The sequence below is a fragment of the Bubalus bubalis genome, chromosome 13 (genome assembly GCF_019923935.1).
Source record: "Bubalus bubalis isolate 160015118507 breed Murrah chromosome 13, NDDB_SH_1, whole genome shotgun sequence".
NCBI classification, from domain to species: domain Eukaryota; kingdom Metazoa; phylum Chordata; class Mammalia; order Artiodactyla; family Bovidae; genus Bubalus; species Bubalus bubalis.
In genome coordinates, this window is record NC_059169.1 from 55,537,586 (window position 1) to 56,640,387 (window position 1,102,802).

At 43.8% G+C, this 1,102,802-nt stretch overlaps 9 protein-coding genes, 1 long non-coding RNA gene and 2 other non-coding genes across 28 annotated transcripts; 5 read left to right on the forward strand and 7 right to left on the reverse strand.

Annotated features, from left to right (window-relative positions):
- Positions 1-123,842: 123,842 nt before the first annotated feature.
- LOC102407187 (60S ribosomal protein L7-like) lies at positions 123,843-124,677 on the forward strand. The gene has a single exon (XM_044927294.2). The coding sequence runs from the start codon at positions 123,879-123,881 to the stop codon at positions 124,623-124,625; it is 747 nt and encodes a 248-aa protein (XP_044783229.2). The 5' UTR covers positions 123,843-123,878; the 3' UTR covers positions 124,626-124,677.
- A 61,938-nt stretch (positions 124,678-186,615) lies between these two features.
- AMER2 (APC membrane recruitment protein 2) lies at positions 186,616-191,394 on the reverse strand. Its single transcript, XM_025263072.3, has 2 exons — positions 189,307-191,394; positions 186,616-188,991 (listed from the first exon to the last, which is right to left on the reverse strand). Exons 1-2 carry the CDS (start codon positions 190,025-190,027, stop codon positions 188,111-188,113), a joined length of 1,602 nt encoding a protein of 533 aa, XP_025118857.1. The 5' UTR covers positions 190,028-191,394; the 3' UTR covers positions 186,616-188,110.
- A 35,052-nt stretch (positions 191,395-226,446) lies between these two features.
- MTMR6 (myotubularin related protein 6) lies at positions 226,447-246,879 on the reverse strand. 3 transcript variants are annotated; one of them, XM_025262841.3, is made up of 15 exons: positions 246,722-246,879; positions 243,012-243,128; positions 241,457-241,619; positions 239,883-240,040; positions 239,578-239,706; positions 238,005-238,139; positions 237,256-237,369; positions 235,803-235,935; positions 234,940-235,049; positions 234,409-234,534; positions 231,874-231,923; positions 231,241-231,441; positions 230,727-230,858; positions 230,499-230,625; positions 226,447-228,647 (listed from the first exon to the last, which is right to left on the reverse strand). In XM_025262841.3, exons 1-15 carry the CDS (start codon positions 246,743-246,745, stop codon positions 228,387-228,389), a joined length of 1,980 nt encoding a protein of 659 aa, XP_025118626.1. In that variant the 5' UTR covers positions 246,746-246,879; the 3' UTR covers positions 226,447-228,386. The 3 variants fall into 3 exon arrangements, with proteins under 3 accessions (XP_025118626.1, XP_006071013.1, XP_044783230.1); XM_006070951.4 differs by lacking the exon at positions 237,256-237,369; XM_044927295.2 differs by lacking the exons at positions 226,447-228,647; positions 237,256-237,369 and adding an exon at positions 228,824-229,269.
- Positions 246,880-252,874: 5,995 nt separating this feature from the next.
- On the forward strand, positions 252,875-283,356 carry NUP58 (nucleoporin 58). 2 transcript variants are annotated; one of them, XM_006070952.4, is made up of 15 exons: positions 252,875-253,190; positions 257,972-258,111; positions 261,260-261,409; positions 262,039-262,176; positions 263,777-263,887; positions 265,526-265,550; positions 266,533-266,598; positions 266,941-267,115; positions 267,758-267,837; positions 269,867-269,985; positions 270,341-270,423; positions 272,509-272,710; positions 278,095-278,193; positions 279,737-279,832; positions 281,254-283,356. In XM_006070952.4, the coding sequence occupies exons 1-15, from the start codon at positions 253,084-253,086 to the stop codon at positions 281,421-281,423; spliced, it is 1,761 nt and encodes a 586-aa protein (XP_006071014.1). In that variant the 5' UTR covers positions 252,875-253,083; the 3' UTR covers positions 281,424-283,356. The 2 variants fall into 2 exon arrangements, with proteins under 2 accessions (XP_006071014.1, XP_044783231.1); XM_044927296.2 differs by lacking the exon at positions 278,095-278,193.
- An 18,074-nt stretch (positions 283,357-301,430) lies between these two features.
- TRNAG-CCC lies at positions 301,431-301,503 on the reverse strand. Its single transcript has one exon. It is a non-coding gene; the product is annotated as a tRNA-Gly (tRNA).
- A 6,160-nt stretch (positions 301,504-307,663) lies between these two features.
- Positions 307,664-789,644, forward strand: ATP8A2 (ATPase phospholipid transporting 8A2). 4 transcript variants are annotated; one of them, XM_025262844.3, is made up of 37 exons: positions 307,664-307,773; positions 370,592-370,736; positions 402,675-402,774; positions 403,202-403,300; positions 404,098-404,143; positions 404,806-404,846; positions 408,497-408,570; positions 410,361-410,430; positions 411,734-411,861; positions 413,052-413,163; positions 421,225-421,390; positions 424,924-425,051; positions 425,894-425,971; positions 428,719-428,807; positions 431,396-431,440; positions 432,244-432,319; positions 433,984-434,089; positions 434,444-434,526; positions 435,986-436,035; positions 436,645-436,714; positions 438,518-438,602; positions 439,990-440,129; positions 441,541-441,679; positions 449,357-449,421; positions 517,600-517,772; positions 580,702-580,885; positions 584,816-584,926; positions 634,278-634,352; positions 645,038-645,160; positions 647,102-647,180; positions 663,817-663,878; positions 665,238-665,294; positions 666,745-666,852; positions 734,980-735,068; positions 742,311-742,415; positions 783,001-783,092; positions 787,967-789,644. In XM_025262844.3, the coding sequence occupies exons 1-37, from the start codon at positions 307,698-307,700 to the stop codon at positions 788,062-788,064; spliced, it is 3,567 nt and encodes a 1,188-aa protein (XP_025118629.3). In that variant the 5' UTR covers positions 307,664-307,697; the 3' UTR covers positions 788,065-789,644. The 4 variants fall into 4 exon arrangements, 3 of the variants coding, with proteins under 3 accessions (XP_025118629.3, XP_025118630.3, XP_025118631.3); XM_025262845.3 differs by lacking the exon at positions 307,664-307,773 and adding an exon at positions 342,797-342,944; XM_025262846.3 differs by lacking the exon at positions 307,664-307,773 and adding an exon at positions 351,680-352,024.
- Positions 444,629-444,734, forward strand: LOC112578578. The gene has a single exon (XR_003102926.1). It is a non-coding gene; the product is annotated as a U6 spliceosomal RNA (small nuclear RNA).
- Positions 737,896-739,715, reverse strand: LOC123328989. Its single transcript, XR_006544068.2, has 2 exons — positions 739,501-739,715; positions 737,896-738,709 (listed from the first exon to the last, which is right to left on the reverse strand). It is a non-coding gene; the product is annotated as an uncharacterized LOC123328989 (long non-coding RNA).
- A 34,472-nt stretch (positions 789,645-824,116) lies between the features above and the next one.
- SHISA2 (shisa family member 2) lies at positions 824,117-829,556 on the reverse strand. Its single transcript, XM_006070954.4, has 2 exons — positions 829,241-829,556; positions 824,117-826,296 (listed from the first exon to the last, which is right to left on the reverse strand). The coding sequence occupies exons 1-2, from the start codon at positions 829,554-829,556 to the stop codon at positions 825,743-825,745; spliced, it is 870 nt and encodes a 289-aa protein (XP_006071016.1). The 3' UTR covers positions 824,117-825,742.
- Positions 829,557-859,086: 29,530 nt separating this feature from the next.
- LOC102412116 (phospholipid-transporting ATPase IB) lies at positions 859,087-949,853 on the reverse strand. The gene is made up of 37 exons (XM_025262848.3): positions 949,769-949,853; positions 945,021-945,164; positions 941,873-941,972; positions 939,373-939,471; positions 938,250-938,295; positions 935,637-935,677; positions 933,962-934,035; positions 930,328-930,397; positions 925,811-925,938; positions 925,358-925,469; positions 924,883-925,048; positions 923,201-923,328; positions 921,998-922,075; positions 918,965-919,053; positions 918,651-918,692; positions 917,910-917,985; positions 914,512-914,617; positions 913,841-913,923; positions 913,452-913,501; positions 911,355-911,424; positions 909,147-909,231; positions 905,361-905,500; positions 903,719-903,857; positions 897,460-897,524; positions 893,757-893,929; positions 891,795-891,978; positions 886,872-886,982; positions 884,508-884,582; positions 881,507-881,629; positions 880,231-880,309; positions 876,626-876,687; positions 875,647-875,703; positions 872,699-872,806; positions 872,131-872,219; positions 866,926-867,018; positions 861,658-861,752; positions 859,087-859,551 (listed from the first exon to the last, which is right to left on the reverse strand). The coding sequence occupies exons 2-37, from the start codon at positions 945,119-945,121 to the stop codon at positions 859,433-859,435; spliced, it is 3,456 nt and encodes a 1,151-aa protein (XP_025118633.3). The 5' UTR covers positions 945,122-945,164; positions 949,769-949,853; the 3' UTR covers positions 859,087-859,432.
- A 37,068-nt stretch (positions 949,854-986,921) lies between these two features.
- Positions 986,922-996,629, reverse strand: RNF6 (ring finger protein 6). 5 transcript variants are annotated; one of them, XM_006070957.4, is made up of 5 exons: positions 996,495-996,629; positions 995,750-995,835; positions 993,512-993,722; positions 992,330-992,425; positions 986,922-989,726 (listed from the first exon to the last, which is right to left on the reverse strand). In XM_006070957.4, the coding sequence occupies exons 3-5, from the start codon at positions 993,702-993,704 to the stop codon at positions 988,006-988,008; spliced, it is 2,010 nt and encodes a 669-aa protein (XP_006071019.3). In that variant the 5' UTR covers positions 993,705-993,722; positions 995,750-995,835; positions 996,495-996,629; the 3' UTR covers positions 986,922-988,005. The 5 variants fall into 5 exon arrangements, with proteins under 5 accessions (XP_006071019.3, XP_006071020.3, XP_006071021.3 ...); XM_006070958.4 differs by lacking the exon at positions 996,495-996,629 and adding an exon at positions 996,262-996,332; XM_006070959.4 differs by lacking the exon at positions 996,495-996,629 and adding an exon at positions 996,171-996,324.
- Positions 996,630-1,012,162: 15,533 nt separating this feature from the next.
- Positions 1,012,163-1,084,492, forward strand: CDK8 (cyclin dependent kinase 8). Of its 7 annotated transcripts, none has more exons than XM_006070960.3 (13): positions 1,012,163-1,012,441; positions 1,036,122-1,036,197; positions 1,045,183-1,045,293; positions 1,048,943-1,049,083; positions 1,064,624-1,064,681; positions 1,066,947-1,067,078; positions 1,073,787-1,073,930; positions 1,076,388-1,076,457; positions 1,077,267-1,077,339; positions 1,079,922-1,080,019; positions 1,080,667-1,080,745; positions 1,080,863-1,081,021; positions 1,083,213-1,084,492. In XM_006070960.3, exons 1-13 carry the CDS (start codon positions 1,012,314-1,012,316, stop codon positions 1,083,336-1,083,338), a joined length of 1,395 nt encoding a protein of 464 aa, XP_006071022.1. In that variant the 5' UTR covers positions 1,012,163-1,012,313; the 3' UTR covers positions 1,083,339-1,084,492. The 7 variants fall into 7 exon arrangements, with proteins under 7 accessions (XP_006071022.1, XP_006071023.1, XP_025118635.1 ...); XM_006070961.3 differs by having other exon boundaries at positions 1,080,866-1,081,021; XM_025262850.2 differs by lacking the exon at positions 1,080,863-1,081,021.
- The last annotated feature ends 18,310 nt before the right edge of the window (positions 1,084,493-1,102,802 follow it).

Here is a 1,102,802-nt window from a genome sequence, read left to right on the forward strand (position 1 = left end):
CACGCGAAAACCACAGAAGCAAAGGCAGCCCTCCAGCGCTAAGATCTGGGCCTTAAAACTTCCATGATTGTTTCCTGATGTGCACCTAATAGAATTCATAAAATAAACATGTTCTTTTAAAAACTGCCATCTTTTAGATGATTCATTTCAGTGGTTCTGTGTGCCAGCACTATTATTATAAACATGTGTTACTTTTATAATCAAAGAACAACCACCTCTATTAAAAAACTAAAGAATATATAAAAATATTAAATTTCGAATGTGTGTGTTGTTCTTCGTCACTCGGTGGTGTCTGACTCTTTGCAACCCCATGGACTGTAGCCTGCCAGGCTCTTTTATCCATGAGGATTCTCCAGTCAAGAATACTGGAGTGGGTTGCCATGCCCTCCTCCAGGGGATCTTCCGGACCCAGGGATGCAACCCAGGTTTCCCACATTGCAGGTGGATTCTTTACTGTCAAAATTAATTCTATGTATGCTTTCTTGAAGAGTGAAAAACTATTCTGTGTGATACTCAAATGGTGGCTACATGTCCTTATGCATTAGTCAAAACCCAGAGAATATACAACACAAGGAGTGAACCCTTATGTAAACTCTTTCATCATAATCTATCAATATTGGCTTATCAATCACAACCAATGTGCCACACTGAGGCAAAATGTGGGTAACAGGAGAAACTCGAGGGGAGGAGCTGAGGGAATCCATGCCAACTCTCCTTTCCTCTCATTCTTTATGTAAACTAAAAAAAATAGCCCATTAATTAAAGCACAGGCTTCCCTGGTAGCTCAGCTGGTAAAGAATCTGCTTGCAATGCGGGAGACCTAGGTTCAATCCCTGGGCCCCTGGAGAAGAGCATGGCAACCCTCTCCTTCTTGCCTGGAGAATCCCCATGGACAGAGGAGCATGGCGGGCTGCAGTCCATGGGGTCACAAAGAGTCGGACACAATTGAGCGACACAGCTTGTCAATTAAAGCACACACACCAAAATATTAATGGTCATTTTCTCTGGGTGGTGGGAATATGAGCAAATCTTTGCTATTGGTTGGAAATTTATTGAAATTCTCCAAATTTCCAACAATGAACACATTTTTTAAAGCAGAAACATATAAACAGGCAATAGAAAATTTTAGAGAGCTCTCATGAAAGGCTAATATCAAATATTTCATTTTATTTCCTTTTTAGATTTTATTGAAATATAGTTGATTTATAATGTGTTAATTTCTGCTATACAGAAAAGTGATTCCAATACATGCATATATATTATCCTCTTTTTAATATTCCTTTCCGTTATGGTTTATCACAGAATATTAAATATAGTTTCATGTGCTATACAGTTGTTTTGTTTAGTCTCTACGTCATGTCTGACCCTTTGCGACACCATGGACTGTAGTCCACTCGGCTCCTCTGTCCATGGGGTTTTCCTGGCAAGAATACTAGAGTGGATTGCCATTTACTTTTCCATATTTTATTTCTACTTTATATAACTTTAACAAAACCTGCAAGAAGCTCTCAAAATTGTTAAAAATGACATCAATTTCAATATTGTTTAAAAAAAGCATATCAAGGACTGAATTGAGTTTTTAAATTAGCTCTTTAGAATTAGCAAAAATCAGAGGAAAAAATTTTGAAAAAATCAATATCTCAAAGGATCATCTCTGCCTGCTTGGAAATTGTCACAAATATTTACATGAACACATGAACACTGGCCCTCAGATAAACAGATTTCTCTAAAGCTGTAAAGACTTGACCTTGAGGCATCTTGTCCCTGTGATCTAGCCCTTGACCTTTCTGGGTTTCAGTTTCTTCAGTGAAAAGGGAAACACCCTCTCTTGTTGTTCAGTTGCTCAGTCCTATCTGACTCTTTAGGACCCCATGGACTGCAGCAAGCCAGGCTTCCCTGTCCTTTACGATCTCCCAGAGTTTGCTCAAACTCATGTACATTGAGTCAGTGATGCTATCCAATCATCCCATCCTCTGTTGTCCCCTTCTCCTCCTGTCTTCAATCTCCCAGCATCAGGCTTTTTCCAATAAGTCGACTCTGCATCAGGTGGCCAATGGATTGGAGCTTCGGCATCAGTCCTTACAATTAATATTCAGGACTGATTTCCTTTAGGATTGACTGGTTTGATCTCATGGCTGATCAAGGGACTCTCAAGAATCTTCTCCAGCACCACAGTTCAAAGGCATCAATTCTTCCATGTTCAGCCTTCTTTATGGTCCAACTCTCACATCCATACATGACTACTAGAAAAACCACAGTTTTGACTATATGGACCTTTGTCAACAAAGTGATGTCTCTGCTTTTTAATATGCTGTCTAGGTTTGTCATAGCTTTTCTTCCAAAGAGCAAGTCTTTTAATTTAATGGCTGCAGTGCTCGCTTAGGCAGCATATATACTAATTTCATGGCTGCAGTCACTGTCTGCAGTGATTTTCGAGCAAAAATACCAAACTTTAGCCCATGTAGGACTCCTGATATCTTAGTACATGTGGGTGCTTAATAATTAATAGTTCCTGCCCTTTAAAATATACTTTAAAAAAATTTTAGTGGGATTCTTGAGCTCCTGAGATAAAAGATACATCTGGTTTTAGATTATTAACTTATTTGACAAAACAGGATGGTTAAAGAGAGAAACCACTGATTGACATGGAGAGGCTGGGTGTTGTACACCAGGGCCCGCACTAGTTAACAGGCTTCGAGGGTATGAATCACCAGACTTCTCCAGCTCTCACTTCCCTAATCTGTTAAAGGAGTGACATGGACCAGTCATCTCGAAGTTTCCTTCAGCTCCCATCATTCCACTGGGAGTCTCACTGTGACTTCTGAGGACAAATGCCCTAAATCTCCCACAGTGACCATTCTCTGCCCACAGGAACCGCCATCACTCACAGCCCTGCAAACAAAGCTGACATCTGCATTCCACCTTCCCCACCAATGGGAACTTCCAAAGGTTTCTTTGGTCTTTTTCCCATCCTAGTAATATGCTGCTGCCCAGCTCTGACCAGCAGCTTAAACTCTAATTCTATTAGGAAGTCAGTTCAAAGTTTCCACCAAAGAGAGAAGGAACCACCACTGGCACTGATACAAACCACCAGCTCTTACCAAGTCGACAGTGCACTTTTTTTTCACATGATAACCTCCCTGAAATTATGTATCCCTCTGTTAATATTTCCTGAGCACTTCCCATGCTATGTCCTTCACACTCACTCCACTGAAAGATTCAAAGCAGTGCTTGGTATACCATTATCTTTTGTTGTTTATGATGGAGAAAACAAAGCTCAGTAAAGTTGAAAGAGTCACCTACAGTCACACAGCTAGTGAATGATGGAGTTGTGATTGAATTTCACATACCTGCTTTTAAACACTATGTAGAAAGCAGGGCTGTGAGTGCCCAGAGTTCTGAAGGAGCATTGCTGCATTCAGTCTGCTCAAAGTTCCTGTTCGTCTGGTTTCTCAGGAGACAGGACAGGGGAGGGAAGAGTTATACCCCGAATGTTTGTGCCCCTAAATCCTTATGTTGAAGGCTAACACCCAATGAGATGGTTTTAGGAGGTGAAGATGTTCAGATAAGTAGGTTTATATGAAGTCATGAGGATGGGGCCCTTGGATGAGATTAGTGCCCTTATAAGAAGAGGAAGAAGAGGAAGAGAGACCAGAGCCCCCCTCTCTATCTCTTTCTTTCCCCACCAGGAAGAGACTATACACCAAGAAATGGGTTCCCACCATTCACCAAATCCGCTGGTGCCTTCATCTTGGACACCAGAATAATGAGAAATAAATTCCTACTGTTTAAGCCCCCAGGCTGTGGTACTTTTCATTGCAGCCTGAGCTGACTAATACTGTAAGGAAACTCCCTTCTCATTTCAGATTTTTCTTTTTGAGGAGCTTCCACAAAGTAACCCTTCTGGCCTCAGGCCCCACCCTCTGCACCAAAGAAGGAATTGGTGACAGGTGGGAGGAACCCATTGGTCCACCTATCTTGATAAAGTGAAAGTGAAAATTGCTCAATTGTGACTGACTCTTTGTGACCCCATAGACTTGTAGCCTCCATCCATCGGGATTCTCCAGGCCAGAATACTGGAGGGGGTTGCCATGCCCTTTTCCAGGGGATCTTCCCAACCCAGGTCTCCTGAGTTGCAGATGGATTCTTTAACATTTGAGCTACCTGGGAAGCTGCTACCTTGATAGGATAGACCTAATTTATTAGTAGTTTGACAGTAATTCTTTAGAAACACAGAGGAGTCACTCTTATCTAACCTCTCTACCCAGAGGTCATCAGAGAGCAATCTGGAGTCAGGGACTGCCACCTGCAGGGTGGTGGGGGTGACTATGTTCTATGCCTGGCTGGGGGGCAGGGGGCACTAAGAGGATATTAGTGAGAACTTTTCTCAGACCTAAAGTCACAATCTACAATTGATTTGATTGACGATATCACTACATTTTTATCTTCATCTGTCAGTCTCCAGTGCCCTGTTTCTTCATTGCTTGTAGAGGCGGAAGGGGATCAAGGAGGGTGGGTAAGATCAAGAGGTAAGATCCAGGTCTCCACTCCAGCCCTGGGGCTTCAGGAAGATAACTTAACATTCCCAGGCATCTTCCTTATCTGTGAACACTGGGGTGGAAATCAACTGTGAAAATGTCCCAGGTCAAAGCCTGAGTAAAATGGTAAAACCTGAGTAAACTGGTAAAATCTCAGTAAATGGAGACTGTTTTTTTATCAATTAGAATGGACAAGCAGGATTCACTGTCTTCTGTTCTACAGTGTATTAGACCAGATATCTAAGTATCCTAGAATGAAAAAATACTGTTTGGTATTCATCAAATTATTTTGGCACATAAGTATCTATTAGGTGGGAAAGAGGGAGAGTTTACCTTGCTCTTTGCTCGAGAATGGGGCATGGAGCCCACAGGGCTGGAGGGCACTTGGCAGGGGTGGGAGGTAGACACGCTGGGACTCCAGTCCAGTATCTATTGCAGTGCCCTCCTCCCGTGCTCAGCTAAAGGACTGCTCTCACACCTGGGTCTGGAGGGAATCTGATGGGTAGGGCCACCCTGAGATGAGGAGAAAGGGAAGAGGAGAAGGAACGGAAATAGCGTTCTCAGCTCTTTCCTGTTGCTCAGAATCGGGCCTTCCTGGTGGTGCTAGTGGTAAAGAACCTGCCTATCAATGCAGGAGACATAAGAGACGCAGGTTCGAGACCTGAGGTAGGGAAGATCCCCCAGAGGAGGGCATGGCAACCCACTCCAGTATTCTTGCCGGGAGAACTCCGTGGACAGAGGAACCTGGCCGGCTACATACAGTCCATAGGGTTGCAAAGAGTCGGACACAACTGAAGTGACTTAGCACACATGCATAACTGAACCACTTTGCTGCTGCTGCTGCTAAGTCACTTCAGTAGTGTCCAACTCTGTGCAACCCCAGAGACGGCAGCCCACCAGGCTCCCCCGTCCCTGGGATTCTCCAGGCAAGAACACTGGAGTGGGTTGCCATTTCCTTCTCCAATGCATGAAAGGGAAAAGTGAAAGTGAAGTCACTCAATCGTGTCCAACTCTTAGTGACCCCATGGACTGCAGCCCACCAGGCTCCTCTGTCCATGGGATTTTCCAGGCAAGAGTACTGGAGTGGGGTGCCATTGCCTTCTCTGAACCACTTTGCTGAATACCTGTAACTAACACAACATTGTAAATCAACCATATTTCAAGTAAAAAAAAAAAACTAAAGAGTCCCCACATAACTCCCCTCACCCCTCCCAACAGCTTCCGCTATTATTAACATCTCCATCAGTGTAGCACATGTGCTACAACTGCTGAGCCAATATTAACAGACCCCTGCTAACACAAGCCCACAGCTCATACCTAGGTTCGCTCTTGATGTTATTCAGTTCTGTGGATTTTGATGGATGCAGATACCATGTATCCATCACAGGAGAGCTTCATTGCCCTAAAGATCCCCCCCATCCCCCCACCCCCCTGCCCACCCCCTCCCCGCCGCCCCCCCCCCCCCATGCTCAGGAATCCCTTGGTGGTCCAGTGGCTAAGACTCCATGCTCCCAATGCAGAGGCCCCAGGTTTGACCCCTGTTCATGGAACTAGATCCCACATGCCACAACTAAAAATCCTTCATGCTGTAACTAAGCCCTGGTGCAGCCAAATAAAAAAATAAATATTTTAAGCACAATCCCCTGTGCTCTACCGGTTTATCCCTCCTTCCCCTCTAATCCCTGGCACCTACTGGTCTTTCCAGCATCTCCATAGTTTTGCTTTTTCAGAATGTTTTACAGTTGGAGTCGAACACTGTATAACCTTAGGGAGCATGAATGACTTTACATTTGATGGCACTCTAAGACCTCAGATGTGCATTTGTGTTAGCACAGATCAAAGAGACCTCTGTAAGGGCACCAATTTTTTTCCTTCTCCTTTATTTACTTTGAGATCTCCCACAATACTAGGTACAGAGTGCTGTGCTGTGCTTAGTTGCTCAGTCATGTCTTATTCTTTGTGGCCGCATGGACTGCAGCCTGCCAGGCTCCTCTGTTCATAGGAATTCTCCAGGCAAGAATACTGGAGTGGGTTGCCATGTCCTCCTCCAGGGGATCTTCCCAATCTAGGGATCAAACCCAGGTCTCCCACATTGCAGGTGGGACCTTTACCAGGGAAGCCTAGGTATAGAGTAGGCACCAGGTATTCAATAAAGCAGTAAGTGACAATAATAATAATACAGCATTAGTTATTATCATGTGCTTTAAAGTCTATTACAAATATGAGATGGAATTATTTAAAAAAAAAAAACAAAAACAGTTCCTAAAATCAGGGCTCTCACTGTCTAGGCATGCTGCCAGCCCTTTTGGCTGATTTTTGTAAGTCCTATTAAAACAATCATTCTTTTCAACTCCAAAATTCTAAGCAAACTCCTAATAACCATCGCAGCCCACAACTCTAATTTGAAAGGAATCATATGACCAGTCTTGAATTTCAACTCTGACCAATCTCTTTCATTTTAAAATCCAAGTTAATCCTTTTTTTCCCCATCAACTTCAAAAATACTGGAGAACAGATGGGAGAAAACAGAATGATTCATTGTTTACTTATAAGTAACCTTTAAGTAATGAACACATTAAGGAGACAGTGTAGTATATCTGAAAAACTGGGTTGTATTACAGATCCATATTCACTAAGGAATATTCACATAAGCCTCTAGACCTGGGTAGTGAGGTAGGAGGAATAAACGAACGTGGCAGAAAAATGGATTATAACAGGATCATATTCTTAGAGGTGTAAGAAAGTAGTGATGAAGTCATACTCTTACCAAGTCAGTTAAAGAAACTGGTTGCAAATGATCAATATTCCTGTTATTACTGCCACTGTGACTATCCAGTGGGCTTCCCCAATGGCTCAGCAGTAAAGAATCTGCCTGTAATGCAGGATTTTGATCCCCAAGTTGGGAAGATCCCCTGGAGGAGGAAATGGCAACCCACTCCAGTATTCTTGCCTGGAGAATCCCATGGACAGAGGAGCCTGCCAGGCTCCAGTTGATAGGGTGGAAAGAGTCAGACACAACTCAGTACCTAAACAACAAAAAAACAACAAACAAGATAAGACTGTAGCCTACTTAGGTATGTGTCTCCTTAGCAGCAATTTTATTTATCCATTCCTATCTTCCCTGGTGGCTCAGAGGTTAAAGCGTCTGCCTCCAATGCGGGAGACCTGGGTCCAATCCCTGGGTCAGGAAGATCCCCTGGAGAAGGAAATGGTAACCCACTCCAGTATTCTTGCCTGGAGAATTCCATGGATGGAGAGGCCTGGTAGGCTACAGTCCACGGGGTCGCAAAGAGCCAGACACAACTGATCGACTTCACTTACTTACTTATCTTTAAATTAAAACCATCAATTTTTTTCTGTTGACTCACCCTCATGGAAGCCACTCAGAGTCTCAAGGATGCTCTGTGCATGGGGGCAGGGGGCTGGCTGAACTGGAGGACTGTCATGTCAGGTTTGGAGAGACTAATGCTCCCTTCCAAGGCAGGAACCGCCTTTCTGCTGGGGCTGGAAGACGCCCGCTGAATTGGCCATCGTCCCTCATGATCATTTCTGAATTGGGATGGGCTTTGTCAGTGGGACCAGGATGCCCGAGGCCCATTGCCTGAGGGTCCCTACATCGTGTGCAGAGTGTGGACAGTTGCCGTGTCCCCAGGCACACCCTCCTGCAGTCAGCCAAGATGCCCAAAGCTGTTTTCTCCTCCTCTGCTTCCAGTGCTCTTCAGAAATGAACCCCACACCACCTCTCACCCCAAGTGTCTCCATTGCCTCTACTCAGCTATAGGCAGACCAGGCCTCACATTGCACCCATGCAATTTGGTGGGCACAGGTGCTTGGCCATCTCCTTCCTCTTTCCCCATCCCCTCAGCTTTTTTTTCCCTCAACAGCCAGCTGAGGTTCTCTCATCCACCAAGTTGAATTCTCTCCTCTGTCTTGCTCACACACCTAGCCAGCACCACCAACCCTGTTTTTAGTTCATGCACCTTTCTCTCTTCCTGGATTACAGTGGAGCCTTCCTGCATTCCTTTGTCAACAAAGGTCTGTAGTCAAAGCTATGGTTTTTTCCAGCAGTCATGTATGGATGTGAGAGCTGGACCATAAAGAAAGCTGAGAGGTGAAGAACTGATGATTTTGAACTCTGGTGTTGGAGAACACTCTTGAGAGTCCCCTGGACAGCAAGGAGATCCAACCAGTCTATCCTAAAGGAAATCAACACTGAATATTCACTGGGAGGACTGATGCTGAAGCTGAAGCTCCAATAGTTTGGCCACCTGATGGGAAGAACTGACTGCTTGGAAAAGACCCTGATGCTGGGAAAGATTGAAGGCAGGAGGAGAAGGGGATGACGGAGGAGATGGTTGGATAGCATCACCGACTTGATGGACATGAGTTTGAGCAAGCTCCAAGAGTTGGTGATGGACAGGGAAGCCTGGCGTGCCACAGTCCATGTAATTGCAAAGAGTCAGGCACGACTGAGCGACTGAACTGAAATGAACTTCCTGCATTGGACAGAGAGCTTCTCAAACATGGATTGAGTCGTCTGCATCACCTCTCATCCTGTTAAGTTTGTTCCCTTTTGCTTCTTGTGTATGTGTCACACAACATGCAAAGCCACACCTTGTCGGTCATTAAAAGTTCGTGTGTCAGAACTGTTTCTCCATAGCGTGCACTGGCACTTTCGCCAAGTGCCCCCTGCCCCAGAGCCTAACAAAGCTGATTTCAGACAAATACCTTCATTCTCCCATCTGTAAGCTGGGAATTGGAAGAAGCATTTACTTGTCTTTCCTTGCTCTCCTAGCTCAAATCTAGCTACATAAATGCTGGCCTCCACCCTCTGACTCTTCCTACAAGGCTTTCGATTATTTTCATTACATCTGCGAACATTTCATTTGAAGTCCTCTGTGTCCACAGATTGACCAAGGTGTGATGCTTGTGATGTTTCCGTGAAATGTGGGGTACAGTAGATCATGGAACCAGACAGTTCAGTTCAGTTCAGTCGCTCAGTCGTGTCCGACTCTTTGCGACCACATGAATCGCAGCACACCAGGCCTCCCTGTCCATCACAACTCCCAGAGCTCACTCAAACTCACATCCATTGAGTCTGTGATGCCATCCAGCCATCTCATCTTCTGTTGTCCCCTTCTCCTCCTGCCCCCAATCTCTCCCAGCATCAGAGTCTTTTCCAATGAGTCAACTCTTTGCATGAGGTGGCCAAAGTACTGGAGTTTCAGCTTTAGCCTCATTCCTTCCAAAGAAATCCCAGGGCTGATCTTCTTCAGAATGGACTGGTTGGATCTCCTTGCAGTCCAAGGGACTCTCAAGAGTCTTCTCCAACACCACAGTTCAAAAGCATCAATTCTTCGGCGCTCAGTTTTCTTCACAGGAACCAGACAGACCTGGGTTCAAATCCTAACTCAACCACTTACAGTCGTGTGACTAGAGGCAGGGGCTTGGCTTCTTTGGGAACTGAGTTTCTACTCGGCCAAGTAAGAATAACAAGATCTCAGCAGGCCATCATTTGGGTGGCCTGGGATAGGGCATGCACGGTCTGTGGAAACACAAGTTCTGAGGTTCAGTGAGTGGTCACCCCCCACCCCATGTGCTAGGGGCCTGGTCCTGGATGAGGCACTTCTCCCTGACGTGATGCGACCTTATTTCGTTTAGGGCACCCATGTGAGGTGGGCGTAATTATTCCCATCTCACAGATAAGGAAGCCAGCAAGGGTCCTGGAGCAGCCCTGGCAGCATGGCAGTGGGTGGATGAGGGGCTGCAGACTGAGCACCCAGTCTCCGTCCCTCCTGCCCCCCTGCCTGCCCTCTTGCTGGTGCTGCCCCGGCTCCCCTCGCAGGACCTAGACCCACATCATGGCCCCCTGGTGGGGGAGGTAGTGTCTTCCAGATGTACCCAAGCCCAGAGCAGTGTGGCGTCAGTACAGGAGGGCTAGGGGGCTGGGTGTCGTGGACTGAGAACTGCTTGGGCAGGAGGAGAGGCTGCTGGCTGGTGATGAGTCTCTGCTCACAGGACACAGAGCAGGAACCCCAGCCCCGACTTGTCTCAGGTTCCCCAGAGGCAGGGAACAAAATGGTCACCTAAAGGAATCTTGGTCTGTGAATCATAATTCCAAATTCTAAGTCACTGAGTGATCTACAAAATTCCTGAGAATCCAGAGATTATAAAATAATAATAATAAAAAGAGCAACTATCTTTCAAGGGGCAAGTTCGAAATGTTTTCCATATACTGAGAATGGTGCAATATCTCTTCCATGGTATTTCTCCCCCAAATGCATAGCCTCCGTCTAAAACAAGAAAACATCAGGCAACTTCAAAGGGAAGGAGTAACTGGGGGGGATGTTGTGAAACGGTCAAAATCACGAAAGGCAAGGGGACCCAAGAACCACAACAGTGCGAGGAAGCAGTTCGGTTGGCCAACAGAATGTAGTGGGGCTCTCCCAGGTTGGATCCTGAACCAGACAAGGGCATTTGTGGGAGAAACAGTGAGTAAAGAGATAGGAATTGTGTCAGAGTTAACAACCTCTTCGGATCACAGCACTGTGGTCGTGTCAGATGACAACATCAGGGGAAGCTGGTGAACGAGATATAGAGGCTCTCTCCTACTTTTATAACACTTTTGTAAGCCTAAAATTATTTACTGTAAAGGCTAAAAAACCAACCAACCAACCAAAACTATGTTCCCTACAAATGATTAACACTGTCCAAAGTCGCACTAACACTAGGACTGCAAAGCGTAATTAGCAACAAAACAAAACTTGCTGGGTTGTTTTAGTGAATAATGAAGAGATGAGGAAGAAAGCTGCCTGGTATATTTTTTATAATCACACAAGCTGGGGCATCTGTTTCTACGTCATGTTGAGCTCATTCCTGGACGCACTGTTTCGAGACTGTTGTTTCTAGACTGTTGCTTCTACAAGGTTCCTCCGAGATGTCTGAGCCTAGGGATAAACAGCTCCATGAAGACTCAACACCCCATAGGTCAGCCCAAGTTAAGTAGCAGTTTTGAAAAAAAGGAAAACACCAGACTTGCCCAAAGTGGTGGTTAGTGTGCCCTGAAACAGCACATTATCGGCCTCGAAGTGATGAATTCGGGAAAAAAAAACAATCACTTCATGGTACACCTGGGTCTGTTGTTCTTACTCATCTGAGGCTTCACGGTTACTGATATAAAAGGCAACGATGGTTATCAGTTGTCCTATTTCTTACTATGTAACAAAGACCCATTAAATTCCTTCTGGGTACAGGGCACTGGGGCTGCAAGGACAAACAGGATGCAGACACCCCCTCACGCAGACTTCATATTCCTGCAGACACTGTCCGCCTCAGTCACGTTATATTGAGAAGCTCTATAGCAGAGGAACAGGCAAAGTATTTGTGGACCACAAAGGAGAGAAGAATTAGTCCAGCTGGAGAAGTCAAGTAAGGATTTGAAAAATGAGTACGATTTGACAGGTATAGAAGGGAGTGTGGGCTTGTGCAATCCTGTGACCTGTTCAGGAGGAGAGGGTGACTAGAATGTACAGGGAAGCAGGAAGTGGTTGGGAGATTCAAAAGCATTGGCCTAATATTAAAAAGTGACCTTCATTAGAGTGCCTCAGAACACTTAATAAGTTAACTTTTAAAATGCTAATTCTTACTAGTCCTCGTCAAGATCATGCCAAAGAGAGACACTTCAGTGATTGTAATGTTTAAAATGTGGCAGAGAGCCCTCAGAGAAGCCACGTACTCATGAGAAAAGAAGTTAGAAAAGCAGCCCAGATTTCATGAGCCCACTCCCCTCACCATATTAATTCTGGGCTCTTTAACTTAGGTGAAGCATGAACAATCCCTGGCTTGACTTTGATCCTGAATGCCTAATAAACTACGGAAAGCTATTTCAGAAGGACCTACGCACAGACAGAAACACACATGAAACCAGACTTCTGAACAAGCACATTTGACCTCGGCAGAGAGACGGTGGCTCTGGATCCAAGGAGTCCTGCTTTGACATCTGACCCTATTTGTTTGGATTCCAGAACCTCTCACCCCAGGTCCCACCAAATCTCCTGCTTATAAAGGCCTTTGAAGATGAAAACCCTATATTTGAATCGCTTGTTTCACTTTCCGACATCAATGAGCCTTTTATAATTTGAAAATATCCTCTCTTCCTGCAGAGAAAACAAAGTATGGATTGATCATCTGAGCATCTCCATGTCTATCAGAGCTCTTGATCTTCCCTGAATCCAGCAAGGTAACAATGGTTTGAATATAAACTAACTCTAATCTATACTACTAGGCTCGTGTTTACCAAACACAGAATTGAAGGACCATTTACCCCTACAAATATACATGTGAAAACAGAAGCAAATGGATTTACCTTATGGCATTTGCAGCCATAGGTTATTAGAATCGGAAAGGGCCTTAAAGGTGGCCTATACCTTGTGGTTACAGATTTTGGAGCAAGTAGAGATACATGAATAAAGCAAATTGCTCTAAGTGACATAGCTAGGCAGTGCTAGAACCCGGAAAATTCAGAGCAGTCAACTCTTGGTAGAATGGTTTACCTTTACAGAGGGCTGGAGTTTATTTTTATAGTTCTGGTGGTTAGAAGCCAGTGTCCCGAAATCTTAAAAGCTAGTTTATATGCTTTTATTTTGTCAATACTATATAGGAATACCTTCCTGATCACCTCTGGACCCTGATCAGGTTCAAGGGGAACAAAGTAAAATTTCAACAGCACACAGTCACAGGCAGGCAGATTCTACGCAGGGTGTCAGACTGTATAAAATATGGCCTTTACAGTGGGGAGAGGGGAGAGGGAAGGGCAAAAGAGGGGCAGGGGATTAAGAGACACAGACTACTAGGTAATAAAATAAACTATGAGGATATATCACACAACACAGGGAATATACCCAATACTGTACGATAACTATAAATGGAATAGCAACTTTAAAAACTGTGAGTCATTATGTTGCATATCTGAAATGTATAAAATATTGTACATCAACTATATTTTAAATAAATAAATAACAAAAGAGTAAAAATTTTTAAACAAACATAATGGCACCAAAAATAAAATAAAATGATTTTCACATTGGTTTAAAAAAAAAAAGTGGCATTTAGTTGCTGGTTTCTTAGACCTGCACTGACAAGGTGCACGAAATTCTCAAGCTCTGGTCTGAGAGTACACACACTTCTTGATAAAACTTAATTTTACTTCTTGATGGTATTATGATCATTTATCATTCCTCCTCGATAATAATACTTAAATGTTAGTCACTCAGTTGTGTCTGACTCTTTGCGACCCCATGGACTATAGCCTGCGAGGCTCCTCTGTACAAGGAATTCTCCAGGCAAGAATACCAGAGTGAGTTGCCATTTCTTTCTCCTGGGGATCTTCCCGACCCAAGGATTGAACCCAAGTCTTCTGCAGTGCAGGCAGATTCTTTACCATCTGAGCCATAATAATACTTAAACTGGATTTAAAAGAGGTCTTATTTCCAGATCGGTATTACACACCACATTCTATAACTCTTCCCAGTAAGACATTTTCCCTGTTAGAGAATGAATTTCTCACAGAAATCCTAAGCCCAGTTCTGTGTTCCTAGTTTTATCAAAGAGGAGCCCAAGGCTCAGAGACAACAGGAAGCTGGATGTGGGCCCCTGGGTGAAGTGCTGGAAACACAGGACCAGAGCCCATGCTCATTTTTGTCACCGTGGTGCTAGGAAGCCTTCAGCATTCATCTTCTCAAAGTTGGAGGACCCTTAAAAGCTGAAACCGGAGGACGTGGGAGCTTTGCCAAGTTTACAGGGCCGTTACAAGGTGTGCAGACCTGTCTCAGCCACACAGCCACACCTCTCACAAGTGTGTGGATTCGCTGCACCCAAATCCACTGGGTAGCCCTCAAACTGATATACCCTGTGAGCCCTCCGAGTGCTGACCTAACGCTAGGGCTCCCTGTCCAGACCCCATGGTCAACCACGGGTGGACACTCTTGTCCCCAGAGCACAGCCATTTGTCACGGAGGTTCTAGAATCAGACCTTGTGGACCACACTTTCTGAGTTTCCCAGTCATTTCTGCCCATAATTGTTTATTTAAAAACATGGAATTTTTGTGGTCTGGCAGTGAAGACCATTCAGGACCTCAGACAAAAAATTTCCTGTTAATAATCTGCTTAGGAAAAGCTCTCTCCCACAGCCCAGCCAGGCCACGCTTAATGCCCTCTGCACAGCTTCTGAGGCTCGGCTGTGTGAGGGTGACCGAGCTTCTCCAGCCCGTTCAGGAAAGTGACCACATTGTTCTCAGGACATCAAAGATGTGTCTAAAAGGAAGCTCCCTATCCCCAGGTCTTTCAGATTCTGCTAGATTGGCAAACTTTTGTCTCAACTAATACCCTTGCCTCCAGGCGACAAGTCGACCCATGCACAGAATCCTCAGTCCACACCACGACCATCTCCTTCTGCCCCCTCCGCACAGCAGTGATGCTGAGGATTAGCAAAAGCTCCTCACCAGGGAAACTGAAATCCAGTAAAATTACTGTTAAAGTGTGAAAGCGATGCACATGACAGTCTTCAATCCTGTCTTTTGTAAAAGGCATTGAACTCCTAATTTAGGCGATTATTTTAACCCTGAACAAATGTGATTGTATAGGACACACAGTCTTCAAGCCTCCATGAAAAATACATATTTGTTTAAAATCGACGTGCTGTCTCTGACCCAACGTTTGCGAATCTGAGGAAAAGAGGAGACAGAGGAAAAGGAGCATTTTCTTTTTTCTTCTGAGGATGACTATCTGAGTTTGCCAAGGCTGCCATAACAAAGCACTACAGACCAAGTGACTAAAACAAGACATGTATTTTCTCCCGTTCTAGAGGTTGGAAATCTGAGATCAATGTGTCTGCAAGGCTGGTTCCCTCCGAGGCCTCTCTCCTTGGCGTGTAGATGCCATGTGCACCCGTGTCTCTACGTCAGTCATCACCTCCTGCGAGTATGTATCTTCACTGTCCAAACTCCCCTTTTCTATAAGAACACCTGCTGTATTGGCCCCAGGGCCCAGGGCCCACCCCCGTGACCTCATCTGAACTAATTACATCTGCATTACACTACATCTGCAGTGACCCTGTCTCCAACAAGGTCACATCCTGAGGTTCTTGAGGCTAGGGCTTCACTCGCTGGGAAGGTGGCTGGGTGCTGGGACCTTCAGGTGCAGTTTTAGGACCACTGTGTCAGGTCTGTCCAGATGGCCTCAAGCTGGGGAGGGAAATTCATTTGGCCTAAACCCACAGCCAGTCACACAGGCGTGATGTTCTCATCACCTGTTTCTCCTGGCAGGGTCCCTCCAGGCACTGTCTCCCCTCTATCCTTTGTGTGGACCATGTGGTGCCTCTTCCTCCCTACCTGGGCTCGACGTTCCGCCAGGAGCCACGGATACTGCGCGTTTCGGAAGGCGCATGGAGCCAGCTCTCTCCCAGACCAGGACCATCCTGAGGGACCATCATAGTCAGTGAAGTGAGAGAAAAAGAAAGACAAATACCATATGATATCACTTATACATGGAATCTAAACTATGAAACAAGTGGGACTATGAACGAAAGAGAAACAGACCCACAAACATAGAAAGCAAGCTAATGGTCACCAAAGGGGAAAGGAGGGGGAGGATAAATTAGGACATTTGGATTAGCATATACACAATACTATATAAAAAACAGATTATGAGCAAGGACCTACTGCATAGCACAGGGAACTATACTCAATGTTTTGTAATAATCTATATGGGAAAAGTGGTGCAGATGACACCACCCTTATGGCAGAAAGTGAAGAGGAACTAAAAAGCCTCTTGATGAAAGTGAAAGAGGAGAGTTAAAAAGTTGGTTTAAAGCTCAACATTCAGAAAACGAAGATCATGGCATCCGGTCCCATCACTTCATGGGAAATAGATGGGGAAACAGTGGAAACAGTGTCATGTGCACCCGTGTCTCTACGTCAGTCATCACCTCCTGCGAGTATGTATCTTCACTGTGCAAACTCCCCTTTTCTATAAGAACACCCGCTGTATTGGCCTCCAAAATCACTGCAGATGGTGACTGCAGCCATGAAATTAAAAGATGCTTACTCCTTGGAAGGGAAGTTATGACTGACCTAGATAGCATATTCAAAAGCAGAGACATTACTTTGCCAACAAAGGTCCATCTAGTCAAGGCTATGGTTTTTCCAGTGGTCATGTATGGATGTGAAAGTTGGACTCTGTAGAAAGCTGAGCACTGAAGAATTGGTGCTTTTGAACTGTGATGTTGGAGAAGACTCTTGAGAGTCCCTTGGACTGCAAGGAGATCCAACCAGTCCATTCTAAAGGAGATCAGTCCTGGGTGTTCATTGGAAGGAATGATGCTAAAGCTGAAACTCCAATACTTTGGCCACCTCATGCAAAGAGTTGACTCATTGGAAAAGACTCTGATGCTGGGAAAGATTGAGGGCAGGAGGAGAAGGGGACGACAGAGGATGAGATGGCTGGATGGCATCACCGACTTGAGGCACATGAGTTTGGGTGAACTCCGAGAGTTGGTGATGGATAGGGAGGCCTAGCGTGCTGCAATTCATGGGGTCGCAAAGAGTCGGACATGACTGAGCGACTGAACTGAACTGATATGGGAAAAGAATCTGAAAAAGTGTGTAAGTATATATATATAGCACTTCCCAGGTGGAGAAGGAAATGGCAACCCACTTCAGTACTCTTGCCTGGAAAAATCCCAGGAACGGAGGAGCCTGGTGGGCTGCAGTCCATGGGGTTGCAGAGTCAGACATGACTGAGCGACTTTACTTTCACTTTCCCAGGTGGCGCTACTGGTAAAGAGCCTGCCTGTCAGTGACACAGGTAGGAGACAAAGGTTTGATCCCTGAGTCAGGAAGATTCTCTGGAGAAGGACATGGCAATCTACTCCAGTATTCTTGCCTGGAGAATTGCATGGACAGAGGAGGCTTGCGGGAGGGCTCCATAGGGTTGCAAAGAGTCAGACATGACTGAATCAACTTAGTCATGTGTGTGTGTGTGTGTGTGTGTGTGTGCATATATATATATACACACATATATATATCACTTGAGTTCAGTAGCTCAGTTCTGTCTGACTCTTTGCGACTCCACGGACTGTAGCATGCCAGGCTTCCCTGTCCATCACCAACTCCCGGAGTTCACCCAAACTCATGTGCATCGAGTCGGTGATGCCATCCAACCATCTCATCCTCTGTCGTCCCCTTCTCCTCCCACCTTCAATCTTTCCCAGCATTAGGGTCTTTTCAAATGAGTCAGTTGTTCGTATCAAGTGGCCAAAGTATTGGAGTTTCAGCTTCAACATCCGTCCTTCCAGTGAATATTCAGGACTGATTTCCTTTAGGATGGACTGGTTGAATCTCCTTGCAGTCCAAGGGACTCTCAAGAGTGTTCTCCAAAACCACAGTTCAAAAGCGTCAATTCTTCAGCACTCAGCTTTCTTTATAGTACAACTCTCATATCCATATAGGACTACTAGAAAAACCATAGCTTTGACTAGACAGACCTTTGTCAGCAAAATAATGTCTGTGCTTTTTAATATGGTTTCTAGGTTTGTTATAGCTTTTCTTCCAAGGAGCAAGCATCTTTTGATTTCATGGCTACAGTCACCATCTGCAATGATTTTGGAGCCCAAGAAAATAAAGTCTGTCACTACTCCCACTGTTTCCCCATCTATTTGCCATGAAGTGATGGGACCAGATGCCATGATCTTTGTTTTTCTGAATGTTGAGTTTTAACCCAGCTTTTTCATGCTCCTCTTTCACTTTCATCAAGAGGCTCTTTAGTTCTTGTTCACTTTCTGCCATAAGGGTGGTGTCATCTGCATATCTGAGGTTATTGATATTTCTCCTGGCAATGATTCCAGCTTGTGCTTCATCCAGCCCACCATTTTGCATGATGTACTCTGCATATTGAATGGTTTGCCTTGGAGACGAACAGAGATCATTCTGTCATTTTTTAGATTGCATCCAAGTACTGCATTTCTGACTCTTTTGTTGACTATGATGGCTACTCCATTTCTTCTAAGGCATTCTTGCCCGCAGTAATAGATATAATGGTCATCTGAGTTAAATTCACCCATTCCAGTCCATCTTTGTTCACTGATTCCTAGAATATAGATGTTCACTCTTGCCATCTCCTATCTGACCACTTCCAATTTGCCTTGATTCATGGACCTAACATTCCAGGTTCCTACGCAATATTGGTCTTTACAGCATCAAACCTTGCTTCTATCACCAATCCCATCCACAACTGGGTGTTGTTTTTGGTTTGGCTCCATCCCTTCATTCTTTCTGGAATTATTTCTCCATTGATCTCCAGTAGCATATTGGGTACCTACCGACCTGGGGAGTTCATCTTTCAGCGTCCTATCTTTTTGCCTTTAATGCTGTAAATACCAGTAATGCTGAAGAAGCTGAAGTTGAACGGTTCTATGAAGACCTACAAGACCATCTAGAACTAACACCCAAAAAAGATGTCTTTTTCATTATAGGGGACTGAAATGGAAAAGTAGGAAGTCAAGAAACACCTGAAGTAATAGGCAAATTTGGCCTTGGAGAACAGAATGAAGCAGGTCAAAAGCTAATAGAGTTCTGACAAGAGAACACACTGGTCATAGCAAACACTCTCTTCCAACAACACAAGAGAAGACTCTACACATGGACATCACCAGATGGTCAACACTGAAATCAGATTGATTATATTTTTTGCAGCCAAAGATGGAGAAGCTCTATACAGTCAGGAAAAAACAAGACCAGGAGCTGACTGTGGCTCAGATCATGAACTCCTTTTTGCCAAATTCAGACTTAAATTGAAGAAAGTGGGAAAAACCACTAGGCCATTCAGGTATGACCTAAATCAAATCCCTTATGATTATACAGTAGAAGTGAGAAATAGATTTAAGGGTCAAGATCTGACAGAGTGCCTGGTGAACTACGGACGGAGGTTCATGACATTGTACAGGAGACAGGGATCAAGACCATCTCCAAGAAAAAGAAATGCAAAAAAGAAAAATGGCTGTCTGAGGTGGCCTTACAAACAGTTGTGAAAAGAAGAGAAATAAAAAGCAAAGGAGAAAAGGAAAGATATACCCATTAGAATGTAGAGTTTCAAAGAATAGCAAGGAGAGATAAGAAAGCCTTTCTCAGTGATCAGTGCAAAGAAATAGAGGAAAACAATAGAATGGGAGAGACTAGAGATCTCTTCAAGAAAACTACAGATACCAAGGGAACATTTTATGCAAAGATGGGCTCAATAAAGGACAGAAATGGTACGAACCTAACAGAAGCAGAAGATATTAAGGAGAGGTGGCAATACACAGAAGAACTATACAAAAAAGTTGACCAGATAACCACGATGGTGTGATCACTCACCTAGAGCCAGACATCCTGGAATGTGAAGTCAAGTGGGCTGTAGCAAGCATCACTACAAACAGAGCTAGTGGAGGTGATGGAATTCCAGTTGAGCTATTTCAAATCCTAAAAGATGATGCTGTGAAAGTGCTGCACTCAATATGTCAGCAAATTTGGAAAATTCAGCTGTGGCCACAGGCCTGGAAAAGGTCAGTTTTCATTCCAATCCCAAAGAAAGGCAATGCCAAAGAATGCTCAAACTACTGCACAATTTTACTCATCTCACATGCTAGTAAAGTAATGCTCAAAATTCTCCAAGCCAGGCTTCAAAATGTGTGAACTGTGAACTTCCAGATGTTCAAGTTGGTTTTAGAAAAGGCAGAGGAACCAGAGATCAAATTGCCAACATCCGTTGGACCATTAAAAAAGCAAGAGAGTTCCAGAAAAAACATCTATTTCTGCTTTATTGACTATGCCAAAGCCTTTGATTGTGTGGATCACAATAAACTGTGGAAAATTCTTCAAGAGATGGGAATACCAGACCACCTGACCTGCCTCCTGAGAAACCTGTATGCAGGTCAGGAAGCAATAGTTAGAACTGGACATGGAACAGCAGACTGGTTCCAAATAGGAAAAGGAGTACGTCAAGGCTGTATATTGTCACCCTACTTATTTAACTTGTATGCAGAGTACATCATGAGAAACGCTGGGCTGGAGGAAGCACAAGCTGGAATCAAGATTGCTGGGAGAAATATCAATAACCTCAGATATGCAGATGACACCAGAAAGTGAAGAAGAACTAAAGAGCCTCTTGATGAAAGTGAAAGAGGAGAGTGAAAAAGTTGGCTTAAAGCTCAACATTCAGAAAACTAAGATCATGGCATTGGGTCCCATCACTTCATGGCAAATAGATGGGGAAACAGTGGAAACAGTGGCTGATTTTATTTTGGGGGGCTCCAAAATCACTGCAGACTGTTTTTGCAGCCATTATATTAAAAGATGCTTACTCTTTGGAAGGAAAGTTATGATCAACCTAGACAGGATATTAAAAAGCAGAGACATTACTTTGTCAACAAAGGTCTGTCTAGTCAAGGCTATGGTTTTTCCAGTGGTCATGTATGAATGTGAGTGTTGGACTATAAAGAAAGCTGAGCACCGAAGAATTGATGCTTTTGAACTGTGGTGTTGGAGAAGACTCTTGAGAGTCCCTTGGACTGCAAGGAGATCCAACCAGTCCATTCTAAAGGAGATCAGTCCTGGGTGTTCATTGGAAGGACCGATGTTGAAGCTGAAACTCCAATATTGTGGCCACCTAATGCAAAGAGCTGACTCATTGGAAAAGGCCCTGATGCTGGGAAAGATTGAGGGCAGGAGGAGAAGGGGACGACAGAGGATGAGATGGTTGGATGGCATCACCAACTCAATGGACATGGGTTTGGGTGGACTCTGGGAGTTGGTGATGGACAGGGAGGTCTGGCGTGCTGCAGTTCATGGGGTCACAAAGAGTCAGACACAACTGAGCGACTGAACCTAACTGACTCTAAGTTAAATAAGCAGGGTGACGATATACAGCCTTGACATACTCCTTTCCCAATTTGGAACAAGCCTGCTGTTCCATGTCCAGTTCTAACTGTTGCTTCTTGACCTGCATACAGATTTCTCAGGAGGCAGGAGAGGAGGTCTGCCATTCCCATCTCTAGAAGAATTTTCCAGTTTGTTGTGATTTCACTTTCATATATATATATTTATATATATACACACATATATAAAATCATTTTGCTTTATTCCTGAAACTAACACAACACTGTAAATCAACTATATTTCAATAAAGGAATTAAAAAATAGAAAAAATAAAATTAAAAGGATAATTGAAAAAAGAAGACTTAAGCAACTTCCAGTAGATAAGCTGCCCCTCTGCTTTGACACTGGCTTTGAATCAGAGCCACACTAGATGTAGCATGGTGCCTCTGCCCGACCTGACCACTTGTCAAGTTCCCCTACTCCCCGCCCAAGAACTCTGCTTCCTCCTGCCTTTTCTTTGCACAACTCGGGGACTATTATCTGCCCTGTGCCCCAGTTCTGTGGGTGGGACTAGTCTCCCCACCCCGGCCATCTGCTCAGTCCATGGAGCTCTGTGTCTGGCCTCCCCTGCTGTTCTGGAAACTCAGGCGCATTTTGGCCTACCTGCCATCTGCTGACTGTCTTTATATGATTGTATGGTACCTGCACAACCTGCTGTTCTTCCATCACCTCAGGGATGTCTAACGCCTCTCACCTGCCTACCTTCCCAGGACTGACTGCTCCATCTCCATCTGGCAAGACCTATCTCTAGCCCTGCTTCTGACATAAGTAAGGGCCGATTTCTGCCTCTCGTCTCAGACAATATGAGATTATCAGTGCCTGCTTGGTGAGGTGACAGGCACATCATTACAATGGAGGGAATAAAAATAAGTGAGTCTGGCCCTGACTTCTCAGAAATTTCCCTTTGTGGGAACTCCTCGACGTTTCCTTCCCTACACTTTGAGTTCCCAATACCACACTTTCCTTATGTCTTTCTCCTAAGCCCAGCCTGGCTCGACTTTCTTAGCCCTGCTATTAATGATGCTTCCTATTTGTATACAACTTTTTATGCTTTCAAAATGTTTTCAAGTTATTTCTGATCTTTACCACGGCCTGTGAGCTGTCAAGACACTTCTCTAATCCCCAATGCCACACAGAGGGAAATGCTGCCCTGGAGAACGTGGATTTGCCTCAAGTCCTGCTGTGAATGAATGACTCAGCCAGAGAGGGGACTCAGGCTGCCTGCCTGTGTTCCTTCTCACACAGGGCTGCATACGCCAGACTTGCATCCAGCTGGCTACAAAGACTTGATGGCTGGTTTTGCTGGCTTCACTCAACAGAGGGTTTATTTTTCTCTCATAACATGAAATTTGGAGCAGAACCACCCGAGGCTGACACAGCAGCTCCATAATGTAACCAGGTCTCAGGCTTCCCTATATTTCTGTTCTGTCACACTTGGCAAGAGCTTTTCTACCCCTAAGTGCCAGCTCTGCATTGTGGGGTGAAGGGCAAATGGAAAAGATCAAAATGATGCCTGGCAGTTACTTCTCCTCTGAGAAGCTTTCCTAGAAACCCTGGCCCAGGTGCTCCATCTGCATCTTATTGGCTAAACTGTATCACCTGGTCAATCATAGCTGCAAGGGAGTCTGGGAGGCTGGGTGCCTTAATCTGCACATCGATACCCTGAACAAACTTTGAGCTGTATAAGGAATGAACAGTGGGACATTTGAGACAGCTGATGACCCATCTAATCTGACTTCCACTACTGCCAAGTAAGAGGCGTAAGAGCCATGCCAAGAGCCATTTCCTTGTCCTCTCTCACCCCAGTTCCCCACCCCTCACAGTGCTACAACATCCCAAGACAGTCAGACTCCACAGTTGTCACGTCTGTTTCTCAGCAAAACTTCTATCTCCCCAGAGAAGCATTAAAAACAACCATCTCTTAAAGTAACTAACACAACCCTAAGAAAGGTTCAGGGAATCCGTGTTCATCCGTATTCTCTGTTGGGCTTCCCACTTCAAGTCCATGGTCCTATTGTTCTCGTAAACGGTCAGAATGTCTTGTAAATTCCAACATAAATCCCAACACTGCAGCATCCAAACTGCACCTCCTGGATGTCTGGAAGAAGTAGCACAGAGTCCTTTTATCTCACACGCCACGATTCTGAGCTGTGGACGCTGCCCTCCAGGTAATCTCTGTGTGGGTGGCAGACATCCGTGTCCTGCTCAGCAAGTGGAGGAACATGCGTGTCTGCAGGAGGTTGGGAGACATGCCAGGAAGGGGACATCTGAAGGGATGAGGCATGTGGTATGAATTCTTCTTTTCCTTCTTCTTTTTTTGATGTAAACAAACGCACAAGAACTTCAAATTGGTAAATTTTGGTCTCTTCAAAGCAGCCAGTAAGTGGACTTTAAAAATGCAGCCTCTGTTCAAAGCATTCCTTTGCAAATGCAATTTATTCAAATTGCAAGTCCTTTTCTGGATTACTTTCAAGATTATATAAAAATCTTTGGAATTTTTCTCACTGGAAAATCCTTGTCCCTTTGCATGGGTTTCATATCTGGACATGGGGGAACTGGTCTGGAGACACATCTTTGAGTCAGGATGGAGCAGGAAGCAGCCCAGCCAAGAGCTCTGCCCACAGCTCATCAGCTTGCAGAGCTCTACCATGACTTTCTTGTAAACAGCTCACCTGCTGAGAGGCCCAGCTCCTTAGATCACGTATGCAAAGCCCACTGAGAAGAAAGCAAAGCATTCAGAAGCAGCAGAAATTTGAATGGGCCTTTATTTAAATCCAAGACAATAGTGTGATTACCAGGTCTGTGGATTTGTCTTCTTGGCCAGAGGACAGGTGTTTACGACTTCACACAGGGTAGGGGTTTTATCCTGAGAAACTGTTAAGCATTCAGCACAGAGCCTTCAGCACAGAGACTTCAGCACAGGTCCTCCGGGGCCCTGACCCCAGGCTCTGGGACGGGATTTTCCCTCCTGGGTGTAGTCCTCATCCCAGAGGAGGGCACAGGCAGCCCAGGCACTGCCCACCAGGCAGGAGGTGGGTGCTGGGCTCTGTTCCTGGAGGGGCTCTGTGGACAGAAACTTGTGCGTCCTGAGTGATAGATAGATGTCATCACTCAGCCCCTGGCCACACACACCAAGTACACAAAGCACAGGCCACCAAGGTCAGAAATCTCTGCAGGGGTTAGAAGCCACCTTCTCTTCCTGTCATCCAGACTGGAGAGCCCTCCTTCTTGGCCGACTCCCGACCAATTTCCGACTGACACCTGGCTGTGAAGCAGGACAAACTCAGCTCTTCCCAAGTCTAGGCTCAGGCCTCCAGCAAACACCAGTCACACCCTCCACTCTTTTCCAGACCAGCCTCCATCTGTGTTTTAGCAGATTTTTTGAAAAAAATCCTGAAACACAAGGGTTAAATGGATTGACCTGGGAATTCAAGGATTAAAGTCAGGCCTGGATTCTTGTCCACCCCACTCCCCACAGGACAGATTTTCAGGATTCTTTCATCACTGGATGTTCCTCTGATCCATCACCCCGCCCCCGCCCCCACACTATGTCACCCTGTCATTGCGTTAGCGAGGGCTGGGAAAGCGGGCACCAAGGTACACACCAAGGTACACACACCAAGGTCCCATGACAGCTGGCACCACCTGGCTTTGGATTCAAGGCCCATGCTGCAGAAGCCACCCCTTCAAGATCAATGGTCCTTCCGGGGTCTCAGCAGGTAAACGACTCAGACACAGGGTGACCACAGAGGGGGCTTGTTTTCCAGGTGCTGAGTTTATTTCGGCATTTGCAGAAGGCAGATTAGATGGGGCCTCTGCTAGAACTTTTCTATAACCATTGTTGTCCTAAATAAAGAAAATAATTTGATTTTGGATAGCAGAGAAAGTTTTAAAATTGTTCAGTTCATTTGTTCTCTTACCAGTTTTTAAAGATCAATACATCGTAAAATATAGTATTGAAAATGTAAGCATAAAATTAATGATCTCAGAAAGAAGATAAACTAAGAGCTAACCTTCTGTTCATATTTTTAGTGGGAAAGAAGCAAGTTCTTAGAATGTAAGGTAGGATGTCTTTATGCTTAAATCTTCTTTCAATATATTTTTTGCTCTTGCTTCCAGGAATCTTGTTTTCAAAACAAGGCCACCAGATGTCACAGCAATAGGGAGCTCTAAAAATGCAGATTCTGGGGCCCAGGAACAGCGGGTTCTCAAATCCTTAGCTGGGGGCAGCGAAGCACAGGCTGGCCGGTTGTGACCTGAGGCCCAGTGGACCTTCCTATTTACTCTGCCCACTATCAGATTACCAGGCTTCACCCTTCTCTCCAAACAGCTACCAGAAATCAGAGAGATCTGGCCAGGCGTGGGGTTAGAATACATTAAAGGCACTGCTGCAGAACAGTTTGAAAATCTTTACAGAGCAGGTCAGGCAGGTTCCCAAGCAGCAGGTCATTCCCCTCTGGGCCTTGACAGGTGCATGCAATGTAGTCACTCAACAGAGCATGGAAAAGTGTCCGATCAACCATCATGAGTCCAGCTCTAAGGGCCAGGGCCCACATCTGGGACAGACCCTACAGGCCTGCTTGTGAAGAGAGCATTACCCCCTCCCCCTCACACCCCAGGCCCCCGGGGGACATACAATGATCCGTAAGAGGTTCCATCTACCCAGAGTCTTCCCCTGCCAGCAAGAGTCCTGTGACTTCATAGAAAAACCCGCAGACACCAGAGAGAGCATGCCTTGGGGGTGAGCCCTCCGTTTACAAAGCAGTTTACAGCCCTGTTGTTGGTTAATTACACTCTCATTTTGCCAATAGGATGCAAACTAATCTGCGGAGAAAAGTAAGACATGAGTAAAGCAGTAGCAGACTTGTTTTCTATTTCATCACCATCTCTGACGTCCCACTGAGATATACAATGTGGTCATCTTTGAATATGCTGTGTACATTATGGGGCTGCCCGGTTGGTACTAGTGGTAAAGAACCTGCCTGCCAATGCAGGAGACATAAGAGACATGGGTTGAATCCTGGGGTGGGGAAGATCCCCTGGAGGAGGGCATGGCAACCCACTCCAGTATTCTCGCCTGGAGAATCCCATAGACAGAGGAGCCTGGTGGGCTACAGTCCATGGGGTTGCCTAGAGTTGGACACGACTGAAGCAACTTAGCACGCACACTCATTATGCTCAAGTATTATGGTTTTTTTTTATTTTATTTTATTTTTAGACTTTACATAACTGTATTAGTTTTGCCAAATATCAAAATGAATCCACCACAGGTATACATGTGTTCCCCATCCTGAACCCCCCCCTCCCTCCTCCCTCCCCATTCCATCCCTCTGGGTAAGTATTACGTTTGAAAGTCAGTATCTGATGCCCTTTCCAGTCTCTGGTTTCTGTTCAGCAAACACTGATTGGCATGTACAGTGTGTATGGGATGGGTGAATGCTTTGCGGGTGAACGAGATGCCTGCTCTCCAGAAACCCTCAAGTTCTAGGCTTGACAGGCTCTGAACTGGACTGGAAGTGATATGTCACAATACCTCTCATTCCCAGAGCCCTTCAGGAGCTGGCCAGCTTCTGTTCTCCCTACTGCTCACCTGCTCCACCCTGCTGAGTCCTCAGAGGCTGCCCTGACCGGGCCACACCTGGGCTCTTGTGCCCTCGGGCTTCTGCTGGGTTTGCACAACTGGGAGCCCAGGCAGTGGGGAGGGAGGGGGCAGTGAGGTCACAACCCTTGCAGGGCAGCTCTCCACCTCTGGGTCTGGCACAGCCTCTCCTGGGCTTGGTGCTCCATGGCTACCCACCTGGGTGGGCACTGCCCTGAGACTTCCCTGCCTTGGTGAATTACTCCTTTATGAGATATTTTTCAAGTCTCCCCCTCCTGCCATGCCTGACTGGCATTCCTCCCATGACTTTGGTGTTATTGAATTAAATTCTCAAATATCACAGTGAGGTGAGTATTCCCAACTTCACTTTACAGACCCTGGGAGGGACTCTCAGGTGGGTTAATGGATCTCCCGAGACCACAGGTGGGAGAGCGGACTTGTGGGAAGTGAAGTCCATCTCTGTCTGGCTTCACAACCTCTGGTTTTCCTGATCACCATGAGCATCATCCTGTGTGAGAGAAGCTTCATGGAACAGATTAGTCAAGAGTAGCCAAGTTAGTAATAAAAATAATAATGCTTATTTTCTGATCTCTTTCCCTGAGTGTGTCCAGGAAAACATGGTCAGGCCACATCACTGGCTTCAGAAAATGGCTCAAGTCTAACCATTCCCGACGGGGAAGCTGTCAGCTGACCAGCTGGTTAGAGCGCAGTAGTAGTGAGATCACGCAGAGCCCCTCATTTCTGGTTAATTTAATACTATGACAGACTGTGTCACAGGCCCCAGGCTGCACCCCGCCCCCCAGGGACCCCTGCCCAGGCCAAGCACGCATCACAGCCACAGACCCCAATGGCACTGCTCTGCTGCCCACCGGGAGAGGCGGCCCCTGAGGCACAAGGGGCAGAGAGGGTGGCAGAACTTCCCTGTCACTTGCAGGCTGGGTCCAGGGGATGGCCAAGCTCCCCTGTCTGACCTGCTCTGTCCCCGGCTCTCCAGGGGCCACAGGCCCAGCCTGAAGCAGAGCTGAAGATGGCAGCTCTCCACTACAGGAGTTTCATCGCTGGCGAGAGGAGTCGTTTGAGACCCACGCTCCAGACTGGACTCGCTGTCCCCTCTTTTTCTCTGTTATTTACTCTGCCAGTGAGCAGGCCAGATGACTACTGGCGTCCACTATTTTCAAGGCAAGTGCCAGGTTCCCACAGCCTTCTGCACCATTTCCGTGGGTTGCCCTACCCGCTTCTGCCCCTCTTCTTGCTCCTCACCTCCAAAATAACCCATCTCCTTCTTCCCCTTCCTTGGCAAGACAAGCTTGCAGCCCTGGAATCTTGACAGTCTTATGAGGGAGAAATTCCTTGGTTAATAATTCAACAGGGTGGCCTGACAGCTCTCCTGACCTCTCCCTGGGTCCTTAAACCACCTGGATGCACAGGATACAGGAGGGAGTTTGGGTTGTTCCCTGGCTTCCCTGGTGGCTCAGACGATAAGGAATCTGTCTGTAATGCAGGAGACAGGGGTTCTACCCCCGGGTTGGGAAGATCCCCTAGAGAAAGGTATGGCAACCCACTCCAATATTCTTGCCTGGAGAATCCCATGGACAGAGGAGTCTAGTGGGCTATAGTCCATAGGGTCACAGAGAGTCACTTTTCACACTGGGCCCCTGGAGGGTGGCTATGTTCTGTGTCTGTGCTGGAGGAGGATGGAGGAACTTGCAGATACCCCACCCTCCCTCCCAATTTCCATCAAGAGGCAAACATCTGCCTCTCATCGCTATCTCCCCTCTGCCCCTTCCCTGGACCCCGAGGCTCCGAATGCCCCTTCCAGGGCTCTTTTCCCAATGCAATGAGGGGACTTAACTGCCATTAGGAACAGAACCTACAGGTTCCTCTGCTGGAGAATCCAGAAGAGGTGGAAGAGGAGCTACCAGATACTGGCTCCAGAGACTGCCTTGCACCTCCACATGCAAGCTTAAGTGATGGAGGGGTGGGGTGGGGTGGGGGCAGACCCTGGAGCCTTACAGAGGATGCAGGGCGGGAGGTGGAAGGAGGAGGCCTCGGAGCCACGCGGGCACAGGGTGGACAGACCCCACCTGGCCACTGCAGCCTCTAAGCCTCCCCTCTGCCTCCACCCTTCCTCACCCTGTGAATGGGTTTCAGTTCCATTCATACTCTGACTCCATCGAGGAACTTACTCTCATAAACCTGGGCAGCCAGGCCGACACAAGGATGGAAAAAACAGCCAACACAATCCTAGCAGCATCTGGTCCCTCTCCAAACACTTGGACAAGTCTTGTTGAGTATTAGAAACTAGCAAAAGTGGGCCAAACATTGACTCTATAACAATACATGTAAAAAAAAAGAGAGGTTGGAGTGACCCGACTCACTGTTGTGTGTCACAGGGGATACTACTGAATGAAATTTGCAAACGGAGGTCAGAGGCTTACTCGCTTTTGAGAGGCCCATGTGTTGCCTAACATTCAGGTCAGCTTGTTGAGGGCCTTTGAGCAGATCCACTTCCAGAACTGCCATTTCTACCAGAGTCTGTCAGACAGCAGAGCATTCTAAGGGGTCCATTCTCACTGGAAGTTGGGGAAGGACAGGGAAGCCTGGCATGCTGCAGTCCATGGGGTCGCAAAGAGTTGGACACGACTGAGCGACGGAACAACAATTCTCTGGAGACATCTGATGTTCTCCTGCTGCCCTGGAGGGACAAGCCCAGCACGGCCTCGGTCCTCTAACCTCACAGACAGGGGGTGAGAGCGAGTCTTCGCCGAGTAGCTAAAACACCCAAACATTCCAAACAAAAACTTAAAAACCTCCAGTCATTTTCTCATCAGCTGTCTTCCCTGAAGAACTCAGACAACTGATTTCCTGGTGACCTCACATGCCTCAACAGGCTGGACAAGGCGGTGAAAGGTGGGTTATGATGCTGATGAGTCCAGGCCTCCGGGCACACCCACCGGTGTGGACCCGAGCGGCCCAGCTCACCAGGTGCACCCGGCCCACCCTGGGCAGCCACATGGTTCAGAGGTCAAGTCTCCCAGCCTCTTGAGCCATCCTTTCCCACAGCCCCGTGTGCCCGGCTTATCTCGAAAGCCGAAAACAGGAAATCTGTTAAGAGTTAACAATGGTTATCTCTGGGTGGAGGAGCTGTAAGTGACTTATTTCTGCTTTAAACATTTCTCTATATTCCCCAATGGGCTTTCATAATTTTAAAAAAAGCAAGCCTGAGATAACCCCTGCTTCCTATTTATCATTTGTTATCTTGCATTTTTCTGTCCCAGGAAGCTTCCGCCCACCTTTCATGGACCTGACTATACATTTCCATTTGTGAGAACACAGTAAACCTCTCACATGTGGTTCTGTCTCTTCTGTTCAACTGTAATTGCCTGGGTGACAAGGATTTCAAATCAGGGGCAGCCCCTCCGGCTCCTTTTAGGTGATACTTTGATTTTGATTCTAAGCATTTAGTAACAATAACAACAACATTTAGGGAGTGTTTATGCCAGAATCTGTCTAAGCACTTCAGAAGCACTAACACTGGATCCTCAAGGAACCCATGGAGCCAGAGGCAGTCATTATCCCCATTTCACAGATGAGACTACGAAGGCACAGTTATTTGTCTGACATCCCACAGTGAGCAAGAGGCAGGGCCGGAGCTGGAATTCACGCAATCTGACCCCTACACCACGGTTTACATGTATTAATAAAAAATGTGCATGCTAAGTCCCTTCACTCGTGTCTGACTCTTTGTGACCCCATGGACTGTATCCCACCAGGCTTCTCTGTCAGTGGGGTTTGCCAGGCAAGAACACTGGAGTGCGTTGCCAGGCCCTCCTCCAGGGGATCTTCCCAACCCAGGGACTGAACCCTCATCTCACTATGCTTCCTGCACTGCATATGGTTTCTTTATCACTAGTGCCACTGGGAATAACTTACTTTGCTTGCAGGGCCTCCTGTTGCTGTGCATGGTGGGGAAAGACCAGTCACACCATCAGTCTTCCCAGAAACAACAGCAAGGCCACCATGAGTAACCCGGCCATCAGCCAGAGGGACAGGAAGTCTTTTGCATTCCGCTGTGTTTTCCCACACAGCAGGATACCAGTCCCCTTGATAATCACTAACTAGGAAGTTCAGCAGAAGAGGTAGAAGGTGATTTCTGCAAAGGAGCAAACAACCCTCAGGGGTTTGCAGAAGGAAGGAATCTCAGACCCAGAGAAGATCACAGCAGGGCAGGAGCCGACCCATTTCCACAAACAAACCCACGGCAGCATTTGGTGGTTGCTCCTTGCTGCCATGCCGGGGGACGTAACTAAGAGACACGGGCTGTTTGATGACAGTGTCAACATACAATGCCCCAGTGGTGATCTGGCAGGAAGAAATTCTGTCTAAAATGCCGAGGTCTTCTGCACTGGGATGCTTTCTCAAAGCGTTCTTCTGGGTATGAGTGGATGGACTCGTGCGTATCCGTGGACCTGCCCCTGAGGATTGCTGTTCGTCTTGGGCTTTGGGCAGCTGGTGGTGGTCCAGCCCTGGGGAGGGCTGTCTGTGGCGGAGACCGGAGATAAGACTCCACATAGGACAAGTCTGGACCTGTGGCTAAGTGAGGAGACCCACTGGGGAAAGCATGGGGGCTCTGCTTCTCTGAGCAGGTCCTCACTTTTCAGGGCCCTCTGTGGGGCGGCCACTGTCACCAAGCAGAGGTCATCACGATGTTCACCTCAGCGGGGCGAAAAGTATCTGGAGAAGAGGCTCCTGTAACGCCTCATGAAGGTGCTTCCCTCCACGCCATGTCCACAGGAAACCATCCACCAGAGGCTGGGGGAGGACCAGCAAAGGCGAGTTTGGTCATTATTGTTTTCCCCTGCAGTATCAATTTGAAAACTTTTCTGTTGAATTTGTACAGAATTTTCGAGTTATAAAATAGTCTCAGGTTTATGCTTGGCAAGACTTGATGAGAACTTGAAAACAATAGCAAAGAAGAGAACATAGCCTAGGGGGTCTCAGTTTTCTCTTCAACCCTCCCAGCGTCTCTCCAGCCCCGCTCCACCCTGGCATGGGACTGCGGGCATGTGACCTCACCCCTCCAAGGCTCCAAGGTTCTCTGTGACCTGGGAACCAGAGCTGGTGTCTCCCTCTGTGGCATTAAATCTGCGTTCAGCTCTCAGTGCAATCTGAGGTGTTGGTCCCACTGCTCCACTGTGGGGAGTGTCTGATGTGCTGGAGGAATGGGAGCAGAGCGCAGTGCTGAGGTCTTCTGGCCTCAAGGAGCCCCATCTCCACCACTTCTATCTATGAGGTGTCAGGGTATCCAGCGGCTCCCTCCTGCTGAGAGGCACAGTGGGGTGAAGCCGACTAGCAGCAGAGCCTTCGTGCTCACGGAGATGCGGTGCTGGTGCCCCCGAGGCTGGGGCGTGCCTCCAGCATGTGACCTGGTGGCCAGCCTCCGCAATGTCCCCACCCTAGGTGCTGCCCCCTCGGTGGACCCTGCCGGCCTGTGACAACCAACCCCACCCTGCAGAGATGGTGGTGAGGGGCTTGAGATGAGGTAGCTTGGACCACTGAGACATAGCGCTTGCCTGGACCACTCCCAGGGGACGTCCACCAGTGATGTGGGAACGCCCAGAGAGGCTTCTGGAGAGGCCGTAAAGGGAGGCGCAGAAGCCTCCTGCCGACAACCAGCAGCTGCCTGCCTGGAGAGTGAGTGAGCTTCTCTGACGTGTCCCTTCTGCCTGCGGTCCAGCCCTCACAGTTGGGTAGCCTGAGCCGACATCTGACATCTGGGGACCCTGTGCTGGAACGGTCCGGGGGAGGTTGCTGCTCAGCTCCTAACGCCCAGCACCAGATTACTGTCGTCAGCTCTAAGCTCTGGGGTTAACTTGTTGTGAAGTAAGAGGTAACAGTAACTGCCGCTCTGGGGGGCACTTGGTAACCCAGCTGATGACTGAGGTCGGCTCCTTCAGGGTCCCTTTCTGATGCAGGAAGTACCTGCATGTCCTTTAGGAATCATTTATTTAGGGACACCCTGGTGGCTGAGACTCTGCATTCCCAAGATAGGGGGCCCAGGTTCAATCCCTGGTCAGGGAACTGGTTCCCACATGCTGCAACTAAGACTCGGCACAGCCAAATAAACAAAAATCAATATTTTAAAAATTGTTTATTTTCACCATCTCAAAAGGGCAGACCTGAGGACCTCCAGGGTCCCTTCCTTTCCCATGGTCCTACAAGGCAAGATTCCCTGTCTCCTCCCTCGAGAGAACAACAGTTCTGGAAACTTGTCATCCAGACTCCAGACCCAGTGGGTGGGGGGGGTGTGTTCAAAAGCAAAGCCAGAAGAGTTGGACTGATCTTGAGCAACCTTTCAAAACCAAAAATAAAAACTGGAAGAAAACCATCTGAATTTGACTAAAATATGACTAAGGCAGCATCGGTCTTAAAGTCAGCGGCCTAGTGAGCCAGGGAGGGCGCTGCTCTTGGCTCTGTGTGTCCTTCCTGCACACCCCCACACACATGCACACTCACATTTATACAAACACACACACACACACATACACTCACACACTCGCATGCACATACAGCCACACACGAGCACACACATACACACACTGAGTTGGCTCCCACACCCTCACGAGCTGGTTTCCTGTCAGTTCTAACTCTTGGAAAGCAATGAGGAAACACACAGTCAGACCTGACCGATCCCGAGCAAGAGGAACAACTGTCGCTCCTTCGTCCACCTTCGAGGAGGTGACCTCCAGCCTGTCCAGAAGATGTTCCAGCCTTGCCGCACATCTGAGTGAAGAACCCGACCAGGTCGACGTTTGTCCATCAAGCTAGAGATGACCTGTGCGCTGCTCAGAGAAGCACTAATGAGACGTGAACTCTTCCACATCCAGGCTTGTACGTAGAAGCCTTTCATGATTCCAACGACCTGAGTGAGCAAACCCATGACCCCAGAGAACTCTGCAAACTGATAACACCTCCATGCTTCAGCAGATGTTTCTATAACTTGGATTATTTCTTTGTCTTATTTAAGAAGGTAACTCCCTTGCTTGACAGAACTTGTTAAACCACCAGTTCAAAAATGAATGTCACCGCTAGCGATGGTTTGAATGAAAATAACTTTTGCCTAAAATACTAAATAACTGAAGCAAAAATGCCTCAGTATGAGCACAAAGCAGTTTTGTTACAAAACTAAACTTAAAAGTGGACGTGCTCCAGATCACCTGTTCAGAAATGTTCCGGGAGCACGAGAGGGATGAGGACCAGGAAGTACCCTGGTGTCAGCCTGTGTCCTGATGCTGGGGGATGCTGCCCTGGGCACCCCGGCTTCCAGGAAGTCAGGCTGCCCCATCTGGAGGGCATCAGAGTCAGAAACCCCTCCCGCTGAGTGGAGTCTGTCAGGATGAACTATAAAACAGTTCTAGAAAGTGAATGAGACTCCCTGAAGCATACAGAGGGGGCCTTGGCACGGCTGGCAAAACAGCATGAGAGGGTAAGTGCATGGGTAAGAATCTGCAGCAACAGTTAGTTAGTTAGTTAGCTAAGTCGCTCAGTTGTGTCCGACTCTTTGCGACCCCCTGGACTGTAGCCCACCAGGCTCCTCCGTCCATGGGATTCTTCAAGCAAGAATACTGGAGTGGGTTGCCATTTCCTTCTCCAGGGGATCTTCCTGACCGAACCCAGATCTCCTGCACAACAGTAGCCAAGATCAAACACCACATCTCAACACTGAAGACCCTGCAGAGGCAGGCTGAGTCTCTGTCCCCTGAGGCCAGGAGTGGAGGAGGCTTAGGACTGAGAACAAAAATGTTGTTGCTGTCTCAGTGAACAAAGGATGTCACAGCCATCAGGCCATCACATTATAGCCGCTGGGACGCTGAGCCCCGAGGGAACGCAGGCTGGAGAGATACAGGCTGCCCACTGCCAGGCCCTTCTGACCCTAACACAGCATTGTAGGTCAACTATACTTCAGTTAAAAAGATATGGAGGCCATAACAGCCCCCAAGTAAGGGAGGACCCCAGGGGGCAGGATCCACGTTAGAGAAAGTCCATGAGCATCTGAATGATGATACCGACAATAGACACGGAACAGAGAGAAGAGGTTCCAGTTTATTTTTGTTGGAGTTTAAATATTTTCCGCTAGTCTGTTTATTTTTATGAATAAAGAAGGAGTCGATATAAAGTCTCAGATAACACATTTCTCAGCCTTTGGCAGTGCAGTGTCAGTTCACCCAGTTCCTCACACCCTCACCTGAAGTTGGTTATAGACTAGGAAGCTTTGCCCCTCCTCTGTGCAATCTCTTTGTGGCTATTATTATCACTCTATCATCACAGACTAAATATTTATTCCCTACATCCTTTTCAAGCACCTTGTCAACAAGGATGTATTTATTTCACTTTGGTGTCTCCAGGATTTAGCATGGTAGGGGCTCAATAAAAGCCTGCTAATAAAAATATTATGATAAATAATAGATATTATAATAGATAATCATTAATAAATAAAATGGTAATTTACCCTCAACACTGCTCCTCCCCCGCCTTCTGTTAGGTATTAGCTGCTGCTGCTGCTGCTAAGTCACTTCAGTCACTAAACAGGCCCAAATCAGGGTAGCAAGCGCTGGGACTGCACTCAGCACCCCGGCAGCTCAGGAGGGTCAGGGGCTTAGAGCTGACCCATGGACTTACTTTACTATTCAGTGAATGTGGCCCCCAAGTGCAGTCCACCCCTCAGCTTTGTCCTCACGTTTCCTTTATTCCTTGCAGAATCCACTGGACAAGGAGGACTGAGGTCTCAGCCACAAGCATTTTCCTCCCTCCTTTCTGCTCCCTGCCCAGCACTGGAGGGCTGAGGACTCAGGGGAGGCAGGCTTAGATGGCAGGGGACACGGTGACACCAATTCCATGGGCGCCCCGCCCCACTTCCTCTGTATGAAGCTAAGTGCCACGAGTCCCCATATAGCTAGAACTAAATGATTAGCCCTAGAAGCACAGACAGTTAAAATAAGATGGCCTATTAGGTTTACAAGTTTAAAAGTATAATAAGATCCAAGCTTGGAAGAAAATTAGTACTGGCCTAAGATGGGAGTGAAAACCTGATATAAACTTTCTGTAAGGCAATGTAACAAGGTGTGTCAAAAGCCTTAAAAACATGCAATCCTTTCAAGAAAAGATGCGTAACATCACTACTTATCAGAGAAGTGCAAATCAAAACCGGAAGTATCACTTTACACTGGTCAGAATGGCCATCATCCAAAAATCTACAAATAGACACTGAAGGAGGTGTGAAAAAAAGGGAATCCTCCTACACTGTTGGTGAGAAAGTAAATCAGTACAGCCACTATGGAGAACAGTATGCAGGTTCTTTAAAAAACTAAAATATAGCGCTACCATATGATCCAGCAATTGCACTCCTGGGAAAATATCCAGAAAAGACAAAAACTAATTTGAAAAGGTACATGCACCCCAATGTTCAATCAGCACTATTTCAATAGCCAAGACATGGGAACAACCTAAATATTCATTGACAGGTGAATGGATAAAGAAGATGGGGTACACATATACAATGGAATATTATTCCACCATTCTCCATAAATCGAATGAAATAGTGCCATTTACAGCAACATATTTGGACCTAGAGATTGTCATACTGAGTGGAGTAAGTCAGAAAGAGAAAGACAAATACCATATGATGTCACTTATATGTGGAATACAAATGAAAATATTTGTGAAAGAGAAACAGACCCACAGACATAAAAAAACAATTTATGGTTACCAAAGGAGGAAGTAGTAGGAGGGATAAATTAGGAGTTTGGGATTATCATACACACAGTGCTATATACAAAAGAGATAAACAACAAGGTCCTACTGTATAGCACAGGGAGCTATATTCAGTGTCTAGTAATAACCTAAAATGGAAAGGAGTCCAAAAAAGTACATACACACACACAAATACACACGTATGCGCACGCGCTCATGAAAAATGAAAGTCGCTCAGTCGTGTCCAACTCTTTGTGACCCCATGGACTATACAGTTCATGTAATTCTCCAGGCCAGAATACTGGAGTGGGTAGCCTATCCCTTCTCCAGGGGATCTTCCCAACCCAGGGATCAAACCAGTGTCTTCTGCATTGCAGGCGGACTCTTTACCAGTGGAGCTACCGGGGAAGCCCCTATATGTATATGTATGTATATGTATATGCTGCTGCTGCTGCTGCTAAGTCGCTTCAGTCGTGTCCGACTCTGTGCGACCCCATAGATGGCAGCCCACCAGGCTCCCCCGTCCCTGGGATTCTCCAGGCAAGAACACTGGAGTGGGTTGCCATTTCCTTCTCCAATGCATGAAAGTGAAAAGTGAAAGGGAAGTTGCTCAGTCGTGTCCGACTCTTCGCGACCCCATGGATTGCAGCCTACCAGGCTCCTCCGTCCATGGGATTTTCCAGGCAAGAGTACTGGAGTGGGGTGCCATTGCCTTCTCTGATATGTGTGTATATACACACACACACACACACATATATATATATATAGCCATGTGTGCATGCTAAGTTGCTTCAGTTGTGTCTGACTCTTTGTGACCCCATGGATTATAGCCTTCCAGGCTCCTCTCTCCATGTGATTCTCCAAGCAAGAATACTGGAATGGGTTCCCATTTTCTTCTCCAGGGGAGCTTCCCAACCCAGGGATTGAACTCAGGTCTCCCACATTGCAGTAGATTCTTTACCAGTTGAGCTAGCAGGGAATACATCCAGTTATATACATATATAACTGAATAACTTTGCTGTACACCTGAAACTAAGACAACATTATTAATCAACTATTACTTTAATAAAAATCATAGTAATAAAAGCAAAAAAAAAAAAAAAAGTGCAACTCTTTGATTCAGTGATTTCACTTCCAGAATTTATCCCTAGGACATAGTGACACCTCATATGACACTAAGATATCCACTACAGATGAATTTACTAGAGCTAAATTTATAATCAACCTAAATACCTGGTAGTGAGTACTGGTTAAATGAATTGCAGTCTCTCCATACAAGGAAATACTATGCACACATTTAAAAAACAATAATGATGTAGGAAATACTTTAAAACCTATGGCTAAAGAAGGTAGAACACCTCCAAAAGAGAATATATGTTTCAAGCCCTTAAAAATTCCATTGGTTTTCGCTCTGATTCAATTGGCTGACTCAGGACTCATGTACACACACAAATGCACAAATGGACACACACACTGGAGTGGGTACAGTCATCAGTGGAAGAGAGATTTTAAGCCTTTCTGGAAGACAGAGCCAGTGCAAATGTGTTTATGGTTGAAACCGAGTGCAGTGAGCTGCGGCCCCGAACACAGCCCTGGGCTGGGTGGGAGCCAATCTTACTGGCAAAACCCCAGGGAAGCTCTGGGCTTGGGGCCAATGGACTTAAAGAGTAAGAACAAGAGAAGGTGCTGAAAACAGGAACCAACTGGAAGCTATCCTAGGGAACCTCAGAGCTGTCTCCCCAGCCCCACTTTCATGGAAACCAGGGGCATTTACTTCTCCCAAACTGTGGGCTTCTTCTAAGGAAAAGTTAAGGACACTGTCCAGGGAGAATACCCACTCCCATGCAAGTGATCCTGCACAGACTCACTCAGGAGTGAGTTACTGGGTCCAGAGGTTCCATCCAGGTAGACTCCCCAGAGGGACATGCCTGTGAGGGGCAGGGCTGCACAGCCCAGGCAGCCCAGGGATTGACCAAGGTCTTGGCTCTGACAATAAACAGGCTACATTTTACACTGAAGGGTCAAGTCCAATGTTGGAGGAATAAGAACCAGAAGTTTCAGCCTGGGCACAAAATGCAAAGGTGACCCACAGAAGAACTAACTACACATAGTAATTATTAAAATTGGCAGAATAGTGCAAACGAACTTCTTTCATACCAGAAGCTCAGAAGATATACCCTAAGTTGATATATTATCTCACACGCTAGCAAATATATACCATAAGTTGATAACTCATCTCACACGCTGGCAAAGTAATGCTCAAAATTCTCCAAGTGAGGCTTCAACAGTAGGGGAACCGTGAACTTCCAGATGTTCAAACTGGATTTAGAAAAGGCAGAGGAACCAGAAATCAAATTGCCAACATCCACTGGATCATCGAAAAAACAAGAGAATTCCAGAAAAACATCTACTTCTGCTTTATTGATTACACCAAAGCTTTTGACTGTGTAGATTTCAACAAACTGTGGAAAATTGTTCAAGAGATGTGAATACCAGACCATCTGACCTGCCTCCTGAGAAATCTGTATGCAGTCAAGAAGCAACTGTTAGGACTGGACATGGAACAACAGGCTGGTTTCAAATCGGGAAAGGAGTACGTCAAGGCTGTATATTGTCACCCTGCTTATTTAACTTATATGCAGAGTGCATCATGAGAAATGCTGGGCTGGAAGAAGCACAAGCTGGAATCAAGATTGCTGGGAGAAATACCAGTAACCTCAGATATGCAGATGACACCACCCTTATGGCAGAAAGCGAAGAAGAACTGAAGAGCCTCTTGATGAAAGTGAAAGAGGAGAGTGAAAAAGTTGGCTTAAAACTCAACATTCAGAAAAGATCATGGTGTCTGGTCCCATTACTTCATGGCAAATAGATAGGGAAACAGTGGAATCAGTGACAGAGTTTATTTTTGGGGCTCCAAAATCACAGCAGATGATGACTGCAGCCATGAAATTAAAAGATGCTTGCTTCTTGGAAGAAAAGTTATGACCAATCTAGACAGCATATTAAAAAGCAGAGATATTACTTTGCCAACAAAGTTCCGTCTAGTCAAAGCTATGGTTTTTCCCGTAGTCGTGTATGGATATGAGTTGAACTATAAAGAAAACTGAGCGCCAAAGAACTAGTGCTTTTGAACTGTGGTGTTGAACCATGGAGAAGACTCTTGAGAGTCCATTGGACAGCAAGGAGATCCAACCAGTCCATCCTAAAGGAGATCAGTCCTGAGTATTCACTGGAAGGACTGATGCTGAAGCTGAAACTCCAATACTTTGGCCACCTGATGCTGGGAAAGATTGGAGGCAGGAGGAGAAGGGGACGACAGAGGATGAGATGGTTAGATGGCATCACTGACTCAACGGATATGAGTTTGAGTAAGCTCTGGGAGTTGGTGATGGACAGGGAGGCCTGGCGTGCTGCAGTCCATGGGGTCGCAAAGAGTCAGACACGACTGAGTGACTGAACTGAACTGGGATGACTCAGCAGTGCATTTGACTGTGAATGCTCTCCCCTGTGGATGTAACTTGCAGTGTTTTGTGTGCACGTAGATTTTCTCCAGCAAAACCCAGGTAACTGGGACTCAGTAGAGAGCCAGGGCCTTACAGTATTTTTTTTGTCATGAAAGGGAGATTTCAAAAGGGCATTTGAGCACCCAACCATCTTATAATCATCTTGTGTTTCACTCTCTCCTTCACTTACTGTATCTACTTTAATTTCTAGTATTTCCTTCCCTGATAGAGTTATAAGAGCTTTTTCATTCCCTCCACTACTCTGGAAGCCTGCATTCCTTACCCCTCCTTTTTCACTGCCTTTATCTTTCCTTCAAGATTATGCCTAATCTGCAGGTTCCCAGAAATATAGCTTTCAGAGAGGAAACACAGCTAAAAATCCTATCAGTCAATTTCTCAAACGTTCAAAAGGGCCCATGGACGTGCACACATGGTCACCTTTCCAATCTGTGTTCCCACATTCGCTCAAACGCACCCGATCCACTTTATCTGGAATCTTGAATGAATTTAGGAACAAGATTTTTCTTTTGTGTCTCTTTCGTGACAAGCTTACCTATTATTCCTATTTCTTTTAGCAGGTTCTTGGCTTCAGACCTGTCGTGTGGGGTCTGTGTAGAGGGGCCCTGGCCCTCACCTTGAACTTGTCTGTGCTTTGCTCAGGAGCCAGAGCCAGCCCTGTGGGACTGTTGGGACATAGATCTAGTGAGACACAATGCTGGGATTGTTCCATGCACGCCGCCAGCTGACTGCCAGCTCTGCAGGGACCGGCAGGGCTGGTCTCCGCTAAACAACTGTTCCACCAACTTGCAAGGAAATCTCATGATTCCCACCAACTCCAGCGGTGGGATGGTTCACACTTTCATTTCATTTCATACGAGCAGAAGTTGAGTGTAGAGAGAAGATAATTCAGGTTCTAACAGTGAGACAGGAAAGATCTGGTTAATTGATATTAAGCAGATACTCTCTGTGGCTTTCACCGCAGAAATCTATTTTCTCACAGGTCTGGAGGCTGGATGTCCAAGGTCAAGAGGTCAGCAGGGCTGGTTGCTTCTGTGGGCTCTCTCCTTGGGGTGCAGCAGCCAGTGCTTTCTGTGAATTCACATGGTCTTCCTCTCCCCGTGTCTATCCTGATTGCCTCTTCTTATAAGGGTACTGATCGGTTTGGGTTAGGGCCCTTCCTAGGGACCTCGTTTAAACTGAATTCTCTCTTCAAAGGCCCCTTCTCCAAATACAGTCAGATTAGTCAGATTCTGAGGTTCTGGGGGGTAGGCCTTCAGCATACAAATTTTGGGGGACATAGTTCAGCAAAACAGAGACTCTTCATTTCTATCCTAAAACTTTTCACATCTATCCTATTCTCTGCTGGCTTATTTTAGCTCACTTCCTATACCACCCTTTTGTTTTTCTACTCTCTCTCTCTCTATATATATATATATATACACACACACACACAAAATTTTTACTTTATGCTTAAGAATAGTTGCTTCACAATGTAACAATGATGTGTTACAGGTATATAGCAAAGAGATTCAGTAATACCCATACAAGTATCTATTCTTTTTCAAATTCTTTCCCCATTTTGGTTATTACAGAGTATTGAGTAGAGTTCCCCATGCTATACAGTAGGTCCTCACCAGTTATCTATTTTATATATAGTAGTGTGTGCATGTCAATCCCAAACTCCCAGTCTAGTCCTCCCCTCACAACCCTTCCCCATAGGTAACCACAAGTCTGGTTCTCTATGTCTGTAAGTCTGTTTTTTCTTTGTAAATCAGTTCATTTGTATCATTTTTTTTTTTGGATTCCACATTTAAGTGATATCATATGGTATTTGCCTTTCTCTGTCTGACTTATTTCACTTAGTATGACAATCTCTAAGTCCGTCCATGTTGCTGCAAATGGCATCGTTTCATTCCTTTTAATGGCTGAGTAGTATTTCATTGAGTATATGTACCACATCTCCTTTATCCCTTCCTCTGGATGGACGTTTAGGTTGCTTCCATGCCATAAATAGTGTTGCAGTGAACGTTGGAGTGATGCAACCTTTCAGACCATAGTTTTCTCTGGATATGTGCCCTGGAGTAGGATTGCTTGACGATAAGGGAGCTCTATTTTTAGTTTTGTGAGGAACCTCCATACTGTTCTCCATAATGGCTGCACCAGTTCACATTCCCACCAACAGTATAGAAGGGTTCCCTTTTCTCCACATCCTCTGTAGCATTTATTGTTTGTAGATTTTTCTTTGATGGCCATTCTGCCCAGTGTGAGGTGATACCTCATTGTAGCTTTGATTTGCATTTCTCTAATAACCAGTGCTCCCTCATCATATATTTATTGAGTTTCCATATTACTGAGCTTCCACAAGCACTGACTGGACTCACACTGTGCTTGGTGCTGGAGATCCCACGATGCCTCCCATCCCGGAGCAGAAGACATGTAAAAACATTGTAACCATCTGGTTAGTACCTTAAAGAAGGGACAGATAATGTTTTGTGGGAATTCAGAGGACCAGCAGTTCCTGCCTGGGAGCAAACAAGTGTGAGCAGAGAAGATGACAAGTAAGAAGCTTTTAAAATGACATCTGTGAGTTCCTGAGGAAGAGACACAAAGGCAACATCATAGTAGAAAAAAGACAGGAAGTACCAGGTGCACAGGCCTGACAGGGTATGCACAGCACAGCATGTCGTTGCCAACAGGCTGATGGCGGGGAGTGGACAGAAACAGAGCTGGAGAAGCGGGTCAGAGCCAGGCCAGGAAATTAGGACTTTAGCAGAGGAAGTGTACTGATATTTACAAACAGTAATTAACTAGCAAATTACTATATTAAAACCAGGTTTCTGAATATGTTCTAAGTGCAAAGCACTGTTGTACATCACTGAGCCTTGATCCAACTGGACTCCTGGTCCACAGACCACACACCTTTATCTAACGCTTGCCTTCCCCAGGCTCCCAGCGCTGTCACCGTGAGCGAAAACAGGAGTAGATGAAAATGAAGTCTTTTCTTTCCAAGAAACAATCGTCTCTGTGCCTGACGCCTATCCACGAAGACAAGGACGCCCAAATACACATGTTTATATAAAACACTTTTCCTTCATATGTGTATTTAAGGGAAAGTGTTGTAAGGACTGCTGGATACATGCCTGTTTTCAGAATGGTCAAATTAGAACATATTTTAAAAACTGAATGAGTTGAATTCATTTTATAGGCTGATGGAAGCAGGATCCTTTAAATTAAGATGAAGTGAAATCAACTGGCTCTTTTTGTCAGACATCAAATGCCCCTTTCTTAAAAAGGCCCCATTTGCTCCTTATACTACTTAAAACAAGACTATTTGCCCCACAGGGCCCTTTCCTCACTGCAATCTCCTTAGCATTTACACATGTGCTGGACAACCTCACACTCACTTTATATTGCTCTCCAGTGGTTTCAAATAAGTGATTTCCTTTATAAACCATTAAAAACACAACATTTATATCTTCCATTACCTATAGCACCTGCTGTACAGAAAATATAAGAATGGCAAACACAGTACACAATGCCAAATACTCTATGGATTATGAACTCTTTCAATTCTTATAAAAATCTGTGAGATAGGCACCATTATTATCTTTATCTTAAAGATACATTAACAACTGAAGCACAAAGAGGCCAAGCAACTTGCCCAAGGAGCCATGGCTAAGCGGGCCTTGTGGGATTCGAGCTGAATGTGACTCTAGAGTCTGGACCTTGACAACACAGTTAGAAGGTCTCCTAAGAATTCATTCACACTCAGTACACATCTGAGCCCAGGGACTAGGGACAGGACTGACTCCTCTGTCCACTCAGCTGCTGGGGGCGGTGGAGGCGGGCAGGCAGCAAAGTGCTGGGCTCCCAGGACAGTGCCTGGCAACGCGTCCCACCGCGCACCCAGCTCTGTCCTGGGCTCCAGGCCGCCCAGCTGTGCAAGGTCAATAGACCTGTGTGTGTGGCCAGCTTGAGGCCACCAACAATGACCTGCTTTCTTCTCCCGGGGCATCAGCTACGACATCACCAAAAGGCTTTTGTTTTTATAAAAATGGCTCAAAGAGACTGCAAATGGTGAATGGTGGTTATCATTATTTTCAATCTTTTATTTAAAACTATGAAGGATAAATGATAGTTAATAATATTCATAACAGCTGCCATTTATTGAGCCCATGATATACAGCAGGTACTGGACCAAGTGCTTGTTGCACTGTCTCATTTCATCTCCCCCAAGAACCCCAAGCAGGAAGAACTAGGCTCCCACTTACAGACAGAGAAGGAGGTGCAGGGCCTACACCTGCAGAGCCCCCCTTTTCCTCCCGCCCCCTTCCTTTCCCTCACTCCTTTTCTATCCTCTCCTCTCTCCCCAAAATAACTTCTGATCCTGTCCGTTTTTCTCTCTCTCTTTATAAACTGAAGTATACATGACACCCAGTAAATACAACTTATTTTTCAGTGTCAATTTCATTTAGAATAAGATAGCATTACAGTTACATATTTTCTTTTAGATCTTTATCCCTTAAGATGCATAATAAAGTCTTTACAATGAAATGGTAAGATGTCCGCTCTGTATAAAAAATTTTCAATGAGGGCATAGATTAAACAAAAACAGGACACATCTGTCCCCAGGCCTCGGTGGGGACATTTCTAGCACCTGGAGGACCCAGCCCTTTGTGTCTACACTTATTGCCTCTCAGAAAAACCAGTAAAGTCCTGGTGAAAATTCACATCGAAGCGAGAGCTTCTGGGCGACAACATTCTTCTGGAGCATCAGATTTTATCAGCAAAGCTGTCTATGCCTGAGATGCAGTTGAAATCAGAAAAGTTGTATGGGAATTCCTGGCTGTCCAGTGGTTAGCACTCTGTGCTTTCACTGCCAAGGGCCTGCGTTCAGTCTCTGAACAGAGAACTAAGATCTCACAAGCCATGTGGCGTGGCCCCAAAAATAAAGAAAATAAAATTCTATCTTTAAAAAAAAAAAAGAAAAGAAAAGTTCTTGATCCACCCAGGTTAGACTTCACTTGGACCTCAGCAGCTAATTTCAATTTCAATTCAATTCAGCAAAAGTGATTTGCAGGAATCCTCTTTAGGAGGACAGCCATTTCTAAAACAAGGTGCTCATACGGAACCCCACCTCCCATCCCTCTTGCGTCAGGCTGAGTGTGGGGGGGGGGCCTTCACTATTATTGATGCTGTCCTTGTTTATGCTATAAGCATGGTATAAAACTTACTTGGAAATAATCATAAATTCAGTGACATTTGACAACCTAAATAGTGTAGAAAAGCTGGCAATAATCAAGGACTTGGCATGTTCTAAAGCAGAACTGTGTTGCACTTTTTAAAATACCTTAAAACTTTCTGCAAGTGTTAAGTAGAGTAACAGATTGCTTAAAAGTCTATGGATATACTTACTTTTTTTTTTTGATAAACTGAACTTTTAGATTCTATCCGATTAGATAATCAACTTCAACTCTATCACATCTAGTTAGACTCTAGAATGAAAAGTCTTTGTTAAAGAGACTGCTCTGTGCTTTGTGAGTAAGGTGGCGAGTGTTCTTGCTGTTGGAGAAAATCAGGAGCAAGTGGAGGACCTGCTGACGCAGAGCTGACCTGAGACAGAGGGTCACTTCCAGTGTGTTCTTTTTAAATACAGCAGGATTATTTAAGGCCACTGAAATTTGAAAGGCTGCAGAAAACAAACGAAGTGATCGCTGAGAAGTGCTGGAGTCAGCCCCACATGCAGCAACTCCTCCTCAGCTAATAACCAGAAGTCCACACTGGGCCTGCAGCCGTGTGGGTCAAGGGGTCGCCTTTGCTATTTTCTCCCCACAGGACTGAGGAGATGGCAGTTCTGGAGACAGTGCTGTGTCTGCAAAAAAGGATGAAAATTTCTGTAAAGGGATGTATGCTTGAGAATGGGCTTCTCCACAGGGAACCCTTATCTCAATCCTCCTCCACCCTTCCTCCCTGCCCCTCAGATGCCACGCCTTAATCCCACCTGGAGAACTCATGGGCCCATTTCTCTGAGCGTGTGGTCTCTCACGTGATGCCGGAAATGTAGCCCCTGCATTTATTCAGGTGCTGGGAGGAGGCATGAGTTAAAGGGGGTAAAGAAAGCCTTTTCTGTGGCCCAGGTCTCCGGACAACGTGAGAACACAGGGGCGATGGCAGCAAGTGCCGATTCTGGGAGAAGGAAACACACTGCTTCCTCTGATCCTGAGCAGGTACCGGGCTTGTGTGCATGATGGCTGCCCAGGGCACTCAGTCCTGGGGCATAGAGCGTGGCTTCAGGGCTCCAGACAGGCACTCAGCTGATCCACCCGAATACTGCCTCTTTCTCAATTGTGTGTGGGCAGAGCCTTGCCAACCTCAGGTCCAAGGAGAGAACACGGTGGGGCAGAAAGACCTCTGCTCTGCCCCTGCCTGGAAGGGCTCTGAAAGTGATGCTGAGCTGACATTTACCTTTGGAAGCATGTTTCCTGCCATTGGGAAATATCTCTTTTTACCAATTTTGTTGGATATGTATATACAATGTACAGTACATGTGTAAGGTATGCATATATTTACTCATACGATTATATATGTACACAGATACCAACACAAGGAATGAAGGATCACAAAGGATCAGACAACCATGACAGCACCAAACAAAACCAATAAAGCTCCAATAACTGATTCTGAAGACATGGAGATCTATAAACTCTCTGATGAAGAATTCAGAATAATCCTTTTATAGAAATTTAGTAAACTACAAGAACACACAGACGACCAAATGAAATTTAGAAAGTAATATAAGAACAAAATGAAAAATAGAAACATCAAAATAGAACAAACAGATTCCTAGAGCTGAATACAATGGCCAAACTGAAGAATTTAATGGAGAGCTTTGCAAGCAGACATGACTGAGCAGATGAAAGAAGCAGTGATCTGGAAGGCAGATAACGTGGACTTAGGTAGTCAGAGGAGAAGAAAGAATGAAACACAAATAAGGAAGCCTGTAAGACTCATGGGCCACCATCCAAAGAAACAATATATGTTACTACAGGAGTCTCAGAAGGAAAAGAGAAAGGGACAGAAAGTATATTTAAATGGCTGATACTAATGGGGGAAGGTGGTCAAAGGGTACAGAATTCCAGTTATAAGATGAGTAAGTTCTGGGGAATCAAATGAATAGCATAGTGGCTACAGTTATAACACTATTCTGTACACTTGAAAGTTATTAAGAGAATAGTTGTTAAAAACTGTCACCACATACAAGATGGCAATTATCTGTTAACTAATCTTATTGAGGTAATTATTTAACAATATATTAAGGGGGCAACAGAGGATGAGATGGTTGGATGGCATCACAGACTCAATGGACTTGAGTTTGAGCAAACTCTGTGGGGATAGTGAAGGACGGGGAAGCCTGGAGTGCTGCAGCCCATGGGGTCATAAAGAGTCAGACACGACTTAGTGACTGATCAACAACAACATATATTAAATCATCATGCTGTACACTTTAAACTTACAAATGTTATACATCAGCTAATCTAAATAAAGCTGGGGGAAAACCTGTGTGGCAAATGAACAGAATGACAAGGTAGCTTAGTTAGGGAGAAAACATTTGAAAGCCATTTATTTGATAAGGGATTAATATCCAGAATGTATAAAGAACGCCTACAACTCAACAATTAAAAAAACAAATAGCTTGATTTAAAAATGAGTGAAGGACTTAAATATTTCTCCAAAGAAGAGAAACAAAAGCCCAAAAGCATGTAAAAAGATGCTCGAAATCACTAATCATCAGGGAAACACACATCAAAACTACAATGAGACCTCACGTCACACCAGTTAGAATGGCCATCATCAAAACGACAAGAAACGACAGTGTTGGTGAAGATGCAGAGGAAAGGGAAACCTGTGCGCCCTTCATGAGACTGCAAAATGCTGCAGCCACTGCGAAAGTAGTGGAGATTCTTCAAAAAATTAAAAACGGAACGGCATCGGCACTCTGGGTATGTATACAAAAGAATCAAAACCAGGATCTCACAGAGGTGTTTCCACTCCCATGTACAATGCAGCTCTGTTAACAGCAGCCAAGAAGTGGAAACAACCCAAATGCCCATCGACGGATGAATGGACAAATAAAACGGGGCACAGTCATGCGGTGGAATATTACTCAGCCTTAAAAAAGAAGGAAATCTTGTCATATGCCACCACATGGGTGTACTCCAAGGACATATTAAGTGAAATAAGCCTATCATAAAAAGACAAACGTGGTATGATTCCACTTCTATGAAGTATTGAAGAAGTCAGACTCAGAGACAGGGAGCAGGGATGTGGTTACCAGGGGCTGGGGAGAGGGGGCATGGGCTGGTTTTCTGTGGATGTAGACTTTCAGGTTTATAGGATGGGAAGTTCCAGAGCTCTGCTGTGTCACAATGTGTACATGGCTGACAGTACTGTGCTACACACTTGAAGACGGCTAAGATAGTAAATTCTCAGTTATATTAATATGTGTTTTTTACCACAATAAAAAAATAGAGTACCTTAATACATAGTGGTGTTGGAGAAGACTCTTGAGAGTCCCTTGGACTGCAAGGAGATCCAACCAGTCCGTTCTAAAGGAGATCAGTCCTGGGTGTTCTTTGGAAGGACCGATGGTAAAGCTGAAACTCCAGTACTTTGGCCACCTCATGCAAAGAGTTGACTCATTGGAAAAGACTCTGATGCTGGGAGGGATTGGAGGCAGGAGGAGAAGGGGACGACAGAGGATGAGATGGCTGGATGGCATCACAGACTCGATGGACGTGAGTTTGAGTGAACTCCGGGAGTTGTGATGGACAAGGAGGCCTGGCGTGCTGCGATTCATGGGGTCGCAAAGAGTTGGACACGACTGAGCAACTGAACTGAACTGAATACATAGAAGTATTAAACAGGGTTATAGAAACAAAAAAATTAAATTAGACAGCAAATAATAAACAAATCATGGGTAGGCACTACAATATGAAAAAAATTCAAGTGCAGCAGGGGTTCTGAAATTGAGAACAACTACTTGGGCTTCCCAGGCGGTGCTGGTGGTAAGGAACCCACCTGCCAATGCAGGAGACGTGGGTTCAATCCCTGGGTCAGGAAGATCCCCTGGAGGAGGAAATGGCACCTGTTCTAGTATTCTTGCCTGAAGAATCCCACAGAGAGAGGACCTTGGCAGGCTACGGTCCATAGCGTTGCAAAGAGCTGGACACGACTGAAGCGACTTAGCACAAACACACCCATGCACGAACTTATCAAAGCAGAGGACGCTAATGGCACACCCGTGATGAGTGGTGTGTAACAGAAGCCCATCTCCTCCTCTGCCCTCTGTAACTATCCCTGGGGTTTCCCCATGCTGACCACTTCCCAGCACTAGCTGGGTGTCTAAAATTCTATTCAGTTCTGACACTGTCCATTTGGAGTGAGCACAGACCTCAGTGTTCACAGGCTCCGTCTCACAAGACTACACCCCACGGAGTACAGGCTGTCATCTGTGCTTTTGTTGATAAACTGGAGGTTCCTAAACTCCCCTCTCACCCACTCAGCTTCGGTCATTGGCTAGAACAGCTCACAGAACTCAAGAACATGGTCTACTCACGGCAGTCCCGCTTTATTTATAAATAATCAGAAATAGCTGGATGGACAAGAACACAGGGCAAGACACAGGGGAGGGATGCAGAGCTCTCAGCCCCACCCTCTGTGTTCACCCCTCTCCCAGCACCCCCGCCAAACTGGAAACTCTCCAAACTCCATACCTTAGAGATTTACATGGTGGCCTCGTTACCAGGCAGGACTGATCAAATCAATGGCCGTTAGTGGTTAACTCAACTCCAGTCCCTCTCTCCTCCCTGGAGGTCTGGTATGAAGTTGATGTTCTAACCCTCAGTCAGATGGTTTCCCCTGGTGACCAGTCCCCATCCTGAGGCTCCCCAGGACACCCCAGTCACAGGTCATCTTGTTAGCTACCAAAACAAGCAAACAAAAACTCTACAGAGGGTTGGGTTTCAGAAGCTGTGAGCCAGGAAAGGGGGCCAGAAGAGACTGAATATATATTCATCGTGATGTCACAGTGTGTAAACTGTGAGAGCATTTTTTGAAAACCCTGTGTGTTTGTGAGTGTGAGTAGAGAAAGGGGTGCAGAAGAAAGGAATAGATGAGAAAAAGGAAGGAAAGAGGGGTGAAGAAGAGAAGAGATTGTGGGGAGAAGCAAGGGCAGTTTCAGCAGGCAAACCAGAGTCAGATGTTCATAGTCAGCAATGGATTTCTTTGTATTCTTGAAGATTTTCTAATAGGCGTGTAATATGACAGCCAGAGAAAAAAGGCTTTTAAAATGTGAAAGGACATCAGATTAATCCGAGGAACAGAAGGGAGCCGTGGGCGGGGGTGGCTCTGTGGTCAGGGGCACTGGCCCACGGGGGCAGCAGCTGTACAGCGAGTGGGCACAGGAGCCCAGGGCCCCAAGTGAGGGGCAACCTGAGGGGCCATGGCCACACAGAGCAGCAGAGGCACCAAAAGCCACACCTCACCTGCTGCGGGTTCTCCCAGGTGCCCACAGGGACGTGGATTTCCCTTGAAAGAGTCAGGCGAGTCTTCATTTCATGTCACTCGTGCCCTCGAATGGTGGCCATGGGTCTCAGTAACGACGCTGCGATGCCATTGGTCACACGAAATAGATGCTTTCCCCTTCTCAATGCTGTGAAGTCCAGTGGAAATTTATATCAAGAGAAAGCACAAATGTACCCTTTAAATTACCATCCAAACACCAGCTCAAACACTAGCGGCCCTCAGCAGGAGGGTGAATCTTATCAGCAAAGGTGAGAAGTGTGGGTAGCACAGACAGGGAGCTCTGGGGAAAACAGAACTCTGTCCTGGACTAGACAGAGGCTTTTGAAGAGAAAGCAGAACTGGAGGATTTGAAAAATCAAAGTTCATCCCCAGCTTTGCTCCCTGCAGTTCTGCGACTCTCTCATTCTTCTCCAGGGGATGCATTCTCCGGGGCTCAGGTTTTGTAAGTGACTTTATTTATTTATTTTTGGCTGTGCTGGGTCTTGTTGCTGCACATGGGCTTTCTCTAGTTCTGGCGAGTGGGGGCTACCCTTTGTCACGGTGCTCAGGCTTATTTTGGTGGCTTCTCTTGTTGCAGAGCACAGGCTCTAGGGCAGGCAGGCCTCAGGAGCTGTGGCGCACGGGCTTAGTTGCTCCCTCTTCATGTGGGATCTTCTGGGACCAGGGATCGAGCTCATGTCCCCTGCACTGGCAAGTGGATTCTCAACCACTGGACCACCAAGGACATCCCATAAGTGACTATTTGAGAGGGTTGAATAGAATCAGTCAGCTCTCTGTGTGTCTCCAGCAGAACATCCTACCAGCACCACGCGAGGAATTCTACACACTGCATGTTCTCCTGGAGAGAGTTTACAGAGGGAGGGCTGAGAACCTGCCGTCAGCAGCACTTTTCCAGATACGTGAGTTGCAGAAAAGCAGACTCGTCTGAAAATGAAGTGCATGAGCTGACAGCAGGAGCAAACGGAAAGTCACTTTTCTCTCCTTTAGAGAGCAGGTTGGTACCTTAGAGCAAACCGAGTGCAATCTTCTTAAATGTTAATGCGGTGGGGGACACACATGTCACTTAGTAAAAAGGCTTGGCCAGGAAATGGAAAGATCGTAAATCAGGAGAAATTATCTTGTCAGAGGCACAGTGCTCTGATGAGGTACTCCTAGGTTCCTTTACATCTTTTTTTCTTTTATTATAAAAGAAAACTGCTGCTCTACTGGGAGACTCCAGTGCGAATCCGACGTTTCTCTTCATGACTGAGCCTAGTTTTGTAATATAGTTTATAAAGAGTGAAAATAAACATCTTTGGGTTCACTCAGCTATTCATCCTTCCTGAATTGCATGAAAGTCAGAAATGCTGTAATTCGCTGTCTGTTCGCCAGGATCCACTGTTCTGAGCCACTGGAGATGCAAAAACACTACAACAATTTGCCAATTTAAAAAGAGACCTTGTAGTTCGTGATCTAGGTCCATAATCAGGTAAAACGACTACTCCAAAATGAGATGGACCTCAGAAGGAAAAGTTGCTAAATGGCTGCAACAGAAATGCAAAGTCTGTGCACATTTCAGATATATCCTGAAGACAGCAGAAAGTCTGGCCCAAATGCTCTCTTTGAGGTCTGGTTGACTTCTCTTCTGCTAAATGGAACAGTGGTGGAAAGAGGCCACGTCACAGAGAAGCAAGAGGAGCTTTGGCTTGGTGGCCAGGAGGAAACTATAAGAGAGGTTTCTTTTAAACACTTTAAACTTTTTTAAATGTTACAATTTTAAGAAAAGCCTACCTGCTTTAAGAACCAGAGTCTAGAACATTAAAATACAGGACAGACATACAGAGGAGCCACGTTGTGGTCGTAGTACTTACTGGACTGCGTGAACACACAAGCTGTGCTTGTTACGATGCAGCTTCCCGGGTCTTTCCCTGTACCAATAAATCAACATCTAGGACATGGGATTTGATTTTTAGTCGTCATCCTACCAGAATTTTATACACTCTAAAGTTTGACAACCACCCTCTAAGAACTTCATGGAATTCCTAGTTTCTTCTCATAAGCAACTTAATATTCCAATAAGCACAAGAGTGAAACACAAACCAGATACTAAATTCTTCTCTCCTTTCTTAACTGTTACAACCTCTGCTTCCTGGGTGTTTTCTGTCATGCAGTTCTAACTCTTCCTTCTTTTCTTGGCTTCTTTAAGCCATCTTGCTAACTCTCGCTAGTCTTCCTTATAAACATGTTAATTCCTCCGGCCAATCCCTCATGGTCCTTCCTGGTGGTTCATGCATCTTGTCATAGAAAAAGTTTCATGAGAGACAAAGTGATAGATTTGCTTCTCAAAGAAGCAGGTTTATTTAGAGAGATACCCCTTGCACAGAGTGTAGGCCATTTCAGAAAGTGAGAGGCCTCAACACTATTTTAAAACTTCTGCCTCTCATTGGCTCATCTACTTTGAACCACAATCTTATTCATTGATAAGAATCATTCAATAGCTGTATGCAACAGCAAGGAAGTAATAAAAGTCTACTGGGGATGAGATAAATAAGTGAAACAAACACCTAATGCTTTACCTCTTCCCAGAGGGCCTAAGCATCCCCTTCCTAAAACTGCCTCCCTTCTAGACTGCCCAGTGGCCCCAGACACCATAGGACTACGATTTCTTGCTCGAGGAAAGTCACAGTCTCTAAAGAGCTCTTTAAAAAGGTCAGTTGGAGAAGCAACTTCCAGAATAGTGGGCTAAGGGCCTTCAAAGACCTCCATAAAAACAATAAGAAATGGACAAATTTGTCCAAAACTCCCTTTTTAGAAGACTGCAAATAGAAGGTTCACAATTTCTGAAGTATTTATTCAAGGAATATGACTGAATCTCAGTAGGAGCAGTGAGCTCTGTGGTGTCTCAGCTTGTCCTGTCCCCATCCAACCTCACCTCCATGGTAGCCTTGGGAGCTAACAGCCACAAGAAAACCTAGCAGCAGAATGGTGCCATGGAAGCTCCCTGAAAGGCTCCATTCTCCGGGTTTGCATTTATTCGACCTCATTCAAAGCAACTTTGGCAGAAGAAGCTGTATCCCCAGGGCATGTATCAAACACAAACTGTGGCAAGTGTTTAACATGGTGGCCACTTGAGGTGGTGAAACCACTGAGATTAACAAGAAGCTGACAAAAAAATGGAAATTCTGGGGAATGTGATGTCTACAGGGGGCTTTGTAAAGCTGTGATACATTATGGAGAATCTAGAAGGACACACACATGTGCAGGGCTGTGTGTTTGTCACAGGAGGGTCCTAGAAGGTCTAATCTCTCACCTCTGGCTGACAGACTGCGTACAAGCAGGGAGAGGTGGCTGAGGTAGAGATGTAAACCGTCTGCTGGAGTGCCGAAAGCATGACCCAACATACAGAGTGCTCCTTATAAAAAGCCTGGAGATATTCCTTCAATGCGTTTAAGGAATCGACAGGAATCACGCTAAGCAGAGACTCAGCAGGACTTGGAAACTGATTGGATGAGGGTGAGGGAGGAGGTGTCAGGTCGAGGCTAAGGTGGTGATACCATTACAGAGAGGAGACAGCAGAGCTCACGCTTGTGGGGATGTAAGTTCGCTTCTGACAGCTGATGTTGAGGCTGTTGGGACATCCAGGCGGAGATGTCAATAGAGTTAGACACACTGAGTCTGATGGTTGGGACAGAGATGAGACTGGAGCTACAGAAGTGGAAGTTCCATCAACATCAAATCCCATTCACAAAGCAGATGTGTGTGTGAGACCCCAGTTAGACCCAGCAAGGCAGCTGCCACATGTGGGTTTATAATGGAAAACAGGTGCAGGTCCAGACAGAGATGTCTACATAAGTGTAACTGGGTGGGAATCTGACCATTCTTAGAATCAGAGTCTCTGGGTTTTATACTTAGTTCCAATTTAACAAAATCCTCAAACTTTTTTCTCACAAACTGTGGTCAAGCTCAGCTTCCTCCCACCTTCATGTGACTTCTCCACTGGAAATCAGTCAAATCTCTTGGTTTTAGGGTGGTGTTCAAAATCATTTGAAACCTGACCCTGACAACTCTTGAACTGACCACCAACAGGCCCTAGGTGATCAGAAATTCATCTCTAGCTAAAGAACTGTGGACTGCGTTTCTTCCCATAAGAACAATAAGCCAGCAGCTTCCATGAAGTTTTGACAGGAAGGAGATATTCCTTCAATGCATTTAAGAAATCGACAGGAACCAAGCTAAGCAGAGACTCAGGATTTGGTGACCGATCAGATGGGGATGAGGGAGGAGGTGTCAGAGGGCCGGGGGTCGGGTCAGGGTTCCGGGGCCCCAGAACCCACTGTTAGGCAGCCCACGGCTGCTGCACATGTTTAGAAGCACAGAGAAGGATGCAGATGCCCTTCCTGGGCATTCCACCAACTGTAAGGTATCCTTGTGAGCAACTCCTCCATCCCCCGTGCACCAGCTCCGCGCCCCCATGGTTTCTCAAAAGCAGCCGAACTGCACGCCTCTTTATTGTACCTGGGTGCCTGGTGCTCTGTTCCCTTGTTTCCACCCACATCCTACCAGTGAATTGAAACTGTTCCCTCCTTTCTTCTTTCATCCAGCATGTTGCTAAGTTACAGAGACAATTAGGAACAGGTCTGTGAGCTCATTACAATTCCAGGCACGGTTCTTTCCCCCACCATCCTTTCTTCTCTCTCTCTTTCTTCCTCCCTCCCTCTCCCCACTCTACCCCACCCCATATCTCTCTCTCTTTCCAAGAAGCAGGAGGAGTGGGAGAAAGATGTTTCTTAAATGGAAATCAACCAGAACCTTCAGTTTTCTGAGCAGACAACCCAAGTGGTGGGCACAGTGCTGGGGACTCTTGTAAACTGCGCTGATGACCCCATGTTGCTGTGGAAACCCCTGAAATCCTTCATCAGATCCCAGCCACACTTTACAGAAAGTGTCAGGAAGTTATGTGCACTCAGGACAAGGCTGCTGGGCCAGGGAGGAGGGTGGGGCGGCCAGGAGAGGAGCAGTTAGAACTTAATAAAGCTCTAAAGCAGTGAGTAGAAGCAGTCTGTAGCCCAAGCATCAGCACTGGGCTGAATTCGGTTCTTCAAGCCAGGAAGCGACTCCCGAATTCCCAAGCAGCCTGTGCAGGAGAGATCAGAGGGAAGCAGAGTTTTAATACACTCTGATTAATGAGTGAGCTCCCCTGATACCTGGGATATTATTCTTTGAGCAGACGACGAGAGCAGACAGGTCACTGTCATCCCCCTAAGGCTGGCGCCAACCTTGGCTGCTCGGTCCTGGAGGGCCAGGCGCCCTTGGCCCAGTCAGGCATATTCCGCTTTGACCCTAATGCACGCTTGTGGTCTGTGGTCCGGGGCTCTCGCTGCCCAGGGAGGCAGAGCTGAGCTGGCACCTGGGCCAGGTACCCTTTGTCAGATGCTGGGAGCTGTCGCCTGTCCGCTGGGTTTCCTGCTGGGTGCCTGTCTCTGTCTTGTTCCTTGGAAGCTCTCCATCTGCTGGTTCAGAACTTGCTTGGTCCCCAGATTATTCACTGATGACTTTCTCTCTGGATTGGAAGCGCCCTGAGGCTGGAGAAACTGCCTCATCAGTCTTGGCAGCTGTGACATTTCTTATCAAACAGATTAGTTTTCACCAAGTAGAAGCTGTAATTTTGGGTCCACCTTCATTCGGAGGCTTGGGCAATTACAATCATTAGGCATTTAGATTTATTCTCTGAAGCCCTGAGAACAAATTGTATGAAAATGCTATTCTTATAAATTAAACAGTTCTCCAGAAAAGACAGCCTTTCCATACTGAGACCACTGATCAGTTAAAAAAAATTTTTTTATTGATGTATAGTTAATGTACAATATTTTATAAGTGTCAGGTGTACCAACATAGTGGTCCACAATTTTTAAAGGCTGAGACATTTTTAGTTTTAGTGCTGTTGCATTTATGTGAGAGTAATGCAAAGATCTCAGTTTTATTTCCACTTTTTTTTTTTTAAATTCAAAGTCACCCAGCCATATCTGACTCTTTGCCACCCCATGGACTAGCCGTAGCCCATCAGGCTTCTCTGTCCACGGAATTCTCCAGGCAAGAACACTGGAGTGGGTAGCCATTCCCTTCTTCGGGGGATCTTTCTGATCCAGGGATCAAACCGGATCTCTTGCATTACAGGCAGATTCTTTACCAGGGAAGCCTATTGCAGTCGTGCATAAACATGTCCATGGCTCTCTGAGCACCCACTATGCTGGGCAAAACTCTGCCAAGATTGTTGGCCATCTCAAGGTGAATTCTCTATCAATGTAGCCACTCCCTAATAATAGCTAGTCATGCTATTTCAATAAAACAGATCTAGCACATCACTAATTCCTGGTTTTCAAATCCCACTGAGCCCAGCACCAGGGCCTGACATCAGCTCAAATCCTGCCCTGCGGAGGGAGAGCTGCATGTCCCAGGGGAGGAGCTCAGCCTTTCTGTATGTCTGTCCTCACCTGTCAGCTGATGCTGGTGCACGCCTTGCAGAACTGCAGGTATTCTGGATACTGCACGTGAAGCAGCTGCCACGGAGCTTGGCAGACAGCAGGTGCTCGACAAACGGCAGTGACCTTAAGATTGTTACTGTTCTAGATGCCCACCCGATAATGCGCAGATGGTGGGGCTGGCTGAGGGAGCTGTGGTGGCACTCAGTGAAGACAGATGAGCGCACAACCTCGGACCCGTAAACCCCAGTGAGCACCAGCCCTGGCACAAGGCCAGGTGATCTAGGAGTGTTCGTGGCCAGCAACCTGGGGTTTACCTGGGCAACGGCTGAGAAGCAGACAGAGGAAGAAGCTGGGGTGCTGTGGGGCTGTGTTAACACAGCAAACACAGCATGCCGTTTTCCAAGAATTTAGTCACAGGATGAGATTCACAGCACAATACTAATGATGTCGATTGAAACTGTCTACATACATGGAACTGCTGCTGCTGCTGCTAAGTTGCTTCAGTCGTGTCCGACTCTGTGCAACCCCATAGATGGCAGCCCACCAGGCTCCCCTGTCCCTGGGATTCTCCAGGCAAGAACACTGGAGTGGGTTGCCATTTCCTTCTCCAATACATGAAAGTAAAAAGTGAAAGTGAAGTCACTCAGTCATGTCCAACTCTTTGCGACCCCATGGACTGCAGCCTACCAGCCTCCCCCGTCCATGGGATTTTCCAGGCAAGAGTACTGGAATGGGGTGCCATTGCCTTCTCTGATACATGGAACAACACCCTATTTTTCTTTTTCTTTCTATTTTTCAAAGAGGTATCTAAGGACATGTGCTGAGCATGCTGGAGAGGAGAGGTTGCTTACAGGATGGGAGAGAAAGGTTCATGGGAGGGGATTGGGGATAAAGTAGAACAAAAGAATAAAATAAAACAAGAGACAGGTCTTATACAGACGATTAGTGAACTTTGTATGACTAACGCATTCCTTAACTTCATGTCCAAAAAAAAAAAAACACAGTGGTGTCTACCATATGGATAGATTCACTTGAAACAAGTCAAATCATCATGCAGCCAGTACAATGGCAAGAGCAAAATGGAGCACACAGAGTAACTGATGTTTTCATTCATTTTTATTATCACAGTACTTAGCACAGCACCAAGGCTATAACAGACAGAAAAAAATGAGTAAAACCAAATTTATTCCTCTTTATCTAGAACTAGGACTTTCCCTCCTTAACTTCCTGGGGGCTGGCAGATGACAGAGGGAGTGTTGGAGAACTGAAGGGGGGCAGCAAGGATGTTTCCAGGAGACACTAGGAAGGGTGCTGGAGCTGGCTATCCAGCCCTCAAGAGGCTGGTCTACTCTCTGGAGGGAGATAAGACTTACAGACATGAGACCAGTCAATACAGCCCGCCAGAGCACAAAGCAAAGTGCAAAGTTGACCGGTGCCTTGGACCCTGAGCCCCACAGAAACCAGAAGATGACTCGGGCTCCTTGGCATGTGTTACATGGTACACAGTTCACAGTATACCAGTACGTGGTACATGGTACACGGTATATGGAAATGGTTCACGGTACATTGTACAAGCCACTTCCCAGTGTGATTGATGTTCTGTGACATCAAGGTCGTCGGCCAAGTCCCAGATCTAATTGCAAATTTGAGGGGCAGCTCCCCTCTGAGATGACATATGGCTCATCAGAGCTAATGGATCCCAGGGCCGACGGGGCTCAAATCCCCAGGTGCTGATGCACACGGCAACCCTGACTTCCCCTCCTGCCCCTCTCTGCATCTGCAGGGTGACAGTGGGCCTCTGGGGCATTTTACACAATTTGAGGCAGCGAGGAGGCATGCCACGGCAGTGAGGTGAGTGACTGGGGTCGAGCAGCACGTCTAATCCTTCACCTTAGTTTCTGATAAGGTACTTAATTAATCTCGTCACTGTCCATTTATCCCACAGCAGAAAGCTTTCCAATCTGCTGCAATGCCCCAAGTTGTTTGCTCATAACAACAAAACTTACCAGGGTGAGTGACAGAATCTTATTCTAAGTGCTTGGCGTGCTGCGATTCATGGGGTCGCAAAGAGTCAGACACGACTGAGCGACTGATCTGATCTGATCAGTCAAAGGAGGGAGATGGGTAGAGGGCAAAGGTAAACTCGGTGCTAAAAGGGTTTTGGATTTAGATCCAAAACTTGAAGGTAAGGAACACAAGAAGCAAGATTTTCAGAATTCTCAATCTTCTTCAGTCTAGTGTTAATGAATATTTTAATTCAATTACTTCTATTTCTGGTGTCTTTTCTGTTTTGGAGACAGTGGTATCTATAGATCAATCCTGAAGCAAGAAAAGCTGATGGGTCTTTATCCAAACATCTTAGCATCTTCAGAGAGACGCTGGTTGGGATACAGGTTGATTTTGTGATTTATTAGAAACAGCCTGTGAACATCCCCAAGAAACAACATCCTCACCAGAGAGTCAGGAACAGGGACTAAGAGAGCACTGGCCTCCATGCCTGGTAGGAGGACCTCCCCTCCGACCCTCAGGAGTTCCCCAGGATCAGACACCTGCAGGTCTTACTGAGTCTCAAGTCAGGATGATTGGCTAAACCTCCTAGACAAGACTCCCTGAGAATAATCAGCAACCAGGTCAGCAAAGAGAGTTCAGCCAGAGTCCTGCAGATGGGAACGTCCAGACCAGGAACCCCTGCTTCTCTCTAACCCCTTCTGTATCATGAGGCCAGAGTGACCTTCTCATATCGTAACTGGATCATGTCACCGCCTCCCCAGTTCACCTCTGTTTAAAACCCTTCCACAGCCCCAGTGACCTTGGTATAAAGACAGAACCACCCAGTGGGTCACAGGGATTGGGTGGTTGGTCCTTGTCTGTACCTGCAGCCTCACATCACCCCACACAGTTTCTGCTTCTACACGTCTCATGCGTGCAGAGCATACCTGCATGCTTCCTCACGCCTCAAGATCTCTGCACACGATGTCCTCACTCTTCCACGGCCTCTACTCATCCTTCAGTTGTCCAGTAAATATCACTTCCTCCAAGAAGCCCTCCCCAGTTCTCTGGCTACATCAAACCCAATGACAGGCTCACAGCACCCAGCACCACCCTCAGAGGACTTGCTAGTTGTAACTTTACACTTACTGGGTGTCAACAGGATTGGCTTTCCTACAGGATTGTAAACGCCAGAAGGCAGGGACTGTGTCTGTCAATCGTGTCCCCAGAATCCGGAGCAGTGAGGATACGGGAGGAATTTATTTATTTAACAATTGCCTTGATGGATGAATGAGCAAACCAGGGCTGAGACTGGACTTGGGGAAGAACTGGGAATGCTATGTAGCAGTCATAGGACTGCGGATTTAGGAATACACCTTCAAAGACTAGGGCAACTGCTATTTCTAAGCACACCTTCCGGGAGATGGCGATATCGAACCGAGAAGGGAAGTGATTTACTTACTATGGTCTCCCACCCACTGGGCCCTGGCTGGAGCCTCACACGGGTCATTTCTGAGGCTGCGAGTGCCAGTCTGAAGGTGCACTGGGCTAGAGTCTTGGCTGCATCACTTACCGGAAGTGATTATCTAGGCAAATCACCAAAGTGCTGGTTTCCTTTCCTCGTTTGTAAAACCGGGTCATAACAGCACTTACTTCAGACCGGGACTGTGAGGCATGAGTGAGTGAACACAGAGTTCTCGCAATGATACTTCTCACATAGTAAACATGAAGAATATCACAGCTATTATTATCAACATCCCTGTTTCAAACAGAAGGAAACTGGGGCTCAGAAATTTCCGTCAGTTGGTTTAAGCCCCCACAGATCATAGAGGCTGATAAGACCTCCGACTGAGGTGTTGGTCCAAAGTCCTTGCTCTCAGGACCCTGTTGGCTGAGGTGCTGGCAGCACCAAGCCTCCGGGCCGAGAGTTTTGGTGTCTGCAGATGGGTTGGTGTGGACAGTGAGAGCGGCAGCAAGCCGGGGTCCAGGTGGGCAGGCAGCCAGCACGGTTGTGGCCATAAGGGCCCAAACCCAGTCTAAGCCCCGGGACAAGGTGATGGGACCAGGAAGCACCATCAAAACTGACAGCGGCTAGGAGCAGCTTGCAGTTAGGAGGGGGCGGGCAAGGTGGTTGGGGACACGGAGCCAGGCCCTAGAGGTCGTTGGGTCAAGGTTGGGATTCTCCCTGAGCCTGCAGTGGGCCTAGCCCTGTGGCAGGGGGACTGTGGGAGCAACTGAGGGGTTAGAGAGTGATGGCCCTGGATCAGTGGCCACACAGCAGTGGGGCCACCTCCTGAGGCCTCAAGCTGAGGGTGAGTGGGGCGGGGAGGGCTGCAGTCCTGATCCCCCATATTGGAGTGGGCACTGCACTTTGCTGGAGAAACAGCAGAGCATTTGAAATCCGATGACACAGTACATCCTGGGCCTCGCAATGCAAATCCACTTTCCACATTGTCTTCTTTTGTTTCAGTAAGAACATGCTTACTTGTCAAATCAAGAGTCCCAGTTTGGGCTCAGAAAATTTGGTCCCTGTAACTATGGTCCAGCTCTATCGTAAATTAAACCGGCTCTTGTGGACTGGAACTGGGATCCTAATTCTTATTTCTACTTCCTGTGGGAAAAGTCATTTCAAGTTCCAAAGAACTTTGGGGCAGTGCCTACCCACTGGAAAAATCCACTTTCTGTTATTAAGTTCAACAGTAATGACATTGTGTTCTTCCTCGACATAATTCCACTTTATCCACAAGGGATGGTACTTTAACAGAAAACAGCCATGGTGAAAACTGTGGCTTGACAAGGAACCCAGGGTCCCCTCAACAATGTCTGAATTAAAGGGAAAGAGTTTGCTGTTTTATAACTGGAAAGCTAATCGTTCTTAAGAGCAGAGCGAGGTTAACGGGGTCACTGCCTTGATGGCCCACCAGACAGCCAGTCCTTGAGAACCAGAGGGGTCTGGTCTACACATCAGGGGGACCGCACTTGAACTCTGCACTCAGCCTGCCTTCCATTTGACATCTATTCCCATTCTGGGTGGAAGCAACTTCCCTTTGATGAAGCGTGACCTCCTGGATTTTCTGATTTTTGATGAACAGAATTCTTCCCTCTGTGACTGTTCCCCCAACTCCTGTCCCACTGAGTCATCCCTAGTTCTTAGTCAACTGTCAACTCCTGTCCCACTTAGTCATCCCTTAGTTCTTGCTTTTACACTCACTGCAGCATCACCCCAAACTGTGAGCAACCAGGGTCACAAGACCATATATGACCTTCAGTTATAAAGCCCCAGATTCTGCTGGTTTGTTTAAAAGTTCAGTTCAGTCACTCAGTCATGTCCGACTCTTTGTGACTCCATGGACTGCAGCATGCCAGGCCTCTCTGTCCATCGCCAACTCCTGGAGTTTACTCAAACTCATGTCCATTTGAGTCGGTGATGCCATCCAACCATCTCATCCTCTGTCGTCCCCTTCACCTCCCGCCTTCAATCTTTCCCAGCATCAGAGTCCTTTCACATGTCAGTTCTTCCCATCCGGTGGCCTAAGTATTGGAGTCTAGGCTTCAGCATCAGTCCTTCCAATGAATATTCAGGACTGATTTCCTTTAGGATAGACTGGTTGGATCTCCTTGCAGTCCCAGGGACTCTCAAGAGTCTTCTCCAGCATCACAGTTCAAAAGCATCAATTCTTCAGAGCTCAGACTTCTTTATAGTCCAACTCTCATATCCATACGTGACTACTGGAAAAACCATAGTTTTGACTAGAAAGACCTTTGTTGGCAAAGTAATGTCTCTGCTTTTTAATATGCTGTCTAGGTTGGTCATAACTTTCCTTCCAAGGAGCAAGCATCTTTTAATTTCATGGCTGCAGTCACCATCTGCAGTGATTTTGGAGTCCCCCCAAATAAAGTCTGTCACTGTTTCCACTGTTTCCCCATCTATTTGCCATAAAAGGATGGGACCAGACACCATGATCTTAGTTTTCTGAATGCCGAGCTTTAAGCCAACTTTTTCACTCTCCTCTTTCACTTTCATCAAGAGGCTCTTTAGTTCTTCTTCACTTTCTGCTATAAGGGTGGTGTCATCTGCCTATCTGAGGTTATTGATATTTCTCCCAGCAATCTTGATTCCAGCTTGTGCTTCATCCAGCCTAGCAGTTCTCATAATGTACTCTGCATATAAGTTAATAAGTAGGGTGACAATATATAGCCTTGATGAACTCCTTTTCCGATTTGAAAACAGTCTGTTGTTTCATGTCCAGTTCTAACTGTTGCTTCCTGACCTGCATACAGATTTCTCAAGAGGCAGGTCAGGTGGTCTGGTATTCCCATCTCTTTAACAATTTCCCACAGTTTGTTGTAATCCACACAGTCAAAGGCTTTGGCATAGTCAATAAAGCAGAAATAGATGTTTTTCTGGAACTCTTGCTTTTTCAATGATCCAACGGATGTTGGCTATTTGATCTCTGGTTCCTCTACCTTTTCTAAAACCAGCTTGAACATCTGGAAGTTCACAGTTCATGTACTATTGAAGCCTGGCTTGGAGAATTTTGAGCATTACTTTACTAGCATGTGAGATGAGTGCAATTGTATGGTAGTTTGAGCATTCTTTGGCATTGCCTTTCTTTGGGATTGGAATGAAATCTGACCTTTCCCAGTCCTGTGGCCACTGCTGAGTTTTCCAAATTTGCTGGCATATTGAGTGCAGCACTTTCACAGCATCATCTTTTAGGATTTGAAATAGCTCAACTGGAATTCCATCACCTCCACTAGCTTTGCTCAGAGTAATGCTTCCCAAGTCCCACTTGACTTCACATTCCAAGATGTCTGGCTCTAGGTAAGTGATCACACCATTGTGATTATCTGGGTCATGAAGATCTTTTTTGCATAGTTCTTCTGCTTATTCTTGCCACCTCTTCTTAATATCTTCTGCTTCTGTTAGGTCCATACCATTTCTGTCCTTTATTGTGCCCAGCTTTGCAAGAAATGTTCCCTTGGGATCTCTAATTTTCTTGAAGAGATCTCTAGTCTTTCCCATTCTATTGTTTTCTTCTGTTTCTTTGCACTGATCACTGAGGAAGGCTTTCTTATCTCTCCTTGCTAGTCTTTGGAACTCTGCATTCAAATGGGTATATCTTTCCTTTTCTCCTTTGATTTTCACTTCTCTTCTTTTCACAGCTGTTTGTAAGGCTTCCTCAGACAGCCATTTTGCTTTTTTGCATTTCTTTTTCTTGGGGATGGTCTTGATCCTTGCCTCCTGTACAATGTCCTGAACCTCTGTCCATAGTTCTTCAGGCACTCTGTCTGTCAGATCTAGTCCCTTAAATCTATTTTTCTCTTCTACTGTATAATCGTAAGGGATTTGATTTAGGTCATACCTGAATGGTCCAGTGGTTTTCCCTACTTTCTTCAATTTCAGTTTGAATTTGGCAATAAGGAGTTCATGATCTGAGCCACAGTCAGCTCCTGGTCTTGTTTTTGCTGACTGTATAGAGATTCTCTATCTTTGGCTGCAAAGAATATAATCAATCTGATTTTGGTATCAAACATCTGCTGATGGCCATGTGTAGAATCTTTGCTTGTGTTGTTGGAAGAGGGTGTTTGCTATGACCAGTGTGTTCTTTTGGTAAAACTCTATTAGCCTTTGCCCAGTCTCATTCTGTACTCCAAGGCCAAATTTGCCTGTTACTCCAGGTATTTCTTGATGTTTGCATTCCAGTCCCCTATAATGAAAAGGACATCTTTTTTGGGTGTTAGTTCTAGAAGGTCTTGTAAGTTTTCATAGAACCCTTCAACTTCAGCTTCTTCAGCATTGCAGGTCAGGGCATAGACTTGGATTACTGTGATACTGAATGGTTTGTCTTGGAAACGAACAGAGATCATTCTGTCATTTTCGAGATTTCATCCAAATACTTCATTTCGAACTCTTTTGTTGACTATGATGGCTATTCCATTTCTTCTAAGGGATTCTTGCCCATAGTAATAGATACAATAGTCATCTGAGTTAAATTCACCAATTTCGGTCCATTTTAATTCACTGATTCCTAAAATGTTGATGGTGGCCTTACACGGCATGGCTCATAGTTTCATTGAATTAGACAAGGCTGTGATCCATGTGATCAGATTGGTTAGTTTTCTGTGATTGTGGTTTTCAGTCTGTCTGCCCTCTGATGGAGAAGGACTTTATTCAAAAAGTCTTCCCCAAATAAGGGAGTTCTAATTGATGCATTGTTTGTTGTTTACTCGCTCAGTCATGTCCAATTCTTTTGTGACCCCATAAACTATAGCCCAACAGGCTCCTCTGTCCATGGGATTTTTCCAGTAAGAATATTAGAGTGGGTTGCCATTTCCTTCTCCTTATGGAAGCTTCTTGATGGAAGAGACTGACTGAGGTTTGTTTATATATATATACATATTCTCTATTAACAAAGAGCTTTGTTTCACCTTTTGCACAAATGATATTGTAAGACAAGAATATTACAATGATATTGTAAGACAAGGCAAGAATAAAGACACAAAAAGAAAAAGACACAAAAACATAACATCCATAAACTCAGCTTTTCTTTGGAACACCCACCTCCCCCATCCTGGCCCAACTGCAGACCTGGATGTAACTGGCTTCACCTATTGCTCAGGGATGGAGCACCCACATGGCCCCAGATGGTCACTCTGCCCAGGAGAAGTTTGGTCTGCACAGTTTATAATCAGTGTGGCCATTGTATTTCATGAAACTTTTATGAGGAAAATGGGACAGATTCTTCCCAATGGGACGGACCTACTCCTCGCCTGTGAAGCAGGCAAGCTTCGCACTGTGTTCATTTCCAACTCTTTATGTTTCTGTTCTGGGCGTGATACCAAAACCGATATTGATAGAACACCTGGATTCCTAGCCCTGACTTATAGCATAAAACCCTAATTGTTAATGTATTGGGAGCTTAATTTTCTACCTCGCTGTGTTAACTACAGTTCAGTTACACACCACATCTGTGCCAGTTCACAAATCACCAAAACACATAACATTCTAGGATTCTGCTCTTGTACTTGGGGATCTCTGAGAACTTTCCAGAAAGAAAAACGTACATCAGTGGTGCTTATTATCTTAATAAATTCCAGAGTAAACATTTGCTCTATTTTACACATAGAAAAACACGTTTGTATGAGACAGAAAAAGCTCATGGTCAGCTTTGTTTGGACAGCTAGACAGGGTCAGGAGGGCTTAGAGTAAATGTAGTGTTTGCTGCCATATTATTTCTTAGTTTTAGGTACTTTTTTCTATTCTAGTCTATTTCAGACCCTAATTTTTCAATATAAAGTCTTTCCTCCGCAAGGAAAACTTCTCTTTCTCAGGGAGAGAATGCCAATTAAGGGAGAAAGAAAGGTGGTAAATGACTGTGAGGACCTGCTTCCCTTCCCATCCGGCAGTGACCTGTGAGACCCGGAGCAGCCCCGGGATCAGCGGCAGAGCCGAGAGGCTCCGCTCCAGGAAACCTCCTGCAGGCGAGATGAAAACCTTCACTCATTTCAACTCCTGCTGAAATTACAGACAGTCTCCATGTTTCTTTGAACTAAATACTTAACTTTTACAAAGCTGGATAAACAACTTTGTCATGACTTTTCCAATTCCATAAAGTAGAAACGAAGCCAGCATCACAGCTAATCTGATCAGCAAACGCTGGTATCAGAATATTATGCGGTCATTAGAAACTGGAGAATATTTTAGCCATTATACTTAACTCTTGAGTTGATTTAGCCTCAATTTAGAATTGAGTTTAAACTGGCTCAATGGGAAGAGTTCTCCTTTATTAACATTTGTTTTCCTTTCAATTATGTTATTGTAAGATTCAATGGCACCCCACTCCAGTATTCTTGCCTGGAAAATCCATGGATGGAGGAGCCTGGTAGGCTGCAGTCCATGGGGTCGTGAAGAGTCAGACACGACCGAGCGACTTCACTGTCACTTTTCTCTTTCATGCACTGGAGAAGGAAATGGCAACCCACTCCAGTGTTCTTGCCTGGAGAATCCCAGGGACGGGGGAGCCTGGTGGGCTGCTGTCTATGGGGTCACACAGAGTCGGACACAACTGAAGTGACTTAGCAGCAGCAGCAAGATTCTAAGTTGCCAGAGATCCACTTATGGTCCATCTGTTGTCTTCTATTTTGTGACTCTGCACCTACAATTTTCTAATCAAAGTCCTAGGTGCTCGGTTGTAAACAGTAGGAAACAATACTTTCATGGAGCTTACATTTAATCAGGAGACTGGTGGTGAACAGAAAGTTGAAGAATGGTAAAAAGGTAGGGAGTAAAAAGGTCTAGGCAAGGATTTAATACAGGGGCAGCGATGAAGAATAACCTCACAGTCAGGAAAGGCCTTAAACTCAGGTGTAAATGGCAAGAAGCAATCAGCTGTCAGACAGAGGTCAGAGCGATGCATCCCAAATCAGGAGCAGCCCACAGAGCAACGGTCACCGTGACGCTCCGAGGAATGGACCATTGCCCGCGGCAGTGCGTTCAGAGTCAGAGGCAGCAGACCGGAGGATCTCAACTCACAGCCAGGCTGGGGCACTTGAACCTCAATTCCGTTGCCAGATTCAAGCAGCCAGGACCAAGTTCCCTTACAATCATGAGGCTTCTTTCCCTCCATACATGGTTTTTATTACTTACTTAATGCAACACAGCATGGGTGCTGAATAGCATGATTACCTGCAGAACCTCAACATGAACTATCAGTACATGTCTGCACACCAAGCTCAGAACAGAGGTCTATTACACTGAAAGCAAAACCAAGTGCCTCAAGAATAAAGGTAAAACCTGGGACTCAACACTGCAATAAATCAGAAGTGGAGCCTCATGTTCATACTCAACTCTTTCCAGATGAAAAGAAGTATTACCACAACACATCTCACTGTGCTCATTTATATATAAAACACATTTCACACATCACAAAAGACCTTCCATTATAATGCACCAGTGATATTCCCAGACGAGCATCGGCGACACACCCTCTCTGTCCTGGTTGCTATCGTATAACGCTATAGACGATGCACTGTGCAGTTCCCGCTAGTACAATATGGATAATAATAGTGCCCAACTCATAGGCTGGCTGCCAGGTTTAAAGGGATCCATATATGACATATAAGCAGTATGCAGTATCTTACATAGACAGCGCTGTATAAGGGATAGTCATTATTTTTAGTATTAAAATATTAGTATATACACCACGTTCACAGTAGCTAGAAGGTGGAAGCAACCTAGACGTCCACTGATGGCTGACTGGATAAACAGAATGTGTGCGTCCAGACAATGGTGCAGCCACAATGGAGAACCGTATGGAGGCTCCTCAGAAAACTAAATGCACAGCTACCATGTGAGCCAGCAATTCCACTTTTGGGCATGTAGCCAGGCAAAACTCTAATCCAAAAAGATACATGAACCCCAGTGTTCACAGCAGCATCATTCCTGATAGCCAAGACTCGGAGACAACCTCAATGCCCATCGACAGAGGAATGGATAAAGAAGACGTGGTGCGGGAGTACAGTGAAATACTGCTCGGTCATAAAAAACAAAATGCCATTTGTAGCAATATGGATGCACTTAGAGATCATCCTACTGTGAAATGAAGAACATCAGAAAGAGAACGACAAATACCATACGAAACCACTTGCCTGTAGAATCTAAAATATGACAAATGAACCTATCTATGCAACAGAAGCAGACTCACAGACACAGAGAACACACTTGTGGTTGCCAAGGCGGGTGGGGTGGGGGAGGGATGGACTGGGAGTTTGAGATTAACAGATGAAAGCTGTTATATACAGGATGGATAAACTACAAGGTCCTACTGTGCAGCACAGGGAACTGTATTCAATATCCTGTGATAAAGCATCATGGAAAAGAATTTGAAAAACAATATATATGTGTGTAACTGAGTCACCTTGCTGTACAGCAGAAATTAACACAATATTGTAAATCAACTATCAATTTAAAAAAAAAGAAAGAAGATACTGTAGCCATGAAATAAGAATAGGATACATTTTTTAAAGAAATAAACCATTTGAGAATATAAAAAATGCTTTACAATTGGTAGTAAAAAAAAGAAAAAGGCTGAGTTTTCAGTTTCCAGGCTAAACCAAGTCTGGAATTTGGGAGATGGTTTGGTTTGGACGTGGGAGCTGGGGAGCCATTTGTGCGTCGGGTTTAGCGATGGAGACAGTCAAGGATGAAAGCTTGGGTGACGCTTAAAGAAGATGGTGAAAGAAAAAGAGCCAGTGACAGACACTGAGGAGGGGGCATCGAAGGCTGGAGAAGAACCTGGACCAAAGCAAGGCCAGGGGAGAAGACTTCTGAGCTGCCAAGAGCATCATGGCACAGAGGGGTATGGAGACGGAGAAAGAAGGGTCTCTGGTTTCACACACAGACCCCTGGTAACATTCCAGCAGATGGTTTTAACAGAAGCTCGGGAACGGGAGCCAGAAGCAGTGGACTGAACTGTGCAGGAGTGGAAGGTTCGGGGGCGGGGCACGGTCTACACGACCCTGTGATGACGTCTGTTTGTCAACCGAGTGGGGACACCACAGGAGCCCTGACGTAACAGGGCAGCTGACGTCTGCCCCAGGGGCACCCATGGCGGAGCTGGACCTGCGAGGGGGCCGGTCTGAGCACCCATCACGGTGTGCCAGGCCACACACAGGCTCGGTCGTTGATTCCCTTTCTGCATCTCCCTCCATCTTATCCACTATCTTTCCAAGGCTTCATTCAATTTATCCAGGCATGAAGATTCTAAGACCGTCTCAATCCAGAATAGTTCTGAAAAAGGGTACTTGCTTAAACAGGGACAATGGTTTTTGACAGTGGTTCAGGGACTTTAAAAAAAATAAATTTGCATCAGTGACTCTAGATGTTTTGTTTTGTTATTTGTCTAGGGTTAGTCACGGCTGCAGCTTGTGATTCTGAGAAAACATTTACCATGTGACAAAGAATAACTTTTTCCCTCACATACTTCTGTGTTCAACTTTAGTTTCTGCAGTTCACTCTTAGTATCCTTGATTGGATATGCATACTTCTTTTATTTTCTATAAACAAAATGAGAAAAGGACATATGAGTTGAATCATTAATATAGCAGGCACATGTTGCCAACCAACTCTGCCAACAAAATCATCAATAACATGCTGCAACCAGCTGCAGATCCTCATTTCTTTAAGTCCTCTGGCTACTGGAGCCCCAGGGACAGCTGTTAATAAAGTGAGCACAGAGACGACCCTTTTGCTCAAAAATTCTTTAAAGCCTCACAGTGTTAAAACTTTTGCCAACACAAAAACAGAGCCAACAGTCTTCTGGAAAGATGGCAAAGTGAGTGATGATGCCAAGAACCTCCTCCTCACTCCTGCTGTCACACACAGGGTAACAAAACATGTCAGCAGCAAGGATGCCATCTTGGACATAAACCTGACCCACCACGGTGCCTGCTCAGGTGCACGGGGATGAGCTCCAGACCACCGAGTCAGACCAAGGTTCACATCCTGGTTCCATCTCAAAGAAGCAATTGGGCACGTGGGGTGAGGTCATGCCGTGCTCAGTTGAGTCTGGCTCTTTGCGACCCCATGGACTGTAGCCCACCAGGCTCTGTCCACGGGATTCTCCAGGCATGAATACTGGAGTGGGTTGCCATGTCCTCCTCCAGGGCATCTTCCTGACCCAGGGATCAAACCCACGTCTCCTTGCATTGGCAGGCAGATTCTTCACCACTGGGCCATCTGGGAAGCCAGTGGGGTGAGGCACTTCCGTCCTATGGCTTAGGACTCTGGGGAATCATACCTACTTCACAGACTTCTTATGAAGACTGCACATGGCACAGGCACAAGCTTTCTCTAGAGCCTGCACAGTAGCAGCAGTGGCATTACTGTTATTGTCCTCGGGTATGTCCACTGAAGCTCTCCAGAGAAGATGAAATCTGGCTGCTGTTGCATCGCTTCTGCCGTCTGCCTTCCCGCCCTCCATCCCACGTATCTAGGTGACCTCTAGGCTCCCGTGAGGCTCTGGATACGCAGACTTCCTTCTAGAAAGGAATGATTCTTCCACGTGCAGGCGGTTCACAAGGGGGTGAGGCACTGGTTGAAAACCCCACACGATACCATGCATTTCTAGTGTGAATCCTATCCTCTCATCACTAAGGAGGTAGTATCTTCAGCCAGGTGTGGCTCTCCTGCCCCCTGGCCTGGGAGGATGTTCTATTTCCCCGATATCCAATTCTGTGTTACCTGCTCACACTCCTCCATACCCACGCTGCTCTGAACGGTCAGGGGAGCTCTGTGCGGTTTACTGGGCTGAGACTTGCTTCAGGGCTACAGGGGACATTATTCCCAGAGCTCCAGTCTCACTTCCTTCTCTCTGTCTCCGCACATATCTGGGGGTGGGGATGGAATCCAGGGAGACTGGCCATTCTCCAGGGCCTTCTGTTGTCTCCCACCCCACCCCACCCGCATCTGCTCTGGAGCTCGGCACATGGAGGATCTCGGACATCACCCCTGACTACACAGTCACCTCGGGGCCTGATCGCCTCCTAAAAAAGTTCTTTCCTGCACAGCTGTCATTGAATATGTTTTATGTCCTGTGTGCATTATTGGATAACCCACGGAGAGGTACAGCATCCCGGAGTTTTACTACCGAATGATTTATTAGCTTTGTCAATCATGAAATTATATAATATGATGAAGTTCTGCAATACAACGCAGGGGTCAGTAGTGCTGGGGCAGGACCACGAGAGCCCAGATCAGGATCCTCTTAGGTGCTCCTGGCTGAAGGCTGGCTTGGTTTTCCTTGTTTCCCCTGGTGCCCACAGACCCCCATCATTCCATGTCTTCCCGTATGTGTCTGTCTTCTCTGCTGACATGACCTTCAAGATGGGATGGACAAGGTCTGTTTCACTCACTACTTTCTCACCAGCATTTCTCCAGTGCCTGGTCTGAAGTGCTGGCTGGTATTGGACAGACGGATGGATGGATGGATGGACAGATATGGGTAGATGGATGGTTGAATGAATGTATGGATGTCCGTGATTCAGCATGGTGTTTGGGGTGGGGAATATACTATGGGGTCTGATGTGGGGGCCTAGAGATCACTCTGCCCTGGCATAACTGACTCCACAAAGAAATGCTGGGATCATCAGAAAGGGATCTTAGGTAAATAATTCTCTATTTTGGTAAAACTGGCAAAGATAGTATAGGGGTTTCCTGTGCGTCCCTTACCCACCATCCCCTCTTGTTGGCATCTTACACGTGTCACCCCACTGTCAAGGGCACTTGTCACGACTACATGACCGAGGTGGGTGCCAGCTGTGACCTGAGCCCCATGTGGATTTAGACACAGCCATCGACCACCCTTCCCTGTGTCCCAGGCCCCCAACCTGATGCCACACTGCGTGAAGCTGTCACCTCTCCTTGATCTCCTCTGGTCTGGGATAGTTTCTTGGGCTTTTCTTATTTTTCATGACAGTTTTTAAAAAGAATTGTGAAGTACTTTATAAAAATTTCCTCCAATTTGAGTTTGTCTGATGTTTTTCTCATTATTAGACCGGGCTTGGATCTGGGGGAATTCTCGCATCAGGGATACACACATCCTCATGACATCACTGGTGACATCAGCCGTCCTCCCCTGACTCAGGCGGCACTGCCAGGTTTCTCCGCTGTGAGTTACTCTTTTCCTTTTGATTTAATTGCAATGCTTTATATCCAAATGTCATTCAGGCACTAAATCATAAGACGCGGGCTTGATGGAACCACGAGACACAAGCCATTTTCAGCTGTTTTTGTTGCTTTTATGCTGATGTGCTGTGAGCTTGAGAACTTATTCAGTTTTCTGGGACAGAAAACTAGGCTGACTCACAGAAGATGTCTGGAGGTGGGCCCGGTGCAGCCGACAAGCAGGTAAAGGAGAGACCAGGAGAGGAAGTGCCGGGAGGGTGGAGGTCGTGACGGAGGAGTGGAGACCCTCAGGTGGAGCAGCTCCCGTGGGTGTGGCCACGGGAGGCCCTGGGAGTGGAGGCAGGGCCACCTGGGATGTCAGGAAGTGTTCCAGATGCTGGGATGTGGGCTGTGGGAGGGGGTGACGGCAACACCAATTCAGGTCAGCAATAAAGAAGGGCAGGCAACTTCCTGACCCCACAACAGGCCATGGGGAGTGGGTTTCTGTTCTGATTTGGTTTACAAAATGTGAAACTGAAGTCAAGGATGCTGACCCCTCTTCCTGCCCCCGAGGTTCAGGGGGCTTTGGGGCAGCGTGCTCCTGGGTGACAGCTGGGGTCCAGTCCAGGCGAGGAAGTGGGGGAGCACCTACTGGTGATGTAGGCACTGTGTCTTCCTGCAGCCAGAGTACAGAGGGCAGGACAGATGGCCCGGGAGGGAGGCACCTGGGCGCTGGGCCGGTGAAGAGGAAGTTCAGATCAGCTCAGGGTCAAGACCAGAGGATAGCAGTAAGCCAGAGGGCTGGTATCTTGGGCTCAAGTCCAGAGTGACTGCGGCTCATAGGCTCATCCCATGAATATTTATTGGGTGCATCTTTTGCGCTTCATGGTTGCTTGGCAACAAGGATGCAGACATGACCAGCACAAAGTCCCTACCACGTGGAACTGCCTTCACCCGTCTTGCCAGACACTCAGAGCAACGTGCTTATTCTCAGCTTCACTTCTCTCCTAGAACAAAGCCACCAAAACACACAGGCATAGGTAATGATCTTTTAAGCACCAAGTATGCACAACTCAGAAGATGAGTCACTAAGAGAAGCCAGCTTTCCATTCACTCAGGTACGCATGTGTATAGGTATTCTCCACCTGCATCCGGACATTCCTGGCTCCGAGTGGACAACAGTGAGTGGCCAGATAACACCGCCACCTCCACGGAGCTGATGCACAGGACAGGAGGACAGGGCGCCACGGGAGGGCGTGGGAGGAGGACACAGAGGGAAGCCTGCACCTGCCACTTCAATTCTAAAGGTGTCTGCACCTTAAGCGTAAAATAATCCATGATAACTCTCCCTTTGTTGAAGTATTCATGTTTGAAAAATCCTTGTAAATTCCTACATCGTGGCCCACACGATAATCCATTCCTGAAAGGGTTCTGGTTCCCAGCCAGGTTTCAAATAAGCCATGAAGAAACTGAAGGGATTGTTTTGGTCTTTTTAAAAAATTCTTGTCTGGGTCTGGATGGCTGAGTCACCAGCCCCCAGATATTACAAACATGAGACCAAAGCATTGCCCTAATCGTGTCTGCTGGGCTCCAGAGCTCCCAGGCAAGACAGAGCCGGCAGAGAGGGTGACGGCAGGCAGGAGCCTCCCCTGGTCTCTCAGGGACATCAGCCCTGCAGGTGTGTGCTCCTCGACACCTGGTGGCCGTGGAGAGAAGTACCTGCTCCCGCCACCCTACAGCAAGCAGGTCCAGTGGGTGCTCAGGTGGCAAGCTGGCTGACCCTCCTCATGAGCCCAGGGTGGAAACTGCCCAGTCTCATGGCTCCAGTGAGTGGAGTTGGGGCTTTGTCTCATGGATCATTTCTACCTAGACTCTAACATGCAGCGGGTCCAGGCAAATCACCCACGAACCATGAGTGCTGAGAGGAGTTCCAGAGGCTCATGGTTCAATAGGCATTTACATCTAATTGCAGTGACTTTCCAAATTCTATCCTTCATCTTTTATCAATCATGGCACTGTTTTAGAAAGAAAAGAAAACACAATTAAAACTTACACTCCAGCCTCAAAGAAAAACAGGTCAAGACAGTCTTGGAGGAAGCATCTCAGGTAGGGCCCTAGCTTTGAAACCCTCTGCAAACTTAACTCACACAAGACCTTTTCTGCATTTCATGATAATAAAATGCAAGTGAGCAAAACGTTTTTGCTCCTCAAACACTTCATGTTGTATATCTAAAATGAAAATATCACAGAGGTAAAGAACTTTGTGCTGTAGATACATACAGGTTTTATAAACTGAAAACAAGATGTTAAACGAGACAAGAGATTTGTTATTTTTTAGCCTAAAGAGCAGTGAGGGAGGCAGAAAATTCAAAGGAATTAGGAATCAGAGCTGTTAAACCAAGTAGAAGGAAAAAAAAAATCAAAAGCCAAGGTTCTTATTCCCAAAATATCCCTACAGGAAGCTCAGTGGAACAATTTTCCATGGAAAACAGGAGGCATGTCTCATAAATAAAGAGCTGGGCAGGGCTGTGAGTCAAACAAGGAACCCGGGTGGAGGAGGGGAGGCCACCAGGCAGGCTCCCAGTGCGGGCCTCCCGACTTGAAAAGTGGGGGGTGAAGGGTCCAAGGCCAAGATGCTGAATATTTATGTTCTTCTTATAAAATGTGTCTTTCATAGAGAAATTAGTCACATTCTACGTGTCCAAAGAGGCCTCATACTAAGATTCTCTTACACCAACCATCTCCCCTTGTCATCAGGCTGGTGTCCATGGAGACTGGTTCTCAGTTGGAAATGGGGGAGTCAGGCAGAGATGCTCTGCTGGGGAGTCCTAGCAACCCGCCTGGAACATTTGTTTCTCACATGATGGATTGAAAGTACACACACACACACACACACGCACACATACACACACACACACACAAACTGCACCGATAGGAAGAACTCTTACTGAGGTAAAGGTTCATTCTGAATTTAAATGTAAGATCTTTTCTTAATGACAACCAAGGAACAAAAATGTCAGCATCAGACTGTGCCACTGGGCCCCCAAGAGACTTTGGCATCAGGCCTGGCCCTCCCGTCCTTCCACTGGGAGTTGTACGGAGAGCACAGACCCGAGGGGCCCTGAGGCCCAGCACGGATGGTCAGTGTGCCAAAGCCCAGCTCTGCCTATGGCCATCGGGGCTCCTCACCAACCAGGCATGTTTCCATCCATTTGTGGGGAGAGGAGACAGTGGGGGAGAGAACATGGCAGAGGGGACCCAGGGACCCAGAGATGCATGGTAGGGGCTGGACTGGGGTGAGGGGGGCTGGGCAATTGCTGTCTGCCCCCCTCAGCACCCCCAACTCCAGTCCTGGAGAACCAACCACCACAGGTTTGTTCCTATGATTCTGGCAGCGCTGCCCCGCTGCATCCAGTCCCGACCCTCTTCTCACTGCCTGCCCCTGAAGCTGCTGCCTTTCTTAAGGTTCAGCTCAGAGATCTCCCCCTTAAGGAGCCTCATCTCTCCTCTCCTCGTCTCTGGACCCCCGACAGGGACCGTTCTCTCCTCAGGACTCCATGTACGCAGCCAGCAGACACAGCATTACTCACGACTTCCTTCTACTGACCCCCTTCCCAAAGTCAACCTCTCCCTCCGTCTCTGGCATGTTAATGTGCCTCCCAGGACCCCCCGAGTCCCACTCCTAGGCATCCTCCAGGAGCCCCCAGCAGGAAGCGAGGGGTGTGAACTGGAGCAAGCCTCTGTTGGTCGCACCTGGTGAGGCTGGTCAGAGCCTGCATGGGTGAGTGGGCAGCCGCGGTGGGAAAGGGACCAGGTAGGCTGCATGGAGGCCGCCCGTGAGGGGTGTTGGTGCCACAGAACAGGCTGCACCTGGAGTGTGTGGAGCTGGGGGATCGTGACAGGTGTCATTGGGGTCACTGGACAGAGCTGGCACAGGAGTGTGTAGGATGGGGTGGGGTGGGGTGCACAGGAACAGATTTGGGGCCTGAGGATCTTTCCATCTCTTCCAGGATGAGGTCATCCACCCACAACGTCAAGACGAAGACAGGAGCTCCTGATGATTGCAGACACAGCCTGTCCTCCGGACTGGAAATTGCATCTGTGGGTCACGCCCTCTTGGCAGGTTGCAGGGACCCTGCGACAAGGTGCGTGCTGTGTGGGAGAAGGCAGGGGAGAAGCTGTGGGGGCAGGGCCAGAGTGCGCCCCTCAGGTCATAACTCTCGCTCTCACCGATATCAAGGAAATGCAGAGCAGAGGCTTTCCCACCACAACCCATCTAGTCCCCAGCAGGTCTGGATCTAGAGCTCAGCTTAACTCATGAGCCTCTCACCCAGAAGACAGTGGTGGGGAAAACCCTCAAGCACACAATTCAATGGCTTAGTTCAACAGTTAGTTGGTACCGTTTTTCTAAATAACTGAAGGAAATAATTTCAAATGCTAATATGATGGCATTAACCTGGCAGCTGTTAAAAATCCATTATGAAAATTTCATCAAAATTATTTGGGAAATTTAAAAAAAGCAAGTAGCACTTCTCTGAGAAGTGAGGAAGCCTCCCGGGACGTCACAGAGGCACCAGTCAGGAGGCTTCCCTCCAGATGTCGTGTCTGTGTGGTGCAAACCAGTGCAGCTGAACATGGGCAGCTGGAGCACGTGGCTCCTGCCCATGGACAAGGAGGGTGGGCCCAGCCCTGTGGCTTACAGACACCAATCCTCAACACGATGCAGATCCTGAATTTGGAGCTGGACAAAGGCGGTTTCATGTAACATCAGGAAAGTACATCACCATCTCTGCATTTTTAAACCCCTGACTGAGACACAGCACAGAAAACGACTTCATCTCATTGGGTTCTTGCCCGAGGCTGAGACCCACCCTGCTGCCCCCAGGCAGCAGATGCTGCCTGATGCAGGGACAGTGGCCCCTGAGTGGTGGTCCACAGTCAGAGCCTGCCTCCAGTGCTATGAATATAAGGCACCTTAACTGTCCTGCAAGAGCGTCTTTGTTTCACTTCACTGTTCTCGTCTTATCACAAGGACGTTGATTTCTCAAGAGGACTGGTCCGGCAGGTAAACTGGGCTCCGGGAATCTGACCAGTCAGCATTATCAGGTTTCAAAGAACCAGAACACACTGAAGATTTTCATCTCTTTACCGACTGAGCTCAGCTTTATATCTGTTTTCTAATATCTATTATAGACAAGGAAACGTAAAAGAATTTCTTGTAAATTCATGGTGTCTGACTTCTACAGATGGTTCAGAAAGAGTCTGAAAACACCTGCAAACACATATAGTCAGATTCACCTCTAGTTGGCTCGTACGATACCTGCAGGTGTCTGTCGATGTTGGTTCCTTGGTAAATATAGTTTAGGAACTTTCTGCAGAATATCTACACACACAAGGCAGGTGCAGAGGCCTTTGTGATAAACAGAGCTTCCATGCTCCCTTTAAAGCTGTCTGGTTTTTTGTCTAGTATTTCGTCTAGTATTCCGAAGCGAGTCTCTTGGCAGATAAACAAGAAGTCATGATACTGCTAAACTGCACTACAACAATATTGCATTTTTAGACCTTACTATGACCACCTACACTGTCTTGAGGATTACTCCTGCTCCTGCTATTGCTGTTTTATAGCAAAAGAAAAGCAATAACCAGAGAAGCAATATGTTTGTTCTTAGGCAGGAGGACCCTTGTTGGGGTTGACCTAAAAGGATCGGTAACCACTTCTGAACCCTAATACTGAATTTCTGTAGCAAAGACTTAACAGTCCTGTGTTTACTCCATTATTATTGACTCCTAACTTAATTCCCTTTTCCTGGATCCTTCGGGTTTGTTTGGTTATTTTTTCCTTCCACCATCTTAAGGTGAATTCTAGCCTGTATATTTAAAATTTTGTCTCGAGTCAAGACGGCATTTAAGGCTATTTCCTCTAAATACAACTTTCCCTGGATCCCATAGGTTTGGTGTACGTTTCTTTAGTTTTAACGGTCACGAGATGACATGTAACTTCACCCTCAACTTCCTCTTTGCTCTGCAGCTACTTTATGAGGGTGTGCCCTGATTCCTAAGTACTTTGATTGGATCTTCACACAGTTCATTTCATTTTATTGGATTTTGATGAAAGACCAAGTGCTCTAAAATCTCGACTTTCTTGAACTAGTCGAAACATCCTTCCTCATCAAGTACCAAATTGGAAGGCAGATATGCTTACCACTAAAAACTGAATTTTATGAATTTTGAAACACAAAACACCTAAGGGAAAATTACATATTATGTATTTGTAGGATACAAATTTCTTATGCGTTAATACAAATTTGAAAACTCAGCAGTGGCCACAGGACTGGAAAAGGTCAGTTTTCATTCCAACCCCAAAGAAAGGCAATGCCGAAGAATGCTCTAACTACCACACAATTGCACTCACCTCACACACTAGTAAAATAATGCTCAAAATTCTCCAAGTCAGGCTTAAGCAATATGTGAACCGTGAACTTCCAAATGTTCAAGCTGGCTTTAGAAAAGGCAGAGGAACAAGAGATCTAATTGCCAACATTCGCTGGATCATTGAAAAAGCAAGAGAGTTCCAGAAAAACATCTATGTCTGCTTTATTGACTATGCCAAAGCCTTTGACTGTGTGGATCACAATAAACTGTGGAAAATTCTGAAAGAGATGGGAATACCAGACCACCTGACCTGCCTGTTGAGAAACATATATGTAAGTCAGGAAGCAACAGTTAGAACTGGACATGGAACAACAGACTGGTTCCAAATAGGAAAAGGAGTATGTCAAGACTATATTGTTACCCTGCTTATTTAACTTATATGCAGCATACATCATGAGAAAAGCTGGGCTGGAGGAAGCACAAGCTGGAATCAAGATTGCTGGGAGAAATATCAATAACCTCAGATATGCAGATGACACCAGAAAGTGAAGAAGAACTAAAGAGCCTCTTGATGAAAGTGAAAGAAGAGAGTGAAAAAGTTGGCTTAAAACTCAACATTCAGAAAACTAAGATCATGGCATCTGGCCCCATCACTTCATGGCAAATAGATGGGGAAACAGTGGGTGACTTTATTTTGGGGGCTCCAAAATCACTGCAGATGGTGGTGACTGCAGCCATGAAATTAAAAGACGCTTACTCCTTGGAAGGAAAGTTATGACCAACCTAGATAGCACATTGAAAAGCAGAGATATTACTTTGCCAACAAAGGTCCGTCTAGTCAAGGCTATGGTTTTTCCAGTGGTCATGTATGGATGTGAGAGTTGGACTATAAAGAGTGCTGAGCACAGAAGAATTGATGCTTTTGAACTGTGGTGTTGGAGAAGACGCTTGAGAGTCCCTTGGACTGCAAGGAGATCCAGCTAGTCCATCCTAAGGGAAATCAGTCCTGGGTGTTCATTGGAAGGACTGATGTCAAAGCTGAAACTCTAGTATTTTGGCCACCTGATGCGAAGAGCCAACTCATTTGAAAAGACCCTGATGTTGGGAAAGATTGGAGGCAGGAGGAGAAGGGGACGACAGAGGATGAGATGGTTAGATGGCATCACCAACTCAACAGACATGAGTTTGGGTAAACTCCGGGAGTTGGTGATGGACAGTGAGGCCTGGTGTGCTGCAGTTCATGGGGTTGCAAAGAGTCAGACACAACTGAGCGACTGAGCTGAACTGAACTGAATACATGAGACTGTGGATGTGTGCAGACCCTATGCATCTTTGATTATTTAAAGTGTGCTAGATCTGCTAAATTGCAAAATAAGAATATTTATACTCATTCATTATATTTGTGCTTTACTGAATTCTGCTTATATTTCGAATAGCTTTTGCTTTATTTGTTAGGTCCCATCTGTTTAGGGTATGCAGGCACCTTACTTCACCTAAACAATCTGAGGCAATGTTAACTATGCATCAAATGCACTCGCTACCTGGGAAATGCAGGTTAAAAGCTTCATGAGCTGTCACTGCACAGCCATGTGGTGGGAACACCAAACTCAGAAAGCAGACCATGCCAAAGGTGACGCAGAGGAAGAGGAACCCACACTTATGTGGGGATGTAAACCGGCACAAGCACCTTGGAAAACTGGTAAGATTCAGTAACATTCAGCAATCTGCAGACCCTCAAGTCAGCAGCTACACCCCAGGTGTTTGTCACATGAAAACACGTACATAATTTACTGTAAGACACGTACGAGAATGCCTACAGCCAATTTACTCATAACATCCCCAAATTGAAAGCCCAAACCTCCATCCTCAGCAGAACAGACACAAACATCTGGTGTCATGAAGTAGACATCTGTGCAGCCGACATCGGTGCAGCCACAGGAACAGACAAACCATGCCCTACACACACACCAAGCACGAATCTTGCAAATGTCCCGTCGGATTAAAGAAGCCATATATGCAAGAGAGTGCTGTTCTTGCTTGTGTAAAATCCCCACACAGGCAAAGCCAAGCTATGGTGTCAGAAATCCGGACAGTGGATGGACACCATTCTAGGGCGGAGTAGTGACCCGGAAGGGACAGGCGGGGACCTGGGGGCTGTTTCTTAGTCCCAGTGCTAGCACCTGGGTGTGTTCAGTGTGTGAGAACCCCAGTGGCTACCTGCACACATCTCACTTGAGCACCTCTCTGTGTGTGTGATATATTCCACCAGACTCCAAGGAAATGTGTATCAAGTGCTGCACAAGTATCTCTTTAATTTTGCTATTGTTGTTAAATGGTCAGCACTGCCCATGGAGAAGGCATTATGATCCCATTTCACAGATCAGCCAGATGAGACCACACATTTTGCTAGGGGTCAATCTCACAGAGGGGCGGCGGAGCTGCGGGGACTCTAGTTCCTTCAGTTCCTTCATCATCGTGACCACATGATGATGAGGTGGCCTTGTTGAAGTCAAGAGCCTGGACTGAGGGCAAATGTCAGGAACTCAGTGTGCAGATTATTTTTGTCTGCAGAGTGTAAAAATGGTCTTCCTTCAAGAAATTTCAAATGAATTGCTTAGAGATAGTTCAAACTAACATTAACTGTACCATTAATTAATGGTACATCTAACTTCCCAACTTCCCTTCCACATTGGTTTTATTTAATTCCCCATTGTCATAAAGCCTGGTATGGTTTATAGTTTCATTTTATACAATAAATTTCTTTCACAACAAGTTTTTACTCTTACAGTATCTGTAATGATAAAAAGAGTATATTATGTGATCCACCCAATTCCATGTAATAATATTACAGCTTTATTGAAGGCACTTGTTGTGTTTCTAGTAAATTAAACTCAGATCAAAAAATGTTTATTCAAAATGTACTGCCTATTTTCACCCTGCCTATTCCCAAAAAGCTTTGGTGCATAATAAAAGGTAACTATAAAATAAAGCTGAAATACATGATATAAAACCTCACGGAAGGAGAGGAAATTAATTCAGGATAATACAAGGGCCAAGACTGAATATTAAATTCGGCTCTAAACATTCTGGAAGACAAGAAGTACACAAATCTCCTAATCTGATAAAAGGAAATAGACCCATTATTCAAAGAAGACAACTTTCCAGATGCAAATTTCCAAGAGGCACATCAAAACCATTGTACACAAGGTTTGATAGTGAGTAATCTGTAGATGTAAAGCGATATGAAGACATTCATTTTAGGAGAAAATTTTTACAAACAGTCTTGGATTTTATATTTAGAGAATGAGTTCTAAGGAAAAAACAAAAGAAAACAAACAGAGATTGTGGATTTTACAAGGCAGCAGAGACCCACTGGGCTGACCAGGCAGCGGCTGGAACAGCAGGTCACCCAGGTGTCACTCAGCAGTTGTGGGGTTGGACAAGCCCCATCCTGTGCCTCAGTTTCCCTACAGAGAAAAGTGAGAATAACACTTGCCCTGCAACCTCACATTAAAGCACCTGGGGAAATGCTCAACCAGTATAAACTCATCATCAGACTTCTACCAGCACCATCAAATTGGGAGGGAAACCCACAACTCATGTTTCCAAGGCTGAGAAGCAGTTAACATGTCATTCTCCTTGCAGCCTTTGTCTTGAGGGTGATGTCATTTGTTCCACTCACTGTCCTTTGCAGCTTTGTCAGGAAGGTGTTTATTAGGAAATATCAATGGATAATGAATCAGTGCAGACTTAAAACAATGCAACATTTCCTGCTGAGTGTTGCTCACCTAACGTTCCGTTCTTCCTTCCAGGACAGGACTATAAACACAAAAGGACCCCATTTAAACTTATGAGAGACGTAAAATGTGGGACCAAGTTCATGGAGGACTTTATCCTCCAGAAGAGCATGCTCCTCCAAGTTAACAATCATGGATTCCCACCTGGAAAATAACAGTGAATCAGACACTGCATGTGCAGGTGTGACATGTATGCATGTACTGTGTTTTCACGTATGTGTGTGCATGTAGCCCTCAAACACCAATCCAGAATCTAGGTGACAGAGGATTCTCTTCTCCCCCAAGCATCACCGACTCAATGGACATGAGTTTGAGTAAATTCAGGGAGATAGTGAAGGACAGGGAAGCCTGGTGTGCTGCTGTCCATTGGGTCTCAAAGAGTCAGACACGACTTAGCAGTTGAACAACAACAAGACAAGAGGCTGCCTGAAACCCCCAAACTGCAGGGCCCATTGGGACAGGAGAAGTCAGTGTTGTGTTTGGTTTGATTTTTAAAAAGACATTATTTGAAAGCTTATGACCAACCTAGATAGCATATTCAAAAACAGAGACATTACTTTGCCAACAAAGGTCCGTCTAGTCAACGCTATGGTTTTTCCTGTGGTCATGTATGGATGTGAGAGTTGGACTGTGAAGAAGGCTGAGCGCCGAAGAACTGATGCTTTTGAACTGTGGTGTTGGAGAAGACTCTTGAGAGTCCCTTGGACTGCAAGGAGATCTAACCAGTCCATTCTGAAGGAGATCAGTCCTGGGATTTCTTTGGAAGGAATGAGGCTAAAGCTGAAACTCCAGTACTTTGGCCACCTCATGCGAAGAGTTGACTCATTGGAAAAGACTCTGATGCTGGGAGGGATTGGGGGCAGGAGGAGAAGGGGACGACAGAGGATGAGATGGCTGGATGGCATCACTGACTTGATGGACGTGAGTCTGGGTGAACTCCGGGAGTTGGTGATGGACAGAGAGGCCTGGCGTGCTGCGATTCATGGGGTCACAAAGAGTCAGACATGACTGAGCGACTGAACTGAACTGAACTGAAGACCATAGACTTTAGAAGTTCTCATCACAAGAAAGAAAAAACTGTAACTCTGTGAGTTCATAGTAGGTTAGCTAAACTGGTAGTAATCACTTCACACTCTGTCAAACTATTAAGCTCTAACCTTAAATTTATACAGTATCATATGTCAACAACATCCCAATAACACTGGAGTGAAACCAAGGCTGACATTTCCCCACCTAAACTTTCTTACCACATAGTCTCTACGTGTCATTGCCAAAGCAAATGTCCACGTGGGTCAAGCAGAGAAGTAACACAGAGTCATCAAGTCAGACAGGGGGCTGGGGAGGAGGCCCAGCTGGGCCAGGACATCTCTATGATGTACACTGACGAAGGACAGGACCACAGCAACACAGACAAGATGCACTCAGGTTGAGTGAGTCTGTATGTTCTACAAAACTGAGCCATGACCAGCATACTTAACCAATGCTATGCTATGCTATGCTGTGCTAAGTCACTTCAGTCGTATCTGACTCTGTGCGACCCCATAGACGGCAGCCCACCAGGCTCCCCCATCCCTGGGATTCTCCAGGCAAGAACACCGGAGTGGGTTGCCATTTCCTTCTCCAATGCATGAAAGTGAAAAGAGAAAGTGAAGTCGCTCAGTTGTGTCCGACTCTTAGCGACCCCATGGACTGCAGCCTACCAGGCTCCTCCGTCCATGGGATTTTCCAGGCAAGAGTACTGGAGTGGGGTGCCATTGCCTTCTCCGATCCTTAACCAATAGCCTTGTGCAAAAGGCTTCACTATTGACTTACACCAGTTTAAATGTTCACACATATCAACGTTTGCATCATCCCATCAACTGTCACACTGCTGTGAAAGCTTTGAATTTGAATTTAACAAATAGCAGGTTGCTCCGTAGGTAAAGAATCCACTTCCCAATGTAGGAGATGTGGGTTCATCCCTGGGTAGGGAAGACCCCATAGACAAGGAAATGGCAACCAACTCCAGGATTTCCAATGGAAATCCCATGGACAGAGGAGTCTGGCAGGCTACAGTCAATGGGGTCACAAAGAATGAGACATGACTGAGTGACTAACACACACACACACACACACACACACAACCAGCAGGATTTCCTAACCCAAACTCAGGTTTGTCTGTTTCCAATATTTGTAAACCTTTGGCCTATAAACTAGTTGATGAAACTGATACTGACTTTTTTGCTTAGTTCTATATATAATGACATCTTTTATACCAGGGTCATTTAATTATGAGATTTTTATTCTGAATTTAATTTGGACATAGGCATCACTGGTTATGTGGATCTGATGCTGGTCAAGGTTTTCAACGGGGAAAACAAGAGTTAAAATGACATGGGAAGGAAAGGAAGGAAGAAAGAAAAAAGGAAGAGAAGAAAGAATATATAAAAAGATAAACAGCAAGGACCTATTGTATAGCACAGGGAACTATAGTCAGTATCTTGTAATAACATAAAATGGAAAAGAATCTGAAAAAGAATACGTATATATATACATATATATAACTGAATCACTTTGCTGTACATCTGTAAATCAACTATACCTCAATTTAAAAGAAGAAAAGAAAGAAAGGAGGGAGGAAACAAAACCAAAAACTCTCTGTATCAAAAGCTCATGTCAAAAATCCCTTTAAAAACCCAAGTAACCTGTATAACATTGAAATTGCCAGGAGACTATACACAGAGAACATGTCACCTTTACGATGAGAATCAAGATTTCCCAATTTTCTATGTGTTTCGGCACACTGAGGGTTGAACCAAGCTAAGTGGATGCCCCTGAACCACCCAGGCTCCATCCCCACCCCACAAGGTTCCTACAGGGAGAGCACAGGGTGCTCTATTCGTTGTTTCTAAGTAAAACCGCTTTTGCTGCTCTTGTCTGAAAGTGGCTCTGCAGGGTCTGCCTACACCGTACCCCACACCGCCCTCTCTGCTCCCACCAGCGCTCTGAGGGCTCCTGCCAGACCACAGCCACGGTATTTCTGTTCATGCTGCCAGAGCAGTTCATGTAATCGGAGCAAGTTTCTCGTGACTGGACAATCACAGTCTCTGATCTTGAAAAGCAAGGGAGAGCTTTATAAAGGAATTATAATCAATGGTTAGCAGGAGCCAGAGAGATTTAAACTATTAATAGATTTAAAATTGAAAGTGCCTTGAAGTCTTTATTTTCCCCTTTCAATTGGCAAAATTTGCACCCAGAACAGAGAAATCCTAGCTGGACTCTCACCAGGGGACTTCCCATTGTTAACACTGAGCTTTGCCAAACTGGTTCAGCCCTGCTTCCGGCTCTGCCTTCCCAGGACCGATGCTGGGTTCACAGCGCCTTCAACACCAGCAAGCGGCGCCGATTGCTCCCCTCTGACCCCGTCCTGCCTGAGCACACAAAAGCAGAGTCTGCTGGCTTCTCTGCAGGGGAGCATCATGAGTTTCCCTCCCAAGCTTTATTATTGCCTGTGTCCTCTTAAAAGAGCACAGACAGACAGCTTTGGACAGACTTTGTTTCAAATCTTGGCTCAGCCACCTAGCACGTACGGGAGGTCTCAGAACCCCGCTGCTCAGAACCACAGCTCCCTGGTTTGGAAGAAGGATGCGAGTGTGTGTCAGTCATGTCAGACTCTTTGTGACCCCATGGACTGTAGCCCACCAGGCTCCTCTGTCCACGGGATTTCCCAGGCAAGAATACTGGAGTGGGTTGCCATTTCCTTCTCTAGGGGATCTTCCTGACCCAGGGATCGAAGCCATGTCTTTGCATTGTCAGGCGGATTCTTTACCATTGAGCCACCAGGGAAGCCCCTTGGAAGTAGGGCTTGTGTTGTGTTGGTAAACACACCCCTGCCCTGTTCAGAGCCTGACGTGTCGTGAGCAGGTTGTTTTCCTCCTCTGCCCACTCCTGGACCAGCTCAGCTGTAGCAGTGCCCCTTGCCATTTCATGTGCTGCCCAGTATCTCTGTATGGTCTGAGTTTGGGGAATTGCTGCCCAGTGGCTTAAGTGGAAGTTTAGGAGGGTCAGGGCTGAAGATGCCGGGGGGCCAAATGGTGCTTGTGGGGTCAAACACACAGCCTCTCCCACTGACTAGAAGGGGGCTTTCTCAGAGCAAATCCAGGAGGACAGCATTAGTAGTTGCCAGGAAAACAAGTCCCAGCAGAAAAGATAAAGGACCAGGGCCAATGATGGAAGCTGCCCCCAGTCCCAGGCATGGCTGGGAGAACAAATGCAACCTACTAGAGACAAACAGGAAATGCAGAACTGATGCATCCCTCGAGTGGACAGAGCAGCGAGATGCAACAGGAGGGACCACCAGGAATGAGATGTAAGACACCCTGTTGAGAATAAACCAGAAAAGTTGCCTCTGGTGAGAGGATAAAAAGAGACATCATTTGCTGAGAAAGGTCCATATTGTCAAAGCTATGGTGTTTCCAGTGGTCATGTATGGATGTGAGAGTTGGACCATAAAAAATGCTGAGCACCGAAAAATTGATGCTTTTGAACTGTGGTGTTAAAGAAGACTCTTGAGAGTCCCTTGGACTGCAAGGAGATCCAACCAGTCAATCCTAAAGAAAATCAGTCCTGAATATTCATTGGAAGGACTGATGCTGAAGCTCCACTACATTGGCCACCTGATGCAAAGAGCTGACTCATTGGAAAAGACCCTGATGCTGGGAAAGATTGAAGTCAGGAGGAGAAAGGGCAACAGAGGGTGAGATGGTTGGATGGCATCACTGACTCAATGGACATGAGTTTGAGCAAGCTCTAGGAGATAGTGAATGACCAGGAAGCCTGGCATGATGCCATCCACAGGGTCGCAAAGAGTAAGAAATGACTTAGCGATTGAACAATAAGTCTAAGCACAAGTTATTAAATGCAGATTTTGCACATTAAACTGTCCTAACCTTTTCTGTGTTTTCAGATCATTAAAAGTTGTGAATCCGCTTCCATGTTGATGACACAATTTTGAGTTTCTACCTCCAATTCCTATGCCCACCTGGGGTTTCCTCCCTCCAGGAAGGTCGGAGAGGGGCGTTGACAAACCCCGCATTAAGAATAGCTGATGGAGGGATGGCGGGCAGCCCAGTGACAGCGGAGGCAAAGGCAGGATTTAAACAATCGAGAGACTGTTTTCAGAGCCCTGGTGACATCACACACTGTGAACCTTTTATTCATCCTCTGCCCGGGATAGAGAAAGAAAGGGTCACTAATTACAGAGGTGGCAAATCAGGGAGCATTCGGGTTTTGTAGCAGGACCTGCCCTCTCCTTGTCTGTGATGGTATAAACAATAACCTTTTTATTGTCTCTGATAAAGGGTGCATGAGAACGGGCAGGATGATAACAGAATCACCCCATTCCCTACCACATCACTGGGCTGCCTGTCTGGGCCATTACCTGGATGGGGAGCAGCTGGTTCTCTAGATTTGTGGCTCACATTTGTGGCTGAGGGTACAGGGAAGTGCTGTGGGTGAGGCGCACAGATCTGACAGATCCGCTCAGTTTTCCAGTGTTGTGCTCTTTGATAATAACTGGGGCTTCCAAAGTGCCAGGGAGTCATGAATTAGATCAGAGGTTGGCAAACTCTGGCCTGGGGACCAAGTACAGTCACTGCCTGTTTTTGTTAACTAGACCTGAGCTTGGACACAGCCTTGCCTACTGTCTACCCGAGTCCATCTTCTCTGGCTGCATCCCTAGAACAATGTAGATTGAGTGACGGCCACAGAGACCATACAAGCTGCAAGAAGCCTAAAATATTTACTGTTAGCCCTTTACAGAAAGAGTTCTATGACCTCTTGCTTGCTTCTCAGCAGAAAGGAGGTGCCTGACTAACCACATGTCCTTCTTCCCTGGAGCTAGGGGTGTGTTTGCATAGGATGGACGAGTCAAAGGGCAAACCAAGGCTTCTCTTCCAAACATAGACCCCCAGGAATTGCAAACACAAGATGACTGAAACTCTCACAGAAACACACAGCAGAGAAAACAACACCCACTGGCCAGTCCAGGATGGAATTGCTTCTAGAGCTGAGGGTCCGCGAAGGATGGGACTGTCCGTAAGACCCTTCCTGACTGTGTGATAATAGATCTTGGGTTGAAAATTCCCAAATGACCAATCTGTTGAGAATCTAGCTTAGTTGTCATTAACCTTTTTATGGGGGAAAGAGAGGGTCATAGTTCTGAAAAATGAGATATACACAATCACAATTTTATTGGCAACTTTAGGGGGCTCTTGGACCCCCAGAAGCCAATCCATGAGCCCCAGATTAAGAAACACTGATCAGGAACTTCCCTGGTGGTCCAGTGGTTAAGACTCTGCACTCTCAACGCAAGAGTCCTGGGTTCAATCTTTGGTCAGGGAACTAGATTCTGCATGCCACAACCAAGACCTGGCACAGCCAAATAAATTAAGACAAACAAACAAAAATCACTGCTCAGTTTATTTTTTTTTTTGCTAGTTGTGAGGAAAACAGAAAAAATATTTTCCCAAAAGCACTGGTCAAAGAGCCTGTTTCTAATTAGCTTAATTAACAATTAGCAAGCTCCTGCTTAGCAACTAATTTAAAATTAACAGCATCTAATCAGTGCCAAATAAGTGGTGTAGACAACATTATCGGAATTGAGAGAAGAAAGAGATCGTTGTTGTTAAGTAAGGTGAGAAGAATTCCCAGAAATAATGTGATTTGTCTGAGATCTGAGAGCAGCGAAGTCTCAGGCAAGCAGAAAGGGGCAGAGGGTACGGAGGTTGACCTACAAACATACTCAAGGCTCAGCGAGTTCTGGGGCTTGGTTTCTTATTTGTGGGCCCCAAGCAGAGAAGAATCTAAAACATCCCTAAAAGGCATCATCTTAAAGAAACTACAGATTTTAGGCATCAGAAGGGATGGCTAGGCAGTAAACTATTCCAGGTCTCACACCTTGACCATCAGCACTATCAAGATTTGTGTTCATGCCAACAACCCATCTTGGGCAGAGCAAGCTTCCATTGGTCTTCGGCTTAATGATCTGCTGTTACTTTCTTAAAATTTCCAATCATTTCAAAACAAAAGGACTGCATTTTTATTTTGCAAGGGGCCCCAAAAACTATCTTCTTCTATTTCCTCTTATTGTTCAACTAAGACAACATAATGCAACAGATTCAGATGAAATACAAAAGATCTGAGTGTCCAGCTGTGTTCTGCTGAGCTGGACGTTAAAGGAGTCTGCAAAGCTTCAGAACAGTGATACACTCCTTACTTCTTTTCCTCTGTCTTGAAAAATATACTTAATTCTCATAAAAATATGTTATTTATGTTATGGGATTCTTACTGTGCCTTTTAAATAAATTAATAAGTATTTTGAAAACATCTTAATTTTATTTGTTTAACATGGTAACTATTAGTCGTCTAGCCCATTATAAACAAAAGCTCTTTGAAATCCTTGGTTTTTAAGAGCAGAAAGGGGTCCTGAGACCAACAGGCTTGAGAACACCTAACTCATAAGAATGGAATACACTCAGGAGCATGCACACTATTAGTCCTGTTTCTCTGGCATGTGTCTGCTCATGTCTGAGTCTTAAGTCAGGCTATGTGCCCAGAACTCCTGCCTGGAAGGTTCCCACTACTCTCTTCCAAGTCTCCATGGCCAAAGCTAAACCAGGTGGCTTAAGAAGATCACATAAGGAGAACACCCTTGAACTGACGGAGAAGTGGCCAGCGTTTCAAACCACTTTATCCCTCAGGACTTGTTAGAATTCACTATTAGCCCACAGTAAGCATTGTAGCCTCTTAACATAAGCATTTAGCATGGAATGATTGAATCCAACCATTTTCATGTAGAATTTGGTCTCCTATGTTATATTACGGAGAAGGCAATGGCACCCCACTCTAGTACTCTTGCCTGGCAAATCCCATGGACGGAGGAGCCTGGTAGGCTGCAGTCCATGGGGTTGCAAAGAGTCGGACACGACTGAGCAACTTCACTTTCACGCGTTGGAGAAGGAAATGGCAACCCACTCCAGTGTTCTTGCCTGGAGAATCCCAGGGACAGCAGAGCCTGGTGGGCTGCCGTCTCTGTGGTTGCAGAGTCGGACACGACTGAAGCAACTTAGCAGCAGCAGCATGTTATATTATGTGATCCAGAGCAGAAAGGATAGTAGTTTGTTTGTTTGTTTGTTTGTTTTTTACATTAAACTCCACCACTTGGCAGTAACTGTATCAAGAGGAACAGACTAGTAGGTTTTGTAAAGAAGGTTCCCCTGGGTTTGAACTGAGAGAGATTATCATACTGCTGGACTTCTCAGCTGAGGGCCCTTCTTGACCAAGACCGTAAATCCCAGAATTTCCCAGCATCATTCCAGGAGTCTAAACAGTCTTTTAAACAGCTGCTGAGTGTCACTGGTCTCATGATTCCTTAAAGGAATTTGTCTGTGGGTGGGGGAAGTCACCGCCCATGAGTCTTTATTAAATGTTGAAGGCTGACTGTGGCGATGAAAGAAACGGGATGGAATTCTCAGAATCTCAGTGTTGATAAACAGTCCCCTCCTCCATAAACAAGAGACTTGCTACGGCAAACCTAAGGCCTCCATCCTTCTGTTCAGGGAAAAGCCCATTCTTGATAAAAGAAAAGGAAATGGGTAGTTCCCACAATTGCAGTTACCCAGGATTCCTGGTCTCACCTTTTTTTTCAAATTGGAGTATTGCTGCTTTACAATTTTGTGTTAGTTTCTACTGTACAGAAAAGTAAGTCAGCTATAGGTATACATATATCCCCTCTTTTTTGGATTTCCTTCCCATTCAGGTCACCACAGAACACTGAGTAGAGTTTCCCTAGATATACAGTAGGTTCTCATTAGTTATCTATTTCACACGTAGTATCAACGGTGTATATGCTGCTAAGTCACTTTAGTCATTTCCAACTCTGTGCGACCCCATAGACAGCAGCCCACCAGGCTCCCCCGTCCCTGGGATTCTCCAGGCAAGAACACTGGAGTGGTTGCCATTGCCTCCTCCAATGCATGAAAGTGAAAAGTGAAAGTGAAGTCGTTCAGTCATGTCCGACTCTTAGCGACCCCATGGACTGCAGCCTACCAGGCTCGTCTGTCTATGGGATTTTCCAGGCAAGAGTACTGGAGTGGGGTGCCATTGCCTCCTCCGAACGGCATATATATGTCGATCCTAATCTCCCTATCCATCCCATCCTCTCTTCCCACCTTGGTATCCATATATTTGTTCTCTATGTGTGTGTCTCAATTCAAGTCTTGCAGATAGGTTCACCTGTACCTTTTTTCTATATTCCACTTGTATGCATTAATGTATGGTATTTGCTTTTCTCTTTCTGACTTGTTTCACTCTGTATAAAATAAATCTAAGTCCATCATGTCTCTGAAAATGGCACAATTTCGTTCTTTTTATGGCTTACTTTAACATGTTTCTCCTGGCACTCATCTCCCAAGGCTCCACAGAGGTGGAGCCATAGGACTCACCTGCCAAAAGGTGGATGGCAAGACAGCCAGGGCAAAGGTGATGTTCACCAGAGCCACATCAGCAATATCCTAGACACAGCTGCCCCTCACCAGGCACGAGATCAGGGACGCCAGGTACCCACAGCCCCTTGGCAGCCAGGGCCAGGGACCCAGAGCCTTGCCAGCCCCTGAAACTGAGGCCAAATTGGCTGCTTTGCATCCACTTTCTCCTAAGCCCTCCTTCACATCAGGTCAAGTACAAAGTCAGTTTACCAGCCTGAGCAGGAACCAGGAGATTAGCAGGACATGTGGGACCAGGGAAGGCTCCAGGAAGACTTGTGCGCACAGATCCCATCAGCATTCTCAGGAGTGGAAGGCATTCTCCCGCCAGCACCTGAGGATCTGTCCCTTGACTCCCAGTGCCCTTTCAGCCCCATCAAAACACAAGAGTGAGCAGCAGCTTTCCAGCCTCTCAACTCCACTGCTTTGACTTTCGTCTCCATTAGATTTTGGAAATTCTATTTTCCGAGCAGTTTCTGTTCGATGTGGTGGCTTCACACACCATGCAGAGGCTGGGTGAGTGGTCCTGCTCCCAGAGGGTTCAGTCCAACCTCCTGGGTGCATCCCCGGGGGACCTCCACCCGATACCTAAACGTGGGGGACCTTCTGTGGGCCCACAGAGTTAAAGGCTTTTAAACAGTTAATTTGATGCCTTACTTAGCTAGATGAAAATGTAACTTTCTTCTTTCTCTCCATTAAATATTTTATTAAGTGAAACTTTGCAACAACCCAAATTGAGCCAAACCAATAAATGAGTCAAATACCTCACCCCAGCCAGAACTACATCAAATACCTCAGTGTTCCCAGTTTGGGTGACCCAGAAAACAAAGATGAAGCCTCAGATCTACTGACTCAACTGAGCTGCACTGAACTGAACCGCGAGGATGCACATCAGCCAGAACCTCGGGGACCCTCCAGGGCAGAGCTGCTGGATAGACCTCAGCATGTTCAGGTTTCCTCCTATTTGGGTCCAACTTAGCTCTCAAGTATCAGGTTACTTTGGAGTTATTCTGCTCCTGAACCAGATGCTCCCATGCTCCCCAGACTCAAGCGTCTTATTTGCAATCCCAAGCTTCCGTGTTTCCATCGTTACAGAAATAAGCCAGCAGGCTTTCCTCAGCCAGCCACCCCATGAACAAACACAAAATGAAACCCAAGGTGTTTGTCATTGCTCCCTGGGAAACCGCTGGCAGAGGCAAAGGGGGCTGACTCCAGCCACACCCTCCTCCTGCCAGGGCCACGTGAGTCACTGTGAGAAGCCACGCCCTGTGTACACAGCGCACAGAGTAACTGTGGGTGAAAAGCGACCTAAAAACAGAGCAGGCGGACCCGGAGGAGCAACTGCCCAGAGAGAAGCTTGTCTGCACAGTGCTGAGAAGACCCTGGAGACCCGGGAATCAGTTTCCCAGGCCTGGAATGTTGCACATGGTGCAAGTGAAGAATGCTCCACACAGACATAAAAAAAGAATGTTTCTAGAGTTGACTGAGATGATCAGGTCCCCAGGGCAGGTCAACATCTTAGTCATCTTTGCATCCACGGCACCTGGTGTGCTGATCATGTAGACACCTAACGTGTGCTTATCACTTGTCCTTTCTGATTATTACAACATTAATTTTGTTGGATATTCCCCAGCCTGGACGGAGGAGCCTGAGGGGGCTGCAGTCCATGGGGTTGTAAAGTGTCACTTTCACTTTGCTTTACTTTCCACAGCCTAAAGACCATGTAATTACCTTAGGTCACTTAATTTTCCTTTTTCTGATTCCAAGTTCACCAAGCTGGTGACAGATGTGTCCTTCTACCCCACCCCCATCTTGCCATCTGAAAAATCCCTGGAGAGTGGATGCAGGGATTCTGGTCACTTCAAAGGACCACCCTCCGCTGTAAGTCAATACATTTGTACTGGAATTCCGGCCTCTGAGATGTATCCATACGAATCAGTCCTCTAGAATCAGATTAGCTTCAGGTAAACTGATACGATCGAGTTTCTGAACCAGTAAAGCCAACAACAAGCTCCTGGTCTGTGCTAAATCTCTCCAGTGACCCCCGTGGCAGAGAGCAGCTCCTGTCTAAACCACGGGCCTGGCCCGGCTCCAGCACCAGAACTGTCTGCCGGAGGGCTTCCTGCCAGCAGCAGGTCTGATTGTGGCATAAATAAATAAGTAAATCACAACTAAACACATAACAAGCTTTAACACTTTAGCTACTTAGTACAGTAAAAGGTATTGAGCAATGGAAGCAAATATGCAACAAAGTGAGTGAACATGCAGGCTTTGGAGATCAGAAGAGCTAAGATCATATCTGGGTTGTTAACTTCTGAATTTAAGCAAATTATTATATGCTTCTGAATCTCGATTTTCTCTGTGAAGTTGAGGTAATTAGGCTACCTATTTCGTTAGGTTTGAAGGGGATGATCTACACTGTACCTCCCACTGCTGGCAACAGAGTGGACAAGAGAACCCAAAACGCCTCTCACTACAGAACACCTAGGAATGCGAGAGTCACCATTTTTAAAAGCATCTTTTAAAATGCGTGGATGACTAGCAAGAGAGTACAGCATTCCTGTGGGATCAGGAATGAAGCTGTAGGACAGATCCAGGGAAATGAGAGATTACCGACCATTCACCTAGCCTCGAGGGTCAAAGCTTCAATCTCAGCAGAAGCCTGGGTGGTGGGGGGTTAGTTTGGGTGAGAATCAGAGCGACCAAGAAAGGCAAGACATATAACAGGCTCTGCCCTTCAGAGAAATGTTCATAGGGAAACATAAACGCCCCACAATCAGCAGGCGAAGGAAGCAAACATCTGTCTCGGTTTGGCTTTCAGAGGAAGGAAAAAAAAATCTCCCGACCTGGGTCATCAGGTACAGCAAATAAAAACACAGGGGGCTTCAGATTTCCAGGGCAGTGATACTATTTCATGTGATAACGATAATGGCGGAGACACGATATTACACATTCGTTAAAATCCAGAGAATGCGCAACACCAAGAACAAACCCACGGATTTGGGATGATACTGATATATCAGTGTAGGGTCATTGATTGTAATAAATCTACCTCGGGTAAGGGGATGCTGACAGTGGGGGAAACTGTGAGTGTTTGGGGAGGAAGGAAATGTAAGAAACCTGTTCTTAACTTTGCTGTGAACCCAAAGCTGCTCTGAAAATAAAAGTTTAAATATATACAAATAATAAGGTGCTCAGTTAAATTTCAGTTTTATATAAACAACACACTTTAACTAAAGAAGGATGTGAAACTAAGGCACAGAGGAGTCAGTCACCAGAGTATAGTCCCAGAGCCAGAGAGAGGCTTGATGTTTCGACTGGACAAGAAGATCCAAGAATTAATAAATTAACCAGGAACTAAGCATGAATGCATGACAGTAGGAAAAAGCAACCCAACAAACCAAAGAATGTAGAAGAAAGAAAATAATAAAGATACGAACTAAAATGAGTGAAGTAGAAAACAAAGATAGGATAGAGGAAGAACAAAGTCAAAAGTTGATTTTTTTGAAAATTTTATTAATAAAGTTAATAAATCTCTAGCAAGGTTAACCAAAAGAAGAAAGGAAAAAACAAAAATATCAGGAGTGAAGTGATATGACAGTAACATAACACAGATCTAAAAGATAAGACTAACCTACAATCAATTTTTTGAGCTACATATTGAAAATGCAAACAAAAGCTGCACACTCCTAGAAGAAAGAGTGGCAATTTGACTTAAGAAGAAACAACACTCATAACAATGAAAGCAGACGAATTAGTTGTTTAAAATCTTCCTATAAAAGAAACAGTAGTTTTGTAACCAATTTCTATACACAGTTTTATAGCCAGTCTTATCAAATATTAAAGGATAAGATAATTCCATTTTACCCAATCTAGATCAGAGAAAAGAAACAGAATCAATAACTAATATTGAAAGTGGATGTGGGAGATGGGAGAGAAGCTCTTCCTCCCGACCCACACCAGAAACAAACATTAATGATCATTCCTGGGCCCCGAATGTGAAGAGTACAGAACATCATACTTCTAGAAGATTATACGTAGGAGACCCTGACTTCGGGATAGGCGAGGAGACTCACAAGAAGTATTAATCATAAAAGGAAGAAGACTGAATGCATTAAGAACTTCTGTTCCTCAAGATACTGTAAAACAGTTGAAATGTCAACTCACACACTGGGGAGAAGATATTTGGGATTCACATAATAGAGAATTAGTATCCAAAACATATGAAGAACAAGCAAGCCAATTTTTTAAAAAAGGACAAAATATATGATCAGATATTCTACTGAAAAGAAAGGTAAATGGCTAATAATTGTGTAAAAGAATGCTCAGCTTCCTTAGAAGTCACAAAAGGAAAATCCAAATCATAATGGGGTTTTTATAACTACTAAACTGCATAAATTTGTAAACTGAGAACATCGAACTTCGGTGGTAGCTACTTCCGGTTTTAAGTATGAATTAGTACAAACACCTTGGAAAGAGCTTAAGATTATTTATTATAGCTGAATAACAACTCCAGTATAATCCAGTAACTCCTAAATGGATGCCCTAGAAATCTTGTACTCAGATTCTGGGAGACATGAACAGAATGTCCAAAGAAGCGTGTCTGCAACAGTTAAGACTGGAAACAAATCTTCATCCGTAGGAGAAAAAAGATGCACATACATAGCTTCTTGGATTAAGTACAACACCAGGAAATACTTTAGTAAAAATGGATACGCAGTCTGGTTGCTAAAAAGCAATTAGAAGGAAAATATCCCTCTGTTCTAAAGAGCAGCCTTTATTGAAGACCCAAGTCTGTTTGAACCATCTCCACCTGTTTTTTAAAGCTATTGTCCTATAATTGAAGTTATTGTCCTGTTCCTTTTATATAAAAGCCCATGCTATACATTTTTGCTTAAGTTTAATTCCAGGAAAGTTTCTGATTCTGCATGTGTTCATCAAATGGAAAAACATCCTGGCCACAGATTTTTAAAGCCTCTGGAAGTCCTCTAAGGAGTTGTCATTGTCTTAGTAAAGACAATCAAAGCATCTAACTACTAATCATTTTTAAAAGATCACTTTCAACTACATTTTAAATTCTAAAAATGTAAACTTTTGCTTCATTGAGTTCATAAAACTATGACTAAGAAATATAAAGATTTGCTAAGAACCTAAGCCTAGCATGTGCTCAGTCGATATCTGGTGAATAATGCCTAGGAACAGGAAAAGCGAATATTTTGCCTAAATCCAGCCCCACTGACCTTTAAACACTACTGGGTCATGCTATGGGCTTGAGACCCCAGGTAGCGAAGGACACGCTTCCCACCAGGGTTCTGCAAGCACCGGCCGAGGGTTCACCTGGCCACACTTTGACATTCAAAGCAATAACAGACAAGTCCTCCAGCATGTATGGGTCATCACAACACAGCCCCACACACCTTTTCCGCCTGATAGTCTCATCATCACCTTCATGTGACCTATGCTTCAAGCAAGCCAGATTCTTTGGCGTTTACACTCACATGGTTCTCTGCACTTAGACTATTTCCCATCTCCATCTGTCACACCCTAGAAGCTCCCCTGACCCCCACCCCACCCCCAGGCCATTCTTAAATGCCACCTCCTTCACCCTGCCTTTCTGGGTGCTCTCTCTCTACTCTGAAACTCCATAGCATTTTTTTTTTTTTTTACAGTTCTTATAGACCATGTTCTACAGCTCATTTTTAATACAAATGTACATACACACAAACATACACACATTTATGAAACATTTGAATTCTTTATATCCCCTTTTAAAATAGAGTGCCTTGTAAATAAGAGCTTAAAAGTATTCATTGAATTAAACTGCAATATCTATCAGTTATATGCATACATTTTGTTTTAATAGGAATCAAAAACTCTGTCACTGCTTATTCAATATGTCACATTACATTTTGAAGGTCAGATTACCTGACGGGTTTACCTGGTTTGTTGAAGTTCAAATGTTTCATTAAAGGTTCAACACCTCCCTCTGGTGGCCATGGAGGAAACTGGGTTTGCCGGCCATGAGAGGTTGAGTCAAGCCAGCATTTCCGTTTATTTTTCAAACTTGAATTTGAAGTGATCCTCAATCAATTTCAGTTTTGAGGTTATCAAAACCTTCAGTTTTGAGATTACCATGGAGTGGTAAATTTTGTTTGGCATAAAAGTGTCATTTTTAGGTCAGGAATAAACATAAGCAATTATTTGAAATTTAGGTCAGTGGTTTCCATCTCAAACAATTGTAAACTTGCTTTAAAAAAATATTAATATAGTTTCACTTAAGTGGTCATAAAATACTCTATTAATGTTAGAAAGCAAAAGTTTTCAGACTTTTTCAGTGCATGGGAGTGAATAAATCTGGGAATTCAGTGAGAATACAAATAGGTTTCTGCTGTTACCTTTTTCCTACTTTGGAATAATATCAACTGCAGAGAAGTTAAAAGCTCAAGCATTCTAACAAGACAAGCAAATGCTCAAGTTGGAAATGGAACTATTTATTGTCTTTTCGGTTTTAATTTCCAAGAGAAGCTTTATTCAGATGAAATACTTTTAAACATTTTAAATAAAACTTACAACCATGCAGTCAATTGATTCAGCAAATACAGCATATATTGGGCATTGGCTTAACCAGGGTTGTCTTGGAGGCTGGAGGATACTAATTTAAAAACGTAAGCATGCTCCCTCGGAGCCTACAGTCTGGGGTTTTATTGGGGTGGGGCGAATAAATAAAAAATAAATGTGCAGTATAAGAGTAAGTGCTAAGAAGAAAAACAGAGCGGAGGAAAGGCATAGAGACACTCCTTGAGGGTAGATGGAACGTGCTCTTCAAGCCAGCTTGGTCCAACACCTCCACTGCGATGAGAAGCCCTTTGTTTCAAGTGAATAAAAGCAAAGGAATAAACCAGGAATCTATCTACAGGAAGAGTTTTCCAGGCAATGAGAAGAGAAAGGCCTGGGGCAGTAGAGCCTGGAGTGCTCAAACAACAGGAGAAGGGCCGATGCGGTTTCACCTGAGAGGGAGGAGGTGAGATGAACTGGAGAGGTGGGCAGGCGCCAGGTCACTCAGAGATTAGCAGCTGGAGTCAGGGCTTTAGCCTGGGTCTAAATTACCATGACACTTGTGACTGGACTTTCCTCCGGGGCATATGCTCTACGTTCCTTACTCCCCTTGAGGAATGAAAATAAATTAGCCAATCTAGAAGGATAAAACCAAGAAAGTTATTCCTGATACCAATTGTTCTATTATTTGTTATAGGATGTGGAACAATTTAAAACGAAGAACTAAGTAACATCCTAAACGTGAAACCCACAGTACAGCTCCCACTGAGGTCCAAATCCCTCAGGTCACTGTGTCTGTAGTAGGGCTTTCTTCATTCCAGCAACTCTGGCTGCTGGGGGCTCTGCACTCTGAGCGGGGCTTCCTAGCAGGGCGGCTGGAGTCTACCTCGCACCATGAGGGCAGAAGCTTCAAGAAAGGCAGAGAGTCTGAATCCTGACGTGGACAAAGCCCCAGTCGGCCCAAGGATTCCAAAGAGGGGCTCCTGGAAGGAAGGGTGGCCATCCTGAACCCCTGCCCTCGCTGGCTCTTTCCCCATGAATTCCCATGGTTGCATAGAACCTCAAAACTGCCAGGGGCTCCAGCAATTACATCCAAACATCACACTTTTAGAAATGCTTCTATAGCATTTTATTTTGAAATAAAAATGTAACCTCAGAGGCAAAATTTTCATTAATGATAGTTATTCTAATTGTGAAGGAAAAAAGGAAACCCACTGTCTGATACATTTGATGACCATTTAGCACATGACATTTAAAGTGTTTGATATGGCTGAATAATACATTTCTTAATGATGTGCTTATCAAAAAACAAAACAACAAAAACCATGTAGAAATTATAACTGGTTCTACTGCTATCAAATTTGTAGTGATTATACAGTTATAAAAATACATATTGCATTTCTCTTTCATAAAAGTCATAAACCTTCAGGCTCCCCCTTCTTTAGAAACACACTGACTTTCCCTCAGTACCACCCAAGCTGTGATCTCATGCCTCTGAAATCCACCCAGTCAGGGGCTGGGTCGGGGCTTGGCATTCACCTTCATCCTGAACACTGAAAACATCCTCATAAAACAGACCAAGTACCTTTTAATAGTTTATCATATTTCTTTTCATCTGAGTGTACGCCAGGTGATTTTGAAGTAAGATACAAAGATGTCTGGTTATCCATTCACATAACATGCAAAACTTTGGAACCCAAATGCCATAATGTAATTTTTCCACAAACACAAATAGTTAAAAATTCAAAGAGAAGACATTACATTGGCAGAATATAGGAGGAAAAATAGCCTCTTCATTTCAGGTCAATTTCAAATGGTAAGTTTACTTTTCAGGAAAGGTCGATGGTGCTCTAATGAATAATCCTGTTCGAACTTCAAACAAGTCAGTGATCTCTGAGCTGATAAGCTGTACCTTAGTCGTCAGCAGTAGCTATTAATGGATAGACCTTTTTGGATTTCTGACATATAAATGTAATCTCAAGCTGAACTTTCTAAGTTTTGCATTGTTGAGCTTGGTTAAAGCTTTCCACAAGCTGCCGTCCACTTTACTTGGGGAATAAGGAATAGAAAAGGCTAGTTCACACAATAAGTAAATGGCAAGTAAACACCTTACTTGTTAGCTGGGAAGTAATGCTAATATTTAATTCACCCTCCACATCTCTTGAATACACTGTAACACATTCATTACCAACATCTCACTTAATAGAATTTCAGATAGTTACTCACAGCAGACCTAGGGCTGCTCCCTGCTCTGAACAAAGTCTCTAACCTGTATTGGTTCTTTTTTTATGGGTGCTGTCACGCAGATGTGTTGTGTTTTTTTCCTTTATTTTTTAATGTTTCTCCTATCCAGAAGTGAGTCTGAGTATGGTGACTGCATATTGGAACAGGTGATAATTATGCAAGACATACTGTACTGTGGTTTAGAAGGTCAGCTCGAAAGGTCAAGGGAGTGGAAGTCTTTATTAAGGAGGAAAGAAATGTCAGTTATGCCACTGTGTGCAGAGCAAGGAACCCACTCCTCCATTGACAAAAATGCTGAGGCTGTTACTTCTTGTGTCTCGTAGGCAACTTTGATGGTCTGTTGACAAATCTGAAAGAATGTGCAGTCCTTGGGAAATGCCCTTCTAAACGCTGTGTCCTCAGCTGCTTTTCGTGACATTTACCAGCTGTTTTTCATTGTGATTATTTGTGACAATTTGATGAACTCAAACCTTCCCCACCCCCGTGTCCCTGCTCCAAGAGTGATCCAAAGACAAATTCCTTCCTTCACCTGGCAGGATAGCTCTGTAACTGCATCTCTTCACCAACCATCACATAGTCCACAAGCATTCGTAAACTTGTTTTCACTTCATAATTATAAATACTCTCTCTCCTGCTTCAGTCTGAGCCCCTGCCTAGGACCCCTCAGTCCAGGCACTAGGTGGGCGTTCTGTTGGTCTAAGACACCAGGCAATTCTCACCCTGTCCAAAACGAGCCCTGACTCTCACCTCAGAGCACACGCATTTCCTTTAGGAGCAAAGTTTCATATGTGCATCCAGATTGGTTAAACATTATGAAAATGTAAGTATTAAACCAATGTTGCAGTGTGAGCACTTATACAAGCTGTCCAAGCACAGAATTTCTTTTTACCATTAAATGCTGACATCATCAAAAAAAAAAAAAGAGAGAGATTGAAAAATCATGAAACATATCTACTACTTCCCCAACTTCAGAGAAATCTCTCACCCCCCAAATAGCTAGCGCTTGAGCAGAGTGAGTGAACTTGGTTTCTGAGCTAAATCTGCTGTTCTGATGCAACCACTCGCCCCCATCCCAGGCTGCTGTGAGCAGGGCTGGGCTGAGTCGGGGGTGGGGGGTTCTATGGGAAAGTGCCTCTGACCCCTCCGAAGGGACTCCAGCCAGTTTCTGTCCCTCTCACCTAAAGATATGCTTCCTGGGTAAATTCTTACTTGTCTCAGCCTCGTGGGTTTGAATCTGTGGTCTAAGAACGTAATGTGAGTGGTCTGCTGGGGGCAGGGGATGCTTGATGTACAGTTGATACCCTCCCCTGGCTGGGGGTGTCATCAGCAGAAGCAGGCACCAAGCGTGTGGCATCTGGGAGGGGCTTCCTGAGGGGGGGCGTTGCCTCCTATTTGCAGGCGGGTCTTGCTGGCATCAGTGTGCTGATGAGGGCATACGTCTAACTCCGTGCACAACACGCTTAAACACAGCAGCATGTGAGCACCACTGACACGGTCACGGACTCGTTAGTAGCGGATCTGCTAAAACCATTCATAGAAACAGTCTTACGTACAAGACTGCTGCCTTGATAGGAAATGTCACTGAGCAGACCCCAGGATGCTCTGTCCTCCTGTGCAAGGCCACGAGCTCTGACCTGCAGGTACACAGCGTCAGGCGTGGAATCCTGAGGGTCCTCGTGGGCCACGCTGGGGGGCGGGATGTGCTCATGACCCACACGGAGCTGGATCCTTTCACCTTTTGTGCAGCAGCTCAGTCGTTGATGTTTTCAAGCCACACCGTTTCTGGTGCTTCCTGTATTTCCTGAAGGCACAGGTGATAACACCGTCACGGGGGTCAGCACACGACACGAGTAGAAGTGAGACGTCCCAGCTGGAAATATGACCAGACGAAGATGCCCTTGAAAATTACACCTTAAAATGAACACAGACCGGTTCAGAGCGGAGGCATCCAACATGGCCTTAAGTACATGACAGACCCCAGGCCTGGAGAAGCCAAGAACAGCAGACAAGGAACTCAACCAACATGGACAATATGGAACCAGCCAGAGTGTGTTGGGCAAAAAGGCGAGCATGGCAGGAATCCACACTTGGGGGCAGGTGCGTGGGTATGAGGAAGGGGCCACACAACTCAGGGACAATAACATCGCTGAGAATCTGTGAAGGCGACAACAAATTATCACTCTGAACACCTTCTATGTGTCAACCGAGTCTTCTCAACAACTGCAGGACGGAGGTCTGTCTTTAAGCGTCTCCATTCTACAGAGGAGTACACTGAAGCCACACCATGCGGCAGCATCAGGAGGTCCAGTCCCTGACCGTGGCCCCACCTGGCCCCTCAGCCCTTCCTCCCGCCTGCAGGCTCACAGAGCCACCCCACCGCACAGAACCAGCTCGTCCCCCTGGGTCAGTGTCCGGCAGGAGACTGTATGGCCAGATGGCCAGTGTCCCCTTCCATCCTGTGAGCTTGGCTGACCTGAGGCCATCCCTGAGATGGGGGTACTGTCTTTGAGCCAACAGATCAGGTTTCTGACACCCAGGACATTTAGAATTTGCATCAGTTGTTCTCAACCAGAACCACTTGAGGCACTTTTGAAAAAATGCCAATTAGATCAGAGTCTCTGGGGCTTCCCTGGTTGGCTCCATGGTAAAGAATCTGCCAATACAGGAGACACAGGTTCAATCCCTGATCCAGGAAGATCCTGCATGATGCCGAGCAACTAAGCCTGAGTGCCACAACTGTTAAGCCCCTGGGCCTAGAACCTGTACTCCACAATAAGAGAAGCCTGCGCACTGCAACTAGAGAGTAACCCCTGCTCGCCACAACTAGAGAAAAGCACTCACAGCAACAAAGACACAGCACAGCTATAAATGACAAATTAATAATTTACAAAAATCAGAGTCTCTGATTGAGGAACCCAAGCAATGGTATTTTCAAAGCTCCCCACATGGGTGTGCAGGCAGGTGGGACTAAGGCCCAGCCTGAGATGACAGAGGCCCAGTAGCTGTGAGTCAGGGTCCTGCAGAGATGCTGAAAAGGGACATGTTATAAGGGTTGGTTCACACACCACGAAGGCTGATGAGTCCAAGGGCTGCAGCGTGAGGCTGGAGGCTGGAGGCCCAGAGGCCTGAAGGTCGAGCTCTAGTCTGAGTCCACAGGTGAGAGCAGAGCCGTCCAGCTGGATGACAGAAGGGCGGGCTCTCCTCACTCGGCCCTGCTATCTGCTCAGGCCTCTGGGAGCCCGGATGAGGCCCCCGTATTCGGAGGGTTGTCCGCCTTACTAAGTTCACCACCTCAAATGAGAAACTCATCTCGTTTAGAAATTCCACCCCAGAAACACCTAGAATAATGTTAACCAAGTGTCTGGGCACCTTGTGGACAAACGAGCATGTGGCATTCATCACCGCACAGCCCTGCTCACACAGTGTCTGCCTGTCTCCAAGTCTGTTCTTTTGACATGTCTGCACATAAAATCCTAAGGGCTATGTTGTCATTTTCACTTTCAGGGCATTGCCTGTCAGGATAAATGCTCACATATCTTTCCAATGACACAGTCCAATAAGGAAAACTATTAAAATTCTACATGTCCCTATACACATTTATTTATTCATTTATAAATTATATTAAGGTTCTATTAGATGAGGAGATATATACATTTTGATTCATTCTGAGAGTCCCTTGGACAGTAAGGAGATCAAACCAGTCAATCCTAAAGGAAATCATCCCTGAATATTCATTGGAAGGACTGATGCTGAAGCTGAAGCTCCAACACTTGGGCCACCTGATGCCAAGAGCCAGTTCACTGGAAAAGACCCTGATGCTGGGAAAGATTGAAGGTAGGAGGAGAAAAGGGGCAACAGAGGATGAGAGGGTTAGATAACATCACTGATTCAATGGACATGAGTTTGAGTAAACTCCAGAGATAGTGAAGGACAGGGAAGCCTGGTGTGCTGATGTCCATGGGGGTCACAAAAAGTCAGACAGGACTTCGTGACTAAACAACAACACTCTGACATACATGCATATGCACATCTATGGACATAAATATATGTACACTTACGTGTACCTGTGTGTGTACACACATTCTGACACTTTCTGCCCACCTAAGAGGAGTATTCCCACTCCCACTTTGGAGATAACAGGTGTAGACGATGCACTGTGTCTTCGATGTCAGGGTCACTGCTGACTTTAGGCTTCTTTGTGGGCGGCATGAGGTTGGGTGCCTGGAGCACAAGGGGATGTGTGCTGAGACATCACATGGGGCGGGGGTCTGACAGACAGGCCTGTAACTAAAGGAGCCATTCATTCTCGCCTGTGCGGATGCTGTTGGAGAAATTTCAGGGCTTGCACTGAGACCTCTAGCTGTCACCTAACTCCCTGGATGTGCTCCCGGGTCCCTGGCGTCAACATGGCTGTGACCCTGAGACCCAGCCGGTGCAGCCTGCACTCCAGAGTCCCAGGTGCCAAGAGGCCATGGAATCTGGGGCTGTAGGGCCCTCCCCAGGCCTATGAGGGGGGCTGGCAATCTGGTCACAGGTCACTTTGCTTTCTTTTTCTGAAACTGCTTCCCCCCGATTGTATTCTTTTCAGGCTTCATCATACCTGTAACCACCCCTGCCAACCCCTTTCCCTGGTCTGTGTGCAGGTGTGAAGGCCTACCTTGTTGTTGCCGTTCACTCAGTTGTATCTGACTCCTTGCAACTCCACTGACTGCAGCACACCAGGCTTCCCTGCCCTTCACTATCTTCCAGAGTTTGCTCAAATTCATGTCCACTGGGGTCGGTGATGCCATCCAACCCTCTCATCCTCTGTCGTCCCTTTCCTCTGCCCTCAATCTTTCCCAGCATCAGGGTCTTTTCCAATGAGTCAGCTCTTTGCATCAGGTGGCCAAAGTATTGGAGCTTCAGCTTCAGCATCAATCCTTCCAGTGAATCAGTTCAGTTCAGTTCAATCCCCCAGTTGTGTCCGACTCTTTGAGGCCCCATGGACTGCAGCACGCTAGACTTCCCTGTCCATCACCAACATATTCAGGGTTGATTTCCTTTAGGATTGACTGGTTTGATCTCCTTGCACTCTCAAGAGTGAAAGCCTGATATTTTCCGGTTATTTTTTAGTACATCCTGAGTTACACATCATCTAGTGTTAGTGCACCCAGCTTTTGAAAGATGAGTAAGTCCTAAATAACAGTAAAGCACATTGTGAGAAGAAATATACTTTCTTTTGCATGTAACCTCTTCAGTAAAGCTTCCTACAGCTCCCACCTCCTAAAGTCTGTCCCCTTAATAAACTGTTGTCACGGAGCCAGCATTTGGTCACTGTTGAAGAGCAGGTTTCACTGTTCTTAGACAAAGTTCCTGTTCACAGCAGTTCCAAAAGCCTCCCACAGGCTGTGGAAAGGATGCCAAACCGAAGCAAATTTTCAACAACAGCCAATATAGAGAAGAGGGAGGAAAAACTCAACACCCCAACTGAGACATGAACAAAGGAAATGAAGATGGTCCCAGTGAAAGAAAATGCAATGGCCCCCACTCAGCATTTATTCTAGACATGAGAAAAGTCCATCACAACTGTACCAAGATAGCGTTCTCCATGAGACACGCAAAGATGAGGAGTTTGGTGATGCCATTTTAGTGAGGGGGCGGGAAGCAGGTGGTCTCTGGGGTGGGTGCAAGTGGGGACTACATCCACAGAGGACAAGTCGGTAATAGCTGAAACTTTATGATGCCTGTAACATTTTGTTTTAGCAAATCCATTTCAAGAAGTTTGTTTACTGGATAGCCTAATGCAGGGGTCACATGATCCAAGTTCACAATTACTCACTGAAATACGGAAATAACCTGATCCTCATCACCGGGGAGCTGGTTTATACAGTATGCCACCATAGAACAGAATGCTAAACAGCCATTAAAAAGAATTCAAAAGGTGGAACCAACACAAATGTCCATTGACAGATGAATGGATAAAACCAATGCAGTATATACATACAATGGAATATTATTCAGCCATTAAAATGAAATAGCATTCTGATATATGCTACAATATGGATAAATCTTAAGGATATTATGCTAAGTGAAATAAGCCAGACACAAAAGGACACCATTTGTATGATTCTGCTTACTTTCAGAGGGCTTCCCAGGTGGCTCAGTGGTAAAGAATACACCTGCCAGGCAGGAAACAAGCTTTGATCCCTGGGTTGGGAAGATCCCCTGGAAAAGGAAATGACATCCCACTCCAGTATTCTTGTCTGGGAAATCCCATGGACAGAGGAGCCTGGTGGGCTACAGTCCATGGGATTGCAAACAGCTGGACATGACTTAGCAACTAAACAACAACTTATTTTCAGATAGCTGGAATAGTCAAATTCTTAGAGAGAGAAAGTAGAGTGGGCTTAACCAGGGGCCGGGGGAGAGGGAGTTAGTATTTAATGGGGATGGAGCTTCAACTGGAATGATGCAAAGTTCTAGGGATAAATGGTGAAGGCTGCATAACAAGGTGAATGGATGTAGCGCCACAGGACTGCACACTGGAAAATGGAAAATTTCATGTTATGTATATTTTACCACAATAAAAATAAAAGAATGAACCAGTGTTCTTATGTACTAATATGTAATACATCATTAATATATCTTCATATATCAAATATATCATAATATATTAAGTATAATATATTAATATCACCTCTGAAATATATAATTAAGTAAAAATAAAAGATCCATAATACTATGTATACCATCTCATCACTTGTGTAAAAATAGAGGGGAATAGAAGAAAATATACTTCGTTATATAGGTGCAGACTTTTTCTGAAGCATATGGAAAAACTGGCAATACCAGCCATTCCCAGGGGTGCAGCTGGGTGACCCAGAAAGGTTAGTGGGGTGAAAGGCTGCAGGAGAGAGGAGATTAATTTTCAGTAAATGTTGTTTCATAACCTCTAACTTTGTAGCATGTACATAAATTATACAAAATTCATATTTAAAAGTTAAAACAAAAATGTTAAATTAATATACTTTCAAATTTTTTCAATAGTTTTTTCTTGCTTTCCTAAAAACTCCATTTTTCTCACTATGATAATCCATGTTTAAACAATCAGCTTATTACAAATAGATTCTTTAGTAAACTATTTGACTATATCTTTATGTTCAATTAGCAATTAAACTATCAGGAACACCAGATTTTTAATATAAAAGAGGCTATTGACTCCTAAGCTTCCAAATTTAAAGTTCCACTAAAAAGTATAGTTTTTACAAGAAACTCTATCATTCATTAACATTCTTTGAAAATTCTTTCACTTTTCTCATTTTTTAACAGGAAAAAAAAGTCTTAGGTCATTGCCTAAAGGAATTTGCCCTTCTTTTTCTTTTCTTTTTAAACAGATTCTCACCTTTGATGGCATTTTAATTTTTCTTGCTTGTTATCCTCATATCTTAACGTATGGCTTGCAGTGTAGCTTTGAATATTGGCCAGTTTGAAATTAAAATTTGTACAGCTGTTATTTATTGTAAGCAAGAAAACTGTTTATACTTCAGCTCATCGAAATATCAAACTTTCCAAATTCAGAGTTTCACCTCCCAATTTGTCAACATTTAATTGCATAACCAAATTATTACTGGTCAAATCATGTCTTTTAGGGGGTGGAAATGCCTCATTCAGTGGCTGATTGCCTGAGTTGGCTGAAGACAAACAGTGTTGGAAGAATGATTTGTTTGGGCAGATTCCCAGAGCTAATAGTGATTAATACAATATTTAATGTTAGAAGTGTTTCAACTTTACTCCAAAAAATATATTCCCATAATCAGGGGAACTGCTGATTTTCACAACATTCCAGTTGTCTTTTATCCCACAAAAAGTGTGTGTGTCTCAGAGCCAGTGTGATTTCTTGTTTTCAAGTTACATATGTATCCAAGATCTAGACAGGAAAAAATATCCTTTTTCCCCGGTGAGGTTGGACACCAGCTCTGCTGTTCAGTCAGCGTGTCCTCTGAGAGGTGACGTAACTTCTCTGTGCTTCACCTTAAGAGCCCCAACACAAAAGTCGCAACAGCTCCAAATACCATGTACTTTCTAGAGTAAAAGTCTGGTTCAGAGTCAGTGCTCATTCATGTCATTTCCCTTTCTTTATAAAAGAAATATGATATGTGTTTATACTAGGAATTAAGTGTATCCCAACACATTTCTCAAAATTGTAACCAACACAGTCAGAAGTTTTGCTAATTTCTCCTATCTGGTTGTAACACTGGTGAGATGGAATTAGTTATCTAAGTATTGAGTTAGAATTCCTTTCCCCTGATACAGGGAAAAGAAATAAAAGTCCACTGCTTGGATCTTGGGCAGAAATGTTTTAACAAGAAAACTATACATACATCTCATGCTGATGCTATGGGTACACTCAGCTTATAAACCAAAACATTCTTACTTAACTACAGATCAAAATATGCATTTTCCCTAAAATTTGGTTAATTGGAAGCTTTCGAAAAATGTCTGTGTGGATTTCTCTTTTTCCTTTAAAATCAATAAATATATAATTAGAAAGGGAAAAAAAATTTCTAAAACAACACATTTACTACCTAGATAGAGACACAGCCATTACAAAGAAACCCGATAAACAAGACTCCAAGATGATAAATTCTATAAACTGAGAGATCTATATTCACTGCTGCTGCTGCTGCTAAGTTGCGTCAGTTGTGTCCAACTCTGTGCGACCCCATAGATGGCAGCCCACCAGGCTCCCCCGTCCCTGGAATTCTCCAGGCAAGAACACTGGAGTGGGTTGCCATTTCCTTCTCCAATGCATGAAAGTGAAACGTGAAAGTGAAGTTGCTCAGTCGTGTCCCACTCTTCACGACCCCATGGACTGCAGCCCACCAGGCTCCTCCGTCCATGGGATTTTCCAGGCAAGAGTACTGGAGTGGGGTGCCATTGCCTTCTCTGCTATATTCAATTAGTTTCCATTTAGTTCAGTCCTCCTGTTCATTTAAAGTATAAATTAAAAATACCAAAACCTTTCAAAATTTCCTACTCAGTGTAAAATGATGAAAATTGTGCTTCCATTTGTGTTTGCTGTAATTCAGTGGACAAGGAGATCCTTCCACATTTTCAACCCTTCCACATTTACTGGCATTTCCAATAAAGGAAATGCCAGGCACTTAAGCTGGGGAAACATCCGGAGACGCTCTCCTTGAGATGGAATGTAATAACCACAGAAACAGTCTCCATGGCCCGATGGTTTTTCAAGGCTGAGATCTCACAGCCAACACATGGAAGCCAAGAGCATCCGGAGACAATTTTATTCTTACAAGGCATGAACCAAAAGAATAAGTTAAGGAAAACTAATTCTCACCTCTACGTCTGTCCTGGTGAGACTTCCTCAGGGTTATGTGTGGATTCAGGGAGGTAAGACCGTTATTGACTATGACAGTCTCATGGGGCCGCCAGGAGACTCACTGATGGGTACTTGACAAACATTTGGGGTTCTTAGAGGTGACACATTCCGTTTTAGGCTGCCTTTTAGAAAGAGCAGAATTCCAGAACACCATGAGACTTCAGAAATCATCTAAAAGTCCCTCCTCTTAACAGATAAAAAAAGATCTCTGGGAACTTCGCTTGCTAAAATATGTTAATTTATGTTAGAGATGACACGTTCACCCAGGTCTCCCCATCTTCCTCTAATACTCGTTCCTCTATGCCTTGGCTCTCCAAATAAAATTCTCAGCTGCCCTGATCTTCGCATCACAAAGGCTTGCTGCTCAAAAATACATTTCACCTGCTTCAGGTTCAGAATACATTTTCTTTACAAATAGGATAACAGAACAGATCCTGCTGCTGCTAAGTCACTTCAGTCGTGTCCGACTCTGTGCGACCCCATAGATGGCAGCCCACCAGGCTCCCCCGTCCCTGGGATTCTCCAGGCAGGAACACTGGAGTGGGTTGCCATTTCCTTTTCCAATGCATGAAAGTGAAAAGTGAAAGTGAAGTCACTCAGTCGTGTCCGACTCTTAGCGACCCCATGGACTGCAGCCCACCAGGCTCCTCCGTCCATGGGATTTTCCAGGCAAGAGTACTGGCATGGGGTGCCGTTGCCTTCTCCAGAACAGATCCTGGGCCAGCCCCAAATACCCTAGCACAAGCACAGGAAGCAGTTTTTGCTAAAAATCAGCTGCAATCCTAAACACCTGGGACTTCCCTGGTGGCACAGTGTATAAAGAATCCACCTGGCAATCCAGGGGACATGGGTTCAACCCATGATCTGGGAAGATTCCACATGCCTTGGAGTCACTAAGCCTGTGTGCCACAACTTCTGAGCCTGTGCTCTAGAGCCCGCACATCCTAACTACTGAAGCCTGAGTGCCTAGAGCCCCTGCTCCACAACAAAAGACGCTACCACAGTGAGAAGCCCATGCACCTCAACGAAGAGTAGCTCCCGCTCATCGCACTAAAGAAAAGCCAAAGCCCATGTAGCAACAAAGACCCAGTGCAATGAAAAACAATAAAACAACCTAACTCCCTACAACAGAATTGACTGCACAAACAACAATGGAATCAGAGACTCAGCTTTCTCTGCCCGGGACCCTCCAGCTGCAAATCTCTGCTGACCATCATACAGGGGTGCTGGGCCCCCGTGGGTGAGGAGTGGGGAGTTCAGTCATGGGGAGTATGGCCTTCTGAGGCCATAACCCCATGGGACACACCTGTATCCCAGAGCTGGCCTCCCAGCAACATGTGTTTTTCTTTCCCTCCATCTCCTGGTAAGAGTCAATTGCCGGTGCTCTGTCTTGTCACCACCTTGAGTTTGGACGAGGACTTTTCTCCTCTCTGCCCTGCTGTGGCCATTCACACAGCCTCCTGTTCTTATGTTGCCTACATATCTTTCAGCCCTTGAAATGAACACTCAGGCAGTCTTTTTAATGGCTTGCCAAGGATTTGTGAACTCTGTCAGTGAGGAGAGAGTAGAAATGGCTCCCTCTTCTGCTCCTTCAGCCCTGTCCCTCCTGTTTTTCCTTCAAACCCTGATGGAGTTCCAGAAGCATAAAGGCTTCAAATGCTGTGGCCAGGTCCACTTTGGTGTAACACGTCCAATCTAGGATTTCTTGAGCATCCTCAGTGGAAAAGCAGGAAAGGAACAGGCTAGGAGGTTGGGGTGATGGGTACTTGAAGGGGATTCGCATCTGGGAAGCCACGCTGAGAAAGGGGATGCAGTTGCCTGGCCGAGAACCCCTTGAACAGCTGTTACTGCTGGCTTCCCAGGTGGCTCAGAGGGTAAGAATCCACCTGCCAATGCAGGGGACCTAAGAGACTCGGGTTCAATCCCTGGGTCAGGAAGATCCCCTGGAGGAGGAAATGGCAACCCACTCCAGTATTCTTGCCTGGAGAATCCCATGGACAGAGGAGCCTGATGGGCTACAGTTCATGGGGTCGCAAAGAGCTGGACGTGACTAAAGCAACTTAGCACGTGTGTACCTATGTTTGGGTGCATGACAGGGCCTTTGATTGTGCTTTCTTATTTTTCATGTCTGTTTAGCCTGAACTAGAATATCAGCTGCTTGAGGAGGAAGCCCATGACATGTCTTCTCACATCCTGCAGCCTAAGAAGACCATGAGTCACTCATGAATACTCGATGAAATCCTGAGAACCTTCAGGCCTCTTCAAGGTCATGACCTTCTCAAGTAGCTGAAGGAATGAGGGGTACTTCACCAGGCCAAGGAGTCACAACCAGCCATGAACAGTAGTTTCTCCTCGCTCTTCATGCATCCGTGTTGGCATCTTTCCTCCTAATTGAGGGGAGTGCCTCTAAGGAGAGTTTTAATTAAAAGTGTTCTAGAAGCAGCCGTTGAACAGATCAACCCACTTTCTGGACCTGTGCCAGCTGATTTGCACAACTGACCAAGGAGAAACGTCTGGCTTGGATCAGAAGGGGAAACACACAGTTCTGCCCTTCAGGAACTTGCACTAACTTCCAAGGCTGACTTTTCAAACTCCAGGCACTGGCATTCAGCCCCTCACTAATGAAGTACACTTTGCTCTGAGAAGGAGGCCTTCTTTTTTGGCTGGGATAACAATAGCTGGTCCACACAAGCCTGTTTCTGAACCCACCCATCATGGAAGCTGCTGGATCCCATCCAAAGAGCTCATTTGGAAAGCTGCTGGTATTCCTGGAAATGCTTCTCCAAGCATAAGGGATATACATCCTCCAGTAAAGACATTTCATATCAGAGTCCGCGGTCTCACAATTGGAAGTAAATACAACAGCCGTCAAAAATCACAACTCAGGACAGTGCCATAAAGACATAAAAGTGTCCGACTCTTTGCGACCCCATGGACTGTAGCCTGGCTCCTCTGTCCATGGGATTCTCCAGGCAAGAATACTGGAGTGGGTTGCCATGCCCTCCTCCAGGGGATCTTCCCAACCCAGGGATCGAACTTGGGTCTCCCACATTGCAGGCAGATTCTTTACCATTTGAGCTACCCAGGAAGCCCCAAAGACATAAATAACAAGGCACAACTTAGGACAGTCTGGGGCAGCTGTCCTGGGATTGTGACGGAAACAGATTCCCACAACAGACAGAGTTCCCATTCAATTTACCAAAACGAGCAAAGAAACGAGCTATTAATACTAAGACTCTTTTAGCAAATGACCAGCTATTCTAGGCAAAAAAAGTGGACAGCCACACTCCACATTTTCTGAAGACAGAATAGGAAGGATATCAAGGAGACAGACAAAAGTCCTTTGAGAGCCTGACAACTGGTAAATGTTGAAATCTCTGTTGCAGGAAATTCTGGAACTTTCTTGGGCCATCTTGAAACCTTGCCTGGATTCCTGGCCCCCTGAGGCAGGTCTTGTGGGGTCCACCCATGGGCCAGCACTGGCCACAGCGCAGCAGGCTTCCCTCTGGACCTGGATACTCTATGACCACAGCATTTTAATAATTTGAGCCTTTGCAAGCATTCCAGTTATAACCTTGTAAGTTGTTCAGCGCCTCAGAGAAAACCTTCAGATTCTTCTGGCCACCTTCCAGAGCCCAAAACACAACACCGAGCATAACTTGTTAGAAATAAGCATGGAAAATGCCGTGCAGAGGGAAGGCTGCCCTGGTTTTTATCTTCATGGTTCTGAGGGTTGTAAAACCTACACTTCCCTGTCCTTCAGTACTGTGACTTCGTGTGTATAGGATTTATCATGCTTCACAGGCACTGCCTGTGACTCAGATCAGTGCACAGCTCAAAAAGGCAGCCACATCTCACCCAGTAGGAAACACGGGGTCATGATCAGCTTCGTCTGCCCTGTCAAAACGTGGCAAGGCGGGAAGCTGGCCCTGCAGAGGTGAGAGTAAAAATAAACTATGTAGCAGGCTAAATACAGAAGAACTCAGTTCTGAATCTCTTTCTTTCCAGTGGAATATACTGATGTGAAAAAATTGCCACAACTCACCCAAACATTGATTGGTGCCAGGAGAGAAAACTAATGGGAAGCATACAGCAATTGAAATAGGTCTGGTCTTCAGAGTTATAGACCAAGTTCACTTTCCTTAGTCTCTATTATGGGATAAAATGAGCTCCCTTAAAATTCATATTGTTGAAGTCCTAAACCCCAGGACCTCTGAATGTGACTTTATTTGGAGATGGCATCTTCAAAGAGGCAATCTGGGTTAAAATAAGGTCAGATGGGTGCTGTGCTAAGTCAGCTTGAGTTGTGTCCAATTCTTTGCGGCCCCACGGTCAGGCTTACTCTGTCCATGGAATTCTCCATGCACAAACACTGGAGTGGGTTGCCATTTCCTTCTCCAGGGGATCTTCTTGACTTAGGGATTGAACCTGAGTCTCCTGCATTGGCAGGAGGGTTGTTAACCCACTGAGCCACCTGGAAAGCCCCAAATGGGTGGGCCCTAAGCCAATATGACAGTTGTTATAAGGAGAAGAGATTAGAACAGAGACACACACTCAAAGCACAAAGAGGCAGCACTGTTCAGGCTAGGGGAGAGTTCTCAGCAAAAACCAGCCTTGCTGATTGCCAGCCGCCACAGCTGTGACACGTGGTCTAAGCCAGCCAGTCTGGGATACTCCAATACAGAAGCCCAGTAGACCAGCAGACCTCTCTCTCTGGGTCTCCTCACTACCAGTTCTAAACTCTGGCTCCTTCTTTCATAGACTTCATTTCATTCTTTTCCTAACTCTTACTTTCTTTTGCTCCACTGAGCCTGGTTCCATCTCCTCCTTCCTTCTTTCTGATTCTTTCTAGTCTTTTAAAAAAAAGTTTCCCTCCCCTTCTTCCCAGACAGAGGTGGAGCCTGGGGGTGGTGACGGGGAGACAAAGGATTTTGCACGCAGCCTAATTGGGTCTGTTGAGAGGCTCAGGCTTGGTCCCCAAAGCTCACGGGTGTGTCTGCTTTGCAAGGGCATCACACAGAATCACCTGACCTCATCAGAAGATGTGACTCTCCCTTTCTGGGTGACTCTGACCAATTCATTCAACTTCTCTGAGTTTCTGTTTTCTCATCTATTGAAAAATGGTGATGCAAATTCCTGTGAAGGGGTTTAGGACAACTCTCCCCAAACGTGCCACTTTGGCACATGGATTGTTTTGCGCTGAAGACAATAAGGTCCCAAAAGACTCAGGAGGGGCTTTTGACCTCCCCCTCACCTGGTGCTAGTGGTAAAGAATCCACAGATCCTCTTGCAGATGATGACAAACAATGTCACAGGGAGTCCTGTGGATGGAGGGTGATGATGGTCACACAACAGTGTGAATGCATATGGTGGTTCAGTGGTAAACAACCCGCCTGCCAAAGCAGAAGACTTAAGAGACCTGGGATCAATCCTTGAGTTGATAAAGATACTCTGGAGAAGGGAATGGCTACCCACTCCAGTATTACTGCCTGGAGAATCCCATAGACAGTGGAGCCTGGCACCCTACAATCCATAGGGTCTCAAAGAGTCAGACATGACTGAAGCAACTTAGCATGCATGCAACTTCCTACAGGAATTTAGACTGAGGCCTGACTCAGAGAAAGGGTATTACAGACAGAACTGTTATCTGAATGACTGATCTGTACGGCAGAGCAACTACCAAACTTACCAAACATCTGTTTTCTCATTGTCCTGGGAATGACCCCTTGCCCATGGAAGCCTCAGGCCCCCATCCCATTCCTCAGCTCAGGATGTTACAGAAGCCTCAGCTCCCAGACTTGTCCTTGGATCTCACATCTTTGGGGCTCTTCTACATATATAACTAAATTTGTTTTCTCCTGTTAATCCTTCTTATGTCAATTCAATTATTAGACTAGACGAAGAACCCAGAAGGATGGAGGAAAAAGTTTTCCTCCCCTACACTTGCATGGTTGTTGTGAGGTTCAATTAAGATAATACACTGGAAAATAATTTATGTACTAGTCACCATAACTCTTGTTAATTCTTTTCTTACCTTTTGCCATCATCTATAGTTAATTAATTTGGATAAAAATTTCTATCTGCAAAGTAGGTACTACCTAGAATTTTAGAGTGTGGTGGCATGATAAAAAAAAATTAGAATTTCTATGACTCTGAATATACATATTTTAAAAGATTATTTCTACTCTATATCTCATTGACCTGATAAAAGTTTTTTGTTTCTCCCACCAATTAATAATTATGAAGAGTGTTGCACTTAGTTTTAAGAGGAGGATTCTAAAGACACAAAAGATCTGGTTTCTGCAATCTGTTCAGGAAAATAATATTTTAACTGTAAAAACACTTATAAAATTATTTTACAGTGGTTTTCGGGGCTGTGATGGGGCGTAAGTAGCCAAATCTAACTGCAGGTCAAGCCAGGTACAAACCTGAACTTTCTAGGACAACTTTTCAAAAGGCGATTTTCAATTATCACCCGTCTAAAGACAATGCCAGGAAAGACTAACAAATCTGATTGAAAAGATTTAAAATCAGGAAAGATAATAAAAACATGAATGATAACTAAGTATATATTTTGCTTTAAAGAAGTCTAACTCTGTAACAGTTTGTACTATAGAATGCTTTAATACACAAGTACCTCCAATATCCTTAAAATATGATTTTAATAACCAGATCTTAATTTTCTTATTAACTTCTTAGGAACCCCTGGGGGGAAAAAAAGAGATTATTGATGACAGCAAGAGTCCAGTAGGAAAACCATACCTTTTGCAAAAATGAAATTGATATCTGATTTTTCAAATACCTTGCTTTAGAAACAGTTCAACCAAAAAGAAAATTACATAGGTTTCTTTTTGTGTGTGTGTGGAAATTCACAAACTTCAAAGATAATTTGGTTTGTAGGGACATTGGGTCAAATGGTTTAATGCTTCAGAATCAGGATGTCATGGCAACCATGTTTGAATTTAGATCCTGACTTAACCACTTTCTGACTGTAAGTCCTAGGGAAAATCACTGTACTTTTCTGAGCATCACCTTCCTCATATTCTCAATGGGTACCTTTGCCTTGAGACGGCAAGCATGGTCAGGGCACCGCTTCCTATCAGTAACAGAGCCCATTCTGAGTGGATTCCTAAGTGAGAAAGTATCATAGTGGATTCTGTTCACTTACCAGCCTTCGCCTCTCCCTAAACAGTGAGTTTTTCTAATTCAACTTTGTCCCTCTCACCACTCACTCCTTTTCTCTCAAGTCCAGCAAGATACACAGCATGAATTAGAACCCCAACCCATGTCTGATGAGTGAATACACGAATAACTAAATGACACATAGTTAAGTTTTAAATGGAGGCAAAGAAAGAAAGAGCCTGGTGTGTGGAATACATCTTAAGTACTGGTAGCAGATCCATGTCTTTGGCAAACAATTTAAATCTGGAGAAACAAATGAAAAATGCCAAAAAAAAAAAAAAAAAAAAACCAAAAAAAAAAAACACCTCTTAGCTATAGGAGGATAAAAGGAAAAGAGAGTAGGTGCAAGTCCTTCTGTAGCTGTCAGTCACTGCTCTGAAAAAGGTTATTCAAATTCTTTGCCAATCTTTTTCTGTCGTGTATAGCTAAATCTTTAAAATAACAAGCCAAAATTATCCAGCACATTTACATGTAAGAAAATACCCAATGAGGGGCTTTCCTGCTGGCCCAGTGGTGAAGAATCCATCCTGCAATGCAAGGGACATGGGCTTAATCCCTGGTCCAGGAATATCCCACATAACTTGGAGCAACTAAGCCAGTGGGCCACAACTACTAAGCCTGTGCTCTAGAGCCCAGGAGCCGCAACTACTGAAGTCCGCGTGCCTAGAGCCTCTGCTCTGCAAGAGAAGCCACGGCAATGAGAAGCCCATGCACCCCTACTAGAGTAGCCCCTGCTTGCAGCAACTAGAGAAACCTCCTGTGCAGCAAAAAAGCCCCAGCGCAGTCAAAACATAAAATAAATAAATCTTTTTTTTTTTTTAAGGGAAAAAAGAGAAAATACCCGGGGTGGGGGGAGGGGAATGAAGTTAATTCTCTCACATACTTTTAAAGAGTCATGTCTCTCTAAAACATTTTAAGATGCAACTGTCTGAATTTTAATATTGTATGTGCTTTACTTTTGCAAAGATTTTTATTAATATGCCCAAAAGGCCGATGGTCCATTCGTTTTCATGAATCCAAACCAGGTTCTCTATTTACTTTTTTAAGTGATAATAATTAAGGGATATCCACGTAAACGAAGAAACAAAAATACCTCTTTTTGTTATTGCTTTAGAAAGGATATCTTCTACTTTTTCACGTCTTCCTTCTGACCACAATCCAAGTATTTTCAAAAACAGAGTATTAAAGCATCGAGTAGGCGGTAACCTAGAAGCCTGATTACCTAACAACGCTGCAAATAGGCTGCAGTTACCTCAGAGCCGAGCGTCAAAGAAACATCAGACTTTATGGCTGGTCCTCTGAGAAGCTTCCGAGATGCCGTGAACCTCTCCCCGTGTTCCTCCGTCGTCTGGCAACCCGGGCACGCCGCGGTTTCGACCCCGCCCCCGCTACCATGGCGACGTATGCCGCGACCGGGCCCCGCCCCCGCTGCCACGGCAACGCGGGCTCCGGGTGGTGCTCGAGCCTCCCAGACACAGCTCCGCGCTTGCGCTGCACCTGCTGGGGCCGCGGCAACTTCTCAAACCTCCTGCTCTCCAGTGCTGCGGCCGCGCTCTCACGCCGCTCCTTCGCCTACTCTCAGCGTCGCTTTAGAGAGTGTGAACGGACGCGGGATTTCAACTACCTGCTGCTTGGCGATCCCCTCCCCAAGAGTGAGGGCGGAGGGACCGCGGGCGCAGAAACCTGCTTACCTTTCTCAGCATCCCTCCACGTCAGCGGGGTCTCCGGCGGGATCGCCCACCCCGCGCCGAGCTCGGGTGGGTAGGAGGTCACGGGGAAACAGAAGGGGAGCTCGGCCCCGGCGGGCGCCACCGCGAGGACACCTGCGTCCCCGTCATTCGCACGACAAAGGGGGGACCTTCGGCTGCTTGGGCGGGAGACGGTGAAGAGGTCCGGCTGCTACCTTCCCGGCCGAGTTCAGACGGGGCTCCGAAGGGCTGTTCAAAAGCCACGTTTCTGGAGCGACCAACATACAGGGAGTCCTCTGCCGCGGCGAGCACGCCTCCGGGACTCTGGGCTGCGCTATTGTTCGCCGGCCGTGCAGGGCGTGGTGGAGGCTGGGGGCGGCCGAAGCCGTTAAAGGCCGACAGAGGTTGAATTTCTTGCAGGGCTTTCCTCTTGTGCTTCCTCCCAGCCCCTCGCTGTTCCATATTCATAAGGAGGCGGGGCCGCTTGCATCTCTTTTGAATTCTCGGGGTTGATGAAGTCCGGGCGAAGTGGAGATGATTTCATTTGGAAACAAACACTAAGAGGAGGACAGGGTGGGGAAGGAGTAACATAAGTAAGCAAACAGAGGAGTCCTGTTCAGTCACCCCCCCATCCCCCCAGGCATCCAGGGCACACACAGGACCCTCCTCAATTCCTGAACTGAGCAAAGGAAGCTTCAGGGAGAGTCTCACTAAGTCCCTTGGTCCTAACTGTAGTAGTAAACTAATTGGGGAATTTGGGGGCACGGATTTTTAACAGATGATTTGATCTATGTGCTCTTCCCTCATGCCAAAGAGAGCAGTTAAAAATTATATATGCAGACCTTACTCATTACATCAATTTTATTGAATTTCATTATAATTGTGTGCCTTTAGTGTGGTGCAGCCCGCCACCAGACTTTAAAAAAAAAAAAAAACAGATTTTTCTGGGCTTCCCTGGTGGCTCAGAGGTAAAGAATCCTTTTATCTGCCAGGGCAGGAGACACACGGAGAAGGCAATGGCACCCCGCTCCGGTACTCCTGCCCGCAGAATCCCGTGGACGGAGGAGCCTGGAAGGCTGCGGTCGATGGGGTCGATGAGGGTCGGACACTACTGAGCGACTTTACTTTCACTTTTCACTTTCATGAATTGAAGAAGGAAATGGCAACCCACTCCAGTGTTCTTGCCTGGAGAATCCCAGGGACGGGGGAGCCTGGTGGGCTGCCGTCTATGGGGTCACACAGAGTCGGACACGACTGGAGCGACTTAGCAGCAGCAGCAGCAGGAGACACAAGTTTGATTCCTGGTGGGGGTAGATCCCACATGCATCAGAACAGCTAAGCCCATGCACCACAATTACTACCACAATTTCCCCAGACTTAACAAGTGGTCCTCCAGAAGGACTTTTCTTTCCTCCCTGAAATGTCCACCAGGAGCATCATCACTGAATTACATCACAGACTTCAGATCTAGCTGCCCCTCATAGCACAGGAGGTCCCTGAGGAGGTTACCTGAGGAATGCAGAAACTCTTCTGGGTAACACTTGACCCCCAAACGACCTGCTTTCACCACAGAATTCACTTCTCTGTGTTAAAGTCCTGTAGAGAAATCCCTGTTAAGATGTAAGTTTGTTAGCCCAAAGAGGCGACCCGAGCTAATTTCCCCTCACTATTTACAGCTGGTTCGGAGAAGGCAATGGCACCCCACTCCAGTACTCTTGCCTGGAAAATCCCATGAACGGAGGAGCCTAGAAGGCTGCAATCCATGGGGTCGCTGAGGGTCGGACACGACTGAGCGACTTCACTTTCACTTTTCACTTTCATGCATTGGAGAAGGAAATGGCAGCCCACTCCAGTGTTCTTGCCTGGAGAATCCCAGGGACGGGGGAGCCTGGTGAGCTGCCATCTATGGGGTCGCACAGAGTCGGACACAACTGAAGTGACTTAGCAGCATTTACAGCTGGTTAGACTCATGGATGGGCTTCCCCGGTGACTCATCAGTAAAGAATCTGCCTGCAGTGCAGGAGAGGCAGGGGAAACGGGTTCAATCCTTGGGCTGGGAAGATCCCCTGGAGGAGAGCATCGCAACCCACTGCAGTATTCTTGCCTGAAGAATCCCATGGACAGAGGAGCCTGGCAGGCTACAGTCCACGGGGTCACAAAGAGTCAGGCACAACTGAAGCGACTGAGCACAGCACAGACTCATGGGTGTTAGAAACCCCCTCATTCTGCAGGTCCTCACTGGTGTCTATCTACTAGTGAACAGTGGGTGCTGGGGAGTCAGATGACAATGAAACAGCCCAGGGCACTGTCCTGGGAGCCAACCTTCTAGTACCAGACAAACTATCACAAACAAAAAGTCAGAGTTATCATCACTGCAGAGAAAAATATAGCCATGTAGAAAGGCAGGTGCTTGATGCCCAGAGGGTACAGCAGTGCCGTGACTTCCTGGACGGAACCAACTGAGATTGAGTCCAGGTGTTCTGACAGAGTTTTAGGTCCGTCTGTGGTCACCAAGTGTGTGACACTTTGAATTGCCCTTCTGAGTTTCTGTTTCCTCTTAAAGCAAACAAACGAAAGTCTAGGCTACCTTTTTAGTAGTTTTCAGTGGTCAGGGAAGGTTACTGTGCTGATGGCAGGCACACAGAGGGGCAGAGGGGCACAGGGTCTGACGGAGTGGTCGGATGGTCAGTGCATGGATGCTGTGGTCAGGTTACTAGGCGAGACCCTTCACCTCTGAGTCTAGTTGCCCCCGTTGTAAACTTGGGTAATGATATCCACCTCAGACATGCTGGGAATTTTAAATAAAGGGACAAAAAATAATAAGATTAGCTATTGTAATAATGTCTCACCCTCTGGAAGGCAGCCCACTGGCATATCCTTGAAAGAGTGTTTGCTTGACTCTGAGAACTAACGTTGCTTTCTAACCTTGACCCTTGGTGCTAGTCTGTCCTTGCAAAGGGAAGTAGAATGTGAGGGACAGGCTAAGGCCTACGGATGCCCCCTCTGGCACTCTTTGTGCATCATCTCTTGGCCGCAGTCACCTCTAACCTTGTACAGATTCAAAAGAGAATCTGAGCACGGTTTTCCTTAGTGCTGTAGTCACTGCTAGAGAGTTAATAAACTCACTGTGAGACATAGAGACAAAAGTACACCCCCGTTCTAGTCTAATCCGATGCCCCGCCCGCGCCCTGCATGTGTCCTAAGTACTTGCTAACTGTCCTGTTGACCAGCCTTTCTTCTTGTGTTGATTTCTGTGAGTGACTCTGAAACATGTTTCTCCATCGTTTCTCAGGGCCCACTGTGAGGAAGGTTTCTGGTGCTGGCCGTCAGTTTGTCTGTGAGAGCATGCAGAAGGTCCTTCTGGAATTAAGATCACCCTTCCACAAAGGATGAGGAAGAGAGCAAAGATGTGGAAGAGGGAGGGTAGGGAGGCCCAGCTGTGATGAGTTGGCTGCCCTGTGACACAGCTCTGAATCAGGAGCAGTGGGACCCAGGAAAGAGCCGGCCAGGCACCCACCCCAGAGATGCCATCTAGACCTCAAGGAAATAGCCGAACCCTAATGAGGCTCCTCATTAGCATGTGCTGAACACAGTAAAATGTTTGTGCTCTTGTCTGGAGATCCTCAATCTTATCAGGGACACAGTACTTTGTTAGGTACTGTTGTCTATGAGGTTTGGCTCAATGACCACTCTTGTTCATTCTTCGGTACTGTGATCATCTGTGGTCAAATAATTTGGATAGATATTTCTTCTGCATTTGAAATACACAGAAATGCACTGTATTCTCTCCCTGGATTCCCAAGTTTATCCAAAAGAAATGTTAGGCTAATTATATAGGAAGATCTTTATCTAAGCCAAAGGCAGGCAGAAATACACAAGGTAGGATCTCTCCAAATTTCAGAATGCCGTGTTATTCCCATGAATTGCTCTAATGCATTATTGGGACTTGAATCAAATGAGAGGAAATCAAAAGTGGGTAAGAAAGACTCATATCTACTGCCCTAAATTATTCTAAGCATCAAATAAGCATGTTACCTTGGGGTCCTAAAAGTCACTTTTCCCTCTTTCCCAGCTGGAACCATGGAGGGTGCAGAAGAGAAGAAAAAGAAGGTTCCTGCTGTGCCAGAAACCCTTAAGAAAAAGCGGAAGAATTTCGCAGAGCTTAAGATCAAGCGACTGAGAAAGAAGTTTGCCCAAAAGATGCTTCGAAAGGCAAGGAGGAAGCTTATCTATGAAAAAGCTAAGGATTACCACAAGGAATACAGGCAGATGTACAGAACTGAAATTCGAATGGCTAGGATGGCACGAAAAGCCGGTAACTTCTATGTACCCGCGGAACCCAAATTGGCGTTTGTCATCAGGATCAGAGGTATCAACGGTGTGAGCCCAAAGGTTCGAAAGGTGCTGCAGCTCCTTCGCCTCGGGCAGATATTCAACGGCACCTTTGTGAAGCTCAACAAGGCATCAATTAACATGCTGAGAATTGTGGAGCCATACATTGCATGGGGGTACCCAAATCTGAAGTCTGTAAATGAATTGATTTACAAGCGTGGTTATGGCAAAATCAACAAAAAGCGAATTGCCCTGACAGACAACGCATTGATTGCTCGATCTCTTGGGAAATATGGAATCATCTGCATGGAGGATCTGATTCATGAGATCTATACCGTTGGAAAACGTTTCAAAGAAGCAAACAACTTCCTGTGGCCCTTTAAATTGTCTTCTCCACGAGGTGGAATGAAGAAAAAGACCACCCATTTTGTAGAAGGTGGAGATGCTGGCAACAGGGAAGACCTGATCAACAGGCTTATTAGAAGGATGAACTAAGGTATCTACCAGGATTATTATTGTAATCTGGTTAATAAACAATTGAAACAAACAAAAAAAAATAAATAAAAAAAATAAAAGTCACTTTTTATCATTTTCATTGCATACCCCAGAGAAGCAGACACATAAACAAAACCGACAAGCTCTGACAGTGTCATTAACCACCAGTGCCAAACTTGATCACTGTAGCACAGGATTCCCCTCGTGGTGGTGCTGCTCCGTACAAGCAGGCTGCCCTCCATCTACTAGGTAGACTCGGAGAGGAGGGAGGTGGGATTGAATTTGAGGTTTCTTAGCAAATTAACCCGAGTGAGCCTTTAGGAAGTCAGTCAGATTTCCTCTAAAGCATTAATTGTGCATATCACTCTGTTGCTTTTGAAGACATAATAAGTTGTTACTCTCCACTTTGACTTTTGTTCACTATTTCATTCAGCAACTGTCAGTCGAGTAACTATGTATAAGGCAAGATGCCAGGCACCTGGGGAGTTTTTTTTTTTTAATAAAGCAATTGTCCATAAGGACATAAAAATATAGTGAGAAGATAACATCTGTGTGTATGTCAATTTTCTATAAATTAAATTGCTTCAGTGTAGCTTTAAAAGATACACAGTGTGTTACAAAAACATGATAACTATGCATGGTGATGAATGTTAACTAGACTTCTTATCATTATTTTGCAGTATATACAATATCTGGGCTTCCCTGGCGGCTCAGTGGTAAAGAATCTGCCTGCCAAAGCAGGAGACACTGGTTTGGTCCCTGAATGGGGATGATCCTTTGGAGTAGGAAATGGCAACCCACTCCAGTACTCTTGCCTCGGATATCTCATGGAGAGAAGAGCCTGGCAGGCTACAGTCCATGGGGTCACAAAGAGTCAGAGTCAGATCTGACTGAGCAACTGAGCACACAGGATGGCATATGCAATGTACATATCAAATCACTATTTGTACACCTGAAACTAATTTAATGTTACATGTCAGTTTATCTCAATTTAAAAAGTAAAGGGCAATAGCCAACCAAAAGACACAATATGAGGAATTATGTGAAACATGGTTTTATAAAGCCAAGAATCCAACTGTAATATGAATAACAGCCTTTACTTGATTTTTAACTTGGAATACTGGTATAAAACATATTTGTAAAGTTGAGAGGAGTCTGAGAAATGGCAGATTTCTTCCTGAAAGTTTCCCTGGATGACCTGGGTGGGGAAGGTGATGGAGATGACGAGGGATTGGACAAGAACATGGAGAAAAGAGGTGGGTAGATGGCCAGGGTGGGAATGGGGACCCCCAAGAGTGGGGAGAGATGAGGACACCAAGTTCAAAGGAGCCTCTAACTCAAGGCAGAGAGGTTCTGATAAATATGATTCAATGCCCGGTGTCTCCTGAGAGGGGCTGGAGGCTATGATTGGTGGTCATAGGTCAGAACTCCCATTTTGGCAGCAGAACAAGCACAGATGTTAGTTGTCCAGGAATTGTTGCCATGGGGCTCAGCCCGGGTACAGGAGGGTCAGACAAGTTCAAGGAAATTGGAGAAAGAGTAAGTCAGCTCAGGAGGAGATGGTTGGGAACAGTCTCTAATGGACACAAATCAAGTAAAGGCTGTTACCTGAGACATGAAGGAAGTGAGATGAGCTGGGCTTCTCTGTGGGGGAGACTTCCAGAAAGACAGCCAGCAAGTGTGTGAAGCCAGAGATGCACAGTTTAATGGGCTAAAAGGATCGGACTCACTTGTCTGCTTATGTCCTCTCCTCTTTCCACCAGAATGAAGCACCACAGTTTACCCAGTAAACTGAAAACTCCCCCACAAAGCCTTAAGAGATTTAGTGTGTCTCTGAGATTACAGTCCAGAGCAGACTGTTATCTTTCTTTAAAGTGTAATCACATAAGTAAGACACACGGATCTTGAATGTACAGTTTGATAAGCTTTGATAAATGTGTACACTTGTGTAATTACCACCTTAATAAAGACAGCAGAAATTTCCCTCAAGTCCATGTCTTCTCTCCCACTTCTCCCCTCAGAAGCAACCACTATTCGGGTTTCTATCCTCACAGATGAGAGTGAACTATTGTTGGGCTTTATCAAAACAGAATCCTACAATACGTATTCCCTGTGGGTGGCTTCTTTCACGGAGTGCACTGTTTTTGAGTTTCACCCACGTTGTGTACTAGGAGTTTGCTCTATTTCATTGCTGTGCAGAAATCGTCTTGAAATGGACAATTAATGTATATCAGACTTTTTTCATACCACTATAAATACCTTCTCAATGGAAAGAATTTCATGTTTTAAATTTCTCATCTGTTCGCTGCGATATTGTTCCTTGTATACAACATAGGCCAACAGATTCAGATATAAAGTACCTACTTTCTCTTACTCACTCATAGATACACCCATCACATCCTAGGCCAGAGCTGTGGGCACTGATGGATGGGCTCAGCTCCCCCGTGTTGATAATTAAGGCCATCTGCTCCGGACTGTTATCTCAGAGAGATGCTAAATCTCAATTACAAGGTAGAGCTTCCATAAGCTGAGCAGATGCTGACAGATTGTGGAGTAGGGGAATGGTTTTGTTCAGTTCAGTCGCTCAGTCACGGATGACTGTTTGTGACCCCATGGACTGCAGCATGCCAGGCTTCTTTTCCATCACCAATTCCTGGAACCTACTCAAACTCATGTCCATCAAGTCAGTGATGCCATCCAACCATCTCATTCTCTGTTGTGCCCTTCTCCTCCTGCCTTCAATCTTTCCCAGCATCAGGGTCTTTTCAAATGAGTCAGTTCTTGGCATCAGGTGGCCACACAAGTATTGGAGTTTCAGCTTCAGCATCAGTCCTTCCAATGAATATTCAGGACTGATTTTCTTTGGGATGGACTGATTTGAGCTCCTTGTAGTCCAAGGGACTCTCAAGAGTCTTCTCCAACACCACAGTTCAAAAGCATCAATTCTTTGTCAATCAGCTTTCTTTATGGTCCAACTCTCACATCCATACATACATGACTACTGAAAAAACCATAGCTTTGACTAGATGGACTTTTGTTGGCAAAGTAATGTCCCTGCATTTTAATATGCTGTCTAGGTTTGTCATAGCTGCAAATGAAGAGAGTGACACAATGAGGAAAACTGGAGCACTCTGCTCTAAAAAAGAAAAAGAAAAAAATATGTCTTCCGGAAATAAATATAAAAACAGCTATTTAGAAGGGCACTATGACCCCTGAAAATGACCCCACACCACACAAACCCTGACCACCACTGCACAAGTGCCAAATGGAGGGAAGATCTAAGAAGACTGGTCAGGAGGAGAGCACAAAGGCCCTGAAACCATCAGGGCTAAAAGACCAATCTATAATAGTTATTTTATTTCTATATATTAACACCAAGCAATGGAAACTGGTATTCTAGAAACAAATATAACACTCCTAGAGCAACAGCTAAAAAAGCAATGAAATTAGTTAAAAAGCCAATAGATTAACATTTACTAAAAACATTTTTTTGTTTAATACATAAAAGGCAGGGTGTGGGATCTTAGTTCTTCAACCAGGAATTAAACCCAGGTCCAGGGCAGTGAAAGTTCTGAGTCTTAGCCACTGGACCACCAGGGAAACCCCTAGTGTGACTTTTTTTACATAGATGAAACAAACAGAAAATCGTCAGGCAACATAAATCCTATCAATAATTAAATGAGTATATAGTCATATTTTGATTTTGATGGGGCTTGCATAATTGCATTCATTTGCCAAAATCATAGAAATCTGTGAATGTTATTGAATGCAAATTTTTTTGAAAGATGAAAAATTCACATCTAAAAATGAATATCCTTCAAGTGTGAAAATAACAGTCAGGGAAATAATTTAGTAGAAGCACCTGACTCCACCCCCAGGAAGGCTTTGCACCAGCTGTACCCATGGGCTCTCTGGTCTTGCCTCTGGTTGAGTTTGGCCAATGGAAAGCCCCAGCAAGAGATCTAAGGTGCGGGGAGGAAAGGGAGGAGGCATATTTATTTCCTGCTCTGCTGCTGTTCTCTCTGGTGGGATCACAGCAGGCTGGTGGTGTCCCTGGACCAAGGTCATGGTTCCTGTCTCCAAGAGGACCTTTGAATGTGGGATGCACAGTCCTCCCTTGCCCTCAACCACTCACACTTGGTTGAGTGCTGAGACCCGCTGTTCACAGCCCAAAGGTACTAACACCTCTGCCCTCTTGCTTCTATATTTCATTCGCATTTTTGTAAATACCACATTTCTCTTCTTTATCATGTGAACTTAAATAGTGTCATTTCTTTACTTATGGAGCCTTTATTGATACAGAGCCCAATCGAAATAGCAACAAAAAAGGAAAAATACATCAGAATTACCAAACCAGAAATTGCGGAAATTATGTAAAGAAGACTTAAAAATCCACAGAAGACTTAAAGGGAAAGACACCCATGTAGTTGGATGGGAAGCCTCAATATCATAAAGTCATCAATTATTCCTCAGCTAATTTGTAAGTTAAATGCCAACCGGTACTTTTATTGTTGTGTTGCTATTATTGCTGTTGTTTCATTTTTATATAAACAAACCAGTTTTATCATTGAAAAACAACAATAGCTAAGCAAACTCTTAAAAAGAAGGGCAAACAGTGAAACATAAAATTATCAGTAATTTTTAAAAAATCCTATGGTACTGGCCCATGAATAGAGACACCCATATAATTAAACAAAAGCCTAGAAATATATGCACATACTTGTGAAAATTACAATAAATTTTGCATCTTAAATCAGTGGGGAAAAGACTAGTAAATAAATGATTTGAAGACAGCAGGTAGCATTCTGGGAAACAAAGGCAGCTGAACACTTTAACATGTATTGGGAGAAATTCCAAATGAATCACAGATTTAAATGCAAAAATGGAATCATGAAAGTATTAGAAGTAAGTGAAAGGTGTTAGATGCTCAGTTGTGTCCAACTCTTTGCGACCCTATGGACTGTAACATCTGTCCATGGAATTCTTCAGGCAAGAATACTAAAGTGTAGCCATTCCCTTCTCCAGGGGATCTTCCCGACCCAGGGATGGAATCCAGGTCTCCTGCTTTGCAGATAGATTCTTTACCGTATGAGTCACCAGGGAAGCCCTATTAGAAGTAAAAGTGAGCCCTGTTTAGAAGTAAATGCATATATAAGTTATATATAGCATAGTTATATATATATATATATATACACATATATATATAGTTATAGCAAGTGAATTTGCTATAACTGTGGAGTGGTAAAAGTCTTTCTAATTATCTTAAAATCCAGAAGTCATGACAAACATTACTGAGTATAGATTCCAAAAAACTAGTAGTAATGTGTAAAGATGAAGTGGGCATAAAATATCAGGTTCCCAGAGATCCATAAGAAAAAGACCAACAACCCAGCACAAAAATGACCAGAACAATTAGAAGAAAAAGAAAAACAAAAGAGTTTTAAAGGCAAGAGAAGATGCCCAACTTTTCTCATAATAAAAGTGCAAATTAAAACAACACTGAGAAATCACTGTCCATTTATCAGGAAGAAAACTTAGAAAAACGATAAAGGAGTCCTGGTGAGACTGTGAACAAAGAGTTTCCTTTGTACAAGGCTCTTAGGAGTAAGTTGGTGCCCCCTCTACAGAGGGGATTTCACCAACTGTTGAAAACATCTATTAGAGTTCAAAATGCATTTACTCTTTGATCTAGCTATTCAATCCCTGGATATTTAGTCTGCAGACATACTTGCACAAGTGCAAAATTATGTCTACATAAACTTTCTATCTCAGCATGTTTTTAATAGCAAAAACCCAAACCCCCAAATAATCCAAATATCTACCAATGAAGAACTGATGCTATAAATTAACACATATCTATTTCCAGGTGGCTCAGTGGTAAAGAATCCACCTACCAATGCAGGAGATGCAGGTTCAATCCCAGGGTCAGGAAGACCCCCTGGAGGAGGAAATGGCAACCCACTCCAGTATTCTTGGCTAGGAAATCCCGTGGACAGAGGAGCCTGGTGGGCTACAGTCCATGGGGTCTCAAAGAATCAGATATGACTGAACAACTCAGTGCACATACATCTATAAATTGCAATATTTTGCAGCCTGAACAAACATGGAGAATGCCCTCCACTTACTGATATGGCAGAATAATCATTGGAAATGTTAACTGAAGGAAGCAAGATTCTGAGGAGGGTGGGTAGTGCATTATTAATTGTATGAACGAAAAAGGAGAGGAAAGTAAGAAAGTACAGATTTACAGTTGCTTGTATATAAACAGGAATACTCTGAACAACAAGGTCTTACCGTATAGCATGGGAAACTATATTCAATATCCTGTGATAAACCATAATAGGAAAGAATATGAAAAAGAATATTCAAAGCCTTTGACTGTGTGGATCACAATAAACTGTGGAAAATACTGAAAGAGATGGGAATACCAGACCACCTCACCTGCCTCTTGAGAAACCTATATGCAGGTCAGGAAGCAATAGTTAGAACTGGACATGGAACAACAGACTGGTTCCAAATAGGAAAAGGAGTATGTCAAGGCTGTATATTGTCACCCTGCTTATTTAACTTATATGCAGAGTACATCATGAGAAATGCTGGGCTGGAAGAAGCACAAACTGGAATCAAGATTGCTGAGAGAAATATCAATAACCTCAGATATGCAGATGACACCACCCTTATGGCAGAAAGTGAAGAACTATAGAGCCTCTTATTGAAAGTGAAAGAGGAGAATGAAAAGGTTGGCTTAAAGCTCAACATTCAGAAAACTAAGATCATGGCATCCAGTCCCATCACTTCATGGCAAATATATGGGGAAACACTGGAAACAGTGTCAGACTTTATTTTGGGGGGCTCCAAAATCACTGCAGATGGTGACTGCAGCCATGAAATTAAAAGATGCTTACTCCTTGGAAGGAAAGTTATGACCAACCTAGATAGCATATTCAAAAGCAGAGACATTACTTTGCCAACAAAGGTCCGTCTAGTCAAGGCTATGGTTTTTCCAGTAGTCATGTGTGGATGTGAGTGTTGGACTATAAAGAAAGCTGAGCACGGAAGAATTGATGCTTTTGAACTGTGGTGTTGGAGAAGACTCTTGAGAGTCCCTTGGACTGCAAGGAGATCCAACCAGTCCATTCTAAAGGAGATCAGTCCTGGGATTTCTTTGGAGGGAATGATGCTAAAGCTGAAACTCCAATACTTTGGCCACTTCATGCAAAGAGTTGACTCATTGGACAAGACTCTGATGCTGGGAGGAATTGGGGGCAGGAGGAGAAGGGGTTGACAGAGGATGAGATGGCTGGATGGCATCACTGACTTGATGTACATGAGTTTGAGTGAACTCTGGGAATTGGTGATGGACAGGGAGGCCTGGCGTGCTGTGATTCATGGGGTCGCAAAGAGTTGGACATGACTGAGTTACTGAACTGAACTGAGATATATATATATATCTGAGTACACCTGAACCTAACACAACATTGTAAATCAACTATACTTCAATGAAATAATTTTTTTAAAAAGAGTACTTTGAAAGGACAGGCAAGAAACTAGTCAGAGTGATTGTCTGAGGGACAAAGGTAAGAGGTAGTGACAGCCAGGTGGATGAAGAACAGAGGTGGGAAGGTGGCTTGCATCATTTACCTTCTTATATTTAATATATCCTCTATTCAAAATTTTCAAAACATAGAGACTTCCCTGGTAGTCCAGTGGTGAAGACTACAAGCTTTCAGTGCAGGGAATGTAGGTTTGATTCCTCATCAGGGAACTAGGACCCCATATGCAATGCAGTGCAGCCAAAAAAAATTAATAATGATAATAAATAGATAAGTTCTTATTAAAAAACATTGTTGTCATTGTTGTTTAATTGTTAAGTTGTGTCTGACTGTTTTGTGACGCCATGGTCTGTAGCCCGCCAGGCTCCTCTGTCCATGGGATTCTCCAGGCAAGAATATTACTGAGTGGGTTGCCATTTCCTCTTCCAGGGGATCTTCCTGACCCAGGGATTGAACCTGTATGTCCTGTATTGGCATGCGGGTTCTTTACCATTGAGCCACTAGGGAAGCCATTAAAAACATTAAGGTATGTTAATCCTAAAAGCAGGACCCCAGAATGACGAATGCTAGTATGTTATGTCGACAATGGCTCCTTAATTTAGCATGGGTTCTTCACATCCCTGGGGTTCACAATGTACTGTGAACATTTTCTGTTCTCATCCAGAGAGAACCAACAAGAGCAGGTCTGTACTCTTTGTTCCCAGCCTGGACGCTTATTCCTCAGTTCTGACCCATCTTAGGACTCAGAGGCAGGAGAATAGCCCTAGGAATGATCCCCTTCCCGTCATGTCGCGGGAGTGCCCACGTGTGCTGGTTTTCGCAGGACTGGTTAATAAGTGCAGCTGCAACACATTCAACCTCACCATACAATTCAGCACCATTGCTGAAAAGAGGCCTTTAGTTTAGCCTGACAGCCTGTGATTGGTACTTTTCCTTTTTTTCTTCTTTTTTTTTGGCATAAGAACCTACTTCATCCATCCGTATTTGTGCATACGACTGACTGCCTCAAGTTTTATCTACAAAAACATCTAGGAGAAGGTGTTTTCTACCGATCGTGGGCTCTCCAGCAGATGAGCATTCAAGCCTGTTATTGATGAAAATCACGAAATGAATAGAAAGCTCCACAAAAGGAGAGGGAAAGCATAGGAGTCAGATGTGTGAATTTATTTTTCTTTTTATTTTGGAAACCATGGTGACTGAGAGCTCCAATGAAGCCATACAATACGCCCACAATACGCCAGCATCAACTCAGGTGCGTGTTGGAAGGAATATATCCCTTTGATCTATTTCATTTCTTTTCCTATTGGACAAAAATCAGTGTTTGCCAACCACCATCAAGGTTTTCTAATATAAACCAAATAGGTTTATAATAAACCAAACGGACCAATAGCTGCCCAGCAGAAATGACCTCCTGATGCGTAGCCTAGCCTTGTTCCACATGCCTCTGTGTCCTGGGCGTAAGATGACAACCCTGAAAACTTCTGGAAATCTGAAAATGAAGTTACAGATTGAATCATAGGTCTCCATCCACTGCCACTCCACCCACAGGAAGGAATAAAAGCTGGTCTGTTTTCATGTCTTTGTGAATCTGCCTTCCTATCCACTTACACACTGAAATGGCTTTACTCTGCTGCCTTTCTTTGAAAGAAAAGAGCATTTTGCATTTGTTAATGAGGCAGAAAATTCATCACACATTTTAAAGTGATCACACCATTCTTAGCACCTGCTTTTTCCAAGACTGAATTCTTCAAATGATGTGTGGATTCCTAAAAAGCTGAGTATGAATCTAATTTTTAAAACTCTAATTGAATTTTGTATTCATGAAGACCGCTATTTAAAGAAGCTCTGGAATGAATTTTTGGTAACAAGGACAGACTCTCCTAACTGATCCTCTTTGTAGGACTGGACCTTAAAGGATTTTGTTAACAGAATTATTTCAGATTGTCAATTATTAGATACAGAGCTACCTTAAGTCCCAAGATCAAGGTTGTTGATTTTTCAGTGTAAAGTTCATATTTAACACACAACTTTCCAGTATGACTCCAAGAGAACATATATATACTTATATTATTAACATTATGTATTTGTTATTTATTTTATATAGTTACACATTTACTATATAGTTATATACTTATATAAAGTAGAATGTATTATATATAAATTAAAACATAATATTTTAAAACCCCACATAATACGTATATTAATAAAGTAGGAAGGAAAGACAAAAATTTTCATTTGACCTATCTTTTCCTACATTTTTAAATTTTGGATCTGAAAGCTAGCCTTGGAAAATTATTAATTTTACTGATCTTTCTCCCTTTTCTGAGTTATGATTTTGGTATCTCCCAAAATATTTCAAATGTGAAAATCACTTTTTTCATTCAAAATTTCAGATCTTTACATAATGGCATTTATTTTTAATATTCAAAAATGAAGAAAATACATAACTGCATAATGAAAAATAGCTGTTATAAATTCAGCAACTTAAAAAAATCATAAGATTAAATTTTATGTTTTTTTAAAGATAACTAATCAAGATAAATACACACATAACTTTTAAAATCTAGTTGAATAGGGGCATTCCTGGTCTTGATCACAAAGGTAATCACTTTAAACCACTTGGTTTTTTAAGACCACTTTACTGAGATGTGATGGACATACAAAAAGCTGTACACACTCAATGTACACACAACTTGATGAGATGGGGAATAAATACACACCCCTGAAACCTCACCACAAACAAGGCCATGACTTATCCATCACCTCCTCAAGTTTCCTTCTGCCTCCTTTATTCATTTATTTAAAATAATTTTTTTTTTCATTTTGCGGTAAAAGCACTTAACACAAGGTCTTCCTCTCACCAAATGAAGTGCAGTGAGTGTTGCTGACCACAGGCTCTAGTTGTACAGAGCAGATCTCTAGCTTACTCATGGCACAACTGAAATCTTGCATCCTTTCACTGATATGGCCCCTTCCTCCTTACCCTGCCCCCCCCAACCCCCGCCCCCTCCCCCCCCCCCCCGCCCCCCCCGGGCTGCTGGTGCCCATGATTCTACTCTCTAGTTTTGTGAGTCTGACTGTTTGGAGAGCCTTGGGAATGAGACAGCATTTCAACTGAGCCTGTAAACATGAGTGAGATTTGGATAGATATTAATACTAAAAAGGAGAGTAGGTGTTACAGGCTAAGGGAATTTGTCCAAAGGCAGGTGGCTCTTCACCAAATCTCGGAGTTGTCTCCCTTCCCTGGAATTGAGTTGTTTCTGGAAAGCCGCTGTCCTTCCAGCTCCTTGTTCCATCTAGAAGGGGCCATGTCATGAATCCTCATCCACGGAAGGCCGGGCAGCTAGGACACAGGCATCTTTCCACTGTCTGTCTCCTCATTTCCTGGAGGAAGAGGGGTCGCATCCATTAAGAGAAAGAGGAACCAGAGACAAAAGCTTTGGCCCAGAGTCTCTCCAAGAACAAAGCTACTCACCAACTAGTAACACACTCCTTGAACTGGAAAGAAAAGAAAGCATGAAGTGAGGATCCAGGCTATGGACCTGTCATTACAACACACTACATTTATCACTCAAAGTGGGAAGAGCCATCCAGAGCTTCTTAAAGCAGGAAGCTTCTAATCGGCTAAAATGTTGAAAGAAAAAAATACTCATTGTCTAAATCTCTGTGGATGGTAACCGCAGCCATGAAATTAAAAGACACTTGATCCTTGGAAGAAAAGCTATGGCAAATCTAGACAATATGTTAAAAAGTAGAGATATTACTTTGCCAACAAAGGTCTGTATAGTCAAGGCTATGGTTTTTCCAGTAGTCATGTACAGATGTGACAGTTGGACCATAAAGAAGGCTGAGTGCTGAAGAACTGATGCTTTCAAACTGTAGTACTGGAAAAGCCTCTTGAGAGTCCTTTGGACAGCAAGGAGATCAAACCAGTCAATCCTAAATATTCAGTTCGGTTCAGTTCAGTCGCTCAGTCGTGTCCAACTCTTTGCCACCCCATGAATCGCAGCACGCCAGACCTCCCTGTCCATCACCAACTCCAGGAGTTCACTCAGACTCACGTCCATCGAGTCGGTGATGCCATCCAGCCATCTCATCCTCTGTTTTCCGCTTCTCCTCCTGCCCCAATCCCTCCCAGCATCAGAGTCTTTTCCAATGAGTCAACTCTTTGCATGAGGTGGCCAAAGTACTAGAGTTTCAGCTTTAGCATCATTCCTTCCAAAGAACGCCCAGGGCTGATCTCCTTTAGAATGGACTGGTTGGATCTCCTTGCAGTCCAAGGGACTCTCAAGAGTCTTCTCCAACCCCACAGTTCAAAAGCATCAATTCTTTGGCGCTCATTAGTCAACCCTAAATATCAACCCTGAATATTCATTGGAAGGACTGATGCTGAAGCTGAAGTTCCAATACTTTGGCCACCTGATATGAAGAGCTGACTCATTTGATAAGACCCTGATTCTGGGAAAGATTGAGGGCAGGAGGAAAAGGGGGTGACAGAGGATGAGGTGGTTGGATGGCATCACTGACATGAGTTTGAGCAAACTCCGGAAGATGGTGAAGGACAGGGAATCCTGGCATGCTGCAGTCCATGGGGTCACAGAGTCAGACACGACTTAGTGACTGAACAACAATCTTCACTACACTCTTTCCTTAAAATACATCCTTTGGGACTTGGGAGGCATTTAGAAAGGGAACAGCATGCAAGTTGAAGGCAAGGGAAGAAAGGGCTGCCCTGAAAGGATAACTTCGTTGCGCCCTGTGGCCCAAGGCTGCAGCTGACAAACCTCAGATTTACTTTTCATTTTCCCCTGGGCTGTCCATGGCTGCCCCTACGACTGGGAAAACTGGGTCTTTAAATGGTAAGCACAACTGTCCTCATTTCCAAAGCTCTCTGGGGAACCCCTGCCTGGGGCACCACTTGTAACAGAAGAAGGCAAAGCTACCAGGGTTTTCTGGGTGATGCGAAAGATGGGAGATGCAAGGTAATTAGGCTGCTCCAAGCAGACCAGAGTCCATGGAGGGAACAGGCCTGCCTTCAGAAAGATAGACCTGCAGTTCAATCAGAAAATTAATGTCAAATCAGATTATATCATTAGACTTAAGCTGACACTAGCCAGTTAACATTTAACATTAGCCTTTAGGATACGTCAAGTCTAAAACAGTCAAAAGAAGAAGCTTCTAAATAAACAGGGACTCCTCTCCAAAATCCCATGCCCATTAAGACATATACAAGACTGCACACGGATCTCTGTAATAAGCCACTCATCTGAGGCCAGCACACTAGTGTACGTTGACACGAAGCTCTGGAGACAGATAAAATCAGGCGAACCTCGGATAATGGCATCACTGACTCCACGAACTGAGTCTGCGAAAACTCCGGGAGACAGTGAAGGACAGGGAAGCCCAGGATGCTGCAGTCCATGGGGTCGTAAACAGTAGGACAACTGAGCAACTCAACAACAATAATAAAGGCCATTGTAATAATATATCATTTTTACTGTAATAACTAAGCACCTTGGATTAAAAAGTGATCAACTGCCTGTCCTGTCTTTTGGCTTTTATTTCCAGTCAAAGGAGAATGGTGACCAAATACCAACCAGCAGTCAACCTAAAGGAGAGAGACCCTGAAAAGAAGGTTTAGAACACACTCTGCCAATGACTTGTCAGTGCTTCTGCATCACCAGGATTCGACATGAGATGCCATGTTTTCATGAATTATTCCTTAAGCTATTTATATATAAATACGATTGGTATCATTTTAAGGGGAAGGCTGCGGAGCTTTTGAGAGAAGCATTCTCCTGCCAAAGGCAAGAAGCTGCATCTGTCAGAATGGGGCTATCTCTGCTGGGTGCTATGCTCTCCTGGCCCAAGGAGCTAGACACCCAGGGCCTCCATCAAGGGCAGCTTGGCAGGTAAAGCCACAACTCTCCAGAACACGCCCACCTAAGTAGACAGAACACACCTCCACCAGTGCACTGAGACCAACGAGAGATGCAGGTGGTTTTACAGCATCTGTTCAGCTGTCATGGGCTCTCTGTCTCACACAGCATCAGCAGTATTTGAGGAAGAGACACAGCTATGCTTTCAAGAGGCAGGAAGTCAGTAAGCAGGGGAAATCATTAGGCAGCTTCCAGTGGAATTTATTAAAAAGACAGTGTAGGCACTACACATTCTAGAAACATACCATGTGACCAGTGTACCACCAGAACACATGTGAGAACATGGACCAGGATACTGGCTGCAGGGGCCAGGCACGTGCATCTGAGTAGGAGGTAGGAGAGAAATCCATCCTCTAAGGAAAGGTCACAGCATTTTAAAATTACCCATTTCCTTCTAATGCATTTTATAAAATAGTTTATGGAAGAAACTTCAAAATCAGTAGGCCACCAAGAGCCTACGTAGCCTGCCAAATTGGCATGAATTGATATTTTGCCAAGTCTGCAGTTAAGGGGACAGAGGCTCACCTGCTAAGCATCAATATTTAAAAGTTATAAATATTAAATGTTATAAATCAACAAACAGGCAAATAAAATATGGTTTACCCATTGCCTTGTCAAATAGACCTTCATAATAAAAGAGTAGAAAAAAATGTGTAGATTTATGATTTTTATATTTTGGATTCAAGTCCAAAAATTAGTTTATGTTTTTATTATCAAGCCGTTTATAGAATTTGTCTTCTTCAACAATAATAATCTAAGGGATTTAAAATAAAATGTAATGGTAGTCAAAGTGTGAAAATTTCAAGTATACATGGGACTTCCCTGGTGGTCCAGTGGTTAAGAATCCACCTGCCAATGGAGGGGACGTGGGTTCCACCCCTGGTCCAGGAAGATCCCACATGCCTTGGGGCAACTAAGCCCGTGAACCACAACCACTAAAGCCTGGGCACCTTAGAGTCCATGCTCCCCAACATGAGAAGCCACTGCAACGGGAAGCCTGCACACCACAACTAGAGAGTCATCCCCGCTCGCCACAACCAAAGAAAGCCTGAACACAGCAATGAAGACCCAACATAGGCAGATACAAATAAATAAACGTAAAAAAAGTATATATGATGAAATGAGTAAATTAAAAAATTAAATTATTTTAATGTACATTTTTCAAAAAATTTTATTATAATATATTAAAATTGCCTTTTAAAATCTAAAGGCAATATATAAATTATTAGTTAATGAGTATCAAAAACTTTTAGGGTCAAAATTTTTAATCCAAAATAAATCAAAGCTGAAAATCATATTCTTTCCAGAATTTCCCTAAATATTAAATATTATTTTAAAGGATATAGATATATACATATATAAAAACATAAGACATATAGCAATATTAATGAAAATAAAGCTGTCAAAACCTAGTGTTTGATGTCCATCTAGTTGTTAACGTAAGGACTTGATAAGCACTTCACACATTATATATACACACACACAGATATATACACATCTGTGGGGGCTTTGGAACCTCCCAGCATCTTGAGAACAGGGCCGGGGAAGGTGTGCGGCGGGGAAGTGGACCTAAGGCCTCACATGTCCACCGGGTTCCTCCATGAGCATCTGCGCATTCATGATGCTTCAGAACCACAGCCAAGAAGGAAGGACATGCGCCACTTCCTTCAAGAGATGCTTTATTACAGAAAATCCACTGCACGCCTGATGAGAGGAAGCCTTTGATAAGTTGTTGTTTAGTCGCTAAGTTGTGTCCGACTCTTGCAGCCCCATGGACTTTAGCCTGCCAGGCTCCTCTGTCCATGGATTTCTCCAGGCAAGAACACTGGAGTGGGTTGTCATTTCCTTCTCCAGGGGATCTTCCTGACACAGGGATCAAACCAAGTTAGACGTCTTTTATCAAAATACTTCATTCACCAACGACCCCTGACCCTCAATTCCTCCTGTTAATCCGGAGTAAAGTCCACCTCTAAAATCAATAGCCACACCCCCAGTTTGTATGCATTACGATGTAAAAAGTGAATTCCCTGCGGCCCGAACCATGCTGCCCCAAGAACACCTGCTACTAAGGCCAGGCTAAGCATGGGCGGATGCAGCAGCGTGGGCGGAGCCTTAGCGCCATCACCGGTTGGTGGTGGGGCCTCCCGGGCTCAAGTCTAAGGTGGCTCTGCGTAAGGAGCGCTGCGGCCAGAACTATAAAGCCAGCCCCGTGTTTCATTTTGAATTTTCTAGTAGCCACGTTAAAAAAATAAAAAGAGGTGAAATTAATTTCAATAGCTTGTTTTCTTCAAGCCAATACATTCAAAATTCATTATTTTAATGTGTACTCAATACAAAAAATGATTCATGGGTTATTTTACCTTCTTTTTTAAAAAATCAAACTAAGACTTCAAAACCCGGTGGTAATTTTGCATGTATAGCACATCTCACTTCAGATGGCCACATCTAAACGGCCTGGTAGTCACAAGTGGCTAGTGTCACATTCTAGACAGCACGGCCAAGGCATCTACTTCCCACGCCCATTTTGTAATGTCTTTTTTTTTTTTCAAATTTATTTAATTGGAGGTAATTGTTTTATGATATTGTGTTGATTTCTGCCATGTATCAGCATGATACCACTGTATCGGTATGAATCAATCATAAGTTGGTGAGAATCATAAGAATCAACCGTAAGGGAACCGTAAGTCCCCTCCCTCTTGAAGCTCCCTCCCACCTCCTACCCCATCCCATCCCTTTAAGTTGACACAGAGCACTGGGTTGAGCTCCGTGCATCATACAGCAAATTCCCACTGGCTGTCTGTTTTACATATGGTAATGTATATGTTTCAAGGCTACTCTCTCAATCTGTCCCACCCTCTCCTTCCCTCACTGTGTCCACAACCCACGCCCATTTCACTAGAACAAAGGAACACAAAAATCTTCTCTGAGCAGAAGATAATGGCTACCATTTACGAAGTATTTACTTGACCAGGTACCATAAAAAGCATGTTATACTAATTCTCTCATTTAGCTCACTTCGAGGTACTATTTCTTTGCATATTTTAAAGATCAGGAAACAGACAAGAGAGTGATGAGTCCTTGACTGAGGAAGAAGAACATCTCAAGTCCTAGACCCTGCATTCCAGAGCCAAGGATGCCCCTGGGATAGGACAGCCCCCGAGCGCTCTGCTGCACTAAGTTCCCCAGACACACTCCACAGAAAGAAATCAGGAGATGAGAAGATCACTTCAATGTCTTTGCCCAATACTGACTTGTTAGCGTGAGCTCCATTTTGGATTTTCCCTCTTGGGCTTCTCATACCAAATAAAAATGGCACTGCTCCCCTGCCACCCAGCCTCCAATGCAGGAGCCAAGAGAAATTCCACGTGAGGACTCGATTATTCCAAGGGTAGACAGCCAAGTAGGTTGAGAAATTAGCTCCTGCTTGGATGCAGGAATAATGAACTTGGCATAAGGACTCAGCTGGTTGTTAATCTTGTGTTAACCAGACATTCTGGATGTGCAGCAGAATTTTCATCAGGCCTGGGGATCATGCCAATGTTAAAAACTGGGGCAACTTTGTAGGTTAGATCACTCCCCAGATAGCATCCATCAGCACGGAGTCCTGTGATGGACTGGGCAAACTGACAAGGTAGACAAAGAAGAAGGATTTCAGCTCCCCTGCTCCCCGCAAGACTAAAAGATATTGGGAAGTGAGGTGAGCCAGATATCTGTTAATAACCCTGAACAAAAAAAATCTGTAGAGTCAGGATTTTTCATGTAAAGAATGTATTTAATCAGTACAGCTTTATAGCATAGTTTGAAACAATCAGGAAGACTGACGCCTCCAGCTTTGTTCTTTTTTCTCAAGTTTGCTTTAGCTATTGGAAGTCTTTTATGATTCATACAGTTTTTAGGGCTGTCAGTGGGCAAAATTTCTTAAACAAGACACCAAAAGCAGTAACCATGATATAAAAGACTGATAAGTTGATTAATAAATTAGCCATGATAGAAAAGATTAATAAGTTGATCTTCATTAAAATTAACAACTTCTGGGAGTTCCCTGCAGGTTCAGTGGTTAGGATTCGTCACGTTTACAGCTGTGGCCTCAGTTCAACCTCACAAGCCAAATGGCACAGCAGAAAAAAAAGTTACGAATTCCTGTTCACAAAAGCCAACACTGAAAGCAAAAGGGCTAGTCACAGAGGGGGAGGATATTTGCAATCTCTTCCCAGGTTGTGCTAGTGGTAAAGAACCTGGCTGCCAATGCAGGAGATACAAGAGACGCGGGTTTGATCCCTGGGTCAGGAAGATCCCCTGATGGAGGGCGCAGCAACCCACTCCAGTATTCTTGCCTAGAGAATCCCATGGACAGAGGAGCTTGGGTGGCTACAGTCCATGGGGTTGCAAAGAGTTTGACACAACTGAAGCGACTTAGCACACATGCAAAATGTCTGATGAAGTACTCATTTCAGACTATTCAAAGAACTACAAAATAACAACAAAATTCAATTTTAACTTCTCTTTACCAAATGAGGGAAAGACTCAAACAGGCAGTTAACAAATATCCAAATAGGCAAAAAGTTCCCAAAAGATGTTGAACATCGTATATAGTCATCACTACAGCACAAATTAAAGCCACAGTGAGGTCTCTACAGCCACCTGAAGGGCTTGAAAGGGCTCACAGTACCAAGTGGGAGGTTGTGAAACAAGTAAAACATGAATATACTACAAGTAGGGTATTAATGGAGAAGGCAGTGGCACCCCACTCCAGTACTCTTGCCTGGAAAATCCCATGGGTGGAGGAGCCTGGTAGGCTGCAGTCCATGGGATCACTAACAGTCAGACACGACTGAGCAACTTCACTTTCATGCATTGGATAAGGAAATGGCAACCCACTCCAGTGTTCTTGCCTGGAGAATCCCAGGGACAGGGGAGCCTGGTGGGCTGCCGTCTCTGGGGTCGCACAGAGTCGGACACGACTGAAGCGACTTAGCAGCAGCACCAGGGTATTAATGGGGGCAACCGCTTTGTAGAACAGTTTGCTGCTGCTGCTAAGTCGCTTCAGTCATGTCCGACTCTGTGCGACCCCAGAGACGGTACCCCACCAGGCTCCCCCGTCCCTGGGATTCTCCAGGCAAGAACACTGGAGTGGGTTGCCATTTCCTTCTCCAATACATGAAAGTGAAAAGTGAAAGTTAAGTAGCTCAGTCGTGTCCGACTCTTTGCGGCCCCATGGACTGTAGCCTACCAGGCTCCTCCACCCATGGGATTTTCCAGGCAAGAGTACTGGAGTGGGGTGCCATTGCCTTCTCCAGTAGAACTGTTTGACATCCTACAAAAACAGGATGTATGTATCATGATCCAGTATTTCCACTATCTGTGTCCACCCAATGTAAATGAGTTCCTAGATCCAAAAGATGTGGACAAAAATGTTCATAGCAGCTTTATTCATAACACCCTGGAATGGGAAAGTCTAAATGCTTATCAGAAGAATGGATAAATAAATAATGGGATATTAAAAATGGAGCGCTACACAGCTGTGAGAAGAAGAGACAAACTCTGATGAATGCATCCATGTGGACAATGTCTGAAGATATTTTGCTAAACAGAAGGAATCATAACGGAAAAGATCCATCTCCATGATCTATATATGTGAAGGTCAAGGACAGGCCATGGTCATCTATGGTGACAGAAAAGGAAGAGCAGCAAAACTTTGCAGTGGCGGGAAGGAAGCATTGACTAAAGAGACAAGGCTGATAACTTTCTATATCTGCATCTGGGTGGTTGATCAGTGAGTATATACATGTTTAAAAATTATACCCGAAACTAACACAACAATGTAAATCAACTATACTCAAATAAAAAATTTTAATAAAAATTCACAAGATGTACACCTAGGATGTATGCACCGTATTGTTTGTAAGTTACATCAGGTTTTAAAAATTACAGGAGGAAGACAGGAAGTGAGAGCAGCACATCCCTGAGAATCGCTAAACCGAGTACCAGCCCTAGTGACAGGAACTTTAGTCCTACTCTAAAAACAAGAAACCTTGGTAAGGAAAGCATGACACTCAGTCCTAATTAACTGCCTACAAGTGCAAGAACACATGCTAATTAGCTTTGTAGTGTGAGACAGAAGAAAGAACAGTGTTGAGTTTGAATGGGATTGAATTTCCCTGTCCCGTAACTGTCTTTGCCCTTCACAGATGTATTTTGCTTCTGACTCAGTTTGCTTTTGATTGAAAATATCAGAAAATCCAACTCCATCTGGGTTAAACTGCTAAGGAAGGTACTGTCTCCCTAAATGTACAAGCCTCCCTAGGATTGGCTTGGTTGGCTGACAGATGCAACAAGGAACCCTGCCGCTGTTCCATCTCACCTCTTTATCATCAACAGTGTGGAATGCAGTTTAAGCTGAATTACTTCATGGGGGGTGAGACAGTTGCATGGAGGCTACATTCTTCCTCATCCTTGTGAGAACTGCTCCTGAAGATCTCCCCAGAACCTCCGGCAAATCACTTCTTGTGTCTTCTTGGCCCAAGTTTTGTCCTAATTCCATCCAAACCAAGCACTGGCTGGAGTGGGGAGTGGGGCATGGGTGAGTGAGATGACCAAGAGGGGTTTGATCTAAGGAGTGCCAACCCTAGGGCTGATGATGGGATAGAGAGTGGGGGGAAATGCCGGGCCCTGTTTAGAAAGAGAAAGGCAGGGGCTAGAAAAGGCATATGTTGGGTTGACAACCAATGATACTCAAGACAGTTTCCTCAACAAGATTTTAAGCACCAAGGTAGCAGCGAAAGTGTTTATTCCCACAGTATGGTAGTGTCTGAGGACCATGGAAGACAGAGAGCAGAAGACGGGTGTGTAGCACCCCAGAGTTTCACACATCAGAGGAACAGTGGCTGATACTATCAGCTAACAGTCCAGAGATGTGGACAAGCTTTCTAAGAGTGCCCCAAAGTTTAGAAGAGTAAGGAAGATAACAGCTTCTACTGGCTACAGCCCTGTCCAAATCAACCCTGTAGACAATGAGCTAGAATAAAAGTCACAGCCAATCAAGGAGGACCTGGTAACCTGCAATGGAGTCAAATAAGAAGGCAATATTTCTTTCCTTTCTCCCTGCCCTCTCAGTAAAGAGTCTGGAACACAGTAGGAGCAAAAGTCTAGCTTGGAGGTTGGAGTAGGCAAATGAATTGAACATGAGCTTGAAGTTTAAATATGAACAAGTCAGTGATAACTGAGATGTACACTTTCATAACAGCCGTATATATGTATAAAACTCACGCACCATAAACTTCACCCTCTCAAAAAATGTAATTCAACTATTTCAGTCTATTTCCAGAGTTGTACAGCCATCACCACTGTCTAATTCCAGAACATTTTCCTCTCTCCAAAAAGAAACCCAGACCCATCAGGTACTCCTCATTCCTCTCTCCCCTTAAGCTTTGGCAGCCATGACCTACTTTCTGCCTCTGTGGATTTGCCTGTTCTGGACCTTTCACGGAAAAAGAATCATACAACATGTAGCCTTGTGCATCCGTCTTACACAAAGTTTTAGAGGTTCATCCATGTGGTATCGTGTATTAGTACTTCACTCCTCTTTATTGTTGAATAATATTCCATCATATGGATGTACCACATTTTGTTTGTACTGTATTTTCAGTGCACAAGTCTTACACTAGTTTGTAAATTTATTCTTAAATATTAAATATTTTAACCTTTTTATGAAGCTGTAGTGAAATTGTTTTCTTAATTTCATTTGCAGATTTTTAATAGTATACAGAAATCCCTGGTGGCTCAGTTGGTAAAGAATCCACCTCCAATGCAAGAGATCTGGCTTTGATCCCTGGGTCAGGAAGATCCCCTGGAAAAGCAAATTGCAATCCACTCCAGCATTCTTGCCTGGAGAATCTCATAGACAGAGAAACATGGCAGACTACAGATCACGGGGTCACAAGAGTCGGACATGACTGAGAACTAAACCACCACCATCACCATACAGAAATATAATTTATTTTTGCACATTCATCTTGCATCCTACACAGGGTACAAGTTTGCTGAAAGTCAGTGAATCTTACCACACATGCATTTCACTGCAAAACGTTTACTTCAATAAAAAAATAATATGTAATTTTAAAGCAAATAAACAGGACTTGTTTTTAGAATGAGACTGTTCTAATAACTGGAAATACTAAAGGTTTATATAACTGGACTGGCTCCTCACAGAGAGAAAGGAGTGGTGATGTTCAACAGAGCATAGCTAAGGGCTGTTAATGGAAAAATAAAGCCGTTCAGTATCGATTCTCCAACGAGTGAAGATGACCCACTACATCAGTAACCATGGTGATAGCAGATAGCATAGGCTATTATCTGCATTATGCTGACATTTACTTTATCAGAGCACTCTCTCAATCAAAAAGGCATTTGTTTCCTTTTAAAAAATACATACTGTCTCTCTGTCAAACGCTTATTGAATTCGCCTCTGTCATAATCAGTGAGTACCCAAGTCCCAGAATCTTTGTGCTCGGTACTCCTGTCTTAACCGCTCACATCTCCAGGCACCTGGGGCATGAGCAGCGCCTTTACTGTCCCTCTGGCCGCATTGTGAATGCTGAGCCTCTGTTGCTCAGTACTTATAAAGAGAGATTTAGGCTGTCAATCAAGAAATAAGGCTCTTTTGGTGCAGATCTTGTGAAAATACAACTCTGACAAGTTTTCATAACTATTGAGATAGGCAGGTCTACTTCTTACTGTAGTAAAATCTATTTCTTCTAAAGAGTTCATGACACTAGAGCTCACGACACTAATGAACCTTAGTACCTGTACGATGCTTCCTGGACCTTCCAGAATTTATAAAGAATGCTTCAAGACCAGAAGCTCCTGGAGACATTGGTTTTTGAGCTTTTATACCTTAAAGGAAAGAAGACCAGATGGATGAAATGGGCTCCATGAATCATGAACACTTTGTCAATGACAGGATGGTTCATCTTTCAAGTTCTGAGGCCTCAGCAGATCTTAGTCTAAGAAAATCCTCTGCAAAACTAGCCAACATTACTTAAAACAATCTGTTGATCTTTAGTCTTCTAATGTTAACTGCTATCACGTAAAAAATCCAGGTATTCCTAAGATGATTACAAATAATCACCCTTCAAGTACATTCTATAAAAAATTATATTAACATTTGTTGAGTGATGCATTGTTCTGGTGCTTTTATACATAATCTTCAGCTTAACAAAATTTTAAAATAATGAAAGAAAAAAATGCACCTCACCTGCCAGGTCAATTCAATAAATTTATGTTTGTTAAACAGACAACTAAAACATTGTTCATATACACTCCAGTTTTTTTCTTAATATTTTAAGCTTTCCAAAAATTACCGTAAAGGCATCAAAACCTAATCACAGTTCATCCTTCCGATTTTCCCACTGAAGGACAAGAGAAGAAAATTCCATATCTGTCATCTAAAATCTATTAGTAACTGTTTTGGCTAAGCCTTGAAACTGAGATGCCACAGATCAATTACACAGCTATGAGCTGACGTTTGCTTCCTGCCAGGGGCAATGTGCACAGGTAGAAAAACGACTTTTCTGAATCTTGTTGCAGAAGACAGTGTTCACGTTTGTAGGAATCTGAGATTTGTGAATCTAGAACTAAAAGCTGTATGTTCCAAGAAAAGACTCAGGCGTGGGGAGTCTCTGGAAGTCCCACATTTCCTTGGTGTGGTATCTCTTCAGCTGGCTTATCTGGGTGTGCTGAAGCAAAGAGAATGTTCTTTCTTACTTCTGGCAGAGTTGGGCAGTAGTCAGGGGAGGAGGTAAATCATTAATCCTCTCCCAATGTCTCCAAAAGAAGAAATACTGAAATGTTACACCTGAAAGAGCCCTGAGAAGCCCACAGCCCTTGTCAAACAGACAAGGGAATGAGGTAAAGACTGAAGGTGACCTCAGTTGAAGTTTCTGGACCCTTTGTCATCCCTGCATTTCCACATGTCGTTTAGAGATGATCCCCAAAAGTTTTGCTGGTGGGACTGGAACTTGGGTCCTTTTCAGTTGAGACAAGGAAAATGCAGAAATGATGTCTCGTGTGTATGTTCTTGGTGTGTATGCTTTTATGTGTATGTATGTGTTCCTATATGTATGAGTGATAACAAAATAGCACCAAACATGCAGAGAGTCGCTGACAGTAAGAGCAGAATCCCTTCCAAAGATCCTCTGATCCTCTCCACCGTGGCCCTCTAAGGAGTCACAGATGAATGGGTGTCAGCCCAAATGCAATTTCCACCTCACAGGACCATCTACTAAAGTAAGGTGCCCTCTGCTTCACAATGGGCTTCAGGATCTGCCAGCCAGCTAGATGGAGACCAGTTGCTTTCAAAATACCACTGAGCTGGACTTCCCTGTTAGCCCAGCGGTTAAAAATCCACCCGCCAATGAAGGAGACATGAGTTTGATCCCTGGTCTGGGAAGATCCCATAAGCTGTGAAGTAACTAAGCCCATGCATCACAACTACTCAGCCCACACATCTACAGCCAGTGCCCCCCAGCAAGAGAAACCACCACAATGAGAAGCCCGCACACCGCAACAAGGAGTAGCCGCTGCTCGCCACAACTAGAAAAAGTCTGCATGCAGCAAGGATGACCCAGCACAGCCAAAAATAAAATAATTAATTAATTTTAAAAATAAAAAAATTAGTTTATACTTCCCCAGCACTTCCCTGATAGCTCAGTTGGTAAAGAATCTGCCTGCAATGCAGGAGACCCTGGTTCGATTCCGGGGTTGGGAAGATCCGCTGGAGTTGTGAATGGCTACCCACTCCAGTGTTCTTGGGCTTCCCTGGTGGATCAGCTGGTAAAGAATCCGCCTGCATTGTGGGAGACCTAGGTTTGATCCCTGGGTTGGGAAGATCCCCTGGAGAAGGGAAAGGCTACGCACTCCAGTATTCTGGCCTGGAGAATTCCATGGACTGTATAGTCCATGGGGTTGTAAAGAGTCGAACATAACTGAGAGACTTTCACTTTCATACTTCCCCAGATTTGATCAGTGGGTCAGGAAGATCTGCTGGAGAAGGGAATGGTTACCCACTCCAGTAGAATTTCCTGGAGAATTCCATGGACAGAGGAGCCTGGTGGGCTACAGTCCATGGAGTCACAAGGAGCCAGATATGACTAAGCAACTAACACTTTCACTTTTCCACTTTTTTCAGAATATTTACATTAACAAGAAGAGCATATGCAATCCCATCTAATGATGTCTTCCTGGGAATAAACTTAACTCATATGCTGGCAATAAAACAACCAAGTTCAGTCTTCCCTTAGCTAAGAAAAGGGTGTCCTTTCTGAGACCCCAAAATATAGAGAACCCTTCTTATCAAAAGTCTACATTTGATAGATTCCCAACATTACAGTTTTCCACTCTTGCAGCAAAAGCAAATTTCTAAGCAATAGACCTTATGCCTTGTTGAAGCAATACATTTCAACAATACATGCAATATTTATTTTCTGGAAATTAGGATATAAACACATGACACTTGGATTAGAAATCACAGGAAAGGTGTTTCCCCCTGTTTCTCACATTTTATGATTCGAAACTACTGAGTGAAAGACTTATCTGTTACTATTTTTCTGCGTAAAGTGATTGTTTTTTACTGGCAGTGTGTAATAATGGATTCTGGTAGTAATGTGTCCGCTCAAATGGGAATGTCCTGGATACAGTCTATTATGGAGCAAGAGTGTCTCACTGCTGCCATCTTCTGGAGATTTCAGTCTCTGCAATATTGACCAGATGGTTTTAAAACTCAAATAACCTCTGAATAATTAACCTCACTTAATGAAAAAGCCAACATGGCTACACTTGTGGCTTCAGGTGTATTTATGGTGGAAAAGCTTGACTACCTGAAACATGGAAGAAAAATCACACAGGATTGATCATAGAACAGAAGGTGAGATTCCTACTCTGTCCTTTAAGTGATCACCATAGCTCATGTCATGATAGTCAACAAAAGAGTTCGAAATGCAGTACTTGGATGCAGTCTCAAAAACGACAGAATGATCTCTGTTCATTTCCAAGGCAAACCATTCAGTATCACAGTAATCCAAGTCTATGCCCCAACCAGTAATGCTGAAGAAGTTGAACGGTTCTATGAAGACCTACAAGACCTTCTAGAACTAACACCCAAAAAAGGTCCTCTTCATTATAGGGGACTGGAATGCAAAAGTAGGAAGTCAAGAGCTACCTGGAGTAACAGGCAAATTTAGGCTCGGAGTACAAAATGAAGCAGGTCAAAGGCTAACAGAGTTTTGCCAAGACAATGCACTGGTCATAGCAAACACCCTCTTCCAACAACACAAGAGAAGACTCTACACATGGACATCACCAGATGGTCAAATTCTTTGCATGGATGATGGAGAAGCTCTATACAGTCAGCAAAAACAAGACCGGGAGCTGACTGTGGCTCAGATCATGAACTCCTTATTGCCAAATTCAGACTTAAATTGAAGAAAGTAGGGAAAACGACTAGACTATTCAGGTGTGGCCTAAATCAAATCCCTTACAATTATACAGTGGAAGTGACAAATATATTCAAGAGATTAGATCTGATAGACAGAGTGCCTGAAGAACTATGGATGGAGGTGCATGACATTGTACAGCAGACAGGGATCAAGACCATCCCCAAGAAAAAGAAGTGCAAAAAAGCAAAATGGTTGTCTGAGGAGGCCTTACAAATAGCTGTGAAAAGAAGAGAAGTGAAAGCAAAGAAAAAAGGAAAGATACACCCATCTGAATGCAGAGTCCCAAAGAACAGCAAGGAGAAATAAGAAAACCTTCCTCAGTGATCAATGCAAAGAAACAGGAAGACAACAAAGTGGGAAAGACTAGAGATCTCTTCAAGAAAATTAGAGATACTAAGGGAACATTTCATGCAAAGATGGGCTCAATAAAGGACAGAAATGGTATGGACCTAACAGAAGCAGAAGATAATAAGAAGAGGTGGCAAGAATACACAGAAGAACTATACAAAAAAGATTTTTATGACCCAGATAATCACGATGGTATGATCACTCACCTAGAGCCAGACATCCTGGAATGTGAAGTCAAGAGGGCCTTAGGAAGCATCACTATGAACAAAGCTAGTGGAGATGATGGAATTCCTGTTGAGCTATTTGAAATCCTAAAAGATGATGCTTTGAAAGTGCTGCACTCAATATGCCAGCAAATCTGGAAAACTCAGCAGTGGCCACAGGACTGGGAAAGGTCAGTTTTCATTCCAATCCCAAAGAAAGGCAATGCCAAAGAATGTTCAAACTACCACACAATTGCACTCATCTCACACATGAGCAAAGTAATGCTCAAAATTCTCCAAGCCAGGCTTCAACAGTACATGAACTATGAACTTCCAGATGTTCAACCTGGATTATAAATGGCAGAGGAACCAGAGATCAAACTGCCAACATCCGCTGGATCATTGAAAAAGCAAGAGAACTCCAGAAAAACATCTACTATTGCTTTACTGACTATGCCAAAGCCTTTGTGGGGATCACAACAAACTATGGAAAATTCTTAAAGAGATAGGAATACCAGACCACCTTACCTGCCTGTTGAGAAACATATATGTAAGTCAGGAAGCAATAGTGAGAACTGGACATGGAACAACAGATTGGTTCCAAATCAGGAAAGGAGTATGTCAAGGCTGTATATTGTCACCTACTTATTTAACTTATATGCAGAGTACATCATACAAAATGCCAGGCTGGAAGAAGCACAAGCTGGAATCAAAATTGCCTGGAGAAATATCAATAACCTTACATGTGCAGATGACACCACCCTTATGGCAGAAAGTGAAGAAGAACTAAAGAGCCTCTGGATAAAAATGAAAGAGGACAGTGAAAAAGTTGGCTTAAAACTCAACATTCAGAAAACTAAGATCATGGTATTCAGTCCCATCACTTCATGGCAAATAGATGGGGAAACAATGGAAACAGTGAAAGACTTTATTTTGGGGGGCTCCAAAATCACTGCAGATGGTGACTGCAGCCATGAAATTAAAGGACGCTTGCTCCTTGGAAGAAAAGTTATGACCAACCTAGACAGCATATTAAACAGCAGAGACATTACTTTGCCAACAACGGTTCATGGTCATCTGCATCACCATCTTTGTCATCACCTTCATCAGCAGCAGTGCTTCCTCCTCCTCCTCCCTCTATGCAGGTTACAGCCCATTTCAGGAGAGCTCACTGGGGGAGTGGTCTGTGCCTAGGGTCAGGTTGGGGTGGCGGGCAGTGTCTGTTTCTATCGAGGGCCATCAGCGCTGGCTGAATGCTCTCAGCATCACCGGGCACTCTCTGGTAGGAAGAACTGCCACCCCATGCCCCAGGTTGGCCTCCGGGCCCCACACTGCCTAGAGCCCATTTTCTGGGCCTTTGGAGCCCCCTTGCCTGGTGGACCTGTGCGGCTCTTGCCTCTCCCTCATCTCTGAGGCCTGAACTCTGGGACTTAATTTTCTAAGGACTGCTGGGGGGTGTTTGCCACAGTCCTGTGGCTTCTGTAAAAGCAAGCCATGTAGGAGAACAGCCTTTCCAGCTAAACAAACCCATGTTCCTCTGTCCATCAAAACACATAAACACAAGGTTCTTTCACATAAGCCAGGGTGGCAAGCTTCCGTCTTACCTTAGCTCCAGAAAGAAACAGAAATTCAATCAAATACAGGCAATTCAGTTCAAATTTAGTCCCAGGACGCCAACATGTCACCTCTATTGCAGGGAAGGCCATCACTGGAGGATGGGGCTTCTGGCCGTGGAAGAGTAGGCATCCTTGTGCCAGACCTGGGATGAGGGGGCTGTGTCCATCCCATCCAGGCAGGGCTGCCCAGGAAGCCTGCAGCCCAAAGGGGCCCTGGAGCCAACCGTCAAAGGGGGGCGGGCAGGGTTGCCCCTCCCCATGTCACCATCAGGACCAGAGTGGATGCTGAGGCTTAAACTAGGGCACTTCCTCCACCAAGAATGAAACATCCCACACAAGAAGGACCCTCATCCCAGCGCACAGTGTGCAGCTTTCACAAGTAAAGCAAGAGTTTCACCTTGAAACACAGAACTTAACTTCTGTGTCGAACCAGCCTCTTTTACTTGGTGGTAAAGGGCAGGTTTGAAGTCGTCAACTGACAAAGACAGCAGGGGTTCAGAACCCCATTCTGAACAAATGGGGTTCTCTTTAGAGACACTTGTCTTTCAGTCATATGACCTCCCCCAAATCATCCTCCCTAAAGAAAAAGACTTGAGTTTTGATAAGCACCTTAGAAACACCAGTGTCAGCAGATGGTGCAGGGCACCTGGGTTTAGTGAGGGAGGGAGGGGTTTAGTGGGAAGGCTGCCAGGCCAGAGAGGCTGGTCCTGGTCTTGGCTGTGTGTGTGTGTGTGTGTAGTCGGCAAGTTCCTTCAGCACTGGAGCCAGGGGTTCTCAAACTTCAATCTGATGACTAATCTCCTGGAGGGTTTATTAAAAATGCAAATTCCCAAGCTCCACCTCAGAGCTTTTGACCGAGATCAGGAACCTGATTTTTAAATAAGAGCTCCCATGTGAGTCTTAGGCAGATGGTGTCTAAGCCATGGTATACATCTGTGCTCAGTGGTATCTGACTGCTACCCCGTGGACTGTAGCCCACCAGGCTTCTCTGTCCATGGGATTCTCCAGTCAAGAATACTGGAGTGAGTTGCCATTTCCTTCTCCAGGGGATTTTCCCAACCCAGGAATCAAACCTGAGTCTCTTTCACTGCAGGTGGATTCTTTACTGCTGAGCCACTTGGGATGCCCCCTCTGGGCCACAATTTGAGGGAAACTGTGATTGTTCCTCGTGGGTGAATTTCAAACCAGACCTTCCCCATGTCCCTCCCCTACATCTCTGTAACATCACCTGGGAAATTGCAGCCCCTGCACCAGCAGGATGATTCTGTGGGTTAAACTCCATTATCTCCAGGATGCCTCCAATACCCTCCAGCAGAATGGTCTAAATTCCTCCCTGGGTGTGTAGAGCACATATGCGCAGAGTCTTGTGGGCTTTTTATGTCACACCCTGTATTCCATTCTCACCATCCTCTTTATGTGTCTTTCTCCATTTCCACCTAAAGCCAAATGCTTCCCTGAATTTGGGGTTTTCTGTGGTATCTGCCAGTCACATCTCAGCAGATTCTCTTCGAGCCCCTGCTGTGTCCATGTCACTGTGAAAACCATCAACCACAGGCACAGACCGGGGGTGGCCAGCTTTGCCATGGACTTGGGGTACCACAGCCCCTCAGAGTCCTCAGGGCACAGCCCCGGCCCTCGGTCTTGTCCCAGCTTTGCTTGGTGGTTCTTTCACTCCTGGTCTGGCCGCCCCGTGCTCACTGCCCTGTAACTGGCTCTGACCTGGCTGACACCATCCATCCCTGATCTCTGGACGGGGACCCGGGGCCACACCTGCACGCTGGTCTCCCCCAGACACTTTCCCAGGAGCTGGCTGGGAACACGACTGATAGCCGATCTCATTTCAATTCTTCCCAAACTTCCCCACACACGATATCCACACCATCTGTGTTTTACTTAATTCTCATCCTTTCCTCTTATTCCAAATCAAATCTACTCCCCTGCCTGCTCCCACACATCAGTAAGCCAACAGGATGAAATAAATGTCTGCAGAACCAACAGGTCCTTGATTAAACAAGGTACTGATCAGGAGGGTCACCGATGTGGAAGCTAATCCCTGATGCTTGTGGCGATGAAGACCCCCTTAAAACTCCCCTAAAAGTGCTCTTGACCTTGACCAAGTGTCATCAGCCCTGGGGCTACTCATGCTGGGATTTTGGAAGACCAGGCCACATAACTGTGCTTTGAGTAACTGTCATTTTCCCATTAAAATTAACATATTCACAGAGTCTCCTTTCTCTTAATAATACTCTTTTCTGCTACTTTGTGGCTGGGATACTTACAAGCTTGTTAGTTGGTACCAACACACAGAGAGGCCTGATGGTCCCATATTCCTGGATTTGGGGAGTTTTAACAAAGAGAACTATAGGATAAATACTATTTATTTATTCTCATAAATCCATGGGATAGCTGTGGCTTGGGCATCTTGGAGCAAAGTGAGGTGTGACCTGTGTCCAAATGGCTCACTCAGAGTGGAAATGCTTTCATACCCTCCTCACACGTTTGCTGCAGACAGACTGGAAGTGGAGGCATAACAGACCCAGGCTGGTGGGAGTCCTGGGGGAATGCGCCTACAGCATAAGGTTCTGTTGTGCTGTATCTATTCTGGGGGAAAATGACTCTCCTCAGTGTGTTGAGATCTGAGGATGGCTCTGAAATGCTATTCACGTGAGACACTCCCACAATAGGAGGTGTGGCCTGAATCACGGGAGCCAGGGGGCAAATGGAGTGATGACTGAACGGGGATGCTCCGTGCTTGCAGAGTCCACCTTCCTGCTGCTGGGCAGGACAGCTGTGTGGATGGAGTAGAGGATGCTGCACACGGGCTGCACAAGACTTGGATCCTAAAGGCAAGACTTTTTTGGGAAGAGGGTATGGAGGCAGCGTGTCCTTAGCTCCTAGCTTCTCAAAGTTGGCAAAACCTGGGCTCTTTTTACAAGTGTGGTCCTGCTCAGATCCATAAAATTCAAAGATGCATTTCGTCAAGACCTCCAAGCAGCTCACTTGCACAGCAGTGCTGGCCCAGATCTGGGAAGAAGGCACAGCCAAGGATGGAGACAAGGACTGGCGGGGAGGGACCACTCAGATGAGCCGAGAAGATGCTGATGGAAAGGATGTCTGGAGCATGGGGGCATCTTGAGCTGAGTCACCTCTTCACACTTTTTCTGGGATCCTCACAGTCAGAAACCATCTGTCTCTGTAATTCCGACAACAGCTAACACTTACATGGTGCCAGACATGCTTCCAGGCCCTGCACGTGTATCAGCTCGTTTGATCCTCATGACAGCCATGAGGTGGCGACTACTATTATCCTGCAGATGAGAAAACTGAGGACCCTCCCGTGCCCACACAGCCCGCAGTTAGACCAGGATTCAAACCTGGGTGCTGCCATCCTGATGCTCTAGGTGTCACCACTGTGTTCTGAGGCCAAGTAGGAGCTCAAGCTCTTTGCATTTGCTTTTTGTTCTCCTTGGAGTGTTTGTCTAACAGGCAAACAGAAAGTTTGTATCCTCCTAAGTTTCAGAAAGAGGAAGGGACTGGAGCGTCCTGGACCATTTCCTCCTCCAGCCCTAAATTGTGTGAGCTGGCAGGCCAGTGGCTAAGTTTGGCCTCCAGTGAGTTTTCCTTCACCACAGGTGTTTTAAAAACCAGAAGTTTGCACACAAAAATCCCTCTGCTCACATCTCTGCCTCCAGATTACCACAGTCCCCACCACTCCCTGATGTCCTACATGAGGCCACTTCGTGGGCTCATATTCGCTGCCTCCCCCTTGACACAGCATTCCCCCCACCCCGTGTTCTCTGAACTACGAGTTCATGAGAAGCATGTCTCCCAGTCATCCATGTCCCTCTACAGTCCAGCATAGGGCCTGGAGCAGCCAGATCAATGATCCCTGCTCTGGGCATCCACGAGGAGCCAAGTGGGCAGAATCAGGGCCCTGAGGAGTTGGAAGCAAGGGCAGAGGAATCAACACGAGAATCCCTGACTCAGGGAGGAGGCTTTCGTAAGATGACTGTAAATGATGGTGATCCAAAGATAAATCCCGACTTCAGAGCGAGCAGCTGGGAAATCCCTCTTCCCTTTGAGTCAAGCCCCACGCCTGCTCCATGGAAACCTGCCGTGCTGTCTCAAGTAGCTGATTTCTTAATAAGCGAATGCATTTTCTGCTGTCGCAGTCTCTCTCCTTCGCACACCATCTGTCGCTTTGCGTCTCTACAAATGGATACCTTCCAAGACATCACAGGTTTTGAAGTGGGATGAATATGCTCAAAGATGCTCCACCGCCAGGAGGACTGTTCTGTCCCCCACCCTCACCAGAGCCAGCAAAGACCTCCTTACCCTTCTCCACTTTTCTGAAGTGTGAGCATTCATGACTCATGTGCGTGCTCACATGCTAAGTCACTTCAGTCGTGTCCAACTTGTTGGGACCCCCATGGACTGTAGCCCACCAGGTTCCTCTGTCCATGGGATTCTCCAGGCAAGAATACTGGAGTGGGTTGCAATTTCCTTCTCCAGGAGATCTTCCCCACCCAGAAATCGAACCTGAGTCTATTATGTCTCCTGTATTGGCAGATGGGTTCTTTACCACTAGCACCATCTGGGAAGCCCTCATGACTCATGTACTCAACACTAAAAGTGAATTTTTAAGGGAATATAGTCATGTTCTCTTAAAGGACAACACCAGTAAAGCTGGTGCCACTGTGATTCACTGTTGGAAAGACCAAAGTCTCCGTATTTTCCACCTGTCAATTGGATTCTGGAATAAAGCTCTGATAATAAAAGATTTAATACTATTTGACACTAGTAGCTAAGTTCAAAAGGGGCTTCTCTGATGGCTCAGTTGGTAAAGAACCCATCCACCAGTGTAGGAGACAGGATCAATCCCTGGGTTGGGAAGATCCCCTGGAGAAGGAAACGGAAACCCACTCCAGTATTCTTGCCTGGGAAATACCAAGGAGAGAGAGGAATGGTGGGCTACAGTCCATGGGGGTCACAAGAATCGGACACGACTTAGTGTCTAAACTATCACCACAGCTAAATTCAAAAAATAAGTCTCCACTTAAAACAAGTGATTATTAGAAAAGGACACCTTTGTATACTGTTGGTAGGAATGTAAACGATGCAGCTGCTGTGGAAAACAGCATGGAGATTCCTCAAAAAATTAAAAACAGAATTACTGTATGATCCAGCAATCCCACTCCTGGGTATATATTTGGAAAAAATGAAAACACTACTTCAGAAAGATATACACACCCTCACTGTTCCTAGTAGCATTATTTACAATTCCCAAGAAACGGAAACAACTGAAGTGCCTATAAATAACTGACTGGATAAACAAGATGCCATATATACTATATATAATATATATTATTATACATACATATACACAATAGAATACTATCTCAGTCATAAAAAAAAGAATGAAAATGTTGCCATTTACAGCAAAACGGATGGACTTGGAGGGTATCATGCTAAGTGAAATAAGTCAAACAGAGAAAGACATATACTGAATGATATCATTTATATGTGGAATCTAAAAAATACAACAAAGTAGTTAATATAACCAAAAAGAAGCAGACTCATAACTATAGAGAACAAACTAGTGGTTACCAGTGGGGCGAGGGAAGGACAGAGGGGCAAGACAGGGGTAGGGGATTCAGACGTACGAACTAGTTAGGTATAAAAGAAATAATCTACAGGACATATTGTATAGCACAGGGAATACAGCCAATATTTTATAATAACTATAAATGGACTATAACTTTAGAAAATTGTGAATCACTATATTGTACCTATTAACATATAATATTGGATATCTATAATACTTAAATAAAATAAAAATAATAAAGCAAGTGATTTAGTTCATATAGAAGAACTGTGCAAGGATATTAAATATTCTTGCAGCTCTTTCTTCTACTAGGAAAATATCCAAAGAGAAAATTAGAGTCAGGTTATCATTTCTGGAAGGAAGAAAAATGAGCCTCCTGCTGTGGAACACAAGATGTTTATTAAAGCCTGAAACCCGAAATTCTCTCATTTCTGTCTCTTTGCCCCATCCTCACCCCCTCCTCTCCCGAACACATCCTACCAACTAAGCCTTAAGCCATGTGTGTGGTCATGTTTACGCCATTCTGTGCCGTCCTTCTCCGCGTTCCTGAGTTGTAGCCACCTAAGCACCAACCACTGAGTCACACTGTCCCGGCTGTACCAGCCACGGTCAAGGGCCTCACTCTGCCAGCCGGGTGTTTCTCAATCTTACTCTCTGAGTTGTTGCAAAGCATCTAGAAAGGGACCTATGACTTGTTTTCTTAAGTGACCTATTAGATTAGTCCCTTTGAAAAGGATGGAGATTTTCCAAAAATAATCCTGACAGGACAAGACCCTATTTTTAATATGTCTGTCTCAGATGTGTCCTAGAACAATGCATTTTTAACTCACAAGTTCATTCACTAGAAAAAATGTTTTGAAGTTAGTGAGTTCTCAACCTGCGTTCCTGCTGTCTCTCATCTGCAAAATGGAAAGTTACATCCATCAAAGAGTGAGTGGAAGGAGAAAACAAGTGGACACGTGAACAGCATGGAAAGCACCACACGTCACCTTATGTACCTACATGCTGCCTCTCACACACAGCTCTGCTGGAGAGTGCTCAGCATGAAAACCAGGGTCCGTACCAGGAACATATGACCCGCTGTCTGTGTAAGTGACTGGGGAAAAAGATACTCAGCAGGTATTCCGGGTATCAGTTTTCCTTAGTTCTCTGCAAACAATCACCTGGCTGAAAGAGCCGAGGTTAGGGATTCAAGTGACGGAAAAGCTGGCAAGGGTCTCCTGTCTGTTTGAGGAACCAGTGTGTGGAAGGAAAGGACATTGGTTCCTACAGACTCCGATTTCTGCCAAGGTCAGTGAGCTCCCCTTACGCCTGGTCCCATCATTAGTGATGGCATCGAGGAAAACAATGGCTCACATTTCCACTTCAATCTTCCCACAAAAGAAAGCTCAATCTGATAAGGCAAAATGCTACCACATTTCAAAGCTCTCATTACATAATTCAAAGAGAGTTTAGAAGCTTTTTAAAATTTCTCTTCAATTATTCATAACAGATATCTTTGAAATATTTACACTCCTTTCTCCGGCGGTCAGAGGGGAATGCTGATGGAAGGCACGCTGCTGCCTGGAAGACACACGATGTGATGCTGGGGCCTGGAGGCAGGCAGAGGGGTAGGGGGAGATGGCCTCCCCGCCGACCAACCTCCCCACCCAACCCAATGCTTTTTGTTCTACAAAAGGCTTGCTCTGCTTTCTGAAACTAAGATCCGAGTTTTAGCAAATGGGATTTATTTTATCTAATGTTATTTTTTAGGGAGAGCCCTCAACCAAACCCAAGCAAACACGTGAAAAAGTGGGAAGGTCCTCCCCATAGCAAATGAGAAGCGGCTCGTTAGCAGATCATGGGGATGCTACTACCCAGACGCCAGTGCAGCTGGCACCCTTCTGAGAGGGGATGATTCATTACCATGGTTACTGATGCCAGAAATATTACCTTCTGCAATCAGCACACACAAAGATCCTTTAAAGAGAGTGTAAAAATTAGAGCGCTGTCAACAATTAGTGAAAATTGCCAACGGGCACGGAGGCTGCACTCACACAATGCTGCTTTCAGGGCAGCAAAATGGGGTGGGGGTGGGGGGTTGGGGTGAGGGGGGATGCACCATGGCTGCATCAGCCAATCTGGCTGAAAGCAAATGAGACTCTCATGTTCAGGGAGGGAGCAGAAGGCCCCACCCACAAGCATTTCTGTACAGATTTGCTACCAGTCACATGGACAAAGTGAGAAAAAGGCCTGATTGGTCATCTCTGAATGATCAAGCTACTTAAACCCACAGTCAGTTTATGTTAAGTTGTAAAAATGGATTAAATTTCTTTTTTTAGACCAGTCTTAAGGTTACAGAACACCCCCTGTCCCCAGCATCAACAACCCCCACCAATGGTCCACTGGTAACTGAAGATCCATCATGAACACATCTTTGTCACCCAGAGTCCATAGTTTACCATGGGGCTCATTCTTGGTGCAGTACATTCGATATGTGCTCAGTTCTGTCTGACTCTTTGTGGCAAATTCTTTACCACTAGTGCCACCTGGGAAGCCTGTATATTCTGTGGTTCTGGGCAAATGCATAATGATATGTATCTGCCATGAAAGTACCATGCAAAGTACTTTCAATGCCCTAAAGTCCTCCATTCTACTCCAGTTGATCCCTCCCTCCCCTCTAACTCCTGCCGGCCACTGTACTGTCTCCATACCCTTTCCCAGAATGTCACAGAGTTGGAATCATGCCCTATGTAACCTTTTCACATGGGCTTCTTCCACTTAGCACTATGCATTTAAGCTTTCTCTATGTCTTTTCACGGCTTGATAGCTCTTTTTTTTTTAGCATTGAATTATATTCCACTGTCTGAATCGACCACAGTTTATCCATTCACCGACCAAAGACATCTAAGTGGTTTCCAAGTTTTGGCAGCTATGAACAAAACTGCTATAAACATCCACGTGGATGGACCTAGAGGTTATCGTTTTAAGTGAAGTAACTCAGACAGAGAAAGACAAATATCATATGCTATCACTTATTTGTAGAATCTTAAAAAAGATGTAAATGAACTTATTTACAAAGCAGAAATAGACTCCCAGACATAGAAAACAGACTTAAGGTTACTCAGAGGGATAGGGAAAGGGAGGGAGAGAGAAATTAGGAGTTTGGGATTAGCAGATACAAACGACTATAATATAAAACAGGTAAACAACAAGGACTGGCTGACTAGCACAGGAAACTATATTCAGTATCTTGTAATAACCTATAATGGAAAAGAATCTGAAAAAAATCTATATAAGAATATATACAGAATAAATAACTGAATATAAGAAGGTATAACTGAATCAGTTTACTGTATACTTGAAAATAACAACATTGTAAATTAACTATACTTCAAAATTTTTTTTAATTTAAGAAAGAAATGAAAAAAAAATCTGCATGCAATTTTTTGTGCGGAAAGATGTTTTCAACTCTTTCAGATAAATACCAAGGAGCATGATTGCTGGATCAGAGGGCATGGGGATGCTTAGTTCTGTAAGAAACTGCCAACTGTCTTCCAAGTGACTGCACCATTGTGCCCTCCCACCAGCATAAATAAGAGTCCCCCACAGCTTTTGCAAAGTGCCTTGGAAGATGCAGTGTATTATAGTGATACATCATTACAGACCAGCGCTGTTACATCTTAGTAACAAAATAAGGATAAAGTAGTTCAGGGAAAGGAAGTGTGGCTGCTTAATGATGACAGTTTCATTTTCAACTGTAATGGCTTATTTCCCAAGTCTTGAAATGGGAAGACAGATGAACTCCCACAAGAAAGTTTTGAATGGATGAGTCATTTCTGTGCTTATTTTATTCTATCTAAAGAGCATCAACACCTTGAGGCAACCCAGGCTTTCATAAACTCTACTCCAAACCCAGTACATCCCAAAGTCCCACCCTGCTCTACTGAAATGCCTGTGGTAGAACCTGGATTGCATAAAACTCTCTAATTCCTCTCATGATCGCTCACATGTTCAAAGGACAGAAGTTTACTTCCAGCAGCATCATTTCTTCACACACCAGTTGTTAAATCAATTTGTAGTATCAATAAAATAATGTAACTATAGGAAAAAAGTGATGTCGCATTTTGTAATATAATCTTCAAAGTTGGTGAAACTGTTCTTTATTTCACATTTATTATCTATTCTTTAAAGAAAGAACAGCAGTTTATCAATACTTTATTAGCTGCTAGGATGTGATTTGATAAATACAGGCACAGATACATTTTGTACGTGCGCGCGCGCGTGTGTGTGCTCAGTTGTGTGTGACTCTTTGCAACCCCATAGACTATAGCCTTCCAGGATCCTCTGTCCATGGGATGCTCCAGGCAAGAATACTGGAGTAGATTTCCATGCCCTCCTCCAGGGGATCTTCCCGACCCAGGGATCGAACCCACATCTCCTACGTTACAGGGAGATTCTTTACTGTTGAGCCACCAGGGAAGTCCCATTCTGTACACACACACATACAGAAGTAGATAGATGTACACATAATGTGATCTCCAACTGAGCAATGTTTTTTCTTTTGTTTATATTATCCATTTATCCCAAGAACCTAGACAAGTGTCAGCACATCAAAGTTATAACCATATAGTTTTCTAATATCTACACACACACACACACACATACATGAGAATGACTATGAAGTCTCCCTCCCTCCACCCTCGAATTCAAAGCTCTTCATGTTTTCTTTCTTTTCTTTCAGGAAGAACAGCAGCTCACCCTCCCTCAGGGCTATAACTGTGCTTTGCAGGTCTGGCATCCCTGGCCCCCCAAGTGCCCACCAAGAATCACCTGATTCTTGCTCTTGGATCTCAGGTTTGATTCTTGTCCACTTGTCCCTACCTTGGCCCCGTGGGCTGCTTCTGCTTTGCCTCAGCTCTTGGGTCCCCAAAACCAGCTTGGAAAGGGCCCCTTGCTTCTTCTCTGCTTCGCTTTGACATACTTCTTCAAAGCTCCAAATAGTAGCTGAAGATGACATTATTGATCTGGTCTCGTCAAGCCTTACAGCATCCTTGTTAGCTGTTCCTTGGTGCTAATGGTTGGTATTCAAATCAATGCAACTAAGCGCTCTCAGGGAACAAATGCCCTTGCACACCAGCGCATGGTCAGCCAGAGAAAGACTGGCCTAATGCCGTAGACCAGCTAAACTGCTGGGCTTGCTAACACAGTAGCTCCCAAACAGAATCCACTCAAAGGGGCTGATTTAGCAGTCACTAAACTCTGCTTTTTTTTTCTCTTTTAAGCAACTACATACATTTTGAGATTAACCAGGCTTGAATACAATCATGTGCTTCCTGCTGTCTGGGGCAGAGGGCCTGGGGAGTGGTATAGGACAGGATGATGGGGGTGTTCGTCTCTCCGAGGCCTGCTCTGTCCCCCACAAAGTCAGGCTGACAGGGCTTGGCTGGTGTGGACCCCCTGTAAGGACCCACATTTCTCTGCCTCAAAGGAATATCAGGCCACCTCTGGCCATGAAGACACCTGAGAACAGACAAACTCCCTGGTCAGGTCCTTTTCAGGAGACAGCTCCATGGAGCAGGCAGGGGCCAGGCTGGCAGCCTAGCACAGGGGGATTCCCGTCTCTGCTGTGTGCTACCTGCATCCTTTTAGGAAATTCATAACTTCTCTGGGCTTCGGCTCCTGTCACTGTAAAATGGCAGAAGTCATCACCAAGCACATAGGCTGTGACAAGGCGGGTACCAGTGAGCATAGAGTTTAGGGTGCACAGAGACCCTGGGGTTCTGCCTGGACTGTTCACCTATGGTCATCATAATACCTGGATGGACCAGCCCCACCTGGTGATCTCTGTGCACACTCCGTGTCCCCCGAGCGCACTCAGACCAGCTGCAAGGTGCAATAATGTGAAACGTGGGTTTTATTCAAGATTTTATAAGGATTCAATAGAGAGGCCTCAGCAACCAGTGCCCAGTCGAAACAATACAATTTCCCTGGTTAACACCTTGGAAGTTTTCCTTGACAGTCATCAGCATCACATCTGCTTCTCTCCCAACACAGATTTGAAAGACCTTGGTGATCCCCTGCTCCAACCAGCCCCAGGGTCAGCTCCACATCCCACACTGAAACATAGGGCTTAGGGGTCAGCAACTTCCTGTCTGTCTGGCAGCTGGTGTAGACTTGAATTCCCACAGCCTTGGCCCAAACTTCCTCGGCTCTCAGGGAAGGAAAACATAGGCAACTCCAATGTGACAAATGACCAGCTTCCCTCACAGTTTTTCAGTTCAGTTCAGCTCAGTTTAATCACTCAGTCATGTCTGACTCTTTGCAACCCCATGGACTGCAGCACGCCAGGCCTCCCTGTCCATCACCAACTCCCAGAGCCTACTCAAACTCATGTCCATTGAGTCGGTGATGCCATCCAACCATCTCATCCTCTGTCGTCCCCTTCTCCTCCAGCCTTTAATCATTCATTCCTAGCATCAAGGTCTTTTCAAATGAGTCAGTTCTTTGCATCACGTGGCCAAAGTATTGGAGTTTCAGCTTCAGCATCAGTCAAGTCCTCACAGTAAGATGGGCTGAGGACTGCCTATGCAAGCCTACCGCTGCAAGTCCCTACATGTCCAGCCCCCTTCCTGTGTGTCCTGGGCTTTAGGAGCACAACTACTTTTCTGTCCCACATGCCCTGCACTGGGCAGGTGCAGTTTAATGAGAATACTGGACGCGTCCAGATCCCTCCAACACCTATGACATAAAGTGAAGCTGAATGTGAGACCTGGACTGCCTTTGAGTAATCTAGCCGCAGGTGTGGTTTCCTGGCAGAGCGGAACCCTCGCCCTTTTCTCCATGCCCCCAGCCTCCCTTCTTCCCTCAGGTGTGTGGGCAGCTTATCTCCTGTTGCACCTGCTCCCGCTGCAGGTCCGGGTCTGTGCAGTAGTGGGAGGTGGAGTGTAAGCGTTGCATCTTCCTGCTCAGTGCTTGAATCTCAGGTCCCTTGCTTACCAGTGGGCCGGATCCTTAACCTCTTAGAGCCTCAGTTTCCCCATTTGTGAAACACGATAGTATTACCTCTCCGAGGGCTGTGGTTCAGACCCAGTGTCTGCACAGCACACTTCCCAACGGAGTGAGGATCTGTCCTGATTCGGGCAGAGCTGGGTTCAGGGTTTCCTTACCACCTGATGGGCTTTATTTCGAGGATCAGCCACACAGGCCTGCACGTCGTCCTCAGGGGTCGCCATTCCTGCCCCGACCATATCACTTCCTGCCCGTCTGGACCTCAGGATTTCTCTCTCATCACCCTTTGTTTTCCTCAGTGATGCTCAACTAGGGCAATCATTTTACCAGGTCCCCCACCCCAGAGGACACTGGGGTCTGCCTGGAGAGTTTTGTGGCTGTCACAGCTGGGGGTGGGGCGGGGAGCGAGATTGGTGTGCTACCGGTATCTGGTGGGTGAGGGCATCAGACAGTGAACAGGACAGGCCCTGCCACCGAGAACTGTCCAGCCCCAAGTGCTGCTGAGCTGGGAGGTCCAAGACCTTGTATCCAGAGGTATATGCTCACAGATGAAATGGCAACTTTTATTAAGTGGGGAAAAAAATGTTGTTGGAGGCGCCTATGCAAAAAGTGCACTTGTGGACAAATTCTCTGAAAAGAAAACCAAGACCAGTTATCGGAAGAACAAGATCTCAGGTGACTTTTCTTGATTTTAAAATCTTCCTATAAGGTTGTTTGGGCAATAAATAAAAAAGAAGAAGAAATGAATTATTCTAGAGTGCGGCACAAGATTCAGCTGATATTTAAAGATACTCAGACTTGGAGACTCAGTGACGTTCAGACTCTCTTCTTTCAATCAGGGGGTCAGTTTGTCCGCACCCCACACACAAAGAGACACCAACATTGGCAGGGCTAGGGTGGGAAAGTCCATCCAGGTGAAAACAACTTAAGTAGGGCTTTTTCATTCATTTAATTTTTACATCACTGTTCATTAAACCAGAAAATGACAGTGATTGCCATGACTGGTTAGGTCCATTTGGACAAAAATTTTCTGGTTTGAGTGGTTTTTCCTTTAAAAAAATATTTTTTTTTTCCCCAGAAACTGTTTTGTCCTGTAAGTCATTAAAAACTGTCAAACCAATCTGTGTAAAACAGAACCTAAGAAATTTAGTAGCTCAGAGGGGGAAAGTAAGCACTTAAAATCCCTTCCACATTACAGACAGACAGCATCCATAATCAGAAAAGGAAAAGTAACAGGACCTTGATAGTGAAGTGGCTGAACATGAGAAGATGTTATTAAATCGAGGTGAAAAAAGATTCCCACGTATAACACAAAATGTTAATCAGGGCAAGACATTGAAAAGTCCCATTCATTTGAGACCACAGAATGGCTTAGATCTCCAAATACTATTAAAGAACCAGTTACATCCCATGTTTCTTGTTAGCCAAATACATGAGACTCAGTAACTGCTTTCAGCCACTTGTAGCGTGTTGCGTGAATTTACATATGATTTACATACACTCTTCTGCAGGCAGATTATGTTTTTCATAAGCCTGAACTTTTCATTATTTTTTCTCAAAGAAAAGAATCCATTGACTAATGGTGTGGGTGTCTTTCAGCTGTTAGTTGTAGCAGCTTTTGTCGTTCTGCCTCTAACTGCTGGATATCAGCAAGCTCCTGAATTGCCCTTTTGATTTATTTACTAACACTGATCAAGGCAAGGTAACATGACACTCCAATCTTAAATCTTTGAGATGGTTCTATAGGATAGGGCTGAGCTTAGTTCCCCAGCAGAAAACACCAAAGTTATGAAATTATACACTATATTATGAAAGAGGAATTTTGTCTTGACAAAAATTAGCTTTCAGGCAGTATTCTGTAATAGGTACAGTTAATTTGATCTGCTCATTCTACCCTGTCTAGTCTTGCAGTCTTGCAGAAATAATCTATTTATTTATTCATTGATTCATTTTTGCACTACACAAATGCTTCTGGGAAGAACACACACATACAATACACACACACACACACACACACACAGTACTTGATGTGATAAAACTGAGGGAAAAGACTTAGGCCAGGGAGAGATTAGAACACAGAATTCAAGCCATGCAATGCTATGGAGCTCCCAGTGTGGGCTAAAAATTTGGTGCCAAACTTCTCAGCAGCCAAAGCAAAAATGATACTCCAATTGTTACAAGATTCACAGAAAAAAAAGCTGTTGTTCAGAAGTAGAGTGTTTCTTGACTGTGAAAACTGAAAGAACATTCTTGTTGTGCTTCATAATGGCAATTTCTTGAGAGATTTGTCAAATAATAGTAACACTTGTGTCTTCTGTCTCATTACTGTCTGCACTTATCTGTACTGTTTCCAAAACAGGGTAATAGAACACAATTTTGAAAAAACACTGCCCTAGAGAAACCCACATATGTACCTAAGAGCATTGTTGCAAAGAAACAAAATAAATGTTCATCATTAAGAGAATGCAGAAATAAACTTTTATAGCCATACATGGGAATATAATACTTAAGTTGAAATATATGAGTTAGTTCTACATCATCAACATGAAGTCTCAAAAATATTGAATCTTAAAAAGCAAGTTGGAATATGATACATACACTTTGTCTCCTTGAGTAATACTAGATAGTGACTATGCTGCTGCTGCTGCTGCTAAGTCACTTCAGTCGTGTCCAAACCTGTGCGACCCCATAGACGGCAGCCCACCAGGCTCCCCTGTCCCTGGGATTCTCCAGGCAAGAACACTGGAGTGGGTTGCCATTTCCTTCTCCAGTGCATGAAAGTGAAAGGTGAAAGTGAAGTCGCTCAGTCGTGTCTGACTCTTCGAGACACCATGGACTGCAGCCCACCAGGCTCCTCCGTCCATGGGATTTTCTAGGCAAGAGTACTGGAGTGGGGTGCCATTGCCTTCTCTGAGATAATGACTATAGACACATATAATTAACAAAAACATATAAACTTGGGTGGGAGGACACAGAATAATTTCAGGATAGTAATTTCCTTAAGGGCACAGAGAGAAGGATGTGGTGGCAATGAAACTGAATGCCGTGTGGCGGGCAGGACAGCAGGCTCTCCTCCTGCATCTCTAAGGCTCTCTTTAAACACAGATATGACACAAACATGGAAAACTAATTAACAGCCTAAAATGGTTGTGGGCACTTCAATGTCTGTTACATTTTCCTCTGAACTTTTCTGTGTATTGAAATTTTTAATACATAAAATTTTAATTTATGTTTAAACATAAAAAATTAAGAGAGTGAAAGTGAAGTTTGAGGACAGAATTTGAGGGATGGGATCTACCATGAGATCTACCATGAACTTTCTTCTCTGGGTATTAAAAATATTGGAGCAGAGGGCAGTCTTGTCAGAGCTGTGCTCTAGGAAAGATTGTTCTACTATCCACATGGGAGTGATATGAAGGAGGAGGGCTGGAGGCAAAGAGATCTGCTTGGGAGTTATTGAAAAATGCCCACTATAAGAGATAGTGTGCAACCTACCACATTAGTTAGGAAACATACACATATTTGCTTAAAGTAGGTAAAGCATCATGCTCTCACTCTTTCTATGATACATACTTAATTCCACTCTTATCCTTTGATGTCACAGTCTCAAAGTTATTCCACAGGGATTATGGAACATTCACTGTCCCATTTCACCACCAGGATCAATGTTTCTTGACTTAGCTGTAGATCTTTGAAAGAGAAGACTTCGTTATTGTAGGGAGTGAATGAGAAAAAATGTGACTAAGGGTAGAGAGGGGATCAAGAATCTAGAAACATATTTGCTGTGATTAAAAATACCCTAAGGGGAGCAACATAAAATTAAAACTGAAAGCAGAGTTTGTGGGAATTACATGCCAATTCACTGGTGGCCCAGCTATTTTAAGCACTGGCTTTGTTAGGTGTGATTAACACGAGCACATCAAATCTAAGAAGGACTCATCCCAACACCCCCTATTCCTCCTTGTTTGGGGATCATTGCAAAGCGTGCCACTACACTTTCCCCGGGAGTAAACGTGCCTGCACAGAAAGCCTTGAGCCATGTCTGCTCCAGTCTGATCTGTGTGTGCCCAAACAAGGCCCTCCATGAGCAGGTCGGGAATTTCCCATAAGCCAGTGCACTGTTGCTGACACAGATCACTTTATTAATACATCCTGGTAGAAGTGTCTGCAGTGGGTGTATTTCTACCAACATTTCTGCTTTCTCCCCTCAAACTCCAAGTGCTGCTAAAAAAAAAAGAAAAAAAGTCTCATTACAGTGCCAATGGACTCAACTGTGCATTTGTGCTATCTAACCTCAGGGCCCTTGCACAATCCTTTAATTCATATTTCAGTCCCCTCATCTGGGCCCCCACTGGCTGTTTCAGACTGTAGGTCATCTGAAGTTCCTCCCACTCTCTGGTCCTGACAGCAGAAGGCTTCCCTTTCCCTTTACTAAGGACATAGGAGCCCTCTTTGTGCTAAAGCGGGCTCACCCGTACTTCACACTGATCACCTGCCTCCTTGGCATCAGCCTCCTGCTCTTCCTACCCCTCTGAGGATTTGGTTTGACGTGGCTCTTGCAGTCTTTAGGGCTGGAACACAGGACCCAGAACTGACTCTTTTTCATGCTGAAACCCCTCAGCCACATGACTGGATCAGAGGTGGTCACATGTCCTGGGGGCTGGCCAATCAGAGCCATTCAAATCCCTAGGCACAGCAATGGGTTCAAGGATGAGCTCAAGATCTGAACTGGCCTAGTCCAGGCCAACGCAGGACTGAGGCTGGACTTCCAGGAGGAAACCTCTCCTCTTGCCCTGTGCTTGATCCCAAGAGGAGGAGCAAGTTGCCAGGGACTGTCAACTGCACTGAGAATTGGAGCCAACATAAAGGAGGGAGGGAAAGAAGCCAGCTCTGATGGCCTTGTCTGAAGTCCTGATGCAGCCCTACCTGGGACTTGTTTTTTTTTTTTTACTTTATATTGGAGTATAGTTGATTATCAAAGTTGTGTTAGTTTCAGGTGTCTAGCAATATGACTTAGTTTTACACATACACGACGTGACCAGCAGCTTTCCTTTCCACCTGAGCAGGGTTTCCTGTCCCTGTAGTTAGACAGGCCTGACTGGTCCAGCTGATCCAGGGCTCCCCCCACTCCCCAAGGTGGCCTCTGCCCTTCCTCTCCAGGCTCCACACCCCCTCCTATTCACTCCCAGCAGGCACCTGCCTCCTCCTCCTCGGAGAAGAGAAAGCACCAGGCACAAAGAAGGAAGAAAACGAAGAATAAAGGAAGGGAGAGAGAGAAATGGAGAGAGACAGAGGGAGGGGGAGGGAGGGAGTAAGGGAGGGAGGATACAGAAAAGAAATGAAGATCACTCCCCTTCTTCCTGAAGATCAAGCTATCACCCCTTTCCTTCACTTCACTTCATGTATTTGTTTCAAGAACATTCTGTATCCCCGCCCTTCTCATCTTCCATTCACTCCTCAGCCTGCTGCAATTAGGATTCTGCTCTCACTTTCCCGACATGGCCAAGTTCAGTGACCTAATTCCAACATCTCTCTACTCTGGAACAGTGATTCTGCTGATTTATCCTCCTCAGAATGGCCCCTCCAGCAGCGCCCTCCCCCCCACCCCAGAGATCTCACTGTTTCTCTCTAGGGCTCCCTCCTCCTCTCTCCACCCCTAAAGCCAATAGGGCAAAGGCTTTTAGGGATGACAAACCTGCTGAAAATTGGACAGAACCTATGGTTTTCTTTCCCTAGAAATGTGTGCTTCACACAGTATTGGTCAAGGTTGTTAGAAACAAACAAAGGGTCTTCTTGGGCTACTTTAATCAGAAAGACTTTCCTAAGAGGTCGGAGTTCCCATAAGGGTTGGGAGGGTGAAACTTCAGGAACCTGAAGCCACACCCCGAACCCCTTTGCCTCTGCCTCGGAAGAAGGAAGGCTTACAGACGGAAAGCCAACACCAAGGTGCTGGCACGAAATTGCCACCATCTCTGGCAGGAACTGTGCCAGCAAGGGGGTGCCTGCCCACCACTCTACGCTCATATCACTCTGTCCCAGATCAATCACTTGTAAGGCTCACAGGGCCCTAAAGGTGACCCAGTTTCTCATCAAGGTTGTTACAGCTCCTCTCACTGGCAGCACCTGAATCTCAACCAGAATCCAGGCTTTGACTGGGAGCAGGAAACGTTTCCATCATCCCAGCTCTGCACAGGAGGAGGGGCTGGTGGGGGAGTGTTGGCTCATCAAGCACCTGGAGCCCATGTGCGTGTACATGCAATACCCAAAGACCAGTTTGAGAACCACATTTTAACTGTTAATGCTTCCTAGTACCTTAGTCAGGATCCTGTCTTTGGTTACAAGAGTCAGATCATTATTGAAATCAACTTGAGTAAGAGAGGGGATTTATTGGCTCAGTCACAGAGCGAGCTTGGTCACACTGTGTCTGTGAACTTGGGCACCAGAATTGCTCACTCATTCAGGTCTCTGTCACCTCTCCACCGTGCTTCCCCATGTTTCTCTCAGGTATGAGCTCCCTGCCACAAATAGGAGATCTCTTCCCATGTCCCCAGCACCAGAGTAACCCTGGCAGACAAGGAGCCCCTTTCCCCAGTAGTTTTAGCAGAAGACTTAGGGTGATACCTCAAAGGACCAGGGAGCCAGGCACTCCTCCTGCACCCACCATGCAACCAGGGACTGCTGAGCTCCTGAGGAGCGTGTCTGGGCAATGTGTCCAGCCCTGGGTCCAGAATGTGGGGCTGTCTCTATATCAGTCAAGTCAGGCTGATAGGCTGGCGTGGAGATGCTCCCCCAGGAAACAGTACATTGTTACCAAAGTGGGGAGAGCAATGCTGGGAAGGCTAATTCAAGGGCTGTCCATCACACCAGAATTCTGTCTCCTGCCTCCTGTTCCACATTCCTTCTGGATAACCTCAACTACTTCTGTGATTTCGAGTGCTGCCTTGATGGAGGACCTGCTTCTCTGATCATTTTCATCCAAAATTCAAGTCACTGAAGGATATTGTCCAGTCCACAGGGGATTTTTGAGAAGGGGAGGGCACTGTGGTTTCCTTTTTGGTCTAAGACAACAATAAACAACACCCAGAAATGACTCCCACCACTTCTGATCCTCTGCTGGAAATGGGATTACATGTATTCACTAGTGGATAATCCAGTTCACCTTGTCAAAAGGGTGGACATGGGTGTTTTTGTCCATATTTTTTAAATATATTCATTACTGCTTCTCCAGGAACAGAACTCATTTTTTAAATTTATTTATTTATTTTTGGTTTCACTGGGTCTTCACTAATTGGGTTAGTGAAACTTCACTGGGTTTTCTCTAATTGCAGTGAACAGGGGCTACTCTCCAGCTGCAGTGTGCAGGCTTCTCGTTGCGGTGGCTTCTCTTGTTGTAGCGCATGGGCTCCAGGCAGGCAGGCTTCAGTAGCTGTGGCCTGTGGGCTCAGTGGTTGTGGTTCCTGGGCTCTAGAGCACAGGCTCAGTAGTTGTGGTGCACAGGGTTAGTTGCTCCATGGCATGTGAGATTTTTCCCAGATCAGGGATTGGACCTGTGTCTCCTGTATTGGCAGGCAGGCTCTTTACCGCTGAGCCACCAGGGAAGCCCCGGGAACAGAACTCTTAATCCTTGAGATCTTCTATTGAAATATTTAGGCATTTCTCTCACTTAAAAACATATTAAACTTGTGTGTTTATTTGTGTTCACTGTTACTCATCACACGAGAATCTGCTAAGATTTATGGTGTTGGGGATGTTACAATCTAACAGTTCATGGGGGAGGGAACAATATAAATGGATTTTTCTGATATGAAATAGAGTGGATAACTGAAATTATAGACACTTTGAGTTTCCCTAAAATATGAGTGACTCTCACCTGAGTCTGGGCACCTCCTGACTGAGGATAGCTGGACCCCATGCTTTTCCCTTTGAAGCCCCTATAGAAAATGACAACCTGTCCACGCTACTGTTGGGGAGGAAGTAGGGAGAGCCTGCGGACAACCACAGGGGACTTGGTAAAAAAAAAAAACAACATTACATTTTCATCATATTATACAGTTATGCCAAAAAAATAAGATAGGAAGTATCAGGGAAAATATGTAACACTGATTTTCTACAAAACTTTTCAATAAAATTTCTTCAAGAACTTAGCTGAGAAAGTCCAGGTTGCTCTCCTGGATGTGGTTTGTGTCTTTCAGGGTTTCAGCCTTACTTGGCTCCACATTTCTTTTCAAACCCAATGACAGTCACCATCAGGGAGAAAATGTGTTCATGCAGATGGGTGATAAAAAATTGAAAACCATTTTGCAAAGCTTTCAAACATTTATAACGGTTGAGATTAGATTTAAAAAGTCAAGAGCTCAGCCTTTTCTTTCATGATGGAAGTTCTCAGAAGAAGAGCAAGTAGATTTTGAACCAAATTGGACTTTTTGACACTAACAACTTTGAAATGTAGAAGCTCTCCTTTGCTTGTCTCATGGGTGTGAAAGCAGTCATGCTGGGGGCAGTTACTCTGCGGAAAGTGTCCTCAGTCAGAAACAGACAGAAGCACTCTAGGTGGGTGGACAGACAGCACTGGGCCCACCTGGTCTCCTCTACCCCAAATCTGACTGCACGCTGGGCTGTAGAGCCCAGCTCCCTGCCCTTTCCAGTCCAGAAATGCCACTTCATAGCTCCACCCTTTGTCCATCAAATGGGCAGCAGGTGACTGAGCCTGGGTCACCTTGCCTGCTCTTTCTATCATGGCAGGGAGCCCAGGTTTTCTCATCCACCCTCAGACCTGTGGGTACCATATGATGATGTCATGACCCCCATCCTCTGCCCCAGCCACACTCTACAGACCTCCAAACCAGAGTCTGGTGAGTCACTCCAGACGTTGCCAGGCTGCCCAAGGGCTGAGGGGATCTGGTCCTCCCAGTGGATCTCTGAGGACTATCCAGTTAAAGCCATAAGCAATAAATCTTTAAAGGCTCAGAGAAAGTCTCCTAAAATTAACTCAGCATCAAGCATAGCTGGTAGATCAACTAGGTATATAAGCTATAAGAACATAGCATCAATTTTTATTTCTTTTATTATAGATAACATAATAAAAATAACTTTTGATAAGGTTTTATTTGGGGCTGATAGAATCGAGGCTTTCTTTTCATTGTGTCCTTGCAATGCTGCAGTCCACTTCTGACAACTGAGCAATTTTGTGCTCTTTCTCTGCTCACCAACCAGGAGGCTATACCAAGAAGTCCCAGTGTCCAGGGATTTGATTGGGGCTCATTACATAGGTGATTCAGTCATTGGCCACGTGGTTAAACTCAGTCTCTAGCCCCTTCCCCTCCATGGAAGTCAGGAGGATAGCTCATATCATGGGGCTCAGAGCCCCAACCCCCCAATCACGTGGCCAGTCTTTTTGGGTGATCAGTCCCCATGCTGAGTCAGCTCATTACATAAACTCAGGTGCAGCTGGAAGACCCACCGTGAACAACAAAGACACTCTTATTCCTCAGGAAATTCCAAGGATTTCAAGGCTATCTCCCAGAAAGGAACAAAAACTAGGCATGTTCTTTATACAACAATCCCTGACTACACTAGTTTATCAGCACAACTCTCAGGACAAGCCTCCCAGATAAAGCAGACAGTACATTGATTTTTCCCTAAAGGAGAACAAATGAATTGTTGGGAAGGTGATTCCGGGTTAAAGATCAGTAGGCAAGAAGGTTATTAAGAGAACAAAGAGCAAAGAGGATAGTAAGAAAGACGGAAAGATTTCAACCAAAAACATAATCTGAAAAGAAGAGATCCATTAGAAGATGCAAGTCCTTGGAATGGGGAAACTTACACCATGGGGAAAGGTGGAGCCAAGTAGGGTTTCATCTGTTACTGCTGTTTAAAGACCTATAGGAAGGGGAATCACTGTTGGGAGGTCAGGACTCTCTGAAGCAAAAGTCTGGGCTTGGACTCGCCAGTGGATGGGTCCCCCACTGAGAAGAAACTCTAGGACACACACCAACCAGAAACATCCTGGTGAGTGTGGCATCAGGCCAAGAGTAAGACAAGATGTGACAGGAGGCTTGTGAAATGCAGTCCTGTGGGCAGAAGAAAGGTTTAGACACTTGTTAAGAAGCACATTGCCATCTGGAAATAAGTATGTGACATAGATCAATGAGGAATTGGTGTCTTCCAGGAAACACTGAGGGGCTAGCTGCTAACAAAGAAAGATCTTTCTAGATTCTCACTCAGTTCTTGTGTGCCCAAGTGGAGGGCCTGGGAGATGAGCAAAGACAAGAAGCAAAGATGTCAAATGTATAGGTTCTCATTTTCTTTCAAAGTGAGAAGCTTGAGAAATAACCTTCAGTTCAGTTCAGTCACTCAGTCATGTCCGACTCTTTGCAGCCCCATGAACTGCAGCACACCAGGCCCCCTGTCCATCACCAACTCCCGGAGTTTACCCAAACTCATGTCCATTGAGTCGGTGATACCATCCAACCATCTCATCTTCTGTCATTCCCTTCTCCTCCTGCCCTCAATCTTTCCCAGCATCAGGTTCTGTTCAAATGAGTCAGCTCTTTGCATCAGGTGGCCAAAGAATTGGAGTTTCAGCTTCAATATCAGTCCTTCCAATGAGCACCCAGGACTGATCTCCTTTAGGATGGACTGGTTGGACCTCCTTGCAGTCCAAGGGACTCTCAAGAGTCTTCTCCAACACCACAGTTCAAAAGCATCAATTCTTTGGCACTCAGCTTTCTTTATAGTTGAACTCTCACATCCATACATGACTACTGGAAAAACCATAGCCTTGACTAGATGGATCTTTTTTGGCAAAGTAATGTCTCTGCTTTTTAATATGCTGTCTAGGTTGTCATAACTTTCCTTCCGAGGAGTAAGTGTCTTTTAATTTCATGGCTGCAATCACCATCTGCAGTGATTTTGGAGCCCCAAAAAATAAAGTCTGACACTGTTTCCGCTGTTACCCCATTTATTTGGCATCAAGTGATGGGACCAGATGCCATGACCTTAGTTTTCTGAATGTTGAGTTTTAAGCCAACTTTTTCACTCTCCTCTTTCACTTTCATCAAGAGGCTCTTTAGTCTTGCTGCTACTGCTAAGTCGCTTCAGTCGTGTCCGACTCTGTGCGACCACAGAGACGGCAGCCCACCAGGCTCCCCTGTCCCTGGGATTCTCCAGGCAAGAACACTGGAGTGGGTTGCCATTTCCTTCTCCAATGCAGGAAAGTGAAAAGTGAAAGTGAAGTCGCTCAGTCGTATCCGACTCCTAGCGACCCCATGGACTGCAGCCTACCAGGCTCCTCTGTCCATGGGATTTTCCAGGCAAGAGTACCGGAGTGGGGTGCCATTGCCTTCTCCATCTTTAGTCCTTACATTTGTGTCATTCTGTACAGACCATTTCCCTGAAGTTGGAGATCTTAGTTGTGTCTATTTGGCATAATCTTCACTAAATAGTAATTGCTTCCCAATGTCTGGACATTTGGCAGCTGTGTTACCAAAACACCAAAGGGCTTCCCCAGTGGCTTAGTGGCAAAGAACCCACCTGCCAATGCAGAAGACATAAGAGATGCAGGTTCAACCCCTGGGTCATGAAGATCCCCTGGAGGGAGCAAGGCAAGCCACTTCAGTACCCTTGCCTGGAGAATCCCATGGATAGAGAAACCTGACTGGCTGCAGTCCATAGGGTTGCAAAGAATCAGACACAACTGAGTGACTAACATACACACAACCCTGTTTTACCCCAACGCCTGTCCATGTGCCCCATGCACAGTGAGGCCAAACCATTCCAAAACATGAGGAGTTGGGTGCCTGTGCCTGAAAAAGCCCAAACTCCCCAAAAGCTTTCATCAAAGCCCTTTTCTAGGAAAGGTGAGGGAGGGGCATGATTAATTGTTATAAACCCCTTGCTATCCGATCCTTTATTCTTGAGGTCAGATCATGGTCAGGTAACCAAATGTTAGTCCCTGTTTGGACAAGAAAAAGCCAGGTCCCAAGCACAGCTGTTGTCCTCCCAGGTCCCGGTCCTGACTGAGAGGAGGAAGAGCTCAGCTGGCAGCTCCCGCAGGGCAAGGTCCCCAGACCCTGCCAGCTGTCACCCCTGAGGGAGACAGGCTCCCAACCCAACAGGCCCTCGGACTCCTCAGGCAGCCATATAGTGGAGGCCAGGTCCAGAAGGCTGCATACTATGCCTATGATGTAAGGTGGCAGAGGCAGGGATGGGGAAAGAGTAAGCACTTCAGGGTCTGGGCCCCGGTCAGAGGGCGGCCCTGGCAAGGGCTCTGGAGCCCCACAGAACACAGCCCCCAACCTGTTTCCTGGGCTGCCCCAGCTCACCTGCTGGCCCTAGGCCAGGTGAACCAGAAGGACCCCAGGAAGAACGCTGGGGTCCGCCTCTTACCTCACTCTCCTCTTGAGGACCACTGTTCCACTGACGGTTGACAGAATGGGCTGCTAACAGTCGCTCCTTGACAGGTGGTTGCCCGTGGGAGGGGCCTGAAGCTCCAACCAATGGTTGAGCAGGACCAGTAAGAGTCCTTAGGTAACCATTGCCTGGTAATGGGGAGGGGGTTTGTAAAGTCAAGCACCAAAGTCCACAGTGCTAAGTAAGGTCTGGGCACCGCCGCCCTCTATGCCGGCTGGAGACTCAACATTTGTGTATGGGTACTCAGTCAGTCAGTCATGTCCAACTGTTTGTGACCCAACATTTAGATAACTGTCTTGACCACCATGGGTCTGGTCACGGCTCTTGAGGCTGCCAACTTAGCAACCATCCTTGATGTCCTCCACAAAGACAAGGTGTCATCCCTGAATCTCTCCTAAACACACGTAGGCTTTTCATTTCAGAGCCATGTGTCTCAGAATAACACACTCAGACCTCTCTCCTTCTCGCCAGGCTTCACTCTCTTCATCAATTAAAGCAAGTTCTCTGTTTAAGAAAAGTTCAACTCCAACCCATCAAGTTTTAATTTTTATAAATCTCCCTTTTAGAAAAACAGAACGAGCAAAATTAACATATACAAAAATATGTATTATGTCTTTGACACGTGCCTTTCTGAAAGTTAATCATGGTACAACTACAGTGTAGATTAAATCTCATTACCCTCCTTTTATAGAGCAGGAAACTGTGGCTCAGAGAAGTTCAGCAAACTGCCTGAATGCACACAGCTGGTAATTGTCCAAAGTGAAAGTGAAAATTTCTCAGTCATGTCCGACTCTTTCCAACCCCATGGAGGTAGCCCACCGGGCTCCTCTGTCCATGGGGACTCTCCACACCAGAATACTGGAGCGGGTAGCTGGTCCCTCCTCCAGGGGATCTTCCCAACCCAAGGATCAAACCCAGGTTTCCAGCATTGCAGGTGGATTCTTTACTGTCTGAGTCACCAGGGAAGCCTGGAATTCAAATTGGATTCTGTTTGATTCCCAAACTCTGTCTCTTTTTACCAACTTCACCACCTCAGAGACTTTAGGAAAGGCACAGCATCCCTGGGCTTTAGTTTACTTATTGCCTCACGAAAGAGGAATTTGATTTGTTCTTGCGAGGTGCCTTCTGTTGAATTCTAGGAAAAGCAGGAAGAGGAGGGTCGAGGACAGCTGGGAGAAGGGGGAGCAGACAGGGCGGCGAGATTTTGTGAGTCTCAGGTCTCACTGTTTATGGCTTTGTGTCCACTTACTGTGACTCTTCTTTGTGACGAATCACAGCTCCCTTTGGAAGTGTATGCTCATTGTGTTCTATAGATAAATTTGAGTTTTTCTTCTTATTTAAGACAAATGTAAGCAACTGCAGTATGGACAAGCCCATTCTAAGAGAAGTAGACTTTCAAACAATCTAGGCAGACTTGAATTCTTATTTTTCAAACAAAGTGGTGCAACCTCATTATTCATCACATTAAGTTTCAGAAGTCCTTGGGTTTGAATTACTAGTCAGATTCTGTGAAAACATACCCCTCAAACAAAACTGAAAACAGCTCTTCAGAAAGATTCTAATTCGCTACTGCCTACAGTCACACGCAGCAGGTGAGTCCAACTCACAGGGGATTATAAGGAACAGAGATTTTCCTAGTAAAGGCTCAGAAATCAGATCACAGTTAGAATAACAAGCTTTCCAAAGGCATTTGCTCAAGCCAAACAGTAACGTTTCACCTGTTCACAAAGTGTGGAAAGAAATACGGGCCTCCTGTTGGTCAAACGTACACACTACACTTAGCACACATGCACCACATACCCCACACATATACACCACACACACAAACTGCACCCACACCACACACACATCACACACCACACACACACACCACACACATACACTATATACACACACCATACACACCTCACACACTTCACTCATATCACACACACCACACATACACACACACCTCACATACACCTCACACATATACACTACACACACACACCTCACACATACTATACACACCACACACACACTTCACACTGCACACACAACACACACACACTACATACACACCCATTGTACACATACCACACATACCATACACACTTCACACACACCACACACACACAACACACACAACACCACACATACTCCCATCACATGGTCATTATTGTCATCACTAGTATAAACTCTAAAAGTTAAGAGAGTGGAAATAAAATTTATCCTGGAAAAATAACCACCAACAGAATTCATGTTTAATGTAAAGAAGCAACAAAATTTATTGACTGAATTAAACACGTTTAAAATGGCAGTGCTGTACTTTCATTTTAAGATGTTTGAATGAAGAAAAGTGCTATTAGTCCAAGCTTCTTACATTCATTAAGAGTGACTATCAAAACCAGCAACATGCACAGTGATACATTTGCACGAAATGGAATTATATCAACAAATATACAAAATACCCAAAATAAAATATTTACAGGTTTAAAAATATAAACATTGGTTCATCTATCCCATTAAACCATTGGAGAGGAGAAAAAGAAAAGACCCTATTGTTATTTAGAATCCTTTTTAAAAACAAGTCTTAAAAACATAGAGTAATTTTAGGAGACAATTTCTGATGTTGGGGGAGTTTAACATTCTATTATAAAAATAATATCTATAAACCTACTAACAACTTTCCTCCTGTGCACAAAAATAATACAGCCAAAAGCTTGTCCTCAGAGATACGTTTGACTTTCAGGAAAACTAATTTTAGAAATATGGAGTTTCTTATTTGGATTTTCTTTGTCTTTATTTTCAACAACCTGCAATTCCCTATATTACACTGAGATATTTTCTATAAATAACTTGGGAAAAACTGAAGTTAGCAATGAGCATGGTATGTAGCTGGAGTCCATTAAAAGATGACAGGAATTTATTTTGTCTATAACATCTAAACCATTTCCCCTGATATTCTTGGAAAAAAATACCACCAGCCGATCCTTCATGTTCATCTAAATGTATGCAATGTTAGACATTATTTTGTTAGAGTTTTTCCTCTTCTATTTAGAAATAACTCTATAGTGGGGCATATTTGAGAAGGTTTACTAATTCCTCCAGGCACCCTGGGTCCATTTCATTTTATGACATGATAACGAGTCTTTCCTGTGTGTCAATTTAATGCCCCTGTGTCATTTGATCAGTTATTTTTAGTATTTTCTTTTTTAGTGTATTAGGTAGGGATCTGAGAAAATTTATTATGCCTCTAACAACCAGTGACCTAGGTTATGTTTTATTAAAAATGATCTCACATAGTGCAGAAAGTTACTCTACCTAATTATTGAATAACTTCCAAAAATTACCCCAGTTTACTATTCAACACAATGATCACCTGTGATTAAATTCTTTCACTGCTTCTCATTAAAAAAGCATTTCATCAAGCGTGAGCAGCCCATACGTGAATAAAATAATCTCTTTAATTGTGACAGTGATGCATTTCAAAATGATTTTCCCTAAACACTGACACTTGCAACTTCACAGAATCAGAGTGAAAGAAAACAGGTTGTAACCTGCCACATCCGCTACTGAAATTGCTTTTCTTGGTTTTCATTATTGACAAAGCAGTCATCAGATTATAAAATCTGTATGCAGTAATTGGTGGATATGGCCTAAATTTTTGACTGGCCAAGTGAGGAAAAAAACAAAAAACAACCCTGCTAGCTCCAAGATCTTCCTTTCAGACATGCGTGTACAAAGACCATCAAATAATTAAAAAAAAAAAATCAAGTCCACTTTTAACTGAAACAGTCATCCTTTTAATGATATCCACCATCATAAAAATCTGGTTTGACTCTTGCAGTTCAGAACTTTGATCAGTTTCTTAACTAAATCATACATAAATTTAATCAGATGTCTAAAAGAGACTTATAATTAAAGCACAAGCAATAGAGTTAGATTTCGGGTCCAGAGTTTGTCAGTGGCTCGCTAAATTGCTGCCATTTTCCAAAAGGAAAAGGTATTTTACCTTTTCCTCCTCCATAGAACAGAACCAAGCCCCACCTTGCCTGATTCTTGTGGACAGAATGTCAATGAAAACGGAGCACCACCTCAGCTCATAATAAATGCACAGCACAGGTTTAGACTTAGAGGTGTGCATGAAATATTAGTTGAGTTAATGAACAAATTAGAAGATCCAGGCCAGCATTCAATGACCAGAGACAGAACGTGGGATGTACTACTTTCGAAAGAGCCAGGAGTTTGTCTCTGCAATTCAGAATCATGTTGAGGTGGGCGTCACTCCACCAGCTACTAGTTCAACAAACAACACAGGATACCCAGAACCAGCCTAGACTGGGCTTAAAGTAGAAAAACAAGTGAAACGTGCTCAGCATGACTGAAATCCTATCAGAGCAGAAGTATCACCATGACAACAGAAGAGAGGTCTGTCTACACTTTTGAAGTTAATCCCAAGAAGGTGTGGATCCCTCCCAAGCAAGGAGGATTGTCTGACTCTAAATGGTACCCAGCAGCAGCCTTCCCCCAGAATGATGCTGAATACCACCATTTCGGACACAAAACCCATTCTCAACTGCATGACATGCATGAGCTCTTTCTCTATTGAAAGTGAGCTGTTGATGAGATTTAGCAGTTCTTAGCGCTTGTATTACTGTAAATCATTAAAGAGTGTCTATCCTTGTCCTGGGTGAAGAGAGAAAAACAGAGGTATGGATGGAATGAATGGGATAGAAGTAAACCAAAAGGATGAATTAGATATGCTCTGTGAGGGAGGTAATATCTCTTAACCCACATGGCTGTGAGAGGACTGAGTAAATATTTATAAAGCTCCTGGAAGGAGCTGGCATGAAGTAAGTGCTCGACAAATGTTAATTGTCTGTATAATTACTATTTTTACTTTTAGAGGAATATGTGTGTGCGTGCTAAGTTGCTTCATTCATGTCTGACTCTTTAAGACCCTGTGGACTGTAGCCCGCCAGGCTCCTCTGTCCATGGGATTCTCCAGGCAAGAACACCAGAGTGGGTTGCCAGGCCTTCTTCCAGGAAATCTTCCCAACCCAGGGATTAAATCTGCATCTCTTATGTCTCCTGCACTGGCAGTTGGGTTCTTTACCACTAGCGCCACCTGGAAAGCCCTTTTAGAGGAATATGTTTGACTTAATCCATACTGCCCTTGTTCAATCTCACTGCATTCTGCTCCAACCCACAGACTATCAGCAAAATAAATAAATAAAAGTATAAATGAAATAAAGGTGTTTCTAATGAATATTAAGAATGTCTGATTCCAGTACAGCTATGTGTGAACTCCGAACTGAATGGGTTTTTATTAAGCACGAGATCCAGTATAAGCCCCTTGAATACATGTTGCATTGAGTTAATATCAAAATCAGATGTGCCCACTTTGAATTCTGAAGGCTTATTGGCTATTTTAACCTTTTGTTTTTCAGTTTGAGAAAGAATTGCTTTCCATAATCATGAAATGATCATTCTGAATCAGTCCTTAGAAACATTGTCTGGGGAGATAACTTTCCTCGGAAGTGGCTAGTGTTGCAACAAATTGCCTCCTCTCCATGGTCCTCACAGTGAAAAGGCTGTGAGAGGCAATGCACGGTGGCCTTCAGACAACCTTCAGAGCAGGACAGGGTCTGCCCTGAGGAGGGACCACATGCCCAAATCACCTGTTATAGCCCCCTCCCTTCAACAAGTATTAATAAATGTTGGCCTCTGGTTTTCCCACCTGAGAAACCAGGCTGCCCTGTTAGGCTCTGGCTCCTAAACTCCTTTTAAATATTTGTGCGTACAAAATTTAAGACTCCTAAATAAGAACTGTGCTGTTCATCCCTCAGTCTGCCTGGCTAGTGGAAGGGAAGCGAGAATTGGGCAGGGGTATTTCAGTTTCTCCTCTTATTTCACCCAGGTACTTCTAATGGGCCATCCTCAATCACATATGAATGTGAGAGCTGAACCATAAAGAAGGCTGAGCACCAAAGAATTGATGCTTTCCAGCTGCGGTGATGGAGAAGACTCTTGAGAGTCCCTTGGGCAGCAAGGAGATCAAACCAGTCAATTCTAAAGGAAATCAACCTTAAATATTCATTGGAAGGACTGATGCTGGAGCTGAAGCTCCAATACTTTGGCCACCTGATGTGAAGAGCTGACTCATTGGAAATGCGTCTGGTGCTGGGAAAGACTGAGGGTGGGAGGAGAAGGGGGTGACAGAGGATGAGATGGTTGGATGGCATCACTGACTCAGTCAACATGAGTTTGAGCAAGCTCTGGGAGGTAACGATGGATAGGGAAGCCTGGTGTCCTGCAGTCCATGGGGTTGCAAAGAGTCATACATGACTGAGCGACTGAACAACAACAGCAGTGGTAAGAAAAAACAGGTAACTGGGATGCTTTTTCCTTATGCTTAATGGTGTAAGATTCTTGGATTAATTTTTTATCAGTGATAAGGGGAACTGAGTATACATGTGAATGTAGAAGGCAAGCACAGGGGGCCACATCCACATAGTCTTAATGCAAGAGAGAAATCTAGAATGTGAGTGAGGACCGAGCTCCACTGTGCAAGTGTCAAAACAGGCGAACACGCTGAACAGCATCCCAGTACTGCTCCCTGAGGTCACCACGGAAACAGGATGGAAACCAAAGGAGAGATCAGAAAGCTCGCAAACCAGTCTCTTCAGCCAAAATTAACTGTAAAAGGTCGCTGAAAATTAATCTGACAAAGAACGTAAATAACAGAAACTCAAAGTTCAGCCAAAGACACCGCCAACCCTAATACCATCTTTCTACTCTGACAACTGTGAAGGTAAAGGGTTATGTGAATATTCATGCAAGGGCCAATACCTGAAAACTATTGCTGAGACTAATGAATAAACCCTTAAACTCCTGAGTCATCACTTTCATAGACATCACACAATTTGTATTTAAATAGGCAGATAATTTGTGGGAAATGGAGCTAAAGGAAGTCTTTAATGTTCTACATTCCATTGTTGTTATTAGATGACATAATGCAAATCTATTTCCTCTAGCGATGATTCAAAATGCTCTAGGGCTAATGGAAGCAAGAAAACCTTAGTAAGAAGCACAGGGGTTCGAACCACACTGCCTAGGTAACACAGATGCTGAAGTCAGGCTGTCTTTGTGCCAAGTTGTTAAAATGACTGATAAATGGAGGGGCAACAATTGATTTGGACCTAGAGGATGAGACAGTTGGATGATATCACCAACTCAGTGGACATGAGTGTGAGCAAACTCCAGGAGACAGTGAAGGACAGGGGAGCCTGGCACGATGCAATCCATGGGGTGGCAGAAAGTCAGACATGATTTAGCAAATGAACAACAAAACAATTGATTTGACTTTTTCCTACAGAATTTGGCCAACTCTTTGACTAAAGGGTCTCAACCAACTATCTTAGCATCATAGATTCACAGGAAAGGTGTCAGCAGCCCATACCCAATCCTTTCCTTTAAAAAACAGCAACTATGGCCAAATTAGGTAAGAGCATTAATAATTACTGGAATGTAAATCTACTAAAATTCTAGAATACAATCTCTATGAACATGACTAAGAGAAAGTAGCCCTTGGCACAAAAAGGCATGACAATCCCTTGTCTGTGGTTGGAAAAGGTTAAGACACAGCTCCCTACATTGGTCTTGATTTCCCATCAGTGACTGAGGCCATTTTATTCATTGCCTGAATCTTTCATTTGACTAGTGTGGATGGAATTCTTAAAGATAGTTTAAAAAAAAAAGGAAAATATATGGGAAAATAACGGAAAAAAATAGTTTAAATCCTGTATAAATGGTTCACTGACAGGCAAAGGGAAATTAAGGTAAACTTTGCTGACATTTTTCTTTGCTAATAAAAGAAGACCCAACACAGAGGTACAAATGTAGAAACAAGTCCCAAAACTGTGAAAGCAAAACTAGTTTGTTCCAGTGCTTACAAAATAGATAAATAGGTTGTCCTCCTATTACAATATTCTCATCAGTCCTTCAGGGCTTTCTACCCTCCCTGTGCTACTGAACAAACAGAACTCTGTCAGGGATTCAGGCTGGGGAGACTATAACCCCTGCAAGAAGATGCACAGGAAGAAAATAAAGATCCTTTGTTTTACAGCTAGAAATAAAATTTATGTTCCCTCCCCTTCACTAGGGGGAAATGGACATATTTTGAGTCTAAGTAGTATGATCAGTGTTGAATCTAATTCAAATCCCTTTCTCAAGACAAAACTAATCTCTAAGACATCTCCAAGTTCATGGTGAACGCCTTTGTCTGTTGGTTGTGCACAGCTGAGTGCGTGAGCACGTGTGAGCTGCTTTATGAATTCCTGGTGGTGTATTCAGAGTGCTTAAGGCTATGTCAGCCTACGAGATCTCATCGACAGACATGGGAAATTAAATATTAAAACACTACTTTGAAATAACATTAAGGATCTGACACAACGCAAGAAAAGCCAGTAATCTGAATAATAAATAAATTCAGTCAATCTCTACCACCTCTTCTAATGGAGTCATTGCAGGTTTAAAATGGGGAACAACCTGCTTTGTGCTATTGGCTAGGATTTTTATCCCTTTGATGTCTGTTTATTTTGTGACTTCTTTCATATTATTAAAATAGATCTTCATATACTTGCCTTATTCTTTCTTTTATAAAACAGAAAACAAACTTAACAAGCATGTACTATCAGTTCATTACTTAGGGAACCTCCCTGGAAAATGAGAGTTGGAGAGAAGCGTGCATGTCTTTTATGTGTGTATGGTTTCACTTGAATACGAATCTCCCCGATACCATGAACCATCTCCTAGTAGAAGCTCTGATCTTTTGATTAAATACACTGACATGTTTCAAAGAAGATATTTTATAACCATTAGACCCTAATAGCATTCTAGGAAAGACTTCAGTTTATCATTCAAACTATCGAGGCATATGGTAACCCTTTCTGAAATAAATGCTTCATCTAAAATAACAGAAAACACACATATAAGTAAACCACTTTTCAAAAATAATCTTGGCACACAATGTTAACGATACATAAGTTTCCCAGTGTCATATTCTTAACATATGTGGCTCAGTCCTAAGACATAAAGAAGTCAATGAAAAAACTACATTTTCTATTGTTTTTCTTTACGTGTTCCTCGTTTTGGACTCCTCATACTGAGACACGGTTGAATCCGAAATTTTTATAACCAAGGTAAAAATCTCTGAAAACCAGGGTCCAGGGTGAGAAACAGACTTTTACCCAAGACAAGGCATTCCTTTGGGACATCAACACAATAGATTTTTTTTTTTCCCCTACACTGAAAGGCAGAGAACCCTTATAAAACAAAAAGAGAACTGCTTCTGTTTACAGTACATAAAAGAACATCAATGGTTTGGGAGCGGTTACGGTGTCTACCTATAAAACCAGATTTTAAACTGGAGGTTACTGACAGATTATAAAAGGTTAACAGCTGGATAATCTGTAAAAGATGCGTTATCTACACATGAAAAGGTTACAGTTCATAAATGCTAAAACACTGTGTCTGTTGGCATTTAGTGAAATCTTGCCCTGGTCCTCATCTCTGCACTGGGTGGGGAAATAAAAAAAGAGAGAGAGAGGAAAAAAAAAACAAACCCTGCTCTGCTGAGGTTTTTATTTCTCCCCAAACAAATGATCTAAATAAACCCACCAAACCCAAACTCTGTGATCATTTAGTGGTAGATATATATCTATTTGCATACCTAGCAACTGAAAGTACAGCAGGTTTTCTGCCCATCAGTCCTGCCTCTGCTCATCGGGTAAGTACCTGGCTCTTTCAGCTTTGTAGGTGTTTCCCACACAGTGATACAGCAAAGGGTGTTTTTTTGTTTTTTTGTTTTTTCTTTTTTTTCCCTGGAAAGGAAAAGGAAAATAAGGAAGTAAAGTGTCAGGAAGAGGAGGGCTCCTCTCTGGTTCTTCAGATGGTTCCTGGAGGCCCGCTGGATGGTGACACAGCCAAATATCATGGCATGATGCTTCCTTAGGTTGGGTTGTCTTATTTTCTGCAAAGGCAAGTAAAGGTGACTTCCGAACGTTCGGTGCAATAAAGAAAAAAAAGAAAGTGGGGGGGGGGAGGATTTTTAAAAAGGTTAAAAAAAGGGAAAAAAAGTGCTTGAAAAGAATCCTCAGGGAATTATCTGAAGGGGGAATCCCGTTGTGCAGCATTCCCCTGCCTGGGGGCAGAGCTCCTGGGTCCAGGCTCTGAGTGGAGACTGTCGGCAAGGCCTTTCTCTGGGGATGCAACATTTGTCCTAGCAGTTTCCAGACAAAGTTGTATTCCTCGACATGCGGCCCCTCCACCTCGGCCTCGGAGACCTCACAACTTTTTGGCACTATCGTGGCACGCCGCGGCCCGGAGGGTGGTCCCAGCCAAGCCCCGGCTGCTGACCCGGCGGACCAGCACCTTGGACACCGGGATTTTGGTTCTGGGCAGCTCGCTCCTGGCTGGTGGCTGGTGCACCACCGGGTGGCTGGATGGCAGGTTTGCCAGATGCTTGATGCTGACCGGGATCTTGGAGTCCTTCAGCAGGCTCCCCGGCGTTCGCAGGGGGCAGGTGATGGTGACCGGAGACACGGGCTTTAACCGGGACGAGCAGGATGTCTCCTCGCTGGCAGTGGGGGCGGCGGGCAGGGCCGCGGGGCTTCGATCCGGCTCGGCGGCGCAGGGCTCGTGGAGCGCGTCGCCGCTGTCGCTGTCCCTGGGGAGGCCCGTCTTCCTCGCGCCGCCGTCCTCCTCCGGCCTGGGGGTGGGGGAATCCCAGTAGCCCTCGTCGCTGTTGGGGACGCCTTCCTGCGGCTCCTTGTCCGGGTGCTTGGGCTCTTCCTTCGGGGGGAGCTCCGTGGGGACCCGGTGAAGCCTCCGGCGCTTGACCGAGGACGCGTCCTTGGTCACTTCCGCACACCTGGCTTCTTTGGGGGTCTCTGGAGCCACCTGCGCGTCGGAAGCCGCCGCCGCCGCCGGGGCCGCTCCTCCCTGGGGCCCCTCTCCCTGGTCCTCGGTCTGGGACAGCATGTCCCAGAACTCCTGCAGGTACGAGTCGTCCGCCTCGGCCGGGCTCGCCATCTCCTCCCCGCCTCCCTGGTAGGCCACCACGCCCGGCGGCTTTGTGGCGGGGCCCGGCTGGCCCGGCCCGGGGGCGTGCTTGGCACAGCCGGGCCCGGCCTCGTCCTCGGGGTCTGCGATAATATCTCCGCAGCCTGTAAGAGAGTCAAAGCTTTTCAGTGAAGTCACGTCAGAAAACATCAGACAAATACGATCGGCCGATGGGTCGGAGGGCGGATCGACCGAGGAAGGGTCGGGGGCGGCGGGAGCGCGGCCGCCTTTGGAATCTGCCCGGGGCACCGTCTCTGCCGGCGCGGCCCCGGGCCCCGCGGCGTCCTCGGCCGGCCGGCCCTCCCCGGCGCGCGGCTCGGGCTCGGGGGGCGAGCGGGGCCGCTCGGCGCGCCGCCCGGGCCCCGAGGCGCCCTCTCCCGGGGCGCAGGCCGGCTCGGGCTCCCCCGCCGCGGGCTCACCTGCTGGCTCCGGCTGGCGTGCGGCCGCGGGCGCCTCCTCCTTGACGCACTCCAGGCTGGCGGTGAGCGAGCCCGGCCGCGCCAGGCCGCCCGGAGCCCCCGCGCGCCCCGCCGGCGCCGAGTCCTGGGGCCGCCGGTCCTTCCTGCGCCAGCGCACGCCGCCCAGGAGCCCCCGCAGCCCCCGCTTTTGTCTGCCACCGGCCTTGCCCGCATCGGCCTGCTCCGCCCCGCCGCTCTCGGGCCGCCCGTTCTTCCGCAGGAGCGAGAAGAAGCTGTGAGACTTGGCCACCGAGCCGCCGGCCGCCGGGCCCGCGCCTCCCGGGGCCGCCCGGGGGGCCGCGGGGCCCGGCCGCGCCCCGTCCCCGCCGCCCGCGCGCGGCTCCTCGCGGCGGCCGCCCTCCAGCGCCAGAGCCTCGGCCAGCCCGTCGTGCGTCCGGCTGCGCACCAGCCCCGCCGGCCCCGCGCCCTTGCCGTCCCCTTTGTGTTTGACCCCGAAGATGCTGGGCATCGCGCCGCCCGGCTTCCTCTTCTTGAACAGTTTAAAGGCGGCCTTGTTGATCTTCCCCGACGGCGGCTCGGCGGCCGGCGGCTCGGCGGCGCGATCACAATGCAAGTCCATCTCTACCGCGAGGGTCCCGGCCGCGGCCCGCGCCTTCCTCCCGCAGCCCCCCGCGGCCGCGCGCCCGCCGCTGACAGCCGCGCCGCGCCCGCCCGTCTCCATGGCGACGCGAGCAGCCCGGCGTCAGCGCGGCCCCCGCCCGCCCGCGGTCACCCGCGCTCTGCATCCGCCTGCGGAGCGCGGAGAGGGCTGTCTCCCCTCCCGCCGGGGCTTATATAACGCCCTAACCCACTTCGCGGCCGGCTCGGCTTTGTCCTGCGGCTTTTTTGCGGCAGAGCCGCGAGCTGATTGCAGAAATTAAAGGCCAGTAATCTCGGAATGCAAATTCCATCCTGTCTCACCCACCTTCAGAATCCTCCTCCTGGCTCGCTCTTTCCAGAAGCCCAGTCCGAGGATCGAAACCCCCACATGGACAAAGAAAGCCACGCCAGCACAAAACGCGGATCTCTCCCATCAGCCATACTGGACTTCATGACTCTTCATGCCTTTCCCACACGCTTCATGTCCCTCTTTATCACGGAGGTACCAAGTCCGGCTGCCCAGGTGGCTCAGTGGTAAAGAATCCGCCTGCCAGTGCAGGGGATACAGGTTCGATCCCTGGGTGGGGAAGATCCCCTGGAGGAGGAAATGGCAACCCACTCCGGTATTCTTGCCTGGAGAATCCCATGGACAGAGGAGCAGTCCATGGGGTCACAAAGAGTCAAACATGACTGAGCAACTGAACAACAAACCACTACCAAGCCCTCCAGGCACAGAGGGTATCTGTTTACATCGGTCTTGTCCAGTGTGGAGCACAGTCTCCCAGGGGATATGGAGTCTGTGTTACTGCAGTTCTGATTCTTGCCCCAAAGGCATGGGCCATCAGTCAGATACCAAAAAGCAACTCTCTGCCATGCAAGTGCAAGTTCTGCGAGGTGGAAGTTGACTGGTCCGGTGGTACAACCTTGTCTTTAATCCTAGACTCCAGATACTGGGGCTGAAGTCACAGAAGCCGTTAGCCAGTCTGACCAAGCTAAGGATAGAGCACTCAGTTTGAGACTCTCAGGCCTCCTCCACAGTGCTCCATGGAGTCCAGGCTCTGCCCTCTCCTTTTCCATCCAGCAGGGCCCAGGCATGACTCCTGCTGCTGCTGCCAGCCCTGTTCACCATCTCTCAGGGCTGGTCTGTAGCCACCTCCCCTATGGGGCGAGAAAAAGCCTGGCAGGGTCCCTGAGTACCATTTGGTCTGGCTGCTTAATCTGGGAAAAGGGAAATCTTGTCCCACATAACAGCCCAATCTAGAGATCTTTGCTATGTTCTGACTTTGAAAGTGGCTGCTGATATGGTAATCTTGTCACCTGACTTGATGATCCTTGCTGAGGGATTATTAGCAAATAAAGAAGAAAACTGGAGAAATGCATGAGGAATCATTTGGGAGCCCACCACTGTCATTGCCACCATCAACACCATCAATTCTTTTCTCACGTGTCTTCCAACTCACCTTTGCCCTGGTTCTCTATCTTAGTGGAGCCGCCAGAACGTAACGTGGAAAAGGCTGGGTGAGGTATGTTGGCTTCAAGCCACAGTGGCTGCCAGAGGACCTGCCCCTGCCACAGCATCCCTATTAGGGAGACTGAAGGCTCTGTCCTAAATTTGCTTCAGGTCTTTAAAGGGATAATGTTTAATCAGTGAAGTTTGAAGTGATCCTTGACCTGGGACAAACACCTCCCATCCTCTGACCATTTAGTTGCTCTGGACCCCAGCCCCATTGGAAATGCCAGCTCCCCATCCTTGCCCCCCTACAATTCCACCCCATGATGATCCTCCGAGGTGAGCATCAGAAGCCCTGTGATGTGAGAGAAGACCCTCAACTGTGCTCCCACCTGAGGTCCTTGTTCTGGGGACTCTCAAGGAGAGCCCCAACTTTGCTCTGACCCTCACCCAGGGTCCATATCCCAGGCCTGGCTCTGCCCTCCAAGAGATGTCGAGGGCCTCTTGTGAGGTGAGACCAACAAGGTGACATGCACAACTGCCAGGAGAACACGAGTGGGTGCCCCTTGCAGGAATCCTGGCCAGGGGGGTCCCCTGCCCTCATTCCTGGGGGGAGGAGGGGATGCTCTGGGTCAGGGCTGGCAGGATGAGGGCTAGAGGGGTCTTGGCACAGAGAGTCTCAAGCTAGATTGAAGTCCTTATGTTTTCTTTATCACATTTTGGTTCCTGATGGCTTCCCTGGTGGCTCAGATGGTAAAGAATTCACCTGCAATGCAGGAGATGTGGGTTCGATCCCTGGGTTGGGAAGATTCCTGGAGAAGGGAATGGCAGCCCACTCCAGTATTCTTGTCTGGAGAATCCCATGGACAGAGGAGCCTGGCAGGCTACAGTCCATGGGGCTACAAAGAGTCCGACACGACTGAGTGACCAACACTTTCACTTCACTCTCATTTTGATTCCTGACTTCCTCGAATATCAGCTTTCACTGTGGATTGATAGCTGTTCTGAGTATGTATGTATTCAGAGGAGAAACTCATTTTTAATGAGTAAATGCAGGTGTAAAAAGCCCAGCATGACTCGTGATTTTCCGCATTAACCGGGTGCACAGCTGGGGCTGCTGAGGGGACAGAGGTCAGCCTCGAGGAGCAGGAAGCCACAGGGGTTCTGGAATGGTTGGGGAGCTCAGCACACGAGCTGGTCTGGGCGCAACAGGTCTTCGCTCAGACGACGTCCCCTCAGCCCGGGCCCCATGGCTTTGTACCTGGATCCTGGAGCAAGAGTGCCCAACAGGAGACCAAATGAAAGCAAAATGAGTGCTTCTCTGCAATGCCCAGGGGCCCAGGCGCAGGAGCCAGGCGGCAGGGGGCAACGCTGCATTTGGGCAGTGGCCATGCCTCTCTGGTGGCTTCTGGTGATGGCTGCAATCATAGCGTCCCTCGGCTTCTAGACACTCTGTGCTAAACACTGCCCCCATCCACACAGTGTTGTCTGCCTCTCTTCTTATAAGGGCATCTGTCTCGTGGGTCAGGGGCCCACCTCACTCATTCCAGCAAGATCTAATCTTAATTTACATCTTAGTCACATCTACAAATACCGTTTCCAGTAAGGTCACATCCCCAGATGCCAGGGGTTACGACTTCAGCATGTCCTGGAGGGACACGACATCCCCCGGGACAAGTGTTTTCAGCAGTGCTGACAGCACCCACCACACCTCGGTTCTTCAGCTCGGTCACCAGTACCCTGGACACAGATGTCCACGTTGGTGACTTCAAGTGGGGCCTGGGCTGCTCCCACAGGTGGGGGCCTTTGGCAGATGTCAAGGTCATGGGTGGCACTTGTGGAATTCCCAGCAATGAGGGGACAGCACCCCTGCCAGCCAGTGTAAGCAAGAAAGTGGGGCTGGGCTTGATGAGTAGGTCTTGCCATCTGTCTGTGATACCCCCGGGTTATCCAGGGGGAACTTAACCCAGTGATTCCCTTTTCCTCCTAGTCTGCTGTCTGGCTGGGGCTACTCTTACAGAACATTCAGTGCAAAACAAACACAACATTGTTAATCAACTGTACTCTTATATAAAATAAAAAGTGTTTTTAAAAAGAAAAAATATTCCACCCCAGATTGTAGGGTGGGGCAGGGTCTCTCCAGACTCTTGACACCAAGGTGGCCAAAGGAGAGGCCAAAAACAAGCAGAATGAGGTCAGGTAGCAGAGGGCAAGTGGACAGACGCCAAGCTTCATGCGTGGATGAGCGCATGTTGGGGAAGGCCAGGCTTGGCCGCGGGAACCATCTAATCCTGGTGGGGATGCAAACTAGACCAGAGTTCAAGGTGTGGGCCCACAGGTGTGCATGCGGAGGTGAGACACAGGAATTCACGAATGTGAGCCTGGAGGGGCTGCAAATGACCAGCTAAGCCCAAGCTCCTGGCTCTTCACTGAGCTTGTGCGCCTGGCAAAGGAACTCTGCTCCGAATCAGCTTCCCGCCAGGAAGCAGTATCACACATGGGGTAGGTCCAGCCTTCTAAGCAGACACAGGTCACCTCCAAGCCCAGGTACACCCTCTGCTGTCCCTCACTGCCACCTCTGCTGGGGGAATCCCCTCGTCACTACCACACGGAGGCCTTGGGTGGTTGTTGACTCCCTTTCACGTCCGTCTCAGCGATTCCAGAAAGCTCCCCTGCTTCCCCCACCCCTGCCCCATATGATACTACCTCATCCTCACCTGCCAGGATGGCATGGGGACACACACAGGGACGCTCAGCCCATGGGGTGTCCTAGCCCCGCTCCTTTGGGGTTGACCTGGGTGCAGGGTTAGCCACACGCTTCAAAGTTTATTTTGCAATAAACTTAGCTTCTAAAGGTGAGTCTTCTCTGTCCTTCCGCATGTCTGCCTACCTGCTCTAGTTTGCCGGCTCTGTCCCACCCGCTGTGCACAACATATAAACAGCCGCTCTCGCGCTCTGTCCCAGCGCGTCTGAGCGCATCCCTGAATAGGTGCTGGCCGTCTGCATCTGAACCACTGCTGCTGTCACCGGGGAGTGTTGCCCCGCCCCCACCCCACACAGCTTAGGATTCCTATGCGCGCTTTCCACAACGGCGGGGACCCCAGGTCCTCTGGGTCTCTCTGAGCTGCCGCAGATTCCCACAACACCGTCAGGCTGTTTTCCACCCAGCATCCATCATCTTGCCCAGGGCCCACCCCCCAGAAGTGGGCTTTGACTTTGGGGAAGCGAAGGCTGTGAGGACAGTGAAGGGTGTGGTTCTTCCCCAGCAGGTATGCGGCTCTATCAACTCAATCAGAGGCCGATGAAGCTCTTTCTGGGGCCACCGTTTCCCTGTTTTGAGTCACACAGGTGAGTGGGTTACTTCCCGTGGTGTTCTAGGTGTTACTTGGAATTGTGCTGGCTTCTAAAACAAATAGCTCCCCAAATATCATGACTCAACCCTATAGAGGACTACTTCTTGCTCAGCCCCCGAGTCCTGGGCGGATGTTCAGGTCATTGGAGGAGGTCTCCTCCACAGGATCTGCAGGGTCCCAGCTGTCTTGCCCCCCTGTCTTCTCTGGGGTTTGGTTGCCATCTGCATCCGGCTGATGGGAGGAGGGGAAACACCCTGGGAGAAGCTCCGACTGAGACACAGTGCATTTCACTTCCTTTCAGGGTCTGTTGGTGACAACGAGGCATGTAGCTGCATCTAGTGACAGTGAGAGTGGGAGATCCCGTCTCAGCCATGCCTGGCTGCGTGCCCATGACTGTGGAAGGAGAGAAGAGATTCAAGCGGACAGCTGGCAGGATCTGTCACCCATCCACCCACCCCCAGCCATGCGAGGAAGGAAGCCTCCCACCCCCAGGGGTTCACCTGCCTTCCTGCCTCCTCCTCCGTGAGCCGTGTGGGAGATCCCAGGACCTCTGGGCCCACACCCAGTTCTCATGCCCTGTAGCCTTCTCCTTCAAAGAGAATATTTTCTGTTAAAAAACAGTTGTATCTAGAAAATGTTCCAAATGGGCTTCTCAGGTGGCTGAGTGGTAAAGAATCTGCCTGCCAATGGAGGAGATGTGGGTTTGATCCCTGGGTCAGGAAGATTCCCTGGAGAGGGTTATGGCAACCCACTCCAGTATCCTACCCGGAGAATTCCATGGATAGAGGAGCCTGGTGGGCTGCAGTCCAGGGGTCACAAAGAGTCGGACATGACTTAGCAACTAAGCAGCAACAACAATAAAATATTTGAAATAGACTAAACTAACCATCTGACCATGGTTATCTTAGGAAGGGTCCCCATGCCAACTTAGCTGTGTCCATTCAAGTTTATGGAGCATCTACTGTGTGCCTGGAGGTTGGCAGAAATCAAGCATGATGCCAGCCCTGGACACTGACCACAAGACTCATCACTGTGACCCTTATTCAGTATGAAACTCTCCACTTGGCCAGACTGACATGACCTGGTTCCATCTCAGTTGTGGACCAGTGATGGGGCCTTGGCAGTTTGCATGTTAGATTTCTCTCCTTTGGGGGAAAAGAAAAAAAAAAAAAATCAAACCCTATGTTTACCTCCAGGGTGGGTTAATCCCCAAACAGCCCAGCCCAGTGCTTGTGCCCAGACACTGGCCCCTCCTGGGCTCCCTCGCTTGGGGCTTAGCCCCTGATCCGGCTTCACGCGGCTCCCATTTGTGTTTTCTTTGCCATCCACCACCACAAGGGTGCTTTTTTCAAAAGACAGACATCTCAGCAGATGAATTCATTCTGGGATGTTTCCCGGACACACACCAGTGAGCTCATTAGCCCAAGCTAATACCAGGAGGCTTTCCCCCCTTTTTTCCTTTTTCTTTCTTTTTTCCTTTTAGTTTGCAGCAAAGAGCAGGACCACGTGATCTCCTCCTCCGGCTCTCACTAGTTCGGGCAGCCAGGACTAAAATCACCCGCAGGAAGGGAGGGCTGGGCTTTCTAAACACGCCTGCTTCTTAGGAGTGTCTGCTTTTGTTTAGCTGATGACAGAAGCACATACAGGAGATTTCTAGGTCAGCTACTCTCTGCTCTAATGAAAGAGAAATCGAGCCAAAGAGCACAGCAAAACCGTGGCCCGGCTTTCTGGAGTGCCTTGTCTGATTACCCAATGATTACGGCTCAGACAAGGCAGGGATTAACCCCTGAGGTGGGACAGATGGGGAGCACTCTTAAAGCACCCTACGGGGGCTGCAGACTGAGTAGCAAAGTGACCACCTGTCCCCGTCTCTTGGGTCAGCCTGTCCTCATTTGGGGCCCCAGGATTGCTGTCCTTGAGACCCATGTGTGAAGCCAGTGACTGCCCCTGGCTGGCTCAGGACCCCTGCCCTCCTGTGTCTCCGTCCCCATTTTCCACTCTACCCTAGAATGACCTAGTAGAATTGTTCAGCTGAACTGCCAGTGACTTGGGGCTCGGGGCCTTTGGGACCAGGGCTGGGACACTTTATCAGATTGTAGCGGATGGGATGGTTTCCATCCAGGCCTCCTTTGCTTTGTGAGCTTCTGAGTGGGCAGCTCCTTCCTTTCCTGCCCTCCAGGGGCCACCTGGGCTGCTTTTGTGTCTCGGAAGCTAGGGACGCGTGAACTGAGATCCGTTTCATGTTTTGGGCCTTTTTGCTCCTGCATTTGGGAGGTCAGGACAGTCCGTACAAGTCTGGGCAAGGAAGTCCAGGGTGACCGCACAGGCAGGAGGTTGCTCTTAGCAGCCCATTCAATAATCAATAAACTATCAGACTCTTTGATCCTATAGAAGTGGTGATGTGACCTCGTGAGGATGGGTCCAGGAACATTCATGCTTGATGAGAAGACATTATAGGAAATTGAACATGTTGGGTGATCTCAAATTCATAACGATTTAGCCAGATGAATATTTCTTTCTTATCTCTCTAGCTCACGTCCGCTCGGGAGTAGTGCATGGAGCAAAATGAGGGCCTCTTCCACTGGAGACATGGGACAGAGGACCTCAACCCTGTGACCAGCAGCCCACGCACAACTGCAAGGCCCCCAGGAAAAGGGCCTCTCATTCCCCAGGCAGCTCACTCCTAGTCTGGAGATTCCATTAGAAACATTTTTAACAGAGTTGAATTATTTTGTATCTTATTATTATTATTTTGTATCTTCCATCCCTTCATCCTCATTCTACCCCAAGTTTTATGGAACAGGGATTCTCCTGTGTTAAATTATTTAATCCCAACTGTCATCACATGTTTTACAGAAGAAACTGGGACAAAGAAGTTTCATGATTTGCTCCAGATCAAATAGCCAGAAGGTGGCCAAGCAGCTGGCTCCAGAGCCTAGCTTCCAAATCACTGTCTGGTATAGTTATTGCTAAATAATGTTTCTCTCCAAAACCTTTGTTGTTTAAAACAAGGCTCATTGGATTGGCTCAGAATTCTTTGGTTCAGATATTTCAGCAGGGCTTCGCTGGGTGGATCTTCTGTCCCACTGGTACCAACTGAGGTCCCTCGAGGACTGCAGTGTGATGGCACTAGAACTGGCAAGGACAAGCTGAAAGGTTCCACATGAATTTTGCCAAATGACAAGTGAGTGCTTCTTTTCACGACAACTGGACCCCCAAAGCAAGCATTTCAATCTGCAAAGGCAAAAGCTGTATGCTTGCTAAGACCCAGAAGTTACCTGACCCCACATCCACTGAATTCTATTGATTTAACAAGTCTCAAGGCTGCCCAGCTTCAAGGGGAAGATAACCAAACTCCACCGGTTTATCAAAGAATGGCAAGGTCATAACACAAAAGAACAGGTGAGGTGAGAGAGGCCATCTAGGGTGTGGCTGTCTAGGGAAACACCATCTACCAAAACCATGCCACCACACTGCATCTAGAAGAGAAGTTCATGCAACTTTCAAGTGATACCTCTCCAGGTATGCAAAACTCTCTTTCAAGTCTCTCTGAGCCTTCTGTTTGTCAGCTTAGCCTTCTCCTTCCATCAACTGTTCCTTATAAGGATGAGACGCACGCTGTCCTTCTCTGACACACCCAGAACATAGTGTCTGGTTCCAGGCTGGGTCTCAGCTGAAGGACCATCATCCGTGTGTTATAGCTGTGGATGCTGCACTGGGAATTGTACACTCTCACATGGCAGTTCTGTCACCTGAAATTCTCCGTCCCCATGTTGTACTTGTGCAGTTGTTTCCAGGGACCCAAGTTAAATTCCATCTTATGAAATCCAGCCTGGCCCTCTGATTCATGCAGCCTTTCTGGATCTCCATCTTGTCTGCCACTGTATTCACGCCCCTTCCCAGCTTTCAGTCAAATGTATGTTTGATTCACAACTCACCTCCTTCTTCTACATCTTCTGCTACATGACCAACAAACCTACTGGCCTGTTCAGAGACAAGAACGAAGCTCTGAGAACCACCACTCAAGCCCATGTTACATGTTACAATCTAGCATGAATCGGCAGCTTTGCAAATGGATGGGGCAGTTGCTCGGGGAGTTTGGGCTTCAACCTGCCCTTGCTTCCAAGCCACCTCTTTCCGTCCTGGCATAAGAACCACTGCCGGCAGGTTTGTTCAGGTTCCACAAACTTCCTGCTCCATGACTTCCCCCAGTGTGCAGCACACGGAGTTTAGTTGGTCGGCCTGGATGCTTTATGGAGCCCCTGTGGACTCCTGGCGATGGCAAATCCTCCCCTCCCCCAATCATCTCTTTAGTATCCCACGCTGGACCCCTGCCTCACCTTGTTCACCTGCTGCCTTGTCTGGACGTCACCACACTGTCCACCCATCTCCAGCCCTTCAGAGAGAACCTCGGGGATGCACTCATGGAATTAATCACAGCGCCACTTCAAGTCTGATCCTCTTAAGAATTTGGGTCAGCAGACATAAAGTTAGAGTAGCAGGTGCTGCCAACTCTTTTCTAGAAACGTGGGTTTCTGCTCCCCTCAATGAGAAGGGCATAGGTTCTCCCTTCAAGCTGCTTACAGCCTAGTTCAAGGGCGCATGCTAGTAACAATCATATATTTTAAAAAAGAATATAATTGCTACCTTTATGAGGGTGGAAGTGAGCCATGACAGGGTTTATAAGACAAATTACTTCTACTTGAACAGAGAAAAAGCTTATTGGAGGCAGTGGCACATGGAGTAAATCCTAAATATATGCTGAGCACTGGCAGAGATGCAGAGAGATGGCTTCTGCTCTGCTGCTTATAAGCCTATCTGTTCACAGACATTCTTGAGAATGGCCAGGTGACAATGTAGTAGATTTCTTTAACATGCTGCTACCATTTGATCTAGTGCTGGGCTCCTCTGGTGGCTCAGATGGTAAAAAATTTGCCTGCAATGCAGGAGACCCTGGTTCAATTCCTGGGTCTAGAAGATCCCCTGGAGAAGGGAATGGCTACCCACTCCAGTATTCTTGCCTGGAGAATCCCATGGACAGAGGAGCCTGGCAGGCTATATATAGTTCATAGTGTCACAAAAGAGTCGGACACAACTGAGTACAAAGTCCAAGGAACTCATCCACACACAAAGATGTTCAAAGTGTTATTAAAATGATATTGCTGTTAAATGGAAGGGCCTCCCCGGTGGCTCAGTGGTAAAGAATCTGCCTGCAATGCAGGAGACCAGGTTTGATCCCTTGGTCAGGAAGATACCTGGAAGAGGGCATGGCAACCCGCTCCAGTATTCTTGCCTGGAAAATCCCATGGACGGGGGAGCCTGGAGGACTAGTCTAGAGGGACACAAAGAGTCGGACGTGACTTAGCCACTGAGCACGCATGGAGGCTGTTGAATGGAATGCTAGGCAACCAGCAAAAGACCATGGTAGATGTAGACCTGACCTCAGCTTAGGGACTTAAGAGGCCCTTACTTGCTGACCTAGGTATCCGATTAACATGTTCTGACTCTCCACAACTGATGGAAAGGCAATGCTTTCCTGATAATTGTGTAAATGATCAAGTATTTCCTTCCTCTCAGATGCTTTTTTCTGTCTATGCCCCCTGTCTGGGGCTGCCCAAACTCAGCTTCCCCAGTCCCCCAAGCACTTCATGCTTTGGGTGACCTTACTGTCATTGTGGGGATGTGCAAAGGGGCTCAGATGAGGCCACTGGGCACCAGCCCACTCTCAATTCCCTGGCGCAACAGACAGGTCAGTCCCCATGCTTCTCCAGAGCTTTTTCCCCAAAAAGGAGGCAAATTTTTCCCTAGAAGGAATTCTTGTATCAGTTGCTAATAATATACATTTCTCTCCTTACATTAGTGTGTGAGGAATTTCTCGTGACATGGGAAAATGCTTATGATAACATGAGCTGTGTGGGTTAGTCGCTCAGTCATGTCCGACTCTTTGTAACCCCTTGGACTTTAGCCCTCCAGGCTCCTCTGTCCACGGAATTCTCCAGGCAAGAATACTGGAGTGGGTAGACATTCCCTTCTCCAGGGGATCTTCCTTATCAGTGTGTATATATAATCCCAACCTCCAAATTTATGCCTCCCTGGTATCTTGCTGTCTTTATGTATATCAAAGATATAGAAAAAGGTGCTTACCCAGTAAATAATCCCAGCATGCATGCGTTATGTGCAAAACACACTTACTAGAGACCTCAGCCTCCTTCCTGAGTAGAAGGGTGTGGTAGGACCTGGGAAGAGAGACAGAGAAGCAACCAGACCTTAGACGGTAAGTTGTGTCTAGTTCATTCCACAGAGCAGGGCCAGCTTCGTGGCATGGCCAGAATCACAGGGCCTTTCTGGCTAATGGCCCATCGTTGCATCTTGAAATTGATAATACTTTTTGCACAGGGGAGCCCTGCATTTACATTTTGCACTGAACCCCACAGACTCTGTAGCCAGCCCTGCTGCAGAGCTCAAGGTCCCAGGAGTAACAGAGAAGGTCAGTGGGGTCTCTCCTGGAAACATTGTTGGCAGCAGCACTATGGGTCCAAGCGCCAGGATCACGGGGTGTGGCCCCCTGGGTGGCCTGCAGAGATGAGCTTGGGGAGGGCCAGGGGCTAGCCAGACGGCGGGTGAGCTCTCCTTTTGAGGCCGGCGCCTGGGAACAGCTGCTCACTCTGCCCGGTTGAAGAATTTAGCTGCAAAAAATCTAATTTGGAACTCCCTAATTAAGCTAATGAAGTCAAGTCATTTTAATCTGTTCTCGGTCCAGTCCTGTGTCTAATCCTGGAATAAATAGATAATTGAGACTTTGTGGCATATGTGTCCTTTTTTTGTGATATGTGAGCCAGGCAACATCTTATTCAATTTTTTTTTTTAAACGTTTAGAAAAGGAACTGATTTTCCTTAGCCTTGAGTGTTTGAGATGAGGTGAAATTGCAGTACCTTTAAAATAAGTCAATCATACACTCATTTTACATTTACTCATGACTACGAACCAGTTGTGCCCAAACAGTCCCTTAGTCCTGAGAGACCCTATGAGATCCGCAGGTTTTTCTTTTTTCTTTTTTAACTTTATAATATTGTATTGGTTTTGTCATATATCAAAATGAATCCACCACAGGTATGCATGTGTTCCCCATCCTGAACCCTCCTCCCTCCTCCCTCCCCATACCATCCTTCTGGGTCGTCCCAGTGCACCAGCCCCAAGCATCCAGTATCGTGCATCGAACCTGGACTGGCAACTCGTTTCATATGTGATTTTATACAGGTTTCAATGCCATTCTCCCAAATCATCCCACCCTCTCCCTCTCCCACAGAGTCCAAAAGACTGTTCTATACATCAGTGTCTCTTTTGCTGTCTCGTACACAGGGTTATTGTTACCATCTTTCTAAATTCCATATATATGTGTTAGTATACTGTATTGGTGTTTTTCTTTCTAGCTTACTTCACTCTTTATAATAGGCTCCAGTTTCATCCACCTCATTAGAACTGATTCAAGTGTATTCTTTTTAATGGCTGAGTAATACTCCATTGTGTATATGTACCACAGCTTTCTTATCCATTCATCTGTTGATGGACATCTAGGTTGCTTCCAAGTCCTGGCTATTATAAACAGTGCTGCGATGAATATTGGGGTACACGTGTCTCTTTCAATTCTGGTTTCCTCAGTGTGTATGCCCAGCAGTGGGATTGCTGGATCATAAGGCAGTTCTATTTCCAGTTTTTTAAGGAATCTCCACACTGTTCTCCATAGTGGCTGTACTAGTTTGCATTCCCACCAACAGTGTAAGAGGGTTCCCTTTTCTCCACACCCTCTCCAGCATTTATTGCTTGTAGACTTTTGGATCACCACCATTCTGACTGGCGTGAAATGGTACCTCATAGTGGTTTTGATTTGCATTTCTCTGATAATGAGTGATGTTGAGCATCTTTTCATGTGTTTGTTAGCCATCTGTATGTCTTATTTGGAGAATTGTCTATTTAGTTCTTTGGCCCATTTTTTGATTGGGTCATTTATTTTTCTGGAATTGAGCTGTAGGAGTTGCTTGTATATTTTTGAGATTAGTTGTTTGTCAGTCGCCTCTGAACAATCAATGTTCATACATACAGATGTCTCCTGAAATGGGCTGAGGTTAGCGGAAGAGAGGCCAAGCCCTTTCTCTCTTTTGGCCTGGAGTTCTACAAACTAGGAAAATTCACTCATTACCTTTAAACTGTATCAAATTATTTCTCTGAGACACACACATCTTCATAATGTCAGGAAAACCTATAAAAACCAGAGACAGAGGGACCCTTGGTTTCATCTGTCCAGCTTCCTGCCAATCACGGTTCCTCCTTATGACAAATTCCTACCTTTCCTCAAATAACAGAGATGAAGTCATTCTCTCTCCTTTAGAGCTGATTGCTTCATTTTCTGAATTTTTTAATAGGAATCCAAACACTATGCTAGTTACAGGCATCATCTATTTCTCTTTTTGTGCTCAATTGCTCAGTCATGTCTGACTCTTTGCAATCCCATGGACTGTAGCCCACCAGGCTCCTCTGTCCATGGGATTCTCCAGGCAAGAACACTGGAGTGGGTTGTCATTCCCTTCTCCAGGGGATCTTCCTGACCCATGGATCAAACCCACGTCTCCTGTGTCTCCTGCATTGCAGGCAGATTCTTTACCTGCTGAGCCACTGGGGAAGCCCAAGGATCCCACATGCCTCCCAGCATAAAATAAAACAAGACAAAATCTCTCTGCCGGACCAGGTTTCTATCACTCCACTGATAGAAAGCAAGTAGCATAACTGTGTATTTTGGAAGGAAGATGTCTCCTGTGTGTGGATGCTCTGAACAAACAATGGCTTGTGTCCAGCCTTCTGTGTGACCCTACGCAGGCCGACGGAGGGCGAGTGGTCCCCTAGATGAGCACTGTAATCAAGACTAACCTGTTAGCTCCGAGTCCCCAAGGACCCCAAAGTGAGGAAGGGCCAATTCAAGGAAGACAAGCCCAGAGGGGGACCTTCCGAAGCCTGAGGATGGAGAGAGAAGATGGAGGGCAGAGCTGCCTGCAGGTGGGAGCACCCTATGGACTCCTCCATCATCCTGCGGCTCCCCCCAGCGACACTGGACTCTTTCAACCGTGGACAGCAGGGACCACTGCCCTGGTTGACTGATCCAGGGCACTGCATCTCCTACTGGTGACCACAGAGTCCTGGGCTACCTCCACGCTCTGCTGCCCCTTGCCGGGGATTTGGACAAAGGCTGTGAGGGTAGACAACTTGGCGAGGGACACTGGCCCCCAGGACAGAGGCTCCCTGGCCGTCTATCTCTGGAGAAGCCGCTGAGCTTCCCTTTAGGTGGACAGAACCAGAGGGTTTTCACGAAGCTTTGAGAAGGAATCCTGGGGGACCAAAAATAACAGAGAAAGACAAATAGCTTTTCTTTTCTATTTTAATATTTGTCGCTGAAGAGCCCCCTTGTTTATAACCCTCAGGGCATGTGCTCAGCTCCCATGACAATGCCACTGCGGAGCCAAAATGTGAGCTCAGACGCATTGTCAACCACAGATGTGCAGCGGGGTCTGGGCGGGGGCCGGGGGGAGGGTGCAAAAGGAGGGGCTGGTGTCAGCTGAGCACGAAGCAGTGGCACACTCTGTGCCGTGGACCCTGATCACTGCAACGGTCCAGCTGGGGGCTTTTCACGTGCGGTTGGAGAGCCCGCAACAGAGAAGATTCTGGGAGCCAAGAGGAGAAAACAGCTGAATTTGGGTGATGAATTGAGTCTGGTTTCATAGAGAGACAGGGAGCTTCTCTGCAGTCAAGGCATTTGCTGAACAAGAACGCGTTCCTGCTGTTGGCCAGTGGACACGTCGCAGTGTCCTCTGGGAGACGACAGATGCCCAGACCATATTAATATGTAAGCTGATTAAAGATTTGTAGTAGCTCAGTTTAACCATGTCACTAGACTCACATCTTTTACTTCTACTTTAATTTTGAGGTTAAAATGAGAACCGTTGTGAAAACAAGCATGGAATTAATTTCCTGTCATCTTTGAGGAGGAATGTGACATCAGTACCATCGCTTGCACGGCAGGGCTGTCTGACTCGGTGAACGCCGAGAGTCAGGCACTACGTTAAGGCTTTGGAAGGGTGACTCTTCTAGTGACAGAAGCTTCCCATTTATTTTTATCCCGTTTTGTTGTCTGTATTCACAGCTGAGCTGCAGATTTCAGAACAGGAATCAATTTGTCTGCATCTACGATGCCTTGCACAGTGCCCCAGAAGCACACAGTAGTCACTCAATAAATACTTGTTGAATGTACGAACATGAATGAACACAGTTCCCATGAGGCGGGGAACTATGAGGCATATTTTTAGGTCAGAGTTCCCATCTTCTGCCCTTAAAGTGAGCAACCTGGTATTCCAGATGCTTCCGTCACTAGGAGAGGTATGCTTCTAAAGGCTTAACATAGGGCCTGACACTAGGCTTTCACTGAGTCAGACAGCCCTGCCGTGCAAGCGATGGTACTGATGTCACATTCCTCCTGAAAGATGACAGGAAATTAATTCCAAATGGACATGAGTTTGAGCAAACTCTGGGAGACAGTGAGGAACAGGGAAGCCTGGAGTGCTGCAGTCCATGGGGTCACCAAGAGTCGGACACAACTGAGCAACCAAACAACAAAGGAAAGAAAGATGATTTTTTAAAAGCTCATACAAGGCTGACCGACTTAACTGACAAATAGAAGTGTCTCACATTTGCTTATGTATTCAGTTAACGGACTTCCCAGGTGGCGTTAGTGACAAAAAACCTGCCTGCCAATGCAGAAGACATAAGAGATGTGGGTTCCATCCCTGAGTTGGGAAGAGCCTCTGGAGGAGGGCATGGCAACCCACTCCAGTATTCTTGCCTGGAGAATCCCATGGACAGAGGAGCCTAGAGGGCTACAGTCCACTGGGTCGTAAAGAATTAGATATGGTGAGGAAAGAAAATAAATAAAATATTTGACTGTAAAATTATTAATTTCTGTTCAGTAAATATTACTATAAATAATGTGAAATGAAAATTATAACCTTACAAAATAAAATGATAACATCATTAAAGTTTAAAAAACAAATCACTTAAAAACATGCTAAAATGTTAACATTATAACATTTATTTTCGACGTTCCAAATGTAATCTCCCCATTGTGGGGATGAAGTACTTCCATCACCACAATATTCGCTGGAACACAAGCCACCTTTCTCCAAACCACCACCGTCAGCAGGTCCTCCCGTCTCCATGGAGAGGGGAGCTGAGGGAACCAGCAGGATGCAGAGCCCATCTAGGTTGAGCTCTGCATCCTGAAGGAGTGCAGCCCTCCACACCCAGAGCCGGGCTGCCTGCTGGCTCCTCCACCCTCTCTGGATAAGCCTTTCACAAAGCTCTTCCCTCGGCTGTGGTGCTAGGAAGCTTCTATCCTGTGAGAAAGGGTCCTGGAGGCAGAGGCCAGAAAGGGACAGTCTTCACTGGCTGAGATGCCAGCAGACCAGTGCCCCGGCACTGAGAATTCTGCCCCTGTCTCTCACTCAGGAGTCTATTCAGAAGGGAAAATCATCTTTAAAATGGATTCTTTTAAAGGAGAGAAACCATGTGTGACATGAACATCAAAGGACAAAAATTATGTGAGTAGAGAAAGCAGAACTTCTTTGGTATCTGGGCTGTTTTGCTCCCCCCAAAAATAATGCATTAGAGAAAAATGACCGAGAGATCGATGATGTCGACACAGATATAGTTAAGAGGAGATTTCTTACAGGAACTGGCTCCCATGGTTATGGGGGTTGAGAAGGCTCAGGGTTTCCCAAACCTACTGGCTGTCTTTGGAGGCGGATAGGACATGTGTAAATTATTCTAAAGATGGAATGTAAAGGAGAGGATTTCTTTCCTGTACAGACCGTATTTCAGAGAAAACCAGCAGCTAATGGGGGAAAATGCTTAACAGAAGAACACAGCTAATTAATACACAAGCAATTATATTCTTGGAAAATCACAATTTGGGGAAGAAACAGTAGAGCTTGGGAACAATCATCAGTGGCTGTTAAAATCCATGAGGAGTGATGTGAAGACCTGAGAGACCCATCCCACAAACAGAAGGCAAGGGGAGGTCGAGTGGGTCCTGATTTGAATAAATGAACTGAAACATTCATTTTTGAGTCAAGAGGAAAATTGAACATGAATTGCCTCCTAAATATTAGATGTTGCGGGAATATTACTAAGTGTGGTTGGGCTTGAAAACAGCATTGTGCTTATGCTTTTTAAAAAATGTCCATATGTATTAAAGACACACACTTAAGTACTATCAGTGTTGTGATGCTATGTCTGGGATTTGCTTTAAAATCCTCCAGAAGACATCGCACAGGGGAAGAGGTAAAACACAAAAGGTAGAATACTGTTGATTTTTAAACGGGGGTGGGGGGATGACTCTATTCTGTCTACCTTTGTGTACATGTGAAACCCATTTCCACAATAAATTAAAACAAATTTTTGTGAACAAGGTAAAGCTTCTTTCCAGCCAGTTCAATTCCAGCCTGAGGACAGGAGGGTCTTCCATCTCATCTGGGGATTGGGGACCGGACCCTCCTCTGGCCAACATGGCAGAGGCTTACTCTCCCTGCCCCTCCCCCCCACTTCCTCAGCTGGGGAGGAGGGCCACACTAAGGGCCGTACAGCTGCCAAGCGTGGTCTGGGGTATGCACAGGAGAGAAAGCACGGTGGGAAAGGGGTAAGGTGAGGGATAGGAGGGAAAGGGGAGGAAAGAGAAAGGGCTCTTCCCTCTGTATTTGCAGGTAACATTTACAGATTTTATGATACTTCTGTTTTCTGCTGCTGAACACTTGAGCAGGTTAGACTGTGGCTTATTTTAATTAGTCTGAATATCCCTGCACTGGGTGGGAGGTTAATTTAATTTTCACCACTGTAATAGACTAATCGGATTCTCCTCCTGGGGAGTTTGAACGTGAAATACAGAGACAGAGTTAGCAGAAAAGGCTGGAAGCAAAGTGAGGAACCGACAGTACCAGGCTCTCCTGCCCTGAGAGCTGCCACACGTTCAGACTGAAAGAGTCAGGTCTGCTCTGTCCTCCTGAGACCAGGGACCCAGACCTCACATCTCCATCTCGTCCATATCTGTTACCAAGCCCTCCTCACACAAGGGAACCAGATGAGAACCTTTTTTAGCACTAGAAGAGCTCACTAAGATCATTGTTCATTACTTACTGTTTTTTAACCTTCTTCAGCTTCTCAGGTGGTGCACTGGTAAAAGAACCCACCTGTCAATGCAGGAGACAGAAGAGAAGGGGGTTCGATCTCTGGGTTGGGAATATCCCCTGGAGGAGGGCATAGCAACCCACTCCAGTATTCTTGCCTGGAGAATCCCATGGGCAGAGGAGCCTGGGGGGCTACAGTCCATGGGGTCGCAAAGAGTCAAACAAGACTGAGTGACTGAGTGCAGTTCAGTGACTTCTCAGTTTCCATCCTGAATGAATAAGTGAAATATGTCTCAGCTCTCTGCTCATGAACCACACTGTTGCCCAAGATTTGGCCTGGATGGTGTGGCCTGTGTGGCCAAAAGTGGAATTCACTCCTTCGTTCCATTAGGGAACCATTGACCAAAACTGCCCGCCTTGGCCACAGGATGACAATCACTTGCCCGAACTGTCCCACAACAGAGGGGCTCAATACAGAGTGCAGTGCTGCCCCGAAAACTAACCCAGAGAATTAACCTGGAGAAGTCGGGGTGGGGGACAGGGGGCAGGGGAAGGAGGAGGGAGGAGATGATTTGTTCTGCCAACCTCACAGAATCCTTTGTGCTGGAATCTGTCTTGGCTGAGAGATGCATGAACCACCAGGAAGGACCCTGAGTCATGAGATACAGTCCAAGCAAGATGATTGTCCAGGGAAAATCGGGAAACCAAATTCATCACCTTAAAACCAAACTCATCACCATAAAACCAAACTCATCACCATAAAACCAAACCCATTACTTAAAACCAAGCTCATCACCATAAACCAAACCCATCACCATAAAACCAAATCCACCACCATAAAACCCAAGACTGCAAGCCACATGGCAGAGCAGTCCTCCTGGGTTCCCTAACCCCAGGGGTCCCCAGACTCCGGGATCTAATGCCTGGTGATCTGAAGTGGAGCTGATGTAATAATAATAGAAATAAAGTGCACAATACATGTAATGCTCTTGAATCATCCCGAAACCATTAAACCATCCCCTGAACCCTAGTCCATGGAATACTGTCTTCTCCAAAATCGGTCCCTGATGCCAAAAGGCTGGGGAATGCTGCTCACCCTACTGCTCTCTGTCTGGGCACATCTTCCCAATCTGCCCTGGGGGTCAGGTTAGGGGGTGTCTCAGGTGAGCAAAGTGGCATCAAGGTGTTACTGGTCTATCTGGAATATCTGACACTTTAGGAAAGAGCATGAAAAGACCGAAACCAAAAACAAGTGAACTACTGGAGAAGAAACATTCAAAAGATCCTCACTGGCTCCAGGGAAGAGGAAGAAAGGAGAAAGGGGAACGAGGAGTCTGTGTCCCGGTGGGGGCAGGCAAGGACGTGGGGGTTATCCGAGCGTGCACCTCGAGCCCCAGACAGCCGGTCCTCTCCAGACAGGCAGCCGGTCCAGGGGACAGCCTGAACTGGTCCTGCCAGCATCCCCAGTGCAGAAACGCCCCTCAGCCCCTGAGGCTCTTAGGGTTGGAAGGAGGGAGCCCGCTCTGTGTGCCCTCGGATGGGGGTGGGGTGTCCAAGGCCCAGGCAGCTGGAATGAGGCTGCATTCTGGACAAGGGTGGCCATGTGTTTGGCCGTTCAATCTGAAAGATCATGAAGGTATTTTATAAGAGCCAAGTGCTGGTCATGGGGTGTCCGCAGAGCTGCGTGGGGGAGTGAGGACACGTGTGTGCCAGCTCCCAGATGTGCTCCAAGGGAAGGGTGCGTGGCTTTCTAGATCAAGGGCCTGGGCCACGGTTTCCTGGCTACATTTTAAATCATTAAGGAGAAGGATCTTCTGAGGATAATTGGCTCCATGACTCAAGGCCAAAATGGAAGCCTGAGCACCAGGCTCAGTGGCTTCCCTGACGTGACTCCTCAGGATGTGGCATCACTCAGAGGCCCACTGGTTCTGGACCCGCTCACATCCTTCAGACCAGGCCCTGGGGCATGGGCTCTGACCACGCTTTTAGATAAGAATCACCAGAACGATTTTTCTTACTTTTAGCAACTGTTGGCCCTCACACTCAAAGAGTCTCCTGGTTCCACGTAGACAGGGCAACAGAGACAGTGGTTCCCACTATCCTTTGGGAAACCTCTCATGTGCCGGGCATCCCAAGAACTGAAGGAGGGAAGCTCTGCTGACCCTGGACAGTGAACCCTGCCCCCAGGCCTAGCTTCCTCCTTCACAAACTGAGGACCAGGGCCCCTGAAAGGATGGGTAACTGAGGCTTGTCACATGTTCAGCCCAGGAAAAGCCTTGAAAGCTAACAGCGAATAGGGCGGAGGGCGGGGCATGTGGGCCCTGGAGTGTGTTTACTGATTTACACTCATCCTCTTTACATGCATCCTCGGTGGACAAAGGAGGAAACCGGATTGGTGGGTGAGGGTCACACCTAGCAGGATGTCAGCCTGGTGGCATCAGATTCTCCGAGTGTCATCAGGGTGCTCTCAGCCTGACTGTCCACCTGGCCTGTCCCCCAACACTGCGGTGATCTGAAAGAGGAGAAAACAGCCCCCTTTAGAGAGCAGCTGGGAAACGCCAGAAGCAGCTGCCCCTGGCCAGCCTCACCCACTCTCGGGAAATGGGCACCACACAGTGGGGCACAGCTCTAAGCCGGGAGCCCGGTCCCTCTGAGTGTCTGATCCTTACATCAGGTGACAGCAGGACTTCTTGCACACATCATCTACGGGTGATGATCCAAAGATGATGATGATCCAAAGACGGAAGGAGATGCTGAGCAGTATGGTTCCTGGTGAAGTTACACGGATGGTCTTGGGGGTTTGTTCTGGTTTTGCCCAGAGATAACTCTGAGCCATGGTTCCCACAGAGCAACCCCAAGGCCTCAGTCCAAATCCCCAGCATCTCCCCAACCCCGCTTCCTTATCTGTGAGGTGGGCAAGAGCATGTGAGCCTCAGCAGGCTCTGCTGTGAGCCCCAGCATTTACCCAAATACCGTACGTATGCCAGGATTTCCCTTTTTCTCCCTTTTGAGGCCCTGAAAATTGCATCTGTGTGTGCCCCAGAGCAAGGGAAGGATTGTTGCTGTTATTCAGTTGCTCCGTCATGTCTGACTCTTTGCAACCTCATGGACTACAGCACACCAGGCTTCCCTGTTCTTCACCATCTCTTGGAGTTCGCTCAAACTCATGTCCATTGAGTCGGTGATGCCATCCAACCATCTCATCCTCTGTTGTCCCCTTCTCCTCCCGCCTTCAATCTTTCCTAGCATCAGGGTCTTTTCAAATGAATCAGCTCTTCATACCAGGTGACCAAGGTACTGGAGTTTCAGCTTCAGCATCAGTCCTTCCAAACAATATTCAGGGTTGATTTCCTTTAGGATTGACTGGTTTGATCTCCTTGCAGTCCAAGGGACTCTCAAGAGTCTCCTCCAGCACCACAGTTCAAAAGCATCAGTTCTTCGGTGCTCAGCTTTCTTTATCGTCCAACTGTCACATCTGTACATCTCTGTGTGCCCCAGAGCACAGGGAGGACTGGATCTCTACAAAGGTCGCGTGTCTATTCAAATTCCATCGAGGACCCTTTTGCACACATCACTGGTGCTGATGAAACAGGGCAGGGTACGGGGTTTCCTTCCTGGGCTGTTCTCAGCAGAACGGCCCGGGAAGGGCATTGGCCTCCCCACTACACGAGCGTGTCCTGTGTGGCTGCACACGTGCCTCTGATCTCCCAAGAGCCACTCCAGAGAGGAAATATCTGACTGATTAAATGCTCCTGGGACAGTGATTCCACACGCTTTGATATAAAATAACATTTATGAAATACCCCAGGCTTTGGGTTGGAAGTGAAACATGAGGGTCATGAATGTTTCATCTCCTTCATTAGGCACAGCGTCCCCATGTCCCATGAAGCAGGTCTGCAGCTCCATCCATCACATTATTCTGTGCTGATCTGGAGAGCAGCCATGAGACCCTTCTGCGAGAGTCATGATTAAGGATGGAGTTTATAACCAGGAAATACAGAAGCCCATCTATCCTCTGATACAGAAGTGCTGGGGGCATGAAATAGGATGGTTTGGGGTTCGGCACCCTGGAGCTGCAGTCTGGATGAACCTGTCTTGGGCACATAGGGCCTGGGCAGGGGACCCCCAAATACCCCCCTTCCTCTTCAGGTCTCCATCCCTCAGCTGCTTCCCCCAGGAGCCCCACTCTGCAGGATGGACTCTCCCTGAGCTCAGTAAATCCAGTCTGATGGGATCACTGAAGCATTACCCCCAGGTCTCTGCTCAGTCTCTTCGGCAGAAGGCTGAGTCCTCAGAGACTGTCCTTTCTTCCCGCCGTCCTTCCAGGTGGTGACGAATGACAGCACCAGTGCTGGGCAGTCTCCCCGGGGGTTCCAGAGACCCTCAGAGAGGCTGATGAGCCACCCCCAGAACAGCTGAGGACTTACAGGGCCTGTCTGGATGGATGGAGAGGCATTGTGCCCATACCCTCTAAGGGGTCCTCGCTCCAGCCCCTTGTTCCATGCAGGCTTCGACCTGCCTGTGGGCTGTCCCCAGGGTAGGAGCTCACAGCTAGGTCCTGACCTCATGCCACAGTGGAAGGGGTCATATGGGGGACCAGCGGCTGGGGACCAGGCTTCACAGAAAAGGTGTCTGGCAGATGAAGCAGCAGACAAAGATCTAAGCCACCACTGGTGACATCTCCTGGTTTATCATGTGAGGTGGTGCCAACCAGGGACAAGTCAAGGGTGCTGGGGTCCTTTTCACTCTCTGAAAGGCGAGTGATCTGCTTGCCATCAAAAGGATGCTGTAAAATGAAGATCCTGGATGGGACCTCCTTTGTGAAGCCCTCCTGGATTCCCATCAGCAGGCAGCATGAGGGGAAGGAAGCCTGAGAAACTATTGCCAGAGGAGGTTGCAGGGACACGACCCCTAAATGGAACCTAGGATAGGGTCCTGGAACAGAGAAGAACATTGAGGGAGAAAATGATGAAATCTGAGAATGGAATGCGGCTTAGTGGTAATATGCGAATATTGGTTCCCGGGGCAAACCCCGCTGCAGTGAGATGCCAGCAATGGGGGAAATGGGGAAAAGTGTCTGGGATTCTCTCTGCATCTCTGCTGTAAAACTAAGGTTATCCTAAAGTCAGGCATTTCCTAAAAAATTAGATGAAACTCAACAAAAACCAGTATTAAGCCATCTGCATAAGTAAGACTGAGGAGGAAATTCTCCAATGGGCCAGTGGTTAGGACTCCCTGCTTCCACTGCAGGGGGCACTGGTTCAATCCCTGGTTGGTGAACTAAGATCCCACAAACCATATGGCATGGTCAAAGACAAACAACAACAAAATTGCCAAAACAAACCAACAACAAAAACTAAGGAATAGACAGACCAAAAAAAAAAAAAAAAATCTAAGGTGAACAACACCTGCTGCTGCTGCTAAGTCACTTCAGTTGTGTCCGACTGTGCGACCCCGTAGACGGCAGCCCACCAGGCTCCCCTGTCCCTGGGATTCTCCAGGCAAGAACACTGGAGTGGGTTGCCATTTCCTTCTCCAATGCATCAAAGTGAAAAGTGAAAGTGAAGTCACTCAGTCATGTCCGACTCTTAGTGACCCCAAGGACTGCAGCCCACCAGGCTCCTCCGTCCATGGGATTTTCCAGGCAAGAGTACTGGAGTAGGGTGCCATTGCCTTCTCTGGAACAACATCTGGACCCTGTTATTTCCAAGACCAGTTAAGACAACACAGATGGAATCAAATGCAGATAACAACTTCATCAAATGCCAATTAGCTCAGATTTGGGACTCAGGATGCTCAAATGATCGGTGACTGTACATGGAGTAATTAATTATAAAAGATTAACTAGACTATGATTCAATTTAAAGTTTGAGTTTCCAATCATGCTGCCTTTTGTCCTGGGGAATCCCAGTTGAATGTGTCTCTGAACTGTGAATTGCACTGGCAGTGACAGCCCAAGAGTCGGAATGCAATGTCCTCCTCCAGGAAGGGGTGACCAGTTGGCCCCGCTCCTCTCTGCTACCTACCAGCAGCAGCAGCTAATCCTAGGTTGCAGGAGCTGAACCAGGGTTTACATTTCAGAGGGCTTCCCTGGTGGCTTAGCTGGTAAAGAATCTGCCTGCAATGCAGGAGACCTGGGTTCGATCCCTGGGTCAGGAAGATCCCCTGGAGGAGGAAATGGCACAACACCCCAGTATTCTTGCCTGGAGAATCCCATGGACAGAGGAGTCTGGCGGGCCACAGTCCATGGAGCCACAAAGGGTCGGACATGACTGAGCGACTAACACTTCCACTTTTTTAAAAAAACATTTTAGAGCCTTAACTCTAAACGTGCTGGTGCAGATGATGTGAGGGATGCTGAGGGGGAGGGGTCTGCACTTTCCCAGGGCCGTTTCTCCGTGGAGATGGTCCTCGCATGCTCTCTGGGCCTTGGCAACAGGGTTGTGGACTTCCAGTCCTGCTTCGTCTGACTGGCAGCTCAGTGGGAAACCCAGCTCAGCACAATGAAAGCCCTGGTCCTCCAGGCTGAGGCAGGAACACCCGCAGCTCTGTTCCCAGGCCTCCCACAGAAGGGGGCGGGGCGAGGCCAGGGGTGCTGTGAAAGTGCCCTCCTTCCGGTGCCCCGCAATTCAATTTCCCATCACCCTCCCCTCTTCCCTCCCCTCCTTAAGCAAGCAAGCACTGGAACGCTAGAAGTGGTATCGCAGTTTTGACAGTGGGTTTGATTTTGTCTTCCTAAGAAAGGATTCATAATGCAGACAAAGGCTCCTTTTATCTCATTCTGGCTCATGGCACACAAGAGGACTGATGGCAGGAAAGAGGTTACATCCCCAGTCCCCAGTGAGGGGCTGGGATTTTAGTCCCCAGCGAGGGGCTGAGATTTTATTCCCAGTGGGCCAGGGGGGCTGTTGCAAGATGCAGTCATTCAAGAACACTGTGTGCTCAGGAGCACAAGAGGCTTGCTTGGAATGAGGGGAAAGTTTATGAGCTCTGTCTTCTCCCTCATGAATTTTCATGACAGGGGAGGAAACTGGGGTCAAAAGAAAGTGACTCTTACCTTTAAGATCAGTTTCAAGCAGAGTGACTTCCCCAACCTGCCAACTGCCCTGTTGGCTGGAGTTGTGAGGTACACATCCCAGAATGAGGAAGAGGGAAAATCACATGGGTGGGAAAACTGTTGTTCAATTACTAAGTCGTGTTCAACTCTTTGCAACCCCATGGACACAAAGCATACCAGGCTTCCCTGTCCTTCACTACCTCCCAGAGTTTGCTCGAACTCATGTCCATTGAGTCGATGATGCTATCTAACCATCTTATCCTCTGCCACCCCTTTCTCCTTTTGCTTTCAATCTCTCCCAGCTTCGAGGTCTTTTCAATGAGTCTGCTCTTTGCATCAGGTGGCCAAAGTATTGGAGCTTCAGCATCATTCCTTCCAATGAATATTGAGGGTTGATTTCCTTTAGGATTGACTGGTTTGATCTCCTTGCTGTCCAAGGGACTCTCAAGAGTCTTCTTTAGCACCACCATTTGAAAGCACCAGTTCTTTAGCACTCAGCCTTCTTTATGGTGCAACTCTCACATCTGTACATGACTACTGGAAAAACCATAGCTTTGATCTGTAACATTTTCTTAATAAAGAAGGCTCTGGCCCCACGTCTGAATTATGACAAACAATTTGTTTCAGACAAGATAAAAATGCAGCAGCTGGCTGGTGGAGAAGCAAGCTCTCAATTGTTAGTAATCTTGCATCCAGCCACTTTACTGATTCTTCATCAGGAAATGCTTCTTTAATTGATTATCTGGGGTTTTCATAGGTAGTCAACAATACTGTCTGTGATTTTCTGCTCCTTTTAATTATATATCTTATTTCCACTTGATCTAAGTGCATTGCCTAGAGATTCCAGGAAATGGTGAGCAATGATAGCCATATCAGACATCCTTGATTCAACCCCAGTATTGATGGAAATACTTCTAAGGTTTCACATTGAAGTCAGCTGCTGTTTAATGAAGCTACATATTCTGTACAAATGCGCACTTTCAAATCTCTAGTGTTTTAAGGCTTTTTCTTATCTCAGTAGGGCAAGAGCCTTGAACTTCACAAGTCTCTTCAGCCTCTAATGAGATGAACTTTTCCTTTTTGAGTTATTCATTTGATTTATTAATATATTAATATTAGTGTAGTTATTCTTGTATTCTTGTAGTCAATTTTACATGATCATAATAAATGATTCCTTAAATGTGCTGTTCCATTTAATTTGCTAGTATTGTATGTAGGATTTTCACCTGTGTTTGAAGCTGAGGTTGGTCTACAGTTTTCTATTCTGGAATTTGGGGAAAATAAATCTTTAACAAAAATTTTAATAATTTTTAATTATTGATCTATTCAAGTTTCCCATTTTATCCAGTTAAAATTTTTTCCATTTATTACCATTTACTGTATTTTATAATCTTTTCAAACTCCTCTATATGTATTTGTTCCTCCCTTCAACAACTATTGTGTTTTTAGAGTTTAGAGATCCAATTCATAAGGAGTCTGGCAGGGAGATGTCACATTTAGGTATAAAATCACTGTGCCTAGTGTTGGTTTAGGTGCTGGTGATACAGCTGTGAAAATGCCAATAGAGCTTCCATCCCAGTGGGGGAACCACAGACAAAGTAAACAAACTGACTATAGACAGTGGCATGAAGATGACAAAGGGGGGATGCGTAATGGGGACAGAAGACTGGCTGCCTGGTAGCCAGTGCTCAGAGGAGCTCGGGTTTCATGGGAGGCAGGCCTGCGAAGGCCTAGGGCCAGCACTGCCAAGGCTCCAAAGCCAGAAAAAGCACGGCAAGTTAAAGAACAAAAAGAGGGCAGGAGGGAAAGTCAGGCAGGTGATGAGAAAGGAGGCCAGAGACAGGCACAGGTGAAGTCCCTCTTGGGCATCACTGGAAGACTGGATGGCTGCTAAGGGCAATGGGAGGATACCGGGGGAGTCTCTGCATGGCTGGACAGAAATCTCATGCACACCTCAAGACGGGCAGTATGGCTGTTGTAGGGGTGTCAGGGCAGAGAACCAGAGTGGCCACGGGGAGACTCACTCGGGATTGAGTGGGTGTCCAGGCAGGAGATGAGGCTGTGACCACGTCCCTCCTCTCATTTTGTTTTAGTTCTTCTCCTACCAAGTAGTTATTCTGGAAGTTTGCCTGCTTGATCGCTTTCATCTAGGAAACAGCTCTTGGCTTTTCTGATGCACTCACTCTTCTGATGTTCTCTTGTTAATAATTCATCAGTGGTGTTCTGGGCTCTGTGAATGCTTTCTATTTATTTCTTTTGACATTCTGTTCCTTTTGCTCTTATCTGAGTCTTAGCTCATATGTGTGTTGCTTTCTTTAAAAACAAAAGCATTTAGAGACTTCAATGTATCCCATTAGCTGATAGGTAGCAAAACCTTAGTTCAGCAGACATGCCAGTTGGGATGTTAACATGGAGGGCCCAAATTTCACTATATCAAGCTCCAACGTGGACAACCGTGGTTCTTTCTGAAAGCCCCCAGGCTTGGGAAATTTCCACCCTACTGAAACAGAGCAGGACCCTGTGGTCCTTGCCCGCACATCCTCTGCCTGTCTTTCGTTTGTGAAAAAACTTCAGCCAAAGAATAAGTTTAATCAGAGAAGTGAGAAAATGCAGAAACAAGGGAAAACAGTCCAATAAGACTAAGTAATAATAGTTTAGTCAGTGGTGGTGGTCAGTTCAGTTCAGTCACTCAGTTGTGTCCAACTCTCTGCAACCCCATGGACTGCAGCACACCAGGCTTTCCTGTCCATCACCAACTCCCAGAGCTAGCTCAAACTCATGTCCATCGAGTTGGCTGTGGTGGTGGCGGTGGTGACGGTTTATTTGCTAAGTCATGACCGACTCTTGTGACTCCACAGACTGTAGCCTGCCAGACTTCTCTGCTCAAGGATCTTTAGTTCCCCCTTAAGGGCTATCGAAGAAGGCAATGGCGACCCACTCCAGTACTCTTGCCTGGAAAATCCCATGGATAGAGGAGCCTGGTAGGCTGCAGTCCATGGGGTCGCTAAGGGTCGGACACAACTGAGCGACTTCACTTTCACACATTGGAGAAAGAAATGGCAACCCACTCCAGTGTTCTTGCCTGGAGAATCCCAGGGACGGGGGAGCCTGGTGGGCTACCGTCTATGGGGTTGCACAGAGTCGGACACGACTGAAGTGACTTAGCAGCAGTAGCAGCAAGGGCTATAGATAATCTGAGCCCGTCCTGTGAGCTGTCTTATAGAGACTAAAATCCCCACCAGGTGGAAGAAATTAGCTACATGATGACCACACCGTAAGTCACGACGTAAGCTGCTACAATTCTAAGAACTAGCTCCAAGGAAATAGGAAAAAAACAACCTGGAACTGAAGATTATATTTAAAACAATCAAGATGACACTGGTCAGACCACCCATGATCAATTTCAAGATGACTGTCAGAGCTGCCTGTGGAGTCTTCCCCGCCCACTTCCTGGGTTGCCAGCATCCAAAATAAAGCAAACTTTCCTTTACACCAAACTGGCCTCTCTCTTGGCTTTTGAGCAGCGAGCAGTGGATCCCACTTTCGGTTACACTATGGAACACCAACGGTCTACCCCAAATTAAATGGAAATCCCAAATAGATGCTCACCTCTTTAGTGCCAGGAAATGTATGTTAGACTCTAAACCAGAAGCCAGGGACAGAAGAGCCAGGGCTGCACACACCTGCTGGGACAAAGCAGCAAGGCCACCCCCACACATGGGGCGACAGAGCCGAGGGGAGCCATGCAGGAAAAGTTCCATGCAGGAAGGATGACCAATCACATCCAAGGCCCCAAGAAGACAGATGGGGGGCAAAGAGAACTGGCCGTTGGAGGTGGCAATGGGGAGGCCATGGGAGGGGAAGCCCTTTGGGATGGCGTGTGTTCTCACGGAACACACAGAAGCCAGGCCATCACCTGGAGGAAGGAGGCTGCAGGAAGGTTGGAGATTTATAGGAAGGAGGCCCTAAAAGTTCTCAAAATTTTTTTAGCAATCAACATGGCATGTGTGTGTGCTTGTTTCAGAGAATGCAGGAATACAAGTGAGATAAATTGCACCCTAGTCTAAAGCCACTACCAGGAGAGAGAATCCTGGGTTGCCAGCAAGGTCCCTGGATCCCCAGGTCTTTGGAGGCAAATTCAGTGCCCCCTCCAGTCCAGAGCAAAGCAGAACCACCCCCTAGTTATGGCCTCATCTCCCACCAGGAAAAAACACTTCACATGCTTGGAAATTGAATTTCATTTATGTGAAATACCCAATATAACTTTCCCCTCCAATGTAACTATAAAAACTAGTGGAGACTACTTCACAAACTCGCTTCTGCTTTTACTGAACATGACACAACTCCTCCCTCCTGCTGAGCACACGTTTTTAGTTATCTCCATCCACAGCCCCTGCTTTCCGCTGTGGGTCAAGGCTCCTCTTTGAATGTACCCCCACCCGACAGGCAGGCTGGAGAGAAGTCAAGGACATAAATATTTGAGGTGGCTAAAAGCAGGTTTTCCCTGTCAAAATACTGTACTCCACCACCCAGAGTGAATCCAGACGTTAAAAGCCTTCTCTTGGAACCCGCACGCCCCCAGACGACACTTGTAACCTTGTCACTGGCTTTCTGGGGACTGCTCTCTGGTGACCGACTCTCCATTACAGGAGTAAGCTTCTCCTCTCGCACACACAATGTCAAGTCCCCACAGCAGGCTGATTTTAGACAGAATCTACAGAGTGAATGCCAGATGCTAGAATCCTATTCTCATCTACAAAATAATCAGGTATTTGACTACCTGACGCTCATTCGTTTTCTTGACCATGTTAACCGTGAGTTGTGAACCTGAGAGGCTGACTGTTGGAAATAATGTTTGGTGTGGGTCCTTCGTCATTGCCACTGAGCTACTGCACAGGCTTCCTTGTTGGGACCTGCCATCCCAACCTGGGTCTCCCTTCCCTTCCCCCTGAAAGAGGCGTGATGGGCAGCTGGGTGTAGAAAGTGGCTTTGGGAGGTACTCACAAGAGTGGGGGGAAGGGATTTCCCTGGTGACTCAGCGGTAAGGAATCTGCCTGCCAGGGCAAGAGACGCAAGAGACCTGGTTTCAATCGCTGGGTCATGACGATCCCCTGGAGGAGGGCACGGCAACCCACTCCAGTATTCTTGCCTGCAGAATCCCATGGACAGAGGAATGTGGCGGGCTGCAGTCCATGGGGTCGCAAAGAGTCGGACACGACTGAAGCGACTTAGCACGCACACATGTGCTAGAGTGGGGGAGCCTGGAAGGACGTGGGCAGAGCAAAGCCAGCACAAGGGTGAGTTCCTGGGGCCCCCTGGGCCTCTCCTACTCCTCAGGTGCAGGCAGGTCGCCTCTCTGGACTGTCCACCCACGAGGGGGCCAGGAGAGGCACTGACCCACTGGCTCCCATCCTTCACTGTGAGGGTGTGAAATTCTGTGCTTCCCAGGTGGGAGAGGGGTGTGTGTGGAGGCACCAGGGGTGTCTGACACCTGCCCAATCACACCCTTCCTTCCCAACATCTTCCTAAAATATACACTGATTACACACCTCCTCGTGTAAACTTCCCTGATCCACAGCACCCACCACCAGAGCAGAGGATAAGGGCTGTCTGCTCCAGCCACCACTGCCCTCCCCATATCTCCCCACCACCCCCTGGCTCTGTGTCAGAGCACCTGTGTCGCTTGCACTCATCACCCTTGTCCAGCCCTTGTGTTGGTTCATCCGCCCACCTCTTCTCCACCACCTGGTGGACTCCACTCATCTGAAACTCAACTTCACCACCACTTCTGTAGAGCCTTCCTGACTGCCACACAGGCCCCCAGTTAGACCCACAAAGAACCAGCTAAGGCTCCCGCCTCCTTTGTTCCTGTAACAAATAGGAGGAATAATGTACACAACTCTAATTCCACCTGTCAACTGTCTTGATTACATGCCCGTCTCTCTCCTAACATCTACCCTTGAGTGCACAAACCCCTATGTCTTATTTTTGTTTTTTTAGTGCCTTGAATAGTGTTAGACTTGTAGGTCATGCACAAAGTATTTCTTGAATGACAGCATGATTTGTCATGTAAGGAATCAACCATTTGGCTAAGTATTTGATGCAAATATCACTCAAGTGCAAGCAGGGAGGAATCAGAAACCTGCTCAAATAAAATACACCTGGAAGGCACACCATCAGGAGGTGACCCGGCAGATATAAAGAGCTGAAAATTCATCCCTCTACTGTTTTGTCTTCACTGAAGACTGCAGCTTTCCGCTTTTCCTATTCTACCCTTTAAAATATAGTCCTGTGAGAGCAACTGATATAAACTGTATTAGTTCAACATCCCCAAGAACTTGCAAATTCTTTGGAAGAGGCACTGGGGGGTAGGGTAAGTAGACATGATTACCATGCAGAATAGAAAATTGGATTAAAGCACTCCAGGTGACAACCAAGGAAAACAGCACCAAACACAGGGTCTTCATACAGAGGACAGTGCTTTGCAGCAGCTGCAAAGGAGGGGCATTAAACATTTATTAATGTTGCCAATTTTCAGAAGCCATTTGGCGAACAGCCACCTGGCCTGCCTCCTGGAGCAGTGGTCCTGGCCCTGAGGCTGCCAGGTGGCTGCCAGGAGGCTGCCCTTGGAGCACACTTCCAAGGCCAAGTGGAAGCTGCCACACGGCATAAGGGCTTGGAGCGGAGCTGAAACATCCTGCTAAGATCCTATATTCTCATTAGCTGGTATTAATATTCAAATTTTAAAATCCTAACTCACTGGCAAGCTCTGTAAGATACTAAAATATTTAGATTAAATACTCTGCTAGAATTATGAAGAAGGGAAGAGAAAGCATATTAAGAAACAGTCATCCTAGCAAATGGGGGAAATGACAGCCTAGTTGAAAATTAAAAGTATGGTTCTTGGTATGCATCAATATTTTAACATGATTCTGTTTAATTCCCTTTAATGCCATCTGAAACTAGAAAGCAATGACCCTAAAAAGGCTGGGGCTATATCTCTATCCACCCACCCAATCAATAAAGCTCTCCTGTCCAACTGCTGGGAGCCTGGCTATGTGCCCTGAGCTGCGGATAAAAAGAGGAAGACGCCCAGTCATTTGAGAGGCTCGCGGTCCAGGACCAAGGGCCCTAGGAGCTGCTCTTCCTGTTCTGTTCCGTCCCCACAGGCTGTGTGTGCTCGGGTTTTAAAAGCAATGATCTTTAATATACTTCCATCCTTATAATGGGGAAGTTATATACACAAGAATTTTGTTTCCTTCCTAGTCATAAGTGCAATCTGCCTCCGTGGTCTCTACTTATGCATCTCCCTTCAATCGTAAAACCACTGAAGTTTGATTTCTGCCTGTACTTTAAGGAGGCTTATGTTAGTTACGTTCAGTGGTTTTGTTTTTTTTTTTCAGGGAATGGGACACAAGGGGGATGGAAGGGCCGCACAGAACGAGGACAAGGTGTATGTGAGCAGCTGGTGACGAGCAGTGTGCCTGACTCACCTCCCACAGACCTCACGCAAACAGGAGTGGAAGGAAGGCAGGCCAGCCTCCCTGCCCATCAACCCCTGTTCCCAGACTCCCTCAAGTTCTCTCTCCATCTACCCACTGCTCAGAAGCCCTCCCTCTCTCTGGCTCCCATGAGCCTAAGACCCTGCACAAACCCCCTGCCTCATCTGCTATGGCTCTGCCCCAGCCCTCCTTTCCCCTCAGATGCCAAGACTGTGCATCAGTTTCTGCCCAATGTCTGATAATTTCTAAAGACAGCATCATTGCACAAACTGAAGGCTCCAGGATTTACACCTATCTGCAGGAACTGTCTTGTGTACAAGCTTGCAGTTGGGTAATTATTTAACAACAGAGGGCAGGAAAACGATCAATTTAATCTGTGAACCTTTGGGAAAGTAAACAGAGGAACAGATCTTGGGCCAAGACCCCACTGGTTATGGTTTTGCTGCCCCAGACAGCAGGCACGTTTGACTATCAAGCATGTATGATGTGGCAAGCCCAGTGCAATGATATCTTCACCACACCTAAGATGTGTGTGTGTGTATATATATATATATATATATATATATATATATATATATACATACACAAATACACACATTTTGAACTGTTTGGGTAAAAATAAAATAAAAAATTTGGGTAAAAATTAAGTAATAAATCACTGTTTTGTGATCATACAATGAAATAACTGATTCAGGCAAATATCAATGGGTAAACTGTTAGAGAACAGGATATCCATACCCTGCAGAGCATCTGCTAAATCCAGAGGGGGAAAATGTACCTTTATATTGGAGAGATCAACCAAGTGACCAAATTCAGCATCAGCACGGCTGACAGTCTGATGCTATACCCTCCAGAGGGATTCAATATGCAGTGCACAGCATCCTTCCTAAATTGCTTAATCTGAATCTCACCTTGTGCCTACTTTACAGGAGGTACAGCCAACGGAGAAGCAAGCTGAACTACACCCGGGGGAAGAGTTGGACAAGTGCAGAGGGCAGAGTGGTACTTCACACCTGCTCTGGTTCAAAGCATCAATGCCAAGGGGCAAAGGTCAGGTAATGTCTGAGGCTGAGACTAAAGGGCTCCAGCCAAATGCACCACCTGAACCGTTACTGGACATGAGTACAAGCATCCTAAGTAAAAGGCCATCTAGGGATGACGAGGAAGCGGTCTTCAGAGGGAGCCAGAATCGCTCCATTCTTCAGTGTGTCAGTGGTTTCACCATTCCAGAAGGACCAGGTCATCCTCAGTAACAAACAGCCCAAACTCTCAGTGGCTCAGAACACAGGGCTCTCACTCTCACCCATGCAGCCACACACATGGAAGTTTCAGATGTTCCCCAACCTAGTGCTCTTTGTACAAGAGCGATTCAGTTTTTCTTTCAGTAATGAGAGACACTGCTTGAGGATCAGGGTAGGTGATTTAGAGCAGTGCTCCTCAGAGTGGGATTCTCCTACCATTTTGCATCAGAATCTCCAAAACATTTTAAAATACAAATGCTTTATTGATATATAAATGTTTTTAACTCCACAGTCCCAACCCACACTTGCTGAATCAGGAGCTCAAAGCCAAGACTTTAAGAGTCAACAAACTAGATTCTGAAAGTGGATTTTAGTTACACACTCCACTATAAAATTCCCATTTTATAGAAGTTGTAGTGCAGGATATTCTACTTGCTCAGTGATGAGTAGCATTAACATTATAAAAATGGCAGAAATTCATGGGTTTTTTTTTTTGTAAGATGTTCAGCGAAAAGTGTATACCTTTTTTGAGATAATCAGTCATTCTAAATTACAGGCTTTTTTCTAGTATAGGTTCTTAAAGCTTATAGTGACCTTTTGGGTTTGTTTTTAATTTTTATTGGAGTACAGTTGATTTACAATGTTATGTTAGTTTCTGCTGTACAGCAAAGTGATTCAGTTACACATATACATATATCCACTCATTTTTAGATTTTTTTTCCCATACATGCGCATGTGTGCTAAGTTGCTTCAGTCATGTCCAACTCTTTGTGGCCCTATGGACTCTAGTCCGCAAGACTCCTCTGTCCATGGGTTCTCCAGACAAGAAAACTGGAGTGGGTTACCTTGCCGTCCTCCAAGGGATCTTCCTGACCCAGGGATCAAACATTATCTCTCATGTCTCCTACCTTGGCAGGCGGGTTCTTTACCACTAGCGCCACCTGGGAAGCCCCTTCCCTATAGGTAAAGGGACATGTTTTTAAAAATAGGTTCTACATTTTACTTAGAATGTACATATTGAAGATATGCTGATGCCAACTGGATTACTACACAGAAGAGCCAACAATATAGCTCAACCCTGGGGAATGAAAATGGACCAATGTCATTAACAGTCTGCAACTGCTCTGCAGAGCACTGCAGGTGACAGCGGGCATTTCGTCTGACTTGGGATGCCAGCTGGAAAACACCCAGGATTCCAAAGCACAAGGGGGAGAAAAGCAAACACCACTGGCCACACACCTACAGGAAGGCCAGTGTCCCGATCACTGATGCCACGTACTGGGCAGGGTGTGAAGCGGCGGGAAGCCTCAAGCACTGCCGGTGGGAATGCGGATTTCCACATGCAGAATGCAGAAATCCGAGCAGGTGGGAATGCAGATGCAGTACAGCCTCTCTGGAAGACTGACCAGCAGGTTCTTACAACACTGGGCGCGCTCCTCCCTTATAAGCCAGCGGCCACGCTCCTCAGTTCTCACCTGCACAGAAACCTGAATACAGATGCAGATGTTCACAGCAGCTTTATTCCTAACTGCCGAAATTTGGAAAGCAACCCAAATGTTCTACAGTAGGTGAATGGATAAATAACCTGTGGCCCATCTAGATGATGGAATATTACTCAGTGCTAAAAAGAAATGAGCTACCAAGCCATGGGGGAAAAAAACACAAAACCTTATATGCACATGACTAAGTGAGCAACTCTGTAACCAACCTGGAAGGTTACGCACTGTATGACTCCTGCTGTATGACATTCTGGAAACGGCGACACTACAGAGACAGTAAAAAGATGGGTGGTTGCTGAGTGTTGGGGGAGGCGGGGATGAATGGGCGGAGCACAGAGGATTTTTAGGGCAGTGAGACTGCTCTGTGTGACACTATAAAGGTCAATACACACATTTGTCCAAATCCGTAAGATATGACACTGAGATGAACCCTAAGGTAAACTGTAGACTTGGGGTCATTATGATGTGTGTCTCATCAGTCCTAACAAATGTGCCATCTGGCGGGGATGCTGACGATGCAGGAAGCTGTGCACATGTGGGGCACAGGGAATACAGAAGAACTCTGGACTTCCCCTCCAGTTCTGCTGTGAACCTAAAACTGCCCAAAAAAGTAATGGTCTTTAAAAAAAAAAATTGAGGTTAACTACCCCCTGCCCCGTTACCCCGCCAAACAAACTGGAAAAATAAAAAAGGCCTTCCACCCATCTTTATTTAGTGAAGATTCCCCAAGCTACTTCTAGCCTAACCAACCTGCTCAAAACACCATCATATAAAGTCACACTCTTCTGTCAGGCACCTTCTTCTTCCTGATTACATGCAGATTGGCCTCTAGGGAAGACCCTGCCCCTCGAAGGGACACACCCACTGGACACCACCTTCCATCGACGTTGAGAAGGGTGCAGTAAAATACTGATGTGACATCAGAAGTGACAGGATCGAAAGGAAAATGCAGTGACATTATCAACTGTATCTGCTGAACCTTTCAGCCCTCTATGCTTATTTTAAGTATTTTGGAAATGATTTCTATATATGTTATTATTTATCAACATTCACTTTTGAAAAGTGAAATGCTCAAACCTTGCACTATGATGAATGTGTTATATGCAGGTCACTTTGCCTAAGTGAGGGAAAAAACCCACCACAACTTGATCCCATTTGTTTAAAAAAAAAAAAAAAAATTCAATGTAAAACATGAGCATTTAATTACCTTTAAATAACATATGTAATAATGTACATGCTATACACTCCCAAACACACTGAACACAAATCCAATCTTATAAGACATATACACAATCTACTTTTCACCAACACACACCCTGTAGGTCACTTAGGATGTTAATGGATTTCTCAGTCCACACATGAGCACATGAACACATATGTATATGCCTCAAGTTGAAGATGAAAACAATAAACCAAAGAGCTGAAGATAGAAAGGGTGCTGTGGAAGTTCCTAAAACCACAGTCAGCAACTGGAACCAGGTAACAAGGCACAACAGCTTCCCTTCTGTGGTCACAGAGATTAAGTTTCTCATCCCAGGGCTCAAATATGGAAACAGCCTTGGCTAAATCAAAACTATACGTTACAGTGTGTTTCTATTACTGTTTAAAAACAAGTATTTTTCTTATTACATAATGCATTACAGAAAAGCACTGAAAAGATAGGATTAGATAAGCTCATACAATAAAGCCTGTTTTACCATTTGAAAAAGATATTTATGTTTAAATCAATATAGCAGATGTAGGTGTAATAAAAAACAGCAGAAGGGATCCTATGCAGATTTCCTAGTACCCCTGAATCACAGTTTGTGTCACCCACGTCGAATTTTCCATTTTAAAGCCAGCTGGGTGATACTGTCAATTGAAAGTAATTTTCTTTTATTTTTTCTTTTTCTTCTACTTTAATGATATGTACTAGTACAGAGAATAAACAGTTACCGTAACATGGCAAAATGCCACTCTTCCTAGCATTGAGTTTTTTTGTTAAACATTACCTTTGTGTTAATTTTCCTTTTTTCTCTTCTATGAAAACAGAGAAGAAAAAAATGTGTCACAGAGAAAAACTCATACAACCAAGCAAAATTTGAACTATCTGTACTCCCTTTTTTAAACCCAAAGATTCTTGAGTAAATTGAAAACTTATTCTAGGAAGAACAATTTGTTGAGAGAGAAAACAGTTTGCAAATATACATATATGTCCTATTCATTGTTTCTAATAACAATTTAGAGCTTCAGCTTTGTAAACTCAAACCGTTATCCAAGGAATAAGGCCAACCACAAAATAAGAATCAATAGGATGCAGTAATCTGTTCAGAAAAGACGGTCAAATGTAAGCACAAGAAACCAACAATCGAAGCTGTGAATAATAGGTCATGAAATGTAGCACTAAACAAATAGTAACCAGAATTAAACTGCCAGTTTAGTTGTTTTGACTCTGGAAGTGGGACCAGTCACACCTGAGGTTGGCAGTGTCCCTCGACCTTGTCTCCGTAGGGCCTGCAGCTCTTGTGGGTATGAGAGCAACCCTTCACAAGCACAACCAGGCTGATCAAGCAAAACAGAACCAACCACTGCTCTCGGCTATAAAATCTAAGAGTGATGTAATGATTAATGAGTAAACTGAGGTTTTAAGGCTTTCTTAGAAATATTTTTCATGGCACTTCAACAATAAACACCACTAATAGGCAACATTTGCAAACATTCATAGTTACATAATTGAAAGTACATGCCATGTCAATTATTAAGTGAGGGATGGCTTTGTCAGTTGAGTCTTCTAGCAATCAAATTATACTTATGGACAGCTATTCATGTTTGGCTGCAATTAACATGTAAATCATATAGACAGGTCACTTTACTAGTATACTGTACAAACTGCGTCTGGAGTACATTGGCCAATGTATCACCTGCTTCTTACAGAAATGAAAGTCATTCATTCTTTGCTAGAAATGCAATTAAACTGACTTCTCTCACAAGAGTAGCTGTCACCCTGACTTCAACGATTAACCTATTAAACTCTAAGATCATTATCAGGCAAATTCCTCATGTCACGCACACAGACCACCCTCACAATAATCGCACCGCAGGCAGCCAAAAAGCTCTCTCCAAAAAGCCCTCTTCAAGCCTAGCAGGTCATCCTGGCCACGCCATACTCCAGGCTGACCACCGCAGGCTCGGCTTTGGAAAACTCATCTGCGTACTCGCTGTAGCGGTTATCTGCAGGGCTGCTGCCCTCTATAGTTCGAAGAACATCGTTCACAGGCAGCAGAGCCTGCTCCTTGAGACTCAGGGTGGCTTTGAGGGCAGGTGATTCAGGACGGACTGAATTTAACAATTCCTTGCTGAGAATTCCATCTGTTTGCTTATTTTTACGTTGCTTAATTTGCTAGAACAAAGTCAAATTTGAAAGAAATTATCAGCTGCACACCCCACATGTTCAATACATACTAGATAAAAGCTAGAAAAAGATCCTGCTTTTGCAAATGCTCTGTTTATGTACAATGCAAAATTAAATCTCAAAAAACTCAAATCTAGCGTAGGTGAGACAAGACTGAGAATTCGAACTGTTCACAGTTTTTGCAATGGAAAGTATATTTGAGAGAAGAGGGTCACTAGACCTTCATATTTGAAAAGCACATACACTTCCTAGAAAGGATAAAAAGTAAGCATTTTATAATGTAAGAAATATGTATGAGACGGTCACCCTGAAATCCCAGCTGTACAATGTGACAAACACACACTCGTTTAGCTGAAGATCTGCTGGCCGGATGAGCTTTGTTGGTGGTGAGCCTGCACTGGTCTGTTACGCGAGCACAACAGGTGCTAGCACACCACAGTTTTTTATTTAACAGATTTCAAAAGAATTCGTTGGCAGAGTTCACACTCCCCAGATCCTCGGACTGATCTCCAGATAACCTTCCTGTGCCACCTAAAACTGGGGCCTCTCCGACAGGTCACTCGCGTGGTCATGGCCTCCTTACCTGAGAGCCGACCAGCAACAGCCCTGCCTGAAAGGCAGATGGGACAGTCTCACTGAGATATAGCAACTGGTTAGGCTTTTTTAAAACATGTACTTACTGATCCTTTTTGGCTACATATAATGGTAAAGAAATGTTTTAGGGTGGGGAAGGATTTCTTAAAAAAGATATTAAAAAAGGCGTAAAACAAAGACTGATGAATTTGACTATATTAAAATTTACAGTATCTATATAAAACACACCATCAAGAAAATGGAAAAAACAAAGACTGGACAAAGCCATTAGTGATATATTTAACTAAATAAAAATTAGTATCTAGTATATAAAGACTTCTTAGAAACTGGTAAGAAAAAGGCAAATACGCCAACAGAACAATGAGTACAGGTTTGAACAGGCCATTCGCATGCAGAAAGGGAAAAACCAAATGGCCAACAAAAACATGAAAAGTCATCCAACTTCACCTGTTGTGATAGAAATCCAAAACTGCAAATAACCGAAATGTCTAGTGTAGCTGAACTGACAGACTGTGCCATAGTCATAAGAGAGAATATCAGGTAGTCGTTACTGAGAAAACAGATGAACTAAAGCTACATGTACCAACATGGACAAGTTTAAGAACAATGCAGAGCCAGGTGAAGCATGAGTGTGACAGCCTTTGTATAGTTTAAAATATGCGGTTCCTGAAGTGGAGTGAAGGGACTGGGCATTCGTGTAGTCTGCTGCCCTTTATAGAAAACTGTTTTCTTCTGTGTTTTTTCAATACATAATAAAAATAATATATTAAGCCAAACAAAAGTTTGTGATAAATTGTTTGTGGATACAAGCATATATAGAGAAAGCATAAAGACATGGGCAGGAGGGACCAACACCAGGCTCAGTGCAGTGAGAGCGGGTGGGAGGACACAGCAGGGGCTCGCAGGCTCTACAAACAGATCAGTAATGCTCCTTTTCTTCACAGAGAAACAGGAAAGACCTGAATCAAATACGACAAATGCTAAAATCTCACAAAGCTAGGTGGTGAATATCCTAATATTCATTATATCTTTTTTCTACATACTTCAAATATTTCAATATATTTTAAAATTCAGAAAATGCGATTTGAACTAACCTCTTTTCAAGGCAGAGAAGATCTGATTTTGAAGCAACCATAGGTACTGGCGAGATTTCTATATATACTGATTTACACTGAGAGCACAAATAAGGAAATAAACTAACTTAATATTCCAAATATATCACACAAGATGCTTCAGAATACTTACAGATTCTAAGTCCTTGATATCTTTCTCTAACTGCTTATTCTGCTCATTCATGTTCATAATTATATTAAATACAGACTGCCTAGGATGCAATGTTCGATCAAACTGGTGGTACATGTTTCTCCAAAACCTTTATGACAAAAACAGACAAAAAAATAGAAAAAATTTTTTCAACAAATTGTGTCTGAGAAAAATTGAGTATAATTAAGTATTTCAATAATGCCACCTTACTTAAAATTGAAAGACACTGTATTTGGCTCCAGAACTGCCGATTTCTGAGACTGGGAACTGTAGAGAGGATTGAGGTACTTCTTCTGGTCGTCCAGAAGAAACGGCCACAGGGAATACGTCTTCTCCTTCAACCTGATGTGATGAGAAAAACATGAAGACCTTTCCCAGAGACGCTGATACTCTCCTGTAAAGCAGGTAATCATTTCCCACATAGACTTAGTTTCCCCTTTTTCTTTTTGTCACAGTTTAACAAATTCACAAATTCACCTCTGAATTTTTCACACTTAGGTTATACATACTTGTCTGCACAGACACCACACTTCAAAACAAATTTTTAACTATTAGCCGAGAACATGAGGGGTGCTCAGAGCTTACTCAGCTGCAGAAATACAGACAGCAAAATATTCATGTTAAGACCCAGTTCTATATCATATTGTCAAGATTAAGTTCAACTACAAGTTAGACTTCAGCTAAATAGGAAAAAAAAAAAGCCCATTTCAATCAACTGTCTTACTTGAGTTCTTCTCTTTCCTTCTGACAATTCCCAATAAAGTTTCCAAACTGGCATGAATGGATATGTTCATGGATCTGAAGAAGAAACGCTTCATTGAACTCGAAGGCTTGTGGAAACTGTTCGGTTAAATGCCACACACACTCCAAGAACTGAGTAAACACCGGCGAGACTTCCTTTGGGTCACCATCCAAATGGCCACACCTAACCCCCGAGAAAGTACAAGCTTTTGAAAATGCCACTGGAAGAGGTCAATTGTTTGGGTACTGTTAAATTTAAACACATACCCCCCATCCAGAAAAAAAAGTCCTAAAACATTGTTATATTGACATTAAAAAAAAAAAACGAAATCTGTCATGTTTCTATTGAAAGAATTTATGAGTTTTTCAACCAGTTTTAAAGGATCTATTACATTCTAACCACTACAATCCAGACAAAAAGGAAGGTAATTAAACTGCCATAAGAATTAATTAAAGTATGAGACTTGAAAAAAAAATGACAGAAAAAAAATTAAATCAGTTTTCATACAAAAACCCACACCACTCTCATTTCCCATCATGAAGAACCAGAACATTCTGGTCATCTAAACTAGTTCTATTAATTTTACAAAATAACTGAACGTACATTGTGACTTACCTCTCTGAAAACTTATGTCCAAAGGAGATCCAATCTTTTTCTATTAAAACCTTAATGAGAAAAAGTAAAATCCATTTTACAACACCCTTCAATTCCTTTTTTGTTTAGAATGGATTTAATCCTGTTATCTTAAAAACGCATTATTTTTTAAACTTATGGTGGCAAATAAAACTGTTTAAATTATAGGCAAAACCCAGCAAGAACCTGAGTTACAGGTTGGCCTAACAGAAAATGAAAATCATTTATAAATGGAAGTATAGTGGTCTTGTGACTTAAGTTTATTTTTTTTCAGTTGCGTTTAAATACTATATTTTAAGTAGAAAGCATATTATAAAACACTATTGCATTTTGTATGAGTGATGATGATATACATACAGAAAAAGGTTAGGAAAATGCAAACCAGGAGGTTACCAGTGGTTACTGGGTGGTAGACAGGGGTGGATGGTTTAAATCTTTTGGCTTACTGTACATCATTTCCATAATATTGATACTTTAAAAAAAGAAAAAATAATGGTAAAGAAACCAACGAAAACTTTATATTCAAATTCAAATGCTGATATCTAACCTCTTGAATGAACTCTGTATGTTTTCTCTATTACAACTCTACTAAAATAATAGGCTTCCAATTATTTTCGGTCTAATCTCAACAATATTATCTTTGTAGTTTTTAACACACTTTCTAATTTCATTATATAATCACCAAGTACATCCTTTTCGATGTCGAAGTTATCCCTTTCAGCTCCTCTGACTTCGTCCTGAATCTCTCCAAGAGGCTACAGCACTAGAGGGTAAGGTGCAGACCCTGATGTCACAGTGCCCGGGCTCAGATCCCAGCTTCCCTACACTCACACCCGCAACTCCCAGCACCTGTTCTTCCGCCTGCAGCCCTGGACTTTACCGTGGGCTCCCTGCTGCCCTTTGACACACCCACCTCTGAAACTTAACTCAGTACCCTTCTCACTAAACTCACTCCCCTGCTGTCCAAGTGAAGAGCAGAATGGCACAATCCATCCTGCAACTGAGCCCTGAGGCTGCACACCATCCTAGAAGGGGACTCTTCTCTGGCACCACCTCCAGTCCCGGAACAGCTCTTACTCTGCTGTCTGGACCTCCCCGGAGGTGGACCTGGCACCCCCCCCACTTCCATCCATCTGCGTGGCACTGCCTTAGCTCTGCCCTCTTTTCTCCCTAAGCCATCCTAACAGCTTCCAACAAGTCTAGCCTCCATCCCCACCCCTCTGCATTCAAGACATCAAACCATTTTTTAAAAAACAGTTCTGAACACGTTACTCTTCCTGCATTTAACAGCTCTCACCACCCAGGGAGGGTGAAGTCCAGATGCCACACTTTTCTTCCTCAGGCCTGCAACCCACTCTGCTCTCCTGCACCCGGCCCACCCCTAGCACAGCCTGCAGGCCCCTGCAGGAGCCACACTTTAGTTCTCACTGGTCCTCACTGGGAGGTTCTCACACAGTCGCTGGTCACTGCTTGAGTTCATCTGGACATCAAGACAATGAAAGTGAAACACGGCCAAGGAAACATCTTGTCTCAGACACTGGAGGCAGGTGGAACTGCACTTTATCAGCAGCACTTCCACTTGGCCTGTCCCCGATTCAGTATGTCGGCACCACAAATACAATGATTCTGAAAGGGGTCTGAGGGTGTCCAACCTTCCCCTGCTAAGCTGGCACTGTGTGGAGTGATTCTAAACCAAGGAAAACTGTTCACCAGCTCTTCATTTATATACCTGCCCTGAGTTAAGATGCAAAGTTTGAAACACGAGTTAATCTGATCATATGTTAAAAAGGCAAACAAAACTCAGGAGCCAGGACTTTAGGTCCACAAAACAAAATCTGTCCAACTAGAAACTGTCTCTTCAGATTTAAAACAAGCTTCCTAATGTGTACCCGGGCTTCCCTAGTGGCTTAGAAGGTAAAGAATCTGCCTGCAATGCAGGAGACATGAGTTCGATCCCTGGGTCGGGAAGATCCCCTGGAGAAGGGAATGGCAACTCACTCCAGTATTCTTGCCTGGAGAATCCCGTGGACAGAGAAGCCTGGAGGGCTACAGTTCATGAGGTTGCAGTCAGACAAGGCTGAGCAACTAACACTTAACACTTAATGTATACCTACCACTGAGAAATGAAGGTGTGTTAAATACAAAGTTTCCTCTGGAATATAATTTATAAGGACTCTTATCTATGTTTTGTCTTACTACGTTAGTTACATTGTTAGATTAAAAACCAGGGAGAAATGTTGAATAGTTCTATTGCAATACTTTGCAGGGGAAAAAAAAGTTTAAAACTTTTTGTCAAAGAGATGGCACAAGTGGAAATTTATCTAGCCCAGGGTTTCTCAGCCTCAGCACCGCGGACATTGGGCCAGGTACCCCTCTGTTGAAGGGTTGTCCTGTGCGTTACAGGACATTACCAGCTGGCCCTCCACCAGCTGGAGCCCAGGTATACCCTGCTCTTTAGACGTAAAGATCAAAATGACTCCTGCTTGTCTCCGCTGGCCTGGCCAAGCAAGCCCTTACCATGAACCCTCTGATCGTCCTGTAGTAGGGATCCAGCAGGAGAGAGCCCAGGGAGCAGACCTGTGAGGTCCTGTCCCAGCCGTCAGAGCAGTGCACGAGCACGCTCGCACTCTCAGCCGCGATTGCCTGAAAAGACAGACCACACACTTCCATTCTACCAGGACACATTTTAGGTAAGTCAGTAAGTTCTACTTACTCAAAAACCAGATTAGCAGGTATGCATTACGAAGAAGCGCTAGGGCTGCAGTGACAATGCTGTCAGAGCGTATTCTCCAAAATACAAGACCAAACACAAAACAAACAAACACCACAGACAGCATGTCATTTCAAAGTGCTGCGGAATTTCTTTTGAAGCGCCTACATTAACTGCTATATGATATTTTTAAAGCTCCAATTAAAGTAAATCTCACTACAGAGATAGAATGTAGTAACAGCGATCTGACTGTGATGGATACGAGCACCCCACAGAATGAACCCGTTCCTTCCCAACCACGGAAAGACCATGATCGAATGTGAGTGATGAAGCGTTACTTTGGCTAAGAAGATTGCAGCATCCATCACAGCTTTGATGTGACGAAGCCATCCTGAGCTCTCCAGACCAGAGTAGAAATCGTTGACGGAAAGCCCTTTGGTACCGTTGACTGCAAGGGGAGAGACAGTCCAGTTAGGAAGGAGCCTGAGTCCCCACTTCTATTCAAGAGCCCCCCCAGGGAGCCAGCTGGAGAAGAAGACAAAACAAACAGGCTAGACTCTTTACACATGGAGACATGCTATTAAAAGCTCATTAATGGATTTTTGGGTACATTTTTCTGTCATTCCTTGTGCTTTGAAAAGAAAAAAAATGTTCCAATGTCCCTTTTAAAAAAATCTGCAACACAAGTGTTTAATTAAAAATAGTCTGATATTTTAGTTTTTTAAATTCCATATCAGGACTGGAAAGATAGCTTAATATTTAAACAGAATACTGTTATATATTAAATCCTCATGGTACTGACTGATGAAAATATCTAAACAATAGCAATTTTTTGTAAAACCATTAGAATTATACTGCCCAATAAATATAGTAGCCACTACTGAAATATCGCTATTAAACACCTGAAATGTGAGTATTCCAAACTAAGATGTGTTGCAAGTATAAAAGACACCCTAGCCAATTTCTAGGTCTTAAAGAGTTTGAAAAAACCAAAACATATTATTACTAATTTTTTATACTGATTACATGTTAGTATAATGTTTTTAATATATTGTTATTAAAATTTATTTCAATTGTTCTTTTTACACGTCTGAATGTAACTACTAGAAAATTTTTAAGCATGTAACTTTAAATTTTATACTGTGACAAGCGTTATGTTTCTGTTGAATAAAGCTGCCTAGAAGGCATGCAATAATCGTACCTTCCAATAATTTCTGAAGGCTGGACCGCATGACATGGATATTTTCAATTCCAACAAACTGAAATCTAATATTAGAATAGTTGTCTTCGTTTTCATAACCTTTTCCAGCTGCTCTGTTGGCCATTGCATTCAGCTAAAATTTTAAATTTTAGAAATTTAGAGACAAATTGCCTTTCTCTTTTAACTTAATTTACCAAATATCATGAAAACACTAAATAAACCACCTTTTAGCCAGCAGAGTTTAAAGGAAGTCATCAAACTGAATGTGCTACCATTTTTTAATAATCGAAAAGTATCATCTATATTATTCAAAATACAGAGGATCCTATAAAGTAACAACATGCTTGCTACATAAGGATCAGATAAGAAATTCCCCACGCATAATTCATGAAACTGATTCACATGTGTATTTAGTCAGTCTTCCATATGTTTGTAGTATTTCAAAATTTATAAAAGAATTATATCCCATCTAAACCCTACACGATTCAGTGTTGAGCAGAGCTGTTACAGAATGAACTTTCAGACTCACTTCAGAATAAGCCTGGAGCACCTGATCATTCAGAAAGCCACAGGGACCCTGAAGCACAGCTGAAACATAGGTCAGGTCACTTGGGATCAGATTACACAGTACACCCCACAGTATGCAATGAGACAGCCTGATACAGCTCCAAGAACTGGGCCCCAAACAACCTGATTTCTAGGGAGAAAAGACCGCCTATGGGCCATGGTCTTAGGTTATTAGATCAAATGCTCTCAGAAGTTAATATCTGGCATGTTTAATTCTTTCAGACTGGGATTTCCTGTGGTATGTTATGACATTTGTCAACAGTCTTAAGGAGCTGGATGAAACAGAACTGGAAGAGAAAGCTGCTTTTCTTGCAGTGGACAGGGGCTCAGGTTGGTGAGAAGTACAGTTACACTGTCTACTGACTCACTGGTCATTTGGGAGCTATGATAACTAAGGCAAGACTTAGGTATTTAAAAAATGCTTCCACATTAGTGCTACTCGGGTTTAACTAGGAAAACACACCAATCAAATACAGATATACATTTTTTGTGTAGTCATCAATTATATAAGAGATATTAGGGCCTGAGAAACAAATCACCCTCAGACCTCATGTTCAGAAAGACTTAAATTATAGTCATCCTTTATATCTAATATTACCTAAAAATAGTGCTATGCAATTAACCCACTCAAATTATACTAGGAAGTAAACCAAAATTTTTCTTACAAGGGATAACACCAACACTCTTGACTCCTAAGAAAGTCTCTTTTTGTTAAACAAAGATTATCAAACTATCAATCTCTAACTTTTAATAATTTACACAAATTACTCTTTTCTTCTTTTTCTCCATTATCTTTTGTAAAACTGCATAATGATGAGAATTACTTCTAAAACAGCTACGATTCCTTTCAACAAAGCTGCCTAAAATTGTGTTTTGTATCGCTCACTCGCTTTTTCTCATCGCTTTCTCTTATTTTCTCATCATTCCAGATTTTTGAAGAAATCCTCACTATAATTCTGCCAATGTCCTTTTGTGTAGCCCACCAGCTCTGCACACGATGCTACAATAAAAATTAAAAGTAATGTTAGCTATTACTGTTGAGGATTTGAATTATTTTAGTTTCAGGATCCTACATGAATTTGTTGTTTTACTGCATTGACAAAAGGAAAAAGGGATTCGGACATTTGTCCCAAAGATAAAAATTTATCCTGACATGATAGATACCTAACAGAACAACTGTTTATTGTTCACTAGTTCACTAGTTCAGTTCTCCAGTTCAATGTTTCTTAAGTTAGCTCACTATCTATTTTCCTTATTTTCTTGAATATTCCATATTAAGGAATGTCATTTTAACAAAGTGTCTTGCCAATTAAAAATTCAATGAAAAGAAAAGTAGTGAGAATTTTTAATTTTCACAACATACTTCACAATAACGTAATGCTGATACACCACCTAGAGCTCCCAATATAAAATTCAGGTTTCCTAAACTTGTACATGTATCAGAAGACATAAAAAATCACAACCTGGGTTACCAGGAACTGGGTCTCCTAAGTTGGTATCCTGTAAAAGATTGACTTCCTTAGCCTCAGTTCATTTAAAACTAGGATTCAGCATGTTCAACATGGACACAGCGCCTGGCTCCCACTAACTGCATCAGCAGAGACAGTGAACTGCCAGGCTGTACTGGACACATACTCTGGGTCTGGTGTCCATGACGTACATGTAGCGGTTGGCTGGGTTGGCCTTGCTGATGGCCTGAAGTAAGTGTTCATCTTCGAGGCACCGGGCACTGAACCCAGACAGTGGCTGACTACAGCGACAAATGGCAGCCTAGTTACAGAAAGAGAAAGCAGGTTATCCAGAGAAGTCTAAAATACATCCTAAAAACATGCTTAAAAGAAAGAACCCACAATTAAAATCAAATGTGCAATCTGTTTAAAAGCTGACAGGACGATTAGATTTCCTGATGACTCAGATGGTAAAGAATCTGCCCGCAATGCAGGGACCTAGGTTCGATCCGTAGGTTGGGAAGATCCCCTTGAGACAGAAATGGCAACCCACTTCAGTGTTCTTGCCTGGAGAAGTCCACAGACAGAGGAGCCTGGGTTGCAAAGAGTCGGACATGACTGAGCGATTATTACTTTCACTTTCAACTTGGAAATCCTATTTGTATTAAATACTTTCCAATATTTTGACATTTACCTAAGTTTTCTCAATATTCTCTTCTACTAAGAAACCTGAATACCTCCTTACTCAAGAGTTTGATGGAAAAAAAAGAAAAACAAACTCTCTGGTCCTAAGAAGTAACAACTGTTTGATTCCCTATCAGGTAACCTAACCAGATACCTGCATTCTGTGCTCTGGGTTACAAGATTCTTTTAAGTTCAAGTAACTGATTTAGTTAATAAATGTAGAACAGAATTTTTAAAAATAGCAACATTTGAACTTTTACTTTCCAAAGTCATTCTGATATCTAATTAGAAATCACTGATGTTTATATATAAAGAGACTTACAAGAAAAATAAGTTTCAATTCAAATTTGGTTAAAATACAGTCAATCTAAGAGGGCAAAAATATCTATAATAAGCCATGTGTGTTGGATTATTTACTGTTTAAAGTCTTAAAAAAGATTTCTAAGATTTAGACCCATATACTTTTTCTCCAACCTCATTCTTATTAACTCCAACTTGACCCTACCCAAACATTACAATTATAGTATCATGAAGGAAAAAAGTACACGTAAATTCACATTCACACAGTTTAAACTCACACACAAAATAAAATCATGGATATATAAGAAAATAGTAGAAGAAAACAAGGATTGCCTGAGGATACAGACCTATTTTCTGTATTTGTTAACCTGGGCACTGAATATATATTTTCAGCCCTGTTTTCCCATTTAAAAAATGTACACAAACATGGGTGTGTCAAACAAAGGCTATAATGAGAGTGATAAAAGCCCTATGACTTTTCTGTGAAAAGCTGATGAGGAACTTCTGTTTAAAGTTTTACTTTTTACCTCTTGCTCCCTTCTAAAACCCGACTAAACTTCTAATAAAGGGGAGAGGAGGAAGACGACAAGTATGAAAGTTTCCGTATTTCAGGATAATTTTGTTTCAAAGTTTCAGAAACGTGATCAAGGCGAGGTCAGCACTTCTCTATCAGCAGCACTGGTGGTGGCCTCTCAGTGTAGAGATGGGCGTCCTTTTGGACACCTAGACCTGCAGAGGACTCGCACCCCACTAGCAAGCTCAGAGCAGCTCCTTACCTCCTTACTCTGGTGGTAGTAGGAGAGAACAGGAAACCTCCCCTTGCTCCGGAACTTGGAACTACCAACAATTATTGGTTTGCTTGCTATTCGGGGCACATACAGTTCTCTGGGATAAGTTTCACAAATCTGTAAAAATCAAACAAAACACAACGATTCTACTCACAGTTCTAGAACCAGGTTAAAAATCACCTTTAAAAACCTCTAAAACTCACTAAACGCAAGAACAATAAAAGTTACTGCTGTGACGGTCTCCGACTCCAGTACCTTGCATTCTGAGTACCTCTGGAGAGGGAGATGGGTACCTTGTACTCTCGATTGGCGTCAGACAGCTGCCAGTTGGAATTGGGCACTCCCATCCTCTTATACTCCTCGGTGAGGTCAATGAGCTCCCACCCCCGCAGTCTTTCGGCATCGTTTTGTTTGGGATTATAAGAGAATGCGTAGAGATCTTCATATTTTGCTACAGTATACAAAACACATGAATGTTAAGAGGCAACTTCTAGGACTTAGGACACTACAAATGAGAGTAATTTTTCAGTTTTATCTCTCTATTTAAAAAATCTTCAAAGAGACGGCTAACATCTGAACATACAACTTAACACCTCAGTTCTTTGAAATGGATGATTATACCTAAAGGCACACATATTGATCTGAGATTCAGTTTATAAAATCAACAAGAGCTAGTAAACAATACACACACATTAAATACTACACTGCAATATTTCCTTTTTCTAAAAGTAAAATTTTAAAGATACAAGGAGACATCCCCCAAATGAGATGTGAACTGGAAGCCCAGTGTGCACTTAGTGGAAAGCTAGAGGTGGCATACAGAACCGGAGGCTGCACACACCCCACCAGGGGACAGTGTGGACCCAAACCAGCAAAGGCTGTGGAGAGCTCTAGAGACCACCTACTCCTGAACAAGGCCAAGCCCCAAAGTCACAGGGCCATTCCTGGTGCAAGACAGGCTGCCCTGGGGACACTGGGATCAATGGCATAGGCTTCCAGGGCTGGGAGAGGGGAGTGAGCATGGACCTGCTCCCAGACCACTGCCACCTAGGTGTTCCACACAAAGGAACATTCAGGAATCGGAGTGCTTCACCTCTAGGAGAGAGCATGATTCCAGCATGTCCTGGAAGGAAGCCTGCAGACCCCAGGGGCATAAGCAGTGATGTGATTCCTCCTTAGGGTATGTCACACCCTCACTGCCACCTCTGCTAAAGCAGAGGTCATGCCCTCAGGCTCCACTCCCATGGATTAAATGTACTAACCCCACTGCTATCAGAGGAGGCTGACTGCCCTTAACTTAATTAGGAATCAATTTCCAAGTCATTTCTCTCGGTTGTGAGATACCCACTTTAAAAAAAAAAAATCTGTGCTTCAGGTGATCAACAGACTTTTAAAACATCCACATAAATCTATGGTTTTTCAGGGGTTTTAAATGTTTCGCTCTTTCCTTATTATCACCCCTTCTTTGGGCTCCCCTGGTGGCCCAGTGGTAAAGAATCTGCCTGCCAATGTAGGAAACCCAGGTGTGATCCCTAGGTCGGGAATATCCTCTGGATGAGGGCATGGCAACTTGCTCCATTATTCTTGCCTGGAGAATCCTGTGGACAGAGGAACCTGGCGAACTACAGTCCATGAAGTCACAAAGAGTCAGGCCCGAATGAGTGATTGAACAACAACAATACCTTCTTTGGAAACCAGTCTTATAATTTAGAAGTTTCTAACTATTTATAGGACAAATTTTTTGGAATAGAGTGCACATGACCTTAAGAATAACTTAAAGTGCAAAATAACAATAATGAGATACTGAAAAGCAGCTTAGAGAATCCACGTCAATTGAGAAGTAAGCTTTGGTCCTGAAGAACAGCACCTTGCTTTGACAGCTGCAACAGAGAGTTGTAAATATCGTGGCAGTCTCTCTCTCTGGGAACGATGAAGTGCACGGTCCGGAAGTTCTTGCACTGGATCACCAGGGGGCACCCAGAAGTCGTCAGAGCGAGCTTCTCCACTGAGGCAATATGGTGGTGCAGTATCTACAGCATAAGAAAACATTCACTCATCATCAAACTACAGCTTTTAAACGACCAAATGCCCACGCCAGAAACATGTCTGATACCTCCCCACCCCTGCACCCGTTCCACACACAATCACAGCTTGAGAACAGGACCTCAGAAACATCTTTGCACCCTGCCCCCTTCTCTCCATCTCCACTGTCGTGGCCCTAGGTGCAATGTCCCCACTGTTCCACCTGAGCTACTGCAAAGAGCCTCCGCAGGCTCTCTCCATAGCCACTCTTGACCTTCTCTAAGCCATCATCTACAAGGCAGAGGAGTGACCATTGAAAAGCAATTAAACAGTTGACACATGACATAGCAATGACACTCCTGGGCACATACCCAGACAAAACTACAATTCGAAAAGATACACACACTTTATGTTCACAACAGCAGTATTCATCATAGCCTCGACATGGAAACAGCCTAAATGCCCACTGACAGATGAGTGGATAAAGACATGCATATATGCAAGGGAATATTCCTCAGCCATAAAAAAGAACAAAATAATGCCATTTGCAGCAACACGGATAGACCTAAAGACTATCATACTAAGCCAAAAACAGAAAGGCAAATACCATATGCTATTTACATGTGGAATCTAAAATACGATAAAAATCAACATATCTACAAAACAAAAAAAGGCTCACAGACATAGAAAACAAACTTGTGTTTGCCAAGGGGGCAGAGGGGTAGGGGTGGAAAGGAGTGGGAGTTTGGAATTAGCAGATGCAAACTATTACATATAGGATGGATAAACAAGGTCCCACTATACAGCACGGGCAACTATATTCAATATCCTGTAACAAATCACAATGGAAAAGAATATACATATGTATGTAAACATAAAGCTGAGTCACTGTGCCGGATGACAGAAAAAAACAAAACACTGTAAATCAACAATACTTCAATACAGTAGTAAATTAAAAAAAAAAAGGCAATTATAAAAAAACTAGACTTGTTGCCATCTAGTCATGCTATTCCCCATTCCCCTAGCCTCGCTTCAAGTCCCCCCGCATCCCTAAGTTCTGGTGACAACAGCCGACTTTCGGCTCCTCAGGATGCATCAAGCTCCTTCACACAATGCTGCGCTGCCCCGAACTACTGGGATGAGGCAGCTCTAACTCTTCACCTGGGAACTTTGCGGTTTCTGGCCTTCGCTTACAATTCACCACTGAGAAAGACTGCCACTCACTCCAGTGACACCACTGCTTTATTTAAAAAGGAGGGCAGATGTAATCACATGACTGTGAAATTTCCTCAGTTAAGACAGCCAGCCAACAGGAGCATTTTTTGCACATGTTCAGAGAAAACATGGTGCGAGTCCATCACTATAAGTACAGTGACGAGCGCAGCACAGGCCCTCCTCACCCAGGTTTCTTTCTGATGAGCATCTATGAACAGCAGATGCGTGGCTGTGAGATACAGAGTTCCTGTTAACGACTTGTTGCTGGTACTGAACCGGTCAAGTAACTTCACTTGCTCAACCTGAAAAAGAGAAAGTGTTATTTCTCATTACAAAGTCATATAAATTCTTTTTCTTTTTATCTCAGTACTTAAATGTACAGTTTCAAACTGCTTCCTCCTTTTGTTCAAAAAGATGAGATTACTTAAGGTTGAAAGTTAAATTTTACATATATTGGGTAATATATAAGCCACCAACAACATTGGTATTACTTACAGCAATAAATACAGCCTGTAGAGAAAAACTCTGTAAGAAATTTAACATAAATACGAAAGGGAATCAGGGAGGAGGGGTGTGGTATCAATAAACATAATCATTTTTCATATCCAAGAGTCAATGTATTTTGTACGTTGGCAAGTCAAGAAATAAATAACGTTATTATCCAGGGTTAGGAAAGTAAACTACGACTGCTCAGGACCACTTCTTTCTTAAATAAAAATCTAACTTTATTATACCACACACTTCTCATCAAAATATAAACATGTTTAAAACAATGGAATCAACTACTGTTGACTCCTCCTTAACTGTGTGAGGCTCAGCTGAAAAAGGACACTCTGGTCAGTCAACAGTCATACCTGGATATAAAAGCTCATCTGTCTTATTTCCTGCAGCAATTAAAGCAAAGTGCTCTAAAGAAAAGAGAACTAATGCATATACATGGAAATAAAGGTTATTATAAAGTATCAATGCTACTCAAGCAAATTATCTGTCTTTAGTAATAACCTTTGCACATGCATTTACAAAAAAAATGGGGGCACGTAGCAAGCTAAGAAGAAAGCATCACTTTTGAAATAACTCAATTCGAGCCTCAATGGGATCAGATTTTCAAGGGATATTCCATTCTTTAGCCAGCTCTAGGAAGTGGTCTTTCATACACAGAGCACCAAGGAAAATCCTCTCATTCCACTTTGTAACGTTCCATTCACGACAAGCAGCACAACATCATTTGGCATAAACATATGATGTCAGCCAAAGCACTGGGGCCTGGCTGCGGGGAAAGAGGATGCATAAAAAAGGACCGTCTCTGCACAGCTCCCTTTGTTTCCTGGCAAGACTCTCATTAGGGGAAGTTAGAGCTCAAAGTAAGAGACAGCTGCTGAGCTGCTCACAAATACAGCCTGGAAATGCACTTTCAGAAATGCAAATTCAGACTTGACATCTTTATTGACACTATACAGTTAGTAAGCCAAATGTGACCACAACAGGATAATATATCTGATCCGAAATTTTAGAACTATAAAGCCATCTAATTAGTAGTCAGGTAAAATACTTTATCTGATACATCTCTGGTTAGTAAGCAATAATTTTTAAAATGACTAAAACAGCACAAAGGCAATACTATTTCTTTATTTACTTATGTCAAGAAGAAGTTTGGGGAAGAAAAAGCTCTTAGAATTATTAAGATTTCTGAATTAATATTAACACATTTGAACAAACAGACTGAAAGCAGAGAGGCAATGGAAAAGCCACTGTGTAGTTTGTGGGTGAGACAGCTTTGAGGTAAATCCTGGCTCTACCTCTCACAGGCTAACTGGGAAGGTCGCTTAAACTCTTGAAGCTGACTTCCTCCTCATCCCTAAATGGAGATAACGTCCCCAAGGGCAGGGGTAAAAGATCAGTGATGATTTTGTATAAATTAATATATTTGGGAATTGTAAATATTGTGAAATCACATTGTAGAGTTGGCTATTCTGACATACCCTTGCTCAATAACAGGTAATTATCACTTCTCAAATACAGCCAGTCTGAACAACACAGAACAAATCACTAGCTATACAGTTACTACTGACAGTCAATTCTTGATCTCGACTAAACTACACAGGTCAAAACAGCTAAATAAACTGAAAGCAATTCATTTTTAGTTTTCCAATACTTACAGTTACTTTTGCAGCAAATTAACTGTCCAGGTGAAGGCTATGTGTAATAGAAACAAAAGGTTGGAAACAAAAAATACAAACAAAAATCTTTTAGGAATAAGCTATAATTTAGGAGGCTATCCAGTTCACCAAGCAACTCTCAGAAGGTCTGTCCAGCTCACTGCCGTGGGCCCGACACGTAACAGTACCTAGAAGTACCTGTTTAACTGCAGTTCACTCACAGGCACTTAAGAGAGCAGGAGTGGTCTAAAGCTAGAAAAATAACGCAAAGAAATAAAGGAGCACACTTGAAAAGTAATGTTAATAAGAAATTAGTCAGAAATCTTTTAGTTTTTTTAAAAAATTCATAAAAAGACCTTACTAAACCACCAGTATGGGTCCACTGTGAAAAGGTAAGACAAAATTAAAAAATTAAAGTCCATCAACTGGTAGTTATGAAAGTCATGGGCAAGAAGCTTAAGAGCATGAGGGCTGCTACAACCACAGAAATAGAAACAAAGATATATAGTCATCATAAATTTCAAGTGAAAAGATTTAAAATAAGCCAAGGGATCCTAAACACTTTCTAACACTCTGTCCCCTCTAACCAATCCTGAGGAGTAGGGTTTGCTCTGATTGCTTCAATTCAGTTCACTCTTTACTATTTTTTCATTGTGTGCTCCACACTTTGGCCAGCAGGATGAAAGATGCAATGAAGAGGTGCAACTGGGCACAGAAGGAAGTCATGGTGCGCACAGCTACTACCTAACACACACCTGGAACCTGGAAACCAGGACAAGACCCTGGTCTGAGGGTACGCTAGTCCTCTTCTCAACCTCTGCACCCTCTACGACTTTGCCTCTTTACTTAGGCACCCTTGTATCTTCAAACTTTAAGTGGCAGTAACTTGAATTCCAGAGTTACTTTACCTTTCCTCTCTTAAACATACAAAGAGAAATTTTTTTCCAATGGGATTACTTTTTAGCATCTTTAATTTTATTAGATAGAGCATGTGCCATGTTTTTCTTTCTTCTTTTTTTTTTTTTTTTAAAAAAAAAGCTTTAATATAAATCCGCCTTAGGAAGGTTTGAGAAACATTTTAATGATATCCATCTCAGATTCTCCCTGGGATAGATGAAGAAGACGGATGTCTGCTCTTTTCCCTACAGGAGCTGTAACTTGAGGATGGGCCACAAGTGACTGATGGCTTCAAACCCGGAGGGAGAGTCAAGGCTCACAGGAGGTCCTTGTCCTGATTTTGTTCAAGGCTCCGGGTGGGCCATTCAATGCTTCTGATCTCGATTTGTTTTCCCCTCCCCCGCCCTAAGTTGAAGATGAACTTCATTGCCGACGGTCAAGCAAGCCGCCGATATTCTGATGTCACTCCCTTCCGTTTTCTCAGCTGTCCCAGGATCACAACCCTAGTGAGTGCCCTTCACACACAACACTGAAGCGAGGGGTTTCGTGAGCTCAGCTGCAGAGCTTTTCCCTCAGACACGTTAAGACGTGGGGTCACACTCCCCTTCTCCGGACCTCGTCTGTGCACCTGACTGGACTCTAGAGACCCTCGAGGGTGAAGCGGCGCCGGAAACCGCCAGCTCCGGGAAAGTGAGGTGGAGCAGGTGATCGAGGGGAGGCCGCTGGCCCCTCGGGACTGACGGCAGGCCCCCGGCGCCCAACGCCTGACGGAAAACCCGCCCAGGCCGCCCGGCCCGCTGGGCCCTACGCCGCTCAGCCGCGCCCAGCCGCCGTGCACCCACCTTGGTCGTACGGATGTGTTCCATCCCGACGAGGTGTCCACCTGCCGCCGCCGCCGCCGCACGGTGAACCGGAGGACCCCCGAGCCGGCGCGCACCCCCGGCGGCCCGCCGCACCCGCCGCGCATGCGCCGCCCACCCGCCGTCTCCTGGAAACACTTCCGCAAACCCCGGAGCGCCGAAAGGGCGCGGCGCGGCGCGCAGAGCGGCAGCGGACTGGCCCGGGCCCTCGGCGGGACGCACGGCGCCCCCTGCCTGTGCAGGCTCTCCGATCCCCGGGAAAGCGTGGTCCTCTCCATGGCGACTGGCCTGCACTTCTACCCCGTGGACCAGGTCGTGGGGACCGGCCGTGCAGAGCATTCGGTGGGTGAGGGAGAGACGGGGAGTCCCTGGAGCCCCTTTACCCTATCAGGGGACAGCACCAATTCTCGATACTTCCGCTTTTGTCTGCGCTGCAGTTCTTTCACGAGAATCTCAGTTCAGTTCAGTCGCTCAGTCGTGTCCGACTCTTTGCGACCCCGTGGACTGCAGCACTCCAGGCTTCCCTGTCCATCACCAACTCCCGGAGTTTACTCAAACTCATGTCCATTGAGTCGATGATGCCATCCAACCGTCTCATCTCATCTCGTCCCCTTCTCCTCCGCCTTCAATCTTTCCCAGCATCAGGGTCTTTACAAATGAGTCAGCTCTTCGCATCAGGTGGCCAAAGTATTGGAGTTTCAGCTTCAGCATCAGTCCTTCCAATGAATATTCAGGACTGATCTCCTTTAGGATGGACTGGTTGGATCTCCTTGAACTCCAAGTGACTCTCAAGAGTCTTCTCCAACACCACAGTTCAAAAGCATCAATTCTTTGGCGCTCAGCTTTCTCTGTAGCCCAACTCTCACATCCACACATGAATACTGGAAAAACCATAGCTTTGACTAGACGGACCTTTGCTGGCAAAGTAATGTCTCTGTTTTTCAATATACTGTCTAGGTTTGTCATAGCTTTTCTTCCAAGGACCAAGCATCTTTTAATTTCATGGCTACAGTCACCATCTACAGTGATTTTGGAGCCCCCCAAAATAAATCTCTCACTGTTTCCATTTTTTCCCCATCTATTCGCTGTGAAGTGATGGGACTGGATACCATGATCTTAGTTTTCTGAATGTTGAGTTTTAAGCCAGCTTTTTCACGCTCGTCTTTCACTTTCATCAAGACGCTCTTCAGTTCTTTGCTTTCTGCCATAAGGATGGTGTCATCTGCATATCTGATGTTATTGATATTTCTCCTGGCAATCTTGACTCCAGCTTGTGCTTCACCCAACCTGGCATTTTGCATGTTGTCCTCTGCATATAAGTTAAATAAGCAGGATGACAACATACAGCCTTGATGTACTCCTTTCCCGATTTGGAAGCAGTCTGTTGTTCCATGTCCAGTTCTAATTGTTGCTTCTTGACCTGCATATAGGTTTCTCAGGAGGCAGGTAAGCTGGTCTGGTATTCCCACCTCTTTAAGAATTTTCCACAGTTTGTTGTGACCCACACAGTCAAAGGCTTTGGCGTAGTCAATAAAGCAGAAGTAGATGTTCAGCTCAGGTCAGTTCAGTCGCTCAGTCGTGTCCGACTCTTTGTGACCCCATGAATTGCAGCACGCCAGGCCTCCCTGTCCATCACCAACTCCTGGAGTTCACTCAGACTCACATCCATCGAGTCAGTGATGCCATCTAGCCATCTCATCCTCTGTCGGCCCCTTCTCCTCCTGCCCCCAATCCCTCCCAGCATCAGAGTCTTTTCCAATGAGTCAACTCTTCGCATAAGGTGGCCAAAGTACTGGAGTTTCAGCTTTAGCATCATTCCTTCCAAAGAAATCCCAGGGCTGATCTCCTTCAGAATGGACTGGTTGGATCTCCTTGCAGTCCAAGGGACTCTCAAGAGTCTTCTCCAACACCACAGTTCAAAAGCATCAATTCTTTGGCACTCAGCTTTCTTCACAGTCCAACTCTCACATCCATACATGACTACTGGAAAAACCATAGCCTTGACTAGACGGACCTTTGTTGGCAAAGTAATGTCTCTGCTTTTGAATATGCTGTCTAGGTTGGTCATAACTTTCCTTCCAAGGAGTAAGCGTCTTTTAATTTCATGGCTGCAGTCACCATCTACAGTGATTTTGGAGCCCAGAAAAATAAAGTCTGACACTGTTTCCATTGTTTCCCCATCTATTTCCCATGAAGTGATGGGACCGAATGCCATGATCTTTGTTTTCTGAATGTTGAGCTTTAAGCCAACTTTTTCACTCTCCACTTTCACTTTCATCAAGAGGGTTTTGAGTTCCTCTTCACTTTCTGCCATAAGGGTGGTGTCATCTGCATATCTGAGGTTATTGATATTTCTCCCAGCAATCTTGATTCCAGCTTGTGTTTCTTCCAGTCCAGCGTTCCTCATGATGTTCTCTGCATAGAAGTTAAATAAGCAGGGTGACAATATACAGCCTTGACGTACTCCTTTTCCTATTTGGAACCAGTCTGTTGTTCCATGTCCAGTTCTAACTGTTGCTTCCTGACCTGCATACAGATTTCTCAAGAGGCAGGTCATGTGGTCTGGTGTTCCCATCTCTTTCAGAATTTTCCACAGTTTATTGTGATCCACACAGTCAAAGGCTTTGGCATAGTCAATAAAGCAGAAATAGATGTTTTTCTGGAACTCTCTTGCTTTTTCCATGATCCAGCGGATGTTGGCAATTTGATCTCTGGTTCCTCTGCCTTTTCTAAAACCAGCTTGAACATCAGGAAGTTCACGGTTCACATATTGCTGAAGTAGATGAGTCTAGGTTAAGGAAATAATCAGATGTATTTTATATAGTCTTGTCTGAATCCAGCACAATCTCCAGTATTATGGGATTGCGATGTAAAGCGTGGTATCTCCATAGTTTAATATCATCATCTCTTAAAAATTATGTGATGAGTCCAAGCAAGTAAAAACCTTTCTCTGTATTATTTTCCCCCAAGGTTTTATCATTTTCTCCATTTCACATCCTCATACACGTGTCATCAAAACTCTATCTCCCCCTTCTCTCCTCCTGTCATTTCTCATCTTCTCTTTTTTCAGTTCTCATAGAAAGGTAACAATACTAACACTTTAATGATTACCATGTGTCAGAAAGAGTACTAAGTGCTTTATCTGTATTATGGGGAAATTACTATTATCCTTCTCATTTTAAAGATGAGGAAAGTGAAATACAATAAAGTAACTTGCCCAACATCATGCAGCAGATAAAGCCTAGATTCCAGAGGTAAAGCCAGACAGTCTGACTCTAGAGTCTGTTTTCTTAACACTGTTCTGTATTGATTTGTTTTTCAAAATCCATTAAAAGTTTCATTTGTGGTAATTTGATAGGCTAGGAGATGAGTCTGGTGTTTTTTTTTTTTTTTAAGTAAAATAATATCTAAAATAGAAAATCAAGGGACTTCCTTAGCAACCCAGCAGTTAAGATTTTGCCCTTCCAATGCAGGTGTGCAGATTTGATCCCTGGTAGGGGAGCTAAGATCCCATATGCCTCCCAGCATGGCCAAAATAAATGTATGAATGAATAAATAAAATAGAAAATCAAATTCCATAAAGTACCAAATAACTAAGAAGAGAGTGAGGACTTACAAGTGCAAAATAGAAGGGAAAGTGTGTACGCAGAAAGGTAAGCAGGATGCAGAAATTCCTGCCAAAGGGCCATTTCCAAATCAGGTGACTTTAGTACCTCTTTTGACACTCTCACAGCACCCAAAGTCCAGGAGTCAAAGCATAGGGCCCATCTCAGGTAGGGCGCACAGTGGGAGATTCTACCTATGTGAAGCCAGGACCAGAAGGAGTCTCAACCAATCCAGTGCCCAGAATACTGCAGGAAATTTACCTTAACATTTTACCTTTACCTAAAAAGGTCATTGAATAAATTTATATAACCTAGATTCCTCCCACCTAAAAGACTTTCAAAAACACTTTCAGGTTGTGAATATCATTTTAAACGTTTGGGATTAGTGCCTAGGAATGTGAGGGCAATAGAGGATGAGATCATTAGATGACATCACCGACTCAAAGGACATGAGTTTGAACAAACTCTGGGAGATGATGGAGGGCAAGGAAGCCTGACATGTTGCAGTCCATGGGGTAGCAAAGAGTTGGACATGACTTAGCAACTGAAGGACAGCAAGGAATGTTAGCATAGCAAACACAAATCCTTTCTGTGTGTGTGTGTGTGTGAAATGCCACTCTATAATAAATTTTAAATAACCTTCACAATTAATTTTCCAGGGAAAATCATTAGCTACCATAAAAGTAACTAGCACAAGAGGAAACAATTCTTAAAGAGAGAATTTGCAAGAACAGCATAAGTGGCAATGAGTTTATAATTACCAGGCTTAGTTTGTTAAAAAAAAATTATGCTCATTATGTTTAAAGAGATCAGACATGATGAAAATATCTGCAGTGTATGGAGAAAAAAAATAGTTTCTTAATGATCTAGCAGACATGAAGAAGAACCAAATAGAACTTTTATAAATTAAAAACAAATATTTTTTCCTTTAAAATAAATTTTCCTCTTTTTTGAAATTAATTTTTATTGAAGTATGGTTGCTTTGACTTCCCAGGTGGCTCTGTGGTAAAGTATGCAATGCAGGAGAGGCGGGTTCCATCCCTGGGTTGGGAAGATCCCCTGGAGAAGGGAATCAGAACCCACTCCAGTATTCTTGCCTGGAAAATCCTATGGAGAGGAGCCTGGCGGGCTACAGTCCATGGGGTCGCAGAGCCCAACAGGACCGATCCATTTAAACATTTCGAATATGCACATGCACAGATACATAGTTGCTTTACAGTGTTGTATCTGGTGTCTCATTATTAGGGAACCAGTCCTGTCATGATGGTCCCACTCTCACGACCTCATTTAAGCCTTCAGTTCAGTTCAGTTCAGTTCAGACGCTCAGTCGTGTCTGACTCTTTGCGACCCCATGAACTGCAGCACGCCAGGCCTCCCTGTCCATCACCAGCTCCCGGAGTTCACCCAAACTAATGTCCACCGAGTCGGTGATGCCATCCAGCCATTGCCTCCCAAAGGCTCCATCTCAAATGACTACCAGGACATTGGGGATTACGTTTTCAACATGTGAATTGCAGAGGGAAACAGTTCAGTGCATATCAGGTAGCCCAAGCTCAAGGCAGGAGAAAATGCTGCATTAACGGGAGCTTTGAGATGTCAGGTTATAAAGAGACGTGACTTATAAGCCACTGAGTGCCACAAGGAAAGAGTCATTGGGTTTCTGATCAAGGCAGTGTCCTGGTGGGAATTGTTTTGGAAAGCAAATACGGCGGTTGCTTATAAAATACATTTTACTGGAAAAAACAGCAGGTAGGAAAATCCTTTTCAAGAGTAACGTGACAACCTCTGATGGAAAAACAAGGTGCATCTACATTTGGTGCAACTCAAATGCACCACAGCCCGCAAGCCTTTCTTCATCCTCCTGCCGGAGGGAATCTCTTTAAAACCCCGTTTTTCTTATGTGTAAGATTTGCTTAACGGAACCCTTACATCGTTCTCGCTTCGGAACTTTTTTAGTACGGTCCACTGCGCATCTTCCCTGGCAGGCGGCAAAGATATAAGCAATAACCGAGATTCAAGAAAGCTGAGCGCCGAAGAATTGATGCTTTTAAACTGTGATGTTGGAGAAGACTCTTGGTGGTCCCTTGGGCTGCAAGGAGATCCAACCAATCCATCCCAAAAGAAATCAGTTCTGAATATTCACTGGAAGGACTGATGCTAAAGCTGAAGCTCCAATACTTTGGCCACCTGATGCGGAGAGCTTATTCATCTGAAAAGACCCTGATGCTGGGAAAGATTGAGGGCGGGAGGAGAAGGGGAGGACAGAGGATGAGATGGTTGGATGGCATCACCGACTTAAACTCCGGGAGTAGGTGATGGACAGGGAGGCCTGGCGTGCTGCAGTCCGTGGGGTCGCAAAGAGTCAGACACGACTGAGCGATTGAATTGAACTGAACTGACTAAAACTCAACAGAACTGAAACCAAAGCCCTATCCCAGCGGGACCTCCGGGCACCGCCCTCGTCCGTCCCAGGGCGCCTTGCGCGGCGCGCTGGTCCCGCCCCTTCCCAGCAGCCCCTGCGCGGCGGGCGCGCTTCCGGAGCTGCGTGCGCGCGACCAGCTCAGACGTGCGCGGCGCGGCTTCCACCCCGCCCTCAAGCCTGTCTTCCCGGCTGCGGGGCTCGGCGTTCGCGCCAGGTCGCGGCTCGGCGGGAGCGATGCTGCCGGGCCCACCTGGGCCTTAAGGCGGGAACGGCGTGCCGACCCTTTAGCTTGCCGACGGCGCGCGGAGCCCGCAGCCATGTCCACAGGGTTCTCCTTCGGGAGCAGCACGCTGGGTTCCTCCACCGTGGCCGCTGGCGGGAGCAGCACGGGCGGAGGTTTCTCCTTCGGGACCGGGACGTCCAGGTAACTGCGAGCGGCCTCTTTCGCGGCGGGGCTGGGGGCAGGCGGCCTCGGGGGCTGGGGCCTGAAGGCGGGGGCGAGTTGGGGTGGGGGCCTGCGGGAGGCAGCCTGAGGGCCGAGGGGCCTGGGGGACGAGGGGCCTGTGAGGGGGACCTAGGAGACAAGTGGCCTCTGGGGGCGAGGGGTCTGTGGGGGGCGACCTAAGGGACGAGTGGTCTCTGGGGGGCGAGGGGTCTATGGGGGGCGACCTGGGGGACTAGGGGCCTGCGGGGGCGGCCTTGGGGACGAGGGGCCTGTGGGGGGGAGACTTTGGGGGCGAGGGGCCTGTGGGGGGCGGCCTGGGGGACAAAGGGCCTGTGGGGGCTCCCTAAGGGGCTGGGGACGGCCTGGGGGTCGCGGGCGGCGGGGGTGGGCGGCCTGGGTGGGGAGGCTCTGCGGCGGCATCGCGGCTTCCCTGGGCCCATCCCGGCGCTCTACTGAGGCGCCCATGAATGTCAAGCGGCTGAGGGGATCTCAGCTTGTTGGGGTTAGAAAAAGACAATAGGAAATTTTAAGGGGGGACAATGTCAAGTCTGTCCCCGATAATTGAGACGCCGTTGCAGGATATGTGGTTTGGGTCGTTAATGATTTCCTGGTTATTTTCAATACGGTTTCAAACCTTTTGTGCTTCATGGAACCCTATCTGAGCTTTTGTGGGGTTTTTTTGTTTGTTTCAAATACTTGTTACAGCCCTTACTGGTCGTAATTTCGAACAGTCTCTGCAAATTAGTATAACGCAGGTGAGGGCGTTGCGTCGACTCGCATTGTTCTTTACTTGTCTTGTAAAATGTAGGCTCCATCGTCTTCGTTTTTTGTGGAGCCTGCTACTCACCACCGCCCGCCTCCCCCCTCCCCCCCCGCCGCCCCCCCGCAAAGTGTGACAACCATTTGGCTAGCTGATCTCCAGAAAGAGGCAATTAAGATAAAGATCTTTTTAATGATGTGAGATTTAATCTTAAATTCAATCTTTTGAACATAAAAGTGGAGGAGATCATTAAATCAAGAGGCGTGTGTAGAATGAATTACAAGATAGCTCCTGAAACTTGAAGAATGTGGTTGTAGATTATCAAGGCCAAAAAAACACACCAAAACAAAACCAATAGCTTTGTCTGTACCAAAAGGGAGGGGGATACAGACTATGCAGTGAGGTCAGAAATCTGGAGTTTTCCTTAATAGCTCCTTCCCTCATAATCAGTAAGGCCTGATCTTTTTAATGCTTCACTTTCCATTTGCTTTACTTCCAGAGACACCACCCTGTTGTAGGCTCTTGTCATTTGTAGAACAGGCTCCTATGTAATAGGCTCTCTTTTAGGTAGTAAAATAAGTCCTGTTCTCCTGAAGCTTACATTCTTATGAAAATACTTAAGATTCCTGCCAAGTTCTCAACCAGTGACCTTTCTCATGTTAGATGAAAACTGCTTCCATCTTCTACTTTGATTAGTTACCTGGGATCCCAATTGTCTCAGCTGCATTCACATCAGCTTTTTTTTTTTACCTAACATTATCGCCAGGGTGAGTAAAATTTTTTGTTTCCATTGCCTTTCATCAATGATTTTCTGCTGTTCTCCAAATGAAATAAAAATGAATCTTAGCATGGTCCACCAGGCCCGGTCTGGAACCTCTTCAGATATCCTGAGCCCACCTCATTTGTTTGCTCCTATTCAGTAATATAGGTCCACTTAAAAAAAAAAAACAAAACACAAAAAACAAAACAAAAAAAGCCTGCAGGCACACCAATAAGTAACTGAAACAAAGTTTCAACTAAAGATACTACCCTTACACTTTGATATTTTCTATGCACTTTGATCTTTTGATCTTTTTCTTTTTTGACCTGATACTCTTATTTTCTTTTTTTTTTTCTCCTTTCTTTTTTTAAATGCTGGTTATTCCCCTGTGGTGGATCCTGATCTTAGTTTGAAAAACACAGCTTGGGTGTTTTCTCAGTTCCTCAGGTGAAGGCCAAACCCCTTCCAACTTGAGGGCAGTTCCCTCTGCTTGAAATTGTCCTGCCACCTGTGGTACTGAGCTGATGCTTGCTGTGGGCCTCAGGTGCTTACAGCCCAGGGAGGCTTTTTAAGACCTGTCAGCAGAGAGGGGTCTCCGTCCCTTACCTGATGTCAAAGCACTTAAACAGTTGTGGTCAGTTCATTTCATTTTTTGTTGACTTGTTTATTGTCAGATCTCAGCAGTACAGTGTAAGCTCCATGATGATCTTTTCATGCTGGTTTTCCAAGAGACACAATGGAGCTCAGTACATACATGGTCAGTGTTGTGCGCTAAGTTGCTTTGGTGTGTTTGTCGAAACCCTATGGACTGTATAGCCCAGCAGGCTTCTCTGTCTGTGGAATTCTCCAGACAAGAATACTGGAGTGGGTTGCCGTGCTCTCCTCCAGGGAATGTTCCTGACCAAGAACTTGAACCTGCATCTCTTACATCTCCTGCATTGGCAGGCGGGTTCTTTACCACTAGCACCACCTGCATGAATGATAAATATTTCTCTGGTTGGAAACTTCCTGAGGTCAAGGTCTTAAGCTCATTTATCACTCCAAGACCCTGTGACAGTGCCTGGCCATATAAAACGGCTTTTATAAATAATTGTTGAATGATTAATAAACTTGAAAAATTTATACACACTTTAGAAAGTCTTGGGAAATTAATAAAAGAAGAGATGGTCTAACACCTGCCTATTGAAGTACTGGTTTGGAGACCTAACATTCTTTTGGGAAATCATTTTGGGGAAGTTACTCTCCAAGCTTCAGTTCCCGCATCTGGGAAAGGGGTATGATAACATACTGTTTATCTCAAAGGGTTGCTGGGTGAAATGAGCTGGTTTACTCTGTAAATGTCACTTGTTAGTTTAGCTCTGAAGTCCACAGTAAGGCCAGCAGGGAAGGTAAGATTCCATTCCAGATCTGCCTCAGTCTTCTGGCTTTTCTACAACACATTCTGTTGAGGAATTGGCAGATAATTATATTGTTTAAGACAGTAATTGATTAGGTTTGGGGTAGCTTTTTGTTTTTCAGTGAACTTCTCTGCCACAGGGAAATTTCTCCTTTGCTTCTCTGGTGAAGTAAGATTTCACTTTGATGTATTTTCTTTGGTAATGTTTTCAACTTTGTGAAGTTGTGAAACACTTCATTGTGTCTCCACTTGTCTTAAATTGTCAAGAAATTTTAAATACTTGTCTTAAATGTACATACTTTCACTGTGTATCTTTTGTATGTTCATGGAAAAGCAGCAAAAACATGGAGTTGCTGATTTGTTTCGGAGCAAGGGGAGCATAATAAACATTTTCTTAATTTGATTCTGTTTCGTAGAATGTGATTTGATTCAGTTGATTGTGATTGTGGGTGAGGCCTTGCTGCCCTGCTCTGCCAGCCCCCTGTGCTTGTGTACCAGGGGCACGCATGCATTGCTGATGAGGACAGACACAGGGTGCACCATCTCCTTCTTCCTGCTCAGTGCTGATGACCGATTTCAAGTTCTCCTTCCTTAAAAAGTTCTTCCCTCTCTATTCCTCTCACAGTGATTTCCTGGCGTAATACCTTGTACATAGTGTGTTTAGTTGAATTTATAAGTGCTCCTTAGGATAACAGTAGCAACAACATTTATTGATTGAAGTTAATGTGCTCTTCATAATCTCTAAATCTTTATAGAAAATCCTTGTTATTCCCATTTTGCTTATGAGGAAATAGAGGCTCAGAAAGGGTATGTCACACAAGTGCCAGGAGGTTGGAGAGCTGGTACTGGAGCCTGGCCCAGTCACTGCTGCCTGCCCCTTTAGTTGAAATGCCGCAGGCTTTGAAGATTCTTTTAAAACTGACCTTGAGTTGTGTTGTGCCATTTATGTCTATGTGGAAGGGCAGAGAGAGAAGAAATAAAGATTTGGGCATAGGATGAGCGGGATTTCCCTTTATGTTATACAGGTTATAATCACTCTCAACTCTACTACATAATTTTTGAAGTCTCAGATTGTCAAGATATTTTGGCTTGTTTTCATAATTTGTTCTCCCATTTATAGATAGCAAATTTGAGCCTCTGCAGCTTGCTAAGAACAGTTGAAAAGCTGTGAACTTTGTTCACATTACTTGTCATTGTCAGCTGCTCTTTTTTAAGCTTTCAGAGGCTCTGAAGAGCTCTGACCTCTGCCAGTTTCACATTGTTGTGGTAGAGGGTAGTTTTGCTTTGCAGGTTCCTTGTGCCAGGACACATCTGTTTGTGTTCCTCACCCCCAGTCCCAGTGGTGGTAATATAGTGATAGAGAGGTGGTGGAGATAACTTAGACTTAGTTTTCTGTTTCTGGTCATGTGTTTCCTGTAGCAGTTGGGGAAGGACAAATGAGCTTAGCAGTGTGAAGTGTACATACTTAGTTCAAAAGGAGAATGATCCACATTTATAGGACTTCCTATGGTTGTTTTAAAATACGTCAGCTTTCAAACAAAAACTGGTGAGAGCAGAATATGTGTGATCCTGTTTATAACTCTTTGGGATCTGAAATCCTAGCTGCTCTAGATCCTACTTTTCTTGAAGAATGATGTTGCCTTTTTTAAAGGATAATTTTATATGTGGATTTATTATTAAAGAGATAAGAAAAATATTTGAGCTTGGTTGGTTAAAGGTAAATTGTTAGTTATTTTTGTAACCTGTGGAGATGCGTGAGATACTAACTTCGAAGAGCTAGCTTGCATTTCTCTTAAACAAGTATTGGCTCTAGTAGACTTTACCTTGTGTTTTTTATAAACAAGCAACCCTACTGTGGGGCTCAATTTTGGGACCCTTGGGAGCACCGCCACTCCAGCTACAACATCTGCTTCTGGTGGATTTGGAACCAGCCTCTTCGGATCTAAACCTGCCACGGGGTTCACTCTGGGAGGAACGACCACAGGTAAGGGGGATCATCACATTCTAGGGAGTGGGTTTGGGATATTCATTCTTTGCAGGTTCTGTCCTCTGTCTTCTCTCTTTACAAGAATCATCATTGGTGGTAGACTTAAAAAAATAGCAAATACTGATAGGAAAGGGCCAGAAATAGGGCCAGCCATTAACTGTGATTTACTTCAGTGAAGGAGGGACAACACACATACATCTAAGGATGAAATAAAATAAATCTTCTTAAATATAATGAATTAAAGTAATTCAAAAGTTTGTTAGATTACATAACACAGTGTTTTACGTTAGTGAAGATTAAGTCAGGTTTAGAGTTTGGACATTAATTTAGCATATGTGGGACAGTCAGTTTCCTATTTTGCTGTAACATTATAATTTACATCCCAAAGAGATGTCTTAGATTTTTTTTTTTTTTTTTACTGTTACAAACAATAGTTTCAGTGGGAAAGGGCAGGAGGTAAAGCTTTCTGGTAGACATTTTAATAATAATAAAAAAAAATATTTTGTTATAAGCCAAAAATAGGTTTCACTGGCGCCACCATTTAAAAGTTTGCTTCCTTGCTTACCTTTGTCCTCTGCCCACAGAGCCTCTTGGTCTCGGTTGCCGCCTTTGGTGTTGAGCTGCCAGCCTCACTGTGGCACTTGCCACAGCCGCACAGAGGCCACGGAAGGATGTGGGAGTGCTGTGGGAGTGCTGTGAGAGTGCCTCTTGAGGCAGTGCTGATATTCTGTTGGGAGCAGCTTTTTTTTTCTCCTTGCCTGATTTTGTTATAGGCAGTAGTTCCTTGCATTTTACAACTCAGTCCCTAATTAACCAAACTATATACAGCTTGTAATAAGGGAACCAGTGCTGTAGGAAGAACGCTAGTGTTAGTTGTGATTGTGGTGGAAGATACTGTGTTGCCCGTCAGTCTTACCAGCAGTGTTACAGCTCCCTCAGGGTGGTTTCAAATCCTCCGCTATGACAGGGCAAAGGAGTGCAGTCTTCCACTGATGCTTCAAGCTTATTTCTCTTTTTGTCTCCAGCAATAACAAAAACTATAACTCAGGATTAACTCTGGGTAAGGGTTTCTGAGGGGAGGTCCCAGATCTGTGGTTTCCTGCTCATTCTTGGTCTCTCACAGAGTTGGGCTGTAGAAGACAGCATGTGAGGACCTGATACGGATAACAGATACTGACTTCTCAAAGAGCCTTTCAGTATCTGAGTGTTTAAAAAATAAAAAAATTGATGACTGTAATCCTTTTCAAATTCAGAAAAAAATTTAAATACAGAATTTTTTTGTCAAAATTTATTTCACAGTTATATTTTTCAGTCATTTAAGCTCTTTTAATGGAAAAAAGGTACCAAACTTTAGGCCAAAAGACTTGGAATTAAGCATTGGTTGTACCTCTAAATAGTTGTGAGGCCTTAGACAGTCATGCTGCTGCTGCTGCTAAGTCACGTCAGTCGTATCTGACTCTGTGCGACCCCATAGACAGCAGCCCACCAGGCTCCCCGGTCTCTGGGATTCTCCAGGCAAGAACACTGGAGTGGGTTCCTTCTCCAATGCATGAAAGTGAAAAGTGAAAGAGAAGTAGCTCAGTCGTGTCCGACACTTAGTGACCCCATGGACTGCAGCCCACCAGGCTCCTCCGTCCATGGGATTTTTCCAGGCAAGAGTACTGGAGTGGGGTGCCATTGCCTATCTGGCAGCTAGTTATCTATCAAAGGAGGGTATTGGAATGAAAGGTTTTAGATTCCCTTCCAGCTCTATACTAATAGTTCTCCATCATGATATGCTGCTAGGAATGAGGGTAGCCAGGGCGACAGTTGCCTTGACCTTGATGCCAGGGCGTAATGCAAAAAGATGAGAGGACAGTGAGAAACCACAAAAGTTAATTCATTTAGCCAAATGCAGGTTTAAAATTGAAATAAATCAAAGATTTGTGGACTTTCTTTACTTGCATGCTGCTTGCCTGTTATCCACAGAAAGCATGTCTGTTTATCACTGAAGTTTTAGACAGGATTGGTTACATGGTCAAGCAGTTGGCTCCTCTTGTGAGATTTTAGAACCTATATGTGTCCAAAGCACATTACCCTGGCAGGGACTCCAGTTGTGGCGGGGGCAAGCCAGGAGCATGGTTTCTGGCTTCTTTTCTCTCAGTTTTCACGAGAAGCCAAAACGCAGGTCATTCATAATTTCTTTGTGTAATAATTTTGAGCTACTGCTTCTGGCTGTGGCCTTGAGTCTGCATGATGCTTTCAATATTGAGATTTAGCGGAATGTGCTGGAGGTGGTGGTATCCCTGAAGTAGAATTGACAGAATGCAGGGGAGAGAAAGTATATCATGGATGTTCATGGTCTCCGGCTTTAGCAACCCAGATGACTGTGGGGAGTTTAGGGAAGTTTTTATAGGGAGACATGTAGAGCCCAGAGGGACATAAGGCAGAGATAGCTTTGGAGACTCAGATAGATATCGACTTGGACCCATGAACCTACAGTTGAGATTCTGAATGTGGGCAAGAAGCTTTAGAAAGTGAGAGAGCAAAAATGGAGCCAGATAGAGTATGATTTAGTAAGTAAACAGAGATACACAACTGGTTTGTGTGAAGTATCAATAGACAGAACGGGGAACTAAATTCAGTGTTTCATCATAACCTGTAATGGAAAAGAACCTGAAGAAAAAAAGTACATATTTATAAAACTGAATCACTTTGCTGTACACTTGAATCATTGTTAAATCAGCTGTACTTTAAGAGAAGTGAACTGAGGAAGGAGATAGACAGGGGGGACTGGAGGAGCCGCATGGGGAGGAGAAGAGAGGCAGCTGGGCACTGGTAGAGGAGCAGAGGAGGAGAGTTGCCAGCAGCAGAGGAGGTCTTTTAATTTAGTCTTGGAGAAGGAAGACTTTTTCTGTTGAGTATAAAAGAAAGGGGAAGCGCTGTTCTGGGTAATTCTGGAGGTGGGGCAGAAGGTGAATTCCAGTATCACCACCTCAGTTGGATTTTCCTCTTCGGTGTCCACTGTGATTTGGTGAATGATTTCTCTCGTTTATAAGTGCATATATCTGTTCTATCTACACAAAGTAGAATCTTAGACTTTTAGGGTCCTGATTGATACCGGTATGCATACGGTTATGGTAAGATGGGATTCTTTTTAAAACAGGAACGGCAGCCACGACATCTGCATCTACGATAGGCTTCAGTTTAGGCTTCAGCAAACCCGCAGCGTCCGCCACGCCCTTTTCGCTGCCCATCGCCTCTACCTCGGCCAGCGGTCTCACGCTCTCGTCTGCACTGACATCCACTCCTGCAGGTGAGGCTGTTGGAGAATAGTGGCATTTTCTAGTTTTATTCTCATTTCATTCAGTTAGTGAACACAGGTGTCCACCTTTAGAAAAGGTAACTTCAGTTGGGGAAAATTTTTACTTCAGTCATTCAGCAGTGTTGACGCACTGAATTACTGGTTTGTGAAGATCCGCCTTGAGCATGAAAGCAGCAGAGGCCCTCTTGGAAGTTGGTCTCTTTACAGAGCAAAGCAGGGTACTGGATGAGAGGTCACGTGTGAACCTGTTCCTGTCTGCTTTGTTCTCAAGGAACATTCTGGTGACAGGGGAGGATAAAGAGTGCATAAACCTTGCCTGGTTAGGAGTCATCTGGTTTTGAGTGTGGAGTTGGTAGTCTGGGTTGAAAACTATTACTGTCTGTACTCTCTCAACTGATACCATGCTAGTATTAACCAAAGCTTATGCTTGTCACTGGTTTTTGCTTTAAAGGTAATATTTCTCTCTGTTATTAAGTATATGTAATGTTATCTTTAGTGAATAGTTTTCCGCAAGAGCCAGTTTTATCTTGACATCAGTTTAAGAAAATGCTTTGTATTTTCTATGATGTTCTTAGAAATGATGTTTCTTTTTGAAGTCTTACAGTTTTCACTTTTTATAGCATCCACAGGATTTACCCTGAATAACTTGAGTGGAACAGCAGCCACAACTACCACTGCCTCGACGGGCCTCTCTTTAGGGGGGGCCTTGACTGGTTTGGGAGGCTCACTTTTCCAAGGTACAAGCACAGCAACATCAGGTAAGTGTGATACCTACTCTCCAGAAGAGTGAATGATAAAGTTTTTAATACATAATTGGATATCTTTTATCCAATTTATATATTTTAGATATAAATATTTTATATTGATATTTTAGAAATAAATTTTCTCAACATAACTAGATAAGGAGACAAAGAAGGACCTGTTTCAAGAGTCAGCAAACTGTTCCAAAGAAACTTGTCTTTTGAATAAATGGCACTTGGATAGTACTGAATTGTTTAGCCTCTGAATTCACTGTGAGAGAACTTGACCTTCTGACCCTGACTGGGTTCTGGGAATGGCTTTTTGTTACAGATGTTAGAAAAGGGTATTAGAGTGCCTTGAAGGCAAGGCATTAAAAGCAAATATTAAATGATTTTATTAGTTTTTTAGGTGTCTCCTTTTTTTTTTGGTGAGTATCTTCTAATAACCAAATCACTAGGTTACTATAGCATACATTTCTTTGCAGGATAAATATTTAAACATCTTTCCCAAAGATTCCAGTGAGATCAAAACACAAAAACAATAGAAGAGTCAGGGTTGCTTTTGTATCTCTATGTTGAGTTTCGGTTGACACTATTCAATGCTTACTTTATGTTATGTTAACCTAAAAGTGCCATTGATTTTTTAAAAAATTCATAACATTTATCCAGCTGTGTGTTTTCCACACATGGTCAGGATTTAAATCCAGTTTTCATTTATCCCATGCTCTTATCCAGTACATTCTGCTGTTTTCTGTTTTTAAAGTAAATAGAGTCTTGTCTAAAAAGAACACACTTATGTCAGCTTGAGAATGCATGGACTTAAATGATTTACTAGGGCAGGGTCTTTGAAGTTTTAACTTGATTCAAAGGTGACTTAAGTTAACTTTGATGACTTAAGATTAACTGTAGTCTAGTTCTTCCACGTCCTTTTGTCTGTGAAGTAGAATTTAAATAAGTGAAGTCTTTTTTGTTTGTTTGTTTAATCAAAAGAACTTGAGAATGTGAAATTTTGATGTTTCGACTGCAAGTTTCTATCAGTTCTTTAAATTTCATTAATAGTAAAACTGTTTGCTTTGTATTATACTAAAAACCTTATAAATTCATGCTAGATTATTTCTTTTTCCCCAGCTTTGTTGAAATATAATTGACAAGTAAAACTGTAAGATATTTAAAATGTACAACTTGAAGATTTGACTGAATACCTTATTTCCCCCATCAAGTTAATTTATACATCCAGTACTGGATGATTTTGAAGTATAGAATTCCAAAGCATGATTGGAAGACAAATAATCACCTGAAAAATGTGCACACTAAAACTACTTTGATATGTTTTAAAAACATCAAGTACAATCTAGTGTCCATGTACATCAGTTAATAGATGTATTCTGGCCCTCTTGATAAAAATCACATCATCCAAACTTCATATAGCACTGAATACAAGTGAGATTATCAGTCTTTGTCCAAAGCATGCTCTGGACTTGTTTCTTTTTATTTGTCTAAGTCAAGCATGATGATAAGCTGGGATCCAACTTAAAGGCGTTGAGTGTGTTGGTCATTCGGGGAAGTCATTATGTATTAGGGTGATGAACTTTATCAGTGATGTTTGGCTTGTTTGTAGGACTTGGACAAAGTGCTTTAGGCCTGACTCTGGGAACTACAGCAGCTACTTCAGCTGCTGGCAATGAAGGCCTCGGAGGTATAGATTTTAGTAGCTCATCGGATAAGAAGAGTAAGTAATGTTACTGTAATTTTACATTCTAACAGTCCTATTGAGGGAATTAAATTCGTGTCTGAAAAATTATTGGTTAAATATTCAACAGGGAAGTTTTTAAGTTTGCATTATATTTCACAAATTTTGTGTGTTATGCATTTAAGATTTTATTTTTGTAAAGGACTCAGATTTGTAGGTATGTTTGTCTTACGTAACTATCTGAATCCATATATTAATACACATTTAAAAATCGGGACCATGGTCCATGTGTTGTTTTGTAACCTGTTCTTTCTTGTGTAATATATCACAAGGTTTAATCAGAGTCAGTAATTCTTTACAAATATTTTAATGTGCTTGTCATCAGTTTTATGAATGGATGTATCATCATTCAGTCAGCCACCATCCTCCAGTCAGTGTTTGTCTCCAGACCTTTGCTCTGGGAAGTGTCACTGTACTGGGCACCCTTGCAGAGAGAGGCAGTGTGGTGGCCAGCCCGTTTGCTGGCTGTAGATCCTGGCTCAGCTGTTCACAAGCTCTGTGACCATATTCAACCTCTTTATCCTCTTGGTGCTTTATGAAGTAGGGGAAATAACAGTCCCTGCTTCATGGGGTAGGTTTGAGGATTGTAAAACCTTAGCAGAGCCAGGCACACAGAAAATGCTGTTTGATTTTATTATGAGTTTTTGTTCATATTTTGGTTATTTCCTTAAGGCAAATACCTAGAAATTGAATCATAGGCTTAAAGGGAGGGACATTTTGGAGTTCCATTGTATATATTGTGAAGGTGCTTTCAAAAAAGATTTACTCACTAACCAGTATGAAAATGCCCTTCTTGCTGTGCTCTTGGCATGCCTAATATTCTTTAAAAAAATTTTTCCAATCCAAATGCATTGTGAAGTTGTTTTTTTTTTTTTCCCCCTGTGGTTGTTGGTTCTGTGTGTGATTTGTTTTGATGAAAGCATGTTCCTCTGGAGTGCATACATACATACTGCACTGAACCTCTTTGAAGAACTTAGAATGACATAATGCATGAAGCTGTAGGATACTCAGTGTCCTATGTCTGTATGGAATTTTTTAATTGGACATGGATTTTATTATTAGAAGATAATATTATAGGGTGAATTACTATCTTAAAAGTTGATAAAATCCTTTTAACCTTAGAAGATTTGGATTTATTTTTCTTTGAATGAAAAATTTTAAACACAAGGTCCTATCTTGTTTTTACTTAATTTTCTTTGTAGTAATTCCATAATTCAAAAATAGCCTTAGATGTTTTAGCAGCTTAGTTTTTTACTCAGATGGAACAGCCTGATAATAGGGCCTTAAAAAAGTGTCAAATAAAGCTCTCAGGAGTTAAACTCCTCAGCAAGATTTTTCAGGGAAGATAGATGAAAAAGGAAGATTCTTTCCCTTGAAAGAAATACTTGCAAATCAGCTGCATAACTGTTTATATGTACATAAAAACAGTTATATATATGTCTGTAACATGCTGTGATTAGAGTGTGACAAGTCATGAGATCACATACTGTTTAAGAAGCAGTCTAAGAAATCCTTAACCATTTCTACTTTTATCTTAGTTTGTGTTAACTTAAAACTTGTATTTGGAATACACTGATAAATAGCATATTTTTACACGAAGCTTTTTCAATTTTCTAGGTGATAAAACAGGAACAAGACCAGAGTAAGTTTACAATTTGACTTCTAAAATATTTTAATTAAAGAGTTTTACTTATTAAACTGTGGGCAAATGGTATGGTTGGAAGTAAATGGAACCATACACGCATTTAGAAGAAAAATTATTTTGAAGTTTTTGTGACAAAGTAATAAACATAGGCTGTGGAGAGATTGTGAAAGGTAAGATATTTGAGAAAATTATAACTATTTCTTTCTACGAAGTAGTTGGCCTTTCATCAAATAATAAAAACAAACACAAATATATGTAAAGTGTCTCTTTGCCTTCTTATAAGTATTGAACAACTCATGGAACTTTACTCTTGGACCACTTTTTATTTATATATACAAATTAAACATGTGTATGTACCTTTTATTTTATATGTAAATTGCTGTGCCAGCACCATTCACTTCCTGCTGTTGAAGAGGGAGAAGGCCTCCATGTACTTTATGTGTATGTTTGAAGAGTTTCATTTATTCCTGTCTTTGTTAAGTAGTCGTGATTCCTTTCAGCTACCCCCAGGTCTTATTTTGTTGAAGAACAGATTGAAGTTAGAAAATAATAAAGTAAAAGTATTGTGAGCATCTCACTGTGAGAAGTTCGGCAGGCTTTCTTTCTTTAATGAATGCTATAATATTTTTGAACTGAACGAAATGTCAGTCCTGGGATTTTTGAGCTGGAGAAACTTAGTTTAATATCTCATCCCACCTGCAGTATTCTCTGATTTTGTTCTGAAACATTTAGTCAAATGCATCTATGTGTACTTGTAACAGATACCAATCTTCTTAGAACAGAAACCTCCATGTCAGTTGAATTGTTAGTTATTGTGTAGGTTTATTACTCTTTATAAGGAACTTTAAAATCATCCAGGAAGGCTATAAATAAGGAACATTTGCTCTGTTTTTCACATGCTTTAACACACACTGTAGTAGAATTCAACTGCCAGGTTCTTATGATCTCGGGTGTTAATGGCCTGTGGCATCTTTCTCAGGGACAGTAAAGCACTGAAGGATGAGACTCTGCCTGCTGTCATCTGCCAGGACGTTGACAACCTCCAGTACGTGCATCAGGTGTCATCAGGAGCTGAGTCAGACTCCAATGCGGTGGTGGTGGGGGGTGGCTGTGGATTTCAGGGGGACCATCTCCTCCTCCTCCTGAGCATTTAAACTTGGGGAACATTGGAATGCCTGTAGAAGTTAAAGAAGCAGAGCAATTGAATGAAGGAAATAAAGGAATTAAAATTCTGTAACTGCCATTCTCTGAACTGTAGATGAATTTTTTAATAGTTGCTTCTCAAAACACTCAGACTTAAAACTCTGACCTACATGTGGTAAATGTACTTTTTTTCTGTAGAAAATCAAAGGTGTATTTTTTTTTAAACTCAGTTTCCTTTTTTTAGGAAATTTGTGAAGGAACAAAAACAGGTTCAAGAAGAAATTAGTAGAATGTCTTCAAAAGCAATGCTTAAAGTCCAGGAAGATATTAAAGCTCTGAAGCAGCTTTTGTCACTGGCTGCCAGTGGATTGCAGAGGAACACGCTCAATATTGACAAACTGAAAATAGAAACCGCTCAGGTAAGCTTGAGTGTCATTTTGTTATAGTGTTTTTCATTTGTTTGTTTGTTTGTTTTTTAAATAGAAATAGGTCTTTTTAAAATTATGAAGTTTCATGCATAAGAAAACCACATAGCACATGTACTTCTAAATTACTGTAATAGTTACTGGTTTTTATTGAGTGCTTACTTGGTATGAAGCGGTATTCTAAGCAATCTAGGTATATTAACCCAGTGATTTTCCACAGTAGCCCCATGAGGTGACATTGGTTAGAGAAGTAGAACCTGCAGCGAGGGGCCTGTGCACAGTGAGTGCTGCTGCTGTCACCATCCTCAGGTTGTTTACCTTGTGTTGTGTACGGCAGTGTTTTCTATGGTTGTGTAGTACAGGTTTTAAAATAGTAATGTCTGTATCTATGGATGAATAAACTTCATGAATCCTACATAAATCCATAGTTTAAGATAGACCAGCAGCTCATTTTATATTTATTATGAAATTTGTTCATGGAACTATAGTTTGTCCTGCCTGAAAGGAGCTTTAGTCATGATATGTTCTCACAGCATATGAAGCTCTGAAGAGTGGTTTTGTTGAAATCCTGAGATGGTTGGTATTTTCAGCCTGACTTAACTGGCTTTTTCTTTTTTAAAACCTCTGTTATATTAGGAGTTAAAAAATGCTGAAATAGCTTTAAGAACCCAGAAAACACCACCTGGATTGCAACATGAAAATACAGCTCCTGCTGAGTAAGTTAAATAAATGTTTGTCTTTAAAACAGCAGAACAGTAAAAACAGTATACAGGCCATGGATTTCTTAGTTCACTTTTTAGCAAAGTGTGTTTGCTAAAAAGTGGCAAACTGGGTACTTTGTGTGAATTTTTAAAATTTAATTCTCATAATAATTCTGAGAAAGTATATCACCCCCATTTTACTGAAGGGTAAGTAAAAGCTAAGGTCGAGCTTTTAAGCACTCGTCTGCAGTTGCACTTCATATTGCTTACAGGGTCTGTTCCACTTGATTACGTTGTGCAAATAATAGAAACTTATGATTATACCATAAGTACTTTCAGTTTAAAAATATTTTTATGATAGTCTCTTCCTTAAACAGGGCATACTAAGTGTAGTTTAACCCTTTTATTTATTTCCATAAATTTATTTGTATCCATAACTTTTATTGCCTACATAACAATATTCAGGAAGAAAAATTGTGAAGTGTAGATAAGCAGCTTGAAAAATCCACCTGTACCCAGCTTGTATATTCATCTAGTTTCCATACATGTGATATTTATCTTGTTGTCTGTTTCCATATCCTTTTGTGTTATGCAAGATGATAATAGTGAACATTGTCAGGTGCTTGCCATACATCACCTGGGTGGCTTGGCTCTTTACTGCTGGATCTGACTTTGCGCAAATCCTCTCCAGCTGTCAGACTCCAGTCTAAGAGATGGGGAGCCTGAGGCACGGAGATGGGAGTCCTGAGCTTCTGGGTGGGCAGGGTTCGTTGGACTCCTGGTCCCGTATTCCTTTTTTAAGTTTTGTTTTGATTTCAGATTTGCAAAAACATTTCAAGAATAAAACCAAGAATTCTCACATATCTTTCACCCAGATTCTCTGCATGTTAGCATTTTTATTTTGCAGTTGTTTTGTTCTTTGCTGTCCATGTTTTTAAACACATTTCCCATGTGTAGAATTGTTTGTCGAAATGATGCCCTTGAATGCTTGAGTGCTTCAGAGTCTGTTTCTTCAACATAAGGATATTCTCTTTCATAACCACAGTGTAGTGGTCAAACTCAGGCAGTGACAATGATGGTGATACTCCTGTTGCCTTATTCAGATGAGCATGGGGTGAGCTGCTTTGCCGGACTTCCTCAGTATCTTATCCTGCTGTCTTGTTCTTCATGCTGCCATCAGAGCTGATTCTGATGTCATTTTGTTGAATCATGATTTTCCACTGTAAAAGCTTTCACAGTTCCCCATTTCTTATAGAGTCAGTTCCAACTGTGTTTCATGCTATTCAAGGTCTCTTTTTTATCTTTCTAGCATTCTCTGGTTATGTTAATCAGAATAGTAATTGTAATTATATACTTCTGTAGTACCCTGTAGTGTTTTCAGCTTATAAATAGTACTTCCAATTATAATTATAAGAACTCTAAGTATTTGGCTCTAAAATCTGGTTGACAGTTGCACTTTTTAAAAAAAAACTTTTTCTTTTAAATTTTTGACTTAAAGTTGCAATACTGGTAGTATAGTACAGAGAGTTTTCTTCCACTCCTTACCTGTTTCCCTTACTGTTAACATATTGCATAATTATATATATATAATTATCAAGAAGAGGAAATTCACACTGCTACTGTATTAACCAAAATATAGAATTTACTTGAATTTTACTGTCTTTTCCACTAGTGTACTTTTTCTGTTCTAGGATTCTTTTCACACTTTATTTAGTTGTTATTTCACTTCCAGTCTACAACATTTATTCAGTCTTTTCTTTGATGACCTTGACATTTTAAAAAAAATATTGTTATTTTGTAGATTTATCACTTAATTGAGATTTTTCATGATTGGAGTAAGGATATGCATCTATTTTTGATACCTTGATAACTTACAAATTTGAGATTTTGTTTTGGTAATACTTGTGTCACTTAAAGATATATTGTGTCATCAGACTAATTCAAAGGCCATACTTAAACAGAGGCCTGTTTTTGTTGGAGTTTTGAATATGAAGGAAGCAGTGTTTTTACAACGTGGTCTGACTTGGTAAATGTTCTCGTGTAGCTACTTCAGGATCCTGGTTCAGCAGTTTGAGGTGCAGCTCCAGCAGTACAGACAGCAGATTGAGGAGCTGGAGAACCATCTAGCCACCCAAGCGAACAATTCACACATCACCCCACAAGGTAACATGCTTTCTGTGGTCATTTTTTTAATAGTGCTTTACTAGTCTTAAGCTGCCATAAGACAGTTTCCTTTAAAGTCATTGATTAGATCTTTATTTCTTACAAATATAAAATGCTATTATGAACGATTATGATATAATGGGCAGATGTCCTGGGGCCCACCTCCCCCGGATTACTGATAGAGAGAAGTCCTTCTGTCAGTCTGCTCTGCTGTCTTCTCTCTTCCTTGGAAGTATTGGTGTAATTTTTTTCATCCCACACGTTAACTGTACCAAGAAATGGACTCAAGTAATAGAAGAATAATATTGATTGTGTTATATATGTATTTGTGTGATAATATGATTTTCTTTTATAGATTTGTCAATGGCTATGCAGAAAATTTATCAAACATTTGTAGCTTTAGCTGCACAGCTTCAGTCTATTCATGAAAATGTGAAGGTGAGTTCTCATTCCGTATTCATTTATCTGGACATCTGCACCAAGTGAAGTATTTGTTCATTTGCAGGACAAAAGTGTCCATGCTCATCACAGAAATAGCTCAAATTACTTGTAAGTGAAAAAGACCAACTCTGAAATAATCTATAATATGCCCAGACACAACCGGGCAAGTGTTCTGTGCAGTGTGTTAACTTTTCATCAGCTTATTGTAAATGACTTTCCACATTCATACATGTACTTGTTTGCCATTGTTTTAGTAGTTAAGCAGGATTTTGTTGCATGTATGTGCAGTTTGTTTAACCCATTGTCTTTTGTTGGACATTTTGGTTATTTCCATCTCTTATAGCACTATAGAAGGTAAACATTCTTAGTAGCAGAATCATTTCCCACTGCTTGAATTTTATGTATGTTTTAAGTGTTTATTGGACCCTTCATAAAAAAAACTTGCTAACATTTGTCCCTTCTAAACACAGGAAAATGTATTTATCAAAGAATAAAGATAAAAAATTTGTCACTGAATATTTTGAGTATTGTGTAATATATTCATTTTTAAAAATTACTCGAGCAAAATAAATATAGGTATACTTTACCAATCAAGCAAATATAATTGGTCTTTCTTGGATTTATATATGGTCAGAGAAAACCTTTAAAATTCAAAGCATCCAAACTTGAATCTAGATAAATTCTTAACTGTATAGATGAGAATTTCATGGAGATTACCAGTGTTTCCATTTTTATTCTGATGCATGGTGATAGAATTTTTTAAAGTTAACCACTTAAATCATACTATTTTTGAAGTGATAGCATAGTTCAGACCTTTTGCTTTGATTGATTAAAAATTTTAAGCCAAATCTTTAAAATAACTTAATTTTTAAAAAATAATTTTAAAGGAGGAATTTTTATTAAATTCTCTTGAAACTTTGTAATAAGTGTTTAGTTTTTTAAAATGCTGAAGGTGGTTCTATCTTGGCACTTTGAAGTCTGTGTTGTGCAGATGTTTTTCTTTCTTGTCTTATTATCAAAGTTTTCAAATATATAAAAAGTAGTATAAAGCTGATTTATTTAAGCTAAACTCTTAAGGAAAGTATTTAATAATTCCAGGGTGAAACAGAATCATTCCTATTCATAGCCTTAATTAAGGAAGATGTTGTTTTGGGTAATCCTACCCATTTTATGAACTTGGTCATTTTTTCTTGGGCTTCCCTGATAGCTCAGTTAGTAAAGAATCCGCCTGCAACAAAGGAGACCCTGGTTCAATACCTGGGTCAGTAAGATCTGCTGGAGAAGGGATAGGCTTTACCCACTCCAGTATTCCTGGGCTTCTCTTGTGGCTCAGCTGATAATCTGCTTGCAGTGCGAGAGACCTGGGAAGATCCCGTGAAAAAGGGAAAGGCTACCCACTCCAGTATTCTCTCCTGGAGAATTGCATGGACTGTATAGTCCATGAGGTTGTGAAGAGTCAGACACGACTGAGCGACTTTCACTTTCACCATGTTATTCTCACTGTAAAATAATCAAACAGTATTGATAAAGTATACCCTCCAAGCTCTCTTTGCTTTGGTGACATTTTAATATGTGTCACCTGCACCTTTTAAAAGGTATTTAACATATATTTTATATATATATATATATGCATATATATGTATTTAGTAAGCTTTTTTTTTTTAAAGCTGTTTACATCTAAGTTATCCAAAGGTTGGCCATTAAAGGGGAAATTGTCATGGAAAATTAGAATATTTAAAACGGAATTTTAGATACTACTCTGCTTGTCTGCAAGCTCTCTAACTTAAAGAGTGCCTCAGGAACCAGAATATGCAGGCAGTTGATTGTAAAGACATATGACTAAAAGCAGGAAGACAGCGTACAAAGGTGTGGTAGAACTCTCAAATTCACCACTTCCCACACCATGCATATGCTGGTGCTCAAGTGCTATCATAACTTGGCATTGGCAAGTTAGATGAAGTATATAATGCTGGCAGTGTTTTTGATCTGTCTTTGCTAATTTGTTGCATGGTTATATTCACTCTCATATTGTCAGAGTCAGCACAAGACATGATTAACATGTTCTATTTTTCATTCCTGTAGGTGCTGAAAGAACAGTACCTTGGCTACAGGAAAATGTTCTTGGGAGATGCTGTGGATGTGTTTGAAGCCAGGCGAGCAGAAGCCAAGAAGTGGCAGAACGCACCCCGAGTCACTACTGGACCCACCCCCTTCAGCAACATGCCAAACGCAGCAGCCGTTGCCATGGCTGCAACTCTTACACAGCAGCAGCAGCCTGCTACAGGTCTGAATGCATTCAAGTTATAGCTTCTTACTGTTAAAGTGCAGAACACTGATGTGCATTTTTATGAGTCTTCCTTTTGTGTTAGCACTGAAGAAATTTCTGAGTAACTGTTCCAGTACAGTCTAAAAATTGTGATGGACACAATTATAAACATATACCTGATAAAAACACAGGGTAGTCTTAGCAATAATTAATTATACATCAATTAGATACTGAATATTGTGAATTTACTTCATGTTATTTGCTGTGTTGCCATAAATGCCCTTTAGAACATGGTGTTTCACTACTGAATTACATTTAAGAACCGATTCTAAATTTGTGACTGTATCGTATATTGTTTTAAAGTCAGAGGTAAAGTAGCCAGAGGTTGCATTCTTCTCTCTGTGATGCTGACAGGCGGTGTGTTCTCACGTGCAATGGTTACAGAATGCCCATACTCAGGATGAAGTATGTCTTTTTTGACTGAAGGTGTGTTGAGAGCAGTAGGTTTGTATAATGACTGGAAACAGAACAGACCTTCTTAACCAAATTTAGAAGAAGGTACATGCTGGAATTGTTCATACCTTTTAAAATGAACAGAACAGTGGCAAGAGCAGGAAAAAGATGTTTTGAATTGCTCTGGATTGTGCATGAGGTATGTGCTGGAAGGAGCAGATGAAATACCTGGGGAGATACTGGAAAGCAGATAATTGTAGTCCTTGGTTTAATTTCACTTCCTATGAGAGAGACATTTCTGTGGTCCAGTTCTGCATGTTTAGTTTGGTCCTGGGTCTTTCAGAGATGATTGTCTTTTTATTTCTGCAGTCCCTGTTTTGTCAGGCTTGAAGTGTGACATATAGAAATAGTCTTAATGGATACTGATATTTTTTACTCATTCATACATTTTTGAATAGTGCTTATGAGTTACTTTGTAGCTTGTGTCTTTCTGAGAGTTCCATAGAGTCCAGTAGTAAGTTACAGTGTGCAAAAGCAAAAAATGTGCACGTCTAGATTGCATTCAGGCTGCCTCTGCAGGGGAAGCATTCTCTGGGTTTTACTGTTGGCAATTTAAAAAATTGTTCTTCACACTTAGAGATGACAGAGTTGACTTAACCATCAGTAAATGGCTGATAATGGCTTTATGTCAAATCCCCCATGTTCCGTGGCTGGACCCGTGTGGACAGTGGCCCACATAGGCACTGTGTAGTAGTTCTCCAGCTGGCTAGGGTGTAGGACTGCATTCTTATATTACAGAGGGAAGAAGTCATTGTGGCATTGGTTCCCAGCGGGTCATTGTGGGCTAGAAATCGAATCAGCCCTGTACTGGTGCCTTCAGTTCTCCTGATGATTTATTTAACCAGCTCATCAAACTAACTGTAGTACCAGTTTACTTTTCAGAGCAAATATTGATTCTAAAATAGACCAGAGAAAGCAGGACTTGGTTAGGTATTCTTTAAACGTAAGAGATTTCTATTCTAATCAGTAAAACTGGAGAAAAGTCAGTTATCTAAGCTGTTACGCTATAACGGAATTATGTTCTGTGGTGTACGCTAAAATAGAGGTAAAGTCACCTGTTGGATTTTTGTTTTATATACTTTCTTATGTAGGCAGTCTTGAGAAGTTTGTAGGTTTCTTTGCATACGTTTTGGGCTTAGAAAGATACTTGTTCCTAGGAAGATACTTGTTCTTTCTTTGAGTGCCTCCTCTGTGCCAGACTCCAGGGTTAGCAAGGTAAACAGTAGAGATGCGGTCTGTGCTCTCTGTAGTGGTGGAAAATATTACCTTACTTTACAGGAACCATCCTGAAGCACCCTTTGCTCATGTGCTTGGGTTCTTTCAGACCTTTGCCAGGCTTTGGGGACACTGACTGCCTTGTACCTTCCCTGCATTTGTGAAGCCCATCTAGGGCTTTCTGATCAGGTGGCAGGAATTGTAATTTATTAACCTAAACAGTCTTACAGTGTTTTCATTTTGCATTGTATGGATTTTTGGACTGAGAAGCTGAACAATAGTGATCATTTTGTGCTGTCTTCTTGGTTCCCTCTTGTTTCTCTGAGGGTCTCCATGCTCCGTGGCCCATCCTTTTATGCCTGTCCAGGTCAGTCAGGATCCGCTGCTTTAGTCGTGTCACCCACCACTGGAGTGAGACTGAGCAGCTGTTAGATGCACGCAGCCCATTAGAAATGCCCTCTTTATTGCATTGCGCTTTGTACCTGCGTCTTGTCCCTTATGTACTGTGACTGGTGAAATCTTTAAGTGCCAGTAACAGAATTTAAAGACCACCTAGATGAAGCTGGGTGAGGCTTGTATGCTGTTTTTAGTCAACCCTGTTGGTCTGTGCAAGGTTTGAGTTGTTGGGGGGCTTTGCTTCTGTTTGCATATAGGTTCTTGACTTTATTAATGTAAAAAAAAGCAGGCTGCTACCTTCTGAAGGTGCATTCTGTGTAGTCTTTCTTGGAGGTGGAAGTATGGACGTAAGTGACTTCATGATCCTCCTTCAATGTCTTTTAATGAAAAAAAATATATAATAGACCTAAGGCCTGTGTGATTTATGGTTATTGCTTCTGAAAACTGAAGAGAATTGATGACAAACTCCGCAGGCTATTTATGTATGAAATTAACTTCGTATGTGGATAGATTACATGCTGGCAGATCTGGAGCACACTGTTCACCTTCCTTCTGAAGCCTCTTAAAAAGCTTAAGACGTCGACATTAGGCTTTTCAGTGTAATTTTTACTTAGGATAGATTGTTTTAAGCTAATGAACTGGGAATAAGTTTTGCTGTTGTGTTTTGATGCTTTTAAAAGTTCTTGGTGTTTACATAAAAAGACTTTTCTCATGTGACTTAACTGCTGTTTTTAAGGAGAGCTGAGACATTTTGTTAGGAGTTCCTACTTTCTAGCTTTTAGTGTAGGTTTGGACATTTAAGGTGTATTGCTAAATAGGAAACTTCTTCCTTTGAGTTTCTTGTGGTTTTACAATTTTGTTGTATGTAATAACCAAAGGAGCATTCCCCACTAAATCAATGAGTAAAAATTTTCAAACGGGGGGGAAAAACAGTTTTTGTTTTTTAACAAAAATTATTACTTTAAAAGATAATGATTTAGGAATAACCATCCTAATTACGTTAGGTATTTTGAATGATCATTGAAAATTATAATTAAAAAAATTTAGCACTTTAGTCCTTTTCCTGTGAATTCAGTTTTACTTTTAAGAAAGTAGAATTTATCCTGAAAAATATGAATTAAAGTGCTAACTTGATTTTGTTATGTGTGAATATATTATACAGTAACTTTTGTAAAATGTTACTCTACATGAAGGTTTCACTTTGGGCAATCACTGGGATATGTTACTACTAACTGGGTATTATTTATGGAACTAAGAGCCTCTCGTTGAATGACTAATGACTATTCAGATTTTGAGACAGATTTCTTGAATTGTTTACGTAATCTTTGCCTGAAGGATGTAGATTCTGCTTTCTAATAGTGAAACTAATTTATATGGTGGCCAGAGTGTAATATATGCTAATACTTTGGCATGGGAGATATTTATCATGAGTTTTTACTATTAAAAAATGTTATACATTTGCCTACTAGTTTTATAAATGATGTTGCCTTCAGAATTTGTGTGAAGGTACAAAACTCAAAATATCATGTACCTGTTGTGCAATGGAAAGTCTTGTCATTCTTAGAGTTCTTGATTACCTATATCCTGAATATTAATGATTAGAGTTGCTCTTAAAAGCAGACCCGCACACAACAAAAAGCATGTTATGTGAGTAACTCTTGGGACTTGTAGGGCTGAGGGCTGTGGTGTATATTATGCTCTAGGGTCTTCCACCAGCAGTGCCTCCTATGAACACGTGACACTTAAGTCTCTCAATGTTAAAGAAACTGGACGTGTGTTTTCTACATAATACTTCTGTTAGAAATAAGAAGGTAATATGCTTAGTTTCTTTTTCATATAGTAACATTTTACAAAAGAGCTGCTAGGCAGGTATTTTATTCTCAAGTTGATCTCAAACTGGATGTAAAAATTTAAATCTTTTCTAATTTATTTTTTAATAGTAGTGTAAGAACTCTGGCTACTGTTGGTGTTTCTTTATTTTCTGGGTAGAAGCTATTTGGAAAGTCCAGTTTCTGTCCCAGTGTAGCAAAATGTAGTTTCTTAGTTTCTTTTTTCTTCTTTCTTTAATGTTTTATAATTTTACACTACCTTTTTGAATAAAGAAACCTCATTCTTCATTGAACAACTTGAAGGCTTTGATTTCTTTAAGAAGTCTAAATATCAGTTTGTATGTTACTTTGGCAGTTCCCTCAACTTTGAGATGCACTGATCACTGTGCTTGAAAAAGACAAGACTGAAGATTGTACTATGAAATTTATCAAATAATTTTCATAAATTATCAAATGAGAGATTTTTAGATTTTTGTATTCTGCTTAGTTTAAAAAAAAAGTAGTTAAAAAAGAGAGGCTAGTAAGTTTGATGCTATTCTTGCCAAACAAACTCAGCCAAAATCTTTAACAAATGGGAAAAGGATGACTTAATCGTTTTGCATCTGAGTACATTTTCCAAAATGTTGAGAAGAAACTTCTGAATTGAAATCTTGAATGTATTGAATCTGTCAAGGTACACAGCAGTGCCTTTGTAAATGTTCATTCTCTATCTTATTTAATCAGGTGATAAGTGGTGTGATGTAGCAGAGCCTAATAGTAGAACTCAGTTATCACTTTTTGTGAACAAGTTGGAATTGTCATGTTACTGTGTAATTGATTTGCTTTAAAATGAACAATAAATTTAATAAAATAAAACATTGTCTTGTTTTTTATCTATTTATTTATATCATTTATATTTTCTGTAAGAAATCCTGCCTAGTTTTTGGTACTTACACTTATGAAGTAACATGATGGTTTTGCATGTTAGTGTCAGTCTCTTTTGATCAATTGGGACTTGACTCTAACAGTAAGGAGCTTATTTTAAAAAGAAAAAAAGTAAAAACCTTTACTGATTACAGCAACTAATCTTAACAGAAAACAACTGGGGAGATCTAAAATCATTCTAGAAGTGAAACTAAAAGAACTATAATTTACAATACATTAAAGATTTCAAATTATTTAGTAGGTTAAACTAACACTCTTTTCGTATGGTAAGCCTCTTTTGTCTTAAGTGTGAACAAGTTAATTTTTTTTTTTAATTTATTTTTGAATAGGTAAATCTGCTGGGACAGATAAATTAGGCTGGGGAGACATCCTGAAAACTAAGTTTTAGCAAATAGAATTTGTTAAAAATAATGACTGTTCATTTTAAAATTAATTTCATAAAGAAATTTAATCTTGAAAGAGTAAGGCAAATTTGTTTTTTTTTCCCCCCCATTTTTTTTTTTTTTTTTTTTTTTTTTATACCAGGGCCACAGCCATCTCTGGGAGTTAGTTTTGGAGCGCCATTCGGCTCAGGTATTGGCACTGGCTTGCAGTCAAGTGGCCTAGGTTCTTCAAACCTTGGAGGTACACTTTAACTTTTCTCGTATTGCATTGCACTATGATACATTCGAATTGCTACTAGCCTGTAAAAACCTCTAAGAGGATCTGCTCTTTGGGAAGTTAAGGTTCTATCTGGCCAGAAAAAAAAGGATTCTCTAAACATATCAGTGCTTTCTAAAATTACTAAATCTAGAATTTTAAAAATCATTTCATCTCTGTGAATAGTAAATATAAAAATGTATTAAAATCAAATGGTAAGGGTGTTCATATTTTCAAAGCAATATGCTAAAATGTGAACTTGAAAATTGCTTATTTTTATTAAATTAACTTTAAAAAGTTAGTTGGAATTCAAACTACTTCTGGACAGACATTCTCCTAATCATCTTTCTTTTCTGAAAATGCAGCTCTTTAAATGGGGAAATAATTGTATCATAAATTGAACAGCCCAACTCTGTCCATTTCTAAGCACTTTTGGCCTATTTGCCTTTATGTATACTTCTATACATAAGCAACTAAGTTTATTTCAGTAGTTTTTATAACATAACTAGTAAGGTAAGTCTTCTGCAAAATATGCTGAAGTACAAATGCATTCCCAGTTCTCTGGTGTGGGTAATTGTAGGTTGATTGTATTTTGACAGGTGCATTGTCATGTAATGAGTATTGCCATTAGAATATATCATCATAAGAGGCAAAGCCTGTTAGCTATATGGTTATGTAATATATTAGACTGTGTTAGGAATTACTAGAATTAATGGCAGATAGCATTATTCCTGTGGTCTGTATTCCAGTTTGTCACCATATTTCATAGAGTTACAGGCAATAATACTATCAAACTCAATAATTTAGATAAACTGTTACAAAGTAGCCGAAGATGATTTTGAATTTCATTTTCTGAGCACTTGAAACAAGTCTTCAAGTAAGTAGCAGACTCTGCTCCAGAACTAATGAACACATGCTCTTTATTTAAGTTGTGACTAATATTGTTAAGGGAGAAACCACGCTGCCCCTACTCCCAGTTTCTCAGTGTTGCATTGCTGGTAATGTTGCAAGAGCCTGTTCTTCCTGCGTAGAATTAGTGACTGACTCTCATGTGGTCATGCACTTTCCCAGTGCTGAACTTAAATGAAAGTGTTTTTTTAAAAAGGAAAATAAAATTACTATGCGATACATTGTGTTTAAATTGTTGTGCATGTGCTTATTTATGAATTTAGTCTTTTTTCTTTCCAAAATGAAATAACCCCTATAGATAACATGTATATGTGTTTGAGGAAAGTCATACTTGGATGGTCACTGAAATTTCTAGCCTGTTTGGGAGAGAAAGTACCATTCTTATTTTTTTATGGCTTTGTTCTTTAAAAATTACTGAGGGGTTGTAAGCTTAGTCTAAACAGATGTAAATGTTTTGTTTGAGAATTGATCTAGTTCTCCCAGAAGCCTTAGACAAAAGGGTAAATAGCAGACCTCCTCAGTAGGGCCGTGGTTTTCAACACTGTTTATTGTTGGTGTGGCTTGTCAGTATCCTTCACCTGTGTTTTACCTCCATGTGTCTCTCTATCACCCCCACTAGGCTTTGGAGCTAGCTCTGGTTTTGGATGCAGCACCACAGGGGCCTCCACATTTGGATTTGGAACAACAAATAAACCCTCAGGAAGTCTTAGTGCAGGTTTGTGTGTTTTAGCCTGAATTTCAGGCCATTAGGTGCATTATTTTGAAAGTATGAGTCTTGTTACGTCCAATATCAAAAAGAGATCCCTGATTCAGTTTCTACCCCTGGATGAAGCCTACAAGCCTGATATTCATATAGCTTTCTCTCATATGCTAAAGGTCAGGTTAGTAGAACCTTTCTAACAACTTAAGTTTGATACAATAAATAATAACATATGCTGTTAATGCTGTAGACATTATTTTGAATCCTAAGACTAGCTTTATGCTTAAACAGTTTTTCATTATTACAAAAATAAACCCACTGTGAGTTTTAACCCAGTTTTTATCATTATTCATTCAGGAGAATAGTTGTTCTCCTGAGGAGATACCGTTACATAAGTTATACATTGTTTAGTTGCATGTCCCTCTGATTTTAAGAATACCAGTCCTACAAATGATGATTAATTGAATGCTTTGCTTTTGAAGTAGGTATAATCTTTTGACATTTCTAGTAGAGAATTCCAAATTCCATCTGCTTTTGCATTTTTTCTATATTTATAAATAATGACTTGTTATATTTTATTTCCTTTTTTAATTTATTTACTTTTTGTGGTCTCGCAGCACAGCTTGTGGGGTCTTAGTTCCCCAACCAGGGCTGAGCCCAGGTCCTTGGTAGTGAAAGTGTGGTGGATTCCCAAGCACTGGACCACCAGGGAATTCCCAATAATGACATATTTTATTGTACAATGCTTAGGGATTAAAAGCATGCCTAAAATAACAATAATTTAATGTGGATTAACTTTTTAATTGAGGAAATTTTAAGGAAATTCCATTTAAATTAAGTAGTATTTAAAAATCAGTAGTTCTCAGGAAGTAAGATAATAGAATTCAGTGGTATCAGGATTATAATTTAAATATTATTTGCTAACATTAATTAGCTAGGCAGTATTTGAACTTAACTGTGTGAAGGCTCTTATAAAATAGTAACAGTTGGTACTGCTCTTCCATGTATTCTTTGTCCTGAAAATTGTGGTTTGAGGCTTTCTTAGAGGACTTAGAATTGCCAGGGTAGGTCCAAAGGTCGGGAAAGTCTCTCCTCTACATTTTGATAAAGTGTATATGGATGGCTAAGGGGGAAGGCACCTTGGCATATTTAATTAACACAAAAGTGACTGCCAACTTGAAGTTTTCTGTTGATTTCAGTTACTTGTGTAAGGTTTCTCTCTTGGCCTGGATCATTCACCTTGTGTCTATAATAGGGCCACTTAGCTGTCAGCTGAATTATTTTCCTGTAAAATTCCATGTTAGAAATTTAGGGCCCTAAGACATTTGCTGTTTTCATGGGTTATATATTCTTTCAGCTAGAGAATTATCCCCATTTTTTACATTTGTTTTTGTGACTTAACTTCTGATATGAATATTTTCTTCCCTAAACATAAGGCTTTGGCAGCTCAAGTACATCTGGGTTTAACTTCAGCAATCCTGGCATCACGGCATCAGCGGGTTTGACATTTGGGGTGTCCAATCCTGCCTCTGCAGGCTTTGGGACAGGAGGACAACTCCTTCAGTTGAAGAAACCTCCAGCTGGAAACAAAAGAGGAAAAAGATAAACCTATGGGTTGATGTGCTGAGAGAACCCATAGCAGCATCATTCATTCTCTGAGTCTATTTTTCTAAAGTTGATGCAGTAAATAAATTGCATCCCAGGAGATTTATAAAGTTTTGATATTTTTCCTTACTTCTGGAATTTTGAACTCTGTTCTTGTTTGCCATGCTAAACAACTTTTCTCTTGTGAATTTGAAACCTAGTTGTATATCTTTCGTTATTTTGATTCTCAGTGTAAGAAATATTCTTATTACATCACTGATTGGTAAAACCTACTACTATTTAACCTAGTGTTTTAGCAATGTTTTTGTTGATAAGGTTTACATTATGTGAATATATGCACATTTGTTTCTTATATGGATGTTATGAACTCTAGGGCCTATATTAGAATCTGTGTTCCTTGACAAAAGGCCTTTTGAACTACACTGCAGGGCATCTTGTGAATATGTATGTAAAATATATACAGGAAAATACACACAACCGTGTGTGCATATGAAATATATATTTACAGACCTACAACTTTTGCCTCAGACTGTTCCCTTTTTCTAAGGGTGTTCCATTTTTCACCTTTTATGCTTCAAATCCTCAGTGCTTGTAGAATGAGGAGCTAGAGGTACCGGGTCTTATAGTTACTTGCTTAAAGACTTAGTGAAATGGTTACTGGTGTAAATATTGGCCAACTCAACAGCATTGCCCCCAGTCTTCCCCGTTTTTGTTTCCACCTTAATCTCAGCAGCTCCTCCTGTCGAAGGCTGCTGTGAGACTGAGCAGACATATCTGTCAACACCTTAACTCCCCTATGTATTCTTATATCCAAGATGAACCTTCAGGAGCATGTTTGAATTCCAGACTGGTGTCTGGGGGCAAAGAGCTTTGGAGCCAAATTGATTCTATGCAGGTGTAGGATGCACTATTATTTTAGTGGAAACTTTTCTAGCTATTCCAATACAGAGTTCTTTCTTACAGGGCTATTGATACTGACACCAAATGGAGTGGCTTATCAGCCTCTTTTATGTCTTAAGTAAGTGCATAATTTGAAATAGAGAAACGGTATATTTTAAGGAAAAAAGTATTCTCTGTAGCAACAGTAAACTATCCCCTGTTTTAACAGTGAACAGAAAGCTCCAGATAATAACACAGAGACATGTCAGGTTGCATCTGTGTATCATTAGTATTAGTGATAGAGAGTGGGTGAAAAAGAGAGCCCTTGGAAAGAGAACTGCCTTAGCCATGATTTCAGACAGAAACCGTTATGTAGACCTATTTATCTTTCAAGTACAGTTTTCAGGTGAGATGCTGAACATGGAATTTCATTGAAAATAGTTTAATTTTTTATATAGAAGGTTTTGTACATAATGTGCATCAAGTGAATATTTTCAGAATCATTTTCACCAAGGCACCTTTTTTTCTAAAATAGGTATTACATACAATATATATACATATATATATATTTTAGTATAATGTTAGTTGGGTTTGACAAAAGTGTTATCAAGTCTGTTTTATTTATCTGCATATATCGATGATTGGCTTTTGGAGTTGAAGTTTTTGCACCTTGATGCATTAAAATAAGGAAAATGCTTTGTTTCTGAGCACTGAAGTTGTTTTTATTTTTTGCATACTTCTCTAATACTGCAGTCCCCAGATCCAAGTTTTGGGGAAGGGTAGGAAAACATGTGTTTAATTAAATACACAATTACAGCAAACTTTTTTTTAAAAAAGGACATTGCCTTGTGCTGCAAAAAATCTGGATATTTATATTTCTTGGATTTTTTCTTTGTATTTTACATTTTAATATGTTGACCATTGGGACTTTGTAATGAATCTGTTTGTGACAGGAGTTTAAATGTGTCGTCCCCGTGTTCACTGTGTCCCTACTCTGTCCAGAGCCTGTCATGATGTAAACAATAAACTTTACTGTGTCAGCTGCTTTGAATCTTTATAGGCGTCAGTAGTCGTTCTTAATACATAATTTCCTTATTATTCCTTATTATTTCCTCTTTCATTCTCTGGTTGGTTTTTAGTGTTTTGTTTTCACTGGTTTATACATCTTGCTTTTTTAAAAAACAAAAAAGGCTGAGTACAAGATAGCAAGTACTTCATCACTCGCTTTTGTGTTTGCAAAATTATAAAAACATTTAAAATTATAAACAAAAATACTGAGTGAAAAGTGAAAGTTGCCTTCAACTCCTGGGCCCCAATCTGACTCTCTTCCGCACAGTGTCCACTCTTCGTAGTTTGGTGTGTATCCTTTCAGACCCTTTAAAGAATGCCTTTCAACTTGTATACAGATGTTCGTTCTTTTTCTCTCATTTTCTCACATTTTATTCTCTTAGATCCTTTTCCTTTTTTTTTTTAACAAGTGGCTTAAAGGTCTGTGTATTCCATGACTTGCCTGTCTCTCCTTGAACGGCGAATCAGGGACATCTCTGCACGTCAGTCCGTGGAGACTGACTCTTTGCTGACTGACCGTGGCACAGACACTGGGTCATCCGCTCTAGTTGCTCCCTGTTCTTCCCAGTATTTCACTTTTATAGAAAGAGCTGCAGTGAATATCCTTAAACGTGACAGTTGGTGCTCATGTTTAATGCTTCTTTGGGATCGATTCTAGAAGAGGAATTGCTAAGAGAAGCATAGAATGTATGTTTTAATGTCAGACTGCCTTCCATAAATGCTGTATAAACAGATACTCCTGCTCTGTGAGTACCCACTTCCTGTCTGCAGCCCTAGATAACCATCAGTCTTTTAAGTCCCTGTGAGCTTGAGCTTTTTAGCATAAATGTTAGTTATTTGCATATTAATGTAATTGCATATTCATACCCTGTGTCCATTTTATACCAGATGACATGGGAGTTTTTTTCTTAAAGATGTCTGTAGGTAACATAATCTAACATTTTTCTTAAGGGACAAACGACTCCTAGCTGACTTTCTGGGAATCAGCTCGGCTTCAGATCCCTGCCTGGAACCTGTGTGGTCTCTGGCAAGTGTCTCTTTTCGACCTCAGCTTTAGCACCTGCAAAGTGAGGACAGTAAAGACGTGTGGTCGTATGAGGGTTGTGTCTACATGAGGCACCTGGGTACAGTCCCTGACCCTGTAGAGCCTTTTGTTGGGCGACGGCTCTAGGACCTTTAGAATGTATCTATTTCATCAAGTTCAATTTTTTCTTAGGAAAAATACTTTTGGGATTTTTTTATTAGGTTTATACAAATAAAGTCTGTACCTGGGGAGAATCAGTGTCTTTCTGTGTACAGCCTGGTACGTGCATTTGTTAGGTCTTTTCTTTCAGCAAGGTTTTACAGTGTGTGGTAGCTCCCTGATGGTTTCCCCTAACAGCTTCTTAATTCTATTTCTCATTGAGGGTCTTCATCCTACAGTCAGTACAAGGTCATTCACATTATTACAGATGCAGATTAACTGTTCTTTCGTGATAATATAGTATGCCCAAGTTAATGTACTACTAATCTCAAATAGGGGCTTCCCAGGTGGCTCAGTGGGAGAGAATCTGCCTGCCAGTGCAGGAGACGTGGGTCTGATCTCTGGGTCAAGAAGATCCACTGGAGAAGAAGATGGCAATCCACTCCAATATTCTTGCCTGGGAATCCCCATAGACAGAGGAGCCTGGTGAGCTACAGTCCAGGGGGTTGCAAGAGTCAGACACAACTTAGCAACTAATCAACAATCTTAAGTAGTGTCTGCAGCAAGAGAATCTGGTGCCTCCAGAAATTTTGCAGTGGGGATATTTCTATGTGGGACATATTCGAGTTGGAACGGTTTATCAGAAGATAGGCAGCATCACCTTCTATGAGCCTTGCTGCAGCCTCACTGGATGAGCCTGGCTGCAGTGTGCCTACTGGAGCACACACCACAAGGTGTTACTCGGTAACATTACTGCGTAATGTGGGCCAGTGTCCTGGAAGCACCAGGGAGTGCAAATCTGAATCTCACTCACACTCATGTCTTACTTGTATGTAGTCTGTTACGGGCAGCGCACTCAGAACTTTATATACTCGACCTTGTATGGCCTCGTTATTTCTCTCAAAAGCAGAAATCTTCCGTGTCTAGATAAAGGAACAGGGTTAGATTAAGCAGCTTCCACAAGGTCACACGGCTGTTTAAGTCCTGGAGCTGGGGATTTTCTGTGATACAGGATTTTCATGTCCATCCTTTCCATAACACTAAAGGTCATGTGATGATTTTTACAGTGGGCTTACACACCTGCAATAGACTAGATCACGGCAGGTGAGGTGAGAACAAAGGTCTCTGGGCTCGTGAACGTGATCATGTGTGGGGTCTAAGGAGTGTTCTGAAAACATGGGAGTGCTTCACAGCCTGACCTGTACTCCCACCCACCCCTTGGGACACCCTTGCACACCACGGCCCTTCTAGGACACCATGTCCCTTCCACCACTCGGCTTGTGCACCAGCCATTTCTGTGAAAGTGAAAGTCACTCGGTCACGTTCAACGACTCTTTGCGACCCCATGGACTATACAGTCCATGGAATTCTCCAGGCCAGAATACTGTAGTGGGTAGACTTTGTCCCTTCTCCAGAGGATCTTCCCAGCCCAGGGATGGAACCCAGGTCTCCCACATGGTGTGGAGTAAATGTTGGCCTTTCAGTGCCATCTTTTCTCACCCTGAACACATACCTCCAGTCCACGTAGACTTTGGGTCTCAGGGTGCAGGCTTCCTTACATGGTTTCCTTGATGGGTCTGTTTGTCTCCCACTTTAGATTGAGTAGTCCCAGAACAGGAACCCTGTCTTCTATTGTTTCGGTTTGGTGTTGTATCATCAATACTTACCATCTAATTGAATTTCATAAATAACCTCTGAATTAAGTAATTAGTGCAGTGGGGAAAGGTTAGTTAATTTGGTGACCCATTGCCAACCTTTCTCTGGACTTTGGAACCATGCTGCTGGTGTAGAATTTTGCTCCACCACTTAGTAGGTGTGCGATCTTTGTGAGGTTTAACATCTTTGTGTCTCTTTAGTAAAACAGTGAGCACTACTGATGTTCCAGGTTGACTGTGCAGACTAAAATGAGTTAACTTAGGTAAGATGAAAGCTAAGCATGTAATAAGTAGTATCTACATGTGTCCTAGTACAGTCTAAACTATTTTTTCTTTTTCTCTCAGGCAGCAAATCACAGGTTTTAACTGGATTTCGAAAACCCAGTATGACAGAAGTCAATGAGCTAGGAAGAAAAATCCAGTTCTGAGCAGGCACTGAGTCAGCACATGTCTACTTTGCAAGAAACTTCCATTTGTCTTCTTGGGAATCTCATTTGTCATAGAGTGAGTTTGGTCAAGATTTTTAGAATTTAGGAAAGAAAGCTCGCCCCTGTTGTTTAAGGACAACCTAATGGATTATATACCAGATCCTAGGAGTGTTTAAAGCAATTGCAAGCAGCATGCTAATCCAGTGTATGCAAGGAGTAGAGGAAAATTCACAGATGAAACAGGGAAAGCTGATCCAAAAGGTAACTGGCCAAGTACAGTGAATAAAATGTTTGTAACTTTAATTACGCAACTCATACTATTTTTTAAAAAGAGCTTCATGGAGGTATAATTTACATACCATAAAGTGAATGAAGGGTGCATTTCAGTGGTTTTTAGTGTATGGACAAAGTTGGGCAATATCACAGTCTAATGTCAGAACACATGGGTGTGTGTGCTCAGTCGCTCAGTCGTGTCACACTCTCAGTGACCCCATGGACTGCAGCCCACCAGGCTCCTCTGTCCATGGGATTTCCCAGGCAAGAATCCTGGAATGGGTTGTTGCCATTTCCTACTCCAGGGTGTCTTTCCGATGCAGGGAAGTCCTGGGGTCTTTACTGCACCTGAACATTTTTGCCACCCCAGAGAATCCCCATATACATTAGCAGTCACTTACAATCACCACCACCCCAAGCACTCGGGACTGTTCATCTACTCTCTGTTTCTACATAATTTGCCTATTCTGGCCATTTCATATAAACATGATTAGCTTCTTTCACTTAGCACAATGTTCCCTAGGGCCATCCATGCTGTAGAAGACATCACTACTTTATTCTTTTTTGTTGCTGAATAATATTCCATTGTGTGCATATAATCTATAATCACATGTATAATTTTTTAAATCAAACGTGATTAAATCTGAAGGACAGAAAAAACCTGAAAAAATATGAATAGAGTTTTAGGAACCTGTGGTATAATGTTTAAAACTCCAACCTCCGTGTGAAAAGACTCCCAGAAGGGGAAGAGATAAATGATGGAGCAGAGACTACACTGAAATAAATAACAGCCAGACACTTTCTAAACTGGATGAAATACATGCCTTTACAGACTCAAAAGGCTCACCGAACTCCAAGCAAAACAAAGTCAAAGACATTCTGCCAGATATAGTCAAACTCCATGAGACCCAAAATAGAGAAAAAAGGGGACTTTGCTGGTTGTCCAGTGGTTAGGACTCTAAGCATCCATTGCAGGATTCAATCCCTGGTTGGGGGACTAAGATACCACGTCATGCATGGCAAAAAAAGAAAAAGTTAGTATAGGAAAATAATAATTAGAATAATGATGAATTTCTCCTGAGAAACCATGGAAATGTCTGTAGAGCACTGAAGGGAAATGGATACAGATGTATGCTTATGATGACTCAGAGGCCAAGGGTGCTGGGGGAGACTGGGGAAGGTTTCCAGTTACTTGATCATGGCCAAGTTTATAGCTGTGCTTTCCAACACACTAGCCTCTTGCCTTGGGTGTCTACTTAAATGTAAATTAACTGAAAGTAAAAGTGAAGATGCGGTTCTTGAGCCAGGCTAGCCACGTGTGAAAGCCAAATGTGACAAATGACCACCATACTGCACTGCATAGATCCAGGACGTTTCCATCAACACAGTCCTACTGGACAGTGCTAAGCACGTGCCCACGGGAGTGGGTGCTGACAGAGACTCTGTGGAGGAAGGGAAGTTAAGGAACCCTGAGGCCAGGGTGCTGTGAGGACTATGTACACGGATACTGGAGTCACCCCAAATCTCCCAGGAGTAGCATTGGAGAGAGTAGGAGTCAGGAGCTAAAGTCTTCCAGGAAGGAGAGGAGGAATGACCCAGGATAGCCAGTGGTGCAGCCTGATGGCCTGAACTTTGGAGCACAAGGATTTTTTGAAAGCACGAGGGAGGTTGGCTCAGAAGCAGACTCCAGCAGATACCTGTCTCCCTGCCAGGTGTAGGGGATATGAGAGCAGGCTGCCAGAAGCAGTGCCCTGGGAGAGGTGGGTTTCCGTCAAAACGAGAAGACGAGAGAATCCAGTTCTGGGGTTGTAAGGGGCTTCAATAAGAAGTGACCTCCACTGCAGACACAGAATTTAAGAACTGGGGAAGGGCGGGTGATGAGATTAGGGGTCAATGTGCAAGGGTGTAACATGTTTAAGTGTGAGGGCTGAGGGGTGGATGGGGAGTGCTGGGGTAGCATGTTGTTCAGTCACTCAGTCGTGTCCCTCTTTGTGACCCTACAGACCACAGCATGGACTCTGTGACTCTATGGACTGCATGCACGCCAGGCTTCCCTGTCCTTCACTACCTCCCAGAGTTTGCTCAAACTCATGTCTATTGAGTCAGTGGTACCATCCAACCATCTTATCCTCTGTCATCCCCATTTTTGTCAGTCTTTCCCAGCATCAGGGTCTTTTCTAGTGAGTCGGCTCTTCACTTCAGGTAGCCAAAATATTGGAGCTTCAGCTTCAGCAGTAGTCCTTTCAATGTGTATTCAGGACTGATTTCCTTTAGCATTGGCTGTCCTTTAGCATTCCTTGCTGTCCAAAGGACTCTCAAGAGTCTTCTCCAGCACCACAACTCGAAGGCATCAGTTCTTCAGTTCTCAGCCTTCTTTATGGTCCAGCTCTCTCACCCATACATGATTACTGGAAAAACCACAGTTTTGACTATATGGATCTTTGTCAGCCAAGTGATGTCTCTGATTTTAATACACTATCTAGGTTTGTCATAGCTTTTCTGAATCAAGCATCTTTTAATTTCATGGCAGTCACCATTTGCAGTGATTTTTTCCACATCTATTGGCCATGAAGTGATGGGACTGGATGCCATGTTCTTAGTTTTTTGAATGTTGAGTTGTAAGCCAGATTTTCACTCTCACCTTCATCAAGAGTCTCTTTAGTTTCTCTTCCCTTTTTGCCATTAAGGTGGTATCATCTGCATATCTAAGGTTTATTGATACTTCTCCCAGCAATCTTTTTTTTTATTTTTTTTTAAATTTTATTTTTAAACTTTACATAACTGTATTAGTTTTGCCAAATATCAAAATGAATCCGCCACAGGTATACATGTGTTCCCCATCCTGAACCCTCCTCCCTCCTCCCTCCCCATTCCATCCCTCTGGGTCGTCCCAGTGCACCAGCCCCAAGCATCCAGTATCGTGCATCGAACCTGGACTGGCAATCTTGATTCCAGCTTGTGATTCATCCAGCCTGGCATTTCACATGATGTACTCTGCTTATTTTCAAACACATATGCATGTTTTCCAGGTGGCACTAGTGGTAAAGAATCTGCCTGGCAGTTCAGGAGATGCAAGAGACGTGGGTTTGATCCCTGGGTCGGGAAGATCCCCTGGAGGAGGGCACGGCAACCCACTCCAGTATTCTTGCTGGAGAATCCCATTGACAGAGGAGCCTGGTGGGCTACAGGCCATGGGGTCGCACAGAGGTGAACATGACTGAGCATATACTTCCCTAAACGTCTCATTTAGCTTGTTTTTGAGTGTTATAAAAATGCTACCTTGTATGTAGCCTGCAAATTGCTTATTTTCTCTCAACATTATATTTTGAGGTTTACTCATGTCATATCTAGATATATCTAGGTTCGTGAATTTTCACAATGGTGTAACATACATTGTGTAAAGCACACTGTTTCTGTCTCCTGAGGGTGGAGCTTTGTTGTTCCTACACTGTTTTTTATGATGAACCCATGAACATTACCAAGTGAGTTCCCTGATACACCATGTAAGAGGGTCTCCAAGGCAGTGACCTACTAACTGATTGTGACCGTGGCTCACAATTAGTAAGCCATGAAAACAAATTAACAGAATGCAACCAGAATCTGTAGATTTCGACCAGACCTGATACGTTTCAGTAAGCCACGGAATGAAGAACAGACTGTACAGAGGAGGGGCCTGGGTGAACATAGGGGAATCCTCAGAAAAGCCATACCGTGGACCAGGGAACATAGCCTCACAAACATTATCATGGCAAAGCTGAGAAGACTCTAGGACCTCAAATGCCAGGCTTCTGAAACTGTTGGATCAAAGATGATATTTACCAAGAGAATGAATGTGTGCTTTGAACACAATTATTTAAGCATTCTAGCAGAGAGGGTACTTCCAGAAATGTGAAGAAAAATGATCAACCACAAATGGAAGTGGAGAGAGAGGGGCACATGGATTCAGCTGGAGCATCTGTCTGCTCTGCCCAAAACAAGTCATTCGGAAAAAAGTATAAGCTTGAGACAAAAAGATGAGTGCATGTCTTTCTACGCCACCATTCATCTTGTCTCAAAGCTATGGTTTTTCCAGTGGTCATGTATGGGTGTGAGAGTTGGACTATAAAGAAAGCTGAGCACCGCGAAGAATTGATGCTTTTGAACTATGGTATTGGAGAAGACTCTTGAGAGTCCCTTGGACTGTGAGGAGAACCAACCAGTCCATCCTAAAGGAAACCAGTCCTGAATATTCACTGGAAGGACTGATGCTGAAGCTGAAACTCCAATACTTTGGCTACATGATGCAAAGAACTGATTCATTGGAAAAGACCCTGATGCTGGGAAAGATTGAAGGTGGGAGGAGAAGGGGACAACAGAGGATGAGATGGTTGGATGGCATCACCGACTCAATGGACATGAGTTTGAGTAAACTCCAGGAGTTGGTGATGAACAATAAGGCCTGGAGTGCTGCAGTCCATGGGGTCTCAAAGAGTTGGACACGACTGAGGGACTGAACTGAATGGAAACATTTGTGGACAGGTTTTTGTGTGATTGGAGGTTTTCATTTTTCTTGGTAGATTCTTAGGACTAAAATTGCTGGGTCATATGGTAAGTTTATGTTTAACTTTTTAAGAAACTGCTAAAATGTTTTCCAAAATTATTGTATTGTTTTACATTCTCACCAGCAACATATGAGGATTTTAATTTCTATCCACATCCTCACCAACACTTGTTATTGTCTGTCTTTTTTCATTATAGCCATTGAGGTTTTAATTTGCATTTCTCTAATGACTAATGATGTGTAGAATTTTAAAATGTGATTCTGAGCTTTTGTATATCTTCTATTCAGACCTGTTTCATATTTTTAACTTGGGTCATTTGTCTTATTGAACTGTTTTGTGTAAGTCCTTTGCCAGATATATGATTTACAAATCCTTTATAATGGTGTTTTTTGAAGTGCAAACATTTTTTTATCTCAAGGAAGTCAAACTCTTTCCCCTTTATGGACTGTGTTTTTGGTATCCTGTCTAAGAATGCTTTACTTAATCCAAAGTCACAAAGACTTGGTTTTCTTCTAGAAGTTTTATGGTTTTAGTTTTTATATTCAGCTCTATGATCTATTATGAGTTAATTTTTTTAGGTGGTGAGATGTAAGGGTTTAAATTCACCTTTGTGTATGTGGATATCCAATTGTTCCAGCATCCTTTGTGGAAACATGTTCTTTTGAGATGTGTGGAGAAAAAAGACATTTACCTTCTTTCTAGGTACTATATAGATGTGTCACAGTGTCCCTGAAGAGTTCGTACATCAGCTGGCATATCTGTAGTCATGTTCATACCTGGTTGTGTGTCTCTACTGATTGTCTCTAGTTAAAATAACCCTCACAAAGTTAACAAGTCACTTTAAAAACTGGGTGAACATTGAGAATCCTAACAGTCGCCTGTAATTACAAATTGGAAGCAAATTGGCAGTGTTTCTACAAGCTCTGCATTCATGGCCAGTTCACACCATGTCCACCCACGTGCTTCCTTTTTCGCTGGATGCTCCTGCTTTCTTTTGTATCTCCTCTTTCTTCAAGGTGGAGGGGAGAGGAAACTCTAAGTTTTCCTGAGAGACAGCTGGGGAGGATGTAGTGAGTCAGGACTGCCTTTCCAGCTGTGATGGCTGGTCGGGCAGGCAGGGGAGGGCAACTTCCTTTCCCAACCTGTTTTCCAGATAATTCTGCCTTAAGGTATGGCTGACAGAGGGGTCCAGGTCCACTCTCTGCTCAGCTGTTCCCTGGATGAGAGGTGCCCTGTGGAGCACAGACATCATGCTGTACTCCAGAGCCCATCACTCAGGGAACAAACAGCACACCTGGAGCAGACCCAGCTTCAAGACACTTCCCATCCCCACGAGCATGTGTGCATGCAGGTTACACCACACGTGCTTGTGTCCCCACCTGAGTGCCTGCCTTTCTCAGGGCCTTTGCTCACCCGCTCTGGTCACTCTCTGGGGTTCTTTCTGTCCGGGCTCAAACGGAGCAGTTCTGACTCTCAGGTCACTAGGGACAGGGCTGCAACCACAGTCAGCGACCCCGGAACTCAGAGCCTGTCCTGATGGACCATCCAGATGAAGGGCTGCTCTGTTCTCTGTTTAAGCAAAACACAGACGGTCAGATTAAATCTAAGGCAGTTTTCTCAGAATGGGGCAGAGGCCATGCATATCAGAACCACCCAGAATGCTTGTAAAAAGGTAGATACCCTTGGGACTACTAGCCACGACTTACTGAATCTGGTTGGGGGAGGGGGATGTGTAGGTCCTCAGCTCCTGGGTTTAGTAAGAGGTGCTTTTCTTTGCAGAAGCTTAACACCTACTGGTCCAGGGGATGTCGCAGAAGGACATGTAGAACTGACAATAGTTGACTGCTGTTGAATACAAGTGTGGCTCTTGATCCTTTGTACAAAATGGACTTTATTATGTTTGTAGTCATTGCATTTCAGAGTTTAAAGAGACTTACTGCTCATCTAAATAAGGCCAATGGATATGCAGTGGCTTGCCTGAAAAACCCATTTTTCTTTATTCCACTGTCTCCTTAGTGGCACGTCTGTAAAAATGCTCAAATGGGATGACAGACCTTTCACCCAAAGGTAGAATGCAACTCATAGAAAGAATTGTGAAAGGGAAACAGGGAAAAAGAATTATGTATTAGTTATCTTTCAAATTCATCTAAACATGAAAGATTAACTTCCTCTGGTGATGGAGAATATTCTGAGATAAGCAGAAAATGCTGACATAAACATGAGTCTGTCAAACTTGTTTTACTTGACCTTGTAACTGAGTTTAAATTGTGAAATCAGATCTTAGTAGAAATCACATATTTAAAAGCCTTTATAAGTCTCTTTATAAGTAGGTGTTGCAAGAGGGCATCAGAGGGCAGACACACTGAAACCATACTCACAGAAAACTAATCAGTCTAATCACACTAGGACCACAGCCTTGTCTAACTCAATGAAACTAAGCCATGCCCATGGGGCAACCCAAGACGGGTGGGTCATGGTGGAGAGATCTGACAGAATGTGGTCCACTGGAGAAAGGAATGGCAAACCACTTCAGTATTCTTGCCTTGAGAACCCCATGAACAGTATGAAAAGGCAAAATGATAGGATACTGCAAGAGGAACTCCCCAGGTCAGTAGGTGCCCAATATGCTACTGGAGATCAGTGGAGAAATAACTCCAGAAAGAATGAAGGGATGGAGCCAAAGCAAAAACAATATGCAGCTGTGGATGTGACTGGTGATAGAAGCAAGATCCGATGCTGTAAACAGCAATATTGCATAGGAACCTGGAATGTCAGGTCCATGAATCAAGCAAATTGGAAGTGGTCAAACAAGAGGTGGCAAGAGTGAACGTCGACATTCTAGGAATCAGCGAACTAAAATGGACTGGAATGGGTGAATTTAACTCAGATGACCATTATATCTACTACTGCGGGCAGGAATCCCTCAGAAGAAATGGAGTAGCCATCATGGTCAACAAAAGACTCCGAAATGCAGTACTTGGATGCAATCTCAAAAACGACAGAATGATCTCTGTTCGTTTCCAAGGCAAACCATTCAATATCACAGTAATCCAAGTCTATGCCCCAACCAGTAATGCTGAAGAAGCTGAAGTTGAACGGTTCTGTGAAGACCTACAAGACCTTTTAGAACTAACACCCAAAAAAGATGTCCTTTTCATTATAGGGGACTGGAATGCAAAAGTAGGAAGTCAAGAAACACCTGGAGTAACAGGCAAATTTGGCCTTGGAATACAGAATGAAGCAGGGCAAAGACTAACAGAGTTTTGCCAAGAAAATGTACTGGTCATAGCAAACACCCTCTTCCAACAACACAAGAGAAGACTCTACACATGGACATCACCAGATGGTCAACACCGAAATCAGATTGATTATATTCTTTGCAGCCAAAGATGGAGAAGCTCTATACAGTCAACAAAAACAAGACCAGGAGCTGACTGTGGCTCAGATCATGAACTCCTTATTGCCAAAGTCAGACTTAAATTGAAGAAAGTAGGGAAAACCACTAGACCATTCTGGTATGACCTAAATCAAATCCCTTATGATTATACAGTGGAAGTGAGTAATAGATTTAAGGGACTAGATCTGATAGAGTGCCTGATGAACTATGGACAGAAGTTTGTAACACTGTACAGGAGACAGGGATCAAGACCATCCCCATGGAAAAGAAATGCAAAAAAGCAAAATGGCTGTCTGGGGAGGCCTTACAAATAGCTGTGAAAAGAAGAGAAGCGAAAAGCAAAGGAGAAAAGGAAAGATATAAGCATCTGAATGCAGAGTTCCAAAGAATAGCAAGGAGAGATAAGAAAGCCTTCTTCAGTGATCAAGGGAACAAAATAGAGGAAAACAACAGAATGGGAAAGACTAGAGATCTCTTCAAGAAAATTAGAGATACTAAGGGAACATTTCATGCAAAGATGGGCTCGATAAAGGACAGAAATGGTATGGACCTAACAGAAGCAGAAGATATCAAGAAGAGGTGGCAAGAATACACAGAAGAACTGTACAAAAAAGATTTATTCACAACCCAGATAATCACAATGGTGTGATCACTGACCTAGAGCCAGACATCCTGGAATGTGAAGTCAAGTGGGCCTTAGAAAGCATCACTACGAACAAAGCTAGTGGAGGTGATGGAATTCCAGGGGAGCTATTTCAAATCCTGAAAGATGATGCTGTGAAAGTGCTACACTCAATATGCCAGCAAATTTGGAAAACTCAGCAGTGGCCACAGGACTGGAAAAGGTCAGTTTTCATTCCGATCCCAAAGAAAGGCAATGCCAAAGAATGCTCAAACTACTGCACAATTGTACTCATCTCACATGCTAGTAAAGTAATGCCCAAAATTCTCCAAGCCAGACTTCAGCAATACGTGAACCGTGAACTTCCTGATGTTCAAGCTGGTTTTAGAAAAGGCAGAAGAACCAGAGAGCAAATTGCCAACATCCGCTGGATCATGGAAAAAGCAAGAGAGTTCCAGAAAAACATCTATTTCTGCTTTATTGACTATGCCAAAGCCTTTGACTGTGTGGATCGCAATAAACTGTGGAAAATTCTGAAAGAGATGGGAATACCAGACCACCTGACCTGCCTCTTGAGAAATCTGTATGCAGGTCAGGAAGCAATAGTTAGAACTGGACATGGAAAAACAGACTGGTTCCAAATAGGAAAAGGAGTACGTCAAGGCTGTATATTGTCACCCTGCTTATTTAACTTCTATGCAGAGTACATCATGAGAAACGCTGGGCTGGAAGAAGCACAAGCTGGAAATAAGATTGCTGGGAGAAATATCAATAACCTCATATATGCAGATGGCACCACCCTTATGGCAGAAAGTGAAGAGGAACTAAAAAGCCTCTTGATGAAAGTGCAAGTGGAGAGTGAAAAAGTTGACTTAAAACTCAACATTCAGAAAACTAAGATCATGGCATCTAGTCCCATCACTTCATGGGAAATAGATGGGGAAACAGTGGAAACAGTGTCAGACTTTATTTTTTTGGGCTCCAAAATCACTGCAGATGGTGACTGCAGCCATGAAATTAAAAGACGCTTACTCCTTTGAAGGAAAGTTGTGTCCAACCTAGATAGCATATTGAAAAGCAGAGACATCACTTTGCCAAAAAAGGTCCGTCTAGTCAAGGCTATGGTTTTTCCTGTGGTCATGTATGGGTGTGAGAGTTGGACTGTGAAGAAGGCTGAGCGCTGAAGAATTGATGCTTTTAAACTGTGGTGTTGGAGAAGACTCTTGAGAGTCCCTTGGACTGCAAGGAGATCCAACCGGTCCATTCTGAAGGAGATCAGCCCTGGGATTTCTTTGGAAGGAATGATGCTAAAGCTGAAACTCCAGTACTTTGGCCACCTCATGCAAAGAGTTGACTCATTGGAAAAGACCCTGATGCTGGGAGGGATTGGGGGCAGGAGAAGGGGACAACAGAGGATGAGATGGCTGGATGGCATCACTGACTCGATGGACGTGAGTCTGGGTGAACTCCGGGAGTTGGTGATGGACAGGGAGGCCTGGCGTGCTGCGATTCATGGGGTCGCAAAGAGTCGGACATGACTGAGTGACTGAACTGAACTGAACTGATAAGTCTCTGAAATTTCCTGTTGATGTTTGAAATTTATCTTAGGTAGAAGGCTACTGCTTGGCTACTGAGACACCGAGTCCTAAACTTCCTCTAAGAAAAGGAAATAATCAAGAAAGTGTTTGAGGAACTGTGTCATCCTTAAAGTTAGGAAGAAGTTACCTTATTTATGGAGAATTATATAAATGACAATAAGATACTGGTGGGGAATTTGTAGTGGATGGGCATTCTTTATGTCCAAGGTCTTAATTACTTCCCAGGGAGCTCACACAATGGACATAAAAAGGTCCAAACACACATAGGGTACAGGTTTAGGGATTTGCGGTTTTTGTGATGGGAACACCATGGTCAATATACCAGCTGATGCTTATAAACACATTTCATTTTTGAAATAAAAAACTATTGAGGCACTTCGAGAAGCTTGGCTGCTGCTTTGTTTTATGTTGACAAAAACAACCTATACATGGGCTTCCCTGGAGGCTCAGCTGGTAAAGAATCTGTCTGCAATGTGGGAGATCTGGGCTGGATTGGAAAAATCCCCTGGAGGAGGGCATGGCAACCCACTCTAATACTCTTGCCTGGAGAACTCCATGGACAGAGGAGCTTGGTGGGCTATAGTGCATGGAGTTGCAAAGAGTCGGACACGACTGAGAAACTTTCACTTTCATACATCTATACACAGCATTCTTTATAATAGCAGGTTCCAGGAAAATCTGATGACAAAGAACAGAAAGATTCAGAAATGGTGCAGGGATGTGTATTAATCAGTAATATTTTGGTTGCCAACAATACAAACCCTTCTGGTTTCAGGAGTGTTTGCCACACTTCAAGCTATGTTTCCTTGCTTTTTCCTCCCTAAATCCTTCCTATGTAGAACTTCCAGAGTTGCACATTATCTGAAGTAAATAAAGGAATTTATTCAATCACATAAAGTCCAGTGAGTGGTCTGGGTTTCAGAAAAAGCTGGACCAATCAGGTCACACAATATTATCAGAAATGAATATCGGGGAATTTCCTTGCAGCCCAGTGGTTTGCAGTCCATGCTTCCATTGCAGGGGGCACAGGTTCAATCCTTGGTCAAGGAACTAAGATCTCACAAGCCACTGCTGCTGCCGCTGCTGCTAAGTTGCTTCAGTCGTGTCCGACTTTGTGCGACCCCATAGACGGCAGCCCACCAGGCTCCGCCTTCCCTGGGATTCTCTAGGCAAAAACACTGGAGTGGGTTGCCATTTCCTTCTCCAATGCATGAAAATGAAAAGTGAAAATGAAGTCGCTCAGTCGTGTCTGACTCTTCACAACCCCATGGACTGCAGCCTACCAGGCTCCTCTGTCCATGGGATTTTCCAGGCAAGAGTACTGGAGTGGGGTGCCATTGCCTTCTCCGTCACAAGCCACAGGTGTGGCCAAAAAAAATGAGTCCCAGTCTTTGCTACCTACACATGGTCTCTCCCAGTGGTACTAAGATGGCTGTTGGAAGCCCCAGACTTCACATCCTTCTTTTAAGTCCCTACAGTCTCTCTGTCCTCAAGTTTCTCTCTGTAAGTCTCTCTGTAAAGCCCTCTAGTTCCCCCTACTTGCATCACCTTTTCCCCTGGAGGTAAAGCCAAGTTTCTGGGGAGACTTACTCTGGTTGGCCAGCGTTGTCTCCCCTGGCCACATATTTGTGGGAGAGAGAGGCTGAGACATTGTTAATCTCTCCCCCCAAACTGCTGATAGTAAAAGATGACAAGTCACAGATGTCTGGCTACTGAGGGTTGATGAACCTCGGAGTTAGTAGAATATGAGTTTTTACTCATAATGTATATGAGAGTACATGTGTTCAAATCTGTAGTTACCTTTTTTTTTAAATTGGAATATAGCTGATTTACAGTCTTTTGTTTCAGAGTACAGCAATGAGATTCAGTTATACATATACATATATCTATTCTTTTTCAGATTTTTTTCCATTACAGGTTATAACAAGATAACAAGATATTGAATATAGTTCCCTGTGCTCTACAGCAAGTCCTGTTGTTTATCTGTTTTATTTACAGGACTGTGTAACTGTTAATCCCCAGTCCTAATTTGTCCCTCCCCCTAAAGCTGTATTTACCTTTGCTGGTCTTTGGTCAGCAGATGTGAAAGAAAATACAGAAGCTTTAGTAAAGTCCTTCATTTTGTTTATATAAAACTGTACTTCTTATTTGTACTATTACAGCTTCTAGATTTCTTTTTTTTTCTGTCTGTTGGAAGACCTCTTTGGAGCTCCAAGAGAGGAGAGTAATTATGAGTGTGACCCCTCGACACAGGTAACAAAGAGCTTGCTTTCTGGCTCCACATCCTGACTACCTGTGTGATCTTGGGCAAATTATTCAGCTTCTCTAATCCTGCATTTTCTTATCCACACAACAGAGGTAATAACGTGCTTTCCTCTTTGTGTTGTTTTGAAAATGAAAAGAGAATATGCAAGCAAAGTTTTGAGCTTCTTGCTGCCATGGAGGAAGCACTCAGAAGTGCTGCTGTTATCAATATTATGAAACCAGTTCCTCTGCTTTTATGCCTGTTCACTGGTCATGGTTGCCAGGTTGCCCTGTTAGCTGTCGAATTCCCCAGCACTCAGCAGCAGGTGCTGTGTTTCCTTCAGGAGGGGCTTCATTCCCGACCCCACCGCCCTCAGGCTCAGCCTGGTCACCAGCGCTTGCTCTGGTCACTGTCTGACTTTCACCCACTGCACTGTTCTTCTCTGTGGAATTCCAGCAAAGCGACACCTCTGAGCAACACCTTGTGCAAGAAGACACTTTTTCTTACTGTATTGTGAAAAATGGAAATATACCAAGAAGTATAAGAAAGAAATAAAAACCACCACCCAGAGGCAATAACAGCTAACATTTTAATACCTCACTCTTCAGATATGGGGATATGTGTGTATATATACGTATACACACACACACACACGTAATAAATGAAAGTGAGTGTTAGTTGCTCAGTCGTGTCTGACTCTTTGTGACCCCATGGACTGTAGCCCGCCAGATTCCTCTGTACATGGGATTCTCCAGGCAAGAATACTGAAGTGGGTTGCCTTTTCCTCCTCCAGGGGGTCTTCCCGACCCAGGGATTAAACCTGAGTCTCCTGCATTGCATTGTGGGCAGATTCTTCAATGTCTGAGTCACCAGGGAAACTCTATATATGTGTATTTAAAACTAGATCACAACATATACAGTGGCATTTTCCCTTTGTTCATTTAACATTTGACAGTCACTTAACATAGTATGGTTTCTCAAACCATTAAATAGTCTTCACAATTTTTGTTTTTAAAGAGAATCATTTTCTAGAAAAGAATTTTGAATTATTTAAATACTCGTTCTTTTGTCGTTGGGCTTGCTTTTCAGGTTTTGCTGTTAGGAATAACATTATTATGTGTATCCCAGGACAAGCATCTAAAATACTCACTTCCTTTATTTAGTATTTTATTTTTTTTGGCTAGGTGGTGCAGCTCTCAGGACCTCAGTTCCCCAACCAGGAACTGAACCAGGCCACAGCAGTGAAAGCCTGGAATTCTAACCACTAGGCCACTGGGGAACTCCCTTTTATTAGTATTTTATTTTTTTGGTCACACCAAAAGTGTGATGTGCTCTTAGTTACCCAAGAGCAGAAACTGAACCTGTGCCCCCTGCAGTGGAAACTTGGAGTCTTAACCAGTGGACGGCCAGGGAATTCCCTTTATTAGCATTTTAAAAGTTGTGGTCTAGTTTCCCTTAAATATATATATACATATATTATATATATAAAACCTCTCTCTGTATGCATGTATATGTGTATATATATATATGCTCAGTCACTCAGTCATGTCTGACTCTGCAACTCCATGGACTGTAGCCCACCAGGTTCCTCTGCCCATGGAATTTTCCAGGCTAGAATACTGGAGTTGGGTGCAATTTTCGACTCTCTCTCTCTCTCTCTCTCTCTATATATATATATATACACATATATACATATACATATATACACATATGTCATATATACACACCACATTTTCTATATCAACTCATCTATGGACGGGCACTTAGAGTGCTTCCATATCTTGACTGTTATAAACAATGGTGCAATGAACACAGCAGTGCCTATATCTTTTCAAATTAGTGTTTTCATTTTCTTCTGATAAATACCCAGAAGTGGAATTGCTGGATTGTATGGCAGTTCTATTTTTAATTTTTTGAGGACCCTCCATACTGTTTCCATAGTGGCTGCACCAATTACATTACCACCAATAGTACATGAGGGTTCCTTTTTCTCCACATCCTCGCAACTACCAGTTCTTTCTTTTTTTAAACAAAATATTTATTTTATCTATTTGACAGTATCCTGTCTTAGTTGTGGCACACAGGACCTTAGATCTTAGTTGTGGCATGTGGGATCTAGTTCCCTGACTAGGGATTGAACCTGGGCCCCCTGCATTGGGAGCACAGAGTCCTAGCCACTGGACCACCAGGGAAGTCCTATATTTCTTGTCTTTTTGATGACAGCTATTCTTACATATGTGAACTGATCCCATTGTTTTGATTTGCATTTCTCTGATGATTAGTGATGTTGAATACCTTGCAAGAGATTTTTATAGAGCAGAGTGAGCAGGAACAAGGAAGTGATACTGGGCATTTGCCAATGGGTTAAGTCAGGGTGGTTGTTGTTCGGTCACTACTTTCCTTGTAAGGAACAAAGGAAAGTCTTGGAGCGGACAGAAAACTGGTGCTGAGCAGACAAGCCCTGATGGGTGGATGAGGCTTTCCTTTTCTGGGAGAGTCAAGCATAGAGCGTAGAAATTTTGTTAAGTTTCAGTTTGCTGATGTGGGGCTTGGCATGAGCAACTCATCTTGGGGTTAATCTGGTTATTTTAACATTTGTTGTTGTTCAGTTGCTTGGTTGTGTCTGACTCCTTGCAACCCCATGAACTGCAGCAATCAGGCTTCTCTATGCTCTACTATCTTCTGGAGTCTGCCCAAACTCATGCCCATTGAGTCTGTGATAACCACTCTGTATCTAATCTTTTGTGTCTTGCTTTCATTCAGCTTCACTCATAGCTCAGTTGGTAAAGAATCCGCCTGCAATGCAGGAGATCCTGGTTCAATTCCTGGGTTGGGAAGATCCCCTGGAGAAGGGATAGGCTACCCACTCCAGTATTCTTGGGCTTCCCTGGTGACTCAGTTGGTAAAGAATCCACCTGCAATGTGGGAGACCTGGGTCGATCCCTGAGTTGGGAAGATCCCCTGGGGAAGGGAATAGCTACCCACTCCAATATTCTGACCTGGAGAATTCCACGGACTGTATAGTCTATGGGGTCGCAATGAGTCAGACACGACTGAGTGAACTTCACTTTCATTCAACATCAGGCTCTTGAGATCCATCTTATTGTACACAATGGTAATTGCAAATGCATCCCTTTTACTGCTGAGTCATATCCTATTAATATATTACAATTGTTTGTCCAGTTACCTGTTGAGTTGTTCCCAGTGTGAAGTTGTTGTTGTTCTTAGTTTGTTAAGTCATGTCCAACTCTTTGCCACCCCACGGCTGTAGCCCACCAGGTTCCTCTGTTCATGGGATTCTCTGGGCAAGAATACTGGAGTGGGTTGCCATGCCCTCCTCGAGGGGATCTTCCCAACCCATGGACTGAACCTATGTCTCCTATATCACAGGCGGATTCTCTACCACTGAGCCACCAGGGAATCCCAGTATGAAGTTATTATGAGTAAAACTACTATTAATATCCTCTTACAAGTCTTTTTGTAAATATGTGTTCATTTCTCACGGGTAAGTACCTAGAAGTAGAATCTCTGGATTTATGGAAGGTGGATACTTAACTTCTACAGGAACTGTGAGTGTTCCAGAGTAGTTATAACATTCTACACTCTTACCAACAATGTATGAGTTCTGGTTGCTCAACACCCTCCACAATAATTTGGAGTCATTTATCCTTGACATCCTGTGGGTGTATAGTGGACTACTGTTTTTTAAAAAATTGGAATATAATTGATCTACAATGTTGGGTTAGTTTCAGGTGTATAGCAAAGTGCATCAGTTGTACATGTATCCTCTTTTTTTATAAGAGTTTATTCTCATATAGGTCATTACAGACCATGGTGTAGAGTTCCCTGTGCTGTATAGTAGGTCCTTATTAGTTGTCTACTTTATATATAGCAGTGTGTGTATGCCAATCCCAGTCTCCCAGTTTATCCCTCCCCTCACCCTTTCCCTCTGGCAACCACGTTTGTTTTCTCCACCAGTGACTCTATGTTTCGTAAATAAGTTCATTTGTACCACTTTCTTAGGTTCCACACATGAGCAGCATCATGTGGTATCTGCTGTGATGTGCGTTTTCCTGATGATGAACAAGTTGGGTCTATTCTTTGAGTTGTGAGCTGCGGGAATTACTTACCCGCTCTAGATCCAAGTGCTTGTCAAAAGGGTGCATTGTGAATATCTTTTCCTGGTCGGTGGATGGCCTATTCATTTTCTTGGCAGAAGAAATGACGTTTGATGACGTCCGTTTATTACTTTTTCCTTTTCTGATCAGGGCTTTTTTTGTGGCCCAGCACAGAAAGTATTTTCTCCTCCGTTTTCTTCTAGGAGTTCTCTCTGCTTAGGTTTTTACTTTTAAGTCTGTGGTCCATGTTTAGTTAATCATTGCATGTGGTTAAGGGGTCAAGTTTATTTTTTCCCTAGAACATCAAGTTGTCACAGCACCATTTATTGAAGACTACCTTTTCCTATTGAATTGCTTCGCTGCTGCTGCTGCTGCTGCTAAGTCGCTTCAGTCGTGTCCGACTCCGTGCGACCCCATAGACTGCAGCCCACCAGGCTCTCCCTTCCCTGGGATTCCCCAGGCAATAACACTGGAGTGGGTTGCCATTTCCTTCTCCAATGCATGAAAGTGAAAAGTGAAAGTGAAGTCGCTCAGTCGTGTCCGACTCCCAGCGACCCCATGGACTGCAGCCTACCAGGCTCCTCTGTCAGTGGGATTTTCCAGGCAAGAGTACTGGAGTGTACCTCTCAAAATAATTTCCCCACATGTGCAGGTATCTGTTTCTGGGCTCTGTCTACTCTCATGCCCACACTCCAGTGTCTTGAGTAGTGTTCACATTCAAGTAAACCTGAAACCAGGCAGTGTAAGTCCATCAGTCTTGTTCTTTGGGAGCCTGAATGCCTTGTTTTCAGTGTGAAGATTCCGCACATATTCCACTAATTTTTCAATAAGTATTTTATGATTTTGCTGTACTTATGACTAATACTTTATGAAAATCACCATTGCTTCCTGGTAGTTCTGATAGACTGTATTTCCCAAAATGGCTGCAACGGTTTCCAATCCTCAGGCTCTTGCAGACTCCTGCCACTCTCCCATCAGTAGATGGGGTCTCCTCTTTCCTGTCCCCTGGGACCGACTGGGCCCTTGTGGCTGCCTCAGCGAACAGGATGTGGTGGGAGAGATGGTGCATGATTTCTAAGGTCAGGTTGGAAGGGCTGACAGAGTGCCACCTGCCTCTCTTTCCTGGGACCCCTGGATCCAGCCAGCATGTTGTGAGGAAGCCAGGGTTACCAGGAGCGGCCATGTGCCGGGGCCCTGCTGCATCTGGCATTGCAGCCAGAAGTGAGAGTGAATGAATGACTGAGGGGAGGGCCTGCCACAACTGCCACTTTGTCATCAGGAAAATAGAGGGCAGTTCTACTGCAGGTTGCTTTTCCTTTTCTTTTAAAATTTTATTTATTTTTATTTTTGGCCACACTAGGTCTTCCTTGCAGCTCTCGGGCTTTCTCTAGTTTTGACAAGCGGGCTCGACCCTTCCTTGTGGTGCACGGGCTTCTCTTGTTGTGGAGCTCTGGCTCTAGGTTTCATGGGCTTCAGTAGTTGTGGTTCATGGGCTCCAGAGCACAGTCTCAGTAGTTGTGGTGCATGGGCTTAGTTGCCCTGAGGCATGTGGCATCTTTCTGGGCCAGGCATGGAACCCGTGTCCTCTGCAATGGCACGTGGATTTTTTACCATTGGGCTGCGAGGGAAGTCCCATATTGCTTTTTCTATGTCTGGTGTGGTCCACTGCTCTCTAAAAACAATGTGTAACATTGAAAAGAATCTGGAGAAGAGTCATCAAAATGCATTTGCAGAGTTCTTAAGAAGCCCACCATAGGGGAATAAAGATTTCTGTTGAATGTTCTTCCTTCCCAGTTGTTGTTCAGCCAGTAAGTTGTGTCTGACTCTGTGACCCCATGAACTGACCCTTTGCCTAATCCTGTCAGGGTTGCTCTTTGGTTTATTAGTTTGTAAATAACATCAGAGGAGAGCTGGAAAGGAAATTGGTCTGGGGACCAGAGGGAAAGGAAGGAGGTTAGGGACTGGTGGCTTTCACTGCGTCTGAATTTGTTTGTTCCCTAAACTGGGGAGTAGAGGTGTGCGTGCTAGCTATATGCTTATCTGTGCCTTTTTACATGCCATATATATGCCTTTCCTTTACAAATGTCTATAGACATGCATCATATATAAACGTGTGTTTGTGGTTAGTTGTGTCCAACTCTTTGCGACCCTATGGACTGTAGCTCGCCAGGCTCCTCTGTCCATGGGATTTCCCAGGCAAGAAAATTGGAATGGGTTGCCATTTCCTCCTCCAGGGGATCTTCCTGACCCAGGGATCGAACCTGTATCTCCTGTGTCTCCTGCATTGGCAGGTGGGTTCTTTACCACTGAGCTACCTGGGAAGCCCATCCATATATAAAAGGTAAACATGTATATGTATACCTACTATGAACATTTTTAAAAGGAAATTAGGTTTTAATTTGAGGAAAAGAAAGGGTTAAGAAGTGGCTTAAAGTCTTTTTAAAAACATTTATTTATTTATTTGGCTGCACTGGTCTAGAGAAAGAAATGACAACCCACTCCAGTATTCTTGCCTGGAGAATCCCATTGACAGAGGAGCCTGGCGGGTGCAGTCCATGGGGTTGCAAAGAGTCGGACACAACTGAGCGACTAACCCTTTCACTTTTCATGAACATTTTAAAAAGGAAATAGGGTTTTAGTTTGAGGAAAAGAAAGGCTTATGAAATGGTTTAATGTCTTAAAAAAAATATATATATATATATATATTTCTTTGGCTGCACTGGGTCTTAGCTGCAGCCCGTGGGGTCTTTGATGTTCCTTGAGGCAGGGAGGTTCTTTTAGCTTCAGCATGTGGGCTCTTTAGTGGCAGCATGTGAACTCTTAGTTAGGGCACGTGGGATCTAGTTTTCTGACCAGGGACTGAACCCGGGTCTCCTGCATTGGGAGCGCAGAGTATTAGCCACTGGACCACCAGGGAAGTCCCCTGAAATTTTATTTATAAATTTATAAAGATGAACTCACTGGTAGAAACTTTTAGGATCACCCCAGCAGTTGTGATGACATCCTAAGAAAACATCTTCTGCCACCCTGAAGCTTAGCCCTGCAGTTCAGAACATGTCCTCTTCCTCAACTTCCTGCTCAAGACTCATTGCTTATCAGGAACCTGTTTTGTTTTGTTTTAGGGCCCAGGATAAGCAGAATCCTACTTGAAGCTGAAATTCCCAGCTCACAGTTTTCGAAGCAAGTTGTCCATCCCTTCTGCCTTTTTTTTTCTAAGAATGGAGGCAGAGGCCAGCCAAGGGGGCGCTTGGCGCCACATGGCTTTGCAACGGGGGGAGGATTCTCTGCTGAACTCTGTTCTTGACAGCCCCGATGTTTATGTTTTTTGAAGCTTAATGATCAGCAAATGCTGGGGCAGACTCTTACTTACATCGTTTTGTGTGTGTGTCTCTGTTCACTTTGAGGTCAGAATTTTATCAGATATTAAACAGATTGCGCCCCCCTCCCCCCCTGCCCGCCCCTACCCCACCACCCCGGCCTTTATGGAACTGTGCCCAGGAGGACCAAGCCCAGTTTCAACATTAACACTAAAGTAAAAACAACCAAAAGTAGATCACGTGATCTTGGACTAGTCCCCTCACCCCTCAATGATTCTGTTTCTGCGGCAGAAGGTGTGAGTGTGTGTATGTGTGTGTGTGTCCGGCGTTCAATGATGGCCACAATTTTTTATAGCTTTAACAGCCCACCAGCTAGAGCTGGAGGGAGGTTGTGTCATGGTTGCGGGGGCGGGGGGGCGGGTGTGGTAGAGGTCTAGAGACCCAGGACTTCACTGGTGACAAGGCCACCATCGGGCACCTTAGAAATACCTGTTCCTGTGAGGTTCCGCATAGGCCCCAGCAGACCGGACACGGAGGAAATGGAAGAAGAGAGACTGCGGGGGAGGGGGCGTAAGAAGAGAAAGCAGGCGTCCTGACCGCCTCACATCAGCGCCCCACGGCAAGTGCAGGGAAACCAGAGACAAAGTCCCGAAGGGGCGCGCGTCCCCGAGGCGAGCCCCCAAAGCACGGATCCCCTGCCCCGCCCCGCGCCTTCTCCGCACCTGCAGGCGTCCCGTCCTGCGTGACGTTCGGCGGCTTCCCGGAGCCCCGGGCCGCCCCCCCCGCCCCCGCCCCGCACCCCGCAGCCCGGGCGCCGCCGCACTGGGCGCCGCAGCGGCACGGACGGCGCAGCCCCGCGCAGAGGCCGCCCGCTCCAGCCCGGCGCGCCCCCCATGGCCCTCGGGCCGCCGGCCCCGCGCCCAGCCCCGCGCAGCGCCCGCGGGGGGCGCGATGCCCAACGGCCCCGGCCGCGCCCAGGCTCTTAGGATGTCCCTGACAGGGAGGCCACGGATCCGCGCGTCCGTGGGTGAGAGCGGGGGCGCGGACTGGGGGGTTCTGGGCGGGGGCGCGGGCGGAGTGAGGGGGGGCGCGGGCGGGGCGGAGGGGCGCAGTTAGGACTCAGCGCCCCGCCCTCCGTCTGCGCCTCCGACCCCTCCCCGCGCTGCGAGGCCGGGGCTGGGGGTGGGGGCAGGTCCCTCAGGGATGGGGAAGGGGGGGTCCCGGATAAGAGCCCCGGCGCCGGCTCGCCTCCAGCTCCCGCCATCGCCTCCCCGCCCCCACCCTCGCCCCCTCCGCGGTGGGCTCGGGGCCGGCGGCGCACCAGCATCTCGCCCCTCTGGCCTCGCCGCGCGTCTTGCTGCCGCAGAGCTGGGGTGGGGGTTGGCGGGGCACTCGGCTCTGTGACTCCCTGGGGACTCCGCGGCCGCGCGCAGGGACGCCCGAGCCGCTGATCCCTCCCTTGCCCACCCCCGGGGGCCGTCCGGCGCCCCCGCTAGCCGGCAGTGCGCCTCGGAGGGCCGGTCGTTAGAGCCACACTCAGCCCAGCGCGTCGAGGGCGGCCTCGGGCCGCCAGTCCTCAGGAGCCGTGTGTGGTTTGTTATGTAAACGTGTGTAGGGACCATAGGCTTGGGGAGCTGGGTGTCACGTGATGGTGACACAGGATGCGCTATCGACACCCTTCGATCATGAAACATTGAAAGGGCGCTTCAAAACGATTAGATTTCCTGCCACTTTGGGGCTCTTGGCAAGTTTGTAGGTACATACATGCAGGTGCAGGTTTTGCAGCTTGGAGCTGGGTTCGCTGTTAGTAGTCTCCCGTGGATTTTGTCTGAGAAAATAGGCATATAAAAATAACTGACTTCCCTATTCCTGTGGCTGAATAATGTGAAAGGGAAGCAGCTTATCAGACAGTCTAGACCCGTGTTTCCGAGGCTTGAGTGATGTCGGGGCACCTTCTGAGTCACTTGCAGAGAATCCCAGCGACAGAGGATCAGGGGGCCGACAGGCTGAGACCAGACTGCGGGAGTCCCGGGTCGGGGGAGGGCGGATGGTCCCTGTATGGGTGCCAAGGGGGAAGGGGGTACAAGCTGCCTTGTGTTTGAAGGTAGGACCTGCAGCTCATGATGAGGATGAGGGTGTAAGTGAAAGAAGAGATGCAAAGATGGAGGTTTTGGGTCCAAGAAATGGTTACTGAGATGAGGAAAGGTTCGGGAAGAGCAGGGTTCTGTTTTGGGGAGGGGGGAGAGGGGGTCAGGAGTTTGGTTTTGAACCTGTGAAGTGCCAGCCAAAGGGCCCAGTGGAGAGAGGCAGGCCGGTGTACAGACCAGAGGAGAACTGTGAGGATTGCCCAGCAGGACAGGCTCTCAGGACGGGTGTGACCAGCACTCACTCAGGCCGCCATCTAGAAAGAGTCCCCAGATTGCCTTCAGGCCCTGCCCTTGCTCTGTCCGAAGACTTCCTGATTTTTGAGCCAGGGGCCTGCGCTTTCATTTAGCTCTGCGCCCTGCCGATTACATAACCCATGTATAGATGTGGCCAAAATGAGAGGGGTCCTTGCCCAGAGCCCTGGGCACTCCACATTTCAAGGTCAAGGAGATGCAGGCGGCAGCAGGGAGCTGCGAGGTTGGCCAGTGAGCTCAGAGGGAGCCAAGAGACCGTGTCCAGGAAGTGGGGTGTCCGACTGGGCCTGGCATCACCCCAGGCTCAGGACAGGTGAGGCCTGAGAACCGTCTGTTTGTTCAGCAGCAGGGAGGGGAGAGCATCGGTGACCTTGCAGAAGCTGATTCTGTGTGATCCCGGGAAGAATGTCCATAAGAGATGAAGAGGACAGGCGTTGGAAACAGCTTGACCGGAAAACTCTTTGGGGTGAACTTTGTTGCTGGGAAGCGTGGAGCAGAGGGGGAGTGGTCGCTGGAGGAGGATATGAGTTCTAGAAGGCCGTTTTAAGGCCTGTGACAGTTGTATGGTTGTTGGCATGGACGTAAAAGCTAGGGGAGAAGGGAGGGCAGGGTTCTGAGATTCAGAGAAGAGAGCACGTCGTCAGGGTGGGGCAGTGGAGACACGTCCAGAGGTGGAGGATGGGGGCCTCGCTGTTGGATAGGCTGCGAGATGGGAGCTTATTTTGGGTCTATTACACTTCCCTGGAGGCTCAGATGGTAAAGAATCTGCTTGCAATGCAGGAGACCCTGGTTTGATTCCTGGGTCAGGAAGATCCCCTGGAAAAGGGATAGGCTACCCACTCCAGTATTCTTGGGTTTCCCTGGCGGCTCAGATGGTAAAGAATCCACCTGAAGTGTGGGAGACCTGGGTTTGATCCATGGGTTGGGAAGATGCCCTGGAGCAGGGAACAGTTACCCACTCCAGTGTTCTTGCCTGGATGATTCCAAGGACAGAGGAGCCTGGCAGGCTACAGTCCACAGAGTTGCAAAAAGTCAGACATGACTGAGCGACTTTCACTTTTTCACTACACACCGTGTAAGGAAGAGGGAGGCCTTGACAGTGTGGGCTCTCTGGGGCATGCATTTTAACTTGTGTAAAGGGCCTGCTGGGCCTTCCCAGGTGACGCTAGAGGTAAAGAACAAGGCTGCCAATGCAGTAGATGTAAGAGACACGGGTTCTATCCCAAGGTGAAGATCCCCTGAAGAAAAGAATGGCAACCCATTCCAGTATTCTTGCCTGGAGAATTGCATGGACCAAGGAGCCTGACGGGCTATATTCATGGGGTCACAAAGAGTCAGACATGACTGAGCATGCACCCAAAGACTAAAAGGAAAAAAAAGGATTATTCACAAATTACAGTTTAAATTGGTTTTGCTAGTGCCTAGCAAAACCTTGGGGTTTCTATATTGATTGTGTATCCAACAACCTAGTGGGGTCTCTTAAGAATTTTTTTTAATTAATTTTTTATTGACGGATAATTGCTTTACAGAATTTTGCTATTTTCCATCAAACCTCAACATGAATCAGCCATAGGTATACATATATCCCCTCCCTCTTGAAGTTCCCTCCCATCTCCCTCCCCATCCCACCCCTCTAGGTTGATACAGAGCCCCTGTTTGAGTTTCCTAAGTCATATAGCAAATTCCCATTGGCTATCTATTTTACATATGGTAATGTAAGTGTCCATGTTACTGTTTCCATACATCTCACCCTCTCCTCCCCTCTCCCCATGTCCGTAAGTCTATTCTTTATGTCTGTTTTTCCATTGTTGCCCTGTAAGTGTATTCTTCAGTACCATTTTTCTAGATTCTGTATATATGTGTTAGAATATGGTACTTATCTTTCTCTTTCTGACTCACTTCACTCTGTATAATAGGTTCTAGGTTCATCCACCTCAGAACTGACTCAAATGCATTCCTTTTTATGGCTGAGTAATATTCCATCGTGTATATATACTACAACTTCTTCATCTAATCATCTGTAGATGACATCTAGGTTGCTTGCATGTTCTGCTGCTGCTGCTGCTGCTAAGTTGCTTCAGTCGTGTCCGACTCTGTGCGACCCCATAGATGGCAGCTCACCAGGCACCCCCGTCCCTGGGATTTTCCAGGCAAGAACACTGGAGTGGGGTGCCATTTCCTTCTCCAGCTTCCATGTTCTAGCTATTGTAAATAGCTACAACATTATTGTAAATAATGAACACTGGAATATATGTGTCTCTTTCAATTTTGATTTCCTTGGGGTATATGCCTAGGAGTGGAATTGCTGGGTCATATGGTGGTTTTATTCCTAGTTTTTTAAGGAATCTCCATACTGTCTTCTATAGAGGCTATATCATTTTACATTCCCACCAACAGTGCAAAAGCATTCCCTTTTCTTCACACCCTTTCCAGCATTTATTGTTTGTAGACTTTGATGAGGGCCATTCTGACCTGTGTGAGGTAATGTTTCATTGTAGTTTTGATTTGCATTTCTCTAATAATAAGCAGGTCAGGTGTTCTGGTATTGCCATCTCTTTCAGAATTTTCCACAGTTTATTGTGATCCACACAGTCAAAGGCTTTGGCATAGTCAATAAAGCAGAAATAGATGTCTTTCTGGAACTCTCTTGCTTTTTCCATGATCCAGTGGATGTTGGCAATTTGATCTCTGGTTCCTCTGCCTTTTCTAAAACCAGCTTGAACATCTGGAAGTTCATGGTTCACATATTGCTGAAGCCTGGCTTGGAGAATTTTGAGCATTACTTTACTAGCATGTGAGATGAGTGCAATTGTGCGGTAGTTTGAGCATTCTTTGGCATTGCCTTTCTTTGGGATTGGAATGAAAACTGACCTTTTCCAGTCCTGTGGCCACTGTTGAGTTTTCCAAATTTGCTGGCATATTGAGTGTAGCACTTTCACAGCATCATCTTTCAGGATTTGAAATAGCTCCACTGGAATTCCATCACCTCCACTAGCTTTGTTCGTAGTGATGCTTTCTAAGGCCCACTTGACTTCACATTCGAGGATATCTGGCTCTAGGTGAGTGATCACACCATCGTGATTATCAGATCAGGAAGCAACAGTTAGAACTGGACATGGAACAACAGACTGGTTCCAAATAGGAAAAGGAGTACGTCAAGGCTGTATATTGTCACCCTGCTTATTTAACTTCTATGCAGAGTACATCATGAGAAATGCTGGGCTGGAAGAAGCACAAGCTGGAATCAAGATTGCCGGGAGAAATATCAATAACCTCAGATATGCAGATGACACCACCCTTATGGCAGAAAGTGAAGAGGAACTAAAAAGCCTCTTGATGAAAGTGAAGGAGGAGAGTGAAAAAGTTGGCTTAAAGCTCAACATTCAGAAAACGAAGATCATGGCATCCAGTCCCATCACTTCATGGGAAATAGATGGGGAAACAGTGGAAACACTGTTTCCAGTGTCTGGAAACAGACTTTATTTTTGGGGGGCTCCAAAATCACTGCAGATGGTGATTGCAGCCATGAAATTAAAAGACTCTTACTCCTTGGAAGAAAAGTTATGACCAACCTAGATAGCATATTAAAAAGCAGAGACATTACTTTGCCAACAAAGGTCTGTCTAGTCAAGGCTATGGTTTTTCCAGTGGTCATGTATGGATGTGAAAATTGGACTGTGAAGAAAGCTGAGCGCCAAAGAATTGATGCTTTTGAACTGTGGTGTTGGAGAAACTGAGAGTCCCTTGGACTGCAAGGAGATCCAACCAGTCCATTCTGAAGGAGATCAGCCCTGGGATTTCTTTGGAAGGACTGATGGTAAAGCTGAAACTCCAGTACTTTGGCCACCTCATGCACAGAGTTGACTTATTGGAAAGGACCCTGATGCTGGGAGGGATTGGGGGCAGGAGGAGAAGGGGACAACAGAGGATGAGATGGTTGGATGGCATCACTGACTCGATGGACGTGAGTCTGAGTGCACTCCAGGAGTTGGTGATGGACAGGGAGGCCTGGCGTGCTGCAATTTATGGGGTCGCAAAGAGTCGGACACGACTGAGCAACTGAACTGAACTGAACTGAACTGAATAATAAGCAATGTTGAGCATCTTTTCAGTGTTTGTTAACCATATGTATGTCCTCTTTGGAGAAATGTCTGTTTAGGTCTTTTTCCCACTTTTTGATTGGGTTGTATGTTTTTCTGGTATTGAGTTGTATGAGCTGCTTGTATATTTTGAAAATTAATCTTTTGTCAGTTGTTTCATTTTCTATTATTTTCTCCCATTCTGTGGGTTGTCTTTTCACCTTGTTTATAGTTTCCTTTACTGTGCAAAAGCTTTTAAGTTTAATCAGGTCCAACTTGTTTACTTTTGTTTTTATTTCTGTTACTTTAGGAGGTGGGTCATAGAGGATCTTGCTTTGATTTATGTCATTGGGTGTTCTGCCTGTGTTTTCCTCTAAGAGTTTTATAGTTTCTGGTCTCACATTTAAGTCTTTAATCCATTTTGAGTTTATCTTTGTGTATCGTGTTAGGAAGTGTTCTAATTTCATTCTTTTACATGTAGCTGTCCAGTTTTCCCAGCACCATTTATTGAAGAGGCTGTCTTTGCCCCATTGTATATTCTTGCCTCCTTTGTCAAAAATAAAGTACCCATAGGTGCATGGATTTATTTCTGATCTTTCCAGCTTGTTCCATTGGTCTATATTTCTGTTTTTGTGCCTGTACCATACTGTCTTGATGACTGTAGTTTTGTAGTATAATATGAAGTCAGGAAAGTTGATTCCTCCAGCTCCATTCTTCTTTCTCAAGAGTGCTTTGGCTATTTGGGGTCTTTTGTGTTTCCATATGAATTGTAAAATTTTTTGTTCAAGTTTTGTGAAAAATGCCATTGGTAAGTTGATAGGGATCGCGTTAAATCTGTAGATTGTATTTGGTAGTGTAGTCATTTTCACAATATTGATTCTTCCTACCCAGGAACATGGAATGTCTCTCCATCTGTTTATGTCATCTTTGATTTCTTTCATTAGTGTCTTCTAATTTTCTGTGCACAGTTCTTTTGTCTCCTTAGTAAGTTTATTCCTAGATATTTAATTCCTTTTGTTGCAATGGTGAATGGGATTGATTCCTTAATTGCTCGTTCTGATTTTTCATTGTTAGTATATAGAAATGCAAGTGATTTCTGTGTATTGATTTTGTATCCTGCAACTTTGCTAAATTCACTGATTAGCTCTAGTACTTTTCTGATACTATCTTTAGGGTTTTCTATGTACAGTATCATGTCATCTGCAAATGTTGAGAGCTTTACTTCTTGTTTTCCGATCTGGATTCCTTTTATTTCTTTTTCTTCTGATTGCTGTAGCTAGGACTTCCAGAACTATGTTGAATAATAGTGGCAAGAATTTTGATAGTTTATGGATTCTTTAAAATTTTCAAGCATAGGTAGTCTCTGTATTTGCCAGTAGTCATTTAGTTTCTTCCTTTATAATTGCTATAATATTTTTTCTCCTTTGATTATATTTGCTAGTACTGCCAGTAAGTGGTTATTGGAAGTGCAATAAGGGGATGCTTCCAGGATCTCGTGCTTCTGGAGTGTGACGTGTGCTCTCAGAGCTGTAGTTCTGTTACACTAGGGAAGGACTCTTGCCCTCCTACCTGTACCCAGTTCAGTATGGGCAGAGGCTGTTTTGCTTGTACCTTTTAGATAATCATAAGAAACCAGAAAATTCATCAAGATTCCTGGTGGCTGTGGGGGGGTCTCTCCCTTTCACCTCTGGAATTTTGTGTTGATTAAAGTGAATCATGGACCATCTATCAGAATGGCTATAATGAAAAGTGGTGACATCACCAAACACGTGCCAGAGTGCAGACAAACTGGATCGCTCATACCTTAGTGCTGGCCAGGAAAATGGTCCAGCCAGCCACGCAGGAAAAATGTTTGGCAGTTTCTTACAAAACTGAACCTGCGGTGTCCTTTGACACAGCAGTTGTACCCTTGGGCATTTATTTCAGAGAAACAGAAACTTCCCTTCACATAAAAACTTGTACATCGATATTCATAGCAGCTGCACTAGATAGCCAAAAACTAGATGTCTTTCTGATAGCCAAAAACTAGATGTCCTTCTGTGGCTGGGTGATTGAACAAGAACTGTGGTGTCTCTCTACCAGGGATCACTGCTCAGCAATAAACAGGAACCAAGTACAGCAACTTGGGTGGATCTGCAGAGAATTGTGCTGAGTGAAAAAAGTCCAGTCCCAATAGGTTATATGCCGTCTGAGCCCATTGAGGTAACATTCATGAAATGCAACATTATATTAATGGAAATGGAGAGCTGGCTGGTGGTTGTTGGGGTGAAGGAGGGTGCAGGGGTGGCGGGGTACAGGGCAACATGGGCATCCTTGTGCAGGTGGGCATTTCTGCGTCTTGACTTCCTCCATGTCAGTATCCTGCTTGTGATGCTGCCTTATAGTTTTGCAAGATGGTGCCACTGGGGGAACTGGCTGGAGGGTACATGCAGTCTCAGTGTCGTTTCAGTTTTAAATAGTTTTACTTATGTATTTTTTTGGCTGCACTGGGTCTTCATTGCCGTGAGGGCTTTTCTCTAGTTGTGGAGAGCGGGGGCTGCTCTCCCGTTGCAGTGTGCAGGCTTCTCATTGCGGTGGCTTCTCTGGTTGCAGAGCACAGGCTCTAGGGGCACGGGCTCAGTAGTTGCGGCACACAGGCTTAGTTGCTCCACAGCATGTCAGGTCTTCCTGGTTGAGAGATCAAGCCCATGGCCCCTGCATTGGCAGGCAGATTCTTTACCACTGAGTCACCAGGGAAGCCCTTAGTTGTCATTTCTTACAACTGCATGTGTATCTGAAATGATCTCAAAGTATAAAATTTAATATAGAAAAGTAAGGCATAGTCATTTTCCCTCAAATCAAATAGTTAATTGTCATGTTCAGGTCTTGTAGTATACTCCCATTGAAGACATTTGAATTATACTATTATAATTTCATTGATAGGAGGTTCCTTCAGGGCAATTAGATTGTCCACCACTTTTGTCTGTAACACCACAGAGCCTCTGTGTTTAAGAAGCTTCGTGCTTGGCACATTACCTCCTGCTTGATATATCCTGGCAGGGTGTGGGCAGGGGTGAGCTTAGACAATAGTGTACTCCCTTCAAAGTGTGCTTCTCAGTTTTTACAAACCAGCAATGAAGGGATCCGCGGTCACGGTCTGCTTTCAGATTATGTGCCAACAGACATGGAGAACAGACTTGTGTTTGCCAAGTGGGAGAGAGGTGGGGAAGGGGTGTCTGGGAGCTTGAGCTTAGTATATGGAATCTATTACCTAAAGAATGGATAAGCAACAGGTCCTACTGTGCAGCACAGGGACCTATATTCAATATCCTGTGAAAAACCATCATGGAAGAGAATAGGAAAAAGAATATATGTATGTATAACTGAGTCGCTTGGCTGCACAGCAGAAATGAACACATTGTAAATCAACTAAACTTCAATAAAATATTTTTTAAAAAAAACTACATGCCAAGCTGCATGTGCTAAGTTGCTTCAGTTGTGTCTGACTCTTTGCAACCCTATGGACTATATAGCCCACCAGGCTCCTCTGTCCATGGGATTCTCCAGGAAAGAATATTGGAATGAGTTGCCATGCCCATCTCCAGGGGATCTTCCCAACTCAGGGGTCGAACCCACGTCTCTTATCTCTCCTGCATCGGCAGGCAGGTTCTTTACCACTAGTGCCATCTGGGAAGCCCTCCAAGCTGCATACTGTTGAGTAAAATAATTCTAGACTGGTTGTTTTTCACCTACAAGATGTCTTTGGCTCCTGGATATGAGATTGTACTTTGGTCAGCTCAAATATACTTTGTGCTGGTGTTTCAGACATTTTCCCTGAGGATGAGAATACAAAGACTACTAAGAGGGGGCCTCCTGTCTCTATAGAATGTACAGTTTGGTTGAGGTGGAGCCTTTCAGTCTAGTGAGGGAGGCAAAGTGGAAACAAAGTCATTGATTTGAACAGATATGTATCAGTTCAGTTCAGTAGCTCAGTCATGTCCCGCTTTTTGCAACCCCATGAATCACAGCACGCCAGGCCTCCCTGTCCATCACCAACTCCCAGAGTTCACCCAAACTCATGTCCATCGAGTCGGTGATGCCATCCAAGCCATCTCATCCTTTGTCGTCCCCTTCTCCTCCTGCCCCCAATCCCTCCCAGCATCAGGGTCTTTTCCAATGAGTCAACTCTTCACATCAGGTGGCCAAAGTATTGAAGTTTCAGCTTTACCGTCAGTCCTTCCAATGAACACCCAGGACTGATCTCCTTTAGGATGGACTGGTTGGATCTCCTTGCAGTCCAAGGGACTCTCAAGAGTCTTCTCCAACACCACAGCTCAAAAGCATCAATTCTTCAGTGCTCAGCTTTCTTCACAGTCCAACTCTTACATCCATACATAACCACAGGAAAAACCATAGCCTTGACTAGACAGACCTTTGTTGGCAAAGTAATATCTCTGCTTTTCAATATGCTATCTAGGTTGGTCATAGCTTTCCTTCCAAGGAGTAAGCGTCTTTTAATTTCATGGCTGCAATCACCATCTGCAGTGATTTTGGAGCCCAAAAAAATAAAGTCTGACACTGTTTCCACTGTTTCCCCATCTATCTGCCATGAAACGATGGGACCAGATGCCATGATCTTCGTTTTCTGAATGTTGAGCTTTAAGCCAACTTTTTCACTCTCCTCTTTCACTTTCATCAAGAGGCGTTTTAGTTCCTCTTGACTTTCTGCCATAAGGGTGGTGTCATCTGCATATGTGAGGTTATTGATATTTCTCCCAGCAGTCTTGATTCCAGCTTGTGCTTCTTCCAGCCCAGCATTTCTCATGATGTACTCTGCATAGAAGTTAAATAAACAGGGTGACAATATACAGCCTTGACATACTCCTTTTCCTATTGGAACCAGTCTGTTTTTCCATGTCCAGTTCTAACTGTTGCTTCCCGACCTGCATACAGGTTTCTCAAGACGCAGGTCAGGTGCTCTGGTATTCCCATCTCTTTCAGAATTTTCCACAGTTTATTGTGATCCACACAGTCAAAGGCTTTGGCGTAGTCAATAAAGCAGAAATAGATGTTTTCCTGGAACTCTCTTGCTTTTTCCATGATCCAGCGGATGTTGGCAATTTGATCTCTGGTTCCTCTGCCTTTTCTAAAACAGCTTGAACATTTGGAAGTTCATGGTTCATGTATTACTGAAGCCTGGCTTGGAGAATTTTGAGCATTACTAGCATGTAAGATGAGTGCAATTGTGCGGTAGTTTGAGCATTCTTTGGCATTGCCTTTCTTTGGGATTGGAATGAAAACTGACCTTTTCCAGTCCTGTGGCCACTGCTGGCAGCAGCTTACCCCTGCATTATTCAATGTGTGCTGTGTGCTTAGCCGCTCAGTCGTGTCCGACTCTTTGTGACCCCGTGGATTGTAGCCTGCCAGGCTTCTCTGTCCATGCAGATTCTCCAGGCAAGAATACCGGAGTGAGTTGCCATGCCCTCCTCCAGGGGATCTTCCCGACCCAGGGATCGAACCCAGGTCTTGTGAATTGCAGATGGATTCTTTACTGTCTGAGCCACCAGGGAAGCCTTATCGAATGTATAGATTTGGCAAAGGTTTAGCCACGGTGAGCAGGCAGGAGGCACACAGACCGAATACCGACCCCGGAGGCTGACATCTCTTCCAGAAGAGCCCTCCAGATCCACACCCCACCCATCCATCCTGGTCTTCAAAGGTGGTTTTAATTTTGTCTTGTTTTAAAAAACATTCCTACATGGACCTAAATTTCCCCTAACGACCTGCCCCAAGTTTCAAGGGGAGAATGAGGAGAACTGGGTCAGCTGAAAGGGCAAAGACCACAAATGTAAGGACTGGAAGAGATCTCAAAGTTTAATCCCCTTATTTCACAGAAGAGACACCAACCCCAGGTGTGTCTTGCTTGCTGGTTAACTTCCAGCAGGACCAGCTAGTTTCCAAATCCCGGGCACTTTCCACCACTTCCAACTTGCCTAGTTCAGTATCAGACCTGCATTCACAGAACAGGTTCATTCATTCTGCATTGTCTTCTGTTCCTCTAGTGGAAATAACGAAGTAGGTCTAATTTCTTCCATTTTCTGTACTGTCTATCCTGTGGGTACTCAATTAATTAAGATTTGGCTGAGCTTTGTCATGCATTATTTTTGAACTTGGTCTAACTTGGAAGATTCTTAAAGGTCACACATATATGAGGGTTAAAACATCAGGCTTTTGGGTTAGAGAGAAGAGGATTTAAATTTTGACACTCATTTGCTACCTGTATGACATTACAAAGCTTTCTCTATTTCTATTACTAATGAGGATGAAAATAAAAAGTGTGTAGTTCATGGGGTGGTTGTGATTAGTGAGTAGTATGTATAAAGGGGCACACATTAGTTACCTGGCCCATTAAAAAGAGGGCTTTGTGATCCGATTGAACTGGTATCAGCATGTCTGGTCTTTCTCATGCTGCCCAGCATCAGCCAAAGTCAATTCCACCACCTACTTATCCTGCAAACAGCAGAATTGGCAAAAACTTCAGTTGTTATTTTCTCGTCTGCATCAAATGATGCAGGCTTAACTGGGAGACGACTGCATGGTCATCACTGGTTAATTTGTGTTCCGTTTGCCTTGTTATCTGGTGTGCATGTATCCAGCAAGCACTCTGATTTCCATCCTCTGGTGTCTCTGAAGGTTGTCACCTTCAGTTAGAAGCAATCTTCCCTCCAAGACTATTTTCTACCCAACAGGGGTCAATAAGCACCTCAGTTGATGACTTCTGCTATTTTATCATTCATTGATTTGACTTTACAACAGATGCTTTATCTCAAACCCTCATCTAACATAGGTGCCAGCTAGACAAATGGATTAAGTTAAAGTTATTCTCTGAAAAGGTTTCAAACCTTTGTGGGTGGATGTGTACAGAGCAGCTTTAAAGATGGGTCTCCACATTTCCAGTCTGGGTCTTTACATGGACTAAATATAACCTCTGGTCAATACCACACTGCATATAAGGTGTTATTTACGTCCTTTTAGGCTCTGACAGTGCTTAGAGCAAATGTTAACAACCATTAAGAAAGGCTAAAAATAAAAAGTGATCTCATATCCGTGCCCTGGGAGCTTCTCTCCATCATCAAGGACAAAGGCAGAAACAGGACCTTGGACAGAGCCCTCACCTGGACTTGAGGATGGTTGATTGCACTTGAAAATATGACAGTGGAAGGGACACAGTCCCCCACACACAGCTGCTTGGGTCTGCATGTGTAGCTGAGTTCCTATTGTTCCATTCATTCATCAGCACGTGTGTGCATGTGTATGTGTGTGTCTGTGTGTGTGTGTTGTTTCTGTGCGTGTCTCTTGCTCTGACAGCTCATCTCTTACCTTGCTCAATGCCTCTCTGTACATACTGCTATATTTAAAATAGATAACAAAAAAGGGCTTACTGTATAGCAGGGAACTCTTCTCAATATTATGTGGCAGCTTGAACTGGAGAGGAGTTTGGGGGAGAATGGATACGTGTATATGTATGACTGAGTCCCTTTCTTGTTCAGTGAAAACTATTGAAACATTGTTTGTTAATCAGCTATACCCCAATACAAAATAAAAAGTTAAAAAAAAAAAAGACCCAGCACAGCCAAAAATAAATTATTTTTTTAAGTTAAAAAAAATTGAACCATAAAAAAGGAATCAGAATCTTAATATAACATCAAATTTCACCCTAAAAAAGACCCTAATCTCGATTAACTTTGATTTAGAGTTTGTACATTTCCAAGCAGGTTTTCCAGTCGTTTGTAACCTATGCCAAATGGCGCATTTCCCACATTTTGGTGGGGCGTTTGGGAGCCTCCGTTCCCTTTCCTGGCTCTGTTAGCCATCAGTGGAACGAGGATCCCAGGCTTATGGTAATATTTTAAGCACATCACCGAGACTGGTCATCCAGGGAACCAGGGTGAGCGAGCGACACGTGGAGTCAGCATTTCTCCGCTCTGACGTCGGGAATCTCATTCCACATCCTCAGCACAGAGATGCTTGCTCTACCGGGTAGCCGATACCTTCATACCAGGAGATGCTCCTGCATCTTCAGAGCAGGGAGTGGCTCGCTCACTGCGGGTGATTTATTCAGGTCAGGGCGCTGCAGGATCAGGCCTCTTATCAGCTATTTTTAGCCTCATCATGCTGATCCTTATTTAAGATTCTTCAGTTTTCTTTTCTTTACTCATGCACTGAGGAAGCATAACTTTGGTTTTAAAGCTACAGAATTTAAAAAAATGTTTATTGAAGCAAAGTTGATTTATAATGTTGTGTTAATTTTTTCTGTATAGTTAAGTGATTCGGTTATATGTTGACATACATTCATTTCCATATTCTTTTCCATCATGGTTTATCACAGAATATTGTTTATCACAGAATATTGAACTATAGCTCTCTGTGCTGTGCAGTGGGACCTTGTTGTTTCTCCATTCTATATATAATAATTGGCATCTGCCAATTCCAAACTCCCAGTCCACCCCTCCCTGCCTCCTTCCCCCTTGGCAACTACAAGTCCGTTCTGTATGTCTGTTTCTGTTTCATAGGTAAGTTCATTTGTGTCTTATTTTAGATTCCACATCTAAGTGGTATATAATATTTGCTTTTCTCTTTCTGACTTCTCTTAGTATGATAATCTCTAGTTGCATCCATGTTGCTCCAAGTACCATTATTTCATTCTTTTTATAGCTAAGTAATATTCCATTGTAGTTATATATGTACCACACCTTCTTTATCCAATCCTCTGTCCATGGACATTTAGGTTGTCCATCTCTGAACCCCCAGAGAGGTAGTTACTGTATATCTATCAACCAAGCTTCTGTCCTCTGTAATCTCAGGGACTCACTCAAGGGCCAAGTGTAGCCAAACCGAATTGCTAGAAGTGTCCGATTGTGCTGTTTCTATTGTGTGCCCTGCCCGACATGTCCCTTCCCTAAAGTACCCTGCTTGTTTTTGCTGGTGAGAATAACGAAGAGAGGCTCCAGGTCTGCTCTGCGCTGCATTCGTGTGCCCCCTTCCCGATGCCTGGATCCCACTGCCTCACTGGGTTCCACTTGTGAGTCAGGGCTCAGGCGCTTTTTCTGGAGGGGGAGCACCAGTGTGGGCAGGTGACTAAGAGGAGCCGCCTGTGGAAATGAATGGGACTGGGTGGAAACACAGGATCAGTGAAGACTGCAAATGAAACACACGGTTAGGGGCTGTGGGAAATGCCAGCCTGAACCAGGGCAACGTCAGAGATGAAAAGGGAAGATGGTTATGGAATCGCGAGCTGGTGAGACAGAGACCAGACATGTGAGAGGTGATGCTTTCTGAGGGTGGGCAAGGAGAAAAGCTGTATTTCCATCATGCTGGTCTGATATCTGTCCCTCAGAGAGCTCGGGGTTTCTGCCCAAAGTCAGACAATATCAACACTGAAGGCATCCCCCAAGTCTGTGCCATCCAGTGTGGGGCCACCAGCCCCACGTGGCTACTGAGCAGGTAAAATCAATCAGAAACAAGCTGTTGTATGAGTGGAAAACACACACTGGATTTTGAAGACCTCTTACAAAAATTGAATGTAAAGTGTTCATTAATATTTTATGCATGTTATATATTGAGATAATATTTTGGCTATGTCAGGTTTAATAAAAACATATCAAAATTATTTTCCATGTTTCTTTTTACCTTTTGTAGTGTAGCTACCAGAAAATTTCAGGTTGAATATGTTTAATGTTGCATTGTATTTCTTTTGGTCAACAAACTTATGGTTACCAGTGGGGAAGGCGTGGAGGGCAGGGATAAATTAGGGTATTGAGATTGACATATACTTGCTGCTATATATAAAGTTGGCCACCTGATGCAAAGAGCCGACTCATTGGAAAAGACCCTGATCTGGGAAAGATTGAGGGCAAGAGGAGATGGGGGCGACAGAGGATGAGATGGTTGGATGGTATCACTGACTCAATAGACATGAGTTTAAGCAAACTCTGGGAGATACTGAAGGACAGAGGAGCCTGGCGTGCTGCAGTCGATGGGGTTGCAAAGAGTTAGACACGACTTAGCGACTGAACTACAACAGCAAAAATATGTAAAGTGGATAACTAATAAGGACCTACTGTATAGGTCTCTATAGAGTCTGTAGAGTCTATAGACCTCTGAGGAGGTCTCTATGGAATAGGAACTCTATTCAATACTCTGTAATGACCTATATGGGAAAAGAATCTAAAAACATATACACACATGTATATATTTAAAACTGACTCTGCTATACACCTGAAACTAACACAACATTGCAAATCAAATATACTCCAAGAAAAAAATTTTTTAAATGCTAAAAAATATTCCTGTTGGATAACGTGATCATCTCATCCAAACAGTTCTGATTGACTCTTCACGGAATTGCAGACTTTTTGGAATAAGATCATCTGGCAGTCCAGCACCCACATTTCTAGGTGAGGAAACCAAGGCTGGGTGGGGTGAAGCCAGGACCCACTGGGGCTCCAGGTTGTGATGGATCCCAGGACCCATGCCTTCAAGCTCCAGCTGTGTCTTGTCAGGGTTATTTTATCTTCCTTTTCCACTGAGTGAAAATCTCCCATGGGCATAGTCTAAGAATGGACTGGGTCATAATACTGCAAAGGCCTGTTATATTTCTTTGAACCCGTGGCTCAGTTGGTGAAGACTCTGCCTGCAATGCGGGAGACCTGAGTTCAATTCCCTGGGTCGGGAAGATCCCCTGGAGAAGGAAATGGCCACCTACTCCAGTATTCTTGCCTGGAGAATCCCATGGTCAGAGGAGCCTGGTGGGCGACAGTCCATGGGGTCACAAAAGAGTCAGACACAACTGAGTGACTCACTTTCCCTTTCACTTTCAATCACTCATAAAACTTAGTTGTTAGAGAGTCTCAGTTGTCAGGTATTATACTTCAGTCTTTGCTGGGAGGATCTTCAAACATCATACACTTGGGATTTACAGTTAAATGGACTTTTGACCTCATGCTGTGCTGTCTACAGGGAGCAGCTGACAAATTGGTCTGTGGCTCATCTTTTCATTCTCTGTGTCTTCAGCAGAGCACAGGTTTTTAATTAAAAAAGAATTCAACTTATCAATGTTTTCTTCCATGAATGATGCTTTTGTTGTTTCCAGTTTTCTTTGGTGATGTTTTCCCTTAGTTTTTGGAAACTTGTACAAGAAAACCTATTCTTCTAGAGGGTGCTTTTAAGCTATAAAAATCGAATACACAGATTTACTTATTTTTTTCCTGTAACAGCAGCTAGAATTAATCAGTATATAGATCCCTTCCCTCTCCTCGCCGAGCCCCCAGGACAGGAGGACAAGCCGTGGACACTGTCTCTCCTCCCCTCCATTGCCTCCTTGCTGACATCACTTGCATCTGTTCCACACAGCAGGAAACAGGTACCTACTAATTTCTTTGCTCACAGATCTTCCTCTTTGTGTTTCATTTCTCTCATTGGAAGAGATCCCCTAAGGTCTCCCAGTGACCATCTGTGAGTGGTAAACTGATCCTTTTGTCCTTGAGAACACTTCTGTGTCATCCTTGCCACTGAGGGATAGTTTTGCTGAATACCAGAGTTCTAGACTCGAAATGCTTTTCCTTCAGCACTTAAAAGATACTGCTTCTTTATCTTCTTCTACCTGGACTTGCTGATAAGAAACTGGCTCTCATTCCTTTGCAGCTAAGCTGTTTTTTTCTCTTTGATTAGTTTGAAATATGTTTGTCCTTGATGTTCTCAAATTTTGGTATGACAGCCTCAGTATTTCTTTTTTCCATTAGTTAAATGTTCTGTTGGGGGAAGCTCTTGAAATCTGAGAATTGTGTCTTTCTTTGTAGGAAATTCTTGTGTCTCACCTCCCTTGTCAACTCTTATCGCCTCCCCTCTGCTCCTCTTCCTCCCTGCAACCCCAGTTAGGTTGCTGTTGGTCCCTTGCCCAACTCCAATTTCTCAGTTCTTCTTCCCCCTGCCTGCCCATCTCTTTATGCCCTACTTGGGGAGAATTGCTTTGAGTTGCCTTCCAGTTCAGTAATTCTCTCTTCAGCTTCTCTTCTTGTCAGTTCTTCATATCTACTGACTTTTTGTTTCAACAATTAGATATTTTATTTCCAGAGTCTCTAACCAGTTCTTTTTTGTAACAGTATTGCTTTATGGATTGATTACTCACTCCCTTCCTGGAAGACAAAATTATACCTGTTTCAGAGTATTTTCTGTTCACTTTATTACTGAATATGAGCTAGAATGCTTTCTCCTTTTCATGGTGTGCATGTATCTTTGGGACTCAATGATTTCAGAACTCTTTTTTTTTGAAGTTGAGAGTCGCTGGAAGGGACACACCTGGCCACTGGGACCGTCCACACAGTCTTCAGTGAGTGCAGGATGGTGGGATGAGCTGCCAGGGCTTCCTCGTGGCCGGTCTGCTGAGCCCTGTCCTCATCAGCCCTTCTGTGTACCCTGTGAACTGGGGGCCCCACCAAGGGAAAACTGCTGGCCTTTCAGTTCCCAGAGGGCCAGTGTTTCAGTGGGTTAACCCTTTCTAGGCATTGGGGTCACATGGCCATGCTAGTTGTCTGCTCCACTTTTTCCTTTCTTTACTTCAGAGCGTGTGTGCTGGTTGAGGCTGGAAGCCAACCAGACACTCTTTTCTCCTTTGATTGGACCTGTGGTCTGGGCTGAGCACAAAATACTTCTGTGTCACCCTTTCAACTGAGGGCTAGTATTGCTGAATACAGAGTTCTAGACTTGAAATGCTTTTCCTTCAGCCCTTGGGAGGCTGCTTCCTTATCTTCCTCTACTCAGATTTGCTGATAAAAATCTGATTCTCATTCCTTTGCAGCTATTTTTCTTTTTAATTAGTTTCTAATATTTTCACCCTTAATGTTCTCAAATATCAATATAATGGCCTCAGTATTTCTTTTTCTGTTAGTTAAATGCTCAGTGCTGGAAAGCTCTTTCCATTTGAGAATCGTGTCCTTCTTTGGGGGAAATTCTCCCCTTGGGGTTTTTAGCCAGATCACTGCTGCTGTGGGGTTTGGCCCTGACCCCTCCTCGTTGGGTGTCTCTGGGGAAGTGACCTCCTCTTCAGCACCACTTTCCTCACCTGTAAAACACAGTGATAGTCCTCCCTACCTCCCCGATTGCTGAGAGCACTTCACACTGCCTGAAACTTAGTGTGACTTATGAATTATTATAAAATTTATAATTAAAGCAGTGACTTGAATATGATAATGTAATTATTTCAAGAACAATATATTATGACTATAGGGCTCTTATCATCCAACAGTTTATTTTGTTTATAACTAGATCATTAACTTCTCTCTGTATAATGCGAGCTCTGTGTGGTTACAAATGTCTTTGGAAAGTCATATGTCAGTCTTAGTGGGCTTAATTTTTAAAACAAATTTTTTTTTGAAATAGAGTTTATTGGCAATGTGTGTTTCAGGGGTAAAGTGAAGTGATTTGGTTTTATATATATAAAATAATAATATAAATAACACATATATAATTTTTATAGTATATATATATATATATGTATTTTCTTTTTTAGAGTGTTTCCATCATAGGGTATTATAAGATTTTGAGCAGAGTTACCTGTGCTGTACAGTCAGCCCTTGTTGGTTATCTGTTTTATATATAGTAGTTTGTTAATCCCAAACTCTTCATTTATCCCTCCTCTCCCCTTTCCCTTTTGATAGCCAAAAGTTTGTTTTCTATATCTGTGGGTCTGAATAATTTCATGTGTATCATTTTTCTAGGTTCCAGATATAAGTGATATCATATGATTTTTGTCTTTATCTGACTTACTTCAGTTCGTATGCTATTCTCTAGGTCCATTCATGTTCCTGCAAATGGCATCACTTCATTCTTTTTTTTTTTAATGGCTGATTAGTATTCTGTTGTATATAATATTGCCACATCTCCTTTATCCATTCTCCAGTCAGTGGACACAGAGTGGGCTTAATTATTGAAGAGCATTAATGAATTCTGCTCATATCAGTAAATGCACAGGAGACTTTGTCTCTTCCTGTGAAACATCAGTTTCCCACCCGAGGACGGTGCTTTGGTAAATTTGGTAAATTTAGGAGAATCTATGACACGAGGCTGCAGGTGGGGGTGGGTTTAGTGGAGAAAGGCGTTTGCACACCTGTTTATCATACTCAACTTTGGATTGAAGAAGTCCCCCAGATATTTCACTTATCTGTTTTTTAATGCAAATAAATGCGTATTGAACACATCTCATCTACGTTATGTCAGGCAGTGACCTGGGTACCTCGTTGTGGATGAAGGATGCACAGGACTATACGGTCCGTTTCCAAGGATTTGACCATCTGGGTGGGGAGATAAGAGCTGGGCATGTCATGAAAAAATAATGAAAAATAGATAACAATTTGTGGCAATCATAAAAGAGCTGCCCACAAGGCATAATTAATTGCTGCATGGGTTGCATGGATGATAGAGGAACACTAGAGGCACAGAAGGGTCATGGGGAGCTTTTTTTAAAAAAAAGTTTATTTATTTTTAAAAGATTTTTAAAAAGTTTCTGTTGGGCGCTTGTTGCTGCGGTGGCTTTTCTCCAGTCGCGGTGAGCAGGGGCTGCCCTCTGGCTGTGGCTTGGCTTCTTGTTGTGGTAGCTCCTCTTGTGGTGGAGTGCAGGCTCTAGGGTGCTCAGGCTTCAGAAGGTGCAGCTCTTGGCTCTAGAGCACGGACTCAGTCAATGTGGCACACTCACCAACCATCTATCATAATGTACAATATATAAGTACCTGGCTTAAGAAATAAAGCTATTGGACTTTCCAGGTGGCTCAGTGGTAAAGAACCTGCCTGCCAATGCAGAGGACACGGGTTCAATCCCTGGTCCAGGAATATATCACATGTCACAGAGCGACTAAGCGCTTGTGCTACAACTACCGAGCCCACGTACCGTAGAGCCTGCGCTCCGCAACAAGAGAGCAGCTCCCTACTCGCTGCATCTAGAGAAAGCCCATGCGCAGCAACAAAGACCCCGCGCAGCCAAAAGTAATACATAAATTATTTTAAAAAGGAAGACATAAAGCTATCAAATTCCAGGGCACGGAGGGGCAGCCAGCACGTCCCTGGCTTCACTGTCTTAGTGCCGAGTCCACATAACGTGAGGTGTGGTCGCCCTCAGGGCTCCACCTGGGAACAGAAACGCGGCCGGTTGGTGCCCCGGATCCATTGTGGAATCTGGGCTGTGGTGCTGGGTCTGGACGGGGGCCCCAGCGGTAGAGTCGGGAGAGGAGGGAGACCTTTGTAGAATTGTGCCCATACAGTGTGGTTGATACATTTTATTGAAAGCTGTGGGTGAGGTTGAGAGGTGGCGGGCTGAGTGCACATGGGCTCTGTGACTGCCAGCTCAATGATGGGCATTTTATGGTTTAGTGTCTTTTTCCTATGATCACGTCCTCAGCTGGCGTTAATGGTAACTCTTATTCAGTTCCCTAGATGACTGCTGCGCACGCTGGGTTAATATGGAGATGAATCAGCCACATGAGGCCGCCCAGCTGGGAGGTGAGATGGAGGTCCTGCCTGCTCTAGGATGCCTGTTTTCTTCATGAGATCTGAACACGTTCTCGCCCTTGCGGTGTTGCAGAGTCGATGAGGATAAGAAGTACACTAAGGCCCTTTAAAGTGGTTCAGTGTTATAAATGAAGGGGACAGTCGTTCCTTTTACTCAAAGTGTTAAACATAGGATCTGGCGTGATGCTGTAATCGAAGAGACATTTTCTCATGGGCTTTCAGCCTGCCTCACTAGAGCAAAAGTTTGTATCTCTCAGGTTACAAATCGAACCTGAGAAAATGGCCAGCAGCAGTATTATTATTATTATTATATTTTAGTTTTAGGTCATGCTGTGGGACATGTGGGATCTTAGTTCCCCAACCAGGGATTAAACCCATGCTCCCTGTGTTGGGAGCTTAGAGTCTTAACCACTGGACTGCCAGGGAGTCCCCAATATTAATAAATGCTTACTCAGGCTGACTCATTGAAAAAGACCCTGATGCTGGGAAAGATTGAGGGCAGGAGGAGAAGGGGACGACAGAGGATGAGATGGTTGGATGGCATCACCGACTCGATGGACATGAGTTTGAATAAACTCCAGGAGTTCATGATGGACAGGGAGGCCTGGTGTGCTGCAGTCCATGGGGTTGCAAAGAGTCAAACATCACTTAGCGACTAAACAACAACAGGCTATAATAGGAAGCTCTTGTTTCCTTTAACTGGCAGCCAAAAACTATCTTCTCCAAAAATTACTGTTTTTCATCCCTATTCTCCTGCTTCAAGCTATTTTTTTTTCCTCCAGCAATTAATATAGTGTAGGCTAGATTTCGAGGGACAAAGATAAGTGCTTTTTGTTCTGGAGGAACAGGCAGCAGATGTGTGCATGAAAGCCAGGTGATCAGCCTCAAGCAGGCGTCGTGGCCACGGGGCCTCTGTGCTGGGGGGTGTCTGTGTGGGTGAGAGGGCAGGCTTGATGGCCGGTGCCCTCTGCAGTCAGCCTGTGTTCCATGTTGGTTTGCCGGGTTCTGGCTCCTGGGACAAGTGTAGGATTTACTGGTTCAGTCTCATTTATTCTCTGCCTTTCAGTAGAGAGTGGCTGAGTCTGGCAGAATGCCAGTTCAGGACTCTGGTGGAAACAGAGTCCTCTGAATTTTAAGTTCCCCAGGCCCACCTAGGGACTATCCAGGTGGTGCTAGTGGTAAAGAATCCATATGCCAATGCAGGAGACGTGGGTTTGATCCCTGGGTTAGGAAGATCCCCTGGAGAAGGAAATGGCAACACAGTCCAGTATTCTTGCCTGGAGAATCCCATGGACAGAGGAGCCTGGTGAGCTTATAGTTCATGGGGTCACAGAGAGTCGGACACGACTGAGCGAATGAGCATGCTCATAGAGGCCCACTTACAGAGGCCTCCTTGATAGAATGGTTCTTGTTCCATGGAACCATCTGTCTTGGTTAGTACTATTGAGCTGGAAGAGACTGGAGCCGCAGAAAATATGAAGAAAACCATCCTTAAGCAGAATTCATGGTGAGTCGTATGAGTTGTAAATTCTGTCTCCACCTTTGCCATGAATCCGCCAGGCAACCTTGAATCAGTTTTCAGCTCTTCTGCATCCAGATGTTTGCCTCCGGGCCAGCGTTCTCCGTACTGAGGTGGGAGGGGGTGCACCGTGTCTCCCCAGAACCCAACTGGAACACGTGGTCTAGAGGCATATTTTTCTAACATACATTTATTTTTAAAAGGACTGTTGCCCACTGATTTGAGGCATTTGGTAGCTAGTTTCAGCCATGACACTTTGAGGATTAGGGCCTGAGAGGAGTAGAGACCTGGACGTTGGGAATGTCCAAGAAAATCCTATGTATGATTCTATAATCTGCATGGAAGTTATCAGGACGCTTCATTGATCACAGGTGAGGAGTCCTGGGATCATGCCGGATGCAGGGGGCACTGGTTCGTGCTCTCATCCATCCATTGGGACAGTCGTTGAGTATTTGCTGGGTGCAGGTGCTGATTAAGTGCTGACACTGTGCTGGGGGCCCGGGGGATCCAGATGAGTAGACGGCTTGTTCAGAGTGATGGGTGCCACGACAAGGGGAGGGGGGGGGGCGCCCAGATGAGGTGGTCAGAGGAGGCTCCATGTGAAGACTGAGTCTCGGAAGGAGGGGGGTACACGAGGACTCAGGGCCCAGGAAGCAGCCTGTGGGGGCCGGATATGTCCGGTCTGGGGAGCGGGAGAGCCCAGCTTCCTTAAACAGCTTGAACTTCACCTGCAAAGTGGTGGAGGATCCTTTGAAGGTTCTAAGGTCCCACAATGGGTTTCGCACCAGAAAGGTTTGACTCTGGTTCCACTCTGGAAGGGGGCTTCCCTGGTGGCTCAGGTGATAAAGAATCCGCCTGCAATGCAGGAGATCCAGGTTTGATCCCTGGGTCAGGAAGATCCCCTGGAGAAGGAAAAGGCAAGCCACTTCAATATTCTTGTCTGGAGAACCCCATGGACAGAGGAGCCTGGTGGACCACAGTCCGTGGGGTCACAGAGTCAGACACAACTGAGCATGCACACAGCACGTGGCCAGGTTTGTAGGAGAGCAAAGTAAAAACTCTCCAAGTATTGTATTAGCGTCTTATTAATGAGTTCTATTTATGGGTTTTCTCTACTAAGCCTTTACCTTAAATCTTCTCTCTCCCAAAATAATCTTGGCCTTATTTTAAAGACAGTTTCATTAAGGAATCCTCATAGCTCCTGTGCTTTGGAACAGCTCTTGTGATTCCTGGAAACCCAACTTATGTCTAATAATTTTAGGAAACTGATTTTATGTCTCCTAGTTTTGATTTCTGATTATAGATGGAGAACAATACTGTGATCCTCTTGGAATGTTGCACAAGAAGCAGCCTAAATATAGAAAAAATGGGCTTTCTGAAAATATGCAAAGAATCATAATAACACTTTAGTAAAGCATTGTTGTGGCAGTTGATTTTAGTATCTTCAGTTATATTCAAATTCCTGTATCATGTTGTGGAATTGTTATTTGAAGATCTTTCTTTTTTAGTTTTCTCTGCTCCTTCTGAACTGATGTATGCCCTTTCTTACTTTGATATTCCTGTAAAGTTCACTTTTTCGGCAAACAACAATTTCTGGAACTAACATTGCTGGCTAGACCAGCGGGCTGGCTTTCATTCCTTCTCTGCCCTGATGCACACTCTGTCCACTGCAGTATTGACTCAGAGTCTGCAGGCTTAGTACTAATGTCGATTGTGTCTTGTTTACAAAAAGGGATTGCTTGGGCCTCATTTCCCTCTGGGAGGAAGGAGACGATTACTGACATTTGTTTATCAGTCTGAGCATGATCATTATGGAGCATGAAAAATACAAACAAAAGGGCAAGCTCTCTGACATCCAGGGCTCAAGATCTAAGATGAAAAATTCCAAATACCATAGCAAATAGCTAAGCTGAAGTGAGACAGAGATGGTGGAACAGATAACCTGGAAGAGGGAATGGAAAAAGTGATTTGACAGGATGATAGAGTTTTATTTCAGGTTCTTATTAAATCATGACCTTCAGGAAGAGACAGAGGTCTGTGCCAGGCACATCGAAGCTCTGGTCTAACAGGGTTGCTGCCTCTGAATCAGAGGGTAACTGGGAAAACCATGGAAAATACTAAAACGTTAACATTCACCAAGGAAACAGGACACAGTGCCCAGTCTTCGGGAAGGACTGTGGGCCTCTAAGTTGGCCAACAGGAGTTAAACCATTTTCCTGTTGCACCAGTGTGCTGCGTGTGTGCTAAGTTGCTTCGGTTGTGTCTGACTTTTTGTGACCCCCTGGCCATAGCCTACCAGGCTCCTCTGTCCATGGGATGCTCAGGCAAGAGTACTGGAGTGGGTTGTCATGCCGTCCTCTAAATCGAACACACATCTCTTCTATCTCTTGCGTTAGCAGGAGGGTTCTTTACCCCTATCACTACCCGGGAAGCCCAACATCTCATCATATTAGAAGGAGTAGCAGGGACCAGAGAGGCCGCCCCTGGGGCAGTGCTTTTCCAGAATAAATATGAAGCCCACTGCATTGGGGTTTCTGCTTGGTCCCCACTGCGGGGCCTTTGCTCACAGCACACACGTGGCCGTGGACTTACATGTGCAGATGAGTTTGTACAGACGTTACTTCTCAGGCCTTCTCCCCCTTCTCCAGTTTTGAGTCCTGAACTCACTTTGCCTTCAAAACCTGGCCCAAGGCTCGCTCTTCTGGGAAGCGTTTCTTCTTCTCATCAGTGTGGATATAACTTTTCCTAAAAGCCCCATGCACCGCTGTCTGTTTCTAGGGAGACGTTCGTTTGCTGTCCTATATTTATTTACACTCCTGTCTCTCCCACTGGATTCTGACTTATTTGAACTCACAGCCTGTATCTTCTCCCTTCTGTTCTCAATGTCCTGCGAAGCGCACAGCACGACAGTACGCTCCCAGGAGATGTTTGCCTGGGGAATAAATTAGTTCTAAATAAAGCAGAAGGATTGGGGCCCTCGTATAGCAGATCATGTTGAGTCAGCACGTGGTTTTTCAGCTCCGCCCGTGAGGAGGGTGGGCATGCATTCTGAGAAGCCTGTCATCAGGATTGGAAGGTTCTCTGCCACTGATGAGCCTGGCTGTGGCCTTACCCCTTGGCAGCTGGCAGAGCCAACAGCATCTTCCCAGGGATCACACTTGGGGAAATTCCCAGAACAGGCTTTGCCCTGCCCCCGGGCACACATCTTACCTTCATGCCTCCCCGATCACCGCTTCCAACATCCTCCTCACACCTTCACATGTGGGGTCCTGCGAGGTCCACCCAGCTGCCACTCTGTTGTCAGCATCCCTGCTTCCTAGTGACGCTGCTTCCAGGAGTGCTGGGCTCCTGTCCACTCCCCATTAGGTTCTTCCCTTACCTCTTCTCTGGAAAGCTGCCCGTCGGTCAGTATGGCCAAAGGCAACAACTTATTTATACTGTCATCAAGCATATTTTTAAAAAAACCTCTTATCAGCTTCAACAACCTCAGATATGCAGATGATACCACTCTGATGACAGAAAGTAAAAAGGAACTAAAGAGCCTCTTGATGAAAATGAAAGAGGAGAGTGAAAAAACTGGGTTAAAACTCAACATTCAAGAAACTAAGATCACAGCATCTGGTCCCATCACTTCATGGCAAATAGATGGAGAAAAAGTGACAGACTATTTTTCTCTTGGGCTCAAATATCACTGTGGATGGTGCCTGCAGCCAGGAAATTAAAAGACGATTGCTCCTTGGAAGAAAGGTATGACAAACCTAAACAGAGTATTAAAAAGCAGAGACATCACTTTGCTGACAAAGATCCATATAGTCAAAGCTATGGTGTTTTACAGTAGTTGTGTGTGGATGTGAGAGCTGGACCATAAAGAAGGCTAAGCACTGAAGAACTGATGGCTTCGAATTGTGGTGCTGGAGAAGACTCTTGAGAGTCCCTTGGACTATAAGGAGAACAAACCAGTCAATATTAAAGGAAATCAACCTTGAATATTCATTGGAAGGACTGATGCTGAAGCTGGAGCTCTAATACTTTGGCCAAATTGAAGGCAAAAGAAGAAGGGAGCAGAGGATGAGATGGTTATATCGCATCACCGACTCAATGGACATGAGTCTGAGCAAACTCTAGGAGATAGTGAAGGACAGGGAAGCCTGGTGTGTTGCAGGCTATGGGGTTGCAAGAAGTTGGACATGAGTGAGTGTGCATGCGTGCATGAGCACACACACACACACACACACAAACACACACACACACACAGTGTGGAGTTCAAACACTTCTTTTTTAAAACAAGAAAATGGAGGCTGGAAATGTTCCATGACCAGTGACTGTGAGGCTGGTGGTCACCTAAGGAGAGGGCATCCCACCTGGGAGACCCGCTTCTCCATTGCTGACCATTTGCTCTCCATTGCCTGGCCATTATTTCAGAATAAGAGTTTTCCGTTCCTAAAAGGCCTTGTGTTGTAATCCCTCAATAACCCTCTGTTTTCATTTCTGTTTCTTTGATCCCTAATGAGGTTCATCATTTTCCTGCCAACGAGCTGAAAATCTTTAAAAGTGGAGGCCCTGTTCTTGCCTTAGTGGCCGCAGTGATGAGGGCGGGGGATTGGCCAGTGTCTGCCGTGTGGCCTGACCGTGACCAGACAGCAGAGCTGTTGGAGAGGAGGAGGCCGGCTGGCCATGGACCTGACCTTGACTTTCACACTGCGACACTGAGACCCACAGGCACCCAGTGACTTTTCAGGGACCAGGGCTGTGACTGGGAACTCCAGACCCTTGACACGGTGTCTGTCTTCTTGAAGGACTGTATTTCTAAACAGGAGCATCAGTTGCATAGGCTTTAAAAGTAAACATATTTTAGGAGGTGAAGTTGGCTGCTCTGTGCCCCAGGACACATTTAGAAGCGTCTGCCATCAATCAGTCCCTGGAATCATCTTACTTCTGTCACTTTTCCATAAATTGAGTGCTTTCTTGTAGCTTACTGAGGCTTCCTGTATGTTAAGGACCCTTGTCGTGTATTAATTCCGTGCTGCAGAGTCTCAGAATCACAAACGCGGCTGAATTTCATTGCCTTGTCTTGGTTAATTACTAATGTACATTTTGTTCTCAGAGACTTGCCCTTGGTTCCTTTTAATTTATTCCTTCCTTGTGCGCCCTCACCACTACCCAGCTGTTCTTCTGTCTCTTCATTTGTTCTTTTGTCCGTTCTTGGCCCAGGGCATGCTGAGCAGGTACTCTGTAAATAATTGACCAGGAGCACGTATGTATTTGGAATTTCAGGGATGAAGCCGAAGAGCATGGTGCTCTTGCGGATCAAGGAGATGCTAAAGATGAATGGTTTCCGGGAGCAGACACTCTGAGCGTACATTCCTGCTGGAACACTAACGTGTCTTTTCAGTCCGCTTAGAATTTAGTTTAAAGCCCATCAGAGGTGCAGGTCCTCTGTGACTGACCCTGGGACCCTCACTGACTCCCCGCCAGCCTCCTGCTCCTGCCTGCGCCCCCAGCGCATGGCTTCCCTGACGATTTTCAGACACTCTGGCCTCCGTCGGGACACTGTGCGCTCACAGGGTTGGTTCCTACTTCCGGCATCTGAAAGTGCACTCCTGGCTCACCCTCTAAGCCCTTAGTCTTTATGTTTCGTCACTGAATATGTGATATGTGTGTTATCTGCCCGCTGACTAGATTTCAGGCTGCACAAGACAGGCATCGTTTTGTTTTGTTTTTTGGCTGCACCATGCAGCTGGCAGGATCTTAGTTCCCTGACCAGGGATCGAACCTGTGCCCCAACTGCAGTGGAAGCTCAGAGTCCTAACCACTGGACCATCAGGAAGTCCCTGGGCATTGTTTTTTTAAAAATAATTTTTATTGGAGTATAGTTGCTTTACATTCTGGTATTAGTTTCTGCTGTACAGGAAAGTGAATCAGCTATACATATATCCCCTCTTTTTTTGGGATTTCCTTCCCATTTAGATCACCCCAGAACATGGAGTAGAGTTCCCTGCGCTATACAGGAGGGTCTCATTAGTTATCCATTTTATACATAGCAGTGCAGCTATATCAATCCCAAGTTCCCAGTTCATCCCACCCTCCTGCCACCTCCCCATCTTGGTATCCATAAGTTTGTTTTCTATATCTGTCTCTGTATTTTGGGTTTTGTTCACTATTTTGGATTCAGAAAACCAGTATTTGTAAAATGAATAATTGGGATTATCTGAGACTCTATTGCGATGATTAAGATTCCTATTAAAGCTCAGAGTTTTGCAGCTGCACATCAGGGCTGCAAGGGTGCTGGCAACATGCAAGTAGTAAAATCCTGGGATTTCCCTCACTGGGTCTGTCTGTGTGGCCTTTCCCCCCAGCCCTGCCCCCAGCCCAAGCCCATTTTATCTTTCTAGATTTCACACGAAGGTCTCTGAAAGACTCCAGGGCAGATCCGGACACCAGACTCGGAAGTGAGAGCCCTGCATGCTCCTCTCGTGACCCGGCATCCGGCGACAGCAAGACAAGACTTGCATGCACTTCTAGGCAGCTCTGCTGTCCACGTGCTCATCTGCTTGACAGGAAGCTAAGGATCTGTCTTTCTCTCCCCCAGGCCCTCTCCAAATGGGCCAATTCTGACCCCCTCGGGACCCATTCCTGCCATCCTTTGGTTAGCTTGTCACATCACAAGACGTACATGGCCCAGGAGAAGCCCGAACTGTCCATAATTCTTGCAGAATGACTAACTGCATTAATATTTAAGGTTAATCTCCAAATGGTTTCCTATCCCTTTACTCCTTTCTTTTATTCACGGGAGATGCTCACAGCAGCCCTTCTTCTTTTAGGGTTGAAAGTATTGAGACAGACACATGTCAAAGGCCTTGACTTGGTCCTTGTGACCTGTGATTCTTCTCATCATGGGAGGTCTGGGGTCTCTCCTGCTCTGGTCTGTCACCAGGCTTAAAACTTGGGCCACCTTGGGGGACTGTTTTGAAAACTTGTTTCCAAATTAAGTGATGTCATTTATCAGCAATTTAATTACAAAGTGAAAGCACTTCATTTCTTTCCTGTTGTCTGAAGACCCCATCTTTGCCCCTGGGACGTTTTGTCCTCAGTTTTACAGAATTCATTGCCGTTTCTGGAGGCAGGTTATGATTTCGGTTTCCCTAGGTTAGGCTGAATGTGGCATTTCCATCTATCCTTAGCCTGATGGTATAACAGGGTCTCCAGCTTCTGGGACGCTGTGCCCTGACCACACGGTGAGGTACCCCCCGCCCCCGGTGCTTGGCCCTGGGTCCTCCTGCCTTCTTGGTCTGGGCAGAATTCATCACAGTCTAATGCCACAATCTTGGCCAAGTTAGGCTGAAGTTCAGTTTTTTTTGTCTATAAGATGGGATGGTTGTATTACACCCGAGAATTCATTCATCAGCAGATACATGGGTTTCGATCTTCATGGACACTGCTTAACTCTTGTTTAAAAACATTTTTTCGATGTATAGTTGATTTACAATGTTGCAGTAGTTTCAGGTATACAGCAAAGCATCTCAGTAATACGTATGCATATATCCACTTCTTTTTAGATTCTTTCCCCATATAGGACATTGCAGAGTATTGAGTACGGCTCCCTGTGCTAGACGGTAGGTCCTTATTATCTGTTTTACGTATAGTAGTGGATAACTCTTCATTGGTTGATTCATTTATTCATTGACTCACTTTCGAGTTTGTTTCTGGGCAGAATTTGAGACAGCCGGGTAATAGCATTTGCCTTCACAGGCTTCCCTGGTGGCTCAGACGGTAAAGCGTCTGCCCGCAATGAGGGAGACCCGGGTTTGATCCCTGGGTTGGGAAGATCCCCTGGAGAAGGAAATGGCAACACAGTCCAGTATTCTTGCCTGGAAAATCCCATGGACTGAGGAGCCTGGCGGGCTACAGTCCATGGGGTCACAAAGAGTCGAACACGACTGAGGGACTTCACTTTCACTTTCACAGCATACAAAGCACTTTCACCAAAATGATCCCTCTTGGTTATCATAACATTTCTGTGAGGCAGGTCATTTAGATATGAGGCTCAGACAGTAAAGAATCTGCCTGCAAAGCAGAAGACCTGAGTTCAATCCTTGGGTTGACAAGGTCCTCTGGAGAAGGGAATGGCAGCTCCAGTATTCTTGCCTGGAAGATCCCATGGACAGAGGAACCTGGCAGGCTACAGTCCATGGGATCGCAAAGAGTCGGACACGACTGAGCAACCAACACTAACTGTAGAAACCCCTTCCAATAACCCAGATTTGATAGTTTGATAGTCCAGTCGTCCTGTCATTCAGTTGTATAATGATTCCATGTCAGCAATTCTCAGACTTCAGTGGCTATAAATGAGGAGTCTGTTTAGAGAGGAGATTTCTGACTCGCTCTTTGGCGTGGAGCCCAAGAATCTCCATCGTAACAAGGAATCATAGCTGTTCTGATCAGGGGGCTATTGGCTGCACTTTGAGAAACAGTGTGTCTCCGATGAGGGTGCCAGACACAGCATGAGTGCTCATCCAATGCTGTTTGACTTAATCTATGGACAACCGATCTCAAGTCACTATTAACCGTAGAAACAGAACTAAAATTTCTAAGTAGAGATGGACAGGTGACAGTGTGTTCTAAGTAGAGATGGACAGGTGACAGTGTGTTCAGTGACATCAGCCCTTTGACCCTAGAGAGGTGACCTCTCATCCTACTGAACTGCTGGCAACCCTCGGGGCTGTGGTCCAGCCTCTTACCTGTAGATCCTTCATCTGAAGCACGCAGAAATACCGGGGTGCCTGTCTACAAGGTTTGTGTGAGGATTGGCTCAGATACGCCTGTCAAAGCACTTCATACATGATCGTGTGAGCATGTGTGTTGTATGGTCCCATCCTCATTGTCATGTGGGCCATCACCTCCATCCCGGCTATTGATTTTGGTCCTTCCTTATATGAGAGTGAAGGGGGCAAGGATCCTGAGTCAGATCCTTCTTCTAGCTCTTCTTGTGTGAACTGAATAAATTGCTGAACTTCTGTGATTCCCCCGTGGTCTCATCATTCAAACTGAGGTAACAGTATTCACCCTTTATGTGCGTGTACGTGCGTGAGTGTGTGTGTGTTTAGCCATCAGTCATGTCCCTCTCTTTGTGACCCCACAGACTGTAGCCCGCCAGTCTCCTCTGCCCATGGGATTTCCCAGGCAAGAATACTGGTGTGGGTTGCCATTTCCTATTCCAGGGGATCTTCCCGACCCAGGGATTGAAGCTGCATCTCCTGCGGCTCCTACATTGCAGGCAGATTCCTGACCACTGAGTCCCTGGGAAGCCCCTATTCACCCTGCTAGGATTTTGTCTTGTGGCTCAGCTGGTAAAGAATCTGCCTGCAATGCAGAAGACCGGGGTTCCATTCCTGGGTTGGGAAGATCCCCTGGAGAAGGAAAAGGCTACCCACTCCAGTATTCTGGCCTGGATAATTCCATGGACTGTGTAGTCCATGGGGTCGCAAAGGGTCAGACACGACTGAGTGACTTTCACTTGCAGAATTTTGTAAAGTTGAAATCAAATGACATACAAAGTGCCTGGCATGCAGCAGACCTTCTCCAAAAGTGAGCTTGCCTCCCTTCCCTGCCAGTAACCTGGCTCCACTGACCTTATCCTCCTCCATCATGGGGTGGGGCTGAGGGGGAAACACGGACCCCTACAGCATCCAAATCACAAAAATTCCATGAAGTTTAATTGATACCCAAGGGACCTCTCACCAGGGGTCTCTGAGTTTCTGTAGCAGGACTGGCTGTGACTCAGAGAGACAATAGTCTATGGGAACCATCAGGAAGTTCATTTTCTTCCATCAACCACAGTGTATTTAGTACAAGCATTGGTCCTCTGCAAGCTTCTAGAGAATTGTAAGACTTAATCTCTTGCTTTAGGGAGCTTATATTTAACTGGACATATAAGCGTAAAATGGGAGATTCTATAAGAGCAAAATACAATCAGGACCTATGATGAGAAATAATGTAAATAAATGATAGCAGCAGCTGTAGCTGGCTCTCCACTTATGGTTCTTAACAATCCTGACTAAGGGCGATCTTGGCCAGGATTCTCCTGACAGTTGATGGGAGCAAAGAACTGATGCAGATGTGTGAGTAGTCCTAGAAAGCATCATCAGAGATAACTCGCGGAGTGTGTGTGTGCACGCAGTGGCCCAGAGACTAAGTCATCTCCCAGGATTCTGGAGTTTTCTATTGAAGGGTTTGCAGAAAAACCACCAGAGAAACAGCATTCAGACTGAAGCTTGAGAGCATCTCCAGACTTGACTCATTTGGAGGATGGGAAGAGGGCCAAAGGGGATTCATCCTTGCGACCCTTTGGAAAGAACCACTTTAGGATGAATTGCCTGGAAGCGGGTTGCCTCAGGCAGGACCCCAGCTGGGGTGAGTGGCAATCAGTTCAGTTCAATTCAGTTGCTCAGTTGTATCCAACTCTTTGCGACCCCATGGACTACAGTACGCTAGGCTTCCCTGTCCTTCACCAACTCCCGGAGTTTACTCAAACTCATGTCCATTGAGTTGGTGATGCCATCCAACCATCTCATCCTCTGTCATCCCCTTCTCCTCCCGCCTTCAATCTTTCTCAGTATCAGGGTCTTTTCAAATGAGTCAGCTCTTCGCATCAAGTGGCCAAATTATTGGAGTTTCAGCTTCAGCATCAGTCCTTCCAATGAATATTCAGGGCTGATTTCCTTTAGGATGGACTGGTTGGATCTCCTTGCAGTCCAAGGGACTCTCAAGAGTCTTCTTCAACACCACAGTTCAAAAGCATCAATTCTTCTGTGCTCAGCTTTCTTTACAGTCCAACTCTCATGTTCATACATGACTACTGGAAAAACCATAGCTTTGACTAGACAGACCTTTGTTGGCAAAGTAATGTCTCTGCTTTTTAATATGCTGTTTAGGTTGGTCATAACTTTTCTTCCAAGGAGTAAGCGTCTTTTAATTTCATGGCTTCAGTCACCATCTGCAGTGATTTTGGAGCCCAAAAAATAAAGTCTGTCACTGTTTCCACTGTTTCCCCATCTATTTGCTATGAAATGATGGGACCAGATGCCATGATCTTAGTTTTCTGAATGTTGAGTTTTAAGCCAACTTTTTCACTCCCCTCTTTCACCTTCATCAAGAGGCTTTTTAGTTCTTCACTTTCTGCCATAAGGGTGGTGTCATCTGCGTATCTGAGGTTACTGATATTTCTCCCAGCAATCTTGATTCCAGCTTATGCTTCATCCAGCCCAGCATTTCTCATGATGTACTCTGCATATAAGTTAAATATGTAAAGTGACAATATACAGCCTTGATGTACTCCTTTTCCTGTTGTTCCATGTCCAGTTCTAACTGTTGCTTCCTGACCTGCATACAGATTTCTCAAGAGACAGGTCAGGCAGTCTGGTATTCCCATCTCTTTAAGAATTTTCCAGAGTTTGTTGTAGTCCACACAGACAAAGGCTTTGGCATAGTCAATAAAGCAATCGGAGACCAGGATAAAGTGAGGGGGTGGGGCAGAGGGGTGGGCAGTTTTGCTGGAGTCAAGGCCAGGCTGCAGTGGAAAGGAGGTCTCTTTTGTTAGCATTTTACAAGTTGTTTTCTCAGAAATGGGATGTACCAAAGATCATTACATTGAATACTAGACACACTTTAGGTGCAATGTTGTGAGTACGAGACAAAACTTAATGGGATGACTGAAATGGACTTCACAATGAATCTGTAAAGTTACATGCTTTCATGATCACAGTCGTTGATTAGTTAGTTAGTGTTAGTCTCTCAGTCGTGCCAGACTCTTTGCGACCCCATGGACTGCAGTCCACCAGGCTCCTCTGTCCATGAGATTTTCCAGGCGAGGATACTGGAATGGGTTGCCATTTCGTTCTCCAGGGGATCTTCCCAACCCAGGGATCGAACCCAGGTCTCCTGCACTGCAGGCAGATTCTTTACCGACTGAGCTACAAGGGAAGCATTGATCTTAGTAGAGCTCAAATGTTAAAAGATGAATTTCAGTTTTAAGATTTAGCTGGGATAGGTAAAACCAGCTCTGTACAAATGCCTTTTATCTTTACCTTAGGTCCACAGAATGTCTCCAGGGTTATCTTGTTTAAGCTGTGCCTTCCCTGTATTTCCAAAACTTTGCTCCGAGTTCTAGGTCTAATTGCGAAATAGCTCGGATTGTGTCTATTGTGTAAAGTGTGAGAAAACTCTAAAGGGACAGAAGCCTCATGTTCTTTAAGAAATGACCACTGATAAAAGAAATGCTCACATACTGAGGTCTGGGGAAGTCATTCTGGCTTACACATTAACTTGATTTTTATGCTAAGTGAAACAACTGGCTTGTGGCCTATCAAATGCTTTAATTACTAAAGAAAAGGGCACATTGACCAGAAGTAAAGAATGTCTGTGTTTAAAAATGAAAATAAAGATGAAATGCCTCCCTCCCTGGTCCTCCTTTGATGATAAGCCTTCCTTCCCAGATGCAGAGGCCCTGCTGACTTGCTGTGCTCATGCTGATTTTTTTTTTTTAAATTGTTTCTCTGACTTGTTTCTGATAAGAAATAAAGCTGTGCTGAAAACCCTGCTTCTCTGGAGCAATTTCTCAGAGTCATCTGGGCATCAGACTTGCGGGCTCGTCTTCAGTTTGGTTTGAGTAAGACCATTTTCTGTTCCTATTGCGGATTGTTTATTGATCACTTTCATTGGCATAAAACGCACAGGTCAGGTTGAACTTCCCAGGGATCATTCTCTTAATGGGCTGGGGTTGCAGTGGTTCCCGGGCACTTGCTTGTCAGCGCATTTTGTTTGTAGGGTTCCTCCAGAGTTGTGTTCCCCAGTTTGTGTGGGGGAGCATAGTGACTATTCTTATGTTTGTTAACCGGTTTCTCCATAACTTACAGTTTCTCTTCTCTTTTTAAAAGAGGAGTAAACTGTATGGCCACCTGAAAATGACACAAGGAATGGTCACTTTTTTGCCTGCACAGAACTGGCAGTACACAGCAGGGCAAGGAAAACAAAAATAGAGTTCGGTCTGTCACCATGCGCCGGCTCTGGTGCCGTGGAAATCCGAGATGAAGGTTGGGTGTGTGTTTACTGCTGAACTGTGCGGCCTGGCAGGGCTGACAAAGACAGCTGAAGTCCCTTGGAGGGTATTTGAATCTCTTTTTTTTTTCGCTCTTTGTCAATGTATCACCATTTTTCTGTATCACGTAGTGTCCTTCCTAAAACAGTGGTACTGAGCAATTACTGGGAGGGGATTAAAAACAGGTGCAGGACTGCAACCTTGACTTCTGATCTCAGGAAAGACAAGGCAGCATCCTCTTCTGGCTTGTGAGATGGAGGAGGGAGCTGATGATCAGTGCCTCTCCCAGCTTAAGTGGGTCTTCCTTCCTAAGATGTATCTTACAAAGTAGACATTCATTGTGTGTGTATTACATACAATACACAACACATAACACTTATCATATTAGTTACATGATATAAATGTCTGTATTTCCTATATATAATCTATAATCTCCTATTTTGATGATAAAGCCTTTGAGTGGGCCAAAAGACCTCAACGACATTCATTTTATATGCTTTCTCTAAAACAAATGTTAATTGACGTGTTCTAATGCAACCTTTATTTTGGGAAGAAGCCTCATGCAGTCACAACAAAATGGGAATTGATCCCCACCCCCACCCCCCACCCCCACCACCCCCGAGCTCTAGAAGACAACCTGAGATTATCCGAGATTCAGTTAAGCTTTAGCTTGATTGCTTCTAATTTAATAGAAGATGCTTCTGAGAAAAAAATGCTTGTAGCATTTTTATACAAGTTTGACTTTTCATTAAATTATTACTTATAGAAAAGTGCATGGTTTTTACTTTTTATTTTAATCACATGCATTAAATGTACCTTTTTAAAGTGTACAATTCACTGGGGTTTTATTACATTCAGAGTCCAATGACCATCACCAATCTAATTCCAGAACATTTCCATCAGCTGCAAAATAACCTTGTACCCCTTAGCAGCCCCTCCTCTGAGCCCCTAGCAGTCACTTACCTGCTTTGTCTCCATGGATTTGCCTGGTTGGGACATTTCTTGTAAGTCCTAGGATATGGGGCTTTTTGCACCTAGCTTCTTTGACTTAGTATAGTTTCTTTTTAAAATTTTATTTTATTATTGGAATATAAAGGCTTTATAACATTGTGTGTCTGCTGTACAACGTGAATCATTTGTTGTTGTTCATTTGCTCAGTTGTGTCCAACCCTTTGAGACCCCATGGACTGTAGCACACCAGGCTTCCCTGTCCCTCACTGTCTCCCAGCGTTTGCCCAAGTTCGTGTCCATTAAATCGGTGATGCCATCCAATCATCTTATCCTCTGTCGCCCTTTTCTTCTCCTGCCCTCAATCTTTCCCAGCTTCAGGGTCTTTTCCAGAGCTTCCCTGGTGGTTCAGATGGTAAAGAATCAGGTATGTGTATACATATTTGCCTTCCCTCTTGAGTCTCCCTCCCACCTCCCCATCTCTAGGTCACTACAGAGCACCAAGGTGAACTCCTTGTGCTAGACAGCAGCTTCCTACTGGATATCTGTTTACACATGGTAATGTATATATGTCAATCCTACTCCCCCAGTTTATCTAGCCCTCTCCTTCCCCACCACCTGCCATGTCCACGGGTCCATTCTGTCTGTGTCTCTGTTCCTGGCCTGCAAATGGGTTAATCTCTACCATTTCTCTAGATTCCATATATATGTGCTGGGGCCTTCCCAGGTGGTACAGTGGTAAAGAATCCACCTGCTGATGCAGAAGATGCAGGAGACTTGGGTTTGATCCCTGGGGTGGAAAGATCTCCTGGAGAAGGAAATGGCAACCCATTCCAGTATTCTTGCCTGGAAAATTCCATGAACAGAGGAACCTTGCAGGCTAGAGTCCATGGGGTCTCAAAGAGTTGGACATGACTGAGCATGCATGCACACATGTATATGTGTTGATATATGATGCTTATTTTTCTCTTTCTGATTTACTTCACTCTGTATGACAGACTCTAGGTCCATCCACATCACTACAAATGACCCAATTTCACTCCTTTTGATGGCCGAGTAATATTCCATTGTATATTACTTCTTCAATGTACAGATCTTACTTATCCATTCATCTGTCTGTGGGCACTTAGGTTGCTTCCATGTCCTAGGTATTGTAAATAGTGCTGCAGTGAACACTGGGGTATGTGTGTCTTTTTGAATTATGGCTTTCTTAAGGTATATGCCTACTTGTGGAATTGCTGGGTCATATGGTAGCTCTATTTTTAATTTTTTAAGGAATCTCTATGCTGTTCTCCATTGTGGTTGCACCAATTTACATTCCCATCAACAATGCAAGAGGGTTCCCTATTCTCCACACCCTTGCCAACACTCGTTATTTCCAGTGAAAATGTTAGTTGCTTAGTCATGTCCAACTCTTTTCCACCCCATGGACTGTGGCCCACCAGGCTCCTCTGTCCATGTAATTCTCCAGGCAAGAATACTGGAGTGGATAACCATTCTCTTCTCCAGGGGATCTTCCCGATCCAAGGATGGGATTGAGCCCAGGTCTCCTGCACTGCAGGTGGATTCTTTACCTTCTGAGCCAGCAGGAAGCTCTGTTCCAGCTTTTTAGATAATAGCCATTCTAACAGATGTGAGGTAATACCTCATGGTGGTTTCTTAAATTGAAGTGTAGTTGATGTACAATATTATATAAGTTACATGTGAACAATAGTGATTCACAATTTTTAAAGGTTACACTTTATTTATGTGCTTAGTAGCTCAGTTGTGTCCTACTCTTTGTCACCCCAGGGACTGTAGCCTGCTGGGCTCCTCTTCCCATGGGATTCTACAGTTAAGAATACTGGATCGGATAGCCTATCCGTTCTCCAGGTAAACTTCCTGATCCAGGAATCCAACTGGGGTCTCCTGCGTTGCAGGTAGATTCTTTACCAACTGAGCTACCAGGGAAGCCCTCAATCCATTTATAGTTATTATAAAATACTGGCTATATTCCTTGTAGAATATGTCCTTGTAGCTTATTTGATACATAAATCTGTAGCTCATACACCCAACCTCTAAATTGCCCTTTCCCCTTCCCTCTCTCCTCTGGTAACCATGAGTTTGTTCTCTTTCTTGTTATAGTCACTAGTTTGCTGTATTTTTTAGAAGCCAATAAGTGATATCATACAATATTTCTTAAGATAATGGTAATTTATTAATCCAACATTAATAAGGCATTAAAAAGAATAGTAAACTACCCTTCCTATTTCTTCGAATCATAAAATGTTTGCATTTTTGAAAATATGAGAGCAGAAACAGAAATAAAGAAGGAAAAAAGTCATCTATGTTCTTAAAGCCCAAAGAAGATAACTACTACTAACATTTTGGTGTCTGTCCTCTTAACAAGAAATAATGAGTTTTAATTCTTTGCTTTCACTGGTTTGCTGTATTTGTATTTTTTCAGAGTCACAATCTGAAAATCTTAAATCAGTGAGTGACTCTGAGGCATTCTGTGATCCTTAGTGGATTTTTAAACTAGGATAATTAAACCTTGAAAGCAGATGAGAAGTGAGAGAAGTTCTGGGTGGGAGATTTGTAACCTAGAAAAGTCCCGTCCCATAAGTATTTAAGGAAGACTCCTACCTCTAAAAAGCTTGTGTTTTCAGTAAGAGCTTTTAACTGTTATCAACTTTGGGGGATGATTTCTTTAGAAAGAGTTTCACTTTCTACAAAAAAGGTGATGAATTAGGAAACACAGTCTCTCTCAGCTTTAAACTGAAAGAGCTTTAAACTTTAAACTTTAAAATTTGGTAGCAAATTCAGCCTTGTTTATGCTGAGATTTTGTTTCTGTGTGACAAATTATTTATTTCACTGTAGTTCTTTTATGGAAGCATAGTTTATCCACACATCAATATGGCATGGTGTGTCTCAATTTAAAAGAAGGGAGAAAATAGGCAATAAGAAAAAACAGAGGTTAGAAGTAAGAAAACCAGAGGTCAGAGAAAGAACACTTGGCTCAGCCTTTAATCAGCAAAAGCAGAAAGGAATTGTGATGTGTCCTGAGAATTAGTGTCCAGTTGTGTAGAGACTCTGCCCTGGGGCCACCGAGCTGTTTCTGATACTGAGGTGAGAATGGGTTTTCTCTCGTGGGATGCCAACTGGCGCTGTGATCAGGGACCACAACCTCCACAGCATCCTTGAAGAAGGTGGAATGATGTGCCTGCCTGCAGCCCTCCTGGTGCCCACCATGTGCCGGGGCTGGGCAGGGACAGTCCTGGGGCAGTTCTTGCAAATGGTCCCTATTAGATGTACCTGGAGCTGCCTCAGGGTCTCCCTACCAGGGAGCTGGGGCTACCTCTTCCCGGGAGGTGGGAGATGCTTCAGGACAGAAGTTACAGGAGACAACTCTGCTGGCTCTCCTGTGGGTGTCCCCGGTGTCTTTGTGAGGAGCTCCAGACTCAGTCTGGCCACTTGGCTTAAGAAAGAGCCTCTGATTTGTGCTGTCACTTTCAGGGATAATGTTTGCTGCTGCCTCTGCACATCCTTGATGCATGACGGGCTTTAAAAATGTCACAGGATTCTAACTCCCTCTACTGATTTTGGGTTTTAACTAGGACATATCCCATGTATGGTTTTATTCAGTATGTGGAGTTTGAGGTCTTCTATCTATTTTCTAGATGTCAGCCAAAAGCCATCATGCTGAGAGATCTTTGCTATCTATGGAGCAGGAGGATTAAAATCCAAGAGTCATCTTATTTATTTTTAATTGAAATTTAATTGATTTGCAGAGTTTTAATTTCTGCTGCATAGCTAACTGATTCAGTTATACATATATATATATTCTTTTAATATTCTTTTCCATTATGATTTATCACCGAGTATTGAATGAAACTCCAGTACTTTGGCCACCTCATGCGAAGAGTTGACTCATTGGAAAAGACTCTGATGCTGGGAGGGATTGGGGGCAGGAGGAGAAGGGGACGACAGAGGATGAGACGGCTGGATGGCATCACTGACTCGATGGACGTGAGTCTGAGTGAACTCCGGGAGTTGGTGATGGACAGGGAGGCCTGGCGTGCTGCGATTCATGGGGTCGCAAAGAGTCGGACACAACTGAGCGACTGATCTGATCTGATTGAATGTAATTCCCTGTGCTCTACAGTAGGACCTTGTTGTTTGTCCCTCCTGTGTATAATAGTTTGCATCTGCTAACCCCCCAAATCCCAATACTTCCCTCCATAAACTCTCCTCCCCCTTGGAAGGAGAGTTCTCTGTTCTCTGTGAGTCTGTTTCTGCTTCATAGATAAGTTCAATCGTATCCTGAGTCTGTTTCTGCTTCATAGATAAGTTCAATCGTGTCCTATTTTAGATGTGACATCATGAGATATTTATCTTTTCCTGACTTAAAATGACACTCTCTAGGTATATCCACGTTGCTGCCAGTGGCCCTGTTTCATTCTTTTCCACGGCTGACCATATTCCGTTGTGTCTATGTGCCACATGTTTATCTGTTCGTCTGTTGATGGGCATTTACGTTGTCTCCATATCCTGGCTGTTGCAAATAGTGCTGCTGTGAACATGGAGGTGAGGTATCTTTTGGGATTATAGTTTTGTCTGAATATATGCCCAAAAGTGGAATTGATGGTACTTCTATTTGTAATTTTTAAAGACCCTCCATGGTGGCTGCACCCGTTTACATGCCCACCAACAGTGTAGGTGAGTCCCTTTTCTCCACAGCCTCCAGGAGCCATTTTACGGGAGGAGGTTAGCCAGGGAGAAACCGCGGTTGTATGTGTCACCCGTTTGCACCGTCCTTTTAAATGATGTACAAGGTACTCGCCTGAATTTTGCAGGAAGATCAGTTAGCTGGGAGGTGCTCCAGGGTGGCCAGGACAGCCTGGGTCTTGGCGTGGCTCTCCCCGTGACTCGATCACAGACTCTACAATCAATCTTCAGATGTGACTGGGAAGTACAGCCAGGAAGACTTTAGAGGGTTTACTGTAGCAGCAGGAAATAGCACTGAGTAGTATTCTTCCCTCCCTTTTTTTCCCCTTCTCTAATTTAGTAGGTAAAAGGGTTTTTTTTTTTTAATAAAAAATTCCCCCGCTCCTCAATTCCACATGACACTCTACTACCCACTGTGAGTTTCTTGTGCTCGAGAGTTGTGTTTCCTGCCAGGTGAACTAGAGCAGGACAGTTTCAGGACGTAACACAATTCTCCCAGCTTATCGTGAGATCAGCTCTGAGCTCTCCTAATACTCAGAGACCCATCAGCGGTTACCGTCGCCTTAGTCTCCATGTGTCTGTGTAGGGGACGGAGCGCCATGCCTCTGGCCCACAGCTGGAGAAGATACTGCTCTATAGGTAATGAACACATCTGCAGCTGTTGAGCAGAGATGTAGCCCACACAGGAGTGGCTCATGGGGTCCCTCTGAGGAGCAGCAAGGTTTTGAGTAGACGGTTAGTCTGTAGTCAGCAATTCTTCATTCTTACGCCTTCTCAGTACTGAGCATGTGTCATTTAGCTTAAAATGAAGCTGAAACAGCCTTGATGATGACATAGGGGATTCTATTTATTTTTGCAAATGTTAACCAAATATTTTAAAAATATTTGTTGAGAGCCTTGAAATAGCTTTTTTGTAATGCAAATATTTAGACGAAACCTTGATTTAGATAGTACATAGGACAGAGGTTACATGTGAAAATGATCTAACAATATTCTGTGGCCTTGGAATAGGTTTCTTTACCCCTCAGCAGGTGAAAGAAATATTATAAGCTCGAAACTTTATGCTTCTGATTGGCAGGAGAGGAAGTAATTTTAATGTTGAGCATTACAAATCTTTTTTTTTTTTTTGCTATTTCTTTTAGTTTAAATATCATGGTGAGTTATTGTTAGGTATTTAATTTGCTTTGGCAACAGTGATGGAATGACTGCTGAAGTATAAAAATCCAAAGAACGTGAGTTGAACTCTAAGTTTCTGGGCAACTTCTTTTAATTGGTAATAATTACAGCTGTTAAACTGTAGCTGAACAGACTCTAAAGCTGTTTGTCAAGATACAGTGATTTTTTTTTTTTTTAAGATACAGTGATTTTGGCAATCTAATGTTTTGATCCCTGCTGTACAATTAGAACAACAGTATCAGGACCTTGAGTCCAGAAGTTCCAGTCATTTATGCCAGACGTGTGTGATGAGGTGTTGCTGCACCAGGTACCATGAAGTAGTCTAGGAACTCTCTCCTCCTCCTCATTCGGTCTGCTGTCCTTGCCTATCTGCTCATTCATTTTTTCTCCATCCTAACTATAACTTGGGACTCAGGTTTTTGCAACCTGATGCAAATTATTCTTTCAGATATACTTTAAGTATTATTGGATGACCAAGAAAACTGCTATGGTAAACACCCAACACTAAAATTCCATGCTTTGCATATATATGTTTTTCAGTAATTAGACTGGACTTTTAAAAATTGAAATTATTGACCTATATAACATGGTAGTTTTGGGTATACAACATAATGATTAGATATTTGTATGCAGCTAACTGTGCTCTTGCCTGGAAAATCCCATGGATGGAGGAGCCTGGTAGGCTGCAGTCCATGGGTCTCTGGGAGTCGGACATGACTGAGCAACTTCACTTTCACTTTTCACTTTCATGCATTGGAGAGGGAAATGGCAAGCCACTCCAGTGTTCTTACCTGGAGAATCCCGGGGACGGGAGAGCCTAGTGGGCTGCCATCTATGGGGTCTCACAGAGTCGGTCACGACTGAAGCAACTTAGCAGCAGCAGCAGCAGCAAACAGATCACCACAGTGAATCTTACTGACATCCGTCACACAAAACTAGAAGTTTTTTCCTGGTTGTATTACTACATGTAACAAATGAAACCTACTGCTCTCATGGAAGAGATGAAGCAAGTTCAGGGTGGTACGGCTGTAGAGGGCTGTAGAGGGCTTACTCTCATAGAGACTGAGGACAACGGTGGTTGCCAGGAGCCTGGGGGTAGGGAGGTAGGGAGTCAGTGTTTGATGGGAACAGAGTTTCAGTTTTGCAAGAGAAAGAGTTCTGGAGGTTGGCTACACAACTATGTGAATGTACTTAACACTTCCTGTATGCTTAAAGCACACATTTCTTAACCATTTTTACCACAGTTAAAAAAAAATACATGAAATTGTGTGTATCCATCATGACTCGATTTAGCCAGTAGTTTATGGGGTCAATGCTGGAATGGTAACGCAGACTCCCTCCCCATCCCATTCTCCATCCTCACTCACTGAAATTTTTTTGCTATTTGACATTTCTCCCTATAAAATACTATATAACTCATTTATTGTCTCTCCCCTACCCCAGATTGTGAGTGAAGGAGTCTTTTGGGCCTAGAAAAGAAAACAACAGTCTCAAAGGTCCTTGCTGAGTCATCTAACTCCGGAGAAAACAAAACAGAACTTTAGGTCCCGCCCTGATGCTCCAGGCCGGTTGCGTCTATCTGGGACTTATCACCCGCTGTTCAGAAACCTTCCACCCCCTACACCTGCCCAGAAGACTTATCACCCCCTGCCCAACTACAAATGCCATCTCAACTAAAAAATACCCAAAACATCCTGCCTGATTAACATTTCCCTTATCGCTTCCACAAGCCTCCCTACAAATATGGAGCCTCCCTGATCCCTCTCCGCGCTCAGCCTGGTCGTTAGGCTGACTGTCGCCCCTGCTTGCCTGAATAAAGGTAACCTATGTCTGTTGAGGTCATCTTTCCTCTTTCTGCCTCCGCCCGATCTGTGCCTTACAGTGAGGGCAGACCCTTCTGCCTGTTTTGTTTTTGCTGTAGCTCTCTGGAAGGGCTCCTGGTCCACAGTAGGGGACCAGCCAGGTTCTATCGGTTTCATTGTTCTGCTTGTGTCTCTCTAATTTTCCCAGCACCTTTGGTTGCAGAGACTGTCTTTTCCCCATTGGGTATTCTTGGCTCCCTTGTTGAACGTTAGTTGACTGTAAATGCTGTGATTTAATTCAGGGCTTCCTATTCTGTTTCATTGGTCAGTATTGAACTCCTTGTTAACTTTATTCTTGAGCTCACTGAACTGCATTTCTGAATTTTCCTGTAGCTCATTGAATTTCTTCCTAACAGCTGTTGTGAATTCTTTCAGTTAGATCGCAACATTCCATGTCTTTGGGTTTAGTTGCTGGAAAATTGTCATTTTCTTTTTTTGTGATGCTATATTACCATGATTTTTCATAGTGCCCGGTGGAAAGTGCCCCTGCTGCCGCACTTGACGTCTTGGACACCTTCCTAATTTAGACTATTCTTCACTTACTTTGATTCTAATAGTTCAACAGTTTGCTAGTTAGGAGTCTCCTTGTTTTCCAGGAGGTGGTGGTACAGCACAAGTTTTTGGTTTCTCTGAGCTGACTCCCCAGTAAGGTTGAGAGTGGGCATATTAAGAACAGACACAGAGAAACAAAGGGTGGGGGCAGAGTGGGGTGAGATGTGTCTGTGCCCTTGGGTGCGCCCATACCTGTTAAGGGGATCCTCGACTGGCGGGGGGATCCCAGAGGTCAGTGGTGGTGCTCTTGCCTCCCGGGACAGACAGCAGGGGACATTCTCCTCCAGGGTTCTTCATCCAGTCCCCCACCTCCCGTCCCTTTCCCTCCCCTGGTTGCTGTGGCCCGTCCTCAGAGAGCAGCCGGTCCTGGCAGACCCCACTCACCACCTCCACCCTCCGCCGCCTCTGCCAGCGGTTGTGCTCATCTGCTGCCAGGTGGACAGTCTCCTCTGCCCCCGCTGGCCCCATGTCCAGTCCCCGTGCCCCGTGGCCTCTTCTGAGGTCCAGTCCACCACTCTCAGGGGCGCAGATTGGTGCATCTCTCAGTGTCCTGGGTTACTAAGCAGAGATCCTTTTTCAAAAAAAAAGTTTATATTGGAGGATTATTGCTTTACAATGTTGTGTTAGATTCTGCCATGCAATAATGTGAGTCAGCCATAAGCGTACGCAGATTCCCTCCCTCTTAAGCCTCCCACCCCCCGACGCCATCCCACCCCTCTAGGTTGTCACAGAGCACCGGGTTGAGCTTCCTGTGTTATCCAGCAACTTCCCACTAGCTATCGGTTTTACACATGGATGTGTATGGAGATCAGTGCTTCTCTCCCAATTTATCCCACCCTCTCCTTCCCACTCTGTGTCCACAAGTCTGTTCCCTGTGTCTGCATCTCTGTTCATGCCCTGCAAACAGATTCATCAGTACCACTTTCTAAATCCACATATATGCATTAATAAATAACATTTGTATTTCTCTTTCTGACTTCACTCTGTATAGCAGACTCAGGGTTCATCCACCTCACTAGAACTGACTCATATCTGTTCCTTTTTATGGCTGAGTAATATTCCATTGTATATTTGTGCCACATCTTTTTTATCCTTTCATCTGTTGATGGATACCTAGGTTGCTTCTGTGTCCTGGCTACTGTAAATAATGCTGCAGTGAACACTGGGGTACAGGTGTCTTTTTGAATTATGGTTTTCTCAGAGCATATGCCTAGTAGTGAGATTGCTGGGTCATATGGTGGATTTATTACTAGTTTTTGAAAGAAATGGCTGAGGCACTATTTTCCTAGTTACAGATATCCATGGGCTTCCCAGATAGCTCAGTGGTAAAGACTTAACCTGCCAAAGATTTAATCTGCCATAGACTCAACATGCCAATGCAGGAGACTTCTCCCCAGTGCGGTTTTCAATCTCTGGGTTGGGAAGATGCCCTGGAAAAGGAAATGGCACCCCACTCCAGTACTCTTGCTTGGAAAATCCCACTGACGGAGGAGTGTGGTAGGCTACAGTCCACGGGGTCGCAAAGAGTCGGACACGACTGAACGACTTTACTTTCACTTCACTATATAGGTACCTAAACCCACCTCCCCAAATTCCCTGAAAGGAGTCTGAACAAAGGAAAAAGAAAGATAAAATCAAAGTTAACCCGTGATTCATATGCCTTAAACCTAGGTAGTTAACAGTGGACAATTATCAATAGGTTTGTGGTCATACCCCAATAAGCACAATAGAATGTATGACTATTCGGTTACACAGATAATTAGGGTATTCTTTTAGGTGATGGAGAGCCCTGGGGCTCTTCCTTCCGGGGGCCCGGTTTTCCAGTTGGTATGTTGTTTCCATAGATACTGGGCATATAGCTCAAAGTCCACAGTCTGGCCCAAGATGGAATCCTGCTTTCAAGATAGAGCCTGTTCTGTTTCCTCCTTCAGTGCTGTTAAACTCCAGCCTCCTTTTGGTATCCTCCTTGGCATCTCTTTTCATTTATCCTATCTGTTTTATATTTAAGATGGATTTCTTATAGACTGACTATAGTTCGATCTTTTTAATTCAGTATGAAAGTTGAATAGAGTACTTGGACTATTTATAATTAACATAGTTATCAATGTGGTTGGGTTTAAATTGTCTTTGTTTTTATTTGTCCAATCCCTTCTTTGTTCCTTACTTTCCTCTTTTATCACTTAAAAAATATTAATTGTGTATTTTAGATATTTTTTGATGGTTGTTCCAGGATTTCCTATATACATCTTTTCATTTGTCACTTATTCTGAAAGAGATGGGAATACCAGACCACATGACCTGCCTCTTGAGAAATTTGTATGCAGGTCAGGAAGCAACAGTTAGAACTGGATATGGAACAACAGACTGGTTCCAAATAGGAAAAGGAGTACGTCAAGGCTGTATGTTGTCACCCTGCTTATTTAACTTATACGCAGAGTACATCATGAGAAACGCTGGACTGGAAGAAACACAAGCTGGAATCAAGATTGCCGGGAGAAATATCCATAACTTCAGATATGCAGATGACACCACTCTTATGGCAGAAAGTGTAGAGGAACTACAAAGCCTCTTGATGAAAGTGAAAGAGGAGAGTGAAAAAGTTGGCTTAAAGCTCAACATTCAGAAAACGAAGATCATGGCATCTGGTCCCATCACTTCATGGGCAATAGATGGGGAAACAGTGGAAACAGTGTCAGACTTTATTTTTCTGGGCTCCAAAATCACTGCAGATGGTGACTGCAGCCATGAAATTAAAAGACGCTTACTCCTTGGAAGGAAAGTTATGACCAACCTAGATAGCATATTGAAAAGCTCTAGTCAAGGCTATGGTTTTTCCAGTGGTCATGTATGGATGTGAGAGTTGGACTGTGAAGAAGGCTGAGCGCCGAAGAATTGATGCTTTTGAACTGTGGTGTTGGAGAAGACTCTTGAGAGGCCCTTGGACTGCAAGGAGATCCAGCCAGTCCATTCTGAAGGAGATCAGCCCTGGGATTTCTTTGGAAGGAATGATGCTAAAGCTGAAACTCCAGTACTTTGGCCACCTGATGTGAAGAGTTGACTCATTGGAAAAGACCCTGATGCTGGGAGGGATTGGGGTCAGGAGGAGAAGGGGACGACAGAGGATGAGATGGCTGGATGGCATCACTGACTCGATGGACGTGAGTCTGGGTGAACTCCAAGAGTTGGTGATAGACAGGGAGGCCTGGCGTGCTGTGATTCATGGGGTCACAAAGAGTCGGACATGACTGAGCGACTGAACTGAACTGAACCATCAAATAACAAAGTATTTTATGTGTAATGTAAGAACCTTAATATGGTATCTTTTATTTACTCCCCTTCTATCCTTTGCACTATTCAGTTTGTTGTTGTGAAGGAGGAAACAAAACAGGCTCTATCTTAAAAGCAGGACTCCATCTTGGGCTGGTCTGTGGACTTTGAGCTATGTGCCCAGTATCTATGGAAACGACATACCAACTGGAAAATCAGGCCCCTGGAAAGAAGAGCCCCAGGGCTCTCCATCGCCTAAAAGAATACCCTAATTATCTGTGTAACTGAGTAGTCATGCATTCTATTATGCTTACTGGGGATGACCACAGGCCTATGGATAATTGTCCACTGTTAACTACGTGCTGTGATTCATGGGGTCGCAAAGAGTCGGACATGACTGAGCGACTGAACTGAATTGAACTGAACTGAACTACCTAAGCTTAAGGCATATGAAACACGGGTTAACTTTGATCGTATCTTTCTTTTTTCCTTTGTTCAGACTCGTTTCAGGGAATTTGGGGAGGTGGGTTTGGGTACCTACACTTAGGGTATATAAGGTTTTCACAAGACTGGTCGGGGTCCTTGGCTAAGAGGAGACTTAGCCCTCTTGGGCCCACTGGTGTAATGAACTGCACTCCACTATCTGCATTGTCCTTCTGAGGGAGTTTTTTTCCCCGGAACGCGTGGCTACAGCAGTTGTTCAGTCGCTCAGTCAAGTCCGACTCTTTGCGACCCCGTGGACTACACAACACGCCAGTTTTCTCTGTCCTTCACCATCTCCCGGAGCTTGCTCAAACTCATGTCCATCGAGTTAATGATGCCATCCAACCATCTTGTCCTCTGTTGTCCTCTTCTCCTTCTGCTCAACCTTTCCCAGCATCAGGGGCTTTTCTAGTAAGTCGGCTCTTCTCATCAGGTGGCCAAAGTATTGGAGCTTCAGCATCAGTCCTTCTAATGAATATCCAGGATTGATTTCCTTTAGGAAATTAGTTTAGTTCCAAGTATAATTTGCACAACACACTTTTATATTATCTATTAAAAATTTGTACAGAAATGTCCCACTTACCTAATGTATTTCCAGTTTTAGGCATCCCTTTGTGTGTGTGTGTGTCTGTGTCTGTGTTTGTGTGTGATCTAAGTTTCTATCTATATTCTTTTCCTTCAGCCTAAAAATCTCCCTGTAACTTTTCTTGTAGTTCATAAATTCTGTTGCCTTTTGCTTTTCTTAAAAAATGAAGTCTTGAGTTCTCCTTCATTTTTGAAAGACATTATTACTTGGTATACTCTTTGAAGATATTTTTCCATTTCCTTTTAGACTTGCATAGTTTCTGATGAGACGTTTGAGATATTTCTTTGTTCCTCAATTTGTACTATGTTTTCTCTGGCTTCTGGTAATATGTATTTATTCTAGGCTTTGTCATCTGAATGTTGTCTGGCTTCTTTTATACTAAAAGGGGAAAGGGGAAAGTCTTGTTTCTGGGTCAGTCTCAGAGTGAATGGATGTGTTAATTTCTTCCTCCCTGCAGCCCTTCACAGGATGTTTCCTGCAAGCTAAACAAAGGTATTGTAGCTAACTGCTCATTACATGGGAGGCAGGGTTCCCAGAGATGGGCCATTGTGTGCAATTTAAACTTATAGGCAACACCCCTGTAGTGATTAACTTGTAATAGCATACCCAGGTTCTTCCTTATTGCCTCAATACGCATTGTAAGACACTTACAATGGGTATTGCTATAATGGAATAGTCTTTGGTCTTTGGATAATTCATGACTGTGCTTACCAGTCCTCTAGCCAGGAGGTTTATACCAGGAGATTCGGGTAATGAAAGGGTTTGTTTTTTTTTTTTTTTACTTTTTCTGTGATGCATTGTGTCACCATGATACAAATTTGAGGGCCACCTTAAACCTGGAAAATATTTTCCAGGATGAACTATGACTCCACCGTAGGAAAAGAGTTTATCAGGTCAGATAGTGCAATATACAAGTGAACTGCTTTTATGTGCAAGGGAAATATGGGACTTAATTTAGAGTTAAAAGGTACAGGAGCAATATGGTCGGAAGGACTAGTAGACACGGGATCCCCTTGTCATCTGAAACTCACCCTTGGATGGGGGAGAGGAATTCCTGCCTGGAATATAAAGTAAGTAAACAAGAGAGGTTCTTGGGAGAAATGAGTCTTGACACAAAGAGAGTGATGCATGTGTTAAGGAATTCTAGTAGCTGATATTTAGACACTTAAGTGTTCTTATGGTGCTGTGCTTAGTCACTCAGTTGTGTCTGACTTTGTCAGGTCAGATAGCCCACCAGGCTCCTCTGTTCATGGGATTCTGAACATTCAGTATTCATGCAAGAATACTGGAGTGGGTTGCCATTTCCTTCTCCTCTTATGGTGTTGAAACTCTTTTATTTGACAATTACAGACATAGGGGTTCATGGAATCATTAATAAAAAAGCTCTGTGCTTGTAAAATTTGTCTTTGTTAACTCTAACACCTCTCGGGAGGGCCTATCAGTGTTTGGGGTCAGGGAGATTAAGAGATTTGTTATGAGGCCTGGAGGTAGGATTATGACGTTGGGTTAGACAGACTTGAGTGCCTTGTAACATCTGGTGTCTGGCTGTGATGAGATCATTGCATTAATAGTGTCGGCTCAGGTGGGAAGCTTGCCACAGGCTTCAGCAGCTTTGTATTTATGGTGAGGCTACAATTTCACCCTTAGGGAGTGGGTGCTTGACAGCTGTCACCTGTAGCAACAGGATAGGAGAGAACTGAATTGGGAACCATGTTACCCTGGTGGCTCAGATGGTAAAGAATCTGCCTGCAATGCAGAAGATCTGGGTTTGATCCCTGGGTTGGGAAGGTCCCCTGGAGAAGGGAATGGCTATTCACTCCAGTATTCTTGCCTGGAGAATTCCATGGACAGAGGAGCCTGGTGCGCTATAGTTCTTGGGGTCCAAAGAGTCAGACTTGACTGAGTGACTAAGACTTTCACTTTTCAACACTTGAACTAGAGTGAGGCACTGCTGATGATAAGCTGTGCATTTCAGGTGGTTACATCTTATGTATCCCTCAAGGAACTCTTTTGGAGGGATTGGCTTTAATAATTTTTATCTTGCTATAAAACATAATTGAACTTGCCTGGTGGCTCAGAGGGTAAAGAATCTGCCTGTAATGCAGGAGACCTGGGTTCAATCCCTGGGTTAGGAAGATCCCCTGGAGAAGGGAATGGCCACTCCAGTATTCTTGCCTGGAGAATTCCATGGACAGAGGAGCCTGGTGGGCTACAGTCCATGGGTTCACAAAGAGTCAGTCACAAACTGAATGACTTTCACATAAAACATAATTAAGTTTAGAGCACTGACTTTTGACTTTGAAACTATTAATATCATTTTGTTTCAAAACTGTCTTAAAGTTATTCTTAGAGGATGATGGTAAAATTCAAAACAGAATGCAAATTTGTCTTTCAAATTGAAAGTTACTTAGGGGCTTCCCAGGTGGTTCAGTGGGTAAAGAATCCGCCTGCAATGCAGGAAACATAGGAGACTCAATTTCCATCCCTGGGTTGGGAAGATCCCTCCTGGAGGAGGGAATGGCAACCCACTCCAGTATTCTTGCCAGGAGAATTCCAGGGACAGAGGAGTCTGGTGGGCTACAGTCCATGGGGTTGCACAGAGTTGGACACGACTTAGCAACTGAGTATGCATGAATAGGCCAAGATGCCGGCATGTTTCCATGATAGGCATTGATATGAACCACGCATTCCTGTTGACAAGTGTGACTCATCCAGGTGTGAGCAGGGGAAGTTGTGCTGGGCCCTCTGTGTCTGCCGCCCCCTGTCTGTGGCCTCACCTGGGGTTGGAACTGATTTCTTGGTGGCCAGTGCCTGTGTGATACCAGGGTGGAATATGTGTGTGTATAGACCAAGCACTGACCGGAGACTTGGATGAGATGGGGGGAGGGGCGCAGGTGTGTGTAAGAGGTGCCTTGCTTCCCCTCTGCATGTGGGTCTGAGAGGAGCTGCTTCCGAGGAGGAGGTTTGAAGGATGGGGAGAGTTATCAGAGTGAACAGACCTAGGAGCTGCTTGTGTCGAACTGCAGAGAAAAAATTCAACCTGTAGGCGTTGAGCTAGTTGCAGAGTTATACTTCATGTGTGTGTATGTGTGTGTGTGTGCGTGCGTGACCTAACGGAGACAACGGACGTGGCAACACCGAGTTGGCAGAGGGGCTGAAGCTCCAGATGTCTGGGTCTCCTTGGTGCTGCGCTGCCTTTTTAATGATTTCCCATATTTGAGACTTTCTCACTTCTCTGTCTGAGAAGAAACGTGATACACAAAATGTCACATCAGTAGGAAAGTCGTGAGGAGCCATCACACTGGGGAAGACTTATCTTTCGTACGTGACGACCTGGCCATGAAGATGGACGAGCTGGCCTCCGTGTTGGTTTCTTCGACTCTGTGCATCATTTTTGAGGTTACATTAAGATTGTTGATGAAAAGTACAGTGTTAGCTTTGCTTGTCATCACGGGTCATGGGACCCTAACAGGCTGGTTTGCATGTGACACTGGGTGGTGGCCGATGCACACGCACGTGCCATTCTCTTGAACGTGGCATCTGACCTGTAGGCATTCAGAGCCCTGACGGCCCTGGGAAGATGAGAAATTCCAGGAGAAACCTCATGGTGCTGTACCTCCTACCTTTTAGGAAGAGCGGGGACAGAGAAGTATGGATTTTGGTTATGAGGAGTCTTCGTAGGTCGGTTTCTCACCCTCTTGTCATATTTACAACAGATGTTGGGAGTCTTGACTCAGCATTTTCTAGCTTGAAGAAGAGATGCCTCAGTAGGTTTTTAAAGGGTTGTTTGGAATCCAGAAGGATGGTGTCAGGGCCGGGCACTCGGAAGCTCACCTCTGTGTTTGATCTTCTCGGGATAGAAAGGAGAGGGTTTGGAGAGAGGAAACGTTGCACAAAAGACATCTGAATTTTTTTCCTCTGGGAAAGGTTTCCCGAGTTGGGGAGCCGAGGTGTGGGGGACACATGATGGTAAAACTGAGAGCTGATAGGTTTCATTTTCTAGAATTGCCTGCCTGACAGTCGATGAGGTCTGGGAGCTGACTGGAAAGCCTCTGGCCGAACAGGGGCTGGTCCTGCATGGCTGCAGGTGGATGGCTGATGTGGGCAGCCTGGATTCAGACAGTGGCAGGGGTGGTGGTTTTGGCAGAGGGAGCCCAGGTGAGGGGCAGCCTCTTGGGGACACGAATGCTCCCTGATGGAGCCAAGCCAGACTTGTCACCAGCTGTAGCCACAGATCCCAGCAGGGGCCCGGGATATCACCCTGTAGACCAGTGGAGACAGAAGGCACCCAAGGATCTGGGCTCTTCCCACGCCCACGCCCTGCCCCCTCCCCCCCACCCCCATGCCATCTGAAGGTGAGAGGAAGAGGGTGAAATTCTGGCAGCCAGAACATCTTTCCTCAAGACAGTTAATGCCACTTACATGAATTTTTAAAATTATAAAATTGGACTAAGTTCCAAACAGAACCGGATATTGCCTTTTCTCCCCCAGGTCCCTTTTGGGTGGTACCTTAGCATCCAATTTGCAACTCCTTGAATTCAATCTACATTTTTCTCTGTCCACTTAATACAGGATTGTTGTGGCCACATTCTCTTTGTTCGTTGGACACATTTATTGAGCGCCTTCTGTGTCCCTTCACTGGGGACATGGAGGCGACTGACATGAGCAGGGCCCCTGCTCATGGAGCTTACAGCTAATGCTGGAAGTCGGAGGATGAGCAAACCAGTTTCCTAGGTGCAGTGAAGGGAAGGACGTGGCATCGGGGAAGAGCCGAGCTGAGGAGTGCGGTGGAGGTAGCGGGTCGTCAGAGGCTGTGACAGGAGGGTGTCAGCAAAGCCAAGCCTAGAGGAGCAGACCGGGTGGGAGGAAAGGCAGGGGACAGCGCCCTGGGGGATAGAGCTGAGGAGGGGAGAAGGCTGCTTTGAGGGGAGGGGAGCTCTAAGACCAAGGGAGAGATGGGTCACCAGGGTGCTGGAGAACATGTGCAGCGAGCCTGTGTGCCTTGGGCCAAGGTCTTGTGAGTCTCAAAACACTTGTGTGTGTGTGTCTCATGTTTAGCTGCTCAGTCATGTCCAGCTCGTAGCGACCCCTTGGACTGTAGCCCGCCAGGCTCCTCTCCTCTGGGACTCTCCAGGCAAGAATACCGGAGTGAGTAGGCATTTCCTCCTCCAGGGGATCTTCCCCACCCAGAGATCAAACCTCTGTCTCCTGCACTGGCAGGCAGATTCTCTACCACTTAGCCACCAGGGGAGCCTGAAACACCTAGAATAGGCAAACTACAAGTTCAAACTGGCCTTCTCCGAGGATTAACTGAGCAGAGACTGTGTTCACGCATGTTGAATTGGTGGTGGGATTTAAAGCCTGTCTGTAATTCCAGACCAGTTTTGAGGCCCCAGGAGTGATGGAGAATGTCCATGCCAGCAAAAGGGGGACTTGCTTCAGAAAACTCACTGGGCTTGTATTCTAAGTCTCAATCAATCCAGTCCATGTTGAAAAAAACCTCCGAGTTGAATATTTGAAGCATAGTTTTTCTTCATTTTTAGTTATTAAATGTATTTCCTTAAAAGTATAGGTTTTTTCCACCTTTACTTAACCACTTTATTATAGTCTTTGTTATTTCTAAACTTTATATTTTTAATTATGTATTGGTGTATCGCTGAGTCACAAGGTTGTAATAGTTTCAGGTGGACAGAAAAGCAACTCAGCCATATAAATATATGTATCCCTTTTCCCTCCCATCCAGGCTGCCACATAACATTGAACAGAATTCCATGAAAAGCATACTTGTTTTAATTTACATGATGGATTTTAATGCGTCTGTCTCCCTGGGTAGCTCAGACAGTAAAGAATCTGCCTGCAGAGCAGGAGACCTGGGTTCGATCCCTGAGTCAGGAATATCCCCTGGAGGAGGGCATGGCAACCCACTCCTGTATTCTCGCCTGGAGAATCCCATGGAGAGAGGAGCCTGGCAGGCTATACAGCCCATGGGGTCACAAAGAATTGGACACAGCTGAGTGGCTAAGCACACAAGGTATAAAACGGCTTCAAGGAACAGCACAGTCTGTGTAGCTGTGCTTACTGGACACTAGGCTTTGGGTGACCGTGGCTCACCTTTCACCCACCAGCTGGAGCCGGTCAGGCTGTGAATTAAGCATCACTGGCTTGTGTCTCTGCTCGTGTGATACCATTCCTGGAAGGCTCTGCACTCTGTCTGCACAACCAGATCATAGCCATTCTTAGTAGCTGAGTGCAAACTCTTCCTTAATGAAATTGTTCTGGTTTTTTGGCCCGCATGAGCCTGGCAGTCACGTTTGTCTTCTGAATTCCCAGGTTATTGGTTCTTTCTGTTGCCTCTGTTAAATGTAAGCCTCTTCCCAAGGCTTTGTGCCTTTCCCCTTCCCACCACCCAGCAACACGCCTCTATCTGGGAGATGCCCCATGACTCCAGGTGAAATGGTGCCCCACAACCTCTTAAATTGTAAATAGTCCATGGCTCGTACTTTCCTCCCCGTCTTTTCTTTCCCTGAAAAAAGAAACTAATAGGCATTTGCAGTCATGAGAGATCCTGACCTGTTGGTGTATTTCCTCTGAAATCTTGGGTGGAAGTGGATCACAGATGCTGTGTTTGGGGAGATGTGGTTTGCACAAGATGGGGTCTAGAAAAGACCTCTGAAGTGTGTCTGTCAAGGTGAGAAGAGGCACATTTTGCATTTGTGCAGTGTTTTCATTATGTTGATTTTATTAGGAGAGCTAACAGCCCCAGTGCCTCCTTGCCTACCAGACTGCTCCGTGTCTGTCTTGAAGGTTTAGAAACATCTTTGTTGATGTGGGTAGATGCTGGAGTTGAACTTGAAACTCCTTGGGAAGAAGAGTGTGTATGTGTGTGTGTGTTTATGTGCATGCACACATTCATATACCTCTTACTGCATAGCTCTGTGATGACTGCAGTCTTTTCTTGGAAATCTTTCTGGAGGCAAAACCCCCATCTTTACATACTTTACACATACATAAAAATTAGGAAAAATGACATAACCAACTTAAAAAAAATTTTTTTTAATATTTTAATAGATACAAAAATAGTCAGCAAAATGTTTTATTGAAATATAGTTGATTTACAGTGTTGTATTAATTTATGTTCTACAAAGTTTCAGTTATATAAACATATATTTTCATATTCTTTTCCATTATGGTTTATCACAGATATTGATATCCTGTGTTGTACATTATGGGCTTCCCTTGTGGCTCACCTGGTAAAGCATCCACCTGCAATGTGGGAGACCTGGGTTTGGCCCCTGGGTTGGGAAGATCCCCTGGAGAAGGGAAGGGCTACCCACTCCAGTATTCTGGCCTGGAGAATTCCATGCAGAGTCGGACACGACTGAGCAAGGACCTTGTTTATCCAGCCACCTTTTAACTCATGCAGCCAAAGCCCAAGCACCTGTGTTGCCAGGAACTTGATGTCCTGTCTTTTTGATAAAGGAGAAATTTAATCTAACTTTTCCTTGAGATGGGGGTTGGGATATAGTCAGTTTAACTGTGAAAGGACTTGGTTTATATGAGTCAGCAAAATCTGGTCTGAAGAGGGGCTAGAATGGTTCATGCATTTTTTTAGACTTTGTTGTTTAAAAAAAGAGACTGAGGCCACATGTAGCCCCAAACCTGAAATATTTACTACCCGACCCTTTGCAGAAGTTTGCCAGCCCTTGATTTGTGTATTGTTTAGTGGCTGAAGAAACCAGGGCTCACGGGTGCCGAGCTCATGGGGCAGGCGGGCCCAGTGGAAGGAGAATTTGGTCCAAGTATCTGCAGGTCTGACTTTTAACCGTGCTTTCATTGGACCTGCCTAATACGTTTCTGTGATTGTTGAAGTTTCCCTTTTGACTCTGTCATCCTAGAATTCAGAGTGGTTTCTGCAATGAGATTCAAACACTAACTTCCAGGAGTTGGTCAAACTGCACAGGTTAGGGACACAATTCTTTATGTCTGTCCTCAGTCAGACAGCTGCAAGGTCTGGGGTCCCCAGAGCACCTGCACTTATAAGAAATGGCTACAAATTCAGGGTTCCCATTGACCTTGTGGTTTCAATAATAAACTAGAATAATTCAGAGCACTCAGGAAAGAGTGTTACTGGTTGTTCAGTCATTAAGTCGAGTTCAACTCTTTGTGATCCCATGGACTGCAGCATGCCAGGCTTCCCTGTCCTTCACTATCTCTTGGCTGCTAAGTCGCTCCAGTCGTGTCTGACTCTGTGCGACCCTGTAGACAGCAGCCCACCAGGCTTCCCCATCCCTGGGATTCTCCAGGCAAGAACACTGGAGTGGGTTGCCATTTCCTTCTTCAATGCATGAAAGTGAAAAGTGAAAGTGAAGTCGCTCAGTCGTGTTTGACTTCTAGCGACCCCATGGACGGCAGCCTACCAGGCTCTTCCATCCATGGGATTTTCCAGGCAAAAGTACTGGGAGTGGGGTGCCATTGCCTTCTCCGCACTATCTCTTGGAGTTTGCTTAAATTCATGTCCATTGAGTCGGTGATGCCATCCAACCATCTCATTCTCTGTCACCCCCTTCTCCTTTTGTCTTCAATCTTTCCCAGCATTAGGGTCTTTTCCAATGAGTCAGCTCTTTGCCGACCTATATACAGGAGTCCCATAAAAATATGGGAGACCCAGGTGACCAAAGTATTGGAGCTTCAGCTTCAGCATCAGTCCTTCCAATGAATATTCAGGGTTGACTTCCTTTAGGATTGACTGGTTTGATCTCCTTATGATTATAGTTTTATCAGACAGGGTACACATCAGGACTAGCCTAAAGAGACAAGGTGAGGCTTGGGAGGTTCCCTGTGGGAAGCTTTCTCCAGACACATCGCCTGAGCTTTGGTGTTTGTAGTTTTATTGGGGGTTCATGAAGAAAGAAACTGGAATTCTCCAGACAAGAATACTGGAGTGGGTTGCCATTTCCTTCTTCAGGGGCTCTTCCAGACCTAGAGATTGAACCCAGGTCTCCTGCACTGCAGGGAGATTCTTTACCACTGAGCCAGGGAAGCCTATTCATTACACAGGTATTTTTAATTGGCCATATGACTGAACTTTCATCAGAGATAACTTTCTACCTGAGAAACTGCCTTGCATAACAGGGTGCAGGGCAACTTTTGTTTTCCAAACACCTCCTCTGCCTCCCGTGAAAGGTCTTCCTTTGTGTCCTGACACCCCCCACCCCCCCGCCCCCTTAGCTCAGGATGTTACATAAGCTGCAATTTCCTGGCTGCGTTTGGGGCCTCATATTTTTATGTGACTCCTGTATATAGGTCTCCAGCCCTCATGTCTCCCCCCTGTACTCCCATTCAGGAGGTCAGGCTGATGTCAACTGGCTCAATCCCCAGCCCTCCAATCACACGGTGTCCCTGGCAGGTCAGCCCCCATCCTAAGACTTTCCAGGGTCCACAGGAGTCACCCCATTGGCATAAACTCAGGTGTGCTCAGAAGGTTCCAACATGAACAACAGATACTCCTATCACTTGGGAGATTCCAGGGGGCCAGAGGCTCTCACCTGGGAAGCCAGGACTAAGACCAGCTGAATTCTTCAGTCTGTGACAGTGGCCTAGGCTTGACACTTCCCACGGAGCTGGGGGCAGTGCCGCCAAAAGGCTTATCACTTTAACAGGCTTCTGACTTAGGAAGGCAAGAGTTTTTTCCAAGAATTCCTTCTGTGTGATAGTAAAACTTTGCACGTGAAAAGGCAGAAAAATGTTCCTTCTGTCCTTGGAGGTTCTCCAGTTGATCTAATAATCAAATTGACATAAGACAGATTAACAGAAAAACAAATCATCTCCCTGGGTCCCACATCAAAATTCCCAGGAGACAGACTCTTACTGGGTCAACTCGGACCACATAACCGTATCGCGCTTTGTGTATGCAGTTGATGGGAGGACAGGGGTAGCGCCGTGAACTAGAGAGAGCCCCTGCCCTCGTGACCTTGGCAGTCCACTGTCCAGTCTGGCTTCCTTTGTGCTCATCTGAGTCTGTTCTTTCCTTTTACTTTGGCTTCTTTCTCAGTAGATGTTTCCTGAGTTCCTGCTGACACCAGGCTTATGTACATGGGGGAGTTGTAAACATACACTTTGATTTTATACGGTGGTATTTTCCTAGTGCATTAACTCAGAGTTCATCTCATGAGTCTGAATTTGAAACCTTGGTCATAATGTGCTTTGCTATATATGGTACAGCATTCTCCTTAGGCAAGACATTTTCAACAAATCATGTTAGTTATTTTCAAAATATTAGTGTCTTTCTCCAAAGCAGGATTGGGTCACGATGCAGCCCCTGAGCTAGAAGGTTATCTGAGTCCTGGAGGTGGAATGAGGAGGTAGGGACAGTATTTCTACTTAAAATTCCAGATTTGGCCCCGTGGTTGTATAGAAAGGTGAGCTGGCCTGATAGATGACACGTACTTGGGAAATCATTCACTTCATGTTGTTTCCACCAATTGTGTCAATAATTTTTCACCCCAATATTTATGATCCAACATTGAAATACTTATTAGGGAAAACATGTTTCCATTCTTATTTCTATCAGGGATTTTTTTTTTTTTTTTGGCCTCAGTCTTCTCTTCACACCTCAGTTATCCAATATTTCTTCTTCTTTCTGGTCCACACATTTTGTCCAAAAGAAGTCACGCAGAATTTTCTTTTGAGATGTTTCTCATGTCCATTGTTTTCCCCTTCTCCATGTAATAGATGCTTTTATCATTTTTCTTCTAGATGGTTGGGCTTCCCCAGTAGCTCAGCTGGTAAAAAATCCACCCACAATGCAGGAGACCCTGGTTCAATTCCTGCATCGGGAAGATCTGCTGGAGAAGGGATAGGCTACCCACTCCAGTATTCTTGGGCTTCCCTGGTGGCTCAGCTGGTAAAGAATCTGCCTGCAATGCGGGAGACCTGGGTTTGATCCCTGGGTTGGGAAGATCCCCTGGAGAAGGGAAAGGCTACCCACTCCAGCATTCTGGCCTGGAGAATTCCACGGACTGTATAGTCCAGGGGGGTCACAAACAGTCGGACACGACTGAGCGCCTTTCACTTTCACTCGTAGATGGTGGAGTTCATTTTCTGCCTCGTCTCTTCCTGTGCTTGTCTTGTGAGTCACTGCTGGGTACGCTTGTCTCCTGCTTAGAAACCTTCTGTGGTTCATCTGACCTTCAGGATGAAGTTCAGATTTCTTCCCCTGTCGTTAAAATCATCCACAGTCTGGCCGCTGACTATTTTTCTGAGTTTCCTTTCTATTATTTCCCAATTTGAACGCTCAGCACTGGTTTTTACCATTCTCAGTTGCCCCCACAATGTGCTCTGTCTACCGGGCCTCTGTCTGAGGTCTTCTCGTCCACACCCAGATTGTCCTCCTTTTTCCTACTATAAACCTGAACCACAGGTTAAGGCTCTGAGACCTGCCCTCACACTGTTCTGACCAGCTCTCCACCCTTGGCACAAAGTGGCCGCTGACCTCTGACCCTGCTGGCACCTTCAGGTCCCCTCTTAGTCACTTGGTCCTAGTCACTGGTAACCAGAGTTATGCTGGTTAACACTTCTGAGAGCAGGAGCCAGCTTTTTTGGTTTTGTGTTCTCTCCTGCATCTCACCATGGATTGATTTTCAACCATGGCTACCCATTCATATCACTTTAAGAAGCTTTAAAAACAAGAGGCACAATTGGTGCAGGTTGGACCCAGGAACTGGCTAATTGTGAGAGCTTTCTTGGTGATCATGTGCAGCCAGAGTTGAAAGCCACTGAACGAAGACCACCTGGAGCTGAGCTGCTCTGCCCACAGTAGGGTGTGGGGTTTGTGCCCTTGATGCCCATCACCGTGTCCCTGCCTGGAGAATTGAAAGTGACCCTTTACATGACTTACTCAACCAGCAAATACAAGTGCCCATTATGTACCAGGCACTGTTCTGGGTGCCAGGTCCCTGTACTGGACAAAACACACCTCTGCTGCCCTGGAGCTTCTGCTCTTGGCCTTGGGGAGACAGACCATAAATAAATAATGTCAGGTAATGATGATACCGGCTGTGGAAGAGAACAAAGTGGGGTGAGTGGGCAGAGAGGAAAGCAGCACTTTTGTATAGGCTGGTTTCAAAAATATCCTGTGTTGGCCTTAACTCAGCAAAAGATTTAAAACCAGCCTCCTCTGAGGTCCACCCGGTCTTGAAGGTCCTGCTGCTCTCTGCTGCCCCCCGTGGACAAGCAGGGGGCAGAGCAGAGGGACGCCAGAGAATGAGGGCTAGAGGGGGTGATCTGAGAATGGGGGGTCCTACACCCAGCTTGTGACTAGGGACCTGGTTGTGAGCACGTCCCATGACAGCATGTCAACTCTCAATAGCCAGTGAGAGTTACATGGGGGTGTCCCCATCTTAGGATGCAGATCATAACAGGATTCTAATCACTTAAAAAGGTGATAAATTTACATAGCTCAAACTGTCTACTTCAAAACGTTTCTGAGCATGAAGTGGCTGTGTCTGAAGTGGATACCTGTTACCTAAGTTCTGCGACACCTGTTTCTTTTATAGGTGGGACATGCAGCAGGTACTTGAGCAGATGGGATTTAAGGAAATGGAGAGAGGCTTCCGTCACCTGCAGGGCACTTATTTCTCTGTGAGCCTGGACTTCAGGGCCTCCTCCCTGAAGGTCAATTCTCAAGCTGGGTTGCCCCGTCCAGGGAGGGAGCCTGCCATGTGGTTGGAGGTGTGTGTGTGTGTTTGCGGGGGCGTGGTGAGCCTGGGGAAGTGGTTTCAGTAATGGTTATGTCATCACTCCCCTTGCTGATCCCTCCTCAAGTGAAGGTGAGTGGGGAGTTTTAGCCCAAGAGAGGATCAGCTGTATGGCTGAAATCGCGTCTTAAGGAGACAGACGGGCTTGGGTCTTAACCACAGAGACTCGGGATGCAGGCTCGGGGCGCAGGCTCGCATGTACCCGTGAGCTGGGATGGGCAGTGCTCTGCGGTAGGGTGGCCAGGGGCATCTGCTGGTCTGTGCAGGCTAAGCCGGGGGGTGGGGGGTGGGGGGGGGGGCGGGCAGGGCTCTGCATCGAGGTTTGGGAATTTCATCTTGGAGCACAGAGGTGTCTTCCTCAGCCCCTTCTCCTGGGGCCGAGTGCAGGGCACACCCCCTTGCAGTCCTCGAGCGCTTCCTAAGCACAAAGGAGCCAGAAAGCCTAGCTCCAGAATTCGGTCTCTGGGCCTAGAGGGGGAGCTCGCCCGGGGGAGGGGAGGCTCTGGTCTCTGCTCCCCACATTCCCGCAGTCCACGGGGGCCCTGCCTCCAGCCGTGCGCCCTTCACCATCCCCGCGGAGCCTGCGGGTCTGGCGCAGGGGCTGCAGGTTTGGGGAGGGGATGGAAGGAGAAGGGAAGGGGGAGGGAGTGGGGGGGAGGGACGGGTGGGGGCGGGGCCGAGGTTCCCACCCGCGGAGAGGCTCCTCCGCCTGGGGACCAGCGGGCGGGGCGGGGCTGGCGCCCGTCTCCAGGGCAGCAGAGCGACTGGGTGGCGCGACGCCCGGAGCATCCTTCCAGCTAGTCCCCGCCCTCCGGTGCTGCCGCCGCTGCCCTGCGTGACTTCTTTGTGTTTTGCGTTCTGCCCGCGCCTCTTCTCCGCAGGACCTGTCCGTCCTCCCCCGGGCTACAAGAAGGCAGACGATGAGATGTCCCGGGCCACGTCTGTTGGAGACCAGCTGGACGCACCAGCCCGCACCATTTACCTCAACCAACCGCATCTCAACAAATTCTGTGACAACCAGATCAGGTAGGAGAGGGCGGCCCAGTCGGAGCAATTCATTAATTCCCAGATAGGAGGGGGCTTGGCTTCCTCTGAGACCTCCTCAGGAGCCAAACGAGCCCCCACCAGTGTCCCTGCCGCCGCCAGCCCCATCCCCGCCCCTCCCCACTCAAGCCCGGCAGTCTATACCCGCGTTTCCCACGGGGGTGTGGGAATATACCTTTCATCCTTCTGTCCTTTGCATTGGTTCTGTGTGCAGGCTGTCTGTGAGCCTGGAGGATGCTTGTAGGCTTCTGTCCTGGCGAAAATAAGGTTTCTTCTCTCTCTTCATCCCTGAGTGCCCTCCCAAGAACTCCCCCATCCCGTTTAAAGACAATTTAAGCCTGTTTTAAGCTCTCCTTAGCAATTTGCCGACTGTAATGTGGCAGAGTGCTTTATAATGGATCCTTCCCGTCACAAGAACTTGCATTCAGCTCTCAATGCCCAGGGCATTTGTTAAGAAGGCTTTCTTTCCTGGGAAACTTTGCCTAGAGTTAGCGGGAAGACGGATGGACACGAAGGTTTAGATGTCTGCTCTTTGCCGGCTGCTCTGTTGGATGCTTTAGTTACACTAGCTTTATGAAACCTCATCACCTCTTGAAGGAGGCACTCTTACCTTCACGTGAGGAAACTGACATAGGAAGATAGATGTTAAAGGACTTGTGGCCATTTAGCTACCAAGTGGCAGAGCTGGACATAGAACCCAGCCTGTCTGGCTGCTGAGCTCAAAGTGTTTGTGCTGTGCAAAGCTAAATCTTTTAGGCACGGAAGTTGGCGTGTTTGCAAGTTTCATTAAACTTTCAGGCTTCGACAACTTTATCCCTGGGAGGGACTTCAGAGGATGTGGTTCTGTGAGTGGCTCCGAAGCGCGTGCTCAGGTGCAGAGAAGGGAGGCGATGGGTCAGGCTTGCCAGTACTGTGTGTGTGTGTAACTGAATTCCAGGCCAGGGCTCTCTCCTGAAAGCTGGGGCTAAAACTTTGTTGTGTGTTGTGTCACCCTGAAGCCTTAGCACTTGGACTTAGCCTGAGATCTTTATTCAGAAAGGCCTAGCTGTTGGGCGTTATTGTAGTTTCATAGGGTTGGGGGTAAAATAATGGTGCCTATATTGTGCAGAAGTGGCACTTATTAAAAGTGTTAGATTATCCTGACTTTATTTTCGGTTTAAGAATGGCCATTGGGGCCTATTTTTTTACTTAAATGTGTAGCTTGGAAGAACAACTGAGGCCAAAATTCAAGGATGAGGGGGTTTGGTTTAAGATGCAGAGCAGCACACCTGAGTTACTGCTTCACCCACTACGATAGTGCTAATCAAAAAGACAGTAGCAAGTGCGGGCGAGAATGGGAAGAAATGGGACCCCTCCTACATTGCTGGCGGGAATGAAAAGTGGTGCGGCTGCTTTGCAAAACAGTAGGGCAGTCTCTTAAAAGGTTAAATGTAAAGTTACACATGATCCAGCCATTCGAGGTGTTTATACCCAAGAGAAAGGAAATCACACATCCACACAAAACTGGGTGCAGATGTTCATAGCAGCTTCATCAGAGTGGCCCAAAGGGGAGAAAACCCAGGTGTCTATCAACTGACAAATGAATAAATAGAATGTGGTACGTCCATATAGTGGAATGTCATTTGGCCACAAAGAGGAATGTAATACTAAAACATGGATTAACCTTGAACACATTGTGCTAAGAGAAAAGCCAAAACAGGTCTCATGTATGATTGCATTTATATGAAGCATCCAGAAGAGGCAAATCTATTGGGACAAAAGATAGACTAGTGGTTTCTAGGGTGGAGGACGAGGTTGGGAAAAGAGGAGAGACCGTAATATACGTGGGGTTTCATTGTGGGGTGATGGATCCACAACTCTGTGAAACACACCTACACCATCCGGAATCCTGCGTTGACAGCATAGTTCCGTTTCCTCAGACTTTGTCTGTGTTTCTAACTTTAAGATGTTTTCAAGTAGTGTTTTTGCCTTGTTGTTGTTCAGTTGCTAAGTCACATCTGGCTCTTCGCGACCCCTTGGACTGCAACACATCAGGCTCCCCCGTCCTTCACTGTCTCCTAGAGTTTGCTCAGATTCATGGCCATTGAGTTGGTGATGCCATCCAGCCATCTCATTCTCTGTCTTTTGCCTTTGATCTCTCCCAGCATCAGGGTCTTTTCCAATGAGTCAGCTCTTCGAATCAAGTGGCCAAAGTATTGGAGCTTCAGCTTCAGCAACAGTGAATATTGAGGGTTGATTTCCTTTAGGATTGATTGGTTTGATCTTGTAGTCCAAGGAACTCTCAAGAGTCTTTTGACTAGTTCCTATTAATTTTCTTAATTTCAGTATTCATTTGTGGATACTTAAAGCTGGGAGAAAGAAATAGGGGTCTTTGTTTTTTGTCTAAATTCTCTAGTTTCCATGGAAGGTGAAGATTTTTTAAAGTCTAGGTAATGGGGTCTCACAACCTGTTCTTTAATTGACTCACATTGACTTTTTAAAAAATTTTATGTATTTATTTTTTATTGAAGTATCATTGGTTTGCAATGTTAGTTTCAGGTGTACAGCAAAGCAATCAGTTCTACACACAGCTCTCTGTATACATGTATATGTATAAATCCTTTTCCAGATTTTTTTCCATCATAGGTTATTACAAGATATTGAGAATAGTTCCAAGAGCTATACAGTAGGTCCTTGTTAGATCGATCGATCTATCTATATATAGTTGGGTGTATATTTTAATCCAAAACTCCTAATTTATCCCTCCTCCCATCTTTCCCTTTTGGTGACCATAAGTTTGTTGCGTATGTCTAAAGACTCACTGACTTTTGAGACAGATTTTTATATCAGAGATTTCCAGTGGCTGTTTGTTATACAGTTTCATTTGTACTTTTTTGGGGTGGGGGAGGGCCAAATGGGAGTATACCATAGGTGGGCTAGGAATAAAGTAGGTAGACACAACCATTCCTTATTATGTGGGTGTACAATTGAATTAGTTAAATATTCTTACAGTTCATACAGTTTCTGAGTTCATGGCTTATGCTGTGAGCATCGGTTTCAGAATACATGGAATAGGCTTTTGGAAATTAAGGGGTGTTGCCTGCTGTCCTAGAATATGGTCTTCCAATTTTTACTTTATCTTGACTGTATTTAATTAGGAATTACTAATGGTAATATGACTCATTGTTCATCAACGAATTGATTTTAAAGCTTCTTGGCATTATGGTTTAAGGATTTTATAAAATGTTGAGCAACACTGTTTCAGCACTGGACCCTTCATTTTATAAAATACTGATAAAAAAAAACAAGGCTTCTTATCTTGGTCATGAATGTTTGCTGAAAGTTGATAAAACTACTGAAATGGATATTTTCATTAAAGGGAGTTGATATAGGATTTCTTTTTCTTAATAATTTTTTCTTGAGCAAACACTGATGGATTTTCTTGGTGGGTCAGAGAGTGTCATCCTAGGTGGTTGGCATCTAAATGGAGGCTTTTGAGAAGAAGGACCACGTGATCGGTGGAGGGGGGTGTTGGGGTTGTCTGGCATATCTGACACTCTGCCCTTCCGAAGGCTGGTCTTCCCGGGGCAGCTCTCACTTATCTTCCCCCATCCCAGGGCCTCCCGGAAGGAGCCTGGTGACGGTGACAGTTGCTGTCTGACTACCTTCTTGGGCAGCTGGTGTTTTGACTTCACTAGAGGGACTGGAGTTTGCCAGGAAGGGATATGGTGGTTGGGTGTTTGGGGAGGTTGGTGAGGCAGGATGGTACCATTAGAGCAGGGATGGATGGTCTGGGGTTAGCGTTTGGACTGGTGTGTCTGTCCAAGGAGGAGGTGCCACCAGGCTAGTGGGAGTGAGAAGGCCACTGCCTGGGTTGACTGTGGCCTTGGCAGCCCCAGGGGAATGCCAGCTGCGGTGACTCAAATTCCAAGCTGTTTCCTGAAATTCTGGGAGGGTCTATGCTATGTAAACAGATGTCTCTCTAAACCTTGTTCTTGACACTTGACACCAGCATTTAATTTGACCTGAAGCTGTGGTAGGATGAAGTTTTCCATTACTGAAGCCAGTGAATTTAGATTATCATAATTATAGAGACACATAACATGGTCTTTTCTTGTGCATGTGCTAAGTCATTTCAGACGGTCCAACTCTTTCTGACCCCATGGACTGTAGCCCACCAGGTTCCTTTGTCCGTAGGATTCTCCAGGCAAGAGTACTGGAGTGAGTTGCCATTCCCTCCTCCAGGGGATCTTGTAGGGATTGATTTTTCTAGGACCTTAACTGTGAAGACAGTAGTTGTCTTCCATCATCCAGAAATGAGTAGATTTTGCAGTGTAATTATTACATCTGTACATGTACGATTATATGTATGTCTACTCTATAAGATTCCTTTTCTGAAGTGTACAATCACATCGCCTTTAACATTGGACAGGTTTATTGAGAGATAATTCACATACCATATAATTTCGCCCATTTAAAGGATACAGTTTTGTGGCTTTTAGTATATTCAGAATAGTACACACATCACCACCACTTCAGAACATTCTGTCATTTCTCGAAGAAACTGTTCCCATGGCTGTCATATCCTAGTCCCTTTCTCTCCATGCTTGAGACAGCCACTCACCTACTTCCTATCTCTGCAGATTTTCCTGTTCTGGATAAGCATTTTAAGTTAAATATTAAATGCTTATAGAAAGTTTGATATTTAGAGAAACTTGGTATTCATTATTCTTGATGGAGAATAATTAATTTCATGCATCTATATCTTAAATGTTTCAAGTTAAATTTTTTTCCAGAAAATATCTTCATGATTTATTGGTCAAAGGAATGGGCAATGTTTATGCCATCAAGTTCAGTGCAGTCTTTTTATGCGAATGTCAGCATACCACGTAAAACAGTGAGTTTCAAGGCTATCAAATGGTTTTCTCCAGTGTCTGAAATGAGGTCTTCAAAGCAAGTTAGGAATGTTTATAGATACTCAGTTTTGAATAAGTCATTCACTTCAGGTAGGAGTTTCAGGTAGCAAAAGTCTTCATTAAAGCAGTAACTCGAGTTTTCCCAAGCTATTGCATTGCTTTAGGTTCCTTTGTCTTGAAAGAAAATGACTTCATATGAATATTCTGTTGGTTTTGCCAGGATAAGATTGAAATAGAATTTTGCCTTTACAGAAAGGAGAATTGAGTACGGGGTGGTAGGTCTTGTAGCATCAGAGTTGTATAATATTCTGCTGGGATCCCGATGTCTGAGAGGATATTTATGTCTTAAGGAGTGAAGAGAACAGAGTCATCTTCAAAAGCACTTTGTGCATGAGTAGGGGTGGTAAGTGATGATGCGGTACTGGGTCTAAGACCATGGAGGACTTTGAGGAGCTGTGACTCTCCCTGGGCGGCTACCTCTGCAGAATTTAAGTGGAATCTGGTCTTCACAATGAAAGTGCTTACAGTTTAATAGAGAAAGAATACCAAGATGCTATCAACAACTCTAACTTCCTTTTGATTCACGTACAGATTGCTTTATTAAGAACCATGGTTTACAGATCTCACTTGAGATAGTTATCCTTGTCAAGATTGGTGAAGGTATATAAAAACCCTTATCAAGAATAGTTGATTAAGAGCTATACAGAAACATATATCTATTCTATTTCAGGTTCTTTTTCTATATAGGCTATTAGAGTATTGAAGAGAGTTCTCTGTGCTATAGAAGCACCTTGTTATTTATCTATTTCATATAACGTAGTATGTATATCGGAGAAGGTAGTGGCACCCCACTCCAGTACTCTTGCCTGGAAAATCCCATGGATGGAGGAGCCTGGTGGGCTGCAGTCCATGGGGTCGCTAAGAGTCGGACATGACTGAGCGACTTTTTTCACTTTTCACTTTCATGCATTGGAGAAGGAAATGGCAACCCACTCCAGTGTTCTTGCCTGGAGAATCCCAGGGACGGGGGAGCCTGGTGGGCTGCCATCTCTGGGGTCGCACAGAGTCGGACACTACTGAAGTGATTTAGCAGCAGCAGTATGTATGTGTTAATCCCAACTTCCTTTGCATGTATCTTCCTATCATTTACATAGAATTTGGCCAAGGAAAGAAAGTAAATACAATGCTCAACACCAGCCAACCCCCCCACCCCAAATAGTCGATTATGTTGAAAGCATTGCTTTTACCTACTTTCAAATGACCAAGATTTTCCTCCATGTAATGTTCTTTTTATTTTTCTGTTTACTTATTTTTTTAATGAGGATTATATGTATTTAGAAAGTGAAAGTGTTAGTTGCTCAGTCATGTCGGACTCTTTGTGAACTCATGGACTGTAGCCTGCCAGGCTCCTTTGTCCATAGGATTCTTCAGGCAAAAATACTGGTGGGTTGTCATTCCCTTCTCCAGGGGATCTTCCCCACCTAGGGATTGATCCCTGGTCTCCTGCATTGCACGCGGATTCTTTACTGTCTGAACCATCAGAGAAGCCCCAATATAAATATATTTTTAATTTATTTTAAATATTTTTAAATGAAAATTGTATGTATTTAAGACATACAAAATGAGATTTGATTTATGTAGTGAAAAGCTACAGTTTAGCTAATCTCTTCACATAGTTACCATTCACTGTTTTTAGTTTAGAGCCATATGAGTGCAGGCTAAGTTGCTTCAGTTGTATCTGACTCTGTGAGGCCTTATGGACTGCAACCCACCTCTGTCAGGAATTCTCCAGGCAAGAATACTGGAGTGGGTTGCTGTGCCCTCCTCCAGGGGATCTTCCAGACCCAGGGATTGAACCCACGTCTCTTACATCTAACCTGCATTGGCAGGCAGGTTCTTTACCACTGGTGCCACCTGGGAAGCCCTTAGAGCCATATATCTAGTCTCCAAACCAGGCACTCCTATCTTATACTTCCTGAACATGAATGTCACAGTATACTGAGAATCCTTACTTTATACAAGCCAGTAGCAATTAAGGCCACAGAAGCTGCTTGTAATTAGAACTCTTACCAGGTTTGCACCCCTGGACAAGGCTTTTGAGGCATTCTGCAGGCAAAAGCATTCAAACTCAGGGCCTTTGGCATTGTATAGTTTGGTAATCAAACACTTGAGCTTTCTTGAAATATATTATTTTTAGAAACAGAAAATTGTGTCAGCCTTGGGCCAGTTTTGTATTTGTTTCTAAGGAAACAGCAGATGTCTAGGGGAGTTGACGGGTGATTTCTTCATCAAGTTGACCCTTGTATGGGTAGACCTGGTGCATATTTTGAATTTAATATTCAAAACTAAATATTTTTCAAAACTAAAAACACAGACTAAAACGTCTGTGCCATTCTGATCTGTAAAAACTGGGAAAGGTGCTGGGTTTGAGTTCTGGTCACTAATTTATTTCCCCTTGTCCCTGATCGCAGATTTTGTTAACTTTTAACATCCTCTGTGAACTTAAGCACTTCTGATCTTTACCCATTAAAAGAATGAAGCATCAGGATTTGTGAAAAACGCAAGTTAAAATTAACATAAGTGGAGGAGACTAGGGCGGTGTGACAACTGAATGCACTATCAGTTCTAAATCAGATCTTGGAACAGAAAAGGTACACCGGAAGAAGCACTGGAATTTTTTTTTAATTGAAGTATAATCGATTTACAGTGTTGTGTTGATTTCTATTGTACAACAAAGTGATTCAGTTATACATATATGTACATTCTTTCCCCTGTCCTTTTCCATTATGGTTTATCTCAGGATATTGAATATAATTCCCTGTGCTATACAGTAGGACCTCGTTGTTCATCTGTTCTATATATAATAGTTTGCATCTGCTAATCACAGACTCCCAATCCATCCCCCTCTCCCCCTGCCCCCTGCTCTCTTGGCAATCATAAGTCTGTTCTCTATGACTGTGAGTCTGTTCCGTTTCACAGATATGTTCATTTTATGTTGTATTTTAGATTCCACATATAAGTGATATCATCTGGTATTTACCTTTCTCTTTCTGACTTAGTATGATCGTCTCTGGATCCATCCGTGTTGCTACAAATGGCATTATTTTGTTCTTTTTTATGACTGAGTAATATTCGATTAAATGTATGTAACACTAGTGAACTTGAACTTTGTAATTTGGTGTATTCTTATGCTGATGCCATTATATTAGTTTTGATCTAATTTGATCTAGATTATACTGTGGTGATTGAAGATACTGACATGGGGGCAGGGTGAAGGTTTATGGCAGCTCTGTACTATATTTGTAACTTCTGTGACTATAAACTTATCTCAAGATAAAAATATATTAAAAATTAACAAGAACTGTCTGGAAGATTAGGAACGAAATGCTCAACTCTCATCTTTCTGTTGGATGCTGTGGGAAGTGTTGGGTCCTCATTGGAGAGAGCTGTGTGTTTGAAGGGGAGGTAGTCAGGGAGACTGGACTCCTATCTTCACACATTTATCATGATGCTGACCAGACAGGGAGACAGCATCCTCTTAACTGGCAGTACTGGAGTTTGTTTCCATAACGTCCGATCTAACTGTGTTGAAGTTGAAAAAGTAGAACTGTGGGCTATAGAAAATGGTGCAGTCAGAGTTCAGTCTTATGAGCTTTTGTGTGGTGATCTAGAAAGTAGCCTCTAAGTGTTCATTCTACCGCTTCTGGTTGAGTCACTCAATAGACAGCAGAAGCTTACTCAGAAATGCCAATCAGCAGCCCTTTCAAGAGGGACAATGCTTCTGCAGAACAAAAGGCGAGGGCTGACCATTGCAGAGAAATTTCCTGAAATTGTGAGGTTGGGTTTGATAATTTAAATGCTGATCTACCCTTTTCTGCTAAATGAAAGCCTCATCACAACTCAGACTGTAGGCTTTTAGCTACCCTTGTGCTGTGCTGTGGTTAGTCGCTCAGTTGTGTCAGACTCTCTGTGACCCCATGGACTGTAGCCCACCAGGCTCCTCTGTCCATGTGATTCTCCAGGCAAGGATACTGGAGTGGGTTGCCATGCCCTCCTCCATGTATCTTTCCAACCCAGGGATCGAACCCAGGTCTCCCACATTGCAGGCAGATTATTAGATGTAATTAGGGAGGGATTTGGGATTGACCTTGGGATGCTGTAGTTCGTCCTTTGGAGAAATTATTCTCTGTATCCTCGGTGTTCATCCTCCACAAGCTCCTGGAGTTTTGCTGGCTCGGGCTTTCAGACCTGCCTGAGATAGGATGACATCTGGGGAGGGACCCTCCCTCTCTCACGTCAGCTCTGCATCTGTATCAGTGATCTCCACACTTTTCTGATCACATGGCCCATCAGTAAAACTTTTTACCATGAACCTGTACTATGTCTATTTAACTATCTGTCTATATGTGTTACCAGGCTTCCCTGGTGGCACAGTGGTAAAGAATCCACCCGCAATGCAGGAGATCCAGGTTCGATCCCTGGGTCAGGAAGATCCTCTGGAGAAGAAAATGGCAACCCACTCCAGTATTGCCTGGAAAATCCGATGGACAGAAGAGCCTGGTGGCTGGCCCATGTAGTCGCAAAAGAGTCGGACATGACTGAGTGACTAACACTTTGACTTGATATGTGTTACAGTTCTTATCTGAAGACCCAGTATGTATTGACCAAGATTTCTTGGTTAAGAATTGTGGGTGTCAGTCCATATTGTTGGTAACTTTCTTGATTTTTGAATACTTTGGGCTGATTTGTCAGATTTGATTAAATTATCCTAACACAACCTAGAAACATGATTTTGAAGAGCTTTTCTTTCCTGGAAGTGCCAGTCCTGCTGTCTGGGGGCTTATCATTAGTTTATCATTTTCAGTCTGCAGTTTGCTTCATTGCATCCGTCTTAAGCCCCTTGTTCTTTTTGGGAGGGTTAGTTGGGTTGAAATGAGGTAAATTAATCATCAGTGTAACTAGCTGGACACAGAAACGGAAACATGTCATGATAAGCAGAGAAAACAGCCAGGGAGGGCACCTCCGTTACTCCCCGTCTTAAGTCATCTCAGCCGCCGTGACAGAACACTGTAGACTGGGGGCTTACACCTCAGAGATGCGTTTGCTCACAGTTCTAGCGGCTGGAAGTCCAAGGTGAGGGGGCCATCAGGGTCAGGTCTGGTGAGGGCCCTCGTCCTGGCTTGCAGACAGCCTCCTTCTCACATGGTGAGGAGCGAGAGAGACCAGGCTTTCTGGTGTCTCTTCCTGGGCAGGCAGCAGTCCCATACGAGGGCTCAGCCTCCTGACCTCATCTCAGTGTCATCACCTCCCAATGGCCCCATCTGCCAAGGATGAGGGTGTCGACCTGTGGATTCAGGGGACACAGTTCAGTCCACAGCACCCCACCCGCACTGTTATGGTGCTCCCCTTGCAGCTCAGGTACCAGTGTCAACACATTCAGTAAATGTTAGTAAAGTGTACTTTTTGGAGGCGCATGTACATATAAGCTGTAAAACTTCCTCCCGCACTCCCCGGTGGAACCATCTGCTTTAGATTCTCTTTCTTGGGGAAAACCTGTCCTGCCCAGTCAGCCTCAGCAGCCATAGACTGATCACAGAAGGGAGATTTGAGCTCCGCTTCCAGGCCTGCATTGGTCTGTATGAGGGAGGGTGTGAGCCCCCTTCTATCAGGAGTGACCTGTGATGGGGGTGGGATAGGGGGTGGCCTGTGGCTCTGAGGGGTGGGGGAAAGCTGCCTGCGGGTGACCAGTGAGCTGAGTTGGAGGTGAGTAGCAGTTGATGTTGGAAGGGCAGAATGTCTATGAGCCACGTGTGTGCTTTTCCAGAAACCATGTGGATGATGCTTGAGGTGCCTAGAAGGGCCAGGCTCCAGAGGAGGGTTAGCTGTAGCCAGGAAGGTTTTTAAAGGGACAAGTGACAGTGATCCTTTCTGTCTCAGACCCTTCTGCCTGACTCAGTTACATAAGGGAATATTCCTTAAATTGGATAATTTAAGGAATCAAAAAATTCCTCCTTTAATTCTGCTCCTGCAAAGGGTGGAGGTTTTGAAAGTATTGTCTAGCATATGAAATGTGTTACCAAGCTCTGACAGTTTAAAAATAGAGCTCTTTGCTTGAAAAGAGGAAGGCTGTCGACTGAGTAGTATATCCTGACTTCCTTAATATTCCATCTCTGTTAGAATAGTTAAGCCTGAATTTTTAATGTTGCCGTTACAAATTAGAGTTCATTAATCATTCTAGTGTTGATATATCAGGATAAATTGAAGTGTTTCATAAAACAACCATGGCGAGGGCAGACAGAAACATGGACTTCTCTCAGTGTTCTTTTTTCGCCTGTCAGCTGTCACAGGATTTCACTGCTGCTGGGATTTCAGTAACATTGTATTCATGCTGTTTCCTTAGATGTTTCAGGATAAATAATTTTAAGGACAGGAAGGTGTGTGTGTGTATGTATGTGTATACAGTTATTCTCTATATGGAGGTCTTGACATGAGTCAGCTATGTTTATAAGCCAAATATTGTTAATATTGAGAAGTCAGGAAACTCCAAGGCAAAGAAAACAACATGGAACATTCCTTCTGTTGTCTTAACCAGTCTCTTTCCTCCATTCTGTGTAAATGTGTGTCCAGGCATACCCGTTTCCCACACCAGAAACTCTCACTTAGTACTTGTAACTCATTTGCCTACAAATGAACACCTGTTGGATAAGGCAGAAGGGTTGGAGAAGTTGGCTACCGTATTTTTGCCCTTAAAACTGCACCTGAAAACTCTAAAACTGCATGCTCATGTTGAACTTTGAGGACATAGTGAGAAAGTTTGATGTTAATCAGCTGCTGACCATTTATTCATGTTTCTAATTCCAGTTTCTGAGGACAATGTATTTTGACTTTTGTGGTCCATTTGATAGTCTTTCTTTGGACGGTTCATGGACACAATATAATGCTGCAAAGGTTTGTTTCACACGTCATACACTTAACCTAGACAAGAAACTGTTCTTTAATACAGTGCTGGTGTTTGCCATCAAGAAAAACAAATGTTTTACAGAAACCAACACGTGACGTCTAAGGATTTTGGAACAGTGGATTGCTTTATAAGAAAGTTAGCTGACTTTGATCTTAATTCATAATCCCTTCTATGTAAATAGTCTGAAGATGCTGACTTAACATTCTTCACAGCCAAATATGTTTTTGCCCACAGTGGTTGGAAGACAGATTGATTATGCATCACCTGTTCTTTTGAACTGCTTTGGTAAGGGACCTCATGAATTTTGGTGTTTTGAGGTATTGTGATTAGAAAAAATGGACACAATAAGAATGTCTAGGGTTTTTGAGACACTCATATCCTGTTTACTTTTTGAAATACATTGGCTGTTTAAAAAATTAGCCTAAAAATGGGTTCACAAACGTCCATGGAATAATGTTTATGACATACTGAGCAGAGTAGTGGTTGAGTGAGCTTTGTCATAACGTCTAAGATGTATTCTCTGCCTAGCAAGACTTTGAAGATAGTCTCTGACAAAGGGGGTGAGGGTGGGCGAGGAATGTATTGGGAGTTTGGGATTGGAGATGCAAACCATTATGTACAGAATAGATAATCCACAAGGTCCTACTGTACAACACAGGGAACTGAATAGCACAGGATATTCAGTATCCTGGGATAAACCATAATGGAAAAGAACATGTAAAATAATATATATAACTGAATCACTCTGCTTTATAGCAGAAATTAACACATCATTGTAAATCAACTATACGTCCATAAATTGTATTTTAAAAGTGAATTGTCTCTGAAATCTTTTTGCCAGGCTTATGTAGCCCGTAAATGATGAAATACATTTTTGTGAAATCTTTGCAAAATGGCATCAGTGCCAGTGGTCACTTTTTTGCCCTCAATTTCTTGTTATCATGCTTGCAATCCACAGGCTGTATTGTGCTTCTCATTTCCTGTTGTATAGTTGGGGAGACCAGGAGATATATATCACCCCAAAATAAATAAATAAATAAATAACCTTACATTGCATAAGAAAGTGTGGGGCTCTGATTTCTGTTGGAAACTAGCACTTGGTGATTTTGAAGGTGGTCTCATTTTCACCCTATCCTGCAGAATAGAAAATATGTATTCTTTTCCCATATTCTTTTCCATTATGGTTTATCCCAGGAGGGTTTCATATCACGGAAGCCTGTCCTTCTTGTTTCACATCCTCCCACCCTCCTTGGCAAGTCCAGCCCCTCTCAGCCCCACAGCGCTGCACTGATTTCTCTGCTGGGGACTTAGCTGGCTGGGTGCATCACATCTGTTGTTATGACTGACTCCCCAGCTCCTCTGTATCATCCTTGATGGCAAAGTCCGTCCACTTTACCCAGCATCCTCCCCAGGACCCAGTCCCCATGCTGGCCAGTCGGAAGCCGAAAGTCCTTGCTGACTGACTTTGCCCCACAGGTGAAGGTCGGAACCTGAGCAGAAAATAGGAATTGGCTTCACACATTGTTCTAAGATTTCCCTTTCTATTTAATTGCTTTTCGAACAGAGCTGAACCCCCAAAGCAATTACTTAAACCTTGGAAATTGATATTTTATGTGGTTTTGATGTTTTGCTTTTATTTATGAAGTACTCTTGAAAGGTGGGAGGTGTGCTGAGTTAAATGCTTTTCACATCAGTTCTTCAGACTTAACAGATTGATATTTGCTCTCCAGGGTGGGTGCCTTTGGGATTTAATGTGATCGCTGGCATCCTTAGTCATTTCTGTCCTTCAAAGTTTAAAATGTGTTCATTCGACAAATTTATTTTTAGTCCCTAGTGTACCAATCCCTGAGCTGCCACTGGGGATATGATGGAAAAGCAAGGCATCTGTGACTAGTCTCTCCCCCCTCCTTTTTTTTTTTTGCTTTAGTTTTTTGGATGGGCTTATGTGCAAGTGACAACTGAGGGACCACACGTGTTGTCCACACCTGAGTCCTACCTAATTGCTTATCAAGCAGAATCAACCCCCCAAGGCTAGTTGCCCTCTGCTTTCTGGCTCACACCCTCAGCCCCTTAGCAGAGGAGTTCTAGGAACTGGAGACTCAGATCAGCCTTCCTGGCGTTTGTAATTTTTGTTCCCATGGCACCTTCCTCTTAGGCTCTCCTTGGGGTACAGACTCTGCACAGGCAAGGGGGCCAGGTTCCCACTTCCAAGCCTTCACCCCAAGCAGAGGCTGGGTGGGAAGTGTGGGCAAGGTGGAGCTGGGGTCCCCACTTCACAGGAAGACATGCAAGGAAAGGCTCTGTATCTCACCTGAGCCTCACAGTCCATGGAGGACCAAGGAGCCATCTGCCTGAGATGCAAGCAGTAAAACCAACTAAAAGTCTGTCTGCTACGCATTGGCTCATGCACCAGCAGTGGTCAGCAGTGTTGGCAATAAAAATACTCCTTCCTGAAGAAGTCTTCAGTTGAACTAAGGTCTAAACAATTGCAGGGATGATTTGGTTCAAATCAGTTCAGTCACTCAGTCATGTCCGACTCTTTGCTACTCCATGGATTGCAGCACGGCAGGCTTCCCGGTCCATCACCAACTCCTGGAGCGTGCTCAAACTCATGTCCATCAAGTCAGTGATACCATCCAACCATCTCATCCTCTGTCATCTGCTTCTCCTCCTGCCTTCAATCTTTCCCAGCACCAGGATCTTTTCCAATCAGTCCGTTCTTCGCATAAGGTGGCCAAAGTATTGGAGCTTCAGCTTCAGCATCAGTCCTTCCAATGAATATTCAGGACTGATTTCCTTTAGGATGGACTGGTTGGATCTCCTTGCAGTCCAAGGGACTCTCAAGAGTCCTCTCCAACACCACAGTTCAAAAGCATCAATTCTTTGGTGCTCAGCTTTCCAACTCTCACATCCATATGTGACTACTGGAAAAACCATAGCCTTGACTAGACAGACCTTTGTTGGCAAAGGAATGTCTCTGCTTTTTAATATGCTGTCTAGGTTGGTCATAGCTTTTCTTCCAAGGAGCAAACATCTTAATTTTGTGGCTGCAATCACCATCTGCAGTGATTTTGGAGCCCAAGAAAATAAAATCTGTCACTGTTTCCATTGTTTCCCAATCTATTTGCCATGAAGTGATGGGACTGGATGCCATGATCTTAGCTTTTTGAATGTTGAGTTTTAAGCCAGCTTTTTCACTCACCTCTTACTTTCATCAAGAGACTCTTTAGTTCTTCTTCACTTTCTGCCATAAGGGTGGTGTCATATGTGTATCTGAGGTTATTGATATTTCTCCCAGCAGTCTTGATTGCAGGTTGTGCTTCATCCAGCTTGGCACTTCTCATGATGTACTGTGCATATAAGTTAAATGAGCCGGGTGACAATATACAACCTTGAGGCATTCCTTTCCCAATTTGGAGCCAGTCTGTTGTTCCATGGCCAGTTCTAACTGTTGCTTCTTGACCTGCATACACATTTCTCAAGAGGTGGGTCAGGTGGTCTGGTATTCCCATCTCTTTCAGAATTTTCCACAGTTTAATGTGATCCACACAGTCAAAGGCTTTGGCATAGTCAATAAAGCAGAAGTAGATATTTTTCTGGAACTCTCTTGCTTTCTCGATGATCCAACGGATGTTGGCAATTTGATCTCTGGTTCCTCTGCCTTTTCTAAATCCAGCTTGAACATCTGGAAGTTCTGGCTTGGAGAATTTTGAGCATTACTTACTAGCATGTGAGATGAGTGCAATTGTGCAGTAGTTTGAGCATTCTTAGGCATTGCCTTATTTGGGATTGGAATGAAAACTGACCTTTTCCAGTCCTGTGGCCACTGCTGAGTTTTCCAAATTTGCTGGCATATTGAGTGCAGCACTTTCACAGCATCACTTTTTAGGATTTGAAATAGCTCAACTGGAATTCCATCACCTCCACTTGCTTTATTTGTAGTGATGCTTCCTAAGGCCCACTTGACTTCAACTCCAGGATGTCTGGCTCTAGGTCAGTGATCACACCATTGTGATTATCTGGGTCATGAAGATCTTTTTTGTACAGTTCTTCTGTATATTCTTGCCACCTCTTCTTAATATCTTCTGCTTCTCTTAGGTCCATACCATTTCTATCCTTTATTGAGCCCATCTTTGTATGAAATGTTCCCTTAGTATGTCTAATTTTATTGAAGAGATCTCTAGTCTTTCCCATTCTATTGTTTCCCTCTATTTCTTTGCATTGATCACTGAGGAAGGCTTTCTTATTTCTCCTTGGTATTCTTTGGAACTCTGCATTCAAATGGGTATATCTTTACTTTTCTCCTTTGCTTTTCACTTCTCTTCATAGCTATTTGTAAGGCCTTCTCAGACAGCCATTTTGCTTTTTTGCATTTGTTTCTCTTGGGGATGGTCTCCATCACCACCTCCTGTACAGTGTCACGAACCTCCATCCATAATTCCTCAGGCACTCTGTCTAACAGATCTAATACCTTGAATCTATTTGTCACTTCCACTGTGTAATCGTAAGGGATTTGATTTGGGTCATATCTGAATGGTCTAGTGGTTTTCCCTACTTTCTTCAATTTCAGTCTGAATTTGGCAATAAGAAGTTCATGATCTGAGCCACAGTCAGCTCCTGGTCTTGTTTTTGCTTCTCCATCTTTGGCTGCAAAGAATATAATCAATCTGATTTCGGTATTGACCATCTGGTGATGTCCATGTGTTGTCTTTTGTGCTGTTGGAAGAGGGTGTTTGCTATTATCAGTGCATTCTCTTGGCAAAACTCTGTTAGCCTTTGGCCTGCTTATTTTGTACTCCAAGCCCAAACTTGCCTGTTACTCCAGGTATCTCTTGACTTCCTACTTTTGCATTCCAGTCCCCTATGATGAAAAGGACATCTTTTTTTTTTTTTTTTTGGTGTGTTAGTTCTAGAAAATCTTGTAGGTTATCATAGAGCCATTCAACTTCAGCTTCTTCAGCATTACTGGTCGGGGCATAGACTTGGATTACTGTGATATTGAATGGTTTGCCTTGGAAACGAACAGAGACCATTTTGTCATTTTTGAGACTGTACCCAAGTACTGCATTTTGGACTCTCTTGCAGTGATGATTATTTAGTTTTAAAGATTGTATTGGGCTGGGTTGGCCAAAAAGTTTGTTTCGGCTTTTCCGTAAGATATTACAGAAAAATCTGAATGAACTTTTTTGGCTAACCCAATATATGTGTAAAATGCATGCACATATATGTTCCAGGCTAGCACATTTTTTTTTATTACTTTATTATCTTTGACATGGGGGATCAACTGGGGGCAGTCCCAGGCAACCCTCTGGCCCCCATCTATAGCATGCTGCTGCTACTGCTGCTAAGTCACCTCAGTCTTGTCCGACTCTGTGCGACCCCATAGACAGCAGCCCACCACGCTCCCCCGTCCTTGGGATCCAGGCAAGAACAGTGGAGTGGGTTGCCATTTCCTTCTCCAATGCATAAAAGTGAAAAGTGAAAGTGAAGTTGCTCAGTCGTGTCTGACTCTTAGCGGCCCCATGGACTGCAGCCTACCAGGCTCCTCCATCCATGGGATTTTCCAGGCAAGAGTACTGGAGTGGGGTGCCATTGCCTTTTCCGCATCTACTGCATACAGACTAAATTAATAAAAATCTTACAGTTGAGACTTTTTCATAATTATTCATTGTTTGCAAATTTGGAGACCAAATCAAGAAAACAGAAACCTAACATTAGTGGTATGATTTAGTAGTTGTCCAAATTGCATTTTTTTTTTCCAGTTTTGTTAAATTTCACCTGTGAGTTACTTGACAATTATGGATGTAAATATTGTAGCAGCCTGTAACCGAAGGATCCAAATTCAAGCTGCTACGTAGATATAAAAATGATCGAACGAATAGCTGTGCTTTTTTGGTATTATCATTTTAGTACCAAAATTAGACATGATTGGATAAAACTTGATCACTACAATGTTTCCTGTCTGTTTCCTGGTCAGTTTTGTATGTTTTAATTTTATGATTGTTACTGAAAGTAATTTTGCAACACAGAGGAGGGTATTGTTACACCTTGTGTCCTCTGGGTGTGTGACACACCAGATGCAGGCTGGCCTGGCCCGATCCTGGTCTCTCACTGCCCTTGACTGTGGACCCCATCTCCTGCACCTGGGCAGGTATAGTTGGCCATAGCACTCTGTCTTCTGGGCCTTAGTCTCCTCCTGTGTTAAATGAGGGGCTGGAAGGAGATCTTTCAAGGTCTGTTTCACCTGTGATCTGTGGCGACTCGATGCAGAACCTGTGGCCTGGCACTGGAGGAACAGGTTTGGTGTGACCTGTGAACCCGTTTCTGCTGTGACCCCCCACACCTGCCATCCCTAGCACTGGAGATGGGCGGGATCGGTTTCTCTTGCCGGTTGGCAGACGTTGCAGCTGGCCCGTGGGCATGTTGTGGATTCCTTCTTGTTCCCTCAGACTAGGAGAGAGAGGTGTGCCCAGGTCTCCCTTTGCACTTGGGAGGACATAGATTCTCTGTAGATCCTGGAGTTCCTTTGTTCACACTTTCACATCAGGGGTCTCCAACCTCCAGGATCTGATGCCTGATGATCTGAGGTGGAGCCGATGTATTAATAATAGAAACAAAGTGCCTGGTAAATATAATGTGCTCGAATCATCACAAAGCCTTCCCCCACCCCCATCAGTGGAAAAATTGTCTTCCACGCAACTGGTTCCTGGTGCCAAAAAGGCTGGGGAACACTGTTTTTCATGACATTCTATGTTCTTATCTATCCAATTAGTCTGATAATATGATCAGTCTCCTCCTGTTACAAATTTTTTGGTCAACATGCTCAGGATTTTTGCTTGACTTGTTTCACACTGTGTCAGTACCTAGAATTTACCATGCTGGTCTGGTGGTGACTTGGCTCTAATTGGTATTTCTGAAGTGTTTGTTCCTCAGTCATTCCCGATTCTTTGTGACCCCCATGGACTGTAGCCCGCCAGGCTCCTCTGTCTATGGGATTCTTCAGACAAGAATTCTGGAGTGGGTTGCCATGCCTGTCTCCAGGGGATCTTCCCGACCCAGGGATCATACCTGGGTCTCTTGGCATTGCCTGTTGATTCTTTTACCATCTGGGCCACCTAGGAAGCCCACTGCTTTATGCTTACTGATTGTTCTGGTGTCAGACTTGATTTTGGTGGAACAGAACAGCCTTTGCTTTCTTTTTGCTCATGTTTGTGTTGTTGCTTGTGAACTAGTTTTTACTTTTTCTAAGTGACAGACTCCTCACAGAGAGACACTTGACCTCTCCGTTGTTTGTTTTGTCTGTTTTTGCTTTCTTGTTTTTTCTGGACTCTCAAGCGTGGTTGCTGACGCTCATCATGAAAGTACTAACCAAGTGGGCAGTGGGAGGCGGAGCCGTCAGCTTGGACCATCAGCGCTGACCTGGCAGGTCTGGGATGGGCAGGCAGGTGAACCCAGAAGTGAACATGCTGGTCCAAGGAGGGCTTTTGTGGTAGAGGTCAGGGCTGGAGGTGGACTTGGTAACCATGTGCACCCTGGTGGCAGTTTGAGACATGGAAGTGAATGGACAGATGCTCAAGGACGTTGAGCAAGAGAGGGTCCCATCTAAGTGCCCATCAGTGAAGGAGGGAAGGTGGTCCCCAGGGAAGAGGCCCTCTGGGGAGGGAGGTGTGCAGGAGCCCCTTCCTCTGAGATAAGTTGATGAAGAGAGGTTGATGAAGGGGAGAAGCTCTGAAGGGATTTTATATCAAAATAGATCTTGCTGCAGGGTTTTAAGCAGTGAAGGAGAGGAGAGGATGGTATACATCAGATGTTGACACTTCTGATGGTACCAAGTTCTGGAGGAGGCACTGGGGGTTAAGGGGCCGACCGTGGACTTGGACAGGATGGGAGAGCCATCCATTCCCAAGAGAGTATGGGGAGGGCGGAGCCTGAGGAGCTGGGGCAGCTGGTGAGCTGGAGATCCCCGGTGAAACAAGTCTAGTTACCCCCGTGGCAGAGGGCGGGGCACAGCCTCGGATGAAAGGGGCGGGGCTTGTGGGGAGTGGGAGGGGCAGGAGCAGGGCCCTGGAGGCTGGGGAGGGAGCTGTCCCCTCCAGAGGGGCCCAGAGAACCCAGGGGGACACGTGGGTCACTGCACAGTTGGAGGGTCTGCTGGGCTTTGCTTCCTGGAGTAACATGCATTAGTGTTTTTTAAACCTTTGTTGAAAAAGAAAGCTGAAATGAAGTAAAGAGACCAGCCTTGCTCTGAGGCAGTGACTTCTGGGTGTGGTAGAGGGCTTTGTGGGTGGGGGAAGCTTTGACCTTCCTGCCACTGCACTGCAGAGGGTTGAAACATGAATAAATATTTAATTAAGTTTCCTGGGAACCAAACCACAGCTGCAGAGGGTATGGAGGCTGGTTTGGCAGAGATGGATGGGAAAGGTGGGTGTGACAAGAGAAAAGGGAGGGCTCAGCCTGTGTTTGTTTCTTTGTTTTCATTTTTTGAGGGGCAGGGACTCTGGTATCTGTGGGCTTTTAGAAGAGCTTTGCTTTTCTGGTGTTCAGAGGACCTTCATCTGTGTTCAGAAAACTGAAAACAGAAGGACCAAATCTGATCTGAAGCTTTTGACATTTTTATAATTGTTTTGAAAAGCAGTCACCTCTGTCTTCCCATTTTTTCTTTTGGACACCTTCCTCCGACATCCAAATTTCTGGAAGAAATTTGATGGAAATATCTCTCGATTTGACACCAACCGTAAAAATTTACATGGCACAGCTGTTCATGAATTATGACGCTGAAAGAAACATTGCTGAAAGATCAATGAAAAATAACCATATGAGAGGAAAGAATGAATTTTTTTTATATTTTTTTCTATAAAAACTTATAAAATTGTTGTGCAAGAATCAATTCAAGCAATGAAATATGGGGAAAAGTTTTATAGAATACCACATATTTAATAAAAAAAACATTGTTTTCTGGATGTTAGTGTAGTATATACCAGCTTACATGAATTATTTGGTGGTTCTTTTCCCCCCTCATTCTAAATAAGTATTCATTTTTGTACTTTGTTTTGTTCTGATAATTTTGTGTTTTTTTTTAAACTGATATTCTCAAGTTGTATGCCTATTATATACAAATCATATTCTCAATCCCACAAAATCTGGATCTGAATATTTAAATGAGTAAATTAAATGAAAAGATGAGAAAAAAATTTAGGATTGCTTAGAGCTCAGATGGTAAAGAATCTGCCTGCAATGCAGGAGACCCAGGTTTGATCCCTGGTTCAGAAAGACCCCTTAGAGAAGGAAATGGCAAACCACTCCATTATTCCTGCCTGGGAAATCCCATGGACAGAGGAGCCTGGCAGGCTGCAGTCCATAGGGTCTCAAAGAGTTGGATATGACTGACTAACTAACAAATTCACATTCAGGAATGAACTAGAATAGTTTATTTTTAAAATATTTAGTGGCCGCAAGCAAATATTGTTATTGTTCAGTTGCTCAGTCGTTTCTGACCCTTTGCCACTCCATGGACTGCAGCACGCCAGGCTTCCCTGTCTTTCACTATCTCCCCGAGTTTGCTCAAACTCATGTCCATTGAGTCGGTGATGCCATCCAGCCACCTCATCCTCCGCTGCCTGCTTCTCCTCCTGCCTTCAATCTTTCCTGACATCAGGGTCATCAGGGTCTTTTCCAGTGAGTCAGTTCTCTGCATCAGGTGGTCAAAGTATTGGAGCTTCAGCATCAGTCCTTCCAATGAATATTCAGGACTGATTTCCTTTAGTATGGACTGGTTGGATCTCCTTGCAGTCCAAGGGACTCTCAAGAGTCTTCTCCAACACCACAGTTTAAAAGCATTAATTCTTTGGTGCTCAGCTTTCCTTATAGTCCAACTCTCACATCCATATGTGACTACTGGAAAAACCATAGCCTTGACTAGATGGACCTTTGTCAGCAAAGTAATGTTTCTGCTTTTTAATGTGCTGTCTAGGTTTTTCATAGCTTTTCTTCCAAGGAGCAAGCGTCTTAATTTTATGGCTACAGTCACCATCTGCAGTGATTTTGGAGCCCAAGAAAATAAAATCTGTCACTGTTTCCATTGTTTCCCAATCTATTTACCATGAGGTGATGGGAGTGGATGCCATGATCTTAGTTTTTTGAATGTTGAGTTTTAAGTCAGCTTTTTCACTCACCTCTTCCAAGGAGCAGTTGTCTTTCAATTTCATGGCTGCAGTCACTCTCTGCAGTGATTTACTCAGGGTTGTTATCCTTGAGGATTGACTGGTTTGATCACCTTACTGTCCAAGGAACTCTCCAGAGACTTCTCCAGTGAATTTACATGGACAAACTATTAAAATTAAATAAAACACGAACGTTCTTCATTAAATACTGGTCCTCTGAGGCTTTGTTAGGAAATGACTGAGGACCCAGGTCTGGCTCAGGCTGGATGGAGCAGTGAAGTTTACCGGCAGAAACGCCGCTGTGATGATCAGCCAGCAGAGGGCGCTGCGTTGCTGGTGTGCAGGGTGCGTTGAGTTCTCCACCTGCAAGGCACGCACAGGTGGTTAAGGGAGTGGGTCTTTGATGTGGCTCATAGAGCCCACCGCTAAGAGGGAATTGCTTTATCTCTCTCCCCCCCCACCCGCCCTCACCGCCAACACCCACCCCCCCAACTCACACACGCAGCTGAAGTGATTGTGTTGGGAAGGCATGCATAGGGAAAAGCTTGCAGGGAAGATGACCCCTTGGGCTGTTGGCTCAGAAGAGAAGGATGTGGTTTGAGAAAAAGAAAGATGTTCTAGGAACTTGGCAGAGGATGACAGGAAGCAAGGGAACTGAGGAAGAGCTTGATACTCTCCAGAATAAATGATTTCCATTTAAGGGGGAGGAACTTTACTCTTGTTTCTTCTGTGGTCTGAGTTACAGGGTGGAGGCTCCCATCTTGAAAGCCAGACTGCTCTTCTCAAAGGGACGGGTGGAAAAACACCTTGTACCTGGGTTTCTGGGCCGATGTCTGCTCCTCATTAGGCTCATGGAGGGCAGGTTAGAAATCCCTTCTTTTATCCCTCACCAGGGGCCCAGAAGCTGCCGGCAGAAGAGTGAGCATAGCAATCACTGTCAGAGATGAGTGTCAATAGAGTTTTTTTTGCTGGGAGGTGCTATGTGAATAACTTAGGTCTTCAGCCTGATTTCATGTTCTAGTAAGCAGCTCCTTATATGCGACCATTCCTGAAATTAGCTTAAAACAGAAGAACCGATAGTCCCTTGACAGTTACATCTGGGTACTATTCTTATTTAAAATGTTTATTAATAAAGCAATACATGAAGGTAGTTAAAAGTTCAAATGCTGTAGAAGCTTAGCATGAAAATCAGTACCTCCAGCCTCATCTCTCCCATTCTACTTCACCAAAGGCAACCACTGTTTTTAATTCTTTTGGTGGTTTCCACCATGTTTCTATGGCACCCCACTCCAGTACTCTTGCCTGGAAAATCTCATGGATGGAGGAGCCTGGTAGGCTGCAGTCCATGGGGTCGATAAGAGTGGAACGTGACTAAGCGACTTCACTTTCACTTCTCACTTTCGTGCATTGGAGAAGGAAATGGCAACCCACTCCAGTGTTCTTACCTGGAGAATCCCAGGGACGGGGAAGCCTGGTGGGCTGCCGTCTATGGGGTCACACAGAGTCGGACACGACTGAAGCGCCTTAGCAGCAGCAGCAACCATGTTTCTAAACTAGAGTTAGAAGAGATCTCTCTGAACTCTCTTGTAGATGGATATTTAACTCATTTGCTTTGGGATGAATTAGTGAAGTAGTGTATCATATTTGTCTCTTTTCTAATGCAACTTACTTTTCCTGGGTTATTTTTCTACTGGAATTTTTTTTTAGCATATCAGTTCTTATTTTTTCCATCAGAACATTATATATTTTGCAGCCTCTCACTGTACCTTATTTTTAAAGTGTTTTTATTTTTTCTTCCATCTTACTGAGATATAACTGATGTGTAATACTGTTTAAGGTGAACTGTTTTGACAACCTATTTTACATCTTTCTGTGTATTCCTTAATAATTATTGTGGATATAGACATTACTACTAATGTTTTTAACCTTCCTGCTAGCTTTATATATGGCTGATTTATTACCTTTACGGTGTACTTTCCTTTTGTTGTTGTTGTTGAGTCGTGTCTGACTCTTTGCGACTCCATGGACTGCAGCATGCCAGACTTCCTTGTCCTTCACTGTCTCCCGGAGTTTGCTCAAATTCATGTCCATTGAGTCAGTGATGCCATCCAACCATCTCATCCTCTGTTGTCCCCTTCTCCTCCTGCCTTCAGTCTTGCCCAGCATCAGGGTCTTTTCCAGTGAGTTGGCTCTTTGCATCAGGTGGCCAAAGTATTGGCGCTTCAGCTTCATATTTGCCTTTACTAATAATTTTTTCTTTGGTGACTTTCATATTTCTAGTTGTGGCCTTTTCTGCTTACAAAAGTTCTTTTTACAATTTTTTATAAAGTTAGTTTGGTGCTGAACTCTCCTTGCTTTTGCTTGTCTGTAAAACTTCTGATTTCTCCATCAAATCCGAATTCAGACTTGTTGGATTGAGTAGTCTTGGTTGTAGGTTTCATCCTTTGAAATATATTGTGTCACTCCCTTCTGGCCTGCTGAGTTTTTGCTGAAAAGTCACCCGATCACCTTATGGGAGTTGCCCTGTATGTAACTTGTTGCCTTTCCTTTGCTGCTTTTAATATTCTCTTTGATTTTGCCTCATTGAAATTGCAGTCTTTCTTGGTGTGTTCTCTCTGGGTTGATCCTCTTTGGGACCAGGAGGCCACAGTCCCTCTGTATATCCCTCTCAAATCATGGCTCATTTTCAGAAGGCATCTTAGAGGAGAGTGCTGCTGCTGCTGCTGCTAAATCGCTTCAGTCGTGTCCGACTCTGTGCGACCCCAGAGACGGCAGCCCACCAGGCTCCCCCGTCCCTGGGATTCTCCAGGCAAGAACACTGGAGTGGGTTGCCATGTCCTTCTCCAATGCATGAAAGTGAAAAGTGAAAGTGAAGTCGCTCAGTCGTGTCCGACTCTTAGCGACCCCATGGACTGCAGCCTACCAGGCTCCTCCATCCATGGGATTTTCCAGGCAAGAGTACTGGAGTGGGGTGCCATTGCCTTCTCCATAGAGGAGAGTAGATGTCTTTTTTTGGCAGAAGCAGAAAGGAGTCTATTTCAGGGGGAAAAATCACCTTAGCTGCTAATTTCATTCCTCAATTTTAAACACATGGCATTCTTTCCTACTATTTTAATGGTGCCTGAGTAGGCAGAAGTGTAACATGTGTGTGTCCATTTCACAGATGGGTGTCAGAAGCCAGGTCCCCTTGAGACTGGGCCGTTGTTGACTCATGGAGACTTGACACCCCTCATGTCTCTGTGTTAAATCTCAGGCAGTCACCTCCATGGGTGTGTTCACTTCTGGAAAGTGCAGTTGTATCCTTAGCTCATCCTGCAGGTAAGAAATTGCACAGAACCCAAAAGGAAATCTGTCACTAAAATTGCACATTTGGATTAAGTTTGGCAATTATGTGAGAAATTGACAAAAATAAGCTAGAGCTTCAGGTGGCTCAGTAAAGAATCTGCCAGCAATACAGGAGACGCAAGAAGTGCAGGTTTGATCCCTGGGTTGGGAGATCGCCTGGAGAAGGGCATGGTAATCCACTCCAGTATTCTTGCCTGGAGAATCCCAAGGAGAGAGGAGCCTGGTGGGCTGCAGTCCATGGGGTCACAAGAGTTGGACATGACTGAGTACGTGCATGCACACACATGCACACACACATACACACACACACACACAGTAATAAAGGACAGACAGACTTGCTTTACACCCACCCTGAGTGAGGTTTGTGTGTGAGTCCTGCACCCTGATCCCACCTCCTCCTGGTCCCCAGGTAGGGGTCACTCGCTGTTGGAGCTCCCAGACTCTGCCCACCAGGAAATGGCTCTTGGACTAGCCACTGTGCCCTCCCCTTGCACCCCACAGCACCACTGCCCCCTTGACTGAGGGCAGAGATGTGCACGGTGGACTTGGATGCTTCTGTTTTTATAACTCAATTCCAGAGTCAGGTCACACCTTGTTTGACACCTAGGGCAGCCTTAATCCTTCCCTTCTGAGAGGGCTTGTTGCCCTGGGTTTGGAAAGAATATATTGAATCCTGAGCAAAGGGCCAAGGGTGTTGTAATTCAGTGGACTGACCCATATTGCTTTCTTTCTGTGGCCCAGTGATAGAATCGGGCCTCAACTGTGACTGCTTCTGTGCTTATCTGCCTTCAAGACAGATGGTTTCATAAGTATCTGCTGGTTTTTTTTTTTTTTTTTTTTTTTTTTTACTGAAGATGAGAATTCTCATGAAAAAGGATCCTTGGAGATTTGTGATGTAAAATTGAATGAGTGTCAGAACTCCTCTCCATTTGATTTTACATCATAAAGTTCACACGTTTTCTTCTAAAGCAGATGAATCTAACTTGCTCTTTCACGGCGCTGCGTTTAAAGATGTTAGCCATCAGTATCTAACGTCTGACCTTTGAGAATGCTTACCTAAGAGTTTTCTGCACTGAAAGACTTGCTTGGCAGCAAGTACCATGCTCAAGATGCTATCTTCTCTCTATTATCTTCTTCTCAGCCCATGTTTCTACGCAAAATAAATTGCTTTATGGCCAAAGCTATTCATTGAATAATGTATTGAATAAAGAAAACCAAATTAGGAATGTGAAAGGAACAAGACTCTCATGCTGTCTAATAGGAATTGTGAGGGTATCTAATTTTCAAAGGTATATTTATAAGCTGATTGAAATTCAACCCATTTTTCCCATTGGATGTGTGTTATAAAGATTAGGCTGATCTTTCAGCTGGCGTGATCTCTAATGAAGGCTATAAATAATTGTAGCAGTAACAGCACTGTGGGCCTCATGACTACATTCTGGTCCAGGCCATGAGGCCGGGCTGTATTTAGGACTCGTTTCCCAGCTATAGACCAAAATATCAGAGAAGTGTTGAAAATAAGCATGTCAACATTTTGGAATGAGTTTATTAACCTCTGATGTGCAACTGGTAAAATGTTAGTAGTTTAGTAAAATGAAGTAAAACGTTCTAGTGAGGTGGTCTTATATTCATGTGGATGGGGCACTGGTGATTAAGAGGGATTTTTGCATTTGAGATTTCCAGAATATAATTTGGGAGGGGTGGTTGACAACACATCGGGAGTCCCAGCCAGGGGAGAGGACGGTGGGCTTGGCCGTCCATTGACACATCCTCCTGGGTGCGTGGTGAGGCCAGGTGTCAATGAGAGTGGCAGGGGGTCTCCTGGGGGCTTTGCATAGAGTGGTCTGGGTTAGAGAATAATGGACTCTTAAGGGGTAAATAGGGCTTTCCTGATAGCTCAGCTGGTAAAGAATCTGCCTACAATGTAGGAGACCCTGGTTTGATTCCTGGGTTGGGAGATCTGCTGGAGAAGGGATAGGCTACCCACTCCAGTATTATTGGGCTTCCCTGGTGGCTCATCTGGTAAAGAATCTGCCTGCAATGCGGGAGGCCTGGGTTCGATCTCTGGGTGGGGAAGATCCCCTGGAGAAGGGAACGGCTACCCACTCTGGTATTTTGGCCTGGAGCATCCCATAGACCATTCCATGGAATAAATGAATGAAGCTGAAATAAGTGGAATAAATGAATGAAGGGGTAAATGAAGGAAGCTGTTTATGAGGACATGAATGACTGTCTGAGGACATGTCTTCTTCCTCCAGTAATTCGGAACTTCTTTTTCATTGAGTATGTGAGAGCAGAAAGGTGGAAGGTCTCCTGCAGGGAGCTGGAGAGAGTGGAGGATACCAGAACAGGGTGTTAGAGCCCCTGGCCAGCTCAAAGGGGTGAAGGGGTTTAAACGGGCTCCTGCTCTTCCAGTAAACATCGAACAGTTCGGGTACATTAGGCTCATGCAAGAAATTTATTTGTGTGGGGCCAGAGAAGGAAAACACCCCAGTGTGCGTTTACTGTTCACACGTAGAGTGTATGCTAGTTTTGGTTCCTGGGTTTCTGGGGGCTTGTTATCCGGGGAAGTTACACTTTGAGCAGCTGTTGAATTTTTAGATTTGCCTTTGGAAATCAACTTGAATTTTTCTCCCAGCTGAAAATTCGCACTCAGACATCATTTCCGAGTTGGTCCTGGGGCTGCCTTCTGGAGGTCAGATTCTGTAAGTGCTTGTGACTTGTGATGGGTGGGGATCCCCAGACCCACATTTCTCCAGGCCCTATTTTCTGATGGGTTGTTTCTCACACTTGCCAGATTGTAAGAGTTTCTGCAAGGCGTGTGTCCACTGCACATGTAGCCAAGTTCCTGCCCTGCTGAGTCAGGTCCCCAGAGAGGCCTTTGCTCACAGGTCACCTTCTTAGCAACATGGTCCCTTATCACCACTGAAAACAACCTCTTGCCCCGCCCTCCATCCCTGGTCTGTTTTCCTCCATGGTATTCATCACCATCTATCCTGCCATGCACTGGTTTTTAAATCTCGCTTTACTCTAGAATGTAATTCCATTGAGACTATGCTTTTGTGACCCTCCGGTTTCCCACAGTGCCCGGGCCAGTGCCTGGTACATGGATGGGGCTTGGGACATACCTGTGGATGGATGGATGGATGGATGGATGGGTGGGTGGGTGGATTTTTGTCAAGCCCCTGTTCATTCTTCATGTCACCTGATTTTAGAAAACACTGGTGTTTAGATGGACTGAACCACAGGGTACGGTTCTGTTTTCTCCTGGTCGTTTCTCCCCTTGCCCCAGGCCCTGCGGACTCGCTCAGTGCCTGAGATTCGCTGGCAGCCGACGCTGGGCCAGGTTCTCAGGGGTGCTGCCACCTGCAGACTGAGGGGGAACCTGGTGGGGTCAGTGAGCTCACCCGGTGGACAGACTCTTCTGCTGGGAAGCTCTTCCTTCCCCCAGGTCACCCTGTACGTGTTCTTCGCCTGGGGCAGTGATGGTAAAGATCTCCCATCCTGTTACATCATGTAATGTTCAGCTGGACTGAACTCAAATGTGAGATTTGAATACATCTACCTCCTCAGGGGTAGCTGCCACTCAAACTGTGGTCCTCAGACCAGCAGCTCTGGTCTCACCTAGGAACTTGTTAGAAATGCAAAATCTGAGACCCATGCCAGACCCACTGAATCAGGAAGTTAGTCGCTCAGTCATGTCTGACTCTCTGTGACCCCATGGACTGTAACCCACCAGCCTCCTCTGTCCATAGAATTCTCCAGGCAAGAATACTGGAGTGGGTTGCCATTCCCTTTTCCAGCGAATCTTCCTGACCCAGGGATGGAACCCATGTCGCCTGCATTGCAGGCAGATTCTTAACCGTCTGAGCCACCAAGGAAGCCCCACTGAATCAGGATATATATCCAATGGTTAATCTTCCATGTCATTTTGGCTGGGCCATGGCACCTGGATATCTGGCCAAACATTTCTCTAGATGTTTCTTTCAAGGTGCCTTTTGGATGAGGTTTACATTTAAATTGACGGGCTTTGAATAAAGCAGATTACCCACAGTAATGTAGGTGGACCTTGTCAGATCAGCTGACAGCATTAATGAACAAAGAGTCACCTCACTGAGGAAGAAGGAATTCTGCCGGCAGATGGTCTACAGACTTGAATCGCTACATCGGGTCTTCCCTCGGGCCTCCAGCTCTCCAAAGCCTGTCCTTCTGGGTTCTTATAGAGGCTTCATTGCAAACACAGAGTTGAGTGAATCATTGAATCATTGGCTGTTGGTGATTGAAATCAATCTCCAGCCTCTCGTCTCTCTTAGGAGGGGGCAGGACTGAAATTTCCAACCCTCTGATCATGTGGTTGGTTCCTCTGGCCACCAGCCAGCATCCTAGGGGCTTTCCATGAGTCACCTCATTGAGGTAACAAAAGATACCTTTATCTCTCTCTCAACACTGTGGCAGTCCCCAGGGTTTTGGGAGCTCTGTGCCAGAAGCTGGGATGAAGACCAAATGTATATTTCTTGTGATGAAGCACAATATCACAGCACTGTACGCAGAAGAGGCTAAAGATAACTCAAGGATGACGGTAATCACTGTGTAATGAAGCCACAGGCTGTTGTCGTCAGTCTTGCCTGAGGCAGTGGCCACAGGTGGTCCGCGGAGCCGCTTCTCAGCTCCATCAGATGGCCTCTGGCTGCTGTGCTGCTTGAGTTGTCCGTTTTCATGTTTCCTTCTGCCCTCCCAGGTTTTGTCACTGCCAGGTCTTTCAGGAGTACCTGTGCTTCAGGTGGCCTCTCTTCTGAGCCCGTGGCTCTTCTGTCTGGTGCTTCTAACTGAGGTGTCTTTTCAGTTCAATTCAGTCCTGTCCGACTCTTTGTGACCCCATGGACTGCAGCATGCCAGGCTTCCCTGTCCATCACCAACTCCCGGAACTTGCTCAAACTCATGTCCATCAAGTCGGTGATGCCATCCAACCATCTCATCCTCTGTCGTTCCCTTCTCCTCCTGCCTTCAATCTTTCCCAGCGTCAGGGTCTTTTCTAATGAGTCAGTTCTTCACACGAGGCGACCAAAGTATTGGAGTTTCAGCTTCAGCATCAGTGTATTTTAAACCTAGAAAATCTCTCGAGACTGTACCTCAGATAAGAGTTGGCTTCAGAAGGTGAGCTAGGACCCAGGCAGGTACTTTTATGGATGAGCCTTTGAGCAGCTAAAGGAGGCATGGTTCATTTTATCCCTCAGATCTCCAGTTCAGGCCTTTTCATTATTTCATGGTTCATTGATTATCTGCTACGTGCCAGGAATATACGAAGTCGAAGTTGTTTAAAAAAATTCAAGTGTGAGTAAATTTTAAAGATCATATTGGCTTTATTCAATGATTCATGAGTTGGGCAGCATTCCACTGAGCAGATAGAAAAGAGCTCTGAAGAGCTGTGCAAAGTGGAAGACTTTTATAAGCAGATAGGAGCAGGCAAAGAGGCTGTTAGCAAAGAATAGGTTGTTGGGGACAAGGTCACCTTCCTTTGGGGAGACAGCACGGGGGTCTGTCAGGCAGATTACCTCCTGAGTGTGCAGCAGGTGATTCCAGACTGGTTGAGAATACATTCCTGAGAGAGGCTGAAACTCATCCGTTAGATCTGGCATTGAGTCTTGGTTTGGAGATGTGGGCTGAGCACAAGTGACTCCATTTTGGGTTTGTTATTTTTTTTTTTCTTTTCATAAAGTAAATAATCTTATTATTCCCAGAGTCTATTCTGGGAGTAGATAAATATAATACAAAGCAAAGAAGAGACTATGAAACAGAGGTGTAAACACCATACTGTGACTTGGGGGAGGAGCCTTCGAACTGGAGCAGACTTCACGGAGGGTAAGATGGGTAGGACCATTTAGTCCTGGAGACACCGCATGGAAGCACAGGACATTGGCCGGGGAAGCTGGGATGTGGACGAACGTGTCTGAGTGACGGGTGTGTGGAAGTGGGGTAAAGTGTCTGTGGTGAGTGCCCAGAGAGGTACATTAAATGGCCAACCATGCACCTGTTACCATGCTTGGCAGAGTTGACTTTCTACATTGAATCAGAGACTGTGTGATGAGAATTCTAGTGCATCACCAATCCCAGGTGATAATTCTCCCTCGACTGTGAGTTTCTCAGCTGATGCTTCACCTCTCTGCGTTCATATCTTACTGCGTTGGGAACGCGTGCCTCTTTCTGTTTTGTGATCTTTGACACATGTCTTTATCTTTCAAGACATCATTTGCACGCTCACTCTGTTCACAGCCCGAGGCTCCCAGAAGGTGGGTTCACGTCCCTGCTTACACCGTGTGGCAGTAATCAAACACATATCCATCAAAGTTTGAAAGTCAAGATCACATCAGAAGATTTTCTTAGGAAAGGTGTCTTTTTACATGATGAAGCTTCTCGGGAGCGGGCCAGCACAGCAATGCTCTTATCCTGAGTTTTGAAATATTTTGTTCTTACAGTTACTCGTGTAATTTTGGAGCCCTTGTCTTCGTTGTTTAGAGTTTCTGTCTATACCTGATAACAGTGTTGTCGCTTGCCCTCACAGTACGGCCAAGTACAGCGTGGTGACGTTTCTACCTCGATTCTTGTACGAGCAGATCAGGAGAGCTGCCAATGCCTTCTTCCTCTTCATTGCCTTATTACAGGTGAGGTTTATGTAAAATTCATAGCTTTAATCGCATGCAAAATAAGCTCTTGCTGAAAGGTCACTTAACTGAGTGTTGTCATACTTGATGAAGTTTGCTTCCTTCATCCAGTCACTGTGTGCGTGAATGCGATATTTGCATAAAGGTGGAGTTCTTTAGGTGTTTGCTTAAGGGAATTGCAGTTGTGAAAAGAGGCGTTGAAACATGATTGTGGGGTCCCACTTTAACCCTGTTTTTGTCCCAAACACAGAGATGTCGGGTTAAATTTTAAAGACATGTAACACACTTAGCTAGTTTTTAAAATAAGGTAATCACTTTGCAACAGAAATGGAATAGATCTACCGTGAGGAGTGAGTACTGTATTTTCTTTTTCATGGAGAGGATTTTAATGTGCCCAGTCCCTACTTTTGGTCTCTTTATCTTACAGCAAATTCCAGATGTATCTCCGACAGGAAGATACACCACCCTGGTGCCATTGATCATAATTTTAACAATCGCAGGCATCAAAGAGATTGTAGAAGATTTTGTAAGTCTTTGCTTTCGGATAATAACAACATTGTATTGACTGTAACTTACAACTTATTTGTTGCTTTGGAGTCTTTAAGACAGAAAAATTGGTCTGTAGGCTAACCAGCCTCTCAAGGCTTCTGATGGTATTTCAGGGAAGAAAATGTGCACACACAATGTCTGAAATACCCCTACAGTGGGACAGAAGGAGTTCAGTCTGTGTTTACTGATGTCAGGTTGTCCAGAGTAGCAGCACTGAGGTTATTTTTACAAGACTCTTCTCCCTCTCGTCCTTGTTTCAGTGTCTCCAAGTTCATTGGCTCAAACTCTCCTCTGTTTTCTGTCTTCTTTTCAGGTTCTCTCTTCTCCCCTTCCTCTCCGTCTGTCTCTCCCTCTCTCTCATACGTGCACACACATTTTTCTGGAAATAGATAAATGAATAAATGCAATGTAAATCAAAGCCAAGGTACTTTATCCATTAAGTTCTTTATCAATAAAATGAACTCAGTTGTTTGCTGGTAATCATGTAGAATAATTATTTTTGTTCAATCTAAAACAATCTAGGAGTAAAAGTTTTATACTTTAAAGTGCTTGTTCCTTGCGATAGCCAAAATACAAGCATTTAAACCTCATCTATTGTTACTGTGTTAGCCTCTGAATTTAGTGAGTGACCTTGACCATCGAACTGAATTTTAGGACATTAGGGTTCCTGCCAGTTGCCTTCTTTGTCCTGTTTTTGCCCAGTCTTATTGTTCTCTGTTTCAGTTATTCATTTGGAACTTTTGAAACTAACATCTTTTTTTCTTTCTGTAACAGAAGCGACATAAGGCAGACAATGCAGTTAACAAAAAGAAAACCATAGGTAAGATTCCAGGCTGACTCACTTTTTCTGCTAGAAAACTTAAGAACAAGACTTGCATTTAAGGAGTTTTAAATTGGTAGTTAATGGTGTTGAGATAAATTGAGGGAAGTAATCTATAAAATACATTAAAAATAGCAAAATGTCAGACAAGTCCAATAGACGGTGAGTCCTGGCAGTTAAGATTTGAACAGGATTTGTGTAGAATTTAAGAAAAGATGGTAGTTTTCAGGAGCGAGACATACTTTATGTCCATAAAAAGTCAAAGCATTTATACTCTGGCTTTGCAATTGCTCCCTACCTCTGTCTACGTATTCTAGCATTTCTAGAACAGTAGCTCTGTGTTATTAGGGGGTACATATGTGTTTTGGTAAGATCTTGTAGCAACACAGTGATGTCCTTCACTTCATATGGGCTAAATATGCATAGATGTAACTTCCTTGCATACACATGTATTTATGTGCGTGCATTGCTGTATATATGGTAGGTAAGTATCTTGATGGGGCTCTGTTTTGGGGAGTGGTGGTGTTACACCTTTATGTCTAAGGACATGGTATATTGGAATTAGTGGAATTTTAAAAGGAGCCTTTTGGAGTTTGGAAAGCTGGTCTTATTCTGATTATCATCGGTATTAACCAATACATTGTTTTGTTTTTCTTTGTCAGTGTTAAGGAATGGTATGTGGCAAACCATTGTGTGGAAAGAGGTAAAGACTGATTTTATTTTTTAAATTTATGTATTTTAATTGGAGGATAGTTACAATATTGTGATGGCAGATATGCCAGAAAGTACTGGCTTGGAGACTTGTAATTAATTGTTACCGTAGATTTTGGAATCCAGTTTGTGTTAAGACACAAGCCATGTCCATTTCAGGTAAGTGTGGCGGTGTGGTTTTCCCCTGAGACTTCCCTAGAACGGGCGTGTGTATCCTTTGTTCCTGGATCTTCTAGGTGTTCTCCCGTGTCGGCTCAGAGCTGGGAAATTCATTGCTTTTGATGGATGTTTCTGAAAATTCACAGCATTTTCTAGTTCCTAAACCCAGTTCAAGAAACATTTTCCTCTTGTCTTCTGTTGCTATCTTAGTGTCAGTCCAATTTTTTTAAGTTTTTTTTTTTTTTTTTTTACTTTTGAGATTCTCCCTTCTGACATTTTTGGTGGAAAGGGTTTGGGTCTGATTAGCACTAAATCTGAAGTGATGAAGTCGGGGTTTGGAATCGTCTTGTGTTGGTCCTGAGGCTGAGAGTTGTTGATGCTTTTAGCTTTACAAGAGCAAGAAGGCTTTGCATCCACATGCCTGGAGGTTGCGGTTGGCAGGGTTTGAGAACGGCCTGGTGATTCGGTGGTTGCTAGTGATAAATAGAAGACTGAGAAAGGATCTGCTGTGCCATCTGGGTGTTTCATGTCTACTAAAGTTGGCTTTTTCAGGGAGTGTCTGTTATGACTGGAGCTTAACGGTCACAAGATGTTCTTGGAGTGTGACTCATGATTCCAAGATGCAAAGCTATCTTCATTTCAGAAGAAGACTGTGTTTTAGAAGGGTGACTTATAATAGTTTCTCTTGCTAAGCATTTAATAAGCAGTGTTTCAAAATGTCTCTATAACCTTGTGAGTCTCCAGGATGCCCGAGATGTGGTAATGCAGGCTTCATTGTAGTTCTTTTCTTTTAACTCTGTTACTGGCTTACATTAAGCCCCCAGAGAAGGTGATGGCACCCCACTCCAGTACTCTTGCCTGGAAAATCCCATGGACGGAGGAGCCTGGTAGGCTGCAGTCCATAGGGTCCCTGAGTGGGACATGACTGAGCGACTTCACTTTCACTTTTCACTCTCATGCATTGGAGAAGGAAATGGCAACCCACTCCAGTGTTCTTGCCTGGAGAATCCCAGGGATGGGGGAGCCTGGTGGGCTGCCATCTATGGGGTTGCACAGAGTCAGACACAACTGAAGTGACTTAGCAGCAGCAGCAGCAGCAGAGTTACGTGATAGCACCTTAACCTGATAGACACCCAGAGGTCCTGTGTTGTAAATACTAACTGATCTCACTTGGATCTCATTTGGAAGTGGGATGGCCCTTGGTCAAGTGGTTGGAAGTTCTTGCCTCTGCAGAGGGTGGCAATGCTCCCAGTACTAGAGAGACTCGAAAACCTCCAGACACTGAGGAATGGCTTTTCTCTCCCTAAAGTCCTTGCTGCCACTCCCCGTCCCCTCTCCGGAAAGGCAGTCATCCTGGCCAGAGTGGAGAATTATTTGAATTGGGGCTCTCCTGACTCTACTTGAAATTGGAGTGATGAGCTCAGAATTTTGGATCTAGGAGCTGATGGATTCAGATTCCTAAATCTCATTACTGTTTCCCACACACGTTTGCTGAGAGGAGAACAAAACAAAACAAAATAAATACCTGTTATATGCTTTGCCACATGCATTTTTATTTCAGTTAAAAATGCATTGTGCTTATTTAATTGGATCTCTTAGCATGGATCAGGCTTCCCAGGTGGTGCTAGTGGTAAAGAACCTGTCTGCCAATGCAGGTTAGATGTAACAGACTGGGTTTGATCCCTGGGTAGGGAAGATCCCCTGGAGGAGGGCATGGCAACCCACTCCAGTATTCTTACCTGGAGAATCCCATGGACAGAGGAGCCTGGCAGGCTGCAGTCCATGGGATTGCACAGAGTCAGATGCGACTGAAGCAACTTAGCATGAAGCATGATGAGCGTGGACCAGAGGCAGTCTTAGGAGCTGAAATGCAGATAAGAATTAAGCCTGGCACCTGCCCTTGGAGGGGTTTTAAGTGGTCAGGCTTCAGCTGGCACCCCAGTTGCCTGGCGGGCTGGTCCAGTGATGTGCTGAACTCCTCTCTCAGACCCTTTGATCCAACAACTCCAGGCTGGGGCCTCGGAATTTGCATTTTTAAGAGTTCTTCGGTGAGGTTGATGCTGTTGGTCTGGGAATCCCACTCCAGAATCACAGGTGTAGTGGAAATGATGGGCAGGTAAACAGGAGGCTGTATGGACACTGAGCCCTGGGCCGGGGTCCTGCTTCAGATGCCCAGGGCCGTCAGGGAGGGATACCTGGTCTGGACCCACTGGTTCAGGTGAGGAAAGGCTTGCTTCACAGATGCTGCAGTGAAGAGCTAAGTGGGAGAAATTAGAGGTGGATGGAGAGCCAGTGCATCTGCAGAGCTGCTCAGAGTGAGGCTGAGAAGGTGTGAGAGGACAGGTGATGAGAGGTTGGGGTGATGTGCAGGGCAAGGGGGTCAGGCCTGGGGAGCTGGCTGCCTCTCAGATCCCCAGGCAACGGGACTCGAGCCTGAGACTTGGAAGCTGGAGTTGGACGTCCTGGTTCTTCAGCTGCAGCAGCAGCTTCAGGGGGGTCTCCGTGACCCTGGCTCTTTTTTCCTTTGCGCTTATTCAGAACTATGAGCAGCCCTGTGAGGCAAGAGGGGATTTAGGGACTGTTGGGGGGCTCTTTCCCTCTTTAAGAAACCTTCCTCTAGGTAGTCTTACACACATAAGAGACACCCACACTTAAGAACACCAGATAGAAAACTATTTTCAAATGAAATTCCAAGTAAGTAGTTTCTCATATATAAAAAACTTTTTAGTACTTTTTTTTTTTTAATCTAAGAAGCATTTCTACCCCATTAGCAAAGACAAGGGAAAGCCATAATTTCCCTGTCCTCCCACTTTGAACTAAAAAAAAAAAAAATTCATGGCCTTTTTTCTTTTGAAAACATGAGTAATTTTCCTTTCTAGTTTTTTCCTTAACTAATTGCTTCTGATTTTGTTCTCTGTAATTAAACTATTCACATAAAATGTTTTTATATTAAGAAAACATTTTCAGTTTTCATAAATACTTTTGGTTGTGCTGGTTGTTGAAATAGGTGTGTGTCATCTTTGACATCATTATGGGATCTCCTTTAATTATTTGCCTTTCTTTTGCCTTTAAATTGGATATGAACGTCAGATGTTTACACGCACGGGGAAGGGGTGTCCCTGGGGAAGGGGGATTGATCCAGGCAGGCTCTGGATCTGTGCCCTTAGCCACTCGCCCTGCTGTCCACAGCCGTGGGGATGGGCATGTGTGTGTTTGTAAGTGGATGAATAGCTGTGAGAAAGTGAGACCTTGGTCATTTTGACTCCTCTCTCTTCTCCTGCTCCTGCATTCAGCATCATTGTAAAAAGGCAGTATTACCATTCGTCTGTATTGAAATGTTTTTATTCTTGTGGAGGAAAAGAATTTGAGCTGCTCTGCCTTAAACATCATGGCACAGTTACACAGTAATTTTTCCTCCAGATGTTTAACTACTTTGCACTTTCTTGTCTCTCATGCATCTGTGTCCTTGTCCCCGGGTTTTAGGTGGCCGTGGGAGACATCGTCAAAGTCGTCAACGGACAGTACCTTCCAGCAGATGTGGTCCTGCTCTCCTCCAGGTCAGGTGGGCTCGTGGGCAGGGCTTTGAAGTCAGTGTTGAGAACAGTAGAGTGTCACCTGGTGCCTGGAGAGGACTCCAGTCACCTTCCGTCCACCTCCGGGTCGCCTCCCCCTCCCACTCTCCTCCTTTTTTACTCCTTTGCGTTGTCCTGCCCTCACGTTGTACTTTTTCCTGAACTTTTCTGTTTTTTGATTCGTTTTCATCTCATGGCTATTCTGGGCTGTTCCTCATTGGTAGGGAAACATTTCAGAGCAGTGGAGTGGTGTGTTGAGTAGCATCAAGGTCACAGAGTCTCTGAAATTTGAGGACCGTCTCTGATGGAGGGTCCAGCCCAGTAGTCTTCCCCAGAATCCAGGCCTCCCTTCACTAGAGGTTCAGAGACCACAGGCATTTCTCAGCATCCATGTGACTTGCAGATGGTCCATATTTTGCTCCCTTTCTGTCCAAGCATCGTTGCCTTATTTTCTAGATAATTTGTGTCACAGAGGTGTCATCACTAAGGGGCATAAATGATAGACATCTCAGTCCTTGACTTTCCCCTGGATGACACATAAAAACATCTATCAGAGAAGAAAAGCCCAAATCAGGATAAGAATACACTTGAACTTGAGCTCAAGGTTAAACTAGATGCTGTACCGATGTCATGCTGGGAATCAGCTGTCACACTGGGTGTGTGTGATTTGAGCACAGACAGACTTTCTTTTATGGAACTGAATCACTCATTTTGTCAGATTTTAAGCCTTAGCACGAATTTTCTCCTTGAGATAAAAAGCTTAATAAAAGTACCCCAGGCCTGTAGAGAGGGAAAAGCACTGTATACAGTAGGCAGGGCTCATGTTTGTCCTTAATGATCAGTAACTCAGAAACTCTCAGAAATAGTAAAACGTTGATCACTTGATAGTTTGGGTTATGAGGATTGGATGTGACCCTCAGAAAGCCTGGTTTGAAGGCAGCGTGTCTGAGCAGACGTCACGTCTCCCGTGTGCTTGCTGGCATTTGTGCCAAGACACCTGCTGAGCACATTATCCCGTGTAATCTTCCCACCAACCCTAGACTTCTCTACTTGGTCCATGAGAAATCATGGGATGCAGAGAGATGGGACAGCTGACCGAGGTCACACCACCAGGAAGGGCAGCGCCAGGAGACTGTACGTGGCTGATGGTCATAGAATCCATTCTCTTAACCCCGAACTCTGATGCCTGGATCTGAATATCCAAACTCGGGGCGTAGTCTCTGCCATGCTTACGTTTCTTCTTTGAATTTTCTGTCCTTGAAATTAGGTGTTTTGATTTAAAAGTTGCCTGTTGAGTTGCCTATTGACATAGCAAAAACTGTAGAAAGAAAAGGCCTGTTGCAGAAAGCCCCTGCCTTGGTTTCTCAGCTCCTCCTGCCGTGATCTCGTTCAGAAGCCGCGTGTGCGGCTCTTGTGTGTGGGCAGCTCTTGTGGTCAAGGGCAAGCCGACCTCTGACTTTCAGGGTCACCTGACCCACTGGGCCGGTGTTAGCTGGGACATCTTGTGCTTCCCGTCACGTGCCTGTTCCCTTCTGTTCATCCTGTGTTACTTCTGCCCAGGTGAAGTCAGGTGCCGTTGTGTGCGGCCCTTGTGGGCGGATCACTGGACTAGAGTGTCTGTCTGTCTGCCTGGTCAGTCGATGCTCCTGCGGTGGTCGATTCTGACACCCCTGTGAGGGTCCACCAGCAGAGTTTCCGTGGCGGAGGCTCTGTCAGCCGTGAAGTGCCAGAGTGGACCTTACTCAACTTGGCTGTTTCGTTTTCTCTCTCCTTAGTGAACCTCAGGCAATGTGTTACGTTGAAACAGCCAATTTGGACGGGGAGACGAACCTCAAAATACGTCAGGTAACGTGGCCCTTTACCACTTGCGTCCTCACGGAGCCCAGATTGTAAAGGAGCTTCCTACAGGTTAACTGCCAGTGCCGTTTCCAGAGGGAACAAAATGTTCTGTCACAAAAGGTGATGCCTTCACCCTGATAGGATCCGTGGGAAGAGCACGGTTAGGCGAGGGATTCCTTGGGAGTGATGACAAAACTGGAAAAAGTGGGCTTCATTAGAGCACAGGCCACGCAGGGAGCCATGTCTTGGTTTACATCTTACTGGACTCTCCACCTGTTGGGGTGGCTGGAAAGGGATCCTGGGAGAGGCAGTGGGCAGCACGTGCAGGGGACAGAGGACCCAGATGGGCTCTGGGCGCCTCACTGGATTTTGTTGTTTTCATGGAGATTCTAATTCTAGAGAGTAGTAGATTAGATTTCCAGTGTACAAAATGTCCATGCCTTAAATAAAGCTATTCTTACCATATATTTTAATTCTTGAATGGAGATTAGTCTTTACTAGAAAAGTTTTAAGTTTCAATGAACAATGATTCATTTTGACACTTCAGTTTTCTGCGGTACCAAGTGGAATTTGATGATTCTCTCCACATATTTTTCATTTCTGTGTTAGATATTTGGCTTAGACATTTTATTTTTCTCTTTAGAGAAGAGTTACAGGGCATTACACATCACGGTGTATTAAAGGGGTACTTTATTCTGTGTTTATGGTCATGTCAGGATACCGCTAATGAAGGATGCTTTCTGTAAGGTGTTTTGGTGGGCTAATTATCATACGGAAGCTCCATTACTTGGCCACCTGATGCGAAAAGCTGGAAAAGACTTTCAGTCTTTTCAGTGGAAAAGACTTGATGCTGGGAAAGATTGAAGGCAGGAAGAAAAGGGTACAACAGAGGATGAGATGGTTGCATAGCATCACCAACTCAATGGACATGAGTTTGAGCAAACTCTGGGAGACAGTGAAGGACAGGGAAGCCTGGTGTGCTGCCGTCTATGGGGTCTCAAAGAGTCGGACAGGACTTAGTGACTGAACAACAACAAATTATGACTTTAGTATGAATGTGTCAGCATGGTAGTAGAGTCTTGACTTTCTGCATTGTTGAATTTTTTTGAACCTTTCCTATTCGGTTGCTGTGGCCAAAGCCACCTATGATCCATCCTGAGGGGTTGATACGTTTGAGGACTCCCCTCCCCCCAAACGATTCCATTTTAGTTGATTCAGGCTTCCCTTTGGATTAACAGTAGGGGTGCTGAGTGTTGTTCCCAAGCCTGGAAGGTTGTGTTTAGTTTCCTCTTGGGGTTGAACGTTTTAGGGTTTGAGTCACACTGCGGACATGCAGACGAGGGAGGTGCTGATGAAGTTGTCTGGGACCATAGAGTGTGAAGGGCCCAATCGCCACCTCTACGACTTCACCGGGAACTTGAACTTGGATGGGAAAAGGTACCACTTCCTCTTGTCTTAGTGGTTTTTATTTTAATCTTTAACGTGACTTAAGGATTATATATAGGAGCTTTGGGAAATATCAGTTTGTCATTTGGTTTTATAATGTTTTAAAACAGATTTCTCCATGTTGAGCTTTTTTCGAAACACCATTTAAATCAATTTAAGCCTTCCCTGAAATGTAAGGAAAGACCTGACTTTTGGCAAGAAAATGTCACAAGGGTCTGAAATGAGCTTCACAAAACTCACCTGGTGTGTCTGTCTGTGTGTGTTACCCATCAGGTAAAAGACTAGTTGGTTTTGAGTGCATAAAATGGTGCAGAAAAGCAGACGAGAGGTGTCTGAAGTGTATAAAGGCCAACAGTTGTTAGAGAAACATCCTTTTTATTTATCTTTTTGCTTTCTTCTAAGTAGTCTATGCTTTTAGCAAGTTAAATGAAAGGAACAACTATCCTCCCATTAGAATGTTCACGGCCCTGTTTATGTTCTGTCATCCTTGTCCTCTTGGCATTTGGTTTATCATTTGAGTCATTTTTTGTCATTACGCTGGGCTGCAGTGTCTGTCTTCTGCTCATCTTTCATCATCATGCCTCTTACTAGCGCTCCCCACCTTCACATTTGAACAGACCCAAAGGGAAGGACCCAGCCATAGGAATCAACCTAAGACAGCTCTAAGTATGACAGCTTTCTCGGTTTCATGCAGTCCACAGAGCCATTCTGTAGACTATCTTTTTAAATTTCTAAATGTTCACTCAGGCTTTTATTTAACGAAGTCATCTTTGACAGATCTGATATTATAGCTTTGGTTTTTTTTTTTCCTTTTTTTTTATAATCTATAAACTGACTTTCCCAAATGAATAAACTTCTGGTTATCTTAGCAAGTTCCTTTTTGTATATTGAGTTTCCTAATAGAGTTATAAGAGACAATATTTCCTCTTCATGTTTTAAAGGAAAAAAAAAAAGGAAACCTTTTCTGTGTTGACAAATGGATGAGGTCAGCCTTTCTGTGTGGGTCTCTTTTGGGGTAGATTAAGCCAGTGGTAACCTTTATGGCCCATGTGTCCCAGTGAAATAGTCCGAATTCGACTAAAGGAAGCACTTCATTTATTGTGGGTTTTTGTTTAAGGGGGAAGCTCATGCTCATTTGTTTTGAACTCTCATTGAATATAAATGTTGTTTCTTGTTTTTAGCCCCGTTGCCCTTGGGCCGGACCAGATCTTATTGAGAGGCACACAGCTTAGAAACACTCAGTGGGGCTTTGGCATAGTTGTCTACACAGGACATGACACCAAGCTCATGCAGGTAAAATATTTCTGTGCTGAGAAACAATGCCGATTTCAGTATTTTTTTCCTGTTGTTGTTTTTTTTTTTTATGGAGTAGACGGTGGAAAATGCAGATATTGCTTTTAAGAGGCTCAAGTTTTGTCTGTGAACCTAAATTTGGAAAGGAGGGGCCTTTAGTTTGGTTCCCAGGTGGTTTCTCCTGGTTTTCTTTTATTGTATCAGGTATTTATTACCTCTTGCCTGAAATATCAACCATCTTTATTTTCTGGATCTAATGGGACAATCAGTCCTCGCCTGTTTTGTCTTCAAACTCAAGGCGGGGGATTTGTTCTAACTTCTTTATTTTTCTCTCTACTTCTTTTTCTCACATGATTGATTGAGATTTTATAGGAAATTGTCTTATTTAACTGAATTGTAGGCAGTTGATAATCAGTTAGTTTTGAAACCATGTTTGTTCTTTGTATCCTATACTGACGAGAAAAAGTACTAAAATGATTTTGTTCTTTCTCCCTGTTCATTTTTTTAAGATTATTGTTATCATCAGGATTGGCTTTTCAACTTGTCTGCCCTTTTGTATAACGTCCAAGGCACATATTTGGTGATATTTCTTGATTTAAAAGTGTTTAGGGCCACCATGCAGCATGTCTTATGCCAGGCTGTGTGGACACAGTAGTCAAAGGCCCATTCTCACCCCCGCAGAGAGTTAGATAGACCGAGGAGTGATGGGGATTACAGAGTGGAGAGATGATTTTGGGATGCAGGTCATTACTGAGGGCTGTGGGTCCATGGGGACTTTCCAGGTGGCTCAGTGGTAAAGAATCCACCTGTCAATGCAGGAGACACAGAGATGAGGATTCAGTCTCTGAGTTGGGAAGATTCCTTGGAGTAGGAGATGGAAAGCCACTTCAGTATTCTTGCCTGGAAAATTCCATGGGCAGAGGAGCCTGGAGGGCTACAGTCCATGGGGTCACATAGAGTTGGACATGACTGAGCATGCGCACACACACGTGCACACACACACACACACACACACAGAGGTCCATATGGAAGGCCAACCAGCCCAGGTTCAGTTCAGTTCAGTTCAGTCGCTCAGTCGTGTCCGACTCTTTGAGACCCCATGAATCGCAGCACGCCAGGCCTCCCTGTCCATCACCAACTCCCGGAGTTCACTCAGACGCATGTCCATCGAGTTGGTGATGCCATCCAGCCATCTCATCCTCTGTCGTCCCCTTTTCCTCCTGCCCCCAATCCCTCCCAGCATCAGAGTCTTTTCCAATGAGTCAACTCTTTGCATGAGGTGGCCAAAGTACTGGTGTTTCAGCTTTAGCATCATGCCTTCCAAAGAACACCTAGGACTGATCTCCTTTAGAATGGACTGGTTGGATCTCCTTGCAGTCCAAGGGACTCTCAAGAGTCTTCTCCAACACCACAGTTCAAAAGCATCAATTCTTCGGCACTCAGCTTTCTTTATAGTCCAACTCTCACATCCATACATGACCACTGGAAAAACCATAGCCTTGACTAGACGGACCTTTGTTGGCAAAGTAATATCTCTGCTTTTGAATATGCTATCTAGGTTGGTCATAACTTTTCTTCCAAGGAGTAAGCGTCTTTTAATTTCATGGCTGCAGTCACCATCTGCAGTGATTTTGGAGCCCCAAAAAATAAAGTCTGACACTGTTTCCACTGTTTCCCCATCTATTTCCCATGAAGTGATGGGACCGGATGCCATGATCTTCGTTTTCTGAATGTTGAGCTTTAAGCCAACTTTTTCACTCTCCTCCTCATAGCAAATACCCTCTTCCAACAATACAAGAGAAAACCCTACACATGGACATCACCAGATGGTCAACACTGAAATCAGATTGATTATATTCTTTTTAGCCAAAGATGGAGAAGCTCTATACAGTCAGCAAAAACAAGACCGGGAACTAACTGTGGCTCAGATCATGAGCTCCTTATTGCCAAATTCAGACTTAAATTGAAGAAAGTAGGGAAAACCACTAGACCATTCAGGTATGACCTAAATCAAATCCCTTATGATTATACAGTGGAAGTGAGAAATAGATTTAAGGGCCTAGATCTGATAGACAGAGTGCCTGATGAACTATGGACAGAGGTTTGTGACATTGTACAGGAGACAGGGATCAAGACCATCCCCATGGAAAAGAAATGCAAAAAAGCAAAATGGCTGTCTGGGGAGGCCTTACAAATAGCTGTGAAAAGAAGAGAAGCAAAAAGCAAAGGAGAAAAGGAAAGATATAAGCATCTGAATGCAGAGTTCCAAAGAATAGCAAGGAGAGATAAGAAAACCACCCCAGGTTAGGAGGTGTCATTTGACCAGGTACCAAAAAGCACATTTTAGACATTGAATTGAAGAACAGAGGCTGTTGTGTTGGTCCACTCTTGAAGGTCAAATGATATAGAAGGAGAGAGTTAGCTATTGATTAGGACCGATGAGGTGATATAGCCCAGTGTCTATACCAGCTGGTCACTGCAATGCAGACAGGAGACGAAGGTCGGGGGGATTAGAAGGGCTGAGACTGAAGTGGAGGAAGATTGATGAGTGACAGGCCTCTGTGCAGGGCACTTGACTTTGACCTCCCAGGTCAAAGTCAGGAGGGACCCAGGCCTGATTCCCAGTGGGTAGGGTGCTAAAGGAAAGCTGTCGGAGGCCATTGAGGAGTGATGGACAATGCAGGGACCACAGCATTTGGTGACTGTAGGATGAGGGCCAGGTAGAGAGGGACGCTGAAGCTGGTGACTTGAGTCTTCAGGGAGTGGGGGGAGGGGAGAGTTGGTGGGCTTCCTGGGGGAAGGGGCAGAAGGCAGTGTAGCCAATGCAGGAATGTTATATGTGGGTTTTAAACGCAGCACTGGAGGAAGAAAGTGTCAGGAGTATTAGCAGGTCCTGAGTATACGCTTAGTAACACAGTCTTCTGCAGCATGGGAGTCTGCACGGAGACCCCTCTGCCGGGGGGACCTCCCAGGAAGCGTGGGTGAGGAAGGGACAGGGAGGAGGGCCTAGGGCAGTCCTGGTGTTGGAGGCAGGCTGGTGCTGCAGAGGGTGCACTGGGCAGGAGGGGTCCATGGAAGCTCACAGAGAGAGGAGCAGGTGAATGCTGGGAGGCAGCTCTTGAGTGGATAAGAGTGGATGGAGACTTGGCGCTTACCTGGGATGCACCTGCTCCAGCCTTCCTGCAGGTCCTCACCTCTCCACCAGCGCTGATCAGAACACGTGAAGTGTGTGGGTTCTGAACGGCTGTGTGGAAGACCTGATCTCCATGAATAGCTTAGCACCCTGCCACCTGGGGAGGGTCCTCACCCTGCCCCAGCCCAGCATCAGCAGCCAGCGGCCAGAGCTGGAAGCCCCGGTGGCCACACTTCACCTCTGTCTTTGTGATGAAGTGACAGAGCATGAGGCACCCGCTCAGATTTGGGCAGGGCCCTGAGGCTAGTTTTCAGGTTGTGCATTTTACAAATGTGACTGCTCTCTAAGATTCTTTGTACCCCGAGTGGTTCTTTTTTCAGGGTGCAATACTGTTTCTCTATGGAAATCTTGGGCTTCCCCAATGGCTCAGTGGGTAAAGAATCCACCTGCAATATAGGAGACTCAGGAGATGCGTGTTCTATCCCTGGATCTGGAAGATCCCCTAGAGAAGGAAATGGTAACGCACTCCAGTGTTCTTGCCTGAAAAAAATCCCCTGGACAAAGGAGCCTGGCCGGCTAGAGTCTGTGGGATCATAAAGAGTCATACACGACTGAGCGACTAAGCATGCTGTTTCTCTAGATCATGTGTTGGTAATACAGTTTCGTTAACTAAGGCGTAAGAGATAATTAAGTGACGCTCAAGAGTAATTGTGCCCTCCCTTCGGTGAACAAGGTACACTAAGTGAACTCGTGAGGTCTGTGTACCCTGAGTGTGCTGGGCACCTTCCTTGCCTCTGCATATGGTAAGCCTCTTTGTGAGGCTTCTTACATGTTGACTGCTCAAGTGCAGAATAATGGAAAGCCCCAGGAACAGCTGTGCTAGTGTTGCTGTGCCTTTAGGGCTAAAACAACAAGTAAAAATAATGAGCTTTTAAAAGGAATATAATATAACACACGTAGCTGGAAGCCATCCTGTTTGTGAAATAACGTTTCCCGTCTGTACTTGTGCTGCTTGACCACAGAGAGGAAACACTGTTGCTTTAGGGTTCTTCTCCGTTTTTGTTTTTTCAACTCTCACCTCAATGTCTTTCGCTCTTCAAAGTTCCCTCATTTCATGTGGAGAGTACTTACTGCTAAAAACATTTCAATGTCTGCTGTTTCTGTTGATTGACTGAATGGGAAAGAGATACCATCACATTAATAACAGCAAATAGTGCCCCATGCATTGTTCCAAGAAACTTGCATTTATGAACTCATTGATTTCTCACAACAGTGCTATGAAGAATACGAATTGTTGTTCCCATTTTCTAGATGAGGACACAGGCACAGAACCTAAGTAAGTTGCCAAAGTTATATTCCCAGTAAGAGAGAGCTGGGATTCGAACCTAGGCAGTCTGGCTCCTTGTTCTGACTAGTACCCTGCTGACTGTTTTCTTAGAAGGGAATCAAACATGAAGTTCAGGCCTGATTTAAGATTTTGCAAAATCTGATGTTTTGGCCTGTTTCTGTTTAGAACTCCATCACTCAGAAGTAGCAGTATTTTCTGAGAATTTTGGAGAGGAACTTATATCAGATTCATACTTGCATCATTACAGGCTCATCACTACAAGGAGAAATGCTTAGGGAAGTGGGGTGAGCACGTAGACCTTGTCTCCCCTAAGTGCATGGGCTGAAGCCGGAAGTTTTGGGTTGTTGCTCTTGTGTTTAATGAAACACAGCTTCTCTTAACCCAGTTAACTGGCCAGGATTCAAACCCTGGGAAAGATCAGAAGTTATTAAACTTACAGAGTCATAGAATAATGTTTACTGTAAATTTTTTCCTACTTGTATCTCCAATGAATGTTTATTAAAAATAACGTTTAAAAGGTTGGGGTAGGCAGTCTTGAAACGGGTCTTCTGGCTCTTGCCATGAGGCCAAAGATGGTATGTCAACCCTATCAACTTTGAGATGATATTTGATGAGTTGGCCTTTACTGATGGATTTCCATTTAGATTCCAGAGGAAAATTTTTAAAAAATCTTCAAAGGATGAGTAGTTTAGGGAACTATAAAGTGAAACTAAAATGAAGCTCCAAAATCACTGCAGATGGTGAGTGCAGCCATGAAGTTAAAAGACACTTGCTCCTTGGAAGAAAAGCTTTGACAAACCTAGACAACATATTAAAATGCAGAGACATTACTTTGCCAATGAAGGTCCGTCAGTCAAAGCTATGGTTTTTCCAGTAGTCATGTATGGATGTGAGAGTTGGACTATAAAGAAACCTGAGGGCCCAAGAATTGATGCTTTTGAACTGTGGTGTTGGAGAAGACTCTTGAGAGTCACTTGGACAGCAAGGAGATCAGACCAGTCCATCCTAAAGGAAATCAATCCTGAATATTCACTGGAAGGACTGATGTTGAAGCTGAAACTCCAATACTTTGGCTACCTGATGCGAAGAGCTGACTCATTGGAAAAGACCCTGATGCTGGGAAAGATTGAAGGCAGGAGGAGGAGACGACAGAGGATGAGATGGTTGGATGGCATCATCGACTCAATGGACATGAGTTTGAACAAGCTTCAGGAGTTGGTGATGGATAGGGAAGCCTGGCAGGCTGCAGTCCATGGGGTCACAAAGAATCAGGCACAACTAAGCGACTGAACTGAACTGAAAGTGAAATGGAGAAAAGAGTATATGTGAAGGAAATGGTGCTACGCTGTTTGGATTCTTATAAGACTACAAAATCACCAGCTTCGCAGCTCCTAGACTCCCCAGCCTCACAGAAAGCCACAGTAACCGTAGGCTTGGATTTGGGGATAGAATTCAGATAAGTTGCAGCCTCCTGTGGTCTGAGATTCTCTAAGGAACATAGGAATGAGTCGCTTCTCGTTTTTAATCTTGATTTTGTTCTCATGTTGTGCCTTTGTGGTCTTACTTTCAGGGACATTTTCATCCCAGCTCTGTTGGGGTCCGATAGATTGGGAAGAGGGAGGGAGAGAGTGGACTCCAGTTGGCACCATTTTTATGGCCAGTCGGTGCCCCGCAAGCGTTTAGATCACCCGATCTTGCGAATCAGTGTTGCCTGTAGAGGGACGAGGCTCAGGACTCGTGGAAGGAGACTGTGGAGGGGAGCTCCCGCCTCCCCACCCGCACTGTCCTCCCCTGGCTTCTGCTCTGTCTTCCTCCAGGAGGGTTGTCACCATCTGCTGTATTATTGTCAGTTTCCCGTTGCTTCTACAACAAATTGCACAAATGCCGTGGCTTATGACCACATGAAGCTCTTACATGACGTTCTGTAGGGTGGAGGTCTGATGAGGGTCTCATCCACATCGTGGTGTTGGCCAGCAGCCTTCCCCTTTAGAACATTCCAGGAAGTTCCAGAGGAGACTCCTTTCTTGCCTTTCCCAGCCTCCTAAAGGCTGCCTGAATTTCTTGAATGGCAACCCACTCCAGTATTCTTGCCTGGAGAATCCCATGGACAGAGGAGCCTGGTGGGTTACAGACCATGGGGTTGCAAAGGGTCAGACACGACTGAGTGACTAAGCACATCCATCTTAGGGACTTCCCTGATGGCTCAGTGGTAAAGAATCTGCCTGCCAATGCAGGAGACTCAGGTTTGATCCCTGGGTTGGGAAGATCTCCTGGAGAAGGGAATGGTGACCCACTCCAGTATTCTTGCTGGGAAATCCCATGGATAGAGGAGCCTGGCGGGCTATAGTCCATGGGGTCATAAAGAGTCAGACATGACTGAGTGACTAAACAACAATAGCATCCATCTTCAGAGCATCAACACTGCATCTCTTTGGCCATTTGTCTGTAGTTATATCTTCCTCTGACCATAGCTGGGAAAGGATCTCTTCCTTTTCTGCTTTTGAAGACCCAAGTAATTAAATTGGGCCCATTTGGAGAATTCAGGTTAATCTCCCTAAGTCATACCAGAAAAGCCCCTTTGCCATATAAAGTGACATATTCATGGTCCAGGTAATCTTGGGGAGGAGCATTATTCTGTTCACCACAGCTACCTTCAGAGATTTTCAGAAAATGACTCTGAGTGAATACCTGTCCAGTGCAAACAGTTGTGTTGACTCTTCCACTGCAGAGGGTATACAGTTCCAAAGGTGATGTGCAGTGGTCCTCAAATCTGGTCTTAATGAAGCTTTCTGGACTCACTTGCTTATTGTGTAGCTGGGCTGGTTTCCCCACCAGCAGTGAGAAAGCAGGCCATGAGCATTTTCAGACGGCTGCACTGTCTTTCTGCTTTTGTTGTTGCTTCTTGCCCGTATTCTGTCTGTGGTTAGGACCTTAGAACTCTGTTCAGAATCCTCCTGGCCCCTCAAGCTTTCTTGACTCTTCTTTGTTTCTTGTTCAGTTTTCCAAATGAACTCTTCGTCTATCCATTTATTTTTGACACCTACTGTGCTATTTTGCATTATTGACGTGTGTTTGTGTATGTCTTCCCCCGCCCCCCCACCCCCAGCCCCGCACTGCCCCAATTAAAGTTTGAGCTACTGGGCTTAAAAAATAGCTCATCATGTGTTAATTACAGAGCTATGTTATTTCTTTGAAGATTCTAGTTTTTCCTGATGTAGAATCTTTGTTTCTCTTAAATTAGCAACATCTTGATTTCTTTAAAACTGGATGTAAATGACTGAAACATGCCATGTTCTAAGATCACACAAGTAGCTAGATTTTTGATAAAATGTAGTCATAGAAAGTACAGACTGAATCCGGTAGAGTTGAGATGATTTTTAGAGTGTGTCTTCTGTGTTCTTTATGTAAAACTAGATGTTGATTGAGATGCATAGTACATTTTAAAATTTCTTTGCTTACTAGGCAAAGAAAATATAGTCTTTTTATTTGTTGAATTTGGTTAACTTGTCTCCTTTTCCCCCTCCTCTTGGCCCCCGAGTGAGTTCTGTGACCCTTATTGATTTTAAATGCTCTTGTGCAGAATTCCACCAAAGCCCCTCTCAAGAGATCGAACGTGGAGAAGGTAACCAACGTGCAGATCCTGGTGCTGTTCGGCATCCTGCTGGTCATGGCCCTGGTGAGCTCGGTGGGGGCCCTGTACTGGAACGGCTCTCAAGGAGGGAAGAACTGGTACATCAAGAAGATGGGTACGTGCTGGGCGGGCTGCTGGTTGGCGTGGTTCATCCTTGCGAGTACTTGCCATCCTTTCTCCTTCTTCACCCTTGGGCTGTGTACACAAAGCCCATCTTTGAAGAACTGGAAGAACAGGAGTCTCGTGATAAAGTGAAGGTGGACTCATCTGGGGATTGTTGTATGTTCAGATGATTATTTCTTAAAATTACCTATGTTTTGGCTGCAGTGGGTCTTCACTGCTGCGTGCATGCTTTCTCTAGTTGTGGCAAGTGGGGGCTACTCCCTAGTTGTGGTACGCGGGCTCCTGACTGTCATGAGAAGGCACACAGGCTCCAGAGCCTGTGGGCTTCAGTACTTTTGGCGCGTGGGCTCTGAAGTTGTTGCACATGGGCTCAGTTGCCCCAAGGCTTGTGGAATTGAATGCACGTCCCCTGCACTGGCAGGCAGATTCTTAACCACTGGACCACCAGGAAAATCCCAGATGATTCCTTTTTGATTGTTAGTGTTGGAGTTGTTTTCTTAGTGGTTGCTTTAGGAATTACGGCATATGTCTTAATTCATCAGCATCGACTTCAGATTAATACTAACTTGATTCCGATAAAATATAGAAACTTGACTCCATTGTAGGTCCATTTTCTCCCCTACTTTGTGTTGTTATTACCATGTGTATTACATCTGTCTTAGTTATCAAGCCAATAATACAATGTTGTACTTACTGCCTATGTAATTTTATGTCTCTTAAAGAAGCAAAAAGAAAAAAAAAACAAGTGTATTTGTAGAGTTGTTTCACTTTAACTTACTTATTTACTTTTATTCCCAGTTCTTTTCGTTTCTTCCTGTGTATCTGAGTTCCCAACTTGTCATGTCTTTGCTTCACATACCTTCTTTGTTTCCTGACTTTTTTTTGCTGATGTGTATTTTACATCGGGGCTTCCCTAGTGGCTCAGTCGGTAAAAAAAAATCCGCCTGCTCTGCAGGAGACTGCTTGCACTGCAAGAGACATGGGTTCAATCCCTGGGTTGGAAAGATCCCCTGGAGAAGGAAATGGCAAGCTACTCCAGTGTTCTTGACTGAAGAATCCCAGGGACAGAGGAGATGGGTAGGCTAAGTCCATGGGGTCACAAAGAGTTGGACATGAGTGGTGAACCACTGCTGCCATGTTACAGCTAGATATGTCCATCGTGCAGTTTTATAATCTTTTACCACTTAAAAAAAAATCCAAGTGAAAGTATAGAACATATGTAATTATATTCTTTTATAAGTACCATATAATTACCTTTATTGCCCTTGTTTCTTTATGTACATTGAATTGCTGTCTGGTGTCACTTCCTGTTGTCCTGGAGAATTTCCTTTGTTATTTCTTGTGAGGCCAACTGGATAGCAACAAATCATCCCAGGTTTTTATCTTGGACTTCTAGGGGGTCAGCCTAGCTTAGAAGTCAGCCAGTGGGTGGTCAGAGGTTGTCCTGACCTTCCCTTGAGCCAGTGAGGGGCCAGTTGTTTGATCTGTGTGTGGCTTCGGAATTGGCCTCACTGATGGGAAGTTTAAAATCGACCCCACATTCAGTCAGGGACTAGAGGCTCACCAGGACTTGTCCAGTCTCGTGGGCAGGGGCAGCCTTGCACATGGACCTGCCCTCTGGCCCACCAGGGCTGGGTAGAGTCTTAGCTAGTTTTCCTTGGCCACCTTTCCGCGGATCTGCCTGTTTAATTTCTGTCTGCAGTTTGTTTGCCCCTGCTAGTATTGGGAGAGATTTGTCTTCCCTGATCCGGGAGGTCTGTTGTTTTTTCACAGTGCCCTAGGCAGGGCAGTTCTATGCTCTGCTTCAGATTCCGTCGGATCCCTCAGGCTGTTCCTGTTCTGACAGTCTGTCCCACCCTGGGATAGAATTTACCCAACGTGGGCTGGGGGCCGGGGGATGAGAGTTGCCAGTCCTCAGGGCCCTCCTCACCTACCACCCGGAGCAGAACTTAAGCAACGTGGATCTCGGGGAGAGAAGGGAAAAACAGACTTTGGCTTAAATGCCAAAGTCTCCCACTCATTGAGATTGAGCAGTTATTCTTGAATTCATGCTTTTGAATTTATCGTGTGCTCTATGATTGGTTTCTCAGCACTTTGAATGCTTGTTTTGATAGTTTTGTCCAGTTTTATGGCTTCTTGTTTTGAGAGAAGATTTGCTAATCTCCTTCCACAGCAATTCCAGAAAAATAAATAAAATTTAATGACAAAATAAATAATGATATGTTGAGTAATACATTTGAATTTTAAACTTTGAAGTATTTCTTGGGATAATTATTATTCCCACCTTTCTTTATATTTTAGTTAAATTGATAAAAACATTTATTTTTTTCCCCTTTCCTAGTTATCTCATATAGAAAGCTCACACATTTTGAACTGCCCAGGAAGACTCTCGTTGCCACTTTATAGATGGGAAAAGTCACTGGGACTTCCGTTGTAGGTTGGGTCAAAATTCCTTGATTTTGGTTCTTAAAACATGGATTTCAACCATTTGTATGTTTAGCTTCAAACGTGAAGGCAGATGGATTTGTATATGTATTAGCTGCAGCATGTCATGGTTTAGGTGCATAAACAACAGTGATACTATTCTGATACATAAGCTGTGTGGAAACTCATTTAAATTGCTCAGCTGACATCAAACTCCAGTACTAGCTGCATGATTTACAGTGAAGAGTTTGCCTATTTTTTTCCATTCAGTGCTTTGTGCCTTGTTATCCTTAGGGTGAAGTCTGAGTAGCTCCGGTAAAAGCCATCAGACTTCACATTTGTGCCATCCGTGTCAGAGCTTTGACTTCAGAGAACTTTCCTCTTTGACACTCAGAGACCCTGTACCTCCGCCTCCTCTCCTGGTGCCTCCTCCCGCCTTAGCCGATTCTGCTTCAGATTCTTCCTTTAGGGACCATGTTCCATTAAGACATTCTTTCTCTTGTCTTCTATAAATAGGCTCAAAGCTTCCTGTATGCCTCCCTGTCTGCACCTGTTTTGCCTGTTCACACTTGCCCCAGTTTGACCAATTCTTTAGGGTGTAAATACACTCTTACCTTAGTGAGGTTGTAGGTATTCCTGTCCTCTTTTCTGCATCCTGTTCAGTTAGCTGCCTTCATGCCATCCTCCAGAACTTGTCTTAAGCCTCCGTTCTTCTGGATGGTTTTGAGTGACTGTGACTGTACCTTCCCATTAAACCCCTGCTGCCATGGTGTCTGCATGCCTGTGAACTCCTCTTTAATCGATATCTCCTGCTGCATGATCACCTTGGCAGATGCTGACTTCTGCTCACCCTCTTCCCTCAAAGCCTCCTACTGGAAGCCAGCTCTTTATTGGAAGGAATTGTGTCATCGCAGCCTTGTGTATCCACAGTTCATGGCACAGAGCAGGTGTTCAGTGACTATTTCAACTTGAATCTCTAAATGTACACTTAAGCCAGTCAACTTCTTTTGTGAACATCTTTCAGAAAAATGCCAGCATAATAAAGTTCAGGGATACTGAACGGAGACTAAGCTATGCACGTGTTGTGGTTTTCTTCTGCAGACGCGACCTCAGACAATTTCGGATACAACCTGTTGACATTCATCATCCTCTACAACAATCTGATTCCCATCAGTCTGCTGGTGACTCTCGAGGTTGTGAAGTACACACAAGCCCTCTTCATAAACTGGGTGAGTATCACACGGGGCAGGAAGCAGAGCTGCTGAGGACGTGTCATTTCCTAATATCCTGTCGGAGCCTTAGTGATGAAACTGGGCCTGCAGAAAAAGAGGAGTGTCATTGATTTATAATTCACACTGGGATTTCACTGCCTAGAGACTGGGCAGGGTAGTCCCTGAGCCAGTGGTGGTGGTGACTAGTCACCTGGTGTCCCAGTTTCCTGGGTCATGAAACAGGCAGGTGCTCTCAGGAGCAACAGTGGGATAATGGAGAAGAAGGCAAGCAGGTCCCTGTCTTCCAGTGCATGGGGATGAAGTGGCTGCAGCTGCTCATGCTTTATGGTCTCCTTAGTGCAGAAGGAAAGCTCTCTTAGGTGTGTCTGCTTAAGTGTCCTTTAGATCAAAATTCACAGTGACAGTGAGCTTGGGTTCTGTTGCAAGAGTTCAGGTGGAATTTTCAAGGACCCCGCCATGGTTGTGAAGCACCGGACCTCAGCAGCTAGTATTTGATGACCAGACACTTTCATGTGCTTTTTTTTTTCCATGGGCATTTTTATTTGAGCTTCACAACAACCCTTTGAATGAGGTATTAGCTAAGCTCTGAAGTATGAGTTAGTCTAGGTTAGGAAATGATCATCTGGAAGCCAAATCTTCTAGATATAAATAAATACCATGTTTTCCCCTGTATCTTAGTGTTTTTCTACATAAATAGACCCTGTATTTTCACCACTAACTTAAAAATTAGCATTTATTTGAGTTACCTGTTTTAACAGTTACCTGTTACCTTATTAATCTAAATGAGTGATGAACGGTGGATATTTGCTGAAGTCCCTCCACTCCTTTCCCTCTCTCAGGACACAGATATGTATTATCTAGGAAATGACACCCCTGCCATGGCAAGGACGTCAAACCTTAATGAAGAGCTTGGCCAGGTGAGAGCCTCTTGGGGACTTTGGGACAGTGATGTGAGCATGGGGGCAGACATGTGTTGGGAGAACTGTGGAGAGATTGTGCAAAAATAAGTCTCCATAAAGGTGGTTTTGATGTCTGAAGAGCTCTGTAGTATTCGGAGGTATTATTCAATACAAATGTTAATTGATCTTGACTTGCTTTTTGAGACATGGATAGATCTTATCACCTAGAAGGTCTTATCACCTGCAACACAGTTAGTACAAAAAATATAGTGCAAGGTCACTTTGTATGCAAGATTGTTAATCAGGAGCAAATAAAAGGAAGACGACGGTTAAGATGCTTGGATATTGGGTTGTTGTTCAGTTGCTAAGTTGTGTCTGACTCTGCGACTCCATGGACTGCAGCACGCCAGGCTTCCCTGTCCTTCACTATCTTCCAGAGTTTGTTCAAACTCATGTCCATTGAGTCAGTGATACTATCTAACCACCTCATCCTCTGTTGCCCCCTTCTCCTTTTGCCTGTAATCTTTCTCAGCATCAAGGTCTTTCCCAAGGAGTTGGCTCATCAGATCAGGTGGCCAAAGTATTGGAGCTTCAGTTTTATCATCAGTCCTTCCAGTGAATTTTCAGTGTTGATTTTCTTTAGGGTTGACTGGTTTGATTTCCTTTCTGTCTAAGAGACTTTATGTGGGGGCTAATTTGAAGGACACAAATCCATAAAATCTCTCACATGTTCCTACTTTCGTCTCTGTAATATTTCAGGGACCCAGTTTCTTTTCCACTATCACCTCCAAACCCCTGTTGCCTTTTTACTGAGTTACACTTTGCATTATGTCCTCATTGTGAGTTGAAATCACTGCAAAGTCTAGGTCTGTTGAATGCACTATAATTACAGATTATAATTTCATTTTATTTACTTATCTTATATGATTCTCCCAACAACCCCATGAAGTGAGTGCAGTATATATCAGACTAAACCGGCCTTCTCTTTGAACCCTGCTCCAGTCTTCCAACAGAGTTAATTTACCTCTCTTCAGTGTTTCTGCAACAATCTCTCCAAACATAAATACAGTAAAAAAGAATGACAGATATATGTGTCTGTTTCCATCCTGGGATTTCTAAGCCTGTTCAAAGGTGTGGAGACGAGCTCTTTGGTCATCTTTGTCTGCCTTTGTTATTTTAGCATAATAGTTAGCGTAACTTTGTTCTCAGATGCTGTTAAACTGGACCCAAATGATTGAAGGATTCAGTATCCTCCAGCTCCCACGATGAGACAGTTCATCCTAATCGGAAATAGGAAAAGTTTGCATGGGGAAGTAGTTCTGAGTTGGAACTGAAAAGACAAGTCAAAATCCAATAGGCAGAATAATAGAAAAATCTTAATTCCTTATTATAAAATTGTCATTTTAAAATATTTTGATATCATCTTTTAACTTTTAAAAAAGAAACAGGAAGGGAGACTGCTTTTGAAAGGCTGATTCTACTGAACTTTTTATACCCCTAGTCTTACTGCAGATAAAGCTTATATTTAAACTTGTTTATGGTTAAAGCATTCATCACTTTAATAGTGTACTGATTTCATATTTCTGTGTACTATTTGACTTCTTTAGGATCATTAATAATCATTACTTGAAGGCACTTTAAAAATAATTCTTAGTATTTGCTTATATTGTATCAGTTAGGAAAAGTCTAGAGTACACAATTCTTGTTATTAATCTGTCTTGTATAAAAACAGTGCAGTGTGACTTCCCTAGCATGGTTCTTGGGAATTCCTGGAATCCATCTCACATCCAGCTGCAGTCATGACCCCTCTTTAGAAAGTCACTGAGAAACTGGAATTTTACTGGAGACAGTTCTGTTAATTACTCCCCTCTCACTAATCTATGATGTAGTTTCCCAGAAAGTTAGACATGGAGTAATGTTACTTATCTTCTGGCCAAACCCTTATGGACGTGGACGTTGAGTCCCAGAAGGCTGAGGTAACTTTTCCAACCTGCACGATTCAGAGCCTGACCTGGACTCCCTTCCCTTGTGGTCCTGAGTTCTTTGCCCTTTCCCCCATCGTAGCATCCACCCACGAGGACAGAACGTAACACCACACATGCATTTGGGCTCATCTCTTGTGCACTCACTCAGTTAATCATGTCTAAATGGTTTGCTTATTGACTTTCACAGGAATTTCTCTTTTCACCTTTGTATATTGAGAGCCTAGCGTGTTAAATCTATAAAACTTTGTGCCTTAGAAAGTTACGTTAATCTGTTGCAGTGCCATGCTGCCTTTATGTAACCTCACTATGATGGTGATTGAAAAGCTTAGTGTTCTGTGCTATTTCAGGACATGCTTTCTTAGTCCAACCAAGGAATGGAGTTCTAAAAACAAATACTTTGTGGTTGCCACAGTCTGAGTTTGTTGTCTTGACGTATTAGACACAAGAATGAATTCTGTGTAAATGTCATTGAGATGCCTTGTGGCGAAATTTATTGCTTACTGATCTTAAATGGATTCAGGGCTGTTACTGAAATCTCTTTTGTATGTTTCCACACACTTGGACTCCAGAATTGTGGTCTTAAGCTTTAAAATATATTAGTTTTACAATATATAATTATGATATATAACATATATTTAATTATAAAATACGTTTTGCTTGCCTAAGGAAATTTACCTTTGAAAACTAATACAGATTTTGAAACATGTAGAATAAAACACTTCACTTATGTGTCTTTGCATGTTATTACATTCTTGGCATATATTTTTCTCTTTGATTTAGGTAAAATATCTATTTTCTGACAAAACAGGAACTCTTACATGCAATATCATGAACTTCAAAAAGTGTAGCATTGCTGGGCTAACCTATGGGTGAGTGTCTTTATAACTTACTCAATTTTATTTGTATTTTTCCAACAAAAGAAGTTTATTTTTAGCCACTTAGTCAAATACCTTGACTTTCTGATACTTTGAAAGGGTATTTATAAGGGATTTGGTTTCATAATTACTACTGAAGATATTTAAAACTGAATGAGTCCCAATTTAGAACATGGTTCTAAAACATGGTTATTTCTATAAATACTAACCCATGAGAAATCTCAAGGAATATGTAACTTCATATTTCCCATCTAGTAAGTATACATTTCTACTTCATGTTTTGATCTCAACACTTTCCTTTTTTAAAAGGAGCATAATGCATCTGGCTATGTTCTTATTTCTCAAAGTTTTGTGAGTCTGTATAAATTTTAGAATTGTATTTCTGTGAAAAATGCCTTTGGAATTTTGATATGGATTGCATTGGGATTTCTTTGGATAGTATGGACATCTCAACATTAATTCTTCCAATCCATGAGCATAGAACGTCTTTCCATTCATTTGTGTTGCTGAATTTCTTTCAGTAATGTATTACACTTTTCAGTGTATGATCTTTCATTCCTTTGGTTGAATTTATCCTAGGTATTTTCTTCTTTTTGATGCAAGTATAAGTGGAATTGTTTTCTTAATTTCTCCTTCTGATAGTTCTTTACTAATATATAGTAATGCAACAGATTTTTGTATATTGATTTTGTATCTTGAAACTTCACTGAATTTGTTAGTTCTAACAGATTTTTGGTGGAATCTTTTAGAGTTTTCTGTATATAATATCATATCATCTATAAATAGTGACAGTTTTGTTTCTTCCTTTTCTATTTGGATACCTTTTACTTCTTTTTCTTGCCTAATTGCTGTGGCTAGTACTTCTAATACTATGTTGAGAAAAAAATAAGAGTGGGCATCTTTGTTTTTTTCCTGATCTTAGAGGAAAAGTTTTCAGCTTTTCACTATTGAGTATGATATTAGCCTTGGATTTATCATATATTATATGGACTTTATTATATTGGGGTACATTCCTTATATACCCATTTTGCTGAGAGTTTTTTTTCATTATATGTGAATTTTGAATTTTATCAAATGCTTTTTCTGCATCTATTGAGGCAAATATATTGGGGCTTCTCTCATAGCTCAGTTTGTAAAGAATCTACCTGCAATGCAGAAGACCCCAGTTTGATTCCTAAGTCGGGAAGATCCACTGGAGAAGGGATAGGCTACCCACTCCAGTATTCTTGGGCTTCCTTTATGGCTCAGCTGGTAAAGAATCCACCTGCAACGTGGGAGACCTGGGTTTGATCCCTGAATTGGGAAGATCCCCTGGAGAAGGGAAAAGGTATCCACCCAGTATTCTGGCCTGGAGAATTCCATGGACTGTATAGTTCATGGGTTCACAAAGAGTCAGACACAACTGAGCAAGCTTCACTTTCTCTTTCTTTCATTGAGGCAATTATATGATTTTATTCTTCATTTTGGTAATGTGGATGGTGTTGTCATATTGATTTGTAGATACTAAACTGATCTTCCATCCATAGAATAAATCCCACTTGATCATTGTGTATGACCCTTTTAATGTATTGTTGAATATGGTTTGCTAATATTTTACTGAGGATTTTTGTGTCTGTTATTCAGGGATATTGGCCTGTAATTTTCTTGTGATGTTCTTTTTCATTTGGTATCAGGGTAATGCTGACCTTGTAAAATGAGTTTGGAAGTGTTCCCTCTTCTGTTGTTTGAAAATGGTTGGTATTAATTCTTCTTTGAATGTTTGGTAGAATTCACTAGTGAAGCCTTCTGGTTCCAGACTTTTGTTGGGAGTTTTTAAATTACTGATGTAGTTTCTTTAGTAGTAATGGGTGTACTCAGATTTTCTGTGTAGGTTGTATGTTACTAGGCATTTATCTGTTTCTTCCAGGTTGTCAAATTTGTTACTATCTAATTGTTCATAGTTGTCTTTTGTGGTCCTTTTATTTCTGTAGTGTCAATTGTAATGTCTTCTCTTGCATTTCTGATTGAGTCTTCTCTTTCTTGGTAAGTCTAGCTAAAGGTTTCTTAACTTGATCTTTTTAAAGGACCAACTTTTAGCTTCATTGATTTTTTTCTACTGACTTTTGAGTCTCTGTTTCATCTGTTTTTGTTCTAATCTTTATTTCCTTCCAACTCTGAGTTTTATTTGTTCCTTTTCTAGTTATTTTCGGTATAAAGTTGTCTGAGATTTTTGTTTCTCGAGGTAGGCATTTATTGCTATAAACTTCTCAGAATTGCTTTTGCTGCATTCTGCAAGTTTTAGTATTTTCATTTGTCTCTGGGTATTTTTGGATTTCACGTTGGATTTCTTCATTGATCGATTGGTTGTTCATTCACATGTTGTTTAAACATCACATATTTGTGAATCTTCCATTTTTGGGGGGGTAATTGAGTTTCAGTTTTGTATCTTGTGATAGGAAAAGATGCTTGCTAGTTCAGTCTTCTAAAATTTACCAAGAGTTGTTTAGTAGCCTAATGTATGATCTATGCTGAGCTTGTAATTTGTGTGAATACCTGTGTTTTTGACCACAGCTCTGTAACTACTCTGTTTCTCTCTCTGGCAGTCATTTTCCAGAACTGACAAGGGAACCATCCTCAGATGATTTCTCGTAAGTATATTAACAGTTCTTTATCCTTTAGTGGGAAAGGCTTTGGAACAATTTTATGTTAGCATTTCTCACCTGATTATTTTGTAAATAAAAGTTGCCTGTTATTTCAAGAGAGAACCAGAATAAAAATGAAACATGAGTATGGTTTTAAAAGTCCAATCGTGCTACAGGGCTTTTAACAAAAATACCCAGCTATCAGTCTGATACGTCCTGCTCACTTCTGACTTTCCAGCATAATATCTTTAAGGTTGTAACATACATGTAGCATGTATCAGAATTTCACTCCTTTTGAAGGCTGAGTAATATTATATATATATATATATATATATATATATATATATATACACACACACACACACACACCATATTTTGTTTATTAATTCATCTCTTGTGTGGCTGTCTGGGTCCAGCACGGTTGTGTTTCAGTTGTTTACCCTCGTGATGGTAGGGCTACACTCGCTGCCCAGAATCATGAGAGAGGATTGTACCATGTGTTGCCAGCCTGTGGAGAGATCAAAGTTCAAAGACTGAATGATAGTTTCTACTGAATGCTTATCAGTTTTGCACCACTGAAAAGTTATTAAGTCAAAACAATGTAAGTCAGGGACCATCCTTATTTGGTTATAGTCAGGTGTGAGATTTACTGTCTTGAGGTTTGAAATAATACACAATATTTCAAATCTTTAAAAGTTTACTATAAATTTATAGCCTTTTTTTGTGTGGTTCTTTCTGAAGACAGAGTATTCCTAGGTTTGAGTTAAAGGAAATTTGGAGCTGAGTAATATCTCCTATTCTCTTCTCAGCCGGATTCCTCCTCCACCTAGTGATTCCTGTGACTTTGATGACCCCAGGCTCTTGAAGAACATCGAGGATCATCATGTAAGGGCCATCATTCACTTCTGGAACATTAAACATCTTATATGCACTTGCATTTATGTATGTATGTAGCGTCTTGAAAGTTGCTACTTTGGAACTTGGGGAAGAGATGTGGCTTCACTTCTATGGTGTTAGTACTTTAGGAAAATGATCAGTTTGTGAAGAACACTTTGCATAACTTAATTTGAAGCCCGATTAAGTATGTAGTGAAGTTATAAAGTAAGCACATCCAGATGAGTCTGATTGTAGACTTTGCTAACATTTCAGATTTCTGTTGTTTTGTAAGATTTCTGCAAGACTGTTTCTTCATAGTTGTGAATCTAAGAGGTTATGTATTTCGAAGAGTAATTATAGTATCTTTTGGTTAGGATCACCTAGGAAACAAGATATAATATGCAGGACTTATAGCATCCTACTTGTGTGCTAGACATTTGAAGTATATTTCCTTTAGCACCTGAGTCACCTCAGAGAGATGATGGGGAGTTGCATAGAAAACTTGACTTGGCCAAAAGTCATCCAGCAAACAGATGGAGAAATGAGAGTCAGAATCTTAATCTGTTGGATTCTTAACTGTGATGTCACATTCTGAACTATTGTAGCAAACCAGGATTTACTGCTGGTCCATATAAATGCATTTTTGTTCTAAAGGCTATTCTGAAAAATACTAACTTTTTCAGTGATCAGAGCATTTCACAACCAGTTTAACCAGTATAAATTAGACCTAATATGACTTTTCTAAAAAAAAAAAAAAAATTCAGTTTTGAAATTAGGTAAACTCGAGCAACATTAAAACTTTATCTTTCCCAAATTTTGTGAAGAGATAGGTATACTTAAAATGTTCTCTGAATTCTCAGTGAGGAGGTCTGCTATACTGTATTTCAGTTAGTGCCTATTTGTTGATGCTAGAACTTTCCCAGCAGTGTTCTGAGATGTGAGCATGGAAGGCACTCATGCTCCCGGGCTGGGATGCAGCCATCCTGCTTCAGCCCCAGAGATGCTGACCAGGTGGTCCAGGCTGCATAGAGGATGCTGCTGAAGGCTGTGCCCTGTGTCAGGATCACAGACGTTGATACTGTCCTTTCCTGGATTTTGGTCTCAGAGGTAGATGGCGCCACTCGGCTCGAGGTCCTCTAAGCAGAAGAGTGGCGTCTCAGAAGAACCTTCTGTGGAGGAGGGGAGTGTTAATTAAGGATGTTAAAGAAACGAGCACCGGTGAGGACTTGCTTTCTGAGAAAGGACTCAAGCGTCCTCAAAGAGTGTTAGGTTGAGAGTGATAGTGTGGATGGATGGCTGAAATGGTCTGTTCACATTGGAATGGTGAAGGGTAAGGAGAAAGTACAGGGTGGCAGCAGCAAGGGATTTAAACTGTCAAACAGCAAACTGGTCCATAAGAGACTCATTCGTTTAGAAACAGTTTAAGGGCTTAGTTCACATTAAACACCTTGCTAGGTACCCAGAATAGGGGGTTGTGAGCCGCAGGAGATGGGCTGGATGGCGAGCAGGTGTGAACGGAAGGGCGCCTGGAGTCCACACCAGGGCTCCTGACCTCTGTTCTGAGGGCAGCAGGAAGGAACCCCTGGATTAGAATCCAGGAAGGGTCCTTTGAGCCTGACCCTGAAGTAGGTCAGGGGCGTCCTGACAGCCACTGATCTTGGCTCCGTTTGCAGCCCACAGCACCCTGCATCCAGGAGTTCCTGACCCTGCTAGCCGTGTGCCACACTGTGGTCCCCGAGAGGGACGGGGACAGCATCGTCTACCAGGCCTCCTCCCCAGGTGAGGCCCCACGGCCGGGGTGCCCGTTGCCCGCTTTCCCGACCCCTGGGTGTTTGCAGCGCTGTTGCCGGCCCTGCCCTGCCCCGCCGTGTGCCTCCAGTCTCCCGCTGCCTGCAGTGTCCTGGGGGACCAGTTCCAGGTCCACAGCTTCTCCTCTGAGGGAAGTGCTCCTTTCTGGGCCCTAGTAGGGGGCGAGGAGTGAGTCGGCACCTTCTAGGTCCTCTGTCTTTACTGCACGGAAGGCCAGGCGTCTGTCGCTGGTGTGGGTCTTTTTCATGTGAAAAATAACATTTGCTGAACAGAATGCTGTCCTTCCCAGAGACGAGTCAACGCCTCCTCTGTTCTTATTGACAGACGAAGCCGCTTTGGTCAAAGGGGCCCGGAAGCTGGGCTTTGTCTTCACAGCCAGAACGCCCTACTCTGTCATCATCGAGGCCGTAAGTGACAGCCCCGGGTGCCGCCGGATGCTCCTGGTCACCTGCTTTCTGGAAGGCTGTCTGTTAGATATAGTAATGCCTGTTGTAACTAGGAGAGCTGGTTGTCTGTGAAACTGGGCATGTTGAGAATTGACAGGTTGTGTGGTTCTGCTGGCTCAGGGTTGTATTTTTGCATTTCTATCATCTTTCTCTCTCAAAGGCACTACCCATGGTCTTCCACCCGCTGATGTGGAATAACGTGCAGGAGAGAACGTGGGAAGCCTCATACTGGGTCTGTGGTTGTTGGGAATAATCCCCTATCCATTCCCTGCCCCAACGAAGCCCTCGGTCTCTGACTCTGGTCTCCGGGGCTGGCAGAGGATGGAGTTGGCACTTAAATTTTTTTTTTTTTTTGATATGGGTTTTTTTTTTTTCCCTCCTTGAAATCAAGGCGTTTGATTTTTTTCTGAGTTTCCCTCTCAAGGAGCTAGAGGGAGAAATTTGGGGATAAGAAAAGATTTAAATCAGGAATGAGGTCAGATAGGGACCTTGGGGTGGCAGTAGGGACACGGGTGGGTGGGACGGGTGTTTCCTGTAATGAGCCGAGAGGGGCCACGCTCACTGTCTTGGTGGGTGAGGGTCTGTGGGCAAGTCCTCTAAGGATCCCCACCCTCCGTTTGGGGAGGACTTGTGGCTTTTTACAGCTCTTGGCTTTCTGCATCCTCAGATCTCATGGATGCGTGTGAAGTTCATGTCCATCTGGTGTAATAAGCCCATGTTGTTTCCAACCTGGTGGCGGTCCATTCTTTTACTTACATGCAAAACTTATATCATATTCCAAGTTGTTTTCAGAATTCCCCTGAATTTGGGGTGTGGACATTTGGTAGCAAAACCTAACGGGACTGCACAGGGCTGCATCTGTTCTGTGTGACTCTCACCAAGCCACATAGCTTGCTGCACAGGCTGCAGTCCACGGGGTCACAAAGAGATGGATACGACTGAGCAACCAACACTGCAGAAAACCCATGTGTTGTATAACAGGGTGCAGTCCCAGCCCCGCGGGAATGTAGTGGGGTGGAGTGGGCGTATATACTTCTGTGAAATGTGAAAAATTCTGGATTCGTGAGCCTAACTGGCCCCAGGTTTGGGATGGACCTGTGTAGCTCGTGTCCTTTATTTATGTGCCTTGGAAGTGACTCCGTCACTAGCTAGTGGGACGGTCACTCCTGGTGGAGGAAATGAGAAGCTCCCACCAGAAGGGGGCGCTGTGACCCTACCAGACTAACTGCGGGGAACCATACAGGTTGGAAGGCGTCTGACCCGGAATAGATGGAGAGAATGAGAGATGGAGGAGGGGAGGGATGGGGAGCAGGTGTGTGTAGAGAGGTTTGTGAGTGAGGAGTCGGTTGTTTTGAGATGCTAATGCTTTACACTTCAGGTAAGAGAGGTAAGAGCTTTTTTTTTTTTCCTTACCCTCTAGATGGGACAGGAACAGACATTTGGAATCCTGAATGTCCTGGAATTCTCCAGGTATATTTCTCTTTTCTTAAACTCTCTCTATATATACTGATCAGAAAGAAGAATCAGAGGGAGAGAGCGGGTCCTGATGGAAGTTGTGCAAGAAGGCATGTGCTTGCTGGCGGGGGTGCTGGGGAGGAGCCATGGAGGGACCTCAGTGCTAAATCACGAGGTTCTTGGAATCCATCATCTCTTTCCACTCCAGTCAAAAGAAGGCAGGATGAGATGCTTTTGAGTGAAGTAGGTTTATATTCGATCTTCCCCTTTGTTACTTGGCATGTGACTGGATATTTTTGAGCTGTGCAATAAGAGTACATGGACAGAATATCATCAGAAGAAAATTAGGTGCCCAGAGGAGGCACTCAAGGTCTCCATTTCTGTCTCTCCTGCCATCAAGAGCTGTGCTAGTGAGTCTCCTTGGTAGGGAAAAGAATAGGTTTATGTCCCTTATATGTAAATAAGAGAGTAGGAGGCACACAAATTTTGACTTGGAGGAGGAAGGTAGGGAAAATGGAGATTGGGGCAGCCAGACCACATTTTGGGCTGCTTACTGTTTAGTCACAGGATGTGATCCTGTAAAACAGCATGACAGTTTTTTCTTTTGTGTCTTTACTCTTACAGCGACAGAAAGAGAATGTCTGTGATAGTGCGAACTCCTTCAGGACAGCTTCGACTCTACTGTAAAGGGGCTGTAAGTACTGGCCGATGTCTGCACAGTGGGGGACCCCTGCTTCTCCCTTAACTGCCATTCTCAGCACCCGTCATGGTCACCCAGGTTGAAAGGCTCCTGAAGCTCACTGAGAGGTAAAAGCCCGCTGACCATGACGGGGCTTCAAGCCAGCGTGGCCAGGGCGGTCAGTGGTTGGTTTCAGAAACAGTAGCTGGCTGTGTCCTCCAGAATCCTTGGCGTGTGAATTTTGATTGCCTTTTTCCACCCTTGCATTGTGACTGTGAGAGATGCAATCCTTTGTGTTGATCTATGATCTTTTAGGATTTCCCAGGTGGTAAAGAAGCCCCCTGCCAATGCAGGAGACGTAAGAGATGTGGGTTCAGACCCTGGGTCAGGAAGTGTCCCTGGAGGAGGGCCTGGCAACCCACTCTTGCCCAGAGAATCCCGTGGACAGAGGAGCCTGGGAGGTAACAGTCGATGGGCTCGCACCGAGTCAGACATGACTGAAGCGACTTAATCTTTTAAGGATTCTGGTGTGTATTTTTTCTTTAGTAGTTGTTCTCAGTATTTGTGGTTTTTATTCACCACAGAGGCTGTGTGGCAGGCTTGAGGCGGTGTCCATCTGTGGTCCATCATCACCTCTGGTCCCCTCTGGTTACTTCCTACGTCAGGCTTTTTGTCCTCTCTGCCTCCTGGTCATTGAATCTAAATCTTTAGGGAAAGATGCTGTTGTTTATGAGCCTGACTCACAAAACTACATTCTGTAAAACTGTGGTCTTATGTGTTGAAGGAAAGCTTTATTAAGCTCAGCTCTTGAGTCTGTGTCAGAAAATATGAAATAATACTAGGATCAACAATGCATTGGAAATCTTACTGATCTTTACCAATTGTGGGAAAAAGTATTTGAGGACACTGTGACCAGAGTTTTTAAAAGTGGGCAATGTGTGTGAATTCTAAAGGCATCCTATGTGAATTCATTAAGGTCCAGATTATGTTAGGGTTGACTCTTTGAGACCCCAGGGACCGCAGTGCACCAGGCTTCCCTGTCCTTCTCCATCTCCCAGAGACTGCTCAAACTCAAGTGAGTTTGTCGGTGATCACTTGAGTCAGTGATGCCATCCAACCATGTTATCCTCTGTGTTCCCTTCTCCTCTTGCCCTCAGTCTTTCCTGGCATCAGGATCTTTTCCAATGAGTTGGCTCTTTGCATCAGGTGCCCAAAGTATTATAGGATTTAATTTTTTTCCAACTTGCCTCCCCCCCAAACCAAACTAGATTTCTTAAAAGATTTGGGGGGAGCCTAAAACTGTGCTGTTTGTAACATATTTGCTGCATGATCTGTAGCCTGCAGTCCTCCAGCCCTACTTTTGTAGGTCATGTGAGTAATCCCTGGGTGATGAACTGTCTATATCGTGTGTTCTCAACTGAACTGGATTCTGTGCCAGGCAGGTTGTGCCCACCCCCAGGTGGGAGTCCGGCAGCGCTAGGAAGAGACCGCGCACTTGAACGGTGTCGGGTGTGTGTTTCTGCTTCCCACTTCTGCAGAGGGTATAATAAACTCCACTGGGAGCTTCGCAAATCTGGGTGAACGTGGGCCCCTTTGTGTCCCTGATTATTTATCCTCTGGACACCCGGGGTCCTCCCCGACTTGTGGACCCACAGCCGATTTGCTTTCCACAGCTCATGACTGCATCCAGCCCAGAGCTGTTCTTCCCCTTCCCCACTCAGGCGTGCACTGGATCGAAACCAGGAAGTCAGAGCTGGGCTTGTGGCGCTGAAGGGTCAGCTGGCCTAAGGGTAATTACAGCATTTCCCTGTTTTATAGGATAACGTGATTTTTGAGAGACTTTCAAAAGATTCAAAATACATGGAGGAGACTCTCTGCCACCTGGAGTACTTTGCCACGGAAGGTGAGTGGAGTTTGGAAATGTTATGTCTGCCGGCAGAGCCGTGCTTTCAGGGGGCACTCCAGGGAGCCTTCACATTCATGTGTCATCTCTGGGCAGCGCTTGGCTTCTTCACAGGCGGGTGGTCTCGTGCCAACCCCGTCCCCACCCCTGGTGTTCTGTGCCGCTGGCGGTGATAAGAGCTGAGGCCCCAGACCCGCTGTGCTCTATGACCTACACAGGAACCCCCCCAACTCTTAACCTGGGGGACGTGGGTGAGGCAGGTTCACACCGGATGCTGCACAGAATTGTCTTCTAGTCCCTTTCTGGGAAAACTCCCCTTGTTGTTGTTTTCCTTATGACACTGGCTCCTTGACTTCTGGTGAGAATAACCCACTGAACCCACAGAGAGCAGGAAAGGAGTTCTCTGCAGGGCTTTAGACAGACTGATGTCAGGCTCCTCTGCACATGGGTGCAGTGAGAGCCGGGCCCCTGCGTGAGTGCTGGCCACTGCTTCCTCATCTCCCTGGGCTCCCGTGGGCATGTGTACCCGTGTCTGTGCACACACATGCACACACGGGGATGTAGGGGAACACACATGTGGGAACATAGTTCCACACAGGGACACATGTACACATGGGAACACACATGATCGCATGGGAGCACACTCCCACACAGGGACACATGCACACATGGGAACACACATGCACACATGCAAACACATGCACACATGCACACACACATGCACACATGGGGATGTAGGGGAACACACACGCACACGTGGGAACACAGTCCCACCGAGGGACACACACACACACACATGGGGACATAGGGGAACACACATGGGAACACATGTGCACACCTGGGAACACACATGCACACGTGGGAGCACACTTCCAGACAGGGACACATGCACACATGGGAATACACTCCCACTGAGGGACACACACACACAGGGACATAGGGGAACACACATGATCGCATGGGAGCACGCTCCCACACAGGGACACATGCACACGCACACACACAGCCTGGCTGATTGAAGCCTGTGTCTTTCGCGCGGTAGCGTGCCAGGCCTTTGTTGCTGTCTGACAGGTGCTCCTGCCCTCCGGTCCTGGCTCCTCCTGGGTGTGGGTCGTGCCCAGCTCTTGTCCTGCTCTGCTGCTGGGGGCTCACTCTTATGGCTTCTCTACTGTCAGCATCTGTAGAAGAGCTGGTTTATATTAAAATAGAATTGCTTTTAAATTCCCCTTTTGAGCATGCGAACATGGAGTCAGAGTGACCCTACAGAGCCAATGGTCTGTCTCACTTTTGCACACGCTGGTGGGGTTGCACGGTGTCCCCCGGGGGTAAGCCCCCTGCTGGCCCGTTGCCAGCAGCCTCACCGAGAGACGCTGGGGCTGTCTTGCAGGCTTGCGGACTCTGTGTGTGGCTTACGCCGACCTCACTGAGCGGGATTATGAGGAGTGGCTCAAAGTCTACCAGGAAGCCAGCACCATCCTGAAGGACCGCGCTCAGCGGCTGGAGGAGTGCTACGAGATCATCGAGAAGGTAACGGCACGTGGCGGGGTTGTTATCGCCCAGCGATGCCCCGTGGGCAGACAGTCTGTGAGCCAGACTCCTTTTGCTCAACTTGCACAGTGATGCTCTCTGTCTTATGAGTGTCTTAACTCACCATTAGCTTTTTGTTTGTTTGTTTTTCTCACTAGGAAATTACAATTTATTGAACACAAAAATTGGCAGCCTGATAACTTACTTTATGACATATTACCCTTACATAACAGTTACCTGGTTATTTGAAACATTTCATAAAACGAGTTCATTAAATCAACGAGGTACATCAGTGAAGAAAGATACCCTTTGGAAAAACACAAAACCAAGTAAAAAGTCATCATTCATTTTTAATTGTTTCTCTGCTTTAAGAAACCATCAGTTTTTATGGGGTACTGGAAAGGTCTAGCCGCCCTCTGCCAAGCATTCGTGTCTTAAGTATCAGGGCAAAAACAGCATCGATGACTTTCTGGGCTGGCCTGAGATGAGGCTTAATGAGATTAGTTGACCCTGTTGAGTTTCCTGGGCCGATAGAATGCCTAGGCTGGTTGGGCATCTTACCTGCTGTTGTCATGCTTAATATCCCAACACGGTTTGAGCTCTGCCTTTGCGGCTCCACGTTGCTGGGGTGGATTTTGTTGTTATTTCAGTTTTTCCCGAGATGTGAATCAGCTTTCTACAGGCTGATCCCCTGAAATCTGGAAGCTGGTGTTCAACCTTTTGTTTCATGTCAGCAACTGTTGGTCCGTCCGTTTTCCAGTTTCAGTAGCTTCAAAGTCCTTGCTTGCTTGCTTTTCTCATCCCTTTATTTATTTAAATTCACCTTTGCTTTCTCCCCCCTTATTTGTCATTTTAATGAAATTTGGGTGCAGATGGAGCTGAATTCATGTGTCCATTTACCCTGATTCCCCAAAGATTCCAATATTTACTTTGTGAATCATAAAGAAATGAAATAGATGAAGCACCCAGGTGCCCCCATGCTAGCGGCGGGCACTAGGACCTCGTTGGCTTGCTGGTCACTGAATCATTTCTTCTCAGTTAGCTGGACCACTGTCCTTTGCTTGTCAGTGAAGTGAGAGGGAGGGCTCAGTCCCGTTAGTATCCCCAAGGTGACTTGCCCGAGTGCTCTGCCGCCAGATGGTCTCTATCTCATGATGCCTGGGTACCCAGAAGTAGATGATGAGCGCTGGCCTGAGTGCATGTGTGGGGAGTGGGGGGCTCTGGCCTTGTGGATGGTTTTGAAATGCCACACGTGTCTGTCATTAATTATCTGCAAACAAAGGTTTCAGGTAGAGGAAGTAAGGTAATTACTTCAGAACGTTTTGATCACCTTTCCTTTGTGAGGAGTTTTGTCATTCATGCCTCTCTCACATGTTTCCCCATCTTTAATTGAAACTGTTTTTCAATCCAGAATCTACTGCTACTTGGAGCTACCGCCATAGAAGATCGACTTCAGGCAGGCGTGCCGGAAACCATAGCAACTCTGTTGAAGGCCGAGATTAAAATATGGGTGTTGACAGGCGACAAGCAAGAAACTGCTATTAATATAGGTAATTCATTTAAAAAATAATTTCCCAATGCTGATTTTTGTCTTGTGTTTTTAAAGTCTTGTAGAAGTGTCCATGGGCTCCTCAGACACACTGACAGATGGTGTTTTATAGAATTCTTTATTCACAAGGTCGAGAAAAGTTTACTGAAACCAAATGAACATGCTCTTTATGAGCATTATCTGCCTGCTATAAACATTAAAACTATGACACCTTCCTGAAAAGTAATTGGACACACTTATAGGGCTTCCCTGGAGAAGGCAATGGCACCCCACTCCAGTACTCTTGCCTGGAAAATCCCATGGACAGAGGAGCCTGGGAGGCTGTAGTCCATAGGGTCGCTGAGGGTCGGACACAACTGAGCGACTTCACTTTCACTTTTCACTTTCAGGCATTGGAGAAGGAAATGGCAACCCGCTCCAGTGTTCTTGCCTGGAGAATCCCAGGGACAGGGGAGCCTGGTGGTCTGCTGTCTGTGGGGTAGCACAGAGTCGGACACGACTTAAGTGACTTAGCAGCAGCATAGGGCTTCCCTGGTGGTTCAGTGGCAAAATATCCGCCTGCAATGCAGGAGACACAGGAGAGGCTGGTTCGATCCCTGGGCTGGGAAGATCCCCTGGAGTAGGAAATGGCAACCCTCTCTAGTATCCTTGCTTGGAAAATCCCATGGACAGAGGAGCCTGGTAGGATACAGTCCATGGAGTCAAAGAGTCAGACAGGACTGAGCGACTGAGTATGCTTTCATAAAACTAGAGAATTCAAGAGTTGATGAGAGCTTGATTTTCTTATTACTTTTTTCACAAAAATTTAGTCTCAGAGACTAAGCATATTTTTATTAAGTTTAAATGTGTGTTACTATTTTATATAGTTATAGCCATTTTAATGATTTTTACCAATTGATATGTTTTTCTAAGAGGCTTGCATCTTTCCCTTCCCTGTATGAGTTGACAACCTCTTTGGTTTTAAGTATTGCAGAAATGAAAATTGAGGAAAGGGAATTTAAGTCCAAATGACTTGATGAGTATTGCTGAAGATGGCTTTATTTCTTGTTTATGGCTGAGTAGTATTCCTCTGTGTATATACCACTGAATTAGGGCATCAGTTGAGCCTGCAGAGGATGCAGTGTAGATGTCTAGACTTGATGTTGGATTTGTCCACATCAGACTACAGGCAACCGGTGAGCAGCCTGAGGTCGTGCTCTGGATCGAGGACAATCGTCAGCCTCTGTTCTGGTCCCATGTTCCTCAAACCTTCTGTGATATGAGCTGTTATCCATCTGTCTCCCACTATATGGACTGGATATTTTGTACATTTGGATGTGTCCTATGTGTATGTTAGGGTACCCAGAAGGTACTTGGGAAGCAGATCAAATGTCTAGCAGTTCTCCTTCTAGCTGGAGTAAGGAGAAGAGTCCTGAGAGCCAATTTTGCTGTGCTGGGGGTTGTTTCTCCACCCTGTCTTTGGTCTTTACACATCAGCAGTCTTAGAGCCCTGGGACTGGGAGACATCAGAGTCTACAAGGTCTCACTCTACTTAATGACCAAGCTAGTTAGTGCTGGGTCTCAGGGCCATGAATCCTGGTGCAGGATGCATTTTAAACAGATTCACAGAGCTTTCACGAACACCCTTCTCCAAAATTTGACTTAGAAAACCCTAGAGAAGGTACTTTATTTCATACATTCTAAGACACACATTGTTTTCATATTTCACTGCCTCCGAAGTTGGAGTGTCTTATGACTGTTGACTCTTATGATTTTTAACTGGCAACGTTTCCCTTTAGAGGTGACATTTGGTGTTTGGTGCTATTGGCTGTCTTTAGTATTTGCTCTATCTCTTGTCATTTATCTACCACCTGTCCACCCATCTGTCTGTCAGAGTTTGAAAATTTATTTGAAGCATTCCTTTTAGTTTATACCTTGAAAATAAACACATGTAGTCAAGTTAAATTCCAGGATATTTGTCTCATATGAGCTTATGAATATTAGGTAGACACAGTCATCCCATGTGTGACTTTGAGGTCCTTTGGAACTGGCACAATGCCAGGACTCTGCAGTGCCGTGCTTGAAACACACTAATGAGCTGTGTTTCCGGGAACTGGCAATTCTCTTTTTTAGCCCCAAAATTTAGCATCAGCTATTCTAAAGTGAAATTTCAGCTGTAGCCTTTGTGAATCATGTAGTTGTCATTTCCTATTATGGCTGGATGAAGCATCTATTACGTAGTAAGAAAGTAGATGTGAGGTTTTCAGAGTCTATAATTTTCTTTTAATGGGGGTAGCATAAGTGAGAACAAACTCTGAATGCATATTCCATTTTAAAGTCATCATGCTGGGAACAGCTTTCATTTCAGACACCTCCCCCGCCCCCCTGCCATCGACTTTTTGGTGTCATTTGATACCTTGAAACCACTTCTGTAGTCTTTTGCAAGTTTAATTTCTGAAAGCCATGAAGGTGGACTTGCCCACTGGCAGGAAGATGAGTCTGGTTTTCGGGCGGTGCTGGGGGCGCCCGGCCCTGGCCCCAGTGACGCTCACAGGAGAGTCAGGTGTGTGGTTTCTTGATGACCTGCAGCTCCATAGTTGCCAGATGCTCCTCTGTAGACTGCGGAGCTTAGATTCCCAACTTGGGGCCTGAGTGAATCATGAGACAACTGAGGAATGAGATAGATGAGAAAGTACCAGTCATGCAGTGTAGATGCCGAGCATGACTGGCGTTCATAGTGGTTACTCAGTGAATGTGCACATGATGGTTGGCGTATGATGGCTAAGTCCTTTCTGTAAGTCTCACATCCCCTTTGAGATCGACATTATCCCCTTTCAAAGATGGAACTGAGGCACAGAAATACCAAGTCACCTAGCCTGGGCCACACCTAGCCTGAGAGTCTGAGTGTGTGAGCCTGACATGTGACAGTCACTTCCCAGAAGGAAAGATGTGCATCAGAAAGACCAAGGGAGTGCTCGCTTCAGCAGCACATATACTAAAATTGGAACAATACAGAGAAGATTAACATGGCCCTGTGCAAGGATGGCATGCAAATTCATGATGTGTTCCATATTTTTTATATATGACATCTAGAAAAAAATGGTACTGAAGAATTTATTTACAGGGAAACAATGGAGAAACAGGCATAGAGAATAGACTTATGGACATGTGGAGAGGGGAGGAGAGAGTGAGATGTGTGGAAAGAGTAATGTGGAAACTTATATTACCATATGTAAAATAGGCAGCCAGTGGGAATTTGCTGTATGGCTTAGGAAACTCAAACAGGGGCTCTGTATCAACCTAGAGGGGTGTGATGGGGAGAGAGTTTCAAAGGGGAGGGGATATATGTCTGCTGCTGCTGCTGCTGCTAAGTCGCTTCAATTGTGTCCAACTCTGTGCGACCCCATAGACAGCGGCCCACCAGGCTCCCCCGTCCCTGGGATTCTCCAGGCAAGAACACTGGAGTGGGTTGCCATTTCCTTCTCCAGTGCATGAAAGTAAAAAGTGAAAGTGAAGCTGCTGAGTCATGTCCAACTCTTCGAGACCCCATGGACTGCAGCCTACCAGGCTCCTCTGTCCATGGGATTTTCCAGGCAAGAGTACTGGAGTGGGGTGCCATTGTCTTCTCCAGGATACATGTATACCTATGGCTGATTCATGTTGAGGTTTGACAGAAAACAGCAAAATTCTGTGAAGCAATTACCCTTCAATAAAAAATTAATTAATTTATTAAAAAAAAAAAAAAAAAAGAAAGACCAAGGGAGGCTCCGTGGGTGAGATGGGTTCAAAACTTGAACCTCAAGAATTTGTTTCAGACAAAGAATGAGATAGCACAGGTCAACGATGGCAGGGTTTGCAGGGGACGTGGTGAAGTACGGTTGAAGCCTTTCTGAGAGGCATCTGAGGATCTGGCGAGAAGGGTGCCTGGGTGTGGTTCTGTGGACAAGCCTTCAACATTCTGGTTCTCTGATGGGGAGGGATTCTTGAGCCTTGACCCAGTCTGGAGGAGACTGAGTTCCATCTGTTATCATCCGTTTTTGACATCTGGTGCTATGTTCCATACGCTCACACTTGAACAGTGAGTGACCAGATTCTACCTGATATCATTTAGAACCAGCAGCACACTTGTTGAGGATTTGGAGCCAAGGTGGATCCCAGTGTCGGGTAGTTTGGTGGATCCCAGGCATATGGTTAGCAGGAATCAGTCATTCCTAACCCTTCCAGAGGGCTTCCCGGGTGGCGCAGTGGTAAAGAACCCACCTGCCAATGCAGGAGATATAAGAGACATGGGTTCAGTCCCTGGGTCGGGAAGGTCCCGTGGAGAAGGAAATGGCAACCCACTCCAGTATTCTTGCCTGGAGAATCCGATGGACAGAGGAGCTTGTGGGCTATAGTCCATAGCACCACTAAGAGTTGGACATGTCTGGAGCGACTTAGCATGAACACGAACCTTCAAAAGTGTCTCCGAAGAAATCTGGGTTGAGCTATCTTTGACAATTTATGCTTATCTCAAAAAAAAAGACACTGATGGTGAGTTCCAAGAGGTTTGGTTTGGTCATATTTTCTAGTGTGAATGATGATTTTATTAAAGCCAGGTCCGGCTCTAAGTACCGTAGATGCTGTAATATTTTGATTTCTTTGATTCTACTCAGGTAGCAGAAAGACTCAACACTTTAGTGGTGTACTGTTAACTTCGGCCCTAATAAAGAGTGAAATCCCAGAGGTCCCCTCCTCAGTCATTTTACGGTCGTCTTGTTAGATTGTGAGATTAAAGAAATAGACCTCAATTTACAAGAGTAGATTGACATTTCATACCTGGCTCTTCTCCAAGAGTTGATCTCATTTTATCCAAAAACATTAGAAGTCAAGCACAGCAAACTTGGATTGACATAATTTAATTTGCCACATTAGCTAAGTCACATTTAACTGTGTTAAACTTCCATGGTCTGTCTAGAGCAAGTGTTCTGTGCGATAATTCTTTAAGCAAAATCTTGCTTTGTTTTCCAAATTTAAAAAAAAAAACCTGTTTCTTCTCAGAAGCCTTGAGTTCTGTGTATTTAAATTCATGAATGTGTCAGTGGTTTTATTTATTACCCTCTCCCTGCAACGGATAGAAAAATACTTTGAGCTTTTCCATAATATCTTTATGCAGCTTCAGTTGTCAAGTGGCATTTGACTTAAATTGCAAAATGTGAAATCAAGCGGCAGGCGACGGCTTAAAGATTACAGCTTGCTTCTGCAGCTGTTGTTCATATCAAAAACTACCAGCAAATCCTTTCACATGAGTTATACTAAATTTGTAACAGTCTCTATTGTGTGGAGTTGCTGGAAGTTTCTGGGGCAAGGGAAGAAAAATGATTAAAGTTTCAATATCCCTGTTTGTCAATGAAAATAAAATGTAGACCTCCCTTCTATATTTCACCTAAGAATTTATAGGAAGGAAGAATACATTTGTAAAATTTTGGGGAAAGAAAGTTCAATTATTTCTATCCTGCTCTGTAGAACTTTTAATGGCATCCTGGGAAACTCATTTATACTCATCACTATTGTTAAAATACAGACTTGAACAAGTTTGGAAATGCATAGAAAATTGTGCTGTGCTTCCTCCTTTTTTTCCCTCTCCCCCTCTTAGAGGTTTAACAGGTGTTTGCTTGTGTGGTCCTGTGATTTTTGAGTTGTTTTCACTTTAAAAATATTAATAATATGTGGCAGTTGTAACCAGCAAAATAGTCTCATTCCCTTGAGATAACTGTTATTAACTGCCTGGACTAGGTATTCTTGATGGTATTCTTAAAAAAATTACAATTGGATAAAAAGCTGTAGTTTTGTGCTTGAAATTTGTGTTCTGAGGTGGCTGCTAAATATTCTTGTCAAATGACCATCATTCGTGAAGAATATACTTCGTACATTCCAAAATAAACAAAAATATTTATCACCCCCCCAAAAAAAAACACCCCAAGGTTTTTCTCATCTTAATTTTAGTCTGTCTTAAGTTCTATTTTGTGCCTGTTAGTAGTGCTTTGTGGGGATGAAAAGAGAGCCTGCCAGGCAGAATCGAGCACATACGCATAGTAGATCTGTGACTTGTCCATCAGTTAAATGCCTGTCGTCTTTTCTAGTAAATACAGCATCTGTGGGAAGGGTTATTTTGGCTCTTCTTTGGAGGACAGCCCTGGCTCCTGTTGCCCAGGGAACAGCATGGGTTAAGACCCTTCATGTGATGGTCACCTGCGTCCTTGCATGAAGGGTGATGTCCTTCATGCTGATGACTTGTTCCTGTTTCTGTGGTCTGCTGCTGCTGCTGCTAAGTTGCTTCAGTCGTGTCCGACTCTATGCGATCCCATAGATGGCAGCCCACCAGGCTCCCCCGTCCCTGGGATTCTCCAGGCAAGAACACTGGAGTGGGTTGCCATTTCCTTCTCCAATGCATGAAAGTGAAAAGTGAAAGTGAAGTTGCTCAGTCATGTTCGACTCTTCTTGACCCCATGGTCTGCAGCCTACCAGGCTCCTCTGTCCATGGGAATTTCCAGGCAAGAGTACTGGAGTGGGGTGCCATTGCCTTCTCCGGTTTCTGTGGTCAGTGGTCCATTATTGCTGTAAGGGCCACTTTTCTAGGTGGGAGGACTCTCTTCTTGCCTTTTCTCGATGAGATCAATTGAGTAGGGGTTGGTGGTGAACGCATGTTTTTGCCAGCTCTCTTGAGAAGGGTGATTTGAAAGAAAGCCCAGGGCCCCCATAAACACCCTGGGACTTGGGGTTAGCTAGGCCCACCTCCTCCTCTTCCCCAAAGCCTGGGGATTTGAAGGGGAGGAGTCAGAAGAGGCTCTCAAAGTCTGAGTAGAAAAGAGCTTCATAGAAATATGTTCACCTTCTGGGAGGAAAAGTGGGAGAGTACCTAGCTTAAATTAACCTACAGAGGAGAGGTACCATTGTTTAAAATGCGATGGGAATTGTTAAGAATTAGCACTGAGATACTCTTATTCCAAACCTGTTTTAAAGCTCATGTAATTTTTGAAATGGGATTGCTTTGAGCTTTCGCAGGAAAAGTAACTCTCTCTGTGTATCATAGGATTCCTTAGAAACCTGCCATGAGAATTGAAGTAAAAGTGCAAGTGTTAGTCGCTTAGTCATGTTTGACTCTTTCCGACCCCATGGACTGTAGCCCGCCAGGCTCCTCTGTCCATGGGATTCTCCAGGCACGAATACTGGAGTGGGTTGCCATCCCTTTCTCCAGGGGATCTTCCCAACCCAGGGATTGAACCTGGGTCTCCTGCAGTATCAGGTAGATTCTTTGCTGTCTGAGCCACCAGGGAAGTCCCAAGCAGGTGAGGGACTTAATGTCACAGTAGGTGCATTTATGGTGATTGAGGAGTACTTTCGGGTTCCGTTTGTCTCCTAAAGTGTTTGCTGTTGTTCTAGAGAACCCAGAGCTCATCCTATTGTTCTACAGGGATAACAAGGATAAGGGAAAATCCACAGAAAACTGACAAGTGTTATTGACATTTCAGTTATTAGTTATGAAGACCCTCTTGAGCAGTGCTCTTAGAGCTGTCTGCAAGGGTCAAGCTCTACTCGATTCCTCTGTGTGAGCCCATAGGCTTAACATGGTCATCAGTCAGGTGCGGAAGGGGTGATTCTGAACATGGTGCGTCCTGGCGAGGATGGTAATTCACGTATCTTGTTCTTTTTTTCACTCTAGGTTATTCCTGTCGGTTGGTGTCACAGAACATGGCCCTTATCCTACTGAAGGAGGATTCTTTGGACGTAAGTAGCTTTTCAAAAGTTATATTTGATATAATTGTGTTAAACCTTTTGTTTATTTCTACTATGGCCGATAAGCAGTGTTTATTTATTTTCCTGAAAAGTGACTATGAAACTACTTGGTTTATCTTCTGTTTTTGTTTATGAACGGATGGCATAAAGTCATATCTTTAAACATCAAATAGTAAGATTAGGACATTGCTTTTTGAGCTTCATGATAATGCTTTGTTTTACTCACCTAGAGTTGTACATTTATAATTTGACTTCCTGTTAGGATCTCCATAAGAGAGTGACGGTCACCTCAAGTGTTGCTTGCTATGAAGACTTGCAGGATTTCCTTTCTAGTTTTAAGTGTTAGGGGTTGTCTCTGTGTATATGACGGTTGGTTACACAGGCTCAGGGAGAATGGAAGAGACCCCTACTTGCCCTCTCACAGTCTAAAGCCACCGGTAAGATCCTGGCTGGGAGCTGATTTGAGGGTCACCAGTGGTCTGCTTGGCAGTTTGATAAGATACTAGGAGCTCAACAGTGAGGTTCCATTTGTAGGTCACTTGAGTTGGATTGTGAAGAAAGCTGAGCACTGAAGAATTGATGCTTTTGAACTGTGGTGTTGGAGAAGACTCTTGAGAGTCCCTTGGACTGCAAGGAGATCCAACCAGTCCATTCTGAAGGAGATCAGCCCTGGGTGTTCTTTGGAAGGAATGATGCTAAAGCTGAAACTTCAGTACTTTGGCCACCTCATGCAAAGAGTTGACTCATTGGAAAGGACTCTGATGCTGGGAGGGATTGGGGGCAGGAGGAGAAGGTGACGACAGAGGATGAGATGGCTGGATGGCATCACTGACTCGATGGACGTGAGTCTGAGTGAACTCCGGGAGTTGGTGATGGACAGGGAGGCCTGGCGTGCTGCGATTCATGGGGTCGCAAAGAGTTGGACACGACTGAGCGACTAAACTGAACTGAACTGAACTAACAAGAACTTGTTCCTGGCAGGCACCCATGGCTGTGCTTACGGTCAGTGCGTTATATTTAAATGCCAGCACTCAGAGCAGGTGTTAGGGTTAGTTATACTTGTAAAGGGGGGAGATGTACTACCTGCAAACTGGGGATGTGCATCCTCCTGTCAAGGCCAGGATGTGGTGTACCCGTTGAGGATTCCAGGGGTGGGAGTCAGGGGCGTCTGTACCTCTGAAGCCCCTCATCAGTTGATGTGGATGGTCTCTGCTTTTCCTCCCTGGGGTGTGGTGCTGGGTGAACCACGAGAGGTAAGACGTGTTGCTGATCGCTCTTCTGTTTGGATGAGCATTTTCTTTTCAGTCTTTCAATATGAGAGCAGTCTTAAATGCCTGACTTAAGAACATGTTGAAGAAAAAGAATCCCTGGGCAGATAAAAACCCAGGCTTACTGTATAAGTAGGAATAGGAGTAGTCTGCTCTCATTGGGGAAATTCTTAAGTTATCACTGTTTCCTTCTCCTGGTATAACCATCTACTTCTTCCATTTAAATTCATAAACCTCATGGAAGATGTTTTAGTTCATGTGAACTTACTCATTTGACCTGAACATTATTTTATTGAGGTACTCTTTTCCCTTTATTACCCAGAACTTAAATTTTCAGTGTAAAATAAAGCAATACATATACATACATATATATATATATAAAGAGAAAACTTTCTGTAAGGGGTTAATGAGAAGTGAAAATGTTTTGCTCTGCTGTCCATGGCAATAGTTGCTTGCCATAAGTGGTTATTAATTACTTGAAATGTTACCAGCTTGATTAACTATCAATTTCAACTAATTTCAACTATCAGTTTCAAGTAATTTGAACGAGACCACGCGTGGCTGGTGGCTGCTGTACTGGAAGACACAGTGTAGGTCATTTTCAGTCCATTTGTGCAGGGTCAGCAATTTCTAGCCACTGGTCCAAATCTAAGCTTACCACTTTTTTTTTTTCTCTCAGTTTTATTGAGACATAATTGACATACAGCACTGTACATGTTGGGCTTCCCGGGTGGCTCAGACAATAAAGAATCTGCCTGCAATGCATGAGACCTGGGTTCAACCTCTAGGTCGGGAAGATTCCCCAGGGAAGGGGATGGCTACTGACTCGAGCATTCTTGCCTAGAGAATTCCGTGGACAGAGGAGCCTGGCGGGCTACAGTCCATGGGGTTGCAAAGAGTTGTGTGCGACCAATAACACCCTGTATCCATTTCAGGTGTTCAGCAAAATGACGTACCTGCATTATGAAATGATGACCACAATACACCGAGTGAATGTCATCTCCTAGATACAAAATTAAATAGAAAAACTATTTCTTGTGATGAGGACTCTTAGGATTTACTCTTAATAGCTTTCATATACAACTTACAGCAGTTAATAAATTATATTTATCATGTTGTACATTCCATCCCGAGTGCTTATTTACTTTACAACCAGAAGTCTGTAGCTTCTGACCACCTTCCTTCGCTTCCCCCTCCCTGATCCCTCACTTCTGGTACCCACAAATCTGATCTTTCTCTATGAGTTTGCTTTTGAAATATAATTGACCTATAGCACTGTTAGTTCCTGTTACACAAGATAGGGATTTGACCACCTGTTTTTGTAAATAAAGTTTTATTGGAAGACAGTCATTTACATATTGTCAATGGTAAAGGTAAATAATTGCAAAACAGAACAAATGGTCCATGAACCCTCAACTGTTTGCTGTCTGCTCCTTTGCCCTCCCTGATCAGAGGGAAACTGACTCCATTCTAGTTCCATTGTGTGCTATTGCTGCTGCTGCTGCTGCTGCTGCTAAGTCACTTCAGTCGTGTCCAGCTCTGTGCGACCCCATAGACGGCAGCCCACCAGGCTCCCCCGTCCCTGGGATTCTCCAGGCAAGAACATTGGAGTGGGTTGCCATTTCCTTCTCAAATGCGTGAAAGTGAAGTTGCTCAGTCATGTCCAACTCTTCGCAACCCCATGGACTGCAGCCTACCAGGCTCCTCTGCCCATGGGGTTTTCCAAGCAAGAGTACTGGAGTGGGGTGCCATTGCCTTCTCCTGTGCTATTGCTGCATCTTCTAAAACAATGTTTTTTGAAATGTTAAGAAGCACGAAGAGAGAAGTAGAATCTTTGGCTAATTTCGGGGGAGATCCAGAGTTATAAATAATTAAGTACGTTTCCCTACCACAAGTTTTGTGCGATACTTAATATGCTTATCACATTGTGAGTCAGGCAGAGGGTGATATAAAATATTTTGTTAACCAAACTTATTTAACCACTGAGTTTCTTTTTTGATGAGTAACTCCTGTGATAGCAATACAGGTTTAGAAATGCTGATTTAAAAAATATAGAGATTTCCTCTTTACAGATGTGATAAAGTAAAAGCAAGTAAAAGAGGATACTCAGAGCAAGAAAACAGAAAAACACATATTTAACTTCAGAATTTATATGAAATCAACAGATATTTGAGTGTTCTTCGTAGGCCATGCAGACTGCTAGAATTGCAGATGTAGCAACAAATGGCAGTGTATTCTCTACTCTTGGGTTTCTATTTTAGCTGATAAAATAGCCATTTAGTATTGACTTAATTAAGCTTTTTTTGTGCCAGTTGCCACAAAGGAATAGTGTAAGGTAAGATGCTAAGTACAAATAGTTAGAGGGGTTCATGAGCTTTCTTGGCGAAGGATGAGATGGTAAATATTTCAGGCTCTAGGTCACAGCTGCTCTTTTCTCCCCCTTTAATGAGAAAGCAGCTGTAGATAGTATGTACACAGGTCACACATACATAGATGTGAGCATGCCCCATTTGCATATGTACATCTGTCCCTTTGTACTCATGTTCTTAACACATTACTGACTGGTGGATTTTATAGACACTAACACCAGTGGCCATAATACCTCTCTGGTCGATAATGTATTAAGTATTTTCCAAAAATGACTGTACGAGTCATAAAGGAAGTCTTCATGACATTTCAGAGAATTGGTTATCATTTGGCTTGTTCTGTGAATCCAAGGCTCCGAACCAACAAATCAGTGATTTAAAAAAAAGTTCATTATAAAACTTCCCTGGGCTTCCTTGGTGGCTCAGCTGGTAAAGAATCCGCTGGTAATGCGGGAGACCTGGGTTCGATCCCTGGATTGAGAAGATCCTCGGGAGAAGGAAAAGGCCACCCACTCCAGTATTCTGGCCTGGATAATTCCATGGACTACAGTCCATGGGGTCGCAAAGAGTCAGACATGACTGAGGGACTTTCACACTCATAAAAATCTGTACTCTTGGAAATTTAAAAACCACTCATAAATAATTCATGAGTCAGAGAGGAAATCACATTGGAAATTAGAAAATACTTAGAATGATTGAAAAATACTTTGCATCAAAATCTGTGGGAAGATTTGGGAGAATGGCATTGAAACATGTAAAACATCATGTATGAAATGAGTTGCCAGTCCAGGTTCGATGCACGATACTGGATGCTTGGGGCTGGTGCACTGGGACGACCCAGAGGGATGGAATGGGGAGGGAGGAGGGAGGAGGGTTCAGGATGGGGAACACATGTATACCTGTGGTGGATTCATTTTGATATTTGGCAAAACTAATACAATTATGTAAAGTTTAAAAATAAAAAAAAAAAATCTGTGGGATTTGAATTTCCCGGAGAGAGAAATTTGTACCATCACTGCTTATCGTATAAAAGAGGAAATACTTAAAATTAGTAAGCTATTCATACAATTTAAGATGTTAGCAAAAGAGCAAGATAAGATCAACAAAACTGAAAGTGGATTCTTCAAAAAGACTAATGAGATTAACACACACAAAGCTGGTCAGGGAAAAAAAATGTTAGGAATGAGAAAAGAGAAATAACTCCAGGTAGAGAGAGCAGTGATTAGAATAATATGAATGACTCTGTGTAAATAAATTTGAGGCTTAGATGAAATGGGTAATTACCTAGGAAAAACATAAAACTTCAGACTCGAGGAAATAGGAAACCTGAATAACCCTACAACCGTTAAAGGAATGGTATCATGACTTCTGATTTTTCCTCCAAAGAGAATACATTATACGCTAGTTTTGTCAAGAATTAAAAGAACAAACAGTTCCGATTCTATAAAAAGTCTTCCCAAAAAATACCCAAAAAAGTCAGTACTTTTCAGTGTAGGTTGATGTTTAAAGTAACCTTTGGATCAAAAGCAATAGGGGCAGAAGGATAAAGAAAAATTGCAGGTCAGTCTCAACTGTGAATGGAGAGGTAACATTCTTTGATGAAAGATCAACAAACCAAATCCAATCATACAAAATAAATTAGACATATGATACAGTTGGGTTTAATTCCAAGGCTGTACGCATGTGTTTTCTTAAGAAAAATCTGCTCTTAATATACTTTGCCTCATTAACAGATAAAAATAATACAGTCATCCAATTGGATGTAGAAAAAAATTTAGTATTTATCTTTAGCCAACAACAGCAACAAACTTTAAATACTGGAGTAGGTGTGCACTTAACTTGATAAGGTGCATCTACTGAAATCCTATGTCAAATAACTATATCATTCATGGTCAATGACAGACTCATTGTCTCTAAAGTAGAGAGACAGCATGTTCCCGCCAGGAGTCCCTTTTATTGCTAGATGTCCTGGGTTGCTAGATGACTTTTTAAAGATACAGAACATTACAGATGATTGAAGCTTCATTAGTTCTCCTTTATCCATGGTCTAAAACCGTTGGGTTCCTTTGCCATCCATGTGTATATCTATATGCTATGTCAAACCTGGTTTTGAAGCTTTAATTTTGAGATCGTATTTTATGTATCTCTGTGCAGTTTGCTTTTTTCACCCGTGTTTTTGACATTGACTCATGCTGATCAGTCTAGTTCTAGCTCATTGCTGAAAAGCATTGAAAACTTGGTGGTAGAGGTTTTGGATTGAGTTTCCATTTTTGTGTTGTTGTGAGTGCTGCTGAGAACGTTGCACGTGTGTGACCTCTGTGCCCCTGTACCGAGAAACAAGTCCAGCTGCTCAGTGTGCACACCCTCTGTGTCACCAGGTGATGCTTCTTTCTCTCTGGGGTGGTTCCACCACACACTCCTCCTCCAGGAGTGTGTACAGGTTTCCATGACTACAAACCCCATTTCTGCGGATGCTCCGTCTGTAATACAATAGGCACAAAAAGATGTCAGTTTCCCATTTTCTTTACCGAAGGCTGACAGTCTCCTCTTAGTGGGTCTTTCACATACTGCTTCCTGGCTGCTTGGGAAAAGTTTTCAGCATGCTTCTCCACTCTGATTTCTCTCAAGAACTTCTGGGGCCTGTGTGACGAATTATGTTGTCAGTGTGTGGAACATCATTCTCTTCTTAAGGATTGTGGACTCCACCTCCTGCCCTCCATACCTTTTTGGTGGTCTTTTTTTTTTTTTTTTTCTTTTTCTTTGTGGGTAAGTGGTTTCTAAAGCAGTCCTTTCCCCCCAGATAAATGAATACGAATCCTTCTTTGTTTCCATTCTTCAGTGACCACTTAATGAAGCCGAAATTTTAAGAGCAGTATTTGGTATAGCTTATCTCATCAGATTCTTCGAGTCCCTCAAGTTACCTGTTGGGGATCCAGAAAGAAAGTGATACTTCTAGGCTGTCCCCACCTCTGGAACGTTTATTTTGTTTCTGAATCACGAATCGTAGGAATCACTCTTTGTTCCTTTAAAAAAAAAAAATTAGCAAATCTGATAGATTGAATTAGGTTGTAGGGGACAAATTGCTGTGGCCAACCAAGCACATATGGCTCCTATTGAAAGTAATCATAGTAACCCTTTGACACGTGTGGCAGCTGCTGCCAGTCTCCAGCCAGGATCTAGGCTTAGAGGGCGGTGCACATGTAATTTAAGCAGTAACCTCGAGATTAAATATGTCATTGACAATGATTTTGCAGAATAAAGCTGAAGCCTGCTGAATCTTGAAAAGGAAATTATTTCAGACATATAAATAGCTTACTGTACAGTTTAATTATAGTCTTAGTAGTAGACAAGGCTCAACTGATGAATCTCCACAAGGAGATTCATGTAGGACTGAAAATCTTGCTGCATTTGTATGGAAATAGCAAAAGCTATGATGCCAAGTGGAATGTAAAACCAGTTTCAATTAATTTTGAAGTTAATTTTTTGACTATAATTGTATGGAGAGTTATTATTCCGTGACCATGTACAATTTCTTTATCATTGTTTAATAGATTAATTGAAGGTCTTTTCCTTGTTATTTATGTGGCATTTGCAGTATTTAGATATTAGGTTTTAATTTTAGAAGTTGATTGTTTTTATATATTATTATTTTTTTGACTGCACCGTGTGGCTTGTGGGATCTTAATTCCCTGACCAGGGATTGAACCTGGGCCTCATCAGTGAAAGCACCAAGTCCTAACCACTGGACCACCAGGAAATTCCCTTTATATCTTTATTTAAATTCCGGGATTTTATGTTCCATTGAATCTGAATTATAAGCACTTTTCAATATTTCAGTTCTTTCCATTGAGAATTTACAGACTAGTTTTGTAAGTGGGTGTTTATTTGAAGGCTTTGGCCAAATAGAACTGAAAACTGGTTTATCTGACAAAAACTCTTCAAGTTGGGTGCTGAGACAAGGACAAGATATTTGCTTGCCAACCTGATTCTTTGTTGGTGTTACCTCAACTTTGTTGTTTATTGTGGTTTTCTCTATGAATTTCTTGAATTTATTTTTGTTAGAATCATGCAGTTTACTGAATTACTTATATTTTCCCATGGTTTTTCTTCATTACTTTAGAATTTAAAAAAGTGAGTGTGATCTGGTGAGAAGATTTTAAAAAACACCCCTCTTCCTTCACTCTTAGCTTCCGTGACCTTCCCCTCATAAACCTTATTATCTAGACTTGAAATACACAATGGATAAAGAAAGGAATGGGTTTCTAACTGTTTTGCAAAATAGCACTTCATGGTGTGATGCATGTTTATGTTTAAAATTCAACCGTTTCTACCCATGTAGCCTACCGAACCCCTCTGCCTCATGACACATTATTTATATTAGTTAATTTATGTGTTTCTATGTTTTATATTATGAATTTAAGCAATACGGAAATTGATTACTGGTCTGGAAATCTCGTGCAAGTGTCCAGCAAGTAAGTGTGGCATATTCATGAAAGCAGGCTGAGAATCCAGGGCTTGTTGCCTGTCCTGTAGAAAATGTGTAGGAGCTGAAAGACGGTATGAGCTTGGATGGATATTTGGGTGGCAGTGGGAAAGGAGATTCCTTTTTGAATTTTAGAACTGAAGCTATTTCTAGTTTCTAGTTGTGGTAGGTGTAAGTTTAACCAGCTCTCCTGCTGAAAATAAGAAAGGCTGTTGAATTAATATTTTTATAAGTGTTGAAGAAAGACAGGTGAGGAATTCTCAGATAAAACTGAAGGAAGAACAGAAGCCTTGTCCTGAAGGCCCTTATGGCCATAGCCTAGAGATCTGAGTGAGCGGGGCAAACCTGGCTTCCTGTGGGCTTGACACCTGGGTGCTTCTCAGCTATCAGGTGCAGAGTACTCACAGAACTAGGGCCGAGAAGTTGAAGTTTGTATTTTGTACAGAAAGAAAATGGCCTTGGGTGGAAGACCTAAGTTGCACAACAGACTGAAAAGCAAAGAAAGTGTAAAATGTGTGATAAAACCTAGATTAATACTGAATGTATTCAGTAATACCTGGGGATATAGTATCAATTTGAAGTATAACATGATGATAGCCTACAAGTTGAAGAGTGGGAAATAGATATTAGTTGGAAACCCTCATGTTGTTTGGAAATAGTTTTCAAGCAGAAATTGCTTTATGGTTGATAGAACTCTTAAGACTTAACAGCTTTTTCCTCCCTTTTAAATAGAATAATGAAACCAAATGTTCCAAGTAGACACTATGAATCCTATTGCTTGGTACCTGTCATCAAGGCGGAAAGTTGGAAATCAGTAAACCAATGCTGATATTACTTTTTATTGAAGTACAGTTAATTCACAAAGCCATGTTAGTTTCTGCTGTGCATCAAAGTGACCAGTTTTATATATATATATATTCCTTTCCATTATAGTTTATTATGAGATATTGAATATAGTCCCTTGTGCTATATAGTAGGACCTTGTCATTTCTCTTTTTTATATATAGTAGCTTGTATCTGTTGATCCCAACCTCCTAATTTATCCCTCCCCTGCCTTTCCCCTTTGGTAACCATGTTTGTTTTCTATGTCTGTGAGTCTGGTTCTGTTTTGTCATATGAGTTCATTTGTATCATATTTTAGATCCCACATATAAGTGATATCACATGGTATTTGTCTTTCTCTGACTTCCCTTCATATGATACTCTCTAGGTCCATCCATGCAAATGGCATTTTTTCATTCTTTTTAATGACTGAGTTATATTTCCTTATTTATATGTACCACATCTTTGTTATCCATTCAGCTGTCAATGAACATGTATGTTGCTTCCATGTCTTGGCTCCAATGATGACATTTTAATTTTATTTCAGTAAAATTGAATGAAACTGTAGAGGGAAAAGAGACCTAAATAAATGAAAGAATCCTCAAGGAATGTATGATCATTATGTTGGGGAGCTGGTTTGAGGGAGTTCAGGTGAGGGCTGAGCCATGTCCCAGTGGAAGGATTATTAGTGTTGCTGTCTGGCCTCTGTTTTATTGCTCCTCTTGCTGTGTTAGTGTGACTGGTCCCAGCATCCTCCACTCTAGGCTCAGCATCCCCAGGGAAGATGTCTTATCTTACGTCTACCCTCTTCTCCAGTTCACGAGAAGGTACCTTGAGATGCATCAAGAAATATTTACTTAATAATCAGGAGAGATGCTCTCAATATAATTTGTTTTGTGCATTAATAAGTATAAAACCTGCTTATGTGTCAAATATCAGATTTCTTAGTCCCTGGGCTGAGTGTTGGTGGAGACATTGGATGACAAATGAACCATTAGGCTCAATTAGAACTAGGCTAAATCTGTTTACTTCACTATTTTTATTTTCCACAAACTGTTCTGCTACTTGGTGCTTACTTGCCATTGTCTTGGATTTTTAAAATTAGTATGTTTAACTCCTAAAGTATTATCTTGGGCTGATAATGCTTATAAATGTCGATCTTGGAAATTCTTTTTTTTTTTTTTTTTTTACGGTGAGAATGCACTGCATTTAAATTCTTTTTTTTTTTTTCATTTTTTTAATTTTATTTTATTTTTAAACTTTACATAACTGTATTAGTTTTGCCAAATATCAAAATGAATCCGCCATAGGTATACATGTGTTCCCCATCCTGAACCCCCCTCCCTCCTCCCTCCCCATTCCATCCCTCTGGGTCGTCCCAGTGCACCAGCCCTAAGCATCCAGTATCGTGCATCGAACCTGGACTGGCAACTCGTTTCATACATGATATTTTACATGTTTCAATGCCCTCCTCCCAAATCTTCCCACCCTCTCCCTCTCTCACAGAGTCCATAAGACTGTTCTATACATCTGTGTCTCTTGAGGGATTTTGCAGAACAGAGAGATCAGTTCCTTTCTCTTAAGTATAATTGTCTTAGGTTTTATTTAATACACTTTCATTTTTTACCAAAATCTAATTCACATAGAGTTGAATTCACCATCATGCATTCTTATTTCTGTACTATGAGACATACTGGAACATGGAGTTTTATTTTTGTTTCAAAGTTTTGAGACAATAAAGGAGGAATTCTTTCTTTAAGTAAGCTCATACATTTTGTTTTAAATTGCATTCATGTGGAAATTACTTACCATAAATTTAGTTAATGGGCCAAAATATGTTTTCTGTTCACCCTTTCTATAGGAACTCCATTAGGTCATTTCTAATTCTGAATTTGCATCAAAATCTACATAATGGCAATGAATAAGTGATGTAAAATACTTATTCAAATAAAAGATTGAATTCTAGATAAAAAAAATAAACAAAAAACCTTACTGTGTAATCTATATTCTTCCTAACGAGAGTCATTATGGACAGAGATCTTTATAGTTTTTTTGGTCAGACCCCAAAGTCCATTTTTTTATTATTCCAGCTAATGTTGATATTTATCAAATCCAGTCCTGATATATGTGAAGAAATTTGGGTGTGGGTGGCAGGTGCAATTGCTTATATAGCAATGGGTTTCCCCTTGAGGACTTTGAAGATCTGTTTCTTTTGAGGTATTGGTTGTCAAAAATCATAGAGAACAAGTTTGTACCGAATCTAGAGCAAATTTCAGAGAAGGCAATGGCACCCTACTCCAGTAATTTTGCCTAGGAAATCCCATGGACGGAGGAGCCTGGTAGGCTGCAGTCCATGGGGTTGCTAGAGTCGGACACAACTGAGCGACTTAACTTTCACTTTTCACTTTCATGCATTGGAGAAGGAAATGGCAACCCACTCCAGTGTTCTTGATTGGAGAATCCCAGGGACGGGGAAGCCTGGTGGTCTGCCGTCTATGGAGTCGCACAGAGTTGGACATGACTGAAGTGACTTAGCAGCAGCAGCAGAGCAAATTTACCCCAAAGTTTGTCTTTAAAATCCACAGTGGGCTTTGAATTTTGTCCTGTGGACATGATTCAATTACACCTTGACCCTGTGTTTTTTTTATAAATCAAGATGTTCAGGGAATTTATGTGGCAAGAGTGAGGTGTGTAAGTGGAGCTAAGCAGATTTTGGGCAGCTGGCCTGTTTAGTGCCTAATGGAGAGAAAAGAAACCGGAAGAACCAGTGATATAAGCAGTCTTGTGAGGGGTGATGGTGAGCAGAAGCCAGGAGAGAGGGTGTCACAAAAGAGTGGGAGTGCTGGTGAAAGAGAAAGACAAATGCCACACGATGTCCTTAAACGTGGAATCTGAACCATGACACAAATGAACCTGTCTGTGAAACAAACAGAATCGTGGACGTTAGAGAAGAGACTTGTGGTTGCCAAGGAGAAGGGGAGGCAGGGGAGGGAAGGACTGGGAGTTTGGAGTTAGCAGACATAAGATGGATAAACAGCAAGGTCCTACTGTAGAGCACAGGAACTATATTCAATATCCTGTGATAAACCACAGTGGAAAAGAGCATAAAAAATGCACATATATGTATAACTGAATCCCTTTGCTGTACAGCCGAAAGGAGCACACCTTTGTAAATCAACTATACGTCAATAAAAGTTTTTTAAAAGTGGTAATGTTCAGGTATAAAATTATTATATTTTGAAACCCAGAAAAGCAATGAGTCTTGTCCTGCCCCCGACCCTTCTCTCCCCTCCCATACTTTAGGAAAGGGTGAAATAATCTGAAACAAATGTTTATAGGAGTTCCTATAGGGTCATTACAGACCTAAGTCATCATGTAAGAGAACAATGGATTTGCCAAGATTTTCTCATTTAAACATTTGTGTGTAAATCTGTTAAAGATATTCTCAATTAAATGTCTTTGCTATAAATTATGAGCCACTGAAGTTTAAAGACTATATTGTAATATGCATCTCTCAGCCCCCAAATTAAACTTGAACACAAAAGGCTAGGACCATGATGTTTTTTAAAGGTTCTTTTCAGTATCAATTCAGATGATGAAACAGGTTTTTTTCTCCTTTTTTTTTTTCAAGGAAAGATATGAAGAGGCCAAAATAAAAATCCTAAAAATTCACTAAATGTATTTTTTGCATATGTGTGTGTGTGTGTGTGTGTGTATTTTTCATTTTCTGATGCTGTCATTAGGACCAGTTTCTCTTTCTTTGCTTCGGGTTTATCACCATCATGGACTTTGGAGGAGTTTATCTTGATGGAAACAAAACTGCTCTAACTTTTCAGTTGATATAGAAAAGTTCCCCAAAATATAATCCCCCCAAATCCATTCCCCCCTATCTTATTCTCTACAATTTTGAATTGGTCTATTGAACAAACCCTGCCTGTAACACCCTCAGCATCCAGCATGCTGCCTTACATTGTGATGGGTACTCAGTATACCGAAAGAATGCATTTCTCACTTTGTTCCTGATTTACTCTCCTGAAATACTCACCCTAACCCTGCTGGTGTGGATGATCATTTCTTCCTGGCTTATCTTGTTTCCTTCATGCCTGCATCTCTCAAACAAGATTTGGGTTTCCATGTCCTCATCTTAGGGAGCTTATTTTGCTCTGTGTTGCCGACTCAGTGGAGGCTTTGCCTTGTTCCCCTTAGGGCTGTGAGCTTGTGTGTTAAGACATATATTCCATGTAGGTGGTGCTTGAGACAATTACAGAATTGAAATCCCTAAGAAGCATGTTTTTCAATGGGAAAGTGGCCTGCCTTTTTCTCTAGGTTTCTCTTCTGGTCGGCATCTCTCTCACTTCTCTTGCCTTTGCTGGTCTGCAGGAGTCCCCGCTGTTTAGTGTTTACAGCTTGGGGAGAGACAGTAGGTTAAGCCTGGGGCTGGAGTTCTATTATCACCTATTTATACCTGTGGTTTATGAACACAGAAGTGAAAAAGGAGAGGAATTTGGAGGAAATTAAATTATAGAAACCGCCTTGGGTTGATTGAGTTATAATCTTAATGCTCTACTTTTTATAACTGTAGACGTTTACAAATGTCATCTCAATTTAATTTACATTTTGCTAAGTCGTTGGGAGACTTGGTGAACTGCAACAAATACTTGATATTTTTCTGTATATTTTTAATGGTGTCCGTATTGGAAAATATTCCCTAAAGTTTGAACAATGCACTTCCTAAGCACACATGACAGTTATTTCCCCAAACTGTAAGTACAAAGGGCATCTGAGATACGTATGCAGCTTGCCAACTTGCCAGCTGGTGGTCTTGTGTACATGAGCTGCTTTGCAGAAATAGAGCCAGTTTCCCCAAATAACATGACTAGTACCATTTTCCTGGTGACCACCCCTCTAAGTTCTCATTTCTGTTTCAGCTCCTGTAAATTTAATGACTGCCGGATTTTAGGAGGTCCCTTCCATCTGCAGTACTGTGTTGCTTGGGACATACTTGAATCAGCTGAGATCTAGAAGGTTTTTGTATTTGAATTCCCTCTAGATGTGCAGAAAGGTTATATTTTTCTTCAATGGTGTAAGGAAACCTTCACAGCAATGACAGATTGTGTATGATCAGTTATATATAATCCCATTTGTTGGGAGAACAACTTGGAGTATGAAGGGTGGGCAATGAGAAGATGGACCTTTAGTGACCAGAGGGAAAGAAATTGGTGTGGATCCAGAGTTGCACTTGTCTCAGTTGCAGGGAATCAGCAGCACTGTTCCTTAGGGGGATGCGCAAGCTGGGGTCCAGTCATCAAGAGACAGAGTGTTCTTTAAGAAGATAAAACCTTGTTCTTTTTGTTTCCATTTTTTTTTAAGAATTACTTTTTGAGGAATACTTGATTTACAACATTGGGTTAGTTTCTGCTGTAAAGCAAAGTGATTCAGTTATACATATATATGTATATACATATATATATACACACATTCTTTTTCATAGTCTTTCCCACCATGGTTTACCATAAGACATTGATATAGTTCCCTGTCCTATACAGTAGGGCCTTATTTATCTAGCCTATATATAATAGTTTGCATTTGCTATTCCCAAACTCCCAACCCATCCCTCCCCCACATCTCTTCCCTCCCTTGGCAACCATAAGTCTGTTCTCTATGTTTGTGAATCTATTTCCGTTTTGTAGATAAGTTTATTTGTGTCATATTTTAGATTTTGCTTATATGTAATTTCATATGGTATTTTTCTTTTTCTGAGCTCACTTTGTGTGATCATCTCTAGGTCCATCCACGTTGCTGTGGATGGCATTGGTTCATCTTTTTGATGGCTGAGTAATACTCTGTCGTGCATCTGTACCACATCTTCTTTATCCATTCATTTGTGAGTGGGTGTTCAGCTTGTTTCCATGTCTTGCTGTTGTCAGTAGTGATGCTGTAAACTTAAGAATGCATGTATCTTTTTGAATTTTAACTTTGTCTGGGTGTACGCCCAGGAGTGGGATTGCAGGATCATATGGGAGCTCTATTTCTCGTGTTTTGAGGATCTCCTGTAGTGTTTTCCATAGCGGCTGCACCAATTTACACTCCCACCGACTGCGTAGTAGAGTTCCATTTGGGAGAAACTCCTTCTTTATCAATCCCTCAAATGCAGTCCTTGAAGACATCGTTTAATGAAAAGGGTGTAGAAACGCAGTCATGTCAACAGGACTTAAAAGACATGGATCTTCACACCCAAAGTTCCCTGCACGGTGTGAAGTGATTGTCCAAACTTACCTGTACTGCTACAGTGATTGAACTCCGGCTGCTAAACGAGCCCTCGGGTTTTTAAAACTGCACTGTTGCGCTGCTACTGCTAAGTTGCTTCAGTCGTGTCTGACTCTGTGCGACCCCATAGACAGCAGCCCACCAGGCTCCCCCGTCCCTGGGATTCTCCAGGCAAGAACACTGGAGTGGGTTGCCATTTCCTTCTCCAATGCATGAAAGGGAAAAGTGAAAGTGAAGTCGCTCAGTAAGTGTCCGACTCTTCGTGACCCCATGGACTGCAGCCTACCAGGCTCCTCCGCCCGTGGGATTTTCCAGGCAGGAGTACTTGAGTGGGTTGCCATTGCTTTCTTCTTAAAACTGCACAGACCTCAGCAATTCAGAGATGCCTGAGTTATGCTTTCTTGTGGGAACCACCATCCGTGGGTTCGAGCAGTGGGGAGGAGGGTCTTGGAGATGCCAGGTGATGGGTGTCTCCTTACAGCTTTGCTGCCTGGCACTTGTGTGTGAGGTGTGGGCTTCTTCCTAAAGGGGGAGATTTGATTCCTTTGCAGATCTGGAAAAGCTGAGGTTTCTTAAATTGTTCGACTCTTGCCTTGATTTTTGGGTTGATCTCCGAGTATCTAGAAATTAAAAGACTTATGAACTGAAAAGTGCGCATTGGTATATAACTCAGTTACTGTTGTTTAACTCTCCCGGCAGCTCTGTCCCCCTCTCACACATGGATGTATTGGGCTCAGAAGTGACTTATCCATGGTCACACCACTAAGAATTGCTGACACTGGCTCTCCTGGCTCCAATTTATTTTTAATTTTATTTTTAAATTTTATTATTTTTTATTGGAGGATAATTGCTTTACAGTGTTTTGTTAGTTTCTTCTGTACAACAATATACGGAATCAGCTACATGTGTACATATATCCCCTCTCTCTTGTATCTTCCTCCCACATCCCCCCCCAACCCCAACCCCTCTAGGTCATCACAGAGCAACTGAGCTGAGCTCCCTGTGCTATACAGCAGCTTCCCACTAGCTATCTATTTTACACATGGTAGTGTATATACCGGAGAAGGCAATGGCACCCCACTCCAGTACTCTTGCCTGGAAAATCCCATGGATGGAGGAGCCTGGTAGGCTGCAGTCCATGGGGTCGTGAAGAGTCGGACACGACTGAACGACTTCACTTTCACTTTTCACTTTCATGCGTTGGAGAAGGAAATGGCAACCCACTCCAGTGTTCTTGCCTGGAGAATCCCAGGGACGGGGGAGCCTGATGGGCTGCTGTCTATGGGGTCGCACAGAGTTGGACACGACTGAAGTGACTTAGCAGCAGCAGTGTATATACATCAGTCCTACTCTCTCAATTCATCTCACCCTCCCCTGCCCTCCCTGTGTCCAGATGTCCATTCCCTATGTGTGACCATTTTTTTAAACTATGTCTTTGCTACGTTGAGGTTTCAGATATCTTACAGTCAAAGATCAAGTCTATAGTGATTTTGATTTTCCAACCTATGTTCAAGGGGTGATGATTGGATGCTCATTAAAAGAGGTTGAATTCTTCAGTTTAATAAATTTATTGAGCACCTTCTGGGTGTAGTTTTAGGTGACAGGGAATAAGAGGTTATAAAGGATACAGAAGGTGCTTGAAGGGAGCACCTCGTGTAGTTGGAGGGAAGTGGGTAGATAAATGAGTCAACAAGACAGTGTAAGTGCCTTGAAGGGCAGGTGACAGGCTGGTGTGTCGAGTGGTTTGGAGGGTAAAGGAGGGCACCTTTCTGTAGGATGCTCAAGAGGGTCCATCGTGAGGAGCTGGCCTTCTGCCCGAGACCCAGCGATGGTGCCACAGGGCAAGGGGAGGAGCATGTGGACCGAGGAAATGGGTATTTACCCTTACTCCACCCCCGCCAAGGAACTTGCTGGGTGAGGTCCAGAAGTGGGAAAGGATTTGGCAGGTCACGTGGGGCCCTTGTACACAGGAGACAGGACTATCCTAGACATTCTAGAACTTGAAAATGCAATGTGATTAGTTAACACAGGATCAAAGCAGAGCTGTGTGACATTATCTTAATGAGAACGAGTGGCTCCTGGGCTAGAGGGCCTGTCGTATAATTCAACTGAAGGAATTAACATTAAGGAAAGAAAAAATTGAAAGAGAGAAAAGTTGGTAAAAAGGAAAGATGATAAGGATCCTGAGAGGCCGACCACCTGGGTATTGCAATCAACCAAAGGGACGGTGCCCAGGAAGGTCCAGCCAGGCTCAGTGGCGGTCGGTCACAGACTGTGCCACACTGTCTGATGCTGTTAAATGTTTAAAGTGTAGGAGGAAGTTCTTTCTATGACAGCGTTTTTAGCAATAATTTTATTGTTTTGATATTTGAGAAAGAACTTAAGATATGAAGGGAAGAGAGAATATAACATTGCAGTTCATGTGGGAGCCACAGTTTAATTTTATGACAAAATCACCGACTTTAGAAAGGGTGATGTATTTATGGAACTGAAAGCTTTGTGTTGGCAATTTCTTTCAAAGAAAGCGATTCTTATTATTCTGTCATAAACCTGCACCGCCCTCACGCTATTAAAGACACTTTCCCCCCCTTCCTTGAGCAGGGGACTGGGAGGGAAAACCAGGCGTAGGGTGTTTCAGCCCTTGCCTTCCAGGGTTTTATTTCTCAAGTGAATGGAGACCATATGGTCACATAAAGCTGAAGCTAGGAGGTTCAGAGCTTTAATTTTGTGGCCTTGAAATGTTTCCAGTTTCGCTCACAATTAATGGGAAATAATGTGTTCACAGGACAATTTATAACTCAAACCCACCGTGTGAGTCCCACAGGCCAGGTCTAGTTACTGTCGTGTCCAAGAGATGTGGCAAGTCTCCGTTGAGATGGCCAATCAGAGGACACTATGCCCTTTCCCTCTTTATCTGACAACATTTTATTTGGTGCGACACTGAGTTTCCAGCGTCAGTTTCCTGGCCAGGGTGTCCCAGCCGTAAACCTCATTTTACACACAGGCGTGTTCCTCCTTCATCCTTCATGGATGACGCTTAGCTCCAGGCAAACAATTTTAAGTGCCGGAGCTTTGCTTTGCTCACTCAGCTAGCAGTGCTCGTGTCCTCTGATGAATAGAAACTCTTCCAGGTATTTCCCGGAGGGAAAGAGTCTGCAGAAAATCTGGAGACAGCCCTTATGTTGATACATGTAAAATCCACCGCTTAGTTATGCATGTTGGTGATAATCGGATAAACGGAGTGATGACTGAGGGCTCCAGTGTGCTGATTGGCTGGCGAACAGGGTGTTGACGAATCCTCCAGACATGCCAAAGGCCACTGCATCATTTATTGAGAAGTTGTTCGAGTTCTCTTTCTCCTCTTCATTTTAACTTTCACAAGTGGTGACTGCTCTTGGGAATGACTTGGGAGTGTTTCCTGGGGATTAAGTCTGGGTATGGAGTCTTGGGCTGTGCTGGAGACCGCAGGCTTCCCGGCGAAGGGCCTCTCTCATCGGAGCTTAATCACAGCATCTTGAATTGTTGATGGTGGGTTTTCAGAGACCAAGGGAGCTAAGAGCAATTTCCTTTTCAGTTTCTGACCCAGCAAGTGAGTAACTTTCCCCAAGTAATTGTTCAATAAGAGAAAAACACATGTGATCTTTGCAGGGGGAATAACGGGTCTTCAGAACTTATAACAGCAGCGTCCCCTCCTGCAGGAATCTTCGTTTGTGCTCTTCATGCCCTTGGCCACCTCTAGTCACTTGTGGCCAGTGCACCCAAGGACCTCAACTTTTTATCCTACTGAATTTGTGTGTAACTTACCACATGTGACTGGTAGCTGCCCCATCAGGCAGTGTATTAAATAGATTGAGAATATTTTTAAAGACCGAAGACAGTTCTGAAAGTGAAAAATAAAAGTGTCAGTCACTCAGTCATGTCAGACACTTTGTGACCCTATGGACCATAGCCCACCAGACTCCTCTGTCCATGGGATTCTCCAGGCAAGAATACTGGAGTGGGCCGCTATTTCCTCCTCCAGGAGATCTTCCTGACCCAGGGATCAAACCCGAGTCTCCTGCATTGCAGGCAGCTTCTTTATCATCTGAGCCACCAGCAAAGCTCCAAGAATACTGGAGTGAGTAGCCATTCCCTTCTCCAGGGGAGATTTAGAATATTTTTAAAGACCGGAGATAATTCTACCTGCTGGAGATGATTCTAAGTAAATTTAGTGTACTTAGGTCCATTCCAGGATACATTTATATTTTTGGTCCTGAGTTGATGTGAGGAAGAGGCTTATGTTTTTGAGGTCATCTAAACTTACTCTTTATGCAACATCAATCATTTTGTCCAGTGCTGGGTGAGGATGATGAACCTTGACTCTTGAAGAAAAAGCTTGCTGCTCACGTGGGAGAAGAGTAACCGGGTGGGTTGTGTGTCATTCACAAGCTGAAGAGGCCAAGGCTGTATCTGTCCTGGGCATTATACTGTTTCACCTGAGGCTGAATTAGCTCATAGTGGCCCACGGAACATGATGACAGTTTTTAAAGTGCATTTAAAAAGTGCTGCTATTGTCAACATGGGTACCATCCCTCTCCTTCTTCCAGTTTTGTGCATTCACAGCTCACCTGGTTTTTGCCCTAAAGTGCCTGTCCTTCACCTCACACTCTCTTTGACCTGGTGGGCTTCTGCAGGCTGTAGTCGAGGTCATTGCACAGGGGTAACTCATAGGGGAGGGTGTGTGGGAGGTAGATGGATGGTGGGATCCTGGGCTGCGAGGGGCAGTTCTGTGGGAGCACCTTTCATTTAGAGATTCAGAAGAGGTGTGGGCATCTGTGTCTTTGTGAAGCAGGATCTTCTCGAGTCCCCAGCCCAAGGGGGAAGCTCTCTTCTCAGGGGAATGAGGGTTCCCTGCTCATCCTCCAAGTTGTCACTTCCCCAGGGAGGAGACTCTGGAAGATGCTCTCAGAGTCACACGGTTTATTTACTACTGGCAGTTTGGTGATGCTTCCATGCCTAGGTGACCAACTGTTTGCAATTCAACCTTTTAAGTGAAAGTGCTGAGTCATGGGAGTATATTTAGTGTCTAAGAATGTTTGACTGATTTCCAAAGTACTGAAAAAGGGGGTCCTGGGGATTGATTTCCTCCAGCCTCTACTTACTTCCATTAGCAAAGAAAAATGAAGTTAGATTCCTCTGGAGCTTGGTGACATCCATTATTATAACCTTCATAGATTGAGGTTGATCTGGCCTAGCATGCTGTTTTTACAAACAGAGTCAAAATTGAGGTTCTCCAAGTGTCCACACCAAGTAAGTAACGACCTCTCTTTAGAGTTGCATGTAAAGACGTGTATTGCTTCCTGGAGTATTCATTGTATATTCCGTGTTCACTGCTTATAGTCTGCTTTTAAGGGGATTCATCCTGTAGTGTGATTTCAAAGAATGAAGAGTGAATACGATCCATCATTAGTCTGAGTGGTTTGAGTTACAGCTTTGTCTTCCTTTCTAGGAGGCTTCCCTGGTGGTTCAGTCAGTAAGAACCTGCTTGCAATGCAGGAGACCCGGGTTTGATCCCTGGGTTGAGAAGATCCCCTGGAGAAGGGAGTGGCAACCCACTCCAGTATTTTTGCCTGGAGAATCCCATGGACAGAGGAGCCTGGTGGGCTAACGTTCATGGGTTCACAAAGAAAGAGGTGGGAGGTGGGGGCAGGGGGAGAGGAAGAAGGAGAGAATGAGAATATGAAATGCATCAGAGTGTGAGTGAGATCACATCTTTGACTTTTTTTTGGGTTAGCCAGAAAGTTTGTGTGGGTTTTCTGTTTCTGGCCAACCCAATAGAAATCTCAGATGTTGGCATCAAAATTAATTTCTTGCTTTGCCCTTCGGTATCAGCAGTAAAGTGACATGTGATCACAGTGATGACGCTGTAATAGCCACTTGCGTCAGTTTGTGTCTGGGAGGACAGACCGTGCAGGAATGAGGTGTGGGATAAGTTGGATGTAACGCAGCATCAGCAAAATCAAGACTGTAGTCAAGAGTACCTTGCAAATATTATTTGTTGATGGAACAGCCACCTGAATATTAAACATGATCAAGAAAAAATGAACTTGAGTGCTCTCAGAATCTGCAAAACTTCACCCAAAAATGTAAGAACTGAAAGGATTAACTCTCCTTGACACAGACCTGTGCTCTCTCTGCTTTTAGCTACAGATGTCTTAGGAGACAGTGTCCCCAAACAAGTCTTCAGAAAAGCTGTCGGTTTTTCTCTGGGAACCGTTACTATGGTTGGAAACTGTGCTCCTGATGGAGCAGGCATCAAATCAATTGAACTCATGAATATTAATTTCTAAAAAGTAAATACTAGGTCTCTAGCCCTTTAAAATGGCCACATTCTGCTTTAAACTACAGTAAGCACTCTTAGTGGGTGTGGGTGTTGAGTTCATCCAGCCTATAAAGTAATCGTTCAGAAATAAAATTCTAACACATCATAAATTTAAGCTACATCTAAACTATGAAAAAATTCAAATTTTAATGAGAAGTAGTTCATCTCAAGGCTTTTCAACTATGACTATAACAATTTCTTAAGACTCTCTAAGGAAGTTGGAACTGATGTTTTCTTTTAAATCCTCCTGTACCAAGTAGTGGCATGAAAAATAAGTCCATGTTTGGTTTGCTTTTACCACTGCCTCCTGTGGTGGTACTTTTGTATTCTGTCTTCAGTGGAAAATATTGGAAAGAAGACTTGTGTCAAACCTTTCTTCCACTGCCTCCTTCCACTTGTCTTTTCAAATTGATATAGAATTGAAATTTCAACTCTGGTCCCTGACCAGCTAGGCCTGTCAGGGGAGTTAGGACCCTGAGGACTAACCTCCTTGACACTAACCATCATGGGTAGCCATTGGTTTGGAAGTTGTAATCATAAAAAACACAATTACCTGGTCATTAGCAAGCACTCTTTTTTTTTTTTTTTAATTTTAAAGAGAAGGATGGAAATAGCTACTGAAATTGCTATGTGGAATGTTCCTTCTAATTAAAACAAAAAGTACCAGAAACAAAACTAGGGGGAAAAAGGGAGTTTGCATTGCTGTGTGTGCACTGTCTCTATCTGCTGAGTGTTTATCAGTTTTTACTGCATGGTAGGGGCTTCGCCCCGTGCTAGGGAGGCAAGCCCTCATCACCAGACTCACCAAGCTCAGTCCAAGGGAAAGGGACCAACATAATGTTTTAAAAGTGCAAACTCATAAACCTAAAGAGGGCTGTGGAAATAAGGGGGGATGTGGACAGGAGTGAGCTAAGATTGGCAAGGGTTAAGGCTGAAAAAATGAATTGGAGAGAAAGCACAGGGGTAAAAAATGAGGCATGAAAAGTTCCTCCTTAAAGGTTGCCATCATGTGCGGAGTGTCCCACTGAGTATCTGTGTCCGTGATAAAGAGCGATTGTGGCTGAAATTTTGTAATTTCTCCTTAAAGGCCTCCTGTATACTTTTAGAGTTATTTCTGGGTATATTATGTTTCTCTATGTTGTGATAGATAATGACTTCTTCCAAATTTTATTTGCTATGCATACATTGCTGGCATTTCTAAATGGAATTTATTTAGTACATTATTTTGTGATCTAGGAACTTGGCTAAACTCTAATATTCTAATGTAAATATTAGTTTTTAATGAAAATGAAATGTTTTTAATGAAACATTAAAAATGAAATGTTAGTTTTTAGTGAAAATGATAATATACCCTTTGAATGGCATTGTAGTACATCTTCAAGTCCTTGTGGTTTATCCCCTGTCTTGACTTACCTTATTGACTGGGTCCTCCAGCACATTGCCAAATAAAAGTAGTCAGGGGGCTGGTTTTTTATTTTTTTCTTGTCTGAATTCTTTTCAAGTTTTACCTTTAAGAAGATGCTTATTATAGATTTTCTGTAGATACTGTTTACCATGTTAAGATGAATGGATGTGAGTTGTATTAGCATCTTTTTATATATTCATTTGGAGAATCTGTTGATTTTTCATCTTTCATCTTTTATTTTTTGAGCTACAATTAATTTTCTAATATCTTTTCATTTATTTGTTTTTGGCTGTGCTGGGTCTTCGTTTCTGCAAAGGCTTTTCTCTAGTTGTGCAGAGCAGGGACGCCTCTTTAGTTGCGAGTGCTGGCTTCTCATTGCAGAGGCTTCTCTTGGTGTGGAGCACGGGCTCTAGGGTGTGTGGGCTTCAGCTGCTGCAGTTCCTGGACTCTAGAGCATAGGCTCAATTGTTGTGGTGCTTGGGCTTAGTTGCTCCACAGCATGTGGGATCTTCCCAGGCCAGGGATTGAACCCGTGTCTCCTGCATTAGCAGGCAGATTCACGGAGCCACATCAAGGAAGCCTGGAAGTACTTTTAATCTTTGAGCTACATTTATATTTATTCAATATTAAACCAGTCTGGCATTCCCAGAAATATCCAACTTAGGATGAATTACATTTTTTATTTTTTACTGACTTTTGTTTGCAAATGTTTATTTAGAATTTTATATCTCTATTTACATGTATATATGGCACCCTACTCCAGCACTCATGCCTGGAAAATCCCATGGACAGAGGAGCCTGGTGGGCTGCAGTCCATGGGGTCGCGAAGAGTCGGACACGACTGAGCGACTTCACTTTCACTTTTCACTTTCATGCATTGGAGAAGGAAATGGCAACCCACTCCAGTGTTCTTGCCTGGAGAATCCCAGGGACGGGGGAGCCTGGTGGGCTGCCGTCTCTGGGGTCACACAGAGTCGAACACGACTGAAGCGACTTAGCAGCAGCAGCAGCAGCATACTTTATATGAGTGTAATTTGTCTGTGATTTTTGTTTCTCTCTGTTGTCCTTGTTGGATTGTGATATCAGTTACATAACATGCAATGAATTAAGGACAAGTTCTGTGTTTTTCTCTGATGATTTGTATAAAGCTGGAATATAAAATATATTATAAAATATAAAGCTCCTTTTTTTTTTTTCCTACAGTTTGCTAGAGCTCATTTGTAATTGTCTTTGTGGAAAGATTTAAAATATGGAGTCCATTTCGTGATGATTATAAGATTATTCAGTTTTCTTTTTCTTAGAAAGTCAGGTTATTATGCTATACTGTTTTTCAGGGGGTGGGAGTTGCTCATATTGTTCAGTTTTCAAATTTATTGGCTTAAGATTATTCATAGTTATGATCCCCTTAACTTTATGACTGAAGTGCCTCTCATTTTAATTCAATTTGTTACTGATTTATTTTAGATCTTATTGATTAGAGCAATATTACCAGGGAGTATTTTAGACTTTTTCAAAGAACAGACCTTGGGCTTTATTTGATAGCCATTCTGAAGGGTGAATTGTACACATCTGTTTCACTCTTGTCTGTCATGTAATCATTTTTCTTATTTCTTATAAGTTATGTCTTTATGAAAGATATTAATCATTTAACACAGTTTCCAACTTTGTTGTAAATGATTTTCTCTTCTATTCTTCAGTCTTCAGTCATCAGATTTTTTGTTTGTAATTTCTCCCTTTATTTTTAGACCTGGAAAGCCATCTTCTCTCTAAAAATTAAAGATTTAGAAATTTCTTCCAACTTAATTTTATTTGTATTTCTAATGAAACTCTAATCTGAAGTGTTATTCTGGATATGAAATAAGACTAAGATATGAATAAGTGTTATTCTTGGATATGAAATAAGACTCTAAGATTCCAAAATCCCAGCTTTGTGATCAAGTCACCCAAGTTAGTCCACCTGGTAGAAGTTTCAGTATCTAGAAGACAGCTCAAAGGACACAGCTCAGAATATTGTCTCCGGCCCTTGATGGGGCACCGAAGGGCGAGATCATTTATTTAATGATGAAACTATTGCTATTTTGTTTTAACTACTTTTTCTATATTTCCTCACTTTTGTCTGATTAAACTTATTCCGACTAAAATTTGTCTATAGACGAGAGGCAGGTGGAGGGTATGGCAGGGGTAGGGGACTGTCCTGGGAGGAACCCATAGGGTCGGTCTTGATCCATTTCACAAGCTCAGATGCCTCTGGGGTGAGAGAGGGACATACATGAGTGTGGTGGCTGGGTGGGCACTGCCACCAGGCAGAACCTTTCCTTCTAAAGGTTCAGCCACTGACTGGTGCCAACCATTTGTTTCATGTAGGAATTCAGGCCCACCATCCCAGAGTCTGATTTTTCAAAAGAAGCAAAAACTTAGATTTTTATGTAAAAAAAATCTCTTGATTTTGGCATGCTGGAAATGATGTTTTAGGAGTACTGCACGGCCCCAGTAAATCATATCTTAGGATCCAGGCTAAAAACCATCTGTTGGCTTTCTTTGAAATGGGAAGAACACATTTACTATGCATGTAGGAATACTGAGGGTGTCAGGTGATGTTACTGGAAGCTCTGAGTGAAGTGGCCTGGAGTGGACTAGTGAGGGTTATTGTGGGCTGGCTGGTCTACTGTGGGATGCCCGAGTTATTCGGGGCACCCGCTGTATGAGTGAATACGTAACTCCGCCCACAGTTTCTCTGTAGAGCAGTTGCTGCAAGTCAGACTTGGCCCAACGCAGCAGACACCACCCTGTAAAATGCTTGGAATGCTTGTCTTTTGCCTTTTAGTGATGTTTCCCTTGTCAAGGTTCAAGGTATGGGTTCTTCTCTTCTTTCATGTTCAACTGATTGCATCCTCTGCTAAAGGATTTTAGTTTTATGGCTCAGAATCCTGAAATCAGAGGAGGCCTAGGGGCGGACAGAGACACTCAAGCTTGCAGGACCCCCAGACCTAGGCATGGATAGCAGACGGTCATCTTAATACGTCAGAGCAGGTTGAAGTAACTGCTTGGCCTCTTCAGCAGACAGTTGTTTGGCTTTGGCTTTCATTAAAGATACCCTAAGTTGAGTTACCTGAAAAACATATGTGACTTTGCAGGTTGACCATATAGGCAGATATACATAACAGAATTACCAGTCCAAGCCACAAACACCCACACTCTCTCCTCCCCTGCAGGAGGCTACTCTGCTTTACCATTTGACGATCATCCCTTCCTTGGGTCTTTCCATCTTCTTGATAAACTACCAAGACCCCTGATCACAGATTTGCCCCTGCTTTCTGACAGCTACCAATCCATAGAGAACTTGAGCCTTCTGTGAAGCTTTCCCCATATCAGCTGACAGAACTTAACCTGTAACAAGCCCCTCCTGGACCTGTTCTGGAGCGCCCCCACCCCCACCCCAGTTCCCATTGCCTGATGGCCACATGATTCCCACAGGCTGTCCTGGTGATCTGCAGATGAAGGGCATTGATACCTGTGTAAGAGTTGATGGTATTATTACATCGTTACTTTCGTTACTTGAGAAACATTAGAGGCAGAAGGACACATTATAGGAGAAAGTTTATTCAGGAAGATGAATGGTAAAAACTGAATGAATGATCCATTTCATTAAAAGCTGCTTCACACATGGTCTCTCGTCCAGGTTGTGAGACCTGGGGGCAGCGGGGTGGCCTCTGCAGAACCTGGGAGAGCCAGGGCGTCTCAGGGGCGGAACTGCAGACATCGCGATTCTCAGTCAGGAGGAGCTGATGACCCTTGGCAACCCAGGTCGAGAATGTTCTTTCCAAAAGCTATCGATTGTGCTGATTATGATCCTAGCAGGTTTCAACCTGCTGTCCAAGTCTGGAACTTGAGACAAGTTAAGATCAACAAGCATCTTGCGGTCGAGTTTCATTTAATTAGCGTTTGCTGCCAAGTCATGGTTTGGAGGCCAACTTCCATGCCAAATGTGTTTCGACAGTCAAAGTGGACAACCTCCCAGGACATGCTGCCTTTTTCCCAGACCGGTTAGCTGGTAGACCCGATGTGGGGAGCGGACCTGGGACCAGCCCTTCCAGCACCACTGCCTAAAGGACTCTTTGCTGCTGATGCGTGAAGACAAAGCGAAGCCTATGAGGTGGTGGAATTAGGGAAGCCATTTGGTAGGCTTTTCCCAAAAGCAGGAGGAAAGTATTGTTAGTACTTTATCAGGACATCTTTTTTTTTTAATGTAAGCTGATTTTTATTTTTTCAGGTCACTTTTCCAGGAAACAGGCAAGGTCCTCTCTCAGGGGCTGGCAGCTCCCTTTGTGAGGCAGAGGCAGAGCCTTCTCTTGCCAGCTCTATTATGTCATTGAATTAATAACGTTGTAAAGACGAAATCAGAAGTCAATTTGGCAGCTGTGCCTTTGGGGAAATTTTTGGAAGAGTGACCTTCCATTTTTAATAAGCATGTTATTACATTTAGAATTGAATTACTGAGAGCTGAGCCACCCTCCTGAATTTGCTATTAGCCATTTTTTCCCCTTTTATTTTTAATGAACTAGAACCAGTCGAAGCCAGTTGTTGCTAACAGGACGCAGTCAGAAAGGAACTCAATCTTTTACTGTCAGGCCCTTTATTTCAGACAAGTTTAACTCTTCCAAATGTTAGATTTAAAGAAGTCTTTCTAGACAGCATCCATTTCTTTTTTAAAAAATTAAAGTGGGATGGAAGAATCCTTTTCATTACTTTCAGTGCCTGTACTCATGCTTGAGCTTTCTCCCCTCAAGTCAAATACATCATCTTCATTGAAAGCTTGTGGTTCTGAAATTCATGTGGAAAATAAACGGGCCAGAGAGGCCAGTAGTGTTGGGTTGGCCAAAAAGTTAGTTTGAATTTTTCCATAACAGTTTACTTAAAAACTCGAACTTTTTGGCCAACCAAATATATTCTGAAACAACGAATCCGAGGAGAGGGCTTAACCTATCAAATACTAGAGCCCAAGGTAACACACTGATCCTTAAACCAGTGTGGTGCTGGGGACACGTAAAATAGTAAGAACCCAGAGGGCAGTCAAGAAATTGCCAGCTAGCAAGTTGAGTCTATTTTAATATCAAAAATTACTCCCAAATAGGACATTGAAACTCTTCAGGAGTGATGGTGGCATAGAAAAATGGCAGTTTGGAGCCAGAAACTTAGATCCCAGACCATCAACCTAAAACAAACAAAGGGTACCCCACATTATCTAGTGATACCATCGTCAAACTGTAGAGAATATCATAGAAAATACAAATAGACTATGCTCAGGTGTGAAGCAACAAACCAAGTCATAAATCTAGAAATATTCCCTTGTTATCTCAACATACCCTTGAGAGCAGGGCCTGTCAGGTACTCTTGGTTTCTGGCAGCTAACATACCTACCCGGTTAAAGCCCACACACTGGCAAGGGTAGGTTAAAGAATGTTGTAAATGAGGAGCCATTGTCTGAACTAGCCTGTGGGGATGTGTAAGGAAATATACAAAAAAATTAAAATATGCTGGGATGATTACAGTGTGGATAATTTTCAAGAAAAATCCCTTTAACATATTTGCAGCAAATTGGGAAAAACAGCAAATTAAGCAATATGATTATATATATGCTTTTTAGCTTCTGTGAAGTCTTTGATCCAGCAACAGGTATATTATTTTGTTAACTGTTACTCAGGTAGATGATGATGGCAGGATTTGTTGAGTTCTTATCACATGCTGGATGCTTTTAAAATAAACTTTGTTCACAGCAATTGTGGGGCTTCCTGGGTGGCACAGTGGTCAAGAGTCCACCTGCCAGTGCAGGAGACATGGGTTCGATCCCTGGGTCAGGAAGATCCCCTGGAGAAGGAAATGGCAACCCACTCCAGTATCCTTGCCTGGAGAATCCCATGGACAGAGGAGCCTGGTGGGCTACAGTCCATGGGGTCACAAAAAGTCAGACACAACTCACACACTCAGCATATACATACACACAATTGTATGAGATATCTTTGTTTCTGGATTCATGTTAACCGTAGATCTGTAGTAAGAACTGATGTGTGTGCATGCACATGGGTCTGAGAGAGAGAGATGTGTGTGTGTGGGTGGGGGGGTGGCATTTAGAATCCTCTACTGAATCGTGAGTTCCTTGAAGTTCAACAATATTATGATACACAAGTTCTCTGACACCGGAACACACCTGACCCACCTGACCCACCTATCAGATACTGACTATAGGACCATCTCTTCTACTCTTTCATTTCCCTAAAACCTGCTGCTGCCCCCACTTAATCTAGATGGATCCAAAGTTGAATAAATGCATAGTATTAAAGATCAGAAAGATTTTTCTACTTGTACTTTTCTTGATTTTTGTTCATTCATTTTGTTTATTGGCATATAGATGGGTCTTTTGGTCCTCATTAGGATAGACAAACAATTTTTGTTTTTGACCACAATTATTATGTAGATTGGGAAGATCTGCTGGAGGAGGGCATGGCAACTCACTCTGGTATTCTTGCCTGGAGAATCCCATGGACAGAGGAGCCTGGTGGGTTATGGTCTGTAGGGTCACAGAGGGTCGGACACAACTGAAGCAACTTAGCAGGCATGCACATTATGTAGATCATTGAGTGGAGTCAGGATTATCTTTTCTCTTGTTTATTAGCCTTGATATTTCAGTTATATACTAAATCGAGTGAAAACTGCTTGAAGGAGAAAGGGGGGAACTTAAGCAGGATAAAATCAATTTGCATAGCTCTGGAGAGGCTATATGTCACTTCTGTAAAGCAGGATTTAGAAGATGTGAGATGTAATGTCTGAATCATGAACCATGTGACTCTACTTAGCACCCATTTCTAACATCCTAATGGGCACTGGCATAAAATTAACCCCATTGTTTTGGATTGAGGAGTAAATTTGTTGTTTGTATAAGGATGTTTTAAAAATAAGTGAAAGTGAAAGTTACTCAGTCGTGTCCGACTCTTTGCCACCCGATGGACTATACAGTCCATGGAATTCTCCAGGCCAGAATACTGGAGTGGGTAGCCATTCCCTTCTCCAGGGGATCTTCCCATCCCAGGAATCAAACCCAGGTCTCCTGCATTACAGGTGGATTCTTTACCAGCTGAGCCACAAGGAAATAAGGCATCATTTTTAAAGGAAAGAAGATATATGCTAATCAAAGTGTTGGTGTGAGGTTGGGGTTGGCACATGTGCGATCACTGATGTGAACTGAGAACCAGTGGAAACGTGAAGATTCTGTACTTTGTTTCCAACACACTTGAGGCAATATAGGGTATCAGTTAGCCCAAGAATCCTGAGGTCAGATGGTCTGAAACTGAATCTGGTTGTACCACTTTGTGGCTGTGATCTGGATCAAGTTTCTTAAACTCTATGCCTAGACTTTCCCTACTGTAAAATGGTGGTAATCATAACACCAACCTCAGGATTATCAAGTGAGTTAAAGTAGGCACACGAACACACTGCTGTATTTAAAATGGATAACCAACAAGGACCTACTGTACAGCACATGGAATTCTGCTCAGTGTTATGTGGCAGCCTGGATGGGAGGGGGATTTGGGAGAGAATGGATACATGTATATGTATGGCTGAGTCCCTTCGTTGTTCACCTGAAACTCTTACGACATTGTTAATTGGCTATACTGCAGTACAAAAAATAGGCACTTGATAGCATATTGTCAGCACTATGTGCTGGCTACCGTGACTTGCTGTGATGAATGGCAGAGATTGACTAGGACACAAAGGCAGTTCACAGCATTAGAGATAAGTGCTTTTTGTGGGCTGTATCCTTGGTAAAATTTGGTAGTTGCCTACAATAAATGATAATGGAAAATATATAAAAAAGAATATATATAACTGAATCACTTTGTACAACAAAAATTAACACAGCATTATATGTTAGTAGTAATTCAATTTAAAAAAGGTTTAGTAGGTGCCCCAAGAGGACACCCCATTTTTCAGAAAGAAAGTACTGTAGGCCTAATGTGTGACCAGTTGGAGCCTATGTGCTCATCACCCTGTGTGGGCTTCTGGATCTTTGTTCTTCTCTAGCTTTGTATGTTGAATGTTGTTTTCTTAATTGTATTAAACAGAAGAGAGGTCGTACTAATTTTTAGATCCTTTGGTATCAAAATAAGAATGTTCTTGAAATGGTCTGTCTGAGAGAGAAGCCTGGGAGAAGGCAATGGCAACCCACTCCAGTACTCTTGCCTGGAAAATCCCATGGGTGGAGGAGCCTGGTAGGCTGCAGTCCGTGGGGTCGCTAAAAGTCAGACACGACTGAGCAACTTCACTTTCACTTTTCACTTTCATGCATTGGAGAAGGAAATGGCAACCCACTCCAGTGTTCTTGCCTGGAGAATCCCAGGGATGGGGGAGCCTGGTGGGCTGCCATCTATGGGGTTGCACAGAGTCAGACACGAATGAAGTGACTTAGGAGGAGGAGGAGGAGAGCAGCCTGGCTGGAAGTTAATAACGAGTCACTGCAAACTGAAATGAATTATTCTAAGAAGTGTGAATTCACAATCACTGTTCTAAAAGTGAATTAGTGATTAACCTAGGAAAAAAAATCCCTTGACAACAAATAAACCTTACACATCAAGGTGAAAGTAAAAGTATTAGTTGCTCAGTCATATCCGAGTCTGTTGTGACCCCACAGATTGTAGCGCACCAGGCTCCTCTGTCCATGGAGTTCTCCAGGCAAGAATACTGGAGTGGGTTGCCGTTCCTTTCTCAAAGGAATTGTCCTGACTCAGGGATTGAACTCTGCTCTCCCACATTGCAGGCAGATTCTTTATTGTCTGAACCACCAGAGAAGCCCTCACATTGAGGTACCTGTGTGTACTTGTCTTTAGGCTGCTGATGTCCCTTAAAACTATTAGCTGAGGGATCTAAGAAGGTGCTCTTGAAAAAGTTTATAGAAACCTGGGTCTGTGCTGCAGGTTCTTCTGGGAACTGGGAATATTTGCTTGTGGCATCTGTTACAATGCAGAAGAAAACCTTCATACACAGATACTAGCTCATTTCCAAGTACTCTGTCAGTGAAAAGATGGCAGCAGCCCAAATGCAGAGGATCACCTAGAGCTCACAGCGTAACTCGTAGGGAGCCAGGTGGACACCTAACCAACCACTCTGCCTGCGCTTTGTGCTGGCATCCTCAGCCATCGGTCCAGTGAATGTGCTCTGGCATCCAGAAGAGGGACACAGTGGCCTCCATCTGGGCTTTGAAGGACAATGAGGCTGCGGGAAGAAGAGCATCCCAGCCAGGATCACACACAGCGCATGGCAGAGCCAAGGCTCGCATCACTCAATTTGGAGTAACTCCAGAGCTGCTGAATCTTCTGAAGGTGCAGGTCTCATAAGATTCAACTGATGCATCTACAAGGTACTTTGGCACAACCAGGAATATCTGCCTGTGGAAAAGACCCTGATGCTGGGAAAGATTGAGGGCATGAGAAGAAGGGGCAGCAGAGGACGGGATGCTTAGATAGCATCACCAACTCTAAGACATGAATCTGAGCAAACCTTGGGAGATAGTGAAGGACAGGGAAGCCAGGTGTGCTGTAGTCCATGGTGTCGCAAAGAATCAGACACAACTTAGCGACTGAACAACAACAACAACAAAAAGCATCCTGTTATAATGCAGAAGAAAACCCTCATATGCAGATGCAGCATTGTTTTTTAATTGATGTATGGTTGCTGTACAATATTATATAAATTACAAGTGTGCAATATAGTGTTGTTGTTCAGTCACTAAGTCATGTCTGACTCTTTGGGACCCCATGAACTGCAGCTTGCCAGGCTTCCCTGCCTTCACTATCTCCTGAAGTTTGCCCAGATTCATGTCCATTGAGTCAGTGATGCCATCCAACCATCTCGTCCTCTGTTGTCACCTTCTTCTCCTGCCTTCTATCTTTCCCAGCATCAGGGTCTTTTCCAGTGAGTTGACTCTTCGTATCGGGTGGCCAAAGTATTGGTGCTTCAGCATCAGTCCTTCCAGTGAATATTCAGGGTTGATTTCCTTTAGGATTGACTGGTACAATAAAGTGATTCACAATTTTTAAACGTTATACTCCTTTTATAGTTACTATGAAACATTGGCCATATTCCCCATGTTGTACGTGTATCCTTGTAGCTTATTTTATACAGAAAAGTTTGTACCTCTCATTCCCGTCCCCATGTATTGTCCCTCCCCCTACTGTGTCTGTCTGTATTTGTCTGACTTATTTCACTTAGTGTAATGCTGTCCAAGTCCATTCATGTTATTGCAAATGGCAAAATTCCTTTTTTTAAAAAAACAACTGAGTAGTATTCCATGGTGTATATATACCACATCTTCATTATCAAATCATCTACTGATGCTTGGGTTGCCTCTATGGACATTGGGGTACATTAATCTTTTTGATTTAGTATTTTTGTTTTTTCTGGATATATATCCAGGAGTGGAATTTCTGGTTGGATGGTAACATTGATTCAATGGACATGAGCTTGGGTGAACTCCGGGAGATGGTGAGGGACAGGGAGGCCTGGCATGCTGAAGTTCATGGGGTCATAAAGAGTCAGACACAACTTAGCAACTGAACAGCAACAATATGGTAGCTCTCCTTTTAGTTTGTTTGTTTGTTTTTTAGAAACCTCCATATTGTTTTCCACAGTGGCTGTACCAATTTACATTCCCATCAACAATATACAGGGTTTCCTTTTCTCCGCACCCTCCTCCACATTTGTGTTCCTTTTGATGCTAGCCATTCTGACAAGTGTGAGTTGATATCTCACTGTGGTTTTGACTTGCATTTCCCTAATGATTAGCAATGCTGAGCATCTTTTCATGTGCTGTTGGCCATCTGTATGTCTTCTTTGGAAAAGTGTCTGCTCAGGTATTCTGCCCATTTTTAAAATGGGGTTGTTTAGTTTTTGCTGTTGAGTTGTATGTGCTGTTTAGATATTTTGGATATTAATCCCTTATAGGTCATATCATTTGCAAATATTTTCTCCTATTCAGTAGGTTGTCTTTTTTTGTCGATGGTTTTCCTTGCTGTGCAAAAACTTTGAAGTTTAATTCAGTCCTGTTAGTTTATTTTTTGCTTTTTTTCCCCGTTGCTCTAGGAGATGGATCCAGAATAGTTTGCCACAATCTAAAAATTTGTGTTCTACTTGCTTGCCTCTAGGAGTTTTATGGTTTCTGGTCTTTTATGGTTTTAGGTCTTTAATCCGTTTTGAATTTATTTTTGTATATGAAGTTAGAAAATATTTTAATTTTGTTCTTTTACAAGTAGCTGTTCAATTTTCCTAGTAACCATGCTGGCTAGGTTTTTAAATCCAGAGCTGGATTATTAAGCCTTGTATAATCATGAAATGTGTGGTAGAAAATTTAAGATTAACAATGGTGTTTCTTTCCTTTGACTCTTATTGGCTGGTGGGAAGAACATCACAGGCTTGTAAACAGAATGTTTACCCAGACCAAGGCAGGCATGCCTTCCTGTTCTCAAAAACTGGTGTGGTATGACATGGGCTTTAAACTTCCCGGGAAGAGATTCTTTGGAACTTTTAAATTGTTAAATCTTAAAAACAGTAGTTTTAAAATGAATGCTGCTGCTGCTGCTAAGTCGCCTCAGTCGTGTCCAACTCTGTGCGACCCCATAGACGGCCGCCCACTAGGCTCCCCCGTCCCTGGGATTCTCCAGGCAAGAACACTGGAGTGGGTTGCCATTTCCTTCTCCAATGCATGAAAGTGAAAAGTGAAAGTGAAGTTGCTCAGTCGTGTCTCACTCCTAGTGACCCCCTGGTCTGCAGCCTACCAGGCTCCTCCGATGATTTCAGGTTAAATTTGCTATCTCACATATTGGGGTTTATTATCATAACTTTGAATTTTTTGGCTTAAAAGTGGATATTTTTGGGTATTTTTCCTCTTTTCATTGTTGTATATGTTAAGCTCTGAGAGTTTGACACCAAGCTGCTGCAAAGAAACATGCATTTTAACTTTGCTTTCAGAAAGATTAGGGCAAAGGAATAAAACTTCAAGATGGATTTGCAACTAGGTTATCTGGTTATATCAGGTATGGTTATCTGGCAATATCAACACGATCCTAGGACTTCTGATGTCTCTATAGAGCACAGGGAACTGTATTCAATATCCTGTGATAAACCATAATGGGAAAGAATGTGAAAGAAGAATGTATATGTATAACTGAGTCACTTTGCCGTACAGCAGAAATTAACAACTTTGTAAATATGAAAATGTTAGTCACTCAGTCATGTGTGATGCTTTGTGACCCCATGGACTGTAGCTCTCTAGACTCGTCTGTCCATGGAATTCTCCAGGCAAGAATATTGAAGTGGGTAGCCATCCCCTTCTCCAGGGGATCTTCCCGACCTAGAGATCAAATCTGGGTCTCCTGCATTGCAGGCAAATTCTTTACTCTCTGAGCCACCAGGGAATTCCCTAAATCAACTATACTTCAGTTAAAAAAATGGGAAAAAAAAAAACAAAAAACACCTGTTAACTTCAAAATGAAGCCTCAGCTTTAGTGGCCCCCTTCAAGTGCTCCCTTAACCCAGCCTGGTCTTACTCTCCCACCAGTTCCCCTTTTGTTCTGCTGTATTCACAGCGAGCCAGTCAGCATTGCTGGTGTAGAGCCTGGGGTCTCCACCTTGTAGTTCCCTTCTCCCCACGTTTCCCCTCCCTCACCTTCTCTCCTTCGTGGGTCTGTAATCTACCTGTTCCTCAAAATCTGTCTCATGTCAAATCTGCCAGTTGTGCGGGATTGGAAAGCTTTGTAAAAGAAACATCTATTTTAAAAAAAATTCCTTATTACTCTACTACTTTTTGCTCTTAATGTTCCAGTGTCTTGTAGTTACTTTTGGTACACATGCTTTCTTATTCGCTTGTCTATTATATATCACACCTTAGCCTGTAGCCTCTAGAAACAGACAGAGGAACAGGATACACTTTTGTTCAATGAGGACCTTGTAGGCTGTAGCATCTGCCTCAGAGGGGTACCAGCTTGGAGTTAGTATATGCCAATCTGTCTGTCTCTTGTCTCTTTCTTTGACTATGTCTTTGTATGCCTTTTGTCTTGTTTGAAGATTGCTATTTTTTTTTTTTCTATAGGGCATCAATACAAGATGCCCAAGGAGATTCTGATCCTGTTTCAGCCTGTCTTTACAGGCCACTGTAGAACAGGTTGGAGTAGGAAATGGCAACCCACTCTAGTATTCTTGCCTGGAAAATTCCATGGACAGAGGAGCCTGGCAGGCTACATTCCATGGCATTGCAAGGAGTCAGACATCACTGAGCATGTATGCGCTAAAGCAGATATGTCAGGCTTTTTGTCTTTTCTGACTGTATTGTCCTAAGCATTTCTGTAGGTACTAACCTCTTACAGCATCACATGACAAGGTTAGTCCATTTCTCTTTTGGGCTGGACCTTGGGGATGGGGCGATATTCTTTTCTAACACATTTGATATGGGAAGTCAGATCCCAAACTATAAGGAATATATTTTTTAACTTGTGTGCTTTCTTTTTTTTTTTTTTTTTTGAGAGGCCCTAAAATTTCCTTGCCTTCAAACTTATTCTGGCTGCTGTTTCTTTTCTTCGTTCTATAAATTCATTTGTCAGCAGCATTTCTGGAGCTGCCTCTTCCGGTTGCCAGGCATGGGCCAGTTTGTTCCTTTGTGAGTGTGGATGCATCTGACCTTAGGACGGGGTGAAAATCTGTACCAATGGGTCCTGGTTCTGCCTTTTGGAGCTAATATATTCTTCTAATTTCCCTCACATATGATAGCTATTAAAACATTTTGAGACTCTGAACATGGCTTATTTAAGACCGGAAGAGCCTGGGTCATAGAGGAAAGAGGAGGCAATTACAGAGTGGGAAGGGAGTGGGATGGGACAAGCTCCAGTGGTTTCAGGGACTTTGGGAGACATGAATAGTATGAGGCATTGTGTGGAAGAGATGGAAGAGGCAGGTCAGGGACAAAAATTTTGTTCTTGTGGTAGCTTTTATGGTCAGTACGCCCTGAAAGCCTCTGATGGCTCAGACGGTAAAAAGTCTGCCTGCAATGCAGAAGACCCAGGTTCAATCCCTGGGTCAGGAAGATCCCCTGAAGAAAGAAACGGCAACCCACTCCAGTATTCTTGCCTGGAAAATCCCATGGATAGAGGAGCTTGGCGGGCTACACCCCATGGGGTCGCAAAGAGTGAGACGTGACCGAGGGACTAACACACACACACATGCCCTGAAAATAATCTCTCCAGCTTCCATCTTCAGAATGAAAATCAGCATGGTATTTTAGATGGCAAATCACAGAATTCCCACGTTAGCACTGTCTTTCCACGTGACCCTGCCCCTGTCCTACCAGCAGAGGAGGACCAGAGGGGAGACTGAGGCATCCCTACATTCTCAAAGCTCTGGCTTTGAGATAACACCATTTGCATGTTTCTGTTGCAATTCTTACCAGTGAATGCTGATGGCCTTCTGTAAACTTATAAGGGATTCTATTCAATAATTCTTGTTTAACTTCCCAGACACCAATTGCTGTAACTAGAAAGCAATGACTCTCATGTCTGTACACCACACAGGAAATGAAATCTCATTACTCCAATCCTGTTATGTATAATATCGATGTAATTATAGGAATGGAAGTAAAAAATATACTGTAACTAATGTGATCCTGAGAGTCATACAACCTTACCGACTAATTTCCCTTAATTTCATGACATTTACAAACTGGCATTTATCACTCCCTGTTCACCCTGCTTTGTTCCTCCAGTAAGCCAGTTTTCTTACTCTAGACACAAATGGAGTTGGAATCTTCCATCCACTCTACCCAGACAGCTCTTCGTAAGTGGGAAAAATGGTTTAGGCTTATAAAGAATACAACAGCGGAGTTTACAAAAAGAAAGGAAAATGGCTACTGAACTAACGGAAAAGGAACCCCTTACTTTGAAAGATGTATTTATTTGCTTCTGTGGGCCTAGTTTTACTTGGTCCCTTAAGTGGACAGGAGAAATACACCAAGCGAGTTCAGGGAAAAATGTGAAAGATGGTATAGGACATTGGCTGGAAATTTTATAGTCCACGTGCTGCTTTGTCCTCCTGAAGCTTGTGTTTTAAAGTCTTGGTGGTTCAGCAGAAAACACCCAGGAGTGTGACTGCAGCTAGGGAATCCGTCATGGCTATACCCTGCCTGAAGAACGATGCCTTCGGGATGGTGTTAATGTCTTAAGTTATAACCGAGCCATCCAAAGAGCTCCGTTTTCTGCCCAAAGTAACATTTCTGCACTGAAAGAAGCCTCCAAATCTCTGTGAGGGGAACACAGTCATCCTGGTCATGGTGCCTTTCCAGGGGTCCTGTGGAGGGTCCAGATGTCAAGACTCAATCAGTTCTATGAGGACCTTGGGCACACTCTAAGAAGCTTGTTTTATTTTCAGCCATGTGTGGAATAAAACATGTAAATTAGGTGTTGTTTTTTTTTTTTATAAATCATGACTCCTCACATAATGGTTTTTCCATTCCAGGCAGTTTTAGGCCTCCAATCAAGTCATTAGGTCCTGAATTGATTGAAACAAATTAGCTCTTAAATGTCTCTGATTCCTGTTGGCGCCCATATTTCAGCATGAGGAGGTTACCATGGGCTCCCTGCCAGGACTGCCCTCTTGTTTCTGCCTCTCCTAGTAGGTGGTGTATTTGTTGCTTTATAATCCCTGCAACAGATTGGAGTTTGCTATTCTTTTTTTTTTTTTTCCTTCTGAAGAGTATAAAATTACTATCAGATTTGGACAGCAAAATGAGACTGAGACTTTAAGAGAAAGTACGTTCTCTGGCACAACAACCTCCACACCCTGGAATCCTCAGAGGCACATTTCTTCCTGTTGCTTGGCTCTCGAGAGAGTAATACTTGACTCCTTTTTCAAAATTTCAGTGTGACTGTAGTTCTAAATAGCATGGAATTGGGAGCAAGGCTGAAGTGAGCGAGGCTTGAAGACTGAAACTGCATCTGAATCGTTTCCACTTGCCTCGAGAAGATCATCTCACGGGTGGGCTTTTTGAGGGACCAGATTCACTGGTTGTGTTTCTGAGTGGTTTGAAAGCAAAACTGTAGTCATCAAGTAAATATAGGGAGCCATGGAAGGACCCTTTCATTCTTTCTCTTCCTCCTTCTCTTATTCATGGGACTGTTCTGGGGCCAGGTGGGGGTGAACCTGCTTTTTCTCCCTCTTTTTGTCCCTCATGCCAATTCTCCCCCGAATGTGTCCACCTGCTTGTTAGCATCACGCTTTACAAGGTAGGTGAACAGATGAAACAGACATGGTCCCCATGAGGTGGAGGGGAGGCTCCTGGGACGGAATCTGGGGAATGGCAGCAATGCCTGTTACATGCCTGTTGTGTCTGTTGTCCTGAAGATTTGGGTCATGTGACCTGGAATGCCAGGTGGCTGAGTGGGAGCCAAGCTGACTGTCTGTCTCCAGGACCAGTGCCTTGCAGTTGCCAGTCTAAAATGCCTAAAGGCATCTCACATTCTTCCTTTCCAGAAGGCATGTCATGTGTACACGTGGTCACTGTTGAAGTCAAGCCTAGTGGATACACGAGTTGTAGAACAGGATAGACGGAATCACTGCAGGCCAGGTACATGCCTGCAATCTTTTTCAGATGCTGGCGACTATGTGGAGGTTATGTGTTTTATCAAGTAGGTTCTCATTTTAATATCTTAGGAAATGTGATGACATAACCTTTTCTCACTAATATCGTATGTGCTTTTGGTAGAATGTGAAGTCATTCCTCCAGAAGTAGGAAAGAATTATGCAAGAACGGTGTCTTGTGAACAGATTTTAGCAGATTCAGACATTAACTTTTGTTCCAATGAGTATGTTTTGGAGAGGGAAGGTGTTTGGAAGAGTGTTGAAAATATTCTCCTGGGCTCTGCGGGAGTTCATGAGTTGAATACGCTTACTTTCAATTAGCAGACCTGAGTGCTCCCAATGAGTGATGCAAAAAGAACATTTGATTTTTTATTTTATATTGGAATATAGTTGATTTACAATACTGTATTAGTCTCAAGTATACAGCAGAGGGATTCAGTTATATGTATATGTGTATCCTTTTTCAGATCCTTTCCCCAGAATATTGAGTAGAATTCCCTGTGCTATATAGTAGGTCCTTGTTGATTATTTTATATATATTATAGTGTGTATATGGTAATCCCAAATTTAGTCAGTTGTAGTGAGGTGGATGAACCTAGAGCCTGTTATACAAATTGAAGTAAGTCAGAAAGAGAAAAACAGATATTGTATATTTATTTTATGTATATATACACATATATATGGAATCTGGAAAACTGGTAGTGATGAACCTATTTGCAGGGCAGGAATAGACACAAATGTAGAGCACAGACTTGTGGACACAGCAGGGGAAGAAAGGGTGGGATGAATTGAGAGGGTAGCATTGAAATATATACATTGCCAAATGTAAAATAGCTAGCTAGTGGGAAGCTGCTGTAGAGCACAGGGAGCTCAGCTCAGTGCTCTGTGATGACCTAGAGGGGTGGGGTGGGAGAGGAGCTCAAGAAGAAGGGGATATATGTATCCTTATAGCTGATTCATGATATTGCACAGCAGAAACCAACACAACATTGTAAAGCAATTATCCTCCAATTAAAAAAAAACCCAATCTCCTAATTTGTCCCTTCCCATTTTCCCCTGTGATAACCAAAAGTTTATTTTCTATGAAAAAACAAAAAAGAACACTTTTAAATGGAAATCTCCCAGTTGGTGCTTTCTTTCTTTAAGTTACATAAACTCAATTACTATAATTACATCACTTATTTATTTACTTGGTTATTTATTCATTTGAAAAACCCGAGTGCCTTGGAGGATAAGTCTTCTGACAGAGAGATAATGGTTATAAGCTCATGATCTGATTGGAGGTACAAATCAGGGGATTGAAATTTCAAATTAAGGAGTAAGTTTCCAACTTGAGAGCTTACGCATCGTGATCATCAGATGTCCTTAATGTTCATGGGCATCCGGGGAGGGGTGAGCTAGGTTGTTTTTTCCCATTTGGCTTAGACCTTTCTGCATTTGCTGCCCTCAGTAGCTCATCACCAAAGTTGAGTTCTACTGGGAAAGTGCAGACCTTTGTGTGAGGCGGAGGGTGGTAAATAAGTCATTTCAGGGGAGTGAGGTCTAATCTGACTCAGAGACCACTGTGAGCAGTACCTGAGGACATCCTTACTGTTTCCTTGGCAGGGGTTGATTTTCCATGAGCATATCATAAAACCTACTACCTTCTCCCAGCCTTGCCACACTTCAGAAATAGATTGTTTTATGTGTGCCAAAATAAAAAGGCTGAATTTTGCCAAAGTGGAAAGGAAAATGTAGAAATTCCTGTTACCTGATTATTCTACATTTTATATATTCTTTCTAGAAAATAATAATTTTGCATCTGACTTGATAGAATGATGAACTTAGTAGGGGCTCAAAATCTCTTACTGGTAGAGTTAGTCAATTAGAAATTCAAATTTGACAAGTTAAGGCTCTCAAATGGAAAAACGTCTTATGGTAAAGAATCTGTCTGCAATGCAGGAGACCCGGGTTTGATTCCTGGGTCAGGAAGATCCCCTGGAGAAGGAAATGGCAACCCACTCCAGTATTCTTGCCTGGAGAATCCCATGGACAGAGGAGTCTGGTGGGCAACAGTCCATGGGGTCACAAAGAATTGGACACAACTGAGCTACCAACACACTTTTCAAGGCTCTCAAATGGAAAAATGTCTTATCTTCTGTAGTCTCTTGGTTTTTGTTGTTTTGTGTTTTTAAGGAATTTAGGACACCCCTTACTCTTCTTTTTGTTTTTCTTTTCCTAGTGCCTTGGTGATGGAACAGTCCTCTCTTTCTCTTCCCTTCTAGAGAAAGAGAAGTCTGCCCAGACTGCCTCCAGGGGGCACCTGGCTAGTTTCCCTCACTGGGTCCACAGCACACTACCTGCCCTCCTGCTGGATCACACTCATCTTTTTAAAAAATCTCTTGTCGTGGCATCACCATAGTCTAGAAATCTGCCCACTCCCGTTGCCACCAGCTGTGCATGGCTATTTAAATTAAACATAGTTGAAATGTTAGTTCCAATGTGGTTGCATCAGCCACATTTCAGGTGCTCCATGGCCATGTATGGACAAGACAGAAGAACACGGACATCTTCACAGAAAGTTCTATTGGTGATGCTGGTCTAACGTCCATAACAGTTTCCTGTTTTGTAAAGCTTCACATGTAAACACCTTAGCCTGGCTTCTAAGCCTTCTGCAGTCTTGCTGTCTGTGCAGACTGAGTATGACTCACTATCAGGTGGGGAGGAAAACCCATGGGCTGGAGCTCCCAGGAGACTGGGTGGGATGGATGAGGCATCTCATTCCTTTTTCAAGAATGAGCGCTCCAACAGGCAGGAGGTGGGTCTGAGGAAAGGTGTGAATGGGGTCAGTTTCAGAAGTGTGGAAGGTCTTGGTGAAGTATAGGGAACACAGGGCAACCTCCCAGGCCGCTTTCTCTTCCCAGAACGAGGAGAATAATTCCCGCTCTCCGAACCACTGCAGGCTGACAGGTGAAGGGAATTTGTGTGGAAGCATTTTTTTTGTTTGTTTAATTGAAGTCGGCATCACAGTCTCAGTGGACATGAGTTTGAGCAAACTGCGGGAGGTGGTGATGGACATGGAAGCCTGGCATGCTGCAGTCCATGGGTCGCAAAGAGTCAGACATGACTTAGCGACTGAACAACAAACAACAGTTGACTTTACAATGTTGTGTTACTTTCTGCTGTACAGCAGAGTGACTCAGTTATACACGTTTATGTTCTTTTGTTCTTTTCCATCCTGGTTTATCAGATTATTGAATATAGTTTCCTGTGCTATATGGTAGGACCTTGCTATTTACCCATCTTACATATGCTGGTTTGTATCTGCTAACTCCAAACTCCCAGTCCATCACCCTCTCTACTCCCCTCTTGGCAACTGCAAGTCTTGGAAACAGTTGGTTTTAAAGTGACTGATTCTTTACAAGGGCCTCCAGGAACACTGGGAATTCTAGACGGGCTTTCTGGAGAACAGAGTCTTTGAAAGTTAAGAAACTGGAAAATAAAAGGAAAGATCTGTGTTCAGGCAGCTGGACGTCCCAAGATCCAGGGCCTGAGGGTGGCAAAGGCATTGCAGACTGGTTGTCTATATGTCCTGTGACTCCGGACACATGAGAAACTGTCTTCAGTCCATTCTTTTAGAGCTACCGTGTTGGAAGGTGAGCTTGGCCTAAGTTCAGTTCAGTTCAGTCACTCAGTGTCTGACTCTTTGTGACCCTGTGGACTGCAGCACGCCAGGCCTCCCTGTCCATCATCCATTCCCGGAGTTTACCCAAACTCATGTCCATTGAGTTGGTGATGCCATCCAGCCATCTCATCTTATGTCATCCCCTTCTCCTCCCGCCTTCAATCTTTCCCAGCATCAGGGTCTTTTCCAATGAGTCAGTTCTTCACATCAGGTGGTCAAAGTACTGGAGTTTCAGCTTCAGCATCGGTCCTTCCAATGAAGGACTAAGTGCTGACATGTTAAAAAGCATCATCGCATATTGGATGTAGCATGAAATATTTGTGTTCCCCTCACTCGTGTTTTCTTTAAGTTTCCAAGCTGTGGCTACTCCAGAGATGGACAGGTGTGTGACTTTGGGTTAGCAGCCCGACCTGTGTGCATTCCTGCCATCCTGGCCGCCGTGGGCTCCTGGCAAAGCCCCTCTGTCTGGGAAGGAAGCAATGGGGAGCCCTTCTTGAAGTTTCCAGGGCAGCTCCAGAAACAGTGGTTTCTCCCAGTGGAAGAAGAGATGTGGTCCCGATAGGAACTGTGGACGGCCCTGCTTTCCCTCCATAGATTGGCCATTCCATTCCTTCTCTTTTTACCACCCTCTTCCTCATCTCACCAAGACTAAGCACCTGGGTCCTCAAGAACTGGAAGTGTGTGAAAACAGTGATCTGAGATGGCAGGAGACAAGGGGAACCTCAGGGCCTGTTCCCTTCAGAACAGAGGGGACAAGGGGACAGCTGTGGGTTGTTGGCTGGCCACGTGATCTGTGAGACTAATACAGGCCGAGTCTCTAGTGAGTGTGCTGGACCATAATCCAGGCCCAGGAGAACACTCTGGTGCTTGGCTGATGCTGAGAAGCAAACCATGTCACATAGAAGCAAGATGAACACATGTCGGCTTCTACTTGTAACTGTGTGTGTAACTGTAGCTGCAGGAACACTAACATGGGGGGGAACAAGTTGTGATTGCTGTTCTCTGTGACCCAGACAATGTGGCAGTAAGAAGTGCCGTGGTGGTTTTCATGAAGATGTGGGCAGCCTCGGGGCAGGGGCTTCTGGAGTCCGCAGTCGGCCTTGCCCCTTCTCCGTGGGTCTGTGGTTACCTGGACCATTCATCCCTGCTCCTCCCCAGACACCTCGCAGTTCTGAGAGGGGGTGACCAGGCCGCAGCTCGGCCCTGGGGACCCCGTGCGCCCTCCAGCCGGAGTGGCCGAGCCGCCTGGCGCACTCCCCAGCCACTGGTTTCCTTACTTGTGCTGCTGCTTTAATTGACCCCAGTTCTCTTCATCTGTTGTGAAAACTCTTGAAAATCATACGAGAGTCATTTCCCCCCTTCTTTATTGGGATTATTTTCTCAGCACGAGGTGCACAGCTGGTGAGGAGACCTGTGCCCTCTGCTCAGTTCCTTGGCAAGGCCATCAACTGCCGGGTTTCTGCAGGGAGACCAATCGCGTTACATCTGAGGAGTGCTGGACCTGGGTAGTTCCCAGCTGCAGGATGTCCTTCCCCGAAGTCCTCAGGCTGTGGGGCCTGCTCTGAGGATTTACATGTGCGGATCGGTTTGCTGCTGCTCTTGTTTAGTTGCTCGGTTGTGACGCCATGGACTGCAGCACTCGAGGCTTCCCTGTCCTTCACTGTTCCCCAGAGTTTGCTCAAACTCATGTCCACTGAGTCGGTGATGCCCTCCAACCATCTTGTCCATGCTGGTGGGTGGCACTTTGTAACTGGCCACAGATCCCACTGCTCCTGTGTCAGCTACACTTTTATAACCTGCCTGGTGCCCTGAGGTCATTTATCTGCACGTAGATACATTTGTGTGCAGATAAATGACCTCCCAAAGCACATTTCAAGTTCTTCCCAACCAAAAGCCAATAGACAGGCAGATTTCTATTCAGTTTATTCAGTTGACCCTTGACCTGTTATTAAAGCAGGGGTTGGGGCACCATCCCTGAGTAGTTGAAGATCTATATTCTACTATCTCTGCCTCAACAACAAAGGAATGGATGACTCATTCAAATGTACAAAGCTGAAACGTTTGGGATAGACTCAAACCCTCCTTTTTCTGATTTCACATTTTGTGATCTCTAACAATATCAAAATTTTTCCCCAGTTAGTTAATTTAAAGATCTATAAAATGAAAATATAGGCACTACATTTATTGGAAACCCTGTAAGTGTTTAAAACTCCATATAAGTGGACCCACACAGTTCAAAACCTATGTTGTTCAAGAATCAATTGTGTTTGTATTTATCTCTCCAATTATCTTCTGACAGTGGTTTAAAATGAACAGTTGAGGGGACTTCCCTCGCAGTCCAGTGGTTAAGACTCCACACTTACACTGCAGGGGGCATAGGTTCGATTCTTGGTCGGGGAACTAAGATCCTGCGTACCAAGCAGTGTGGCCAAAAAAGAGAAAGTTGAAAATGAAGAGTTGAAACAATATTCACAAAAGGAAATAAAACTGCTGAAGGACAGACTAGGAAGGTTTAGGGCCAGGATTACAGATTAACTGCTTTATTAGTCTGTTCGTTGGTGATGTTGATCTTAATGACTGCGTTTATCAGGGTGGGAAGCTTGTATGCTTCACACTGACTGAGTGAACAGTCCTGGTATTGAATGACCCTGGTTTTACTGCTTTTGATCTTACTGGAAAGATTCTTTGCTGCTAGGTTTCCCTTCTTCCCCAAATGTTGCTGAATTAACACAAGCAAAATCCTCTCCATTTCTCATACTTCTCCTGTTTGTTCTCTTGAAAGTGTTGATCTTGCGACTGGCTACAGCCTGAACCTGGCTGGCAGTGGTGTGATCAATTCCTCCCCATGTTCCTCTCTGTGGTCAAGGGCTGTCTTCTGGAAAGGCCATATCAAATTCATCCTCTGTTGTGAATGAAAATAATCAGTTGGTGAAAGCCCAGAATTAGAACCCTCTTGGTATATTTATTTCTGTGTCTCAAGAATTCTGATTTAAAGCAGACATTATTTCAAGTCATGTGAACAGTAGGTCGTTCAGGAGTCTTGGATGAATCAATGTTTTCTTCCCTTCTCTGTAAGAAAATGTATTTAAAGTAAAGGTCAAATCTAGCCTGGATTTAGAACCTATTAAATGTGGGTCTGGAGGGAAGAGCAGCTACTCTTTTAAAAATTTTCTACATAGTTTTCAAGCACCAGGGACACTCTGGTCTTCTGCATATCATCATTTCACACTTATTTCTGGTGTTGGTATTTTTCTTTTCTTCTGGGGTATAGCTCAGGTACCTTGTGAATTTGAGCCCATGTGGGTCTTTGGGCTTGTTCAAAGAATAAATTGTTCAAGGAATAAGTTAAGCCTTTAAAAATTGTCTTGGAGGAGTTTATTAGGCTTTGAACTGCATCTGAGAAGGATAGATCAGTGCCCCTTGTTTAATTAAGAGGTCAAACTCCTTGTCCATCGTCCTGCCCTCCCCCCATCCCTCCAGCCGCCCACAGCTCCGTGAAGGTGGTCTATCTATTGTTGGAGGTGACGGCCCCTCCCACAGCCTTACTTGGTTACGAACCCCCCTGGTACTTCTGCTCCAGAGAAGTCTCCAATCCCGCGTTTCCCCAGCCCAGCCTCGCCCTCTGTGGCTGTTGGCACAGCCCCTGGACTGGTCTTCCGCTCCTGTCGCTCAGGAAAGGTTGGAGCATACTCTGCAGGTCAGGCTCAGAAAAATGGGGAAGGCATCAGTCCAGGGAAGAGGTCACCTGTGGCAACGCGACCTTCCCTACGCTCTTTACTGATTTATTTGGTTTTACTTTTTCATTTTTCAAATGCTTATGCCGTGGAGTACATCCCTGGCTTTTCTGACTGGAGACTGTCACTTAGAAAGTGTTTAAGTGTGCAGCAGTGTCCAGGAAGACATGAGATGTTTTCCTAACAGAGCTGAGGGTTTGTGGACAGCTGGCCTCTCCTCTCACATGACAGATTCTTCTCCCAACGACTGCTGATTTGAGGAGAAGTGCAGAGGACCTGTGGGCAGACTCTTTGCAGAACCGGGCTGGGGTGAGTCAGGACTGGCAGCCAGGCCCAGTCCTCCTCCTTCTGTGCTCCTACCCCAGTGCCCCCAAATGAGAGCCCACGGTCCCTTCTTCTTCCCGTGGGTGACACTCTTCACTGCCCGCTTGCACAGCCTGCAGCTGCCACACATGCCACACACAGATCATTTTTATGATCTGCCTTCACTGTTTCTCTTTCAGAAACTTTTTTTACCCTCTCTGTTGCTCACACAAGTCTAAACACAGTCTGAACACATTATAATTCCTCTCAGAGTCCAGAAGCCTTTAGAAGTAGGAAGTGCAAAGGCCATATCATTGAAATATTAACGTTAAAAGCTTAAATCTCCAACATCAGGAAATTAACTAATGTTATGATCATTTTTTACATGGCATCATAAGGTTTATTTTAAAAGTTGCCCTGTGTTTTTAAGAATCTGGTCTCATCATACAACAAATCAGTAGTTCAAGAACTGAGATGATTTTGAAGTAGTTGCAATGTGCTCCACATGAGGACATGACAGATGAGGAGCAAATTAGGCCTTTAGTTTGTAATTGGTATTTTATCTGTTTTTTTAATAGAAGTATAGTTGATTTACAATGTTGCATTAGTTTCAGCTGTACAGCAAAGTGTCAGTTAAACATAGACATGGACGTATGTGTATGTTGGGCTTCCCAGATGGCTCAGTGGTACAGAATCTGCCTGTCAGTGCAGGAGACACAGGAGACTCAGGTTTGATTCCTGGGTCGGGAAGATCCCCTGGAGGAGGAAATGGTAACCCACTCCAATATTCTTGCCTGGGAAATCCCATAGACAAAGGGACCTGGCGGGCTACAGTCCATGAGGTTGCAGAGTCAGACACGCCTGAGCACACACCAAGCACACACACGTGCCCAGAAATACCTAGACTTATGAATTTAATATATATACTATATTCAATATTTTATAATAATCTATAAGGGAAAAGAATCTGAAAGAGAATCTAGAATATATATATATGGAGAGAGAGAGAGAGAATATATTTTCTAGATTCTTTTTCAGGTTCTTTCCCCTTATAGATTATTACAAAATATTACTATAATTCCCTGTGTTGTACAGTAGGTCCTTGTTGAGGTATGTTATCTTTCCTATGTGAGATTAATAGCACTGTCTTCCTTTGCCAAAGTTTACCTGCTGTAGTTAATCACACAGTTCATTAGAAATACTCTACCAGCTTTTTCTGTAATACTTTTCTTTTTGCATTTCTCAGTTCAGTCACCATTGTATTTGCCTTGGGCACTTTATAATTCCTCCAAGAACCAAGGCAACTTTAGAAATAGTTAAGTGTAATGACTATATCATAGATAGGTTATAAGTTAAAAATGTAAATCTGCAAAGGTAAAGAAATTAAGCAATTAAGCTGAGGTTGTTATGTGGAGAGTAAAATTATTCCTGGTGAGTGTTTTTTTTTTTTTGGTGTGTGTGGTCGGGGAGGGGGATAAGGCCCAGGAATTTTGGAGTTCCGGAGGTACTTCAGTGATAAATGTGTTATTTGTGACTCTTTCAGAATCACTGACGATCCTTACATCTTTTTTTGTTGTTGTATTTATGTGTGAGTTCTTTATCTTTTTGTTTTTAAGTTTATTAAAGTCTAATTGATTTACAATGTTGTGTTACTTTTTGCTGTACAGCCAAGTGACTCAGTGACACGTACATATGTTCTTTTCATATTCTTCTCTAATATGGTTTATCACAGGATATTGGATGTGGCCTTGTTGTTTATCTATTGTGATGATTGTAAATATGATTCACCATGTCCCCCAAACAGACAGCTACTTCCTGAGACCCAATCTGGACAGATGTGTGAGAAGCAACTGTTGCGTGGAATTATAGAGGGTCGTTTTCTGCACAGCTGAGTGATCACTCACAAATGCCGATGTCACATTCTTCTTGCAAGAGGGTCATGCTTTGAAGTCATTTCTTTCTTTCTTTTTTTTTTTTTTGAAGTTATTTCTTAAAGAAAAAGGTTATCTCTTTTCTCCAAAATTGCCAAAAGGATCCATAGTTGAAGTTCAAATAATGCTTTTTCATGCATCTACATTATTCCTGAGATCTTATTATACAGTTGGGCTTCCCTTGTGGCTCAGCGGGTAAAGAATCTGCCTGCAATGCGGGATACCTGGGTTCCATCCTTGGGTTGGGGAGATCCCCTGGAGAAGAGAATGGTTACCCATTCTAGTATTCTAGCCAGGAGAATTCCATGAACTGTGTAGTCCATGGGGTTGCAAAGAGTAAGTGACTTTCACTTCACTATACACAGTTATGCAAGAAACATATCTGTTCAGTCTATAAAAGGATTCCTGGTGCTAAAACCAAAATCTAGTTTTTTGGAAGAAAATAAGTTAAGCATATTTGGGTTGCTACTTAATATCCTTTGAGAAGTAAAAGGAAGTCCATATTTTCAGGGAGTTTTTTAACCTCGGTGATGTGAACTGTGTCACAACTGTTAGTCGAATTTTCTCCCAGTAAATAGTGGAGACTGATAGTTTTCAAACTTTCTAGGCTCTGAAGTCTCAGTGAATAAATGGTCTCTTTCTTATAAATGATACTTGCGGGTGAGTGGCTGCTGCTGGTTTCTTTCACACGCCCCACCTGCTGAATCTCTTCTAACACTGCTGGGGCTGCCTTTTCAGGAAATCATGGATCTTTGTGGATGTAAAATGTAAAAAGAAAAGAAGAACCTGAAAAAATAGAGTGTTCCGGCCTTGAAGAGAGATTCTCGGGGCTAGCCTATGTACATGGTTATTATTAGTCAGTCAGAGTTAGTTAATCATGTCCCACTCTTTGTGACCCCATGGACTGTAACCCGCCAGGCTTCTCTGTCCAACTCTCCAGGCAAGAATACTGGAGTGGGTTGCTATTTGCTTCTCAAGGGGATCTTCCTGACCCAGGGATCAAACTCGGGTCTCCTGCATTGCAGGTGGATTCTTTACAATCTCAGCACATTACCCTACATAATGTCCCCCATGTATTATGTGAATTATTCCCCTGCGCTTTGTTGCATGTCATGAATTCCAGCAAATAGAAGTCTGTTTAACTCTTTAAGCATCCAAAGATATTTCAAACTGTTAGTCATTTGAGAAATGCAAATGAAAACTACTAAATCTAATACTACCTATCCATTAGAATGGCTGACATTAGCAAGACAGATGGTATCATTGTGGACAAGGGTGAGGCGTGGTTAGAAAGCTCAGCTGGGACTGGTGAGAAGGCAAAATGATACAACCACTTTGGAAAAGATTCTCAGTTTCCATAAAGTAAACATGTTTGTGTTCTGTGTATCTGTATAGATGGTAAGACAGTAATTCCAATTTGGGAATCTACCAAAGAAAAATAAAAACGTATGTCCACACTAAGACTAGTATACACGTATTTATAGCAGAATTAAATTCAGAATATCCTAAAACTAGAAACAATCCTCGTGTGTAATAACAGGTGAGTGAAAGATTGTGATGTAGCCATACATTGGAATACCAATTGGAAACCAAAAGGAATATGCTATTGGTAAGTGCATAAATATTGGACAGATCTCAAAAGATTAGGCTGAATGGATAGGTGAGACAGAAATTACTAACCTCTGATTCTATTTATATGGCTTTCTAGAAGAGGAAAACTGTAGTAACAGAAGTGGCCAAAGGCTGGCAGAGGAAGGGATGAAATTGCCTGTGGAATGTCGGGTGGGGACATTTTGGAGTGATGGAGATCTGTATTTTAATGGTAGAAGAGGTTACACGACAAACTTGTAGGGAGATTCTTGGGGCTGGTCTATGTCCTCCATTGTTATCATTGTTTAGTCACTCAGTTGTGTCCAACTGTTTGTGACCCCATGGACAGTAGCCCACCAGGCTCCTCTGTCCATGGGATTTCCCAGGCAGAAATACTGGAGTGGGTTGCCTTTTCCATCTCCGGGGGATCTTCCCAATCCAGGGATCGAATCCACATCTCCTGCATTGGCAGGTGAATTCTTTACCACTGAGCTAGCAGGGAAGCCCTGTTGTTGTTACCCTACACAAAAATATCCCTGTGCACTACTTGAATGATTCCACTTCATTTAGTGTTATGTCTTGAAATCCTTTTGTATTCTTTTGGTGAAACTCATTGAATCGTACACTTAAAGTGGCTCAATATTTTGTTAATTATAACCCAACAAAGCTGATTAACAAAACCAAACCAAACCAACCTCTGGATAGGCTTTTGTGCTTGTGCAAATTTAGTAAATTGGGTTGGTTTACTCTGAGATTAATTTTTTTAAATCAGAAACGCAAGCATTCTATAGGAGGTGGAGATGGCCGGTGCAGGGAAAGGCCTGATGGGAGTGGGGAATGGGGCAAAAGGTGATGTGAGGATACCTGACAGACACCTTGTGTTTGTATTAATAGCAAGAGACCACGTGATCTCTTGAGGATGTTTGCTTCATGCCTGTGATATATCATGCCGTTTTCCCTGAAATTATTTGTGTTACAGGAAGTCTTTGAAATGTTACACATCTAACAGATTCCTCTTCTCTTGAACCCTTGGGCCATAGGATGACCACGAGCCTAAGAGGCTCACGAGCCCAAAGTTCCCTCAGGAGAAGGTGGTTCGCCCTCGAACGTGAAGGCTGTGCAAGTTCTTGAGTGTGATTTGACTGAGTTGCCGCCCCTGAAACTCAAGCCATCCGGGCTTTTCAGCATCGTCAGCTCTGAGCGCATTGGAATTTACAGATCAAAGTGAGAGCTGAGGCAGCTGCTGCTGGCAGGGCAATCTCAGACATTCCTTAGGACACTGCCAAGGTCAGGGAAGGGGAGAGTGACCTGCCTGGACAGAGTTCAGTGCTGGTGCACTGTTTAATTTTGAGGAAAGATTCCTGCTATCTGCAGACTGGTAGTCATGCATCCAGGGTCTAGAAATGGTTGTCTCTCCTGGTTTATTAAATCTAAAGTCAGAACAGGAGCACCACCTTCCAGATCCCATCTGCCTGTCGGCTGAGCAGGGTGCACTTCAGCTGTGCTCAGGGGCCGTCTGATGAACATCTGATTTGTGAATCTGCAGAGGAGAACCATTTCCTGAGATCACAGGGTAGCACTGTCTATGTTGTTTATCTAATCATATTTAAAAACCCGGAAAGGCAGAGACAAGCACTGACTTTACTGATAAGAAGTGCAGGGTTCATTGTACAGCATGTCTGGGTAAAAGTGTCTGGTGTGACTCAGGGATCAATCTTTACTCAGAGTTGCCCACTTTTAGCTATAAGTCTTGTGTACTTTTAATTGTGAAGGAAAATGGAGAGTGTGTATGAAAAGCTGGAAATGTAATTTTTCATAGCAATGCCTAAATGGCAAATTCTAACGAAGAATTTCGGAATGTTTCGCATCTTTCAGGCAATGAAACCCCAGCCCCAATTCCCTATGCCCCTCGTAACAGCCAAGTCTATTGTAACTTTCTGTAATTGGTTTTTTATTAAAATAAGAGAGTGTAGTATAAATTTTAGCAACTAGGCTAAATAGGTATTAACAGGCCCTAGGATCCAACCACAATTTGTAACATCGTTCCTTTGGGAAAATGGATTCTAAGTGCCCCATAACTAACTTACAAATAGACTTTTGAATCATAGTCCATTTGAGAATAAGGAACTGTTTGTGATAGTAATACCTCCGATTGGCTTGCTCCAGAATTACACAGAAGGGACCTATATTCTGCCACACATGTGTGGTGAGCTGAGCTAGTCTGGGTTTGATCAAAGATTATTGCTGAGTGGGCATTGAAAGCGTAGGAATTAAAACCAAAGTAGAGACTGGAGACAAGTCAAGGGTGGAGTTGGAAGGATGGGTCTGGAGGGGGCTTAGCGATAGGAAAGGTTTTTAATCTCAAAGGCACAGGTGTGATTCTGAGCCAATGAAATAAGGGGAGAACAGGTGACGAGGAAGGTTAAGTGTAGAAAACATTGAAGACAAAAAGGCTAGGATAGGAGGAGGAAGGTGAATCAAGAACCAGTCATTTTTTTTAAACCTGGAAATATAAATTATGTTTTAATTGGTTTGCAAATATTCTTATTAAATTAGAGAAGGTGAGTTATACCCTTATCTCTTTTACACTTGATATTATTTTCCATACATTTTATAGATTTTACTGAGAAGTGTTAAATCTAGTGTCATTCTTTTTTTTTTTATTTTATTTTATTTTTAAACTTTACATAATTGTATTATTTTTGCCAAATATCAAAATGAATCCGCCACAGGTATACATGTGTGCCCCATCCTGAACCCTCCTCCCTCCCCATACCATCCCTCTGGGTCATCCCAGTGCACCAGCCCCAAGCATCCAGCATCGTGCATTGAACCTGGACTGGCAACTTGTTTCATACATGATATTTTACATGTTTCAATGCCATTCTCCCAAATTATCCCACCCTCGCCCTCTCCCACAGAGTCCAAAAGACTGTTCTATACATCAGTGTCTCGTATGTACATTGCTGTCTCGTATACAGGGTTATTGTTACCATCTTTCTAAATTCCATATATATGCATTAGTATACTGTATTGGTGTTTTTCTTTCTGGCTTATTTCACTCTGTATAATAGGCTCCAGTTTCATCCGCCTCAGTAGAACTGATTCAAATGTATTCTTTTTAATGGCTGAGTAATACTCCATTGTGTATATGTACCACAGCTTTCTTATCCATTCATCTGCTGATGGACATCTAGGTTGCTTCCATGTCCTGGCTCTTATAAAGAGTGCTGCGATGAACATTGGGGTACACGTGTCTCTATCCCTTCTGGTTTCCTCAGTGTGCATGCCCAGCAGTGGGATTGCTGGATCATAAGGCAGTTCTATTTCCAGTTTTTTAAGGAATCTCCACACTGTTCTCCATAGTGGCTGTACTAGTTTGCATTCCCACCAACAGTGTAAGAGGGTCCCCTTTTCTCCACACCCTCTCCAGCATTTATTACTTGTAGACTTTTGGATCGCAGCCATTCTGACTGGTGTGAAATGGTACCTCATAGTGGTTTTGATTTGCATTTCTCTGATAATGAGTGATGTTGAGCATCTTTTCATGTGTTTGTGAGCCATCTGGATGTCTTCTTTGGAGAAATGTCTGTTTAGTTCTTTGGCCCATTTTTTGACTGGGTCATTTATTTTTCTGGAGTTGAGCTGTAGGAGTTGCTTGTATATTCTCGAGATTACTTGTTTGTCAGTTGCTTCATTTGCTATTATCTTCTCCCATTCTGAAGGCTGTCTTTTCACCTTGCTAATAGTTTCCTTTGATGTGCAGAAGCTTTTGAGGTTAATTAGGTCCCATTTGTTTATTTTTGCTTTTATTTCCAATATTCTGGGAGGTGGGTCATAGAGGATCCTGCTGTGATGTATGTCAGAGCGTGTTTTGCCTATGTTCTCCTCTAGGAGTTTTATAGTTTCTGGTCTTACGTTGAGATCTTTAATCCATTTTGAGTTTATTTTTGTGTATGGTGTTAGAAAGTGTTCTAGTTTCATTCTTTTACAAGTGGTTGACCAGATTTCCCAGCAGCACTTGTTAAAGAGATTGTCTTTAATCCATTGTATATTCTTGCCTCCTTTGTCAAAGATAAGGTGTCCATATGTGCGTGGATTTATCTCTGGGCTTTCTATTTTGTTCCATTGATCTATATTTCTGTCTTTGTGCTAGTACCATACTGTCTTGATGACTGTGGCTTTGTAGTAGAGCCTGAAGTCAGGTAGGTTGATTCCTCCAGTTCCATTCTTCTTTCTCAAGATCGCTTTGGCTATTCGAGGTTTTTTGTATTTCCATACAAATTGTGAAATTATTTGTTCTAGCTCTGTGAAGAATACTGTTGGTAGCTTGATAGGGATTGCATTGAATCTATAGATTGCTTTGGGTAGTATACTCATTTTCACTATATTGATTCTTCCAATCCATGAACATGGTATATTTTTCCATCTATTAGTGTCCTCTTTGATTTCTTTCACCAGTGTTTTATAGTTTTCTATATATAGGTCTTTAGTTTCTTTAGGTAGATATATTCCTAAGTATTTTATTCTTTCTGTTGCAATGGTGAATGGAATTGTTTCCTTAATTTCTCTTTCTGTTTTCTCATTATTAGTGTATAGGAATGCAAGGTATTTCTGTGTGTTGATTTTATATCCTGCAACTTTACTATAGTCATTGATTAGTTCTAGTAATTTTCTGGTGGAGTCTTTAGGGTTTTCTATGTAGAGGATCATGTCATCTGCAAATAGTGAGAGTTTTACTTCTTCTTTTCCAATTTGGATTCCTTTTATTTCTTTTTCTGCTCTGATTGCCAAAACTTTCAAAACTATGTTGAATAGTAATGGTGAAAGTGGGCACCCTTGTCTTGTTCCTGACTTTAGAGGAAATGCTTTCAATTTTTCACCATTGAGGATAATGTTTGCTGTGGGTTTGTCATATATAGCTTTTATTATGTTGAGGTATGTTCCTTCTATTCCTGCTTTCTGGAGAGTTTTTTTTTTTTTATCATAAATGGATATTGAATTTTGTCAAAGGCTTTCTCTGCATCTATTGAGATAATCATATGGTTTTTATTTTTCAATTTGTTAATGTGGTGTATTACATTGATTGATTTGTGGATATTGAAGAATCCTTGCATCCCTGGGATAAAGCCCACTTGGTCATGGTGTATGATCTTTTTAATGTGTTGTTGGATTCTGATTGCTAGAATTTTGTTAAGGATTTTTGCATCTATGTTCATCAGTGATATTGGCCTGTAGTTTTCTTTTTTTGTGGGACCTTTGTCAGGTTTTGGTATTAGGGTGATGGTGGCCTCATAGAATGAGTTTGGAAGTTTACCTTCCTCTGCAATTTTCTGGAAGAGTTTGAGCAGGATAGGTGTTAGCTCTTCTCTGAATTTTTGGTAGAATTCAGCTATGATACCATCTGGACCTGGGCTTTTGTTTGCTGGAAGATTTCTGATTACAGTTTCAATTTCCGTGCTTGTGATGGGTCTGTTAAGATTTTCTATTTCTTCCTGGTCGAGTTTTGGAAAGTTGTACTTTTCTAAGAATTTGTCCATTTCTTCCACGTTGTCCATTTTATTGGCATATAATTGTTGATAGTAGTCTCTTATGATCCTTTGTATTTCTGTGTTGTCTGTTGTGATCTCTCCATTTTCATTTCTAATTTTATTGATTTGATTTTTCTCCCTTTGTTTCTTGATGAGTCTGGCTAATGGTTTGTCAATTTTATTTATCCTTTCAAAGAACCAGCTTTTGGCTTTGTTGATTTTTGCTATGGTCTCTTTTGTTTCTTTTGCATTTATTTCTGCTCTAAGTTTTAAGATTTCTTTCCTTCTACTAACCCTGGGGTTCTTCATTTCTTCCTTTTCTAGTTGCTTTAGGTGTAGAGTTAGGTTATTTATTTGACTTTTTTCTTGTTTCTTGAGGTGTGCCTGTATTGCTATGAACTTTCCCCTTAGGACTGCTTTTACCGTGTCCCACAGGTTTTGGGTTGTTGTGTTTTCATTTTCATTCGTTTCTATGCAAATTTTGATTTCTTTTTTGATTTCTTCTGTGATTTGTTGGTTATTCAGCAGCGTGTTGTTCAGCCTCCATATGTTGGAATTTTTAATAGTTTTTCTCTTGTAATTGAGATCTAATCTTACTGCATTGTGGTCAGAAAAGATGCTTGGAATGGTTTTTATTTTTTTGAATTTACCAAGGCTAGCTTTATGGCCCAGGATGTGATCTATCCTGGAGAAGGTTCCATGTGCGCTTGAGAAGAAGGTGAAATTCATTGTTTTGGGATGAAATGTCCTATAGATATCAATTAGGTCTAACTGGTCTATTGTATCGTTTAAAGTTTGTGTTTCCTTGTTAATTTTCTGTTTAGTTGATCTATCCATAGGTGTGAGTGGGGTATTAAAGTCTCCCACTATTATTGTGTTATTGTTAATTTCTCCTTTCATAGTTGTTAGCATTTGTCTTACATATTGTGGTGCTCCCGTGTTGGGTGCATATATATTTATAATTGTTATATCTTCTTCTTGGATTGATCCTTTGATCATTATGTAGTGACCTTCTTTGTCTCTTTTCACAGCCTTTGTTTTAAAGTCTACTTGATCTGATATGAGTATTGCTACTCCTGCTTTCTTTTGGTCCCTATTTGCATGGAAAATCTTTTTCCAGCCCTTCACTTTCAGTCTGTATGTGTCCCCTGTTTTGAGGTGGGTCTCTTGTAGACAACATATGTAGGGGTCTTGTTTTTGTATCCATTCAGCCAGTCTTTGTCTTTTGGTTGGGGCATTCAACCCATTTACGTTTAAGGTAATTACTGATAAGTATGATCCCGTTGCCATTTACTTTATTGTTTTGGGTTCGAATTTATACACCGTTTTTGTGTTTCCTGTCTAGAGAATATCCTTTAGTATTTGTTGGAGAGCTGGTTTGGTGGTGCAGAATTCTCTCAGCTTTTGCTTGTCTGAAAAGCTTTTGATTCTCCTTCATACTTGAATGAGATCCTTGCTGGGTACAATAATCTGGGCTGTAGGTTATTTTCTTTCATCATTTTAAGTATGTCTTGCCATTCCCTCCTGGCTTGAAGTGTTTCTATTGAAAGATCAGCTGTTATCCTTATGGGAATTCCCTTGTGTGTTATTTGTTGTTTTTCCCTTGCTGCTTTTAATATTTGTTCTTTGTGTTTGATCTTTGTTAATTTGATTAATATGTGTCTTGGGGTGTTTCGCCTTGGGTTTATCCTGTTTGGGACTCTCTGGGTTTCTTGGACTTGGGTGATTATTTCCTTCCCCATTTTAGGGAAGTTTTCAACTATTATCTCCTCAAGTATTTTCTCATGGTCTTTCTTTTTGTCTTCTTCTTCTGGGACCCCTATGATTCGAATGTTGTAGCGTTTAATATTGTCCTGGAGGTCTCTGAGATTGTCCTCATTTCTTTTAATTCGTTTTTCTTTTATCCTCTCTGATTCATTAATTTCTACCATTCTATCTTCTAATTCACTAATCCTATCTTCTGCCTCTGTTATTCTACTATTTGTTGCCTCCAGAGTGTTTTTAATTTCATTTATTGCATTATTCATTATATTTTGACTCTTTTTTATTTCTTCTAAGTCCTTGTTAAACCTTTCTTGCATCTTCTCAATCCTTGCCTCCAGGCTATTCATCTGTGATTCCATTTTAATTTCAAGATTTTGGATCAATTTCACTATCATTATTCGGAATTCTGTATCAGGTAGATTCCCTATCTCTTCCTCTTTTGTTTAGTTTGGTGGGCATTTATCCAGTTCCTTTATCTGCTGGGTATTCCTCTGTCTCTTCATCTTGTTTAAATTGCTGAGTTTGGGGTGTCCTTTCTGTATTCTGGCAGTTTGTGGAGTTCTCTTTATTGTGGTGTTTCCTTGCTGTGTGTGGGTTTGTACAGGTGGCTTGTCAAGGTTTCCTGGTTAGGGAAGCTGGTGTCGATGTTCTGGTGGATGGAGCTGTATTTCTTCTCTCTGGAGTGTAATGAAATGTCCAGTAATGAGTTCTGAGATGTCTATGGTTTTGGGGTGACTTTGGGCAGCTTGTATCTTGAAGCTCAGGGCTGTGTTCCTTTGTTGCTGGAGAATTTGCTTGGTATGTCTTGCCCTGGAACTTGTTGGCCCTTGTGTGGTGCTTGGTTTCAGTGTCGGTATGGAGGCATTTGATGAGCTCCTGTCAATTAATGTTCCTTGGAGTCAGGAGTTCCCTGGAGTCAGGGTTTGGACTTAAGCCTCCTACTTCCAGTTATTGGTCTTATTTTTACAGTAATTTCAAAACTTCTCCTTCTATACTGCAACATTGATAAAACATCTACGTTAAAGATGAAAAGTTTCTCTACTGTGAGGGTCACTCAGAGAGGTTCACAGTGTTACATGGATAAGAGAAGAGGGAGGAGGGAGTTAGAGGTGACCCAAATGAAATGAGGTGGAATCAATAGTGGAGAGAGTGGGCTAGCCAGTAGTCACTTCCTTATGTGCACTCCACAATCGGACCACTCAGAGATGCTCATGGAGTTTTACAGAGAAGAGAAGAAGGAGGAAGGAGACAGAGGTGGCCAGAAGGATAAAAGGGGGAAATGAAAAGGAGGGAGACATATCCAGCCAGTAATCAGTTCCCTAAGTGTTCTCCACCATCTGGAACACACAGAAATTCACAGAGTTGGGTAGAGTAGAGAGGGGTTAGGGAGGAGATACAGGCGACCTGGTGGAGAAAACGGAGAGTCCAAAGGGAGAGACAGCAGTCAAGCCAGTAATCTCGCTCCCTAGTGAAAAATGGGTCCTGAAGATTGGGTTCTTAAAGGTACAAAATTGGTAACAAATACATAAAAGCAAAATTAAAAATCTAGAATAGAGTTTGGAATTTCAAAAATACGATGTTAATGAAAAGAAGAAGGAAAAGAAAGAGAGAAAAAACGAACAAAGAAAAACAAACAAGGTCGTGAAAATTATAAAGAAACTACAGGTACAAAATTGATAACTAATACCAAAAAGCAAAAATTAAAAATCTAGAGTAGAGTGTGGAATTTCAAAAATACAATGTTAAAGAAAAGAATAAGAAAAATAAGGAGAGAAAACAAACAAACCAACAAAAACAATGTCGCAAAAATTATAAAGAAAATACAGGTACAAAATTGATATCAAATACCAAAAAGCATAAATTAAAAATCTTGAGTAGAGTTTGGAATTGCAGATATATGACGTTATATGAAAGAAGAAGAGAAAGGAATAGAGGAAAAAAAAAAGTCACAGGAATTATAAAAAAAAACTATAGGTACAAAATTGATAACATATACCAAAAGGCTAAAATTAAAAATCTAGAGTAGAGTTTGGAATTTCAAAAATACAATGTTAAAGAAAAAAAGAAAAAGAAAAAAAAAACAAAACACAGTCAAAAAATTATAAAATATATATATGAAGTTTGCTGAAGAAGAAAAAAAATAGGGTCTTTTTTTTTTTTTTGCAAAGTAATAGTTATAAAAGTGAAAATTAAAGGACAATAGAGGACTTAAAATTTTTTTAAAAAAAATTAAAAAAAAATAAAGAAAGAAAGATTGATCGTAAAAATAGTAAAAATATATCCAGGACTTTCTCTGGTTTTGTTGTGAGTATTGTGGGTTCAGTTCATTTTTGGCTAGTTCCTTGGTCCGACTTATATTTCTCAAGATCTATAGGCCCCTTCCTATGTAGTCCGTAGTAACCACAGGGTATTAATCTATGGCCTGTAGCTTCCAAGGCGTTTCCCTCTGTTATAGCTTCTTCTGTTTGCTGGTCTCTTCAGTGTCTGGTTTCCGCCCTAACACAAAGGGGATGGTGGAAGGCACTTTTTTTTTTTTTTTTTTTTTACTTTAGGCTCACTTGTTCAGTTGCGCTGTGGGGAGGGAGGGAGGGATGCTGCAAACAAATAACACTGGCGTGTGCTCGCAGTGCCTCAGCCCCACTGGGTCTGCCCCCGCTCACAGCGCGTGTAGCCTCCCTGCCCACACTGCTCGGGCTCTAGGTTGTTCCGCCGGGAACAATCAGAGGCCGGCCCTGGGCTGACCTCCCAGGTCCAAGCCGCTCAGGTTCAGACACTCAGGTAGACCTCAGAGGCGCAGACTCGGTTGGGCCTGTGTTTTGTGCTCTTCCCAGATCCGAGCAGCTCAGGTGATGGGTTTGGCGAGCGCCAATGCTGCGACTTATCGCCTCCCCGCCACTCGGTTATCTGGGTGTAAAACCGGCGCACCTTCTCAGGCAGATGTTGACCGTCCAGACCCCCAAGAAGTTTTAGTTAGCAAAGAAGCCTGCTTACAGTTTTATAGATAGTGTCTCTCTGGGGCTGCGATTGCCCCCTTCCGGCTCTAGCTGCCTGTCACCGGAGGGGGAAGGTCTGTAGCCGGCTATCTCTGTTCAGTCCTTTGTTCCGTGCGCGGGCCTGGCGGTGTCTTAGGTTAGGGCTGACTTTTCGCGTGGTAGAGATTCCCACAGTCTGGTTTGCTAGCCCAAATTATTTCGCCCAGATAGCGCTCAGGACATTCGGGCCAGATTCTTACTCTAAGCGACGCAGCCCGCGCCGCGCTTCCCTGCCCAGCCCCCGCTTGCTAATGCCGTGTGCAGGCGTCTGCGCTGCTTCTCCGCTGGGGGAGTTACCGTAGGGCTCGCAATCTGCGATTTTTAATTGTTTATTTATTTTTTTCTCCCTGTTATGTTGCCCTCTGTGCTTCCAAAGCTCGGCACAGATTCGGCTGTGAGAAGGTTTCCTGGTGTTTGGAAACTTCTCTCTTTTTAAGACTCCCTTCCCGGGACAGAACTCCGTCCCTCCCTCTTTTGTCTCTTATTTTGTCTTTTATATTTTTTCCTACCTCCTTTCGAAGAGTTGGGTTGCTTTTCTGGGTGCCTGATGTCTTCTGCCGGCATTCAGAAGTTGTTTTGTGGAATTTACTCAACGTTTAAATGCTCTTTTGATGAATTTGTGGGGGAGAAAGTGTTCTCCCCGTCCTACTCCTCCGCCATCTTGGCTCCTCCTCCTAGTGTCATTCTTAAAAAAAAATGAAAGAATGTCATTTGTAGCAATATGGTTGGATACAGAAATTATCATACTAAGTGAGGTAAGTCAAAGACAAACAGCATTGATATCATTTATATATGTCCATGGGGTCGCAAAGAGTCAGACACCACTGAGCTATGGAACAACAATAAATACTTGAAATCCAAAAAAATGATACAAATTATAAATGAACCAATTTATAAAACAGAAATAGACCCATAGTCATAGAAAGCAAACTCATGAAGAAACAGTCATTTTTAAGGAAATATAATGTCAAATGTAGCAGGAAGGCTAGATAGCTCACGTCTTCCAGACAAACGAATGCCTCTGAGACCTATAAATAATCTCTTCAAGATACTACACTGAAGGATTAGCTGAGACACATTCGTTCATTTACGAAGTCAGCACATTTACTGGGCACCTGCTCTGGGCTCACAGGACCCGAGTTTGGCAAAGGAAGTTTCTCCCTTCATCGAATTTACAGTTGAGTACAGTTCCAGCCAGACTCAAAGATGAGCCAGAGCTGGCTGTGGCAGGATGTTGCTGAGACCTATACTCTGCCCATAAGAATATTAGGTTTTTATTCACTCTTCTGTGTGTGTATTTGCTACCCTGATGGTATAGTAGGACTTCTGGGGGTATATACGCCCCCAGAGCATAGTAAGTACTCGAGTAACCGCATCTTGGTTGGTTGATGGTAATAGGTCTGACTCATGTAATTGCTTAGCTGAACCCTTTTTATTCATGGGGAAACTTGTATTTGTTAATGTACTGCGCTCTTTACCAGTGTATGAGAAATTGCCCAGTCAATGGAATATGAACGTGAAATCTCTCTTTTTTTTAAATTTTTTAAGTAACATTTAGTGTTCTTACTGCAAAGGGAACACCTAAATCAAATCCCTTATGACTACACAGTGGAAGTGAGAAATAGATTTAAGGGCCTAGATCTGATAGACAGAGTGCCTGATGAACTATGGACAGAGGTTCGTGACATTGTACAGGAGACAGGGATCAAGACCATCCCCATGGAAAAGAAATACAAAAAAGCAAAATGGCTGTCTGGGGAGGCCTTACAAATAGCTGTGAAGAGAAGAGAAGCGAAAAGCAAAGGAGAAAAGGAAAGATATAAGCATCTGAATACAGAGTTCCAAAGAATAGCAAGAAGAGATAAATAAGAAAGCCTTCCTCAGGGATCAATGCAAAGAAATAGAGGAAAACAACAGAATGGGAAAGACTAGAGATCTCTTCAAGAAAATTAGAGATACCAAGGGAACATTTCATGCAAAGATGGGCTCGATAAAGGACAGAAATGGTATGGACCTAACAGAAGCAGAAGATATTAAGAAGAGGTGGCAAGAATACACAGAAGAACTGTACAAAAGAGATCTTCATGACCAAGATGATCATGACGGTGTGATCACTGACCTAGAGCCAGACATCCTGGAATGTGAAGTCAGTGGGCCTTAGAAAGCATCACTACGAACAAAGCTAGTGGAGGTGATGGAATTCCAGTTGAACTATTTCAAATCCTGAAAGATGATGCTGTGAAAGTGCTGCACTCAATATGCCAGCAAATTTGGAAAACTCAGCAGTGGCCACAGGACTGGAAAAGGTCAGTTTTCACTCCAATCCCAACGAAAGGCAATGCCAAAGAATGCTCAAACTACCACACAGTTGCACCCATCTCACACGCTAGTAAAGTAATGCTCAAAATTCTCCAAGCCAGGCTTCAGCAATATGTGAACCATGAACTTCCAGATGTTCAAGTTGGCTTTAGAAAAGGCAGAGGAACCAGAGATCAAATTGCCAACATCCGCTGGATCATGGAAAAAGCAAGAGAGTTCCAAAAAGACATCTATTTCTGCTTTATTGACTATGCCAAAGCCTTTGACTGTATGGATCACAATAAACTGTGGAAAATTCTGAAAGAGATGGGAATACCAGACCACCTGACCTGCCTCTTGAGAAACCTATATGCAGGTCAGGAAACAACAGTTAGAACTGGACATGGAACAACAGACTGGTTCCAAATAGGAAAAGGAGTATGTCAAGGCTGTATATTGTCACCCTGCTTATTTAACTTATATGCAGAGTACCTCATGAGAAACGCTGGGCTGGAAGAAGCACAAGCTGGAATCAAGATTGCGGGAGAAATATCAATAACCTCAGATATGCAGATGACACCACCCTTATGGCAGAAAGTGAAGAGGAACTCAAAAGCCTCTTGATGAAAGTGAAAGTGGAGAGTGAAAAAGTTGGCTTAAAACTCAACATTCAGAAGACAAAGATCATGGCATCTGGTCCCATCACTTCATGGGAAATAGATGGGGAAACAGTGGAAACAGTGTCAGACTTTTTTTTTTGGCTCCAAAATCACTGCAGATGGTGATTGCAGCCATGAAATTAAAAGACGCTTACTCCTTGGAAGGAAAGTTATGACCAACCTAGATAGCATATTCAAAAGCAGAGACATTACTTTGCCAACAAAGCTCCGTCTAGTCAAGGCTATGGTTTTTTCTGTGGTCATGTATGGATGTGAGAGTTGGACTGTGAAGAAAACTGAGCTCCGAAGAATTGATGCTTTTGAACTGTGGTGTTGGAGAAGACTCTTGAGAGTCCCTTGGACTGCAAGGAGATCCAACCAGTCCATTCTGAAGGAGATCAGCCCTGGGATTTCTTTGGAAGGAATGATGCTAAAGCTGAAACTCCAGTACTTTGGCCACCTCATGCGAAGAGTTGACTCAGTGGAAAAGACTCTGATGCTGGGAGGGATTGGGGGCAGGAGGAGAAGGGGATGACAGAGGATGAGATGGCTGGATGGCATCACTGACTCGATGGATGTGAGTCTGAGTGAACTCCAGGAGTTGGTGATGGACAGGGAGGCCTGGTGTGCTGCGTTTCATGGGGTCGCAGAGTCAGACACGACTGAGCAACTGAACTGAACTGAACTGAACTGCAAGTGGAGAGCTTGGTGGCCCTGTTTTTACAGGGTTCAGCATAGCCAGTGGGCACCACCCGCCCCAGTGGCCATGCCCTACTCACCCCAGTTCCATGTATTCCATGTATTCGTGACCTTGTCTCCCATGTTGCACATATCTGACACCGCTGTTGCCACACCGGAGTAGAAGGCTCATTCCAGACAGTAAATATGATGGGTTGTTGCTTGTTCAGTGACCGTCCTCCTGGTCCTCCTGGTCCTTTCATCTCTATGTCCACTACTCCAAGAAGAGTGCTGCATCGCCCGTGAATTCACTGAGTGACCTTCTGTCTTAGCTCAGGCTGCTGTCACAAAAGTACATAGTCTGGTGGCCTAGACAACAGGAACTCTCTCCTCATGGTTGTGAAAGCTGGAAGACCAGAACCCAGGAGTAGACCCAGTGTCTGATGCAGGCTTTCTTCCTGGTTTGTCTTCATAAGGGTTGAGAGGGGAAGGGAAAGAAGTTCTCCTGTCTCTTCTCCTAAAGGGCACAATGGGGTTATTATGGGCTCATTGAATTCTGTCCTTTGTGCATCTTATCGCAGGCTACTGTCCTGCTTTTCTCGTCTTGAACCCCCAAGGGTACACAATCAGGGGCAGTGGCTGATGGTTTGATGACTGCAACACCCTTTATTTACGGACACGGCAGGTGACATTTTTGGCCCATACCATCTTGGGCCTAGTTGGTTTTAACCAGTTTTATTCTCTGCAGCTTCTTCCTAAAACTTAGATAAGAGCAATTGATTGACATTTGAGGGAGGGGCTGGGGTATGAAGGGCTTCCTTGGTGGCTCCGTCGTTAAAGAATCCGCCTGCAATGCAGGACACCTGCCTTCAATCTCTGGATCAGGAAGATCCCCCAGAGAAGGCCATGGCAACCCACTCCAGTGCTCTTGCCTGGAGAATCCCATGGACAGAGGAGCCTGGCAGGCTGCAGTCCATGGGTTCACACAGAGTCAGACACGACTGAGTGACTAACTTTCACTTCAGGGTATGAGTCCAGGGGAGCAGCCTTGGTAACCCTGGAGTACATTTTATCAGCACATTTCTGCCATCATGCACCCTTTGCTCAGATTTCTTCTGGGCCCACCCCCATTCGTGCCTGAACCTCGTGGACCACATCTGCAAACCCAGTCTCATCACCGTGGTGAGAAGTTTCCCAGGAGGGTGCTCTGGCCACTGTGCACTGACCCCGGCAGGCACACCCTCTGGAATTGCCTGGACCTGTCTGAGTTCCCCTGGAGACATCCCCAGACTGCCAGGCTGGAGTTTCCCTAAGTGGTTGGAATTGTCTTCTCTACCCAAATTCTGAAGGACAGGCTGTTGGCACATATAAAGTAAACATAGATGTTTTGTTTGAGATTCAGAATTACCCAACTCACCAACAGTAAGAAGCATAAAGTGTCCTTTATTTTTATTTTTAGTAGGAGTCCATTTAACTTTTTTTCTTAGAGCATTATTTTATGACTTCCTCTATTACTGCGTTGACAAAGCAGGTCTTGTCACGGATGGCATTTATTCACTGCCTGAAGTGGCAGAGATGTGTGTTTTCCTTGATGTGGGAAGTTCTTATTGAATAAATAGTAACAGGAAGAGGAATGGGTTTGACTGGATGCCTGTTACGTGCCTAGTAGGTTACGCTGAGTAGCTCATTTTTCATAAGAGGGGCGCTATGAAGTGAGTATTCTTAGCTCCATTTTACACTTGAGGAAACTGCTATTTAAAGAGGTTTTGCATCTTGCCCAAGGTCACAGAGGCAATAAGGGGAGAGTTGGGACCAGACCCCAGGCCACTTGACTGTAGAACGACAATTGTGCCTTTGATGCATCTTTTTTGAAATTAATTTCTACTGGAGTATAGTTGCTTTACAGTGTGGTTAGTTTCTGCTAGACAGCAAAGCCTTTTTGATATTGACAGCCTCCTGTTGAGAAGGAAAACTGAGCAGTTAGACAGTAGAACCTGCTTTTCACCTTGTGATGGTAGCTGATCTTCAGTTTAGCGAGGGGAAGAAGAATTTCAGTTCATTCTACATGTTTCTTAACTGTACTTTACTTTATCAGATGACAAATATATGTATATGTCACTTAATAGCCAAAGGACAGTTGTCCAAACAGAGTAATTTTAGTTGACTGGTGTGCTTCCCTGATTAATTTAAAGCAGGTTTTTATTATGAGCCCCAAATATCTTCTTATATTTGAACTGGATATCCTATTCGTAATCATGAATTCCCTAGGAAGATCAGAATATCCTTTTTTTTTTTTATTCTTAAAAATGGTTCTATAATGAACTTATGGTTGCTGGAGGGAAAGGATGGGGGAAGGGATAGTTAGGAGTTTGGGTTGGACATATACACACTTCTTCTATTTAAAATGGGTTATCAGCAAGGAGCTGCTATATAGCACAGAAAGTTCTGCTCAATAGTTATGCGGCAGCCTGGATGAGAGGGGAGTTTGGGGGAGAGTGGACACATGTACACGCGTGGCTGAATCCTTTTGCTGTCCATCTGAAATTCACAACACTGCTAATTGGCTATATTCCAGTACTAAATAAAAAGTTAAAAAAATGGTTCTGTGCTTTAATTCCACCTGATAATAGATATCACACTAAAACACTTACTCAGGCTGGTAGTAACGTTTTAAAAGGTACTGGTGATTTAATTTGGTTGAATATTTTTTGTAACATGAAAAAAATCATCAATTCGTTTCCTACTCCAATGATTCATGGAGAAAAATGGTTTAATCTGAAGATCTCAGCAAAGAAAAGAAAGGGACCTTTTGTGTTATTTTTATATCCTCTAATTTCTTTTGCATGCTTTGAAGATTACCTTGTGTAAACTGAGAAATTCTTGACATTTAAGTTCCAGCAACGTTATCACCCTCACCCCCCCAAAAAAAACCATTTATATTTATGGAATTTCCTGTTCTAGGAACACCAAGAATAATGTGTATATAGGTAAAAGAGGGGAGAGAAAGATAGTCACAAGAACCTTAGCAATTAAAGTTCCAATGGAAAAGAATTCAGATGCTCTAGGTCAGCTGAAGATGGGAACCACAGTAGGTTATTGTAAATATCAGTTTGGGGATGTTTTCACCCATAGCACAGACCTAGGCTGTGGCCTGTTGTAATATCAATGCATCAGTAGGCCAAGTTGATCTCTGTTTGTATGTTTTACATTATAGGGGGCATGTTTTCATTTTAAGGAACTTAGTTTGGATTTCTGGGTCTTTTTTCTGCTGTTTAAAAGCTTCTGTCTCTGCTACACTGAGATGTAACACCCTGCCTCCCCCTCCCCCCCACCACCTTGTCTCAGGCCACCCGGGCAGCCATCACCCAGCACTGCGCGGACCTCGGGAGCCTGCTGGGCAAGGAGAACGACGCGGCCCTCATCATCGACGGCCACACCCTCAAGTACGCGCTGTCCTTCGAGGTCCGGAGGAGCTTCCTGGACCTGGCCCTCTCGTGCAAGGCAGTCATCTGTTGCAGGTAGGTGCCAGGGTGCCCCATGCTCATGCTCTGACTTGGCCGTGTCCTTCGTTTAGGTAAAAGAACCACACGTGGGAGTTCTAAGGGTAAACTTTTGGGGAGGGGGAAGCAAAACAATACAGATTCAACTGTCTGTTCACAGATTTTGTGGAAGGCAGTCAGTGGTTTTTGGATTTTTGTTTTCTTTACTGTTCTCTGAGAAGGTAAAAGTGATCAGAGCCAGGGTCTCTTGGCAGGCACACTGTGGTGTCTCTGAGGGCATCATGCACTATCTCACGCTGAGCCAGAGGTCACGATGAGAATGTCACCATCCCCGGCAACTGCCACGATGGCCAGGGTGCCATCACCCTGCTGCCGTGGTGAGCAGAGACACACCAGAAACCACCAGAAACCACACGGAAAATCTGGTAGACTGTAAATCCCAGCACGTGTGCTCTAATTTCGTGGTTTTTCAAAGGGAAAGTGAAACGAGCCCGTTTGGGTTTCTCAGGGGAGAGCAGGAATGCCTTCCAGGCTCTACGGGAACTCACGCTCTGCTTGCCAGGTGCTGGACACCAAAGGAAAACATCTTTTTCCCCTTCTGACCATGGCTACTCTCTGAGGCCTCTGTGTGTCCTACCTCGCTGGATCCCTCACTGCTTCACAGGAAGGCGTTCACCCTGGAACTGGCACGGGAAGAGGAAATTTCAAATTAAATACCGTTACTGTCTACAAAATAGAAGCATTAATTGAAAAAAAAAAAACCTGGTTCGGTGCAGTTTTGCCTCCAGGAGATGTTTCTTGGCTGCTCTCACATTTAAGATTAAGGGGCGGGGGGGGGGGGGAAACACATACTTTTTTTTTTTTTTTTTAAGCACATCTTTCAGATGCTTTCTCTTCATTGAGAATTTAAACTTTAATAAGTGACTTCAAATATAAGTTTAACCTTCCATTTAAGGTTGACCTTTTCATCTTTAAAATGTAATAGTTATCAAAGTTGCCCTTTTCTCTAATAATAGAATAAAAATTTTTTTTTCCAGAAAATAATTTTTTCACTGAAATTGTTTTGTGTTGTTTCCCAGCAGTATTGATTCAAAGACTGGAAAAGGCTGTGTGAAAATGGATAAATACTTTAAAGCAATATTTCAGGCAGCAGAAAGAGGGGAAATGGAAGAATTTAAGATTTTGCTGAGATTGGAATCACACTGTTTCGCTTATTACACATCGTTATACTAAGATCATGGCATCCGGTCCCATCACTTCATGGCAAATCGATGGGGAAACAATGGAAACACTGACAGACTTTATTTTCTTAGGTTCCAAAATCACTGCAGATGGTGACTGCAGCCATGAAATTAAAAGATGCTTGCTCCTTGGAAGAAAAACTATGACCAACATAGATAGCATATTAAAAAGCAGAGACATTACTTTGCTAACAAAGGTCCATCTAGTAAAGGCTATGGTTTTTTCAGTAGTCATGTATGGATGTGAGAGTTGGACTCTAAAGAAAGCTGAGTGCCAAATAACTGATGGTTTTGAACTGTGGTGTTGGAGAAGACGCTTGAGAGTCCCTTGGACAGCAAGGCGATCAAACCATTCAATTGTAAAGGAAATCAGTCCTGAATGTTCATTGGAAGGACTGATGCTGAAGCTGAAGCTCCACTACTTTGGCCAACTGACTCGAAGAACTGACTCATTGGAAAAGACCCTGATGCTGGGAAAGACTGAAGGTGGGAGGAGAAGGGGACAACAGAGGATGAGATGGTTGGATGGCATCACCGACTCCATGGAGATGAGTTTGAGCAACCTCTGGGAGTTGGTGATGGACAGGGAAGCCTGGCGTGCTGCAGTCCATGGGGTCTCAAAGAGTTGGACGTGACTGAGCAACTGAACTAAACTGAACTGTTACCAGTATTTTTTCATGTGCTTAAAACCCTAGGAAAGTCATCATCTGGGCAGCAATACATCTAGCGATCAGTGTGGATGACAGCTTACTGTTGTTGGCAGGGATGTTGGCACTTATTTATTGAGATATAAAATGAATAGTCCATTAAGGTGTTTATGTACGCTTGATATTCACACTGTATGTTCCTAGGCATCATAGGAAAACAGAGAAAAGACTGGTCTTTGCCTTCAGTGCAAATGATGAATGTGTGTTTGAAATCCTTGCTTCTGGTATCTTCCTTTACTTCTCTTCTACTCCTCTCCTCCTTGAAATCAGGCCTCCTCCAGGAAGGCCTCCATCTTGCCATATGCACAACCTCTCAATTCCTTTCTTCATTTGTCCTCAGCATCTGATGTTGAGAGCCACCGCCCGTTGGATTCTCCTCTATTTCCATGACACCTTTCTCTTCTCCCTAGTTTTGTGTTTCCCTCATAGGGTCTTTCACACCAGCTTTGAGACTCCATATTTTTAGCTTTCACCTTTGGCCCTGTTGTATTTCCAACCCACATCTCTTCCACACATGTGTTCCCTCTGCCCTTATGGCTCATTTGTCTTCTCCATTAGTGATTCTCAGTGCTAACTTTCCACTGGATCATCTAGAGAGCCTAAGACATTTTCTTTAAAAAGTTAAGCATAGAATTACCACTGTATGACCTAGCCATTCCACTCTTGGGTAGCTACCCAAGAGAATTAAAAAGAGGTAACCAAGCAAATAGTGGTGTGTGCATGTTCAAAGGAGCACTAGTTGTAATGGCCAAAAGGTGGACACAACCCAAGTGTCACTCGATGTATGAATGGACAAGCAAAATGTGGTCTGTCCATACAATGGATGCTTTTTCAGCCATAAGAAGGAATGAAGCACTGATACATGCTGTAGCATGGATGAACCTCAAAAACATACCCAGAAAAACAAGCCAGTCACAAAAGACCATGTATTATAGGATTCCATTCATGGGATATATTCAGAATCAGCAAATCCACACAGAGAGAAAGTGGCTTAGTGGTTGTCCGGGGCTAGGGGAGGAGGAATTGGGAGTGAGTCTCTGGGTGGATATGGGTCTCCGTTTGGGAATGATGAACATGTTCTGAGACTCCACAGCAGTGATGCTGCACAGCACGGTGAATGAACTGAGCTGTTACAGTTGACGTGGTTAATTTTATGTTAACTTTGTTGTTGTTGTTCAGTCACTCAGTTGTGTCTGACTGTTTGTGACCCCATGGACTATAGCACACCAGGCTTCCCTGGCCTTCACTATTTCCCAGAGTTTGTTAGAACTCATGTCCATAGAGTTGGTGATGCCATCCAACCATTTCATCTTCTGTCATCCCCTTCTCCTCTTGCCCTCAATTTCCCAGGATCAGGGTCTTTTCCAGTGAGTCAGCTCTTTGCAATCAGGTGTGCAAAGTATCGGAGCTTCAGTTTCAGCATAAGTCCTTCCCATGAATATTCAGGGTTGATTTCCTTTAGGATTGACTGGTTTGATCTCCTTGCAGTCCAAAAGACTCTCAAGAGTCTTCTCCAGCACCACACTTTGAAAGCATAGTTTCTTTGGCCTTCTTTATGGTCCATCTCTCACATCCATACTTGACTACTGGAAAAACCATAGCTTTGACTATATGGACCTTTGTTGGCAAAGTGGCGTCTCTGCTTTTTAATACACTGTCTATGTTTGTCATAGCTTTTCTTCCAAGGAGAATGTTAACTTAAAAATATAAACAAATGAACCAAAGAATTCATGCATTGCAATGACATGTTTGTTGAATGAAAAAATGGAATGTTGAATGAAAGTTTTATTGATTCATTTGAATGAAATCTTTGCTGAGAGAAAATAAGCAAAAAAAGCCTGAGCCCTAGGCCCTATCCCAGGATAATTAATGTGGAATTCTAGGAATTTTATGAGCCTCTGGGTGGTTCTGATGAATAGTCAGGGTTGAAACTAGATGACCTCCCCAGTTTTTCTGTCTCGTGCGACGTCTCCCTTGAGTTCCAGCTTGAGAGCTCCTCCATCTGTGTCTGGGGTTCCTCACACTGACATTCTTGGGCACCTTGAGTTGGAATGTGACTGAGTTGGTTGCTGTCCTCTGGTCTGTGCATCTCCTCATCCTTGCCAGTCTTCTCACTGGTTTTCCAGGTTTACTGTCTTGGTGGATGGTACTCCTCTTCTCCATCACCAGGGCCTTTTCATAGCAGAACAGGCATGATTTTATACCCAAGGAACTTTTAGAGAGACTAAACCACACAGACAGATTATGACACTGAGGTCAGAAATTGCAGGCTCATAACTTATTCTTGAAAAGTGTTGTCTTGATTTTTTATAAGTGAGGAAATGAAAGCCTCAGACAAATTACATCATCTTGTTTATGGGTTCAGCGAGTGATGGAGGCATTATCCACAATCTGAGTGAGATGAGGACCTCTGCTTCTGAGTCGTGAAGTTGTCTGCGCCAGAAAATCCACGGTCTTGTGTTTATTATTGGGACCAAATGTAAGGTTTGATTTTTAACACATTTTTAAACCCATAGAATTTGTTTAAACCTATTCAGCATAAAATTTTGTGGGATTTATCATTCCCCAGAGAGCTTCCCAGGAAGCGCTAGTAGTAAAGAACCCACCTGCCAATGCAGGAGACTAAGAGATGTGGATCGATCCCTGAGTCAGGAAGATCCCCTGGAGGAGGGCATGGCAGCCTGCTCCAGTATTCTTGTCTGGAGAATCTCATGGACAGAGGAGTCTGGCAGGCTACAGTCTATGGGGCCGCACAGAGTGGGACATGACTGAAGTGACTTAGCACGCACACACGGAGGGATAGCAGGCATGTAGAAAATGGGTTGAAAGAAGGAATCCTCTGTTCTCTCTTCCCTGTTGCTGTTACCTAAAATGACCATCTATCTTGTTTTCTTATTTTTCCTTTTTCTGTGAAGCTCTTTATTTTGTAGAGCTTCAAAATAGAGATCAATTTTGTAGGCACAGATGAGAGTCTGGGGACACTTTGACTTCTTGAACACTGACAAATTTGAAAGTTTATCTTGCCAGGAAGAGAGTCATGAAAGAATCATCAGGGCCTGCTTTGTGAGGGAGCTGGTGGATGGCCCCACCGCAGCCCTCTGCAAACACGGGGTGCGCACAGCTCCAGTGCCGCCACCCGGGCAGACGTGATTTATGGCTCTGTGTCTCTGGGCAGGAGATGGAGTGGAAGGAAAACATCACAGCAGAGATTTCCCCTGGTTGTGCAAATTAGGCATCTCAGAAGGCATCGTTTATTTTCTCCGATGTGTTTAGACTTCTGTCTTTCAGGACAGATGCAAAGATAAACAAGTATGTGCCTACCCTTGTACCATGGGAGTAAAGAGAGTGCAGAGCAGAGTGCAGAGTGGGCACGACCAATGTTTCTGAAAGCTTTGGGGGCTTATTTTTCTAAGAGTGATTTATATTTCTTGTAGAAAAAAGTCAGAAAGTGCAGATAAACAAGAAGAAAGAAAACAGCATTCCCAATCCTGTAGACTGGAGATAAGTCTTGTTAGTGATCAGTGTCTAAATGTAGATCTTTTTCAGTTGAAATGGCTTTTCTTGGAAGAGGGTTAGACTGTCCACAATATGTGGAGTGCAAAAATGATAAACAGTTTTTATGGCAAATAGTAACATAAAATGTACTGTTTAATTTTTTCCTCGTTGCTGAATATTCAGGTTAAGAGGGTTTTTTCCCCCCCACTGTTTAAGTATCACTATGAATAAGGTTGTTAGAGCTCAGTCTTTGTAAGGATGCTTGATTGCCATAGTATAATAGTGGATTCAAGAGGGAGCAATATAGAAATTTACAAAAATGTCTGTGCCCTTCCCCTCGGAAAGCAAAGTGATGACTTGGGTGTAGTCAGTTGTCACTATCTTGTTCGCTGGTCCACTCTCTGGTCACCCCCGGCCAGGACAAATGTGCTGTCCTCTGTTTGGGCAGCAGAACTGGGCTTTGTTAGTCTCGCCTAGAAAGAGGAGCAGTTGAGAGGCTATTTTGTGTCAGGACACACATATGCAGAATCTAGGGAGAAACCACACTGCATTTTTACCTGCTGACAACGTCATTCCCATGACTGGCTCAGTCTTACACTTTCTGAGCTCCCTGAAGCGCCGGGCTCACTTATCCAATGTCTGTGCCTCTGTCCCCCTGGAAAGGAACTGCTTCTTCCCACTCAGTCTCCCTCCAGCTCCGCTCTCCCATCAATGAGGCACGATGGACTTTGAGACATCTCAGGACGCTGTGATTTTGCATGGGGTGTCTTTCAGCCTGTGAGCCATCCACAAGAATAATATCAAAGCAGAGCTCAGACACTCTAATTAGAATTGTAGCACCGATAGTGTTTGGGTTGGCCTCGATGTTGGTAGGGATCCAATCGTACACTTGCAAAAATAAAACTTTTCTTTGGTTTCTTTCATGATGTGATTTCTCAGCATCCTACGTGTTTGGTTACAAGTCAGCTTCCTCCTTGGACCTTTTATTCCAGAGAGCATTATTAACTTGTCGAGTTGTAAGTCTGTCCTTGGGTTGCTTGTATTATGGCTTAAGAGTATGTAAGCCCATTTGTTGATTAAATGCAATTAAGGGAGAATTCATTTTTAGACAGGTTTTCTCTTTTTTTGGTTAGCTCTAACATGAATGCTATTATTTGAATGATTACAGCAATTTTATGTGGTCCTAACTGGCCTTATTGTTACTCTGCTAAAGATGAGAGCTTAGATGTAATGGTTCTTTGGCAACACATTGAATGAAAACAATTTCCAGAAGCTCAAAGTTTAAGAAATGTTTTTCTACCCGCAGTTTTACTAGTGTTTCTCCAGAATGAAAATGAGATGGATGTAGATTTTGTAATGTATAAAAAATTCCTTATGTTAACTGTTGTAGAGACTGGCATATTTGAGGGCTTGAGAGTATTAATCTGAAATAGTGAAAGGAATCCCTTTCTAAACATTCCATCTTAGAAAAAGAATTTTATTCAACTTTTGGAAGCCAAAGATAATTTTGGCTATGACTCATGTTTAGAAATGGACTATTTTCATCTTAAGTAACTATTGCAAGAAATAGTTTATGCTAATCACTCTGAGATCAACTTTTGACTTTTAGAGGTTTCTGATATGTTTGATTCCCCTCCAGCTAAAAGTTATCTGTTACCACTATTTACATGTAACTCCTTCCGATGAGAAATAGAAGAGTGAATTAACCAGTCAACTTAGTTACTTGTGTCCAGAACTAACAAAATGATTTTGTAGACAGATGTCTTTTTATAGAACATGTGATAAAACATGGGCAAATATTTTAGTATAGATTCAGACTTCAGGAAAATCCTCTTTAAGAAAATCTAGTATAAGTAATTCAAATGAAAAGTTGGTACTTATAGCATGACAACATGATAGAAATATCTACTGGGGAACATTTGATAATAGGGTTTGATCTATAATAATATGCTGTGTTATTGGAAACATCTCCTAGAAGAAAATTCTTTTTAGTTATAAAATTGGTGTTATATCACTTTTCATCTGTAAGGAAAGTATTATTCTGAACATTTCTGAAAAGTGGTTTACACGACAGGAGTTCCCTTGGATTGGTGATCTTCACATCAGTGTATCTACATAGGACCTCAGGTAGAAAGTGGGCAGTGGGAGGATGGAGGCCTTTTTCCTTTTCGGCAGTAGTCTAAGAATTATGGTAACAGGATTCCCCAGCTCTCCATCCCTCTGCTCTGCTGCTTCCAACACCCAGGCCGGCAGGAGATGCCAGAGGAGCCCAGAGACACGTCATGTCTCACGTTTTTTCTTGTGTTTCTTCCTCTCCCCCCTTTCATGAATGATTAATTTGCCGGTGCATGTCATTTTTGACAATGCTGCTTGCCAAATGAAACAAGGTGCTGTTAGGTCAAACCGCGGTCCAAAGTTCTGAAATAGAAGCTCATGATATTTGGCATCTTTCCTACTAGAAAAACAAACCAGTGGAGGACAAAGTCAAGAGCAGAGCTCAATTAAACATGTGGAATATGTCGTGAATATTTTATGTCCCCAGGTCTTGCCTTGTGATAGTATTTGTACTTAAAGTGCTTTTTTTCCCCTTTTCCTGTGAAGTCGTCCAGAACGTGTTTCATTAATACAAGCAAGTGTCATGTTAACTTTCGTTTGGAAAAAAATCCCACCTCTCCTGACAGCACTGATGTCTTTCTGATTGAGAATATGCAAAGTAGCTCTTATCTTAATTGGTCCCAAAGAAAATTATGTTTTCCCTTTCCCCGTCTATGTATCTGATGTGTTCCCTCATTTATCAGCTCTTGAATTATCGATGCCTTCCCTGTCCTCATCTGACAGCTAGGATTCCTCCAATGACTTTGAACATCGTATGGAGTGCTCCACCCTGAAGTCTCACTGTCCCCCAGTTTGAATAGGAAGGATCAGGGTTACAGTTTGCATCCACAGACTGAAGACGTCTATGTTTCTGCTTGTATTTTCCAGCTCTATTAAGGTATAATTGGTATACAGAAACCACACGTAATTAGCATATGCAGTTTGCAGAGTCCGGACATATGTATCCACTCTTCTCACCATCACCACAATCTAGGCAATTAACATATCCACCACCTCCCAGGGTTTCCTTGTGTCCCCATTGGTGTTTTTTTGCTTGTTTATTTTGTTTGATGTAGTAAGGATGCTTAGCGTGAGATCAACTCTGTGGACAGATTGTCAAGGACCTCATCGTGAACTCCAGCAGATCTCTGGAGCTTACTCATGTGTTACTGGAAGTCTGTACCCACTGGACAACAGCCCCCCGCCCCTCCATCACCACCTTTCTGTTGTTGATTTCTATGAAAAGAAGAAAGTGAAAGTATCAATCGCTCCATTGCGACCCCGTGGACGGTAGCCCTCCATGCTCCTCTGTTCATGGAATTCTCCAAGCAAAAATACTGGAGTGGGTAGCCATTCCCTTCTCCAGGGAATCTTCCTGACCCAGAGATCAAACTGCCATTGCAGGCAAAGTCTTTACCTTCTGAGCCACCAGGGGCTGTACCAGTGACTATTTCAGACGCCTCTTGTAAGAGGAATCATGCAGTGGTTGTCCTTCTGGGACCGATTTGTTTAACCAGCATAACATCTTCCGGGTCCATCTCTCCACCATGAGAGCAGGGTGGCTTCTCTGCTTTGAGCCCCTGAGATTCCATAGTGAACTTGAGAGAGGATGCAGGACAAGGGAGAGAATGCAAGACAGAGAAGGACATTGACATCTTTTGTTTCTCAGAGTTCTTGATATGATATTTATATTCTGTCCCACTTTAGATTACAAGCAGAATTGTCAACAGGAGAGAAGTCAGATTGGTGGAGTCAAGTTGCCAAATTTTGGAAGCCTGGGCTTGGTTTGAGTTTTCTGATTGGTGATTTCAGAGCTTTGTTATCAGGTTTCTCTGCATAGCTTTGCTGGGTCAGCGAAGGCTAAGAGCTTCTGCTGAAAGGCTTGCTTTCTGCTATTGATCAGCTGACAGAGGTCTGCCAGCCAGTGGTCTCCCGTGGCTGAGTTCCAGATAGGCTGGCAAATGAGAGAGTGAGGTAGACAGACAGACAGCCACTCTCACCCAAGTACTCCATCATTTGACATCTGGATCATCTGAGAAGAGCAGAGCCAGCCTTTCTTCCTACTAAACGAGTACTCATTGTGGCTTACTTTCAGTTGGGCACACCAGCCATTAAAGACCAGAGTAAATACACCAGCTTGAAGACAATCCTTTCACAAATATACAAGCGTCAAGTTAAAACCATCTGTCAATCCTTGTGTCTTTTTCCTTTTATTTGTTTTAATGAATAGGTGTTGTTTGAATATACTGGAGGCCGAGAAATTAGAAGTCTTATGTTATCACAGTATTTTGCCAATGCACAGATAATTGAGGCTTAAGTTCTTATTTTGTCTTTATAAAACAATGTTGAACATAAATTATTGTCCGTAAAACAGAAGATAGCAACAGTAAGGGAATAGATGCTTATTTGTAGACTATTGAACATGTGAACATATATATTCAGTGTTTTTTCAAACTCTAATGCTTCACATCACAATAGGAAGTTTGAATGATCAAATCTGGGAACAAATGCAAGATTAATATTGGAGGCAATGAAGCCTTTTTTGAAAAATGGAAGAAAAACATTGCATGATGTTCACTTACTTTCATGACACTTGGGATCTGAGTTTCTATTCCCGTATAGCTGTAATTGTATATTAACCCATGAGAGTGTAAACACAGTTACTTAAGAATAGTAAATAACGACTGCATTAGGGCTGGTACCAACATTTCATGAAGGTTAAAATATTTATAGTCAGAGAAGTTAAAGAGAGAAGGCCGGGGTCCTGTTTGTGTTTCCTGTGTTTAAAAACTGTGGCCGAATCTTTAGCGTGAGTCCACCCTTGGGGACCTTGCCGTATTTCTTTTGTATCTGAGGTTGTCTTGTGCTAAAGATTTCTCTGGATTCAGTGTCATGTTATTTAGAAAAAAAGAGGGCTTTAAATATTTTCTAGACCTGCCAAAGTCTAATTATGGTTAGAGTCTAATTATGGTTAATATTTTTATATATATTTTTAATTGAAGTCTAGTTGATCCACAATGTTGTATTAGTTTTAGGTGTACAGCAAAGTGATTCAGTTTTATACACATACATATATTCATATCCCTACACAGACGCACACACACAATATGTATACTTTTTCAGATTCTTTTTCCATACAGGTTATAACAAAATATTGAGCATAGTTCCCTGTGAAATACAGTAGGTCCTTGTTATTTATCTGTTTTATATATAGTAGTGTGAATGTGCTAATTCCAAGCTCCTAATTTACCCTCTCTTCCTCTTTCCCTTTGTGCAAACTGTAAATTTTCTGTCTGTGATTCAGTTTATGTTTTGTTAGTAAGTTCATTTGCATCATTTTTTTAGAGTCCACACAGAAGTCTTATAATATTTGTCTTTCTGACTTGCGTCGCTTAGTATGATCATCTCTAGGTCCATCCGTGTGGCTGCACACGGCATTTGATTAGTCCCTATAGTTTGTGCAGCTACAGGATGCAAACGAGAGGGAAAGACTCTGGGCTGCACACAGAGTCACCCTGAGCTTACATGCAAGCTGGCGGAAAAACTATAAACATAGTACGTCTTTAGAAAATATATAAAACAACGCACGTAAATGATGAGAGCTGATTGCAAATTAAATATCATACAGCGGCAAGTTCTACTATTTATCATTGTGGTTTGTCTGATCGGGGACGTTTTCTGGAGGAGGTAAATTCTCTTTGCAGTTTGCAGAAGTGATGGAAATTTGTAACACAGGGAGAGGCTAGTACTATCTCCCTAGGGGGTCAGGCTGGATCTGAGGTGGACAGGACTTCAGGAGGAAGGCACATCACAGCTGCTGCAGTCTGGCACACCAGGTGACGTGGTCGGCGTCTTTCATAGAACAAATGTTCTATGAATGTTACTTTTGGTTGCAGGAGGAAACTGGAATGTTTGTAGTTGATTTGGGGGGGCCCTTGCCTTTCTGTATTAATTTCCTTGATGTGTGAAGTTGCACCAACAAGCAGCCACTGAAAGCCTGTGCTTTCCTCTGTCGACTTGCCGTGCTTCCATCAGATGCAAGTCTCAGGGCTGCTCTTTGTCTTGGGGTTCGTGAGCCAGGCTGCTGAAGCTGTTCCCCATGAGAAAAGGACTCTGAGCTCTGCTTGGTTTGCACAGAACATGGGGGTTTTCACCTCAAGGCATGGAGACCATCTTCATCGGTCAGTGCTGCTCCCTCTAGGTCTCTGGAGCTGAGAGGATGAGCCTTATAAGAAGTCCCTCTTTCTCCATGCAGGCTCAGAAGAGGAGGAAGTGCCAAGGAAGGTGAAGCATCCTCCATAACTCAGTCCCTCTGTCAAGGTCACCGAGAGGCAGGGCTTTGGATAAGGTCAGGCTTGCTTGCTGAGTAATGAGCGTATTCAGGGTAAAGTGAATATATTGCCTGTATCCAGACCAATCCCATGGGTTTGCTGGAAGTCTACAGACTCTGGGGGACTAGATGACAAAGATCTAAGTGGCTTTTCTCACACAGTGAAAGGGAATCTAAGTGCTATGGACATAATTACGTCCTCCCAAAATTTAACCAGTCAGTCTTAAGGACAGGTGCTGAAGTTAAAGCTCCAATACTTTGGCCACCTGATACAAAGAATCAACTCATTAGAAAATAAGCTTTTGCTGGAAAAGATTGATAGCAAGAGGAGAAGAGGGCGACAGAGGATGAGACGGTTGGATGGCATCACCAACTCAATGGACATGAGTCTGAGAAAACTCTGGGAGATGGTGAAGGACAGGGAAGCCTTCAGTCCATGGGGTCACAAAGAGTCAGACATGACTTAGTGACTGAACAACAACAAAATTTGTATGTTGAAACATTGACCATGTTCAGAAGCAGCCCCTTAGGAGGTAACTGAGGTAAAATGATGTCATAAAGGAGAAGAGGGTGACAGAGGATTAGATGGTTGGATGGCATCACCGACTCAATGGACACTGAGTTTGAGCAAACTCCAGGAGATAGTGAAGGATAGGGAAGCCTGGCATGCTGCAGTTCACGGGGTCGCAAAGAGTCAGACATAACTTAGCGACTGAACAACAAAAACACAGCAACAACCTGATCCAATAAGCTTAGTGTCCTTGTAATCGGTACCAGAGACTCTCTGCCAGGTATGCACACAGTGAGAAGGCTCCGTCTACAAGCCAGGAGGCAGCTCTCCCCAGAAACCCAGCTGGCCAGCACCTTGGTCTTGGACTTCCAATTCCGGAACAGTGGGAAAAGTGTCTTTCTGTTGTTGAAGCCCCCCAGTCTGTAGTACTTTGTTATGCCAACCTGAGCCAACCGATAAGCTTAGGTCTCCATACTGCTCAAGCTAATTAATAAAATCCTCAAGTCTGAGTTTGTGTATATAAAAGGATTTGCGGGGTATGAATGGTAGGTGGGGAGAATTGCATGAGTAGGAAATAATAGCCTTAAAAGTATTTCCTTGTGAAATAAACCAGGAACTGCTTGGAATGGAAATTTATGCCATCCCAACAAAACATATGGAGAAGGAAATGGCAAGCCACTCCAGCATTCTTGCCTGGGAAATCCTGTGAACAGAGGAGCCTGGCAGGCTAGTCCATGGGGATAAGAGCTGGACATGACTGAGTGACTAACCAACAACAGACAACAAAGGATAAGTTATTTCAGCTGATAGATGGGAAAGTGAGGGATATCTTCATGGAACTGAAAATTTAATTCTGTATTTAGTTCACTATACCAGTCTCCCCTTAAGATTATCCTAAGATTAACTTGATTTATTTTGTCTTAAGGTACATTTAGTAACTTAATCCTTAAAAATCAACATGGTGATCACTGTACACAGTTCCCTCCTTTCCCAGAATGATGTCTGTTTCTCTTACTAAGTTCCCAGCTTTGTCAGTTCATCCCATATTTCAGTTTTGATGTCAGCTTTGAGAAGCAGAAATTGCCCCCTCTGTTTCCAACTTGAAAGGCACGTTTACAATTCTGTGTAACAAATCACATCATTCTCACAGAGTCTGTGTTCTCTGATAGGACTAAGGGGTGATTTTCATTGGCTTTGGAATTTTTACCAGTTATATATATATATATATATATTATTCAAGCATACCTTTGTGTATGAAAGGATGCTGATTTAGAACCAATTTACATTAGCCCACTCATTTTCAAATTCCTGAAATTAATCAGTCTGATTTGGGGTGCCACAGCTTTCATGTCGATATTTTAGGGAAAATAAATATATCATTGCTGTGAGCTAAGATTCTCAGGCAAGATTCTAGAAAAGTCCAGTATGAATCTAGTAGCTGCTAATGATTTATGTTTTTCCTATTTTTACCTTAGTGCCTTTCCTGTGACTATCCCAGAAAATTCTAGAAGTCTTCTAAAGATTAATTCAAATGTAGGTCACAATGTGTGTGTCTTGAATTGAAAATCAAGACGAAATTTGCATATGTGTTGAATGAGTTAAAGGTACGTAGTATAAAAATACTTCCTGCCCAATACCTCCTTGGGGCTCCTGGTCTGTTCCGGGGACACACCTGTATGGTGGCAGGGGAGGGGGAGGTGGTGGAAACAAGGTCTCACATGTGTTTCCATGCTTGGGTTGAACGCAACAGGTCACACACTAGGTGGGTAGAACAGAGCTGGTAAATAGTCTTCCGGAAAGAAAGGTGTCTTTAGTTGTCATTGTCCCGTAGGTGCTATTTCTGCCTGTGAGTTTTTCATTTAATGTGTGTTTCCAACTGCTGGTGACATTGCCAGAGACAGGCAGACTGAAAGAATGGTCACTCTTTCATTTATTCATCTCATTCATTCATTGGTCCATAGTCAATCAGAGTAGCTTGGATTAAGGCGTTGAAGAGAAAGTTTTGAAGAGTTCTGAAGAGTTCACAGATTTGAGGGTGGTCAAGACGGAAAATGGAGAGGACTCTAATCAAGTATGAAAAGTCAGAGTGAAAGGAGCAAATTGTCAAGAATGGGACCAGGGATTCAATATGTTATTGGTAATGACGGCTATTTAATGCTAAGAATGGGCTCCCTACTGAGCACCTCCCAGGCCTCGTTTCACACGATGTCCAAAAAGTCCTTTCAGGGTGAGCACTGCCTCCACTGCCGTCAGAAGAGACCAGGTCTTAAGGATATAAAGTCACAGGCCTTTACATAAGGATATAAAGTCATAGTTCTTCTTACTAGTGTGCTGAACTTCCTTTTACTTTGTCAAACTCCTCTTTTCAAAAAGTATCCAAAGATGGAATGAAAGAACCTATAATAACTCTAAGTAAAACTTTATCAAAGAAGGAAAGCTGACCCCAAAAAAGCCGTAATCTCACTGACTCTGTAATGTATGATGGTCTTTTGGTGGCTATGCTTGCTTTTGGGGGGATGAACCCTAATCTGAACACTTCTCTTTGTATAATTGACCCTAGTCGTTAGAGCATGTGCCCCACCGAAGTTCCTCTTGGGGTGGGCAAGGGCCTAAGGCACACAAGTTGGAACAAAGAATTGAGATCAAGCTTGCTTATCATTGGCATTTTAATTTCCTCCCTTTTACTGCATGATATATATTTTAATGATAGCGCTTTAAAGTCCAGGCTCCCAAGGAAAAGAAAATGATATTGCATGTAAGGACTTGGGGATTAGATGGCGGGATGGTCCTGGGGCCTAGTATATGGGGCTTACTCCTACCTGATGTCACATGTATCCCAAGATCTTTTCCCCTTGATGTTGGGACTGGTTAGGTCATGGGATTTTATTTGTGTGGTGGTGTGCTAAGTTTTTAGAGTGGGAAGTTGGACTAAGATTACTTTTTTTGTCATAATGATGAAATTCAGCAACAGTTTCCAAAACCAAGCATTTGTGTCATTCCTTGAGTTGAAGGGAAATCTTGGATTATAAAATTTATTAAAGAGTATCTTAGTATCTCAGAGACTCGGGGTCAGAAGAAAGTTAAATGACTAGACAGTTGGTTTTGAGCTTTGTTTCCTTTTTATTGTCCTGCTGTTTTGAATCTCTTGTTTTGTTTTTTTTTTTATATGTTTATCACTCGGGGTTATGAATGCCAGCTGGTACACAAAACTGAGAGCTTGTTTGCTGTTGTTTAACTGACACTGTGTTAAATCTGGAGGAATATGTATTTTTTTGTCCAAGTGAGCTACAAAAATCAATACATAATAAAAAAACAATTAAAGAAAGTGCTGAAGAACCAGTAATAATCTAGGATACATCCTTCAAGAAGACCAATACAGTGGTCCCGCCTCCTGAAACAATGAGTTGAAGAAAGGAAAACAGGTGGTTTAATTTAGCCAAGAATAACAATGAGAGATTGAAACAATAAATGCTGGAGAGGGTGTGGAGAAAAGGGAACCCTCTTACACTCTTGGTGGGAAAGCAAACTAGTGGAGCCACTATGGAGAACAGTGTGGAGATTCCTTAAAAAACTGGAAATAGAACTGCCATATGACCCAGCAATCCCACTGCTGGGTGTACACACCAAGAAAACCAGAATTGAAAGAGACACGTGTACCCCAATGTTCATCGCAGCACTGTTTACAATAGCTAGGACATGGAAGCAACCTAGATGTCCATTGGCAGACGAATGGATAAGAAAGCTGTGGTACATATACACAATGGAGTATTACTCAGCTATTAAAAAGAATGCATTTGAATCAGTTCTAATGAGGTGGATGAAACTGGAGCCTATTATACAGAGTGAAGTAAGTCAGAAAGAAAAACACCAATACAGTATAATAATGCATATATATGGAATTTAGAAAGATGGTAACAATGAGCCTATATGCGAGACAGCAAAAGAGACACAGATATAAAGAACAGACTTTTGGACTCTATGGGAGAAGCTGAGGGTGAGATGATTTGAGAGAATAGCATTGAAACATGCATATTACCATATGTGAGATAGATCGCCAGTCCAGGTTCGATGCATGAAACAGGACACTCAAAGCCAGTGCGCTGGGACCACCCTGAGGGATGGGATGGGGAGGGAGGTGGGAGGGGGGTTCAGGATGGGGGACACATGTACACCCGTGGCTGATTCATGTCAATGTATGGTGAAACCCACCACAATATTGTAAAGAAATCAGCCTCCAATTAAAATTAATTAATTAATTAAAAAAAAAACACCAGTACACTGTTTTAAATTGATCTTTCAAAAGTTGGTTAGAAGTGAAAACATACGATCATGGACCAATTCAGTGAGTGTTCTGTTGTAACTGGCTTCTGGCTTAGATGAGGACAAACTGAATGAATGAAGAAAGGAAGGAATGAGTGGACAAAGTTGGTACAAAATGGCAGAGGGGAGGAAAGGACTGCACCCTGTTCACGTGTAGAAACATGCACGTGGACCCCCGGTGGTATCATCTGTGTGTGCAGGGTCTCACAGGCGGTGCCTTCTTCTGGCTCCTTTGAGTTCGAATGTGGGTGGAACACTCGGCCATCAGTGTGCACGGGCGCTGTCACCCGGGCTTCCTTAACTGAGCCCTGCTGTCCTGGGACCCCAACTCAGGCCCGGAGAAAGACTTTATCATTGGGCTTCAGGCTTCAATTCGGAAAGTTTCCCTATTTCATTTCTTCCAGAATAGTTCCACCGCATCCCTGCCGTGTGCTAGCTGGACAGCTGCCCTTTCTCCTTCAGGGATGACCACAGCAAAACAAATACTGCTGTCTCACCCCAGGGCCAAGCAATGGAACTGTATCAATGGCGCTGAAGCCCTTCTGTACCCGAGACCACACCCCCTCCTCCCTGACGCGGGTGACGGTGCCCACTCACCTTGTGTGCTCAGTCAGTTGCGTTCCTCCTAGTTTCTGCCTGTCTGTGACTCACGTTGCTTCCCTGTATGTATGTTTGAATGTGGCGTAAATGGAATTGTACTGCAGTGTGGCCCGTTTTGCTCAAGGTTGTTTGCATTTAATCTGTGATTAGTGTAACTGTGGTATTTTCATTCCCACTGCCACACAAATGCCCATTGTATGAATATCCCCATGACTTATTTTATTATTCTCCCGTCAGCAGGCATTTATTTGGCTTGATGGCAGATTATTATGTGTACACACAATGTGGATATGGAAATAGTAAATGTCCCTTTGTGCACATGTACAAATATTTTCCTAGAGTGTAATGCTTGGGAGTAGAATTTCTTGGTAGTGGGGAATGTGCGTTTTCAACTTTTCTAAATAGTGCAGAATTGCTTTTTCAAGTGAATGGTCAGCAGTTTATAGAAGTTTCCCCAGATCTACATACATGCTAAGACATGTATTTTTTTTAACTGTACTGAAGTATGGTTGATTTGCAATGCTGTTAATTTCTGCTATACAGCAAAGTGATTTACTTGTGTGTGTGTGTGTGTATGTGTGTGTATGGTGCTGGTTTAATTGCTAAGTTGTGTCCAACTCTTTGTGATCCCATGGACTGTAGCCCTCCAGGCTCTGGTGTCCATGGGATTTTCTGGGCAAGAATCCTGGAGTGGGTTGCCATTTCCTTCTTCAGATGTGTGTGTGTATTCATATTCTTTTCAATTATGGTTTATCACAGGATATTGTTTATAGACCTTGTTGTTTATTCATTCTATATATAATCGTTTGCGTCTGCAAATTCCAAACTCCCCGCCTGTACCCCACACTGCCTACCCTATGGCAATCACAAGTCTATTCTCTATGGACATGGATTTTTAAGGTGTTTAACTCTTGTTCAGTCACTAAGTTGTGTCTGACTTTTTGTGACCCCATGGACTGCAGCAGACCAGGCTTCCCTGTCCTTCACTATGTCCCCGAGTTTGCTCAAACTCATGTTTCTTGAGTCGGTGATGCCATCCAACCATCTCATCCTGTCACCCCTTTCTCCTCCTGCCCTCAATCTTTCCCAGCATCAAGAGCCAGTGAGTCGGCTCTTCGCATCAGGTGGCCAAAGTATTGGCCACCTTCAGCTTCAGCATCAGTCTTTCCAATGAATATTCAGGATTGATTTTCTTTAGCATTAACTTGTTTGATCTCCCTGCTATCCAAGGGACTCTCAAGAGTCTTCTCCAGCACATGTTTAACTCTTACCAACCTCGAGAATGTGATGCGCCTTATCTCTTTGTCCCAACTTTGCTCCCCACTTGCTCACGAGAGGCGTTTCTGTTTTTTAGCAATGCTTTTTTTGGCCTTATAGTCTCATGTCAGATACTAATTGAGCACAGTAATGAGTGCTCTTTAGTGAGCATCTGCCTGGCACATCCTCCCATCCTTTCACTTCTGGCTTTTCTGCGTTCCTTTCAAGCATCATCTAGCTGGCTTTTGTTAGTTTATGGTTTGTAACTGTTGGGAGGGTCGGTGTAGCTGGAGAGTGTGGTCGTTTCCTAGAGGCTGTGATTGTTCGCTGCTGTTCGGGTGAGTGAAGGATGGGAGGGACGGGTTGACGTGTAGCACCATCTGTGCAGTGATCCAAGGTGGGTAAGTCATCGCTGGAGGCTCATCACTTACCCGTGAGAATGGACCCAGAGATTCGGGGCAGAGTCTGAGTGTGGTGTCGTGTGCCTGTCTTGCTGACCAGGGTTAGAGGTGGTGACTGTTGACTGCGATGGGGTCCGAGGGCCTTTTCAGACCCAAGGTTCACTGTGCAGACTCTGTTCCTCTGAGGTGAGCATTCCCAGACCTAAAGGACTGAAGATCGGGGCAGGACAACAGAGGACTTGCTCTTGGGTGGATGCGAGGATGGAGAAGCAGGGGAGCCAGGCCCCACAGCTCTGTCGCTGGGTGCTGGTGGCAGAAAACTGCGTCTGTGGTCGCCAGGCTGCTGGGTGTGAGTCCCAGACACATCTGTTGGCCTGGGCCAGACAATGTTGGACCGCCGCCCTCAGGCCTGCCCTGGCTGAAAACCTGCCCCGTGCATTGCCCAGGCCTCCAAATTTATTACCCAAACACCACACTCTTGGTCCCTTAGCTGCTGGACCCTTCATCCCACCAGCTTCCTCTCTGTCTCCTCCTGCTGATATCACCCTGGTTTATTCCTGATGGTCACACATAACGATGGGTCCCCATTCCTGTTTCAGTTCCTGTGTCATTGATGATGTTCTGGTTTCTGGTGTCATGGAGATGCAGCCAGCCACAGTGGGGATATGCTGTGAGTTTGCAAGTGGTGGGACTGGGAAGTCAGATGAGCTGGTTTCCCGACGCTTAGACCCATCGTGTGCCTTTCTAAGTCCTAGAGCACGGGGGATCAATATGCTACCTGTGGCTCAATGTCACATGCCAGGGCGATGGCACACACTGAGTCTCATCATGTACCGGCTGTTACGCAAGGCGTTTTATATGTAATTTCATTTCTATGGCTGCACTATTTTTCTAGAAAGAAAGCTGAAGCTCAGAGGGGATGAGTGATCCGAGCCCATGATTGCCTGTGGTATATAGATACACATTTAATAGAAAACTCCGCCAACATATTTTGGATCTGTTTATTTCAAAGGCATCGGTGGTGTTTATTATTTAAAGAATTATTAGATGAGAATTATTTTCCAAAGAGGAAATACTGGATATATAACGAAAAAATTTCCTATATATCCAATATTTAGGATATATATATATAGGGGGAAAAAGTTTCCAATTTGGGTGAAACAGATCGTCATGTTTTGTTGTCCAGAAGCTGAGGCAAACTGTGTTTAGAAGGCAGACAGGACTGGGGGAGCCGCAGTGGGTGCGGGAAGCATGACGGGGATAGATCGGGGAGGGCAGGGAGCCCCCGCAAGCTGGGCCGTATCAGTGGTTTTCTCGTGCTGCTGTAACAAGTCTCCACACGTTTAGCAGCTATTCTCCTACAGTTCTGGAGGCTCCAGAGGAGATTGTTTCCTTGTCTTTTCCAGCGTCTGATGGGTGCAGAATTCTAAAGGGTTTCTTTTCTCTTTTTTTAATTTTAATTGGAGGCTAATTACTTTACAATATTGTGGTGATTTTTGCCATACATTCACATGAATCAGCCATGGGTGTACATGTGTTCCCCATCCTGAACTCCCCTCCCACCTCCCTCCCCATCCCATCCCTCAGGAGGGTGGGATGATTTGAGAGAATAGCATTGAAACATGTATATTATCATATGTGAAACAGATCGTCAGTCCAGGTTCGATGCATGAGACAGGGTGCTCAGGGTTGGTGCATTGAGATGACCCTAAAGGGTTTCTTTAAATGAGAAACTCCTTGGCTTGTGGCTCCTTCTCCCATCTTCAGAATGCATCATTGCAGTCTGCTTCTGTCATCACGTCGCCTCCTCTGCTTCTGCAGTAAACTGTCCTCAGTGGACGGCAGTGATCACATGTAGAGACCACACAGATAATCCCAGATAATCGCCCCAGCTCCAGCTCCTGAACTTAATTATGTCTGCAGAGGTCCTCTTTGCCATATAAGGTAACATTTATGGGTTACAAGGATTAGGATGTGGGTGTAAGCTTTTATTCAGCCTAGAATGATTGGCTTGAAAGGACAGAGGAGTCATTTGACGGATTCCAAGGAGACCTTTCCATGAGAAGGCTGGATTTCCAGGGGCTGGAGGAAATATCTAACAACAAGACAGAAATGCTAGGAGGCTCTGTAGGGAAGAGCAGTTAACAGCTTACTGACCAGGCAGGAAGTAATACATCTTGTGTTCAGTTCAGTCGCTCAGTCGTGTCCGACTCTTTGAGACCCCGTGGACTGCAGCACACCAGGTTTCCCTGTCCATCACCGACTCCTGGAGCTTACTCAAACTCATGTCCATCGTGTCAGTGATGTCATCCAACCATCTCATCCACTGTCATCCCCTTCTCTCGCCTTCAATCTTTCCCAGCATCAGGGTCTTTTTCAATGAGTCAGTTCTTCACATAAGGTGGCCAAAGGATTGGAGTTTCAGCTTCAGCATCAGTCCTTCCCATGAATATTCAGGACTGATTTCCTTTAGGATGGACTGGTTTGATCTCCTTGTAGTCTTGTATTACCTGAACATTATTGACTGGAGCTATAGCAATATCCCTTATCTAACAAATCTCCAGCCACAGACATTTGTTTCTGCAAAAACCCCCCAGTCATAAAGTGTTAAGCATCAGCTGGAGGAGGAGGAGGAGTTGGGTGGACATGTGTGTATACATTTCAGCTCCCTTCCTTTGTCTTGATGTTCAGTGCAGTGCCTGGTACCTGTAATACCACATCCCCACCCTCCTCCAGCTGCGGTAGGGTGTGTGCACATGTGTCCTGTCGGACTGGGGTGATCAGGGCCTCACAGAAAACCTGGGCCATCCAGGGTAGGTTTTTTCCCCTCAGCTCTCAGAGGAAAGTCTTTGTGTATAAATTAACCCCACTGTGGTATGATGGAGACTATAAAGGTCACCTGAATTTTCAAGGTAAATCATGAAACTCGAAACCTTTTCAAGCTTAACCCTCCTGTGACAGACTTCCGTCCTCTGAGAAATATTGTTTACTGCACTGAAATATTACAGGAAGAAGTTTAGGGCTTTGGGGGTTATGTTTGGCGTCATGGAAACCTTGGTTCCCACGAGATGCTGTGCACAGCCAGGGAAGTAATTCTGTCCGTGGTGCCGTTTGTGTTAGGACCAGAGCATCCACCACGTGGTAGGGCTGTATTTTCAGTATAGAAAAGCAGATACCATGGGCCTTTGAAGAACTTGAGACCCTCTGTCCTAGAGGACCGGGAGTACTCGCAGCTGAAGTCAGCCCTTACCCAGAATCAACTTCCCCAGAGGGCATTTTCCAGACTTACGCAGCAGACCGGTAATAAAACACAAACTGTAAAGAGTCCTCCGGCAACAAAAACACGTGGGATGTTTTCGTATATAATATTTCACACTAAATGTAATTGTAGATTAGTTTTTATAGAGAAAATATTTATTGAAGCCAGATATGCTTAAATCCTTTCATTTCCTCAAGTATGACAGAGCGCTGGGAATATGCCCCTGTGTAATTTCCTACCAGTTCGCCTCAGTTACGAACAGAGCATGAGCCCTGCAGAGGCTGCATGTGGGGAAGGACCCAGATGGAAACCTTAAATTGCCTGTAAGCCCTCTGTGCTGAGGTTCAGAGTCACAGCGCACCTGTGGTCCCCGGCCCACTCCCCAGCTGTGGCCCTAACCCTTTGCAGTGGGAGTGGTGGGACACTATGGACGTACTATAGGTGGGGCATGGGTGGGGTGGGCTGGGGGCGTGATATGGGGGTGACAGGCATTGGTGTGGTGTCTTGGGGGCATGGCAGGGGTGCTGTGGGTAGAGTGTGGGCAGGACAGGGCCATGGCGTGGGCATCTACAGAGCCCTCTCCTGCTCTAAACTGGCACATAGTCTGTTTAGGTAAACCTTTGTCAGATTTAGTTAAACCAAAACCCGTGTTTGTAGTCTTTACCAGACATCAACATTTGCACCAATATTTTTTTATTACTTATTATTAAGTACTCATTATTAATAATGTATTATTGTTTGGAATTTAACAATGTCTAATGGCTGGTGTGAACAAACTTATCAGCTATAGTTAGGAGGGCGCAGGTTCTGAACCTTGTCTTGTCCACCTGCTAGTTGTGGGGCCTCATCAAGGAATGGACCAGAATTATGTGTTGGGTCTCCTGTAAGATGCGGGGACATCTGCCTCACAAACCCACCTGTGCAAATGTGAAGTGCCCAGCACACTGCCTGGCTGATGATATTACCCCGTTTAATAATGAAAGTAAAAGCGGCAGTGAGGTCTCGCCCAGGATTACAGGAAGACATTTAGGGCTTTTCGTCTGAGCTTCTCATCTTGTGCTGAAGCCACTAGGACAGATGGTCCCTGATTTATGATGGTTCAGTGTTTTGACTTTATGATGGTGGGAAAGTGATATGCATCCAGTAGAAACCATACTTCAAATTTGGGGTTTGGATATTTTCCCAGGCTGGAGATAAGGGGGTCTGATCCTCTCTTGTGATGCTGGGCAGCGTTGGTGAGTAAAACTCTCCTGCAATCACAAGGGGACGCACCTGATGTGCTGACTATCATGCAGGATGCAGACAGCCATTCTGTTTTTCACTTTCGGTACAGTATTCAGTCAATTACATGACTTGCTCAGTGCTTCAGTATGAAGTAATCAGTGCGTTAGATGAATGTGCCCAACTGTAGGCTAATATAAGCGTCCTGAGCATTGAAGGTAGGCAGTGCTAAGCTGTGGTGTTCGGTAGGTTAGGGGTATTAATGCATTTTCAGTTTACTGTATTTTCAACTTGCTGATGGGCTTATCAGAACATAACACCATTGTAAGTGGAGGAAGATCTGTACTTAAAGGTCATATTTCTTTTTAGGACAACTGAGGATATTTGAGCCATGAAATGGACAGAAAAAAGGTCTTTGCCTTAGAAAGCAAATGGACTTTGTAAGTGGTCAGGATGGCATCATACTGTCACCAGCGGATACTTGAGTTGAGCACCTGAAATCCGAGTGGAAGGGTTGGTGCTGTGTCCCCGAGAAAGAACCTCTGAGATCCTCCCCGCCACCACCCTGGTCTCCTGCTGTTTGCACAGCTGTAGCTTTCAGGTCGAGGTTCTCCCTGCATCTCTTCGGTGTGTGTGGGGAGATCTGAAACTGGCACTTGGGTATGCGTGTCTAGGCATGTGCCTGAGACTGTTGTGAGGTTCCCATTGAGTTCTCCTTGGACAGTGACTGCAGGCAACGCTGACTCTGAAAATTGTTTTTCAAAGGGCAGGTATAACTTCGTCTCAGCCTTATCAGATGGGTCTCTTCCTGTTGCATTCATACACCCTCAAGGCTAATCTTGCTTTTCTGTCTCTTTTCTTGCAGAAGATTTCACTGGTCTATTGGGTCACCCTCACAGGAGCACGTCCTTTCAACTTAGAGTTTTCATCTTTTCTGGATATATGCCCAGGGGTGGGATTCCTGGAAAGCCATAATCGTTAAAATATTAATCAATCGAATTCTTGTCCTGATTTCCCCCTTCTCTTTCCAAACTCTTTTGGCCACAGACTACTTTTTATTTGGAGGAAGGCCTGTCCAGTCTTGTACTTCCATTTTTCTGAGTCAGAGTGCTGATTCCATGAGAGCTCATGTAAGACACTTAGGGTCACCGAAATGGTTAGTGGAATATGTCTGTTGGTGTGATCATATTTGCAAAAAGTAGAATCGAATGCTTTCTTGATCTTAGGGTGACACCATCAACACTGGAAAACCAGGCTTTTTCCACAGGTGAGTAGCGCCTCCCCCTTGGAGCCCTGGTGTCCTTGTAGGGTCCCCAGTGTCACCCCCCGCTGGTTCCCCTCCCTCTTCACCATCCCTCATGTGGTGCTGTACCTGGGACATGCTGCTCAATCTCCCTAACATCAGGAGAGAAAACAAGCTTTTCTCTCCCCAGCCCAAAGAGCTCGGCTTTTCCTGGAGGAGTGAGAAACCCCTGGTCCAGTCATTGGGTTTGGAGGAAGGAGGCCCTTCTCTCTGTGTAGTGCTTGGAGGCTGGATGTGTGGATGGTCCCATGTGGATGAGATGTGCTGATGGGTTTTCAGGGATGAGCAGCACTGCATGAGGGAGAGTGTCTGGACCTGTGTGGCCACATGGAGACTGTCACTCACCATGAGTCCCTTGAACAAGCTGTTCACACTTCAGACCCCCATTTCCTGATCATAAAGTAAGAATAGACTCCACCATCTCCAAGATATTGTTTGTTGTTCAGAGATTGTAGATAGTATTTAAATTTCAGTACCTAAGAGAAATAAATGAAATCTCTCCTGAATTTACTTTGGGCTTATAGCTTGTAACCAAGAATATTCATTGATGTCAATGAGTCATTTCAGGAAGTGCTTTTTAACTTTTCTGTGGGATTATATTTGACTTGAAATGTTTTATTTTCACAGCATCCTGACTTATCAAGGATCTCAGCCTATCTATGAGCTGAGTTGGTCTAGCAAACTCAGTGATAACAGAATGGATGCTGTCTTTAATGAGTCAATCAGTGAAGTCTCAGAGGGATAAAAATTATGGAAAAAAGTACATAATTTGCCCCACTAAAAGAGCTAACTTATGGCTGAAAAGAATACTTCATACCCGGTATTATTGCTGATTTGTCCCACAGGTGTGAATACACTCAGAAAGCGTAAACATTTGGAAGTTATTGAAAATTTATTGGAAATGTAGTACAAAACTCCCACCCTTTCTTTGTTCCTGTCCAAAAATTTAGAATTATTATAGTTGGCTGGGGTTTGTCTTATATCTCAATGGTGTCATTTCCCACATGTGAGAAAATTGAATAGGGTGGATTGGAGAATAATAGGCTGTTAAACAACAGTTTTACATGCTTTTAGGATGAAATACGGGTGGTAGGAAATGTGCGTTGTGAAGTCTTCAAGCTGAATGCAGGAAGAAGCTGACCCACAGCAGGTGTTTTGATTAACAGAGAAGTTAGTTTATAGCATAATAAAAAATGGCATGAAGGATTATATTGCCCCCAAAAATAAGACAGATTTGGGGGGTAGTGGGAAGGGGAACAATTTTTCCCTCTCCCAACTATAGAAGTAATAGATATTAACTGTATAATTTGGAAAAAGTGCAGAAGCTAGAAATCACTAATGGTCCCACCATTTTCAGACAAATACTCTCATTTCCTTATAACACCCTTTGCTGCATGTACTTGTATGGGCACGCACACATGGGTCTCATTTCTTTTGGTGTACACAGGGTGCATCGTGCTTTTCCCACAAGGTCAGCTAGGTCATCAGTGATGTGAGAAGATTGGAAACCTAGATCAACAAGACCCAAAAGTTCTACTCTTTGTGTTAAGAACTTTTCTCTTTTCGTTTCTACTAACCTAGAAGTTACTTATTTTGTTCTTTGTACTTGGTCAACCCTCTTACTTACTGGGTTTTAATAGTGTTTCCAAAGGATGTGTTGTTTAGTGGTTGCAAGTATGGAATTACTTAGTCTATTTTATACACGAGCCCACTTTAATCAAAAGTCAATCCGTCGTGATCCAATGAGGTAGCTTAAGAATTTATCAGTTCCTTCTCATTTCTTCAAATAGAGCCACCCAGATTCTCTCAAATGGTTTAAGGACCTCCTGAAAGTAAAACTGTAAACCACAAATAGTGTTTAGCACCCTTTGATGTCAGCAAATTATTCCTCCTACCTAATTTCAATACCTTGTGGCACAGCTTACCCCATTTCCTTTAGATTCTTCTCCCTTGGCAATGGGGAACAGCTGCTCAGCTCCTCTGTAACATTACCCTTCCCCAGTGTACAGAAAAGACCAAATTCCCTCTGACTTCCTCTTCTTGTTAAACTTCTTCTTTCCGCTCTCTTTTGCCGTGATGAGCTGACTCTGGACACCTCGAATATCATGTCTGCCATGTGGTATGCATTCCATAATATGTTAAATTGTAAATCAGTATTGGTTGTGAATTGTTGTGCAGATAAAGCATCACTTTGCTTCTGAACTACTTTTTCTTTATCTTCATCCCCTTTTCTGTCTTCCTAGTTGATCCTACTTGGAAAGGCCCCTATGTCTAACTGGCAATGGACACTAGGCCCATTGCTTAGACAACACTTGGGAAAGCCCTTGGCTCAGAATTTGATCCAGTCCAGACAAATGGCCTTTCCTTCTGCAGGTTGTGTCTGTAGGACAGGTTGTGTCTGTAGGAAGTGGGTGGTAAACTAAACATAAAACAGTTGGCAGCATAGGTCTCTCTCTTTTCTTTTGTGCACTACTTTGCCCAAAGCATTTTGTGTCTTAGCAGGCATTTATTGGGCACCTATTATGCTGCAGTGGGTGAGGTTACTGGGACTTTAGGGTTGCTCAAGACAGCTGTTACCTTGAGTTCATAGCCCAGAGGAGGGATGGCATGTAATGAATACTGGGGTGGCATGTAACGAATAATCATGACCCATCGTGATGGCTGTCTGATAGGTATGATCAAGGTGCCATGGTGGCAGAAAGGAACACATGATCAGTTCCATCTGATGGTCAACTGAGACTCAGGAAGAAGCAGTCGACTTGGTTCCCAGTCCACCACCTAAAATCCAGCTTGATTTATTTAGTTCTGTGGTTCCATCCCCCTCCTAGAAGGTGGGTATTGGAAATCCTTGCACAGGCAGCTGGATCTGTGGATGGGAAATTGTTGGTTGTGAAGAAAGAAGGGATTGTAGATGTAGATGAAGCCTGAGGGGCCGTATCTTAGGGGACACTGAGTGAGAAATAAGAGTTGAAGGCTTTTGATGCCAGAGAAATGACTGACAGCTGGGGCAAGGGTGAATGAGAAGAAGGTGAGGGGGGTGAGGGGAGGAAACCAGGGGAGAGTGGATGGGGGTGCTTAGAGAGCTGGAGGTGGGGCTGACTGCACTGTGGCAGGTGGATTCCTGGCTGTGGGTGGACCACACCTCCATTAATTCCAAGAGCAATGTGAAGGTTAGGGATGACAGGGGAGCAGGCACCTGCAGATGTTTGGAGAGCAGCCCGGGAGACACCCATGCCAGTCTGCATTGAGGGTTGGCAAACCTTTTCTGAAAAGGATCAGATAATAAGGATCCTAAGCTTTGTATGGCTGTGGATGCTCCATGACAAGCGAAGCAGGCTGTGTTCCGGGACATGTGTGCTTAGGAGGTTGGGCGGTGGGCTGGAATTTTGACCCCCAGGTTACGAGAGTGTCCATATGGAGTTTGCCTTTGAACATGTACTCTGTGGCTGTGTGACACAGAGCCCTGGGGAACACTAATCAGAAGATAAAAACTGGGGAGAGGATTTCAGCATTTGGGGAGGCTTGTCAAAGTCAGGTGTCACTGCGACCGTCTTAAGTGCTGAGATAACAACCTTGTGATGCCTGTCAGGCAGGGGGGACATGTAGGGGTGGGGTAAGGCAGAAGGAGGGACACAGGTAGATTGGAGAGTGAATGGAAGGTGGGCAGGTGAGCACAGGGGTCTTTACCAAGTCTAAATGCAAGGAAACAGATCCTTGTGAAGGTGAAACAAATTGCCCAAATCTGAGCCAAAACTCAAACTCAGGTGTCTGTGTACAGTTTTAGATTTTTACTGTACCCACCTGGGCCCTGATGAATTCTTCTGGTCATTTTGTTAAGTCCCACGTTAAGAGAATCTTTTCCTGTTTGACCAAGGATAAGTCACCCATTGGTCTACTGTGTGCAGGTAAAAGCTTCTCTTCTACAAGTAATCCACAACAAACTTGATAGTTTATTTCTTTTTTAAAAAAATTATTTATTTTAATTGGAGGCTGATTACTTTACAATATTGTAATGGTTTTCGCCGTACAGTGACATGAATCAGCCATGGGTGTACATGTGTCCCCCATCCTGAACCCCCCTGCCACCTCCCTCCCTCCCCATCCCATCCCTCAGGGTGGTCCCAGTGCACCGGCTTTGAGTGCCCTGTTTCATGCATTGAACTTGGACTGGTGATCTGTATCACATATGATTATATATATGTTTCAGTGCTATTCTCTCAAATCATCCCACCCTCGCCTTCTCCCACAGAGTCCAAAAGTCCTGTTCCTTACATCTGTCTCTTTTGCTGTCTCGCATATATGGTCATCATTACCATCTTTCTTAAATTCTATATATATGCATTAATATACTGTACTGGTGTTTTTCTTTCTGAATTACTTCACTGTGTATAATAGGCTCCAGTTTCATCCACCTCATAAGAACTGATTCAAATGCATTCTTTTTAATAGCTGAGTAATATTCCATTGTGTATATGTACCACAGCTTTCTTATCCATTTGTCCGCCAGTGGATGTCTAGGCTGCTTCCGTGTCCTAGCTGTTGTAAACAGTGTGATAGTTTATTTCTGTAAACTTATTTTCACATCCAGAGACCAGACGACCCTTTTTGTACATAGGGTGCTGCTGGCTGAGTCCTACGATCATGTTGTACTCTGAATACAACGTACCAGAGTGTTAGGCGTGTCAGTTTGTTTAATCTTAGATCAGCCCTCTGATTTCAGGAGTGTTGTTTTCATTTTACCCACAAGAAAGGCCTAAGAGACTCCAAGATACCCCCAGAGTAGGTGGTGGCCCAGGATTTAGATCCCCGGGTGCTAAAACTTCGGCACGGACTGCAGATTCAGAAACACAGATGTGATGTTTCTGTTGTCTTGTTTGTTCCTCTTGTTTCTGCCTGTCCCCTTGGCCCACCCCCACCTCCTTTTCTGATCGTTGCTCTGGTTTCATCTTTAAGAAGGTTGTAGGGCTGTGGATTTTTGTCATATCCTGTGTTCTCATTCTGAGGTCTACCGCCATGGCTGGGCTTGTGAGCTTAGCCAGTAGAAATGATGGGAATGGGTCGTGATGGGGGAGGTGGGTAAGGAGGTGCCCAGGGCAGGAAGTAGAGAGGGATTCGTGGTGAAGAATGGGGAGGGGCCTGAGCCTGGGGGCCCCTCTGAATGTGGCTGTGTACCCTTTTAAAGACATCTGTTTTCAGCTGGCTCACTTCTGCTAACAGTTTCTCAATTTACATACGTAAGAACTAGGCAAAATGGCTGGAATCAAGGCTCATACCACCTGGATCCCTGCCAGCTTTTATTTCGGGCTGACAATATTTTGGATGTAATACAAGATTTATAGTTGTTTGTTTCTTCTAATGAGGTGGCAAGATAAGGCTGCATCTGTTATAGCTGTTCAGCACAGGATATCTGAATATTGGTTTCCTTTATATAAAGAAACATGAAACATGAAAACGTAAAACTTTACAACTCTGAAAATCAGGGGAATTATTGAGCTGATGATTGGTCTCATCATGAATAAACTTCTGTTATTGTGTTGGCGGGTGTGGAAGGGAGACATGAGGCATGTAAGGGTAGACTGGCATGTGAAATTGGTGAGTAAATATTCTGTTTTTTTCTCTGAAACTTCTGGGGCAAATGAATCATACCCTGCATTTGGAGAGTCTCCAATGCCTGCCAAGTGCCTGCTGGTCACAGGATGAATGCTGGGGTGCCACTCCTCACAGCACCTGCCAACACAGGTCCCCAAGGCATCTGCAGCCCTGGGTGTGTCCCCCTCTCCTCCCAACTTTATCCTAAATGGAGCTTATTGATCTGAAGCTCTTGTTTGCAGGAGAAATTGTTTTCTCCTTCAATCAAACCATATTGAAACAGAGAGAGAAACAGGAGCTGAAAGATTTAAAGGTGAAACTGGTGGGCATTAACTTTTTTCTCTGTTACTAGATAACCAAGAGGTGCAAGTCATCATGATACAGAATAGAAGGAGGCTTTCTTTCCTTCTTATTTTTCTACAGTACTTTTGACCCTGTTCTATTGCCAAATAAATTCAACTTGGCTTGGAGAAGAGCCACACAGATGGAAAATAGTGGGAAGACAGTAAATAAATGTACGATAAATGGCAGGGTTACCACTGTAGCTTGACGTTACGGGGATTTGTACGATCGATCTTATTTTATCTCAGGAGGAACAGATTTCATGTTAATGAGGTTGGCAGGTGGTCTTGAATCATGAGATTTCAAAAATCTGGAAGAACAGACCTATTATAATTATACCTTAAGGATTAAAAATATAGGCAGGAAATAACAAAATGAGATACAGCTTGAAAAACGCACACTAATACGACTGGGGAAAAATAATGTAAAGTGCAGGATCCAAGTGAACAGAAGAAATGTGTTCTAAACTGCCAGAGAGCAGCAATATTTGGAAGTCTCCATCAGACTGTGTAATACACTACAGTGGTCTGGCCATCAGGGCCACCTACGTTGCACATCCTCAATAAAGAAGTGGTTTAGTTTGCAGAGAGATGACCAGCAGTGCTGAAGTTAGTTTCCATCATTTCACTGTTTAAGAGACAAGGAGATTGGAAGGCGCTGATTGGTAGACGTTAGCATGACCCTAGGGAGGATGGAAATGGAGATGAAGACTAAATTGAGACCATGATCGTGGGGTCGGTCCAAAGAGATGGACCTCAGAGAAGTTCAGGGGGCAAAGTCAACAAGATGAAGCTCCAAGAAGGAGGGAGAAGTTGAAGATGGGCCACCGCTGGGACAGCAGGTCACGATGAACACCCGCAGGAGAGGCTGAAGGACGCAAGTCAGAGTCGGCAGAGTTGGCAGTTGACTTTTGGCAGAGACTAAACGTATGTTCAATTGTAGGAGTTTCCAGTATCCAAATCAATGTTTAGGTCCAGCTGGGTTGGGCTAGCAAACTGAATAAAGTGTTCGAGGTTGATATGAAACATCAGTTATTAGGTTGCGTTGACCTTTAACCTTTCCTCCCCCAAAACTGAAAAATGCAAGAATCTCAACTTGGGCAAAACAAGGGAAACCAGTTATTTAAGCATCTTTTTTCTTTTCACAAGACTGTTTCTTCACCTTTCTTTTTTTTAATTTAGTTTATTTATTTTTGACTGCTGGATCTTCATTGCATTGCCCAGGCTTTCTTTAGTTGTGATTGGTGAGGGCTCCTCACCAGTTGCGGTGCATGAGCTTCTTGTCACAGTGGCTTCTGTTGTCGTGGAGCACAGGCTTCAGTAGCTGTGGCACACGGGCTTAGTTGCCCCTGGCAGGTGATATCTTCCTGGACCAGGAATCAAACCTGTGTCCCCTGCATTGGCAGGTGTATTCTCAACCACTGGACCACCAGGGAAGCACCCAACTTTCTTAACTACAGCTATAGTAAATAAAGCTATTTCAATCATCACACATTTAAAACCATGTGTAGTTGCTATGAACTACCTAAGAAAACAACTATTTAAAACAACACTTCTATAAGTTCTCATAATTTTAATTTTGTAGGATAGACCTTTGTCTGACAAAGAATTAGTTTAAGAATCAACAAATTCTAGAATGTCATGGGAACTTTGCTGTGTACTGGATGTAAACCTCACATTCTAAGGACATTGATGATGTGTGAGGTTGAAATCAGATTGCTGCTTTGTTTCTTAGGATACTGGAATTTTCCCCCTAGATAGTAATTAGCAGCTAATGGGCAGAGTATCTGGAATAGAAGTGTTCCTAGAATAGCTGAAATACACATGCAAGCAAAATTTTAGCTTTTAAGTTTAAATGCTTAGGGATGTTGAATTACTGACATTCAATTAAAATACAACCCTTTACAAAATGAGGCCTGGATGTCATGGTATTTTGGGGGAGAAAGCTGGACCCCAAAACTAGGAGAGTTGTATTCTGGGGTTGGACCTGCCCTTTACATGTGTGAGCTCTGACGAGGCTCCGGTCACAACTGAGCCGATCACCTGAGGGCATGTGCTTGGGCGTCTCTCCTCCTTCACTGTAGAGATTCCGGTGTGGATGCTCACTGAGGGAAACCCCAGCAGCCTTCCTTCCAGGTCTTTCTAAGAGTCAGTTTCTCAGGGTGCGTGTGAGGCACATGAGATAAAGGGCATTGTTCATGTCTGCAGCAACCACATGGCTAAGGCAGACAGCACACGGGGACAGCGTAACGAAGAATTAGGACAGGCGAGGGGCTGGGAGTTGCTGAGGCTCTCTACTTCGCAGAGTATTTCCTGCTCCTCTCACCATCATTAGTGTCTCCCCTGTTGGCATCGTTTATCTTTTCAGAAGGGGAATCCATAGTAGGCTGTGATGCCCACACGTATTTGACTTATTTGACACCCCCTTTTTTATCAGCAGTAAATCTTTGGGGCCTTTTACTCTGAGGAATATACCTCAGGAAGGGAACCCATAACCAGAGATTTTACAGTAGGTGGAGGAAGCAGAGGTTTGGAAATGGCCTTCAGAGGCTGAGGAGAAGGCGGCTGCTGCCCCTTTCAATCTGAAGGATGTGAAATGTGAGACGGTGGGCGAACCGAGATACAAGGGGGCACCCTTGTATCACAGGACTTCCTGGAGGAGCTAGGTTCCAGTTTGAGAGGTGGAGGGATCTTGAAGAGGTGGAAGATTTAGGGGTGTTGTGGATTGAGTTGTCTCCCCAAATCCTTGTGTTGAAGTCCAGACCTGCCCTGTTCCTCAAACTGTGACCTTAGTGGGAAGAGTCATTCTGATGTAATTAATTAAATTAGTTAAATTAAGGTGAGGTCATTAGGATACCGGAGAAGGCGATGGCACCCCACTCCAGTACTCTTGCCTAGAAAATCCCGTGGATGGAGGAGCCTGGTAGGCTGTAGTCCATGGGGTCTCAAAGAGTCAGACATGACTGAACGACTTCACTTTCACTTTTCACTTTCATGCATTGGAGAGGGAAATGGCAACCCACTCCAGTGTTCTTGCCTGGAGAATCCCAGGGATGGGGGAGCCTGGTGGGCTGCCATCTATGGGGTCACACAGAGTCGGACATGACTGAAGCGACTTAGCAGCAGCAGCAGCATTAGGATACACCCTGATCCAGGATGACTTTATATAAAGGGATAATTTGGACAGAGAGAGGAACATGGTCAGGATATCATGTGATGATAAATACAGAAGTTGGAACAATGCTTCTGCAAGCCAAGGAATGTCAAGAGTTGCCAGCAAACCACCAGAAGTGAGGAGAGGGGCCTGAAACAGTCTCCCTTGGAGCTTCAGGAGGAACCTGCCAACCACCTGATGGAGCCTTCCAGCCTCCCGGACTCTGACACAATACACTTCTGTTGTTTAAGCTGCCCAGGTATGCACCTTGTTATGGCAGCCTCAGCAAACTAACCTAAGGGGAGACAGTGACACGAAGAAGTGCTTTCTTTTAATTTATTTTTAATTGGAGGATAATTGCTTTACAATACTGTGTTGGTTTCTGCCATACACCAACACGAATCCGCCATAGATATACACTTGTCCCCTCCCTCTTGAACCTCCCTCCCACCTGCCCCCCGTCCCACCCCTCTAGGTTGTCACAGAGCACCACTTTGAGCTCCCTGCTTCATACAGCAAATTCCCACTGACTGTTTTACATATGGCAATGCATGTTTCCACGCCACTGTCTCAATCCGTTCCACCGTCTCCTTCCCCGACCGTGTCCACGAGTCTGTTCTCTATGTCCTTACCCCAAGATCCTTGCTGAGGGGTGGGCAGTCTGGTCAAGGGAAGGAAGCTCAAAGAGTCAGCTCGTGGGTGTGGAGGAGATGAACCCAGTGTGTGTGGGTGGTCACGGAATCTGGGAACACAACTCCACTTTCGCATGTGGCATCTACCAGTCACGTGTTTCATTTGTAATGGGACACCTTGCATCAGCTTCTGGCATGTGTTGGGTTGGAAAAGAAACATTAGACCAGTGTGTGTTGGGGTGTCCAGCAGCACCACTGAAAGGGTTCTGCAGCGATTTGTTCTAAAGCTTTCAACAAGTTGATCAATTTCACCCACTTCACCTGTTGCTGAGTTTTTCTTAACCTTAGCAAGAATCCTAATTAGTTGTGAAAACCTATATTGATGAATGAGGTGAAGGCCCTTGAGAAGCATGCTTTCTGTCGGTTAGCAGTTGATTTATTCATCGATGGAATGTCCTTGGAAAAAGCATTTTGGGTTAGAAGGAAAGTATTTTGAAATGCTGTAGGATGTAAGTTAATCCTGTGACTACATCTATTACTTAGGAAGAAAAAAGTATATACTGTCTTCTAGGGTGGCAGCAACATTTAAAGTCATTCATTATCTTCTGTGGATGTGGTAATTTTTACAAGCTAACATCTTCCAACAAGGGCCTCAGTCTTGTGAGAAGGAAGAGACTGAAAAAGAACTCATAGAAATGGGAGCAAGAAGGGTGGTTGTCAGGGGCTGGAGAGCAAGGGCGAGGGGAGATGTCGGCCAAGGAATACAAGCATGCGTCCGTCAGATAAGTAAGCTCTGGGGACCGAATGCACCCTAGGTATGAATTTTCTTAGACCATCGTCCAGCTTTTCCTGACAGCAGTGGAAAAGGAAGTGTTCCCTGTGTAAATAAATGAGTACAGTTTTGACATTTGGTAGCATTTATTATTAACAACCTTTGGTGCCATTTAGTGCTCCGCATTGTTGGCAATCTCTTTGAATTTCAGCATACCGAATGTGCATAGAAAACAAGCGTATGGTTTCAAACTACTCAACTTATAAACCAATCTGAATACAGTAGATTTTTTTTTTTACCCTGAAACTGTCAGTGGAATATATTTCTTTGTTCTCTTCTGGGTTTTCTTTCACCGTCCCCCTGCCCTCCTGCCTCTCTCCTCCTCTCTGTGTGTGTGTGTGTGTGTGTGTGTGTGTGTGTGTGTTTCATTCTACCCAAATATGCAGGGGTGTGGGGTCAGAGACACTGCTGGGCGATGAATGCTGTGTGTGGTTTTGCACATGTCATTTCAAATGCACTTTCCTTGGTCCTTTCAAAAGGACTAAGATGGGTGAAGGGGAGAGCTTAATCTGTATAAATATGGTTCTGTAATTTGAGATTATGGGATCATTTCAGTTGCATCTGTGGTAGTGATAATTAGAAAGTAATTGCAAACTGTTAATTAGATTGAGAAAGGAGATGGTACTGTGGATTCTAGCTCAACTGTGTCCTTATTATGTGATCTTGGTTAGAAATCTCAAAGCCACTCTAGTCAGAGTGACTTACCTCAGATAATGTAACAACAACCACATTACAAAGCGTGCTGTGAAATTAATGTGTACTTGTCTGGAGAGAAATACTGGAGTTTTCTTAATTCTTTGCTGATTAGACACAGATTGCAGTTCAGAGGAAAGGATCTTAGATATTGGGTTGGCCAACTCAATATGTCTTTCAAGGATACAGTCCCATGTCCTGCAGATGATAAAAGGGAAATTGTAAGTCAGAGAAAGACAAATTCTATGTGCTATTACATATATGGAATCTGAAAAAGCTGAACTCATAGAAATGGGAATGAGAAGGGTGGTTGTCAGGGGCTGGGGAGCAGGTTCAAGGGGAGATGTTGGCCAGACAATACAGACATGCATTTGTAAGATAAATAAGTTCAGGGACCTAATGCACAGAGTACTGATTGTAGCTGATACGCTGTACTATATACTTGAAAGTTGCTGACAGTGAATCTTAAAAATTGTCTCCACAAAAAAGAAAAAAGAAATGGTAATTATGTGACATGATGCAGGTGTGAGCCAAGCTAATAATTTTACAGTGTATTAGTGTACCAAATCAGCATGTTATATGCCTTAATGTAACATATCAATTATATCTCAGTAAAGCTGAAGGGGGAGGGAAATTAACACCTTTTGAGAAAACCCTAGTGACTGTATGGTTGTGTTAAGTGGCTGGGAGGAGAAAGGAGGAGAGTGCTAGGGCAGGGGCCCACCTGTTCTAATTTGGCTTTGGAATTTTCAAGATAAGGAGGGAGCATGGATGGTATATAATTTACCTTCCCACTTGTTTTCCTCAGGCTGATGGCAAGCCCTGTGCTTTATGCTGCAGGCTGCTTGATGTCAACAGGAGTCACGTGCCAGTGACAGGGGAGCCAGCCTAAAATTTAAAGTCTTTTAAAATTAAAAAATAAATAAATAAAGTCAAGTCCCTTATACTATTAATGTATCTTTATTTATAGCCCCTCTTGTTTCTGATACCCTATGTGAGGTGCTTGAATTTGATTTGGTGTCATCTTCAGGATTATCTCAGGAAGAGTTAGAATATTTCATTCGCTTGGTCTAAGTCCACTGATGCTCTGTATTATATCCACCTATAACTGAAGGTGGAATTTTCCTGGCAACTGGGGATGTGCTGGGGAATTTACATGTAGAGGAATATGAATTCAGGCAGGGCAAAGTTGATACAAGAATAAGGTAATATTTAAGGAATGAAATGAATATCACATGAATGAAGTAAGCGCCAGTGTCAATTTCTAATGTGATTAGGACTTTCATCACCTCTTCTTTTTCAAAAATAGTTTTTAAGCAAGCAAACAAAGAATACCTGAGTTTCACCCTCCTGTTCAGTTTCCTAGAAATGCAATATTTTTTTTTTTTTGGTGCCAAAAAAGATATTTTAGTCAAAGAGAAATAGTGTTGCAGGATTAGATCTCCCTAGTTTGGACAGAATGCTGAACATGGGGCTAGATCCCACATGTCTGTGCTTTTCAGTGTTTTCACCATGCTCTGGGTATCTTTTGGGGCCAAGTTCTCATTCTCCTGCAGTGAGCCTTTGTTACAGCTTCGTTCGTACCCCAGAGACTGCCACCATTGAAATAATGCTTTTCAGAAAAGACTTTAAAATCCACATAATGTTATTCATGTTCATCATGTTTTCAGCTGCAATTGGTTTGCTCGCTGATACCCTCAAGGCACTAATGATAAAACCAATTCAAGTCCAAAAACCTAAAGACAAAACTCCAGGCGGAACAGGGCAGACTGATCCAGAGCTCTCAGGCTATTGGTGGGCTCTGCAGTGGACTTGGGCTTCAGGCAGGATGGGTAACATGGTGTGGGTACCTCCCTGGTTATTGAACTTGGGAAAGGAAAAAGAGTGGTGCTTGCCCACAATTAAAGTTCCTTAGAGTAAAGTGGTCACAAGAATTCGAATTTGAACTTGGAAGGATTTCAAACAGTCCCTTTCTGTACACGTAACAGTCTCTTTCTTTTAAAGGAAAATATTTGAGATGACTTTGTATGTTATGGGGCTTCCCAGGTAGCTCAGCAGGTAAAGAATCTGCCTGTAATGCAGGAGACCCAGATTTGATCCCTGGGTCAGAAACATCCCCTGGAGGAGGGCATGGCAACTCACTCCAGTCTTCTTGCCTGGATAGATTCCCAAGGACCGAGGAGACTGGCGGGCTACCGTCCATGGGTCATAAAGAGTCAGACATGACTGAAGTGACTGACACATGTATATTGTAGGTGTTCAAATACTTGTGAGATTATATTATAGTTAGAAAGAAATGAACCCAGGTTGAGTCTACTGTGTTCTTTGCTCGTTCATTGCACATTGAGGATCAGGTTATCAAAAGGAAACTGTACAGTGCATCCTCTGCCTCGGATGGACACTGTTTACGCCTCAACAACAATAACAATGCATAGCAGAGCAAGCATTTCCTCAATAGCTACAACCTGACAGTCCCGGCTCAGAGTGTTGAGAGAGAATTGCATTTAAGTCTGAGCTGTATAAACAGGTCAGAGTGAAAGCCAATTTTTACAACCAGAGTGAAAATCACCGTGGAGTAAGTATTTCTTAATTTCATATTTTAAACATTGTGCTGTCATCTCTGGCTCTTCCATCTGGGCTTTCAAAACACCCCTGTGGCCAGAGCATCTTAGATCGGAGGCATTTAGTTCTTTTGGGGGACTCCCAGGGTCTGCTGGGATCATGTTCACATCTCCCCACTTCCTCTGTAAAATGAGACGCTTCTTTCTCAGGTTTTCTGATCTCACCCAAGGGTTTTCCAATTGTTTTTTTTGTTTGTTTATTTTTTTTAACAAGGGAGGATGTTGCCATCTTCAAAAAGCTTTAGAAGGTAATTTTGGTTTTGTGTACACATAGGAGAAAGGAAAAATAGGGATCAAGAGATACATCCATCTCATCTATAACCCTGTTATTTTATCCACTAGTAGTAATAAGGAATTCAAGCCTGCTAGAACCAGCTTAAGCCAGAAAACACGCTGCTACATCCATGATCTTTGGACTCATAAGGGGCAGGATTGTGGGCAGGTCAGAGGAAGAGTCAGTTTTCTGCGTTCCCCAGTTTTTATGGTCTTTCCACAGAAGAGTTTAAGGAATTCTATTTTAAATTTTTTTGGCAGAAGTAGTAAAGGGCATTGTGATGTCTTATATCCCGGAGGACCTTTGCAGAAGAATAGCTGCCCTTAAGGCCGCTTGAGAAGGAGTCTTTAGGATACAGTGGCATCAATGTGACACTAGAGGTCATGCGCCAGCACGGAGGGGAGCTGGCCACGTGGAATGTCTCCCAGGAAGAGGGACCACTCGGGATGGTCTAGCGAGGACCAGTGCAGACTGTGCAGTGAGGCATGTAGCTCGTGTGGAGTTTAGATACCTGCTTTGTGTATACGTTCATTTCCGCTTTGGCAATCCACTCCAGTACTATTGCCTGGAAAATCCCATGGACAGAGGAGCCTGGTAGGCTACAGTCCATGGGGTCGCAAAGAGTCGGACACGACTGAGCGACTTCACGTTCAGGTTCACGTTCATTTCCGCTTAAGACCCTGCAGGCATGCCTCATCATCTCCATTGTACAGACCAGGAAAGAGCAGCAGTGAGCAATACCACGGGCACAGGAATACATTTAAACATGATACTGAATTAACTAAGAAAGGTTCCCTGGGGATATAAAATTAGCCAATTTTGATTTTCCGGTAGGCTGACATTTTTAGCTGGTTCTATTCAGGTATTTTTCTTTAAGTACAACATGTGAATGAGTTTTGTTTCATTACAGAACGATTCACTGGGTTTAAAAAAAAAATCGATTCAGCTAATGATTGAGAAAATCCGAGGGTTCGTTTCTAACATGTTTGTAGTTCATTTTGATTTGAAAGTCAGTTTGGTTTAAATTCAAGTTTCTTAGTTCATAGAAAAAAACATTCGGTAGAGATCTGTTTGTACTTTAATAGTTTTAGCACTGTGTTTTCAAAGCAGTATGTGTAGATAGTACTGTACATTGTAAATGAGCTAAATAGTTTGCAAAAATTTCACTCATAGTAAAAGTTATTTTTTGGTGAAAGGAGACAGTGAGATTGTCCCCCCACCACACACACACACACCCTGTGCTGTTTCATGTTGAAGATCCTGCAACAAACTGGCCAGCCTTCTGCCTACCCATTTTGAAAGATCTTTGAAACTGACCTGATTTTTCTCCTCACTACACATCTGAATTTTCTTAAGCTTTTGGAACTTTTTTTTTTTCTGTTGTAAATGTTATATAAACTCTTTGGTTGGACTCTTGAATGAAATGTTATGACATTTAAGGGGAAAAAATCCTATAAGCATTAATCAATAGAAGCTATTTGTTGCTTTTTCATTCGACCTCGTCTGCTTTCATCCTGACATACACCATCCTGGAGGCGGTGGCCGCTTGTTTAATTGTTTAGCACAGAACGTGGTTTGATCTCTTTCTTGCGCTTTCAGTCCTGGTAAATTAATCAAAAGAAGTTACTGCACTGCTGGGCATTAGCATGGGTTTAGATGTTTCTGCCTCAGAGCCTGTTCATCAACTAAAATGCTTTTAAGCCCCAAAAGGAGAGTAAACAGTATGGCTGTGACCGCTTTGAGGTGACCCATGACCTGTGACCTGCTTGCATTTGGGAAGGGGTCTGTTTGTATTAGCAGTTATTTCTGGTTTGGGTTATAGCGTTTTCAAAATGTCTTTTCTGTTCTTTCTCTTTGAATGTTTTTAGTATCTGCAGAGAGCCAGCCCACCATCATTCCCACATGTACATACCATGGGCTTTTCCATAGACCTACTGCATAGCACAGGGAACTTTCTTCCATATCTTGTAATAACATATAATGCAAAAGAATCTGAAAAAAGAATATATACATATGTATAACTGAATCACTTCACTGTACACTTGAAACTAATACAATATTGTAGATTATTACACCTCAGTTTTTATAAGGGCTTCTCTTGTGTCTCAGCTGGTAAAGAATCTGCCTGCAATGCGGGAGACCTGGGTTTGATCCCTGGGTTGGGAAGATCCCCTGGAGAAGGGAAAGGCTACCCACTCCAGTATTCTGGCATGGAGAATTCCATGGATTGTATAGTCCATGGGATCGCAAAGAGTCGGACATGACTTTCACATTTAAAAGACAAAGAGGTCAGAATACAGGAACCCAGTTTGGTTCTATGCAAAGATTTTTAGGAAGTTTGAGAGCTAACATAGGTAATCAGTGTTTGTCCTTGAAAGATGATGAACTTATAACTTCAATAACACCATTCTAGAGAGAAGTTATCAGAACAGTTTTTAGTAAAATCCAATTGTGGGTCCTTAGCATTGTTTTTCCTTCCAGTAGATAAAAGTTGACACTTTTATTATTGTTGGCACATTTTGTGCTAAGCATTGTACCAGGCACTGAGAATACAAAAGAAAATCATCTTTAATTTTTACTTTTTGGCCACACTGCACAACATGTGGGATCTTAGTTCCCCGACCAGGGATTGAACCCTGCCCCCTGCTGTGGAAGCTCGGAGTCTTAACCGCTGGACCACCAGGGATGTCCTCCTAAGGAAAGTCATCTTTGCCTTTAGGAACTAGACAACAGAAACATAAATGGTCACTTCAGGGTGATGGGGTGAGGGTTCTGATTGAGATATTTACCAGGTGACCACAGGAGGGTGGTGGAGGGTGGCTGGGCTAGTCGGTGGGTGGGCCAGATAGGGAGAGTCACTGGGGTAGACCTCTCTCAAAGAGGAGGTGACCTTGGAACTGGTTTTCAGAATGGAAAGAAGTGACCTGAGGGGAAACAGGAAACTGCGGGTTCGGGGCAGGGGGTGGGGTGGCGTTGGTCAGGAGAAGAAGCAGGCACAGGAACGTGAGTGGGTGGGTGGGGGGGTGTAGATGGCACGTAGTTCTGGGCGCCAGAGTTCTCAGAGGGAGGCAATGTCTGGAGGGAACAGCCTTGATTCAGGGGATGATCAGGAAACCTCTTACTTCAAAAACAGGAAGTTATTGTAATTTAATATCGTGGTCTGCACTCTGAGAAAGAAAGGAGAGATTATGTGTTTGAAATATTAATTTGCAAGTCAAATGCAGAAGAGAGTCAAAAGAGAAAATTAAACTAGGTATCCCAGGAAAACACAATTTGAGATATAAAACACCATAGTCTCCTCAGAGTCCATGACTCCTGCATATTTTTAAGTTTTGTTGAGCTATAATTGATAGGCCAAAGCTGCACACAGGTAGTGTGTACAGTGTGAACTTGGACATATGCAAACGACTATGAAACCATCACCACCATCAGGGTACCAGACACACCCATCATGCGCACAGCTGATCAGGGATCCTCCTGAGAGGTAAGCTGCTGGCCGTGGGCTCATTCCTGGTGGGGAGAGGCAGGTGTTTAGGAAAAGGTCCGCTGGGCATAGTAGTCCCATGAGCAGAGCAAGGCTGCTGGGTAGACAAACCTGTGATGCTTGCTCATTTTTTTTTCCTGGAAAAAACATTAAAACAGGAAGTTTTGAATATTACAGAGAAAAAACAATTACATCAGATAACTATAATAGTGGCTCCTTAGTTTCTGTTCATTGTTATCTAAAATCTACTTTAAAAAAATATTACTTGTGTGTAGAGATATCCTACTTGTGTCTACAAAACTTCTGTTTTGAAAGAATTTCAGAGGGGAAAAATAGAATCCTTTGGGGATTATGTTGATAGTTCAGCAAAGCGTGTAGTAGCAACATACCCATTTTTAAAGCCTGCTGCTGCTGCTAAGTCGCTTCAGTCGTGTCCGACTCTGTGCGACCCCATAGACAGCAGACCACCAGGTTCCACATCCCTGGGATTCTCCAGGCAAGAACACTGGAGTGGGTTGCCATCGCCATCTCCGTTTTAAAGCCTAAGAATGTGTTCTTCTGTTGGGCCCAAGTCTAAAAGTGAAGTGATTTTTCTGACTGCATTCTAGTGGATCAGAGAACTGAGAGGCTCTGGGGCACTGACGGCATGGTGTCTGTGAACTCAGGCAGCCATGCTGTCTGCAGCGGATGACTGCGTGTCTTCCTGGTGAAATTGAGCTTTCATTGTGGATCTGATTTGTTGTTGTTCAGTTGCTAAGTCATGTCTGACTCTTTGCAACCCTGTGGACTACATACAGCACGCTAGCCTTCTCTATCCTTCACTATCTCCCAGAATTTGCTCAAACTCATGTGCATTGAGTTGGTGATGCCATCCGGCCATTTCATCCTCTGTCATCTCCTTCTCCTCCTGCCCTCAATCTTTCCCAGCATCAGGGTCTTTTCCAGTGAGTCGGCTCTTCACATCAGGTGGCCAAAGTATTGGAGCTTCAGCTTCAGCATCAGTCCTTCCAATGAGTATTCCGGGTTGCTTTCCTTTAGGATTAACTGGTTTGATGTCCTTGCTGTCCAAGGGACTCTCAAGTTGATGGGTTCTCTGATTCTCCTGGAACCTTCTCTGTGGTTATTTGAAGATAACTAAGTTAACCTCCTACACTCTTGGTTTATTTTAATCTCATCCAAGGGTAGTGAGCGAGCCTGAGATTATATGTAAAAAATCATGCCCATCATGTGGGTTGCCATTTCCTTTTCCAGGGTATCTTCCTGACCCAGGGATCAAACCTGAGTTTCCTGTATCTCCTGCATTGCAGGCAGATTCTTTACCTGCTGAGTCATTGGGGAAGCCTGAATACCCTGTGGTGTAGTATAACTCAGGTGGCTGCGATCTGGGCCAAAGGTGGTCATTAAAGGAGTAAAGAGGAGTGTGGAATAAGTGAGGCTTTTGATGATTGTTCATCAGCTTTTGTTTTTTAAAAAAAAAAACACCCAACACAGTGAACAGTGCTTTCACCATGCTGACACCTTGACCTGTCTGCTATCCGTTTACTTCCTCAGCAGAAGTTCCTGGAGTTGAGTTGCCTCTTCAGAAGTGATACCTGGTTATGTCACCCCATTGGTAGTATTTTAAGGGGCTGCATGTGTACCCATACATCATCACTGTGTATTTTTAGTCTATTTAGTTTTTGCCAAATTCTGTTCAAAACACTCCCTCCATGTGAAAACTTTTGGGCTATTTGGCCACTGTCTCTGGCCATCCTTTCAGGACGAGCTCAGAGAAGGGTTCCTTTTATATGGTTGTCTCCTAACATCTCTTTACTCACCACCCTATGCTGTGTCCTTGGCTGAACTGTGATGTCCTGGTCACTTTCGTTGTCCCCCCGACTAGGGTGACAAATAAGCAGCTCTTATCTCTCCTGCTGGAGTGGGGCATCCTGGGGGCAGGGCTGGGGTCTGGCTCACCATGGGGTCTTTGGCCCTCCCATGGGACTCTTCCCCAGGGTGGGACTGCAGCTCATGTGCTGAGAGAAGGCACAGACCAGGTGGGTGCCGCCTTGGAACCACAGATCAGAGACCTGCTGGCAGGACGATCACAGCACGTGTCAGATCACTGGGTGAGTAAAACACACAGGTGAAGCTGGGAGGTGGCATCACAGACAGCCCGGGGGATGCGCATGGGAGCCCGTGCGCTGGGTGATTCTCCTGGGTGTGGTCCTGCAGCTGCCCACCCTGACTCGACCACCCCCGCCACCACACACACACATGTATAAAACCCTCTCCAGCTCCTTCAGCCAACAGCTCAGAGCTGAATCCTTTGAGTGTTGGCGGAATGTTCTAGGGGTGTGTGTGTGTGTGTGGTAGGCTGCTTCCTCTTCTCTCAATGAGCACAATACTGCCTTCCTCACATACCAGGGTGACATGCAGCTGTAGGTGTGGAGACTCGTTCTGATAGGATAGGTCCATCCACAAGTGTCGTGAGAGTGGACCACGTACCCAGGAGTGTGGTGACCACTGGTGTTATGTTGGGAAACAGCGAGTGTGGTGCTGCCTTAGGGAGATGGAAGCAGGAACGCCAGCCTCAGTGTGGAAGGACGGGGTCTCCGTGCCTGCGATGTCACTTCCCAGCTTGTCTTTCAGGGACAAGATGTCTGAGAACCGGCAACCCCCCAGGGACCCGTGATGATGCTTTGGAGTGAAGGGTCTCCCTGCCTGTGAAGGGTGTCCTTTTCCCCTGGGCGTGGTGAGTGAGTGTGCAGGAAAAGAGGTACCACACCTGCATCAAAACAACCTCCTCAAATTCAGAACGAGTTTATTTCCTTGATTAACGTGCATCTGGAAGAAATAGAAAATGGCTATTTCTGATTACCATTAAAATGTACTAAGCCAACATTCGTGTATATTTTTCTCTCCTTCATTCACTCAAGGACTTGGAAAGAAACCACTTCCCTTGCATTTAGCACCATGTCTGTGTGATTTATGGACTTCCCAGGTGGTGCTAGTGGTAAAGAACCCACCTGCCAATGCACAAGACACAAGAGACACGGGTTAGATCCCTGGGTTGGGAAGATGCCCTGGAGAAGGAAATGGCAACCCACTCCAGTATTCTTACGTGGGAAATCCCATGGACAGAGGAACCTGACGAGCTTTAGTCCATAAGGTCACAAAGAGTTGGACATGACTGAGCGACTGAGCACACACACATACACACTGTGTGATTTATTCCAAGAGCTGCTGGGTGCCCTGCAGATACATCTGATTCAGTGGGGATTGATGTCCCACCTTATCGCTGCAGCGCCTCAGCAGCTAGGGGGATGTCTCTATACGTCCAACTTAATTGCCAGATGCATTTATATTGGTCAACCAGTTGGCTGCAGTCTGTGTAGCTGGACTGTTAACATATATATTCTTTTGTTCAACTAATGACCTAAATTTTATAGCATGTGGATAAAAAGTGTCCCCAAATGTAGAAAGGAAACTGACAGAGCATGTCAGTGTCTCATTAAACTAACTGGCCCTGGCCTCTGGGGATATCTGTGAGCAAGTCAGACAGAGTGGGCTTATCCCCATGCTGATGGCCCAGATCCATCAAGCCGTTATCTCTCCAGGAAGCAGCAGCCTTCTGTTTGCTTCTTAGGGAAACTCCAACTTTTAAACATTTCAAACAGAAAAAAAAAAAAAAAAAAACCCTCTGTGATGTGTGTGTGTGTGTATGTGTGTGTGTGTGGCGGCGGGTGGGGGTGGGGAGCATGGAGGAGGTGCTGCTTTTGCAAATATGACTTAATAGGCTGCAGCTAGCTTCTTGGAAACCAAACCATCTTTTCAGTAATGTTGAAAAGCCTTTCCCTTTGACTGAAAATGCCTTTGACTTTGGAAGAACTCTGCTTAGAGTGTTGTGGCTCTATCGAGCCCCGTGTGAGGGAGCACATAGTGGGGAATTGTCTGATGGCACAGAGGCATACATCATTTTAGCTCTTAAAATTGTATCAGAGATGAAGAACACATTCACATTCTAATTTAATGTCTTTCTGTGACTTTAATCATCATCTCAGAAATGAAGTGCTTTTTAGATTTGGTTGTCTTTTACTAGGAAAGTAAGTGTTGGTTGCTCAGTCATGTCCTACTCTCTGTGACCCCACAGACTATAGCCTGCCAGGCTCCTCTGTCCGTGGGATTCTCCAGGCAAGAATACTGAAATGGGTAGCCATTCCTTTCTCCAGGGTACCTTACTGGACCAGGGATTGAACTGGGGTCTCCTGCACTGCAGACTGATTCTTTACTGTCTGAGGCACCAGGCACCAGCAGATTATCTCTGATATAAGAGAAGAATCACAGATTTTGTTAGAATCATAGGGTAATTGAGAATGGTCATCTACTGGAGGGGGTAGTTTTATTTCTGACTTGTTCACTGATATTATCTTACATAGCTAGGGCTATTTGACATTATTTTATATGTTTCTATCCATTTTCTTTGAAAAGCGTAAAACGGGGTCTATAAACTTTCACTTGTATTAATTGCACCCCAGCTGGGTTATAGTTTGCTGTTTTGTTTTGATTTTGGTGCTGAGAGCAAGGAGGATGATGTGGGGTCTGAGTGAAGAGAACCGGGCTTCTGAGTTTGAGGTCACTTGGGGAGGAGGTTGTGCTTGTGGCGGCTGCAAATACATTAGTGGGATTTGTCATTGAACCTAGGGAACAACGGGCATTGTTTTAGGGCATGAGGATGGAGTGGGCTCATCGTACAGTGGTGATGGTTCAGAAAAAGCTGGTGTTATTTCACCTCCATCTTCAGATGCAGGCCTTCTGCTCAGCTCCCCACTTCCTCTGGGGACAGAGCTGCTGAGTGATGGGTGCTGACAGTGACAAGGTCGCTCATTCCTGATTTGCTGTTTGCTCCGTGCATATCCATCCCCACAGCACACAGCAGAGGGGCTTCCATCACTTCTGCAGCCTTGGTCACGAGGGTAGATGAGCTGAAGCCCTTGTGTGCCAAGCACATTGTTGGGTGTGTGGACAGTTGAAAAAGGGGAGACATAGTCTTCACTCTGCAAGACCTGAAATCTTGCTTGTGCTTACTTACATTCATATTCAGTAGGTATGAATAGTAGTGTAAATGATGACACTGTTCAATGGGTTGGTACAGAAAGAAACCGTATATTAAATTATACATGGAGACGTCCGACACAGGACTTTAGGGGAAGGGCTAATAAATTCAATAAACCATCAGCAGTAAGAATAGAAGAGTTTTCTTTGAGCCAAAGTGAGGACTATAGCCTGGAAGCCTGATTCCCACATGACTCTGAGAAACTGCTCCGGAGAAGCAGGGTTCTCAGCACAGTTTTATATCTTGTCAGAACAAAGAGCATTCAACAAGCCAGGGATACATTTCTTCAAGGTTTCAAATCACAGACCAGCCTGATGTCCATGGAGAGTCAGCATGACCTTGGCACCTGGGAGGGAGACTTACCATCAAAGGAGGACCAGCACCAGCGTCCCAGGAAGGGAAGCGCTTAATCTTTATTTTGAACGTGGACAGTTCTTCACTTCTGGTCAGTGTGTGCTTTTCTTTGATAATTAAAGCAGATGTACGGTGTATGTTTGATAGGCCACGAACAGGCTGTTCTAGTTAGCATCCAATTCAAGTCAACTCATTCAAGTGAACTCAGAATGACTTCCCCAGACCTCAATATGTGAACATTTATTTTTTTATTTTGAAAAACAGGCTGGTTGAGATTTAATTTTATATACCATATAGTTCCCCTCTTAAACGTGTACAGTTCAGTGGGTTTTAGTATATTCACAAGAATGCAGCCATGAGCACAGTCAACTTTGGAACGTTTTCATCACCTCAGAAAGAAACCCCTTTTGCTGTCACCCCTAACCCACCAAAGTACAATCAGGAGACTGAGAACCAGAGGGCAAAGTAGCTTTGTTGGAATTTTGTTACATTGCTTGAAAAACAGGTAATGACACAGAAGGTATCATACTTCAGAGTCTATCTGTAGTTCAGTAGGTCCCCTACACACGAACCTTCAAGTTGCAGACTTTCCAAGATGCAAATGTGCGTTCCATAAACATCAGGCATGAGTAACAGTGCACCTGGCCCTTCATCTCCAATTGCTGACGACCCTTCCGCTATACCATCTCCCACCTCCTCGCCCCCCTCCAGTTAGTAACTCTTCTGGTCTGGTCTCTTGATGCCAGCCCCTGTGTGCCAGCTGTTGTACTGGACTACTGTACCTTTCAAGGTACTGTGCTATAAGATTCAAATGTTTTCTTTGTTTTTCTTTTCTTTTTTTTTTTTTACAGGGGAGCCTGGTGGGCTGCTGTATGGGGTCGCACAGAGTTGGACAAGACTGAAGTGACTTAGCATGCATGCATGCATTGGAGAAGGAAATGGCAGCCCACTCCAGTATTCTTTTTTTTTTTAATTTAATTTTATTTTATTTTTAAACCTGAAACACTGTATTAGTTTTGCCAAACATCAAAACAAATCTGCCACAGGTATATATACGCTCCCCATCCTGAACCCTCCTCCCTCCTCCCTCCCAACACCATCCCTCTGGGTCGTCCCAGTGCACCAGCCCCAAGCATCCAGTATCGTGCATCGACCTGGACTGGCAACTCGTTTCATACATGATATTACACGTGTTTCAACGCCATTCTCCCAAATCTTCCCACCCTCTCCCTCTCCAACAGAGTCCATAAGACTGTTCTATACATCAGTGTCTCTTTTGCTATCTCGTACACAGGGTTATTGTTACCATCTTTCTAAATTCCATATATATGCGTTAGTATACTGTATCGGTGTTTTTCTTTCTGGCTTACTTCACTCTGTATAATACGCTCCAGTTTCATCCACCTCATTAGAACTGATTCAAATGTGTTCTTTTTAATGGCTGAGTAATACTCCATTGTGTGTATGTACCACTGCTTTCTTATCCATTCATCTGCTGATGGACATCTAGGTTGCTTCCATGTCCTGGCTATTATAAACAGTGCTGCGATGAACATTGGGGTACACGTGTCTCTTTCCCTTCTGGTTTCCTCAATGTGCATGCCCAGCAGTGGGATTGCTGGATCATAAGGCAGTTCTATTTCCAGTTTTTTAAGGAATCTCCACACTGTTCTCCATAGTGGCTGTACTAGTTTGCATTCCCACCAACAGTGTAAGAGGGTTCCCTTTTCTCCACACCCTCTCCAGCATTTATTACTTGTAGACTTTTGGATCGCAGCCATTCTGACTGGTGTGAAATGGTATCTCATAGTGGTTTTGATTTGCGTTTCTCTGATAATGAGTGATGTTGAGCATCTTTTCATGTGTTTGTTAGCCATCTGTATGTCTTCTTTGGAGAAATGTCTATTTAGTTCTTTGGCCCATTTTTTGACTGGGTCATTTATTTTTCTGGAGTTGAGCTGTAGGAGTTGCTTGTATATTCTCGAGATTAGTTGTTTGTCAATTGCTTCATTTGCTATTATCTTCTCCCATTCTGAAGGCTGTCTTTTCACCTTGCTAATAGTTTCCTTTGATGTGCAGAAGCTTTTAAGGTTAATTAGGTCCCATTTGTTTATTTTTGCTTTTATTTCCAATATTCTGGGAGGTGGGTCTTGGAGGATCCTGCTGTGATGTATGTCAGAGAGTGTTTTGCTTATGTTCTCCTCTAGGAGTTTTATAGTTTCTGGTCTTACGTTGAGATCTTTAATCCATTTTGAGTTTATTTTTGTGTATGGTGTTAGAAAGTGTTCTAGTTTCATTCTTTTACAAGTGGTTGACCAGATTTCCCAGCAGCACTTGTTAAAGAGATTGTCTTTAATCCATTGTATATTCTTGCCTCCTTTGTCAAAGATAAGGTGTCCATATGTGCTTGGATTTATCTCTGGGCTTTCTATTTTGTTCCATTGATCTATATTTCTGTCTTTGTGCCAGTACCATACTGTCTTGATAACTGTGGCTTTGTAGTAGAGCCTGAAGTCAGGTAGGTTGATTCCTCCAGTTCCATTCTTCTTTCTCAAGATCGCTTTGGCTATTTGAGGTTTTTTGTATTTCCATACAAATTGTGAAATTATTTGTTCTAGCTCTGTGAAGAATACCGTTGGTAGCTTGATAGGGATTGCATTGAATCTATAAATTGCTTTGGGTAGTATACTCATTTTCACTATATTGATTCTTCCAATCCATGAACATGGTATATTTCTCCATCTATTAGTGTCCTCTTTGATTTCTTTCACCAGTGTTTTATAGTTTTCTATATATAGGTCTTTAGTTTCTTTAGGTAGATACATTCCTAAGTATTTTATTCTTTCTGTTGCAATGGTGAATGGAATTGTTTCCTTAATTTCTCTTTCTGTTTTCTCATTATTAGTGTATAGGAATGCAAGGGATTTCTGTGTGTTGATTTTATATCCTGCAACTTTACTATAATCATTGATTAGTTCTAGTAATTTTCTGGTGGAATCTTTAGGGTTTTCTATGTAGAGGATCATGTCATCTGCAAATAGTGAGAGTTTTACTTCTTCTTTTCCAGTTTGGATTCCTTTTATTTCTTTTTCTGCTCTGATTGCTATGGCCAAAACTTCCAAAACTATGTTGAATAGTAATGGTGAAAGTGGGCACCCTTGTCTTGTTCCTGCCTTTAGAGGAAATGCTTTCAATTTTTCACCATTGAGGATAATGTTTGCTGTGGGTTTGTCATATATAGCTTTTATTATGTTGAGGTATGTTCCTTCTATTCCTGCTTTCTGGAGAGTTTTTTTTTTTTTTATCATAAATGGATATTGAATTTTCTCAAATGCTTTCTCTGCATCTATTGAGATAATCATATGGTTTTTATTTTTCAATTTGTTAATGTGGTGTATTACATTGATTGATTTGCGGATATTGAAGAATCCTTGCATCCCTGGGATAAAGCCTACTTGGTCATGGTATATGATCTTTTTAATGTGTTGTTGGATTCTGATTGCTAGAATTTTGTTAAGGATTTTTGCATCTATGTTCATCAGTGATATTGGCCTGTAGTTTTCTTTTCTTGTGGGATCTTTGTCAGGTTTTGGTATTAGGGTGATGGTGGCCTCATAGAATGAGTTTGGAAGTTTACCTTCCTCTGCAATTTTCTGGAAGAGTTTGAGCAGGATAGGTGTTAGCTCCTCTCTAAATTTTTGGTAGAATTCAGCTTTGAAGCCGTCTGGACCTGGGCTTTTGTTTGCTGGAAGATTTCTGATTACAGTTTCAATTTCCGTGCTTGTGATGGGTCTGTTAAGATTTTCTATTTCTTCCTGGTCCAGTTTTGGAAAGTTGTACTTTTCTAAGAATTTATCCATTTCTTCCATGTTGTCCATCTTATTGGCATATAATTGTTGATAGTAGTCTCTTATGATCCTTTGTATTTCTGTGTTGTCTGTTGTGATCTCTCCATTTTCATTTCTAATTTTATTGATTTGATTTTTCTCCCTTTGTTTCTTGATGAGTCTGGCTAATGGTTTGTCAATTTTATTTATCCTTTCAAAGAACCAGCTTTTGGCTTTGTTGATTTTTGCTATGGTCTCTTTTGTTTCTTTTGCATTTATTTCTGCCCTAATTTTTAAGATTTCTTTTCTTCTACTAACCCTGGGGTTCTTCATTTCTTCCTTTTCTAGTTGCTTTAGGTGTAGAGTTAGGTTATTTATTTGACTTTTTTCTTGTTTCTTGAGGTATGCCTGTATTGCTATGAACTTTCCCCTTAGGACTGCTTTTACAGTGTCCCACAGGTTTTGGGTTGTTGTGTTTTCATTTTCATTCGTTTCTATGCAAATTTTGATTTCTTTTTTGATTTCTTCTGTGATTTGTTGGTTATTCAGCAGCGTGTTGTTCAGCCTCCATATGTTGGAATTTTTAATAGTTTTTCTCTTGTAATTGAGATCTAATCTTACTGCATTGTGGTCAGAAAAGATGCTTAGAATGATTTCTATTTTTTTGAATTTACCAAGGCTAGCTTTATGGCCCAGGATGTGATCTATCCTGGAGAAGGTTCCATGTGCGCTTGAGAAAAAGGTGAAATTCATTGTTTTGGGATGAAATGTCCTATAGATATCAATTAGGTCTAACTGGTCTATTGTATCGTTTAAAGTTTGTGTTTCCTTGTTAATTTTCTGTTTAGTTGATCTATCCATAGGTGTGAGTGGGGTATTAAAGTCTCCCACTATTATTGTGTTATTGTTAATTTCTCCTTTCATAGTTGTTAGCATTTGTCTTACATACTGTGGTGCTCCTGTGTTGGGTGCATATATATTTATAATTGTTATATCTTCTTCTTGGATTGATCTTTTGATCATTATGTAGTGACCATCTTTGTCTCGTCACAGCCTTCATTTTAAAGTCTATTTTATCTGATATGAGTATTGCTACTCCTGCTTTCTTTTGGTCCCTATTTGCATGGAAAATCTTTTTCCAGCCCTTCACTTTCAGTCTGTATGTGTCCCCTGTTTTGAGGTGGGTCTCTTGTAGACAACATATGTAGGGGTCTTGTTATTGTATCCATTCAGCCAGTCTTTGTCTTTTGGTTGGGGCATTCAACCCATTTACGTTTAAGGTAATTACTGATAGGTATGATCCCATTGCCATTTACTTTATTGTTTTGGGTTCGAATTTATACACCGTTTTTGTGTTTCCTGTCTAGAGAATATCCTTTAGTATTTGTTGGAGAGCTGGTTTGGTGGTGCAGAATTCTCTCAGCTTTTGCTTGTCTGAAAAGCTTTTGATTTCTCCTTCATACTTAAATGAAATGAGATCCTTGCTGGGTACAATAATCTGGGCTGTAGGTTATTTTCTTTCATCATTTTAAGTATGTCTTGCCATTCCCTCCTGGCTTGAAGAGTTTCTATTGAAAGATCAGCTGTTATCCTTATGGGAATTTCCTTGTGTGTTATTTGTTGTTTTTCCCTTGCTGCTTTTAATATTTGTTCTTTGTGTTTGATCTTTGTTAATTTGATTAATATGTGTCTTGGGGTGTTTCACCTTGGGTTTATCCTGTTTGGGACTCTCTGGGTTTCTTGGACTTGGGTGATTATTTCCTTCCCCATTTTAGGGAAGTTTTCAACTATTATCTCCTCAAGTATTTTCTCATGGTCTTTCTTTTTGTCTTCTTCTTCTGGGACCCCTATGATTCAAATGTTGTAGCGTTTAATATTGTCCTGGAGGTCTCTGAGATTGTCCTCATTTCTTTTAATTCGTTTTTCTTTTATCCTCTCTGATTCATTAATTTCTACCATTCTATCTTCTAATTCACTAATCCTATCTTCTGCCTCTGTTATTCTACTATTTGTTGCCTCCAGAGTGTTTTTAATTTCATTTATTGCATTATTCATTATATTTTGACTCTTTTTTATTTCTTCTAGGTCCTTGTTAAACCTTTCTTGCATCTTCTCAGTCCTTGTCTCCAGGCTATTTATCTGTGATTCCATTTTGATTTCAAGATTTTGGATCAATTTACTATCATTATTTGGAATTCTTTATCAGGTAGATTCCCTATCTCTTCCTCTTTTGTTTGGTTTGGTGGGCATATATCCTGTTCCTTTATCTGCTGGGTATTCCTCTGTCTCTTCATCTTGTTTAAATTGCTGATTTTCGGGTGTCCTATCTGTATTCTGGCAGTTTGTGGAGTTCTCTTTATTGTGGCGTTTCCTTGCTGTGTGTGGGTTTGTACAGGTGGTTTGTCAAGGTTTCCTGGTTAGGGAAGCTTGTGTTGGTGTTCTGGTGGGTGGAGCTTGATTTCTTCTCTCTGGAGTGCAATGAAGTGTTCACGGAGTTATACAGAGGAGAGAAGGAGGAGGAAGGAGACAGAGGTGGCCAGGAGGATAAAAGGGGGGAATGAAAAGGAGGGAGACAGATCCAGCCAGTAATCAGTTCCCTAAGTGTTCTCCCCGTCTGGAACACACAGAAATTCACAGAGTTGGGTAGAGTAGAGAGGGGTTAGGGAGGAGACACCGGTGACCTGGTGGAGAAAAAGGAGAGTCCAAAGGGAGAGAGAGCAGTCAAGCCAGTAATCTCGCTCCCTAGTGAAAAATGGGTCCTGAAGATTGGGTTCTTAAAGGTACAAAATTGGTAACAAATACATAAAAGCAAAAATTAAAAATCTAGAGTAGATTTTGGAATTTCAAAAATACGATGTTAAAAAAAAGAAGAAGGAAAAGAAAGAGAGAAAAAACGAACAAACAAAAACAAACAAGGTCGCGAAAATTATAAAGAGAATATAGGTACAAAATTGATGACTAATACCAAAAAGCAAAAGTTAAAATTCTAGAGTAGAGTTTGGAATTTCAGATATACAATGTTATATAAAAGAAGAAGAGAAACAGAAAAAAAAAAGTCACAGAAATTATAAAAAAAAAACTATAGGTACAAAATTGATAACAAATATAAAAAAGCTAAAATTAAAAATCTAGAGTAGAGTTTGGAATTTCAAAAATACAATGTTAAAGAGAGGAAGAAGAAAAAAAAAACAAGATCAAAAAGTTATAAAAAATATATATATATGAAGTTTGCTGTAAAAAAAAATAGGGCCTTTTTTCTTTTTTTTTTTTTGCAGAGTAATAGGTTATAAAAGTGAAAATTAAAGGAATAATAGAGGACTTAATTTTTTTTTAATTATAAAAAAAGAAAGAAAGAAAGAATGATCGTAAAAATAGTAAAAATATATCCAGGACTTTCTCTGGTTTTGTTGTGAGTATTGTGGGTTCAGTTCATTTTTGGCTAGTTCCTTGGTCCGACTTATATTTCTCAAGATCTATAGGCCCCTTCCTATGTAGTCGGTAGTAAGCACAGGGTTTTAATCTATTGCCTGTAGCTTCCAAGGTGGTTCCCTCTGTTATAGCTTCTTCTCTTTGCTGGTCTCTTCAGTGTCTGGTTTCCGCCCTGACACAAAGGGGATGGTGGAGGATACTTTTTTTTTTTTGTTTAGGCTCACTTGTTCAGTAGCACTGTTGGGAGGGAGGGAGGGATGCTGCAAATAACACTGGCGTGTGCTCGCAGTGCCTCAGCCACACTGGGTCTGCCCCCGCTCACAGCGCGTGTAGCCTCCCTGCCCACACTTCTCAGGCTCTAGGTTGCTCCGCCGGGAACTATCTGTGGCCGGCCCTGGGCTGCCTGTACCTCCCAGGTCCAAGCCGCTCAGGTTCAGGCACTCGGGTAGTCCTCAGAGGTGCAGACTCGGTTGGGCCTGCGTTTTGTGCCCCTCCCAGGTCCGAGCAGCTCAGGTGATGAGGTGTTTGGCGAGCGCCAATGCTGTGACTTATCGCCTCCCCGCCACTCGGTTATCTGGGTGTAAAACCGGCGCACCTTCTCAGGCAGATGTTGACCGTCCAGACCCCCAAGAAGTTTTAGTTAGCAAAGAAGCCTGCTTACAGTTTTATAGATAATGTCTCTCTGGGGCTGCGATTGCCCCCTTCTGGCTCTGGCTGCCTGTCACCGGAGGGGGAAGGTCTGCAGCCGGCTATCTCTGTTAAGTCCTTTGTTCCATGCGCGGGCCTGGCGGTGTCTTAGGTTAGGGCTGGCTTTTTGCGTGGTAGATATCCCACAGCCTGGTTTACTAGCCCAAATTATTTCACTCAGATAGTGTTCAGGGTATTCAGGCCAGGTCCTTACCCCCTTATGATGCAGCCCGCGCCACGCCTCCCTGCCCAGCCCCCGCTTGCTAATGGCGGATGCAGGCGTCTGCGCTGCCTTTCCGCTGTGGGGAGTTACGGTAGGGCTCGCAATCTGCGGGTTTTAATTGTTTATTTTTCCTCCCTGTTATGTTGCCCTCTGTGCTTCCAAAGCTCGGCACAGATTCGGCAGTGAGAAGGTTTCCTGGTGTTTGGAAACTTCTCTCTTTTTAAGACTCCTTTCCCGGGACGGGACTCCCTTCCCCAGACGGAACTCCGTCCCTCCCTCTTTTGTCTCTTTTTTGTCTTTTATATTTTTTCCTACCTCCTTTCGAAGACTTGGGTTGCTTTTCTGAGTGCCTGATGTCCTCTGCCGGCCTTCAGAAGTTGTTTTGTGGAATTTACTCGGCGTTTAAATGTTCTTTTGATGACTTTGTGGGGGAGAAAGTGTTCTCCCCGTCCTACTCCTCCGCCATCTTGGCTCCCCCCCACTGTTTTCTTTGTTTTTCATGCAATGTTTGTGTGAAAAGTATTATAAACCTATTACAGTACAGTACTATATAGCCAATTGTGTCACTTGGGTACCTAGGCTATCTGCTGAACTTAGAACAAATTGGACTGAACAAATACGCTCTTGGAATAGAACTCATTTGTATGTAAGGGATGTAAGTACCTATTCAGTTTAATTCGACACTCTGGGGATGTGTGTGTATGTGTAAATGAACTGAAGAGTTTGGGTGTTTGCTGTGACACTGATCTAGTCTCGTGCCCCCGACACATCCTCTCGGTTGGGGCCCACTTTGGTCCCGTGTTTGGCTCCGAGGTGGGTGGAATCATAAGGTTGCATCAAGGCTCTTGTGGGCCGAGAACTGGGAGCCCCTCTAGGGGAGCAGCTCCCCGCCACACACATCTCAAGAGTCTCAGCTGGAACTTCGTTCTCTCTCTCCCTGACCCCAGTCTGGTACCAGCCCTGGCCCTGCAGTCAGGTGTCTGGTGAGTTCTCTCTTGGTCCTCGTTACAAGCTCAGCATCAAGGTGCTCTGCCCTGAGGCAGTGTGGTCCTGCCAGACAAGGTGGGCCTGGCAGGTGCTGGCGGCACCGACCCACTACCAGCCTGTAAACGGCAGGCTTGATTCTTTGGCAGTGGCACAAGAGGTTGCAAAAGGTGGTAACCCGATACATGTGGTTGTTGGTGAATTCATTTCCTCTGAAAGTACCAGGTGGAATCAAAAGTTGTGATGTGGGCTTCTCTGCACAGGCAAACGAATCCTCTTAATCTTGCACTTTCTTTAATCAAACTGCAAGATGAACATTATTCACTTAGCATGCTAAGTGTGTCCTTGAACATGAAATGAAAACTGTTCATTATAATTAAGAAGGAGGAAATGGGGAACTGTGTTTGAAGTCCCAAAGAATCATTTAAAAAATGGGTGATTCAGCAAATGTTCATTTATTACCTGTTGTGTTTGGTGCTGTAAAGCAGGTCCCAATCACTGGATAGCTCAGAGCCCGGTTGTGGAGACAGAAGTGCATAGCTGACTGTATTTCAGATGAGGCTTTATCTGAAGAAGCACTATGATGATAGCCTCGATCAGCTCGAAGAACGAGTTACAGACACAGCTTTGCAGTAGACTTGGCTGACTGCGGTCATAGTTCATTTCCTCTGGAGGTCCACGTCCTCTCTTTACACAAACCCCCATGGGTGTTCACTATACCAGGTGTGCCCACCAGCCAGGACCTCCTGCCCCATGTGCTTGATGGCTGGCCATATCTCTCTTGATGGCAGGCCATAAAGTCCTCTGTCCAGGACTTTAGCAGGTGTCCAGAGCCATCAGGAATCATTTTTGTGCTCTGTTTGGGGAGTGGTAGAATGCTATTTTTTTTTCCAGTAGCCTTTTTTTTTAGAAGTTTTAGGCTCACAGGAAATGAAGGAAAGGTCCGGATATCCCCCTGTCCCCCTGCCCCACACATGCATGGCTTCCCCCACTATCAACATCTATTGCCCAGCAGCCATAGCTGACAGTAGGATTCTCTCTTAGTGTTGTACATCCTATGGGTTTGGATTAATGTACCTCCTGCTTTACACACGCTTACTTGTATGGTCATGAAAAGGGAAGCATATTATTTCCTGTTATTGAGACCAAGAATTAGTGGTTTTTATTAAATATGCATTGCATTGAATGCATGCTCAGTCATGTCTGACACTTTGCAACCCCATGGACTGTAACCCACTAGGCTCCTCTGTCCATGGGATTTTCCAGGCAAGAAGACTGGAGTGGGTTGCCATTTCCTTCTCCAGTTTATTAAATATAAACTTTAGCTTTGAGAAGGGTCTGTGTTATTTAAAAGAAAGACCTTTGTTTAGTTCACTTCTATTCCCACCCAAAAAATCCCACTCTCAAATTTTTAAAAAAAGGACAGGAGAGAAAGGCATTGACTTGTGCACTAACCCCCTAGGCATGGGAATCTGGCCTGGCTACCACCATCCCTGGGCCTCTCAGCACTCTTGGCTGTTTGGATTAGGACTGGGGTGAAGGTCAGTGGTGAAATGGCTGCCTTCTTTTCGCAGAATATGAGCAGTTACAGCTTGACCTGCTTGTTGATCATTAACCAGGTGGGGGCCTTTGTTCCAGGCACAGGTGATGGGCAGGTGTGATTAAGGTCATTCTCTTAAGCACCTCGGTCGTCATTCATTTTCAGCCTGCAGCGTCTCATGATGCCTGGTCCTGATGGAGCCGTCAGCTTGCTCTGAGACATCAAAACTCAAGCCCTTCTCAGCTTTCCTCCCGACTGTATTTCCTATACCCACCTGCCCTGGAGCTGAGGCCAGGCATGCTGTTTTGAAATAGTAGTGAAATTTACAGTGGGGAGTAGTTAATGTATGTTAGCTTCAAGGAAGCAGACACTCCTGAGAGGGTCTTGGGGGCCTTAATAAAGCATTTCAAGGAAGCAGAGTATCGAATTTATGCTTTTTGTGCTAAAAACATTAAGGTATTTAAATGTGTTATTCTAATCCCTCTTGCAGCCTGGGAACAGGAGGATCCTATATCTTTTATTTAAATCCCAGCCTTCCTCGACTGCGCCTAGTATAGGAAGAAACAGACGCTAACCAGTCAACTTCAGTGAATATGAAACTCAGTGTCATTCACAACATACAACCTAGTAAAGTTTTTATAAAATGCGGTTGCCCAGATCTTAATCGATTTGACACCATTTGTTGTCCATGTTGGGTTTTCAGAAGCCAGCCTCCTGTCTGAGCCCCTCTTGAGTTGCTCTGTGATAAAATTGTCATGGACACAAGTGCAGATGATAAATCCTGAACCCACAAGCTGGGTATCCTGATTTCAAAGGGAGCCCTTTCTCAGTTGCAGAGTAAGCTGATCTTTAGCCAGGGTGTCCTCCCTTTACCAAGAGCACTTCTGAAAGCCTGAGTTGCCAGGCAGCATTTACAGCCCTGGTGGAGGATCAGGTTATAAAGGTTTTGTTCTCTTAATAAAGAAGATCAGGTTCCCTCTGACTCGCGCTGTGGGATGCCTGGTCTTTCCCCCCGGAGGCTGGGGAGCAAGATGGGCCGTTAGCGGGCAGATAGTCACTGAGGTCAGTGATAAATATTAATAGATGGCCTCATCTCCACATTACGTGATAGCATCCTTCCTTTTAAAATTCCTGTTTATTGAGGAAACTTTCAGTGTTTGTAATCAAGATGTAGAGGTCATATAAAGCTGACCTCAGAGGACCAGAAAATCTGGTCTTGAAATTTTTCATCCTTAAACCTTGGGTAATGCATCCCAGTGAAAGTTCCCTGGGCGAGTTTGGTTTTCAAGGTCCAACACTAAGTGTAGGAGAATCAGGACTGTATTTTGTGCTGTGTGTTTGTGTGTGTGTGTGTGTGTGTGTGTGTGTACAGCTCTAAGATAGCCAGGGACCCCTCCAGATTTTATATGATTATTAAATATTAAATATAAAATGAGGTAAATGAACCTTTTAAACAAGGATATTATCAGTAGAAAAGGTTGATGTATTGTTATAGCAGTCAGTTTATATACATAGTATTTTTTAAAAGCCTCTCAAGTTCTTTTTTTGCTTCTGTCCTCCTCCCTTCCCACTTTTGCCCCCTCCGTCCCCTTCCTCCCTCTTTTCCTCCTTTTTGGTAGAGTTTGAAGATGAGCTCAAGTTCAGCTTTTGAAAGTTGAGTTCTACCTGAAGTGTCTTTTCTGGAGTGTGGAATCATTTTTACTTACTATTTATGGAAAATGAATACTTAGACCATGTTGAAAATCATCTTTGTACCTGTAGAATGCTGCAGAAATGTTACACTTTCTGCAGTTTGAATTTAATATCTGCCCACATATATGTATTAAGTTCCTAAAGTGACTGTAGAATTGTCCCAGCAGGATATAAAGCACAATGACAGGGCTCCTGCCTGCTTTCCCCCCAATCCCCGCAGAGCCAGATTTGTCATATTGTGCCCAAAGCACACACGCAACCTCCGCTGTCGGCAGAGGGAGACCGCCTTATGGCTGAAACTGGCAAAATACAGGAAATGTTATCAAAACGTGTGCATTTCAACCATACCAAAATAAGTAACGGTGCTGGCACACCTGGGTTCTTGGCTTCATTTCTTAGCAAATCCAGTGGCATGTTGGCCTGTGCGTCATAGCGTCGGCTGGACGCATCAGGGTTCATCGTTAATTCACGCGGTTGTTTGTCACCAGTAATGAGATTCCGCGTTTTATTCAGTCAGCAAGTTTAGTGCTTATTCTACTAGCCTCTGCGTTGATCGTTCCTAGTGCAAAGGCACTGAAGAGTTGGAGGTTTCAATAGAGTGTGATTTCAGACTGAAATCCTTGTGCAGAGAGCAAATACCCGGTAAGTGCTTAAACAGACCTTGTTTGGAGGACTTGCATCACCCCACATCCCGAGACTGTTTGTAGAGACTTGGTGAGCCAGTGTCTGCTCCACCCTCTAAGTGCTTGTTTAAGATGATACTCAGGGCCTCACGGTTGGCTTATCATAGTCAAAGCACAGTGATGGAGAGAGGCCCGGGGTGGAGGGGGGGCGGGGGAGTGGGAAGAGGCCAGGCTTACGTGCTAGCCCCAGGAGAGCCCTACGAGAGGCCTAAGAGCGGTGGCAGCTATACGTCACTAAGAGCTGTCCCAAAAAGCCTGTAGTAAGTCTATAATGTTTCCAGGAATGTTGGTAGGAAACAGAATCAAGACCCTTGGCCTGTTTAGTCAGGAAGCTTGTAAACAGCGTCCATTCCTGGATCACAGGCGGTGGGGGAGGGGTGCTTTTTATCTACTTCTGAGGGTGTCAAGTTTAGATCTTAAAGAGGCATCTGGTCATTTTTTGAATGCTTTCATTCACCATGTTTCTAGGTCTGTTACTTATACAGAAGTTAACGTATTTTTGTGTAGGTCGAAGAGTATTTTTTCCCCTGTTATTCATAGTATGGTTAGAGATGTAACTAATCTTAGAGCCGTGATTATGGTGGTTAGTCCCCATGGATTGAAAGTCCACTGCATGAATTGTTGGATTAGCAGTGAGGCTGGGGTGAGGGCCAGGCAGGATGAGTAAGGAAAGGTGAAAGAGACAAACAAACACACCCCGCAGAAAGGATGTGCTCAGTCACACTGAGTATATATTAATTAGGGTTCATAGAAGTAAATGCAGTTTAGGGACTAGCACTTCAAGTGCTGGTGGCCCCTCTGTGGTCTCATCCTTCCTGCTCTTTTATGAGGTCAGAGGAGGAATAGTAACTTCAGTCCTTCGGCATTTTGTAGAAAACCTCCCCTTTTATATTACCAATCAGATGTGGTTTTGAAATTTTTTAAACTTTTATTTTATACTGGAGTGTAATTTACAATGTTGTGTTAGTTTCAAGTGTGCAATACAGAGTCAAGCATGACTGGAACAACTTAGCACACACGCGCCATATACTAGTCATTTTGAAAAGTAAAAGTGAAAGTGTTAGTCGCTCAGTTGTGTCCACTCTTTGCAACCTCACGAACTGTAGCCCACCAGGCTCCTCTGTCCATGGAATTCTTTAGGAAAGAATACTGGAGTGGGTAGCCATTCCCTTCTCCAGGGGATCTTCCCAACCCAGGGATCAAACTCGGGTCTCCTGCATTCCAGGCAGATTTTTTACCATCTGAGCCACCATGCTTTATTATCTGGTTTTATACTCTGAACAAACACTTCATCATAACTGATGGTGCTGTGTTTTGGACCCCATAGATTTATACTGCTCTTTCCCCCAGGTGGGCTATGGAAAAGAGCCCACAGTCTTTGACTCTCCGTGGAAATAGCCCCTCTCAGGTACCAGTTGCACACCATCTCCTTTGGGGCTGGGCTTCTACAAGTTCAGTGTCAGTGGACCTTCTGTCCTGGGATTGCCCGTCTTCAGCCCTTCTGCCTTGGCTGCCCTTCAAACGCTGCCTCCATCTCCAGGGTGGAGATGGAGACCTCTTTCTTCTTTCCTCTCACACTAGTCCTCTTTTCTGCACTTCTCAAGCCCTGCCAATTTTTCATTCCCTTTTCTGAAAGCAGGTTTTGTAGAAAATTCCCTTGCCCGCCCTGTTACATATGATGGACGGCAAAGCAAAACGAATCTGTGCTAGTTTTCTGATTTATTGGGAAGACCTATCCCAAGACCTCTGTGAGCATCTCGGCTGCCTTTATCATCCGGGAGGGCAGGCATGCCCCAGAGGAGTTTGCACATACGGCTCCCGCCCGGCAGTGTGATTACTGAGGGGCTGTGTTTTGAGTTAGCTTGAGTTGTGTATTTCATTTGTGAAGCTGGCACATACTTGAAAGCCGCAAGCTACTGTTTTCTGAAAGCTTCTTTGCACATGAGCCTAAAACCGTCTGTATTGGATTTGGAAATTATCCAGTAACTGCCCTTTTAATGCAGCGAAATGTAGATTACAGCTGTTTCCTCTGGAAGGACCTGTAGAGTCCTAACTCATCTCTCTCCTCCTCCAGGGTGTCTCCTCTGCAGAAGTCGGAGATAGTGGATGTGGTGAAGAAGCGGGTGAAAGCCATCACCCTGGCCATCGGGGATGGTGCCAACGATGTGGGCATGATCCAGACGGCCCACGTGGGTGTAGGCATCAGTGGGAACGAGGGCATGCAGGCCACCAACAACTCGGATTACGCCATTGCTCAGGTGAGCCGCGTGGCCGACCAGCCATCACATGTAGTTGATAGAGTCCGCTGGGCATGAAGGCCAGCTGGTGCTTGACCTTCAGTCCAATCCTTCAGCTGCCCCTTTGGAGGTGGCGTGGAGGAGAACCCACCGGTGTAGCTGGGTTTCTCTCTTGGCTTCATCTTGTATAGTTACGAGGCCCTGTCCTGTGGTTTGGGTTTCTTTTTCGGCTGTGGGAAGGGCCAGGCTTTCTGTCATCCAGGTGAGAGGTCATTTCCAACAGGTGGATCTCTGATTTTATGATAATATCTCTTCCCCTAAACCCTGCAACTGCTGCGTGTTCTCTTCCAGCATCCTCTGTGCCCAAGGATAGCTGTGCTTGTAGTACCTGTTCTCTGTATCCCCCTCCTGGCATCTCCCCTCTTCCAGAAGATGCTGTAACCCTCTCTCTCACATGGCACGTAAGGTCGGGGGAATCAGTGATTGACAGACACTGCCCTCTTGGCTGTGCCATGGGGGGCACAGGCCACTGCTGTCAGGTGAACTGTCAGGAGCGTGAACCCCAGGCTTGGGCAGCAGTTCCCCCCACCCCCCCGCCGTGGTCAGCAGAACAAAGCTTTTGGCAGTTCGATTCAGCAGAGGCTCCTGACATACTTAGTAGCTCCTGTCCTAGCAGTCGGAGACCGAACAGAATGTCCAGTTCTCAGTGACAGCCCCAAAGTGAAGGGAAATGGCCAAGCTCCTGCCCCGCTGGGATTTGCATCCAGACCATTTTTGCTGCCTGACCATCCGGGAAATCTAGGTGTCTCAGAGAACACAGACCGTTTCCTCCCGTCTCCAATCACAGTGTGCTGGGATTAAATGCCTGCTTGTTGGCTCGAGTCCCCTCGTGTTCCTCTGTGTTCAGTCTTTGGGAGAATGCATTAACCTTATCACATGAGCACGAGTAATCATGGCCTTTTCCTCCTTGATGCTGAAATCTGGGGCTGCATGTTAAGTGTGGAAGAACTTGTTGCAAGCCCAGGGATGCAGACTAGCCTTCTGCATTTTCAAGGCCCCACTTCCCGGAGCGGGTGTTCTGCTTAGATGCCATCTCAAATCCCCACCACCCCCCCCACCCGCCAGCTAGTGGTTTTGCAAACACAGAGAACAGCAGGATCCTTATAAGTCCAAAAAGTGCACGAAATCAACCTTGTTCCTTTTGTCAATTTCAAATGAATCCTCAAGATGGTGACTCACATAGGTAGGAGGAGGAATTCCGACTTTATAGGTGGGAAAACTGGGCTTCCTTTACAAGCAGTGACCTACCTCGGGTCCCAGCCCCCAGGGTCAGAGAACAGTGGACCTGCACATGACCTTGGGGAAATAGCCCCGCGCACCTGCCTGGTTCCTTTCCCAAGTCGACTGCCCCAAGGCCTGTGGGACTCGCGCTTCCTGCAGGCTGTCAGCACCTGGAGATGTTATGCACCCCAGCATTATTAAATACTTGAGTTATAGCATCATATGGCTGGCAGGGGTCTTCAGAGGTTTCCTAGGAGCTCCAGGCAAATATTTGTCCATCTTTTTCTTGCAAATGTCAAGGGAAGGAAGATTCCATGACCTGCTTTATTGAAACTGGACTAATAGGATGTGGGATCTGGAGCAGTTGGTCTCTTCAAATTAAAGGCAAATCAAAATGACAAGCAAATCAAAATGAAAGGGCAGATGCAGAGGAGAGCAGGGCTTTGTGATTCTGTTTGGGGCTTTTCTTGTCCATCCAGCCTACATCACCTGTGCTGGAGGAGCTGATGGACAGCCCCAAAGACTGAACATGGAGGAACACCAGGGGTCTCTAGCCAACAAGCATCCCTGCATGTCCCCCCATCCACCATCCTGTTCAGGTATAGACAGAGATCCCATTATTTCGGGTCTGCATTCTGCTTACCTCATAGCCTCCTCACCAGGATGTTTCCTCTGCCATAATTACTAGGTAGGACATGCCACAACTGACTGAGTTCCTTTGGTTGAAGTTAATAAAGTGATAAACGTCTTTGGTCAAAGTTCATGCCTTAGCACTTGATCTGTTTATTTTAATGTGGATGAGCACGTGTGTGGATGAGCACGATTGGAATCAAAGAATCCAATCCCTTTGATTGGATTCTTGAGAACGTGCCCTGGAAAGTTATATCCAGAAGGAAAAAAAGGTTAGCTCAAAGACTTGTCAGCTCAAAGACTTGTCCTCGGGAAAATGATGAAGTCGGCAAAGCCCTGGTTCTGTTTCTCCCCAGATGGCCTGTGCTGTGTCCACGGGGTAGCCCCAGGCTGCCGGCCAGCCCGTCGGGGCCTCACTGCACGGGGCCAGCCGGTGTCTTGTTGTGTCTCCAGCCCTCTGCTGCCTGTTCTCCTTGGAGAGAGTCATTTCTGCCCCCTGCCTCCTTAATGTTTTTTGAGCAACCTCATGAAAACAGCATTTTGATTTAGGATTTTTGTTTTGTTTTGTTTTCTGAAAAGAAATCACTGTAGCACTAAGCCAGGGCCTTCTGGATGGTTCCAACAGATGTTCTCTGTACTCATGGAAGGTTGAACGCCAGGGGGTCCGGGTCAAATACAAGCTTCCTCTTTATTTGTTTAGCCATTCCCCTTGGAATACTTGATGACCCTGTATGGGAAGCTTTATTTCTCCACGTGTACCCACTCCCGCTACTCCAGAGTCTCATTCAGCTTTTGGAGCCACATGTAGACAAGCCATCTGCAGAAACTCCCCCAGATGTGGTTCACTTGGCTTGAGCTCCTGTCCGTAGTATTAACACCAGCTATTATGTGGCCTCCTCTCAAAAAAGTGTTTAAAAAGTACTATATCTTTGGCCAGTCTTTCTTTTCTGTAGATGGTTAAATGTAATTTCAAAAGTAACTTAAAGTTAATAGGAAGTTGACGATGGCAGAACTCCTAGTATCTGTGCATGGTCCTCTCTCGTGGGAGAGTGACAGATTTGAGTTTGTGGGCTGCCCTGCAACTCAGAACAGGAGATAAGGTTTTAGTTCAAGGCAACCAAGGAGGACTCAGTGCCAGGAGAGGCTAACTGAATACATAGGAACCGTGAAGTGAAGCAGGATCACCCCTAACAATGCATACCGCCAGAACACGCCTAGACTACGACCCCCAAAAAAGCCCATCTCCCTCCCTCCGGCTCCTTGTTCACACTTTTGGAGGCTTTTGTGAAATAGGACCCAGAGGCTAAGGGGAGGCTGAGGAGATAGGATTGGAATGGTGTCCAAAGACCCCCTGCCCTGAGGAGGATTTGAGTATTTTATTGGAATATTGTTGAGTATTTCAGACTGCGAGAGCTAAGCCATTACATCACTCTCAACTTGGTGTCAGCTGCGTGTTGATGTTTTATTTGGACGGATAAATACATCACATTTCAGCACGAGGGGCTCTTACTTGTTGGAGGCCAGAAAAAGGGGAAGGAGATGGGTCTAGAAGTGGAGGGCAGAGCCTGTGTCTCTCTGTGTGTGGAGTGTCATTGTCTTTCACCTGCAGGCTGACAGTGAAAATAGGAATAGGTAGTGTCTATATGCGTATCCCTCTTCTTAAAAGGATACAGGTACATGACGGTCCCTGTCCCTTGCTCCTGTTGTTGTTACAAAATTGGTGATTGAATAGAAGCATCTGATTGCACTGCTCTTTTCTTCCAATTCTGGTTGGTCACTTCCTTTTAATAATTAATATCCTAAAAGCATTAGGGTAAATAGAATTTCACAAGACAGCAATTTGAAGTCTAGCTGTGTAACTGGGGAAAATCATAACTCTGTAGCTTAAAGAGGAGATCTTAGTCCTTCTCACCTGGCCCGAAAGCTCTGCCTCTAAAGCGAGTGGTGTTCTTGGACACCAGCAGAATCTGGGTTCCTCTACTCCCTTGCCCATCTTCTCCTCCATAGGACATTCCAGACCCTCTTTCTTTCCTTTTTCAGTTTTCCTACTTGGAGAAGCTCCTGCTGGTTCACGGCGCCTGGAGCTACAACCGGGTGACCAAGTGCATCTTGTACTGTTTCTACAAGAACGTGGTGCTCTACATCATTGAGGTGAGCAGGGCTGGCCCCTTCCTTCAGGAGGAGGGTCCTTATCAGAGGGACATTAGGTGACTTCAAGGAAGGGTTTTGTTCATGGAAAACTTAAAAGATGCTCCCCTGACGTGTGGAGACCTGCGACATCCACTCAGCCTCTTTGAAGCTGGGGACACCTTCCAGATCTAGTTTTGCTGGACCAAAAGTCAGACGTCCACGGCTGCCTTCTCCACAGCACATGCCCTTCTCTCTCTCCCTGATGGACAGAGGGACAGGGCAAGGCCCTCTCCTCTGCATGTCCCTCCTGCTGTCACTCACACCCTCCCCCACCCCCCCCAGTGGCCGGAGCCTGGCAGCAGACATTGGCACCTGGCGTGGTGGCTGCTGAGACGTTCCTAGGCAACCCAGTCTGGTTTTTCTTCACTGAATGGAAGGGTTTCTTGCTGGATGTCTCACGGGCTCTGCAGGCTTCCTGAGCTTTTGGTTCTTGCTTCTGGGACATGTGGATGCTGCCGCTTTAGCCGGGAGGATGTGGGATTGAGTGGGGAGGAAGCCAGGAACATAATTAAAAATGTCTCAATGAACGCATTGAGTCGCCAGCGTGTTTTTCAAGATGCGGCTTCGGTTGTAAGTGAAATACACATGCTGGTTGGAGGAACCAGCGGGGCGGAGGTGCTGGCCCAGGGATGAGTGGAAAAGACACTTCAAGTTCTGCTCCGATGGGAGCACCAGCCACCTCGTTCCTCCGCCTTTGGAGCAGCTCTACTGTAAAGGTGTGGCCGTCACGACTAAGAGATTTTCAGACGTGTTTAGGAAAGAGGCAACAGGCAGTCACTCTGGGGAAATAGGGAAGCAGTGGTCATTGTGTGTGGTGCTGGTTATTTTGTGTCTGGTTTCTCCACTCTTGGCAGAAATAATAACCGAGGCATAGATCCACCGTTTCTGATATGGTCCCTGAAAAGGCTCAGCTCAGATCATGGGACACGGGGTTTGCTAGTGGAACTGCGATTAACCGTTTCTTTACCAAATCATCTACTCCTTCCTGTTGAAGAGTCAGCTCACACCTAGAAGTTTGCATCCCTCCCTCTGTAGCCAGTTTGGAGAAGGCAATGGCAACCCACTCCAGTACTCTCGCCTGGAAAATCCCATGGATGGAGGAGCCTGGTAGGCTGCAGTCCATGGGGTCACTAAGAGTCGGACACGACTGAGGGACTTCATTTTCACTTTCTGTAGCCAAACTCCTACCAAGTAATTTCCCCAAGTTGCACAGGTTGTTCGCTGCACAAGGCTGCCCGGCCAAAGAGGCTGAAACATAGGAAAACCTAGAAGAAGGGATGTTTTTCTTACCCCCACAAAGGGCAGCCCACTTGCCTCGTCTGCTCGTCTGGTGCTGCCGTGTTCAACTCCGCCCTCTCTGAGTAAGAGCTTTCAGATGTTACCCATCATAGATGCTGTGGTTTCTGTCTTCTTTCTGTCCGCATTCTTACAGTTCCCTTTCTGTGCTTAAAGATGTTTGCCAGGCCCCTCCCCACAGCCTTTTCTGTATCCGTAACAGGAGTCACTCCCGAGTGTCACTCGGGGTCACAGATAATTGGTGCTGTGGTCTGGGGCGAGGAGCACTGAGGCCCTGGTGTCGGCAAGTTCCCACGTGTCACTGTGTCTCATGTGCACGCTCGTCTCTTGAAGCTGCTGGCTTCAGAAGCTTGTTCAATAATCTGGTTTTCCTCATGATCAGCACATTACAGATAGTCTAGACTTCTTATCAGAACCGTCCCCATGAAGCCCCAACCCTGGAGCTTTCCAGAGCTTCCTTGGGGGCCCTTCTTAGTCATTGACACCTACTATCTTGGCTTTTTCCTTTAAAAAAAAAAAAAAAGCTTCAAGTGAGCTGACTCTGAGACGAGTACAATTTCAGTCTGTCTGAAAAATTCTGTTTGGCAGACTTTCAACTCTGAACGTGCCAGGCAAGTTCCTTACATTAATATTGGCTATTGTGGCTGAGCAGCAGGGGTTAAACAGTCTTGCATAATCGGGCTTTTAAAACATTCTATATAAAATACAATGTCTCCACCACTCTATGCCCAATTTTCTCCTTGGTATGGCTGGGGGATCTTCATTTTAAAATAGGAAACGAAATCCTTCCTGAGCCCAGACAGAGCACTGACTCAGACTGCGTCTGCCATTGCTGCATAACCCTCATGGCATCAATGTGTGCACTTCAAGCATAATTCAAACATAGGAAAGTACTACGTGCATGCTGTTTTAGTGTATTTTGAGCTGAAAGATCAAAGATGGTTATAATTTGATTTGTTCATTTGCAATCAAAAGTTTTGCATTCTAAAGGTAACCTTGTAGTTAATTACTTATGGGAGAATAAATTAAATATATTGTGTGTTTTTCTTAAATGGTTTTGTTGTAACTCAAGAAGAAACTCTTTGCAATAGCCAGGACGTTCTCATCTCAGATGCCCTGTGATACATGTAACTGTCACTTAAAAATACAAACTTGAAATAATTTGCCAACTAAAAAAGGTCTCAGTACAAAGGTATCATGCATGTATACACACATATTAGCCATTAGTAGGAGAATCATTCTTTGTGACCCCATGGACTGTAACCCTCCAGGCTCCTCTGTCCATTGGACTCTCCACGCAAGAATATTGGAGTGGGTTGCCATTTCCTCCTCCAGGGGATCTTCCCAACCCAAGGATCAAACCCATGTCTCCTGCATTGCAGGTGGATTCTTTACCACTGAGCCACCAGGGAAGCTACCGAGAAGGTTCATTACATGACTTAAATTACCAATAAAGGTGTTAGACACAGGAACCCTTGACAAATTTGAAGAGACTTGTTGAATTCATTCACTCATTCGTTGCCAACAATTTGGAGCACCCATGCTCCAAATTCTGTGCCAGGCAGTGGGACTGCTCAGGTGTATGTTTCAGAAAGCCCATCCTGCCTGCATTAGAGATGCCTGAATGGGCAGACATCACTGTTTTAAAGTATAATTAATACACCGTAAGATATACCATTTCTTGGTGTACAGTTCCATGAATTAAAATGGGGTTTTTATCATTAGAAACTAGCTGGCAGTTTTCTGTCTGCCTCTCACAGATGATGACAAACAAAAATGTTACAGAGAGTCCTGTGGATGGACGATGATAATGGTCCACTGTCCATAAAGCAGTGTGAATGTATATGGTGGCATGATGGTAAAGAACCTGCCTGCCAGTGCAGGAGACGAGACGTGGGTTTGATCCCTGGGTTGGGAAGATCCCCTGGAGGAGGAAATGGCAACCCACTCCAGTGTTCTTGCCTGGAGAATCCCATGGACAGAGGAGCCTGGAGGGCTACAGTCCATGGGGTTGCAAAGAGTTGGACATGCACGACTGAGCACACATGTGTGAATGTATATACTAATGTCACTGAACTACACACTTGGAAATGGTTAAGACGGTGAGCTTTATGTGAATTTTGCCACAATTTTTTGCTAAAATGTTAAAGAATGTCACAAACATTTGGCTGCTTTAGTCACATTGAGGGGAAACCAAAAAAATGCACATCAGCTTATTGAAGGCTTGAAAGACAAACCTTACACGTAGTTTTGTACTAAAACTAAGCAGATGCTGAGTTTAATGGCTGTGACCAGATGGACCATACTTCTCAGAAGGAGAAACCTTGTCATGGGGCTGACTTGGGAGAAGGGTGGCTTCACAAGCTGGCCAAGCAGGTGGGACCCCTATTAGCCAGTTGGAGGGGAGTGTGCCTTGAATTAGCAGAAACAAGGAGGGCATGGGTGGCCACCGGAGTGGCCAGAGGAGGGGCCTAAAAACAAGATAGGAGCTTTGTTGCTCTTGGAGGCTGTGATTCGTTTTTCATTCTGGAATAGGCATGTTCCACAGTTAAAGGAGCTTCAGAAAATGTGTCTGTCAATGTGGCAGGCAGATGGTAAGCAGAGACCTTTAACGTACTTCTGTGGTTTTAACCTGGGGCATGAATCCTGGCCATCATGATGGTGAACAGTTGGTGGTTCCTAATACAGAGAATAACCATGACACATAGATATTGAGGTGGAAAAAAAATGGGAATTTTTATACCACGTAGAGTGAGTGCCTACTTATTTTTGGCACCATATATAAGAAATTTTAATGTTTTCTTGGGGTCATTAAATTGGTATGGGATACAGGCCAGGAAATGGGATGCATATTAGCCTGGTGGTCTGGAAATATTATCACCGAATGAGAAATAGAGATTTAAACTATTGCATTTTGGGGTTGTGGTAAAGAACCCTCCTGCAAACGCAAGTAGATGTAAGATACACAGGTTTGATCGCTGGGTTGGGAAGATCCCCTGGAGGAGGGCACGGCAACCCACTCCAGTATTCTTGCCTGGAGAATCCCATGGACAGAGGAGCCTGGCAGTCTACAGTTCATAGGGTCGCAAAGAGTTGGACACGACTGAATCGACTTAGCATGCACACACGTGATCCAGATGAACAAGACAGAGCCCTGGCTCTTGGAGTCAAGCGAGGGGACACAAAGAAGAGCACCCACCATTCAGACAACTTCCAGGAAGAAGTTGCAATGAGATCTGTCAGAAGGCGTGCTTCACATCCAGGAAGGGTGGCAGCCTCCAGGTTCTAGGATGAAACAAGTCAACACCTGAAGGATGAGGAGGGGCTGGAGGGGATGGTTAGACCCATGTACCAGGGGGAGCCCACACCCGCTGTTCCCACCTCATGCCCTGTTTATTCCAGCTCTGTAGAGAAATAATACAAGTAAACAATAGGGTAATTGGGACTTTATGTTTCAGTGGGAAGGTGGCTGCAGAACTAGTTAGACGTGGGCTCAGGGCCAGCCTCTCAAAGCCTAGTTGGTTGCTGCTGGTCCTTAGAGCTGGGAGTGTGTTAGCAGAAGGCGAGGGGAGGAGAAAGGGAGAGGAGCAGTCACCAAGCCAGAGGAGTGTTAGCAATCCGGAGGGATCCCCCCACCAGATACCCGAGCACTTTGAACTTTATAAAAATAGACTCTTACTGCTTTTTACAGGTGACAATATATGCTTTTTTAATGATGTTTTCGCAGCTGCTTTACCTAAGAGGATCGTTATAAAGATTCAGCGTTCTGGAAGAAAAAAGTATTCAGCCATGGCTGTTATAAAAATTGAGTCTCTAACTCCATAAAATGTTTAAGCCTCCCTGGAATTTAAAAAAAAAAAAAAAAAAGAGGCGCAAGTCCAAAAACAAAAAAAGACTTCGAGAGCTCTATGGTATGCATTATTCCAGGTGACCACATTTCCCCACCACCTGGTACTTGGTCCAAAAAAGAAAAAACAAAACAAAACACCCAAACCCAGCAAAGTGTCCAGCTCATCACGTCTGGTCTGCATTAAAGCTCACAGGTTCCAACTCGCTTCCCTTCCAGAAGGCCTCCTGCTTCCAGATACAGCTCCACACAGGGCAGTACTGGGTGCTTCTCTATCCACCAGATCGGTGGGGACGTCCAGGCACAATGAGTGACCAGCACCCAGTAAACACACACTCAGCTGAACGGGTTTCAGTAGAGGCCAGCCTCTAGGAAACGGTCAGGCTTTATGGTTTTCTTTTTTGTTTGTTTTGTTTTTGTTTTTAGAAGAGAAGGTTTGCACTTTGTCCTGTGTGTCTTGCCTTTTAGGAAATGCCTTTCTGGTCTAACCTTAAATCTTTCCTGGTGGAATTTTCACATGGAGAAATATCCCCTCCAAGTATTAGACAGTTAATTCATTTTACAGTGTGTTTAATCTCGTCTTTTGAGAGTGAAGTATAATTTTGATTGCATTCTTTACACACTTTACGGGCTTCCCAGGTGACTCAGTAGTAAACAATCCACCTGCCAATGCAGGAGACGAGACGTGGTTTCGATCCCTGGGTTGGGAAGATCCCCTGGAGAAGGAAATGACAAACCACTCCAGTATTCTTGCCATGGACAGAGAAGTCTGGCAGGTAGAGTCCATGGGGTTACAAAGAATTGGACATGACTGAGCACATGAGCACACACACTTTCCTACTCAAACTAACTTCTATTTCAGCTGAAACTCTCAAATAGACTTTTCACTCTCAGGAAGTTGACTTTACCAGTTAGGTTTTTCATCTACTGTTTTTTCTTGCCATTTTCCTCTGTTTGATTTTCTCTTCTGAAATGCATTTTCTCCTCTCCTTTCTTCTGCCAGTAGAGACTGGATTTCCTAAAACTGTTGAAACCAGGTTTCCTTTCATTTTTTTTTAAATATAAATTTATTCATTTTAATTGGAGGCTAATTACTTTACAATATTGTATCAGTTTTGCCATACATCAACATGAATCTGCCATGGGTGTACCATTCCTCTGCGTCATCCCAGTGCACCAGCCCTGAGCATCCTGTATCATGCATCGAACCTGGACTGGCAATTCGTTTCATATATGATATTATACATGTTTCAGTGCCATTCTCACAAATCATCCCACCCTCACCCTCTCCCACAGAGTCCAAAAGACTGTTCTATACATCTGTGTCTCTTTTGCTGTCTCGCATACACGGTTATCGTTACCATCTTTCTAAATTCCATATATATGTGTTAGTATACTGTATGGTGTTTTTCTTTCTGGCTTACTTCACTCTGTATAATAGGCTCCAGTTTCATACACCTCATTAGAACTGATTCAAATATATTCTTTTTAATGGCTGAGTAATACTTCATTGTGTATACGTACCACAGCTTTCTTATCCATTCATCTGCTGATGGACATCTAGGTTGCTTCCATGTCCTGGCTATTATAAACAGTGTTGTGATGAACATTTGGGTACACGTGTCTCTTTCAATTCTGGTTTCCTCAGTATGTATGCCCAGCAGTGGGATTGCTGGATCATAAGGCAGTTCTATTTCCAGTTTTTTAAGGAATCTCCACACTGTTCTCCATAGTGGCTGTACTAGTCTGTATTCCCACCAACAGTGTAAGAGGGTTCCCTTTTCTCCACACCCTCTCCAGCATTTATTGCTTGTAGACTTTTGGATCGCAGCCATTCTGACTGGCGTGAAATGGCACCTCATTGTGGTTTTGATTTGCGTTTCTCTGATGAGTGATGTTGAGCATCTTTTCATGTGTTTGTTAGCCATCTGTATGTCTTCTTTGGAGAAATGTCTATTTAGTTCTTTGGCCCATTTTTTGATTGGGTCATTTATTTTTCTGGAATTGAGCTGCAGGAGTTGCTTGTATATTTTTGAGATTAATCCTTTGTCAGTTGCTTCATTTGCTATTATTTTCTCCCATTCTGAAGGCTGTCTTTCACCTTGCTTATAGTTTCTTTTGTTGTGCAGAAGCTTTTGATTTTAATTAGGTCCCATTTGTTTATTTTTGCTTTTATTTCCAATATTCTGGGAGGTGGTCATAGAGGATCCTGCTGTGATGTATGTCACAGAGTGTTTTGCCTATGTTCTCCTCTAGGAGTTTTATAATTTCTGGTCTTATGTTTAGATCTTTAATCCATTTTGAGTTTATTTTTGTGTATGGTGTTAGAAAGTGTTCTAGTTTCATTCTTTCACAAGTGGTTGACCAGTTTCCCCAGCACCACTTGTTAAAGAGATTGTCTTTTCTCCATTGTATATTCTTGCCTCTTTTGTCAAAGATAAGGTATCCATAGGTGTGTGGGTTTATCTCTGGGCTTTCTATTTTGTTCCATTGATTTATATTTCTGTCTTTGTGCCAGTACCACACTGTCTTGATGACTGTGGCTTTGTAGTAGAGCCTGAAGTCAGGCAGGTTGATTCCTCTAGTTCCATTCTTCTTTCTCAAGATTGCTTGGCTATACGAGGTTTTTTGTATTTCCATACAAACTGTGAAATTATTTGTTCTAGCTCTGTGAAAAATACCATTGGTAGATTGATAGGGATTGCATTGAATCGATAGATTGCTTTGGGTAGTATACTCATTTTCACTATATTGATTCTTCCAACCCATGAACATGGTATATTTCTCCATCTATTAGTGTCCTCTTTGATTTCTTTCACCATTGTTTTATAGTTTTCTATATATAGGTCTTTAGTTTCTTTAGGTAGATATATTCCTAAGTATTTTATTCTTTTCGTTGCAATGGTGAATGAAATAGTTTCCTTAATTTCTTTTTCTATTTTCTCATTATTAGTGTATAGGAATGCAAGGGATTTCTGTGTGTTGATTTTTATATCCTGCAACTTTACTATATTCATTGATTAGCTCTAGTAATTTTCTGGTGGAGTCTTTAGGGTTTTCTACATAGAGGATCGTGTCATCTGTAAACAGTGAGAGTTTTACTTCTTCTTTTCCAATTTGGATTCCTTTTATTTCTTTTTCTGCTCTGATTGCTATGGCCAAAACTTCCAAAACTATGTTGAATAGTAGTGGTGAAAGTGGTTTCCTTTCATTTTTACAGTTAATTTTGAGATAATGTCTTGGCACAAATCCATTGTGATTCCTACCTGTCCCTGTTCATCTCTGTACACTGGGGGGCACTGGGCTGAGCAGGTATGCTGGAAGGTCCAAGATCAAGAATGGAGGATTCAGGACTACCCTAGTGGTCTAGTGGTTAAGACTTCGTGCTTTTACTGCAGGGGACATGGATTCAGTCCTTAGCTGGGGATGAAGATCCCACCTCCCACACAGAACAGCCAAAAACTAATTTTTAAAAAAAATTTTCTAAAAAATGGAGAATTTGATTATAGACCCAGAAGATACAAAGTGACAACAGAAGGCGCCTTCTGTAGACGACAAAGTCGGCAGCAGTGAGGGGCCGGTAACAGTAACAGACAGAGGGTATTGATTGATGATGTGTGACTCCAATGGCAGAAAAGTCTTTTCCATTATAGGTTACAAGATATTGAACATAGTTCCCTGTGCTATATAGTAGGTCCTTGTTGTTTACTTTATATGTAGTAGTATGTGTTTGTTAATCCCAAACTCCTAATTTATCCATCCTCTTTCCACTTTCATAACCGTAAATTTGTTTTGCATCTGTGAGTGTATTTCTGTTTTGTAAATAAGTTTGTATTATTTTTTTAAGATTCCATGTAGAAGTGATAGCGTATGATATTTGTCTTTCTCCTGACTTCACCTAGTATGATAATCCCTAGGTCCATCCATGTTGCTGCAAACTGTATTATTACATTCTTTTTTATGGCTAATATTTCATTCTTGGTGTGTGTGTGTGCGTGTTTATATATATCAGATCTTCTTTATCCATAAATGTTTAACTTGCATCCGTGGCTTGACTATTGCGAATGGTGCTGCTATGAACATTGGGGTGCATGTATCTTTTTGAATTAGAGTTTTCAACTTTTTTGGATATATGCCCAGAAGTGAGATTGCTGTGTCATATGGTAGCATGGCTCATAGTTTTAAAATATCTTTTATAGGCAAGTAAAATGTAATTACTTATGGTAATGCAATTCATCTTTCTGTTTCTTGTACTTGAGAGTTTTCTGGCTTTGACTTTTAGTTGAAATCATTCCTATTAATAAGCACCACATTAGAAACTCATCTTCCCTCCAGTAAAGGCCTATACCCTTAAGTGGTAGTTAATCTCTGCTGCATTCTGACAGCTCATTTGAGCCCCTGTATTGGTTTTCCAACAGGTGCCCTTTCCTTCTTATTTCCAAGGTCCTGGCAGACCCAATAGACTGTTTCAAGAAAGCTCAAGAGTAATGTATATATCTTCTTGCCTGATCTTTCAAACGAGGAGAGACAAAGTAGATTAGTGCAATCAGATGCGGCCAGTACCTCCAAAGCATGCCATTAAAAGAATATTGATTAAATATTGGCCTCTTTTATCTGGGGATCATTGGATTAAGTTTATCATTGCTCCTTAACTAAGCTGCATGTTGTTCTGATAATCTGTTGTGGGACACTTGTCAATTTGAAAATTGCTTTTTCGTAACATGGGCTATTAATTAGAAGCTGTTACCTCCTCATTAGCTTCACCTAATTAGTTTCCCTTATTCCTTTGAAAGTATTTATTAGTAAGGTATGCCATTCTCCTATTTTATAAGATGTAATTTACATGCACAAAATTAATACTTTTTAGCATACAGTTCTGTGAATCTTAACAAATGCATTGCCACTCTCGGATATAGAACAGTGTCATCATTACCCAAACCTCCCCCAGCTCCCTTTGTATCAGCTCCTACCCCCACACCCAGTCCCTGGAAATGACTGGTCTGGTTTCTGATGCTATAGTTTTGCCTTTCTTAGAATGTCATACGCATGTAACTGCATAGTGTGTGGTCATGCTGGCTCCTCCTTGCAGCATAATGCTTTTGGGATTCATCCACATTGTTGAGAGTGTCAGTGGTGTATTCTTTTTTATTGCTGAGTAGTATTCCTTTATGGACTTCACTGGTAGCTCAGCTAGTAAAGAATCTGCCTGCAATGCCGGAAACCTGGGTTCGATCCCTGGGTTGGGAAGATCCCTTGGAGGAGGGCATGGCAACCCACTCCAGTATTCTTGCCTGGAGAATCCCATGGACAGAGGAGCCTGGTGGCCTACAGTCCATGGGGTCACAAAGAGTTGGACACAACTGAGCGACTAAACACAGCACAGTATTCCTTTATAGGAATAGAGTTTCCCATGGTTGGGGAGTTCTGGAAACCCAATCCCAGTGGGTTGAGAACCAGGGGCCAGGAAGTCAGTGAACTCCAGATAATATCATAGTTTAAGGAAGGGCTGGAGTCAAGTTTGACTGGGATGACACTGGGATGACATCTTGATTTCATAATAAATCAAGATGGTGGTAGTGGACGGGTGAGTCAGCCTGGTGAATGTTGTCTGCTTAACCCCTCCAGGAAGAGAAAGACCAGCGGCCCACAGACTTGTCTGCTAGAGCCACACTTCCATCCACTGTCTGGCTGGTGACCATTAGCCCAGGGCACCATCACCATGGCAGCATTGCCCATGGCCAGAGGCTCCACCTGGGGGCTTTGCCACCAGCTTATGCTGTGCAGACTAAGCCCCAGACCACTCCCAGCCTCAGTGTCCTTCTCTGTAAAATGATGATAAGAAAGCACATGTTTCAGAAAGTTGGCGAGGATTAAGTTAAATCACCATGGAAAGCCTTTAGCCAGCCACATAGCAGCCCTCACATCACATCAGCCTTTAGCATCACTATAAGTTATTTCATATCTGATACCCTTACAGCTACACTGTGTCCACAGGCTTGAGACGCTTCTTGTCCCTGCTTCTCACCAGAACAGGAATCTAGTTTTCTAGTCCCGCTCCCCCACAACAGAAAGCCTTCTGGGGAGGAGGCATGGCTTTCCTCGCTGCCTCTGTAGATGCTCTGCCATAAGTGTGGCTCTGATTATATAATCCTAAACCCTGCAACTGTGGATAATCGCTGTCGAGCAAAACAACCAGGACAAATCTTCTAGATTAACTGGAAGTTTGCTTGCTTCCCATCTGTGCATTGCTAGTAATTGAGGTGCTGATACAGCGTTTTCCAGTATCGTGGGCCCCTGTCCATAACTGAGAAAGAGTTCTTCTCACATTATTTGTGGTCTCATCTTCTGCCCTGACCCAGAGTGGCCCCTGCAAATTTCATCACATAGCCTAGACCCCTCGGTGCTCACACACTCTGCCCGAGTTACATCAGGAGCATTTAAATGCAACATTAAAACTGCATCCTCTCCCCAGTCCACTCTGCTGGACTTTCCTGGACGGAATCCACGTGAGAGGGCTTCTCTCCTAGAGTGAGATTTGCCAGTTTCTTTCAAAGCCAGGCCATCTCATGTGGACTGAAGGTCACTCTCCAGGCTGTAAAGGATCAGGATGCCTGTCTGCTTTAGAAGTCAAAATAATCCTATCTCTGCGTGTCTGCTGATTGCCTGAAAACACGCCTTCCTCTTTCCTCATGTACAAACCGGGTGGGAATTGTGCTGTCAAAAAGGTAATGTCAGCACTTTCAGGTGGGTAAGGTGCTGTGTTGATCTTGGGCACTTTCCACTTATATTTTTAAAGCATCCAGAAGTTCTGCCAGTTACACCTGCAAAAAGGTGCTTTGAAATTCACCTGCTTTGGGCTCTCTACCATAAGAGCAGGTGACAGTGAGATACTGGTCACCAGTATGTGTGTATGAAAATAAAAAGTAAGTTTTCCTGGGTTCTTATTGCTCTTCTTGCTGCTGAGCATATTTTAAATCTTTAAAAGTCGGGTGCATTTGGTATAGCCTGACTTTTTTGGTGGGGGAGGAGACTTGCCAGAGAAACCAAAAGGCAGTGCTATAAAGTATTCCTGTGCTATTTGATGGGTCATAGTAAGGGCCACGGGGGTCCATTCTTATAATAGTATCCTTAGCTGATGTAAAACATTTAAGTTAGTGCATTTGACTTAGTGATTCTTTCTGGAAACATTAAAAGCTCGTACTAAGTACTCTCAGTGTCTTGTTACTTTATCCTCAAATGTATCTGAAAAGACTGATGGAAGACTCACCATAGGAAAGTTATACAACAGCTGTGGGTTTTTCCTCCCACCTGAATCACACCAAGCAGATGGCCCTTGTTTTAACACAGGTCTCCTGGTCACGTCTTTCTCGAAGTTCCTCCCAGAATAAGCACTGCCACAGATGCACAAGAGCCACGTATATACAAATACACTCAGAGCTTGCTTTTCCTTCCTGTTTCTCTTTGTGTGGTCTGATAGGAATCTGTCTGTGATGGAAATTCCCTGGGACTCCTGCCACAGGAACCCTCACTGGATGTGTCTTCCTGCATCCCTCCTCTTGTCTTCCTCCCTCATCCCTCCTCTTATTGGCTACTTCCTATGACAGCCAGCACCCTGGTTACCCTGCTTCAGGCCCAAGTCTGTGCAGAGAGGAGTGATGAGTGATGATCTGCTGCTTCTCTTTTCTATCCTGTTTCTGTGGCATCTGCCACAATGTGTAATCCCCCTGGTGGTATTAGCCCATATCAAAAAATGCTGATCAGTGGTTTCTAAACATTAAGCACAAATGAAAAAAAAAAAAGAACCCTCAATTCTATTTAAAACAATTAAGTCTTATTGTTGCTGATTAAGTTGGTAGAAGGAATTCTAAAGAATGAAATTAAAATATTTAAAATCAAATTTTTCTGCCTATGATGAGTTACAGAAATATTTGTCTTAAACATTAACCATAAGGATATATTCAATATCCTGTGATGAACTGTAATGGAAAAGAATATCAAAAAAGAGAGAGTGTGTGTATATATATATATATATATATGTATATATGAATCACTTTGCTTATAACAGAAATTAATACATTAAAAATCAACTATACTTAAAAAGGATATATTAAAATTGAATGTAAGTGTCCTAAGCTAGAGTAAGAAAAGTGCTACTGGAACACATGTATACCTGTGGCGGATTCATTTTGATATTTGGCAAAACTAATACAATTATGTAAAGTTTAAAAACAAAATAAAATTAAAATTAAAAAAAAAAAGTCAATGTGAATAAACAGGAAGACCTTCCCACTCTTGGATATGAAGAAATATGCATGCACGCGTGCACACACACACACACACAGACATTCAGGTACATACATACATATGCATACATATCTATGTATAATATATGACAATTAGAGGGGCTTCCCTCATAGCTCAGCTGGTAAAGAATCCACCTGCAATGCGGGAGACCTGGATTTGATCCCTGGGTTGGGAAGATGCCCTGGAGAAGGGAAAGGCTACGCATTCCAGTATTCTGGCCTGGAGAATTCCACGGACTGTATAGTCCATGGGGTCGCAAAGAGTTGGACACGACTGAGCGACTCTCAAATGACAAAGTATCAAAATGGTTATTTACCTAGATGAGGAAATGCTGAAGATCATAAGAAAATATAAATAGGAGGAAAGAACCTGGAAATTTTGAAAATAAGGGTGTTAAGGAGGATTTGTCACACCAGATGTTAAACATAGTGTAAAAATGTAGCAACAAAAGCCACTGGGATTGTGCATGGACAGAGCAATAAAACTGAATGGAGAAAACACACACAGGTCTGAACTCCAGCAGGATCTTTGAGTCACGATGAAACTGGCATTTGAAATGAGTGCGTCCAAGATCTTGACATAAATGCTAATGGGGAACAGGGAGCCATTTGGAAAAACCATTTCAGTGGATTGGTAATTCTTTACTGTTGTCACCAAAGTTAATGCCAAATGGATTTGAGGTTGGTTGGCTGATTGGTTTAAAAAGCCATTCCATGCTGAGGAAAGGCAGTGCAGTCATGTGGTTCTAAGCTGTAAAACCCCATCCAAAGTGAAGAATATAAACCTGCCTCTGTCTCTGCTCTCTCCGCATCATTGCCCCCTGCCCTCTGAAGGGGTCCCTCATACATCTTTCTGGCATTTGTTTATGGATACTGGATTATATGATTATTCACCATTGTGTGTGTGTGTATGTGTGTGCTCATGTCTGACTCTTTGTGATCCCTATGGCCTATAGCCTGCCAGGTTCCTTTTTCTAGGGATTTTCCAGGCAAGACTACTAGAGCAGGTTGCCGTTTCCTCTTCCAGGGCATCTTCCCAACCCAGGAATTGAACCCATGTCTCTTGTGTTTCCTGCATTGGCAGGCAATTTGTTTACCACTGTGCCACCTGGGAAATTCACCATTAGGCCTTCCTTTTTTTACACAGAAGGATGCATTCTACTGACCTCTTCTGCACCCACTTTTGTGACATAATGTATCCCAAGAATCTCTCCACATAATACTGGAGGGCCTCCTCAATCTTCTTCAATAGCAGAGTGTTCAGTTAGGTAAATAGCTTATTTAACCAGTCCCCTTTTGATGGGCACTTGGGTTTTTTCCAACTTCAACATTTTCCTTTAACAAATTATGCTGCAGTGTTGGATAAATTCCCAGAAGTGGGACTTCCATGTCAAAGGGTAAATGCATTAATAATTTTGATAAACACTGTCATTTTCCCTTTAAAAAAGATTTCTAGCAGTTCCTTATATATTTTGGAGATTAGTGTGTGGTATGAGTTGCAAGCATTTATTTTTCATTGTAAAAGATTGGAATCATTCTAAGCCAATAACTTCAGGTTGGGATTCCTGAGAAGGAGACTCTGAGATGTGGTTGGCATGAGGGGTGTTTGTTAGGAAGTGCCCTTGAGATCAGCATCTCTTGATGGGTGGGATGGAAGCTCCTGGAAACTGTGACTCAGGCAAATGTATGTATGGGACCCTGGGTCAGATGGCTGGCCAGGGGCAGAGCCAGGAGGGGACCACAGGCCCTGCTCTTGGTGGAGCACAGATGCAGGCTGCTGCTTCCAAGGGTGGTATCTTATAGAAGGCCCCAGCTCAGGAGACATGATTCCTAAAGAAACAAGTGGGAGGAAGCAAAGAAAAGCAAAGAAGGAAGGCTTCCTTAGGAAGAGGGTGTGCAAGTGAGGCTGGGAAGTTGTAAGTAGGTCTGAATGGTTGAAAGTTAGGAATAAAAGAAATGCCTAGAAATGCAGCAGAAGTGAAGGTAAGCTTCAGGTATGGGTGAGTCCCAGCATTTCAAACATAGTATCAGTGATGTGATGAGATGTACACTTCTGAAAGATCTTTCTGGTAGCAGTTCATGTTGATGGCTCATAACAGAGCAACAGATGCTGTTTTACACAGAGGATGCTACCAATGTGTGTTTTAAGTCGTGTGATCTTCATACAAAGTGCCCCTGTCACTCCTGAACTAAGCAGTGGGACTGTGTTTCCCTTCCCTGACTCAGGGTGGACTGTTGTAACACCCTGAAGCAATAGATGTTTCTGAGTCCAAGCTTGTACTGCTCTCCACACTCTGGTAAATTGGAGATGACTTGTCGGGGCAAGGAATAATGGCTTTATCCGGAAAGCCAGCAGACTGAGAAGATGCTGGACTCCTGTCCCAAAGAACCACCTTCCCTGAGCTTGATTTCAGGCTTTTTTGATACAAAAAGGGGAGGGATGTGGTTGGTTGGTGCAAACTTTTTGGTGTCAGGATCCTTTATTCTTGCCATTGTCCAGGTAAGTCAGGTCATAATAGTCCTGTAAACCCTTCAACAAGACAAATTATTCTCTGGCAAATTTTTATATCTATATGAATGGGAAGTTCTATACCTTTAAAGATCAGAGTCTTAAGGATAGGCTCTCCTGTATATTTTAGGCTACAGGCAACATTCTTGACTTGTAAAAGCAAGAGAATATAAAAGTTAAAGAAATAGACCCAATATGGAGTCAGATTTGTTCTTCCCTATTACGTGGACACTAGGTGACTTCGAAGGGTAAAGCATAAAAGGGTCACCACCCTTGGAAACCAGCTGTCCTGTTGCAGGAAGACCAGGGCAAAGAGCAGGGCACACAGAGCTTTCTGGTTCACAGCTCTCTGAGACCTCAGCGGCCAGCCCCTCCCCCAGCCGATGCCAGGGTAGTAGAGCTTGCTTCCTGCCGAGCCTGCCTAGGGACAGGTCTGTGAGCCGTATTAACCTCGTCCTCACTTTGAGCCACTAAGTCTTGGGAGTAACTCATTAAGGAACCACAATCACTGGAACAAACAGCTATGCCCGTTTTGATTTTAATTAATGCCCCATCCAGCCAACATGTTTTTTTATCTTTTGGTTCATGTTTCTTTGAGCCAGGCACTTTGGGCAATGCTGTGTTATGTATTAATACAAACAATCCATTCATCAAAAGCAGCCTGGTTACAAGGACCCTGTCACCAGGAGACGCAACGATTAGGCACCAGGCGCGCTGCCCGTGTCCTTTCCCCCTGGACCTGCCAAGACACTGAAGCCATCCGTGTCCCAGTGACAGAAAAGTACCAGGTCTTCCCCTTGCCACACAAGTCTATGCAGTTGTTAAAACTCACGGTATCGTACCTGGAACAGGGCCAATTTTACTGTATATAAATTATATCTAAAAATAAATACAAATAAGTGGAGAAAGAGTCTACTAATTGCTTCCTGATATTTGAATCAGGTTAAGCGCCACATGTATCAGAAAGGTCTTTCATTTATATTGAACTTCTCCCCTCCTGTCCTCTGGCTGGTCTCAACATGCAGGCGCACACACACACACGAGCATGCATAAACATAGAGTTTGTGTCTCTTTCATAATCTCACACATTTTTTGTTGTATGTAATTGCTTTACAATGTTGTATTAGTTTCTGCTGTATAATGAAGTGAATCAGCTCTATGTGTATACGTATGTCTCTATATATGTATGTCTCCTCCCTCGTGAACCTCCCTCTCACCCCACCCCCATCCCACCCCTCTAGGTCCTCGCAGAGCACTGAGCTGAGCTCCCTGTGTGATACGGCAGCTTCCCACTAGCTAGCTTTTACACACGGTGACGTATATATGTCAGTGCTCCTTTCTAATTTTATGCCTTCCTTCCCCCCATGTGTCCACAAGTTCATTCAGTACATCTGTGCCTCTATTCCTACCCTGCAAATAGGTTCATCAGTTCCACTTTTCTAGATTCCATATATATGTGTTAATATATGGTGTTTGTTTTTCTTTTTTCTGACTTAATTCAGTCTGTATGACAGGCTCTGGGTTCATCCACAGTTCTTCAACTGACTCAATTTCCTTCCTTTTCATGGCTGAGTAATATTCCAGTGTGTGTGTGTGTGTGTGTGTGTGTGTGTGTGTGTGTGTGTGTTGCGTTTTATTTATCCATTCATCTGTCCATGTACATCTAGGTCACTTCCATATCCTGACTATTGTCAATAGTGCTGCAGTGAACCTTGGGGTTTGTATGTCTTTTTGAATTAAGGTTTTCTCAGGTTATATGCCCACTATCTCACACACTTTCTTATAATCGTTTTTGATGGGTAGGCCGGCTAAGGCTGGTCCATGCACCCCTGCCTGTGTTTTGATGCAGCAGACAGACCTGTGATCAGAAGATTGATTCTATAACTTATAAAACTGGGGAACACTTGACCAAACTAAACTTTGTCTCCCTGACCACAGCCAAAGCCTGGGAAAGTGATGCAAGCCCTTCACATGTACATATGTGAAGAGCACTAGGGAGTTTTCTTTCATTCCACTTTCTCATCCTTGAGAGTTTATGTAGTTCAAAGCTTCCATCAGGCTGTCATAGCTTCATAAGTGCTCATTATTTTTGAGTTGTAAGAAGATAGTTAAAATGCTCATATTTCTACACATTTCCTTAACTTTCAAATACGAATATTACAGTAAATAATAAACCACAATTCAAAGATGCAAACACCTCCGGTGCCCACATTTAGCATATTTAATCAATTTCTTTTCCATTCTCATTTAATGACAGCTGAAGGAATTTCTTTAGGATGACAGATTGTCAGCACATTGATGTAGATTGCTTTAGTTGTATATTTTTGGTGGGTATAAATGATTTTTGAGTGAGTTTTTCTCACAAATACAATAATGAGAAGAATTATTATTCCATGTACCAAACTTACAGAATTTTTTCCCCCTTTTTGTGAAACTGAACTGAAATCTGTTGTTGACAGGACAGTATTTCCCTAATGTAACTATTTGGAGAACTATGATCACTCTGAGATCCCGGATCCTTGACTAGGATCAGGGGCTCAACTTGTATCTATAACCCAGCTATGACCCGAGGTTCTGGAATTTGCTCAGGAAGCAGGCTGTGTGTTTTCTGCCTCTGAATGTTTGGGATCATCTCATTGGAAATGGCCATTGTGTTGCCCAAAAGCATCACCTGCCTTGATTTCTTTTAAACTGGTAAGATTTTATAGGACATGGACCCAGGGCGGTGAAAACACCATCACATGGATGAAGAAGGTAAATTTTGTGTAGCAGAGAAAGCAGTTTTAATTTTCCTTTGGAAAATAATGGCCACCAGAGACCATGAATCCTTCAACAACTGCCCACAAACAGCGAAGGTTCCTTGGCAGGGTCCTTGCTGGGTCATTGGTGGAGTTTTTTTGGGTGAATCCAGGAACATCCTGCAGGAATGTGGGTCCCCATTGAACTCCAGCTCTGAGTGCCTGATCCTACCCATGGAATCTCAGGTCTCTGACACCTGCCCACATCACGCTGACCCTCTCCTGGCTGTCTGAGCAGGAGGCTTTGTCCTACCCCTTAGTGGATGGAGGCCACTTAGTGGATGGGGCTTTATTACCTCATTGGTCACAGGAATAAGAGAGTCTGGAGAGGTGACTTAAAACAACAATGATAGTGAATTGAAGAAGAATATAAATTGAAACTACTAAGACATACTTGCAGATATGAGTGCCATTCACAGCTTCACTTCTGACCCCGAAACTGTACATTGTGGCTGAGCTGTACCCTTGGGCTTCACCTGCATCAAATCCTTCTTTTTAGGGTGAAGTGTAGAGTGGGTAGGAAACTTTTTGATACATTATTTGCAGTTACTGCCCCATTTTAAACCTGTATTTTAAAATGTGATGACTGTGTATTTGTAATGACCACTAGAAAGCTTCCTTAAGAAAATGACATTTTCTTATACCATATAAACTCAGCTCTGTAAATATATGTGCATATAAAAAAGAGAAGAAGGGAAAATATTAATATATCCCCATACTCACATTTGAGTAAATGTGTGGGTGATTTTTCTATGTGTTTTATAGATATTTTTAAATGTCTCCTAAATTAGCATATTGACTTTATATGCAGAAAACTGTCATTTTAATTTGTATGTGCAATGGTACCCCACTCCAGTACTCTTGCCTGGAAAATCCCATGGGCAGAGGAGCCTGGTAGGCTGCAGTCCATGGGGTCGCTAAGAGTCGGACACAACTGAACGACTTCACTCTCACTTTTCACTTTCCTGCATTGGAGAAGGAAATGGCAACCCACTCCAGTGTTCTTGCCTGGAGAATCCCAGGGACAGGGGAGCCTGGTGGGCTACCATCTATGGGGTCGCACAGAGTCGGACACGACTGAAGCGACTGAGGAGCAGCAAATAGATGCTCTAATGAAGAGGGATAGAAATTATAGCTGTCATATGTATTAAAAACAAAATTACTCCCCAAATCCACTGAAACTCAAGTAGGCCATTGCAACAAAAATTAGGCTGTTATGGGGAAAGTATCAGGGAATCTTATATTATTACATATGTTTTGCTGTCAATCATACATATTTATTTACAAACAGTTTTCCCTGAAAGATACATACTGTGAAAGTGTTTCAAAATGATACTCACCTTGGCTGGATTTAATGAACTCTGTCTTCAAGGGTCTCTAGTGGACACTAGGTAATTTACACCTCTGCATGAGTTGAGTTCTGAACACATTCAAATATAATAATAAAAACTTGCCATAGTGAAGGGTAAACAAAATAGCTGTGTTGTGCCTATTTCAATCTTTAATTTCATCTCACTTTCGTCGCAGTCAGGTGTGTTGTCTTCTATTGAGTTCTTCTATATTGATGTTCTCCTTTTTGGCTTTAAACTATGCTTGAGTATTTAAAAGTTTAAGCTTGTAAGCTGGTTATAACAATAAGTGGCATGTTTATAAAAAGCTTTATTCCAAAGAAACTGAGGGACATTCTCACCTGCAACTGTACAGACTATTAAGCATATATACTTATTTGGGGGGAAATTTGATGTATAGGTTGTATTAGTATAGCTTCTATTTAGGTTCTATCTTCTACTTTAGGTGTTGGAAGGGCCAAACTAATATTATTGGATGGTTTGAGTGTGTGAAACTAGAATCTCCAAAGGCCTATTAACTGTTTCAGTGCCACTTGTGATGGCACGTTTTTGAAGTTTTATTTAACATCACATGCTGAATTCATAAACATTAAACATCTTGATATTAACTATCTTTCTGCATTTCAGCATCCTCGTTGACTTTCTACCCTAAATGGTAGTTGCAGCAGTTAAATAGTATTGACGTGTGGGCACGTAATAGAGCCTAAACCCCTAAATGCCCTGCCATACGAAACACAGAGTCATTCTGGCAGGCAGTTCTGTGGGGCACGACAGGAGTTTGTCCCTGGAAAATCATCTGAAGCAGGTGGAGGCTGAGCGGGAGCCTGGAGAGAGGAGTCCAGGTGAGGCGTGCTCCCGGCGCAGTTGCATCCAGGTGAACGAGGACCTTTTGCTCTGTGTTTTCAAGGACTCAGCCCTAAGCAGCACTCATACTCAAGGTGTCAGCTGCTCTTATAGAAGACAGATGACGCCACTGTAGGGCACAGCAGCAGTGTTCATTGCAAAGGGCCACCCTGCTCCTAAGAGAGCAGGACAGTGACTTCCTCATGAAGACAAGATTCAGACCTCCCCAACAGAGCAGCCAGATCTTTAGGGAAATGTAACATGTTTTCCAAAGGAAGTGGTAAAGGTGAAATATTTTCCGATGACTCGATATATCCCACGATAAGTACAGTCACAGTGTAGCAGACATCTGCCACGTATCTCTGTGTACCATCCACTGTTTTCAGTGCTTTACATATATTCACTTATTCCCAGGTGGTGCTAGTGGTAAAGAATGCACCTACCAATGCAGGAGACTTGGGTTGCATCCCTGGGTTGGGAAGATCCCCTGAAAGAGGACATGGTAACCCATTCCAGTATTCTTGTCTGGAGAATTCCATGGACAGAGGAGCCTGGTGGGCCACAAAGAGTTGGACATGACTGAGCAACTTAGCACACACACACACTCCCTATTAGATGTTCACTAAGGTGATCCCCATTTTACATGAAGGAAACCAAGGAGCATTCAGGTCAGAAGTAATGTGTTCAGAGTCAAACGATGGCCAAGCCAACATTTTAAAGCAGACATACTGGTTGTAATGAATGCACACATCGCATCTGTACTTATATCTCTGAGACCCGTGAGGATAAGGAGCAGGCATCTGTGCTGACCTGGGAAGAGTGTAATAAAAACACAGGAACATGATTATAAAACCATGAATTGGATGGCAGGTCAGTCCTTAGAAGTCACACCAGAAATTATGATGCAATAGCTTGAATCCGGTCCAGATGTCTGATAGAACCCTTTTCCTGGAGTTTTCAGAAAACCTGCATATGATTTCAGGTGCAGCTACTTATTTTGACGTTAAAGGAGTTATATGGCAGGTTCTCGAACACCTGGAGGCACTATATGGATTTCTTTTTCCTAAAAAACTGTCCCTTGGGAGGAAACGGCTGCCCTCAGACCCTGAGCTCTCTCTCACAAAGGATGTGTATGTCTCACGGTGAAGGAGGACTTCAGCCAATATAGCTAGACTGAGCTTTTCCGTCTCAGTCCTGACTTCAGCCTGCCTCACATTTCCATCCTTGCTGGGAAAACTTGACCTTTGTGAAATTCTCAGTGAGCAGCGGTGAGAGGGTCCACGGAGGGGGTTGCTAGGATATGGTTTCAGCGGCCGAAAGGGGCTTGTGATTCGAAGACCTCCCTTCAAAGTGGTCAGTTGTCCACTCTGTGCTGACTCCAGGAAGAAGCAGCAAAGCATCTTTCTGGGTCGAGAATCACTGAGACCCTCAGCAAAAGTCTACTTCCATTCAGACACAGAAGCTGAACCCTGAGCCTAACCTTGCTTGGTTTTCTGAGGTTTGTCTGTAGAATACACTGGACTATTGTCAGAATAAGATGGCTTCAGTTGCAACCAGAAAGGAGCCTGCCTGTGAAAGAGAATTAAAGTGTGCTTGGAGGGGAGGCGTTGTGGGGGAGCTCCACCTCTGAGTCCTGCCTCCTCTTCAGGTTCCCCTGGAATCTGCGACCCTTCTCCTGGGGACAGCTGTGGAGCCCAGGGCATCTCTCTCTTTAAGGCATTTTCTGTGCTTGGTAGGCTGTCCAGACACACTCACCTGGAGTGGGTTAGCATTCTGACCCAAATGAAATGCCCCTTGTTTCCCAGCTTCCAGCCAAATCACCTCCGGCTTTGGGATTGCTCCATCACTCCAGCCCAGCAGCCATGCACATCAGTCTTCTGGAAGCTCACATGGGTAAACTCTAATCACTGCTGCTGGTAAAAATCTGCCTCCTATGTCCCTGTCTGTGGGTGGTTCTCTCATGAAGGTGGCCACAATGATTGGGGAGGAAGTGCTGCTAAATCTTCTTCCTCCTTCTTCCCGAAGGACTGGGGCTTGCTTTTGGGGAATTTTTCAGTATGCCTTGAAACTTGAAGATTGTTAAGTGATTGGATGTGAACGGGTATTACCAGACAAACTTAAATATTAAAAATGTGATCTGTGTGGTAACCTACATTAGAGATTCATCATCTGGATACTAGATGTTAAAAACACGTCTTTCTTTAGATACGCCTCTCAGGGTTGTTGAAAATATGTGTATGTTCTCTTAGAACTTCTCTTTACAAACACACACAGTGAATGACTGAGGTGGAACAAGTGATCAGTATTCAGTCAGGGAGGCTCAGTTCCCGCAGGCAGCTTCACAGAGACCTTGGAGGCCGCAGCTCCATTCTGGTTCCCCATCCCCTGGGAGCAGACAGGAGTGGGGAGAGACAGGATGATGGATGCCCTGTCACCGCGTGCCAACTTCCACAAAATAAACACATCGAATGAAATAATGCCCTTTGCAGCAACATGGATGGACCCAGAGATGATCATACTAAGTGAAGTAAATCAGAAAGAGAAAGGCAAATACCATATGATAGTATTTATATGTGGAATCTAAGAAGATGACACAATGAACTTGAATTATAAAACAGAAACAGACCTGAAGACATAGAAAACAAGCTTCTGGTTACCAAAGGGGAAAGGGGTGGGGGAGGGATAAATTAGGAGTTTGGAGTTAGCAGATGAAAAAGTGAAAGTATTAATCGCTCAGTCCTGTCCAGCTCTTTGCAACCCTATGGACTGTAGCCCACCAGGCTCCTCTGTCCATGAGATTCTCCAGGCAAGAATACTGGAGTGGGTAGCCATTCTGTTCTCCAGGGGCTCTTCTAGACCTGGGGATTGAACCCCAGTCTCCTCCAGATTCTTTACCATCTGAGCCACCAAGGAAGCCCATTATATATAAAACAAACAACAAAGTCCTACTGTATAGCATAGGGAATTATATTCAATATTTTGTAATAAACTATAATGGAAAAGAATACCAAAGAAATGCATATATATCTGGATCACTTTGCTGTACATTTGAAACTAACATAGCATTGTAAATTAAGTATACTTTAATTAAAAATAAAAAATTAACAAATCAATCAACATATCTCTTAGGAGATATGAATTGTATGTTTTAATTGAAAAAAAATGTAGTAACCCCAAGTGAACTTCCTTTCCTACACCAAATATAGGGAGATGGTAAACTTTTATTGTCCTTTTCTCATGAAAACAGCAGATTGGGAAGCAACAGAAGACGTAACCACTGTGTGTGCCCATCCTGATTTTATTTGTAAAGTAGAAGGCTTAGACATTGGATATTAAGTTATTAGGAAAGAAATCTGAAAATCAACTTATTTTTAGTTTTGTCGTAAAAATAAACCTCCGGCCTTCCACCTGGAAATTTTTTCTCCTCCAGTTGCGAGGAATAAAAATGAAGTTCTGTTTCCCTTTCATTCTTGCGTCCCTTTCAGTGGTTACTGCCTTGCTAGGCATGCAAATTGTCATAACCATGGAGTGTAAACTTACATGAAGTGATGAAATATTCCTGCAGAAAGCGAAGGCATTGCGTTGTCCTAATGAGAACTAATCTGTATGCTTTGGAAAGACTCAAAGGTGGAGGTTTGCTTTGAAAGCTAATTAGATAGGAGTAAAACAACTGAAAAACTGGTGGATTTTAAAAAAAAATTATGAAGGAGTTCCACCCAAATTGCCATGCATGTTTTTCTCTTTACCTTAAAAAAAAAGTGACACTGGACATTTTGTAACTTACAGTATGGACATCTTGTGGTGTCTTTGTGTCACGGAGAAGATGGAACTTCGTCTCAGGGAGGAGTTCCTACCGACAGAATCACGTTTAGTGAACAGATTTACGTTTGTGTATTCTCAGTTGAACAAAATATTTATGTATCGGGTTTGATTCATTTTTTGATCGACTTACTGCAGATCTCAGGAAAACCAGATGACAGGATTGTAACAGATTGCTAAAATGAGTTTCATAATATAATTGAAACTGAATATTAAAATTATAATTCAGTCTTTGGGAGAACAATTACATCTATAACACAGTCATTTAATGGAGGTTCCTTGATGTCAATTTAAGGAATTTGTTGTTCAGTCGTTAAGTCATGTCTGACTCTTTGCAATCCGATGGACCGCAGCATGCCAAGCTCTCCTGTCTTTCACTGTCTCCCAGAGTTTGATCAAACCTATGTCCATTGAGTCAGTAATGCTATCTAACCATCTCATCCTCCTCTACCACGCCCTTCTCCTCCTGCCCTCAATCTTTCCCAGCATCAGGGTCTTTTCCAGTGAGTTGGCTTTTTGCATCAAGTAGCCAAAGTATTAGAGCCTCAGTTTCAGCATCAGTCCTTCCAATGAATATTCAGCATTGATTTCCTTTGGGTTTTACAGGTTTGATCTCCTTACTGTCCAAGGGATTCTCAAGAGTCTTCTCTAAGGAATAGCCCATAATATATAAGTATATATATGTATATCCTTAAATAGGATATTTGTAGAGACTTGGCCCACGTATGAACTTTTTTTTAGCTATAGTCATTTAATAAATATCGCACAGATGATATCTGCTGCCTTGCTCTCGTGCGTTTGTCTAAATAAGCCTCTCAACCCAAATACCCCTTGCCTCTTCGCTACATTTGAGTATTGAAATGGCTACATGTCCTTTGAAAACCAGATCCAGTATCAACTTTAGCTGCAGGCTCTTCTAGGTTTGCCATGTGATGCTCCAGCGGACCCGTGAAACTTATCTGTGGCTGGTACCTCAGGTTATTACCTACTCTTTGCCTTAGTTGGGGTTGGTCCCAGTACTGTGTTTTCCAGAAGTGTGTTACAGGCGATGCATCTAAGAACATACTTGCATTTGGGTGTAGCTTTGTCTGCACACAAGATCACATCTCCAGTTTTTCTGAAACACTGTCTTTAGCGCTTTTACTTAACTCCCGTTTAGGAGAAATACTGTGAAGAGCAGCGTGAACTTAGGTATCGAAAGAGACAACAAACGATCAGAGCAAGCATGAACAGATCCAGCTCTTGAGAAAAAACACATTAATAATATTCTGCCGCTGAAGTGATACCTTGCATGTATAGAGCACTGTGTACTTTGGCAAAATGTTTTGCTTAAACTTTAAGAGCCTTTTAGTGTTTGCCAGGATATTTTTAAATGCTTGTACGCATTTATCATCATTTTCTGGGAGTAAGGGGGGGCTGTGAGGAAGGGTCGCTTTGATGATGTTAACAGGATCCTGGGCTAGGAAGTAGTGTTAGTAAAAATTACAATATGTATTGAAAGTGTGAAGATAGAAATAAGTGGTGCCTACTTGAAAAGCTGTAAAACTTAGAACCTACAAGGAATGAGGAAGCTCATTTTAACTCTGAAATAGCATCTCCATATGTTTTGGAGTTTAATTTTCTCTGATATTAGCCAATTCCATGTAATGAGTTTTGTAGCTTTGCAGTTGTATTGATCTCATAACTCAGTCGAGAAAATGGTTGTGTCTGCACTTATAGTGCTAGTGGGTGGGGCTGGCTTCTCCTTGATCGATGGGGGCCCCAACTGTCAAGCTCTCTGTAAACACATTCTAAATCTAAAAGTATCTTTAAAAGTGAGCCTTCCCCGATTTTTCTTTTAAGACAGGGTTTCGGCTGGGTGGGTGTTTTGCTCTAAAGGAGCTCCTTCGGGAGTCTGCACCTGGTGTGGCCTGGCTGCCCAGCTGACACAGCCTTGGTTTGCTGGCCCTGCAAACACTTCTTGACTCAAGTTGTGTAGAAAAAAAGATTTCTGTGAACCTAAAGTCACAGCCCCAGGGGACTTCTAGTATAAAGAAAAGGCAGAGGCTCGCTGAGCTTTATGAAGCTTGTTTAGGAGAAAAATGAGGTGTGAGACACAGCCACCAAATTTTCAGCATCAATTAATAGTGCTGAAACACTCAGGTCTTGGGTCCAAAATATAACCATTTCCAACTCACCGGTATTAAACATTTGGTCACCAGCTTCTGGTTTCTTGATTGTTACTTTTCGGTGCATGTGTTGTAGATACTTAGCTAAGAGTTTTGTTAAAGTATCTTTTCTTGTTTAAATTCTCATGTCCTATAAATTCTGACTTTGCTTTAGAGATAGATACTTAGAGATCGCTTACTTTTTCTTATTTACCCTTATTTAAGAGTAGGGAGGTAATATATCTTTGATTTGATTACATAAATCTGTAATATGTGTAATTTATTCCAAAGCAAAGGTTGCTTTTTAAATTTCCACATGTTTGGGACCTAAAGCTGTGCCTATTGGTGGAGTTTCTGTCCATATTTCACATTGAAAACCATACTGGCATTTGAGAAATTAAGTACAAACTGTTCTTATAAAATGGCATGCAGCGTCTAATTTTGAAAATGTGGAAATGTTTAAGTTACTGTCTTGATGAAGGCTATAGCTATTACAGCATTTTTCTTTCTTTTAACTACAGAAGAAAGTCTGTTTACAGGAAGAGGCAAAAGAGCCAAAGCTCTGGTAGAGGCTCGACATTTGGGAGAAGCGGTAGAAAAAAAAATAGAGCCAATACCGCCACCAAAGCCTCTGACGACTTCTAACCTACTTCCTGTCTCTGGATTTGCCTCTTCGGGACGCTTTATTATGTAGGTGGAATAATTCCATACGTGGCATTTTGTGTCTGGCTTTTTTGGATCAGCATGAGGCTTTCAAGGGTTTGTCCATGTTGTAGCAGGTGTCAGGACTTCGCTTCTCTGTGGCAAGTACCACACCACTGTATGGATAGACCACATTTTGTGTATCCACTTGTTAATTGATAGATATTTAAAACGTTTCTACCTTTGGTCTATTATGAATAATACTCCTGTCAACTTTCATACACAAGTCTTTTGTACAGACATATATTTTCAGTTCCCTTGGTGTGTACTAGGAATGGAATTGTTGAATTGTGTATGCAGTTGAATTGTGTAGACAGAGACAGATAGTAACTCTATGTTAACATTTTGAGGAACGGCCGAATTGTTTTCCAAATTAGCTGCACCATTTTTCATTCCCAGCAGCAATATCCAGGGATTCCAATGTCTCCATACCCTCACCAACACTTGTTACCACCCTCCTTTTTAGTTATGGCCATCCCAGTGGGTGTGCAGTACATCAGTCTGGTTTTGATTTACATTTCCCTTCCCTGGTGGCTCAGATGGTAAAGAGTCTGCCTGCAGTGTGGGAGACCAGAGTTCGATCCCTGGGTCAGGAAGATCCCCTGGAGAAGGGACTGGCTACCCAGTCCAGTATTCTTGCCTTGAAAATTCCATGCACAGAGGAGCCTGGCAAGCTACAGTCCATGGGATCGCAAAGAGTCAATGACCAATATCAAGTACCTTTTTGTGTGTTTGTCATTTGTTTATCTTCTATGAAGCAGTGTCTGTTCAGATCCTTTGCCTATTTTTTCTTTCCCAGTTGGGTTGTCTTTTCTTATTGAGCTGTGAAGATTCTTATACACATACATATATATACACACACACACAAACACACACACACACAAACACACACACACACACAAATCCCTTATCAGACATATGATTTGTGAATATTTCCTCCCATTCTGTGAGTTGTCTTTTCACCTTCTTGATGGTATCCTTTGAAGTATAAAAGTTTCTAATATACACAAACCCCAATTTATCTTTTTCTTATTTGTCCCTTGTTTTCAGTGTCAGATATACAAGCAACTAGAGCTTCTCTGATGGTTCAGATGATAAAGAATCTGCCTATAATACAGCATACCTGGGTTTGATTCCTGGGTCACAAAGATGCCCTGGAGAAGGCAATGGCAACCCACTCCAGTATTCTTGCCTGGAAAATCCCATGGACAGGAGCCTGGCAGGATGCAGTCCATGGGGTGGCAAAGAGTCAAACACAACTGAGCGACTAACATTTTCACTTCACTTCACAATGCTTCCCTTGTGGCTCAGCTGGTAAAGAATCCACCTGCCATGCAGGAGACCTGGGTTCGATCCCTGGGTTGGGAAGATCCCTTGGAGAAGGGAAAGGCTACCTACTCCAGTATTTCAGTCTGGAGAATTCCATGGACTATAGTCCATGGGGTCACAAAAGTCGGACACAGTTGAGTGACTTTCACTTTCACAATACAAGAAACCATTTCCTAACTCAGGGTCACAAAAATGGACTCATATTTTTTCCAGGTATTCTATAGGTTTAACTCTTATATTTAGGACCATTGTCCACTTTGAGTTGGTTTTTGTATATAGGGTAAGGCAGGTGTCCAACTTCATTCTTTTGCCTGTGAATATCCACTGGTACCATTTATTGAAAAGACTATTCTTTGTCTCCTTAAATTGTTTTGGGACACTTATTGAAAATCAGTTGACCACAAAATGAGAGGGTTGATTTCTGAGTTCTCAGTTATAGTCTATTGATCTATATGTCAAACCTCAAAATTCTTAAAATAAATGCCAATAGTGAGACAATTAACTTGGTCACATTACTTATTCCCTGTGGAAAAGAGAGGATGGAAAAATATCTATAATCCTGTCACTGGGAATGTTTTGCCATATTTCCCTTGAGTGAGAGTTGGACCATTTAATTCCTTTAAAATTGTTATTCTTACTGTTTTTTTTTTTTTAACTCAGTCTGCTTGCATTGCTCATTTGTTCTGCACTCGGCAGAACACAGAGGAAACACATGAAGCAGCAGGACCCCTAGGATCACTTCACACACACACACACACACACGCAGGAAGGGGAAAGGGGTTGTTAAATTTCCTTTTAATATTCTATTCTTTGTTGTTCCCTGACTCACTGAGTGCAGTGCAGGGTCCCTGCACCAGCTGTGCACTCGAATCTGCCTCTTAACACACTTTCAGAAATATTTTCATGAGAGCTTTGAATCACAAGTTACCTTAATTTCAGGGCAAGAAATAAGAGCATTCTGAACAACATATGAACCTTTTTTGAACTAAACTTCAAGCTGATTTCTTGGATCCCCAAAGACTTTTTAGACCTGAAATACCTACGTAAAAGATATTTCTGCTTGAATTTTAAGAAACCTTCAGATACCTTTGCTTTACTACACATGATTTAACTTTTAGGTACCTCTGTGACCTTACAAACAAAGAGATCTCTTGAGAACCAAACTAGGAATTCATATTTTCAGAGAACTGAGAGATTTTTCAAAAAGTTGAAAGAGAGCTAAGGAATTCACCTCTCAGGAGGAGGGACTGTGTCCTTCTTAAGAGCCAGATGTGAAAAACATATGTAATATTTTAAAATGTATTGTTCTGGTGAATATTCACATGGCATATTTTAAATGATCTGACTTTGACAATGGCTTGGCTTGTATGTGAAGTACTGGCTTGAAATGATCAGAAAGGGAAAGACTGCTATTTGAACTTAAAATCTATGTTGTTTTGCCCTCTCAAACTTTACCTGTCCAAGAAAGGTGTCGATGCCTTCATCTCAAAACCTAGCCTTGCTGCTCTTCCCTCGCCCTCCTCTTTGGTCCATTCTTGTCCGCCTCTCTGCCTCTTCACACCACACTCCCAATTACTTATTAAGCTCCAGCAGAATTACCCTCTGTCCTGTAGTCTAAACAGATTCACCTCCTCTTTCTCTCTAACTGGGCTAATCCATCTCCCTTTGAAAGGTGATTGTTCTCACCTCCATCTCACAACACCCTGTTTATTTTCTTCCCTGTCTGGACCCTCTGATTTGTATATTTTCCCCTTTCTCCTGTGTTTCCCACTAGTCCACAATTGCCATGGAGGCAAGGAGCGTTCTTTCCCCCTGAATCTCCAGCACCTGGAGGAGAGCCTAGTACATGGCTGGTGCTTCATAAATGCATGCCCCACACATGATCACAGCATAAGCAGTCAGCCATAACCCAGTCAAACCCCTGGAGAGTCTGCAAGAACTAGCCTCTGTGCAGAGCCCTAACTGATGGATTGCCGTGGAGTGGACCATCCATACCTCCCTCTTCCTAGGGAGCCCACTTAGCCAACCTCCACCATTCAAAGACAGCAAAGTCATTTCAGTTCTGTTCGGTTTTCTTTTCCCCTGGGCTTTGAACCCCAGAAAAGTCATTGTCACGACAGCTTTCCTTCAGCTCTGAGGGTTTGTGATCTTCATTCAGTACCGACTGAATGAAGGACTGTTGTACTGAAGTAATGTGGAAAAGGCAGGTTGTCTGAATGAGGCTTCGTGTTGCTTCTAATTTCAGCTGTGCTTCTGGTCTCAGTGCTAATGAACTGACACAAGATTCTGCTTCTTTAGATGGGAAGTTAGAAGTTACAGTAGGGATGAGAGCACTGACTCTCCCCGTCCATCTTGGTAGGAGCTACACCTGTCTTTCATGCCACAGCTGAAGCTGGGGCCTTGCTTTGGGTCCTGAGCAGCCTTTACTGTCCTTAATAGCCTGTATCACATTCAAGACGACAATTAATCATCCATCCTGTTGTCATCCTAGCCCCAGCCTGAACAAATCCTTGAGACCAGAGAACACACCTGTCTTTCTTTCTAAACTGCTCTATCTCTAGAATACGTCCCTTTCCAACCTGAAAATGCTGACATGTGTAATGCATGGACTTATTTTCCAGCAGTAGTAATAATGTGACTTTGCTGTAATAGTAAACAAATGTCCAGACAATTCAAATACAGGAATGTGAATGGCTCAGTGAGAATGGCTCAGGTATTGAGAAAGAGGGGCATGAAAGAGAGAGAGAGAACAGGAGAAGCCAGTTTGAGCTTTTAGCTGCAGAATTGCAGGCAGGTAGCTTGATTCCTGGGTTGGCAACATGAACTTTTTAACAGTTATTAATGTGATTATGGTGCATTAGCTTATACCCTCAAATTATTGATGATCTTTTCCAACTTCTTAGAAATATTCAAGAATAGGATTATGATCATCTTTACATTTTATTCATCATTTGTTTTCAGTTTGCCCTATGAATTTTGTTGCAGTTAAGGATTTTAAGGGATGAACAATAGAGTTATACAAGATGTTTGTTTTTTGCTTCCCTTAAGAGAAAAAAAATACCCACAACTGTATTAAAAGACTCTCCTGTCTTAATTAAGAGGCAGCTATTTTCCTGGGTTTTTTCCTCCTCTTAATTATATAAGCTGTGCTGAGTGAGATGTAATAACATGATTTTAAGTTGATAATTACTGTTTGGAAGGCACTTGGCAAAGATATAAGCAGCAGCATCAGTGGCATAACTGTGACAGTAGAAAAAAATGCCTATAATCCAAATGTCAATACAGAAAAAAAATTTATACCAGGTTGTCAATAATTTTGAGAATTAATGTTTCTGGGAAGTAAAATTACATTAAATTTTCTAATAAAAATAAAACATACACTTTACTTAAAAGTTTAAGTCATAGTACCTGTAGGCATAGGGTGTCTATATATGTATATACTTACATACACTAGGAGTGTGTATGTATTTACATTCCAGTAAAAATCATAATCTTTACCACTACTTTTATTTCTCCTCTGGTCATAATTCCAAGAGAAAAACTCCTTTAGATGTTTCTCCTGGAAATTATCTCTAATGAATGTGCTTGTGCTCTGTGTTGGTTTGTCTGTTTCACACCTTACCTCTGACTTCCCATTTTGGTGGGTAAGGAATTCCCTCCCCCATCAGTTCAGTTCAGTTCAGTCCCTCAGTTGTGTCTGACTCTTTGCGACCCCATGAATCACGGCACACCAGGCCTCCCTGTCCATCACCAAATCCCGGAGTTCACTCAGACTCAAGTCCATCGAGTCGGTGATGCCATCCAGCCATCTCATCCTCTGTCGTCCCCTTCTCCTGCCCCCAATCCCTCCCAGCATCAGAGTCTTTTCCAATGAGTCAACTCTTCGCATGAGGTGGCCAAAGTACTGGAGTTTCAGCTTTAGCATCATTCCTTCCAAAGAAATCCCAGGGCTGATCTCCTCAGAATGGACTGGTTGGATCTCCTTGCAGTCCAAGGGACTCTCAAGAGTCTTCTCCAACACCACAGTTCAAAAGCATCAATTCTTCGGCACTCGGCTTTCTTCACAGTCCAACTCGCACATCCATACACGACTACTGGAAAAACCATAGCCTTGACTAGATGAACCTTTGTTGGCAAAGTAATGTCTCTGCTTTTGAATATGCAATCTAGTTTGGTCATAACTTTTCTTCCAAGGAGTAAGCGTCTTTTAATTTCATGGCTGCAATCACCATCTGCAGTGATTTTGGAGCCCAAAAAATAAAGTCTGACACTGTTTCCACTGTTTCCCCATCTATTTCCCATGAAGTGATGGGACCAGATGCCATGATCTTCGTTTTCTGAATGTTGAGCTTTAAGCCAACTTTTTCACTCTCCACTTTCACTTTCATCAAGAGGCTTTTTAGTTCCTCTTCACTTTCTGCCATAAGGGTGGTGTCATCTGCATATCTGAGGTTATTGATATTTCTCCCAGCAATCTTAATTCCAGCTTGTGTTTCTTCCAGCCCAGCGTTTCTCATGATGTACTCTGCATAGAAGTTAAATAAGCAGGGTGACAATATACAGCCTTAATGTACTCCTTTTCCTATTTGGAACCAGTCTGTTGTCCCGTGTCCAGTTCTAACTGTTGCTTCCTGACCTGCATACAGGTTTCTCAAGAGGCAGGTCAGGTGCTCTGGTAGTCCCATCTCTTTCAGAATTTTCCACAGTTGATTGTGATCCACACAGTCAAAGGCTTTGGCATAGTCAATAAAGCAGAAATAGATGCTTTTCTGGAACTCTCTTGGTTTTTCCATGATCCAGCAGATGTTGGCAATTTGATCTCTGGTTCCTCTGCCTTTTCTAAAACCAGCTTGAACATCAGGAAGTCCACGGTTCACATATTGCTGAAGCCTGGCTTGGAGAATTTTGAGCATTATTTTACTAGCGTGTGAGATGAGTGCAACTGTGTGGTAGTTTGAGCATTCTTTGGCATTGCCTTTCGTTGGGATTGGAATGAAAACTGACCTTTTCCAGTCCTGTGGCCACTGCTGAATTTTCCAAATTTGCTGGCATATTGAGTGCAGCACTTTCACAGCATCATCTTTCAGGATTTGAAATAGCCCAACTGGAATTCCATCACCTCCACTAGCTTTGTTCGTAGTGATGCTTTCTAAGGCCCACTTGACTTCACATTCCAGGATGTGTGACTCTAGGTGAATGATCACACCATTGTGATTATCTTGGTTGTGAAGATCTTTTTTGTACAGTTCTTCTGTGTATTCTTGCCACCTCTTCTTAATATCTTCAGCTTCTGTTAGGTCCATACCATTTCTGTCCTTTATCGAGCCCATCTTTGCATGAAATGTTCCCTTGATATCTCTAGTTTTCTTGAAGAGATCTCTAGTCTTTCCCATTCTATTGTTTTCCTCTATTTCTTTGCATTGATCGCTGAGGAAGGCTTTCTTCTCTCTCCTTACTATTCTTTGGAACTCTGCATTGAGATGCTTATATCTTTCCTTTTCCCCTTTGCTTTTTGCTTCTCTTCTTTTCATAGTTATTTGTAAGGCCTCCCCAGACAGCCATTTTGCTTTTCTGCATTTCTTTTCCATGGGGATGGTCTTGATCCCTGTCTCCTGAACAATGTCACGAACCTCAGTCCATAGTTCATCAGGCCCTCCCCCATAGCCCTGCGCTATTCCCCCTCCTCGCTTCTAGGGCAGTTACATTTATCATATTGTAAATGCATGGATCCATGTTAACCTCTTTAAAATGATGTAAATCATGTTTGCTCTAGAGCCAAGAGATGTGTTAGGATTATTTTTCCTTTCTTGCTCAGGTTTCTGTTTTTCCTGTAGTTTCTAAAAGCTGTTCTTTTTTGCCTCTTAACTGATCCTGCATACTTCTGATGCTCCACAAAATACTCTCCATGTGCTCCATTCTGGCATTTGTTTTCTTGCATCTGCTGTCCTGTCCATCCTCCTTCCCTTCTGAAGCGCTCGTCCTCCAGGCTCCATCTAGATGGTCTGTTCCTTCTGCTGCAGAAATTTGTGTCTTGGACCCCTTGTCATCTTTATTCTCAAATTCTTCAGTCATGTTCCTGATGCATAAACATCAGTAGATTCTTAACAAATGTTACTTTGGTAGTGTATTTCTGAGACATTAGATAACCAGAAATATCTTTTTTTTTTTTTTACTGTAATTGGTTGGTAGATTTGCTAGGTATAAAATCATAGGCTGAAATTCTTTTCCTCTCAGAATTCTGTGTGTCATTTACCTTTCTTCTGAGAGAAACTCAATGCAGTTCTGATTCCCAATCCTTTGTACTTAGACTGTAGGATACTTTTCTGTCTTCTCCTTATGTTTTGTGTTCTGAAATTTGCACATGTTGGAAGTGGGGAGGATCTTCTTTCCTTTATGTGCCTTTTCAACCTAGAGACTGGTTTTCTTTAGTCTAGGAAATTTGTTTTCATTATCTTTTTTTTTTTTTTTTTTTAGTAATATCCTCCTCAACTTTCTGCATTTTGTCTTTCTACAGCTTAGTCATATATCAAACCTTGGGGTTTATCTCCCAAGCAGAATTGTATTTTCTTTGATTTTCTTCTATCTTATTCTTTGCCCTCTTGGAGATTCCTTGTCTTACCTGCTAGCCCTATGATTGAGGTTTTTTTTTAATGTTGATCTTTTTATTTCTTTTTAATTTGTAAGTGCTTTATTTATTTTCCTCCCTACTTTTATAGTAACATCCTGACCTTAGTTCATGGGTGAAATATCTTCTTATATCTCTTTGAGGATATGAAATAAAATTTACTTGAAGTTTTCTTTTGTTCCCATATTTCCCTTCATTTTATGTGGTTTTCTTTTTCTGTTTTTGAAAGCTCTTCTCAGAAGCTCCAATGTGTGGTTTTAGACTTTCTTTAATCAGCTCCTTTATTTCTTATTTACATATTTTAACATTCACCTAATAAGGTAAACATTGAATAAGCTAAGACATTTCAGACAATCATAAAATTAATGTATGCTCATAGTAATTTGACCCTTGGATCAAAGGTGACAGCATTTTCTGTTTATCACATTTATTCTCATCTCCTGAAAGAATGTCTCAATAAGTTATGAAAATAATGGATAACAAACTTCTTAGCAAATCTAGTTAATGACAAGCATTATGCCTATTCCTTTACAACCTATTGTGAGAGTTTTCTTTCATGAAAATATAAAAAATGCATCATTATTACTGCATACTTGCATATATCCTTGGATAGCTATCAAGAGATCTATCTCAGGAAGGAATTCTGGAATTTTTCCCAGATGTTAATTAATTGAGTTATATATTAGATTCAAGTTAAATTGTATATTAGCTTATTTAGTGTAAGTCTAAGACTGACAAGTATCTGCAACAAGAAAAGCTATTTTGAGAATTTAACTCCCCATAAAATACATATCAGGCTGTAATTAGTGCCTTTAGCATTTGCTGATACTCTGTCTATATTAGTGTTTATATTAGCCTGTCTATATTAGCCTTTTAAAAAGATTGAAAAATGTTTCTGCTGGTTGTTTAACTGTTATTCTGAACCTATGCTTAAAATAGCTTCCCAGGTGGCACAATGGTAAAGAATCTGCCTGCCAGTGCAGAAGATATGGGTTCAATCCCTGGACCAGGATTCCCCCTGGAGGAGGAAATGGCAACCCATTCCAGTATTCTTGCCTGGAAAATTCTATGGACAGAGGAGCCTGGAGGGCTAATGGATTGCAATCCATAGGATTGCAAAATAGTTGAACATGACTGACCACACATACACACATGCTTAAAATGGACAAGCTGTTGTATTAGTGCCCCCAAATTATTTAAAATTATGTTCTAAATATGAATCATGCCACAATTAAATAAAAGGCAATAAAATGCCATCATAGTAGCTCGATTGCTATGAATTTATTGAGGAGATATTTTCCCTTCTGAAAATAAAAGCTGAGGGCAAAGAAAAGGGAGAAGAAAAAGGGAAAAGTACTCAAGAAGGTTTTCCATGCTCATTCACCAGCATCACTCTGCCCTGTACGGACAACTTGGTGAGGCCTGGGGCGAATAAGTGGTGATTGATTGAGAGAGGGGATGCTCTTGATGATATTTCCCATATTAATTCACTCAGAGATACTGAGATTAAACCTACTGAAGCAGCTCCAAATGTGGGACCTTTGAGGAAACTGCCACTTGTAAGGGTCCCATAGTCGCGAACTTTGAACATCACTTTTGGTACAGAGGGCAGGGTAGGAGTGCTTTTACAAAGCATGGTTTTGGCTTTTGTCTCATGTAGCTTCTCATCTGATGGGACAAACAAGGATGTTGGGCTAACTTGACCTTGTCCATAACGTTTTCCCCATAGCTTCCCACCCTTCCCCCCACAACCCCAGAGTGATTGTTCTGGGCCAGACCGTGTGCCTTGTTCTGGCCAGTCTTATATAAGTAGGTGCCTCTGGGTGGACGTCCAGAAGTGCCTGGCCCATGAGCAAATATTTACTCAGCAGTGAAATAAATGAGCTATAAACTTTAAGTGCCATTTATAAAATTTAATGCAAAGTGCCTTTGCTTTGCTTCTGTGTTTGACCCTTGACCTACAACTGTTGCTGACACCCAGAGGCCCATCCTTGGCTTTCTTTTAACCCAGGGTCCCTCACTGGATGTCTTCTACTCTCATTGATACGATTATTACCTATTTATTAATATTGAAAACATTTTCCTTATTTAGATTCTCCCCTGAGCATTGCACTATGGATTTCTCCCTGGGGAGCCAAGCCCATAGGTTCTGCACATTAACACACCCCCAAAATGAACTTGTCTTCTGCCCTCTCACCTCCAAGCTCCACTTCTGGTTGTGGTCATTACTAACCATTAGGGAAAAGCAAACCAAAACCACAATGAAATACCAATTCACACAACTCAACACCCATTAAGATAGCTACTATTTAAAACACACATACACACAGAAAATAACAAGTGTCGGTGCAGATATAGAGAAATTAGAACTTTTGTGCCTTGCTGGTGGGAAAATTAAATGGTGTGGCCACTGTGGAAGACAGTATAGAAGTTCCTCAGAAAGTTGAACACAGTATTACCATACAATCCAGCAATTCCACTTCTGGATATACGTTCAAAAGAATCAAACACAAAAACCTGAATAGATACTTGGATATCAGGGTTCATAGGAACATTATTCACAGTATTGAAATGGTGGAAGCAACCCAAGGGTCCATCTGTGGACGAAGAGATGAGCAAAATGTGGTCTATATATACAGTGAAATATTAGTCAGTCTTAAAAAGGACTGAAAGTCTGATAATTGCTACATTGTAGATAAACCTTGAAACTGTTATGCTTAAAGGTATAAGGCCGACACAAAAAGACAAATATTGTGTGATTCCACTTACATGAAGTGCCACACACACACACACACACAGAGTAGCTTCAGTCATGTCCGACTCTCCATGACTACCATGGACGACTCTCCATGACCACCATGGACTGTGGCCCACCAGGCTCCTCTGTCCATGGGAATTCCCAGGCAAGAACGCTGGAGTGGTTTACCATTTCCTTCTCCAATATGAAGCCACAGGAGTAGTTATTTCACAGAGACAGAATGCAGAAGAATGGTTACAAAGGGCTAGAGGGAGGAGGAAATGGGCAGGTATTGGTTATGGGAACTGTTTCAGTTTGGAACAATGAGAAAGTTCTGGAGATGGATCGTGGTGATGGTTTTACAACGATGCCAATGTACTTAATGCCACTGAATTGCACACTTAAAATGGTTAAAATGGTAAATTTTATGTTACGTGTATTTTGCCACAGTAAGATAAATAAGTGTATATTGAGAGAGTTGCAGGCTTGTATATGCATATTTCTCTAGGGCATTCCTCTAAGGCAATGTGTGCAGCGCTGTTCACCTTCTTGAAGAACAGCTGTGTAATGTCCTTCAGAGTCTGAAGCCAGCCCTCTCCTCTCACTTCATTTCCCTTGTTCTAGCCACCTAATTCACATCTGCTAAAATTACATGCAAGTCTTTCCTCTGCCTTTACTTTCCCTCTGCCCCTGTGAGTTGATGATGGAATCTGATACTTCAAGACCCAGCCAAGTACCTGCCACCTTTGGAAAAGCTGCAGTGACTCCTGTAGACAGACTCCATTTACCAAAGGACTCTTCCATCCCAAACTTGTCCTCAACCAGAGAGAGTCTTTAAGGGCAAGGACATGTCTGCCTCACCTTTGTACCAGCTACACATAGCACAGAACATAATTTGAAGCAGGGTCTTAGGAAATAGTTCAATAACTGAATTTTTTAAAATACATGGTATTTTTCTAATCCTTCTCAGAGGGTAGACAGTCCTTTGCCCCTACTTTCCAGAACAAGTAAATAAGGAAAAGAAATGTCACACCTCACCCAGGTTGCAGGTGTTAGATGACCTGTGGAGGTGGAGGGACAGCATCAGCATTCTCTTGCCTTCTTCCAGTCCCCATCTGTGGAGCCAGGCCTTAAATCTTTCCTTTCATATGTTAGGAGCACTCCTTTATTGGTTATAAAACACATGATCCCAAATATTTGCCATAGGTCCTGTCCATAAGTGGAATGATCTTATTCATATTTCTGCTACCCCTTCTGCAATAAACCCCCTGCCACTGTTCCAGCATCAGTTATCCCAGACGAAAGGCTCATTATTTCATTACTAGTCTCCAGGGCTGTTTGGTCTCGTAACACTGGAGCACAAGATTTGGGCTGAGAGTCTAAGCCTTGAACTATTAAAAAATGTAAGTAGTCCTTGACACAATTTGGAGCGATTACTTTCTATTGTGCCAAGAATTCCTTATTAAATATCAATTTAATTGTGCATACTCCATCTGGTTGGTATTATGGTCTTTATGGGAAGGAAACACGTTTCTGTATTTACCTGATGGTCTATAGGACAAGCACGTAACTTTGCAGAAAAGGAGGCATTTGGTAGCCCTGAAAAATTAAAGAGACTTTGAGGTTGTTTACCAGATTTAACTTTATCAACTTTTGGGTCTTTTGGGCTATAAGGCTCAACATCTTCCATCATTTGGGATTTTAATGGAAAAGAAAATGTTTAAACTGAAGCAAGAAAATTGCTATATGCACATCATATGCTATATTTATTTGCAGGTAACAAATTCTGTTTTATTCTGTTGACATTCTAATCTCTTTAAACATAACTTAGATGGTCACATTAGTATTAATTTATGTTATTTTATATTAAAAATTTTTGGATAATGAAAGGTGAGAGGTTTACTCTTGTCTGCTGGGTTGGTTTCAACCATATTAGTGAAAGACTAATATTTCAGCTTAAAATACTGGAAGAAAATGTTTTTAGAACCAGAGTGGTTGCATTTTGTTTTGTGGCATGTTTTTCAAAGCAGTTTCTATCTTAATTTAAAAAGGAGACTTAGCTTCCTTCCATGTTATTAGAGGCTGAAGACTGAGATCATCCTGTTAATAAGTTTTTTAAACTTCTTACATGATTATAGTTGTGCAGTATTTTGTTCCTGTCTCATCTTAAACCGTCAACAGCATGGTGAGTTGCCATAAATATTGATTTGATTCTGAATCACCTTAACATCAATGTTTTTTTTTTTTTAAATCACTGATTTGTTATGCAGGGTCTACTGTTAATAACTACAGCAGTCTATCAGACACCTATTTGGTAGCATAATATCACAAATCGTCTCTGTGCCCTGATTTTGTCACTTGTGAAATGCAGCCCGTGCCTTTGTTGGGACTGCTGGGAGGTTTAAATGATTTACTCCACTTAGAGTGCTCAAAGTTTCTGTGCAGAGTAAGCATCAAATACACATTAGCTTTTATCGTCATTGTCAGAAACGACAATGACAGTTCTGCAGTGGGTGGTTTTCTTTCCATTTATTTCGTAAAAACAAGAAGCTCAAGGTGAATTAAGGAAGCTTCCCCCATCACAGAAATTCAGTGGGTGTAACTGATATCATCTCTGGCTGCATGCATCTCTCAGATGATGGGGCAGATAGGTAACAAGGCGACAGAAGTACAGGAGATAAATGAACATGGTGAAGTGACAGAATAACAAGGTGTTTTCTTCTATGAAATTCTTGAAAGGAATGCTTATTTGTTGTACGGTAGCAATGTGTACAGAAAAATAACTCCCTCCTCATCCGCCTCTATTTCTGCACTAATAGTCACTTCCATGCTTTTCTCTGCATTCATAGAAATACATAAACATGCAGCATTTTTGCTGTAGTTTTATAAGAGGTGGATTCTATACACATCACTGTGTAATTTTCTTGTGTTGGTTTGCCTTGAAAAAAAATCCCCAGAAGTTTTGTAAGCATGTGGTGTTTGCTGTTAGCACTGGGCCTGTCCAGGACTGGCCCAGAAAGAAAAAACCCCATAGTTTTCAGAGATGAAGCCAGCCTGTTTATTACCATAGTCTTCATTTAATTCTGTCCACTTAGTCCCATCTTTATTGGACAAAACATCTTGATGGGGGAAGTTTCTCGGATATTTTGCTACTGCTTGTTTTTACTAAGATTTTTTTTTAATGTGGATCATTTTTAAAGTCTTTATTGAGTTTATTACAATATTGCTTCCGTTTTATGATTTGGCCACAAGGCACGTGTGATTTTAGTTCCCCAACCATGGATCGAACCTGCACGCCCCCTACTGGAAGGTATAGTCTTAACCCCTGGACCACCAGGGAAGTCCCCCTACCTAGTGTTTTTTTGTTTTTTTTTTTACTGTTCTATTATTTTTTTTCTGATAACTCTTAACTCTATCATAGCACCCCTGAATTATTTTCCCTTGATTTCCTAACTACCTACCTACAGACTTTCCTGTTCATTTTGTCTTTTCTTTAGTCAGTTCCATGCTGATTCTCTGGCACACATTCCTTCATTCATGTACATATAGATTTTACATTTTTAAAAGACAGACTTGCTGCATTCACCCCCTAATAAAGAACTTCAAGGGATTTGTTTTTCCACTGTTAACAGTACTGCAAAAGAAGACATATTTTAACATACAGGTGCTTTTATTTATGAGAAATGAACTTCTAAAAATAGAATTTCTAGGTGAGGTGTGTGCTTCTTTTCTATCCTAATACATATTGCCAGGTCGAATTCCAAGAAGACTGTAGCGCTTTGACTTTGATCGGCTCAGACCCATCTGCACATCAGTAGATCACAGTGTTGCTGCCACTTTAGTGAGGAACTGCGGCTGATTTATTTAACTACTCTCTGGAGGGTACTTTTCCACTTCAGCCCTCTACCGTGGGTCTGGGAGGAGCAGAGTAAACTGAGGATCAGATCCACCCATTCCTGGGTGAAACCATCACCCAAGCATGTGGGCTGGGGGCTTAGACTCTGAGCGGCAGCAGGGCTAACTGCCGAGGTGGTACAGTGGCGCCCGGGACCCTAGACAGGAGTCTATGCAGTCAGCCAGGACGGTTACTGCATTCTTGGCAGAAGGGCAGCAGTTAAAGCAAGAAAGGATCTTTTTCCAAGAAGGAAAAGCCATTTAATAAGTTTGGGTCAGTTTGCTCCTAACAGCACTGCATTTGAGCAGGAGAAACCCCAGGAGCTTGGCAAACCACGTTGCTGGCCAGTCTTCCCACCAGCTCGCAAGTATGAGACTCTCCGGGCAGAGCCTGGCTCTCCGCTTTGACTGCAGCCATTTAATATCATTCCTAGTTAACAGCAGAGTGAAGGCGGAGGAATCCTTGCCCCCTTAGTCCAGAAGAGTAAGATTTAGTGACTGTAGCAAGCCATGGTCCAAGTAACCCCACCGCAGAGAGGGCGGGCCGTCTGTCTGTTTTGCGGGCTGTGTGCCTGGGTGTGCGGCTTGGAGCCCTAGTGCTCCAAAATTGACATTGATGTTTGCGAATGGGCAGTGCTTTCTCTTCTAGTAGATGAATTAGCATTTGTATATGACTAACCAGTGTGAAAGTCTGATTTTACAGTGTGTCAGGGAGTCGTCGTGTACCTGTCTCGTGGATAAATAAAGTAAAAACTCAGTAAGTTTATATAAATATTTTAAAATACCGTGTGTTCTACTTTTTCCATTTCACCTAGGGAGATCTTGCCAAAATAAAATCAAGTTTGAGTGTTTACGGCGTAAGAGAAAACCAGCTCATGGATTTTGAATTTAGGAGATGAACTGTGTATTTTTGTTTATTTTTGTTTTAATTTTTTTCCTCTCCCAAATAAATATTTCTAATGAAATAAACAGATCTAATCATCTAATGATGGATTATTTGAATGAAGATGGAAACTAAATTGGAAATGTTGAAAATGAGCTGGCTTATACCTCTCAAAAAGCTGCAGCACCTGCAATTGATAAAAATTAGTACAAACATATCAAAAATCTTGGAAGAAACATGCGGCTCAGCCAGGGCCAACTTGGACAGAATCATAACACTGGCTGCTTAGAGGAAATATCTCACATTCAGCTAATCAGGGATGTTAATCTGAAGTGAAGATTGAAAATTGTGACTTGGTTAGGATCGCTCAGGGCGAAGGTTAATGCTGAGAAAGACATGCTTGATTTCTTAGGATTTTTTTTTTCCTTACTGTGAATTTCAATAACTAGAATGTCACAGTTACACGAAATTCACTCAGTCTTTAAAGTGTTATCTCAGTGATAATTTATCAAGATACATTCTGGTTTAGGGATCTCATTTTGTCCAGTTTTGCAATCACATCCATTGCTGCCACGGTCTCTAAGGTGTAGGACCTGTGGTTCTATGTACGAGGTCAGCCCAGAGGGGAGTTACTCAAAAAGAAGCAAAGCTTTCTGAACCCCCACCTTGTACACACACACGTACAAGCATGACTTCCTACAGTCTGTCATGTGGCGTTATTTTGCTTATAACAAACATGCTGCTGCTGCTCCTGCTAAGTCGCTTCAGTCGTGTCCGACTCTGTGCGACCCCATAGACGGCAGCCCACCAGGCTCCCCCGTCTCTGGGAATCTCCAGGCAAGAACACTGGAGTGGGTTGCCATTTCCTTCTCCAGTGCATGAAAGTGAAAAAATAAAGTGAAGTCGCTCAGTCGTGTCCGACTCCCAGCGACCCCATGGACTGCAGCCCACCAGGCCCCTCTGTCCATGGGATTTTCCAGGCAAGGGTACTGGAGTGGGGTGTATAACAAACATATTACAATATTATTTCAAAACTTTATCATGTTGACCTCATGAACCTATTTCTTTCATCCAGGCTTTCTCCATAGTGGCACTGTTGACACCTTGGACTAGACAGTTCCTTGCTGTAGGGAGCTTTCCAGGTCATCCGATGATATTTAGCAGAATCTTTGGCCTCTACCCACCAGATGCCAATAACACACTCAGATGGTTTCCAGGCATGGTCAGGTGTCTCAGAGGCAAAATCAACCCAGTTGAGAATAACTGCTTGAAACAGTTATCTAAATAAAACATGGACATGTTTAAAAAGTTCACAGAGGTATGAGTGAGTCTCCATACTACCCCCTAGAGACCACTTCTGCTACATCAAGATAATGAATATTAACCATCTGAGTTTGCTTATTTAACTTATATGCAGAGTACATCATGAGAAATGCTGGGCTGGAAAAAGCACAAGCTGGAATCCAAATTGCTGGGAGAAATATCAATAACCTTAAATATGCAGATGATACCACCATTATGGCAGAAAGTAAAGAGGAACTAAAAAGCCTCTTGATGAAAGTGAAAGAGGAGAGTGAAAAAGTTGGCTTAAAACTCAACATTCAGAAAACTAAGATCATGACATCTGCTCCCATCACTTCATGGGAAATAGATGGGGAAACAGTGGAAACAGTATCAGACTTTATTTTTCTGGGCTCCAAAATCACTGCAGATGGTGATTGCAGCCATGAAATTAAAAGATGCTTACTCCTTGGAAGGAAAGTTATGTCCAACCTAGATAGCATATTCAAAAGCAAAGACATTACTTTGCCAACAAAGGTCCGTCTGGTCAAGGCTATGGTTTTTCCAGTGGTCATGTATGGATGTGATAGTTGGACTGTGAAGAAGGCTGAGCGCCGAAGAATTGATGCTTTTGAACTGTGGTGTTGGAGAAGACTCTTGAGAGTCCCTTGGACTGCAAGGAGATCCAACCAGTCCATTCTAATGGAGATCAGTCCTGGGTGTTCATTAGAAGGACTGATGCTGAAGCTGAAACTCCAATACTTTGGCCACCTCATGCAAAGAGTTGACTCATTGGAAAAGACCCTGAAGCTGGGAGGGATTGGGGGCAGGAGGAGAAGGGGATGACAGAGGATGAGATGGCTGGATGGCATCACCAACTCAATGGACGTGAGACTGGGTAAACTCCAGGAGTTGGTGATGGATTGGGAGGCCTGGCGGGCTGCAATTCATGGGGTTGCAAAGAGTCGGACATGACTGATCGACTGAACTGAACTAAACTGAACCCCTTAGTATTAGTATTTTATGTTGAATGCTCTATGATTATAGCTATAAGATATAGAGTATGTTCCTAGAAGTGGAATTGCTAGATCAAAGGAAAAATATATTAAACATATTTGTGGACAGTGCTGTATTGCCACCTGGGTATGAAAGTAGCTATTTTCTCAGGCTGTCAAACTTTTAAATCTTTGACCATTTGTTGGGTGAAAAATGATATCCCTTTGTGTGTGTGTTTCACAAAAAATGAGATTTCCTGCATTTATAAGTGGTTCTGTGTCCTGTGATCACACTGCATGTGTATGCTTTGCCTGTTTTCCTAACAGTTTCTTGGGCATTTCCTTTGTCATTTGAGTAACTCTTTATAGAGAAAGGAAATTAGATCTTCACAGATGTTACAATATTTATATATACTGCTTATTCATCTCCTTTCAACTTTATTAATGTTTGTCTCTATAGAAGTGTTCCAAATGTATCTCTCTTTTTGTATGATTTCTGAACTTAATGTCATATAGAGAGTCAATTTCACATACAAAAAAATAACTTTTTTTCCTGCTGTCTCCTAATGCTTTGTGTTGGGTATCATGGTTAAGTATTCAAGCCATCTGTAATTAGTTTCAGTATATGGAGTGAGACCAAAACAACCTAAAACTTTTCCTAAATACTGTGGTAACATTATAAAGGGCATTTCAACAGAGTGAGATAAAGGTGGCTTGTGAACCAAATGCTGTTGACATAATTGCCTCTGTCTGGGTTCAGAGTAATGAAGCTGGATCCACCTTTGGTGCTCATAGGAACCAGTGGAAGGCCATTACATCTCTGTAAGGAAGGACAGTGACCTCAAGATGGCAGGCGAGGGCCTCGTCCATTGTAGGACTTTGTGAGTTAGGGTTATGAATTCAATCTTATTTGAATAGTGTTTCTTTTTCACATTTCTCTTGTACTTAGCATATATTTGGGGTTTCATATTTTTAATCCATTCAGCATTGTTCAGTGTATTATTAATGTAACATATTTGGTATTACTTCTGTTATCACATTTTATGTTATGTTTTCAGCTCTTGCTGTTTCCTTGGTTTTCTACCTTTTGCTGAAATTCTCCTCATGCTTTATTTCCCTAAGGGCTTGTGAACACCCTCTGCTGACTTCTGGTATTGTCCACTGTGCTGGAGAAACATGACACCAACTTGACTTTTCCCCTTGTAGGCTAATTGGTTTTCCTGCTTGAATATATTAAAGAGTTGATACTGCAAAATTTCAAAAGTCATTAACTGATACACCAGGGTACACATGGGTTTTGATCTTTTTGTAGCTGTTGTTTTGTTTTCTGGGGACAAACGGTGTCTTCTGTATTTATTGGCTGAGTAAGGTTTTAGACCATTTCAGCAATTTTTCTTCTATTATATCTTTGAACATTTGTTTCTAGTCTACATTTTTTTTTAAAGGTACACCTTTTCGGACTTTGGCTGTTGTATTTGGAAGGCTGTCAGTTTCTCTTAAATTCAGTGTTAACTTTTGTCCGTTGCCCAGCATTTTTGTACTCGAGCCTGTACTACCCAACCCAGACTAGTTTCAGCGGTGTCCATCCTGGGTTTTGTTTCCCTTTGTGCGTGTACTCAGATACTCAGTTGTGTCCAACTCTTTGTGACTCCATGGACTGTAGCCCACCAGGCTCCTTTGTCCATGAAATTCTCCAGGCAAGAATACTGGTGTGGGTTGCCATTTCCTTCTCCAGGGGATCTTCCCAACCCAGGGATTGCACCCACATCTCTTGCATCTCTGGCATTGGCAGGCAGATTCTTTACCCCCAGTGCCATGTGGGAAGCCCATTTTTATTTCCTTTATGTGTCCTTAATCTGTCCCATCAGCTTCTTATTGTTTCCCTCTGATATCTTACACATCTTGTTTCAGCTTGTTTCAGGGAAAGGTCACATCTTCTTTAGCTCTTTTAGGCTTGTCGAGAGCATTCGAAATATTTTTCTGTGCTTTGAACTGGTTCTTTCTATGGAGATTGTTTCATATTGACCATTTATTTATGTCATATTATTTTGTTTATTTTTTATTATTTTGTAAGGACGTCTAGGGGAGGGGACTTCAGAGTTTTTCAGAACACTTTCTCATCAATGTTTTGTCTCTTCCACATGGGTCACCTGTCCCTTTGCAGTCGTGACCACCTCCCTCACCACCGTTTTTCCTCTGCAGGTGAGTTGGAGGCCTCTACACCTCATGGTGAATTTCTCTATGTTACAGCTTTCCTGTTAGGTGAATTTGCATTTATTTCTTTTGTTTCCCTCGATTAGCATCTGCCAAATTGATTGCCCTTTGCTCCCTACTGGGCCCTGCCATTCTCCTCCTCCATCTCTTATGAGGAGAGGAGGCATATATGTGTATATTGCCCTTGAACTCAGTGTGCCTGCTGTTGAATCAGTCTCAGGACATCAGTCATGACTCACCCCTACATCAATCTTACCCTCGAAATAAGAGCTGATTCTGCTCTTTCTGGGCTTGATTCACCTCTTTCTTGGAAACCTTTTTATTCTGAAGGGTTTTTAATTTTTCTTTTCTGTTTTCTTTTAATTAATTAATTAACTAGGCTGTGTCGGGTCTTAGCTGTGGCATGTGGGATCCTTTCATTGCACCACCAGATTCTCTAGTTGCGGCTCACAGGCTCAGTAGTCGCAGTGCACACGTTTAGTTGCTACACATGTGGGAGTCTTAGTTAGTTCCCCAACCAGGGGTCAAACCAAGGTTCCTTGCATTGCAAGACAGATTCTTACCCACTGAACCACCAGGGAAGTCCTCTCTGAAGGTTTTGTCTGCTATTGACATTCTCATCTTACCGATCAGTTTCTATTCTATGTCATGTTTTAACTAAGGCTATCTCATAGTTTCATTGAAAATAGCTATGTCTTTTTTGTTTTCAATTATCTTTTCTGCTTTCAGTTGCTATTAGGGAGGGGAGGGCACTAAAAATATTACTACTCTATCTTCAACAAAAACCAGTGAATTAACTGAAATAAGTGATAAAATAGTTCTGTTTGCTAGGTATTTATCAATGTTCACTCAGCTGTTTGAGAAAATGACAAAGAAAAGTATAACACAATCTTGGGAAAATTAGGTTAAGACCCTTAAAACACTTTATAATTGTGTTTGTATCTTGTATGGATCTGGACTCTCATTGCACTAAAAGTTTGGTTGAAGTACTGATTGCCGAGGCCTCACATGGTAGGGAGGCCATGTGGATAAAACTGTTGTTTTATGAGTGGTTAATCTTTAAATTGGGTTTCCCAGGTGGCTCAGTGGTAAAGAATCTGCCTGCCAACGCAGGAGATGCAAGAGATGTGTGTTCAATCCCTGGATCGGGAAGATCTCCTAGAGGAGGAAATGGCAACCCCTTTCAATAGTCTTGCCTGGAAAACTCCATGGATAGAGGAGTCTGGTGGGCTACAGTACATGGGGCCACAAAGAGTCAGACATGACTGAGCACACAAATACTTTATGAGCTAAGAACACATGTGACCAACAGTGGAGTGTCTGTTTTTTTTTGTTTTTTTTTTTTTTTTTACTTTTATCTATTTGAAAGTCCTACAAAGATAAGTCATATTTATCAAGTCAATTTTATAGGGAAAAGAACATGAAGTAGAGATCCTTCCCGTATTGAGAACGTGCTGACCGAAACATTAGATATAAATTAAACATAAATTGCTTTTCTATAAATATGTGCATGTTACCTCTTAAAATCGATGAATACCTTCAATGTACAGTTTCCTTAAAATGTTGGTATTTGTGATATTGGGAATCTGTATTTTATGGAAGAATAACCTCAGTCCTCTGGCTCCATGTCCCTCGGCAGCTGTGTCCAGCTGGTGGTCCACATTCCCCACGATTCCTTTAGTGAATGGAAACATTTAGGTCAATATTGATATAAAACTTCATGAACTTCCTTCTCTTTCAGCTTTGGTTTGCCTTCGTTAATGGATTTTCTGGGCAGATTTTATTTGAACGTTGGTGCATCGGCTTGTACAACGTGGTAAGTAAGCACTCTCCCTCTCCCTCTGACAGCGTGCGGGGCCGCGGTGTTTGTGTCTGGGACGCAGAGCTAAGTCCCTCATCTGCATCCACGGCTCACATACATCTTTAGGGCCTCCGTTGCTGCCACACATCCTGCAGAAGCACAAACTCCCCACACATGGTTTCAATCATCGCAGATCATTCCTGAATAACCCCATGAAATTATTAACCCATATATCTTGATAATAGACCCTTGTTACCTCCTGACTAAATGCCTGGGCAACATTTCCATGTTTGCAGCTCCAGAAAAAAAATTTCTGAACTGTGTCTAAACTCATTCCACTCCATAATTTCGTTTCTGAATCCGTCAACACAGATGTGAATGTACAAAGCCTAACCTGGTGTCCTTTCTGTCCTTCTTAAAAGCATATGTGTCCCTGTGAATGGACGTTTTCTCCCACAGTTAGTGCTAAAGTAATGAATTCTGACTCCCAGCTCCTGTGGCAAATGGTCTTCAGCTTATTTCGTATTTTTTATGATTTTCGAGTTCTCATTTCATTACTTGACTGTAATGAATTCAAAACCTAAAAATAAGTATCAACTATAGGCTAACATGACTAAGTAGCTATTTAGCCTTTTGTTTTCCTGGCAAGAGATGTAACTTAAGGCAACCTTTCTTGAATTGTGCTTCCACACTTTTGTTTTGGACCCTTACTCTGACATTCTCTGCCTTGGGGGAGTTTGTACTCTGAAACAGCTGTCATAGGTAGGCATAGATGGAAGTTACCAGACATGCAATAATATAAATCATGGTGCTATAAATATTTAGAGTTTGTATATACATTTGTGGAGCGGGCAATGGCAACCCACTCCAGTACTCTTGCCTGGAAAATCCCATGGACGGAGGAGCCTGGTAGGCTGCAGTCCATGGAGTCGCTAAGAGTCGGACACGACTGAGCAACTTCACTTTCACTTTTCACTTTCATGCATTGGAGAAGGAAATGGCAACCCACTCCAGTGTTCTTGCCTGGAGAATCCCAGGGACGGGGGAGCCTGGTGGGCTGCTGTCTATGGGGTCGCATAGAGTCGGACACAACTGAAGCGACTTAGCAGCAGCAGCATATACATTTGTGGCTGGATATTCAAGTCATCCATCTACTCAGTCCCTTTTTTTAAGTAGCCACTCTGCTAGGTGCACTATATATTAATAAAATACTACATACAACACCTAGAACACACAGCTTCAGCCCTGTAGAACTCAACAGATGAAGAGGGTCATATGTGGAGACTAAGATGGTGCTGAACCAAGTTCAGATCTTGGTTGATCAGTTGATAACTGTGTTACTCACCACAAAGTACACTAGTACATTTTTTGCTAATAATTATGCCCCCAAAGACAAAAGTGACAAGTGGAGAGAACAGAGCTGAATTGATGGCCGTTTATCACCTGTGCTAGAAAAGCCAGTCTAACCACCTACCACATAGAAAGGGCCTCCCCTTGGGCAGGTTGTTAACTTTGCAGGACTTAGAAGTGTTTTGAGTAGGTTAAAATTATGTGACCATTCAAGGGGAAATATACTGACTGCTCCACAGTGATTTAGTATTGGAAAAGGCCAACCCCGGCCCACATACGTATAGTATTAGTAACTGGAAGGCTGAGACCTAAGAGGCTGTGCTTTAGCACTAAGAATTGAAATACACATCACCTGGTTACACAATAAAAGGAGTTTAGCCCTGTTTTCATGCTCAGGCAGGAGCATTGAATCCTCTCCTTAGTTCTCTTCCATCTTGGGCAGTTCAGGTTCATCCAGCAAACTCGTAGCTATGATACATCAGATGTTGATGGACTGTGGGACGGTTTTGGTCAGTGTAGTCCTCAGACCACGTGCATGAGCATCACCAGGATTTCTTTGACAATGTGGATTCCTGAGCACCATCCCAACTTAACAAAGAGTTTCCCAGAGATACTGAGAAACAAAAAATTTTTAGAGAAACTTTCTAGCAGTGGTTATCTACATTAAAGTTTGACCCCCTAGGGTTTGGGATGTATTTTTTAACTGTAATTTAAAAATCCAGAGGAGAGAGATATTGCAGCTGAGAGGTGAATTCTCAGGTGAAAAGACCCTGTTACCACGGTGTGGAAGTCGGTCACCAGGAAGTGGTGGCAGAGAGTTGGGACAGTCAAGTCCAGTGGGCTCAGAGGGTCATTGACTTCTCAGTCAGTCACTGGAAGTGCCAATGCTTTTGAGGACTGGATGTCTGCCTGCCCCCTTGGAAATTGTCTGGGTCACTTTTGTTTGAAATAAATAGAAACTTAGGGAAAAGATGTAAAAAAGATAGAAAGATACCTTCATCCATCAGTTATTAGCATTTTGCCCCCACTTGCATTCTCTCTCAAGAAACTCACATGTGCACATATAGTCAAACATGCACACACACTGCCACACATGTATTTCTGAGCCAATTGGGAATCAGTTGAGACATCATGTCCCTGGGACTTCCCTGCTGGTGCAGTGGGTAAGACTCTGCTCTTCCAGTGCAGGAGGCCTGGGTTCAATCCCTGCTCAGGGGACTAGATTGTACATGCTGTAGCTAAGACCCAGGGCAACCAAATAAATAACAAATAAGCAATTTACTAAAAAAAATTTTTTTTAAAAAGACATCATGTCCCTTCTGCTTTATCCTTAAATGCATAGCTGGTAAGACAGTTCTCTTATGTAATCACAGTATGATGATCAAAATCATGAAGTTTAACATGGCTACAACACTGCCATCTAATCTATGCCTACATGCATGCTAAGTCGCTACAGTTGTGTCCGACTCTTTGCGACCCTTTGGGGTATAGCCTGCCAGGCTCTTCTGTCCATGGGATTCTCCAGGCAAGAATACTGGAGTGGGTTCCCATGCCCTCCTCCAGGGGATCTTCCCAACCCAGGGATCAAACCTGGGTCTCCTTTGGCTCCTACATTGCAGGCAGATTCTTTACCACTGAGCCACCAGGGAAGCCCTTACCAGCCCATATTCCAATTTTGTCATTACTCTTCTGTTTAGTATTTCCTTCCCCTCCAGGTTGCTCCACAGATACCCAGGGCAAGAGGCAGTTAGTGACATCTGAGACAATGCTAGTGACTGCTTTTCTGGGCTAGGGTCTGTCTTCCCATTTTCTTCAAGCAATATTGCTTTTCCTTCTTCAGTACTTAACTCTTCATGTTTGATTCGCCAAACCAGCTAAAGCAGCAAGTTACTGTTTGCCAATTTAATTCTCACAGAGCTGAATTAAATAGCTCTGAAACTAACTTCAGATTCCTCCATATCCTGAAGTCATGGATCAGTGCTACCCTATTAGATGTTAATTATATCCATAGTCAGATTTCTACATCATTTTATTTTACGGGTAGGATGAGACCAAAGAAGCCACCAGTGACAAAAGCTACCATGATCAAATGGATTTCAGTTACATTTTATCCATTTTATTTTTGTGAAGAGATGATTTTTTAACAACAAAGAAATGTACCCGACTTAATTTTATCAAGCCAGCAGAATTTGAAGAAGACTGATCCCAGCTTCACTTATAAACAGAAATGTACAAATTATAAATAAGGTGTCAGCAAATACAGTTCAATGGTGTATCAAAAGGATAAAATATTTGACAGATAATTGGTTTATTTCAGAAATGTGGGAGAGTCAAAACTTTAAAAAAACTTTCTAAATATCACTATATCAGCCAAATAAAGAAGAAAAATGTGATCCCATCAGTAGATGCTGCAAAAGTTATTGAGTCAATCCAATTTACAGTCCCAAAATAAGGAATCTAAGTAACACAATAAAGAAGTCAATGGGCTATAATGCATACTATTTATGAAAAACTAGTACCATACTACCATAAATGGTAAAATCCTAAAACTGTTTCATTTTAAATAAGAAATTAGTCAGGGATTCCTGTCATCGCTATATAATTCATCATTGTTTGGGAATTTTCAGCAACTGCCAAGAAAATTAAATAGCTATTACAAATACTAGGAAAAAGTAAAATATTTATGTGCTTATACAAATATGTGAACCAAAAATGGCTGTGTAAATATGTTCATATGACTGTACATCTAAAAAGCCCAAAACATACCAGTAAAGAAATGATAGAATTATAAGAAAATTATAAAATTGTAAGATTTTGATTATAAGTTATAAAACTATAAGACAATGATAAAATTGTAAGAAAATCTAATAAGGTGACTAGATTCATAATAAATACATGAAAACCAATAGCTTTTTCTGACCGGGCAATCACTAGCTATTTTTGTTTAGTATAGCAGTAAGATTTAGAAATGGAAGGAGAGTAATAATTCCTTTCAAAATAGCAATTAGAACTCTACATTTCATAGGAATAATTTTCATACTGAAGACTCCCCTTGTGGCTCAGCTGGTAAAGAATCTGCCTGCAATGTGGGAGACCTGCATTCTATCCCTGGGTTGGGAAGATCCCCTGGAGAAGGGAAAGGCTACCCACTCCAGTATTCTGGCCTGGAGAATTCCATGGACTGTATAGACCATGGCGTCGCAAAGAGTCAGACATGACCGAGCGACTTTCACACAGTATCATAAAAAACTTAGTATAGTATCAACCCTTCCAAAATTAGTGTGTAAATTTATGTGATTCCAATTAGAATCCTGATGGATGATTGTTTGGGGGGGGGGGAGAGGGTTGGGGAAGGGAATTGCATAAAATGATATTGAAGTATAAATGGAATTAACAGGTGCCTGCCTAAGAGTAAATATGTAAAGCATGTTCAGAAAGAACAATCAGAGGGTAAACTTATCTAAACATCAAACCGTGCTGTAAAGCTGCCACAACTGCATCAACCTGGTACTGAGAGAACTGGGCGGATAGTCAGGGAACTTAGCACTAAATCCCAGCTTCCAGATCTGTAATATGTGAGAGTTTAATAAGTAAATGTCAAAGGTGATATTTTAGCGTAGTGAAAAAGTTTGGATTGTGTTCTCAAAACTGGCTATTTATAGGGAAAAAAATAAAATTGGACTCCTTTCTTATCCAGCATAGATACATTAGTTTCAAAAAAAAATTGAGACATAAATTTGAGCAGTAAAACTATAAAAATCCTGCAAGAAACTCCTGACGTAATTGCATGTTGAGAAGCTATTCTTGATGTTATAGAAATTGAAAGCATTGTATATGACAAATGAAACCATAAAGAAAGCCAGTAGACAAAAAGTGTATTTGGAGGAAATTTTGAAATAGAAAGACAGAGTTCAAGAACTCTTAGAAAAGCAAATAAACCATGAATTGAAAATGGACAAAGGACCTGATGTTGCACACAATTCCAAATCCTCACATCCAGCAAATACCTGAAAACATGGTCAGACTCACTGGTGGTCCAGGGAATATTTATTTTTAGAAGTAGTCAATATCTTCAGTTTTTCTAAGTGGAGAGTATTAAGTAGAATATAACAAGCAATTGCTGATAGGAAAGCAGGGAAAAGGTTGTGTCCTTCATGAAAAGAGAGAGAAACCATTGGGACCTTTTCTGGAAGCAGCCAAGCAGCATCCTGTGAGGTTAAAAATGTATTTGTTTTTTAAAATCCCACAGCCCTACTTCTGGGAATCCTTCACAGAGAAATAAAAGATACAGGATAGATATTATAATATATTCTAGGTGTTTATTACATGATGGTTGTGGCAACAGAGAACTGGAAACAAGATGAATGCCTATCCATAGGTGATGGCTGAAAAAATATGGTCCACTTATAGTATGAATTATTATGTGAGCATGAAAATGACTGCTTTGGGGTCAAACCCTGGGAACTTAGGGGCTTCCCGTGGTGTTTTGTTTAATGAGAAAAATACAATGAAGAAAGTGTGTATGATGGACTGTTTCTGAAAAACAAGTAATGATCCCTGACGTGTGTGTGTGTGTGTGCACACTACAATCCAGGTGAGATATCTAACAGGTAGTTAGCCTGGGGGTGCAGAGGGCCAGAGGATTTGAAGCAGGTAGGAGGAGGAAGTCAAGTGAAAAAAGGAAAAGAAGAAACAGCTGGCTGTGTACATGATGTGCGGATTGCTCCTTCAGCCTGACAGTGAGGGTGAGTTTATATACACACTGAGTGTGCAGCGCTTCTGAGATGTCTGTGGGGCGCCTTCCTGTAGCGTTTGTCATTGAGATCTTTTTCTCCTTGAAATCTTTAGAACATGGACATCCCGGGGCTGATCTCCTCTGCTCCCAGTTGAAGGTGGAGCTGGCCGGTTTCCCGGGCCTCACCCAACCACACTCTGGTTGCTTTGTCCCAGCAGACTTAGGGCAGGCTGACTCCTGGCCAACTTTGCATGAAATGTTCCCTTGGCATCTCTAATTTTCTTGAAGAGATCTCTAGTCTTTCCCATTCTGTTGTTTTCCTCTATTTCTTTGCATTGATTGCTGAGGAAGGCTTTCTTATCTCTTCTTGCTGTTCTTTGGAACTCTGCATTCAGATGCTTATATCTTTCCTTTTCTCCTTTGCTTTTCACTTCTCTTCTTTTCACAGCTATTTGTAAGGCCTCCCCAGACAGCTGTTTTGCTTTTTTGCATTTCTTTTCCATGGGGATGGTCTTGATCCCTGTCTCCTGAACAATGTCATGAACCTCAGTCCATAGTTCATCAGGCACTCTATCTATCAGATCTAGGCCCTTAAATCTATTTCTCACTTCCACTGTATAATCATAAGGGATTTGATTTAGGTCATACCTGAATGGTCTAGTGGTCTTCCCTACTTTCTTCTATTTAAGTCTGAATTTGGCAATGAGGAGTTCATGATCTGAGCCACAGTCAGCTCCCGGTCTTGTTTTTGTTGCCTGTATACAGCTTCTCCATCTTTGGCTGCAAAGAATATAATCATTCTGATTTCAGTGTTGACCATCTGGTGATGTCCATGTGTAGAGTCTTCTCTTGTGTTGTTGGAAGAGGGTGTTTGCTATGACCAGTGCATTTTCTTGGCAAAACTCTATTAGTCTTTGCCCTGCTTCATTCCGTATTCCAAGGCCAAATTTGCCTGTTACTCCAGGTGTTTCTTGACTTCCTACTTTTGCATTCCAGTCCCCTGTAATGAAAAGGACATCTTTCTTGGGTGTTAGTTCTAAAAAGTCTTGTAGGTCTTCATAGAACCCTTCAACTTCAGCTTCTTCAGCATTACTGGTTGGGGCATAGACTTGGATTACTGTGATATTGAATGGTTTGCCTTGGAAATGAACAGAGATCATTCTGTCGTTTTTGAGACTGCATCCAAGTACTGCATTTCGGACTCTTTTGTTGACCATGATGGCCACTCCATTTCTTCTGAGGGATTCCTGCCCACAGTAGTAGATATAATGGTCATCTGAGTTAAATTCACCCATTCCAGTCCATTTCAGTTCACTGATTCTTAGAATGTCGACATTCACTCTTGCCATCTCCTGTTTGACCACTTCCAATTCGCCTTGATTCATGGACCTGACATTCCAGGTTCCTATGCAATATTGCTCTTTACAGCATCAGACGTTGCTTCTATCACCAGTCACATCCACAACTGGGTACTCTTTTTGCTTTGTCTCCATCCCTTTATTCTTTCTGGAGTTATTTCTCCACTGATCTCCAGTAGCGTATTGGGCACCTACTGACCTGGGGAGTTCCTCTTTCAGTATCCTATCATTTTGCCTTTTCATAGTGTTCATGGGGTTCTCAAGGCAAGAATACTGAAGTGGTTTGCCATTCCCTTCTCCAGTGGACCACATTCTGTCAGACCTCTCCACCATGACCTGCCCTCTTCAAGAAAATTAGAGATACCAAGGGAACATTTCATGCAAAGATGGGCTCGATAAAGGATAGAAATGGTATGGACCTAACAGAAGCAGAAGATATTAAGAAGAGATGGCAAGAATACACAGAAGAACTGTACAAAAAAGATCTTCATGACCCAGATAATCACGATGGTATGATCACTCACCTAGAGCCAGACATCCTGGAATGTGAAGTCAGTGGGCCTTAGAAAGCATCACTACGAACAAAGCTAGTGGAGGTGATGGAATTCCAGTTGAGCTATTTCAAATCCCGAAAGATGATGCTGTGAAAGTGCTGTACTCAATATGCCAGCAAATTTGGAAAACTCAGCAGTGGCCACAGGACTGGAAAAGGTCAGTTTTTGTTCCAATCCCAAAGAAAGGCAATGCCAAAGAATGCTCAAACTACCGCACAATTGCACTCATTTCACATGTTAGTAAAGTAATGCTCAAAATTCTCCAAGCCAGGCTTCAGCAATACGTGAACCGTGAACTTCCAGATGTTCAAGCTGGTTTTAGAAAAGGCAGAGGAACCAGAGATCAAATTGCCAACATCCGCTGGATCATGGAAAAAGCAAGAGAGTTCAGAAAAACATCTATTTCTGCTTTATTGACTATGCCAAAGCCTTTGACTGTGTGGATCACAATCAACTGTGGAAAATTCTGAAAGAGATAGGAATACCAGACCACCTGACCTGCCTCTTGAGAAATTTGTATGCAGGTCAGGAAGCAACAGTTAGAACTGGACACGGGACAACAGACTGGTTCCAAATAGGAAAAGGAGTACGTCAAGGCTGTATATTGTCACCCTGCTTATTTAACTTATATGCAGAGTACGTCATGAGAAATGCTGGGCTGGAAGAAACACAAGCTGGAATCAAGATTGCCAGGAGAAATACCAATAACCTCAGATATGCAGATGACACCACCCTTATGGCAGAAAATGAAGAGGAACTAAAAAGCCTCTTGATGAAAGTGAAAGAGGAGAGTGAAAAAGTTGGCTTAAAACTCAACCTTCAGAAAACGAAGATCATGGCATCTGGTCCCATCACTTCATGGGAAATAGATGGGGAAACAGTGGAAACAGTGTCAGACTTTATTTTGTGGGGCTCCAAAATCACTGCAGATGGTGACTGCGGCCATGAAATTAAAAGACGCTTACTCCTTGGAAGAAAAGTTATGACCAACCTAGATAGCATATTCAAAAGCAGAGACATTACTTTGCCAATAAAGGTTCGTCTAGTCAAGGCTATGGTTTTTCCAGTAGTCACGTATGGATGTGAAAGTTGGACTGTGAAGAAAGCTGAGTGCCAAAGAATTGATGCTTTTGAACTGTGGTGTTGGAGAAGACTCTTGAGAGTCCCTTGGACTGCAAGGAGATCCAACCAGTCCATTCTGAAGGAGATCAGCCCTGGGATTTCTTTGGAAGGAATGATGCTGAAGCTGAAACTCCAGTACTTTGGCCACCTCATGCAAAGAGTTGACTCACTGGAAAAGACTTTGATGCTGGGAGGGATTGGGGGCAGGAGGAGAAGGGGACGACAGAGGATGAGATGGCTGGGTGGCATCACTGATTCAATGGACGTGAGTCTGAGTGAACTCTGTGTGTTGGTGATGGACAGAGAGGCCTGGCGCGCTGCGATTCATGAGGTCGCAAAGAGTCGGACACGACTGAGCGACTGAAGTGACTGACTATCTGACTGACTCCTGGCTGAACATCTAGGCTGCTGGGAACTGATGTGCACTCAGCACTCTCTCGAGATGCACATTCAGTTCTCACAGCCCCCAGAGCTTGCCGGGCTTGGGGGTGGGGTACGGATTTGGTCCGTGCCAAGCAGAGAGTGACCCGTGCTCACACTCGAGGAGGAGGTGGCCCGTAGATCTGCCGGCCTGGGATGACATGCTTGTTCCAGCCCTCTGCTTCAGCACTCAGTTTTCTCTTTCTGGAACACAGATACAAGCCTGTCACATGCTATGGAGGACAGGCAAAGGTCAGCACCCTCTGCTCAGCATATCCAGATGTCATTCTGTCTCCATCCAGCCTTGTCTTGTGCCGTGTCCCTGGCCACCCTGGATGACCTCATGGTCCCCGCCAAATGTTCTGTGTGTGTTTGAGCCTCAGAACTTTGTGATGGGTGCTTGTTCTGTGGGATTGCTGCCCCCTGTCCCCTCCCATTCACACCCCTCGCCATCCTGCCAAACTCTGCAGGTGCTGTACCTGCCAGGCCAGAGGCTCGGTGGTCCAAGCATCCTTCCTTGATTCCCCCGCTTCCTGCATCATCTCCCCAGGAGTGACTTTGCAGGGCACGCTGCTGTATATGTATGTTCCATGCCTGTTGCCAGCTGCCGCGTCCCCACCTCTGCAGTAGACAGAGTTCCGAGGGGTCAGGGACCTGCTTCTTTGCCTTCTTCCTTCTTCTGTTTTTAAATCTCTCCCTTCCTGGGGGTTATCACAGTATCTAACCCATCATGTATTCCCAGGAAAATGACTGAGTAAGTGGGTGAAGGACATTGTGCTTCCTGAAAAGTGAGCATAAAATCAAGGCAAATGGGGCCTCGGCTCCCACAGAAAAACACCCCCACACCACACAGAGCCCACTGTGTCAGGTTTGAAGTCACAGCTCATCTGCAAAGGAAGGCAGTTGTTCCTTGAACCAGAGCTCTTGGCCAATCACAGTTTTAGGATGTTGGTCTTAGTGTTCCGGGTCAATTTTATGCTGATTAGGCAATAGTGTAAAATGACCTTTCGTTTATTTTCTCTGATGGGAGGGTATCCAGGGAGTCCCTGAAGCTAGGCTTTGAACTTGACCTGAAGTTACGGCATCATCACATCGACCTGAACCTCCAGGGCTGCAGGAGTCAGAAAGGCCTCTGCTAATGGCTTGCTGTTATCTCCGCAGATTTTCACGGCACTGCCCCCCTTCACGCTGGGCATCTTCGAGAGGTCTTGCAGCCAGGAGAGCATGCTGAGGTTCCCGCAGCTCTACAAGATCACCCAGAACGCCGAGGGCTTCAACACCAAGGTGGGCCACGTGTGCACACGGGACCCCTTGGAAAGGCTGGTGACCCCGCCGATACTCGGAGGGGGCCCTTGAAGGAAGGCGAGGCCCCAGACCTCCCCCAGGATAGCACACCCAGGGAATCTGAGCTGCCTGATCAGGCAGGAAGCATCCAGTCTTCCTGTTTAACAAAGCCTTCTTCCCCACCTGCGCCCCTGATGGCCATGTGGCCAGTGGCCCCCACACCCCGAGGCCTGCAGGATCCAATCCTCCCCCATCCCAGTGAGCCACATCACCTGGCACGGCCCTTGCTTCCTCACTGCCTGGTTCTCAGTGACAGGGAAATATTCCTTCAGCCAGTGAGGAGAATTGGCCAGAGGTGAACGCAGGAGTCAAGTCAGACGTGGCTGTTGGATTTCAGTCTGGAGAATCAGTAAAGAGAAGACATCTAGACAGACAAGGAGTAGGGATCCAGGGCTGAGCTGAGCAGGAGCAGGCTTAGGTGTTTCAGGGTCCTCCGATCAGGAGTCGCCGAGGGGTCTGGTGGGTCACTGGCCGGCCAGCCACGTCTGGGGGGCAGCGGTGAGGACCCACCCTGAGGAGGGCAGGTGCCCGCTGGGCTGGAGGCAGAGATGCCCACATGCCTGCATTTGCCATGTTTCCATCTCCAGTGGTCATGCAGGAGGGGTTTCAGGGGCTGGAACTGAGGCTCGTTGCCCTGTTCAGTTAAGACAGCCGGTGCTGGTTGAGTGTGTGACCAGCCTGCGTGACCACCACTGGGGCCTGAGAGAGGGTGATCCGGGAGTCCTGGGCAAAGAGCAGTCCCTGAACACCTTGTTCTGAGCCAGCTGTCGTGACAGTCCTCCTTCAGAGCAGCCTCGTGTTTGGGAAAGCATGATAGCTGTGTCCACATCTGGAAAAAATACAAGGGATCCTGCTGGATCTCGTGTGTTCCACACACAAGGAGGTGGGAGTGACTGACTGTGCCCTTGTTCACTGTGGCTCTGTCCATGAGAAATACGGTCTCTTTGTTCAGCGTCATTTATGTGAATCAAATCTGTGATTTACAGAGTTTGAATTCAAAGGCTGCATAAGGTGGGGGTAGGGAGTGGACCCACTGGAAAGGTATCAGAGATGAGGGTGCTCGGAGACCAACCTGCAGGCATTTTGAAGATGGGGGCGGGTGGGATGTAGAGGGCAGGAAAGAGATAGGGAAATCATGAACATTAAAGTAGGAAGATCTCATTGTCTTATCATTTCTCATCATTTTCTGTTGTCCCGTCACTAGTTAAGATCAAGCTATATGGCAGTTCCTAGTATGATGTGTAGATTTTTAAAGAAATTCAATCTGGCTTTAGTAATTCTTTCATCTCAGGGTTAAAGGCATGGTTGAAATGCATTTATGAATCCGTAATTGAGAAGAAACTACTGGTTTAGAACTAATGTTCTGTTGTTTGACCTTTCAAGTGTTAAAGAGAATCTTTAACTCTGAATGCTATTCATCTAAATCCTAAAAACCGAAAATGGGAGGGATTTTCAGGGGTAAAACAAGAGAGTGAGCGTGCTGTGTGAGAATTCACATGTTAAATGTTTTTAATGCTTTCCAAAAGTATGGTTTCAGTCTCTTCAGTCCCAGTGTGACCTATTGCCCCTTTTTTGGAATGATGGTAAAATGTTGTTGTCTTGCTTTCAGTTCTAAAGGAAATGGATGATTATTCATTTTTCAGATGTAGATAGATTGTATATTGTCTTGTGTATATGTGAATATCTCTTTAGGTCCTTGTACTCGAGGAATATTATCTGGAGACAGCCAGCTCATTTGTAGCTAAAAAGGAGGAAATTGGTTTTTTCCGCCTTCTGGAGCTGGGATTGCCGCCTGCATCCCTGACAGTGAGGGGCTTGTTGAGCCACACAGAGGTCAAGAGTGTGGGCAGTTCCTGACAGCCTCGGTCTGTTTTCCCTTAGGTTTTCTGGGGTCACTGCATCAACGCCTTGGTGCACTCGCTCATCCTGTTCTGGTTTCCCATGAAAGCGCTGGAGCATGGTAGGTAATGGCTTCGTGATTCAACTCTCAGCAAGTAGCTTTGCAGCCCCTCCACGCCTGTTGTTCACAACTTTTATCCCCAGTTCCACAGGCCTAGAGATCACAGGAACAAATTTCAGAAGAAAAACATATGTAACATCTAATAAGAGCTAGTCTCGGCTTTATAGCTTGTAGGTTTCACCCCTTCTGGCTCTAAGAACCCATTTTCTTTCCAGTTGCCTGGAGAGTTTAAATACTAAGAATTTGAAACTTTACTTTTAATAACAATTTGAGTCAAAGATCTTGAAGAAAAGCACTTTACTATAATGAAACATCAATGCCTCTTGCCCTCGAGTTTGAAATTTTCTGTTAATTACTTGGGCTTTCGTTTTCTAAGCCTGATGCACCTCTATGCCAAATAACTCAAATCTCATGAGAGTATAATTTTATACCCTGTCTTCTGAAAGTCTCTTTTCCTTGATGTACACTTTTCAAGCAAATGTTTAAAGTTTGTTGGAGGCCAGACTATTCCAGTTGTTTTTAACCTTTGCTGAGCTGGAGGAAGGTGTGCTTGTTCTCATTAATGCATCCAAAATGTGGCCTTTTAAAAGAGACATAGCCTCAAAAAATGAAAATGTATTACGAGAATGTCAGTCTATTACCCCTCTCAAAACGTAATAATACCTCCGGGGAAAGTTACTCCAAATTGTTGACTAGACAAGGCCTCTGACTGTTCAGAAAACCAAAGGATGTAAAGTTTCCGAGCTTCTTTGTTTCTTCTTCCCAGTTTCTGTGTCAGTGGTTTTTGTGCTTCAGACGGACATGATTCATCCTCACTGATGTGCTTTAACCTGTCAAATATTGATGGTTAGAGAAAATGCACGCACAGCCCATGTGTTATATACCTTATGGCTTGTTCTCTATTTCATCAGACCTCCTTTTCTTTCAAGGGCCCCTGAGTCTCTTGCTTACTTGTGTGTGTGCTCAGTCGTGTCTGACGTTTTGCGATCCATGGGCTGTAGCCTGACAAGTTCCTCTGTCCATGGACTTTCCCAGGCAAGACTACTGGAGTGGGTTGCCATTGCCTACTCCATGCCTAAGTCTCTAAATCAGAAAGTAAAAATTTTTGCTTCTAGCCTCACCCCCAAAGAGGCATTCTAGATGAACCATTCTTTGAAACTTTCCTGTGATTCATCTTTATGTGTTGCTGTTGTTTAGGTGTTTCAGTCATGTCCGACTCTTAGCGGCCCCATGGACTGTAGCCCACCAGCCTCCTCTGTCATGAGATTTCCCAAGCAGGACTACTGGAGTGGTTGCCATTTCCTTTACATGTAGTAGTTTTAATTTATTGGGTTGGCCAAAGAGTTCTTTTAATTTTTTCATAAGATCATACAGAAAAACCTGAACAAACCTTTTAACCAACCCAATATTTTGAAATGATTTTGTGATTAAGAGCTTACAAATATAAGAGTGTTGACTGTGCTTTATATTAGAAGCTCTGGCAGTTTGGTGATAAAGTGGCTGTCTTTGTATCAGGCTGGGCTGGTGATGGGAGGCAGTTTGTCTGCTGAGCACAAGAGCGGCTTTGGTACGTGTCCTCTGGTCCCCAAGCCCAGCCTTTCGTGCATAAGAAGAGACTCGTACTTGTACTGACTCTGGGTATTATCTCTAGGCCCACCACCCTCTTATGTCTACGGGGACTCTGTAAATACATGGTGCTTGCTTTGGACTCATAGAAGTTTTCCAAGATGGTCCTTTACTTGCCCGCTTCAGAAGGAGCTAGTGTGGCCCCGTCTGATCAGGTGGTTTTCTGATCCTGAGTCACCATTATGTGCTTTGAGATGGCGGCTTGTATTTTTTGGTGGAATCACTATTGTTTACCTAGATCACATCACATAAATCCATCCACTCTCCCAATGTGGTCTGTATTTAAAAGAAGATGGATTCCCCAACAGTTACTAGTTTACTTAAAAGGTGTCACCAGGTAAATTTCAAGTTAGTTTCCACCACACGGCTTCCCTGGTAGCTCAGTTGGTAAAGAATCCCCCTGCAATGCAGGAGACCCCAGTTCAATTCCTGGGTTGGGAAGATCCACTGGAGAAGGGATAGGCTACCCACTCCAGTATTCTTGTGGAGTGGGTATCCCTTGTGGCTCAGCTGGTAAAGAATCCACCTGCAATGTGGGAGACCTGGGTTTGATCCCTGTGTTAGGAAGATCCCCTGGAGAAGGGAAAGGCTACCCACTCCAGTATTCTGGCCTGGAGAATTCCATAGACTGTATAGTCCATGGGGTCGCAAAGAATCGGACACAACTGAATGACTTTCACTTTATCTGCTTCATTCAGATTAGCAATTTGCCTAGCAAAAAAAAGAATGACTTTTTTCCATTTTTTAATTGCCATCATGGTTAGCATTATTATTTCATATTTATTAAGCCTTCTGCATAGAGGTTTTCACTAGGTTATATTATAAACAGTAACCTTTTGACTGAAACTGTTGAAGGTGAAATGAATAGCAAGTGTGAAGTCTGTTTGGCAAAGAACAACAGAAGGCTGTGGTGTTCTTGGTCACTAGTTGATGTCCTCAACAAATGGAATGAATATTATAGGATTCATTTCTAAATTCTCACTATTAGTACACCACAAACATGATTACAATGTCCCTCAGCCTTATTCTTTGATGTGATATTTATGTCCAAGGCCCTGTGATAGAGTCTAAGGGTGGTGGGTAAACGTGGCAATGTGGGTCTTCCTGTCAAAGCATTTGAAGTCTGCTAAGGCATGTGGATAATTCTAGTACAGGCAGAAAGTAACTCTCTCAAGTAAAACCCAGAGGAAGCGCTCTCAGATTGCAGGGGGCTGAGAGAGATGTCTTTCATTTAGGATGACTCATGGCTTGTTGGAGGGGATAACGTGTAGGCTTAGCCTGGAAGTCCAGGCAGAGCAAGATGCGAGGGTTGGAGGGAAGAGCTGAATGAAGGGGGCGATTCAGGACAGATGCGGAGAGCTTGAGAAGTTCATTCCTTACAGGGAGGAAGGCAGACGAGTTGGAGAAGGTGGGCGAAAGCTGGACTGTGGAGAGCTTGGAATGCAATGTTAAGAAGCCAAGACTCCATTTGGAAGCATTGAACAGTCAGTAGCATTTAGATTGAGCTGAGTATTGCGAGCAGAGCAATTTTGGGAAGTTAAAACCATCATATCTTGTAAGGCTGATAGGAGAAGGAAAACTGATAGCAGGAGTCCTGGTTAGGTCTCCAGCTGTTCCAGGGAGCTTAAGGAGGGTTAAACCTGGGACTAGGGATGTGTTTGGTGAGGGGAGAACTTGTTTTGAGAAGAAGTCCTTCAGCAGAATCATAGCAGACCAATGATGTGCCGGGTGCCAAAGGCGTGGTGGACAGTAAAAAACGCAGCTTGTCTTGCTCTCTGGGGGCTTCTGTGAGGTCAGAGCTGATGATCGGGAAGATGAAGTTAGATGATCAGGAATTATGCACGTAATTGCTTAATGGCCAGTGTGCTGTGTTCTACAGGCTGCTGGGGAGCTTGTAATACCGGGACATAACCTAGTCTAGTGGGTCAAGGAAGCATCTTCTCCAAGGAAGTAATTAGTACTTACGTTCTTAAAAAAGGAGCAGAGAGTGAGCAGGTGGGGCAGGGGAGGTGTAGGGAAAGTAGGGGAGAAAGAGCATTCCTGACAGGAAGCACAAGCACACAGGGCTCGTGCTGCCCGGGAGCTGGGAGTGTCCTCGGGCAGTGGCTCCCGAGGGGAAGCAGGGGTGGACTCGGGACCTTGTTCAGCCTTTGGTGAGCACTTCCAGACCCTGAGCTTCCCTGGCCGTAGACAGTGAACCCTCTCCCCACCGCCTTTCCCCCCATCCTTGTGCAGCTGTGAATCAAAACATGACTGCACACATTTCCAGCATCCCTCTGCGTCTGCAGCAGCACCCTAGTTGAGAGGGCAGTAGCATAGGAATTTTAGGTTGAGGGTCAGATCACTAAAACCCAGATGAGGGAGAGGTTTGGGGTGGGAGAGTTACACCCTGGACTTGCCTCCGAGGAAGACAAGACAGCTGTGTAGAGAAGTGCATCAGGTCTGGCAAGAGCATGGGTCTTTGTGTGTTCAGTTTTTTAGTGGAAGGAAGGAAGTCAGAGGAGGAAATCAAAAAGCTTGCAAGTTTGAGAAGAACCAGGATGTGGCAGCTGATTTGATTACTTGTTCATGGGCTGATCGCCCTAAGTAACAATGAGCTCCTGTTAACACTTTGAACCACCTCTTAGAAGGAGGCATTCACCCTGCTCCCAAAGAAGTGTTGGAAAATGGCACCAATTTGAGACAAACAAGGGCATCTTCAAACCACGGAGAGCCTGATCTCATAGAACAGTGCCTTGGACCCCCACCCCCGCTCCAGCCCCAAGTCCTGCCAGAAGCTGTCAGCCGTGGGCTACACTCAGCCCTGAGGACCTTTACTCGACTGGGGGCTGAGATCCACAAAGCAGCTTGGTTGCAGTGTTTCCTGCTCTGTGGGCTGCATCGTCAGTGTGGTGGATTTTACCAGGAAATGTTCTCCAGGCTCCCTCGAGAAAGGCTTAGGTACAGACAGTGCTGGTCACCCCCTGCATAGAGGCTTAGGTACAGACAGGGCTGGTCACCTCCGGCATCATTGTTGGCAAGAAACGTTTCTGAGAGGTGCTAGCCCGTCAATCATTCCTTAAGAAGCGTCCAAGAATTTTGCTTTGCTTATTTCTGTGTGGTTTTGGATAGAATTTTCAAAGCAGTGCTCGGCTGATGGAGTTTGTGATGATTCATTTCAAGTTTCAAACTACATTTTTCCACTCCAGCAATTCTGTAGTAAATCAGATTTCTTCCAACCATCACAACCTTACGCTCATGGCCATGGCCAGTCTGCAGCTCCCAGCCTTCAAACTTAAACATGATTCTAGGTTAAAACCCAAGATGTCACCTTTGCAGGGACTGAAATTCACCAAGACTTTGGTGTTGGGCCACTCTTGGACTTTCCAGTGGTGTATCCAGTATGCATATTTGAGCAACCCTCCTTGAAGTGGAATGTGGTTATTGGCAAATCCATTTTGATTTTTTAGAAAGGAAATTTTCAGATTTTGTTTTTCTTGATGGAACTTAAGAGGGAAGGGATAGGAATATACTTAGCATCAGAGAAAAATGCCCCCCCTCAAAAGATTTATTCTTGATTCCTCCCTGTCTATACTCTGGAAACTATCCCCATCTCTTTCCAGAAGAAATGCGATGTAGATATTTATTATATTGGCACTAATTAAGCAGTAGGATCTCTGAACATTTTTGGAGAAGGCTACATTATATTTTCTAATAAATGTGCTGCTGTGAGATTAGACACATTTTATAAACTGAAATGATAGTATACCTGTATAAAATGAGATGTAGGGTACTTCTCTCTGCCTGTGGCAGTACTGAGTCATTTTAGCTTGAATTATTTATGACCCTATACCTGTTACTATAAACTTGGTTATTTTTATGTCACGTAAGTTTCACATTAAGCTAAACTGGGGTTAGATTGCCCTTGTTCTCTGAGATTGCATCTTCTTAAAATCAATTACTCATTCATTTAAAAAAAAAAAAAAGACAAGTGACTGTGTCCTTTGTGCCAGGTCCCTTTTGGCAGATGTAGTACAAGTCCAGTAGGCAGATTCCCTGCCCTCGTGGAGCTCACACGGGACAAAGCAGGACTGAACAGAAAGTGTAATGAGAGGACAATTGAGGTCAAATGGTGTGCGTTCCAAGGACCACTGATCTGGCCCCGGGTTTGAGGATGTGTTACATAGTCAAAGGATGCGACGGAGGAGAGAGCTGGGAAGAGAGTAGGGAGGGAAGGATTTCAGGCTATGAGAATAGCATAGGTAAGAGGCTGTGATTCAGAGTCAGAGAAGACATGTGTGGGTGGAAGACGAGGAGCGAGGCTGTGAGATCGATTGCCTAAGGATGGTAAAGGATGGAGACCAAGAGATCAGACCTTTCCCAGTCTTGGGGACTAGTGAGCCTTTTGAAGTATAAGTTCAGCGGGAGCCACTGATGGGTTATAAGCAGAGAGCCAAGTAGCTGATGAATTTCAAGGTGACTACACTGGCCAGAACGATTTTTGGCGTCCAGCTGGTTGGCTGTTGCTTAGGTTGTGTAGTGACAGCGTCAGAGAGGTGGACGGATTAGAGGGCTACTAAGGGGGCAGAATTGGAAGGATCCAATATTGCATTAATGAAAACTTCCCTGGTCTATCTGACTGTGCGTGCATGTGTGCCAAGTTGCTTTAGTCGTGTCCGACTCTGTGTGACCCCATGGACTGTAGCCTGCCAAGCTCCTCTGTCTATGGGGATTCTCCAGGCAAGAATATTGGAGTGGGTTGCCGTGCCTTCCTCCAGTGGGCCTTCCCAACCCAGGAATCAAACCTGCACCTCCTGTAGGGCAGGCAGATTCTTACCACTGAGCCACCTGGGAAGCCAATATTTTCTCAAGAAGATAATAATAAACTATACAACTTGGACTTCTTCCATGTCCCAAAGTATGATTCATTAGCCATTTCTATTTTGCAGTTGACAACTTCTGTAACCTCTGTGTCACATGTATTTTACACAATTGGGTCTGATGTAATGCTGTAAAAAGTATGAGCTGGAGTTCTTAGATTTCACCTTTAGAACTCTGTCAAGAAGTTGAATCAAGGTGTATTAGGGTAGGGACAGCTGCTGCAACAAACAACCCCCAAATATCAAGGGCTTAGCCCAATAAAGGCTTATTCTGCCTCATGTCATCATCAAATGGAATAGTATATTGTACATGGTATATTGACACTGTTTTCTATTTTCCACATTTGTGATGCCCTGGTATTAGACCTTGATCCTGGAAAAGGTCAGTTTTCATTCCAGTACCAAAGAAAGGCAGTGACAAAGAGTGTTCAAACTACCGCACAATTGCACTCATCTCATACGCTAGCAAAGTAATGCTCAAAATTCTCCTAGCCAGGCTTCAACAGTATGTAAACCGTGAACCCCTAGATGTTCAAGCTGGATTTAGAAAAGGTAGAGGAACCAGAGATCAAATTGCCAATATCCATTGGATCATTGAAAAAGCAAGAGAATACCAGAAAAGCATCTGCTTTATTGACTACACCAAAGCCTTTGACTGTGTAGATCATAACAAACTGTGGAAAATTTGGAAAGAGATGGGAATACCAGACCACCTGACCTGCCTCCTGAGAAATCTGTATGCAGGTCAAGAAACAACAGTGAGAACTGGACATGGAACAACAGACTGGTTCCAAATCAGGAAAGGAGTATGCCAAGGCTGTATATTGTTGCCCTGCTTATTTAACTTATATGCAGACACCGTGAGAAACACCAGACTGGGTGAAGCACAAGCTGGAATCAAGATTGCTGGGAGAAATATCAATAACCTCAGATATGCAGATGACACCACCGTTATGGCAGAAAGCAAAGAAGAACTAAAGAGTCTCTTGATGAAAGTGAAAGAGGAGAGTGAAAAAGCTGGCAAAAACTCAACTTTCAAAAAATGAAGATCATGGCATCCAGTCCCATCACTTCATGGCAAATAGATGGGGAAACAATGGGAACAGTGACAGACTTTATTTTCTTGGGCTCTAAAATCACTGCAGACGGTGACTGCGGCCATGAAATTAAGACACTTGATTCTTGGAAGAAAAGCTATGACCAACCTAGACAGCATATTAAAAAGCAGAGACATTATTTTGCTAACAAAGATCTGTCTAGTCAAAGCTATGGCTTTTCCAGTAGTCATGTATGGATGTGAGAGTTGGACTATAAAGAAAGCTGAGTGCTGAAGAATTGGTGCTTTTGAACTGTGGTGTTGGAGAAAACTCTTGAGAGTCCCTTGGACTGCAAGGAGATCAAACCAGTCAGTCTGAAAGGACATCAGTCCTGGATATTCATTTGAAGGACTGATGCTGAAGCTGAAACTCTAATACTTTGGCCACCGGATGCAAAGAACTGACTCCTTGGAAAAGACCCTGATGCTGTGAAAGACTGAAGGCAGGAGGAGAAGGGGACGACAGAGGATGAGATGGTTGGATGGCATTACCGACTCAATGGACATGAGTTTGAGCAAGCTTCAGGAGTTGGTGGTGGACAGGGAAGCCTGGTGTGCTGCAGTCCATGAGGTCGCAAAGAGTTGGACACAACTGAGTGACTGAACTGAAGTGATCTTGGAGAAACTTTGTTCCCAGGGTTGGCTGATTCCTAGAGCAGACAGCTCCCCTGCAGGCTTGCCTTTGATATCCAGCCAACAGTTCTGGGGCCCCCAGACATCTCTGTATCTTACTCTCTCACACCAGACTAATGTTCTCTATCCTAAATCACCCTGAAGCAGGTATGACATAGCTAGGGGTCAACCTTGAACCCAGAGGCTGTTGAAATTGTTCACACTTATCCAACCCTGAGTTTACACAATGTATCTACCCTGCCTGGTCCATTTTATCCTGTGAAAACCCAAATAAAAGCTCTGGGTCATGTTTTCTCCTCTCCCCTCCTGCCTGACCCTGCTGTTTCCCCATGTGTGTCCTGACATCCTGTGTGTCCTGTTTTTAGGGATCCTTGAGTATAAACTTTGTCCTTCATGACCATCACATCCATGTCTATTTCTCTTCTAACATCTGGTTAAAACAAGCCCTGGATTCTTCTCCATAGTGGTGCTTCATCTGTTCATGGCCCCTAGGTTCACCCTTAGCCTCACACAGGGACAAGAGAGGGCCAGGAGGACTGATGGCTCTTAACCTTCTCTGGCAGGACAAGATTCTTCACTTCTGATTGGCGAGAACTAGTCACAGGGCCCGCCTAGGTAGGAAGGGCCTCAGACTGTCCCTAGACTCTGCTCCTGGGAGTCAGAAATGAGCCTGTGCCTACAAGATGGCTGTTTGACATCAACAGGCAGTTGAGTTTACTTTCCATCATTTTCACTTCCTTTTTAAAGTCTATTTTTAGTAAATAAGAATGAAAAAAGAGAAAGGTTGAAATCTGAGTTTCATATCCTTAACTTTATCCAGCAGAAATGTCAGTACAGAGGAGAAAATCCAGAAAAAGGCTTATATAACCAGGAACTTAACCCAGCGCTGGTTCTCAATGTAATTATAATCACTAACACTTGTATAAACTCTACCTTTTAGAAATGCCTTGCAATAGTGTATGGCACTCTTTACAGAGAAATGAAAAATGAATCTTCTCTTTATGAATACACAGCATCAGAAGCGAAAAGAATCATTTCAGTTGTCATACAGACAGTGCAGACATTTGAGCAGGATGAGTTCTAAGTGCATTTGTAAGTGAGTTCTTTGACACTTGGAAGACATTTTCACTCTTGATATTCATCCAGTAGTAGCTGGTTGGCATTGTACCTCTGAGCCTTTGCCATCTTAAGAGGCCCCAAGAGTGAGATGGGGAGAGGAGAGCCTGTTAATATGCTGGAACAAGGGCTGCTCTGAATTGGTGCTACTGATGGTTTGAGGCTCAGATGCTAAAGGATCCACGTGCAATACAGGAGACACAGGTTCGATCCCTGGGTTGGGAAGATCTCCTGGATAAGGGAATGGCAACCCATTCCAGTATTCTTGCCTGGGAAATTCCATGGACAGAGGAGCCTGGTGGGCTACAAAGAGTCGGACACGCCTGATCGACTAACACACACACTGAATTGGTGCTGCTGAAGGAAAAGGTCAGAGGATGGAGAACAGGAGGGACTTGGCATCTGCTCTCCAGCCAGAATTCTTGACAGATGCCCTGGTGTCTGTTAAGGGAACGGTGCCATCTGCCTAATTCTTCCTCTGGAGTCAGATGTGTGTGCAATGCTGTGATTTTGAATCTAGGCCTCCACAGGTTCTTACTACACCAAAAACACATGTATGCATTCACCCCATCTGTTTTCTTGATTATTGAGCCCTGTCTTCTCTGGCTGCACAGGACTATGCTGTAACTTAGGCTTCAGATTTTGCTTTTCGTCAAAGCCCTCTCTGAATACGTTTTTGTGGTTTAGCCGGGTCATAATGTAATGTGTTTAACGAGCATTTCATTGAAATGGCATCTTTATAAGATGTCATCAGCCTAGCCCCTTGAAAACCTCTGAGGTAAGTTCCCCAATCATTCTGCCTGTTTAGAAAACGAGACGGACTTTCCCCACACACATTCTCGGAGAGCGTTTTGCATGCAGCGTTTGGGGCTGTCACTAGTCACTGGAGGGTCCATGTGGGTTTGTCATCATTGTTCACACCAGTCGGTTTAGTGTCTGGGTTTGTCAACCTCATTTGGCTATTCCTACATCATGCCAGTCCCGGACTCCAACCTGACTTTGCAGATGACGTAAGTCTGGACCAACAGGCTGGGCGGCTGCTGAGGGTCTGTGGGTCCTGAAGCCATGGCATCATTTCTGCCTGGAGGAGAATGAGTGGCTCTCAGGACAGGGCTTCAGGGTCCCATAATATCACCTCTGATGCACACAGTCATCCCATCATTGTATCAGATTTTACCCCACGTGAAGCCCCACCAGGTGATTCTATATGTGACCAACAAGTGAGACTAGCATCTTTCCCACTCTTATGGCTTCTTTTACCTTGTGGAGCTCTTTACCTGGACCTCAGGGACAGGGAGCATACACTGCCCCTCCTTGTTTCAGCTCTCCTCTGGGGGGAGCTGATCCTCAATCTCGGTCTCCTGGCTGGTCTCACATGGTCCAGTGAGATGCTGAGGAGAGTGCTGATACAACAGGCAGCCCACTTCCCTCCTCTTCCCTCCCTCCCGCCCCGCTCGCTCCCTTTCCCCCTCCCCCTCCATCCCCCTCCATCCCCCACCCCGGCCTGGGCCTGCTGGACCTTTGTGTGCTAGTGATGGTTTCTGCTGGGAGATGCTCAACGTCCTGCTGGCGAATAAAGGTGTATTGAGATCACCTCTCTCCACCTGCGCGTTGGATGAGCTTCTTTACTGGGACCTTCTCAGAACCTGGAATGGCCTGGCTCCCGCTGACGTCACTGTCTGATGCAGTGCAAGCATCCACCCCCATGTCTCTAGGCGGACGGATTTCCTTTTGTGCCTGAACTGTCCTTTCCCCTCTCGCTGCCCTCTTCCTCCCTATATCCATCTGTGCCCCCCGTGCTGCTTCATCTGCAGTAATCTTATCATCGCTTACATAGATGGTGGATAAATATGTTCTAAAAGGCTGGCTTAGGAACCCAATGACTTACCTTGGTTTGGGGGTTCTTTATCTCCTATAAAAAAAAGTCACTTGAGTTTTAAATACCCTACTAAAATGAAAACAGCTAAGCTACAGGAAAGTTGTTTTTCTGAGTACAGTGGTGAATTATAACAGTACTGTTAAGATTAAGCAAAACAGGAAGAAATAATTTGTGAGTAACATGCTGCAGAAATAATAAAGTGGACAGTCCAAATGGACTTTTCCAGCCTTGAATTATAAGCAAGCTGTAGCTTATGAATGTGTTCATCCACCAATGATTGTTTAAGACTTAGTGCCTTTTCTTCAGGAGGATGCTACTGGCAAATTTTTAACAAGAACTGATGCCCACAGGTATTTCCCTCTAAAGCAGTCAAAATATAACCTTTAAGAGAACACGCTATCCTGTGGGAATTTCCCCAACAGGGCAGGCCAAGCAGTGACTTGTGAGTTGTTTAGTGGATGCTGTCTTTTCCGAGACTGTTGGTATGTTCAGAATCACAGTTTGGGAATTTCTCCTTCAAGGAATAAATTATTCCCAGATGGTATTAGTTTCGATTGGGCTGGGAGATGCTCTTTCCTAAGCAGAAACTTAAAATGCAGTGTTGAGTGATCCTTGAAAAATGATGAGTTGGAATAGTAGGGTTATCTTGGCATCACTAATCTTAAGTGTATTCAGATGAACTCAGGTGCAAGCATGATATTTAATGCCAGTAGCATTGTACTGTCACGGCAAGGTAGAAATACATGCCTTTTAAAATTCTAGAAGTTATAGTTAAAGAGGTCCCTGGGTTTCACTACCTGTTTCTTCTGTTTGTGCCAAATTCCCAGCATGGTGGTCCATGGTCTTAAGGGTCTCCATGGAGATGCTCGCTCCATCAGTGAGCTCTCGATCCTGGAAGTGATCACAGGGTTTGCCCCTTTAAAGGCCATCAAGCAATGGCAGTTCCATCTCTTTGCACCAAGGCCTCACCTTGCTTCTCTGCTGATGGTGTGAACTGTGAGGTCCCAACACACTCTGCTCCTCGGCCTGACTACAGACGAGGGGCGTTCCCTTCATTTGCCACTCTTATTTTAGGGTGTATTCTCTGTATTTATTCCAGCTCCTCTGTTTTCTTTCCTCTAATATTGCGATTCTCAATATGGAGAATTTTCCCCAAGGGACATTGCAGTGTCCGGAGGCACTTTTTGTTGTCACATCTTGGTGGTGGATACTACTGGCTCACAACCAGGCGGTCAGTGCTATGCTCTTCTTGTGGATAGAGACCGGGCATGCTGCCGAACACCCCACCATCCCAGGGACAGCACCCCCCAACTGAGTGAGATAAATGGACCCCAAAGAATAAAAGAAGACAACTTCAAGGGGGAAAATAACTAGATTAAGAAGAAGTCTTTTGAAATACCAACACCTAATGGGAAGGAACTTTCTAGGAGAGAAGTAAGGTGGAGATAAAAGTGAGATTCACGTGACAGAGATTCTGCACCACTTTGGGGTCCATTTCTCTCTGTCTGATAGTGAAAGCGATGTCTTGTGTCCAGAGTTCACCATTTCTCACTCAGAGTACGGCCTCCCGTGTTGTTTAGCTTCTCTTTGCTGCCCTAGTTTCCTCGTCTGAAACATGCAGGTCATAATGCCATTTCATAGCATTGCTGGAGCATCAGAGAAGTATTAGTATTTTAGTGTTGCGTATTAGTAATGCTAATAGTCATCTACTAGTATTACATAGGAGAAGGCAATGGCACCCCACTCCAGTACTCTTGCCTGGAAAATCCCATGGACAGAGGAACCTGGTAGGCTGCAGTCCATGGGGTCGCTGGGAGTGGGACACGACCGAGCGACTTCACTTTCACTTTTCACTTTCCTGCATTGGAGAAGGAAATGGCAACCCACTCCAGTGTTCTTGCCTGGAGAATCCCAGGGACGGGGGAGCCTGGTGGGCTGCAGTCTATGGGGTCGCACAGAGTTGGACACGACTGAAGCGACTTAGCAGCAGCAGCAGTATTACATATACTAGTAAGCATCCTCATGGAGGTAAAGTGCTTAGAACAGAGCCCGTCTTATGCTTAGTAACGTAATTTCTATTTCCAGTGTAGAATTAACAAACAGTTTTCTGTTCATTAAGTGTATATTCCCTTGGTATCTCTAATTTTCTTGAAGAGATCTCTAGTCTTTCCCATTCTATTGTTTCCCTGTATTTCTTTGCATTGATCGCTGAGGAAGACTTTCTTATCTCTCCTTGCTATTCTTTGGAACTCCGCATTCAAATGGGTATATCTTTCCTTTTCTCCTTTGCTTTTCACTTCCCGTCTTTTTACAGCTACTTGTAAGGCCTCCTCAGACAGCCATTTTGCTTTTTTGTATTTCTTTTTCTTGGGGATGGTCTTGATCCTGTCTCCTGTACAATGTCACGAACCTCCGTCCATAGTTCATCAGGCACTCTGTCTATCAGATCTAGGCCCTTAAATCTATTTCTCACTTCCACTATAGTCATAAGGGATTTGATTTAGGTCACACCTGAATGGTCTAGTGGTTTTCTCCACTTTCTTCAATTTCAGTCTGAATTTGGCAATAAGGAGTTCATAATCCAAGCCACAGTCAGCTCCCGGTCTTGTTTTTGCTGACTGTATAGAGCTTCTCCATCTTTGGCTGCAAAGAATATAATCAATCTGATTTCGGTGTTGACCATCTGGTGATATCCATGTGTAGAGTCTTCTCTTGTGTTGTTGGAAGAGGGTGTTTGCTATGACCAGTGCATTTTCTTGGAAAAACTCTATTAGCCTTTGCCCTGCTTCATTCTGTACTCCAAGGCCAAATTTGCCTGTTACTCCAGGTGTTTCTTGACTTCCTACTTTTGCATTCCAGTCCCCTATAATGAAAAGGGCATCTTTTTTGGATGTTAGTTCTAGAAGGTCTTATAGGTCTTCATAGAACTGTTTAGCTTCAGCTTCTTCAGCATTACTGGTCTGGGCATAGACTTGAATTACCGTGATATTGAATGGTTTGCCTTGGAGCAGTTCTGCAGCAATGAAATTAAAAGACGCTTACTCCTTGGAAGGAAAGTTATGACCAACCTAGACAGCATATTAAAAAGCAGAGACATTACTTTGCCAACAAAGGTCCATCTAGTCAAGACTGGTTTTACCAGTGGTCATGTATGGATGTGAGAGTTGGACTATAAAGAAAGCTGAGTGCCCAAGAATTGATGCTTTTGAACTGTGGTGTTGGAGAAGACTCTCGAGAGTCCCTTGGACTCCTGCAAGGAGATCAAACCAGTCCATCCTAAAGGAGATCATTCCTGGGTGTTCATTGCAAAGACTGATGTTGAGGCTGAAACTCTAATACTCTGGCCACCTGATGTGAAGAGCTGACTCATTGGAAAAGACCCTGATGCTGGGAAAGATTGAGGGCAGGAGAAGAAGGGGATGACAGAGGATGAGATGGTTGGATGGCATCATCGACTCAATGGACATGGATTTGGGTGGACTCCGGGAGTTGATGATGGACAGGGAGGCCTGGTGTGCTGTGAGTCATAGGGTCGCAAAGAGTCAGACATGACTGAGTGACTGAACTGAACTGAACTGAAGTGTATATTCTTGAAGTATGAAACACATTCTAAGTCCTCCATATGTAGACAAATGCTTTGTATATTTAATTACAACCAGCCTTTGTAATATTACTGTTGAAAGGAAGTTCAGAAGTTGTCAAACCATAATTGTAAACCTGGTTCTCAGCTAAGCCTCCCAGCCCTTCTAAGTCTACCATCTGATCAGCGTTTTCTCCAGACTCTGTCAGGGTTTCATTTAGGTAGAACTCAGGGCTCTTAGATCACTGCTCATCTCAATCAAAAGTCTTTTCTTCATTTGTGAACTCAGAGGGCGAGACTAAAGATAGGAAATCCACCTTGAGCTAAAACGAATAGGAGGTAGTTCGGAAACTCTCAGTTTAGGTCTGAAGCTAACACAACCCGTGATGTCTCTTTGAGGATTCATCTGTCCTTATCCACCAATTTTATTACCTAGAATCAGGAGAAAGGGAACACCCTGTGGCTGGATCCAGGGTCCCATGACAATCATATTTTACCTGTGATGTACTTTGTCATTATGGTGTTTGACAAAACTAAATAGATCTTGATTCTTTCATGAGTCAGATTCTTCAACAAACAGATGGGTAAATTGATGAGCCCAAATGTACATGTACATCAGCTACTGGGTTGGAAATTTGAACACAAAAATCCGTATTTACTTGGCCTATAGGCCACAGGTCTAATTTGGATATAAAGAAAGAATAAAAGGAGATTGGAAGTGTCACTCAAATAAACCATTTCTGAATTTAAAACAGGTTTTCAACCCTCAAGGTAAAAACCAGACTTTTCACAGCAAGCTAGCTGACCTGAACCAGATAATTCTCTTGTGGCTCAGCTGATAAAGAATCCGCCTGCAATGCAGGCAATCTGGGTTTGATCCCTGGGTTGGGAAGATCCCTCAGAGAAGGGAAAGGCTACCCACTCCAGTATTCTGGCCTGGAGAATTCCATGGACTGTGTAGTCCATGGGGTCACAAAGAGTCAGACATGACTGAGGGACTTTCCCTTCACTTCTGTCTTAGTGATCATTATGTACATTGTCTTTTCATAGTCATCCTTCAGAAGAAGAAAATGGAAAAGCTGCAAAATTAAGGCTTCACATCCTAGTTATATTGTCTAGGCATCTCGCATTGAATGTTTGCATTTACAGGTCCCAGTAGTTCACATAGAAGTCGATGGAGAACATGAGTAGTGAAAGTCCTCCAGAGTTCTGAGTGCAGTCGTCATCCACTCATTTTGTATCACATAGTTATCTCTGCTATTGGCCTATAGTGCCAATTTAGCAAAAATTAAAGACAAATGGTAAATGAACATGCAGAGACTGTCTAATACTAACACCCACAGAGATAGATTTTTTTGGTTGTTTAGTCGCTTAGTCGTGTCCAACCCTTTGTGACCTATCCCATGGACTGTAGGCCACTCTGTCTATGGGATTCTCCAGGCAAGAATACTGGAGTGGGTAGCCATTTCCTTCTTCAGGGGCTCTTCCCGACCCAAGGATTGAACCCACATTTCCTGCATTGGCAGATGGATTCTTTACCACTGAGCCACCAGGGAAACCCAGAGATAGATTAATATGGTTTTATTCTATTCCTTCTTCTAACAGACAAAGAGAAATTTTAATCTGTATGAAAAGTGGTTGGTTGGTTGGTTTGTTGGAAACCTGACTTTGTGTGTTTGCTTCATTTGGAGAAAATATAAGATGAAGAAATTCAGAGTTAGAAAGAGGAGGCATTAGAATCACAGACGATGTGACAAATGTAAATGTCTCTAAAGTTCTCTTTTTACATTCTGAGTAAAACAGACTGCAGGGCTCTACAGGTTAATTGTAACTTCTTTGTTTTTCAGATACTGTGTTGGCCAATGGTCATGCCACAGACTATTTATTTGTTGGAAATATCGTTTATACTGTAAGTTTGCCTGTTTATTGCATCTTTCTTGAATGGCACGTGTGTGGGTTCTACCTCTCTCTCCCTTTATATAAAGTCTTTGTCATTATTATTTCAAATTTCTGAAGTATATATTATAGATTCCTTAAAGACTGCGGCCTTGAAATTAAAAGACGCTTGCCCCTTGGAAGGAAAGCTATGATAAACCTAGACAGCATATTAAAAAGCAGAGACATCACTTTGCCAACAAAGGTCTGTATAGTCAAAGTCACGGTTTTTCCAGTAGTCATGTACATATGTGAGAGTTGGACCATAAAGAAGGCTGAGCACCAAAGAACTGATGCCTTTGAACTGTGGTGCTGGAGAAGACTCTTGAGAGTCCCTTGGATTGCAAGGAGATCAAACCAGTCAATCCTAAAGGAAATCAACCCTGAATATTCATTGGAAGGGCTGATGCCGAAGCTGAAACTCTTAACACTTTGGCCACCTGATGCGAAGAGCCAACTCATTAGAAAAGACCCTGATGCTGGGAAAGATTGAAGGCAGGAGGAGAAGGGGATGACAGAGGATGAGCTGGTTGGATGGCCTCACCAATTCAATAGACATGAATCTGAGACAACTCCAGGAGATAGTGGAGGACAGGGAAGCCTGGCATGCTGCAGTCCATGGGGTCGCAAAGAGTCAGACACGACTTAGCACCTGCACAAGAACAACAAGCTCAAAATGGTTGTAAAATGCTTACCTTGTATTTCAGTGAAGTTTACGCAAAATTCCCTGGTGGGAACTTCCCTGGTGGCTCAGAGGATAAAGCGTCTGCCTACAATGCGGGAGACCTGGATTTGATCCCCGGGTCGGCAAGATCCCCTGGAGAAGGAAATGGCAACCCACTCCAGTATTCTTGCCTGGAGGATCCCATGGATGGAGAAGCCTAGTAGGCTACAGTCCGCAGGGTCGCAAAGAGTCAGACATGACTGAGTGACTTCATTCACTCACTTATGTAAAGTTCAGATTTCAGGACAAGGGATCAACAGACTTCCCTCAATCTTTACGTGAACATTTCACACCTACTTGTGAAAAATCAAAACAAGCAAAGAAAAAAAAAAACCCTGCATTGAGAGAGGGTGATTTCTCCCTAATCTTCCAAGCTAAAGAAAAGGGGGGAGTGACTATTACTTACGAGAAGACAATCACTAAAGTGAGGGCTTTTCTTAAAAGAAACCTGCCTGTAAGTTCCCTAAAACTTACCCCCAGGAAACTAGCTCCCAAGGTGGCACTTCCAAAGTCCAGCTGCTGGGAAACTGCCCCTGGGGAGGATGTGGGGTTTCTCCTGCCTGAAAATACAAGGATAACACGTTTCCCAAATTCCGCTTTCTTTCACAGTATGTTGTTGTTACTGTTTGTCTGAAAGCTGGTTTGGAGACGACAGCTTGGACCAAAGTAAGTTTTCTATAGAATTACTAATATTTCTCTATCCTGTATAGATATTTTTGTGGCATAGTATCTTTTTAAAACCCAGGAAAACAGCAATGTCAAGCCACGGTAGTTTAAATTTTTGCATCTAAAAATTGTGGTTTGATCTTTATCAGGGCACATTTGCCATCCAAATTTCTCTAATCATTTGCTAGGCTCTTAATACAGCTCTAAGCTATTAACAGCTCATTTCAAAGATGTATGTACATTATTAAAAAAAAAAATATATATATATATACATACAAAGAAAATACAGGACAGAAAGGTGAATTTTTAATTTCCATAATTTTGCCACCAAGAGGTAGTTACTTTCAACATTTGCTGTATTATCTTCCAGACTTTGTTCATTTATTTTAATAAGATGAAGCTTTACAGAACATAGAGTATTGTAGCCTTTTTTTTTCCACTTAAAAATATATCAGTATGTTACATGCTTTAAAATATGCTTCTGCAAAGTCATAGTTCATGATTAAAGAGTATGGAGTTTTTTGTTTTGTTTTGTTTTGTTTTAATTTTATTTTATTTTTAAACTTTACATAACTGTATTAGTTTTGCAGCAGGAAGAGTATGGAGTTTTATCAGTATCCCATCACTTATTTAATCAGTCCCCAATTTGGGACATTTTTAGTTATCTCCACCTCTTGAGGGTTATGGCCAATGTTTCATGGTTGTCTCTGCTGTTTACAAAGGCTTCTAATTCTGTGCTAATTACTTAAGAGAGGGGTGGGAGGTTAATATGGAAGCAGAGAATTGAGACAGAGACAATGAAGCCAGGTGAGGGGGTGGTGGCTTAGCCCGGGGGTTGGAGCAGGCACTGAGCAGTGGTCAGATTTTTTAAAAAGCTGACAGACGCTCACGATGGATTAGATCATGGAGGAAGTCAAGGATTATCCTATTAAGAGGACAAAGGAGAAGAAATTCACAACCCAGCAGATGCTCAGAGTGGTGATGTTAAGATATATGTCCATGCCAGATTTCAAGTTCTTTGGAAAAGAACAATTGAAATCTCAGAATGATAAATAAAACCATCTTGGTCATTTTGTCTGTCCAGCACCCTCTTCCTAGATGAATGAGGCCTTGTTTATTCAGATCCAGGTCGGAATGCATACCAGTAAGGGACGGGTGGGGGCCTGCGGGCACCATGGGGTGGGCCTAGGGGACCATCAGCAGTGGTACAAAAAGTGCTTTCCTCTTCAGGGTGGTTTGGGGTCGGTAGTTACTTAAATTCACCATTAAATACTCTGAGACAAGAAAATGAGAAAGATCAAATTCTCCAATGACCGGTGACTCATAGAAACCTTTCCATAAAGAAAAGTGGCATGGACCGAGGGCTCCTGTAGCAGCGGGGTGGGGGAGTCGATCAGGTGGCTCCTGGGCCCGCAGACAACCCTGCCTGAGTGTCTGTTTCCTCCTGCAGTTCAGTCACCTGGCTGTCTGGGGAAGCATGCTCATCTGGCTGGTGTTTTTTGGCATCTACTCGACCATCTGGCCCACCATTCCCATCGCTCCAGACATGAAAGGACAGGTCAGTGCCACTAATTGTCATTGGTGTCCTGGGTCTCAGGGTGGGGATGAACTGCAGGACAGGCTGGTGTTGCCTGCTTCTGTCAAAATGAATCTGGTGGAAAACAAACCACATCAGAGCCCCTGGAAGAGGTTGTCCAGGCCACAGGAATAGCATTTGAAATGTCCACAGTTAGGTAAACTGTTGACTTAATTCCTCTGACCTACCCAGTGCGTCCGCATTTCCACAGTGAATGCTGTTCTCAGATGTACAGTTCACAGACATGGAAAATGGGAGATGATTTGAGTCGTTCATGGTTATATTGGTTGCAGTTTCGATAGTGGTATTATTATACTTTGAGTAGTTGACAGTGTCACCTGTGAAAGAGAAATCTAACCACTCTATGAACCAGATCATTAGTTAACCAGAATTTCTCACTGTGCATCTCTTCGAGAGGCTGAGATAGAAGACCTTTACGCTCTTTTGTATTTTGTTTCATCTTTTATATTATCTCCGTCTAGTGTTTGCCATGGAGCCTTCAGCCCTGACACACTGGATCTTAAGATCCCACGGGATGGGGTCTGGGGAGGAACTTGAAAGCCCTGGGTTCCAAACGCCCTCAGTTTACAAATGAAGCTGTAAAACTTGCTTTACAGGGAAATGTTTCAGGGTTTATAAGAGAATATGTGATTTGTGGGAAGGGACGCAGAATGTCTGTGAAGGAAGACATTGCATTCCCTGTTCTTTTTGCGTTCGGACCCCTTTGGAGGTGCTGACCATCCTTGGTTGGGCTTGTCCAGGTCAGCAGTCCTGGTGCTGGGACAGCACCCCAGCTGTAGTCTGCTCCCCAACTCTACCTGCCAGGCCTGCCTTGTTTTGTCCCCATTTCCAGGCCCGGAGCACACCGCAGGGCCCGGGCAGCTGTTCACAGGGGGCGTGCGCTGGGTCTGCTAAGGTTTGCTCTGGGTCATCCCCCCGAATTTGCACAAGGGCGCTGGTGTCTCCGGTCAGAACCAAGCATGGGAAGAGAGGGCTGTGGGTTGCAGGCTTCTTCTGGCTCCTGCCCCACACTGACATATTATAGGGGCAGGCCCATGCATGGCACATCAGGCTGCTATTTTTACCTCACTTACTCTGCACAAATGAGCCAGAACTCAGGTCTCCCAGGTCTAGATACATGCCCAGCAAGTGTTTACTGTGAGGTCATCAGGGTGGGCTGCTTGCCATTTTTACTTGGTGAATCCATTGATGCACCCTCGGGGGCCTGGGACCTCCTCTGAGGTGCTGAACAGGATGGACGTGTCCTAGAGGGGCGACTTGTATGTCCCTGAACACAGCTTTGCCTCCTGTAAGGCACCAGGACAAACATGTAGCACACTTTTCAGGTCCTTCCCAAATCCAAGTGGTAGAGGAAGTTACAGAGCAGTAAATGAATCAAGAAGATTGTTGTGTAGCAAAACAAGCATTTCCCAGCAAAGATGCTTTGTACACTTCAATCAGTTCTTTCTGTTCTTGAACTTTTTTTTTAATTGGAGGATAATTGCTTTACAATATTGTACTGGCCTGTGCCACACATCTACATGAATTACACATAAGATGATACATATGCTCCCTCCCTCTTGAAACCCACCCCCGCCACACACCCATCCCACCCCTCTAGGTTGTCACAGAGCACTGGGTTGAGCTCCCTGCATCATATAGCAAATTCCCACTGGCTGTCTATTTTACATATGGTAGTGTATATGTTTCTATGTTACCCTCTCAATTTGTCCCACCCTCTCCTTCCCCAACTGTGTCTACAAGTCTCTTCTCTACTTCTGCATCTCCATTGCTGCCCTGCAAATAGGTTCATCAGTACCATATTTCTAGATTCCATATGCATGGGTTAATTAAGCAAGAAGACTATCCATAATGATGACCACTGGGTAAGGCTTGGTGCCTAAAATATCTGCTTCGTGTTCTGGGATTTGGGGCAGAGGACGATAAAAGGGACAGCAGGCAACTGTAGAGAACAGTCTTCTAAATTAGAGGAGAATGACAGCAGAAGGATGGAATCAGCTGACGGGTGACTGGTTGACAAAGCCTCCTCCTTTGAAAGCCCCTCCCCAGAGAGATGTTCCAGTGACCCCTCTGTGTTCACTCCAGTAACCCCAATTCAGATATGCATGAGATAGGCTGGTCGCCAGTTCATCAGGAGGGTGACCTTTGACATGTGGCGGGACCATTCACTATGTAGCCCGAGTTGCATGTTCTTTTGTGTGGTTCAAAGGCTCAATGTAATGATGAAATTTCCATAGTTGGGGACTTTCTGAAAAAAAAAAAACCAGTGAGCTATTCCTGCCATGCAAGAGCAAGGAACTTGTAATATTAAATCATGTTTCACTTGGGTATAAAAGCTTTTTTTTAACATAAACCACATCATTTCAGCTTTTCCGTTGGTTGGTCTGTTTCCATGAGGCAAAAGATGTTGTTCTGAAATTGTCTGTCACTGGCTGAGACCGAGGTTTTCATTAGACATGGAAGGCAATATTACTGTAGTTTTCATGTCCAGGGGCTGCTGGGTGGATAATCCACAGTCTGTGTTGAAAGGACTATTTCTTAGCTCTGGTCTTGAATTTGAAAATATGGCCAAGTCATATCCATCCCTTTGGTGCTATGCTGGTCCTGTGGATTGAATGTTTGGGCCCCCCTCAAATTTGTGTTGAAGCCCTGACCCCCCCTCTCCAGCATGGAGGTGGGGCCTTGGGGAGGGACTAGAGATCAGGTGAACGGAGAGACAACCTGAGCGACAGCTTGCTTGTTCTCTGCTGTGTGAAAAGGCAAGGATCTGAAAAAAATATATATCTGAGTCACTTTGCTATACACCTGTAACTAACACAATATTGTAAGTCATCTATCCTTCAATTTTTAAAAACGCCTGACAGACACAGCAAGAGAGGGAAAAAATAGATGCAAGAAGTTAGACATCTCCCACCCAGAAGAGGGCCCTCACCAGAGCCCAGCCAGGATGGCACCCTGGTGTCAGATACTCAACCTCCAGACCAGGGAGAAATACATTCCTGCTGTTGAGAAGCCACCCACTTTGGGGTGTTTTGTTACAGCAGCTCAAGCTGACTAAGATGGTTGGCGAAGGCTTTGGGGTGATAATATTCTGGAAAAAAGACTGCATTTTAAAAATTATTGTTGTTATATTATTATAAGATTGTTTCTAGTGATTTTTATAAGCCATTTTTTTGTAGGTCACGGGCAGTCAGGTTTTGGCAATGGAACGCGATTCGAGTCGTAAAATTAAACTAGTCTCTGAAGGCAAATGGCATTTCTTACCAGGAGTCAAAATAGAATTACCTGAGAGACTTGCCTCCTCATCTTCATCTTTCACTGGTCAGTTATTTCCTCAAGCCTTTATAAATCGGAATATTGTGACTTAAACTCCCATTTCTTTTGGCTAAAGAGTTTTAACATTTTATGGGTTCTTTTTTACTTTGTTTTATTTTCAACATTCTAAAGGTTCTTGAGGTGAAATTTCTTAGTAGGGTCCACTGACCACCTACATCAGGACCATCTGGGCTGCTTGTTAAAATGACAACCTCTTTCTTCACCAAAAAAAAATATGTACTTGCAACACACACACACACAATCAGAATCCCTGAGCATGGAGCCCCAGCCTCTGAATTTTGATAAATCTCCAGGCTGTCTAAAGCTGGAGCACCCCTGCTCACCACACCTAAAAGGTGACCCTTGACATTCAAGCCAGCCCTGGGGGTTCCCGGAGAAGACGGCATCTGGGTGTCCGCAGCGCGCTGCGTCTCTGAGCGGTGGGCCTGTGAGCTCCCGCAGGTGGTGTGGCGTCTGCTCTCAGCCCCGCGCTCTAAGCAGCAGGTTATACCCTGAGACATTACCTCGTCCGCCACAGAAAAGCACTGCTCACCGACTGCTCCTTGCTTTTCCTTTAAAGTCCTTTCCATGGCTAGTAAAGAGGGAAAGAAACTTTCACTTCAAAGCTGACAAACTGCTAACTCCGTCTGCAGTGCCAGGCTCCAGCCAGCTTCTGGCAGAGGACAGCCCTTTTTGTTTTTTTTTATCCAAACCCAGGAACGGCTTTACTTTTGAGTTTTATATACACACTTTGTATACACAAGGCAGATCTCAGTGGACCAAGAGTGAACGGGAAGGTGGAGTGGGGTGGGTCTGGCTGCCTCGGTGCCGTCCTTGGATCAAAGCGATTAATTCCTCATCTTCCCTACGCGCTGGCTTTCTCTGGACTTTGCAGCTGAGCAAGATCTCAGGCACAGGCATTTTCCATATAAATATAAAAAAAGGGTTTTTGTTTCCAGGTGCTTTAAGAGGTACGCTGAGAAGCTGAGGTAAGGGCCATCTCTGCTCAGAACATTCCAGACTGTCTGTGTCAAGCCAACACTGGCCTGAGGACCAGGAGAACCCTTGTCCTCAGGTTAACTGTTGTAGCTTGGGACACCGCCGTTTGTCCCCAGCACCCACCTTCCCTCCCGCCTTTGCTGAGGGGCCCAGTTCATATCCCATTCTGGCCCTCTTGGATGAGCCCAGCCCCTTAGGGAGACTTTCCACCCCTCAGTCCAATGGGGAGCTTGTCCCTCACCCCATGCTGTCATGGGTGGTTCAGAACCCTGAAGGAGGGGGATGCAAGGAAACGTTCAGTGGGAGTTCCTGGCAAAGTCGCATGTCTGCTCCCGAAAGAAGCCCATCAGAGACTTGGTCTGCTCTTATGCACAGTGGGTAAGGTTGCCTGGACTTGCTCACCACTGGGAGAGATGCCAGCTCCAGAATCAAACTGCTGCTGTGAGAGAAGGAATAGAAAGACTAAAACCAGCAAACTTCTGTTACGCAGTTTTCCAGACAGCAGGTGCAGCAGCCTCGAAGGCCGCCCCCAGTGCAGGCCCTCCCAGGAGCATCCTCCTGGGCTGCCTGGCCTCAGTGAGAAGCAGCTGTCAGCCTCCTGTGGATGGAGCTTTCTCTTATGTTTGCGAGTATAAGGGCAACAAAGAAAACAGATGATTTTTAAAAAGCAGTCATAGGCTTTAATATCCCATGTTCTATTTTACTCAAACTTAGGTATTTATAGATTTGTTTACAGATTTTGTAAACAATTACTTGAGTGTTGCAATTATGAGTGTTTTAGATGAGAATATCCCAGAAACACCTAATGTGAATATCATAAATTCATTGGAATTAATCTTTTAACACAGCAATATTGAATAGAGTTGATCCTATTTTTCTTAAATAACATATTTCAGGAGCCTATGGCCTGGCTAGGGTGAGACGTGGTCATCCCAGTAAGGCAGGAAGTCCCATCAGTAGAAACTTCCCTCTTGGTTTGAAATAACTGTCTGACATCTTCTTTGTACAGTGTTCTTCTGTGTGGAACTTGGCCAAATTATCTGCTGAAGTGCAGTTTACATTTTTCAGTTTGTGCATTTTGTATAATAATAAGACTGACGTCCACGGAGGACCTTGCTGTTTCTAGATGGCATGATCTGAAAATACAGCTGCTGCTGCTAAGTCGCTTCAGTCGTGTCCGACTCTGTGCGACCCTAGAGACAGCAGCCCACCAGGCTCTCTCATCCCTGGGATTCTCCAGGCAAGAACACTGGAGTGGGTTGCCATTTCCTTCTCAATGCATGAAAGTGAAAAAATAAAGTGAAGTCGCTCAGTCGTGTCTGACTCCTAGCGACTCCATGGACTGCAGCTCACCAGGCCCTTCCGTCCATGGGATTTTCCAGGCAAGAGTACTGGAGTGGGGTGCCATTGCCTTCTTCAGAAAAAATAGCAATAGGAATAAAATTAAGAGGTTAAGGACTTTCTGGTTTTTATGTGCCTGGCCTCCAGAGTTCCTACATTCATATACATTTGCCTCTTGAAGTCTCCCTGCACGAATCCCTATCTGAGTTAGTCACTAGAACTGAAAAATAAATAAAGAAAACTATAACAAGAAGTTCTTCACTAATAAAAGGGAAATCAAAAACAGTCACTTGACCAGGGCTGTCTAGTTGAGTTCTCACTATAAATATAGGCCTATAAATATCTGGGCTCTAAAAATCAGAAAATTCAGGCATTGGACAAGAGTTCTATCAGAAATTGTCTTTCAAAGTCATTACATGTCACGCCAAATTGTTTCTGTTTTTCTTTTCCTGATTACCAAACAAGGAAGAAAGTATGCTTTATAAAATCCATTTGCCCCTCAAAGTAATTCCAGATTCTTCCTAAAGGAATGGAACCAGCACCCACTGGAACCTGGATGCTTCCTACAGGGTCTGCAGGATCCACTGAGGTCTAGGTTAATGTGACCTGAATCAAACTTCTTTCCTATTCACTGCAAATCCTAACAGTGAAAGTGGGATGTGGATTAAATTAGCCTCGTGCTTAAGAAATCGATCAAGTTAAGTCAGTTGTCCATAAGAGCCAAAATTGTGTTATTTCTGAGCCTTAGTTTTGTCAGGTATGAGAAGTAGATAATATGCGGCTTCCGTGGTAGCTCAGTGGTAAAGACTTCGCCTTCCAGTGCCAAGTGGGGTGTGGGTTCTATCCCTGGTCAGAGAGCTAAGATCCCACATGCCATGGGGCCAAGAAACCAAAATATAAAACAGTAACAATACTGTAACAAATTCAACAAAGACTTTAAAAATGGTTCACATCAAAAAATCTTTTTTAAAAAGTAATATCTATCTTTGGAGTTAATAAAGACATGAAAGAAAATAAATAAGTCATGTCCGACTCTGCGACCCCATGGACTGCAGCACACCAGGCTTCCCTGTCCTTCACCGTCTCCTGGAGCTTACTCAAACTCATGTCCATCGAGTTGGTGATGCCATTCAACCATCTCATCCTCTGTTGACCCCTTCTCCTCTTGCCCTCAATCTTTCCCAGCATCAGGGTCTTTTCCAATGAGTAACGACAGATGATGTCTATTGAGAAAGTACTATGTCCCAAACAAAATATACATTCAACTAAATATGCTCTGCCTGTGAAATTACATGTATAATAAATTAGCATTAGTTCATCTGATAATTCACTCTACAACCATATGAACAGATAGGGGCTTAGAAAAAAAGAAACCAGCACCTTGGTCAGGCTGCGGGAGGTAGCTGGGGCTTCCTGAGTCCCCTAGGTCTCAGGGTACGAGCCCTCACACACCATCACTATGGTGATCACCTAGGGCAATGTTTGGTGCAAACCAGGGATCAAATACATGTCAGTCACTTCTTAAAAACGTCTTAAAAGTTTGGTTTTGTTAGATTGTATCTGAAGTGACTTGCCCTGCAGTTTCAGAGAATTTTTCAAATATAAATGTAGAATTTCTACACATACTTGATATTTAAACAGCAATCGAGGAGAAGGGGGTGACGGAGGATGAGATGGTTGGATGGCATCACTGACTCAATGGACATGAGTTTGAACAAGCTCCAGGAGATAGTGAAGGACAGGGAAGCCTGACATGCTGTGTTTCATGGGGTCGTAAAGAGTTGGACACGACTGAGCGACTGAGCAACAACTGCCTGTGAACCCTAGTCAGGCCAGTTTCAAACAATGGCCTTTTTCTAAGCACATGACAGAAAGCCGAAATTTTCCTAGCCCTGCCCCCTGCGCCGTTCTCTCCATCCTGGCAGTTTATTTTATTTTGGCCTCTCGTTTCAAGGATGCTGTGTGCTAATTCAAGACCGGACGGCTTTGGTTGCGAGTTCTTCTTCTCTGGGGTTAAAGGTCTTGAGGTGATGTTGGCGTTTGCCATTCATTCTAATGTTAATTTTTAAAATATCCGTCAGCAAATTGAAGTACACATTACATGCTGATTTTGTTTGTTTGGAATATTTATCCTCCACGGTCACAGAGGATGTTTGATGTGGTTTTGAACTTTTCCTTTCTCCAAACATGTGGAAATGTGCATGGGGAGCCCTGGGGTTGAAGTTCTCTGCAGGGATTGACTTCTTCTCAAACATCTGTGAAGGGAAATGCCTGTCTGGGGACCAGAGCTGTAGTTCTTCCCGCCACCCGCCAACATCTGGGTTCTTTAGGTTTATTCTATTTAAGAGATACAGAGGTGCCTGAGAAAGACCAGCAGATACAGGATTCGTGCAGGAGAAGATAGGTTGAGTTAGGCTAAGAAGAGAGAAAACAGAATCTCAGCACTCTATTATACATGTACCAATTTTCCCTGTTTTGTGCGAATGAGGATGCAAATCTCTTATTGACAGCATCCCAGAGCACCAAATAGTGGAAGGACTTAAAGCAGGTTAGAGCTTTAACTGTTGTTGCCATGGGTGCTATGAACTATCAGATGTTCATCAAAATCATATGCCTTTTGAGTTGGATTAACCAGCTGTTGTTTTTGTTTTTGTTTTTTTTTTGCATTCCTTTGGCAAAAGGCAGGAAAAGAGAAGTCTAGGTTATCTGTGTTCATGTCTGTAGTGCACTTTCATCCACATATTTTTTTAAGTAAAATTACTGCAGTGTTTTTTCTTAATTTTTAAGATTTTTTTATTATGGAAAATTTTAGACATACCATAATGTAAACACACATTGTTAGCATGGGACAAGGCGTCTCTTATAAGGAAATAGCCATCGATTTCAAAGTCTTACTTGATAGTACTGTGGGTCCATCCTAATCCAGCACCCTGTTCTCCTTTGTCTCCAACTTTGCTTTTTTAAGAAAATCTATTTAATATTTTATGCATTTATTTTCCCCAATTTGTCCCACTCTGCCACCTTTCCCTTTTAGTAATCAGAAATTTGTTCTCTATGTCTGTGATTCTATTTCTATTTTGTAAATAGCTCATTTGTATCCATTTTATATTCTACATATAAGTGATAGTACATGGTATTTGTCTTTGACTTACTTCAGTTAGGATCATAGTATCTAGGTCCATCCATGTTGCTGCAGATAGCATTCTTTAGTTCTTTTTTATAGCTGAGTGATGTTCCGTTGCATATATGTAGCACATCTTCTTCATTCAGATGAGATGGTTGGATGGCATCACTGACTCAATGGACATGAGTTTGAACAAGCTCCAGGAGATAGTGAAGGACAGGGAAGCCTGACATGCTGTGTTTCATGGGGTCGTAAAGAGTTGGACATGACTGAGCGACTGAGCAACAACTGCCTGTGAACCCTAGTCAGGCCAGTTTCAAACAATGGCCTTTTTCTAAGCACATGACAGAAAGCCGAAATTTTCCTAGCCCTGCCCCCTGCGCCATTCTCTCCATCCTGGCAGTTTGTTTTATTTTGGCCTCTTGTTTCAAGGATGCTGTGTGCTAATTCAAGACCAGACGGATCTTTAGGTCATTTCCATGTCTTGGCTATTGTGAATAGTGCCGCTGTGAACACTGGGGTTCAGGTATCTTTTCAGATCGTGTTTTTCTCTGGATATATGCCCAGGAGTGGGACTGCTGGATCAAATGATAGTTTTAGTTTTAGTTTCTTAAGGAACCACCACACTGGTCTCCCTAGTGACTGCAGCAGTTTACATTCCCACCAACAGTGTGTCAGGGATCCCTGGTCTTAAAGGATAGAAACAGAACGAAGGGCACATGTGGATGTGCTGGTCCTTCTCAGGGTGCTACAAACTATCCAGTGTTCATTGAAATCATATGCTTTTTGAGTTGGATTAACCAGCCATTGTGTTTGGCATTCCTTTGGCAAAAGACAGGAATAGAGAAATGGAGACATCTTCCCCAACTCCACCCCACGGCAGCATCTCCTCACCTGCCGCCTGCCCTACATCCCTTTTCCCCTCCTCTGGCCCCAGCCCCCCAGTCCCATCCCCTCTTTCAGAATATGCACTCAAACAGGGCTGGTTCCACTGCTGCTCTGCCTCTGGGTCTGGACCTGCCACCCAGGACTAGTCAAGCAGGATCTTCGTCTCGGGGACCATGGGATTGATTCAGGAACAGCATGGTGTCCCACCAAGGCCACTTAGAGACAATTCAGGGATTATTTATAGAAACTAAGAGGGAAGGGAGGAGCTCTCTTGCTGCTGGGTTTGTTATATATTAGGAATATCATCAGTCTCAAGATGCCATGGGCCACCACCAAGAGAGTGTGTGACCGGGGATGAATCGAGCACAGAGGAAAGCCAAAGTGAGAGATGATGGCATTGAGTGTGCACCTGGATCAAGCTCTATCTGAAGCTGGCTGGAATGATCTGTGAACTTCCAGATACATTAAATCAATATATACCCATTTTTGCAGAAGAATGCAATTCAAGTTGGCTTTCTGTTACTTCTGAAAAGGGTTCTAATTAACAAAAAAATTGCTAAGTTACAGACACAAAGGATAAAATCAGCTGGGTCAAGCTAAGGTAACAGGAACTCTTCCCTTCCGGGAAACTGGTTATGTTGTAGAAAAGCAGCTGGTGAATTTCCCTACTGTGCATCTTGCCTCAGAGTTTGGAGAGTCAGGGTACCAAGGGAATTTGACTACTTTTGGGGCTTTCCTATGCCCTTCTCCTGCCATGGCCCCCCCAAGAAAAAGAAGACATGAAGTGGTTGTTCAAAAATGAGATGAAAGGAAATAGAAGTTTTTCTGACATGGACCTCTTTCTCTCTGCAGCCAACAATTCAACATGGCTCAGAGTCACGTGGTCCTGAGCAATGCTGTCCTATAGAAATATTAATATAATGGGAGACACATTATAGCTTTGAATTTTTTAGCAGCCCCATTAAAAAAAGGAAAATTGAACAGATTAAGTTAGCTTTATTAATGTAGTTAGCCCACTGTTTCCAAAGTAGTATCACTTAAACATGTAGTCGACATTAAAAGAAATTATTAAAGAGGTAATTTGTGTTGCTGCACTAAAGCTTTGCAAGCCAGTGTATGCGTTGGACTTGGAGGGCATCCCAGGGCAGGCTGATTCAATGGCAAGTGCCCAGTAGCCACATCTGGACAGCAACTAATGTATCAGACAGCCCAGCTCTTAAACAGCAGTTTCACGCTCCAGGACTAAATTTAGTGCAGGCAAGATTAAGAGGTGGGAAACCCAGGCTCAGATAAGACTGGGGCCTGGGAGAAGCCTGGCCTCCAGGACCTTCCTCGGCAGCATGATGTGGGTGCCTGACTTTGATCTCTGTCACCTGCAGTGAAAAGGGTCTTGGGTCTTACAGGAGGCTTCCCCTAAAGAAGAAACTCTGGGGCCTCCGGAGCTGCTGTTCATCGCTGCTTATTAATTGCTTTAAGCAAAGTGTATAAACCAAGACTTATAAAGCTTGGATCTGACTTCAGGTGGTTTTTCCAAAGTGCTGGCTAATTCCCTGACCACATCCTCCTGGACGTGGGATGGAAGAGGTTAGGATGGAGGCCTTTTGTCACTTTTCTATGATGTGGCAGCCAGCTGAAAGGACTTCCCTGGTGTCTCAGCGGTAAAGAATCCACCTGCCAATGCAGGAGACATGGGTTCAGTCCCTGGGTGGGGAAGATTCCCTGGAGGAGGAAATGGCAACCCACTCCAGTATTCTTGCCTGGAGAATCCCATGGACAAAGGAGTCTGATGGTCTTCAGTTTATGGGGTCACAAAGAGTTGGACATGACTGAGCATGCACACAGATGCAACCAACTAAGGAGTCGCTGGCATCACAGTAACCGGTGCCACCGAAAGTAAACTAGATCTGTTCTGAACAGGGGGTTATTTTGTTCTGCAAGTGGCAATTTCAAGTAGGATTCTTAATTCCTAAGACTGTATGAACCCCCATCCTTTTTATTCCTTCTAGAGTTTCAGGCCATTATTCCAACCTCATTGTGCTGGATACAAGCCCTACTGTTTCTACCTCCTAAATATCTCTTACCTTGTCCCCTTCCATCCGGTTCTGCTCCCACCCAGTTAGTTAGTGCTACAGAATTTCATGCCTGGACCATTGCAGTAGAGTAGCCTCATGACTGGTTTCTCAAAATCTGTCTAGACCCGTTGTTCTGAGCAGCCAGGTCGCTCAGTCGTGTCCAACTCTTTGTGACCCCATGGACTGTGGCCTGCCAGGGTCCTCTGTCCACAGAATTCTCCAGGCAAGAATAATGGAGTGAGTAGCCATTCCCTCCTCCAGGGGATCTTCCCCACCCAGGGATCAAACCTGGATCTCCTGCACTGCAGGCAGAATCTTTACCATCTGAGCCACCAGGGAAGCCCTCTGCAGCCAAAGTGGCTTTCAAAACAGAAAGCTGATGGAGTTGACCCCCTGGCCTCCCAGTGTGCTCAGGGTAAAAGTACAAGCCGTTTGCCAGGCCTGTTTGTCCAGCGCCCACTCCCGCCCCACCCACACTGGCCTTCCTTCACTCCCGGGTAGGCCCTGTTTAAGCTCCCACAGTGTAGCTGCTCCTGCCCCCACTTCCTAAATGCCCTGGTCTCTACCTTGCACGGAGCTAGGGCTCACCTGGTGTTCAGACCTCAGATGAGTCGTTTCTTCCTGCAGGAACTTTTTCTTATGGCCTTGACAAGGTGGACCCCTCCTAGGTATGTGTTCTCTTAACACAACTTACCTCTCTCCCTTGCACTTACCACAGTTAAAAATCTACCTTTGTGTGTGAGATAATATTTTATACACATTAGGATAGCCACTATTTAAAAAGACTCAAAGAACAGCAAACGCTGGCAAAATGTGGGAAAATGGAATCCTTGGGCATAGTTGGTGGGCATGTAAAATGGTGTGGACACTGCAAAAAAACAGTATGGAGGGTCCTCAAAAAGTAAAGAATTACCACATGATCCCATAATTTCACTTCTTATTCCCGAAAGAATTGGAAGCACAATCTTGAGGTATTTGTACACTCTTGTTCGAAGCAGCAGGATTCACAATAGCCAAGAGGAAGGAGCAGCAAAGTGCCTGTTGACATGTAATCAGTTACACAAATGCAATCGGTACATGCCATGGAATACTATGCAGCCTCTACATACTTAGTATGGATGAATCCTGAGTCAGTTACACGAATGCAATCGGTACATGCCATGAATACTATGCAGCCTCTACATACCTAGTATGGATGAATCCTGAGTCAGTTACACGAATGCAATCGGTACATGCCATGAATACTATGCAGCCTCTACATACCTAGTATGGATGAATCCTGAGTCAGTTACATGAACGCAATCGGTACATGCCATGAATACTATGCAGCCTCTACCTAGTATGGATGAATCCTGAGAACAGTAGGCTGTGTGAAATAAGCCAGTCGCAAGAAGACAGACACCTTGTGGTTCCACTGTATCAGGAGCCTGGAGTAGTCAAAGTCATAGAGACAGAAGATAGAAGGGGATGCTGGGAGGGGAAGTGGGGTGCTGTGTTCAATGGAAACAGAGTTTCAGGTTTGCGGGATGAAAACATTGTAGAGATCTGTTGCAGAACAATGTAAAGATAGTTCACACTGTTGAACTTAAAAGGCTTAAGATGGTAAATTTTATGTTATTTTTATCACACTTTTTAAAAATCTATATTTGTCATTTTATAATTCATATCAATTTCTTCCTCTATTTGTATTTATGTGGATTCATAATTCATGTCAGTTTCTTCCCCTATTTATATTTATCTAATCACATAATTCATATCTATTTCTTCCTCTAAATTGTAAGTTTATGAGGAAAGTGAACACTCTTCAATATATCATTGGTACCTACCTCTGCTCTTTCCTGGCATTCAGTAAGTATTTAAATGAATGTATTAATAAAGCAGAATTAAACACCTCTCCTGTAGAAATGGAGAATGGATTTGACTTTGTGTGATAGGTGCTTAATATCTGTTTGCTGAATTGATAACAAAAGCAGATGCCAAATAGTCAAACATTTGGAAATAGCCTGGCACAGGATGTGTGCATGTAAGAAGTGATTGATTAGTTAATTTACCATTTTCTGAAGTGTGCTCAAAAAACCAGTGCACGAACCATACATTTTTCCCACCAGAAGAATGATTTCTAGATTTAAAAAATTTTGAAACACTTCCAGTTGAAATTGTAGTTGAATAACTTTTAGCTACATGGGTGATATCTGTGCTAAGTGTTTGTTGTTGATGTTGGTATTTGTGTAGGGTTAATATTAAGGTTTAATTACTTAATGGAAATAGCTGTTTTGGAGCAAATACTAAAGGAAAGGCAAATGTGGAATAGAGATGAGTACCTAGTTCAAGGAAGTACTAAGCTAATCATTTTCCAAAAGTTTTATTACTGGAGATAAAACTGATGAAGTTAGTGGCTCACAGATAGTTTTAGCAGAAATGTAAGTTCTCTAAACAAAAGCATTATCAGACAGCATTTTCATTATTCTGTTGAAGGGATTGGTTATTTTTAGAGTAATAAATATAAGCACATAGCTGGAGAGGAGGTTTTGGTCAAGAAAATGTCATAGGTAGAGTTTCATTAGCAGCTGGCCTGTGATAAATCTGAGATGATTTCATGGAAGAAACAGACCTTCTCTGAGAGGGTTTGTGCCTTTAGTCAAAAGGGGAAGCATTCCAGGCTTGTGGCTTAAAGCTGGAGTGGATCTGACACCAAGGACCACTCTGGGACGTAGAATTTCAGTGTCATGTAAAGTGATATTACAAGAAAGGAAAAAGTTTGATTTGTACCCAGTACAGCACCTTCATTAAAAGAAAGAAAAGCGGTAGGTACGGTGATTTCTATGTCCAGTGAAACCAGAAGCAGCAGCGGTGGGAAACAGAGACGGATGGAGGGGAGAGTGATTGATACGGGAAGGACATGAGAAGTCTTAGTGTGATGGAGAAGGCCAGGTGGGGCAATGAAGCTGGAAGGAGAGGGCTTTAAAATTTCACCAAAGGAAATTACAAGGTTGTTGAGAAATTTTCCAAGACATGGCATCAAGAAAGAATGAGGGTGACCATAAATAAAGGCCCTGTAACATAGTGAGTCTGGGTTTTACCTTCTTATGATCAATGTGGGAAAATTAATTCTTAGAAATGAAAGGAAATAGAGGGCATAGGAGTTTCATTTTTTCTTGAATTTCTGATGACTGAATCATTTTAAATGAATAAAATTGTAGCCCTTGTCTAGGCTGTTAAAAAAAAAAGTCTTCATTCCACCATTGAAAAGTAATTAAATAAAAAATTAGAACGTTACTGTAGTTTTCTGTTATATAAACTTATTGATTCTAGATGAGATTTTTAAAAATCTGAGATGATCACAATGTTAGAAAATAGCTTATTATGCCAGAATGGTTTGTTTTGAACTGGAAACGTAGAATCAAGGAACAACTTTAGATAATTAATGAAGTTGTCTACTTGGGGATGTGCTCATTTTGTTAAAAGAAAAATTGGTCCTTTAGATTTTCAGTGTTTTCAATGGCTCAGATTTAGTGGAATAATTGAACAAAGGCAGTATTCTCATACAAGGCACGAATGTGAATTCTGTTCAAACCTTTGAAGACCTTTTTCTGGCATAGGTCTTAGTGATGGGTTATCATCTTCTAGAGGCTGTTTCAGGCCATTTGCTCCCCAAAAACTTTTTTTTTAAGAAAAGCAATTTGTCATTTATTCTTCTATATGTATTTATGTAACTACTAAGATTGGGGTTGTCATTTTATTTAACTGTTTATTTTATGTTGGAATATAGCCAATTATATTAGTTTCAGGTGGGCAACAAAGCAAGTTAGCCATACATATCCATGTATCCATTCTCCCTAAAGCCCCCCTCCCATCCAGGCTGCCACATAACACTGAGCAGAGTTCCCTGTGCTCTACAGTAGGTCCTTGTTGGTAATCCATTTGAAATAGAGTTGTGTGTACATGTCCATCCCAAACTCCCTAACTATCCCTTCTCCCCATCATTCCCCCCGGTAACCATTAGTTCTCTAAAATGGAGTTTGTCATTTTAGAAAGTTGCATTTTGGGGCCAGGTCGTCCACAGAGCCCCACCCCTCTTTATCCCCTAAACTTTCGATAGGGTGAAATGAGCTTCCAAAACTCAGAACTCTAAACAATGAACATCTGACCGATAAAGTGATGTGTTTGAAGCTGTACTGTGTGTGAATTCTCTACGTCGCTTTGCTTTGTTTCACAGAGAGTTGTTTATATTTGGTAGTTTTCCATTCCTCTTGCCTTCTTTCAGGCTAGTTCTTGGTTTTCCCTTTGATGTCCTGTCATGGTCGCCCCCTGCTCTTCCATCTGACTCTGGGTTCCGGTCAGTGGTCACGTCTATGGGGTGTCTCCTCTCATGTGTCTTAGAGCAAGTGCCTTTCTAAACTTTTGTATGCTGCTATAGTGTCTTCAGATTAAATTAATTTATAGATCACAGTTTTGCCCAGGTGTCTTCTACCAAAATCTGTCACCATGAATTCTGACACCATTCTGGAAGACCCTCAGCCCCCTCAGACGTAGCTTAGGAAGTGGCTGTGCTCATTAAGAACTCAAGAAGGACATAATCCTAGAGTCAGAAGTAAACCACATATAGACACCTAGAGCTTGTCAGGGTCCACAGCAGCTCAAAGAACGAATTTCCTTTTCCTTCTGCTTCAAGGGAAGCCAGCAGCTCATCCATAGAGGGTTGTCTCTTGGCAAACTTGCTCTGCATGAAGTAGGGCTTCCCTGGTGGCTCAGACGGTAAAGAATCCGCTTGCAATGCAGGAGACCTGGGTTCGACCCCTGGGTTGGAAAGATTCCCTGGAGGAGGGCATGCCAACCCACTGCAGTATTCCTGCTTGGAGAATCCCCATGGACAGAGGAGCCTGGTGGGCTACAGTCCTTGGGGTCACAGAGTTGGATGTGACTGAACTACTAAACACACACACACGAAGTAGTTAAACATTCCACCAGGTTAAAAAGTGTAATTTCTCTGTTTTTTCAGGATTCTGTCAAATCAGGAGCAACCAAAATAAGAGAAAAGAAAACATATGATTAGCATTATTTCATAATATTAATTAAAACACAGGGGTAGTTTCAACTTGAGTGGATCAGTCACTAAAACCAAGGGAAGCTGCTCCCTTATTGTTAGTCTTTACAGTGAGACCTTAAGTGGGAATGAAAGGTTTGAGATGACTTCTGGCTTTGCAGCAGAATTTAGGCATTGTGAGGATCTTTCTAGAATACCTTTAGATCAATTCATGTAAAATTTCCAGACAAATCTTTACAATAAGATACCATTCTTCCTCTCCCAAGAGTTACTAAGTGTCTTTACAAGTTCTGTGTCTCTAAATGAAAAATGCAATCCCATCTACTCCTGCATGCCCCCTCCTAAAGCTACTCAGACTAAGTTAATCTTTTCAACAGAGCAGCCAACTTTTCCAGCAAAGGAATTTGCAGTCTTTGTGGTTTGGGTAGAAAGGTGGTTCATTTTACCAGTTTCTCGAAGAAATATGTTCCATGATAAATTCAATCTTTCCTCTAAAAAGAAGTTCCCCAAATCTACTTTTCTGCACACATTTTGACATGTGGGACTTTCTCTCTTGAAGCAGTCAAATGCTGAGTGTGTGTGGACCTGGGCAAACAGTGCTGGGTCCAAGGTTAAGGATATTTATTGCTGGAGGCATTACATGTATTCGTATCCAGGAAGAGCAAAATCCAGCACGTTGACAGTGGTTTTGAAATATATTAATTTGCCTTCTCTTGTCTTGGGGGAATGTTTCTCTCCCCACTCCCCCTTTTAATCCTTTTCCACACTTGGTAGAATTTGGAAGGATTTTTGCCAGGAGTAACGAGCGAAGGCAGTGTGTGAATACACAGGAGAGCTGCTGGTTTCATTGCAGACTTCAGAGAAAGTTCCATGCACTCTGACTCTGGCTTGGCATGCAGGAAATTCCTCCAGGGTCTGCCCGATGCAATAAACAGATCTCCTGCATCTAACCACATCCACACCAAAGTTTCTTATGTGGGGTTCCTTTTGCTCTTTGTGTAAAAGTTAAGTGTCCCAGCATTCCTAATCCAACTCCTTTAACCCCTACACTTTGGAATTGGTGTATGGCTGTGTTTAGGGGTTAATAGGCCTTGGGGTTTAATAGGACTTATTCCGTGTTATTTATGCACACACAGAGAAGGTAGACGCAGGAAACGGATTCCCTGTGGACCCACTTCTGAGAAATCTTACATTAGGTCAGGTTTGTCAGGAGGCTCACGGGGTCACATTTGCCTTCAGGTGAGTCACTGAGGACGGGGCTTATTATATGCAGCGCAGGTGAGTTTTTCGGTAATTCGTGCAGCCCCTAGCCAGCAGCCCCAGTGTCACTGAATAGAGGGCTTGTTTGAAATGCTGAATCTCAGGCCAGTCTCGAGATATCAATCCAGATATCAATCCAGATTGAGAATCTCAATCCAGTCTCGAACTACTGGACTAGAGTCTGCATTTGTAACCAGAGTCCCAGGGGGTTCGTAGGCCATTAAAGGGGAAGAAGCCTGAGTTAGGTCCCGGCCACCAGAGTCCCATCCCAGTAAGATCGTCGGAGAGTGTGTGGGGCAGAGAGGAAGGAGGGCGGGGAGGACATCGGCTGAGTTAAATTATGCTCATTAATTCAATTTGAGGCAGGAATGTGTGTAAATAAACGCTGGCAGCTGCAGAGGCTCCGTTTCCTGCCGGGCTCAGGCTGGAATGCAGGGACCAGCGCCGCAGAAACCCAACTGTGGCCCAGTGCAGCAGCCCTGTGACCACGAGATAACGCAGAAGAAATGGTCTTGCCCTGCAAGGAGGGTTTTCAGGGCAGCATTAAGTGCCAAACCAAGTGGAACTGGAGAGGGCTGTGCCAGCCAAGATCAAATCTCAGTTATTTGAAAAGATGAAACACCCTGGATGGCCCCCTCCTCTTCCTTTAAATCAATGCAGATCAGATTTCCAGGGGGTCAGATGAGTGGGACAGCGGCTGGTCCCACACAGCCTGCTGGCAGATAAATGACCTGTTCATATCGCCTCTTCCCTTACAAAGCTGAGACCCTGAGAAGCAGGGAGGGGAAGAATGAGTTTTAGAACAGGAGCAACCTGTAAACATTGACAGGGCTGGTTCTTGGCATTTGATGTTCATGAGTGGTTTGGGGGGATGGAGCCGTCCTCCCTGGATCGTGTTTATTAAACCCCTCATGCCTTCCTGGGCAAGGTGCTCGCTTGCGTATTGCCAGGTGGTTCTCGTGCTGTCCTTTGTAGGAGCTCGTTGACTGCCGTGTGTTCCAAAGAGACATCTATTTCCCAGCTAGTAATGACCGGTGACTCCTTGTCCCCACTCAGCAAGGAATGGCTGTCCAGAGAGGTAGATTCTTCACTCATTTTATCTGCAAATGTTTTCTTAAGCCTTTAGTGCCCTTGCTGATCAAAAGGGCTCACCCAGTGCTGGGCACTTTATTGAATGCTTCAACTATTTAATCCTCACTACAGTTTCCATTTCCTAGGCAGGAAACCAAGTTCTGGTGAAGCAAAGGAACTGCCATGGTTGCTAAGTCAGGGAGGGAGGAAGGATTTGGCCTTGGGCTGCCTTGAGGGCCCCTATCAGCCCCAGTCACCCTCCCAAACACAGCCCCCCTTAGCCTCTTAGCATGCCTCCCTGCCACTGCCTCCCAGAGGGCTCCCTGCCTTCTCTGTGCTCTCAGGGTCCTCTGTGTCATTTAGTTATGAAAAAAGATTATCATTATTATTACAGACAAGTGTGTGTGCATGTCCCTCACTCACTGGACCGATAGGGATCTTAGGAGAGGGTCTGGCTTAGAACGGGCTGGCAGTGGTCAGAGGTGGCTCCTCCTGAATGCCCCCAGCCCCGAGTCTCCATCCTTGTGTCCTGGGTCGGGGGATGGTGAAGGGGGGAGCTGGGTGATGGAACTTGACTGCTGAGTGATTCTGGAAGGGTGAGGAGAGCCCTTGTCCCTGGGCTTTGTCCCATGTGTGAACTTAGTCGCTTCAGTCATACTGGACCCTTCGTGACCCCGTGGACTGCAGCCCTCCAGGCCTCTCTGTCCATGGGGGTTCTCCAGGCAAGAATACAGGAGTGGGTTGCCGAGGGCTCTGTCGAAGCTGCTTTGAAAAGCTAGAGAGCCCCCTCCCGTGTCGGCCACTCCAGGTAAACTGGAGAAAACACTACCAGCCCCTGAACAGTCCAGCCCCAACCCAGAGACGCCTCAGTGCCCACTATTTCTGATTATCTACTTTCTTCCCGTTGATTCTATAGTCTTGTCCCCTAGAAGTCATAACCTGAGTGGAGGGAACTTCAGTCAGGGTGTTTGTGGAGTTGAGGTGCTTCTTCCTCTCTGAAAATTGGCCTCTGACGCAGCCACGGGCATTGTTTCCACGCTTTGCTCCCTGATGGCGTGTTTATTTACCTAGACACACACAACCTCTCTCACCCTGAGTAATCCAGAATTAACTTGTGATAACCAGGATTTCTACTGAAGGAAGCGGTTTGTTCAGGAAAAGCAACAGGAACAGAAGATTCAAAATTCCAGAGAGAAATGGAATTAAAACCCTACCAAAGAGGGTGTGGAAATGTCTAAGACAGCCATCTCCAACATAACACACCATTATAAAATTTTTTTAATTAATAGAAATAATAATTAAAATAATATTTTTTTTAATTAAACTTTTGAAAAAAGAGAGCGACCTCCCAGAGCAGCACATTACTGCCCCTCTAGCATATACCTTTGTTTTCAAGTTGCATTTGATCTGAAGGGAGTATTATCTCTAGGGATATTATAGCAGCTAGTTCTGAAACTGGCAAGTAGTGGTACATCTCCTCTTAGACGAGGTTATGTGTTTATGTACCCGTATTAATCAACAATGCCATGTTTTCCACCTTACCTAATACGAACCCTGTCCCACCCCTCTCCAAAGACGTTGGATTATGGGAGATGATGGTGAATTAAAGTGATGCTGGGGAAATTAGGTCATAAATCTCAATTCACTCTCATTCTGGAAGATTCTCACAGTGGACTTGGTGGCTTTGGGCTCTGGCTGGATTTGACTGCATGTGCTTTATGTGTACTTATAGCAGGAGGGCATTTGTGCCCTGGCTTTACACGCAATGACTGTTGGACGTTGTCCCCCCTTCTGGTCTCTCTATTTTAGGCCACATCTGGAAGCATAGCCTGCCTTTTACAACAGGTCCCTAAATCCAGACTAGGGTGTTACACGCAACTGCTGCCACTATGGCCCCACAGTTTCCATGTGTGCTGGGTGCTGACTGCAGGAGAGGGGTGGTCCCCCTGGACAGAGCGCCTCCCCGGCCACTCGGGGGATCTATGCCAAGCAGCAGCCCAGGGCATCTTTGTCACATCTGGTAGCTGTTGAGCAGCATGTAGGAAAAATGTTCCGAGACTCAGGGCCTCTTCCAGTGGGACCATCAGAGATTTACTGCCATGAAAGTGGAAAATTATGAGAAAAACATGAGGAGACTTCCATTTGCCAGGCCCTTTGTGTTCCGTAGGCTTTACAGATGCGACATCACAGGTTGTTTATTATATTACAGAACCCAGTTTGCAAAGCAGAGGGCATCCACTTTGGCTGGTGACAACAACCAGTCAAGAGGCAGATAGAACATTTTCCCATGGACTGGTTGACTCTCTGTAACATCCAAGTGGTCTTGCCAAATATCCATGCTGTGTGATTACATTCATAGAAAGTTCAAAAACGTGCCAAACTAATTTATGGTGTTAGAGGTCAGGGCAGGGGTTAGGCTTGAGTGGAGGAGGAGTGAGAAATGGGAGAGGCCTGAAGAATTGTCTGCTGAGTTTCTAGGGGCTTCCATCAGAGTGCTGTGTTCACAGTATTCTTTTGGCAAAAATGAAAGCCCGTTTGCAATGTACACATATCGTCTGTGCACTCCGTCATGTACATGTTTCATTTCAATCAAAACTTTACATTTATAAGTATGACATAAGAGCATAAGGATAATGTTCTTTCCTCAATCTGTCATGCTTAGTTGCTCAGTCGTGTCTGACTCTTTGCGACCCCAGGGACTGTAGCCCACCAGACTGCTCTGTCCATGGAATTTCCCAGGCAAGAATACTGGAGTGGGTTGCCATTTCCTCCTCCAGGGATTTTCCCAACCCAGGGATTGAACCTGCACTCACGTCTCCTGTGTCTCCTGCATTGCAGGCGGATTCTTTACCTGCTGAGCCATCAATCCACATCTCATTAGTAATAATTGCAGATGAGAGGAGAGAGGAGGCTGCAGGTTGACGTGGGTGTTTCCTGCAGCACTGGAGGTGGGGATTCTCTAGGCACTGGAGTGGGTTGCCATTTCCTGCTCCAGGGGATCTTCCCAACGCAGGGATCAAACCCACATCTCTTGCGTCTCCTGCTGTCTATCACCTGATGATTCTCCCTACAAAGCTTTGGATTGTCTATTGAGGGTCCCAGGTTGGTTTTTTGGCTTGGGTTTCTTTTTTCTTTTTTAATAATAAGCATATCAATATGTTTTTTAACCTCAGTAGAATGCTTTTGAATAAACGCTTCTGTTGCTGCTTCTGCAGTGAATAATCTTCAATATCCCTTTCAAAAGACTGACTTGGAAATTAGTACCATGTGGGTGGTGATCACAGGAGGGGCAGCATGCCCTGTGGTCAGTGGGCAGAGAGACAGGAAAGGACCAGCCCCAGGGAACCCAGCATTTACACGGTGGGGTGGGTAACGTCCTTCTGCCCACCAAAGATAGCACAGGATAGTAGGCATGGGCTATACCCTCCAAGCTCCTCTGTCTATGGGATTCTCCAGGCAAGAATACTGGAGTGGGTTGCCATGCCCTTCTCCAGGGGATCTTAGCCCCCAGGGATCAAACCCGGGTCTCTTCCATTACAGGCAGATTCTTTGCCATCTGCGCCACCAGGGGAGCCACCAGGCAGTACCGCAATGGCTCTATTAATAGAAAGATGGGTTGAATATTTCAGTCTTTTTATAAAAATGCAATGGCTACATTGAGCATCTTTTCATGTGCCTTTTGGTATCTGTATGTCTTCTTTGGACAAATGTCTGTTTAAATCTTCTGTCCCTTCTCTTTCTCCTTTGGCACAAGTTTGTTTTCTATGTCTGTGGGTATATTTCCATTTTGTATATAAGTTCATTTTGGATGAACTTTTGGGGAAGTTCATTTTGTCATTTGTTTTTGGCTGCCACATATAAGCAAAGTCATATGATATCTGTCTTTATCTGGCTTACTTCACTTAGTATGATAATCTCAAGATCTATCCATGTTGCTGCAAATGGTATTATTTCATTCTTTTTTATGGCTGAGTAATATTCCATCACATACACGCAGCCACACTAAGTTGCTTCAGTCTTGTCTGACTCTTTGCAACCCCATGGACTGTAGCGCACCAGGGTCTTCAATCCATGGGATTCTCTAGGCACTGGAGTGGGTTGCCATTTCCTGCTCCAGGGGATCTTCCCAACGCAGACATCAAACCCACATCTCTTGAGTCTCCTGCATTGACAGGCAGGATCTTTACCATAAGCGCCACCTGGGAAACCCATATATGCAACACATCTCCTTTATCCGTTCATCTTTTGATGGACATTTAGGTTGCTTCCGTGTCTTGGCTATTATAAATAGTGCTGCTGTGAACATTGGTGTGCACGTATCTTTTCAAGTTATAATGTTCTCCATACGTATGCCCAGGAGTGGGATTGCTAGGTCGTATGGTAACTCTATTTTTAGGTTTTTAAGGAATTTACATACTGTTCTCTATAATGGATGTATCAATATGTATTCCCATCAACAGTGTACGAGGGATGAATTAGGAGTTTGGGCTCAGTATATACATACTACTATATATGATGGATAACCAACAAGGACCTACTAAATAGCACAGAGAACTATATTTTATAATAACGTATCAAGGAAAAGAGTCTGAGAGAGAGCTTACACATGCTGTCACACACACACACACACACACACGAATCACTTTACTGTATACCTGAAGCTAACACAATATTGTAAATCCACTGTACTTCAATTAAAAAATAAAATTGAAAAGAAAAATGAAATAGCTTTGAGTCACCATGAGATTCCCTATCTGAAATGTTAGAGCAAGATTTTGACTGAGAGTTTAGTAGCTCGACAGTCTGCTTCAATAAAGAACTTTAAAATGCTTTGTGTAAATTTTCTAAAACTAGATAAGAATTCTCTTTTTTTTTTTTCCATAAAAAAGTGCAGAAAAAACTAAAAGCAAAAGGACAGTGACCACACGGAGGCTGCGTGCAGCAGCCTCTCGGGGGTCGGCAGTGGGGGGTTCAGGCAGCACCAGGGCAGGAGCTGAGTTACTGGACCAGTCGATGTGTCTGCCTGTGCGAGTTCAGCGGCCCTTCTCAGGGATGGAAAGTTTACTGGAATAGATCAATTTTTTTCCCCATATGTTTAAGTTTATGGGCAAGTTCTATTTCTGATGCTTCCTTTTTCTTTTTCACTTTAATTTGGCATTTTTTCCCTTGACCCGGGCTGTGCCAAGAAGCAAGCCATTTCAGCTTCATCACCTGAGAGACTGCTTCTACAAAGGAATAACGAAGTGTTGTCTGAAGCCCATTTCAGGCTATCATTTGCTGTACTATCTCGTTGCTCTTACTGTTCTGATTTTTCCCATTTCCTAACAGAGACCTTGTCTCTTTATTGCTGTTAAATTTGCTTTCTCATCATTTGTCGAATATGTCACTGAAATGATTTTTCAGAGATAATAAAAGGTTTCATGATTTCAGGAAGTTGAAAATCCTGGGGGCAGAGCATTGTATGCACAAATTTTGTTGAAATCACTGCCTCTCTACCTCTTGGCCGGAGGACTCTTGAAGACGTGGTTTCATTTCTCTTAAGAAAGTCCCTGACATGTGGTCTGATCATAACTCCGTTCACACTTGCTTGAGGCTCTGTGGCGGATGAAGAACGGGTTCTTTCGGAAGGACTATTATTTTAGGCTCAGTTTGGGCTTTTTATGCAAACCTTAGCTCTTTTCCTGTTGGATATCATCAATACCGTTTCCGCCCCCTCCCTCCCTGATACAATGACCTCTTCTTCACCTTCATGGTGGTTGATCTCTGGGCAGCACTTGATCCTGAGGCTTCTTGAAATTCTGTCTTCTGCTTCTAAAACATAGTTCCCTCCTATCTTTCTTAACTGTTTCTTTATCTCCATTTCAGTGGCACATCCCCAAAGTATAATTAGTCTGAAGGATTCTTTCCTTATTTTAACTTTCTCTTAGGTTACAGTGTATATACCAAAGTCTTCAACTTCAGCTAAACACTAATAACACCTAACTATCTGTCTTTCAGCCAAAGCTTGATAGTTGCCTGCAGCTTGATTTACTTTGAAAATGGAGCCAGGTCTTTTTCACCTTTTGTATCTCTTTGAATACCTAACAGAATACCTGGTACATAATAAATATTAGATGGATGGAAGAACATGATCACACTGGTAAAAATTTAATTGAAACTTAATTAAATTAACTTCTCTGTTCAATTTTACGAACTTCTTCTAATAGTGCTCAGTTGCGCAGTCGTGTCCGACTCTGCGACCCGATAGACTGTAGCCCACCAGGCTCCTCTGTCTACAAGATTTCCCAGGCAAGGATACTAGAGTGATTGTCATTTCCTTCTCTAGGGGATCTTCCCAAGTCAAGGATTGAACTCGTGTCTCTCGCATCTCCTGCATTGGCAGGGGGCTTCTTTACCACTGAGCCACCTGGGAAGCCATTCCCTAAGCAATGACATGTTGAAAGATGAATAAGAATGTTTCCTTTCCCAGACTCTTCTGTCCTCATGCCATGCTCATTATTGATACCTTTTTACCTGAGGACCCACCTATCACACTTCTTGTACAAGTGCATCTTTGGGGAAGGTGACACTTTGCAGAATAGTTTTTTCCTAGATTCTTGTGGGACAGACTGCTTTTGAACTTAAGTCTGCAGAGCTGAAATGCTGAAACATTTGGGAAACTTTTTTCCTAGGGGGAGATTTTTATGGCCAAAAGTGAATCTTCCATAGGGCTGAAGAAAGATCTATGAAATTTAGCTTTTAAAAACAGAGTTGTGTTTAAGTTCTGTGGAAACAGAAGGTACTGCTTAGACAGAACATGGCAGATGTTATGAAAATTTGTTTTAAAGCATTTCCTTTAGGTTAAGTCACGTTTGCCAAGTTATAACCTGGAACACATTCTGACAGCTCAGCAGAGCTCACAGCTGTGGGTGTGCGGTGGCCACGGGTTTGGAGAGGGGAGGGGTGTCCATCGTTGTTAGAGTATCACGCTTCTCTTTCTGAGGCCAGCAAGCTCCCTGGTCTTTGAGATTTACTTTTGTCTAATGAAAAGTGTGTTTTAATAGACACTCTGGGCTTCCCTGGTGGCTCAGCTGGTAAAGAATCAGCAATCAGGTAAAGAGTCAGCAATGCGGGAGACCTGGGTTCAGTCCCTGGGTTGGGAAGATCCCCTGGAGAAGGAAAGGTCTACCCACTCCAGTATTCTGGCCTGGAGAATTCCATGGACTGTTTCCTTGGGGCCGCAAAGAGTCTGACACAACTGAGTGACTTTCACTTTCCCTTTTCAATAGACACTCTACTTGGCTCTCACTAGAGAAAACCATAGATTTTCTTCGATGCGTACTTGATATTTCTTTAGGGCAAATGTCTCAAATAATTCAAAAATGATCACGTTAAGAAGCCTACAGAATCCATAATGGAGTAGATTCAGGGATGCTTCTTAGATCTGAACCATTGGGTCCCGCCACCACCCTCCTTCATCCCTGCTGCTGCTGCTAAGTCGCTTCAGTCGTGTCCGACTCTGTGCGACCCCAGAGACGGCAACCCACCAGGCTCCCCTGTCCCTGGGATTCTCCAGGCAAGAACACTGGAGTGGGTTGCCATTTCCTTCTCCAATGCATGAAAGTGAAAAGGGAAAGTAAAGTTACTCAGTTGTGTCTGACTCTTCCTGACCCCATGGACTGCAGCCTACCAGGTTTCTCCGTCCATGGGATTTTCCAGGCAAGAGTACTGGAGTGGGTTGCCATTGCCTTCATCCCTATGACTTGTCAAAAAAAAAAAAAAACCTGTCTATTATGGATAAACAGCAAGGTCCTACTGTACAGCTCAGGAAACTATTCACTCTCCTGTGATAAACCATAATGGAAAAGAATATGAAAAAGAATGAATGTGTGTGTATATAATGGAATCATTTGCTGTCTACTTGAAACTAACACAGCATCATAGATCAATTATACTTTAATAAAGTAAACTTTAAAAAATAAAGAGAGGTCTATCGACTTTAGGGGACTAACTCTGGAGGGGTCACTGCCGTCTGTCTCTGCACTCAGGCGTCTGAGTGTTTCCCCAGGAAGGGCCAGAGTGCCCCACGCTGGGAAAAGAACAAGCAGAAGAAAGACCACTGATGGTTTTCTTTTGTCTGACTCATTCGAAAGAAAGCCCAAGGTAAGGTCTCTAACAGATTGATTGGAATGGTGTTTTGTTGTTGTTGTCTGCTTGATTTTGAGGCTTCATGTCTTTTAGAAATTGGATGTGTGTGACCTTGAATGTCTTTTTCTCATTTTCTCAGGAGGTGGTCTCGTTTAGGTTCTTACATGTAGGACCTATCCGGGCGTGCTGTGGATATAAGAGCTTTATCTGAGATATAAGAGATTTATAAGAGATTTATCTGGGCTGAAAGAGAGAAATTTCCTTGATGCCCATGGAAAATAGGTGAAAAGTCACAGAGACTGTCTTTTCACACGCCTTAGTGGCTTTTCTTGTTCTCCCCCCTGTGTTACTGAGATGCTCTGGGAGGTCTGTGCCTACAGGGTGCAGGGCTGTCTCTCCTACGACTGGAAGCTTCTCCCATGCCCCCTTCTCTGCAGCGGCCTCGTCACCAGCTCAGGTGACTCGTACAGGGTCCCCGGCCAGGCTGCCCTCACGTGAAGCACAGAGGTGCCTTTATGAGGGAGTCAGCTTCTCCCTTCTGGCCTTGTTGGTTCCAGGGAGATACTTGGAAGAAGCAAGAAAATCAGTGAGCATCAGAGTTGGGGTCTAGGTGAGAGAAAAGTCTGACTCCCCTTGGATCTGATGGTATCCAAAACATGAGCCACCCTGAAGCAAATGCCAGTACAGTGCTGTGCTCGGAGCTAGGGCCCAGGAATGACCCTTCACCGGTCTAGGGAGGAGGTTTGGAGGGAGGGTGAAGACGGAGTGATGGGGGCCACCCTGGGATGGCAAAGAAACTGGCTAAGATGGGTGACTAATCAGGGCTGGTGAGATTTGCTGAAGGTGCCAGGCCTGGAGGAAGAGATACTTCTGGAGGCTTCTGCCAGCATGAGCAGTGCTGGAAGGGGGTGATAAGAGCGTTGGCCTGGGGATCTTGTAAGTAGCACTGGGATATGAAAGTTGAGAGTCTGAGGAACAGGAAAAAGAGAAATGGGCTGAGCAAGAGGGGCTTTGGGAATTTTGTGGGATTGGAGAAGTTTTCTGAAGGAGGAGCTCCAGCAGCATCTGTTCATGTCCAATAAAAAAAAAAAATTACATGTTGTATTTGTAGTTGAGATGCTTTCTCTGCACGTGTGTGCCTTTAAAGGAATTAAATTGTATACTCAGAAGATGTATCATAAAAATGTATCATAGCTATGACTAAAAATTCATAGCTATATTATATACATATAAAGTATGATTCATAGAAAAATTAGGTCAACTAGATAGGATCAAATAAAGTTTTTAATGATTCGTTTTTCCATTGTTTTTTGTATATAGATCTTAGAAGCGGGAACAGAGCCGTTTCACAGGTCTGTTTCTGAGAGGAGTGAATAGCCAGGCTTTAAATTGCTGTTGATAACAAAGAAACTGTGCTGGACAGCTGAGGTTTCAAAATCAGATTAGATTTCACTCTGGAGAGGCCTCTTCCAGCCTCTTGGCTGGGAAACTCTCTCCGAACAGGATATGGTGATTATTTGTAAATGATCATTGCTCCTTCTGACAATAGCTCATCCCCAAGTACTCAGAGGGCCGGCTTTGAAACATATACAGATGATTTGAATGAAAATATCATATGCGCAAGCATACACAATACTAGCTGACCTACCAAACTGGAAGGTGATTCACTAAAGATAATTCTAAATAATTTAGCTGTGTTGACCTGGCTTTGGGATTCATTAAGCGACTAGCCTAGTATTTATAGAAAAAGATAACAAAGTTAAAAATTCTTGGCAAAAAAATGAAACAAAAGCATGGAGTTTGGGAAAGAACAATGAAAAAGTTGAGCAGGAAGGGGTGATCCTCAGTGGACGGGGACCCATCTCTCCCGCCAGCATCTTGGCATTTCAAGAGGCAGCTGCAGTTCCTGCCAGAAGACATTATCTGACTGCAGAGTGATGTGATAATGGTCCATCTGGTCTTCTTTTAGTTACACATTGAAGCTTCAGTCATATCTCTGTGCCCCTCTCCCCAAAGCCTCGGGGGACATTGGACATTTCTCTTTACAAGCTGATTGGGTTATTTGTCCAAATGATGGGCATTTTTGAAATAGGAAATCCAGCTTCTGCCTATAGAATCCCCATACCTGGTGGACAGAGAAGAGCATAAATACTACATGCTTGTATTTAGATTTTGGATCGTGGGTATTTGAAACAGTCTGTTACATCCATTCATTGGAAATGCCTGGTACATCATTTCTGCAACATCCACCCCCACTCTTAGGTAATGACCCCATGCCCATGTCCAGCCCAGACCACATCCTGAACCTCAGACTGACATTGGGCACATTTCTAGCTTTTTCAACTGGTCACTTCCTCCTAAATGTCTCCAGGCCTCTCAAAATCAGCATGTCAAAATAGTAACTAGCTTTATCCACCTCCCAACACACACACAGACACGCGTGCACACACACACACATGCACGCAGCAGAGGGTGGGGGAACAAAGCAGAATAAAACGTGTTTCTCCTGCTGTGAGCTCTGTCTTGCTTTCAAGTAACCCAAATCAGGGACTCATTCTGGCTTCTCCCTGCATCACTCCTGTATGCACGCCTCCCAAGGTCAGCAGCAGGACCCTGACCTTGCTTCCTAGTTTCCTCTCCTTGACGTGGCCTGGCTGCCACTTCTGTCCTTCTTCCCTCCATCTCAGAGCCCCCAGCCCTCCCTTCAGCCCCCTGCTTGCCAGCTGTGCCCCTAGTGGGTTATACCCTTATCTTAAACCTCACTGCCTGAAACTTTTGTCTTCTTTACTCCCTTTTAAGACAGATCCTTCCTAGTTTCTGTGGTTGCCATTCACCCTCTGACTTGTGTCTCAGGCCTCTGATCACCTCTCTGCCCTCCACCTTTGCCTTTACAGCCATCCGTCTGCCCGTGTTGGCTTTTTTTCCAGCCTGAGAGTATAAACCTTCTGTTGCTTCCTGGCTTCCCACCTTTGGTCTCTCTTCTCGGGACCTACACAGTGACAGCCTTGACTTTTCTGAAAGCCCATTCTCATTGTCCCTCTGCCCAGAATCTGCAGAGGTTCCGTTATTTCCCTCGCACACACCTCCCCGGTGTTCCCAGCTCCCCAGGGCTATCCGCTGCCCCTCTGCACTCACTGCCCAGTGTCGGGGTCCCCTCCCTCCTCCCTGCTCTGCCTCCCTGTGACGGTCTTCTGTGCTCCCAGAGGAGATGCTCTGCTCTCCTCTCCATCCCTCTTTCCAGATGCTCTGCTTCTCCTTCTTGTTCTTGTTTCTTTGTGAATACATTCTACACAGTCTTTGCTTTGCTCTTGCTTTTTCTGCTAAATTATTGAGATGACAAAAGGAGAGCCTTTGGTTAGGAGACCCTGGCTCCTGTGACGTGTTTCTGCACCGATGTGGGCCTGGCTGAGCTCTGCATCTGTATCTGTTTCTCCCTGGACTTCCCAGGCACAGGGGTAAAGAATCCGCCTGCCACTGAAGGAGACGCAGGTTCGATCTCTGGGTCAGCAAGATCCCCCTGGAGGAGGAAATGGCAGCCCACTCCAGTATAATTCCACAGATAGAGGAGCCTGGCGGGCTATAGTCCATGGGGTTGCAAAGAGTCGGACATGACTACGCGACTGAGCACACACACTGTTTCTCGCTGGTGAGCACGTCTAGGCATGGAGCGGGGCTGCTCGATCAGTACAGGTTGTCAGGCAGTTAAAACGGGGCAGAACACGTTCAAAGAGCTGGGATGTTGCTGCGTTCCAACAAATGATAACTCTCAAAGGGAGCTCAATTAACCTGACACCTCCACTTTGATAACCATTTACATTAACACTAGTTTGGAATCTTGGCTTCTTCGGTGGGTTTTTCCTTGACAGAGGTCTAAGATGTCTTCTTTATTTTTCTTGCTTGTCTCATTTAGTCAGTAAAAGGGTTTATTGACTCAACCATTCAACAACCGTTCCGTGAATACCTACGAAAGGGACACGGCCGATTCCCAAGTCTGCTTTCAACTGCACAGTATCAGTGACGTTTTCTGAAGACAGACAAAAGCCTTACTTGATTAACAGGCCTCAGAGAGATATTTTTTTATTATTCCCTTTTTGCCATCACAAGCTTTCCACATGCCCCTCTTTTTTTATCTCCAACCTTTATTTCCCATCCGAGGTTTGGTCCCCATGCTTTTGGCTCTCAGACATCAGATGACATTCTTAAATAAACACAGTAGATTACAGAGTAAAAAGAGATTTTCTCCGAGTCTGTGATTGACCAAAGCGTGCAGCTGGCTCGGAACAGAAGTGGAGTCTTACAGGTGATTTTCAGGAGTTAAGGTGTCATGTTACGTAGCTGTGTCCTTAGGATTTTACTTACTTCTGCATCCTTGATAGACTTTTTTCAGATCATGGTTCTTTGATAACAAATCATCTCTACAGTCTAGTGCTGCCCACTACCAGGCTATCAAGATTGAAATAATAACTACCATGATTTGACATAAACCTTAGAAATCTCTGCTGGAGCCAGTTCCTCCATGCCTGATGGTTTCCTATTGAAATAGACTTTCTTTGGTTCTGCATCTGTAGAGCAGATCTTTTATGCATGGTTTTGATAGCTTCCTTTTTTAAAATCGAAATATAGTTGATTTACAATGTCGAGTTGATTTCAGGTGTGCAGGAAAGTGATTCAGTAACACAAATATATATATACTCTTTTACATGTGGTAGAGTGTATCTGTTAATCCAAACTCCTAATTTATCCCTGCCTCCACTTTCCCCTTGGTAACCACAGCTTTGTATTCTATGTGTTTTTTGTATATAAGTTCATTTATATCTTTTTTTTTAGATTCCACACATAAGTCATATCATATGGTATTTGTCTTTCTCTGGCTTATTTCACTTAGTAAGGTAATCTCCAGGTCCACCCATGTTACTGCAGATGGCATTATTTCATTCTTTTTTGTGGCTGAATAATATTCCGTTGTATAAATATACCATATTTCGAAAAGATTCATGCCCCCCATGCTCACTGCAGCACTGTTTACAATAGCCAAGATATGGAAGCAACCTGTGTCCATTGACAGATGAACGGATAAAGAAGACGTGGTATATTTATTCAAGCGATTGTTTCTATGAGTCATCAATCCTGTGGGCTCAGCCTGCTGGCTCTGCACTGAGCACTTTGTCTGTGGTCACAGTGATATAGGGGAGCTGAGCGGGGTTTCACCCACCGAGTGGTCTTGTGCAGCTGGGGCTGCGAGGAGCCGAGAATTTCCCCGTTGGTCCTTAGGCTGCTCCTGGACACTTTCCCATTGGCAGCTTCTTGTCTGGTAAGGAGGTGATGAAGCCGTGATTGGCCTCCCTGTTCAGGATATCCCTGGGGCCCAGGCCCCCTGGGTGTCGTGTAACAGCATTCCAGGGCAGCTGTGCCATTGTAAGGCTCAGTGCACTCAGCAGATTCCAGACACCCTCCGGCTGCGGCTGCGCTGAATGGTGAATTCAGGCTTCGCTGGGTTTGGGCCTCAAGGGGGCTGAGCCAAAGCTGACATGACTTACTGTTCAGACGACAAGTACCAAAGAGGGAAAACAGTTCAAATGCCAATGAACTGCTGCTTTCTTCAAAAGAGATTGACTTCCCAGGAGCAGCTCTCAGGCAGTTGGGAGCCTAGTTCCACCGACTTCAACAGCATTTCTCTCCCTTGGCCTTTCTGTAGATGGGGCAGTTGACTCAATGATTCTTAATACTTTTAGTGTGTGACTTAGCTTTTATATAAGCAGCCAATAAAATAGAAAATTTTGTTTGGAAAACAGGAGGAGTAAACAGTTTTGGAGCAAAAGAAAGCTAATTAATTTATTCATGGCTTTAAGTTGAATTTATGGTATTAAATTTTTAGATGGTGTAAAATAAACCTTGAATTTTGAGGGTTCTTCTTTATCAATAATGCCCATATGCTGAATCTTTATTTCAACCTGCTGTAAGCTGAGTAGAAGAGCTTTGCAAATAGACATTGGAGTTGCTAAATGATTTATCTTCTGATTGTTTATTTACTTTCCTAAGAAAGGACCTCCTAAGTGCCCATTTATGTTACTATAATTAAATCATTCCAAGGTAATAGTTTCATAAGTTTCTAGGGGGCTTGCCTGGTGGCTCAGATGGCAAAGAATCTGTGCAATGCAGAAGACCTGGGTTCCATCCCTGGGTCAGGAAGATCCCCTGGAGAAGAGGAAATGACTACCCACTCCAGTATTCTTGCCTGGACAATCACATGGACAGAGGAGCCTGGCGGGCTATAGTTCCTGGGGTCATAAAGAGTCCAACACAACTGAGAGACTGAGTTTCTAGAATAATGTATCTGGTAAAGTCATTTAACTGTGACTTATTATCCATGTCATATTTTGTTTCATATTAATTTTTAATCATTTTAACCATTTTTACATGTACAACTCGTGGCATTAAGGACATTCATAATGCCTGCAACCATCCCCACTATTCACTTCCAGAATTTTTTCATCTACCCAAACAGAAAGTCTGTCCCCTTCAACTCCTCACACCCCCTCATTACCCAGCCCCTCTCTGACCTTCTATATTTGCCTAGTCTAGGTACCTTGTGTAAATAGAATTATACAATATTCATCCTTTATTTCTAGCTTATTTCATTTAGCATGATGTGTTCAAGGCTTAGCCATGTTGTCGCTCGTATCAGAAGTTCTTTCCTTTCAAAGGCTGAATCACATGATTCCATTAAATGCTTCATAGACAAGGAAAAAGGTTTTCCTTGACCCTCTTAGAGTTGCTAGTTGAGTCTGAAAATTAAACTGAAAAAGACAGGTTAGCAGGAGAAGCGTTAGTCACTTAGTCATGTCTGACTCTTTGTGATCCCACGGACTGTAGCCCACCAGGCTCCTCTGTCCATGGAATTCTCCAGGCAAGAATAGTGGAGTGGGTTGCCATTCCCTTCCCAAGGGATCTTCCTGACCCAGGGATCAAAGCCGGGTCTCCTGCATTGCAGGCAGATTCTTTACCACCTGAGCCAGCAGGAGAAAAGCATGCAAATTTATTTGAGTTTTATATGACTCAGAATACTTCATAAGGAAATGAAGACCAGAAGAAATGGTTAAACCTGAATGCTTTTATGCTGAGTTTGATGAAGAGTAGGCTTCTCAGATAGCTCAAAGGTTCAGTCCCTGGGTCAGGAAGACACCCTGGAAGAGGAAATGGCTACCCACTCCAGTCTTCTTGCCTGGAGAGTCACATGGACAGTGGAGCCTGGCGGGCTGCAGTCCATGTTGTCACAAATAGTCAGACACGACTAAGTGACTAATACTTTCACTTTTCACTTGGTGAAGAGTGGGAAGTTGTGCTGAGCAGAGGGTGAGCTCAGGGTGGTGACCTGAAGGGGCTTCACACGGCCTGTCTATCGGATCCCTCTGTGTCCCCGCTCTTTAAGGACATACCTCTCAGGTGAAGGTCCTTTACCCGCCTCAGAGGTGCAGAGTGGAGGTCGGAGCCACATCTTGCTTCTGCCATGTTTGCAAACTCCTTCACCTTAAACTATTCATTCTGCCAAGGTGCCATAGGTGAGGATAGGGTGTCCTCAACCCTATGAATACAGACCACGTTTTGTTTATCCATCATCTGTTCATGGACACTTGTGTTATTCCCACCTTTTGCCTATTGTGAGTAATGCTGCCATGAACAGAGGTGTATTGTTTCTGTTGAGTATTGACTTGTCTTGAAACGGGCCTCTCTCTTTCTTATGATGGGAAATACTTTTTGACAAGAAACGTCAACTGCGTCTTTCAAAAGAGGTCCAGGATTAGCCTTTTTACTCTTTTCCATTGAAACAATACTTCCATGGGTTTGAGCATCCTATATGATGGTCTAGGTTGACAAGTTAGACGATTGTGTGAGTCCTCACACCTTCCTGTAGACACTGTCTCAACCTCTGCGGCACCTACAGATAACTAGGTAACTATGGAGAGAAGACAGTTAGCCCCCTTTAGAAGAGGCTGAGATCTTTGAAAGGTGTATGTGTCAGTGTGATGTTTCATGGGTGAACAAAAGATTCCACTGTTTATCAAGAAGTTTATATTCCAGACCTTGTCAATCTGGAACCTCACTGGAGCCTCAGCTGCCAGAGTCCCTGTGTCCAGGCTGTAGTGCTCAGACCAGGTGGCCCTGAGGGTCCCCACAGAAGGGTAGTCATGTTGTTGTTCAGTCGCTAAATCTTGTCCAACTCTTTGTGACCCCATGGACTGCAGCACGCCAGGCTTTCCTGTCCTTCACCATCTCCCAGAGTTTGCTCAGATTCATGTCCACTGAGTCAGTGATGCCATCTAACCATCTCATCCTCTGTTGCCCCCTTCTTCTCCCGCCTTCAATCTTTCCCAGCATCAGGGGCTTTTCCAGTGAGTTGGTTCTTCCCATCGGGTGGCCAAAGTATTGGAGCTTCAGCTTCAGCTTCAGCATCAGGCCTTCCAATGAGTATTCAGGATTGATTTCGCTATTGGATCTTAGCAATCACACAGATGAACCCAGCAGGGTCAGGTGGAAAGCTATCCTGGGAGCCAACAGACTCTGTTCTGGTTTTTTTCCCTTCTCTCTCTTAATTCCTATGTTTGAAAATCGCGCATCATCTGTATGTAGCTTGTGCTTCCATCTGTATCAGTACCTGGACAAAGTGTTTTTGTTTTCAAGTTAGGAAAATGTATACTGTTCTGTTCCCAGGGGTGAATGGAGGTGGAGGTCTTTGCTCAATATCCTCGAATATTAATACATTAACAGTTGAGCTTCTGACAAAGAATTGTGACCTTTTTCAAATGATCTGAGCTGTCTGCTGTATGTCACATTTTACCTTTTTAGAGAAGTGCTAATTCACGTTAAGTCCGCCTGAGAGATTTGTTTAATGAGCAGATTAAATGCATGATTATCCCTGTCTTAATTTTTTTCTTTTCTTTTTTTCTTTTTTTGAAGGAAGGGCTTCTTGTGATGCCCTCTTCTATTTGGCAAAGGAACACAGAAAGGTCTTTTAAAAATTACCCCTGCAGGGTCACTGGGACCCAAGCTGTTTGCTTCATTAAACCCCAGTGGCTTCTTTCTAGCCAGACCCCTCCAAACAGCCCTGACACAATTGTATCTAAATTAGCATCTGAGTGACCCCCTTTCTCTCCTTTTTTTTTTCAAGCCCCAGCTGACAGGGATTGGGGAAAGATGTTAATTGGTTGGGCCTGGCTCAGAACAATAGACTTGCCAAGATGACAAAAGGACTAATGTTTCTTTCAATATGCACCCGGATTCACATAAGTACCTCTTTTAATTACCAGGAATTATTGTAATGCCTGGTCAATGGAATAATTGACCCTCAACAGCTAGAGCTTATTCTGTAATAAATAATGGCACAGGCCTCCTCAGAGGCACAGGTACTAGGGTGATTTTCGGGCACTAAAAAGAGATTTTCCCAGCCAGTGTCCTGTGATGTACCAGGGCAGCCCTGTGGGGGTCCAGAGTAGGGGCTCATTTAGGCTTAAGCAGGAGGAAGTGTGCTGAGAGCAGTTAGAATTTACCCTGAGAATCATAAAGAGATGAGGGAGGAGCTTGAAAGGAAGGAGTTAGTAACTTGGCAGTTCAGGATCCATGTGGTCAGCGACTGGGTGGGGGTCGGAGGCTCCAACCCAGGTGAAAGTGAAAGTGTAACTTGCTCAGTTATGCCCAACTCTTTGTGACCCCAACACTTTTAGCCCTCCAGGCTGCTCTGTCCAGGGGATTCTCAAGCAAGACTGCTGGAGTGGGTTGCCATTCCCTTCCCCGGGGGATCTTCCCAACCCAGAGATCTAACCCAGGTCTCCTGTATTGCAGGCAGATTCTTTACCATCTGAGTCACCAGGAAAGCCCAGGTGGAAACATTCCAAAACCTTCCCTTCTAGGCAAGAAAACCCAAGGTTCATTTCCAGCCTGCACCTCAGTTCCCCCTTTTGTAAAGCTCTTAAGACTTGGTTGACCTTTCAAGGACTAAACCCTCATCACTTGTCAGGGTTTCACCATGACAAGTGTTACTACCTGGGTGGGTCTTCTCCAGTCTTCTGAGCAAACTTAACTTTCTCTCTATGCCCACCCATAGCTCTGAAGTGCTCAGATTGCTAGAAGAACATCTATTCTACTTGTTGTTGCTGTTGTTTAGTTGTTAAGTTGTGTTTGACTCTTTGCAACCCTATGGACCGTAGCCCGCCAGGCTCCTCTGTCCATGGGATTTTCCAAGCTAGAATACTGCAGTGGGTTTTCATTTCCTTCTCCAGGAATCTTGTCGCATCAATAATTTGTTGTATATTGGTCAGGGTCTAACCAGCAACAGAGAAGTCAGGCTCATTATTTTTAAGTGTTTTTTTTTTTTTTTTTAATTCGAAGAGATGGTTGTGGAGGTAACACAGGAGTTGAGAGGGCAGCCAGAGGTGAGCCACAGTGGAAAATGCCCCCACCCTTGGCTGCAGGGTGGAGGGGGAAAAGGCTGGAGCACTGCACAGAGCAGAAATCCTGGCCGGTTCACCTGCAGGAGCAAGAGCCCCCGGAAAACACAGCCAATTCTAGAGACATCCAGGCAGAAGGGAGAAATCCTGGCTTTTCCCTACTCCCCACCCTGTCATAGCTTGCCAGCGCCTCCCTCCTGGCAGACCCCCGCTGGAGCTCCCAGGACCTGCAGCCCACAGGGTTCAGTCTGAGTGCAGCAGAGCAGAGCGGGGCCGTGCAGAGGCCCTGCAGGCAGACAGGACCAGGCACAGATAGCGGCTGTGTCTGTCTCCATGATACACTCTGAGCTACGCAAAAACAGGGACCTCATCTTGCTTGCTTTTGTAACCACAGCACCCAGCACCAAGTAGGGTTTAATAAATATTTAGTGAATTGGAGTGAATTCTTGAGTTTCCTTCCAGGACTAAAATGATGCTTTCTCTACCCATGCTCTGCTTCCATTTATCATCACGTGGAAGCAAAAACATGAAACATTTCCATGAAATTTGTCTTTACAAAAATCATAGGGTTTTGTGTCATTATTTACTTAAACCCAGGCTCTCGTCCCATCTCGACTCGGTTCCTTTATTACCGTGAAGCCAGCGCTATTTATCAGCTCTGAGTTCGGTTTTGAAAACATTCTCCACCAACTGGGAGTCACATGAAAATAAAGGAAGGGAAACCGAGACGAGGGCGTCATAAATGCTAACAATGTGAGAGAAAAGGGAAAAATGACATTGTGGGCAATTTTCACATTAGTCATCCTAAATACGCCTTTGAACACACTCCTTCCCCAGCTGTGACCGGGCTCCCCTGGACCACGCAGAGTGGACCTTGCAGAGAGATGGGCCCCATGGGCAGGGCACAGTGAGGATGGGGCCAGAGCTGTGTAGTCAGGCTCCCTGCCTGCCTCACTGGCCCAGCTTTCCCTCAAAGGAGACGTACCAAAGAATAAAGCCATCCCAGGGCAGCACCCATGGTCCTGGCACTCAGGGGTCATCGTCCTGCTCATAAATTAGCCTCACCCTCCTGAGATGTCACCTGGTCACTGCCCAACCTACAGACTGGGTCTGTCAGACAGCAGGATTCAACTTAAAATGCACCATGGGTAAAATAGATGAACAACAGGAACCTCCTGTATAGCTCAGGCAACTGTGTTCAGTATCTTATAATAACCTTTAGTGTAAAAGACAGAGAAGGCGATGGCACCCCACTCCAGTACTCTTGCCTGGAAAATCCCATGGACAGAGGAGACTGGTGGGCTGCAGTCCATAGGGTTGCGAAGAGTTGGACACGACTGAGCGATTTCACTTTCACTTTTCACTTTCATGCATTGGAGAAGGAAATGGCAACCCGCTCCAGTGTTCTTGCCTGGAGAATCCCAGGGACCAGGGAGCCTGGTGGGCTGCTGTCTCTGGGGTCGCACAGAGTCGGACATGACTGAAGCGACTTAGCAGCAGCAGCAGCAGCAGCAGTGTAAAAGAATCTAAAAAAATACATATATATATAACTGAGTCAAGTCACTTTGCTGTATACCTGAAAATCAACACAACCTTGTAAAGTAACTGTACTTCATTTTTTTTTTTTTAACGTGCCATGGGATTTACTGCATGAAGCATAGCATAGCATGCATGCTCAGTTGTGTCCAACTCTACGACCCTGTGGACTGTAGCCCACCAGCCTCCTCTGTCCATGGGATTTCCTAGGCAAGAATACTGAAGTGGGTTGCCATTCCCTTCTCTAGGGGATCTTCCCAACCCAGGGATTGAACCTGAGTCTCCTGTGTGTCCTGCATGGGCAGGAGGCTTCATTACCACTGACCCACCAGGGAAGCCCTATGTGAAGCATGAGTCTGAGCAAAGTTGGAGGAACCTTTAGGGAACATCCCAGTCCTTTCCTTCCATGAGGAAATGGAAGCCTGGACAGTCCCAGCCAGTGACTGAATGGCTGTGTACCCAACCTGGAATTCGACTTCAGCTTTCAAGTCATATTTTTAATACATTCTCCAAAATTTTACATTGTTCTTCTTACTGGAGGGTTCAGGTGATCTCATAGTCAAGACCAAGATGCCGAGAAAAACTACATGTGTTCATCCAGGAAAAAACACCAAGCAAGTCTTGGCTAAAGCATTCAACGTTCTGGGAAATGATCCGTTCTTCTCTTTTCCTTGATTCCTTAAGTGTAGTCTTTGCACCGAGGGTGGGGGAAAGGGCTTGTGAATAGTTTTTCAGGAGTAAACTAAGATGTGAAATTATACACACATCATGACTCCTAACTCCAGATATTTTTAAAGTTATTGTTGTTCAGACTCTTGGTTGTGTCTGACTCTTTGTGGGTCTGCAACACACCAGGCTTCCCTGTCCTTCACTATCTCCCAGAGTTTGCTCTAACTCATATCCATTGAGTCTGTCATGCTGCCCACCATCTCATCCTCTGTCGCCGCCTTCTCCTCCCACCCTCAGTCTTTCCCAGCATCAGGGTCTTTCCAGTGAGTTGGCTCTTCACATCAGGTGGCCAGAGTACTGGAGTTTCAGCTTCAGCATCAGTCCTTCCGATGAATATTCAGGGTTGATTTCCTTTAGGATTGACTGGTTTGATCTCCTTGCTGTTGAAGGGACTCTCAAGAGTCTTCTCCATACCACAGTTAGAAAACATCAATTCTTTGGCACTCAGCCTTCTTTATGGTCCAAATCTCACATCTGTACATGACTCTTGGAAAAATCATAGCTTTGACTAGATGGACCTTTGTCGGCAAAGTGATGTCTCTGTTTTGTAATACGCTATCTAGATTTGTCTAAAGGTAAGAGAAACCCAAGTAAGATGGTAGGTGTTGCAAGAGGGCATCAGAGGGCAAACACACTGAAACCATACTCACAGAAAACTAGTCAATCAAATCACACTAGGACCACAGCCTTGTCTAACTCAATGAAACTAAGCCATGCCCATGGGGCAACCCAAGATGGGTGGGTCATGGTGGAGAGATCTGATAGAATGTGGTCCACTAGAGAAGGGAATGGCAAACCACTTCAGTATTCTTGCCTTGAGAACCCCATGAACACTATGAAAAGGCAAAATGATAGGATACTGAAAGAGGAACTCCCCAGGTCAGTAGGTGCCCAATATGCTACTGGAGATCAGTGGAGAAATAACTCCAGAAAGAATGAAGGGATGGAGCCAAAGCAAAAAGAATACCCAGCTGTGGATGTGACTGGTGATAGAAGCAAGGTCCGATGCTGTAAAGAGCAATATTGCATAGGAACCTGGAATGTCAGGTCAACGAATCAAGGCAAATTGGAAGTGGTCAAACAAGAGATGGCAAGAGTGAATGTCGACATTCTAGGAATCGGTGAACTGAAATGGACTGGAATGGGTGAATTTAACTCAGATGACCATTATATCTACTACTGTGGGCAGGAATCCCTCAGAAGAAATGGAGTAGCCATCATGGTCAACAAAAGAGTCCGAAATGCAGTACTTGGATGCAGTCTCAAAAACGACAGAATAATCTCTGTTCGTTTCCAAGGCAAACCATTCAATATCACAGTAATCCAAGTCTATGCCCCAACCAGTAACGCTGAAGAAGCTGAAGTTGAACGGTTCTGTGAAGACCTCCAAGACCTTTTAGAACTAACACCCAAAAAAAGATGTCCTTTTCATTATAGGGGACCGGAATGCAAAAGTAGGAAGTCAAGAAACACCTGGAGTAACAGGCAAATTTGGCCTTGGAATACGGAATGAAGCAGGGCAAAGACTAATAGAGTTTTGCCAAGAAAATGCACTGGTCATAACAAGCACCCTCTTCCAACAACACAAGAGAAGACTCTATACATGAACATCGCCAGATGGTCAACACCAAAATCAGATTGATTATATTCTTTGCAGCCAAAGATGGAGAAGCTCTATATAGTCAGCAAAAACAAGACCAGGAGCTGACTGTGGCTCAGACCATGAACTCCTTATTGCCAAATTCAGACTGAAATTGAAGAAAGTAGGGAAAACCACTAGACCATTCAGGTATGACCTAAATCAAATCCCTTATGATTATACAGTGGAAGTGAGAAATAGATTTAAAGGCCTAGATCTGATAGATAGAGTGCCTGATGAACTATGGAATGAGGTTCGTGACATTGTATAGGAGACAGGGATCAAGACCATCCCCATGGAAAAGAAATGCAAAAAAGCAAAACAGCTGTCTGGGGAGGCCTTACAAATAGATGTGAAAAGAAGAGAAGTGAAAGCAAAGGAGAAAAGGAAAGATATAAACATCGAATGCAGAGTTCCAAAGAATAGCAAGAAGAGATAAGAAAGCCTTCTTCAGCAATCAATGCAAATAAATAGAGGAAAACAACAGAATGGGAAAGACTAGGGATCTCTTCAAGAAAATCAGAGATACCAAAGGAACATTTCATGCAAAGATGGGCTCGATAAAGGACAGAAATGGTATGGACCTAACAAAAGCAGAAGATATTAAGAAGAGATGGCAAGAATACACAGAAGGACTGTACAAAAAAGATCTTCATGACCCAGATAATCACCACGGTGTGGTCACTGACCTAGAGCCAGACATCCTGGAACATGAAGTCAAGTGGGCCTTAGAAAGCATCACTACGAACAAAGCTAGTGGAGGTGATAGAATTCCAGTTGAGCTATTCCAAATCCTGAAAGATGAAGCTGTGAAAGTGCTGCACTCAATAGGCCAGCAAATTTGGAAAACTCAGCAGTGGCCACAGGACTGGAAAAGGTCCGTTTTCATTCCAATCCCAAAGAAAGGCAATGCCAAAGAATGCTCAAACCACCACACAATTGCACTCATCTCACACACTAGTAAAGTAATGCTCAAAATTCTCCAAGCCGGGCTTCAGCAATACGTGAACTGCGAACTTCCTGATGTTCAAGCTGGTTTTAGAAAAGGCAGAAGAACCAGAGATCAAATTGCCAACATCCGCTGGATCATGGAAAAAGCAAGAGAGTTCCAGAAAAGCATCTATTTCTGCTTTATTGACTATGCCAAAGCCTTTGACTGTGTGGATCACAATAAACTGTGGAAAATTCTGAAAGAGATGGGCATACCAGACCACCTGATCTTCCTCTTGAGAAATTTGTATGCAGGTCAGGAAGCAGCAGTCAGAACTGGACATGGAACAACAGACTGGTTCCAAATAGGAAAAGGAGTACGTCAAGGCTGTATATCATCACCCTGTTTATTTAACTTATATGCAGAGTACATCATGAGAAACGCTGGACTGGAAGAAACACAAGCTGGAATCAAGATTGCCGGGAGAAATATCAATAACCTCAGATAGGCAGATGACACCACCCTTATGGCAGAAAGTGAAGAGGAACTCAAAAGCCTCTTGATGAAAGTGAAAGTGGAGAGTGAAAAAGTTGGCTTAAAGCTCAACATTCAGAAAATGAAGATCATGGCATCCGGTCCCACCACTTCATGGGAAATAGATGGAGAAACAGTGGAAACAGTGTCAGACTTTATTTTTCTGGGCTCCAAAATCACTGCAGATGGTGACTGCAGCCATGAAATTAAAAGACGCTTACTCCTTCGAAGGAAAGTTATGACCAACTTAGATAGCATATTGAAAAGCAGAGACATTACTTTGCCAACAAAGGTTCGTCTAGTCAAGGCTATGGTTTTTCCTGTGGTCATGTATGGATGTGAGAGTTGGACTGTGAAGAAGGCTGAGCACCAAAGAATTGATGCTTTTGAACTGTAGTGTTGAAGAAGACTCTTGAGAGTCCCTTGGACTGCAAGGAGATCCAGCCAGTCCCTTCTGAAGGAGATCAGCCCTGGGATTTCTTTGGAAGGAATGATGCTAAAGCTGAAACTCCAGTACTTTGGCCACCTCATGTGAAGAGTTGACTCATTGGAAAAGACTCTGATACTGGGAGGGATTGGGGGCAGGAGGAGAAGGGAATGACAGAGGATGAGATGGCTGGATGGCATCACTGACTCGATGGACGTGAGTCTGAGTGAACTCCAGGAGTTGGTGATGGACAGGGAGGCCTGGCGTGCTGTGATTTATGGGGTCGCAAAGTGTCGGACACGACTGAGCGACTGATCTGATCTGATCTGATCTAGATTTGTCATAGCTTTCCTTCCAAGGAGCAAGCATCTTAATTTCATGGCTGTAGTCACTGTCTGCAGTTATTTTGATGACTGCTAACTATTCACATACAGACACTTGTTTTAGTAAAATAGAGGAAATCCAGTCCATTTCCTGGGACTGTTCCTGGCATTTACTTGTATTCCCATGAGACAGGCTTCCTGCCCCCCAGGACCTCCCGCTCCGTAGCCTGCTCGTTGGACGCTGGAAACCGCACCAGGGCTCAGAGCCTTGGCCACTGTTACAAACTACAGGAAAGTCTCTAAGATGGAAGCTATTCTTTGGAATTGGAATTAGGAGCTGGTCACAGACTTGGGTGAGACTAGTTGATGGGAACGTCGTCAGCACTGACAGGGGAGGACTTGGTGAGGCAGCGTCCTCCTGGCTTCCCAGCCTGGATGAGAACACTCACACCCCTAGCCCAGCACGTGGGAGAGGGGCCTCACTTTCCCCTGCACGTCTGCAGAAACAGTCTGGGTTTCTGCCTCTTCTTAGAAAAGATGGCTTCCCCGTCTCCCAGCCCACATGACGGGAAGCCACCGTCCTCTCTGTCTCTCAGCAGGCGAGCCATCACTGAGCCTGGGGTTTCTGTGTCTGAAACATCCCCAGGTCTCCCTGCGTTCTGGCTGCCTGGATCAGTAGAATCGCACCATTTCTGGCCAACGAGGCCACAAGGGTCCCCATCCTGCAGCTTTGCCATTTGCCCCAGCATCTTGAGCTCCCAGTCCTTCCTTTGCCTTTAAAATAGTCCTCTTCCCTAATGTTCCCAACACTTTATTTTCACTTCAGTTCAGTCACTCAGTCATGTCCGACTCTTTGTGACCTCATGGACTGCAGCACTCCAGGCCTCCCTGTCCATCACCAATTCCCGGAGCTTGCTCAAACTCATGTCCTTCGTGTTGGGGATGCCATGCAGCCATCTCATCCTCTGTTGTCATATTTTACTGTTCCTTATTTGTGCCAAGGGACAAACGGTGAGGGCTCAGAGGGCAGGAACTCGGTCTTCCTCCTGGTATTACAAGAAGCAGCAGTGTTTTCCCCACTCTTACACACACAATAAAAGCAATAATGAGTAAGATCTAACACAGTTCAACGGCAAGGCTGCAAGACTTTGCTTGCAACTGAATAAGCTAATGTAAGCAAGTTTCTAAAGAGAACATACTGTTAAATCGCCCCCCTCCTTCAAAATATATAAAAGATGATCAGGTATTAGAAAAGCTGAACTGAAAGTAATTCATATCTGTGTGTTCTGTTTAATTTATTTACCTATAAAATTGTGTGCTGACTTGAAAGACTTCAAAGCCAAAATATGTTATTTTGATGGAATATGTGACATGCTGTAGCCCGGTACAATATTTATAGTTTGAAAGAGTAGCTCTCGGTGTTTATTTGATCACATGTGTATGAAAGTGAAATGTATATTGAACTAGGTTTCTAAACCAGAAATAAGTTAAATAATTTCTTGAGGTATTGAATATTTTTCCTTTCCCTGCTTTATTTCTTCAACTTCTGAAATGTAAAAACAGTGACACCCTTGTGTGAAGTCTGGAGGGTAAGAAGTAGCTTCATTTAAATTTGAAGAGTAAGAATTAGCTCCATTTTCAGAGTTTCAGGATCAAACAGAGAAGTCCTGGCATGGGGATGGCCTGAATCTTATCTATATAAATAAGGAGGTGGAACTGTATTACAAAATGGATGCGGTCTTCAATTCTAAAATTCCATGAATAGGTCTGTCATCTTAACCAGTAACATGCAATTTGAAAATGTCTCTGGCCAGTTCGCTATTGCTCATTAGGAATTTTTAAACATTCAGAATTTTACTCCAGTATCCAGAATTTAGGTATCTGAGTATGTCGGGGAAGGGGGGGGTGCACACGAGCATGTAGTTTAGGATGAAAAGTGACTTTACAAGAGTAAGAGTGATCGGTCTTAACTGTTGCCACGTTGTTTGGGGAATTAACAGTGGCTGGTGACAGGACCATGAGACCTTTCGATCCTGAAGTTGCAGTGAACCCCCGACGGAAGGAAACCAGTCGACAGCTCTCCCGTTACGGAGCTGCACCTCTTCCCAAGATGACAGAAAGGAACATGTGTTTGCAGTCAGTGGGCAGGGCCCTGGGTTTCCTGTTATAGGCAGCTGCTCACTGCTTCCTGGACGGCCACCAAGTGCTCCGAGGTTATAAATAAGCAATTACTGGAACCCCTTCAGAGACCAGGCAGAAGGGTCAGTGATTCCTGGCATTCTTTCTTTGGCCCGCCGCTAGAATTCTGATGCCGAGGCGCATATGCCTGTGTGCATCCAGAGACCCCACGCTTCCTAGACCAAAGGGAGAACCATAGGTCTGCTGCACATTTGTTGCTCATCTGTTGGCATCAGGCAGCTGCCAGCCAGCCGCGCTGTCCGCCTGCAACATGGGCTAATTCTGATCCCTGTAGCCTCAGTCTCATCACTGGACCCAGAGCCTCGCCTGGTAGAAACCCAGAGAACACCTTCGTTCTCAGGCACCCAGTCTTAGACCCTGTGCTGAGTTGATCCGGATCTGAAGTGGAGTGCCTTCTTTCTATTATCGACGTGATGGGGAAGGGACAAGTGTGACTGAACAGCTCCAGACTCGGCTGCCCTGTTTACTGTACAAAGCCAAGGAAAGACCTAGAAACACATGTCTTGGGAGGAACACAGAGTGAAAAAGAGCACCCCTCCTTACATCAGAAAAGGTCACCAATTATCATATTTGGCTGAACAGTGTAGTCAGGTTTTCCCACAACCAGATCCACTGGCAATGCCCTGCCAAGAGCAGCAGCCACAGGCTTGCAGTTCAAGGAGTCTCCTAAAAGAGCATTTTATTAAAGTCTTTTATTTCACTTTCAGGGAACGTTTACTGTTTGCCCTCCACAAGCCAGTAATCAGCGAGGCGCTGCAGACAGTAGGGGAGGCCGTGGCCTCCACCACTGAGGGCTGTGCTAAGCTCTGAAAAGCGTGAAATGCAGAGTGTGCAGAAGTGTCTTATGCCTTTTCCTGTTACTGTTTTTTTTCCAAGTTAAGAAAAATTACCCTCTCCGTGACCACGTCCATCCAGACACCATTTATTTTAGGAAAATGATTGAGACTGAAATCCCAGTGATGAAGTTCAGATGACTTACATTTCAGCCTGGGGATGTCTTGATCTCTGGCCTCCACTTGTCTTCTGTAAAATGGGGATGATGTTAGGCCCCTTGGTACCTGGAAGTTATCGTAACAATGGCCTTGGAGGTCCCGTGTGTATTAAAAACACTGCCCATATCCAGAGAAGCTCTGGATATGACGGCTCTGATCTTCATCTTTTTGTAGACAGAGGGTTGAATCATTTCATTCCTTTCTGGCTTTATTTTTCTGAGAATATCATCTAGATAGGACTATGTAATTCTAGCATTTTCTCTGAAGTTGTTCTCTGGCTACATAAGACATTCCAGAAAACAGCAGTATGGTTACAGTGTCTGGCTTTTTAATGGATGTGTGTGTGCTAAGTCTCTTCAGTCGTGCCCAACTCTTTGTGACCCCATGGATTGTAGCCCGCCAGGCTCCTCTGTCCATGGGATTTTCCAGGCACAAATACTGGAATGGGGTGCCATTTCCAGGGCCTCTTCCCGACCCAAGGATCAAACCAGCATCTCTTATGTCTCCTGCGTTGGCAGGCGGGTTCTTTACCACTAGCACCTCCTGGGAAGCCATAGCATTATCAGAGGACACTTCTCTCCCAGGTGGCTGGCTCAGGTAGGTAAACACACACTAGCCAGTCAGCAGCCCTTCAGCTCACCCTCTGTGTCTTTGCAAGAATCAAGTAGGTTGGTCATGTCTATGGTTTGCATCCCATCAAACATGCCCAGCTCCTTCCCAGTTTCCTCCTGTAGGTCCCAGACCCAGAGGAAGAGCAATGGAAGGCTTGATAAGGGCGATTGAACTGCAAACAGCAGACCTGTTAACATCCACCTTCATTTCCTAGGGTTCTGTAAGAAAGGACCACGTGCTGGGCGGCTCACACAGCAGAAATGTCTTGCGGTTTTGGAGGCTGCAAGTCTGAGGTCCTGGTGTTGGCAGGGTTGATTCCTCCTGAGACTGTGAGGGAGGGTCTTCCACAGGCCTCTGTCTCCTCACTTCTAGTGGTTTGCTGGTGATTTTCGGCATTCCTTGGCTGGGAGAAGCACCACCTAATTCCTGCCTTCATGTTCACATGGCTTTCTCCCTGTGTTCATGTCGGCATCCACACTTCACGTTTTTTAAAAGATGCTAGTCGTGGTGGACTAAGGTCCCGTCCTAACCACCTCATCTGAACTGATGACATCTGCAGTGAGCCTATTTCCAACCTTCTGAGGCTCTGGGGGTTATGACTTTACCGTGAGAATTGGGTGGGGGGGTACAGTTCCACCTCTAGCAGTGTCATAAATTGATTTTACATTGAGATAGTTTTGCTTCCTACTGTGTATAATTCTAAGAACTAACCAGATGAAGGACTGGATTGTGCTTTTTTATTATTATCTTTTGTAAAACTGCAGAGCTAATGTAGTTTGACTTAGTTAACAGAAATGTTTGGAAGAATGAACTAGTGAACTGAAAAATGGCTTGGTAGTTATTTATCCTGACCCCAGAAAGCCTTAGAGGATCACGGGAGCAGTGGGTGATGTGTGTTCCCAGATGGCCCAGCCTCCCTCTCCTCTGCTGACTTCGTCTTTCCTGCTCCTTTTCCCCACCCTCCATCCTTCCTGGTGTGTTGGGCCCATAGTTTGTTCTAACAGAAGCGTATCAATGCTAGTTCAGTACTGGGCTCCCCTCCCTGACCACGCAGCTGGCCCTTGTGTTTTGCACCCCACCCTCACAGTATATTCATCTCTTCTACTACTCAACACGCTGGAAAACGCATGTAATCTTAACTTTTAAAAGGTTAAGGTTCTGTATTTTATCACTTTCATTGGACAAAATGTAATGACTTCTTCATTTCAGAAGTGTTTGGTTTTTCTCTTTAAAAATGAAGCAGAGTTGACGTCTGGGGGACCTGCAATCATGCTGTTGTTGTTCAGTCACAATGTCATGTCCAACACTTTGCAACATGTGGACTGGCATGCCACAGGCTCCTCTGTCTTCCACTGTCTCCTGGACTTTGCTCAAATTCTTGTCCATTGAGTCGCTGATGCTCTCTAACTGTCTCATCCTCTGCTGTCTCCTTCTCCTTTTGCCTTCAATCTTGTGCAGCATCAGGGTCTTTTCTAGTGAGTTGGCTCTTCACATCAGGTGGCCAAAGTATTGAATCATACTCAGTCTTAAAATAGGCAGGGGGCTGTGTCAGGGTTCTGAGCTCTTTTTTTGTCATAATGCCAGATAGCTTTTCTCCAACTGTGGGGGCTGCTCTTGGGCCAACAGGGCTGGAAAAGAAATAGTCTAATGTTCATTGGCGTAAATGGGTTCACACTGGAAGTGTGTGTCTTGGCACCCAAAGATTTAAAAGGTCTGAATATTCATACGGTCTTATCTAAGCCACTCCCTGGTTATTAGTTCCTCACATTAAAAAGATGTGTAAGTCCTCAGAGGTTCATGGTACATCCGGGCTGAGTAACTGTGAACCTTTAAAAAAAGAATTGGCACGTTGAGTTTTCAGTTGAAAATTCAACAATTCCTTCTTCTCGGGGTTCCATCCACTCACAGAGCCACGCAGCCCTTCCCCCGCACTGTCCCCTAGCCCAAAGCCAAAGCCCAGATAAATTGTGATCACCGCATGTCCAGAACCGCGTTTGATTTCCCTTTACATGTCCGCCACTCCTCCTCTTTTGCGTCAAACATTTGACAAGGGCGAAGACGGCTTTGAAAGCAGAACACCCACATTTGGTATCCCTGCCTTCCTTTTTCTTATGTTTTGGCCTCAATCACAGTGCTTTTAATATTCATGAAGTCTGAAAAAATAAACATACTATGACTATTTCCTCTGCATGGAAATGTTATGGTTTCAAACCCCAGGGAAAACAATTGGGAAGTTCTGCAAAGCCACATTTTCTCCCTGTTGGCTGGAAAGGAGCTCCAGCTTGGCAGAGGTACTTCCTTGACACTCTGGGCTTCCCAGAGCAGATGACGGGGGTGGGGGAGGTGCGGAGGGGCTGGGGGGGGCGCTTATTAAGGAAGGACAAGGAGTCAGCAGACATGCGTATTAGCGTATTTAAGTATTCTCTTTGCAATCATAGATACTAGAATCCTTTTTTCCCCTCTCTTTTAAGATCTATTTATTTATTTTTGGCTGTGCTGGGTCTTCGTTGCTCTGTGGGCTTTTTCCTCTAGTTGTGGCGAGCAGGGGCTTCTCTCCGGTTGTGGTGTGTGGGCTCCTTGTTGCAGTGGCTTGTCATGGTGGCTTCTCTTGTTTTGGTGTGTGGACTTCAGTAGCTGCAGCCGTGAGCCCAGTAGTTGCGGCTCCCAGGCTCCAGAGCACCGGCTCAGTTGTTGTGGCACGTGGTCTCAGTTGCCCCGAGGCGAGTGGGATCTTCCCAGACCAGGGATGGAACCAGTGTCTCCTGAATTGCAAGGCGGATTTTCAGCCACTGGACCACCAGGGAAGCCCTAGAATCCTTTCAGTTGATTCAAAATTAGGTAATTGAGGGAGGTAGGAAAAATATTTATTCCACTTACTTTTCTGTGTTCAAGTGGAAATTGTTGACAATATTTCTCAGTCTTCTTTCTTTCCTTTAAGCCTACATTGATATTTACACCCTAAAATTAGTTCAGCCAGTCCCTTAAATATTTAAAAGGAATAAAGAGCAAGAACTCCCCACGAATTTGAAACCTGACCATCTAAGAAAAAACAAAATAAGTATTCAACTGAATTCGCCAAAAAGTTTTCGGGCTTTTGCATACAACATGGAAAAACCCAAACAAACTTTTTGGCCAACCCAATAAATAGTTAAAAGGAAATTGGCGTCAGAAGCGGTGTTTCAGTAATGGAACATGGTCCTAGGTTCTATGCTGGAGTCCAGCCCGGCGGGTCACCCTAAGTACACACAGGTGCTCCTCCAAACTGCCCAGAGGACATCGCCACGGTCACCCTTCTCCCCCGCCCTCCCTTGCTTGTGCTCTGTCCGAGGACGGTCCCGTGTGCCACACTGGTGACTGAGCTGTCACCGCCTTCATGTTTCTCTTTCTCCCAGCTCCTCTGTATCGTGTGTTTTCACCTTCTTTCTCAGGAGCCATGTGATTGCTCTGTTCCCTCAAGCTAACTGCCTCTTCCCCAAGTTACATCTCCATAGCCGACTCAAGTGCCGTTAGCAGCCTCTTTGGTTCCTACCACTTACCACTAAGGATGCTAAGGAGACACATATTTAGGGGGCCAACTCCCTGGTAGCTGGAAGTGGCCAAAATTAGCTAGTGGTCAGTGGGGATGTCAGCCAGGGCCTTCCAGCACGAGGGGAGCTGGATAGGCTGCCTTGTCTTCCCTCCTGGAAGACAGACGGAAGGTCTAGTGCTACGTCCGCCGTCTTTGGGCCATGAGGCCACAGGAGAGACGAAAGAAGAAAACCAATGCTGAGGGTGTTAGTGTTAGGTGTTAGTGCCGAAGGACCAGAAAAACCTGGGTGCTCTGGATCATGGTGGAGCAAATACCTTCTTCCAGAAATGTTGGGGGAGAAAAAGTCAAAATCAGTCTTCATTTTGGCTTTCATTCTATGCTGTCTAGAAACACTGACTCTTTTCCTTTCCTGCACTAGAATGTGAGATTCTGGAGGAAACTGTGTCTTGTTGGTCTCCCTTGCTAGATGCATTGGATATCCTTGTAGGTGAGCTCCTTGTTTTATAATAAACTTACCCACAGGGTGCAGACCTGACATGTCTAGCTTCCGTGACAGCAGACCAGGGGTAGGACCAGAGTATGGTATCATCACAGCTGGTGGGTGGATGCTGTGGCCTTCAGAGAGGAGCAGAGAGGGAAGAGGCCCACAGTCATCTCGTCTCCCGGGACGGGTCAAAGGAGAAATGACAGCCCAGCCTGGGGATTCCCTGGTGCCTGTTTTGTTGCAGATTCCCACAAGAAACCTTTTCATCACTTGAGTCATCACGGCCCCCTCCCCACAGAAGAAAATAAGATGGAAAATTCTCCCTTCAGGTGGACTCTGAGCATTTGTTGAGGCCGCTCAAGCAAAGAGCAAACCGGAAGGCCTGCACCTTGTGGTCCCTGGCATCAGAGGCCCCGGGTTTTCTTTCTGCCTAATTTTCATATGCTCTTGAGCTGCGGGAGGCTTAATTAAAACTGCAGGGGAGCCAAAGTAAGCGCAGAAAGGAACTGTTTTGATGCTTCAAAACCCCAAGCAAACAGAGTGTGGATTATTCCATTAGGCACGCTTATAGGATTTGTCCTGTGCGTTTGGATTGCTCCAGGCCTGCTGGGGAAGTCAATCGTGGGCTTTAGAGCTGAAAGGAACCATATTGAATGCTCCCAAATTTCACTTTTCATCTTCCCGGCGAGGTTTCCCATTCCCAGTGCGTTATTATGAGCCATGTGTGAACTTTTCCTCCAACTTCTGTTTACTCAGCTTTCCTTCCTCTGAGGCCAGATTACAAGACAGGGCCGGCCCAGCTTTTCTGCCTGGTTTGGTGGTCATGATCTCGGATTCCTTGCCTGCTTTTCCCTGCTGGTCTCTAGAGGCTTTAGTAAAACCTGGGTTTGCCTGAGAAGCAGCACAGCCCAGGGTTCAGAGCACGGGGTCTCCAAGCTGGACTGCTTCTTATCTGTGTGACCTTAGGCAAGTCACCATATCTTTATGCTTTGCTGCGTCATCTGCCAAAAGGGGATCGGGGTGGTGGAAACTGTTAACATCTTAGGGTTTGCTGTGTTCCTTCACTGAGGAATTATCACCAGGATCACAGTCCTACAGGCCAGCACCGTGTCTCCCAGGGCTAGGGCGTGCCAACCTGGGAGTGACCACACTGCCCGCTCCTCACAGATGATCACTCAGTCATCGGCTCAAAATGGACCCACGTGTTGAGGAACCTAGCCCGATCTGACTGCTGGAAAGCCAGGCCAGGGAAGAGGTTTGCCTGATGCCAACTGAAGAATCCTTAAAAGTCTGGATGAAAATACTGAGTATCAGCTGCTGAAGATTTAGGAACTAGTGGTACTCATGGGCCCAGCCTTAGCTTTCTTACCAGGTATTTGTACCCCAACCAAGACAACAGTGTAGATTCTATAGTGTATATGACTATCCTGTGCCAGTGAACCTGTTAACAAGGGGCCACCTATGACATCAGCCACTGAGGACCCACCTCCACCCTCAGGAGGCTTTCCGTCTAAGGAAGAAGATCAAGCAACACGTGAGCATCCCTAAGCACAGAGCAGAATCACAAGGCACTGTGGAAAGCGGATATACCCTGAGGTCTGCCCGCCTGGACCAGGGAGTGGCTCTTACCTCTGGCTCCAGAGGGAGGACACATGACCTCTCTGGACCAGACGTTCCCCATCTATGAAACAGAGGTGAATGCTATTGTTGTAAGACCATCTGTGTGTGTTAACCCAGGGGAGAGCAAGTGACCATGCGGCCACACACAGCAGTCTTGCGAGAAGTGGGAGCAATAGAACTGTCACCGGTATAGTTGAACACAAGGGAGGAAGTGGACCATTCTGCCTGGAGACACCGAGGGGGTTATCCTTGAACTGAATCCTGAAGGAGGAAGAGGAATTCTCACTGTTAGAACCATGGCAGAGGTGGGCACTGTCAGCCAAGCATAAAACAAGGTGTGCAGAGCCCCCCTCCAAAAAAAAAAGAACCTTGAGGATTTGGAGAAATGTAGACAGTCCATGTGGCCAGAATGCATGGCTGGGCATGCAAGGCCAAGAGCTGGGTCTTGAAAGAAAGACCACAAGTGGCCTCAGGTGCCTTTGTAGCAAGTTAGATTTTGCCAAGTTTTGCAACATGCTAAAAAGCCCAGTGCCGAGTACCCTATTAGGCAATTTATATATGGGTTGTTGTTCTATCGTTAAGTCATGTCTGACTCTTTGTGACCCGTGAACTGCAGAATGCCAGGCTTCCTTGTCCTTCGCTATCTCCTTGAGCTTGCTCAAACTCATGTCCATTGAGTCGGTGATGCCATCCAACCATCTCATCTTTTGTCGTCCTCTTCTCCTCCTGCCCTCAATCTTTCCCAGAATCAGGGTCTTTTCCAGTGAGTCAGCTATTTGCAATCAGGTGGCCAAAGTATTGGAGCTTCAGCGTCAGCATCAGTCCTTCCCATGAATATTCAGAGTTGATTTCCTCTAGTATTGATTGGTTTGATCTCCTTGCTGTCAAAGGGACTCTCAAGAGTCTTCTCCAGCACCACGGTTTGAAAGCATCAATTCTTTGGTGGTCAGCTTTCTTTATGGTACTTGATGCCCAAATTCACCCTCTAAGGATAGCCCCATTTTACAGATGTGTGCACTTGAGCTCAAGGAGACTGTCACTTCATCATTCAACTCACCATATTAACTTTTGGGGAATTAGGCAGGCTGCCCACCTGACAGAGGTATCTCATATTTCATGTTCAATTGTGTTGATTTATTTTTTGTTTCATGTTTACTCACTTCCCCTTGGGTGCATTTGGAACAAAGCAATACCACAAATCAATAAAATACACCATCTCCTCTGACGGTGAGACTTGAAGTAGAGTTGGGTCACCCTCACCAGCTGGACCACTGACCAGATGAGGTGGAGCCCTGCTTCTCTGTTAAAGACAAAACACCAACACAGAGACTCATGTTTACTTTGGGTCATATTCTCTCCAAATAAATCAGACATCCTGTTAAAAAACAACACATGCTATTTTTTTGTGGTAGGTATTAGCTTGAGTGCAAAATAGGATAATATGAGACATTGGGTTGAGGTTGAAGCTATGAATTTCATGAAATTTTGTGTGTCACCCAGAAAGGAATAAGACCCAAACCAACCTCAGATGGGTGGGCTTCCCAAATGGTTCAGGAGGTAAAGAATCCGCCTGCCAACGCAAGAGATGCAGGAGACTCGGGAAGATCCCCTGGAGGAAGAAATGGCAACCCACTCCAATATTCTTGCCTGGAGACTCCCATGGACAGAGGAGCCTGGTGGGCTACAGTCTATGAGGTTGCAAAGGGTAGGACACGGCTGAGAGATTGAGCATGCACACACACAACCTCAGATGAAGCATCCTCAATTAAACGGTGGTAAAAGCACACGTTCACATCAACCCAGAAGTTGGGATATCTGACACACCCCAGAACCCCAAGCTCTGTAATCTCCACTGCTGCTGTGCACCCGGAATGCTCACCATGCATTTATTTTGGACGAGTTCTAAACAGGTGCTTCCTCTGGGCCACAAGTGGTTTAACTGAGAGCCTTGCCACGTCCGGTGTGTTCAGCTGGAATCTCGGAGTGGAGGCCGTGCAGGCCTGGCGGCTTCTCTGTGCGATGCTGACGGCCGGGACTTGCCAGTTCCCACGCTGGTCAGCACTGGACACAGAACAGATGTTGGGGATTACAGGGGAGGACTTGGGGAGGCCGTGGGCCCGAGCATCTGCGGAAGTAATTCATTGTGGGGACTGGACAGGCCCCGTGGAACCTGCGGTGAGAAATTCTAGGAAATAAGCCTCAATGGGCCTGCAGATCAGGGTGCAAAACAAAAATTGTCCCAGTGTCCTTGGATTGAGGGAAAAATCGTTCATCATCATCTACAAGTCCAGCTGAACAGAGAAATGAAGAAACCCTAATCCTACAGATACTCGTTCAAATTCTAAACTGTGAATTAATCAGTGGGGTCCTGACTCCGAAGCATCAGAGTGCTATCCTCTGATTGACTCCACGTGAATCACTGGGAGATGGTTGGCAGAGCCCTGGAAGCTTGGTGGCCCATCCTTGGCCCAGCTTCCAGGAGGCTCCTTTAAGGCTGGGCTCAATTCACCCCGGGATAACACAGAGTTGTTTCTTCCTGCCCATTTCTGGCCATCCTTAAATTCCTCTGTCTAGCCGCTCCACCAGCGGTACTTGTTCTATCGTCTCATCCTCGGCCTGCTTTCTGAGACGCTGTGAGTTAGAAGTCCAGAGCGTACAGTGCTCTAGGTGACAGTTTCAATATCTGTGCAATGACCATCAGTGAGCCTCGGCTGTTTCTTAGCGCTGCTCTGTGGAAAGCTAACCGGAAGACAACTACGTTAAGCGCTTCTGAGTCACCCTCTGTGCGGGTAATGGACTTCAGTCTGATTTCCCATACAATTCAATTGCGTTGGTCAGTGCATGTCAGTAACTGTTGTTGGTTTAAAAAATAAAATCATTTAAAGAGCCATAAAGAAAGGAATGGCATGATTAGAGTCACCTCCGCCAGTGAAACTCATTGAAGAAAAATTTAGAAATAGAAGAATTTAAATAGGGATTTAAATTTAAAAATTTAAAAGTGGAATAGAACTCAGAATACTTTTTTTTTCTTTTTAGATTTTTCTCTTCCATTAGGTATGTTGCCAACTTATTTATAGCCTGTTAAGGATTTCAGAGGGCTTCCCTGATAGCTCAGTTGGTAAAGAATACGCCTGCAATGCAGGAGACTCCGGTTTGATTCCTGGGTCAGGAAGATCTGCTGGAGAAGGGATAGGCTTCCCACTCCAGTATTCTTGGGCTTTCCTTGTGGCTCAGCTGATAAAGAATCTGCCAACAATGCAGGAGACATGGGTTCGATTCCTGGGTTGGGAGGATTCCCTGGAGAAGCGAAAGGCTACCCACTCCAGTATTGTGGCCGGGAGAATTCCATGGACTGTATAGTCCACAGGTTCACAAACAGTCGGACACAACTGAGTGGTTTTCACTTTCAAGGATTTCAGTAGAAAGAATTACAGGCAAAGATGTATGTTCAACTATTACTGCCTTAGAGTTGATAACAAATTTTTTGTTTTTTGTTTTTTTCTGAGACTGTAGTATATGTGTTGTGTTTTCTGGAGGTAAACATATAAACATTTGTGCTAGGGAGAAAGCAGGTAGTTAATATGGAGAACAAAGGAATGGTGATAGGTTGCTAATAAATGTTTTTAAAGAAAAAAAGATAAAGGAGACATAAAATTGTGTATCATTGGCATGATATTTCCATAATGAATAAACAAGTAAAAGTTTGACAAAAAGCAAAATGGATCCTTGGAATAAACATTGTATTATTCAAAATCTCAAATGCATTAGTAGAATTCATTCATGCAATCAGCTAGGAATTTTTTTTTAAACAGTGCCTCAAAGTAACCTGATTTTTGTTTTGCTTTGTTTCTTAAAAATGAGAAAGAGGGATAATTATTGAATTTTGTTTCTCCTCTGAAAACATCTTCATTTCTCCAAAATTAATATAAGACATTTCTATAAAAGAAAAGAAATCCCACAGTGCCTTCAACAATATTAAGGGGACAAAGACAAAAGAAAAGAAGGTCTAAAATACCATATGATGTCACTTGTATTCGGCATCTAAAATACAATACAAGTGAAGTTATCTACAAAGCAGAAACAGACCCACAGACATAGAGAACAAACCTGTCAGACCCACAGACGTAGAGAACAAACCTGTCAGACCCACAGACGTAGAGAACAAACCTGTGGTTGCCAAGGAGGTAAGGGAGGAACGGACGGGGAGTGTCGGATTAGCAGGTGCAAACCACTATCTATAGGATGGTTCAACAGCAAGGTCCTACTGTGCAGCACAGGGAACTCTATTCAATGTCCTGTGATAAAGCATAATGGAAAAGAATATGAAAAAGAATATATATATGTGTATATATATATAATATTTGTATTGAATTCTTAAAGAAGAAAAGAAAGTCTAGATGATTTTATAAAGAGCAAATGCTATCATATGTTATGTACATGACAGCCCAGTTCTAACGTGAGAAGATGCTGAAATGTAGTAGGCTATCTATAGAAGAATCAGTCAAAAGCATTCATGTGCTATTGCATCTATGAATTTTTAAACTCGGGAAACTATATTGAGATAAAATGAAATATATGGGAAAGGGAAACATGGCTGATATGTTTCTATTAGACTGTGATGGAAAAAATTGCATCTGTTTTATGTAAATTTTCAGCAGTGACCTGGTAAAGAAAGTCAAAACTACATTAATTAAATTTACAGAGCCAAAAAAAGGTGAAGACCCAGGAGGTGAAGCATAAAAATACAGATGGACTGAGAGAGATGAGAGGAAATAGGCAGACCTTTACAACATGATATTCAGCTTAGAAATATGCACACGCATACGATGGGGAATACTAGCCAAAAACAGATAGCTGGGTTAAAGAAAAAGTTAATAAAACGTTGAGTCTGAAAAACCATACAGACCAAAGCCAGGAAATTACACAGTCGTGGATCCCACAGTAACTGTAAATTAGCCCCGTGGCACATGTGCAGTATTTCATATTCCGGGATGTGATGCTAACTTTCGCGCATAGACGTGTGTGCGTGTTTCATCTGAATTATAGTTGTAACGGGACAGAGGTGAAACAGGATGTGTGATGGATCTCCTGCTCCTTTTCCCAAGTCATCTGGAGCCTGGGAGCCCAAGGAAAGACTTGGGAGGAGATAGGCTTTCGTTCAGTGTCGTTATTCATTGGAGGAACTGGAGGGTTGTTTCTTGACAATTGCGAAGTGTCGTGTGTGTCTGGGGTCTTGGAAAGTTGCCCTTAGCACCTCTGAGTTGACACTGGCCCTTGAACTTTCCAAGTCACACCTTCCGCCCCATCCCCTCTCTGCACTCTGCTGGGACCATTCTCCCACCCTGGCCTCTTGATTATTTTACCTCAGGGCTTCCCTGGTAGCTCAGTTGGTAAAGAATCCGCCTACGATGCAGGAGACCCCGGTTCGATTCCTAGGTCAGGAAGATCCCCTGGAGAAGGGATATGCTACCCACTCCAGTATTCTTGGGCTTTCCTGGTGGCTCTGCTGGTAAAGAATCCGCCTGCAATGTGGGAGACCTGGGTTCAATCCCTGGATTGAGAAGATCCTCTGGAGAAGGGCACCGGCTGGTGGTGGTTTAGTCGCTAAGTTGTGTCCGAGTCTTGCGACCCCATGGACTGTAGCCCGCCAGGCTCCTCCATCCATGGGATTGTCCAGGCAAGAATACTGGAGTGGATGGCCATTTCCTTCTCCAGGGCATCTTCCCAACCCAGGAATTGAACCCAGGTCTCCTGCATTGCAGGCAGATTCTTTACCGACTGAGCTATGAGGGAAACCCTTATTCTGGCCTGGAGAATTCCATGGACTGTATAGTCCATGGGGTTGAAAAGAGTCGGGCTCGACTGAGCGACTTTCACTTTCACTTCACTTTCATTTTACCTCCCAAGTTCTTTTCTCTTCTATCCCATCCCCCTGCTGCCATCTCATCTTGCTGGACAAGCTCCGTCCAGCTCTCCTACCTTTCCCCCATTTCCTCATGCTATCTCTGTACCCCGACCCCCATCCTCCTCCTCCTCATCGTCCCTAAAATCTCCTCACCTCAGAACCTAGCTCCATCCTGGACTCCCTCCCCCGAGGCTTCATTAAGCCCTGGTTCCTCCTCCAGCGCCCCACCTGCTAGTGTAGGAATCAGTCAGATGATAATCTCAAGCCTTTCCCCACCCAGTATTCCCTTTCCTTGTGATCTCATATATCTCCACAGATTCACCCATCCCTGGGTACAAACGAGCCTCTGAATAAATAGAGCTAGCCCACCTCTCTTGTGAGAAGGCATAGCCCTGGGGTTAGACGGCTGGGTTTGTAACCAAGGCCAAGTGCACACTGCTCACCTCACAACAGGCCAGTAAATCCAGAGAGGAGTCGTTGGGACAAGGAACAACGACTTTATTTCGAAAGCCAGCAGACCAAGAAGATGGTGGACTGGAAAACTATCTTCCCAGAGTTAGAATTCAGGCCTGTTTTATACTAAAAGGGGAAGGAGTGATGTCAAACATTTCCTGGTTCCTGCTAGACTCCAGAGGGTATGTATTAATTTCTTCTTGCCCACAGTCGTTCACAGGTGGGTCTGGTCAGGATATTTCCTGTGACCTAAACAAAGGTATTTTAACTTAATGCTCATTACCCAACAGGCAGAGTTCCCAGAGCTAGGCCTTTTGAATGGCTTATAGGCAACGGTAGTGATTAACTTGTAATAGAATACAGAGGACCTCATCTGTAAGCTGGGAGTTGCCATAGCGCCCGTCTTACCTGGATGCAGGGACGATGGGGGAAGCTGACTGGGTAAGGACTGAGCACACAGCAGGCTCTTTCCTTGTCGTCATGACCTTCCTCATCCATCTCCAAGTGGTGGTCATTATTGGGAGCTTCAAGTTCTCTGCAAAACCGGAACTTTCTGAAAGTCCACCTCATTCAGCCTCAGGACCTGTGGTTCCACCTGCCTTTCCTTACAGGTGCCTTCTTCTCCCTGCCCACCCCCTCTGTTGCCCTCTGACCAGTCAAGGTTCACCTTTGTCCCCCTGGCTATTTCAGAGACCCTCTTTATGTGGAATTTTTCAAGCTGGTGTCAGATTTCACATAGAGAGACAAAGGATGTGGAGTCAAACCCCCAGCTTAGTTGAATATTGACATGCCACTTGCTTCGTATCTTTTCGAAAAGAAAATGTTAGCCATGCTGTTGCGTCCTCCTCATGGAACTCCCTGTCGCATTCCTCTTGAGCTAGAAGTATTCTCATTGCTTTCATGTTTACTATTCTCACGCATGTAATATGTATGTAGAAAATATAAACAATGGGCAATGTTGATTTTTGCAGGGTTTGGAACTTTATATAGATTGTATGATATATACTCTTCCCCTCAATCCTGGATTGCTTTGGTTTTTTCCAAGACTGGTTTTTGAGGATTATCTATAGTGATGCATATGTAGCTGACTCATTTTAGTCCTGTTTTCAGTTATATAAATATGCATGTGCGCTCAGTCGTGTCCAACTCTCTGCGACCCCAAGGACTGTAGCCCACCAGGCTCCTCTGTCCATGGAATTTCCCAGACAAGAATACTGGAGTGGGTTGCCATTTCCTTCTCCAGGGAATCTTCCCCACCTAGGGATCACACCCTTGTCTCCTGCATAGGCAGGCAGATTCTTTACCCACTGAGTCATCAGGGAATCCCCCATATAAATATGCCAGAATGCATTTCTCCTCCTATTGACAAACATTTAAGGTTTTGACTTTTGGTGAAGTTCAATCACCAAAAATGCTGTAGTGAACATTTCTGCACAGATTTCTGTATCTGGTTGTGAGCATGTATACGTATAACCAGAGCAAATGTATAACTGGGATTGGAATGCCCATTGGAAACCTTAGCCTGTGGCTTTTCTTTAAACTCTGTTATGTTGTGCTTTAGTGCAAGTCTTCCATTTTAATGCATGCTCATCCATTTCCCTGCATAGTTTTTGCTGTTTCATATCAAATTTTCTAAAAGCTAATCAGGGACTCTCCCACCTTTTCTTCCATAAGTGTTAAGTTTTGCCTTTCACCCAGAGGTCTCTGATCCACCCAGAAGTGACGTGTGTCTGAGGCTCGAAGCAGGTGGAACTGGATGTTTGCATCTGGACGAGCTCCTCCCCCATGGATTTGCAGGACTCCTAACCTCTGGGTCTCTAGCTCTGTTGCTGGAATTCTGCACATCCAGGCCCCCAGTCGCTGGGGTTGCATCTGAGGGGCAGGGTCTGAGCAGTGGGTGGGGGTACTCTGTTAGCTAGGCTTAGAGGACCGTGAGCCTTTGCCTGCAGGTGAGTGGCTTGAATATAGAGCCTGTTTGAGATGGTCCATGGTCCATTGCATGGGAGGTTTTGTCCCTCTGCAGAGTCTCAGAGTCCTGAGATCTTCGGTATAGCTAAGGCTAAGTGTCTAGAAGCTGGAATCTCTAGAGAACAATTGAGCCATCCACTGGTAGCCTCTTTTCCACTTTTAAATTGTTGTTGTTCCGTTGCTAAGTCATGTCTGACTTTTTGTGACCCCATGGACTGCAGCATGCCAGGCTTCCCTGTTCTTCACCATCTCCCAGAGCCTGCTCAAACTCATGTCCATTGAGTCAGTGATGCCATCCGACTATCTCATCCTCTGTCGCCCCCTTCTTCTCCTACCTTCAATCTTTCCCAGCATCACTGGTCTTTTCCAGTGAGTCAGCTCATCGCATCAGGTGGCCAAAGTATTGGAGCTTCAGCTTCAGCATTTAGTCCTTCCCATCAATATTCAGGGTTGATTTCCTTTAGGATTGACTGGTTTGATCTCCTTGCTGTCAAAGGGACTCTCGAGAGTTTTCTCCAGCACCACAGTTTGGAAGCATCAATTCTTTGATACTTGGCCTTCTTTATGGTCCAACTCTGACATCCATACATGACTACTGGAAAAAACCATAGCTTTGACTATATGAACCTTTGTCATCAAAGACCTTTTATAAAAATGATTGTTTCCTAACCTGTTAATGCCAGCCAAGACGCTGTGAAGACTAAGATGTTGGTTTTGCTTCACAGGTACCAACCTTAATAACACTTGTCCTACTGAGAAATAGTAAGGACCATGAGACCCACTCAGACCCACAGCTGTTCCAGTACTGGAGCCTAGTTTTTATGGACATGGCACTTTGTTGTCTGTTAATTGAGACAATGCACGCCTGCTTACTGGGTCAGCACATTGCATCACCCTCTGGAACAATGACATTCCCATGAAATAGCCCAGTTATTAAATCCATCATTGAAAAATGTTGCATTTTAAGCAGAATGGAAAAAGACAAGTTCAGAAAAGTTGCAATAGAGTAGGACTTCTGAGCTAAAACTTGCAGCTGGATTATACATATCTAAAGGCTTGCAATTTATTAAAATAAAAGTTATTGAAATGCTAGCAAAATGGTAAAGAAAATACTAGAAAATTATGAGGAGCCATTAAAGCCACTGTCTGTTGAGAATATGGATCTCAGACCACAGGAGAAGCCCTGGCACTAGAATCAGAGAGACCTGGGTTCAGATCCTGACTTAGCCCCTTACAGGTGACTTGAATTGGCCCTGAGCCTTAGTTGCCTCATCTGTAAAATGGGAACAATTAGTGTATCTCTTGCAGGGGATTTTTGTAGGGCTTGGAAACAATATATGTGGGAGTGCCCAGGAAGAGAGGTTTAATAGAAGAGAAGTAGAAATCAAACCCATCTCTTACACAAGCCTGAAGCAGGTGGTGTCACCTAATGAAAGTAGGAAATGCTAGGAGAGGAGTGGGGAGGTGGGAGGGTTGATTTTCGGTTACTCAGTCAGTTCCGTTTCAGATGCTCAGTCGTGTCTGATTCTTTGCAACCCCCACGGACTGCAGCACACCAGGCTTCCCTGCTGCTAAGTCGCTTCAGTCGTGTCCGACTCTGTGCGACCCCATAGACGGCAGCCCACCAAGCTCCCCCGTCCCTGGGATTCTCCAGGCAAGGATACTGGAGTGGGTTGCCATTTCCTTCCATCACTAATTTCAGCTGCTAGTACACGTCTATTATTTGGGAAGCCCTTGTGGGGAATTTGGAGCTGGTGCAGGGTGTGTTGGTGGATTCTTGTGTACATCCAGCAGTGTGTCCATGAAGATGAGAAGGTGCCCGCAACACACATTGTGAGTGGGTGGAGATGAGGCCCTGGAGGCATGGATGGCCCTCCTCCTTCCCCAAGTCTCTACAAAGGGACCTTGAGGTTGGTACATACCAAGTGCTCCAAAACCTTGGAGAAGGGAAGGCAGAATAGTTGTTGCTGTGAAGTTTCTAGCTTCAAGAAATAAATTTACTTTAAAAGTAGAAAGCATAGTTTTCATTTCTCAATCTGGTCCTTGGGATGGGTCATTTGCTATTCTCAGTTTATCATAAACTGTTTATGAAGTCAAATCTTTTCTTCCCAAGACTCTTTTTTTTTTTTCTCTTAAAAAAAATAGCAATCTGAACTTTGGTTGGAGGAGCTGTAAAAAGTAACAGCAAGAGTGAGAGAGAGAGGAAAAAACTGCAGAAGGGCTCCCTGGGGGGCTGCGGGCTGCTGCTCAGTTTCAGTTGCAGTTGTCAGAGGTAAAGAAAACAGTGGAGAAAATGTCTCATCGAGGGTCCCGGGCTGCTCTGCTCCAGGAAGGCAGCAGAGGGCTGGAGCGCAGCCAGAGGGCGGGCGGGGGCTCAGACACGGTGCCCCGCGCCAGCCCTGAGCTCACTGGCGGCTCTAAGTCATCTTACAGGCAGAGCTGTTTCCAGATCAGATGTTTGGGGGTTGGGAGAGCTAGGAAGACTTCAAGGAAGGGAGGAGTACAGGTTTATTTTTTAAGGTTTGCTCGGGGCTTTGGTGGCATGGATCGTCTGTGAGTACAGCTGACAGTGAGCTGGGTACCACAGCCCCTCGAAGGGAAGAGCTTCCACTGTCCTGGTCGTGGCCGCTCGGGGGAAACTGAGGCAGGCAGAGGGCAGTGGCCCCGTCAGGTGTCACCATCTAAAGCTTAGAGGCCCAGCTCCCTCCCAGCTCCGTGTGAACCTGAAGTCCTTGCTCTGTCCACCCGCTCAACTGCTGAGAAATCACCCAGGACAGCAAGAGTTGGTAGCCCGAGGCTGCTGCCCAGGGGCGAGGACTCTGCCCCTCTACCCCCAGCAAATGCTCGCAGTGACTCATGGAGGAGAAGACGACGGTGGTCCTGTCCCCAAGGGGAATCCTTCTTGTCCCTTCTGTGTCCATTCTGAGATCCAGATCGAGAAGCACCCCTAAGAGATCCAGTGGGTTGGAAATATGGAAACCTTAATCCAGGTAGGATCCACCTGAAACCTGAATCAGCAAAACTGTTGTGTGATTGAAGCCTGGTGACCCACGGCCCCTCTGTGTCCCCCTAACAACGCCTGCTCCTGCCCCTCTAAGCTCCCACCTCAGGGACTGGTTATCTAATGTGTAAATAGTCTCCACACCAGACATGTATTCTTGACTGTTAAGTCCACTATCCTTAATTAATTTCTCTCTCCATGAAACACCTCTGACAGCGGATGAGGGAGACACACGTACCCTGGAGGCCCAGGGACATATCCTGTAGCATTCACTGCATCTCCAAGTTCATATGTATTTGAACATTCTGATTTTACCAATATGGAATGATCCATTTTTCAAATCTTTGGTTGAGATTGAAGATCCAGGAAAATATGACCTTTTTATCAGGTGGTTTTTATTCTAATGTAGAATATACATGTCTTTCAGGTCACACTTGGAGTTTTAAAGATACTCTAAATGCCCAAAGGAGTGATTGCTGAGGACTTTGCTGTGAGATGAAGGATGTCCCGTTTGGGATATCTGTGTCAGCGCACACATCGTATTAATTACCTGGTTCCTGTTGTCTACCTCTTCATTCATGGAGAGGTGGTACCTCACCAGGTCCCTCCCAAAGGAAGCCCCTCACACCTCACACCTAGGGAGGGAGTTGGGTCCCTGCGGAGGTTGCAGTATTGATTTTTTTCTGTAGAAAAGGGACTGGGAAGGACGCTTTATGGGAAGTCCTGGCCCTCAATGACGCACCAGGCAATCTTGGTCTCCTCCTCCAGGCAGGGGAGCAACTGCCGTGGTTGCCTCCTCCATGGCTACCACGGCATCCAGAATCCACCCCACAACAGGAAACGCAGACCGACCTCGCCCAACTCAGGCTTCTCCAGCCTCATTTCTAGAACCTTCTCTTGTCTGTCACCATGTCCATGGGTGGCTGGACCTGAGCACCATGGACATTGTGTGTGTGTGATGAGGAGCCCGCAGAAGTTTCTGCGTGCTCTAATCCCTGGCCACTTGTTTCACGGCATCCCTGATCTGTCCAGAAGCGATGCTGTGCTATATTACATTCAGACCAGCTCTACCTTCTCTGGGCTCTCACCAGCTGTGGCTTCATTATCAAGTAGCTTCACGCCCAAGCCTCACTTTCCTTTAATTTACTTCAAGAGGTTCCTCTGCATTCGGCCTGCGTGCTCAGTCTTGTCCAACTCTTTGTGACCCCATGGACTGTAGCCCACCAGGCTCCTCTGTCCATAGGATTTTGCAGGCAAGACTACTGGAGTGGGTTGCCATTTCCTTCTCCAGGGGCTCTTCCTGGCTCAGGGATCAAACTGGAATCTCCTGCATTGGCGGGTGGATTCTTCACCACTGAGCGGCCAGGGAAGCCCATGCGTTTGGCACCCAACCCAAGAGTCCTCACTGGCTAAAGATGTGCTGACTGAGGGTGACTTCTTCCCAGTGGGGCTGTTAGCACATCAAAAGGATGCCTCACTCAGTAGTGTATGTGAGTGGGGAGAAGGGAGTAAGTAATGCCGTTTGTCACCTAGTCCAGCTTAATAAACCTTTTTTTTTTTTTTTTTAATGCTAAGAGAATAAGTCCTTGGAAGAAAAGTTATGACCAACCTAGATAGCATATTGAAAAGCAGAGACATTACTTTGCCAACAAAGGTCCGTCTAGTCAAGGCTATGGTTTTGTATGTGGTCATGTATGGATGTGAGAGTTGGATTGTGAAGAAGGCTGAGCGCCGAAGAATTGATGCTTTTGAACTGTGGTGTTGGAGAAAACTCTTGAGAGTCCCTTGGACTGCAAGGAGATCCAACCAGTCCATTCTGAAGGAGATCAGCCCCGGGGATTTCTTTGGAGGGAATGATGCTGAAGCTGAAACTCCAGTACTTTGGCCACCTCATGTGACGAGTTGACTCATTGGGAAAGACTCTGATGCTGAGAGGGATTGGGGGCAGGAGGAGAAGGGGACAACAGAGGATGAGATGGCTGGATGGGATCACTGACTCGATGGACGTGAGTCTGAGTGAACTCCGGGAATTAATGATGGAATAGGGAGGCCTGGCATGCTGCAGTTCATGGGGTTGCCAAGAGCCGGACACGACTGAGCAACTGAACTGAACTGAACTGAAGAGAGTAAGAACAATCTAACTAAATCTCAATTTCAATACCAATAGCTGTGCCCTTGCCAAAGATTTCAGTACCTCGAACTTAGTCAATATGTGAAAATCAAGACACTAGAAAATCTTTCTGGAGACACACCTTTAAAATCAGTTATTTCCATGACATGTTTTAACAGCTCCAAGTTTTAAAAACCAGCAACAAAACCATAGTTCCAAATCCCCACATAACCTTTGTCAACTGGGTTCAAAGATTATTTTCCTCATTTCCCTCAGCCATGAGAATTCTTACTGATGTTTCATAACCCACTTTAAACAGCACATACATGATTGTCATCAAATGTTATTTTTACTTTTCTCAAAAAGCAGTTCCCAGCTTTACTGAGACATAGTTGACATCTAACATCGTATGTTTAAGGGGTACATACAGCATGTCGATTTGATCCACTTACGTCTTGGAAAATGATTACCATCACAGCACTAGCTAACACATCCATCACATAGCTGTCATTTCTATAAGATGTTATTTTTAAATGACCTGTATTCTTTGATAAATATACCAGCCGGTAATGATCCAGGATGTAGCAGCCCCAGAAATGTAGCTTTAACAAGCCCGCCTTCTGCTGCTCCATCGCCCTGGGATAGGTTTGGAGGAGGAAGGCGGGACCTGCAGAAAGAACCTGGATAATTCAGCTCCTCCCTGTGGTTTGCTTGGGCTGCTGTGGCTGGGCGGGGGAGTTAAATTTTCCTTCTGTGTTTATGCTTTCTGTATGAGAAATGGGAACTAGAGATAGCCAAAGAGCTATGAACACTGCAGCGTACTCCCTCTGAGAGACCTCCGCGTGCATTTTTCCTGACATGTGATCTCACGGTGAGTCCAGTGGTTGGTGGTCTGCATAGTCTCAGTGGATCAAGGCCTGGAGTGATGCACTGTGTTTGAGGCCTAAGAATTTTTTTTTTTTTTTAAGGTGAGGAGATTCCAAAACAGAACATACAAAAGCCATCATATGCATCAATGTATATGGACATATACACAGCATGTAACACTTAAAGAGGCAGTGTAAATCTGGGTGGGCAGCATCGGGAGACTGCGTCTCAGGTTCGGTTGTAAGACTTGGTCTAATCCTGCTTCCTTTCCCGCTCCCACTCTTATTGCCGTGAAGGGGCTTGAAGTGCTTTATAAAAGAGGGAGACAAAACTCGTCAGCCTATCAGGATGGAGACAAGAGCTGATGGAGATCATGGTGAGGGGCTCTTGCCACCAGTTGGTTCCCTTGACATTCTTCCTGAGTGTGTATTTCAGCTTTCATTGAATTTAATAACCTTCTTTTGCTTAAGGGGCGTTTTCTACTGATTGAATTACGTTTCTCTCTCTCAGCAGTGTTAATGCACGTGTCACTTCTGGTTTTTGCAGGCAACCATGGTTCTGAGCTCTGCACACTTCTGGCTGGGATTATTTCTGGTTCCCACCGCATGTCTGATCGAAGATGTGGCGTGGAGAGCGTAAGTGAGAGATAAAGTTGTACCCCAGGTCTTGTCCTGTGTCCCATTAGTCTTCAGCAAGCCCCACCGTACGGTGTTAGATGCTGTGAGATTTCTGAAGTCACCGGTCTCCTGCCACCTGCCACAGCAGATATAAAAGATGTTGGCTTGGTTTGTTTTGTTTTTTTTTTCTTTTAACCTGTGCTTCACCTTGAGATGAGAATATAGTAGAAAAGGAGTCAGGCTGTGTGAAGGTCAAGAGAGGTGTTGCTTGTATAGGATTATAAGGGAGAATTTCTGAGTACAGATCCATTCCACCAGGGTTAAGAAGCATAACTCAAAATTCATTGGTTTTTTTTTTTTTTTTTTTTTTAATTAGCTATGTCGGGTCTTAGTTGCGGCACACGAGATCCTCATCGCATCATGCAGGATCTTTGTGTTGCATGAACTCTGCAGTTGTGATGTCCTCAGTAGTTGCAGTGCGAGGACTCAGCTCCTCCAGGCACGTGGGATCTTAGTTCCCTGGCCAGGGATTGAACCAGCATCCCCTGTATTACAAGGCAGATCCTTAACCACTGGATCACTAGACAAGCCCCTCAAAATTCATTGATTTTTATCAATGCTGAGTGATCACAAATATAGTCTGGCTTTAAACTCCATGCTTAAAGGGAACTTGTGTGTATATGTTTGTCATTTCAAATCACCAAATGCTTAGAATCAAGTAGTCTTTGCTTTTCCAAATTATTACCAGTAAGAATCCTTCAAAAATATAATTTTCCTGAAGTGTCAGTTTACAAGTCTATGAGAAGATTAATCACAATGACAAAATTATCACATAGGTTCAATAGGAAATAACTTATGCTCAATTTTTGTTTGTGTTTCAGAATATATTATTTTCTAACTATCTTATTTACAATGTGAAAAAAAGCTACGAGGTTCCAAGATAAAATAAACTTTATTTCATCTGCAAGGAAAAGAAGGAATACTGCAAAAGAGGTCAGGTTGATTTTTGAGGTCAGGGTTAGACCTGATGACTTCTACTGTTTCCAACTTCCCTGAAAATTGAGACTCCTGGATTGGTATTACTTTGGGCAAAGCATAATTATTTGGCGTCTCTAAGGTAGAGAATTGAGACTTGATTCCAAACCTTCCAGAAGACATCAGATTTCATTTTTCTCTCTCCCTTCCTCCCACATACAATGAGAACTGCTCCTACGTGAGAGGTAGGAATGTATTTTGAAAAAAATCTTCATCTTGGCATTATCTTGACAACCAATGATCCACAGAGAGAGAAGGTGGGAGAGATGATTTTATAACACATATTTTGGGTGTTTTCCTTTTTTCCTTCTCTTCACTAAGTTTTACAACTGTTAGTGGAAATTAAATAACTGATTTCTCAAAAACTTTATCACTATGTTCATTTTATCTGCTAAAATTGTGTTCTATAAATAGAATTGGAATCCTTGGAAATCAAACTATGATACCTAAGAAAGATGTTTTCTTAATCTAATAAATGAACTGAAAGAAAATCTGAGTTCTATGACTTGTGCTCATAACACAGCCCAATTATGGCACGATATATTGCCTTGCCAAATTTCTTCAGTTTTGCAAGATCATCAAGTTCATTTTAGGTAAATAGAATGTGGTCTTGATTACATCAGATCACTTTTTAGTGTGTAGTTTGAGATTAGTAACTTGATTATAAATTAATCTTGGTCTCTTTTAATTCAAATATCAAATTAATGTCATGAAAAAATTTTATTAGTTCATAATTTTTAATTTATTTTTAATTGAGGGATAATTGCTTTACAATATTGTGTTGGTTTCGGCCATACATTTTTGCTGAGACTGATATATTTGCTAAGTGAGATGCTGGCAGGAGTATCTTTCTACCATTTCAAAAAAGAGTATTTGCAGACTGTAATATCTCTGCCGCCGCCTCTGTTTTCTGAATCTTTTCTAATACATTTGAAGGGAGAGTTCCCAGTCTGCGTGAAGCAAATTATCTATCCTCTCCAAAGGGATTTTTTTTGGGGGGGGCGGGGGGTGGTTCCTGGCACTGTCAGATTAGTGCTATTTACATTTTAACAAGGACACTGCTTCCAGCTCCACCATTTGGAAAGGGAAGTCACTTCTTTCCAAGGGGGTTGCCAGCCAGGTAAGAGCAGGAAAGGCCCCTCTGAATTCCAGACCCATCTCCTGAAATGCATTTTTGTCTCATTTAATTTGGATTGTATGGCATGTATAGCCTCTGGTCCAGAGTGTTTGCCTAAAATATATAACCAATAATACATAGTTAATGTCTAAACTATACTTATCCCTCTCCTCAAAAGCAAGAATTTGGCAAGTTTCTTTGGACATTTTGCTTCTAATCAAGGAGTCTATCTTTTATCTCCTATTATACTCCCAGCCTGAAATATTTATTGTTGAGTCAAGTAAATTCGGGGGCTTCCCTGATATCTCAGCTGGTAAAGTATCTGCCTGCAATGTGGGAGGTCTGGGTTCGATCCCTGGGTTGATAAGATCCCCTGGAGAAGGGAAAGGCTACCCACTCCAGTATTCTGGCCTGGAGAATTCCATGGACTATACAGTCCTTGGGGTCACAAAGAGTCAGACACGACTGAGTGACTTTCACTTCACTTCACTTCAAGTAAATTCAGAGGCTTCTCCCAGGGAAACTGTATTATGAGTTGCTTACCTCTAATGAGGCCATGATACTTGCCTGTCATTTCTCTTTCTTCAGCTTTACAAAGCTGTCCTGTTTTTCCTTCCTACACACTGAACAAAAATATTAATCCCAATTGTGCAGAAAATTGCCCGTCATTTGGTTCAGATTGTAGAATGTTTCTTGTCACATGATGTGCCAGGCTGCACCCTGGACTCGGGAGAAGAGAGCTTGAGTGACATCACAGAGAGTCAGGGGGCAGCTGGAGGGCTGGCTCTGATGAATCAGTTTGAGGCAGTGTCTGGAACCTCTGTAAATTTGCTGTGATTCTTTCATCTTGCCTTGGGCCAGTCTTAAGACATTTTAGTTTGATTTTGAGATTTGGTGGTTAACTCTATTTTGAAAATGCTTTTAAATTGCAGCTCAAAGCAGTCCTGCCTTTTTACATACAGTGAGTCCCTTACATACAAATGAGTTCCATTCCAAGAGCGTGTTTGCTAAATCTAATTTGTTCATACGTCCAACAAAGTTAGCCTAGGTACCCAACTATAAGTAACATAATCAGCTATATGGTACTGTAGTGATCTATAGTTCTTTTAACACAAGCAATACATAAAAAAAAAGACAAAAAATAAAACATTTTTAATCTTACAGTACAGTACCTAGTAGTACAATGGCAGGCACACAGGGGCTGGCATCGAGTGAACAGACAAGAAGAGTTACTGACTGGTGGAGGGAGAGGAGGTGGGAGATGGTAGAGCTGAAGGGTCGTCAGCAGCAGGAGACGGAGGACCAGCTGCAGTGGCCCTCACACCTGACGTGGATGGAGCAGGTGCTGGCTCCATGCTGGAACCTGATACACATTCTCATCTTTGAAAGTTCACAACTTGAAGGTTCGTATGTAGGGGACTTAATTATGCATTTCTGTGCACGCAGGTTGCTCTGTCTTCCTGCATTTTCCCTCTTTCTTCGCCCAGTCTCTCTCCCATTTCAGGACCTGCATTGTTAAGCGTAAGGAAGAAAAAACAGCATGAGGCAATTTGGTGATTTTTTTCAGTGAAGTCTATCAAATTTCTGAATGAAAATCCATTATTGAACTATGTTAAGGCAGATTTGGACATCGCAAAAAACTTCTTCTGTTACCCTGTTAACCAGAATTTTCATGAGGGACTAAACTAACACATCTTTTATTAAAATAACTGATGATAGATGCTACCTGGCTAATGAATATTTTTATTAGATGCATGCAGTTTAAATTGTCCAGAACTACTTTAATATCCTTTAGCTCACGTGCTTCCAAAATGTTTACCCATGACTGCATTCTTAGGTAAGCTGCCATGTACTTATGCTCATAAAGCAACAATTCACTTACATTGCTTTATAAAAATAATATAAAGCTCAAGGCCACAGGACTCAGGGCCCCATCTCTTTTTATCTAACTGTATCTCCTGTACCTTACCAGTCAGCACGCAGTACATTTCAGGAAGTCCAGAATGACTTCATTTCCTTATTATAATCCCAGATAGGCACTTAAGTGGAAATAAAAGGTAATAAGAAATTTCTGTGTACAACGGGGCCTTGATTTAAAAAAAAAAACAATAACAAAAAACCCTTCCAACCAGACTAATTTCTTTTGAGGCACATTATATTTACATTTTCATCCACATTTAGAATCTAATGTTTCCTTCTGACTTGTTCTCCTTCCATAAGGAAAAAAAGAAAAGGAGTCCAGGAGAAAAAATTTCAGAAATAAGAAGATGAAAAGTTTAGGCTTTTAGGTCAACTTACTTATTTCAAAAATCTCTGATAACCTGGAGAATACCTTTCACTCTATCTGAAGGTTCACTGTGGACTACCACACACTCTTAGAGGGTCTTAAGCATGCCCACCTGCCCTTCTCTGCTCACCTGGCCTCTGGACCTGGGGTTGGGGGAGGAGCCCTGGGAAACAGCCATCCACAGGTAATTGGGTTCACTCTGCCCAAGCTGTGATTCAGAACAAACCCAACCCCAGCTCTTGGTGAGATCTGATTTCCTTGCTAGTGGTTAATACTTAGTGGTTGGCTTTTTGAAACTTAGAAGTATTAGATTTTAGTCGATGACGAATGTAGACTTTGGCAGGGGAGGTCTTAGAATCATTTCTCTAAGTAAGGCCTTATTGGGTAAAGATTCTTGAAGAAAAATATTTTTAGCTATTTTTATTTATTTATTTGACTGCATTGGGCCTTAGTTGCGGCACGTGGTATCTTCAATCTTTGTTGTGGCGTGGGGAATTTTTAGTTGCAGCAGGCAGGATCTGAGCTTCCCTGGTGGCTTCTCTGGTGGTAAAGAATCCGCCTGCCAATGCAGGAGACTCAGGTTTGACCCCTGGTTCAGGAGATGCCCTGGAGAAGGGAATGGCAACCCACTCCAGTATTCTTGCCTGGAGAATTCCATGGACAGAGGAGCCTGGTGGGCTACAGTCCATGGGGTTGCAAAAGAGTCAGACACAACTTAGGGACTAAACAGCAACCACAAATTCAGGATCTAGTTCCCCGACCAGGAATTAAACCCAGGCCCCCTGCATTGGGAGCTCAAGAGTCTTTGCCACTGGACCATGAGGACAGTCCCCAAAAACATGGTTTTAAATTGCTAGCATCAACTCTACTGCAGTACTCCAGGCAGAAAGACTAGCCGTGTTCTCGTACTGGTTAAGTTCCCAGACTGACTCCCAGGAACTAGCCTTGTGGAAATACTACAAAATAGCTGAAGAACTCTTGGGTATGAACACATTTTCATCTACTGGGGATGTGAACAAGGCCAAGTAGAATCACCATGCTTGTTTCCTTCTGGAGCAGTTTTATGAATGAGTGAAAACTGGCGGGTCAAAATCTCTTTTCTCTTGGCCCAAGCTGTAGGTTGCTGGTGCTCTGCGCCCTGTGGTCCAGCCTTCCTGTTTCAAGCCTACTTCATGTCTCCCTTCCCCTACCCCAGCCCAGAGGATAACACTGGGGGCTGGTCTAGAGGTTAATGAGTGTTGCTTGCTCTGTGGGCAAGAGAGGAAGAGGGAAGGGAGGATGCTGGAGTGAAGACATTCCTGAAACAGTAAGGACAAACCAGACACACTCCACAGGACCCGTGTATCTGGGGTGAATCCAAGTGGAATGGGGCTGGCTGTTTACCCAGATGGCTCTTATCAATATAGCCCAGAAGCCCAGTTGAGATCAAAGGTAGACTTTGGGCCTGGCATATTCATTCATAGTGAACAGTGTCACGTTCTCTTTGTCTTCTTTCCAGCAGAAAGTTAAACATTTTCTCATTTCTTGTTTAAATGAAAATTCCCCTGTCTCCGCTTTGAATTGCAGTGTTTTAATCGCCCCTGAGTCTCAGGACACTGCTTGGTGTGGTTAAGGAATTAGGTGTGAAAACTGTGTGGTTCAGTTCTTGTTTCCTGTGGGGAGATGAATGACCTACACTTACACAGAGCCTCCGCTCTGACTCTCCACCGGAAATGAACTTGGGGTGTCAGCAGACAACTGGGCACTATCTTCCCAGACTCCTTGAACGCGGAAGGTGGACGGGAGCATGTGGTTCCGTGGAGCAGCTCAGGTCTCCAGAAGGTTCGATTGCATTGTGCCGTGTCCTTGCAGACACACTCAGTTTGGTTCTGATTCTGTCTCTGAGTCTGGGTGCTTGAAGGGCACCCCACATATGCTTCCGCAGAAAAACTAGAAAAAGATTTTCAGAAGAACACTGCCCTGTGCTGCTCTGCTAGAGTCTTCTGCTTTTTTACAGGCTCTCTTTTCTCATGTCTAAACTGTATCTCGGTCAATGCCCTTTCTTTGCCTGTATGGCTTCCAACCAGCCATTCTCCGTTTAATCTCAATTTTGGGAAGACCTTTGCGATCAGCCACTTATTGAAACATTGTGAGGTGTCTCTTAGTTTAATCAGGAGAAAGTGCAGGGAACTCTTTCCGCAGGTCAGGGAGAGTGTTTGAGGTTTACAGGCTGGAAAGGCCAGCCTGTTTTGCTACTGTGTTTGTTATTTTACGCTGCTGAGGTCTGTGCCCGGATATTTGTGTTGACCCAAATTTCAGATCAAGGGTTTGGCGTGATGACAGTCACCCCTGGCATCATAACTCCATCTTGCTGTGACTTTTTTCACCCTAAAAGGAGAGAGAAGACTGTTTCCCCTGGGCTCTTGACCTTACAGTTGGGCACAGTCCAAAGAACCCACATATGTCCACTTGGGTAGGATTAGAGCATCTTTTGGGTCTTTAGGTCCTGAAGTAGACAGCTTTCAAGGTAGACCTGTGACCCTGCAGGAACCCTGGGCTTCTGTCTGGACTTGGAGGGCAACAGCCAGCTCTGCAGCCACAAGCAATGCTCTTAGGGGATCATTTGCTGACACCCATGGCCTGGGCCCGTTCTGCAGGACTTGGGGTGCTTCCCAGGTTGCAGAGGTGGAGCCTTCACCATGCACAGGGCTGGCATATGTTCCACAGTGTCTCCAAGCCCCAGCCTGGGTCAGAGGACATCAGAGAGGGCCCATGGGGGAGCAGCCTGTCATCACAGCTGAGTTCACATGTCATGTCCTTCTTGTCTTTTCTTTGGACACAGGGCCAAGCACACCTGCAAGAAAACACTGCTGGAGGAAGTGCAGGAGCTGGAGATGAAGTCCAGAGTGATGGGCAGAGCAATGCTCCGGGACAGTAACGGAAAGAGGTGGGCAGCACCAGGCTAGGGTCCCCAGGACCCCCTCTCCTTTCCCCACCTCCCTCCTGGGGTTTCCTTTCCTCTTCTCGGTTTTCAACATGAGCACATGATGGGTGAAACAGAAACCATGCGCTCTCAGGGGCAACATGAAATCTGACTTTCAGGTCCCTGGGCCTGCCCCCAGGTGAAACAGAGGCTTATATGGGGTCTGGACATGCAGAAAATAGAAATAGCATTGTGATCTTCAGGTGGAGAAGTGCTGTATCAGCAGTATTAGCAAGCATGTTTAAAAGCCAGGCCATTTGCTCTCAGCCCCAGTGATGTGCTAAAGGATATCTGCCCTGAAGTTCTGCTCATCGAAGAATGCATTTTGTTTGTGTAGATTCTGTTCATTCCAAGTATACCCGTGGTTTGTTTTGTTTTTGATAAATTATTTTTTGCTCCTGGTGGTCAGACAGCATCACGTGACCTACTGGTTGGTCCATCAAAGCAGGGCCCCGCCCTCCCCCACCCCCTTATTTCTTACAGAGCCTCAGTGGCCCCCACTCCTCCCCTAACTGCTGGGCAAGTGAGTAGGTTTGATTTAATCGTGTATGTTAAAATGTTATCAGATTGCATCTGGTTAAAGTTTACTGAAGGAAACTGACCTGAGCCCAAGGACAACGTGTAGGTAATAGGAGGCCTTGGCCACCTTAGGGACTCGGAGGTCCAGGAGATTATGAGCACGGCTCCCCTCTACGTTCTTGGAAGGGACCCTAGAACTAGCTACTCAAGAAACAAAAATCTATAGAGGTGGAGTACTTCCAGAGACCCTCTGATATTTATGCTCTGTTTTATTTAGCTTCTCTCTTCTTGTACCGTCTTTCAAAGCAATGAAATCAAAGCATTTTTGTTTTGTGTTGCTTTTAGGAAAGAGAATGCAAATAGTTTGAGAAGTATCAGTAATATTATCTCATATGGCTAGATATTTTAGGAAAGGTACTGAAGAGTATAGGATTGAAGGCTCTGTGGTTGAAGTTGTGATTTTTTTGTGTATTTATGACATTTTTCCTGAGTCCATTAGCATTCATTTTATGGCAGCTGTGCTAGTCATTGTGAGACTTTATCAGTCAGCTGGACAAAAATCTCTGTCTGAAGCTTGAAGTCGTGACTGGTGGGGGCAGGACTGGGCTTTATGGTGGTCTGTGTATAACTGATACACAGGCCACACAGCTAAGGGTGAGCTGGCCTCTTCTACCCATTGGACAGCAGACACAGGGCTTGTGTCTAGGTTGTCAAGGACCCACAAAATTCTTTAATCTCCAAAAACAACGTGTTCATAGCTTCTAAAAGTAGGGAGATGCCTCTGCAAATTGAAATTAATACATGGATGTCAGTCTTAAAGCGAAATAAGCACACTGTTTTATCCTATTTGCAAAAAATTTTACAAGCTCTTCTGTATCTCAAGAATTCTCCCATATATACACAGTGATTTCTAAGAGATCATGAGTCATTTCTGAGGACAATGAGAATTTCCAAGCAAAATTCTAAAACTCTTCTCAAACATTGGACAGGAAAACATTGCAAGGAAGGCAGTGTGAGACAGCCCTTCACCAAGTCTGAGCTGACCTGGGCGGAATCTCCGGCCCGTGGGGGTCCTCAAAACAGGCCTGGATGGGGGGTTAGCGGCACAGGGGATGTCCGGAAGAGGCGGCAATCCCAGGCGGCCTCTGGCTTGAGAAGTCGAGAGAGGCTGCCCACTGGAGACAGGATGGAAGACAGAGATGTGAGGATGGGGAGATGGTGGTACACAGAAAGGATGAGAGCCTGTGTGGCGGAGGCTTGAGTCCGACGTGTGCAGGGAGGATCACAGAGCTCTGAACCTGTGTCTGAGTCCTGGCTCAGCCATGGTGAGCCCTGCAGTCTTGGGCGAGAGATTTTCTGTAAGGAGACTGTCTTCATCTGTTAGAGACGGAGACTCTTGGGGGGGTGGGCAGTGTTAGAATTTATGGAACTGAACTTATGACGAGTGGCGGCTCACTGACCAGTGCTGTGCTCAGTTGCTGCGTCGTGTCCCACTCTGTGGGGCCCCCTGGACTGCGGCCCGCCAGGCTCCTCTGTCCATGGGATTCTCCAGGCAAGGATACTGGAGTGGGTTGCCATTTCCTTCTCCAGGGGATCTTCCTGACCCAGGGATCCAACCTGAGTCTTGGTTTGGCAGGAAGGTCATGATGTTGAAGGGTGTCGTGGACTCTCAGCTTGTGGTTGATTTAAAAAAAAAAAGTAAATTAAAAAATACTTATTTTTTATGGAAGAATAGTTGATTTACAGTGTGCATTAGTTTCAGGTGTATAGCAAAGTGATTCAGTTATACACACATATCACACTTTTTCAGATTCAAAGAGAATGTAATTTCTAAAAGCACTTATCCTGTTCATATGTTCGGGTGGATCAGGAGATAACTGGAGTTTAAACATGGTCTCTGCCTCCTGCATTTTGGAATCTCTTCTCTGAGCACACTATAAACTCTCGCCGGGACAGTCAATTTGGAGGGTGGAGGGAGGGTGTGAATGTGGGTGTGCAGGAGGAAACGTGGGGTCACAGCTTCCTTTTTCGCTGTCACAGATCTGGCCTCACGTTGGGGCTCCTGGAGAGGTTACTACAGGGACTCCGGGCCTCCCACCACCCCCAGCAGCCCTCACTCCATCTGACTCCTCCCCCCAGTGGCTCCCAGATTTCCTGGGTGGTCCATGGACAGCCTGGACAGCAGCTGCTCCAGAGAGAGAACTCTGCTCTCCCAGTTGTTCGTCTACCACCTGCCTGGCTGCTTTCACTCCTGCTTGGATTCCCTGCTGCCGGGGAGCTGCTGGGGGAGGGGCGGCCTGGGTCGGGGTGGGGGCTGCCCTGTCCCTCCCTCTGAAGAGTCACAAACCGACTCCCTCTTTGAGAGACCCTGAGTATTTTGTCTCTCCTCCCCCCTCCCCATGCCTGTTTCCCTGCCCCCTGTGATGTTTGAGTTCATCCACGCCTCTCTTTCCAGCTGTCAGTCTGGCACATAGGGAAGCTCTGTAAATATTTGTTTTCTTTTAATTGAATTAATTTATTTATTTTTGGCTGTGCTGGGACTTTGTTGCTACTCGGGTTTCTCTAGTTGCGGCCAATGAGGGCTACTCTTCTTTGCGGTGTGCAGGTTTCTCATCGCAGCGGCTTCTCTTGCAGAACACGGGCTCTAGAGTGCAGGCTCAGTAGCTGTGGTGCACAGGCTTAGCTGCTCCACGGCACGTGGGATCTTTCCAGACCAGAGATCAAACCGGCATTGGCAAGTGGATTTTTAACCACTGAGCCACCAGGGAAGACCCCATAAATATTTGTTGACTGAGTGGAAATGCAGAAACCCAGCGAGGGGAGGACGGTGAACCTGCAGCATCCATGCAACTGGTGCCAGGGCGATTGCTCCTGTTGAAAGTGGCCACAGAGGGTGCAGGCTGTCACTCGACCTCTAGTGACAGGGCCCTTTCATCTGGTGGCCTCAGAGGACAGCTCACGTAGAAGCACCGATGGGGGCTCTGGGCCTCCCTGCCGCCCCACCACCCAGGTGTCCTGGCTCCGTGGCCGCCCTGCCCGTCACTGTCCCTCAGCTTAGCTCTGATGCCCGAAAGAGGGCCCCTTGAGCACAGCCTGCCAAGTCCTAAAAGCAGGTCCAAGTCACCGGCAAAGTCTAACAAACAGCCAAGTCTAGCCGTTTTTCTCAGGAACGTGCTCCGAAGAAACAGAACCAAAATCTTTATGCATCATTTCCAAAACCCCTTTTGTGCCAAATGAGCATTTTGAAATGGTACCTGGAGATTCCAAGTACCCCTCTGTGCCCCTAATTCATACAGTGAAAATACCTAAACATTTTACTGATCTTATCTAAGCCCCCAGACTTTTACATGATTTTGGTAAACCTTAAAGTTTCGTAAACCGGTTTCTGCCTTGTCTCATGAGTGGAATCAGCTTCCAAAATTAACCTGTGTGATTTGGACATAAATCAGCCTGTTCTCATGACTTAGAGAAAAGAAACTGAGAAAGAGAACTAGGTGTCTGGAAAGTATAGTGAAGTAAGAAATGCCAAGGGGATGAGCAAAATGATTTTTCTTGATTTTCAGTTTGTTTTTTCTGGGTGGAGCATTTTCTCCCCAGGTAGTTTGTGTATCGTAGAGATGCTAAGAACTTATGGATATTTGGTTGTTCAGAACACCTGTTGCCAACCCATCTTCCCAGTGTTCTTCACCAGAAGATAACCCTACCGTTCTGCCTGTGGAACAGTCTGTTGTGCATACCGTTACTCTACACGGTCTTAAAAATGAGCTAAGTTGGAAGAATTCCTTGTTTCAATGTTTTGGTAATATCTTTCCCTCTTTATTCCTTTTTTAAAAAATTGAACTAGAGTTGACTTGCAATGTTGTGTTAATTTCTGCTTATAGCAAAGTGACTCAGTTATGCATTTATACATTCTTTTTCATACTGGTTTCCATTATGGTTTCTCTCAGGATGTTGAATGTAGCTCCCTATGCTGTACAGTAGGACCCTCTTTATTCCTAATGCGTAACTCATGCATTTTTTTTTTTTCCTGCTGGAAGAAAATCTACCAGTGGCCACTTCCTTTACAAATACAGTTCAGACAAATGCCTAAAATATCATGTAAGGGGGCAAGCTATTGTTTTTTCCCCTTTACATTATTTTTCTTCCTTGGTGTGTGGTAGGGCGTGTCCTAGTGTTTTAGGTGTTTCGTCAAAGCGAGAAGAAAGGCTGGGTGTGTTTGATGCAAACGCCTGGTTTCCCAGCTGTGCCTTAAGTCTGAAGGAACCACAAGGAGGCCCCAGTCTTGTCCCAGACCTTCTTTCTGCTCATCAGAGTTGGCGGGAGGTCGGTGGGGTGGACCCTGTGCTGATCTTCTCCAGGTTCAAGGTCTAGAGTTCTGGTGGGTGGCTGCCCCCGCCTTGGGCCAGCTGGGTGGTGGAATTCTCTTTCGTTTATGTGCTTCCCCAAGCTCGCTGAGGCCTGAGTGGAGGAAACCATGCAGCTGGCCTCCTCGGGCCCTGAGCCCTCACCGCATCCTCCGCGTGGTTTTCTGTCCTTTGCGAGCACTGATGCACAGGCTTCTGTGCCCGCCCCGCCTGAGCCAGCACTCGGGAAATCTAGACGCACGTCTGCCTCTCGGGAATTCCTCTCTGCTCCTCTGTCTGGGCCACAGCCCATGTCCCTCAGCTTTCATCGCATCAAGGCTGCTCCGCACAGCCAGAACATGGTCCTTGCTGGCCATCTGGGCCTCCTCGTGGAGTGTCATCTGCCTAGAACCAGAGTACAGAGCCTGAAACATATCATCAGGGGTTGTTTTATTCTTTTTTTTTTTTTAATTGGAGGATAATTACTTTACAATATAGTGATGGCTTTTGCCATACGTCAACATGAATCGGCTATAGGTATACATGGGTTTCTGACACCGCCCTCCCCACCCACAGTCCACGTCCTGAACTCCCCCTCCCACTTCTGTCCCCACCTCATCCCTCCAGGTTGTCACAGAGCACCGTCAGCAGGGTTTTTAGACAAAAAAGCTCATCCACTCCACCCCAGGCCACACTCTCCCAGGCTCTTTTGAAACCAGTTATGTTAAAAACAAAACACAAAAACTGCCCAATACATTTTGAGTGTGTGCTCTTGCCAAAAAATTATCCATTATGCTTTGATCTTCAAATGGAAATCCTTTGATCTTTAAAATAATGTTTAAAAAGCTATTTGGTTTCATCATTCCTTCAAGGCAAATTGGGTACAACTGCTGAGTCAAAGATGAGTAGAAACAAGGCCAAAAATAGGAAACAACCAGCTTGACTGTATATTATTCTCCAATATGGGTTTTATATTGTTTCAGGAAAAATACTTTTCTTTCTCAAAGTATTGGCTCCAGACAACACATTCATTTTGTTTCCCTCTCCACCCCCTCCCCACACTTCCCCCCCTAAAATATCTATTAGTTGTTTTATTAGCTAAAAGGTTAGGAAATTATGCCGTCATTTCAACGAAGCTCTCCAGGCCAGGTGGCAAACTTCTGCCTCCGACACCTGGTTAAGATTTATTTCACTTCCAGCTGCATTTTTTCCATCGATGTGTCATGAAGCTGGGGAGGAAACACAGGTTGTGGAGACAGACAGACCTGAGTTGGTGGGCTCCAAGCCCGGCTGCTCACAGAGCTGTGTGACCTTGGCTGAGTTACAAATGTCTCTGAACTTTAGTTTGCTTATCATCACTTTGACTTGAGGTCTAAATGAAATAATATATGTTAAATCCATAGCACATGTAGATGTTCAGAAAGTGTTAATACCCCTGTGTCTGTAACTCAGAAGCAGAACCGCAGTTCAGTTCCACTGGCTCTTTGGTTTTCCCAGAGGGCTTGGAGAGACATAGGAGTCGGATCCTCATCCTGCACGGACCCAGCCCTGAGGACAAAATGCTTCCTCCCCCGGACACACTGACCTTGCTCCCTCGTTCCTGAGTCTTCCCACTATCCTGACATACGCCTGGGGTTCCCTGAGTATATTCATTTCTACAGTTTTCTAAATTATTCAAATAACTCAACAAACGCAAGAGTAGAGAGACTAGTACAAGGAATTGCTATGTACTCACTGCCCGGGTTCAACACTTACCGAGATTTTGCCACAGTTGCTTCATCTAGTCCCTTTTGTTGTTCTTCAGTCACCAAGTCATGTCTGACTCCCTGCGACCCCATAGACTGCAGCATGCCAGGCCTCCCTGTCCCTCACCGTTTCTTGGAGTTTGCCCAAGTTCATGTTGATTGAATTGGTGATGTCATCCAACCACCTCCTATCACCCCTTCTCTTCTGCCTTCAATCAGATACACCTATTGTTATAAATATTTTCTTTCTTGTTTTCAGCCATGCTTCGCAGCTTGCAGGGTGATCTTAGTTCCCTGACTAGGGATTGAACCCAGGCGTTCAGCAGTGAAAGCACCAAGTCCTAACCACCGGAGTGCCAGGGAACTCCCCACTGTTTTTCCTTTGCAAATCCTAGACATGACAGCATTTCACCCTGGCGTATGTCAGCATTTGGCTCTAAATATCCTACATTATGGGCTTCCCTGGTGGCTTAGACAGTAAAGAATCCACCTGCAATGCAGGAGACCTGGGTTGGGAAGACCCCCTGGAGGAGGGCACGGCAACTCACTCCAGTATTCTTACCTGGAGAATCCCCTTGGATAGAGCAGCCTGGTGGACTGTATGTAGTCCATGGGTTGCAAAGAGTTAGACACGACTGAGCAACTGAACTGAACTGATGATGAATACATCTTATCCTTGTTTGTGTTATGACATAGAAACACTGTAACTCCACTGCCTGTTATCACCTCTAATAATTAGCAATCATTTTTCAGTATCAATTGATACTCAATCCATAAATAGATTTTCTGGGTCATCTCAGCCCTGTCTTTTTAGGGCTTTAGGATCTAGGCAAGGTCCACACATAACATGTGCTTACTCTGTTTTTTAAGTCTCTTTGAATTTCAAGACGCATCCCCTTCCTTGTTATTAATGCCATGGGCTTGAAGACGTGATGCCCCATTTGATTTTCCTCGTCATGATCATCGCTGCAGGCAGCAATTGGCACTTTCCTTCTGTACAGAGTGGGGAGCTTGGCCTCCAGGAGGTAGACTCACGCCCCCATCGTCCAACTTAGCAGGGGCTGGACCCTGTCTTCCAAGTCCAGGGCTTTTTCTAGGAAGCCAAGATAGTGAGAGTCACTGAGTGCTTCAGTTTCTGAGTTGACCTTCCTCAGAGTTCCTGGAGAGCCTTGGAGCCCCAGAGACCAGGAGGGAGGCCGGTCCTGGAGCGGGAGCCCCATCAGAGGCTGCAGACCAGGGTCTGACATCATGAGCAGGGCTCTGCAGGAGCTGGGGAGCCAGGGGGTGGTGGCTTTAGGTCCCTAAACACAGAAAGAACATGGAGCAAACAGAGAAATCATACCCTCCCTTAAAGGAACCCAGAAGCCAAGCAGCTGACCACTGAGGAGGAGAGAAGGCCAGGGAGCTGATGAAGACTGCTCTGTTTCCACGGGCTCAGAGAGGGACAGCCTTGTGGAGAAAGATGGCGTCTGGCCAGCATCACCTTCCAGGGGACCAGCGTGTGCTTAACAGACCCTGAGTGTGGGGAAGAGCCTGGGGCAGGGCCGAGCACTGGCAGGTCTTTCAGTTTAGACACCAGGGAGCTTTCTCAGGGAAACAACCAGCAAGAGAGGCAGCAGCACTCCCAGGTGAGACCAGGGAGATGTCAGAGCAGGCGAGGAAATGCATTTGGGGGACAGGGAGAGTAAATGACCCAGAAAATGACAGGAGGGCTGACGGGATGACCCAGACGGGGATTTCTAGGGTCTCTTTTGCATCCTGGGCCCAGGAAGGAGGGGATGAGGGAATAAACTCTTAAGGAGGTGAGAGACCTGACTAGCACGTGGTTAATGAACACCTAAGCTGCCCGTGTCAACTAGAATTAATCGGCTCTGTTATTAATATTTTATGATGCTCCATCCCAAAGGCCCTGTTGTTGTTGTTATGGCCTGATGTTTGATAATTAAGAACAACTTTTCTGAACACCATTTGTCATTTGTTTTGAAGTGAGAAATAGACTTCTCGTCTACCTTGAGAGGCAGGCTAGCTGTTGTGAGATGTGCCCAGAATCTAGCCACTGGCCATAGCTTGATGAAAGATGATGGCGTCTTTACAGGACGCCTGGAGAGGGCCAGGCAGGAGCGCTGTTTCCTTGAGATGTAGGGAGACGAGGTAATGGGTGAAGGCAGATTCAGTGTTGATCAGTGGTTTGCTGGGAGCAGTCCTCATCCTATTAGTCAGATGACTTAAATATGTTTAATTTTTTTGAATTATGACTTAAGTTAGCTCAGTGTCAACTTTTATCTGCCAACAAGACCCCTTTTCAAAAATTTTTCACCCATGAAGTTAATGTCAGTAACGACCCAGGATTGACAGCTTATTGCATCCTTTTAAAACTAACATGAGCTATTTTAAACCTCTTATTTGAAGGTTGACTTTATTAATATTTAAGCCATCTGAGCAACAAGAGAAGCAATCAAGGGTGGACGTAAGACTTCTATTTTGCTTGTACAGGTCATATCATTTGAATGGTGACGCTTCACATTCCAGGCAGGGATTAGTTCTTCCCTGCCTTAGAAGATCCGTGCTAATTGCTTTCCTTTGATTATCAGTGAGCTGTTTGCTTTTCTGTTTGCCCACCTCCCCCACACCTGTCTCCCCTGCCTCCAGCTGAGATGGGAGCAAAACATCCTAGCCAGAAACCAGATGACCCAGAATACCTGCTTTGAAACAGAGCCACAGTGAGATGTTGTCCAGGAAGGACCCAATGCTACCACCTGTTTCACTCCTCAGTTCTTGGGGAGGCCGAAGAAAGAAGTGTGGAGTTTCTGGTGCCCAGCCAGTGGGTTTTGTGGTGCAGATTATTGAATCCCCCAGTCATACTGGACTGTTGGGGGGCAAAAGTTGAGATGGGCCGCTGGACATTTGTTGCTGATGTCCCATATCTGCTTCTGCACTGACACTGCTCTGAACATATCACCCAGGTCCCAGGCATGGTTGTTTGTGTCAGACGAGGCAGCCCCATCTGTACCTGGCACTTGGAAGGCCAGTCGAGGCCCATTTGTTGTTGTCTTTCAGTTGCCCAGTCATGTCCAACTCTGTGGGCCCACAGCCTGAAGCACACCAGGCTTCCCTGTCCTTCACTGTTTCCCAGAGTTTGCTCAAAAGTAATGTCCATTGAGTTGGTGATGTCATCCAACCATCTCATCTTCTCTCACCCCCTTCTCTTCTTGCTTTCAATCTTTCCCAGCATCAGGGTCTTTTTCAATGAGTCGGCTCTTCACATCAGATGGCCAAAGGATTGAAGCTTCAGCTTCGGTCCTTCCAATGACTATTCAGGGTTGATTTACTTTAGAATTGACTTATTTGATCTCTTTGCAGTCCAAGGCACTCTCAAGAGTCTTCTCCAGCATCACAATTCAGAAGCATCAATTCTTTGGTGCTCAGCTTTCTTTATGGTCCAACTCTCACATCCATACATGACTACTGGAAAAACCATAGCTTTGACTATACAGACTTCTGTCAGTAAAGTAATGTCTCTGCTTTTTAATACACTGTCTAGGTTTGTCATAGTTTTTCTACCAAGGAGCAAGTATCTTTTAATTTCATGGCAGCGGTCACCATCTCCAGTGATTCTGAAGCCCAAGAAAATAAAGTCTGTCACTGTTTCCAGTTTTCCGCATCTATTTGCCCATTTGGTCACAGGTAAATATAACATCGTTGACCCTGAGGTTGAGAAGAACTTGGAGAATAAATTTCCAAGACACAAGAACTAGGAGATGGTCATTGTCGGAGAATCACTGCATTTAGTGATGGACTGAGTTGTGTCTCTAGAGAGTAAGTCCTTCTCTGGGCCAGGACACAGGACACAGGACACAGGCATGACTGCTAATCATGGTACCTCGGTTTTCAGCTACTCAGGGACCTCAGCAAAGTCTTTGCTTCCTAACAGGACAGTGATAACATGGATCTTCAGCATGTATTCTCTCTCATGCAATTTTGATCTACTCAGGGCACCATGGGTGGTATAATTGGGATAATTGAGAGTTCACACACTTGCTAATGAGTCACCGCATTGGCTTCCAAACAAATAGAACCAGCGATCGGCTTACTAGGAGACAAGTCTGAAGTGAGGACCAGCCAGACCAGGGTGTGGCGTAGGGCGAGACAGATTTCTGCTGTGCTGGGGTTCACATTCCAGTGCAGGTGACAGAGGATAAACAGAAAAATGGACAGGAGAAAAGGAGGAAAATGAGGCAGAGCTCTGTGCTGGGGTGAGACTGATGGGGCTGGAGTGGCAGCAGAGCCTCTCCAGGTGACACTCATCAGAGACCTGAATAAAATCAATACACACGGCCAACCAGATGGAGATCTGAGGAAAGAGCCCTGCTGGCTGCGGAGAGGCTGGGGGGAAAGCCAAGGAGGCTGTCTGGTCGAACCGGGGCCTCCGCAGTGCAGGCCGAGTCTTCTTGCAGGCAGCAGGGTCTCTTGGGGGATTGAGAACCAGCTCAGGGGACCAGGGTTTCAGTCACCAGAGCCGGGGATGGGTCTCAGCAAGGGGACTGCAGGACCCGGTTTTCTTAAACATGTGATTAAATTTTATGCACTTATTTAGTTTACTGACAAATATAACTTTTCATTATTAATGAAATTTTTAAAATTTAAATTCTATCATAGATTTCTTTTTACCAATTCATCCAAAATAGTCACAATTGTTAGATATTCAAGATATCTGTAGAACAATAGCTTTGTTTATTAAAGCCTTGACATACCACCCAGACCCCCTGTTCCTCCTGACTCTGTGCTACTTACTCAGAAAGCATCTTTTTTGAAAAGCACATAGGACAGGAACTCGGTAGAAGCGCTTTGGTCATGTGAACTTTGGGCTTCTTGTCTTGGTGGCATCTTTTCACTATCCTCACAAATACGTAGAAAGCGGGAGCACTGTCGAGGCTGGAGACCAAGGCCTCTGCCTGCTCCATCCAGGCAGCATCTTTCATTCAGCCTTTCTCAAAGCGGATGAAAGATGCTAAGGCCCTCAACGGCAGTGGTGTCGGGCTGGGCTGTATGCAGGCCTGATGGCCGCAGTGCTGGGTTCTTTGACCAGCATCACAAATAATATGTCCTGGAGCCTCTGAGATTCCCCAGCGGCTTTCCAAATTAAAATCCAAGGGAGCTGCTCATTTGATAGCCCAGGGAAATGCTGCACCTGCATGTCTGCTCCATCTGGCCCCTGCTTCTTGCATCTGGAGATCGTGCTGCCCTGATCCAACGGGTGAGGACCATTTCTGCCGTCCCTCAGAGGTTTTCACTTGAGTTTCTTCAGTGCTGGGAAACGAGAACACCCTTTCGTCCTCAGAAACAATCGATATGTGTCTGTGCTGTTTTGTAAGAAATGTCTATGGGCAGAGCGCACCGTCTGATTCCAGATAAAGGTTCGTCTTGCGCATCATGAGGGAATTCGCCTCTCAGCCCAGCAGACATCCTCCTTCCTCCTTTGATTCTTATGATCGACTTCTTCTTCCTTTTCGTGTAGTATTCTCAAGGGACATAACCACATCATTCCATCAGGGTTGCTTCATAGCTGTGTCACGGCTGTGTTCCCTGTCTTCATTTCTTTCTCGAAGGCAGCAGCTCATACTCAGCAGAGGTTTCGTGGTTCTGACTTTTGTTCTTTTATAGCCCTGCTGGAGCGCGGCCAGCCCATGACATCAGTTAGACATAGCGTGGAGGCCGGGAGACGCACCTGCTGGGGATCCACTTGGATTTTCCTTGTTGCTTTCATGTTCATGTCAGCAGCAAGTGTTTGCACATACCTCACCACTGATTGATGTTGTTAGGTATACACACACACATATGCTCAGCCAGCATTTCTCATCTACCTCTGCCATTTACAAGAACAACAAAAGAACATCTATTTCTATTTTTTATTGAAATATAATCAATTTGTGATGTTAGTTTCAGGTGTAAAACAGTGATTCAGTATTGTTATAAGTTGTACTCCATTTAAAGCTGTTATAGATGATGGTTATAATTCCCTGTTGCTCATTTCTTTTATATATAGTAGTTTGTGTCTCTTAATCTCATACCCTCTTCTCTCCCCTCCATTCTCCCCTCTGCCCACTGGTAACCACTAGCTTGTTTTCTGTATCTGTGTGTCTGTTTCTGTTTTGCAATATATATTCATTTGTATTATGTTTTAGATTCTACATGTAAGTGATATCTTACAGTATTTGTCTTTGTCTGTCTGACTCATTTCACTTAGCATAATATTCCCCGGGTCCATCCACATTGCTTCATATGGCAGAATTTCATTCTTTTATAGCTGAGTAGCATGTCATTGTGTGTGTGTGTGTGTTAATCCAGTCGTCTGTTGATGGGTACTAAGATCGTCTCCATATCTTAGCTATTATGAATAATGCATCCTTGAACACTGGGGTGCATTTACCTTTTTGAATCAGTCTTTTCATTTTCTCTGGATATATACCCAGGAGTGGAGTTGCTGGATCATATGGTAGTTCTTTTTTAATTTTTTCAGGAACCTCCACACTGTTTTCCTTAGTGGCTGCACCGGTTTATTCCGTACATTCCCACCAACGGTGCACAAGGGTTCCATTTTCTCTGTATCTTCACCAGCACTTGTTGTTTGTTGTCTTTGTGATAACAGCCATTCTAACAGGTGTGCAGTGAGAGTTCACTGTGGTTTTGATTTGCATTTCCCTGATGAGTAACCACATTGAGCAGTTTTCCCTGTGTCTGTTGACCATCTACATACCTCTTTGGAAAAACTGTCTTTTCAGGTCTTCTGTCCATTTTTTAATGGGGTTCTGTGGGGGGGTTTTTTGATACTGAGTTGTATATATTGTTTGTATATTTTATATATGAATCCCTTGTCATTCATATCATTTGCAAATATTTTCTCCCACTCAGGAGGTTGTCCTTTCATTTTATCAATGGCCTTCTTTGCTGTGCAAAGAATATTTCTACTATTTATAGGAACAACAAAAGAAAAATGAAGTAACAACAAAAACAACTCTTGAGTTTTCAGTGACATTTTGTTCTGTCAAAACTCTGCTCAACCATCAGCGAGCAGTACAGGACATTCTACTGCTAAGTCGCTTCAGTCATGTCTGACTCTGTAAGACTCCATAGATGGCAGCCCACCAGGCTCCCCCGTCCCTGGGATTCTCCAGGCAAGAACACTGGAGTGGGTTGCCATTTCCTTCTCCAATGCATGAAAGTGAAAAGTGAAAGTGAAGTCGCTCAGTCATGTCCGACTCTTAGAGACCCCATGGACTGCAGCCTACCAGGCTCCTCCGTCCATGGGATTTTCCAGGCAAGAGTACTGGAGTGGGGTGCCATTGGCTTCTCCAGTACAGGACATAATACTCCTTTAATTTTTTTTTCTTCTATAAACCATTACCATTTACATCCAAACTCTTACAAATGTTTTGCACAAAACACCTGATAAGCAAGTAGAATCCCACTATTTTTAAATGCCTGTGAATAGGCATATCCTGTTGTTGAAGGTCATGTTATGAAAAGAGTTTTCTCTGACAGAACCTTGGTGCAATTTCCTCCTAATCGCTAGGGGTCAGCTTGGACAAAAGTGGAGCTCCCGGGAGTTTTCCACACGGAGCTGCTGGTATGTGTTTGCTCACCCAGAGATGCTGACGTTGTTGTCCTTCATGGTGATGCTAAACCAGGCAGGAGCCTATACTGAGTCCTTGTGTTTTGCCAGAGATCGTTGTGGGTGGTATAGAAATCCAGGGAGGGATGGCAGATAACATGGGAATACAGTGGGAAGGTGCTGTAACAGCGAAGGAGAGACTGCCCTGAGAGCACAGCATGAATTAGGACCTGTCCCTGGAGAGTGAAGCAGGGGAGGGATCTGGCTGTAGGGCAGATGTGAAGAGTTATCCGGGCACAGTGAAAAATGCAGAACAAGGACTGAGAAGTTAAGTCTCATAACTAGGTGGAGGGCCAGATCATATGACCTGTGGGGCTTTATTCTGTAAACCACAGGGAGCCGTCGACAGCCTCACTTAGCCTCACTTACGATAAACAGCCATGGAGTGAGATCCTCTGCAGAGAGGATACTGGCCTCCTTCACCCTGCTCTGTGCAGTGTGTCCATGCAGAAACAAAGTTCAGATGTCCCCAGGAGTCCTCCCCACCGGGGCTGTCCTGGGACGCGCCTTCATTCCAAGGTCACCCTCAACCCCACCCTAGAACAGCTTACAACATAGGAAGTTTTTCTCACAGTGGCCTCAGGCTGTTTTTGAGAAAAGAAAAAGTGCAGGTGAGTGAATGCCTTGCAGAGAAGCACCAAGCACACTCAGAACGCTGTCTCCGGAGCTGAGCGTGAACTGGCCTCCGTCCTGAAATCACGGCACCACTTCTGTGGGCAAGTTGTCACCCAGGCAGGACCTGAAGGGTCTACTCAGCCAGGAGAAAGAACATGTGCTGGTTGTTTACAGGAAGGGAGAAGGTGTTAAAACCCAGACTACTGTTACAAATCACATCCAAAAGCAGGTTTTAAAAAGTAACCACTAGGTGTAAGTTCCCTATGCTATACATTAGCTCGTTGTTGATTATTTTATATATAGTAGTGTGTATCTTGGGCTTCCCTGGTAACTCAGACAATAAAGATCCGCCTGCAATGCAGAAGACCCGAGATCAATCCCTGGATGGGGAAGATCCCCTGGAGAAGGAAATGGCAACCCACTCCAGAATTCTTGCCTGGAGAATTCCATGGACAAAGGAGTCTGGTAGGCTTATAGTCCATGGGGTCACAAAGAGTCAGACACGACTAAGCGACCAAGCACTCACTGAGCACTCAGTGTATCTGTTAACCTCAAACTCCTTGCCCCTCACCTTTCCTCTGGCAACCACAAGCTTGTTTTCTAAGTCTTTGAAGCTGTTTCTGTTTTGTAAATAAGTTCACTTGTATCTTTTTTTTTTTTTTAGATTCCACATATAAGTGATATTATTTGGTATTTGTCTTTCTCTGTCTTACTTCACTAAGTATGATCATCTCTAGCTCCATCCATGTTCTTGCAAATGGCATTATTTCATTCTTTTTATGGCTGAGTAGTATTCCATTGATCCAACCAGTCCATTCTGAAGATCAGCCCTGGGATTTCTTTGGAAGGAAATTATGCTAAAGCTGAAACTCCAGTACTTTGTCCACTTCATGCGAAGAGTTGACTCATTGGAAAAGACTCTGATGCTGGGAGGGATTGGGGGCAGGAGGAGAAGGGGACGACAGAGGATGAGATGGCTGGATGGCATCACTGACTCGATGGACGTGAGTCTGAGTGAACTCCGGGAGTTGGTGATGGACAGGGAGGCCTGGTGTGCTGCGATTCATGGGGTCGCAAAGAGTTGGACACGACTGAGCGACTGAATTGAACTGAACTGAGTATTCCATTGTATCTATGTACCACATCTTCCTTAGCCATTCCTCTCTCGATGGATGTTATTCTTTATCTTAGAAAAACAGCATCGCTTCCCAGAGGCAGAGATGTGTCATACTCTGAGGTTTCAGCATTCGTCCATGCGGTTTATGCATTCCTGAAGTACAGGGATCAAACACTGGAGATAGTCTATGGTGTTTAGTTGCTATTTCATCATCTTTATGGATGACCCAGAGAGAGGCCAGGTAATAATATATGAAGAGTTAACTTTAAACATTTAATACACACTTTAAAAAGTTCATAATCCAGAGGGTTTTTTCCATTGGAAAAGAAAAGGGAAACCTGTTTTCTCTCCTGCGCCCATGTACTTCTCTTCTTCATCATGTGCCCCAGCATCAGCTGCCAGGACTTTCCCACAGACTGCTGGGCACCCAGACCAAGGTGATCCAGAAGACCTGCCTGGACAGCCCCACCCTGTTGGATACAGGTAAGTCCTCTCAATGAGGGCTCTTCTTCAGACTGCAAAGCATGAGCCAGCAGTGATGCAGACAGTAATCTCATTTTGAAATTTTGAAAGCGATGGTCTGCCAGAAACACCAGCAGATTTAGCAGCTCTCCTACCTGGAAGAAGACAGGGCCTCTTCCAAGAAGACTCTCTCTGGGTCATCCATAAAGATTATGAAATAGCAACTAATAGCAACATCAGAGAAACATCACTGCTGTCTACATACTATCCTACAAAAAGAGAAAACTGAAGCATATTTTTAAATAGTAAAAGTTTATTTAAGCAAAAAGCAGTTCAAGTCAGGGGTTCAGCCAGGCCGGCAGCTTGGCCACGGGAAATAGAGTTGTTAGTCTCCAGAGAGGATTCTGGGAAATCTCCAAAAATCTGGGAAAGCTCCAAAGTGGCCCTGCCTGGTAGGGGAGACCTGTCCCCTGGGAGTGATGAAGGGGCCCCGCCAAGACACGAAGCAATGCCGTCAGCCTCAGCCGGTGGGCAGGCCTGTCCCTCGGGGTCACACAGCTCGGACGCCCCCTGTGCCTGAGTGTGGAGATGCTGGGCCCTGGCACGGGGCTGGGGACAGGCCTGGGCTCACCCCGCAGTCACCCCACTCACCTTGTCCCCAGGCGCTGCAGCCCAGCACCGCATCCCACGTGGAATGCAGTCATCCGAAAGGGAGGGCAGCTGCTGGCTTTTCCCGAGACTCCCCACGACCTGTTGTCACAGTCCCCTCCCCCACTGGGGATGCGGTTGGGGAGGAAGGGGAGAGCTTCCCCCACATGCTGGCAGTGGCCGATTGGACTCTGGGGACTCAGGACCATGAGTGCATCCCCCTTTGTAAAGTCTTGCTTACATTACAAACCCACCTGGTTCCCAAACAGGCTGTAGGCAGCTCAAGACCATGACGCAAGTGCTCTGGTTTAAAAACCAATTTCTTGAGGTCTTCCAGCTCTCCCCGTGGGCTGGGCTGAACTAGCAGTGACTCGTCTGTGGTCTGACGTCTATAAAGAAACAGAGAATGGTCTGAGGCTGCAGGGCCTCCCTGGTTGTTCTTATCCGGTGAGGTTATTGTCTTCCCCACCGATCAGCAGGGAGGCAGTGCCCACTCCACCCTCGCCTCCCTGGGGGCACCTGCCTGCAGCCACCAGAGAAAAGGGCAGGCTGCACCTCCATCCATCATTATCTTTAATTAGCGTTTAGGGGGTTAATCAGGAGAGAAGCTCATCTTTCTTTAATTACTTCCACAATTGAGTCGGGGGACCCTGTGGCCCCTTCTGAATTTTTCTGTCTGCACACTGCTTTGAATCTGTGAAGTCAGGTGTTCATTGCCCAGACCCTGTGTGTATTGGAGGGAATGAAAGTGGGGTGATGGTGGCGGGGGTGGGGGGAGTTATTTTATTGTAATTAATTTGCAGCTTCATGGGCCTCCTGGGAAGTTGGCTACCTTAAAACAAAATCACCATCATGAGAGATATCGGTGGTTTCATACTTGATTCAAATCTGCTCAGGTTCTAATAGGCAAATTTTATTTTTCATTTAAGGGCAAGTTCACATTCAGGGAATTTAACTGATTTTAAAAAATATGACGAAGGCCCTGTCCTCATGCCTTAACCTTCAGACTGGCTCCTTTGTGCAGTCAGGTTGACTTTCCAGTATTTTACGTGCCTGGGCTGCTAGCCTTGCCCTCGGGAAATTAGACTGCAGCCCAACAGGCTTCATTGTTCAAACCCACCTTTATTATGTGGTTTCCACGCCCCCGGCTTTCCTCCAGAACCCTGTGTTACGTCAGCCCCTCTTCCAGCTGTTACCTGTAACCATCAAAAATCACTCACTGCTGCCTTCTTACAAAAATTTTATTGGAGTACAGTTGCTTTACCTTGCTGTGTCAGTTTCTGCTGTACAGCAAAATGAATCAGCTCTACGTGTACATCTATTCCCTCTTTTTGGATTTCCTTCCTGGCATGCTGCAATTCATGGGGTCGCAAAGAGTCGGACACGACTGAGCGACTGAACTGAACTGAAGGTCACCAAGGAGCACTGAATCGAGTTCCCTGTGCTATGTAGTAGGTTCTCTCATTATCTATCTTATACTTGGTGGGCTTCCCTGGTAGCTCAGCTGGTAAAGAATCCGCCTGCAATGCAGGAGACCAGGTTCGATTCCTGGGTCATGAAGATCCGCTGGAGAAGAGATAGGCTACCCACACTAGTATTCTTGGGCTTCCCTTGTGGCTCAGCTGGTAAGACTCCTCCTGCAATGCGGGAGACCTGGGTTCAATCCCTGGGTTGGGAAGATGCCCTGGAGAAAGGAAAGGCTACCCACTCCAGTATTCTGGCCTGGAGAATTCGATGGACTGTATAGTCCATGGGGGTCACAAAGAGTCAGACACTCCTGAGCGACTTTCACTTTCTTACACATAGTATCAATGGTGTATGAGTGTCAATCCTAATCTTCTGATTCATCCCGCCCCTGTCATATTCATACATTTGTTCTCTACGTCTGTGTCTCTATATTGGTTTTGCAAATAAGATCACCTATACCATTTTTATAGATTCAACATATATGCATTAATATACGGCATTTGTTTTTCTCCTTCTGACTTACTTCACCCATATGACAGTCTCTACATCCACATCTCTGCAAATGGCACAGTTTCATTCCTTTTCATGGCTGAAGAGTGTCCCATTGTATATATGTACCACATCGTCTTTATCCATTCCTCTGTTGATGGACATTTAGGCTGCTTCCACTGTTGCCTTTTTATAAATGTTTTTCCGAAGTTCTTTTCCCTCCTTCATCACATTTACATACTGTTCCTACAAAAAGAACTGAGGCATCTTTTTAAAAATCAAGACTTTAAGCAAACAAAAAAACAGTCCAAGTCAGGCAGCAACAGAGCAGAGTGGAGCTGGGGAGAGGCGTGTACTCAGAGGAGGGGGAGAAAGGCAAGGTGGTTGTTGACTGGCCATGGCTTCAAGCCCTCTCGGCTGCTGGTGGATCACGTGTCCTGAGATTTTGATTCCTAACCTTGATTCGGGCCAGGGACCTCCTCATTTATTAATTTAGCAGCCTTCAGTGAGTCCACGCTTCTGGGCGTCATCTGGCGCACCTGGGACTGGGGCCGCAATGCATGGTTTCCTGACTCTTCACCAGACTGTGGGTCTGCTGAGAAGTGCCCGCTTTTCTTTGGCCAAATTACAAAGTAGACTTGGGAGTCCTGTGGGCCTGGAAATTCCCTATTATAGAAAGAAGCTCCTGTGACAAGATCTTGTGAGGTCGTGCCACCTACCCCCTCACCCCTCTGGAAGAGGAGAGCTCATGGGGAGAAGAAAAGACAGGGCTCTATGGCCTTGCCACGTCTGTCTTTGTCTCTGCTTGGTGCTCAGAACCAAAGACCAGACTCTCTTGACTCCGTCAATCCTGCAACAAATAGTTCCTAAGCATCTGCAATGGGCTAAAGCACTGTTCTGGGTGCTGGGTGCAGAACTGTGAACAAAATCCAAATTCCAGCCCTCCTAGAGCTGACATCCAGCACAGACCACAGACATAAACACAAAGTCTGCAGTGAAAGTTGGATGAAGATAAAGCAGGGGACATGGGGGTAGAGAGAGGAGGACATTCTCACATGAGTGGTCCTGGGGCTGCTCTGAGGGAACTAGGGGAAGGGACCGCCTGGGAGACAGAGACCCTGGGGTGCGAAACTGTCTGGCGTGTTCCAGGAAAGGCCAGAAGGCCCTGCGGCTGGAGCGGAGGGTGGGGGGGGGGGGAGTGGGCAGGTAGGATGCTGGGTTGGAGAGGAAGCCAGGGTCCTTTAGCCAATGCTTCTGAGCAGGTCCATTGGGTGGAAACAGAGCTTTAACAGAACTTCCTGCCAGTAAAGCTGCCTCTTGCTGACCCACATGCTGCTGTCCCCCTGCAATCCTGTTCAGGCTCGTCCTTTCCCCACATGCCCCTCAGGAAACGCGTGGAGTCTGGACCATTCCTGACCCGCTCCATTACATCTGGGGCTCCTCAACCCACTGAGCCGCCATTCCCCGAGGCTCCTCTGGGTCAGCCAGGTGCCCCTGCTAATTTATCTGTTCCTCACAGCCCCAGGACTCTGACCTAACCTCACTGTGGGCTCTCTGACTGACCCACGGAGCTCAGCTCTGTTCGAGGGGAGCCTCCCACCTCACTGCAGGTCCTGGGATGGGAATGGTTTCCATATGTGCAGGGCTGTCGATCCAGCTCCACTTCGCCTGCTCTAATGAGGTCAGACGGCTCTGCAGAGGTGGACGGCCGCTCCCTGGGGCAGGGCTGGCGGGGGATAGAGGAGGGTCCCCCCCCCCCACCATCTCGCTCTAACACAGCTCTGAGTTGTAGCGTTCTCCCGACCGCTTCGAAAGGGTAACTACAGACAAACACAAAAGAGGGAATGCGTAAAACTGAGAGGGATTTTTATTAAAATTTTTTATTTGGAGAAAATTGCAGCCTCACCTGCAGTGGTAAGAAATAATACAGAGACATCCCACATACTCTTAGTTCCCCTGATGGTGGTGGTGGTTTAGTTGCTAAGTCATGTCTGACTCTTGCAACCCCATGGACTGTAGCCCGCCAGGCTCCTCTGTCCATGGGATTCTCCAGTCAAGAATACTGGAGTGGGTTGCCATTTTCTTCACCAGGGGATCTTCCTGACCCAGGAATTGAACTCGGGTCTCCTGCATTGCAGGGAGACTCTTTACCGACTGAGCCCCCAGGGAAGCCCTCCCCTGATAGTAACATCCTGCAAAACTGAAGAAACAGTCTCACAACCAGGAATAGATTCAGTCATCTATACCTGACATGGACATGGTCAGGATATAGAATGTTTCCATCACCACAGGGTTTCTCATGTCATCTTTTTATAATCAAATCTGCTCTCTATCCTCTGCTTAGCTCCGTCTCTCTGTTCTCTATTTCTATAATTTGGTCATTTCACGAAAGCCATATGAATGAACCATATGGTATGTAACCTTCTGGCAGTGAGCTTTGCTCACACAGCGTGGTTCTCTGGAGATCTGTGTGTGTTGTTTCGAGTATCAGTACGTCCTTCCTCTTAATTGCTGAGTCATGGTATGGATATACCAAGCTTTGTTAAACCATTCACCTGTTGAAAGATACCTGGGTTTCTAGGTTGGGGCTATTATGAATAAAGCTCTTATAGGCATGTGTGTACAGGTTTTTGCATGAACATGAGTTCATTTTTCTGGGATAAAAGTCCAGGAGTACAACCGCTGGGTTTACAGTACTTGTGTGTTTAGGTGTTCCCTCCACCCTTTGATAGACATTCATTTAGGATCACTGTGTGTTTTGGGTACACTGACCTTTTTGTCGTTGATGTGAAAAAATATCAACCGTTTATTTAGCTCAAAGTTCTGTGGATTGGCAACTTGGGCTGCATGTTGGTCCAGGCTTATCTGATCATTTTTTTGGAGATACAATTTAAATACATAAACTTCATCATTTTAAAGTGTAAATTCAGTGGTTTTGGTATATTCACAACAATGTGGTATGTTTGGTGTTTTTAAGGAACTAGTGGTCAGACCACATAACATCCCTACCAGAAATGTGTGAGGAATCCAGTTTTTCCAGATCCTTGCTGGCATTTGGTGTGGTCCCTATTTTTATAATGTTAACCACTGTGAAAGCTCTGTAATAATAACTCATTGTGGTTTTAATTTGCATCAACTGATACGATTATGTGATTTTTCCTTGCTTATTTTGTCTGTACCATCAAATGTTGGGAGAAGCATATTGACAGATTCAACTGTAATTGTGAATCTGTCTATTTTTCTTTTCAATGTGTTAGTTTGGGCTTCACACACTTTCCATCTCTGTTGCCTGGTGCACAGACATTCATTTAGGATCGCTGTGTGTTTTGGGTACACTGACCTTTTTGTCGTTACATAATGTCTTTCACTGTCTGGTACTTTTTCTTTGTTCTCAAATCTGCTTTATCTTATGTTAATATAGTTACTCCTACTTTCCTTTGGTTAATACTCTTGTGATGTATTTTTTCCATCCTTTTATTTTCTGTCTTTCTATAGCAATATATTTAAAGTGTAAGTTTCTTGTAAACAGCATGTCATATCACTGGGTCCGGTTTTGTGATCCATTCTGCAACCCTTGTCTTTTAATTGGCATATTTAAAGCATTTATATTTTATGTATTATTAATATGTTTGGGCTTCATTTACCACTGTATCCTTTGTTTTCTATTTGTTCTATTTTTCATTTTTCTGTTTTTTCTTCTCATGTGTTATGTGAACATTTTCTAGTATTCCATTTTTATTTATCTGTTGTGTTTTTTAATGTCTCTACAGTATAGTTTCTTTCTACCGGTTGTTCTATGCATTATATTATATAAACAAAACTAATCTCAGTCTGGTTGTCATTTTACCAGTCTGAATGAAGTATAGAAATCTTGCCTCCTTTTATCTCTTTACCTACCCATATTTATAATATTCTTAAATATTTTCTCTACATACATTCAGAACCACATCAGACAGTATGCAATTTTTGCTTTAACTTGTCAGACGTAATTTGGAGAATTCAGGAGGAAAGAGAAGACTCATTGTTTTACCCATTTATTTGCTTACCATGTTCTCCCCTGATGTGCTGAAATTCCTTCTTTTATTATTCCCTTCTTGTTTTTAGAACTTCCTTTAGCAATTCTCATAGGGCAGTTTTGGTGGTGACAGATTCTCTTAGTTTTCTTTCCATCTAAGAATGTTCCAATTTCTTCCTCATTTCTGAAAGGTATTTTCGCGGAGTTGACAGTTCTTTTCTTTCAGCACTTGAAAAATATTATGCCGTGTCTGGCCTCAATCATTTCTGATGAGAAATCCTTTGTCATTTTAATTGGTTTTCCACTATAGGTAGAGTGTCATTTCTCTTTGGCTGCTTTTTAAGATCTTGTCTTTAATTTCCAGAAGTTTAATTATAATATGTTTCGGCCTGGCTTTCTTTGGGTTTATCCCAGTTAAGATTCATGGAGCTTCTTGAATCTCTAGGATGATGTCTCTCACCAAATTTGGGGAGTTTTCAGCCTTTATTTCTTGGAATGCTTTTTGAGCCCCATCCTTGGTCACCTCTCCTTCTAGAACTCTAAAGACATGAACGGTTATGTTGTCAGTTATCTTCCTGCAGGTCCCCAAGGCTCTGCTAATTTTTCCTTCAGGCTGTTTGTCTCTGTTACTGAACTCAGATCATTGCTTACTGCCTTGTCTTCCAGTTTACAGGTTGTTTCTTCCATCCCCTCTGCCCTGGCATCAAGGCAGCCCATCCACCATGCTTTTTATTTCAGTGATTGTGTTTTTGAGCTTCTAAAATTTCCAGTTGGTTCTTCTTCTATCTTCTATATCTTTGCTGAGGCTTTCTTTTTTTTTCCGTTTGCTTTTAGCATGTTCATAGTTGCTCACTGAAGCATTTTTATCATGGCTGCTTTAAAATCTTAGCCAGGTTATTCCACCGTCTCTGTCATCTTGATATTGGTATATGTTCATCTCTTTACATTCAATTTCAGACCTTCCTGGTTCTCAGTATAGAACCTTTCAAATAAAACCTGGACATTTGGGTGTTGTGTTATGTGACTCTGGATTTATGGCAGGTTCCTCTCAGCCAGGCAGAGGTTTTCCCAGACCCCAGCTTGGTCTGTGTTGATGCCAGCAGAGAGCAGGTGACAGTTCCTGCTCTCCGCGGGGTCTCCAGTGACGCTGCAGGGCAGGTGGGGAGGGGTCAGAGGTAGGTATGTCCTCATCACTACTGGGTAAGGATGAAAGTCCTGATTTTCCATTAGGCCTTTTCTGATACTGCCCCCCAGTGAGGAGAGGAAGCACATAAGTCCATTCTCCCCTGTGCATCTCCCAACATCTCCGCTGACACCACAGGGGGCCAGGTGCTGGCAGGGATGAAAACCCCAGGTCCCTACCTTGCCTCCTCCACCACGTACACAGTAGGGTTTTAGGACACCTTGTCACAGCCTCTTGAGGGTGGAGTCCAGGCCTCGCTTGGTCTTTGCCGACACAGATGAGAGCAGAGTCACAGCTTCTTCCATGGTGTGTGATTAGAGTGGTTACAGTGTAAGAGCGTTCTGTCTTGTGAGGCTGCAGCCTTCCTGCCTCTTTGACAGAAGACAAGAGGGCTTTCTTTCTGGGTGTTTCTGGCTGCACCTCTGGGCATTTCTGGGTTGCCAGGCTCTTCCACTCTAAGTCTGGAATCTACAAGCCAAAAGGAGACTCAGGTTTCTCGTGCCCCAAGGTTCCCAGCTGGTCTTCCACCTTCTCTCCACCTTTTCAGTGTCTTCATGTATTTGTTTGACATGTGATGTCCAGGGTTGTCAGTTGTACTTTACAGGAAGAATAGAGAAAATGCACCTATTCCATCCTCTTGGAGGCAGAAGTTTCTCTGGGAATTTTGTTTTTAACAGCCTTTTAAATGTTTTAAAAGTAGACAGAATGTGATAATACTGATTTTCAGGAGAAGCATTTTTGCCAATTTTACCTAACTTGCTGTTTCAGGTAAAGGACAGTGTAGTTGCTGGTTGCCCGTTTCTACCTCTTTTTGGCTTTCCTCACTGGTTTACTTAGATTCCCACCCCATGAGCAGGCATGGTGGAAGAGGATTTACATGTCTCTATCTTTGCTGTGGGATCTTTTCAATATTTCCTGCCCCTCCTTTTGTTAAAAGTTTCCCAGGCAGCCCTATCCATCACCACCATCACCTCACACACACCTACTGTGTCCTGAGCCAGGCTGGTTGTCAACAGACAGACCTCACTTGTCTTGTTTGACTTCAAGGAGGTATTGTATAACAGTTTTTAAAATTTACTTTTAATTGGAGAATAATTGCTTGACCATGTGTTGGTTGCTGCTGTACAACGACATGAATCAGCCATAGTATATATATGTACCCTCCACTTAAACTTCCCTCCCACCCCTCTAGGTCATTACAGAGCCGAGCTGAGGCCCCCGTGTGATGCAGCAGCTTCCCGCCAGCTATTTTGCACATGTGACATGTATGTTTCAGTGCTACTTGCCCCGCCCTCTCCCACTGTGTCCGCAGTCTGTTCTCTGTCATAACCCACTTTTTTTTTTGAGGTTTCATATCCACTGTTTTCCCTGTCAAGTTCACCACACAATTTGGTACTACCACTCCTTGGTCACACTCTTCTTTTTGAAAAGAAATCACCCATCCACACTATAGAAGGCTGAGGTGTCTTCTGACACCCAGAATGTGCCCCTTACCCGCACCGTCCAAAGCCTTGTGCAGAAGAGAAGAAAACAGACCCTGCTGAGACAAGCCTTTCTTCCCTCCACTCCCCAGTTTTGATGGTCCGAGGAGACTTGAGACCTGGGAGGATGAGAGGAATCTTTTTATTTGGGGAATGGAATTTGTATTAAGTTAGTTAACCTTGAACTCTATCCTGTCCTCAGCCAGACTGTCCTCCAGCTGTTGCTTGCGTCTGAATTCTTGTCTTGACAAAACACAGTGTCCTGTCTGTGTAAAGGCCACGGAACTTTTAATTCTCGCACAGAGTGTTGTCGCGGATCTAGAGGGGGCTTTCCTCTTCTCAGAAGTGGGATGATGTCCGTATTCTGTCATTTCTTTGAATTTTTTATGTATTTGTGCATGCTGGGTCTTGACTGCTGCACGGGCCGCTCTCTAGTTGTGGCACTCAGGCTTCTTACTGTGGTGGCTTCTCTTGTGGAGCGCAGCCCCTAGTGCCAGGGCTGCAGTAATTGTGCCACGTGGACTCAGTAGCTCCAGGGCTCTAGAGCACAGGCTCAGTAGTTGTGGTGCCCGGGCTTAGCTGTCCCGTGGCATGTGGGATCTTCCCAGACCAGGGATCGAACCCGTGTCTCCTGCACTGCCAGGCGGATTCTTTACCACTGAGCCCCCCGGGAAGGCTCTCTAGTCTGTCATTTTAAAAGAAGAATTTAATTAAGAGGAATTTTCACAGCTAGCGTTGGGACACCCACTGTCCTGAGGTCAGCGGTGGGCGGTGTGGATAGACGCAGAGCCTCAGGACGCAGGGTCCAGTGATGGAGACACGGGGCAGACACACAGGGTAATGCCAAGCACAAGTGTGGGTGTGTGTGTAACTGTCCCCTGTTCTCAGCCAGGGTGCGCACTGTGAAAATGCAGAGAAGACAGAGGACCTGGTCCCTGCCTGAGGACGAGCCCTCCAGGGGAACACGCAGAGCTACGTTGGTGTTCCTGAGTCTCTGCTCACAAGGCCTCCTCCTGCCTGCTCTCTGTGGTTCCTGTAGGATAAGGGGCCAGGAGAGCCTGTCTGATATGGCCCCTACCCCAGTGCCTCAAAGGCAACCAAGGAAGAGAATAATTTACCACCATCTAATAGAGTTTATGAGGGCTTCTCTGGTGGCTCAGTGGGTAAGGAATCCACCTGCCAATGCGGAAGACCTGGGTTCGATCCCTGGGTCAAGAAGATGCCCTGGAGAAGGAAATGGCAACCCATTCCAGTATTCTTGCCTGGAGAATTTCATGGACAGAGGAGCCTGGTGGGCTACAGTTCATGGTTGTCACAAAGAGTCGGACACGACTGAGCAACTGAAGCATCACCACCACCATAGAGTTTATGAAGGGCTCATACCTCCAGCGTAGAACGCCTGTCTTACTGGAATCTTGAGCTGGAAATACTGTTTTGTTTTATTCTTGCTATTTTCCCTCATTACATATGTGTATTTAGCTATGGTGAGGGTTTTTTTCGTTGTTGTTGTTTTGGTAGGGTTTTTACTTTTTAATCCTACAAAGGCCTGGGTAAGTCTGGAATATGATTGAGCCCAAAATTTCTTTTTCTTTTTTTTTTTTTAATTTTATTTTATTTTTAAACTTTACAATATTGTATTAGTTTTGCCAAATATCGAAATGAATCCGCCACAGGTAAACATGTGTTCCCCATCCTGAACCCTCCTCTCTCCTCCCTCCCCATACCATCCCTCTGGGTCGTCCCAGTGCACCAGCCCCAAGCAAAATTTCTCATTTCCTAATGTTGAGATTATAATGAGCCAAATAAGTTACCAGTTGAGGCCATGAAGTTTCGTTCCCTGGGGATCTTTAAAAGTCAGTTCGAATTTCAACAGTCAGCTAGCTGGATAGATGCTTGGCCCTACCTGAAGGTAAAGGGACTTTGGATTAGCTTTTATCTTGAGGAACCCATCAGATTTATGTTTTGAAGACAGTCCAGCAGTCATTTAAAAATAAGTTTCTAAAAATACCTGTTTTTTTGGCTGCTTTGTGGTGTCAGCTGTGATTCCTACCAGCTGTAACTTCTGTTGTTCAGTTGCTCGGTTGTGTTCAACTCTTTGCGACCCCACGGACTGCAGCATGCCAGGCTTCCCTGTCCATCACTAACTCCTGGAGCTTGTTCAAACTCATGTCCATTGAATCAGTGATGCCATCCAACCATCTCATCCTCTGTCATCCTCTTCTCCTCCTGCCTTCAATCTTTCCCAGCATCAGGGTCTTTTCCAGTGAGTTGGCTCTTTGCATCAGGTGACCAAAGTATCGGAGCTTCAGCTTCAGCATCATTCCTTCCAATGAATATTCAGGGTTGATTTCCTTTAGGATTGACTGGTTTGATCTCCTTGCTTCTCCAGCCTCACAGTTGGAAAGTGTCAACTTTTGACACAATCTAAAGCAGACTCGTGGTTCTTGCTGTACTCTCCATGCTCTGCTCTGTACTGGTGATGCGTGTGTGGTTCTAGCAGGAGCAGCTTCCCGGCAGACACATGGGAATAGGTTTATTATCCCCCGAATAACACTTGCCAGCTCTCTGCTCCATCCTGCTGCTGCTCTTTGAGACTGGCGCGCACCAACCACCTCCCCCAGGATGTGCCGGCTTCGCAGCAGTTTGCCTGAGGGGCTGCGTGAGACAGGCTTTCACCACCATCATTGATGTTTACCTGCACCTTCCACAGCCGGGATAGAGCTCAGGCAGTATCTCTGCCTAAGCTGCAATGGACAAAGGTCAAACAAGCACTCGACTCCATTCCCGCTCCCAACCCCGGTGGGGAAGATAAACCATAAAGAGGACATCTTTACCAACCCTTCAGGTGAGGAGAAGGAATTTTGCTCCATTCAGAAGCCAGTCCCTGTCCTTTTAGTTTTTTTTTTTTTTAATGTTATTGAAGTAGAGTTGGTTTGTTGCTGCTAAGTCACTTCAGTCATGTCCGACTCTGTGCAACTCCATAGACGGCAGCCCACCAGGTTCCCCCGTCCCTGGGATTCTCCAGGCAAGAACACTGGAGTGGGTTGCCATTTCCTTCTCCAATGCAGGAAAGTGAAAAGTGAAAGTGAAGTCACTCAGTCGTGTCCGACTCTTAGTGACCCCATGGACTGCAGCCTACCAGGCTCCTCCGTCCATGGGATTTTCCAGGCAAGAGTACTGGAGTGGGGTGCCATTTACAATGTTGTATTAATTTCTGCTGTACAGCAAAATGAGTCAGTTATACGTATGTATTTTTTCATGTTCTTTTCCGTTATGGTTTATCACAGGATACTGAATATAGTTCAATATAAGACCTTGTTTACTCTGTATATAAGAGTTACCATTCTGAGTGTACAGTTCGGTGGCATTTAGTACATTCACCTGCTGTGCAGCCATCACCCCTGTTTAGTTCCAGAACATTTTCATCTCCCCAAATGGAAACCTCAGATGCTTTGAGCAGACCCTCCCTGCTGCCCTCCCCTCCCCACAACTCCCCGATGCAGTCCCCGCCCACTTTCCTGTCTCTCTGTAGTTGCCTGTTCCAGACACTTCGTATAAATGAAACCAGACGAGACGTGGCCTGCTGGGTTGGCGCCTTTCACTCACCATAAGGTGTTCAAGGTTCTTCCATGTTGTGCCTGTGTCAGTACTTCGTTTCTTTTTGTGGCTGAATAATATTCTACTGTACGGCTAGACCACACGTGGTTTATCCACACAGCAATTGATAGATATCTATCTGGACTCTTATTATGAATAATGCTGCTGCAGACATTGGTGTACAAGGGTCTGAGTCCATTTTTGGTTCTTTTGGCTGTTATCTAACCTAGGAGTGGAACTGCTAGGTGAGATAGCAGTTCCACACTGAAGTTTCTGAAGAACCATGGCGGCACCATTTTACAGGCCCACCAGATCAGATCAGTCGCTCAGTCGTGTCCGACTCTTTGCGACCCCATGAATTGCAGCACGCCAGGCCTCCCTGTCCATCACCAACTCCCGGAGTTCACTCAGACTCACGTCCATCGAGTCAGTGATGCCATCCAGCCATCTCATCCTCTGTCGTCCCCTTCTCCTCCTGCCCCCAATCCCTCCCAGCATCAGAGTCTTTTCCAATGAGTCAACTCTTCGCATGAGGTGGCCAAAGTATTGGAGTTTCAGCTTTATCATCATTCCTTCCAAAGAAATCCCAGGGCTGATCTCCTTCAGAATGGACTGGTTGGATCTCCTTGCAGTCCAAGGGACTCTCAAGAGTCTTCTCCAACACCACAGTTCAAAAGCATCAATTCTTCAGCGCTCAGCCTTCTTCACAGTCCAACTCTCACATCCATACATGACCACCGGAAAAACCATAGCCTTGACTAGATGGACCTTTGATGGCAAAGTAATGTCTCTGCTTTTGAATATGCTATCTAGGTTGGTCATAACTTTGCTTTTGAATATGCTATCTAGGTTGGTCATAACTTTCCTTCCAAGGAGTAAGCGTCTTTTAATTTCATGGCTGCAGTCACCATCTGCAGTGACCTTGGAGCCCAGAAAAATAAAGTCTGACACTGTTTCCACTGTTTCCCCATCTATTTCCCATGAAGTGGTGGGACCAGATGCCATGATCTTCATTTTCTGAATGTTGAGCTTGAAGCCAACTTTTTCACTCTCCACTTTCACTTTCATCAAGAGGCTTTTGAGTTCCTCTTCACTTTCTGCCATAAGGGTGGTGTCATCTGCATATCTGAGGTTATTGAGATTTCTCCCGGCAATCTTGATTCCAGCTTGTGTTTCTTCCAGTCCAGCGTTTCTCATGATGTACTCTGCATATAAGTTAAATAAGCAGGGTGACAATATACAGCCTTAACGTACTCCTTTTCCTATTTGGAACCAGTCTGTTGTCCCGTGTCCAGTTCTAACTGTTGCTTCCTGACCTGCATACAAATTTCTCAAGAGGCAGATCAGGTGGTCTGGTATTCCCATCTTTTTCAGAATTTTCCACAGTTTATTGTGATCCAAACAGTCAAAGGCTTTGGCATAGTCAATAAAGCAGAAATAGATGTTTTTCTGGAACTCTCTTGCTTTTTCCATGATCCAGAGGATGTTGGCAATTTGATCTCTGGTTCCTCTGCCTTTTCTAAAACCAGCTTGAACATCAGGAAGTTCACGGTTCATATATTGCTGAAGCCTGGCTTGGAGAATTTTGAGCATTACTTTACGAGCGTGTGAGATGAGTGCAATTGTGCAGTAGTTTGAGCAGTCTTTGGCATTGCCTTTCTTTGGGATTGGAATGAAAACGGACCTTTTCCAGTCCTGTGGCCACTGCTGAGTTTTCCAAATGTGCTGGCATATTGAAAGCAGCACTTTCACAGCATCATCTTTCAGTATTTGGAATAGCTCAACTGGAATTCCATCACCTCCACTAGCTTTGTTCGTAGTGATGCTTTCTAAGGCCCACTTGACTTCACATTCCAGGATGTCTGGCTCTAGGTCAGTGATCACACCATCGTGATTATCTGGGTCGTGAAGATCTTTTTTGTACAGTTCTTCTATATATTCTTGCCATCTCTTCTTAATATCGTCTGCTTCTGTTAGGTCCATACCATTTCTGTCCTTTATCGAGCTCATCTTTGAATGAAATGTTCCTTTGGTATCTCTGATTTTCTTGAATACACCAGTAACGTGCTAATGTTCTAATCTCTCCACATCCTCTCCAAGACTTGTCATTATCTGTTCTTGTTTTTCTAATAGCTGTCCTAGGAGATGCTGGGTGCTATTTCTTTGTGGTTCTGATTTTCATTTCCCTAATGACTAGTGATGTTGAGTATCTTCTCATGCACTCATCGACCATGGTGTTTCTTCTTCGGATAATGTATCCAAATCCTTTGCCCGTTTTTGGCTTGGTTTGTCTGTCTTTTTGCTGTGGGGTTGGGACATTCTGGGTACTAGGCCCTTACCAGATACTCGATTTGTAAATACTTTCATTCTGTGGTTGTGCTTTCACTTTCTTAAAAAGATTTCAATTTGAGTAGACTTGACTTACAATGTTGTATCAGTTTCATGTGAACAGCAATGTGATTCAGTTATATATATATATATTTATATACATACTTTATATGTGTATTATTACAGAACACTGAGTGCTTTGTGCTATACAATGAGTCCTTGTTAGTTATCTATTTGATATATAATAGCGTGTACATGTTAATGCAAGTCTCCTAATTTATCACTTTCCCCCAAGTTTCCCCTTTGTTAGTCTTAAGTATAATTTTGAGATCTGTGAGGCTGCTTTGTAACAAAGCTCATTTGTATCATTTTTATTAGTTTCCCCTTCTAAGTGATATGATATTTGTCTTTGTCTAACTTACCTCAGTTGACGTGCTCATCTCCATGTCTGTCCATTTTGCTGCTAATGGCATTGTTTTGGACTTTATTTTTTGGAGGGCTCCAAAATCACTGCAGATGGTGATTGCAGCCATGAAATTAAAAGACGCTTACTCCTTGGAAGGAAAGTTATGACCAACCTAGATAGCATATTCAAAAGCAGAGACATTACTTTGCCAACAAAGGTCCGTCTAGTCAAGGCTATGGGTTTTCCAGTGGTCATGTATGGATGTGAGAGTTGGACTGTGAAGAAAGCTGAGCACCGAAGAATTGATGCTTTTGAACTGTGGTGTTGGAGAAGACTCTTGAGAGTCCCTTGGACTGCAAGGAGATCCAACCAGTCCATTCTGAAGGAGATCAGCCCTGGGATTTCTTTGGAAGGACTGATGCTAAAGCTGAAACTCCAATACTTTGGCCACCTCATGTGAAGAGTTGACTCATTGGAAAAGACTCTGATGCTGAGAGAGACTGGGGGCAGGAGAAGGGGATGACAGAGGATGAGATGGCTGGATGGCATCACCTACTTGATGGACATGAGTTTGAGTGAACTCCGGGAGTTGATGATGGACAGGGAGGCCTGGCGTGCTGCAATTCATGGGGTCACAAAGAGTCGAACACAACTGAGCGACTGAACTGAACTAAACTGCCATTATCATTACCTCCACCATAATTTGGCCTCAGGTCAAACAACAGGGAGGGAATAGAGCTCCACCCATCAACAGAAAATTGGATTAAAGATGGCCCCACCCATCAGAACAAGACCCAGTTTTCCCCCTCAGTCAGTCTCTCCCTTTAGGAAGCTTCCATAAGTCTCTTATCCTTCTCCATCACAGAGCAGACAGACTGAAAACCACAATCACAGAAAACTAACCAATCTGATCACATGGACACAGCCTTGTCTAACTCAATGAAACCATGAGCTATGCTGTGTAGGGCCACCCAAGATGGATGGGTCATGGTGGAGAGGTCTGACAAAACGTGGTCTACTGCCGAGGGAAATGATAAACCACTTCAGTATTCTTGCCTTGAGAACCCCATGGACAGTATGAAAAGGCAATAAGTTATGACACTGAAAGATGAACTCCCCAGGTCGGTAGGTGCCCAATATGCTTCTGGAGATCATTGGAGAAATAACTCCAGAAAGAATGAAGAGATGGAGACAAAGCAAAAACAACACCCAGTTGTGGATGTGACTGGTGATAGAAGCAAAGTCTGATGCTGCAAAGAGCAATATTGCATAGGAACCTGGAATGTTAGGTCCATGAATCAAGGCAAATTGGAAGTGATCAAATAGCAGATGGCAAGAGTGAACAATGACATTTTAGGAATCAGCAAACTAAAATGGACTGGAATGGGTGAATTTAACTCAGATGACCATTATATCTACTACTGTGGGCAAGAACCCCTTAGAAGAAATGGAGTAGCCATCATAGTCAACAAGAGTCTGAAATGCAGTACTTGGATGCAATCTCAAAAACGACAGAATGATCTCTGTTAGTTTCCAAGGCAAACCATTCAGTATCACAGTAATCCAAGTCTATGCCCCGACCAGTAATGCTAAAGAAGCTGAAGTTGAACGGTTCTATGAAGACCTACAAGACCTTCTAGAATTAACACTCAAAAAAGATGTCCTTTTCATTATAGGGGACTGGAATGCAAAAGTAGGAAGTCAAGAAATACCTGGAGTAACAGGCATATTTGGCCTTGGAGTACAGAATGAAGCAGGGCAAAGGCTAATAGAGTTTTGACTAGAGAATGCTCTTGTCATAGCAAACACCCTCTTCCAACAACAGAAGAGAAGACTCTACACGTGGACATCACCAGTGGTCAATACTGAAATCAGATTGGCTATATTCTTTGCAGCCAAAGATGGAGAAGCTCTATATAGTCAGCAAAAACAAGATCAGGAGCTGACTGTGGCTCAGATCATGAACTCATTGCCAAATTCAGACTGAAATTGAAGAAAGTAGGGAAAACCACTAGACCATTCAGGTATGACTTAAATCAAATCCCTTACAATTATACAGTGGATGAGACAAATAGGTTCAAGGAATTAGATCTGATAGAGCACCTGAAGAACTATGGACAGAGGTTCATGACATTGTATAGAAGGTAGCGATCAAGACCATCCCAAGAGAAAGAAATGCAAAAAGGCAAAATCGTTGTCTGAGGAGGCCTTAAAAATAGCTGAGAAAAGAAGAGAAGTGAAAGGCAAAGGAGAAAAGGAAAGATACCCACTTGAATGCAGAGTTCCAAAGAATAGCAAGGAGAGATAAGAAAGCCTTCCTCAGTGATCAATGCAAAGAAATAGAGGAAAACAACAGAATGGGAAAGACTAGAGATCTCTTCAAGAAAATTAGAGATACCAAGGGAACATTTCATGCAAAAATGGGCACAATAAAGGAGAGAAATGGTATGGACCTAACAGAAGCAGAGGATATTAAGAAGAGATGGCACGAATACACAGAAGAACTGTACAAAAAAGATCTTCATGATCCAGATAATCACGATGGTGATGATCACTCACCTAGAGCCAGACATCCTGGAATGTGAAGTCAAGTGGGTCTTAGGAAGCATCACTAAGAACAAAGCTAGTAGAGGTGATCGAATTCCAGTTGAGCATTTTCAAATCCTAAAAGATGATACTGTGAAAATGCTGCAGTCAATGTGCCAGCAAATTTGGAAAACTCAGCAGTGGCCGCAGGACTGGAAAAGTTCAGTTTTCATTCCAATCCCAAAGAAAGGCAATGCCAAAGAATGCTCAAACTACCCCACAATTGCACTCATCTCACATACTAGCAAAGTAATGCTCAAAATTCTCCAAGCCAGGGTTCAACAGTACGTGAATTGTGAACTTCCAGATGTTCAAGCTGGATTTAGAAAAGGCAGAGGAACTAGAGATCAAATTGCCAGCATCCGTTGTATCATCAAAAAAGCGAGAGAGTTCCAGAAAAAGATCTAATTCTACTTTATTGACTATGCCAAAGCCTTTGATTGTGTGAATCACAACAAACTGTGGAAAATTCTGAAAGAGATGGGAATACCAGACCACCTGACCTGCCTCCTGAGAAATCTGTATGCAGGTCAAGAAGCAACAGTTAGAACTGGACATGGAACAACAGACTGGGTCCAAATCAGGAAAGGAGCACATCAAGGCTGTATATTGTCACCCTGCCTATTTAACTTATATGCAGACTTCATCATGAGAAATGCCAGGCTGGATAAAGCATAAGCTGGAATCAAGATTGCCAAGAGAAATATCAATAACCTCAGATACACAGATGACACCACCTTTATTGCAGAAATCAAAGAAGAACTAAAGAGCCTCTTGATGAAAGTGAAAGAGGAGAGTGAAAAACTTGGCTTAAAGCTCAACATTCAGAAAACTAAGATCATGACATCCGGTCCCATCACTTCATGGCAAATAGATGGGGAAACAATGGAAACAGTGACAGAGTTAATTTTGGGGGGGCTCCAAAATCACTGCAGATGGTGACTGCAGCCATGAAATTAAAAGACACTTGATCCTTGGAAGAAAAGTTATGACCAACCTAGACAGCATATTAAAAACGAGAGTCATTACTTTGCCAACAAAGGTCCTTCTAGTCAAAGCTATCGTTTTTCCAGTAGTCATGTATGGGTGTGAGAGTTGGACTATAAAGAAAGCTGAGTGCCTAAGAACTGATGCTTTTAAACTGTGGTGTTGGAGAAGACTCTTGAGAGTCCCTTGGACTGCAAGGAGATCCAACCAGCCATCGTAAAGGAAATCAATCCTGAATATTCATTGGAAGGACTGATGCTGAAGCTCCAATACTTTGGCCACCTGATGTGAAGAACTGACTCATTGGAAAAGACCTTGATTCTGGGAAAGATTGAAGGCAGGAGGAGAAGGGGACAAGAAAGGATGAGATGATTGGATGGCATCACTGACTCAATGGACTTGAGTTTGAGTAAACTCCCGGAGTTGGTGATGGACAGTGAGGTCTGGTGTGCACAGTCCATGGGGTCACAAAGAGTCGGACACAACTGAGCAACTGAATTACTGATTCCAGTATATATGTATGTACCACCTCTTCTTTATCCGTCCTCTGTCTATGGACACTTAGGTTGCTTCCATGTCCTGCTTATTATAAATATTGCTACAGTGAACACTAGAGTGCATATATCATTTTGAATTATGTTTTTCTTTGGATATATGCCTAGCAGTGGAATTTGAGGATCACATGGTCATTCTATATTTAGTTTTGTGAGGAACCCCCATAGTGGTCTCTTTAATGCTTGTACCCATGTATATTGTACCAATTTATATTCCCACTGACAGGGCAGAAGGGTTCCCTTTTCTCTACACAGTCTCCAACATTTATTGTTTGTACATTTTTTGATGATAGCCATTCTGACCATTGCAAAGTGAAATCTCCTTGTGGTTTTGATTTGCATTTCCCTGATAACGATGTTGACCATCTTTTCATATCTTTCAGCCATCTGTCTGAAGAAATGTCTAGTTTTTAGACATATAGAAGACCTATTCTTTTATTGGATTGTTCACATTCTTAATAATGTCTTTTGATTCAGAAAAGCTTTTAATTTTGATGAAATCCAGTTTATCTATTTTTGTTGTTGTTGCCTATGCTTTGGATATCATAGGTAAGAAACTGCCATATCTAAGGTCATAAATATTTATATAGTTCTATATAGATATATTGGAGAAGGCAATGGCACCCCACTCCAGTACTTTTGCCTGGAAAATCCTATGGACGGAGAAGCCTGATAGGCTGTAGTCCATGGGGTCACTAAGAGTTGGACACAACTGAGCTACTTCACTTTCACTTTTCACTTTCATGCATTGGAGACGGAAATGGCAACCCACTCCAGTGTTCTTGCCTGGAGAATCCCAGGGATGGGGGAGCCTGGTGGGCTGCCGTCTATGGGGTTGCACAGAGTCGGACATGACTGGAGCGACTTAGCAGCAGCATATAGATGTATAAAAATCTTTTTATTTTTATCCATATAAAGATTTATATAGTTTTAGCTCTTACAGTGACAGGGAGGCCTGGTGTGCTGCAGTCCATGGGGTCGCAAAGAGTCAGACATGACCAGGTGACTGAACAACAACCACAGCTCTTACATTTAGGTCTTTGACCCATTTTGAGATACTTTTTGCATGTGATTGCAGGTAAGAGCTCAACCTCAGTTACTCCAGACCCATTTGCTGAAGAGACTTTTTTCTCCTCATGAATGGTCTTGGTACCTTGGCCAAAAGTCAGCCAACCATAGATGTACAAGTTTACTACTAGGCTCTTAACTACACTACACTGATTTATATGTCTATAAATTTCAGGACTTCCTGGTAGTTCAGTTGGTAAAAAATCTGCCTGCAATGCAGGAGACCACAGTTCAATTCCTGGGTCAGGAAGATCCACTGGAGAAGGGATAGGCTACCCACTCCAGTATTCTTAGACTTCCCTTGTGGTTCAGCTGGTAAAGAATCCACCTGCAATGTGGAATGGAATCCACCTGGGTTCATTCCCTGGGTTTGGAAGATTCCCTGGAGAAGGGAATGGCTACCCACTCCAGTGTTCTAGCCTGGAGAATTCCATGGACTGTATAATCCATGGGGTCGCAAAGAGTCGGACACGACTGAGGGACTCACTTTCACTTATGGTTTTATAGTAAATCTTGAAATGAGGAAGTATGAGTCCAATAATTCTGTTGTTCTGCTTTCAAGATCATTTTGACTACTTGGGGTCCCTTGTAATTCCATATGAATCTTAGGATAAGTTTTTCCATTTCTATTAAAACAAAAATGTTGTTGGAATCTTACCTAACTGCTTTGGTTAGAACGTCCAGTAAATTTGTTGAATAGAAGTGGTAAAACCACACAGCTTTGTCTTGTTCCTGATCATAAGAGAGATGTGTTTCACCACAGAGTATGATGTCAATTGTGGGTTTTTCATAAATGCTCTGTTGAGGAATTTCCCTTCTTGTCTTAGTTTGCTGAGTATTTTTATTATGAAAGGGCATTGGACTTTGTCAAATGATTTTTCTGTGTTAATTTAGGTGATCCTTGATACTGTTCTTTCATTCTGTCAGTGTGGTGTATTATATTGACTGATTTTTGTATGTTGTACCCCCTTTGCATTCGGGGATAAATCCCATTTGGTGAGGTTGTTGGTGGTAGTTTAGTCACTGAATTGTGTCCAACTCTTGAGACCCTGCCAGGCTCCTCTGTCCATGGAATTTCCCAGGCAAGAATACTGGAGTGGGTTGCCATGTCCTTCTCCAGGGGATCTTCTTGACCCAGGGATTGAACCTGGGTCTCCTGCATTGCAGGCAGATTATTTACTGACTGAGCCACAAGGAAAGCCCTTGGTAAGGTTATATAATCCTTTAATTATACTGCTGAATTTGGTTTGTAATATTTTGTCAAGAGTTCTCTTTTTTAGACCTAAATTATTCTTTCCTGAGTAATCTGTACTCCTTTTTTTTATTCTTATTAAGCAGAATTAACCAAAGTAAATATTTGATTGTGTTTTCTTCATCTTTCTTCCTAAGTCTTCGTGAGTAGGTGACTTTCAAACCATATATAGATAGCAGAATGCTGGAAGTGGTATATATTATTCTTATACCCCTTTCTGTCTTGAGCTTTTCCAACACTTGTAGGACTTGGTACAAGAGTGTAAGTGGAGACTGTGTCTGAGTGTGTGTGTGAAAGTAAGTCAAGCTGACGAATAACCAAGCACCTTGATCAGCACACCTGCATGAGACGGCAGTGCCTGGTGATGCCCGGAGAATCTGAGAGCTGTGGATGGTGCATCTGCTCAGCCCTGTGGCTCAGGGTGGTGATTCAGAGGGCCCAGGGCAGTTCATTTCCCTGGAAGGAAAGACGAGAGGGCAGGGAGAAGCAGTGTGAGCGGGGAGAGAAGCGCGTGTTCTCATCGGCTGTCTTCCCGAGGTGGGCAGGCTGAGGCTCGTCCTTCCAACCAAGATGATCAGACACTGCAGTCTTGGTGCACAGTGAACTTCAGCTCGTAGGTCTATGGAGAGGAGCTGGGCCCTGCTCTCCCCGCACAGGCCCTTGGGGGAGCATGAAGTGGGCCCTGGGCTCAGGCCTGGACCACAGGCAACCTCGGCTTCTCCTACAACTTCCATCGTGGAAAGTGGGGCAGAGCAAATTGAGGGTCGGGGAGGGGGCTGTGTGCGTTGCCCTAGAAAGTACCACTCAGCAGATGGCTTAAACAACAGCAGTGTTTTCTTATGGTTCTGGAGGTCGGAAGTCCCAGAGCAAGGTGTCTACAGGGCTGGTTCCTCCAGAGGTGGCCTCCTCTGCTTGTAGGTGAAGGCAGTCTCCTCTCCGTGGCCTCACTGGGTCATCCCTCTGCGTGTGTGTGTCTTAATCGCCACTCCTCATAAGGACCCCGTCAGATTGGATTAGGGTCGCCCCAACGACTCCATGTGAACTTAACACTAGTTGCTCAGTCGAGTCCAACTCTTTGCAACCCCGTGGACTGTTGGCCGCCAGGCCCTTCTGTCCATGGGATTCCCCAGGCAAGAATACTAGAGTGGGTAGCTAGTCTCTTCTCCTGGAGCTCTTCCCAACCCAGGGAGGGAACCCAGATCTCCTGTATTACAGATGGTTTCTCTACCGTCTAAGCCACCAGGGAACCCATTTGAACTTAATCAGCTCTTTAAAAGCCCCCTGTCCTAATCCAGCCCCATCCTGGCATCCTGAAGGGTTGGGGCTCCCACAGATGCAGTCCGGAGGGGCCCAGTCCAGCTGTCACAGACGGTGTGGGCAGCTCTGTACACCGTGGCCTCTTGGGGAAAGCCCGGTGACATCTCCCCAACAGGAGGAAGTCAGGGCACTGTACCACCCCAAGTACCCCCTCCCTTGGTCTGTAGGCATAAAGCCCAGTCGTCCTCGGTGGGGGACCTCTGTCTCCCAATAGCAGTGGCGGCCTTGGAGAGGATCATGTCTGGAGAGGCAGGAAGAACTCCTATTCCTTGTATTTTCAAAGAAAATACACCTTGATGTTCACCATGGTTCTAAAGAAGCATCAGGTTCTGCAGAAAGAAACCATTTCCTGCTGGGTCCCCAGGGTACCTGGGGAGGCTCCAGGCCTGGTGGGGATGGAGGGTTTTCATTCACCAGAACCACAGCTCTGGGCCCCTCAGGTGTGAGGCGGGTGGGGCTCCAAGGCATCCTGCACAGGGTGAGCTGGACACAGGGTGGCTTTCAGAGGACCCAGTTCAAGGGGTAGAACAGCAGCAGGTAGCATCTGTATGAACAGACGGGCAGCTGGTGAGATGGGGTGTTCTTCTGGATGGGGCAGCTTCTTCCTGGTCTGTTTCATCTTACGACCTGAAGTTGCCCTCCAAGCACCTCCAGGAGGTATCCTTGGGGCTGGAGACTAACCATGTGCACTGTGCCCCCAGGATGAACGAGCGAGACCGGCTGCTAAAGAGGCTGAGCAGGAAGACGCCGCCCACCCTCTTCCGGGGCAGTTCCCTCCAGCAGTCCATGCCACGTGAGTAGCCCCCTGGGACAGGGGGGATGGGAGGAGACCATGGCCAGGCTGGAGCCCCACATGGGGAAGTGGAATTGGTGTACCTGGCCCTAGGCAGGGACAGCCAGACAGCAGGTAATTCCCCAGGACCCAGTCAAGCGTCTGAATGACATGGTCCATAAACTTAAAACTCAGATGTGGTTAAGATCCTTGCGTCAGCCTCCCAGTCAGATTCTTTCTAAGATGGAAGTGATGTTGCCTTTGCCTGGTTCCCCCCAAGGATGACCCCATGCTCTTGGCAAACTAAGCAATGACAATCACTAGGCCCTGCCTCCCCTGGCTGTGCAAGTGGAGGCTCGGCCTGGTTTCTGCCAAGTGCGGTCCACGGGGATGTGCCAGAGGCCAGGGGAGTGGGATACATGAGAGTCAGGGGGAATGGAGCTCAGGGAGGTGTTGGGCTTACCTGCCTCAGGACACCTGGCTGAGCCTCAGGTCAGCGTAATAACTGATCCAGCACCGCCCGGGGCTCCAGAGCCCAGCCAGGGCCTCTGATCCTCGAGAGGGTGAGTCTGGAGGAGGCAGGGTGGTGGGCTCCCAGGTTCAGGGTTGCACCTTGGAGCCGGGCTGCCTGCAGTCCTATCCCATCTCTGCCCCTCTGTGATCTCAGGTGAGTTAACACCTCTGTTTCTACACCTATAAACCAGAGAAGACATGAGAACATAACTAGGTTACTGGGATGATTCTCTGAGGTTGTACATACAGAGTGCCTGGAACAGAGCCTAACAGTAAGGAGTCTGATAAATGCTTGGTATTACTTTTCTGCCAATAATTGAGTAAGTTTGAGCCACTTACATATTCCTTTGAATGTCTGTTTTCTCACCTGAGGAGAAAAAATGGAATGATGTCCCTCTTACACAGTCTGTGAGGCCACATGAGGGTCGGTGCACAGCCCACGAGGAACTGGAGCGCTGGCTCCATAAACACGGGGCTTGTGCTGTGGAGCCTCCGACCAGAGAAAGAACAGACAGGAGAGCAAAGACCATACGAGGACCCATGCAAGAAGGGTCTGGCAACAACCGGAAAGGCTCTTAAAACAACTAAAAATTGTTTTCCGAACTCTCCATATTTTGAAGGACACACACACAAAAAAAATTCTAATGAGCAAGTACAAAACATAGTAAGCAAGCTGCTAAAATCACACCATGTCTTAAAGACAGTCAGCAACTAGTAGTAAGACCCAGATGGACAGCAGGGTGTTCTTGTCACCCACCCCCAGAGAAGGCATCGGGAGCAGCCTCTGGCCTCAGTGTTCCCAGGAAACCAGGAGCCCAGGTCACGGAGCACTTGCTCCCAGGGACCGCACATACACGGTGTCCACAGCCTGAGCTCAGTGTCCCCTGGCTGGGCTGATCTTACCGTCCCCCTGGTCTTCCCACATTCTACTGCTCTGAGGACTCTTCCACACAGGAAACAGCTACTTTCCCTAAGATGTTATCAGAGCTCAGAGTCGAAGGAATGCTACTTAAGGGACGTTTTATTCCAAAATAATGAAAAAAATGACCCAATTTTATGGACTTCCCCAAATGTTCTACCAGAAGAAGACAAAACAGCTAAGCAGTGCGTCTGCCCTCCCACCTACCCGAACACCGTCCTCGGGTCCCGGCCGCGGCTGAGCGTCAGGGAAGTGGATGTGCCAGCCGTCAAGTGTGTTCTCCAGGCCCCCAGCATTCCTTCCTGGCTCTCAGGACTTCCTGGAGATGAATGATGGTGGGAAATGCTAAGAGCCAGGGCTCCCCCATTCCCCGTTTGAATGCAAATGGCAGTTACCTGTTCATCTGGCAGGAGCTGTAAGTGATGGGGAATCTTTGTCAGGCTGGGCAGGCGGAGGCTGGTTGGGCGATTACTGTCCCAGTGGTTCTGGTCTAACCCCTCCAAGGCCTGGTTTCCAAGAGGAAAATGTTTATCTGAATCACAGAGCACCCTTGTCCCCAGGACCACCATCCTTTCTTTCTTGCAAGTCCACTTAGCCTCAGCTGAGGCTGAGAACCTCCTGGTGGATGCCCCCCGGGGAGCCGATGGAGAGGCCTCCAGGAGAATAGCTTTGCTGTTGGACCAGAAGCTTCCCTGGAAACCCTCCCACCCCCAAGGGGCCGAGCTACCCCACCTGACAGCCCTTTGCCTGTGAGTCGAACAGGAGCCCAGGAGGGCACTGCAGCTGATTTCCCCAGGCACAGGCGGGTCTGAACAGAAAACAAGAAATAAAAGACAAAGCTGTGGCCCTTCCCTGGGAACAGGGAGTAGACCACTCCAGACTCTAAGGTCCTCTTCCCTACAGGACATTCCCAGGCAATGTTTACTTGTATGTCTCAACGAGTCACTTCACTCCAGCCCATCCACCCCCAAAGAAGACACATTAAAATACAGTTAGCAATTGTTTCGTCTGGGCTGATTGTCAAGTCAGGCTCCTTGGTCCCTGGCCTGGAGTGGAGGCCTCCGCTGGGGATGCCAAGGGTAGAAGCAGTTCTGCCTGCAGGAGAGGGCTCTGTGGTCTGGGCACTGCCAGCCGAGGGCCCGTCCTGGCGCCCACACGGAAGACTCTAGGTGAAGGCCTCATCCAGTACAGGCCATTTATTTTACAGAAAGTTAAACCCAGGAGACCGAAACCTTAAAGGGCACCAGTTCTGTGGCCAAGCAAGGACTGGCCAGCCCTTCTCACCTGGGGCCTCGGCCCTGGGCTCCAGATCCCCTGTAAAGGTGGGGCGGGGGAACAGCCAGCTTAGGATGGAGAGCCCTGCAGCTGCCTGCTTCCCCAGGTGTGGGAGGAGCACTTACATACTAAGTGATGTGGTTCAGGCAGAGAAAGACAAATATCATAGGATGTCACTTACATGCAGAATCTAAAAAGGCTACAAGAAAGAACTTGTTTACAAAACAGAAACAGAATCACAGAAAACGAACTCATGGCATGGGGGTGGGGGGGAGGGATAGGACAGGAGCCTGGGACTGACATGTACACACGACTGTGTATACAACAGACAAACAAGAGACCTTACTGTATAGCACAGGGGACTCTGCTCAATACTCCCTAATAACCTAAATGGGAAAATAGCTTAAAGAATAGATACACATGTATATTAAAAAGCAGAGACATTACTTTGCCAACAAAGGTCCATCTAGTCAAGGCTATGGTTTTTCCAGTAGTCATGTATGGATGTGAGAGTTGGACTATAAAGAAAGCTGAGAACCAAAGAATTGATGCTTTTTAACTGGGAGAAGACTCTTTAGAGCCCCTTGGACTGCAAGGAGATCCAACCAGTCCATCCTAAAGGAGATCAGTCCTGAGTGTTCATTGGAAGGACTGATGTTGAAGCTGAAACTCCAATACTTTGGCCACCTGATGCAAAGAGCTGACTCATTGGAAAAGACCCTGATGCTGGGAAAGATTGAAGGCAGGAGACGAAGGGGTTGACAGAGGATGAGATGGTTGGATGGCATCACCAACTCAATGGACATGAGTTTGAGTAAACTCCAGGAGTTGGTGATGGACAGGGAGGCCTGGCGTGCTGCAGTCCATGGGATCGCAGAGAGTCGGACACGACTGAGCAATTGAACTGAACTGAACACATGTATAACTAAGTCACTGTGCTGTCCACCCAGAACACAACGCTGTGAATCAACTATACTTCAATATAAAATAAAAATACGAACAAAAGAAATCCAGGATAATACACAGGCAAAACTCCTGATTTCTTGTTCTCCTTTAAAGGATGTGATGAGATAACAGCACCAGTAACAAGTCATAAACATGTGTGGATGGGAGGCAGGCTGTGGCCTGGGTTGTCTTTTGCTCAGAAGGTCTTATCTGGCTGTGGGGTGTTTCTGGACCTCTGACCCAGGAGGGTCGGTGAACAGAGAGGGAGTCTTGCAAATGTCCCTCCAGTGGGAAGGGCTGGTTAGGAGGGACTGTCCTGCCTCGGGCTGGGAATGCAAACTCCGTCCCAGGAACACAGGACAGAGCTGCAGGGGAATGTGGGCCCTGCCTGGGCTTGGCTCCCAGCTCTGCCACCTTGGGAAAAATGACATCACCTGTGCCTCAGTTTCCCCACCTGTGACATGGGAAGAACTCTCATCTGTCTCCTAGGGCTGTTGGGAGAAGGAAACAAGCCATGTGTGCTTAGCATAATACATACAACAGCGCCCTAGACACAGAGCATTTAATAATTGTCTGCTGTCGTCATCATTGGAACTGGGAACTCCCTGGGGATCCAGTGGTTAGGAACTCCAGGCTGTCAATGCCAAGGGCCCAGGTTCAATCTCTGGGTGAGGAACTAAAATCTCACAAGCTTTGTGGCCAAAAAAAAAAAAAAAAAAAATCAGTATTGATACTGGTTGTAAAATCTAGTCTTTATGTAGCCACTGGGCCAATCATTAAACTCCTCAACTTTATCTAGTAATCTTTTTCTTTATTTACACAAACACACATTCACTATAATTTATTGCCGGTCCGGATCCGTGCGACATCAGCCAGGCAGGCCCCAGCACCATGTGCGCTCTGCCAGCCTTTCCTGTTAGTGTGTTTACGGCTGCATGAATTGCCAACTGGCCTGTGGCTTGGGGCGCATTGGGATGTTTCCCGCACAGGACGACTTGCCTTTCCCCTTGATGGGTGGTGGGAAAGTGCAGCCATGGCCCAGTGACCCACAGATGATGCCTCACAGGCCGCGCTAAACGAGAGGCCACCCCTCTGAGCCCTGACCACTCGTGTCAGCACCCATCCCTTCACAGGGGTCACAGGTCCCTGGACCTCCATCCAAGGCTATAGAGCCGCAGTCTCTCCCCCCATATGCAGCTGCTCTGGACGCCCCTCCTCACCGGCCCCTGTGCTCCTCTTGCAGATGGGTACGCCTTCTCCCAGGAGGAGCACGGAGCCGTGACTCAGGAGGAAATCGTCCGCGCTTATGACACCACAAAGCAGAAATCCAGGAAGAAGTAGGACGCTGCCTCCCGCCGGAGCGCGGGAAGAGACTCATGGCAGCAGCCAAAACACCGCAACACGTCCTGTGGCCTTAGCCCGTTCCTTCGCTCTGTGCCCTGGCGACCCTGGACCCGGACCGCCGGGGTGCCCCACGCCCTCCCTGCTCGTCCGCCATGCTCCACCCGACTCTTGTTTGAGCGTTCAGCTGTGCACTGTGAGGTGTGAAATTAAAACCATTATGTTTCCCCAGTATTTACACATCCGTCCAGGTGGCTCTGGGAGAACAGGGACAGGCTTTCATGCTGCGTGAGGAGCCCAGCTGGTGGGTCGGATACCCGCAGGTTTGTTCTGCAGGCTGCACGGAACCTTCCCTCGAGGTGGACAACCCACTGGCTTTGATGTTCCCTGTGTTGGTATGAAGTTGGCATCATCATCTTGATTGCAATGAAGTCATAAACATAGGTATCTGGGTGGTAAACCTGAGAAGAACTTTTGGAACCTCAGTCAATGGTCTCGGCAGGGCGGACTCGCCGGGGTCCGCACAGTCTCCTGACCCCTCCTGCCCTCCTCCTAACCCTAACCCTAACCCTCCCGGCCAGGTGCCCCAACAACAGTCCCGCTGCATGGTTGGCCCTGCGCTTGGTGCATGGCAGCTGCGGGCACCCGCTCCGATCCTCACCCTCTCTCCTTCTCCCCCAGATTCAGAAACGGATGCAAGAAACCCCCCTTCTTCTCTATCTAAAGAAACAGCAATTTGCATATATTCCAAGTGTTTATCTTCCTCTTTCTGGTGGCAAGGAGGCCTGTGGGTCAGGGTGATGTGGACTTGCTGGAGCCCTGCCTGCCCTGCTCAGGCTCGCAAACCTCATTTTCTGGCCTCCAGACCCCTGGACCTTGGCACCTGCTTAAATTAGAACCCACACTCGTTCTCTTGGGAGTTCAGAGCACACTTTGGATTTTGAGTAAATTTACAGCATGTTTCCCCAGCAAAGGAACACACCAGTCGCTCCAGACTCTGGGAGGATAAATAGCCCAGTGAGGGTCCCTGAGGGTGCCGAGGAAGACAGCCACTGCAGGGGAGCAGCGGCAGAGACACTGAAGGAGGATGCTTTTCCTGCAAATCTCAGTAGAATTCTGAAATCAAGCCCGAAGCCCAGACAGTGGTCATGATCAGCCTACAGTATTCACAGGCCTGCAGTTTTAATTGAACAGAGCTCCAGACGTTTCAAGCAAGCAGCTTTTCTTACCTGGACAGATATTTCTTCCTATCCAGCCCATGTCAGATGCAAGCAGCTGTCTGAACAGGAGGGTCCCTGATTCCAACACGGGTTATGGCTGGGCGGCGGTGGGTGGGGGGGCGGCGGGTGGCCATGTCTTTGTCCAAGTTCTGAACAGGACAAATCCCAGGTGCCTTCAGGCGGGAAGGCACCACCTGGAACCAGCCTGGAGGCATGTCCCCTGCTTGCAGCTTTGTTGCCAAACCAGCTATTTGGATGGTGTAACATCAATACTTCTGGGCAGCTGTTGCTGGTTAAAAACAACACAGTTCCCCTGGGGAGGGCCGTGCTAAATTATGAAATAAAACAATGGGGCATTTTGCTTCCTCGCCTTCTTTTCAGAGCATCCGCGTCTGATTGGGCATTGAGATCATTTAGGGTATGATCTGCCTGGCTTACAGAAAATGAGAGGTGATGAGAGCCCAGAGAGGGCTCCGGGGAAAGCAGAACAGCACAGCAAACAGGCAAGGTTAGGAAAATTGCCCCTCTTCCCTCCTCAAGGTCTGAAACATTTTAAACACTAGGGCAACCAGCGAGAGGAGGGATTGAGGACCCTTGAGCAGGAATCACAAGATGCCCCACCTTCACATACAGAAAGAGGAAATCCTAAATACAGAGGAGAAATGAACCTTTGGATTGAGCTGTGCTAGGCACCCAGGATGATTTGGTTTCATCTGGGAACTAAGCCTGGTTGGAAAAGGGAATTCAAACTCAATTCTTTCGTCAAACACTTGGCTGGCTCTTGAACTTGAAGCCTTCCAAATCAGATTTGTGAATTACAGCGTGTGCTTGTTTAGGGCTTTATGATTTTCATTTTTCACGTTGAACTATAGTTCCGAGTTTTCTGAGATTGAAGTATATTTTCCAGCTCTCTTGAGAAGTAGACTAAACAGCCTTTGCAGTCATGAAAGATGCACAGAGAAGGAAGCACTAGAGAGATGCCTTTCTATTTATTCTCTCCCACGATTAAGCTATCTTGTAGCCAAATGACTAAACTGGGTGTCCGGGAGGAGCAGCTGTCACTGTGTGAGATGCATGACATTCAGCTGGGGCGACTCGGGCTGTGTTGCTTGTTCTATCTTTAAATTGAGGTCAGAGTGTCACACACAAGCCGTCCCCTGGGAGCAGGGTGGGCCGACTAAGCCACATGCTGTCAGCTCCTTGGAGATGCCACCTGGGACTTGTCACTCTGCCACACGGAACATGACACAGGCTGGCAGGTCGGCACTACAGGGCCTGACATTCGATTGGGCTAAAATGGCAGATCCCCCTCGGGCCCAGCGCTGGGCTAGTCTGGTACCCAGACTGCTGATGCTCATTTGATCCTTTGCTCAGTGCCGGCTGCTTCTGCAGACAGAAGAGAGCAGCCTCCCCAGCTCTCAGCTCTGCACCGGCGAGCACGGGTGGATGCCTGCACACTGAGAGGAGAAGATGAGACAGCAGAGGAAATCAGCCATTTCTGCTGAGCTGTTGGGATTAGCCTGTGATCACCAGTCTGGGGGCTTGGTCATAATTTTTGGGTGTCACTGATGGCTCTAGCCTGTCTCTAGGCAGAATATTCCAGACTTCCTGACCAGTGTTGTAGTCTCCCATCTCCCAAAACACACACACACACACACACACACACACACACACACACAAACCCTGTGCTTTGGAGAAATAAGATGCTATGCCTTTAACATTTGGAGTGAGACCCTAACACGCAAGCCTGGGCTTTGGTGGACCACAGCTGAGAGCTCTGCTGGTCTTTGCTTTCCCCTGATAGGGCTTTAGATCTTGCTGTAGGAAGCTGGCAATGAAAATCTATAATCACTTGTCCAGAAACCATGAATCATGAAAAAGTGAGTATAAGTAACTAATATCTGAAAATGCATATGGACATAATATTATCAACTATACAGTTGAATTTTCTTTAAAGAAAGCTCTAGTCTATCATCTTATTGTTATAACAATAACCCTTTATCTTTTTGAGCCATAAAGAAGAGAATTTTCTATCATAGTCCCACTCCTAGAGATTTACATCCTGGACCACAGGTTGAATAGAATGTTTTCAAAGCTCTGCTCTAAGATAAGGTGGTCTTTAGTTTTGAACATGTGAAAGAACTACACATGTTTCAGCCAGGGTTTGAATTACTGCCCAGGGTCACTGTCCCCAAGTAATTCAAGGATGATTTAGGCTCAGCATTTGAAATGTAGCCTTTATCTCCTGAGAGCCATAAAGAATTTTAACAGAGAAACTGGTTAAGCAGAGCCTGGAATAATGTGGCAAAGAAGAGAGTTTATCAGGTCAAGTTAAAGGATGCCACCCCCCATCATATTCATTAAACAATTTCTTCATGCAGATGCTTAAATTAGAAAATATATGAGTGATGGAGACAGTGAAAATAAAGCGTCCCTTCCAAAAAAATAGAGCAATACAGCAGAGGCTTTATGGCTTTAAGTCTGTTCTTGGTCTCTATAAGTCTTGGAAAATTATTTTGCCTCATATTAGCCATCTTTCCATCTTGAAGAACTAAGAGGACAGATAGAAGATTTTCCAATGGGTCTTAGAGATCAGGACCTGAGATCCCATGTGATGATAAATTACCAAGTGTTCCCAGAAGGAAGAGACCCATGATACTCGACGTGTTGGACTCTTCACTGGGTTTTCTTGCATCCTCCAGTGCCCAGCAGCACATGCCTCCACTCTCTTTTACAAGAGCTTCATTTAATGCCAGACCTCCAGCTCCGGCTGTTTAAAGGGCTTCTGGTTTGTTGGGTCTCAGTGAGGCACACGGGAATCCTTTCGGCGGGAAGAAAGCCCTGGGAGCCCACATCAGCTCCAAGTGGTTAGAACTGTGAAACAAGCAGTAGTGGGGGAGGGGCATGTGCCCCCATGTCTGCACACCACGTAGAACCCATACCTGCTACCCAGTAGAGCCCCTCTGCTCCCCTGACTGGGGGTGGGGGGTGGGCAGGAAGGAGACAAGGGAGCGATTCTTCTGACACCCAGGCCGGCTCATTTTCAAGTGACAATCTCTCGCCTAAGTTGCCTTAGCGATATCTACTCCCAGGCATCAGACCAAGAAAAACACACTCCCGAGATTAGCCCATCGGCATTTCTCCTGACCTGGCCACAGAAAGGAGACCTGTGCATTTTAAAAGCCGGGAACAAAGTGTCAGGTGGCTTTGATTTATGACGGAAGAGGAAGAAGCAAGTGGAAAGACTGGCGCTATCCAAATAACCCTGCCCGGGGAAACCCGGGGTCAAGAGAGCCTTCTCAAGAGCCTCTCACAGGCCAGCCTGACATTGTGGAGAAAGGGCCAGCAGGAGGGGGGCCGCCTGAGGGTCAGGATGTGAACCCACTTCCTTCCGAGGGACTGGAGCCGGCCGGGGTCCTGAGATGGCTGGGCATGCAGCTACAGGCAGAGCAGGAGACACCAGGTACAGAACAGAAAGACAACCTGCCCTGTCTCAGGGCCTCCCTCCTCCCCACGAGGTCCCTGCACAGGGGAATGCGTTCGCGGTTTTCCATTAATAAAGTCAACCCAAGTCCAGTCGCTCTTACTCCACCTGCCCTCTCCTGGGTGGCTGAGCTGGGAGGTGTGTTGGGCTGCCCCCCCAGCCCCCCAGCCCCCAGGGCCTGCAGCCCCACCAGGTCACCCTTCCAGCTGCGGTCTGAACGTGTCACCCTGCAGTGTCTCCTTCACTTGGGCAAAGCCACATGTTCTCCTTTCCATTGTCACATCTGTGCTGCCACCGCTGAGATGGCGTTTGGCTGGGAGATTTCATCTGGTTATGCAGAGGGAAGGGGGCGCGGGGAGGTGGGAGCTTGCTTAATTGGCTCCCAGCAGAGTGGGCAGCTCTTCTCTGGAGTATAGGGGTCCTGTTCTCCCCCTCTAGAAGTCTTACTATCGTCCTCATGTCCTATTAACGTCCTCTGGTTGTTAAATTACAGCAATCTTTAGCCAGAACAGGGGAGCCAGGGGTTCCTCATGGAATGAATACAAATGAAGGGCATTTACTGGTATTTTGGGGAGGCGGGGGTTGGAAAATGTAGTGATGTGTGGCTTTGATCAATCCTGTTGACTGGTGTATGTCTGCACAAACCTGTTTCAAATAAATCTTTTGTTAAAGTAAATGATTGGACCCGGCTGTATTTGTGAATTTCTTTCCCACTAATAAGCAGCTCCTGCCATAGGGACTTTGGCCTATTACACAGAGGTTTTGTCAGCAGCTACAGACTACACACACACACACACACCCCCACACACACTCATGCTCTGCCTCCCGAGCTGACAGCCTGGAATCGCTGTGAACGGCGGGCATGCAGGGCGATCTGAATTGCAGATGAGCGGGAGGCCAGGCCCCCTTTATGAGAAGCGGGTCTGAGAGGCCTCCCTGAGCCGGACTGACCAGGCAAAGGGGCACACTGTGCACAGAAGGCCTTCTCTCGCAATCACTTCATTCCCTTTGGTTCATCCCAGTTCCCTTGCAAACTGAGACATGGGAAGTTCAGATTCTGTTGTCAAGTGTGAAGTCATGACACTGTCCTGAAAGAGGGTCCAAACACGGCATCCGGAGAGGAACCGCTTTGGCATAATGATGACTTTGAGCTGAAGGCGCCTGTGAAACAGCAGGTGCGGGAAGGGCTCCCCGCCCCCGCTTTCAGCCACAGTCAGGCCCCAGCATCCCCCCCTTTCCACCGACAGGCCCTAGCATCCCCCCCCCTTCCACCAACAGTCAGGCCCCAGCATCCCCGTGAGAAATGGGCCTTCCCTCCTTGCACCATGAAGAGAAGGACATTCTTGCCACCAGAAATGGATGTGGAGGCAGTCATAGGCGTGGACAGACCATCTTCTGAAATAACCCTGATCCTCCATGAGTTCCCCCCTAAATTTCCTACTCATGTCCCACAATCTCTCTTCCCGTAAAACGATAGATGAGCTGCTGGGGTCTTCATTTTCCTCCTGAAGACTCCTATGTGCACATAAAAATGTTAAATAAATGTGTGTGCTCTTCTCCTGTCTCATGTCAATGAACCTGACCAACCATAGAACCAGGAGGGCAGAAGGAAGGGTTTCCTTCCTAACATTATTTTCAAGAGCGTCATGAGACCACTCATGTCCCTGCAGGCACAACTTGTCACATTCGGGCAAGCATCCACAGCCCCGGAAGTCCCTCCCTGGGAGGCACAGTTCACATGGCCTAGGCCATGCGGAACCTGGGTTAGGGAAGCTGAGGGCCCAGAAGTCAGCTTTGGAGCACAGGAGAGACGGCATCCTCACCAGAACCCTGGCTGGTGGCCTGTCTGCCTGGCTTTGTCTGGGCAGCTCCACCTGTCCCAGGGGTGGAGGGCAGGGAGGAAGAAAAGCATGCTGGACATGGTTCCCTGCAGGACCTGAGGCCAGAACCCAAAAACCTCTTACCTATCCACTTCACATGGGTTTCCCTGGTGGCTCAGACAGTAAAGAACCTACCTGCAATGTGGGAGAAGCGGGTTCAATCCCTGGGTTGGGAAGATCCCCTGGAGGAGGCAATGGCTACCCATTCCAGTATTCTTGCCTGGAGAATCCCATGGACAGAGGAGCCTGGCAGGCTACAGTCCATGGGGTCACAAAGAATCAGACACAACTGAGTGACTGACAGATTTACTATGACTTCCCTTAGCACACTGAGGGACTCTGAGACAGGCCCTGGGTCCCTTTGCTGCAGTGCCTGTCACCTGGACAAATGTCTCCTCCAGAAACAGGATACAAAGAAACAATAAGGGACTAAAAATAATTTCATGCATCTGCTTCACTGACTATGCTAAAGCCTTTGACTGTGTGAATCACAACAAACTGTGGAAACTTCTGAAAGAGACAGGAATACCAGACCACCTTACCTGCCTCATGAGAAACCTGTATACAGAATAAGAAGCAACAGTTAGAACTGGACATGGAACAACAGACTGGTTCAAAATTGGGAAAGGAGTACATAAAGGCTGTATATTGTCACCCTGCTTATTTAACTTACATGCAGAGTACATCATGCGAAATGCCAGGTTGGATGAATCACAAGCTGGAATCAAGATTGCCAGAAGAAATATCAACAACCTCAGATATGCAGATGATACCACTCTAATGGCAGAAAGCAAAGAACTAAAGAGCCTCTTGATGAGGGTGAAAAAAGAGAGTGAAAAAGCTGACTTAAAACTCAACATTCAAAAAACCAAGATCATGGCATCCAGTCTCATAACTTCATGGCAAATAGATGGGGAAAGTGGAAACAGTGAAAGATATTATTTTCTTGGGCTCCAAAATCACTGCAGATGGTGATTGCAGCCATGAAATTAAAAGACGCTTACTCCTTGGAAGAAAAGCTATGACAAACCTAGACAGTGTATTAAAAATCAGAGACATCACTTTGATGACAAAGGTTGGTGTTGGAGAAGACTCTAGAGAGTTCTTTGGACTGCAAGGAGATCAAACCAGTCCATCCTAAAGGAAATCAGTCCTGAATATTTATTGGAAGGACTGATGCTGAAGCTGAAACTCCAATACTTTGGTCGCCTGATGCGAAGAACTGACTCATTGGAAAAGACCCTGATGCTGGGAAAGATTGAAGGGGAGAGAAGAAGGGGACAACAGAGGATGAGATGGTTGGATGGCATCACCGACTCAATGGACATGAGTTTGAGCAAATTGCAGGAGATGGTGAAGGCCAGGGAGGCCTGGTGTGCTGCAGTCTATGGGGTCTCAAAGAGTCAGACACAGCTTAGCAATCAAATCACAACAACACACATAAATAAAATGACTTAAAATTCCTGACGGCCAGCCTCAAAGCTCTGTCTTCATGCTCGTCTCTCTGCAGTGCACAGTCCTTGACCTCAGACTGCAGAGTGACGGGTGCTGACAGCAAGGATTCAGGGCTGTCCTAAGAGTCACAGCCTTGGCCTGAGCCCTGAACAGGGAGGGTCTGTCCTGTCCAGTATCTACAGAGTTTCAGTCGTTCACAGTTTAATGCTACCTGCACTCTCTCCTCTCCTCTAAAGAATGTGTGTTTTGATTTGAAATATTCTAATTGCTGAGAAACTCTTCCTGATTCTCTTCCAACAAAACATCTGTGCATACGTTAAGTTTCATTTAACGTAAAGCCCTTCTGCTGACCAGACACACCTTGCCTGTGGCCGGGGGAGATGGGGGGATTACATTGGATTGTCCCCGATGTTTCCCAAATGGCCCTGAATGGGGGGGACGAGTAGCTGCTGTGAGTGGAAATGGACCTTCAGCCAAGAACAAAGTCATTCTTTTCTTCCATCTCAGTGTTCTTAAGAGAAGCCGCTGCCTGCAAATTACATGCAAAGATGGCTGCAGGTGAAAGCCCTTGAATTTGTTTCCATATTACATGTAAACTTGGATGGGGGCGGGGGAGACCCTCATGCATCAGTAAAAGAAACCACCTCCCAGCAAATTTATTTAATACTTATGCTGAAAATGTTTTAATGGAATCCTGCTCTCCAATTTATTCGGTGATAAGCCCTGGGGGGTTCACTGCAGACCTGGGGCCCGGGAGTCGGGGTGGGGGCAGGCATTCCATCACCACCTGCCCCCCACACGAGGGCTCCCAGGGCAGACACCCAGGACACTTCTGGAACCACGTGGGCACAGTGAAACGGGCTGGTTCCGAGGCGGGGAGTGAAGGAGACAGACGTCCGTGAACACAAATGAACAAAACTTCTTAACCTTGAGAATTTGGCAGAGCAGCTCCGACAATGCTATGAAGGTATGCAAAGGCTGGCCCACAGCTTGTTTTTGAAGACAGCAGAAAACATAGTTCTGGTAACTGCATGCGCGAGGGACGGCTCAGGGCCCCTAGGGTCCCAGACAGCTGTTTGAGAACCTGGGCCTCTCTGATGAGACAGCCAAGGCCCAGTGCCCAGGGAGAAGCCAAGCTGGAGGCAGAGGTGGAAGACCTGGGCCCTGCCGTCCACATAGGCGCCACAGCCAAGCTCGGAAGCAAGACCTCCCAATGACCCTGAGTTCTGCCGTCCAGGAGTTTTTGGCCTGGAAGATAGTCACATACCTGCATAGCTGCTCCTGAGCCATCTTCCCAACCCTGGAGAGGAGCCAGAGAAGCAGACAAAGTCCCTGCCTCTCGGAGCTTATTTTCCGGGGGAAGCAGAGACAGAAAGAGGGATCTAATAGCTCAGCCCACAGCACAGACACTGGCCTGACAAGACCACTCGGCCCTGAGGGCTCGTGAGAACCCCGTTCCTTTCCCACGTAGCCGAGGCTGTAGGCTGAGATGCAAGGGAGGGGTCTGGTCGGGTCACAGCCTCCTTCCCCCCGGTCCTCCCACCACACCAGTGTCTGGGCAGCTCCCGGGCCCCTTCTACAAAAGCACTAACTCCACCACCCGCCATGGCCCACCTCCTAACAGGGGCAGCACTTCAGGGGAACACAGCACCCAGTCCCAGCAAAGGGTGACCACCCTCTGCACCAAACCCCGGAGCCACATCCCACGGCCCTGAAGATGGTTTAGTCCCACTCAGCCAAGACTGTCCTTCTTTGTTAACCTCCATAAACCCACCTAACACTGTTCACAAATGGAGCAGCACATGTCAAGGGCCACTATTGTCTCCCAGTCCCCAGGACTGGAAAACTGCTGAAGATAAGAACAAACAGAATCTCAGTAAAACCATATCTTACAGAGACACAGTGGCCCGGAGTCTGCTGGGGACAGGATAGACATGCATGTACCCCCTCTTCCCTGCACCTTGTCCCCTAAACTCAATAAAAGACTCAGACCCCCAATCTTCAGTATCAGCACTGCTCTATGCATCTGTCTCTTTCCTCTCTCGGAAAGTGAATACAAACACTCTTTTCTCCTCTTGCTATTATTCCTGTGAAGTCTTTCACAACTTGCATCGGCTCACCTAACACTTTGTTGGCTGGAATGGGGACAGCCTCCACTAACTGAACTCCTTTCACCTTCACCTCTGGCTTGACCTTCCTCATCACCCACCAAGACATCCACCAAACTGAAAGTCATTCCTTTGATGGGGCTTCCTCTAGGGAAATCAGTGGCAGAATCTGGGCGGCAGAAAGCCCGAGGTCAGGTCTGTCACCATCGAGGTCTAGGTTGGAACATGACCTCTCAGATGCCTGTCCCTGTCCATCTTCCTTATGTCTTATCATTGATCCAATTCATCTCTGACTCAGAGTGAATCCTAGGTTGTTCAAAGGGGGCAGGGGATGCTTCTTCTGAACCCCAGGATTCCCAGAATGGCCCCATCTCCCAAATTCTCTCTTTCCTCTTCTTCCTAGCTGTCATTATGGGCAACTGTCAATCTGCCCCAGGGAAAGACTCCCCTTTGGGATGTCTCCTCAAACACTGGAAAGCTCTCAGACTAGGCTTCCCTGGTAGCTCAGCTGGTAAAGAATCTGCCTGTAATGCAAGAGACCCAGGTTCAATCCCTGGGTGGGGAAGATCTCCTGGAGAAGGGAAGGGCAATGCACTCCAGTTTTCTTGCCTGGAGAATCCCATGGATAGAGGAGCCTGGCGGGCTACAGTCTATGGGTTTGCAAAGAGTCGGACACGACTAAGCAACTAACAATTTCACTTCAGACTGGACAACCTCAGACCCAAATGAACAGTCTTCTGCCACCGGCTTGGCCTCGATATACACTGGGCGACTGGGAGGTCCAGCCCCAGGACAGCTGTCTCACCTGCAATACTTTTCTCCACCTCCATCTGCACTGCCGCCGCCTTGGCAAATGGTCTGAGGTTCCTGATGTCTAGGCCTTCTGTCAACTCACTCAAGACCCCAAACTGTGGTCCTTGTGCCGCACATCACCACCAACACCACCTGACTTCCCCACCTCCGATCCTGAGCACCTTCCTCTTTCTGCTCCTTCCCCCATTCCCTCAGCCACATCCTCCTCCAGCCCCTCAAAACCACTGAACCCCTTTCCCAGACCAGGACCCCCAGCACCCCCTCTTCCCTACCACCAACCGCTCCTCCACCAGCCCCTGGTTCTCCTTCTTTTCCCCAGCACACCCAGTCTGGATGTCCCCTCCAGTTTCCTCTGGAGCCAGCCCCCCAAGTTCCTTTACATGAAGGGAGTGGTTCCCAGGGAATTGTTCAGGTTTGTGTTCCTTTTTCTATGTCTGATCTCTCTCAAACTGAACTCAAGCTAGGCAATTTCTTGGAAGACCCCACTAAATTTACTAAAGAATTTGAATATCTTACTTTAACTTAAGACCTTTCTTGGTGTGACGTACATGTCATTTTCCCCACTTGTACTAATACAGCAGAACAAGCTAGAATCTGGCTAGAGCCAGGGAATATGGGGACAACCTTAACAGGGGCTAACTGATGCTCATGTGCTGGGACCCACGGTGGTCCCTGACAATGACCTTGACTGAAACTACCAGAAGGGTCGGGACAGACAGCGATGGGACCATGTGCTTACCTGCCTCATCAAAGGCATGAAGAGGGCCACCACCAAGGCTGTAACTATGACAAAATGAAAGAAATTACTTCAGGCCCAGGAAAAGACCCTGCTCTTTTCCTGTCTCATCTTTCAGAGGCTCTATGCCTTTTCACCAACTCAGACTTAACCTCTGAGGAAGGCAAAGCAATCCTGGCAATATGTTTCATCTCCCAGCCAACCTCCAGCACATGTGGAAAACTCCAAAACTTAAGAGAAGGGCCCTCAGACTCCCCAGTTTGAACTCAGAGACCAGTATTTAAGGTCTCTAATAACCGAGATGAGGATGGCTGAGAGGGAGCGAGACCACATGGGTCTTGAAAGCAGAAAAATCTCTCCAAATGCTCACCTCTGCAATCAATCAGAGGCACCCATCAGGCTAAGAATCGTCCGAGGCCCCCCAACGGCGACAAGGAAAACAATCACTGGGCCCCGACTCTGGCTCCTACTCCAGCGGCAGACAAGGGGGCACTGGAGTCAAGATTACCAGGAAAGGTTCCCCACAGGACCGTGCCCACTGTGTGAACTAACAAGGCACTAGGCGAGGGACTGCCCACCCTCTCCTTGATAAGAAGGGACAAAATCCCCTTCTGAAACCAGGGACCCTCTTGCGAGGACCCCTCCACCCCTATAATCTTCAAGAATGTCTACCATCTTCAGACTGATGGCCACGACCCTGGACCTGGCTCCCTGACATGATATCAACTAAGCCTATGGGACTTCCCTCGTGGTCCAGTAGTTAAGAATCCACTTATAATTCAGGAGACATGGATTCCGTCCCTGGTTGGGGAGCGAGGATCCCACATGGGGCAACTAAGCCCATGACTACTGAGCCAGCATGCTGCACCCAAATATCCAGCGTGCTGCGACTAAGACCCAACACAGCCAAATAAATAAACAAACACTGTCGTTGTTCAGTTGTTAAGTTGTGTTCAACTCTTTGTGACCCCATGGCCCACCAGGCCCGCAGGTAGATTCTTTTCCACTGAGCCACTGGAGAAGCCCATGCTGCTGCTGCTGCTGCTAAGTTGCTTCAATCATGTCCGACTCTGTGTGACCCCATAGAAGGCAGCCCACCAGGCTCCCCCATCCCTGGGATTCTCCAGGCAAGAACGCTGGAGTGGGTTGTCATTTCCTTCTCCAATGCATGAAAGTGAAAAGTGAAAGTGAAGTCGCTCAGTCGTGTCCAAGTCTTAGCGACCCCATGGACTGCAGCCTACCAGGCTCCTCCATCCATGGGAGTTTCCAGGCAAGAGTGGGGTGCCATTGCCTTCTCTGGGAGAAGCCTATATATATATATATATATATATATATATATGAGTTTTCATGCCTCAACTAAGACCCGGCAGTCAAATAAAAAAATATGTGTGTATATATATACACATACATATATATACACACATATACACACACGTGTGTGTATATACACCACACATACATATGTAGTGTGTGTATATGTATTTATTTATGTATTTATTTATTTTTAAAGAGTTCACATGCCTCAACTAAAGATCCTGCATGCTGCAACTGAAACTGGGCACAGTCAAATAAACAAATATATTTTTTAATCGAGTTGGCCAAGCCTTGGGTAACTCTATCCATAGAGGTAAGAAAGTCAATTTCTTAACTGATACTGCAGCCACTTACTCTGCTCTTCCCAAGTTCTCAGGTCCCTTGATTCCCTCACCCATCATCATCACAACAGAAGGCAAACCTCAACCTATGCTCCAAACCTCTGACTCACCATGCTCACTGGGACATCAGATCTTCACATTCCTCCCTCGTCCTTCCCAGCTATCCCATCCCCTCCTAGGCACCCTCATAGGCCTCCCCCAACCCTGTTTTTGACCAAACTAAAGACTGAACTAATTCTACATCACAAACCTCCTTCCCTGGAGTCTTAAGAGACACTCCCTCTGATGCTCAGCCCTCTTCTACAAGAAATGCTTAAACAGGTTCCCTCAATTATGTAGAGAAGACTCTTGAGAGTCTCTTGGACTTCAAGCAGATCCAACCAGTCAATCCTAAAGGAAAGCAACCCTGAATGTTCATTGGAAGGAATGCTGCTGAAGTTCCAATACTTTGGCCGCCTGATGCGAAGAGCCAACTCATTGGAAAAGACCCTGATGCTGGGAAAGATTGAGGACAAGAGGAGAAGGGGGCGACAAAGGATGAGATGGTTGGATGTCATCACCAATTCAATGGACATGAACTTGGGCAAACTCCAGGTGATAGTGAGGGACAGAGGAGCCTGGCGTGCTGCAATCCAAGGGGGCCAAAGAATTGGACACGACTGAACAACAACAATGGTCGGGGACATTGACACCCCCAAGAGGACCTCTCACCTGACTCCTGCCGCTGTCACCAGGAGGGACCCCTCTCACTGTCCCTGCTGCTCTCAATACCCTATAAAACTGGAAGATCTTAGGGGACACACACCCCTCATTCACAAATTTCTAAACTCTGGACTCCTTAGACCTAGCAACTCCCCTTATAACACCCCTGTTCAACTCGTTAAAAAGGCAGAAGGCACGTGTCGTCTAGTACAGGACCTAGCTATGATTTATGAGGCAGTGGTCCTTCTCCACCCTGCAGTCCCAAATCCCCACACAACCCTCAGTTCTCCTAACACTCAGGTCTTTACTGTCCTCCATCTAAAAGATGCTTTCTCCACCATCCCTCTCCCCCGAGATTCTCAAGATATATTTGCTTTTTTATGAATGGACCCTGACACTCTCCGCTCCCAACAACTCACCTTTCCCTCCCTTCTCCAGGGATTCAGAGATAGCTCCCACCTCTCTGGTCAAGCCCCTGCCTCTGAACTACCCATGGCTCCTGGGAAGCACTGTTCCTCCCTGTGTTGACAATCCCTCCTCTACAGCCGGGACCACCGCACCTCCCTCACCAGATCCACCACCCTTCTTACCCCCCGAGCTCTGCAAGGCTACCAAGGTCTTCCTTCTACAGCACACATCAGTCCAGTCAGTCGGATACCCAGGAATTTCTCTCATCCCCAGGACATCACGCAGCCACTACTCAGCTCCCAGCCTCTCTCCTTTTACCTCCAAACTAAAAGGAAATCAGGGCTTTTCTGAGCCTCACTGGACACTTCCACATCTGGCCCCTCACTGTGGCCTTACAGCCAAACCTCCCCCTGAGGCCCTCTCCCCAGTCAATTCTCCCTACTGCTCCACCCTGGCCCCCCAAACCTGGAGAAGCCCTTCTGGCTGTACCCCCTGGATGAAGAGGAATCACCCCACAAGTCTTAGGACAAAAACACAGCCCTAATTTTAAAGCTGTAACTTACTTCTCAAAGAACCTGGACACCACAGCTGAAGGCTGGCCTCCTCCGAGCAGAGGGCCACAATCTCACTTCTGGACAGACACTTCCTCTCCCCACACCTCACCAGGTGATGGACATTCCAAACAACGCCCCTCAGTTTCTCACCAACAGTAGGGTTACTCAATATCAAACTCTCTTACCCGATAGTCCGTCACTCAACATCTCTCTATGCACTCAGTTCTCAACCTGCCACGTTCCTGCCAGACTCCTCTGAACCCAAAACCCCAGAACACTCTTGTGTAGAAATCCTGGAACAGTCCACCACTGTCTGATCTGATTTAACAGACACCGCCATATCCTCCCTGGATCACACTTGGTTCACCAGTGGCAGCAGCTACATGGTCAATGAACAATGCAAAGCAGGATACACTCTTGTCACCACCGCCCACGTAAGAGAGAGCTCCCCACTGCCACCCAACACCTCTGCCCCAATGGCTGGATTAATAGCCTTAATTAAAGCTTTACAGGCTTCCCTTGTGGCCCAGATGGTAAAGAATCTGCCTGTAATGCGGGAGACCCAGGTTCGATTCCTGGATTGGAAAGATCCCCTGGAGGAGGGCATGGCAACCCACTCCAGTATTCTTGCCTGGAGAATTCCATGGACAGAGGAGCCTGGCGGGCTACAGTCCGTGGGGTCACAAAGAGTCGGACACGACTGAGGGACTAGGCATGGCACAGAGCTTTACAACTAGCCAGAGACCTTGAGGTCAACAAACACAGATCCTAAATTTGCCTTCCATCTCCTTCACTCACATGCGCTATCTGGAAAGAAAGGGGCCTGCCCACCACCCAGGGGACCTCAGGTAAACATGCCCATCTCATCCTATAACTTGGGCAGGCAGCCCCATCACCCGCTCAGGTGTCAGCCACGCACCGCAAAGAGCAACAACAGACCCAGTGCTCAGAGACTACAGGCAACAGCACAGTCGACAAAGCGGCCACGCTGGCCGCTGCAGGCACTCACGCTTCCCGCCAGGCTCTCTCCAGCCCTTCTCCCTCTCAAGTCACCCTGCATGTTCACCAGTCCGAGGCTGAGGTGTGCTCAGAACCAGGACCTCCTCAGGATGGGCCATGGTTTTCACTCTCGGGAAAATGTTGCTGTCAGCAACAGGCTGGTCCACATACCACTCTCCACATGGGCACAGAGCCCTGAAAGGTTCTCTCAGCCCCTCTTCTCCATTCCGCTAACTTAGAAGTAGAACTAAAAGATGTCACCTCACCATATCCTATTTGCAAATGAGTGAACTCCCAGAGACGTCTAAAGCCTGTGCCATCTCGCCCAACCCAGCAATTAAGAGGATGCCTGCCAGGTCAGGACTGGCAATTAGACTTCACCCGTATGACCACCCATTAAAGGTGCAAGTACCTGTTAACACTCATAGACACTTTACTGGATGGACCAAGGCCTTCCTGCTACACCTGGAAGGGCTTCTGTGCAACTCAGGCACTTCTGCAAGAAATTATCCCTAGACTGGGTCTCCCCACCTCTCTCCAGAGTGACAGCGGCTCAGCTTTCACCTCTCAAATTACCCAACAGGTGTTTCAAACTTTAGACATTAAATGCAAACACATACAGCCTGGCATCCCCAACCTTCACGAGAAACCAGAAAAGGCTCACTCTTCCCTTCAAACAGTGGTCCACATCCTTTTTGGCATCAGGGACAAGTTTCGTGGAAGACAATTTTTCCACAAACTGGGGGATGGTTTGATGGTTTCAGGATGATTCAAGAGCATTACATTTATTGTTTCTATTATTAGTACATCAGATCCACCTCAGATCATCAGACATTAGGTCCAGGAAGTTGGGGACCCCTGCCTTAAAAAACAGCTCACTAAGTTCACCTTGGAACTCCATCAGGGCTGGCTAGAACACCTTCGCTGGCTTTCTGACTCCAGATGACTCAGAAGGCCCTCTTACACCTCCATCCCTTTGAACTCATGTATGACACCCAGCTCTTCTTATTCTTTTTTACCTTGAAGCCTCCTCCTCCAAGCTCTTACCCCTCAACCTTAAAACTAAATTTACAACCTTTCATGGACCCATGCTAATAGATACCTACCCCAACCTCAGGTGGTGCTAGTGGTAAAGAACCCATCTGCCAATGCAGGAGACGTAAGAGACCTGGGTTCCATCCCTGGGCAGGGAAGATCCCCTGGAGGGGGCATGGCAACCCACTCCAGTATTCTTGTCTGGAGAATTCCATGGACAGAGGAGCCTGGCGGGCTACAGTCCATGGGGTCACACAGAGTTGGACATGACGACTGAAGCGACTTGGCACACAGCACGCACCCTGACCTCAGGACTTGTCCCCACCCACAATCCTACAATCTGGGGACCGGGTCTTATGAAAGAGCTGCCACACACATGCCAACCCCCCCCCATCTCCTCCAGAGGGTCCATTTCAGGTACTACTCACACCTCCAACGGCCCCCAAGCTCTCAGACATCCAGCTGGACACACCTGTCACGACTCAAGCCCACTGGTCCCCCTGCTGTGTCCCCAACATAGTCCTCTCCCTATGCCAGTCTGCAATCATCTGCCTCCAAACTTCAGGTCCTCTGGAACCCAGAGAACACTGGAACCTGTATACCCTGGGGGGCTTACATGGGTCTTTTCCCCTTCTACTCTTTATAATCTTTCACAGCGGCAGACATACCCCTTCTCCTGTCCCCGGAAGGAAGTTCCCGGCCCCTCCTGGACCAGCCCCACAGACGGCTAAGACAGAATGCTTGTTCTCTTTCTCACCTCGTACTTGACCACTCTCTTTCATACCAGCCACCCGTCAGGGGCCTCTCCTCCATCGCCCTTCCTTCCACACAACAGAAGAAACCACGGCCCCCTTCCAAAGGCCAAGGGCTCACAGCATCGCAGCTGCTGGCTGTGTGCTACCCGTGGCAGGACAGGCCCCTCCAGGTTCCCAGCACCCCTCAGGCAACCTTGTCCCTACTCAGGCCCCCTACCCTGGATTGGGCCCCTGCCCCCATGGTGGTGTTTCTGGCCTCAGGCTGTCTCATGGGTCCACTTCCTCTAATGCCCCTCCCCATCCACGGACCCCTCTTCCGGAGGTCTCCTTACTGATCAAGTCTCCCAGGTACGTTCTGGCCAGCACTACCTCAGGGGTGGTCCCCTGGCCTCACACCCAGACCACACCTTCACCCCCAACTCCTCCCAAATGCAATTAAACTCTCTACCTAAACCCCCTCTTGACGTTGGGGCAGAACAAGAAACAGAGCTCAAATAAATAATTTCCCCAACCGAGGGGCCTTCCCAAGTCGGGCATCTAAAAATTCCATCCTCCTTCAGTGAATGGTCCTTTCACAGGACTTCTATTTGTCCTCCTATCAATTCCACTGATTTTCATCTCACCTCCTCTACAGGTAACTCCTGGCACCTGCCTTACACAGCTAAGCAAAACTAGGACACGTCACAAACACATCAGCTCCTTCCACAAAAAGCTGGGGCTTTGACTTTCAAGGACAGCTTCTCACCTGGGAAAAGAAGCTGCAGCCTCCCCAAGGCTTCTGCCACCGTAAGCCCTCTGGAGGGACTTGCTGTAACCCCCACACAGGCCCTGCCAGAAGGGGCAGACATGTGAACGTCTGCTTTACCACCGCTCTTACAGCCTGATACCACTTTCATCTGGACTACACTTCCTCAGCGGGACCTTGGGACCTCTGCACTCCTCCTAACTGGATCAAAAGCTGCACTGTTGCACCCCTGTTACCCCAGAAGAGCAGCCGCACCGGATCTATGCCTCCCCCCACCTTTTCAGATGCCAGCTGAAAGGACAGCCTCTGTCAGTCCTAGTGACATGGCTGCAGCTCTGGCTTCAGGCACTAAACGTGGCTATCTTACACACTTCGTAACTGCTATGCTCTGTCCCCTCTGCTTCACTCCCTGTCTTGTATGCTTTCTCCTCTCCTTCCCCAAGAACTGTCTTCCTGCCCTACCCTCGCCCCATCACAGGTCAATTCAATTCCAAGACAACCCTCCAGGGCCCCCAGGTGGGGATAGCTCTGCGGCCCAGCTCAGAAGATGAGCCCTCCATCCTGATTCCCAACAGAGGGGCCATCTAGGTTCCATGTAACTCTTAAGACTAAGTTAATATTCAGAAGCTGCTGCTGCTGTTTAGTCGCTCAGATCGGATCAGATCAGATCAGTTGCTCAGTCGTGTCCGACTTTTTGCAACCCCATGAATCGCAGCACGCCAGGCCTCCCTGTCCATCACCAATTCCCGGAGTTCACTCAGACTCACATCCATCGAGTCAGTGATGCCATCCAGCCATCTCATCCTCTGTTGTCCCCTTCTCCTCTTGCCCCCAGTCCCTCCCAGCATCAGAGTCTTTTCCAATGAGTCAACTCTCCACATGAGGTAGCCAAAGTACTGGAGTTTCAGCTTTAGCATCATTCCTTCCAAAGAAATCCCAGGGCTGATCTCCTTCAGAATGGACTGGTTGGATCTCCTTGCAGTCCAAGGGACTCTCAAGAGTCTTCTCCAACACCACAGTTCAAAAGCATCAACTCTTCAGCGCTCAGCCTTCTTCACAGTCCAACTCTCACATCCATACATGACCACAGGAAAACCCATAGCCTTGACTAGACGAACCTTTGTTGGCAAAGTAATGTCTCTGCTTTTGAATATGCTATCTAGGTTGGTCATAACTTTCCTTCAAAGGAGTAAGCGTCTTTTAATTTCATGGTTGCAGTCACCATCTGCAGTGATTTTGGAGCCCAGAAAAATAAAGTCTGACACTGTTTCCACTGTTTCCCCATCTATTTCCCATGAAGTGATGGGACCGGATGCCATAATCTTCGTTTTCTGAATGTTGAGTTTTAAGCCAACTTTTTCACTCTCCACTTTCACTTTCCTCAAGAGGCTTAGCTCAGTTGTGTCCAACTCTTTGCGACCCCATGGACTATAGCCCGCCCGGCTCCACTGTCCATGGGATTTCCCAGGCAAGAATACTGGAGTGGGTTGCCATTCCTCTTCCATGGAATCTTCCTGACTCAGGGATTGAACCTGTCACCTGCACTGGCAGATGGATTCTTTACCTGAGAAGCCTGAATATTCAGAGGAGGGAAATGTAAACCCACCTAACACTGTTCACAACAGAGCAGCACCTGTCAAGGGCCACTATCAAGTCTCTCTCAGACCCCAGGACTGGAAAACTACTGAAGACAAGAATGTACAGAATCTCAGTAAAACCACATCTTACAGACATAGCAGCCCGGATTTTGCTGGGGACAAAGACAGACATGCCCACACCCCCTCTTCCCTGCACCTGGTCCCCTAAACTTGATAAAAGTCAGACCCCCATCTATGTGCCAGTGCCAGTCTAAGCATCTGGCCCTTTCCTCTCTTAGAAAATGAATTTCTCCTCTTGCTAATATTTCTGTGAATTCCTTCTCACTGCACAACCTTCTCTGTGAATGGACATTCATGTTGGCCACACAGTAAGTGACCAGAGAGGGGACAAGTGTGTCTCTTTCCATCCCCAGCAGATGGCCGTCTGTCTGTTCACCAGGGGATCGCCACTTCAGCCAGAGTTCTGGGCCTCTGGACATCCAGGCCCACTGCCTGCCTAGGCTCCCTGCTTGCCCTCCCCCCGACCAAGACCCACATCCTCAGAGCCTGGTTCCCTTAGCCTCCCCAGGGCACGTCTCAGACCGCGGGGCTCTCAAGCCTGCACCCATAGCCCAGAGTCCCCAGGCCCCATAGCCAGAGGGCTTACAACCAGAGGCCCGTCCTCCCCAGATGACTGTGAACTTCCCCTGCAGTACCCATAGTGTGATGGAAGGACTTCGACTAAGAATCAAAGCCCCCATTTCATGAGCCTGGACACCTGTCCACCTTGTAACCTCACGGAAGTCACTGACCCACCCCCCCACACACACCTCAGTTTCCTCATCTGCAGGACGTGGTCCACCTCCCCCACCTCCCCACCAGCGACGGTGAACACTGTCGCTGCGAGTGACACCCACCCTGGGACCACTCGGCTGCCTGCAGAGATGCTGAAACATCCATACCAGGTGATAACTAGCTGCGCCCCTGCCAGTAAAGCAGCAGGTGGGTCCACTCCTCCACCACCTCCAGACCGCCCCACCATCCAGCAACTAGAGGGGATACCTGCCAGCGGGCAGGGAGCACTCCTGACCCTACAAGGTACTGGTCCTTTGTAACAAACCCATGCCTACTGCCCATCAGATTTGTAAATATTCTCAGAGTCACAGCTGGTTGTGAGACTCCCCATTAACTAGTGCCAGAACCATGCTCCACGCTCGCTGCTACAAGCTAACAGCGCAGACAAACAGCATCAGATGAGCTCTGCCCAGTGGAGAAGACAGACATGCAAACAGTGCCGTCCAGGAGCATTTGGGCCGCCTGTTACCGTGGAACAAACCACCTCCGAACTTAGGCTCAGAACAACAGGTTCCTCAAACACTGCTGCTGCTGCTGCTGCTAAGTCGCTTCAGTCGTGTCCGACTCTGTGCGACCCCATAGATGGCAGCCCGCCAGGCTCCGCCATCCCGCCAGGCTCCGCCATCCCTGGGATTCTCCAGGGAAGAACACTGGAGTGGGTTGCCATTTCCTTCTCCAATGCATGAAAGTGAAAGGTAAAAGTGAAGTTGCTCAGTCGTGTCCGACTCTTAGCGACCCCATGGACTGCAGCCCACCAGGCTCCTCTGTCCATGGGATTTTCCAAGCAAGAGTACTGGAGTGGGGTACCATTGCCTTCTCCATCCTCAAACACTAAACAGATGTTAAATACAATCCAGAAATTTCACTTCTGGGTGTGTGTGTGTGTGTGCACTCAGTTGTGTCCGACTCTTTGTGAGCCCTGTGGATCGTAGCCCGCCATGGGATTTTCCAGGCAAGATACTGGAGTGGGTTATCACTTCCTTCTCCAGGAGATCTTCCTCACCCAGGGACTGAACCATGTCTCTTTCATCTCCTGCATTGGCAAACAGATTCTTTACCACTAGCACCACATGGGAAGCCCCATTTCTGGGTATATATCCAAAAGAATTGAAAGCTGGGACTCAGACCAATATTTACATACCCAGGTTCACAGCAGCATTATTCTCAACAGCCAAAACTGAAAACGACACAAATGTCCACTAAGGGGTGAAAAGATATATAAATTCATCTATCCATACAGTGGAGTATTATTTACTCTCCAAAGGAAATTCTTACATGTGCTACAACATGGATGGAGCTCAAAGACAGTACGCTAAGCAAAGTAAGCTGCACACAAAGGGACAAATATTATATGATTTTATTTATATGATGTACCTAGAATAGGCAAATTCACAGAGACAAAAAGTAGAAGGCTGTATTAAAATACCAATAATATTTTCCCACAGAACTAGAACAAATAATCCTAAAATTCACGTAGAACCATAGAAGATCCTAAACTGCCAAAGCAATCTTGAGAAAAAAGAACAAAGCAGGTAGTCACTCTCTCAGATGTCACACTATACGACAAAGCTACAGTAATCAAAGCAGCATACTGGTGTAAGCACAGACACACAGATCACTGCAGCAGTAGAGAGCACCCAGAAATAAACCCACACCCGATGGTCAATCTGTGACAAAGCAGGCAAGAATACACGGTGGAGAAAGTCTCTTCCATAAATGCTGCTGGGAAAACTGGAGAAATAGCTGTGAAACAATGAGATCAGAACTTCCTGGCACCATATTTTTTAAAAATAGACTCAAAATGGATGAAAGACCCAAATTTAATACCTGAAACCATAAAACTCCTAAAAGAGACCAAGGCGGAATATTCGTTGTCATAAATCATACCAATAGTCTTTGGATCCTAAGGCTACTGCTGCTACTGCTGCTAAGTCGCTTCAGTCGTGTCCGACTCTGTGCGACCCGATAGACGGCAGCCCACCAGGCTCCCCCATCCCTGGGATTCTCCAGGCAAGAGCACTGGAATGGGTTGTCATTTCCTTCTCCAATGCATGAAAGTGAAAAGTGAAAGTGAAGTCGCTCAGTCGTGTCCAACTCTTAGCGACCCCATGGAGTGCAGCCCACCAGGCTCCTCCATCCATGGGATTTTCCAGGCAAGAGTACTGGAGTGGGATCCTAAGGCAAAGGAAACTAAAACAAAAATAAATAAATAAATAAATAAGACCTAATTAAACTTATAAGCTTGGGTAAGGAAAGGAAAAAATAAAAAGACAACCTACAGAGTGGGAGAAAATATTTGTAAATGATATGGTTGATGAGGAGTTAGTATCTAAAATACACAAACAGCTCATACAACTCAATATCAAAAAAAAACAATTTAAAAAATGGACAGAAGATCTGAATAGACATTTTTCCAAAGAAGACATACAGATGGCCAACAGGCACATGAAAAATGCCCAATATTGCTTATTATTAGAGACACGCAAATCAAGACAATGAGATATCACCTCACACCCGTCAGAATGTTCATTACCTAAAAGTCCACAAATAACAAACACTGCAGAAGCTCCGGAAAAAAAAAAAAAAAAAGAACCCTCCTACACTATTGCTGGGAATGTAAATCGGCACAGCCACTGCAGAAAACAGTATGGAGTTCCTCAAAAAACTAAAAATAGAGCTACCATATGATCCAGCAATTCCACTCCTGGGTATATATTTGGAAAAAAATGAAAACACTAATTTGAAAAGGTACTTGCACCTCAATGGCCACAGAAACACTACTTACAATGGCCAAGTCGTAGAAACAGCCGAAGTGTCCATGAACAGAGGACTGGATTAAGATACAGCACACACGTGCACACACACACCGTGGGATAGTACTCAGTCATAAAAAGAATAAAGTCTTGTCATTTGCAGCAATGTAGACGTACCTAGCGGAGAAGGCAATGGCACCCCACTCCAGTACTCTTGCCTAGAAAATCCCATGGATGGAGGAGCCTGGTGGGCTGCAGTCCATGGGGTCACTAAGAGTCGGACACAACTGAGCGACTTCACTTTCACTTTTCACTTTCATGCATTGGAGAAGGAAATGGCAACCCACTCCAGTGTTCTTGCCTGGAGAGCCCCAGGGACGGGGGAGCCTGGTGGGCTGCCGTCTCTGGGGTCGCACAGAGTCGGACACGACTGAAGCAACTTAACAGCAGCAGCGGCAGACGTACCTAGAGAATCTTGTGCTTGGTGAAATAAGTCAGAGAAGGACAAATACTGTATGATATCAATCATGTGGAATCCAAAATATAATACAAATGAATGTCTATGCAAGACAGAAACAGATTCACAGACAGAACTAGTGGCTCCCAGTAGGGAAGGGAGTAAGAGATAAAACTTCCATGTATAAAACAGCCAAGCAATGAGAATATATTGTACAGCACAGGGAATTGTAACCATTATCTTGCAATAACTTTTAATGAAATATAATCTAAAAATAATTCACATGAAACCAACATTGTAATCAATATTAGTCAACCAACTATACTTCACCTGAAACAAATATTATAATGAATACTAGTCAATCAAGTCTACTTCAATAAAATATAAATAATAAAATCTTTTCCCTCCCAAAAGTGGAATGGTGGTCATCAAGGTCTGGGTAAAAGAGGTACAGGAAGTGAGTGTTTAGGGTACAGAGTTTTTGAGTTTGGGAAGATGAAAAAACAGTTCTAGAGAAGGATGGTGGTGCAGGTTTACAACAACATGAATGTCCTCAATGTGTATTTTACAATTTTTTTTAAAAAAAGAAGAAAAAGAACAACCATTTCTTTTGCTCTTGAATCAGTGATTTGCACCGAGTTCAGCAGCAGTGACTGCTGACGGTACTAAGCCATCACCTGGGAGGACTGCAGTGGCCGAGCGGCCCGCGCCTCTGAGCCTCACTGGTGACCCTGCCACCTGGTCTCACCTTGTCATCAAACCAGGTCCGCTTGCCCAACATGCTGTCAGGAGCCACCACCCAGGGGACACCGGGGGTTTGCAGCAAAGAGGGATTTATCCACAAGGTCCAAGAAGATGGCTGAACAAGCCTCAGACCAGCTCTCCAGAAGGCAAGGGCGGGTATTCATGGGATGAGGGGTGGAGATGAAGGAGGCGGGCAGCACCTGCTCAAGGTGGGGTTGGGGTCCTCTGACGTCACGAGGTCAGGAGGACACGCAGGCTGGCCCACCTGGAGGGTGGGTGCTCCTGTCAGGACCAGTCTTAACAGGCTCAGCTAGAACTAGACACAGCTGACTCCCTGGTCGCTAGGAAACCTCTTGTTGTTCAGACTCTCTCCAATGGAGGACACGCAAGTCCTTCCTAACAACAATTAAAACAACCTTGATTCGTGAAGTCTAGTCACAGGTGAAATGGATTTAACTCATGGTTACCCACAGTTGCGGTGACTCAAACTGTGAATCTGCCTGCATTGCAGGAGACCCGGTTTCGATTCCTGTGTCAGGAAGATCCCCTGGAGGAGGAAACGGCAACCCACTCCAGTATTCTTGCCTGGAGAATCCCAGGGGACAGAGAAGCCTGGCGGACTATAGTCTATGGGGTCGCAAAGAGTCAGACGCGACTAAGCGGCTAACATTTTCACCTTCACACCCACGCTTTCACTCTCACTCCAGTCAGAGGTCATTTGTGGCAGTTCCAGCACCCAAGAGGAAGAAGTCGAAGCTGAGCTGAGGTCCGGCCTGGAGACACCACAGAATCACTTCCCCAAATGCCATCAGTCAGAAGCCACAGGGCCCCTCACCCCCCAGATTCCAGGAGAGGTGACTGACAGCCCCGCCTTTCCCTGGAAGGAGTTCCAAAGAATTCGTGGCCCGTCTTATTCCAGCTCAACATAGAAGTGAGGTGTGTACAAGGTACTGAAGCAGTGTGGGCACAAGATGCCTCCCTGGGGATCCAAGAGACTTTAGGAAAACAAGACGGTCTCATTCTCATCCTGGAGGAGGTAATGGATGTGAGAACAATTTGTACACCATGAACCGTTCCACTAACGCATCGTCAGTGACACAATATGTTGAATTAAGACAAAGCTTTAAAAAATCATACAAATGAGCTTATTTTCAAAACAGAAATAGACTCACAGACTTAAGAGAACGAACTTATGGTTACTAGGGGGGAAGGGTTGGAGACAGGGCTAGATTGGGAGTCTGGAATTGACAGGTACACACTGCTTTATTTAATATAGATATCCCCAGAATTAGCCTCCCTGTGACCCCTTGGATGCCAGTCTGCAGGTATCCCCTTTCTGAGCATGGCAGGTCCTCCAGCTCCTAGATTCCAACACCCCAGCTTCTTCCCTTCGCTTTGACCCTGGGGTTGTAACTGCCTCAAGTGGGTAACAATTCTGTGTCCCTCTGAGTTACCTCAGCATCCCCTTCTGCTGTTCCAGGCCTCTCACACTTGTTTAACCAATTCCTTACACAAATTTCTGTTAAAAATAACTGATGTGTCAATGACCATATCTATTATACTTTATTTTTCTGGGCTCCAAAATCACTACAGATGGTGACTGCAACCATGAAATTAAAAGACGCTTACTCCTTGGAAGGAAAGTTATGACCAACCTAGATAGCATATTCAAAAGCAGAGACATCACTTTGCCAACAAAGGTTCGTCTAGTCAAGGCTATGGGTTTTCCTGTGGTCATGTATGGATGTGAGAGTTGGACTGTGAAGAAGGCTGAGTGCCGAAGAATTGATGCTTTTGAACTGTGGTGTTGGAGAAGACTCTTGAGAGTCCCTTGGACTGCAAGGAGATCCAACCAGTCCATTCTGAAGGAGATCAGCCCTGGGATTTCTTTGGAAGGAATGATGCTAAAGCTGAAACTCCAGTACTTTGGCCACCTCATGCGAAGAATTGACTCATTGGAAAAGACTCTGATGCTGGGAGGGACTGGGGGCAGGAGGAGAAGGGGATGACAGAGGATGAAATGGCTGGATGGCATCATTGACTCGATGGACGTGAGTCTGAGTGAACTCCGGGAGTTGGTGATGAACAGGGAGGCCTGGCATGCTGCGATTCATGGGGTTGCAAAGAGTTGGACCCGACTGAGCAACTGATCTGATCTGATCTTACACAAATTTCTGTTAAAAATAACTGATGTGTCAATGACCATATCTATTATACTAAGGCAAATATATGCAAATATATCTTATACCATAGCAACTCTACTTCTGGAATTTCACCCAAAAGAACCGAGTGTTTTTGTTCACCAAAACACAAGTTTCAAAATGTTCCTAACTGCCTATTTCTAACAGCCCCAAAATGAAAATAACCCGTGTCCACCAACAGTTTTTTCAGTTGCTAAGCTGTGTCCCACTCTTTGTGACCCCATGGACTGCAGCATGCCAGGCTCCTCTGTCCTCCACTAACTCCATCTACAGTAGAGTTGATCAATAATTACACTTCACTGCGGTCCATGGGCGGAATAGTACATAGCAGAGAAGAGGAATAAATAGCCCTATTCAACACTAGTCATAACACTGAGACACAGAAGAGTACATACTGTGTGATTCCACTTGTATGATACTCAAAACCAGGCGATGCTAATCATTGGTGACGAGAGAGCACTTATTTTCTAAGGGTGCTATCAAGTGGATATTTTCGATTCTTGATCTGGGTGATGGTTCACTGAGATGTAGATTTCAGATGTGTGTGCTTGGTTGTAATTCAGTGGGAAATTTTAATGTTTCAGTCCAGGTTCTAGACTGAACCATAACTGCTTCAAAGAGACGCCAAGTGGCAGAGTAGGAAGGCTTGGTAGGAACTACCAAATCTAGTAGAGTCACAAAGGGCAGAGAGAGCCTGGAAATTTACAAAGCAACAGCAAAGTAACACAGGTATTCAGGGTGTTATGATGAATGGAAATGACTCCAGGGTCAGAGAAGGCCAGTTCTGCACAAGTCCACTGTGCGTGCGTGCTGTCTCAGAATCGTATCTGACTCTTTGGGACCCCATGGACTGTAGCCAGGCTCCTCTGTCCATGGGATTCTCCAGGCAAGAATACTGGAGTGGGTTGCCATGCCCTCCTCCAGGGGATCTTCCTGACCCAGAGATCAAACCCAGGTCTCCTGCATTGCAGGTGGATTCTTTACCATCTAAGCCACCATGGAAGCCCATACAAGTAAACTGCTGCTGCTGCTGCTGCTGCTGCGTCGCTTCAGTCGTGTCTGACTCTGTGCGACCCCATAGACGGCAGCCCACCAGGCTCCCCCATCCCTGGGATTCTCCAGGCAAGAAAACTGGAGTGGGTTGCCATTTCCTTCTCCAATGCATGAAAGTAAAAAGTGAAAGTGAAGTTGCTCAGTCATGTCCGACTCTTAGCAACACCATGGACTGCAGCCCACCAGGCTCCTCCATCCATGGGGTTTTCCAGGCAAGAGTACTGGAATGGGGTGCCATTGCCTTCTCCAGGCAACCCCAAAATATAAGAAATGTAGACTAACCCAGGTAAAACTCGTTAGTTGTTGAAACAAAAATAAGGGAAATATCCTAAGCTGGTTCTCTTATAAAGATGCACATATATACTTATGTGATGTACTTTGTCAAATGAAGTATATATTTCTTTATATTGAGCAGGTTAAAAACATCTGAAAAGAACTTAAGTTCTATGTGTATCACAGAAACCTACTGGATGCCACCAGAATTGTATGATGCCAAGTCCTCCATCCCATGCCAACCATAGGAGGTGGGTGTTAATCCCCTTTTACAGAATTCAAACCAAGGTTCAAAGACTAGCAACTCTCCTCCAAGGCCACACAGCAAGTGGCAGTGAAGTGAAATTGCTCATGTGTCCGACTCTTTGCAACCCCATGGACAGTAGCCTACCGGGCTCCACCATCCATGGGATTTTCCAGGCAAGAATACTGGAGTGGGCTGCCATTTCCTTCTCCAGGGGGTCTTCCCAGCCCAGGTATGGAACCTGTGTCTCCTGCATTGCAGACAGACACTTTACCGTCTGAGCCACCAAGTGGCAAAAATGGGTTCAAACCTGGACCCATCTACTTCCAGCGTGGGTGGACAGAACCAACTCTGTCAAAACAGGAAAAGCTGAGCCCTGCAAACAAATTCCAGTTTCAAAATAACAGTCAAGGACCTCGGGCACAGTCATGGATGAGACAGCTTCATATAATAAGTCATTCCGGTTCCAATTTTCCCTCTGTGCATTCTGGACACTTATGTGCACACACATGTGGCAATTTTATATACATAATACAGATGGCAATCAGTCTTCTACAGCTGTTATGTCTACTGAGTAAATCATGTCTCATGTAAACTATGGTTTTTCTAAATGGAAAGACCTGCATTTCAAGATGTGTGAAATTAAGATGCCAGTTTTATGTTTAAAATTGATCTTAAAGCTGCCATCATTTTTACCCCTTTTTATCATCTCTCATCAAAAAATTTTGACATTAATTCTAAATTTCTTGTTCTTGATTTGAATCTATGTCCTTCACTTTTTTCTTAAATTTAAATTTATTTATTTTAATTAGAGGCTAATTACTTTACAATATTGTATTGGTTTTGCCATCAGATCAGATCAGATCCGTCGCTCAGTCGTGTCTGAGCCTGACAGCACGCCAGGCCTCCCTGTCCATCACCAACTCCCGGAGTTCACTCAGACTCACGTCCATCGAGTCAGTGATGCCATCCAGCCATCTCATCCTCTGTCGTCCCCTTCTCTTCTTGCCCCCAATCCCTCCCAGCATCAGAGTCTTTTCCAATGAGTCAACTTTTCGCATGAGGTGGCCAAAGTACTGGAGTTTCAGCTTTAGCATCATTCCTTCCAAAGAAATCCCAGGGCTGATCTCCTTCAGAATGGACTGGTTGGATCTCCTTGCAGTCCAAGGGACTCTCAAGAGTCTTCTCCAACACCACAGTTCAAAAGCATCAATTCTTCAGCGCTCAGCCTTCTTCACAGTCCAACTCTCACATCCATACATGACCACAGGAAAACCCATAGCCTTGACTAGACGAATATTTGTTGGCAAAGTAATGTCTCTGCTTTTGAATATGCTATCTAGGTTGGTCATAACTTTCCTTCCAAGGAGTAAGCGTCTTTTAATTTCATGGCTGCAGTCACCATCTGCAGTGATTTTGGAGCCCAGAAAAATAAAGTCGGACACTTTCCACTGTTTCCCCATCTATTTCCCATGAAGTGATGGGACTGGATGCCATGATCTTAATTTTCTGAATGTTGAGCTTTAAGCCAACTTTTTCACTCTCCACTTTCACTTTCATCAAGAGGCTTTTTAGTTCCTCTTCACTTTCTGCCATAAGGGTGGTATCATCTGCATATCTGAGGTTATTGATATTTCTCCCGGCAATCTTGATTCCAGCTTGTGTTTCTTCCAGTCCAGCGTTTCTCATGATGTACTCTGCATATAAGTTAAATAAACAGGGTGGCAATATACAGCCTTGACATACTCCTTTTCCTATTTGGAACCAGTCTGTTGTTCCATGTCCAGTTCTAACTGTTGCTTCCTGACCTGCACACAGATTTCTCAGGAGGCAGGTCAGGTGGTCTGGTATTCCCATCTCTTTCAGAATTTTCCACAGTTTATTGTGATCCGCACAGTCAAAGGCTTTGGCATAGTCAATAAAGCAGAAATAGATGTTTTTCTGGAACTCTCTTGCTTTTTCCATGATCCAGCAGATGTTGGCAATTTGATCTCTGGTTCCTCTGCCTTTGAATCCGCCATGGGTGTACACGTGTTCCCCATCCTGACCCCCCCTCCCACCTCCCTCCCCATACCATCCCTCTGAGTCATCCCAGTGCACCAGCCCCAAGCTTCTAGTATCCTGCATTGAACCTGGACTGGCGATTCATTTCTTATATGATATTATACATGTTTCAATGCCATTCTCCCAAATCATCTCCCCCCCTACAGAGTCCAAAAGACTGTTCTATACAACTATGTCTCTTTTGCTGTCTTGCATACAGGGTTAACGTTACCATCTTTCTAAATTCCATATATATGCGTTAGTATACTGTATTGGTGTTTTTCTTCCTGGCTTACTTCAGTCTGTATAATTGGCAAATACTCAGGAATATATCTACCTAAAGAAACTAAAGACCTATATATAGAAAACTATAAAACACTGGTGAAAGAAATCAAAGGGGACACTAATAGATGGAGAAATAGACTATGTCCTTCACTTTTGAGTGTAAGTGTTGACGGCATTCTGAACATTTAACTGTGAAAAGTAAAATGACCATTACAGCCAACCCCCTACATTTAATCTCAAAGTATTGTGGGTTATAGTTAATATTCAAAAATACCAAACATTCTAGACAGGAGGGACTGGTTTTCCAGGGCTTTATCTTTTCATCTTTCACTGACAAATCTGCAGGACACACGTGTGCCCATGTAGTGCCATGATTTTCAGGAAAGGGGTTAATAACGTCTCTTCATCATCTTTCACTTGCCCACTTGAAAGGTACTTAAATCACAGTAACATTCACGTTTTCCATTCATGTTGATGTATGGCAAAACCAATACAATATCGTAAAGTAATTAGCCTTCAATTAAAATAAATTTATATTTAAAAAAAGAAAAAATTCTGAGAAGTCCAAGAAATCTTCTATATAAGTATTTTGGAATGAACGGGCCAATGAAAATAGGTCATCTCTGTTTCTTAAAAAAGAGAGAGAGGGCAGAAGGACAGAGCTGTCCTCCTTGCTCTACTATCTAAGAAGGGGAGGAAAAGAAGGATCAAGGTTGACGACAGGGAATGGGGTTCTCACTCGTGTGCATCATTCATTCTTCCTTGCAGTATATAGGCTGCTCCTCAAAAAATGCAAGGGCTCTACAAGCACACAGGCATGTGCTCGCTCAGTGGTGTCCGACTCTTTGTGACCCTGTGGACTGTACCCTCCAGGCTCCTCTGTCCATGGGATTCTCCAGGCAAGAATACTGGGGTGGATTGCCATTTCCTCCTCCAGGGGATCTTTCCAACCCAGGGGTCTCTTGTGTCTCTTGCATTCGCAGGCGGATTCTTTACCACTGAGCCACCCAGGAAGCCCTGTATGAGCGCAAGACACGTGATCTCCCCAGTGGCCAGGTTCCAACCCACTGCCAGGCTCCTGGGCCTTCCTCTGGGTTTTTTAAGTTCCTGCGGCCACCCACTCTGGGTCTGGGGATTCCTCCACAGTGTCCTCAGACACTGTGATTTTGTTCCTGTTCAAGACACGAAGGAAATAAACAAATAGGGAAGTGATCATGTTGAAAACGTCATCCAAGCACTAACCAGGACAGACCCTGCTTAGCTTCCAAGATCAGATGAGGTCAGGCACCCTCACCTTCAGGGTAGTGTACGGACTTAGAGAACGAACTTACGGTTACCGGAGGGAAGCAGGAGGAAGGGGTAGTGAGGGAGTTTGAGATGGACATGTACACACGACTACATTTAAAAGAACCAACAGGACCTACTGAATAACAGAGGGAACTCTGCTCAATATCATGTAACAACCTAAATGGGAAAAGAATTTGAAAAAGAAGCAGTTCAGTTCAGTCACTCAGGCATGTCCGACTCTTTGCGACCCCATGGACTGCAGCATGCCAGGCCTTCCAGTCCATCATCAACTCCTGGAGTTGACTCAAACTCATGTCCATTGATTCAGTGATGCCATCCAACCATCTCATCCTCTCTCATCCCCTTCTCCTCCCGCCTTCAATCTTTCCCAGCATCAGGGTCTTTTCAAATGAGTCAGTTCTTCGCATCAGGTGGCCAAAGTATTGGAGTTTCAGCTTCAGCATCAGTCTGAAAAAGAACAGGTATATGAATATAACTGACTCACTTTGCTGTACAGCTGAAACTATCACATTATTAATCAGTTATACTCCAATATAAAATAAAGTTTAAAAATTGACAAAAAAATTAAATAGAATAAAAACAAAAAACTCCCAGCAAGTCCAGTCAGCCACAGCTGCCGATACCTGACTCACTGGGCAGCAACCCATCAAGTCCATCAGGTGCCCGAGACGCTGCCCTTCCCTCCTGATGACCGACAGGGTCAGTCTCATTTCTGAGCCTGCCTAACCCCTCTCCCCAGATACCACCAGCACACCGCCCCCTCAAGAACCCATTAAGAACCCATAGGGGTCAAACACCCCATTTTAATGCTGCACTTTGACAGACTAGAGGAAGACCAGCCCAAGTTCCTGGGAAGTCACAATGTTAAAGTCGATTATAAATAAACATATTCCTTTTACACACTCAGGAAGTTTAAGCAACTAAAAGCAAGCATCTGTGCATTAATTTAAACCACTTTAATGAATAGCTGGGCACGTGTGTGGTGGGAAGATGTTATGTAAGCAAAAGACTGCTGTGAATTAGCAGGGAAACACTGCCAAAATCTCGAGAGAAAAAGGGACGAAGGGTGATCGCTGTTATTGGGCAGGGACCACTTGAGGAGAGAAAGTGGTATACCAAAGTTTCTGAGCCCCACTTGTAGCTCTATTTAAACTTTTCTCCAGATGATTAGTGGTAAAGAATCCTCCTGCTAATGCAGGAGACATGGAGTTTGAACCCTGGGATGGGAAGAACCCCAGAGGAGGGCATGGCAATCCACTCCAGTATTCTTGCCTGGAGAATCCCATGGACAGAGGAGCCTAGAGGGTACAGTCCATGGGTTCACCAAAAAGTCAGACGCAACTTAGTGACTAAACAACAACTTTTCTCTAGCGTGCCCAGAACTTCCGCCCCGCTTGCCTCGCCAACCCGTCTCACCTTTGTGCATTCCTCAGGAGATGTTTTCAGAGGAAACTTAAATCCTAATTTGTAACAAAACACAAAGAAGATACACAAAAAGACACAGAATTCATGGACCATGACAGTTCAATCTTGAAAAAATGAGCTCAAGGTAAATTTAATAAATTAAATATGTCCTTAGTCACGAGTCTAAGGACTTGATCAGAAGCGGAAGGCTGGCTTGAAGGTGAGCATCGCAGAGTAAACACACTGGAAAAACACATTTGTCTCAACGGTCTTCTCGCCACTTTGACTGTTGATATTCTCGTTAAAATTTAACTTTCCCAGCGGCAACATTAGAGATAGGAGACAGGGAGTTTCCAGGTTCTCAAGTGGATGCCAAGACCAGGTTAATTTCTTCTCTGCCGTCAAAGGATCTGACTTTCTTACAAACGGGAACCCCAAATGACCCGAACCATCATGAACCAGCCGACGCTGAAGTTTTCCACACAGAGGATGTGCTGCAGTAGACTATTTCCTGTCTGTATGTGCGTTTTCTTTTTCCAACGGTTTACAATGTTTCTGTAGGGTACACGTCACACTTCACTGGTTCTGATTTCCTGGCAGTAAGGAAGGTATACCAAAAACCAGGTGTTTGAATGTTTTTATGGATACTTTGTCAGCTACATTTCTCTAGCTTTGACCAAAACTGAAGAGATCTGAAGTTGCTTCTAGGGATGTTATATTTTTTTGAAAGACCAAGTAGCATTCACTAAGTGAAAAACTCATTTCCTTCATTAAAGTGCACTTTTGCTTGAATCATGATATTGAAAAGAAGACAAAGTCAGACAGTCCCGTATAGAGAAGCAGGCACCCTCCATCTCTGTGTGTTTAGAAAAGGCTGCTGAGAACACTGCACGGGACCCAGTGCCAAGTAACGATGGACTGGACTATGTGTGTGAGCCACTCAGTCATGTTCGACTCTTTGCAACCCCCCAGGCTCCTCTGTCCATGGTGATTCTCCAGGTAAGAAGAGTGGAGAAGGTTGCCATTTCCTTCTCCAGAGATCTTCCCAACCCAAGGACTAAAGCCTCATCTCCTGCCCTGGCAGGTGGATTCTTTACCACTGAGCCGCCTGGGAAGCCCATGGACTAGATTAGGGGTTGGGAAAGTGAAAGTCGCTCAGTTGTGTCCAACTCTTTGTGACCCCATGGACTATACAGTCCATGGAATTCTCCAGACCAGAATACTGGAGTGGGCAGCCTTTCCCTTCTCCAGGGGATCTTCCCAACCCAGGGACTGAACCCAGGTCTCCTGCACTGCAGGCAGATTCTTCACCAGCTAAGCCACAAGGGATTGGGAAACCACGGCCTAATGGCCAAATCTGGCACACTGGATTTGTATAGCCCTAGGGCTAATGATCGGAGAAGGCAATGGCACCCCACTCCAGTACTTTTGCCTAGAAAATCCCATGGACGGAGGAGCCTGGTAGGCTGCAGTCCATGGGGTCGCTAGTCGGACACGACTGAGTGACTTCACTTTCACTTTCCACTTTCATGCATTGGAGAAGGAAATGGCAACCCACTCCAGTGTTCTTGCCTGGAGAATCCCAGGGACGGGGAAGCCTGGTGGGCTGCCGTCTATGGGGTCGCACAGAGTCGGACACAACTGAAGCGACTTAGCAGCAGCAGCAGCAGGGCTAATGATAGCTTTTACATTTTGAAATGGCTGGGAAAAAATCAAATCAAAATTAGAGTATTTTGTAACATATGAAAATTACATAAAATTCAAATTTCAGTGTCCATCTATCAGGTTTTACTGGAGCCCAGACACGCTCATTTATGTGCCTTTTATGGCTACTTTTGTGCTGTAACAGCAGAGCCGAATAGTTTGAGAGACAACAGGCAAAGGCTAAAATATTTACAATTTGGCTCTTTACAGAAAAAAAAAAAAAAAAAAGTTTGCCAATCTTTCGTCTGGGCAATCTCTGAGGCTCCTTTCCCCTCCAAATTCCTAGGAATTTGACTTCCTTAGATAAGCTAGAATCCTCCGTCAAAGACAATGTACAGAACACACACTAGCCTGATAGTATAATGACCCCAGAAGAACTGTTTGTTTTGGGCTGTCAACATTTCCCAAGACACACGTAAAATGATACCCACTGATTCAGAACACACCATCACTTTCCCAGATATTAATCACCTTTAAAGGCAGGCTCTTGGTTCTAGAAAGCAGTATTTATGATTTTTAGCAATTTTACTCTATTAACAGGTTTAATAGACCATCTGAAAAATTACCAAGTAGAATGAAAATTAAAAAAAAAACAACTCCCCTAAGAATTCATCCCATAAAATATTTATTAATAAGTAAAATGATTTTCCCCTGCCTTTGGTTATTAAGAGGTTTGATGGAGTATCTTGTTGACACCAATTGCCAACAATGGTTTTACATTATTCAGTCATGAGATAACAGGTAGAGATGTATATAAGCAATCAAACAGGTAGACAGATGATTGATGACAGATAACCACAGATACAGATATAAATATGTAAAAGACCATACCTTATGACCATTTAATTACAAATCTTGGTTTTGCTAGCATTTGGAAATTTACTGGCACACATTTTGACTTATTTCTTATAAGTGAATAATACACAAATAAATTCACTTGAGACTCATAATTCACAATGCTGGTAATGAATACAGTGCTTGCTGAGGACTAAGCGAGGAAAACAAGAACCAACTTTGTGGGGAAGAAAGACAATATCTACTTTGAAAAGCTCTTCTCAACTTAACAGTCCCTCTTGCTTGAAAAATAAGACGTTTTGATAACGACAGTATAATAAGCCTATGATTTGCACAGTAAATCATATTTGTGGTTTAAATTTCATCCCAAGACTGGGATTATGGCTGAGAAACGATACTAAGTATCTTTATAAAGCATGTGAGTTTTTATAGGGAAAATAAGAAAATGCTTTATCAGATCTAGGCAGAAGGGCTGATGTTATAACATTTATAACAACAGTAATTACCTGCACTCAGCACCATATGGACATGGAGATCTCAACACCGAACAGAATGAAAGCCAAGCCATACCACACGACAAAATTAAAAAGTAACCTGGAGAAGTAGCAGGTGATACAGTTTATGATTTCAACACAAAAACAATTACTTCTTCTCAGATATCAAGGTAAAGCCAGAAATTTAAAAGATACAATCAAGAAGGGGATGAATGGTTTTATTACTACACCATCCACTACTTCAAGATTAAAATAATCCCAGAGTTCTGAAATGCCATCAGTTAAGAACTATACAATTTCTTTCAGTCTTTTTTTTTAATGTAGAAAATCACTTTGTAATAAGATCTCTACACAAGGTAAAAAAGCACAAAACAGCCCCCCCAAAAAGCACAAAAATAGATAATATATATATCTTTTTACAACAAATTAAGATGTGCCTGGGAAATACTGAGATCAAGGACTAACGTTTGAGTCCAGTTTGGCTTCCTTTTATAAAAACTGTTGTTCTTTGCATCTCCCCTAAAACCTTAGATGCTTATTAGAAACCAGCCCAGGTAATGGGGAGAGAACAGCAATTCTGATCTTGTACAAAAAAAAAAAGAAGTAATAATAACAAAATAATAAAAACACTTCATCTGTTTACAAAATTCTTTTGACAGCCATACCTCAAGGGCACTTAAAGGCTTACAGGTGTCAAGGAGCCATATCTCCAGAGACTGCTCTTTCCCATCGTAAATCAATCATAAACCAGGATAAACAAATCTAGACATGCTAATTCAGAGAAAGATGTTTTCATACAGCCTGGGGGCAAATGAAGCCATCCAACAGAACTGTGCCATAAGCAACACCGACAGGCACAGACTTCCAGGCTGGAATCCTTCCCAAGCCCACAGCGCCCGCTCACCCCTGTCAGGTCCAGGCCCCCAGCCACCCTCTGAGTTACACGGTCACCGCTGGGTACATCTTCTGTTCGCTGTTAGTGTGAGGGAAGGGGGCCTGGAGCTGCCTGTAGCCCGTCTGCAGTCCATCCAGGAACGGGGGCACCGGGGTCAGGGGCACTGAGTCTGGCTGCACGGTGTACCCCACGAAGGGGGGATGGAGGTACTGCCCCTGATGCGGCACAATCTGGGTGGCCTGCTGGCAGTTGAGCACAGAGAAGTTCGTGGGCATGTTTACGTACACATTGTTCATGGTGCCCTCGGGCAGGCAACAGTTGGTCTGGGACCTGGTCGGGGGTGCCCGGGCCCCCGAGTTGGCGCTGGAGCTGGAGCTGGCGGCTGTGCTGGACTGGCGGGAGGAGGAGCCCCGCGAGGTGCTGGCACTCGGGATCATGGGGATGGTCTCCACCAGGCGGGGCCCTCCCGGGGCCCGGCTCAGCTGCGGCTCCTGCTTGGGCCGGAGGCATCTGCAGCAGCAGGCAGCCACGAGGGACCCCAAGACGATGAAGGCGACAAACACTGACCCGACGATAAGGAAGGGCACGTAGATGGGGACTGAAGAAAAGAAGAAAGATATACCATGATGACTTCCTGGAAGGAAGCAGTAAAAATCAGTGATGGGCAGCAGAGGTGAATAAATGCGCTGTACCAGTACCCAGAATCTCAGAACCGCGGCCGGGCTGGTGTGCGCGCTTGTCGGCAGCGCACAGCACAGGAAGCACCGTCCTTTATCAGGGGCTTAGGAAAAGGGGGTGAGGAATAGGACCTGCCTGTAGACTCGGTGGGGTCGGTTCCCAAAGCAAAGCTGTTAACGATGACAGCTAGACTCACCAATCGCAACACTCTTTAAGGCAGATATCCAATTTAGCAAAAATATGAGTTTTGCAGATTGAGTTTATTCTAAAATTCCTACTGTAACTGCACCGCCCACATTTCAGTCTGCCCTAAAGTTTGTGCGGTCTGCACAGAAATGAGTCGATAGTATTTCAAAGTTTTCTCTTTTCCCCAGAAAGTTATTCGCATTCCTTGCAAACTTCAACCATTTTTTTGCAGGTTCTTGTTTCACAGGCAAATAGATTAAAAATCTAGGTCACATTCTAGTCACAACCATTTCCAAAAAGAGTTTGTAAGGCACAAAGGTCAAAGAAGGGTTTTAAGGGAAAAAAGCCCTCCCATGCACACTTGCCAAGCTGAAGGCTGGTAACTGGGAGGTGGGCCTGCATGGGGGGCGGTGAGGAGGGAGCAGGGGAGCTGTCCAGACAATGCGTCAGCATGAAACAAGGTACCCAGGAGGACAAGTGTCTCCAGGGGCGCAGAGAAGGGCCTAGGCAGGACCAGGTGGTGGAGGAGGAGTCACAGGCCTGGCTTAGGACACTGAATTCTGTGTGGAGAACCACAGGGAAAGCCATAGAACATACAGCAGTGGGCATCGTACCTAGCCAATAAGACTTATTCCAGAAAATAAAACTGTCAAGATAAAAATAAACACTTTCCTAAAATCAGTAGTGAGCTCCATTTTTAGAATCATTTTACTTACAAAGATCTGGGGGGTGCCGTGGGCCTAGCACTATGGGGTTTCAGAAGCTGGACACACGGGCTTGATGGGGACCAAGAACCAGGAGGGAAGGGTCTATGGACCCCACCCTACATGACCAAGAGCCCATGTCTTTTGAGGTGTTCCTTCCCATCTCCCTGACTATCTGATAAGACACGAGGACAAGGACTGGTACCACTGGTCTCGGCCAGTACACGGTCCAGGAAGATGCGCAGCTCCCCAGCACCCGAGGGCAGAGACTCAAAACACCCTCTTGTCCTAACTCCGCTAGGGCAGCGGCTGTTCTAACCACACTCCTCTGACAGCACTGATATTTCTGGAGTTGGTGTTTCTAGGACACAGAACCAGACAGCCACAGAGAAAAGATGACTTGTCAGTAAAACATACTTTATTAAGCATGTAACCAAAGGCTGATGATGGAAGATAACATTTTCTAAGATACCAGCCTTATATGTTATTGAGAAGTAAAGGAATTAACAGTTAAGAAAAAGTACCCCAAATGTTATAGTGTAACTAACTGAAAGCAGTCTAAGTCCACATAATGAGTTTTGGGGAGAAATAACTGTTCTCTTTCCAGGATTTTAATCAGAAGCCTAAATAACTATGCAGGGCAGAGAAGGCAGTGCTCCTAGAAGCCCTTGGAGACTGCTTGATTAGACATGCTGTCCTTCTGGACTGCAGAAGCACAGGGTTTTTAGGAAAACAGATCCAAAAGTGCAACTCAGAAGGCATCCGCTCACACGACAGGATCGTGAGAAGCTGGCTGCCCACAGACTAGTCCGCAGTCACCGCGGCGAATGGGAGGCCATCTACAGCCAACTCGGCAGGCCCCTGGAGCCGTGTGCCCTTGGCTCCTCCCTCCAGCTCCAGGTCTGCTCTGCGGCCACACACCCAGCTGCACTGGGCTCGCCTTCCAGGACAGCTCCTCGACTGGAGTCACCTTCCCTTCTTCTCTTCTGAGTCAAGGCAGAGGTCAGGAAGAGTGGCTAACAGAAATGTGCGACAGAAGGACACCGAGAGGAGCTGCCTCTCACAAGCCCAGCCAGTTCTGGGAAGAGGGACCAGCAGAGCGGGGCTCAGGCAGCTGGAACCCAGGGGGCCCGGGGTGCAAAGTCCTCTCCTTCTCAATACCTGCCAAAGAAACAGAGATGCCGCTCTAGGCTACGAGTGCCCTTCCACCTCCATCGGACCATTTCCTCCCTCCCCGGACACATCCTGGGTATGTCTTGAGGTAGGAAGGGGTCTTGGAGACTGGTGACAAGCAGAGGAAGTGGAACCTATCAAATGCTTTCAGGCGTATATTTTTCCAACTCTAACTTGGGCAATTTGAAAAACTATAATAAAAAAAAATCAAAGCCATAAAGAGCAAGCCTGGCAGCGCTCTGATGTCGCACTCACTAGGTAAGGAGACACGGCCGGGGGAGCCGTGTCTTAGGGAGAGCTAGACTCTCCCGGGCTCTGGGGGCGCCGCGTCACCATCACCCCGGGGAAGGCCCCGGAGCTGTCTTCCCTCTGGGGAGCCCTCGGGTGCCACCGCCAGGACAGGACCCTTTCCTGGGACTTATATTCATGGAGACAGGAGACACCGGGAGGGGCACAGAGACCCCCGGGGAGGAGGAACGTGGGGCGTCTGTGGCCAACCCTTACTTGCATGTTATGATCTTGTTTGTTTCGGGAAAAATCCAAGCCAAGCCACTCTCTAGCTGACAGATGGGGCAACTGAGGCCCAGGGCACTGAACCGGTGTCCGGTTCCGCACACATTAAAGGCCGGGCCAGAGTGCAGACACCGTCCCCCGCCCACCAACCCCCGCCCCAGTCCAGACCCCAGGCCCGCAATCGTAGGCTCATAACTCCCTCCCCCTCTCCAGGCTCGTGGGGCACGCCGGCGAGCCAGCGCCCCTTCCGCCCCTTCCGGCTCGCCCTGCTCGGCCCAGCCCGCCTACCTGCCGAGCCGTCGGGGCCGTCTTTGTCCGCGCGGCCGGGCTCGCCGGGGCCCTGCTGGCGGTCGTTGTCGCAGCCGCCCTGGTCCAGGCGCGCGTCGGCGCTGGAGCAGCAGTAGCGCAGCGCGCAGCTGCCGCAGCAGATGGTGGCATCGCCGCCGTCGAAGCGCTCGGGGCACTGGAAGCCGAGGCGCCAGACGCCCTGCGCGTCCAGCCAGCCGTGGCAGTACTCGCCGCTGGCCAGCGCCCCGGCCGCCAGCAGCGCAGCCAGCAGCAGCCGCAGGAGCGAAGCGGCGTCCGGGTGGCGGCCGGCCCACATGGCACCACCCTGGGCGCGGGCGGCACGTCTTCCGAGGGCGCAGAACCGACTCCGGCGCCCTGGTCCCCGCGGTGCCGAGGCTGGGTCCTCTTCGCCGAGTGTCCGGTCCGCGGGTCACCGCCCCCGCCGCGACGTCCGGGACCTAAGCCATGCCCTCCCTCGGCCGGCGGCGCGGTCCGAGCAGAGGCAGCCTTGGACTCGTGGGCACTCGCCGACCGAGCTCTCCGGGTTACGAGTCAGAGGGTCCCCGGGGCTGCCGTCGCGTAGCCCCCGGAGGCTTCAACCGCGACGGGACCCTGCCCGTGCATCCCCGAGGGGGCGATCAATCTAGTCGGACCACCAGTGGGCGTCCCCGGAGCCAGGGCGCTCCGCAGAGTTTAAGCCCCGGGGTCCCGAGTGCGTCTCTTCGCTTTTATACCCCGCGCGGGCTGTGAGAAGAGCCCAGGAAGCCGGGCAGCGGGCGCAGGGCTCCGGGCAGCAAGTGCAGCGGTCTGCCGCGCCCAGCCTTCTGCGCTCCGAGCTCGGTCCGCATGGCTCCGGCCGCGCCGCCCGGGTAGCGCACCTCCCCACCACCCGGCCGCAGCCCCCACGATCCGCTCCGCTGCCGGACGGTCGGTCCTCCAGACGCTCGCGGGCGTCCGGGACGTAGATGAGGGTCCGGAGCGCCCCGCCGCGGTCCCGGGAGCCGGCCGGGCTGGCGGTGGCAGCGGCTGCTGCTGGGCGCGGATCCAGGCGGGCGGCTCGCCCCGCTCCCCTCCTCTGCTCTCCGGCCGCGGCCAGCTCTGTCCGGCGCTCCTTCTCCCCGGGCGGTGCGCCCTCGCGGGGGGCGGGGGGAGGTGGGTAGGGGGCGCGCACAGCCGGGCGCCTCCCACGGAAGTCTTGACCCCCCGGGGCTGCGGACGAAGCCGAGCGTAGGGACCCCGCGCGGGCGCGCGCGGCTCCGACTCTGGGGCCCGGCGGCAGCGCTGCGCTCTTAAGAGGGGCGGGCGCCGCGGACGCGCATGCGCGCTGGACCACCGCCCCCCTGCTCCGGCCTCCCCGGCCGCCGGCCCTTCACCTTCGGACTCCGGCAGTCGCCGGCGGTGGGCTGCCGGCTGGAAGGCGGGAGGGAGACCCGGGCCGGAGCTGACACAGTAACAGCAGTCTTGGCAATAAGGACAAACTAAACGTGTTTCTGCAGGTCTTAGGCATTCACAGTTCGGTTTGATGCTCAAAACTTCCCAAAGAAGGATGATAACTGCGCTCCACTTGGCAGACACTGAAGTTGTCGCTCAGAATCACTGCCCCACTTAGTTCCAGGCCCATGCTGTCCAGGCTTCGGCCAGCCACGCACGGACTGGGGGCCCCGCGGTGGGCTCGAGGCTCTCCTAGGTGGGACGGAGAATGCCCGAATGGGGCCTCCTTCCGGATGATTTGTGTCGCTTCTTATCTTTCTAAATTTGGGCTGAGCGATTTATTGGATCCAGGCAGAAAGGGCCCCCCATTTGGCCCCGGCGGTGTAGACAGCTGTGGGAGGAAGCAAACAAGGCTCCCGACAGACCCGCAGCGCGGCTTTGAGGAGGAGAAATTGATAGTTGCTGACCTGCGGAAGCCGCAGCAACAGGTGCTGATGCTATTAAAGACGCCACGATTATTTTTAAAGGATCTGGTGACCCAGCCAACAAGGTCTGCTAGTCTGCAACCTGAAATCTAGGCCTCATCTGACCAGAAGAAGAACCCTGCACTGTGCTGGGCTCCTGATCTGTAAAGTGGAGCACAGGACCTGCAGGGGTTTCCCAGGAAGCACTAGGGGTAAGGAACCTGCCTGCCAATGCAGGAGACATAAAAAACACGGGTTCAATCCCTGGATTGGGATGAACCCTTGGAGGAGGGCATGGCAAGTCACTCCAGTATTCTTGCCTGGAGAATCCCAGGACAGAGGAACCTGATGGGCTACAGTCCGTGGAGTCACAAAGAGTCAAAGACAACTGAGCAACTTAGCATACACACACGACCTGCAGAGGTCCCTTTCAAGTCCATGACCGTGGAACACAAGGCAGTTTTATTCACAGCAAAGACACTGCTGTTCAGCACCGCCCAGCACTTGTGTCGGCTGGGTCACCTGTCCAACTCAAGTAGGGTGGCTACGCTGCCACCCACCACACAGAATCAAAGGGAAAAACCTACCCTACGCCGTGGAAACAAACATCTTACTCTTCAGTAAACCTCTCTCCAAACACTGCACTTTACTTCATTGCACTGTGGGGAGGGGTGTATTTTTAGCTTCAGAAAATTGTGCATTTAAATGCACCAGCCAGGAAGTTTTCTAAACCAAGCAAATTAACAAAATTTTAATATCAAATTACTTGTTTCACAACTACATGCTAAGCAGTCACGGTGTACTGTGCTCTGGGTTGGGTACTGGGGGTTCTCCAAAAAGCCAGACATCCTGGCCATCTCCTCCAAACAGAGCTGAAAGTCAATGGAAATTGGACAAAGACACAAAGAACTGACTAAGCAAAGACGGTATTATAAAGCTGAGTGGTGATGTCCAGAGTCAGTTTAAGCACATAACCTGGGGGCGGCGAGGTGGGTGGGAGGGTCAGAAGAATCATCAGAGCAATGGCAATAGTCCAGATGAAGCGGAGGGAAGACTGAGGTGTTAAGGTTGGGTCTTTTTCTTAGAAGATACTATGAGCAAACGTTTATTGAGTGCTTCCTCTATGCTGGACACAGGGCTGAGTTTTACCTGAGTAATCCTCACAGCAACCCCGCAAAGAAGACATGATGACTTGCCCCACTTAACTGGTGAGGATAGCCCGCGCAGTCCTTATAAACAGGAAGTGACAGTTTCCTGGACTCCAAAGCCTGCCCATCATGCTGCTGGTCACCAGGCTCCACTGCAGAAAGCCTGGAATGAACTTCAGAGTCTACACCAATCACCAGATGGTTAGGCGGCATTGTTCTCCTATGGCACCGTAAAATAACTAGGGTGGTGTTTAAAGGCTTAATACTTTACCTTGCTTTTTGTCTTGGGGGGAAAAAATGCAAGGGAACTGTCCATTTCTTCAGACAGCACCTGTGTCATAGCTTCCTTCCACTATACATTTATCCACTTCTCCAAAACACCCACCATTTGTCAGTTTACTAATGAAGAAAGCAGTGATGCTCATTTTCATATGGAAATTGATTTATGACCTGGTAATACCTGAGCCTAAACACAAGAAGTTTTTCCCAAACAGTTCACAATTTAGTCCACAACCAGCAGACTTGGAAGTGCAAAGCTTTGAGCAAATTCATCCTTTTTTTTCCCACCGCTGTGTTTGTGTATTCCCTAAGAGTGAAGGAGTGGCCTCTCCTGTGGTTACTCAATGCGGTGGTTGACTGTGTTCAATGCTCATGGAGACTTTATATCACTCTGTTCCTCCCTCTGACTTGATTTTACTTTTTCTTTGTGTATCCAGTATGTTGTACTGAAGTTTTATAAAATAAGCTGTCAGGTACTTACTGGGCATCTCTGTGAGAGGTGCTACCTGAACATAGTAAGGCGGTCGGACTCCTTCCATAAAATATTCCCTGACCATCCTTAACAGACAGCCTTAAACTATTTTACTAGTCTCTTCTGAGCAGCTGTAATTAGTTATCAAAACATGTAGGTAGTGGTAATAATAATTTATTATAATCAAAACTAAATGTCAGGCAGTCTGCCAGTGTAGATTTAAACACCGATGAAGGTGTGCCCTTCCCCCTTTTAAAAAGTTGAGTTCTATAGACACTAACTACAGATTTTCAGTTTGTTTTATCTTTCAGTCTATGCCTATATACAGATATATATGAATAAAATGCAATTATTTAAAAACAAACTTCTGATATATCTTCAAGAGTACAAGTACAGTCATAGAACTACAGAAATGCTTACTTATAACTTTGCTAACTGGACTTGATGCAACTCATATGAGGGTAGTCATATTTCATTTGTCTGGCAGTTCTAAAAATTGCAAGATCTACAGTGATTTTCTATAAATTTCAGGAAGAGCAGAAGGTTGCTACCATCTGCACACCAGTCAGCAGTCTGTTTAGGAAGAATGTCTTTCCCTGGGTTCATTCACTTCTTTCCCTCCTCTTTTATAAATGGGAGTAGTATTGAAAACTCACATTTGGTTTACCAGAATTTCTTTCAAGTTAAAGTGTTTGTGTTAATGAATGAGACCACAAACCCAAACAAATATGCTAATTTACCTTTCTTTTAATTTTGTCTTGTGGTTACCTAACCTCATCTGAAAATAAAAATGGTCATAAAACTCTGAAAAAAAATTCCTGTTGTTTTAAAAGTTTTCATCTTTCATCCTCCTGTTTTTTTCCCTGTAATTAATACACTGACTTTCAGGAAAGTAATTTCCTTATTTAAAATTCTTTTCCTTCTCATCTACTATTCACTTTAAACATTTAGCATACTTCTCTTCCTGCCCCATCCTCACCCCTAACTCCACAGTTTAATGAACCATTTTTATGTTGATTTTTATGTTTACTAGTGGTATATTTTCTTTTTGAAGATATGGAGTTAAACACCAGCCAGGACTTCCAGTAATGCCAGAGTATCTAAAAGGGTGGCATAAATAAAATCAACACAACATCAAAAAGCCTGCGGCAAGTTTTTACAAAGTATATGAGAAGAGTCTAGTATCCAGAGTGTATATACAACTCAAAAACAATCCAATCAGAAAACAAGCAGAGAATTTGAATAGACATTTCTCCAAAGAAGACAGACTGACAAATGCATGAAAAGATGTTCAACATCTTCCCAACCCAGGGATCGAAACAGCCGCCCTCATTGCAGGCAGATTCTATACCGTCAAGAGGAAGACCAGGCACTATCACAATAATACTTCGCACCTACTAGGATGGCAATAGTAGCAATGCTAAAGATAATAATAAACAGAAAATAACAAGTGTTGGAGAGAAACTGGAAACCTTGCACTTTGCTAACTGGGAATACGAACCACCGTGCGGAGCAACTTGACGTTTCCTCAAGTTACAGAATTGCTCTACAACCCCGCAATTCCACTCCTAGGTGCCCAGACCCAAAAGAGCTGGAAACTTGTGTCCATACAAAAAATTGTACACATAACAGCACTATTTATCATTGTCAAAAAGTAGAAACAACTCAGTGTGCAGCCACTGATGATCAGATAAACAAAAGGTGGTCAGACCATACAACTGGGATATTATTTGGCCATAAAAAGGAATGAAGTATTGACATCTGCTACAGAACGGATAAACTTTGAAAAGACGATGGCAAACCAAGGGAGCTAGACATGGTCAGACACTTCTGAGTATAATTCCTACCCTCTACAATGAATGCTGCAAGTTCTCCATTATGGAATTCAGTTATGACCCTCCCCGCCTCCACACCACCACCAAATGCACAGGCTGAAGCCCTAATCCCTCAGTGTGACTCTAAGAGGGCAGAGGACGCTGGGGATGAAAGCCCTGGAAGGCAGGCTCAGAGGGAGGGAGCTCCTGCTTGGAGCCTCCCAGGGCCCCGCCTAACAGAATCCTTTTGAGGCTGAAGGTGAGAGTGGCTTTGCAATGAAGGAAGCTGAGAAGAGAAACAAGCTGTTTCCTGGCTGTCACTAGGTGAAACGGGAAAGTTTGCCATCCATAGAACCAGTGCCAGAAGCTTCCATCGTTGGCAGTGTTGTGTGGGGTGGGACATCACCAGGCCTTTCCCCAAGCAGAAGCATGGCCACTGGAGCTCTGGGTACCACTGAGACCCAGGGCTGTCCCAGCAGGCTGCCAGCTTCAGTGGGTACCACAAAGGTGAGTCTGAGAAGTTCAGTCACCCAAGGATTCCCCCAATGGAGAGGACTTTCCAGGTGGGGCAGGGCTGGCCCCTGCAGAGCAAGACAACCTGGAGTTATGTCTAATGCTGTGTTGTATGAAAGGATGTCATTTTACACAGAATTCAAATTTCATATTTTTAACTTAATAATTCAGAGGTCACGTTGAGACCATTGGTTCCTTGGGATTTCTTACTCTTAAGATCATTGTTTTTATATGCCCGGGTCATAGGGGAAAAAAATCTCATTCATCCTGGGTGTTTAGATTTGACATAAATGGGAATTTCCTTCATCAAAGCTGCCTTACTAGTCTCCTGGTAAAAACATAAAAAGATAAAAGAACCATTGTGCTGCTTATTTGAGCAGAAACGGGATGATGGAATTTACAATGCAGCCTCACAGCCCTCGTAATTACCCCTGTCCAAACACTTTAACTTTTCCAAACTGAGCCCTCCCCTGTGTTACGGTGTCGACATTTTTTTGGGTACCTTTTGGATTAGTATGAGATTTTCCTTGGCTTTTGCAAGAAGTCAGCCTCTCAGGAAGCAACTGAATTAAACTTCACATTTCTTTAAAAGACCTTGGATAACACCCCACATTTGTGTTTCCTCAAAATGTCTTCACTAAAAGAATATAGGAAGAATGTTCTGTACTGTGTGGTATTCAGATGAGCGGAGAAAGGTTTGATGAGTCTGTGTCCCATGAATCTAAGTTAGCGGCCCAATTATACTTCAGACTCAAGTATTTCAGACCATTCTGCAGCTTTGCAGCATTCAGGGCGCTGCTTGCTTGATATTGTAAGTTCTCAGATAATGTAACTGTTCTCTGGACAGTTTCCAACTGGCTAGCCTTCATTACCTAATTAGAAGAAAGAGTTGTTGTTTTTTTTTTTAATGTTTTTACATTAGAACATATGCTTGAATAGCTCAAAGACTGAAGCTCCGTCAGCTAATAAGGACCACTGACTATTGAACATCTGGTATGTGCTGGGCATTGTGCTGAATTCTTTGATTATCATTACAGTGTCTCTCCTAATAAGTTTACTAAGAACGCATTTTAAAAACGTTTCTTCGTCCACTTCTCTAAAATTTCCAAAGAAGTTAAAAAGGAATTTCCAGCCTACACAGAATGTCATCCAATTAATTTTAACACAAGTATCATTCGCATTCCTTTCGCAGTCTTTATGGTCAATGAACCAGTTACTAAGGTAACACAAATGAGATGCCTTAGAAGATGACAGACCACTGGCATTCTCAATCTCGATCACCTTTTGGTGCACAGCAGTTTGATTTTATAAGGTGTACATATTTTTAGTTCTATTTTTAATTCTATTTCTGGAAGTAGGTTGATTGACTTTAGAGATAAGTCCAGAAGAAAATATTTAAAAAGTGGAAAGCTGGAACGTATAGAAAGGCTACAGGTGATGAGCTACTGTGACTGAGGGAAAAAAGATTATGGATTTGTTTCAGAACACCCTTTAACGATGTGGGCTTTAGTCTCCAGGACAGAGAAAGCAGACTAGAGCAAGTGGAATCAAATCACGGAGAGTGATGCTTGCAGCAGTCTGTCTAGCCAGTGTAGATGCAGAAGCAGGAACACGGAGGATGAAAATGGGGGGTGAAACTGCCTAGCCCACACCTTCCTAAAGAGCTTGTGCTTCCCCGATGGCTCAGCAGAAAGAATCTGCCTACAGTGGGAGATGCAGTTTCCATCCCTGGGTTGGGAAGATCCCCTGGAGGAAGAAATGGCTTTCCCAGCAAGAGTATTCTTGCTGGGAAAACTCCATGGATGGAGGAGCCTGGCAGGCTACAGTCCATGGGCTTGCAAAGAGTCAGACATGACTGAAGTGACTGACGACACAAACTCCAGCCTCAGAAGAGGGAAGGATGTCTTAGAACAGCTGTGCCATAGAGAGGGCCAAGACTAGTTAAACTCTCCAGATTCCTCCAGTAATTCTTGACTCTTACTAAGCAATGTGTAGTGTCAGGCTCATAATAAAGAAAACAAGCACGGTTCATCTTTGTTCCTCTGACATCAGTCAAGCTTCCTGACATCCTTCATCAGAGAAAACATTTTAAAACAAAATGTTGCCTCCATACATGTACCTGGTATCCCATCCCTGTAATAGTTTAATTAAAGTTTTGGAATAATATGCATATTTAACACTTTTGAGGGTGGGGGGAAGAGACAGTAAGAAGGTGACCCCCTGCTTGAGGGCTGTCTTCAGACCTGGTCTCTGTCTGTCTGCAGAAGTAATGTGAGTCTAGTTCCTGTGCATTCAGAAGGCAACCAGAGTGGGTTTCAGATGTAGGCAATTTACATTTATAGACCAGGTCAAGCAAACTGGACAGTTTAAGTGAGCACTGAGTGAAGGGGAACATAAATGTGTTGGAGCCAATAAGTGGCGTATTTATAGAGTGCAGTAAAACCCGTATCTCTCACTCCACGTGGAGAAGCCCTGCCAACTGAACACAGTGGTCCTGATACTGAGTGCTGAAGCCACAGGAGAGGAGAACTCCCAACGTCCACAGCTCTATTTCAGACGTACTTGCATATCCGATATCCTCTTGGTAGAAAATGAACACTAAGTGCTCAGAAACAAAACAAAAAAACACAAGCAAACAAGCAAAAAAAGAAAAGCCCACTTCCCTCTGAACTCATTCATACATTTCCAGAATCTGCACGGGGCTGCCAAACTCAGTCTGATTTTTGAGAAAATATAATCCATATGTTGCCTGATAGGAAGAGAAAGATTAAGACAGACTCCAAGTAATAAAAATATGAGGCACTGCCTCCCAGCACAGCCCTTGCTGCTGTTTTCTTCATCATGGTGGGTCCTGTTCTGGTCGTCCTGCAGGTAAAGCTGAAGATCGGGGCTGGTTTACTTTACTTTACTTGGATAGATCTCAACCCCCCGGCCTGGAGGCACAGCCACTTGTGGTTTAGGTGTGAGGAGGAGATGTTCTAGCACAGGCGGGGATTATCCTGGCTGAGTCATGGATGAAGAGTGAGCAAGCTCTCTAAGCTGGAAGATTCTTTTTAAAAGACAAATAAAGAAAGCCAAAACCTAGCTCCTCACCTTTCCCCGTGCCTCTCTGGAAGAATTCAGACACACTGCCACGTCTCTGGTCACTGGAGACTCGACGATTCCTCGGACTGTGAGCACTTGAGATTCAGATCACTGACACGTATCAAATCTTGAAACTCCCTTGATTAATGCTCATGACATATCATTTCACAGTTGGCTGTAGGTTTCCGCCAACTCCCGTATTTGAGTGTCCTTTTCCTATGAAGTAAGCTAAGGGCAGTGTCAGCGCTACTGTTATCCAAATGATAAAATCATGTCATGTCTGACTGACTCTGTAAACTAGGAAACTTGCTTTTTGTTTTTACTTTTTACTTGCAAATAACTTCAAACTTGGAGAAAGAGTTGCATGAATAAGAATGGCATACAGCACGGCTCTGTACTGCTTTTACCGTGGTCAGCAATTGTTCACATTCAGGCAATCTGTCTTATGGCCAAAACAATGAGTCACAGAATAGACTCACCCCGCTCCTTCGGATCTGGGGTGATCTACCATACAGACACGTAGGCCATAGCACCAACCTCACCAATTGTACACTGCTTGTTAGAGCAGACCCAAGTCTCATTTTCTCATGCTGGTGATTGATTTATCCGTTTCCTTATTGTCAACAAATTGTTAACTCCCAATCGTATGCTTGTGAAAACACATCGTTGGAGGACCCATTCCTGAAGTGAGCTTGGCTAACTTCACATGTATCTGGCTGCTGAACTTTGGGCTCAAGGGCTAATCTGAAGAGTATGACTCCAGGCCTTTCAAAACAGAGGAAAAGAACGAAAGCCGTAACGTGCCAAGATTTCCTATCTTGGCTCTCGAGCACCATCTTCTGGTTAAAAGTTGTCCATAAGACAGTTATTCTTGAATGGGAAATTCCATGCATAGTCTGGCAGTCTGCAGTTTATGGGGTCTCAAAGAGTCCACACAACTGAGCAAGTAACACAATTTCAAGACAGTTAAATTGAACACACCAATTGTTATAATCAATAATGTCAGTTCAGTTCCGTTGCTCAGTCGTGTCCAACTCTTTGCAACCCCACAGACTGCCAAACGCCGGGCTTGGCTTCCCTGTACATCACCAACTCCCAGAGCCTACTCAAACCCATGTTCATCAAGTCAGTGATGCCACTCAACCATCTCATCCTCTGTCGTCCCCTTCTCCTCCCACCTTCAGTCTTTCCCAGCATCAGAGTCTTTTCCAATGAGTCAGTTCTTTGCATCGGGTGGCCAAAGTATTGGAATTTCAGCTTCAGCATCAGTCCTTCCAGTAAATATTCAGGAATGATTCCCTTTAGGATGGACTGGCTGGATCTCCTTGTTGTCCAAAGGACTCTCAAGAGTCTTCTCCAACACCACAGTTCAAAAGCATCAATTCTTCGGCATTCAGCTTTCTTTATTGTCCAACTCTCACATCCATATATGACTACTGGAAAAACCATAGCTTTGACCAGATGGACCTTTGTCGGCAAAGTAATCTGCTTTTTAATATGCTGTCTAGATTGATCATAACTTTTCTTCCAAGGAGCAAGCGTCTTTTAATTTCATGGCTGCAGTCACCAACTGCAGTGATTTTGGAGCCCCCCAGAATAAAGTCTCTCACTATTTCCATTGTTTCCCCATCTATCTGCCATGAAGTGAGGGGACCAGATGCCATGATCTTGGTTTTCTGAATGCTGAGTTTTAAGCCAATTTTTTCACTGTCCTCTTTGCTTTCATCAAGAGGCTCTTTAGTTCTTCTTTGCTTTCTGCCATAAGGGGTGGTGTCATTTACATATCTGAAGTTATTGATATTTCTCCCAGCTGTCAACTAAAAAGATGTACAACTTGAGAGTTGTGAGTTAAGTTTTATTTGGGGCAAAATGAGAACTGCAGCCCAGGAGAAAGCACCTCAGATAGCTCTGGAGACTGCTCCAAAGAGGTAGTAGGGGAAGGTCAATATATAGGATTTTGGTGAAGGGGGGAGTTCAATACCATTAAGCATTCTTTTTACAAAAAGTTTTCTGCTAGTCACAAGGATCTGATGTCACCATGAAGGGATTTATTGCTTTTCTAGATATGAGGAGATGCAAGGATTGAGATCATAAAATCTGTTCCTAAAACATCAATCTAAAGACCTGTCTGAACTGTACAAAAAAGATCTTCATGACCAAGATAATCACGATGGTATGATCACTCACCTAGAGCCAGACATCCTGGAATGTGAAGTCAAGTGGGCCTTAGAAAGCATCACTACGAACAAAGCTAGTGGAGGTGATGGAATTCCAGTGGAGCTATTTTAAATTTTGAAAGATGATGCTGTGAAAGTGCTGCACTCAATATGCCAGCACATTTGGAAAACTCAGCAGTGGCCACAGGACTGGAAAAGGTCAGTTTTCATTCCAGTCCCAAAGAAAGGCAACGCCAAAGAATGCTCAAACTGCCGCACGATTGCACTCATCTCACACGCTAGTAAAGTAAGGCTCAAAATTCTCCAAGCCAGGCTTCAGCAGTATGTGAACCATGAACTTCCAGATGTTCAAGCTGGTTTTAGAAAAGGCAGAGGAACTAGAGATCAAATTGCCAACATCTGCTGGATCATCAAAAAAGCAAGAGAGTTCCAGAAAAACATCTATTTCTGCTTTATTGACTATGCCAAATCCTTTGTGTGGATCACAATCAACTGTGGAAAATTCTGAAAGAGATGGGAATACCAGACCACCTGAACTGCCTCTTGAGAAACCTGTATGCAGGTCAGGAAGCAACAGTTAGAACTGGACATGGAACAACAGACTGGTTCCAAATAGGAAAAGGAGTACATCAAGGCTGTATATTGTCACCCTGCTTCTTTAACTTCTATGCAGAGTACATCATGAGAAACGCTGGGCTGGAAGAAGCACAAACTAGAATCAAGATTTCCGGGAGAAATATCAATAACCTCACATATGCAGATGACACCACCCTTATGGCAGAAAGGGAAGAGGAACTAAAAAGCCTCTTGATGAAAGTGAAAGTGGAGAGTGAAAAAGGTGGCTTAAAGCTCAACATTCAGAAAACTAAGATCATGGCATCTGGTCCCATCACTTCATGGGAAATAGATGGGGAAACAATGGAAACAGTGTCAGACTTTATTTTTCTGGGCTCCAAAATCACTGCAGATGGTGACTGCAGCCATGAAATTAAAAGACGCTTACTCCTTGGAAGGAAAGTTATGACCAACCTAGATAGCATATTCAAAAGCAGAGACATTACTTTGCCAACAAATATTCGTCTAGTCAAGGCTATGGGTTTTCCTGTGGTCATGTATGGATGTGAGAGTTGAACTGTGAAGAAGGCTGAGCGCTGAAGAATTGGTGCTTTTGAACTGTGGTGTTGGAGAAGACTCTTGAGAGTCCCTTGGACTGCAAGGAGATCCAAGCAGTCCATTCTAAAGGAGATCAGCCCTGGGATTTCTTTGGAAGGAATGATGCTAAAGCTGAAACTCCAGTACTTTGGCTACCTCATGTGAAGAGTTGACTCATTGGAAAAGACTCTGATGCTGAGAGGGATTGTGGGCAGGAGGAGAAGGGGACGACAGAGGATGAGATGGCTGGATGGCATCACTGACTTGATGGACGTGAGTCTGAGTGAACTCCAGGAGTTGGTGATGGACAGGGAGGCCTGGTGTGCTGCGATTCATGGGGTTGCAAAGAGTCGGACATTACTGAGCGACTGAACTGAACTGAACTGACCAGATTGCCTGGAGCACAGAGTGCCTTACTCCACCCTGAACTCCCTCAGGAGGTGTTGAAGGTCAACAGCTGCAACAATGCAGGGTTTGGTTTCCGCAGAGGCAGATTGCGAATGCCCTTGTTGTACAGTCATTGGCAACAATCTTGGCAAGTGCCAATTTGTAGTTGACACGGCCCCCTTGTGGTCATAAATCCAACCATACTTTGAGGGGCATTTCATGGCCATTTTGTCCTGTGTTGCTGGGGAGGCTCGTTTCCAGTCCTGAAGAAGGTTTTCACTGATAAGCCACTCAATGTGCTATTACTGGACTAGGTCTTCATAGTTAAAGTTCTCCGGACACCTGTCTTCTAGTTATGGTCCAGAAAAGTATTCCCTATCATTGCATCTTCCCATATCTAGGAATGCTTAATGGTAATGAACTCTTCCCCCCACCTCCCCTTCACCAAAATCCTATATATTGACCTTCCCCTACTACCTCTTTGGAGTGGTCTCCAGAGCTATCTGAGGTGCTGCCTCTTAGGCTACAATCATTGATCACAAACAGAGCTATACATTTGATCAACTGCTTCAAGTCTAGTCATCATTAATCTGATTGGAAGCTCGGTCATACACTTGGTAATACAAGAAATAATAATCTTGTAAAACAGGCAAAATACAATAGTATAGTTAATAACATTAGTGGAATTATAAGTAAATATTTTAGCCATGAGCATCCCACACCAAACCAGTATTTTAAAAGATCATCAAGACTAGGGAGTGGGTCACCTAAGGCATAAATCTTATTTTTCATATGGTTCATCAAATGTGTTATATTAGAGGATTCATCAGGTGTAAAAACACAACATTCAGTTTGAATTATGGCACAGGTGCCTCCCTGAGCTGCTGCAAGGATGTCAAGGGCCATGTGGTTTTGTAACACTTCTTTCTCATCGTAGAGACCTCAGAGGTCAACAGGCTAATAGCCTGGTTAGTATCATTTAAAACTTGTTGAGTGAAATCTGTTAAGGTTTCAATATGGGAAATTACATCTTCTAATCCTACTAGAGGCACAAGAATAGCTCCTAAATGATCATACCGGTGGAATACAGACCATTTGACCCATCAGGCTCACATCAATGGTAGATTGGCTAGAGTTACCTCTAATTTGTTATGTATAAGTCTTATACTTGCATCCATGAGAATCCCAGGGTACACTTTCCTATCCATCCCAATGGAAGCCAAGGCCATAAATTAGTACCACAAATCCACTGAGTTCCATTAGGTGCAACCCAGCAAATCTCTGGTCATCTGACCCAGTCAGTTCCATACCAGTCACTCTCTCTAAGGGTAATAATATGTAGGCATTGTTCATAAGGCAACCAGCCTAGTTTCCTGATATTACTAGGTTGATCATCCTTAGTATGATTTAATTGTCCCCAACATAGGGGAGCTTTTAAACTTAAGTGACCATATCCTGGTGTTAACCACATGGATCCATCCCATAATTGTGGAAGTTTTCCTTTTAATAGATGAGAAGTTACAGTTTTTGATTGTGATTTAGCTTGCTGCTCTGAAGGAGCTTGAGTAATCCTAACAGAAAACTTAAATTTATGGCCAGGGTCAGAGCAGATATTATTAATTGGCCAATTGAGAGGATCCCATCTAGTAATATCAGGAGTAGACAAAACAGAGTTGAACTCTCTTTCTTTTAAAATAAATTTCCTAAGAGCTATCCGATCAGAGCCTTGAAGGGGAGACCAAGGCAACCCAGAAGTACTAGCTGCAGGTTAACTGGCCACAAACCAACAATTGGACAGATTTTTAAAATTAGCATAGGATTATGCCCATGCCATGAAAACATTTGATTCATATGCAAAGGTCCAAGAAGTCAGGAAAGCATTATAAATGATCATGTGGGTCAGGTCCAGCATCTTGGGCAAGCTGTCTACCTCTGATGTCGTCATCTTCTCATCCTGGAGTGAGTGTAGCTCCTCCTCTATTCAAGCATTGTTTTAAAGTGAGTTTGAGATCAGTAGCCCTTTCTATAGTCCAGTCTGGAGCAGGGGCCCCTTTTAAGTGGGAAAAATGAAAGCAAGAGTCAATTCCCTTGAATTTTGCTGCACATGAGTTAGTTAAGAGAACCTGATGAGGGCCTTTCCATCTGGGTTTCAGTGAGTCCTTTATATGATGTCTTTTCCAATACACATGATCTCCTGGTTGCAGATCATGCGATACCTTATCGTCATCCAAAGGTAGATTACTATGATGAGCTTCAGAAACAAGTTTAGAATGTTCCTTTAGGAGTTTGATTAAGCCTTTATGATAATGTAACATATCCCCTTTTGATAATATAGGTTCATACAATCCTGCCTCTAGTCTCATTGGTCTCCCGGTGACAATTTCAAAGAGAGACAAATGATGCTTCCCAAAGGGAGTAGACCTTAGGTTGAGGAGAACAGAAGAGCCTTTGGCCAGGGTAGGGAATAAGCAACTACAATTCTAGCCAACCGAATTTTAATTGTTCCATTTGTACTTTCCACCAGCCCAGAGGACTGGGGATGGTAAGCACAATGGAAATGCTGCATAATTGGCCAGATTTTGCAAATTTCCCTAACAGTTTGTCCGGTGAAATGGGTTTTCTTATCACTATGTATTTCTGCAGGGACTCCCCAAATGGGAGTCACTCTTTCTAAGATTAATTTGCCTACCAACTGCACGGTGGCCCGTCTGCATGGGAATGCCTCAATCCAATGTGAAAACATGCAAACCATGACAAGTACGTATTGGTAATCTTGAGAGGGGGGCATCTGGATAAAATCGATCTGCCAAATTTCAAAAGGGCCAGCTGGTAACAGAAAGTTTCCCTGAGAACTATGTAATGGCTTTCCTGAGTTGTATTTCGGACATATGGGGCACCTAGAATAAACTTTCTGTGCTATAGTGATAGATGGCTTCCAATAATATTGTTTACCCCACAGTACCATCTTATCTGGGTTCCAGTGAGTCAACTCATGAATATATTGTAAAGTGGGGTATTGAGCTCCAAACGGAAGGATAGGCTTTCTGTTTGGGCCTATCCACAGGCCTTTAGTGTTAAGTGTTAGTCACTCAGTCGTGCCCGACTCTTTGCGACCCCATGGACTGCAGCTCACCAGGCTCCTCTGTCCATGAGATTTTCCAGGCAATGATACTGGAGTGGGTTGCTGTTTCCTTCTCCCGGGGATCTTCCCAACCCAGGGATCAAACCCAGGTCCCCTGCACTGCAAGCAGATTCTTTACCAAGTGAGCACAGCCCTTTATTGGAGTCAAACCTTCCTCCTTTTTGTTTCTAAGTATCTTTTTCTCCATTCAGAGCTGTTTCCTGAAAATTTAACAGAGTGTTAATTAGATTACTAGGAAGCTGAAAAGGGAAATAAGTTGTTAATTGATTATTATCATTTTGCAGAGCTGCTGTTTTGGTGGTGTGATCTGTTGAAGAGTTCCCTTTGGCTTCTGCAGTGTCAGCCTTTGAATGACCTGATACCTTAATGATAGCTAATGCACTTGGTAGCAGAATTGCATCCAATAATTCTGCAACTTGTCTCCCATTTTTAATAGGTTGCCCTGCAGATGTTAAAAATCCTCTTTGTTTCCAAAGCATGCTAAAATCATGTGCCACCACAAATGTGTAGCGGCTGTTGGAATAAATATTAGCAGATTTCTGTTTTGCCAGTTGGCAGGCTCTGGTTAATGCTATTAATTTGGCCTCTTGGGCAGAAGAGACATCAGGTAAGGGGCCATTCTCAAGGATTGATACTGGAGAAACAGCATAACCAGCTTGGTATTTCCCATGAAATCCTTGTAAATATGACCCATCAGTGAATTATATAAAATCAGGATTATCCATAGGGCTTTCTCAGAGGTCAATCCTGGGGGATAAAAGATTTTCAGTTAAAAACAATACAATCATGTTTTTCATCTTCGATACCTGATTCCTCCAGCAGCAAGGTAGCTGGGTTAAGCTTCTGTGAACAGCTATATTTGGCGAGAGCAAGACAATCTCATGGGAAGTTAGTCTACTTGTTGAGTAATGTTGTGTGTGATGAGAATTTAGTAAGGCTTGTGCAGAATGAGGAGCAAAGACAGTGAGGTGACTCATGACTGTCTCTTCTGTGATCTGACATAGCATACCCCGGAGGCAAGGGGGAGGCCTCTGGCTACTGAATCTAGCTGTTGGCTTTAATACCCTATGAGCCAGTAGTAACCACCACGTTGTTGAGTTAGTACTCCTAGTGCAGTTCCCTTATTTTCATGAACCAAGAGGAAGAAGGGTAGATCATAATTTGGATGCCCCAGGGCTGGGGCCTTAGCCAGAAGTTTTTTTAAGGTCTCCGTGGCCTTGGAATGTTCTGCATTCCAGCAAAGTGGTTCAGGTTGGTCCTGTTTGAGTAGGTTATATAATGGTTGAGCAATTAAGGAAAAATTTGGAATCCAGTTTCTACAGTAGCCTGCAAGTCCTAAAAATCCCCTCAGTTGTCTTTTTGGTCTTTGGGGCAGCGAATGCCAGAATGCCCTTCACTCTATCCAGATCAATCAGAAGCCCTTCCTTTAGACAGCCTATGTGTCATGGTCCAGGTGCAGGTTGGAAAAGAATTTCCAGACATGAGACAGAATGAGAGGGAAATAAAGTTTATTGGAGTGGGAGACGCTGTTAGAACAGCAGGCCAGCCCAAGGGAGAACCAACGTTGAACAGGGATTCCTTAGTCCACTTTTATACCCAGGGTACAAGGAGTGGGATAGGGGTCTTGTGGGTCATTTGCTGATTAGTTGAGGCATGTATACTGGGTGGGGGAAGAGTAGGGCAAATACCTTCTCCCTATGGGGTAGGAGGGGAGACAGCTTATACTGTTCCATTAATAGTTACAACATGGGGGAGGGAAGGACGATAAGGGTCTGGTTTTTCTGTTCCTGCATTCCAAGACCCTCCTTGGTTTCATCTGCTCTTTTGTCCTTCGGTCACCACCCTATGTCCTAAATATTTTACACCAGTCTTACAGAACTGCAATTTTTCTTTCGACACTTTATGTCCCTTTAAGGTTAGTTTCTGGAGTAAATACAAGGTGTCTTGTGGGTTTTTTGTCAAACACTTTGAACACAGCAGCAAAACATCTACATATCATATCAACACGGACTTATGAGGGGAGTCCAGGTCATCTAGATCAGCTTTCAATATCTGGGAGAAGTGAGGCTTTCAGTATATCCTTGTGGCATTACAGCCCACGTATATTGCCATTCATTCCAAGTAAAGGCAAAAAGATACTAATATCAGGGTGTACAGGGATACTAAAAGCTGCACTGCAGAGATCTATCACAGAAAAGAAATTACTGCCTTTAGGAATGCAAGACACTGAAGTATGGGGGTCTGGCACTACAGAATGTCAAGGGATAATAATAGCATAGATAGATGTCAGATCCTGTACAAATCTCCAACCCTGGCCATTTGGTTTTCTAACTGGCAAAATGGGAGTGTTACAAAGACTTGTGCAAGGCACAATGAGCCCTTTCTTGGTGTAAGCTGATATTAAAGGTTTTACTCCTTCTATGGCCTCCTACCTTAATGGATACTGGTGAATATTGGGCAGAGGCTTATCTTTATCTATAGTAATTTTGATGGGGGATGCAGAATGTATTCATCCGTTGTCAGTAGACTCAAGTGCCCATAATTCTTGAGGTACTAAGGCTAGCAACCTGTCTTGTTCAGCATCATCCTCATCATGAGTCACAAACATTATATGATGAAGGAAATCTGATTGTCCTTTAGATCTAGAAACATTTCTCCCTTAGGAATAAAGGAAATATGGGCTTTGTAAACTTCTAATAGGTCTCTACCTATCAAGTGAACAGGAGCACTTTCTACCAGAAGAAAGGAATGTCTTTCCTTAAGTTTCCCTAAGTAGAACTCTAAGGGTAATGATTTAGGAGCCTTAACAGGCTCATTAGAAACCCCCACCATCTGTACTGAGGTATCACTCTGAGGGAGAGCACCTTTAATTTTGGTAGGGTTTAAAACTGAAAAGGTGGCCCCTGTGTCTATTAGGGCTTTAACTGTTTCTCCTTTTATAATCATTTCTACTTCTCCCAGAGTATTAGAGAGGAGGAGGGGAAAAGCTCCCCATGTTCCCTAGGAGCAGCAGCCCTATTCCTGTTTAACTTGGAATTCTGGTCTAAAACCCAGTTCTCCCTCTAGCCTTTTTTTTTTTTTTTAGCTTACAGTTCATTTTCTGATGTCCTGGTTTCCCACAGTAAAAACAAACTCTTTGTTTTCCTATCAGATGAGAACTAAATGGGGGTTGGTTGACCTTCAGCTGGCTTTGAGTACTTAACTGGCACAGCTGAAGGTTCATGATTTTCGTAGATAATCCTTCTTCTTTCTAATGGTTTTAAAAAGTTGGTCAGCCAGTGTGACGAGACCCTTGGTATACAACGCAGACCAACCTAGACTGTGTCTTTTGACCAAAGTAGCCAAATCCTCATCTAAACCTTCTAAAAAGGTGGAGTTAAGCATGAGATCATTTTGGGGGCTGGAGAATGATTCAGGCGTCAAACCCAAATACTGTTTAAAAGTTTTTTCGAATCTCTCACAATAATCTGGAATTGATTCATCTGGTCTCTGCTTGCACTGTTGAATTTTTGTCCAGTCCTCAGTCTTTGAAAAAAGCTCTGGGATAAGTTTGAGTAATTTCTGAGCCAATTCCTTGCATTCAGTATGAGCCTGTGGACTGTGGGATTCAAAATCCAGTAAGGGGTGTTTCCATCCGGCTTTCTCCATTCCCTTGCTTTACTTTCAGAAACTAATAGCTGTATTAGTTGATATAGATCTGAAAGCCCAGGTTTGTAGGCCTGGATGGCTAATTCAAATTCCTTAGAAAATCCCAATGGATCCTGACTGGGATCAGGAAATTCCTTAGCTAGGGCTCTAAGTTCTGTACTGGTCCAGAATGTGAAGGGAAATACTGAAGATGAGTCACCTCTCCCTGTGATAGGTTTCTCCTTAAAGGGAACGATAATCACTTCTGATTTTTCATCCTCCTTTGCTGGGGAAAGAGGAGCAGCAGGAGGCTGAAGGACAGATAAAGTGTCTGGCAGTTCAGATAGAAAAGGAGCAAAGGGAGAGACAGAGTTAGCAGTAGTGGCTTTTCCTAGTTCTGATATCATATCAAGCAATTTTTTGTTGGTTTCCTACAAAGAAGTTACTCTATTATTTCCTCTTTTAGAAGCTTCTAGATACCAAAGTAAGCATTCCATTCAGTCTGTTTGATCTTACGGCCAGCTTTTTCTAGTTGTGCAAGCAAAAATATCAATTTTGGAATACAGAAAGAACCTCAATTTGGCCATTTTAAGTTAGGGTCTGCTTTAGTATAAGTTCCCCAATTAACTAGGTGCTTGCAAGTATGCACTCTGTACATATTGTACATGAATTTGGCCAGGGTGTTAGTCAGAAGTTGGCTTTCTGACGCTCCTCCTTTTTGATTTTGTGAGATTCTATTTCCCATTTTAAGCTGAATTTGTCAGGGATAAAAAATCACTAGTGAACTTGTGTAGTGGGCCCGTGTGCTGCTTGTGAGCTTAACTCTTAGGAGTCACCCTAGAGTCGTTTCACCCTCTTATGTGTCTCGGGTTTTGCCTCCAGCAATCTAAGACCACCATGGCTGCTCAGGTTGCTAGATGGCCAGTTCTTATGTGCGACCCCTGGACGAGCAAGTATTTTAATTAATGAGTGGGTTTCCCTATGAGACCACTGCATGGTATGAGGACTAGGCCTCCACCACTCCAGTAAATTTCTCAGTCACCTGAGAAAACCATAACTGGCCAGGAGGAGTCCTGTCCCTTCTCTTCGGAGCAAAGCTCTCATGTACTTTCCTCACTTTTATCCCAACAAATTCTATAAAGACAGCTGAATTGAGGAAGTGTCAGATCAGCCTCTTACCTATGCACTCAGCCAAGATCATCCAATCCCCTACAATGGAGTGACCTCAGTATCTTTTCAACTGAGCCCCGGGTATGCCTCGATTTCTTTCAGTCGAGGCCCCCGACCAGTACCTTTCCACTGGCTGGGTATTCTGCTGGGCTTTTTCGCCCAGCCTCCCACCCGGTATCTTTTGACTGGGTGGGAATTTCTCAGTATCTTCCAACTGAGCCCCACTCAGTGTCGAGACCATGAGTGGGTATGCCCCGGATATTTCATCCAAGCCCCACCCCACCCCCACCAGTATCTTTCCAACTGGGAGGTGGCACAACTTAGGTGGTGGACAACATGCTCCACCACCAAATAAAACTCAGAATCTCAACCAGTACGGGAGATTCGAGAACCAGGAGAGATTTACCCAAATTCGTCTGGATTCCCCAAGAAGGCGAATGGGTGCAAGGGGCCACTGCAGGTACCAAATCTCTGGTTCTTCGTGGAGTTCAGGTGAAGGAAGGAAGTCCACTCTGGGTACCTTCATGGTCACCAAAACCGTCGACTAAAAAGATGTACAACTTGAGAGTTGTGAGTTAAGTTTTGCACCTGGATTCCCAGAACATCCTGGGTCTCTGTATACCCTACAACATGCTCACCACCAAAACATTTGTTTCTGTAGTCACCAGACAACTGACCCTCTGGTGTCAGTCACCACGTCTCCCAACAGGCGCTTCTGGTAACCACTGCTCCGCTCTCTTCATCTGCTCTGTTCCCCGCAAGCACGTTGCTCTGGGGGAAACAAACTCTCCTGTGAGTAAATATTTGAGTGAAAGAAACTAAACTGATTGGATAGAAAAGAAGTTCTAACAGTGGTTTCCAGTCGCCTGGGAATGGGTCAGAAATGCAGATTCTTGGGCCCATGCAGACAGCAGTCTGGACTGAGGCCCAGCAATATGTACCAAGGAACCCTCCAAGGTTCTGATGCCCCTGGAGGCTGAGCAACATTGGTAGGAGGAGGTGTCTTTCAAGGAGGACTTTGCTCCTGCATACATTTTAAGTCTGGGGCTTGTGCTCAGTTCAGAGGGGGAACTGAGAGCTCTGATCTTCCCAGCACTTCCAGAGACTCTGGGAGGACTTTGGCAGGGGCGGTCCCCATGGCCCCAGCTCTATGCCCCCAGAGGCTCCTGGAGGACTTGGGATCCCCCTGGTGCCTGGCTCAGTTTCTGCACAGTGCAGAGGTCAGGGGAAGGAGCCGAGCCTCCGGCGGTCTCGTCACTTGGCCCTCGCTCCCCCTACTCCTTAAGTTTAACCCTCTGGCTGCCCCAACAAGGTCAAAGCACCTGATGTGTCATGCGAAAAATATTCCCCAGCATCGTGCTTTGCCTCCAGCTGTGAAACTGATTAGTGGCCTTAAAAATTCCCCCAAGAGTCTCTACTGGCAGCTGTAGTTGCTATTTTAAAACAGCAGAAGCACACGTGAGAGAGGAAGGGAATTGTGTGTTATGTACAGGAAAAAGGTAAAAAAACTTTCCTTCCAAGTTAAAGAATGGCACACCCAGTAGAAGAAACGTGCTTTTTGTTGGAACAGCCTAACTTTTAGTTAATTGTGATAAAGCTATTTCTGAAATCAGTATCGAGAAGTTCAGCTGGTTGGTTTTCAAGAGACTGTGGGATTAGAAGACGAGAAGCCGCCGCTACAGATGCGACGGAAGGTGGGCTCCTTGCTGAATGCTCGGCCAGGGCAAGCTGACTACATGCATTCAGGAACTCTGTCTGAAATACAGGATGGAAATCAAAAGTGCCTGATACAATAAAGATAATGGTTCAAGTGATTACTCAGACCTGGATTTTTTTTTTTCCCTCTGCCTTCTATAAGGATGAGTTTTAAAAGTCCAATTGATGGGCCACTCATGGCCAGAGAACCCAAACTAAACCTGCAGAAAAGTTCAGCCCTGGACCTGGCCAGAAGATTATTTATCCAGCAAGGGTTTACTGAGCATCTACCAAATGGACAACACACGTGCAGCCCTGGAAATGTGAGTAAGGAGACTCTTAGTCCATAGGATGGAGACAAAGTATGTGATGTTAAAACAGGTCCAAGCAGAGCTCAGAGGAGACTGGAGGGAGACACCTCGGTTGGGTGAAGGAAAGAGATGGTGCATTTCAGGCGGGACTGGAGCCTCTGCAAAGACACACAGGTCTGAAAACGGATAGCAGGGCATCTTGACCGGAGGAGCCCGTGGAGAGGTGCTGGAGCCCCAGGCAGGGAGGAGGTCAGGCAGGTGGATTCTGCAGGGGGGTCGGCATGTGGGTAGGTTGGGGCAGGGGGATTCAACCATCTCTGGCAGAGTTGCCAAGGTTACGTCGTTGTGATAACTCTACTGGGATCTGAAGATGGCCTGGAGAGGTGAACTAAAGAGGGCAAGGGGCTTGATCAAAGACAAGAGACGCAAACTAACATTTGTCTCCTGTTAGTCACAGGATACGTCCTCGTTGCGCCCAACATGGAGCTGATTCCTTTCCAACCAAAGCAGGCAGACACCTCTGAATCTCTGAGGTGGGCAAGCATAAAATTCACTGTTTTCAGATCACTGACTACTTGGAAGAGGAAACTAACCATAAAGCAATTATACACCAATAAAAAAATTTTGATAGGAAAAAACCAGAAAAACCACTTCTTTTGAAGTTTCTTTTGATGTTTCTTTTGAAACATCATTCAAGAAGGTACAGGAAAATTATTTTAATCACTGGGTATACAGGGTTAAAAATGTTCAACACTACTGTTTCCAAAGCACCTTTTATAAATTCATTCAGGTAACTTGACAATGAGAAGGCAGCGACAGAGGATGAAAGGAATTTTGAGTAAACGCCAGGAGATGGTGAAGGACAGGGAAGCCTGGTGTGCTGCAGTTCATGGGGTTGCAGTCACACACAACTTAGTGAGTCAACAACTCCTTAACAATTATTGAACACAATATAATGCCTACCACTTGCAATTTGTTTGAATTACTGGCATTTGTTTTCCCAGTCAGTACTTTCTAGGAAATATTTCCTACTCTTACACAAAGGTACCATTTTTTTTCCCCTAAGTTCAGTTCAGTTCAGTTGCTCAGTCGTGTCCAACTCTTTCCCCTAAAACCCTCTTTAAAGTGAAAGTGAAGTCGCTCAGTCGCGTCCGACTCTTTGTGACCCCATGGACTGTAGCCTACCAGGCTCCTCCGTCCATGGGATTTTCCAGGCAAGAATACTGGAGTGGGTTGCCATTTCCTTTTCCGGAAGATCTTCCCGACTCAGGGATTGAACCCAGGTCTTCCGCATTGTAGGCAGATACTTTACCGTCTGAGCCAGGGAAGTGGAAAACCCTCTTTGAATACAACCTAATACCTTGAAGTAGAAGGAAGCTGCGTGACCAGGATGGAACGCTCTTCCAGGCCTCAGCTGCTGCTCTGGGAGCAAATCATGTGAAACAAATATTCACTGTCAGCCCAGATGTTTGATTTGCTGTTAATACACAGCCAATTTGATTTTCACCCAGTGCTTGGGGGGAGGGATGAATAGAAAAATATATAAACTGTGCACAAAACAAATGCAGATCTGGTAGGCGGAGAAGCTACAAACGTCAACACTGGACATGTCTTCTTTCTTCCTAAATCAGAGAAAGTGCTGCTGACCAGAGGGAAAAGGGTCTCTCCTGCCCCCTGCTGTCTTTCCATCTGACTTGCAGCATTCTAGAATTTTTGAATCACTATTTCAAGGGAAAAGATTTCTGTAGATTTTTCCCTGACTCAGAACAATTTCTAGAACAGTGAATGAATTTTAATTCCCCATCCTTACTTATGAGATATTTTATGAATTAACACACATGAATTTGAGTAAATACCAGGAGACAGAGGAGGACAGAAGAGCCTGGTGGGCTGCAGTCCATGGGGTCATTGACTGAGACATGACTTAGCAACCGAACAACAACAAACGACGGGAGGCTGAGTGTTTGCTGACGGCTGTGTGGAGTTGGGAGTTCTGAATGTTGCTTTAACCTAGTTTAGATCCAAGGCAGTCAAATAAGCAGCTATCAAAACAAACCAACAGAAAGGGGCCATGAAGAAAATAAAACCCCCTTCAGAGAAATAATCAAAATAATGTGATCAGAAGAGTGTAGAGAATGGTCTACATTTATTTGCTGTTACCACTTGCACTAGAAGCTTCAGGAATTTGATGTTTAAAAAGTTCGAATAGCTAAAGAACATGAACAAAACTAAAAGCCAGACAGCAGGCTCTGGGAAAGCATTTTTCATATATGTGATTTTTGGTGAGAGGAGGAAACAGAACACAGGGCTCAAAGAATCAGTGTCCTTACTTGCCACCTCAAGAGCCACATCTCCAGCTCTTCAAGCCTGAGGTCTGAGCACCATGGCAGGTGTGCACGTGACATCCCAGGAAGGGTTTGTTTTTGCACAATTTGGACTGACCCAGGCCAAATGACACAGCATCCAAGAGGTCCCACAGATACAAGACACTGGTCTCCCAGCGACGACACTAAATAATCAACACCACAATTGGCGGGAGGTCAGATCACTTTGAGAAGCTGGCTCCCCCGGTGCTGGGGTGGATTCTGCTGCGATTTACCCACCCAGCCCTCTGGGACACGCCTAGGGGAGCACCTTACTGCCAGTCTCCACCTGCTCCACCCCTCCAGCTTCCCTCTGCCCAAAGTCACAAGGCACTGCTTTTCAAAGAAGGATTTGTGTGGCTGCCCAAAACTTTCCTATGGTTTCACAGCCAACAAAAGTGTATCTTTCCACGATGAGGTCACCCAGCTGTTTTCAAACAATGTATTGAAAGGCAGAAGAAAACTAATAGCGTGCCTTTACTGAATAATACTCCCCCGCTTTGACTTAGGTGAACCCAAAGAATCAGAAGGATTTGCTTCCATTGAAGCTAGAAGTTTTAAGTCCTCAACCTCGCGCTTGAGGTTTTCCTGGTCTAGGGAGGACACCCTCACCACCCCAACACTTCTGCCCACTCCATTAGGGGGCAGGTGTAAATAGTAGCCAATCCTTACTTTTCCCAAGTCAAAGGTGGAGGATGTGGAGTAAAGCAACCTTCAGCTGTGCACATTAACTGCACCACGGAGGAACTGCAAATTGTTTTTGTATCGCCTTGGGAGGATAGCACGCTTCCCACGGTCTAAATCCCCACTGTCTAAATCCAAAGACTTCTTTCCTTGAAGCCCTCGTCTGCTCTGAAAAGCTCAGGGGTTCAGGGTTCCCTTCTGCAAATGCAACCCAGCAGCTTCCAACAGCAGGGCCACCCCAGACAGAGACCCAAGGCACGTACAATGCTCTTTCCGAACTGGGCACCAGGCACTCACCGCTGACACGGTTTTCTGGGTCCTGGCCACTCTCATGAAGCTCAGCCAGACCTGGGCGCCTAAGGGGCCAGGAAACTAAGATCTGCTAGCAGGTGCGTCCGAGGCCCCGCGCGCTCCTCGCGTGCAAAAACCCACAGCTGGGCGCCCGGGCTCTCTCCCCTGCGGGCCGGAGTGCATCGTGCATGTGGGGACTCCAGGTGAACTGGCTGGCTAACTCCCAGACACGTCGGGGAACGCTGAATTTCTAACTCCGCAAGTAGCGAAGTGGGCCGCGAATTTGAGTCTCAAACAAGCCCAGCTGCGCGTCCCCGCGCAGAACAGCCGCTAGCTTGGACCTCGGAAGAGACGGGCCCGGCTCCGACTGACCCACCCCTGGGTCCGAGGCCATGCGATGCCCAACGGGGTGTCGGGGCGCTTCTCCCCTCTAGCGAACTCATAAGCACGTGCAGCGCACACACCTATGCACACCCCTGCGCCCACCTCCGTCTCCACTCCCCGCAGCCGCCCGCCGAGGACCTGTTCACCTGCGCTGCAAGGGGGTGCGCAGAGGGAGGGAAGGCCTGTCTCGCCCTTCCAGCGCCCAAGTCGCCCCCGCATGGGTTCGAGCCCCGACCCTTTCGAAGCCCGTCACCCCCTCCCGCTCCTAGGCCGGGCCGGCACGGCGTCCCGCACTCAACTGGTGGGGCTGGAGGGACCGAGGTTGGGAAAAAGAGTCCAGGGAGCCACGAACTTAGGTGGCTTTTCAGGAGCTGGGACAGGGTGTGGCTGCCCGGGGAAGCCCCTTGCTTGAAATTTGGGGGCGCCTCGGGAGGCCTGCTTCCTGCCCTCGGGTGTGGCGTTCGCCTCGCGAACTGGAAGGACACGCGGGCCCTGCGTGAACCACCTGGGACTCCACCCCGCGCGCCCTCCACGCTCTCCGAGCGCGCGCCGCTCCTCCCCGCTCGGCCCCGCCCCGCGCCGCACCAGGCGCACCTGCGCACGCTCCTTGCGCCTGGATTCCCAGAGCATCCTGGGTCTCTAGCCACCTGCTCAGAAAAGAGGCGCCCTAGAGGTGAATGCGCAGGGAATCCGTGTTCTGCAGAAACAAAATTCTGGAGAAGCGACTTGTCCAAGGGTATCTTACTCAATTTTTGTTTATTTTTGGTTTTCAGAGTATTGAATGTGGCTGCTGTCTCTGCGCACAGTTCATAAATGTAAAAACTTTAAGATAACTAGACAAAAATGCTAACTTGAGAGGTTGGCATTCAGAGCGTGGGTGTACAATGATTTCCCGGCGAATATTGTGTTTCATTCTATTAATACTAGGTTGTGGATCAGTAGTGGACCAAATGCAGACATCTCCAGAAAGGATCAAATCCCCGAGGCCGCTTGAAGCTGAGGCTGGCCTGTATTTCCAGGAAATGGACAGACCACCTGGTGTCCTAGTTCTTAAGAAACCAATCAAACAGCAACAGTGGATGGAAAGCTTGAGCAACCAGCCTTGGAAAACGCAGGCCGGCAAGAGACCGCACATGTCTTTAATATTAATAAGTTCCTTTCCACAAAGAAGCCTCCCAAAAAGGCTTCCTGCCCAGAAATGAGGCTTTAACAAGGAGCTTTGGAACGAGACATTTTCCCAAATAATTAACAGAGGATAGTCCATCATTGGATTGGTTTTTGGTCAGGAAATCTTTTCTCAGTAAGCCTCACTGGCTGGAGAAAGGATATTTTTCAGGGAACAGGTGAGATGCTGTCAAAGTAAAGTTGGCATGTAATACTTTTTCCTTAGAAAGTGAAGTGAAAGTAAAGTCACTCAGTCGTGTCTGACTCTTTGCGACCCCGTGGACTGTAGCCCACCAGGCTCCTCTGTCCATGGAATTCTCCAGGCAAGAATCCTGGAGTGGGTTGCCATTTCCTTCTCCAGGGGATCTTCCCGACCCAGGGATTGAACCCAGGTCTCCTGCATTGCAAGTAGAAGCTTTAACCTCTGAGCCACCGGGGAAGCCCTGGTGGCTTTTCTTTCTTTTTTTCTTTTTCCTTAAGCACACTCTAACTTGCATGGTGTCAGGCAACTTGTTTTTCTTGTTTCCTGCTGGTACCTCTAGCAAAGTGTGCAGCTGTACTATCTGCATAATAAACTTTTGCTACAAACACATAAAAGCATGGACCTGGTAGCTTTGAAATTTCTGAGTTTATCACTTTTGAAATAGGTGATTAAAAAACTTCATGGTTTTACTGAGATACAATTCGTATACCAGAAAATCCACCCTTAAGTGCATAGCTCAGTATTTTTAGACTATTGCAGAATTGTGCAACTACCACCACCATCCAAATGTACAACACTTTCATCACCCTCAGAAGACACATTGTGCCCCTGAGCAATCGCCCCACCTTCCATTCAACCCCTCCACCCCCAGCCCTAGGCAACCACTAGTCTACTTTACATCTATAGATTTGCTTATGACTTTCTTGTGAATGGAATCGTGTTGTATGTTGCCCCTTGATGTTGTTTAGTCGCTAAGTTGTGTCTGACTCTTTGCGATCCCACGGACCATAGCCCACCAGGCTCCTCTGTCCATGGGATTTCACAGGCAAGGATACTGGAGAAGGCTGCCAGGCCCTCTTCCAAGGGATCTTCCTGACCCAGGTATTGAATCCATGTGGCCTGCATTGGCAGGTGGATTCTTTACCACTGAGCCCCCAGGGAAGCCCATGAGCCCCCCTTAGGACTGGCTTTTTTTTAACTTAGCATAATGTTTTTAAGGTTTATCCATTTTGTGTGTGTTTTATTCTTATTACAGCTGAATAACATTCCATATTATGGCTATACCATATTTTATATATTTGTGGATAACTTTTTGAGGTATTTATGGGCTTTTCTCCCAGTGTTTTCCTTGTTGTCTTATTTCCATTCAAACAGGTCTCGGGATTTTCTGTTTGTTTCCTCAGAAGAGTCTTTGGCAGCACAGAAAATCGACATAGTTTACAAGAATTCTTGGTCTTCGCTTCTAAAAACTGAAGAGGTAGAACAGGGTTTGAGGAAGGGGGCTCTGTGCCTTGGACTGCAGGAGAGATCTGAGAGACATCTCTTTGCCCCCTCAGAGTGCACTGGGCAGACAGTGCACCCCAAGACAGGAATGGTAGACCATGGGCATGGGGGCCCAGCTCCCCAGAGGCTCTGGTGCCCTATCCCTGGCACAGAGGCCTTATAAAACGGCCAGGCCAAAAGAAAGCACGTGTCTTTAATGGTGACCTGTGTGGGCAGATGACAGAAGAATGGAGGAGCCCAGTGCTTTGCAGCGTCTGAAACCCTGGATAATTCATACACACCTGAGGCAGAAGCACAAGAATGACTGAGGGTGAAAAAAAACAATGAGGTTGAATTTTCTACTGGCCCTGATGTGTGGGGGAATCAGGGGAGAATGAGATACAGTCGTTCTCACACACCTTGTTTTGAGGCCCAAGATGAGTCTACACTATACTCGTTAGATAAGTTCATTGAAACCAAGAATATGGTGCACATCTCATACTCATTAGATATAACTCCAACACGACAGGACAGGACATTCTACTTAGAAAAATGTTTTATATGCTGCCTGTGCCCCTTAGTCTGTGACTTTTCTGCATGACCCCTTTCCAATGAAGCAAGACAAGCTTATTATGCAACATAACATCCTTGACCTTTTTTCTCCAAAACAACCCGTACCAAAGTTTAAATTTTGGTAAAACATAATACTTTGAATTTTATACTTCAGGCTCAACTGATAAATCATCTCACAGCTACAGGAAAAATAAAGTAAAATATTGAAGACAAATTAAGAAAAAGCATATAGGGTTCCCCATCATTTATACCCAAGGATAGTGATTTAATCAGTATAGAAATAACAAACTGGCCGGAGTCACAGGAGGGAGGAGGAGTCACAGGAGGAGTGTTGAGGAGCATTGGCTCATTGCAGCTGTCCCCAGAACGGACACAAAAGGGTAGGACTCGGGGACCCAGCTCTTACTCCAAGGTGGCAGAAGAAAAAGTCTTCTGGGGTTTGTTTTTGGTGGTGTCGTAAGATCGGACTAGTTCTTCCTGAGAAATCACAGCTCGTTCTACCTGAGAAAACGCATATCCATCTGAAAGAGCAAAGCATGGGGACGCTGTTAGAAGGCAAATATGTACAGTGAACATTCTGGTGACAGAAATCAAAACCCCTCCCCGACTGGGGCACATTGGCCACCTCAGGCAGGGATGGCTGAGGCAGGGAGAGTGGCAAGGTCTGGGGAGGGCTTGGCGATGGAGCAGTTTGCAAACCTAGCTGCATCAGAACCACTGACAAAGCCCTTTCTGCATCCTTCTTTCTGGGGCCGATGGATCTGCATGGCTGGACATCACTAGGTGCTTTTTAAAGTTCTCCCAAGGATTCTGATGTGGTGCCTGATGCTTCCTGAGAGCCATGTCCTGGAGGATGCAGCCTGGCCAAGGGGCCCAGGGGCTCGTGCCTGTCTCTACGGGCCTGTGGCCCAGCCCAGTCTGAGCAGCTCAAGACGGGACCCACAGGTCCCTCACTACATTTTCCCACCACCATTCAAGAGAAGGGGCCCTGGAACAGTCTGAGTCTTGAAACTAAAACCTACAACTGGAACCCAGAAAGGTAAGTTTTGAAGCTGAAAACATGCTGAGGGACAACATGCAATATTAATATTAAACTTGGTTAAAAAAAAAAGTCCACCATGCTGGAAATGTCTCTGTTTTAAAATTTTAGCTGATTTGAACTAAGTATTCAAAGTGGTTTACTTGAGTTGACATGAATAACAGGGTCATGGGTAGAAGTTCCCAGAGGAAATAACTCATGACCAGCACTCTCTCTCTCTGGGAGAATCAATCCTAGAATCATTTCTGAAAGCGGTACCAGCTCTTGTGGGGCAATGAGGAGAGCTGATGAGTATTTCCGCTCTTCTCTAACTTCTGACCTTGACAGATCAGACCTAGAGCAGTCTCACATTTGAACAATATTAATACATTTAGGTTAAAACACGAGCAGAGCAAGCACATGCTGCTTCCACACACTCCCAAGCTTTACTATGGCTCACGGGTGACAGTGGCTTTACTTGTGAGTGGCCATGCTCTTTAGCAGAAGAAAACGTAACTTGTGTCCATGTGTTGTGAACTGGCTTATGTGCCTGTCTGCCGAAGGAGAGAGGGATGTAGTGGTCCACAGCCTTCTCTGCATGGAGAGCCGCCCTGGAGCTGGTAAGAAGCCTGGTACCCCGCACAAAGGCAGGACCAGCGGTTCTCAAACTACAGTGGGCACCACCACCAGACGGCTGATTCAGTGAGTCTGCAGTGGGGCCCAAGAGCCAACAGTTCTAGCAACTTCCCGGGTGACACTTCTGCTCCAGGGTTAAGGACGGTGCATGGAGCACCACTGTTTTGGGCCATTTTCACCACGGTCTTGGACTGGATGCAGGTATCAGTGGCTTCCCATTCCTCGGGATGACCTTCCTCCCACTCGGGATGGATCCACCCAGAATCTCAAGGTGGAATCTGGGTTGGCACTTCTCAGGTGTCACGGATTCTCTGCGTGGCTGTGGGGACAGGAGGGAGTGCCCTGTGGCAGCAAGTCCCTGAGAAGATTTTCTGAGCACAGAGCCCCCCACTCCCCCAAGCACAAGTCCAGGTTTTGTCGGCAATGCAAACTGCCAAAGGTGGAAAAATGACTGTCCTTCACTTTATCTTAATGTTGAGGGCTGTGAAAAATAAAAATATGAAAACAGCCCCACCCTTATAAAATGAAGATGTCTTCGCATTTTAAATGGTCTCCTTGTTCTGCGTTAATGGTTTTAAAAAATTCAGGCAGTCACCTTTTTAAAAATGTGGTTAAATGCATGTAGCATAAAGTTTACCGTCTTAAGGACATGAAGTGTCCAGTTCAGTGGCACTAAGAACAGACACAAGGCTGTGCAGACACCCCCACCCTCCAGCCCTGGAACTCTCTGCCTCCCCAACCTGAGACTCCCCTCGCCCCTCCCCTGGAAACCCTGCTCTCCCTCTGGAAACCCTGCTCTCCCTCTGAGAATCTGACTGCTCCCGGGACCTCATGTCTGTGGGGTCACACAGTACTTGTCCTTTCGTGTCTGGCTTATTTCACTCAGCATGTGCCTTCAAGGAGGAGGACCTCACGTTTAAGCGCCCATCCTTCTGTGAGTCAGTGACATCTCCATGTTGTGCGCGTGACTTACGTGGGGCACCTAGGTCAACAGAGTTGTTCCGGAAGATCACCTGACAGGGCCTGGGACTCGCGGACCTTTGGAGATTCACTTCCTCCTCCTTGGACCTAAATCAAACACAGACTGGCTTTAGTTTGTTGCGTGCTAAGTTGTTTTAGTCGTGTCTGATCCTTTGTGACCCCGTGGACTGTAGCCCACCAGGCTCCTCTGTCCATGGGATTCTCCAGGCCAGGATACTAGAGTGGGTTGCCATTTCCTACTTCAGAGGATCTTCCCAACCCAAGGACTGAACCTGCATCTTTGTGTCTCCTGCATTGGCAGGCAAGTTATTGACCACTAGTGCCACCTGGGAAGCAGATTTAAAGGGATTTGTTGGAGGAAAAAAAGGTTTCAAGGTAAAAGTAAAAAAAAAACTTCCTTACCACTTGGAGAATGTTCTTACATTTAAAATAAAATGGATGTTATCCAGACACTCTCGGCAAGATGCTTCTAAAATAGTATTTTGCTGTGAGCATCTCTTATGTTGTTTAGTCATTAAGTCGTGTCCAACTTTTTGTGACCCCATGGACTGCAGCATGCCGAGCTCCTCAGTCCTTCACTACAGCCCAGATACACATATCCCACTATTACTCAAACTCATGTCCATTGAGTTGATGATGCTATCCAACCATCTCATCCTTTGTCACCTGCTTCTCCTCCTGCCCTCAGTCTTTCCCAGCATCAGGGTCTTTTCCAATGAGTCGGTGCTTCGCATCAGGTAGCCAAAGTATTGGAGCTTCAGCTTCAGCATCGGCCCTTCCAATGAATATTCAGGGTTGATTTCCTTTAGGATGGACTGGTTTGATCTCCTTGTTGTCCAAGGGACTCTCAAGAGTCTTCCCTAGCACCACAATTCGAAAGTATCAATTCTTTGGCACTCAGCCTTATTTATGGTCGAACTCTCACATCTGTACATGACTGCTTCATGTACAGCCCTCCTGTTTTCTCCAAAGAGCTGAACTCGACAATGAATGTCCTGTTTTTCTCAGGCCTCTGAGAGTACCTTAGAGATCTTATGGCATGTATTTTCAGAATCTCTGCCCCAGTTTCCTTTTCTTACAGCAAAGCCATCATCTAGAGTGGTTCAAGATTCTTTTTCAAATTATTTATATAAGACAGCACTGGGTCTTCATTGCTTTGCACAGGCTTTCTCTGGTTTTGTGAGTGCGGGCTTCTCACTGTGGTGGCTCCTCTTTTTGTGGCGCACGGGCTTTAGAGTAGTTGTAGAGTGTGAGCTTAGTTGCCCTGCGACATGTGGAATCTCCCAGACCAGGGATCAGCATATGGGATCTTAGTTCCCAGACCAGAGATCAAACCTGTTTTTCCCTGCATTGGCAGGCGGATTCTTAACCATTGGACCACCAGGGAAGTCCCAGTCTGAGACTCTTGACACTGTATGTCAAGATAGGTCGGCTCTGGGCATGAAAGCTTCTCCAGATCCCAAGGCTGACTGGGGACCGCGCGGGAATGTCAACAGTGAGAGAACCAAGAATCTTGAACTCCTACAACTTTTTCATTTCTTGCTCTCTTCCTTGGTGAACTGATGATTTTCTATAGTGATAAGCTTGATTCCTCTTTCTTTACTTTTGTGTATTTACTACAAGTTTTTGCTTTGTGGCTACTATGACGCTTACATAAAACAATTTATATTGGTAACAGTCTGTTTTAAGTTGATAAAAACTCAAGTTAGAGTGCATTTTAAAACTTTACACTTTTACCAACATGGGTTTGAACCTGGCATTGGGAAGATCCCCCAGAGAAGGAAATGGCAACCACTCCAGTGTTCTTGCCTGGGAAATCCCATGGACAGAAGAGCCTGGCAGGCTACAGTCCATGGGCCACAAAGAGTTGGAGACAACCTAGCAACTAAAACAAACAACAACAACAGTGCTTTAGGTTACTGATGTTGCAATTTACATATTTTTATCTCGTGTATCCATCAACAAATGATTGTGGTTTTAGTTATTTTTACTACTTTTGTCTTTTAACTTTCACATTAGTGCAGGTTCATAAGTGATTAAACTCACCACCTTCACATCAGATTATTCTGAATCTTACTATTTATTTACCTTTATCATTTAGATTCATACTTTCACATCTTTTCCTTTTACTTCTTAGTGCCCTTTTGTTTTGGCTTAAAGAAGTCCCTTTAACGTTTCTTTCTCTTTCTTTTTTTTGGCTGCACTGGGTCTTCGCTGCTGCATCGGACTTTTCTCTAGTTGTGGCGAGCGGGCTCTGCTCTCTAGTCGCGGTGTGTGGGCCTCTCACTGCCGTGGCTTCTCTTGTGGAGCACGGGCTCTAGGGCACGCGGGCTTCAACAACTGTGCTGTGTGGGCTCAGTAGTTGTGGTGCAGACTTAGTTGCCCTGTAACATGTGGATTCTTCCCGGACCAGGGGTCAAACCCATGTCTCCTGCATTGGCCGATGGATACTTAACCACTGGACCACCAGGGGAGTCCCCCTTTGAAGACCAGTCTAGTGGTGATGAATGCCTTCAGCTTTTGCTTGTCTGGAAAACTCTTTATCTCTTCTCCACTTCTGAAGTATACCTCTGCTGAGTGAAGTATTCTTGGTTGGTACTTTTTTTCTCCTTCAGCATGACACCCTACTCTCTCTCAGCCTGGAAGGTTTCTGCTGAGAAATCCTCTCTTTGCCTCATGGGCATCCCCTTTTGTGTCATTCACTTCTTTTCTTTTGTGGCTTTGAGGAGTCTCTCTTCATCTTTGATTTTTCACAGTTTTACATATATATATATATATATATATCACAGAGTTTCTCTGGTGACTCAGATGGTAAAGAATCTGCCTGCAGTGCAGGAGATCTGCGTTTAATCCCTGGGTTTGGAATATCCTCCGGAGAAGGAAATGGCAACCCATCCCAGTATTCTCTCCTGGAGAATCCCATGGACAGAGGAGCCTGGCAGACTATAATTTGCAAATGAGTCTCAGTGAAATATTTTAGGGGTTGAATCTGATTGAGGCTTTCTTATGGCTTCATGTATCTGAATATGTGGACATATATTTTTATGTCCACATATTTAATTCTCTTGGGTAAATACTTAGAAATGGAGCTGCAGGGTCACAGGATAGGTGTTTGCTTAAATGGATTAGAATGACCAGTTATCCAAACTGATTGTACGAGTCCTAGCCACTCTTCATTCTCATCACACTTAGTACTGATGGTACATCTCAGTTCAGTTCAGTTCAGTTGCTCAGTCGTGTCCGACTCTTTGCGACCCCATGAATCCCAGCATGCCAGGCCTCCCTGTCCATCACCAACTCCCAGAGTTTACCCAAACTCATGTCCATCGAGTCAGTGATGCCATCCAGCCGTCTCATCCTCTGTCATCCCCTTCTCCTCCTGCCCCCAATCCCTCCCAGCATCAGGGTCTTTTCCAATGAGTCAACTCTTCGCATGAGGTGGTCAAAGTATTGGAGTTTCAGCTTCAGCATCAGTACTTCCAATGAACACCCAGGACTGATCTCCTTTAGGATGGACTGGTTGGATCTCCTTACAGTCCAAGGGACTCTCAAGAGTCTTCTCCAACACCACAGTTCAAAAGCATCAATTCTTTGGTGCTCAGCTTTCTTCACAGTCCAACTCTCACATCCATACATGACCACAGGAAAAACCATAGCCTTGACTAGATGGACCTTTGTTGGCAAAGTAATGTCTCTGCTTTTGAATATGCTATCTAGGTTGGACATAACTTTCCTTCCAAGGAGTAAGCGTCTTTTAATTTCACGGCTGCAATCACCATCTGCAGTGATTTTGGAGCCTAAAACAATAAAGTCTGACACTGTTTCCCATGAAGTGATGGGACCAGATGCCATGATCTTCGTCTTCTGAATGTTGAGCTTTAAGCCAACTTTTTCACTCTCCTCTTTCACTTTCATCAAGAGGCTTTTTAGTTCCTCTTCATTTTGTGCCATAAGGGTGGTGTCATCTGCGTATCTGAGGTTCTTGATATTTCTCCCGGCAATCTTGAGTCCAGCTTGTGCTTCTTCCAGTCCAGCATTTCTCATGATGTACTCTGCATATAAGTTAAATAAGCAGGGTGATGATATACAGCCTTGACATACTTCTTTTCCTATTTGGAACCAGTCTGTTGTTCTATGTCCAGTTCTAATTGTTGCTTCCTGACCTGCATACAGGTTTCTCAAGAGGCAGTTCAGGTGGTCTGGTATTCCCATCTCTTTCACAATTTTCCACAGTTTATTGTGATCCACACAGTCAAAGGCTTTGGCATAGTCAATAAAGCAGAAATAGATGTTTTTCTGGAACTCTCTTGCTTTTTCCATGATCCAGCGGATGTTGGCAATTTGATCTCTGGTTCCTCTGCCTTTTCTAAAACCAGCTTGAACATCTGGAAGTTCATGGTTCACGTATTGCTGAAGCCTGGCTTGGAGAATTTTGAGCATTACTTTACTAGCGTGTGAGATGAGTGCAATTGTGCAATAGTTTGAGCATTCTTTGGCATTGCCTTTCTTTGGGATTAGAATAAAAACTGACCTACATACTCAGTAGGTGCCAAATACATGGATATTTGTTATTCACCGCATTCATTTGCTTTAGATTTGCCTGTACTACAATGTTGCTTCCCCCTAGAACTTTTAAATGTGCTTTTGGGTCTCTTTACCCAAGCCACACCATCAGTTGTTTTCCATCCTTTCCTTGAAGCCTAACAAAGCACTTAAATGTAGTAGGTATTCAGCATATTCCAAAGATTGATTCTTTGCCTTAGAACCCCTGCAAAAACACTCCAGATTCAGAGAATGCCAACTGGAAACCAGGTCACGCTCAGGCCTCCAGTGAAAGCCCAGAACAAACGTCTGACATGGTTACTGAGAAGACCCGTGGGCCTTTCACTCAGAACAGCTCCCAGGTTATGTCAAGCAGTTGGAACTGATCTCTCTCTGGAGCTGGTGTGCATGCAGATGTTAAAGTCTTGATGCGAGGAATGGGATTTCCTGACGCCGTGGGCGTGGGATGTGAGGAAGAGGAAGTGAGGGGGGACCTCGGGATTTGGGGCCAAGAAGCCATTGATTGAAAGGAAGACCATGGAGGGGTGCAGCAGAAGAGGGGCCTGCCCTGCTGGGGATTCGATGTTCAAGATGCCGAGAGGACCTGGGAAATGGTGGCGGGTCAATCTCCACACCCCTGGGAGGGAAAGGGCAGGAGGCGGAAAGAACAAGGGAAACAGGTTTTTCACAAAAATCAGGATAAAGGGAATTGCCTCACCTCTGTACAGAGTCTCTGCGAAGTACCTGAACTCCATTGCTTTCCATCTCCCGAACCTCTTCCAGCAAAGTTCTGTGGCAGGTGTTTCTAATCCTGTAAGAGACGGAAAGAGAAAAGGGACATAAGACATGAGCTCTGCACACTGGGAGTAATGGTTTCTCCCCTCCTGGATGACAGCTGGACACCCCTTGGCTACAAGCAGCATGGAGGGATGCAAGGCAGCATGTCCTGTCTGTGTGTGAACAGCAGTGTCTACTTTTCTGGTAACTGAGAGCATTGCTGCTGCTGCTATTGCTCAGTCACTTCAGTCGTGTCTGACTCTGCCGCCCCAGGGGCTATAGCCCGCCAGAATCCTCTGTCCATAGGATTCTCCAGGCATGAATACTGGAGGGTTGCCAAGCCCTCCTCCAGGGCATCTTCCCGACCCAGGGATCAAACTCACATCTCTTATGTCTCCAGCACTGGCAGGTGTATTCTTTACCACTGTGCCAACTGGGAAGCCCTGAGAGCATTCCAGAGGTGGACAATGTGAATTAGCAACCAGCCACTTCAAACACTGCTGACTTTCTGTGAAAGCCTAGATATTTCTGAGTATGGGCTGAGCCTGCACACCACAAATACTGAGCCTGTGTGCCACAACTAAAGAATCCACGTGCCACAACGAAAGATCTCACATGATACATCTAAGATCCTGCGTGCCATAATTAAGACCCAATGCAGCCAATGGCACTCCACTCCAGTACGCTTGCCTGGAAAATCCCATGGATGGTGGAGCCTGGTAGGCTGCAGTCCATGGGGTTGCAAAGAGTCGGATACAACTGAGCGACTTCACTTTCACTTTTCACTTTTCACTTTCATACATTGGAGAAGGAAATGGCAACCCAGTCCCATGTTCTTGCCTGGAGAATCCCAAGGACAGGGGGGCCTGGTGGGCTGCCGTCTATGGGGTCGCACAGAGTCGGACACGACTGAAGTGACTTAGCAGCAGTAGTAGCGGCAGCAGCAGCCAGATAAACAAATAAATATTAAAAAAACATTTTTTTTAATTTCATGAGTTCTTTAACATTTAAAGTGAAAGTGAAGTTGCTCAGTCGTGTCCGACTCTTTGCAATCCCATGAACTGTAAGCCTACCAGGCTTCTCCATCCATGGGATTTTCCAGGCAAGAACACTGGACTGGGTTGCCATTTCCTTCTCCATTTACATTTAAAATTACCTTCAATATTGGAGACAGGGATTTGTAACACTGTAGTCTTTTCCCCACCCCCTTTCTGTTAGACTTAGTAAAAAAAAAAAAATTCAGATCTTCTAGTAAGACCTTCTAGAACTAACACCAAAAAAAAAAAAAAAAAAAAAAAGATGTCCTTTTCATCATAGGGGACTGGAATGCAAAAGGAGGAAGTCAAGAGATACCCAGAGTAACAGGCAAGTTTGGCCTTGGAGTACAAAATGAAGCAGGACAAAGGCTAACAGTGTTTTGCCAAGAGAATGCACTAGTCTAGCAAATACCCTCTTCCAACAACACAAGAGATGACTTGACACATGTACATCACCAGATGGTCAGTACCAAAATCAGATTGATTATATTCTTCACAGCCGAGGATGGAAAGCTCTATACAATCAGCAAAAACAAAACAAGGAGCTGACTGTAACTCAGATCATGAATTCTTTATTGCAAAATTCGGACTTAAATTGAAGAAAGTAGGGAAAGCCACTAGGCTATTCACGTGTGATCTAAATCAAATCCCTTACGATTATACAGTGGAAGTGGCAAATAGATTCAAGGGATTAGATCTGATAGACAGAGTACCTGAAGAACTATGGACGGAGATTTGTGACATTGTATAGGAGGCAGTGATCAACACCACCCCCAAGAAAAAGAAATGCAAAAAGGCAAAATGGTTGTCTGAGGAGGCCTCACAAATAGCTGAGAAAAGAAGAGAAGCAAAAGGCAAAGGAGAAAAGGAAAGATATACCCATCTGAATGCAGAGTTCCAAAAAATAGCAAGGAGAGATAAGAAAGCCTTCCTCAGTGATCAATGCAAAGAAATAGAGGGAAACATTAGAATAGGAAAGATGAGAGATCTCTTCAAGAAAATCAGAGATACTAAGGAAACATCTCATGCAAAGATGGGCACAATGAAGGACAGAAATGGTATGGACATAACAGAAGCAGAGGATACTAAGAGGTGGCAAGAATACACAGAAGAACTATACAAAAAAGATCTTCATAACCCAGATAACCATGATGGTTTGATCTCTCACCTAGAGACAGACACCTAGAGTGTGAAGTCAAGTGGGCCTTAGGAAGCATCCCTATGAACAAAGCTAGTGGAGTGATGGAATTCCAACTGAGCTGCTTCAAATCCTAAAAGATGATGTTGTTAAAGTGCTGCATTCAACATGCCAGCAAATATGGGAAACTCAGCAATGGCCACAGGATGGGAAAAGGTCAATGTTCATTCCAGTCCCAATAAAGGGCAATGCCAAAGAATGTTCAAACTACTGCACAATTGCACTCATCTCACAATCTAGTAAAGTAATGCTCAAAATTCTCCAAGCTAGGCTTCAACAGTATGTGAAGTGAGAATTCCCAGATGTTAAGCTATGACAAACCTAGACAGCATATTAAAAAGCAGAGACATTACTTTACCAACAAAGGTCCATATAGTCAAAGCTATGGTTTTTCCAGTAGTCATGTATGAATTTGAGAGTTGGACCATAAAGAAGGCTGAGTGCCAAAGAATTGATGCTTTGAACTGTAGTGTTAGAGAAGACTCTTGACTGTCCCTTGGACTGCAAGGAGATCAAACCAATCAATCCTAAAGGAAATCAGTCCTGAATATATACTGGAAGGACTGATGCTGAAAGTGAAGCTCCAATACTTTGGGCACCTGATATGAAGAACTGACTCATTGGAAAAGACCCTGATGCTGGGAAAGATTGAAGGCAGGACCAGAAGGTAACAACAGAGGATGAGGTGGTTGGATGGGATCACCAACTCCATGGACATGAGTTTGAGCAAGCTCCAGGAGTTGGTGATGGACAGGGAGGCCTGGTGTGCTGCAGTCCATGGGGTCACAAAGAGTCAGACACGACTGAGTGACTGAACTGAACTGAACCGACTGAGATGAACCAGATATCAAACTGAAACATCCACTGGATCATAGAAAAAGCAAGACAATTCCAGAAAAACATCTGAGTGACTGAGTGAGTGAAGTTGCTCAGTCATGTCCAACTCTTAGCAACTCTATCAACTGTAGCCTTCCAGGCTCCTCCATCCATGGGATTTTCCAGGCAAGGATACTGGAATGGGTTGCCATTTCCTTCTCTAGAGGATCTTCCCCACCCAGGGATCAAACCCACATCTCCTGTGTCTCCTGCATTGCAAACTGATTCTTTGCCCATTGAGCCACTGGGGAAGCCCAGAAAAACATCTACTTCTGCTTTATTGACTACACTAAAGCCTTTGACTCTGTGAATCACAGCAAACTGTTGAAAATTCTTCAAGAGATGGGAATACCAGACACCTTACCTGCCTCCTGTGAAACCTATGTGCAGGTCAAAAAGCAACAGTTAGAACTAGACATGGGACAACAAACTGGTTCAAATTGGGAAAGGAGTACATCAAGGCTATATATTGTTACCCTGCTTTCTTAATTTATATGCCGAGTGCATCATGAGAAATGCTGGACTGGATGAAGCAAAGCTGGAATCAAGATTGCCAGAACTACCAACAACTTCAGATATGCAGATGACACCACCTTTATGGCAGAAAGCAAAGAGGAACTAAAGAGCCTCTTGATGAAAGTGAAAGAGGAGGCTGAAAAAACTGGCTTAAATCTCAACATTCAAAAACTAAGGTCCTGGCATCTGGTCCCATCACTTCATGGCAAATAGATGGGGAAACAATGGAAACAGTGTCAGACTTCATTTTCTTGGGCTCCAAAATCACTGCAGATGGTGACTGCAGCCATGAAATTTAAAGATGCTTGCTCCTTGGAAGAAAAGCTATGACCAACCTAGACAACATATTAAAAAGCAGAGACATTACTTTGCAGACAAAGGTCCATTTGGTCAAAGCTATGGTTTTTCCAGTAGTCATATATGGATGTGAGTTGGACCATAAAGAAAGCTGAGTGCAGAAGAATTGATGCTTTTGATCTGTGGTGTTAGAGAAGACTCTTAGTCCTTTGGACAGCAAGGAGATCCAACCAGTCCATCCTAAAGGAAATCAGTCCTGAATGTACACTGGAAGGACTGATGCTGAAACTGAAGCTCCAATACTTTGACCACCTGATGTGAAGTGCCGACTCATTAGAAAAGACCCTGATGCTGGGAAAGATTGAAGCAGGAGGAGAAGGGAACGACAGAGGATGACATTATTGACCAACATTGACACTATGGACATGAGTTTGAGAAAGCTCTGGGAGATGGTGAAAGACAAAGACACCTGGCATGCTATACTACATGGGGTTGTGAAAAGTCAGACATGACTGAGCAACTGAAAAACAACAAATCTAGTAATATTGGCTCAGACAATAAACGAATCTGTCTACCATGCTGGAGACCCAGGTTCGATTCCTGGGTCAGGAAGATCCCCTGGAGAAGGAAATGGCTAATCACTCCAGATTCTTGCCTAGAGAATCCCATGGGCAGAGAAGCCTGGTGGGCTACAGCCCATGGCATTGCAACAGAGTCAGACACGACTGAATGTCTAACACTTTTTCAATCTAATATTTAAATATTCTGGGAGAACTGGATTTGAAAGACTCTTATGCCAAATTTTTTGAAAGTAAAGAATGACTTTCTAATTTCAATATTTCCCTTCTAGTTCTTATTTTATCATTAATTCTTAATCTGTGATCATCTGGTATCACATTTTGTTTCCTGTAAAGTAGATAAGAGTTCCACACTAAAGAGTGAAGAAATGGACCTCTTTTCAGAAAAAAATTATGAACCTTATAATATTTCTACCAAATTTCCCTCTCATACACTTGGTTCCATCTTTTTTTCCTAAATTGATTGCTGGTAAATCTCCAGTGGCAAAAAGCAAAGGGCATTTTCTTCCTTTAAAAGCTCCATGACATTTAATATTCACAGGGTGGCATTAAACTAAGTGTTTAATTTGAGAGCCATAACAATTGTAAAGGATAATTAACTATGATAATATATTCTCTGGTTACCACTTCATTTTTCAACTTACGATTTCCACGCTACATTTTGAATCAGGCACACAATCGGGACTATGAAAAAACCCAGCCAAAAGTGTGGACACACCAGAGCCATACTGCCCTGCAAATAAGCAGAGATAAGGGACATTTCAATAAGAATCTTTTAGTTTGCCAACAATGAGCGCCAAGAGCAGCTTTCAGTTTCTTCCCCGCCACAAAAAAAACAACCCGGAGATGTCAGGAAAGGCATGGATATGAATCCATATGACTGCAGTCCTATGAATCTAGAACTACTAAATCAATTAAATAAACAGGTATATAAAACCTAAATATAGTATTAACTAACTTAATTTAATACCTTCATTGAAACATTCAAAATGCAAAAAGAGAATCTTGAAAGCAGCAAGAGAGAAGTAAATCAGCACATACAAGGATCATCAGTGAGATCACTAGCAGATTTCTCATCAGAAACAGTACGGGCTAGAAGACATTGGGCCCATAAATTCAAAGTGCTAAAAGAAAAATCCTGTCAAACAGAAACCCAGTTTCTGGCAAGACTGTCTTTCGAAAGTGAGAGGGAGAGATTTAGAGCACACTCACCTGTCCTGTCATCTCAGGAGCAACAGGAACAGTGGGCCAGAGGGAGGAGTAAACCGCAAAAAAACCCAGCCAAATCATTATGCTGCCCCAAATGGCGAAATGGGTGAACTGCAGACAGAAGAGCAGCATGGAAATACTTCAGCCTCCTCTATTTAAAAGGACATTTTTTAAAACGCTATTAATCAACTATCAAAATCCATTTGTCCAAACCGTAAGTTCTCATAGGAAGAAGTTGATAACTTTTCAATTTGTTGCTATCTTAGACTTCCTAACATCTTTCTCAGGATACTTGGCTATGAACTCAAGTATCAAAAACAACTGTACCTTGTTCACCCAAGCCAAGTGGTGTTGAGAGTCTTCAGCAAAAAGATCAACTCTCAATAGATGTGGTTCACTACAATTGGTGGGTGATTTAATGAGACTTGGGCTTCTGTCTGTTTATTAATACAAAGTTCTTTACAGTAAAAAAAAAAAAAATTTAAATACAAATTGTATTTACAATTTGAATGTATCATACTTGCTCCATGTGAATAACTGTGGAACAATGGCAGTAGTTGTGATCCTTAGACTGACCGGAACTGGTAGGTTTTGTGTACGTATCAGCTGTATATGCCATTCTGGCTAAGACCTCCGCTGAAGGACCACTGTCCAGGCCTAAGTCTGGGAACTGGTACCAGAGTCTCCAATGATAGATGCTAAAATAGTAGACCCTTCTGTGATCTGTGATCTGTTGCTTTGAGCAGCTGGTGTTAGCAGGGGAATAGTGAAAAACGACTAGGAGACCCATGCTCTACCCTTGGCCACAGTGGGTACACCACGTAAACTGAGCAGGCCCAAGATGTAATCTATACATAATAAGGCAACTGGCTAGACTAGACCAAATGTTCTCATCCTAAATGTTTTTGTTTAGTTGTCAAGTCATGTTCGACTCTTTGAGACCCTGTATACTGTAGCCCACCAGGTTCTTCTGTCCATGGGATTTCCCAGGCAAGAATACTCCAGTGGGTTGCAATTTCCTGCTCCAGGGGATCTTCCTGTGTCTCCTGAATTGGCGGGAGGATTCTTTACCACTGAGCCACCTGGGAAGCCCTCCTATCCTAATAGGATTTTGGTTCTTTTCCTCAATATTTTTTGTTCAGAGATGACTAAGTATGAGCAGTTGCTCATTACTTAATCATCTCTGAACAAGAACTATGGAGAAAAAACCCCAAGTGTGCTACTTCTCAGAGTATATATTATTTGTTTAGGAGTCATTTTCAAAGGCATTTTTTCCCACTCCTTAAAAATAACCTGTAACCCAAACCATTCTTTCTCCAATTAGAGTAAACAGAACTGGTCTCCTGAGAATTCTGTCTCGTGATAACACAGCTGATGGAGAAGAGGATCAGTTTGAAGCTATGAACTTCAAACTCTTCAGAACTGCAGTGCGTTTTCCTGTAAGAGTTCGCTTAGAGTCGACATCATACATCATATGCAATGTGAGGTATTTCTGGGTGGCTTCGAGAGTATTTTCAGACAGATCTCTGTTGGGATCATCACTTTCTGGGGGCTGCCAGCCCCCACTGCTGCTTAGAGCTGTGTTCTGTGTCGCTCTGCTCTTGCTTGCTTTCTGCACCTGATCGGTGACTTCCAGCATCACCCTCCTCCCCAGTGAAGACACTGCCTCCTCGGCCCTCCCCATAGGCAGGGCGGCATCAGCACAAAGGTGAGAAATAGGCCCTTCTCTCTCCTGCCTCCATCCCCACTCCTTCTTAGCCCCCAGGTGAGCTGGAAGGCGGGAGCCCAATCCATCTTAGGCTGGAAGAGACACCGCGTATAGTTCTAAGTGTGCTTTGGCCTTGAACTATTGCCTTATTCACAAATGAGGTTCAGTATATGCAGATGACAGAAGTGTCTATGCTCCATGAATATGGTATAATACAATTCGATTGCCTTATGATTTGTAATAAAATATTTTTGCTCATAACTCCTTGGTTCCAACTTAGTGTTGGGGTCCAGTAGGGATGGTGGCAGTCAGAACTCTGAATTGATTGCATCAGAAAGGGAATATATCATAGGCTGCATCAACTTAGTTCTTCAAAAGTGACAAACACATAAAAATTCATTTTCTCTCAGAAACTTTTTGAGTACAACTTGAGACACATCTTATTTATAGATGTAAATATGTATAAGCAGGTACACATATAACTTATTTAAACTATTGATGTCATAAAAACTAAAATTCTGCTTAATTTATCAGAAATTACACTTGTAATAGTATCCTGAGGAAATCACTACTCATATCTATAAGTACATCTGTATTGATAACATTATTGATTATATATCATTTACAGTAACTAAAGTTAAAATAATTATTCTAAAAATAATGCAAAATGTTTTAATGAATAAAGTAATGCAAATAACAAGCATCCATGTGCTGAAACATTATTCCATCAATTAATAAGGCATAAAAATTTAAAATTTGGAAAAATATTAAAGATCTGTCATTAAGTGAAAAAAAGCAACTTGTAAAATATTAGGTACATTATAATCTTGTTTTAATACAGGGGTGGGGGGAGACTACATAGAACAAAGACAAAGAGTAGAAGCCAAAATGTCAACATCACTGACACTGAAAGGAAGAAGCAATATGTATTTTCCTTTTTGTCTGTATTTGCTAAATTCTCTCTTATCATTCTGTACTTGGATAATAGTGAATTAAAGGTCTCAATTAATGTCATGATAAATTGAATCTGTTTCAAACGTAAGGCAGGAAAATGAATATTCCACAGCCATTAGATGGCTAGCATGCCTTTCCTCTGGTTTAAATCATCATTCAAACACGTAACACAAGAAGTAAAATGTGGAGACCAGAACAAAAAATGCTTATTACTTTTCTGAAGCTGAAGAAGGACATCAGCGTGCCAACAACCATACTAGATTGAGGAAGTATCTTAACAAATACTCACTTTATTCCAAGACATCGTCTCCAAACCAGCTTTCAGACAAACAGTGACAATAACGTACTGTGTGAGGCGCCGGGTGCAATGGGAAGGGAAAGAGATGGGAGAAAAAGTATTAAAACTTTCCATCAGCATCTGCACCTCCACACCTGCTTCCTGACCCTCACCCCCTGGCTCTCCACCACGTCTGCTGAGCTGTGGTGTCAATAGGTTGCTAAAGGTTTTGCTGCATTTTAGTAATGGAGAAAATGCGACACTTTTCAATAAGTGTTCCTCATTTAGCAGCTCTGTACCATATGATGAAAATCCATGCTTGTGTCTTCAGCTCTTCTATTTATATTCTTTATGAACAGTGTGGAAGATCTGACTCAGATTAGAAGTGGATTGTAATCTCTTGTGACTGTGCTGACCCTCAAAGCAAAAACTGCAAGACGATCATTTTGCTGACTAGATCCGAAAGTGTGACATGATCACGCCCACTGGCCTTGAACTACGGCGGGGAAGCAAATATTTCTATCACTAAATTTCTGCCAACTCTACTGGGGATAAACAGGCAAGGCTTTTCAAGATTCACAATACCTCTGATCCAGAAATTACACTTCTGGAAGATATAGTTACTTCTAAGATATAGTTACTCATGGGCATAAAGGATCATCTTTGCAGCATTGTTCATACTGGCAAAGGATCCCAAACAACCTTCACATCCACTAACTGGAGACTAGTTGAATAAATAATGGTGAGTTATGGTGAAAGGTAGACTTTCAGGGGCTGATTTGAAGCCATCACCAAGGCAAGTTACGTAATGACAAGACACAGAAGAGCACCCCCTGTATGAACAACAACGAATGGATATGCATTTCACGTTTCTAGAAACATAAATAATGCAACCATTGTAACAGTGCCTTTGTGAAAAGTCACTACTGTCCTATAATGCTTTGTTTCATTAAACACTAGGAAAAGTGATAATCTACATGGATGACCTTACCGTATATATAAAATTCCCAAGAAACAAATAGTCTGTAGTGTAACCACTTTGCAAGACCATATCTGAAAAGTGAAAAAGTTATTTTTTAATCTTTATAGAGTCTGAAACATAGATTTTTAAAATTTATTTTTATTAAAGGTACCCATACTGGACACCAAAAATATTTATCAATGATTGGTCACATTTCTCAAGTGTTCTGTCGGTGAAAACAATGCTTACTTTGCCTACCACAATTGTGATATTTTTCCCTTTTCTTACTTCCTCCAAAGATAGATTTAGAAACAAATAAATACATTGCAAGGAGCACGTGAATGTGATTATTAAGCCTAGTATCACATGCATCTAAACCATCTAGCAGAATCTATAAATTGAAAGTCCATGGACTTCCCTGGTGGTCCAGTGGCTAAGACTTTGTGCTCCCCATGCACGGGGCCAGGTTCAAGTCCTGGTCAGGGAACTAGATCCCATATGCCACAACTAAGACCCCGTGGAGCCAAATAAATAAATAGATAAGAATAAATATTTTTTAAGAAAAAGGAAGTTTTTTAAACACAATCCAATTAGTGACGCCAAGTAGCAAGATGAGGATTTTAAGGATGTTTGTCATCACATTTTTCACACTATTTCTTCTCCAGGATAACTAAAATAATAAACCTAACAGATAATTTGAAGTTAAAATAGAATTTTCTAAAAAAAATTTCCTACTTTTTAACTATTCTTAAATCTGCTGTAAACTTACAAATTTCATTCTAAAGGGTCAATATTATGTCAAGATTAGGATAATTTCTTAAGATCTTCTTTACACTTTTAAAAATTCTCAATAAATATTGGTGGACGTGGTCCTGGTTGATACAGAAATTTTTAAGTGTAAATCCCTGACCCTAACCCCAATTCAGGTAGCACACCCATATATTTGAGGCTCACTTATTTTCCTGATTTATGTTTTCTCCTGATTTAGAACTCACTAAAAGGTGCAATGCCTACTCAGTCGCTCAGTCATGTTCAACTCTGCGAGCCTTTGGACTGTAGCCTGGGCTCCCCTGGTGGTGCTAGTGGTAAGAACTTGCCTGCCAGTGCAGGAGACGCAGGAGAGGCCAGTTCCATCCCTGGGTCAGGAAGATCCCTTGGAGAAGGAAATGACAACCCTCTCCGGTATTCTTGCCTGGAGAATCCCATGGACGGAGGAGCCTGGCAGGTTGCAGTCAATCAGTGCACAAAAAATCAGACATGCCTGAGGACGCATGCAATGGGTATGAAGTTGTATATCATCATGGTTTCAATTTTTTTGTTTGTTTAAATATTAATGATGTTGAGCATGTATTTATTAGTTATTTGTCTATCTTCTCTGGATAAACGTCTATTAAAATCCTTTGTACATTTTAAAAAATTGGGTCATTTGTCTTTTTATGTTGAGTTATAAATCTTCTCTAGATACTCTGGATACAAATCTTCTGTTATCTGTAACTTGTGTATCCTTTGCTCCATTTTGTGGATTGCATTTTCACTTTCAACTAATTTGACACTTTCCAGCTATTATTTCCTTGCATATTTTTTTTTCCTGCTTCATTGGTTTTCTCCTCTTGTTCTGGTATACCCATCATGCTTCTGTTGGTGTGCTGAAAGGCATCTCACATGCTCTGTTCATTTTTCCTCACTCATTTATCTCTGGTCTTCAAATTGTGCTGTGCTAAGTCACTTCAGTATTGTCCAACTCTTTGTGATGCTGTGGACTGTAGCCCAGCAGGCTCCTCTGTCCATGGGATTTCCCAGGCAAGAATACTGGAGTGGATGGACATGCCCTCCTCCAGTGGATCTTCCCAATCCAGGGATTGAACCCACGTCTCTTACATTTCCTGCATGAACTGGTGGGTTCTTTACCACTAGCACTGCCTGGCCCTTATTGTCTATTGGTCTAACTTCAAGTTTGCTAATCCTTTTTTCTTCCAGTTCAAATCTACTGTTGAGCCTCTCTAACACATTTTTCGAGTTTTTGGTACTTTGCAACTTCAGGGTTTTCATTCAGTTCTTTATCTATCTCTTTCCCTGGTTCTCTCTGGTAAATCAGTTGGCCTATGATTTAGCTTGTTGCTCTTAATGAAGAAGGGCTACTGTTTTTGAGCGTATCCTTAGACTTGAACTTTCCCCCACTTTGTTTTGAATAGTCATCTAATTTGGGAAAGAGTTTTGAAGCTCTTTTTTACTACTGGCAAAATCTTGGACCCAGTATTTCTGTGCTAGTGGTCTAGCACAAAGCCACCAGTCTTCTTGGCTTGACTCTCCCAGAAATTCCCTGCCCTACGAGTGAGTTGTGGTGAGAGTGACCAGGGCCCAGGGTTCTTGGCCTGTCATGCACGGGGTAGAAACTCTGTCCTGTGAATGTTAGTTGCCTGGGGGAAAGGGAGCTCTATCTCGGCCACACCCATCAGAAATCTGGCCTCTTCAATAGGAGTTGGAAGGATGAGAAATGCTGGTGGGCTGCCCTTCCTGTGAGATGGGAACCCTTGACTGAGAGCTGAGAGGAGCAGTAGTCCCATATTTCTGTCCACACCTGCTTGGAGTCAACCTTTTGTCTGGCCAGGCTACCATGGGGGAAGGGAGGGAGAGGGTCATGGCTCAAGTGATGCAGACTCTAGATGCTCTTACTGAGTTTTAGTAGACTGATCATCTTCCTTGCCTTTTGGATAATTTTCAGAGAATTCACAGAGTTGTGTTTTACAGTTTTGCAGGTTTGGTTTTTTGAGGGTGAGGAGCACATCCAAGGAGCTCTTCACACTACCATTCTGAAAGTGGAACCAACTCTTTGTCAGCATGTTACTTTGCTATATTGTTATCACTTGAAATTTTTGCTCATTTTTTTTGCTCATTTGTTTTATAAGGAATGCCCTTAGCAGTATAATGGCAGATTTATTTTTTTAAATACAAATGGACATAAACACACACAACCAAGGCTCAATTAAACAATATATTCCTAAGATTAGGACATGTTGCTAGTAATAGCCAATAAAAATTAAATCTGGTTAAAGGAAAATAATTGTATTTCCCACCTTAATTTGTGGCTATGAGCCAATTACACATCAGTAACACACTTCATAAATATATCTCCTACTTCTGGATCTATTTATACACAAACCAGTTTGGCAAAAAAGTTCACACATAATGTTGTTTGGAAAACTGTATGCCCGGAAAAGGAGACCTAGTCCAATAATAAAATATAAGGTTAAATTTCTATATGGCCTGTTGGACTCGTTACAGTTTAAATTGAAGCATAAAGTTTGAGAAATGAAAGCAATAAATATAGTAGACAAAAGTTTCAAACTCACTAACAGAGGGAATCTATGACTCAGTAGAACTGTTGTGCTTTCTATCAGCCCTCCTGTCTCAAACATTTATTAAAAATTAACAATAAAAGTACTAAGTTACAATTTATACATGTTAGAGGCAAGGAGAATGGGCTCTACAGGCCATCTGTTAAATGTTCAAACTGCAATCTGTTAACCAGATTATACTATTAGTTTAGGTGAATATATATAAACCTATGTTTTTAATCCTACTTCTGCTTTCTCTATCTGTAGACACACACACACAGAAAACAATGAAGTTACTACCATGCTCCAGCATTTTTGCAGGCAACCAGAAGAGAATGAATGAATGGACAATAGCATTTATACATTGAATCCAAAGCACCTAAAAGAAAGCAAAGCAAGAAAATCAAGATAGTATCCAGGTCTAACTCTAAAAATATGTGATGTTATAAAGTTTATTTGCTGTGTGAAACACAGTTACAAAGCTAAAATGTCTTCCTGGAGACTAAAAATTTCCATATCTTTAGTCTCCTTTTAAAATAAATGACTGTGAAATTATAGGATAATATCATTTGAAAAACATATTTAATAAATATAAATATGTAGAATTCAAAGATAATGTGTTTATTATAAAACCATATAAAAGCTTTAATTATCTAGCAAAAAAGAACTAATTTAAAGAAATAATTAAAAATACTTTCAATCTTTAAATTATAGTACTTAAAATATAATTTAATATCATATTTTATATGATACACCCTGTACTTTTATATCTATACACTGCCTCTAGTCAAAATAATGTTTAATATACCATATATAGGCATACCTCAGAGATATTGCAGATTTGGTTCCAGACCACCACCATAATGCAAATATCATAATAAAGCAAGTCACGTGATGTTTTTTAGTTTCCCAGTACATATAAAAGTTATGTTTACACTATACGTAGTCTATTAAGTGTGCATTGTCTAAAAATAATGTATACACATCAATGAAAAGGCTAGCCATCATCTGACAACATAGGTTTGCCACTAAACTTCAATTTGTAAAAAAAAAAAAAACAGTATCTGCAAAGCACAATAAAATAAGGTATGCCTGAACAATTTTCTTAAAGGATATCTTAATAATGTAATATCTCGGGGATCAATCAAAGAAGGGTGCACAAGGTTAGGATATGACAGAAAAATAACAAAAACAAGTCTTTGTTCATTCAATTATAAATACACCAGTTTTTTGGTTTTTTTTTTTCATGCTTGACAGGAAGACTTATAGATAAGGGACTAGAGGAAAAAACAAAAGAGTGTGGAAAAAACATCTTTGGCCTGAAACTAAAATTTCCTAGAGTAAGCACACCACAGCACAAAGCAGTTTTTAGGAAAGAAGGTGGTTCAAACACAAAGTTAATGTCAGACTGGAAAACCTAAGGATTCACAGAACCTTAGGTAGAATACAAAGAAATATGGCATAGGGCTGCATTCCTTGTTGTTTTTAAATTATTTTGCCTAAAGCATCAGAAAGGAAAGAGACAAAAGTACCTTTTGGAGGGAAGTTGAAAGACCTGCAATAACCTTCTGCTTACCTTTATGTTGAAAATATCACCTGTCTGAGAAATTCTGTAGAGTTGTGGGTACCTGAGCAGGCTCTCCTGACTACAACACTGTTCAAAGATTCCGAGAGTAAAGGGTGGCAGTGACGTGAAAATCTGCATAAGAAACAAGAACCTATTAAAAAGAGCTTGCAGTCTATCTGAGTGAGTGCTGTGCCAATGTCATCTTCCTGGCTCTGATAATGTATTGCAATTACTAAGGTATCATTGTTCAAGAAGCTGGGTGAGACACCTGGTGGTTGTTGTTTAGTCCCTTCTGTTGTGTCCAGCTCTTTAGAAACCCCATGGACTTCAGCCTTCCAGGCTCCTCTGTCCATGGGATTCTCCAGGCAAGAATACTGAAATGAGTTGCTGTGCCCTCCTCCAAGGGATCTTCCCAAACCAGAGGTAGAACCAAAGTCTCTTACATCTCCTGCATTAGCAGGCAGGTTCTTTACCTCTAGAGCAACCTGGGAAGCCCTTATTATGGGACTGCTGCTGCTGCTAAGTCGCTTCAGTCGTGTCCGACTCTGTGTGACCCCATAGATGGCAGCCCGCCAGGCTCCCCCGTCCCTGGGATTCTCCAGGCAAGAACACTGGAGTAGGTTGCCATTTCCTTCTCCAATGTATGAAAGGGAAAGGTGAAAGTGAAGTTGCTCAGTCGTGTCCGACTCTTAGCGACCCCATGGACTGCAGCCTATGAGGTTGCTCCGCCCATGGGATTTTCCAGGCAAGAGTACTGGAGTGGGGTGCCATTGCCTTCTCCATATTATGGGACTAATTCATCCTTATTGTTAAAAGTGTGACTTACGTAAGGAATTTCCCCAATATCTTGTGTAATCGGTCTTCCCCAACAGACTAATGGGAATACAAACTGTTCCTAGCCCTGAGAGAGCTCCAGAAATCCAGCCCGCTGCTTTCCAGTGGCTTCCCTGGTGGTTCAGACAGTAAAGAGTGTGCCTGCAATGCAAGAGACCTGCGTTTCCCTTAGTTCTGAGTACACTTTTCTCATGCACATACAGATAAATCCTCAACCAGAGGCTCAAGGAAACAGCTACAATTTCCAGAAACACTGTATTTCTCTGTTCTGCAACTCTTTCCCTCTCTCCATTTCTCAGTGCAGTTTGCCTGTCTCTGATATTCTGTCTGGCAAATTTTAGCTTTCTTGGCCCACTGAACTCCACCCTCTGTGTCTTCAGCTCAGTAAAGACAGCCGGGCTCCCCTGTGGGCCCATCTTCCTTCACTTTGGCCTATAAACAGTCCTGCTCTTGGGGATCACACAAAGAGCAGCCTGGCATCTAGTGCCTGAAAACTATTGTTTCATACATTTTTTCTGCTATTCTAGTTTTTCTGTACGAGGGTAATTCCTATAGCAGTTAGTCATGCATAAGCAGTAGCAGAAATAATATATAACCTCTAGAAGTAGCATGACAACTCATATAAATTTAGTTATCAAATAAGTAGACAGAGTCCATCTCCAGCATTGCCAGTAACTATTATTTGGAATGTCCTGGTCTTCATTTTTTTTTCACCTGTAAAATATACTTGTAATGGGATGAAAGTTAATAAGTCAATGGATATTTAATAAGCATGTCATCATATTTTATCCTCAATTGTCCATAATTATTTAAATTTTCCACTGGCGTTCCAGTTGGCAAGATTCCATTGGTCAGTAGCTGTGGCTTATGTATTCGTAGGGATTGTTCTCATCCAGAGGAGAGACTCTGCCACTCTCTACTCCTGTCTCTAATGAAACTTCGAAGAAAGTTTATCAAGATTTCCCTTTGTGACCAAGAGCCTGGCAGAGACAACTCTACACAGGACCCAAGCTTCCCTGGTGTAGTGCTCTGACCAAATACACCCAGCCACTGGCACTCACATGACTGTAAATATGCATAGCAACATTGAGCACCCAATGACTTCTATTCAGTAACTTCAGGCTGTTCTGGAATTTCAGCTCCCAGAAGACAGACCTTTAGGAGTGAGGGCACAGAGCATGCAGAGTATAATGTCACCGCAATAACACAGTGCACGAGAGAGGTCATGGGATACTTGCTGGGAGCCTCATTTTTCTGTTATGTTTCCTAACTTCTAACCCTTTGGTGGAATAATAACACAAGAAAAATAAAGCAAAAATTAAAAGGTCATGTGGGTAAAAAGCCACTCAGCTTTACTATTTAATAAACATCTAGTTTTTGAATTCAAAATAATTCAAGTAATGGTATGGGATTATTTATTATTAGAAGATTCCATTAAAATGGAAAATTGTATTTACTATAGGCTTGATATAAAAATTCAGCATTTAGTACAAGTGCAGCGTGTTCTATTTCCATAAATACAAATTTTCTACCAAGAGGCTCAAGAGGACATTAAATTACACTATAAACACACACACATACACACAGACACATAGAGATAAATGTAAATTATATGTATTAAATGCAATGGGTTTAGGAAGAGTTCAGCAATTTTTACTTGACTTAAAAATACGAAAATGTTGTACAGCCAGAGTTAGAAAGATTCTGAAGTATCAATATTATAAAAAATACATTGCGTATAAATGTTGTGTGTATGCTTGCTAAGTCTCTAGTTGTGTCTGACTCTTTGTAACCCATGCACTGTGACCCGCCAGGCTCCTCTATCCATGGAGATTCTCCAGGCAAGAATACTGGAGTGGGTTGCCATTTCCTCCTCCAGGGGATCTTCCCAAGCCAGGGATCAAATCCGTGTCTCTTACATCTCCTGCATTGGCAGGCTGATTCCTTACCACTAGGGCCACCTGGAAAATATCATGTAGTTACTATAAAATGATCTGCAATGATTGAAACCATGTGTGGGGAGTTTGTGCTTCTGCAGGATGTGTGGCAGCAACAGAGGCCCTAAAGATGTATGTGAGCCATGGATGCAGATGAAGGACTTAGCTCTGCATCCCAGACACAAACAGTGCAGCCCCGCATGCCATCAGAGAGAGAAAGAGGGAGAGTGCTTACTCACCACATTGTACAAGCTGATGCACCAACGTTCAAATATAATCTGCCCAGAAAATCCATTAACAATGGCGAACCAAAGCTGAAAGAGAAGGAAGCCAAGTGCACCGCTATGTCAGTGCTGACCTACATACACTCATATAGTAAAGTCACTCTGGAAAACAGTTTGGTATACACTTACCATACAACTCAGCAAATGTACACTTGGACACTCTCCTTAAATAAGTGAAAACTTGTGTTTATACATAAACCTATGCACATGTTCACAGCAGCTTTACTCATGATGGCTCCAAACTGGAACCAACCTAAATGTCCTTCGACAAGTGAATAGTGAACAAGTGATAGCCACCTGTGCCATGGAGTACTACACAGCAGTCAAGAGGAAAAATGATTGCTCGTGCAGCAACTTGGATGGGTCGGAAAGGAGTTATATTGAGGGGAAAAAATCCAGTCTCAAAAGTTACATGGTACATGATTGCACTTTTAGAGAATTCTTGAAAGAACTCCATTACAGGAAAAGAGAATAGATGAGCTACTGCCAGGGGTCTGAGTGGGTGTGAATATAAAGGGGTAGCACGAGGCAGATTCTGTGGTGATGAGGTGAGTTTGTATCTTTCATTGGAACAGGTCTGTATCTTGATTACTCTGGTAGTTACATGAGTCTACACAGGGATAAAAGGACAAAGAGTGACACGCATGCACACACACACACATGTGCAAAGCTGATGAAAGCTGGATAAGTTCTGAATGAGTCATACCAATATCAGTTTCCTGGTTTCAGATTATCCTGTGGTTTTATATAAGGTGCTATCTTTGGGAGAAACTCGGTGAAGGGTTCACAAGAACTCTGGTAAATTTTTTTTATAACTTCTTGTGGATCTATAATTATTTCAAAATAAAATGTTTAAAAATGTGTTTCCACAGCCAAATTTCAAGCTTACACAGATATTTTTAAAGTCAGGATGGTAGTTACAAGATTCACTCCCATATTTTGGCTATTGTAGATAATGTGCCCATCAACAGATGAATAGATAAAGAAGATGTGGTATGTATATACAATGAGATATTACTCAGCCATAAAAAAGAAGGTAATTCTGTCATTTGCAACAACATGGATGGACCTAGAACGTATTATGCTAAATGAAATGTCAGACAGAGAAATACAAATACTCTATGTTATCACTTATGCATGGAATCTAAAAAAGACAACAAACTAGTAAATATAACAAAAAGGAAGCAGACTCACAGATACAGAGAACAAACTAGTGGTTGCCAGTGGGGAGAGGCAAGTCGGGAGGGTTGAGGTAGGGGCATGGGAATAAGAGACACGAACCACCCTGTGTAAAATAAGCGTGTACACTTGAAATGAATATAATATTGTAAATCAACCATTAAAATGAATTTTAATCCATTAAAAACTAATAAATAATCATTTTAAATTCAATAAGTAGCAAAGATATATTGTTTAATACAAGGAAATATAGCCATTATTTTATAACTTTAAGTGTAATATAATCTGTAAAACTACTGAATCACTATGTTGTATACCTGAAACTGTAATATTGTGAATCAATGATACTTTAGTAATAAAAGATTCACCCCAAAGTCCCATTACCCTTACACACGACACACTAGAGAAAACACGCTTTCTCAGAGGCAATAAAGGCATGACAAACACTCAGATTCCATGAAAAATGCAGTTATGGAACTCTTCTTTGGTCCACTTTCAGGAAAAAAAAGGGGCCCTGCTGCCAGGCGCTCTGCCAGTGCAGAGGATGGGAGCCAGGGCGGGCGGAGGGCTGGCTGCAGCGTGGGAGCCACAGCTCCGCAGCCCCCAGCACGGAAGGAGAGCGGGTACAGGTTCTTTCCATGTTATTTTCTTGACATGTGACTTGTTGACTCGTGAAAAGTTTTCTTGTTCCCCTTGCTTTAACCACCGGGGCTAAGTACAGCGGAGACAAAAGGAAGGAGCTGGTGTTTGGAAGAACAAGGCCCATCCCAGCCCCTAGTGGGATGTTAGGAAGACAACTACAGCCTTGAGACCAGATTTCCAGCATCAGGAGGAAAGCAGTTCAAAAGCCTAGAGATTTCTGATGCCTCTGATCACTAGAAGGATCTGGAGCTGGCAGAGACACTTTGGTTCCAAATAGGACTTGCTTATTTTTTTAAACAACAGATTATGTCAGTAAGTCATCGTGATGTTGTGACATATTTTGCTTACCATTTTTTATTAAATCGATTTTATGTGAGCCACAACTTAAGGCAGCATTATGTAACAGTACTTAGTGAGATAAATAAGGAAAACACTAAACTATCAAGCTCCACATCAAAGACAAGACCTCACACCTCAAGGAAAGAAAGCATTCCTTACCTCGATGATGTATAACACGACATTCTTATAGAAACAATACAGTATGCATTTGGTCACTCGAAAATAATTCCAAGCTCCATGAACCAACAGAAGCTTCTCCAAGTAGCTAAACTAAAAGACAGAAATAACGATCAATGACGTTCAAAGGAACCTACCATTTAGTGACAAACCCCACAAAACATCATTTTCCCAGGGTTCGCACCTCAGCAGTTCCCACTCCCAAGGACAGAGCAGAATGAAACCTACTCCCAGACAACCTGACATGACTGTTCACTATAAAGGAGTTTTTCAGATCTCTGTGAAATTAACTTTTCTTATTATTAAAATAAATAAATAAACATCACTTTTCTACCCAGCAAATCCTGCTTGCATTTTCACTTGTCACATACAAGGCTTAGAATTTGATCTGATCCACGTCTAGGACCTTAATTGTGAGAAGGGACTCAGAATTACTCAATGAAATAAGATCCTGGAAGCAAGAACATCAGTCACTGATTTTTCTGTCTGATCAGGTGCATGTAGCAAAGTCTTATAGGAATCAGTTCCCCCCATTTCCTATAGTAAATATATAAAGAGAAAAATTACAGTTAAAAAAGGAGGTAACATGTGATTTCTGCAGCACCCCTCAGCTGCTTTCCCTCATCTGGGTTTTCCTTTTCCATAACACTTAACATCTTCAAACTAAGTGAGCAGGGCTCACTGTTCACCTTGTCCATTGATGGATCCCAAACACCCAGGAACATGCCTAGGGTGTGAGAGGCACTCAATAAACATTTTTTTTTTAGGATGAATGAATATTCAGGAGCATTATTCCACAAAACAAGGCAATTTAGTAATTTAGTGACTATGAAAATTAAATACTGACTTTAGAGTGACATAAGTTGGTGTACATGGGGGGAAAAGCCCAGCTTTTCAAAAAAGACTGCTCAAGAGTTTGGAACAGGATGGTGGGGAATGGGGAGGGACATGATGAGTCATAAAATACATAGCTACACTGAAACAAGTGAATTCAAGAGGGATGGCTTTTGTTTTCACCTAGAACTTGATATGAAAAGTCATTATAGACAACATTCCTATTTTTGGCTTTGCAATGATTTATTTACAGGGAGAAAAAAGGACATTCTAAGCCAAAGTTGTATTTCTTGGGATGGTTTTAAAACATTAAGAAGTTTAGAGAGGAAGAAGGGAAAAATTTACCCTTTTCTGAAAATAAAAAGATCTAGGCTGTGAGCGAAGTGTTACACTGGTCCTCTCTGAGGAAGGGAGAGTCATGTGCTGCAAGAGGTGAAAAGGAAAGACAACAGACCCTCGGCAGCAGCCCATCTAAGGGCGGGGGGATGGGACAGACATAGGAGAATGTCCGCTATGGCGCTGAGGACAACATTCGAGGGAGTATGAAATGGCCCACACCATGGCAGACACCCTCTCCCTCTCTCCAGTCAAAGTTACTCTCAAGGGAAAGTGAGACAGAAAACATCTGATGGGGCTCAAAGTGGTTTCCTTAACCTGAAATAGCCTGTTAATAAAAAGGGGGGCAGAGCATGAGTCAGACCAGTCTCTTGCATCAGTGCCTGGCTTCGTGAGGGGACTTAGGTGGGTAGAAGGGAGAAAAGAAAGCCCTGGGATCCTGCACTTTCTGTCTGATCATGATTGCAGCTGCAATTCTAAACCCCTGCAAGATATGGTATAAAAAGAAAAGTGGCAGAGGAACTAAAGCACCTCTTGATGAAGGTGAAAGAGGAGAATGAAAAAGCCGGCTTGAAACTCAATGTTTTAAAAAACTAAGATCATGGCATCCAGTCCCATCACTTCATGGCAAATAGAAAGGGGAAAAGTGGAAACGGTGACAGATTTTGTTTTCTTGGGCTCCAGAATAACTGTGGATGGTGACTGCAGCCACAAAATTAAAAGATGCTTGCTCCTTGGAAGGAAAGCTATGACAAACCTAGACAGTGTATGCAGAGACATTACTTTGCCAATAAAGGCCCATATAGTCAAAGCTATGATTTTTCCAGTAGTTATGTACATATGTGAGAATTGGACCATAAAGAAGGCTGAGCACCCAAGAAATGATGCTTTCGAACTGTGGTGGTGGAGAAGACTTTTGAGAGTCCCTTGGACAGCAAGGAGATCAAACCAGTCAATCCTATAGGATATCAACCCTGAATATTCATTGGAAGGGCTGATGCTGAAGCTTCAACACTTTGGCCACCTGATGGGAAAAGCCAACTCATTGGAAAGACCCTGATGCTTGGAAAGACTGAGGGCAAGAGGAGAAGGAGGCAACAGAGGATGAGCTGGTTGAAGGGCATCACTAACTCAGTGGACATGAATCTGAGCAAACTCTGGGAATACTGAAGGACATGGAAGCCTGGCGTGCTTCAGTCCAGGGAATCACAAAGAGTCAGACACGACTTAGCAACTGAACAACAAGTTTAAAAGAAAGGGTTTCCAAGGAGACTCAGTGGTAAAGAATCTGCCTGTAATTCAGGAGAAGCCAGAGACACAGATTTGATCCCTGGGTCAGGAAGATTCCTTGGAGGAGGAAATGGCAACCCACTACAGTATTCTTGCCTGGGAAATCCCATGGATAGGGGACCCTGGTGGGTTACAGTTATGGGGTCACAAAGAGTCAGACACAACTGAGCACACACACAAGGTAAAACATAGTGTTTAGAGATGTACAATTGGATACATTGTAAAGACATAGAGGGACTTTAAGATGCATGTAACTACGTGAAAGGAGCCAGTGTGAAAAGACTGCTGTGTGATTCTAACTACGACATTATGGAAAAGGCAAAACTATGGAAGCAGTAAAAAGATCAGTGGTTTCCAAGAGTTACTGCGAAGGGTGAAGATGAATAGGTGAGGGGTTTAGGGAAATGAGGCTGCTCTGTGTGATACTATAATGTGGATACATGTCATTGTACATTTGTCCAGACCCATAGAATGTACAACACAAGGGAAAATCCTAGTGTAAACTATGGGCCTTGGGTGATAATGACCTGTCCTGTAGGTTCATCAGTTATAACACATGAACTGCTCTGGTAAAGGATGTTGTTAACAGGGAAGGCTGAGGGGGCAGGGGTTGGGGGTGTACAGGAAATACCTGTACTTTCTGTTCCATTTTGCTGTGAACATAAAACTGCTGTAAATAAACAAAGCTGAATTTTTTTAAATGTCTGCCAAAAGGCAGTAGTATCTCCTTAAGTAAAAGGGTGGGGGGGGAGGGAATAGGGATATTTTAAGTCTTTATCAAGAGATACCACAAAGCAAAGCACATACAGATTGGAGAGACTGGGGACCTGGTTATATGAGCAGAACTACAGAATCTTAGCAGCAGCAGTTTTGAAAACTTCCAAGCTGGAAAGGGAAGGCTTTACTGCTGCAAGGGCTTCCCAGGTGGCACCAGTGGTAAAGAACCCGCTTGTCAATGCAGGAGACGTAAGAGATGTGGGTTCGATCCCTGGGATGGGAAGAGCCCCTGGAGAAGGGCAAGGTAACCCATTCTAGTACTCTTGCCTGAAGAACCCCATGGACAAAGGAGCCTGGCAGGCTACAGTCTAGAGGGTCCCAAAGAGTCAAACACAACTGAAGCAACTTAGCACATATGCATGCATTACTGCTGCAAAATGCATCAGCACAAGACTAAGGAGATAGGGTAGAACCTCTGCATTCTATTACAAGCTAATCACTAAAGGGATGTTGCCCATAAGTTTAGTTTAGTTAGTTCAGTCGCTCAGATGTGTCCGACTCTTTGCAACCCCATGAATCACAGCACACCAGGCCTCCCTGTCCATCACCAACTCCCAGAGTTCACTCAGACTCACGTCCATCGAGTCAGTGATGCCATCCAGCCATCTCATCCTCTGTCGTCCCCTTCTCCTGCCCCCAATCCCTCCCAGCATCAGGGTCTTTTCCAATGAGTCAACTCTTTGCATGAGGTGGCCAAAGTACTGGAGTTTCAGCTTTAGCATCATTCCTTCCAAAGAAATCCCAGGGCTGATCTCCTTCAGAATGGACTGGTTGGATCTCCTTGCAGTCCAAGGGACTCTCAAGAGTTTTCTCCAACACCACAGTTTAAAAGCATCAATTCTTCGGCGCTCAGCCTTCTTCACAGTCCAACTCTCACATCCATACATGACCACTGGAAAAACCATAGCCTTGACTAGATGGACCTTTGTTGACAAAGTAATGTCTCTGCTTTTGAATATGCTATCTAGGTTGGTCATAACTTTCCTTCCAAGGAGTAAGCATCTTTTAATTTCATGGCTGCAGTCACCATCTGCAGTGATTTTGAAGCCCCAAAAAATAAAGTCTGACACTGTTTCCACTGTTTCCCCATCTATTTCCCATGAAGTGATGGGACCGGATGCCATGATCTTAGTTTTCTGAATGTTGAGCTTTAAGCCAACTTTTTCACTCTCCTCTTTCACTTTCATCAAGAGGCTTTTTAGTTCCTCTTAGCCCATAAGTTTAAATTACACATAATGGCCCATCTCTAGGAACCTTGCCTCCCAGGGGAAGCTAAAATACCTTTTGGTTCAGCTGACAGCCCACCTGTGAATGGCTGCAGGGAGAAAGAAGTTAATACATCCCCCTCCAGAGGCTGACCAGAACCAGGACTTTATCTCCTCCCCTTTTAGTATAAAATAAGCCTGAATTCTGACTCAGGCAAGATGGTTCTCTGGGACACCAGTCCAGCATGTTCTCAGTCTGCTGACTTTCCCAATAAAGCCACTATTTCTTGCCCTAACAACTCCTCTCTCCATTTATCAGCCTGTTGATCAGTGAGCAGTATAGCCTTTAAAGAGGTGCTGATAGCTTCAAACTGAAAGCAGCTTAGAGACTGGGCCAAACGTTGGGGGTGGACCTGAGGTCTTCAATACTCCCCATGCCCAGCTGGCCACCCTCACCACTGACCTGAGCAATGGCATAATCAGAGTTGTTGGTGGCCAGCATGCCTTCATTCCCGCTGATGCCAACACCCACATGGGCCGTCTGGATCATCCCCACATCGTTGGCACCATCCCCAATGGCCAGGGTGATGGCCTTCACCTGTTTCTTCACCACATCCACTATCTCAGCCTTCTGGAGGGGAGATAACCTGAAAAAAAAAAAAAGAAAGAAACAACCATGTTTTCTTGTTTTATTTTGGTTCATTTTATTCATCCTGTTCTAAAAGGCTTTACAAAGGAGTCAGCAATAATCCACATACAGTCACATTTAAATGGCAGTTACTGGTCAATTTTCCAATTCATTCATTAATTTCTTTACAGATATAAGGAAGTCCCTACTCATCACTCATTTATTCACTCAGTCAGCAAGTTAGACACACACTTCTATCAAAAACAATAAGGGCACACAGGGTTTCATATTCCAGTAAGCAAATGACCTCACTTATCATTCTCTTCCTTCAAAACAACTCCTAATAACTAATTTAAATTTAACCTTTTCAAACTTCAGGTGAGATTATTATAAACTGAGCAGATAGAAGGTTTCTTTGATTAGAACATGCTCCAAAATTTAAGGCAGAAACACAGTTGAAAAAAAAAAAAAAAAAAACCTTCGCTTCATAATGAAGAGAATACATTCAGTTAACATCACTACATTATAGGTATAATATAAACATTTTCTGAAGTACAGGAGGTCAGAAACCATTTGTAAGTCTAGTTCTCATCAAGAGACACTGGTTCTTTTACTGGAATACTTGCACTGATAATAGCTTCACCATTTAGTCTGATGATCACTTTCATGTTTAGACTATGATATTTGTAGAGGGAACAAACTAATCAATTTAATTAATCTCAAGTCTGATTCTTCATGTGAGTGCATGCTAAGTCACTTCAGTTGTGTCCAACTCTTTGTAACCCTGTGGAGTGTAGCCCACCAGGCTTTTCTGTCCTTGTATTCTCTAGGAAAGAATACTGGAGTGGGTTGCTGTGTCCTTCTCCAGGGGATCTTGCCAATCCAGGGATTGAACCTACGTCTCATATATCTCCTGCATTGGCAGGTGAGTTCTTTACCACTAGCATCACCTAAGAAAGCCCCTGACTCTTCATATCTTAATTTAAATCTTAATTCCATCCTCTTGGCACTCAAGTTCTCCACATATCCTCAAATTCTTCACTCACTCCTTAATGCAGTTCTGCACGCTTTACCAAAGCTCCAAGTCAGTTCTGACCAGTTAAGAAGAGAACTGGATGATCACTATTCTGATTTTGGATCTTCTCACTCATGTATGAAAATATAGCCTAAAATAACATTAGTCTTATAATAACTATCTGTTAACTGAGCAACAGTCAATTAACTCAATAACCACTCATAAATTAATTTTCCTCTAGCTCTCAGTGGTTTGGTTTCAAATTTACCCCTCCATGTAAATGACCAGGGCCTTTGTTGTACCTGGACTTCCCTGTGGCTTAGACGGTAAAGCATCTGCCTGCAATGTGGGAGACCCAGGTTCGATCCCTGGGTCAGGAAGATCCCCTGGAGAAGGAAATGGCAACCCACTCCAATACCCTTGCCTGGAAAATCCCATGGACGGAGGAGCCTGATAGGCAACAGTCCATGGGGTTGCAAAGAGTCGGACATGACTCTTTCCTTTCTTTTTGTTGTGCCTGAAAGATTTCTTTCATTTGACCAATACATTAATAAACAACATACCAAAATAATGTTCCACTGAAAAATTATAAGCTGCTTTTGAATACATCTTAAACCTGACAAGTAGAATTAAATTCAGATCTTGTATTTCAGTTTGAGTGTATATTTTCCCAATAAGGTAGTTTGTCTATGAAAAAAACTTATATTTCCATGTTTATATTTTCTTTCCATAAAAAATATGAAATATAGCAGGGAAAAAGCCAACAGTGAATATATTCTTACCTACAACATAATACTGTTCTGCACGAGAGGGCCAAGTTAAGGAAGCACTTCCTAACTTCAACATGGAGGGCATATTTCAATGTTTTACCATCTATGATTAGGGCCAGGTCATTTTCTTTACCCAACAGTGCTCCAAGATCTTGGCAGTTCTGATTAATCACTTGTTGTGTTGCCTGAAACAAAGAGGGGGAAATTATCTTTTACCATTTTAAATATAAATGAAAAGACCTTGAGACAGGGTGCTCAGGCCAGGTGCACTGGGATGACCCAGAGGGATGGGATGGGGAGGGTGGTGGAAGGGGAGTTCAGGATGCAGAACACATGTAAACCCATGGCTGATTCATATCAGTGTATGGCAAAAATCACAACAACATTGTAAAGTAATTAGCTTCCAACTAAAATAAATAAAATTTTTTAAAAAGATAGTAGCTTAAGGCATATGTGTACCTCCTTGTTCCCTTTGAAAATCTCACAAAAATTAAATTTAAAAGTAGATAAATAACATGAAAGGATGCTTGAGATCATTAGTCATCAGGTAAATGCCAATCAAAACCACAATAAGATACTACCTCATACCCATTAGCATGACTAGAATTTAAAAATCAGATAATAATGTGATGATGAGGATGTGAAGAAATCACCATTCTCATACACTGAAGGTCAGAATATAAAATGGTGCAGCAACTTGGGAAAATAGTCCAGGAATTCTTCCAAAAACTAAGCACAGAGTCAGTGAATGATCCAGCAATTCCACTTATCAGTGTATATACACTCAAGAGAAATGAAAACATGTCCGCACAAAAATTTGTACATGAATGTACAAGCAGCAGCATTATTCATAATTGCCTAGAAGTGGAAACAAGCTGATGAATTGATAAAGTGTATACATACAATGCAATAGTCCTTAGCTATTAAAAAAAGATATGAAGTACTAATGCCTGGTACAACATGGATGAACCTTGAAAACATCATGGTAAGTTAAAGAAGCCAGTCACAAAAGACTGCCTATTAAATGATTTGATTAACATAAAAGCCCAAAATAAGTAATTCACTGAAACAGAAACTAGAGGAGTGTTGTTTAGGGGTGGGGCAAGGAGGATCAGGGAGATGACAGCTAAAGGTACAGAGTTTCTTTTGCAGATGATGAAAAGTTTCTAAAATGATTCTGCCATTGATTGCATGTATCTGTAAATACAGGAAAATCCCTTAAATTATATTAAGCAGGTTAATTTTATGCCATGTAAATTACATCTCAATAAAGCTATTTTTGAAAAGGCGTATAAGTAGGAGAATTTTTACTTGGAAAATATGGAAAAGTGCTAATAGCAAAGAGGAAGTTCAGGGAAATTTTGGGAAATTTTTTAAAGATGGGAACAGAATAATGGGGTGAACTTCCATAAAATTGGGTATCAAGGTTCTAAGAGAGAAGGAAATATGCCCATCGCAAAAGCCTAGCTTCTGAGGTTAAAAACTTTACCAGAGCCTTATCCCACCTGGAGGGAAAGTCATTTACCCAACTCCAACCCCATGTGGTCTCCTTGTCCCACCTAAAGGGAGAAAGAAAGCACTAAGAAACACTTAAGACAAAGGGGTACAATATCTCTTGAAGACTGAGATTTAATGTAAGATTATAGAGCTTCCCTGGTGGCTCAGATGGTAAAGCATCTGCCTACAATGTGGGAGACCTGGGTTCAATCCCTGGGTGGAGAAGATCTCCTGGAAAAGGAAATGGCAACCCACTCTAGTATTCTTGCCTGAAAAATCCCATGGACGGAGGAACCTAGTAGGCTACAGTCCATGCGGTCGCAAAGAGTCGGACACAACTGAGTGACTTCACTTCACTGTAGAACACTTCCCTGCCCACATACCTTAACACCACCCCCAAAGGGCTGTAAAAACACTGTGAAAAACACTGTAACAGAAATGAAAAATATCTTTTATGGACTCAACAGTAGACTAGAAACAGGTGAGGAAACAATTAATGAACTTGAAGAAATGTCAATAGAAACTTCAATGGCACCCCATTCCAGTACTCTTGCCTGGAAAATCCCATGGATGGAGGAGCCTGGTAGGCTGCAGTCCATGGGGTCGCTAAGACTTGGACACGACTGAGCGACTTCACTTTCACCTTTCACTTTCATGCATTGGAGAAGGAAATGGCAACCCACTCCGGTGTTCTTGCCTGGAGAATCCCAGGGATGGCAGAGCCTGGTGGGCTGCCATCTATGGGGTCACACATAGTCGGACACGACTGAAGCGACTTAGCAGCAGCAGCAGCAAACTGAATCTGGAGAAGGCAATGGCACCCCACTCCAGTACTCTTGCCTGGAAAATCCCATGGACGGAGGAGCCTGGAAAGCTGCAGTCCATGCGGTCGCTGAGGGTCAGACACGACTGAGCAACTTCACTTTCACTTTTCACTCTCACGCACTAGAGAAGGAAATGGCAACCCACTCCAATGTTCTTGCCTGGAGAATCCCAGGGACGGGGGAGCCTGGTGGGCTGCCGTCTCTGGGGTCGCACAGAGTCGGACACAACTGAAGCGACTTAGCAGCAGCAAACTGAAGCTCAAAGAGGAAAAGAAGAGAAAAAAATAGAACAGAATATTCAAGAATGGTGGGACCATTCTAAAGATCTAACATACAAGCTGTTGGAATACCAGAAGGAAAAGAAATAGAGAACAGAAGGAAAAGTTTGAGTGCTAATAACTGAGAATACTCCAAAATTAATTACAGACACGAAATGAAGACCCAGGAAGTTCAGAAGACACCAAGCAGGGTAAATGCCAAAAATCTACACCCAGGCATGTCATAATAAAACTGCACAAAACCAAAGACAAAGAGGAAATCTTACAAGAATCCAGAGTGGAGGGAACACCTTAACTGTAGAGGAATGAAGATAAATGACAGACTTCTCGGCAGAAAGTTTGCAGCCAAAAAGAGAGTAAAGTAAAATATTTAAAGTATTGAAAGAAGAAGAAATCCCAACCTCAAATTCTATATCCAAGGAAATTATCTTTCAGAGTGAAAGAGAGATAAAAACCTTCTCAAACTAAAACTGAGAAAACTCCTCACTAGCAGATCTGCTCCGTAAGGAATATTTTAAAAGATTTTTCACAGAGAAGAATAATGATCTATGTCGGAAACTCAGAAACTCAGATCTACATTTTTTAAAAAAGCAAGTGTGTCAGAATAGGGATAAATGAAATCTATTTAAAATTATTTTAAAATGAGTCTAAGAAAATTATACAGTAAAAAATACTTCATAAAACTAGCCTTTTAAGGGTAAGGATGTTCAATATTGGATTCCAAATTCCTTTCATTCTTGCAATGTAAATGCATTGATCTTTTCAAACTTTTCATAATGACTGCTATACAGACAAAATTTTTTCTCTTTTTTCCATTGTAAAAATGAAGGGTCTGAGTCCTGGATTTGGTATGACACCAGGGGGGTGAGGGGGGGAGGTGGTGATTAAAGGACTAGACTAACACAGAGGGAGGAATAATGGGAGCCACAGATGACAAGGAATAGAAAACCAGTAAAAATTTCAGCTTTATGAAAAGAATCTTGGGACAAACCTAGACTTCCCAATGGACTTGAGTGGGAGTTAATGGCAATCTTATGTAGGTTTTAAGGAGTTGAGTAACCTTCAAGTAACAAGTTGGTTACATTCATATTAAATATATATTTAAAAGTTGCTTACCTCTAATGAATTTGCATTCAATTGGATACGAGGCATTTGACCTGATAACAGTTTACAGGAATAAGCTACAAAGAAAGAAATAAAGATGTCATATATCTTAAGGCTTCAGTGCCTTACATGAGCTCATTAAAAAAAAAAAAGTCTATTTATATTCTTTCTTTATCATACTTTCTGCCTCATGACTATTTAAAAGCCCAGTGGCTCAGCACAAAAACTGAGCAAGAGGTTGCAGATGGATAAATTTCTGATAATTTTGAAAATTAAATTTCTGTACATCTATAACTGATGATTCTTATGGGACAAATTTTCTAAAATGATTTAAATCTTCATACAAATAAGTTTTATGAGAGTTGGAATTTAATTTAAATATAAATTTATACAATGTCATTTTCATGTTTTCTTTGAAATTTCCTGAAACTTGTGTAGGTTTCAATAACAAAAGTAGCCTCCTGATTTGTATATAATTCAAAATGCCTATATGTATGTATTCCACTGTAGTCAGCACAAATACAAGGAGAAAATAATTTTTCAAGGCTCTTCATTGTTGGTTTATCTGACACTTCCTATGTAAGTGTTCTTTTCCATAAAATATGATTATCATTAAATTCCGATTTTGAAACTTGTAGGTATTCGCTTTGCCTTGCTATATTTTTCAAAACTAGAGATACTAAGCTTTTCAAAGAATTCTAGTGACTTTCTGACATGTTTTATTGTAATGTCCACTTATATTTTGTAATAAGTTACTGGGGAAGTTAACTGCCTGAATGCCGGCAGCTCCTGTCCTACCACTCAGGTTAGAAAGTTAATATTTGTGCAGGTGCTCAGGGACACAAACCAGACATAGATGGGCAAGCCAGCTTCCCACCAAGGATCCTGCATGAGGAGCCCTCTTCCCTGAAGCCACTGCTGCCCACACTGGCTGAATCCAAACAAAGGCTGAAAAGTTTCCATGTATATATTATGACCAAAATTCAAATCAAATCAGCATGCCAGTTCTGAGTGCTTACTGTCACCCAGCTTTATGCTGGGTGCAAAGGAAGATTTACAACAGAATGTGTGATAAGTCTCTTAAAACCCAAGGAAGCAAAGCTAACACAAAAGAAAAAAAACCACGCACACATTCATTGGTAAACCAAATGTAACAGTGCATATGCTGCTGAGGTCAAGAGGCCGCAGATTCATGTCAAATCATGTTATTAGAAAACTTTCAGAAGCGAATAGAACTAGAAGCTGGTCTAGGAAATATGTTAAAAATGTGTGACAGTAACCTTTGTTTTCATTTCTTGCTGTTGACAAAAAACAATCCTAACATATTTGTTTCTGAAAGTAAGCCTCCTGCTAAATTCTTAGCCAAATTTTGTTTGGAACCGGGGTCTAAGACTATATGTAGCCTTTTAACTGCACCATTTTAGCCAACTTTAGCTCCTGGAGAGATGATGGTAGTTAAAACTGCCACAATATTCATAAAGGCAGGAGCTAACATCTACGAAGCCCTCACTCTATCCAATATACCAGCTTAGAAAAACCTTCACAGACTCCCTTCCACATAATTATCACAACCAGCAGAGGTATTGCGACTGTTTTAATAATGAGAAAACTGAGGATTAGAAAAGTCCACAAAGGCACGGGCTTATAGAGACAGAAGATTCAGGTTCAAACCTTGGTCTTTATAACTCTGAAGCCTGACTTTTCAACCACCATGCTTGCTATGCATTTCTCTTCAATGATGTTGGCTCTCAGAACCAGCTCTCAATCTTTTTTCTCTTTGAATTATTCCTCAGCCATTCAAACTCATGAAAGGAACACGAAAGCTCTCTAATGAAAGGCTATTGCTTTTCTGGGGGAAAAAGCAAGAGCTCAGAAAGCCTCTAAGAAAACAAATTAGATCAGCATACACTAGGCAAAGTTGACTGATTCTATCTTTCAACTGGTCTCCTCTGCATGAGTAGCCTCTAAGGGGAGCAGTAAAGTCCAATCTGAGAAGGAAATGGCAACCTACTCCAGGATTCTTCCCTGGAGAATCCTGTGGACAGAGGAGCCTGGTGAGCTGCTGTCCATAGGGTCGCACAGAGTCGGACACGGCTGAACCGACTTAGCATGCGTGCATGCATTGGAGAAGGAAATGGCAATCCACTCCAGCATTCTTCCCTGGAGAATCCCAGGGACAGAGGAGCCTGGTGGGCTGCCGTCTATGGGGTCACACAGAGTCGGACACGACTTAAGTGACTTAGCAGCAGCAGCAGCAAAGTCCAATCTAGAACCCAGAACTTAAGGTCGGAGGATAGCAAGCTGCACTCAATCAACAAACATGTATTGTTTTGCCCTTACAACATGTTACACATTAAGCAACGGTTATAAATCAGGATATTTCAAATCAAAGCACAGAATTCTGATTATCTTCTAAGAACTAAAAACCTGTGCCAACAGTGGGTACTCATTTCCAGAAGGCATGGCTGCTCTGGCTGCCCCTCCGGGGGGCCAGGGCTCCCCCGTGGTCTCCCCCTCCAACGTGTGTGTTGCCTTTTCCCCTACACATGTATGATTGTCCTCTGCCCACTACATGTGTGCGTTGCCCTTCACTCTAGTCCTGCTGGTTCTTCCCCGTGTTTTCAATCCCTGCCCTAAAAAACTGGAGACAGTTTCCCTTCTTTTTTCAAAGGCACCATAGTTATGAAACAGTCATTTGAAAATGGGTACAATTCAATAAAGCAGTTACCTAACGCGATCCAGTTATTCTGAGTAAGGGGTCCTTCACGTGAATTGCAGATTTCTGGTAACAAAAATAAGTCTCATTCTATAAGGAGAAAAACTTTGCTCTTAACAGTAACTGCTGGGTCTCATCTAGGTTGAGTTTCAGTCCTGAGCCAAAGAGACTGTTGAAGTTTCAGGTAAAACCAATGGTTTCAGGGAGTGGGCCTGGCAAAGATGCAATTGAGGAAGGTGGTAAGAAAGCAACTGTCCCTTTTTATGGTGCCGGGCCAGCTGAGCCTCTTCACAAGATACGCAGTAAATTACTGTGGTCATTGAGTGCATGGTTCTCAAGGAACATGGCAAGGCACATTAAAGCAGAAACGTGGGAGAGCTGGAAAAAGGAGAGCATGTGGATGGTATGTTTCCAAATGTTTGCCGGATGGATAAGTGACTGCATGGTGGTCGGACCTGCTTTGTGAGTCTTTCATAATTACATTAATATCTAACATTCCCAGAGGACTTACTAAATGTTTTGCAACAACTTCACGGGAGTTACCTCAAGGCATTCTCACAACAACTCTATCTAGTAAAAACTATTATCATCCCCAATTTGCAGGCAGGAAACTGATGTTTAGAGATGAAATAGCTCTTTCAAAGACAACCAACACTTCATCAATTCTGTTCTCTTCCAGCTACCACCCTAGGTCTCTGCTCCCTTCACAGCAAAACTCTTTGAAACAGTCATCTACTCTCACTGCAGTCATATCAATGAGGGTTGACAGATTAACCCACCAAATGTACCCCAAATTTATACTGGCCCTTGAAAAATGGTGGAGGTAGGCTGCTAGCCCACACACAGAAATCCACATGTACGTTTACAATTGACCCTTCATATCTGTGATTCTTGGGCTGCAAGGAGTCCCTTAGACAGCAAGGAGATCAAACCAGTCAATCCTAAAGGAAATCAACCCTGAATATATATTGGAAGGACTGATGCTGAAGATGAAGCTGCAATATTTTGGCCACATGGTACAAAGAGCCAACTTGTCGGAAAAGACCCTAATGCTGGGAAAGATTGAGAGCAGGAGGAGAGGGAGGCAAAAGAGGACGAGATGGTTGAATAGCATCACTGACTCAATCACCAGTAGTCAGGTATGGATGTTAGAGTTGGACTATGAAGAAAGCTGAGCACCAAAGAATTGATGGTTTTGAACTGTGCTGTTGGAGAAGACTCTTGAGAGTCCCTTGGACTGCAAGGAGATCCAACCAGTCCATCCTGAAGGAAATCAGTCCTGAATATTCATTGGAAAGTCTGATACTGAAGCTAAACTCCAATATTTTGGCCACCTGATGCGAAGAACTGACTCATTGGAAAAGACTCTGATGCTAGGAAAGATTGAAGGCAGGAGGAGAAGGGGAAGAGAAAGGATGGATGAGATGGTTGGATGGCATCACTGACTCAATGGACATGAGTTTGAGCAAGCTCCAGGAGTTGATGATGGACAGGGAAGCCTGGCGTGCTGCAGTCCATGGGATTGCAAAGAGTTGGACACAACTGAACAACTGAACAACAATCTGTGGTTCTGAATGGTGCAGCACTGTCATACGTGCCATTGGGGGAAAAAATCTGAGTACAGGTGGACCCATGAAGTCCAAATCATGTGATTCAAGGATCAAATGGAGTCCTCCTCAATATTCCCCATTACATCCCAGTACAAATGACTGCCATCTCTTGTATAGACTTCTACAAAGGTGTCCTAAAAATGACCTTCTGCCTTCCATTTAGTCCAGTTTCCACACAACAACAAGAAGATATTTTTTTCTTTTTTTTAATTTTAGTTTATTTTAAAACTTTACAATATTGTATTGGTTTTGCCAAATATCGAAATGAATCCGCCACAGGTATACATGTGTTCCCCATCCTGAACCCTCCTCCCTTTTAAAACAAATTATATCACTCTCCTGCTCAAAACCCTACACATTTCTTCCTGTGGCCTGACAAGCTCTCACCTCTGCTTTGCTCCCCATACTCCACCCATGTTGGCCTTTCCACTGCTGCTCAGATAAGACACCAGAGCCATGTGCTCACCATACGTTTGCCTGGAACTTTCCCAGTGATTGCTCCTTCTTCCAATCTGGGTCTCTGCCTCAAATGTCACTTCCCTAATGTGTTTCTGTCTCATTACTCCTCTATCCATGACTATTCCTTGCTTTGTTTTCAGTCTTAACACTTACTGCAATAATATTACAACAGTTGGTGATTTGCTTGTTAATTTTTTGTCTTGTCTTGTAGATGTAAGTTCCTTGAGGAGCGAGACTTTATTACTCAATTTTTCATTCCCAGATCCTAGAATTTTCTGGCACATAGCAAGCATTCAATATTTGTTAAATGAATGAATATAGAGTAGACAAATTAGCAGAAACATAGTTTAAAGGGTGTCTGATGAATACAGGGTCATTTCATAATACATGTTAATCTAACCAGAGCTGAATACCATGATGATCATGAAAAAAATAGTAATTTCAATCCCTTCTTATGATCAAAATTTACATATTCATGGCTAAAAGTTGATTTTAAAACTCCTTTTCCTTTTCTAAATATTTATTTATTTGGATGCAATGGGTCTTAGTTGTGACATACAAACTCTTCAGTTGTGGTTGCTGCTGCTGCTGCTAAGTTGCTTCAGTCGTGTCCAACTCTGTGGACCCCATAGACGGCAGCCCACCAGGGTCCCCCGTCCCTGGGATTCTCCAGGCAAGAACACTGGAGTGGGTTGCCATTTCCTTCTCCAATGCATGAAAGTGAAAAGTGAAAGTGAAGTCGCTCTGTCATGTCCAACTCTTAGCGACCCCATGGACTGCAGCCTACCAGGCTCCTCCACCCATGGGATTTTCCAGGCAAGAGTACTGGAGTGGGTTGCCACAGGTGGGATCTAATTCCCTGTCCATGGATCAAACCCGAGCCCCCTGCATTGGGAGTGCAGTCCTGGCCACTGGACCACCAGTGGAGTTGCTCAACTCCTTTTCCACACATCTGAACCCTAACATACTATCAAACAGTGAAATAATAATAATAATAAAACTATAAAGTCAAACAAGTGACATCAGAGCTTAGAAAAAAACCACTAACTCAATATTTTAATAATGATTAAAATGTTTATGAATAAACATACAATTCAAACACAGATATTCGGATTCATTTGGGTTTTTCTATAAGATTTTATGGAAAAACTAAGACGAACTTTTTGGCCAACCCAATATATACTTCATTAGAGAAAAAAATGTCATAACTTCAAGAATCAAAGGAAAAGAACAAGAAATTACATATGACTCGTGGGCATTCTGCAATCTATTGTTTCAAGACAGTGAAGGAAAGATTAAGAGTTTGCTTTGCTTAGTTTGTTTGAATTCTGCACCACGTGATGGCAAGATTTCACTGCTCTGTACTTTCCTGAAGAAATAAAAAACTATTACTTGAAGGCAGCTCAACCATACATTCTTAACTATAGGCCACATTTAGGATACATGTACAACCAGGCTTTTAAAAAACATTCTTTGTGTCTCTTACCTATGTTAATTGCAGTTTCTTGTTTATCTCCTGTCAAGACCCATATTTTTATGTTCGCTTTCAATAGACTTGTTATCGTTTCCGGAACACGTGCTTGAAGGCGATCCTCAATAGCTGTGGCTCCAAGTAGTAGGAACTTCTAGATGTTTTTGGGAAAAGATAGTCATTATTGCTAATTAAAGATAAAAATATATCGTTTCTTGGCCTTTTGGCTAAGATCAAGTGTAAAGATAATATTTTAAGATGGGATAAACAGAGCAAATTTTGATAAAAGACACACCATCTAATAATTGATTATGCAAAGTCCCATATGTGCATACACTCATACATTTTTTCTAGTATCTTCCACTGGTCTATTTGTTTGTCCCTATTTCACTATAGTGCATCCTTCATGGCTCAGTGGTAAAGAACCCACCTGCCAATGCAGGAGACACAGGTTCGATCCCTGGGTTTGGAATTTCCATTGGAGGAGGAAATGGCAATCCACTCCAGTATTCTTGCCTGGAAAATCCCATGGACAGAGGAGCCTGGTGGGCTACAGTCTATGGAGTCGCAAGAGTCGGACACGACTTAGCAACTAAACCACCACCACCATATAATATATAAACCCTTACACATGTATAAGTCCTTACTTTTGTCTGTAAGACAAATTTCATAATTTTCTCCATAAATCTCTTATCACCAGATGGTTTATTTTATAGTTTTTCTTCCTATTGTGAAGTATTGGCCTACCACTGGAGAGAAGTGGTTACAGTGTTACTTGAAAGTGGACTTTTCAAACTCTGACAATCACTAAAAACATTTTTAAAGGAAGTATGATTGATATACTGAAAAAGAGAGCAAGAAAGCAGGTCATGTATAGTGCTCAATTAGAACCAAAGAAAGCAGAAAAAAGTGAAAAAAATAAAAATTAAAAAAGTGGGAACAAATAAAAACAGTTACAAATACAGTATATATTAAACTAATCATCACTATAAACATGGCCTAAATGTTTATAGTGGTCTAAATATACCAATTAAATGAGGGTTAGATTAGGTTAGGGGCTTCTCAGGTGGCTCAGTGGTAAAGAATCCACCTGCCAATGCAGGAGACATGGGTTCAATCCCTGGGTTGGGAAGATCCCCTGGAGGAGGGTATAGCAACTCATTCCAGTATTCTTGCATGGGGAGTTCCAAGGACAGAGGAGTCTGGTGGGCTACAGTCCATGGGGTCATAAAAAGTCAGACCCAACTGAGCAATTGAGCACACACACACATAAATACATACAATAGAATACTAATATATAAAACACACAAAAGAACAAAGGGAAGAGATTGGAACTCAGTCATTAGCCCAACATTTCAGATGATTATTATATATTATTCTAGCTTATTTTTCTATAATAAACATGTATTTCTTTTCATGTGGGTAAAACTATACAGAGGATAACAAGACTGAAGTGACTCGGATATGATTCAAAACAGGGAGAAATATTTTGAATAGTTTAAAAGACATTTTACGAATTCTCGATACAATAAGACAGATGTATACCTCATAAAAAAAATTTACCTGAGCTTTTAACATGACACCAAGATATAACTACACTGATAAGCTCATTTTCTTCAAATGTGTTGGCATGGACAACACATACAGGGTACATTACCTTTTCAATACTATCGTAACAGTCTTCCAGAGTTTTCATTCTGTCTTTTACCACTGTGATGGCTTTCTTATACATGACCAGCCACTGCTTATACTCTATCTCAGTTAAGTCTATGTAGGCAACACAGAGAGTTCTCAGACCTGCAAGAGAGAGATCACCTGGTGAGGCTTCCAGTGATTGGATAGTAGAGAATTTGAAAACAAAATCCAAAAGTATTTCAGAGCCCATGGGACAATAAAGGCGTTCGTGCCACCTGGTCTTCTTACTCATCTTCCCTCCTCCCCTCGTCCTTGCTCACTGTAGTACCCTCGCTGGTCCTTGTGTTCCCCAACATTTGGACTTGCACATCCTATACCCAGAACGCATTCTCCTGAGGGCCTGTCATTCTCCCTTCCTGCAGTCTCTACCTAACTCACCCTACACAGAGAGCACCTCATTGCTCTGTCCCTTTACCCCGTTTATTTCCTCTCCATAGCACTCCTCACCCCATGACATCATCTATCACTGGCATATTCTCGCAGGACATTAGCTGTCTATGTTTTGTTCACTTCTGCCCTGGAAGCTGAGAACACTGCAGGGCACTATATAGATGCTCAATAACGATTTGTCAAATGAAGGAAAGAATAAGAGGCTTCAGTTTCCAATATCAAAGTAAGCCCAACAAATGCTGAGAATACAGAAAATTAACTTGAATCCCAAGATGTTCAAACTGGATTTAGAAAAGGCAGAGGAACCAGAGATCAAATTGCCAACGTCCTCTGGATCACAGAAAAAGCAAGAGAATTGTGAAAAACATCTATCTCTGCTTCATCAACTATGTTAAAGCTTTTGACTGTGTGGATCACAGCAAACTGTGGAAAATTCTTCAAGAGATGGGAATACCAAACCACTTACCTGCCTCCTGAGAAATCTGTATGCAGAGCAAGAAGCAACAGTTAGAACCAGACATGGAACAATGGACTTGTTCCAAATTGGGAAAGGAGTACATCAAGGCTGTATATAGTCACCCTGCTTATTTAACTTATATGCAGGGTACATCATATGAAATGCCAGACTGGATGAAGCACAAGCTAGAACCAAGATTGTCCGGAGAAATATCAATAACCTCAGATATGCAGATGACACCACCCTTATGGCAGAAAGCAAAGAGGAACTAAAGAGCCTCTTGATGAAAGTGAAAGAGGAGAGTGAAAAAGTTGGCTTAAAAGCTCAACATTCAGAAAACTAATATCATGGCATCTGGTCCCATCACTTCATGGCAAATAGATGAGGGAACAATGGAAACAGTGAGAGACTTTATTTTCTTGGGCTCAAAAATCACTGCAGATGGTGACTGCAGCCATGAAATTAAAAGATGCTTGCTCCTTGGAAGAAAAACTATGACCATCCTCAGTTCAGTTCAGTTCAGTAGCTCAGTCGTGTCCGACTCTTTGAGACCCCATGAATCGCAGCACGCCAGGCCTCCCTGTCCATCACCAACTCCTGGAATTCACCCAAAATCATGTGCATTGAGTCAGTGATGCCATCCAGCCATCTCATCCTCTGTCCCCTTCTCCTCCTGCCTTCAATCTTTTCTAGCATCAGGGTCTTTTCAAATGAGTCAACTCTTTGCATGAGGTGGCCAAAGTATTGGAGTTTCAGCTTTAGCATCAGTCCTTCCAATGAACACCCAGGACTGATCTCCTTTAAGATGGGCTGGTTGGATCTCCTTGCAGTCCAAAGGACTCTCAAGAGTCTTCTCCAACACCACAGTTCAAAACCATCAATTCTTCGGAGCTCAGCTTTCTTCACAGTCCAACGCTCACATTCATACATGACCACTGGAAAAACCGTAGCCTTGACTAGACGGACTTTTGTTGGCAAAGTAATGTCTCTGCTTTTAATATGCTATCTAGGTTGGTCATAACTTTCCTTCCAAGGAGTAAGTGTCTTTTAATTTCATGGCTGAAATCACCATCTGCAGTGATTTTGGAGTCCCCCAAAAATAAAGTCTGACACTGTTTCCACTGTTTCCCCATCTATTTCCCATGATGACCATCCTAGACAGCATATTAAAAAGCAGAGACATTACTTTGCCAACAAATGTCTGTCTAGTCAAAGCTATGGTTTTTCCAAGAGTCATGTATGAATGTGAGAGTTGGACCATAAAGAGAGCTGAATGCTGAAGAACCGATGCTTTTAAACTGTGGTGTTAGAGAAGACTCTTGAGAGTCCCTTGGACTTCAAGGAAATCAAACCAGTCAATCCTAAAGGAAATCAGTCCTGAGTTGGAAGGACTGATGTTGAAGCTGAAACTCTAATACTTTGGGTACTGATGCGAAGTACTGACTCATTGGAAAAGACCCTGAGAAAGATTGAAGGCAGGAGGAAAAGGGGACAATAGAGGATGAGATGGTTGGATGGTATCACCAACTTGATGGACATGAGTTTGAGCAAGCTCCAGGAGTTGGTGATGGACAGGGAAGCCTGGCAGGCTGCAGTCCATGGGGTCACAAAAAGTCGGACACGGCTGAGTGACTGAACTGAACTGAACTGCAATGACATGCCTGAAAAAAATTTTAAATCTGATTATAATATTTTAGGTTAATTCTGGTAAAACATTCAAATACTTGAGAATTTCCTGTTTCTCTGCAGAACAGGCTTCTCAGGTGGCTCAGCGGTAAAGAAGCTGCCTGCCAAGCAGTAGACAAGGATTTGATCCCTGGGTCAAGAAGATCCCCTGGAGGAGGAAATGGCAACCCACTCCAGTATTCCATGGACAGAGGGGCCTGGAGGGCTACAGTCCATGGGGTCCCAAGAGTTGGACATGACTGAGCCACTGAGCACACACACACACAACTCTCTGCAGAAGACCTATAGAAGTTGTGATCAATATAGTTTCCATATGCTTCTACCTATTGTAACCAACCTACAGCACAGGTATATTTTCAGAGACCACTAAAAGATCCAAAATGTAAACTTGCAAAATATCCATACTCTCACATAAGACACACATGTGTCTGTAGGAAGCAGCAGTTTGCAAACTAAAAAGAGAAAGTAGACTATACTTTTCAAGGTAATCTTAATCAGTATTACTCTTTGCTTTTCAAAGCATCTGTAAACCTTTCAATGGATGTTGTTCTTCTTCAAAACTCACTCAAGGAATATATTTCATAAAGAGATGGATGATAAGTCAAAATCAGAAGGATAAAAGAATGCAGGAAAATATCAACTATGCCAGCATTCTGAGTTATACACAAAATGATTAACTTCAAAGCACACAACACAAACCAAAAAAAAAAAAAAAAAAAAAAACCTCTCTATATTTCCAGTTCAGTTCAGTCACTCAGTCATGTCTGACTCTTTGGGACCCCATGGACTGCAGCATGCCAGGCTTCCCTGTCCCTCACCAACTCCTGGAGCCTGCTCAAACTCATGTCCATCAAGTCAGTGATGCCATCCAAGCATCTCATCCTCTGCCTAGAAATAGATAATAGACTGAAGACACTGCTTTAGGAATCAAGGAAGAGCCCACAGTAAAAACATAGATTTTAGTGTTTGCAACTAAGCACAAAATACTGTTGGAGGGGAAGAAAGGGAAAATAATAATACTGCCTGGACAGGGCTTGTTTGGGGAACCATTTATTTTTATTTATTTATTTTTTGAACCATTTATTTTTAACCAAACAGAAGGCATACAAAGTCTCACATACCAGCAAGCTCCCCCGAGCACGCATTGAGGTATAATTTCAACAGTTAAGGACAGCATTACAAAAGGGAACTCAATTCTAAATAATTTTCACTTACCTTCTTTAGCAAAATTTTCCAGATGGACTAATGTCTCCTCCACAAAGAGAGAATTTTCTGAAAGTCTCTCATAAATCACTGAATCCTATAGAAAAAAAGCCACACAAACACACGCTGTGATTAACATCTTATCTAAGCCTGATCATCTGAATTACGAAAACTTTTATCATTTTTTTGTTATAGCTCATAGAAGTGAAGGAGCTCAAGAAGCCGCAGTGAAGGCACAATTCCAGGAAAAAAAGATGTTACATACAGAGGAAGAAAGACGAGGAACAAAGCAAATATCTCATGGGGACAATGCACGTGAGAAGCCAGTAAAGCGAAGTCTGTACAGCACTGAAAGAAAAAAAAAAAATGGTCAGCCTAGAAGTCTATACTCAGCAAAAATTTACTTCAAAAGGTTAGAAAAAATAAAGATGAAATAAATATTTTCTTTCTGACTTAGACTGAAAAAATGTATCACCAATAGATCTATATTGTAAGATATGGTAAAGGAACTCCTTTAGACAAAAGATTATTATGCCAGATGGAAATATGAGTCTGAAAAGCAATGAGCATGGTGTTGGCATGGGCATATATATATATATATACGTTATTTCTCTCATTATCTAGTTCTTTTTATTCTAAGAAATTGGACAAAATGATTAGCTGTAAAGTGTGAAGCTTGTAACATTTGTAAAATTAAAATGTATGACCAGCATACCAGAAGGATTAGGAGAGAGAAATGGAAATATAGAATTGTAAGGTTCTTGCACTATATGTGAAGTAATATAATATCACTTGAAGGAGAAATGTAATAAAGATACCTATTATAAGCCACAAAGCAACTACTAAAATAAAAACTTTAAAACAAGGAAATTGGAAAAAAAATTCAAGTAATCCAAAAGAAAGTATAAAATAAAAAAGAAATATGGGGGGAAAAGAACAACTGGGACAAAGAGAAAATAAATGGCAAGATGATATATTCAAACCTAGTCATATAGATTACCATACTATATAAATGGGCTAAACATCTGTTAAAAGGCAGAGATTTCCAGAACAGATTTAAAACACTAGAACCAATGGCATGCTTCCTAGAAGAAACACATTTTAAAGACACACGTACACACACAAACAAAAACGAAGATTGAAAAAAAATAAAGAAGACTTCCCTGGTCTTAAGACTTTCTTAACCAGTCGTTAAGAATCTGTGCCAATGCAGGGGACACGGGTTCCATGCCTGGTCCTGGAGGATTCCAGCTACCGTGAAGCAACTAAGCCCGTGCACCACAACAAGAGAAGCCATGGCAATGAGAAACCCACACACCACAGCTAGAGAGTGATCCACAACAATGAACCCAGCACAGCCAAAAATAAATAAATAAAATTTAAAACAGTAAAGAGACTATGATGAACAATTCTTCCACAACTAGGAAAAATTCCACAACTTGGATGAAATAAGTAAGTTTCACAACTTGGATGAAATAGAAAAGTTCTATAAAAACCACAAATCAAAGCTAACTAGCTAATTAGAAAAAATGTTCTGAAGAGCTCTATATTATTAAAGAAATTGAATTTGAAGTTATGAATAATATTTCCACCTCAGGTCCATGACTGAGGTGGAAACCTCAGGTCCATGACTATGTGCTAAGTCCCATGAATCCTTTTAGAGACTCACCGAAAGCATAGCAGTAGTCTTGGGAACCCTCATCACAGATGACAAACACATGGAAAGATGTTTGCTATCATCAGTCATCATGGAAATGTAAATTAAACTCACAGTGAGATACACACCTATCAGAACAGCAAAATTAAAAAGACTAACCAGGCCAAATGTTGGTAACAACTGCTGGTAAGAATGTAAATTCAACTTGGTGGTTTCTTAAGAAGTTGATATATAGCTCCCACGTGATCCAATAATTTTACTCCTTGATATTTACCAGTGAGAGATAAAACTATATGTCCATAGACAGAGTTGCAAACAAATGGTCACAAGAGCATTACTTGTAGTAGCCAAAACTGCAAATCATTGGTTGTCAAAAAAATAACTGAGTGACGGCACGTTTTCACTGACATCAAAGTTTAATAAAATTCTGGTGGCATTTCAGTGGGTTTGACGGCCTTGAGATGGACTTTCCAATCTAATGCTGTCAACCACCAGTGATAACAGCACATACAAAGTAACGACATTTTAAAATTCATTACATAATAATGAATCCCAGTACTTACGGCCCCTTTGCAGTAGAGCCGGAGCCGTCCTTCAGGAGTTCGGACAATTATAGACATCCTCTTTCTATTACTAAAACAATATCGAAAGCATTGTTAGTTTCTGCTTTCCTCAGTATGTGGAGCTACCACTCAAGCAAAAACTCAAAGTCAAAAGAACTCTAATTGTTAGAATCCTCAGCTGCCTATGGCTGAAAAGGCTGGCACGTTTATTGCCAGCCTCCTCTTCTTCCTTCTTTATAGACTTCCTTTAACTGAGATTCTGATTATAAATCTCCACCTTTGTCTACTACTATTCTTGTCTTCCGTGGGAATTTACTGACACAAGTATATACAATAGATTATATTAGGATATATTAGATTAATATGTACTATTATAATATAGCACATGATGTATATATAATGTAACGTCTTTATGTATTATGTATACACATGTACAGGCTGCTGTCTATGGGGTCGCACAGAGTCGGACACGACTGACGAAACTTAGCAGCAGCAGCATTATACAACGCATATATTACTTAAAATACACAAACTTTATATACATGTAATGCATTTAATATAATGATTAAAAACTGAGGAGAGGAGGTGAAAGCAGGCCTGGTCCTGTGTGTTTTTCAGTCCTCACACCATCCTCATCAACTAGACCTTTCTGGCCCGGTTTTTCTGCACAGAGATGTTAAATTGCTGGCTCGGTAGATGCCAGAATGAAGAGCTCCTCTCACCTCTGTCCTCCACACACGGTCACGGTAAACTGGCCAAGACAGTCCTTCCCCCTCACCAGGTCATTCGCCCACTCTTAACTCTCCTTCCACCGTTCAGTCACCAGCCCAAACCCCACCTCCCGGCACAGGCTCCCAGGCCCCTCAGAGGTAAACCCCCACCTCCCAGAGCACCACAGTCCCCATCAATTCATATTCATGTTCAATATTCTTTATTGCGCTCAACATGACTGGAGCAGAGGCCGCACAAACAGGCGGTCATCAAGGCCGCCTTACTCCTTGAACAGTGTTCTAGAAAAATATTTTTAGCTTTATACCTTGCAATGCACGCCATGGAGATGAAAATACATTTTTTTTTTAATTCTTTAACTTTTCTTTGAATTTAAGCAAACTCCAGGAGATAGTGAAGGACAGTGAACCCAGCTGTGCTGCAGTCCATGGGGTCATAACAAGTTGGATATGGCTTAACGACTAAACAGCAACTTTTCTTTCACCTCTGGAGGCACAGATTGGTTGACAGCACCAAGGACTTTGGAACCAGTAGACCTGAATTTCAAACCTGATTCTGCCACATATTTGCTTAGAGACATTGGGAAGGTCATTTAAACTGAGCCCCAACTGCAAGTCTTCCACGTGGTATGGTCACCGTGGGCCTCAGAGGACAGTTCTGAACATGTCCCACAGACCAGCTGGGCTCTCAGTCATTATTCCTCCATGTTTTCAAGCTCTTTCAAAAAAAGAACTTTATTTTCCCTCAGGAATAATACTGATCAAGAAAAAGATGTCCAAGATTGGAAGAGAAGTAAGAGGTTCATAGAAATGATGGCCAAAAGAGAGGAGGAGGATATCCTTCAGGGAGAAGAAAATCCTGGTAAAATTGAAACGCTTAAGCCTCAGAGATGGAGAAGGCAATGGCACCCCACTCCAGTATTCTTGCCTGGAAAACCCCATGGATGGTGGAGCCTGGTAGGCTGTAGTCCATGGGGTCGCTAAGAGTCGGACATGACTGAGCGACTTCCCTTTCACTTTTCACTTTCATGCATTGGAGAAGGAAATGGCAACCCACTCCAGTGTTCTTGCCTGGAGAATCCCAGGGACGGGGGAGCCTGGTGGGCTTCCGTCTATGGGGTCGCACAGAGTCGGACACGACTGAAGCGACTTAGCAGCAGCAGCAAGCCTCAGAGAAGAGTATTCCAATTAAAACAATTATTATAATGAGGCCTAGAGAAGCAAGAACTGAACTGAGATGCAAGGGTGTATAGAAGCTAACTAGAATTTCAGGATTCTGTTTTTAGGTTTTCATTTACAGCCAAATCTCAGGTGAATAGTCAAAGAAGAGCCCTGGAAAATGCACATACAGATCAAAAAGATAGCTTACCTAGAAAATTCCAATACATTAAGAATTTCAAATGTGAGTTCTTCTCCCATCTATAGGAAAATAAGACAACATATTCTTACCTTAGGAAAAAAGTATTTGTCTCACAAAGTCACTCACTCTCCCAATCATGAACAAGTTTCACCCTCCAAATACCTATCTTTTTCAAAATACAGCTTTCCTGCAAGTCTGATGAGATGACAGTGCCCTCCTCTGGTAGGAATATTGTTTGCAACCTGGACAGTATTAACAAAAGTGCTTCCTATAGCGACAGATTAAGACTGAAACACCTCTCCAATCTCAAATCAGCATGATTAGAAAAATTGTACACGTGTGTCTCTGGATGTGCAGGTGCATGTAAACCGCTAGAAAGTATATCAAGTATTACTCACAGCTTCTATGGTGACCGAGTTCGGCATCCTTGTAGTGAAAACAAAGCCAAGTTTCTTGGCTCCTTTCACTAAAGCTGCTTCATCTGTCAATAAAAGGCCTGTATTAATGGAGATTGAGCAAGTGTATTAACATTATATTTAATTTCATTTAATACAGATTTCTCCAGCAGTAAAATATCATGTCATTCTTTAGAACTTGGGGTTTTCTAGCCAAATGCATTTATCAGTGCTTCTAGGTAACAGAGTGTTGACAGTAGAGGAAATCTGGTTAAGTAGGGCCTCGGTCAGTGGGACTAATCCACCAGCCTGGAATTGAAACACTTTCCTCCTGCTCACTGAGGTCTTCTCTGTTCTCTACAACATTAGTAGCACTTCCATAAAATGTTGCATAGCCTTAACCTGCCCTGTGCCTGCTTACTGACTGTAACCTGCTTCTAACCCCTGCTCCAAGACCACGCCCTGCCAGCCTTCTGGGCACTTTGGGGGTGTATGGGGCATGTGGAGAGTGGGAGTCCCAGAGCTTCAGAGTGGCTCAGAGCTGTGTATGAATGCCCCAAACAGGTAAGAATTTCAGGGAAGGAGAAAGGCAGGCACAACTGGGGATCCGTGATGGCTCCCCTTCCTCTGTGGGCTCATCACCTGCCAGGCGTTGACAGGCACACGGCACCTACCTGGAGAGGAGGCCTGGTAGCTTATGTTGTTTCCCTCTCTCTCTGGAACAACAGTGTGGCACACACACAACAGGGTAAGAAATTCCTTTATATACTCTTTCGTGGGCTGTAAGAAAGGAACACAGCTAATGAGTCTCTTCCAACCTGCCCCTCAACTCAAAAGTCCTATATAATCTGCATATGTATATACATATAAGTACCAAGTGAGATTTCGCTTCAGGTCCATACAGAGTAAGGCACTGGCTAGAAACCATACCACACATTCAGAATGTGTTTGTGGAGTGGAGGCTGAGTCAGGGGGAGAGGCGGGGGCTGGGGCGACCACAGGGAACAGGAAGACCCTGCTGTCTAGGGATGTTTGTTCTCCTTGGGGACACAGGTGTTCACAAAGCTGGAAGAAACAAGGAGGGGGTGTGATAGGGAAGTCAGGGGCCTATTTTAGGGAGGTGATGCTGAGTACACCATGCGAAATGCTGGGCTGGATGAAGCACAAGCTGGAATCAAGATTGCCGGGAGAAATAACAATAACAGATATGCAGATGACACCACCCTTATGGCAGAAAGCAAAAAAGAACTAAAGACTCCTTGATGAAAGTGAAAGAAGAGAGTGAAAAGCTGGCTTAAAACTCAACATTCAGAAAACTAAGATAATGGCATCTGGTCCCATCACTTCATGGCAAATAGATGGGAAAACAATGGAAACAGTGAGAGACTTTATTTTTGGGGGCTCCAAAATCACTGCAGATGGTGACTGCAGCCATGAAATTAAAAGATGCTTGCTCCTGGGAAGAAAAGCTATGACCAACCTAGACAGCATATTAAAAAGCAGAATTTGCTTTGCAGACATTACTTTGCCAGCAAAGGTCCGTCTAGTCAAAGCTATGGTTTTTCCAATAGTCATGTATGGATGTGACAGTTGGACTATAAAGAAAGCTGGGCACCAAAATACTGATGCTTTTGAACTGTGGTGTTGGAGAAGATTCTTGAGAGTCCCTTGGACTACAAGGAGATCAAACCAGTCAATCCTAAAGGAAATCAGTCCTGAATATTCACCAGAAGGACTGATGCTGAAGCTGACACTCCAATACTTTGGCCACCAGATGCAAAGAACTAACTCATTGGAAAGGACCCTGATGCTGGAAAAGATTGAAGGTGGGAGGAGAAGGGGACGAGAGAGGATGAGATGGTTGGATGGCATCACCGACTCAATGTACATGAGTTTGAGTAAGCTCTGGGAGTTGGTGACGGTCAGGGAAGCCTGGCGTGCTGCTGTCCATGGGGTTGTAGAGTCGGACACAACTGAATTACTAAACTGAACTGAACTGATAAGGGGAAAAAAGCATATTTTGATGTTTAAATTAAGACCTAAATGGAAAGGTTAGTTGTGGGTCTGTGTTCACAGGTGTGGTGGCACACACCAAAGTTTATAGCACTTTCCCAGGACCCAAAATCAGGACACAGATTCATCATTAGTGGAGCTTCAAGATAAATGTGGCTCCTGCATCTTGAGTGTAGGGGTCAGTGACACAGAATGAGGTTGGAAACAGAGAGAGGACCACAGTAGTAAGTCAGGATTCTATCTTAAATGTGGTACCAGTCCTCAGAAGGGTCTTAAGCAAAGGAAGAACATGTACAGGTTTTACATTTTAAAGATCACTTTTATTTATTTTAATTTTTGGCTGCTCCCCAAGGCATTTGGGATTTTAATTCCCTGACCAGGGGTTGAACCCATGCTCCCTGTGTTGGAAGGCAGAATCTTAACCACTAGTCTACTGGGGAAGTCCCAAAGATCACTTTTATTTTTAAGAAGATCAAGATTTCGTTTTAAAGTCTATTTTATCTGATATGAGTATTGCCACTCCTGCTTTCTTTTGGTCCCTATTTGCATGGAAAATCTTTTTCCAGCCCTTCACTTTCAGTCTGTATGTGTCCCCTGTTTTGAGGTGGGTCTCTTGTAGACAACATATGTAGGGGTCTTGTTTTTTTATCCATTCAGCCAGTCTTTGTCTTATGGTGGGGGCATTCAACCCATTTATGTTTAAGGTAATTACTGATAAGTATGATCCCGTTGCCATTTACTTGATTGTTTTGGGTTCGAATTTATAATCCAGCAATCCCACTGCTGGGCATACACACTGAGGAAACCAGAAGGGAAAGAGACACGTGTACTCCAATGTTCATCGCAGCACTGTTTATAATAGCCAGGACATGGAAGCAACCTAGATGTCCATCAGCAGATGAATGGATAAGAAAGCTATGGTACATATACACAATGGAGTATTACTCAGCCATTAAAAAGAATACATTTGAATCAGTTCTAATGAGGTGGATGAAACTGGAGCCTATTATACAGAGTGAAGTAAGCCAGAAAGAAAAACACCAATACAGTATACTAACGCATATATATGGAATTTAGAAAGATGGTAACAATAACCCTGTGTACGAGACAGCAAAAGAGACACTGATGTATAGAACAGTCTTATGGACTCTGTAGGAGAGGGAGAGGGTGGGAAGATTTGGGAGAATGGCATTGAAACATGTATAATATCATGTATGAAACGAATTGCCAGTCCAGGTTCGATGCACGATACTGGATGCTTGGGGCTGGTGCACTGGGACGACCCAGAGGGATGGTAGGGGGAGGGAGGAGGGAGGAGTGTTCAGGATGGGGAACACATGTATACCTGTGGCGGATTCATTTCGATATTTGGCAAAACTAATACAATTTTGTAAAGTTTAAAAATAAAATAAAATTTAAAAAAATAAAATAAAATAGAAAAAAAAAAAAAGATCAAGATTTCCCATCAGCTAGATCAATATCTTAAAATAGATAAGTGAAGATATTGATTGCATGCTATAGAACCAAAAGAGTTTAAAAGCAGATAGAGATAGGATTTTACAGATTGCTACATAGTATAATATTCCTATATAATGTCTGAATTCATTCACACTCAAGTCAAGGCATGCTGCTGCTGCTAAGTTGCTCCAGTCATGTCTGACTCTGTGCTACCCCATAGACAGCAGCCCACCAGCTCCGCCATCCCTGGGATTCTCCAGGCAAGAATACTGGAGTGGGTTGCCATTTCCTTCTCCAATGCATGAAGGTGAAAAGTGAAAGTGAAGTCACTCAATCCTGTCCGGCTCTGAGCAACCCCATGGACTGTAGCCTACCGGGCTCCTCTGTCCCTGGGATTTTCCAGGCAAGAGTACTGGAGTGGGGTGCCATCGCCTTCTCCAAAGTCAAGGCATAGCTCATACTTATGTTAAATTCCTTGCTTACTATTTTAATACCAAGAACTTTTCAAGACTCTCTCTCTTTTCCTTTTAGGAAAATATATGTATGTTTGAAAGTTATATCGTAGTACCCTGTCAACATAGAGGGAAAATAGCAGACTCACATGATCATTCTCAAAGTTCTGCAATAATGCTGGGTCATTGAATTCGTAGGTGTCTGAGATGAAGCAAGGAGACTGACTGAAGAAGAACAGAGAAGATTCATTTTAACTATAAGTTCCTGGTAGTACCAGTCAGCAATCACACTGACCCAATGAAATATAGCCCCATCTTCTGTTTTCCCTAAATCACACTTACAACTAGTAAATATTCAGTGTTCTGTCAAATTATAATTCCCCGGTGGCTCAATGGTAAAAGAAACAGCCTGCTAATGCAGGAGATTCAGGAGACATGGGTAGATCCTTGGGTTGGGAAGATCCCCTGGAGAAGGGAATGGCAACCCACTCCAGTAATTCTTGCCTGGAAAACTGCCATGGACAGAGGAACCTGGTGGGGCTACAGTCCAGGAGTCACACAGAGTCAGACATGACTGAACACACAGGGCCCCATCAAATTATACAACTTCCCAGACCTCACGCTGCGTTAGAAAACACTTAAACTTGTGTTGAAAATGGTATAGGTATATAGATTTTGAGGCAGAGGAATTTGCCACCAACACAGTAAAGTGAAGAATAGACCTGGGTTCTCTGAAACATGGGAAAGATCCATACAACGGGGCTTCCTGAGAACCGCCACCGGGGGTCTGAACAATGGGGGCTGTGTGATTGCATGTCAGTGTTCCAGCATGATAAAACGTCCGGGGAAAAGGAACACTGGCAAAGGAGGAGAGAACGTTGTCTAGTCACCTTAAGCCTTTCGCACCATCATCACTTTTGCTCGACAGATCTCTAAGAGAAAGTGAGGGAGGAGATATGATGAACAGGGTATAAATATCAAACTCTTTAGGAATTCTAATCATGTTTAAAAGTAGATGTAAACCATATTTTAGAAAATAAAAACACTCCATGTTTTCATTTAAGGTATGTTAAGTTGCAACCTCATTCAGATATAGCTATAGAACTAGAAGTTCAGATAAGTGTTAGAGCAAATGAAGGCTACTTAATTTTGTTAAGAAAAAAGAATGGGAACTTTCAACAGAGTATGGCAATAAAACACTTACCCATACGTTATACCCGCAATGCTGCACTTCTTAAATGTCATAACATTGCAAGTGAGAGTTCCTGTCTTATCAGAGAATAAGTATTCCACCTACACAAAGAAGAAATACATTTTAAATTGAACTAAATGAAGAAAAACTTAACATAATAAATGGCATCCCACTCCAGTATTCTTGCCTGGAAAGTCCCATGGATGGCGGAGCCTGGTAGGCTACTGTCCATGGGGTTGCAAAGAGTCAGACACGACTGAGTGACTTCACTTCACTTCACTTCAAATGAAGAAAAACTTAGCATAATAAATGACATAACCTAAAATGTATTTAGAGAGCAAAGATGGCATTCTTTCTCTTTAAATCCTCAAATTATATGAATTTTTAGAAAACAAGGATTTCAATCTATAAGAATTTTATCTTTAATATTTACTTCTTTCAGAAGCCATACTCTTCTCTTTGTTTTACACTGGAGATGAAATTCTACAGCAATATGCAAAGTAAACTTCAAGTCGTCAAACCTAAGAAATTCAGAAGTCCAAGTTCATTTTCCTGACATAAGAAATCTCATTAAAAGTACCTAGAAAACATTAAGTAGGTAGATTGGTATTGATATACCAATATATGTATACCTCAGATGAAAAAGAAAACCAGACTCAAAACCATTTTAATCATGATCATGAATATAATGCTCATTTTAAAGACAAATGGAAATTTTGTAGGTGATCATTTCTGTCCAATGAATACTGCAAAGCAATGTGGATTTAAAGTTTTAAGATCTTTGCATTATTTGGATAGACAAGATGGATGCCAGCTATTTGTAAGTAAAGTCACCAGAAATGATAATAAAAGGCAGAAATATTCACTTTTGCTTTCAGAAACATTTGTTTTTATTTTTAGAAACAACTTATTTCTGTATATTGGTTTTGTATCATGCAACTTTCCTGGGTTCTTTTTTTATTATTGCTTACAGGTTTTTGGTGCAGTCTTTAGGGTTTTCTATACATAACAGTGGACTTCCCTGGTGGCTCAGAAGGTAAAGCATCTGTCTACAATGCAAGAGACCTGGGTTCGATCCCTGAGTTGGGAAGATTCCCTGGAGAAGGAAATGGCAACCCACTCCAGTACTCTTGCCTTGAAAATCCCATGGACGGAGGAGCTTGGTGCAGGCTACTGTCCATGGGGTTGCAAAGAGTCGGGCACGACTGAGTGACTTCATTCATACATAACATGTCATATGTCAAAAGAGACAGCTTTAATTCTTCCTTTCTGATTTGGATGCCTTTTATTTATTTTTCTTGCCTAACTGCCATGGCTAGGATTTACAATACTAAGTTGAATAAAAGCAGCATTTTTTTAATGCTACCCTAATAAGCGGAGGCATCCTTGTTTTATTTTTGATCTTAGAGGAAAACCTTTTCATTTTTCACTGAGTATACTTTTAACTGTGAGCTTGTTGTACACACCCTTTATTCTGTTGAAATATGTTCCCTCGGTAGTCCCTTTATTGAGACGTTTATGATACATGGATGTTGAATTCTGTCAAATGCTTTTTCTGCATCTATTGCATACATTTCTTATCTTTCATTTTGTTAAAAGGGTGTATCACATTGGTTGATTTGTGCATACTGAACCAGTCTTGCATTCCTAGAATAAATAATCATGATGTATGGTCCTTTATTAATGTTGAATTTGATCTGCTAATATTTTGTTGATGATTTTTGCATCTGAGTTTATAAGGGATATTGACCTGTAATTTTCTTTTCTTGTAGTGCCTGTGCATCCATGCATGCTCAGTCATGTCCGACTCTTCACGACCCCATGGATTTTTGTAGCCCACAGGCTCTTCTGTCCATGGGATTTCCCAGGCAAGAATACTGGAGTAGCTTGCTATTTCCCTCTCCAGAGGTATCTTTGTCTATGCTGGTAAATGATGAAACCAGGATTCACATTCAGGATGTTTAACTTCAAAATTCTGCCTTTTACCATGGTTTATATGTGGCCTTTACTTAATTGAAAGGTAGAAAATCATAATCTAGTAAATACATATATAGAGACAGAACAAAAGTAGATAGAAAAAAGTGACAATTACAAGTCTTTCTTCCTTCAAGTTCTATACAACTGTGAGAGTTGTTGCTTTCTTTTCAGCTTCATTATATTAATAGTATAATTGACAAATAATCTTGGGAGTTTTTAAAACTGCATTTAAACTTGTAAAGATGCCATTGTCATCTAAAAGGCAACCAACAACTGTCTGTTGGTAACTGGGCATCATTCCCGCCTGTCTATTCTAAGGCAGGGTCTAGAGGCCCTAGGCTACATTTCTCTGGCCTGAAGATTAGATTCCACCATTGAAAGACATTTTCAGTGAAGATCCAGAAGCTCTACTGCTTCCCTTCTGGGAGCTGTGGGCAGATGCATGGATTTGGCCCATGTGAAATTTCACAGCAGCCTGTGGATGCTCCCCTATGAGTCACCTGCCTTAAAGAAGCAGAAACCCGGCCATCCCCCAGATTCCAGGGTCCCTGTGGCTCCCTGGAAGCTGCCTGAAGCCCTGGGAGTTCCCAGCAGCTTTTCCTACCTGCCCCCCAGCTCTTTCTTTATTATAAGCACATAATAACCTGTATCAGGTGTGTTCTACTTGTAACCCATTAGGCAATATTATGAATAATTGGAACAAATTATATTTCTAAAACTTCACAAGGGTGTCACATTATCTATGTGCATGCTCAGTCACTTCAGTCATGTCCGACTCTTTGCGACCCCATGGACTATAACCCGCCAGGCTCCTCTAACCATGGGATTTCCCAGGCAAGAATACTGGAGTGGGTTGCCATGCCCTCCTGCAGGGGGTCTTCCCGACCCAGATATTGAACCTGGGTCTCTTACATTGCAGGCATATTCTTTACCACTAAGACACTGGGGAAGCCCCGTATTACCTCTAGCCCATGGCTAAATCTGGCCTTTCAGCTTTGCACATGCTCTCCCTAGACCCACCTCCTGCGGCGCTCCTGTCACACTGCCCAGCCCTGGAGGGGCCCTCACCTGCCCAAGCTCTTCATTAAGATTGGATGTTCTGGCCATGGCATAGACATTACTTCCCTTAAAATGCATATCTTCATCCTGCAGGAAACAAACAAAATAGCCAAGCCACACAGACAGAACTAGGCTCAAAACTTCTTCAGGAAGCCCATACTGCCACTGATCTTCTCATGTGCTTGACATTTATAAAGAATTCACAGTGGAGAGTCCAGAATACTTGGTTTGGGACACATATATGCTAGTTTTACACACGGGTTGGCAGAGTCGATTCAGGAGAAACAAAGCCATAGATGCGGCTTTCAATCCTGGCTGTGCCTTAGGCACGCTGTGTGGCCTTAAGTGTGTCTCAGTTACTACGTCTATCAGATAAGGGTAGTAACAGGGACCTCCCTCCCGGCACTACTCAGAGCTACTGCAAAGATCAGATGAGAACATATGTGAGGGCACTTTGTCTAATTTTGTGGTTGCTAAAATAATACTCCTGTTGAAATGATGGTAGTTCATCAACATATTGGGAGGATCCTGTTGAGGTGACATCCAGAAACAATTTTATTTCAAAGAAGAAACCAACACAACATTGTAAAGCAATTGTCCTCCAGTTAAAAAAATAATAATAATAAAGATCAGCAAATGCAAACTACTATGAATTACTGTGTGCCATATGCCTGAAACTAACACAATATTATAAATCAACTATACTCCAATAAAAAAAGAACAATATGAAGACAAAAAAAAAAAACCTAAAAGTGACAACCCTACACACAGATTTGAAAATCTGTTCAGTCACAGCTGACAAAGTATCAACTTCAATCAATACATGGTTGTCACCTAAGAAATATTTTTCTTAATTTGAAGGAATGCTAAAATGCCATTGTTTCTGTCATGCTTGCCAAGCTCTGTAAATCTATTGTAAGTCTATTGGACTCTCCTTTGTGAGTATCTTAAGTTTTAACGGTGGACTGTTTCTCTACACTTGCTACAAAGCCTCTATCTCTTAAATATTTCTGATTGTCTGGAAATATATACATATAGGGAAAATGTGTCCTCAAGAGCGAGTCAAAGGCATCCAGGCACTGCTGAGTCAGCCTTGGCTCTTGGCCTGTCAGCTGCCCTGGCCCCACCACAAGGACTCAGTCACACTGATTCTTGAAACCAAAGCCATAACCCAAGACAGAACTGTCTTAATTTCCTGAATTTACTACTCACCCAGTTTATAAACAGGGCCTGAATGTACTTCACAATTTCCAGAGTGACCAGCAGACTAATAGGGATGAGATTGTGGTACAAGATGATGAACACCAAAAGGTCAAACCCAAAGCTGTGATAGTGATAATCTGCGGAAGAAAAATCAGAGGAACCACGTTGCAGCTTCAGGTGATATCTTTATTCATCTGTGTTCTCATTATTACTTTTTAAAATTGTGGAAATTTTCTCCATTGAAATTATTATTAAGAGTATAATTAAGTGGACACAGATATAAAATAGTTTTAAAAATATTAGCTAAGTACCAATCAACCATGTAACAGGGTGCATAGAAGCATGGGGATACAAGTTCTAACAAGACTTAGATCCTGCCCTCAGAGAACTTCAGATGTAGCTTGAGAAAGTGGGAGGAGTCAGGAACTACAGTGGGACGAGCTCTGTGAGGTGTGTAGCAGCAAAAACACAAAGTTGGAGGCACAGAAATGGGTCTTAGAAAAGGTGCTAAGCAAAGCATTGAAGAGAGGACGTTGCTAAACACAGGAGATACAGAGGGGCTGATGAGGAGGACTTTTTAATCTAATGTAACAGTAGGTTTGAGGGCTTCCCTGGTGGCTTAGTGGTAAAGGACCTGCCTGCCAATACAAGAGACCCAGGTTTGATCCCTGGGGCAGGAAGATTCCCCTGGAGAAGTAAATGACAACCCTTTCCAGTATTCTTGCCTGGGAAATCCCATGGACAGAGGAGCCTGGTGGGCTATATAGTCCATGGAGTTGCAAAAGAGTCGGACATGCCTTAGGGACTAAAGTAACAACAACAACTGTAGATTTGAAGCTAAAGAGATAATTATTGTAATGATTTTTTAAAACCCAGGGAAAGAGGTAAAAGATATTTTACTTAAAAATATCTAGAAATTGTTCAGAGGATCTATATGCACTGCCTTATATATGTCTTCCTGACAACTTGCATCTCAGACTTACACATTAAATTTACATAGTTGAATTATGGGAGGAAGGAGTTCTAACTAAACACAAAGGAAGTTGTAAAATGCTCGCAAACAGGTCCTCTCAGGGGAAGTTAGAGCAACACAGAATCCTCAGGTGACAGATTAGAAAAGGTGGAAAGCTGTAAGATAGTTTACCCTGAAAAATACAGAAAGACAGAACCAAAACTGCTGAACTTTTCATGCCAAATCCCTTTAAGTTCACCTTTAAACCTCTTACTGACAGAAGGCCACTCTGGCCGCTGAGTCCCCTCGGAGCTCCTTGTCACCACTCACTGTACACGGAGCCCTGCAGTGACCGAAGGAGGCAGCTACTGTCCCCTTTCAAACGAGGAAAGCAATGCTCAGGGAAGTGAACACCTTGTCCGAGCCCTTCTGGTGATGCACGACAGGTGCAAGGGTGTGGGCCTCCTCCATCTGACTCCGTCTCATGCCTCTGTCTGCCCCCTCTCTCTGCTTCATTCCGGAATACCAGGATTACATGACACTGGCAGCACAATCTTTCCCGAAAAATCGTAAGAAGGAAATGTCCTATCTCTAAAACTCATTAACCTTCAGTTTCTGAAAACAAACAAATAAAGCAAAAGGACCAACCTCCAGTTAGAACGAGAGCTGTCCCTTTTAAATGAAAACGTGAGAAGTAACTTACAAAAGTGGCGTTTTCCTCCCATGCTCTGACACTTACCGCTCTTCCCGATGTACCAGGGCTCTGCTCTGTATCTGTCTTTCCAGTATATGGCTCCCACACAGCTCACCAAGGACATGACCAAGAGCAGCAGGAACAACACCAGGATCTGCATGTTGGTCACCTTCTCCACCTTGGATCTCTTGAGGGGTGACTTGACTGCATTCTGCATGATAGCAGGCAACCACACACCAAAAAGGACCAAAAATAAGCAAGACAGGTGAATTACAGTTTGATGGTGAAGGACGTCAAAAACTGCAATGGTTAAAAAGTACAACATCTTTTGCCACATCACGGATGGACTGAAAGTGTGCCCATGGTTTTCCACCTCGCTTCTTGGAGCATCAGCCTCTAGATCACAGGAAACATATCCACATAGCAGATCTATCATCTCAAAATCCAAAGTCCTAGGGTTCCTAAAAACACAAAATGTTGTGACTTGGGGCAATGCTATTTGTCACCATAGATTATTTACCTGCATGAATTTCGTTTCAAATCCAGTGTAAACGACTATGCCCAGGATCCACTCAGTATTTTTAAGCTGTGTGCCTCTCAGCAAGACCTGGTCAGGCCCAATTGAAATAGGGCTAAAAAAAATAAAAAGAGTATTAGTAAATCACCACAGAACTTTTTCTTTTCACAAGGTAAAACAAACCTAGACTTTCACCATATATATAAATTTCTTTTGTCAAGTTCAACTTTCTGGACAAATAGCAATAAAAACAAATGTGTCTTCAAAGAAAGTATCTATTTCTAAAACAGCACAGGAAAAAATTGCTTTGTTATCCATTTCTCATCATTCCAAAGATATGTAGGTTAAAAATTTTAGAGAGTAAAACATTCTTTATACTTAGAGTGACTATAAAACTAATTGTCAGGGAAGATTAAGTGGACAAAAAAATGTTTGAGAAGGAAAAAAAAATGATACCTTTTCTCATTTAGGTATAAAGTTCCTACAAAACTGTTGAAATGAAAATTAGGCTCTTCACATTTTATTTTTCCAGATAGGTTTGACAATTGCTTTTCTGTTTTCATGGTAGCTGTTTCTGATAAAGCCTACAAAATAAAATCACAGGAAAAAATGAAAACAGAATTTTCATGGCAAAGTTCAATGTCTCGTTGTTGTTCTGTCGCTCAGTCATGTCCAACTCTTTGCGATGCTATGGACGGTACCCCACCAGGCTCCTCTGTCCATAGGATTTCCCAGGCAAGAATACTGGAGAGGGTTGCCATAATGGCGAATAAAAGAATATTATGAAAGTCAGTGTCTGAAAATGTATTGCACTTACCAAACAAAAAAAATTTATATCAAACACTAACATAAACTTTGCTAGAAGGCTTTGCCATACCAACATTTTGCAAATAATTTTAATGAGATCAAAAGAAGTATGAAAGTTTAGTTTCCATCGCCTTGAAGTGAAATTATAATTGTCACAATCAAACACCATATAGTATTTGATAGATTTATGCTACAACTGGTGATGCTCAACTGTGGCTCACACTCTGACTAGCAAGGATCTAGAACAATGATGCCAACTTCCGTGTGCATCAGACTCACCTGGAGTCATGTTAAAGTACAGACTGCAGGGCTGTGCCCCCAGAGTTTTTATTCAGTGGGTCTAGGCTAAGGCACCAAAACTTGCATTTCTAACAACTCTAACAGGATGGTGACGCTGCTGGTCCAAGGATCACACTTTGAGAATCACTCATCGAGAAAATGCCTCATTCCAATGAGATGATCTCAGCCTTCCAGAGAGAAAAGGCAGATCACCTCCAAAAGAATTTGGAATCAAATTGTCATTAGTCTAACAATAGGAAATACTTAAAGACAGAGGATTTTATTTTTAAGTACTTAATTAAGAAACCTTTGAATCTAGAATGTTACAACTTTCTAATTTCAAATAAATGTGAAAGTTTAGTACAAATATTCTCAGGCATGCATACAAAGTCTTAAACGTTTTGACACTCAGGGACCTACATTGAAACAGTTTGGGATGAACTTCCGTTCAACAAAAGGTACCGTAAATAAAGTCTGAAAGCAAGTTACCAACTTGAAGAAGACATTTGCAACACATACAACTGAAATACCTATTCTTATGTACTGAAAGTGCATGAAGAAATTCTTTAAATCAGAAAGACAACAGAATGAAAAGTGTAATAAAAGTGTTAGTCACTCAGTTGTGTTCAACTCTTTGTGACCCCATGGACTGTAGCCCACCAGGTTCCTCTGTCTTTGGAATTCTCCAGGCAAGAATACTGGAGTGGGTAGCCATCCCTTCTCGAGGGGATCTTTCCCAACCAGGGACTGAGTCAGGTCTCCTGCATTGCAGCAGATTCTTCACTGTATGAGCCACTAGGAAAGCCCCCAACAAGAACAAATACATCTCTGTTCTTTTTTTTTTTTCCATCTACTTTCTTTGTTGTTTAAATTGGGTAGTTTCTATTGTGCCATCTTTCAATTCACAGATTCTTTTCTCCAGCCCTTATATTCTGCTGTTGAGCCCAACCCCTGAGCTTTTTTCATTTGGTTGGTGGGTTGCTTTGGGGGTTGCTTTGTGTGTGTTTGTGGGGGAAGGGGGGTTAGTTATTGTATTTTTAAGTTTTTAAAAATTTCCAAATTTCCTTGCTGAGACTGTTTCTTTGCTGAGACTTTTGTTTCAAGTATTTTTGTCATTGCTCATGAAAGCCTTTTTTCTAATGTCCCCTGTAGTGTCTCTGTCAGATAATGCTTACATTTTTTGTTATTTTGGTGTTAGCATCATGGGTTATCATTTTTCATTGAGTTTGAGATCCTTCTGGTTTGGGGTATGGTGAATAAATTTTGACTGAAACCAGACAGCTTGCCTGTTACATGTATTATGTTACGAGATACTGCTGCTGCTGCTAAGTCACTGCAGTCGTGTCCGACTCTGTGTGATCCCATAGATGGCAGCCCACCAGGCTCCCCTGTCCCTGGGATTCTCCAGGCAAGAACACTGGAGTGGGTTGCCATTTCCTTCTCCAATGCAGGAAAGTGAAAAGTGAAAGTGAAGTCACTCAGTCGTATCCGACTCGTAGCAACCCCATGGACTGCAGCCTACCAGGCTCCTCTGTCCATGGGATTTTCCAGGCAGGAGTACTGGAGTGGGGTGCCATTGCCCTCTCCGAGATACTAGACATCATTTAAACCTTAGCTGACTTCCTCTGGCACCTCTCTGACAGGGGATGAAAGTGCTGTCTCCTTACTATATGATGGGGGATAAGCATACAAGTTGCAAACTTTCCTCTTTTGATGTCCAAGTTGGGGTAGGGTGGTGGTCAGTTATAGCTGGGCAAGGGTGAGAGCCCTGATCACCCTGTAGACCTTCAACAACACCTTCCTGGCTTAAATGGGTTGCAATGCCTTGTTACTACTGTCCACATGGTCTCCTAATCCTAAAGGAAATGAACCCTGAATATTCATTGGAAGGAATATCTTTCCTATCTCCTGGAGTTTGCTCAAATTCATGTCTATTGAGTTGGTGGTGCTATCTAACCACCTCATCCTATGCCACCCTCTTCTCCTTTTGCCTTCAATCTTTCCCAGCATCAGCGTCTTTTCCAATGAGTCAGCTCTTTGCATCAGGTGGCCAAAGTATTGAAGCTTCAGCATCTGTCCTTCCAATGAATATTCAGGGTTCATTTCCTTTAAGATTGACTGGTTTGATCTCCTTGCTGTCCAAGGGACTCTCAACATTCTTCTCTAACACCATAGTTCAAAAGCATCAATTCTTCAGTGCTCAACTTTCATTATTATCCAACCGTCACATCCGTGTGTGACTACTGGGAAAACCACAGCTTTGACTATGTGGACCCTGAGATAAATGAGGCCAAAGAAAGAACAGGGAATTCGCCATCACATTGTTCCCAGAGTCGCAAGGTCCTGCTATCTGGCTTCTTCTCTCAGTTTCTCAGAGTCTTATGTTTGTTTTTTATATAAAAGCCAAAGTCTTTAGTTGTACTTGGCAGGAAAAACTAGGTAAAACAATGTCTACTCCATCTTCCCAGAAACAGAAGTCTGTAATTGAATTTTTAAAAAATCAGGTAGGTACCAAACTATTACTATGATTAGCACTGAAGACAAAGGTGAGATTTGGAAAGTGATGGAGGCAAAATAAACTCATTTTCTCAATTACTTTTACAAAGATGATAGATTTAACAAATTCTAAACCCATTTTCTATTTTCAAATCAAATTAAAGTTTGCAGTAAAAATAGCAACAGACATGCAAATAATCAAATATAAAACCAGGGACTTCCTTACTTAAGCAAACTAACAGAGCAAAGATCAATGCCCTTTTTTCCATTACTGAAAAGATAATTGAACACTGCTTCTGCCCACTCATGCTACTGCTGCTGCTGCTAAGTCTCTTCAGTCGTGTCCGACTCTGTGCGACCCCATAGACAGAGGCCCACCAGATTCCCCCATCCCTGGGATTCTCCAGGCAAGAACACTGGAGTGGGTTGCCATTTCCTTCTCCAATGTATGAAAGTGAAAAGTGAAAGGGAAGTCACTCAGTCGTGTCCGACTCTTTGCGACCCCATGGACTGCAGCCCACCAGGCTCCTCCATCCATGGGGTTTTCCAGGCAAGAGTACTGGAGTGGGGTGCCATTGCCTTCTCCTGCCCACTCATAATCACATGCTAATCTAAAGTTCAAATAGTAGTTTTAAAAGCAATGGTATATAAGATCACCCAGTGTTCATTTATATTCCCTTTTAATCTGGTTATGGACAACTTCCCTGGTGGCTTAGCCAGTAAAGAATCTGCCTGCAATGCAGGAGACCTGGGTTCAGTCCCTGGGTTGGGAAGATCCCCTGGAGAAGGGAATTGCTTACCCACTCCAGTATTCTTGCCTGGAGAATTCCATGGACAGAGGACCCTGGTGGGCTACAGTCCACAGGGTGCCAAACAGTTGGACATGACTGAGCGAGTAACACACTTTGATCTAGTTATATTTAGTCAGGACACTTTTATCATCAAATCACCAGCAGAAATATCAAACTCAAAACAAAATGCATAAAGGTGTGTCATCCTTTATGACCTGAATTTTATACACTATGATTTTTCTTGCAGTAGTGAGTGACACATTCATGTAGTTCTTGCTTATTCTTTTGAAAGTACCTTCTAAATATCTCATGAGGATAAATTACATCCATTTATTAGCGGTGAGACCATTTTCATCATGAAAAAAAAGTAAGTTTTGTACATCGCAAAACTTGACACTGTGGACTCAAGTATAAAGTTAGGAATTAGAAAGACATCTCAGGACTTCCCTGGTGGTCCAGTGTCTGAGACTCTGGGCTCCCAATGCAGGGGGCACAGGTTCCATCCCTGGTCAGAGAACTATTCCATGTGCCGCAACTAAGAGTTCAGGTGCTGCAACTTGGACCAGGTGCAGCCAAATAGGTAAATAAAGGTGTCTTTACCTGCCGTATTTTTAGATTCGTCTCTCCATCCAGATTAGATGTTGCAACAAAACATGTTGCCTGAGGTTCACTAAAAAAAAATAAAACGAATGATATTGAATCAACATCTCTCAAACAAATTAATTTCCCAATAACTGTAACCATGAAATATGGTCTACATCAGTAAGGATTCTTCAGAACAGAAAGGACCACAACTACCACCTTGCCAGTGGATTTCAGCAGTCTGATCCTACAAGCCCAAGAGTCCTAATCACTGGGCCATCAGGGAATTCCCTACAGTTGGTTTCTGTGTAGAAAGGAATTTCACTTTTTGCTATGTGGGTAACCAGTTCCAAAACATTATTATTTAACAGCCCGTCCTGTTACCACTGACTTCCCTGGTGGCTCAGATGGTAAATAATCTGCCTGCAGTGCAGGAGACCTGGGTTCGATCCCTGAGTTGGGAAGATCCCCTGGAGGAGGGCATGACAACCCATTCCAGTACTACTGTCTGGAGAATTCCATGGACAGAGGAGCCTGGCAGGCTACAGTCCATGGGGTCACAAAAGAGTCAGACATGACTGAGCAACTAACTCTAACTCCTGTTTCCACTGAAGCAGAGTGCCACCACTATCGCACGTCAAAGCTCCAACACGGAGATGTGTTTCTGGATTCTCTATTACCTCCCACGATTCTAGATTTTGTGTTCCTGTGCCAATATTAACCCATCTAAACTGCTACAAATTGAAAATCATCTCTTTAAATGAAGTCAAACAACTACCCTCAAATTCTTCTTTTCTAAATTTATTTTTAATTGGAGGATAATTGCTTTACAATGTTGCATTGATTTCTGCCATACATCAACATGCATCTGCCACAGGCATACACATGTCCCCTCCCTCTTGAACCTGCCTCCCACCAACCCATCTCACCCCTTTTAGGTTGTCACAGAGCACCAAGCTGAGCTCCCTGTGTTACAGAGCAACTTCCCATTACCTATCGATTTTACACATGTGTGCTAAGTTGCTTCAGTCATGTCTGACTCTTTGTAACCCTATGGACTGTAGCCTGCCAGGTTCCTCTGTCTATGGCATTCTCCAGGCAAGAACACTGGAGTGGGTTGCCATTTCCTTCTCCAAGGGATCTTCCTGACACAGGGAACAAACCCACATCTCTTATGTCTCCTGCATTGGCAGGTGGGTTCTTTACTGCTAATGCCACCTGGGAAGCCCCATGGTAAAGTATATATTTCAAGCTCCTCTCTCAATTTATCCTACCCTCTTCTTCCCCTGCTTTGAGTTTGCTCTCTCCATCTGAGTCTTTATTCCTATTCATAAGTGCCTTGACAGTTCTCAGCCCTTTGCTCTTCCAAATACATTTCTATTAACATTGTCTTTTACTTTCTGTATCTTATGATGTCTTGACATCTTACAAATCATGTTGGCTGGAGAGAGACTGCAACTCTCAAGGGCAATTGATCCTTAGAGACAGAGTAGGGCTCTACCAAGAGTGTGCCATCACGTGCAAACCAACCAATCCTGAGTCTGTGCTCCCTAAACACCTACTTTATCTAACTTTCACACACTTGTGCCCTAAATCATCCCAGGGCCTGGTACTCGGAAACAGGAGACCTATAGCCCAGAGCCCAGCAGAATAAGCCAAGACTGTTGTTGCTGTTCAGTCGTTAAGTCCAGTCCAACTTTTCATGACTCCATGGACTACAGCAGGCCAGGCTTCCCTGTCCTTCACTGTTTCCTGGAGTTTGCTCAAACTCATGTCCATTGAGTCGATGATGCCATCCAACCAGCTCATCCTCTGTTGACCCCTTCTCATCCTGCCCTCAATCTTTCCCAGCATCAGGGTCTTTTCCAATGAGTTGGCTCTTAGCATCAAGTGGCCAAAGTATTAGAGCTTCAGTTCAGTTCAGTTGCTCAGTCGTGTCCGACTCTTTGCGACCCCATGAATTGCAGCACGCCAGGCCTCCCTGTCCATCACCAACTCCTGGAGTTCACCCAGACTCATGTCCATCGAGTCCATGATCCCATCCAGCCATCTCATCCTCTGTCGTCCCCTTCTCCTCCTGCCCCCAATCCCTCCCAGCATCAGAGTCTTTTCCAATGAATCAACTCTTCAAATGAGGTGGCCAAAGTACTGGAGTTTCAGCTTTAGCATCATTCCTTCCAAAGAAATCCCAGGACTGATCTCCTTCAGAATGGACTGGTTGGATCTCCTTGCAGTCCAAGGGACTCTCAAGAGTCTTCTCTAACACCACAGTTCAAAAGCATCAATTCTTCAGCGCTCAGCTTTCTTCACAGTCTTCACATCCATGCATGACCACTAGAAAAACCATAGCCTTGACTAGACGGACCTTTGTTAACCAAGTAATATCTCTTCTTTTCAATATGCTATCTAGTTTGGTCATAACTTTCCTTCCAAGGAGTAAGCGTCTTTTAATTTCATGGCTGCAGTCACCATCTGCAGTGGTTTTGGAGCCCCCAAAAATAAAGTCTGACACTGTTTCCACTGTTTCCCCATTTATTTCCCATAAAGTGGTGGGACCAGAGGCCATGATCTTCATTTTCTGAATGTTGAGTTTTAAGCCAACTTTTTTACTCTCCTCTTTCACCTTCATCAAGAGGTTTTTTAGTTCCTCTTCACTTTCTGCCATAAGAGCTTAAGCGATCCTAAAGGGTTCACTCTGTCCTGCCCTGACTTTCCTCCAGAAATCTCACTAAAGGCTCTGACCTTGGCTTCCTCTCTCTCTCGTTTCTGCCTCCTGACCAAATGCAATGCCTCCCCTTTGACCCTGCATGGCAGGACATCGTGCCCTCTCTTGGGAAGTATAATGACTCTTCTCTCAATGGCATTGAAAGTCATCATTCAATCACCTGCACAAGCTCAAATCCCACAGGTACAAATTAGGTATTTATAATCAGCTCATCGATTCCCATTAAAATATGTTTGAGATTTTGGTTGGAATGGCAGTAAGCTTTTAGATCAGTCTGGCAGGAACTGACATCTTTATAATATTGAATCTTCCTATCCAAGAACATGATATATTTCTCCATACATTTAAGTCTTCCATTAAGCACTTGCATATGTTTTCTCAGATCTGTTCTTAAGTACCCTATCATTTTTGTTTCTATTGTAAAATATATCCTTTTATTACATGAGAATAAAACAAGATAATAAGTGTAAAATATTTTAGATTTGTTGAATATCTATAGAAACTGTAGAAGAAATAGAATTAACCTAAGAATCAGAATAAAAGAAAATATGTCCAGGGAAATGAAAGAAAAGATCATAAAAGTATAGAATATTAATCATCAATCTATGACCCAAATGCTAAACCTGGCCCCTGCTTATTTTCATAAATAAAGTTTTACTGGGACACAATCATTCTATTTGTTTACACTTTGCCTTTGGTTGTTTCTGATAGTACAGAAAAAGAGCTGAGTAGCTACAACAGAGATTGCACGGCCCACAAAGCTGAAGATATTTGCTATGTGTCCTTTTACAGAAAATGTTTGCAATCACTGGTCTCCAGTATAAAGAGATGGTGAAAGGAGTGAAAGAAGAAAAGGCCTTTGGTTTTTTTTTGTTTAATTTCTATTTCATAACAAAAGTTCCTTAAATGCCCACTAACATAACTAACCTGGAAGAAATCAGGACCATGTCTGCAGGAAGGAACTGCCCATTGGTGGCCTTCACAATGTCACCAACATTAACCTTTTAAACCAGGAGAGAAAACACAGAAACATGAATTTTAAAAATCACAATTAAAAGCAAAATCTGTCATATATTCTCAAGAAAAAGTATAAGATGAAAATCCTGAGTCCATGCTAATAAATTCACCTACATTAGAACAACTGAATCTCCTGATGCTTTCATTGCTCAGTGATATCCTCCATATAAATGCTGTCTTGTACCCACAGCAACAGGCTGTGAACCATTGACTTTAAGTCAACAACAAAGCCTTTGACTGTGTGGATCATAACAGTCTGAAAAATTCTTAAAGAGATGGGAATACCAGACCACCTTACCTGCCTCCTGAGAAATCTGTATGCAGGTCAAGAAGCAACAGTTAGAATTGGACATGGAACAACAGACTGGTTCCAAATTGGGAAAGGAGTACATCAAGGTTGTATATGGTCACCCTGCTTATTTAACTTACAGGTAGAGTACATCATGCGAAATGCTGGGGTGGATGAAGCACAAGCTGGAATCAAGATTGCTGGAGAAATATCAATAACCTCAGATATGCAAATGACACCACCTTTATGGAAGAAAGAGAAGAGGAACTAAAGAGCCTCTTGATGAAAGTGAAAGAGGAGAGTGAAAAAGCTGGCTTAAAACTCAACATTCAAAAAACAAAGATCATGACATCCAGTCCCATCACTTTGTGGCAAATAGATGGGAAAACAATGGAAACAGTGAGAGACTTTATTGGGGGGGGGGGCTCCAAAATCACTGCAGATGGTGACTGCAGCCATGAAATTAAAAGATACTTGTTCCTTGGAAGAAAAGCTATGACCAACCTAGACAGCATATTAAAAAGCAGAGATATTACTTTGCCAACAAATGTCCGTCTAGTCAAAGCTATGGTTTTTCCAGTAGTCATGTACGGATGTGAGAGTTGGACCATAAAGAAGGCTGAGCACCAAAGAATTTATGCTTTTGAACTGTGGTGTTGGAGAAGACTCCTGACAGTCCCTTGGACAGCAATGAGATCCAACCAGTCTTCCTAAAAGAAATCAGTCCTGAATATTTATTGGAAGGACTGATGCTGGAGCTGAAACTCCAATGCTTTTGTCACCTGATGTGAAGAACTGACTCATTAGAAAAGACCCTAATGCTGGGAAAGATTGAAGACAGGAAGAGGTGACCACAGAGGATGAGATGGTTGGATGGCATCACCGACTCAATGGACATGAGTTTGAGTAAACTCTGGGAGTTGGTGATGGACAGGAAGCCTAGTGTGCTTCAGTCAATGGGGTCGCAAAGAGTAGGACAAGACTGGGTGACTGAACTGAACTGAACTGAACTGACTTTAAATGGTCCATGCCGCAACATGGAGGTAACACCCAGGCACAGTGGAGGTGTGTAGACCTCTAGCCAGGCCAATTTAAGTTCAGATCCATTTCAGTCCTTCCTGGCCACATAACTTTGAACAAGAGGCTAGTTCTCTTTGATTCTCTATGTCCTCATAAACAACAACAACAAATGGGCAATATGATGATTTTGAAAGACATGCTTCACAGATAAAAATCTGTTAGCTTTAAATATGGTAGGTGCTTATGACTAAGTTAAGCATTAAAATACATTCTTACCTCTTTCCACAGAATCATTTGCCATGCATTCTGTCTTAACACTGAAAAAGAAACAGCTATGTATTCAGTGTAATAAAGACACATTTTCCCAAACACTACAGGCATTTCTTTATATTCTCTTTGTTAATTTAACTTTTATATAAACTGAAAGATTAATATGCACTTTACCAAAAAGAGCAATATACATAACATAACATGACAGGACAATGATATATATAAGATAATATAAATAGACAGGCAGATAGAGGCTGTGTTAAGTCACTTCCAATCCCAAGGGAAAACAGTTTGCTGTTGTATGCTAAAATACTGGCTGTAGCCTGAAGAGCAGCATTTTTCCAATCAAATACAGAGACAGCACATATCAAAACTAGGACTGAGAGAATATGTAACACCCAGATCTCTTTTACAGACATAAGAATTGTTAAAAAACAAAAAAGAATTGTTCGTATCCTGAATACTCTACCCTTCCCCATCTTTTATCTTTCCTTTTATTCTAGTTGATGTATTTACATAATTCTAACATATGGAAATAGAGTTTCCTTCCGGTTTTTGTTACTTATTTCTATATTTCTTTAAATATCAACATGTTATAAAACATATTACAAGTATCTACTTGAATAGAAAGAGAAATTAAGGAAACAATTCCATTCACCTTTGCAATGAAAAGAATAAAATACTTAGGAATATATCTACCTAAAGAAACTAAAGACCTATATATAGAAAACTATAAAACACTGGTGAAAGAAATCAAAGAGGACACTAACAGATGGAGAAATATACCATGTTCATGGATTGGAAGAATCAGTATAGTGAAAATGAGTATACTACCCAAAGCAATTTATAGATTCAATGCAATCCCTATCAAGCTACCAACGGTATTCTTCACAGAGCTAGAACAAATAATTTCACAATTTGTATGGAAATACAAAAAACCTCCAATAGCCAAAGCAATCTTGAGAAAGAAGAATGGAACTGGAGGAATCAACCTGCCTGACTTCAGGCTCTACTACAAAGCCACAGTCATCAAGACAGTATGGTACTGGCACAAAGACAGAAATATAGATCAATGGAACAAAATAGAAAGCCCAGAGATAAATCCATGCACCTATGGACACCTTATCTTTGACAAAGGAGGCAAGAATATACAATGGATCAAAGACAATCTCTTCAACAAGTGGTGCTGGGAAAACTGGTCAACCACTTGTAAAAGAATGAAACTTGACCACTTTCTAACACCATACACAAAAATAAACTCAAAATGGATTAAAGATCTAAACGTAAGACCAGAAACTATAAAACTCCTAGAGGAGAACATAGGCAAAACACTCTCTGACATACATCACAGCAGGATCCTCTATGACCCACCTCCCAGAATATTGGAAATAAAAGCAAAAATAAACAAATGGGACCTAATTAAACTTTAAAGCTTCTGCACAACAAAGGAAACTATAAGCAAGGTGAAAAGACAGCCTTCAGAATGGGAGAAAATAATAGCAAATGAAGCAATTGACAAACAACTAATCTCAAAAATATACAAGCAACTCCTACAGCTCAATTCCAGAAAAATAAATGACCCAATCAAAAAATGGGCCAAAGAACTAAATAGACATTTCTCCAAAGAAGACATACAGATGGCTAACAAACACATGAAAAGATGCTCAACATCACTCATTATCAGAGAAATGCAAAGCAAAACCACTATGAGGTACTATTTCATGCCAGTCAGAATGGCTGCGATCCAAAAGTCTACAAGCAATAAATGCTGGAGAGGGTGTGGAGAAAAGGGAACCCTCTTACACTGTTGGTGGGAATGCAAACTAGTACAGCCACTATGGAGAACAGTGTGGAGATTCCTTAAAAAACTGGAAATAGAACTGCCTTATGACCCAGCAATCCCACTGCTGGGCATACACACTGAGGAAACCAGAAGGGAAAGAGACACGTGTAGCCCAATGTTCATCGCAGCACTGTTTATAATAGCCAGGACATGGAAGCAACCTAGATGCCCATCAGCAGATGAATGGATAAGAAAGCTGTGGTACATATACACAATGGAGTATTACTCAGCCATTAAAAAGAATACATTTGAATCAGTTCTAATGAGGTGGATGAAACTGGAGCCTATTATACAGAGTGAAGTAAGCCAGAAAGAAAAACACCAATACAGTATACTAACGCATATATATGGAATTTAGAAAGATGGTAACAATAACCCTGTATATGAGACAGCAGAAGAGACACTGATGTATAGAACAGTCTTTTGGACTCTGTGGGAGAGGGAGAGGGTGGGATGATTTGGGAGAATGGCATTGAAACATGTATAATATCATATATGAAACAAGTCGCCAGTCCAGGTTCGAGGCACGATACTGGATACTTGGGGCTGGTACACTGTGATGACCCAGAGGGAGGGTATGGGGAGGGAGGAGGGAGGAGGGTTCAGAATGGGGAACACATGTATACCTGTGGCAGATTCATTTTGATATATGGCAAAACCAATACAATATTGTAAAGTTAAAAAATAAAATAAAAATTAAAAAAAAAGTATCTACTTGATGAATTTGAATATTTTCTTAGAGTGAAATAGGGTAGAAGCTAAATCTAATATCTTACCTATTGTGTTCTTTGAGTTAACTAATTTGTCTGCCATATGTCGTTTCTGTTACAGGAAAAAAAATAGCCATGATATCAAAAGTTTGAAATGAATCATTCAAATCACAATACAAGACACAGTGGGTTTAAAAAGAATAGAAGTAGTAAACCTAACTATAAAGCAGGTTTTTGGCTATAACCGATTTCACTCTCCTTTCACCTTTACATTACTTCCTAAACTGAGGTGTGCACTAAGGGAGGCCGACCACCAACGTGGTCAAGTGTGGGACCTCTAGAACCAGCTTGCCCTGGCTGATGTCCCAACTCTGCCCCTGACTGTGACAGCCTCATCAGGTCACTGACTTGTCTGTGCCTCAGTTTAAATGAATTCACACACACACACACAGATATTGATACACAGCACAGTGCCTGCTGCATAGTAAAGTGCTTCCTTGAAATGTTAACATTTCATGTGATGTTTGTAATGATTATTTGGCAAAACACATAATTGGCTATGCTGAATATTGCCCCAATTTAACCAAAAGCTTTTAAGTTTGAAAAATTGTTTCGTACTATAAACCAGTTGAAAGGCCTAACAGATTTAACTGATGACATAACAAGCTGGCAGGAGTAAGGCAGAAACGTACAAATGACCACCACTGGCTATTTTAGAAACGAGCATTAGGACTGTAGGTGAGGAGGAGACAACTCTAGAGCGACCCCTGCAGCAGCAAAAGAAAACACTGTTAGCTATCTGTCTTATTTTCCTACTGAAATCTGCAGGCGCCTGTAAAATCACTCCTCCGCCAAGGTTATAGGAGTAACGAAGTAAGAGCACAATTTGTGTGCACATCCTTCTCTGCCATCTAGGATTCTCTCCTCTGGCTGGATTGTGTCCCCACAGATACTATCACAGTTCTCAGAACTGATATGAAGTCCTGCTGGCCTCTCAAATACACATACGATTAAAAAAAAGAAACCTCAAAACTTTAATTCACTCTTCATATCAACTATGGATTTAAACAACCATACAGTTCCAACCAGTAGCCTGAAATTTAAAAAAAAAAAAAAAAAACAGAGCAAGAAATACACCTCTTACATTCAAGGCAGTGGTTTTGAGAGCATTTACTAACAGCAAACTTACATAATCTTCTACAATCTCTTTAATGCCTGAAATTACAAGAATAACTAGCAGAGGCACCAGAGTTGTGTATTTTCCCGTTGGAGATACGTCTGGAATTTGCTGCAAAATAGAGTTACACTATTAATTTCATAAGTCCTTATTATATTTTGCATACACTGCAAGTTACACTGCTAATGGCATGATCCAGGACGTGACAACAAGACACATTAAATATAACGGAAAAGGATTCAGGATACCAAAATCACCCCAGAGTGTGACACTACATACTCAAAGTCAAAAAGTCAGTGTTAGTCACTCAGCTGTGTCCAGCTCTGTGAGACCCCATAGACTATACAGGCTGCCAGGCTCCTCTGTCCATGGAATTCTCCAGGAAAGAATACTGGAGTGGGTTGCCATTCCCTTCTCCAGGGGATCTTCCTGACACGGGGTTTGAAAACTGGTCTCCCACGTTTGCGGGCAGATTCTTTACTATCTGAGCCACAAGGGAAGCCCAGACACTAAATGTTATACACTACGGATAAGTCCCCAGAGCAACTGCTTAATAACATTTCAGTCATTGTGTTACCTTTCTAATAGACACTTTATTATGCTTTGGTTGAAACAGCTCAAAACCTCAATGTTTAAAATAACATCTTTGGGGGAAATTCCTTGGCAGTCTAGCGGTTAGGACTCCACACTTTCATTGCCAAAGGCTTGGGTTCAATCCCTGGTCAAGGAACTAAGATTCCACAAGCCCCACAGCCAAAAATTAAATTTTAAAATAATAAAGAAAACAGCATCTTTTCAAAATAGCTAAATCCAAATGGTCAGCTATCTTAATCTTACTTCTTTTTGAGGAAGAGGAGAAATTTTTTGGAGGCCCAGAAGAATAATGTTTCCTGGGTACAAGTTACCTGTGGACAGTGCTCTAGGGCTACCCCCTACTGTCTAAATTGTGAAAAATAAAGCAATTGAAACTGAGGTTGTAGTTGCTTTCTGATGGACGCAAGGGTAGGTGAGGTCTGGGGTCTGACCCTTTAGTTTTCCAGATTTAGACAAGTTCTCGTTCAGTCCCTCAGTCGGGTCTGACTCTCTGCAACTTCATGGACTGCAGCACACTAGGATCCACTATCTCTGGGCATTTGCTCAAATTCATGTCCATTGAGTCAGTGTTGCTATCCAACCATCTCATCCTCTGCCATCCACTTCGCCTTTTACCTTCGATCCTTCCTAGCTTCAGCGTCTCTTCCAGGGAGTCAACTCTTTGCATCACATGGCCAGAGTATTGGCACATCAGCTTCAGCATCAATCCTGCCAGTGAATGCTCGGGGTTGATTTCCTTTAGGATTGTCTGGTTTGATCTCCTTGCAGTCCAAGGGACTCTAAAGAGTCTTCTCCAGCATCACAGTTCAAAAGCATCAGTTCTTCAGCACTGGGCCTTCTTTATGGTCCAATTCTCACATAATTGCTGGAAATACCATAGCTTTGAATATATGGACCTTTGTCAGCAAAGTAATGTCTCTGCTTTTTGATATGCTGTGTAGGTTTGCCATAGCCTTACTTCCAGGGAGCAAGCGTTTTTTAATTTCATGGCTGTGGTCACCATCTGCAGTGATTTTGGAGCCCAAGAAAATAAAATCTGCCACTGCTTCCATGTTTTCTTCTTCTGTTTTCCAGGAAGTGATGGGACTAGATGCCACGACCTTTGTTTTTTTAATGTTGAGTTTTAAGTCAGTATTTAGACTATATTTCCAGACGTGGACCTAGGTGCACTCTCTATGCTGTCTTAGTACTTTTGCTTGCTTATTATTTCTGTGTATAATAGTACATACACCTAGTTCAGCCTTAAAAGACGGAAATTTTGTCATATGTGCAGCGTGGATGACCCTTGAGAAAATTATGGAAGTGATAAAAGCCCGTCACAGAAGGACAATCCTATGACTCCGCTGATATGAGGTATCTAAAACAGTCAAACTAACAGAATTATCAAGGAGAACAGTGGGTGCCAGAGGCTGGCGATGGTGGGGGGTGGGGGTGGGGGGGACCTGTTACTCAGTGAGTAGAAAGCTTCAGTTATGCAGGATGAAGACGTTCTAGAGATCTGCTGGGCAGCAAAGGTCCTGCAGTACTAGCACTTTATTGGAGATTGGAGACTTAAAAGTTTGTTAAGGTGCTAGACCTCATGTTAAGTGTTCTTATTATCGGCAGGGGAGATGTTATTTTAAACTAACATGAAAGAGTGAATTATATCTTTCAAAACACAGTAAAATCATCTTGTTATGGAGGTAGCACAAATGACAAAAGTCACTTCAAATATATCTCATTAATTCATCTACTGTTCACCAACATGTCTTTCAGCCCAGAAATGGAGTTTAGTGTCTCACTGAGTAAGTTAAATATTTGAAGAAGAGAGTTCTCTCTTTATAGTGCTTAAACTTATTCTCTGTGTCACACTCATGAGATTGTTGTACCTTTTGTACTTCTTAGAAATCTGAATCTAACAACATGTTCAAAACATCACCTGCAATATAGTGATGAACAGGAAGAAGGCGTTGGCAGTTTTGCTAAACTGCAGATACAAATATCGAGGGAGAAATGACCACATGCTGTATTTGGCTGTGCTGTGGGTAGAAAGGTAGAAAGTTAACCTTCTGAATAAAAACAATGGAAAACACAAAATTTGGTTACAACTCAGAAGTGGATAAAACATTGTTTTAAATTGCTGTGACTTTTCTAAAGATATTGTCTTTTTTCACAGCATTCATTGTTACCTTTAAAAAAACCCAAGGTAGAAGAAGAATTTCCCCATTTCATGAAGTACTGTGAATACATAGGCAGATGTGGAGAACCAAGGATCTGAAAGCAGAGAGCAGCATGCTATCTAGACGTATGCATGACTGGATCCCTTTGCTGTTCAACTAAAACTATCACAAAATTGTTAATCAGCTATACTCCAATACATAGCAAAAAATTCAAAAGAAAAAAAATAAACACATGCAAATGAGAAGGTAATAAGGAACACAACCTGGTAATGAGCAAAATTTTGATATATAAAAATATAAGTTCTGTTCAGAAAGAAAGCACTATAAGACTGAAAAATGATAACCAACTAGGAAAAATATATTTGTAGCACATAGGAAAAAGAGGCTAATATCTCTAGTATACAGTGAGTCTTTAAAAACCATTAAGCAAACAACATTTACCATAATATAAAAATGGATCTAAAGCATAAACAAGTAATTATCAAAAGAATAAATACAAGTGGCCAGTAAACATAAAGCAAGCAAATAGACTTTTAATAATCAAAGGAATAAAAACAAAGAGAGGCTTTCACATCTCACACCGATGACTGAGTGACTGAGCAATCCCAGCATTATTAGCAAGGACACAAGGAAATATGAGCTCTCAAACTGATGATGTAGGTGTAAACCGGCATCATCGCTGGTGAAGGCTATTTAACACGTATAAAAGCATAGACAGTGTGTCTTTTGGTCTAGGATAGCGTCTAGTCTATTTGAGCTGCTGTAACAAACATACCATAAACTGGGTGCTTATAAACAACCAACATTTATTTCTCACAGTTCCAGAGTCTGGGGGGTCTGAGATCATGGCACCAGCAAATTCAGTGTCTGGTGGGTGTCCACTTCACCACCGACATTCTCAGTGTAACCTCACATTGTGGAAGGGGCAAGGCAGTTCTCTGGGGCCCTTTTATAAGGTCGCAAGTCCACTAATGAGGACTCTGCCCGAATGACCCCATCATTTCCCAAGGGCTCCACCTCCTAAAACATCACATTGGAGGGCTAGGATTTCAACATATGAACTTTGGGGGAATTCAGACCATGACAGAGAGATGATAGGTAGATATGACTGGTTTAAAAATTTTAGCTCTGCTGCTGCTGCTGCAAAGTCAACCTCAGTCGTGTCTGACTCTGTGCGACCCCTTAGATGGCGGCCCGCCAGGCTCAGCCATCCCTGGGATTCTCCAGGCAAGAACACTGGAATGGGTTGCCATTTCCTTCTCCAGTGCATGAAAGTGAAAGGCAAAAGTGAAGTCGTTCAGTCGTGTCTGACTCTTAGCGACCCCATGGATTGCAGCCTACCAGGCTCCTCCGTCCATGGGATTTTCCAAGCAAGAGTACTATAAATCCAAAAATATAAAGAATCAAATTCTTCAAATATCTTTGTAAAATCTATTGAAGTATGGTTAATTTAAAAAAATGTGTTCTGGGTACCTCATTTATCTTTAATACTTTCCTCTTTTCATATACTCCTTATATTCTTTATTATGTTTGGATTTGCCAGATATTATGCAAGTTATTTTACCAAACTTTTGGAGTTTTTAGATAGGAAATTTAATATTTCTTCTTTTAATTCATCCTCATCGAATTTGAAGAATTCCCTAGGCAGGATGTTTTTGAAAGACTCATGAACTATATAGAATTAATAATTAGCAACCCAAAACTGTTCTTCAAGTTCATTACATTTAATAACTTTTAAGACTATTGATATATAAAATAATTTTATAAATATTAAAGCCAGAGCCAAATTTAAAAGAAGTTAAGTTTCTTCATCATGTGTCTTTTAAAAATCAGATGTTTTATTCTCCCTTCATTTAGGAGGTTATCCTCCAAAGACCCAGTATTACGGTGGTGGGTTTCCAATTCTGTTTTCCACCAGGTGTAGCCTTAGGTTTGAGTTCCCTCCTCCCACTGAGCATGAAATCTGAAGCCCTAAGTCACCAGAACTGGGCAGGTGTCCTCAGAAACCAGCCACATCAGCATCCTTGACCTCTTTGGGTTCCTGCTTTGCCTTCATTTTTGGCTTCAGAGATATCCTCTTTCTCTTGCCAAGTCAGTGATGTACATTTTTGAGCTCTTTGATTAGTTAGTTAATAGTGAAAAAGCTTACTGACTACTGAGCTCATGTATCCAACCTCTGGCCTTAGAGCCTGGTTTTAAAAAAAATAAAGAATATATGTATATGTGTGTGTGTGTGTGTGTGTGTATGTATAAACACATATATATGTGTGTGTGCGTATGTGTGTTAGTTCCTCAGTCATGTCCAACTCTTTGCGACCCCATGGACTATAGACCACCAGGTTCCTCTGTCCATGGAAGTCTCCAGAATACTGGAGTGGGTAGCCATTTCCTTCTCCAGGGGATCTTCCTGACCCAGGGATAGAACCCAGGTCTCCTGCATTGCAGGTGGATTCTTTACCATCTGAACCACCAGGGAAGTTATAAACATATATATGGAAAAAGTCCCTTTTAGGCTTTCATCTAAACTGCCTCTGCAGAGTTTCAGTACTCAGCTCAGTGAATTCCTCAGGAAGCAGAACTCTTCCTAGCTAATGCTCATTCCCCAGTGGGTGATGTTGGTGGGTGGCTCCCCTGGCGAGGGCTTTCCCCCGCTCCCTAGCAAGTGGTTTTGCTAGAGCACTCTCAGCTGGTGGGTGGGTGCCTGTGAATGGGGACAAGTCAGAGCAGAGAGCGACTTCAAGAAGCCTCAAAGGGGAGGTGGAGACAAATCCTATTCTCTGCAGTGAGTTCCTGCAGGTCCAAGAATGCTGTTCTAGCCTGGAGCATCCACACACAGTGTTGTTTATTGCGGAGAAGACCACAGCCTCCTTCCTCCTTCCTCTCCTCCTACCTCCACAGTCTTCTCACCTGATGGAGTTTTCGCAGAAAGCGTTCCTAAGGGGTTCGTTGAGGTAAATGGTGCGGCCCATTGGCACGTCTGCTCCTTGCAGAGATTGCCTCCAGCCCATCTTTTCCTCCACCTCTGACAGCCCCCAGAGAAGCGAACGGGTCCTGTGACAAGAAGGCACCAAGATATTACATGGAAACTCAGGTGAAGGCAGGCTCCAGGGAGGGCAGCAGGGACTCTGTGTGTGTGTGTCTGTGTGTGTGTGGAAGGGTCACACACAGCCTCTCCTGAGTTCCCTGGGGAGGACAGCATTCTTTGCCCCCAGGGATCATGACCTGGGCCAAGAGAGATAGGGCAGCCTTCCCCTGCTGCCCTGCATGGAGGGGACAGCCGGACTCCTCCACAGCTCACATACCCCACCCCTCCCCTGCCCTAAGGCTCTGGGTGGGCACAGGGCCCAAGAAAGGGGTGAGGGACCATGAATTAGGACCCAGCGGCTGGACCCAGAAAGAGGTGGAGGCAAGAGACAGAAGAAATGGAAGCAGAGGGGGGTATGGGATGGGTGCCCCCTCTGAAGAGTGTCTTGGCTAAGGAGCAATGGCTCCCAGATCAGAAACCTGAACCCTGACCAAGATGACCTTCATCTAGACTAAAGTCCAAACAGGTGTCTTTCTGCCTGCAGGCCCTTGAAGTCACTTTTCTTTTTTCTAAAGTATTCTGTTTAGATAACCTGTAATTGTAACTAAACTTACTCTAAGCCCTTTTAAATGAATGTAAATCTCAAAAGACCTTTACCAACTTTAAGATTCAGGGAATCTTTCTCAAGGACCTGGGATATCTCCAAAAAGCAATCACCCAGGACCATAGCCTCCTGACTTCAGCTGACGCCCTGCTCAAAGCTGGAAAACTCCCTCCTATTGTGAAAGGGGAGAAGCTGTGCTTTTCCTTTGGGTAAAGTGAATGTTCAAACCCTGGATTGCCCATGATCCCCCTCTTCCCCACCTCAGCTCTTAAAAATCTCTCTCCAGTCCTTTGTGTCAGCTGAGTTGAGTTCTGTCTCCCTTCTTTCTGCAAGAGTCTTAAATAGTCTTCCTTGCCTATGTAGCTTTCCTACTCGGACATCTACCAACTGAAGAAGAAGGAAGGCTTTTGACCAAAGGGCCAAAGGTAGCTTTGTTTGTGGTGAGAGGGAGAGGCCAGCTAGGGGAGGGGCTCTGGCCTGTGCACCATCCACACGGAGAAAGTAATTGTGTATCTGTCCATAGCCCACATTGCCCAGATTTGTCAAAATTCTTTCAGCTCAGGATTAAAGTAGATGTTCAGATTCTCTGCATCAGGGATTGGACCCTCATGGCATCACTGACTCGATGGACGTGAGTCTCAGTGAACTCCAGGAGTTGGTGATGGACAGGGAGGCCTGGCGTGCTGCGATTCATGGGGTCGCAAAGAGTTGGACACAACTGAGCGACTGATCTGATCTGATCTGATCTGAATTGTAGCTTAGTCTAGGTATTTTTCTTCCCACATTTCACTAACAAAGTATCCATGAGTGAGGGGAAGATACAAGAGAAACACAAGAAAAGAGGTGACTGACAGCTAAGCTGCTGCTGATGGAAGTAAACAAAGCTCTGGGTCTTCACCCAACCAGAGACCTGTGTCATCAGGGCTACCTCTTAAAGCCTGCTGACCTGCAACCTAAGGGAAGGTTGCCAGTGGCCGACTGTTCCCACTGGGAAGGGCCAAGCCTAAGGCGATGCCCCTGCTCACCTCCTTCCTCAGCAGGTACCTGGGCTGGAGAGTGGCCCAGGAAACTGAGCAGCAGGAAAAAGTGATCCAGCACAGGATCCATGCAAAGCATGCAGCCTTTTGCCCAAAATATGACAAAGTCAAAGGAACAAAAGACAAAGGGAATTGTGGTTTGCATATCAAAAGAATTAAGTAACAAAACACATAGAAAATGCATCTGCTTTAAAAGAAATTAAATACAGCCATGATGAAACAAGAGCTCAAAACAAATCATTTTTTAAAGTGATAATAGAGACTTCCCTGGGGGTACAGTGGTTAAGACTTTGCCTTCCAATACAAGGGGTGAAGGTTCAATTCCTGGTATGGGAGCTAAGATCCCACAATGCTTTCTGGCCAAAAAACCAAAGCATAAAACAGAAGAAATATTGTAATAAATTCAATACAGACTTTAATAATGGTTCACATTAAAAAAATCTTCAAAAAGTAAAGTGATAATAAAACTTGAGAAGAATTTTCAACTGACCTGAAAGAGCTCAAGGAAGAAATGAAAGAGCAAAATACCTTAAGAAAATGAAAAGCTACATTGAAGCAACTCAAATAATAACTGAAGAGAGGGGTGTGCTGCACATATTACAGAAAACTAAGCAAGATGAAATTTGAAAGAGCGCAGAGGATAAAGAATTGGAGAAAAATTATAAATTTAGGACAAAGTATATCCAATGTGTGTATATTTGTTGTCCTTGAGAAAGAAACAAAAAATGTGAAAAAATTAGCTAAGCAGTTACTAATGCAAATAAAAATATTCAAAGCCATGGTAGAATAAGCTTGTTATTAAAGACTTTTAAGGGGCATGACATGATTAAGGAAAATCTGATACAAAACAATCAATGCTCAATGCCAAGACACTTCCTGACAAAGTTTGCTGGACTTTAAGAATAATGAAAAACAGATCATTATTCTTTTTTTTTAAATCATTATTCTCAATCAAAAGCTAGTTTATTCAATGCATTTATTTGGCTGTGTGGGGTCTTGGTTGCAGTACTGGGGGTCCTCCCTGTGTCTTGTGTTGTGCAGGCTGCAGACCGCCAGGGCTCAGTTGTTACAGCAGACAGGTTTAGTTGCCGTGGCATGCGGGATCTTAGTTCTAAGAATAGGGATCAAACCCACATCCTTGCATTGCAAGGCAGATTCTTAACCACCGGACCACCAGGGAAGTCCCCTAAAACCAATTTAATCACCTACAAAGTTTGGAAGGAAAGGAAATCCTGGGGCCACACTTATACTCTACCACTGAAACATTCAAGCCAGAGACAGAAGATTGAATATCCCACCAAGAAATGAATGAAAAACTTTGGTAATCAAGACTAGTAGTTAAGCAGTGATTTATTTAGACACAAAAGTAAGGCTTTAGATAATGGTGGGCAATCTTATTGTGACCAAACTCTCTACTGAAACATTTTAAAATGCTAAAAAAGAAAAAAAATTGTTTTAAGTTTTTTGAATGCATTGAATAGTCAAGATGAGAGCTATTATTGGGCAAAAATTCAGTCAAAAGCAAAAAGTCCAGAAAAATAGGTGAAAAAAATAAAAAAGCACTTTTTCCAAGAAGAAATTTGCAAAGTCCTACTAAAGTTAACTATAGAGAAATAGAGGGTATATAAGTCAAGGCTCAGGTCCTGAAAGGCTTAGGGAATCTGAAAGAACCCTGTGATCACACAGATTCATCTCCTGAGGAAGGAGAGAGAAAAAGGGAAGAGGGAAAGAGAAAGGAAGGGAGGGAGTGAGGGAGGGAGTAAGGAAGGAAGGAGACAGAGAACACATCCTGGGAGGCTATAACTTCTGGTGGGCTGGCTGTCTAGCAAAATAACCCAAACTGGCACCACCAGAGTTGAAAGAAACCTCAAGCTTCATTTAAAAGGGTTCAGCACTGGTAGGGCTAGAAATGACTGAAACGAATAGGAGTCCACTCCAAAGAAAAATACCATCATCCTAAGCCTCAAAAAAATCCCCACAAATTACTTATGGAGGGGAAGGAGTAATATACAGCCAAAAAAGGAAGCAAAGCATCATAAATAATCAGCATTATAAATAAAAGATGGCAGAAACTACCCACTAAAGATTTCAAATGCTTGAGTTAGAAGGTACAGATTTCTTTAGAAAGAAAATAACCATATAAAAAAAAGCACAAGCTTTAACATACCTATATGGAGAGAAACTATGAGAAGTAACCCAACAAGTGTGAAAAAGAATCAGACAAAACCTCTATAAATGAGGAAAGTCATAGTCAAACTTAAAAATTCAGTGGACAAATTTGGTAGCAGATAGGCTACTGCTGAAAGTGAAAATAATAAGATGAAATAGAGATCTGAGAAATTATGAAAAATACAGCTTGGGGAAGGGAATAGATGGAATATACATAAAGAAATTCAAGTCAATAAAGTAAAATGATCTAACAAAAATTTAATTGGAGTCTCACAGGGAAAAGAGAGGAGAAAAAAAATGGAGCAGAAGCAACATGTGAAGAACCAATGGCTATGACTCTTCCATAAAAGCAAGAAAACCAACAAATATTTATAAGATAAATAAAAACAAAATCATACTTACACATGTAGTAAATACAGAAAACAAAAGTCAAAGGGAAAATCTTAAAGTTAGCCACAGAAAAATAAGAGGGGAAGCAGGAACTCTTCCCGAAATATTTTATGAAGCCACATTACAGTGATACCAAAACCAAAGTCATTACAAGAAAAAAATGGTACAAAATACTTTATAAACAGGGACACAACAATCTTTAGCAAAGTATTTAAAATCTACCACTATGCAAAATGATTATACATCATAATTTTTATAGGTGGAATTGTGTTTCCCCACCAAAGGAAACATTAATATATTGACATCCTGAACTTGGAGTAGTACCTCAATGTGATCATATTCGGAAATATATTGTCTAGATCTGATTGGGCCACTATAATAGAATACCACAGATAGGGTAGTTTATAAACAACAGAAATCTGTTTCTCACAATTTTGGAAGCTGAGAAGTTCGAGATCAAGACACCAGCATGATCACGTTCTGATAAGGACCATCCACCTGATTCATAACTGGAGCATTCTGTGTTCTCACCTGGAAGAGGGTCTATGGTGCCTCTGGACCCTCTTTTATGAGGCAATAATCCCATTGATGAGAGCGCCACTTTCATGACTAAGCTCCTTCCGAAGGCCCCATCTACAAATACCATCACCTTTGGGGGGTTAGGATTTCAACATATGAATGGGAGGCAGGACACAAACTTGAAAACCATAGCATAAGTTGTTCACAGATTTAACTAAATTAAGATGATGTCATTAGGATGAACCCGAATCCAATGTAACTAGTGTCCTTATAAAAGAGAGAAATTTGGGCTCAGAGGCAGACACACAAATAGAGGGAAGATGTGCAGAGACAGAGCATGTCACATGAAGATGGACGTAAAGAATGGAATTCTGTTGACACAGGCCAGAAACCGAAAGAATGAATGATCCTTCTCTACAGGCTTCAGATCTAGCATGGGCTGATGACACCGTGATTTCAGATTTCTATCCTCAAGAAACATGAGAGTAAATCTCTGCTGTCCTAAATCAGCAATTTTGTGGTAATTTCCTGTGTCAGGAAACTAATGATGACCATGTGGGGACTGATTCAAAATTGGGAAGGGAGTACATCAAGGCTCTATATTGTCACCCTGCTTTCTTAACTTACACTCAGAGTACATCAGGCAAAATGCTGGGGTGGATGAAGCACAAGCTGGAATCAAGATTGCTGGAGAAATATCAATAACCTCAGATATGCAGATGACACCACCCTTATGGCAGAAAGGGAAGAGGAGCTAAAGAGCCTCTTGATGGTGAAAGAGGAAAGTGAAAAATCTGGCTTAAAACTTAACATTCAAAAAACTAAGATCATGGCATCCGGTCCCATCACTTTATGGCAAACAGATGGGGAAACAATAAAAACAGTGAAAGACATTGTTTTCTGAGATTCCAAAATCACTGCGGATGGTGACTGCAGCCATGAAATTAAAAGATGCTTGCTCCTTGGAAGAAAACCTATGACATACCTAGACAGCATATTAAAAAGCAAAGACATTACTTTGCCGACAAAGGTCCAAATAGTCAAAGCTTTGGTTTTTCCAGTAGTCATGTATGGATGTGAGCGTTGGACCATAAAGAAGGCTGAGCACGGAAGAACTGACGCTTTTGAACTGTGGTGTTGGAGAAGACTCTTGAAAGTTCCTTGGACTGCAAGGAGATCAAACCAGTCAATCCTAAAGGAAATCAGTCCTGAATTGGAAGGACTCATGTTGAAGCTGAAACTCCCAATACTTTGGATACTAATGAGAAGAACTGACTCATTAGAAAAGACCCTGATGCTGGGAAAGATTGACGACAGGAGGAGAAGGGGATAATAGAGGATGAGATGGTTGGATGTCATCACCAACTCAATGGACATGAGTTTGAGCAAGCTCCAAGAGATGGTGATGGACAGACAAACCTGGCATGCTGCAGTCCATGGGGTCGCAAAGCATCAGACATGACTGAGTGACTGAACAACACATGGGGTTAAGGTTAGGGTTAGAAAGCAAAGTTGAATCATTTGAAACCAAAATAATGAAACTTGTCAAAAGACTGAAAAGCCCGGTGATAATGTCAGTAGATATAGAAGAACTATTTGACAAAATTTAACATTAATCAATAAAACCTCTCAGCAAACCAAGAAAAGAAGGAAATTTCCTCAACCTTACAAAGGATTTCTATGAAAAACCTGCAGCAAATATCATACTTAATTGCCAGAGACTGAATGCTTTCTCTGTAAGACTGCAGACAATACGAGACTGTCCTTTCTCACAGAGTCTACGCAGTGTTGTACTGGAGGCTTTAGTCAGTACAAGAAGGTAAGAAAAACAAGTGAAAAGGAAAAAATAGAACTGTATTAGAAAACAACATGATGGCCTCTACAGAATATTCTCAAAGAGCCTACTTTACAAGTTGTTCTGGTGCGACGTGTAAAGAATTTGGGAGTCAAGACTTTTATCCTTACAAATTAAAAAAAAGCTAAACAAATTGAAAAACAGCTCTTCTTATATCCATAGATAGATAATCTCAAAAACCTAAGAATGATGTGAAAATGATACGTTACTGTTGTTCAGTTGCTCAGTCATGTCCAACTCTTTGTGACCCCATGGACTGTAGCCTGCCAGGTTCCTCTGTCCATGGGATTCTCCAGGCAAGAATACTGGAGTGGGTAGCCATTCCCTTCTCCAAGGGATCTTCCCAACCCAGGGATCAAACCTGGGTCTCCTGCATTGTAGGCAGACTCTTTACCACTGAGCCACCTGAGAAGCCCATGAAAATGATACATCAGATCAGATCAGATCAGATTAGTCGCTCAGTCGTGTCCGACTCTTTGCGACCCCATGAATCACAGCACGCCAGGCCTCCCTGTCCATCACCAACTCATTAAATCATTTATGTAAGTTTTAAAATACATAACTACAATATTAAGTCTTGTTTATGAATCTATAGTTATAAATGTGATTTTAAAAATTAAAAAAGGACTAAAATCATGTAACAGAGCACATCCCTTAGCACGCACCCATTGCTGGGCATCATTACTCAGCACCCTGTTACCAGGCAACAGGTCCTCCTCAGCCATTGGTCAGATCCTTGGTGGGCCCCATCCACAAGCAACCAACTGTCAATGAGGAGCCATTAGAGAAGTGACTCAGTCAACAGTTGGTGGTGCTGTGGTCCTCAGGTAGAGAATGAGGTAAGAGGCAGATCCCTGCCTTCTCCCTGAGACCCTCCAGCTTGCCTAGCCTTGGGCCAGAGGGTGAGCTGGGGGGAGAGGGAGCGGCAGCGAACAGGCTGGGGGCTGTGTCTTGCAGGGCTCCAGAGCCCTTGCCAGGGCCATCCATTGGCCAGGACTAGGCCTTGAGGCAGCAGTGAACCTCTCTCTCATTCCTGTCTCTGTGACCTCAGTGGTTGCGGCTGTCTGCCTGGGTCACAGTCTGTGGGAACTGCCCCACCTTGTGGGAGGCCTGAGGGGTTCAAGGGCCAGTTGAGTTGGGTGCCTGTCTCCCTCAGGGATGACAACTGGGCAGGGTCTGGGGACCTGGCCCTAAGGGTGCTGCCAGCTGAGCTCTGCCTCCTCTCAGCCAGGACCAGGACCTGGGAGGGCAACAGCTGTGCTTGGGACCTGGCTCTTTCTTGTCAGGACAGAGAATAACATTTGTTTGGTAGAGGTTTACCGGAACATCGTCACCTGACCATGAACTGGCCTCAAAAACAAGGATCTGAACTCTGCAGCAACTGACAAGGCCCCTCCCTCACGTTTCCGAGAAAAGGGCTTTACTGAAAGCCTTCAATAACTTTGGGGTTCTTAGTGCATGAGCCACCCATCTCCTTGTGTGGCCCTGTAACAAACCTTTCTCTGTTCCAGACTCCAATGTTTTAGTATTGATTGGCCTCACTGTGCCTTGGGCACATGGATTTGCATTTTTGGTAACAATCATGCAAAGTACACTTATAATAATCATTGCTTTGGGTGGGAGGTGGGAAAGGGGGGACAGGAGGAATGAGCCTAGAGGTAATGGTTAAAGGTGGCTTTTACTTTGGTTTATCCTAACGATTCTTTTTTTTGAAAGAATGTAAAGAGAAAATCCTGGAAGCAAATGTGACAAAATGATAAAGGTTGTTTATTCTATAGTGTGAAAATAGAGTGATGAACTTTGTACACACATCGTCACATATCTCATAGCGCTGGCGTCCACTGAACAGTGACAGGTCACACACTAGAGTATGTTTAAGCAATATGTAAATTACAATTGAATCCATCATCTCAGTTGATTATTTCTCTGGCCATTCACACAGGACCCTGACTGAGCTTCTCATCACCTGCCCCATGATACCTGGAGGGCAAGAACCTGGGGTGAAAGGGGAGCAGTGGCAGACTGCCAGAGCAGAGCAACCAGGCCTGACTGTTCAGTTACTGTAACTGCTGCAGGACAGCGGCCAGGCTTAAAGGGGCAGCAAGCTGAAGGAAGGCACTGCAGAGTTATTTACCAGCCTCAGGCCGCGGAGACCACTTAGGACCAGAATTGCTGATCCTTTCAAGAAAGATCTTGAATGTATGTTGTAGCTCAGCACAAACAGCTCTAATCCCAGACTGGCCCCTGGCCTTCGCCGGGACTGATGAAACCTCCCCAGGGGGCCTCTGGGAGTTCTGACAATTGAGGGCTCAGCGCCTTCCCTCCATGCTGCACTTCTGAGATGGGGTGGCCAAGCTTCTCATCCTTACTCACTCACAGACTGAAAAGGAGGCCTTCGACACTTAGAAGCCAGTTCACCTTTCTCCTAAGTGGTGAAAAAATACATAATATACCTTATCGATGAGTGAATGCATCAGGGTAAGACAATACCTCACTTAACATGACATAAAGTAAATTTGATAATTGATGATTTTTGCCAGTATTGGTGTAGCCTAAATCATTGTTTCTCAAACTGGAAGATCTCAGGAACTCTTCATATGCAAAGAACCCAAGAAGCTTTTGTTTATGTGGCTTCTATCAATCAGTCTTTACCATATTAGAATCTACACAGGTACTGAAATGGAACAGGCCCTACAGTCCTGTTGCAGTGAAAAGGAAAAAAATTAAAAAGAGAGAAATGAGTTTTTCTCTTTCCCTTTCTGAGAACGAAGAAAATAAAGAGAACAGTTAGCAGACCTGAACTCACGGAAAGTGTTTTACTTTAAGTGCTCCTAAGTCCGCATGCCTGCAACTAAGTTTGCTTTTCTGCCCCTGACTCAGCAGGAGCTACACTTCTCATCTATTTTCCTTTGGTTCTACATGCTAAATACATCCTGTATCTGGTGTTGACCCTTACAACCCTTCCCCCTATAGTTACATCAGAAAGAAGGCCGCAGAGGCATCAAACCGCCAGACCCAATTACTGGGTTACTGATACCAGCCTATGACTGTCTTTGAAACAATGCAAGAGGAAGAAATCAAGATCCAAACACTTTTGTTCCTCATCATGACCCCTGACTTTGAACCCTCATCTTATATAAGCCCCTAGACTCCTCATGGTTGGGAGGCACAGTTCTTGAAGCTTGAGCCTACTGTGTTGCCCTCTCCGCTGGCTGAGAATCAAGCCATCTTTCTATTTCCTCCAAACTCTCTCTGTGTATTTTTTATTTTGCTTTGGTGGGCAGAGAAAGCCAAGCCAGGTTCTCTAACCACCTTTTGTCTGTGGAAAAGCTTTAGCCAAAGAATAGGTTTAATCAGAGAAGTGAGAACATGCAGAAACAAAGGGAAATAGTCACAGCAGACCAAATAACACTTTATTCATTAAGCATAGTTAAGGACCTTTAGTTCCTCCTCAAGGGCTATAATGTTCTGAGCCATAATATATGAGCTATCTTAGAGAATGAAACCCCCACCAGGTAGAAGAAGTTAACTACAATATGACCAGACTATAACCATGATATAAGCTGCCACAATTCTGAGAACTGGCTTCAAAAAATGGAACCAAACCAACCCTGGAACTAAAACCTAACAGTTCTTAAAACAAGATGACACTGGTCAGACCACTGCATGACTAATTTCAAGATGACTGTCAGAACTGACTGCTATTTCTGCATGTAGCCCCATCCCTCAGCCTATAAAATTTCTTGCCCCATGATTGTCAGAGGGGAGTTAGCCTTTGGACAAGGATCCACCCTCCCTCCATCCCCAGGTTGCAAGCATCCAAAATAAAGCAAACTTTTATTAATTCCACCAACCTGGCCTCTTTAATGGCTTTTGAATGGCAAGCAGTGGGACCTGGGTTCAGTAAACAGTACCACAATTCCTGAGAGCAAGTCAGCTCTACTTACTGAAGCTGAATATGCATATACCCCCAAATCCCAGCCACTCAACTCTAGGACATACTTACCAAAGAAACCACAGGGTAGGTTCATAAGGAGACATGCACAGATCTGTAGAAGTGGGAGCAGCTGGGAACAACGAAAGTGTCGATGATGAAAGGAAGAGATAAGCTATGGCGCATGACTGCTGCAGAATCATACATGCCAGTCAGAAGCATGTTATACCAAGTAACACAAATAGTTCTCAAAAAAAGCCAACATTTTATGAAACTTAGAAGCTAGTTGAGATGTATATCACAAAGTAATTTATACAAAAATTTTAAACTTTAAATATTATTATATACTTTTTTAAGAAAATATGTTCAAAATATAGAAGACGGCTTGGGAGGAACCTTAAAGACATTAGGGAATGAGGGATATGGAACTGCAGGAAGGAGATGAAGAAAACAACCAAAGGAAAATGAAAGAGAAAAGTGTAGCCTTTCTGGACCAATGATGTTGTGTCATGAATAAAGAGTCTGATGATGACTAACTCGATTCTCAGTATCTGAGGTCCTTAAAACACACAAGAGTCATTTCACATGAGCAGAAAAGACTGTTAAGACTCACTGGGACTTCCCTGGAGGTCCAGTGATTACAACTCTATGCTTCCATGGCAGCGGGCATGGGTTCGATCCCTGATCATGGAACTAAGATCCCACATGCCACTCAGTGCAGTTTAAAAAAAAAAAAAAAAGACTTGCTGAGATTATGTAAACATTTCTTTACATGTGACAACTACTTATGGGACGTGATATAGTAAGTGCCCCCACAGGATTCATGAGTTAGCTGACCAGTTTATTCTCCCAAGTAAAATGAGATTAAAAAAAACTGTATAATATGAAAGGGCATTTCAAGACAATGCTGAAGACGTAAAATTTCTTGTGTTGAACTAATACCCTGTTTTTCTAAGTTACTTTGTATCAGCAAAATAATTTTAATATACATTTTGGGCAAAGGAACAAGTAAACAAATTTTCATTCTAATTAGGTATGTGTGAGTCTGAAATTTTTTGCAGGATGTAAGAAGCTAGAGAAAACATGGAAAATTTTATAAGTCATACAACTTCCATATCATCTTACTTTTGATTATTCTTGACATTACAGAGATGATATTCCATCCATACAGATTTATATTATATATTAAGTAACCTCCTCTGCTCTGTTTAACTACCCTATGTCCTAAGGGAGAACTGGAGAGAGAGAAACCAGAGCAGATCACAAGGGCACCTGAAAGTTCTCACTCAATCAACACATACTTACTGAGCACCTGGAACATGAGAGCCACTGGCTTAGACTTGATCACAGGTGATAAACGTGACAGCTTCAGTGGAGCTTTCTGTCTAAGGTGGGAGGAGAGCTTCTCAGGCCACTTCCCGGAGCCTCTTAGCTGAGCAGTTCCCCGCGACTCACCAGCAGACGGCCTGGACTTTGCCAATCTTTCACTCTTTTCCATGCTGGCTTCCAGCGCCAACCACATGTCTGGATAGTAACCCCTGAGCATAGGTTACAAGGGATGAGAAACCTATCTCATGGACAGGTTACAATCCATGAGAAAGGATGAGAAAGAAAGGGTCCTGAACGCTATGGTCCTCCGACCACCATGGTTCGAGAGCACTGCCCACAAAAAGACCCCAAATCTTGAAATAAATACATTAAAATGCATTCACCTTACATTTCATTAAGGAAATATATCACAATAAGTAGTAAAAATTCATAGATATATTCATCAAGCTGTTAATATTTTATAAAGTACAAAAAAAAAGACACCTTTACATTTTAACTATAGGTGAGTTGACTACTAGAAAGTCAAAATCAGTGATTGTATAGAAGTAATAGCACAGGTTTTCTGACACATATAAAATCGTATGACTGAAGTAACTAAAGAAACAGACGCAACACATCCTAAGTGCTGAGTGTCCAGAGTGCTATCAAGTCCCCCAAGTTTTGGTGGGCGCACAAGTGCTGAGGGGCTGTCGAGCCTTCTGCACCAAGCTGGCAGCTCTCTGCACCTCCTAAAGCAGGACAGGCACCTTCCTCCTCTCCACAATAATGGTGATACAAGGTTATCTTGTGGGATAGGCTTTGCTGAGGGCTCAGGACTAATAAGGGCTTCCTTGGTGGCTCAGATGGTAAAGAATCTGCCTGCAATGCAGGTAGACCGAGGGTCGATCCCTGGGTTGGGAAGACCTGCTCCCCCACCCCCGCCCCCTGCAGAGGAGGGAATGGCTACCCACTCGTCTTCTTTCCTGGAGAATCCCAGTCCATGGGGTCGCAAAGTCAGATACAACAGAGCAAATAGCACTTTCGCTTTTTCAGGACAATAAAGGGAAATTAGAGCAGAGCGAGGAACAACTTGAAACTCATTTGTAGAGATGTGGACGGACCTAGAGACTGTCATACAGAGTGAAGTAAGTCAGGAAGAGAAAAACAAGCATCATATATTAACGTATATGTATATAAAATCTAGAAAATGGTACTGATGAACCTATTTGCAGGGCAGGAATAGAGGTGCAGACAAAGAGAAGAGACTTGTGGACAGAGAGGGGAAAGAAGAGGATGGGACGGACTGAGAGAGCACCACCGACATATACACACTCCCATGTGTGAAACAGCTGGCGGGAAGCTGCTGTGCAGCATAGGGAGCTCAGCTCGGTGCTGCGGGATGACCCAGAGGAGTGGGATGGTGGGCGGGAGGGAAGCTCGAGAGGAAGGGCATGTGTGTATACATATAGCTGATTCACATTGTTGCAGAGCAGAAACTAACACAACATTGCAAGGCAATCACACACCAATTTAAAACATGCACACACACAGCTGCTTGGATGGTGCTCTATCCACAGCTTCGCCCCAGATCTGCCTGGATGTCTCTCTTAGCCCTGACCTGGAACACCACTATTGAGAACCCTCATCTCCCCAAGATTGAGGGGGGGGAGTCGTTGAGTCCTGTCCTTTATCCTCAAGTTCTGGACCCTGGCCCCTTTTCTGGACCTGCCAAGAAAAAAAAAAAAAGAAAGAAACACAAATAAGCAAGAGTAAGTTACTAGTTCAGCAGAGTTCAGCCCAAGGCATAGGAGACAGCAGCAGCCAACTATCTATTCTCGACACTATTTTGTCTTCCCCAGGTTCTGTGGAAATAACTGAAGACCAGCTTCCCTCATAGCTCAGTTGGTAAACAATTTGCCTGCAATGCAGGAGACCCCGGTTCCATCCATGGTCGGGAAGATCCCCTGGAGAAAGGATAGGCTACCTACTCCAGTATTCTGGCCTGGAGAATTCCATGGGGTTGCAAAGACTGAGCAACTTTCACAACCAGATGAGAGCAAACAAAGGCCACTTATGCTGAACTTGCTCCTGGAGGGGAGTAAGCCAGCATCGCTGGCATTTTTGCTGAGACTGAAAGGCAGGCAGAGGAGTGGAAAAGCTTCATAGAAGAAAAATGAGAAGGCTTCAGGTCCACCTAACTGGAGGCTCTTGGCACTGAGAAGCTGCAGATGTGTGCGAGAAGCAGGGCTTCATATGTGGTTGGTTATGAATGTATATTTGACTTTCTCTGCTGCTGCTGCTAAGTCACTTCAGTCGTGTCCAACTCTGCGTGACCCCATAGACGGCAGCCTACCAGGCTCCCCCATCCCTGGGATTTTCCAGGCAAGAACATGGGAGTGGGTTGCCATTTCCTTCTCCAATGCATGAAAGTGAAAAGTGAAAGGAAGTTGCTCAGTCGTGTCCAACTCAGCAACCCCGTGGACTGCAGCCTACCAAGCTCCTCCATCCATGGGATTTTCCAGGCAAGAGTACTGGAGTGGGTCGCCATTGCCTTCTCCGTGACTTTCTCTGCTGCTGCTGCTGCTGCTAAGTCGCTTCAGTCGTGTCCGACTCTGTGCGACCCCAGAGACGGCAGCCCACCAGGCTCCCCTGTCCCTGGGATTCTCCAGGCAAGAACACTGGAGTGGGTTGCCATTTCCTTCTCCAACGCAGGAAAGTGAAAAGTGAAAGTGAAGTCTCTCGGTTGTGTCCGACCCTCAGCGACCCCATGGACTGCAGCCTTCCAGGCTCCTCCATCCATGGGATTTTCCAGATAAGAGTGACTTTCTCTAGTTGGTCCTAAATTGGGAGTGGAGACAAAAATTAGAGAAGCTGTCAGTTAGGAATCAAGTCCTGGTCTGCTGCTGCTGCTGCTGCTAAGTCGCTTCAGTCGTGTCCGACTCTGTGTGACCCCATGTGGGGGCGATTGTTACAGAGGTTATTGTTTGGTTTCCTGGAGGATTACTAGAGATGGAGGTCTGACTTCTTCAAAGTCTGATTTGTAGCTAGCAGACTGGCTTCCTGGGATGGTTACTGTACATAATACATTGATTTCTGGGCTGGTGGCTACAGACTATGGTGGGAGTTCTGTCTTTACATATGGGTCTGGCCATGTCGGTTTGTATATTTAAACTCTCAGTTCAAAACTTCACCCTATGAAGGGGTCTGTTGTGTCAAGGACAGAATCTTTAACAATATATATGACCCTTCACCAACTGGCCCCTTATCTGCTTTTCTCTCCTGTCACTTCATCTTTTCACATGAGTATTGTCAACTAAAAAAATGTACAACGTGAGAGCTGGTTTTATCCAGGGCAACATGAGAACTGCAGCCTGGGAGACAGCACCTTAGATAGATCTGAGAAACTGTTCCAAAGACATAGCAGGGAAAGACAGTATGTATGTGATTTTGGTAAAAGGGGGAGTACATGCAACCAAGCACACATTTTTTCTGCAGAAAGTCTCTGCTGGTCTCGTGAAGCTTCTGATAGTCATGAGAAACAGTCGTCATCGTGAAGGATTTTAGTGCTTTTCTAGATATGAGATGATACAAAGAATTGGACTCACAAAATGAGCTCCTGAGAATATCTAACTATCTGAAGACATTTCCTGCCAGCTTCCTGGAACACAGAGCACCTCATTCCTGCTCTCCACCCTGAACTCCTTCAGAGGGTGTTGGAGGAAAGCAGCTGCCATGGCACATGAGGTAATCCTTGTACAGGCAGAAGACAAGCACCTACTGCAGTGCCAGTTTGTGGTGGACAGAATCCAAAAGCTGGACCCATCAGCATCCCTGAAGCACACAGAGCCCCTCCACACCCGACACCTTTCCATGCACAGGCCACCTTGTCTAATGCTGCCCTCCCTTGGCAAACTCCTGCTCAGATGTCCCCTCTTCCCTGTGGCCTTCCATGACCCTCTGGCCATCCTGTATGGTTCTCTCCTACCTGGCACCTTACCTTGACATATTAGTGTTCCCAGTGGAGGGATTTTTCACCAGGCCAGACCTTGGCTTCCTCAAGGGCAAGAATCATGCCTTAAGATTTGTTTCTGCATCTAGCAAGTATTAGAAGGAGCTCAATAAATCCCTGTGGACTTAATGAACAAACAAGCACAACTAGTACTGATATAGACCTTGTGTGGCTCAAGAGAGGGAGAGACCACATCAGTGACGGGGATCTCTGTAAAGCTGTCTGCTGCAGAGGGACAGAAGACTTTGATAGCTGTTTTACCCCCTCCCCCACAAAAGTTATTTTTGTCCTACCCTTCCTGTCCCTCTTGACTCCTAGGCAAACTGGGAGTGCACACACACTTTTAATTTCTTCCTGTAATCACAAAAGAGTTTTCCCACTGCCAGGTATCAGGCTCTTTGAGAATTAGAATATCGGTGGAGTGACGTCAGTGCTCCAAGTGCTATGACAAGGCTGGCTTCTGATTCCCTGTAATCACCTCAACTGAGAAAGTTTTGTATCCCTGGATGAATCTTAAAAGGGAATGTTTCATGTGCATGCATGATAAGTCACTTCAGTCATGTCTGACTCTTTGCGACCCCATGAACGATAGCCCACCAGGCTTCTCTGTCCATGGGATTCTACAGGCAAGAATACTGGAGTGCGTTGCTGTGCCCCACTCCAGGGCATCTTCCCAACCTAGGGGTTGAATCTGCATCTCTTATTCTCCCACTTTGGCACGAGGGTTCTTTACTACTAAGTTCCACCTGGGAACCCCCAGTGTTCCATGGGTTTGTTGCAAATAGGAAATCAGCACTTCCTGGAATGAAGAGTCAGCTTCCCTCCCCGAAATTTGTAAAGTCGTACATCACAGGGAGCACACGTGCTAAGTGGACCCAGTGCAACAGAAGCTCAGGGGTCAGAAGGCAACCTCTGGAGCCCGGGGGTGGAGAGAACACGAGGCTGTGCCTCCACCCCATGCCCAGCCTGCACCCCCAGCCGGCCCTCCAGGATGTGCTGCCACCTGGTGGGAACAGTGCAGGACGATCCTAGGGCCGGCCAGCTTCCAGACAGTCCTCCCGGAGGCTTACGGATACCCTTCCTATGTGAGTTGGAAGGGCTGCCATAATAAAAGGCCATAGACTGCATGACCTGAGTGATTAAAGTGTACTTCTCACAGCTCTGGAGGCTCACAGTGCACAATCCAGGTGCCAGCAGATGAGGATTCTTCGGAAGCCTCTCTCCTTGGCGCACAGACAGCCATCTTCTCACTGTGTCCTCACGTGGTCCTTCCTCTTGGACATGCATTCCAGGGGTCTCTCTGTGGGTTCTGACCCCACCAGTCGCAGTGGATTAAGGCCCCCCCTAGAGGCCTCGTTTTAACTTAATTGCCTCTTTAAGTTCAGTTCAGTTCAGTTCAGTCGCTCAGTCGTGTCGGACTCTTTGCAACCCCATGAATCGCAGCACGCCAGGCCTCCCTGTCCATCACCAACTCCCAGAGTTCACTCAGACTCATGTCCATCAAGTCAGTGATCCCATCCAGCCATCTCATCCTCTGTCGTCCCCTTCTCCTCCTGCCCCCAATCCCTCCCAGCATCAGAGTCTTTTCCAATGAGTCAACTCTTCGCATGAGGTGGCCAAAGTATTGGAGTTTCAGCTTTAGCATCATTCCTTCCAAAGAAATCCCAGGGCTGATCTCCTTCAGAATGGACTGCTTGGATCTCCTTGAAGTCCAAGGGACTCTCAAGAGTCTTGTCCAACACCACAGTTCAAAGGCATCAATTCTTCTGCGCTCAGCCTTCTTCACAGTCCAACTCTCACATTCATACATGACCACAGGAAAAACCATAGCCTTGACTAGACGAACCTTTGTTGGCAAAGTAATGTCTCTGCTTTTCCATATGCTATCTAGGTTGGTCATAACTTCTTCCAAGGAGTAAGCGTCTTTTAATTTCATGGCTGCAGTCACCATCTGCAGTGATTTTGGAGCCCCTCAAAATAAAGTCTGACACTGTTTCCACTGTTTCCCCATCTATTTGCCATTAAGTGATGGGACCAGATGCCATGATCTTCGTTTCCTGAATGTTGAGCTTTAAGCCAACTTTTCCACTCTCCACTTTCACTTTCATCAAAAGGCTTTTTAGTTCCTCTTCACTTTCTGCCATAAGGGTGGTGTCATCTGCATATCTGAGGTAATTGATATTTCTCCCGGCAATCTTGATTCCAGCTTGTGTTTCTTCCAGCCCAGCGTTTCTCATGATGTACTCTGCATATAAGTTAAATAAGCAGGGTGACAATATACAGTCTTGACGTACTCCTTTTCCTATTTGGAACCAGTCTGTTGTTCCATGTCCAGTTCTAACTGTTGCTTCCTGACCTGCATACAAATTTCTCAAGAGGCAGATCAGGTGGTCCGCCTCTTTAAAGGTATCTCCAAATACAGTTGAATTCTGGGGTACTGGGAAGTGGGACTTGGGGGGCAGACAATTTAGCCTGTACAATTTCCAAAGATTCTTGCTAGCAGTCAAGGAGTTCACTACCAACCAAGGTGCTCATCTCTGAGTCAGGTGCTTTGTTGTTGTTTGTTTTGGGGGTTTTGCTTGTTTGTTTCACTTTTGGGCCTCATGGAGTGGCATGTGAGAATCTCAGTTTCCTGGCTGGGGATAGAACCCATGGCCCCTGCAGTGGAAGCGGGGAGTTCCAACCACTGGACCACCAGGTAAGTCCATCAAGTGTGTTTTAAGAGAACACTCTGACCCAAAGAATAGTGACTTCCCTCTCCAACCCCCATGTACCCAGGCACACTCAGCACTCCTCTCTGAGGGCCTATCACATTGCCCTCTCTAAGATGAAGCTTGGCTTACTTGTCTTTGGTGCCCTGGTTACTACCACAGCTAGAGGCATCCTAAGGAATTTATTCCAGACACACCTTGTTGCAGACCAAGAGCCGCCTGAAAGCAAGGAAAACTGGGCAGTGAGGAAGAAGCAGCAGAGGGTACCAAGAGGGAGTGAGAGAGGGTAGACAATTTCCTCACGCTCCTAGTGACTCCTGGGGCAGCAGCATATGCCTCCGGGTTATACCAGGATGAAGGGCAATTTCCAACTGGAAGATGTGTAAGGAAGACAATAAAAATGGCTGCTTTTTTACAATTTTCTCAGACTCATATAGAATTCAAGATTCTCAAGGCAGAGTGTGTGTGTGTGTGTGTGCACGCGTGTGTGCACATGAGTGCACATGCACATGTATGTGTGTTTGAGAAGAAAATGATAGGAACACACATTTCATGGAAAGCCAGCAGTGGACATGCTCTGGACGTACCTAACTGTCAGCCTCGGGACATAAAGTTGTGCACATCAACGCCTTAGAAGTGAATCTTAAAGACATGGCCAAGAGGAGGCGAAACCTGCTAAATAGGCAGTGGTGGTTGTCTGAGGTGTGAGGTCCAATGGAACTGTTGAAGAGGATTGAAGATGGGAAGAGGGGTTGGCTGGTCACTCTCTGAACTGAAACTCCACCTTCTAGTCCAAACCAGACATTTTCATGTGGGGAAGCTTGTCTTCAGGGTTCTCTAGTCTCTACTTTTCCTATCACTTTAAGCATGCTCTCCCAGTCTCCCCTTTAAAGACTGTTATGGATTCAATTGTGTCCCCCAAATACATATTGATGTCCTAACCCCTGGAACCTGAGGATGTGACAGCATTAGGAAACAAGGTCTTTGCAGATGTAACCAAGTTAAGATACGATGATTAGGGTAGAACATAATCCAACATGACTCGTGTCCTTACAAGAGGAAAATGTCATGTAAAGACAGTACCGTGTGATGATGGAGAGAAGAACTGGTTGTGTCTACAAGCCAATGCACACCAAGGATTGGTGGTTACCACCAGAAACTAACAAGAGGCAAAACAGGATTCTACCCAGAACCTCAGGTGGAGCATAGTCCTGCTGACTCTTCGATCTCAGACTTCTAGCCTCCAGAACTGTAAGAGAATACATTCCTGTAGTTTTGAGCTACCTAGTTTGTTGTAGGGTGTGGATATCTTTGGGGGGCACTTTTCAGCCTATCATCATGGCCCACACTTCCTGAAGCATAACTCGATACTCCATCCAAAGGTCTTATTTCTAACGTGTAAGATAGGCCCCTCTAATGCACAAACGTGCATTCTTTACCATGATTTAACAGGAAATGCCTGAAAACCCAACCATGACCCCTAAAAAGTCTAATATTTGCTGCCACAGCTCTTCATGCAACAATGCTAGCTGTCTGGCAAATTGCCCTCTGTCTAACCATTTTCCATTTCCCTGAGGAGTCTTCTCACATACACCCAACTGATTAACTTCATTTCCTCTAGCATAGAAATTAGTGAAAGGAATACATTATAGGAATATATTGAGCTTTGTGACAGGAGAGAGGGCTTCCCAGGTGGCTCAGGGGTAAAGAATCTGCCTGCCAATACAGGAGACCAGGGTTCAATCCCTGAGTTGAGAAGGTCCCCCTGGAGGAGGAAATGGCAACCCACTCCAGTATTCTTGCCTGGGGAAATCCCAAGAACAGAAGAGTATGGCAGGCTACAATCCACAGGGTCACAAAGACTCAACTACGACTGAGTACACATGCCCAGTGCTGCTGGGAAAGTGGTACTGGGAAAGACATGTGGTCTTAAGAAGAAATGTTTTTGAAATGCGTAGCTTCAAAGAACAGAGCAAATCTCATAAACGACTGACCTCTGTAAGTAAAGCTTCTATGAGATGTGCAACCAGCCTCCTAGGGGAAATAATATCTGGGTCCCTTCAGTTTCACCAGCAACTACAGCTACAATTTCCTTCAGGTGAATGGTGACCCAGTGGACCACAGAAAGTTTGAGTCCTGTGAGTTTTGTGGTTGCCTTCTGTGATCATGTGTATTTTGACTTCAGATGTCATTTATATTTAAGAAATTCAGGAAGCCGGATTCTGCCATAGGTCAACTTGAAAAACATGCACAGGAATGTCAATACCCTGTGAGCCACTGCATGTTTACGATCCATGTAGGACGGAAAGGTCATAGACGTCCTCTGAAGTGATTATTTCCTAAATTAAAAGAACAAAAAAATAGAAAAGGCATGTAAAATCTGCTTCTTGGTGCCGGCTAACTGTTGTGACTAAGAAGAGCACAGAAACTGGAGGTCAAATGCCTTGCTTCACATTTCAGCCAGCACTTTGCACAGGGAACCAGTCAATATCCTGTGATAAATCAGAATGGAAAAGAATTTTTTAAAAGAATATACACACACACACACACATACATATTAACAGAATCACTTTGCTGTTTAGCTGAAATTAACACGATTGTAAATTAGCTGTACTTCAATTTTTAAAAATCTTAAAAAAAAAAAAAAAATCGCAGCCAGCAGTGCGGCTCCCTGGTCTGTGACCTTGGGCAAAGGAGTCACTCTCACAGATGAAGGGCAAGGGCCTTGAGAGGTTAAGATATTAAGCCAGGAATGTGACGCTTTTAGATGCCAGGCGCTCTCCTCAGCACTCTTAAAATAATTCCTGAATATTCATTCGACCCACACGTGGATTAGACCGTCCTTCACTCGTCTTCAACGTGGAACTGAAGACTGAGATGGAGCGTCACGCGAGCGGTGAGCTGTCTCCACGGGAAGCAAGGCCGTCCCGAGGGTCCCCAGTCCAACTCCCAGCACCAGCGGCCGCGGGGACGGGGTGCGCGGGCGGCTTTCCCACGGGGGGACCCGGGGACCCAGGGATACAACCTGCGGGCCGCGCCTTTTTCCTGTCACCCTTTTCTTCAGGCGCACCGGCCACGTGTCCGACGCTGTTCCTTCACGGCCCGCTGGAGGCAGGGTCACAAAGGAGGAAACTAAGGCACGGAGCGGCCCGGCTCGGCTTCCCCCGTGCGTCCTGCACGCTCCTCCGCGGGTCTGCGGCTGTTGCTCCGGCAGCCTCCCACACCCCGAGCTCCTCAGGATGAGCTGTCAAGCGAGAGCAGTAGCCCCAGAAGCTTGACAGAGCGCCGCGCGTCAGCCCAGCTCTGCGCCTGCGCAGTCGGCGCCAGGGGCGCCTCGGCGGCGCGCCCTCTGCTGGCACCTAGGGGCACCGCCCAGCTGCCAGGAGCTCCAGGGAACGAGACCAGGGGGCTTCAGGAGCAGGTCCCAGCATCATCACCCAGCACCTAGTGTGGTTCCGTCCTTTCACCCAGACGGGGCCACAACCCCAGGAGGGAAGAGCCACGTCGCGGGCCTGCCTGGGGCTAGAGGAGGCCAGCCAGGGCGCAGAGCTGTTGCTGATGATCAACTGATCATCTAGTTAAGAGTGTCCTCTGAATCTCTCCATCGTAATGGCACCTTTTTTCCAAATATAACTAATCAGTAAGCTACTCTTCGGAGAAGGCAATGGCAACCCACTCCAGTACTCTTGCCTGGCAAATCCCATGGGCGGAGGAGCCTGGTAAGCTGCAGTCCATGGATGGGGTCGCTACGAGTCGTACACGACTGAACGACTTCACTTTCACTTTTCACTTTCATGCATTGGAGAAGGAAATGGCAACCCACTCCAGTGTTCTTGCCTGGAGAATCCCAGGGACGGGGAAGCCTGGTGGGCTGCCATCTATGGGGTCGCACAGAGTCGGACACGACTGGAGGGACTTAGCAGCAGCAAGCTACTCTTGGATAACAAGCAACTCGGTATGCCACAGGACCCGAGTATAGTTCCGAAAAAGAATTTCTTTCATGACCTTAAATAGGGAAAGTGATGGGAGCGTTAGGTGGGGATGTAGTCTTTGACAAAGGAATTCTGAGAGATGTGTTCCCTTCGGAGACTGCGGTTGGACCATGGGCTGCCCGCATAATATTCCTGCCTGACATGTGGCCTGCAAGTGAAGTAGAGACATACAAGGTACAGTGAAGGAAGCGTCTATCAGGTGTGAGAAGCTCATGGTCAGTGGAATATCCAAAGCAATTCTACATTGTCTTTCTCCTCTCCTTTCCCTACCCTACCTAGGCATTTTGGGGCATTTGTGTATATTTGCTAGTGTTTGTTATTTGGGAATCAGGGTGAGGGATCAGGACTCTTACGAGCTTCAGTTCAGTTCAGTCACTCAATCCTGTCCGACTCTTTGCGACCCCATGAATCGCAGCACGCCAGGCCTCCCTGTCCATCACCAACTCCTGGAGTTCACTCAGACTCACATCCATCAAGTCAGTGATCCCATCCAGCCATCTCATCCTCTGTCGTCCCCTTCTCCTCCTGCCCCCAATCCCTCCCAGCATCACAGTCCTTTCCAATGAGTCAACTCTTCGCCTGAGGTGGCCAAAGTACTGGAGTTTCAGCTTTAGCATCATTCCTTCCAAAGAAATCCCAGGGCTGATCTCCTTCAGAATGGACTGGTTGGATCTCCTTGCAGTCCAAGGGACTCTCAAGAGTCTTCTCCAACACCACAGTTCAAAAGCATCAATTCTTTGGTGCTCAGCCTTCTTCACAGTCCAACTCTCACATCCATACATGACCACAGGAAAAACCACAGCCTGACTAGATGAAACTTTGTTGGCAAAGTAACGTCTCTGCTTTTGAATATGCTGTCTAGGTTGGTCATAACTTTCCTTCCAAGGAGAAAGCGTCTTTTAATTTCATGGCTGCAGTCACCATCTGCAGTGATTTTGGAGCCCCAAAAAATAAAGTCTGACACTGTTTCCCCATCTATTTCCCATGAAGTGATGGGACCGGATGCCATGATCTTCGTTTCCTGAATGTTGAGCTTTAAGCCAACTTTTCCACTCTCCTCTTTCACTTTCATCAAAAGGCTTTTTAGTTCCTCTTCACTTTCTGCCATAAGGGTGGTGTCATCTGCATATCTGAGGTTATTGATATTTCTGCCTGCAATCCTGATTCCAGCTTGTGCTTCTTCCAGCCCAGCGTTTCTCATGATGTACTCTGCATATAAGTTAAATAAGCAGGGTGACAATATACAGCCTTGACGTACTCCTTTTCCTATTTGGAACCAGTCTGTTGTTCCATGTCCAGTTCTAACTGTTGCTTCCTGACCTGCATACAGGTTTCTCAAGAGGCAGATCAGGTGGTCTGGTATTCCCATCTCTTTCAGAATTTTCCGCAGTTTATTGTGATCCACACAGTCAAAGGCTTTGGCATAGTCAATAAAGCAGAAATAGATGTTTTTCTGGAACTCTCTTGCTTTTTCCATGATCCAGCGGATGTTGGCAATTTGATCTCTGGTTCCTCTGCCTTTTCTAAAACCAGCTTGAACATCAGGAAGTTCACGGTTCACATATTGCTGAAGCCTGGCTTGGAGAATTTTGAGCATTACTTTACTAGCGTGTGAGATGAGTGCAATTGTGTGCTGGTTTGAGCATTCTTTGGCATTGCCTTTCTTTGGGGTTGGAATGAAAACTGACCTTTTCCAGTCCTGTGGCCACTGCTGAGTGGCCACTGCTGAGTTTTCCAAATTTGCTGGCTTACGTGCTTATGATCATTTATCTCTTTACCTATAACACTAACTGACTGCAATTTGAAGACACAGGCAGCTTAGATAGATTCTAAAACATATTCATTTTTGTAGAAGTAGAAATGAGAAAGTAAAATTGAATATGTTGAACAAGTAGTTTAAAAAAACTTGGAGAAATAAAAAATGGTGACTGAATTATTTATCTACAGAACTGGAAATTATAAACAATTAGTGAACAATTTCTCTTTTGATTTACATGTTTCAGCCCTGTATCTCACAGTCCTGTATCTGACTTTGCTGGAAATTCATACATAGGTCTTTAATGTATTCCTCAGACTATATGATTAGTCTCCTCTGTAAATACCATAAAGGCATTTAAAAATTTGTTCAAATACTGAACTATGTAAGTCCAAAAGACATGCTATTTTATAGAAATCTGTTACACTTTTACTCTAGAAATCCTCAAGGCTTAAAATACATAAGCCTTTGCTGCTGCTGCTAAGTCACTTCAGTCGTGTCTGACTCTGTGCGACCGCATAGACGGCAGCCCACCAGGCTCCCCCGTCCCTGGGATTCTCCAGGCAAGAACACTGGAGTGGGTTGCCATTTCCTTCTCCAATGCCTGAAAGTGAAGTCGCTCAGTCGTATCTGACTCTTAGCGACCCCATGGACTGCAAACCACCAGGCTCCTCCATCCATGGGATTTTCCAGGCAAGAGTACTGGAGTGGGGTGCCATTGCCTTCTCCAACATAAGCCTTTATTTATGTATAAATATAATATAAATTTATAATATAATATACATGCATATATGTAAAAGTAGAGAATATCTCACCATCAAAACTACAATAATATGGGAATTAAATGATTTTTTTAAATGATATACTGGGTTAAGTGCCAAGGAGAATAAATTTTTGAAAGATCAGAGAAAGTCCTTCTGAGGACATGGCCTTTAATCTGAAGGATGAGCAGAAAGGAGGAGGGGTTTTTGGGGAAACAATACAGAAGTGTGAAGTGTCATCTGGGCAGAGATATCTCTCCCTAAAGAACTGCACACGGTCCACGTACCCGAAGCCTGCAGGAAGGAAGTGAGGCCGGGTGGACTTGGACCGGTCCATTGCGGACAGGTCACACAGAGGCTGCAACCTGTGTAAGGGTTTTAGATTGCATCCAAAAAATGCAGTGGGGGAGCCAGTCACAGGTTTTAATCAAGGGCAGAAATTCAAGTTGATTTAGGGAAGCTTCTGTTTCCCTTTTTCATGCCCTAGGTTGCTGAAAGATGATGCTGTTAAAGTGCTGCACTCAATATGCCAGCAAATTTGGAAAATTCAGCAGTGGCCACAGGACTGGAAAAGGTCAGTTTTCATTCCAACCCCAAAGAAAGGCAATGCCAAAGAATGCTCAAACCAGCACACAATTGCACTCATCTCACACGCTAGTAAAGTAATGCTCAAAATTCTCCAAGCCAGGCTTCAGCAATATGTGAACCGTGAACTTCCTGATGTTCAAGCTGGTTTTAGAAAAGGCAGAGGAACCAGAGATCAAATTGCCAACATCCGCTGGATCATGGAAAAAGCAAGAGAGTTCCAGAAAAACATCTATTTCTGCTTTATTGACTATGCCAAAGCCTTTGACTGTGTGGATCACAATAAACTGCGGAAAATTCTGAAAGAGATGGGAATACCAGACCACCTGATCTGCCTCTTGAGAAACCTGTATGCAGGTCAGGAAGCAACAGTTAGAACTGGACATGGAACAACAGACTGGTTCCAAATAGGAAAAGGAGTACGTCAAGACTGTATATTGTCACCCTGCTTATTTAACTTATATGCAGAGTACATCATGAGAAACGCTGGGCTGGAAGAAGCACAAGCTGGAATCAGGATTGCAGGCAGAAATATCAATAACCTCAGATATGCAGATGACACCACCCTTATGGCAGAAAGTGAAGAGGAACTAAAAAGCCTTTTGATGAAAGTGAAAGAGGAGAGTGGAAAAGTTGGCTTAAAGCTCAACATTCAGGAAACGAAGATCATGGCATCCGGTCCCATCACTTCATGGGAAATAGATGGGGAAACAGTGTCAGACTTTATTTTTTGGGGCTCCAAAATCACTGCAGATGGTGACTGCAGCCATGAAATTAAAAGACGCTTTCTCCTTGGAAGGAAAGTTATGACCAACCTAGACAGCATATTCAAAAGCAGAGACGTTACTTTGCCAACAAAGTTTCATCTAGTCAGGCTGTGGTTTTTCCTGTGGTCATGTATGGATGTGAGAGTTGGACTGTGAAGAAGGCTGAGCACCAAAGAATTGATGCTTTTGAACTGTGGTGTTGGAGAAGACTCTTGAGAGTCCCTTGGACTGCAAGGAGATCCAACCAGTCCATTCTGAAGGAGATCAGCCCTGGGATTTCTTTGGAAGGAATGATGCTAAAGCTGAAACTCCAGTACTTTGGCCACCTCAGGCGAAGAGTTGACTCATTGGAAAGGACTGTGATGCTGGGAGGGATTGGGGGCAGGAGGAGAAGGGGACGACAGAGGATGAGATGGCTGGATGGGATCACTGACTCGATGGACGTGAGTCTGAGTGAACTCCAGGAGTTGGTGATGGACAGGGAGGCCTGGCGTGCTGCGATTCATGGGGTCGCAAAGAGTCGGACACGACTGAGCGACTGATCTGATCCGAGCGCTGCAGATCCTGAGGAGGCCGCCCTGGGGGCTGGCGCTCTTCCCGCCGCCTTCCTGCGAGGCCCTCAGGTGGGTTTCGGTGGCATGTGGGCTGTACGGATCGACCCGCGACCCTCGCACAGGGGCTTCCCGGGGACCTCACCAAGTCCAAAGTTCTCAGGCGAACAGTGATCGGACCACAAGCCCGAGGACGGCTGGTCCCGCCGCCTTGGGCTCCCAGGGGCCAGGCTGCAATGTGTGGGCCAGTCTTTGGACTGGGAGCCCGCGGGAGACGCACGGGATGGGGAAAGGCCTAGAAAACCGAGCCGGCCCTAGGAGGGGTGAATGTTTGGTGGTCAGGCCGATAGCCTTGGGGATCGCAGGAGAAGAGAGTTCTCAGGGTGCCTGGGGTGTTGGTGTGAATGTCAGCTCTGGTGTGCAAGAAATACCGCACCTCTTAATTTTCTGCATCTCACTTCATGACTCCTCTGAGCCATGTGCGACCCACCCTTCCCTGTCTCCTTCTGATGGACTGGGTAAAAAATTAAAATTACACCGTGTTTTTTGTTTGTTTGTTTTGGGGTGGGGGCATTAAGCGAAATTCTGGGAGCAGTGATTTTTGTGGGTAAACGCATGGTTACATAACTTACCCGAGGTCCCATTACCAAAAGTGGCCCTCAGGATTCAAACCCAGACCGCTCGGATTCCAGAGGCCATGCTCTCAACCAACATGCTAGATCCCTCTCTGAAATGTTTAGCTTCACCCATATCTGACACCAGCTTGGGACCACAGTGCCCTGAACTGCAAGCCCACTGGACTGGGAGTCAAAAAAATAGGACTGGCAGTCAGCAGGTAGCCTAAAGCAAGACCAGTTTCCCCCTGGAAGAAACGGGTTTAGTATAGCCGATTCACTTTGCTGTACAGTAGAAACTAACCCAACGGTTGTGAAGCAACTATATGCCAATAAAAATTAAGAAAAGAAACAGGGTTAATGTCCAAGGTCTACAAATTCTAGGGAGTGTAACTGGTCATTGGCAGACCAGCATGTAACCCATCCTAAGGGTGATGCAGCAGCTTCAAGGTGAAGTGGCCTCATCACCACTAATGGGAAACTGGATTCTGTAAGAATAAATGGTTGGTGGACAAGGTGAGAATGGTGAGAAATGCTGATGGTACAGGGGAGACGATTAGGGCATTTGCCACCTCCACCGCCCACACCCAGCCCCCACCCCACCTCCCTTCATACAGACTCCACACTTCCTGCTTGAAGAACTAAGGTCCCACATGCTGCGTGGGGTGGCAAATAAAAAAAAGGAGAAGATAAATAAATTTAAAACCTCTCACTTTTGGAATAGTTTTCCTGGTTCTAATCCAATCCCTCCTCCACCAGGGTAGCATTATGGAGCCTTCAGATCATATCAGATCAGTCGCTCAGTTGTGTCCGACTCTTTGGGACCCCATGAATCGCAGCACGCCAGGCCTCCCTGTCCATCACCAACTCCCGGAGTTCACTCAGACTCACGTCCATTGAGTCAGTGATTCCATCCAGCCATCTCATCCTCTGTCGTCCCCTTCTCCTCCTGCCCCCAATCCCTCCCAGCATCAGAGTCTTTTCCAATGAGTCAACTCTTCGCATGAGGTGGCCAAAGTACTGGAGTTTCAGCTTTAGCATCATTCCTCCCAAAGAAATCCCAGGGCTGATCTCCTTCAGAATGGACTGCTTGGATCTCCCTGCAGTCCAAGGGACCTTAGATCTGGTAAAAAGCCTTAAAGGTCATTGTATTAGTTTTCCACCAAATTTGATGGATTGAAACACATTACTTTATTATCTTACACTTCGATGCATTTAGAATTCCAACAGAAGTAAAAAAATTCAACGCATGTCAAAAAATCAGATAGCAGGGCTGTGATTGTTTCTCGGGGGCTCTTGCTGGGTTGGTGGGGTCTTTCTTGCCTTTCTTACTTCTTTAGAGGCTAACTTTATTACTTGGTTTGTGACCCCCATTCTCCTTCTTCAAAACCAGCAATGTTACCTCTTCTGACCCTTCTTTACATCATCCTTTGATTCTGACCTCAGTGGGGAAAGCTTTTCTGATTTTAAGGACATGGGGTTACACTGAACACCCCCAACCCCCTGCCAATAATCCAGGATCATCTCCCCACTTTAAATCCTTATCTTAATCACATCTATGAAGTCCCTTTTGCCACGTAAGGTAGCATCCACAGGTTCTAGGGATTCGGTTCAGTTCAGTTTAGGCGCTTAGTCATGTCTGACTCTTTGCAACCCCATGGACTACAGCACGCCAGGCCTCCTTGTCCATCACCAATTCCCAGAGCCTACTCAAACTCACCAATTGTGTTGGTGATGCCATCCAACCATCTCATCCTCTCTCATCCCCTTCTCCTCCTGCCTTCAATCTTTTCCAGCATCAGAGTCTTTTCCAAAGAGTCAGTTCTTTGCATCAGATGGCCAAAATATTGGAGATTCAGCTTCAGCATCAGTCCTTCCAATGAATATTCAGGACTAATTTCCTTCAGGATTGACTGGCTGGATCTCCTTGCAGTCCAAGAGACTCTCAAGAGTCTTCTCCAACACCACAGTTCAAAAACATTGCTTCTTTCATGCTCAGCTTTCTTTATAGTCCAACTCTCACATCCATATATGACTACTGGAAAAACCATAGCTTTGACTGGACTGACCTTTGTTGACAAAGTAATGTCTCTGATTTTTAATAAACTGTCTAGGTAGGTCATGGCCTTTCTTCCAAGGAGCAAGCGTCTTTTAATTTCATGGCTGCAATCACCATCTGCAGTGATTTTAGAGCCACCCAAAAATAAAGTCTCTCACTGTTTCCATTGTTTTCTCATCTATTTTCCATGAAGTGATGGGACCAGATGCCATGATCTTAGTTGTCTGAATGTTGAGTTTTAAGCCACTTTTTCACTCTCCTCTTTCACTTTCATCTAGAGGCTCTTTAGTTCTTCTTCACTTTCTGCCATAAGGGTGGTGTCATCTGCATATCTGAGGTTATTGATATTTCTCCCAGAAATCTTGATTCCAGCTTGTGCTTCATCCAGCTCGGTATTTCTCATAATGTACTCTGCATGTAAGTTAAATAAGCAGGCTGACAATATACAGCCTTGACGTATTCCTTTCCCGATTTGGAACCAGTCTGTTGTTCCATGTCATGTTCTAAATGTTGCTTCTTGACCTGCACACAGATTTCTCAGGAGGCAGGTCAGGTGGTCTGGTATTCCCATCTCTTTCAGAATTTTCCACAGTTTATTGTGATCCACACAGTCAAAGGCTTTGGCATAGTCAATAAAGCAGAAATAGATGTTTTTCTGGAACTCTCTTGCTTTTTCAATGATCCAATGGATGTTGGCAATTTGATCTCTGGTTCCTCTGCCTTTTCTAAATCCATCTTGAACATCTGGAAGTTCACAGTTCACATACTGTTGAAGCCTTGCTTGGAGAAGTTTGAGCATTACTTTGCTAGCATGTGAGATGAGTGCAATTGTGTGGTAGTTTGAACATTCTTTGGCACTGCCTTTCTAGGGATTAGGACATGAGTATCTGCTGGGGAGGGTTGTTATTCTGCCTACTTTTTGCAAGAAGGAATCCCCTGACACATGCTGTTTTGAGTACTTCCACTGACAGCAGGGAGGTTAGTACATTATGAGGCTGCCGAGGGTCATGTTCAACCCTAATCATCTCTAATCTACAGATGATGACCAACTCTAAATGTCAGAAGATGAGTATGTTCAGTGCCGGTAGTTCCCATGCACAGGTTTTTGCCTTCAGAAATGCAGAAGAAAACCCAGTCTGGTATCCCCACTTACATACGTCCAAATGACATTCTTGAAACATTTGAAGACAGCTAGAAGATTTTGTTGTTATTCCTTAGTCAAACAAACTGAGAACCTATTATATGTGGGTTCTATTCTAGGCTTCAGAGATGGGGGAATCTATCATCCAAGGTCCTTAACCTCGTAACACATTACTTCTGGTGAAGAAAACAGGTGGATGATCCAACTAACAGTATTAGCATTGCCTTGAGTACCACCAGATCAAGGGTACCAAAAAATTCTTGAAAGAATGGGTTTTTAAATTGTATTTCTTTTTGGCTGCGCTGCCTGCTGCACACGGGCTTTCTCTAGCTGCGTTGAGCTGGGTGTACTGTGTAGTTGAGCGGGCTTCCCATTGCAGTGGCTTCTCTTGTTGCACAGTATGGGCTCTAGGGTGAGTGGGCTCATTATTGTGGTCCACTGGCTTAGTTGCCCCTCAGCATGTGGGATCCTCCCTGACCAGGAATCGAACCAGTGTCCCCAGCACTGGCAGGCAGATTCCTAAAATCTGGACCACCGGGGAAGTCTGAAAGAATGTTTTGGTTTTTTTTTCTTAAATCATGTAAATAACAATTATAGAAAGAAGTTAGAAACTTTGTACATATGTTTCATATTTCAGGGTTGTTTTTGCTTTGGATTATAATGGGGGGAACATCAGACCCTTCTCACACCCACAGTCCTCTGAAAATCTTACTCTAGCCCTGAGGGAGAGACGATTTTAGTAAGAGAGAATAGTTTCAATTAGAGTAAGCCAAGATGATTTTCTGGAAAAAGTTGAGACTTCCAAGATGAGTAGATTTAGATAAATAAAGGCTAGAGGAGAAGCCATGCTGTAAACTTCTGCTGCCATGGCAGCCAGAGAAGACAGAACTTGGGCAGATAATCCTTTCAGTTTGGGCTGTGGGTCGAGTATATTCAGAGTGTTTTACTGCAAATTTTTAAATAGAAGTCTTCTCAAAGGCACTGAGAAGACTAGGAATTCTGTGGCGATGGGTTAGCACAACACCTCCCTCTCTGCAAAGAGCCTGTGAAACAAGAAAGAACTATCTCTACAGGCTACAAACTCTGGAGCTAAACACCCTTTGTGTGTTAGTCGCTCAATCATGTCCAATTCTTTGCAATGTTATGGACTGTAGCCTGCCAGGCTCCTCTGTCTGGGGGACTTTCCAAGCAAGAATACTGGAGTGGCTTGCCATTCCCTTCTCCAGGGGATCTTCCTGACCCAGGTCTCCTGCATTGAATCTCCTCCAGGGGATTCGTTACCTTCTGAGCCACCAGGGAAGCTCAAACACCCTTTAGCTTCCTGTGATTGAGTTTATCTGAGCCTCCCACAGAGCTCCAAGCACTCCCAACCTGTACAATCTGGGAGATGCTCTGGAGGGTGAAGTTCATCAGGTCTTTTGTTCTTAGTCACTTAACTTCTACCCTCTTCCCCATGGTGGAAAAACATGCTCGCCATGTGCATTCTGGAAAGTGTAAATTGCATTCAGATTGTATACTGCTGCTTCTGAAATATAGATGAACTGAAATACTGTAAATACTGCTGCTACTGCTAAGTCACTTCAGTCATGTCCAACTCTGTGTGACCCCATAGACGGCAGCCCACCAGGCTCCGCTGTCCCTGGGATTCTCCAGGCAAGAACACTGGAGTGGGTTGCCATTTCCTTCTCCAATGCATGAAAGCGAAAAGTGAAAGTGAAGTCGCTCAGTCATGTCCCACTCTTAGCGACCCCATGGACTGCAGCCTACCAGCCTCCCCCATCCATGGGATTTTCCAGGCAAGAGTACTGGAGTGGGGTGCCATCGCCTTCTCCAGAAATACTGTAAATAAACGTAACTACTTTTCACTCCAATTTCCTGACAGAAAATGAAAATCTAGTTGTTTTTTCTTTTCAACTCAGCTCTGCAGCTGACACCATAACATTGAATGTTCACTGGTAGACTGAATTATCTGTTGATTTCGCCTCTTCATTGCTTAGAAATTGATGCATTTTATAATTAACATTTGAGGTCTCCCCTTTGGCTTTCTTATTTGAATGCTTTGTTACAAAATAATCATTTTTTGTTATGTTGTTGTTTTGTTTTGTTTTAGGCATGTTTGCCTTTAAGACTCAGAATAATTCTGACTTATTTGACTCCAGGTCAACTTCAGCAATATTTCCAAAGACCTTCTTAATGATTGCTGGAAGTGTTTCCAGCATTGTTTTGGTTGGAACCAAGTTTGTATCCTGTGAAGATAATCTCATTCTCAGTGATTCTTATTTTTAAATTTTGTTTGGTCCCTAAGGGGGTGTGCTGAGCGGAAACTTGAAATTGCATTGTAAGTGAAGACAGGGTCTAAAATGAGAACTAAAAGATAGTACGATGCTGTCTGAATAAACAGTGAGATGATACTGGTATCACTCTTTTTCAGTTCTCTGTGAGGTGCTGGAGAACTCTGCTCACCCTCTCACCTGTATCAACTCAGAGAACTTGGGCCTGATAGTAGCAAAGATCAAGTGGTTCCCCTTCCCTTAGTGCAAAATGGAATCTTTCTGGGGCAGGTGACCACAACTTGGTTTCTTTCCTTATTTATATATAGGTTTGGATGTTTAAAAATGTAACATGATTAAAGACAATTTAAGCAAACCAAGCTCTACCCATTTAATGTTCACACATACTGTAGAAAATAATCGATAACCTAACCCTCAAAGCATGCCATTAGGGGAAGTTTTTTTCTTGGGTGCAGTAGGAGAGTTGACAGACTTAAGGTATGACCGCCACAATATCACATCGTTACTGATATGGTAGCCACAAACAATGGGCGGGACCTCAGGGAACATTGCAGGAAGTGGCAAGGAGACCTGGAGAAGAACTGGAGATCACCCATGAGGAAGAACCGTAAAAAATGGTTTACTGCTGCCAATTTAGCCTATTTGTCACTGTTCACCACACCTCTTCCCCAGAGGATGGCATGCCTGGGGGATTCCTGGGTTTTGCACCGGTATCTACAACATTCAGATTCTTTGGTCACTTGGCATGAAACAAAAATCCAGAAATCTAAGATCTGTTTCTGGTACTGCTACTGGGCCTTTTGATTGATTTGGGCATATTATTCATTTCTCTGTACTTGAGTTTCTTCCAAAATAAACATAAATAATTCTTACCTAACCTACTTACCTAACCTACTCTCAAGTTGGTTTGAATATCAAATGAGACATGAAGCATGAAACCTCTTTGGGCAGACGAAATGTCATAGAAAATTAGGATGATGTGCTGATGAGTAGTATTATCAGCATTCCAGAGTGGGGCTGGCACCCTCTCCTTCCTTTCCAGATTATTGGCAGTAAGAGAGAATCACATCGTAATCAGACTGGGGGATTCCCATTAGCTTTCACTATACTGTTATTCATGAAACAAGGATCAAAGAGTTTTGTGGCTGTGCCAGCTTCCTGAAAACCTAGGAAGCACTGTGAGTCCAGAAGAGGCATTCGTTGTTAGAGCTCAGAGGTGGAGTGCTTTAACAATGATACACGGCAGCTTCTTATCTCTGCCTCAAAGTATCACTAAACACCCACCCCAAACAAAAAAGGAAAACCTTTAACTGATTCCCAGAAGCACAGACTTTGCAGAAAAGCTGGAAGACAGAGGGTCAGTGAGCAAGAATAAAAATAGAGTACAATTAGGAAGGAAAAACAGAGACGTCAGTATCACCCTGGCAGATACAGAACAAGTAATGAACAAAAGTACCCCAAGGCTAAGCCTAATGGCTCATAAATTGGATATGAGTCAGCAACAGAAGTCCTTTCATTAATTAAGCTCAGGACTGGGGACGATGTTAACAATATTTATGGAGGACCGTGTGCTGGGGGGGCTTTTAGTGTATACATGCATTATCTTCTTTAACCCCACTAGGCAGGTATCATTGTATCCATATTTCACAAACCAGGAAAACGTTGCCCAGAGCATTACAATACTTGCCCAAGGCCTCCAAGCTGTCATGTAGCAAATCTGGGACTTGAGCTGACATCTGTCACCCAAGTCTGTGTTCCTAATCAAGACTGTCAGTTGCCTCTCTGAGAGCATCCTGCTCATGGAGGACAACGGGGACAGTTCTGGGCTTTGGCAGAGGGACTTGGCAAACGTTAAGAGGATCCTGTGGGTAGAAGTGAGAGGAATAAAATTATTTAACATGGGAAACTGCTCAGAAGGTTAGTACTTAGGAGTTATTGGTATGAATTACCTCTGGGTTTACTGCTTTCTGGGCTATCCAGGTGACTTAGTGGTAAAGAGTTCACCTGCCAATGAGACCTAAGAGACGAGGGTTTGATCCCTGGGTCAGGAAGATCCCCTGGAGGAGGAAATGGCAACCCACCTCAGTTCTCTTGACTGGAGAATCCCATGGACAAAGGAGCCCGGCAGGCTACAGTCTATGAAGTCGCAAAGAGTCGGATACAACTGAGCGACTGAGCACACACACAAAATTGGGAGAGCTAAGTGGAAACCCATAGGAAAGTTAACTTACCTCATGAGAGTTGAGGTTAAGCAATAGAAAATGGTTACTGGTGGTTTTGGAGAGAAGCAGGATTCAGACTAAACGAGGATCCAGTTGTGACTGTTTCGGGAAATGAAGGATGCTATGTGTTTGTGGCAACCATGCAGGTGTACCCTGCAAGACAGCCTGCAGTGGGGACACGATTGACCAACAGCTTCCAAGGGTCACCCTTTGGGCTTGCCAAGGCTTCCAGGTCCAGGCTGCTGTTCTTTCAGCTGCCCCAGGTAATGACTGACCTGAGCGGGGACAAGAGCTGGGCCATCCCTGCCCAGTGGGGGACTCCCCTGCCAGCCCTGATGATGCCCCCCTGAGGATCCTCTCCCAGAACCGCCCAGTGGTCTGAAGCTTCTCCTCCCCGAGGCTCCTCCTTCCCTCTTGTCTGAGGTGTGAGTCATGCAAAGTAGCCTGGAGGTTCGCCTCACCTGCTCCTGCTCTGACCCTTTTATCCTTAACAGGTGCTTCCCCAGTAAATCTCTTGTATGTATAATCTTTGGAGGAGGAGATGACAACCCACTCCACTCTTCTTGCCTGGGAAATCCTATAGACAGGGGAGCCTGGTGAGCTCCAGTCCATAGGGTCACAAAAGAATTGAGTACGACTTAGAGACAAAACAAAACAACAATGTATAAAGCTGTCAAGTGTGTCTGCCCAGAGACCCAGACTAACATCGTGTTGTGTTGTGAGAGGAAAGTAATCTTTTGTCTTTAAAAGTAGGCTCTGCGATTAACTGAGACATTTGAAGGGCAGGCTCCTGGGGTTTCAAAGAGGATGTGCTTAGATAGTCCATCTTCTCCTAGGCCTGAGATTCTATGAGTCTGTCTCTGGAGCTTAAATATAACAGAGGTTGAATGTTCCTAGTTTATTTCATTTTTATAAGATACTCAGTGTTATACGGCCCAAGAAATATGACCTTAAAATGTTTACCTGAACGATAATGAGAAATGCCTGAATGACATCATCACTGTCCCTGTCACCATCTCTGATCTGAAACCTGCACGGCTCTAGCAGATGCTGCTAAAGTTACTGCGGAAGTGAATGCAGCCTCATATTCATTTGTACTAGAAGGCCACAGATCTGAGGACCAGCTTTGGAACTGAATTGAATCCCAAGAGCAACATGATGAACCAGCTCAAACTTCCCCCACTCAAGAGTCTTCAGAGATGTAGTCCTCAAAATAAAACATACCTATATATATATATATATATATATATATATATATACACACACACACACTTGCTGAAAGTATTTATGGATCTGTAATTATCATAGGGGCAGAAACATCAGGGCCTAATACACTCAGAGTCACTGAAAAGTACCCTCCACCTGTCTAAAGACATCAAGGCAACCACCACCGCTGGAACACACAGCCACATCCTCTGAAACACGAACATTTGGCCTTCTCAACAAAAGGCAGCTCTGGTTTCCCAGGAAATCACCTCCCACGTCTATGTTGACAGATATCCAAGGTCTCTGATTTCCAATGTTATACAAGGTTGAGGGGGAGACCCTGCTGACTCTGCAATGGAAGCAAAACCACCTGCTTCATTTGGAGCACCATTCCTACATGATGTCTTCTTCCTCTGGCTGGAGATTATTCAAATGGAGAGATGCAGAAAGATGAAAAATTCCTGGTATGTTCTTGCATGGAAGGATTGATAATATTCGTGAAAAGCCTTCGGACACAGCCTTTTAACTCTGACCTTAATGTAGCATCTTCAGATGTCTCTTATTTAAGGGACTAGATCTGATAGACGGAGTGCCTGATGAACTATGGGCGGAGGTTCATGACATTGTACAGGAAACAGGAATCAAGACCATTCCAAAGAAAAAGAAGTTCAAAAAAGCAAAATGGCTGTCTGACGAGGCCTTACAAATAGCTGTGAAAGAAGAAAAGCAAAAAGCAAAGGAGAAAAGGAAAGATATACCCATTTGAATGCAGAATTCCAAAGAATAGCAAGGAGAGATAAGAAAGCCTTCCTCAGTGATCAATGCAAAGAAATAGATGGAAACAATAGAATGGGAAAGACTAGAGATCTCTTCAAGAAAATTAGAGATACCAAGGGAACATTTCATGTAAAGATGGGCTCTATAAAGGACAGAAATGGTATGGACCTAACAGAAGCAGAAGATATTAAGAAGAAAAAAAAAAAAAAAGAAGAAGATATTAAGAAGAGGTGGAAAGAATACACAGAAGAACTGTACAAAAAAGATCTTCATGACCCAGATAATCACAATAGTGTGATCACTCACCTAGAGCCAGACATCCTGGAATGTGAAGTCAAGTGGGCCTTAGGAAGCATCACTATGAACAAAACTAGTGGAGGTGATGGAATTCCAGTTGAGCTATTTCAAATCCTGAAAGATGATGCTGTGAAAGTGCTACACTCAATGTGTCAGCAAATGTGGAAAATTCAGCAGTGGTCACAGCACTGGAAAAGGTACGTTTTCATTCCAATCCCAAAGAAAGACAATGCCAAAGAATGCTCAAACTACTGCACAATTCCACTCTTCTCACACACTAGTAAAGTAATGCTCAAAATTTCTCCAAGCCAGGCTTCAGCAATACGTGAACGGTGAACTTCCAGATGTTCAAGCTGGTTTTAGAAAAGGCAGAGGAACCAGAGATCAAATTGCCAACATCTGCTGGATCATCAAAAAAGCAAGAGATTCTAGAAAAACATCTATTTCTGCTTTATTGACTATGCCAAAGCCTTTGACTGTGTGGATCACAATAAACCGTGGAAAATTCTGAAAGAGATGGGACTACCAGACCACCTGAACTGCCTCTTGAGAAACCTGTATGCAGGTCAGGAAGCAACAGTTAGAACTGGACATGGATCAACAGACTGGTTCCAAATAGGAAATGGAGTACATCAAGGCTGTATATTGTCACCCTGCTTATTTAACTTATATGCAGAGTACATCATGAGAAACGCTGGGCTGGAAGAAGCACAAGCTGGAATCAAGATTGCCGGGAGAAATAGCAATAGCCTCAGATATGCAGATGACACCACTCTTATGGCAGAAAGTAAAGAAGAATTAAAAAGCCTTTTGATGAAAGTGAAAGAGGAGAGTGAAAAAGTTGGCTTAAAGCTCAACATTCAGAAAACGAAGATCATGGCATCGGGTCCCATCACTTCATGGCAAATAGATGGGGAAACAGTGGAAACAGTGGCTGACTTTATTTTCCTGGGCTCCAAAATCACTGCAGATGGTGACTGCAGCCATGAAATTAAAAGATGCTTACTCCTTGGAAGGAAAGTTATGACCAACCTAAACAGCATATTAAAAAGCAGAGACATTATTTTGCCAACAAAGGTCCGTCTAGTCAAGGCTATGGTTTTTCCAGTGGTCATGTATGGATGTGAGAATTGGACTATAAAGAAAGCTTAGCACTGAAGAATTGATGCTTTTGAATTCTGGTGTTGGAGAAGACTCTTGAGAGTCCCTTGGACTTCAAGGAGATCCAACCAGTCCATCCTAAAGGAGATGAGTCCTGGGTGTTCACTGGAAGGACTGATGCTGAGGCTGAAACTCTAATATTTTGGCCACCTGATGTGAAGAGCTGACTCATTTGAAAAGACCCTGATGCTGGAAAGATTGTGGGCAGGAGGAGAAGGGGACGACAGATGATGAGATGGCTGGATGGCATCACTGACTCAATGGACATGGGTTTGGGTGGACTCTGGGAGTTGGTGATGGACAGGGAGGCCTGGTGTGCTGTGATTCATGGGCTTGCAAAGAGTCGGACACAACTGAGCGACTGAACTGAACTAATTCATCTCTTTTCTGGATTTATCCTTATAATATAGATTATGCTTGATATCTTTCTGGAGCAGTTCTCTCATCCTTGAGACAGAAAAGATGTATTTGCACATGGAAACATGATGTAATAGTTACAAAATTAGAAAAATCTTTTTTCAGGGACCTCCTTGATGGTTTAGTGGTTCAGACTCTGAGCTTCCAGGGCAGGGAGCACGTATTCGATATCTGGTAGAAGAAAGTAAGAGCCCACGTGTCACACATGGGGTGTGCCCCGCCCCCCCCACAGACACACACACACAAAGGGAAAGAAAAATGTCTTTAGGAAGGAGACTGAAAATGTCTCAAGGCATTTCTGCTTCTGTGAATGCAGGGTGTGGGAAGAGCACAGGTTTGGAGGCAAACAAATAGTACTGTGACTGACTGTCTAAACTCTGCCATCTACTGTGTTAAGTCAGAGGTCCCCATCCTTTTTGGCATGGGGGACTGCTTTCATAGATTTTTCCACAGACTGGGGGGGGGGGGGAGGGCAATGCTTTCAGGATGATTCAAGAGCATTACATGTATTGTGCACTTTATTTCTATTATTATCATCAGCTCCACCTCAGATCATCAGGCATTAGATCCCAGAGATTGGGAATCCCTGTGTTAAGTGGCAATAATACTTCAAGGAGCTCATGGGAGATTTAAATTGTGAAGTCACATTAAAGATTTAAAGAAAAACGACCTAAGAGTGGATGAAAGATAATCAAATCACAACAATGCTAGTTGAAATTATAAAACTCTGCAATACAAGAGGGGAAAAGATGTAATATGTAGGAAAGTGAAAGTCACTCAGTAATGTCCGACTCTATGAGCCCATGGACTGTAGCCTGACAGTCTTCTCTGTCAATGGAATTCTCCAGGCAAGAATACTGGAGTGGGTTGCCATTTCCTCCTCCAGGGGGTCTTCCGGACCCAGGGATTGATCTCAGGTCTTCGGCATTGCAGGCAGATTCTTTACCACCTAAGCCACCAAGGTATCTGGCTGGAAAGCTGACAGAAGTTTGCAAGACAGCCACACTCTACAGAAAAGGCTCTAAGGACATGTCAGGGAAGCTAATATTCAAATGGAGGATTTTAAATGATCTGTTCCTTTCTATATTGGAAGCACAAAGGGTACAATCCTTGCTGAGTAGATGCTATAAATAGATAATGAGCCTTTGTATTTGTCATGGGATTTGTTTACTGGAAGATGAATGAAATTATTAAAGAAAACACTTCTTTGTTCCCAACCAGGGTACCAATTTACCAAACTCATTAGGCATTCCTGCTGCTTTCATGGAATTTTCCATACTGCCCACCATCGAATTTCACATCCAGTGCCTACCTGGGATCTCTCTGCATGCAGTCCTTCCACAACTCGCAAAGTACCAAGATCTACGCACTGTCATTTCTCCCTGACCCCTACTTTGTTCATTTCCCCATTTCTTTGTTCTCCTCGATTTTCTGAACTCGTCAGGACAGGCAGCTAGAACTTCCTGAGGAAAATTTCATCTGAGCGGTAACTGCTGGATTTAGTCTCTTGTTATGTGTGTGTGCATGCTCAGTTTGTCTCTTTGCGGCCCCATGGACTGTAGCCCACCAGGCTCCTCTGTCCATGGGATTCTCCAGGCAAGAATACTGGAGTGGGTTGCCATTTTCTTCTCCAGAGGATCTTCCTGACCCAGGGATCGAACCTGAGTCTTGAGTCTCCTGCATTGGCAGGCAGATTCTTTCCCCCTATCACCACCTAGGAAGCCCACAGTCTCTTGGGGCCAAATGATCACACTCAAATGAATGGGACAGATATGTGAACACAGTTGTTTCAGGTAAATGTCTACACTGGCCACGCTTATAACGTGTCCTCCCTTCTGCCCTCAGAGATGCTTTACCTACGACCTCCCACCTCTTCACAGTGAACAAGAAACAATGAAATAATGTATTTTATTCCCCAGTGTTGTTCTGCCCTTTCCAGTATCACTGCCATTACCCTGGGTTAGATAATAACTGGTGATGATGATGATAATAGTAAAAATTTACAGTAATTGTTCCTTTATTGACTTTTTGATTCCAATTTTTTTCCACTCCACTGCACTCTGCACCAGTCTTCCCAAAACATGAAAAATGATCTCTCTTTGCCAATATAATTTAGCAAGAGAAACCTCAAGTCTGTAAAGTAAAAAGTCCTTAAGTCTAGTATTTAAAGTCTTCAGATCCAATTTCCGAGTCCCATGTCCCTTGCGTGCGAGCCCTACATAAACCATTTACTCCAAAGTTACCACCTTTACATAAACCTTTCACTCTAGGTGTGAAATACTCTCCCTAACAACGTCTGTTCATGTATCTTACTGAACAAAATGCATTTAGCCACTAACTGGAAAGGAAAACTAAGTCTGGAGATACACCTCAGGCTCACGGAATCGGCCTCGAGGTGCTTGTTCTTGTGATTTTGTCCAGGCAGTGTCACCACAGGAACTGTCATTAATGACATGAACAAACATGGAAGTCAGAACAGTAACTCATTTTATTAACCGAGCTTCCATTTCTAAGAGCAGATGTCTTTCCCGTGAGGAGAGGGACTCTGTCTCTCCTCTATGGAATCCTTGACACCTGTAACACTGCCTGGCATCCAGCTGATGCGAAATATCGATTTCTTTCAGTGAATAAACCACAGTGGACCAACAGAGAATAGTTGACACGTTTTAATATTTATTGGTAGAAACAGATCTTCAACGCATACTTTGTGTTTGTTCTACATTCTCTTACTTTTGTTGTCATTGTTGTATTTGGAGTTTTTTGGCCTCCAAGTGAACTTAACATAGTATCTATGCATTTGATTCTTTACAGGTTTTTTTTTTTTAGATTTTAAACTAAATTTGAGAACCCATGCGTGTACATTTTACTTAATTTAATCCAAAAAATGGTTTGCACTTTCAAAAAAGTCACGAAAAGGCAGAACTCAAATAACCTCTATGCTCTAAAATGTCCATGTTCCATTTCTGAAAAAAGAAATACTTGTTCAGTGTTATATATTGCTTGCTGTCTAGTAAGTCAGATTGTCAGAAACGCTTCATAAATTATCTCTATTTTTAAATATCTTAATCCACTTCCTCCCCGAGATGATCCTGCAAATATTAAATATTGTGCCATATGCAGTAATAGCCCAACAGCTTAAAATAAGAACCCAACCAGTAGTTTTCAGACTGAATATTTTAACCTTAAAATTATATACCTATATATACACATATTAAATTTAAGTACTGCATAATAAATTTAACATTTCAAGTAACTTAAGTGCATTAAGCAAACATTCAGCCAGGGACTCTTTCATGAAGACACTTTCCTTAGAATGAAAAGTTATAGGAAGGCTTATTTAGATACCAACGTCTGGACACAGTATGAAGCCTATGGAACCTGAAAGTCCAAGCAAAACCCTGCAGGACTTTTCGGACAAATATGCACTTGTAACCTACCAAACTGTGCAAATACAAAAGTGCTTAGCATGAACAAAATTACCAAAATAAAAATATTTTAAAGGTTATTTGGTTCTAGCAATATTAACTATTCTGTACTTTAGGATAATTTAACATTTGCATTTTAAACTTTCTATAAATTTACTCTTTTTAACAAGTTAAAAAAGCACACACAAAAAATAGTTCAAACTATAATCATCTGCTATTTTTCATCCTGGTAAGCGTATCACAAATGATTCAAGAAAACAATGCCTGAACACAGCTCCATGGTGGTGTGCGTCTGAGGGACTCAGGGCGTCACCCGCTGTTGGCTAGGCCAGACCCTAAGACAGGTTGCCGGCAGACGGGGCAGGTGCAGTTCTCTGAGAGCCACCGGTCGATGCAGTGGATGTGGAACTCGTGCATGCAGGGTAACTGCCTGAGCTTGTTTCCGGCCACATAGTCACTGATGCACACACTGCAGGCCTTGCTCGGCTCGCCGTCCGCACCGCTGTGCTCGTAGTTTCGGGTGGAGAGATTGTCGATCTGCTCTTTGGTTAAACCACGCGTGGGGTCGTCATCGTCCCCCTCGTTAAGCAGGAAGAAGTGAGCGAGGCGAAGAATGGGTAGTGTTCCCGTCTCCACTAAGTTACCTGAATTCCGTGCAGGCCGGCCCATCACGGGGTCGCTGGCTAGGGTATGAAGCGGGGTGAGCTCCACGCGGGCCAGCCGGCCCCTGGGGGCTCCTCCCGTGGGAGGGCCGGTAGCCCCACCCAGGGGACCCGCGTCTGAGCGCAGCACCGGCCCGTGCGAGCCATCGCTCTGCGCCTCTGACTCTGACTCGGCCTCCATGAGAGAACTCAGCTCACCAAAGCCAGTCATGATCTGCCTTAGGATTGATCGCAGCGCCGTGGAAGATGGCTCGGCGAGCTCGTGCTCAGACACCCTGCGTAGCGGCACTGTGATGGTGCTCACGTAGGTGCGCATCCCCGAGCGCTCCTGGCGTGAGATGCTGCGGTGGAAGCCCCCGCTGTTTCTCTCCAAGGAGATCCGGTTCTCCGCCAGCCCCACCCGAGACCGAGTCCTGTTGGCGATGCTGTCGCGGTCGCTGCTCTCTCCAGGACGAATTCTCCTCACCTGCAGGTCCAGGGTGATGGTCGGGTGTCGCCGCACAGGCGCAGGCAGCCTGCTGGGCTCCTCCTCCTCCTCTTCCACCGTGATTCTGGACACGAGCCTGGAGTTGGAGAAAAGCGAGGACGCAGCCCCTCTGCCTTCTGGGTCCTGCTCCAGGAAGACCCGGGTTACCCCTCTCCTCCTGACAGACCGCCTGGTGCTCTGCTGGTAAGGCCGGCTCTCTCTTTGTGAATTATGGTAAACTGTGCCACTCGGCGCCTGAATCGGCGACCGGCTCCGACTCCTGAAAGTAGACCGTAGTCTTATGGGCTCTAGTCTTTGGTTTGTATTCCTCACTGTGACATTGGTTCTGGCCCCATTTTCCCAGACATGGGCTGCTCCAAACCGCTGCCCTTCCCTCTGCCTGAGTTCACTCCCACCTGATGGGGTGCCGAGATGAGTGAGGGGGGCACCAGGTCCAGGACTGCCAGATGTACCCCCAATTCCATTTCTTAGTCTTCCCAATGGAGACAGAGAGCCTTCAACTGAGCTCTGTCCGCTGGAGCCAAGGCGTGTCCTGGGAATGCGAGCACCACGGCTGAGATTCCCTGCAGCCTGGCTTCTGGTTCGCCTGGCCACAGGACTGCTTGGTCTCTGGGGCCCATCTGCAGCCTGATCTTGACTGACATCTGAGAAGGGCATACCCACAGAGTCTTCGCCATCCATTTCAAATCCTCTGTTCTCGTGGTTGATGTGGATTTCCAGACTAAACCGAAACTCTCCACTGTGCGGGTTGGTTCGACTCACAGCTCTCCAGGTCTGGTTCCCATTCTGCCCACTTCGAGTTGCATTTCCTGTGCGAAGAAAGGTGTTCAGCCATTCCAGCAGAGAATCTTCATTCGAACCCTCTTGAGGGATTCCTGCGTCTGGAAAGCAAACCAAATCAACTTAACATCAATTCCTGAAATCTATCTTTGGATTTTCATTGAAAGCTTATAAAGTTTTTAATAAATTAAATTATATTTAAGAACATCTGTGCATTTGAATGAATGAAAAACAGCCAAAAAGAAAATGAACTTTCTAAAAGAAAGGTGTATACTACAAGCATACTATAATACACAGTGTGAATTAACATTATAAAATTTTAAATACTATTTGTGCAGAAGTGTGAAGAAATCTTCACTCTTGCTTTCTATAGGCCTATTATTGGCAAAATATTAAGGCAAATGAAAAATATAACCATTACTAAAACTGTACATTTAAATTGCTTTATTCATATGGCAATATTAATAAAACACAGCAAGAAAACATACATAATTCACTTGAATTTGTAGAATCCTTTTGGGAAAGGTAACAGTGTTTTTTGCAACTAGGTATTTTGGTAACCTTAAGAATCTTGTTTCTTAGAAACTGCCAAAAACATATAGCTCAAGAACTGTGGCTTTATGAGTACAATATTAGAACCATAATATGTCTTTATGTAAAGAAAGGAAATTTTAAGCATTTAATTCAGTTCTCTATGGCTATATCCTTATCCATAAATTTGATATAATAATAGGATAGATGTCAGGGGATTATCATGAAGATAAAAGAAGACATGGTATATAATTAACATAACATCTGGCATGATATAACGTGAGAAAGCACTCAATAAATGTTAGCCATTATATATAATACAATAAAATACATTTTCTGTTCATTTAGAATGTGAGCTGCATGAAGACAAACAAGTTTTGTCTTATTTTGTTCACTGTTAAATACCCAACCTCTATTCTATTTGGTAGAAATCAGACTCTCAATTAATACTGCTGAATGAATCAATTTAGAAATAACTGTGCCCCTGATAAACTTCTTTGACTATGACAGTGCTACTGTGGGAAGCTTACATTTTCTGTTTTTAACCAGTGGGTTATTAAAGTACAAAACTCAATGAAAGGCATTGTAATGCATATTAACTACACAGACTTTACCCTTAAAGTCTGTTCTACTCAAAAACAGCTATTAAATGGGACTGCTTTGATTTTATTTCGTTACTGCAATCTCTCATTAAAAAATGTTTTTATTAATTATCAGTAAAATAAGCAACTTTAGCCATATTCTAAAAATATAAGCTATTTCATTTGTGATGAGTACATTTTCCATTAAAACATATCTCAAAGGACCAGTCTTACCAGCTATACTCATATAGTACAATCTGCCTATATCAATGTAAAGAAAACAAGAGTTAATTTCCACTTTCCATTTTAATTTGCAAAGAGATATGAGTAAAGAGCAGGTAAACATTAACTCATTCTAAATGCCGCTTCTTTAATTACTAGGATGCAGTAATGATGCATGAAAGAGGTCACTCATATCTCACAAAACCTGTGGTCCCTTCTTCCACTGTAAATGCACTGTGACGGTCTTGGGAGCAGCCTGGCAAGCAGGGTGTTCATAGGACTGAGTTCTCATCAATGGAACTGGAGTGGAAGTGAGAGAGCTCATTTTCAGGCAGGTGCCTGTGCCTCCCTTTGGACCTAGAACTGCCAGTTGGAACCTAGATGTGGTGGTGACTTAGCTTGATCATCAAGGCCGCACCCTGGAGCAGCAGCAGTCGATGTCCAGTAAACCTTTCTGCAACAGTGGAGGTGCTCTGTCTCTGTGCTATCTGATACAGAAGCTACTGGCCACATGGGACTATTAAACGCCTGAATGTGGCTAATATGACTGAGGAACTGAGTTTTCAATTTTATTAAATTTAAATAGGCCCATGTGGCCAGTAGCTGCTGCACTGGACAGCACAGTTGTAGAACCACTCTGCTGGCTGGGTGGGTCCCAGGAGGCTTTATGGAGTAAAGTGTGTCTGTGCTGGACTGTTAACATGAAAGAGGAGTAAACTTATATCTTCCCGAGCCAATGCACTTGGGGTTTTTAATAGTCTTCACCCTAATTTATACCATGATCTTGATATAATATGTGAAACTACCACTAACAAATACTTGTGGGGAAGGAAGTGGTCGGGCAGACCTTAATGCTGGCTCTACTTTTAATTCTATACACTTCTGTTTAGTTTGAATTTTTTTAAGCAATTTGTTTTTTATAAGAACTTATATTATGACTTAGTATTTGTTCAGTAAAATGATACAACAAACACAAAAACAACACAGCAAAGCAACAAACAGGTTTTCCTGACTCAGTCTTTCTGTGTTGCTCTGTATAACTTTTTAAAAGCCAAGCTTAGTTATATTAATTTAAAAATAAAAACTAGTCTGTATATTCTAAAATTAAAAAGAATTCTTCTGGCAATTAATATACTATTTCATACACAGGAGCTCCTGAAGGCAATGGGTGTATAAGACATCTTTATATGCAACCTCTGTCCTGTACTGCCAAACTGTACTGATTTGCATATAATTCATAAATATTCCCTGAATGAGTATCACATTAAATCTGAAAAACACTAAAAACCAACATCAGACAAGGTCCTGGAAGCTCATGTCTGCAATTACTCCAATCAAACCTGTTCCTTATGGAAAGGAGTCCATAGTACCTCTGGCGTTTGTCCCATTTCTCAAGTCAGGCTGAGATGCTATTTGTTCCTTGACACCATCTAACCGCTGTTGTAATTCTTCTGATGTTATTTCTCCTAAAAAACAGAAAAAAGCTCACTGAAATTCAAATTTTTAAATTACTAAGTTTTATGAAAACTTATGGTCAGACTAATCTTTAGCAATCTGTGAAAGACATTCTACTGTTTTCATTTCTATAAACTGAAGACAGTAAAAACTGTTTACTTGATGCAAATACACATCATTTTGGTTGTTTCATTTATTAATGTTTTATTTAAATTAAAATAAGATTTAATTTGAATCATTAATAAAGTGCTCCCAGTTGATATACTTAGGAACCCATGGGCTATAATTCTGTGGATTTTTGTCAGAGTTAAAAAGAAATTAAGAGGGGAATATTTCTAGAGAAAACTTTTAAATCTTTACCTGAATTTTACCTAGTTCATTATATGGGTAATCCAATATATAGTATGCAAATATGCAACATAGAAATATATTACATACAAACCTGCAAGTTTCAACCAGTTCATTGTGAAATTTGATTTGTAATGAAATTATGGAGCACATCTGACTTTGGAGGAGTTATTAGTTCAACTAAATAAATATACAGTAACGAGTTAGAATCAGGTTTGAAATGAATAGTATTTTATTTGTACAAATATTACTTAAGAGAAATAGAACCACATATGTAAATATTGGACACTATCCTGTACATGAACCAGTTGGTTTTTTTGACACTTGTGTAACAGTGCTATATATTCAATATTCTTGTTTGGTCACTAAGTCATGTCTGACTCTTGTAAGCCCATGGACTGTAGCCCACCAGGCTCCTCTGTCCTTGGGATTTCCCAGGAAAGAATACTGGAGTGGGCTGCCATTTCCTCCTCCAGGGGATCTTCCTGACCAGGGATCAAAGCGAATCTCCTGCATTGGCAGGTGGAATCTTTACTGCTGAGCCACCAGGAAAGCCCCAATATTAACCTACTTATGACATACAGAAGTACGCCAGTGATTTTTCTATGTTTTTATGTTACAAAGCTCTTGAAGTCACCAAAACAGTACAGTATATTTTGGAACAGGGAAGATGGGGGTAAAAACCCCTCCTAACGCTGAAACTTTTAATAATGCTGCAAAAGGTATTTTCTCTTTTATCTATCCCTTACCAGGAGTGCCTAAAAGATTATGGTCTCTCATCAGCCGGTAATCTTCATCATTGAGGTTGTTTATAAACTGGTAATAGGCTTCTTCTCTGTGGAGACGCTCTTGCTGCCACCTTCTCTCATTTTCTTGGTGATGCTGGTCTTGGGATGAGGTTTCTTCACCACCATCATCTGATTGAGATCTAGATCGATTCATGCTGAGACTCCTGGCTTTCTGTTCAAACAACAAACACAAATTCAAGGTATTAGTCATGGACTGACTAAACACATGGCTTCATGTTTGTTTTTTTCATTTTCATTTTAAAAATCTGCCCACTACTCAAATACTTCGTATGCCAAGTCTTGCAGTGAAAAACTTACATGTAAAATAAATATCAATACTAACAGCTCCTAGGCAATACAACACAACTGGGCCTACTGCTTTGCTGAAAGCTGTCCTTGAAGTCAGAATGGATTTGGTTTCACCACACATTTCTCATACTTGAAAACCAAAGTGATTATCTGACTTTTACCTCTTTGACTCTCCTGTAAAGTTGGTCTAATATATTCCAAATATCCGAATACTTCTTGTTAGCATACAGATTTTAACCTTGAATTGTGCACATTCTTTACTTAATAAGCATAGGACTACTGGGTATTGGGAGAGTATCATTTACATTTATTTCCAGTAGGGGTTTTCTTCCCAAGATAAAGTTCATAAATGTAATATTACCCTCTTTGCATTTTGTTGAAGTAAAAATAAGTTAGCTGAACAGACCTGGAGTTGACTTCTCTTACACCTCACAGGAGACAATACTACATGCACAGCTCTGGGGATCCTGCAAGCACATCAGAGCTCTTGTGACTCTCCATAAGAACCTTGTTCCTAAGACTGGAGTGGTTAGTCCAGAGGCTGCTGAGTGCCAGTGAAACTTCCTGACCTTGCTGAGGCAAACACTGCTTTTGAATTATCCTGAAATGTTATTCCTGAGAAATTTACTTTTAAACCATAAGGAAATCAAGGGAAGAACTATTTATTTCATAAATATCTTAAAATTTCTTAAACATATCTAAGTCATTAAAGCTTCAGTTCTCAACTGGGAATGCATATCAAACTCACTTGAGGAAATTTTCCAGAATACAGATGTCCAGAGTTCATCCCCAATTCAGGTCAGAATTTTCCAGGGTAGGGCCCAGGTCTAACTTCAAGAGCTAATTTGGGTGTTCTGTGGCGGAAATGGGGCTTCCTGAGTGGTGCCAGTGGCAAAGAATCTGCCTGCCAATGCAGGAGATGTAGGAGACACAGGTTCAATCTCTGGGTCAGAAAGGCTCCTGGAGGAGGGCATGGGAACCCACTCCAGTATTTTTGAGTGTGGGTTCTGGAGACTCCCATGGACAGAAGAGCCTGGTGGCCTACAGTCCGTAGAGTCACAGAGTCAGACATCACTGAAGCAACTTAGCATGCATACATGTGGCTGAAATAAACCATTCCTTGACAATTTCCAGTATGTCACTAACAGATATGTATAAGACAGCATATAACTTAATAGAAGCTAGAGGGTCAAATGACTAGGTGGCCAATGAAGCAACTGTTATAACTATGACTCAGTGTTTAACAAGCAAACTTGATATTTTGGGCCTCCCAGGTGGCTCAGTGGTAAAGAACTGCCTGCCAATGTAGGAGACTCCAGTGCGATCCCTGGGTCGGGAAGATCCCCTGGAGAAGGAAATGGCAACCCACTGCAGTATTCTAGCCTGGGAAATCTCATGGACAGAGGAGCCTGGTGGGCTACAGTCCATGGGGTCGCAGAAGAGTCCGACATGACTGGGCAACTGAGCAACAAACAATGAATTGGTACTTTAAAAACAAAGTGAAATTGGCCCAGGAGTGTAACTTATTGTATGAGTTAGCTACTATCCAATCTCACACACAGTCTAACATTAAATTACAAGTTTTTTTTTTTAACAGGGATAACGTCACTTTTAAAAGATCTGTAGCACTATGTAATCATATGCAAATGAACATTATCCAAAATTCCCGATTTCTTTTCATGTTGCATGGTCAGGACTACGTCCATCATTAGCAAAGACCGTATTTGATAGGTACGGCAGTAATGTGACTCTTGTATATTAAAAGATTTTAAAAATTTGAAACCCGTCACAAGACCAAACTAAATTTTATTATTAGTCAAAACTTTTGTGCTTCTCCTCAAAAAGGTAATTCTCTCGTACAATTAAACACAATTAAATCCAAGTGAATACCTTCTTAGTTTCCTTTCAACATGCTTTTAACATAAGCAGTGGTATCCGTCCTTCCATTGTTTGTGCTTTTTTTGACGGCTGCTCATCTAAAGCGACAAGAGAGTGAATGAATTCAGTCAATGGCTTCTGGGAAGGCGAGGAAACGGACTACACGTCTCCAAACTCGGCTGCAAAGCCGAAGCAAAAATCTCTAGTGAATTCTGTGGACAGACTCACCTAGAAAAAGAGATGCCCGAACAACTAGGTCATGAACCCCCGCCACCCTCCCCCGCAGCAGAAACTAGGCCTCTCCCAGGGTGACAGTTCCTCTCAGGGCCCTTCTTCCCACCCCGCTCCCTCTCGGAGGCAGTCGGGCTTGGGGGCCTCAGGCTCACTTCTCAATCTTCACTTTCTCGCCACCCCTGCCCTCCGCCTCCGATACCGGCTCCTCTCCTGGCCGTTGCGACGGAAGCGCGCGCCGGGGGTAGGGTCTCCGGAACAATAAACAAACGAGCTCAGAGGGCCCGACCAACCTCTTCCCAAGCCGTCCCCGAGTAACGAACGCTTCCCTTGGCGACCCAGATTCCCAAGGGAGGCGGCTGACAGACTGCGCCTCAGCGCCAATCACCGGCCAGGGCGGTGCAGCGGGCACGCGGGTAGCCAATCAGAGCAGAGGCAGGGCTCGGGGCGGTCCCTCAGGGGCGGGGGGGGGGGGGCGCGTCTCCCGGAAGTTCGCTGGAGGCCTGGAGAGTTCCTAGGACCTCACCTCGCCTGCGTTCGGTCCGCTTCCCTCCAGCTGCCGGGAGAGGAGAAGCGTGCGTCCCGGAGGCAGTGACCCCGACGGCGGGCGGGGCTCGCATCCGCGCCTCTGGAGGTTGCTGCCCTCTGTGGGCGTTTGCTGAGGAGAGGCCTCCTGCTGTGCCGCGGGACAGTCCAGCAAGGCTCTGGAGGCGGGACGGCCGGGCCGCGCCCCCTGCGCGACTGGAGATGCTCGCTCCACCGCTGCCGGGCGCACGCCGGTACGACCGGAAACCGCGTCCGGCGGGGCCCGGGAGGCGGCGTCCAGCGTTCCGGCCCTCGGCGCTGGCGGTCTTCGGGCCGCCCTCCCCGGTTGGCGTGAAGCCCAGCTGTCGGCTCCTATCCCTGGATCGCCTGGGTACCGCGTAGCTCAACACCCAGCCGCTTTCCCGTATCGCTCGTCGGAAATTGCCAGCCCTCGTCAACTCAAGTGCTTTTTACTCCTGTTGCTTCACCTTCCCGCTAGGAAGGCGCGTTGAAACTCTACCCACAGTCGTGCCTCTGGTTTTATTTCTGAGATGTGACGCTTTCCAGACTCGCCTCACACCACTCGTTAAACCCTTGAGTCCCTGTTCAGCCTGGTAGGGGCTCCCCGACTTCCCTATGGTCCAGAAGACTCAGTCATTGCGCGGGTGCTCACAGTGCTGTGAATTCTTCATTCATTCATTCATGGCCTTAACTGGGGAGCGCTAGTCGATCCCCGCCATCACGCTGAGCTCCTGGGTAACAAGCCGGTGTGAGCTTGGGAATCCATGAGCTACCAGTGTCGTAGGGGTCGACGGACGTTTGTTGGTTTGCTTTTTAATTGGCATAGTTATTAGAGACTAAAAATGGAAATGTATAAATGATGCCGCCTGCAATTCGCTTCACTGTCATCTCTGCCGCGTACTGCTACAGACTGGACTCCTTGGTATCTGGGAACTACTTGAAATTCAGTCTTGGGAACTCCTAGGCAACCCCAACCCTACTTTTACCTAATTTCCTTTATCTCTCAGGACTCATTTCATATCTCATGGTCAAAGGGTTTTTTCTCTGATACCTCTGACTTGACACTGTAACGCCAACCTCCAGACACAAATAAAACTAGGCCCATGTCCTTTCTATGGGGGCACCCATAGCTTCCTCTGTGGAACTGTTTTAGTATTTACTCATTTTGCTGTTCAATCCTTAAGTCTCATCGGACTCTTTGCCACCCCATGGACTGTAGCCCACCAGGCTCCTCTGTCCATGGGGATTTCCAAGCAAGAACACCAAGTGGGTTGCCATTTCCTTCTCCAAAGATAACAAATATTTACTGGGTGCTGCTAGGAATTAGGTGCTAGTGATAACAGCAGAAGATGAGACCAACCAGGCCTCTTGCCCTCCTTTTCAATTGAAAAAGACAGCCACTGAGTAAGTTCCTACAATGATGTGATTTTCTGTTCATTTATAGGTATCTTCCATCTAAGGTCCAAACTCCTTCCATTTGAACAAATGGTTTCATTCATTTTTATAGTCCCAGAACTCAGCACAGGGCCTGGCACATGTACCCCCAGACAACTGCATGAATGAGCAGAGAAAAATGCACTTGAGGCTGCCCTGGGAGACCAGTCGTTAGATCTCCACACTTCCACTGTAGGGAGCACAAGTTCAATCCCTGCTTGGGGAACTACGATTCTGCATGCTGTGCAGCGTGACTGAAAAAAGAAGGCAAACTTTTTACAAACAGGATTAATGCATGTTAGTGCAATGACCTCAGGAACTGTGGGTACAAGTTTGAGAAAATCACACGAGACATCTAAAATTCAAGCACAAATCATTTCAAGTATCTATATGAGTTTTAATGAGTATAATACTCCGTGCTGCTGCTGCTGCTAAGTCGCTTCAGTCATGTCCAACTCTGTGGACCCCATAGACGGCAGCCCACCAGGCTCCCCCATCCCTGGGATTCTCAAGGCAAGAACACTGGAGTGGGTTGCCATTTCCTTCTCCAATGCATGAGAGTGAAAAGTGAAAGTGAAGTCGCTCGATCATGTCTGACTCCTAGCGACTCCATGGACTGCAGCCTACCAGGCTCCTCCATCCATGGGATTTTCCAGGCGAGAGTACTGGAGTGGGGTGCCATTGCCTTCTCCCATAATACTCCCTACCCAAGGAATAAAAAAATATAAAGTCTAACCATGTAATTTACCATGTGGAAATTTCTACAGATTTCTGTGGACAGATGGTCAGGTAATGTACCGAACCTGAATCTAGTATCTTGCTTTAGTTTTGTAGCCCAAGATAAAGTGACTCTACAAGGGTTCTAGATATGATAACTGGGACAGAGAGATGGATCACTCTGGATATCTGTATTTCTAGGTCTCATAACCTGCCAAAACCCTAACCCTAACCCTAAATAATCTCATTTACTGTAGTAGTACCTGGCCTTTTTTGTGTGTCTTTTTTTTTTTTTTAATTGAAGGATAATTGCTTTACAGAACTTTGTTGTTTTCTGTCAAATGTCAGCATGAATCAGCCATAGGTATACATATATCCTCTTCCTTTTGAATCTCCCTCCCATCTCCCTCCCCATCCCACCCCTCTAGGTTGATTCAGAGCCCCTGTTTGAGTTTCCTGAGTCATACAGCAAATTCCTGTTGGCTATCTATTTTACATATGGTAACATAAGTTTCCATGGTACTCTTTCCATACATCTCACCCTCTCCTCCCCTCTTCCCATGTCCATAAGTCTATTCTCTATGTCTGTTTCTCCATTGCTGCCTTGTAAATAAATTCTTCAGAACCATTTTTCTAGATTCCGTATATGTGTGTTAAAATATGATATTTATCTTTCTGTTTCTGGCTCACTTCACTCTATAATAGGTTCTAGGTTCATCCACCTCATCAGAACTGACTCAAATGTGTTCCTTTTTATGGCTGAGTAATATTCCATTGTGTATATGTACCACAACTTCTTTATCCATTCATCTGTCGATGGGCATCTAGGTTGTGTGTGTCTCTTAACTCCAAGATTTTTACAATTAGGAATAAAAAGGTATAAAAGAATTAAAACTGTATCATTAAAAGGATCTTCTGTATGTTTTCTGTTTTATGTACTGAAAATGTTTAAATGATCTTGGCTTCTTACAATGACAACCTTAATTGAAATTTAAAATCCAGTTCATGTGGTCGCAAAGAGTCAGACATGACTTAGCAACTGAACAACAACAATAAAAGGGCATTACTTTGGGAAGGTATTGGCTTTGGGTGATGAGTTAAGATCCCAGAAATACCTGAGTTGAATTTCAAAGAGGTGACAGGAATTAGAGAAGTAAAGAAGGAAGGGGAGTGTGGATGAGGAAAGGAGGGGAATGGTGATTGTTTTACAGAGAATCAATAAACGTGTCCTGCGTAGCGATTCCCAACCTTGAATGCCCATTAGGATCACCAGGGAGCTTTAAAAATCCAAGTGCTCAGTTGCAGCCCAGATCAATTACACCAGAATTGCTAGAGTGATTCACCAGGTATTTTCAATGGACACCCAAGGTCGCAAACCACTGTTTAATTGGATGGAAAGCAGCATAGGAGAAACTGGTTAGGAACCGTAGTGGACACTCGGAAGAGCTCGGACTGTGGGAAACATAGCTATGTGGAGCTAATGAATCTAATTCCAACATTTCCACTGCAAGCTGCCTTAAGGTGTTTTCATCATGTCAGGCTAAAGTAAATAAAGGCTGGAATATTAGATAAAGGAGCTAGGCTGTAGGCGGTGAAAGGTCACACAGGATCCTTGAAGATTTCTGAGTGGAGTAATGATGTAAATAAAATAGCGTTTTAAAATTTAAAAAGGATATAGGGTTTCAGAGAAAGAAGGACAATCATCTGATGGAACTTGACCTTGGGCTAGTAAGGGGAAGGGTTATGAAGGGTGGAAAAGCCCCAGAGTTTCTGAGCATGGAGCTGCATGGAAACAAATAACCTTACATATCAAGTATCAGGTGGTTGCAAAGGTGACCTAATCGTGTTTGTGTTCGATAGAAAGAGAGCTCTGTGGCTCACAGGAGACTCATGACTGGACAGGAACCAGCCAGAAATGACTCAGCTTTTCTGAGCAGCATAGTCCAGCTATGTGGAGGGTGAAGCATATTGGAATGAAAAACCAGAGTAAGATGTTAAACCTTGAAAAACTAACATGAAACTAAATGGTGATCCTATAGATTACTTGCTACACTTGGGTGTAGCAAAATAAACTTTGAAATGAAAATTAAAGTCATATGCTTATTCAAGAAAAAAGGTGTCCAGCAGAGGGATAAAAGGACAATATTATATTCCTGAATATCAATTTAAAGAGGTAAATTTTCTTTAAAAGTTACAGAACACGAGAGCAGAATTCATCATCAACAAATGGGAGAAATTTTCAGTTTGCGACATTCTTACTGGTCACTGTAATGGGAATCTCTTAGCTAAGAAAAGTAATTTTTTAACCTGTTATATGTATTTTTTCAGCTGTCTCTTTTACTTAGTAGGTATTTGATGGAAGAGTCTTGGCACCATACATAGACATTAATGAAGCAAGGGATGAGTGTAGGCATTTTTAAAATTATTTTGCAAAACATTAAATTAAAAACATCAAGCTAGTGTTAAAAAGAGGGGAAATCCTGTCTTCATTTCTCTCCTGACCCAGCTTAAATGTCATAGTCTGTCCTTTTCACTCACTGCTGCCAATAATCCTCACTTGCCATCCCTCATCTTTTCATCCTACCCAGCTGGCAGGGGCCTAATCCAGGATGAATCCAACATCTGTCTTTGTCTGGTCTCCACCTGGGCTGTTGAGTGCTGGTGTCAAAAACCTCACAGCAGGGCAGACGGATACTGATACACTGCATGGCTGCACCTGCAGATGGGCCCTTGACATTAGCTGGAAGTCCTAGGACGGTCTGCCAGCTATCTCTCTGATTCTGCCCAAAGGTTGTTTTCAACCTGCAGTCTTTTCGGGTATGAAATCATTGCTTTCTCTCCTTCCACACCTGTCTGCTCATTCACAGCAGGCAAACTTTTACCATATAGAGAAAACCAAAGCCATCTGAAACAGAACTACTTTCACCAAATCTACAGAGTCATATATATCCATGCCTGGTTGGAGAAGATTCTTGAGAGTCCCTTGGACTACAAGGAGATCCAACCAGTCCATCCTGAAGGAGATCAGTCCTGGGTGTTCATTGGAAGGACTGATGCTGAAGCTGAGACTCCAATACTTTGGCCACCTCATGTGAAGAGTTGACTCATTGGAAAAGACCCTGATGCTGGGAGGGATTGGGGGCAGGAGGAGAAGGGGACGACAGAGGATGAGATGGCTGGATGGCATCACCGACTCAATGGACATGAGTTTGGGTGGACCCCGGGAGTTGGTGATGGACAGGGAGGCCTGGCGTGCTGCGATTCATGGGGTCGCAAAGAGTCGGACACGACTGAGCGAATGAACTGAACTGAACTGAACTGGTAGACAGAAAAGCATGGATGATATTTTGCACTTCCTACTCACAAGAGGTGAGGTCTACTTGCCCAGTCTTTGAAACTGGGCTGATCTTGAGTTTTGCTTTCACCAACAGAATGTGGTAGAAGTGATGCCGTCTAAGTTCCAGAGCCCCAGCCTCAAGAGACCTTAACACTTTAACCTCTGCCATTTAAGAGCTCTCCCTGGTGATGTAGGAAAGTATGAGACTGGACTGCTGAGCCCAGCCAACCCCCAGAAAGGCGAGAAAAAATCAATTTCTGTTTCACACCACTGTGTTTTGGGGTTGACTGTAGGGCAACAGATCTGTGACAATAGTTTGTGTCCTTTTCTCTTCCTACCTTTTAACCACAGAGGAGATGTTCATGCACAAGTCTCCCCTCTCTGGTCCAGTCTCTTTTGCTAGTTTAGGGGTCCACAACTATTCATCATTCTCATTAATCCCTTATACACGGTTCCATTGAATTAAGGAAATACCTCCAGTCTCTTGCGACTCACAAAGCTTCCTTCAATCTTACTTTCACTCCCAGTTTTAGCCCTGATGCTGTAGGCTCTACTCATCTCCCTTTCACAGCTAACATCCTGAATGAGACTAGTAATAGCTAACATACACGAACACTTACCATAGCTAGGCACCATTCTAAATACATATATTACTAAGTGCCTTCACCATGACAACTACCTCAAGAGGTTCCTTCAGTTCAGTACAGTCACTCAGTCGTGTCCGACTCTTTGCGACCCCATGAATCGCAGCACGCCAGGCCTCCCTGTCCATCACCAACTCCCGGGGTCCACCCAAACTCATGTCCATTGAGTCGGTGATGCCATCCAGCCATCTCATCCTCTGTCGTCCCCTTCTCCTCCTGCCCCCAATCCCTCCCAGCATCAGGGTCTTTTCCAATGAGTCAACACTTCACATGAGGTGGCCAAAGTATTGGAGTCTCAGCTTCAGCATCAGTCCTTCCAATGAACACCCAGGACTGATCTCCTTCAGGATGGACTGGTTGGATCTCCTTGCAGTCCAAGGGACTCTCAAGAGTCTTTTCCAACACCACAGTTCAAAAGCATCAATTCTTCGGCGCTCAGCCTTCTTCACAGTCTAACTCTCACATCCATACATGACCACTGGAAAAACCATAGCCTTGACTAGATGAAACTTTGTTGGCAAAGTAATGTCTCTGCTTTTCAATATGCTATCTAGGTTGGTCATAACTTTCCTTCCAAGGAGTAAGCGTCTTTTAATTTCATGGCTGCAATCACCATCTGCAATGATTTTGGAGCCCAAAAAAATAAAGTCTGACACTGTTTCCACTGTTTCCTCATCTATTTCCCATGAAGTGATGGCACCAGATGCCATGATCTTCGTTTTCTGAATGTTGAGCTTTAAGCCAACTTTTTCACTCTCCACTTTCACTTTCATCAAGAGGCTTTTTAGTTCCTCTTCACTTTCTGCCATAAAGGTGGTGTCATCTGCATATCTGAGGTTATTGATATTTCTCCCAGCAATCTTGATTCCAGCTTGTGTTTCTTCCAGTCCAGCGTTTCTCATGATGTACTCTGCATATAAGTTCAATAAACAGGGTGACAATATATAGCCTTGACGTACTCCTTTTCCTATTTGGAACCAGTCTGTTGTTCCATGTCCAGTTCTAACTGTTGCTTCCTGACCTGCATACAGATTTCTCAAGAGGCAGGTCAGGTGGTCTGTTATTCCCATCTCTTTCAGAATTTTCCACCGTTTATTGTGATCCACACAGTCAAAGGCTTTGGCATAGTCAATAAAGCAGAAATAGATGTTTTTCTGGAACTCTCTTGCTTTTTCCATGATCCAGCGGATGTTGGCAATTTGATCTCTGGTTCCTCTGCCTTTTCTAAAACCAGCTTGAACATCAGGAAGTTCACGGTTCACATATTGCTGAAGCCTGGCTTGGAGAACTTTGAGCATTACTTTACTAGCATGTGAGATGAGTGCAATTGTGCGGTAGTTTGAGCATTCTTTGGCATTGCCTTTCTTTGGGATTGGAATGAAAACGGACCTTTTCCAGTCCTGTGGCCACTGCTGGGTTTTCCAAATTTGCTGGCATATTGAGTGCAGCACTTTCACAGCATCATCTTTCAGGATTTTAAATAGCTCAACTGGAATTCCATCACCTCCACTAGCTTTGTTCATAGTGATGCTTTCTAAGGCCCACTTGACTTCACATTCCAGGATGTCTAGCTCTAGGTCAGTGATCACACCATTGTGATTATCTGGGTCGTGAAAATCTTTTTTGTACAGTTGTTCTGTGTATTCTTGCCACCTCTTCTTAATATCTTCTGCTTCTGTTAGGTCCATACAATTTCTGTCCTTTATAGAGCCCATCTTTGCATGAAATGTTCCCTTGGTATCTCTAATTTTCTTGAAGAGATCTCTAGTCTTTCCCATTCTATTGTTTCCCTCTATTTCTTTGCATTGATCGCTGAGGAAGGCTTTCTTATCTCTCCTTGCTATTCTTTGGAACTCTGCTTTCAAATGGGTATATCTTTCCTTTTCTCATCTGCTTTTTGCTTCTCTTCTTTAGTTACTACTATAATTCCAATTTTACAGCTGAGAAAACAGAGGCACAAGGAAGTGAAAAACATGGTGCCCTGTTGTAGGTCTGGATATGAAAGTCGGATTTTGTGGCTACAGTCAGTTCTCCTAACCATTCTGCTATAGAAGCATCTACACTCTGTTCCATTTCCTTACTTCAAACTTAACTCTTCCACTCAATGTAGACCGGCTTTGCCCCCATCTCACCACCAAAACTGCACTTATTATCCAAAACAATCTATAGAGATAAGTCACATGGTCTTAGTGGGGACCCCCCCCAAAGAAATTGGCTCTTAAGAGGCCCCAAAATTCTTAGCTATTACAATGGCTTGTGGTCCTCAAAGTGCCATGGTAAACAGATACACAGTGTATCTGTGGTATTAACATTTCATAGGGGTGGACAGTTAGGAAGCAAAATGTCTAAAACTATTCCTTGGAGGGGGGGTGATAATTTTAAAAGAAGTTGAGAAACACTGTGTAAATTAAACACTATACTCCTTATCTTGCTTTACTTCTTGGCAACATCCAACACTATCGACCATTCCCTTCTTTCCAAAACTTGTTCTTCCTTTGTCTTTTGTGACATCATTCCCCTTGATGCCCCCAAATAACCCTCTGGCTGCCTCCTCTCAGTCTCCCTTTCTGGCTCCTCCTCTACCCACCCCTGGAATGTTGGAGGTGCTCAGGGATCTGCTCTGTTCTCAGTGTAACACTTTGCAGGTGATCGAGTCAATTTGTACAGCTGATGATTTCCAAATTTTTATCTCTAGCCATGATCACTCTTTTTAGCTTTAGTCTCCCATATCCCCCTTCCCACTAGGAATGTTCACTTATATTTCTGCAACATCTCCTATTTGACATGTCCAAAATGGAGTTCTTAATTTTTCTTCTAAACTTATCTCTTTCAAAGTCTTCCCCATCTCAGTAAGCGGCAACATCTTCAGGAGTCATCTTGATTCCTCTTTCTTTACATCCCTTCCAACGATCAGCAAGTCCCCTATCTATCTATTTATCTGTCTATCTACTTGCCCTATCCATATATCTGTCTCTCAATCTTGCCTTCTAGAATCCATTCTTAACATAGTAGCCAAGTTGTTCTTTTCAAAGTAAAGACACCTGGTCACTAACCTGCTCGCAACCTTCCAGTTGCTCCAAAATAAAACCTGTGGCCTAAATGACCTCCCTGGTGGTTCAGTCAGTAAAGAATCTGCCTGCAATACAGGTAGACCCAGGTTCCATCCCTGGGTCAGGAAGGTCCCATGGAGAAGGAAATGGCAACCCACTCCAGGAGTCTTGCCTGGAGAATCCCATAGACAGAGGAGCCTGGTGAGCTACAGTTCATGGGGTTGCAAAGAGTTGAGTCGGACACGATTGAGCAACTACAAAAAGTTCTGTATAGGCTTGCCCCTGCCTACCTCATTGTCCTCATCTCACACAACCTCTCCCCTCATTACACTCCTATCACACAGCCTTCTTTCTGTTCCTTGGCTCCTGGCTCAAGGTCTTTGCACTTGCTGTCCCTCAGATCCATCCATCTGGGCCACTCTGCCTCCCTCCCCTTGGCAGCTTTTGCTCCTCGTCACTCAGGTCTCCCCTTAAGTATCACCTCAGAGAGTCTCTGGCCATTGACCTGATCTAAGTAATCTCCTCCTGGGCCCACTTTCCGTCTCATTGTCCTGTTTCATTTCTTCATGGTACTTACTTAGAGCATTCCCCCCTTCTCCTGTGAGCTCTTTACCCCCATCTTCCTCATCCCTCTGAATGAAGGAGCACTGTATTCTTATATAACCCTGCCTCCGTGGCCACACTTCACTGGTCCAAGGCAGGCTCCTGACCCAGCTGGTCCAGTGTCTTTCCTGGGGTTTTTAGAACTGGAATTGAGAAGCAGAGCTGATTCTTCTCTAATGACAGGCATCTTACCTCAAATTCAGGGACTGTTAGTGGTCATGTGTCCAGTCATGTGGAGGAAATGACTCTGTAAGAGCAAATGACACTCACATGATTAAGGGAAGAAAGTTATTTTTGAAAGTTTTCTTCTTCTTTTTTTTTTTTGTTCTGGTGGTTTCTAGGGTCTAAATTAAATTCGAGATGCTTATAGAGTCGAGAAACTTTTTGCATCAGTGTTTTCTTTGAAAAATTATAAAAGACTAGACAGATTGAAGCTGCTATTTATCATGTCTAACATTACACTCAAATATAGTTGCTTAATTTGTGCTTTTTGATGATAAAGGTAATGAACACTCAACCTGTAGAATGGGAGAATAGATACTTTACATTAAATCACTTAGAACTGGAATTGAGATACTGACTAAGAAAATGGAATTAGAAGTTGCAGAGACAAGTGATCAATGCTGAGAAGACTTAGTAAGACTTTTATGTTCATATATCATAACCCACCAAATCCTTCTGCTGCAAAAAGCACATGCTCAGAGGAAGGGCTGAGGAAAATGTCAAACGTTTTAAAATGACTTGCCCCCCTTTATATTAAGGTTCATTTAAATCTTTATAGAAACCAAGCCAATGCAGCACATTCTAATTCTTTATAATTATGCAAACTATGTCCTGGGCCCTGTGTGGAGGCCTAAGAGAAGTTAGAGACTCGGTCATTAAGGTGTTCGTTAAAGGAAAGATTTTTTTTTTTTAAGTACATAAAATAAATGGCTGGGCTTTCCTGGTGGCTCAGTGGTAAAGAATGAGCCTGTCAAGCAGGAGACTTGAGTTTAATCCCTGGGTCAGGAAGATCCCCAGAGAAGAAAATGGCAACCCACTCCTGTATTCTTGGCTGGGAAATTCAATGGACAGAGGAGTCTGGTGGGCTACAATCCATGGGGTTGCAAGAGTTAGACACAACTGAGGGACTAAGCAACAACAGCAAAATAAATTACTACCATATAAGGTAGCCAGGCTTTCCTGGTGGTTCAGACAGTAAAGAGTCTGCCTGCAATGCAGGAAACCCAGGTTCAATCCTTGGGTCTGTAAGATCCCCTGGATCTTACAGAGCAGAACAACCCACTCTAGTATTCTTGCCTGGAGAATTCCATGGACAGAGGAGCCTAGTAGGCTACAGTCCATGGGGTCGCAAAGAATCGGACATGAATGATGCGACTTAGCATGCACGCATATGAGGGAGCTATGATGTTTCTATGTGAGTTACAAAGCAAGTGCAATGGTACCAGGGCTGGGGTAGGAGTTCATGGGAGAGAAAGGTCATATTCAGTTGCCAGAACCAGGAAAGGCTGCGTGACTGACTTAGGCATTTGAGCTGTACCTTGGAGGATGGGTAGCCCTGCAAAGGTCAGAGATGGTATGAGGAAGCATCCAGCCTTTGAGAATGGGACAAAAGCATACTTGGCATGAGCACGAAGGACAGTGAACAGCAAATGAAGGCCTGAGCTCAGATGGTTGGCAGGAAAACAACAGAATGTCTGTCTATGGGCACCGCTGTGCCGGGAAATTGGGAGGTTCAGGGCACCGTATGGTATGCTCAGTTTCAGAAATTTTAAGTTTGAGATGACAGCACATTATCCCCTGAGGCTGAACAGGAGGCAGTAGAAATGTGGGGCTGGTGTTTGAGAGGCATGTTTAGACTGGAGATGTTAAATTTAGAATGTAAAGAACCACATTTTAAGACAAGAAGCACAAGTGTGGCTTGTGCGTTGTCTGGAACATGGACCAATGAGGGCCACAGATGCTCTAGTGTCACTGGAAGTCACCATGGTGCCACGAGACGTGACATCAGGATGACCTGAGGCTGAAATCAAACCGAAACGGGAGCCCTTAGGTCCCTGATATGTTCGATTCAGTCAAACAACAGTTAAGTGTGAAGCTGATTTCTCTGATCCCTCCCTCAGGTTTTTGGAATACAAGTGTGAGCCCCAAGGGCTTCCCAGCACACTGCTTTGGCTCTGTGGGCCACTTCTTCACTCCTATAATTGAGGTTCCAGCTGCTGCCTTTTCCTTTCCTCCAAGCCTGGACACAGGCTCCAGAGGTAAGACCGGCTTATGTCTTAGGGATGATAGAAGGGAATTACCACACAGAAAAGAAAAACCTCAAGCTGGATATTAGCTATTACTGCTCCTGACACATTAGCCAAGCTCCCCTCAGGGGCCCTAGTGGCTCTCTCTTCCTTTGCTCCCTATCCTGATACTCTGCTAAGGGACCAGCTCACCCCTGTGTGCCCCCAACCTAGAGTCCAGATCTCTAACTCACACCATAGTTGCAGAGAGAAAAGCAAGTCTTTCTCTTTCCTGGTCCAAGGCGGCCTTCCTTTCCTACTCTGGGATTACTCACAGTAGAAACATGGCAAGCTTGACTACAGGAGTCATTTCACCATGTACATGTATGTCAAAATATCATGCTGTACCTCTTAAATCTAAACTATTTTTATGGGAGAAAAAAAAAAAAACTCAGGAGCTTCCCTGGTGGCTCAGTGGTAAAGAATCCACCTACCAATGCTGTTTCGACCCCTGATCTGGTAAGATCCCAGGGGATGGAAGGAGCAACTAAGCCGGTGCATAGAAACTACTGAAGCTCCAACTCGAGAGCCCGTGCTCTACAACAAGAGAAGCCACTGCAATGAGAAGCCCGTGTACCGCAACAAGTGAGTGCCCCCGCTCACCACAACCAGAGAAAAGACGGCACAGCAGTGGAGAACCAGCACAGCCAAAAGTAAAATATATAAATAAAATTATTTAAAATACAAACAAACAAACTTGGTTTCTTCACAGGGATGTCTGTCTTATCTTCATCCATAAAGTGGATGAAGTCATAACAGTAGTCAAAAGTCATTTGAAGAAGTTGGAGACCTTCAGGATTCAGGAATATTATGTGCAAGGGATGTGGGAAGTGGGTACAGGGCCAGGGTGGGAGCAAGCCCAGTCCCAAGCTTCTTCACTACCTTTTCTCTAGCATCGTGTTTTGGTTTCTCAGGATCTACGAGTAAACACTTGGACAAAAAACCACATCATTTGAGAAATACAAAATGTATAAGCTTCAGGAAGAGTCTAGTCTAAATTTGTATTTAGGAAAAAAATTAAATTCTTTATGCAAAGGAACAGTCCTGCTAGAAATCCTCCAATTTACATCACTGAATAGAAACATCTAACATCCCACTCATGAATGCTTACCTTTCTGGAGCACTTACTGTAAGCTGAGGTCTTTTTTTAATTTTTTGGCCATGCTGTGAGTCATGTGGGATCTTAATTCCCCATTCAAGGATTGAACCTGAGCCCCCTGCAGTGAAAGCTCAAGTCTTAACCACTGGACCACCAGGGAAGTCACTGAGGTTTCTTATATCTCCATTTTGCAAAGAAAGGAATTCAGGGACCAAGGACACACTGCTAATAAATGGTACATCAAGATTCAAACCCAGGCCCCCTGACCAGTCAGTATATTTAAACACTAAATAGTATTTGACGTACTAGGAAAAACAACTTTGTTTAAACCAGTGGTGAAGTCACTCTTTTCTCCTGGGAAATTTGTTGAAGAGCCCTTCTGAGAATTTTTCATAAAATGGTATCATGGTCATCATTTGTACATAGATATTTTTGACACAAACATCCTTACTCATTAATTCAACACATGTTTCTGGTTTCCCTGATAGCTCAGTTGGTAAAGAATCTGCCTGCAATGCAGGAAACCCCTGTTTGATTCCTGGGTTGGGAAGATCCGCTGGAGAAGGGACAAGCTACCCACTCCAGTATTCTTGGGCTTCCCTAGTGGCTCAGCTGGTAAAGAATCTCCCTGCAATGCGGAAGACTTGGGTTTGATCCCTGGGTTGGGAAGATCCCCTGGAGAAGGAAAAGGCTACCCACTCCAGTATTCTGGGCTGGAGAATCCCATGAACATAGATGTTTTTGACACAAACGTCCTTACCTATTAACTCAACACATGTTTACTGCACACCAAAATCAAGCCATGATACTAGGCATCAGGGAAGATGCAAATATGACTTCTTATAGAAATTAATAATCTAGCAAGGAAGAGGAAATAAAAGAACACAATTTGATGAATATCATGGGAAAGGTGAAAAAATTGGTTGCACGTTCAAAGTGGAGAGACACCATGGGGAACTTTCGTGAAAATGGTAGCAGTTGGGAAGAGTAAAATAAATATAAACATAAAATTAATGTAAAATAAAAATATGAAAAATAGACATCTAAATAAGGGGGATAAAACAAAATGAGGCGTTATTATCAATATACCAGCACTGGGACTTCCTTGGTCCAGTGGCTAAGACTCCACACTCCCAATGCAGGGGTCGGAGGTTGCATCCCTGGTCAGCGAATTAGAACCCACATGTTGCAACTAAAGATCCTGAGTGCCACAACTAAGACCTGGTGCAGCCAAATATTTTTTAAAAAAACGATAAAGATACCAAGACTCCTCCAGCAGACACCTTTCCTCCCTTAAAATTATGAACAGTTTTTATGGATTTAGATCCATTGCTGTAATCATGGCTAAAAATAGCTATTCTTAGGAGCAGTGGTACAAAAGGCCGTACTCAAAGTATCATCTCCTCTGAAAGGATAGTCCTCTGTCACAAGAGTGCCACTCTCTAGGGGCAGCGTGGCCACTCCCAACTGACTCCCTTTTACTGATGTTTGTAATGCATGTCAGCACGTTGCTATTACTGTGCAGCCCTTATTAGACCGTGAACTACAAGATTCCCCGAGTGATAGTCTGTGAGTCATTGATCAATAATTAGACTTATTTTTTTCGATAACGATAGTGCCCTTTAAACTCTGGAGTTCGGAAGTGGCACAAAATGTGATTCTAACACAGACTAGACTCCCTCACGCTTAAATTTCTCTAGTTAAGTTTCTGGCCCAAATCTGACTTTAGCGACAACGCTGTTAAAAAAAAAAAAAAAAAAATTCCCAAGTGGTCATCGAAACGCCTCCCCTTCTTCTGGACTACGAATCCCATCGTGCATCGCTCCCACCTCCCCCCTCGCGGAGGGCGGAGCCGAAGGCGGGGCGGCCACGGCGGCGGCCGGTGCATTCTGGGTGCTGTAGTCTGGAGCCCCAGCTGCCGCCAGGACGGCCCACGTGGTGCTGGTGGCGGCTTCACTGGGCAGCAGCTACGGCGCCGGGTTCACGCGCCCCCCGGGGGAGTGAGGCTCGGCTGGAGAGGTGCGCGGCGCGGGCGGCGGGGAAAGCCGAGCGGCCCGGGTCTTCGCGACGTTTTTGCGACAGCGCGGCCGCGTTCCGCGAGTCCCCGCCCTCCGCTCTCTGAGGTGGTGCCGGCTGTTGTGCGGCGCTGCCTTTCTGTCTGAGTGGACGGCAGAGCGAGCGAGGGAGCGAGCGTGAGCGTGTGTTAGCGCGGCTAGGCGCGAGCGCCCGAGGGAGAGCCCGCCGCGCCGCCGCCGCCGCCCGCCGCGGGGGCCGAGCGCGCGGCCGGAGCGCAGGAGCCAGAGCCCCGGAGCCCGCGGGGACAAGGGCAGCGACCGCGCTCCCCACCCCCAGCCCTCGTCCCTCGCCCTCCTGCGCCCCCGGGTTCCTCGGCGTGTGTCCCCCCACCCCACCCCGGCCGGCCCCCGCCCCGCCGCCCCGCTGGATGTCCCCGGCGCCCTCGCGGGGCCTCCTCTTGCTCCTGCCGCCGCGGCCGGGTCGGCGCTGCGGCCGCCGGGCGTAGAGCGGGCGGCTTCCCGGGGGCCGCGGCTGTCGGAGCCTCCCGGAGGGCCCCCGCCCCCGCGCCGCGGCGCCGTGACCCCCGCTCTCCGGCCCCGCCGGCCGTGACAATGGACTATGACTTTAAAGTGAAGCTGAGCAGCGAGCGGGAGCGGGTCGAGGACCTGTTTGAATACGAGGGCTGCAAAGTTGGCCGAGGCACTTACGGTCACGTCTACAAAGCCAAGCGGAAGGATGGGTGAGTGTCGGCGGGGCAGGTGGGCAGCCTCCCGCGGGCCGGGCTCCGGGAGGACGTAGTGCCCGATGGGGGCCGAGCCCGCGCAAGACCCCCACCCCCATCCTGCGAGCCGCTCCAGTGGTCTCCCGGCGCCGCTCGTCGGGAGGAGGAGCGTGTGATCCACGGGCTCTGTACTTTTCAAGGGCTTCGGTGCCGGATTTCTTTGAATGTTCCTTATAAAACGTCAGCTTAAATGATGTTGGAGGGAGGGGTCGATTTATTAGGGGACCCTTCACCCGCCTCCGGACTGACATCCATCAGCCCGGAAGGGAAGCTGGGATCCTTTCCTCCGCACAGGTTGGTGATGGATTTAAGACCCCATTTGGGTTTTATTTGTGGGGAAGAAAGCAGCAAGTCAGGGTGGTTTTGAAGAGTTCCTCCCGGTGATCGATCACCTGCGGCAGAAACGTAGCAGTTGCTGTTTCGCTATCATTAGCTGCGAGTTTTACCTAGAACAATGGGGGTTTGGTGCAGGGTAGGTGGTGGGGAGAAAGGCGAATGACAAATAGGGGTGTCTTATTCAGACCCCCCTCCCCCCCAGTTTAGCAGTTGGCAACGAACTTTAAATAGTCTCTTTGCTTTAAATGTTCTTACCTAGAAATAACTTAATTAAGTCTATGACTGGTAATGCTCCCAATTTAGTTTCCTAAACCGGCAAGCGAACTGTTCATTTTTCCTTTGTCAGTAGATGAATGTCTTGTAATGTTGACAAAAGAGAAGACATTTCTTAGATGAGAAATATAATCTATTAACTCCTAGTTTTCCTCTTGTAAAAACGGATGTTGTCTTTCTCACCTTTGACACTATAGGAAAAAGCTGGAAAGGGCGTCAAAGCTTATATAATCTTTAGATTTTATTATAAACAAAGTAGGTTTACTTGAACATCACTCTTAGTTTGGTTAAGCTGCAGTTTAACGTTTAAAATAATTGCTTTTTTCAGCAAATTAGATGGGAGGATATGTTCAGAACGGTATTAGTGCTTAAAAAAATGAAACCATTCATAAAGCTGAAGTTACCTGGGTTGGGGGGAAGCCATATTTATAAATACTAAAGTATCCTCAATATTGGAAAAGGAAGGAGCTATGTATTCAATATTTTTCTTAGATTTGCTGAGGTATCTTTCTAAAATAACTTAAAATGGACTATAAGGAAGAAGATAGTAATTCTAATTAATTTGGAATATAAGTTTCAGTGCTTGTATGCAGCAGTAAAGCAGTACTGGTATCTGCAAAGATAGGGAGTTGAGAACTTGATCCTGTAGGTGCTGCATGTATTCACAACTACTTTTAAGTGGAATGGATAGTTGGGTGACATTTGAGAAATCAGTGTCTGGAGATACTGCTGACTCTTGTTTAATTATGTTTCTCATTGAAGTATTACTCTGTAATAAAGTACATATTTAAAAAATTATCCTTGTTAACTTCCTATACAATGTTTTTAAGAGCCTTATGCCCTCTCCCTGTCCCCCAGTATTATGTAATTTGGAGCATGTTCATAAAATCCCCGATCCCATGAGGTTAGACATTGTAGGACATTTGACCAGTCTGTCATCTGTTCTATAAAATTCTGGTGACCTTAAATTCTTTTTGATCTCTCTGAAAAAACCAGTTCTGTTTTCATAAATTACTATTTTAATAAAACATCTAAATTTTATTAACTTTGATTTAACATTTTATTAAAAACTGTAATATTGTTTACTGGCAGGAGGTACTTTTGATCACATTTTATATCTCGTGGTCAAGTTTTCACTTAGGCTAAGAATAATTTTAGGAGATTTAAATTTAATCTGTACAATTTAAAAATAGATGGGTGTATGGTATATGAACATATCTTTGTCATTCATGATAGCCAGGTAGCCTTGCATTTGGAAACATTAACTTTTTGTTTATAATTCCTTGGGCTTGTTTTTCAGTAGCCATTAATGATTTTGTTCATAGGAAGAACTATTTTTTAAAAAATGGATCAAATGTCAAGAGAGTTTTAAACTTACTTTCAACAGTTTCTGTGTTCCAGAGGGAATATTTTTCGGTTTGGCTTCTTATAACCTCACTCTGGTAAAATGCAGTATTATATTTATGAAGCTTGTTTGATCTTCTGTCAGTGAAATGTAATTTAATGCATTTAAGTCCAGGTAAAATAAAATTTGTGGCTATTTAATCTTTTATAAAAAGATGATCAGATAATTTGGTTCTAGTATTGATTTATTTTCAAATGAGGTTATATATTCTGCAGCTGAAATTTCAGAGAACTCTAGGATCCCAGACAGTAACGTCTTCAAAAAGAGTACTCAGATTTAAATAAAATGAAACAAATTTTGTTTTGATGTCAGTTCATTTCAGTTACTCAGTCACTCAGTTGTGTCCGACTTTTAGACGCCAAGGACTGCAGCACGCCAGGCTTTCCTGTCCTTCACTGTCTCCAGAGTTTGCTCAAACTCATGTCCATCGAGTCGTTGATGCCATCCAACCATTTCATCTCTTGTGTCCCCTTTGTCATTTGGCTATTAAAATGAACGTATGTAAATGTATCTTTGATGTTGTCCAGCGAGCATCCTGGACATCCTAGACATGATTAATTAGTAAAGGAATTTATACCAGAGGAGTTAGCTTCTTAAATTATTGTTTTAGGAAATAAACAACGTGGTCAGTTCTTTGATATTAAGTAGTAGTAACACTCTCCTGCCAGTATACTAAGTATACCAAGGCATTTTAAGGAATGTGGGGAAGGGGGAGTCCTTTGAAGCATGATTACATACAGGGAAAAGGGATCTTTTATAATTCTGTTAATTTCAGGTTCTAGTAGAGTTAAAACATAAATGTACAATAAATCTTGGGAATAATTTGCTCTTACTGTCACCATAAATAAGATTGAGCGTGTCCTTTGTGCCTTAACACCAAAAGGGTAGTCAGTGGCAAGCAGGGTGATTCGTTTTCTTTCTGAGTCAATTGCTTTTCCTCTTTGCAGAATTTAGGCAACCAAACCTGTCTTATTCAAAGGAATAGAAAAGTGTGAGAACCAGAAAACAATTTGTGTGTTTAAATTCTAAGCTCTCATTATTGGCACTGGGCATTGTAGAATTTAAAAATTGATTTGGGGTAAGAGTTTGATCTCCAAAAAAGAAAAGCAAAAAGAGTTTCTTGAATAGGGTTCTTAGTCTTCTGTACTTTATGTTCAAAAGAACAAAAACTGGGCTTGGGGGTTGGATAATTGGGATTGTGTGTGTGTGTGTGAGAGAGAGAGAGAGAGAGAGAGAGAGAGAGAAAGGTGGAAGGGAGGAGGGAAATACACAGAATACATTTGTTGGGGGACTTTTGTAGACAGCACAGAGGTTAGTAGGCAGAAATAGTAACAGTAGTAGCTAAATTACTGAGTGAATCTTAGGACGTGGGCAAAGCCTTGACAGCCATCATCTGTGGAATCCTCATAGGTACCACACCAGTCAGTTGTGTTCATTCAGATTTACAGTTGAGGAAACGGAGGTTTAAAGGTGAAGCAAATTTGTCCATGATTACATGACTAATTAAATGTCAGAGCTGGAATTGTGGGGTTACAAGCAAGTCTCTTACTCCAGACCCATGCTCTTAACCATCATGCTTTGTATTAAGATAAATATAAGCATAGTCATGGGGATTTGGTGTTTTAGGAAGTCATTTCAGAAAACATGAGTGCCTTATCCCTGGGCTAGTCTTTTCAGTTAACTTATACTTTCTTAGTATGTTTCTGAACAATCTTAGTTTTTTCTAATGCTGCAAAAGTAAGTATATAACAATGTGGGTGTTTCTATTTACTATGTGTGTGTGTGTGTGTGTGTGTGTGTATTAGGATGAACTGTTAAGTTGGGGGGACTGGAGAATTGAGTGTGAGTTCAGACTCTGCCTCTGATCACCAGTGTGACCCTGGGCAAGTCATTTGTCCTTGTAGACCTTTGTTTCCTTGTTAGAAGATTACAGGGTTTCAGTTGATAATTTTTTGGGACTTGTACTGTAATTTGAAGAAGTAAAAATCATGACTATAAAATACTTTTGCAAGATCAGGTTAACAAGTACTAAGACAAAAATTTTACTTTAGGCAGTAATATACTTCCATATTTCTTAGTCTCATGCTTTAATGTGGATTCTCATCAACCACCAGTGAGAAGACAGGTAACTTCCAAAGACTTGTCAGCTCCCACACCTAACATGTCTTTTATCCCACCGTAACATCCCCTCCGTTTACCTGTGAAGGTGCCAGGTTCGTGTAGCTATCCCACTCTTGTGCACCACTCATTTGGTGGCTAGCATGAGGGACTCATCTGATCTGCACTGACCCTGTGAGTCAGCTTTAATTCCTTAACTGTGATCAGAACTTGGTTGGAACCCTATCTTCCCCTGAAGGATTCTGCTAGTTTTCTTCTTAATATCGCTGAACCCAATATCTAGCTTGAATTTGATTTAAGTATTTCTTTAGATGTCAGACGTGGCAAATCCAGCATGTAATAATCCTTATCACTGGGGATTTTGCATGTTCAGTAAGGACTATTCCTTGTAACATTTCAAACCTGTGATGGAAAGGGACAGGCAGAACATTGTGCGTTTTTTACCTGCTGGCCATTAAACTCACCTCCTTAGATACTCAGTGAATTCATATCCACAGGTTAGGCCACTCTGAGGTGTCATTCTTAGATCCCATTTTCTTAATAGCAAGACTGGCAAATTAATGCATTTTGGATTTGTTTGATTGTTTTACAGTTTCTTCTAACATTGGAAGAAATCCATCCACTCATTCTTTCAGCAAATATTTACTGGATGCTTCTGTCTGCCAAGCACTGTCCAAGGTATTGACAGTGCAAAGATGAGTAAAACACTCCATTATTTGAGAAGATACCTGCTGAGGAAACAAACATGTAAATAAGCTGTAGCCATTTAATAAGCACTATGATAATCAATACCAGGTGCTCTTGGGACACAGACATGGAGCTCCCACCTCTCTGCTTTCAGGGAAGCCCCTCACAGAGGGCAGCACTCTGTTGACTGTGAAAGGACAGGGAAGGTCTCCTCAGAAAGGACATGTCGAGAGGACAGCAAGAGTGCTTTTTGTTGTGCTCTTACAGACCCCAGCACAGGTTGTGGGTTTGGATTCTTTCTTCCCATGCCTTTCCTCCTCATATCTGTCTGTTGCCAGTGTCTTCAAGCTCCTGCTGTATGCGTAGCGCTCCACACATGCTCTGCAAAGGTTCCCTTGTTCGCATTGAACCTCATGAGGCCCCGGTTCAGCACAGGGATAACTTTGTCAGCATGTAGGTGGCGCAGTGGTAAATAACCCCTCCTGGCTCGGGAAGATCCCCTGGAGCAGGAAATGGCCACCCACTCCAGTATTCATGCATGAAAAAAATCCCACGGACAGAGGGGCCTGGCGGGCTACAGTCCATGGGGTTGCAAAGAGTGAGACACGACTGAGCACCCAAGCACGCGTGCACACTGAGTGCTTTAATTGTCTCTGAGGCACTTTGCCACCACAAGAACATTGGTGCATCAGAGCACAAGCAGCCTCTGAAGTCCAAGTTTCTGGTTTAGGAGTAGCTCTCACGTGTGAACTGCCACGGCAGGACAACCTTTGGCTTACGGCTCACAATAGCAGATGATCTTCCTTTGGCCTCACCTCTGTTAGAAGTAGGGAACCAGAATTTTCTAGCTGCTGAGATGGTGGTGGCAGTAGATCGGAGGGGGAATTCCTCTAATTGGGACTCTCGGTGGTGTGAAGAGGTGGTAGGGAGGGGGCTTCCAGCATACTGAATATCAGCCAGGAAAACAGAAATAATGATATATTATTATAAGTTATTGTTGGTCATTTGCAAACTTACCTGCTTTTTCAAAAATTTGTTCTCTTGGCATCTGTGTCCAGAATTATGATTTACAAACACTTGAAATATACATATGTAAGGGAACTGTATATGCCAAATGAGTGTTGATAAATATATATATATATATTTCCCTGTGGCTGGTGTTATCTTTCTTGTCATGTCTTGCATCGTTGAATGAATCCTCGTTGTCTAGGTTTCTTTTTTCATGTTTTTTTTGTTCTTAGCTGCTGCTGCTAAGTCGTTTCAGTCGTGTCCGTCTCTGCTGCTAGAGAATGGAAATCCTACTGTCCTTAACTCCTTCAGAACAGTTTGTATATCCTTTCCTTCACAGCAGCTTAAGTAGGCCTCGGCCATCTCTTTGAAACTACTGTAATACTTTTTGTCTTTAAACTGTCACCCCAAGGCAGTTCTTGAAGTGACTCTTGAAAGTGACTTTCACTCGTTATTTTGATCTTAATACTTAAAGACCCTTTAGTATAATTTTCTCAAGATTTTTTAGTGATTGTCAAAGTCACAAATCCAGCCCCTGCTGTAGTAAGCTGCTTTTACTGATAGAGTTATGTCGTGTCGTTCAGGTGTGTCATCGCAGAAAAAATGCTGAGAATCCCCTTTTTAAAACTGAGATATATCACATAGCATAAAATTCACGCTCTCAAAGTGTGCAGCCCACCGGCTGTTAGTCTGTCCACAGAGCTGTGCCATCATCACTGCTGTCTGTGCCAGGACATTTCTCTCCTGTCAGAAGGAACTCCACGTTGGTTAGTGGTCACTCCACAGCTCCCCTTCTGCCCAGGCCCTGGCAACCACCCATCTACTTCCTTTCTCCCTGGGTTTGCCTATTCCGAACATTCCATGTAAATGGAAGCACACGGTATGTGGCCATTTGTGTCTTTACTTAGCGTAGTGTTTTCAGTATTCATCTGTGTTGTGCACGTATCAATATTTCATTCCTTTTTATGGTTGAAAACTATTGCCTTGTATGGATAGTCCACGTTTTGTGTATCCGTTTATTACTTTGTGGACATCTGGATTGTTTCTACTTCTTGGCTGTTATGAATAATGCTGCTGTGAAACTTCATGTGCGAGTTATTGTGTAGATACATGTTTTGGGTTTTCTTAGACATATACCCAGAGTCATATGGTAACTGTTTAGCTTTTTGAGAAACTGCCAAATGTTTGAAAGCAGCTGAGAACCACTTTGAGTGACTCTACCTTGACTTTGGTTTAGAACCAGGATTTGTCCTTTGTCCGCAAGACCTGGACACCTTAATTTCCAGGATACCTTATTGCCAGGACATTGTTGACACACTAGTCTATATCATAGTGATTCTGAAATTCAGATTAATGCAACTGCTCCTCCTCCATTATATCAGACTGCCCTTCTGAACTTATTCTCAGGCAGCACCTGTTGCTGGGCAATTTTTTCCCTCAGCTGAAATCGGTTCTGACATATTGCTTCAGAAATCCTAACTGCTTTTTCTTAAAGTACAACTCCAATAATCCTCTCTTCACTCATCACCCCACAATACATAGTTAGCTTTTCATAGATATATTCTGTAACTACTTCAGTATATATGTGATTACTGTTTATATATCCTTAGGGTCTTTCTGGTGAATATTCATGGGTTAGATATTATAGATTTCCTCTAGGGCAGTAATTGTGTTCCCCTTACTTCCTGGCATATTGCCAAATGTTGACAGGTATTTTAATACTTTTTTATTTTTGGTGTACCTAAAATTGATATCTGAAAATTTTCCTTTTAAAGTTGCTAAACTTAAAAACTTGAGCATATTTCGAAATAAAAAAGTCTTTGTGAAAATACCCATAGAAACTAAGTTTGATGGGCTGGCTAAATTGATACCAGAAACAGACTTGAACAAAACCAAAAGCCAGATGCATGCTTTGTTAATTGAAAAAAGGTATTTGAAAAATTACAAGAATAATTTATACTACAAAGAATAAAGTATTTTCTAAAGTATACCTTGCCAGTGCATCAGTTTAAATGGGTATCAAACCTTTATTTCTAAACTTAAGAAAAATATAATTAGTCTCTTAACCAAAGTTGGCATTTAATTTTATTTAAGCTCTGTGATTGTTTCATATTTGAAATTTTCTTTTGTTATGTGAATAAATAATTATGTAGTTTAACAACTACTCAAGGTAACTCAAGTTACTCATCTTTCTAGACAAGCTCTTTAAAATCTATTAACTTTATTATAACCCATGAGTTCTAACAGTCATCCTAAGGAGAGGAATTCCTCACATCAGGATGCCTGCTGTGAGTGTTTCGATACACCTGAATTTTATAGGTTGTCTAGAGAACTAAGGAGAAAGCAATGGCACCCCACTCCAGTGCTCTTGCCTGGAAAATCCCATGGATGGAGGGGCCTGGTGGGCTGCAGTATGGGGTCACTGAAAGTTGGACACGACTGAGCGGCTTCACTTTCACTTTTCACTTTCATCCATTGGAGGGGAAAATGGCAACACACTCTGGTGTTCTTGCCTGGAGAATCCCATGGACGGAGAAGCCTGGTGGGCTGCAGTCCATGGGGTCGCGCAGAGTCGGACACGACTGAAGCGACTTAGCAGCAGCAGCAGCAGCAGAGAACTAAGGGATTAAAAAAAAATAACCCAAACTTGTCAAACAGCTGTATCATAGTTTTTCCAAGTCATTATTTTGGGGAAAAGAGTAGGTATTGAAAAATTATTTTTATGTGGCTTGTTTTAAGGGAAGCCAATAAATCTCATGAAAATTTTAAGCTCATATAGGATAAATACATTTGTTTGGAGTTTTTTCACTTTATGAAATAAGCCCTTTAAGTAAGGGATCTATCCTAACATACTTAACTTGGGACTCAGTTTGCAAAAAAAATTCAATTTATACACAGTTCCCAAGAAAGTGTTAAGCACACAGTAAGGAGTACTTATATTTGTTTTCTACTGCTGACTTAACATTGAAGGTTCTTTTAAATGTAAAATTAAATCATTTAAATATTTGACATTCCATTTTAGTTTTTCTTTAGCTGTAATGGGGGGGGAGGCAAATTTGTGTATTTATAGTTTTTTTTTTTTGGCTAAGTTTCTTCAGTCGTGTCCAACTCTGTGCGACCCCATAGACGGCAGCCCACCAGGCTCCCCCGTCCCTGGGATTCTCCAGGCAAGAACACTGGAGTGGGTTGCCATTTCCTTCTCCAATGCATGAAAGTGAAAAGTGAAAGTGAAGTCGCTCAGTCGACTCCGACTCTTAGCAACCCCATGGACTGCAGCCTACCAGGCTCCTCCGTCCATTGGGATTTTCCAGGCAAGTGGGATAGGGCTGTGGTGGAGAAAACAATGAATGACATCTACTACAACTTTACATGTTTTCACTCAAGAATATTATGCATCTTTCCATGTCTGAGTGTAGCTCTAAATCCTTAGTTTTAATTATTGCGGGCGTCACATTATTTTGATATACACACAGATTTATATGTAAATATGTATCCAGTTAACCAGTTCTCTAGTGATAGATGAAATTTAAGTAGTCTCTAAATTTTGGCCATTGCGGTGAGCAAAGAAGCTCCTAGAAAATAGGACTACAGTTCTTCAATGTAGTATCAAGTTCTTGCAGTGGAATTTTAGGGTCAAAGATTGTATTCTTTAACAGCTATATTTCTGTTATAAGATTAGATTATAAAATTAATAAGCTCTCAGGATAAATAATCAAGCAGAATGTAAGGCTATGCGGGAAGACAGCAGTCCCCCTCTTTAGGGACAGTCGTTGTCAGCCTCCTGTGTGTGCAGGTGGAAGCAGGTGTATGCCTGGGTCGACTTTAAAATTTAATACTTCATTCATTTGAGCAGATAACACATGCGTATGTACAAAACGTAAGTATACTGAGGAAGTGAAAACTTAAGTCCTCTCATCTCTTTCTCCTCCAGTCACCCATTTCTTCTTTCAGAGCTGTCCACTTAGATGTGTTTCTTGTGTATGCTGTCCAGCTTGTGGACACAAACATCTTTGGACTTAGTTATGATATTATTTTGTGTGTAACTCTTACTTTTATGAAGTCACGTTTATCAGCAGCTGCTGGGTTATATGTAGGAATTAGAAAGGTCTGTATGTCATCATCTTTAAACACAAATTGTTTGATGGCGTATACGTATGTTTTGTTCCTTGCTTTTCTCAGTTTTTATGTTTTGAAGATGGCTGTAGTCCATGGGGTCAGACAGAGTTGGTCATGACTGAGCAATTGAGCTTGCACACAACAGCCGTGATAACGCAGTTCACTTCAGCAGCTTGTCATTCTGTTTTATGAACATACTGTATTAGTGATACACAGATCCAATTGAGGATGTTTAGATTGTTTTCTTTTTTTTTTTTTTTAATGCTCTTAAACAGTACTGCAGTAAATGTCCTTTATATCAGTCTTTGCATACAGCATTCTCTCAGGTAGAGATGGAACTGCCCAGGCCCCCAGAGCCTTCCCCATAGGGAGGTTTGCTGTGGAGGATACCACTGGCAAGGAGCAAAGTATGCATGAAGCAAGGGAAGCTCCCTCCAGGCTTCTGTCAACTGTTTTAGAGACTGATCAGCGTGCCAAGCACAAGTGATACATGACCCTGGCACGTCGCTGTTAGACTGCTGCAGTGTAGGTCAGTTTCCCAGGAGTATCTCTTTAACAGGCCTGGGCTTCAGGCTCTTCTGAGATCCAGTCTTATGTCCTCAAGAAAGTTTGCACCAATTACACTCTCATCCAAACTCCCAAAACAAAACTTAATGTGGAAGGAAGAAATGGGAATAAATACAATAATAACATGCTTGAATCATGGGGTTAAATGCATTGTAGAGTCAGAATTGTTTCGATTGTTCTTTTGGAAACTTTGATGTACGTTTTCTTTCCCTGCATAGTCCGAGGTATTTTAGATTGCTGGTTGGCATAAAGAAATTGACTTGTGGACATTTAAAATTGCAGTCATTATGAAGTTCACGTGTTATTTTGTGTTCATGTTCATGAGATTTCTCTGTTCCAGCTGAACACTGCTGTTGAACTCTGTTCTGTTGCATGTGACTGGAGCTCTTGATGGAGCGTCTCCCTCCAGCCACCTGTTCAGCCTGACTGCGTGTACTCCTCTGTTGCTCAAATGAGCTTTCTCTCTGTTTCCTGTTGCTTGACTTTGGTCATCTTTTCATTCCCTGACCAGCATCGACCCAGTCTTTTCCTTTTCACCCCTTTTTGGCTTGCTTTTTTTCTGTTTTGTACTGATTTTGACTTTGACCTTGTTCCTTGTTCCTTGTCTCCGGTCTCAGTCGTATTCCCCTCTGGGCTTGCCTCTGTAGACGGAAAACTGGAACCTCTTCTGTTGCCAGTGGAATTGCTTAACTTTGTGTATTCAGCAGTGGTAATTGTTTATGTCAGTAGGCAGGCACCTGATTATCTATAAGACAGTTCTGATGTGTTTTATGAATTTGGAAGAGTTTTTTTTTTTTAAGTCTTAAGTTCAGCTAAACATTTTCTTCATTTACATAATATCTGCTCAACAGAAGTTGGAAAGTACTTCTTATAGACAGATAAGAAGCTGAAAAAGTATGCAAACATTTCATCTTTTTATCTGAAAACCTATTTTAGTACAGATGCGTCCAGCACTTCTTGAGAGTTTAAACCAGATACCCTGGAACTGAAAGTTAACTATTGTCCTGTTTTTAGCCAAGACTAGCTAACCTCCGCAGAGCCTTGATGTGTGCTTGGGCGTGCATACATGAAAAACATAAAGAAGCCTGTCAGAGTAGCATACACATCTCCTACTTCACCTGTTGCTCTTTTGCACTTTTTTTTTTTTGAAGGGATGGGGCCCATTCAGTTCTGAAGGGTGATTCAACCTTATGTTAACTTTAAATGCTTAAAGTTTTCAATGCAAGCCAGAAATACTAACCAACCTTACCACTTTTTAACCTTTATTTGATTTGGATAATGTAGCATTTGCTCTATTTCCGTTGCACTTTGTAAAGCTGAACTCACCGAATTTAAGTATCCTTGCTGATTTTCAAATCAGAATGCAGCACAATTACATTTTTCCTTGGTGAAATTCTGTACTATGATTATCCCTGAAATGTTTTGGAATGTAAGATAATATTTGTTAAAATAGTGACTCATTTTTAAGTGTTTAAAAAGTACTTTTGATTTAGTTGTAATGTATTAAGTAGAGAAATTCAATACTAGTAGTCTTCATGCAGAAAATATTAGTGAAACCTGTCAAGAAGTTATGCATTTTTAGTTCATAAAGCTTTCTGATAGCTTTAGTGAGGTATGATTCACATACCGTACAGCTCGCCTGTTTGAAGTGTACAGCTCACTGTTTATGGTATATTCACAGAGTTGTGTGGTTGTCACCACAATCTAATTTAGAATATTTTCATCCCCCCGAAAGAAACCCTGCAGCCATTAGCAGTCGTTCCACTTACCCTCCAACCCTCCAGCCTTAGGCAACCGCTAATCTACTTTCTGTCTGGATTTGCCTGTTCTGGACATGTCATTGAAATGAAATCATACAATATGTGGTTTCTTGTGACCGGCTTCTTTGACTTAATGCAACGTTTTTAAGGCCCAGCCATGGTTTCGCATGTATCGCATTTTGTCACTCATCAGTTGTTGGATAGTTGGGTCGTTTCCACTTTTTGGTTATTATGAGTAAGGCAGCTGTGAACATTGGTGTGCATCTGAGTCCCTTCTTTCAGTTCCTTGGATATACATGCGCTTAGGATATACATACAAATGTGGGATTTGGAGTGGAGTTTCTGGATCACATGGTGCCTGAGCGCTGGCCTTGTGCGTAACCGCCAGACTGTGTCCTCAGTGGCCACACCGTTTTACACTCCCACTAGCAACCCGCAAGGGTTCCGGTTTCTCCACATCTTTGTTAACACTTTCTTCCCACCCCAACCTTTTTTTTTTTTTTAATATAGCTATCCTTATGGGTGAGAACACTTAACTAATTTTTATTCTCATAGCAGTATTAGATATGAGATTGACATGCAGTATACCAGCTGGATCAATTCATTTAATCTTTCTGAGCACTGTGGATTTCTTGTCTATAAAAATAGATTCATCCCACAGAGATCCTTTGTATAGTATATGATAAAGCATGTAAAGAAAGTTTTCAGGCTCTCATAGGGCCATGTAAATTATACATATTTTAACATATTTATTAAATTAATCTCACTGGTTCTATTGTTTGTGGTTCCACTATTTCTCCAGTGCCCAATTATGCTAATTTGTATTTTTCAGGAAGAATTTGTGATGTTTATTAGTAGGCAGTTTTCCTAAATATGTCTTTTTGCAGATAGTAACTTACAATGCTTCTGCCTACGATGTCATGATTGTGTTTCTGAGAAATCTCTTACCAAAAATCTCTTATAAAAACAGCTCTTTCACTGGGGTATGGGTGCTAGAGGGCTTTTGTTGGACTTGGCTGTGATATAAGTATTTTTATAGTTGTATTCTAAGAGGAATACATCTGTTGACTAAACAGGACAGAAATAAACTTTGCTTCTTTACCATTTAGTCTACTCAGAAGGTTGAGGTTCCCAACCTTTGTCCCTGATTGAGCAGTCTTGCTGGTAATACTGCTACCATTACCAGTGGTAAAAGAATAAAAGAATGCTTGGGTAAACAAAACAATTCCATTCCAGAAGAACACCCAGACAGTCAAACAATGCATCTGTGTGTGCCTGTTCTTTGCATGCAACTATTATATTTCCTGTTTACTCTGTGCTGATTCCAGTTTGCATCGTAATAATGCTTTTGTGTGGAGACTTTTCCCCCCTAATTAATTGGTGATGTTATAACCATATTGTGTTGTAAAAACTCATGCCATAAGAGACTTGCCTGTATTTGCCAGTACAGGGTAGATAGTAAGTACTGTAAATATTTGTTGATTTCAGGTGACCAGAGGACCCATTCTATAGGTTGAGACATTTGTCATTGCTCTAACTCAATGCAGTGTTGATGCTCAGCTTAGTAAACAGTGCTTATTGATAGGATCTGGTTGTACCAATACATTTGTTCTTGTTGAAAGTGTTTGAGTGGGTTCCAAAGAATTGCAGGGGGAAGTTATCTCTAGAAAAACACGTGTCAGGGAGTTGAGCAGATGAAATAGTAGTCCCCTCCTTATCCAGACGGGATACACTCCAGGCTTCCTGGAAGATGCCTGAAACCTTGGATAGTGGCGTATTTCCTGTGTTCTCCCATGTACTAACAGCATGGTACACTTGACAGAGAAGTGATCCTCATCCTTGGCGAGACGCAAGATTTTATCATGCTGCTCAGGACGGCATGCAGTTTAAAACTTACGAATTGTTTATTTTCCGTTTAATATTTTCAGACTGTGGTTGACCACGAGTAACTGAAAACGCTGGTAAGAGGGGGGACTACTGTGTTCACTGTATCATTAGACCATGTGTTGAAAACAAAGTGGAAAATGTAATCCTACCATTGTACAAAATCATGAGACCTTTTTGCTTTTGACAAGCATCGTCATGTTGTAGGAAGACAAGAACTAGAATAGCTCTGGAGAAAGGCAAATACGATAAAATGATTGGGAGAAGAGTACCATAGTATGTAAACTGAAAGGATTTGGGTCTTTCAACTTGGAAAGTGAAGGGATAGATTTGAAGTATAGTCAGCCCTGGGCACAGAGTGGAAGGTCAGAGTCATTGTTTCTAGGACCCTTTGGATGTGAAAATCGAGGACACTTGTTTCCTTTTTGGGACTTCCATGATGGGACGTTTTGGTTAAAACTCCATGCTTCTACTGCGGAGGGTGAGGGTTTAATCTCTGGTTGAGGAACTGAGATCAATCACATGCCACTTGGTGTGATGAAAATTTTAAATAAATAAATAGAATGATGTAGTATGCACACATACATGAACTATGTATATCGTCCCGTATACTTTATTTTTTAATTGGGATATAATTGCTTTACAATGTTGTATTAGTTTTTACTGTACAACAGGGTGAGTCAGCTGTGTATACACATATCCCCTCCCTCTCGCGCCTCCCTCCCGCGCCCCCCCTTCCCACCCTCTAGGTCATCACAGAGCATTGAGCCGAGCTCTCTGTGGTATAAAGCTGCTTCCCCCTACCTATTTTACACATTATAGTATATATATATTAATGCTACTTTCAGTCCATCCCACCCCCTCCTCTCCACCCTGTGTCCACAAGCCTGTTCTCTACGTCTGCACCTCTATTCCTGCCCTGTAGGTTTATCAGAACCGTTTTTCTAGATTCCATATATATGCATTAATGTACAATATTTGTTTTTCTCATTTTGACTTACTTCACTCTGTGTGACAGAATATAGGTTCATCCACATCACTATAAATGACCCAAGTTTGCTCCTTTTCATGGCTGAGTAATATTCGATTGTATATATGTACCATATCTTCTTTATCCGTTCATCTGTTGATGAGCATTTAGGTTGCTTCTGTGTCCTGGCTAAACAGCTAACATTGGGGTGCATGTATCTTTTTGAATTATTCTTTTCTACAGATATATGGCCAGGAGTAGGATTGCTAGGTCATATGGTAGCTCTATTTTTAATTTTGGGGGAACTTCCTTACTGTTCTCCATGGTGGCTGTACCAACTCAGATTCCCACCAACAGTGCAGAGGGCTCCCTTTTCTCCACACCCTCTCCAGCATTTTTTGTTTGTGGATTTTTTGATGATAGCCCTCCTCCTTTCCTGAAGTTGATTGTGCCTTTTCTCTTGATTTCCAACCACTCAGAATGTTAATTTGTTAAATCATAGTTTTTACACACAGTTGCCTCTTCACTGTATTTCATTTTTGCATAATTAAAAGGTTGTAGATCTGTGAATGCTACAAATAAAGCTTGAAAGTTCAAGTAATCTTTTGTTTTAAGGTATCACCTGTTTTCTTGGTTGTTCATAGAATATGTAACAACAGCTCGAGTCATTATTAAACGACACTTGCCATATAAAGGATAATCTGTCATAGCTATGTAAACTATATAATAACCACCATGCTTTTTTCTTCATGAAGCACGTGTATAATTGTTCTCATAGCTGTTTAAGTTAAAACAGTCCTATGGCCAGTCAGTAACTTAACTACATAAAAAATGATTTTCTTCTTCCTCTTCCTCTGCATGTACATAGACACATGTATTTTGGGATGTATATATGTCTGTCTGTCTCATGTATGTGAAAGTTTTTATCTACATACGTGTACATGTATATATATATATGTGCATGTATTTACATATGCGTTTTAAATATATCGACAGTAATGTGATCAGATATCATTAAATGTGGGGGTTTCCATCAAAGTAAACAACCAACCCATGTTTCTTAAGTCGTCTTCCCAGTGTCATTTTTTTTGAACACAGCTCTGTGAAGAATAAAGTTATAATCACGGCATCTTGACTTCAAGAACTGTATTTTGGCACTGGTAATTTATAATCATTCTTTTTCTCCTTAATATTCATGCTAGAAGAAATGAGCAACACTGAAAAGAGAAATTAATGTGTAATCCTTAACTCCCTAATGACTGGTCTTTCCTGCTATTTTGCATATCTGCCCAATTTATTTCTGCTTGGCCCCAAAGATTTTCTTCTTAAAAGGAGCATCACATCAGGCATGTGAATACACCTGAACATTTAAAAAATATTCACCTGTTGTACTCCAAGTGTACATTTAGTGGTATCTGATCCTTTTACTATAATCTCGTAACTAAACAGACAGAAAGGACCAGGAGTTTCTTTCTAGTCTCCAAGCTTAGAAATACTTTTTAAACTTTACGTAGCTTTTTTCCAAACAAGATAAAGATGTATTTGAAGTATGAGAGCTAACAAACTGGGCTTGAATCCCTCACGATAATGCAGAGGAGAGAGATTCATAGCTAAGTTTGCAAGAAGCTTTGTAACTTCCCAGAGCTTGGCATCTGGAGCTCCCGAGAAACGTGGAAGTAACTCCTGTTGGGTCTGTCTTGTTCATTGGTAAATCTTAGGAACTATAACAGTGCCAAGCACAGGAACGTCCCCCAAATCAAGAGTTAGTAGTTCTAATAATCTTTTAAATAAACTAATGTAATTAACCAAAAAGTTGCAGATTCCATTTGTCAGAATGATTGAAAGAGCCAACGTGTTAACCTGAAAAGGAATTTTAAGCAAAACTTAGCATGGCTAGCTAGAATGTGTTCTCTGAGAGCTGACCCGATTTAAATGAAAGGGACTGTTGTTCAGTTTGCTTTAATGCATTGTAACTTCGTGTAAGATAATTGGACATCCTGTATGATACAGGCCACAGGAATACACCAGTACTAGAGTTTATTGGTCTGCTGCAGCAAGGGTGGGCGCACACCTGGCTCCCAGAGCAGGGGGGTCTTCTAGGTGAGGGTGGGTGGAATGATTCTAAGGAAGAACTGAGGAGACCAGCTATGGGCTGGATCCTGGCGTGGTGGGGGGGGGGTTGTTTGGTAATTGGGTGCCTCAGTACTCTGCTCAAGGCGGGAGGAGCGAAGCAGAGCTGGACATCATCAGTCAGAGCAGTCATCGCTCAGAAAAGGGCCATTCTAGTCCTTTTGCCATTCTGCTGTAGCCTTGGGCAAAACTCCATTTCTTGCTTGCCTTTTCTACTGGCCTTGCCACTAATTTCTGAGAGATATCAGAGATTGATTATCAGTGGGGTTTATTTTCACTTTCTCAGGCCTTCTTTTTGGCCAGATTCAGCCCTGAGGGACATTGTTCTGTGAAATCCAGCTCTCGACTGTGCTGGGATTCTGCTGACCAGGAGACTGTTCGGAAAGCCTCAGCTACTGTTAACCAAAGTCAGTACTTTATGAATACTTTCTGTTGTAAGGTTAGTTACTGAGCCCTCTGAAGCTAAAGTGGCTGTGCACTGGAAGACTCTGGAGATGGCACCTGAGCTCTAGCGCACTGCAAATGCTGAGAGATTGTTAACCGTTTGTAATCCAAGCACCAAGGTCCCAAGTGTGGTTTGGGCATAGACAAACCATCCTAGGTTTAACATCATAGGGGCTGTTTGTCTTGTTTACTGTTTTTAGTTGGCTATTTGAAAGAATTGCTTAGTACTTGAGTATCCAAGAACTAGAATGAGCTGAGTTGCACCCAAAAGAATGGCTACCAATTTCAATAGTTGGCCTATTTGCAAATTTTAGTGAACTTCTGAGCAAATTGTACCCGGGAATAAGACTCATGCAAGGAGTGACTCGGGGTGCAAAGAGCAATATTATGGGTATCATTGTTAGAAACAATAAGTGTCTGTTAACAATTCAGAAGTTTAAAGCAGCAGAGAGGAAGGGAAAGAACTAAAAAAGAGAACATGAAGATTAAAGCCTGACAATCTTTGGTTCTAACTATTTAGATTTTGTTCTGTAATTGCTGAGGGTGGAAGCCGTCTCTCTCAGGCCACTAGATTTAAAGGTCTCGGGTAGAAAATTAATCTCAGAATAATTTTCTTATTCTGAGATTGTCTTCTTGATGATTCTTAGGAATCCTCAATTTGGGGTCTCTAGCTGGACAGTCTTCCAGTAATTTGAGGAAGTGGTCTGTCATTGTTACTGAGAGCTGTGGATCCAAGGAGTTTTACTGCAGAACATGGCAAGGCCATTTCCATGGGAGCTCAAGTGCAGGCTTTCCCTAATGTTACTTCAGAAATAGCCAAACACCTAATCTGAGAGCATGTAGAGCTGGTTAAGTATCTGGCAAGGGAAGATAGTTGTTTACATCAGTGATAAGGTTGAACAGCTCTGGAAAATTATGTTAACCAGAATTATTACATCACATAATTTCTTTTTTTGTGATGGAAATAATTAAGATATAGTCTCTTAGCAACTTTGAAGTTTATAGTACACTGTGCTGTGCATAGATCTCCAGGATTTTTTTTTGTCTGCTGGTTGCAAGTTTTACCCTTAAACAATACCTCCCCAGTCCCCGAGCCCCTGGTAACCACTCTTCTGCTTTCTCTATTTACAGGAGACTGCACATGTAAATGATATTCTCTGTCTGATTTATCTCACCTAGCATAGTGTCTGGAGAAGGCAATGGCAGCCCACTCCAGTACTCTTGCCTGGCAAATCACATGGATGGAGGAGCGTGGTAGGCTACAGTCCATGGGGTCGCTAGGAGTTGGACACGACTGAGCGACTTCACTTTCACTTTTCACTTTCATGCATTGGAGAAGGCAGTGGCAACCCACACCAGTGTTCTTCCCTGGAGAAACCCAGGGACGGGGAGCCTGGTGGGCTGCCGTCTCTGGGGTCACACAGAGTTGGACACAACTGAAGCGACTTAGCAGCAGCAGCAGCATGGTGTCTTCAAGATCCACACGTAATCCAAGTTATCACAAGTGGCAGGATTTCCTTCTTTCTCGTGGCTGAATAACATTGATCCTTTTTAGGTGGCCCATTACCCATCTTCACTGGACGCTTGTAAAATCTGCCGCTTGTCTCCACTTTTCTGAAATACCTAAATATTGTGTCTTGATGTGGGTGGGCTTTCATTTGTGATGGGAACTCATTGAACCCTTGCAGTGTTACAAATCCTGTCCTTCAGTTGCCGGAGTTTTCTTGAATTACTTTGTAAGTTTTTTGCCTCTTTTCTGTTCTTTTTTTTTTTTTTGAAACTCCTAATTGTTTGGATTCCCTGGACTGGTTCTCTGATTTCTCTGTTTTTCTTTCGCATTTCTCTGTGTTTTACTGCTGTTTCTTAGGCTCTCTCCTCAGTTTATCTTCTGCCTAGCCAGCTCTGCTTCCAGAGGGATATTGTCTTGTCAGGTCTCAGCTTTGAGGATTTGACTCTGAAAATCCAGGTGGTGCTCAGCTTTCTATCAGCTTCTTCCGTTTTTTTGGATCTTTGTCATCCGTTACTTTTTGTTCTTGTTTCCAAATTTCTATGCCATCTTCTCTCCCATTTTTCTTCCTTATAAGTTTGTGCCTTTTCCATAGTTTTAGTAGGGTGTAGGAGGGGAGTCAAGTTTGATATGTGTGTTCAGTACTCTGTTTTACCAAAACACTGCTCATTTTTGTAAGCACTCCTTTGCAGCCATTAACTTACCTCCACCCCCCCATCTGTTAAAGGCAAGTGTTCATCGTGGCTGTACCCTCCACTTTTTGCTCATGTCACATGACATACTTTCTCTAGCTTTGTTTGCTTATCTTTAAATGTAATAATGTTCTTTTGTCGTCCTCATTTGTTTTGTACACTCCTTGAGGTGAGGCACACATACTCTGCACCCTTTGGAGACAGCTGACGTGAAAGTTCTGCTCCCACCCTGCCTCTGAAAGCAGGCAGACCTCAGGGCTGTCCGCGTGTTTCCATGATTTTACGCAGCTGCTGCTCATCTTTGCTGTTCTCCAAGCAGCCAGACCCTGCCTGTGCCTCAGTATTTTTGTTCATGCTGTTCTACCTTCCTGGGGTGTCTCATGTAACTACTCATTTCTTTCCCCAACCCCTCTTTCCTTTCCTGACAAGCTTCTTTAGTCTTAAGACCTTCTGCTTAAGTATACTCTTGCAGAAGCTTTCCTTCAACCCTTCAAGGTATAGCTGAACATCCCCTGTGTTTATAGTACTTTATATAGAACCCTGTACTGCAGTTATTATTGATAGTCTGACTACTACGACTAGATTGGGACTCCTTTTCCTCTCTAGTCTGCCTTTGTGGTTAAAGAAATGTGCTCCGCACATCACCAAGTACTGTTATGTTATGGTAATTAGGTGAGTTTTAAGAGGTTGTTGCCTTTTTGATAATCACACATCTTTTAAGGTTTGTTTTTTTTTTTAAAGTATTCTCCCATTTACTTTTCTTTCTTATAACTTTTTAAAAGATAAAAACATGTAATTACTTGGGGTGAGGGAGAGAAATGATTGCAGATTCAAAATTTTTAGTTCATTTTGAAGAAATTTTCACAAGGCAGTTTTTAAAGAAGAGAAAGTCCAGAGGTGATTGTTAAGGGGGGTGAATGAGTTAGTCTTTGGTTTTTTTCCTTCCCCACTGCTCATTCTCTCCACAGAGGGCTCTAGTTTAGGAAGTCATCCTCAGCAGTAGATATAACAACCTGTTACACTCCTGGGTTGACCATCTGTTTAAATTAGTACCTTGCACATGAACTGTCTAATCCCTGGTAGATTTATTCTGATCCCAATTTCATTTTGTTTTTGTGTTACTCTCTTTAATGCCCCCTTTAAGTTTTCAGACATCATTCCAACTTGGTGAACATTAAGTATAGATATTCTTAATGTATTTTTAATATAATGTGTGCCCATTTGTGTGCTTTGCTAGAAAGTACTTGTAGATCTGATTGTCATAAAACAAATCTCTTTTCAGAAAAATAATGTCATTGGGATTTGTTTTTGCAACTAAAGATAAGGTGTAAATATGTAAGCAAAGATAAAGCCAAGCAGACTTAATAATTTAAAATAATAAAGTGTTAAATAAAATTAATTGATTTTCTAAGGAGTTACCCCTTTGTTCAGTCAAACCTTCAGTCTTTTCAGAACCCCAGCTCTATCACCCTGCCCTTTCTGTTAGTATTTGACCTCATTTCCAACATCGGAAAAATATGAAAGCCATCAGAATGAGAACTCCCTGGCTTTTGCCTCTGAACCCACCCCTCTGCACCTATATCCTCCTTAGTCTTCCTGTTAGTGATATGATGGAGAAGCATTTGACCTCGCTTGCAATCTAGTTCCTCCCCCCACCATTTCAGTCTGCTTTTCTCCTTTTCCCCTCTCATTTCCTTTTCTCTGGGCTCTTCCTCTCAGTACTTAACATACTCGAGTCTGTTACATCTTAAAAAATGTTTAATCTGTGTACTACTCCAACTGCTGCCTTATTTTATCACCGTAAAAGAATCACCTACGTCTCAGTTGACTTAATGCCCAAGTCATTGCTCAGCTTCTGCAGTGTAGACTCTGCTGCTGCGTCACCGCAGCTATTTTTGCCTAGTCCAGCATCCCTCGGTGACTTCATCATTGCTAAATTCAGCGGACGCTGCTCAGTCCTCACCTTACTAGGCTTCTCTGCAGCTTTGGATACTGTTTACTATTCTGCCCATTTCTGAAATTCTTTTTCTTGCCATTCCTCATCTCTGATCTCCCCTCATGTACTCTGCTGACTTGGATGATGGTATGTACACTCTAATATCTTCAGCTTTCTCTTTGGACAGGTCTGTTCAGCTTGGCACTCCCACGTAGGTGTCCCACAAGTATCAGACTCAGCCTGCACACGGCGGAGCGCTCATCTTCCTGTTCCCTCTGACCTGTGAATGATGCTGTTAGCCTGTTCGCTGAGGCAGGAGTCATCGTCTGTGATGACTCCTCCATTCTCAGCCCCAGGATTCTATGCTGTGGGCTGCGGTGCTGCCTCACGTGGCTCCAGCCATCTCCTCTGCAGCAGCCAGCATCACCTCTCACCTGAGTCATTCTAACACTGTTGACTTAACTGATCTCTCAGCCTCCTGTCCTTCTCCCCGCCACCCCCCACCCCAACACACACCTCCCTAGCATTCAAGAAAGGTAGGCAAAGATGTTTTCCCCAAAGGAGGATTGCTATTCTCCTGTTTAAAAATCTTGAATGGAGCACCTCCTCTTGTTCTTGGAGTAAAAAGACTTGTATGATCTGGTTCCTAATTATATCCCCAGATTCATCTCCAGTTATTTAATGTGACTGTTTTTCAAATGCTTTTCCCTCCCTTCAGGTGACAAGGCACACTGTTTCCCTTTTAGCACAGCACAGTTCTCAGAGTGTGATCTGGGAAGCCCTAGGTGTCCCCAAAATCCTTTCAGAGGATCTGCAGGGTCAACACTATTTTCACAATAGTGCTGTATTCTTTGCTTTTCCTCACTCTGCTTCTCATGAGTGTACAGTGGGTTTTTCTCAAAGGTGACGAGGCAGGTGATGATGCCATTGCTCTGATGGCTAGTGGGTGTGTGCTTTTGTGGGCTGTGTTTTTAACAGTTCCCATTTTTAAATGCTAAGAGGGTTAATATTGATAGAACCTCTTCACAGGGTCTTCAGTGACACCCAAGAGAGAAAAAGTGTCCCTAGTCCAGAAGGTCTGAGGACTGTCTTTCAGCCTTGGTTAGTTGGGATTTCCGCTGAGGAGACTTGGCTTAGGTCTCCACAGCATGACTTTTGGGTCACCTCTGCGGGTTGCGCCTTAGCACATATCCTGTAGTGGGCCGGTTAGTTACCTCTCACCACCGGTACACACAGAAAGCTCCACCATGGAGGTGGGAACCCCAGTCAATCCCCAGTTCTGGAGACAGTGACTGCTCAGCAAACACAAGCTGAGTGAATCTCTTTGAAGGTATCTGGGGATATGAACTACAACATGTTTTAAATCATAACCATTTTGTACTTCATGAGAGATGCATTCATTTCTTAACTTTTTTGACCCCTTAATATCTGAGTGGGTTTTAAGAAAGCAAGTTTTACTTTATATGCATTGTGTACATGTACACACATGTACACACACACACACACACATATTAAAGCAGAAAGAACCTTACTTGGTGGAAGTCAGGAGCTTCATTTTGGAATCTTCTTTCTCTTCTGTGCAAATAAGCATAGAGCCTTGGACAGGTCTTTTTATTCCTTTGACTATAACTTCCCTCATCAAATAATGTGATTGTGCTGGATTATCTAAAAAGTTTTTCCTATGTGAAATTATGTGATTATATATGAAGAGTGTCAAAGTGTATGTGATTCCTATTTCTTTATATATATTAAAATGAATGTACATTTAGATTTATTTATATATTAAAATCACTTTGTTTTCACAGGAAAGATGATAAAGACTATGCTTTAAAACAAATAGAAGGAACTGGGATCTCTATGTCGGCATGTAGAGAAATAGCAGTAAGTGAAGCTCTTTTTTATCATCATTATCAACTGACTTATGCGTATCAATTATATAAGTCTCTGAATTGTGTTTGTCACAAACACACATTAATTGAAAGTTGAGAAGTATTTTTCATATCAACTATTTATAGAAAAGTGTAAAGATTGGTATGTAGTTCTAGCAAAAATTGCTATATAAATTAATTGATTTGGGATTAAGTCTCAGTTGTTTATATAAATAGATATATTTTCCCAAAAAAGTCACTAAATAGATAAGGATCCAGTTATTCTTATTTCATTGTGTGTAATAAAAGTATTTATTATATGTTAATTCATATAAAATTCATGTTTCTATTTTAATAAGATGAAGTTATTGCCATTACTTATGAACTTAAAATGAGATTATTTGATTTTCATTGTTTCTGTCTATTCTTTTGCATATGTATATCATTGCCATATGGTAATTAAAATCTCATTTTGATTCCACAGGAAAATATTCATGTTAATGCATTACCAAATAATTATTCATACATTTAAAGTGAGCTTTTACTTCACTTTTTACCATTGGGAAACTATGGGTCCAGACTTATCTTTCCAGTCTCTAGTCAGAATATTCTAAAATATGTATTATAATATAATAGTCTTTACTTGTATTGCTTTCAGCCCTCTTTCTACAGATATAGGCTGTTATGGCCTGGAGGTATTAATTTAAATAATTTTACTCATTTAACAGCTTCTATACCATTGGGTTTTCAACTAATAGTCAATTATTTTGTATCATGTTGACAGCAACTAGACCAAGTTAAAGTATAGAAACTTAGAAAAGTCAAGAACCCTGGCCTTAAGTGTTTACACACTGATGAGAAAGGAGACTCATAACTCTTACAGGAACAATATAACAGGCACTGTGATAGAAGTGACTGGGAAAAGGGTATATATACATAACTAGAGAATCGAGGAAGGTTTCAGATTTTGGAGGCCATGTAAGTATTATCCCCACAAGGGAAGAATAGGAGTGAGATGGAGGGCGTTCTTAACCAAAGGTATGCTGTAATGAAAACTGTATTTCATTTCATTGATAAAATTCTCATACTCTTGAATCTTGAGGTAAGATACCTGTTCATTAACTGTCAGTTCTGCAACTTCTACTATTCTCTGTGTTCCAGTCAGTTGTAAAGAATTAAAATCCATTGCAATATGGTGAGTGATGCTGGACATCAGGATAGTGATGACCTTCGGAGGGGCAGAGAGGGAGCAGAAGGACAGACAAGGGAGCTTTCAGGATCTAGTGATGTTCTGTTTCTTGGTTTTGCCCTGGGTCTGGTCATGTGGGTTTCACGTGTGAAAACTCACTGAGCTGTGCACTTACCATTCATGTGCTTTCCTCTGTCTTTATTATTCGTCAACAAAAAGTTTTTAAATCAACACTCCATTCATTTCAGAAACATTCTTAGCTTTTTATCTGTGTTGATAATTGTAAATGCAGGTAAGCACAGTAAGGAGTACTCCTTATTTTTATTGTACTTGGTCGTGGTTCTTCTACCTAAGGTGAGCAGAAATTTTTAATTTTGATGATGTCTCATTTGCTAGTTTTTTCCTTTTATGACTTGTTTTCTGTGTCTGATTGAAGAAATCTTCGTCTGTTTGCTGATTGTGAAGATATTTCCCTTTGTTTTCTTCTAAAGCCTTGCAATTTTAGCTTTTATTGTAAGTCTGTGATCTGTTCACTTCATTTCTATTTGTAGTCTGATGTAATGCTTGAATGTCTCCTCCCCTCTCTCCATGCGAATGTTCAATTGTAGCATCATTTTTGGAAAAGACTCTTTCCCATTGAATTCCTTTGACATATTTGTAAAAAACGAAATGACTGTAAGTGTTGGACTATTTCTGGGCTCTATTCTGTTCCATTGATCTCTTTGTCTCTCCATGGCTGATTCCAGATCACTCTGCATCACACACATCAAGACTTGAAGTGAGGTGGTATAATGCCACCAGCTTTATTCTTTTGATTCAGGATTGTTTGGGCTATTTTAGGTTCTCTGAATTAGCATGTACATTGTTGAACTGGCTAGTCATTTTTATTTCTAAAAAATGCCTGCTGAGATTATGGTTTACATCAGTTCAGGGAGAACTGATATCTTAATAATACTTAAACTTCCAAGCCATGAATCTTAAGAAGGTATATTTTCCATTTTTAAGGTTTTTAAAAAATTTCTGTCAACAATGTTTTATAGTTTTTTAGCGTGGAGGCTTTACATAGTTGTTAAATTCATTCCTAAGGATTTTATGTTTTCTGTACTATGTGTATATTATTTTAAAATATTTTCTACTTCTTTGCTTCTGTACTTAGGATTGATTTTTTTAATGTTATAAGTTTTTTTTAATCAAATTTATTTAGATTTACCTGATTTACCCACTTACTTATGTATATCTTTTCTGAGTATTTCCTTCATCCTTTTTTTATGTATAATTTTATTTATTTCTTTTCGGTTGTGCTGGGCCTCCGTTGCTGCGTGGACTTTTCTCTAGTTGCAGTGTATGGGCTTCTTACTCAGTGGCTTCCGTTGTTGTGGAGCACGGGCTCTAGGGCACACAGGCTTCAGCAGTTGCATCACGTGGGCTCAGGAGTTATGTCTCTCGGGCTCTAGAGCACAGGCTCCATAGTTGTGGTGCATGAGTTTAATTGCTCTGTGGCATGTGGGATCTTCCCAGGCCAGGGATCAAACCCATACCTCCTGCATTGGCAGGCGGGTTCTTTACCACCAAGTCACAACGAAAGCCCTAAAATGCTATATATTATATAAACTATATTTCTAAATTCACTGGTAGGTTTGGTGATATCTTGGAATTTCCTACATAAATAATTATGTCATCTATAAATGGGAATAGTTTTACTTCTTTCTGTCTATATTCTTTTATTTTTCTCCTTTCCTATTGCATTGGCTAGAACCTCTCAGAAGATGTTGAATGGTGGTAAGAGCCAGCATCTTACTACTTGTTCCCAGTCTTGGGGGAAAGTGTTTTCAGTGTTTCACCATCAAGTTAAATGCTAGCTATAGGCTTTTTACAGATATCATCAGCCAAGCTTTAGGAAGTTCCCTTTTTTTGTGTGTGTAAATGGTAATGAATTTTGTCAAATGCTTTTTTCACATGTTCTGAAATGACTGTATAGTTCTTCTGTATAGTTCTGTATACAGAATGACTGTATTGTTTTTCCTCTTACTGTTATATTGGCTGACTGCATTGATTACTTTCCTAATATTTATCCAATTTTATAGTTTTGAAATAATCCCTGCTTGATTATATATATCACTTGATTTGATTTACCAGTGTGCTGTTAAGGAGTGTTAGGTCTTCTGAAGAATTAGTCTATGATTATCATTCTTGTACTGCCTTTGTCTTCAGTATTCAAGTTGTGCTGTCCTCACAGAGCAAGTCAGGCAGCCTTTCTTCATCCTCTGTATTCTGATAGTTTCCGTGCAGTTGGCAATTATTTTTCCTCAGATGCTTGACAGAATTCACAAACCATATATCTTCACATTTAGCATTTTGTGTTTAAGTTGTATTTTTTATGTAATATTTCATTTTGTTTACGTTATTGAATTTACTGGCACAAGGTTAAGAATATTCTCTTACTGTCTTTCATAAATGTAGCTTCTATAGTGGTGTCCCTGTTTCATTGTGGACTTGGTAATTTGTGTTCTCTGTGTCATTGATTTTTGCTCTTAAACTTTATTATTTCTTCTACTTACTTTTGGCCTGCCTTTCTTATCTTCTTAAGGTGGACCATTAGGTCATTGATATTTTAAAAAACTATTGTTTTCTAATAAGGCAGTGAAGACTATAAGTTTGCCCCTAAGCTATGTTTTTCTTCATTTTTTCTTGACAAATTTTGTCACATTGTATTATCATCATCACATAGTACAATTTCCATTTTCTTTGTGAGTTTTTTCTTTTATTCATGGGTTATTTAGAAATACATGGTTTAATTTTTAAATATGTGAGGCTTTCCAGATAGTTTATTGTTGATTACTAGTTTTTTCCCCCGCTACTGGTCTCCTTGTTCCTCTCATAGCTCACTGCCTCACAGGGTTGCAGAGAGTGGTTAAGACCCTACCCAGATTACCCAGGCTCTTATCTTGGCTTTGGACTTCCCTCATAGCTCAGTTGGTAAAGAATCGGCCTGCAGTGCAGGAGACCTGGGTTCGATCCCTGGGTTGGGAAGATCCCCTGAAGAAGGGAATGGCTACCCACTCCAGTAATCTGGCCTGGAGAATTCCATGGACTGTATAGTCCACGGGGTTGCAGAGTCGGACATGACTGAGAGACTTTGACTTCACTTGTTACCCTGGCTTTACCACTTACCTGGCTTGTAGGACCCAAAGCAGGTTCAGGTTACCTGATTTCCCTGTTTTAGTTTCCTCTTTGTAAAATGAGAGCAGTGATATCTCATAGGGTTTCTGTGCATGAGGAGCATTGGTCACTTCTTAGGGCACGGTGAGCTCTGGGTACCTGTTGGCTCCTCAGTAGATGCCAGTCATCACTGCGGCAGCCACAGCATGCAGATGGCCTGCCCACTTGAATTTATCTGCTGCCAGAGGGCTTCTGTGGAAGGTCTCAGCACATTTTATATCCCGGGACCTTGTGTAGCACCTACCACAGGGCCTGGTGTGTGGCAGGTGTTGGGTAAATGAGCCCTGCTAAATGTAGTGCAGCTCCCTGGAAGTGTGTGAGTGTAAATATTTACTTAGAGGCAGCTCCTCACAGAGACTCAGCTCCAGCCAGCTCCAATCCCTCAGTGACCCAGCTCCCAGGAGAGCATGTTGTACGTACTCAGTAGTAATAGCTATTTACTGTACTAGTTTTCCCAGGCTGCCACAACAGAATGCTACAGACTGGGGGACTTTAACAACCCAGAACCGTGTTTTCTTAGTGGTGGAGGGTGCCTGCACAGTTGGTTTCCTGTGAGACCTCTCCTTGGTTTGCAAATGGCCACCCTCTTGTGGCCTCTTTATGAGGTCATCTCTCTCTGCGTTCTCATCTCCTTTTCTTTTAAGGTCACCATTTCTGATTCGATTATGGCCCATCCTACTGACCTCATTTTACTTTTATTGCCTCTTTCAGGGTCTTATCTCCAAATAGAATCATTCTGAGGGCCCCGGGATTAGGGCTTCAACACAAGAATTTGCAAACACAAACTCAGTTAAGTCTGTAACACTTTTATTACTACTATAATAATCATACTTACTCACTAGTAAAATCATTGCCCTCAAAGACTTAATATTTGACCAATCAGATGGATTTTCTTAAAAATAGAAGTGAATTGATTTTTTTGATGAAAGCATTGATGTTAGTCCACAATTCAGAAGCCAAAGGGTGTGTTGACGATGCCTTTAGCTGATATATTTTGTTTATTCATGAATTCAGTTATTCATATATTCACCAGGTGTTTAATGAATACCTTTCAAGTACCAGGCAGTGTGCTTGAAACTAGCAGTCCCGTGATAATCAAAACACAGTGCCTGCCACTGTCCAGTTCACAGCCTAGTATATATTTAAAATATCTGTGTCCCTGGATGAAGGATTACTGCCTCTGGGGGCTAGGTCTTAGGAGGTGTTGGTATTAGACCACAGAGTGTTGGATTTGTATTTTAGAAATTAATTAACTTTGAAAGCATTTAAATCCTGATTCTAACCACTACTTATGAATGTGACCTTGAGCAAATTATTTAATCTCCTTACACCACCATTTCCTCTTTGTAAAACAGAAGCAGTATAAATATTTCATAGGGTAATTCATGATGGAGTAAGATAGTGCATGTCACATACTTGGTCCCATTCTTGGCACCTGGAAAGAGCTCAGTAAAATGGTTGCTGCTGTTTTCTTTTTAGTACAGGAACTCAACCTCATCTCAGAGGTGAGATTCAGGCGATACCTGAGAATAACCTACTTATATGTAGGTTTCTAAAAATTTGAGAGAGCTTTTGCCAAAGCTTTGGAGTTTGTTTGTTATAATTTTCACCCTGCTGGTTTCCAGAGAGGATTTGAAATAGCTGCCCAGCTGAGAAGTGTGTTCCAGTTGTGAGGTAATGGAGAAAACACTGACCCAGAACTGAGATGAACTTAGCACTAGGTCCCCTCTTCCAGCCAGCTGACTGGTCCCTAGTGACCCCAAAGTCCCAGCTTTCCTGTATCAGATTCTTGGCCTTGTTTGTTAATTAGCAAATAGTTTTAGATATTGGGCTTAAGTTTCAGAGAATTTGTATTTAATCTCTAGAGTTTCATAAGTTTAAAGTTTTGTTCTAAAAGTAGAAATATATAACTTGAATTTAATCTTGTTCCTAAATAGAATAATCATTTTCCAAAGAATAATTGTTCATATAAATGACTTCATATATAGTCCATTCGTAGTCTTTGTTTTGTGAATTCATTTCAGAGCCCCTAATACATTATTAACATTACATTTACTTGATACCTGTTTTGGTGACAGTATTCTTATAAAAGATATTGGAGTCCTAAGTTCTAAGACCTTGACTTTCTCACAGATCTGTCATGTCTTTGGAACACATTTGCAGGGCACGGTGTAAATCATTTCTAACTGATAAAGACAGAATATCAGGCTTCATGAGAAGTTTTTTCTTATTGTTGCTGTTTTATTTGTTTTTGCTTGGTGGAGGAGGATTGCTGATGGATTATTAGGGCCACTTGGGTTGCTAAATGGAGATAAAATAAGGAGATACAAGGTTTTAAATAGAAGAATGTCCTTCTAGGAGATGACAAGGGTTAATAAGCCCTTGAAAGTGTGTTCTACTTGGTTGTTTCTGTTTGTACAAGCTCTTTATTATTTTATGAAACATTTATAAAATTTTAATCAACTTTACTTTGTAATGTAAATGCCTAGGAAAATAGGTACTGTATCTCACAGAATTACAGATCTTAATTCTCATCTGGTATTCAGTGGTGATGAATGTTGTTTTGTTGTGTTTTCTTATGTTGCTGTTACAGTTGTCCCTTTGTATCCATGGATTCAACCAACTGCAAAAAGGAAATATTTGGGGGAAGAAATTTCCAGAAAGTTCCAAAAAGCAAAATTTGAATCTACCATGCTCCAGCAACTATTTGTATAGTGTTTACATTGTATTAGATATTTTAAGTAAAAGTATATGGGAGGATGTGCATAGGTTCTATGCAGATATTGTACCATTCTACATAAGGAACTTGAGCACTGGGGGATTTGGGTACCCACGTGGGGTGGGATATTGGGGAGTCCTGGAATCAGACCCCCTCTGATATTGAGGGACAACTATAGTTAGTTTTTCAAAGAATTACGAACTACAGATCTAAGTGTATCGTTGTGTGATGTCAAAACATAGACAACTAGTGGAATGGGAGAAAATATTTGTAAATCATATACTGCTAAAGGATTAATGTCTACACTGTATAAAGAAATACAACTCAATAACAACATCAAAAAACCCAGTTCAAAAATAGGCAGTGGACTTGAATAGACATTACGATAAAGACTTGAATAGACATTTCTCCAAGGAAGATATACCAATAAGCACATGAAAAGATACTTAACACCATGAGTCATTCGGGAGTGCAAATCAAAGCCACAGCAGATACCACATCATACCTATTAGGACGTGGCTATTATAAAAAAAATTTTAGAAGGTAAATAAACGTTGATGAGGGTGTGGAGAAATTGGAACTCTCAACACACTGCTGATGGGAATGTAAATGGTGAAACTACTGTGAAAACCAGTTTGGTGGTTCCTGGAAAAGTTAAACATAGAGTCATCATATGATCTTGCCGTTCCCCTCCTAGGTATTTACTCAGAACTGAAAGGAGGAATTTGAGTACTCATACACCAGCGTTCATAGCAGCATTATTCACAGTAGCCAAAATGTGGAAATAACCAGTGACTGTTAGCTGATGAATGAATAAGCAAAATGTGTATATATGGAATGGAACGTACTCAGCCATAAAAAGCAATGAAATTTTGATATATGTTACACCATGGATAAACCTTAAAGACTAAGTTATGCTTAGTGAAATAAGCCAGACACAAAAGGACAAATAATGATTCTACTTATGTGAGGCACCTAGAATAGGCAAAATCATAGAGACAGAAAGTAGAATAAAGGTTACCAGGGGCTCACACGGAGAGAAAAGTGGGGAGTTATCGCTTAACAGGTACAGAATTTCTGTTGAGGATGATAAAATGGTTCTAAAATGGATGGTTGGGGATGGCTGCATAGCATTGTGAGTGTGCTTATGCTACTGAATTGTACCCTTAAAAATGGTTAAAATGGTAATTTCTTAAAAATTTACTTATTATAAAATGTTTACAACATAATATTTTAACATTATATTTATTTTTAGTTGAAGGATAATTGCTTTACACTATTATGTTGGTTTCTGCCATACATCAACATGAATCAACCATAGGTATCCATATGTTCCCTCCCTCTTGAACCCAACTCCTACCCCATCCCACCCCGCTAGGGTATCAGGGAGCACCAGGCTGAATTCCCTGTGTTATATAGCAGCTTCTCATTAGCTATCTATTTTACATATGGTAACGAATATATTTCAGTCCTGCTGTTTCAATTCTCCCACCCTCTCCTGCTCCCAGTGTGTCTATAAATCTGTTCTCTATGTCTGAGTCTCTATTCATGCCCTGCAGATAGGTTCATCAGTAGCATAAAATGGTAATTTTTACATTGTATGTATTTTACCATAATAAAAACATTAAAGAAGGAAGCTGACTGAACAATAACAACAAAACTGACAGATTTACACAATTATATCTTTTCAGTATCTTTTGCCCACAGATTTGTATTCATTTGTATGGGCATCTCAAAATTATATGAGTATTTATTAGATTTTTAGGATTGAGTACCATTAGGTTTGTATTGCCTTTGAGTTACAAACAGTGTGGGGTTTTTCATGTTACTTTTATGACAGAGATTTTTAATGACTCTCCTTTGTTTTGCAGCTACTTCGAGAACTTAAGCACCCAAATGTCATCTCTCTTCAAAAGGTGTTTCTGTCTCACGCAGACAGGAAAGTGTGGCTTCTGTTTGACTATGCCGAACATGACCTCTGGGTAAGGCGCACCGTGGTGGATGTGGGGCAGTGGTTTCAGTCGGGGATCAACAGGACTAACTGGAGACAATTTGGGGAGCTCATCGTAGTATTAGAGTTATTATTTTAAGATAAAAGGGATCTCAGAATGTTTTTGAGAAAGTATGAAGGCTAGAGTATTGCTTTGTATTTTTACTTTTGTTCTTATCAGTTTGACATGCTGCAGAGAACAAAAGAATCTGAAGAGTATAAACAGCTCTTCAATACTGTTTCCTAGCTGTGGATTTTGACAACATAAAAAAAAGTAACAGTAATAACTGTTTTGTTGTAAAGTTTAAAAGCAGAGTATTTCCTTTTATTCTATAGTGAAGGGAATCTAAGATGAGAAGGTGATAATACCTTGTGTAGGGACCTGAGTATGTTGTATTTATTTGGAGAACTAGATTGAGATTTGGGCTTCCCTTGTGGCTCAGCTGGTAAAGAATCTGCCTGCAATGCAGGAGACATGGGTTTGATCCCTGGATTGGGAAGATCCCCTGGAGAAGGGGAAGGCTACCCACTCTAGTATTCTGGCCTGGAAAATTCCATCGACGGACTAGATAGATAGATAGATAGATATAGTCCTTGTGGTCTCAAAGAGTCATGCACAATTGAGCAACTTAGATTCACTCATTCGGATTGAGATTTAGTGGGCCTATTTGTCATATGACATAGGGCAAATCTCTTAATGACTCTGAAGGGGTAGCTTCCCCATCTGTAAAATATAATACTTTTACTGCTTTTTTTTACAAGTAAATAACGTCCAGTATTTTGTCGTTAATTAATTAACAACTACTTCACTATTGTGAAATATATTTTTCTGCTATTTAATACATAATAAGTTCTTTAAATATTTTTCTATGTTTTGCATCCTGTCTATATGTACTGAATTAGCATGGCTGTGCATTTATTGAGCTAAATAAAAAGAGAAAACATATGCAAGGGATTACTGTATCCTGGCTCAATTTCAGAATTTTCAAAATATATCTTTTCATTCAGCTGTAGTTCATAAATGGAAGTACAAAATTTTGAAATAAAGCTAGCACAAATCTCAGTAAAACTGTGTAAAAGGAAATTTACCTTCTGAAAATAGTGAAAGTTTCAAAGTCTTTTGCTGATTTCCAGATGAATCCTCATTTCCGTCATTTTAACTTTAACAGACTCCAGAAATTGAAACTTATTTTGGTTTCATATGCTTTCAGATTTATTTTTTTTAAAAAGTTTTTTTGTGTTGTTTGTAGATTGCTATTTTACATGACTAAATGTGATTTGATTCAATTTATTCTTATATAAGTTACCTGGAAAGAACTATTTTCAAACAAAATAGACACATGAAATTTTCCCTCTTTTATGAGACTATTGCCCAAGGTTCATGATAGTTTTTGTTGGCTTCTGTTATTGTAAAAGAAATCTAATCAAATCAAATTTGGATTCTGTTAATAAAAGTTCATTAAATTGGAGTGGCCAGTATTGAACACTTATCATATTCAAATGTAATATAAAATCAAATTATATAATCCAAATTTATGAGAAAATTTCCAGGCTAGTTTGATAAGCATGATATGTAATAAGACATATTTGAGAATAGGAGATAGTATTGTATTCAACATGTTTTCTAGCAAAACTGGTATGTAATATTTAATTTTATGTGTAGGTATAATAATTATACTTTAATAAATTAAGCTGCATGTAATGTGTGTATATGGAGAAGGAAATGGCAACCCACTCCAGTACTGTTGCCTAGGGAATGCCAGGGTCAGGAGCCTGGTGGGCTGCCATCTATGGGGTCACACAGAGTTGGCCACAACTGAAGCGACTTAGCAGCACAGCAGAATGTGTGGATAGAGTCATTACTGGCTTTATCAACTCATTTAAGCCAAATAAGCATTTCTAGTGCTCATTTTAATAAAAACCAAATGATGATTCAGTTTACTAAAACTACTCTTTATCCATTTTATTTTCTTATTTTAATTGGAATATTGAAATGAATTAGCTGGGATAAGGCAGCAAAGGCAAAAAGAATAAAAAGTCATTTTAAAAAATTACTTAGGTGTTGGTGAAATCTTATGGTATGCATATTGCATATTTGTTATATAGCCCAGGAATAAAAGTGAAGGTAAGAAATTTCTCCACTGTAGTTTTTGTAGCTATAAAATATTGGTAAAAAAGTAATTTGTAATACCTTCATGAAAATACTGCCTAAAGAAATGTATATGGCATCAACTATTATCTTACCTCCCCTGCATGTTTGTTCCTTTCATTCTTACTCTGGCAGGTTTTAATTTTCTTTTTTTAATGTATCTTAATTTTTTTTTTTTAAGCTCTGAGAGCTGCTGGTTCTTCTTAAGGTGATGTGACTTGGATAGTTCTTTGGATAGGTGACAAAACAGTCTAGATTATTAAGACTTACTATAGCTCTGTTTTGTTTGCCTGTTCTTAAGTACTTCAAAAAAATGACTGAGAAGAAAATTAAAATAATATCATGCTTCTACTAAAGGATAGATTAATCATACTAAATTGATTAATCATACTACATACTACTAAAGGCACTAACTGATACCCTTTACCTTCCCAAATATAGGCCTTTGCTCTGTATTTTTTCTTTGGAAAATAAAACTCTTTCACTCATTAGTCATTAGTTATTTCTTACCCATTTTCTACTTCTGTATCTTAAGAAAAGGGAAATGAAAAGGTTAAGTTATACTATTAAACAATATACTATTAAAATAATCACTCCTGTTTTAATTATTTTTACTAAGTTCAAGAATACACCTCATATGCAGTCAGATACTGGCCAGGAGTCTGCTCTAGTGCCTGTTAGATTCGGGCCTGTGCCCAGTGGTATGCACAGCAGAGTTGGCTGCAGCTGATTTCTAGATTTTCTTGCAGTTTGAGTGCTTTCATTACAATGAAGACATCTGTCGAGAGTTTGAAACATTGGATCTTGTTTCTGTTGAGGTACATTTATTTGTAAAATGATTTTTCTATTTATAAAGTGGCATTATGTTTACTGGATGTCCACTAACATTATACCTAGAAAGCTTTGCTAGATGTTTCAAGGCCATTTTTCCCCCCTCGTCTGAAGCATTCATATTTCTAAATATTATTATATGACCAGAGATATGTACTGGTCATTTACATATTATTCCTTTGTGCTTCTGTGTACTTAATTGAAATATTTTTCCATTTGCTTTCTTTATAACCCAGTTGTGGTAAATAGGTACCACACCTATGCTATGTCAACCAGCCAAAACTCTCTTTTTTTCTTTCTTTCTTTTAATACACATTTTATTCACTGCTGAATAACAGATATTTGTTTCTTGAAAATTTTCACTAAACAGGTCAAGTAACTCTGAAAGTAATTTTTAATTATACTTTAAAAATAAAATCACATTACTTTCTACTTCTTTGTTGTAATTTATTTTCTGAGGCCCTATCCCATGCTCAGGAAATGACTTTTTAGCTGTAGTTATTTAAGGTTATTTATGCTATCCAGCAGAATGTGAAATGATATTTTCAGTATCTTTGGAAATCCCTGAGTGTTTCTTTTTCAGTTAGGAAAATATTATTTATCAAACTGTCTTTCCTTCTTTTCTTTTTTAAGCTTCTGGTGATATTTTTCTTTCTTTCAGCATATAATCAAGTTTCACAGAGCTTCTAAAGCAAACAAGAAGCCAGTTCAGTTACCTCGGGGGATGGTGAAGTCACTATTGTATCAGATTCTGGATGGGATCCACTACCTGCATGCTAACTGGGTGTTGCACAGGGATTTGGTAAGTTGAAACGTAGTTAGGTGTAAGCTAGAAAGATGCACTTGTGAGTTGGGTGATATATCTAGATGTTAGTGCTGTACAGGCCTGCAGATCTTACAGGGGAAGCAGGAATGCTACGGTCTCAAAACTAGCCCAGCCTTGTGCTTCTGTGTGATGTCCCCTGCTTCGGGACATACATGAGCTGGTGCTTAAGAGGTGAAAGAGGCCACACTGGTTTTGGTAAGCTTTTAAGTCTGTAAATAAAGCGTTGGCTTGCTTTACATTGATTATTAAATGCCAGACAAACTCTGGAAGTTGGTGTATTTATGAATAACTTGAAAATACAACCTTTGGAGCCTACTGCATATGAAGTTGAATATTAGAAGAGAAGTGTTTAAGTGCTTATTTTTTGAACCCCACTATATTAGTAGCAGTCTCTCAGCCAATAGCCTTTATTAATCATGATTGGATACATTATTAAGAAGCCTTGCCATGTTAAGGTACACTAAATTCTTAAGAATTCAGAAACTTCAAAAGTTGACTTTATTTTTATTTTACATCGCAGAATAGTGTATGCCCTTAAAAAAAAAGTATAGCATTAAATTGTTGATTAAATTGTGCTTGTTCATGAAAGCTTTATATATTTAAATCATTTAAATTTCAGATTCCTGTTTACCCCTTTCATACTGCATAATTACATTGTGTTTTTGTTCTTTTCTTTGTAAATGTAGTGACTCTAGTGAGGTTTGTAGCAATGCCTTCATTTCAAGCAGTTATAGCCACAGTGCTGGAAGCTGTGGCGTGGTCTCTGATCACATGTGTACTTAGGAGAAGTCTCCATCCGGATAAGGTGGAGCCGCTCTGCCCTCATGTGCGTGCTCTTTGCTGGGTGCTCTGTGTTTAATGCATTCGTCTCTGCCTTCAGTCAGGTGTTGTAGTTTCTGGTTCTTTCATCTGTCTTCAGTAAATCTCCTTGAAATACATGTGGCAGTTATTTTATCTCCAGTTCTCAAGCCTAGAAAAAGCATTTACAGTAGGACCAGTAACACATCAGAAATTTGGTTGAAATAACTTTTTATCTTATGCAAAGTTTATTTTTAATAGAATTAGGATATTTATAAGCAGTGAATTTACAGAACATAAATATGAAAAATCCTTTGTCTCTTTATGAAAATGAAAATAAATTTCAGCTTTTAGAAGAGTCAGCTTAGGGGAAAACTATTACTACTTTTGAGCTCCTGACATTTTTCATGATTTTAAAAGAATAGAATCTGGTTAAAGGGCATTTTTCTCCCTTAGAGTTAATTATGCTAAGATAATGTTGTATTTTTAATTTAAATATTTTCTCATCACTAAAATATGTGTGTTCATTAGATGAACACAAACTGATTTTTAAACCAGTATTTAATTTTTATATTAATATGTAATGTACCTCCTCTGTCCATGGAATTCTCCATGCAAGAATCTAATATATAATGTACCTTCTCTGTTCATGGGATTCTCCAGGCAAGAACACTGGAGTGGGTTGCCATTCCCTTCTCCAGGGTATCTTTGCAATCCAGCGATCAAACCTGGGTCTCCTGCATTGGCAGGTGGATTCTTTACCATCTGAGCCACCAGGGAAGCCCCATAATATACCTGAACTGCTTACATTAGTGTTAATTAGACTATGAAATAATGAAAGTAATGAAAACAGTTTTGAAGTCTGATTTCTTTTGGGAGAGTTCTTTCTGTTGACACAGCCTGAACAGTTGTCTTTGGCATAGAGACAGTGTCAAGCAGGTCATTTCAGAAGTCTGTGTTGGTGGTGCCCCAGGAGACAGGGGGCGTGGAGCAGTGTACCCAGGTGCAGGTGACAAAGGAACGCACTGTCTGCAGCTGATTTAAAAATAATAATGAAACAAACTAAAAGTAGTCACACTTTATTATTACCAGATACAGGCAATTCTGAACAGTATCGGGGTAAAATATTCCTGTTCACTGAAGCAGATCCCTCCTGGTGCTGTACCCACTCTTGCTAGGCCACTGCCATCTGTTTAGAAGTGTGTTCATCCACAATCTTTCCTAAACTGTAATCAATTATTTGTCTGCTGCTGCCTCCTTTGACTTTCCGTCTGAAGCATGGTTTCCTGTAATGTCTGTGCTTGGCTTCTTAGTGCTCTTTCCAAACGCCTGACCCTTCTGTGCGTCGCAGGCCCACTGAACCATTCTCTCATCGAAGTGATAACCTCCTCCCCTAGGCTGGATCTTACTGGTTCAGGTCCCTGCCTCTTGAATTATTCTTCAGTTCTTGAAGGAAAGATTCATAATCATAGTTTTTATTAAAACTGTGCCTACCTTCCTGCCAACTGAAAATCAAATTTTGGAGTTTGATTGATAGTGTATAATTTTTCAACTACAGCTACATAAGATATTCATATATGTAGTATTAAAAGTATTTACTCTGAAGAATATTCTTTAGAAGCTGTATGACACGACCTTTTTTTAAAAATCTTTCCTCAAGCAGTTATTATTTGCAGTATAATTACTAGTTAATTATGTTATTTGCTCCTTTTCAGTCAGGTTTAGATGAAATGAGGTGATACCAACCTTAGCAGATCTACGTAGATTTCTAATGTTAAGAATTGGACCAGTTGCTTAAAGTGCTGACTTGCCACATGAAGCTTCATATCAAGGTAGAAAATTAACATACACCCCGTAAAAACACCATTTGAAAATAGTCCAGAGTGTTACTGAAGCTTTTGCTTAATAAAATTGGCTTTATTGTTAATAGAAACACTGATTTGAGTTGATAGAGTTATGGAGTTCTTTGGTTGATACGTATAGTTAACGTTACCATTTAATAAATAAAAGTTAATGTTGTCACTACTGATCGTTATGTAGTAGCAAATCAGTAACTGAGGTCTGTCATCCTCCACAGAAAGTAGACTTGATAATTCTGGAACTCTTGTTGGGCTGAATGTAGTAATAAGTACACATGTGCAGATGTTCTAAGAAATGGGCTGGAAAGGAAAACTATGCAGTATTTGTGAGATAATTTATGAATTCAAAGTAAACTGGAGAGAGAAATAAAAACAATGGTGTGTGTAAGGTAACTTTACTCTTTCTTTGGGACTGCGTCCTTCCCCTCTCTTCTCATATTCTCCTCTCCTTGGAAATGAAAGTTGTTTGACTAGCAGTCTATAGTCCTGGTTCTGGCATTATCACCTGTATTAATCATGTTCTCCAGAGAGAGAGAACAGGTCTGTGCAGAGAGAACTGGGTCTGTGTGGAGAGAGTAAGGTTTCTCCTAAGCACCTCCCTCAGGCAGTTGTGGAGGCAGGGTCAGTCCAGAAGCTGCAGGTCAGGCTGGCAGGTTTGGCAAACCCAAGGCAAGAGTTGCACTTGAGTCCAGAGTCAGTCCACTGGCAGAATTCCTTTTTGTTTTGGGGTGAGGCCCACCCACACTATGGAGGGTGATCCCACTTAACTCAGAGTCCACAAATTTAAATGTTAATCTCATCTAAAAACATCTTGATAGAAAACATTCAGAATAGTCTTTGACCAGATGTATAGGCACTATGGTCCAGCCAAGGTGACACCCAAAATAGCCATCCTATTTAAACGGGTCAACTGAGACACATGCATCGTGGGAAGAGGTATTTCAGGGTTGTGTTGTCCATATTCTCCCCCGCCCCAGCCCCCCAGTTATCTGCTTACATAAAATAGGAGTGTTTTGTTGAGTTAAGGAATATTAAGTTTTGGGGGGGGTTTTTTGCCATATGTATCATAAAGAGAAACTAAGTGTGAAATATTAGGAAAGCTTCAAGTAAAGATATGTTTTAATGACTCAAAATAAGAATTTTGAAGTCCATTAGCCTAATTAGTTGGTGGTTTTTTCCTGAGCCCAGTCTAGTAAAAAGCCTGAAGCACCCAAGTCATATTCGATCCTTTTTGTGTAGAAGCCAGGCTTGATCCAGCAGTGGTGACTGAACTCGCCTTTGAGATGTAGTCCTCCGGGATTGAGTTAGAGCACATGGGCAAGGGTGTGACCACCAGTCCAAATAGGTCCATTGTGACCTATTTGAGGATGTCCAGCCAGTTCACTGTCTCGGCTCTATCAGTGGAAATGATTATTTTTTTAATAAAACTTTCTAAATTTTGTCATTGTTTTCTTGTGCAATTGTGAAATTTCAAACTCAGTAATTTTTCTCTTCCTAGGGAAAATTCTGTGATAGATTAAGAATTTGAAAAACACTTCTCACCAGTATGCATGCTGCCGAATTGAAGATTAAAAACACCACTATGGTCTGGCTCCAGTCTCCTGTTTTTCTTTTATCTCATTCTTTATATTTATTTTCCAGTCAACCCAGAGGTTGTCCTGCCTGTCTAAATGCCTTCCTCCCTTCATCTCCAGCATTTGAAATTCTATTCATCCTTTAAAGCTCTGCTCCTGCTATCTCATCAGAAAAGCCCCTAGCACCCACCACCCGAGTCACACTAGCTGAGACTGAGAATGTTTACTTCTAAACCCTGTAGCATTATTTTGAAGTACCCCTGGGGTGCTTACTAGTTGGGTAATTGTACTCCTCTATCTGATGGTAAGTTCCTGAGGGCAAAGACTGGGACTTCTTGTATCTTTGTAGACTTCCCAGTGCCTGTGGAATACACAGTAATGTATACAGTATTGCTTACATGGGGTGAATGAACGAACTAGCCCGTCTGTAACAGAAGCAAAGTGGTCTCCAAGGTTATTCCCCATAGCTTATCTCCGATGTTACCTGACACTTCTCCGTATCTAGGGACGCGCACAGACTCTGCTGCACTTCTTCCCTTCACTCTCTCTTATCTCTGCTATGATTTAGTGCAGTGAAACAGTGCAGAAAAAATTCTTTTCTATTCATACCACATTTTAAGTCCTTTCAGCAGCCTTCTTTCCACTGAAAAGAACTCAGCTCTTATCAGTTAGTTCAGAGACCATTCAGCTAATGACAGTGATCTGTTGATCTCATCCATCGCACCCTTCCTCTCCCCCAGATTTTTGTTCCGCCCAGGGAGACCTATTTCTTGGCCCTTTATCTGTTTGTTCTCATGTTCACTTTATGTCATTTATTTTTTCCAATTTTTCTCCTTTAATCTTAAGGGTGGAACGTTTTCATCATTGTTGATTTACATCCCTCACTTTTTTCTTTCCAGAACTTCTGGAAGTCCCTTCTGTGTGAATTATTCTTTTAATTGTTAATGGGGTGGGGGTGGGCATGCCTCTCTTCTGTACATTCCAACTATTCTGAACTTACATCGCCAATGTTTCACTTTAATCCTACATTTAGCAGACCAGGTCATTTCTAATCACAATGTCAGTATTTTAATTTCTAGCTGATAGTTGTTCTTTTAAAATTTTCTAGTGAATTTATTGTTGGCTGAATTTTGTGCTTTTTGTTGAAAATATTCATTCAGCTGTATCAGACTTAACATAGAAATGATTTATAATCAAATCAAATGATTTACTTGTATTTAAGTAAGTATTAAAGACTTGTGCTTTTGACTTGTTTCCTAAGGAATTTAATAGAGAGTAGAGAAGTAGTTATTATGACTTACCTGCTTGCCATTAACTTTCATTACATGTATATCAGTTATCATATGGTCATTAATGTGTTCCATTTTTTAAAAAATCTAGTATCCCCCCCAAATTTCATTTTAATTACCCCTTTAATGATTTTATCATAGTGGTAATTAACTTGGAGCTCCCAGGCACATAGGCTATATTTTCATCCTCTTGCACCAAATGGATAATGTAAGATATACTATAACTTCCGTAATTTTTTTCCTTTTTTCCTTTAAGCTGAATTACAAGGCTGTATATGAAATTTGGAGTGTTTTGGAGTATTACAGCTATCTGAAGTTGGTCACTCCTGCCCTAAAACAATTCAGAATATTTTCTTTTGGCAGGGGAGGGGGGTGGGTATAGCTCAGTGACAGAGCAGTCACTGCAAAATAGGTTCTTTGTTTTTTGCACAGTTTTTCGCCATAGTAAAATTTCCTAGAAAATAAATGTCTGCAGAGATTTCCTTTGGAAGTATCCCAGGGGGATGTCTTGTCTTGTGTAGCATGTGAGGTGAAATAGCCCAGTGGGCCATTGCATGAACATGTTTATAAAATGCTCAAGCTATTTCAGAGCTTTAATCTGGCTTATTTAAAAAAAGAAAAATCTGATAGTGCTGCTGCCTTGCAGTTTATTTTGATTATATTGGATAACATGGAATCACTTGGTGGTGGGGGGAGAGTTTAACTGTGCTTGGTGAAGGATGAGTTGGTTTCCTAGCAACTGTTCAGTACGATCAAAATCTCGGAGTGAGCCATTGACTCAGATTCAGTATCATAGGGCCTACTTTATGAAGGCACCTAATTACTGATTATAACATGATGAATTATTGGGGTGTTTTTTATCTGATTCTTCTTATTTGAGTAAAAGATCACCTGGTTTATTAGATTTGCTTACTAATACTAAAGTTTGTAAACAGTAATATAATTAGTTGGTTTGCTTGGGATTTTTAGATTCATTTTCTCATTGACTGCTGAGCTCTTTACAAGGAAGTGGAAAACTCAGAAGAAAAGAGATTAAATTACCTGATTCTGGTTACTTAGCTAATTATTTTCAAAGCTGGATCACTGAATTTAGGGATTTTCCCCTCTAGGTCAGTGATTTTTAAATTGCAGGTTGTAAGCTGTGAGTTGGGAGATCACACAACACAACCAGCCTTTTTAAATGTTTTAATGGAATAGAGTAGAACAGAGCAAATATCAGAGTACATCATATGTCTTGAGGGAGGTTGTTGCTTCATGAAACTGTTTCACTTGTGTGTGTGTGTGTGTGTGTGTGTAACTATGGCCATGAGTGATTTTTTTCCTGTGGGTTGTGTTCAAGAAGGTTTGAAAGCCGCTGGTCTTAGACTGTTGCCCAAAAGGTACTTGATGTGTTTAGGAAAAGAGAAGATCAAGTGTGTAGAAAATACTTTGTTCTAATTATAAATACTTCAATATTTTATGCAAATGTATTGACATTGATAATAAAATCATGTTGAATAGCAGCATCCCTGTAGGGAATGTTTTTCTAACTAGGGTTTATTTATAGGTGGGAGAATTTCAGGCAAGTTTCACTTTCCTCCTTTAATACCTTCCTGAATTTTCTAATAGTTTGCAGTTAACATGTTATAATCATACAGAAGGAAACAGAAGAAAATACCTATTTAGTCTTTTATTAAAGTTCACCCATAATATTCAGTGTTGTTTAGTGTATTTGTTTTATGTCAGTAAGGGATGGTTGCTATTAAGGGAAAAAAAGCCATGCATACACTTTTTTGTCTGCCTAAAAGGAGGGGGCAGTACATTCTTTAGGGGACAGGGGAAGCAGAAAGGACCTTGACACTGTCCAAATGCTGAAAGAAGCAAAGAAACAAATTGATTGGCCAGCTGGGAAGAAAGGAGACTGTGTTCAAGGCCTCTGTTCTGACTGCTGTTGCTGCTCCTTCTCTGTGCTTAGCTTCCTAGAAATGAGTATTGGGAATATATTAAGCATGTTTCTTTAAAACACAGCTTTTTAGAAGAAAAATGCTTTGTGATTGTCAGGATCAATCATTGCTTATTACTTGAGATTTGCTTTATTTACTGGGAATAAATGGAATCTCCAAGGATTTCCTCCAATTTTATTTGTCTAATTGTATAACTAGGAAAACATACAAAATTGTATCCATAAAATTTAGGCTTGAAGCTGAAACATAGGTTTTATTGATAAGAATGAGTTAAGGCAAACTAAAATGAGGTTTGCATTACTTTTGGTTAACATAACGAATATTGTGTTTATTCTGTAGTATGTTGACTTAAATGACAGTTGGACAGTTTTCTTTCTTGGAAGTATTTGATTGTAAACAGTCCCTTTAGTTTCTTAATATATGCCACATTTGTGTAATTTAGATATTGAGCACGCACAATGAACCATGTTCTGTTGTTTGTAAATGATGAAAAAGTGGCCCACTTTGTTTTACTAAATAGTGCAGCTCCAGACATTGTACCTGCTTATGTGGGCAGATTAGAAGTTGATTATAAAAACACTATGTTACTTAGTTTGCATGTGGCTTCTCATCTACTTTCAGATTCTCGATGAATCATCTTTTCAGACCCTTGATCAGCAAGACACTAGAATCTTTTTTAAGTCCCATTTCTCACCAGACAAGACAGATATTCTAAATAATTTAATTGAGCTTTTTAAAAAAAGAGACTGAAGATGATATTTTTGAGTAATCCTGAAAATTGGCTAGAAATAGAAGATTATCTGAGTTTTAAGTCATATATATCTTTTCTCTCTCTTTTTTTTTTTTTTTTAACATAAAATGGAGCCAGACCCATATTTTTGTCTCTTTGATAGAGAGTGAAATATTAGGTTGTCTGGCGCATAATAAATGTTCAGTCAGTGCATTTTAGTTCCAGTCCATCATTAGGTTGCCCTAGGACTGTGAATAAGTACCTTAGGTGTGCGAACTTTATCCATTTCACTTACTGGTATATCTTTAGTACCCAGGATAGCACATATTAGCTGCATGATAAATATTTATTGATTGAATAACTGGATTCTTACCAGTGCTACCTTCAAATTGAAGTACAGTAAGACTCTCCTGTGACATTGATTTGAAGTAGCACAACTGGCCATTGGTCCCAGTCATCTGACCAGCATCTTTTCTCAAAGAATAGTCAACTGTAGGGCTTGTTTTCAGGGAGAAGACGCTGTGGGAAGAGTTAGCCAGGGAGGAAAGGGCAGATGAGCAGGGATGATGAAGTCCCCCTAGCTCAGTCTCCCTGCGTCTGCCCAGTGGACAGGTGCAAACCAACAGGAATATTTCAGACCCCCTTGCTTTTAGGATGTGGGTTTGCACTTCCCAAATGAACTTCCAGGTCTGCTCATTCATTTCACTCATTCCTCTTCATTGATTCTACAGTAGCCTGACCTCCCAGTGCACACAGTTGAGTTTTTGCAGTCCATTTCCTGCCTCTTGACTTTGCTTCTTATCGTTTCTATCGCTGCTATTCTAATCCAGGGTACTTGGATTACTGAAAAAACAAGCACGTGATCGTCCCTCCTTGCAGTCTTACGTTTCTGTGGTCCAGTATCTACGTAGCAATCAGAATGACCTCTAGAAAGCAAAGCACACCATGTCATTCCCCTTCCTGCAGTTCCTCAACAGCCTTCTAACCTGTGAGACAGGTAACTCAGAATCTATCCTAAACACAAACCTAATAAATACAGTCGGTCAGTGTCACGTATAAACATTTTTGCGTATATCTTAGATAAAATATTAGCGAATAGGATCCAGAGGAACATTAAAAGATTACTATACTCCAAGTAAATGAAGTTCATTTCAAGAATGTGAAGATGATTCAGTATTTGGAAACCTGTTGACAGAATTCATATTAATCATGCTAGGAGAATAACGCTGTGGTTATCTCAGTAGTTGTAAATGTAAAACTTTTGCAAAATTCAATGTTTGACAAAATTTAATATTCATTTCTGATTGAAGTTCTTTATAAAAATAAGGAAACCTCTAAGTGTGTAAGCAAGTCAGCAGCTGTTATCCTTCTGACTTCTCTGTTACCTCTGTTACCTGACAATGTCCTAGAGCTCTTCTGGTCTAAAAATAACCTAAGGAGCTATGGTAGGGGAGGCTAAATAAAGTAGGATCAATACAGTAGTGCTATGCATTTATTTATTTGTTCACTGTTAACTGAATACAGAAATCAAAAAGGCTTTTCTAAGATATTTGTATACATGTAATAATGTAGATTTAGAGAAATCTGGAATTAGGTCCACCAAAATGTTTGTAATGACCTAACTCTGTGAGGTGAAGTTTTAGGTAAATTTTACTTTCGTTGTACTTTTCTATATTTTAATCTCCTGCAGGAGTCTGTATTTTTATTGCTTTAATTCTTAAGAGGCTATTACTAATAACAAACAGTTTTTTTGATCTGTAAAAGGCATAAGTGACTGACATCTAGATAAAAACAAATTAGGGGCATCTCCTAGGGTGATACAGAAAAATCGTCTTGGCGGTATTATCCAATCATACATGGGTACCCTGCCCCCAGGAGTTTCTACTTAAATCACTTCAGTTATGAGTTACTGTTAACAGATTATAGTGTTAGCTATCATTATATTTTGGACTTTTAATATATCAAGCATTATATTGTCTTTTATGTACATTAGCAAAATTTATCTTTGCAACACTAACTTGTCATTATTTTTATCCATATTTTATAAATGAGAAAATGGAGGTAAAGATCACGTAACTAATAGTTGATGGGATCCTTGGTTTGTTTGTTTTTTTTTTTTTAGCCTATTAAGCATTTAATCATACTTCCTCATCTTCAGAAGTCTGTTATATTCCTCAAATGTTTAGGGGAAGAAAAAAAGTTGAGAACTCTGGGTCTAGAGTCTGTGTCTGTTCAAATATAGAAAAAATTAGAGTGTCACATAAAATATATTTTATTTCAAGGGACTTCGCTGGTGGTCCAGACATTAAGACTCTGCCTTCCAGCACAGGGGATGCAGGTTTGATCCCTGATCAGGGAATTAAGATCCCACATGCCACGGGGTGTGGCAAAAAAAGTATGTTTTATTTCAAAAGATTGAAACACATTTTATAACAGCAGGATGATTGAAATAATGAATATACACCAAAAAGCTTATGGTTTGTTCAATTTGGCAGTTGTATAGAAGGAATTAGAAATATATAATTATGTACCTTGATATGCTTTAAATCAGATTGTGACAAATTTGTTTAAATAAAGAATAATAAAAACTATGGAATGAAGCAATGTGATACAGTCGAACTGCTTAGCATTTAGGGACATATAAAAGAATATATTTTAAAATATGCATTACCTAGGAATCCCTGGTGGTCCAGTTCTTAGAACTCTGCAATTCCACTGCCTAGGGCCCAAATTCAATGTCTGGTTGGGAAACTAAGATCCCGCAATGTGCACAGCACACCCTAGAAATAAAAATATATATATAAATAAACATTCAATAAAAATGTATGTCTAGAAAAATTCAGTGTGTAGTATAAGATAAAGATATACATAATAAGTATTCATAAAGGTACAGATTCTGCATTAATCTCTCAGAACACAAAACTAGAAGTAAAAGCAGAAATATTTTCTTAACAATTAGACATCTTCAATTGAAAAGTGTAATTTGAAGTACAGATCGGTGTGTATTATGGCACACAATGATTAACAACCAAACTGAGAGTTATCAAGTGTCCAGAAAGTGTGCCACTGGGCTGTGTTGGTTACAGTGTAAGTTTAGTTCCAAACAGATCTTGGAGAGCAGCACTTGACAGTGGTTACTTGTGTAGCGCTGTCTCCTTTTCATAGATCCATTAAAAATCAGCTTTTCTTACTGACTCAGAGTCTCCATTTGGCCTTGATAAAGTCAGTGAACACATGAAGACCCTGGCTTCATCCCTAGAATAAAAAGTTTTTGTAGTTAGCTTGACAGAGATGCCAGCGTTGTGCAGTTCTGTACCTGTGTGAGATACCTCTAACTGATAATGGCAGTTTCCTGACTAGTCAGCCCAGGTCCTGTCTTTCTCAAGATGCGGTTCCCGGCAGCCCTTAGTTTTCTTCCCCAGTTGGGCCCTTAAATGAAGCCAGTTTACCCCCTCTGCTGTTTGCCAGTCGTCAATATGATGTTTCCCAATGTGACAGAGTCTGGAGAGCAGAAAGTCTCACCAGGAATGGTTATCTCTGGAACACAGACATCTAGGAAATGGCAGTGGAGACTTTTTTGGAGCACAACAACATAAAACAAGACAAGCCGTGAGACTGTAAAACAGGGGCACACTCTTTAATTTCCGGTTGGCCGAAAAGTTCGTTTAAGTTTTTCCATAGCAAACTAATACAAAATTAGTTTTTTTTCTGGCAGAAAGAAAACAAGAGAAAGGCTTGTTTCAAGGCATAGTTTCAAATAATCAAAGAAGTAGACTTGGAAAAGTATTTCATCCATCTGTTTCATTGTTCAGCAGGCAATAAAGGTGTCCTGTAGTCACTTCTGTGAGTAAGATAACTATTCTTGAAGATGTTGTCATGATGCTATAATACTTTTAGGTCACATTGGACCTTTGCTGTATGTAGCAGCAGATAGTTTCATGGGGGATGTGCCTCATCAAAATGTCACCAGCAGAGTTCTGTATGTTGCTTTAAGATGATTACATTTGATTGCAGTTCACTAAAGTCATGATTGTTGCTGTGTTTTATCATCAGTGACTTGGATGGTTTGGCCCTAGGGCTATCAGATTCTCCACTGATAGACAAAGATGAAAGGAATTAGCCTTTTGGAGGATATAGTATTGTCTCGGTGTGGCATTAAGTACTAAAACAAAAATCAAGTCTTTTGAAGTCTTCCTTAGTACTGATTAAACAAATAAAAGAGTATTCATGGTCTCTGTGGTTTTTCTGCCATTTTCTCTTGAACTTTCCATTAGGTTACATTCTCAAAAGAAATGTAGTGTGGAATTTGTCTCCTAAATCCAACTGTCACTGTCTGAGGCCTGTGGAATGGTACCATGGGAGATCCCATGGGGAGCAACTCACTGCTTATAAATAGTAAAACAGCACTGAACACCGTTCTCTTTTGTTTCTGACTATATAGCATGCCAAAGCTGAACTTAAAACCACTAATTTAAGTCTGCTTAGTGTCTCAGCCCTGAGATCTACTTCAGATCATGCAGTAGGCAGTGAGTTGTCTAATAGAAAAAGTTCTAATTATTATCTGGAGTTTTGGCCCCAAACCCTAATACCAGGCAAGACTTTGATAGAGAGACTGTTCCAAACCAAGGCTCAGAACCAAGCTGCTTGGGACATGGCCAGTCCATTGAGTGTATAATAAAATGAAGACCAAGAGGGGTTTTTTTTTTCCCTCCCTTTGCCTAGTAGCAGGCTAACCAGTACCACCCACCCCAGGGCTTCTCAGATCTGAACCCAGCTGCTGAATGAGTAAGAAATCAAAAGAGGGAGTTTTTCCACTCTAGAATAGAAGGAAGAAAGAGATGCCCCTTTGTGCTTGTGCCTTTGCCAGAAACGGAAGTAATCTTTTAGGAGCACTTGAGTGCTAGCAGAATCCATCACAGCAAGCCAGATAATCAGCTGGTAACTCTGGAGGATGGCGTGGTGTTCGGGATGCGGTGGAGGAGTGATGGGTGGTGGAAGAGTCTCTGACTCTTCAGACTCTCTTAACTGTATGTGGCCTGTTTATAGTCAGGATGTATTCGCATATTTTATCTTTAAAAGGCAAGTGGAGAACCAGACATTGCCAAGTAACACAGAGGAAAGGAAAGTTGTTGTGGCAGAAATACAGGGCCAGCACTGATGTGGTTGTGAAAAAGGTCTGACTAGTCACAGAACAGGACAGTCAGGCAGCACACTTGTGGCAGGGCCGTGCCCTGGGGTAGGGGGAGTCGTCCTGGAGCCGAGCTTGCAGGCACCTGGCTTCCCACCATGAAGACTTCTACCCATTCACAGCACAGGTGGGGAGGCGCCGTGAAAGGTGAAGCCTTTAAGTAATAGTAAAGCACAGGAAAGGGCTCAAAGAAACTTGTGAAAAAGTTCATCCCTACCTGTCACTAACCTTTTTTGTTCTTCTAGTCCTTACTCGTGGCACATTTTTTTTTTTAACCCAGTTGTATTCACAGTGTGTCTATCATTTTCTGTTCCACTGTTTTCCTGATAATTTTCCCCTGTCACTGTGGAAGATTTTAAGCAAGGGGGTGACATGATCAGCTTTGTCTCTTTGGAAGTGAGCCCTGGCGATGGTAGAGAAGCCAGAGTTGATGAGAGGAGAATCAAAATGGGGTTCAAGAGTTGTCTCGGGGCTCCTGCCCTGATGGCCCATGAGGAGAGAATTCTAGCCCAGATGCCCAGGTCCCCTCCTGAGCCCTACCCCCAGTCAGGTGGACAGGCTGCCTGTGCCTCTGGGAGGGCCCACCCCTGCCATCACATTCCACAAGCCTCCCTGAGCCCTGGTTTGCTCTGGGGTAGAGCCTCATCTGGTGTCAGCGGTGGGCAGTGCTGTTTGTGGTTGGCAGCTCCACGTGGCTCATGGGGAGTGTTATCAGCCCTGCACTTCCTTGTGCTTGCCCTGCTGTCTCGGGGCAGGAGCGGGTGTGATGAGAGAGGTTCTGGAAACATTTTCTTGAGCAGAACATAATGATCATGACTATGGTGATACACATCCGTTTAAAGCTGGCTGTATAAATCACTCTCAGCAGGGCATGTTGGGAAGGGGGTGGCTCTGCTCAGGGACAGGCTGGATCCTTGCTACCGCCCCAGCTTATCCGTCGCACTCAGAGCAGGCCAGTCACTCTCTGGTGCCGCATTTCCTCACCTGAAAAGCTGCAGAATTTTCAACCTTTGAAATGTGTGCACTGCCTTTTCAGAAGTGTCCTTTCGCTGAGGATAAAGAAATAATTTTGATGTTTGGTAGTTGGTAGAGTAATGTCCTGGAAGTCACATTTTGTCAGTAATAGCATAGAGGCTGTTGTTAAATATGGTCAGGGGAGCCTGTGACCTGGTTCCCACTGTACACAGCCTTCATTAAGATGTTTAATTTGATCTTCAAGATTGCTTTGATCCGCGTTTGAAAGGGATTGAGCTCGGGTTTCGCTCTTATTTGGCAGACTGATAGAACTGCAGTCAGGTCAGGCGGACAGCAGGCTGGCGGCCTGAGAGAGATTGTGGCCGCCGCCTTCCCTCCTCCTCTGCCTTCTTCCCTTCTTCCTTTTTCCTCAAGAAGGGCAGCCCTTACATTGCATGTTAGTGTGGTAGATACACCACCATAACGGGTTTTAGATGACAGTTAATCTTGATGTTTTTAGACATTTAAAAACTGTTTGAAGTATTACCTTTGTAAAATCTCATTTTAATATGTTAGTTTCCTTTTTTATTTAAAAATGAGAACTGTTCAGGTCATGGAAAATTTCTACTACTCTGCTAACTCATTTAGAAAAGGCTCTTACATTGATTTCTCTATAATTTGTTTGAAACATAGATATATACTATGTGGTTCCCCCCCCCCCCCAAAAAAAAAGCTATCAGGTAGCCCCTTCTTTGTAATTAACTTGCTATTTTAATAATGCAGTATTATATTATATATGAAGATACATTTCCCCTTAAAGTTGCAGGGCGTTTTATATAATTGAAAGAGTTAGAAGGAAGCAGAGCGTTGTAACTTTCTGCCAGATGTTCCACAGTAGTGAAAGCAGACTGATAACAGCGCCAAGAAAAGCCCTCGCTCTGCCTGGAGAAAGCACTACCATATTTGGCCTTCATGAAGTTGCATATTACTTGGCATACACACACACACACACACACACACACACACACACATAAAGCTTCTTTGGTGACTTCCTGTGTTTGATTTTAATTTTTGAGTAAATGTGGTTTTTTTAAAGGTGGATTTATGTTATATTGGCGTATTGTCTATTTAAAAGAAACCACTACTGTCTACTGAAAAAAAACACTATTTTGTTTCCACAGAAACCTGCTAATATTTTAGTTATGGGTGAAGGTCCTGAGCGAGGAAGAGTAAAAATTGGTATGTTATATCTTTGATAAGTCACAGCGTAGCACTCTTTTAAAACTTTTGCAGGCAGCTTTATCACTTCTAATTTTTGCTGTAATAATATGCATTTATTCATATAGTTCCATGTGATCGAAGCCATTTCTAAAGAGTATACATTAAAAGTGAAAAATGTTTCACACTCTCAAAAGGTGTCAGACAATCTTTAGAGACTGAAGTGTTCTAATTATAAAATAAGCCATGTGAGTTTCTTAGAAATTTTTTGCCTTCATTAAAAATAGCCTGTAGAGGTGAGTGGCTTCTATCCCTGTTAGAAGCCAACCTCGCCTTTAGTCCTAAGGGCGTACAGCAAACTACTAATCATACCATCCTTTCTGTTTCCCTGAGCCAGGTCGATCCGAACATATCCTTCTGTTAGCCTCATCTAGGTCAGGGATTACAAGCTAAGAATACCACTGAGGCTGGGTAGGTTCTAACGAGCCTTTGCCTGAAGGGAAAAGAATTAACGAGCTTTCTGTGCCTCTGCATGTTTTCTAATAGCTCTGTTTTCTTATGTATCAGTGCAAATTTTTACCCATTTCTGGTCTGATAACTTATAAAGATAGAGATAGATTTATTTATCCTATTTTTTCATTGTCATTTCCAAGTTGTGTGTTTATTTATTTAGTTTGTGTGTGGATAGAAGAAATGTAGTAACCAAATTATCTTAATTTTAAAGCAGCAGGATTATGGAAGTATATAACAAAATAAATAGGAATTTCTGATTGCCAAATTTAGTATAAATTGGGATTATCAGCTGATTTGTACCACTTCACCAGCAAAGAAAAACCCAGGTGTTCCCAACCCTTCTTTGCACCCTCCCCTTTAAATCCTCCAATCCCATTTTCTCCTTCTAATTAGACTTGGAAAATACCCTTGATATAAACTGCAAAATTCTTGACAAACATTTGATGCATCTCAGAATGCTCCTAGTCAATTGGCTTGCTTTAAGAATCAGGCCCTGTCGGTCCTTACGTAGCGTCAAATGCCTGTTAGGTCCTTAGGTGTGCATTTAGCAGATTTCATCCAACCAGCGTGGTGGCATCAAATTCAAATGTAAGTTCAAAGCATGCACAGTCTAAAAGACCCAGCCAGACAGTATTTACAGATGTGTTTGCTACTGTAAGACTCGGGGAAAATTTATATACTAAAAATAATCTCATTTGGAATTATTTCTGTGTCACATGTATGATATTGACAGGCTTGGGGGATATCAGTAGCTTAAAGTAGTCACACTTAAGATACATTCTTCTGTAAATCAGTATTTAGTAATCTGACTCATGGTTTTAGTTCTTTGCCACATTTCTGTGTTGGTTTTTTTAACCTCTATAAGTAGATCAATTGAGGCCTGCTTCATTAAAAATGTGTATTAGGAGAGCAAAATCCAACAAATGGTGGATGAATCTTGAAATTTTTGAATAGGTGGTATGACTAGTGATTGTTCATTCAATGTGTATTTGGCAGCTCTGTGTAATGACACTGTACTTGATGTTCCAAGGGATAGCGAGACAAAAACATTTTTATCTGTAAGATCATGGTTCGTTAGGACAAACAGCTGTGCCTGAATAACTGCACTGCATAGTAAACTGTGCGAAATGCTGTGAACTGTATCTCAACACAGCTCCAGCTCTGAGATACGAGCTGTTGACATTTGTCAAATCAGTTTCTTCTGTCCTCAGTTTCCTCATTTGAAAAAGGAGGTGATTGAATTATATGATCTTTAAAGTCTTTTCCTGCTTAAAAAAAACAAACACAATTCTTTAAAGAAAAAACTCAACCCAAATAAGTGGGGGGAAATAGTGGTATTGTCATACTGTACATCAGCTTATACCAGTGAGCATGCTTACTGATGCAGATAACGGGAGGCCTCACCCTAACTGATCTAATTCTCTGGTACTTGTGACCAGTAAAAAGAATGAACATGTGGCTGGCTGCACAGCCCTGTCCCCCTGGTGGTAAGACAGACGGAAAGAAATCTGCCGGGAGGAGTAGGGTCACCCTGGACCTCAGGCAGCAGAGTGAGTTTGTAACCCAGTGGCAGTAGTTTGCAATGAATGAAGATCTCAACCTTGGCTTATATTTAGACTTCTGAAAGGGGTGAGATGTTTTGTTGGTTTTTCTCCCCACAGAATTCACGTTTTTCGTATCTTACTAAATAATAATAGTAAAATTAGAGTCATCAATTACATTTGTAAAAATCTATTTACTTAGCATTGTTGTTATTATTATTATTTTTTACAGCTGATATGGGCTTTGCCCGACTATTTAATTCACCTTTGAAGCCTTTAGCAGATTTGGATCCAGTAGTAGTTACATTCTGGTACCGAGCCCCAGAATTACTTCTTGGAGCAAGACATTATACCAAAGCTATTGGTGAGTAGAACTGATTAAAGTTCTGTAACATTTTTAAAGTGGCCTTGTTGTTGTGAAATATACATATGTCTGTATATTTTTTAGGTCAAGTGATACAGAAAATTATAAAAGTAAAAGCAAAAACTAACATAAAATTCTACTGTCTAGAAATACCATCATTGGCATTAGGGGTATACATTCCAGACATCTATTTCTGATAAATAAACAGATGCTAAAAAGGTTTTTAAATAAATGGGCCCATACTGAATTCTAAGTAAAAACTATTTTAAGTTTAATTTTAGGTGAAAAAGAGAAATAAACACAATAAAATTTCTGAATCATTGAACTTCAGACAAATACTTCTTTTGCCAAAAGAAAGACTAGCTTCTAAAAGATTTCCCTTAAAATTAAGTAGAAGAAGATTATGAAAATAAGTAGGAGCTGAGAACATGGTCACTCACTTTTCAGTTTTTATTAGTATTATCTCCCTGTATGAAGAATTAGGAAATGAGTGCTCTTCTACTTGTTCCCCCACCAGCCTCTCAATGTATAAGCTCTCTTAATAATATTGGTCATTATCATTATTGTTACCACTTTGTTGATGTTTTCTGTTTGCAAACCATAATGCCCACTGTTGTTTATACTTAACTACATATTGTAATGGACTTGATATTCAGCTACCACCTTTTATCATAGCTATATCACAATCCTTTTATGACATCTTTATTCTGCTTCATTTTATTTGGTAGAATTTTATCATCAAGTAGTTTTTTTCTTATGTATTTTGTCTTTCCTTTTTTCATGCCTCTGTTTTTGTATGCCTTTATTGCTTACTTGTTCTACGTTCTCCAGAATGATATTAAACCCATTTTTATTTTATTGGATAACTCCATCCCCAACTCTTATACTTTGCTCTACTCTGGATTGATTTTCATCTTGCTTTTTCCTTTTTTTGTTCATCTGGGTTGGATCTGTTTCATTCTGGATTTCAGTATTTCATCCCTTACTTTGCTGTGGAATATTCTCAAGTAACCTGTCTTAGAGGTAAATTTTCTAGTTCTCTATTTCTGAAAAAAAAAATGCGTTTGTCATACTTTACAGTTTGGCAGGGACTAAAGTTACAGGTACAAAGTGATTTTCCCTCAGAGTTTGGTGAGGCTCCTCAACTGTGCTCTGACATCAGTGTTGCTAATGGAAGGTCTCACGTGGTGGTGGATTCTGTGGGGTTTTGTGTTCCTGAAAACGGAGGATTTCTCATCCTTGTGTTTCACACGATTTGCTGGCCACCTACAGGCCCATTTAGTTCGAAGTTTATATCCCCTGTCTGTGGAAAATTCTCTTGAAGTAGACTTGATTTCCTCCTCTGTGTTTTACTTCTCTCTTGCCAAAGCTGCATGTAGGCAGATGTAGGATTTCTTGGACTGGTATCCTTTGTACCACTTTTCTGCTCATGTTTTTCTACCTTTGTCTTTTTAGTTTCTAAGAACCCTTTCTTGTTCTCTTGTTCTCTGTGTTCTCTTTGTAGTCACTCTTCATTGATTTGTCTTAGTCTCCCTTTCATGTGGTTAGTATTCTTCAACTGTTTGTTGACCCTTGATGTCTCTTTGCATTCAAGACTCAGGTTACAGAACACTGCTTGGGAACTTAGTGTGCATGGATCGGAGAGCTCCGAGGCTGGCAGGCTTTACTTTAGAGTGATCCAGCCAAGAGCAGCCATTAATGGAGAACCCTAAATGCCAGCATGTGTGAGTCTTTGCCCTGAGGACTTTCAGATTCTTTAGGGAAGAATCCTCCAACCTTCAGCCCAATCTTTGTATACCTGCTAGTCTCAGGGCATTTGGGAAGCAGGGGAGGTGGGTGGTCCACAGTTCAAAATATAGTCTTTGTATTTGACATTTCCAAGCACAGAATCTTCCCTGAGTTGTGCAGGACACATCTGCTTTCCATCCAACAATAATACTGTGGACTGAGGCCTTCTCTGAACTGTTTCCAGAAATGTTTTTATCTGTATCTCTGCTGAGTCAGGTCTGCACACATGTCTTCATCCAGGTCTTAGTCACAATTCTCCCTCTTCAGGGAGAACGTCCTTGGTCACACCGTCCACCTTCCCCTCCTGGTAGTAGCTGAAATCCCCTAACTGGGTGGGCCATGCCCAGCTGTCACCGCTGGAGGCCATTGCCTACATGGCCCCGGGTGAGAAGTGGTTCCTTGCCAAGGGAATCCCTGATGGTCTCTTTCCGTGCTCTGTGTTACTGGGGCTTTGCTGTCACTTCAGTGTGTATTCAGAGGGGGAAGGAGCGATGGTTGTACTCTTTCCCTCGTAGCAATCTTGAAGTCAATGTGTCTTTTTTCATAAAACCTTTTATGTTCACTGATCTTTATATCTGCTTTGAGATCACATTTTACTGTATAGAAAAATAAAGGTAGATTATTAGATATGGGACTTTGTGCTATTATTGCAACCTTTCTACAAATCTAAAATTATTCCAAAATAAAATATTTTATAAAAAGTCAGTTAGGAGGAAAAGTAAAGATTACTGAAGCTAGTCCTGTTTTTCAATGTATATTACTACCTAAACATACATTTGATTATCTTTTTTACAAGTGTATTCTAAATGCTTAAGCATGTAAACTATTATCATACATAGCTTTTTTTTTCCACCTAGAAAATGAATATTTAAAAGCAGTGCTACTTTTGGTAAGACATATTTAAAGACTATACAAATAAGAAAGTAATTACCAACTTGTAGCTGCTATTAATGGAAAACTTGAGACTGAATTGATATAAATTGAAGAAAAAATAAACTATCACATAGGTTTGTGACTCTGGCTCATCATTTATCTTTTTCTTTTTTCTTAAGAAACCCATCTTTCATTGTGAGCATTGAGATCTGAACAAGCTGTTACCCTCCAGAGCAGTTTACCAGTTCTAGGTCAGGGCTGTTCATCACAGAGCTGGACTCACCAGCTATTAGATAGATTGCTTTGTTCAAATGGGTGCCTATTTTGGGTCGTAAGAGGCCTTCCTCCTCATTAACATCAAAAGTTATTGGATAACTATTAGGCTTTTTAAACTTGGAATGGAAATTATGAAAATTATGTCATTTACTCTTAAGGGATCTCCATCCATTTGAGAAACAGAATGAATATGTGTGGAAAATATGTTGCCATCTTTGAACAGCAGAAGCCTAGCCCTCTGACTTGTTGCTTTAGCTCTGTCACTCTGGGGGTCGGAGGACAATGTGTCCTTCACAGCCTCGTTTTCTGAAGACAAGGATTTAGCCTAAATCATCTCTCAGGTCCATTTAACTCTAAGCGTTCTGTGCCCTTGGATAGACTCCCCTGCCTTCTGGGGCACGAAGAGCACCGGGGACTAATGCGGGGCAGGAATTGAGACCAAGGTCCGTGCCAGTCCCCACGAGCACCTGGCCTGGCCCAGAGCAGTCCTGGAGGATGCTTTCCTCCAATGAGGTTTGACAGAAAACAACAAAATTCTGTAAAGCAATTATCCTTTAATTAAAAAATTAATAAATGTTAGTAATAATACAAAAAACTAAAGTGATAACAACTGCATTAAAAAAATTGGATCAAAAAAGTAATGATGCAAGATCTTACAGATTGCTTTTTCATTTGAGAGACAGAAATCATACATAAATCACTTTTATATACATTTTTAAGAATAAAGACTAGAATCCACAAGTGAAAAATGAAACTTCTACCTTGCTTCCAGTCTCTCCTGCACCATTACGTTCCTCCTGCTCCCCGGGTGGGTAGCCTAGGGGTGCGGGGAGGTTCTCGGCAGGGCCTCCAGATCACTGTCAGTGCACTTTCCTGGCACTTGGGCTTCCTGAAGCAGATAGAGGAGCCTTTGTGGTTGAACTTACATATTATTAGCTGAATATGTTCATTTCAGTGACATCACTGAGAAGGCTTAAACCTGCCAGTGGAGTTAGGTGGGTCGTGTTAATACTAAGGTACTAACAGGCAGCAGGAGAGTGTGGGGGAAATCTGAGCACATGAGCCCGCCTGTTCCCAGCCTTGCTGCAAATAGGTCTTGGTGCCATGGTCATTCACTCCCTTGTAGGAGACTGTGAGCCGAGTCATTAAACCCGAGAAAAAATGATAGATTAGTCAACGGAGATAGGCTTGTTACACATGGGGACAAAGTTTAATTCAGTTTTGAGTGTTGAGGGTTTTGTATGATTGACTTTGGAGAAGGGTGAAAGAGGGGAATCAACTCTTTAATTGTCACTAGGGCAGTCTTAAAAGTTTTTCTAAAGTATAAACTTCGGTAAGACGGGGAGAATTGAGAATTTACTCTTGCATTAAGGTAGAGGCTTATAATTATTGATTAAAACAAATTTAATATATATCTCTCCTTCCCCCCATTTGGGTCTGCATAGCCTGCCAGTTGGTGTCTGCTTTGCCTGGTTAGCTCTGTAGCTACACATGAGCGTTACAGAATTTGAGAAGTATATGGGGTTTGTGTGTTCTTAATTTGAAAAGTTTTTCTAGAAGAAATTTGACAGGTAGGTGAGCAAGAAAGGACTTTCTTATGAATTCAGCACAATCTGAAAAAATAGGCAAGGTAGAAGAAACTTGTTGACAAAGATTCAGAAATTTATCTGAAGTAACAGCCTGATCAGCGAACTCAAATTCATGATTATTGTCTGGGTCAGTATTTGAAGGAGGGAAGGATGGTGAAATTGATAACAGGTGAAAAATAATAGAAAAGACATGAAGAGAGAAGTTATATAGGGTAAAGTTAAACAAGTTTCAGTATTTTTCCTACTTTCTTGACTTTTAAAGCAGTGTCGAGTGAGGGTAGCTAAACTACTTATTTACTGTTCATCTTCCTTTACATGTTTTATTTTCTTTGTTGGGGTTTTTCATTACCAGGCTGAGTTGACAGAGTGTCTCTTAGGTGCCATGAGTAGGGTTTTAAAGATGCACACTGACCCACAGGCCCTCTCGGTGACCCCACTTAGCTTGCCTACCTTCTTCCTTTGGATTGAGATGATCAAAGGTCACCTTTCTGTGGGGTTTCCACATAAAAAGCATAATCACAAAATAATGAACTTTCCCGTTTACTTTCTGATGGTAAAACGAAGATATCCTGGCTTATATTTCTTGAGGAGACTTTTTCATAAGGTGATGTTGGCCTGATTTGGTTCTCTGATAGGGGAGAAAACTGATGAGCAGACAGCATCATTTTTGAAATCACTTGCTTATAGTCTTGCTTGTAATCTTAAAGTAAATAGAGGTTTAACTAATTATTTTGAAATATAAGTGTGGTAATTTTAGATGAAATATGTATATTCCAGTTTTAGATTTTAGGAATTTCCAGTTATTTATTAATTAACATTTTTTCCCCTCACTTTCTATTTAAGTGGCCATTATTAACAGGTCTGAATAATCAGCTTTAATAGTGGTTTTAACTGTCCTCCTGTAGTTATTCAGGGCTTCCCTGGTGGCTCAGCTGGTAAAGAATCTGCCTGCAATGTGGGAGACCTGGGTTCAATCCCTGGATTGGGAACATCCCTTGGAGAAGGGAAAGGCTATCCACTCCAGGATTCTGGCCTAGAGAATTCCATGAACCGTAAAGCCCATGGAATCACAGAGTTGGACACGGCTGAGCGACTTTGACTTCACATAGTTTTTATGTTTGCCACAGGTATTGGTTACATCAGTGAGATACCGTTTACTATAGTCTGCTGTGTGCACAGCACTGTCCTGAGTGTAGGGAGGTTGCCATTGCTGGTTTAGGGATTTGTTAAGGGTAGAAATGGAGTATCTGCAGCTTCAGATTATAAATTGGCATATTTATCTTTCTAATAGTTCTATTAGTAAGAATTTAATATGAATGAAAGTTAGCCTGTATCTTAAAGTAAGTGAAGGAAATTTGTTGTATACAGAGGAATCCCTTTGCCTGGCTTTTAAATAATTCTTATGAAGTTATAGCCTCTGTGCCTATTGAAAGGTAGTATTTTGCCCCTTGTTTTCTTGTCTTTTAAACACTTAAACTTGCAAAGTCTGACACTGCTATAGCATGAAGAAACCCTTTGAACGGAAAGTCCTTCCAGGAGAAATGCTATTTTGTTAGAATATTTAAGGTCAGGCGTTGTCTTTTTCCTGTTGGAACAGCACCTTGCTAACTAGTGCTAACACAGGAGGATAATTATTAAACTTTACAAGCTAATAAGTCCATAAACTAGATAAAAAATAAAAAATGTGTTTTACCTCAAAAAATGGTGCTGATTGATTTCAGCAAGTATGCCCAATTTCCAAGGCTGTTTGGGTTTTCTGTTTGTTTTTTTGTTTGTTTGTTTAGTTTTATTTATTTATGGTTCCTATGCTCTGTGTGCAGCTTTGTATGTATTTCACAGATAAGGTAATGTGTGAAGCACTTAAACTCACCAGAAAATTTAGATAATAAATTTGATTGAACTTGGAATGAAACCACTGGGTGGGATGGAGGTATAACAAAGAATGAAATACGGGTGGATGGGGTGGGAATATATATTTACAAGCAATATTTTTTATATTTATAATTGCTTAGGATTTAATATGACTTATAGGGGAGAAAAAGAATGAAAAAACACTCCTGCCAAGATAAAGATGCATTTTCTTTTGGAAAGAACCACTTTATTTTCCTCCTTTCTTTTTCTTTTTTCCTTTCTTTATTTTTTCTTTTCTTTTTTTTGTTTTGTTTTGTTTTTTGTTTTGAAGATATTTGGGCTATAGGGTGTATATTTGCAGAACTACTAACGTCAGAACCAATATTTCACTGTCGACAAGAGGACATCAAAACTAGTAATCCTTATCACCATGACCAGCTGGACAGAATATTCAATGTAATGGGATTTCCTGCAGGTACACATTATATTTTTGTTTTTGTTTTTAAATCACTGTTGTTTGAACTTAGATGTCATCATTGAAAGGATGTGTATTTTTAGCTGATGAAAGCTACTCTTACTCAATTCTTTATGACTTGCATTAATCAAAGACCCATAGAAATAGCAAAATTTGTAGAGTTCACATATTAGCATAAAAATATTTATGGGTTTCTTGAATTTGAGGAGTGTATTTTTGTTTCATTTCGGTTTTTGGTTTTGTTTTGTTTAATATTTAAAATGATAAAACATTTGAAATATCTGCGTTTAAAAAGTGCCTTTAGTTCTCACCATTGGCAACTGAATAGAATTCAGGAGCATGTCTTTTTGTCTGACAGCACTTAATAATAATGTCATTGTTAGGTGTTTGAATACAGATTTTGAAGACTGTTTCTACTTGAAACACATTGTATTGAATCATAGCATTTTTTGCTCTATAACCCTTGTCAGTAAGAACATTCTTTCCAGTTAAAACAGGCAGGATGTGAGTGAGGGCCCAGCCCCGCACAGCGAGCGGGCCTGCTCTGACTGCCGCTGGGTGGGGTGTTGGGGCATGTCGTCACGGGCTTTAGAGTTCCAGCCCCAGCCCAGTCCTTGTGTGACAGAACAGGAGTCCATTACTCTCCATTTGCAATACCTGCATAGTTTTGGCTAGTCAAGTACTTATTATTGAAATAATAAACAAGTTTATTATTAATAAATATATATTAATAACTTAAAATATCAATAACTTATTATTGAAATAATAATAAGAAACAATATATTGTTTCTTATTAGGAATTTTTCTCAGGTTGGTGGCTCAAAATTAATAAATATCTGGGAGTTATAATTCCACATTCCCTTTAATTATCAGTAAGTGCAAAATAGCTACCTTTGTCCAGAACTGATCAACATTTCTACAAAGATTGCTTTGTTGAGATGGGAGTTTCATTTATTCACTAAATATTTATTGAGCACCTGCCATGTTTCAGGCACTGAGTTAAATGTAAAATATTGTTGATATAACAGATGTGATTCTTGCCCTCTTGGAGTTGACATTGAGCTGCTCTAAGTAGAATTTTGAAAGAATAGGAGTAGTTTGAGTAGGTGGAGAAGAATGGCCTTTTCTTCCCACTTCTGAATGCACTCATCATTTCAGGGGTCCCCCGAGGAAGGAGCCTGACTTACAGGGCCTTGGAGGAGGGGCAGCTTCCACAGGAGATGGTTCTGAAATGGTTCTTAGGGTGTGGTTCCACAGTTGGGATCCGCTTATAGGGAATCTGAAAACCAGGTAATAGAATTTAGATTTGATGTGCTAAAGGAGAATCTATGATAAGTTCTTGAGAACTAGTGCTGTGATTTGTGTTCTACTTGGTTTTTATGGCAGGGGTATGTAAAAATTTAAGAGGGGTAACTGAAGTCAGGAAACCAGCTCTGACCTGCAGCAGTACTCCACATGTAAAGTGATTTGGATGGAGAAGAAAGGATGGTATAATTTTTTAGAGTAAGCCTGTAATTGGAAGAAAAAATAAAAGATTATCTCAGGATTTCTACTTGAGAAATTGATAGAAATAAAGAAATTGGAACAAGGAAGTAGTCAAGGAGAAAATTCCATTTAGGAGTTTAAAGTATGTATTTAGTTTACAATATGTGGCATCTGGAGGCTAGATAGCAGATATTTTTATAAGCCACTTGAGAGAGAAGCTAACCTCTGGAGGTCACTTAAAAGCTGAGGTGCCGTGAAGCTACCTGGTAGAATGTGGGCACCTGTGGCCTCTTAGTAACGCCTCTTGATGGGGACAGCAGGTTTCTCAAACCGCGTGTGGTGTTTTGCCAGCAAAACTGACCAAGACGTTTCCACCTGATGGGTCCGGTAGCTGGGGTTGCTTTTGTTGTTGTTATTGAAACTAGCCCAGGTACTAGCTGACTTGTTCATATGCTCGTATATCCTACTCTCTGTTTCAGACAGCTATAACTGCTTACCTTGATTGCCACGTAAAGCAGTGTATTTAATAAGGGGAGCATAAGGAGGGCCATATAAAAAGGACAGCTTACAGCTGCTGAGGGGGAAGATACTGCATTTATTGTTGAAAAGATCGGTTGCTGGATTAACCAAGACATGGCGGGACAAAAGTTTTACAGATAAGAATAGAACAATTTAATAATGGAAATATTTGTTTATAATTTGTTGGTGTCTTAATATAGAAACTGAGATAACTTATAGTAAAACATAGAGAAAATAGACATTTAAAAAGTTTAAAAAAAACAAGAGAGAACACAACGTATGGAGAATGCATTTACAGTTAAAGATGTTTACTGCAGCTCACCATTTATTCGAAGTCTGTACTTTCAGGGAGGTTAAAATGTAGGACATGTAATGATAAGCGAAGTCACCTTTATTAAAGTTCTTGATAATAGGAACCTAGACAATATAAAATTGTATCAATGTGTTTCACAGATAAAGACTGGGAAGATATAAAAAAGATGCCTGAACATTCAACATTAATGAAAGATTTCAGAAGAAATACGTAAGTTGGCAAGAAAATAGACTGTTGATTTTTGCTTTTCTAGAATACTCAGGATCAGATTGAACACTCAGCATGATAGAATACTTGACAGACGACTAGTCTGTTAAATAATTTTACTTATTTACTATAATAAACGTTTTTGCATTGTGGTAGTCTTCATTTCTTAAGATGTTTGAATGGTGATACAAGAAGGTGAATATCTAATAGCAGCAGCTGATTTGGATATGAGGGGAAAAGTCAGTTCATTTCATTCCATATTTGTTACTTTCTGGAAGCTCTGTGTCTGTGAAAGGTATCACAACTGAAGCAGTAAGAGACTGAAACAAACAAACCTTTGCTGGTAGCCACCTGTCTCCTCCTGGGTTGGGTTGTAAATTTAAGCAGGTTTTTTAATAGAGAAGAAGAAATGGTTCATCTATTTTCACAGCAGGATCAGGGGATTGGGATATGCAGTTTGCAGACCTATATGACAGTGTTTTTGAAATTTGTATTTATTTTAAGCTTACTAGTAAGGCTGAGTTCAACTCTTGACCCATATGTTATTTAAGATCATTGTTGCGATAGCATTCATGTGAACAAAAGCTAAGCAGTCTGTGTGTTATTCATGAAATTATCTTGGCATTTAATCAGTGGTGTCCACTTAAAAGTGACTCATGGGAGTCCTGAATGAAGTGTAAAATTGATTTAATACCATTTTCAGTGTATGTTCTGTGTTGGTTATGATTAAAATAATTCTGTTCAGAGAATTTTACCCAATGTAAAATTAATCTCAAATCTAATATAGATATTTCATAGTGTTTCTCTTTCAGGTATACCAACTGCAGCCTTATCAAGTATATGGAAAAACATAAAGTTAAACCAGATAGTAAAGCATTCCACTTGGTAAGTTTTAGAGAACAGTACTAATGAACTATATTTTTCCCACCTGTTTAACCCAACCTGACTTTTTTGACTCAATTTCTGTGGTTACTCAGTATTCTTGGAGTTCTTTAATAGTAATACTAATAGAGAGTTCTTGTTGGTGTGTACTAGTAATGATATCAAAACCCAGGTTTTTCCAAACCCAGGTTTGACAGCCTTAATGTTTGGTTACATTTAATTTTCTAAAGACAGTCATTGAACCAAGTCTGTCACTTTTTTTAAATTCTGTTTATTGGTTTTCATCAGTTATTTTAAAATTTCAAAGAATCAAAATGAAAACAGTCTTACTGTTCTGAAATAAGGTTTAGAGATTATTTGTTATTTCAGTCGTTTGAAAGGTTGTTTACAGAATTTTAACTCCCAAGGTGCCGCTTATAAACGTAGCTGTTAAAGGGCCTTCAGGGCCGCTGTGCATTGTGTGCTTTTTCTGGAAGAGTATGAGAGATGCAGTGTGTAGATAATGCATAGTAGAAAACTGATTTGAGCTAGGATCTAACCGTGCACTATCAAGGTGACTTGTGACATTATAGTCAACTGTTGTCAAATTTGTTTACAATGAAATTTCCATTTTTACATTATAGCAATTAAAAATGTTTTTCAGTTTTATGTTTTTCAAAGAAAGTAATATAAAGGAGGATTGAGGGAAGCAAGTTGTATTTTGCTTGGCTTAAAATTCTTTTAATCCTTTTTTCCCAGTATTTTTAAGTGAGTTCATTAAACAGGAATTTCTCTACTTTGAAAGGATTAAAATTTCCTTTAGTACCAGGCCACTTGGCAAATATTTCTTCCATTTCTGCTTTTTCTTCTCCTTCTACTCTTCTACTTCTGCAGTCATGTTTTATCATGTCCTGTATCATACATTTCATATCTAATCAGCAACTTAAAAGACAGTGCTCAACTGACCATATCACTACACAGTGTATTATTATCCAAATCATGGCTTCCTGTAATATACTTAAGATAGTACCCAAATTGGAAGGTAAGTTAGATCCTTCAGAGTTACGGCCTTATTTATTCTAACAGAATACTGGTGGCAGTGGTAGAACAGAAGCCCCGCTTTAGGGGGATCCTCACCACCCGCCCCGCTCGGTGCCGCTCATTCTAGTCTGAGGCCTCTCACCACCCCCACCACTGACACTCCAGAGACCAACCTTCTTTTCCGCTCACCTGCTTGTTTTTGCTAGGGTAACTGTCTTGCATAGTCCCATCTGAAAGCTCTAATGTAATTTCATTAAACCTGTGGAATGTTTTAAGTAGCAAATCCATGCTTTTCCTTTCAGTCTCAAAATAAAATTATGCTTCTACTGAAATATCAGCTCATTGAAATTAAACTGTCACCATCTCAACATTTCATCTGCATGTAAACATATCTCCTGTCCTTTTGTTCTTGATTGTCTCCTCTCCCACCATCTCCACATGTTCCATGGTTTTCAGAGTGTGTCCTAGTCCAGCAGCACAGTCATCTGGGGCTGTTAGGAAGTGCTCCCCGGCTGATTCTGGAGTGCTCTGAAGCCTGGAAATCATGGTGTGAGGTCAGAGGTTATAAGCCAAGAGACCACCATTTAGATACTATCTTAAATAACATGTTACATCAAATGTTCTACTTCATAGAGCCTATAGTAAATTATATTTCAACCAGAAGATACTGAATTTTCACATGAGTGTGACATTTCTGTAAGTAATATTAGTTGTGATGATGATGATAGTAATGGCTAAGACTTACATAGTGCTTTCTTTGTGCCCAGCACCATTATAATTGCTTTCTACATATTAACTCATTTAATTCTGAAAATAAACTTAATGATAAAAGGTACTGTTTTTAACCCCTCTTTGACAAATGGGTTTACAAAGCAGTTAAGTAACTTGTTTCAGAGTTACTCAGCTAATAAATGTAAGGTCAGGATTTGAAGCCAAGCAGTCTCCTTAGAGTCTCCACTCGTAAGCACGCCCCTGCGCTCTGTGGTTCTGTGCCAGTCCCCGCATGTGTTTGTAGACTGGTGCGCACTGCCAGGAGAGCGCTGTCCGACCATCCATGCTGTCCAGTAGGGCAGTCCTGAGCCATGCGCGGCTGCCGAGCTCTAGAAATGGACCTGGTATGACTGAGAAACTGACTTTTAAAATTTAGTTTAGTTTTGATTCATGTGGATTTACATCTAAATAGCCACATGTGGCTAGTGTATTTATATTACAAGTTTTCCCTTTAATAGAAAAATAATAACTTGAAGAATTTTAGTCCTGTTCTAAATTGGATATAGCAATTTAGACAACGTAGGGAAAAGATCGTTGGTTTAGAGTAGGAAGACGTGAGTTTAGTTAGTTCTTACAGGAGAACCAACTGAGATAATGAATATTAGAATGACTAAAATGTGAATTATTACATTACATGGAATAATTGGGGAACTTGGAGAGGGGAGTTAATTTGGGGCAATAAATGCTGTCCCTATTTTGAGGTATTATTAATTTAAAAAAATGCATCCCACAATGTGCCACAGGTGTGACTATGAGAAGTAAAACAGTGATGTGTTTATGACTTGTGGTTTCAGCTTCAGAAGTTGCTTACCATGGACCCAATAAAGCGAATTACCTCAGAGCAGGCTATGCAGGATCCCTATTTCCTAGAAGACCCGCTTCCTACATCAGAGTAAGTGATCAGTTTGTTCACTCACCAGCTCCATAGACGTTTTTGGTGCCTGCTTTCCTCTAGTTGTCAGCTCCAAGTCACCATCGCTCTTTATGGGGACCCAGGGGAATCCTTTTGAGAGGCAGAAAGTGAGCTCTGATGACTGAAGTGTCCTCGGGTTTTACAGCTGGCACGGGGCTGGCATCATTTGCCTCTGTCGTTTGGTTAGCGAGGGGTTGGTTCCACACACTGTCTGCCTCACCACTTGCAGTTACAGTTGCAAACTCCACCCCAAGTACATTTGTGTTTCCATTCTTTCTTTCCTTTTAAATGTAGCATGGAGAGTAAAAGAGAAATGTTTGTTTGACTAATCATATTCCTGCCAGAATCTGTCTCTTGTTTGTGATGATAAAAAAGGACCACTGGGATCAAAGAAGAAACCAGAGTCCTCTGGGAGTATTTTGACTATTCACACAGTGGGCCGCCCCCCGTGGCCAGTGGTGAGAAGAAGGGGCTTGCTGTGTCACAGCCGCACGAAAGATGCTTTTACATCACACATGGGGGTAGAGTCCAGACTAAAAGATGAAAGCAAGAAACCACTTACAGCATTTGAAATACTGGTTAGTATACCAGAAATCGTTTTTCTTTTTCTTTTTTCTTATGATCAGTGTTTTTGCCGGTTGTCAGATCCCTTACCCCAAACGAGAATTTTTAACAGAAGAAGAACCTGATGACAAAGGAGACAAAGTAAGTATTAAAGTACAGTTGGCATCTGGCTTTGTTCGGTGCCCCTGTGACTTCTGGCATGGACATCTTTGGTTCTCCCTCTGAGTTGAGCTGTGTCTCTCTGTTTAACCAATTGAGAAGAACCAGCAGCAGCAGCCGGGCAATAACCACACGAATGGGACCGGCCACCCAGGGAACCAAGACAGCAGTCACACCCAGGGACCCCCGTTGAAGAAAGTGAGAGTCGTCCCTCCTACCACTACCTCAGGTGGACTGATCATGACCTCAGACTATCAGGTACTCAGGCTGTCTCTCAGTGACCTGCGTGTCAGTACTGCCTGTGGGCTTGTGAGCTCTGGGAAATGCGACAAAGCTAAGAAAAGACCCGCCCGTGTATGCCAGCACACTGATGGGAAGGGCTATGGGCATGGAAGGTGCCCGGTGGTACAGTAGAGGGGGCTTAGCCAGACTCGGGGTGATTGGACCTAAATTGTGCCGTTGGTTGGCTCTGTGAGCCTAGACACGGCTCTAGTTTCTCATCTGTATCATGAGCGGGCGCACCTACCCTGCCGCTGCCGTGGGGCAGCTGTGGCGACCCTCAGCATCTGGCTCACGGGGGTGTTCAGGAAGTGGACGGTCTCACTTCTGCAGCCCCATCCAGCCTCAAGGGGTGGTTCAGATCTTCTCAGTGTCTTCATTTGTCGGATGTGGGTGATGGTCAGTGTGAGGCTGTCGTCAGGATGAAATGAGACTGGGTGAGCTAATGGCAGTGGCCAGCCGGACTGACAGTCGTTTGATAGAGGACACCAGTCACTGTGTTCATTATTATTATCTTCCTTAAAACTCTTAGTAGCGTTCACAGTGCGCAGTGAGTACTTGCTGAGTGTCAGTGGTGGTGCTGGGGGTGACGTGGTCATAGGAAGAGCTTGTCAAGACTTGCGTGTGCCAGCTCTTCTGTCAGTGTGGGACAGACCTTCCTTCCTCCAGGCAGTATGATAGCTGTGAGGTAAGCGCTATTGGCAGGTAATTGGGGCTCATGGAGGTTGAGCCCCTTCCCTCGCTCACCTCTCAAGCCAGGGTGGACTCAGGACGCAGACTCAGACCTGCTAGGCGGCTCCCTGTGCATTCTCTCCAGTGACAACAGCAGTTCCTTCACAGACAGACCCGTTCTGAAAACTGTATACCTTGTTCTGATCCTGTTCCCATCTGGTCTGGATTCACTGTGGAAGTGTACTGAAAACTTGACCCATGAGAATTATTTACCTACTGAAAGAGATTGTAATAAATGGATAAGGCTCCCAGAGCCTGCGACCACAAGTCAGGAATCAGATCGGAACTCTTCGCAAGGTTCATGGGGGGTGCAGCCTAGGAAGCCCTGGGGATCACTGTCTGCTGAGTGGTGGCTGTCCTGCGGTGAGCTCAGCGAGCAGGGGCTCCAAGGCAGGCGTCCTGCGAGCTCATGGTTGCTGCTCCCCTCCCCACCTGGGAGACGAGCACATCTCCGGCACACAAGTGTGTTTGCACACAAGGTGTGCGTCCTGAGCGGGGGTGGGCGGGGACTCTAACCTTTGCCACTGAAACCAAGGAAATGCTGCTGTGTGTGTGTGTGTTGACGTTATTGTGGTGGTTTTTATGAGTGATTTCAAAAATAGTATTTCTGACTAGTTTTACATGTCCACTCTCTTTAAAATGTTGTTTTTGCTAGGGTTGGCGGAATTTCGAGTTACATGATTTATTAGATATCTTTGAAAGAGGAAAGTATTAAATTGTAGTTAATCTTCCATAGTGTTTGTTTTGGGGAGCTAATAGCATGAGAGAGACGTGCAGGGCTGAGAATTAAGAATATAACTGATTGAAACTAGAGGTATTTGACTCTACCTCTTGTGCTGCTTCTAGAATTGAGAATACCAGTCTTCCTACATTTCAATAGCTGTAGCTTTACCTTTGTATATTGCTTGTAGCTGAAAAACAAGGTTCATTAATTTATAGAGCATAAAAATATCTAATGCTGAAGAAATAATTCTGTTATTTCCTTTCTTGTCGTATTCATTTCTTATTCTTCAGTCATGCATGGGTGTTGGGAGTTTTCTATTGAAAAAACAAGTATGTAGATTAGCTTTGAATTTCTTCTATGTATACATCATTGAGTTCAAGAGGAAGTGTCCCGGATAAATTATTTATGAGGTAGGTATGAGTAGCATGAAAGGGTGTTCCTGTTAATAGAATGAACCACGCAGCACAGGAGTAAGACTCACTTTAGTGTTATTTTATCAGCAGTACTTCTGACCTTCATAAAGAAAGGCTGACACTAAAAGATTTTAAGGGTTTTGTCATTTTAATTCTAAAGCCAGTACCTAGCACAGGACCTTTAAAGTTCTTACTGCCGTAAAATAAGGGACATCTCGAACACACAGAAGCCTTGCTGGCCTGGGGTGCAGCCAGCCCACAGCAACGCCGAGTCACGTCTCCTCTTCCTCTGCTTTTCCAGCGTTCCAATCCGCATGCTGCCTACCCCAACCCCGGACCAAGCACATCGCAGCCGCAGAGCAGCATGGGGTACTCAACTACCTCCCAGCAGCCTCCACAGTACTCCCACCAGACGCATCGGTACTGAGCTGCGTCGGACACCGTCCATGCACTGTCGCGGTGCCGCAGGCCGCCTGCAGCTTTCAGCGGGAGCCTGGGATGGGCCATGAGAACGTACTGTGCAGCCACGCAGTCAGATGTCCGGTAGCCGAGTTCCACCGCTTTTCACAGATTGGGGTAGTGGCTTCCACGTTGTCGCTGTCTGGAGTTAGGCTTGAGAATAAAGTGCTAGCACAGTTTGTGTTGTGGGTTTGCTACTTCCATAGTTTACTTGACATGGTTCAGACTGACCAATGCATTTTTTTCAGTGACAGTCTGTAGCAGTTGAAGCTGTGAAACGTGCTAGGGGCAAGCATTTGTCGTCATATGTGGTGAATTCTTCCAGTGTAACAACATTATCTGACCAATAGTACACACACACACACAGAGGTTTAACTGGTACTTGAAACATGCAGTATACGTTAACGAAGCAACCAAGACTCAACATGAGATTATTTCGGTACACCTTTCATTTCAATGTCTTATCAGTGGGTTGATTCATTTTCTACATTAATCAGTGTTCTTTGACCAAGAATATTGCTTGGATTGTTTTGGAAAGTACAAGAAGCCACATAGTTTTTCCAGGAAGGTTTCAAAACTCCCAAAGATTAATTTCCAACTTCTGAGTTTGTTTTTATTTTCAATCTATGACTTGACTGGTATTAAAGCTGCTATTGATAGTAATTAAATATGTTGTCATTGATATAAACCTGTTTGGTTCAGCAAACAAACTAAAATGATTGTCATAGACAGTGTTTTATTTTTCTTGTTGGTGTTGCTGATTTGTGAGCATGCTTTAAGATGAAAAAAGCATGAGTGATAACTTCCTTAAAAAGGTGCGGCATCCGATTCAGATATTTTGTCCTGATTTTAAAGCTGGTTGGTGTAGTGCTACTAAAATTTCGTTCAGTTCATTTTCTTTTTTTAAAACTTGTTCGCACGTTGTTTAGGGTGCCCTTACTTCAGCAAAGAAGAAGGAGTAGGAGAGCCTTAGAATTTTTGAGGAAAAAAGAAAACCTATAACATACAATGTACTGTATCAAACTATTTTACATGAATGACACAAGTATTCTGAATTTAAAAAAATTGAACATTGTTAAAAACAAGGTGTTATGTAATAAATTTATTTTTCATAAATCAAAATATGGAGTCAACTGTATTTTTATGTACACACAGGTGTTTTATTTTAAAATGTGCCCTAACAAGTGGCCTCTGAGGAAACCTTTTCAGGTGTTTTCATTGATAGTATCTTTTGCCTCCACAATGCAGTGGTGGCCTAAGGTTTAGATACAAATTCGTTTCTCTGTACACTCAGTGCAATAATTTAAGATGAGAAATAGACACTTTTCTAACTGAAAGACATTATAATGAGCCTTCCCTTTCTAGAATAATGCCAGAATCTGTGTTATGCTGAGCCCATTTTGTTTTATCCCAGATAATTATTTGAGAGGGAGTCCCTCCTTCACAAAATACAGATTAAAAACACAAACATATTCTTTTCTTTAAAACTCAATGCATTGAAATAAAAACATTCTAGGACATTGTAAGAACTGAGGGATCCTAAAACCGAGTGGCCCGACCCTCATGGGACGGATAATTTTTGGAAGCTAAGTTTGTGTTTCCGTGTTAGTTCTTCACTCACACAAGGCACAGATCTGAGAGCAGGGCCCCCACCTCTGTCACTTCCATAGCCCTTTTACCTGAATTTCCCTTCCACTCTGATTGTCTTCTGTTTTTCTCTCCCTGCCCTCAGTGCCGTGCTTTTGAAACTCATGCACATGAGAATCATCGAGAGCTTTCTGTCTTCTCAGGGCTGGTACCCGAGGTTGATTTGGTAGGCTTGGGTGGAACATGGAGTCTTCTATTTTAACCAGGACCCCAGTTGGCTCTGATGCCCTTTTGAGGGTTGCACAGGAAAAACAATGCCCCCAGACTGCTCTAAAGCCTGAGCAAATGTAGCGGCTAAGTGACTCGGAGAGTAGGCTGCTCCACTGTCTTTTCCTCCTGCATAAACTTCAAAAAGCCAAACCCACGACAACAGGTTCCTCTCTGGGTGCTGGAAACTCTGTGGACACGGTTCTCAGATGCCATTACTCCTTCATCAACCTCGGTTCTCTGGGTGGTGCTGCCCAGGCTTGCCAGTGTCCTCCCCAAGCTGCAGATTCCTGTACTGTGTTGCGTCTGTGACAGATGACACACACACGCCCGCCGTGGTTCTCTGGCTGGCCCCCTGGCCCCGTGTCTCTGTATAGCACCTCTTGACACATAGCTGTTTTCTGTCCCTTTCCCCTCCATCCCAGGCCTCCCCTCTTCACACTTGCTCCCTGGCTGCGATGCCCACATTTCCACCCTAGACCTCACCAGCACATCTGAGCTGTTACTAGGTTCTCTCTGGACTGAGCACATCCAAGTGCAGACTCCCGCCTCCACTGTCCCGCCTGCACCTCCGTGACGGATCCTCCCGCCCAGTTCCGGGCCACACGGCAGCCTTGGCACATCGTCACACACACACGTGCCCGCTTGTGAGCCCTGCCCACCCCATGTGCGACTTTTCCTGAAGGGACTTCTAGCCGACACCTCCTCCTCTTCCCTGCACCCCCAGTCTTCTCGGCTGACCTCCCCCAGACAGCCGGACCCCTAACTGTCCCCACCAGGCCCCGCACGTCCTCCCACGTGTCCCCTGCCCCATCACCTGGCTCCTCCAGCTCCAGTGCAGTCCTGGCTGTCCCTGGAGCCTCCCTCACAGGTGTTGTCTCAAGACTTTGACACTTTCTGTTCCACTGCATCTGTCTTTCCCCAGCTTCTTGGCTTTCTCCCTCACCTCTCTGAAGTCAGCTCGAATTGCACCTTATCAGAGGCTCCCCTCTCCCCCACCCCCAACACCCCCCCACTTGCTCTCTGTATAAAACTCAGCCTGTCCCTGCCTTCCCCACCAGCCAGCATCCCAACCCCGTGGCGTGGCTTTGTTTTCCTGCATAGCACTTCTGTCACCAACACATACTTGTGTCATGCTTTTTCTACTCCTTGAAGATAAACTCTACAAAGACAGCTTTTTTTTTTTCAATAGAAGTATAATCAACACACACACTGTAAAATTGAAGTGTACAGTCTTTTGATTGGATGCCCATGAGCCTGCCTGTATGGTATAATGGAAGAGGCAGAAGCACAAGGTCAGAAAACAAAACTGTGGTCGCCAGGGACAAGAGTGAAAAAGGGAGTTGTTTTGGGGGGTTTTTTCCTTTTAACTTTTGGCTGCCACATGTGGGATCTCAGTTCCCCAACCAGGGATTGAACCCACAATCCCTGCTTTGGAAGTGCGAGTCTTAACCACTGGACCGCCAGGCAAGATTGGGATTGACCACAAAAGGACAATGGGGGGTTACTTTGGGTGATGAAACTTCTGTGTCCTGATTTCTGCAGCACAAGTGAACGTGAAAACCTGCAGAACTGAGCAGGTGCATCTTAGTGGTTCTAAATTTTTCCTTAAAAAAATAAATAGAAGGGGGAAAAAAAGACCAACAAATCTAGTGTTGGCAAGGATAAGAAACAACTGGAATTCTCATACATTACTGGTGGGAATATAAACTAGAACAGTCACTTTGGAAAACAATTCAATGGTTCCTTATAAAGTTAAACGTATACTTACCATATGACCTTGGAGTCGCACTTTAGTTCTATAACCAACAAAAATCAAAGCATATCCACACAGTAGCCTGTAGATACATGTTCAAAACACCTTTATATTATAGCCCACAAATGGGTGTCTGTTTATAGAGGAATAGATAAATAAATGGGGGGAAAGTGTAAACAGTGACAGATTTTATTTTCTTGGCCTCCAAAATCACTGCAGACAGTGACCGCAGCCATGAGATTAAAAGACACTTGCTCCTTGGAAGGAAAACTATGACTGACCTATACAGTGTATTCAAAAGCAGAGACGTCACTTTGCCTGCAAAGGTCCACATAGTGAAAGCTGTGGTTTTGCCGATAGTTGTGTACAGATCTGAGAGCTGGACCATAAAGAAGGCTGAGCACAGAAGAATTGATGCTTTTGAATTATAGTGCTGGAGAAGACTCTCAAGAGTCCCTTGGACACCAAGGGGAAAAAAACCAGCCAATCCTAAAGGAAATCAATCCTGAATATTCATTGGAAGGACTGATGCTGAAGCTCTAATACTTTGGCCACCTCATGCAAAGAACCGACTCATTGGAAAAGACCCTGATGCTGGGAAAGATTGAGGGCAGGAGAAGAACGAGTTGGCAGAGGATAAAATGGTTGGGTAACATCACCAACTCAATAGACATGAATTTGAGTAAACTCCAGGAGATAGTGAAGGATAGGGAAACCTGGTGCGCTGCAGTCCATGAGGTCGCAAAGAGTCGGACACGATTTAGCGACTGACCAACAACAAGAAGATAAATTCAGTGAAATAAAATATTCAGCAATAAAAGTGAGCATTTGGTAGAATCTTGATTGTATGGTGATTCTGTGTACACATTATACATTTTTCAAAACGCATCAAAATACAGTTTAAATTGGTGATTTGTATATCAAATTGCACCTTAAACTTGACTTAAAACCCAGTATTTGTAAGCCTTTTAACACATACCAAATTTATAAGCATATGTTAATTGTTATTAGTGTCCTCTCCATATGGAAATATTTTTTTCTTAAGACTTATAATATGACCTAGTTCTCACAGGTAAGTTAAATTTGAAGTCCTTTCATGACCAATCATTTCCTCACCTCTCATGAATCAGAGTAGAGTGTTTAAATGAGCAGATGTGGAGTTAGTGCGTCAACGATCACAAGGCCAAAATTATATAAAGATCCCCCTGAATTCAATTTTCTTTAAGTTTTCTTTTTTAAGTCTGCAAAGGCTGGGGCTCCAACTTTTCTGAAATATTACCAGGAAATGAACAGGACTTCCCTGGCGGTCCAGTGGTTAAGACTCTACACTTGGAATGCAGGGGCACAGGTTCCATCCCTGGTCAGGGAACTAAGATCCCACATGCCGCACAGCGCGGCCAAAACACTAAAAAATGTCACTGAACAGTTAATAGTCTTCCTCTCGTGTGGAGATAGCTGTGTGCTTTCTCATAACCCAGATGTCCTTTGAGGGGTCAGAAGTATGGAACTCATTAGACATTTATTGAACGTTCGGTAGCCTGGGAGCACTTGGAGCCAAACAACTGAAACAGGCCATAGTTGACATCATCAAATCCTCAGGGAACTTACCTTAGTCGAGGAGTCAGAATACACAGCAGTGGGAGCCGTTAGTGGCTGCATGGAGGGTCGAGAACTGGAACTGTCCTCTCCTAAGGAGAAGAACTCTCTTGCTTTTTTGATGATCCAGCGGATGTTGGCAATTTGGTCTCTGGTTCCTCTGCCTTTTCTAAAACCAGCTTGAACAACTGGAAGTTCATGGTTCACATATTGCTGAAGCCTGGCTTGGAGAATTTTGAGCATTACTAGCGTGTGAGATGAGTGCAGTTGTGTGGTAGTTTGAGCATTCTTTGGCATTGCCTTTCTTTGGGATTGGAATGAAAACTGACCTTTTCCAGAAACCTATGTGCAGGTCAGGAAGCAACAGTTAGAACTGGACATGGATCAACAGACTGGTTCCAAATAGGAAAAGGAGTACATCAAGGCTGTATATTGTCACCCTGCTTATTTAACTTATATGCAGAGTACATCGTGAGAAATGCTGGGCTAGAAGAAGCACAAGCTGGAATCAAGATTGCTGGGAGAAATATCAATAACCTCAGATATGCAGATGACACCACCCTTATGGCAGAAAGGGAAGAGGAACTAAAAAGCCTCTTGATGAAGGTGAAAGAGGAGAGTGAAAAAGTCGGCTTAAAACTCAACATTCAGAAAACAAGACCATGACATGTGGTCCCATCACTTCATGGGAAATAGGTGGGGAAACAGTGGAAACAGTGTCAGACTTTATTTTGGGGGGCTCCAAAATCACTGCAGATGGTGACTGCAGCCATGAAATTAAAAGATGCTTACTTCTTGGAAGAAAAGTTATGACCAACCTAGATAGCATATTGAAAAGCAGAGATATTACTTTGCCAACAAAGGTCCGTCTAGTCAAGGCTATGGTTTTTCCAGTGGTCATGTATGGATGTGAGAGTTGGACTGTGAAGAAGGCTGAGTGCCGAAGAATTGATGCTTTTGAACTGTGGTGCTGGAGAAGACTCTTGAGAGTTCCTTGGACTGCAAGGAGATCCAACCAGTCCATTCTGAAGGAGATCAGCCCTGGGATTTCTTTGGAAAGAATGATGCTAAAGCTTAAACTCCAGTACTTTGGCCACTTCATGTGAAGAGTTGACTCATTGGAAAAGACTCTGATGCTGGAAGGGATTGAAGGGCAGGAGGAGAAGGGGACGACAGAGGATGAGATGGCTGGATGGCATCACTGACTCGATGGACGTGAGTCTGGGTGAACTCCGGGAGTTGGTGATGAACAGGGAGGCCTGGCGTGCTGCAATTCATGGGGTCGCAAAGAGTCGGACACGACTGAGCAACTGAACTGAAGGAGAGGAAGCAGCATGTGGGAGGGGTGTCCTGGGGGGCGAGGACTGGTGTGAGTCAGCAGAACACAGGGCTTGGGGTCAGAAGACCTAGGTCTTGGCTCTGCCGGTTCCTTCATGTCGGTCAAGTCTTTCAGCTTTCCCAAGCCCCTGTCAAGAATAGTCATGGCAACAGCGATGCTTTCAGTGTCATAGAAATGTTGGCAAGCAGCATGTAAAGCAAAGTAACATCTACCTCTTCAAAGTTGCACGATTAACTCGATTATGTCAGCTGGACCCTAAAGTAACACTGAATGCCCACCCTGTACCAGGTGCTGCATGATACACACTCACAAAAGTTCTGTGAGTTAAGTATCATTTTCCCCATTTTGCAAATCAGAAAAATGAAGTTTGGAGAGACTGCTCATAGTCAACTACGTGACAAAGTCAGATTTGCTTTATCTCAGCTTCCAGGCGTCAGAGAAAGGAATGAGCCCAGGATTCTGCTGAAGTGTCCACTCCATCCAGAGCACAGAACATGTCCTGTGGCATGGAGCCAGAAATGAAATTAATGAGCTTTCTCAAATAAAGTCATTTCTCCATGTGCTTTCCCATTTAAATTACAAAGTACAAAAAGAATTTGTATTTTACTAGTTACTGATAATGTCTCTTGAAAGCATACTCAACAATATAATGGATTTTAAAAACTGATGCAGGTTTAATTAATAGGCCCTAAAATCAGCTTGATTAATAAGCGGTAATTGCTTTTCCAGTTGAGTTTCTGCATTGGCAAAAAGAGGCTCTACATAGGCAAAAACAGACAAGTACAATTCATCTCTGATGCAGTCAGAGGCTCTCACTGCCCCAAGTTATACTGGACTCCCTGTGCCCCTGGGGGCTGCTGCTTCCCCCAGCCACTGAGACAGTGACTGGCCACATGGGCTGCAGCCCATTTTAGACAGGAGCTCTGTTGGGACCTCCATCCCTCCCTGCCATGAATTCTCTGATGCATCAGCACAGAATGCTCATAGGACCCCCTCCAGACTCAGGATGGGAGGGGCAGCTGACACTTCTAGGTTTGTTGTTGTTCAGTCGCTCAGTCATGTCTGACTCTGCGACCCCCACGGACCGCAACACACCAGGCTTCCCTGTCCTTTACTGTCTCCTGGAGTTTGCTCAAACTCATGTCCATTGAGTCGGTGATGCCATCCAACGATCTCATCCTCTGTCGTCCCCTTCTCTTCCTGTCCTCAGTCTTCCCCAGCATCAGGGTCTTTTCCAATGAGTTGGCTCCTCACATCAGGTGGCCAGAATATCAGAGCTTCAGCTTTTTAGTGTGGTATACTTCCACTTTCATTTTCTTTTGTTGTCTTTGCTTTCGGTGGGTGTCAAATCCAAAAAATGATCACCAAGATCATTTGTAGGGATCCAGTTTCATCCTTTTGCATGAGGCTGTCCAGCTTTCCTGACCCCCTTTGTTGAGGCGGTCCTTCCTGCGTTCATTCTGTATTCCAGGCTCCCATGTGGTAGATCAGTTGACCGTGCACAGGTTTATTTCTGGGTTCTGTTACATTGATCTCTGTCTGTTTTCATGCCAGCACCATATTGCTGTGATTGCTGTAGCTTTGCAATGCATTTCGAAATCAGAATGTATGATGCCTTTAGCTTTGCTCTTCTTTTCTCAAGATTGCTTTGGCAATTCAGGGTCTTTTGTGGTTCCATACAAATTTGGGGATTATTTTTTTCTGTTTCCGTGGAAAAAATGCCTTTGGTATTTTGACAGGGATTGCAGATTCCTCAGGTAGTATGAACATTTTAACAATATTAATCCTTTAAAACCATGAGCATGGAATATCTTTCCATTTATTTTGTTTCTTAACTTTCTTTCATCAAATTGTGTATAGTTTTCAGTATACAGATCCTTCCCTTCCTTGGTTAACTTTATTCCTAGGTGTTTTATTCTTTTTGGTGCACTGTAATGGAATTTTCTTCTTAATTTCTCAACCTAGTAGTTTTTTACATTGGATGCTGGATGTTTTGAATTTTGCTCTGTTGGTTGCTAGGGTTATATTTGCTTAGGGTTAAATTTTGTTTTGGCACACTGTTAAATTAACTGTATCTTTTGGATACTTGTTTCTAAGCTTGTATATCAAGTCTAGCATGCCTTTCAGTCTAGAGCAAATTAGGCCCCACTACTAAAGAAACATCCTTCTGAGAATTCTGCCAGAAGGCCCAGCTGCCGCTCTGACTGGTGGGAACACAGACGATTTCCAGCTTGTGCGAGTCTCAGCTGGCGGAGGCCTCTCAGGCCCGCACTGGCTTGAGCGGACCTCCATGCAGATCTCCAAAGCACCCTCTCCTTGCCCCTCCCACTCTCCAGTCCATTGCTCTTAAATTCCCTCCTCCTCCGCTTCCATGCACTGTAGCTGTTATCTGCTCAGAACCCCAAGACCACTGGACTTCACATGGATTCTTCTTTCCTGTACTGGGAGCTTCTCACGCACCAGCAAAACTCTTCTGTTTCTCGGGGAAACAGTACCATGCTGTCCACTGATGTCTGTAAACCAGTTTTTAAATGTATTTTGTCCAATTTTTGGAGTGTGTAAAGGAGAAGGGTAAATCTGGTCCCATTACTCCATCTTGGCTGGAAGCATGGTCCGCATGCGGAGACAGTTGGGCAGGTAGAACATTAGGCAGATTGACTGGATTTATTGGCATTGTGATATAAGTGAGTTTGACCTTGATAAGACAGTCCGTACATTTTCCTAGAACTTGTGTACTTTGTACCGCATAAGGCAACCTGGTATATAATGTGATCCTCCAGTTTCCCAGTGAGTGAGAAGGTTACAAAAGGAAAAGCTTAGATGCATAGATAGATGATATATAGATGGAGATTCAGACATTGATATAGATATCCTTGGGGGTTCCCTGGTGGCTCAGGGGTAAAGAATCCGACTGCCAGTGCCAGAGACATGGATTCGATCCCTGATCTGGGAAGATCCCCTGGAGAAAGAAATGTCAATCACTGCAGTAATCTTGCCTGGGCAATCCCATGGACAGAGAAGCCTAAAGGGCTGCAGTCCACAGGGTCATAAGTGACTTATATGAGGCTTGTTTACAATATGTATGCCTGGTAACTGTAATCAAGTGTGTCACAACCCCAAGAATAATTACTAAATACTAAACCTGTTCAACTTCTTTGTCTCTGTTTTTAAAAATCATTCCATCAAATGACCTCTATAACCATCCGAAACTATCATTTTAAGGTCATTTTAGACTCGACTTGCAAGATAAATTACAGGGTATCCACTTAAACTTGAATTTCAGATAACCAATACATTTTAATGTAATAATGCCCCAAATATTGTTTGAAACATACTGAGAAATATATTGTGTATCTGAAATTTAGATTTATCTGAGCATATAAAATGCCCAGTTAAAATAAGAATGCCGATTTTTCTTTGTTAAGTCTGACAACCATATTTGAGAACAGTGCCTGCCTCAACTAATCTTGTCAGATGATTCCTTCTATTTTGAGGGATAAGACTGAGAGACAATCTCACTTTACATTTCGGCTTTAATTTCTCCATCATTTTCTTCCTAAGTACATAGCACCATAAACCCTCTTAAATGTATTTGCAAGCATTTTCCTTCATTGGAAGGTGGAAATTAATTCAGAGAATAAAATATGAGAAGACTCAATTCACCAGTTCTCTGAATATGCTACCAGAACCCATAAAAACATTATGTGCTTAACATGGGTTTGGACTGGGTGAGTATGTTCATTTTTCTTTTCATATTTTCTGCTTCGTTTTCCCTGAGTCTTTGGCACACCTACATTTTTCAGAAGCAAATGTCATTTTTCTCACCAGCATCCTGACCCCACAGAGTACATACCGGTCCTTCCTAAGCCACACCTGCTTGTGAGACAATTTAAATGGCAGTCGTAGGATCCAGGAAGAAATGTAGGATTCAAGAATCTGTTTAATGAAATTGACGGGGTTTTAGTTTTGTAAATTTATTTATTTACAAAAACAGATGTCTTGAGGGCTGAGTTTCTTCATAAAACTAAACTTGTTTCCTTCGCTCATTCTTGGGCATGGTAACAATGATGCCTTCATTTCCCCTCACTGTATTATTTAGAAAGAGTAATTCAATTCACCTCAGCACTGTGGAATCCTGGCAGGGTGTCAGATCTTTAATAACTTAACTCGTTCTGTCACTTTATTGAATTAGTGGGGGGAAGAATAATGCTTGCCACTTTGAATCCTGTTTTAGAATCCGCGAAAAAGTGCCCAGTTCATCTGTGGCTCCTGGATACCCTCGGTTAATATCAAATTGTACCCAGCTGGAATCATTTCCTGTGATTCAGAAAATCTTTTTTGTTCCATTCCCCAAGGATACAAATTGGAAATAAAGTGATGAAACTTGGAAGTAATGCAATAAGACATCCCTAGGAAGCATGAAAATCTTAGATTAACCAGTCTGTGAGTTTAAGATCTTGCCCAGATGTGCTGGAACTATCCTGTCCACACTATGAAAATATCCACCGCCTTCTGTAATTCAGTGTTTCTTCTCTTGCTTCCCTGTTTGCTCTCTTCTTCTCCTTCCCTTCCTCCTCCTCCTTTTAATGTAGAAAAGCAGCTGCTGGTCATGTTGGCAGAGGACACCTCTGGTCCTGAGGAAAAGTTGAGAGAGAGAGCTCCCTGCCTTGGAGGCTAGTGCAAGGTGGGCAGTCAAGCGCTTGGTCCAGGAATGTCTTCATGCCCTGGCTTAAAAAGATTTTTCTGCCAACGCATTCCTGTCCCTAAAGCACATCCCCACTCTCCTCTCCAGCACAATTCTTTCCCTACTGGCCAGACAACTGACGTTAACCAGAGCTCAACCAGCCCTGTCACCCTCTCCCACACCAGTTACTCATTTTTATACGGAAGGAGATTTCATGTGAGCTGAGCCAAGCATTCTTAAATAATTTTTTGAAACATTAACAAATGGCATTTTCTCGGGCTCTGGTTTCTCCATCCTTAAGGGCAAGTGTGCCCAGGGCCAACATGTTCACAGCATCCCCTCTCATCCAGTAACTATCAAGCCAACTTGAAACGATGCCCGGGGCTCTCTCCTTTGTAACTTGATTTCTTTCACAGTGTTTTATACTGAGGGATGACCCGTGGTCCAGAGTCAGGCTGAAAATGGGCCATGAGCTCTGTGCCTGAGGGAATGGCACGTTCTGGAGGAAGAAACGTGGAACGGTGATCTGACCCTTACTGGGCTCTTGGGGCAGTGTTGGGGGGTGGGTGGCGAGGGCTCAGGTTTCCCCGTGTGAAGCAGGGAGCGCGGGGAGTGACAGACAGGCACGGCAACTCCAGGGCTGCCGGGCGAATCCCAGGCTGCGGCTGCCACCTCCCCAGAGCCCCAGTACCATCTGTGTGGGTGAACCGAGCCTCCCGAGGGTCTGGAATGGGGCTTCCTCCCGAGCTCACAGCACCCCCCAGTTCACATCACCAGCCTACCTCCTGCGAGCTTCACCGGAGCGGGAACCAGCCTGGTGTGCCTCCCTGAGGGGTGGGACCCTCACGGCAGCAGGCCGAGAGGGGCACTGGATGATTACCTGTCAGTGAACCGAGTTCATCTGATGGTGGTGTTGACAACTAGTTTCTGGTTGACTTTCCCCCTCCCCCGCAGTGAGCAGAACTCAGGAGCAGCAAGCAGCAGGGAGTAGCAGACGCAACTAAAAATTCTGAGAGGTCAAGTGTCTTCACTTCTACAGTCATTTGAAATAGATTTTGATTGCTTTTTCTCTTCCTGGGGGACATTGCTTCGATATCAAAAATCTTTCTATTGTCGCTATCTACTAAAAGCACTGGACGTTTCCAAGCACAGTTAAGAATTTTCCCTCACGTCATCCAAAATAGATAACTAGGGACACAACTCCCCCTGCTCCTGTTGCCTCGCGAGGCCCCACAGCACACAGGTTCTCAGGGCTTAATCTGGGTGTGGTCGCTTTGGTCTCTGATCCTAGAAAAATGTTGTGTTCCTTCATGTTGGAAAAAAAAGTATTCTGCTCCCTTTGAGTCAAGGAAATTCTTTCTTGCTTTCCTGCTTTAAAAAAAATTTTTTATTTGTATTTTAAATGAAGTATAGTTGATTTTCAATGTGTTAATTTCTGCTGTACAGCAACATGATTCAGTTATACATACATATACACTCACTTCTTAAAATATGCTTTTCTATTATATTTACCACAGGATACTGAATATAGTTCCCTGTCCTATGCAGGAGGGCCTTGTTGCTTATCCGTCCTGTAGATAAAAGCTTACATCTGCAAACCCCAGCCTCCCAGTCCATCCCTCCTCCATCCCCCTCCCCCTGGGCAACCACAAGCCTGTTCTCTATGTCCCTGAGTCTGTTTCTGTTTTGTAAAGAGGTTCACATGTAAACAGTAAACAGATGTACTCCTGAAGCCATTTCTGAGTTGGTTTTTGGCTATTTACAGCGGAAAGGACTCTGGATACACCAGCAAGCCACATGTGGGGTCCTCCGGCAACCTGGGTGTGGGACCCTCCTACCATCCTACCTCTTCCATTTACTAATTATTTACAGATGCGCTTCATTTCTGCAGGGTTATATACATGAATGAAGTGTTTACTGATATTTATCACATACGAGTTGGAAATCAAACTGTGTCAGTAGATGATTAAATGTTCACTTGCTTTTGTTCTCGTGAATATATATTTTTTTCCCCTCTTTTAACTTCCATGTTTCTCTCTTGCCCCTGGGTGTTTTATGAGACTGTCCTTCTCTATGTGGAGAAAGAGGTAATGTTTATTTCTTGGTGGTGCCTCACAAGCGTGCTCTCTGGTCACAAAGCCCTCTCACACTCCCTTCCAAGTGATTTATTTCTTCTCAAGCTGTACAATCGCAGCCTTGTGGGGAGAGTCCGCCACTCCAGACAGCAGCGATGGGTTAGAAAGGTCTGTCTCTTTCCCAGACGAAGTCTCCCCTGCATCCCTGATTACATCTCAATGATGCTCTTATCCTCACACACAACCCGCTTTCTCAGCCCACCAGGAAGTACTTGATTTGTGTCCCCGCCCCAAGGATGGGAGGCAGCCGCCCTCAGAGGGTGGTCGCACAGCCAGGTGAGCTGTGGCTGGGGAGAGGGTGGGCTTGAATGCTGAAAAGCTTTGGTATCCGGCCAGCCTGTTCACTGAGGGGACTGCTCAACCCTGCTTGGGAATCTGCATGTGCAGGCAGGAAAGGGCTCGGACACTTGCAAATGGGGACACTCGAGGTGGCTCTAATTGTCCTGGTGGGCGAGGGGGGACAGTCGTGAGGGGGTAGTGCCCAGGGTGCGGGCGGCCTGGAAAAGACAGACTTACAGATGACGGTGAACAAAGGTTCTCACAGCACCCTCGGGTCCTGTAGGTGGAGTGCCTCAGGCCCCAGGGCCCACAGAAGACCAAGTCCCCTCAAGCTGTAGCTTAGATTTCGTCAAGCGACAAGGACAGCCAGTGAACTGGACAGGTGTGCCCGGGGGACAGACGTCCTGATGGAGTCTTGACCAGGAGAGATGACTCTGCCCATGGCCCTGACATGCCCGCAGCCTCTGAGGGTTTCAGAGGGTCCGGTTCCCACGCAGTCGGCAGGGTGAAGATGGAAGATGGCCAACAACCATGATGTTCAGGTCTCCTTGGTCTGCTCTTGAAACCCCATTCTTTCCTTGAGACCACCCAGACATTGAGTTAGGTTCCCGGGATGAAGGCGAATACCTGTGTGTATCTGGGGGTGGAGGAGGGGAAATGGTCTGAGTTGTAAGTTGAATAATATTTTAAGTTTTTCTAAACCAACTTCTTACTCATAGAAATGTTGTCATAATTCGTTTTCCTAAAATGAGAAATTTTGTAATGCAAACTCATCCTGTTTTTAAACACTAGGGGCTTGAGAAGCAGGCCCACGGAGGGGCTGGGAAACCCGAGAGCGGCTGGATTCGGCTCCTGAGGTCGTCCTCCAGGTGTGGGCCAGACCCGCACGGACCCCCGCCCCCTCCGGTGGCTTCCGTGTGAATCCTGCTCGCTGTGACAAGTCCTGCCACATCCAGCGGAGGCCAGAGTCAGGCCACACCCCTGCGGGTGCAAGAGGGCCAGGACCTCTTGGAGGAAGTAGACATGATATGTGATGGTCACAAGGGCCTCCAGACGCTTCCAAATGGGGACACTAGTATGTGAACCTGGGCAGCCGCTGTAAACCTGCTAGAAAGCCAGGCCTCTGGTCTCTTGGCCTTGCTCACCAAGGGTGTGCACAGGCGCCTGCAGCAACCCGCCCCCCACCCAGGCTCCCTGGTGCCCGAGGAGCGTCCAGTGCAGACCCTTCCACACTGTCTCCCAGCGAAGTCACAAGTTCAGCCCCGGAGGAAACTGATGAAGGGTAGAAACTGCTCATCCTGCAATCTTAAAATTGCAGCTATCCCCACTCCTCACACCCACCAGACCCTAGGAATTAATCTTTTTTTTTTTTTTTCTTTTTAATGCAGTAATTATTTTGTGACTGGCACAGTTAAATGCATTGTATGTGTGCAGGCGTGACAAACTTGTTAATTTGTTAAACTGTAAAATGCTAAAATATGCCAATATTTTTGTAACTGTTTTGACATTCCTTATTTTTAAAAGATATATCAGGTGATTTAATTAAAAAAAAAAAGAAAGGAACCAGGCTTGGCCTTTTTGAACTTCAAAGAGATCCTGTCTGGCCTCAGTGGCAACTCCCTTTGAGTGCTTGCTGTTTGGGGTGAAGGGGTAAGCGCCCCCCCACCCCCATACCAGAGAAAGACGAAGGCCATGGAGAGCTGGGCTCCCAGATTCAGTCACTCCTGCCTCATTCATTGAGAAATTATACTCCGTATATTGGGTATACATACCCAGTTTACCCTGGGACGTTGTAAATTTTGTCAATAAAAACTTTTCAGGAATCTGCTTTCTTTCTTGTGTTAGAAGTCAAACGTAGAGACAGAGAGTAGGGTGGTGGTCACCAGGGGCTGGAGATTGGGGATGGAGTTACAGTTTGGCAAGAGTCCTGGGGACGGAGGGGGTGATGGTTACCCAAGGGAAGCATCCCGAGTGGTTAAGATGGTAACTTTTCTGTTATGTATATTTTACCACAATGAAAAGGCGCAGAAAGGAGGTGCAGTCCGTGGGCAGGACAGAGGGGAAGGCAGCTCCCTCTGGCCGGCCTGACTCACCACTGCTCACCCTTCACTTTCTCTTCCCGAAGCCCAGTGCGCTCAGGGTCACCAGCAAAGCACCCACAGAGGTGCTGCCTGGAACGTGACAGCAAGGACTCTGCTGGGCGGGCCAGACTCAGCGGCCGCACACAGGTCTCTCTGGCCCGTAGATGAGGCTCTGCTCTAGGCTAGGAACCTCGCAGAATCAAGGAAAGAACCCAAGGTTTTTCACCATCATGTCCCAGGCAGCACCTCTTTGCGGGTGCTTTGCTGGTGACCCTGAGAAAGTGTGTAGGGTGAGCAGCGGTGAGTCAGGCCGGCTTCCCCTCTGTCCTGCCCAGGAACCAGCGTCCACCTCCCTCGGGCTGCACCTCCTTCCTGTGCCTTTTCATCATAGTAAAACATACGGAACAGAAGAGTTACCATCTTAACCACTTGGGAAGCTTTCCTTGTGTAGGTGGCCGTCCCTTAGATTAACCTGGTTGTCGAGAGCACCCTTTCTTGTAACACTGGGGGTCACAGGGCAAGATCCATGTCCACGAACCAACAGGTCCCCGTCAGAGCTCCCGTGATGTTTCAGCCCTGGTTAACCTCCGAGTGCCCAGCGTCTCTCACCCGTGCCCACCCCCACCCCCACCCCCGCCACTAAACCATTTGTCTGCTTGGTTTTCTGGGGATGACAGAGCACCGCCTGCCGAGTCTGCACACTCTCCAGCTGCCCTCGTTGGGTCCGGCACAGCCTGCAGGGACCCTAAGCCCCAGGACTGCGCCTTCTCAACCCCCACATCTCAGGAGCCTGTCCTGGGTCACACGTGGCCCCTCTGCCCAGCATGCCCACCCCTCACGTGTCGATCTTCGAACCTGTTTGGCACCAGGTCACTGGATTATAATGGATCATACTCCCGCCTGTCTCCCCCCAGACTGTGGGTAGAACGTGGGTTCAGACCTACCATGGTCAGGCCTGGTGTGGGGAGGGAGGCATGTGTTGCTTCTGTGACCCTGGGGCCTTCAGCCAGGTGGCTTCAAGAACAGGCTCCAAGGACACTGTGATGGCCAAGCCTGACAGCTCAGCTATAGTTCAATACCCCTCTTACAGGCAAGGCCCCTCTTTTACAGATAGGGACCTGAGAGGTGCCACTGACCAGCTACAGTGTGGGGACTTGAACCCAGGGTGAACACCCACAGGCCCCAGCTGGGAGTCCTGCACAGGGCCTGGAAGGGGGTTGGTGGTCCCAGAAATCACAAGGTGGGAGGCAGGGGGTGCCCACCATCTGGGCAGTGCCCATCCACCTTGCAAAACAGATACACAGCGCTGGGCAGGGCCTGCCTTTTCTGCGGCTGCCCAAAGCTCTGGTCGCAGCATCAGCTTCTGTGTGCTTAAAATGATTGCCATGTTCAGTTTGTATTTTAGCTCTTGTGAAAATGAGAGGAAAATCCTGGTTGCATCAGGCTGTAAATCTAGTGTTGTTCACTCCTAATGGCAACGGCCTCTTGATGAAAATGAAAGGAGAGTTAAAAAGTTGGTTGAAAACTCAACATTCAGAAAACTAAATCATGGCATCCAGTCCCATCACTTCATGGCAAATAGATGGGGAAACAATGAAAACAGTGACAGACTTTATTGTTTTGGGCTCCAAGATCACTGCAGATAGTGACTCGACTATCACCAGCTAGACAGACTCGAGTTTGAGTAAGCTCAGAGAGTTGGTGATGGACAGGGAAGCCTGGCGTGCTGCAGTCCTTGGGGTTGCAGAGTCGGACACAACTGAGTGACTGAACTGACTGAATGGCAGTGGGGGTAGTGCTGTGCTTAGTTGCTCAATCATGTCTGATTCTTTGTGACCCCATGGACTGTAGCTTGCCAGGCTCCTCTGTCCATGGGGATTCTCCAGGTAAGAATACTGGAGTGGATTGCTATGCCCTCCTCCAAGGTATCTTCCCATCCCAGGGATCAAACCCAGGTCTCCTGCATTGCAGGTGGACTCTTTACTGTCTGAGCCACCAGGGAAGCCCTGGTGGTAGAGACATTCCACAAGTGGATTCACAGGTAATCACTAAACCCAGGGGTTGCCAAAGACTGCAGTGTCAGACCCTCCAGACCTTGGAATTCACGAACACTTAAAACAGACCCAGAGAGAGCAAAGGGAGAGTGGGGAACAGTGTGACTCAGATTCCTAGTCTCCCCCCCACAAAGAGCTGGCTTCTAGGCTGCGATCAGGAATCTCTATTTTAACTTCCCCGGTGAGCAGATGCACCAAGGCTTGGGAGCCAGCGGCCCTTTGTTGTTGTTCAGCCACTCAGTCGGATCCGACTCTCTGCAACCCCATGGACTGCAGCACTTCCAAGCAATCTCCCGGAGTTTGCTCAAACTCATGTCCATTGAGTTGGTGATGCCATCTAACCATCTGACGCTCTGTCCCCTTCTCCTCCTGCCCTCAATCTTTCCCAGCATCAGGTTCTTTTCTAATGAGTCAGCTCTTCCCAGCCAGTGGTCCTAACACCCCAGAAATCAGCCCCTCACCCCAGTAGGCCCCATAAACAAGTGAGTGAATGGCTCAGGCTGCACAGAGCAGTGAGAAGAGCCTTGAGGGGAGTCCAACCCTGGCTCTGCCCCATCTGGGGGTGGAGGCCGGGGAACAGTGTTGACGCAGTCATCGGCCTCAGAGGACTTCTGTTTTCCGATCTAGAGATAAGAAATTGGACGAAATAATCTCGAACTGTTTCCTGTTATGAATTTATCTGATTCCCATGAGATCCGAATTTCTTATTATTTACCGAGAGTTAAGGATATTTTTAAAGGAATGGCGGGGGGTGGTCAGTCCCTGAGGGAAGTTGTCATGTGTTTAGTATCTCGTTCTGATTCTGCTCAGGAATTTGGCAAGACCTCTGTCCGGCTCTCTCATTTCCCTTCCCTTCTGAGTGGAGGGGCTGTTATGCCGGTGACCCCTGACCCTCAGGCTTTGCTCAAGTCTCAGAAATCTTCTGACTTTCCTGCTCTCTCTTTCCCTGGGAACACCGGAATTGCTGTTTTCAAACCTGGCTGTATATGAGGGTCACCTGGGAAGCTTTTGTACGCTTGGGCCCTAGCCCCCACAATTGAATTAAAACCTCGAGGTGAGGCTGAGGCATGTGTTTTTAAAGCTCCCTGAGTGTTTGAGATTCACAGGGTGGAGCCAGCTCCCCAGGGCTGGTCTGAAAGCAGGGGTGGCTGGGTCTCCAGCTCCCTCTTTACCCAAGTAATGGGGAGTGAAAGTGTATAAGGCTGAATTGGCAGTGTTGCCAGGGCTTCTTGCCTTGGCCGACGTGCCAGCGTTTTTAGATACACCAGATCAATATTTACAAGATCAAGTATTAAATAGACTGCAGACATGAAATGAAACCCCCGGCCAACTGGCGCCACCAGTATCCACCAGTTGGCCAAGTCAAGTCTCCTGGGGTTCATTTTTCTCATCTGCAAAGTGAGGCCCACATTTCCCTCTGGTTATTCTGTAGATCAAATGGTGTGTGAACTGGCTTTGGAAACTATCAAGGGCTATGAAAATCGAATGGGTTTAAGCACCTTGTATGCAGAAGGAGTTCACGGATTCAACTAAAGTTTTGTCATTTCTTCCCATATTGACTTACGTATGTATTCAGTGCAATAGCAAAACCAAAATCCCAGCAAGTTTTTTTTTTAAGTTTTTTAAAATAGATCAATAAGCAGATTCTAGAATT

Excerpts from the sequence above, each read along its gene's own strand:
- RNF6 (XM_006070955.4), bottom strand. The coding sequence starts at position 994,646 with ATGAACTCTGGACATCTGTATTCTGGAAAATTTCCTCAA. Across the intron at positions 993,723-994,607 it reads ATTCTGGAAAATTTCCTCAA|AAAGCCAGGAGTCTCAGCAT; the intron begins GTGAGTTTGATA and ends TTGTTTGAACAG. Across the intron at positions 992,426-993,511 it reads TAATCTTTTAGGCACTCCTG|GAGAAATAACATCAGAAGAA; the intron begins GTAAGGGATAGA and ends TCTGTTTTTTAG.
- LOC102412116 (XM_025262848.3), bottom strand. The coding sequence starts at position 945,121 with ATGGGCTGGAGGCAATCTCTGCAAGGAGCAGACGTGCCAATGGGCCGC. Across the intron at positions 897,525-903,718 it reads AGAAACTGCAATTAACATAG|CTTATTCCTGTAAACTGTTA; the intron begins GTAAGAGACACA and ends CTTTCTTTGTAG. Across the intron at positions 872,220-872,698 it reads CTCCTGAGATGACAGGACAG|GGCAGTATGGCTCTGGTGTG; the intron begins GTGAGTGTGCTC and ends GCTTATTTGCAG.
- ATP8A2 (XM_025262844.3), top strand. The coding sequence starts at position 307,698 with ATGCCCAACGGCCCCGGCCGCGCCCAGGCTCTTAGGATGTCCCTGACA. Across the intron at positions 428,808-431,395 it reads ATTGCTGGGCTAACCTATGG|TCATTTTCCAGAACTGACAA; the intron begins GTGAGTGTCTTT and ends TCTCTCTGGCAG. Across the intron at positions 432,320-433,983 it reads AGAACATCGAGGATCATCAT|CCCACAGCACCCTGCATCCA; the intron begins GTAAGGGCCATC and ends CTCCGTTTGCAG.
- AMER2 (XM_025263072.3), bottom strand. The coding sequence starts at position 190,027 with ATGGAGACGGGCGGGCGCGGCGCGGCTGTCAGCGGCGGGCGCGCGGCC. Across the intron at positions 188,992-189,306 it reads ACGCCAGCCGGAGCCAGCAG|GCTGCGGAGATATTATCGCA; the intron begins GTGAGCCCGCGG and ends ACTCTCTTACAG.
- CDK8 (XM_006070960.3), top strand. The coding sequence starts at position 1,012,314 with ATGGACTATGACTTTAAAGTGAAGCTGAGCAGCGAGCGGGAGCGGGTC. Across the intron at positions 1,049,084-1,064,623 it reads GGGTGTTGCACAGGGATTTG|AAACCTGCTAATATTTTAGT; the intron begins GTAAGTTGAAAC and ends TTGTTTCCACAG. Across the intron at positions 1,081,022-1,083,212 it reads TCATGACCTCAGACTATCAG|CGTTCCAATCCGCATGCTGC; the intron begins GTACTCAGGCTG and ends CTGCTTTTCCAG.
- LOC102407187 (XM_044927294.2), top strand. The coding sequence starts at position 123,879 with ATGGAGGGTGCAGAAGAGAAGAAAAAGAAGGTTCCTGCTGTGCCAGAA.
- NUP58 (XM_006070952.4), top strand. The coding sequence starts at position 253,084 with ATGTCCACAGGGTTCTCCTTCGGGAGCAGCACGCTGGGTTCCTCCACC. Across the intron at positions 265,551-266,532 it reads AAAACAGGAACAAGACCAGA|GGACAGTAAAGCACTGAAGG; the intron begins GTAAGTTTACAA and ends CATCTTTCTCAG. Across the intron at positions 272,711-278,094 it reads GCAGCAGCAGCCTGCTACAG|GGCCACAGCCATCTCTGGGA; the intron begins GTCTGAATGCAT and ends TTTTTATACCAG.
- MTMR6 (XM_025262841.3), bottom strand. The coding sequence starts at position 246,745 with ATGGAACACATCCGTACGACCAAG. Across the intron at positions 240,041-241,456 it reads GTTGCAGCTGTCAAAGCAAG|CAAAATATGAAGATCTCTAC; the intron begins GTGCTGTTCTTC and ends TGTATACTGTAG. Across the intron at positions 230,859-231,240 it reads AAGGAAAGAGAAGAACTCAA|GTTGAAGGAGAAGACGTATT; the intron begins GTAAGACAGTTG and ends TCATCACATCAG.
- SHISA2 (XM_006070954.4), bottom strand. The coding sequence starts at position 829,556 with ATGTGGGCCGGCCGCCACCCGGACGCCGCTTCGCTCCTGCGGCTGCTG. Across the intron at positions 826,297-829,240 it reads CGGCCCCGACGGCTCGGCAG|TCCCCATCTACGTGCCCTTC; the intron begins GTAGGCGGGCTG and ends TCTTTTCTTCAG.